This window comes from Canis aureus, chromosome 34 (genome assembly GCF_053574225.1).
Source record: "Canis aureus isolate CA01 chromosome 34, VMU_Caureus_v.1.0, whole genome shotgun sequence".
In the NCBI taxonomy this organism is placed as follows: Eukaryota; Metazoa; Chordata; class Mammalia; order Carnivora; family Canidae; genus Canis; species Canis aureus.
Window position 1 is genome coordinate 22,599,615 of NC_135644.1, and position 891,365 is coordinate 23,490,979.

Here is an 891,365-nt window from a genome sequence, read left to right on the forward strand (position 1 = left end):
ATGTATGCACTAATGTTTCTCTGAGTCCTTTCTCAGGGCAACATATATAAATCTATTCAGGTTACCAATCACTGGCAAAAGAAGCATGCCCAAATGCTTTGAGTACTTTTGGACACAGGTTTGAAGTTGACACTGATACAAAGCGTCCTGAAATGTCATCATGGCCTACTGATCAAGATAGAGACTTATATGGGGGCAGGTAATAAATAGTGTCCTGACCTAGTCCCCGCTCATCATGGGTCAACTGAGTCCACAGACTGAACTGGTGATCATTTCTATATTCCTGAATATATAATTGTAAGACACATCAAATAATCATTGGCAGAACCATAACACTGGTTCCTTACCCTATAGTGTAAGAGCTATTGTAAGTGGAGAATTCAAAGTGGCAGCTGATGAAACTACAAATATTTTCCTCTGCCAAAATAATAAATAAAAACAATTCTTCTCCCGTAGATAATGACAGAGATCATTATCATTTTTTTAAAAAAAAGTTTTACTTATTTATTCATGAGAGACACAGAGAGACAGACAGAGACACAAGCAGAGGGAAAAGCAGGGTCTCTGAGGAGAACCTGATGCAGGATTCGATCCCAGGACCCCGGGATCACGACCTGAGCCAAAGGCAGATGCTCACCCAGGTGCCCCTGTTATCACTTTAATAACCTAAAGGATACAAGGTAATATCCTTATCATACACCCATTTAATTTTCCAGTCTGACTCCTACACGGCCCAGACATATCCTGGATGATTTAGTAGATTACCTCAGACTTGAGCAATTAATAGCCTATGGTGCCTCATGTAGTATCTTAGCTAGATAATAGATTAGCTAGACTACATTAACATAGTCTCAAGTATACAGCCAATGATCTAACAAATGCATTCTTTTTCATGTCTGTGGGATGGGGAACCAGAAATAGTTCACATTCGCATGAGATGGATAAAGTAAATATTTATTATCTTGCACAAAGGGTATGTTAATTTCTTCAATCTCCACCATAATGGAATCCAAAAGGACCTGAACCACTTGCACATTTCACATGAAGTCCACATTTCACCATATTAATGACCTCAATTAATTAGATCAAATGAATAAAAAGAGACAAATACATTGGAGGCTATAATACAACACATGAAATTGCTACTTGGGACTCATGACCCAGCAGACTGTCTAATGTAAGAGGCACCCGTGATGAGAAAAGATACTGTGTAGAGTTCATAGCAATGTCCAATAGAATTCCAACACATATTCCTGGGGTTCTGGGGAAGACACAGTACTGTATACCAATTGTAGAACACCCACCTGTCCTGATAAAGATGGACTGGGAGCCTGGCTGGGGGCTGTTAAGCAACCATGTAGCTCATCTTGAGCTACAGACCCACCAAGTGGTAACATCAGGTGGAACCTGCACCAATCCACCACAAGATGAAAGTCGTTCATTTTGAATCAGAAGGAAGGCAAAGAATCTGAACCACAAGGCCAGGAAAACTAGGCCTGGTGCCATATTCCACTGTTGCCCCTAAACCTCTCCTTTGGTTCATTGTATGGTTACTAACAGGAGAGAGATGGTGAGCATGTAAGGCTGAATAATGAACCTCTAAAAATATCCACATCCCAATCTTCAGAAACTGTGAATATGCTGAGTTATGTGGTATAGTGGATTGCATATTGTCCTCTAAAAAAATCATGTCCACCAGGAACCTCAAAATATGACCTTATATGGAAAAAAATCCTTGCATATATAATTAAGGTAAGGATCAAGATGAAATAATAATGGTTTAGGATGGACTCTAAATCCATTTAAAGTATCCTTATAAGAAACAGAAAAGCACACACAGAGATACAGAGAAGAAAATGATGTAAAGGTAAAGGCAGAAGTTATAGTAATGTATCTATAAACCAAATACCAATGATTTTCCCCTCAGAGGTTCTAGAAGGACTCAACCCTATGGATCCCTTGATTTTGGACTTTTGGATTCCTAAACTGTAAGAAAATAAACTTCTGTGGTTTTAAACCACCCTGTTTGTGGTAATTTGTTAGAGCAGTCCTAGAAAATTAATACACATAACAAACAGGAATTAAGTTTATAAATAGAAATGACGTTGCTACTACTCAGCTAACCTTGAAATGGAGAGATTATCCTGGATAATCCAGGTGGGCCCAGTGTCATCACCCAGATCCTTAAATGTGAAAGAGGTGGCATAAGAGAGAGAAATAGGGAGATGGCAGCATAAAAAGGAGTCTGCCCGCCTGTGATGGTTTTGAAGATAGAGGAATGAGACCATGCACTAAGGAAAGCAGGTAGCTTCTGGAAGCTGGAAAAGCAAGAAAATAGACACTTCTCTAAAGTTTCAAGAAGGAAATCAGTCCTGCCAATGCTTTGCTTTTAGCCCAATGAATTTCCTCTTGTCCCATGAAAAATAATTGTATATTTAATCCCTTCTTGTGCCTTTCTCTTGTTGGTCCTTTTGCCTGGAGCTTGGACAGTTTCCCCTGTCCAAATTTTATCCATTCTTCAAACATAATTCAAGTCTATTTTCCTCCAAAAAGGCTTTTTCTGGTCATTTTAGTCCTAACCAAATGTCCCCTTCTCAAATTTTTTATAATATTAATGATCAGTATCACATAACCTAATGCATTCATATATTTTTGTCTTATATTCTCTTAACATATGCTAATCTTGTCTTCCAAAATAAGTCTCAAGCAGTATCAGTCAAAGTCTCAAGCAGAAACAGACGGCAATGACACACACAAAGTAGGATAGTTTGAGGAGGGTTTATTTACAAAGGGACTATTTATAAAGATGTGGGTGAAGTAAGATGCAAGGGATTGGGGATAACACAGGATAGTATCAGCAAGTTAATACTATCCCTAGGCAAGAAGGCATACAAAGGAAGGACTAGATACCAGAACCCAGAGGGGGAGACAGTAAATTATAATCAGCTGCCTTGAGAGGACCAGTTACCATTGGTCCAGAGAGCAGAGTCTTGCTTGGGACCTATGAAAGGAATAAATACCTTGGTTTTACTCTGGCTGGTGCTTTCATTGACAAACCCAATTAAAATCCTAAGGCAAAGGAGTCATGTTAGCGTAGTTCATATGGTTCTGCCTCCTGGGGAAAAGAACAGGGTGGAAAATATTGGAAAATGGATTAGTAGAGGCAACAGAATAAGGGCTTTAGTATCATTCAGAGCTTTCAGAGGTCTTGGCAGGACTATGGGAATATTGTATAAATATACACTGTATAAATACTCATTAATTATATCTAATGTAATACAAAAAAAGTAGCTATGTGATTTTGTTAAATAAATGTTAATTACTTACCATGTAATATGCTTCTTCTTTAAGTCCTGAGGATATAGTGGTAAAAACAACAGGAAGAAAAAAAAAAAGAAAAAAAAAACCTTGCTTCATGGAGATTACATGAGTCAGGTAGCAAGAATATACGATAGAACTATAAAATACTTTGTTATATGCCAGAGATGTGCTCAAATAGACTCCAAATCTCATAATCAAAACCTGCCTCTAAATAGTGTAGTGATTTATAAAAGGTCAGTTATGAGACAAAATACGTGAGTCTCTAAAAGTTATATGTGGACATTTAAAAAAAATAATGCTAAAAACTGCAGTAAATTATGTTTTAAAACATCATTAATTGTATAAATTCCCCTTTGTGTTTGTTTAATGCTAGATGAACATATACAGATTTGATATATAGATTAGAGCCCTCAACGCTAAAGCTCAAGTGAATGTACTTTGATACAAATAAATTCCACAGATGCACAGTACTCCAGCTTTCAGTTAAACTCCAGCCAAGCTTCAGCTATGTTTGGCCCCATGCATTACGTCTTTGATGAAGATCTTTTTGCTATGAAAATTAGGCATGGAATTCCTTAATTTTAATGCTGCACATAGTCCCTTTAGGTTGTTCCATGACAGGCCAATGGTTCTCCAATAGGACATATGAAGTTTTTCAAATGTTAAGTAAGAGAATTGCATTAATTCAGTTACCATTAGAAAACATTAATTTTTGGTGTTCTTATACGTTAGCTCCTTTTGTTTTAAGCCTGGTAAACTCTCCATTTTCCTGTGTTTCCCAAAACCCTTTTAATTAAGATATTCAAGGTCACTAGATATTTATTAATCAAAATATCCAACAATTAAAACAAAAAAACACTCAAGGACCTAGAATGAATCTTCATGGGCAGGATCTTAGTCATAGGTATTCATAATCAATTATTTTCAGGTAGTCAGCATATTTATTATTATACATCAACTATATAGTAAGCACAGTACTATGTTAGGTACTGTGGAGAGAAAAATATATATAGGCTATAGAAAATGTCCTTAAGTTTCTAATCTAGTTTTAAAGTAAAACATTGGTGGGGAGAAGCTAACTGTAATTCAAGACCAAATGTAATTCTGAAATTTAAGAAGATACTAACTATACATAAACAAGAAATGCTTCAGGGAAAATAAATATTTGAGCAGATAAAACAATGAGGTTTTATTTATTTTTGTCTAATATGAAAGAAGGCAACATTTCAGGGAGAGAAAATGACATCACAGAAAAGGAGATATTAGAAAGTATGGGGCTCTTTGTCACCCAAGTTTGTTGCTTGGACAAATAAATCTGTTTGGTTTTCTCCATTAGGAAGACATTATGAAGAAAATTTCCAAGACTACTTTCTTTCCATTGCATCTGAAAATATTTATATTATTCACAGCCAGAGTAATTATATTCTTTCTTCTTCCTAAAAGCAGATCTTTGTTTACAAGATCAATAGTTTGAAAGAATTAAGTGTAATAGATTAAAAAAAGATCTTATGAAATATGAAATATTAGCTACCTTTCCCCTTCTTTAGTCATCAAAAATGTTATTAATCCTTTAAGGATTTATTTCTTCATCTTCAGACCTCTCCTTAAGGAATTTACCTCTCCTTATTTTGTGTTTCTATAGTTATTTGTTTTTCCTGACAAATAACCACATGATATATTGCTCTTTAGAATTCGTACCCAATTAATATTGGTTTACCTTTGAATACTGAATTATCTATCAGTAAACATTATGTGACAGGTCACATTTATCTTTTCCCTTTAAGTGCTCAAAAGCATAAAGCTGACTTTGATGCTCAATCATAGGATTTACACTAAGCCAAATAATCAGTGTATTTGTTTCTCCCTTCATTTAAGTGCATATTTGTAAACTGTAAAGCTGTTAAGATATGTAGTCACATGTAGAGTATATTTTAGAACCAATACTCTATTTTTAACATAGTCTTTCTCAAATACTTGTGAAAACATAAATAATACATTGCTTAAATGTTTTCTTATTTTGAAAAGTACTGATTCATGTCAAACGTCCCTTGTACAAGAGTGTCTCTATGAATAAATTCTGCACATTTATTAACTACTCTTCTTCAAGCAATACAGTTAAGAGATTTTTGAGAGTTATGACTCTACTAAATAAAATACAAAACAAAGGGATAGAAATAGAAAACTATTTGTTAAAACACATAGCTCTCTGGGGCAGCCCAGGTGGGGCTCAGCGGTTTAGCACCGCCTTCAGCCCAGGGTGTGATCATGGAGACCTGGGATCGAGTCCCTGCCTGGAGCCTGCTTCTCCTTCTGCCTGTGTCTCTCTCTGCCTCTTTCTTTCAATCTCTCTCTCTCTCTCATGAATAAATAAATAAAATCTTTAAAAAAAAGCAGAAAACAAAAAAACACATAGCTCTCTAAAAATTCTAACTTAACTAAAATGACAGTGACATGCTGCCCAGTTAATCTTGCCCAACTACCCACTGTAGGAATTGGCAAATATGTTTCATAACTTTAATTGAATTTTTACTCACTGTTAAAAACAATGCTGCAAAAACAATGTTAAGCTACACAGCCTAACAACCAAAGAGTTATGTACAGTTACAGTTGGTGAAAATATTTGTACCTGCAGATCTACTGTATTCCCCATTTCCAAAGTTATAGTTTTCTGATTAGCACATTATAGACTATGTACAATCATGTTCAGTTCATGACACAATTGACAAGGCAGCAAAAATGCTGATTGAACACCAAATGATGTACCCTTGGCTGTTTAAATTTTGGTGAAAATAGTGGGAAATCACTACGCTGGTATAACAGAAAGAAAGAAAGTGAAACTGTAAGGAAATCATTATCTAGGTAAGAGGTTGTTCTCTGTGTGTATTTGTGGGTCTGTTAATGTGATTTGTTGTTGTGTTGCCTTAAGATAACAGGATTTGTGGACATTTGAAAGAATTTCCTCCAAATAATGTCCTATTATATCCCTTACATTTTGCTATTAGCAATTGTGTTTTTGATTTACATATTGGAAATCTAAGTGTTTCTGAAATGTATTGGGTCACTAAACATCTTCTAAAAATGTGTTTGTCAGAATGTTTTCTTTTATTTTTTAAGATTTTATTTTTATTTTCTTGAGAGATACACAGAGAGAGGCAGAGACATAGGCAGAAGGAGAAACAGGCTCCCTGCGGGCAGCCTGATGGGGGACTAGATCTCAGGACCCTGAGATCATGACCTGAGCCAAAGGCAGATGCTCAATCACTGAGCCACCCAGGTGCCCCTGTCAGAATGTTTTCTTTGGGGAATTATGTGAGGATATAGAATAAGAGAGTTGTATAACTTGAGCATGTATATAGTTTCTTGAGGCCTGTGCATTTGACAGAGAGGGATAAAATTCTGTGGTAGAAATCTCAGATATCAAACACAACTTGTCAAACAATCTTTCTAGTCACTTGAGGGTCGCCATGGTGCATGGTTTAGCTCAAAGAGTCATAGGCCATCATTTGCTAGGTGGGATTTCTGAGACTATGAAGGCCTTTTTCATTAAAAAAAAGAAAAAGGACGGCAGATTCAGCTGGTATATGCTTTCATGCTCTTTTTTGGTCTATTTTCTTCTTCTTCTTCTTCCCCTAACTCATCTTGCCTGGAATGCTGATTAGAGGCTATGTTACAGTCATGAAGAAACAAACATGAGAAAAATATTAAAGCATAAGATGGGACAACTTCTGTGCCTCTAATGGCATATGCTTGAGCTGTCCTGCCCAGGACTTCCTAACAAGGACTTTTTATGGTTTGAGACTAATAGACTTCCAATAGAGAGTCTTCTGTTGTGTGTAGCCAAGTGAAATTCTGACAGACACACTGTCAATCTCATCATGCAGGTATCTGCCTCCTCCATCACTTATTAATCTTGTTGCAATGCCAAAGCCAATTGGATAATCTAGGAGAATGCCACTGTCACGTTGGTTAATACTGACACCAATGTTAGAAAGTTTTTGTAAAGGTGAAGGATTTTAAAACTATCCTGAATGATTATTATGGAAACATATTTAACATAAAAAATGCCACACGTGAACAACATAACGCCCAAGGTGGTTTTTTTCATGGACTATTTAAACAATCATTTAGAGCAAAGAATTCCCATCTGTATGTCTTTTTTCTCCTAGGTTTATTTTTAGCAGGTTTCATAATGTAGTGTCTGCCAGAATAAGGTAGAAAAAACCCTATTTTGTCTCATAATGATGCATGACAAAATATCATGAAACAAAACTAAAAAGAATTGAAAGAGGAATTTCTTGACCCGAATTTATTTGTTAGATTATGGTTGACAGCATAATGAGCGATGACAGTAAAAAACGATCTGTCAGGGAATATGATGCAGGATTTTCTGCAGTGTAGCATTATGCCATGAAACCATAATTTAGATTTTTAAAAGGTAAGAAATTAAATCTTTAAAAATATAGTAGGAAAAATGTAGTTAACAGGTGAGAGTTATTTCCAATACTTAATTCTATCCCGGATTAACAATGTTAATGGCTAATTTAATGGAACTACAGTTTTGTTATTTAGATTAACTTTCTATGTAAAATGCATTAATAGTATTCGGCAAAAGAATTTAATGCAGAAGACTTGAAATAAAATATTAGCATGAAGAGTTTCATAATTATATTTTGTCCAACAAGAGACAGAATATTCAGTCAAGACAAATTAGAGCAAGAGAAATGGAAATTTGTCTTTGAAAAGATTAAATATGTCCACATTGGGTAAAAGCATCTCAAAGAATTTCAAAATCCAAAGTGCTGTAAAACATTACCGAAATGTGCTTGAATATGCAGTATGGCTTACATATGCAGTGTTGGTTAAAAAGAAACATTCAAATTAGTTATCAAATTTAGAAATTTAACAGATTTGGAAGAGGGTGTCTGTTTTAGCAGTTAGTAAGGGCATGGAATTCATGTATTAGTTACAAAGCTGGGAAATAAACTGAACTGAACTCATTTTGTGACCTAAAGCATATCTATTCTCCATCTTGATTTCCTTAGCTGTAAAACTGGGCTGATAGAGATCAGTGGTCCTTGTTTCCTTAACCTGCCTCACTCCATGGGTGGGAAGTTCCCTTGAAAGTCAGAAAAGAGGAAGTTGAAGAGAAAAGGGCACCAAAAACAAACATTAATGCACATGCAGTGGTAGATTTTACCAGGCCGTAGATTTTACCGTGATAGTAATGACAATTTGCCAACTATGATTATCTTTGATTTATAGTCAAGCATGGCTATTTAATTGCAAATATGTATTTTAATTTAGATGTTTCAAGGTAGAATTGATTTTGTATTGTCAATAAGTATTTTACTTATGCACGTGCTTATTTTTATAATGTCATTAAAATAGATGGCAATTTGTAGTAAATTATTTCTAGATACTTTTATAGTACCAAGCATATGATAGAACTGTATATCAATATGAATAAGACATATCTATGTTTATTTAGAAATAGACTCATCGGGGATCCCTGGGTGGCGCAGCGGTTTGGCGCCTGCCTTTGGCCCAGGGCGCGATCCTGGAGACCCGGGATTGAATCCCACATCGGGCTTCCAGTGCATGGAGCCTGCTTCTCCCTCTGTCTATGTCTCTGCCTCTCTCTCTTTCTCTGTGACTATCATAAAAAAAAAAAAAAAATTTAAAGAAATAGACTCATCGATACTTGGAAATAAGATATTTCTTTTAAGCTATGTGAGGTGGTGTGAATTTTGTTGGTGCTACTTTCAATGATTATTGGATTCTGTAGTAGTAGGATGGGCATGTTCCAGAAAGGTAATGCTGAACTCATGATTACCTTCCTTCCTCTTTCTTACCCTTTTTCCTTCTTTCCGCTATTCCTTCTTTTTTTCCACCCCACCTTCTTTCACCATTCCTTCACTTTTCCTTTCTCATTCTCTTGTTTCTTGTTTCTGTCCCCACTTGTCTCCTTCCATCCCTTCCAGCTCTTTCCTTTCTCCTGCCACCTTTTCATCTTCTCTCCTTCCTATCCCCAAATCCTTCCAACCCTTCTCTTTCTTTTTTACTGTCCTGATTCAATTCCAGCCAGCTATCTCGCTTGCTTCTCTGTCTTCCTTTCATGGGTCCTGCCTCCTTTCCATCCGTATATTCATGTATTTAGCCTCATGCTTTCCTTTCTTCTTTCCTATAACAAACATTTAGTGGATACTTCTATGTTCCAGATGGCATGCCCAATATTAAGCATCCTGAAATAAATGATACATGATCTCCAAGGAACAAAATGTCTACAAGGAGGAAAGAAAAATGTAAAATTTATTAGTAAAACCATATAGAGGAAAGCAGTATGGGCTGGTAAAATGAGGATTGTGCACAATGTTCCATTTCTATCCTCCCTTTCTACTTGCAGAGACCACTTACAGATATCTAGTGCAGCCAATAAGCAACCCCCTACTGTGATACACTGTGTTAGATCTTATAATAAATGTTAAGAATTTCTTTCTGCAGATCTCGATTCTTTCTTTCCATAGCCCATCATGCTGTCCTAAAAAAGTTTGTTCAGAAGAGACCTTGAATTAGTCAAGCACCAGAGATCTACTTGGCTTTCTCAAACCCTGCACATTCTTTAGAAAGACCTATCTTCATGTCTGGCCCTTGGAATATCCTGACCTGAATTCTTGGGATATCCTGCTTGATAAGGATGTTTTTGTTTGCCTGACGTCTCGGGCCATGGTGTATCGATCTGACATCTTAGGGACCTGGAGCCTGAGTAACAGAGGTCAGTTATATGAGCATTACATGCCTATGTGACTGATCTACAGTAAAAGCCTTGACACAAGTCTCAGGTGAACTTGCCTGGTTGGCAACACTTCACATGTGGTCACATGTTGTTTTGGGGAAAATTAAGCCTGTCTCCAGGTCACTATACTGGGACGGGACATGTGGAAGCTTGTACGTGGTTCTCCTGGACTTCACCTATGTGTCTTTTTCCTTTGCTGATTTTAATGTATATCCTTTCACTGTAATAAGCTATAACAATGAGTATGATAATAACTTCATGAGTCTTGTGAGTCTTTCTAGTAAATCATGAAGCCTGAGGGTGGTCTTGAGGACCCTTAAGACACCAAGAGATAACTACTCTATTTACTGCCCATTCTACAGACCACACATAATAGTATAGTTATGTAGTATGATACCATTGAGAGAAATTAGGTGAAAATGTATGGAAATACTATGTTTTGTTTGTTATAACCACATGTGGATCCACATGTACAATAAAATACATTGCAAGATCTCAAAATAAACTTTTTTATACAACTCTGAGATGTATCCTTAAAGTTGGCATATTTTATTTTATGTCAATTATATCTCCCCCAAAAGTTGATATTAAAATTTCTAGATTCTGACACAAATATTCTAAGTATTTAGAGAATATGTCACCACTATCAGTAATAAAAATTGAAAAAAGTTCTAAATTACTTTATTACAAGATCATGGTCCTTGCTCTTCCTATAGTAGCCAGAAACATTTATGCATTCTCTTGATGTTGGTTTTCATTAGTAAACCAACTTTTCATGCTTTTCTACTTAGGTTTAATGTCTTCTCCAGAGGTTCCTTAATCCCTCCCACAAATAGGCTTTTGTAGGGCAACCTCATCTTTCTGTCAGAAGTACTCAAACACACTGTAAAACCAGTTAGATGCAAACTGGGATCCCACCTTCAAAATACTAAATCAACTCAAAATATGTTAACAAAGTGCTTATTTAATGAAAATGTTTTACCAGGAATTGCAAAAGTTATTAAATCATATAAAACATAATCCATACCTTCAGAAACATTACTGTAGCTTTGCTGCTTGCTAGCTGTGTGATCTCAGTTAAGTTTCTTAATTTCTTCATACCTTAGTTCTCTCCAATATAGAATAGTGAAAATGAGTATTTGCCTTACAAGTTATGAGAATTAAATAAATTTCAAAGTATTATATAACAATACAAAGAAAGTGGCGTAGTGGGTGGAAAAGAATGCAAACACCAGGAGCTTCAGAAGAGCAAAGAAAAACAATGATTAGAGAATTTTAAAGACTGTGTGACATGAGTAACCTGTGGAGAAATTAGGTGGTGGTAGAGGAATATACAACACCAATAACAGGGGAGGATACTTGGCACTGGGCTAGAAATGAGAGTGAATTTACTGTGTTATGGTGGGACGTGAGGATATGTAGATGGAGAGTACAATTATAGAGAGCTTTGCATAATAAATAAAGTTTAGATTTTTTATCCAAAAAATAATAAGAAGTTACTAAAATTTCTAATATGGGAACAGTAAAAAGTTGATGTTTCAAAGAACATAAATGTGGTATTAATCAGTAAGATAGTTGATATTTACATAGTCCAAAAACAGGGGAAAAAATGTGAGAGACTACTTTGATGATCCAGATATGAAGTGATTCATCATTGGAGGCAAGGAAAACAAACCATAAGAGACTCTAACCTATAGAGAGCAATCAGGGTTGATGGAGGGAGATGGGTAGGGGATGGCTAGATGAGTGACCGGTATTAAAGAGGGCACTTGTGATGAGCACTGGGTGTTGTATGCAAGTGATGAATCACTGAATTCTACTCCTGAAACCGATATTGCACTGTATGTTCATTAACTAAAATTCAAATTAGAGTCGCCTGGGTGGCTCAGCGGTTGAGCATCTGCCTTTAGCTCACGTCATGATCCCAGGGTCCCGGGATCAAGTCCCACGTTGGGCTCCATGTGGGGTGCCTACTTCTGTCTCTGCCTGTGTCTCTGCCTCTCTTTCTGTGTCTCTCATGAATAAATAAATAAAATCTGTAAATAAATAAATGAAATTTAAGTAAAAAAAGATATGAAGTGATAAAAGTCTGGAATCTTAAAGTTTGGACCCAAGAAATAGAATTAAAAAATTAAACTAAATTATTATAATAAATTAATAATTCAACCTATGGGTGCATGGGTAGTTCAGTTAATTAAGCATCCAACTCTTAATTTCTGCTTGGGTCATGATCACAAGGTTGTGACATCAAGCTCTGTGTCAGGCTCCGCACTAGACATGGAGCCTACTTAAGGTTCTCTCTCTCTCTCTCTCTCTTTCTGTCCTTCCCTCTTCTTCCTTCCACCCTCCCAAAAATAATTTAACCTAATGTGTTATTTTTATTGAAGTATAATTAATATACAGTGTTATGTTTAGTTTTAGGTGTAGAATGTAATGATTCAACAATTTCATACATTACTCAGTGTTCATCTTAATCCCTTTTATCTAATTCACCCATTTATCCCACATGTACTTCTCCTATGGCAACCACCAGTTTGTTCTCTAGTTTAAGGGTCTGGGTTTTTTGTTTGTTTGTCTCTCATTTTCTTTGTTTATTTGTCTTGTTTCTTAAATTCCACATGTGAGTAAAATAATATGGTATTTGTCTCTGTTCAACTTATTTCACTTAGCATTATACCCTCTAGGTTCATTCATGTTGTTACAAGTGTTAAGATCTCATTCTTTTTATGGCTGAGTAATATCCTATTGTATATATCTACCACATTTTCTTTATCCATTCATTTATCAATGAACATTTGGGTTGTTTCCGTATCTTGGCTATAATAAACATAAGCATGCATATAGCTTTCTAAATTAGTGTTTTTGTTTTCTTTAGGTAAATACCCAGTAATGGAATTATGATCATATGGTAATTTTATTTTTAATTTTTTGAGGACCTTCCATACTGTTTTCCACAGTTGCTGCACCAATTTGCATTTCTACCAACAGTGCACAAGGGTGCCTTGTTCTCCTCATCCTCACCAATACTTGGTATTTCTTTTTGGTTTTAGCCATTCTGATGGGTGTGAGGTGATATCTCATTGTGGTTTTGATTTGTGTTTCCCTGTTGATTAACGATGCTGAGCATCTTTTCTGGTGTCAGCCATCTGTATATTTTCATTGGAAAAATGTTTGTTTGTGTCCTCTGACCATTTTTAATTAGATTATTTGTTTTGGAGGTGTTGAGTTTTATGTTCTTTATATATTTTAGATATGAACCTTTTATCAGATACATCATTTGTAAGTGGCTTCTCCCATTCAGTAGGTTGCCTTGTTGTTTTATTGATGATTTCCTTCACTTTGCAAAAGCACTTTATTTTGATGTAGTCCCAATAGTTTACTTTTGTTTTTGTTTCTCTTGCCTGAGGAGACATATCTAGAAAAAATATTTCCTATGGCCAATGTCAAAGAAATTATTGCCTATGTTTTCTTTTTAGGATTTTCATGACTTCAGGTCTCACATTTAGGTCTTTAATCCATTTTGAGTTTATTTTTGTGCTTGGTGTTAGAAAGTGATACACTTTCATTCATTTGTATGTAGGTGCCCAGTTTTCCCAGCACCATTTGTTGAATAAACTATCTTTTCTCTGTTGTATATCCTTGCCTTCTTTGTCATAGATTAATTGACCATAAGTGTGAGTTTATTTTTGTTCTTTCTATTCTGTTCTATTGATTGATGTGTCTCTTTGACCTAATACATTATTAATGGTAATTATTAATGGTAATAATAAGATCTACATGCTTTCTTTCTTTATCAAAGAGAATATATGTTGATTTAATGGTTTATTAATGGTCTATAACTATTATACACATCATTATTTCTCTTCAATGGGAATTTATAGTTTTCCTCTCAGCAGATGAATGAATGACTCATTATTCATGATATTAGTAACAATATATCAAATATACATTGTGAATTATTTGCTAAATTTGTTACACAATGATCTTTAATTTATTCAGCAAATAATTAGGTCTATATACTACATACTATATCATATTAATGTATGATACTTTATTTCATGTATTATTTCATTTTAATTTCTACAACTAGATAAATATAAACAGTTCAATCCTAACATAAAACACTTCCATCATTTCCATAATTTCCCTCTGGGCCCTCTATATTCAATCCTCTTCTTCACTTTCTACCCTCTGAGTTATCTATTTCTATTAGTATAGTTTTACCTTTTTAAAGAGAAATTTTATTTAAATGGAATCACATAGTTGGCATGCTTTTATAACTGATGTCTTGCATTTAATTTAATGCTTTAGAATTTCGTGCGTATTGTTGAGTGTAGATTCTTTTTTTTTTTTCTTTTTTTAGATTGTTCCATTTTATTTCTAAGTAGTATTCGGTTGTGTGAATAAACCACAATTCTTACATCTATTCACTAGTTTTCAACTTTTGGGGCTGCTATGAATAAAACCCTATGAACATTTACCTATGAGACTCTGTTTTGGGCAGCCCCGGGGGGCTCAGCGGTTTAGCGCCGCCTTCAGCCCAGGGCCTGATCCTGGAGACCCCGATCGAAGTCTCCCGTCGGGCTCCCTGCATGGAGCCTGCTTCTCCCTCTGCCTGTGTGTCTCTGCCTCTTTCTCTCTCCTCTCCTCTCTGTGTTTCTCATGAATAAATAAATAAAATCTTTGAAAAAAAAAAAAAAAGACTGTTTGGATTTCCATTGGGTCAAACGGTAAAATGTATGCTTAACTTTATATGAAAATCTTTATAAGAAACTTCATAACTTTTGTGGGAAACTTACTTCAATGGTGGCTGTACCGTGCTTATTGCTATGTATGAGAGTTTCACTTGTTCCACACCTTCATCAAAACTTGGCATTCTCAAACATTTCTTTTAAAATTTTAGCCATTCTATTGGGTGGAAATAGAACGGCTAAAACATAGTGGAAGCTATTATTTTTTTCATTATTTATTTGCTCATGAGACACACAGAGAGGTAGAGACATAGGCAGAGGGAGAAGCAGGCCCCTGCCGGGATCCTGATGTGGGACTCCATCCCAGACTCCTGGGACCACACCTTGAGCCAAGGCAGACCCTCAACCACTGAGCCACCCAGGCATCCCAACTAATTTTGGTTTTGATCTTTGTTTTGCTAATGATTAATAATGTTGGGCATATTCTCAAGTGCTTGTTAACATCATTATATCTTCTTTAGCATGGTATTTGCTCAAATATATACTACACATTTTTATTGATTTTTGTCTTCTTATTATTGACTTTGAGAACACTTTATACATTCCAGATTTAAGTATTTTATTGGATGTATGCATTATAGTTTCCCCCAATCTTTGTCTCGCTTTTTATTTTCTCAAAGTTTTTAATTTTGTTGAAGTCCAAGTTACATTTTTTTTTCCTTTTTAATGTGGTTTATTTTCTGTGGATTCTATTTAAGAAATCTTTGCCTAAGTCAAAATCATTAAGATTTTGTACTGTTTTCTTCTGGAAATTTTATAGATTTAGCTTTCAGATTTAGATATAGGATCTATTTTGAATTAATTTGTGTATGTAGTGTGACATGAGAGTTGATTTTTTTCCATATGGCTTTTAATTGTTCTAGCACCAATTATTTAAAAGACTACTTTTTCTTCATTGAATTATTTAGGTTCATTTGTTGAAAATCTAATTGTCATATACACTTGGGTCTATTTTTGAACTCTTCCTTTGGTTCCATTGATCTATGTATCTATGTATCCAGTTTTACACAACATCACATTGCCTTTATTAATGTAACATTGTAGTGAGCATTGAAAACAGATAATATAGGTCCTTCCACTTTGTTCTTCACTTTTAAATTTGTTTTGGCTATTTTAAGTATTAAGGGCATCATATAGGTTTTAGAATTGACTTGTTAATGTCTATAAAACTCTGTTGGAATTTTTATTATGACTGTTGAATCTATAGATCAATTTAAGGAGAATTGACATTTAAACAACATTAAGTATTTTGATCTATGAACATTGTGCCTCTTTCCATTTATTTCCTTTAATTTTCTCAATAATATTTAGTAATCTTTGGTGTATCAGATTTATTTATAATTTTAAAATATATCCCTATATGTATTCTATAATCTCTGGGCTATTTTAGGATGTCTCATATTTTAACTTGAATTTCTAAATATTTATTGCTAATATGTAAAATATGCAACTGATTTTTACATTTCTGCTTGTATATTATGAGCTTGATAAAATCGAATCATTGTTTCTAAGGCTTATTGTGAGTTAATTAAGATTTTCTGCCAAAACATTATTTAGTCTGTGAATAAAGATCATTTTACTTCTTCCTTTCAGTCTGTGCAATTTTTATTTATTTTTTTTCTGCCTTTTCCCAGTGGCCACAATCTTCAGTGGAATGTTGAATAAAAGCTGTGACTGAACATCTTTTCTTTTTCCCCTCTTAGGAGGGAAATAATATAGTTGGTCATCATTAAGTATCATATTTGAGAGAAACTTATAGAGATTCCTTTATCATGTTGAGGAAATTCTCTGGTATTCCTAACCTAGGTGTTTATTTTTTCTAATGATAAATTTATTATTGTTAGGGTTCTTTTTTCTACATCTGTTAACAAGATCACTTTTTTCTTTTTATGTCGATATGGTGAATTACACTGACTTTTAAATATCAAACGAACTTTAAATTCTTGAGAGAAACTGCATTCAGTTTTCTATGATTTAGGTGAGGAAGATTCACATCTATGTTCATGATGGAGAGTGCTCTAAGGTCTCTTGTGGTTGCCAATATACAATTTCTTTCATGATCTGAAAAATTTCCTTCTTTTGCTTTCTATAAAAATTTCTTTAGAATGGTATTATTCTTCCCGTAAATATTTTGTAGAACTCACCAATGAAGGCACTGAAACTGGAATTTTCTTCTTTAGGAAAGTTTTCACTGCAAATTTAATTTTTAAAAAATAATTATTGAACTATTTGGGTTATCAATATCTTTTTGAGTGGGTTTTCTTAATTTATATCTTTCAAGTTTGTGTTTTTCTCATGTGATTTGACAAATGTATAGGTGTAAAATTTTTCATAATTTAAAAAAATTTTTATATGTATGTAGGATTTGAAGCATTCATTTCTTTTTTATTTCTGATACTGGTAGTTTGTATTTTCTCTTTCTTTCTTTTCTTTCTTTCTTTCTTTCCTTTCTTTCTTTCCCCTGATTCATCTAGTTGGAAGTTTGTCAGTTTTACTGAACCTTTCAAATGAACCAGTTTTTACTTTTTATTGATTTTATCTACATTTTTTTGCTTTCTATCTTATTACTTCTGCTCTTATCTTTATTCTTTTCCTCCTTATGCACAATTTGTAGGTTTTTGCTTTGGTGTGTTTTTGTTTGTGTCTCATTTTCTAAGTAGAGAGCTTAGGTTATTGATTTGATACATTTCTTATTTTAAAAAATGAGCAATTAATTCTATAAATTTCCCTCACAATCCTGCCATAGTTGCATCTGACAACCATGTTTTATTTTGGAGAATTTGTATTACTGTGCCCTCAATTTCTTTTTTATAAAACTTTGGTAGAGCTCTTAGTGTCGTCCATTAAAAAAAAAATTTAGGTATTATACATTCATGTATAGAGTTTGATTTGGATCTTTTTTATATTTTACATTTATTTTTTTCATCAGATTAATGTTTTCTTCTAGATTTTGGATATAGGTAGTATATTTATAATAACTGTGTAATGTCCTTATCTGCTTATGCAATCATCCATATCCTTTGTGGTTGTTTCCATTGATTTTTCTCCTTTATCTTTTTCTTTTTCTTTTTCCTTTTTCTTTTCTTTTCTTTTCTTTTTTTTCTTTTCTTTTCTTTTTTCTTTTCTTTTCTTTTCTTTTCTTTTTTCTTTCTTTCTTCTTTCTTTCTTTCTTTCTTTCTTTCTTTCTTCTTTCTTTCTTTCTTTCTTTCTTTCTTTCTTTCTTCTTTCTTTCTTTCTTTCTTTCTTTCTTTCTTTTCTTTCTTTTTCTTTCTTTATTTTTTTGCATGCCAGATTGTGTTTGGTTAAATGCTGCTCATTATTAATTTTGTGTCTTATGTGCTGGATTTTGTTATATTCCCTTAAATATAGCTGGTCTTTGTTCTGAGATTTCATTACCATGTCACTCTAATCATTTTGAGACTTTCTTCTGAGTTTGGTAGATCAGTCTCTACTTATAGGGTTACATTTCACCTCTTACTGCAGTAACTTTCTGAAGTCTCACCAGTGTTCCCAAGCATTAGTAAGTTTTTCACTTTAGATGGTGGCATAAGCATCTATTTACAGTCCTGTATAAGCTTTGGTAATTGTTATGCCAAATGCTTTCCTTAGCTTTTCCCTCTAGTTTTGGGTAGTTTTCTTACACACTTTTGCAAATCAGACAAGACTTGAGTTGACATCTATGAAGATATCTGTACCTCTTTTTCTGTGCAACATCCTTCTCTCCACAATTCTGCTCTGTAAATTCAAGCTGCTTTCGTTTCCCTTAACTCCAGACTTTGTCTCCTCAATTCAGTCCATTGAGCTCTGTTTGGTTTCCCACTCTAAGTACTCTGGTCTGAAAATTCTATTTAGCTGGTAAGCTAAGGCAACCATAGGGCTCACCTTGTTTTTGCTCTACTTTCAGGAAGCAGTCTTTTATTATTCTTATTGTCCAATATCTGAACACTGTTGTTCTCTAGATTTTGTCCAATTATATAGCTGTTACAAGTAAGAAGTTAAATTCTGACCCCGTTACTTCATTATGAACAGATCTGGCAGCTCAAATGATAGCTTTCAATGTATTTGTTTAGGGTAAAGCTGATTCCTGGTGTACATGTTTGCTTAAAATTATAGAGATTTTATAGTTCAATAAATCTGTCCAAAGATATAAGGACATTAAAAAAAAAAAACTTGAGTATTTCTTCCAGAAAAGAAGCAATGCAGTTTAGTGTTTTTCTAGGGAAAACTATGTATTTTTATAATGTGTAAAGACCAGTCAAGTTAGATTTAATGAATATAACAGATAATCTGAATAATGAAAAGAGTGTATTTGTTTACTAAGAAACAATTTTAAGATCTACCTATATAAAATAAATTTCACACACTACCTCAGTCTTCAAAAAAGCTATAATTTGAAAAAACTGACTCATTTTTGGTCCCAAGTGATAAATTACTTCTAAATTGAGTGAAGAAATCATCTTCTAAAACAACCTTACAAAGCATTTAGTTAAAGTGCTTAGTCACCTAAAATGTCTCTATAATTTTTTAACAAACTTAGATTTCATAAATTATAAGAGCTTTAGGTCATTATATTCATATCTCAATTATTGATGAATGTATTAACAATCCACATATGAGTGGATTAACTTCTGCAAGAATAGGTAGCATGTTTTAAGGAAGTGTCTATTGACACGTTATTCCTGGGGTTTCTGGATCGCTCAGTTGGTTAAGCATCTAAGTCTTCATTTCATCTCAGGTCATGATCTCTGGTTAGTAAGATTAAGTCCCATGTGGGGCTATGCACTGGGTGTGGAGCTTGGTTGGGATTCTCTCTCTGACTCTCCCTCTGCCCTTTCCCCTTCCTCTTTCTCTCTAAACAAATTTTAAAAATACCTTATTCTTCACAAAGAAAGCCTTAGTTTACAGTAAGATTTACATATACTCAGTGAGATGAGGCAAATACTAACAATTTATACAAAAACTATAATGTGAAGTATATTATTGCAAGAGTATTCCAGGTAAAGTAATAACCATTTGGATTAAAACTAACATGTAAATAATGTTATCAGGAAAGAATCTAAATTTTCTGAAGGAATGCTCAATTTTCTAACTATGTATGCTTACGTTAATATAGTAGAAAGAGTTAGTGGTATTAGTCCAGATGACTCAGACTATGAATACAAGTATGCTTTACCCACTCCATACATTCCCTTAATTTTCATAGCCCAAACAACATACCACTGGCAGTACTTTAATCTACAGTAGTTAAATCCTATATGTTAATATTAATATTATTAATTTAGCAATTAAAAAATCATACTGCTTAGATTATAGGACAGTGGTTATTTAAAAGTTCACTATCTGCTAGAGTTTGCACTAATCACTTTATATCCACTTTCCTAGTTATTCTGTACCCCAAAAAATGAAAATTAAGGATTGTTATACTGATTTTAGAAAGGAGCTGTGCATAAGAGACCTTATCTATTTTTATTGGTTTCTGCTATAATGGCAATTTTGAGTTACAACCCAGTTTTTTTTCTGCCCTTTAGACTACCCCATGCTGCACAGAAATATTGTTTTAATGGATGACCTCAAAATTTCTGCCTCTTATGATATTTTAGAGCTATGTATAATAATACAAGCCAAAATTTGCCTAAGTTGTAACTGTAGAGTCAGAAGTTTCTTAGGTTAAATGTGACCCAGTTACTAGATAATACCCAGGACCCCCATAGAAGGCCACATTGAAATAACCTCTTATGCTTCATCATGCTCATGAGATTTTTAAACTTATTTTGCCAAATTAAGAAGACTTTAATTTCATCGATTTATATTCTACATTATTCAAAAATATGAAACAAATTACATTGCTTACTTGATCTTTTTTTATTTTTATTTTATTTATTATTTATGATAGGAACACAGTGAGAGAGAGAGAGAGAGGCAGAGACATAGGCAGAGGGAAAAGCAGGCTCCATGCACCGGGAGCCCGACGTGGGATTCGATCCTGGGTCTCCAGGATCGCGCCCTGGGCCAAAGGCAGGCGCCAAACCACTGCGCCACCCAGGGATCCCGCTTACTTGATCTTAAACATGTTTATTCTTTCTCAATATAAGAGTATCAATTTAAATCACCCCTAATGGTTGCTACTATTTCCTCAAAGTTTCAAGCATTAATGTATGATACTCAAATAATTTCAAGTGCAGGGTTTTCAAGCAGGGCTCCATTAATTCTGTAGACCTGTATACAGAATTTTATGTTACTATGTGGTAAACATTGTTAAAAAGTTTCCAACACCATAAATATTAACCTACTGAATTTTACAGTAAAAAGGCCAGTTAAGTAGTTTTAAGAATATATCAAAATCTAGTTTGTGTCCTCACCCATAAGTAGATTGTGGTGAGTGTTAAGCTGTATACATGATAGGATTTTGATGCTGAATTAATGTGCTTTGTTCAATATTTGGACTTCCGAAAAAAAGTCCAATACTGAAAACTTATCAAATCTGGCTTCAACACAATATACACAGTGTGCTTTTGTAGATGGTGGGATGAGGGGAGGGGTAATTTTCCAGCCAGCAAGCAGCAATGATTACCATCCTTTGGTTTGATTCTATTATTGGCTGAATATAGATTGATGTACTTGTCTCCACTGTACCAATGTATAATGCATGAACACGATTACTGGGGTAATTTAGAAACAGGATGCCTTTAATCTTCTGCTCAGATCAATCAATTACAATACATAGGTTATAGAATGTCCTATGATCTTACACTGAATCCTTAATAGAACTAATCTTAGAACTAAATGAGGTCGGGAAAAATGTGAAGTCCACAGAGATTGCTAATATGAACACAGACAATGGAACTTCAACTATCATGTGTTTAATTACTCAGAACAAACAAAGAGAGACCACTCTGAAGGTTGTGGAGAAATAAATGGTATATCAGGGAGCAAAAAACAAAACAAAAAAACATTTTTTTCTCTTGAAGCAGCCACTTTTCCACCCTTAAGGAGGAATTCAAGGGTTTTGAGACTCAATAAACTGTGAAAGTATCAAACTCCTACTAGAAACAGTTTGCACTGTTACCTTTTGTATGTCAATACGTCTTGTCATATGGCAGATAAATCTGTTTCAAACTGCATTTGGAAATGCTTATTTCCCTTTAAAGCAATATTCACTCACTGAACTTACTTGTGATTTAAAAAAGAAATAATTTGCCGTATGACCTTGCCATAACCTACTGGTATTTGATTATGCTTTTATAGTGTACCTGAGACCTTAATTACAATCTGCACAATATGAAGTTTGTTCAGTATTCTCTGGAGGTTTTTCTTTCTTTCTTTCTTCTTTTTTTTTTTTTAATAAGCTCCAGCATGGAGCTTGAACTGACAACCGTGAGATCATCTGAGCAGACATCAAGAGTTAGACACTGAACTCACTGAGCCACCCAGGCACTCTGTTTCCTCTGGAGTTCTTGATGTATTTTGGGAAGAAGGCATTTGAGCTTGGATTTTGCTAACCAGCTAAGTCGGAAAAAGTGTTTTAGAAATGGGGTGCAGATAGCACTATTTCTGTGGGTATCCAGGAAAGGCAGTAGTGTCTGTGGATATATCAGAGCCACTTGCCTGGGTATGCTATTCTATTGTCTGTGGCTGAACGTAGGCAGAAAGCGGTTCGTAACGACAGTCGGAGTCAGCACCACGGATAGCTCCCCACATTTAACACCTGGGAGAGGAACTCCAGCGTTTCCCAAGCCCCCTGCAGCTAGGAAGCAGAATGATAGAGTGATCTACTTACTTATGCTGCAAAAGGGAAGAAAATAAAAGTGTACATTGGAGGAACCTGCTTTTTTATGTTCCGTGAGAGGGAACTGTACAGATTCAAGAAAGCTCAAGCTACGATAAGAGCCTAGGGGTTGCCATAGATTGCTGCTGCTGCTTCTTCTTCTTCTTCTTTTTTTTTTTTTAAGTAAAGCTAATTAACCTGAAAATTCAACATTCCCAGGCAATGTCTCACATTTCTAATTCATTTTCATTACTCTGACATGAAAGGGTAAGAATTGCTTAGGTTGTTACGGTTTTCTTTTTTTTTTTTTTTTTCTTTTTTTTTTAAGTTTGGTGGTGGTGGGGGATTCTTTTTCTTGGCTGTGTTTTCCGCAACGTAAAGTTATAAAGTCATTATGTTCATTTCCTCGTATTTATTGCAATCCACATGATTCACCTTCCTTAATCTAAACCTGTCTCTCAGCCCTTTTTTGGTTCCATCCTCATTTTTTTTTTTAACTTTAGATTTGAGTTTATAACTGAGAAAATATGAACCTGAGTGATTCAAGGCACAGGCAAAGCAGTCTAATGAGTTGCAAGAACCCCCGACACTATGATGCAGCTACAGGTTTTTATAGAGGACGTAGGACTTTTATCAACAGCTGGAGACAAGAGGTTTGTCCGTGTTCTAGTCGTTCTGCAGGTTGTAGCCACGGCAAACTCCATTTAGAGAAAGGGGCTTGGAGAGAGACTATTAGGTTATAGGAAATAACATAAACGAGGGGAAAGAAGCAAGAAAATCTAGAAAGACAACTTAGATAACATCCTCTCCTGGGATGTCTTGTCACATTTGATTTCCTAAGTCTCCGGGAGGACTATTTGGACACAAGTGTGTATATATCCATGAGATTCCTTGGCAGGCTCTGAGAAGCAAGAACCAGAGGACTCTATTCTGCTCCTTGAACACTTTCCTAGCCTAAGCAGAGAATTTCTTTAGAAATAGTGGAAGAGAGTAAGTGGAGTGGTGTGCCTAGGTGTTCAAGAGGCAAGTGGCATTGGAGGTCACACCGAGGCTGGTAACTCTTAGCCCCACCCACCTTTTGTTCCTTCCCCCTGGCGCCCAGCCTCGCCCATTTCAAACACTTTCCTTGTTTTGTACCAGTTGCTCGCACAGCCTTTGGCCTCCCCATCTTTCTCACAGCTTCCAGCACCTAGAGACCCAATCAGCCCCCAACGTTGCAACTCCTCAGGGGCTCACGCAGTGCAGCCGGGCATGCTCAGCGGGGCGCCAGCTGCCTTTAGGCTCGGGGAGACTCCGCTCAGCTCCGGGCAGGGACAGGAGTGCCAATCAGCTGGGGCTGCGGCGCCCACCCCCGCGGCTCCCGGGGGATCCCGGAGGATCCCGGAGGATCCCGGAGGATCCGAGCTGCACCCTCGGGCTAAGCCTTGCACCCTTAAGTGGCTCATCCTCGGTCTTCAAAGTCCCGAACGCCACCGGCGCTTCCAAGTCCTCCCTGGAGGACTGTTTTCCCACCTGTCTTTTCTTTGCAGCTAAGGCTGTTTTAGCGACTGCGGCGTGAGGAGCTCAGGGATGGAACCCTGTGGCCGGGGGCCGCGGAGATCACCTTCCCAGAGTAGCTGTTTGTCACTGAGTTTTGGAGATTTCTTGGCTGGCTTCCGCTAAAGCACGCTTGAGTAATACGAGCTGTGGCGGCGCCCAAGCTCTCGGGATAAAGGGTGTGTGTGTGTGTGTGTGTGTGTGAGTGTGAGTGAGTGTGTGCGCGCGCGCGCCCGTGTTGCGAGAGAGAGAGAGAGAGAGAGAGAGAGAGAGAGAGAGAGAGAGTAGGGGAGAGGGCGGGGATAGAAACGTCAACTCCCCCCAACCCCCCAGCCTCCTTTTCTTTCTCGCCTTCCTGCAAAAGCCGCACGAGTCTTCCATCCCCCCCGCCCCCCCAGGCCGTCCTCCCAGCTCTGGGCAACCGCCAGGTTAAGCCCATTTGCACTGGGAGATTGGCGCTGTTTGGGAGCAGAGAAGCGGATCGATTGCCCTTGTGACTCCCCGCCCCCTCCCACCCCACCCCACCCCCGCCGCTCCCTCCCTCCCTCCCTCCCTCCTCCCTCCCCCGCCGCCCCCTCCCCCCGCCTCCTCCCCTCTCCCCACCCCCAGGCCCTCTCAGCCCCCGCGGCGGTCCGGCGCCCCCCCCCCCCCCGCGCGGCGGAGGGGACGGATCGGGCTCGGCTGGGGACGGCGGGCGTCTAGGAGTGGGGCTAATGGGCAGAGCCTCGGGGCTTCCAGGGAGGATGCTCAGCCACAAAGAGCGGCTCGCGCGCCGGCCTGCGCTCTAGGCGAGGAGACGGGGAAGTCCGCCTCGGGCGCGCCCCTCGGAGGACCGGGCCAACATGCCTGTGCGCAGGGGGCATGTGGCACCGCAAAACACATTTCTGGGGACCATCATACGGAAATTTGAAGGGCAAAGTAAGTTCGTTCGCCGTCTCCCCCTCCGCGGCTCTCCGCTCGGACGGCGCGCTGGGCGGTCGCCGCGTCCGGCCGCGGAGCCGCAGGTCCGGGCCCCCCGGGGACGCGCTGCGAGCCGGGCCGGGGCCTCGCGCGCGCACCTGCCCCCCGGCCGCCGACTCCGGTCGCCTCGCGGAGGGGGGTCTCGGTCGGAGGCGGTGGGGGCCGCTCCCCGCCGCTCCGTCATCTGCCTTGCCACTCCAGGTCCTGCTCTCCCACTGCCTTAAAGGGAACGTACCGGGAGAACGGGGGTTTGCGTTTTTGAGGCTGTTTGATCGGAGACTTTTGGAAAGTCGGGAGCAGGGCAGAGCGAGCCCCCGGAGCGGGGCGGCGGGGCCGGTCGCGGCGATGTAAACGGCCGTGCAAACTCTGCTCTACCTGGGCGGAATTGCAAGGCTGCGCGATGCCAGGGAGGCTTGCTTGCTGTCAGTCTCTAGAAGCTAAACTTTGCCTTGAACCAATGCAAATACATCCCAAGAAGGATAATTTGGAAAACAAAAAACAAAAAACAAAAAACAACCGTACCCGATCCGTACTACTTCCCAATGCAAACGGTTCATTATTCAAAACAATGTTTCCGTCTCTTCATTATTTCCTTAAATTTCCATCAAGACATTTGAAAATTGAAAGGCAGTAGGGTGAATCCCAAAACTGAGTGCAGACAAATTTTACATTCTCATGTGTCATATGGACTAACTATAAGAGATAAGTGATTGTTGTATCCAATGTATTCATTTTAAATCCTTGTTAATTTACGTTCAACATTTCCTGAACACCACATTGACACACGGTTGGTGATGTTGTGCATTTTGCAGTTATTTTGGCACTGCATTGAGTGACATGAGGATATAGTACCTTGTGTACAAAATAAACTAGTGCATCCTGTTCACAGTCTATCTGGAAATAGTAAATATAACTTATGATCAAAATTAATGAGCCTTTTGCATTAAAATCCCTAATACTACACAGGAACTCGAGGTTCTCCCAAAGTAAAAGTGAAGAGGTGTTAACATGATATTTACTGTGTATGTGTAAACATTTCCATCTTGTGGAAAATATATATTACAAAAGGTGAATCTTTGAATTATTGAACTGCCAATTAACGTAAGATAGTTTTATGGCTAATAGTTTCACGTTTTGTTTTGTTTTGTTATTTAACATGATGAGTGTGTACTATGCCTTGGAGGGATAGAGAAAAACCAAATCCAAAAATAATAGCTACTTTGAGAAAGTTGTACTTTTAAGGGACAAGGTTGAGGTGAGAAATCTGTCGGCTACAGGATGTTTCATTGTTTGCCTCTGAAAATATTTATCTTACAATTAAATGGCATTCTAGAAATATCAGTGGGCCAGCTGCTTGTTTGAGTATGCCTTAGGACCCCTGGGAGTCACAAGGTTTGAGAAGTAGACTATTTGGGAAATTACATTTTCAAAATTTGAAGACTAGTTCCTAAATACTTTTTGTTAAAAATACTAGGACTGTTAATTTCACATTTAGGGTTTTTTTTTTTTTTGTTTTTGTTTTTGTTTTTTTTTGTTTGTTTGTTTTTGTTTTCTTTTAAAATCCTGGGCAGTTAGTTAGCAGTTTGGGAAGCACCTGCGTTTCAGATCTCCTATTATGCAACAATTTGCTCCAGTGTTTATGAAAATCTTGTGGAAGCTTTTAAAAAGATGCCTTACTATCTTCTTATTACAGATAAAAAATTTATCATCGCAAATGCCAGAGTGCAAAACTGTGCCATCATCTACTGCAACGATGGTTTCTGCGAGATGACTGGTTTCTCCAGGCCAGATGTCATGCAAAAGCCGTGCACCTGCGACTTTCTCCATGGGCCTGAGACCAAGAGGCATGATATTGCCCAAATTGCCCAAGCATTGCTGGGGTCAGAGGAGAGGAAAGTGGAGGTCACCTACTATCACAAAAATGGTAAAGTTCATCTATTTAGAATTATTTTTATTTGTTTCCATTGAAATGAAATCTTGACAACTGATTACTGAAAGTCCATACACAGAGAAGCTCCAAAAATTCAGTGTAGATATTTTGTGCTTATATATTTATATATATCTTATATATTTTAGGATTCAAGAAATATAGATATTGTCATTAGTGCACTAGTAGGAACAATTTCTTCTTTGAATAAGGGTACTCTGTACTCTTCAATAGTGTAGTAACTTACTATCACTGAAGACAAAGTGCCACAAATCACTCTTACACTGTCCCCTTTCTAGGGAATAACATAAAGGCCAATAATTTACTGATTGCGTTGATATGTATTTGGTAGGAGAGAAATACAGAGATTAGTTGCTTGAACTGTATAAATATTTCACAAAGCAATAGTTTGTTGAAAACTGTATATCTGCAACTAAAACTATTGCAGTTATAAATATTTCTTGGTTCTTCAGCTTTATTTGATAGGCAACACCTCTTGTTTCTTTTGCTCCTTTTTATACATGAAGGGTGAGATACAAGAACTTCAAAAATCGGTCTAGTAAACCTGTATAAATTAAATAATAAAAGCTGCTCATGTATTCAAGATCAGTCCTAAAATAAGAAATGGATTAAAGGAGCTATGATACTGTGGAATTATTTGTACTCGTTTCTCAGCTGCAACAAAACTGACATCTCAAACTTAAGGTCATACCTCAACTTCAAGGGCACTCCTCCTTCTTTCAAGTTTGCTATGGGAACATAATATGTTACACCTATAATAATTCTCAAAAAAATGCTCATTTACTAGACATGCATTCATTAAATATACCATATATAGTATATGAACTCACATGTATGAATATTCACATACCCCCATTTAAAAGAACACATATTCTCAAATATGGACACTTAATGGTATTTAACAATTTAGTGCTTAAAGATAAATCAGTTAAAAATGCATATTGTAGGTAGTTTTGTTGATATTGCATTATCATTTTTTTCCATTGACAGAAATCCATGGGGCAGAGGGATATCTAGTCAGTTTTTTTAGGAAACTCTTAAGTCTTGCAAATGAGAAAATGAGTGATTTGTTATAGCTTATATCATATAATGATTCATCATTTGATAAAATCACAGCAGAAATTCTAGCATGGAGAAGGTTTAACATTTCCTCTTATTTTCTTACAATTAAATATTTTATGATAGAAAATGTAATTTTTAATTACTGGATTTTCCTTAACATTGACTTGAGTGAATATATGTGACAAATTATGATTAGATAAACAGGTTTGTATAATTTTGGATTAGTCTGGGGTGAAAACAATTATATGATTATCAGCCAACCATAGAGATTGTTTTTAAAGTTCTCCTTCTCCCCACCACCACCACTTTTCAATCAGTAGTGTTGGCTTGCTAGAAATAGCCTAATTGCTCTGTTGTCTTGAAAGCATTTCTTGGACTAAGGCTCTCACTACCCAAATGCAACTCATCCTTTTTGCGTGTGTCTCTGATGCCAATAATTTGGACTTTTGGAATAATTTGAATGTCTGACATTTTTTCCCCCTTCTGAATATTTATCATGATGTTGACACAGTTTGCATTGTGGTTCTACAGGGCATGTTGGTCCACATTTGGTGTTATGTTTTTTGGGACATTTCAGAGGTTTTTTTCAACTTATAGAATTTAAGTATAAAAAATGAATCTGGACTGTTAGGTTTTTTTCAACTTCTAGAATTTAAGTATAAAAATGAATCTGGACTGTTAGGATCACTTAGATACTCACCATATTTTTCAGACAATATTTTGAAATGAAAGTCATTATTTATTATACTGCAAGTGGAATGGTGATATTTCAAAGCCTGTGTGGCTTGTATAATGTCAGTGTGAAGTTATCTCAAAACACCTAAGGAAAAGGCAAGTTAATGTGGAATCACAAACATGAATGTAAAGGTTTGTACAGTGAAGATGCTGGTACATTGACTAATGCAAATCTTTCTACCTGAAGGATGCAATCGATCGTATGAATTAAAACCTTCTTGTTTTAGACAGGAATTTATTTGAAAGCTTATTCAGGTATATAAATATCAATCTTTGGTGATGATGTTGCTTGTGTTGGCTTTATTTTCAGATTTGAGTCAGTCTACAAGGACTTAGTAATCTTTAGAGCTAATGACAAATGCTGCCTATTTCACTTTTATTAATATGGGAATACATAAGATGATGGGCCAAGCTTCTTTTTTTTTCTTTCTCCAAAGAAAAAGTTTAATTTTATGACCTTTTTAGATTGTGAAGACACAGTCAGACTTATTTGCTCTGAGTGTAATCAACTTGTGTTTTTGAGACTAGTTCAGATACCTTGAATAGAATCTTCGAAGTGCATTGGTTTTATTCACATGGCAACTGCAAATTCAGTCAGAGCTTGTGAAGTTCAAATGCTTTGAAAGCCTTGCCTCATAGAGACCTGCCAGCCACTCTATATTTATAAAAGCAGGAAGGGATAAAATCACCAACATTTGTATTGGTCTGTTCCTCAAAGTTTCCTTAATTCTTTATTATTGAGGTCTTTTACTTTTGGGAGGTTCTTGGTTTCTTAACTATGTATAGTAAATGCTTCCTTTACTTATTCTCTATTTAGCCCTTTATGGGAATACAGATAGGAATGTAATAAGCACAATGAGCAAATTAACAAGAAGTTGAGATATTGTTTCCACTTTTTCCATTCACTCATACTGGAGTAGCAAAAATATGAGCATGGTATTATTTCTGAAAACTTGATTTTCAGATTCACCAGAAGCTTCATAAGCACTTTAAACCCATGATCTACATTATGAGTTCACATCGATGCAGTGCACGATGAGCTGCATGATCATTCTTATGAAGCAATACTTCCTATCATGCTACTTTATGTGATTTTACCAGGTATAGTTGAGCTTGCTATTTACCAGAATATCAATTTTTTAAAACCTAGTTATTTGCAGTAGGAATATTTGACAGCCCTTCCTTTGAGGATTCTATTTTACAGTTTAAGTCATTATTGCATAAATCATTCTTGGCAGCTGTGAAATATTGCTTGAGGTGATAAAGCTGTAAATCTTTTGACATAAAGCTCTAATTATACAAAACTATAATTACACTGAGGCTTATACAAAGATGGGCATGTATTTTAATAATATAATGCATTCATTTTAAGAACAACTTTTTAGGGGTGCCTGATTGGCTCAATCAGTAGAACATGTGCCTCTTGGTCTCGGGGTTGTGAGTTCAAGCCCCATGTTGAGTATAGAACTTACTTAGAAAATAAAAATCATTTTTATCATTAGATTAGATTGAGGAATAACTAACACTTCGGTTATTAACTAGATCATAGTTCGGAGGTGATGTTAATAGTGAGGAAACAGAAAAGTTGGTCATCTTTCAAATTATTGCTTGTCAGGTTTGGAACATGTCATGGAATAGAGCTAGCAGTTGAAGTGCTTATCCACTTCAGGCATACATAGATGTGTGATTTTTACCTTAAATTATCAAGCAACTCTAAACATTTGGAAAATCAAAGTAAGCTTCTCCAAAAGAAAGAAAGGTCTTAACTCGGTAGGAAAACAGGACATTTACAATGCTTTATTTTTAGAGGTTCGAGCATTCCTATATTTTTGCCATTATGCTCTCAGACATGGTACAATGGAAATTTTGTTAACAAATCAGAAATGTCCCTATCTTTGCCTTGCCTTCAAAGAACTAAAGGATGAGAAGAGGCTGAGGGAAGTCCTCTTGATCCAGAGAGGGATCAGATCCATACAGGGCACCAGTCATGTTGGGACAAAGTTTCAGAGGCAATGTTTGATCAGCTAAACTCAAAAGAGGTTTTGATTTGATAACAAATCTACCATCTCTAGGAGCTATTAGAAAAGACCTTCTAGAAAGCATTGTGTTGTTGGAAGTAAAGGTGAAGATGTGTACCATGTGCCACCACCTCTCTTTAAGGTAATGTTTTAGTCACTAGAGGAATATCCTATTGGAAGAGATGCAGAAGAGGACACAGACTCATTTCTGCTTTCAGAATATTTGTGTTATGGAGTGACTAATGTTCATCTATCGTCTAAACTCCAAGCTGTTTTCATGAAATAGTTTTTAAAGGAAAAAGAACAGACTATGAAATGAAGATGCTTTTATATAAATGGAGAACAGAATTTAGGGTTAATTACCACTCTTCTTCAATCCCTCCCACTGTAAAAAAAAAAAAAACCAACGAAACAACAACTTGTTTTTGTGTATTTCCTGTCTCCTTTTGTCATTTATAACTAATCCTAACTTAATAAAGAAGCAAGGTAGTCTACTTAAACTTTAATAGCTCAAAAATAAATCTTAGAATAGTTCTATGTGTTATATGACACGTGAAGTATTCAACCGTCATAATTTTTGAATTGTGTAATAGAGATACAGATGGTAGTTTTTGGAGAAGAATGGAAATATATTCTATGTATGTGTAACTCAAGTAATGGAAAAATTTTCAGGGAGCATATCGCACAGAATTTATTTGGGTGTTCATTTTAACTTTTTGTTTATATAGTCTCATGTTTCATCCAACATAGTATTATAACAGTAATCTTAAAATATATTTTCTTTCATACCTAAACTTTGTAACATTTCATGAACTATGGATATTATATAGAGCTTAAATTTGATCAGTGTATTTATTGAGAAACTAAGAATTCTCTAGAAATATTCTTCCTCACAACTTGAAAACTTTATTTTACTAATTGTCCTAAGTGAAAACAAAATGTCTCCAAACTACAGTTGGGCTATGCTCATCAGTCCCCTTTTTACCACCCATCAGCACCGCACCTCTGTGCAGCTCTGGTGCTAAAAAGAAGCCGTGTTGTCTGCAGGCTTCAGAGATAACGGCTCAGTTATTTTCACACCCAAGGGACTTGAGAACAGGGTCAGTTTAGGGCGATAGGGATAGGCTAGCCTTAGTGGGAGGAACTGGCTTCTCTGGATTCTGAGGGCTTTCAACATGGTTTTTATTTTTATTTTTTCCCTATAAATAGTCACTAAACCAATTACTGGCAGTCAGCAGCCAGGAGAGTCCTAGGATAATTAATTCACAGGAAAGTGGCAGTTGAAGCATGAAATGTTACGACATCAACATTCATCTGGCCATATAAACTAGAAACCTTGGGGTCGTTTTGTTTTATATTTTCTTCCCTCTCCTCCCTAAACCCAACTGGTCACCAGTTCCTTTCGATATTCACATCTGAAACATCTCCCCATGTCTTTGCTTTTCCATCACTGCCAGGAGCCCTAGTTGAAGCCCTCTTCATTCTTCTCTGGGAATATTAAGGATTGAAGTTTTCCTCACTCTACAATCCATTCTCCACAATGCTATCAGAGAGCTATTTCTGAAACAGGAATCACATACAGTGATGACTTATTGGAGCCAAGCATCATTGTAAAGAATTTTATGTATTAAATAACGAGTACAACAATCTCATAAAACATATACTCTCATTATCCCAATTTTATGAGAAAAAGCATTGAGACCCTGAGAGATTAAGTCACTGAATCACACAGCTTCTAAGTGGGGATGCCTGAGCCCTTAACAACTTTGCCATATTTGCTACTCAATGCACTTATGATATACCTTGACTTAAAAAAACCTGTCTTAACTAATTAAGACTCTCAGGATAAAGTTCAAGCCTCCTTAATAGGATGCTTCATCCCCTTCAGAGTTGAACTCACTTGCTTTTTTAAGTAGGGTGTGTTTAGAGGAACCAACTGAATTCACAGGTCTGACTAAGTTTACCTTCCTTGTGCCTCAGTTACTTTCCTGATACACCCTTGGAGGATAACACCCACTTTGTTAGGCTGATTGGATGTGTTGTATACAATAAAATATGTAGCATTATTTCCGGCTTGGTCTCTTGCCCACGATATATATTCACAAAATATCAATTAGTTGAATATCTTGCCAACCCCATTTCTCTTACAAATCTTATGTTTCAATAATATTTGACTGCTCACAGTTTCTCAAATCAGCCCTCTCTTTTATGTCACCAGGCTTTGCTCACCCTTCAGAAGTTTTCTTTCATCTGTAATAAACAGTGGAAAGCCTCATTGAATGGATTGCCTTTCCCTCAGCTTCTCATGCTAAAGAAACCATTACCATCCTTCCAAAGACAGATCAAAAGACTTCTCTGTGAAGTCTTTCCTGATGCTCTCCCACTGCTTGCTCCAGAATATTAACATTTCTCTGTGTCTTCACAACACTTGGTTCTAACCCCCAATGTAGCACCTGAAATGTGCTACATACTATTACATATTATTGTAGTTAATATTATCTGTTTTTAAAAATTCATTCAAAGAAAATATTGAGTCTTATGAATTTCTATGTCAAGAAGACATAGAAGAGTACCTGGTATGAAAAACGTGGTAGCATTCACACAAAGAATGAAGTAGCATTCACACAAAGAATGAAGAGAAGATGAAAAATGGTAGCATAGCTCTGGGGAAGCAAACAGATTGAGATCAGAGGAGCTTGACAAAAGTGAGCTATAGGGAATATGTGATGTTTTGATTTTTCTTACTTTCTAAAATGTTCTTTAGAACAATTTTCACCTGAATTTTATCAGTGACTATATTTCTTTGCTAATAAGCTAAAATATAAATCATCTTCATAGACTAAAACTATGCAAATAGCTAGAAAAAATTTAATAAAGCATTAGAGAGAAGCTATTAACAAAAAATTATTAACCAGTTACCCAAATGTCACTCACTCTCCTCCACATCAAAATGGCTCTCACTAATGTCTCCAGCAATCTTTCTGTAATAACCAAAGTCAAAGTTCTCTCCTGTTCTTTTCTGGCTTGCATTTATTGCTGCATTGGACATACTCTACTAACTACATAAGTTACACAATGTTGGTATTTTTTATTTCTCAGTGTTTTCTTGAAAATTCTTAATTGACAGTGAAGCTTGCTCTCAGAGCCACTCAATAATGAGAGTGTTAAATCTAAAATAATAAAGCTAGTTTATTAATAATAGTAAAAGCTATTATTATTGATTATGATTGTCAGAAGAATATCTTCTCTCTCTTTACTGCACTATCTGCGTTTAGCAAAAGTGCTAAACTACTGAAAAACAATAGAGTCAGGCAGCAGTAAAACATTAATCACCATCGTGAGGAAATTTGTTGTATTACTGAATAGGTAAAGTAAAATGGCCATTTGTCACAGGTGGGTTAAGAGAAATCCAAGGACTGGGCTCCTATTGCTGTGACCAAACATTCCATATCTTTCTCTTAGTCCTTTAATTTATAGAAAACATCTAATTAAGAAAACTGAAGTAGTCTTTCTGTGGGCAGTTCAAATGGCCCCCTGTACCCTTTCTTCCATTAAAGTAGGCCTGCACGTACACAAACTCTTCATGGTTTCCATTGTTTTCTAGAATATATCAGCCTACTTTTTATTTTGAAAATGGATAAGCCAGCCTGGGCTGGAGCTTGGTGGGTGAGGACTGGAGAGGAGTGAGAGAAGACTATGTGTGCATTGCGCCCTTAGTCAGCTCTGTTTGTGAACTCACCTAAACTAGACTGTGCCAGGCGAAGTCTGGCGAGGCTGCTCCAGCCACGCTGCTCTTGTTTACCTGCTTTTATCTCTGGGTGGCCAGTCAGATGACATTGTTACGGGAGGGGGACTCTCACCATTGCTGATTTTATTTGGGTTTTTGCTTTCTGTTTTTTTCTTCTTTCCTGAGAATCACTGGGAGTGTTTCTATTTGTTAAGTTTTTTGTTTGTTTGCTTTGATGGGACATTGATTCTTTCATGTTGTTTGAAATATTGGTTTTTAGAAACATGTAATAACTGCATGGATTCAAGACAACTTAGAATTGCCGTGGCTTTGCATAAAGATTTTTGACATCTTGTGTGCAAAGGACCTTTCTTAATTCTAATCAGTGAAATCTGTACTAATGACCCAAGATGATTGGTATGATTATAAAAATTAAAGTATAAAATTAGTGGTGGTTTCATAACCAATATCCCAAAGATCAAGTAAAGAATAAAATCTAGGACAGGGCACCTGGGTTGCTCAGTGGATTGAGCGTCTGCCTTTAGCTCAGGTCATGATCCCAGGGTCCTGGGATGGAACCCCTTGTTGGGCTCCTTGCTCAGTGGGGAGTCTGCTTCTCCATCTACCTCTGTCTATCTCCCCTGCTCATGTGCTCTCTCTCTCTCTCAAATAAATAACATCTTAAAAAAAAATCTAGGGCAAACTGAATAAGGTATTTATACTAAAAAATGAAAACCCATTTGTGCTAGAAAAGATTACATATTGAAATTATAATCCTCAGGATTTTTAATTTACTAAGATTACATCAATTCAATGAAATCAATGTTAGAGCTATGCAACATTGTATGTTGTATGAATAATTTTTCCTCAGGTTCCCATGCACTTCCCTCAGCTAAATTAGTTAAAAAATTTTTTCTGATTATATCCATCATCTGTTTTCTTTAATAGTGTTAATCAGCTAATCTTGAGCTATACATTTAATTAAGTCTTTTATACTCACAGATGTGCTCTTTAAGTTTTAAGTTCCGTGGTTGTAGTTCATAGACCATAGCCCTTCACCCTATTACTCTTTTCCCAAAGGACTAATGTTAATTGAGTTCCAATCTTGTGACTGGCTCTTTATATACATTATTTGATTTTCATGACAGCTTTGGGAATAAGTATTATCCCATTTTACAGGTTAAATTGACATTCAGAGAAGTTAAGTGAAGTACTGATGATCACAGACCTGAGTGGGGATGAGTTTGAAATCTAAATTAGTCTATGCTGGGCAGCCCTGGTGGCTCAGCGGTTTAGTGCCACCTTCATCCTGGGGTGTGATCCTAGAGACCCGGGATTGAGTCCCACATCAGGCTGCCTGCATGGGGCCTGCTTCTCCCTCTGCATGTGTCTCTGCCTCTCTCTCTCTCTCTCTCTCTCTGTCTGTTTCTTGTGAATAAATAAATAAATATTTTTTTAAAAAGATGAGAAACTACTAGTTAGAACCATCTATATTCAGTATTTCTCTCTCTCTCTTAAAAAAATAGTCTATGCTTACAAAGTTTATTGCCTCTAAATGGTACACTTTTTAAAACTAAACCTATTCCATATTATATGTCCTAATTGTAGTTCTTAATTATGATTTCTTATTGATTATCTGAGGTGTGAATCTGATTGATTTGATTCTCATCAAAAGATGAATGAAGCAACCTTTATCCTTGATATTTTGTATTTTAAACAGGACTATATCATTCAAAATGTATCTCTATCTGGTAGGATGCTCAATATCAGTAGATTAAGGATAGCTAGTATATGCCTGTAATCTCTGCATAATTATTAATGGCACTGTTTTTTCCTTTTAAAAGTGTCCCTGTTTGGGACTGTAAATTACCTGGTCAATTTAGATTTGGGGGACATTTTTAGTTAAGGGCTGCTCAACTACTCTTTATCTAGTAGTTTGGAAGAAAATTCATATGGCAGTGTGATTCAATTGCAGAAGTTCTGTTGTGTTCTTACTCTCTTCTTCCCCCAACAAAGTTTTATTTCCTGGCAAAATCATGTGATTCAGCCAAATGCACCACTAGTATTTGAAAGGGAAATCATAAATTTACTGGTGTGGTGAGTCTCTGGTTTATTTAAAACATCTTTAATTTTCTTGATCCAAATGTCAGTCTCAGTTTCTGCTACACACCCTACTATCTTGTGCTTCTGAGATCCATCCAGAGGCTACCATCGTCTCCTCTGCGTGGTCTTCTCTGAATCCCTCAGGCAACCGTGTCCATATTTTCTAGCTTTTTTTTCTTATCTCTGTTAGAACACTTAAAGAAATAATCTTGTAATAATTTGTTTCTAGTCTGTCTCTTCCCCTCAATGTTGAACTCTTTGAAGGGCTTTGTTAAGGCACTTATTTAAAAGAGAAGAAATGGAGAGAGAGCAAAAAATAAATTTAAAAGAACCCAGGCGTACACCTGTTTACCAATGAAAAGGTCAGGTGGCTTGTTTTAGAGAAGTCTCATTCATTCAACATTCCGTGCCAGTCATTTTGCTAGATGTGAGTTGTAAAAGTTGACCAACCTACATTGTTTAACTTAACAACTTGCTGCCATGTGGTTATATATTGTGAAGCAATTTAACCTGTAGCTCTTCATAGAAAAAAGACATAACAACCACTCATCCTTCAGTTAGCCTAGAAGGAGAGAGATGAAGGGTCTGGACAGTCCAGATGGATCTTTAATGCCTAGTCAGCTAATTCTGATGGTTAATCTTCAGGTCAATAAAAGAAAGAATATGTCTACACGTTCTTATAATAATATATGCACATTTGAAGCAATCCCAGCCTTCCCTAGATGTCCTTAGTCAAATATACCGAGTAATAAACTTACAAATACTTGCCATTGTTTTGATGTCTTTTTCTGCAGTCTTTCTCTAAACACTGAAAACAGCCTCATACTTAGGTTGGTTTCCCAACACATTTCATTCTTTTACCCAAACTAGAGTCATAAGTTGAGATGGTGAGGCCTGTTAGGTATCAGCAGACACTTCATCAGTCACGTCCCTGAAACAGGATTGCACCCCTCAACAAGGACTTTATGATCTCTGCTCTCTCTTACAGTGATTTAACTCCACTGTCAAAAAATGAGAAAATACAGAGAACAAATAGAAAAAAAAGGCCCATGATCTTGAACCTAAAAAATAAGCGTATTTTCTATACACACACATGCATTCACACACACATACTTGTTATTTTCTTTGACAAGACCAGGATAGGAGTATCTGTACCAAACTGTAGCCTATTTTCCTCACTGAGAAGTTAATCATTATATAATATTTAACACATGGACAGGCCACAATTTGAATATTCACAAATTATTTGAATATTCACAAAGCATTACTTTAAAGGAAGTATTACCAACCAAATACTTTATTATTATCAACTTTTCACAATTGTAAACACATACGAAGAGACTATCTCTCTTGCACACTTGTGCTATTGTTTTCCTTAGTGTATACTCCTAGAGATATAAGTGCTGGGTAAAACAGTATGTGTACATTAAAAACTTTTGGTACCTATTATCAATTTACACTTCAGAGATAATGAACCTAATTGCACATTTACTGTGTATAGTAAAGATGGGCATTCTTTAAAATTTTTGTTGACCCAATAAAAAGTGTATCTTACTGTTTCATCACTGAATTTGACCAGCACTCTTTATTGAAAAACCATGTAGAAAATATTTGAGGCAATTTATATTCTTTTTTTTTTTTATATTCTTATTTTAAAGAAAATAGTGCTCAGTATTGCCAAACCTAGAAAGTAATGAAAATCTCTTGAGTAGCTGATTGTGTAGACTAGACCCATCATCCCACGCCAGGGTCACTCTTCCAAAAATGGCTCTTCACTTTCACATTTTCATTTCAGTAATTTGCCGACTGTTTTCCCAGCCTCAGATTCAGAAACTAGTACTAATTACTGACTACTTAGCAGCATTCTGTGAACAGTTTCTCCTTTCTATTTGGAGTAAGTTCTATTTGAAGTTACTTTCAGGATTTCACATTTTGTATTATCAAACAATAATGAAAATCTTGATTAGTGAAAAGAGTTTTTATTTGTCTGCATCTGAATATATATACATATAGCTACGCATATTTAAATATTGATAGTTTTGTTTAGACTCAGAGTGATAAACATGAAAGGTAGTGAATGCATAATAATAAACATTCAGCTGAGATACCATGTAACAGAAGCAAAATGTACTCATAAAGAATAAATGACATTAAATGCTTAAAATATGCAATAATTCGTGAGAAATATACAAGCGACAGAAACTCAACATAGTAGTCGATAAACCTGTAACTTTATCCAATCTAACACGACCAAAATGACTGCAGACAAAGATCATTCCCTTCCTAGGCTGCCTTACTTAACCAAGACATGCAGAGCTCAGGTAATCTGATCTTTCTAGCTGTGACTCAATTCTCGGGTCTTCCCTCTAGGTGTTCTTTATAATGAATGTCACTTAACCAAAGCTCAGTAGGATTTATGGATTCCCAGATTGCTCTCCTCTGAATTTGCTCCCTGAATGAAGGACTGCACAAAAATGCCACTAATGATGCACAGCCTCGACTGTCCTGTTAGCTGGCTTCTACTCAGTTCTCCCTCTACAATTGTAGGACTTGTTTCTTTGCAGTTCATGTTTCCAGAGTGAGCAGAAGGTGCCCTGCTGAAATTTCATACCCACCAACATTCATTATTTTAAATAATGTGAGTACAGTTTGAATTGCACAACATTTTGTTTTAATTATTTGCTCCTTTGAGGATGCCAATAACTTCACTGATCAATTTCCCTCCAGAGAATACTTCACGTAAAAGAATTCTGTTAGTACTTGTTGTTACTAATCTAATTTTTTAAAGTGTAATGGATACTGATTAAGTTCTCTAAATCTTTACCAGGTAAGTTTTATATTATCATTCTTGATTTGTCTTCAATAAATGAAAATAAAGATAAATATTTGGTTGAGCTACGGCTCAGCTAATGAAAATTAATCTTGAGTGTAAAAGAATAGGCAAGAGTATTTTTGTAAATACGTTTCATATGCCATCTTAAAAATTACTAGTGACATTTAAAAACATTTTATCCAGAAAAGAAGGCTTAGAGATTTTAGTTAGAATATCTGAGGTTATAGCATTTAAAAATTAAAATATAAAGAATGAAGATGAAGCCTTACCTTTTAACTATGTTCGATACATGTTGATTTACCTGGAGAACACAAACAAAAGAAATTTCAGGGAATTTCATTTTCATTCCAGCAGAAGTGATATGTGCGAGCTTATGTTAAAGATTCCAAGAAACGTACACTAAAGAAATGAAGAAAAAAAATGTCTTAAGTAATGACATAATATTTTAACCAGGTATCCTTGCTACTAATCCCATTGCTCCAGAATTGAAATAATCACCCCTTGCCGATCTCCATAACCAGTTTAAGCATTACTTAAGTGAAAAATCAGACCTGGATTGGTGTTCTTTTTGTTGATCTTAGTTTATTTACATTCATACACACTGGTATCTTGCTAGTGAGTTAAGACTGGGCTTGTTAAATTATCTGTCTGTGGCAACTTATGTTTTATTCTATAACTGAGCTGGATTAAATAATGCAGTATGGTTGGAGCATTTTAAAGAATATGAGCTACCATTTATTGAGCATTTACAATGTGCCAGTACTCTTCTAAAATCTTTTTTCTTTAATCCTTACAACTTCTTATGAAGTAGATGTTTGTTCCCATTTTACAGATTGAAAAGATGAAGTCAGTAAACTTCCCAAGGCTGCACAGGTAATATATAATACAGCTGCAATTTAAGTGCATTTTGTCTTCTTTCAGGACCTATGTCCTCTGAACTCCAGAACACCACTGGGCATTCCTTCTGTCCATGTGTGGGCCCTGATGCCCACTGTATACACATCTATAGAGTCAAGTCCCATTTGACAGAAAAATATGAATTGTTTCTTGATTTTTGTTTTAAATTTGGAAGTTTCTGATCTTTTCTTAAATGCAATTAGACAAACACTTGCTTCTGGTGTTTTAGAAATAAATTCACCTTCTTTCCCTTCTGCCTAATTCAGTGCCTTGCAAAAGTAGCTTCTCGACAAATGATCTCTTTAAATAAATGAGTTCATTAAAACATGAGGCAAACTCTCCCAACCATTTGATCTGCCAATTATTTTTTCGATAAAATGGAAGTCATCTCTTGTTTTTTTTTTAAAGGATGATAAGGAGGGAACATAGCATAGTGGCTAATAAGATCATAGACTCTGGAGTCAGGTTGTCTGGGTCTAAATAGTGAACATACACATTGTGGGATCTTCTGCAGGTTACTTAACTACCTTGTCTTCAGACATCATCAGTGAATGGAGACTCTGATAGTAATAGAACCTCTCTTACAGGTTTTGCAAGGATTAAATGTATCTGTGTTTGTAAAAGCACTTACAATTTCCCCTGGAACCTAGTAAATGTAATACGATTGTTAACAAATAAAATAATATGAATAGGAAAAAATGTGTGAAAAGGAATTGGATTAAAAATACATATTAAGTTAGTATGCTCAGTGAGTGTTGTGCTCAAAAAGAAACTGAGCTCCATGTGTCACTGAATGAAAAATGTGAACCAAATTTTGATGTCAGTAGGTAAAAGAAGGTATCAACAGGATTCCTTAAACATTTAAAATGTGAAATCCCAGGGATTTTATCCTGGAGATTATGGCCTAAAATTCTGCATAATTTATTCTTAGACCTATTTTGAAATGCTGAAACCCTTTTTAGGTATGGTTGCCCTGAAAAATGTCAGCAGTCTGGGCAACTTGGACTCTGTGCACAGATGTCTTTCAGCTACATTGCAACCAGTAATGGTATTCCAGAAACCTGTGTGTTTTTGAAAAGAGAACGTTCAAGTCACAATGAGATGTAAGCTCAGTCCACCACTCCAGGACTTAGTGGGAAGCAAGAAGTATTTTATTTAGAGTAAAGATGTAGAATTATTTGAAACCTATTGATTTGAAGAAAATATATGGATATAAATGCCCAAGTATAGCTAAGGTGATCATATAATTTATTATCCGAAGCAGGACTCTTTTTTTTTTTTTTTAGGACTCTTTTTAAAATAAAAAAGGGAAGTAATTAATAATTATACCAGGAAAACATGAAAAATCCAGAACTGTCCAGACAAACTGGAAGAATGAACACTCTAAATACAACCTATATCTGGCACTGTGTATCAGGTTTTCAAAATGTATACCATTCTATAGTGCAGACTTTTCATGAACACTTTGTAGGTTTCTGGAAGTAGTGAGTTTTAAAATGTAGCGACTCATTCTTGTGATGCCTGAAATGCTTTACTGTGTAGACAAAGACAGTATCTTGCAATCTGGAGAAATGAGTCAGAATTCCTCCAAAGAATATATTGCACCTGCTGACCTCTTTGAAAAAAGACTACAAATGAATCTTTCTATAAATACCATGTTGAAGGTTCTTAGTAAAGGACTTAACATCAACCACTTTGTGAACCACAGTGAGTCATGAGAGCAGAAGGACTAAAAGTAAAGCGACGGAGTTCATTGTTGAATGCCAGCAGTTCTTTATGAGGTACCTCGGACTCTTAGAGGTCCTATAAAGGATCTTTATCTTGGAATCTGTTAAAGCATGGGTGTGTACAGGGTGTGTGACCAGCCATCTTTTTTCCAGCTTCTCTGTAAGGCCTTAGTCATGTGTGTTAGTCTGTTTGTAATCCTGTGATAAAATTAGCCTTCTTTTGTGTGTACAGTTTGTTGCCTAAAGGATATGTGTTAAGTAGGAGGAACAACCCCAGAGAAGTTGGGACAGATAATATTAAAGCAAAAAGTTAATAATAACATTCTAATAAAAGCAATTTAAAAAATAATTAATTCATTCATATTTGCAGTACACCCTAAACTTATTAGTTCTCATGGGTTTAAATGGAAGTTGGTATTTCCAAATTTAAAGAGAGAGATGTAATTATCAAAAAATCAAACTTAAGGAGTAAGGGTTTGTTTTTCAGAGGAAAGTAAGCAAAAATAATACAGCTGGTATTCTCATAATTGTGTGTATTTTTTCCAGATCCAATACAAACATAAAGGAAGTCATTTTTGAATGGGAAAATTGAGTTTGAAAACAATTTAGCTTTTGCAGTGCCACAATCCATAAAGGAAAATAATAACAATGATAACAACAACAAAAACAATTATGGATAACAGTAATTCTAAAAGTCCTTCTTTCCTTGCAGATCCAACTAGCTGTCTTTCTAAAAATACTGCTGGTTGTTGAGGTCACTGCCCATGACGAAACATTATGAGAAGAATGTGAGCAAAATAAATGGAGGTATGGGGAATTACCCCCTCCAAACTGCTCTGTTTTCCTGTCCACCTGTGGAATCTCAGTCACTATATATTTGCTAAATAAAAGTCCATGGGATAAAGAAACACCTGGATAAATACACTGAATAATTTATATGTGGAAATAGAAGTTACATTTTTATGGGTGATCTTATTTTTGGGATAAAATGTCTCCCCTTCTTGACGAACTAGGATGGAACAAGCACACACAGGCTTTCAAATCAGCATTATTTTCAATTTAGCCTTTCTGTAGTCACAGAGAAGAGCAGCAAATATTCTTGGATTAGGAGCCATTTCTTTTTATCCCTTACCCCGCATTCTTGCTCAGCTCCTTATTTGAAGGAAACAGTGTCCCCTCCAAACAAAGCATAATGAGCTAGACATGCCAGAAAGCTTTGGTAGCTGTAAAGCAAAATGTCTTTCAAATGACACTCAGATTAAAGCTATTATTCTTTTAAACTTTCAGGAAAGATCCATATGGGTGATCACTTTATTTTTTATTTTATTTTATTTTTTTGGGTGATCACTTTAATTAAAATTCTTATTTTGGAAAATACTCAGACCTATGGAGAAGTTGGAAAAATATTACAGTGAACTCTAATATTACCATAATATAGATTCAGCTATTGTTTACAAGTTGTCACATTGGCTTTATCTCTCTCTCCATTTTCTGTGTAACATATACACATTGCTTTTTTATGCCTACTTATTTTGCTGAGACCCTTGAAGATTATTTGCACAGATCATGCCCCTACATCCATAGATACATCCTTAAATACTTCAAATATTATCTAATATACCCTTCAAATTTTGACAATTGTCCCTATATTGCTCTTTATATTGCTCTTTAGCTCATTCGTTTTTAACAATTCAGGATTTAAGCCAGTATCATACATTGCAGTTTGTTGTCATGTTTTTTTAGTCTTCTTTAAATGGATGACTGTGTGACTTCCTCAGCCTTTCTTGTCTTTCCTGACATTGGCACTCTTTAAGAATATTGGCTCATTATTTTGTAGAATGTTCAGTTTGAATTTGTTTGGTAAGTCATCATAAGTTAATTCAAGTTATGGATTTGTGTTATATATAAAATATGAAGTTGTATCCTTTTCAGAGCATTACCAGAAGCACCTAATGTTAGTTTGCCTCAATATTAATGTGAACTTTCATCACTTATCTTGCCATTTTTTACATAGTTTAATAAAAAAATTTAAAATACTCAAAATCAGCATCAATATCATAAACTCAACAAAAACATGGAAAACATCTACATTAAAATAATTACAAATATTATTAAAAGAAGTTAAGTAGCAAATAAGTAAATGTAGAGATACTACATGTTCATGAATTGGAGGTTTCAATATTGTAAAGATGTCTACTCTTCCCAAGTCAATCTGCAATCTTAACCAAAATTATGGCAGATTTTTTGAAATAAAAATGTACATCCATTTTCATGTATATTGACTAAAAAATGTATATGAAAATGCCAAGGGTATGTAATTGCCAAAACAATTACAGAAAAGAAGAACAAAGTTAGAGAACTCTAACCACTTGATTTTAAGAATTACTATAAGGCTATAGTAATCGTGGTGGTAAAGTCTTGGCATATAGTGTAATTAAATCGATCAATGTATCAGAATTGCCCATGAATAGATCCTCATTTATATTGTTAATTAATTTTTTATAAAGACACCAAAGTAATTCAATGGGGAAAAATACCAATCTTTTCAACAAATGAACTAGATTAACTGGATAAATGTATGGGAAAAGTAGATCTTGAGCCTTACATTATCCTATGCACAAAAACTAATTTGATATGGTTGGTAGACCTAAACATAAAGGCTAAATTTACAAACTATCTAGAAATAAACAACAAGAAAAAGTTTATAGCTTTGGTGGACAAAGATTTCTAAGAAAGTATGCAAAAGACATTATCCATAAGAATGAAAAATGATTAACTTGACATCATCAAAATTAAAAACTTATGCACTTCAAAAACTTTCATTAAGCACATGAAAATTAACATAGACTGAGAGGGAAATGTCACCAATAAATTTATTTGACTAAGGAATTATATTTTAAATACATGTGTATATACACTATATACCATATAATCAGTAAAAAACAACCCAAATGAAAATTATGGGCATAAGATTCATGTAGATACTTTACAAAAGAAAATACTCAATGGCCATATAAGCACAAGAAAAAGGAAATACAATTTAAAACCAAAGTAAGATGCTATTTAATAGCCACCAGAGGGACACCTGGGTGGCTCAGTGGTTGGGCATCTGCCTTCCGCTCAGGGCATGAACTCGTACCCGGACTCAAATCTCACATTGGCTCCCGCAAGGAGCCTGCTTCTCTCTCTGCCAGTGTCTCTGCCTCTCATGAATAATAAATAAAATCTTAAAAAAATTAATACCCAACAAAATATATAAAATGAGAAGACTGACAATATCAAATGTTGGTGAGGATATGGAGCACCTGAGACTTTCATACACTGCCAGTGAGATTACAAAATGGTATAAATACTTTGGAAAACTGTTTAGTGTTTTATTGTAAAATGAAACATGCACCTACCTTAAGATCTAGTAATTCCTTTTCTGGATTTTTATCCAAGACAAATGAAAATATATATCTGCAAAACGGTTTGTATAAAATGTTTGCAGTAGCTTCTTTTATAATAGCTCAAATCTGCAAACAACCCAAGTGTTCATTAACAGGTGAACAGTTATATAAATTGTGGTATAACTATCAGTATACTAACCAACAATAAATAATAACAAACTATTAATATGAAAGAGCAATATTATAAAAGATTCTCAATAAAGAGCCATAAATAAAAGAAAAAATAGTGCATAATTTTATTTATATAAACCTCAAGATTAGGAACAACAAGCTAATCTATTGTTTTTTTTTTTTTAAGATTTTATTTATTTATTCATGACAGAGAGAGAGAGAGAGAGAGAGATGCAGAGACACAGGCAGGGGGAGAAGCAGGCTCCATGCAGGGAACCTGACATGGGACTTGATCCGGGTCTCCAGGATCTCACCCCAGGCTGCTGAGCCACCTGGGCTGCCCCAAGCTAATCTATTGTGATAAAAATCAAAACTGTAGCTGCCTATGAGGTGCAGGGAGTAGATATTGCTTGGAAGGGAGCACATGGAAATGATTGGGAATGATGGGCACATTCTAGATCTTGATTAGTATGTTGATTACATGAGTCTCTATATTGGTCCATACTTAACAAACTATATACTTAGATTTGCATTTCACTGTGTATACATTTTCCTTGAATGTAAAGTCACTATTTACATTCAGAGTCAGATAGTTTTTTTCTGTAACCATACAATCATTACACAGACTTTAGTATGACTTAAATAAATGCATCAAAGGAAAAACATCCATTAAATTCTGGGCATTTGGGATCCCTGGGGGGCGCAGCGGTTTGGCGCCTGCCTTTGGCCCAGGGCGTGATCCTGGAGACCCGGGATCGAATCCCACGTCAGGCTCCTGCATGGAGCCTGCTTCTCCCTCTGCCTGTGTCTCTGCCTCTCTCTCTCTCTCTCTCAGTCTGTGACTATGATGAATAAATAAATAAAATTTAAAAAAATAAATTCTGGGCGTTTACTTTCATGTATAGGGGAATCAGCATTATATGTAATATTCTACTATCAGATTTTCATCGTAGCAGTAAAATCAAAACTAATAACATTTTTTCTGTCTTTTTTTCCCCAAAGTTGAAAGACATTAGTAATATCCTGAAATACCAACCAGGATTTATTTTCATGATTAGGAAATAAGAGTTACACATTTGATTAGCAACTAGTTTTGTTTATTTTCCCCAGTGACCTCTCAGATTTTAGCAATGCCTCAAAGGCACTAAATCCATTGTTTTATTACATGTTGGCCTATTTTCTATTGACTTTCACCCCTGGTAGCAGTGGTAACTCATAATCTTAAATACAATATTTCATCCTCTTAAAACTATATCTAAACCAATTGCATTTAATTCTTTCCTGCATTAGTAAATGGTACCTCACTTCTGTTTAAGGGCATTATTTTTATTGTTAAGTGGCAAATGGATCTTCAGTAATCTTTGAGCCCTTCAGGGTAGGGTACTCTCTATTGATTTCTGCTTGTAATTTTCAAGATTCTATTATGGGTAAGGCAGAAAAGACAATTTTAATGAGCACCATTTTTTTTGTTGTTGTTAGATGTAGATCCAAAGAGTTCTACTAAAATAAAATAAGTGAGAGGAAAGAGGAAAATGGAATGGTAGAAAAGGTTTCATTGGTAGGGAAGATTTCTAACTAGACTTTTTAAATCTAGAGAATAAGAGTTATGAGGAAATCAATTGTGTAATCCAGAAAAAACATACGTGTTGCTCATATGGTCACATATATCTCTTCTTCACCAAAATACTGAAATCTAGAATGACCCAGCTTTCTTTGAAGATTGAAAGAGAGCATGTTAAAATGTATAGTTATATTGAGATCAATATACCAGTCCCTAAGAGGTGGTGTTGATTAAATTGATAAATATATTTAGGACAAGTTTATTTGTGGTGCTAGAGCTGAGACAGACATGTTTGCAATGCACACTTAACGTTTTATTGACTCATTCGAGACTTACACAGAGGACAACCAGTTTTCCTAAGTGGCCATCCCTTGGTGCCCCGTTTACTTTCAAGTATGCATAGTCCATCAGGGCATTCTGACCCAATTTTTGTGTTCCTTACTTTCTTTTATTCCTCTTTATGTTTAATAGATTAAGATCAGTTCAAAACCACACCTAAAACGTTACTTTGAGATTACTTTATAGGATTTTTCTAATGTTTGCTCACATTAATCATAATGAGAATTAAACTACATCCTAATTATTTTCTCATGTGATAAACCACTAAAGATTATTGAACACATATTTATCTTTATTGAGAAAAAGTTTCATGTTCTCATTTATTAATATTATCATTCTGATTACTTTTATTGGTTGGAAGCTTTAAAACTTTCCTACTTTAAACAGAGGCTTTGTTTTGTAATTCTGTTCCTCTAATTATAAACTGAACCAACATGTTTAGAATAAGTTAGAGGATGAGATATGTCCTATATCTCTCTATATATTATTTTAGTAAACATTAGATTAGGATCTCTGGTCTTTAAATTTGAAGTATTTGAGGAGATTACTTCCTGTGAAAAAATATAATTTTCAGAATATAAAAGATAAAGTTCATTTTTGCTGATCACTTATTGGAAAAGTCATAAAATAGAAACAGAAATGGAGAGTGGGGAAAAATATGTAGGAAAACAAAACTGTGAAGTACAAAGAAAACAGGTACATGGACCTTCAGTGGAAAGTGAGTTGGGTAGGAAAACTACTTCAAGGCGATGAGGGAATAATAGAAAGAGGAATATATTTTAAAAAAGAGAAAGACTTCTGCTTCCTGCCCTCAAAAGAAAACATGCCCATGAAATCTCAACAAGCACAAGTTCAAGAGGGTTACCTGAGACTAGACACCATGATCCTAGAAGGATGAATTCTTCAGTGTGAAGAATATTTATTCCTTAGATCTGTTTGCTGTTCTATTTGGAGCTAAGGCAAGAGTGATAAATAATGGATAACAGGACACCCTAATTGTCTCTGTAACAAAGGCGGCAGCACTGGAATTCATTATACCTTATTGTGTGAGACCATATATTGACAGTTACACAGATGAAAGAACTTACCCTCTATAGATAACAGTTCTTTGTTCCAAACAACAGATTTACTTTTTCAAAAGTAGAAGCTAATAATTAGGGCCTATTTTGCCTTCCACACCTCATCCCTTTGGTGAAGTAACCACATTAAGCCTCGTGGAAAACAAGATCATGATGATCATGGCATTTCCACCCTCAAGTCAATTTAAAACAATATTATCTAAACATGAAATGCTGCAGAATCACAAAATTTTAGGATGGTAAGGAACTGGGATCCTGTATTATACTTGATAGAAAGTGTGTGAGGGTTCCTGGCCCAGAGTAGCAGCCCCCACAAATGCTAACTGACTAACTAGCTTCTTCCTGCCTGCTGCTTTTCCTTCTTCTCTTTTTTCCTCACCCTCCTCGTCTTTCTTTCTTTCAATGACCTTATTTTACAAAGGTAGAAACCAAGGCCAAGCAACTTGTCCAAGCTCTCTTGGCATCAAGATCAAAGGTCAAAACTTCCAATTTCTAAAATAGGGCTGATTTCCTATTTTACAGTGAAAGCAGGGTCTTCTTGCTCATGCTTTCAAATAAGCAATACTCTTATAAATATCAATAAAGATTTAATTTTTTCTTAAAGATGAACATTTTGCCTGAATTTCATATCAGCATTTCTCACTAAGTTTAAACAATCATATAGCTTTGTGTTTCCCTATTGAGCGTTTCATTTGCTCTTTTGGTGCTTTTTAAACAACCTTTCATGACACTTTCTTTTTCCAATATAATACATGAAGTGTATAAATCTATAAATTGATTTAAGCCCCTTGAGAAGGGATGGTGCTACTTGTACTCTATATTAAAATAGTAAGGCATCACTATTTGCCATAAAATGATACTGCAATATTCTAAGAAAGGAACTCACATCTCACAGAGCATCTACAGGGACATTAGAAATGAAACAGAATGTAAATCTGTTTAAGTTGGTGAGTCTGACTTATTTGGCTTTATGAGCCCTTGCAGGTAGTTTTGGGTAATGAGCTGTTGCAGATAGTTTTGGAGAATGTTTGTATTTGTGTCTATACGAAATGTTAACATCATTCAGGCTTAGCTATGCCTTGAAGACAATTCATGTTCACTGTGGAGAAAAAAAAAATTAAATGAGGACAGTACATTCTAGTTACAGCTAGACTTCTGAGTTTGTATATTTTCTGAGTACAGTTTCAGAAATTGAATACAATCCTTAGAGACTACTCTCTATCTGAAGCACAACTATGATGCAAACTGATCATCCTGTGCCCTTTTGGCTTCCAGTTGTGCCTAAGAGGACACTGGTGGTGGGGCAATTAAAGAAACCCCAGTTAATGATATTTTCTTCCTTCATGATCTACCCTGCTGTTTGCACTCTTAATTTGCCCAATTGTGGAAAATAATGAAACATTCATTTTTTTAAAACTCCATCTCTTGGGAGGATAAGTGTTTGGTCAGAGTTTTGAAAATATACAATTCTGTTTGCTGCTACCTTCATTTGGTAGATAATGTCTTTGTTCCTTTAACTTTTTAATTGTGTATATTCTGTTGAGGTATTTCAGCTTCCCAAAAATAACAGAACTGAGAGTCATTTTATCTATTTTATTCAAAGATTTAGGTGCCTGCAGCTTGCTCTTTTCCAAATCATTTTTTTCCTTTAATTCCCAAATGATAATTATGGGAGGAAATTTTTATAATATAATATTTCAATAATCTAGTTTTTCTCATCAACTAGTATGTTATAGTACAAGGTGTTTGAGAACTCTAAACATAGGAGGGGATCATTATTGAAGTAGCTTCCAGTATGGATCTTATTAATCGTTTTGATTAGAAACTAATTAAAACTCTGTATAACTGCTACTAAAATGCATTTAAGAAGTATATATATTTAAGAAAATAAAGGGTTCTAAGGTAGGGAATCATTACAATGATCTGGCTAAGTTGTTGTTTTTGTTTGTTTGTTTACTTATATGAGAAGTGAAATATTAATTGATATGTAAGACATGGACTTAGACCCAACAGACCACCAACCAGAAAAGACTACTTCCCAGAAAAGTAGGGAACCAGCCAAGCATATGTGGGAGCACAATCCTGGAAGCCCCCATGTACCAGGAATAATCCTGTGGTAGTTGGATTATGTTGTAGTCCGTGGGGTCCGGTGTAGCCAAGGTAGTGTGGGCAGCATAAAAAGAGCCATGATTAGTGGTTGTTTACCAAAGTATGCAGAAATATTTTGGAATTTTATTAACAGGAATGGCTATACTGGGTGTAATTACCAAATTATTATATAAATGTATATCATATATAAATATCACATTATGCCTCATTATTTTATCCTATTTATTACACATATGGGTTTTTTCCTCAGTATAAGCAGTATATAACTAGGATGCCTAATTGGTTTAAGTCTAGAATGCGAGGAAACTATTACTTATTAGCTAGGTTCAACATGATTTCCTAATAATCGTTAACAATTCTAGTGTTATAACCAGTGTCCTCAAAATTTCTTGAAATGGAGACTACTAGTAGCTACATAGTGTTTAGTGATTGTCATTCTTGAATGCAAGCCTCCATTAGCAAAGCTTGGTGTGGTAATTTTTTTGTCTACTTCCACGGAAAATTTATTAGAATAGTTAGGCGGTGGGGGGAGTTACCTATTGGGAGGAAATGCAAAAAATACCATCCACAAACTGAAATAATAGCTTTTTTGCATTTTGAATTTTTTTATCAAGAATATATTGGTGGCATGATTCATAGTTTCTTTTGCTATAGCCGAGTTATTGCAGCATATAAGAGTTTGACCCCATATGAGGTCTTTGATTAAAAAAAAAAAAGGTTAGGAATTTTTGTGAACCACACTAGCATATCTGTTTAGAGGTTTCTTAGTAAATGGAGTTTAGAAGTTATTAGAACCATCTTAAAAGAGATAGACAGTATCACCGATAAGACAATTCACTACAACTCTGATTTCTTTTAACGCTCCAAATAATGCTAGAGTATGATTTATTGAGTACTTCTGTCATATTTGCTGTATAAAATGTAAAAGAGAATACAGATTTGAAAATCAAATTTTTCTAATGACAGACTTAAGAGAAATTTGGATGAATTGTTAAATTTGTAAACCTATGTGAGTAGTGGGTTCATGGTAAATGGGAAATAATTAAGCCTCTTAGTTTTTTTATGGCTTTTCTCAGCAACAAGTGGGAAATTATGGACAAGTGAATTATGGACATAAAGTGCTGATCTAAAGGTCTTTGAAGTTTCCCCAAGTTTTAATGAGCCTCACCAATTACCCCGATGGTTGGTAACCTGATATTTTACAGCCGGTCCAATAAAGTTTTCTTCCCTACTGTTCAGAGATACTCTCCTATATACAGAAGTAGAGGGATGCACCTGATGAGGGAGACTTCTGGCAAAGCAGAAGAGTGCAAATTGCCTTTAATTTTTATTCCTGGTTATCTTACCTTTTTTTGAATTGAAGGTTGATGTCTGTCAATTATCGCTGTCCCTCCTTGGATTCTGGGAGAAAAGCAATCTAACATTAACTACACAGGTCACCATATTTTCCAACTTCACCTTCAACATTTCCGATCCCCTATCTCCATAGTCCTTGTCCTCTCTGACTTTGAACATGCAAAGATATTGCCTAAGTTTCAGAGGGAGGTAAAGAAAATATCTATTATTTTCTCATTAACTATTCTCCATTTTCTGTCCCTTTTTTCCACATAAGAATTCTTAGGTTTTTTTTGTTTTTTTTTTTCCTGCTTACTCTCTCTTCATTTCCTCATCACTCTCTCCATCTTTGAGTTCCAGAAATCTTTGAATCCCAGCCGTTCTAGCAAAACTGCAGTCTCAAAGGTCATTAAGGATATTTTCACTGCAAGGTCAGCCTGTTCCTCTTCAGAATATCCTCCAGGCCAGTCTCCTCTGTCATCTTTCTTGATACTGCAATGTTCTTCCCTTCTGATTGTTTGATTCTCACCTCCTACTGTCTTTGGATCTCAATTATTTATTATCATTGTTGACCTTTCATCTGTACTTTGACTTCTCCATTCTTACCTGTGAGACTGTAATTTTACCATAGTCAAGTACCACTTCCTAATGCCTAATGCTTATTTCAGCTTCACTCCAGTTATCCTGTATTCGACTGCCGATCTGGTTTCAACATGTGTTATTTTTAAAGAAAATGTTGGAGGACCTCCCATTGCTTTCTGCTTCCCATAATGTCTCTGTTGGTATGTTAACTTTCATGGTCTCTCATAAACTCACTCCATTCTGCAGGCTGAGGCTTTTTCAACTTTTTAAAATATGATCAGAAAAAAAAAATTTTATATTGTAACCTGGCATGTGCAGAGGGGTGTGGGCATGAAAACACACACACACACACACACACACACACACACTGTCCTACAGACTCACATATTTGAAAGAAGTTTCCTGAAATGATATTTACACATACTATATACATTTACTTTCATTTTCTGTTGTGTTTATCTTAAAATATGAAGTTTATGAGTCCCTCACTTGACTTCCTGTCCTGGTCACGCAGTTTAAAATGGTCTAGCTTCTCCGATCTTTCACCTCTTCACACACTACCCTCTCCACTCTCTCCAGAAGAGTATATCCCTGTCCTACTAGCACAAGAACTCAGGTTTCTGAGTTTTCATTCATGTATTTCCAGTTCAAGTATCTTCTAATTATCAAGAGATCTCTGTCAGCTAGAGCTCCTGAAAATCCCCAGTTCCTCTGAAGGATGATATTTCTAAACTATCCCAAACAAGATGACCCACAATTCTTTGCCGGTTTTATAAATGGTTTTATAATAAGCTTTATCTTTCCTATCTAGCTTGCAAACTCATTAAGAATAACACTATATCCCCAATAGCCACTTAAGTGGCCAAAACAAAGCTACTAAGGCCTTTTAAATTTATAGAACAAAAAGATTGTGATTAATTTATTTTTCAGACTGCTGGACTTATATGATGACATGAAAAGTACTTGGTTTTTGAGGGCTAGATACAGATCTTAACTCTACTATGTGATCTAGCTATGTGATCTTGGGTAAAATCCTTAATATCATCTTGTCAGTTATAAGACAGGAAAACAAAACCTGCCTGAGAAAATTGCCAAAAGGATGAAATGAAAAAAACATGCAAAAACTCCTGGCATATACTATTCTTCCACTGAATGTTTGTTGTTAAAAACGCTATCCTGGCTCATAACCATTATATCACTTTTCTTGCTTGTTTATTTCTCTATTGTTTATCATATTTTCAAATACAATCTTTTCTCCAGTCTTCCTTGCTGCACTTTTCTCACTCTACCGATTACCTATTAGACACATTTTTCTAAATTTTATACTTCTTGAGACAAAATCTAACAAACAATAAATGGAGATTATGCATATCTTCAAAATCTTGTCACCCCTTGTAGTAATAAGTACATGACTCTCTAATGTTCCAGAGAACAAAGAGATAAAACTAGCTTCTATATTACATTTTCTTTGTATGAGTCTTTCATCATAAGATTTGTTTCTACTAACTCTGAAGGTTCATTATACCAAATTAAATTGATTTTAAATGTTTTATATAACAATTTTAAAAGCTTCTGAAATGAAAAAAGGAAATATTTTGAGCTAATTCTTCATTTTGGAAGGTGGGTGTTGGTTTGGCCTTTAGCATAACTAGTTATTTGACAAATTATGAGATGCTTTTTTTTTTTTAATTTGTGACAGGAAGGTTTTGTATTTTAAGATAAACTAGGACACTAAGTTTTAGAGGCACATATTGCATCAGATTTTAGAACTAAATTTAAATACATTTTCAACTTTCTGTGCTATGATATATGCAGATTAAAAGAAAAGTGACACACATAAAATCATGTCTGTTAAGTGTTTTAAATAAAAAAAAAATAGTTCCTTTACTCACCAATTTCTCAACAGTGGAACTTACTGGCATAAATTACCTAGCCACCAGTTAGATGGCATTAGGTAACAAAGACTAGTAGCAGATATTAAGGCTAAAGATGGGTGAAATAAGAAAACATGAACAAAGAGATGACTTTCCCATCAATATTAATTTACCTCCACCTCAAACTAAATTCAGTATGAAACATTTCTTTTTCCTAGTTCATTTGGTTTTTATTATATGTGGTAAACATGTAGCCTCTGATATGATGACAAATTTCTGACAGACTTTCTGTGAACACCCACTTCATATCTTGATTTCCTTACCCACATTTCTCCCATTTCAGGGATGTGTTCCTAGCATAATAAACTTATTCTGTACCATCAATCTGTTAAAAGTATAACCTCTGTTGCATTCAATTTATTCAACTATAATATGAATATCACAGTATATAGATGTATTATATTATAATAGATGTGTCATAGATGTTTAAAAATTACAAATGTATATTGTATTAAGAATCAGTGAAAGTGCATGATTTACAAAATAATTTTGGAATCTGTGAATCTATGTCAGTTAAAAGATTATGAAAACTTTTATAGAATCAAATAAATTAATTTGTTATCTCTGCTCTCTCAATTAAATTGGAAAACTTGAAAATTATCTGTTGCTTATATATATTTCCTACCTTAAGAATATCTAAAACTGTTAACATGAAATGAAAGACTTAGACCCGGATCATCTCGGGTATCCTAAAAAAAAAAAAAAAAAAAAAAAAAAAGGAAAAGATACTTTCATAAAGCTTTAGTTCTTATAAGGTCCACTAATCTTATGTTCCCCCAAAATATTTCCAGAAAAATACACTTCTGATATACAAGTGCAATATTTATTTCTTAGGAAAATGAGCCTGAACTATCTTCTTGATAGTTATAAGTACTGAATAATGCTTTACCTTTAGTGAGGTTAAGTTGCATTTCAATAAAGCTTTGACCTTATTCTGGGAAGAGGCAGAACAAAATATTTCTAAAATGTCATTCCAATATCTTTCAGTGTTGCAAGTTAAAGGGATAGTGTCTTCTGAAAGATCTAGTTCTTAATAAATTCATATCACAAGAAACAAGAAGCTAAAGAATGTCAAATGACCTATGACTTAAGCTGATATAAATTTTTTAACTTCTTATTCAGATTGCCTCAAGATAAGTGGGGACAGGTGCCAGGCAAATGTTTTTTCTTTGAACTTTTTCTCTTTTATAACATAGGGCTTAATAATGATTTGGTTTCATATCGTTACATAGTGACTGATAATCATCATCTTTAAGTGAAACTAATTCTCAGTTGATGGATCTCAGAAATGATTCTGTCTAAATCCTGACTCAGATTTATCTGTAAAATTCAGCTGTTAGAAAAATCTATCAGGAAATTCTGGTTAATCACTGATATGTACAAAACAACTCACCCTCCAAGTACTGAGATTTGCAGAACAAACACTGGACTACCCAAGCTAGTACTAGCATGTCTTATTTCATGCGAAATTCAACCACCAGTTACTTTTAATTCACCACCTGGAACATTTCTCCCTGTTATTTTTTATTGTACAGATGTTTGTTCTTAGGGTTGGGAAAATAATTCTAAAATTACCTTATGAAAAATATAATTTGGATTCTTTATTTTATATGTATGCATGCATGTATACATCTATTTGCCTATATACATACACACAAATATGCACATGCATAACTGTACATATGTGTGTAAGCATATGTATGTATGGCATATTTCAAGATTTAAGTAAACTGAAGAAAGAGATTATAAGATAGTGGGCCTCATTTTTAAAATCTTTTATAATTTGTACTCTATTGTTATAATTCTTCTTGATCTGGTCTTCATATGGGTATTGGCAGTTTCTAAGTTAAAAAAATTAATATTTTTTAAATAATAAAAATGTAGTTTAAGAAAGGTTCAAACTGACTATATAATGTCGATAAAAAATTACAGTTTTTCTAATGTCCCGTTAAAACCCAGCCCTACTTCTCAGTGATTAACTCATTTAATCAACTCCTCCTGAATTCCTTCCATACTAAAGGCTTTATGGGGTAAAGACTACCATGGATCCAAAGCCTTACACAATGTTTGGCCTTCACTGAATATTTATTAGAAAAAAAAATGGATATCAAAAAAGAACTAAATAAACAGATATTCCATGTTCATGGATAGAAAGATCTAATCAATATTGTCAAAGTATCAATTCTCCCAATCTTGATCTATATACTTAATGTAATCCCAGAGTCCCAGAAAATTATTTTGTGTATATCAACAAACTGATCTAAAGTTTATATAGATGACTTTAGGGTTGGCATTGACTTTTCATACGTAACACCAAAATCCTAATCCAATAAAGATATATTGATAAGCTAGACTTCATTAAATTTCTGATCTGCAAAAGAAACCATCAAGAGAATGAAAATGCAGGCCACAGACTAGCAGAAAATATTTGGAGAACATATCTGATGCATACAAAGAGCTCTTAAAACAATAAAGACTTAAATAACTCAATTAAAAAATGGCCCAAGGCACTTTTGCCAAAGACATTTTGCCAAAGAAGATATACAGATGGCAAATAAGGGAAATAAAAATTAAAATAACAATGAGAGGGATGCCTGAGTGGCTCAGTGATTGAGCATCTACCTTCAGCTCATGCTCAGGCTCAGGGCATGATTCCAGGATCCTGGGATCAAGTCCTACATCGGGCTCTCCTCAAGAAGCCTGCTTCTCCCTCTGCTTATGTCTCTGCCTCTCTCCGTGTGTCTCTCATGAATAAATAAAATGTTTTAAAAAATAAAATAATAAAATAAAATAAAAATGAGATACCACTGTATGCCCATAAGAATGGCCAAATTCTGGAAGACTGACAACACTAAATGCTGGAGAGGATGTGGAACAACAAGAACTTTCATTCATTGTTGATAGGAAAGCAAATGGTACAACTACTTTGGAAGACAGTTTGGCAGTCCTTACAAAATTAAGGACTCTTATACATGATCCAGGAATGGTATTCCTTGATATTTGCCCAAAGGGGCTAAAAACTTATAATCACAAAAAAACCGCATGTGGATATTTATAGCAGCTTTATTCATAGTTACCAATAATTGGTAGCAAACAAGATGTCTTTCAATGGGTAAATGGATAAATAAATTGTATTCATACATACAATGGAATATTAGTGTTAAAAAGAAATGAGCTATCAGGGATCCCTGGGTGGCGCAGCGGTTTAGCGCCTGCCTTTGGCCCAGGGCGCGATCCTGGAAACCTGGGATCGAATCCCACGTCGGGCTCCCGGTGCATGGAGCCTGCTTCTCCCTCTGCCTATGTCTCTGCCTCTCTCTCTCTCTCTCTCTCTCTCTCTCATCCTCTCTCTCTGTGTGACTATCATAAATAAATAAAAATTAAAAAAAAAAAAGAAATGAGCTATCAAGCCATGAAAAGACATGAAGGGACCATAAATGTATATTACTAACTGAAAGAAACTAATCTGAGTAGGTTACATACTATATGATTCCAATTATATGACATTCTGGAAAAGGCAAAACTATACATGGAGACAATAAAAATATTAGTGGTTGCTTGTGGTTAAGGGGGAAGGAAGGATGAATAAGCAGGGCACAGAGGACTTTTAGGGCAGGAAAATGCCCCATATGATACTATAATAGTGGGCATTCATTATTATACATCCACCTGAACCTAGAAAGCATGCAAAACTAAAGTGAAACTTAATACAAACTGTGGACTTTGGGCGATAATGACGCATTAATGTTGGTTTATCCATTATTACAAATGTACCACTTTGGTGGGAGAAGTTGATAATTGGAGGGGAACTATGGCATAAGGGCAGGGGATAGAAGGGAAATTGCTGTATCTGCCACTGAATCTTGCTGTGAGTCTAAAATTGCTTTTTTTTTTTTAAAGACTTTATTTACTTATTCATGAGAGACAGAGAGAGAGAGAGAGAGAGAGAGGCAGAGACATAGGCAGAGGGAGAAGCAGGGTCCTGCAGGAGCTCAATGTGGGACTCGATCTCAGGACCCCAGGATCACGACCTGAGCCAAAGGCAGATGCACAACCACTGAGCCACCCAGGTGTCCCAAACTTAAATTGCTTTAAAAATAAAATCTATAGAGGAGAAGAAACAAAGAAAGAGAGAGACAGAAAGAAGGAAGGAAGGAAAAAGGGAAAGAAGGAAATAAGAGAAAGAGAGGGAGGGAAGAATAATGGGTAAATGAATGCAAAGAATATAAATGGTAAATAGTTTCAAGGTCCATGTTATATAAATTATTTAGAAATCAATTTTCTACTTCATGTCTTCTTTATTTTCAACTTGCAAAGGAATGTCAACTTTGGGCTTTACAAATGCAAGTAAACCATAAGCCTTGTTTTCAGAAACTTGACTTCCTATAAATTGATCATTGTATAATCTAGATGTTTAAAAATATCATATAGTGATCTATATTATGGTCAACACCAGCTAGTTTAGGTAATACTTTTATTTTGTATTAAGGGTTCATCTAGTTACTAATTATCATTTTATGGCCTCATTGAAAAATAATATTCTTTATTCCCACAACTGTAGTTTTACCGAAACCACACATTCCATTCAAACATCTAGTATTGCCAGTGGTGTGAAGGCCTAAAGGATTACAAAGCAGCATTGCTTTGTTGGGACAACTTATATTGCCTCAGACTACTAATATTTCTTCCATTGATGACTTGAAGAAAATGCCTTTAAGCACAATGCAAATTGTGACACTGACTAGAATTTGAGGACTAGATAGCCAGATAACTTTCTTTTTAAAAAAATAATGATTATTGGTAATTGCCTGCTTGCTATCCATGGATAACTGAGATAAAGAAATCTATAATCTTCAGTAACAATTTGTGTCAGCTATAATTCAAAGGCATCTACTATTTTCTGGTATTACTGAACAGAGAACATAGTAAGAATCTAAAAAATTGTGGGTTATAAATAACATTTTATTATCTTCCTCCAAAAGAAGCCCCTGCATTGAAGACTGTGTATGGACAGACATGCTGCTGTCCTAAAACCGAGTTTATCCAAAAAAAAAAAAAAAAAAAAAAAAGAAAAAAAGATTCCTAAAGCAGAGTTACCTAAACTTAGAGTTAGTTTAGAATGATTTTATAAATCTGTATAATTCTTTGAGGCAGTGAGATTAGAAAATTTCATGTCTGGGAATTAAGATATTCCCATTCTCATATTCACAGAAGGAGTAGAACTGGGGGTGAGAGAGTGAAAATAAAATGAAATTGCTTTGATTGGAGACATCTTGGCATGTGACCAAATGTGTCATTGCCCACAGGTTCTGTAACTCAGTAGGAAAGAGAGCGCCACTGATTTGAAATGCAGCTTCAGTTTAAGTCTAAGTTCCAGTAAATTTCTTTGTTCTTTTATTGTTCTAAGTGTTGCTCTGTGAATTATGTACCAAGGTAAAAATTGTTCTCTTCAATAATGGAGATTCCAGAGATGGATGTGATTAGAATGAAACATATATAAATATTGTTGGTTCTCAGATAATTGACCTCTGAAGAATGGTCTTAACAAAGTGAAATTCTGTATTATTTCATGGTACCAGAATTTTATGGTAGAAAGAACATAGGCTTCTCCACAGTCAGAAAAGGTCATTTACTAGCTGTGTGACCTTGAGAAAAATACACACTCCGTATTATTTTCCCCATCAGTAAAACAGGGCTGATAACCATTTATGAGTGAAGAGTTAAATCCACTGTTACAATGAAAGTATCTCAAAGAGATAAGTCAATAAAAATGCCTTAAATTTATGGTAAACATATTAGTTTATCAACGAAAGCTATTCTAGAATTATTTTTAAATTCTTGCTCTTCCCTTTTTTACATTTCTAAAATTAGTTTAATTGAAGTAAATTTTATGGAAAATGATCTAAAATTGAAATACATTTTAAGTAATTCAGTTCTTTCCTTCAGAAGGCATCTGTAAAAAAGTTTAGAATAACTTTATTTGTAAATAAATTGACTATTTCACAAGAGATTGAAGTGTCAAAATTATTCATGTTAGGGTTAGAATATCATTTACTTCTCAAAATAGAAATCTGGGATCCCTGGGTGGCGCAGCGGTTTGGCGCCTGCCTTTGGCCCAGGGCCGATCCTGGAGACCCGGGATCGAATCCCACATCAGGCTCCCGGTGCATGGAGCCTGCTTCTCCCTCTGCCTGTGTCTCTGCCTCTCTCTCTCTCTCTGTGACTATCATAAATAAATAAAAAAAATAAATAAATAAAAATAAAATAAATCAAAATAGAAATCTTTGGGAAATTGAGAATAATAAATAGAATAGTAATTGTTATGGATCATTGAATGCTCCACCTTCAGCTATGCTACATTATTTGACCAAAAGGCAATTTCAAAGATGATGGAGTTCTTCTTCTTCTGGCTTGGTGACATCACGTCTTTGAGTTTTGCTCCTCTTCAAGCTCTGCAGCTCTTCCTCTGCCACATTCAGTAAAACGAAAGGGCTACTTTGGGGGCTCAGGAATTTCCCTAATTTAATCACCTGTTGCTAGGCCTTCCCAGGTCTCCTGCTAAAATAAATAGATCCATGCTGTTGTTAAATATATTGAATTGTACTGTCTTTTAGGGTAGTCACTTATTCCTATGTAGCTATCAGGAACTTGAAATGACTATCAGACTATTAAGACTAAGAAGCTGAATTTTTCTTTTGTGTTTTTTAAACTAAATTAAATTAAAATACAAAAACTGGAACTTTCTAAATAACTTTTCTGTTTAACAAAACTATTGTTTTTTTTTAAAGTACATTTTCAGTTAAGCCACTGAAAATTTAGCATGAGTTGAGATGCCCAGTAAGTTTAAAGTGGACACCGTTTCAAAGATTTGACATAAAAATTTAAAATATCCCATTAATAAGTTTTGTATATTGCTACATGCTGTAATGCTATTATTTGTTATATATCAAGTTAAGTTAAATATATTGTCAAAATTTATTCATCTTTTTCTTTTTAGTTTTCATATTCTGTTCGCTAATAGAAAATTTAAAATGTCACTTGTGACATTGATTCTATTTCTTTTGGACAATGCTGATGTAGAGAGATTGCTAAAGTCAAAATATCCCCATTGAGAATTAAATGTTGGCCTAAGATAAGTCAAATCAGGTGACTCGGGAGAGGAATGCTATCTTATGGCAGAAAGAACGAAATTTGCCCTTAAATAGTCTCACTGAGAATCTGCTGGAGTGTTTAGTCTCAGCAACTAGCACATATATCTGTCCTTTAGCTAGAGTGCTACTGACAGCTTTACCTAATCTGTAATTGCCTAGATTTTCCCACTGCACTTGAGTATTGTAAACTTTCAATCATACTGTATCTCTTGTTCTTTGGAAAAGAAACTAGAAAGTCATTAAACTGAAGAATGTCCTAGAAGCATCAGCATCAGCATCACCTAGCAATCTTATTTAAAATGTAGCTTCTTGGGCAACCTGGGTGGCTCAGTGGTTTAGCACCACCTTCGGCCCAGGGCGTGATCCTGGAGACCCAGGATCAAGTCCCACGTCGGGCTCCCTGCATGGAGCCTGCTTCTTCCTCTGCCTGTGTCTCTGCCTTTCTCTCACTTTCTGTGTCTCTCATGAATAAATAAATAAAATCTTAAAAAATAAATAAATAAAATGTAGCTTCTAAGGGTGCCTGGGTGCTCAGTGGGTTCAGCATCTACCTTTGGCTCAGGTCTTGATCTCTGGGTCCTGGAATCAGCTCCACCTCAGACTCCCCACTCAGCGGGGAGCCTGCTTTTCCCTCTTCCTCTGCCTCTTCCCCAGGTTTGTGGCTGGCTTGTGTGCGCTTTCTCTCTCTTCTCTCTCTCTCTATCTCACTCTCCCTCAAGTAAATAAATAAAATCTTAAAAAAAAAAAAAAAAAAAAAGCAGCTTCTCTACTCTCTCCCTAGATCCACTGAATCAAAATGTCTGGGGATGAGGTCCAGAAATCTCTAACTTAAGTCCCCTGGATTATTCTGGTGCACACTGAGGTTTGCAAACCTCTGAAATACAATATTCTTGTATTGGAATAGAATTGGGTTGATGAATAAAATCCACTAATATGCTGAGACAACAGTCAACAGGTATTAATGGATAGTTAACTATAAGGCTGTGATTAAGTCCTAAGGGTGTCAGGAACTCCTTAAAGCACAATCATGGCTTCCTCTTCCAACAACTACTTGTTATTAAAACATTAAGTTTCAGAAAGACCTCTAGATATGGGTTTTCCCGGCTTACTGTTTGATTTTTATTATCAGTTGTCTTAATGGAGTTCACTGCTTAGCATTCTCAAACAACTTCTGGTTTATTGTGATGCAAGGACATCTAATCTACCATGGTGGTTTTACTTTTCATAATGTGCACAGAATTGCTGAATGGGATAATATGTGAGTTTTAAGGCGTCTCACTATGCTTCATCCATTTTGATGAAAAATGATTGTGTTGCCTTTTAAGAATGTCAGAATGATTATGTAACTTTTATGGTGCTAAATTATTTTGAATATGACATTCTTGGTAAGGAAAAAATGGGTGCTTTAAGAAATTACTTCAGAATCATATATTTTTTTTTTATTCCAGAGTTTGGTTGTGTAAATGAGAAAGAAAAAGAAAAAGAAAATTACTTTGTTCAGGATTATTATCTCTGCTATTAATTTTAGCACCCTCAATATTTAAGTTAACTTTAAATATTAGAGTCATAAGGGAAAGCTTTTGTTTGTATTTTAAATTTCTAATAATAAATTTCTACTTTATTATTTATTTACTTTGGGGATGATTTTATTTAAGTCTACAAAATATTATTCGTTTTGTAAACATATTTACCCCTTTCAAGTTAGTTCCAAATATATCAAAATGAATTTTTCCTTCTTTTAAAGATGAAAAACCCTTGTCTGTATCCCTGCTAAACCTAAATATAGACTTAAATAAAACATGAATTTTACATTAAAATGTGAAATAAAAAGTCAATATATGCATGTACTATTTGAGTACATTTTCCCTTTCTTACCAGGAGAGACAAGCCAGCAAGAAAAATCTGTTAACTACTGTCACCTTAAAAATGCTTTTCCAAACACTAAGCCTCCCGACACACAAGAAACAATTTTTAAATAAACAGGAAAGCATACCAGAACACAGGATAAAAATAATAATAAGAAGAAAATAATAAAAAAAAAAAACCCCAAGAACACAGGGTACCACATACTAGTCTAAAGCTAGGAGTTCTTCAAAGAGTTTTAAACATCAGGAAGGTATCAAAGGCCTAGCACTTCAATATGCAACATTCATGTCAACATTGATGATTATTATATTTTATAATCTAAAGCACAAGAGTAATAAAAGCCATTGCAGCTTTTTGTTGTTGTTGTTAGTATTAACAAGTGCTATTCTTGTTCATGTGCATGACTAATGCTTTCTTAAAACGTAGTAATTTGACCCAATAATACTCTATTCCATTTTGAGCGCATAATAAATAATATTCTTTACTGTGACTGGTGGCTAAATACTTCAAAGGACACTTACTTTGTGGGATATTTGGAATTAGGGCTTGAGGCATCCTGGAATTAAACTGCTTTAATCAAAGTTTTTAAGTTGTCCAAGGTAGGTGAAAATACGAACTAATTAACTTAGGTAATAGCGTATACAATACAAATTGAAAATACTAATGTTGACTATAACTTGCCTTAAAATGATCTGGCAAAAGCACTTGGCAAGCTATTTACTTTCCATTTCTGCAGTGCTGCACCTGGACAGCTCACCTTTCTAAGCCTTTCACCAGGCATCCTTTTTTCCTCTTTGTAGAGGGTTCTGTGTATGCCCCAGGCTCCTAATTTTTCTGAAATTAAATAAATATGTATATTTATATTCTTTACATTTGAGAGCTTTGATTCTCCCCATTCTGAAGTATTCACAGTGTATGTAGACACCGAGTTATGCAGATATTTGTATGTGTGTGTGTCTGTGTGTGTGTATATATATATATATAATGAAGTATTTTATATTTATAATACAAAACCACTCTCTTACACTTAGATAAGCACTGGTAGGTACAGAAATACAGAAAAGACAAATGTATAATTGATGATCCCTGGATTTTCTAAAGCTTTGAAATGAAAACCAGGCATGCAAATTGTTTTACCAAAAATGAAAATGTTCTTTTGTGTGACAGCAGTTTGTTTCAGTTGCACCTGTGTTTTGCTATGAAACACAAATTGGCTGAAATTTGGCATTTGGCATCCTTTTAGCCTCAAAATGTTTAAGTATTCTAGGGATGAAAAAAGAAGGAGGACTTGAGCATCTGTATACTCATATCTGATTTTAGAGAAATTTTAGTTTTATAAATACCAGATAATGTTTTGAATAGAGCTATCTGATAAACTAGGAAAGACTATTTATGATGACACACAAAACAATCTTCTAAAAATTTGAGATCTAAGTTATAATGACTGGTGATATCAATGTTTACCTGATTTCCAAAAAATATTAATTCATAAATTATTTCTTATGCTTCATGTCATTTCACAGGAAATATATATCTGCTATAGCAAAGATATATGCAACTCAATAATAATTTTTTTCTGAAATTAAAACAGAATTTAACTTTCTTCCAAAAGTTAAAAGGAATATTTATGGAGAAAAAAACCACAATATATACACCATTCAGACCCCACAATTGCTAAATTTGAGCATTGAATTTGGCACTGAATTTCTTGACAGCTTAAGGAAAATGTAGAAAGGGCCAGTTAAAAAGGAGAAAACATCTGTTTCTCTGGGGAAGCAAAGCTCTCCCCGGTACTGAAAAAAGACATTTCTTCAATGATTCTTCACCCACAGGGTCTTTGGTGATAGATATTTAACTAACTCTGTTCAAATACAACCCAACAGCAAACCTGGTGAGAGAGCTCATTTTTTATTAGGGTTCATCAGTGGAAATCATCAATAAGCATTAAAAGTCAACTCACTGTTCTATTTCAAAGACAAAAGTGAGAATTTCTAGCAAGAATATCTTTCATAAATTGTCTGTTATTCCCATTTCTTTCAGTTGTATTAGAGATAGCTGAAAATTCTTTTATCTGTGCAAAATTTGAGATACAGGAATCCTCTATCATTAATTGGGAACCAGATTTTTTTTTTTAAATAAGAAAAGCAAACCAAGAATATTGGCCATTATCTAAAACTCAAAAGATAACAGTTGCTGATAAGGATGCAAAGAAATTGGAATTATTGTGCACTGTTGTTAGGAATATAAATTGGCCTGTTGAAAACAGTATGGAAGTTCCTCAAAAAACTAAAGACAGGACTACATATGATTCAGCAATTCCACTTCTAGATATTTATCCAAAATAATTAAAATTGAGATCTCAAATATTTGCATTCCCATGTTCATTGCAGCATTACTCAGTTGCCAAGATGTGGAAAAATCTAAATCTTCATCAGCATGTGAATGGGTAAAGAAAATGTGGTATATACATACAGTGGAATATTATTTAGCCTTTAGAAAGAAGGAAATCCTACAAGATGAACTAACTTTGAGCAAATTAGGCTAAGTGAAATAAGCCAGTCACAGAAGGACAAATACTACATGATCCCACTATGTGAGATACCTACATTAGTCCAACTCCTAGGAACAAAGAGTAGAATTGTAGTTGCCAGGGGCTAGGTTTGTGAAAAGCAGAGAGGGAAATAAGGAGTGCAAAAGGTGCAAAGTTTCAGATATACAAGATGAATAAGTTCTAGAGATCTGCTGCACATCCTGCTTATAGGTAATATACTGTACTGTATTCTTAATTTTTCTGAGGATAGATCTCATATTAAATGTTCTTACAATGAGATATAGATGTTTATATATATATATATATATATATATATATATATATATATATACATGATAGGTAGATGATAGATGATAGATAGATAGATAGATAGATAGATAGATAGATAGAGTGAACAGGGTGTCTGGTCTCCTACAGGAACTTTATAGTTATTGTTTATTCTTTATATTTCTATCTCCATTATTGAATTGTGAGGTCCCCTTAAGGGTCCTACACTTTTCACTTACAGTGTAGTGCCTGGTACATATTATGCACTCGGTAAGGAAAAATAAGAACGTATAAAGATTGTTCTAGCTCTTCCATGAATGTATTCTGTAGGACACTTTTCTACTTTTTAATCTTAAAAATGATTTTTTAAGACAATATTAGAAAATTGAATAAAAGATCTATTCAGACTGTCTATTTTTTTAGGAAGTCACAAAATTAAAGAGAGACATAAAGGGTTCACTATATATTGTTGATTATTTTGGTTTGAGCCAAAATTTTGACTATTGTGTATTCAGATTAGATCTGTCATTATATTCCTATACTAGGGAAACAAAGCATTCATAGAAAATGAATCATAGAAGGTTGTTTAAGATTATATCACATGACATGTGGAATGTGCAATGAAGACTTCAGAATAACTGTGTATAATCTTCTAAAATTCATGTGTGTCTCTTTAAGAATCTGACTATATTTATATCAATTATAATGCAAATGAAAGCTTTGGCAAAATTTATCTTGTTTGAAATTCTTTCCAAAAGTATTAGCTCCACAGCACTTCCTTCAGAAATTCTCCGGGAGGAGAAAAAAATAAAAGAATAAAAAAGAAAAGAAATTCTCTGGGAGAGTAAATTCACAGGAAAAAAAATAATGTAAAATTTTAGAAGCCTTAAGACCGATGATTTTTATCTTCTTGTTAAATTACCTTGTTTCTAGAAAGGAAGTTTCTATTATAGAAAATAGGAAAGTGCTATAAACTATATCTATATCTATATATAGTATAGATAGGGCACAAGGGGACAGAGCTTCTTAACCTTTGTTTTTTCATTTACTGAAAGCAGATAAATTTGTATTTCTTTAAAGAGTGCTTGATTTCATATTATTTATGATATGAAATTATTTATCACACTTTTCTTTAATCTATCAAGTAGGAAAAAAAGATCAGATTCAGTCTGCCTTTTAAATCAGAAATGGGCCACTAGAGATAGCAAATGCAACAATTCAAATTTCCAGATCCAAAATGTTCTACACTTGATTAATTTGCATAAGTCCATAATATCTCTCTAACCTTAGCTGAATTTCCAGAGATATAACTTGGCCTGCACGTCTAGTTGACAGCCTTAGCGCAGTCAGACCCTGCCTTAAGCACAATGGTGATCTTGCTTCTGCTGCTCATGGTTGCCTGTGGGTCAGTGCTGTCAACGGTGCTATCACATTAAAAGATCTGCATTGACAACCTCATTCCCATACCATTAACATTTATGTTACAGATCAGGGGTTTACAACAGGGGCCCACAGGCTAGAAATAGTCCAAAGATTCCTTCAATGTGCTTTCATTTGGTTCTTGACAGTGTTTCATTTGAATGCCCCTGTGTGTCTGTTCTGCTATAGCCCCAGTCCAACCAGTCTTGTTTTCACTTCCGGCCCATTACACTCATTTATAATAATCACTTGGCCCCTGAAGATCTATGTTAGTTCTTCATTCCTATGACAGCTCTTGTTTTCTGCTGATTAATGTTAGATTTCTCAGTTCAAATAAAATATGTTGATATCCTAATAACTACTAATGAAGGGATCAGTTCTCTTAGGTGGCTTATGTGTTTTCCAGAGAGAATCACCAACATCATACTGTAAGGATGCTGCATAGATCATTGATTCTGAGGAAGCTTTGTTGGAATTTTTTGAGAACAAATCCAAGTTCATAGCAAAAGACTATAGTTATTGACGGCCGTAGGCTGTGAAAGATTAGAATTTATCAACCTTCTGTGGTTCTAATAGATGAGAATTTACCATATTATACCTTATAATTATATACTTGCCATATTGCCCTGCCATCCTTCAACTAGATTGTAACCCAACTAGGTAAGTGAACATCCTAAATATCTATGTGTTGTTGTGGTGCCTGTCTGAGAGCTTTACAAAGGGAAAGCTACCTATATAATTGAAATGAGATTAATCCAGGTCAGAGGAAGAGATACTTTCTGATCTCTTATCTCTGGCTTCATTTCACATGTAAAAGATGAAAATTTCAAAAATAAATGTAATAAAATAAAAAGATTTTTTTAAAAAAATCCTGAGTTATGACTATCAAGTGAACATAAACATAGCTTATTTTATTGAAGGTACAGGTCTCTTCTAGATACCCTGCAGCTGCTAGTACACAGGAACTATGGTTTGTTAAATCTTCACATATGCGCCATGCTACGCATAATATAGAGTATATTATACTTAGCTGCTCCTGCTGAGGAACCACAGGTGGTGCCTGTCCTCAGAAATATTTTTCTAGTAAGAAGACATGAGAAATATTATCATGTATTTTATGTCTGTATGTATGTATGTATTTTTACTATCATGTATTTTACATGATCTAAGACAAGCTGGATAATGTATAACTGAGGTCAGTTATATTACCTGGATTACATGAGGAGAAAACCTCTAAATTTACTATCATTAAGGAGGTGCCTGAGCCCACTTAGGCTCACCCGAGACAGATAGTTAAGTATCTCACTGGACAAAATATTGCAATCCCAAAGGACTCTGGTTCACTCACTATCAACAGGAAGGTCTCCTTGTCAAACGGTGTTGGCTTGCTGTCTGTTATGTGCTATGCTTTGACTTGGCCCCTTGTGTACATGAACACATCCAATCCTCTCAAGAACACTTTCAGGTTGTTATGTCCACTTTACAGATTGGAAGACTAAGATTTAGAAAAATGAAATCACTTACCCAATGTTGTGACACTGATCAGTGCTGGTATGAGATTCACATCTGGCCTCTCTAATTCCAGTACCTGTGCTCTTTTTTAATTATTATTCATGGTATATATAAACAACTTTTTTTTTTTTAAAAAAAGCTAACATTATAGAATTTCAAATATCCTGTTTGTTTGTTCCTTGGATCTGATTATGCTTGTTTTAGGATTTCTTTTTTTATTCTTTGAGGCAGCATTTTTACTCTATGCTTCTTTGTTTCCTTTTTTTACTTCTCTCTCTTGTGCTTCACAGAAGTAAAATAGCTAGCATCTGTCTGTGATTCTGTGCATAGAGCACGTTGCATGATCCTGTGCTCTTAGATTTGTTCATAAGTAGGACCTAGGATGCTTTCTCCTCTGATTGTCAGAGCAAGGTGTTCACAATTATTAACTTAAACTGTTTATGAATTCCATAGATGTAACCTCCTATTCTGGGCATATCTCAAGATTATAGGACAAGGAATGGTCTCTGTTCTACAGAGATTTCATAACATATCTCAGTATGACCAGAGGAAACTCAAGTGTCACAATCTGTATGTACAGCTTCTCTGACATTCTTCTCATTTGCTAGATTTAGAATCGTAGATTTTCAGAGTTCATACTCAGTGAATACGAAGCATTAGTCCTGAAGGTAGAACTCAAGAACTCTTAGTAGCCAGTTGTGGGACATTGCCCTCAGGACAGACTTCACCCTACTTTAACCATCTGAGTGGGATATCCTTTGTGGAAAAAAAAAAAAAAGTGTCTTTGAAACCAAAACAAGAAATATGAAATGTACCGATGGTCTAGATTTCTTGTAATTGTTGCTGCTCCTTCTTTCTCTACTGTTCTCTCTCTTCCTTCACCAGCAAACTGTCTTAAAAGTGTGAAGTTTAAAACATTTTCATTCCAATTTATCCACTAAATTTTGTAACGATTAAAAATATTTTAATAGAAACTAATTGTATTATCTAATTACTGATCATATAATATTAAATTATTGATAATATGCAAGGCAAACCTTAATCTGAAGCTAGCTAATAGTCCTTTTTTATCTATGAAATTAGTTCACTGTCCAAGAATATAGATTTTGTAATTACTTATTCATTTTAATGATATTAAAACTAAAGCATGTTCTTAATTATTGACTGGGCAAAATAGCTAAAAGTGCAATGAATAACTTAAAAAGAAAAAATACATAGTATAATTTCACTAACTCTGATATGTATTTTACTCAAGGTCATGAATCAGAACTTTTAAAACTATTGAAACCACAGGATATCAAGAAATAAAATTAATGTGTTTCTATACATATTAATAAGGTCATTTTTCCATGTCAAATTCCTCTAAGACTTAAATCATATGATAGTTGGAAGTTAGGGTTTTTGAAAGACATTATCATGTGTTAATAGGAACACATAAATGATACAATGAAAATTGGTTTGGTAGGTCTAAGTACTAGAACAACTTTAGGCAATTTAGTCAAGTAAAAAGCTCTCTGAGACTCTTTTCTCATTTGGGCAATAGAAATAGACTTAAGAATATAAATGCACGGAAGAGCATTTGTGTTAGAGAAAAAGAGAAACTATTGTAAGGACAGTGATTATTACATACTTGTGGAGATTACTCTGGCAATTAATGTATGAGTGCCAAGGTGCATATATAGAAGCCACAGCTGTAATGTTTCTCTGGTTTTTCTCACAGTCTTTTCCTAGACTAGCAATGAATGGAATTGTATTTGGGGAGAGTCATACTATCTGCAGTGTACTTGTTGCTTTATAGGCAAAGGACAGGGGGTGATTTTTGTAAGCACATATATCAAACATCAGATGTATGATACATCTGAGTCAGTCTCTGCCACATAAATTATCAAATCCTTCTTCTCCTTTCCTTCCTTCCTTTTTTAGTTTTAGGCCTTTTTTTTTTTTTTTTTTTTTTTTTTTTTGGGGTCAATTAAATGAGTATAACAGTGCCTATCTGCTGAGGTTGTAGTAAGGAGGATTCGATAGCTATCATGCACATCGAATAGCGCCCAGCACACAGAAAGTACTCTATGAATATTGGCTAATCTTGATAGTTTTAGTAGAGGTTTTCAGAACCATTAAAAAGGGGAGCTCATTAAATTATTGGAAAATTAATAACCCAAATTAAAGTGGTGCAGTCACAAATCAATGTCCATATTCAAGGGGTTCTAAATTCTACGCAGCACTGGTCTCAGACCCTTTTCTGATAAAGTTGTCCTAAAGAACCAAACAACTCAACAACCAATAAACAAAAGCAACAACTAAAACAAAACTCCCACCCATTTATGCTCCCTTCGCAAAACAATAAAAAACTCCACGTGTACCCTAAATGGGAAACAGTAATGGAAACCAGAGAAATAGAAAATCCAGTGCAGAAGGGCTTCCTTTGTGTAGCTCACTTGAGTGTCTAGAAAGTCAGATTTTAAGTGACTCCAAAAAATTCCAGTGAAGAAAGTCAGGATAACTAACCAACAGCAAATTATGATCATAAATCAGTAAGACACTGAAATGTTGAAAAACTTTTGACATAAAATAAGAAGTGATGATAGACTAAAAATTATCATATGAAATGAGCTACAATGATAGGGTAAGAAGTTAACAGAAAAGTACAGGTTTTATTAAACAGTTATATTTAAGGCCATTGATCTTAAGAACAAATATTGCAAGCAGCCTGGGTGGCTCAGTGGCTTAGCGCCGCCGTTGGCTCGGGGCATGATCCTGGAGACCTGGGATCAAGTCCCATGTCAGGCTCCCTGCATGGAGCCTGCTTCTCCCTCTGCCTGTGTCTCTGCCTCTCTCTCTCTCTCTCTCTGTGTCTCTCATGAATAAATGAAAAAGGTCTTAAAAAAAACCCCACAAATATTCCTAACTGTTGTATATTTGTATCAGGCTAAATGTGATTCATAGCACTTAAATACACTGATATTTCTTGGTTTATGCTGTTTCATGACAAGCTAATATTTTCTTTCAAAAGTGAAATATCTGTATAGATTAAAATATTTTAAATGGATTTTAAAAAATAAAAAATTAGGAAATAGTGCAGACTCTTTGATTAGTGGGCCTGTTCTTATTGGGCCCATGTCAGCTGTTACTGATGGATTGAGAGCACCAGTTGGAAGAGGTCTCGGAGAATATGACTCTCTCCCAGACAACCTTATCACCTCTGCTCATCCCCCTTTCCCTCTTTTGTGGGCTGGCTGCAATACTGTGGAGATTAACCAGCAGTTAAAAAACATTATATTCCACTGGTTCAGACTTAACTCTATTCTAAATTAGAAGCTTCTGAAATATCACTGTTAGTAATAGAGGACAATTTTGTCACAGATTTCTTTTTCCCTTAAGTATATGCTGAAGTTACCCAGAACAACAATGTATTCCGAGTAGTGTTGCCTATGGAATCTTTAGGAAAGGAAGCGAATCTAACGTTTATTGAATCCCTGACTGCATTTCACTTGTCACTGCAATCTTGGGGGTAAGGTGATCCGCCTGCTATTTTTGTGGATGAGAACAGTGAAGCTCAGAGTCATTTGCCTGATATTGCCAAGTTTGCAAAGGAGTGGCTCTGGCATCCTCAGGCTTTAAGCTCTTTCCACTACTTGATGGAAATATATAAATAAAATTGAGAACAAAACCACTCAACTGAAAGTTAATTCTTCAGTGCTCAGGTCAGTAGCTATATAATTGACAGTAGGAGAATTAATACATCCCTGGTAAGGGTACAATGAGAAATAAATAAAATATTGGGGTCAGTATTATTATTTCCAAACTTAACATTACAGAGATTGGAGGAAGGAGCATGAATCTGTAGTTAATATGCCAGGGTCTGCACAGTAGCTTTGCCACTCATTGGTGCTAAGAATATGGGCAAACTATTTTATCTCTCAGAACCTCCATGGTCTGTAAAACTAGACCACAGAATAGTAAGGAGGATTAAATAAAACAATGAAATAGAGAATCTATAATTTTTTCTGCGTATTTCAGTTTGAAATGTAAATGAATGTCTGACTTATTCATCAGTAATGAATAAAGTGAATAGAGAATGTATAATATATATTAGGGAATTTGAAATAGTGAATCTATAATAATGTTAGTTCAATCAATTCTTGTTGACTTCATATCAGTAGTATTGAGTAACATCTAAGTCTTTTTTTTACCTTAATTTGCTAAAGACTTCCACTGCTCTTCTACAGGTGGTCTGCATTTCACCAAATCCAAATGTTAGAAACACTGTAAATCCAGATTAAATGGGAGTTTTGCTTGAATAAAAATCAAGGGATTTCCTCAAACTCAGTTTTTTCTTTCAAAGGATATTAACATATGTTTTACTCAGACATAGTAGTTATTAGCACTTTGAGCTGCAACTAGAATGCACTCAATACATTTAGAAAGGAGAAAATCTGAAGTCTGGCATTACTGATGAATAAAGTCAGACATTCATTTACATTTCAAACAGAAACATGCAGAAAAATTCTCTTTAATGTGTGTATCTTATGTTCAATTCTGTGGTTTTATAGACTTTTTGCTGAGTTTTAATGGCAACACCTTCTTGTATTCATCATCTTAGGGATGTCATCTTTGGGGGATATGGCTAAAAGGATTGCTAAAATAAATTTAAAAGAGAATATTTATTCAATCTAGTCTCACGTTGTTTTTCCTTAAGAGAGTTTGCTGAGGCATCAGACTGGCAAATACATCTCTGTCAACATCTGCTCTCATTTTCCAAATTGACAGTATTCAGAAGCAGAAGTTGAGATTAGATTTTATTCTTAAACCTTGGATCAGGCTATAAAATCAATATTGTCTGTTACAATAAAACCTTCCTGAAACTATCTCAAAACATCATTGGCCTAAGCCAAAGCATCCTGCAAAGGACTTAGGTTTATTTTAGAATTTTCCAAAACTTGCCAATAATTGCTAAGTTTGTCAAATGTTGAAGCAAATGAACAGTTTTCTGTAAATGGGCTGGATCAGGAAAGTCCACTAATGAGTGGTCACTAATGAATGTTAAGGGATAAGGAATTCATGAAAGAAATTTGACCTTATATAATTGTAGGAGGAACCATGGAAGTGAAGATCAGAAACAATAGTTCTATCATCAGAAAAGCACTCAATCCGTGAAGCCTCACACCTCCTGCTGCCAGGTTGGACTGCCAAGAAGCTTGCATGTATGTCTTTGGGCAAAAGTTACCTCTGATAAGTGGCCACCTTATCCACCGTTAAGTGTCTGGTTGCAGCCGTCACCATTGTTGGATAACAGGGTCAACAGCTAGGAAGACGCTAGATGTAGACTGGAGGAGAGTTAGGACAGGCTGTAACCGTCCGGGTGCCTCTACAGCATCTGATGATGGTGACCCTCACAGAGTAATGACTACTGGACTACTCTACTTTCCACTTTTAAGTCTCACAAGCTCCCCTTCTGGTCAACCACATTAGGCAATCATACAGGGAAGGGGAGTCTGGAAACATAGTTTCAAGCTTAACCAGATACACAGTTTAAACCATCACATCCTCCATAGTACATGCTATGGATGCCCATTCCTTTGCTGGCCATGGTGAGGGCTGTTTAGTCTCTTTCTGAAGTTATTCGATTTTATTCTTCTCTCAGAAAACTGTAACCGAAACACTCAGAATCATTGCTGTTCTTACTACCTGGATGCTTTCTTCATGAAATCTCTCCAGTGGCTTTGTTTTTTCCTTAATGGGAAAGCTAAAATCCTTACAATGACCTAAAAGGTTTTGAAGATGAACTACTGGTGTCCTCTCTGATCTTACCTCCAGCCTTCTCTCTTCCCCTCTTTCACTCCAGCTACCCTGGCTGGCTCCCTCAGATTTCCTTGAAAATATTTGATATGCTCCTGCCTTAATGTCTGTGCATTTGCAGTTCTCAAAATACTTTTTTCCAAAATACCCACGTGACTCATCCCATCAACTCTTTGTGCTCTTTCTTCAAATGTCAACTTTTCAGAAAAGTTTTTCATGACTATTTTATTTAAAACTCTACCCCTAACTCCCTATTTACCTTTTCTGATTCATTTTTTCCTCAAATTTCCCATTTATTTTTATCTAAATATATATATGTATAGTATGTATATCGTATATATATATATATAGTATGTAAATATGTGTGTGTATGTTTATTCCATATTAATTTTGTGTGCTTTTTTCCCACACTAGAATGTAAGCTCCATGAGGGCAGAAAGTGTTTGTTTCATTTACTGCTGTGCCTGGCACATGATGAACATGTAAGCCAGTAGTAACCCCATGAGTATTTGTTGAATCTGTTTAATGAAATAAGTAGAGTCATAAAATTGTTTGGCCTATTCACAAGGATTATGCAGGGGTTTTTGTTTGTAAGAGTAAATTTAGATGCCATATTTCAAAATTACTAATGCTAGAGAAATCTAAACTCCAGCTAGTTTTTCATTCTGACTTTTGTCTCACTGAGATGATAAGACTTGCAACTATAAAGGAATATTTGTTGAATTTCCCAGCCTATCTAAATTTACCACTCTGCATGGCTTTGAAACAGCCATTCATAAATGAAAAATTTCTCTGTCATAGTAAGAAATTTGTTCTCCTCTCAAAGCCTGAGTTAGTCACTTTTCCAGCTGATCCCCCTGAAATTTGAAAAACTTGAGCTTTGAGACTTAGGGTACGAACAGTTAAAATACAGCTGTCTAGATTTGCCTGTTGATTTCTTGCCTTTGTCTGTGTGGCCACTAATCTTTAAAGACCTCATGCTCAAAAAGTACTTTTGACTAAATCCTAAAAAAAATCTTTAGCTATTACTCCACTGTTCTCCTCCCTTCCACTATTTTAATTTTCCCCACTTTCAATCTGATTATTATATTCCTCATTCACTCCTGCCATGTTTGTTTCCATTCTCCTAGGTCAGGAGAGTATGCATAAATAATGTTGAGTGTTTATAAACATGTGGATTTAGTTAATAAACATAGGGACTTCATAAATATGAAAATTAGGATTAATAAGCAACCCCAAATTCTGTCTCTTGCCTTACCACTTACTGCAGCCTCACTTTGTGAATTTTTTTTTTATTTCCCTAAGCCTCCACCTATTTAAGTAATAATAGATAATAATGGATTCTATCTTTGTGGAGACTAGATAAGTAAATACACATCAAACATTTAGCACAATGCCAAAGACATAGCACACAGTGGATTCATGTAATTATTAATATTATTATTTATAAAGGTGGATATATGCTTTGTATATAATAATTTATCTCTTGTCCATTTCCTCAGGTATAAAATGAGAATATCTTTAACCTCCTTTTTAGCTATAAAATTCTGGGTCGACAACATACAGATTAAGAGTGTAAATATGTTTGGATGTTTAAACATATGATATAATCTCTATTGAATTATCTCTTAAATTGATTAAACAATGAAGGTAACAGATTATATAACATCATCATACCAGTTTATTACAGTCCTTATACATGACCAATACCTATTCTAATAGCTACTTTTTCTGAAAAGGAAACAAACCATATTAACGTGAAGCAGTACACTTTTGAAATTGTGAGTTTATAAGATTTTTAGTTTAATAAATTAGCAGAAATAATGTCCTCTGCAGGAAATCTTATGCTTACAAATACATTCTCTCTCAAAAATTGTAAGTCAATTATTTGGAACTCCAAAACCTTTTACAGAGATATAAGGTTAGAAATGGAGGCCACATTTCTTTATGTTTGAGAAAAGTCAGTTCAATTTGGATAAGGCTATAGATCAGAACAGTTTTGCAGGGTCTAAAATTTGTGTCTGGACATTCACAAAACTTATGGGGTATGCCACAAAACTGGCAAGGGTACAGGGTTTTTATCTTTATTTCATCTCAAAATTTTAATATTTTCTGCCCCTACCCTTTGGACTCAATGACTGTTTCTAAGTGTCCGTTGAACTACCCTAGCACTGGCACAATGCATGAATTTTTGTAGTTGCAAAAGATTAGGGAAAAAGAAAAACTAAAAATCCTTTGTTGGAAAACTTGTCACATACAAGAAGTACAACCACAAGAGGAATACTATGCAGCACTTAAAAAGAAGTGACCCGTCGTATACGTTTGTGAAAACATCACTAAAATATTTATTGTGGAAATGAAACAAGGCATAAAAAGATCTGAATAATAAGCTATGATTTTTATGGAGGAAAATCATATTTCTATGTATATGTTTGTGGAGTTCTACTAACTGTTAACCCTCTAGGGAAGAGAATTACTTTTCTGGGAAGAGGGAATGAAGAGAGAGGCATTTTTTTTTTTTTTTTTGCTGTTTATTATCAAAATGGATTTATAAGCACATAGTTTGCCCTCATATTTTCCATCTCCTTAGATACATTTATACCACCAACACTCTTGATATCAATCAGTCATTCGTCAGAAGGATTTTGTTTAAATGTGCAACTGCAACAGAGGGAAGGAGAAAGCAGACATATACTTTGAGCATATGGAGGCAGTTGAGAAGGGAAGAGGAAGAGGGTTTAAAAGGATGTATGAGTACATTGAGAAAGAAATGATTTGTGGTGCAATTAAGAAGAAAAGAGGGTGACAGTGATACTGGATTATGCAGAATTTCTCTGAGAATGAAGAGACCTTGGAGAACATGGTTGGTTCAGACAGTTTTCTGCCACCAGGTGGCATCATTAACCCAAAACAGTTTGGATGCTATGGGTTAGTATGAGTTGGGATGGGTTAATGATTACTGGAGGGAAGGTAGAAACCAAATAACTTGAATTAAGAAGTGAAAAGCAGTATGAGCAACTATTCAGGAGTAATTATAGCAAGAAACATACATGTAACAACTAAATTCTTACACTGATAGTGCTTTTTAGAAAAAAAAGTGTATATGTATAAAACTCTTGTTTAAGCCTTGCTTGAAAACTATTGTTTTTTTTAATGTTAACATTCATATTATGGCTTTGAAAAAAAATATTTTCCCATAAATTTTGCTAGGAAAATAAAACACAGCGAGTTGTAAATTAAAACAGACTTGACATAAGTCATGAAGACAGCAGCAATTTCTGAGTTGCACTAATATTTGAGTTGAATTCCTGAGAAAGCTGAATCCTCCAGAAACAAAAAAATAGTGGGCATCTCTCTTATAAGGTGTCAGGATAATGGAGTCAATAATTGGCAGAACAGTAAATGCACATAACCCCCGGATAGATCTTCTATAACAGACATAAGGGTCATATCCTACCTCAGAATATCATGTTGGGCACTGATGTCTGATAGCATAATATATTAATTTAAATGTGAATATCTAAATATCAGTTTTACATGCTATAAATAAAGCTATCCATTTATTGTATCCATTTATTCTCTATTGATCCATTTACACAATTTAACAATTTTGAAAGAAGTATTTTAGATCATCTTATAAAATAATTTTTGATATCTATTCTATCTAGAGAAGAATCTTGTGAGTTTATTTATTCAAGAATATTTTCTGGTTACTTGTCCTGTGCCAAGTTCTATGCATACACTGACAGCAAGATGACGAAAATGTATAGTCCCAACACTCATGGTGCCCGATTATGAGAAAGTAAAGGGACTGAAGTAAACCTGACTGTTATCCAAACATCTTGCTTATTGATCACATAGTACTGACAAATTAATTAGTTTCTCTAATTCTCCATTTATTAAAAAAAATACTTATGGGGAAACTTCATGTGCCTACTATAGTTTAAGGTGGTGGGCAAATAGAAGTAAATAAAACAGATAAAAATCCATGACCTTAAAGAACTTACATATCAGTTTCTTCATCAGATAAATAACATAATAATCTCCTTTCAGTAAAAATTGGATGAAAAATTACACATATGGAGTATTGAGATCAATTCTAGGAAACAAATAGGCTCCCAATAAAGGGAAACTCCCTTCTTCTTTAATTTATTGGGATTATATATTTTATTTTTCTACAAAGCCTCCTTTTTGTGGGAAGGAAGGGTCTCTGTCTTTTCCCCATCTTTGTATTCACAATAGGAACTCAAAGTTTACCAAAGTTAATATTTTTATTTGGAGAAGTGGTAAGAAATAAGACAGGAAAGGTAGACGAGGGAAAGTTCTTACCTGATAAATTTAGGAATATAAATTCTGTTCTGCAAGCAGTGAGGAACCACTGAAGGGTTTTATTAATTAATTAATTAATTTATTTATTTATTTATTTTTCACTGAAGGGTTTTAATTCAAGTTTTTCGGAGTTCAGATTCATAACGTAGAAAAATAACTATGTAAGCAGTTAAAGTCAAGGGAGAAAATAAGGGAGCCAGGGAAGTTAGGCTTCTGGGGGAGGGAAGAAGTAGTTCATTATTGGAATAGTTTTTGTACTCAGAGTTCAAGTAGTAGATCATTTCGCTCAGGGAGATCTTGTGTAGTAAGAGATGTGGGCTAAGGGCAGACCCCTTGGGAATACAGATGTCAATACAATTCAATTATATAAATGCTTATTGAGCACCTGCTGTGTGCCAGGTACTGTTCTGAGTGCTTGAGAAATAATGATGAATGGGTGCCTGAAGTTTTCATTTTGGTGGAGGGAGATAATAAATAAAACCTAGAAGGCAGTATTAGTTAGTGACAAGGGTTATGCAGACAGTAGAAAAAGGTTGATGTGAGAGAGAGTAATGTAGGGCTAATGTGGATCAGGTGATCACAGAAGACTCTCTGGAAGGAGATGGCTAAGGTCCATATGGCAGGAGGGAACCAGGCCAACGAAAATCAAGAGAAAGCCTACTTTGAGCAGAAGGATATATAGATAGTTAAAGCAGAGAAAAGAGAGCTGGCTAGAAGGACTGAGAAAGAGCAGTCCGGCATTTGGAGGTGAAGGAGTTTGGTATTGCTGTCCAAGATGAGGGAGGAGAGCCTTCCAAGGAAGAGTGATCAACATTATTGAATCAGAAAAATCAAGTTTAAAAAAGCCCACAAGCTATTGATTAGATTTGTTAATAGTGACTTTAGCGAGAGTTAAGAAAAGTTATCATCTGCAATGTAGCTATGTTATTTTACATTTTATGTGACTGTTTATTTCAGTCTTCACATGAGCAGTAATATTACTACAGTCATTTTACAAATGAAAAGACCTAAAGATGTTAAATACATACCAAACAGCTAATAAGCTGGTATATGAACTCAGTTCTAACTACAGAACTCTTAGTGTTGCCAACATCAGTGGGGGTGAAAGAAGCAAGATTACAGAATTTGTTTTTTTTGTTTTGTTTTGTTTTTTTGCTTTTTGTTTGGTGGGGGTGGAGGGGTGGATAGGACAGGGAGAAAGTGAATATTTTGTATATACATAATTCCTTCATGGCATTTGACCCTGAAAGAAAAGCTGTGGAGTAGGGGCAACGAACTGTTTGACTTGCTGAATTACATGTTTCATTAACAATATTTATTTTATGTTGTTTAGTAATTTATAAAGGCCCTGAAGAACAAATGAAAGTTTTTTTTTTAATTTTATCTATACCAGGGGTTTATAAACTATATAGTCTGTGGGTCAAATCTGACCCACTGCCTGTTTTCCTAAGTAAAATTTTACTGGAATAGGACCGCACTCACTAATGTGAGTCTGTGGCTCACATTTACATATTGTCTTTGATTGCGTTTGCACTATTTGACTGAGTCGAATGGTGGCAAGAGACTATGTGATTCATATAGCCTAAAATATTTCCTAGCTGGCCCTTTATAGGAAAAGTCTGCCTATCCCGTATATTTTGCATTTGCTTATAGGGAAAAAAAGAGTGGTTGAAAGTTGTTAGTAAAATGAAATGGATTCTGTGGAACATAATAGTGGTATATGTATAAACGAAATTAATGTGGCTGTTTGTGGAGAATGGATTTATAAGCAGTTCTGCTACTGTTGCCTGAAAGAAGTGATGGGAGCCTCCAAGGTAGGACAGGTGGGAGAGGATAGAGGTGGACTTGGGGATGATGGAATGCAGTTGTAGGACAACGTCAGGGCTGATCCAAAGGAGCCAGGTGAATGAGTGCAGAAATGAGGAAGTCGAACGGAAAACAGTAGAGAGGAAAATGGAGAAATTTATTTTAGAAGTGTGCAATGCATTAAGGTGCCTGGGTGGTGCAGTCAGTTGAGCATCCAACTCTTGGTTTCAGCTCAGGTCATGATCTCAGCATTGTAAGATCGAACCCCATCCCAAGCCCTTCATGGGCTCCACGCTCAGTGCAGAGTTTGCGTAAGACTCTCTCCCCTTCTTCCCCTCCTCACCACTCTCTCTCTCTCAAAGAAACACATATTAAAAGAAAAAAAAAGTGTGCAATGCATTGAATGTAGCATAGTGCAAAGAACATAGACCTGAGGTCTGAGGGACCTGGGTTTGAGTCCCAACTATCCCAGCTGTCCATGTGTGACATTGAGAAAATGACCTTTCTCAGCTTGTTTCTTTATCTGCAAAATAAGAAAAATGATGGTTTTGGGTGAGATCAAAATGAGATGTCTTGCACTTAGCATTGTGCTTGGGACATATTAGCTAATTGAAGCAATATTAAGCTATTGTTAGTATTGTCTATAAAGCTATTATATCTCAAAATACTATGGAAATTAGGCCATCCTAACAAGTATTGCATTATGTTAAAGTAGATTGCATTTTCCTTTGTGTCAAAAGTGAACCCTTCGCTTGACTTTGGCCTATTTCTTTTTATTATCCAATCATCTTTTTTTATACTTCCTTAATAGACAGACAATTCGTCATGTACATGCCCAAGGAGGAAACTTTCTAGCATAACATCAATTTCCTTGGCATTGAAGAATAAATTTAAATGATTCATTAGCATTACAGAATTATTTGTTTAAATTGGTATGATTTTAATGAAATTTTAGGATATGATGAGATTATTCTCTTTTGAAAACTTAGTACTTTGCCTTCACATTTATTTTTATTTTTAATAAATGTTTCAACCTCACCATTTGTCTTTCTACAGCTATTCCAGGGCATAATGAGATTGGCATGGCCACCGACCGAGTCATCCAAGAATTCCTCTAGATGATTTTTTCCCTCTCTTTCCTCCTTTCCAATCCTTATTGATCATTCCATATGCTTTTTTTTATACTATCCATGAATCAAATTCCAAAATCAAAATTGAATAAAGCAAAAGAACTTTTTTAATAGTAATTGTCAATGAATAGGTCTTACGCATACATGCATGGTCATGATGTACAGTTTAAAGATTTGTAAAATATTATACCCACAACATACACATACACACCCATGTAATCTGTCTTAGCTATTGAACTTTTAGGAAGTAAAAAAGAATACTTTTTCCTTTCTACCTGACTAGAAAGTAATTGAGACTTAGTTGCACAGGTAAAATAGCTAGGTCAATTTTATTATTAGTGAGAACTAGGTTTGGCAAGTTTGGCTTGGCTGGCAAGTAGATAAACTTTATAATACTTTTTGTTAAATTGAACCGTAAGCACTGCTTCTTAAGAAAAGGGAGAAAGGCCAAGAGTGTCGAGCTAGCAAAAGTTCTCTGCATGGAAACATTGAGAGTAGGGTGTAAATGTTTACTCATAGCATTAGTTTGTTCTTAAAACACTTCTTACAATTAAACGTATGTGAGTAGAAGAGTAGAATGCTGAATGCCTGAGATTATATTGAAGCAAAACGATGCAGTGTTTATCACCATCCATTTTGATAACAAATTTCCCTCAAAATCTCTTTTGTTATTTTCTTTTTTTTTTTTTTTTTTTTTTTTTTATTGGTGTTCAATTTTCTAACATACAGAATAACACCCAGTGCCCGTCACCCGTTCACTCCCACCCCCCGCCCTCCTCCCCTTCTTTTCTTTTATCGTGTCTCTTTTGACATGTATCCTCTTCTGCTTCATGTTTTTTCAGTTCTGCGCTCTGATATTTTCCCACACTACTGACACTGGTATTTATTTGATTGCTAATCTTTTATCTCTCACGCAAACATGATTTAAATTTCAGCATGATATCACCTGGATGGGTACTCTGGTGGCTCACTGAGCATTCACTCTTGCTGTACATGTACATTGCTGTCTTTCACGCTTTTTGGGTTATCCTTTTAAGCAATTTGCAGTAGATTAAGCTTGCTGCCCAACTCTTTGTTGCCAATCTTCCTTAATGCACACATTGGGTTTGTATTTAATGATTCATTTGGCTAATACGTACCAAAAAGGATCATTACAAAGGCCAAAAGTTAATCCTTTTAAAAATTTTAGCAAATAACAATAACCAGTCTTAGAAAAATCAAGTTTTAAAATCTGCTTCAACTCAGTATTACATTCAGGAGCAGGATAATGCAATTAATGTTAATTCAATTTATGTCACTAGTCTACCTAGTTTCACATGAGGGACCAAAATAAAGGACCTGGTACCATTTTCTCTATGACATCCTATTGTGAATTTTCTCAAAGCCGTGTGTCTTAGTGGCTCTGCTACTAGCCTTAAGGTCATTGGGAAATTGCTCCACTTTCTTAAGTGTCAGTTTGTTTCTTTTTTCTTTTTTTAAGTTTGTTTTTATTTATTTATTTATTTATTTATTTATTTATTTATTTATTTATGAGAGACACAGAGAGAGAGAGAGGGAGAGAGGCAGAGACACAGGCAGAGGGAGAAGCAGACTCCATGCAAGGAGCCTGACGTGGGACTCGATCCCGGATCCCCAGGATCACGCTCTGGGATGAAGGTGGCGCTAAACTGCTGAGCCACCCGGGCTGCCCTGTCAGTTTGCTTCTTTACAAAATGATGATACAAACCTCACAAGATTACTGGAGAATAAAATGACACAATGTAGTTAGTATATATAAAGTACTTAGCATAATGTTTAACTTATGTAAAACATACTCAACGTAGTTTACTCTCAACTTCAACTTTACTCTCTCACTTTTCATGCCCCTGGAAGAGAGTACTCTCTTGGTGATACTGGTTTAGTAAACAGCAAAATAGTGTTTAAAGATTCCAAGACCCTCTTAGACAATAACTCGCTCTGCCTGTATGTATGGAGCCCAGCTGGGATAGTGAGAAGACACTGGATTCCAAATACTAACTCCAACTCCCCACAACAGAACATTGAGAAATGAGACAGAGAGAAAGAAAATAAAAATTGTTGGAGGGGGTGGTTTCATAGAGAAAACTTCGTGTAGAATAGCTGATCCTGTGTCCATACTTTCCCCAAATCAGGAAGTTACTTCATGCTCCTCTACTATGCATTGATTTCTTTTCAAAGCTTTTATTTGTAAGGGAGTGGGGGGTGAGAGAAAGAGAGAGAAGGAACAGGAGGAGGGGCAGAGGGAGAAGCAGACTCCCCACTGAGCAGAAAACCCAACTTGGGTCTCAGTCCCAGGACCCTGAGATCATGACCTGAGCCAAAGGCAGATGCTCAGCTGACTAAGCCACCCAGGCACCACTGTGCATTGCTTTAGTTAAAGCTTGAGGAATGAAAAACAGAACCCTACCTTGATATCTCAAGTAGAAATGAGAGTGGAACAGTAGCAGATTTGATAAGGATATGAGAGCTATCTCATTGTTATCCAAGATCACAAAGTGAAGTCCAACCATATCCCATGGAAAAGAAGTGAGGAACTGTTAAGTTCAGGACTCAGTTACTGTCTCTCTTTCCAAGGCCGCACGTTCTCCTGTCCTCTCATCTTTTTCTTCTTTCTCCCAATCCACCCTCTGCAACCCTACTGTCTTATTTCTTTCCTCACTTCCTCTCTCCCCTTTGTCTCTCCCTCTTGTCTCTCTTTCTCCCTCTCTCTCTCTCCCCCCACCCTTTCTACCAGCATTTTTCACTTGTACTTGGTCCTAAATGGAGTCTTTAAATCAGTATGTCCTTTCAACTCATCACTCAAAGATAATTGGCTCAGTCTTTGCTATTTTATTTTTTTATTTATTTTTTAAATTTTTTTATTTATTTATGATAGTAACAGAGAGACAGAGAGAGAGGCAGAGACACAGGCAGAGGGAGAAGCAGGCTCCATGCACCGGGAGCCCGACGTGGGATTCGATCCCGGGGCTCCAGGATCGCGCCCTGGGCCAAAGGCAGGCGCCAAACAGCTGCGCCACCCAGGGTTCCCAGTCTTTGCTATTTTAATTACACTTTCCAGAGAGGAGCTGATTTGGCTCAGATCATGTGTGTTAATCAATGGATTGGCCTCCCTAGATATGAGGGTGAGCATTTGGGTTGCACTTGTGTGATACCTATAGTAAGACCCTCCTCCGGAAGCCGTATTAGCAGGTTCATTAGGAAAGTATCACTTATTTTCCTAGCACTTCTCACAGAATCTGTAGTGTGTGCTCAATAAATATCTGCTGAATAAATAAATCATAACACTGAGTTCATTGCTTATTTTGCTAAGATTCTCAGCTTTACTAATAATTGACAGCTAGTATGTGTCAAGTATTTATCATTAGCCAAGCACTATTTGGTGTACATTCCATGTGGTCAATCTGTAATCTTCATGATAATCCTATGGGAAAATCAGACATGGAAAGGTGAAATAACTTGTCTAAGGATACAGAACTGATAAAGAGAGGAACGCCTGGGTGGCTCAGTGGTTGGGCACCTGCCTTCGGCTCAAGTTGTGATTCTGAGATCTAGGGATCGAGTCCCGCAAATCGGGCTCCCTGCGAGGAGTCTGCTTCTCCTTCTGCCTATGTCTCTGCCTCTCTCTCAAGTCTGTGTCTCTCATGAATAAATAAATAAATCTTAAAAAAAAGAAAAAAGAACCGATAAAGGGCAAAGTTAAGCCTATGCTTAGGCACCTTGGCTCTAGCGTCCATATTCTTGAACTCTACCCTAAGTCAGCTCCAGCTCTGCACTTCCCTACAACATAAGGCAAATGTATATTAACTTACAGCACTAGTGATATTTTAGCATTTTTTAGTAATAGTTAAAAACAAATAATAAGAAGATGGAGTTGTATAGCATTAAATTAATAAATACCAAAAAGGTCAGAGTTGACTAAAGTATATATGCAAATGGATGGCTAAAAAAGTTTACCATTTAAAATTTTCCTAAAAATGTTTTATTTCCTTCTTTACCTCTCCCTGGTTCTACAACTCTATATTCTCTTCTATTTTTTCGTTTTCCTTATCAATCTTTTTCCTTTTAATAGCCATTTTATTTGTATCCATTTTACTATTCAGTGTGACACCTGCTCTTGTTGAAACCATTTTTACTCAATTTCTGTTCGGTACCCTAGAACCACAAATTTTCAGTGCCTTCTCAAAGGGTAATATGTGAATAGAAAGGAAAGCATAGTAGACAATAAGAGGAAAGCCTTTTGTTCAACAAAGAGCAAGTCCTAATGACAATTTAATTTCAAAAACTCAAAACATTATGTAAAATACAAAGACAATGAAATGGAAAGTACAAGATAGTTCAAATTGACATTAGACTTAACCATTGATCAAAGAAAAACTAACACAGTTTTCTTTTTTAGCTAAACTAGTACATTTTGAAAAATGGTAATACTCCCTGATGTAGAGGGCACATAAAGTAGGAGAGCAGTGTGCTTCTAGGAAAGAATATGATATGTCTTTAAAGTCTTTAAAATTTTCAGAGAGCCTGGGTGGTTCAGTCAGTTAAACACCTGCTTTTGCCTTAGGTCATGATCCCAGGGTCCTGGGATTGAGCCTCCTGGAATCCAGTCCTGTATCTTAGGGTTCCCTGCTCAGTGGGAAGTCTGCTCTCCCTCTTCCTGTCCCTCCCAGCTTGTACACGCAGGATGCTCTCTCTTAAAAACAAACAAACAAACAAAAAAACAACTTAAAAAAATTCATCAATTTCTCCTTCAAAAATTATATGCTAAGAAAATTATTTCAAGGGTGGCATAAATTTGTGTACAATGCTGTTCATCATTGTTATATTCATACAAATCAAGCCTGGTGATAATGTAAATGTTCAAAAATAAAAAAAAAACATTGTTAGGGATTATACATATAAAATATTATGCTACTGTTAACATGATGTTTACAAAAAAATCAATACCATTGTTAAATCCCATTGAAGTAATGTTTACAGAAATGATTCTAAAGCTACATTTAAATGGAGACATATACACACAAACAAAGAAACTTGAAGAGACACCAAAATATTTGTAGCATTCATCTCAGGCTGGTAGAATTATACATATTTTTTAAAAAATATGAGGCACTTGGGGTGCTTCCATTGGTTAAGCCTCTGCCTTCGGCTCAGGTCATGGTCCAGGATCCTGGGATGTGGAGCCCCACTTCGGGCTCTCTGCTCAGTTGGGGGTGTGCTTATCCCTCTCCCTCTACCTGCCACTCTGCATACTTACGTGTGCTCTCTCTCTCTTTCTCTCTCTCTCTGTCAAATAAATAAAATCTTTAAAAAATACATATTTGGTACTCCGAGTTTTCTCCAATAAGCAGGTTGGCATGGAGGCAATATTCTCCTATTAGTTTTGTGTTTAAAGGATTTCCTTACTACCTGACTTCTTACTACAGACAAGCCTAGAGCATCCACTTGCCAATCCACCTTGGAAACAGGCGTGGTCATGGTATGTGAGGACCTAAATTGTATTGCTTTAAGTTAAAAGAAACCTGAGGCTGCCCACCTTACATGTAGGGTAAGTGTTGCAAAACAGCGGCAATTATCACCATTCAGATAAGCCCTTTCCCAAGATGAAATTCTTTGAGTAGCCAGCCGTTTGGGGTAAACCTTGGCTTTTCCTTAAGTAGGGAAAAAAACAAAAACAAAACACACACACACACACACACACAAAAAAAAACAAAAAACAACCTTTTTCCTACTATGTGTTTGAAGAAAGGCATTGCACTGCTAATCAAATACTTCTATCATTATTAAAAACGGAAAGGATAATAAGTTTTAAACATTTACAAAATACTGATAATCAGAATTGACATATCTTAAGAATTGTTTTGTGATGACACTAATCCTAATAAAGTTTAATTTTAGCTACAAAATGATGGATTAATTTGTAGGTATAAAAAGATTCATTTCTACCCTTTGGGTTTTTGGTTTTGCTTTAGGAGGCTTTTATTTATGTTTGTTTCTCAGTGTGCTTTCTGTTTCGTTTTATTTCTGAGTCGTAAATTAACATAATTCACACTCCCCCTTTTTCCCTTGTTATTTGCCAACGCCTTTAGTTCATGTTGGTAGGACACAGCTCCTAAAAATGTTGCTGCTCCTTATAAAGACATACTGGATTTAGAATGATACTTTTTTGTGACCGCAATATTCAAAGGGCTTTTAGTTTCATATTGACTGAACTCTATAATCTGTAATCTTTGTTATAAATAGTTCCTTGAACACTGAAAGCTGTCAGATTAAACTTGCTCTTGTCAGATGCTAGATAATGGGACCCAGAAAAAACAGTAACTTGTGTCCACCAAGAATTTATTTAGAAATCTCCTCTTGGTATGAGAGGAATTATTTATTCTTCGTGTTATTTGTTCTGGAAGCCTACTACTCATTTCTTATTTGTTTTTATATCTCAAATACCTATGTAATAAATGTGTATTGAGTAAATTAATGGATTTTTGTCAAATTTTGTAAGTGTTATAGATTCAGAAATTCCCAGTTTAGGATATGGGAAATATTGATTTGACATGAGTTTTCATTTTATTGTTAGCAAGACCTATTATTTATCTCCTTCCAGGGACTCTTTGATACTCCCTTTGATACTGGAGGATAGACAGCTGCTAGCCTTTGACTGCTACAAGTTATTATTTAATTTAAGAAAATATAGCCATTTTTCTTTGCTCTAAGAAGAATTCTAATATGGTAGGAAAAATTGGCTAAGTAGAGTTGTATATAAATATATGTAAAAGGTCACAATAATATTTGAGGTGAACTGATCCATTTGAGGTAAAACTTGATGACGGTTGGTTACCAGGAAAAAGATAGATGCAAAGCTTCAGAGAGGTGATTAAGCTAGCCATGTGTAGTGATCCATTTGTCCTGTGTTATGGAAAGAGTGGAAACTGATGCCCTGCTTTTCTTCTCTCTCTTTCACTGTATAAGCTGCTCAAAGACAAGGACAGTATCTTTCACGTTGACACACACACAATGAATATTTAATGCATTGAATTTATCAAATTAGGAGAAAGAAATGGGAGGCAAAATGCTGGAGATGTAAATGTTAAGGTCATATTTAGTTTAATTATACTCCTAATTGGCCTCCTCTATTGATTCTATGTGATTAAAATAGAGCTTTGAGGATCTTGAGGTTGAAATAGACTGATGTGTTTCCAGTTGTATCTGACTTGGCTGCTCTGGTACTCACTTGACTTTAACAGAATTCATGGCCAATGGAAAGTGGAGAAAAAGGAAGACAGATGTAATAAATACTTGGAGAGGAGAAACTATACTATATTGACTGAATTTGGATCAAAAAAAGGATAAAGATTTAAAAAAGATTTCAGGGATCCCTGGGTGGCGCAGCGGTTTAGCGCCTTCCTTTGGCCCAGGGCGCGATCCTGGAGACCCGGGATCGAATCCCACGTCGGGCTCCTGGTGTATGGAGCCTACTTCTCCCTCTGCCTGTGTCTCTGCCTCTCTCTCTCTCTCTGTGTGACTATCATAAATAAATAAAAATTAAAAAAATAAAAAAAAATAAAAAAGATTTCATCTTTTGAAGCCAAAGAGGTGATATATTGATGTCCCTGGAGAAATTGTAAATAAAAGATGATAAAGGGGTAATAAAATGAATGCAATGGGAAGAATATAGTATGGAGAAAAGAACAGCATGGGTTCAAGTTCAGTCTCTCTTCTGATTACTAGCTGTGAACTTTGCTATTCTCAGCTTCTTCACCTCTAAAATGGAGGAAATACTAATATTTTACCTTCAGAGTTATTTGTCATATGATTGAACGTAATAATATATGGAGTTTTTTTAGGGATTGTTTGGATTCAAGGACATGAAATCTATTTGATAATATCAAAATAGGGATATATTTTAAAGATTAGAGGGAAATTAGTGACCAATCAAAAGAAGGATAGCCTAGCTCATAAGAAGTTGTGTCATTGTGACTCTCTTCCCTTTATCCTCCCCTCTCTTTCCTTGGGATCTCATGGTCTATTACCAACTCATTGTCCTGAATTCCTGTGCCATTCTTTATGATGTCTTTGGCCAAGAGTAACAGAAAATTTAATTACAAGGGGCTTATACAACAAGGGATTCATTATCTTGTGTAAATACAAAGTTTGAAGGTAGAACAGACCCAGAGTTCAACAATTCAACAATTCAACTATTTCATTGTGGCCTCAGTTGTTCTCTTTATGTTACTCTCTTCACCTACAGGCTTGCCCTCAACTGGCCAATTACAGGGTACTCAGATAGTTTAGCCTCAAGCATCAGCAGGCCTCAAGAAGAAAAAGGGCTGCTTTTTCTTGCATATTTGTTTTAAAGAATCAAAACTACTCATGGAGTATATTCTAGCAATAGTTTTTTTTTTTTTGTGAACTACAAAGCATTATACAAATAATTTTAAAGCTATTCATGAAATACTCAATAGAAACATTCTGAAGATACAAAGGTATAAATGAGATAGAAGGTAAGAAAGAATCTAAATTTCACTTCTAGATTTACTTTATTGATAGACCAGAAATTATACATAGTCATGTATAATAAACTGTTTAAATTTGTACAAATTGTAATCATTTAAAATACTTTCCATATTAAACATTATTATAATAGTTGCTAGAGTGAACACTAAATTGAGTAAATAAATATAAGATCCAGTAGCACTATTCAGGTATTCTGTATTTAATTACATAATCTAAAGATCTTTAGGGTTTTCTAGATTTCTTCTCACTTCGAATCAAAGTCTGTTCTCTTCAATTTTATGCTGTATAGAGATAAAATGAGTGGGTTGTAATGAGAATTCTCAGACAAATATGTAATCATATTGCATGAACTGAGGCTTAAGGTGTAGCACCTCTGAATACTTGCAATTGGCAAATGAAACCAGCCAGATATTTCATGGATTTTACTAAAAACTCAAAGTTTGAAAAATCCCTTGATAGGCAAATGATGAATAAATTTTAATTAAAAAACAGGAGCATCACTTTGCTTTCATATTGCACTTTTCCCAAATCCCAAAGGGTTAGAAACACTATAGTACACCTATGTACAATATTAATTTGTTTATAAGGACATCTGTTCCTTCTGTTTTGCTTATTTGCATATGAAATTTGTGTATTTACAGAATTTGACTACTCAACTAGCAGATGCCATTTTTAATGTTTTGCTTCAATATTTTTAACACGTTGAATTCCTACTTTATGCCATGTTCTTACAGGTACATATATAGGGATATAGATGGATACACAAATATATGTACATATAGGTGTGCATATTATATATATATATATATATATATATACACATGTACATACACATGTATACATATTTTGGTAGGGGATCTGTTCCTTAAAATAAAACCATATTTGTCCATATCATTTATATTACTTCCTAAGATCTATAGAAGACCTTAAAATAGACTGATTGTAATAGCAGTTTATGGACAACAGGACTGTTAATTCAGTGAATATTGTTAGTGTATGAATATTCATTAAATTTGTTTTTAAGCAGCGTTTCACCTTTGTAAATGGTTGCACCCAGAAAAGGCTCTAATTAGAGGAATTAATTAGGACTTGGAAAGGTGAACAGAGATTTGTGGGTATTCGGAAGGGATATTTTTCTCCTGTGGAGAATGTGGAGAAATACCTCCCGGAGATTTTGCAATACAGTTTGCATGTACATCAGGTAAAATGAGAATGGAGGGCTTTGAATCTTAAGGGCATAGATGGTAGATGTCTTGTTCAAATTAGCATAAGACATTTTGCAGATTTTAGCACATCTGTGTCTTTCCTTGGTAAAATTCATCTTTTAAAAGATCTGGTTACAGACATTCAAAACCTCCATTAACCCTAGCATAAAGTTAAATCCAGTTAAACAAGAATAATCTCACTATGGAAACTATTCCATGGTCAGAGTGGTGCTTCTTCCCCTCTCAGTTACCTCTATAAAATCCCTGCCACCAGAAACCCAAAGGAAGCAGCTGTTCTGAATATGTACAAACAAAAGAAGCTGTTACTATAGCAACCATAGAACTGTGGAAAAACTCTCTCTTTAATATTAGCCAATCCCTCCTCTCCACCCCTCCCTGTTTTCCTTTTGTGCACCAGTGCAAACTGCCCTTGGGCAGAAATGGTGATTGGTGATTTGACTACACGTGGGCTGGGGGTGAGTGCCCCAGCAGAGGAAATGCTTCAGCTTGCATTTACAGTTTGCAAGAGTTGAAGGCTAACTCCCCCTGGCCAATGAAACTTATGAAAGGACTGCAGAAATGGACATTTATGAAGTACTTGGTAGCTTTTTATTCTCCTTTAAAAAATACTACTGGCCTCTCTCATTCTCTACTTGATAAAGGAATACTGTCTCTTTCATCTCTTCAGTTTTCCTCCCCATCACACACATCCATACCCATGAGCCAAACCTGGCATTGCTGAATGGAATCTAAATGGAATCTGATTCCACAGTTGCTATTAATATAGAAGAAAGATAGGAGTTTTGATTTCAGAAGTAGATGGGTGGCGCTAGTTGCTCAAGATTGTTGTGTTTCTCCATATGGTAGAAAATACAGGCATGGTTTATAAAAATTAAATGCAGCTCCAGAAAAACCTATCCCAAATAATTATTAAATACAATCATTTTATCTCAATTTTAATGTCCTGCAAAATTATGTTTTGATTAATCTATCAACAATATCTTCCATTTACTTTTTTTTTTTTAAGAATTTTATTTATTCATCTATTTATGAGAGACACAGAGACAGAGGCAGAGACACAGGCAGAGGGAGAAGCAGGTTCCATACCGGGAGCCCGATGTGGGGACTCAGTCCCAGGATCCCGGGATCACACCCTAAGCCAAAGTCAGACAGACGCTCAACCACTGAGCCACTCAGAGATACCCCATTTACTTTTATATCTCATTTGGTAGTCTACCCTCAATTTACTAATTAATTGTCTGTTCTTCCAAATTAGTTCCTATTAATATTGCTTTTCCTTTACCTTGAATTTAGTCCCACTCAGGTTTCTTTCTCTTCCATCTTGCCCTCCGAAGAGTAAGTTTATTGTTGAATGTTGGCATTAGTAGCAGACTGGTCTTCTATTTTCTGCTCCCCTATATTATTTTTCCTCCTTTCATATCCTTTTCCTAGTCACATCATCCAAAATAAAGTCCATGTAAATATTCATGTTAGCATCATGACATTTTAATATTTTTTGAATTTCCTTTTATGGCTCTATTTGATGTTTATATGGTTATATATGTCTAACAATTTAAAAATATAACAGCTTTAAAAAACTATGTTAGCTAACCAAAATATATTGGCTAGGTCCTCTTTGCCTATTTAACATAAATTTATTTTGGCTGGAGTAAACTTATACATGATGCTTCATAACATACTAAAATATCATGAATTTGAGAAAATTAAAATTGAAACTGCATCTGCTTAGAGATTTTTATGTTTGCATTGGGTACATGCCTTTAGTTTTTGAAGAATAATTTATAAGTAGATTTTTTAGGTATCTAATATCCAAGTTCACCTCACATTGTTTGTCTCCTGTCAATTCTATTCTAGCCATTGTTCTTGTGGTAATTTGTAGAGGGGTGATTATTTATGCCTGGGCATAATTGAAGTGGATCAATCAGTCCATTTTATCCATATTTAAAGCATTTATGTATCAGTTTCTAATGATAGCTTAGAATTATCTTGCTGGATTATGTTAGCTTTTATCAACTTTATCAATACTTAGATAATTAGGGAAGAAAATACAATATATTGTTTAGTTATAAAGGAGATTAGATGGAGAAAAATATTCCCTTGTAAAGGATTTCCTTCTTAATGCTTATATAAAATATTGCTGTCTTGTGCCTTGAATTTTTATAGTCATACCAGCCATAAAATCAAAGCATCACTGGTTATTGTAGATGTTGATTTGTTTCTTTTATAATATGCAACTTTCCAAGATAGCATACTGACTGTAGATTTTCCAGTTCCTGACTTACACTTCTCTGACTTGAGATTTAAGTGAAACCTTAGGGAAATTTATAAGCATAGTAATATATTATTGAAAAATATTTACCCACTTCTGATATGGAAAATATAAGCAATGGAAAAGGCAAGTATTTGGAAAGATACATACTAGAAGGAAGAAGTTTACAAACACTGACTATTGGTATAAAATCTTTCCTTCAGGGGGAGAGCTGTCCCCTCTTCTTCCATAGGCGCTTAATCCTTAAAGCACCTTTATTATGCAACCCTTAACCCATTATAATACTTGTTGCGTTGTTTACACATCTGTTCAATGAAAGACAAAGATACTAAATTTTATCCACAGAGGCCACTGTAGTTGTCACACAGTAGGTACTGAATAAATGTGTAATGAATGAAGGAGCCAATACACACAAGCAGTGTAAAACTCTCCTGCTGCAAATTTACTCCTTCAGGTTAATTTTCCACCAGATAGTCAGCTCAAGACAGGCAAAATTTCTAGAACTCTGATGACCCCCGACCATTCATCTCTATTAATCAATTTCTCGTCTCCTCCTTTCTCCCACCTGTCCAATTCAGTTAAACATTTACTATTTGCTGAGGCATCAAGCTCTGACCACCTATTCTTTACCAATTTGGGGTTTTATTCTGATCCTTTGAAGTATCAGCATGGTGATAGAAACTCGAAAGAAATATACTGTGTAACTTGCAGTGAATAATTTGTGGTTTTAGGTAATAAAAATAAATAATGTTGAAGGGATGCTGAGCAGATGCAATTTGCATTGAACAAATTATATCTACTTGGCTTATCATAAATGGGACGCAAAATGGCACAGTGGTAATTGAGGTAAGAGGGAATGTAGATGCAAGACTTTTTCCTAAAGATGCTGACTGGTGCAGTGATTGGAAATGACTCAGAAATAATATTTTAAGTTTTTATTGAGTACTCAGAATAGTGTTCAGTGAACTATGGTTGCCATTTTAAAAGAGTGTGCATTCTTTTATGAAACTCAATTTGTATAATTCAGACAAAATTATAGAAGTCAAAAGAAACGCATCAGTTGGAGGGCATCATGTGACACCGTTCCTGAACTATACTTTTGAAGTGTGGATAAAAAATTGGATGGAAGAAAGAATTATGTAGCAGTGATGGATCTTATATCTCTCTTCTATCCATCATATAATAAAATGCTTTCAAGATGTCATAATCAATCTGTTACTTTAGTGACTGAATGTTCTTCTTTTAGTCACATTGAAATCACTGCTGAAATAATAGTTCCTTAAATATATAGAGTATATTGACTGCTTAGTCTGAATAAAACACAGGTTAAGAATCATATATTTATGGTTTTCTACACATATTCATATTAATTATATAATTTTATGTCCCACAAATTTTATAAAGTGGACATGCCAGGAGTTAATATGCTTACTGTATTAACAATGAGTTTGAGGCACAGACCTAGTGTAACTAAAATCCAATTCTCATGGCTCCAGCAAACTTTCTTCAGACTCCCTTAAAGGAGCCCAAACTTTAATAAGGTTTCAAAACACGCTTGGCACATTAGAATGAGTTATAAATGAGTGATGTGCACAATGCTGCTAAGATTGAGAGGGGGCCTCCCGATCTCTAGCATGGGATGCCTTTGTGATTCCTCCTCTGCTGAGTAGACTAGTGTGAATCTAAAAACCAACCCTTTTTTTCCCCATTCCCCCAGAAGGCATAAACTTTTCCCCCACATCTCTTACTCTTACCCTTGTCCTGGGCTTTCTTCCCCTTCAACAAGAGCTTCATTAGCTTAAATTATTTGCTGCCCAGGTCTTATAACAAGGACTTATTCATGTATATGTTATTTCATGATCCATTTAAAAGGAATTATATAGTGTATAGGGAAAAAAGAAAATTAAACTGGGGAAAAAAATAAAAGTCTTGAACATTGAAAATAAAATGTATAAATGAGGGAAACCAGTATGAGAGACAAAATAAAGAATTCAGAGGGTTGCAGAAAGAAAGGAGACCTTATTGCCCTTAGGGGAGAGAAAGAACACTGGGTCTTGGTTTCCCAAATCCTCTATTCATCTCTGAGGGACTCAGCTTTACTATATTTCCTTTCCTTGGAGTATCAGCAACTAATTCACACTAGGTTAAATGAAAAACAAACAAACAAAAAAAACACAAAAGACAAAAAATAAAAAACAAAAACAAAAAACACCTGAAACTTACTGAAAGAATGAGAGTTTCTGTCAGAATTAAAGGAATAGTTGAACAGTAGAAAGGGCAGAGGCTGGACCACTGACATGGCCATAACTCAGAAGCAACTGGAGCCATAAATTCAAAACCACCAGACACTCTTGTCTAATTCCTGTGTGATATACCTCACATCCTCACACAGTTGCCCTCCCACTGGCAGGAGGGGGAATGTGTTGTTAAAACTTACCAGATTAAGATCAGACTGCCTGACTTCAAATGCCATACCGTCACTCATTTGCTCTAAGACTTGGGTAACAAGTCTAAATTAGAGTTTCCTCACCTGTGTAATATGGTGACTAAAGATAGGGTTGTAAAACATTAAAGTACTTGGTACTTACAGTGTCAGAACTCGACAAATCCCAACTGTTGTTGTTGCAACAAATATTTTGGCTTTGGGGACTCACTTCTCATGGTACCATTGCCTGAGAGAAACAGTCTATAAGAATACAGGACCTTTGGAACTGCAAGTTTGAAGTCAGTAGGGGAGGGACATTTCCAGGGGAAGAGATGGAAGGGATACTGAGCAGATAAAGTAATAGATGCTTACCACTGATAGATGTCTGCGATCTTATGCCTACAGTAAATCCTCCTTTAAGCTTGCTGAATCCCTGATACAGATATTAATGTAAATATAGGTACAAAAGTAAGAAAATGTAGACATAATTTAGATAAATACTATGCGGCCAAAAGATAATTGTTTTGTCAGTTTTATAGAATAAGAAAAGTAGCTTAGTTTTGCTGTAGTTTATCAATCTGATTCTTACATATGAAACTTTGAAAAAACATTCATAAACTTAGAAATCACTGCCGAGCAACTAGAATGATACCTAAAGTATAATTAGCCACTATTCTACATGTAAATAATGTTTTGTTTGTAATTGAAAAATAATACTCTGTGGATCTTCCTAAGGATATTTTATTAGCATGTGCATCTAGAGACATTTTAAGTGTGCTGTTCAAAAAGACTATTTATGCATTCAATAGAGTATATACCTAAAAGGGAAATCCTTGCTCAGCAGATGCTACAATGAAATAAGTGCAGTGAAATAAAATATTGAATCTGAGCTTATTTGTGTGCATACCAGACACTTAGCACTTCTGGTATAATTAGATTTTAAAGACAAGTGATTCACTACTTTTGACCATATTAAAGATACTAGTATTTGACTCAGAGGATAGGATTTAGAAGACTAATGAAGGGATCTTAATAACAGCCCCAAATCAAAATTTATAATATTTTTCACTTTTAAAGGTAACTAAGTGATTATACCTTTCCAACCTATGGATCACAAACCTTAAGAAGGTGAGGAATTATTATTACAAATCCATAGAAGAAATAAGCATTATCTGAAGATTCCATTAAAAACTAAGTTTTGCTCATGCGTAATTCTTTTTAATATAAGGACAAGTTGTTGAGATTGATACAAATGTAAGTTAATTACTGAATAAGAGTTCGGGGCACTAATTTTCTCTATAATCGATATATGTCAGAACAAAGTATTATGTGCAAAGTTGAGACATGTTTAAAATTATGTAAAGTTCTCAAACTAAAAAAAATTTGAAGGCCCTGCTTTAGATTCTCACTGAAATATATCATATCTCTAAATTATGTCAATGAATTGTTGAAAATAAATAAAGGTTCTATCTATGATCATAAGCTATGTTAATTTATGGCATTAACAAACTACCTTAACAAGTAACAAACAATTACTAACGTTGTGAAAATGTTAAGACACTTTCCACATCAGCTACAGGCATAGCTCATTTTCTTGTACTTTACTTTATTGCACTTTGCGGATGTTGTGTTTTTTTTACAAACTGAAGATTTGTGGCAACCCCACATAGAACAAGTCTGTCAGTACCATTTCTCCAATAGCATTTGCTCATTTTGTGTGTCTCTGTCACATTTCGGTTAATTCTCACAATATTTCAAAACTTCTTTTTATTATTACTGTATGTGTTATAGTGATCTGTGATCAGTGATCATTGTTGTTACTATTACAACTGTTTTTAGGCACCATGAAACATATAAGATGACAACCTAATAGATAAATGTCGTGCACGTTCTGACTATTCCAATGATGGACCATTCCCCCTGTCTCTCCCTTTCCTCCCGCCCCCCTATTCCCCCAGACAAAAGAATACCGTAATTAGGACAATTAATAACCCTGCAATGGCCTGTAAGTGTTCAAGGGAAAGGACAATCACACATTTCTCACTTTATTTATTTATTTATTTATTTTTTTCATTTCTCATTTTAAATCAAATTCTGGCAATGATTAAGCTTAAGTGATAAGAAAGGAAAATATTCTTATTGCTGATGTGGAGAAAATTTTAGTGGTCTGGAGGGATCAAACGAGCCATCACATTCTCTCAGGCCAAAGCCTAATTCAGAGCAAGACTCCAACCTGCTTTGATTCTCTGAAGTCTGGGGTAGGTGAGAAGCTGCAGAAAGAAGTTTGATGCTAGCAGAGGCTATTTCATGAGGCTTAAGGAAGGAAGTCGTCTCCATAACATAAAAGTACAACATGAAGCAGCAAGTGCTGATGCAGAAACTGCAGCAAGTTCTCCAGAAGATCTAGCTAAGGTAATCAAAGAAGGTGACTACACCAAACAACAGATCTTCAGTGTAGACAAATCAGCCTTCTATGGGAAAAAGATGCCATCTGGGACTTTCATAGCTAGACAGGAGAAGTCAATGCCTGACTTCCAAGGTTGAAAAAGGACAGGCTGGTTCTCTTGTTAGGGGATAATGCAGCTGGTGACTTAGAGTTGAAGCCAATGCTCATTGACCGTTGTGAAAATCCTAGGACCCTTAAGAGTTGTACTAAATGGAATGCCTGGGTGGCTCAGCGGTTGAGCATCTGTCTTTGGCTCAGGGTGTAAACCCGGGGTCCTGGGATCGAGTCCCACATCGGGCTCCCTGCATAGAGCCTGCTTCTCCCTCTGCCTGTGTCTCTGCCTCTCTCTGTGTCTCTCATGAATAAATAAATAAAATCTTAAAAAAAGAGAGTTGTACTAAATGTATTCTGCGTGTGCTCTGTAAATGGAACAACAAAGCATGGATGACAGCACATCTGTTTACAACGTGGCTTACTAACTATTTTAAGCCCACTGTTGAAAACTACTGCTCAGAAAAAAAGATTCCTTTCAAATTATTACTGCTCATTGATAGAGAACCTGGTCACTCAAGAACTCTGATGGAAATGTATGAAATTAATGTTGTTTTCATGCCTACTACACAATATTCATTCTACAGCCCAAGGATGAAGGAGTAATATTTGCTTTCAAGTCTTATTATTTAAAAAATAATTTCATAAGGCTGGGACGCAAGGATGGCTCAGAGGTTGAGCGTCCACCTTCTGCTCAGGGTGTGACCCCAGAGTCCCGGGATCGAGTCCTTCATCAGGCTCCCTGCATGGAGCCTGCTTCTCCCCCTGCCTGTGTCTCTGCCTCTTTCTCTCTCTCTCTCTCTCTCTCTCTGTGTGTCTCTCATGAATAAATAAATACAATATTTAAAAAAAATTCATAAGGCTATTGCTGCCATCAATAGTGATTCCTCTGATGGATCTGGGCAAAGTAAATTGAAAATGTCTTCAAAAGGATTCACCATTCTAGATGCCATTAAGAATATTCATGATTCATTGCAAGATGCCACATATCAACATTAAGAGGAGTTTGGAAGAAGTTGATTCCAAACCTCATGGATGACTTTGAGGGATTCAAGGCTATAGGAGGGAGTAACTGTAGGTGTGATGGAAATAGAAGTAGAAGTAGAAGTAGAAGTAGAAATTGAATTAGAAATAGAGCCTGGGGACGTCTGGGTGGCTCAGTGGTTGAGCATCTGCCTTTGGCACAGGGCGTGATCCTGGAGTCAGACTCCCTGTGTGGAGCCTGTTTCTCCCTCTGGCTGCCTCTGCCTCTCTGTGTCTCTCATGAATGAATAAATAAAATCTTAAAAAAAAAAAAAAAAAAGTAGAGCCTGAAGATGGGACGAGGAGTTGTTCCTTATGGAGGAGCTGAGAACATGGTTTCTTGATATGGAATCTATTCCTGGTAAAGATGCTGTGAAGATTTTTGAAACTGCAACAAATAATTTAAAATATTACAAAACTTAGTTGATAAAACAGTGACAGTGTTTGAGAAAATTGACTCCAATTTGAAAGTTCTACTGTGGGTAAAATGCTATCAAATACCATCACATGCTTCCAGAGAAATCATTCGTGAGAGGAAGCATCAATGTAGCAGACTTCACTATTTTATTTTAAGAAATTGCCATGATCACCCAACCTTCAGCAACTACCACGCTGATCAGTCAGCAGCCCTTAACATTGACCCTTCGCCAGCAAAAAGATTAGGACTTGCTGAAAGCTAAGATGATTGTTGACATTTTTGAGCAATAAAGTGTTTTTTTAATTAAGGTATGTGCTTTACTTTTTTTTACACATAATGCTATTATTTTTTGTGTTTTTTTGTTGTTTCGGTTTTTTTACTCTTCTTTTTTTTAAAGATCTTATTTATTTATTCATGAGAGATACAGAGAGAGGCAGAGACACAGGCAGAGGGAGAAGCAGGCTCCATGCAAGGAGCCCGACGTGGGACTCGCTCCTGGATCCTGGGATCACACTCTGAGCGGAAGGCATACTCAAGTGCTGAGCCACACAGGCGTCTCATGTTTTTTTTTTTTTTTTTTTTTTTTTTAATTTTTTTATTTATTTATGATAGTCACAGAGAGAGAGAGAGAGGCAGAGACATAGGCAGAGGGAGAAGCAGGCTCCATGCACCGGGAGCCCGATGTGGGATTCGATCCCGGGTCTCCAGGATTGCGCCCCGGGCCAAAGGCAGGCGCCAAACCGCTGCGCCACCCAGGGATCCCTTTTTTTTTTTTTTTTTTAATTCAGTTTTCCAATGTATGGTAGAATACCCAGTGCTCATCTCTTCATGTGCCCTCCTTAATGCCCATTACCCAGTTATCCTCCCCCCTCCCTCCACTTCCCCATCTGCAACCCTCTGTTTATTTCCCAGAGTTTGGAGTCTTTCAGAGTTTGTCTTCCTCTCTAAATTTTCACTATTCAGTTTCCCCCTTCCCCTATGATTCCTTTCACAATTTCTTGTAGTCCATATAGGAATGAAACCATACAACATAATGTTATTATTGCACACTTAATAGACTATAGGACAGTGTAAAGATAGCTCTCATATGCACTGGGAAACCAAGAAAAAATTATGTGACTTGCTTTATTGCAGAATTTGCTCTCTTAAAATGATTTAGAACCAAAACATACATTATCTCCAAGATATGCCTCTACTGTATTATCACCCAGTTTTAGTAAACACATTGCACACACAGTTACCATATTTTGATTCTTCAGGGCTTTGCATTGTTTGAATGTTTTAATAGGTGGGGTCGCTGAAGCCTAATTTGACAATTGTAGTAGCAATGTTGAAAATGATTAATGGAAACAAATAACCATTATCATCTAGAAAGTAAGATTACTGTTATATTTGTAACAGGTTCAAATTCTTTGAGTCTCTGGTTTTAAGAATTCTTAAAGTTTTCCTTTCTCTATTACCTATTTTTTTTAAAGATTTTATTTATTTATTCACGAGAGACACAGAGAGAGAGAGAGAGAAAGAAAGAGAGACAGAGAGAGGCAGAGACACAGGCAGAGGGAGAAGCAGGCTCCATGCAGGGAGCCTGACATGGGACTCGATCCCAGGACCCCGGGTTTACACCCTGAGCCAAAGGCAGATGCTCAACCGCTGAGCCACCCAGGCGTCCTTGTTTCCTTTCCTTTTCTTTTTTCTTTTCTTTTCTTTCTTTTCTCTTCTTTTTCTTTTCTTTTCTTTTCTTTTTTCTTTTCTTTTTTTCTTTTCTTTTCTTTTCTTTTCTTTTCTTTTCTTTTCTTTTCTTTTCTTTCTTTTCTTTTCTTTTCTTTTCTTTCTTTTCTTTTCTTTTTTCTCTTTCTTTCTTTCTTTCTTTCTTTCTTTCTTTCTTTCTTTCTTTCCTTTCCTTCCTTTCCTTTCCTTTCCTTTCCTTTCCTTTCCTTTCCTTTCCTTTCCTTTCCTTTTCTTTTTTTCTTTTCTTTCTTTTTTTTCTTCCCTTGTTCTCTCTCCTTCCTCCTTTCCCTTTCTCTTCTCTCCCTCCCTCTCTCCTTCTCTTCCTTATTTTTGGTCCTTAATCCAATCAAACTTGGTTGCAATTTCTTTCCAACGCATGTCCCTGCTAAGTCTAAAAGCAATCATTTTAATGCACCCTTATTTTTCTGGTTTGTGGAGAGTCTAGAGTTTATTTAGAAAGAGTCTAGAGTTGAGAAAACTTGATTGATTAATTCACTATAGCTACTACTGTAGATGTACCTTGACTTATCTTGGAGAGCTACTTCAAAGATGGCACTTCTGGGGCGTTGGGGTGGTTCAGTGGTTGAGTGGATGCCTTCAGTTCAGGTCATGATCCCGGGGTCCTGGGATCCAGTCCCGCATTGGGCTCCCTGCAGGGAGCCTGCCTCTCCCTCTGCCTATGTCTCTACCTGTGTGTCTGTCTCTCATGAATAAAAAAAATCTTTAAAAAAAAAAAAAAAAGATGGCATTTCTGTTGACATCAGTCCCTTAATGCTATGCTGGGCAATTCTCCCCAGATTCAACAACATTCGGACACCTCCTCCTCCTCAGAGGCTGTACCACTTTCTGGGAACTGTGTGTGAGGCTAGGTTGTAGATCATCACCATTGGCAGAGAAAGCAATCCAATTCCCTTATCTGGCTAGGCAACTTCCTTTTTATCCTGGATTCCCAAGATCTGTATGCGGTTTGTTACGTAGGTAAATGCAATTTAATTATCCCTTCAGAGATCTAAATTTTCCAAAACAAAGGACTGTTGCTTCTGGAGTTAAAAGAAGCAGAGACCCAATCCTTATATACTTGTCTGGGAAAGGGTGGGAAAGTCTGTCTCCTCCTTTCTTGAAGAGGCAAAAACTTCTCAAGTCATTTAACAAGGAATTTTTATTGGATCATTCTAGTACAGTAGATTTACATATTCTTTGTGTCATATTTTTTTTTCCTTAAATAATTCACTATTTTCTCTTTATATTTTGGTCTCAAAATGAGTTCATAATGATACCCTTAAATTTCCTGCTGTGCATAGCATATCATGAGAGTTCAAAGTTTGGTTAAAGAGCAATAGAGTTTTTATTGCTTGTTTGCTTTCAGTTTTACCGAAACTTTGATAAATTGACTCACATTTTAAGTATTGAGGATGTATCTATAAGAGGACTCAATAATAAAGCCTTTATTGTAGTGAACAGTTCCTTCTAAATTTAATGCTTTATCAGAGCTGCTTGCATATATTTTGATGTCTATAGCATTAACACAACTACAGAAATCAAGTTACTACCCAAAGCTATACAGTTTCTTTAACATTTTTGACCTGATGTTTGCATAAAAAAATTCTTTTTCTGTTTGATTAAACATAACATATTCTCTAATACTAATATAACCTTGCTGCTTACACCGGATTCTAACCAATCTTTAATGTGTGCCCAGGAGCTCCGAAGATTGTCCTCTCGGGGATAAAAGTACAGTCTTGAAGATTACTGATGAAATGATAGAGCTTTATTGCTAGGATTTAAACTTGCCAATAATATACCTGATTTTCCTGACTTTCCCTGATCTCAAGTTTTCCTGTCTCATATCTCCTAAAACAAACTCATTAAATATCCATTTGCTTATTCAACAAATAACTCATTATATATCCATTTGCTTATTCAACTCAGCTCTTACTCTATTCCAGGCACAATTTGGTGTCATGAAAACAAAAAAGTATAGATTGTTGTCCCTTTTCCCCCTGGTGTTAACAGACCAGATTTGCATATATAATCTCTAGTTCTACCCTTTGTACTGACTTTAGCTTTGGTTCTGCCCAGATACAGTGAGCTCATGGAGATTAAAGTCATTTCAGAAGTGCATAGTACAAACACATGTGGATTGAATAGGAATGCATGAAAACGTAGCACTCAATGGCAGTGTGTCTGATTGGTGCTAAATTTTGGAGAAACTGTAACTTGACAATTGTCCCAACAAATAGGGTCTTTGGCTACTTTTAGCTGAAATGTGTGCTAGAGTTACAACCTTGTGAAAAATGTAGGGTCTCATATCATGTGCTCCCGGAACATGGTGGGGGTTGAATATTTTCATACAATTCTTTAGCATGTTTGCAAGCTCTAAAGTAATAATCATCTCTGCACTCCATTTCCTTTATTTAGAAATTTTGGTAACTTAGATACTTTTGTGATCAAAAGCTTCCTGGAATCTACATTTTGAGGAGGATGGGCCAACTAAGTCTAGAGTTATTTCAGGGAGATTTTTTTTTTTTATTTCTTGACATTTAAATTCTAGCAATAAAACTATATCATCTCATCAGTAGTCCAATCAAGACTGCACTTTTAGAGGGAAAAATGCATTAAATAGACTAATTGTGGAACCTGAAGGCTAGTCATTAAAATAAGCTGCTCCTTCAATACTTGTTGAGAGGTTTGTCTGGAAGCCTTTCTTCCTTCCTTCCTTTTTTTTTTTTTTTTTGGAAGCCTTTCTTTTCAATCGTCCCTAACTTTTCAATCTCTAAACACAGATATTCCCATTTTATTTACTTTTTTAAGGACTTTATTTATTCATGAAACACAGAGAGAGAGAGAGAGAGAGGCAGAGACACAGGCAGAGGGAGAAGCAGGCTCCACGCAAGGAGCCCGATGTGGGATTTGATCCCGGACTGGGATCACGCCCTGAGCCAAAGGCAGACGCTCAATCACTGAGCCACCCAGGCATCCCAGATATTCCCATTTTAATTTTAGCTGGCACCAGAAGGAAATGGTAAAACAGCAGATGATTACCTCAGTAATTCATTCCATATTTTCTAACAGCTTTACAGATTCAAATAAAAAATAATAATCTAAAAATAAAAAGCCACCACTAAAATTAAACATAGAAATATATTCTTAAACGAATAGATTTTTATCTCCTTCATACTCTCCCAAATGGTGGGAAGAAAATGCCACAGTAAAATGGACTTAATTTTACCACTGCCTGTTTTGAGGACTACCTTGGACTTTTAAAGAAAATGATAGATTCAGGCCCTATTACTTTAAATTTAGTGATTATTTAGCTACAGAATTAGTTGGTGTTTTTGAATTTTCATTATATAAGAACAAATATCACTTTAGATGCATTCAGTATATAAATTAAATTAAATTGCTCTTTAAAACAAGTCCTCTAAGTGTTTTGATTTAGTTTCATCGATAGTTTCAAATGAAAGCAACTGAGATGAGATTTTCCTTGGCTGTAAAAGGAGACTGATGCCAGAGAAGTGTCATTTCCAAAGATAGGTATTTATTAAGATTTTAATATATTCCAGAATTTGTCCTAGACTCTGAGTACTGCAGTAAACAAATGGGCAAGGACATTGCGCTCACGTAGTTTACATTCAACCTATGACTTAGTAAAATTGAGATCTCGGTAAGTCACTTTACCTCTTTTGTTCGTTTTTCTAAATAAGATTAGCCTCCTCTTTAGTTTATCCTGTTGAAGTTTTGATATATCTCGAGAGGAAGATACATAAAATTTTATCATCTCTTGAATAAAATAGTTTAATATGTATGTATATATATATATATATATTTTTTTTTTTTTAGAGAGAGAGTGTGTGCACAAGGGGGAGAAATGGGGAGGGTCAGGGGGGAGAGAGAGAGAGAAAGAGAGAGAGAGAGAGAGAGAGAGAGAATCTTAAGCAGGCTCCATGCCCAATGTGGATCCTGAGACAGGGCTTGCTCTTATGACCCTGAGATCATGACCTGAGCCAAAATTAAGGGTCCGCCAGACACTTAACCAATCGAGCCACCCCACTAATATATCTTTTTATGTTTATTTGATAGCAACTCATTTATGATTATTAACTTATGAAAACTCAAAATAGAATTTTTTTATTTTAGTCATCATAATGAGAACATAGCTCTTAAAGTCTGAAACATTGAATTTACAAATGTCACTTGCCTTTCTTAACTTAGTATTTTGTTAATAGTAAGATCTCAGTTTACCTAATCCAATAACAATAAAGCAGATGTAAATAAGATATAACTACTCTAGTTATAGTACACATCACTTCTAAATTTCTTTAAGATTGTCTTTGAGATTTACTAAGAATAGGCTGATGATTTTCATTCCCAAAATCCAAGTCATTTACAGCTCAGGATTAGTATTTCATGTGATAATAGAAGCAACATGGTGAAGGTTTTCATAAGTCAAATAATGAAACAACAGTGTTTGTTGGATGTGTCTCTAAGTGGTTGAAAGTTCTGTAATTACATCTTAAGGTAGATACATTGTAGTTCTTCCAAATGTATTTGCTAGGAACTATTCACCTTGACCATCTTTACATTTAAATTTGCATTCATACAGTATCACATGAGGATTCCATCAAACACTTTTGAGAAAAATTGCACTAAATTACATTGATTAAAGCAGACTGATAAAATTTCTGGGTTTTTAATTATATGATAGGTATGTATTTATACAAATGGAATAGGCTATTTTTTCTGTTCAAAAGAAAATAGATATTTTGGGAAACAGTTTATTTTTTGTTGATGCTTTTCTAGAGAAAAAATAATGAGAGAGAATGTTAAACAGGAGGACTACTATAGTGTAAGAAAAACTTCGTGTTTCTGTTTGGACACCTATTGTAACAGTCATTAGATGTAGAGTAGATTTCTATCCTAGTGTAGACTTTAGTAGTCAGGCATTTCGTACGTTTATTTGGGGCCAAAATAAATTTCTTATAAAGTGACTTCTATTCTTAATACTCTACCCAAGCCGCTTTCCCAAAGTTTGCTAAGTACTGAGCCCAATGGCTTTTTCGTAGCTTCATTTTTCTTTTTCCTTGCATTGTATTCTTTTGGAATTGATAAAATTACATTCTCTTGTTTTGACTTTTCTGAATATCTCTTCTCAGTCTTTTTACTCCAGCTGCCCTTCCTCTATCCATCTCTTAAATCTCTTAATGTCTTAAAAGTAAATATAATTTCCCCAAGATTTTGTCCCTGGACTCACTCTTCTGGCATCATTATTTCAACAATTACATTTGTTATATAATTTATAAATTTGTAGACCCAGTCTTGATCTCTCACCCATTGCTTGGATATCTCCATATGGAAAGGTTACCAATAGTTCAGTCTCTCTTCATGTTGAAATCTGCACTGATCATTTTAATTATTTTCTCCCAAACCTTTTTTTCTGGTCTATCCATTAATTTTATTTTCCCAAAATATTTTTTTTACACTTTCTATATCCTCCCATCCCCTTCTTTGCAGTCAGTTGCCAAACTTGTTGATTCACTCTGCAAGTGTCTTTTTCCTCTTTGTTTTTTCTCATTCCTACTACTTGCGTACAACTTAAGAATTGTCACTTGGTCTATCTATCCTTTCTCCTCTTCTGGTTTTCAGTCTCTACCTTCTCAAATGTATCCTATATTACTGTGTTAGTTTGGGCTATGCACTCTGGGAAATGAAATATCCTATTTCTAAGGATATTATAGTATAAATAATAAATATTATTATTTAATAAATAATAAAATTCCCTTGTATTAGTGTCTTATCCTGTTGAAAATGCATTTACATATGCATCTATATATATTATACTCAAGATTAAAACAAGTAATGTTGTTTAATATAATGTTCAATTTTAGTTAAGGTTAATGGGGAAAATATAAATGGTTAACTCATAAAACATATAAGCTATTATTTGGTAGGGGAGGAAAATATTTCTCCCTCTAGCCTTCTATGTTCTAGAGTGAGACCCTTCTGTAATAAAAGACAGATTAACAAAAGAAAAACAAACAGAAATGTAATTACATGTCTACCTACTCTTAGGTAGAAATTTAAATCATTTTTAAAATCTAGAGTTTCATGACATGTCTTTCTTCAATGACATATTAAATAAAAAGAACAAAAGTGATAAATATAAATGATTGAGATATTTCCAACAATGTACTTGATACGAAACTATCCCTATTTCATATCAGTAACAAGTCAAAAAGAAATTTTTAATGCCATTGTAGTAGAATTTTTTTCCCCTCCAACTTAATGGACACCCTGAATCACGGGTAAAAATTTCTGGCCTAGGATAATTTCAAAGCACGATCTTGACTGAGCACAGATAAATTGTTTATGTGGGAGAGATATCCAGGGAAGCTGAGTAACTCCCAAAATGGTCTTACCCATCACCTTCAATACTCTATCTAGCAAAAGACAAATACAGAGGTTGGAGATTAAGAGAGCAAGTTATGGGAGTTCTCAGGCAAAACAGAGAAAACTAGGGCCTGGTTGTTTTGCACATTTAAGTCCCTCTTCTCCATTGGTGTTTAGTCATCTTCCTCTTCCTGGTAAACAGTTGGAGATGCCTTTATAAATGGAGGTTTCCCTTATAAATATACATTTCTTTTACAAAAGGGCAACATCTTTTATTTTCAAAGGTTTTCCTGTATCTGCAGTTTCTTAAAAATAACCAGCTCAAGATGATCCTTATGCCAAAAGGCAATTTTGGGGTGGTAAATTCTGTCCCCCCCTTCAATCTGCAAATAGGACTTTTATAACTTCAATATGTATGAATGTGTATGAGTTTGTTAAGCTTTTAGAGGGGAAAAGAAAGTAAACAGAGAAACGAACAGGGAGGAGAAATAATTCTTAAACCCAAATTCATTCATCTAGGAAATCTTATTAACAACAAAGGGTAAGCAGCTTGTTCCAAACTAATTTAAAAATTATAAAATGAAATCATCCCATCTGCAGCAATTCTTCTAGGATGCCAACGAGAGATTATAGTATTAGTTTTTGTTTTAACAGAACCAACTCCAACTAACATTAAGTGATAAGAAATTTACTGAAAGAATATTAGGGTTTTGCCAACTCAGCCACGAGTTGAAGTCACTAAATTTACCATCACTGTTTGATAGCATGGAACAATCCATGTTTCCAGTTTCATTGCCCCTCTGCCCATGAGTCAGAGTCTAGGGAAGGAGCATCTAATGGCAGGGTTTGAGTCATCATTTCTAATCTTTTCATAAGCATCAGTGAAATATAACGTACATCTCAAATATAGAAAATATCTATGGCAGAAGACTGTGTTGAAGGAAATTGAAATTGTATGTGCACATTTCCCACATCTAAGCTGGTCAAATTAAGCAAACAGACAAAAAATAATGAGTAACATTGGGAATATTTGAAATAACAAAAAGAATAATGCTAGAACTCCACCTCCCTCCCCCCCTCCACCCCCCCCCCCACATGTTATCTTCATAATGAGCAAAGAAGGCAGAGGGAGACAAAAAGGGCAAAATTATAAGCATTTGTAAAATTCCGAGTAATTCTTTAATGGTTAAATTTATTCTTGACTGAGTTTAAAGAAATTCTTTAGAAATCAAATTAGAATTAATCAAGATTCCTTAATCTTCCATTGTGCCTTGTGCCCTTTTGACATTCTTTTTTTTTTTTTTTTTCCTTTTGACATTCTTGCTAAGTCCATGCAGCCCCACTTAGAATAATGTTCCAAATCTAAAATATATCTCCATCTATCTATCTATCTATCTATCTATCTATCATCTATCTATCTATCATCTATCATCTATCTATCCATCATCTATCAGAAACTATGGAAATTTAAATCATTTTTAAAATCTGGAATTTCATGACATGTCTTTCTTCAATAACATATTAAATAAAAAGAAAGGATAAATATGATAGTTTGAGATATTTCCAACAATGTAGTTGATATGAAACTATCCCTACTTCATATCAGTAACAAAGTCAAAAAGAAATTTTTAATGCCATTGTGGTAGAATTTTTTCCCCTCCAACTTAATAGACACCCTGAATCACAGGTAAAAATTTCTGGCCTAAGATAATTTCAAAGTACGATCCTGACTGAGCACAGATAAATTATTTATGTGACTTCTGCTTAGTTATTTTAACCCTATGTTTTCAGCTGAAAAGTGACTTATTTGAAAGAGGCTGTAAGAGAAAATCATTAGACAAAATAGAACATTAGCTGTCTTGTGTTTTAGAAGATGCCAGGTATATATTGGAAAGCAAGAAAATACTTGAAAAAAAAAAAAAACAAAGTTGTATTTTCTTCTTGAAAATACTTCTTTTGTGTTTTTTATGACCCTGGGTAGTTAAACATAGGTTAGTTAGTCTCTAGAGGTTTTTGGTTTAACTTTAGCATCAAAATAAAACAAAAATGTTCTATCTGCCAAAATTATTTTGGTATAGAAGTACTTTCCTTTTAATAATTTTGAGGAAATATTTTATATAATGGATTATTTGTACAATCAGCCTCCATCTGAGGTAAATATAACCATCAGTTAAATAGAGCAATAAGTCTTACTGACATGTAGAAAATATAAATCATGGCAATAAAGAGACAGCACAAGAAAAGCTAATGTGGGATTTAATCTCTGAAAAAAAATCAACTGAACACATTTGCAGATCTAAACAGCTTTATTAAGTTATTCATGAATTAGGAAGCATCCCAACTAGTAAGTAGAGGGGAGCTCCTAAGAATTGTACGAAATATAAGATTTTTATAGAAAGGAGGGTTGGGCAAGGAAGTTATTAGCAAAAGAAAAGAAAGGAGTGTTCCAGGCAAGTCACCTTCCCTTAGGGGGAAGAGCAATGGTCTTATTTGGTGTATTACCTCACCTTCCTTTGGGAGATGGATAGGACCCATGTGTCCGTGTGACAGATTACCTCATTGGTGCTGACCAGAAGATATCTGACTGACTAGTTAATAAGACTGCATTTTAGAGGGAGGTTGAAACTATAACTAGATTAGGTATTAAGCCCTGGTTTGGTGATTCGACCTGAGTGACACGATTTGGGGTCTATGGCTTTCTTTTTAAGCAATATAAACAAGAAAAAGTATATAACTGCTCTAATTTATTTTGCTTATCTTTTATACATTATTCTTTTTGTAGAACATTAAATAATGGTGCAATACTTTGGTGGAAAGCAGCTTGGCTATTACAAATATTGTTTATTGTGTGTATTATGGGTATTGTGAATTTCTATTTCCACTTAAATTCATTCTTTGGAAAGTATGAATGCCTTCCTCTTAAGACAAACGTTAAATACAATATTACATAGGTTAAGAAATCCAAGACATCCATAAATCAAGAGGACCAGAGTATCATGGCAGTGGACTCTTGTTCTGTGACCATATTATACATAGAGTGAAAGAGTCCTGGGAGATAAAACATGTGTTCATGAAAATTATTGTTGATGATGTTGTTATCTTGTTTTTTTTGGTTGTTTTCACCAGGCCTAGAAGTTGTACAGAGAGTAACTAAGCCTTGGAGATTACAAAGAAAGAAAAAGCCAGTTAATTTTTTTTTAAGATTTAAAAATATGTACTTATTATCATTTGAAAGAAAGGTATAGATTTTCAACGAGACTTCTTCAGACTTCTTCTTAGGCACATTTTCTATTATCATATTGGGAAGCATTCCTTTTTTTCCTTTTGTTTCTATACATAAGAAAGTGAACAAAAATAATTTCAAGGTGACACCTTCTTTTATACAACCCCAAAACCTAATTCAAGCAAAATTTAAATGCTGATGAAAATTACATAAATCAAGTGCCCGACAATGTTAAACATATCTATCAACCTACCTTTTCACTTTTATAAATGGCTTAATGTACTTGTTTTACCTCTAAATTATCTCTAATATGTGTATGGTATACAAGTTCATCCATTTAATAGAAACTTAACTTGGAAAATATTTTATTAATTATATTAATTCCTTTGTATACGCTTTATGGATTGTATTCATTTTCTGAATTCTATAACCATTTTATTTATTTTAGCATGAAGTTTATCCAATGTAAATGACATTTTATTCTTTTTTAACCTTATCTGGAATTGCTAAGTCTTATGTTTATTTTACTGCATAAGCTAAAGCTTATCTAGTATTTTTTGTGTTGGGAAGAATTTTCTCTGCCCTTCAATTTTCTCAGTCCTTCTAGCTGGACTAAGAATCAAATTGACATGAGACAGATTAATAGGAGGAAATAAAATTTAATAACATAAGTAGAGGAATTTGTACAGACATGGAAATCTCAAAGACTGTGGGCAATAGGATACTTATCTGAGCTAGGAAGAAGGGTAAGAGTCTGAGGATACCAAGAGGAGAAAGACCATTATCAGGAAGGTGAAAGATTTTTGGAAAACAAAGATTGCTCTATTATGAATAAGTTTCTTAGTTAAAGAGGAATCCCTGTTAATAACTCTCTTCTTGATATAAGCAGGTAGTTGAGGGGGAGGTAGGGAGCTTCTCCTAAATCTACTGGATTTTGATTGCTTTTAACTCAAAATAATGTTCTTGATGAAGTAGAAGAACTAGGTTCTTGTCTCATGGAGTCAAAAAATTAATCTCACTGATGAAGAAGAATGAGTAAAAGAGTAGAGTTTTATTAAGTGAGGAGACAGAGAAGGCTCTCAGAAGTGAGAAGGATCTGGACAGGGTTGCCAACATGGGCCTTCATTGACAGTCTTTTGTTTAGAACTGACCAGGGAGCCTGTTTCCTTATTCTTGTGATGTCTTGGTTTGAGTAAGGACTGGTGATAACATCTTTAATGGCTTCCTTCCTTCCTTTTAGGATCTGGTTATTCTTTGCTAGTCACAGATGACTGTCATAAAAAAGACACCCTCCCCACCCACACTTAGGGCAGGGTGGTCTGGTTTGTTCCCTTATCTCTGGTTTCCTTACACCTCAGCATTTTTGGGATTTCTGTGAGCCTGATCCCAAAGCCCCCTACCTATCTTTCCCTACCCACTAAATGCCAAAGTGGCCCGTCCTGGCATGGTCTGCTGTTGGCTTCAACTTTTGTTTGCTCATATGATTTTTTTTTCCTTTTCCTTTGTGAGATTAAAAACAAAGTTCTAAGACATTTTCTGCACTCCCTATGTATTTTCACCCAGAATTCAGCAAGGCTTGTGGTTCTTTCTCTGTAACCTATCCTATTGCCACCTTTTTTATGTGACACTACCATGAAGTTAATGCCCCAGTGTGTCCTGTTGACTCCCTGGATTTGCAAAGGCTGATTTGATGTCATTAATGATTTTAAAGTTTTCATCCTTATCTCCTCTGTGTTAATGGGTTGAATTCAGATTTGTCATTTCTTTTAATTAATCTGATTAAACTTCCTAGGCTCACATAAATCCCCAGTGTAAGTTTCATGTTTGAAAACAGAGAAACGCCACTTTGAAGGTCTTTCCAAGTCGTCAATAGGAAGAAATTAAGTTTACTCATTAAAAAGATGTACTTATTCTTATCACAGCATTTATTTTGTTCTACCTTTAAACTTTACCAACTCTCAGCAAGAATGTTTTTTTTTCCTCATTTTTTCGTTCATTCGATCCTTATTATCATCGTTAAATTCTAATACTCCTGTGCTTTGCATTCCTCCAGCACTCATAGAGACCCACTATATTCTACCAATTTGTTCTTTTTGGTATTTTCTGTCATGTTTAGTCAGTTAAAAAGAAAACTACAAGTCAAGCTGGAGCCACTTGCCCCCAGGATAATAAACCAGTACTTAATTACAGCATCAGCTTTTCCAGGAGTGGAATTTTAAGCCAGTTAATTTGAAATTTTCTGCACCAGTGAGGTTATCTGTCACATTGGACCTTTCCATCTTCCCTTTTCCCCCCTCCCCAGACAAGATAATCTTCAAGACAAGACATCCTGCACTTACCCCTAAGGGAAGGTGACCTTGCCTGGAACAATTGTCTTACTAAGCACTTCCTTGACCCACCCTCCTTCCTATAAAAACCTTCCATTTTATACAGCTGCTGGGAGCTCTCCTCCACTTGGGATGAGAGATAGATGGAATTCTTCTTGATTCATGAATAGCTTAACAAAGCCATTTAGATCTTCACGTTTCATTGGTTGGATCTTGGCTTTTAACAAGTCTGTGTACTTTCTGCACAACTATATAGTTCAAGGGTTTTAGAGATCATCTAACTTGAGGACTATCTAGTTCCTTCAAATCTTTGTTCAAATGGCAGTTTCTTAAAAAGACTTACTGTGTAAAATTGCTATTTACTACTCACTCCTCTCCTCATATGGTCATCTGTATGCACAGTCCTGAACCCCCTTGTCTGCTAAATGTTGTGCACATTACTTGTCACATTTCACCACACATATAAAATTTACTTATATACTATTTTTATTGTGTTGCTTACAATCTGCCTTTGTTACTAGCAGGTAAGTTCCACAAGGACAGAGATTTTTCTTTCTTTCTTTCTTTCTTTTTCTTTTTCTTTTTTTTTTTTTTTTTGTGTGTGTGTGTGTGTTCATTAATATATCCTATGAACCTAGAAGAGTATCTGATATATGTGTTCTGGAAGTAATTATTGAATGAATGGATAATATCAATCTCCTGCATTGTGTCGTATTCCCATGTTTCTTAGTACTCAGTGCAGCATATTTCAAAAAGGGTGATCGAAATCCACATTGGGGGATGCCTGGGTGGCTCAACGTTGAGCATCTGCCTTCAGCGCAGGGTGTGATCTTGGGTCTGAGGATTGAAGCCCACATCGGGCTCTCTGTGAGGAGACTGATTCTCCCTCTATGTCTCTGCCTCTCTCTGTGTGTCTCATGAATAAATAAATAAAATCATAAACACGCACACACACACAGAAATGCCTCTCTCTGTGTGTCTCTCATGAATAAATAAATAAATAAAATCATAAATACACACACACACACACAGAAAATCCACATTGGGTAGATCTCCAATTAAAAAAAGGGGAGGATAATTTTTAGGAGTCTTCTGAAAGTTATTGGAAAAAGAGTACCACTACCTGTATACTCATATCATAGGGATTCTACTCTGGCAAGTTCAAATCTGGAGAGAAAAACACAGAATTATGAGGAAGAGGGAGGATGCCTACTTACCTAGCCAGATCAGCAAAATCATTGAGACTATTACATTTATATAACCCTCATGCATGAAGAGCCTTCTATTTTCTTTCATCATCAATGCCTTGGTTTAGGTATTCAATATTTCATATACCTACACTATGATTGTTCATTAAATAGCTTCACTAGGCTGAAAAATAAGGAGTTTAATGACTCTTGGGAAAGACATAAAAATCTAGTGTATCACATCTCAGCAAAGGTACTATTGTTCTAGCTGAAAAAAATATGTGAAGCATTAAGAATCTAATTGGATATCAATGATAACATGAAATTTTAAAAGTACAGTGATGATAGTTAAGACAAATTTCATAGAAGGCTTAACAAAACTTTATGGTAAAAAGAATTCTATAATGTATTCTAAGCCATGATGTCCCATAGGATTTCCCTAAGGGCTATGAAATAATGAGGCCACAAGTAATTTGCATTTCCTTTGTGCAAGACTACACAGACCAGTTTAGTGTCTTTTGAAGACTTTTCAGAGTAAATTTTTTTTAATTGATATTCAAAGATTATTATTTCAAGGTTCATTATTTGCTTTGACTCCCAGGCAACCACTTCAACCAACTACAAATCTCTAAACTACAGAACAGCTCTCAAGAAAAGTAAGAATGAAAGGTCAGAATGAGTGTTTGTTCATAGGGAAGGTAGATACATGATATAAATTAGTACATCTTTTTTCGAGGCCACTGTAGAAAGCACTAAAAGTAGTTCTTAAGAGTCAGTAGGTCATTGATTTAAACATCAACTTTTTCAAAAACTGAATTATTTGAATAGTGAGGGCATTTGAATATCAAGAATCCAATTCTACCATAGAAGTTATAAACATTAGACTATCTGGCTAGCGCTGATGGCTTTTCATCATCCCAGCATGCTCCATTTTCTGATAAGTCCTTAAATTCAGTTCAACTAGTAAGGCAACTTTCATCATCTTGAACTAGCCTATTGGGTGAGATATTGAGTTCAGTTCTGCCCATGCATTTACTATCCTTCCACAAAATCCTAGCTGGTCAACCCACACCCAACTAGAATGTACAAACATTCTATGTACATTGAATGTACAAACTTCTAAATATATCAACAAAAAGCAGTAAAAACCTAAGCATTTTATTCTCATCTACAAAAAATAGAGAAAATATACTTGTTTTTGAATACCCTTGGGAACAATTCCCTAGAACTAAAATATTGGTTCTGTCCTTTTTCAGTGCTAACAGATCAAAATTCTTGATGGTTTCTTTTATTATTTTTAATTTATTGATGTTAAATTCTCAGAAACTAATTCCTGTTTAGATAAAGCTTCTTTTTAAGCTTCACAGTTTTCTTATAAATTCAACTGCTGTTCACACCAGATGGCTTTTTCCTACTTTTTTAAAAAACTTTTTTCTTATACTGTGTCCAGCTCTTCCTCCACCTAATGGAATACTCAGGTACACTTGGAAGTTGTTTAAAACTGAAAATATATGCTTGGAAATATTTTTATAGGCAGTGTTTTAGATCTTTATCTAACCAAATGAGTATAATTTTTCATACTTTTTTTTCCTTCTTTGCTACTTTGGTTCCATTATTATTTCCATATGGGGGAGAAAATTTTGAATTGTTAATTATTAGTGGCTAATCATTTGGAAGTTTGTGGTAATTCAGTAAAGATAAAGATAGTCTTTACTTTTTTTCTGGTTCTTTTATTCTGACATGACTATTTTTGGTAAGTTTTATAAATGAACTTCAAGTTTTTAATGTTAAAAATGCTGTCTTTTAAATTTCTTCTGCTAATTATCTATGCTGTTCTCCTATGTCATCTGTAGAGATCATGATGAGCAAAGATGATTTACTAATAGATTCATCCGTTTTTTTAGAGTGTGGACTTACTGGCATTTTATCTGATTTCTGATTTACATACTTGTTTTAGATTTATAGAAAGTTTTATTAAAGTTTCAGGGCCTTGATGATTTCATGAAATTGGAGTTTTGAACAAATCTGGGCTGAATTTCAAGTTTGATTTATTATTTTAGGCAGAAACCATGTAAAGTTTGGCAGTGTGAGATCAGTTTTTAGTTTAAGTTTTCTGGTTCATTTAAACCTGGATCTCAAAGCAATCCTCAAGGGATAAGAACTCAGGAACTGAAACCGAATTCACTATAAATATTTTCAAGATAAAAATACTTTCTGACCTCTAACTCAAATTCCTTTTTATATATTAACACCTAGAGCAGTACTGTCCAAATCAGTCATCTTTTTACAGGCTAAGGTGACAAATTACTATTTGAAGGCCATATATTTTATTGTAGCATTATTAAGAATGATTCAGCTGAAATGCAAAGCCAATGAGTTTGAAATTATTAAAATCATTTTCCAGCAATATTACTTACTATATTTATACTATAATTTTAACTTGAAAATCTGAAAACCAAAATATTGGAGAAGGGAGGTTGAAAAGAAATAACTGTTATGTACCTGTTTTAAAAAATATAGAAGTACAGTAATTAAAACAGCAACCCTTTACCTTTGAAAACAGCAAGTTTATGAATTTCATTTTGCAAATTCTACATGTGTAAAACCAACAATCTTTATAAAGTTACTTACATCTCCAAGGATTAAAGTGTTAACTGAGCTGGGAAGCCTCAGACTTTGGCTTATAAGAAAAAGCTACAACACACTTAAGTGCTCTTTAAAACCTTTTTTATATGTTAAAAAAAAATCTGAGATAAAAACAGAAAGCCTTTTTTCCTTTAAAGAGAAAAACACCGAGAGAAAGATAATTATAAAAATGTTTTTATTTAATGCATGCTTAGAATAAAAAAACAAACTCATTACTTACTTTATTTTTTATTTTTGATTTGGTCTTCATGAACTGTGATTAAACACTTCAGAAATATAGTATGCCATTATATGTCATTTTCTGTTTAGTACCTAGTTCTTCCCTTTGGAAAATACCTTCTGTGTGGAATATTACTTTTTCAAGGAATATTCTGCTAAGGCAATAGAAATCATACTATTTTTTTATTTAAAGAGAATTTTTATTGAAATTGCCTGGTAATATTCTTATTTTCAAACAAAAGGAAAATCTCAATTAGGGGGCTTAACTCACTTCATTTCCTAGATATCCCATCTAATATTCTTGGTCAATAATTCATTCTAAAATATTGGGCTCTTTAGTTTAAAAAAATAAGCTTTTAGGCACTGACACATTTTTTCAAGTTGCAGTTGTAAAAAGTAGGTCGAATTCAGTGGTTGAGTACAGGTAAGTGAGCCTCTTTACGGTAAATGAAGCTTAGAACAGAATTGAGATTGAACTGACAAATGACTGTGTCAAGTTGCTTGTTTTATGATTGTTGACTGTTGACAAGACCCCTATGAATCATCTCTGTCTATAAAAGCTTAGAAGCTCTACCAGTTAAGTTCACATAAAGTCAAGTAGTCATACAAGAATATTCTCAATTTCAACGTTTTAATGTCTCCCAGGAACAAAGCATCTCTGATTCAACTACTTGAATGTCAAAAAGTAAATACGTAAAAATCAATGAGCAGTAGCTTCAACTATTTTTGCAAAATGTTTTGTTACTTGTGGAACCAGTCAAGGTTAAGTGGGGTCTGAATATCAACAGGCTTGCCACACCAGTCTTGTTTCCAGAATAATCATAGGTTTTTGTGGTAATTAAAAGTTCTACAAATTAGGATGAAACTATATGTGTAGAATTGAAATTTTCAGGACAAAACTAGTGAGAATGCTATGATTAGAGCCAGGAGGATTTGGGAATACCTGCCTGGTAGGGAAGCTTGTTTGCCTGGGGAGAACTTAATTACAGTGAATACAAGGAAAAATACCAGAATCACTTGAGGGAGGAAAAGGCTCATGCTTAATTTTAAAAGGTTGTATTGACAGTAGTTATATATCTTAGAGGAACTATTAAAAATGAGCATTTGTTTCATACAGTGAAAATAATGTCACATTTTCTTTGGCAATTAGAATTTTGGAGCTATATATAATGCATTTACTAAGGTAGATCTTTATGGTATTTTAAATTCTCTGTGATTTGGGATATGAGTAGTCGGATGTATTTGTAAGATGTTTTATAACCTGACAAATGGATATATTTGTAAGGATGATTTCTTTTCTATTTCTTTATTAATTGCCCTACCTCCCTAATGACTTCTAGATCATCAACATTTGGAGGATATGGTGAGCCCAAGTATTATATGGAATTTGAAATGGAAAAAGACTTCCTGTGTCCGTAAAATATCTTGAAATAAATCAATTTCACCAGAACTTAGATGAATGTGATGTTTATTATATATAGCTTGTGGCAGAGGATCATCCTTGTCACACACTAGTACAATATTTGAAGAAATGTTATAAACTATATTATTCCCCTTTAGATCTACTTTGTGATTATATATCTTAATTCTTGTTCTGTGATTACGGTTTGTATGAATGACCCAAGCACTAGCATTCTAGAGTGCCCTAACGTAAATTCTCAGAACCTCAGTCTCTCTTATTTTTATTTTTGTTGTCATTGTTGTCAACTTGCTCCAAACTACTGAAATTTTGGTCCCTACCAATGTCCGTTGGTATAAAGTGTTAGTGCATTAACATATTTTTCATACTTTTAATCTTTAATACCAGAAATATGGTGAGTCTGTTATTCTAGTCATGGAGCTTGACTTCTGATTCCAGTTCTGAACCAAGTTTCACTTATATCAGTAAGTTAGGGTTCTATCATTTTCCATTTTTCTTTTGCTAACATTTTATGTTATGTGGTGTTATTCTGATTTTGAAAATAGTCTCATTTGTTTTCCTTCTTAAATCTTTGGTATACTCATCTTTTTTCTTCTTTCGTCCCTCCGTTTTCCTTCTCATAATGCTTTGACTTTGAAATTGCTCTCTGCAGAGCTTCTTTTAAATTATTGATTTATTAATTTCATTAATTTTTAAAATAATTACACAAGACATAAAATTCAAAATGCAAAAACCAGATTACAAAAAGGCTCTCATCCCTGGCCCCTAACAATCCAGTTACACTTGCCAGAAGTTACCACCTGTAAACAGTTACAAAGAGAGATGCAGAAGATAGACTCTATTTTATATAGTGATGTAGTAACTAACAGAGAAACATAAGTCATGTTGACAAAAATAATCAACGAAATAGGAAGAAGTAGCAACTGGTGAGAGAATCACAGAAGGAAAATTTGGACTCCAAAGATGGCAGGAAAATAGTTTCTGCGGGGCCATCAGAGACTGTGGCAGAAGTGAAGAATAACATTGCAGTTCACCAAAACCTGAATGCATTACTTCTGAGACATTCCTTACTCCTGTATATTGTAATCTGACAATAAAGTTTCACTCTCTGAAGTAATTGGGGCATCTCCCTATTCTTATTGCAAGAGCCATTAACTTATGTCACAGACAAAAAAGTGTCTTTGCCAAATTTCAAGTATAACACCAACCATAAAGAGGTCTCTCAATCTCTGTTATTCTACTCTATGATAGCAAGTTAATACCAGAGTGCAGGGGGATGAAAGGAATGGAGCCTAAGAGGAAAACATCTGTATTGTTTAAATCATTCACTTAGTGGAATTGGAGATAATTTGTCTACAATGTTATTCTGTTCTCTCTGAAAAAATTGTTTTAAAAATCTTTAGTTCTCACGAGGAAAAAGGAAAAAAAATAAAAGATTCCATTCTTACCAAGGAATGAAATATGAAAAATATAGTGTGCAAAATAGTAGCTAGATAGTACAAATGGATTAAATATGCAAAAAACATTGACATAATCAATAGATCATATTAGAAAAATATTTTAGTATTTCATAGTCAATAAAGAAACAAGAGGAAAAACATGTAATCTATGAAAATTATAGAAATGAAGGGAGAGTATGCCCATTTTGTGGCCATTCCACTAACAAATACAGGATCAAAGTTAAAACATAGATTAAACCAATTCCGTCTGACACCCTGGACCAACTTCAAGCCACCTTGATCTTGATTATTCATACCACCCGTAGCTCGTGTTCTTTTATTCTTTGAAACTATGTCTCTGTCAAACAAATATCAGGAGATGTGGCATATCAGGCTTAGAACTCCTGTCATAGTTTGGACTTGAAGTCATCTTCTGATCTTAAAGACAACATTTGGACTTCTCCATTAAATCATTTTGAAAATTGGTTTTCATATCACAAGTGATAAAATAAATGTATTTTCAAAACAAAACATGAAGATAAGTCCAACCATTCTCTGTATCCACAAATTTATTCAAAAGCAATACTATTGCTTCAAAGGAAATGATCTTAACTTCAAGAAGACAAGACTTTTTCACCTTTAAACTGAGTTTTACTATCTTATACATATTTCACGTTCCTTCATGAAAATGGCAGTACGTATTTTGGAGGAAGCTAATGTATGAAAATTCCATGCAAAATGTAACATGTTTTATGAACTGAAATGTAAGCCACATTGTTTTTATATTATGAACTGCTGGTTATCCAACTTACAAGGAGCACCACAGAGATTATAAAATTTGAGATTTTCATGCTTACAACTTGAAATTTGAGAGCTGAAATCAATTAAGACCATTGAGTAACGTGGAATTACAACTATTTATAAATATATTGGCAAAACAGTGGTGACAGATGCATAAAATACATAATATATAACATCTAATATCTAACATAGTATATGTTATATAACATATAAGAATTACAACATATAATAATATAAAATATATATAACAACCCTAATTAATATATAGCAACATAAAATATATAACAACTTTATTACAAAAGTGTATCTATTTCTACATTTTTAAAAAAAATTAACATAAAAATGACTTATGCTAATGTGTAGAGAGCTAGAGCTAGCATAACACTATGCCGTTGTGTGATGCCAACTACCTCCCCTAAAACACTGATTGAATTTTACCTTGAGAAGATGAAGTTAACTTGTGTCTGAATATGCACAACTGATCAGCAAATCATCAAATATTTCTGAAGTCTATATCATGTGCAGAATTTTGAACTAAGATTCACAGAGAATTCCAAAAGAATAATAACAGAAAAGTCATACCCTTGAGATTGTTACAACCTACTGTATATAGCAAATTAACAATTTCGAAAAGCCCAGAAAAGTGCTTTACAGATACACACTGACCAGATACACACTAACAGAAAGAGGAAAGGAAATTGTAGATGACAGTCTAGAGTAGAGTGATGGAGGCAGAGCAGCAGAAATTTTGAGGGGTTGTACTAGATGTCATGATGCAGAACTGGAAGGTCACTACTGAAGATCTGGCCAGGAATTAAAAAGGCTGGAACCCTGAGATCTGCCATGCGCTTGACAGGCTGGCAATACCAGTTTAAAGATTCAAATATGCTCCCTAGTTAGGCATCATTGAGCAAGTCATTGAGCAAGGATGTGACTGTAATAATATTTCCTGTATCCTGTGCCTTTCGCTTTAATTGGATGTACTCTTGAATTTCACCTGCAGACCCAGATTCACTTTCCTCTCTTCTGGGAGGAAGGTCAGCATCTCCATTTTTCCCATCTGGTGTTTGTTGAAGTCTAACTATGTTACCAACCTTGTCAAGTGCCTGATATGCTTGGGAGTAACCCTGGGATCTTTTGGCCTTTCGTTTACAATGCTTCCAAAATCCTGTTTGTCTGCCTTGTTAGCTGTCTAAGGTCTCAGGTTTACCAGAGACTGGGATATTGCTCCAAACCCATATTCTAGTAAGCTTTTGCCTCTTCTGACTATTTGGCTCCAATTTTCTCCTTTTTCTCTCCTTCAGCTTATATAGGCCTGTTGTCCAGCTCCTGGCTGGGGTCCTGGCACAAAGGGATAGATCTCTCTAAGCGATGGTGACTTGACATTACCCTTTGTCATTGAATTATCGCTGCTTTTGTGTATCATCCACTGAACTGAATCACCCACCATTCACCTCAGGTACTGACATGCTAAAACTTGTTGAGCCACTCCTGACCTAGTGGCCCCTTGGGATACTGGCCATCGACTGCTTGGCTCCCCTTGTCTAAATTAGTCTTTGCTGTCAAGTTAATCCTCCTCATGTGTGGTGAGGTATGAATAGGTACTTCTGGGACTTAACTCAATCCCAACCTTCCTCACCCATGAACATGCCATACTTCATAGCTGCGTCTATTCTTTTTTTTTTTTTTTTTTTTTTAAAAAAAAGGGAGGAACACAGAGAGAGAGATGCAGAGACACAGGCAGAGAAAGAACCAGGCTCCATGCAGGGAGCCCCATGTGGGACTCGATCCAGGGACTCCAGGATCACACCCTGGGCTGAAGGTAGACGCTTAACCACTGAGCCACCCACGCATCCCTGTGTCTGTTCTCATTATGTCTGAGTGATCATATCTTTAGATGTGGCTATGGGCTGTAGATAACTGGTAGTAAAATGAGGCAGGAAGGAATAAGCTGGGATCTGGCTTTCTAACCACTCTTTGAAGTCAAAGCAAGCTACGTGAAAAAATATTGGGGAAGTATTCCCAAAGATCTGGCCTCACACAAGACCATGCCAGGTCTGAAGTGGCCTCATTGGCACTCCCAGCCTCCACCGGGAAACTTAGAAAAATTTGAGGGATGTTCACCTGATGACAGGGGCTGGGACACAATGTCTCAGTCTCTTAAAATAGTCCAGGATGGTCTCTACTGGTATAGTGGCATAAGCAGTGAAGAGTAATTTAAATTGTCAACTAGAAAAAAATATGGTATCCCAGGTAGTAAGGCAAACATAGAGAATCCGGGTACATGTGGCTGGCAATCAGAAGGTTCAGGATGAAGTAAAATTGTGTCAGAACATGGTAGTTAGGCATCTAAGGATCTATGGTGACAATACTCAGAAGTCGTGGTAGACCGCTGGCATGAGGATAGGATGATCAGCTGGGAAGTGGACCTTAGCCATTTAGCAGACTTAAAAGCATGATTCATAACTTTGTAGACAGGAAATTGGGGTGAGTGTAGGTGAAAAGGAAAAAGAGCCAAGAGTAGGGCAGGTGTGCAGGGGGTTATGGGAAGAGGAATTGAAAAACAGGCATGGGAGTAGAAGTGTGTTTATAAGAGCTGGAGCCACTGGGGCTGAGGGTGTCTGAGGCTCCCAAAGAAGCCAGGCATCTGTATTTCAGAAGGGCCTGAATGTCAGCAAGCCTGGGGAGCTTGGGGGAAAGTTGAAGTCGGGTGCAGGTGTGGGTTAGTACCCAGAAGCAGACACAGAGCTATATCTCCTACAGTGGCATCTAGTGGGGAGGGATTATGGACTAGGAACTAGGCTGGGCCTAACATAGGCCCAGTGAAAGTGGTGTTCTGCTTTTACCAAATGTATGTTGTGATGCAGTTCAGCATCATCAGGATGAAGGCAGGTAGACAGCTTGGTTGTCTAGGTCTCAACAAGAGGGGAATGACAATTAAGATACATTAAATGCTACTTTATATTTAACATTTATTTTATCCTCCTAGGAGCCTGCATGAGGCTGTAACCCTCTTTTTTTTTTTTTTTTTTTTTTTTTTTTGCATTAGTCTCAGTGAAGTTAAAAAATTGCTTAACAGGCAGGCAAATATCACAAAACAGGGCATACAGGATTCTGAGCTTTGTTTTTGATTATTTGTGCAATGTGCTCTGTTGGCATTGACTCGGTTCCAGCGTTTCCTTTAGGATTCTTGTTCATGGGGGAAGAACTGGGTCAGGGTAAGCAGAATTCAGCAGGAAGCTACGGGGTTCAGAGACCTCCTGACTCAGAAAGCCTTCGTCAGCAAGTTCCACAGAACCCTGATTAAATGAAACCAGCAAGGCAAACACGTCCTTTGAAAAACGTCAAATTAGGGCACCGATCATTTTAATATATAAGGGCTGTACTTCTCCATGCTGGAGAATACTTAGGGGGCAGATCACTTGGTCACCAACAGGGTAAGGTCCTCACTTAGCCTCTCTTGACTAGTGGTTATACCAGAAGGAGAAAGGTCTTTGCAAATAAGGACTGATAGCAAAGAGCAAACGTATGTGTATGTGTGTATAGAGATAGACACGCGTACGCACAGACGCCCTACCACCAGAACTGACCAATGGCTTGGCTTCTGGCATTTAAGGTTAGAACTGTTATTTTTATTTTTATTTTTTTTTTAGAGATTTCATTTATTTATTTGACACAGAGAGAGAGAGAGAGAGAGAGAGAGCACAAGCATGGGGGAGGCAGGCTCCCCTCTAAGCAAGGAGCACAATGCAGGGCTCAATCCCCGGACCCTGGGATCATGACTTGAGCCAGGAGCAGACACTTAACTGACTGAGTCACCCAGGCTCCCCTAGGATTAGAATTTATAAAAGGAACTTATCATAGAAATATTCTATCTCATTGTAGCAAGAACAAAGTAATGCTGTTTTTGTTTGGCAACTATTTTCAAAAGCCAAGGAATATCATCCAGTGTTTGACCCTCTTGAACTTATAGCAGGAGAATGCAGTGAATGGTAAAGAGAGCAAAATATTTTAGATCCAGTCAGTAAAGTTCCAGAGTGTGTTTGTGATTAATTTTGAGTATTAGTCTTGTCTTTTGTGTTATAGTTTCTGTCAGTCATTAATATTACTTTCTTTCAATACAGCATGTGGTTATTTTCAAATATAACTTTTTTTAGTCTTCATGCATGTTTTTCCCAGGAGGGATCTTATATAATTTAATATATGTAACCCAAATGTTTTTATTATATCTCTTACCTGAATGATGGCAGAACCTTGACACCTTCCTTAAATATTTTCTGAGAATCCTTGGAATACTCACATTTTCATGATGTCCTTGGGGCTGTGTCTCATTTCCTCCTTCCTGCTCAGTGATCTCACCTTGCCTTGTGCTAGTCACAAGGCTGCACTCCCACTGTTCTGATCCATGAGTGTAAACAGGGTCCTTTCCAAATCTATTAGCAGCTGCTCCTCTTGGGAGCACCTACTGCTCTGGGTCCTCACATCACTTAGACAGAGGACCAAACTCCTACAGACTAAGCTGCCAGTCTCCAACCTAGCAAAACTTAGGATGGATTGCTTTTTCTTTCCCAGATGCCTTTGATGAATTCACAAATAGGGTCCAGTCTGAAGTATTTGCCCTTGGCTCACTTCACCAAACACTACAGGCTCACAAATAATGCAGGAATATTAGTTGTTCGATATTTGGTAGTCCCAAGTAAAAATCTTATTCTCCAAATGGCTACATCTTGCTTGCTAGAAATGTGAAGGTAGTTCTTTTTTTTTTTTTTTTTTTTTTCAGAAGACTTCAGTTTCATCTCCCTGGGCACTCCCAAATCTAAGAAGGTAGAAATGTGTTTCATCCTTCACTGGGAAGTTGTGTACATTGTCATGTTACTGTTATGTAGAAGATCAAATTCTAGGACCAAGCTTGTTTTCTGTGAGACTTTCTGCTAAGCTACAGAGTTTGCCACAGTTTCTTTCCAGAACTATAGTATTGGGTTTTTTGGGGTTTTTTAGATGTCTGGATCTGTGGAAGTAATTGGATTGTGAAAAAGCTATACCTCCCTAGCAAAGCTGCTTTAGTTGCTGAAATCATGGAAGCATGAATCTTTTTTAAAAAGTGTGTAATTGCCAATCACTAAGAGGAAATACAATAAAGATAATTAAGACATGGGGAAGTAATAGAACTCCTGCAGAGTCTTGTAACAATGGCCCTTATTCTATTCCCCTTTCTTGAGGAAGGTCCAAAGCCTCTTGCTGTCATTCTTTAAATTCTGAGAGTACTTCTTGATGCTTCCTACCTTTCTTTGAGTAATGACCACTGTCCAACACACCCATTTCTTCTTCTATGTGTCTTTGGCTACCTTAGAAATGACAGCAGTTTATGTTTATTGGAGAACAGCACATCATCTCTGATGAGTAAGCTGTGTACATATATCCATTCCTTCTGAGGTCAAGTCATTGGCCCACACAAGTTACTTAGCATCCTCCTTATGTTGACCATAGGCCCTTCAGATCTACTGTCTTTCTCTCACTAATTCCATGCCCTTCACAAAGAAAGTTTTGTAGGAATGAAATGATTGGTGGGGCACTCTATCAGGTCGGCTTAGCTAGACATGACATAGTCATTTCTTGCTGCTTCATACCGTATGAGATAGACTGTAAAGCTTGCCATCTCCCAGAAAGAGAAATGCAGGTTCTGTTAATTTTAAGATCCCCAAAATAATTTGTTGGTGTTTAGATCCCCAAATATAAGGCTTAGAGACAAGGCAGTAAATATGAGGAACAGGGTTTAAAGCTCCTTTTCAGAGACTTACATCAGCATTTAAATCTGTTGCTTCCATTGGGACTCTTCTCCTTCAATACTACTTTCTCTTGTCCCTATTTTTATTTGATTTAAGAAGGATTAGTATGAATAATTGATTCCAATCAATCATAGATTTTTCTATGACTATGGCTTAGGATTTATGATATAAGCTTTTTGTCTTGAGTTCTACTGAGCTCAAAATTAAGCTGTGGTTTTGAAAATTGCTCTTAAACTATCTCTACCATGATTTTTAAAAGTCCAGTTAGAAACTCAAAACATTCCATTTCTGTTTAAGCAACTTGTCCTGAGGCAAGAAATGTCTGATGTCTGGTTTTCACAGGGAGGAGGGTTTCCATGTGATAAAGGATCACAAAGGAGAAAACACATTTTCTTTTCATGTTTCAAAATACATCCCACACACATATATAGGACAAAAAATGAAGACTTATACCATGCTGTCTTAATGCTTTCAGATAAAGACATTGTAAAAATCAGCATCTATGGTCATTATTTCTCAAAGGAAAACACGTTTTGTCATGAAAATGACCTTTATAAGGTCATAATCTAAAAATAAAGAATAGTTCTTTTTTATGGATGATATGGAGAATTATGAAAGAAAAAAAACCCCACTGTGTTTTCCTACTTACACTCTGGCAGGGGGGTGTGGGAGATGAAAAAATGTTATCATGGGTTGTCACAGATCTGTGAAGGAATCGTTGTCTCTACTCAAAAGTGAGGTAAAATTTGAATGCTGCCATATTTCTGAGTAGAACTTTCTGAATAAGACTTCCTAGAAGCTACACTTTGAAGAGTGGAATAGGCTTAGAAAAGGAGACATAAGTTTAAGACTAAAAAATATACATATTTAGGGGATCCCGGGGAGGCTCAGTGGTTGAGCATCTGCCTTCAACTCAGAGCGTGATCCTGGAGTCCCGGGATTGAGTCCCACATCGGGCTCCCTGCATGGAGCCTGCTTCTCCCTCTGCCTGTGTCTTTGCCTCTTTCTCTCTCTCTCTCTCTCTCTCTCTCTCTCTTTCTCTCTCTATGTCTATCATGAATAAAAAATAAAATCTTTTTTAAAAAAATAAAAAAATACATATTTAGATGCAGACGCTTAATCTAAATTTCTGGGCTGCAATTTACTTAAGAGCAATTTACTTTTTTAAGAGTTGGGAAGAACAGTAACAATATATTCAAGTAATGTTGATCATTTAAAATGTGGTAAAGTGTGAAAAACACCTAGTCCACAATGGGGCTTCTGTTAATACTAATTTATATTCATCACATTCTAAACTATGAAACTAAGAAGGAAACTTTGATGCCATTTTATACAAAACCAGATGCTTCTGTCATGCTGTATATATTCCCCTTTCTCAGAAAATTAGATTTATATCACTGGATCAGATGATCTTTTTAGGCAGGCAAGAGATTGCTGCTGATGTTTGACAGAATAAAATGGCTGGCAGGGCTAGAAAGATGTGTTGGGCTAGTTTAGGCTAAGATCTGCTGAAGTAGAAAATGACACCAAAGTCTCAGAGGCTCACAAAAACAATCACTTATTTTTCCTCATGTTATATGTGCATTTTGAGCCTGCTTTAGCTCTGTTCCTTATCATCTTCATTTTGGGATTAGCCCCGAGGAGCGGCCCTCATCTGGGGAAATCCTGATCTCTTGGCTGAAGGAATAGTACAGAAGGCAGAACCACATGAGGTCTCTTAGAGCTTCTGCTAGGAACTGGCATATGTCCCAATTCACAGGCCAAAGTAAGTTATATGGCCAAGTCTGATGTTAATGGGTTAAGGAAAGAATGAACCAGTATAATATGGAAAAATAACAAATATTTTGGACAATAATACAATCTAACAAAGTGAGTAACAGAAAAAATATAAATAAGGCAAGGTATAAACAAAAGAGGGTAGCTGGTACTATTGGCAGCTAACTAGTCAGCTCCAGGTTATTTGCTCTCATACAGGATTGTGGACACAGAGTTGCCAGATCTATATTTTCAGAAGAAGATAAGGATTGGTGACTTTGTCGATTCATAGTTCGTAGCTGGCTCTGAGCCAGGTCCAGCTCCTGGACAGATCCCGACTCCCTAGAGCCCTACTACCTGGTATAATATAAGATTATACCATGGCTGAAAGGAATGGACATCCACTATTGCTATACATGCTAGATTCTCAAGAAAAGCTGGGAATCTGGAATTTTATGTAAGATCTTTATATTTCTTAATATCATCAATAAATTCAAGTATTTTAATAACACAGTGCCAGACTAATGAAACATGATCTGAGCAAACCTGGCTCACTGACCAGTTTGTGAATAATGAGGGTGAAGTGGCTAGGCATCCCTTCACTTTCCTGAATTGGCAGTTTCTAAGAGGGAGTGATCAAGCAAGTTGTCAGATTGCTACATAGTAAATAAATAAATCATTTTCTTTTTCCATTGTTGGGAAATGGCCAGCTTCTAGGGACTTCACTTTTTTTTTTTTTTTAAGATTTTATTTATTTATTCATGAGAGACACACAGAGAAAGAGGCAGAGACACAGGCAGAGGGAGAAGCAGGCCCCCTGCAAGGACCCCAATGTGGGACTCAGTCCTGGATCCCAGCATCATACCCTGAGCCAAAGGCAGACGCTCAACCACTGAGCTACCCAGGTGTCCCAAGAGACTTCAGTTTTGTGTGACGAATATGTCTATAACATTTAGGTGGAAAGTAAGGGATTTGTTCTATCACACGAAACATTTACAACGATAGAATTAGTCTATAATAAAAGTGAATAACAACCAAATGATATTTTAAGTCCTTTCTAAATTTGCATTTGTAAATGTTCACAAAGCTATAATGCAATGGAAATCTTTAAAATTTTGAAATTAAAAAGATGGCTGGCCTCATTAATGAAGTTTTATATTTAATGCACCATAAACATCCTAGCAGAAAGGTATAATAACTGAATGAAAAACTCAGGCTATATAGAACAATTAAACAGGCTCATAGTTATATTAGGAAGTCACTCACAGTAAATTAAGATAATTGAAATTTACTCGTCTTTTTATATCTAATAAGACCTTACACTCTTTTCAGAACATGAAAGTAAAGACATACCCTTACCCTCCACCTATTTGTTTAACATCCTCACCCTTGTTGTGGTCTAGAATTAGGACCACAAAGGCCACAGTTGAAGTGTATGAAGGAAGATACATTTTATCTATCTCTGGATCTTCATCTCCGAGCAGAGTGTATGATACCAAAATAGATAATTCAGTTAAATGAATTATTATTCAAGATAATATAGATGTTTCTATCAAAATAATTGAACCCCCTATTTAGTATCCTACTTAAACAACATAAGTACTTGAGAGCAAGAATAGAAGTTTATTTTACTTTATTATGATTACATTTGAGTCACTTGGCCTGAATGAATTACTGGATTACCTAGAGAGAAGGAAATTTTTTAAAAACCTTTAGTTTTTTTAAGGTTTTATTTATTTATTCATGAGAGACACAGAGAGAGAGACAGAGAGAGACGGAGAGAGAGAGAGAGGCAGAGACACAGGCAGAGGGAGAAGCAGGCTCCATACAGGTTGTCCGACGTGGGATTCGATCCTGGGTCTCCAGGATCACACCCTGGGCTGAAGGCAGCACTAAACCCCTGAGCCACCCAGGCGGCCCAGAGAGAAGGATTTTAATCACAATTCCAGAATTCTGGATCCAGATGCCTTTCTCGCCCCCACCCTTCCTACTTCTCTTCCTTTCTTCTTTCCTTCCTCCCTCCCTCCCTTCCTTCCTTCTTTCCTTCCTTCCTTTCTTCCTTCCTTCCTTCCTTCCTTCCTTCCTTCCTTCCTTCCTTCCTTTCTTCCTTTTTCTTTCTTTCTTTCTTTCTTTCTTTCTTTCTTTCTTTCTTTCTTTCTTTCTTTTTCTTTCTTCTTTCTTTATTTCTTTTTTTTCTTCTTTCTTCTTCTCCCCTGTTTACCTATCTGTATCTATATTTGTAATACACATACAAAGTACCAAATACCTATACAATTTTACCCCTATATCATCATCTTTTTCAAGCCTCACAGTAATCTTTTGAGGTTGATATAACAATTATAATTTTACTCTTACAAATGAAGTATTAAGATTCAAAGAAGCAAAATCATTTACTGAGGTGAGCATACCTTATAATTGGAAATAAAATTATTGGATCTCCAATTCTGTTTCTTTCCATTATACTTTGCATTAAATTTAGTACTACTTATAAAATCCCTAATGCATTATTTTAAACATCAATTCTTTAATCAGTGACTGGATGAATGTGAATCGCTACTTATCTGCATGAACATATAAACTCTAAGGTAATATGTCATTGAAGAAAGATATGAGAAGAAAACATCTATCTATCTATCATCTATCTATCTATCTATCATCTATCTATCTAATCAGATATCTGCTTAACTTAATTGTGGTTTTCTTTTTTCTATATAGAACCAATGCTCCAATGTTTTGGATCATTGATGGCATTCCCTGCTACAGCTTGCACCAGAGACTGTCAGAAAACCAATCAAATGTCATTTTAACTTCCAATATCAACTCAGGAGAACAGCTTACTACAGAAACAGGAAAATAAAATTTCCATCCTCCTCACACACAGTCCCTTTCAATGGCCATAGAATCTGCCCTGTCCCAAGACATTGTGTCTGCAACATCACCGTGGCGGTAGTGATGTTCCTACAGTTGCACAGGAGAGTAGGGGTATTGTGACACCCTGCTGCCCCCGCCCGACATCAGCATCTACCAGTATCTAGCTTTCTCTGTCATTTAACAGGAAATTCAACCACCCTATTTCTGCCAACTTTGTCTGCCAGCTGTCAGCAGTTCAGATTTCTAAGCCAACAGGCTTATTTTTATATTCCTATTTTTGTAATTATGAAATATTTCGAATATAAACAAAATAAAAATGATATACCTGACATCCTTACACCCACCACCCAGCTTTACAAATTTAACTTTTGCCACAATTATTTCAGTTAAAAATAAGAAAACTCTCAAATTTTATATTCCTCCTCTCCAGAATTTTCCCAGGAGTAATCTACTATCCTGAGTTTGGTATAGATCATTTCCATAAATATTTATGTATTTTTATTCATAACATATATTCATAAAAATAATAAGGCATTGCTTTGAATGTTTTATAAAATATTATAAAATTCTTCCACCTCCTACACCCTGCACTTTTTGTTCAATATTATGTTTATCCATATTGACCCATGTAGCACAAGTTCATTTATTTTAATCACTGTATAAGATTCAATAGAATAATTTACAAGAATCTTTTGGTCAATATTTTGTTTATGAGCATTTAGGTTTTTGTTTTTTCTTCCTTTCTTTTCCTTTTTGTTTTCTTTCTTTTTGATTAATTTTTCAAAACAAGTTATAGGAGCAGTTTTTTATGCAAATGTACACGAATTTTAAAATGTGTATGAATTAGCCATAGAATTGTGTTAAAAATATACGCAGTTTCAACTTTACTGAATATTGCTAAACACTTCTCCAAATGGGAGCAACAGATTTACCTTTCTTTCAACAGTGTATGAAATAACACATTACTTCACAGCCTCAGCAATATATGATATTATCAGACTTTACTTTGTTCAATATGAGATGCACAATTGTATCTCATTTGTGATTTTGAACATCTTTTATGTTTGTCATCTAGGTTTTCTGTTTTGTGAATTGTTTATTCATATCTTTGCCCAATTTGGGGGGGGGATTATCTATATTATTGATTTCTAAGATGTCTTTATATATATGTAGGACATCAAGTCTTTAAGAGTTAATATGCATTATATCTATAGTCTTCTCAGGCTCTTTTTTTTACTCACATTGTTTATGGTGGATTTTATTTTCTTTTACTGAGAGAGATTTCTTTTTTTTTTAAGATTTGATTTATTTATTTGAGAGAGATAGTGAGGGAGAGAGAGGGAGAATATAAGTGGAGAGGTAGAGGGAAAGGGAAAAGTAGACTCCTCATTGAGCAGGGAGGTTGATGCAGGACTCAATCCCAGGATTCTGGGACCGTGACCTGAGCCAAAGGCAGCTGCTCAGTCCACTGAGCCACCCAGGTGTCTTTGGAGAGATTTCTAATTATAAGCCTGCTAATTTTTTACCAATATTTATTTTATATTTTGCATCGTATTTTAGAATTCCTTTTTGCTCTGAGGTAATAAATATTTGTCTCTTATTTATTATTATACATTTTAAATTTTTCATTAAGTCAATAATTCACTGTAATTCAATTATAGGTGTAGGAGAAAGATCCAATTTTTGTTTAGTCTGCCTGCCTGCTTGCTTTCCTTCCATCCTCCCTTCCCTCTTTCTTTCCTTCCTACCTTCCTTTGATAACCCATTGTTCCAACACTTTTAATTTTGTTTAGAATTTTTGTATCTGTTCTCATAAGTGACATTGGAATATATTTTCCTTTCTGTCTTTGTCAAGTTTTAGTATCAGTTTTATACTAAATAAGTGAATACTGAATTTCTCACTTTTTCCCTAGCTTTTGTCATACTTTATGTAAGATGGCAGAAATTACCTATAAAAACATATCACATTTTTGGCATATTTGGAGGGAGAGATATTTGGGGACAAATGGACAGATTTTAACCTATTAATTCAGTTAACAGTCACCACTAATTTAGGTTTTTAATTTATTCTTATTTAGTCATTAAATGTAAATGTAGAAATTTATTAAAAATATTCTCATGACATAATAAATCATGATGTCTGTAGTTTTGAGCCTTTTATTTCTAATATTGTTTATTTTTGCCTTTTCTAGTTTCCTTGATCAGATAACCAAAGTTCTATTTTATTACTTTTTTCAAAGCACCAGCAATGGATTTTATTTTTCCTTTATATTCTAGTTCATTATTCTCTTCTCTCCACTTTAATTTCTTTACTCATTTTTAGAAATTTCATTAGGTTTCTTCTAATTCTTGTCCTAAAATTTTGTTATAAGCATAATTAATTTATAGTTTATTATTTTCCAATGCAAGAACTTATAGCTATAATTATTTTCTCTTAGTAACATTAAATTCCAAATTTAATTTTACAAATTTAATATATAGTTTTTAATTTTTCTTCAAAGATTTTATTTTTTTAAGTAAACTCTATACCTAATGTGGAGCTCAAATTCACAACCCCATGATCAAGAGTTACATGCTTGATCAACTGAGCCAGCCAGGTGCCCCTGTATTATTTAATTTTTTAAAGATTTAAGTATATTTGAATTTATTTCTAATTTTCTTATTTTTCGGTATGACTTCTGTTTCACTTATGAGTTGTTTAGAATCAGTTTCATTTGTAAAATTTCCAATGTATTTTTTCCTATTACTTTTTCATTATTATTTTCCATTTAATTATATGTGGTTAATGAATGCAACTTGTATAATATCAGCTCTCTAGCTATGAGGTTTTACTTGTAGTCAGTTTTTTCCAGAAATAAGTTGTTAATAATGGAAAGTTTTTTGCAAATAATAATTTCTTGATACATTAATAACTTTTTAGAAACTATGATGGTCTATTAGTCAATTTCTATTTTTTTCCTGTAGTTTTTGCTTTATACATTTTTGAGGCTTTAATATGAGTTGCATTGAAGAGTTGACTTACAATTTTGGCAGTTTTCTTCTTAGCATTATGTTTTGACCCTTTTTTATCTTATTCTTTTGTTGCCTTAAAACAAATTTTGTCTGAGGTTATTATTCCTATAACTACGTTACTTTTTATTAGGATATGTCTGATACTTTATCATTTATTTTCTTTTCGTTTTGTATATTCTTAAGTTTTTATGTGTCTTTTGTAAATAACATAGATCAGTTATATAGTTGTGTGAATATACAATAAGCTTCATTGTGGTGTTTTTTTAAATAAGTAAGGTTTTTCATATACATTTATTAAAATTTCCAACATGTTTGGATTGATTTCAACTATCTTATTCTGAGTTTTCTTTCTTGTTTCTTTTTATCCATTTCCCACTTTCTATTTGAATGGATCATTTCTTAATTCCCACTGAAGAAATAAAACCTCATAACAAAGTATCTAGGTATGTATTTTTATTAATATGGCTTCAAACTTACTATACTTATAAACTAGAGACTTGTGTTTTTCACAAAATCTGGAAAACTCTCAATTATGGTCATTTTCAATATTGACTCATTCTCCATTCTTTCTTTTTAGAAATATTCGAATCATTTGGATCCATGATTCTTAATTTCTCTTTCATATTTTTCATCTCTTTTTATTCAAAATCTTCCCATTTCCTAATTACGGCTGTGTTCATTAGTAATATGTTTTAACCTTACCTTTGCTTTTTATTTTAGAAACTGTAATACAATTTTAAGTTATTCTTTATATATTTTTTGGTCATATATATTCTTTAAATCAACCTTTTCATGTACAAACTGTCTTGTTCTTTTCTTCTATTTTCAATTCCTTATTCTATACCTAACACATTTAAATCTACTTATTTTATAGACTTGATTTTATTGCTAAAAGTAAAACCATATGATCATCTCAACAAATGCAGAAAACACTGAACAAAATAATTCAGCATCTACATATGATAAAAACCAATAGAAAACTACCAATAGAATAGTGTCTTCTCAAACTTCAGGGCATCTAAAAAAAACCCACAACATCTTATGAATAACATCATATTTAATGATAAAGGACTGAATTCTTTCCCTGAAATTAAGAGGCAAGATGCCCACTCTAATTACTTATATTCAACATCGTACTGAAGGAGTTATCTAGTTTAAAAAGCATAAGAAGGAAATTAAAGGTATGCAGATTGGAAAAGAAGTCAAACTATTTATAAATACAGATGATAAAAGATGTTACTACAACTAATTAAGATTACCAATTGTTGACTACTAGATTCATTTCCAGAAATCATTTCTATTTTTTAAAATTTTATTTTATTTATTTATTTACCAGCTAGGTGTGTGTGTGTGTGTGGAGGGTGGGGGGTTGGAAAGGAAGAGAGAAGACGACTCTCTGCTGAGCAGGGAGCCTGATGTGTGGCTCAATCCCAGGGCCCTGAGATCATGACCTGAACTGAAGGTAGACGCTTAACCAACTGAACAACCCAGGCGCCCCTCAATAATAATAATAATTCTTCTTCTTCTTCTTCTTCTTCTTCTTCTTCTTCTTCTTCTTCTTCTTCTTCTTCAAGATTTTATTTATTTATTCATGAGAGACACAGAGAGAGGTGAGGGGGCAGACACAGGCAGAGGGAGAAGCAGGCTCCATGCAGGGAGCCTGACATGGGACTCAATCCCGGGTCTCCAGGATCACACCCTGTGCTGAAGGCGGCGCTAAACTGCTGAGCCACCCGGGCTGCCCTCAACTGTACTTCTTAATAGTGGGAATAAAAAATTTTTTTAAATTGAAATTATAGCTTCAAAAGCATGAAATTTTTTAGGATAAATTTAGCAAACTATTTTTAAGAACTGGTTACTCAAAACTACAAGAGATTGAAAAATGCAATATTGTTGGGATGTTTATTTACAAATTAAGGTGTGGAGTCTATACAATCCTATCGAAATCCCAGTAGGTGGGGCACTTAAGTGTCTCAGTCAGTTGAGTGTCTGCCTTCAGTTCAGGTCATGATCCCAGGGTCCTGGAATCTAGCTGCATCTGGCTCTCTGTTCAGCAGGGAGTCTGCTTCTCCCTCTCCATCTGCCCCTCCCTTCCACTTGTGCTGTCTCTCTCTCTCTCAAATAAATAAATAAAATCTTAAAAAAAAATCCCAATTGGTAATTTCAAAGTAATTGACAAACTGATTGTCAGATAAATTTGGAAAGGCAGAGCACTTAGCATAGCCAAAAATCTTTGGAAAAAAAAAAGTCAGAGGACTTCAAAACATACTATAAAAACTGCATTAATCGTGATAGGAAATATTGAAGTAGGGAATATATGATAGTCATATAGATCAATAGAAAGTATAAAGTTGACAAGAAGGTATATACATGCCATCTATGTATATATGGTCAAGATATATAGGTAATTCAAAGGAGGATAGTCTTTTAAACAAATGGTGCTATAATGATTAGATCTCCACGTGAAAGCAAAATAAAGCAAAGTAAACTTTGAACCTTACTCCACAACATGTAAAAGTAAACTTGGAATAGATCATTGATCTAAATATAAAAGGTAAAAATCACAAAATTTTGGAAGAAATCTTAGGAGAAAAATCATCATAACATTGGATTAAACAAAGATTTCTAGGCATAAAAACCATGAACTATAAAATAAAAGTGTAATCAATGAGTTTTGCCAAAATGCTAAACTTTTAGTCTTTGAAAGACACTGTTAAGAAAATTTTAAAAGGCGAGGCACCTAGGTGGCTCAGTGGTAGAGCATCTGCCTTTGGCTCAGGTCCTGATCCCAGGATACCAGGGTCGAGTCCCGCAATTGGGCTCCCTATGGGGAGCTTACTTCTCCCTCTGCTTGTATCTCTACCTCTCTCTGTGTATCTCATGAATAAATAATAAAATCTTTAAAAAAAAGAAAAATTTGAAAGGCAAGCCACCCATTGAGATAAAATATTTAGGGAATATATTTCTGAAAAAATATTTTAACCCCGAGCATATAAAGAACACTTGCAATTCAACAAATTCACTTGAAAATAGGCAAAAGCTTTGTATAGGCATTTCACCAAAAATGATATGCATATCAAAAAACAGCACGTGAAAAAATTTATCAAGATCATTAGTTATTAAAGAAATGCAACTGAAAATCACAATGACATACTATGTACCTGGTAAAATATATATTTTTAAAGATTTTTATTTATTTAATCATGAGAGACACAAAGAGAGAGGCAGCGACAGAGACATAGGCAGAGGGAGAGAAGTGGGATTCAGTCCTAGACCCTGGGATCAGGATCACGACCTGAGCTGAAGGCAGACGCTCAACCACCAAGCCACCCAGGCATCCCTAAAATATCTTTAAAAAACAAAAAACCTATTAAATCCAAGTGTTAGAAAGTATATCAACTAGACCTCTCAAATATTGCCTTTGTAAATATAAAACAACTTTAACAATTTTAAAAATAAAATCAAGCATTACTTAATCATATGATCCAGAAACAACTTTCTTGTTTATTTTTCCAGGAGAAAGGGAATCATGTGTACTCATAAAAATTTGTACATAAATGTTAATAGTAGCTTTATTAATAATAGCCAAAAACTTGAAAATGCCCAGGTGTCCATCACCAAGAGAGTAGATAAACAAAAGGGGCTGATTTCCATGCAACTGAATAATACCCAGCTACTAAAAGAAGATACTAACAATGTGGATGAATTTTAAAAATGTGATACTGAGAGCTAGAATCCAGACAAAAAAAATACATGAAATATTATTCTATGGCTATCAAATTCTTTAAAAAGTAAAATTAGAGCAACAGAAACTATATTAATGGATTCTGGGGTCATAAATAGGCAAGATGGAGATTGACTATAAAGGGATATAAGAGAAATTTTAGGGTGATGGAACTCATCTTTATCTTAATGATAGTAGAGTCTATACCAAAACTATACACTTAAACTGATCACTATTATTGCAAGACAATTCTACTTCAATAAAAATGATTTTTTAAAAAGATTTTATTTATTTATTCATGTGAGACACAGAGAGAGAGAGAGAGAGGCATCACCTGGGATCACACCCTGGGCCGAAGGCTCAACCACTGAGCCACCCAGGCGTCCCAAAAAAGATTTAAAAAACTCAGATAATTTGCTCTTCATCCCTAATAGACTATGGTCTAAGACAAAAAAAAAAAAAAATCTTAAACTTTTTAAAGTAATTATATTTTTGTTGGTAGTGTTAGTGCTGTTATTCAAAGAATTTTAAAGATGCCCTGTAAAGTATATAAGTAATTATGCTGTTATCTTTGGGAACCAGGATCCTTGTGCTGATAAAGGGAGAAACAAACAAGACATAGAAGTTTAACTAAATTTGAATTGAAGGTATCACCGTTAATTCATAGTGTTTTTAATCTTAAAACAAAAACTAGCCCTGCCACTAAAAAGCAAATCTTAAAAATACAGACTGAATCAATAGCAATGATTAACTTCTTCCTGAGTATTTCATTTACAATTCCTAACTACCATTTCTCACATAAGTGAAAGGAACAAGCATTTCTTGGGGAAATGGCTTATTTCACTAGGTGTAGGATGGGAAATATGTATATGAACCCTGAATGTCATACCAGAAACTAAGGAAACTATTAAAACCATTAGTCAATTAAAGACAATTTGAACTTGGGGCAATTTGAACTTGAAAAATAATAACCTCCATAGGTTGAAACATGTTTAAATATGAGTTTATAATAATGTCTTAAAAAAACTCATTGGACACCGTTCAATATAATCAACTTATTATTTTGAAGACCGGAAAATAAAGGAAATACTCAAGTACTTATCTTGTTTGGCTATATCCATTATACCTTTGGCAATGAGTAATTGAGGAGGGAATTTTTAAAAAAATACTCCAGATAATAATACTTAAAGAATGAATGATAGAAATAAAATCACACCTTTGCAACTTCCATTGAAACGAGGAATCCAGTCAATAATTATCAACTGTTAATTACATCATCACAAAAAGAGAAACAACTAGATATTATGTATCTCCTGAAAAAAATGCAAAATGCTACCTATAAGGTAGCAGTACAAAAAACTGAACCTGAAACTGGTCTAGCTTTGAACCTCATAATCTGATCATCATGTGACAAAAGAGCATTAAAAAAAACATCATGAGGATACAATCAACAAACTCCAAACTGTGGAAAACCACAGAATAAATGGCCCACTTTGTTTTTTAATTATAAAACAAGATAAAAGTACAGTGAGGCTATGTGTATATAGATTACAATATTTATAGGTTGAAACCTATAGACCCAAAGAGATGAAATACATATCTATTAAATGCAATGAATAGTCTGTATTGTATTTTAATTCAAACACATTTTTAAAAATCAGGAAAAATTGTGTATTGATTGGATATGTAATCATATACAAGAAATACTACTAATTTTTAAAAACGTAATAGCATTTGTGGGTTTTTTTATTATAAAGAAAATATTTTTTTAGAAATAGTGTTGAAACATAGGCAGATGATATGATGTCTGATGCATGGGGGATATGAAATAGTCAATATATGTGAACCAACTGATAATTACGTATGCTGAGAATTGAGGATATCAAATATTTGCACTCTATTATCTCTAATCGTGAATGGATTAGAAATTTCCCATAATAATAATAAGAAAAGTTTTGAAATGTCCACCTGAACAGAAGTCACTCATGCGGTATATACTCAGTGTGAAAGAAACCAGGCAAGGCCTAACCGAGAGAGAGAGAGAGGGATCCCTGGGTGGTGCAGTGGTTTAGCGCCTGCTTTTGGCCCAGGGCGCGATCCTGGAGACCCGGGATCGAATCCCACGTCGGGCTCCCGGTGCATGGAGCCTGCTTCTCCCTCTGCCTATGTCTCTGCCTCTCTCTCTCTCTCTCTGTGTGACTATCATAAATAAATAAAAATAAAAAAAAATAAAATCTTTGAAAAAAAAAAAAGAGAGAAAAGCTTGTCTTCTTACTTTTTTTTTTTTTTTTGCTTGTCTTCTTCCTTTTGGTGGTCTTCTTCCTATATAACTTCTGAGCCCTCTTGTTATTTTAGAATCCTAACATGAGATAAAGGAGGACAGGGTAATTAAGCTTCATGTAACATTGGGTGCCTTTTATAAAAAGGCTGCATGAAAGTTGCATGAAATATATTCTGAATATGTCTTCCAGAGTTCTTGTGGTTACCGTAAGATTAAACATTTTTATTTACAATTATTTTTCTAAAAAGAAATCCTACCCTAGCGAATATTCATTATAAAAATGCAAGAATGATAACATTTCTTCTCTAAATTTAGAACGTAATTTGGAAAAAATGTTAAGGAAGACTTTTGTTTCAATATGACTTCACTATATATTAAACTATTACAGGAGGAAGCAATAATCAATGTGAACATAACATATATAAGTGAGTATCACCAATAAGAAAATTGTATTTGCATTATTAACTTTGAACTAGATCTTATCATGTTATTAAAAACATTTGAAAGAATCTCATTTAAATACAATTGAATTGAGAAACCACAATAAAATTAGGTTTATGGGCTTTCTTTTTCATATTATACAAATGTTCATCAGCAAGCTGTTGGTTGATGTGACCTTAACTTTGCAGAAGACATTCCAAAAATAAAACACACTCAGTGAGTCATGGAAAAAAAAAAAAAAAAAAAAAGGATTTTCCAGGGCTGTTGTATGGAATTTAAGAGAAGTAACCCTTTCCTTTGATGCAATCAATTGCTATTATATCTATTTGACTATATTCATTTTTAATGCTACGTAGCACACACATACATGTGCACACATGCACACAGAGTAGATTTAAGCATGTTAACAAGTCTAGCAAACAACTATTTTTCTGTTAGAAAGATATTAGAATTTACTATGCTTCACTGTTACCTATTACGCCAAAGTTGTTGATTTGCTTTATCTCATTTTCCAGGTCCGTAACTTAAACTGGAGTTATTAGAAAACTTTTCATTATTTTGCAACTGAATCTTTATCAGACATATCTTTTCAGTAAAACTTGATAAGAATCTGTATTTGAAACTGTGTGAATTGGTCCTTAGTTATCATTGTAACCTTCATGATTCTAGCCCCAGAACTGAGATATCAAAGTGCTTGTATGAACTCTGTTCTTTTTTAAAGGAGTCCTTCTCCATCCTTGGATCACAAGTTTTTCTCCTGTGTTATCTTCCCATAAGTATACTTTTAAGTTTTACATTTGGGGTTTTAAATCTACATGGAGTTTCCTTCTGCATAGGTAGTAAGCAGGAATTTTGTTTGTTTTCTCCATACAGTGGGTTGGTTTTAATAAGACCTTTTACCAAGCATCTGATTTTCCCTCATTGATTGGTGGAGACACTACAAATTAAGTTCTCCTGTGTACATGGGTCTGTCTCTATAATCTCTGTTATATTCACTGGTCTATTTCTTTAGTTACGTGTCATTGTCACACTGTGTTTATTATATGTTTTTGAGTATTTTTTACAATCTAGTAAATCAAGTCCCCTCTTGAATTCTTTTGCAGAGTTCATCAACTTCTTTTCTATAAATTTTAAACTATGTTTATCACATCCTTTAAGAAATCCACTTGGAATTTTAGATCGGGATTTGGGGTTGTATTGAATGTATAGATTCATTTGGGTAGGATTTATATCATTCTTTTATTAGAGATGTCCCAATCAAAAGCATGGAATGTTTCTCCACCTACATCTTTCAGAATTAATTTTATGTCCTTTAATAGAGCTTTAACATTCTCTCTAAATAGGTCTTGAGTATTCTTTGTTAAACTAGTTCTTACATATGTTCTAAATTTTTTTTTAAAAACCGGTTTTGAATGCCATCTTTTTAAACTCATACTTCTGGTAAAAATGTATTATTTTTGTTCATTTTAACTTAATTTAGCAGCTCTGCTAACGTTTCTTACAAACTGGAATTGTTAATAATGTTCTTTCTCATGATCATACTATCTAAAAATTCTAATTTTTAATCTTGGTACCTCCATTTTCTTTTTCTTTCTTATAACATCGTCTGATGTTCCCTGTACATTAAACAGGATTTTGAGTTTTTTTTTTAAACCAAACTCAGGAGGTTCACTTCTAGTTCTAGAACATATACACAATGAATGGAATGATTCCATTTTAGATTCCATTTCATTCCATTTTAGATTTTAATTTTACACACATTTGTAGTAGCTATTTATTCTGCTTTATTGTTCCCTTTGTTCATTTCTTTTTGCCCTTTATTATGTCATTTTGCTTTAGATTCTGCTTTAAATTTGATTTAAATTTGTCTGATATTCAGATTACTATTTCAACTGTATTTTGATTCATTTTTGCCTAGTTTATCTTTTTCTATCATTTTAACCTTTCTATATCCCAATATTTTAAGTGTGTCTCTTTTACTTGATATATTATTAAATATTTCTTACCAGTCTGAAAATGTCTTTTAGTTGGTGCATTAAATCCATTTACATTTATTTTAATTATGCTTATTTCTGCCACTTCTTTTTCATATATTTCATTTACTTTATTTCATTTTGGTTACCTCTCTTTTCTGTTTTCAGCTCGTTAGTCAAGTTTTCTTTAGCTCATATAAAAGTAAATTGTTCTGTTTTTGTTTATATAGTGGATATCCTTATGACCCATACTGGTATTTAGCCCTGTAGATTTTTTTTTTTAATTCATCACTATCCATATTTTCCTTTCCCCATCTGACAATAAGGCAATGTTTATATTGCCTAAAATTAAAGTTTTGGAATTTTATTAATGTATTTTTTATATATCACCTCTTTGCTATTTTAGAAAATAGTAAATTTAGCTATTTACTATCTCTATTTTTAGTGCCCTCTTTATTTATTTTTGTTCTCATTAGATTCTTAATCCAAGAGAGTTTTAGAATTAATCTTCATGGGATAAACTTTCTGAAATTCTTTAACATGAGAATATCTGTTATGCCCTCTCATTTAAATGGTAATTTGACTGGATATAAAACCAGGTGTTGTATTTTCTACGTTGAAGCCCTAAAATTATTACTTGATTTTTTTCTTGTATATTATAATGTTGCTGTTAAAAAAATAAAAGTCTGATTAGTCTGATTCCTGGCTTTATAGTTAATCTGTTCTTCTTTTTCTAAATATTTTTAGAATTTTTCATTTTATTTTTCCATTATCATGTATGAAAGTATGATTACTTCAGTTAGAAAGATATTCTATAAATGTTTTCAATCAGAAACAGTTCATTTGTTTTTAATTCTTGGAAATTTAATGTTATTATTTTCTAATCTCCTTGGGTATTTATATTATCTGATACATTTCCCATCCTATCCTCCATTTCTTTCAGCTTTTCTTGTAAATCTATTTTCTTATTATCTACTGTCTTCCGTTAAGGCATCTCAAGTCGACGTTTCAGCTCACTAATTTATTCTTTGGCTTTATCTGTCCTATACTTTTCTGGTTCACTTCATTCATTCATTCATTCATTCACTCGATCCTGGTCCACTTTAGCATGCTTTTCAACTGTTATGTATTTTTTTATTCCTAAAATTATTCTTGACTTCTTAAATGATTTTTTGTCCTTGTTTAATTGTTTTATCTTCTTTAAACTATTTGAGTGTATTTACTATGATTATTTTAAAGTCTTAGTTTCTCCTTTTCAATAATTCTCCTTCAGTTAGTAAATAGAATTTTTGTGATTATTTTGGCTTATGTGCTAATGTTCCCCTGGACATCAGTTATTATAACAGTAATATGTACCAGTAAGAGGTTGAATGCTGGGCTCCAGAGTCATCATAAAGAAGAAATGTCATGGTTAGGAATAGATATATGGCAAAAATAAATGAAAGTGTTAAATATTGCCATTAATTTTTTTCTATAAAGCTTTTAATACAATCAGTGTCACTTTCTCTTAGATTTTAATTATGTAGTATTACTTGCTAGGATATAAAATTATTCAGCCATCAATTTTCTTTCATTGAAACATCAAACATCAGTATGATTTTGTTTTTCAAGTAAATATAATCAAATACTTGAAAACCCTTAATTAGTCCTCTTTATAATACTTTAATTTTAAAATTTTTCATACGAGGTACTGTAGACCTTCTGGTATCTTCAGATTCAGTGTGAAAATTTTTACTTCTTAGAGCATTTGAAATACAAAGTAATTAAAGCATATTAATTACCTATTATGAAATTTAGCCCGTAAGAAAGAACTTCTACTGCAACCAAAGGCTAATTCAACCATAACTGGGCATGATTTCATTCTGTTTTTCTCACCTTCCCTACTGAGTTGTGAGATCAAGTAGTATAGATCAGCTAATGAAAGAGAGTGACCTGAGAGGGGGGAAATACTGCGGTGTGACTAGGGAAAAAATCTTAGTGTCTGTATCTTTTCATGTCTCGAGTTTATGTAGATATTAAGATAACTCCTTGTTGTTTGGATTTCAGATGTCTTTTCCCACATGTCGTGGTGTGCTGGTACCAGCTTGATCAACTCACCAGAAGTGATTTTTTAAATTTTTAGGAATTTTGTGAGCCCATTGTTAAAAATCATTTCAAAAACTTATTAAAAGTAAACTATTTTAAAATTCCAGCCATTATTAAAAATTAACTCACGTAAACTTACAATTTAAAAAATGTATCAAAACCAAAGGTAATAAATCCTCAGAACTCATCCTTTCTTTTTATTTCATCTTACAATTACCTATGCCCTTGAGATTGTTTACATCTGTTGTCTGAATGGTGGAAGTACTCTATACACTGCTGTGCTGCTGTGCATCTCTTCCCCATTTCATGTTTCCTGGCATCATGCTGGTAGCTTGGAACAGGTCTTTACATATTGGAATTCAGCAAACACCACAAGTCTCTACTTGATTTATTGTTTTATTGGTTTAAATTTTAAAACATGATAAACAAAATGCTAATAATGCAGATATAGGGAAGACTATGTAGTGCCTGTAGTCATTATATTGTGATGAGCACATAAAAAAAAAAATCGAGGGAATGTTCTTCCAGCATTCACAGACTTTTAGCCAATTAGATGGTGTTACAGCAGGACAAACAAGTACAGTTCCTACACTTGTCATAGTTGCTTCACTTCCATCTTACTCATTAACTTCTATGAAAATGTTCACCAACATTCAAGTTGGAACTATACTCATTCATCAACTGCAATCATATTTTGACCATGGATACCAGGATTTAGCAAAATTCAACTGAAGTATTATGTGAGAATCGATTGGCTATATGGAATTTACAATAGAATGTTGTTTATTTTGTTATTATCTTAAAATTGTGTGCTATATAACCTTTATATTAGTAAAAACTATAGGCAATTCATTTATGTATAGCGATGCACACTTTTTTTTTTTTGGTGGGAGGGGAGAGGAATGCTATTTGTGAATTGCCTATGGCACACCACTGCCTACATAGATTTAGTCTCAAATAACTTTGTAAGGCTTGATTTCTCCACCCCAAGGTTCAGTCTTTCTTGTTTTTCTTTTTTTTTTCTTTTCTTTTTTTATTTAAGATTTTTAAAATTTATTTATTCATGAGAGACAAGAGACACAGGCAGAGACACAGGCAGAGGGAGAAGCAGGCTCCCTGCAGGAAGCCTGATGTGGGACTCAATCCCAGGACTCCAAGATCATGCCCTGGGCTGAAGGCAGACCCTAACCATGTTGGGGTTTTTTGTGTTTTTTTTTTTTTTGTTTTGTTTTTTGTTTGTTTGTTTGTTTTTTTTAAGGAGAGGGAAGAAAGAAAGGCCTGTAGAGAATTTGTGATTTAGTTGATCTTTCTGTACTTGTCTGAAAAAAAATTCTGCCCCACAAATCTTTCCTGGGGCTTTATGAAGACGAGCATTTCAGCAAACAGTTTTTGTAGATGTGCAAACCTATCTCCACAAGTGTGCAAGGAAAATACTTGATTCCTGGACTTCTTGATAAAACAGTCTCAAGGTATCAGTGAAAGCCATACATTTGTGACCCATTATCTTTATACTTGCAAGTCAATGGAAATTTGGACTGACAAGATTTGTGTTTTATTTCATTTTTCCTGGTCATGGTTAACAACTCCTAGTATTTTAAACATATCCATGGATACAGAAACTCTTATAAATAAACCTTCAGGGAACCATTCAAACAAAGATTGTTAACTCAAAGGGAGGAGTGTGGTAAAGTCCAAATGGCAAATTCAGGTAAACTTTATCTGTCTTGGGAGTTTTTTGTTTGTTTGTTTTTTCTTGAACCTGAGGATGTTGATTGAAAATAGCAAGCAATTTGGAAGAGTGAGTGGGTTGAAGTCATGGTTTTGTATTTAGTATCTAGCCCACATATTCCTATTTAAAAACGAGGTTGCAAAAATTAGGGTTTTCACTCCATCTGTTTAAATCTGTTATTTGCATAGTCAGTGTGTTCTTTTTTAATATAATAAAATGTTTCTTGCTAAAACATGAGGACACCTTTTATCCTAACAAAATAGAGATATTTTGTGGATATTAGAAAAGAATGTAAGTCAGTTCCCTTAGAACAAATCCTCTCACATGAGTACACTTTGTTACTTAGCAGTTTGACATTTCAACCTTTTAGAATACAAGTTTGGATTTACAATACATCTCAATTCATTAAGAGCAAACAAAGAAAAAAAAAACTCTGAAGCTTACGTATTTAACTGTCAGTACTAAAAATAAACTGTTACTTTACCATGTTTCATGCACTTCTTACATTTCCTAAAAAGGATTAAGTAAGGATAAATATTAGTTTTACAAGATATTTTATAATAAGGTCCTTTGAAATAGAAAGCTCCTACTAATGCACTGAATAAAAGAATAGCTAGGACTGGAAAGGATTGTAGTGATTAGTTCCAAATTTACATCCACACAGTAGAAACTGAGGCCCAGAATAGTTAGGTATCTTGTCTGAGATCTACAGCTAAGAAACTACCCAATATAGGATAATAACTCATGTCTCCTCATCTCTTCTTTCAGAGAGAGTGATATTATCACTGAATTGGAAGACAAGTGGAAGATTATAGACCAAATTCTATTTTCTTTTTCTTTTTTTTAAAGATTTTTAAAATTTATTTATTCATGAGAGACAAGAGACAGAGGCAGAGACACAGGCAGAGGGAGAAGCAGGCTTCATGCAGGGAGCCCGATGTGGGACTCAATCCCAGGTCTCCAGGATCAGGCCCTGGGCTAAAGGTGGCTCTAAACCGCTGAGCCACCTGGGATGCCCCTATTTTCTTTTTAAAAAACTTTTGAATTAATATTTATTATAAATGTGTGGGGAAAATAGTGTTCAGGTTAATTGAGTGTTACCAACTATTTTATACATATATATAAAATATATTTACATAAATGTATATAAAATATATATTATATATTTTATAAATATATAAAAGACAATATTGAACTAACTTAATCTTTAATAATTTAGAAAGCACTTAAATAACTAGCATCATTATAAACATAACTTAAAATTTTTTAAATTTGTCGTACGCAATACTTGCAGGAAATTAAACTGAACCTTGCCAAGTGTATGACATGCCCTAGAAACCTTGTATAAGAAAAAAAAATCAACACACCATTTGAACAGTAAGGAACAGAATAAAGAAAAATAATCAACATACCCTTCCAGATGACACGTTTGTTACAATTATAGAACCTATGTTGACACTTCACAATACTCTAAGTTCATATTTTACATTAGGACTCACTCTTGAGTTTGAGATTTTCTGTTTGGACAAATGCATAATGCCATGTATCCAACATTACAGTATGATAAAGAGCAGTTTCACTGCCCTAAAAATCTGTGCTCCACCTGTTCATCCCACTGCCACCCCCCAACCCTGGCAAATACAAATCTCCCATGACTCACAATGAGGTTACATCCTGATAAGACCATCATTATGTTGAAAGTATTTTAAGTCAAAAATGCATTTAATACATCTAACCTGCCAAATGAACTTCATAGCGTAGCTCTAAACACGTCCAGAACATGTATATTAGCCTACAGTTGGGCAAAATCATCTAACTCAAAGCATTTTTTATAACAAAGTGTTGAATATTTCATGTAATTTGTTGTCTGCTGTACTGAAAATGAAAAACAGAATGATTGGATGGGTACCTAGTGGTTGTAAGCATATTGGTCGTTTACCCTTGGGATGGAATGGCTGACTGGGAGCTATGCTTGCCTCTGCCCAGCATCATAAGAGAGTATCATACCACATATCACAACCCGTGGAAAAGATTCAAATTCAAAAAAAAATTTTTAAAGATTTTATTTATTTATTCATGAGACACACACACACACAGAGGCAAAGACACAGGCAGAGGGAGAAGCAGGTTTCATTCAGGGAGCCCCATGTGGGACTCGATCCGGGGACCCCGGGATCACCCCGGGATCACATCTTGAGCCAAAGGCAGACGCTCAACCGCTGAGCCACTCAGGCATCCCACAAATTCAGAATTTGAAGTATAGTTTCTACTGAATGCATATCGCTTTCACACTATCATAAAGTCAAAAAAGTTTAAGTCGAACCATTGTAAATCAGGGACCATCTGTACCGATCTGTCTACTATCTCCATAGATTTGCCTTTTCCAGAATGAATTTCTTTTCTGCATTTAAAATTTTATACCTCTCTGACTCTTAAAATTGGGTTGTTATACAGCAAGTCAGAAATATATGCACTGGGTAAAATGAAGTTATCCACCTAGCTAGTTTATACGATTTTATAGAGAGCAACCAAAAAGGTGTCCATATGCAGGTTCAGAGATATTTGAATTAAAGTTCACATGGAAACTGGACAGAATATGTTGTATTCTGAGCTCTGTATATATTAACTATAAAATGGATTGGTATTTTTAAACATAAATCAAATGTATCATAATTTGAACATCAAAATGAGTGTCCTTCCATCCAAAGTAGTGGTTTGGGGGTGTCAATACCAAGGTTCCTGCTATACAGGAATGAGTTCCACAACCCAATTTTGAAAGTTCTTCCAGAGCCACTTTATGAGCAATCAGTGAAAAGGAAAGTTTCATTATGTTCTAGTCCCATCACTTTTTTGATGAAAAATTCATGAAGTCTGCTTTGTTGATACCATGTTCCCCACAGTGGGCTTTAAATGACTTCTGGCTTTTTCCAAGACCAAGTCCACTCTTAACAGATATAAATATCCATTATTGAATATATTACAGATAAATTTTCACAAGCACTGAAGGGGCCGACAAATAGTCATTTGAAGTAATACATGTGAACAATGTTAGAGTCACTGGAGTCAGTGCACTGCCTTCCAAGGGCTTGATTTTGAGGTGAGAGCTCTACTTAGAATTTTACACTCTGGTATGTTTCATGTAACAAGTCACATTGCTTCTTAGACACATGGTTGATTTCCTTAAATGTGGCCTGGGGTTTTACAATCAAATATTGGTGTCCAGAGTTTCTAGAGGTTTTGTTTTGTTTTGTATTTTTCCTGTAGATGTTATCTAAGGAATTTCACTCTTTAGGGAAAATTTTTATACTCCTGAATTTATTTTCCAGAAGCAGCTCGTATGTCAACCATCTATTCATTCAAGTGTTGGGAATAGATGTTGTGAACAAAACAGGCACTTACCTTCTAGTGGAGGAAACTGACAATAAACACCTGAATGAATAAGATAAATAAGATCAGGTAGTGAGAAGAACTACGAGAAAAGGTTAGGCTGTGAAGAAGTGAGTTGGAGGACACTTTTTTTTTAGTCAACATGATCAAAAAGGCCTCTTCGAGGGGTTCACAGATGATCACATATGAATGCATTTGGTCGGACTGTTTTCCTACTAGAAGACACAGTGCAGACATCCTGAGAGCTTTGAGGAGCAATGAGGTGCCGCTGAGGCAGAAGAGGCGTAGGCAGGGGCTGGTGGTAAGAGAGGTAGAGACGTAGACACTTCCTCTCAAAAGTATATAGGAAAGTGATTAATGTCCGGAGCCTGATATTCATCAATTATTATCTGTTTTCTTAACCTCTCCCTGCTTTGGATCTCCAACAGCCAAATGGGAATAACAGAGGCAACCATCTCATACATGTGGCAATTAAACAAGATGACACATGGGCCGCACTTGACAGAGTGCTATCAGTGGTCAAGAATTAGTCAAAGGAAGAGGGAGTGGAGACATGAAGTTGTGTCTTTCAAAAAAAAAAAAAAAAAAAAAAAAGGAAAGAAAGAAAGAAAAAGTTACATATCTGTTCACATATTAAAAGGAGAAACTTTAAAATTTTTTTCTAATCCAGTGAAAAATTTGGAGTTTCCATGCAGTCTTTTCTTTCAACACCTCCTTGTAACAGCTGCCATTTATTTACTTTTAGGGTTAGCTCCTTCAAAGCAGCACCCACTCTGCTCAAGATCTTCATAAGAGCACAACTGAAATAATGTTTCATGCCTTTTTTCATAATCACAAAAGTATTACCTAGTTGTTAAGGGGAAAAATATAAAGCACAGAAATATAAATATAGGAAAATTATATACATCATGGCTGTAATCAGAGATTATCCTTTTATGCGATTACATATTAGTATTTTGACCTGGTTCCAGTAACTCCAAATTGTAGCAAAGATTTGATCATATTTTATTTTATTTTATTTTTTAAAAGATTTTATCCACCTATTCATGAGAGACACAGAGAGAGAGGCAGAGACACAGGCAGAGGGAGAAGCAGATTCCAATGCAGGGAGCCCAACTCGGGACTTGATCCCAGGTCTCCAAGATCAAGCCCTGAGCCAAAGGCGGCGCTTAACCGCTGAGCCACCTGGGCTGCCCTGATCATATTTTATAACTTGATTTTTACGTTGGATTTTCTAGTGTGTTGCTGTTTTGCTGTGTGATCCAATGGAGAACTAACTTCAATATTTCTTCTAAAAGCAAAACTTATCTCATTACTAATTTGAAATATAGTCTCTTTCAAACACTAATGCATAAAAATATCTTGGGTCTAATTCTGGATTTTCATTCTGGAATTTGATTCATTACTTGAAGTATCTTTTTCTGATACATTATAACATTATTTTAATAATTTTACATTTAAAGTATTACATCAGATATATGATAATATTATAAACTATCTTGTAGCAAATTTATGATGCGTCACTACTTTTTAACAATTTTATTATCTAGTCTTAGCCTATTACACTTTCAGATAAAGCTTACATTATTTTATCAAGCTAAAAATATTGTTTTCTTTTACTGCAATTGTTTTAAATTTATAGATGTATTTGGAAGATCTGATTTTTTATAATTCTTCTCATCTGAGAATATGTGTTGTCACTCTGTCTTTTAGTGTGTGTGTCTGTGTGTGTGTGTTCTTTTACCAAAACTCAGATTTAAAGGGAATTCTTTATTCTTCAACTTTTTTCCTCTGCTCCAGCATCAATAGCTGTTAGGGAAATGCAAATGAAAACCACGATGAGTTGTTACTCTATCCATACCAGAAAGGCTAATTAAAAAAAAAAAAAAAAGTAACACTGTGTAATGTTGGCAAGGATGTAGGGAAACTGGATCACTCATATATTGTTGGTGTGAATGTAAAATGGTACAGCCACTCTGGAAAACAGTTTACTAGTTTCTTTAAAAAACTAAACATGAAACCACCATATGACCTAGTAGCTGCATTCCTGGGCATTTATCCCAGAGGAATGAAAACTCATGTTCACACAAAAACCTGTACAGGAATTTTATAGTAGCTTTATTCATAATAGCTAAAATCTGGAAATAGCTCAGTTTTTTGTCAGCAGGTGAATGGTTAAATACATTGGGTTTCATCTAGACCATGGAATACTATTCAGCAATATAAAGGAAAGAAGTATCTATTGATATATATAACACCTTGAAATAAAGCTTCAGGGAATTACGTTGAATGAAAAAAGTCACTCCCAAAAGGTTACACACCACATAATTTCATTTATATAACATTCTTGAAATGACAAAATATAGAAATAGAGGCCAGATTAATGTTTTCCAGAGATTAAGGATGAGGTGTGGGTGAGAACAAGTAGATGTGAATAAAAAGGACAACATGATATGGTGATGAAAATGTTCTATGCCTTGACTGTATCACTTTTTTTTTTTTTTTTGGACTGTATCACTTTCATCATCCAGGTTGTGATATAGTGTACTATAGCTTTGCAAGTTGTGACCTTTGAAGGAAATTAGTTAACTAAGCTACATAGGATCTCTCTATATTTTTTTACAACTACACTTGAAACTATTATCTCAAAAATTTAATTAAAGGTAAAAATAAATGCATGAGTAGAAATTTTAAAAAAGTATTCTTACAATTAACTTTGATTAGAACTGTTAAATTTGTAAATAAAGTTGGAGTTATCTAACATTTTTGCAGTATAAATCTTTTCATCCAGAGACATCTCTCAAAAAAAAAAAAACAAAAAAAACCCAGAGGGATCTCGGATCTCTCTTTCTCTCTCTTTGTCTCTGTCTCTCAGTGTATGTATTCCTTTAATAAATCTTAAACATATTTAAAACAAATAGAAAGCAATTTATTAATCTAACTTTTTTCTCTATTTCTATCTTTCATATCTTAAAAGTTTCAAAGTAGAATATTGACCTAGATAAAATAAGTCTAAAAAAAGCTGAAATTTCACATGCTCAGTCTTTTTTTTTTTTTCCACAGTGTTATCTCATTTAGTGTCAAAAATGAATCTTCTCCTTAAAGTTCTGACTGGCCATAGCCTTATTGAAACAAGTTTTGGTAATCCACAACTGCTGGTCAGCACACAAAATAAATTTCAGCCAAAAATTAATTGCTGATGTAAAGTTCAATCAAGTGATTAATATCTATTTTATTAAACAGTATATTTTTCCTCAAAAAGAGGGCACTGGATTGGGTTTCAACTTTTAAAATTTGTGTTCTGTGACTTTTTAAAAGATGACATCTTCTCTGAGTTCAGTTTTCTTGTCTGTAAAATGGAAGATAATTTCTATGTGTTCTTTCATCTTTGGGTTTCTTAGATTGTTGGATGTTTTACATTTTTATAGTCTTATAATGAAACTCTAACCATCTAATGTAGTACCATAACTATGTGTTATGGTAAAATACCTTTTATTATGAGGTTCTCAATAAGTGAAAAAATCATTGTCTATTAAAACCTTTTCAAAAGCTCTTCGACATTTTAATATCCAGGCCATTTTGTGCTGTAACCTCATGTAGAAAAGGGGCACAAGTTTGGGAAGAGATCAGTATGATTGAAACTATGGCTCCCCCATTTATTAGTAGAATAACTCTTCAACAGTTATTGAGAGTGTTTTAAGCCTCAGGTTCCTCCTCTGAAAAAGAGTAGTTGAAGGTTACAGTTATATTTATCTGTCTCACAAATGACAGGCCTTCATGAAATTTAAGTTTCTGGTTGATAATGATAACATGTTTTCTTCACTGTAAATTAGTTATTGTCCTAAAAGAAAGACAAGTTTTATGTAGTTTCCTTATAATCCTCTATTAACGTCTATGCCCTTGTTGCTTGATACCTATGTGATCTCACAGGGAGTAATAACACTGTTTCGAATTTCTTATTAAAAATCAGTCCACAAGGGCACCTGGGTGGCTCAGTCAGTTAAGCGTCCAACTCTTGGCTTTGGCCCAGGTCATGATCTCAGAGTCCTGGGATCAAGCCTCATGCCAGGCTCTGCTCTGTGCTGAGCGTGGAGCCTACTTAGTTAGGATTCTCTCTCCCTCTCTCTCTATCCCACTCCACCAGCTGGCAATCAATCAATCAATCAATCAATAAAATCTTTAAAAACAAATAAAAAAACCTAAATCAGTCCACATTAGCACTGGGTATATATAAAAGTAATCCAAGTTGTTTCAGATAACTTTTTATACCCCAGACCACTGTAAAAGCAATTATCAATCCTTTGGTGAGAGACAATGTTCAGTATAAAAAGGTAGATGTGCAGACCTGGTTTAATATTTGTAGACTTTGATTGTTTACATGATGCAGTTTGCAAAAAGCATCTACCTAAAAAAAAATTGAGGTAACTTTTTATAATATATCACTTTTGGACTTAGGAGATAAAATAGAACTGATTACAAAATTGAAATTTCTGCAATCTGTGCATAATTTATTTGAAAAGCCAAAAGGCTTGAATAAGATCTGATTTCACAGTATTTAAAATTAAGACTAATTTCTGAGTGTCTTGAACACATTTCTTTTTACTTCTTTTTTTTTTTTTTAATTTATTTATGATAGTCACAGAAAGAGAGAGAGAGAAAGAGGCAGAGACATAGGCAGAGGGAGAAGCAGGCTCCATGGACCGGGAGCCTGACGTGGGACTCGATCCTGGGTTTCCAGGATCGCGCCCTGGGCCAAAGGCAGGCACCAAACCACTGCGCCACCCAGGGATCCCCTTCTTTTTATTTCTTAGGAGAATAATTGAATGAGATTTTTGTCTTTTATACTAGAGTATGTATAGGAAGATAAGACTACACAGGTTCTTTGAAAATAAGTTCATAAATCCATTAAATATAAACATAGGTCTTTATTTATGAAATTATTTTAAATTTCCTAAGTTGCCTCATTGCATTTTAAATGGCATGCTTATCTCTTGCATCATAGTAGTTTTTATATTTCTTTGAATTTAGATTTTAATAAAAGAATCTAAGTTCTGATTCTAGCTGTGCCAATTACTAAATACATGCCTCTCGGAAAATCAGAATTTTAGTCTCTGACAGAATTCTCAGAGATTATTCTTAATTTCAGAATTTTAGAACTTTTCACAAATCCTATTTAGAACGTGGCTAAATTTTATCCTTTGTAAAACAGACAAAAGTACCATCCCATTACTTCAGTTATGTATGCCACAGTAATGTCACTTTTTAAATTACATACAATTATAAACATTTAAGGGATCCCTGGATGGCTCAATGGTTTAGTGCCTGCCTTTGGCCCAGGGCATGATCCTGGAGTCCTGGGATCGAGTCCCACGTCGGGCTCCTTGCCTGGAGCCTGCTTCTCCCTCCTCCTGTCTCTCTCTCTCTCTCTCTCTCTCTCTCACTATGTCTATCATAAATAAATAAATAAATTTTTTTTTAAAAAAAAGGAAAGTACAGAGATTTCCCATATATCCCTCCCCCCCCCCCCAACATCTACAGCCTCCCCATTATGAACGCCACTTACCAGAATAGTACATTTTTTACCAACAATGGACCTACACTGACACATCATAATCATTTTGTAGACCATAGTTTACCTAAGAAGTCACTCTTGGTGTCATACATTCTATGAGTTTGGGCAAATGTATAACGACATATATCCATTGTTATAACATCATGCAGAGTGTTGCCACTGCCCTAAAAGTCCTCTGTGCTCTTCCTATTCATCTGTACCCCCACCCTCACCCCTGGCAATCACTGATCTTTGTGTTGTCTCCATAGCTTTACCTTTTCTAGCACATCATATAGTTGGGACCATACAGTATGTAACCTCTTGGATTGACTTTTTTCACTCAGTGATATGCATTTAAGTTTCCTCCGTGTCTTTTTATGGCTTGAGAGACTATTTCTTTTTAGTGCTGAGTAATATTCCTTTGTCTAGATGTACTAACATTTATTTGTTCATTCACCTACTGAGAGACAACTTGATTGCTTTCAAGTTTTGGCAGTTAAGAATAAAGCTGCTGTAAACATCTGTGTTGAGATTATTTTTATTATTTTTTTATTTTTTTATTTTTTTTGTGGAGATAAGTTTTCAACTCTTTTGGGTAAGTACCAGGAAGCCAATTGCTAGATCACTTGTAAGAGTATGTTTAGTGGGGTGCCTGGGTGGCTCAGTTGGTTAAGCATCTGACTCTTGGTTTTGGCTCAGGTCATGACCTCAGGGTCATGGGATCCAGCCTTGCATCAGGCTCCATGCTCAGCAGGAAGTCTGCTAGAAGATTCTCTCCCTCTGCCCCTACCCTGCTCACTCTCTCTTTCTCTCTAAAATAAATAAATAAATCTTAATAAATCCACTGAATTCTTGTCCAAAGTAGCTGTACCATTTTGCATTCCCACCAACAATGAATCCATCCGCACCAGCATTTGGTGTTATCAGTCCCAGATTGTGGCCATTCTAATAGGTATATAGTGGGTATCTCATTGTTGTTTTAATCTTCATTTCCCTAATGACATATGATGTAGAGCATGTTTTCATATACTTATTTGCCATCTGTACACCTTCTTTGGTGAAGTGTCTGTTAAGGTCTCTGACCCATTTTTCTAATTTGTTTTCTTGTTGTTGACTTTTAGGAGTTCTAATTTTTGATCTTGGGGTCATGAGTTCAAGCCCTACACTGCGTTTAGAGATTACTAAATAAATAAATACATAAATAAATTTTAAAATATTTTTGTATGTATTGGATAACAATCCTGTGTCTTCTGCAAATATTTCCTCCCAGTCTGTGGCTTCTCTTTTCATTCTCTTAACATTGCCTTTCACAGAGCAGAATTTTTTTTAAAAGATTTTATTTATTTATTCATGAGAGACAGAGAGAGAGAGAGAGAGAGAGAGAGAGAGGCAGAGACACAGACAGAGGGAGAAGCAGGCTCCATGCAAGGAGCCCGATGTGGGACTCGATCCCGGGACTCCAGGATCACGCCCTGGGCTGAAGGCAGGCGCCAAACCGCTGAGCCACCCAGGGATCCCCCAGAGCAGAATTTTTTGTTTAAATAAAGTCTAGTTGATCAACTACTTCACAGATAGATTTCTCCTGTGTTATCTTCTAGGAGTGTTATACTTTTGTATTTTACGTTTAGATCTGTGATCAATTTTGAGTTAACATTTTGTTTGAATTAATAATTCTGATGCTAACATACCATCGGCCGAAGTAAATCACTTGGCTGAACTCAGAATAAAGGTCAGTGTAATGTAATTCAAATTCTTGCTGTAAGGAGCTTCAAAGTCATGACAATGGGCATGGATACAGGGAGAACTGAAGAACTCTCATGTAACCCTTCTGGGGCCATATGTGATCTATCTACCACACCCACTTATTTCATAAGACCTTTGTAAAGATGAAATGATGTACTTGAAAGCTCTCAGTAAATTACAATACATTTTGTACATCCTGTTGTTATAGACATTCTCTTTATTTTCATGACATTTATAATAAAGCTATCTTGACTGACATAACTTTAAAACAGGGGTCAGCAAACTTTGGCTCATGGGCCACAATTGTCCTATGGCTTCTTTATATAACCCACAGCCTAAGAATAAGTTTATATTTTTAAATGGTTGAAAAAATAAAGTTTTAAGAATAATATTTTATATAATGTAAAATTATATAACATTCAAATTTAAGTGTGTCTAAAGAAAGTTTTATTGGAATACAACCAGGCTCATTTATTTTATATGACGTCTGTTGCTGTATTTGCACTACAATGGCAGAGTTCAGCAGCTGAAACAGAAACCATGTGGACCCCAGCCCGTAAAATATTAACTCTCTGGCTCTTTATAGGAAAAAAGTTTTCTGACCCCCCCATTGTACAATTATGGATCTTAAGTTTTTAAACAGACATTTCTAAAGAAGTCTAGCATAGTGATGTGGGTCACTCCTCCAAGATCCTTCAGTGAAAATTTGGAAGGGTTAGGAGTGATATTACATGATTTTGACAGGCAGTCCTAATATACTTTCTTTGTCAGCTTAACGCCTACCTTTTTTTTCTTCCCTCACTGCTCTTTTGCTTTATTTAGTCTTTCAACTTCACACTAGCTGACTATCCCTCTGCAGTGTCCTTGAAGCTCAGGTTTGGACATTTAACTGATGTGAGTCTCGGTGACCAGTTGTTCCCTGCAAAAGTTCATCTCAAGGAGAAGTCCAGTTCTGGAAGCACCCTGCCAATACTCCCATCTGTCAGAGGCAGCAAGAACTAGAAAACCCCCCTCCCTCCCCAGCTGGAGCCTGCTGACTCTGCCCTCACATTTTAGGCTCCCACAAGGCACAACCCCTGAGACATAAGTGAATACTTAGTGAAAGGAATAGGCTGATACAGAATTCAGATATTCTGACTCTAAACATTAGAAGAGTGCTATATCATGCTCTAGTCATGGTTCATTAGATGTTTAGCTCACATTTACATTTTCTACTTCATCTTTATTCAAGAAATTAAATATATAATGTTAAATAATTCCACCTCAGAATCAAAACTGCACATTCAAGCATGACATTATGCTTGTATATACTCTTTTCATTCTTAGCTCTGTTTACTTACCTGTGCATTTGACTATATGAATGAATTTTTAGTATGAATAATTTTATAGAAGTCTGCCCTTATCTAGTATGAATGATTTTATAGAAGTCTGCTCTTCTAGTATGAATAATTTTATAGAAGTCTGCTCTTTCCTCATGCTGGATTATAGCGCTCCTTTCTAACTCACCTCCATTTCTACTGTGGAATTAGCTCACTTTCAATGCTAACATAAGGTTCTAAGTGTTCAGTGCATTTGGGGATCAAAATGTCATCAATTTTGCCCAGAGCTACCAGCCACAAGGCACGTCCTCTGCCTTCAGAGATTTGCTGGCTTAGGTGGCAGTTGTCTTAGCGCTTTTTTGTCTCCAAATTTGCCTTTCCAGTCATTCTCTCTCAACTGGCAAAATAAGAAATTTCCATCTCATTTCTTCTCTTGACAGTGAATGCCTTATCCATGACTACTTTCTCCAGCCATAAGAAATTGTCATTCCAACATCCTGAATCAATTACTTGGACTCTGTACACATCTTTCCTTCCAAATGCTTGAAAAAAAGAGGGCGATTATAGCCAGGTGGCTACATCTTGCAACAGCATTCAACTGGCACTTCAAATCAAATCTAAGTGTATATTTTCCCCTTTACTTGAAATAAAGTAGGAAATATCTTCCTTCTGCCTGGTACAGTTCAGTGAATTGTTCTGATAAGTGAAGCTTGAAATGTAAAAACCTAAGTCAGCTTCTAATACTTTTTAAATGGCCCTTTAAATCATATGTGTTGAAGACTGATAGCAAGCAAATTAGTAGAAGAACAATATTAAGGCATTTGTGCACTATAAAATACAGATGTTCTAGGAAGTATAAATTAATCTATTTCAAAAAAAAACCTTTCAAGACTGATTTGTTCATTTAATCAATCTCTTTTAGAATCATTCTGATAGTTGTCTATTTCAAGTTTTTATGATTTTAAACCATTCTGAGTGCAGTTGAATGATTTTGTCATGACCACTGTTCCCTTACACAGCAAAAGAAGACACTTCCCAACTCATCAGAAACAAGAGTTCGTAGAGGGCCCTGCAGAGAGGGACGCTCACAGAGCCCTTTGCCAGTGCCAGAGAGTGGGGCGGAGGTGGCATTGGGAGACTGCTAATGAAGAGAAATAGGAGGCATTCTCCGGAGAACACCCACTTGTACATTTAGGGCTGAGGGGCAAAGAGTGTGCAGCACAGGAGCATTTTTCTGTGATTCTCCAAAGCTACTTTTGTTCAGCTAGCATTAAAATTGCTCACTTTGCTTTTTTTTTTTTTTTTTTTAATTCTGAAGATGCCAAATAATCAAAAGGCTAAAAAACAAATGATGGGGAAATCCTTAATAGAGTAAAAAAGTTTAGCCAATTAAAATGTTGAGTGATAAGTCTTGCACATGAGGACAAAATGCCCTTTGATCAAAGTAATTGGGTCCTGTTGTAAAACTTAGAAGAGAAAATGCAACGTCCTAAATGCACAACAATGAACATAGACAAAAACGATGGGAAAAGTGGATGGGGGAACTGCTCTCCTTTTGTCATCTCTTGGCTCCTTAGCCTTTCATATTTATTGCCTTTAGCTGGGGGTTGTGTATTTGTTTTGGTCCCTTTCCTTTCTTTTCCCTCTCCTTTAGAAGGTAATAGCTATTGTAAACCTGCGTCGCTGCAGGAACTGAGGCTTCTGCTGCGTGCTCCTTCTTTATGGGAACAACACCAACAAAAAAAACATTTACTGTGTGAAGTGTTCAGAACTCACCCTGGCCATTGGAATTCTAAGCTAAGAGCGAGCATATTTTACCCAATTTTGAGTTATGTGAGCTGCTGAAGAGAAACAGGACTTTTGGTCATTAGGAAAAGTTCCTTCGAGGTTGCACAGGCACACGATAGCTCCAAAGTCATTCTTTTAATGAAAATAATGTGAACTGAATTCCCTTTGAAATCTGTTTGAAAATGCAGGATGTAGGAGGAAGTTGGGCAATATTTTGTGACATTTTTTCAACAGTGCATGTTGCAGAAGCCTTTGCCATGTATAACCTGCTTCCCTGATTCTCCCATTTATACTCTATCAAGGTATTGCCCTTTGGAGACTATTTTCGTAGTACCTTCCTAGCAAAGGCAGAGACTAATAAATGAATGGTAGCAATAGCAGCCCTAGTGAAAGAGTTCTAAAAATATAGTACCTTTCAAAATCTCTGCTGATACAGAAGACCCAGAGATGACATCTGGATTATTGCTGTAGGAAAATATTCAGCCCAGAGGGCATACACTGAATGAAATAGGGGCAAGAATATCACACAATCTACATTCCCCCTTAAAAACTCCTGCTCCTTACCTCTTGGTTTTCAAGCTTTTCCTGTTATTTTTAGATAAGGTTTTTTTTTTCAGCCATGTGGAAATGTATTATTAAAAGTATAATGGTGGGATGCCTGGGTGGCTCAGTGATTGAGCTTCTGCCTTCAGCTCAGGGCATGATCCCGGGGTCCTTGATCGAGTCTCCCATTGGAGCCTTTTGCTCCCCCTGCCTCTCTCTGTGTGTCTCTCATGAATAAATAAATAAAATCTTAAAAAAAATAAATTTAATGGTTGTTTTTAACATCTTATAGGTAAGTTTTTTATATAGTTGTTGAATTGAAGTGACACTGAAAAATATCATCATGGGAATTAAAAGCAAAAATTGCAAAATGGTGGTGTACAGGCCATAGCAGGACCACAGATGTGTTTTGTTTGATCCATAATATTTTAGATGAATTGGTGTCAACTTTTAAAATCTTTAAATGTCAGATTCAAAAGTCAAGGTCCCAACTTCTCCCAGTAACTTGGAAGGTATTGCTATAGAGGCCTACATTCTCAAATGGCAAAATTGGCTGGAGCTAAGTAATAGCAACTCTAAAAGGATAGCTCTGGCCACAGTTTGTCAGAATCCCTGACACCAATCCACATTCTTACACAATGTGTGTGTTCTGTACCTACACTCCTCATTCTATACTCATGTGTGTTATCTGCCCTGAAGGCTTCTAAGTATGTGATCTTCGTTCTTAAAAAAAAAAAAAAAATCCAAATCAAAGTGTGTCTTTTCCCAAATATTAATGGATAACAGTGCTAACATACTGGCACTTTCAGAGTTATTTATATGGAAATACTGGTTTATGATAACACTTTGTGCAATTCTACTGCAAACTTCTTCATAGTCTCAGTATCAAAGGATTGACAGTAGGCATGGGTCATCAACAAATAAGAAGGAAGAAAAATAGAAAGTTCTGAACTTAACAGAATTTTGGTCAAAAAAAGGGTCTACAAAAAAGAAACTAGTCTAATTTTATCATATGTATGTGTGTTGTACTTTATGGGTTAACATTGTTTTTGTTTCAAATTACTATGGTGGTCCACATAGTCATTTTAGTGCTGTAGAGTCTTTAAAGGATTTATTGAGTTAATTCTGAGCAACTGGCTTTCAAAACTCCTTTTGAATACTGGAGGTAATTTTGGATGTCATATGGCGAAGGAGTGAAGCTAATTTTAACATTTAACCATTTCTGCTCACCTGTTTGGCAAGTCTTTAGTTTCACTTTTGGAAAAAAGTGTATACCGAATCATTCTTTTGATCTCATCTTTTTTGCTTGATGATCATGCATGTGCAGAAGGGTGAATTCTCTCTAAGATTCATTCTCAAAGGACCTAGTTTCATCCCTTCAGTATCTACTGCTGAATGATCAAACTATAAACCTTCATCGTTTTAGTAGCAATTTGCACTTTTGGGCATCTGTTAAGCATTGGGCAGTCAGAAAGGATACAGACTACATTCAACAAACATTCAGAGAGAAGTTATCTCAAGGGTTGGGGCAGATAGAGAAGGAAGGGAGGGCTTAAATAGAGTATTAGCAATAAGTAAGTAAGTAAACTAGGCAAAATGTGTTCTAAACAGAGGCAATGAGAAAAACAAAGCCTCAGAGACACAGTGTGCCTTGAGATGTTGGGAAAAGTATAAATAGGTCTGTTGACTGGAATAAAGTCTGCAAGAGAAATTAGAGGCAGAATGTGGTGGGCTTTGAATTCTAAGGTTAGGGGCTCAAAGTTTATTCTGTAAAGATAAGAAATAGCCACAGAAAACTCAGACCAAGGGATGATGCTATAACTTTTAGGCAGCTAATTGGGAAACAGTTTATTCATGTAATACTTATTAGGTATATGTTATATGCTTAAATATGCACGCATGTATATACACACAGTAATAAAAATATAGTAGGTTAGGTGCTAAAAATACAAGAATGAATAGAGATCACAATAGAGAATCAATCTTAGAAGAAACAAGAAAAACACAAGAAGACTCAAGATATTATTATAATATGCAAAGCTGCTACTTAAAATACAGACAGTTCCCAACTTCAAATGGTTTGACTTTACGATAGTGCAAAAGCAGTACACATTCGGAGATACTGTACTTTGAATTTTGAATTGTGATTTTTTCCCCTGACTAGTGATATGTTTGCCATACTCTCGTGATGCTGGGGATGCCAGTCAGCCATGTGATCACAGGGTAGACAACTGATACACTTACACCACTCTACCCATATAATTCTTCTGGTTTTCACTTTCAGTACAATATTCAATGAATTACATGAGCTCTTCAATACTTTCCTATAAAATAGACTTTGCATTAGATGATTTTTGCCCAGCTGTAGGCTAATATAAGTGTTCTGAGCACTTTTAAGTTTCACTAGGCTAAGCTATGCTGTTTGGTACGTTAGGTGTATTAGATGCATTTTCAGCTTAACATTTTCAACTTATGATGGGTTTATTGGGACATAACTCCATTGTGAATGGAGGAAAATATCTCCATTTCAGATACTCATAAACGCGAGCACACACACACACACACACACACACACAGACACACGTACTCTTGTCTTTAGTCAAACTAATGTTCTGACCACCACTTCACCTTCTACACAACCAGTTAAGAACTTCTGCTTTAGTGAACCACTGTTACAGATGGTTACTATCTTATCTATCAGTTATTTTAGGAGATGGAGAACATGCTAATAACTACTGGATCAGGAGATCACACTTAAACACTGCGCTTATTCTAAACCAGATGTTATTTTAGATACCCTATTTAAGTTATATATTTTTAATCCCTCTTCCAATAATTGTTTTGTCTCTAGGATCAAAATAAATTTTATTTTATCATCATGATAAATATGAGTTAGGTACTAATATCATCTTTATTTTATAGATGATGAAATTAAGGCATATTTGGAACCTTACCGATTATTAGAGCTACACACAACCTTAATGTCAAGTTTTGGCATATTACCACCCCACTACTTTCTATCACTGAACCTAGCCTTGATTCTTCTTCTGTTTTAAAGATTTTGTTTATTTATTCATGAGAGATACACAGAGAAAGAGGCAGAGATGAAGGCGGATGGAGGGGAAGCAGGTACCATGCAGGGAGCCCAGTGTGGGACTCAGTCCTGGAACTCCGGGATCATGACCGGAGCTGAAGGAAGACGCTCAACCACTGAGCCACCCAGGCATCTCTAGCGTTGATTCTTTCATCTGCATGATTAGTTAAATTATAGCAACAACAAAAGAACAATCATTTATTGGGTGCCTACTCTGCATTTCCACACTATGTGTCAAATATTAGGTAATTCTGAACATATACTCACTTTTTTTTTTTTACTTCATGACTGTCCCGCCTAGTATTGTGCCACTCTGATCTTCCTGTCCCTTGGCCTGGATGACACCCAAGGTATTCTTTGTCTGGGCTTTCTCAAAGATGTTAGGGAGGGTACATATAAGGTACATATAAGGTGGCTGACTGATTGCATATAATATACTTGCAGTTAAATTCCACTACTCATAAAAGACATTCTACTCATCTCCAGTAATTCTCTTTTACACTCTATTGAACAGCTATTCTAACCTTTTATGGTCCCAGAAGCCCACAGTTTCTGCCCCTGCAGGCTTCATTCTCAGCCAACAGCCCTGGAAAAAAGTAAGTTTCCTCAGGTTCATTCTTCTCACATTTATAAGTTCCTTTTTTATTCTCACCTAGCTCTCTGCTTTCCTTTGATCTTGTCTTAAAGGATGAGGTGTTCCCCTAGAGGAACCTAATTGCTCTACTTACACCTCTAAGCCTGTGTCCTGCAATTCTTTTAAGACTTTGATCCTCAATTTTTTTTCTTAATTCTTCTTTTTCCCCCTCTGGTCCCTGCTTCATATTTCTTGGCCTTCAAATATATTTAAAACCTACCTTAGTTTTAGTAAGGCAGGACTTTCCCTGGACCCTGATAATATTCTAGCTACTATCCTAAATTTCTAAAATTATTTTGTCATAAAGACCTTCACCCCAAACTAATCAATGCTTGCTTATTATTTATTTATTTATTTATTTATTTATTTATTTATTTATTTATTTCACAAATAACTGTTGAGTGCCTACTATATGCTAAATGCTCTATTAAATTAATTGTGAAGAGATTTAAAAGTTCCTGTGGCTCATAGATGGTAAGAGACAGATAATATGTAAATTAGAAAATATTATACTACGTTTGAAAATAAGAGCTAAGAAGAAAAATAAGGTAGACAAGGATAATGAGAAATAGGGAGATTTAAATGGGGCAATGAGGGAAGATGTCACTGAGAAACATTTGAGGAAAGTTTCGATGAAAATGAGACAGCAAGACTTATGGATTGATCTGGTCAGGGAAGAAAGCAAGTGCAAAGACTCCAAGACTGGAGAGTATCTGGTGTTTCAAGAAACTACAAGGAGGTTAGTCTGGCCAGAGTGGAGCGAGTGAGGGTAAGAGTAGGGCAAGAGATGCTGTCAGATGTCCCGGATAATGTCACTTATCTGATCTACTGTATCCTATCTTATCTTTTACCTCTTTTGAATACTCATTACATGTTTCTTTCATGTCAAGGCACATCTACTTTATTTGAACATCACCTTCTTTACACAGAGTTTAAACTTGTTCATCCTCACTGACCCAACTTTTGTTCTCTAGATACAATAGATGTGCTCGATCAATGCTTCTTTAATGGAATGAAATGAAATAAGCAATGACGTTAAAAATGAAGCATTTCTTTATAAACATATTTTAAATTCTTTAAGTCATTCTGTTTTAGATGATGGTTGAGTGCAAGCTACATAGTTTATTGGTAAAGACTAATTCATGTCCTTCTGTTTTAAGCAGAATGATATCTAAGTTTGGCTGTTACCAACTGATGTCAAAGCCTTCTCCCTTAAAGGTTAATAATCTTAGTTCTTTTTCTGGTTTTTGAATTTATGCATTCTGGCCTTGCTCTTTTAAATCTAAAGGAGTACCAAATGTAACCTCAAATTCATAGCCAAGATTAAAAATTCTTGAACAAAAATAAAATCAATTAGATGTTTTATAGTCACATAGATTTGGATTCTCTTCCTTTGATTTCCAAATGCAGGGAGAAAACATTCTGTAAATGCAAAACCTCTTAGGGGAAAAATATGGACTGTCAAGAGATGTGTTAATAAGTTGTGTCCTTGGGCTTAAGTGAATGCACATTCTCATGTACTGTGAGGGAACGCCATGAAACTGGAGATGTTCCTTGGCTTTCAGAAATAGAAAGCTTCCCCGCTCCAACTGTGCTCATTAAAGGTCTCAGTAACACACATTGTAAAAAATAAAATGCTGGTTTAAATGACCAGAACAACCTCTAACTGTGGTTATTAACTTCGTAAGTATGAGAGGAGATTTTAAGCAGTTTTTATTTCCTATGTGGACAAGCATTAGTCCCAGCCTCTTCCCTCCTACGGGCAGCTGCATCTCGATGGTGGCTGACATGACTTCTCTGTGGGTGAAAGCAATTAGAGGCAAATAGTTTATCAAGAACTCTGACGGTTGTAGAAATAAACATATTTTACAGAGATACCAGACAGTATATTTTTGGAGGAGTTTGAACATCCTCAATTCTATAAAATGGTAGGATGATTAAGGATAAAAACTCTAGTAAGGCATACCTGAGCTCCTAACTGGGCTCAGCCATATGCCTGTTGTGACCTTGCAGTTTATCTAACACCTCTGAACTTCAGTGTTCTCTTCTATAAGGCACCCAAGGTAACAAGGGTGTCTACCGTAGAGTTTTTATGAGGATTGAGTAATGCATGTGAAGTACACAGCAGATGTTCACTGAGTAGATAAGAACTGCCCCTATCACCACCACCAATAAATCCTCATCATTCATGCCAGCATCATGATTGTCTATAAAATTACTAAAGCCGTTTTTAGATTACAGGATTTTCTCCCAGTACATCATTTTTGAAAAAAGCTTTTGGTTTCTTGACATTTCTGTAGATTAAAAGGTGAACTTTAAATAATTTCCAAGGTTTGCTATGTTCACTAAGTCATCCTGAGTACATCAGAGCACGTGGTTTCCAGCAAAGCTCCCTAAGTTCTTCTGTCTTTGTGAAAAGGAACACAAAAGATTTTACATTTAGTAGAACACTCTTCTGTGACTCGAAAGTGTACCTCTGTGGGCATACACAGCAGAAGCTCAACTGAAATATCAAAAACTTTGAAATGTAAAGTCTGACTTGCAAATCCTGTGCCTTTGTGTAGAGTGTGTTTTCTTTCCAACGTTCTAATTTTATTGCATCATGAATGCTCCAGCTGGAAGCACTCACTGACAGTTGGTTTAGAGTGTGTTAACTTAATTTTTAATGCATTTTTAGGACTTTTCTAATTCGGTACCCAAAATTCATTGATAAGAAAAAGATTCACTGACTTCAATACTAATACCAACTTTTTGCTGGATGCCGTTAGCAAAAAGGTTTTAGATGCGTGAAGGCTAATTTAAAATCTAAAATTACCTGATGTGGGACTTGCTAGTCACTCATAATACAACACAGTCCATTTTATTAACGCAAGGATAATAATGGGTATCATTAATTGGACAAATCCCTGAACACCACTTTAGTACATTTTCACAATTTGTACTATAACAAATTTACACCAGATGAGACACAAAAGAGTTATGTCCAGACATAATTTCCCCTTGAGGCACGAAGCAAACAACTTGAATCCACTTCATTGTTTCAGTGATCTGAAAAGGCAAATGTTATGTAATTTTATAGTTTTCCTACAAGTGAGAAGGATAGCTCAAGATTTATAAATCTTATCTGTTTAAGCCAGACCCTAGTGATAATAAAATTGCCATTAAACACTTTAGTTACTCAAATTTGCTGTTTTTAAAATATTTTAAAAATGTGCCATCTCATACCTGCTTTCACTTAAACAGATAATGACTTTAGTTTCTAGATAAAGAAGCAAGCATACAGACTGTGCCCATGGTTCCAGCACAAGTCTTAACTGAATAAGCCATGTGATGTACATGTAAATTCCATAGTACAGCAATTTTTAGTTACTAGATTGCTTTGGGATAAATTCCCTAAGTGTTATAAAACGTTTACATCAGTTTTTTTCTTTAGATTCTAGTATTATTTATTTCCATATAGCTTCAATTTGTAAGTACAATGTATAATAGAAATGAATTATATTTACAAATGATTTACAAAAAAAATCCATCATGAAAAACTATTTAAAGGTGCTAAGAAATCTGACTCATTTATTTTAGGTTTTATCCATTTTAATGTTGTCAAAGCACAGGTTGTGAAAAATATGAGAACTTTTCTTGTTACAAGCTTTTTTCTCCCTGAATTTCTTTCCTTTTCTCCAACCCTACTTCAGATCAACTTAACTACAACCCTTGAGCAAGAGGGCAAAGAACAACAACAACAACAAAAATTGCATAGATTGTTTTCGGTATCTTTGTATACTCTTCCTGGCCAGAAAGCCATTTTGCCTTCAGTCACCTACAGAACACAAATGGGGGTCATGATTTTAGAAACAGCTGGCTAATACTCAGGCTCAGAATGGCAGGGAACTTGGGAAGGGGAACTCTCTCTCTCTATGCCATTGCCTAGGTTCTTCTTCTGTCTTACGGAGCCAGAAAGATACACTAACTGGATGAGGTTGGGGATTTTCTTTTAAAAACAAAAAACAAACAAAACAAAACAAAACAAAAACCCCAAGTATTTAAAAGTAATAATTCTTCCAAAAGACACAGCATCTGAAATGTTGACCCTATTTTGACTTTCACTTTGAATCAAGGCATACAACTCATAAAGAACAGTCTCTAATTTCAGTACAACCAAATGTTGCATTTAAATTCAGTTTAAACTCATGGAAGAAAAAATAATGTTCATAATCCTTTTCCCTGAGATTTCAATAACTTGATTATTTTTCTAATTGACTTTTTTTTTTTTTGGTTAAACATATTAAAGTAAAAATATTGCTTTGCCATTATTTTTTTACCTTTTAATTCTCAAATCTATAAACACCTACTTATCCTAGGAACAGGTACATTTCTCTAAGGGAACTAAATGACAGAAAATAACATGATTTAGTCCAGGTCAAACATAATTTCAGTGGTAGGGAGGTATAACGGAATATCCAAAACTATATTTTTACTCTGGAAAATATTATCCTGATTTTTTTTCAGAAAACTCATATATATCATTATTTGCTAATATTATAGTTTTCACTGTAACCCTTTAAAATATACTTGAATAGCAGAAGTCATAGTGCAATCATAAATAGCTATTTTCACACCTTTGCACTTTTCCATATTAATAAAAAACTTTTTATTTATTCTTTTCTCTGCCCTGTTCCAAGAAACTCACATATAATTTTGAACATTTGGCAGGTTGATTACATGATTAAACCACCTTCAACCGTTTTCGTCATTTTCTTAAGATTCTATATGGTGCCTCAGAAGTGCTAGAAATTCTAGGCACAGGATAATTGACTCACCATTTCAAATGACTTGTTATCCTTCAAGTACCATGGTGACTATGATGATAGGTAATACCTGCCTAGTAAAAGCCAGTGTTAGTCCTAGGCCAAATTGTGAAGTAGTTAAATTTAAATTTTATGCTTCTTTGTTTCTTATATCTGTTTTAAAATACCTGCTCTTGAAAAAGAGATTCCTGTCATGTACACATTATATATAAGGTTTAACATCATCTGTGTTTATAGATAGATTTGTCCTTTGAAATTGGTTATTTGAATGCAAAAACTTACTGTAAAATAATGAAATAGATAAGATAGTCTTGAAGTTTGCTTATGCTCTGTGATTTGGGTGTTTCATAAATAGAGTAGAGATAATAATGGTAGGCACTGTGTGGGTTTTTGGGATCAAAATAGATATAACATATTGCCTAGTATACAGTAATAACTACTACCAGCTATGATTACCTGTTGTTATTATTTACCTACAACTACTGTACATAATTTGCTATAAAAACTGCTCTTCCTTTTGAATATCTATCATATTCAGCATTTTTTTTTTCATCCTTCTCCCCTCCCCGACCCCCCACCCATCATGGTGGCTCAGGTGCTTGCTGGTTTCCTGAGTTCGCACTACATAACACTCTTTGCACAGCATTTATTAGGTTCCTACAAAGTTCTAGTGTATTTTGGGAACCCTGGATTTCCAAAGATGAATTAAACACTATTACTCAAGAAACATTGGGTTAAAGATGAAGAAAGAAAATAGGCAAAGATATACAATTAATAGGACTAAAGGAGATCAAAAGAAAAAAAAAAGAGAAAAAAAACCCTCTAACCTGTAAAAGTAACAGGAGAGAGCACTCTAGACTCAGAGAGCAGCTTGTTTTGGGGGCCAGTGTTAAGACAGAAAGAAGAATTAGAGAGTGCAATGCTTTAAATTCATGAATAATAATTTAACTGGGAATTTGACTTTTTTTCCTTAAATATTGGAACACATGTCTTGAGTTCTTTCTTATCACATCTACAGTGCACTAACTATTTGACAGATTATGATGGGATAATTGTTGCAATTATTTTTAGAATATTTTTAAGCAATCTAAGCAAATGATGAGTAGTATCATTTGAGGCACAGTATTTCAATTGATTGCACTAAAGTGGTAACACATTATATTCGAGGTGGAAACCAGATGTCTGTACCTGATGGTGTGTCATCTATTTGACAAAACAAATTGATATCATACAACTTATTTTACTACCATGGCTAATCTATGCACAATATAGTATAATAGCCTCAGAATTTTAATACTCAGGCAGGAAGAAGGAGGATACTGAATAGAGATCCAGCTTTTTCTGATATCCAAAGAGAATATTGTGCTTATCACAATCAGTAATAACAGTGACAATGTTAATAGTGTATTGAATTTGTTTATGATTCATGTGGGCTGATAGTTTTCTGTTCTTTCTTTAAAAGGATTTAGCATTTGAAAAAACAACTGTTTTATCACTTTGTAATGCCCTTTAGAAATTGAAATTGGTTGAACTATAAAATGCTGATGAGCAGCTGGAAAGAATCCTTAGTTTGATCTTAAATGTTTATGAGAGCAAACTCTAACCCTTATGCCTAATTTCAAATTGCGCAGTTACTGGCTTTTAGAAGCATTTTTCAGGGGGGTTTATGGGATTATATCTTGAAGACACATTTTATATGTGCAAAATAGCTGTTTCTAGCAGAATCTAGCCTATCTGGACCCTTTTGTCAATATGGCTTTTTTTTAGGCATTTGGTGCTGAAAACAGTAATAGGTAAAATAATTTTTAAAAGATGAAAATGTTATGTAAATAGATTTCAACCAGAGTAATTTCTGAAATGGTCTGTAAGCACATTTTGACCATTTCCAAGTAGACTCTTATATATATATATAATATATATATAAATAAAATATATAAAAATTTATTAAAATATATAAAATATAAAAAATATATATTTTAATTGATTGCACTAAATATATATATAATAACTTACTGTGTCTGTTTATATATATTTACTAAATATAATAATGTTTCAGGTAACTCACCAATGATATACAACTAGCAAAATGTTTATTATGCATATCCTACAGAAAAAAAATTAGATATTTACACTAGGTAAACTATAAATAAAATTCATATCACAGGAATGAGAATGTCCTACTTATTTATATATGACAATATTCAAAATAGCTTTCTTTTCTTGTTCCTCCCAAAATTATGTTTTGACAGTGTCCTTAGTAACAATTCACTGACTGTATTATAATGCTTCTGAAGGTGCCAGGAGTGCAATATGCTTGTCATTCCTTATTAACCGAGCATCTGATTATGTGAAACTATTGGTCTAGTTGGTTATGAAACCAATGTTCTGGCACATAGGGTAAACACAAGAATAATTCTATTTTGAAAGAACAACCCCAAAGCCTTAAAGAGAGCAACCAATATTTAACTATTTTAATAAGCCAAAATTCGGATTTTAAAGACACCAAAACAGATTTGTTGTATCGTGTTCATCCAGAAAAAAAAAAAAATCTAACTGAATGAGCAACAATCTTCCAATTTGTTAAAAGCCTTTGACAGACTCAAAAAAGGAACAGATTCTTAAATGTTAAGGAAAAAACTGAGAGCAACAGCTTTTAAACCTCTGACACAATCACTAAGAAACAGATTCTGTTAACTTCAAAGAAATTGGAAAGGATCTTTATTTTTCAAATATGCTGACAGTCATAAAGTAATGGATTTTTTAAAAGAAGAGATTCCTTGCAAACATTTACATTTTTACATGTAGAATTCTGGAATAGTTGTCTACTACAGCAAGGATGGCAGTTTTGTCATATTTAATTCAGCCCTCTTTCCTTTCTCATGTACACCAAAAATAAGTATTTCAAATCATGATCGTTATAGAGTAAAAACTTTCTCACTGAAAGGAAAGCAGAGAAGCTGGCCAACAGGGATCTTTCTGTCATCTTCACAAGGTCATCAGCTTGTGGAATGAACAGGGATTCAGAATAGCACCTCATAACTCCACAGCAAAATTGTAAATGGATGAAAAGTGTTTGCTTTTGGTCTTTACCTTACAGTAATATTTGAAATGTCTTCCTCTTCCTCTTGGCTGGGAACTTGGAGATGGTGTACCCTACATGCCTCTGCCCCTCAAACTCACCCATCCCACTTCCAATATCACAACACTTACTCCAGCCAGGGGGAGTCAGTTTCAGCTTTGGATATAGTCGCATATTCATTGGAAACTCTCAAAAATTTGTTTTTGAAAAGAAAAGGAAATATGTGGTGAACTTTGAACTTAAGGTTCTTTCTACCACCCCTGGAATCATTCTACAGAGACAATGTCAAGTTGAAAACGTGGTCATAGCTAAAAGGTATCACAGTTGCTTTTACTGGAAAAAAAAAAATCTATTTATCCTTAGTTTCCTAAGCCACGTTATTTGTCTTCTTTTCTTTCCCCTGCCACTTATGTATTTCAGAAAAATAGGCAGTGGAGGGAGTGGAGGGCAGTGGTCGGCAGTGGGTAGGGTGCGGTCCACACTTAGAGAAACAGAATAAAATGGCTCTTTCTGTGCTGTTCAGAGTGAATACTCTCACTTTATTTTCAACATTATGAGAGGAAGAATTTGTGATCATCAGGAACAGGAAAGACCATCTTTAGAGGTGATTATTGGCTATCCACTTGTCATTTTATTTCTTTTCGCTTACTAAGTTAACTGCTATCATATCTCAAGCAGATCACAAATATAGCAGATTTAAACACGTAAATGTCTGAAAAGCAAATGAATCTGCAATAAGGACAAGAATCCATCACTTAGGAATGTAGGGTGTAGATTACTGAATGCATATTTGATACAGTCCCACCATGGTTTTTTTGATCAAAATAAATTTGGGAGGAAGTAAAGATCAGAAGAAGTTTAAAGTCATTTAAAACTCCAAATATGTGGTTCTATGTATTTATAGCCAGAGGGCAGCGAGGTGGGGGGATGGGCAACATGGGTGAAGGGGAATGGGGGATACAGGCTTCCAGTTTGGAATGAATGTTACCTGAATAGAAGACACAGCATGTGGAATATAGTCAATGATACTGTAACAGCATTGTATGGTGACGGACTGTAGCCACACTTGGGGTGAGCATGGCATGACTTAGAGAGATGTTGGATTACTAAATTGTACACCTGGAGCTAATGTAACAGTGTATGTCAACTGTACTCAAAAAACAAAAACACCACCAAAAACTGCAAGTATACCTGGCCTAGAAAATATTTTCCTACCCAGTAACTATTTCAGAATTAAATCCACTATAGCATAAAACATAAACTTGAGAATATAATATTTAACAGCTGAGGAAGAGTAACTATCATTAAAAGGGTATCTGAAGTCCATCAAATATTTTAGATGCATTTTTTTTCCTTTAACCTTTACAACAACCCTCTGCTACTGGTCTTATGGCCTCCGTTTTATAGATGAAGAAATTGAAGCTCGTGGAGATAAAGTGATTTCCTTCTGAGTAAATACAGCATCTGGAAATGACATACAGGTCTGTCTGACTTGAGGCTAGTGCTCTTTCTAATATCCAGTTCTTTGAGTTTTGCTCAAAGGCAATTGATTCTTAAGGGTCTCTAATTTGGAGCTATTACAAAAAGAAATGGGAGTCCAGTGAAGCACAAAGCTTTTTGGAGAAAATACAGTATATTAATAAGCCTTGGAAAGCTTAAATTGTGCAATGATAGTTAAAAAAGAGGTAGATTACAGTTATCCTATGAAAACATACTTACTTACCCAGAGAAAAGGCAGAACAAATAATTAGAAGAGAGATTCAGTGCTTTCAAGTTGTTATGGCTTTCTATCCATAATCTTAAGCGCTACAGTACATATCGTTTTCAGACAGAGGCATTAATTTAACAGGATAAACCTCTCTGATGTCTGTAGCATTCCATTCATATGTGTAAAATGTCATCTTGTCAGAGTTAAATGTTTTATGGGTCTTAAGTAAAAGCAGAAAACAGGCTCAAGAATTGAGAAGAAGAAATTAGGGAAAAATTGAGTGAAAGGCTGAGATTTTCAGTTCGCTCGTCCCAACTTTGTGAACTTTGTATCACATTTGTAAATGCTGTGAACACTATGTGAGTAATGAGGTGGCATTAATTTTAGGAAACCTAAAAATCTTACACTTAAACTGTTCACAGTCTACCTTGGGAAAATTAATATTCTAATTTTTCATGTCCAGAGATTGAGACACAAGTAATATGAAATTATTTTTCGTAGATAGAAAGTCAGAGATAAGAGATTAAAAGTGGAAACAAGAATACAAAATGAGGCACCTGAGGTAAACCAAAGCTGGTTGTCCACTCATTAAATCTTTCTGGCAATAGACTGACAACTGGTTGTTGTTATTTTTATTTTTTAATTTTATTACAAAATATCTTCCTCACAAATGTACAGCATTATGAGATATTATAAGAGATATTTTCTCTCCTACCTAGGACAAGAAATGTAACTGCATTTCCTACCCCAGAAGTCCTTTCCATATCCTGAACCAATACCAACCCCCTCCCTTCCCTCTCCATTAAGTAACCATTACTCTGACCTTAATTCTTAGAATTCCTTTTTATATTTATCATCCAGGTGTGTATCCATAGAACACACATGTAAAGTCTGGTTGCCTCTTTATTTGGGATGTTAATTGCCATTGATCCTCAATGCACATATCCATTAATGCATCGGCAATTACAAGCTTCTTCTGGCATTTCTTTTTCATTTATTAATTGAAATAGTTTTATAAAGAGACACTTTCTCCATGTTTTTAGTAGTGAGTGGTAGTGAGTAGTGTTTAGTTAGTGAGTGGTAGAGTTCATGTAGAAAAGACAAGTGAATGGAAAGAACCAAGGCTAAAACTTGATTCTGTTGATTTGTTTACTACCAGTTTTCAACATAAAATACATTGGTTTCCTATCATCTTCCAAAAGCCGATTAGATTTTTAAGATATAGTTATAAGCTTATGAATGTGAACATATTTGAAGAGTTGCAATACTTACTTTTTTTGAATCTCAAATCTTTCTATTTTGGAGAAATAAAGTATTTCTGTTCCTGAGTCTTTCTGACATGAACCTAGTAGTTGTCGCTTGCTTCTTCAATATCTGATGTGACAAAATTTCTTAGGCACACTTGTACTCTTTCTGCCATAGACATAGATCAGCCTTTTCTTGAAGAAGTCCTGTTTTTTTTTTTTTTTTTTGTGGGTAAGGGTATTTTAAAGCCACGTCTTGGTCAAAGGATGCTTGTTGCTAATGTATTGTCAACTGTTTTCCAGACCTTCTCAGTAGACAAAACCAGAAAAAAATAGTCTTAAAAATAAAATACCTTATGAATCTCTATGGACATTTCCCATTCATATCAAGACTCTAAGATTTATTATTATTTATTATTTAACCTCTTCTGTATATTCCACATCAAAAATTTTAGTAATAGAGACTCAGGGGGATAATAAAATTAAAGTAGCCTATACTTATTTATTTAGTTTATGCCATTTTATACATGTAATAGACTCAGAATAACAATATTACATGTATATAATTTCTAAATACATACATCACTATAATTTAAAAATTATAAACATTTATAAAATGTTTTTAACATATTGTTTCTCATGTCCTTTTTTCAATATATCATATTTATACTACCTAAATACATAGCCCTTACTCTCCTTTTTAACTCTCATTTAGCTTTCCATCTACAAGTAGCCATATGCTTAATTATCTCCTTAGTCCCCATTGCTTTGCCTCCTTTAGTCATTCAACTGTTTGAAGAGCATTCTCTGGTAGATTCCTCAAGAAGAGCTATGTGAACAATATTTCTTTCTATGAAGTGTGTCTTTGTGAACTTTTAGGAAGATGTGGGGTTGAAGTATCTTTTCTAAATTCACAGAACTCTTTTGTGTTGCTTTCTTGTGAGTGATCGAAAAAGTGTGGTGGCTTGTTTTCCAGTATCTCCTGGAGCTGGTCTCCTCGCCTGCTTTTATATAGACCTTCTTTCTTCATTTCCTTTTGTCAGTGGCTAGTCTAGTTTTGATTGTTCTCCAGTACTTCCCCTCCTAGAGGGGGGCTCTAGGATTCAGTCTTAAGAGATACAGATCCTAGACTGCTGTGGCCCTTGTGCTCTGAAGACCTACCCAGCCTACATCTTACACACTTACTGGCTGTTGGGCAACGTGAAACCACTTTCAGTTGTAACCACTGGTTTCAAGGTGGTGCACTGTGCTTTCCAGTTAAAACTTCCTATTTCTAGGTCCTCAGGATCAACTGATGTCCCATTACTTCTCTCTGCTTATTCCATAAAGATTCAAGTGGCCCACAGGCAGTGTCTGGCAGTGGTTTAATCGCAGAAGCTTGTACTTGGTGGTTCCTAGGAATATCTTATCAGCTAATTTTGTTATAAATGTTGTCCCTCTTCTTAATTACTCTGTCATTAGCTGCCTTCCATTCCTGGAAGGAAATAGCAAGAACTCACGACATAGCGTCTCATTCCCAGACTATAACATCAGATTCCCAAGTGAGGGACTTAAGAATCATAAGAGCTCTGACTCCTTATGTATATATCAACTGTACACACACACACACACACACACACACACACACTATATAGTTCTCCAAGTGGTCACAACTCCAAAGATCTGTGAATGTCCACTGCCTCTCTGCCAGAGTGAAATGATCCTATAGAAAACTGAACTGTCAGGTTAAAGAAATTTGATGTATCAATGACTTATAGATATCTTTCTCAGTGACATCAGATATCTTTTCTGTATCATTTTAATAAAAAGCCCAGCCTCCAGTTCACTATTTCCCCAGTTCTGACGTGTTAATGAGTTCTATAATGCACTATATAAATTACTGAAAGATAAGAGAATTAAAATGAAAGTGATTAATTATAGTTCCTCAAATATTTTCAGAGTGAGAGTATATATCATTAAAATATGTAGATAGTTGTTAATGGCCAGACTTTGTACTTGTATAACACCTTTCTCTAAGGGACCTTGAAAATACTAGCTTATTAATTCTCATGGGCTTTTTTGTTTTAATTAAATTATGAAATTGCTGCACCATTCAAAATTAGCACTAATGGAATAGTGTTTCTTCTACCCATAACATCTTAATTGACTCCTTATTATCTGTAATATCTTCTGAGATAACATCCAGCCTTTCTTTTTCTATATTTATTAACATGAAAAATGTTTAATATTTGTATTCAGTTTATATTGCCACATATATTTCAGAGATTTGGAAATGGTCTTTTTTTTCTTTTGACTCATTACATCAGAAATGTCATCTTCCTTTATAAGGAAGATCAGATTTCAAGATTTGTGTATATTTTCTCACCCACATGCTCAAAGGTTTCCTGCCCCTCAGCCAACTCTTCTCCTAAGAGATGCACTGCCGGTACCCCCAAGCACCATGCAGCCTTCTACCTCCTGCCCTCGGTAGTGATTCTTGTCCTTAACTCTTCTGATTTGCAGTTGGGTGTATGTGTTCATGGGATAGCACGTTATACACTGAAAATAACCTTCCACTGACCTGATGCTATTTAAACATAGAATAATTCTTCAATGTTACTATTTTACTACTTCCCAAGATATGACATTCTTCTGATGTGTGATTAGAACTGCTTTGAAAGGAACACAAATCCCATGCTATAGTTGAAAGTTACTGACTTCATCTTACTCACATAGCTCCCTTCAAAATTTAGCCGCTTCCTTTCTTTTCTATTTTTTTTTTTTAATTTCTAAGTTCTCTTTAGGTGTTATACATGCATATATGCTGAATGTGGTCATTTTTAGTGGTCAGTTTACTCAAGAGCTCCTTTAAAATGAAGAATCAGAGTTAAGCTAAAGGGTTCCGGAATGTGCTTTTCAATGAGTAGTTATAACAAGTAAATGATCAAATGGTCCATGTAAACTATTTAAAGTCCCTTTCTCCAAAACATTTCTTTTCTCACTTGTTCAACATATGTGTCTGTGGACTATTTGGCATTTATACTTATATAGCTATAATCTAAATCTGATCATTTACAAATTAAGTGTAAGAAATGATCATGCAAATTCTCTTTCATTTACTTATTTCATCTTTTTTCCTCTGGATTATTTAGAAGTCTTCATTGAGGGTAGCTCTCTGGGTGGCTCAGTCAGTTGAGCTTCCAAATCTTGGTTTTGGCTCAGGTCTGATCTCAGGGTTGTGAGATCAAGTCCTGTGTTGGGGGTTCCTCACTCAGCGGGGATTCTCTCTTGAGCTTCTCAGCTTGAGATTCGCTCTCTCCTGGTCCCTCTGCCCCTCCCTTCACTTCTCCCTCTCTCTCTAAAACAAATAAATCAATCTTCAAAAAAACCCAAAAGTTTTCTTTGAATTCTAGCACATCTTTTCTTAATAAATATCCATCTTTCTCTTTTATACTTTCTTTTGCTAGATTATTTGCGGTGTGTGGCTACTTTACACTGTTTACATTTATTGGATTACCTTTCTTTCTTCTTTCTCTCTCTCACTCTTTTTTTTTTTTTTTCCCCATGTAACTCTCATTTAGCACATGGAAATAGAATGACCTCTATGGAAACCATAGGGACCAATACAGACTGTGGGTTTAAATTGGATTACATTTATTTTCGTAGTGGCTTCCAGATTCTTCCATATGGCCCCTAATTCTTGAACAGCAACACCTGTTTTCCTTCCCAATGGCTAAAAATAAGGCACACATATAAACTTTTTTCTACCCTTACCACTTGACTTCAAGTACTGCTTTTGTCCTTGATGTTGTTAAAGGGCATATACTCTAAAATATCAACACAGAGAAAAGTCAAATTATCTAGACATTCCCTTGTACCTATTGGATTTGTCAATAGAAAAATGAAGCATCAAACAATCTGTTCCTTGCTGTCACACAGTCTTTTCAAAATTTGGTATACTGTATTTTATTAAAGTGCTTAAACCCATTAACCGATATTTCAGATGCAAAATTCTGTGTATGTGTGTGTGGTGGGAGAATGGGAATGAGTATGTGTACATTAGGGGATTTTGTTTAAAGAAGTTTGACATAGATTCTAAAACTCACAACTCAATGAGCTATGATAGAACTTTGATTATGAAATCTAATGTTATTCACACAGCATTAATTTCCCTTAGATAATGCCAATGTCATGGTTTTACTGATAAGTAGATGTGAACTATCATATTTGCAGAACTAAATACAATTAGTCATGTCATAATTCCAATAGATCAGCAGTAATAGAAATCATAGGGGTGAAATGGTGAGTTTTTCTTTGAAGCTATGAGAGAATATTATGCAATGTTAACAACATCAGGGACATTGGTGTTTGACATCTTCCTCAAAGGCCAGAATTGTTTCATATACTTTCAAGTTGCTGATATTGTGTTTTATTTAATTAATAAAAAAATCACAGAATATCAGTATTTGACTTGAAAAAAAATGAGATTATCTGTTAAGAGATATTTTTTGAGGCAGTTGTCAAATTGTACAAGTAGTCTCCATTTGCTATTCAATTAAAGAAAGGGTGAAGAAGATGTAGGAGAAAGGAACAGTTTTTAGCCTTTTTGCAAAAGAATTTTAAAATGGACCTCACACATATGTGGAAAATACAATCTGTCCTTTCATCATGTAGCTATGACCTACCAATCATATTACTCCTGAACTTGGTAGAGTGGACTGACTCTACCTATAAAGAGTTACATATAAAATATTTATTATTTTCAGCATAATTCATCATTTTTAGGAGTTTGCTACTATAAAAAATTTTATAGGAAAATGAGTTAGTGAGAATCATGCATTCAGACCTTGCAGAAACAGGGCCAGGACTTTTAGCCTACCTGCTACCAGCGCTTCTTGATCTGCTTCAGATTGAACTTAGAGGTAAAAATTCACTCAAAGTAAGGTCTCCACAGGGTAGAAAAAAAAAATTACTGGCCTAGAGCATCAACAAACAGCATACACAACTTAAATATAAAGAGTAATGGCCCAGGAAGTAAATTGCTAACAATGGTCCTAGAAAAATAAAATAATTTAAAATAATCCAGAGGAAACCTCTACTTCATCTTCTCTATGGCTTCGGGCATATCAACATACAACATACTTTTTATGATGGTTAAAAGATATCTTAATTTAATCTCAAATTTTATATTTAAAGAGATTTTAAATTTGTTCTTGTTTTGTTGTCCTTTGATTTAGTAATCCATCTTTATCATTCATGGGTGGAAATAATACCACTAAGTGAAGTTAGTGGCCAGGAAGCAGGCAAATTTCTCTATATCTCCATTAACAATCAGAAGCAAGAGCAACAATAATTGAAAGTGACCTGATATCTACCTGAGGAGTATAGAAAACCAACCAGGAAATTCCAGCAAATGGGTAGTGTTGAAGATGGAATAGGCAATAGGCTTCCTCAGTAGAACTAGGAAGTGAACTTGCCTGCACGTTTCCTCTCCTTAAAGGAAAGTGTGGATTAAATGCCCATTATTTGAGAAGATAATATTGACAGAATTCTACTATTTAAAGCCAGACATTGTTTCCCTCTTCTTTCTTTTTGTTGGACTGTGTAAAAATAAGTCCTGGAAGGCAGATTATTTACAGAGTAGCTCCGTATAAATAAGGTAGTAATGCTTATCCTCCTCATACTTCTTATTTTCCTTATCTTCCTCAGATATTTGTATCTGAAAGGTATGTTGAAATATTTATACATTTACTCTATAAAACAGGAACTCCAGAAATCATTTAATTTTAGATTAAATAGTGCATGCCACAATCCTGATGCGTGAACATCAGTGTTTCCTTTATTTGAGTCAATAAGGCCCTAAAAAATGCTAAATACATTTTAATAAGAAACATTACAAGCAGAATTAACTGAACTTTGCATATCATAGGTTCTTGAATTTACTTATAAACATGTTTGTCTTTTTAGGAAAAAAATTGGAGATTTCTGTGTTACTAAATAAGAGAGAGGCCTAATAACCAAAATAATTTAATGCCATAATTATTAGTATCTTATTTAGTATCACAAGAGTATAATAATAGATACTGTTTATATAAGATGAACTATGTGCCAGACTCTGACTGAGGAAGTTGGAGAGTTTATTGGGTACTGCAATACTCAGATTTACAACAAATTTAGAAAGATAGTAGATGATATACCCATTTTATAGATAAAAAAGTGGAGACTCAAAACCTATACTTGGGGATCCCTGGGTGTCTCAGCGGATTAGCGCCTGCCTTTGGCCCAGGGCATGATCCTGGGGTCCTGGGATTCTGGAGTCCTGGGATCTTGGAGTCCTGAGATCGAGTCCCACATCGGGCTCCCTGCATGGACCCTGCTTCTTTCTCCCTCTGCCTGTGTCTCTGCCTCTGTGTGTGTGTGTCTCTCATGAATAAATAAATAAAAATCTAAAAAAAAAAAAAGAACTATACAGCTAATAAGGGGCAGAGAAAGTATTCATTCCAGACCTTTCTGACTCCATCTGGGCTCTTTGCATTATAGTAGCGTATAAAACTCTAGGACATAAGACACCTGTGAATGACAATGAACATAGTGTGCCATTAGATAGCAGTGCAGATAGCAGACACAATAAAAGAAAAACAGGAAAAATAACTTTGCTGTGTTTTAAATTCATAATAGCAAAAGGATGAGTTGCACTGGATTGGATTGCTTGACACACTATAATTCCATCATTGGAAAACTGAATTCGCTTTAAGTGGAGTGTCCTAAATAGAGTTAGCCCTATATTCTTATCTTTTAAAATGTAGTAGCTCGGTGGGAACTATCAGTCTCATAATTGCATTATGAGTTTTTGTTTCAACATATTGTAAATTATCACTGGTAATTTTTTAAAAATGTCCCTGTAAGCAGTGAAATATGCTTTAATTAAAAATTTCTTGATGAAATGCTTGATAAAAGTAACTTGGATTGTGCACACAAATGGTTTACTTGCTAGAAAGGTTCTTGGGCCATTTTCCTTAGAAATCCATCTTTTGAATGTACTCTTCTAATAGAAAATCAGTCTGGTGATTGTCATGCACAAAAAATTCTTGAATTTTATTTATTTATTTAAAGGTTTTATTTATTCGAGAGACAGAGAGAGAGAGATAACAAGAGAGAGAGAGCACGAGCAGTGGGCAGTGGGGAGAGAAGGGAAGAGAAGCAGGCTTCCCGCTGAGCTGGGAGCCTGATGTGGGGCTTGATCCCAGGACCTTGGGATCATGACCTTGGCTGAAGGCAGATGCTTAACCAACTGAGCCACCCAGGAGCCCCCCAAAATTTGAATTTTAAATTAACACATCTTTCTTCTGCCCCATGACTTCAGCCTTCAAAATGATGGGCTCTTCCAAGGTGTGCTAGTAAATTTTTAGCAAAGGAAGGGAGCTCTGATTTGTACTCTTTATCAATTTTTGTGGTAAATACTTTAGTGTGGATGATTTCAAGCGACCAATGTGACATCACTGAATGCAGAGTTGAAAAGAAATGCGCATTACTATACCTCGTGAAGTAAAGTATCTGTACTTTACCATACAGATAGATACAACAGCATAAATCGCTTCAAGAGCACATAATAATAAAATGTTATAAAAAATCACAACTAAGAGTTTTATATATTTGTTACCTTTGTTTTTAATATAATTTAATTGTTAATTTATGTAATTTAATTTTTAATAGTAGCTGTATTTAACTTCTGTGTCACTAAAGTTCTGAAAATGTAGCAGTTACTCCTTGGGAGTCATTATGAACTGTGAGGCAGTATTGGCCAGCCCCAGCAGACCACGGATACTGGACACATGATTTCCTCCATAACTACGTTGCAATACAAAGCATCAAGGTTTGGAAAATGAGGAAATGGAAAATGAAGATAATACTGTCTGGAAAAGAGTCCACAGTTAATCAGGGTCAATTTCAAGGCTGAGGTTGTCACCAGCAATATTCTTCCTAATGGACATTTTCATTGTTGGGGAAAGGTAGCTGGACACTACTTTTCTGGTTTGCCCCTGCTCGTGGTGACCCTGATAAATCTAGACAAGGAATGCTGGGGACAGCTAGTGGTGACCCTGATAAATCTAGACAAGGAATGCTGGGGACAGCTAATTGCCACAATTACTCAGATAGAAACACTTTCTTCCTTGAAATACAAACAAAAACACCTTTCCCACCTGAGCATGGGCGTTCTAGGGGATCTAGAGGATTCCAATGAATGGAAAATTGTTTATCTCTAATAAGGCAGTTGTTGAGACTTCATCTGAGGCTGCCTGCATGCCAGGCAGGGTAGTGGCCTTCAAGAATTTGTACTGGCCTCGGCATCTTGATCTGTAAACCTGTTTTGGATCTACATGGCATAGGCACCTTTTAGAAAGGGAAGAATGTGGAAGAAAATATGGGATTAACAGAAGGGATTTCAGGAAACATTTCAAAGGAGAAAAGTAGACATTATAGCATGCAACTTTGTTCTGATTTGTAGATGAACTTCTTATAGACCTTTCCTAAGGCTTGAACTGATTTCCATCTCTTGTAGAGTATGATTAGCAAAATGTGACCCCCATTGTCTCCCTGGGTAACTTTTAAGACGAAACCATGACAAACATTTACAGCATTACTAGCCTAGATTGGTAAAATTATTTCTAGCAATGAAATAGTTTGCACTCACTGGTCAGAGCTAATACAAATTACTATTTTTTTGTTTGGGAGATGACACTAACAAAAACTCAGGATTAAAAACTAACTGCTATATTCAGTCCACTGGTTGACAGAGAAGTTAACCACCTTGGATAATTTGTTGTTGTTGTTGTTTTTAATCCTTGGCTGAAGAAAGAAGCAAACATGTTTTTAAATTTGGGTTTTGAAATTGGGAGATTGCTTTTAATGTTTCAGGGCTTACCTCCTCTACTATAGAAGAAGAATATATAGTGACAGCAAAATCCTATGAGATCATTTTTATGCCCATCAGAATGTAAAGCCTTTGCCCCCACCATACATTAAACTTTTTTCAATATCCTGATAAGTGCACTTTCCCACTTTATGCCTCAGTCTTCTTGACTTGGTTGGCTTCTTCCATGAAAACTAGCTTCTAATGTCAGAGAACTACCGTCATGTTCCACTGAAGTCAGATTATCAATCACCTCATTAGGAAAAGAAAAGGCTAAAATTCAGTACGCTGGCTTCTCATTTTAGGATGGGATATCTGTTTTTATTGTTTTGTTCTGCTTTGCTTTATCTTCCTTGACTGGATGAGTTACAGTGAGTCGTTATTAAAGTTTGAGTTAATCGATTTGTTTTCACGTCCTATCTCATATCCCCTGCTTGGTTTTTCATTTGTCCTTTTCTTTCTGTTCTGTGGGCCAGGCCCTGCCACAAACCCCCCTGAATGACTTCATTAGCCTCTTATGGGCACCTCTGACTTTCCATCTGGCCTCACCTTACTTGTCCTTATACAACTGAAACAGCTCCTCCCACCACACCCTGCAACATTTGCTTCTATTTGCTTGCGAATATAATGTTTCAGCCTTGAAACTCTACCAGTCTCCCGGTACCAGCTCAGTTCCAGAGGCATCACAGAGCTATTCTCAATAATTCCAGCGTTTCCTTCTGGCCACTCATACCCAGCCATCTTACTATACATTCTCCCATCAGAATATATTCAATTGGCCTTCTGTCATATGTTAGCATATGCCAATTTTCAAATTGTGCACTTTATCTCCTAAATGAAGTGCTAGTGTTCCTGAAGGTACAGTCCCCAAATATTTTTTTTTTATGTTGACTATAGTGCCTAACAATTTTCTAGGAATTCAGCAAGTGCTAAAAACTAGCTTGTTGATACCAGAAAGTATGAGGATTTGAATTAGAGAAATATTATGTCTAAATGAATTTAGACATGTAGGAAAGGTCCTTTTATACTAGAGAATTAGATCTCTGTTTCCTAATCTGACTTGGTGTCTCTTATTAGAAATGTCTTCACTGTTGTCTCACATTTATCAATTCTGACATACTGAAGCAGTGTGTACTTAAAAGCTTGAGGTGCTTTCAATGAGCCGCAGGAGGTGGGATTAAGGATTAATTTAGATGTTTAAATAAAAAATAAAATCTAATGGACAAAATACTTGCAAAGAGTAAGTTGTCAAAATGGTATATTAGAAGAGGTCAGTTGAATGTTTAAAAATCATTTCGACAAGATTAGCAGAAAGATACCAGGCTAGAAATGCTTTTTACCATTTAGTTGACTTTGAAGGAGCCACCTGATTTCTCTATCCTGAATGCCTTCGTTTCAAAAATGAGGAAATTATAGTTGATGAATCCAAAGACTATTTTCAGCTCTGCAGTACTGTAATTTCTAAGTGAGAAATTTTCCTAAATGAGGAATTTTTTTACTTGGGGATTGAAAAATATTAAAATAATTCTCAAATGTCTACACTATCTGAATGGAATATTGTATGTTTTGTTTGACTATCAAATGATATGCACACACTTAAGAAACTCGATGTTCCAGTTTGCTTTACAGAGATGATATAAATCTCTACATGCTAAATTCAGTGTGTCTTCCAGTAAATAAATAGACATCATCACCTTGTCATGCCCTGCAATAAAGAGTTCTGGTTCACTCGGCAGGAAAGCCATTTCTGTATTACATTTTCTCTTACCACAGTGCTTAAAGTTTTAACCATGTGCTTTGACTCTTTGTATTTCAGTATCATCTTTCTTCTATGCCTATTTTTTGATCCATGCCCTTGAGATGAGGAAGGCGAGAAAAAAAATCCATACTTTCGTATATTAAGCAAGCCAAATTCTGTACAAGACACTATGTAAGAAAGTCTTGTTTAAGCTGAAATGTATTGATTGACAAATCATTTAGTGTCTGGGGTTTCCTGAATGAACATTCAGGAAGTAATGGTTCTCTGTGGTTCTATCTAAACTTTGTGGTAATAGCCATATTGGTCATTGCAGATATAAGTAGGTCTACTGTTATATTTTTAAACTTAGTTTCAAGGTCTGTAAGTTAGAATTCAATATTTCTTTGATTGCAGAAGCAATTAGTAGCTCTGTATTTAAAATTGTAAATTATAGAGAGCACAAAGAAGAGAGTGAAGTCATATATAACCCTACCACACAAAAGTAACCAGGGATAACATTTTGTTGAACATTCCTCCAGTAATTTTTGTTATACTATCTATGTCATTTGAAAAACAAATAAATGTCACTTGATCCAACCCATAGCTGTTGTCACAAGCCCTGAAGTATGAACTGACTAAACCATGACTGTTGTAGATTAGACTTAAGTATTTTGTTACAAAATTTCTCAAATTCTGATATCTCTTCTTTCCCTCTCAGGACTACAAGATGTATTAATAAACCAGTTCTTAAAATTGGCAAGAAATGGGTAGTAGCAACAGCAAGGCTGTATGCTTCTAAAAATGGCCTCTAGGGATGCCTGGGTGGTTCAGGTGGTTGAGCGGCTGCCTTTGGGTCAGGGCGTGATCCCAAGATGCTGGGATCGAGCCCTGCAGGGAGCCTCTGCCTCTGTCTCTGCCACTCTCTCTCTTGTGTCTCTCATGAATAAATAAAATCTTTAAAAATAAATAAAGAAATAAAAATGGCCTCTAAGAAATGGATTTCCATTGGCACGTACACCACGTGTATGAATTACCATTTCTAACTCTCCATTGCTTAAACTATCACCTGGAACCTTGGCACTTATATAAATATTTCTTCAATAAATGGATGCGTACTATATTGCAAGAAAAGAAGGTCTGGCTATTCCATTCTGGCTGCAGGTACATTGTCGTTCACATTATATTTTAAGATCTGACCCATCACTTAACAGGGCCAAAAATACAGTTTTATGACTTTACCTTTTTAAATAAATTATGACAATAAATTCATTTCAGCCAATAAATTCATTTCAACCTTCTTATAAGAAGAAAATTAATTTTGAATACAGATTTAAAATGCATTTTCAGTAATAGAAAGAAATGGCAAATGCTAAAAAGTTAAGATTTTTCAGAACTGTCTTTATCTCTTGTACCTTTTATTTTCTTTTAAAAATTTTATTTATTTATTTATTTATTTATTTATTTATTTATTTATTTATTTATTTATGAAAGCATGCACAAAAGAGAACACAAATGATGGGGAGGGGCAGAGGGAGAGGAAGAAGCAGACTCCACACTCAATGGGGAGCCAGATGGAGGCTTGATCCCAGGACCCTGAGATCATGACCTGAATCAAAGGTTTAGTTTTAAACCCATTTTATCACAAATGCATCAAAGTGAATTAAGTAAATAAGGTCTCTTTTGTTTTATTTTTAAGGCCTCTTTTAAAGGAAAAAATCAGTTCTGAGTTGAACTATCTTTGTGTTATTTATGTAGACACTTAAAACTAACTGCAAACTCTGGCTTTTGGCTCACATGTAATTATGAATTCTAAATTTACATTGGCTCCAAACAAAACTATAAAACTAGTAACATTTCAGTCAGCAACACCAATGGGGTGATTGTTTTTGTCAACAAATTAACCACTTTCATAGTACAAAAAGATTAATACGGTGCTGACTGCTAAGTCATGAACTTTTTTTTTTTTAATATTTCTTTATTTATGATAGTCACAGAAAGAGAGAGAGGCAGAGACACAGGCAGAGGGAGAAGCAGGCTCCATGCACCAGGAGCCCGATGTGGGATTCGATCCCGGGTCTCCGGGATCGCGCCCTGGGCCAAAGGCAGGCGCCAAACCGCTGAGCCACCCAGGGATCCCAGTCATGAACTTTTTGGAAAGACCTGAGGAAGAAGTCTGCATCTTCCTTATTTTCACTTAAATTCTTTATTAAAATACACATAGAGAAAAGTGCACAAGTCAGAATTGTACATCTTTCTGAACTATCACAAAATGAACATATCCACATAATCATCACCCAGATCAAGAAACAGTATCACCATCAACTCAGATACTTACATTGTGCCGCATCCCCATCTCTATGCTCATCATTTTTCTGAAAGACCACCTGGCACCAGTTTCTGTGTGTGACATGTTTATACTACTGCATTCTCTGTGACTCCTCATTTTCTATCATTTTGAGGCACAAATATCCCCCAGTATCTGAAAGTAGAGCATTCCTATGAAGCCTTTCATAAACTGCAATGACCTTAAGTGAAGAAGCAATTACCATTAATTTATATGGAAAATTTTTGAGTGTTCCCAGACCCAAAAATAACCTCTCTTAGGCTTTTCTGATACCTTAGAACACATCTTGCCAACGGATGCAGAATATAAATCGAACTAAAGCACAGATGTTCACAGACACAGTTCAAAGCTATGGTGGCTTGATGCTGAGATGCTGCTGAGGGTATTTCTCAGGGAAGGAGCTTGGAAGGACCAGTCTCACTGCTCTGGACGTAGGCTGCCTCTTGTAACGGCTCACTGCAAAACAAATGCTGAATGCTATTATTGCCTTTTGCCTTTATTTCATAAAAGTGAAAATTCTTTTCAGATTTCTTTTAGTTGGGGAAAAGAGGTTGCTAATGTAGGTCTTTTGAAACAAATATTCAAATAGCAGGAGATATCTATATTGTGAAGCCTTTGTTTGTATAGCACTTTGTGACACCATTTGGCTTTTTGTTTTGACACAAATTTATTATTTATGTGTTAAGTCCACATTTTTCCTGTTGATGATAGCTAACATTTATTATGTGCTTACTATGTGCTGGACACTCTTCTAATTGTTTAACTTGAAATGAACTTATTTAATCTTCAAATCAGACTATGAAACTATGAAACAGGTTTATTATTATTTTTTAGTTTTATTTCTTATTATTAATTATTCTTTTACATTTTTATAAATGAGGAAACTGAAGCACACAGAGAATAAATGATTTGCCTAAGTTCATATGGCATGTAAATTATGGTTCTTGGATTCAAACCCAAATGGTTGGGCACCGGTGTTCCTGCCTTTAATTACCCAATCTGCTATGCCATTAAATTTTTTTTTAATTTAAAGATTTTCAAAAGTACCATGTGGTACCATCTTCTTGAAAACTCCAATATAAACAGAAACATGCACATCCACTAGGTACCAGATAGAAGGAGATAGTTCACATGATCAAGCATAGATCTAATTTTTTAGATTATCATTACAATTCAGAGTTATTTATTTATTTATTAAAGATTTTATTTATTTATTCATGAGAGACACAGAGAGAGAGAGAGAGAGAGGCAGAGGGAGAAACAGGATCCATGCAGCGAGCCTGATGTGGGACTTGATCCCGGGTCTCTGGGATCACACCCTGGGCTGCAGGCGGTGCTAAACCGCTGTGCCACCGGGGCTGCCCCAGAGTTAATTTTAGATAACATTTTCAAATAGGAATTTTGGAAGCTTTCTCTCCCCCATATACAAATATGTCTGTGATACCTGTTTCAGGAAAACAGAGTATAAGAAATTCGAAATTTAAGTTACCTTTTCCTTATAAAGGCAATTGACTGGAGCATAATAGCGTAGAATAATCATCCCTACAGTTTGCCTACTACAAAATGAGTCACAATATCAATAAAACAAATGATTAACTAAAGACAGGTACAGCCTGTTATCATTCAATAGCATTTTATAGTTGTTGGATGATATTAGATGTGCTGTACCTACTGGACACGAAAATGGATTGTTACTGGAATATGTTACTGGAATATGTTACTGGAATATGTTCTATCTGAACAAAGCTTCAAAACTATTTTTTTGTGGACTCTAATACTGTGTTTGAGATCCTGATAAATACTATCATGGCATTTAGAAATTTACTTTCATGGAAGGATCATGACTATAATTACATAATTATTTGCATACCTATTGGCATGATGGTATACAAATAAACCCCCACTATTTTGTAAGCTCCCTGAGGGTAGGATACAGATGTGTCTTTTTCATCATCCTGTTACTGCAGCTCACTAGGTGTCTAGCGAATGGGTAGATAGATGGACTGGGGGCTGGTTATGTATATGGTTACAAATTTCATAGCTGTCTAGCAGGTGCTCTGGAAAAATGAAAAAGACTTGAGTGTCTCTTATATGGCATATATACGCTGTGGAAATCCAACTTCTTTTATTCCTCTAGCCCTACTCATTCCACCAATGAGTACCCAGTGAGCAACTGGGTCTTCTATTTCTGTTGTCTCCTATTTCTCAGATTGTAGGTTGCTCTTTTTTTGCCATGTCCTTGCTTCCTTCTCTTCCCCCTCAACACTTCCAGACTTCTGTTACATGAATGAAATATCACTAGAGAGAGGGTGGCCTACTGTGTGACCCCCACTTTGTCATCTGTTCTCCTCTGGAGATGATTGCAATATAGTTCTAAATTCTAAGGAATATTTCTTCCTTTTCAGTTTTGATCCTTAAAAGTGAATCAGCACAAAATACTGAGACTGTAATGTCAAATACCATAAGGCATTCATGTTCTCAATTAGCTACATATTGCCATTCTTTAACTAGAAGGATGCTATGTTCTTTATTAATTTTCTTTCCATAGCAGGCTTAAATATGGCATGTTTTCTAATTCTGTAAATAAAACTTTAATTTCTATATCTTAAATTATGTAGATTTGAAAGATACTTTAAATGTTCTCAGGGAAGTTTTTGAAATAAGTTTCAAAAGCAAATTAAGTCAAATTTAGAAATATTTCAGAAGGTCATTAAAATTGAGAAATATGGGGTGCAGACATAAATAAGGCATCATACATTAATTAACACAAAACTAAATCCTGCCTTGGTTTTCACCCTGGAAAGATAATTAAAAACACTGTGAAGTATTTTTCATATGACTCCTGGGTTACTGAATGGATTAGAAATAAAGATAATGATATTAAAAAAAAGTTGGAAGTGAAACTCATAACATAAAAGCAAGAAAATGCATAGTTTGATGTTGTTGTTCTGTATTTAACTCTCTAAATTGCTCCTATATTTTAAACAACTGCTCAGAATGTTTCAGTAATTAGCACATCAGGGATGCATTAATATAGAGTAATGGTCTTAACTCTGGGAGTTTTTTAAGCTTTAGTAATCCCCCTCCCGCAAAGTATAACGTGCAAATAATTTAAATTAAAACAGCATATCTCAATCATATATAGCTATGCATTCTAATATATCAAACACACACAAGCACATTAGCTTACATATGCAAACTTGAAAATATTGCAATATTCCTTGTTGAACGTTTCTCTGAGATGACTAAAGATATAGCTACATGATAACAATTCTTTCCACTCTGAGAATCATACAAGCAAAATTACCCTTGTGGGAAACCTTTGTTGCCAATCCTATTGTGTGGGGCTCTTCCCTTCCTTTTACATCTCAACAGTTTCTTTTCAACTCAGAAGAACCACTCTGTTCCTGAAAACTTACACTGTAGTATAGTCTATATACTGCTGTTGTTTCCAATTTCACACCTGTGATCTGTTTTTTCAAATGTTGACTCGGCATATATTTATAGTTCTTAAAGTCTGTGTTGAAATATATAACCCTTGGACTCAAATATCCTGCAAAGACATCCAGTGGCTATTGTATTCGTTTCAAACTCTAGCCAACTGTCAAGTGAGTGTGTAATCATCGTCTTCTTTCAATGTCAAAGCTCCAGAAGTTTTTCACTGTACATTTGGATAAATATTCTACACACGCCTAATATTACCCCCATCCTTAATATGCCCACCACCTGCTAGGAAAATAGGCCCAGTTCCAAGAGCTTCGAAAGAGTTTCTTGGCTGTGCTCAATAGGTAATTAAGTCCTTCAATCCGAGCATATGTGTCCAAAGCCTGTTAATATTGAGGTTAAAGAAGTTTCTTACTCTCTGAGGCTCTAAAGTAAAATTCACACAGAGTTCCCAAAATATACTCATTTGAGTTTGATATGCTGTGTAATGATGTCAACGAAGCCATGATCCTTAGGCTGTCAGTCTTCCTAAAGTATTCAAAGGTTTTTGTAGACTTTAGACTCTGTCACTCCCCCCCATTATATGCAGAGTTACCATGAAGCGATTTTTATTGGAAACAGCTCTTCATTGTTGATGAAAATCTTTAATCAGTTTTGTTTTTTCTAGCATTGGTTGGCTATTGAGTTCCATCTTATTCGGGGGTATTATCATTCCTTAGCAATGTTCCCAACAGTTCACATTCAAGTTAAATAATGTAATTATAATAGAAGCTATTACTTATTTAACTCAATTACTTATTGAGCACAAAGTGTCATGCCCTCTTGTATGTCCCTTATGTATGTCCCTTATGTAGTATAATATATATACTTATATATTTATAGTCTCTTATCTTCATAAAAAGAATATTGTTAGGAAAGCAACACATTAGGAAAACTGACAGCCTTCATTTGATCTAGAAAACCCCAGTCTCCAGGCATTAATAATAAATTTAATAATAAAAATGCTTTACATTTGTTCAGCACTTGCAAATGTATAAATATCTTTCATGTGTAGTATCTTATTTTACCCTCAAAATAACTTGATGATAACCCAATAAGTCAATGAACAAGAAAACTTAAGCAAGCACTTTAAAAAGAAGATCTCTGAATGGTCAATAAATGAAGACCTACTCACCAGAGCAAGAAAATTAGAACCAAAAAGTGATACTACTACTCACCCACCAGAATGGCTAAAATTAAGACCGAAAATACCAAGTATTGGTGAGAATGTGGAGCCAGTAGAACTCCCACAAACAAGTAGTGTGACTATTACTTGGTGAAAGCAGCTTGGAAAAACTGACAGTGACTACTAAGCTAACCACATGTGTACCCTATGACTCAGTAGTTCCACTGAAACGCAGAATATGTTTGGCAAAAGAAATGTGCAAGAATGTCCACACCAGTATTATTCATAATGATTCTGAATTGAAAGCTGCACATGTGCTCCTCAAGAACAGAATGGATAAACATATTGTGGTACACTGGAATATTACATGGCAATTAAGAAAGAACAAATTATAAATCCCTGCAACAATTTGGATGGCTCTCACAAATGTAATATGGAGGAAAGGAGGCCATGCAAAAGGGAGTCTGGGGGTAGGTATCTTGAAGGGTATGCTTCTGCAGTACTGGTAACATTCTTTCTTAATCTGGGTGTTGGTTAAATGAGTATGTTCAGTTTGTGAAAATTCAGTAGGTGGTGTACTTAAAATCTTACTCTTCCATGTTATACACCTCCAATGTTTAAAAACAGCATGATGACATTACCAAAATGAATATTAATTAATTAATGACCAATTAGACATTTTCAGAGTGCATATTCCCAGGCGTCTATCCTTTCTGCTATATAATCTGTCAAAATTTATTTATTTTTACTTATTTTTAAGATTTTATTTATTTATTCATGAGAGACACAGAAAGAGAGGCAGAGACACAGGCAGAGGGAGAAGCAGGCTCCATGCAGGGAGCCCCATGCGGTACTCGATCCCGGCGCTCCAGGGTCACGCCCTGGGCCGAAGGCAGGTGCTCAACCTCTGAGCCACCCAGGTGTCCCATAATCTGTCAAAATTTAAAAGAACAGTGGATTGCAATGGTTTTAGTCATTTTTACTAATATTTTTTACATTCAGTTAACCAAGTTGTTTGGTAGAATTAAACAAGTTAAAGACATTAAAATGATAATTTTGTGTTTTAAAGTAACATTTTAGAAAAGATTCTACATTTATATAATTTTTTTCTTATCTTTAAGCAGTAGTGCCAAAGGATTTTTTGTTTTTGTTTTTGTTTTCATAAATGATATCTTTGCAAATTTTCTGAGCATAAGTGATTTTTCTCAGGGAAACATCAGATACATAAAATAAGAAAATTAGTAATCTGTCACAAATGAAGCCGCACGTAATAGTACAGGGTAAGAAAAGTTTTCTGTGAAGTTACCTTGAAAGACTTCATTTTTATTTCAATTTTAAAAGCCTTAAAATAGTGACTACTGGAGCTTTTGAAGGTACTTCTGTTTGCACCACTTAGTTCTGGATTTCTTATAAAAATTACTTCAGAAGCTCTAGGGGATGTCAGCTTTGGCAGTTACATATTTCCTGTACATAGAAGTAAAAATTGGAAGTGCTTTGCTTGCCAGTGAAAATTCTGTCTCTTTTTTGGTTACACACTGTCTTATGCAATTATGTCAATGAAAGCAGAGGGACTGAAGAGTTTCGCATTTGGTTAGTTTCCTAAGTCTTATCTAAAATGCTCAGAAATGGATAATTATTTCATAAATGGATAAGAACATGAAATATACCCATTTTTTACTGTTAAGATTGATTTCTATTTAAGTCTAACAGAGATTTGGAAGTGCCTTCAGTGAGCTCTTACTGGATTACCTTAATAGGTTCCATTGTTGTCTCCAAATCCTTAAGAACTTTTTCTAGATATTAAGATGCCTTTCTGTAAGTGGAAAAGAAAAAAGAACCTCAGTGACAAATCTTCCTGCCCGAATGGAAGATAGATTTTAACAGCATCATTCCTATAAGATACTCAAGCTGATGTGATGTCTCCTTTTAAGCATTCAAGTTAATTTAAAATGGGGGGTTGGTATTTAGAAAAGGACACTGGAATTAAATACAAGAAGACTAAATACTGATTTCTTTTTTTTTTTAATACTGATTTCTTATCTATGCATCTTGATGCAGTCCTTTGTATTTCCCTTTGTGAGAGCTATTGGACATATACTTAATATATTAGTGGAATCCTGGTAGTGAATAAGTATGATAATTTCAAAGAATTGATTGATATCAATTCCATTGATTCTAAAACTTTGCCTACTATATTCATAATGTATATCATGTAAATTTTGCTTAACTGTTTATTTTATTATTTAATTAAGTGATTAACAAGTATAAAATAATATTTAAAAGTATATATTATCAATAATAATAATAATAATAACAACCAAATATCCACTATTGAGCTTAAGAAACAGAACATTTGAAATCCACTTAAATATTTCCTCTCTTCCTTAACATAATGTTATTATGTTTATTATTCTTTTTATTTCCTGTAAAGTTCAAAAGAAACCAGTAAACCGTACATGGTTATATTTTGAATATTTTTTTAATTTCTTACTAGTGGAAGTATACTGAATGTTACTTTTTTACCTACATGTTTTTCACTCAAATTTTGATTTTGAGATTTATCTTTCTTTGATGCATATATCATTGTTTATTCATTTTCATTATTAAAGGGTATACTTCGTATAAATATTCTATGATTTATGCATCCAACACTGATTTGACATACATTTATTTTTTCTAATTTTTTTTTGCTGTTGGAAATAATATTACATATTTTAATTGTATTACATAACTCAAAATTATTTTTCTGAGTTGTATCAATTTATACTCCCTTCAAGACTAAGGACTTTCTATAAGTCCACATTCTATCTAAATAGATAATATTTAGCACTATTAGATTTCTTAATTTTTGTCAATTTAATGAATATAAAATGCTAATTATGGATTTGGTTTGATCTCATTTTTTATCAGTTGTATTAATCATCTCTTAATATCTTAATATATCCTATACATAATATTTATTAATATATCCAGTATACTGTTCTATAAAATATCTGCTCCATTTGCCTATTTTCTGAAATTAAGCTACTTATTGTAGTCTTACTGATTTGTAGGGTTCAGTACATAATCTGCCATCTAACCTTTTGGTAGTTATTTGTTGTAATATCTTTTCTCAATTTATAGTTTGCCTTTTGAATGTCTTTGTATTGTCTTTTTGTGAATACAAGGTCTATAATGTAATCATATTAATATTTTCTTTATGATTAATGCCTTGGGATCTTGGTAAATAAATCTTGTCCTATTGCAAATTCATAGTTTTTTCACAATTTGCTTTTTTTAAAGCATATTTTATTTTTTTAAAGATTTTATTTATTTGTTCATGAGAGACACACAGAGAGAGAGAGAGAGAGGCAGAGACACAGGCAGAGGGAGAAGCAGGCTCCATGCAGGAAGCCTGATGTGGGACTTGATCCTGGGACTCCAGGATCATGCCCTGGACCAAAGGCAAATGCTCAACCGCTGAACCACCAGGGTCCCTCTAGAATTGATTTTTGAGTATACTTTGGAGTAGATATCTGTATTTTTTCCTAATAAAATAATCTGTCTTTTTATGCACTGTCTGCCATGCTTGTTCTGTTCAATAAGAATTTCCCTTGGGACACCTGGGTGGCTCAGTGGTTGAGCGCCTGCCTTTGGCTCAGGGCTTGATCCTAGAGTCTCAGATCAAGTTCCACATCAGGCTCCCTGTATGGAGCCTGGTTCTTCCTCTGCCTGTGTCTCTGCCTCTCTCTGTGTGTCTCTCTGCGTCTCTCATGAATAAATAAATAAAATCTTAAAAAAAAAGAATTTTCCTGATATATGAAAAAGTTTCTGTAATTTCTATGTTATCCTATTTGTCTGCCCCTCTTCTGATACCACATCTTTTTTATCAGTATAACCCTGTAATGAATATTGATATCTGATGGATAAATCCTCTAAATTTATTATTCTTTATCAAGTGCCTAGGCCATTCTTAGACCTTTGCACATCTATAAATTAGAATCAGCATTTTAAATTCCACAAAGAATATATGTTAATATATTTATTGCACTTACATGGATTCTGTGGTTAAATTTAAGGAGAATAAGTATCCCAAGGATATTGATTCTTTCTGCCCTAAAATATGGCATACTACTCCTTTTATTCAGTTCTTCTTAAATGTCTTTCATTAAAGTTTTAACATTTTCTCCATAAATATCCCACAAATATATCATTAGATTTATACCTAAATACTTGATATTTTTGTTGATATTAGTTTGGTCATATTTCCCAACACTCTTTTTTTCTTATTACACATAAATTCTCTTGATGTTTATTAATTTATATCCAACAAACCTGCTAAACTCTTATTAATTCTAAAAATTTATCAGTACATTCTTGGATATTTTTTTATATACAAGTATATCATCTGAAAATTCTTCCTTCCCAATCCTTTTATGTTCAATGCATTTCCCTTGCCTTACTTTGAGATAACCCTTCCTAATATTTCTAGAAATGGTAATAGCATTATTTTCTTGTGCTCAATAGTAAAGTATGCCATATTTCAACATTAGAAACTATGTATTATATTATGCATACTTATATTATATATTAGTATTATATATAATTTTTTGCAGATAAAGGAATTTCTTCAATTTTTAAAAGTATAAGATCTTATCTTAAATTATTTTGTTTTATTGGAAATTAATACAGGGCTTTGCTTCTTTAGTTAAAAGAAGCAATGTGTAACATACAACAAAAATATTCATTTCTTTATTATGTTACATGACTGTTGTCATCAAATGTATATCAAATGAGTTCCAAATTTCATCACATTCCCAGGACCATATTGAAAGAGCAACTTCTCTCTGGGATACACTATTTTCATGGCATTCAGCAAAACTGAAAGGGAGGAGAAAGCCAAATTACGCAAGTGTATTTAAATCTTCTTCTTGGATGTGGTATGTCACATATTTTCACATTCTATCATCCACAATAGATCATATGGCCAAATCCTAGGCCATTGGATGAATAAGTATGGCAGGGTAGGGAAAGAATAAATAATTGTGAATAGATAACATGATCTAATACAATCTGTTAATGTGGTGGGTTATATTGATTTTTTAATGTTAAGCTAACTTTGCATTTTTAGGATAAACCTGATTGATAACATTGTCTCATCTTTTTCATAGCCTGTTCATATCTATCCATAAAGATATCTATCATAAAGGATATCTATCCATAAAGGATATTGGTCTGTAATATTTCTTTCTGCTATGTTCTTGTCTCATTTTAGTATCAACATTATTGTAGCCTAGAAAACAAGTATTTCTATCTCTGATAGAATTTTTGAAATATTACAATTATTAGGACATTGGAAAGCTAATTAAACCCTAATTTATATGATATTCTTTTCTAGTAATTTAGTTTTACTAGTTTACACTGTGAATTTTGTGTGTTTATATAGTTAATGTTTATGACTGAATACCTTTCCTCTTAATTTTTTCTTGCATTGTAGACATTCTTTCTGGGGTCTTTTCCTCCTTTCTTAGGTACATATTTAGATATTACTTTAGTGCAAGGTTTCTCAACCTCAATACTATTGACTTTTAGGACCAAGTAATTCTTTGGTGTGTGGGTTGTCCTGTACAGTGCAGGTGTTTAGCAGCATCCTTGCTAATAACACACTTTAGCTATGATACCAAATATCCCTGAGGAGGAGAAGGTACAAGAAGGGGGCCAAAAATTACTCCAGTTTGAGAACCAGTGTGTTGAAAGTGTCTTTGATATTAAAGAAAAGATTTTGTTTTTCTGAAAGATTTTTCATTTTGTCCTTACTCTTGAAAGAGCAAACTGTATATTTGTTGGATATATACAATTCTGGACTGGGTATTATTTTTTTTCAACAATTTGAAGACATAAGTCCATGGACTTCTGGCTTGTATCATTGCTTTTGAAACTAAGGTCATGCTTTTGAAGATAATACATTTTGGCTGCTTTGGCTTTGTGTCTTGTGCTTTGTCTTTATGTCCAGGTGTAGATTTCTTTTTATCCACCTTACATTAGATTAACTTAGATTTCTTAGTCTAAACAGTCACATCTTTTACTGTTTTTAGAACATTCCTAAGTATGATCTCTTTAACTATTTTCTATTTATTTCTTTCTCTCTACTGGATATCCAACTGGACATATATTACAGCTTTTTACTCTATCATCTGTAATTCTTTATATTTTTTTCAGACTTTAAATCTCTGATTCTCTGGGCTATTTTTTAGTTCCCTTTTTATACCTATATTCTAATTTTTTTAAAAAATAAATTTCTACTTAGCTATTCTAACCTACTATTTCAATGTCACAATTTTAATTCCCCTAAAATTTTTTAAAAATGTATTAGCCATTTTTAAGGTTTCTGGATCTTCATATGTATTTTTGATGCTTTCTTTCCTTTTTATGTATAGAAACTTAGTTATTTTATAGTTTTGTCTGATAATTCCAATACTTAATATATGTGAAAATGTAAATCTTTTCATTTTCCCTACTACTTCATTCATGATACCTTATTCTTTGTGTGTCTTATGATTCCACTGCATGCTCATTGTCAATAGAACTTTATCTGTGAGAATATTATGAGGTTATGGCAGGAGATTTATATTCTTTTCCAAAGAGAAATAACTCCTCTTATGTCAAGCATTAGAGAAAACTATAAACCTTGGATCACTTTAATGCTATAGTTTGAGTTTTGAAGATGATTCATAACTTAATTTAGACTCAAAACCTATATCAGGCTTGAGGTTTTGAATTCTCAATGAAATTCTCCACCTTCCCCCCACCAAGTGTAGTAAGTTTAAGGCAGAAGTCTTTTCTGTTGAATGGAACTGCCTCTATTTCTGTTGAGTATGTTTCATTGGGAGTACAATCCTTTGAGTCTTTGCATTCCATCTTGTCAGATCTTTAAAGTTTGGTAAGCCCTTTATCTCTCATTTCCCACACATTTAGAAAATGTTTAAACGTAATGTCACCATCAATAAGGATTGATAGATGCTCTCAAGGTGGCTGTCAAGTTTTGATAATAGTTACCTTCCTAGATTCTTCTTTCCCTTACGTTAGCCTTTCCATATTTTTCTTACTTTCTTGACAGCTCAGCAAAAAATGAAACATACTTTTTAATAACTTAGTGAAGATTTTTAGTCATTTTGAAGAGCAAACATTAATCAAAGGGTTTTTCTAATGTATGCTGTAAATGGAATTTAATTTTTATCTTATTTTAAAATACTAGTTTATAAATGAGCTGCAGTTATATAAATAAACTCAAGTCTAAGGATGCCACCTACTTGATTCATCCCATAAACACTTATTGAACATCTACAGTGTTCTAATCATTGTTTTAAGCATTAAAGGTATAATTTTAATAGGACAGATTCCATGCCTTCAAATAAATTATTGTCTTCTAATAAGAGGAAAAATATAATAAGCACAAAACACATAAAAAGAATAGCTTTGGCACCAATGACTGTGGTAGGTAAAATTAAGTAGGAAAATATAATAGAATTATATGGGATACGGGGCCTGATTTATCTGGAAATTGGACCAGTTGCTTAGAGGAAGTAAAATGTAGTTGAAGCCTGAATGATGAGAACTAGATACTCAAAGGTGAATGGCATTCCAATCAGAAGGAATAACAATTGCAAAGTCTGGAGATGCAAATTAGCTTGACGTAAGGAATATGATCTGGGATCCCTGGGTGGCGCAGCGGTTTGGCGCCTGCCTTTGGCCCAGGGCGCGATCCTGGAGACCCGGGATCGAATCCCACATCGGGCTTCCAGTGCATGGAGCCTGCTTCTCCCTCTGCCTATGTCTCTGCCTCTCTCTCTTTCTCTCTGTGACTATCATAAATAAATAAAAATTAAAAAAAAAAAGGAATATGGTCTGTACAAAAGGTGAGGAGATGAGTAGAGAGATGTAAGTTTAAAGATAAAGGTATGTGACAAATGATATAATATGTGGGCCCTGGTGAGGTATTAAAATATTTTAATAAGTGGAATACAGAACCATTGGAAAGCTTCCTGCATGGGAATGATTGATCTGATTAACACTACTGAAAGATCCTCCTGACTACTGTATAAGGAATGGACTGGACTGTGCAAGAACAATAGTAAACTAGTAAGAATGATTCTGTCATCCACATGAGGTTATAGAAAAGGTTTAGGGTTGGAAAAGAAGTGGTAATTAGGAGGACTGGCTTGAGATACATGTGGAAATGTAATAGATTGAATGTATGAGAAAGAAAGAATGAAAAAAGAGAAAGAGAAAGGAAAGAAAGAAGAAAGAAAGAGAGAGAGAGAGAAAGGCAGGCTAATTCTAAGGATAGTATTTACTGAAATAGGAAAAGTTTATAGGCAAGCATTTTCTTTGAAACACGGTAGTTATTTTGTTAATGTTTTAAGTTTGAAATGCCTATCAGATATCTAATTAGATATATTAAGAAGACAATTTTATATTTTGGAACTAAGACGGAGATAAAATTTGAGAGTCATCAAAGTTTTGTAGTGTTTTAAGCCATTGAATTGAATGAGATTTCTTACGAAAACATTGAGTACAAGGGAGGGAAGAAAACTAAAGAAAAAGAGCAGGAGTAATTAAGCAATTATTGGTCTGGTAAAGAAGATATAAGTAAAAAGAAATGAATAAAACCAGCTAAGAAGTATACTTTGCAGCTAATTGTACATAAAGTTAAAGTGAATCTTGTCAATTCAGTTATGTAATATCTCTAGCAACTTTCAACTGTAGTGGTACAACTATAGGTCTTTTGCAAGCAGGTGACTGAGTTAGGCAGAGTTAAGATTTCATTAGACAGTTCTGACAGTGGAAGAAAGAGGTTAGTTATGATTTTAAAAAGGAGTGATTATAGTATTGGATTATGGAAACTAGTCTAGATAAGGAAGCATTTGCCTAAAGTAATATGGTCACAGAATGGAAGATTTACTATGCTCAGAGAATTGTTGGATTGGATGTGCTAGAGAAGAATGGCTGGAAGGAGAGGAGAGGAGAGGAATTTTGGTTAGAGGGATGTCAAAATCTATATATTGAAGGAGTTGCAGACATTGGAGTGATAGCAAGATCTAAGGTATGGTTCTAATAAAAGAATAGATCACCAATAAAAAATTAAAAAAAAAAAAAAAAGGAATAGAGTATCTGAGTTACTGGAGGTGAATACCTAAATGAGAAGTGATGAACCTGAAAGGCAGAGGACATGGCACTGACTAAAGACCAAAGTAGAGAAAAGAACATTGTTTTCAAGAACTAGAGGAACCAACAGGCCTGGTTTGGGGTAGATCTTAATGACACTAGAAATCTCCAAGAACGCTGGAGAAGAAATCAGGAACTTGTTGCTAACACCAAGAGAAAATGATATAAAATGACTAGGAAGTTGGTAGATGATAGTAAAGAGAAGACATAATTGATGGTAAGGTTAAAATATGTGCTTTAAAAAAGTTGAGGTCTTCTAACAGGAGCAAAGAAGATGCTCACTGTAACTCCAGGTCCTAAGGTATGTGAAATGTGGTATGAAAGGGATGAAGGAAGAACTATAGTCTGTTTGAACATCACAGGGAAACAATAACCCAGGGAAGAGTGAGGTTTTACTAAGGGAAGGATGCAAAGGAAAATGTTAAAGAGCTTGAAGAAGGAAGAAAGCACCCTTTGGTTGCAGCGAGAATTCTTAAAGGCGTTGTAGAGTGGTTAAATAAATTAGTAGCGGGGAGAGGTGAAGGACAAGAATTACTAGGGATTGTACAGAACATTCAGAAGATTTGGAAGATGATTATCAGTAAGATGTGGAGAAAATCTAAGAAAGTTGGTCTTGTGATGCTGTTGGAGATGAACAGAAGTAGGAGGCATGACATCAGCACTGAAGTTGCAGCACACAACAGTGATTGAAAACCAATGCATGGCTTGCCTCCCTATTTGGCTCAAGTCTAGTGCCCTGGAGCAATGGAGGATCTTGGGGATGGCTGGTCATCCTAAACTTATTGTAAACAATAATTTCTGTGGAAAAAAATGTTTGATGTGATAGTTCTTATTTTATGTGGTTTGTTAAATGGACTCTGAAATAAAGATAAAATTGCAAAATAAAAAAAAGTTCTTTCCCTCACTTCTTTTTATATACCATTAGTGTTATACATATACCATATTTGAGAAATACTGACTTCTATATACCCTGTCATACTCATAAAGTTTTGGGAAAGCACACTCCATGAGGTCAAGGGAGAGTAAAGAGGCCAGTTAATATCAGAGAGAAAAGTATGTAAAGAAGTGAAGGGATCCCTGGGTGGCTCAGTGGTTTAGCGCCTACCTTTGGCCCAGGGTGTAATCCTGGAGTCCTAGGATCGAGTCCCATATCAGGCTCCCTGGATGGAGCCTGCTTCTCCTTTTGCCTCTGTCTCTGCCTCTCTCTCTATGTCTCTCATCAATTAAAAAAAGAATCTTAAAAAAAAAGAGTGTCTCTCATGAATAAATAAACAAAATCTTTAAAAATATATAAACATATAAATAAATAAAAATAACTAATTCTGTTTCTCCCAAAATTTCTCTTTATTTAGAGCCAAACATAACTTTTTATCAAAAGACATGGATAATACATTTATAATTTGTTTTAAAATTTCGTGTCCTTATTTAAAATTTAAATGAATTTAAAAATTCTCAGTTGTAGTTGAACTCTAATTTGTATATAAGCCAAAATTTTTATTGTAATTTTGGATTTACCCAATTCACTTATACAAAAAAGTGGGATTTTGTTTGTTGGTTTTTACATTCAATAGTGATAAGAAGATGAAAGAACACAATCATAATTTGAGATAACTTTGAAAATATTTTCCCAAGACTATTTCAATTCAATTATGTTCTTACATAATTAAGGAAAGAAAGAAAGAATTTAGGAATTTAGAATAGATATCAAAATTGTGAGCAAAATCCACAGACCTTTTCTCCTTTTTCTTATTGCATTTCTGGAAACAGAATATACTTCCAAAGGTAATTAGACGTGATAAAAAATATGAGTTGAGTCAAACCTGAAAGAAAAAAAGAAGTGAAAGATTAGGAGGAGGAATTCGGCAATTTATTTTATGTTCTGTCCATAACCGAGAGATATTCAAAATATTTAACTTCTGCAGATGTGAACCAGTCATTGCTGTGGCCATGCTATGACAAACTTTAACCCCTAATTGCTGGGTGTCCTTTGAGAAGGGCTGGGAAGCTAGATAATCCAGAAGAACATTTAGGGAACTTACAGCTGAATATTTTTCTGACTGTTAAGTATTCTTTTCTATATTTAACAACGAGTTCATATATTCTACTGCATACTAGCTACAAAACGATATTGTCCTATTATCACTGAACATCTTTTATAAAAAAATGCTATGCTCTGTGTATGGAATAACTACCCATATTCTATAGTTATATGAAATATTATATGGATATGGAATATACAATCCCCTATACAAATTCCCTTTACTACCTGTTAGTCTGTAGAATTTCAATGGTTTTTCTTCTCTGTGTCTCATTCTTCTCACCAAATGTCACAAGGCAGTGGGTTGCAGGGGGAAAAGCATGTAATTAGAATTAGACTTGGATTCACATCCCAATTCCACTACAAACTAAGTATAATTTTGGTCAAATTATTTAACCTCTTTCTCATTCCACCGCATCTTCTGTGAAATGGGGTTCATGAAGTTTAGAGACAAAAAACAGAAGACACCCAGGGCAGCATCTGCTGTATTGGCAGTTACTCAATAAATGGTAACTATTGCTACTGCTTTGAGAATTGGAAGAAGATGGCTAACACAGGTGTTCTTTACCTGGAGTTTATCCATAGCTGACCTTATGATGTTCAAGAATTCCCTAAAATTGCAAGTAAAACAGATGATATGTGATATATACTCCTCTGGGGAAAGAGTCCATAGTGTTTGTAAATTTCTTAAAAGCTGTTTTAAATTTAAAACAGTTAAGAAGAAAAAAATGATTGAAGAAAAACTGATAGAAAAAGAAAAAAGGAATAACATGGAAAGAGAAAAAGATGAATAACAGGGGAGTAAGGACAGCAGCTGAGCAGGGACTCATAACTTGAAACAGGGAAACTAACATGAGGAATTTGCAGAGAAAGGAACATTGATATGGTTGTGGAATGAAAGTAGAGTTGTCAGAAGGGAGTTGATAAGGTCAGATAGAATTAATAAAGCCAGGTAGGAAACATGGAAGCTTTGTTAATGGGATCTGCGGTAAGGGCATCGATTCTTAGCAGATTCCTGGGAGCTATTATTTTCCAAATTGCTTCCGTTTTATCTTCCCTTGATGTTAAAATCCATTTACATAGTTCAGTTTACTGTATTATATATTTTACATTGATATTCCCACACAATTGTGCGACATTTAAGCCATCTCATCACTGTTACATTGTCGTATTGTCTGGTGTTACTTATTTTCAATAACTGATATGCTCAATAACTGGTTTGATGAAGCCCATTCAGAGCTCTTTCCTATGCAGGTTAAACGTTTCAATTTGCATTTCAATTTCTGTTCTCTCTGACAGTTGATTATTTGATTCTCTGGAACATCTTCAGAGTAGGCAAAAAAAGTTAAATGATGGTTTTCTGGAAGAGCAATCTAGTCAGTTCTCTATTAAGGAGAATTTAGTGATAATCAAAATTATGTGTTACTGAGAGGAAAGTAAATTAGAAAAATTCTATTTGAATTTATTGTCACTAGTAAATCATCAAAAATTGTCATCAAAATAGGATAAGACTAGATATGGAAGAAAAAAACACAACACAGAAATGTCCATGAAACAATAGCAAGCAGCACTTCTGTAAGCATAATACTTTCTCCCAAAAATATAAAATGAAGTTATATGAGGAGTCCTGGCATCAGTATTAGACAATATACTTTCTGAAAATATATGTTCAACAAATATCCACTGCATGTCCTACTCTCTGCCAAGGACAGAGCTTATAGGAATCATATTTTAACTTCACAACAACTCATTTACTGATTTTACAGATGAGTAAATGACAGGTTTAAGGTTATGACATATCTAAGGCTATTCAATCACAATCACTATTTACCAAGTACCTGACATGTGCCTGTACTTCCATTTGCTATCTTAAATTCTCAAAAATAAATGTAACAGAGCCTTATTGTTATTATTTATATTGAGAAAAGAAATTTAAGGCCTAAATATCCTACAAGTTATTTAGTTAAATAAGAAGTTAAATAACCTACATAGATTGATGTTATACAAGAATTTGTTTCTCTTGACCTCCAATTCAAAACTCTTTCTGCTATGTTATACTAATTCATTTATTTGTTCTCAGAACAAATATTAATTGTGTACATAATATTTGCCAAGCATTTTGTTACATGCTATACCTACCATCATGGTGGGCAAAATAGTTGTGGTCCTTGATCTAATGGAATTTATAGAGTACTATGCAAAACAGATTTTGAACAACCAAGCAAACAAGGACTATAAAGAAAAGAGAACAGCTTATTGAGAGTAAATTAAGGAGATGATCAGAGAAGATCTCTGTAAGAGTCAACTAGAAGAGAGAAAGACTATTCCAGCCAGATGGCAGAGCATGTGTAAAAGCTCTGAAATAGGAAAGAGACTGGATTTATTAACTCCAAATAAACACAAAGATCAAAGACTTCTTTATTTTTTGCACATAGGATGAAATGTACTTATTAAATAAAGGGATTGCATAAATTGACTCGTATATCAAGTATCTACCATCAATTTAATTTACCTGAAAACAAATAGGCTTACTTGAAAAAAGTAATATGCAATATATGTATTAGGAATATAGAAATATGGATTATATATATTCCATAGTGAATGAGTGTGAGAGTGTACAGTGAATACATATTAACTCGGTTATCAGGTTTTACATGAAAAATCAGAATTTCAGTACAACTAATTTCTTTAAAATTCTTTTAAAAATTTATTTAAATTCAATTTGCCAGGCACTTGGGTGGCTCATTGGTTGAGCGTCTGTCTTTGGCTCAGGTTGTGATCCTGGAGTCCTGGGATCGAGTCCTGCATCAGGTTCCCTGCATGGAGCCTGCTTCTCCCTCTGCCTATGTCTCTGCCTCTCTCTCTGTCTCACATGAATAAATACTTTTTAAAAAATAAATAAATAAATTCAATTTGCCAACATATAGTGTAACATCCAGTGCTCGTCTCATCATGTGCCCTCCTTATGCATGTCACCCAGTTACCCTATTTGTTCCACCTATCTCCCTTTCTGCAACACTGTTTGTTTCCTATAGTTAGGAATGTTTCATGGTTTATCTTCCTCTCTAATTTTTCCCTACTCTTTTTTCCCCTAATTTTTTTTCTAAGAAACATACAGCTATAATATAATTTTTTAAAAATTTTTACTTACCTAAAACCAAAACCACTTAGCATCAGGACCTATTATAACAGAATTTGCAGAGAACAAAGGAGATATGCTACACTAGCTTTTTGGAAACATCTTTTAGTAAGTACTAGATCGCTCTTGCTTTTTATTTCCTTTCTAAATCTGGAGTATCTCCTTCTTAGTAATACACAACCTTTATCCCATAAATTTATGAGATTTGCATTACCTGAAATAGCTTCTTATAAGATCATTTTTTATTACAATCTACAGATTGAGCCATCATGATATCAATAATCAATATTCATGGCCTACTCAGAATTCCATGATTTGGATGAGATGTTAAGATTCTCAAATAAATCAATCTTCATTATATACAATGACCTTTTATGTTCTTAAATGCAAATAATAATATCTGAAAAAAGTTAAAGATTCCCAAGTGTATTTTAATTTCCTCATTGAATTTTGTTAAAGATACCATACCCCAGTTTCTGTTTAACATCTAGTTCATCTTTTACAACCTTTTTTTTTTCTTTATTATCTTTCCTTCAACTTTGAGTTCTCTACATTTCCAAGTTCTTGTCTCAAACAGCAACTTTTAGTCATTCTGGTAACCTTCTACAAGTGTAAGGGATTATAATTTATTTTGCTTTTACTAACAGGTAAAGATCCATAGGGTTCCCATTGATGAAGCACTTCTTTCTGTGACCTGGTGCCAGCAGGAAGTAGAGACTGGACTGTAACAGTGTATATTTGGGGTATCAGGATCATAGTATTGTCACATTCAGTCTTGCCTGTGGGAAATGTCTTTCTTTTGGAGTATGTTGAGAATAATTTTAGGTTGACATAGTTTCTTCAAAGTATTAATAAACCAAATTATTTTTTAAAAATTTTCTAAGATAGATCCCTTTGCCAAAGAAAAGTATTATATTATCATACAGAACTTTTTGTTAAGAATCTTCAGGAAGCCAGTCATAAAGGTGACAAGACTACTGGTGTTTAAAGAATTAAGTCCTTGTCTCACTGTTAAATAACTATAGGACATATAGGTTTTTATCTTCTCTTAGTCTTAATTTCTACGTACACAATCTGGAAGATTGTGTTAAATTTAAATCCACACTGCAATATCTCACAGCATTTTTTGGCTTGCCATCGTATAAGAAATAATTTTTAAAGTGAAAGAATTTTAAGTAGATTTAGCAGATAGAAAATTAGGGAGAATGTTGAACTCAACAGCACTATCAATCAATTGAACATAATTGACATCTAAAGAATGTTATATCCAACAGTAGCGGAATACACATTCTTCTTAAGCTTGCATAAAACATCCTCAAAGATAGACCATATTCTCAACCGTAAAATACATCTTAAATGTTTTACAAGAATAAGAACTATACAGTTGTCTTCTCTTAGACCACCATGGAATTAAGCTAGAAATCAATAGCAGAAAGGTAGCTGAATAATCTCACGATACTTGGAGATTAAATAAATACCATGGGTCAAGGATGAACTCTCTAGAGAAATAAAAAATAGTTTGAATTAAATGAAAATTTAATTAAAAGTTTGTAGGATTCAGAAAGTGTTGAGAGGGAAATTTCTATTATTGAATGCATACATTAAAAAAGAAGAAAGATATAATCAATAATCTAAACTTCTATCTTAGTTTCTTAGGAAACTAGAGAAAGAAGAGAAGAAAAGACAAGGGAAACCAAATCCAAAGTAAGCAGAAGAAAAGAATAAAAATTAGAGCAGAGGAATGGGTGACTGAGTGATTGAGCATCTGTCTTCAGCTTAGGCGTGATCCTGAGGTCCTGGGATTGAGTCCTGCATCTGGCTCCCTGGAGGGAGCCTGCCTCTCCCTCTGCCTACGTTTCTGCCTCCCTCTCTGTGTCTCTCATGAATAAATAAATAAAATCTTTTAAAAAATAAAATAAAAATTAGAGCAGACGTCAGGGGAGTTGAAAAAAAAAAGGAAATCCGTAGAGAAAATCAAAAAAACCTAAAGCTGGTTCTTCAAAAAGATCAATAAAACTAATAAGCCTTTAGTCAGGTTAACCAAGGGAAAAAAAAAAAGAGAAGACACAAATTACCAATAACAGAAATGAAGAGATAATATCACTAAAGGTCCTATAGACATGAAAAGGATAATAAAGGAACGTTATAAGCAACAGTACACCCACAAATGTGATAATCTAGATGAAATGGACCTATTCCTTTGAAGACACAATCTACCAAAACTCACACAAGAAAAAATGGATAATAAGTCTATATTTATTTAAAAAATTGGACCAATAATTAATAAACTTCTAAGACAGAAAGCACTATGTGCAGGTGAAGAAATTCAATGAAGAAAATGTATCTATTCTTTACAGTCTCTCTCAAAAGAAGCAGAGGGAATACCTCTAACTCAATCTGTGAGGGCAGCATTACCCTAATACTAAACCAAAGACATCACAAGAAAACCAGAGACCAATATATTTCATGAGCATAAAATATGTTCAAGAAAATACTAGCATTCTGCTTTGGACAATATATAAAAAGAATTACACACCAATCAATTGGGATTTATTCCAAATATGCAAGGCTAGCTCAAAAACTGAAAACTGATTAATGGAATCCATCACATTAACAAGTTAAAGAAGAAAAATCACATGACCATATCAATAGTTATGGAGAAAGCCTTTGACAAAATCCAATATGTATTCATGATAGAATGTTCTTATTTAAGTAGGAATTAGAGGATAACTTCCTCAATTTGATAAAATATTTACAAAAAGAACTACAGATAACATCATTCTCAGTGGTGAAAAACTCAAAGCTATCTTACTAGGATCAGAACAGGCAAATATGTCCCCTCTCAATACTTCTTTTCAGTATCGTATGGGAAGTCCTAACTAATGAAGTAAGAGAAAAATGGGAAGCAAGGGGTACCTGGGTGGCTCAGTGGGTTAAGCAACTGCCTTCAGCTCAGGTCATGATCTCAGGATCACAGGATCAAGTTCCTCCTTAGGCTCCCTGCTTAGCAGGGAGTCTGCTTCTCCCCCTTCCTCTGTTCTCTCTTTCTCTCTTTCCCTGAAATAAATAAGTCTTTCAAGAAAAGAAAGATAGGGAAAGAAAGGTATACAGGTAGGGAAGGAAGAAATAAAACTGTTTTTGTTTGTAGATGACATTGTCTATGTAGAAAGTACAAGAGTTGACAAAAAACCTCTTATAACTAATAAGATATTACAGCATGATATACAGTAAGATATGAAACTGACATACATTAGTCAGTCATTTTGGGGGCAGCCCAGGTGGCTCAGTGGTTTAGCATGGCCTTCAGCCCAGGGTGTGATCTTGGAGACCGGGGATCGAGTCCCATGTCAGGCTCCCAGAATGGAGCCTGCTTGTGTCTCTGCCAATCTCTCTCTCTCTCTCTCTCTCTCTCTATCTCTCTGTCTCTCATGAATAAATAGATAAAATCTTTAAAAAAAAAAAAGTCAGTCATTTTTCTATGTACCAGCAAGAAACGACAGGGATTTGAACCTTCCAATGCCATTTATGTTGGCACCCTCAGGAACAAACTATTTGGGTATAAATTTAAAACCCTCACAAAACAAACTAAACAGAGAGTTCTTTCAATGTTATAGATAGATTTTCCAATTCAATCTATAGATTCAGCATGATCTCAAAAAATCTACAAAGTTATTTTGTAGATATTATTAAAAAGGCTCTAAAGTTTATGAGGAGAGGCAAAAGACCCAGAATAGCCAACATATTATTGATGAAGAACAAAGTCCGAGGACTGACACTACCCAATTTTAGGACTTGCTTATAGTAGATGAGAAAAGGTAGTCTTGATTAAAGAATGGACAAACGGATCAATAAGAGAGCCAAGAATTAGACCTATACAAATAGAATCAAGTGATCTTTGGCAAAGGAGTAGAGGCAATTCGATGGAGAAAATACTCTTTTCAACAAATGGAGCTAGAACAGCTGTACATCTACACACAGACACACACAAAATCTAGTCACAGAGCTTACCTTCTTTGTAAAAATTAACCAAAAGAGATCACAGACCAAAATGTAAAAAAAAAAAAAAAAAAAAAAAAAAATTGGGGAATTCTTATAAGATAACATTAGAGAACATCTAGATAACCTTGGGTTTGTTCATGACTTTTAAAATACAAAACCAAAAGCATGATGCATGAAGGAAATAATTGCTTAGTTGGACTTCACTAAAATCTGCTCTGTGAAAGATATTGTTAAGAGAATGATTAGAGAAGCTACAGATTAGAGAAAACATTTGCAGAACAGGAGCACCTGGATGGCTCAGTGGTTGAGTGCCTATCTTTGGTCCAGGTCATGATCCCGGGGTCCTGGGATCAAGTCCCACATCAGGATCTCCACAGGGAGTCTGCTTCTTCCTCTGCCTAAGTCTCTGCCTGTCTCTGTGTGTCTCTCATGAATAAATAAATAAAATCTTTTAAAAATTGCAGAAGAGGCCAGCCCTGGTGGTTCAGCGGTTTAGCGCCGCCTTCAGCCCAGGATGTGATCCTGGAGACCCGGGATCGAGTCCCACGTCGGGCTCCCTGCATGGAGCCTGCTTCTCCCTCTCTCTGTGTTTCTGCCTCTCTCTCTCTCTCTCTGTGTCTCTCATGGATGAATAAATAAAATCTTTAAAAAAATTGCAGAAGAAATATAGTAAAAGGCTATTATCCAAAATATGTAGGAATTCGTAAAACTCAACAATAAAACATAATCCCATAAAAAAGTGGGCAAAGATCTGAAAGGACGCCTCACCTAGAAAATATAGAGATGGCAAATGAAAGACTCTCCACATCATATGACATTAAATAATTGCAAATTTAAACAACAAAGAAGTGTAGATATATACCTATTAAGTTGGTGAAAATCCAAAATAGTGATAACAGTAAATGCTGATGAGGATATGGAGCAATAAGAACTTTTATTTATTGCTGGAGGGAATGCAAAATGGCACACTCACTTTAGAAGACAGTTTGGAATTTTCTTACAAAACTAAACATATTATTACCATATGATGCAACAATCACACTCCTTGGTATTTATCTACATGAGTTCAAATTTATGTCCACACAGAAACCAGCACATGGATGTTTATAACAACTTTATTTATATTTACCAAGACTTGGAAGCAGCCAAGATGTTCTTCAGTAGGTGAATGGATAAATAAACTCGAGTACATCTATGCAGTGGAATATTATTCAACGCTAAAAAGAAATGAGCTATCAAACCATGAAAAGGCATAGAAGAATCCTAAAAGCATATTACTAAGTGAGAAAAAAAACTGGACTAAAAAGTTTATGTACTGCGTGATTCCAGCTATGTGTCATTTTTGAAAAGACAATCCTATAGAAAAAGTAGAAAGATCATGGTTGCAAGAGGTTCAGGGGAAAGGAGGGATGAAAAGGCAGCACAGAGGGCTTTTAGGGCAATAAAACTTTTCTGTATATTGTGATAGTAGGTATATGTCATTATACATTTGTCACAACCCAGAAAATACAAAGCTAAGAATGAATCCACACGGAAACTATGGATTTTGGATGGTAATAAGATATCAATCAATCAGTGTAAGTTTATAGATTGTAACAAATGTACTGGTCTGGTATGAGGGGTTAGTAATGGGAGAGGCTGTGTCTATGTGGGGGTAAGGGAAATATGTCAACTCTAGTTTTTACTCAATTTCATTGTGAACCTAAAGCTGCTCCAAAAAGTGTATATTTTAAAGAAATGGAAGTTGTATACAAGCATCCCTTTGTGTATTAGCAATCTGCTAGAGCTGCTCAACATCTTTTGAGAGGACACATGTCCTCCGAATTGCCAGTCTTCCCAGCTTATTTCTCATTTTTCTTACCTGTAGTCACTTGAATTTGTAACCCTTGAGCTTGATGATTAATCATCTCTAACATTCAGTGTTTCTTTTTAAACTGGATCTAGCAGAATAAATCACTGAGCTTTTCCTGTGTATTTTTCTACCCTCTCTCGATGCTCCATAATGAACATCCACATGCTTTGCCATTGATGCAATCTGTTCATTTATTGTTTTTTTGCCATGTCACCAAACATGGCAACAAAGATGCTGTGTCCTACTAACAGGCCTGGCTATAGTCTCAGAGCAATGAAAAGGAAAAGAGATGATTTGTAGCCCTTATTGCTCATCTTTCCTTCCTCATCATTATCACTAAAGTAGAGTAATACCTTTTCACCCTTCTACAATGCCCTGTATGCTTTTAGTTTGTGATTTATTTTCTCATAAAAATCATGGATATGAAGGTAAGGGGAAGCTTTTGGCTTTTGGTTCGGCGGAGGCAAAGGTGCAACTGTCTTTGGTTGTCTGGAATCTGGGTTCGTCGGACACCAGCTGCCTCCACATTGCCACCTAAGTTCAACCCCAATGAGATCAACGTCATGTACCTGAGGTGCACTGGTAGCGAAGCCAGTGCCACATCTGTCCTGGCCCCAAAGGTCGGACTGCTGGGTCTGTCTCCACAAAAGTTTGGTGACGACATTGCCAAAGGTGACCAGTAGTTGGAAGGGTCTAAGGATCATAGTGAAACTGATCATTCAGAACAGACAGGCCCAGATTGAGTGGTACCTTCTGCATCTTTCCTGATTATTGAAACCCTCAAAGACCCACCAAGAGACAGAAAGAAGCAGAAAACATTAAGTGCAGTGGAAATACCACTTTTGATGAGACTGTCAACATTGCCCAACAGATGTGGCCCCAATCTTTAGCCAGAGAACTCTTCGGAATCATTAAAGAGATCTTGGGGACTGCCCAGTCTGTGGATTACAATGTTGATGGCCACCACCCTCATGACATCATAGATGACATCAATGGTGGTGCAGTGGAATGCCCAGCTAGTTAACTACAAAGGAAAATATTTCAGTAAAGGATCATTTGACAACCAAGAAAAAAAAAAGGAAAAGGAAAAGGAAAAAAAAAGAAGGCAAGGGGAAGTCAAGCAGGAAGTGCAGCAAAAGAACTGAATGCAAAAGACACCTCTAAATGCTTATTCCTTGTAAGCTGGATATTTCAAATATGTACATATAAACTATGTTATAGTCTGTATATTCTGTGTAGACTATTTTGTGGTCTAGTCAGTATAGACTTTGTATTGAACTTATATAAAAAGATTGACACTAAGGTTGCATAGAAACTTGAGTCAATGAATTTAATGTTTGTTTCTGTTTCCCCAGAGAAATTTGCCAAGAGCAAAACAGACATCATTTTAGATTTCCTAGAGTGTTTACAAAACTAAAATCCAAGAAAGAATATTTAAAATACAATTAAAATCTCTTATTTTAAGAAATACATATTATATATATAATGTATATATAATATATATATTAGAATAGAATCTTTTTTGAAAGGCTCGCCCCATGAAGTTATCTTAAGTGGTTATAGATTTGTGCAGTTGTTTCTTTTCTTTGTGTTATATTGTTATTTATGTCAAATACTTGATCAGAAACTATCTATGAGTTAGTCACCATGTGAAGAATTTACATATAATATCTCAATAATAACCACAATGACCCAGTGAACTGCACATTATTATCCTCATTTTACAGATGCAGCTTTAGATTGATTATCCAAGGATTCCTAACAAATAGCAGAGTTGGGCTTATAACCTACCATATTGGGCCTTTAGGACTTCAAACCTTGGTGCATTAAAAATATTAAAATTGCCCCAATAACTTCTGTTGACTTCAACAGATCATCTGCGTAACTATATACGCAGCACACACATAATTTTACTAGGGCCAACACCTTACCTTCTAAACCCAGAGCTTTGAGCATTGCAGATGCCTGAAATCTACTAAAACAAGGTTAAAATCTGTGATGTTGGAGTCAGGTTTGCCCTGTAAGCCTCAGTTTCTTTCAAGTGAAATGCAATTATAACTCTGGGTTTTTATGAGGATTAAATGAATTAAAGCTCTTGGCACACAGGAATCACTCAGTGGTATCTGCAGCTATGTTAATCCCAAAGATGTAGTGAAAGGTGCTATCCAAATCCCTTGACATTTTTCTTCAAAAGGTCTACATATGTTTTGAGACTTAAAACAATGTGTTTGCTATAGAGAGAAAAACAACTTTTAGTAAATATTTCCTGTTATGAAAGTACTGAAATTGGGACTAGTATTTATAAAGCAGCTGCAGTACAAAGCATTTTATTTGAAATATCTCTTTTAAGCATCATACACTCCTGCTAACTGGTATTACTATTATTATCTTCATTTGGAGAATAAGTTAAAGTCTCAGAAATGTAGGCGCTTTCTCCAAGCTAGTGTGATAGATTGTAAGTCTCAGCTCTTTCAGCCACATCATAAGATTAAAGTGCACTGCTTTTGAGTTTTCCTAATTAAAACTAAGACAACTGTGATGTGCTTAGGAGACAAAACATTTTCTTTTGCTTAAGATTTTGTATAAAAAATAACACACTAAGCTATTTCTGTCCCACATTTTGTAGGTATTCATATTTCAAAATTGGTCTTGAGCATACAGAAAAAAATACCATAGTTTACTTTTTAATAAATAAAAAATCATCAACATGTATTTGAATAATGTTATCCCTTCAAACAACGGTTTCTAACTTAGCAGTCCTTCAGCATAAAAGCAATGCATTTTTTCAAGATAATAAGGAATCATTTATTTTTTTTTAATATGCTTTTTTTTTTTAAAGATTTTGTTTATTCATGAGAGACACCGTGAGAAAGAGGCAGAGACATAGGCAGAGGAAGGAGAAGCAGGATCCATACAAGGAGCCTGATGCGGGACTTGACCCCAGGATGCTGGGATCATGCCCTGACCCAAAGGCAGGTGCTTAACCACTGAGTCACACAGGCGTCCCAATATGCTGTCTCTTGAATGCTATTCATGGTGCAGTTCTTTTTGGAATGTGTGTGTTGGGGAGGGAAGATGATATAGGCTTTGTTATATTTACCTATCTGATAAGTGAGTCTTATTTGGGTCTTCACAGGCTTCTCTGTTTGTTCACTCATTCATTGAGTATTGATGGAGGACCTCCTCCATGCCAGGTCTTATGCTAAGAGAGTGAGTACAAAAGCATACATGACCCCTATTTTGGTGCACCCAAGAGCCTAGTAGGAAATACAGGCATCACATAAGTAAACATACTAAAAGATAAAAATTGTCATTCAGTAGAGCAGAGATCCATAGTGCTGTGAGAGTACATTTGAGAATTGAACCCTGTCAGGAAGTTTGGAGAAGGCTTTGCTGAAGAAGGGACATTTGCAACTAGATATGAGGAAAGAATAGGAGTTGACCAAGTGAAAAGGAAAGAAACGTTTCCTTCATGGTAGTAACATATACCCAGGCTTCTTGTTAGCTTCTTTCATACAGAATAGATATTATATATTGAAACAGCCTTCAGGGCACATGGTTGGCTTAGTCAGTGGAGCATGTGACTCTTGATCTTAGGGTTGTGAGTTTGAGCCCTGCAGTGGGTGTAGAGTTTACTTAAAAAACAAAATCTTGAAACATAGCCCTCAAGAACGTAACAGGACACCTGAGTTCTGAATTGTGAAAAAGACCTACTAAAGAATTAAAAATCAAGTGCATAAGTCATAAAAAGTCCTCATTTCATACATATCTTTATACACAAAAAAAGGATTTTTTAAAACAGCCTATCATAGAAACATTTATGAAGTATTTCCATTGATACGTGAGCTAACTATGCTATATGCTTTATGGATATGGTGAAATGTGCAGAAGCTTTAGCCTTGTGAAACTCATTAAAAACCTCACAAATTATCATAATGGGCCAGAAATCTAGGACTTTAGAGACTCAAAGAAATATAAGATAATGCCCCCATGCTCTAGGGGCCCCAAATCAAACCAAAGATCCATGAGAGCAATGAGCGAAATAACATCTAGTTATGCTGAAGGTCAAACTCTTTAGCTTATTAAAGTGCTATAAGAACATAAAATTGGGGGATCCCTGGGTGGCGCAGCGGTTTAGCACCTGCCTTTGGCCCAGGGCGCGATCCTGGAGACCCGGGATCGAATCCCACATCGGGCTCCCGGTGCATGGAGCCTGCTTCTGCCTCTGCCTGTGTCTCTGCCAATCTCTCTCTCTCTCTCTGTGACTATCATAAATAAATTAAAAAAAAAAATTAAAAAAAAAAAGAACATAAAATTGGGAGGGAGCAGTTACCTTTTTTTTTTCTTTTACTCCCTACTGCACTATTTGACTTTACCTAACAGCCCAATATATTAGGAATATATTAATTACTTTATATGAGTAAACATGAAATCAAATAATCCTGTCATTACATAGAATATATTATTATTGCTGTATAATTTTATTGGTGAATGCAAATACAGCTATGTTTAACTATGCTCTGTTGCTGACGCAACAAAAGGAGAGTAGAATCCATTTTAATTTGAATATTCTGAGTTCAAACATCTGAAAATTCTACCTTTTAATTATTATTATTTTATTTTTATTTTATTTATTTACTTTTTTTTGGTACTAGATTCAATGACAACTCATCATCAAAGAAGACTTTCAATTCAATGCAGAACTGGAAAATTAAGGGCCAGGATTTGTTCTCCGGTTCTACCATTGTCTTATTGAGTTCACATAAGGAATTTCCTAGTTTACCAGTGCCCAAAACAAGAAAATGCATGCTGTACTACTATGCACAGGGAATGTAACTTTTCAGGAGAGAATTAATATTTAAATGACTTCAAAATAATAAGTAGATATTTTAAAAATCCATTGAATGCAAAATAGTCCTAGATGATTGCTATTACAAACCTCAAAGTAAAAACCATTTTCATGTTTTTCTGGCATACTTTTGTTCTCTGAAAATTTACTATATGTGTAGACTTGCACTTTTCTGGAAACAAAAAGCTTTGTGGCATAATTATTCAGATACAATCTCTAAGAAATCTTCAACATACAAAAAAGGGCTTCGGGTGCTTTATTTCAAAATCCATTCATGCATAACAAAGATGTTCTTCCTCTGAGAAGGTTTTGTCTTGAATAGGTTAGAAGAAGAAAACAGTTGGTGAATTTACTTAATAATTGATAATGGAAACAGAGTCTTAATGAAATTTCCATCTTCCTGAAACATGAACTCTGCATTTATAACTTTTTATTATTACCTAATACTGTTGTGCAGTTACCTGACAGCCTAACTACAACTCCTATTAACAATATAAAGTATCTGTGTTGGAAAATTTTTCAAGCACTGATCTCTCTTCATTAATCTCAAATAAAACCATATAGGCAGTGTTGAAGAGAAAATTGTCATGATAGAAATATGTTCTTACTCAAATATTTTAATTTAAATGAAATTTATTTTTCAGCTTCAAAGACTGGACACCAATAATGGTAATATTATTTCATTGAAACAGATTTTTTTTTGTATATTCATTGAAATTTAAGACCACCACCTTGAAAGTGGTTAAATTTACCTTTTATTTAATAAAATTCAGAAAATAATCATCCTTAGAATCATAACATTTGGAAAGAATCCTCAGATATTAGGGCACTCCCACTCTAACACTTTTTATTTTACAAATCTGAAGACACTCAAGTGCAGAAATACATGAACTTCAATTGCCTCATGCTCTGGAACCATCAAATCAGAGGCTAAAAAAATGAGCAGTGTTCTTAGCAGCCCATCATTCCAATGAAGTAGCAACTGAACATGACAGAAAAATCATTATCTAGCTTCTAATGGAATTCTACAAGGAAGGAAGCCCCAAACTATTCCTAAACTGTTTATCTAATTTATGAACAATGGTACTTGTAATGCTTATTTATTGGTCCCTGTTCTGCCTTCTGGAATCACAGTAATTCTTTATGCTCTTCCATAACTGTCTATCAACCTTGATTGCAGCTCTCCTGGCTTTTGAGAAATCTTTTAACCTAGTCTTGATACTTTACTCATTCCTCATATGAACTTTCCTTCAAACTTCTATCTTCTGTTTGCTCTTCCTCAGAGGATATTATTTTGTCAATTTCCCTTCTAAAATGTGATATCAAGAATAGAAGACTACAAAATCCGATTACGACCTCATTGACACTCTAGAATTTATAGGCCACTAAAGATTTGTATTATCGAATTATATTATATTATATAATTAACATAAAATTATATTACTTTATTTTAGTCTTGTCTTATTTGTAACTTTAAAAAACCTGATCTTAGATACTCTAACGTATGATTGTTAATGATAATATCCACATTATAAGCACATTTATTATTTATTTCCTGGGCATTTGAGATAATGATCTAGAAAGGATAAATTTAGGAAAAGTAACCAATTAACTACTTTAAGGATTGTAGTACTTTCATATAATTGAAATTATTCTATAGCAATATATAAAGTAGCAATTATACAATTTTCTCAGTCCAGGAAAAACAGAGCCTTTATAAGGGCCCAGATTATTGGCGCTTCCTTCCTAATAAGTAGGTCAGACATTAGCTGGAGGCATCGCAAAGGCTGTTAAGCATTCATTAACTTTATGTGAAAACACTGCTGCTGTAAGGAAACCATACATTTCTAAAGAAGCGACCAGAATTTATTAGCAGATTATTTAGAAATGACTACTCTCTCCTCATCAGGGATTTTTTTAATGCTAATAAGTAAAATTAATGGAATGCTTACTTTAGCCAGGTACAGCGCTAAGTCCTCTACACATGTTCTTTCTTCTATTTCTTACATTCTTTTAATATATATGTATGATTATTAAGCCATTGTACCCATGAAGAAAAAATAAGGTTTATTGAAAATAATTTGCCAAAAATCATAATTCTTGTTAGCTGACAAAGACAGGACTTGAACTAGATATATCTGACGCCCAAACTCTTAACTACTTTGCCATTATCCATCCATTATTTGGTTACTTAGTTATTAAAATGAAGTTGACCCAAATGTTGCCAAGGCTCAAAGATAGCTGTTAATAAAAAGTGCTGAGTCTTAATCAACAATTCAAGGACTCTGACCTTCTGACCTCAGGACTAACTTGTGTCTCTCTAGGTACTGTTATGGCAAAGCTGACATACCACAGTCCTAAACTACGTATCACATTTAGCTCTATTTGGACTTCATATTTTGAAACTCATTAAACCAACATATAGTTTGATCTCTATGTCTTTTTCTTCTCCCTCATAACAAAACATCCATTTTCAATGTCCCTAATGGCAGAGGATAGTTGAAATGTATCTCTGTAAGTAATTAATTACCAAAAAAAAAGGGCCTCATACTATATATATATATATATATATATATATATATATATATATATGAAGTTTTGTTACTCAACTTAAAAGTTAATGAAATTTTTATACTTTACTTCATAATACATAATTGTTTTATTTCTATGTGTTTTTTTAACCAGAATTTTTTTTTTAATTAAAGCTTTGGAAAGAAGCACCATATAACTTTTTAAGCCTTGCTACCTTCACGTATCTGTAGGATTTCCATACATCAATTTTAGTAAAAGGGTGGTAAGACATTCGTACAAAATTCAATTCGGAACACCTGGGTGGCTCAGTAGTTGAGCGTCTGCTTTTGGCTCAGGGCCTGATCCTGGAGTCCGGGATTGAGTCCCTGCATCAGGCTCCTTGCAGGGAGCCTGCTTCTCCCTCTGCCTATGTCTCTGCCTCTCTCTCTCTGTCTCTGTGTGTGTCTCTCATGAATAAATAAAGAAAAGCTTTAAAAAAATTCATCAATTCATTTTTTATACTTAAACTTATTAAAAAAAACTTACTGAATATTTACTTTATGCAAAAATGATGCAGACAGGATGTAGAAATAAATAATACATACTATCTGCCCATGAAAAACCTCAAAATCATAGCGGGGGAAAAAGCCTAGCAAATAATTCTAGTACTTATTCATCCTCTAGTAATAAAAGTTGCTGCAGTAAGTCTTAATAGTTATTAATAAAATATTAACACATTATCTTTTTTCTAGTTTTGTATTTGAAACTCATATGGGCCATTTCCAAGCAGTGATTGGATATTGATGCCACTAATACAAATGCCATTTCTCAGTTGCTCTCTTATTTAGATTCTCTAGGCTTTTGCTCTTGAGTGTATCTCCTATGAGCACCTTTATATGGGAGAGTAGATGTGTGACATGAGGCCAAAGAAAACTTTTCTGTAACTACAAGATTTCATATATTTATTTGATGTGTTCAACATCTCTTAGTTGTAACATTATTTTCCATATTAAGGCCTTCTGTGATGATCGCAACTTGTTGTATTGACTTCCAGTTCTTCTATTTGATCAATATTAAGGAATTTCCCTGTTCTTCTCATATTCTACTAGCTTACTTATTTTGTGGTCTGCTTGTTCATTTTTCCCACCCTCTTATGGGATTTTAGGGTCATTCTCTATTTGGATTCCTTTAATATTGTTATTGTTAAATATTGTTACACTCTGTATGTGGTTTCTCAGAGTTCTTTTAAATGGTTCAGCTGTTTTTACACCTTTAGAGCTTTTAAGATTTATATATTCTTAAAAGCACACAAAGTCATTAAAAAACACTCATAAAGGGATCCCTGGGTGGCGCAGCGGTTTGGCGCCTGCCTTTGGCCCAGGGCGCGATCCTGGAGACCCGGGATCGAATCCCACGTCGGGCTCCCGTGCATGGAGCCTGCTTCTCCCTCTGCCTGTGTCTCTGCCTCTCTCTCTCTCTCTCTATCATAAATAAATAAAAATTAAAAAATAAATAAATAAATAATCCCCTGAGCCACTTGGGCTGCCCAATCTAAAAAAAAAAAAAAAAAAAAACACTCATAAATACTAATATTTCTTACAATGTTGCACTATTACATTAAAAATATGTAAAACATATTAATAATGTTCTGAATTCTAGGCCTAGTTTTAACAATACTATATAAATGCCAGATATGCAAGAGAGTTTATAAACACTCACTTCCTCCTGTCACCTACCAATAACATCTATGAATTAATAGTTATGATATTCAAATGGTTCCTCTCGGTTTATTTTCATTGACAAGAATGACAAACGGAAATCATATTTGTCTAAAACCTGCAGAAACACTTACAAGCATTTTATGTGTAAAGAAAAGCAAAGCAATGTTTTTTGGCTGCTTAAAAATCTATTGAAGATACTTAAAAGAAGACATTTTCTCCCCTACCTGAAAGACTTTAGTTTTCATGAGAAAGGTAGCATTTAATCTGGAATTAAAGCATAGATGAGCACATTTTTCTTATAATGGGTCAGAAAGTAGATATTTAAGGTTTTGCAGTCCAACGGGCAACATTGAAGATACTATATGGGCACTTATATGACCACTTAAAATGCAACTATTTAAAAATGTAATATCCAAGTTGTGGCCTGGACAGAAAATGAGTGAAGGGCCAGATTTGGCTACAGGCCAGTTTGTTGACCTGATATACAGTATGATAGATTTTAAGACATGAATTATGGGGAAAGAATGTTCTGGACTGAGAAAACCATAAGCAAAAGCACTAGAATTCTATATTTTTTTAATGTGAACAGACATAAAAGAAACTAGTGAGAGATACAGCTGGAAATATATGGGAGACTAGATTGTGGGGGTGCTTAGCACAATGGGTTAAAGTTTAGTTACTTTAGTGGCAAACACTGTGTATCTATAGTTAGTAACTTATTAGTTGCATTTATTGAACACGATATGGGCCAATAGTTCGCTGTCTGGAGTTTGACTCCAGATCCTATATTGTGACCTCGGTAATTTACAGTTCCTTATGAACATTATTGATTCATTACTTGTTTGGTTAATGCCCATGGCAGGCTAACTAAGGATATGATAATACATATAACTTAGTTCTTGTCCATTAGGAGCTCATAGTCTTATGTACTATAAACTGTGAGAAAGAATATTAATATGAAGAGTTTATAAGTTGTGGCAACACAAATTTAGTAATGACCCCTCATAGGTTTAAAAAGAAAATAATCAAACATATTATGGAAGCCTTGTATATTATAAGAGCCACTATGCTTTACTATATGTGTTACATGTACTATCCCTCCAGGACACATTCAAATAGACACACACACAGGCCAGAGTGCAGGAGACTGGAACAAAGAGAATGGTAGTTCTCTTAACAGGTTGTGCCAGGAGCTACTTAACTACTTCACATGACCCCATGTGCCCTCAGGTGGACACAAAAACTGAGGTTTTCTGCCTTTTTTACTTGGGACCAACAACCTCTTGCTTGACTCTGGGAAGCCACATTTGAAGGCCCTCTGTATTTATTGATGCATGTTTTGCTCTACACATTGCCTTGACAAAACTAGTCTTTGTCCATTTTGATCACACCGACTGTATATCTTTTTCTTAAACCCCTGGAGTAAAAAAAAAAAAAAAAAAAAAAACCTGAAGTATTCATGGTGTTTAGAAACCACTCATTTATGTCTTTCTAGGATGAGATGGACAAATAACTGCCATTGGCTTATCAACCTAAGAAAAAGAGATAATTTATGGAAGTTGAGAGATGTGTCATACACAGAGTTTAAATAGTCTCAAGGAGCATCAATATGGAAGATTTCCCAGGAAAGTATACTTTCTGGATGTTACCAGAAGCTCTGAGTGATCTCCTGTGGGAGCGAGAACAGAGAGCTTGAAGTAACAGAATACTGTTGCACATTCTTCCAATCCCCAAAGCATAATGAAAACTTACAAATTGACTTAGCGTCTTTAACAAGACTCCAGGATAGTAGGTGAGGAATTTGCATGGCTATCGCCTCAGAAAATCTAGATGCATTTTTTTCTAATATTCTACATACCTAAAAAGAGCAATGTCCTTTTTTAATAGTCATAGAGATGGTAATATACAGTATATGCTCATTAAAATTACAAATGAGCTTAGCCACAGAGTTGCTTCCCAGTTGAATGGTAGCATTTTAAAAAGTAATAAAAAATTACAGATTATAAAAATGCTTCAGTAAATACCTCAATTGAATAGAAACAATGCACAAGAATACCATAAGGATTCTTAAAACAGAAAACAAAAAAATGAATCTTCTCAAACATAGGATATAGTTTTGCTAAAACGGAGTAGAATAGTTTTACTAATTGTGAAGTGCTACAAATTAAATATGAATCAAACTGGTAATGATTTTTAAAAATTAAATATATATGTGTGTATATAGAGAGAGAAAGAAAGAAAGAGGGAAAGACCCAAGTTATATTTATAAGATTGTTATTTTCTAAGATCAAGAAACCTCCATCAAATAGTCTCTACATTTAGCTGTGTTTGATCTTTAATAAAGCAATCTATTGAGTGTAGTCTGAGTTTGTTGTAAGGATGTTCAAAGTTTTTCAGAGAAGAAAAATTAAAATAATTAAAGAATAGGAAAGCAATTTTGTCAGTTTATTTAGAAAAACAAAAGCAAAGTGATTCCTTCCTCCTAGATATACAACATAAAAGTAAAAAAAAATACTTATTTTGATTTATAACTTTGCTTAAATGTAACTAATTATGAAAATAAGTATTATTTTTAATTGTAGAGATATTAATGACTAAAACCTTACATTTGCTCTTTGGATAAACTCTAATATTGGTCAAATTTCAATCACTGGTATACTCTGGACAGGATGGCTTAACTCACCATTTCTTGAGAAAAAAAATCATAGATAATAGTGTCATAGAAGCCAAGGGAAGTTTCTGGCTGATATAAAAAAAGTTATATCCAACATATAAAATTATGGGATATTGTTTTGGAATCATTAGTTGCTACTGTTTTATTTATGTGAACAACTTTATTTAAAAAAATACCTTGACATAATAAAAGGATGCACCAACAGCAATTTCCTCTCATACAAATGACTTTTTGCTTGCTAAGATTTCCTTCCAGAGTTAAAGACTGGTGATGCTTAAGGAGCCATTGTTAATAGCACAGATTCATGCATTTTTCTCAAGCCTATTTTTCCTGTAGTTACCCAGAAAGACTTCCTTAAACCGTAGGCAGATGATGGGGGCGTTGGGAAGATGCAGAGCAAGAGGTAGCAAGTAGAAAAAGAGTAGTATGTTGGTGACTCCAAGCTCATAAACAGGAACCACACAACGGGTCTGCTGAAGAACAAGTTTGAACTTTCTGTTGTAAAATCCCACTAATCCTCTGAGTCAGAACCATTATTTTTACAGGTGCAGACAAATCTCATTGAATAGTATATCAATCTGCTTTGTTAAGCATTTTCTTTAAATAATTAAACGCATTCTTTGTTTTCTGTAATGTAAATGCAATTTCATTTCAGCTATAAAATTTTACATATAGTTTCTCTGAAATTTATGCCTCTATTTACTATGTAATTAGAGTGAAGCAGCATACTCTGGGAGACTTTTTGCAAATAGGTTCTGATAAATTGCTGAGAGTGGTGTCTAAAGCAAAATCAATAGTTTGAACAATCATCAATTAGGGATGCTCTGAGACAGCTGGCTTCCCTGATTGATAAAATAAGGTTAGAAACTAAGCTGGTTTAGCATTATTTGACAAAATTCACCATAAAAACACTGGGAAGGCAGTTCTTAGAGTCATTAAAATATTTCAAAGGAAGAAATCCCATTAACTCAGGGGTTCCTCTCAGTAATAGCTTGAGCTGTATATGGTTTCAAGTTTTAATTGCATAAATATTTCTATTTTCTCTCCATAAAGTATTTTTAAAATTCTCAAACCATAAGCATTCTTTCTTCTTATACTTCCCCAAATGCTCATAATTTGACCGCTAAGCTTTTCCTCTTTTAATTGTTTCAACGTAACAATAAACATATTCTGAAATCTCTGGTACATTATTACTTAGTGCTTTTCTGGCTACCTACTGCTAAGTAAACTTCTGGTTATCAGCTCCCTTTCTCTACCCTCCATTCTAGAACAGCAAGAAAACAGCCACATGCTGATGTGGATTTTAAGTTAAGCAAGTGTTACTGCAGCCCCAAGGCTAATCTGTGGCTTCCAGCAGATGCATGCAGGTATTTCTGCTGTCCAGTACTCTCTTGTTTCCAGGAGGCAGCAAAATGTGATACAAGTGAAAGAAGCATTTTGGCAGCAGATATGATCTTTCCTGAATTAGTCAAATATTAGTGACAACACACCTTCAAGAACCCACAATATATTCTGTACCTTTCCTGAGAAAGCATTGTAAATAGCTAAGTTGAGAATCTCATAATTAATCACATATTTTGAAAAACATGCTGTATTTCTCCTGCGCATAAGACATTATAATAGAGTCATAATGATACACATACAAGATTCAGAGACAAGAACTCACCTTAAGGGCCTTGCTATCCATTTGTTTAATTTTTTAAAAAGTATGTGCAAATGAAAATTAAACAGTGTAAAAATTAAAAGACAAGATGGTAATATAAAAGGTACTGTGTTCTAGCACGTTGCCTTACATATAGAGGCTAGTCGATATGTATTTGCTGCTATGATTACTATATGCACTGAGTTCTGCATACAAATGAGTGTTTTTAAGAATCTATACAGGCACCATCACTGTGGAGCATTCAGAAAAACTGAACAGATTTGTTGTAGTAAGAGTGAGCAGGGGCTTAAGACAGAATTTAATCAAGGCCAAATCTCCCATAATTTATACCTACCTAGTAAAATTTACTGAGTTTAGGAGTCTTTAGTTCCATTTGAAAGATAGACTCTTCATGGCCACATTATTGTCCTTTATCTTAATGGCAAATGAAAGAAAATGACTGCATGGGCTTCATTGAAACTGAAGTGGTTAAAAAATATGGTTAAGACTTGTCAATTATTAAACTTATCCAAATGTCCCAGACTTTTTGATATTTTTCTCTATGTGGTATTTTTTAATCATAGTTTTCTTTTATTGTTTTTGGTTTTTTACTCTAATTGTAAGAAATACAGTTATGAGAAATATTATAGAGAAAGTCTATATACCTTTCTACAGTGGTAACATCTTGAAAAACTATACTACAGATAGCAACCAGGATATTGTCGTTGATATAGTCAAGATAGAAAACATTTCTATCACAACCAAAATCCCTTAGTGATCACTGTTACTCTTCCTCCTTCTACCAACACCTTCCCTAATCCCTAGCAACCACTGATCTGCTCTCCATTTCTACAATTTTGTCATTTCCACAACGTTATATAAATGGAATAATACAGTATATAACCTTTTGGTATAAGCTTTTTTTTTCATCAGCATAATTCCCTGGGTATTCATGCAGGTTTTTGTGTGTATCATTAGTTCATTTTATTGCTGAGTATTATTCCATGGTATAGATGTACCACAGTTTTGTTTAACCATTCATCTGTTGAAAGGTTCTGTGTTATTTCTGGGATTTGGTTGTTATGAATAAAGCTGCTGTAAACATTCATATACAAGCTTTATATAAACACAAGTTTTATATAAAGAGAAGTCTTCACTTTTTTTGGGATAAATTCCCAGGAATGCAACTGCTTTATCACATGGTAATTACAAGTTTATTTTTTTAAGAAACTGTCAAATTGCTTTGCAGAGTGGCTCTCCCATTTACATTCTCAACAAGCAATGTACGAGTGAACCAGTTTCTCTAAATCCTCACTAGCATTTGATTTTGTCAATATTTTTTATTTTGCCTAATTGTTAAATGTACAGTAGTATTTCAGTGTGGTTTTAACTTGCATTTTCTTAATGGTCAACAAAACTGAACATCTTTTCAGGTGATTATTTGATATCTGTACATCATCTTTAGTGAAACAAATTTTCATGCCTTTTGTCTATTTTCTAATTGAGTTGTTTCTTTTATTGTTGAGTTTTGAATGTTCTTTATAGATAGTAGGTACTAGTCCTTTTTTGGATATGTGATTTGCAGATATTCTCTCCATTCTGTGACTTGTCATTTTATAAAAGTTGTTAATTCTGATGAAGCCCAAATTATCATTTTTTTCTTTTATGGACTGTGATTTTTGTGTTAGGTCTAAGAATTCTTTCCTTAGTCTAGATCTTTTTTTTTTAATATTTTATTTATTTATTCATGAGAGACACAGAGAGAGGGAGAGGCAGAGACATAGGCAGAGGGAGAAACAGGCTCCCTGCGGGAAGCCCAATGCAGGACTCAATCTCAGGACCCCCGGAGTCATGACCTGAGCCATAAGCAGATATTCAACCATGGAGTGTTTCAGGTGCCCCCCCTAGTCTAGATCTTAAAGATTTTCTTCTGTGTTTTTTCTTTTTTTTTTCTTCTGTGTTTTTTTCTAAAATTTTTGTTGATTTACACTTTACATTTAACCCTATGATACATCTTAATTAATTTTTTATATAAGTTTTGAGATTTAGGTTGAGATTCCTTTTTGTTGTTCTTGCTACTGTTTAAAATGTCATCTTTTCTTCAGCTGAATTGCTTCTGCACCTTTGTATTTTTGTATGGGTCTATTTCTGGGTTCCATGTTCTATTCCATTGATTTATACATCTATGCTCTACTAATACCACACAGTCTTCAGAACTATATTGAAATCATCAGTCTATACTGATGTTTCTCACTTAATTTTTTTCAAAATTGTTCTATTCTATTTCCTTTGCTTGTCCATATAAAGTTTTTAATAACCTGCTCTATATCTTCTCTTAAAAAGCTTGCTGGTATTTTGATAAGATGTATTTTAAACCTGCATACCAATTTGGAGAGAATTGAAATCTTTATTGTTGACTCTTTCAACTCACGAACAAATAGGTCTTTATTTATTTATAAATTTTTATAAATTTGTATAAATATTTATAAAAATACATATTGTAGTTATAGTTATAAATCTTCTTTTGTTTATTTTATTAGCATTGTGTGGCTTTCCCATACACGTTCTGTACATAGTTGTTAGAATTACTTTTAAGTGTTTATTTATTTATAATGAAATACTAAATAAAAAACATACTTGTTGATTAGAAATGACATTGTTTTAATTTTGGCTCATTGTTAATTTGTAAAAATAGAATTGAGTTTTGTATGTTTATCTTGTATCCTGTTGACCTTATTGAACACACTTATTAGTTTAGGAGGTTTTTTTTGGTAGATTTTTTTGGGCTTTTCTATGTAGGCAATCATGTGATCTACTAATCAGGACAGTTTTATTTATTTATTTTTCTTTCCAATCTGGATGCTTTTTATTTACTTATGTTGCCTTATTGCACTGGCTAGAATTTTAGCAGTATATTAAATAACAGCTCTGTGAGTGGACATTTTTGCCTTTTGCCTGATCTTAGAGAGAAAATATTCAGCCTTTCAGACTCTCTGATATTTTAATCTCAGCATATGGTTAACTTTCATGTCAGTTATTTTTGTTTGTTTGTTTTTATTACAGATAAAGTAAAAGCTGTATTGGAAAATCTTGTAATATAGTGCTTGCATGCATGGACTTTGAGGTAGTCAAAATTAGGTGTGTTTCCATGCTCTATCCCTTCCTACTAGTGTTACCTTGGGCAAGTTTCATAATTCTTCTAAGCCTCGGTTTATTTATCTGCAAAATGGTACACAATGCATTCATTCATTCCATAAATTTAAATTCAATATTTTAAAAACTTGATACTATATGTACCCTACTATCTCACAAACTTGTGAGAACTGACTGAAAGGATACTGGTGAAATACTTAGCACATGGTAAGAATTTGAATTTTGGCTATTATCACTGTTACTATAAGACCATGAGTATCAAATGAAAGACTTTCCTATAAAATGTCATTAGATCCATGGTACTCAATGGGGTCGCGGGGAATGATCTTATCCCCACCACAAGGGACATTTAACAATGTCTGGGGACATTTTGCTTCACTGGAATAGGAGGTTCTATTGGTATCTAGCAGGTTGAGGCCAAGAATGTTGCTGAATTTCTACAATTCATAGGACAGCCCCCCATAACAGATAGTTATCTGGCCCAAAATGTTATTGTGCCAACATCGAGAAAACCTGATTTAGATGGATACTGGATGTATATGTATGAGTATGCTAAAAATAGCTTATGGGTTACCAGTAAATTCCTATCCCCTCTTTAACCTTTGCCTAAACTCACTCTCTCCAGGACCCTTTCTTTGATTGGCTGCTTTAAATTTAGAACGGCACTTGGTCTGACACCCTTTCAATAATATAGTAATTTATATGTCTAAATACCAATTGGGTGACCAGCCAGAGAGTTAATGTTTACATGCAAAGACTGCACATTCTTTGGGAATAACTCCACTTTTCTAGAACACATTGCTGATAGTCACCAAATATGTTTAATAACTCTTCCTTGGCTTTATTCTTTCATCTTAAATTCTGCTTACTTTTAAAATCATGCCTTTATTTATAACTATTTCAGCAACTCCTCAGAGTTAATGATATGGTACCTTGTCTACCAATAAGGTTCCGTGAATGTGCTAGAAAAATTGTTCTTCTGATTCAAAATGGAAAAACTGATTTTGCTCTATGCTCCAGTCACTACTATATTGTTTGAAGTACCCCAAAAAGCAAGGTATATAAGATGACCTCATTTGACATTCAAATGAGCATTTGAAAAACGGACTAAAAATTAGTTGAAAAAATTCAACTGATGATTGAACATAAATCCTTTCTAGGGGTACCAGAATCTAAATTTATATGCACCAGTCACTGTTTAGGCCCCTGTGAGGTTTTTCCATTGACCAGCAGCACTGCTAAGCCTAACCCCTCGTCTTTCAAGGTGGACCTAGAAATGTTCAGTCTGCCTCCAGATAGAACTACTACCTCAAAAACAAAAATAAAGTAGCCAAGAACCTTATCCTCAAGTATCATACCTAAAACTGGTGTATGGTTCCCTTTGAATGATAAAATTTGAAGATTCATTCTGTTACAAAATGCTGTCCCACAGGCCCACCATTGAGTACTCCATCACCGTACCCATTTGGAATTAAAACGTTGTTTCTCACTTGGAACTATCAAAACATAAGGCAAATGTGAGCACTAAGAGAGATGACAGACTAGAACTTTTCATTAACTTACATGCAAACTAATCATATTAATATTCGGGTCTACAGGGGTCAATCAACTACAGCCATTCTTCTGCTCCAGAATCAGATGGAGACACATCAGCTTTATAACTACTCAAATGGATTAAAGAATAAAGTTTAAATGTTTGGTCACTTAGAACTATCTGATATGTTTCTTCTGGAACCTAAAGGATAGTTCACAAAGCTGATGCTTACCTAGCAAGCTGTAAGCTCCATAGGCCCTGCCCAAGGAGACAACAGGACCAGATCACATAAAGGAAGGATTAAGTGGTGAAGAGAAAGGCCATAAATGTGGGAAGCCTCCAGATAAAAATTTAAGAATGACCTGACCATTCACATGGAGAATGACACTGTCAAGTGTCAAGACACCAAACCAGAAGGCACAGAGGAAGTGCATTTTGATATAGGCAAAGTGATAGAGGATTGTCGAAAATAAAAAATGTTCCAATGCTGACTCTTTCTGATTGAGGCCCTAATGAATCCCCTAAAGAAAGACCCCTTCTACAAGATTCTATAATTAAGAAGAATGGATGAAGAAGAGGTGGAGGACAGCTAGGTGGCCCTAGATTAGGTAGAGGAATAGCTTGGGGAAAGGTAGTGGCTGAGAGTTAAATTGCAAATGACAAAGACATGCTCTGTTACTCAGCAGCATGTATCTGGTAGGCTTTGCTAGGTACAGTACAAGACTAGAGCCTTTGGAGGAAAATAGAACGAGCAGCTTTGTTTCTTGTCCTCAAGGAATTTGTAGACTAATCTAATGGGATTATTTGATCCCCTTCATGTCAATGGAATATATTGCTTTCATTTACATAAAAAATACCTAAAAAGCATCTGACTATAGTCAGTGTATTAAAAAATTCACTCTGTGATGTGACATATGTAATATGTGATGACTATATCATGTCACAGAATTTTCATGTTAATTTGTTTCTTTGTCATTAAAGTACTGGACCCCTATGTCATCCAGTCCTGGAAACAAAACAGAAAAATTTATTGAGACAGTGAGAAAAAGAGAATGTGCAAAACCAGCCAAGGCTGATTTTACATGGACTAGGAAACACAATGAGGGTCCAACAACCAGCAGGAAACAGCAATCAACATGACATTGGCTCTTTGGTTGACAGCACTTGGCAGCATCTGCAATGAATGTCCTACAAACAGACATAATGATTCAGGTAAAAGCTGGACAACATTCAGTGACAAATCTTTCCTCAAAGGAAGATCAATGTTTTAGAGACATTTAATCTTCTGTGTTTCCATCTTTGGCTAAGATTTTGATTTATCCCTCATTTGATAGTGTTAATTTTAGGCTATATCCATGAAATAATGCCACCTGATAAAATGTTCTTGCTGCCAAATAGGAAAATGTGCTAAATAAATACAACTAAACATCACTTTGGAAAGGACACATTTTAAGCATGAATTCTAAAATAGCCGAAATCAAAGCAGATACAAAAGGGAAGCTCTAATGAAATAGACATGGCTCTTCCAGAAAAAGTAAAGTGAGTTTTGTTGTATATTTTTAAAGTGAAGAAGAAAATTACTCTTACTAACTTGTGGGTAAAGAGAGAGCCACATAAAGTGCATATTTGATAGTTTTTTTCTGGCAGCAAGATGTTCCCCCAAAATCCTCTGGCATGTGAATGAAAACTGAAAGGGAAGTCAAACTTTGTCTTATATGGTGAAAAAAAAACAGAGTTCTCCAGCAGTTTCTCATAAGTGATAAAACTTCAAATACCTGGGCTGCCTGAGTGGTTCAGTGATTAAGCATCTGCCTTCAGTTCAGGGCATGATCTTGGGGTCCTGGGATGTTTTCCTTCAATTTAGGGTGTGATCCCAGGGTACTGGGATCAAGTCCCACATCAGGCTCCCCATAGGGAGCCTGCTTCTCCCTTTGCCTATGTCTCTGCCTCTTTTCTCTGTGTCTCTCATGACTAAATAAATAAAATCTTAAAAAAAAAAAAACCCTTCAAATACCTAATAGTAAAGAATCAGACTACTTTGCTGATTATTTTATCAGTGGTTATTTCATACAAAATGAACAAGGGAGAATTCCGGGTTGAGGTTTTCTATTTTTAATTAGGTAACAAAGACAAAGAAGATGTAAATAGATCAGTCTCTACAAAGTTATTGTCTAAGAAGAACGAGGAGAAATTATGATTCAGATGTATGCTGCCCAGGTAGCGTTTCGGGACCTGTGTAGGTGGGTATAAAATCAGCACTAAGATTTACAAAACTTTAAGGTCAAAAGTCAGGACTAACCTTGTGAAATCCTAGGGCAATGGATAATTCAGAGCATCTCAGATCAATCTGATATAGGGAACAATTATACATCTGTGCAGGGAAAGAGATCACAAAAAGTAGTCTCTTACAGACCTATTATTATTATTATTATTATTGTTATTGTTATTTTTCACCATTATTCCCAAAAATGGCAATTTTATTACTTTTGTTTCCCACTGGATTTTGAGAAACTTAAGGAAAGAGACCATGTCTTACTGGTTTTTGTAAACCAGTGCCTAGCTGATGTCGTGTACATACTGCATGTTAAATATTCACTGAGGAAATGAAATTATAGAACAACTTCAGAATACGATTTCTGAATTGGATGTGCTTAGTCAACACTGTTCAACAAAGATTTCTATGGTGGAAATATTTGGCACTGCCCAATTTGGTAACTGTTACTAAGCACTTGAAATGTCGCTAGTGGAACTGAGGAACTGCATAACTAATTTTACTTAATTTTAAATCATTTAAATGTAAAATTAAGTTAGCCACATGTTGGGCAGTGTGGTGCTACATTTTGCAAAAAGTAAAGAGAATAGAAGGTGTTGGTTTTGTAATTTGCTATTTTAATACTCTTTGACTACCATCTGTCTCCTCTCTCAATGTCTCATATTTCAGATTAATTAAAAATGACCAGTCTTCCTTGTTGACTTACAATGACCAAACATCACTTATCCATCTCATAATTATTGACTCTGTGTCTATAATAGAGCATAATAGAACAAACACTAAGCACGTAGACCTGTTGTTTCCTCATCAGTGAGACGGGAATTGTTATACCCATCTGGTAGGTTGTTGAGAGGATTAATGTCAAAATTCTTAGTCTTTATTGCAATGACTGACACATAAGAGAGAGTAAATAGTAGTTACAAAATAATGTGTTAAGTATTGTGAGGGTTTTGAAGGATTAGTGTAGCTGCTAGCCTTTTAGAGTGATTTCCAAAAAATTTCCATTTATTCCATATAAGTACAGATAATTTTTCTGTCCCATATCAATATGTCATTAATCCTAGTCCCTTCATAGAAGGATTACAGGCCCTTCTACCAGGCTCTGCACATTTCTGAGGAAGAGACTCCTTCTTACTTATGTCTTCATGCTCTTAGAACCTGATATTTAGTGCTTAGAATGATTACTGAATTTGAAGGACATAAAAATAGTCTTCACTTCTACTGCTAACAGAAAACAAGGTAGTTATACAGCAACCAGCAAGAGCAACAAATACAAGATAAGATAAAAGAAAACATCCCATTAACTATAGTAATATTTATCTCACACACAACTGCATCACACAAACACAGGTAAACAAATAATCTAGGGATCTATGGGAAGAGAAGTATCAAATTCATACAAATTGTCATGTATAAAGAAAAATTGAATTAATTAATGTAAAGGCATATCTTATTCCTGGATGAGAAGAATCAACATTGTAGAAAAGCATAATCCTTTTTAAAATCAAAGGTTTGTGCAAGTTTTTTTGGATTCTTTGAAAAATAAAAAGATCCCAGGACTCTGAGATCATGACCTGAGCCACCCAGGTACCGTAATTTTATTTCATTTTAAATGATTAGATGATTATCTCAACACTCTTTATTAAATAATTAATCCTTTCTAAAAAGTTTTAAATGTCATTTATTAAAGCTATGTTCATATTTATTCATAGGTCTTTTTCTGAACTCTGTTCTCTTCCACTGACCTATTTACTCCTCAGACAACCTCCCTGTTTCAATTACTATAGATTTTTTTCCCTATTTTTGACCTCTTTTAGGATAATATTCCTTATTGAAAATTACTATTCTGAGTTCTTTTTTATGAATTTTAGAATAACTAATCAAGTTCTCTAAATGTAATGTTGACATTTTTATTGGAGTTGTTTTAAATTTATGAGTAATTTGAGGAAAAGTGACATCCTGAGAAACTGAGTCTTTAAAGCCTGGGATTGAATATATTTCTCTAATTCGTAAACTTTTTTTTAGCACCACATACTCAATAAATTTGTAGTTTTCTTCATATTTTCATCACACATTCCTTTTTCAGTTTATTCTCAAATATTTTATTTTGTTGTTGCTGCTATTACAGATTATATTCCTTTCCCATTAAATTTTCTAATTGGATATTCCTGCTTTATATAAAAGCTATTGAGTTTGGTGAACTTACTATCTTGCTGAATAATTGTGTTACTACCACTTATTTCACCTAAGTCATATGTGTTTTCCTCTCAGTTAATCTTATCATCTGCAAATATTAAAAGCTTTTTCCTCTCCTCTCCAATATTTATACCTTCATTTACTTATCTTTCCTTTTCTTTGAATGAATGAAATCTTCCAGGTATGATATTAATAGTTTTGTCCCAAGTGTTTATTAAAAGGAAGGTTTATAATATTTAACCATTAAGTATTATTTTGTTTGTTATGTTTCATTTTTAAAGATTTATTTATTTATTTGAGGGGAGAGGGGCAGAGGGAGAATAAGAAAGAATCTTTAAGCAGAGTCCATGCTGAGCTGAGCGTGGAGCCCAAAGGGGGCATTGATCTCAGGACCCTGAGATCACTACCTGAGCTGAAACCAAGAATTAGAGGCTTAATCCAACTGTACCACCAATGTTTGTTTGTTTCTAATAGATGATCTTTACCGGGGTTAGGGATATCCCCAGCTCCTTTCAAAACCACTCCCCATGCTGGGGCCGTTCAGTCAGAGAAAGGGACATTATAATTTTTGCCTGGAAAATAAATGCCTGAAAAATGGGTGGAGCAGGTGGTGGAAAATAGAGATGAAAATCATGCTTGATATTTTTATTAAAAAAAGAGCATTTAAAGGAGCATCCTGTTGTTTTATTTTAATTAACATTTTGAAACACAATTCCTTCCATTTTACATTTCATAAAATGAATTATGATACATTTACATTCTTTTTAAAACCTGTTAGTTTTCTTATTTTCTGTGATGTCATTTTCTTTTCCTGCCGGTGGACTATTAATTTTATTCTTTCTGTGATTCATTGTGATTTAGGGTTTTTTTTTGGTGATTTAGTTCCTTCCTTTTTTCTAATGCTTCAGATACCTTTATGGATTTTATAGCTATATTTACAAATGTGTATGACATTGGAATGAACACATGTTATTCTGTGATTTTAAAAATAAGCTACTTTTGAGGTGCCTGAGTGGCTCAGTCTGTTGAGTGTCCAACCTGGGTTTTGGCTCACATCATGACTTCAGAGTTGTAGGGATCAAGCCCCTTGTCAGGCTCTGTGCTCAGCGTGGAATCTCCCTTACCCTCTGACCTTTCACCCTCTCCCAGTATCCACACTCAAAAATAATAAAGAAAATCTTTAAATAAACAAATAAATAAAAATAAAGGGTTGATGCAGTCACCCCAGTCCAAAATCAATATATAATAAATAGATAAATATAAGCTCTTTTTTCCTTTGCACATTTTATTGTAGAGAATTCAACATCCAAAAAAAAAATCTTGTTAAGTTAAAATTAAAAAATAATATTTTATAAATTTATTCCAGCTTCACTCTTAGGAGTTAGATATTAAATTTATCCAATGATAAGTAACAGTTCAAATCAAATTTTCCCCAATTTGTTATGAGAAGTCATTTATTTATTTATTTATTTATTTATTTATTTATTTATTTATTTATTCGACTTTTGTTAGTCTAGCTTCTAAAAGGAGTACATCATTTTTTGACTTCCATCACATACAATTATCACAGGGAGATGTGGTTTGATGGAAAGATACACAGAGACACAGAAAAAAAATGCAAGTTCCTTCAACATGCAGAGAAAAAAAAAATGTAGCGCACAGAGCTAGTAACGTAGCATCACCTGAGGTGGGGAAATGGGCAAGCTTCCCACCTACTATTGATCTGCACCAGAGGAAAATGGAATAAAACCCCGTCAGAACACATTTAAGTGGCAGCCCACAAAATTCAATTGGCTAAAATGCACTTGTCGGAGATAAGTGAAATATCAGGACAGGCCTACTCAGCTGCCAATCCAGTGCTCTTGAGGCCCAGCCATGACACCTCAGTCGGCGTGGTCCAACAGCCATTGGCATCAGTTGGCAGCGGTCTTTCACTCTGGGTGTGATATGGATGGGGATAACTCTAGGTCCTGTGGAGACAGGGGTCTTCAGAATCACAGAAGCCGTGCCAGGAGTATCCCAGTTAGCAGGAATCCCATCTGCGAAATTAGGTTGGCAGAAATGCTTGCAGGTTTCTCACCTAACTCTGTACCTTCTCCCTTCAAGAAATTTGAGACTCTCACCCAGCTCCTCCCCTGATGGGAGACTTCAGTCTTCAGTTTTTAAAGATCATTTTCCCATGGGGGCTGTTATCCCTGGCTCACCCAACCTTTAAACCTGCCTAGAATCTATTACTACACCAATATTTCCAATCTGTGTTTAATCATTTCATTTATTTTGACAATACCCATTATATATATATATATATATTTTTAAAGTATCTGCATTCAGTGTTTTTATTATCTAATCTTCTCATTCCATTGCCTGAAACAGCTGTATATTCTGGGGAAAACAACAACAACGTCTAATTGCTAAAGCCAAAGTCTTCACCTTTGGCTATGACATTGTATTTTTTAAATTATTTTGTGGCATCTTTGTTTTTTCATGTCTCTTTTTAATGTTCTATCTTGATTTCTCATACTCTTTCCATCTCGTAGTTATAGATGTTCCTGCAGGTGCTGTCTTGAGCACACTTCTTTCCTTCTCTTAATTACATATCTTTTCTGAGTAATCTTGTCTAGGTTTATGCCATCACCCATCGTAGCAATGAATGTAAATCCCAGAATTTTCTTTCTTTTTTTTTTTTTTTAAGATTTTATCCATTTATTCATGAGGGACTCACAGAGAGAGGCAGAGACAAAGGCAGAGGGAGAAGCAGGCCTCTATGGGGAGCCTCATTCCCAGGACTCCAGGGATCACAACCTGAGGGATCAGACACTCAACCACAGAGCACTCAACTACAGAGCCACCCAGGCATCCCTAAATCCCAGAAAACTTTATCTTGAATCTTTATGTCTCTCAAATTCTAGATCCACACATCCTCTGGTTACTACTTGTCCATTTACAGATGGTTCCCTATAGGGACTTCAGATTTTCTGTCTGGAAAACTTAACTCAGTTTTACACATATCTGAATTCTTACCATTGTTTTGAATGACTTTTCCAGGTGCTGAACCTTATAGTTCCTTGATTGCCTCAATTATGTTGACCTTCAGATCCATTCCACTTTGGTAATTCACCCCATGACCAACCTTGGATGTTGTCATCAACTGGGTGCTTTCTGCCTTTGGAATCCAAAATAACACCTTATGTTATCTCAGTCAGTACAAATGGTCCAATCCAAAATTCTTCCAGGTTATAATTTAATCTTTCTTGGGTAAACTCAGATTCTAGTATTCTTATCTCTATTATTATTTATAATTCAATGCCCTGTCATTTAAGAATTCACTCTAAACAGTAGTGTGCTGGTAAATGTTTAATAACTAGCTCTGTGAAAAATAAAACCTTTTACATATAACATTTTCTGGTTTCTGTAGCTTTCTGATTTCTGAAAATATTTCCACTATGGCCACTTTCAAGCTACCAACACAATGTCACTGAATGCTGTGTTGGGAAAAGCTGTGCATAATCAGGGGTTGACAGCTTGAAAGAATCATGGTAGCTCCAGCACACCACGCACTGGCTCTAAGCTTGCATTGCTCTTCCTCCTGGCTCATGCCACTTTCTAAACCCCACCAGGCCCTATGTTAATCTTCTCACAGCAGAGAGAGTGGGGCGGAAGTGTAATCCACTGACAAATGAGCCCACAGAAATTGCAAGTTGGTTATTTCTCTGCTGGTGTCTTACCCGGTCCAGTCTCTGCTGCTGGCTCTGTTACATAACTCTCTTTGCTCTACTGAAGCATCTCAAACATACTTTCTTGTGTCAGTGATCTCTTGAAAGAATAACCACTCAGGAACAGTCACCGGAACTCTTGCATGAGGGTATTTTCCATATTCAGCGGTCCATGGGTGAGATGGGGAAGTTAGTCATGGCCCAACTATCCTCTGTAGGCCCATGGGGGATATTTATATTCCCACCACCTCACCGTACACCATTCAGTCCCTGGCTTTATAGGAAACTCATGCGTGGTGGGGGTATAGGCAGGGAGGGGCTTGCATTTATTGGCTTTTACTTTATTTCAGCTTCTCATGTTGTAATGCCATTTGGCTCCTGACCTTCTCCCACACCCCAAGAGAGACGATGACCTTATGTGTTCTGCTGTTCATTGAACCTGAGGTCCAAAATGCATACTGGTTCCGCGTTCAGAAATACCTACAGACTGTTGTGAGCAAGTCTCTCTGAGAATAAAGATTTCTTGTAAGGAAAGAGGAATGAGTGTTCCTCATCTCACACAGTGGAAGGAAGGCATGTGGAAAGGATGAAATAAGGCACCAGAAACTAGAGAATCACAAAAACTCTGGCTTGAAGACCCTCTCTCTACTGATGGCTAATATTACATCTCTGCCTAGAATAGGGAAGGATGAACGATCTACTTTCCATAGCATCAGTGACCTATTTTTTCTTTTCCATGTGATTCCTGTTGGGAATGTTTCAAAAACAGAGGAACCAGCACACCTGGGTGGCTCAGTTGGTTAAGCGTCAGCCTCCTAATTTTGGCTCAGGTCGTGATCTCAGTCAGGCCTGTGAGATCGAACCCCAAGTCCGGCTCATACACTGGGTATGGAGCCTGCTTAAGATTCTCTCCCTCTCCCTCTCCCTGCAACCTACCCCCTCCTCTCTCTCTCTCTAAAAAGGAAAAAAAGAAAAAGAAAAGGAGGAAAATGTCCTTTTCTTTCTCCAGTACCACATTTCTTGGAAAACCTTTATGTTATAATGCAAGCACCAATTAAAAGAAAATAAATGTATTTTCTCCTTAATGCCAATGTTCTCATGAAGAGATTCTCTTTTTCTCTCTTTCTCATCTATCATCTAAATGTTGGAAGCATAGAGGAATGTGTGTGTACACATTTGCATCTTGAATTTATAAAAACTAATTCATCATTCTTTGTTTTTATGCAATTTGATGCTTTCAATAGAAACTGCAAAGATGACATACATATAATATGTGACTGTCCTAAATTTTATAGTCAGTAAATCAGTTATTCTTTTGCCTCTGAATATCTATTTCTGAATATTAGGTGCAAGTCACTATTATGCAAAAGTAAGACAAAAGAAAGAGAAAAGTATATAGTTCCTGCTCTCAATAATTTTTCTCACTAGAAAAATTTAAGTATTGTTCATGTCAATCACTCAGTTAATCACACGTATCCTAGCAATCAATGCAGTGACATCATGGCCAGATTTCCCCAAAGTTTGGGCCAGCGCTGAGCCACCACGAAGTCCTTTATAATTCCAAGTCAAAGGCATTATAATTTAATAAACAATGAAATCTAAAAATCCCTGGTAGTCTCATATCTTTCAGTTTTGACTTCATTAAAAAATATATAGCCATGAATTTAAATTAATTTATATACACTATGTATTATCTAAGTATTTATTACTCATAAACAAAATAACATTTTTGTTATCTCATTTTTTTGTTGGGATGAATATTTAGGAATGCAGTTTTTTAAATACTGTATACATGTTAATTTAGTTTCACTATGCCTGAATCTTATATTTTTCATTATTAAACTATGACATTGATAAGTAATGTTTACCTGGGTTACACATGCTATTTCATTCACCATCTCACCCTATGACACAAGTTACCATATAGAGACAGAAGGACAAATCAGTCACCAATCATGGACTGCCTCCAGTAACTGCAGTTACCTGAACCCAAAGCCCTGAGCAAATCTAGATTGCAGTGCACTCTCAATATTCTCAGATGCCAGAAAGATCAAGTTCCCCAGGCTGACTGTCTCTGGCAAAATGTGAGAGAATAGACTTTAATTTCCCCATAGATGTCAAACAATACATATGACTGAGAAGCCTCTTTCAGGACTACGAGGGAATTCACTCACTAACTCAACAAATATTTTTATTTGAGTGCATTCTATGACCATGGTCTTTCAAGTTGCCACAATGTAGGTACTCAATGGCAATATATTTTAAAAATTATTTTCTTTCATCGGTACCACATAGAGTAAAACAAGCAGGTCACTGCTCAGGTTTTGAAAAAATAATGTAGCATAAAAACTGAATTTCTGCTCGCTATTTCTCCTGTATTTTCTGTATTGATAATTGACTTTTCAATTAACTTATCTTCATGTCTACAACTGGCATTGCTATAAGGCATTGCTAAAGGCTAAATTAGTAATTCTCATTTTTAAAAAATTCTGTAATTACATGAATCTTTAATAATGACCCATAATGGGTATGGAATGAACTTGTCCATGCAGTGATAGATAGCACCTATTCCTAATGACGATGCTGCCAACCTACAATTCAGAAAAATCAGTAAATTAATTTCAGCTCAGATATTATGACTGAATTTGTTACATCACAGCATCCATTACTCATCAAACTGTATTTAGATTACCATATATCATACATGTCGATCATTTATTTCTTTAGGTAAGAGAAATTTTGGCTCTTTAATCACAACAAACGTATTAGTCTACTTCTTGATGTTCAGAATTCCAGTTTTCTCTCTTTATGTTAACTACTCTTCTTTTCTACCAAATAACAAAATCTTTCATCTTTAACATCTGTTTTATAATTAATATTAATAATTATTTTATGAGACATTGGACATGCATTACAAAGGCTATAAAACTAAGTGTTCATATAGGGCCTTCATTCAAATATGTCAATGCTTTCTGTAGGTGCTCTTTGTCTCTAAATATTTATTACATTAATTAATAAGGTAAGGCTTGTGTTTGCTGACATTTTAGTTTAGTCATTCCCACAATTGACATTTTGCATATGAGAGTGTAAGTGAAGTGCACGCTATATGGATAATATATTTTTACCGGAAATTGTGTTAAACAACCACGTATTGATATAAATAAAATTCCCTCATATCCATTGTACTCCATTCCACAGCTACACACAAAATTTAACTAGGATATAACTAGACTGCCCCATAGTCCGGCTCTATGGCAGGATCACATTCAAATGAACTCCACTTGATCAAAAAGAACTTTGTTTTTTCAAGTTTCAGATATGTGCTAAGATTCCACAGCAAGAATTTCAGAAACCTCTTTCCTCCAAGTGAGCAAAGACTCTCTTCTCACTTCACACACCATCAGTTTATGCCTTTTTATTTCAGCTCCTACTCCTACCTTTCCTAATAAATTCTTGCCTTTTGTTAGATCTTTTCCTCGTTCCAATGTAAACTACCCAATGTAATCTCAGATCTTTCAGCGCTTTCCACTTATTATCTTAATCCATACCAGAATACTAGAAAGCTAAACAAAAAACCCTGTGTGTTGCGGGGGTGGGGGGACAGTGGTTGGTGAATACTCATATTACCTTTTTTCTGGTTACCCAGTTCTATTGTTTTTAATCATGTAATATCTAGAAAGCATCTTTTTCTTTAAAAGGGGCTCTTTCTGCCTGTGCTTTGTTTCTGCCTAAAACAGCTGTACATCTAAGGCTCAATTTCCATGAGTTGTCTCACTCCTTGTTGACTCCTACTTGCGGAAGGTGAGAAAATAATAGTGGGCAACCTTTGTTGAATACTTACCAGGCGCCAGGTAAAGTTCAAAAGTGCTTTGCCTGCATTTACCCATTTAATCTTCACAACAACTCTAAGAGGCAGGAACTCTTTCTTTACTTCTGTCATAGAGGAGAAAATAGATATCACAAGGGGTGAAGTAAATTTCCCAAGGTCATAGATTAGCAAGTAACAGAGTCAGGGTTTGAACCCAGGGAGTTACATTGAAGAGTTACATTTTTAATCACCATACTGCTTAAAACTCTCTGAAACTCACTTTGGTACAATGGAGTGAAGGAATCATTATACAACTCACAGTGGGATTACAGAGGTTAGGAAAGAAGCTTTAGAAACTGATAATGGAGTTGGCAAGGTTGTCGTATAAGGTTTTATTGAAAATGATTACAGTTCCTCATTCTGGGAAGATGTATGTGATAACAATCCATAAAATCACAGATAATATGGCTAAAATAAATAAGGACTTCTCTAATTAATTTTGGAATATCAGAATTCAAACACGCTCCTGGAAATTCAGAGGTAAGAGTGTGTAAGTAAAAGGGAATTGCACAGTAGCAAATAATAAGCCAAGTTTTATACTATGCATTTATAGGCATTTTTCAAATAGGGAAAACTTAATATGGGTTAAGGATTCAAATCCTGATTTCTGTGATCCTACAGTCATCACTTCTAATCTATGTGTTATCCTGCCTCTCAAAGACTCTCCAAATTGTTGGGTCAAAAGTAAATGATATTAACGAACAGAGTTTAATCTAGGTGCATTCACTGTTCAAGTAATTTTATAAATGTTAGATCATTTAACATTTATTACAACCTCACAGGTAGTATTATCTCTATTTTATAGGAAACTGAGATACAGAGATTGTGTAATTTGCTCAAGGTCCTATGACTGATTCATAAATCTAGGTTTTGAAACTAAGTAGTCTTGCTCTGGAGTCCATGTTCTTAACCTCCACACTAAACCAGGGTAAGAAGAATTTTAATCAGCGTTTTTCAGTGTTTGCCCACAGTTAATTAATAGGCCACATATAAAAAAAACAGCTCTGGAGTCAGATTAGTTTATTTTTGTCCAATATAGCAGATCCTTTAACAAGAAAATGTACAATGTAAATCTTTCTCCGGTATAAATTTTATCATTATTTTAAACTACATGAAATTGCTAACATTTAAAAAAATAAACTAACGAAAATGGCAACAAAAGAGGTTGTAATATGCAATCTCTCTAAGAAAATGATGATTTAGTGGGCAACCTGGGTGGCTCAGCAGTCTAGCGCCTGCCTTCAGCCCAGGGATTGATCCTGGAGACCCTGGATCGAGTCCCACGTCAGGCTCCCTGCATGGAGCCTGCTCCTCCTTCTGCCTGTGTCTCTGATGATAAATAATTAAATAATTAAATAATTTTTTAAAAAAGAAATGATTTAGTGAAATACAAACATTTGAGAAAATTCAATGTAGTGAGCTCTAAAAGGGCTCATATTTGCTCATCTAAAAGATTCTAATATTTGCTTAAAAAATCTAGATATAAGAAGACCTCTTCAACGTATATTAGTTTATTGTTATGGAGAAATCACCATGTCTAGTACAATCACTTCTTATCAAAAACAGAATACAAAGCAAGATATTCCAGGAAGTTTTCACAACCTTCCGATTTACAACATGAAGGAAGTTTCCAAGCACAAAAACTCTAACCCTATTATGTATTCTACTTATATCAGTCATAAATAATGGAGGAATTTCTCTGAAGAAGAAGTTTGCTTGCTCTTTTCCGTCTTTGGACTATTATTTTTCAGCAATGATTAGAATCAGGATAAAAACGTGAAATGCTTTTCTAATGTTTCCCTTTGCTGAACAGAAACCCATGGAACAAAAAATATTCAAGAGATACAATGTATGAGAGGCAAAGCCTAGGTTCAATGCACAAATTCTGTATCAGCTCTCTGTTTCCTAATCACATCCCTGATAACTTTTGATTCTCTGGGCATCTGTGATCAATATTTTATTCTTAAGAGATCTATGACCAGGTTTTGTGACCCATTACAACTGGGCTTTCAGTGGCACATACATAAATATAAACTGAAGAATTTACTGTCGCATTCCAGAAGTCTAGACATTAAAAGACAAATTTCAGACCTACCAGAAAACTGAGAGGTCAATCCTGTCTTTCACCCCATTCCCAATAAAGAATGAAACTGAAACCAAAGGAGGCACCGAAGTCTCTTTTGGCACTAAATACATAGGTATTTAATAATGAATATTCTGTGTTAAGAGTAAAGTAATTTAACATCATTTGACATCCTCCAGCTTTTGAAGGACCTGCTTGATGAGACTTATTATTTACTTGCAATAAAAGAATCACCAATATAGCTATGTTAGAGCCAAACAAACCAAAATCTGTGCTGTACACTCCATTGTGATCAGGAAACTGAGTGTCACCACGTGAAGGGATGGTACTGACCCACTTTTGATTGTTTTACATGAATGCGGAGCTGATCGCTCTCATCAGCATGACACAACTCCTGTGAGCAGCCGACACAGGAGTGTTGTATATTTGATAACTGTGCGTGAGAATGGCAGTTAATTTCTTTAGGAGTTTAATTTAAGCCTTTCTGCAGTTTCTAAAAGTAAGTGGGAGAATGAATAGAACAGAATGTTCTCATTTTGCAGAAATAGAATAGCAAACTATATATCAAGAGAGAAATTAGACTGAATATTCTTTAAAAAGACATGAGAAGTGGCAAGAGGAAAATACCCTTTAATAGCAACTTTATCTTTTGATATTTTGGTGACTTTTCTCATAAAAGAAATATTTGTGCTATGCATGTAACTGATGAGGATTCAGAGGATAATGCAAACTGATTCTTCAACATATGTAACTAAATAACCAAATTCTATTTTGCTAAAACAAAAGTTAATGGCTACTTTGTATACTCAACAACCTCTTATGTGAAAAGGGGTTTTAGGGGCGCCTGAGTGGCTCAGATAGTTAAGTACCTGTCTTTGGCTCAGGTTATGATTCAGGGGTCCTGGGACCAAGTCCCCCTGGCGAGTCCCTGCTCAGCAGAGTCTGCTTCTCCCTCCCTTGCTCATACTTTCTCTTTTTCTCTCCCCTACTCATACTTCTCTCACCCTTTCTCAAATAAATAAACAAAATCTCTAAAAAAACAAAAAATAAATAAATAAAAGGGTGTTTTACATAAGACTTTAGCCCCTGGAGAAATTTACCCAGATAATAAATTTTAAAATTTAAATTTAAATTTGTAGATGTTAATTCTGTGTGGTTTTACAGAGCCACACAGTTAAAAGCATGTAATCAATTGTCAAGACAAATCTAGCACAAATTATTTTCATAGTCTGAGAAAAGCATATATAGGAGGACAGTAACTACAAAAGGTTCCAGCCTTCTTCCCCACTTTGGAAAACAAATAGAGATAAATTCATAAGTTTCTGAATGTGTTGGATCAAAAGGAGCAGCTTCAGTTGAGAGGAGTGTGTGGGCTCTGGGTCTTCATGAACTGGAAGATTATTATTATTTTTTAAATTTGTTTTGAACTGGAAGATTATTGCCAGCAGGGGCATGCATTTAGGTTCCCGGATGCTATGGATCATCCTTGCATATTATCTGACTTTAGTGACGATTTTTACCCAGGATTTGAAGCACAGGAAAAACAAGAAATCACAAAATAAAATTATAGAATTGCCTTTGCAGAAGCTACAGGTTTCAAAATTAATAATTTCTCATAGGAGTAAGTCAAAAAATTGCCTAACCAGAACAATACACACGTAGAAATATGTGTGAAATGGAAGATAGGATGGGACAAGTTAATCGGTGGAGGCATTTGGAAATCAGGGAAGGATGTTTGGGTCATTTCTGTAACCTTAAACCGGAATGCCCGGTTTATGCATTTTGTTCCAGCATGATATCCAGTTTGAATAATACATTACGTACTATTAGCAATTTATTGTATATGATCGAGCAAAGGAATTACGTGACTGAGGCTCTATGACAGGAAGATTATTTTATGATTTCCTGGCATCTGGAGTGAAGGCAGGCAGGAAAAACTGTGAGAGGCTTTTCTATTTATATAAACATGAAGTGACTATTATTTAATGAGTAGGATATGAATAACGAGGGGGAGCCATAAGACCTCAAAGAGGGATAATTGATAGAATTTTTAAATGATTTAAAATAAGATATGATGGATAAAGGGTCTCAAAAGTAGACATCAGGTGTAAATCTAGGGAACTTGGGAAATGGCATTGTCAATAACAGGGAAGAAATATTGGAAGAAAAATATTTTAAAGTTAAAATAGGAGCCCACTGTCTAAAAGTATCATACTCAAGGGTCAAAAAGGCAAGGCAAGAAAGTTGTGTCATCTCATAATAATTGTAGAAACAGGAAATGAACATGTGAAAGCATCAACATTTAGGTGATTTTGCATGGATCTTAATGTTTCTGGACCAAGTTGATCTTTAAGTTACAGAAGGGACCTTAGAGATCTTGGAATACACATCTTCATTGAAAGTTTCTAGCATGGAGTCCAATATCTACACCTCTCTCTCATATATATATATCCATATATCCTATCCATATATATATGGATATATATCCCTATCCATATATATATCCCTCTCTCATGTATATATATACATATATATACATATATACACATAGATATATATACACACATATACACAGATATATATCTCATGTATATGCATATATATGTATATATATACACACACAGATCTCTCTCTATAGATATAGATATAGATATAGATATAGATATACAGATCAACAACCTGTAAAGCAGTAGATCTGGAGAATGACTCTAGGTCTCCCAGTACTTTGTACTCAGCTCTTCATTGAACAAATTGTGGTAAAATCTTACAAAGCTTAAAGGTTAATCAGTATCATACTCGATTTAGATATTTTATGTAAATTCTTTATGCTCTCTTAAAAGTAGGATATAAAGATAAATTAAAGTTGAATAGTAGATAATGACAAGTTAGATTGCCAAGTTATATGTTCTGCAACAGATTTCTGGGACAAGGTAAGTATAATTACTGAGAATGAAGCATCTTCTGAGATCTGGAGATTAATTTGCAATTGTCAACAGTCTTTGGTTGTCAGCAAATACTTAAGAGAAAAAGAGAATTATTTCATCAATGATAGGGATGTATATTGGCTTATCTATAAAAAAGGATCCCTTTGGGGGAAGGACATAATTGTCTTCTAGTTTGTTTTCAGGTTGTGCCATCTCAGGCAAAACATTAATAGATCAGCTGTCATCCAGCATTGATTTTGGAGGGTTTTTTAGAGGAAGACTAGGAGATTGTTTGCTTGTTTGTAGGAATCGAGTGCCCTAGAGCAAAGGTCTAATTCTGTTGTTGTTCCATCTTAGGGAGAATTATAAAAAATAATTAATGATTATTTATAATTAATTTCCTTTAAATATTTTTTCAGTATTACTTTTGTTCTTTTGTTCTGACTGCCCGTAAGATATACCTAGTTAACAAGGTTCTGATTTTTTCTCTTCATTTTGTTCTTTATCTCTCAGCAATATTATTTCAGGCCTTCTTATTTTTGGGGGACATACTTTAATAAAGCAGACTATATCATATTTATTAAGGAAGATACTTTTTTTCTTAAATAATAGCTTTGTACTTTCCAAGGCTAGTGACTAACTAGTCTACCACAACAGCTCTGAACACACAATAAATAATTGGTGAAGAATAATTGAATGAATGAATAAATGAATAGGTAGACAGATGAGGTATAAATTGCAAAAACTGGCCAAGACTATAATATCCTGAAGGACAGAAACTTTTCTTTTTCATCTCTGTATCCCAACGGTGCCTAGAAGAGAGATTCACCCATGCCAGAATTTTAATAAATGTTTACTGAAGGAATGAATCAAATCCTGTGAGAGTGAACATGCCAAAGAAGGATAGTTAACTGTCTGGTCTAATGCCTCCTCAGCTGACGACTCTACTCTTTTGCATCTCCATTTATTTATTATCTATCTATCTATCTATCTATCTATCTATCTATCTATCTATCTATTTATCTATCATCTATCTATCTATCTATCTATCTATCATCTATCATCTATCTATTTGATTTATTTATAAGATTGATTCATTTAAAAGACTTATTTATTTATTTATTCATGAGAGACACACAGAGAGAGAGGCAGAGACACAGGCAGAGGGAGAAGCAGATTCCATGCAGGGAGCTCCATGTGGGACTGGATCCCGGGTCTCCAGGGTCACGCCCTGGGCCGAGGGCAGGCGCTAACCGCTGAGCTACCCAGGGATCCCTGCATCTCCATTTAATCACCGTATATGATAATGTGACAAAATCGGCTTGTTGTCTTGGACAGCTTTCCACACCTCTTCTGGTGCCCATAGAGGAGATTCTGAGACATTTATTAAGCTACTTCAGTTAAAGAGAATATTCAGTTGATACATCGACCCAGTAACATCTGCCACCATGAACTCATAGATTCTTACAGATCACAAGTCATGAAAATTAAATCACAAAAGAATTTCTAAACCAAATGTGGCAGTTTATAAAAGACTACAATTTGAAACGTTAGATTATTTCATCTTTTCAAAGTAAAATTGGATATATGTAGTTTTATTTCCAAATCTATTCTTGAGAGTTTTTTTAAACTAATGATATCTTTGTACACATTTAAACTAAAATATTGTGTAAACTTGTACCTGTGTGTATCTATATGTGTGAGCTGGTGCACACACCTGTCCTCTAAAATGACCTGTAAAATGTAGCTTTCATAATTAACTTATTTAATAACGTTGTGGGATCTATGTCATAAAACTCAATATTAGGGACTTAGGGGAGGATAAAGTTTTCCTTGACCCTTTTAGGGCTCTGATAAAAGACTGACAAAGAAAGATTAACAGCATACAAATTTATTCAGTATAGGTTTTACCCGATATTCCTCATAAGGAAATGAAGACCAGAAGAAATAGCTAAATCTGAGTGTTTTTATGCTAAGTTTAATGAATAGGGTAAAGATGTGATAGGAAAAGGGTGTAAGTTAATCTAGTAAACTGGGGGAGACTTCACAAGTCCTGTTTGTTTAGATTCCTTTCTGTGTTCCTTTTGTTTTCAAAGATAAGGATGCTCCTTTCTCCCAGGTATAGAGAGGGCACCTCTCATATGACGGTTTTATGACTTGCTTCAGGGAAAGTTCAGGAAGTTCTTACTACACATTTCTCAAATTATTTTGGCTTGAAATATTCAATATGCCAAGATCCCATGTTTTGGGGTAGGTTGCCCTGAATCTCATCAGGGATTAGGGGAAATTCTTTGGTTTTATCTTTGCTAGTCATAGTTTCCAAAGCAACTGAACAACTCTCATTTACAAAATGCAGCAGCCTGAGACTAAATAATTGGGGAAAGAGGTAGATAAATCTCTTGTAGCTGCAATAATTTATGAATATGTGGCTTTATAATCGCTTTACTATTATTATGCAGCATTTACTTATAAAAATATAATCAATTTTTTCTCTTCATTATCCTGCTTGATAGGATAAATTAATAATGTCCATTCTCTTTACTAAAGCTTGGTTTAACTGGAAATATTATCATTGTTTTTTCTTTCTTTTTTTATTAGTTGCAAAAATAAACATAAATGTTAAAAAACCTCCCTAGATTTTGTGCTTGTGATATCAGAATTAAGATTTATATAAGGACTTTAAGAGAAAAAAATTAGGAAAAATATACGAAATGGATATCATTTTAATAAAAGCAGATTTTTCTCCTTATATGTAAATTGGATTTTATAGTCATTTTATAGGTTTTATTTAGAACTAATTCACATTAAATATCATAAAATTTTAACTTTTTTGGGCATGAATAACTCATTTAAAGAAAAAAAAAATTTTAAGACTTTAAAATAGTCACTACACCCAACATGGGACTCCACCTTACAAGTCTGAGATTAAGAGTCACATGCTCTCCCCTCCTGATTGAGCACCCCTGTCTTCAGCATCCCCATGAATAACCCCTTTAACCCATCAGAAATGTTAGGCTAATTTTGTTTGCCACAAGTGTTCTCCAGACAATTTCTGTACGTCAGATTTGAAACCACCATTAATACTCTTGAGAATCCTAACTCCAGCTCAGCTTCATGTGTTTGATTTGGGTTTTGTATGTTCCTCTGTCTTGCATTTCCTTCCTCTATCATCAGACCCAGTTGAACTGCTGTTGGAGGCTGAATGCTTTGGTTTTTCTAAATTCTTAAGGATAAGACATCAGCCTCTACCATGCTTCCTCCCCATCCTGGCTTCTCCACTCACACTCTGCACTGACTTGTTGGCTCACATATCCACTGCTCCCCACCTTAAACCTCACCCTCCAGGACCATGACTTCTGTGCAGAGCCTGTGAAGCACATTTACAAAAATAAAAAGACCAGAATCGTGTATATGTAAACTGAAGCCACACTGCAGGCACAGACGATTACTGAATCTTCCTCTTTAGAATGAATCTCTACACTATGAGGCAGGAAAATAAGTGGTATTTTGGGAGGAAAAAAAATGCCCATTTTTAAAATTTGAAATATTTTTTTCAAGTAATATAAATGATACAAATGTTGTTTTCTATCACTATACATTTTCCTCATGTCAAAGAAAAACCCCAGGACAGGCGTCCTCTCTAAAGACCTTTCCCAAATTTGCATTTCTGTATGGCTTCCTTTTCATCCTGCCACCTACCCGCCCCCCCCCCCTTTTTTTTTTTTTGGTGGAGGGAAGGTGAGGCTGAGGTCATGGACAAATCCTATATAAGGACAAAAAGGCCAGGAAAATTGATGATATAATTGAAGGCTGGGAGGGAATTTAAACATCATACCATCTGATTTGCTCATTCTACTGATGAGGAAGCTGAGACCTGGGAGGTTAAAAGTTATACTTGACCAAAATCATACAACTTGTAGGTGACACATGAGGACAATAGTACAAGGAGTTTTTTAAAGATTTATTTATTTATTTATTTATTTATTTATTTATAGCACATGAGCAGGGGTGAGGTGGAGGGAAAAGGAGGGAGAGAATCCCAAGCAGATTCCACATTGTTCTGCCTGGGATTCCTTTCTTTTCTTTTCTTTTCTTTTCTTTTCTTTTCTTTTCTTTTCTTTTCTTTTCTTTTCTTTTCTTTTCTTTTTTCTTTTCTTTTCTTTCTTTTCTTTTCTTTTCTTTTCTTTTTTCTTTTCTTTTCTTCTTTTTTTCTTTTCTTTTCTTTTTTTCTTTTCTTTTCTTTTTTCCTTTCTTTTTTTTTTTCTTAAGATTTATTGATTTGTTAGAGAAAGTAAGGGGAAAGGGCAGAGGGAGAGAAGAACAAACAGACTCCCCACTGAGCGCAGAGGCACCCCAGTAATGCAACTTTTCTAAAGTCCAGGTTACTTCTGTTCCCCACCAGATATGACATATCATTTTGTGATTATTTTTTCCCTTAAAAGATTCAGCATTCCCCTGTGGCACCTGGGTAGCTCAGTGTAGAGAGCCTGCCTTTGGCTCAGGGGATGATCCCAGAATTCTGGGATCGAGTCCCACGTCGGGGTCCCTGCATGGAGCCTGCTTCTCCCTCTGCCTGTGTCTCTGCCTCTCTCTCTCCTTCTCTGCATCTCTCATGAATAAATAAATAAAATCTTAAAAAAAAAATCAACATTCTCAAATCTTGTCCCCACTGAATGTCTCCAAGAGTCTTGATAAGGAAAGGCTGTCACCTGCCCCATTTTCAGCCTCCACATATGTTAGCATATAAAGAACATAAGGTTTATTTAATACATATGAGTTAGAATTGAATTGAAGGGAATTAAATTTCACTCTTTTACCCCATTAGTCATAGATTGAACTTCAGAAGTAGGGATTGGACTAATGTGGACAAATTTGGAGTGACATGCTACGCCTATCAGAATCGGTACACAATCAGGATCTTTGGCATTTTTGAAGAACTGTGCCCGACTCCATTCCAGCAACACTTCCGTTTTGAAGTTTAGAAACCATAGTATTAGAAACTTATCTCAGCAACTTTCCATCTCAAATTTAGTGGCTTCTTAGTGTGAATTGGAAATCATTTTGTTAATTACTTGAAAACTAACTTGTAAGCAATCCCGGAAATAAGTTGTACTTTTTTTTTTTTTTTTGCCAGTGTATTTAGTATGGGTCATTTGTACATTTTTGCATGTGCATTCACAACTGTAATTGCATTCATAAACATTGTCCCAGAGCTAAAACATTTTGCTGATCACAATCTTTTAAAAAGAAAAAAAATACAATAAAGCAAATGGGATAGTTTCATAACCTCATTGTTTCACTACCTTAACAATAAATAAAACAGCTCTAAATTACTCTGCATTGAGGGGGTGCTGCATAAATGATAAGCAATTATAATTAAAAGTAACAATTGATAGATAATACTTTCTGTGTGTGCAGAGAGTAATATGATTCTTAATGTAGGAATATGACTTTGCCTTGCTACCTAACATTTGAGAACCTTAATAAATTTTTTAAGCCTCAGGAGAAGCAAAGAAAGAATGCACAAGCCACCTTGACCACTAGGCAAATCTTCGCTACTTTTAAGTTGTTAATTGAGTCCCTTGTGCGATATATTTTTAATGCTTTCTCTTTTATGTAAACAGTCAGCTGAGTAAGGCAATTGTCTATCTATTTACAACTAACATGTTTGTAGACAGTGTTTGAAGTGCTGAATAAAAAAATGAAAAGTGAAAAAAAAAAGAAAATGAAAAGTGTATAGCAGTTAAGTTTGGATTCTAATGTGGCAGGCACAGTGTTTTCCTGTGCTTATTAGATAACCTTCCTGTAAAATCTCTGATGGGCTCCAGGCACACCGATGCCTAGAAAACACTTGCTTTATGTGGGAGTAGGATTCAGGACAAGGAGAAGCCATAGGAGATATCCTTAAGCTAGCTTGAAATATGAACAGCACATAACTTGGAGTTCTGTAAACTGTGAAAACCAAAATTCTTTAAGTATGTTAGAGAACGGCAGTACTGAATGGTTACTGATAATAAAGCAGATCACTGTAATTTTGAACTCTCAATTCAAGAAAATTCTGTTCATTATATCTTTTTCTCTTTTTAAATTAGCAAATGTACAAAAGATATAGAGAAAAAAGGTAAAATGAGTATCATGAACACACTTGAAACTGCTACACAGCTGAAGTATAGCAGTATAAGCAAAGTTTAAGAACTTTACATTTTCTTCCCTTTCCACCACCCAGTCCTGGGAACTATCCTGAATTTGGTGCTTATCACTCCTGTGCATGTTTTTATAATTCACTACAAATATGTGTATTCCTCACAAAACAGATCATTTTGTATTATAAGGTTACTATCGCATGTGATGTGTTCTTCTGCAAATTGCTTTTCCACTCAGTATTATGTTTTTCTAAAATATTTATCCATTTTGTTTCATTTACTTCCAGCTCATTAATTCACATCATTAAGTATCGTTACATGTACGAATATCCCACAATATATTTACTGTTCTTCGGGGGAACTTTGAGATCCTTGATTTTGTTCTGTTTGGTTTTGCTCTTTACTACAAGCAGTGCCACTGGGATTACTCTGATGTATTTCTCCTTACGTATGTGTTTAAGACGTTCTCTATGGCAATGTACTCAAAGTGTGGTGTGGATCAGTGTCAGTCAATGAATTACTGTTGTCTATGCTGAGTTAAGTACAACCGCCAAGAGTAAGCAGTTGAAAACCTTTCTAGCAGTTTGACATGGCTACAACATTCTCCTGCAAGATTTTGTATTTTGCAACATTATTGTTCTGCAGTGGATTATTACACATTTTAAAAGTTATGTTAACCATAGATTAAGAAGTATTGCTTGGAATGCCTGGGATGCCTGGGGGGTGCAGTTGGGTAAGCATCCGACTCTTGGTTTCGGCTCAGATTTGATCACAGGGCGGAGAAATCAAGCCCCACATGGGGCTCAATACAGAGTCTGTCTGAGATTCTTTCCCTCTCCCTTTTCCTCTGCCCCTCCCCCCTCTTTTTCCCACTGAAATAAATAAATAAATCTTTAAAAAAAAAGAAGAAGAAGAAGAAGAATTGCACAGGTCTATATACCTTGGGATAGAATTGTTTTGTCCTTGGGTATTCATGACTTAATCTTTAATATATTGCCAATTATTCTTCCCAATGATTGTGTTAATGCAGAGTCTCACTATAAGTGAGGAAGCCTCTGTTCCTTTGTGTTCTATTTACTCTTCTTTTCCTGTGCTTACTTTTCAGAACTTCTTTTGGTAGAGGGATTGCTCCATTTCTATTTCATTTCCACTCCACTACAGAATTTGTAATGCTTTTATCTCTACTCTTGTAGTGATGACCCTTCAAGAACTAACCATGTATACTCATCTTGCAGTCATTCTATCCTCTCTTCCGTATTGGTTATATCTAGTATATTATTCCATTTTATTTTTTGCCATTCGAATTAGTAGTTATTATAGTTTTATATCATCAGTGATTAAGTCATCTAAATTTTAACCAATTTTTCACTTTTGTGCTCTTTGAGCTTGTTGTCTGTTTCTGGAATAATTTTACTCTTAGAAACTAAGACGTTTTAGGGCTTTAGAAGTTTTTTCATTCGCTGAAGGTCTGTTGATGACAATTTTTTTTAGTGCTTTTTTGATTAAAATACATATTCTTCCCTTGAATAAAATTCTATGTGACAGTATTTTCTCCCAGTACATAGGGGAATTGTTCCGCTGTCTTCCAGCTTCTCATGATGCCATTGAGATGTTTACAGTCACTTTAATTATAACCCTTTGGAGAAAATCTGCTTTTATCTTAGGCTGCTTTTGAAATATTTTTATTGTATTTAGCGTTCTGCAGTTTCACTATGACATGGTGTCTAGCAATGGATTCTTTTTTTATTATCATTATTTGCTTGAGATTTATTAGCCTCCTTTGATCTGAAGATCCATGCTTTTCAGTTCTGTGATTTTTCCTCTCCTACCTTTCTCATTATATAGAATCCTTTTATCAGAAGCACAATTGGACATATATAAAACTCATTCCATCCTCCAAGCCCTTGTCATAATTTTCATCTTGTATCTGTGTGTTAAATTCTCATAATTCTTTTAATACATGTTACTTATTTATTAGGTATTCCTTTAGCTGGTGACTGGAGTAGCCAATTATTTAAGCTTTCCCTTGGATTTTAATTTTTACTTTTTTTATTTCTATAAGTGCTTTTTAAAATCATGAACTATCTTTCAAATATATATTGTTCTTTCACGTTTCAACTATTTTCCTCTAAGCATTTTAAAGCATATTCATTTACATTTTATATTCAGTAAGTAAACTATTTGGCGTTCTTGTGGATCTACTTTTAATTGAGCACTTTGCTGATCCTTCCCCATGTGTTTCTTAATTGTAATTATGCACTTTGAGTTCGTGTTTGGTAAGGCTTTATCTCTGGGAATGCTGAGAAGTTTTATTTCCTTTCGACAGATGTCCTGGCATAATATCATCATACCAATTACTTAATGGTAATTTTCTATTTGGGGTCTCTGAGAGTACCTGCAAAGTGCAGATTTGACCTTTAAATCCATGTGAATGGGGGATCCCTGTGTGGCTCAGTGGTTTAGCGCCTGCCTTCAGCCCAGGGTGTGATCCTGGAGTCCTGGGATCGAGTCCCACGTCAGGCTCCCTGCATGGAGCCTGCTTCTCCCTCTGCCTGTGTCTCTGCCTCTCTCTCTCTGTGTCTCTCATGAATAAATAAATAAAATCTTTTTTAAAAAATCCATGTGAATGTATGCAAAGAGGAGACTATTTTTCTCATTCAAGTTCAAGTCGAAATAGAGGAGTTTACCTGTTTTTCTCAAGTCCATTTTTCACGATGGATCCTGGCTTTGTGTGACGCTTTCTGCTGTGTACTTGCAGAACCACTCAGGCTCAGTTCTCTTAGTTACCAGGATTGGGAAGCCCTTCCAAGGCAGCCGTGATTCTACCTCAGGTTCTACTTTGGATTTTAGACTATTTTTTTCACTTTTGATTCTTGCTTATTTCTCTTCCTCTCTTAAAAGTTCAATTCTGAGTCTGAAACGAATGCTATATTCTATACCAACATTTTATCCCAAATGAATGTTTGCTATATTTTATCCCAACATTTATTTTTTATTCACAGGATTTTTCAAGTTTTCCAATATGCCATAATGCTGAAAATGGAAATGAAATTCTATGTTTTCCATTAGCTACTATATGAGCTCCTGACTCTACAGCTCTATTACCGACGTCCACTCTTCCTGCAATGATTTTCTCCATTTTCTTAAGTTCTATGCATAAATTTAGTTTCAACTCAATTTCTACCTCCTTTGTGAAGCATTCCTTCAGAGTCTCACCCTCAAGTGAATTTCCCAACATGAGCTGAGAGTCAGACATAAGTGAAGAAATAGTGATATCTAGAATTCTAGTCAATTTTAAGTGTTTCGAGACAGGAAATGGGTACTACTCTTTCTTGGTATGTATCCAGTATGTTATTGTGAAGTAAAATTATGGGCTTGACTCATACTATGTTCAAATGTACAAAGAAAATACAACTCTTTTTTCTCCCATTACTAATGCAGTCTTTCACCCTAACCTCAAATACATCTTAGTCTTAGAACATTAACTTAATGGCTAATCCATTCAATTCTTTTTTGAATCTGCTGCTCTAATTAGTGCCTTTAAATAATGTTCACTGTCTAGGAAAACAGCATCTCTTAATATCTCATATTTCTTAGTTCATTATTCCTTTCTCAGTTCCTCCCTAGAATAGCATCAGAGTATCGGAGAGCAGTGCATCTTACACAACCTTGTATCCGAGAGCAAAAGTCAAGGTCTCGAAGTGTGATGCTATCTGGCTACTCATGTGACCGGACAAGATCTCTTGTTCACTTGATTACAGCTTGCCCTGCTGGAACTCTTAGATAATGAGCAAGACCTGTGTAACCCAAGATCTCATGTCTTTGGCCTCTGGCTGAGGACCTCTGCATCATTGCCACAACCTCCATTTGTCCCTCTGCGGGCTATCCATGTTTGTGCCACCACAGTAAGCCCCATGGCATATTTCCTGCCTCTCAAAATTGTACCCCTGCCAAGTGTGACTAAAAATGTTTGAGATAGTTAAATCGCAGGACTATCAAGTTTACTTTCTTATGTTGTACCCTTAACTGATGAAGGAAGGTGTGATTTCTTTTCAGGGTCCCTACAGGATTTGGCGTCCTCCCAGGGAGTAGGATCTGGATCCTCTTTTGCCCTCATTTTTTAAAAGATTTTATTTATTTGTTCATGAGAGACACACACAGAGAGAGGCAGAGACATAGAGGGAGAAGCAGTCTCCTCACAGGGAGCCCGATGTGGGACTCAATCCTAGTCCCCAGGATCACGACCTGAGCCGAAGGCAGATACTCAACCACTGAGCCACCCAGGTGTCCCTCATTTTTATCTAATATACCTTTCATTTTGACAGATACTATGTTTTCACTGAGTTCAGCCTTTAAATCTATTGTCTCACATAACCACCCTTTTTCTTTTATATGTCATTCAATACCTTACAAATCCTAATTCTTATCACATTGCTCACTCTCTGCCTTGAGGTAAAGTGAAAGTCTAGTACTCAGAAAGGCCAAAGAGAAAACACATTGCTAATTTTCAGGATATCAACCCAGTTATTATTTCAATAACTTCTTATAGAATAGATGAATGAAAATGAAAATAGCTAAATCACCAGTCCTATACTTTATTTGCTTAATATTGGCAGAAAACCGAGACTAGAAGAGTGGAAGATATTTTAATAAATTGTGGGTCACATATAAGTCAATAAAAATAGGGAATCTTTGTTGTCTCCAGAAACACACGTATAAAAACAGTTCTCTAAGTACTTTTATTTTCTGGTTGAATCTCCCTGTGCCCTAGGCTTTGGGAGAATAGCACTCTATAGAGTGATGTTTCTTGAAAATGATGTGGGTAGCCAGACCTAGGTGGGAAAAAGAACTCATTAGCTATTCCCTAAAGGAACTGTGGTACCTAAAATAAAAACATAAATGCTTTCCCTGCTTGCCTAGGCTCCCTAACCTCCCAAGTTATATTGCTGCAATGTACTTTCCAGAAAGTTAAGAACAATGCTCCCATATGACATTGAAAGGATATGCCACGCTCTCTTGACCTTATTTCCAAATTTTGGGTTCTATGTTCCTGTTTCCCTTAACCAAGCTCATCCTGTTGTTCAGTTTAGCATATCTTTGTTATATAAAAGTGCTGGTGAGAGAAAGAGATACACAGTGAGGGTAATCATGCCTGAGCTCTCTATTCTCCTAAGGATAGCTTGGCATCAGAAAGCGCCTAGAGATGACCTGCTTTGAGCCTGAATCAGATGAAATTAGGTTTGGATACAGATTCTTCCAGGCCATAACCTCTTGGTTGCTTTATCTGAAGCTCAGGTCAGTGCCCAGGTCTTATAGCAATGTGACACTCTCCCACTGACCCTTTACTCATTTGATTCCTTGACTCTTCCAGAGTCACATTTAGTGTCTGGATCTCTCTTGGGAGCTGCGACTCCATTCCCCAATTCTCCCTCCCCCTTCTACTTTCTGCCAAATATCCCTTCAAAAGGAGAAAAAGCAGCAAGAAGTTTGCCCTAACTTCATTTATGCACACTTAGCACTTTCTCTCTTAACTAACTCATCTTGCCTCTGGGCCAAAATACCTAAAATACCTTCACAGTAAAATCCAAAGAAAATATCAATGAAAAAGTTGGACTAAGTTATCTCTAAGGGCCCATCTATGACTTCATATGAGGACAATAATGCAAAGGAAAAAATCCAATCCAGTCCTTAAAAAAATCCTATAAGTATTGAAAATCCATTAACTATGAAATGTAAAGTGGTGGCAGACTAAAAAAAAAAAAGACTTATTTCTATCCTTACCAACCTATAGCCTCATTATTAAATATAGAAGACCTACATGCAAGAAAAGTTAAATAATATTCAAAGAATCCATTCATTCATGAGTGAATGAATGAGTGGTAAACTCACAGTCTTGTAGAGCTTTACTTACAGATGATGGAGGAAACAGTCATAAGGGGCCAGAATAGGAAAAATAGAGGATTCTTTGGGTTCATGTAGAAAGAGTACCCAGCCACCTCCTAGATGGGAAGATAGCAATATCTTCTTGGGAGCAATAACATCTTGGCTGAGATTTGAAGAATGTGCATGTGGGCACACGCGCGTGTGTGTGTGTGTGTGTGTGTGTGCGTGTGTTGTAACCATGACTAAAAAGAATCCGTGAGAGAAAATGACCTAATCAAAGACAATAATACTTATAAAAGATTCATAAGTTGGAATAAGGGCTCCTCCTTTTCAGGAAGCCGTGTAAGTAATTTACTGGCTATAGAATATTTAAATATCAATTTAGAATCATACAGTTATGCACAGTTCAGAAGATGCCATAGAAAAACACAAGTTTTCTATGAGGTGAACAGAATGCTATAACTTCAGAGGTTGATTAACAGAAATTACCTAAAATTAGCTACACCAACACATGTGCAGAGGGTATGATGATGAGTGATTCCTAGTAGAATTAACAGTGTGATCAAAGGCAGAGTGAAAAGAATGTATGAAATTTTCAGTGGTCTGCAGGTGGGCCCATTTGACCAAAGTTAGGGTATGCATAGGAATTCACTGGGCAAAATTTGCCACTACTGAATATATTTTCTTCCTCTTGCTGAATAAAGAGAACGATTTTGATCACCCCACAGAGTCCCTCACTTATGCACTGGGAGGAGTGGGAAATTACACTAACATAGAAAGTCATAGGGAAATGCCTTCTGGGTACAGAATCATGGCCATGTTATATATTAGAGGTGCCTGGTTGAGCTCAGAGCGTGGCATCATCTTGTGCCTGTAGCATGAATTTTAATATGATTGAAAACAAATCTTTTTGTTTGGAGTTCAAAATACCAATTATGCCACCTGCATGTTTTTTGTTAGCTAATCATGCCATCAGCCACTTACACAGAATCCTTATCCTCCTGTGCCCAAGCAGTGGCCCACTGGCTGAGCTACTTGTGTTTGCTTATGTAGATGTGGTCAACACATGGAAGTCAAATTCCATCTTCAAAATACAGTTCCTTTGTAAATACCTCAGCCCAAGTACAACCCCAGATACTAACTAGATTTGGAACCTAACATAATAGAACAAACTTGCCTAAGAAATACAGAAATGAAATGTTTATTAGGTTTAAAAACAGCTAAAAGAGTAGGTCAGATTTTGTAAATTAAAAAACTTTGTAAGTCAACAAAGTCATATTTTCAGAACATTGTAATTATATTCATATTTCAAGCTGACTGAATTTATTAGGTTTGAAAGAGATCAAAGGTGTTTTGTGGATTTTTTTGGATAAAATCTAGTATTTAAAAGTTTTATATTTTCATTTAAAGGTAAGTGAAATGTAAAATATTAATTATTACATGTTCAGAAAAAATGTATAAACTATAATGTGTTTAGAATTTTTATTCTACTTACATAAGTATTTAATTAAAGATGTTGAAATATTTTTAGTAAAGACAATTTCACACAGCTTACATTATTATGCATTAATGTCCACTTGATAAAAATTAAAAATGAGGTGATAAATCAAGACATTTTTATGTATTCCAAATGAGTTTTTATTCTCTGAAAATTTAGCAACTGTGCAGTCAGCTTGCTTTCTGAAGTTAATATACAAGCCATGTTTCTACTAATTTTCAAAAACATTTATTTTCCTAATTGGAAAATGAATGTATGTTCATAGGCAAATAAAGATGTGAAGAAAACATAATTTGTAATCTTACCACTTATTATAATCATGATTCATAGCTTGACATTTATTTCTAGTCTTTTTAAAAATGTGTATGTGTTTTTAAAATTGGGTTCATAGATATACATGTCGTATCCTCTTTTCTTGTATCAGTGTTTTTGAACATTATTCCAAGCCAATATGTACTCTGGGAAACCATCAATCTTGGCAGTATTATGATATTCCAAACTATGAATGTACTATTATTTAGTCTTCTCTGATTGCCATCTTTTTAGGCTGTTTTCATCTTTTTCCTGTTAAAAATATCATTTTAATGGATGTCTTTGTTTATACCTTTTATTTATGATTCTGATTACTTTAATAAGATAGTAATTCTATCTAATTCTAAAAGAATTACTGGATCACAGTGTATGAACTATAAAAATCAACTTGCCACATTTTTCCTTAGGAATTTACTTTTTTTTTCAGTTTATTTATACTGAGGTATGTAAACCTGAACCCTCAAGAGCACTGTGTATTTATCTTGGTTATCATGATAGGCAGAAAATGGTCATCTGTTCAAATATACATTGATATGATTAATAGTGAGATGGAACATTTTTCACATTTACAAGCCATTTATACTGTTTCTATTAACTGTTCATATCCTCTATTACATTTCCATTTCTTTCCTATGAACTGAATAGAATTTAGGATTTAAGGCACTGAGTAGAAAAAAATAATTTAAAAAATGATAACAGTAAAATGTCACCTTGTAATTAAGTGAATACTTAAAAATTAATCAACTTTTAATTTACTGTCGGTTAGTTCAATGAGAATTTTAATTAACACAATAATTTTTAACTCCATTCAGTTTTTTTAAGCTTGGCTTTAAAATATTAACTTTTGAATTCCTAAATCAGGTGTCTCACTGAAGGCTTATACATTGTCACAGTTCCCTTGCATTTCTCCCAGGCCACATATCTCATGCCACATGTTCAATCTGATTACCTAGTAACAGCTGAAAAGGATGTGAAAAAAAATTATGGTCCAGAGAAATAAATCTTTAACAATAGAATTTAAAGGTAGTGAGGGAGATTTATATTTATTTACATACGAAGGGAACTTCTAATATGTAGTCATTGCTTATGAAGTCTGTCCTGAACAGAATATTAATCTTTCTAATACAACTAAAATAAACTGGAAAAAAATAGTATGCGTGGAATTCACTAAAAGGCTTGCAGTATGGGCTAATGGAGAAGTACAAAAGGTCTTGGTAAATTGGAGTAAACTTTAAATAATTACCCTGCAGGCGCCTGGGTGGCTCACTCAGTTAAGTGTCTGCCTTCAGCTCAGGTCATGATCCCAGGGTTCTGTGATGGAACCCCCTGTTGGCTCCCTGCTTAGTGGAGAGTCTGCTTCTCCTCCCTCTTCCCCTCCCCCTGCTCATACTCCCTCTCTCACTCTCTCTCAACTAAATAAAAATAAAATCTTTTTAAAAAAATAATTATCCTGAATCTTAATTGTGTCTAAGCTAAAATAGAACCCCAGATTTTTTGATTTGTATAAGTCATGGAGTTTTTCTCATTGCACCTGTCAAGGGTCTATTTTAATACCAAGAAAATCAAATGATCAAGCTAAGTAAAGGGATGGTACAAACTTTCAAGGGGACAGGATTAAAGCTGAAAATTGAAACTTTAAACAACTATGTCTTCTTACTTGTAGAGTATCTTCTGTCAGAGAAACCATACTTGCAGAATTCAAATTAAAGCAGAATTTTAGTCCTTGCATCTATCACCTTCTAGGCATCTAGAAATCAGAACAAGGGAAATCTTTCAAAAAATTGGAAGTTTTATTTTTTCCTAGAGATTTGAAAAAAAAAAAAAACAAAAATGCATTCTACATTCCTTTTCCAGAAATTTCTAGTTATAACTCCTTAGATGTCTGTTTATTGCTTGCCACTGGACCGTTATAAGTTTGAGAGTTGCTAAAACAAGAACCCTAATAGGCTTTCACAATTCTTCTCTGAAATGATATACATTGTTATAGCTCCAGAGCAGGCTAAGTTGAAAAGCAAACTTAATCTACCTCTATAAAGGTGAATTCTAGTCTATCATGTAGTCTGTGACGGTGACTAATGCTGCTTTACTTTCTCCCTCTGCTCATCCCAAGAACCCTAATAATAATTTAGGTGTGTAGAAAACCTATATTGAGCTTCATTCATTTCAGCCACAAAACATGAGGGAGATTGGCATGTTTGCACACTCTCAATCTCTCCCAAAAAAAAGAAGCTTTTGGTACGCATTTCCTCTTAGCAATTCTCATGTAATATTAGAATCTTTTCTATTTTCTAGTGAGGAAAAGAGAAATGATCAAGAACTTCTATGGTAGTTTGTAAAAATATGAATAATAAGTTGATGGGATTTTTCAGACTAATTTATGAAATAATTCGTATTTTAGGTTATTTTCCCCTATGTACTAAACAGATACATAAAAACAATATTCTTAGCTATTCAGTGGTAGTCAATTCTTACATACCCCTCTGTTTTTAATACAAAAAATTAGGGCTAGAGACTCCTTTCTTTTTTTGAACATAGTTTTGCTTGCTTCTCAGGTCAAGGTGACTTATTTTCCTTTTTTCAAAAGCAAGAAAATCTCAACTAATACCTTAGCTTGGAAAACAGGGAATAGGGGATAGATATGAAAGATATAGAGAAAATAAAATCAAAAGGTCAAAAAGATTTGAGAAGAGGCCAAGGTGAGCAAGAGGGATACTTCCAGAATAACTCTCTTATTTCTGGCTTTAGTCACTGGGTAGCTAGCTAGTGGCACCTTTCACAAAGATAAGAGCTATACAAAGAGGAAGATATTTGTAGGTGAGAACAAACAGTTCAGCTTTAGATATATTCTTTGTGAAATATGTGTGGAATAAACAGTCTGGTATGAAGGTGGGAGCTTGAGAAAAAAAATAAATCTAGGAATCCTTAACACCTCAAGCATCATTAACTCTGTGGAGTTGAATGGCATCGGCCTAAGTAGAATGGCAATAGTTTATAAATTAATCCCCATTCTTCCATTGGAAATTTATTATTAGTTTTAATTTTAGGACCAATGAACAATCCAATATTGAATCAAAGAATAGATTTTCTAGAATGCTTGCATTTGTTTTTTACTCTCTTTTTTGTCCATAAGTTATGACCGTGCATAACCAACAGAAATTTATTAAATTCTTAAAAAAGATAATGAGGCCGATAGCCATAATTAGGGAAAATGTGTTTTCTTCCTAAAGTAATCAAATTTGTAATAGAATCTCTAGTATAAAATAAAACTTTCTCTAACTAAGTAAATAAATTTGCCCTTATATGTTTGCCACTCACATTTTTTCATGTCAGTGAAAAGAAGAGTCAACAGGCCAAGTTTTCTTAATAATTTAAATTACCCTACTTTAACAATTGAGATTTTATTTTTAAACCATATATTTTAACATTTAATATTTTATTACTATCTATGATAAATGTAAGCAATTCTGAAAAATTATTTTATATTATTTAGACACAGTTTGGAATAGATTATTAAGGGGTAATAAATTAGTTTATGAATTTTGGAAATGCATCTTTCCATTCTAGAACAATTCACTGAGGGAAGGGTTCAAACATGCTACATAGAGAATATGGGAAAAAGTGATTTGGAACACATAGGATATTTTCCAAAGGGTGGTAGTTTACTCGTTTCTTGAATGGAAGTATGTGGAAAATATCTCCAAATGTCAAAACTCTGTGATTTTATTATCTTTCTTAAAGATAGTGAGAAGAAGGTTTTCAAAACTACTTTTGCATCTTTCATTAAATCTTTACAACTGTATAGTAGAAAGAAATATTTGGCCATATGAATAATAAAAGCATTTATATAGAAACAAAACCTAGTCTTCCAGATAGAGAACAAATCTCAAAGCAAATGAGAATTTGGGAGCATCATCAATGCCTCCACAGAATATAGATTTTATTTATTTATTTATTTGTTTGTTTGTTTGTTTGTTTATTTATTTATAAGATTTTATTCATGAGAGACACAGAGAGAGAGGCAGAGATATAGATAGAGGGAGAAGCAGGTTCCCTGCAGTAATCCTGATGTGGGACTTGATCCCAGAACCCCAGGAACATGACCTGAGCGAACTACCATGTTTTACTTCACTGGGTCGTAATTTATCTTCTTTCAGTCCATACATCCCCAAAACACAGTAAAGTCAAATGATAATTTGGCTTACGTTTCATACTGACAATGTCAATAGTCCATTTTATTTGTTTTCTTGAGACCCAGAGCTCAGCGGAAATGAAAAATAACAAGATTTTGATACCTCAAAAATCACAGAATTGATGGCAAAATTCAGTCTCCAACTCCTAAACTCTGCCTACCTGATTTGCAGAATAACTCCTGGGTGTGTGGTGCAGCCTTCCAACTCCAGGGGTTCTTGCTGGCTGTGAGTTGAAGCCTATGAGGGTCTAAAGGAATGTAACAGAAAGGGAACTCCAGCTTCTCCTCCCACTTCATTGCCTTTCTTTTGAAAGACTCACTTTACCCCTTCACTTTATGGCTTTTTGAGCTTTTGACACTCTCAGCTTTCCCCTCATTGCTTATTTCTTCTTTTCTGGCCTCTTTGTTCATTCAGTCATACAAAACAGTAATAACATACTATAACACCAAGTGGTGGTAAGAGTTATAAAGAAAAATAATTCTTTTTATAAAGAAAGACAATTCTTTTTTTTCTTTTAAATATTTATTTACTAATGAGAGACACGGAGAGAGAGAGAGAGAGACAGAGACACAGGCAGAGGGAGAAGCAGGCTCTGTGCAGGGAGCCTGATGTGGGACTCGATCCCGGGTCTCCAGGATCAAGCCCTGGGCTGAAGGCGGTGCTAGACCATTGAAGCTACCCGGGCTGACCAAAGAAAAACAATTCTTGATGATATAATCAGAATTGGAATATTTTAGGTAAAGTGGTCAGGGAAGATCCTTCTGAAAATGGAATTTGAGCAGAAGCCTGAATAAAGTGAGAAGATGGTACAAGTAAATACCGAGGTAGAGGAATACAGAAGTGCAAAAGTTCTGTGATGGCAGCAGTGTGTTTGCATGTGAGGCATAGAGAGAAGGCAGGATTTCAGTAAATGAGGAGGAGGAAAGCAGAAAATAAGGTTCAGAAGATAGCCAGAGGCCAGGTCATGTAGGGTTTTGTGGGCCTTGAAGAGAATCTGATATCTAGCCTCTTCTTCAAATGTGTTAGCTTGGTGCAGTTTCACACTTGTTTGGGTTTGGCCACTACTAACTACTTTGTCTTGGGTTTCCTTGGAAAAGCTGTGAAACAGGCTTCCAGTTCAGCTGGGTTCTGGAGCTCAACCCTTTCTGACTGCTGAACCATCAGGGTTTGGCTCTCAAGCAGGGGACTTCCTCTGCAAAAATCTTTCTAGGCCTCCTACTCATTACCTCTCATTAAAACTACCAGACCATGTTCCTCACCCATTTGGAGGTAGAGAGCAAAATAAAATGAAGAAATTACGTTTTATTCCAAACTATTGTAATAGATTTTCCCACATGTGTCTCCCCCCCAACTGCCACCCCAGTCTTCTCTGCAACAGCCCTCACATCTTTGTGGCCACTTTTAGTTCCTTTTCCAGTTGGATTCAATTTTTCATGTCTACGTTATAATATTTTGGAATACAATATTGCGTTTTAAACTCACAACCGAACTACTCTAACTTTTCTGCTTAAATTCGACATTAATCTATTTGTCAGAGAACATGAATTCAGAGAATGCTGACTTCATTCCTTGTAAAAGAGGTGCATGTCATGGAAAGGAAAAATAAGGTGTAGTCCATGTTGAATACGTGAAAGGAAACAACCACATACCCACATACTTACAATACTTAATATAGCTTGATAAGATAAAGTCTTTCAAAATCCTTAAAGTGATCAGTTATTCCTAAGCACATCCTTCACTACACAGATAATTGTATGACTTATTAACCTTCCAAGAATACGAGTTAGAATAAACTTTACCATTGATGGTCCAAAAAGAAAGTCGATGACATTAATCGTGTAGTTTGTTAGAGAATGTGACTTTTCAGTACAAATTGAGTAGTGGCATGATCATTAAAAATCACTTGTACTTTGATTTAGAAGTTTAGCCTAAGAAGTGTTAAAACACACAAGCACACACACAGATGCACACACGAAACAAGTTGTTTTTAAATTGATAAGTCAGGACAAATGCAAGATATTCAAATAATTATTGGTAAAGATGTTAGAGCAGAATGACCAGAATCTGGACTGGTGGAATTACAGACTCACCTTGAAAGAAGGGACTCCTGGTCAAATGATATAATTTACCCTATCACCTGCAAACCACTGGCTACCAGTAAGTCACATACTTTTACTGGATTATGTTGAATGTAAGTACTCTTCTACGACTACCTAGGGGAGTAGAAGTCAACTAGGTATTATTCTCCCAGGAATATTGATGTGAACAATGATTTACCCTTTAGTTTCTTTCTGGTTGGCTAAGTTCTCATTGAATCTTAGAGCCAAAGGGGACTTAAAATCATCTAGCTCAGGGATAATAAACAGCATACATGATACTCCTCTTCTCTTTTTCTCTCCCCATGAGAGATATTATTACTCCATGGAATGTTCTTTCCTAGAAACATAGAACCACCTCACAGTTCCTAGGAGAACACTTAAGACAGCCAGTTCCAGTCAATTGGTACTTTTGGTAAAAATCACCTGCCACATCTGATCTAGTCTAGATTTCTGTTTCACAGGTAAGGAAACAGACCCACAACTCATTCACAGCTAAGTTAGAGATTCAGCCTACAGTTCTTGATTGACATGGAGCTTTTTCCTATTGAAAATAAATTGATACATGAAGTATGACTAATCTCCTTTGCCCTATGTTCTAAGTTCCTAAACCAAAACATATACATAAAACTACTCATTACTGAGCTGACAATGGGAAAGGTTCACTTCTTTACCATTTCTACTCTATACAAAAGTATTAGAGCATTTTTAGGGAGTTGTCACTGAAACCAGTTCTTTTCATATGAGCCAAGTAAAATTTTCCTAAATACTGAGCAACATGCTGCTTGTCTTGCAATAAAAAACAAAACAAAACAAAAAAACCAAAACTAGTATATCTATCAGAGACAAAATCTTCCACCCTCAAGTTATCTGGCTTGTCCATGAAATAATGTCAAAGCAGGGTGCCTTAATTTGTTAAGTGCCCCGGGGGGAAGATGCCACCTAAGGGTGATCACCTTCCTGTATTTGCTTGGTCTTATTTAACTCGGTGAGACTTCTTTTTTGTCTTTCTCTGGGGCTCAGTGTGGAGAATAAGGCAATCACCAGAATTTAAAAATAACACAATGTAGAACCGTTGTCCCTAAGCCCATAGCAGGTGATACTCTGCAGAGAGCAGTCCTGGGCGCATTTAACATCTCTATGTGTGATTGATTACAAGCTGGAGAGTAGTCATTAAACTTGCCAAGTACATCATATCGTCGGGATGGGTGAGCACCTTGGAAGACAGGACTAGAATTAAAAATGACCTTGACAGTTAGAAAAATGATTACAAGCAAATGAAATGGAGTTCCCTAGAATCAACTGTGTAGCAGCATATGTACCAAAGAGACCACAGACTGCACCAATTCAAGTTTGAAATGGATGATGAGCAGATAGTAGTTGCTGCTTAGGGAGCTGCAAGCTGTACTTTGATCAGCATTGTTTTGAAGATTAGAAATGTAGCTTAATTCCAGATTGCTTTAAAAAGCAGAGTAATATGTATCTCATATAATGTATAATATTTTTTAAACCTAATTTTTTAAAGATTTTATTTATTTATTCATGAGAGACACACAGAGAGAGGCAGAGATACAGGCAGAAGGAAAAGCAGGCTCCATGCAGGGAGCCCGACCTGGGACTCGATCCCGGGTCTTCAGGATCGCACCCTGGGCCAAAGGCAGGCGCTGAACCGCTGAGCCACCAGGGCTGCCCTATAATGTTTAATCTAATATTTGATTAAATCTAGCACATAATTTTGCTAATGAACTAATGAAAAATGTAGATTAATCATTAAGTATCACTTTAAAATTAGTTTATGAGGTATATAAATGAAGAAACTCTTGGAAACCCTGGAAGAGAATCAGAAGCTTAGGATGGACATAATCACAAGGGAAGTAGAAAAAGTTAGGAAATGTTAACGAAAGGATTTAGAAATGTTAACAGTACAAGGCTGATCAGTGTTTAAAGAGAAATGAAGAGAAAATATGTTAAATAACAATCATAAAGAATTTAGGCCATAAATATAGACAAAAGACCTTGAATGTTATAAACTCTGATTTTATTTGGGAACATTATTTCATAGAGATAGTGTGGATCTAGGCTGTTAACAGCTTTGCCCTGGATCAAACAATGCAAAAAAATTAGGATTCTGTGATCTTGCAAGGGTAGAATTTTTAAGTGGAATATTGATTGCTTTCCTTGAAGAAATGCTAATTTATGATAACTATTTGAGTCATATAACCTTTCAATATAAGTGATTACAAAGTTATTGTTTCCACTATTGAAAAATTGTAAAATTTCCCCAAAACCTTTTTATAAAATTATAAATATTATTTCATATAGAACATCACAAAGAATATGTGACATTTCTTAGGATTGCTGATATAATATCTCTATTGTGTAAAGCAGGAGAAAAACTGGTGTGAGATCTTCTGACATCTATGAAACTCTAAGACTAGAAAGGACTTTTGACCTAATCCCATTAATCATTTCATTTCACAAATTTAATATGACACCTTTAATAACTATAAATACTTGAAGTTATAGCCACACTGTACTTCAGTGTGCAACGACATTTTTAAAAAAATTAACCAAATAACTCACTAAAGGAACTTTTAAATTGGTTTAAATACACATGAAATACGTAGTCTATATGGTGATTTATAGCTGCTAATGTGGCTTTAAAATATTGTACTTCTAAATGACTAGGGGAACTTTTTGTTTGTTTGTTTTTCTTTTTTGTAATCACATGGAACACCAAAGGAATTTTTGCAGTTTTAAAAGGCTATTTATGCAATTGGATATCTATAGCTTATAATGGCATTTAACATCCTTTCAGATGAGTCTTTGCATAATTGAAGTGATTTTTCTCACTGTGTTCTTAATTTGTGGCAAAATACCACTTTTTTTTTTTTTTTGCAACATTCCACCTCTGTTGTTATATCCTTAATTTATAAACAAAGAAAACTCTAGGGCAACTTCCACTTGAACCTCACAGGTGTTCTAAAGGAATTCTCCAAAGTATCTTTAGCACACAGCTAGATTCTACACAGTTTAACTGCTGTGCACAGGGCTGTTTCCAGCAGCTGCTTCTTTGCCATGAGAGAAATGCTGGTATCTGTAATGCCAGTTGTGTAAAAGCCATGGGAAGAAAAGAGAAAGAGTAAACGAATGAGCACTGGTACAGAGTAAACAAATAGGCTAAAGATTGGCTAGAAATACTGAGACTTAGCAGTAGGATGCTCTCTGGGAAATAGTGCACAAGCAGAGTTCTAACTTAGATCTCACAATTTACATATCTGGGTCAATGAATATCCAAATGTGTCCTCACTTCTGATAGCAGGAAAAAGTTAGATTTTCCAAAATGTTTATTTGGTATGGCTACCTTCTCTTGCCCTTGCTCTCATCTCAATACCCACTCCCAGTAAGAAACAGATTGATGAGGAGTGGCATGTAAGAAAGAGACAAAGATGGAGAAAGGTTGACAAGGCTGAAAGTGGCTGAGGCAATTTCATGAAGCCTGTGGTTCCAAGAGGAATATTCACTGGTTATAAATTAGCATGTCTATTAGATAAGCTAGACATGTCTTAAAGTTAGTGATAGGGATGTGCTTCCTCCCATCCCAAATTCTCAAGCACTTTGCTAAATTACAAGTCTAGTTTGGAATATGATGAACTAGAGCATAAATGAACTATGCTCTGCAACCAGAGAAAACTGTCATCAGATGAAGAAGACCTGGTCCCAAAGGTCATGGAAGACAAGACTCCATGCTCGAAATGATGCTACTAAGGCCGTAGTCCTCCCTTCATTCTTTATACCTAAGATTTGCCAATCAAGTGCAAGTGTAAGACAGGAAAAATAGCACTACAGAGTGATCATATGCAACCTTTGTATGAAAGTGGGCAGTATCTGAGTGTTCATTCATGGATATATTCACTCCATAAATACATAAATTGGTCTGTTTTGAAGGGAATTTGATTCAACTATCTGTCCTTGGCTATGAGATTGAACCTTTGACAAGTATTATTCGAAACAAAATTATAGAGAAATCATCTTCATTCCCATATAGAAATGAAAACTCTGCAAACTGAGAGATGTCAAATAGACACACAACCCTATTGCTGTTGTTATTAGTTATCAAGACTGAAGATTTGGCCTGAAAGTGGAAAAAAAGAGATGGAAAATCATATTTTCAGAGATGAGAAGTGGCAATTCTTATCCCTGCCCAACCTCCTCCAACTTAAATAACCAAAGAACAATATTGAGGATGGCATTTCAGAATTACATAGGGTGCCTTTTCTGGAAACAACAAAAAAAATTGCTACCAATGTTATATTGGGTCAATTTTTTGAAATTGGACCAGACTAGACTAAGATTGACTACACTACAGTGGGCATTTAGAAATGTTTAATATCGCTACTCTCAAAGTGAGCCATGTCTCCCACAATAGAGAATACCTGTCATTTCTGTCTGCTTACATTATTATCCCCATTATACCAAAAAGGGAAAATGAAGCTATTTGGTTGAAGCAAAGCAAACTCTTAAATATAGTTTCCATATGCCAAGAATCAGCAAATTAAGTTCCATGGGCCAAATTCAGTCCACTGCTTTTTTTTTTTTTTCTTCTCACATGGCCCTGGAACTAAGAATGATTTTTACATTTTTAAAGGATTATTTTTTAAAAATATACAAAAAAAATGCAGTGACAGAGAATTTATGTGACCCACAAAACCTAAAATATTTTCTATTTGGCCCTTTACAAGCCCATTAATAATATACAGGCACACCTCATTTTGTTGTGCTTTGCGGATATCATGGTTTTTTACGCATCGAACCCTGCATCGAGCAAGTCGGTCAGTGCCATTTTTTTCCAATAGCGTTTCCCCTTTTCTGTCTCTGAGTCACATTTTGATAATATTTCAAACTTTTTCATTATTATTATTACAGTTATTATAATTATAATTATTATTATTATTATTATTACAGTGATCTGTGTGTGATCTGTGATCTTCGATGTTACTATTGTAACTCTTTGATGGCATCACGAGCCATGCCCACATAAGATGCCAAATTTAATCAATAAATGTGTACATTCTCACTGCTCTTCTGACCAGAAATTCCCTCTTCTCAACCTTCTCTATTCCTTGAGATGCAATAATATTGTAATAAAGCCAATTAATGACCCTACATTGATTTCTAAGTGTTCCAATGAAAGGAAGAGTCACTTGTCTCTCACTTTAAATCAAAAGCTAGAAATTTTAAGTTTGGTGAGGAAGGCATGTTGAAAGCCATGAAAGGCTGATGGCTAGACCTCTTGCACCAAAGAGCCAAGATGCAAAGGAAAAACTTTTGAAGTGAACGCACAAATGATGAGAAAGTGAAAGAGTATTATTGTTGCTATGGAGAAACTTTTAGCAGTGTGGATAGAAGAGCAAACCAACTACAACATTCTCCTTGGCCAAAGCCTAATGCAGAGCAAGGCCCTAACTCCAGTCACTCCTCTGAAGGCTGAGAGAGGAAGGGAAGCTGCAGAAACAAGTCTGATGCTAACAGTGGCTGGTTCTTGAGGTGTTTAAGTAAAGAAGCCTTCTCTGTAATATAAAAGTACAAGGTGAAGCAGCAAGTGCTGATGGAGAAGCTGCAGCAAGTTTTCTGGAAGATCTAGCTGAGATAATTAATGAAAGTGGCTACACTAAACAATACATTTTGCAAAGTAGACAAAACAGCCTTCTATGGAAAGAAGACACCATCTAGGACTTTCATAGCTAGAGAGGAGAAGTCAATGCCTGGCTTCAAAGCTTCAAAGGACAGACTGACTCCATAGTTAGGGGCTAATGCAGCTGGTAACTTGATGTTGAAGCCAACACTCATGTACCATTCTGCAAATCCTAGTACCTTTAAGAATGGAGAAACAAAGCCTAATAACAGCATATCTGTTTAACATGGTTTATGGATTATTTTAAGCCCATTGTTGAGACCTACTATTTAGGAAAAAAGATTCCTTTCAAAACATCATTGGTCATTGACAATACATTTGGTCACCCAAGAACTCTGATGATCAACAATGAGATTAATGTTGTTTTCATGCTTGCTAATAGAACATTCATCCTGCAGCCCAATGAGCAAGGAGTTATTTCAACTTTCAAGTATTATTATTTAAAAAATACATTTCATAAGGCTATCACTGCCACAGAGAGTGATTCCTCTGATGGACCCGGGCAATGTAAATTAAATACCTTCTGGAAAGGATTCATCGTTCTAGATCCTATTAAGAACATTCATGATTCATAGGAAGAGGCCAACATATCAACATTAACAGGAGCTTGGAAAAAGTTGATTCCAACCCTCATGGATGACTTTGAGGAGTTCAAGACATCAGTGGAGGAATTAACCGCACATGTGATGGAAATAGCAAGGAACTAGAAATTTGAAATAGAGCCTGAGGATGGTACTGAATTGCCACAATGTCATGATCAAACTTTAATGGATGAGAAGTTGTTCCTTATCACTGAGCAGAGAAAATGATTTCTACTCCTGGTGAAGATACTGAGAAGATTGTTGAAATGATTGCAAATGATTTAGAATATGACATAAACTTAATTGATAAAACAGCAGCAGAGTTTGAGAGGATTGACTCTAATTTTGCGAGAAGTTCTACTATGGATAAAATGCTATCAAATAGCATCAAATACTACTAGAGCATCATTTGTGAAAGGAAGAGTCAATCAGTGCAACAAACTCCTTGTTGTCTTAGTTTAAGAAATTGCCACAGCCATCTGCACCCTCAGCAACCACTACTCTGATCAGTCTGTAGGCATCAACATCAAGGCAAGAGAGTCCACTTACAAAAAGGTTATGATTCACCAAAAGTCAGAGGATAGTATATTTTAGCAATATAGTAATTTTTAAAAGATCTTATTTATTTATTCATAAGAGTCACGGACAGAGGCAGAGATGTAGGAAGAGGGAGAAGCAGGCTCCCTAGGGTAATTCTGATGTGGGACTTGATCCCAGAACCCCAGGATCATAATCCAAGCCAAAGGCAGATGTTCAACCTCTGAGCCACTCAGGCATCTCACAATAGTATTTTTAAATTAAGGTATGCACATTGTTTTTTATAGTATCATGTAAATATAACTTTTATATACACCAGAAAACCAAAAAGCTCACTTGACTCCCTTTATTGTGATATTCTCCATATTGCGGTGGTCTGGAACTGAACCTGCTATATCTCTGCAGAATGCCGGTTGCTCCTTTAAATGTAACTTAAGTAGTTGATTTTTAGTAAATTAAATGATTTGGATAAAAACGAATGTTTCTTTTTAAACCTAGAAAATAGAAATAGGACATAGACACTCATTTCATTGGCAAAATGCTATAATATGCTTCTGATGTAGAAATAGTTGATGAGATGTCAAAAATACATCAATATTTTGATATCAAGAGGAAAGAAGCTTTTCTATTTGTAAACTTGGCCAGTTCTACAGAAGATAAATAAATTGATAAGGCAAATCTTTGCCAGTACAGTCAATAAATAGGAGTCATAAAATAAAAGTAATATATATAGTTTATTAACATCATTATAACAACACAGACCTACAAATAGAGTATTGTTAAATTCTCCAGTAAGTAGGCTCTGAGGGTCACTGCAGGGAGAGATTGTCGGCATTAGCTGCAGCCAATTTTTGCAGCTTTCATCTAGCCACATTTAGCTGGATCACCTAAGTCTTGACACTTTTCCTGCTGCTAAATTTCTAAGCTGCCGGGGCACCTGGGTGGCCCAGTCAGTGAACCATCTGCCTTCAGCTCAGGTCATGACCCCAGGGTCCTGGGATCGAGCCCCACATCATCCTGAGCAGGGAGCCTGCTTTTCCCTCTCCCTGTGCTCCTCTCCTGCTTGTTCTCTCTCTCTCTCAAATAAATAAATTAAATTAAAAATATATCTAAGCCTGCCCATAGGCCTCAACTAAAAGCCCATTTTCCCAAAGCACTCTAGGTTTTGTGGGAAGAAGGGTCATGAAGAAGACCTAATAAAACTAGCATGCTCACAGTTTTTCCACTTCCCTCCACAGCCACCCCCCCACACACACCCCCCGCCCTGCTCCATGCCTAGGGACAGTAATTTACTAGGCTGGACTCTCTAATACTTAGCAATATCCTCCCTGCCTGTGACAGCTTCCAGCTCTTTCCTTGCTGATGTACTTAGAAATGCATCAGCCTCCTTGCCTTAATATAACTCTAGTGCTGATTGCAGATGGTGGGTGAAACCTTTGTCTATCAGAATACTAGGAATAGATCAGGAAACTCAGCACAACTCTGAATTAAGTAACCTTTCAGCTGCGGGAAACTTGAATCACCCTACCAACCTGGCACACTATTCTTAACTGTTTCTTTGTCAGTGTTTTTGTTAAATGGAAAAGGATAAGACTGCTCTCTCTCGCTCTCTCTCTCTCTCCTCTCTCTCTCTCTCTCTCTCTCTCTCGCTCTCTCCCTCTTTCTCTCTCTCAGGCTCTCTCCCTCAATTCCTCTTCCTGTTCATCTAGTAGAAGAAAGAAAAAACAAAATTTTACTGAAATCCATTGATTTTGCACAGGACTTTCACCATTGCCTTAACATGTACAGATTTTTTTTTAATTTTTATTTATTTATGGTAGTCACACACACAGAGAGAGAGAGAGAGAGAGAGAGAGGCAGAGACACAGGCAGAGGGAGAAGCAGCTCCATGCACCGGGAGCCCGACGTGGGATTCGATCCCGGGTCTCCAGGATCGCGCCCTGGGCCAAAGGCAGGCACTAAACCACTGCACCACCCAGGGATCCCAACATGTACAGATTTTTAAACAAGTTTCTCAGAAAGTTGACTGGTTATATGTAGCTGGCTGTCTTAGGACCTGGAGCTACGTGGATAATCTGTGAGAGGAAGAGAAAGGATGTTAATGGGAATGGCAGATGTGCTGATTCTTAATTAAATGGAAAAGAAACTACTAACAATGAGAGTTTAAATTTCAAAAATTAAAATTCTTCGCTACTTCTAGAATATGAAAAAATGGTTAAGCCACAATTCAGGGTAAAAACATTTTTATAGATTTTCTGTGACAAATACATAGAGACATGACAAAACTATGAGACCTAAGTCACTTGATGAGTCACTGAAAGTTAGTTGTTCAGCCACTTACCAGCAGCTGCATGTGGATTAGTTGGTGGCAGCACTATGTAGACTGGCTAATTTTTTTCATACCATGCATGGTTTTTCTTTTGCTTTTTATGTTTTCCACCAAATTTTTGTAGATGTTTAGTTCCTGGAGAAAAAAATCACTTTTGTAAAAATGGAATTCTGAAATAAGAAGCTAGAAATAAGTAGAGGGCAGCCCGGGTGGCTCAGCCTTTTAGCACCGCCTTCAGCCCAGGGCCTGATCCTGGAAATCCGGGGTCAAGTCCCACATCAGGCTCCCTGCATGGAGCCTGCTTCTCCCTCTGCCTGTGTCTCTGCCTCTCTCCCTGTCTCTCTCTCTCCCTCTGTGTGTCTCTCGTGAATAAATAAATTAAAAAAAAAAAAGAAGTAAGTAGAGGTGATTCCTTCGTTTTAATAAATAATTGTAACATGCTGGATGAAGTTATAAGGTCTGTAGAGACACAATGTGATGGAAGATCCTTGCCCTGTTGAAATCATATCTTGATGTGAGAAGACAAACCAAAAAAATAACAATAGAAATAGAAGATATGTATAACTTCAGATACTGTGTAGCTAATAAATTGGGCGGTGTATAAAGTAATCGTTTTGGGGTGGTAGATTGGTTGTTCGAGGAAGATCTTCCTGAGAAGATGATAGATAGTCTGAGCCCTGAAGGTGGAAATAGAGCTAGCCATTGGTTGAAGAACTGGGGGTAGTGTATACAAAGGAGAGGAACCAGCATTTGCCCATGGGTGAGAGTTGAGATTGGGCATGTTCTAGCAACAGAAAATTTATTGAGACTGAAATAATGAATGGGGATGGGGATGGGAGTGGCTGAGACGAGGTCGATGGTAGGTGAGGACCAGATGGTGGCCCTGTAGGCTGGGATCAGGAGTTTGAATTTGATTATTGGTTTATTAGGAGGCCTTTGAAGAGCTTTAACAGCGTGCTGTGGAATATATTTTAAAAATTACTCTGGTAAATGTGTAAGGAAAGTAGGTTTTAGGGAGGCAAGAGTAGAAGTTGGACTCTTATGGTCATCCAGTCTACAGAGTTAATAGTAATGGAAATGGGGATCAATGGATGGATTTAATATATATTTATTTTAAAATATAACCTAGAAGATGGGTTGTTGATAGGTTAGACAGATAGCTTTGTGCTGATAATTTGGGTGCTAGGCAAAGAATAAAAATGGACTTTTTAGTGTTTGTCTTGAGCACGAGGAAGACTAGAGAGTACAGCTTTCCCTTTGTCTTTCTTTGCTATTTTTCTGCATATGAGTCCTGTGATCTGCTTCTCTGTCACCTTCCTGTCTGAGTGAGGTTAGGCATTGATCCATCAAGATCCCTGTAACCCTAGTCTATTTCCTATGTTAGAGCCCAAATATGAATCTCAAAGGCATTTTCTGTGTTTGTCAATCCAATTGCAGTTTTAAAAATATTTACCCGAGCTCTTTACCATGTTCAGCTATTGCACTTGCTAGAGCTTCAGGAGATGCCTCTCTCAGCTACTCCAATGCGTTAGAATAAATGCCTGGTACAAGATATCTTTTTTCCTGCCATGCTGTGGTTGGGGATTTTTGAAATCTCTGATTTAGGTGGGACAAAATTATCTTCAAGTGTATTTCTACATGAAAGAGTTTAAGTAAGTAAAGAAAACAAACAAAAGAAAAGAGAGTTTAAGTCAGTTTTTCTCCAGTTGCCTTTATGTTCCATGGTTGAAGATCTCCTTTTCCTCTTCTACTCCCAGCTCCCATTCAGAGCTACTTCTTTAGTGTCCTTCCAGGATTTTGTCACTTAACTAATGCCTTCTGCTTTGAACAAGCTAATCTAGCTTTCCACATCGCATGCATGTTTTTCCTATTTTGCTTTTCATTTCCCAATGTTCATTCCTCGATGTATTGGATCTTGCTTTACTGTACAAATACTTTAACAACAACATAACACATGTGTAAGGGATTATTGTGCATGTCCATGGACATGCCACAGCTCAATACTAGAGATAATAGCAAGTGATGATACTTTATACATTAACCTTACTCCTTATCTTTGGTTTCAAAAAGCCACCCTTAATATGAAATCTGAAAAGTTAGTCTCTTCTTACGTTAAATTCATGGTTTGAAAACTTATTTTACCAGTGGCATTGTTCCTCAGGGAGAATCGTATGTGGAGCCCCAACTCCCAATATGTAAAACAGACAAGAGGAGAGCTGCTCTGCTAGAAGAGGTAGATGAACCACCCTTCCTGCCTCTTCCATATACCCTGTGATTATGCTTGAGACATTTATCCATATGAAATTTGGTGCTCTACAGAATGCAATCTGAAACCTCAGTGCTAAAAAATATTATTCTGGATCTGTTTCTTTAAAATGTTGTATTTGGGACCTTTCCTGCTTGTTTTACTTGTTATGACCATAATTCACTAGTACGAGTATTGATGATAAATGCCACACACACACACACACACGCACACACACACCCTCTTGATCCTAGGATCATGGTAATATATCCAAGCTACCAAGAAAAATATTCTGTTCTCTGCTTTGTGATACACATTGAAGAGATCACCGTCTTCAGAAGTAGAGTCTTATTTAATAAATAAAGAGGCCAGATTTCTGGGCCCTTTCCACCACTTTCTGGATTCATGCAGCTTAAAACCTCTCCTGTGAATCATTTGATCCAGAAAGTTGTTGGGTGAAAGGCCACATTATCATTCTCTACCCAGAATTCTTTTTTAAAAAACATTTTATTTATTTGTTTGACAGAGAGAACGCACACACACAAGTAGGGGGAGCAGCATGCAGAGGAAGAGGGAGAAGCAGGCTCCCTGACAGGTTTGGAGGTGGGGGCTCTATCTCAGGATGCTGGGATCATGACCTGAGCTGAGGGCAGATGCTTAACCAGCTAAGTCACCCAGGCAGCCATCTACCCAGAATTCTTGTTTTATTTACTTCTTTATCAGCCTTGTGAGGTTAAGCAGAGATGAAATCTTTAGTATAAGTTGAAACATGAAGAACTTAGACCATATTTAGTGAGCCAGATTAGCTTTCCAGATGACCTACTCATGAAATTGTGACCGGGGTCGTATAAGGTGTCAGAAAAAATCATACACCCTGTCCATAGTAATACAGATTTAGGCTTACACTTGCCATTGACCACATGGAGTGAGAAATAATAAATAAAGATGCTAACTGACAATGCAATATAATTATTAGAGAAATGGAACTAGACTATAACAAATAGTGGAGTAAGCCAACTTTGACAAGAGGTTCATAAACTTATATATATCTCAATCTGATAATCACTCAATTTCTATTTTGGAAGGTATGTGGAAAAGACCATAGTAATACTAATATAGTAATTAGTTAATTAATAAGTTAATAGTAACAAATTCATAAACATTAGATTTGCTTCAGATTCAATATGATAATGGAGCTACCAGGATCTATATTAAATAGGCCACTTATTGGGTGAATAACCCATAAAAAATTTTTTTTCAGAAAAAAGTAACTAAATTTAGATTTGTGCTTTCTTCCTTTTTCCCTTAAGTTTCTTTCAAAAGGCATTTATCATAACTTGGGCAACATTCAGGTGTAAGTTAGGAATGCCTCTTTTCATATGCTGCAGTCTGTCTACCTTTGTGGGCTTTTAATAGCTCGTACAGTGCAGGAACAGTGGGAAGAAGAAGAGACAGTTTACCAATGGCACCATTGTTGCTATTCAGTAGTATGGCTGGTTTTCTTATCTTGGCAGCAGTTACAGATGTAGTGTTGCTTCCTGGGAAATGGTCTTTTTAGTATTTGCAGCAGAACTTCTATGTACCTCGGTTGTGCTGTCTTGTATTGTTATATATACTGGCTCATCTTCTGATCTCAGAGTGTGAAAAAACATAAAGACATTTAAATGAATTTGCATCTTAGAGATACAAAGGCAAGGCAAATAAAAGGTAACATATATTGTGGTAAGAAGCAAGTGTTTGAATACTCCATAGATACAACCATTCACTACAGCACAAAAAGGGATATTCTTTTTTATTTGCTATTTATCATCATACATGCTATTTCCTCTGGACAAATCTGGGAAAAGGGAACTATATAAACCTATGAGTCTATTTTTAGACTCACAAGAACACAGAGAGGTTATTAATGACATAGCATACGTGTGTATAACTAAAAGTAAAAGTGTTTTTGCTGTTGCTTCTGTTATCTTTAAAAGAATCCTAAACACCATAAGGAGAAAGGTTTCACAATAAAGTTGGCATTCAAAACAATCTCAGCAATTTTTTACATGGACTCTGTATTACTTCTTTCATGTCAAACTTTCGATACTTCAGGAGGCTGTGAGTGCATGTCATATAGATTGGAGGAGGTAAATATATACAAGTAAAAGAAAGTTTATTACTCAGTATTCTAAAAGTTTTGTTCAGGTTTCACATCTCACTGATAGTTGCCAGAAAAATTGTATCTTGACCTTGAATACCTCTTAACTAAAAACTGATGTAGTCCAAGTATTTGATGAAACCCACACAAATTTCCCTAATGATACTGACAGATTACTCATATAAATGAAGTAAATAGCATAATAAACAAGGAGGAGATTAAATACATGAATTACAGACAAAAAATTACAGCTACATCACGATAGTATTCATGTATATGAATTCACTTCTTGCCAACTGTAAGCTTTCCTCACAAGTAACATTTAAGCAGTAATTTGAGAAGTGCATGAAGCTATTCCTTCTATGGGGGAAAATGTGTATATACTTTATGAATCAAGGTTTAAATTAGACATGCAATCTTGACTAAATGTGGTTGTGATGATGATGGGTATGCAGGAATAGGTATAGTAGACATGACCTAAGAAATGAAATTGATATAAATGTTTCTTACTTTTATTTTATTTTAAAGATTTCACTTATTTATTTACGAGACACACACAGAGAGAGGTAGAGACACAGGTAGAGGGAGAAATAGGCTCCCCGCAGAGAGCCCGATGCAGGATTCCATCCCAGGACCCTGGAATCATGACTTGAGCCAATGGCAGATACTCAACCACTGAGCACCCAGGCATCCCTCTTATTTTTATTTTAAAATTTTTATGGGTTTTAATTTTAATGGTAACAATTATTTGTACTAAGAAATATATATATATCTTATTGTATTTTTAATTTCAAATTAACTTTCAGCTTTCATATTGATTTCAAAGCCCACTTCTATTTCTTGGGGAAAATGAAAACAGAAGCCATTATCATTACATCTGTTATTTACTTCACCAGATATTTAGGCATTTCAAATTATCTAAAATTTAGTGATTTAAAGGAAACACCATTTATTCACTCAGAATTCTGTAATTTGAGCTCAACTCAGTAGGACAATTTTTTTTGGCCGGACTCACCCAGCATCCCACACAGAGTTACAGTCATCAGATCAATTGACAGGACAGGACATCTAGGATGGCTCCAAGTCTGAGACCTCAGCTGAGAGGGCTTGGCCTTTCTCTTCCTGTGGTCCCCCACGCCACACTCCTTCATGGCCTGGTGCTCTCAAAGTTCCCAAAGGGAAAAAACAGAAGCAAGAAGGCCTTTTGAAGTCAAGTTGCAAGACCAGACCAGCTTTGATGAGTAAGGAAAGAAAGTCACTTTACCCTTTGATGGGCAGAGCAGGAAAGGTACCTTGTAAATGGACACACAGATAAGAAAACAGGAGGAATTTATGGCCGTGTTTGGCAATCTACCACAACCATCAAACTAGAAGAGGAATGATACTTTGATAGAGTGATAGCAATCCAATCGTGAATACAAAGGAAGAAAATCCTGAAAACTTAAAATTTTATTTGAAAACAAAGCTTTTATTGTATAAAAATGTATTTTCTTTTCTGATCAACTTTTTTTTTTAACTATTCCAAGACTCTGGAGTAGTGTTCTTGGGCTTTATGAATTCACACATTTGTTGCATTTTACCATAATACACTTAGTTCCTTTCTTTTAAAGAAGTATAGATAAGACTTGTCGACATAATCAAAACAAACATAATTCTCACTTGCTTTATGCTAACCTTGTTCTAAGTTTGGATCAGTGACACATGCACAGAAAATTGTTCGTTATTTAATCTTTCATCCAGTTTTGTCTTTTTATTTAATCATTTATCCAGTTACGTCCATTTATGTTAGATAGAGGCTATTATTCAGTTGTGTGTTAGAGGATATTTTAGAAATGCTTTATTAATCATTACCAAAAGATTAATTTAATTTTAATTTTCTTCAAAAATCTAAGAATTATTAGAATAAAAATCTATACATGATTAGATGAATCCAACTTCACAAAAAGTGGGCCTTGGATATATTACATTTTTAAAGGCTGCATATGTTTCATTTTGCTATATTTTATTAATCGAGACAATTACTCAACTGATGCTTTATTCAAAGTAATTCGCTAACCATGGGGCAGGAGTGAGACTGTGATATATAATGATGAAGCTTACAGCACATCTCTTTCTGAAAAGCACTTTCACAGATATCCATGTTCTCAGTAAATCCCACAGTGCTCAGCGGGGCATTTAGAGCCCTTGCTTAACAGATCAGGCAAAGGTGATGAATTGGGGAGAGTGAGTTGCCCAAAGCAAAACAAAAAGTTAAAATGGGACAGAAATAGGGCAAAACCCCAACCCTGTGTTCATCTCATTTGGAGCAAATTTTCTTTCTCTTTATGTGGAGCAAATTGGAAATGTAATTGGTGAGCAAAAGCTTAATGTTGTAATAACATCTATTAATAAACACTGCAAAATGCAGAGGCTCTGATATAACACGATGTGAACTTGAGATCTAGATTCGTCATCTATATAGGTTTCTCATGAGGCAGTGTATGTAAAGGCCAAAGGACAAGTTCTAACACGTAGTAGCTTCTCAGATACCTCCACCCCCACCTTCGATAGCTCTAGGATTTAGAAGACCACCTCTCACTGCTTCAAAACAAGCTTCTTTTGGCTAAACCACTTTAGGTAGCAACTGGCTTTCAAATGTATTGGATCTTGGTTCATTTCTCAAGCTAGGGTCTGAGGCTTTTGGAAGTTCAAGGGCATATTCTTGGGGATTAGCAAATGATCAAGAACTCTTTTAACCATACTGAAATTGATGATTAATAATAATAATAATAATAATAAAACAATGGAGGGACATCTGGGTGGCTCAGTGGTTAAGCATCTACCTTTGGCTCAGGTCATGATCCTGGGGTCCTGGCTTTGAGTCCCACGTCGGGCTCCCTGCTGGGAACCTGCTTCTCCCTCTGCTTATATCTCTGCCTCTCTCTCTCTGTCTCTTATGAATAAATAAATAAAATCTTAAAAAAAAACAACAACGGAGATGGACTTAATATATAATATTTCTCATGAAAACTAAAATATTTCACACTGTGTTGTGTGAAAGATTTTGCACAATGTAAAATAAATCATCGCACAGTGCATTGTAGTAGAGGCCATTTGACTTTTATCCACAATTCTAAATGCAGCAAATTCTGAAATTAAAAAAAAAAAAAAGTAATGCAAATGTTTTTGGTTTATTTGGTTGCAAACTTGACCTGTATGGACATGAGGCTGCTTACATTTTTCTATCTTTTACTGTGAATATGTATGCATTTATGTATTATGATGAAAAGATATTAATATGCTTCTTTATTGGGTACTGCCCCTTTCTAAAATCTGAAAGATTTTGAATTGTGAAATGGATCTTGCCCTGATTGTGTCAAAGGACAGATTGCAGACCTATACAGGTATCATGCTGCAAAGGAATCTGTATCAGATGGCCAGTGTGCTATTCTTTATTTTTATTGGCAGCTTTATGGAGACATTAGTGTCCTATTCTTATTGGTGTTTGTTCCAGCAAAGCAACACCAACCATCATATTAAATTACTGGTATTTGTTTCAATTGGGTTGTTAATGTTGCTGTTGTTTTGTATTAATGTCTAAATACATTTTAGTTGTAAATGTATTAGGAGCTGTGGACAATTGAAATTAATTTTGAATGTTATGTCTTTATATGTTTTCCATACTGTTATAATACAATTATTTTAGGTCTGCTGGAAGGTTCGCAAGATTTTTTCCCTTTGCTTATTTAAAAACAAGTATATCAATCATAGTTGAGAAACTTTGTTTAACATCATACTTAGTGACTAGAACAAGTATAACAAATGTTAGTTTAGAGTGACTTTTAACCTTTTTAAGCTTTGTATACTAACAAAATTACTTGGGGAAAATGTAGCTATGTCCTAAAATATGAAAGTGTTATTTTGTTATGTTCAGGGAAAACAGTTTTTTCTTCTTGTAACATGCTATGAAAGTATATCTAAATCTCTTTCCTCACAGAAGGCCTGATGAAAATCTCAGCCTCTTTACTATAAGAAATCCATATTCTTTTTGCATCAAGTAGATATCCAGCCCATCTTTGCTACTAACCATCCAGTTACTTACCTGAAGCATCTTATAGATTCTGGGAAATGAAAATCTCTCTAAATATACAGCAACTAATCATAAACAATTTATAGCTATTCGTCAATCAGACTATTTAAATAGTTAGGTTGCTTTAAAACTTCAAAACTACAATCAGGGATGCAATTTTGAGATTTAGCATTTACCACAGATGTTGTCTCCATTGTCCATGCCAAAAATAGATAATAAATATCTCACTCTTAAGCAACTAAAATGTAACATTTAAAATGCTCCTCAGTGTGGGAAGATTTTTGAGCAAGTAATTATAGCAAACTCTTATTGAGTTGTTGGTTTTACTTTCTCAGTGCAGGTGTCACCTAATATCATCTAAGGCAATGATCATAGAACAATGCCATCAGTCTCTTTGATCTGAGGAAGAAAATGAGGTTTCAAGAGGCCACAGGTAGTGCATGATCACCTGGCCAAGTAGTGTCTGAACCAGGTGCCCTCATTTTGAGTCCAGGATAAAAGTTTGATTATCATTTGGAATGCAGTACTCGAAACTGAAGGAGGAAGTGATAGTCTGTGCCCCTGGAGCATGCACATCGAGGGTCTCAGGAGTGCCAAGGGAGTTGTGGGGCCTGGGGACAAAGAACAGGTCTCAGCCAGGCTCCCTTTGGCAGATCAGGCTTCAAAGCTGAGTCGCCGAAAATTAGATCGCAGGGTGCTGTATGTCCCTGGCTTTGCCCCACCAGGAAAGGGGCAGAAAGCCTCAACCAAATTGAAATAGGGAAGTTTCTCTAAGGAGGCTTCCTGCCAGTCTTAAAGTGATTATTTTGTGTCTTATCCCTGCTAATCCTTACTAAAGAGTTAAATGGTAAAATGTCATACTATGTAGAAGGGTTTGAGGTAATGCTTCTCGGGTTCATTATTTTCATAGGGGGCTCCAGAAGACCTTCCTCAATCTTAAAAAAGAATGACAGGTTGTTTAGGGCAGCAAATGTCAGCCTCACAGCCTCCGGAACCAAACCACGTGGGCAGCTAACTACTTGCAAGGCCAAATGGAGTCTTACATCCTATCCAGGCAGAGATTATCTTGACCTTTCAGAATCACCTTTCTCATAAATCTCTAACTGCAAAGGGCATGATGCAGCCATGCTTATCCAGCCCTGTTTAAACAGCCCATCAGGTTATCTTGCCCATTTTGCTTTGCAAGCTGGCTCGTATGTGGAGACCTCCCCGGGCCTCCCATCAGATGCTGCGCTTATCATCTTCAAATGAGAAGCAGGAAGGGGAGCAAGAGATTCCAACGCAGCAGATTATTCTTTCACAATGAGTGTCTCATCACTGATTTTCATTTCTCAGGTCAGATCGGTCCCTTTGTAGTACAGATGTTTGAGGCATCTCTCTGGATTGCTGAAGTTTTCTTAATTCTAAATCAAACCAAATTCTAGTCAGTTAAGATACATGACATTACTCTTGGAATTTGGTATTATATTTTCCCCAGTAATTGTAAATATTACTCAAAAGTATTAACTTTCAATCAGTCTAGTGATTTAACAAGATACCAATATGGAAAATTAAGTTGCTTCTTGAGAAAAAAAAATCTATATTCGAATGTACTTAAAAAAAAAAAAAACCTAAAAGAGTTGCAATAAAACAAAAGGTAATTTTCCATGGTAGGAAAGGACAAGCAAGGGATATGACCTGCAATGCCTCTTCTTATAATAAGGCAGAGAATAAGCACTCACCTCTGCAAGAATGTGCCCCAAATACTTTGGTAATGGATATAATAAAACAATGATTCTATTTTTGCTAAGCTGTTATAGTAGTGATTGTTGTATTGTTCAGTCATTCAAATATTTCAGGCCTTTCTGAAAATAGCTAACTATTGTTGTTTGATTTATTAAAGTCTTTCCCATACTTATGGGTACAAAAAAAGCAATTAGCAAAGTAAGTTGTCCAGTATTCTATGCTTGGATGGGAATTTTTTAAAAATCACAAAAACAAAATAGGTTTTAAAATTTAGGTTTATTTTGTCTGTTGACTTGAATCTGTCATGAATAAAAACCCTGTTATTTGAAATCAGAAGCTCTTCTGCTTGCAAATGAGGAATATATCCGGAAACTTACCGAATTTCAATTGTGTGATGCCCACCACCATTACCCATCATGGTTACTCCAAATTCTTGACGATTTTATTTTTTTCCCCCTGGCTTTAATTGTAGTGAAGCAATATCAGAAACATTCCATGACCCTCTTTGTGCACAGACAATAAAAATAATTCCACCATTTTTCAAAAATCTCTGTTATTCTCATCCTCTCCTTTCTCTATAAGAATATCACTCAGGCCTCTTGACATCCTGAGATCGCTTTTGTATAGGGGTCTTAGAGATTTCTCCATCTGTTTCTCAGTGCCCACAGGGGCACCCTGCTCTAAGCTGTGCTCTCCCCTTTCTACCCCAAATCGATCATTCTTCTCACTCTCTGGTGCCATTCTTTTAAAGAGGTTCTCCAGTGTAATCTCTGATGGTGACCTGGTTGTTTGTTCTCCTAGAAGGAACTCTTTCTCTCATCCAAGTCATTCATTGCTCTTCCAGGATACATGATATTTAACAAGGGACTTCCTTTCTTGAGGTCCAACACATAAAGTTCTTGTAATTAAAAAGTTTTTAAATGAATTGCAGAAATAAAGTTTGAATGAGTTAAACTGACTTGAATGCAATGGATTGGGCTATGACGGCAGGACTGGAATAGGATACATACCTTGGTACTAGACCTCTCCTCTTTGAAGCATTTCCTGCTTAGATTCTTACAGTGAACCCAAGTTTGTCTTTTTGAGGTGATAGTTTCTTCTTTGTTTTGGGTTTACTTATACCCATTTTTATTAAAAAAAATTACTCTTATGAAATATATCTTCCTGAAGAATGGGAACTGAGTCTTAATTATTCCTTGTAGGTGCTTGGTAAATGTGTGTGCGTGTGTGTGTGTGTGTGTGTGCATGCACGTGCTTGTGTGTGTGTCTGAAAACCAACTTATACCATTTCTAAGTGATAGACACTGACAGTGAACCATAAATAATGTTAACAAGTTAGCACTGTCAGAGGACAAGAGTTCAGTTATAACTTAGAAAGACCTTCCTGGCCATGAGCTACAATGTCTATAACACAAGCCTGGAAAGGTCACGGAGTTGCATTATCTGAATACTTTCAAGAGAATAGCCTGGAGTACATGTGACCTGAACTAGAACCAAGCCAGCTTTGAATGGAGGTAAGGAACTACTACATGAAATGACAGCAGCTCTCCATGAGGCTCTTTTTTTTTTTCATCTACAGAAAGCATCTTTAACTTTCTCATAAAGAATTGTTTAAAAATTAGTATCTGAATATGTCATAAATAAGAAATAACTGTCTGTATGTAAATCTTTCCTTTTTCACAGTTCTGTTTGCTGACTTTCAGGAGAAAAGATGTTTTCTATCTATGATTAAATCCTCTATCCACTCTGTATTTTTCTTGGCTAGGGTTTCTCATGAAGCAACAACCTCTGTTGCCATTATAAAACATATGGACTTTGAGGAAGGCTTACGTATGTTTCGTATGTGTCCACCATGGGGGGCCATTTATCTGCCCATATCCCTGAACTTGCTCCCCAACTGTTTCACTGCACCAAGGACAAGAAGCCCTCCAGGTTTCTGTGCTGCAACCCATACTGTCAGAAGCTAGGGAGATTATAGCATCTCCAAGCTTCTCACAAAAACAGAGGAAAGCAGGACTTCCATGTTGACGCAGCACAGGAACAGGAAGGACGTTACTGCCTTGGAAATGTGACTGCACTAGTTCTTTCCACACATTTCCATCACCCAAGAAATACTGCATCTCCCCCTACAGGAAATAAAGCTGAATGAACCCACACTTCCACTAATGTTCTCCATTTCCCAGGGAGGATAAAGAGTGGCACAAGCCCACCAAGGAGCCAAGTGACCATTTGAGTGTGAGCCTCGTTCATGGAAGTGGTGAGCTTCATCCTAGGAAGCAGTGAAGTGCCCCTTCTGGCCTCATTCCCTCTCAGTCAGCACAAATAAGAAATCCCTTGGCTCTCTGCTTGAATAATTTATATGATTCTTAAGGATTCACATAGCCCTCATAAGCTTCATAAATGACCCCAGGAAAAATCTGACATATATTTTTCTTTATGCTATCGCTAGATTTCACTAATAAATAGAATTATTCTATTATCCAGCCAGTCCAAGTGTAGGTGCTCCAATAGATGAACAAACGGAACATAAAATTCACTGCTTTGCCACACATAAAATTCTCATAAATCTGAATGAAAACTTAATTTTTGATTTTAGTAGAACTGAAAATAGTAATTAGGCAAGACCATACTCATAGAAAGTCTGTTTGTTTCCCCAGTGATAGCAAAGATTGCTTATCGAGGGGAGTAGGTGCCACTTTCACACGGTGAAATCACTCCTCTTTTTCATTTGTAAATGAATATATTTCAACCCCCGATTCCTATGCCATAAATGAAACAGCATGATGCCTCCAGCTGCTGCCTTTGAAGTCAGCCCACCAAAAAATGCCTCAAGTAGGCAAAGTTCTACTGTTTCTTCTTTCACTGTCAATTAACCAAGCTTCAGCCCTGGCTTCCTGAGGTACTTGGTGCAGTGCCCTAGGTTGTTTGTCATACTTGCGTTACTGAATTGACTTTGAGACACTGATGGGAATCCAAACCTTGGGGTCAGAAGACTTGGTTGTGTCACTGACCATTTTTTCATCTATTAGACAAGTCCTTTACCTTTGTGAATTGGGATAATAAGACTACAGGGGCATGGCAAAGACTTATAATCTATATGTGGATATATATGTGGAAACACACTCGAAAGCTTAAAGTACAAAATAAATATAAATATTAAAATACTTTGAAATAGCTTATGTTAAGTGGCTGGCTCAATAGATACTCCTTTACTAAAAAAGTTACTGTTCAGTGCACGTTACTTTCATCTCTCTCCCTTTGCTAGCGCCCAGCTATTGTTGAAGGGCCCACTGTTTTCCAAAAATCACGCACAAGTACACACATATCACTTGAAAGGTCTCTCCCACTTCTTTGATTGTGAAATTCTTCTATCCAGAGACAAATTATTGCAGTCCAAATTATAGGTAATGAATATTCCCAGGGCAGGTTTGCTTAACAACTGAATTTCTTCCTTCTAAGATATAAATAAATTAAAAACAGATGCCTTTTGAGGATCAGTTCTCAAAAGAAAGAAAGACCTTAAGGGAGAAGGGGTGCATACTAGGCCCCAGGCAAGAGAGTAAAAACCATGTTCCCCTTCTGGATAATTTTGTGAAAATCTAGCCCACCCTTCTAAAAATGCTTCTACCTTTAGTGCCGGTCTTCTCTCAATCGTGATTCCACTTAGTGCTGGTGGATAATCTGAGTCAGCACCAAATAAATCAGTGAAAAGCTGGAGAAGAGACTATCCAATGAGTGTCATGCTTTAGAGATGCTATCAGAACACTCTTTGTGGAAAATGGCCGAAATCACTGCAGGTACATTTACCGTGGGTACGTATTATAGCATAGATACTTGTCTCAATATTCCTTGGAACCAAAGGGCACGGCATCCTAGTGGAAAAATCATAGATTAGGCAGACTTGGAATCATAGCTCAGCCACTTAGGAGCTCTATGACCTTGGGCAGGTGATTTAATGTGGTTAGGCTCTGTCTCTTCAATTGCAAAATGGAAATAGCAAGGCCAATGTGGAAAGAACCTGACACTGGTAATATAAATACATGAAGGTAGTTTTTTTTTTTTTTTCATTTATTTAATAGGGAACTTGCAGAAAATTGTTTTTAAAAAAAGTCTTTTAGGTAACATTGCGCTACCTTAATGAGGATTAGGCGATTCCACTCTGTGGGAAAAATAATGAAATATTTTATGTTGATATAAGCTTTTGCAGTTTATTAAATACTCTTCCTAGAACTCTTTCTCATCTGAGTTAGTATAACTCAATGAGAAAAGGAACAAATTATATTCTCTCAGTTTTACAGAAGTAACTGAAATTGGGTTAAGTGCCTTGGCTAAAATTTCAGGAAAACTTGTATGAATAGGGAAGCTAGGTCCAAACCCAAAGCTCAAAGCCTTTGACCCAAGATCCACTACTCTTTTTGCCATTCAAGACAGGCTTCCAGAGGAGTTGACAGAGCAGTGAACTTTGCAACTTCTTCAATTTCCTTAAAATGTGAAGTCCCCCCTGCCCCCACTCTCTTCCCAATGTATGGAATTAAAGATATTAATATAATTTCATGTGGTCTCAAGTGAGGGAGTATAAAAACAGAAATTGCAGGAATACTAGGTAAAGATAAAATGGAAGAGTGATTGTTTGCTGCTCTAAGAAACAGATTCCATTAAAGAATAGGTTCCATTCCAAGTACTTCCCTGACTCCCTAAATCTTGGTAAGTTAGAATTGGAAGACATTTCATCTCCTTCCTCCCTCCTATCCCCAAGCCCACAATTTCACAGAATGAGAAAATGAAAGCCAGAACACTTCCAGAACTCAAGTTGCAAAGAAGTTAACAGAACACCAATTTTTCTTGCCTTTCCCCTCAAGAACTCTTTCCTAATCCTTAGCCTCAAATATTGTTAGAATAAAAAGTTTAACAGATTAACTGTTCATAAAGTCACAGGGAAAATTCCATGAGAGACTTTAAATTCTTCACATCAAATGAGAGGGGAAAAGGAAAAAAAAAAAAAAAAAAACAGTTATTTGATCTCTTTAGGCAGAAAAAAAAAAAGACGTTGCTATTAGAAAAATGCACTTTTGCCAAATGCAGACCTCCCTCAAAACTGATGAGTTCAGTTTTAAAATCAAACCCAAATTATGTGGTTCTCAAAGTTGTTAATGCATGGCGAAACCCCATTTCCTGCAAATGAGTCAGCTTCTGCACGATTGTTCATAATGCTTCCAGCACTGCAAACATAGTTGTTTGCTTTAAATTAATTTTACAGTTCTTTGGCTAACTGGGAAGGCCCATTGTAAAATATCTCTGTGCGCTAGATTTGGGATTTTTTTAAACCAAAGTACTGATTTGGCTGGTTTAAAGTTTGTGTGTATGTGTGTGTGTGTGTGTGTGTGTGTGTGTGTGTTTATTTTTGTATAATCATTTCTCATGGTTCAGCTCCCACAAGCATAATCTCCTTAGTTCCAAGGTAAAATATTATGCTCCTTATTGTTTCACAAATAAATGCTATTGTTTAAAAAAGACAAAAGAAAGCATTTGGAAAAGCTACTGGGATGTAGTCAGTGTCATTACATGCAGAAAAAAAAAGGGAGATACTAGTGTCCAGAACCTGAAATTTTATCTATTCCCTGGGAAAGTCAGTCCCTTGGGTGCCAGCTGTAGCTGCTGGTGCTAGGAGAAAGTCTGGCCCAAAATGACTATAATGTGCAGGAAGCATGGCCCTAGGCAAGAGCTGGCTGTACGGAATGTCACCAAGCAAGAGAGATCCAACAGAGGTTAAGAGGGTCAGGAATTCCAGGCAGGCAGGTGGGCAGTCAGTCACGGGAAAATCTGTCTACAGACAGCAGAGATCCAGATAACAGATGGAAGTAGAATTTCCCCATGGGGGACTATCTAGCAGAGAAGAGACCAAAGCAAGTTACGAAGGCTGGGATTCAGACAAGAAAGCAAGAGTAGAGTAATGGAAGGGAGCCAGAGTTGAGGAATAAGGCACAAAGCCAGTCATCCTACTGATCTTCAAGGTCAGGAGCAAACTAGCAGCAGGTGTGATTTGATCCTCTGTCCCCAAATAGAAGGCTTTACATGCTCAAAAGCCTCCCACGCACGGTCAGATTCCCAGCTCTGGATCCTGGACTAAGCCTGCCTGCCAAGTGACTTAGCTGGAGAGGAGGAGGCTGGGCGGGACTGTGCAGAGGCAGTGACGGTATGAGCACTACATTTTGCCAGTAACTGAAAAATCCAGGAAGTGAAAGCTTCAAATGCCCAACACTTCCACTGAGGTTTGATATTGCGTGCCAAGGACGGCTCATACATGATTTACCATTCTCAGATACCTGAGCATTTAGCATCCTACCTGGAAAAGTATTTGATCATGAGAAGAAACAAGAGTTGATGTTTTACTTACATAAACCAAACCTAAGGATACCCTCCAGAGGAAAGAACTTGGAAGTTAGTCTCCAGAGGGCAGGCTTCAGGTCATGGACGTTCCGGCCCTGGTTGCAGTATCTCAGCCACCACCCAGATTGGTTTTCGTCACGTGCACACTGGCAAGATGAGTCTACAGGTTCATTCTGGCTCTATCTTTCTACATGTCTCTTCCCAAACTCTAAGGGATAAGTACCACTTAAGTATCCAGGGGTTTTTCTTCTAGACAGTTCACATGGCGTTCATACACTGAACATAAAGGCTTAAATGAAAAACAAAAAAAATAAAAAGTACTTTGCCTTCAGTAGCTTCTGAAAGTCATTACAATCTAATAAGTAAATAGCTTGTATTTGAAGCACATTCATACCACTGTATTAAGAAACCATAATAAAGGAACATTACAGTTCTATTAAGCCAATTCTCTAACATGTATATGATTGAATTTTTGTTTCTCTATTTCTGCTTTACAAAGAGAAGAAATTAAGACTTAAAGAAAAAAGACTATGCTAAAGTTAAAAAAAAAAAAGACCATGAAAGCCCTGAAATAATGACTGGAGACAGGCTCTTCTGTCAATTTGAAGAATGACTAATGAAAAGTCGGAGCTTCAGCTCATGCTTTCTCAAGAAGCCACATTTGTATTGTGTTAAACATTCGCTTTTATTAATCTTTAGCATATGTAGTTTGTAATATCCAATAAAAATATAAATATGTCACAGAGATAAAAAAAATACAACTGTCTCTTGAGACTTGTTCAATGGATAGTCAGTGAATTATGTGATTGAAGATAATTAAATACCAATATTTGAAAATAATTTCAAATTCTTAAAAGCATTTAGCTGCTTAAGAGTGAGAAGTTTGATGATAATTTGAATAAATGAAAAATTATGATTCACAAATATGCTTATTCTGCTCTTTTTATAACATATTCATAATTTATATAACAACCCATCTTCACAGGCATTTGTTCCCAGTGAATATATAGAGCGATGTACTTGCATATGTATTAAACTAGGATACAAATATCTCTCTGCATTTTCCTTAAAAAGTTGAAACATAGAAGCAGCCTGCCAATTAAATAGATAGCAATATTTCTACAAAACAGTCAAGTAATCCTATTGAGCATGATCACATGTTGAAAAATTCTTCCAAAGTGGAACGCAGAATAATTTTGCTAATCTTCATGTAGATTTATACAAGGCAGACAAAAATAAATAAATAAAAAGTAACAGAAATATTTTATCTAGTTAGTGGGCTGAAGGAAACAATCTCATTTACAGATATATTAAAATAATAAACATTTTCCAACAATTCTGGGGCCATAGTCATTAAATGAAATTTTGGTAAATTCCCAAGCAACGCAATTGTGTAGCTTTGCTACTTTCTAAGGTATTTCAGCCGAAATCTCTGTACCCGAGTTGTCCCTGTATTTACTTTATTAGCAGGGCCTTCATGAAATGGAAACTTTCATTCATTCTGGTATGCATTTCTTCAGGGAATGTTTATTTAGCTCTTCTTTTTCAAACACCGGGGGACTACATATTGATCCAATAAAGAGGAAGGAGCTATTATTCCTACCCATGAGGATCTCTCACCGGGTCATGGCTGGATGTCAGAATTCCTCTATCCTCCATTAAAATAACCCTTTGACCTTTCTGTACGATACCACTTAAGATACTTAATTTATGTAATTTCCCCCTTACCATTTCACAGCATTTCTTGAAGGGATTAGTTTCAGTGTATAATGAGATCTAATTTGAAAATTTTTAGGCTGTTATTTGTATTTTCTTGAAATTATTTGAGAACGTTAAGTAATGACTTATTTTTAAATTATAGCTGTATTTATTCCATATACCATATCTGAGGAAAACTATAAAGATATATTAAGAAGCCAAAAAAGATATTTTATTTTTAAAAAGATAAGCATCTTTAATGCTATTTGAGCTCCATTTACATTTGATTCTCTTTACAATAATCTTTTTAAATCCCTTTAAAATTATATTTCTTTCACTACCTTCTCACTAGAATCCTTTCTTTTACATATTTCTCATATAGCTTTAGATTTTCTTTGTATTTCTACTCTACCTAAGCTCTAACTTCATTCTTTGATCCACAGAATACCTAAAACATTGAATCTGTTCATCATGCAACCCAATAACCTTTGCTTTGTTGTACTATTTCTGTTACTTACCTAACTAGAAATGGCAATTATATAAAATGTTTAATTTAACAACTTAAAAGTTTTAGAATAATGACTCATTGTTTCATATATGTATATTTCTTATCCAAATCAAATAAAACATGACATCAAAAACATAAAATGAGGTGAGAATGAAAATGTTGAGCTTTAGGATGGGACCAAACTTAAATTGTTATCAACTTAAAATAGACTTATAGAAATAAGTTGTTACATGTAAACCTTATGGTTACCACAGAACAAAAACCTATAGCAAATACACAAAAGATAAAGAGAAAAGAATAAACTATACCATTAAAGGAAATCATCAAACCACAATGCTAGAGAGCAAGAGAACAATAAATGAATAGACCAGAGAGCAAGAGAAAAATAAATGGATTCACAGGAACTTCAAAAATAGCAAGTAAGCATTTAACAAAATAGCAATAAGTACACATCTATCAATATTTACTTAAAAAATAAATGGCTAAATTCTCCAATCAAAAGACAAAGTAGCTGTGAATAGATTAAAAAACAACAACAACAACAACAAGACCTATCTATATGCTGCCTACAAAAGACACACTTTAGATGCAAAGACACAGCCCAAAAGTGAAGGATGGAAATAGATATTCCTTGCAAATGGAAACCAGAGAAAGCTGGATTACATCAATGGATAATCATCAAGACAGAAAATCAATGAGGAAACATTGGCCTTAAATGACAAATTAGGCCAGCTGAGGATTTAACACATAGGTACAGAACATTCCGTCCAAAACCAACAGAATACACATTCTCTCAAGTTCACCCGAATGTTTTCCAGGATAGATCATATGTTAAGTCATAAAATCAGTCTTAATAAATTTAAGAGGATTGAAATATCAAGCATTTTTTCTCACCACAAAGCTAGAAAATAGTTACCTGAAGAAAACTAGAAAATTCACAAATATACAGAGGATAAACAACATGCTACTAAAAAACAAAAACAAAACAAAACGAAAACAAAAACAACAACAACAAAAACCAGTGGTTCAAAGAAGAAACCAAAAGAAAAATTCAAAAAACTACCTTGAAAAAACAAAAATGGAAATAGGACTTGGCAAAATTTGTGGGATGCAGCAAAAGCAGTTCTAAGAAGGAAGTTCATAGCAATAGATACCAACCTCAAGAAACAAGAAAAATTTCAAAGAAACAACCTAACTTTACACCTTAAGGAATTAGAAAAAGAACAATTAGAGCCCAAAGTTAGTAGAAGGAAGGAAATAACAAAGATTAGAGTAGAAGTAAATGAAATAGAAACTAAAAAGACAATAGAGAAGGTCAATGAAAATAAGAGCTGGTTGGTTGAAAAAATAAACGAAAGTAACTTTCAGCTAGAGCCATGAAGAAAAAAGAGAAGGTTCAAATAAATGAAATCAGAAATGAAAGACCAGATGTTACAACTGATACCACAGAAATACAAAGATTCAAAGAGACTACTATAAACAATTATACACCAACAAATTGGGCAACTTAAAAGAAATGGGCAAATTCCTAGAAACATAATATTCCACAACTGAATCAAGAAGAAATAGAAAATCTGAACATTATAATTACTATTAAGGAAATTGAATCAGTAATCAAAAAACTCCCAAAAACAACAAAAAAATCTAGAATCAGGTGGTTTCACTGGTGAATTCTTCCAAACATTCAAAGGAGATCTAATACCAATCCTCAAACTCTTCCAAAAAAAATTGAAGTGGGAACTCTTCCAAACTCATTTTATGAGGCCAGTACTCTCTTCACACCAAACCAATGAGGATACCACAGGAAAAGAGAATTGTAGGCCAATATCTCTAATGAACATAGGTATACAAAAATCCTTAGCAAAATATTAACAAACAGAATTCAAGAATATATTAAAAATATCATATACCATGATTTTAGGAATGAGAGGATGGCTCAACATCCATAAATCAATCAATGTGATACACCATATTTACAAAATGAAGAGTAAAAATCATCTCAATAGATGCAGAAAAAGCAGTTGACAAAATCCAACACCCATCTATGATAAAAAGCTTTCAACAAAGTGGCTATAGATGGTACGTACCTCAACAAAATAAAAGCCATATATGACAAGCCCAAAGCTAACATCATACTTAATGGTGAAAAGCCAAAAGCCTTTACTCTAAGAACCGAAAAGAGACAAGGATGTTCACTCTCAGGACTCCTATTCAGCATAGTAATGGAAGTCCCAGCCAGAGCAATTAGTCAAGAAAAAGAAATAAAGGCATCCTACTTAGAAATGAAGAAGTAAAACTGTTACTATTTGCAGATAACATGATATATATAGAAAATCGTAAAAACTCTATCAAAAAACTACTGACACAAATAAATTCAATCAAGTTGCCTATACAAAATCAGTACACAAAGATATTTTGCATATACACTAATAAACCATCAGAAATAGAAATAAAGATAACAATTCCATTTATAATTGCACCAAAAGAATAAATATCAGGAATAAATTTAACTAAGGAGATGAAAGAGGTATATATTGCAAACTAGAAGACATTAATGAAGGAAACTGAAGACACAGCAAATGGAAAGATATTCCATGCTCATGGATTGAAAGATTCAGTATTGTTAAAATGTCATTAATCTGCAAATCAATCTACAAATTCAGTGGAACCCCTATCAGAATTTCCACAACATTTTTCAAAGATATAGAGCAAATAATCCTAAAATCTGTATAGCACCACAAAATACCCTGACTAGCCAAAGCCATCTTGAGAAAGAACGAAGTTGGAGGCATCTTGGTCTCTGATGTCAAACTACATTACAAAGCTCTAGTAATTAAAACAGAACGATAATGGAGTAAGAACAGACATATAGATCAATGGAGCAGAAGCTCAGGAATAAACCCACTCATCTCTGGTCAATTAATTTACAACAAAGGTGCCAAGAACGTACAATGGGGAAAGGGCAGTCTCTTCACTAAATGGTGCTGGGAAAACTAGGGAGCCACATGCCAAAGAATGAAATTCAACCACTATCTTACACCATATACAAAAATTAAATCAAAATGAATTAACTGAAATGCATTAAAAACTTAAATGTAAGACCTGAAATCATAAAACTTCTAGAAGAAAACAGGCAGTGGATTCCTTGGCATAGTTCTTGGTGATAATTTTTAAATATGATATCAAAAGCAAAAGCAACAAAAGTAAAAATACATAAGTGGGATTACATTATACTAAAAAGCTTCTGAACAGCAAAGGAAATCATCAACAAAATGAAAAGTCATTCTGCAAATGGGAGAAAATATTTGCAAATCATATATCTGACAGTATAAAAAAACTCCTACAACTCAACAATGAAGAAACAAATAATCCAATTAAAATAAGAAGAAGATCAGAATAGAATTTTTTTTATATATGACTAACAAGTACATAAAAAGATGCTTCCCATCATTGATCATCAGAGAGATGCAAATCAGAGCCACATTGAGATATCACCTACACATGCCAGAATGGCTATTATCAAAAAGACAGGAAATCACAAATGTTGATGGGATGTGGAGAAAAGTGAACTCTTATGCATGCACTGTTGGCTAGAATGTTAATTGGTGCAGCCACTATGGAGAATGGCAGGGAAATTCCTCAAAAAATTAAAAATAGAGTTACCATATAATCTAGTAATTCCACTTCTGTGTATTTACTCAAAGAAAATGAAGTCACTAACATCAAAAGATATATGCATGTCATGTTCAGCAGCATTATTTACAATATGGAACAGGCAAATAAGCTAAGTGTCCATTAATAGATGAATGAATAAAGAAATTGTGGAATATATAGGTAACGGAATATTATTCAGCCATAAAAAAGAATGAAGTCTTTCTATTTATGACAACATGGGCATTATGCTAAGTAAAATAAGTCAGGCAAAGAAAGTCAAATACTGTCTGATCTCTCTTATATGTGGAATCGGGGAAAAAAAGGCTCACAAATATTAAAAATAAAAATATGAAAAAAATTTGCATTACAGATGCTTGACCTAACTTCATTGAAGGGAATGGGACTAAAAATTACCTAAATAACTTAAGAAAGTAGTAGAAACTATAAGGAGTAGAGTAAAGGAATGATACATACGCACTGTACTACAGTTTAAAAAGTTGTTTCCCGTGGAAGTACAGGTTAACAATTTTATACCACTATACATGTATACTGGGATTGAACAAATAAGCAAATAGATAACAGATAATGATTAAAAAAAAGAATAGATAAAATTTTAAATGAAATAGGTATAAGTAGGGGCAGTTAAATGCCTGCCTTCAGCTCAGCTCATGGTTCCAGGGTTCTGGGATGGAACCCGTGTCTGGCTTCCTGCTCAGCAAGGAGTCTGCATCTCCCTTTTCCTCTGCTCTTCCCCACCCTACTCATGTCTGTATTCTCTCTCAGATAAATAAATAAAATCTTAAAAAATAGAAATAAGTATACTTTGAACCCTTTTAGGAAGATAGATGATGGATGATGGATAGATGATAGATACATAGATGATAGATGATAGAAGATAGACAGATGATAGATATATGATAGATGATAGATAGATGATAGATGATAGATAGATAGATAGATAGATAGATGATAGATAGATAAAACTTACAGTATATATTTATATATGTATTTTCTATCATGATCATATGGATGCTCCACTTAAGCCTTTTTTTGCTATGGGTAGAAAGTTGGGGAGAAAGCCTGAAGAAAAGACTTGCCTTCTTGGAGGGTTCAGACAGATAGCATGTGTGACAGCAGTAACGCCTACCATTCTCACTTTTATTCAGCTCCAACCTCCAGTTTCACATGGATGCCTACTTTGCTTAGCCCCACCTAATGGTTTAGGGACTGAATTATTCAGAAAGGATGGAAAGAAGAAAGCAGAGCTGAGGGGCACCTGAGTGGCTCAGGCAGTTAAACATCTGCCTTCAGCTCAGGTCATGACCCCAGGGCCCTGGGATTGAGCCCCACATAGGGCTCTCTATTCAGGGGAGAGCCTGCTTCTCCCTCTGCCTCTCCCTCCTGCTTGAGCTCTCTCTCTCTGTCTCTTTCTCTCAAATAAATACATAAAACATTTTTTTAAAAAAAGAAAGGAAGGCTGAAAGGAGATTTGATTTCTCAGTTGTCACTAAAGCTTTGTAAATTCTGATTTTATTAGAAAAAGATTATTTTGACTGCAGAGTATTAAAGAGTTATTGTGGAATTATCATATCTAGCTAAAGTGATATTTTATAATTATCATTTTCCTCCAAAGGGATGGCCAGTTACTTTATTTTCTTGTATATATTGAGTTCATGCCGTATACAGGTATAATAATGATTCTGCCTTTGTTCAGTTAAAAATTATACCATTGATAAGCTATACCTTTCATCAATAAGTTATATGTTTCAAATGCCTGAATCCTTGCATCCTCATTCAACTGTTCAATCCTGCTCATCTTTTGGAACTAGGTTCCCCAAAGGTTACGTGGAAAATAATGGAACTTCTGATACTTGCCTACCCAGTAGAATTGTTTCACTTTCCCTTTGGGTATCCTTGTGTTCAGTACATAATTCTCTTAGAGCTGCTGAAACAAAAATACTGCACTTTGGTGTGTATAGAGTTGATCTCTCCCCTACCCTCACCTTTGCTCACCAGAATGAAAGCCTCACAAAGGCAATTACTCTGCCTTATTGGTCTTTGCAGTTTCAAGCCAAGTAACTGGTCTTTATTTGACACTTAATAAGTGTCTGCTTAAATGAATAATGAATTAATGTTGTTTACATAAGGTGGTAAATTATCTTTTCTTCCTTGTGCTTAATGATCATCTTTTTAAGCCAACCACTTCAATTTAGGCAGGTAGTTTGTGTCAATAGGGTAGCCATATGTAACTGAGTTTGCAAGGAAGCCTCATTCTAATCTTGTTATAAATAAATGGACTGCAAATGATGATGAAGCCTTTATTGAGCACTTGCAAGTCTCCAAATATTATAATCCGCCTAAATAAAATTGGTCTAGAACAAAGTAAGCATGCTTTATACAAAAATTGATTTAGAAAAGACATTAAACCCAGGTAAGTGTCCTAACTATGAGATTGGTGAACTCCATGAAATATGATGGAAAGGAAGAACACAGAATGACAAACAAAAGGTGCTTGTTTCAGAGGAAAGGGTTGGTGCTAGTGGACTCCCCAGAAGGCAGTGACCTCTTGGGTTGAGTTCTTTCAAAGACTTTCAGGTCTCCACTCTGAGCATTAACATGGCAGGGCATGGTTCCCAGAAAAATGAAAATGACTTGTAAATGTCTTAAAGAAATAAATGATAAGCTAATATTTATTGTTTAATACTTAACACTTTTATAACCATTATTCTATTTATCCCCATAAAAACCTTTATTACCCCATGCTTTATAAATGAGAAAACAAAGTTACAAAAGGCTCAGTAATTTGGCCAAGGTCACGTACCTCAGAATAAAGAAGCTAATACTTTAATCTGATGTCAGTACATTCCAAACCACTCTCCTGTTCCCAAACTTAAAAGATAACACAAAAACTCTTCAGATGATGAAATTTTACAAATCCAGTTTCACATCCCTTATAATGATCTTGGGAGACCAACCACTGTCTTCCAATTTTGCAATGTCCTAGTATGTGTTTTAAAGTCATGGAAGTCTCCACTGTATACTATTAGGATAACTAAACGATCATTCCACAAGGGTACTTAATGGGATATGTTGAGATCTCATACAGCAACATAACACTGACTTTTCCCTTTCCATCTTATTTTTGCCATTCAGTAGAAATTGTCATCCTTTAGTACTTCTTATCAAGATGGCTTTGTATGCTACTAATTTTTCCCAACATTTATATGTAAAACGTATTTTATCCTAGTGGGGAGATATACTAAATAATGAAAATCGATTTAAATAGCCTATGTATGTTGTCTAACTTATGTCAATGGAAATATTTCCTACAGCTTGTGAGTTTTTTGGTCTTTTTCAAACAAAGTAATTTATTTGCACATGTTACTTAAACAAGTGATGATCAAGAAAGAAATATGTTACTCTAGTCTAAGCATTGTGTAGGGAAAAAAATACCATGGCAACTGAAGGAGGCTGAAAATCATTACTCATTCCTAGGGGCAATATTTAGATATGGATAGCAGGCATTATGCCAGCCTGGCAGATGGGCATATTGAAGCCCTTACTTATTGGTATGAAATATTAATAGTGAGGGCATGATTCCAGGCTGAGAACATAAAAACAAATTACTTTGGAGGTTAAGGGGATATGCCATCACTAATCCATCGCTGAGCTGAATTAGCCTTCAGAAATAAAAAATGGCTCCAAATCACATGTCTAACTTAATACTAAACTTATTTTAACCAGGTGGGGTTTGAAGAAACTATAGGAAGCTATGATGAGTTTTCTAAGTTTATGAAATATGGGACAAAAAGTTTGGTGCAGTAGAAGATATATTGATCTAAGGGAGCTAAAAATGAACAGAATGGGGATCTACCTCAGAAGTACAATCATGTTGTAATTTTACAGATGCAAAAATATTGTGTTGTACTTCCGTAATCCTAAACCAATAATCCTTCTCATCCTTAATGTTATAAAGAATTAGTGGTCAAGGTCACTCATAAAAATAATAAGGGAAATAAGCTGTATAAATGTCTCTTTAAATTTACCACAAGAGTTCTTCCCAAGATTTTCTAAGAAAGAAAAGCAGAACAGATGAAATGTAGAGCAATTTTAGGGTTTAGTGAATTCTCTTTCACCTCTCTGGACCTCAATTTCCTCGGGGTACATGGCTTGCTTTATGTTGGCAGAGCTAAGAAAATTCATTGAGAAGAATTCTGCAAATATAACACTTTCAAGGTCCATGCTAATACTTTTAACTGGGACTTAGTACCTGTGAAATTTCTGCCATATTCCTCATCCTTGGTCATGTCATTTAAACTCTGGTTCACGGCTGTAAATTAGGTTGAAAAAAATGTCACACCACGTCACATGGAGATTATGGAATGAGAGATTTAAAAAAAAAGAAGTAAAGGTAGAAATGTAGATGCTAAAACAGGATCAAGGAAGCAGCATATATGTGGTAATAAAGGTTTAAAAATGAATTATATGTGGGGAGGATACAGAAAAGAAAAATATATATGTTTTAAGTTTGGGAAGAATAATTTTGAATTTCACTAGCTTATTACTATTAGAGAATGAATGCCCAATGAAAACTTAAATTTTAGATAAATTTTATGCCTCTGATAAAGAATTAGCTATGAGTTTTATTGAAAAAATATGTCTTAAATAATCCCATAATAAATCATTGTAAATGCCACACATAAGAGAATGATAAAGGGAAAAGAGATCTAGGAATGGGTTTTTTGTTTTTGTTTTGTTTTGTTTTTGTTTGTTTTGTTTGTTTGTTTTTTGGAAATTGACAGAATATCAGTTTCAGACAACTGTCTATAACCATGAAGAGACAATGCCATGAACTCACTTTGTACTATTGAAAACGATCTTATTTGCAAAACTCTAATTATATGCTTTCATCCAACAGTCAACATGCTGGGTTCATTTTTTCAGCCTGGCTATATAAACTTTGAACTCAATAACTCACTTCATTTTTTTTAAAGAATAGTAAGTAATCAGTTAAATCTGGAAATTCAAGGATAACACAAAAAGTCATGAATTGTTGCAAGGCCGTTCTTCGATAGATTTCTTCCTAGATATACTACTAGCTAGAAAAAGCATAATGGTGTTGTAGGCCATGCAAATAAAACCAGCTCTGAAGTAGGGTGTGTGTGTGTGTGTGTGTGTGTGCACATGCACACACAAATTTCCATATTGTGTTAATCAGGAAATAGGGTACAAAATGGAGTAATTCACATGTAAAAGCCCACATACCTTAGAACTCTTATCAATTGCTGCTTATCAAATAGTACAGTTTATATATTCAGCACCTTCAGAAAGTTAGTCATTATATGATTCTACGCTGAGCACCACCCACAAGGGACTTAGTATTAGCCAAGTTCTCAGATGAAGAAAGCAAGTTTCCTCAGATACTATGCTGCAGAGATCTAACTCAAACCCTTGGCAGTTGTCCCTGCCTGGGAAATGCTTATTACTGCACATTTAAACTCACTGAATATGCCATCTTTGATTTAGTGGCGGTCACTTAAATTACAAGTGTCGAAAATAGTTACCCTATGGAAAGTGACCTTGTGTTTCTGAATCAGACAAGTGACAGTTTGAAGAATGACCAAACGCTACCCTTATCCTTAAATGTTAGCAGTAGCTGTAGGATCTCCATAAGGACAAGCATTATTCCCTACTGCCGTGGTCATACCAGGCTATATGGTATGAGTGTGGATACTCAACTTGAAGATGGATTGTAGAAAAGCTGAATTCATGTTAGAACATTTAAATCAGACTTTGTGAAGGGACCACACACGAACTTGCAACATGGGCAAGACAAATAAAGGAACATAAACGTTGACAAGCCAGTTTGCAAGATCCCATTACATTTGAGATTCCTAAGCAAGCTGCTTCTCTTTGGCAAAGGCTACCCTTCTCTGACCACCTGACAACACTCTGAGCTTCCTTAAAGCCCAAGCTAAGTGGGAAAGGCTCAGAGAGAGAAGGGGTTGCTTCCCAAGTTCCAACAGCTGAGCTAAGGACCAACTTTTTCCTTGGGTAGCTAAACCTCCACTCACTCATCCTTTGCCTAAACTGCAGAAAACTGAACTCATCCCAAAGCCTCTGCTCAGCCAATGCAGAACACTACACAGGACACCCAATCTCCATGTAAGAGATATGCAGTGTTCATAAAGCAGGAAAAGTATACGTAGAAGGACCTATGTGTTACGCTGCCAAACCCATAACCTTACAACTAAAGCCTGTCTCAATTACTCAGCTTTTTAATTATATACAAGCAATATTTCAATAAAATGTTCCACATTGTAAACCAATAATAAATTTTAATTAAGGTCTTGATTAAAATTTTTATATCGCATGACAAAAGCAAAGTTTTCATTTTTACAGACGAATAAAAAGTTGCTTTAAAGAAAACAAGATAAAAAAAAAATAAAGAAAACAAGATGTTGATTCTTTTCAACAAAAATAACTATTACCATTACTTCATAGTAAAAGCAAGAGCCACAGCAAAAATATAAATAAATGAAAATAAAGTGCCTACAGGAAAAAGAAAAGGGAAAGATGTACATGTTCTATGTCATGAATTTTCAATATAAATTAGATTTCTAGTTGTGGTCTTTCTAGACTATAAATAAAAATTACAGATCTGAGAAAAATCCACTACTGAGCAAAAATTATGTTAAAATCCAACAGTCAAAAAATTTAAAAAAAAATAAAAAAATAAAAAAATCCAACAGTCACTGGGAAGGACTTTTCCAGATTATAAAACAGTCAAATGGGAAGGATTTCTCCAGATTATAAAAACAACTATTTCAATTCTATATTTTAAGTATGAAACTAGCTGACTTCCCTGGTTTGGTATGAGAATCATTCCATTTCAACAGCTAACACCCTTGCAGAGACTAACATCCTGGAAAAAATGCCCTCATACTTAGTTATTTCAAGAAGGGTGAATCATGGGATGAGCCATTGTCTGGAGTCACCTTTTAAAGAGTCTGGTTACTACCCCTTTAATCTCCTGTAACTCTGCAATATTTTTAAATCCCAAGTATTTAGAAATAAAATTATTTTTTTTAAATTTTGAACAGATAGCTCATGAGAGCATATTGGTTTTATCTGGTTTTTCTTCAGTTTCGGTGTTGGAAGTATGATCTTAGGCATGGACACCGTATATTCCAAAAACGATCCAATTCTTTTACATGCTCAACCAGTTTCACTAGTTCAAAGGCATAACACTTTTAACCTTGAGTGCAGCAGGTCTCCTTTTTATACATAAAGGTTAAACAGTCAGAGCTAGGACGTGACATGTTCTTTTCTGTCCCTCTGTCCTCTGTTTAATTCTGGTTGCCGGGCTCCCAGGTACATGCAGACTCCCAGCTGTCCCCACCAAGGATAAGTGGGCTCTTACCTTTCAGCCTCTGGTCTCTCCTCTCCCTGAATCTTCTCAAAGCCAGAATGCTGTGCTACTCTTGCTCCTGTTCTGATGCGGTGGTTATAGGTTAGCTACTTCCTGAAAGGTAAAAAGAGCTTGTCAGCACAGGTCTCTCTAAGACCAGAGTCTTATAGTCACAGGAAACTTTGAAATAGCCCAGAAATGCTTCAGAAATGTAAACTTCCAGTCGCAGAGAAAAAAGTTGGTTCCTGCTTCATAAATTTTGTAGCAATGCAATTTGCCATTTACTTTTTTTGCATTTTGAGAACACTATGTTCCTGGCTAGTTGCCCCACAAGAATTACTCTTATAGTTGGCATCCTCACTATTTTTTGGAGTTTACCCCCCAAAGAGACTCAGTCTCATCACAGACAAACATATAAGTCAAGCTGATATGTCAGAAAACAAATATTTTAGAAAGCTAGAACTGATACCTACAGTGGGTGTCCGTTTCTAAAGATGAGAACAGCTCCTGTCCTGTTTTATTAATGAATACATTTCTACGGCACAACTGTACATTGTACATTATGTTCCTATGATTCAAATCTCCATCCGTTAAATGTCGCTAGTGACAAACATACCTCAGGCACACAGTCTACTGCCCAACATCTACGTAGACACAACCGTAGGTCAGCTACAGAGTCCATTTAGACACAATTATGGAGCTACCTTTCCTCATTAGTATATGTATATATATATCACCATCATTTTTTTTTTTTTTTGGTCTCACATGTTTTCTTGTTGCATTCTATGTTCATACCTAAAGCTTTCATTTTAAAGTGGTTGCAACAAAGACTAATAGTGACCATGACTAAAAAGAACTAATTGGTAACTTGGAAATAATATTATAAAATGGCTATGTGTGTCTGGCTGCATAGTGTGAAGTCATAGAAATGGTAAACTAGAAGAGACATTAGCTTTTGGTTTTTATATCCTTGCTTTTAAACATTCTAAAATAAGGCAAATGGGAACATTGGTACTAGGATTAACAGCAAATATAGAAAGCATTTTATGCAGTTTCTGACATAAGTCAGCACCTTTATTACTAATTCTCCTGTTATAGATCACAACTGACTCTCACATTGACTTTTCTCCAAATAATTTATTGGGATTCTTTGACACAGATGGATAGTTAATGATAGCTCTTTAAACATGGTCTTGTAACTGAGTTCTTTAGAAATTATCTGTTACTTTGGAGTCTGGTTCCTTAAATTCTCTGGCTTAGTCTCCTCATCTGTTAATTGAGGAGCCTAAAATTGATGAGTTCTTAAATTCTATAGTTCTATGATTTCTAAACCATTTGATATCAGAAAACTTTCACACATTTGCCACCTGTAAAGCATCTATTTATTCTTTTTTTAGATGAGTACAGCGTTTTTAAGATAAGACTCTATTTTGTATCAGAACTTCATACACTTTACTCAGATACCCTTCCACCTTCCTTCCTTCTTTATTTATTTATTTAGGTTTAGTTTTTGATTTTTGGTTTCTGTGGGAGTTTTTTTTTTTTGTTTTTTGTTTTTTATTTTTGTTTTTTTTAGTTTCAGAAATAGAGTTTAGTGATTCGTCTATTGCATATAATACCAGTGCTCATTACATCACATTTACTCCTTAATCCCATCACCCAGTTACCCTATGCCCTCATTCCCCTCCCCTCCGGCAACTCCCAGTTTGTTTCCTGTAGTTAAGAATCTCTTATGGTATGTCTCCCTCTCTAATTTCATCTTGTTTTACTTCTCCTTCCCTTCTTATATCTTTGTTTTGTTTCTTAAATTCCACATATGAGTGAAATCATATGATAGTTGTCTTTCCCTGACTTATTGACTTATTTTGCTTAGTATAATACCCTTTAGTTCCATCCATTTGTTGCAAATGTTGATGGCTAAATAATATCCCCTTGTATATATGTACCACATCTTCTTTTATCCATTCATCTATCGATGAACATCTGGGCTCCTTCCATATTTTGGCTACAGTGGACATTGCTGCTATAAACACTGAGGTGCACATGACCCTTCAAATCACTGTTTGGTATCCTTTGGGTAAATACTCAGTAGTGCAATTTCTGGGTCACAGGGTAGCTCTATTTTCAACTTTTTGAGGAACCTCCATACTGTTTTCCTGAGTGGCTGCACCAGCTTGCATTCTCACCAACAGTGTAAGAGGGTTTCCCTTTCTGTGCATCCTCGCCAACATCTGTCATTTCCTGACTTGTTAACTTTAGTCATTCTGACTGGGGTAAGGTGTTATCTCATTGTGGTTTTGATGTGTATTTCCCTGATGATTTGTATTTCCCTGATGTCAAGTGATGTTGAGCATTTTTTTCATGTGTCTGTTGGCCATTCCATATTCCTTTAGTGGATTAAAGCAAAAAGTAAGTTCAGAACTATGTGTGAATTCACCAAAAATGCATGTTTATATGACTATTTTATCATCATATGTAAATTTTCTGCCATAACACTACTCGCTTCTTTTAATTATTTATTTTAGATTGTCTAAATTAATTCACCAGACCTCATATCATCTATGAAATGGTTCCTTTAATAGAGCTTTAAAGTTACAAAAATTTTAAAGCAAACTTTATTTTGAAAAAATACCAATTTGAGTAGGACACAGTAAGAGTGGGGAACATAAAATTTTATTCAAATTTGAGTAGGATGTTTTTAAGGACCTATTTTATTTGTTTATTTACTTATTTATTTAAGACTTTATGTATTTATTCATGAGAAACACTGAGAGAGGCAGAGACACAGGCAGAGGGAGAAACAGGCTCCATGCAGGGAGCCCAACGTGGGACTCGATCCCGGGTCTCAGAATCACACCCTGGGAGGAAGGCAGGCGCTAAACCGCCGAGCCACCCAGGGATCCCCAAGGACATATTTTATTTTTAATCATACCTTGTGCATTGCAATTTGTGACCCATTTACTCTCTAATTCATGTAGCTGATATGATTCTTTTTAAGAATTTTGATTTTGGACTCAAAACATACATTCATAGCATAGCCCACAATATGTGTAATGCCCAGTGCTTTATGATTCATTGCAACTTGAGGGAGATAGTAGGATTCTTGATTGTCACCTAAATTGGGCTTCACTACAGGTCTGGAGGAGGTGGACAGAGATAGAAGGAAGGAAACAGTTAAAGTCCTTCCAAAAATGCCACTGAAGAGTCAAGTAACTCAGATTCAGAACAGTGCCCTGTTAATAGAAAGATAGAAGAACCAACTGGAAAGAGTAAAACCCTGTTTGATCTCCCAAGACTAAAAACAGTCCCCAACTGAGCTGCTATGGAAAGGACAGCCCCTGGGTGGCAGGCACATTAAGTGTGTCCCTGTGGTTACTGCCCCCGGTGCAGGCCTCGCTTGGTCTTGGCATGCAACAGGATGAATACTGAATTTTGAATCTTCTTTATATTTATTTCCAAAATCATTCTGTAGTATCTGAAGGGAGAAAGCATTTATTTTAAAGGCACTTATGAGGGATTCCTGGGTGGCTCAGCGGTTAAGCACATTTGCCTTCAGCTCAGGGTGTGATCCTAGAGTACCTGGATCGAGTCCCACATTGGGCTCCCTGCATGGAGCCTGCTTCTCCCTCTGCCTAGGTCTGTGCCTCTCATGAATAAATAAATATAGTTTTTTAAAAGGCACTTATGATAAACTTCCCAAAATGACATCTACATCAATTTAAGTAAATAACCTCAAATTATAATTTTATAAAAACATTGTGTGTTTTATTTCCTGTTGGTAAAAATCAAATGTGTCAGTTTACCACAGAAACAGTTCTTATGGTTAAAGCAACAAGCCACTTTTAAGAATGCTTTTATATGTTTTGCCAGCGACCTCATACTGTCTTTTGTGATTTTAAATAACTCATTAAAACTTGTGAATATAAAAAACCCCACCAGTTTTATGAAACAGGTTGTTAATTAGGAAGAGATTTTGGAAACTCTAATTTTATTTATTAACTTATATTCAATATTTGCTTAATGCTTAAGTTTGGAGATGTTCCTGTTGTTTCCACTAGAACTCACTCTACATCCTCATTAGTCTCTAGATATCTTTGGGGTATATAGCTGACTTATTTCTGGTTATATTAAGAAAAAGAAAGGAAATGGAAAGTTCTTGAATATGATCTCTTTGCAGAAGAAAGTGCTAATTAAAGCACTACATGTTACTTTTTCTGTACATACATATGTCTTATCAAAGCAATTTAGCATTTAAAATTCTCTTCACAAGATGATGTGAAGTTTAAAGGTTGAACTCTAACTCTTGTATACAAATACACTTTTAAATAGTTGCTTCCTGTTATATATAAAGATAATTTTGCTCATGATTTAGGAGGCCTCTTCAAAATATCTCTGTGTGCAATGTTCTCTCCTATTTTTAAGATTAGAAAAAAATTACTATTGTCTTTACTTTCAAAGAAAGTAGTTTTACTAAAATAATTATATACCCTCACAGAGACATACTTCTCCACTCTAGTGTGGAACATTAAAATTAAAACAATAGGGAGGCCCAGGTGGCTTAGATGGTTAAATATCTGCCTTCACCTCAGGTCATGCATGATCTCAGGGGCCTGGGATAGAGCCCCTTGTCCTGTGGCTCCCTGCTCAGTGGGGAGTCTGCTTCTCCCTTTCTCTCTGCCACTTCCCCCTATATTCTCCCACCCCAGCTCATTTTCTTGCTTTCTCAAATAAATAGATAAAATCTTTAAAAAAATTAAAATAGTAGATTACCTTACAAAACTTTTCACTATAAAATTAACTATGGACCTGATTAAGTGTTCCTATATCTCACTAAGAGCAAGGACTATACCTGATTCTTATTCATCTTTAAATACTTTGTTCATTGCCTGGCACATAGAAACCTCTAATAGCTTATTTGTTGAATGAACTAATTAACTACTTTAACTTGGTCTAATTGCCTGTAATAGCTTGTTCTCCTTCATTATGATTGCAATCATATAAAGAGCACTTTATTCATTTTCTGAGTATGTTTGGATACACATCTAGGTTAACAACTGAAATTTATTTATTTATTTATTTTTTATTTTTTTTTTTAACAACTGAAATTTAAATACTAGTCATTGCTTCTTCAATTTGGAGCAAGGGGAGATAAAAGGTGATAGTGCAAAGGTCTGCTGCAAGTTAATCTTTGCCTATATCATGAATTCACCAATTAATATTTAATGAGCACCTATAGCACACCTATGAATTTGTGTGCTAAGTAGTGAGAAACAAGTATTTTAAGATATTTCAGATATTTTTTGCCTCCAGAAACTTTCAATCATGTTTCCCATCTTGGACTGCAGTAGAGGATTTTATTGTTTCTAATTATTTAATCATCTCCCTGTAAGAGAATTGACATCCTTGCCACATTGATGTTGAACTTAACCATACAATATGTCTTGGGCTAATGAGATGTGAGTGTACTTACATCACTCATATATCACATTTAAAAAAAAAAAAAAAAGAGCTGTTATATGGCTCAGTCCTTGCATTTTCCCTCTGCCATAAGAACAAGGTGCCCCAAATAGTGACAGGCCTGTTAGCCTAGATCCTGGAATAAAGAAGGATCTAACAGCAGAGCAATGGACAACCCACAGCTAAGTCTGTGTTTAATAGGAGCAGAAGATAAGTCATTTTTGGAGTAAATTACTGAGATTTGGGAAGTTGCTTTTTCCATAGCATAGTTTTCCACATGTGACTAGTATATGGACAAGTTCAACAAAAATTTCCCAGGCTATTTTAATGTCTAAAAGGTGTTCTCACCAAGTGGGGTTTCTTTTTGTTTTTTGCCTTGAAAAATGGTAGTGATTTTTACTGATAAAAACTAGATTCACCCGACTCCATAGTGACTCTCCTGGAGCATATTGTCTTTTCAATGTAATCTTAATAATAACTGCCACAATAAAAGTATGAGATAACGTCCAGAAAACATTCTCTTTGACTTTATTGTACTTCCCCACTTAATTCTCCCAACAGTTATACAACGTAGGCACTCTTACTATCGTCCCCATTTTATTTGTTTTCCAGATAAAAAGGTCATGTAGCTTTTTAAAAATTACATGGCTAACCTTGATCGTTCTTGTCTCCTCATGTGCTTTTCAGAAAGAAAAGCCTATAAGGGTCGAACGATTCAAAGTATAGGATCCTAGAGACAGAAGATACTGTGCTTCAATCTCCATTTTTAGCTACATGATTTGAAGGATATCATTTAACTTACTTATCTCTCAGGTTCCTGGTCCATAAAAAATTTTATGCAGACTCAAAGCAAGAAATATGTATGAAAAGTTTATGTAAATTACAGGGAACAAAGATATATATTATTACAATTATATAGAAAGAATGATCTTCCTTCTTTTAAAAAGTAACTGCAGATTAACAGCATTTATCCTCAAACTTATTTTGTGATTTTATGGTTTCTGTATGTGGATTTAGTCTTCATTGACAGTCTTTATTACCATCCTACACATCTCCATTTACCAATCACCAATGACCCCCCAAAAAAACAAAACAAAACAAACAAAAAAAAGCGACTGATACAGAAAAATAGGCATATACAGCACCATTTATAATAATTACTATCAGTGGGAACGATAACACCTGTGATAGCCAAGCTCATGTATTCAGAAATTTAAATTATTCAGTCCTTGTCAAGGACATCATAATTTTCTTACATCAAACATATTTTGCAAAGACTAGGTGAAGTTTACTTTTTAGTCAACTGCAGCCCGTTGCCTTTCCAAAGACAGCTGCACCCATATTTCTTGTCTCCCATTTTTTACCACTCTTCCATCAAAATGGAGAGTCTCTTTCTCTACTCTCTTGAGGATAGGTGGTCCCTGTGGCATTTTGACCAGAAGAATATGAAAGATGTGATGTTGTACTGGTTCTGGGTTTGACCATTAATTAGTTGGCCTAGCAACTTCCACTTTCCGCTTCTTGTAAAGCTCACAACAGCACTCATTCTTGGGATGTTTCTTCTGGAACTTAAAGCACCTTTTTCTGAGAAACCCAAGCCACTTAGAGAAGGCATATGTAAGCATTCTAGTGTATAGCTGTACTTAAACTCCCAACCACCAGCCACCTTCCACTGCCAGCCAGGTAAAGTGCACCACCTTAAATATCCAGTCCAGTTCAGTCCAGGCCAGCCTTCAGATGACTGCAGCCACAACCCAAATCCAGCTGTAACAACATGAAGGAAACTGAGCTAGAACCACCCAGCTCAGAACTTAACCTAGAGAACCATGCAATATAATACCTAAATTGTCATTTTAAAATACCAATTACTGGGGTGGTTTGCAATAAATAACTAGAGAGAACACCAACTGATCTGTGCAACTTGTTTTCTTTCTTTCTGTGAATCTATTAACACAATTTGACTAAGACCAAATGGTTTTTAAACAAAATTATTTAGTGGTTGCACCATATTGATATTATGTTACTTTAAAAATTGTATAGACTAATTTTATTTTACTTTATTTATTTAAGTAAGCTCTATGCCCAATGTGGGGCTTGAATTCATGACCCTGAAATCAAAAGTCACATGCTCTACTAATTGAGTCAGACAGGCACCCTTAGATTAAGACTAAAATGAAGATAATATTTTACATGTTTTGCAACTTAGTATGATAATTAATTTTTAGGGAAGTTGGAATTCACTTGCAAACACTAAAAAAAAAAAAAAAATCATTGAATATTCAATTATTTGTGTGGGAATTTTGAAGTTGAATTTATTTTCCAAAGTAATGGATTTTGAAAACAGGTTTTCAAGTATCAGCATTTTTTGTTTGTTTTTAAAAGATTTTATTTATTCATGAAAGACTTACAGAGAAGCAGAGATATAGACAGAGAGAGAATCAGGCTTCATGCAGGGAGCCCGATGTGGGACTGGATCTCCAGACCTGATATCACACCCTGAGCTGAAAGCAGAAGCTCAACCACTGAGTCACTCAGGTGTCCCTCAAGTATCAGTTTTCTTACATTTCAAATACTATCATGTGAAATAAATTGCAGCCAGATGTTCACAACTGATTTTCTCCTTTACAGGGATTTTTTTTCCCATATAAAAAGACCTTCTTTTTCATAATTCTGTAAGTAATACATACACACTCATGAGAATTCCAGTATAGACTATGAACAAAGTAGAGGTAAGAGCCCTCTGAAAATTCACATCCCAAAGATAGTGTTAGATAACCAAGTATCTTTGCCAAGTTTTTTCATCTGTCTGTGATTTGGTTTCATCTATAAAATCAAGATAAAAGGATTTCATAGGTGTCCTGTGGAATTATATAAAATGATACATACAAAACGTTTAGAACAGAGCCTGACATAGAATAAGTATTCAATGTTATTTTTAATTAGTAACAGTTCCATGTACAAGTGTATTTCCTTCCAGATTCTATTCTAAGCATGCATAACTATATGGATACATTTTAGCAAAATTTATGGAATATAAATATTCACTCCTCAAGCTGATTTTTTAAATTCTTTATTATATCATGTGAACATAGTTTTACACCAATACACAGCAATGTGCCTAGTTCCTTTTTACAATCGCATTGTATTCTAATTTTTTGACAACATATGTGAAAATTTCCCAGGGTTCCATTTGAATGTTTTGTTTTGTTTTTTAACAATTTGAGCCAGCATATAAAACACTGTAATGAACATCTTTATTAACATCTGTCTAACACATAGGATCTTATAAACAAAGAAACTGGAAAAATAATTACCCTAAAATGTATGGGAATTTTTGCTCAAATAGGTTAGGCTATTTTATGATCACATGGCAAGTGCTTTAATAACTAATTTTTTTTTTCTATGATAGTCACACACACAGAGAAAGAGGCAGAGACATAGGCAGAAGGAGAAGCAGGCTCCATGCACCGGGAGCCCGACATGGGATTCGATCCCGGGTCTCCAGGATCACGCCCTGGGCCAAAGGCAGGCGCCAAACCGCTGCGCCACCCAGGGATCCTGTAACTCTAAATTTTTATAGACACCATGAGGTTGCTTATCTCCGTGTAGAAGATAAATACTGATGAAACCAATATATGCAAACTACAAGAAACCTAAAATTCCCATAAAAATATCAGAATTAGTCTCCTAAATAACCAAATTTGGTTCAAAGTTCTGGGTTCCTACATTAAAATTAAGTTTAGTGTGTCACAAAGAGAACTCTTACTTTATTGTGCCATGTAAAATTCTAATCAAAGACTAAGTAAGTTCCGAATATACTTGAATATCTGAAGACAGAATTTGGGTAAAGGGTATCAAACATATATTGAGAAATTGAGTGAAACTGAGGTACTTTGGCGTACTAACATTGAATTTACCTAATGGATGAAGTAAAATGCCAAAGAAAGCAGGACTTGTTTAATCAGTGAGCGTCAACGCCAAGTAAATTCCATCCAGTGGGACCAACCTGCTTCCCTTTTCTTGTCTTTCCCTTTCCTTTAAGCAGAACTAACACTAACAATGGTAGAGCCAAGGGCTTTGACTTGAGGGGGGAGAAGAGGAGAAGAATTTGACTCTAAAAGTTTTTCTTAAATTTTTTATTTAAATTCAGTTTCATAAACATATAGTATATTATTAGTTTCATGGGTAGAGTTCAGTGATTCATCAGTTGCATATAACACCCAGTGCTCATGACATCACATGCCCTCCTTAATGCCCATCACACAATTACCCCATCCCCCATCCATCTCCCCTCCAAAGACCTTCAGTTTGTTTCCTATAATTAAGAGTCTCTTACACTTTGTCTTCCTCTTGGTTTTCATCTTATGTTTCCTTCCCTTTCCCCGTGTTCATCAGTTTTGTTTCTCAAATTCTACATATGAGTGAAATGAAATGTGTTTGTCTTTCTCTGACTGATTTCACTTAGCATAATACCTTCTAGTTCCATCCATGTCATTGAAATGGTAAGGTTTCATTCTTTTTGATGACCAAGTAATATTCCACATATATATCTTTATCTGTATGTCAGTGGATATCTGGGCTCTTTCCATATTTTGGTTATTTTGGATATTGCCGCTATATACATTGAGGTGCATGTGCCCTTTCAAATCACTAGATTTGTATCCTTTGGATAAATACCTAGTAGTTTAATTGCTGGGCCAGAGGGTAGTTCTATTCTTAACTTTTTGAGGACCCTCCATCCTGTTTTCCAGAGTGGCTGCACCAGTTTGCATTCCTACCAACAGTGTGTGATGGTTCCCCTTTCTCTGCATGCTCTCCAACATCTGTTGTTTCCTGAGTTGTTAGGTCCTGTCTTCAGTCTGCCACCATATAAACATAACATCCATGTAAAAATGTCAAGCTTGCTATGACAAGCCAATGCCAAAGTAAGTTTCCTAGACTTTACCTTCCAACCAGGTTGTCATCCCTTGCCAGTTCATTTTGGATTTCTGACCTCCAAAACTGTAAAATAATAAATTTATGTTGTCTTAACCTACTAAATATGTGGTGATTTTCTTTAGTAGCAACAGGAAACTAATATACATTCAATGAAGTACATTCTTTTTTTTTTTTTTTTTTAATGAAGTACATTCTTATAAAGAATTCCATAGCTCCTTTCTTGGTAGTAAAGTAGCTTTCACAATGGGTTAAGTTCTGATTAGCACGAATGTGACTGTATTTTCTACCCGTCTTTGCAATCCTCAGCCTCACTTGTTTCCCTCCGTTTCCTTGCATATACATTTATTCTAGTTATATCCTTTTAAAACTATGCCAATGGGACACCTGGGTGTCTCAGTGATTGAGCATCTGCCTTCAGGTCAGGCCGTGATCCCAGGGTCCTGGGATCGAGTCCCACATCAGACTCCCTGCATGGAGCCTGCTTCTACCTCTGCCACCTCTCTGCCTCTCTCTCTCTCTCTGTCTTTCATGAATAAATAAATAAGATCTTAAAAAAAATAAAACTATGCCAAGGGTACAGAGTAAACTACACCTTCCTTTTGTTGCTTTTTGTAATAATGTAATAATGATTTCGTTATCGCTATAGCTATGCCAGAGATAGAGTGACTTGTTTCTTGAAGCTAAGATCCCTAAGTCACTGATAACACAGTAGTCCCTAAACATTATAAAGAAGTATCCCAGGGGTGTGTAGGCAAATGCAACCCCATAGATACTTCAGGTCTGACCCAGTTTGAATCAAAACCATGTCGTTTCTGGTGGGACCTACTCGGGGAAGTTTACTTACTCATTAAACTTGAACAAAACATTTGTGCACAAAGGAGTTGTGTTTTAATAAAGATAAACAAATAAAAGAAATAGTATATATTCATCTTATACTCAAATTGGGAAGTTAATATACAAATAATATTATAGAATCCCACGAAATAGACCATCAGTATAAATGGTGTAATAAATTGCGGAATCCTTCCAAATATGCTGAAGACTTCCAGATAAAAGGATAATAGAGTCCTTTGGAATTGTCCAATACATTGTCTTTTCTCCTTAAATTCCTGCAAAGAGAAAAGTGACAGTTTTTCAGTTGTATTTTCTAGATGAAAGCAACATGATTCCTTCTCATTCCTGGGTTCAGGGAACTATGACAATGAGATGTCTAATGCATCAGATTAATCTAGGTCTTCATTTTAGATCTTTTGTCACTGTCTTGTTAGAGAGATTTCCACTTAAAAGTTTAATTACTGTTTGTCATGCATTTCCCCTGGTTAGAGTACTCATAACAACTCCTAGAAGAATCATTAAAAGTAAAATTCACATACTGTATCAAGAATTTAGTAATTAAAAACTGGATGTTGTAAAGTTAGTAAAGAATAAAGCTAGTAGTGAATAAAGAAAAATACACAAGAGGATTAGGATTACTAATCTTCCTTGTTGAGGCTCATGGGTGATTTTTATGCTTCATATATGGATATTAGAAACATTTCCAATGCTGAAAATTTCTTCAGATGTTAAAAATGCCACACAGGTTTAGACTATTGCATAAATAATGAGAAAATGAATTAAAATATAGCAGGGATACCATGCAGAATGTTATAATAACCCTGTTTTATGACCTCAGAAATGTGGGCATGTATTCATAACTTTAATTCTTTTTAAATTTATAGTACTTAGATTTATTAAACACTCCTTGAAGTCCGTTGTAATTTCATCATGTACGCTTCTTAAATATATTAGCAATTATGAAAAAAAAAAACTATGCTTTAGGTTTCAAATTTTAAAATTCCTCTTTGTAATATTTGGAGGAGCTACCTTGTGCCCATTGTCAGGCTCTTTGAGGACACCTAATAAATGGTACTCTTTCCCTGCCACATAGTCAACTAAACTAGTGGAAAAATAAGACAGAGGAGGGGCAAGACGGCGGAAGAGCAGGGTCCCCAAATCACCTGTCTCCACCAAACTACCTAGAAAACCTTCAAATTATCCTGAAAATCTATGAATTCGGCCTGAGATTTAAAGAGAGACCAGCTGGAATGCTACAGTGAGAAGAGTTCGCGCATCTATCAAGGTAGGAAGACGGGGAAAAAGAAATAAAGGAACAAAGGCCTCCAAGGGGGAGGGGCCCGCGAGGAGCCGGGCTGAGGCCGGGGCGAGTGTCCCCAGGACAGGAGAGCCCCGTCCCGGAGGAGCAGGAGCTGCACCGACCTTCCCGGGGGAAAGGGGCTCGCGGGGAGGTGGAGCAGGACCCAGGAGGGCGGGGATGCCCTCGGGCTCCCGGGGACACTGACAGACACCTGCGCCCCGGGAGAGTGCGCCGAGCTCCCTAAGGGCTGCAGCGCGCACGGCGGGACCCGGCGGGACCCGGAGCAGCTGAAGGGGCTCGGGGGCGGCTCCGCGGAGGGGGCTGCGGGGCCCCGGGAGCAGCTCGGAGGGGCTCGGGCAGAGGAAGAGGCTCCGTGCGGAGGGGGCTGCGCGGTTCCAGGAGCAGCTCGGAGGGGCTCGGGGGCGGCTCCGCGGAGCGGGCTGCGAGGCGGGAGCGCGAATCCACCAGCGCAGGCCCCGGAGCACAGGGCGCCGGGACACAGCCCAGGATCCCGCCTCCCCCGGGACAGGCAGAGGCCGGGAGGGCCCAGGACAGCGAGGACGCTCCTGCCCCAGCTGAGCAGATCAGCGGCCCCGCCCCGGAGCCTCCAGGCCCTGCAGACGGAGTTCCTGCCGGAGCTGAATCCAGGTTTCCAGAGCTGCCCCGCCACTGGGGCTGTTCCTCCTGCGGCCTCACGGGGTAAACAACCCCCACCGAGCCCTGCACCAGGCAGGGGCACAGCAGCTCCCCCAACTGCTAACACCTGAAAATCAACACAACAGGCCCCTCCCCCAGAAGATCAGCTAGACTGACAACTTCCAGGAGAAGCCAAGGGACTTAAAGTACACAGAATCAGAAGATACTCCCCGGTGGTTCTTTTTTTTTTTTTTTTTTTTTTTTTGGTTTTTTTTTGTTTTGTTTTGTTTTGTTCTGTTTTGTTTTGCTTTTTGATTTGTTTCCTTCCCCCACCCCCTTTTTTTCTCCTTTCTTTTTCTTTCTCTTTTTCTTCTTTTTTTTTTTTTTTTTCTTTTTTTTTTCTTTTTCTTCCCTTTTTTTTTCTCTTTCTCTTTTCTTTCCTTCTTTCTCTCCTCTCTTTTTCTCTTTTTCCCAATACAACTTGCTTTTGGCCACTCTGCACTGAGCAAAATGACTAGAAGGAAAACCTCACCTCAAAAGAAAGAATCAGAAACAGTCCTCTCCCCCACAGAGTTACAAAATCTGGATTACAATTCAATGTCAGAAAGCCAATTCAGAAGCACTATTATACAGCTACTGGTGGCTCTAGAAAAAAGTATAAAGGACTCAAGAGACTTCATGACTGCAGAATTTAGAGCTAATCAGGCAGAAATTAAAAACCAATTGAATGAGATGCAATCCAAACTAGAAGTCCTAACGACGAGAGTTAACGAGGTGGAAGAACGAGTGAGTGACCTAGAAGACAAGTTGACAGCAAAGAGGGAAACTGAGGAAAAAAGAGACAAACAATTAAAAGACCATGAAGATAGATTAAGGGAAATAAACGACAGCCTGAGGAAGAAAAACCTACGTTTAATTGGGGTTCCCGAGGGCGCCGAAAGGGACAGAGGGCCAGAATATGTATTTGAACAAATTCTAGCTGAAAACTTTCCTAATCTGGGAAGGGAAACAGGCATTCAGATCCAGGAAATAGAGAGATCCCCCCCTAAAATCAATAAAAACCGTTCAACACCTCGACATTTAATTGTGAAGCTTGCAAATTCCAAAGATAAGGAGAAGATCCTTAAAGCAGCAAGAGACAAGAAATCCCTGACTTTTATGGGGAGGAGTATTAGGGTAACAGCAGACCTCTCCACAGAGACCTGGCAGGCCAGAAAGGGCTGGCAAGATATATTCAGGGTCCTAAATGAAAAGAACATGCAACCAAGAATACTTTATCCAGCAAGGCTCTCATTCAAAATGGAAGGAGAGATAAAGAGCTTCCAAGACAGGCAGCAACTAAAAGAATATGTGACCTCCAAACCAGCTCTGCAAGAAATTTTAAGGGGGCCTCTTAAAATTCCCCTTTAAGAAGAAGTTCAGTGGAACAGTCCACAAAAACAAAGACTGAATAGATATCATGATGACACTAAACTCATATCTCTCAATAGTAACTCTGAATGTGAACGGGCTTAATGACCCCATCAAAAGGCGCAGGGTTTCAGACTGGATAAAAAAGCAGGACCCATCTATTTGCTGTCTACAAGAGACTCATTTTAGACAGAAGGACACCTACAGCCTGAAAATAAAAGGTTGGAGAAACATTTACCATTCGAATGGTCCTCAAAAGAAAGCAGGGGTAGCCATCCTTATATCAGATAAACTAAAATTTACCCCAAAGACTGTAGTGAGAGATGAAGAGGGACACTATATCATACTTAAAGGATCTATTCAACAAGAGGACTTAACAATCCTCAATATATATGCTCCAAATGTGGGAGCTGCCAAATATATAAATCAATTATTAACCAAAGTGAAGAAATACTTAGATAATAATACACTTATACTTGGTGACTTCAATCTAGCTCTTTCTATACTCGATAGGTCTTCTAAGCAAAACATCTCCAAAGAAACGAGAGCTTTAAATGATACACTGGACCAGATGGATTTCACAGATATCTACAGAACTTTACATCCAAACTCAACTGAATACACATTCTTCTCAAGCGCACATGGAACTTTCTCCAGAATAGACCACATATTGGGTCACAAATCGGGTCTGAACCGATACCAAAAGATTGGGATTGTCCCCTGCATATTCTCGGACCATAATGCCTTGAAATTAGAACTAAATCACAACAAGAAGTTTGGAAGGACCTCAAACACATGGAGGTTAAGGACCATCCTGCTAAAAGATAAAAGGGTCAACCAGGAAATTAAGGAAGAATTAAAAAGATTCATGGAAACTAATGAGAATGAAGATACAACCGTTCAAAATCTTTGGGATGCAGCAAAAGCAGTCCTAAGGGGGAAATACATCGCAATACAAGCATCCATTCAAAAACTGGAAAGAACTCAAATACAAAAGCTAACCTTACACATAAAGGAGCTAGAGAAAAAACAGCAAATAGATCCTACACCCAAGAGAAGAAGGGAGCTAATAAAGATTCGAGCAGAACTCAACGAAATCGAGACCAGAAGAACTGTGGAACAGATCAACAGAACCAGGAGTTGGTTCTTTGAAAGAATTAATAAGATAGATAAACCATTAGCCAGCCTTATTAAAAAGAAGAGAGAGAAGACTCAAATTAATAAAATCATGAATGAGAAAGGAGAGATCACTACCAACACCAAGGAAATACAAACGATTTTAAAAACCTATTATGAACAGCTATATGCCAATAAATTAGGCAATCTAGAAGAAATGGACGCATTCCTGGAAAGCCACAAACTACCAAAACTGGAACAGGAAGAAATAGAAAACCTGAACAGGCCAATAACCAGGGAGGAAATTGAAGCAGTCATCAAAAACCTCCCAAGACACAAGAGTCCAGGGCCAGATGGCTTCCCAGGAGAATTTTATCAAACGTTTAAAGAAGAAATCATACCTATTCTCCTAAAGCTGTTTGGAAAGATAGAAAGAGATGGAGTACTTCCAAATTCGTTCTATGAAGCCAGCATCACCTTAATTCCAAAGCCAGACAAAGACCCCGCCAAAAAGGAGAATTACAGACCAATATCCCTGATGAACATGGATGCAAAAATTCTCAACAAGATACTGGCCAATAGGATCCAACAGTACATTAAGAAAATTATTCACCATGACCAAGTAGGATTTATCCCTGGGACACAAGGCTGGTTCAACACCCGTAAAACAATCAATGTGATTCATCATATCAGCAAGAGAAAAACCAAGAACCATATGATCCTCTCATTGGATGCAGAGAAAGCATTTGACAAAATACAGCATCCATTCCTGATCAAAACTCTTCAGAGTGTAGGGATAGAGGGAACATTCCTCGACATCTTAAAAGCCATCTATGAAAAGCCCACAGCAAATATCATTCTCAATGGGGAAGCACTGGGAGCCTTTCCCCTAAGATCAGGAACAAGACAGGGATGTCCACTCTCACCACTGCTATTCAACATAGTACTGGAAGTCCTAGCCTCAGCAATCAGACAACAAAAAGACATTAAAGGCATTCAAATTGGCAAAGAAGAAGTCAAACTCTCCCTCTTCGCCGATGACATGATACTCTACATAGAAAACCCAAAAGTCTCCACCCCAAGATTGCTAGAACTCATACAGCAATTCGGTAGCGTGGCAGGATACAAAATCAATGCCCAGAAGTCAGTGGCATTTCTATACACTAACAATGAGACTGAAGAAAGAGAAATTAAGGAGTCAATCCCATTTACAATTGCACCCAAAAGCATAAGATACCTAGGAATAAACCTCACCAAAGATGTAAAGGATCTATACCCTCAAAACTATAGAACACTTCTGAAAGAAATTGAGGAAGACACAAAGAGATGGAAAAATATTCCATGCTCATGGATTGGCAGAATTAATATTGTGAAAATGTCAATGTTACCCAGGGCAATATACACGTTTAATGCAATCCCTATCAAAATACCATGGACTTTCTTCAGAGAGTTAGAACAAATCATTTTAAGATTTGTGTGGAATCAGAAAAGACCCCGAATAGCCAGGGGAATTTTAAAAAAGAAAACCATATCTGGGGGCATCACAATGCCAGATTTCAGGTTGTACTACAAAGCTGTGGTCATCAAGACAGTGTGGTACTGGCACAAAAACAGACACATAGATCAGTGGAACAGAATAGAGAATCCAGAAGTGGACCCTGAACTTTATGGGCAACTAATATTCGATAAAGGAGGAAAGACTATCCATTGGAAGAAAGACAGTCTCTTCAATAAATGGTGCTGGGAAAATTGGACATCCACATGCAGAAGAATGAAACTAGACCACTCTCTTTCACCATACACAAAGATAAACTCAAAATGGATGAAAGATCTAAATGTGAGACAAGATTCCATCAAAATCCTAGAGAAGAACACAGGCAACACCCTTTTTGAACTCGGCCATAGTAACTTCTTGCAAGATACATCCACGAAGGCAAAAGAAACAAAAGCAAAAATGAACTATTGGGACTTCATCAAGATAAGAAGCTTTTGCACAGCAAAGGATACAGTCAACAAAACTCAAAGACAACCTACAGAATGGGAGAAGATATTTGCAAATGACATATCAGATAAAGGGCTAGTTTCCAAGATCTATAAAGAACTTATTAAACTCAACACCAAAGAAACAAACAATCCAATCATGAAATGGGCAAAAGACATGAACAGAAATCTCACAGAAGAAGACATAGACATGGCCAACATGCACATGAGAAAATGCTCCGCATCACTTGCCATCAGGGAAATACAAATCAAAACCACAATGAGATACCACCTCACACCAGTGAGAATGGGAAAAATTAACAAGGCAGGAAACAACAAATGTTGGAGAGGATGTGGAGAAAAGGGAACCCTCTTACACTGTTGGTGGGAATGTGAACTGGTGCAGCCACTGTGGAAAACTGTGTGGAGGTTCCTCAAACAGTTAAAAATATACCTGCCCTACGACCCAGCAATTGCACTGTTGGGGATTTACCCCAAAGATACAAATGCAATGAAACGCTGGGACACCTGCACCCCGATGTTTCTAGCAGCAATGGCCACGATAGCCAAACTGTGGAAGGAGCCTCGGTGTCCAACGAAAGATGAATGGATAAAGAAGATGTGGTATATGTATACAATGGAATATTACTCAGCTATTAGAAATGACAAATACCCACCATTTGCTTCAACGTGGATGGAACTGGAGGGTATTATGCTGAGTGAAGTAAGTCAGTCGGAGAAGGACAAACATTATATGTTCTCATTCATTTGGGGAATATAAATAATAGTGAAAGGGAAAATAAGGGAAGGGAGAAGAAATGTGTGGGAAATATCAGAAAGGGAGACAGAACATAAAGACTGCAAACTCTGGGAAACGAACTAGGGGTGGTAGAAGGGGAGGAGGGCGGGGGGTGGGAGTGAATGGGTGACGGGCACTGGGTGTTATTCTGTATGTTAGTAAATTGAACACCAATAAAAAAATTTAAAAAAAAAAAAAAAAAAAGGAAAAATAAGACAAACAATACAATTTCTGGAGCCAAACTTCACCTTTATGACTCCAAAAAAGGCTAGGGTGGAGTTTATGGCTTATATTTTTAGGAGGTTTAGACCTCCTCATAGTTGGCCTCAGAATAAAACAGCTTTATCTACTCAGAGACATCCAGAGGAGAAAATGTGTTCTCTTTGGTCAGGCTTATTCTTAAGAGATTAAAAGAGCAGCTGATTCAAGCATGCCCAATATATCATATCAATTTACCAACTGGATAAATTTCTCTACTTTCCCAAAAGTAACCAAAGGGAAGGAGAGTGGTCAAGAGTGTTACAGTAATCTAACTTCTGGGACATGGAAGAAATACACCAAAGGGAAAGAAGCAACCACTCCTACTAACTGGCTTCAGATTGTTACAAACACACCTTCTCTGAAGTCCCTTTTTTTTTTTGGATTAACATTGAGAATATTTCCTCAATCTTTAATTCTCCAGATCAAGGGCATAGTTGTAAAGTGTACTTCTGAAAAAAGTTTGGATTGTTGTTCATTTTAGTTTCTCATCTGGGACCCAGTCTATCACTTGAGCATTTCTTGATGTGTAAGAAGGATAACTCTTCACATTATCAGGGAAAAGGATTAGCCATATAGTTTTTCCAGACCTTTTGATTCGAGTTTCCAAAGCCCTTCCTGAGGATACTCAAACATGTTGTTGGGCTTTTCAACAGAAACCCGTTGAGCCCATGTCTACAGGGAACAATGAAAATGTTCCCTGTAGCTCTTTAATAAATCATAATTGCTGGTTGAAACCCATCCATTATCTTGCAAATATCATCTAGATTAATAGTTGCTGAAATGCCTTGCCTAAGCCCCAACTAAAACTTCTCCCATTTCACATAGTCCACATAACTCAATCTCCATTCAGTGTATTCCCCACAGATCAAACTTTTGCTATGTGCAAAATCTTCCTGTAATTTTACTGTTCAGTCACCTGAAGTTTTTAAAAATGTCAGATAAGTTTTTGTTGTGCATTAGCTTAATAAAGCTGCATGATAAAGTACCACGTTGTTCAGCAGCTTTGACAATGTATTAGCTCCTGGCCCTGTGGGTCAGAAGTCCTGGCACAGTGTTACTGGGTTTTTACTCAGGATCTTACAAGGCAGAAATCAAGCTGTGGTTCTCCTATGGGTTGAGATTCTCCTCAAGTGCAAGGTTGAGGGCAGAACCCATTTCCTGGGCAGCCCGGGTGGCTCAGTGGTTTAGCGTCGGCCTTTAGCCCAGGGTGTGATCCTGGAGACCCCGGATCAAGTCTTATGTCGGGCTCCCTGCATGGAGCCTGCTTCTCCCTCTGCCTGTGTCTCTGCCTCTCTCTCTCTCTCTCTCTCTCTCTCTCTCATGAATAAATAAATACAATTAAAAAAAAAAAAAGAACCCATTTCCTGCCAGCTGTCATTCAGCTTCTTGGGGCTTCCCCTCTCAGCATGAATGTTCTGTTTTCTTCCAGGCCAGAAGTCAAAGGTTTTCCCTCTTGTGACCAGAGCCAGAAAGCTCTGCTTCTAAAGGTTCTAAGTGATTGTTAGGATTTTCCTTTCTTAAAGTCAACTGTACCATATGACATAAAGTACTTGTAAGGGTCAGACTAATCATATTCATTGTCACTAGAATTATTCAGGGCATGCGCATGAGAGGCAGGATATCCTAGGAATCATCTTCGAATTGGGTCTAGCAAGCGCTGTTGAAGATTCCTAGGCTTAGAGATGCCTGATTGTTCCTATCCTTTTTTCTTTCTTATTTTTGAATCAGCTCCTTATCTTTGCCAAACACTTTCCAAATAAGACTGCCATTCACTTTTTTAAAGCTGAAAATCTCTGATAAATATCTGTTAAACATTTTTAAGCAGTCTAAATGAATTTACTGAAATAAAGTCAATGCTTAGAATCAGACAGACCAAGGCAGGAGTCCGGAGTCTACTTCTCCATGATGATTCAAACTTAGCCAGTTAGTGATGTGGTCCTGGAGCCCTGCTTCCTTCTGTAAAAAGGAGACAAGGACTCTCACCCCCAGAACACTGTTAGCATGTAATGGATGTGTTAAAACCCCTACCACAATGTTAGGTCCTGAGTGGCCAGCTAGCAATTTCTATTCCATTGTTTTACTTCTCTTTTCATCTTGATTCTGCTTGGTATTTATTCAAGCTAAAAAATATCCAACAGATGAAACAGACCAGATTTTGCCTTACAGAAAAATGTTACCTTTCCACCAACGTGTTATTCTCAATAGGGCATTAGTATCCTACAATTTATAACCATTGCCAACTGCTTGCCTGGCATAGAAACACTGCTCTAATCTGTTGATCCCTCTTAAATGCTTAGCGTGGGGGTCACGTTGACTAGCACATTGGTCAGTAAAGTAATAAGTTACATACCTTGGCCACCCTACCTTGAGTACATTAAATACTGATCTTCGAAGGTGACTTATATTCTTTTTTGTACATTTAATGCACTCAACTTACATGTGGTTCTAGAACTCTTCTGTGTCTTGTAGAATGATCTTTAACTGAGTTTTCTTTTCTACACTGAATGTACCTTCAGTGATCACATTTGTTCCCCAGTTTATCTCCTTTGTTTTCTTTTAACCTTATAATAACCCATTTAATTAATTGCTTAAAATTTATTTGCAAGTGCCTCTCAAATTATTTGTGCTTACTTTTTTTATACTTCACCCTTGAATTTTACTAGGTTTCATAATTTTCTTTCGCAATTTCTTCATTTTGGAAAAAAATGTCTTAATTTTTTGTTTGTTTTCTTTATTCAAGTGTATAGTTTCGCCACTTAGTCATGCTGGGCTTGTAGTCAGGTTATTTTCTTGGAAATACATAGTGGTGCTTTTAAGTGACCTAAAGGTTTCCCCTGGTATATTAATGAGGATTTTATAAAAAAAAAAAAAAACATTTTAAATCTTCCATCACAGGTTTTTGTGTTTGCTTGTTTTCCATCATTAAGCACTCTTCTGATTGTTATTTTTAGTTTCTCACTTTAACTAAAATGTTGAATTTGATTACGCTGGTGCTGCTTACTACTTTGCCATCCTCTGACCACTGCCCAGAACTAAATCTATTATATTTCATCTCCGGTGAAGTTTTAAAAGAATTTAATCTTGGAAAGTCATTTATCTTATCCAGACACCTGACACTCATGTTTTATCCTGATTAAGATTTCTGCCAATCGATATAGGGACAAATGTAGTGCCATATTATTATTATTATCATCTGGCCTAATTTTTTAGGGTCTTTTTGTCTAACACATCCAACTGCTTCACATTATCTCCATATTTTGCTACATCTTTATTGCTTAAGTATGGAATGTCTGCTTTCACTTACTTCCCTTGTCTAGTAATATTTTTATCCTATATGAATCAGTATCCAAATATTTTTGGAACACTCAAGTCGGGTAATTTGAGGAGAGTTCATAAAAGAGCCACAAAAATGAGGGTAGGGCTTATGAGATGCAAGAAGAAACAGTGCAGTGTCCCAGGCTTAGTTTCCATGGAGGGTCATTAGAAGGGGCAAGCAGAGGGAATGATAATTATAGACAGATCCTGAGACAGATCTATATGCTGAGGGATGACAGGGACTATGAATTTAGTGAGGGATGCATCCCAAACTGCAACCTAGTAGAGCTGGAGTCTGGGGGAAAATATTCCATCTCTCTCTTCCTTCCCTCCAATCGCTTGCTGGAAATCCCCACTGGCTAAAACCCACCTGGAAGCCAGAGGATGAGGCCATCCTGGTGCCATCTTCTCACCATTCTGAACAGGAGAAGGATAGAGAATCAGCCTGGAAGAGCAAACTGAATAAATTCAACAGAAATATCAACACTGACACTCCCATCTCAATGCCTTCCTGAAGAGGACATGGCTTAGGAGTAGCATATGCCATCGTTCAATTATTTTCCCTCTAGCTCGGCTCTGAACTACCATTCACTGTCTATATATATATATATATATTTTTTTTTGTCTATATATTTTGACAAACATTCTACACCTTGGCTTCTGAGATGGATTTAGAAATATTTATGCATTCTCCACTAAAATGCAACTTGATATCGCCTCTCTGGGAGATTTTCCATAAAATCCACAGTAGACACTTTGAAATACTGATTGCTTCTTAGGTGCAGTTCTTAGAAGGAGCAGGATTTTAAAAACTACCGATGAAATCATCAATTTCTTCTTGTGAATCGAAATTTGGGTACAGAGTCTTCCTACTATGTTTTTTTCTAGTTATGTTAGTAGATGACCAAATGTTGGCTTCTCCCTTCTTTTTGTTAGCATTAATGGTATATAATATTGCCTGCTCTCCTCGTTCCTAGCAATTTACTATGACAGTACAAGAAAAGAATCTAGTAAATTCTTTTCATTTTAAAATTTAACATTTTTCTTCTCAAATATAATACATGATAAATCAGCCTTGCCAGTGGTTTTATAATGTCTATTGAAATCTCACCAGTGTGTTCAATTTATTTTTTTTTCAGTTCTTTATCATTTAAGGGTGATAGGTTTCCACTGTCATCAAAATGTCTATCCCATTGGTTCACCATAGTAACTGAAATCTCCTTCTTTAGAGAATCTTCTCTAATATAGGACTTTATCTCCAGAGAGTACCTATCAAACGGACATACATTAAGAGAAGTAACGTGTTGATAGAGAGTTACTAATCAGCTTCAAAGTCATCAGGCAAAAAGTCACTGGCAGTTAGATGGAGTTTTCTGTTTAGAGAAGCTAAAGGCTTAACCTTCAGCTGATGGAATTAACCCTGGCTTTTAAGTCCAACATATTTCTAGTCATGGATAAGACCAAATGAGCATGGGCCTTATCTCCCAAAAGTTTTCAGGCACCAGAGCGGAGATCTATTCTCTTATGTGAAAATTAAACCCCCTGTATTTCTATCAAACAAATATTTAGGCAAGACCCTTAGATAAATATATGGACTGGTAAATTCTCCTAAGAGATAAACCTCGGAGAAGTTTAGAACCAGAGGCAAAGTCTGAGAAGGGGAATGAACAGTTAGAAGCCAAGAGAACCAGAAATATGGGGTATTGCAGGTAGATGCTCACAGGAAAAAGCACATTTTGTCCTTTCCTCTCAACCTGAAGAAAATTTTTGGCTCTGTCTTTCAGCTAATGAGTTGTTAGTTATTGAATTCAAAATTATTCTTTGGGGGCAGCCCGGGTGGCTCAGCGGTTTATCGCCGCCTTCAGCCAGGGTGTGATCCTGGAGACCCAGGATCGAGTCCCACATTGGGCTCCCTGCGTGTGGACTGCTTCTCCTTCTGCCTGTGTCTCTGTGTCTCTCATGAATAAATACATAAAATCTTTAAAAAAATATGTTAATTCTTTTTTTTTATATTTTTTATAGATTTTATTTATTCATAAGAGACACACACACACAGAGTGAGAGAGAGAGGCAGAGACACAGGCAGAGGGAGAAGCAGGCTCCATGCAGGGAGCCCAACATGGGACTCGATCCCGGGGTCCCCAGGATCATGCCCTGAGCTGAAGGTGGCGCTAAACCACTGAGCCACTGGGGCTGCCCTCTTTGTTAATTCTTTTGTGGTAATAATAGTTAACAATTTTTTTTTCAGTGTATAAGGCAATATCTTAAGCTTTTTGCAGATATTGGATCACTTAATCCTCGCAATAACTCCATGAAGTGGGTAACATTATCCCCATTTTTCAGATGAGGAAACCGACTCTCAGAGCTGTTGAGTAACTTATTCTAAGATCAAAAGCTGAGAAGTGGCACATCTAGGAATTAACTTGTGAAGACCTGATGCAGAGGCTTTATGCTTATCTGCTCTCAAGGATACAGGCTCTCATGGACACAGAAAGTACATCCTCCCCCTCAGATAAATCTAAGTTGCTATGTGCACAAGTCAGATCATCCCCAGCCACATTTGTCTCTTAGACTCAGTGTACAGATGGACCATAGTGATTGCTACTTTGCTACCTTGAAAACACAGACTAGGTCATGAAGCCTGATATGGGTAAAACATAAAAGCAATACTAAAAGTAGTCATTGTGAATTTGAAGTAAAACCTCTCTCATGCTGTGCAACTGCATTTGGAAATATATATCCAGGGCAATATGAGCCATTGCAAAGCAATCCGTGCCATCAGGCGTCTGCTGCAGGCCCACGCTTCTGGCACCCGTAGGGAGCAGGGAACATCTGTAGTAGTCACTTGCCCCCAAGCTGGTGTCAAAGCCTGGGAGAGGGTGTTCCCTCCTAACACTGCCAATGGGAACAAAAACCCGTGTTGTCACTAGTTTCCAGGACATCCTTTCTACTCCGTCTGCTATTCTGTAAAAATAGTCTAGGCATTTAAAAAAAAATAAAAATGAAAATCCCAAGTTACAATGGTCAAACAAGATAGAAAATTTTATGAGAAGAGGAGAGGACTAAGTTACTCGGAGAAATAACTAAAATTTCACCTTTTTCTGCTTCTACCGCTTTGGTCCCAGGCAGGCCTATGGAGCCTACTTTTAACCCCATTAAGGCCTGTACTCACTGTAAAGGATTCTCAGAAGAGGCCTGAACCACTTTGCATGACTTGTTTGGTGTTTTTTTGTTTTGTTTATTGTTTGTTTTGTTTCTTTTTTTTTAATGATTTATTTATTTATTTATTCATGAGAGACATAGAGAAAGGCAGAGACATAGGCAGAGGGAGAAGCAGGCTCCCTATGGGAAGTCCAGTGCTGGACTCAATTCCAGGGCCCCAAGGTCACAACCTAAGCCAAAGGCAGACGCTCAGCCACTGAGCCACCCAGGTGTCCCTGTTTGGGGTTTTATTTTATTTTATTTTATTTTTTATTTTTTTTTCTGTTTGGTGTTTTAAAATGTTTCTTTTTTTCTGTGGAATGAAGTAGAGGGTATTTATGAGCACCCTGAAGCTGCATGCTCAAGTCAAACCCTGAAAGAATATAAAGCTCCCTGACTGAGTTCTGCATAGCACCTATAAATAAGTAGGGAAAAAAGCCTCATCATGTTGTATGAAGATGGTGCCATGTGCTTGCACCATCTAGATCGTTATCCTGACTCTCCAACACACTGGCTGGGTGACTTGGAGGAAGTTACTTCTTTCCATGACTCAAAGGCTTCTATGGAACAGGGATAGTTACTCTAGTACTTCATCAGAGTTCTCATGAGGATTAAATAAATCACAGCATGTACAGGACTCAACATAATAATTGGTCAATAGCAATTGTTGCTTGTTGCTGTTCTTCAAGTTAGAATTACTAGGCATGAGGTAATTGAATTGGTTGCCCTAGAGGGGGCCACGCACCACTCACTTTGCCCCGGATTCATCATGTTTCTTCATTTCTCACACTTTTCCCTCCAATCCAGATTTCTACCCATCACAATCATTTAAGACTCAGTTGAACTGATGCCTTTCTTTCTTTCTTTCTTTCTTCTTTCTTTCTTTTTTTTTTTTTTTTTTGAATGACTTGTCCTCTTCTCAGGTATAGCTCATGAGTGGATTATGTTTTGGATGAAAAAATATTTTTTTACTTGTGTTTGTCACTTCTACAATTTCTGATGCAGTACCTTGCACATGGTGGGTACCTAACACATTCTTTTGAAATTTTATTAATCAAAGTATATTTTTATTCATTCTAAGATATGAAATGAACTCACATTATTTATAACTTGTGTACATTCTCCAAATTTGCAAACTTAGTGTAAGCAAAAAATGTACAATTCTTTTTAACAATCACAAGTACACTATGAAGAGAGCATACCATATATGTGATATGTACCGCCTTTGTTAGCAATGGCATCCACACAGTGGTGTTGGCCTCAGGATTCTAATTATGTTTGACCTTGACACTAGCGTGTACATATTCTGGTGATGTGCAAATTTGCTCATATTCTGAGTCCATCCAGTCTCTTAAGTCTTAACTTAAAGAATAGCAGTTTAGTAGAATGGGCTTGCTATGGGTACATTTGCAGCTTCGTAACATAAAAATGTCTTATGAAAAAATTTGAACCAAATAACCAAATATTTACTTGAGTGTAAAAACCACAAAGTATTAAAATTGCCACAAATGTGCCCCAGAATTCCTCATTACAAATATAAGGTTGTCTTGCCTGGACATTGAATACAGCGCTGTAAATCAGCTTCAGCTTGTTCTAACACTTATTAGTTCCAATTCACTAATTCAATCTAAACAGCTCCAAAATTAAACAAGAACCAACACTGGGAAGTGGATCATCATAATAATATATCTTCAGAGACAATCTGATTTGCTAGCCAGACAAGGTGCAGGAGTTTTTCTTTCTAAGTTCAACCCTCAAAATAATTTATTAGTGATTTATCAAGAAAGTAGAAAAATGGCTGAACCTGTTCTTTTTCAATAATCAAGTTTAATAAGTATGAAAAGAACCTAACTCCTGAGCATAAATGTTAACAGAAAATGTATCAATAGGAAGGAGTGACAGTAAACAAATAATTATAAGTTAGATATCCCCATATTTTGAAAATGAAGAGGAATGACTCATTTTTTTTTAAAAAGATTTTATTTATTCATGAGATACACAGAGAGAGAGAGAGACAGAGACACAGGCAGAGGGCGAAGCAGGCTCCATTCAGGGAGCCCGATGTGGGACTTGATCCCACATCCTGGGATCGCGACCTGTGCCGAAGGCAGACCCTCAACCGCTGAGCCACCCAAGTGTCCCAAGAGGAATGACTCCTTAGGAAACACAGTGAAAATATTTCCTTGCAGATACCAGTTATCTCATGCAATTTCTGGTGCAGAATACTAGTGAAATATTGAACTAGGGCTTTTATGTTCTACAACTTGATCTCTATTAAATAGTAGGACCTAGAGGGGTGACTGGGTGGCTCAGCTGGTTTGAGATCAGCATCAGGCTCCCTGCCCAGTGGAGAGTCTGCTTCTCCCTCTCCCTCCGCCCCTCCCTCCAAATTGTGCACCTGTGCTCGCTCTGTCTCTCTCTGTCTCTGTCTCTTTCTCTCTCAAATAAATGAATAAGATCTTTATTTTTTTTAAGATTTTATTTATTTATTCATGAGAGACACAGAGAGAGAGAGAGAGAGAGAGAGAGAGACAGGCAGAGGGAGAAGCAGGCTCCATGCAGGGAGCCTGACGCGGGACTCGATCCCGGGACCCCAGGATCACACCCTGGGCTGCAGGCGGTGCTAAACCGCTGCACCACCAGGGCTGCCCTGAATAACATCTTTAAAAAAAAAATAATAGGACTTAGGATGTGAAGCACTCTCTCATATTTTGTTTAGTCATAACCTCTCAACTTATAATTGGCTTATGGAGAAACCATCACCGCAAGATATGTGATCAAATATGAAAATGCTATTTTACCTGGGCTTCTGAAAGCTCAGATTTGGACCAATACCAAGCAAAATATATTAAGTAAGTGACACTGGCCTTTGCAATTCTCTTTCCCTTCCTGCCTCAGTCCTGTGTTTTCTGTATTTTCTTCCTCTCCTATATATATCTAGGCAACCTATCCTATGGTGTATACTTTCTTCCTTCTCAGAAGGGTGTCTTTGAAACAGAGAGGAAGTGTGACACAATTCAGTGTTGATTTTTATTTTTAAGATTTTATTTATTTGACAGAGAAAGAGAGCACAAGTAAGCAGAGCAGCAGGCAGAGGAAGAGGGAGAAGCAAGATCTCCACTGAGTAGGGAGTCCTACCTGGGGATCCATCCCAGGACCCTGGGATCATGACCCGAGCTGAAGGCAGATGCTTAACCGACTGAGCTACCCAGGCGCCCCAATTCAGTATTTTTCAATGGCCTTGCAAGGAGCTACATATTATTGCAAATTTCCCTAAAACTTTCCAATAGCACCTATTAACATCTCACTGTTGGGGAAATACTGACATAGGAGAAAGAGTAAAAGCTGGAAAGTTCAGAGGTCCAACCTAATTCTACTACCTACTTCAGAAACTTCTCTAAGATAAAGCTTTCTCATTAGAAACATGTGGCACATAGAAAACATTCAGAAAATAGTAGCCATGATTTAATTATGTAGTTGTTAATGGCAGTAGAAAAGATAATATAGAGAGACTGAGGGAGCAGAGTTGAACATCTTTATTCGTAAAAAACCCAGAGTTGATAAACAGGAGAGGGGGTGGAAGGGCACAAGGCAGTATAGGACTGAATGGAGTAAATGAAATGTAGGGCTGAGGCAGTCCCAGCAAGCCCATGGTCACTTCCTGCCTGTCAGGTAGCAAGAGAAAGGAAGGCTGCAGAAATGTGCAAGACTTGGGGCCATTACTTATAAAAAATAAACATCTCTTAGAACATACCCGATTTAAAAATCATGGAATTCAGGGTCTAATGAAGGAATTGGAACCCAAGTATTCCTCCCCCACCTTGGTGAGGGGGAAGGAGTGCCTCAAGATCAAGGAAAAAAGAGAACAGTGCATGGCTTACTTTTCATCTACATAATAGGGATGATAATGGTGCCATCATCATTTGTGAAAATGCAAGTGATATTAATGCATATAAAGCCATTAGAACAGTGGCAGGCATCCAATAAATGTTAGCTGTTATTATTACCCTTCTTCCTAACATGTGCTTTCAAATACTAATTATGGTACCCCTAGAGCAAACCCAGAATTAAAGACTGTTTCACATGTTTCTGCGATATACCAAATTCCACTGACTGTGAGACCTGCCCAAAGAGGCTGAGCTCTGCTTTTGTCAATTAAAGTTACCTGGTCTATAGTTTTCTTTTTCAGGCAATAAGACAGTGTATAGGGACAGGAGAAATATAGGAAATAAACCAAGGGCCTAGTCACTCCAAAGTTAGGAAGACATATTTTAAGATCTTAGAGAATTAAAGAGTCTTTCTCTACTAAGCCCCTGCCTCATCCCAATGGCCATTTGATGCATTTTCTCATCTGAAGACAAGGGGGATCAAGCTAATGAATTCATCACAAAAGCTCCATAACGAGTTTTTTTTATTATTATTATTATTATTATTATTATTATTTTTTATTGGTGTTCAATTTACTAACATACAGAATAACACCCAGTGCCCGTCACCCATTCACTCCCACCCCCCGCCCTTCTCCCCTTCCACCACCCCTAGTTCGTTTCCCAGAGTTAGCAGTCTTTACGTTCTGTCTCCCTTTCTGATATTTCCCACACATTTCTTCTCCCTTCCCTTATTTTCCCTTTCACTATTATTTATATTCCCCAAATGAATGAGAACATATAATGTTTGTCCTTCTCCGACTGACTTACTTCACTCAGCATAATACCCTCCAGTTCCATCCACGTTGAAGCAAATGGTGGGTATTTGTCATTTCTAATAGCTGAGTAATATTCCATTGTATACATAAACCACATCTTCTTTATCCATTCATCTTTCGTTGGACACCGAGGCTCCTTCCACAGTTTGGCTATCGTGGCCATTGCTGCTAGAAACATCGGGGTGCAGGTGTCCCGGCGTTTCATTGCATTTGTATCTTTGGGGTAAATCCCCAACAGTGCAATTGCTGGGTCGTAGGGCAGGTCTATTTTTAACTGTTTGAGGAACCTCCACACAGTTTTCCAGAGTGGCTGCACCAGGTCACATTCCCACCAACAGTGTAAGAGGGTTCCCTTTTCTCCGCATCCTCTCCAACATTTGTTGTTTCCTGCCTTGTTAATTTTCCCCATTCTCACTGGTGTGAGGTGGTATCTCATTGTAGTTTTCATTTGTATTTCCCTGATGGCAAGTGATGCAGAGCATTTTCTCATATGCATGTTGGCCATGTCTATGTCTTCCTCTGTGAGATTTCTGTTCATGTCTTTTGCCCATTTCATGATTGGATTGTTTGTTTCTTTGGTGTTGAGTTTAATAAGTTCTTTATAGATCTTGGAAACTAGCCCTTTATCTGATATGTCATTTGCAAATATCTTCTCCCATTCTGTAGGTTGTCTTTGAGTTTTGTTGACTGTATCCTTTGCTGTGCAAAAGCTTCTTATCTTGATGAAGTCCCAATAGTTCATTTTCCATAACGAGTTGAATGACTTGGGGCATCTAGGTGGCTCAGTGGTTGAGCATCTGCCTTTGGCTCGGGTTGTGATCCCGGGGTCCTGGGATTGAGTCCCGCATCAGGGTCCCTGCTGAGAAGCCTGCTTCTCCGTCTCCCTCTGTCTAGGCCTGGGCCTCTCTCTCTGTGTCTCTCATAAATAAATTTTAAAAATCTTAAAAAAAAAGAGTCAAATGACTTAATTTTACCATCAAAACTTTGAGGGAAGTTTAACTATTTCAAGTTGAGAAATTTATTTTTCCTACCCCAGTTAATAATAATAACTTTCATTTATTGCTCAACTTTTATACACCAGGTTCCATGCTACCTATTTTACAAATACTCTCTAATTCCACTTTCCCAACAACACTGTGAGGTGAGGCACTTTCCCTTCTTTTCCTCATTTTATGGATGAGGAAGCTGAGTCTTGGGGAGATTAAGTAACTTGCCCAAGGCCACTCAGTGAATAACAAACAGCAGAGCTAGGTCAGTCCAATTCCAGAGGCTACTCAGTGCTACCAATGGCACTGCTTCAGCATTTTCTGAAAGTTTAAAATTGTTTTAAGTGAAAAATAATTAAAAATAAATTATTCCTGCTGTTGACATCTCAGACGGTGCTAATACTACCACCCAGAATGTGAATGTGACAAGCAGCTTTGCATAAATTAGGTTAGTTCTTCAATTTTCAGATGAAAGGTGTCTATATAATCTCTCCTGAAAATTCTGAAAAGATATTTCTCGTCCCCTGTCACTCTATCAACTGCATCAACTATCTAAATATGTTCATAATTATTATGATTTAATCACATCTGTGATTGTAATGCTAAATCTATCTATGTTGGTGATTATTGAGTTAAAATTCTTTTTTTAGATCTAATGTATTGTTAGGTGCACTGCCTAATTTTTGCCAGCTCAGTCGTTTTGTTAATGATGCTTCTGTATAAAATGTTTTTCTTAGCTCACATGACCTTTTCCAATTTGCTTTGACTAGCTTCCCTTAGATTTGACCATGTGACTGGTACAATAAGAGAAATGGGCAAGTATTGGAGTATTTGCCTCCCAATAAGCACTCCAATGTAAGCTAGTCCACAGGCCAAATAAACCATGGGCTATTCCATTATTCTTGTTAATAAGTAGTTTATCTAACCGTGTCTGCTGTCTCTTCAAATAAATAGCACCTCCTTCTTTATCTCTCTTCCTAAAGGCATCACTAATACCTGAAACAGCCCATGTCCTCATTGTGTCCTACAATACTGCCTTCAAAGATACTCTCATGGTTAAAACAATTCACTAGAGCCCCTCCCCAACGTCAAAAGACTGAATTCGGGGAACATAGAAGATATTCACACATGACCTCCTACCCCTCAAGGCCTCCTCCATTGCTTCCCATTTCACACAGTATGTCCTAGTATACTACTCGTCTGCAAAGACCAAGTTGCTTAACGAAGTGAGTCCAGTTCTTTACAGCAGTCAGAGACGATCACTTCCCTTGTCAGTCCATTCAGTGCTGTCCCCTTGTCAGTGGAAGGCATTAGGATGGCCACCAGGGGCTTGTTCTTCTTCCACTCTGCTGGCTCCCTTGTTCTGTTACCTCTCGGCCCTGGATCTCTTACCACTTTCTACTCAGCTTCATTTGTTTTAGCCACACTGACCTTAGCTCTTTAGCCTCGGGGCCTATCCTAGGCAGCTCAGGCTGCCGTAACAAAGTACTACAGACTGGGTGGCTTGAATTACAGAAATATATTTTCTCACAGTTCTGGAGGTTCAAAGGCCAAGGCCAAGGTCCCGGGTGAAAACCCTCTACGTGCCTATCTTCTCACTGGGTCCTCACATGGCTTTCCCTCTCTGTACACATGCTCTTGGTGTGTCTTCCTTTTCTTATAAGGACACTATAAGATTCTGTTGGATTAGGGTCTAAAGTTCTGTTGGGGGATCCCTGGGTGGCGCAGCGGTTTGGCGCCTGCCTTTGGCCCAGGGCGCAATCCTGGAGAACCGGGATCGAATCCCACGTCGGGCTCCCGGTGCATGGAGCCTGCTTCTCCCTCTGCCTACATCTCTGCCTTCTCTCTCTCTCTCTGTGACTATCATAAATAAATAAAAAAAAAAATTAAAAAAAAAATAAAAAAATAAAGTTCTGTTGGATTAGGGTCCCAGCGTTATGACCTCACTTAACCTTAATTACCTCCTTGTAGGTCGTACCTCCAAATATGGTCACATTGTGGTTAGGGCTTCAGTATATGAATTTCAGAGGATATAATGCAGCCCCGTACCAGGCAGGACCTTCACATGTGTTGTTACCACTTTTTCTAGATATCCTCATGATTCACTCCTCAGTTTCTTCAGTTCCTTATTCAGACGTGACCTTCTCAGGGAGGCCTTTTCCACTCTACTAAAAGTTACAGACTTTCCCCTACTCCCAGCACTATCTCCTTTCATTATTCTGTCTGTGGTGTTCTACAATACTATCACCACTTAATCTATTATGTATTTTACTTATTTATTTCTGCCTCACCCCCAACTCCACTTGGTTATAAACTACATGTTGGCAGGGCTAAGCTTAGTTTTGTTCCCTGCTGACCCCTTAGCACCTAGAACAGTGCCTGGCACACAGTGGTTTCTGAAAAATTTGTTGTAAAAGTAAAATTGGTTTGATTGTGCATATGTTTCTTCTCACTGAAACTTCCTTCTTCTCCAAGTTTACTCCTACTCAGCCCAAAAAACTCAGGCCCAACATTCCCTGGCCTCTTACAAGAGTAGCACTTTGGGTATATTCGGTTTCTACACCTACCATATTATATTAAAAGATTACATTCTCATAAGCTACCATTTGTGAGTATATTGTATGCTAGGCACCGTACTCTAAAGGTATCCTTTCATTTAGTGCTCCAACTTGAAATCCTAAGTACAAGTGCTCTGAAGCTACAGAGAAAAAAGCCAAGGCAGTGAGAAACTAAATTACTCATCCAGCTTAGAACCCAGGTCTCTCTCTACAACTGAAATCCATCTTCTTAAGACTATAGACTTCTATGCACCACAGTTACCATTGGTGCTCTGGTCTGGCTCTAGGGTCATCACCTGTAGGCAGCTTTTCACGAATATCTTACTGTTAGGAAGAAATAAAAGTAGTCAGCAAATATATACTGAGTTCCGATTATGTGTTGATGAGGCTTGTGTGCATAGACTGATAATATCCTGTCTTTGGGGAGCTTACAATCTGGTTATAAATATGCTATAGATGGAATATTTTCACTGCTCAGTGATTCTGCAAACCTTGGGATAAATTCTGGAAGTGGATTATGAGTATAAATGAAGTCTCTGTGCATTTTCTTTTCTTACCAAGAGTGGGAAAACATCTGTTAAAAAATAACCAAATGACTAAACAATAGAACATAAGCTAAACTCTCCAATCATAGAAATTTCTTCTAGTTCAGTTGCAGGACTCCATTATGGTCTTCTGTCCTTTAAATCACAGCTTGTTCAACAGTGATATTGATATCTGCAAGCAATTACTTCGATAGTATGAGTTGAGGGATATCTGGAAGGTCTTCTCTCTACAACCAAAACATTTTTTACATAGAGGCTACACTGGAGTTCATCCTAAGTTAAGTTGTTTTTCACTACCTCCATTAAAAAAATTTCCTGAGAATAGTAATCCATTATGTCATTAACAGTACTATGAGAAATTAATATATTTCATGATGCTTCTCCTTGGTAAGAGGAAGTTCATATTATTTCACCTTGGAGGCCTGCAGGGAGCAGAGGAAGATGTAAGAAGTAATGAAAGAAGGAAATAAGAGGAAACACTAGATTCAGAAAATACAAATACAAATTTCACTTGTTTCCTCTTTTTGCTTCCCTGATTCTACCTTAAGTCATTTGTGACTCGGTAGCTCTCTCCTAGGAGGAGCAACAGTCCCCTTTGCTTTCTAAAAGGCTTTCCAACGCAAGATGAATAATGCTGCCTTTTTGATGAAGCCTTTGTGTCCTGAGGCTGCTGTTTTTTTGTTTTTTTTCTTCTAAGGCAGGTCTCTAATGGCATTTTTTTATGTTCAAAGAGTCCCCTAGTCTACGAGAAAGCAGGAAATTACAAATGTTCAGGTATTCCCTAAACCAATCAGCTCAGAGAAGAATAATCTCTACTTGATGTTCCAAAGTACAAATAGTATAGCTTTCTGTTTCAAGAATGGCAATAGGTTGGAGGAAATTACAGAGCCTTGAAAGTTAACTGGCCCCTCTGGAGACCCTCTAACAAGAGGCAAAAATAATTGTTCGCTTTACTGAGTTTTGCTCCATGCCAGGTATAATTCTGTTTATTGGGATTTTTTTAAAGATTTTATTTATTTTTGCATAAGAGACACAGAGAGAGACAGAGACATAGACAGAGAGAAAAGCAAGCTCCCTGTGGGGAGCCCAATGCAGGACTCGATCCCAAGACCCCAGGATCACAACCTGAGCCAAAGGTAGGTGCTCAACCCCTGAGCCACCCAAGTGTCCTGCCAAGTACTATTCTAAGAGCTTTACATGTTTGGGAGTTCTACTGATCAGTATGAAGCTTGGGCTGTGAGGTCAGAATGCAAAAGAAAGCCAGCTTCAACCTCTCACCATTTCCCTCTTCCCACACTCTGGTTGCTCTTTGCTTCCCTCCAAGTAGAAGATGAAAAGGCAGAAAGATTACAGACCTGGACGGTTCCTACTTCGCTGGTGTCTTTGCCTTCTCTGGACCTGCCTACTTAAGAAAGAGCTGACGCTGTCTTTCTTGAGTAGGCTCTTCAGACCTCTTGCCAGTACCCTACCTCCCTTCACATTCCTTCCCCTGCTGGTGCTATCCCTCCCCTGGAGTTTCTTGCCTATTTTCTCTTCAGCCTCCAGTATCTGATAGTTTTCTATCTGTCTCTTCATCTGCAGTCCCCTTACTCCCATCTCTGGAGGACCCTGTACCCACTCCTGGTCCAAAAGACTTGACCACGAGTCTTTTGCTGATACTTGGGTGCACCTGCCTGTCCCAGTAATGATGCCCTCTGTCTCTGCCACAGAAACTGAGAGCTTGTTCCTTCTTGGCCCTCCACACCCCCAAGGTTGAAGCCCCATTGTGACCTACCATTCATCCACATAGCTTTCAAATACCCATTCTCTCTGTCTTGCAGTTGCAGAGAACACATTTCAGAGATCTTGGAGTAGACCCTTAAAATCACTTCATTAGTCCTGGCTTTGGAAGGTGGTAGCTCATGAGGGTGGAAGGAAGGAAGCTCACAGCAATGGGCCAGTCTTCTCCAAAGAGATCTCTTCCTCAGTCCTCTCATCACTCTCCTCTCCTCTCCCAGTCTCCTCTTCTAAATCCTGGATATAAAGGTTCTGTAGCTATTTCCTTCATAAATCTGCATGTGTGAAGTGGAAGGAGATCATTATCCCTTTAGTTCCCTGATAGCTATTATATTAGCATATACCATGAGTGAAAATTGAAAAAGAGAGAATTCTATTCTAATATCATAGTACACAGGTATTAATTCATTTGGTCCCCAGAACAATTCTATGAAGTAAGGATTATTCTTAATGTATAGAAGAGTGAACTGAATTGCTGTGACATTCACTAAATTACCCAAGGTTTTTTCAACAGATAAAGGATGGAGCCAGGATTCAGATTCAGACAGTCTGATTAGAGAAGTGATGCTCTCAAGGAATAGATTATAAACTATTATCTACAGATTCTATATACATGGAAATTAATTAACACTGAAGTGAGTTGCCCCTAACTAAGGAAACAAAAATTAGAACATTACTGTCTTGTAAATTACTATGTTAGACTTTTACTGACCTTACCAATAGTGGGACTTTATGTAACAAAAATTTGAAATGAATAAATGAATTAATTCCATTTCTATATAAATATGCTGTAGTACCTCTCAACCTAAAAAAATCCAAGGTCTGATCATTTCAAAATCTTCTCCAGTTATCAGCCCAGGCTTCCGATCACCTCTTTATTTAGTAAGGCACCTTAAAAGACTTTCCTATAATTGTGTACACTTCTGTTCCTTTTGTTTTAAGATTTTATTTTTTAAGTAATCTCTATACCCAGTGTGGGGCTTGAACTCACAACCCTGAGATCAAGAGTGACTTGCTCTACCAACCGAGCCAGCCAGGCACTCCATGTATGTTTCTATTCTGAATTGTTCTTATGGGCATTCCAAAGTTTTGTAGCCACTAATCAACCAAAATGTCTCTAAAACAAGTTACCCATGCCTTGATGTTTTCTTCACCCTCATTGAGCCTATCAGCAAGTTTTGTGTAGTTGATCATGCCCTCCTCTTGCAATAGTTCTTTCCGCACTATACTATGGATTTTCTTCCCACTTCACGATCTACTACTCCAGTGTTCTCTGGTTTTTCACCTTCCCTTCTTTGATGCTGTAGTCCCTTAATGTTTGGCTAGAAAACACAATTTCTCTATTTGTTCCCTAGATGACCTCATATTGTCTTTAAATATAATCTATTCCCTAATGACTTTCAAGGTCACATATCTGGCTTGAATCAATCCCTGAACTGAACTACGGTGTCCTATATCCAACTGCCTTCTAGACATCTGCACTTAGATACCTAATAAAAAACCACAGAGTTAACATATCAAAAGCCTATGGATTTACCCAACCTCCAGAACACCTCCTCCCACCATCTTCCCCTTTTTAATAAATGAGCATGTCCATTCTTCCAGTTTCTCAACCTCCAAAATTGGACTTGTCTATGACCCTTTTCATTCTCTCACATGCTATCTACTATACCAGCAAATCCTATAATCTCTACCATTAAAATGTCTCAAATGGTCCCCTTCTGACCAGCTTCAGCAACACCACTCTAGTTCAAACCACTCTAACTGCTCACCAGTAATGTTGTGATATTATCCTGCTGGCCTCCCTGCTTCTGTCTGGCTTTCCAAGCTATTCTTCGAATATAAGTCAGAGGGTAGTTTTAAGTCAAGTCATGTGAGTATCTGCACAAAACCTTCCAATACTATCTTGCCTGAGAGGAAAGTTCTAAAACCATATGTTGGCCTTCTACATGGTGGTTCCCTGCTTCTTCAACCTTACCTACTTTCCAACTCCACCCAACACCAACTACCCCTTACAACCAACATACTACACTAGCCACATGGGCTTCCACATTGTTCTTGAGCTTACAACCCTGCTTTTACCTGAAGACTTTTGTACTTGTAGTTTTCTCTGCCAGCTGCGCTTTTTATTCATGGAGCCACATAGCTAACTACATTACTTCTTTATGTCTTTGCTTACATGTCACTTCCAAGGAAACGCATTCCAAGAAAATACTCTATCATCTTATTCTGCTCTCTCTTCCTCCATTGTACCTAGTTTTACTTGAGATATTAGATATCTATGTACTTATTTATGTCTATATAAATTCCATAAGAGCAGAACATTGATTTGTCTTTTCACTGCTGTCTGTCTCATCACCATCTGAGAACTCAGAACACTATTTGACCCAATATTAGGTGCTCAATAAACAGTTATTGATTTTAGGGGACATAAGGATGGCTTGTGAATATGAACAGTAGAATAAAATATCTTTAAAGTAGCTCAAAGGGAGGAGTCCTGGTCTTTTATTTTAAAATGCAAAAGCTAGGAGTATGCCACCAATTTATTAATAAAATAAAATTATTCAGATTTCCATAGTTTGCTTGTTCTGTGGCTACAGTTAAAAATGAACATTTTAGACATTTTATTATAATGAGCATTATTCTTCCTAAGCAGCTTTTCCTGGTTTTGAGAATGTTTTTACTCAGGAGACAAAACATGGAAATGAACCTGGGTTTCACTAATATTTGTATAATTGCATGTATAATTATAAAATTATTGGATAATCTTATTGTAAATAAGCTTCTTAACAAGCATTATTAATTCCATTTGAATACTGATTCATTTTAACAAGGTCTGAATTTTTTATTTCTAGTTGGTTTAGTTCCCTTATTTACATATTATTGAGTGCGTCTGGTTTTTTCTTCTTTGCTTAGATTAGTGTTTCCTGGATCACATTTCCATTTCTCTTTCTCCCAATGTCGCATTCAAGAAAAGTATTTAGGAGCACACAGTAATGTCTTCTTAAAATGATGTTACTTTCCTAAAGTAATACCTTGACAGAACTTGGAGTTGGTAGAATGATGCAAGCTAAAATGCTTTTGCTCTATAAAATGTATTTGATTCTCCTCTTCTAAATTCCATGTATCTCCTTTCAATATCTGCTTTCCAGGATGCTATGCAAGATTGATGGAGACATTAAATCCAAAAACTAAAAGAGAAAAAAAAATGTAAATGTGAATTTTCAGTTGACTTTAGGAGAGATATATTGCTTAATAGAAACATGCAGGAAACAATGCTAGTGGGCAGTAAATCCCAGATTAATTACACATATTCAATATGCTATGGAGCCAATGCGTATAACTGAACTTTTTTATAAAGCACTATGATTTTATGATTTTTAGCGCTAGCCAGTAAATTTACAAGCATTAGTATTGCAATACGTGATTTTGCCCCTGTTACCAGAAGCGAAATTACTATGCTCTATTACAAGCCTATTAGATCTCTATTCCCACGTCTTTTATTTATTGATTTCTTAAAAATCTGTACTTTATGTTTTGTGGTACAATCAGCATACATTTCAATTGTTGGAAGGTTTGAAACTGCTAAGTAACAAATCTGTGAATTCACAATGATATTCTAATGATCTAGGAAATGTCATTTCAAGTGGTAATATCAATATGTATTTTGGTTCATTAGCAGAATACACAATGGCTATTTCTAGCATCTTCTCAGTCATTCTGTTTAGCCAGTTTGTATTGTGATGCCTGGCCTGAAGCAATTCTATTTTTAGTTCTAATGGAACAGTCTTAAATTGCTTATTTTCTGTTTACTAAAGTCATCCCGTTTGTTACCATGGAAACTATGACAAGTGCTCTAGCTAACTGTTTTATTAAATGAATTGAAGATATAGCTGAAGACTATGAAGGTGCGGCATGTCATTCTTAAGACATATTTTTCAACATCTGTACAATCATGGCCATATCTATAGAAAATATGATATTAATTATAAATAAAGCCTTCTACATTTCAAACCCGGGAGACTATTGACATTTAAAAATCTGAATCATAACAAACACATCGGCATCCCCAACTTTGTAAAGTCTGTGTTCTAAAAGTGTTTTTGTAAATCAGTTCCTTGGAAATTAGAACATGTTCACCCATAGAAACAGTATCATAAATAATAAGTAGATCTTGATGCCCACCCTCAAAAGCTCTACCACCTGTGATCTCAATCTATAGCAATATTAGCAGTAGCCTTTGTCCCCAGCTTTGGCAGTAGGAGCCGTGTTGCAGGGATGAGAAAAAAAGGAAAGGATTTTCTCATATTTATTTTGTTTTTAATAGTTACACAAACATAGGACACCATTTTGAAATACTAGTATCCGCTGGTCTTCAGGGATGTTGGACCTCCAACTACTTTCTCCTGTTATTTGCCAATGCCTCTGTCCTCAGACTCTTGTTCTCTCACTTTCTGAAATCTCCCTCTGAACCCAGGTCCAACTTGCTCCAAACCTGCTCCTGCCTCTGCACTGAACCATCAAGATTCAAGATGGTTCCAACTAGTTGTTTAAAAAAAAGTCAAAAGTCTGAATAACTGAGAACTCTTCCTGCAGTTTTGCATTTTAAAAATACTTTTCAACCCAAACAAATCCTTAACCCGAGGTTTCCATCACCATGACTAAAAAAAGAAATTTCCAGAAGGTAAAGATGTGAGTAAGCTGCTTACAGGAAATACTTAGTTCTGCAAGTACCTGAGAGTTCTCAGCAAGTTCTGTAGTACCTGAGTTCAAGAAGTCGGTCAGAAGTCAATTGATTTAAAAGAAATCAACATCTTGACAGTATTCTCTAAATCTTGGATCTTAGATTTTCTGTTGGAGGATGGATGGCAGGAGTTAATTGTAAACCGAGTCTTCCCTGTGTTCATCTCATTTCCAGAAGATTCTAATAAAATGTATCTTATTAGCCCGATAATTGTGCTTTAAAAAGAATATAATATTTTTAGTTGAAGGAATCAAATTAACACAATAATATAGACAAAATTTTGTTCTTGTTTTCTAACAGATTATAAACCAAATAAAATCATTATTATTTGGACATTGTGAATTTCGCAGAAAAAAAGAAAAGAATTATTGGAACATATATAAGACAGAGTCAATAACTTACTATTTTATATGCAGGAAATTAAAAGAGAAAAAGGAAATAATTTGCTTAACACTCAAATCAAGATGACACAGATGAATTATCTTCACTGTTTATACAGCTATACTTTATAGAATAGATTCTGAATTAATCAAAATATATACGAAAAGGCAGCATTTTTCTACAAAGTTAAAGAATATGCTTTTTTCCCTGTATACTATTATAGTGGTGGGTGTGAAAACAAATGAGATTTGATATTCTGTTTTCCTATAATGTAGTACCTGAATTTGCCTGTAAGGTCTTTATGACAAAATCTGTATATTTTTCTATAAATATATGTGCAATGAAATATGAAGCAAGTCAAATTATTTTTGTTAAATTTCAATAATCATTTAGAATCATTCAATAATCATTTAGAATAGAAAATTCTAAGGGTTTATTAGAATTTTAATATTACTAACACTTCAAAATGAAGGCATATTTTTGACCTAACATTCATTTTTCATCTCCTTAGGGTCCACTTTCATTTGTAACACTCACATAATTCCAGTGAAAAACCAAGAGGGCGTGGCTATGATGTTCATCATTAATTTTGAATATGTGACAGATGAGGAAAACGCTGCCTCCCCAGAGAGGGTAAACCCAATATTACCAGTCAAAACTGTAAACCGTAAGTAAAAGGCAACATGTACATAATGCTGTTGATATTCTCCTACTGATATTACTGTTACTAGTAATTTTAATACATTCTTCATTTGAGTCAGTTTTCAAAATATGTTTGCATTAAAAGTAAAATAATCTTATGGTTTAGAATTATTAACCATTGAATTGATCAGTTGCTTTTAAAACCATTTGACTTGATTATACCATTGTTAATTCAACCAGTCCCCTACTGATGGACATTTAGGTTGTTTCCAAATTTTGGCTACTACAAATAATGACAGAATTAATTGTGTACATGTATGTATATTTTTGGAAAATTATCTTCAAGGTAAGGGTCTATAAGTGGGATTCCTGGCTCAAAGGGTAAATGCATATGCAACTTTTTTAGATACTACTAAGCTCCCCTCCTTATGGTTTGAGCCATTTTACGCCACCACCAGCAGTGTATTAGATCTTTTCTCCAAAGCCATGCTAACAGAATGAGTCAGTCTTCTTGATATTTATGATTATGATAGGCGAGAAGTAGTACCTCAATTAGTTTTAGTTTGCATTTCTTTTATTATGAATGAGTTTCAGGTATTTAAGCATTAGGTTATTTCTTTTTTTGTCAACTGTCCATTTCTTATATACAATTTTTTGTCTTTTCTTTTTCAAATTTTAAGATAAGTGGCACATCTCTTCCCAGCAATGTTTTGTTTGTTTGTTTGTTTGTTTTTGTTTTTGTTTTTTGTTTTTTGTTTTTTGTTTTGCTTTTTCCTGATTTTGTCATGCCAGGTTTTGTTGTTGTTTGTTTGTTTGTTTATAAAGCACTAAATTTGTCAAGCTTTTACTTTATTGATTCTGAATTTTTGAATCACTATTAGGAAATCTTTCAGCATTCTAAGGTTATAAAAGAATTCTTTTTTTAGAACTTGAATAGCTTTAGAATCTCTGTCACATTTTAAGTTTAGCTTGGTTTACAGTGCAAGATATACACTTAATTTATCATTTTATCAATGGCTTTCCAGTTGTTCTAACATCATTTATTAGAAAGTCTATCTTTTCATCAATAATTTGAGATACCACTTTTATCACATACTAAAGTTCTTTATGTGCTTGAGTACATTTCTGGACTTTCTATTCTGTTTTGTTACTTATCATTCAGAATCACATTGTTTTAAATATACAACAAACCTCTAATATGAATGCTCCTTTGACATTAATTTTCAGGAGCTTGAGGTTATTTCTTGTTAAACATTCTTTAAGAACTTTAGAAACAACCTGTCCAGATAAGGAAAAGATTCTGTTGTTTTTTTACTGGACTCACATTAATTTTATAAATATTAACATCTTTATGGTGTTGAGTCATTTTATACAAGAATTTTATATGCATTTTCAAGTCTAGCTTTTGTGTCTTTCAGGAGTCTTTACAATTTTTTTCTACTCTTTAGTTTCCTAACTTGGCATTTGGCTTTTCGTTATTGCTGAAATTTTAATTAGGACCTTCTCTTTCCTTATATCTTCTGATTATTTTTAAGGCTAGTGACTTTTTTTCTGAGTATGTTAACTTTATATCCTACTATCTTACTGAGTTTTCTTAAATTGCAGTGGCTTATACATTGACTCTCATGAATTTTTCAAGTGTTCTATCTGATAGAGATTGTTTTACATGTTCCTTTCCAATTCTCATACATCTAATAGTTTTCTCTTGTTTTATTGTGCTAGCTATTACTGCCAACATATTATTAAAAAAGAAATTGATGATAAACAACATGCCTTGTTCCTGATGTTTGTGTGAATGGCAAGTGTTTTTCATTAATTCAAATGATAGCATCTGGGTTGAGTTGTATGTGTTCTATACTTTTAAGGCTTTCCATTACTTTGTATTTATAAAGAATGGTGTTGAAATTCATAAATTGTCTTCAGTATCTGTGGAAATGAGTGTAGCTTTCTGTTTCCTTATTTTTATGATTCATTTTATTAATGGGGTTACTAACATGGAACTATTCTTGCATCTCTGGAAGTAGTCATATATGATCACGATGTATTTGATTTTGTAATATGCTGCTGAATTCTTTTTATCTAAAATTAATTTAGGATTTTTACATCAGTATTCATTAGGAAGACCAATCAGTAGTGTTTTTTTTTAAGATTTTATTTATTTATTCATGAGAGACAGAGACAGAGAGAGAGAGAGAGAGGCAGAGACACAGGCAGAGGGAGAAGCAGGCTCCATGCAGGGAGCCCGATGTGGGACTTGATCCTGGAACTCCAGGATCAGGCCCTAGGCCAAAGGCAGGCGCTAAAGCACTGAGCCACCCGGGAATCCCAAGACTGATCAGTAGTTTGTATGTGTGTGTATATGTGCAATTTCATCAGTATTGGTATCAATGTTATAATTCCTTCAGAAAATAATTTGGAGATTTTTTTTTTCTATTTTCTATGCTACAGAACTATCAAATAGTTTGGGGATTATCTAAACTTTAAAAGTTAAGTATGACTCCGCTAGGAAATCATCCAGGTCTGATACTTATTTGTAAAGTAGCTTTTTTTTTTTTTTTAAGATTTTATTTATTTATTCATGAGAGACACAGAGAGAGAGAGGCAGAGACACAGGCAGAGGGAGAAGCAGGATCCATGCAGGGAGCACGATGTGGGACTCGATCCCAGGACTCTGGGATCACCCCTGAGCCAAAGGCAGCTGCTCAACCACTGAGCCACCCAGGCATCCCTGTAGAGTAGCTTTTTGACAAATTTCTTTCTTTTTTTCTCCAGAGGTTGGACTACTCACATTGTCCCTCTCAACTAGTACAGTTTTGCTAAATGTTATCTCTCAATAATTTTATGTAGGTTTTAAAATTTTATTTAAGTAGTATTATGCAAAGTAGTCTTTTATGATTTTTTAAAAATCTTTCTCAGTTCTATTTTCCTGTTATATATTTAAAGCACTTTTTAGTTTTTGTTTTAGTTGTGCTTTTTAAATATACATTCTGGAGTCAGGTTTTCTTTTTTTTTTAAGAAGAAAAATAATGCTTCTAAAAAAAGAAAAAAATACTTTTTATTTGTAATTATAATAGATACTTGTATTTACTGATAGAACTACTATGCTTTTTCTTAGTGCTAACATATTCTATGTTAAATATACTCTCTTAAAGCATGTCTTTATGTTATGTTCTTTGCTTTTCTAAAAACTTAAACTGTGTGGTTTGAGTTTATTTTATCCTGTTTTTGCTTTTATTTTGGTACTTGAGAATATTTGTATTTTTTTCTAGTAGTTATCTTTATAAAATAAATTTGATATAATGCCCTTAATCTCTCCTCCTTTTCCTCAGACACTGTATTTTGATTTCTTACTATGAGCGAGAATAAAATTAGCCTGTAACTCTTCTCCTCCCCTTTCCACCATATAATTTTAGTTAATGATATTATCTGTTCTAATTCTTATCTTTGCACTCCTAAGAATGGTCTTCTACCACTCAGTTTGTCAATTTAAATGATATTACTTGATTCCTAATTTTTACCAACAAGGTACTCAGCTTATTCTAGATCTCCTTCTCCTCTCATTTTGTTTTGTTGCAGTATTTCTAGCTTGTTTTGTCCTTAAATTTCTAGTGAAATATCAATCATCACTCCTAGTCTCCACCCCACCACCACCTCTAAGAAGTGATGGTTTTCCAAACTGAGGTCTTGTGCACTTTCGTAGTCTCTCTAGTCTCTACTAACTAGTGCTCTGACCATTCAGGCTATAGACCTACTCTCAGAATTTCTAACACAGGGTGAAAAACCTGTGGGTAAGCCATATTTGATATGTGTTCCATCACTCCAAGAAGACCTTTATAGACCCTTTTCTTCATTAAGTTTCTGCCTAACTCCATTGCAGTGTGCTTTCCTGAACCAATTCGCTGCTCTTAGGAATTTATTTCCCTGCCTATATGTAAATTAAAGTGTGTAATGTCTCTGTCTCTAATTACTCTTTAGGCATGGTTCAAGGCTACTTTTACTTGTTTCTTTTATTGATCTTAATGGTTTTTAGGAAGATCCATGAGGAAATTGGAATTTAAGTATCTGTTATTGTCTGTGGGGAGCTGGAAGCCTTGTCATGAAACTTTAATATTTGAAAAAAGAAATTGTTACCCAAATATAAATTTAGATAGCAAACTACATCATTAAACCTAAGTATAATACTAAATCAGATGCGTACCAGCTGAGAATTTTTCATAGTATCAGTTACTTCCTTAGGTATGTGCAAATGACAGTACAATATTTTGTTAAAGCAATATTGGAAGAAATAGATTAATGTAATGATTCCAATATACTGAATATCTTACTCTGAATAATATCACACTCAGGGGAAAACTCTTTATCAATATCACCAATGTGTCGGCCTCCCAGGTGACATATTTAAAAACAAAAATGAAGTACTTTAAAAAAATTATTGCAATACCAAAGTTTTGTTCCTTTAAGTTGATGACTATTTTTATTTCTTTATATTTCCCACTAACCAATTCAGTCTTTATTGAATGATTCCTGGGAGTATACTTTAGGTAATGTCAGCCTGTGTTTGGTCATGAACGTCAATAAGATCTTTTGTTTCGGGGGATGCTTGATTTTATTTCTCCATTGTCTTCACAAATTCTTCATTTTCCTATAGAACTGTTATCTTGCCTGGTCCATCAAATTGGATGGAAGTGAAAAAGAGAGGGGTGTTTCAGCAGCATAGCAAATCAGGGGGGGATGTTTTAAAAATATTCATTTCAAACTGAAATACAATTGGAAAATTGAAACTTTGATTCTTTGAATGAAGATAATCTATACAGTAGCTTCCCAGGATGTAACACATAATCTATGCAATTTTACACTGTGATTAAAATAGCATCTCATGTGTAAGCCATAGCAATTTCAGTAGGATTGCTTTTTATTTTGTGAATATAAGTGGTTTCCCTACACTGCAGCTGTCACTCCTATAGAGAGTATTGTAGAAAGTATAAATATGCAAATAATATTGTTTCCAGAGCATTACAGAGGTCCATTGTTTACAACCAGTATATTGGATTTGATTATACCCTTCTGTCATTTTATGCTCTGGAATTTCCTTGACTTGATGTCAATTTTTGAAGAGTTGATTGTTAAATTAAGTGGAAAAGTTAAAAAGAGATAAATTGCACGTGGTAGCTTCTGATCCAATTGCTATTTAGTTTTGTTTTTTTTTTTTTTTTTTTTTTTTTTTTTTTTAGTATTATTTCTGACTTTGGGAAAAATCCTGCTGATTTTTTTCCTTAAAGTACAGTTTTACCACCTGTGTAAAATAGTGCTATTAGCTATTTCGAATGTTGTTCCAGTGGTGACCACCAAAACAAACAAAAAAAAAGAAAGAAAAGCAAATCTGATACACCTCTTTTTTGCAGAACACCTTAACCTTCAGAATGCCTATTTTCATATCTAAGTAAGTAATATGTAAGTGTGTGGGGGTTGGGGGATGGGTGTACAAGCCCTCGAGTGTTATGATTTAAGTGAAAGTAATGGAGAAAAGGCTACCATTTGTTTAAGAAGATGTGGTTTTCTGTAAATGTAACTGCCTCTTCTGAAATGAAGACAAAATAAAGGTTTATTTATAGAAAAATATGAAGTGAAAACACAAAAAATACGGATGAGAAGAAAGTGAAATATTAAATTGAGATGATTAAGTAATAGAAAAGAAGCTAAGTGTATAATACAAAAGATATATCATAAAAAGGGACTATGACAAATTGGGTTGAGAAAATTCTGGACACTTGTTGTGTATCGAATGAAGTGGTGAATCATTTCTTAGTACAAATATCTAATTTCTGGGTCAGGAGCCCTACACAACTAAAGTGAGCAGTTTCCTCTAGGAAAAACTATTTTTTCACAAACTTATTCTCTGTTGAAAATATAGAACCAGCCACGAATAGATGACTTATGTCTCCTCAAATGAAGCAAGTACAGGAGAGAATATTATATTGATAAGTCTATCAAACTGATAAATACTGTGTAATTGAGGCAACTAATTGCTACACAAAAATATAAATGCCAAATAAAATATATAATTAAGCCCTTTTTTCATTGATGGTTTCTTTAAAAACCCTAAAATCTGAAGAATGGAAATAATATCAAATAGAAGACAAAATTGTATTTTTCCTACCCATTAAAGGGGGCCACATCTAAAAATTAATAGAATGAGGAAAATGCATTCTCTTTTTTTTCTGCTCTAATATCTGTTGCTATGAAATATTTGCACAATGTGGAAGATAACTAAATATGTGTTCTTGCTAATCAAGTTTAAGAGACTTTCACTTTATTATTTTAAGTAAAATATATTTAAGCTTCATTTTAAATTATTTACAAGTATATTTGGGTTTTATATGTCTTCTATTTTATAGCAGGGGTCTAGGATCACCAGTCTGACTCACACACACACACACACACACACACGCATGCACATTTTGCTTGATAAAAAGTTTTTCATGGGATTTAGGAGGACCTCAATTAAACAAAAAATTTATTGATTTAGCAATATACAACCAAACAGCAAAGGCATTGTATGTTTTAATCTTATTTTAAAATCTGAGTCAGTTTGACTCACTATAAAAGTTGATCTTAAGCTCATATCCCCAAGAAAACCTTAACTAATACATTTTCACTTCTCTTATCAGTTAAAGATAATTTTTGTTTAAATGTAAATCTACTTAATTCATTCTTGCCATCACTGTCAAAAATCTGTGAAATATTCACACTTTACTAAACTTACATATTTCCCAACAAGAAAACAGGCCTACATCATTTCTTTTATTTACAGAAAAATTATGAACTTTATCTTTTATTAATTTATAAATGATTACACTGAAAGTCAAAACTATACGTGAGATCTTAATTTTTTTCCAGATCTTTCAACTTTATCCCTTAGCAAGTATTTTAAACTTTTGTCAGGCTTCTCATGACTTTTAACTTCCAATCAACTCATTTTTCCCCACAGATAACCTCACCTCCCACGCCTCAGAGCAAGGGGGAAGGTGCCAGTGGGAACTCCTTTAACAAGCCGACCCTCAACCAAAAAGTTTCCCAACAACATCAAACCGAGGCTTAGATTCCACTTGCAACCCACTTTCTCTTCCATCCCTTCAAAGACTGTCCTCACCAATCCCAGCCTCTCCACCCTATTGGCTTTTTCCCTTTTGCTCACACTCATATGGCTAAGAATAGCCTGTAGTTCAACAGATATATTGTTTAGATCACATAATACTTCCTAAAAGTTTCAATTAGTTAAGTTTGTTGCCAACATCTAAAAATTGGAAAACTACATGTAAAAATGAAAACTCTGGCTGATTTTGGAAAAACATGAGTATCTGACTACATGTTTGCAATAAACCGAAACAGAATACTGGCCACACCTTTGATGGGGTGTGCACTCTCCAATTTGCCACAATCCTCACCTGACCTTCTTGTCTGTTTCTATCTGGCTTCCATCATTTTTGTTACTTGTCTCTTCCTGTCGGCATTTGGATTTTTCATATCTACACACTCATTTTCCTTATTTCCTTCGTTCCTCTGCTCACTACTATACGTGAACTCTCTGTTGTGCTCTCTCCATTGCCTTCTAGATTGAATGTACCTTATTAAATCTGATCCTCTTTGTTCTTTTGTGTTCCATGACACCGTACTCCTTTGTTTCTTTTGAGCTCTGTGACAGCTAATTTAGTACCATTTTCCTATTCCCCTTACTCTGTTCATGAACGTTGTTTGTTTATCCCCCAGAGGCCCCTCTTATTATCCTTCTCTTTAGCCATTTTATCTATATACCCTGGTTGGGCAAACTCATCTGTGATCTACAGGGTAAAGACGCCTCCGCAAATCAGCATCTCCAGTCCATACCTTCCTCTAGACTTTCCTTATTACTTAGAACTTCATATATTCACCTGCCCACTGGGCATCTCTTTTGGAAGATTTTTAAATACCTAAAAAAATTTAGCATTTCAGGCTGAGATTTGTCTTTCCGTTTCCAAATGCCATCTGCCCATTCCATCAAAAACTCTTGCTCTTTCTTTATACATCTCAAATGGTGTCATCCAAGCTACCACAGCTGGAAACATGGGGATTATGCTATGCTAAACCTCTCCTTCTCTCTAATCCTCTCATCTCCCAACCAAAGAGTGATCAAATTTTGTCAAGCACCCTCTGTGGAAATCTCTCTCACACAGCCCGCAGTAATTGCCTACTAGGGCCCCAACACATTTTTCATGGGCTGATGCACTGGTCTCATAACTGATATCCCTGCTTTCAGCCTCTTTGGCTCAGGATCAAACGTCACACTACTGTACATCAAATTATAATACCCAGCTTTGCATCTCCTTTAAATGATTCTTTGTTACTAACAAGAGGCAATTCCAAAACCCTGCACATTATACAAAATACCTGTGGCAAGACCTCTGCTACTTCTTTAGCTTTATATCCCATCACTTTCCCCCATCACATCCCATGTTTTATACCGCCTTGTTTGTATAACATGGTATCCCCTCTGTTAGAATGCTTTCATCCCTCCAGCATACTTTCTCTAAAGAACTCTTCATCTGTGAAGCATTCCTAATTTGTCCAGATAAATTTACCTTTTCCTGCCTCTGTGACATCATGGTACCTCACACCTGTCTTTACATATCTGTTTGCCTAGTGGACAAGTAACATAAATGATCGGAGAAGGCCATGAATAAAAATAGAGAGAAGGGTGAGATCTGTGGAGAACTGGAAAACACCTACCTTATTTAAAGTGGCCAAGAACCCTTCAGTTCTAGATCACAGCAGGGATGTTGTATTTTCTTCCATGCAGTCCCAATCTTTTGCAAATAATAAGCATCCAATACATTTTTGTAGAATATGAAAACAAATGAATGTTATTTTTTATTGAGTAGTTTTCTTTTTAAATTTTCCTACTGAGTGAACATTAGCCAATGATTCTCCAAGTGTGAGACCATCAGCATTACCTTGCAAGATGTTTGAAACACAACTTCTTGGGCCTTACACCAGAAATGCTGAGTCAGGAACACAGAAATTCAGCAATCTGTGTTTTAACAAACACTTCACATCACTCTGATAGCCACTAAAGTTGGAGAACTACTGGTCTAAGTTAATTAATGTTTACATAAAACTACAAAGATAAATTTTAAATGAAACTAAAAGTAAAAATATAATAAAGTTAAATTTTATAGTCTCTTATTCTTACAGTTCTTTTCAAAAGTGCATTTTTTAATCTAATTTAATCTTATTAAGGTATGACAAAGGAGATCCCATTATCTTTGAAATGATTGAAATTATAGTCTCCAAATCAAAAGAGAATGTCTACTTTTATGCTTATTAAAATAAAAGTTTGAATTACTCTAAGAGCTTCAACTGAAGCTAAGTCTATGCACACAAAATGCAGCTGATAATTTAGGCAATTATCTAACTAATTTAAACCAGTAAAAATGTATTCATCTGCTTTGGACCCAATATTCTGAATAATTGACACATAAAATATATATTTGCCTGAATAGCTACATTACTCCCTCAAATTTGCATCTCAGTTTTAAGACCTCAAGCTAGGGAACAAAGAAATTTTCTATATGCTGGTTTATAAAGGGGCATTCACAGTGTTTTTACTATTCTCCATTGGAGCTGAAAGTTATTCTTTAATTCAAAGATGAAGAGCTGCAGTAGTAATATAGAGTTTCTCCCTCAGTGAGCATTACTGTAGAAACAATCTATTATTCAGATGAATTTAATTAAACGTTTCACAACGTAACTAATATTTACTATTATCATAGGTTTGGAGGTTTCCTTTTTTTAAAGGTTAAATTTGATCTAGAAAAGGAACTATGACATGGTTGCTAAAAGAATCTGGGAAAAGTTCAGTCACAGGTTGCAATCAATTTTACTTTTCCTCCCTAGGATTTGGGCAAAATACATATTTCTAAGATCAGGAAAATTGCTGGTAGTCGAAAAAATTTTGTTTTATCTCTTTATTAACAAAGAATGTTAATGACCGTCTAAATCAGCATATTCATGCCAGAGACTCCTCCTGTGCATATCATTTGGAAACATTTGTTACCTAGCAACACCCAAATCAGGGACAGTGCCTGTTTATACTGCATTTGGGCAACTGGTGTCTTTAACATTTGTGTTTGGAATGCTCTATCAAAAGAGTCCTCGTCAATGTGATGACTCTACAGTCATGCCAGGTCCAGTTTAAGTTAAGATGTTTTTACAGTTTGACAATTTAAGGTGTTTCCCAATTTGAATGGCTTCTTTAAGTTGGCATTTGGAAAAGGAAGAAATCTATTGAAGAGAAACACAGTAACAGCACCAATAAGTGAAATATTGATATATTAAGTGGTTATCACATAGGAACTTTTTTAGGTACAAATACTGCTGATGTATTTGCTTTCATTTCCAGTCCCTCTCCACTGAGAGAGTTTAACCTTGAGTGGCTAAAAGCAGCCCACCACCCTGTCCTGTTTTTTGCCTTATCTCCCTTATCCCAAACCTGTCTTTTATTCTTTGCTTTCCTGATGACTTGGCCAAGTGCTTCTCAGACATCATCAGCATTTGTGAACCTGTTCCAAGTTCTCTGCTGCTGCTGCAGCTCCCGTAATTGCTGTCACCACTACTATAGCACTAACTTCCCCAACTTCCACTTCCATGCATGTGTGCCATGGGCTACTGGGTTAGAACTCACTTTTTTTCAAGACTCTAATTTGGTCTTACAGTTACTGCCTTAGTGTAAGTTGCTGCCTTTTCTTTGGTATCTCTCACTCTAGGAATCTCCCAGGAGTGTTTCTTTCAAGGAATACTGACCACATTTGCTCCTTTAAAGTGTCCCAAATTTAGCTTCAGGTTTACTAAATGGATGGACTCCCCAGTGATCTTTTTCCCAGTAAAACTACCAACCACTGCCTTCTTTGACAATATTATGAGTTGTTCTAGCAGCCTGTGGGCAGCATCATATACTCATTACTACACTTAGGAGTAGGAAATGCTCATCTCCTTGCAGGGTGCCTCTGTGGAAATTTTTCCCTAAAAAGACAAGGCACATATGTCAGTTACCTTCCCTGTTTCTCCCATCAAATTTGTTCGGTTGCTCTTTCCCTGACTCAGAGATTAAAGTCATGTTTCTCTGCACATTCAGAGCTATTTGGCTGGAGAAAATCCTCACAGTGATGTTAAGGCTTCCAATTTAAGTGTCAGATGTGCGAACACCATGATTTTAGAAAGGTACATAGACAGTAATTCACAAATCCTTATGTTGTATGATAATAGCTGATAGTAGACCTAATTCAGACAATAGATTTTTTTCAGACCAAAATCTGGGTATCGTTCCTACTCTGCATTGTGGATACTGTGCTGCTCAGCCAGACACCTTCCCCAGGACTGGGACAACCCTGATGCTGGGAATATTGACTGCTGAGTGTCCACTGCTCTGCTTCTCACTGAGAATTGTAGGTCAAAGCAGAGAACTTCTTTATGTAGATTATGGGTCTTCTTGTGGGGTGGCTATAGCAGGTGACTGGCTGCTGCAGGGAGAAGAAAGCCAGATATCTTTTTTTTTTTTTTTTTGGTTTATGCAACTTTATTGAAGAAAAATAAATCAATTACTAGCAGAGCTATTAGTTGATCACTCATCCATTGACAATTTTGCATCATTTATTCAGTGCTATATTAAACAGTGTATTGGAAGATAGATTAACTAATAGCTCCAAGCCTCCTAACAATTTAAATGAGAATTACAGATATCTTGACTTGAATTTGCTATCACTCCAAAGGGCTGTTCTAGCTCCGGGGCTCCCAGGAGGGCTGGCTGAAGCTCCCATTGTATTTGCATAAGAGTTTAACTGCCTCAGCCCAATCCAGTCTTCCTCCTTTTCTTCAGGCATAGCTCCTGAGAATACTGGGTCCAACCTCTCACCACTTCTACTCCTTTGTGAGGGGAAATATCTCTGCCCATGGTTACACAACATCCCTCATTTCCCGCTCCTTGTGCATGTCTCCCCCCTTACCCTGCGGTATCGTCTAGTTTGCATGACTTCTTGAACTAAAGTTTCTCTCTACTCTTTAGTCCATAATTCAACTAAGCAAAACCAGGCAAGAGTAAATTGTTTCTGATTTATATTTAACCGGAGTTTCATAGTAAAATTATTAATCAAAGTTCTAAGGATTTGCAGAAATGAAGAAAAGTTGAATGAAAGGACTAATTGGGAATTTGTAATTATGAGGAAATTCAATGATTAGGAATATATGGAGGACCTTTTGGAAATATTTGTTTTTCTTCAAGAAATATTATTTATAATATTCCTAGATTGATTCTTAAATTAGAAAAATTGTTTTCTTCCAAATTCAAATAGAAAGAACCAGCTCCCAGAGGAAAGGATAAAAGAGAAAGAGAGAAATAGCAGTTCAGATTGATGAGGTCTTTTCTATTCGGAAAAGTTTAGTAAAAAGTCCCATTACCACAGGAGTTACGGTAGAAATGTAGCTGTGATCATTATAATTTTGTGGAAACTATGATTAGCATAAATATATAAGCAAAGAAACTCAGAACTAGAAGGAATGTTAAGAGTTAACTAATCTTCGGGGAACTCCAGGGGAGGTTAGCAGTAGAAGGTTAGTAGTAGAAGGGTTTTTGTTGAGGTGGGGGATTTTGTTATTCATCCTCTAAGATCAAAAATAAAATTGTGTATATGCATTTATCTACATTTAATTAGAAGTGAGTAATGAGTCTCATTAAATCCTCAATTTGAATGTTTATGGCCCAAGAAAACACCAAGTCTTGGGTAAAACTGAAATTAAATAAAAGGAACTGCTGTTTTATTCTGACTTTATCCTGATTTCCTGTTTGGCCTTGGGCCATGTATTCAACATGTTTGTGTATATAGATTGGAGTCATAATTCCAGGCTTTTAAGACAATGATAATGGATTATCTATGTGCTTACTTGAGTGAGAAGTAAAAAGCTCTCAGTTAGATATGACGCAGGATACACGAAGATGAAGCTTCCAAACTTGTATTAGGCAGCTCCCTACAAGGGATATATTCTGAGAAAGACACTGTAGCAGTAGTTCATTCGTGTGTGTTAGAAACTTAGGTACGTCTTAAATGAAAATCCTGTTCGTGTAAGCAGTTTATCAGTACTTAAAATTATTTGGGAGAGTGTAAAAAAACTAGTAAAAACTCTTACTCTGTTGTTCTTATGTCAGATTTATGAAACACTTTAGTAGATAAAAGGCTAAATGGTGTCTGTTTTAGTAGTTTAAATTAGAAAGCAAATATAGTACAATTTAGAGACAACTTATAGGGGCATTTTTCAGTGTTAAGAACTATGACAGGATTATACTCATCTATGTTTTATATTTCATGCCTGAAAGTGGTAGCATTGAGCAAAATTCTCAATGTGTATTCTTTCCGGATGAGCTGCAGTTAGACAACTAAATCTGTAATGCAATATAACATGGTCATATGAAGCTAGTGATGCAGAAAAGACCATCTGCACCACCTTGGTTACAAGCAAACTACAGGAGCAAACTAAATGCCTTGTGAGGTCATTAATTTAAGAAAGGCAGTGAATTGTTTTTAAAGGAGGAGGGTAATGTAACTGATGAAAAATGAATAAAAGTAGGCATTGACCTTCAGTGCATTGTAATAAGCTTGCAGAATTGATTTGCAAACTGCTTTATAAGTCAATTCCATGTGCATTAAAAACTAATCAAGTGACTTTGATGCAGTTCAGTGATTTTTAACTTGGCAATTTACTTGAGCATATAAGAGTTGTTGGTAGAATTATGTAAGAATGCTTGCAAAACAGTTACTGTGATACACTGTTGTTTAATCTTATTTGCGCAGATGGGTTACTCTCATTTACAATCTATTAATCTAGAACTTTAAGGTGAACATATTTGGAGTTTGTCTGCGGATTGTGTCATGTCTTTTATCAGAAAGATAAATTCTGTTAACTACAGTATTCAATACTGTATCGTTAAATAGGAGTTATTGTATTTAACAGTGTTAACTACTGGTAGCCCACAAATGACAGCTTACGATAATAAATTAGCCTGCTTAATTCTAAAATTTTCTGTAATGGGTGTTTTGTGTAAAACGAGGAGTTTGGAAGCACTTCTGTTCTAAGACCAGAATGGTACCAATTACTAACCTCTGAAAAAGGCAAACTTAACAGTAAGAGTTGCATCAGGTACAAAGGGCAAAGGAGAGAGTTCACCATTTCCGTGAGCTACTGACTTCTACCCAAGCAACCATTTTTGGTAAAAATGGGTCAATACAATTCCAGAAGGCTATTATCTAATTAAGTTGGTCAGAGCAATTAAATATCCTGGTTTTCCACAGTCAGAATCGAAGCACCTTATCAGATTAGCCTCTGCTTATAGAAATTCATTTGTCATTCTCAGACATTCTATCAGAGGTGGGATTTGGTAAGCAAAATAGTCAAGGGCCCTTCCCTCATGAGGCCCGTAGTCCACTGGGGGACAGAAATGTTCATCAGGAAAAGGGCTAGAATTGGAGAGATAGATCATGAGATTGGATTTGCTATGGGATTTTGAGGCGTCTCTGACTTTTAAGTGACGATGTCAACGAGGCCAAAAGATATGCAGGTTTGGAACTAAGAGAGGAGGTCTGGGCTAGAGATGTAGATTTATGAGTCATTAGATTAAATACGGAATTGAAAGTATGTGTGTAGGTAAGACCATTTACTGGAAGAGTGTATTTAAATAAAATGTAGAAAAGTCCATGAGTTTTGAGAATGTTCTTCCATGTTTTAAAACCATCCTCAGGGTATTGAGGAAAAGTTCATAGTAAATGTATTAAAGGTAATGGTGCCCGTGACACTTAAATAGAAGGAGGTAGATAATATTGTGGCCCAAAGACTCCAACTGACTGACCAGAAGGGCAATGTGTACTTGTCAAGCCATGGGGCAGTGTGGACGTAGACTATCGCACTGACAATAGGATTTACAGACTCTGCATTTTCTTGGAGACAATACTTAGAAAAGCTTTGAATCACACAATATGGTTTAGATGTTTCATCTCTTCATTTCTTTTAGAAGTTTCTCATTATATCTTTTAGAATTTTATAAGGAATTAAATGCTTGATGTAACAAACAATAAAGATATATAAAGAAGAATGCAATACATTACCCTCCCCTACTTCTAAACCCACTTAGCCAGTCAACATTACGAGTTTGGTGTGTGTCCTTCCACATCTTTCTCTACTGCTATACAATTTCTGTGGACAAATGCAGCCTTTTATTATTATTATTTTTTAAGATTTTATTCATTTACTCATGAGAGACAGAGAGAAAGAGAGAGAGAGAGAGAGAGGCAGAGACACAGGCAGAGGGAGAAGCAGGCTCCATGCAGGAGTCCAACACGGGACCCGACCCCGGGACCCCAGGATCACGCCCTGAGCCAAAGGCAGGTGCCAAACCACTGAGCCACCCAGGGATCCCTAGCCTTTTATTATTATTATTTTTTTTTTTTTGATAGTCACATAGAGAGAGAGAGAGAGAGAAAGAGAGGCAGAGACACAGGCAGAGGGAGAAGCAGGCTCCATGCACCGGGAGCCCGACGTGGGATTCGATCCCGGGTCTCCAGGATCGCGCCCTGGGCCAAAGGCAGGCGCCCAAACCGCTGAGCCACCCAGGGATCCCGCCTTTTATTATTTTTAATGAAATCTCATAAACATATTAAACTGAAACTTGCTTTTTCACCTAACACTATATTTGAATAAACCCCTAATTCTAATCAAAACATTATGTATGTATATATGTATATATATAAAGTATATATAAAAAGTATATATAATAAGTATATATATATACTTTTTAAAAAGATTCCAAAGTATAAAAATGCCATAATTTATTCAACCATTCTCCCTTCTAATGTATATTCAGACTGTGTCTTGATTTTGTGCCTTTGTACTAGCCTATAAATGAGAGAATGCTGAGTAAAAGGAAAAAAGTATGTATTTTCATTTTAATAGATATTGTACAATGACTTTCCAAAAAATTTGTGGCTATTTGCACTCCCACTAGCAAAGCGCCACAATGCTCACCAGCATTTTTGCCATCACTACATGTTATGTGCTTGATTTTTTCTTTTTTTAATTTACTGCTAAAGTGAGGAGTGGAAAATGATAGGCTCTTGTTTTTATTTGCATTTTTATTGCCACTGAGTTCATGCATTTATTAACTAGTATTGTAATGTTAATACCCGCCTTTTAATGTTAGATTTAGTTGTCCTTCTAAGCATCAACCACTGAGATATGTGTAACATTCAAGCCATAGTCTCAGATTTTGGAAGAAAAAAATATCAGGAAAGAGAAATTCTTATATTTACACCTCTATCTGTAGCCAAAAGCCTTTCAAAACTTTCAAATGGAGTGAGGAATGTTTTCATACACAATCGACCCCACTTTTCCAATCTACATCTGACTCACAGTGTTATCTAATAGAAACCTTCTAGATATGACAGGCCAACTTATCCCCACCTCATTCTCTTCCTTCTTATTTCCAGTACTATAACCTCCTCCCCCATGTATGTACATATGCATTATAACTTTTCCTCTGTTTGTCTCTTTTACATACGGTGCCCCATCCCTTTTCTTTTCCAAACTGTATTCTACGCTTCAAATTTCCTTAAAAATAGTTGTATGGTGTTTTTAACAATATGGGATATCTAATAATGTGTAGTATGTCTTTATCAAAATAAGAGACTTGTGTCATCCAAGTAATGCTTTTATGTCACTGGAGTATATTTAACCATCAGAGACATTATTTTACTATTATTTTACTATTTTCTTACTGCTTGTATGGCGATTCATATTAGTCTCAGAAGTCTTCTATAATATCCCTCATTCCAACTATAAATGACTTAATTAAGTATTGTTATTAACTCTTTTTACATGTTGTTTAAATTTAAGTCAATGATACTTGTTCATTTGTCATAAAGGGATATGTTTACACAATGTGTAATATGTGTAAGTGTGTGTATATATTTGTCTTGTAATAATGTTTTTTTCTGTCTCTATAGGGAAACTTTTTGGGTTCAAATTCCCTGCTCTGAGAGTTCTCACTTACAGAAAGCAGTCTTTGCCACAAGAAGACCCTGATGTGGTAGTAATCGACTCATCTAAACAGAGTGATGATTCAGTAGCCATGAAGCACTTCAAGTCTCCTACAAAAGAGAGCTGCAGCCCCTCAGAAGCAGATGATACAAAAGCCTTGATACAGCCCAGCAAATGTTCCCCTTTGGTGAATATATCTGGACCTCTTGACCATTCCTCTCCCAAAAGGCAATGGGACCGACTCTATCCCGACATGCTGCAGTCAAGTACCCAGCTGACTCACTCCAGATCAAAAGAAAGCATTTGTAGTATACGGAGGGCTTCTTCAGTTCATGACATAGAAGGATTCAGTGTTCACCCCAAGAACATATTTAGAGACCGACATGCCAGTGAAGGTATGTTTATTTTTTTAAGAAATGGAAATATATATTAATGGATAATGAAAGGTAATTTCCATATTGTTTTTATTTTTGACATTAATCCCTATGCCTTGGGGGAAGAAATGTGAGTAAACAATGGCAATTTAAAATGAGAGCCATACATTCAGAGTTGTTACCGGTATCCTCTTTGAACCATAGTGAATAATTTGGTTTCTTCTGGCTTCTTTTCTGTGTTTCTGAAATGGTATGATAACCATTATCTGCCTACTTTATGGAGTGTTAATTAATGCTTTATATAAAATATGCTCGGGTGATGACCCTATCATCTCAAGCATAATTAATTTTGCTGCATTTAGCCAGTAGGCAAGCTCTGGGCAGAATGAGTGGTGTGCCTTCACAGGCCTCTTTTATTAATCAAGTCTTTCCAAAGGAAGAGGTGTATAAAATGTGATGTACTGAGTGATCAGAAAGGTATACATGATGACTGGGTGGGGCGGAATTAGGAAGGAGGAAGGGGAAATGTGTAGGGGGAAAAAAAACAAACCCAAACCCTGAGAGTATTGAAAAACCAAACTTGAAAACTAAAGCTAGAGCAAGTCAGAATTCACTTATTTTTCCCTGGCCTCTTGGTGTTCACCCTCTTGCTTTAGCCAGTAGAGAAAACAGCAATGCTCAAAAGACAGTGACCAAAAAAATTCACCATTAATGTGATGATTGTCAACATTTACTGATTATTTACTGTGTGTGAGGCAATGTAAAAGCTTGACACACATTAACTCTCATTTAATTCTTCCAACAACTCTATGAGTTAGGCATTATTATTAAGCCCCGTTTGATAAATGAGGAAAGTGAGGCTTAGATTTGCTAAAATAAATCATTGGTCCAATACAGAGGACCAGAGTCGGCTTTCACACCCAGGACCACCCATCTCCAGAGTCCACAATCCTCCATGAAGTGCTTTCTTGTCGTAGAAGGAGTCTGTAGATCACTGAACTTTCCCCCAGGGTTGAAGATGCAGAGTACCTATTGGATGGATGTATCCATCCCACTTTTCTGAATTCCAGGAGTTTGGGTTCTGGAGAGGCCCACTGTCCTTTCCTGTGATATCCCTTTCTGTGTGTGCCCATCATCATGGCTACAGCTGTGAGTTTTCTTCTCAAAACAGAAATCTGATCACTGGGCTCATAGTGTAGGCTACTAGGCCAGCTGGCCACACTTAATTTTCAAGGTTTTCTAGCTCCTTCAAGATTCCTTCCCCTACTATAGATTCTGTTTTAAACTTGCACAGAGATAATTGCTTTTTCCCAAATCACACATTTTCTTGCTTCATTAGTTTGTTCTGACAGAAATAACTCTTCCCCACTTTGTCCCTCCTCATTCTGCCTCTCATAAGTGTAAGGACCCATTTCCCCTTCCCAAACCAAAAGAATTAAACGATTTCACACCTGATGTGTACAAAGCAGTATTTGCACATATTATAGCATTTATTGCATTCTACCTTTATTCCACAGTATAAGCTTGTCATTTCTGTTGGATATGCAAAGCAATAATTATGCTTCTGTGAGCTCTCCCAGTGCAGGAATCTGGGCATAGTTAGCTCTGCAGCCTCCGTATCACAATTGCCTTCTTCATGGCAGGAACTCAATAAATGTTGGTGTGAAATTGAAAGGATGATGCTCATGAAGTATGTTTCAAAAATCATACACAACAGGAAATGGTTATATTCCATAATACTTGAATTATGTGGGGGAGCTTTATTTAAAAGGCACAGTGAAGATGAGAAGGCAGAAATGATGAAGGAAAATGAAGTGGCAGGAAGAATTCGAAAAGAGATAAATCAATATCACAAAAATAGAAGGAAGAGTTTTCCATAGATAAGTTTGAGAAACTGTATATGGTACAAAAGCGATTAGTACATCCATTTTAATCTATAGTCTAAAGAAGAGCAAAAAGGAAAGAAAAATCAAGGACAATTCCCAGACTGAATAATCATCTAAGGCCCCCATACCATATAGCAATGGCATGCTCAACATCTCCTGACTGAATGGAACTTCTGAAATTTGATCTTTGAGCAATGAATCCCAAGGGGTGATTCAGATAAATCCAGCAGGCTGATTCAAAGGACTGACATACATTTTAGTTAGTCCAGTTAGCGTAAGCATCTTTAGGAATCATACTGACTTCTGAAATTGGCCTTATTGCCTGAGTTACAGTATAATAACATTCTTATATAATAAATGATATACGATCAGAGCATAGTACAGACTTCGCCTGTCGCTTGACAGTGGTGCTGAGTAGGTTAGATCAGATCTCATGATTTCACTGTATTTTCAATTCTCTGTTGTCTCTGTTTAGTACATAGTTGCTGGAACGATTATGGGAAAGGATAATCTAACATTTCTGGACTTCTCAATTCAGGACCGTCAGTAGTGAGGTCATCCTTGATTTTCTTCCCGTACCCAAGCTATGTTATTTTCCAAAAAGGTATCACTTCCTGGCAGATGCTCCAGTCATCTGGCTATTGATTAGTAAATTCAGAGAGTAGTTGGTAGTTCAGCTTTAGAGCAATTTTAGCTACAAAATCACTGATTGGCATAGAAGAAACTATACCTCCTAAGGCTGCATAATTTGATATATTTTAGAAACTGAGCTGCTGACAAAGAAAGATGGAAAGCTTTTTTTTAAATGCATTATTATTTTTTTACCAAGTGTAGTTGACACACAATGCCACATGTGGATGAGAAATTTTTTAAACTGATTCTAGTTTCATGAATTCGTGTGCCTGGTGAGCACCTGAAATTCCACATGCAGGAGATTTTGAATTCAGATTATTGCCTCCTCATTCAAGAAGAGGAATTTCCTTCTACATAGGCTATCTTTATAGAACTTTAAGTAATTTACAGATACAATAGTGCATAATATTTTACATTATCCATCTATTCTGTATTATCAAGTACCTTAGAACTCTACTTCTCAAACCATTCATGGTGAAGGACCAGAATTTTTTCTAATCCGTCCCAAATGAATACATTTGTAAGTATTAAAAAAAATGCACTCTTAGAAAAATGAAATAAAACAATAGACATAGAAGATATAAACCCCTATTGTTTTATTATTAGATTGACCAGACATAAAATTGCTTTGTCAAATTGCTACAAGGCTCTTCACTCTGATTTCTGCACTTACATTGTCATGGACAGATAACAAGGTCTCAACCGGCCCCATACAGACTGCATGCTCTTAGGATGTCAAAGCAGCAGTAACTATGTAATGCAACTTCCAGTCAGGGATTTGGGGAGTTTGCAAATCTTTATATATAAATTTGAGGTTTGATAAGTAATGTTATAATTTTTAACTACGTGCAAGCAGTCGTTATTTTACTAATGACTTTGGGGCCCTGCTTCTGATGGAGATAATTAATTCTATGTAATCAAGATCTCTCCATTTATTTCTATTTGCCTTTTTATGGTCCCTCAAAGAGGGCAGAGTTGTCATGTAAGGTCACAACTTTGTGTATCTCTGTCAAAGGCAATGTCTACACTAGCAATTCAATATACCAACTATTGAAATTGCTTTGATCGTAAGCTTTGAAACAATGAAGATATATCCCAAGATTTTAAATAAGCACCGCATTAGCATAGATGTCAACAAATGTTGAACAGATTTTTCAAATCTTGGATATATTTGAATGGTTTTGACATGACTCCATTTATTTTAAGCTTGTTTGTTTCAAAACTAGTAATGCATATTTTGTTAGTAGCAAATATGCATCAAAGAGTCAGATTGCTAATCTCAAAATAATCTGAAAACACTCCAATTTGAGACTTGAAAACAGCTCATGTTAATATAAATGAATTTCTTAAATATTTTAGGTACTGAGTGCCTTGTGATAACATAAACTTAAAAATCTCACGTTACTTTTAACAGTCAAATCTTTCAGTGACTTCTTACAATCATTTTTGCCTACGAATGACTCTTTGAGTGCTATGTGGTATTTTCAAAATATACATTGAAGAACATTTGTAGGAAGGGCAGTTAAGAGAATTCTGATTAATAACTCAAGTTGGATTATTAAGGTAAGCTGTTGTCTTAGAAATATTTTTCCTTATTACTTTACTAGGTTAAATCATATGAAAAAAATTACTTTACAATACCAAATGTTGCACAGTCTTTCTTTGTAAATGATGGTTGAAGTGACACTAACATTGGCTTCTGACAAGATTGAAAATTTTTATCACAACTGTAGGCAGCTGGGAATGCCTTTCTCTAAACCGTCATAATTTTAAAATCTATATCTTGGAATCCAGTTAAGTGAGATAAATGTTTCGCGTATTTAAACATGCATGCTTATGATGGCAGATATCATTTTTGGTTTATGCATTTTACTGGATTGAATAGTGAAAAATGCTAATTTCAAAGATGCATTTTCAGTCATTATATCCTGTTTACTCCTGATTGTTTTTACAGAAGTAATTCAGTGTATATAACATAATTTTAGTCTTCTTTTTATATTTCTTTCTTTTTTTATCCTTATGTGCTCAAAACAGACAATGGTCGCAATGTCAAAGGTAATGTACGAACTCAAATTTCATCATCTGATGCTCAAAGTGCCCCTTTACTTGGCATGTTAACTCGCCTGCTGTATGCCCTGTTCAATGCAACATCATGCTGCCCTTAGCTAGTCCAGGTGCCTGGTGGAGACATCATGGCTTGATTTTGTTGGAGACATTGTTACTTTCTCAGCTGTTCGCCAAAAAGTTTATGAACTCCTTTTTTCCTGCAAGAAGTATAAAGCTAGGTTGACAATGAACACTTCCTGAATATTTAAACCATTTGGAAAGAAACAAATATCAAGCTAAATATATTCCACTGTGAAAGAGGCACATAAGCCTATTTCAGCCAAAAAAAAAAAAAAAAAAAAAAAAAACCCAAAAAACAAAACAAAACAAAACAAAAAAAAATCGAGTGCAAGATTAAATAAAGTAATCAAAGTGCTACATGACAGTATCACTTCACTTGTTCCTCTTTTGTTTCCTTAAAACTAGTTTCACGTTCCTGGATGGCAGGGGGTATGGTTTTAAGCTTACTGTAGTAGTAAACTGTACATGCATGAGAGTCATTTCTATTTTTCTATATTACATTTCAGTCATTTTTAATTGTGTCCTATATTAGTCTGAAATCACTGGCATGACCTATAGCTACTGTAGGGCAATGTTTAAGTGGGCAATACCTCTGGATAAATCTGGATTTGACTAAAATTTGAAATTCACCTCTGTTTTTTCTACTATATCATAGTAGATACAGGAATTCACAAAATATAGTAATCATATTATTCTCATTTACTTGAAAACTTTTGGACTTAGTCTTTTAACATAGGCCATGCATGCTGCCGTGAGTGTGCATATAGTGACAATGACTCATTTTGTGCATGTGTGTTGCATGGACACGTCTCCACCAGTAACCGTCATTACTTAAAATTCACTGTTTTGGCCTCTTCTGTATGTCACTGCTACTCTGATCACTATGAAGTTTTGTATATTGATTTCTCAATTGCTTCCCTAATTAAGTCAGAGCTGCTCACAGTTATGAATTAATAACAGTAGACACTAAAGCTGTTTTCTGGTCAGCCATCCAGGGTGATTTGAAAAGAAAGGAAATTGTGGCAGCTTCTCCCCATACCAATTTTATTTTGCAAGCACTTCAAAAAGGGTCTGTGCAGGTGACCTCCAATAGCAGGATGGTACTTCATCTACATGATTATTCTATCCTTGGCCTGTCTACTGTAATTTGTAAAAGGGAGCAAATTAGCGTCAGCTGTGATGGTGATTTGCATCGATATAATTCAGGATATAATGTCAAGAAACAGAATACAGATACCTCTTGCCAACTCATCTGTATGAAATATGACTGGCTTTAGCATTTAACAATTAGCAATTAATTATTATTAGACATTGATTTTCCAGTGATCGTTTAAATGCAATGAGAAATGAATCTAATTTTTCTCAATATATAGAAAACTGAGCTTGCTTATCTTCCAAGCTAGTAGTTCACACAATTGCCATTCAAACTACATTAATTTTATTTTTCCCTCATAAATGAATCCATTTAATCTCCAACTCTTTTCCCTCAACCTTCCATTTTTTAACAGCTATAGTCTTTGAACAAAAATAAATTATCAAAATCAGAATTTGGGATTAGGAAACTCTAAACCATTGTCAGAAGTTTTCACATGTTAATACTTATGAAGTTAAATTCCCAAATTAGATTTTTTAAAACGTGCGAATTTAATTTTAAAATGAACATAAATGTATCCTCCAAAGTTTCCCTTATTTGTTCAGACTCTGGTTTTGAAACTATCAAAAAATACTTAAGTGTCTGGCTCTTTAAGGTTTTCGCAGAACAGGGGCACCTAGGTGGCTCAGGATTTGAGCATCTGCCTTTGGCTCACGTCGTGGTCCCAGAGTCCTGGAATCGAGTCCCCCACCAGGCTCCCTGTTTTGTTTCTAAATCACATTTCAATAAAAACTTTAAAAAATAAAAGACAAATTTCTATACTTCATTGTATACAAATCATAGTTTTCAATATCCAAATCACCCCAAAATAATTTTTTACCAAAATAAAATAAATAATTCCAGCAGGACTTCAAGGCTTACGAGGGTGTTGGCTAAATCCCTGACACAAGTGGTAGAGAAATTTTTACCTCCTGAAGATACCATTCTCTTACTTCCTTGGGAAATCTATTTTACTGCCTGTTACACGAAGAGCTAATCTAAATCCTTCTTGCTGAAATGCAATTTTCTTCCCCCTTTATCTATCCTGAGTGGACAGAGATACCAGCTGGTCACTTTTAATCTTGATGGAATATCACAGTATAAAAACTGCAAATTGGTACTCGGTCTTTTCTTCTAAAATGGAATCATTTCCATTTAACCTTCTTTCCTAGGATTAATTTTGTTTCCACTTAATAAATTTCCTTGGCACTCTGACTTTTTGAAATAAGACTTCAGAGATCTAACTGTAACCCATTATCAAGAATTGAAAAAGTTATTCAAATATATTGTGTATGCTGTTTATATGTATGTACATAATTTTTTAAAACAATTTCTTTGATATTATGAGAGGTGAACCTAATCCTGCCTCACTCACATATTAACTGATTTTTACCTCCAATTTAATGGTTTCTCTGCTATTCTGCTTTTCAAATCATCCATAAAAATTAACCCCACTTACCCTACTTAGTAAATAGGTCACTAATATAAGTTTGCCCCTCTATGCTTCCACTTCCTTATTATTTCAGGTAACTCCGTATCCCACTGACAATGGTATGTTCAGTTCCCATCTTGTCTATGAATCTGACATATGAATCAGAAACAAAACTATTTGGAAGATTTATTACAACTTTCACCTCCTTAAGCCACAAAACCTATCAGACTTAACAAAGAAAATCAACTCATCTGATACAGCTTGTTTCTCTTAAGCTACACTAGCCATTACCAACTTTTTGTGACCTTATAAGAATTTGCAAATTGATTTTCAATGGTGATAGTTATCTTCTGAAAATTGTGTGTCATGCACTGAAAGAGACAATATGAATGTTGACCACAAATAATATGATCACTTCTTGTCTATCTTTCTAAGTGTTAAACTGGTTGCCAGTGTTTTTTTGCAAAGTCCAATTACTAGACGCTTCATTTGCATTTTTTTAGTGTTAAGTCACTTCAGCAATTTACATTTTTATTTACATAAAGTTTTATTAAATTTTAGCCCAATAAACTCAGTAACCTAAGAAATATTATATACAGACCTGATGATTTAATAACAATCTTAATTTTTTTTTGCTTTCCTTCTTTTGTGTCCCATTTGATCCTCGAGAGCAACAATCTTAAAAAAAGAAAATAGCATTATTATTTTTTTAATTATGAGATGTCCTTAATTATATATCAGCACCATCTAAAGGAAAATATATTCTCTTTCAGCTTCTTGTAACTTATGATAAATTCAAATAACCTCATCATAAAAATTTTAAATATCTTTAATGTAAAATTCTTCCCAGTTGTTGCTTTAGCCTCTGGCTTGATACCTAAATTCAGGATATTTCTTTGGAGCTGGAACCTGGCCTATTTAATATTTAATCGGACATTTGTAATATATTAGAGCTTTATCCAGCTGTTGGTTTAGTCTACTTGGTCACCTGTTTTTCATCTCCTTCTAGTATACTGGAACGTTTAACCTGGTCATCCATTACGCAAATGTTTCTCTAAAGAACATCAAGTTCCCCTTTGCACTTTTGAGTTTTACCTTCCTTTCTATTGAATCTATTATTTCCCTTTATTTCTGCCCATTTATTTTATTTAAATTCATTTACTTTGTTTTTCAGGTTATTCTCCTTTCTTTCATTAGAATCCTAAATCCCATCTGTTCATGATCACTCTCAGGGAGGCTGCCTTTCACCTTTAAATCCTCAACCAAGGCCTCTCTGAATATAGACCTAGGAGGTAGGAAACCCTGTATTCTGATTTCTAGCCCTTGATGCTTATTCCCCTTTGGCCTCATAGTCTGTTTGCTTAGGTTTAAAATTATTAAAATAAGAATATTGTGAATAATTAAAGTGTTGGAAAAAATTTCACTAGAATTTGGATAGGTTTTAGAGGAACCTAAGCTAATGCTGATCATCTTGCAGACTCAGACTTCTGCATATAAACATTTGCTTTAAAATCAGTGGAAAAAGCATAATGATCTTTGTTATGCAGGACGAAATAGATTGTAAATATCTTATCTAAGTAGCGTGTGTGAATTATTTTAAGGAACATTTTAGGTTTTGCTGAATTCTTTAAATGGATAGATTTAAAAGAAAGCCTAGATTAAATCTTTAACATTAAGAACTTAAAAAAAGAGAAACAGAATAAAGTAACAGTTCAGAAAGGTTATCTGCCAGTAAATATGAGAAGCTAAAATATGGACTCAATGAAGTTATAATATTCTGAGGGCAAATCTGAGTATGACATGTATTGACCAGTGGTTTCTCAGCCCTATCAGATCCAACGTCCCTTTGTTTCTACAATATTTTATTTTTTTCATTTTACTATCCTGTAACAATATTTAGAGATAAGTTAACCTATTCCTAAAAGATCAACACTGTTCTTTAACCATAATGTAAAGGAGGAATACAAGAAAAGCAGTTGATAATAAAATGATATTTTTCTCAATGTGTTGATGTTCAAACATAAGTACACTAGAAGATATAATGCAATGATCAGACATTTAAAAAATGGCTTTTAAGAGCATTAAGTTGTCCAGATAAGTACTGGATAAGATGATGGAGCAGGAGTATTGGTAGATAACAAAATAAAAACCACTATTGGAATAAATAATAACAGATCATAATTATTTATATATGAATTTTAAAAACAGGAAATAACCAAATTGAATTATGAAAAATACACCAAGATAAACTGAGGGAAAATGAGGAAGTATGATATTCTCACAAATGAACTGGCCCTTACCAGCTCAGTGTAATGTTAACATGATTCCCTATGTGATACTAATGAATCTCACTGAAGAAAGAAATCCCACCAAATGTCAGAACATATAGTCTTCTTCCAATATTCAAGAAAGGTCTTGCCGACCATACACATTCCTAAACAACGGGTTGGAACAAGAAATGGCAATCGAGACATTTAGGTGAAGTTGTGGCAGATCTCTAGAGAGTTACCAAAGTGAGACTGGAAACCAGCAATTGCAAGAAAAATAATTTCAAATGTTTAGCTCTTACTACATAGTTTCCTTTAATTGAATCATGTATAATTTTACATATATAGAGAACAATAATATGAAATCTTTTTGAAAGATATGTTATTAATGATTTTCACTGTGATTCTTATAATTCTCTGCAAATTTAATATTTGGTTCCAGCAGTTGACCAAAAAAAAAAAAGGACACACATCTCTCTGCTTACATATTTGCTCATAACATGCAAACACAGACTATAACCTTATCCCTGAAGTCTGAAATTTCATATTGATAATTCAAATGCCACAAGTAGCATAGTTCCAAGTGATACAATTTTGCAAAATGGTGAACAACCTATGGTAAAGTTCTGAACAAAACGATCTAAAGCTCTTTCCCCTACATGGTAGTTGTAACTCTGGAAAGCTCAATGCATATTAAAATCCTGTTAAAGGTAGATTGTGCTATTTATATGTGAAACGGGTTCAAGAATCAGATCATTATAAACAGACTTTCACCTCCAGGAATGCCCACTGGGACTTCTGGGACAGTTTTTCAAGGTGAAAGAATAGCCACCTCCCATCATTATGACAAATAAAAATGTCCCCACAAATGCCTATAAGATGAAGTACCGTCATACTTGAGACCTCTTGCTTATTGGTATGGACAATTCAGTGGAGTTTATTAGAACTGGCCACAGGGACAAAGTGTATTTAACGCTGTTTGCCTTAGTATCATAGATCATCCATGTTTTTGCTTGATTTTTTTAAACAACTCTGTAGACAATCAGCTACAGAAATCCACCACATAGAAGGATGATAGAGAAAGAGAATTAAAGGAAAGGTGTAAGGCTTTTAAACACAACTACATATCTGAGCTCAACTTTCTCTAATCTCCTCTCAGTGTCCCTGCGTGCAGTAAAAGCACTTAATGAGTAAAATATGACATTAAAGAAAAGACATTATCTAAGAAGTCTAAAGTCCTAGAATGTTTTATAAATTTTGAGATATAGGACTGGAATGTAGCCATAGAATGATACGAAAAAGGAAACACCACCTAGGATATGTTAGAATAATAAATCAATGGTGTGTGGTGGAGACTTGTACAGAGACCTAGAGAATGGGGTTTCTGTCAGACTTGTCTGGGCGCTAGATTAATATGGTGCCACTTTGGGCTCATATTTCTCTCCTTGTCATATAAATAGAGAAGAGAGTATGAATCTATATGCAAATGAGAGCATACTGGACAATAAATGCCCAAAGAGCTCAATGGCATTAGTCACTTAGATGGACTTGATCATGATCATGGATAAAACTCAGGGAATTAATAGAAATGCACCTCAAGGAACACTATATCTACCACATAAGTGAAAATTCTCTTAAAATCATCTGAAACTTATATAATAACCTAACATAAACTTTTATAAATGAATATAGTGAGAATTTTTTCCAAATGAACTATGGACTAAGTGATGGATATTTTTTGTTAGCATTATATTTGAACCAAGTTGATTTATTATTGTGGTTCAAAATACACAACCTATAAATCTAATTTTCAGGTGTTTAGACCCTGTTTGGTGCATAGTGTTTTTTATCCCTAAGATATATTCTTTTCATTCTGGACAGAAAAAAAAAATAGCATAAGGCAAACTTTGCTGACTAGCACGTTTAGTCACACAGTTTGTATGTTTTAAGCACTCTCCAAGGCAGCGAGATAATGGCTGGGTAACACTCATGGGCCCAGGATTTCTATAAAATTATCCCTGATGCTAGGCTTTAAGAGCTATATAACTATAAAAGTTGCAATACCCATTGTACAAGAAACTCTTTGGAGCATTTCCTGACTTCCATAAACAACACACAATAAGTTCAACTCAAGATGTAGCTGGTCGGTGTATTCATACTCAACAAGGGGGCCAGGAGTCCTAGAAACCTGATAAATTGTCTTCATAGGAAGGAAATGAAATGTGAGAAGTACTAAGTTTGGACAAACAGTACTACTAACTTCCAGATATAAAATGAATAAGTTCTGAGGATCCAAAGTATAGCATGATAATAAAATAAACAAACAAACAAACAAACAAAAAGAGTAACCAGGCACTACCAACCCCAGCCCATTACCTGGCTATGTCACTTCAATTTTAAGTTATGTTTCTCAAGGCATTCTTCTGGTAGGTTTTTATAGAGGTTCCCCCACCCCCTTCAAAAGAAAGTCTTAAATTTAAATGAAAGTGGGGCGAAGGAAAGATTGAAAGATTTTTAAAATTTCACATAGGACTCTAGAGTTTTTGATAGAATACACATACATACAAAGACATTGGCCTTTCTCAGTCTTATCTGAAATTCCCCCATCCCGGCTTACCTCTTCTAGAAGCTCTGTAAAACATCTCATACTAGTAATAGAAGCAGATAAAAAACTCAGCTGCTTGTCAGTTGTCATGGCCCAGAGAGGGCAGTAATGCATATTGGAACTAGGTAGACAGCCTGTTCAGAAATTTCATGGCCAACATGATTTTAACCCTTCCCCAAATAATCCCTGGATTATAAAAAAAAAGACATTCTTGAGAAACCAATTTGGCCAATAATAGGCCAATAATAAGGAGTAGAGTTTTTTTTCTTTTATTCCAGCCTTTAATGAAAGAAGTTAAGTAACAGCTAAAGATGCCATCTGCTCTCTGAGTACACACCTTGGACCCCATCTTATCCTCGGATACTCACATGTTGCTCCACGTGGCAGACAGTGACCCTAAACCTTGTGTTCAGGTATCAGCTGGCTGCATTTAGTCCAACCCGAAGCAGGGTCACACTGGCTGTGGATCATTAGCTGGTCATTCAGGACCATCTCTTTCTGCTATTTCTCCTGATACTGCTTTTACAAATACTTTCCAATCTTTTTAGGGCCTTTTAATCATATCAAGTCAAGCCTCCTGGGATCCACATCAGATTCAAATCTCAACAAATACAGCACCATTAACAAGATTCCACAGCTTACGTTGAATTTCTCAGATGTCAAAACTGAAAAAAAGAATGCATCCCCTCCTTCTTCAGATAAAACCATTATTGCACCCAAGGTTAAAGATCGAACACACAATGTGACAGAGAAAGTCACCCAGGTAAGATATGATTTTACTCTCAATTTTGACTATTTCTGAGGTTCTTCTCTGCACCATATCATTTTTCCTATACATGACTATCAAAAGAGGTAAGCTATTTATTTGTACTCCAATTTATCTTGAGATGTTGGGTAACTAATGCAACAGATAAATAAAACTATAGACTATGATTTTATCTATAACAAGACTTAGCAGAAATGGGCTAACTTGGTATTGTTGTTCTTTGTTGCAAAGGTAGTTAACCTGCTATTCATCATGTTTGGACATTTATTGTTTTGCTGCCAACGTCTGCATTATTAAAGCATGGTTTCTTAATATAATGGATGTGACTATTGAAACTTTAAGTGACTAATTGGGATTTACTCTAAACTGTGGCCTCCTTTTTTGCACTTACTCTACTAAGTAGACTCAGATATAAGTCAGTCGACTTAAGGAAAAGAGCTGAAATGATTAAAAGTCAGTAAATAATACATTTCACAGGAACAATATTGTTTTTGAATAAATACTGCATTTTGAACTAGGATAAAAATGTACTGTCTAGCAGGAACCCTACTTTAAAGAATAGATAAAAATAATTTGTACCTATTATATCAAAATACCAACCTAAGCAATATCTAGCTTTTGCTTACAATGCACTTACATTGTTGGGAATTCATGACTCTAAAATTTGTGTCAAGTAAACAGTTCTTTTACAAACACTTTACTTGGTATATTTGCTTAGCAAATCTTTTCAAAAACTGTCACAATATAAAGGTAAACTTGGCCCCAATCTCTATCCCAAGCCTTGAAGATTTTGAATTGATAAAGTTTTTTTTTTCTGTAATTATAATCACTACCAGCACTATAGTTGGTCTATAAATAACCCATTGTGTGTGAGCTGAAATAACTGTGTAAAGACTGCGAGTCGGTTATAAATAAACCCAAGCCGTCTGTGTTTGAGATGAGAGATTATACATGCCATACTCTACTACATATTTTTATGTATATGTAGTAATGAGGCTTCCTACCATGCAATACTGAGAACATCTCTAGTACATATTTTAATATTTATGTAGTAATGAGGCTTTCTACCCTTAACATTTCACTTTTTTTAGCATAGTAAACTGGAAATTAAGAATAAGTTATAATAGTTACATTATATTAATATTATAATTTATAATGATTATTTATAATAGTCCCATAACAAAGAAATTAAGAGATTTCAGAAATTGCACAGAAGGCTGATTGCAAATATTAAGGTCAGGACCTTGCCAGTAGCCAGGACAGCATAACAGTAATGGAGAATATAATGAATTGTAGAGTGCAGAGCTACTCTAAAGCAGATGGTTACCATTCAGCTCTAGCCAATTGTGGTCACAAGAATCTTTGACGATGTTTCCAAATCTTTCCATTTAAAAAAGAAGCTGGAAATCCAGGATTTAAGATAAGCTTTTACTTTCCAAAAGTTGGTAAACTAATTCAAAATGCTTTTTTAAGCCAAACAAAATACACCTTAAAGTCTATGGGCAGCCCAGTGTGATCTCTGCAAAGCTTCATGCACTTGGTTTACTGCAGGGTCCACCCTATCCTGCTATGTTTAGCAGGTCTACTGAGCCAGGAGAGGGTGATACACATATGGACCAGAGGTGGTACCTGCCTTGGTGACTTTCTAAGCCTGGTGAGAGAGGAAACATTACAAATAGCATAAAGAAATTATGTTAATAATGAATACAGGAACAGGAGGAAACTAATTATGCTTTAAAAAGAGTAATTTCAGAGAAGAAAGAGATGTGATGGGGCATTTCATCTGGATCTAGACAGTTACTTGTTACATTGACTAGTAAGTGATGTTTAAGAGCATAAGTTAGAGTCGCATGCACTTGTATTTCAAATTTGGCTAAGTCATTTATTGTGTACCATGAAGATGGGTGCCATTTATTGTGTGATATCAAGGCAAGCTTTAGTGACAAAACTTATTTCTCAGTGTTTATAAAAAATAAGCAAAATGATGTGTGGAAAGTGTTCATCATAGTGTAGGTATATAACATGCAATGTTAGTCATTATTCTGTTCAGTAATGTGTTTGTATGACTTCTCTCTGCTCTCCTCACCATCTTTGCCTACATCCCTACATATTTGCAGACCAACTAGTAGAACACCTGGCAGAGTGGAGTTCATGAAATGTTTACTGAAAGAAGGGAGGAAGGACAGAAAGAAGGGAGGGTGGAAGGGAGTAAGGGGAAGTTGGTGAAAGGGAAGGGGTGAGAATCTCAGGTAGAGAAAACAGCGAGAAGAAAGTTGTGGAGGCCCAAAAGTCCATATGTCTTCTGAAAACAGATATTTTCCTAGCTCAGGGAGAGACTAAGCGGACAGAAGCTTATGAGAGGTGCAACTTCCCCTTCTAGGTGGTTCTTCATTATCTTTGCACAAAAGTGCCTTGGGAGTCTAAGTAAAATGCAACAGCTGCCCTCAGACATTTGGCATTCTGTTAAATTCTCATGCTTTCTTTTTAAATTCCTCTTCTATATTTACCTTCATAATATGACAGTATTTGTTTTAACATTTTTAAAAAGTGTTTGTTTTAAATTATTTACCACTAAGGTAATCCTAAGTCCTCAAAACCACCCCATTGCTTTCCTACAGCTTTTCATACTTCACCCAAATAGTACAGTGCCCCTCTCAGAGACCCCCTAGAACCTCAACTGAAAAAAAAATGCATCTTAAAGATGTTGGAATATTTCAATTGGATCCTGTTTTATAAAAGATCACTCCTTTTTTTCTTTTCTAACAGTTTGAAAAATACAGTGATAAGAAGGAGATTATGGAGACAGAACACTTAAGAAGTGGCTATGGTTATGGTCAAAAATGATGAGGGACTGAAAAAAAGGCTGGGACCAAAAACTAGAAAGAAGAAGTGGTAGGAATGCTCCATCTGCTTTTAGTGCCGTCTATAGTTATTAGTAACAAACCTGCCAACTGTGTACATGTAAAACCAAACAAGGTAGAAATTGAATATTGAGAAATTCCTCCTACCGACATGGCCTCTGGAAATTTTGTCTAAACACTTGAAAGCAGGACTAGCCTCACTTAATGTTTGTGAAATTTCTTCCTCATAGCTATCTCTGGAATTTTCATTCACAGTATATAACATCAATTGTCCTCTAATCACTAAAAAAACTTGGTAATAACCCAAAGATCTTACTATTCCCTTTGTCAGGCCTATATGGAAATTCTCCTTGTTGGCATATTCTCACTGTATTTCTGTAGGCAGCCAGCAGTATTTTCTTTATTTAATGTTCTTATTTTATTCCCTTAATAGATTTGTATGTAACCCTTTCTTCAAAAGAAATCGGGGTTTTGTTCATAGATCATTCAATAGTGAGTTTTAAACATTCCTCTAGGCACAAAGAATAGAGCAGACATCCAGAAAAAAGGCATAAAATGAAAGGAACAATTAATTTCTGTTCATGTTATGCTCAATCAATATTTGGATCTCATCTCTATTATATATCGATTAATTGCCAATTAGCCAAATTGTTATTTTTTCCCCAGCTAGAGTGAGTTTCTTCAGAGTAGAGGCCACATTGCTATTCATTCACTCTTTCATGCATTCATGTATTTGTTTATTCACTCAATAAGCATTTGTTAAGTCAAGAATATACAGTGGTAAGTTCTAGGAATTTATGTGAAAAGGCAAATACTGTGTCTTCAAGAAGTGAGAGAGACAGTGAGAGAGACAGACAAGTACAGGACATAGGAATTAGGATGCAGTGTGAAGGATTATACTGTAGGTAAACAGAATGCAGAGGGTACTGGAAGAGGAAACCTTACCTATATTGGGAGTTTGGTATAGTGGTTGGGGAATACAAACTCTAAGAAGAGTTTTGAAGCTTGAGAAGTTTCAAGGTTAGGAATTAGAATCTAGGGCAGCCTGGGTGGCTTAACGGTTTAGCATGGGCTTCAGCCCAGGGCGTGATCCTGGAGACCAGGGATCGAGTCCTACATCAGGCTCCCTGCACCTCTGCTTGTGTCTCTGCCCCTATCACTCTCTGTGTCTCTCATAAATAAATAAGTAAAATCTTAAAAAAAAAAAAAAAAAAAAAGGTATTAGAATCTGGAATGGGACACACTTAGAGGAACTGTGAGTACCAGAGAATGAATGAAACATGAGATGTTTGTATCACTAGTGCCTGCCATAATACGCAACATACAAGAAGAATCTTAAAAGGTTTGGAAATGCACCAATGAAGACATTGACGAGAATTAAGCAAGAGTAAGTCTGTTGGTCAAAAATACCCAAAGCAAATGCTTGCCTTCCAAATTCTCTCCATAGGCAAGATTCTGATTCTGGCTATTGTTTCAGGTCCAGAGATTCTTCATTGGCTGGTCTTACAGGCCAGGCTTCTAGAAGGCATCAGCTCTTTATGTCATATTCCATCTGTCCTTCTCTATTAATTAGAGAAAATAGAAAATAACTCTCTCAAGGTGTGGATGTTTTAAAAATACAATCTAGCTGGTACAGGCTGATGTCTTACTTTGAAGACAGGACCTTAATTGCCTAATTCCTACCAAATTCCAGGAATTTTGTGAAGAAAGAACAATGAATTGGAAGAAAAGTTGGATGAGTGGAGAATAAAGATCTGCTTTTGCCATGCAGTTGTGGTTTTCAGTTGAGGACCAAACTCTTGGCTATCTATGCCTTCTTTTAAATAATAGTAATAGTAAACTGAACTTTTGTACTCTTCTATGGTTTCATTTTTCCTGAGGCTAATTCTACTACCTTAATCTTTAGTGTAAGATGTATTATTTGTTGCAATGTTCAGCTTTTACAAATTGTGTATTAGATCACTCTCCCTGCAGATGCATAAGAGTATCAGGAAGATTTAAGAAGGCACTGTGGGTTCCAAATCTTTATTGGCCAGTCACATGATACTGTATCCGCCAATCAATGCCATAACAGAATATCACAGAAGCCCAATTGGAACTACCCTAAGCAAATATGAAAGGGGGAGGGGGAACTTATTGGGTTGCCTAACCAAAAAACTGCAAGGACAGATCTGCTTTAGGCCATGGCTACTGCATTCATGTTCGAACAGGTGATGACATTCTTGCCATCTCAGCAGCACTTTCTTCCATATTAATTTTAGTCAAAAAAAAAAAAAAAAAGAAAAGAAAAAAAAACTTTATTCCACGTCTTAAAAATGCAAGGACTTCAGACTGTCTCAACTCACATAATGCTCATAGTTGATACTCTGATGAGGAGGGCCTTCTCTCCTCTGGTGTCCATTACCTTCCTGAGAAAGTAGAATCCTGTTGGCCAACTTGGGTTTTGTGCTCATCCTTGTGCACTAAGAAGCATAGCCCCTTGACCAATGACCACATCAGAAAAATGCGGTGGGGGAGGGGAGACTCTAAAGAAGGAAAACCAAATAAGTGGCCCAATGCAAAGATGAAGATAGTAATTCAGGCTAAACATCAGTTTCTCTCTCTCTCTTTCTCTCTTTCTCTCTCTCTCTTCCTCTTTTTCTCTCTCTCTTTCACATGCACACACACACACACACCCTTACTAAATATGCATTATGCGCTATGTGCTAGATTGGCACTGGAAACGCCAAAGTATAAAAACCAGTACCAATACTCAAGAGGTTATAAACTACTTGGAGAAACACTATATAACAATAAATAATAATAGCACTTATAAGTACTAATATAGTAAATGCTACAAGATTATATTGTGAAACCAAAAGCAACTTACATTTCTTTTAGACTCATTACCGGTCAAATTATGACCAAATAATTCTAGGTTTAATAGAAATAATTTAATAGAAATCTATACTGTGATCATCAGAAAATAAGACAAATGAAAGGCCCTAAATGAACCTGGAGACCTTAATTTGGGGAAAATAATTACTACTAGTCCACGAGTATAATTTTTCCATAGTGTCATTATGGAAAGTACTAAAGAAAATTAGTTTTAGGAGTAATTGGAGCCTTGGGTCACAAGAAAGTAAACTCTGAGTGTTTAAAAGGCCATATAATCCTGAAATCCACATAGAACTCTAGAGCCAGAATAGATTCCCATTATTTAGGATTCATTTAAGTGTATTATTGGCATGAAAATAGACTTCTGATAGATTTAATAATAGCTGACATTGATTGAGCATTCACTATGTGCCAGGCTCTATGCTAAGTGGTTTAATTCATTATCAATTTGAATCCACATAACAGTCCTTCCTCTGAGTTGGTACTATTATTAACATCTCCATCTCAGAAGTGGAATCATGCTTAGAGAGAGGAAACAACTGGCCCAGGTCACATAAGGAAATGGTGGAAGTAGCCTTCAAACTGAGATCATATGACCCCAAACTTAAGTTATTTATCTCTAAAGTACACCCTCTCTGTAAGTCTGAACTAGCTCCCTATTTGCCCACTAGATCTACTCAGCAGTTAGGATGGCATTTGGACAGACCTGCAACATTGGGCTGTTTAGTCAAATCTTAATATGAAAGTTTAGTAGCAATTTACCAGAAAAGTGAGTCCACAGAAATAGGAGAGAATATGGTAGATTTTCTCCAGAATTCCTCAAATTCCTCAACAGGGGAGCTTCATTTCAGTATTATCTTTTGTGTGGGTTTATATGCTATTTTTCTTCTGCTAATTTTAGATTCAGATAAAGGATTTTGGATTTTGTTAGTGGCATACCCCAGTTGCAGGAAAAGCAAAATTACACGATAATATTGACATATAGAAGAACTCAAAGACTAAGGCTTTTTATTTTCCACTGAATTTTGTCCATTGTGAATATGCTCATTATCTCTTCATGTTTTTCAATGGCTCTAAACTTATATTTACTTCTGACAGAATCCCAAAGCAATACTAATAATTCAGGACTTGTTTAGAAATGGAGATTAACTTATAATGGAGAGATAGTATTGATTTTATTAGCTAATGTTTAAAATTATAAATGTGTACAATTTTTGTATATCAATTAGCCTCAATAAAGCCAAAAAATAATTTATCATCTCAGGCTTAATAATATAAAATTTCTTAACACTTTCTGTGGTTTCCCTCATATTGGATAAATTTAATCCTAAATTTTCTTCAATGCCAATATTTAAAAATATCTTTCTGATGCAACTACAAATTAAAAGTGGTTAATTTGGTTTCATTAATAATGCTGTTGTAATTCTAACTCCAGCTCAGATTCAAACACTAGCAGGATATCCTACAACTCAACTCAATTATGACACTATCCACCTGGGAAGATAGCACCAGATTCCACAGGTTAAGGGTTCTGTCCCACAAAACTCCCCCCTCACTTCAGACACCAACCACAAGTCTAGGTTACTACCTGTACCTCTGACTGACTGGCTGGCTGCAGATTGGAGGTTCCCATGATCCATTCCTTGACTTGACTAATTTGTTAGAGCAGTTATAGAACTTAGAGAAATATTTACTTATGTTTACCAGTTTATTTTAGGAAGATAGAGCTCAGGAACAGCCAGATGGAAAAGATGTATAGGGCAAGGTATGGAGATAGGGTTGGAGAGCTTCCAGGCCTTCCCCTGGTCCACTACTCTCCTAGCACCTCCATGCATTTATCAACCTGGAAGCTCTCCAAACCTCATCCTTTTGAGTATTTTTGGAGGCTTCATTACATAGGTATTATTGATTAACTCATTGGCTATTGGCTGTAGATTCAAACTCCAACCACTCTTCCCACCAGAGATAAGGGCTGGGAATGAAGGTTCTGACAATTACTAGGTTGGTTCCTCTAGTGACCAGCCCCCATCCACAGGTGACTTGAAGTGATTTAGGGGCTTTCCAAAGTTATCTCATCAACATAACAAAGACGTTTGTCACCCTACTCACTTTGGACAATCAAGGGCTTAAGAGCCCAGGAACATGGAGAAAGACCAAATACATGTTTCTTATTTAAACCATAATATCACAGTCATGAATTAAAAATTACATTTAATTTAAAAGTCTATATTTAACAGTTATTTTTATAAAGCCTCATTGACGCTTTGCTCATGAAATTACAAAAAACAAAATTCACAATACTTCTACAGAATGTTTTAAATGTTTTCCTAAACTTCATTTCTTGCTTAAACTATTAAATCATGCAAACCTCAATAAAACTGTACAGATCCTCTTGAACTGCCAGAAATAGTAATAATCACAAATTCCAAATTAAATTTGAAATGCAATGCAGGAGTCCGAAATTGCCTCTGAACACTTCCAATTTAATATGACATTAGTTTTGCATTCATTGTCTTATTATTCTTTATAGAATACTATCAAACTTGGCACAGCAAAACAGAAATCCCCATCTAGTGCTTTCCCCATATTCTGGATTTAATCTATGTCTGTACATGCAAATCGAAATGAAAAATATATGTGGATGCTACAAGTAGAAATAAAGCACATTCATCAGGATAATTATGGATTCAACATTTGTGAGTGCTTACCAACTGTAAGCCAAAGCTTTATGTATACTAGTGATGCAAAAATGTGTAAGTCAAAGTCCTTGCCTTCAAGGGCCTTTTACTAAATACAAGGCTTCTCCAGATGCCTGGGTGGCTCAGCAGTTGAGCCTCTGTCTTTGGCTCAGGGCGTGATCCTGGAGTCCCAGGATTGAGTCCTGCATCAGGCTCTCCGCGGTGAGCCTGCCTCTCCCTCTGCCTATGTCTCTGCCTCTCTCTCTCTCTGTGTCTCTCATGAATAAATAAATAAAATCTTTTTAAAAAGAAAAAGCTTCTATATTTGAGATCCTGGGTTATGTTATCTAGTTTTCTCTGGGCAAATGAATATATTCTATCTAAGATTGTAAGTTATGGTGAGGAAAAGATAAAAATTAACATATACATTTAAGTAGCAATTGACTACTATAAACATGTTGTTGGCTATTAAGTCTAAAAGAAAGATATTCATTATTTTGAAAAGGGAAATGTGTGATTTTTAAAGCAACAAATTAATTTTTATCTATTTTCACTAAATACTATATGCATATTAAAACTGCTCAATATTTGCTCATATATTCTAAATTAAAATAGTTTTATTTCAGTTTAAAACACCATAATTAGCTCAAAAGTTATACTTCTCTGTAGTGTAGATGATGAAAGAATGGCATCCTTATGAAACCCTAGTAGCAACTAAGAGCCATACCTTGTAGGGCAAGCATTTATGTGTAATCACTTAAAAAAAAAAAAAAAAAACCACCTGTTCGGTTTTGTACAGTCATTGCATATTTTTAAATGAAGGAAGGAGAAAATATTGCCTCCTTAATAAGTTTTGTCATCCAAAGAAACCAGGTTGAAAATAGATGCTTGAAGAAAAGAAGTAAAATACCAGTGGTCAGAAGAGACAGGTTAAAATAATTTGGCTCAGCATACATAGTGATAGCCCGGTTGCTATGGCAACAGAGACACAGGAAGATTGTGGATATCTGTTGCCAGGATGTTTCATTTTTTATCCCCTCAGTTAGTATGAGCCTTGGGTTAAACTCAGACCCAGGGATAGAAAAGAAGTTTTAGAGGGAGAGTTTCTTCGCTCATTTGCCCTCATGGCTTACAGGTTGGGACAAACACAGTTCAAATTGCGTTGCCTAGAGGCAGTAGGCAGAAGGAGTATATTTTTCATGTTTCACGGGATGAGAATCAGGCAAAGGATTTTTATCAGCTATGGAAATTCCAGAGCAGACATGGCATTTTCACATACCCAGGCAACCCAAGGTCTTATAATGTTAAGTAGCTGTGAGCTGTTCCTAGATTCATGAAATGAATTCAACCATGGAATTTTATTTAAAAAGAAATCCCAAGTAAGACAATAAGACAATAAAATAAATAATAAAATAAAAATAAAATAAAATAAAATAAAATAGCAATAAAATAAAATAATAATAAATAAAATAAAATAAAATAAAATAAAATAAAATAAAATAAAATAAAATAAAATAAAATAAAATAAAATAAATAAAAACGTCTCATTGGTTTTCTGAGTGGTGAAATTGTGGGTAATATATTTTCCCCTCTAGCTCTATTTCTCTGTATTGTGGAAATCACATTTATAATGAAAACTATGTAGATAGATAATAAACCCTCTAAAACTCGATTGCTTTAAAAGAGTTCATTAAAAAGCAGTTAATCTTCATAGAATTTTAATATTCAAAGGAACTTCTTCCCTAGGTTTTTTTTCAAAACCTACTGATCAATGGAGTCATCTGAGACACCCTCCCCCCTCTGTCTCCCATCCCCCAACACACACACACTCTGGAAATTTAGTAAATTGCAGTGAAATCTGAGGATTCTGAATTTTTAACAATCTCCATTCGATTTGCAACCTCGATTCTAACATTTTTAAGATCAAGCAAATTTGGAAAATATGGACGTAGCCTGATCCTTTCATTATGTTGCTAAAGAAACTAAGAAAGGAACCCAAGTACGGAGTTAGGCTTTATATTTCTTCATTGCTATTGTACATCTATCTCTTTCTGTAGATTTCTGAATGAGATAAAAAAAAAAAAAAAACATGTTGGTTCATGTTGGAGAAACAGGCGTCCTTTCATAGGGGAACATCCTGATTCCAGGAGAATCTACTGCTATTTTCACTTTCTGGACAAACCCTCTAAGACACAATCTCCATGTAAATGTGTGTGCCTAGGCTGGAGTCCCCCCAAAGTGTCTTCAGAACACTGGTCTCACAAGTATTTCCTAGAAGAAAAGTTGTCTTATTCAAATACCAGGCACCCTGTCAGAACCTATTTTTAATTATCTGTTTATATAGAATACCTATTGATATTCTGAGGAATTCATATTTGAGGGGAGATGCTGTAGAAATACCAGCCTAGGCAGAAAGCTTTTTCGTGGATAATTATGAGCACTGTAGTTCAACTCAAACATGGATGTGTTAGAAATCTTAAAAGAAACAAGGTTGGGAGAGGCATGAGACAATAGTAGTGGGAAGGTGATGATACATAGTAAGTACATTTTTCTCCCTTGTTTTAATGAAGTCCATTTAGGTTTCTTTTCTAACCATGTCCCAAATATAGAACTTAGCTTGGGGGAGCTGGTGGAAATAGCATCTATATTCTTTTTTCTATTTTAAATACATCTGTTGCAAATACACCTATACTTTGAAGCCTACTTCTTTAGAATCACTTGGGTAGAAATGGAAAAATGTGAAATGCAAGATCATGAAGGAGAGACTTAAAAAGTGTATCAGCTTTTCTTCTGAGATTACCATAGTTAAGGCTGACCTACTGTATTTTAGTGAACATATTGCTAAGAATGGAGAACCTGCCTTTTCAGCCCATTGTCCCAGGGGTCAGCCCAGTATCCAGAGGCTAGTGGTCCTAAGGATATCACTTTAATGTGAGGACAGAGATGAGGCAGCCTCCGATAGGATGTGAACCAGATCACATACACATGCTGTTTTCCATACTTCCTTGGCTCCTGTAAGTCATTTTGGTCTCTCAGTTCTCCTTTCCAGATGTAACAAAAAATATTTTAAAATGGTCTGCAGCTAGTTCCTGGTGCCTATTGATCCTTCTTACATTTGAACTGAAGAATGAAGTTGACAAATCTCCATACTATTCCTAGGAACACAGTCTTCATTTTCAGGTCATGGCAACTGTGCTAGGTGAAATTGAGTGAAGAAGTAAAAAAAAAAAGAATGTAATGGAGAAAAATATTAAATACTATTTATTGGTTGACTGGCAGCTGTCCGTTGAGCTATACAATCCTATTTCGGGTGATAAGCTGTCATTTGTAAATTGTGCCCATAGCTATATCCATTATTCATGGGTTGGTATTGGAAAACAGTGATTTCAGGCCCCTAAATTTTCCTACCTGCAGGCACCTGAATTACTTCCAAAACAACTGTTATATTACCTTTCATGCCCTCACCTCTTTTTTCTGCCATTATCAGATCCTACCAGCCCACTTTGTGTCTCAGGTGAAGATTCCCTCCCTCCCTTTCCTATATTTCCTTCCATAGAAATGAATGCATAAATCCTTTTTTAAGAAGATTCTATTTATTTATTCATGAGAGACACAGAGAGGGAGAGAGGCAGAGACATAGGCAGAGGGAGAAGCAGGATCCCGGAGGGGAGCCTGATGAAGGACTCCATCCCAGGACCCCGGGATAATGCTCTGAGCCAAAGGCAGACACTCAACCACTAAGCCACCCAGGTACCCCCTGAAGGCATAAATCCTGATGGACAAAGTACTTTAATTCCAGTAAATGTACAACTGCAGGCATGAGATTTCAGTATAAAGTTAACTAAAAAAAAAAAAAAAAAAAAAGGTATTTTCCACAGAACAAGTATTACTGTCGAGTCTATACAACCTATTACTTGAAAGTAAGTAAAAAACTAAGGCACTAACTTTCTAGATAATAAAAAGATAAATAATTTACCATATTTTTACATTTTAGAATTATTTTATATAATTCATATGATAAAATAACCCATTGGCTTAGACTTCTGTTTAGTCACTTTAAGATTTTGAATATATTTCTTACACAGATTCTCTCAAATTTGTCTGCATTTTGAAACCAAATTAGTCCTTTAGAATCAGAGGGGAAAACAACTGTTGGACAGGGAACTTGGGGGAATCTTGCTTTCAACAAGACTGTTTTGTTCCATCTGGAATCTTCAGTTCTCCCCCTTTTTTTTTTTTTTTATGATAGTCATACAGAGAGAGAGAGAAAGAGAGAGAGAGGCAGAGACACAGGCAGAGGGAGAAGCAGGCTCCATGCACCGGGAGCCCGATGTGGGATTCGATCCCGGGTCCCCAGGATCGCGCCCTGGGCCAAAGGCAGGCGCTAAACCGCTGCGCCACCCAGGCATCCCTCCCCCTTTTTTTTTAAGTTTGGAGAAAACATCAGAGACATAGGTGTTTTAGTTCCTATTTCTGTGCAGTGATCTTCTCTGGCATATCAAACTGCCAATAGTGCATTATCACATTTTGAATAGCTAGATTGGGGTACATCCTGACAGTGGTGGTCTTTTCAGATTTCTTCACCATGTTGTTGCTATAACAATAAAGAAAAAAAAGAATGCAATACAGAGAAATACTCTAGTGCTGTTTTGGAGGAAAACTCCTTTACAAAAACTGTAAAAAAACAATTGTTCCAGTAGTTTCAAAGCTTGTGCTCCTTAGAGCATTAGGTGCCAATAAGCAGGATGGACCCAAGGGGGTAGAGGTCCGGGACCTCCACAGTATGGCCAGGTTGGTCAGATCAACTTCATCTAAACGGCTTTATATATTGACTTTCTCTTAAGGTTTCATATGTGTGTGTATGTTTTGAGGAACTTGAAAGGGTCAGACACTAAACTTTGCTCTAGTTCTACTATTTATTTTGTGCTTTCCTTTATCAAAATCACTTCGATGTTTTCATTGATTCGAGTCAAGACTATTTTTATAGAGAATTTTGGGTTAAGTGAATTATCCAGAGTCCCACAAATTGTTAACTGCATACCCAAGACTAGTAGCTTCGTTTCTGGACTTGGGAGTCCAGGATTTTTCCACTTGGCATGCCTAATGGAGAGCAGGACCATTTTAATCCCTGTATTTTCTCCTTTCCGTCTAAACCTTGTAGAGTCCTAGAATCCCGTCAACTGATCCAACTCCTTCTAAGCTGTCCAACTCCTTCTAACTCAGATCCTCTTCTTTGCAAAATAAATGGTTTAAGAAGTACAAATAGTCACTACCAGATGTGAGTCTTCATAACTGGTTAAAACTGAGTAAGCAAACAGGCTACTTTTTTGGAGATGAATATTCTACTACCTGCCTCAAGAATAAGACAAAAAATTAACTTTGTGGAAAAACAAACAACTTTTTTAAAAAACATAGTCACTAAAATTTAGACTGTTATTACTCATTTGTTCTGAGAATATTCTCTGAAAAAAATCTAATGCTACTTTTGTGCCAACAGGTTCAAATGTAGAATTGATACTGTTAGGAATAGATAATATACAAGAACATAAAAAAAGCAACAGAGAAAACAGTGAACTTCTGTTCCTTAAGAAAATATTTTTAGCATTGAAAAATAAGATTCCCACATGTGGTCAAGAACAGTAATTCCACATTGCAGAACCCCTCTTTCACTGTATGTTATTTGTTTGGCATCCTATTTTCATTTCCATAGCTTATGAAGAGTTAATTCCTTATTAATAGGATAGAAGTACTTCCCCATCCTCAATCCTGGAAGAGAAACCCAGAACACAACTACTGATGTGTAACAGTTCCGAGAATTTTCAGTTACAACATTTGAAAATTAACCTGCTAATAGTTGGGATATAATTATATTTAGTTGGCACTTGACATTCACTTCGTGTTCCAGAAAACATTAAGAATAGATTTTGAAGGCTGCAGGGAAACATTCATTTTGGTGTGGTTATCCAGTAAAGGAAGGAGATATTCCTGATTAATCTATAAAGGTTAAGAGAACTTGCTTCTGGAACATTTTCAATTCCCTAAGCTTCTGTAGCTGCAGAAAGCAGCAGACATCAATAACATCATTCTCTTCTCCTGCTTCGGCTTAATGCTTCACCTGAGTGACCTACCGCACACCTTGGTTCTGGTTCAACCAATGAGTTCAATGTTGCTATTTAAAAGTACTGGCATTGCTTTAAACAGTTGTTCCCAACACTGTCTTAGAGCAAAAACTTTGGAATTTTAATGAGTTAATGTCTTTTTTGCACTATCACCCACATGAACTCACTTCAGTATATTCTTTGAAATTGACTCCTCTCATCTGTCTGGAAAGTGCATGCGTGCACACACACACACACACACACACTGCAGAAAACGTTTGAATATTTCTTCTCCCCAAAGCACTCACACTGTTCATGCTTCCTCCTTCCTTACCGCTTGTATTCTTATTCCTCACCATCACATACTGTCTGTTCTGGGCAAACGGTCTTCTTACGTCTCCACTTTTCCCACTTATGACAAGACCTGGATGTTTGCTGGCAGTGATCCCTAGACTTGCGATTGTCATCCTCTTCTCTATGCGTCAAGTCCTACCCATTTCTGAAATCCATAGCATCACCAGATAAATTTATCAGCCTTCACAGCTTGTGTTGACCTCTCCTGTCCTTAAACTCTAAGGTACTTTGTCTATTTTCAGGATACTAAACCATTTATTTTCATGCTCTTTTGTATATCTTGGTAGATAGATGATAGATAATAGATCGATAGATAGATGATAGTTATTTGTGTGTATATGTGCCTTCATAATGACTTTTTTCATCTTCCTAACTATGCCTCAAGGAAAAAGATTATAACATCTTTAAAATATGCCCCCAAAGACCTAGCCACAGGGCTCACTCACCAATTGATAGACTCAATAAAATGCCGTCTTATATAGAATATTCTTAGCACATACAAGAGATGATTCTAACTTCTGATAGTACTTCGACAGTAAGTAATGAGGACCTCATGTATCCATTCATTTAACCTTTTTAAGGTCTGCCCCCTCTGACTCCTCCACATTGGGTTAGATGCCCCTTCTCTGCTCATAGATCACTCCTTACAGTATAATTTTTATCACATTTTTAATGTGATAAAATTTTCCATTTTTAATCTATAATATATATATAATCTTAACATATATAATTAACATATATTAGCATAATATTTTATATATAATATAGGAGAGAAAAAATATATATATTCTATCCTTTTCAAAAATGAGAAAAGAGGCAGGAAATAATGAGGAAACATTGTGCTGAATAGAGCAATTTGGAAAGGACTAGCTTGGGCTGATCTGTAAGAGATGGTGACTCTGATACCACAGCTTCCAAACAGAGGATAAAAATGTCACCTGTATTGAAATTCCAGCCCTCATCACTTAATACTGCCAATGTTCTTGGCGACATTATTTGATTCTTCTGTCTTGAATCTGTAATTAGGATCTAACTAAGTAGGGATAATCTCTTCCTTGTTGTAGGTACACATCAGGTCCACGGCAAAAGAGCAAAGGGTTCTCTAGTTCTTCAGATATGTACCGAGTTCCTACTCTGAACAGGACACGGTGTTGCAATCGGGTTACAGTGGTAACACAGCTCCACCATCTAGTCATGTGGACAAAGATAGATTAACAGAACCCATTAAAAAATGTCATAAAACTTATGCTGTGGAGTAAGGAGAGCCCTGTGAGCAGAGAAGGGGCATATAACTCAATCTGGAGGAGGCAGAGGAGGCAGTGCTGCACTGAAATATGAAGGGGGAACGTGGAGGATGGGAGGTAGCCAGAGACATGAGTAGTAAGGATGCACAGTACCCACAAACATTCACACAGAGGCTTCCAAGCCAAGTGAATAAGGGAGCAAAGTCCTAGAGGCCACTGAAGGAAGGGTACGGTGAGACAGCTTCCCTTTCTTAACTGCCTTATTTCCTGCTTCCTCTTCCTTGACCCCCTTGCACCTAGTAACTTCTTGTTCTGTAAGGTAGACCATTTTTCCTGGTCTGTATTCCACTCCAAAATGCTCCCTGCGTATCAGGAATGGCTATCCGATAGACTATCCAAGTGTTTACAGTAATATACAAAATTATAAATAGAGTTTGTTTAAAAGTAAATTCCCCCAGTTTTTCTCTTTGTAATAAAAATCCACGTTTTCTGAATTTTTGCTAATTTTGCTAATTCAATTGGAGTATTTCATATAAAAAGCAACATACTTAAATATCAGAGTTTTGTTCTCACTGGGATGTATTTGCATCTTGAAGGAAAAGCTCATTAACTCAAATGAATCTTTTATTGATGGAAATGTTAAGGAGGGAGATGAAGGGATGACAGGCAAAAGAAAAGGTATTTTTTAAGAAGCAATCCTCTGTTTCTGTCTGTATCTTCCCCAAATCCCTGCCAAGCCACTTTCATCAGGCACCCCTCAACCTCACTGGCCTCATTGCCATTTCCCTATCAGAGGGAGTTGGGGGCTCAGTAAAACAGTGTTCTCCTAAACAAGGAGCATTAATTGTTATTCAAAATAAATTTATGAATATGGTGAGCTTCCTGTGTTTAGTGTAGACTGACCCATTTACAATGTAGTAATTGGTCAGGAACACTAAGAAAAAGTGCTTACTTATACCACAGGTGTCTATTTAAAACAGTAACATTTAAATAAATCTAGGTGAAAAAAAAAAACAGAATTCTTATATGAACTAACCGGAAATCCATTTTTTATATCTTAATCTAATGCCTGCCTTCAACTAGAGATTTTCTTGCCTTTCATAAGATCTTGAAATAGCTTCATTAAACCCTTGAGAAATTATGGTCTCCTTGGCAAAATCATTCTTCACAAAATATCAGGTTACATTTGCAATACCTTCAAATAAAATCTAAGATGACATTGTCATGAAGTAGAAATTAAAATAAATTCTATCCCTCTATCTTGAGGATCAGCCTGTACTTATTTCCATTCTAAGAAAGATGAAAAGTCAGAAATTGATAGAACTTAAAAAGGGGTATTAGTAGGAATCCTATTTAGGCCCCTCCAAAGACATTCCCAGGTAGGTAAAAATACTTTTCTTCAGCTCTTCAAATCTGATTCTAGATATACTTCAGTTATCATGCAAGTAAGAACAATCTTACACACACACACACACACACATACACACTATATACAATTCTTTAATGTTGTATCTTAGATTTAATTCCACTACCTCTATCCTTTGGAGGCATCATTTATTGTGTACCTGTGGTATATAAGACATACACTACCTGCTCTGCAGAAGCAGTGTATATAGTGACTTCCTCTGATCAGTCTGGGTCGGAAGTCTATTTATAATATGTGACATAATAAGAGAATATACTACAGACCTGCATATAATTCAAGGGTAACATGTATCAGCCAGACTATATTTGCTGTTAGCATTCAGGTGAAGATTATATCTGCATGGTCAGAAGAAATTTTATGGAAAACTGGAATGGGCCTTGAACAATGAGCAGCATTTGGAAGAGTGGAGAGGGAATATAGACATGAGCATGAGCTGAGGCGAGACCCATTATGAAATGAGAAGTGCACAAGAACACACTCCTGGTCTCGAGTTATAGTGGCCTCACACTTTTTATTCTCCGTGTCTAATTATTTTAGGTCTTTTTAAGTTTCCTTAGATGAATGTTCCTTGAGTGTCTATTTATCAAATTCTAATTTATAAAAATTGAAACCAGGAGTAAAGTAAACCTGTATTGTTACTGGATTTATGCTTAAATTGTGAAAGCTAATTTCTCATTCAGTTGAATTTGGAGTTGTGCTTTCGGTACCAGTCATTTGTTCTCATAAATAAGTGTGCTTGCTTAGAATCCACAAGAATATATAAAGTTCATGAGCCTTCTATTTCACCAAAAATCCAAGCCCTGGTCGTCCTAAACATAAAATAAAACCTTTGATCAATGTGTAAAGGTACCTTTAGCTAATAAGAAAATCAGCAATAGTGGGCACTTGATTTCAGCATGGGTCATGATCTCATGGGTCCTGGGATTGAGTCCCGCATTGGGCTCTGTGCTCAGCAAGGAGTCTGCTTGAAGATTCTAGCCCTCTGTCCTTCCCCCCACTCATGTGTGTGAGCTCTCTCTCTCAAATATGTAAATAATTCTTTTCAAAAAATTACCATTAGTTTAAAAGATAAATAATTTATATTCAATTTATCAATAAATATTAGATATAACTTCAAGATATTGAATGGCCTTTTATCTAATTTAAAAGAAGACTTTTAGATCCTCATATCCCCCTTTCCCGTTAGAGGAAGTTAACATTTTCCAGTAATTGAGTCATCCCTTACCTAAATTTAGAGTGCAGTACCTCTCCCCTCCCTCGTGGTTTTTGTGAACAGATCTGAAGCTTTCAAAATAAAAATTTCCCACATGTTTTATTTGTATCAGTTCTGCTTCCTTCTCAAAAGCACTAGGAAAGCCCAGGGAGCTACAATGATTAATGACCTGTTCTAGAGTCTAACCTGCTCTATAAAATGTGCTGCATTCCAGAGCATAAAAGAAACTCTGAAGTAGGTCAGGAGCTTAAACTGCCCAAGGGCCTACCTTAGACTAAAGGCAAGCAAGTTTGAAATTAAATTAACACCAGAATTGCAATGACTCATGATTCCATGGCTTCTCATCGGATGGGGAAGATGGGAGCTACAATGTGTAATAAAGCCTTAAAAACCTAATTCATTCAGACTTATACAATTTTGAATTTGAATTAATTCAGATGATGGTCTGATTCAAAATAGTTTAAACATTCTCTGAAGTTGAGTCTGGGTGGAAGGGAGAATCTGTGAAATGAATTAAGGAAATATTTAGTCTGTATGACTAGAGACCAACAAAATGATCAAGGATAACTTTAGAAGAGTCACAGAATGGATGTGCTCATTACAAATAATTCTTATTAAACTTAAGATTTTTACAGCAAACAAGTAGATTAAGTCTACAAGATGTTCACCACTGAGGTAACACATGATACTCTGTGACCTTAAACAGGTCACAGCTGCTTGCTGGACAATCTGTTGGCTCACTTCCATTTTTTTATTTTTATTTTTATTTTTTATTTATTTATTTTTTTCACTTCCATTTTTAATTGTCTATAAAACTGTGGTCCACACAGAAAGACTACCAAAGCTCCCAAAGCTGTAAAGAACTACTATGTGGAAAGAGATGGAGGATTGCTGGATGGTGAATGTTTCTTAGAGCAAAGGCCTAGATTTCTAGATCCAGGGAGTGACTGGAAGCCTCAAGGCTGTTATTCCAGGCATGTAAGACCTGCCTCTCTCTAGTCTCACCTCTGTGTACCACCACCATACCAAGCCCACTTCAGCTCAAATACCATTTCCTCAAGAACACTTTCCCCACCCTCATCAGACTAAGTTAAAGACACTCAGTTTTATATTCTCACAGAGCCTTCCTTTTATCATTTATGACACATATCACAATTATAACCAGATCTTTATTTGTATAGTTTTCTGTTTCATGCCTGCCTTCTCCCGCTAGTACATAAGCACAATGAAGACAGGGGGTTATGTCTTCTTTCTTTTTAATGATTTTCCCCATATTTCATACATTGTAGATGCTCAATAAATGTCAGGTGGAATGGATGGATGGATGGATGGATGGATGGATGGATGGATGGATAGCTATATATGAAGAATAGGCATATGATTTAAGAGGCAAAGTGCAGCCAGATTTCTACCAAGTTACCTCCTAAATCTATAATAGTATTTGGTTTTTAAGAGCTGAACAATATTTCATTCAGTAATATCTTTATATTGAAAGTCTTTAGACAAAATAAGGAAGCTTTAGAGCAAAATATTTTCTTGTAGAATTCATAGTATTTTGCTCAAGTGTGCATCAGTATTATTTTCTGCAAAGACAGAAATGACAAGCTGCTTTTTCTAGGGCCTGTCCAGCACACACACACACACACACACACGCACGCACACGCACCAACCACCACCACCACAACAACAAAAAACAAGGGAAAACTTCCTTCATTTAAAATCTTCCTTTCTCTATCCTATCTCTGAAACTTACAGGGAAGACTGTTGATTTTTTTCTCAAGTCTGCTTGTCAGAGAAGATAGAACCAAAGTTGGAAAAAGAGCAAAAGGAGTAGGACTGTGCCAGACTCCTTTGTACTCCATAAACCCTGAGTCTTGGCTTTGCCTCGTACATGCCTTGCTCCTTTACTCTCCAAGGGCTTGTTAAACTCTGAACTCTCATGATACCTGCAGGACCTTAGTCTCCAGCTGGGTAAATCCAAGCTAGGAGGCGAGGGCTTCCACCCAGGAAGAAATATCATGGCAGGGAATTCTATAGAATGTCACGACTGATCATAAGCTCCAAAACTTTCAAAGTACTGCCTTTAATTGTTACCATGTCCCAGGCAAAAATTCCATGCTTCTCTTTCATTCTTTTTCTTCTTCTTGTTGTTGCTTGTGAATAACAAGGTTTCTGTGGCAGCCTAAGCCTTAGATGTCCTATTTCCTAACTCCTGAGGTAATTGAAACATGAAAGATGTTGAGGGATGCATCTTCTGTTCCTGACCAAAACTTGTATTATAAATGCAGAACTTAATTATATGCATAACCACCTTTAACATCTAACTTCTTATGTTTCTGCTGGAGGTAACAATAGGATCTTATTTTTTGAAGCTTCACATTTGCAAATACTCTGGAAAGGTATTCTTTCTTCTAAATGACATACAATTGTTTTCTGCCATTATCATGCACTACAGATAGTATAGGGGTTAACCTCTGTTTGATCAATGACCTCAAGATTTAGTTGCATTTAAATATGTTTTAAAATATATTAATAAATGTACTGATGAATCTATAATCTTAAAGATATAAATTATATATAAGCTAGCAAAATGGAAGTAATTGAAATGAACCGGTAAGAACACCCTTCATTAGTTTAAGATTTACAACCTTTATTTTAAATATATATTACATTAAATATATAAACTCTACTATAAAAATCACCTCATTTCACCTTCTGTCTTCATAACAAGGTAAATGATAGTTTCAAGATAATGAGTTTTTCTGAATCACTGAATGTATTAAGGTGCTCTGAGGTATTCTTATCTGACAGTAACCCAGGCAAATATTAATATTTTGGTACAGCCTTTGGTATAATGAATATGTCTTAGAGGATTAGCATTAGAAGTTTGCTCCGTGTATAAAATTCCACTGTAATTTTTATCAGAAAGTTTAAGGACATTATTTCAGCAAGTTACACTGAGAAAACTGAGGATTGATAGATTGAATTTCATTAATGGGTACCAGGCGCCTTTAATGAAATGCCAAGCTTCAGGGGCTTCATCCAGGTTCTAAATGGTCAGGACAAGGCTTGCCAGTTTGCTCTGCTGAAAGAACAGAGGTTCCCCTCAAAAGGGTCCTCTCCAGTTGCATTTTTCTAGGTTAATGTATTCTCAGCTGAATTATCTCACCCATTGATTGCTGCCCTGGGAATTTCAGTGTTCATACAAACTAACAAACGTCCACCAGACAAGCACCAGCAATGCCCAGCTGGCTCTTTGTCCCCCATGGGAAATTTTCTGAGTCAGAGTCTGGTAATTGTTTCGTGCAGCTGCTGCAGTTTCAAGGGTGCCAGCTCATCTGAGCCAACTGTATGCACACAGCTCATGACTCAGAAGGCTGAGAAAGTACACATCATGGGTGGGTGGGGGGGGCCTTTAAGGACTCCATTTTAAAGTTGCCCTCTTTTTTGTCAACTATTTGAGAGAGAATACATAATGAAAGGCAGTTATTTAAGGGTTATAAATATCCTATACAGTCGTGAAATTCAGCTATAAGAGCACATAATAATCTCATCTTTATCAAAATGAATTTGCTGTATATCTCAACCGTCACTTACTTGGCTGTGGTCTATGTGTTACAACAACAACCATATTGTAACACTGTGGTTTCTTCCATTCACCCAGATATAGAATAAAGAACTGGCTTAAGTGAGAGGCTATCTAAGTGAGGGGCAATCTGGGTGGAGGCTGGAAATTGGAGCCCCATTATTTGGCCTCATGCCATGTTCACTAGCTTGAGAGCTCACTCTCAGATCTTCCAAAATTATGCTAGAAATACCAAAAATATATTTTGTTAGAAAAGTAGACAAAAACGGATTATTACAAGCAACTTTAATTCCTCAGGGCTTTACTGTCAATTAGAGGTAGTAATATTCTCCCAGAAAAACCCTCCTACCTAGTATGCTGTACACAAAAGGCATCATTAAACAGTGTCAACTTGCCACAGTTATAGCAAGTGTCTCCAGGGGCTTGCAGTCTATATGATGACTCCTGATGTTTTAGTTCTGTGCTACTGAGAAACAAATTACAAAATCTTCATGACTGAAAACAAGCAGCATTTATTGTCTCAGGTTCTGTGGGTCACGCATCAAGGAGAGGCTTGGGTAGGTGATTTTGCTCAGGGTCTTCACAAGGCTGCAAGAAGGTGACAGCACGCATGCCGTCATCTCAAGGCTAGAAAGAGGGCTCTGCTTCCAAGCTCACTACTGAGGTTAATGACTGACCTCAGAAGATCCTCTCCTGAAGTAACTCATGGGGGCCTCCCAGTGGGCCTCACACCTATGGCTGTAGGCGTCTTCCAGAGCAGTGGTCCAAGAGACTGAGAGAGCACATGTGGGACTGGAGCAGCAGTTTTTTTACAACCTAATATTGAGAGTGACATCCCACAACATCCACCATTTTCTCTGCATTACAAGCAAGTCAGTAAATCCGGTCTACATTCCCCATGAAAGGATTACCCACGGACATTGAATACCAGAAGGCAGAAATCATCAAGGACCATCAGAGAGGCTATCTACCACACTACGGACTGTCTTACTCCAAGACCTCAGCATTTCTCTCTGGAATTAGAGCAACCACCTCTAATTAGACTCACAGCCTAATCTTGATCCCCGCCAATCAAACTATCCTTGTTTTGGGAGTGGTCTTTAAAAACTACAAATCTGAATATGTCACCTAACAACTCCTAATTGTCCTCAGGAGAATATCAGACCTTCTAATGTGACATGCAATATTCTTCATATTTGGTGCATGAAGGCAATATCAGATAGTCTCTAAGGTCATGGGCTGTAAATCCAGCCTCCACAATTTATCAACCTTATGCCTTTAGGCAAGTTTATTGGCCTCATTGGGCTTCGATTTCCTCATAAAAACCTGAGACAATAATGATACCTACTTTATAGGATTATTGTGAGGATTAAATAAGAAAATTCTTATGCAGCTCTTGGCAGTGTCTAGCACATAATAAGACCTCAATAAAGATAAGTTGTTATTATAACTTCCCCATTTTATCTGAGGCCATTTCAGAACATATCACACAAGGAACCAAGCCAACCTACAGTGAGGAGGCCATTTTGACCCCTTATGACCTTTGACCCCTTTGACCTCTTGTCTTTGCTTTAGAAGGCCTTTCCCTATTCTCCTTTACTTGAGGAACTATCATTTATGCTTAAATACTCAATTTAGGAGTTCTGTTTTTCTCCAGGAAACACCCTCTCTCTCTCTCTCTCTCTCTCTCTCCCTCTCTCTCTCACACACACACCCCTTCTGGACTCGGTGGCATCTTCTGTTCCCCCAGGTCACATGCCTAACTCATTGTGGTACTTATCACACTGTATTGTCATTGTGTATTTCTCTATGGCCCTATGAAAATGCGAACTCCTCAAGAGAAAGAATGACTCTTATGTTTCTACATCCACAGAGCCTTGCTCAGTGACTGGCACAAAATAGGTCCCCAATACCTGTGGTGGAGTGATTTAATAAACAAGTGATTTGAGAGATTTTTGATGCACTTTCTCTCCTTCTTCTCTGTTTCTTAATACTACTTCTCACCCTCGCTTATTCATCCCTTTGCCCTAGGTCTTGGTTCCATAAGAATATTTCAACTATGACTTTGAAGAGACTCCTGCATGAACTACTATTCTTTGTTTAGATCAAAGAACATATTTCTCTTCACTTGCAGCTCTTAACACACAATCGGATGAAAGCCAATATCTCTTTCATTGCCTTCCTGTTATCTGAGATTTTGAAGTCTACTACTTTGTAATAACTGCATTGCTTCACAAGCCAAACTCTTCAGCTAGGCATTTGAGGATCCACACAAACTGCTTGCCATAGCCCTCTCCAACCATGCCATTTCTATGTCACCTTCTTCCTTTGCCTACTCTCAAACATATGTACACACAAGCATGCTGACACATACTAAATACACACAAACATACACCCACACACAAATACACAAATCTGCAAACATAGAAATATATACACAGGAACTGCTTTGGATTCCCTCTAGATTGTTAAAATTCGGACTCCTGAGTCTCACCTAGACTCAGAGAGCAAAGGTGAGAAAATCAGCCTTTTGACAAGCTTCACAGGTAGTATTTATACACAGAAAGGTTTGAAGACCACAGCCCATTGTCCCGCTGAGTGGTCTTTTTTTTTTTTTTAAATAAATTTTTATTTATTTATGATAGTCACACACAGAGAGAGAGAGAGGCAGAGACACAGGCAGAGGTAGAAGCAGGCTCCATGCACCGGGAGCCCGACATGGGATTCGATCCCGGGTCTCCAGGATCGCGCCCTGGGCCAAAGGCAGGCGCCAAACCGCTGCGCCACCCAGGGATTCCCCCGCTGAGTGGTCTTGATGAGCATGTCTCCAAGGTTTACTAGTGTGATGGCCTCTTCCTGAAAAGCATCTCATTTCCGACTGAAAAAAAAAAATCCCTGTTACCCTTTAAGATTTACTCAAACTGCACCCTTGTCAAGCTTTCCTAGATGTCTCCACACCAGTTGACGGATTCTGCTTACCTGGCTCTTAGCAGATATTATGAATATTATTAATTTGCATGTTCATTCTCCAGGTCAGATCATGAAATTGAGTGCAAGGATTACCTCTGGCAGAACTTTCAGTACAAGATCAAAAATAGTCATTGCTCAATGTTTCCTGAAATTTTAGCTATGACATTAAAATACTATTTTGCTCTCAACTGCATTTTCTTATATGAATCTGTAAGAGTTTACTTTTTTAACATGAAATAAAATATCATAAGCAGTATTTAGCCATAACATGTCACCTTAACTTTTAAAAGACATTGTAATAAAGAATATATAGCTTCCCCAAAATATATAAATAGGACATTAAATTCATCTGCAAAGACATTTTGTTGATAATCTTGCATAATTTGGAATAGCTAACTACAGACTAGATAATGTACAGCTTCTAGTTGTATTGCCATAATAGGTTTGTATTCCTTAGCACAAAGGCATAAGGTCAGATCATATTGGCATTTTTACTTATATTTTGATGTCCCAATTATTTTAATGCTTTGAGATTGCTGCTGAATTTTTCTTCTCTAATTGAAACTTGGACTCTATCAGGTAGCCAGGAAACAGACTTCTCCAACTTAAGATAAACAATTGCCAAGACTCATAACCAAGCACATTTAAATATAGCCACTTCTGAGCCTACCACTAACAGGGTGGCTGTTCCAAGATGGGGAGGAACAAAAGGTGTGGACATCAATATACGTGGGCAGCTGGCAGAGTTGGTTCCTGGCACACAAATGTACAAGTTCACCAGTTGATCAAACATGGTAGATTACATTTAGAGTTCAATTGGCATATTGATTTCACAACATTTGGTGAAAGAATCACTTCCAGCTTTTCTGTGACATGATGACTTCCTCTGCTGACTAGTCATCCCTAAAGACAGGGAATTTATATAGCTTTCCAGTCCTCAGTCAGCACAAAATCCTTTAGTCTATATAGTTTTTCTTTTAATAGTTTGTGAATTTCCAGAACAAAGCCTCCATTGTCATAAGAAGGAATTAAAATCCATCCTGGAATCATACAGAATTATTTGGAAATGATACACTAGTTATGGCAATCTACTTCTTTTCCTCAAGAACAGATATGAACAAAAATCGATAGAACACATCTCTTCATTTATAAGTGATTCTCCCTTTAAATTTTTTTTTTAATTTATTTATGATAGTCACAGAGAGAGAGAGAGAGAGGCAGAGGCATAGGCAGAGGGAGAAGCAGGCTCCATGCACCGGGAGCCTGACATGGGATTCGATCCTGGATCTCCAGGATCGCGCCCTGGGCCAAAGGCAGGCGCCAAACCGCTGCGCCACCCAGGGATCCCTGATTCTCCCTTTAAAACCATTTGCTATTACTCTATTAAATATTTAATATATTAGAATCACCTCTCCTCATTCCACAACTTCTTTATATTGTTAATGCCCAGTTTAATTGTCCCAAATTTTCTGACAATTAGATAATTTTGAGTATTTTAGCTGAGCAACAATTACTTAATGCCCATTACCAGTCCTCAAATTGAATGAAGAACCCAAACTAGACACCATGAAATAATACTATTCCAAGTGGCTGTATACAGCATGTGTAGTAAATCACAGAAATGTGATTTTGATGTCTTCTAAGTTTTCTGTCATGATGCAATATTGCCAGGCAAAAGCTTCCTGCCACAGGTGTCCCTGCCTATGGTGTCCCTCTCTTGCTATTTTCTAGCCAACGTGCCAACACACACGTATGCGTGCATGCACACACACACACGCTATATTTATATACTCATTTGCAGCACAGTTATAAGCTTAACCCCTAACCACTGAACTTACAGTGCCAAGAAAATAGATGCATTCAATTAAACAAAGAGAGAGAAGATAGCACACTAATGAGATGTTAAGTTTGATTTCTTGCAGTGCTGGGTAAAGTCTGATTACCTTTAGAGGTTGACTTTAGTTCAAAGGAACATTCTATAAAAACAAATATTGAAGATAGATTTGAAAAATAATTGAATGGTGTCCAATCTTTCATCTAGGAAAATAGATGACTCTTCTGGATCTATAGCTACTTAAAAATGCATAGGAAAAAAGGTGTAAAAGAAAGAGATGCACGACTGAATAGCAGGATGCGCATTTGCCTGGTACTTAGCGGTTTTGGGGTCAATGTATAATATTAATATACATAGATAGTCAGCTCCTGCCTATATGTTCATTGAGAATACAGTGTACACCATTCCTTAGCAGGACTAACTGAATTGTCCCTGCATAGAATAATATGCTTGTGACCAAAATGAGTAATTGAGGCAGCTTTCATTTTAGGACATTTGAATTAACACAAAATACACTTGGACAAAAATCTTAGCACTCAGCAGTCTGTCTCTATGAAGTCCTGCCCTACATAGCAATTGCCTAACTAATAAGTGTATAGGATACGTCTTATGCTTAAAAATTGCATCCATATATTGAAAACCTTCCTTTTCATGATAGAATTTGAATTTAACATCACCAACACAGTAACCACTCTTGACTAGCAGAGTAATTTACAGTACAAAAAATCAGAAACTTAGAATATGTTAGGGCTGGAAAGGATTTTAGAAATCATTTAATTCAACCAACATATTTTCTAATTGAGATAATTTGCATCATAATTTTTCTAAACTCTGGTCTGCAGAGCAGTGCTTGCTGATTCAAAGTTGGTACTGTCCACAACAAAATGAGAAAGATGAAACAGTATTACAAAGTTTTCATGAAGCTAAATTCACTCACTTAAAATAATTACCCTTTATTTAAGAGTTTGCCCTTATATTAACCTACTTTTATGAAATGTTGATGATAAAGTTGACTTTCCTAACATTTGTAATTGATTAAATAAAAAGTTGGCAACCTTGTTATGTGCTCCAATTCTTTTAATTTTATCAGATTATAAAATCCAAGAGTTGGGAAGCCACTGATTTAGATAGTATAGAATGGAGTCCATTGCTTATTCTACATAGTAGAGGTTTAAATTTATCAATAAGGCAAAATACTAAGAAGGGTTATTTATGAAATGTGTTATGATAAAGAACATTGATTCTGTTTATCATGTAAAATTTTACAAAATGTCTCATAGGATGTAATATGCATCTTTTGCTATTCATGCATGACTCAGACAAGAGAATGAATGTGATGGTTTTTAGCTGTATTTGGAAAAAAAATGGCTTTTATTTCTATCTATCAATGAGATGTAAAAACTGCAAGAATAAAGAAATCAAGGAGATTGAAGCACGGACATAATCATATTATTACACATTTGTTAGCATAGAGGTGATAAAGAAACCGATGCTTATCATCAGGAGGCATAAACTGGCTTGATTTTCATTTGTTCTGTGTCACATGCATAATACTTTTTGTTTCAGACAAGCATTATCAGATTTATGCCTCTCCCAGGGGACATGAGCAGAAGTCAAAAATCTTAGAAGCTTTTTTTTTTAGTGTAAAAGAATTTCTAATGAGATATAAAGTATAATACCAGGTAAAATGGAATTCAGGACCACTTAGAATCAAGATAAATTATTTCCTAAGAAGTTATCTCTACAAGAGATGCACAAAAAATAGGAAGATAATGAATCCCTGATACAAAATTACACTTCTATGTTGTCTTTCATTTTTTTTTAAATTTTTAAAATTTATTTATGATAGTCACAGAGACAGAGAGAGAGAGAGAGAGGCAGAGACACAGGTAGAGGGAGAAGCAGGCTCCATGCACCGGGAGCCCGATGTGGGATTCGATCCGGGGTCTCCAGGATCGCGCCCTGGGCCAAAGGCAGGCGCCAAACCGCTGCGCCACCCAGGGATCCCCTATGTTGTCTTTTAAATATGCAAAAATGCCTTATTTCTATCTTTAAAACATTAATCAGAATTTAAGAATGCTCTATTAAACAACAATCCAACTTAGATAAATTTTCTCTTTTAACACCAAATCATTCTAAATTTAGATGGACTACCATATGTGAGTCCTTTTTTGTCATACCTTTACCAGAAAAAATACCTTTAAAACAACAGTGTATAACCTTACAACTTAACATTAATAGCAGTTATATTTCTAAAAATTGATTTTATTCTTGTTATAAAAGGTAAAGTTCAATTTGTCTAAAATTTTTTATTCTTGAAGATATTAAAACAAAGTGTGTTGTTCTATAATTTTAGATCCAAAGCTTTGTAAACTCATAGTAAATTTGTGCATTTACTAGTTGTAATTATTGTAAAATATACCTGGTTAGTATACCAAGCAATACTCTTAACAATAAAAGATATTCCTTCAATATTATTTAATATCTGTACACAGAGACTTACATGACCTGCTTAGGGGTCTTGTTTTTTAAATATTTAGTTTATTTATTTGAGAAAGAGAGTGCATGGGCAGGGAAAGGGGCATGGGGAAGGGGGGAAGACAGAGAAGGAGAGAATCTGAAGCAGACTCTGTGCTGAGCACAGAGCTCCACATGAGGCTGGATCCATGACCCTGGGATCATGACCTGAGCCAAAACCAAGAGTCGGATGCTTAACCTACTGAGCCACGGGGGCCTTATTTCTAAAATGTTGCTGTGAAAACTACAAGTACCCATTTTTACTATGTCCATATTCCAGGCTAATATTTTAGTATGTTTGAAACTTCCTTGGGAGGGAAGCTCCATGAGGACAAGGTGTTTTTCTTTTTTCAATTGAATTATACTTGATATATAAACCCTATTAATTTTTGATGTACAACATAGTGATTGGACATTTGTATACATTGTGAAATGATCACCACAGTAAGTCTAGTCACCATCAATCACTTCACAAAGTTAATGCAATATTATTGAATATATTCTCCATGTTGTGTACAGCATCCCCATGACTTACTTTATAACTACAAGTTCGTACTTCTTGACCTTTCCCAATCTCGCCACCTCACCCCCTTTGCCTCAGGCAATCACCAATCTGTTCTCTGTATCTATGGTCTTTTGCTGTGCAAAAGCTTTTTAGTTTGATATAATCCCATTTTTTTTATTTTTACTTTTGTTTTCCTATCTTTGCCTCAGGCAACCACCAATCTGTTCTCTGTATCTATGGTCTTTTGCTGTGCAAAAGCTTTTTAGTTTGATATAATCCCATTTTTTTTATTTTTACTTTTGTTTTCCTATCTTTGGAATCAGATCCAAAAAAACCATCACAAATACCAATATCAAGGAGCTTATCACCTATGTTATCTTTTTTTTTTTAAGATTTTATCCATTTATTCATGAGAGACACACACAAAGAGGCAGAGATATATACAGAGGTAGAAGCAGACTCCCTTCAGGGATCCTGATGCAGGACTTGATCCAAGGACATGGGATCATGATCCAAGCCAAAGGCAGATGTTCAACCACCCAGGCACCCCCAACCCATGTTTTCTTCAAAGAGTTCTACAGTTTCAGGTCTTACATTCATGTCTTAATCCATTTTGAGTTAATTTTTGTATGTGGTGTAAGATAGTGGTCCAGTTTCATTCTTTTATGTGTAGCAAACTAGTTTTCCCAGCACCATTTATTGAGGAGGCTGTCTTTTCCTCCATTGTATATTCTTGCCTCTTTTGTCATAGATTAATTGACCATATACCTATGGGTTAGTTTCTATTCTGTTCCACTGGCTTATGCACCTATTTTTATGCCAATACCACATGGTTTTGATCACATAATTTTGTAGTAGACTTGAAATCAAGGAGCATGGAACCTCCAGCTTTTTTTAGTAGTGATGAACTTCCTTAGCTTTTATCGGTCTGAAAACCTATCTCTTCTTCAATTATGAATGATAACGTTGCCAAGAAGAGTATTCTTGACCTAAAGGTTATTTTCCCCCTTTTCTTTTCAGTATTTTGAATATGTCATTTCATTCCCTTCTAGCCTACAAAGTTTCTTCTAAGAAATCTGCTGATAACCTTATAGGGTTTCCTTTGTATGTAATAATTTTTTTCTCTTGCTGCTTTTAAGATTCTATAACTTGTGACATTTTAATTATAATGTGTCTCAGTGTGGGTATCTTTGAATTAATCTTATTTAGAACTCTGTGTTTCCTAGACCTGGATGTCTGTTTCCTTCCATAGGTCAGGGGACTTCTCAGCCATTATTTCTTCAAATAAGTTTTATGTCTTATCTCTCTCTCCTACTTATAATTAACGTTATTTTGCTTGACGTTGTCCTAAGGGTCCCTTATTATCTTCATTTTTAATTTATTTTTCCTTTTTCCTGCTTAGTCTGGATAAGTTTCATTTCTTCTTTTTCCAGCTCACTTATCCTGTGTATCTGTTTCATCTATTATACTATTGACCACCTTTACTGTATTTTTTAGTTCAGTACCACCTTTACTGCAATTTTTTAGTTCAATTGCATTCTTTATCTAGTGACTTCTGTTTGGTACTTTCTTATATCTTTTACCTCTTTGTTGAAGTTCTCACTGTTTTCATCCATTCTTTTCCTGAGTTTGTTGAGCATCTTTATAACCACTGCTTTAAATTCTTTATCAGGTAGATTACTTATCTTCATATCATTAAGGTCTCTTCCTGAGGTTTCATCTGATTCTATTGTTTGGAACCTATTTATCCATTTCCTCATTTTGCTGCACTCTCTGTGTTTGTTTCTATGTATTTAGCAAGACAGCTACCTCTCTCAGTATTGAAGGAGTGGCCTTGCATAGGTAATGAAACTTCTCATTCAAAATTTCCCTATCTTTGTGTCTCAAACCTTTGTGATCACCTAAACTGGCTCAATTTTTTCTTGATATGTCCCCATTGTTGAGGGTATTCCAACAGCAAGGGGAAGAATCTTATTTAGCACCTAGTTTCAGGCTGATTAGAAGCTTGACCCTCAGAGAGCAGCTTTTGAAGTATGTGAATACATGGAGTCCTGTGGGGCTACAATCATAATCCCTGCTGGCCTCCAGACCAAGACATCTGGAGGTGTCTCTTCGGTGATAATTGCAAAAAGTGGGGCTCCAGACAAGTATATTAACTCCTTTCTGGGAGGTCATGTTAAGTGGTAGTGAGGCCAAGGGATATATAAGAATAGTGTCTCCATGTTTGTATTCCTTAGGAGCACCTCCTTAGCTTTTAGATGTGTAGGAAACCTTAAGCCTGTCCCATAGGCTGAAGCTCCAGGCTAAGTAGATAGGCCTTTTTCATAGGAAGACTGGGGTTGTTTTTCAGTCTGCTGTCTATGCAGTGACCTGGGGATGGTGTCCTGCTAAGAACTATTTTTCCAATTGTTACATTCCTGCAGAGCTCAAGAACACTATCCCCTATGGCCACCAAGGCCAGGTGAGATCAAGATGCATCGCCTGTGTGAAGTGCACAAACCTGCTGGCTTTAACAGCTGTAGAGTGGAGGGGCAAGGCATGCTTACAGGCTTCAGAAAGGCAGTGGAGAACTTGACTACATAGGCCCATAGGCTTCAGGAAGGCAGCAGGTGAATGCTATGTCTGAGTGTGCCTGCCAGCTTTAGGCTGCGAATGGGAGAACGCTCCAGCCAGAGAGAAAGGAAGGACTGTGGCTGCCTTCACTTTAGGCTTCAGCAAGGCAGCAGGACAGTGCTCCATCCCTGGCCCCTGCCTGTCACTTCATCTTCAGATATAGCCCATCAAAGTAAGTCTCTCAACTACAGATTTGGTAGGAATGTCACACTTGCTAAGGCTGCTGAGTAACTGAACGTACTCAGTCCTCGACAGGAAGACATTACTCATTTGAAAATTTAGCAGGAATGAGAAACTGTCCTTGAAGCCAAGTTATTTAAAAGCAAAGCACAGGCCTGAGACTTAACAGACCATTCACCCTGTAAACATTCAGAAAATCTCTATCAATCATGGAGAAAGAGCTCACCCGTGCTTCAGTTAGGATGCCATCCTTGTCTTCACTGTAACTTTGAGCACATTTCCTATTAGTGCCACCACCATTACTTTATGCTTCATTTTCTCTCTAAACATTTCCTGTTCTTACTCTTTTGCCTCTCTGTCTCCTTCTTTCACTTGATGATTATAAATATGGTTTGTGGTCCTAAGAGACTCAGACACCCATATAAGTTCATGCCTTAAATTAGGGTTTTTACTACTTACAGGTCATAGGTGCCTGAAAATCTGACAAAAGACATGAACACATATTTCATGAGAAATAAATAGCACCACACATCTTTGTTTCTTAAATCATTTCAAGAAGTTCACAAAAGCCCACCCATACATCTTAGGATAATACACAGTGCTAGATACTTATACGCTTACTCACACACATACACACACATTTATGTTTCCCCATCATCCTGAACTTTTTGTGGAGAGTGTTTCCAGTTTCCCTCCTTAAAATACATTAATCATTGACCTGCAGATAAATCACACTAATTTACTGTAATGGAGTAAAATCACACTAATTTACTGTAAAGGGCTAAACAACCTGTTCAGTAAAAATAAATAACAGAATTGCAGAATTTCAGAGGTAATCTTACTGATTTGTTGTGTATATCATTTCTTCAGGATCCTTGGGAAGTGTACTCAAATCTAAAAACTGACAGGGATTCCATAAATACTTGCTGAATTCATATTGATGAAATAACACTCCATTAATTGCAGTAAAATAGAGAAATCCAAGCATTCTTCAAAGATGCTCCAAGTAATTTTTTCCAATCACCTATTGGATGCTCAATTCTTTATGATAAGCATTCCAACCAAACCAACTAAATGTTCCCTATGTCTAGGACATGTGCTTTTCTGAGAAAATATCTTATCATTTGCTTAACTGGGTCCTTTCAAAGTGTTTGAGGGCTTTTAAAACATAGTTGACTCCTTAAATCACCACTTTATCACCATGGCCCACAGGTCAATATAGCTTGACCGAGATGTTCATAAATAAAGAAAAACTGTTATCTTACTGGCAAACACACATAATCAAGAGCCCATCCATCTGTCTTCTGCTGTCTCTACCTCTGGGTAATTGACTTCTCTGGGGGTCACATCAGAGAACTGGTTCAGTCAATGACTATAATAGGCATCGAATATTATCTATAATTAAATTTTGAGTTATTAAAGATAAATAAGCTGACAATTATAATGAAAATACCTATTTAGTGTTTATGGTGAGACAGCGATTATTTGTGGAGCTTTATACATTTGTGATCTTACTTATTGTACAGTTGAGGAAGGTATTGCTGCCCTATTTTGCTGCTAAGTAATCTGATACTCAGGGAGATTTTTTTAAATGGCCATGGCAGAGCTGGGATATTTCAGTCTGGAGTCTGGTCTGTTCAGCAATATTTGACAGATCATGGACTTCTAATTAATGGGAATTGTCTTTGTTTTTATTTTTGGTGCCCATCATAGCCATTTCTCATTTCTGTTTGTTTTTTCTGTGTTCTACAGGTGAGTGTTCATCCAAACAAGTGCATTTAGGCTCTTGTCAGGAAGTGGTTCTACATGAGTCTCTTTATTTACTATTTTGCCATAGGAGATTAGGATTGTATTAAAAGCATTTGAAAACAATGAAGACATTCACACAGACCCATATAAAATAATGTCTTCTGGAAATAGTATGAATAGCAAGAAAACACAGACTTTATTCCCATGAAAAAATAAATTGAATACTGGTGTGCTGCTTAGATAAGAAGACAAGTGCTATGGAACCAGAGAGCCTTGGGAAGTTAGCTAACCTCAGAATTTACATCTATAGAGTGAAATAAACAGTAGCACTATCTTCATTTTCTGGCCTGTCATACAAATTGCCACTAACTAGAGAGCTTAAAACAACAGATATTTATTCACCTACTGTTATGAAGGCTCAAAGTGAAATCAAAGTGTCAGCAGGGGAATGTCCTCTCTTTGAGAAGACTCTAGGGAAAAATCTGTTCCATGCCTTTCTCTTAGCTTCTGTGTGGTTGGCAGTCTTGGTGTTCCTTGGTTTATAGATCCATCACTCTAATCTCTGCCTCCATCGTCCCGTGATGTTCTTCCTGCAGATCTGTTTCTGTGTCTATTCCCTCCACTTATAAAGATACAAGTCACATTGGATTAGGGCTGCCTTAGTCCTGTGTAACCTCACCTTAACTTGATTATATCTATGAAGATCCTATTTCCAAATATGGTCACATTCATATACTAGGGGTTAAGACTTGAGCATGTCTTTTTTTTGAGTATTGGGGGGAGAGTACAATTCAGCCCATAATCAGTACTTGTAATTGTGACATTTAAATGGGAAAAAGCCGATATAATTATCAGTAAATAATAGGCATTCAGTAAAGTTAGGGAATATTATGGTTGATAATACTTCAGTTGGCTAGCCTACAAAAATGGAGATAATTATGCTTATCTAAAAGAGCTATTGAGAGAATTGAATGGTGTAATTCAGTACTGAGCCTGGTAACTAACGTAACAGATATTCAGTATTAAATGTCCTCTTTCTCAAAGACAAAGCATTGATAAAATGAATATTCTCTCTCAGGAGTCAGGGTTATCTTATGCAGCATATTCCAAGGAAAAGATTCATATATTAGGGTAATGCTAACTGCTGGAACTAATAAACCCCCATATTACTGTGGCTAATCCAATATTTTATTTCATGCTTAAGCAATAGCAAAAGCTGGTATTCCTGTGCAATGAGGGATGTTCCTTCTCTTGGTAATTTGGTGACAAAGTTTCTTATATTTGTTTTTTTAAAAAATATTTTATTTATTTATTCATGAGAGACACAGAGACACAGGCAGAGGGAGAAGCAGGCTTCCTGCAAAGAGCCCGATGTGGGACTTGATCTCGCATCCCAGGATCACGCCCTGAGCCAAAGGCAGATGCTCAATCGCTGAGCCATCCAGGCATCCCAAGTTTCCTTTATCTGAAGGCTCTACCATCCCACTGGATTTAAGGACTGGAGGCTTGGAAACATCTGTGCTTACCAAGTAGAAGGAGAAAGAGAGCAGGAAAAGACACACTTGCTTCTTGAAAGCTTCAGCCAAGAAGTACTACTCATCAGGCATGTGGCCATACCTAGATTCAAATAGGCCTGGGTAATGTAGTTTTGGGCTAAGCAGACACATTCTAGCAGCAACAATTCTACTCCATGGAAGGGAGGAAAACAAATTGTGGTGCACAGCAGCTGTCTCTATGATAATCCTTTCTCTCATGCATTTTCAATATTGCCATCTCCATTGTCTCATTTTCCATCTGTTTTAAGTTGCAGACACAACCCCTCAACTACTCTTTGGACTACTTACGATGTATATATTCCAGGTACCATGTTAAGCTCCAGGAATACTGGCTATGCCTTTTTTGTCTATCCCACACTTTAGTTATTTCCAGTATATTCGGTTTCTTTGTGTCTCTCTTGGCAAATGAATCCACTTTCCAGAATTTCAGCCACTACCTGTACAGATTGAAATTCTGAGCTCCACACCCTTCTGGAGCTCTGTTCCAGACTTCCTATCTGCCAGACATCTCCTAATGGCGCCTGGTAAGTCTACCTCCAAGTATGCTGCCTACACCCTTTATTTCCCTCTCCCATCTCTAAGCCTGTTTCTTAGTTATCTGCACTTTGGAAGAACACTTGTGAAAGGCTTACTTACAAACTAGTGTGCTACATGCTCTTTCTCCTTAAATTAGAGCCATTTAAAAATAAAGATAAGTATGATAGGAGAGTGCCTGTGCGCAGTCTCATGAGAAAAGGAGAGAGGAAAGAGGAGGCAAGGACGTAAACCTAGACTGAAGGGCAGCTAGTATTGGGAAGGAGGTGCTATCACAAGCTCCCTGGATCAGCCTGGCACAGGGGTAGGAGCCAAAACTGAGGGCCATGCCCAGCTGGCCATTGGCGTGAAAGTTCAAAGTTTATGGCTTTGGAAGAAACTGTAAGTTTTAATATACATATGTTTGTAGTAGTTTATGAATATTATAAATGTATAGATATTATCTAACCTATTTCTCTCACATTCTGAGTCACACATATTTTGAGAAGCAGACTTTTTTGTATTATTATTATCATATTTACGACATACAAAACAAAACATTGAACCTAACATTTAGCTGACCCTACCTGACTCTGAGTTTTAATATAGTCTGACTCAGTCCAACACATGCACAAACAGACGTGTGCACACATGCACAAATGATACAATGTTTACCTTAAGCCTTAGAAAAGTATTTTAATATGGGTAGCTGCAATGATTCTCCTACCTAATTTTAAATATTTTATTTATTTAAAAAAAAACTTCCTATGTGACAGACTTTATTTATTGTGCGGGTCTTTTTCATCTTGTAGTTTGACTATTCAGGTAATTATCAGTGAGGCTGTCTGTTTTCATGAAAATTACTCAGATTTTGGTGGACTTCTTAAATCATCTGCTTAAAAGCCAGGGAAATTTAAATCTTTTCTGATGCTCTACAATCTATCTGATTCCTTTTGTTACTGACTCCTTTTCCTGATAGATAAAAATACAGCTAGCCTATTAGTTAACTGCAAGTCCCGAGTAAAGAATAAATAACAGATGAGCAGTCTCTACCAACACCTCAGCATGGTGTTTAACAGCTGCCAAAAGTACTGTATAATCTTTTGGAAAGCTTAATCGTTCCCTATTGCACTTTTCAAAAGAGAAGAGTAGTTATTAATCCTGGTGTTCACACAAAATTTTCGCAGTAGATCTTCATTGAATAAATAGTGCTGTTTCGTATAAAGATTTTGGTTTTATATAACACTTAACTGTTATAGATTAAACAAATAGCAATGTGTTAGCAAGAGGAAAAACTGAATTTGGTAAAGAAAACCATATTTTAGTCTGTGCTAAACTGTATATTTAATTGGTGGTTTGAAGAAAAAGAAAAATAGAAGTGTCTTTCCAGAGACTATGGAGTTCCCTTCTTTTTATATAGAGAGGGGTTTTTTTTCCTTCTTTTTTTCTTTTACTTTTAAAAGAAAATCCTTATAATCGTTCAATTAATCATGTTTTATCTTTCTAAAGTATGTTATTTCTCAAATGTGTGGGAGAAGTTGGCTCTCCTAAGGAAACGTAATAGATTGTATAGCAGCCTTTCTCTTTTTAATCATTGGCACATTAGAATACTCTTCATGTTTTTAAAACAAATATTTGCCTGTCTAATATTTCATTTCCAACATAATTGCTCTAAAGCACTTTCATGATTAATATTAACTTACTTATGACTTTTAATTTATACATTTGTCCTATTTCCAAAGAAGTATATAGTGACATTGTAAAAGATACATGCTATTAGACCACTGAAATGGAAATAGAACAATTAAAACAATGTGAAGGGAAGTAGAAATAGTTGTATTGAAATTTTAAACTCACATTTTTCTGCAAGAAGGCAAAAGGAGAATACAATTAATGAAATAATTCTTATTGTTATTTTTTAAAAAAGAAATGAAACCTTTTGATTCCTCAAGAGAGATCAATTATTTCCTAGAAATGGATTATAAAATGAGCACATAATGCAAATATTTACCAAAATGACATTAACCAACATAAACATTGCATTTAGTGGTAGTTGTATGGAGGAAAAATGAAAATACATACATAATGTCAATCTAGAATGAAAACTTGGAGTTGAATGTGAAATGTTAATAAAGCAAAAGCATTTCAATAAGAGGTCTAACCTAATGAGGCTCGGAGAAGTTGGCTGTATTTTAATCCAACTTAATGAGTAATGCAGCCAAGTATACTCAGAGGAATGAGCATTTGCAGACTGAGCTTCTTGTAACATGATTTGTCTGAGTCACCAGTATGATGGGACTTTAAAGGCAAACACGTCAAGGCCAGCAAAGTTGGCATTGTGTTTAGTCTGTGTGGCTGAATGAAGGTCAACAGAATATGAATGAGATGTGTAGAGAGCAAATCAAACAGTCTGTTGTAGAAACAGTAATCCAAGCTTATCCAGCCAGGAACTCTGATAGGAGTGAGCCCTTGTGATGTGTGTAGACCTAGTTCTTTTTTTCCATCAGGAAATTACACCCTCAATTGATCTTACTTAGTCCTTTCTGGCTGAAATTCTAAAATTACTGTTTTTTTACTGTAAAAAATGTAAACGTGTTATAAAAATAGAAAGAATACTATATGCCCATCTCCCTGTTTTAATAAAAGTCAACATGCAGCTGATGTTGCACACATAAGCAGACTGTGTCTCTGCCTTCCATTCTGTCACTCTGGATTACAGTAACTCCCCTCTCCCCACTTAGGTGCAATTTTGATTTCTGTGGTTTAGTTACTCGTGGTCAACCATGGAACTGGATAATCTGTCTGTCATCAAAAGATAGCCTAAAGGTAGCCTAAAGTTATGTCACAATACCTATGTCATTCACCTCGCTTCATCTCAACATGTAGACATTCTATTATCTCATATATTATAAAAAGAAGGGTCAGTACCTTATAATAAGATATTTTGAGAGAAAGAGAGAGAGAGAGAGAGACACCACATTCACATAACTTTTATTACAGCATATGGTTATAAAGGTTCTATTTTATTGTTACTGTTGTTAATCTCTTACTGTGCCTAATTTATAATTTAAATTTTATCATAGGTGTGTATGTATAGGAAAAAATGTAATATATATTGGATTCAGTGCTGTCTATAGTTTCAGGCAACCACTAGGGGCCTTGGAATGCATGCTCCATGGTTATACCATATATTTAAGCAAACCCCCAAAGCTATAGCATTTTATATAAATATTTCACTATATATCCCTAAAAAGTAAATACTATTTAAAAAAAAAAACACTATAACATTACACCTAAAAACAATTGTCAATAATTCCTGTGACAGCTTGTTTCTAAGATGGCTATGATTTATTCTTGTTCTTCCACATATATGCTATTCTTCTTCTTTTTTTTAATAATAAATTTATTTTTTATTGGTGTTCAATTTGCCAACATACAGAATAACACCCAGTGCTCATCCCATCAAGTGCCCCCCTCAGTGCCCGTCACCCATTCACTTCCACCCCCTGCCCTCCTCCCCTTCCACCACCCCTAGTTCGTTTCCCAGAGTTAGGAGTCTTTATGTTCTGTCTCCCTTTCTGATATTTCCTACCCATTTCTTCTCCCTTTCTTCTATTCCCTTTCACTATTATTTATATTCCCCAAATGAATGAGACCATATAATGTTTGTCCTTCTCCGATTGACTTATTTCACTCAGCATAATACCCTCCAGTTCCATCCACATTGAAGCAAATGGTGGGTATTTATATATGCTAGTCTTCTATCAAAAAGTAAAGACTACACCTCCATTGTCTTGAATCTAGGCTGGCTTGTGACTGCTTTGGCCAATAACATATGGAAAAAAATGATCCCATACTATTCCTAGGCCTTAACTTTAAGAGGACTGGACACTTCTACTTCTCCCTTGGGAGTACTGAGCCTCCACATGGACATTTTACTCCCTGCTGAAGAGACCATATGGAAAAGTGCCATGAAAAGGGACTATTTGGAGAAACTATATATAGTTTTTATAGAAACTGTTTAACTGTCTCTACATATACAAACATTTCTCTCTCTGTATATACATATATATACACATATTTATACAGTCTTTATATGTCTATATATATATAAACACAGTTTCTATAAAAACTACATATAAATAGTCTCTCTATACATAGATAAATAGATATATATGTGTCTTTAGGTTATATTTATCTATATTTACCTAGAGTCAGAGAAGGGGATAGACCCAGCTATTTCACTGTATTGCAAGAGGTCAGCCTTATAATTATCCCTACCAAGATACCAGACATATCAGTAAAGACTTTCTGGATTCTCAACTCAAGCTCAGCCACCAACCAAATATCACTCACTGACTGCAGTAGACATTGTGTGGAGTAGAGGAATGGCCTAACTGAGCCCAGGCTAAATTTCTCATCCATAGAATCATGAATAATAAAATGACTACTATTTTAAACCACTATGTTTTGGTTTAGTTTGTTCCAGCAAATAGATAACTGAACATTTCCTTAATATTATCAAAGTCCAGTCAGTGTTCAACTTTCTCCAAATGTGTTGGTTAGAGTTGACTTATTTGAAGCAGGATTTAAATAAGTAACCCTAGAATTCTAAACAGTAATGAAATTACTTTATCTAAATATTTCCTGTTTTATCAGATACTATTATAGAAATTGCCTAAAGTGATTTGGTAGCTTTGTATGGATAGGTGCTTTGAGCAAAGACTCTATGTACATCACACAGATGAAAAAACGAAACAAAACAAACGAAAAACAACACACCAATCCAGAGAGATTAAATTAGTTACCAGAAAAATAGTACCTGAAATTTAAACCCAGGTCTTCAGATTTAAAGTTAATAAGGGAAAGTCTATTTTAATAGACTTTCCCTTATTCTATAAATGGGGGAGCTTTCATAGATTTCTATTACCATGCTTGGCTCTAATAAAACTCATTACTGAAACCACAAAGAAACAAATGTTTCCTTATTCCTCATTCTCATTTTAAGATGAATTTATTTCCCAAATGTGTCTCTCTTTTCAGTCTCTGCCACCTTCCTTTCATACAGGCTTTCTTGATCTCTCTTCATGTATCTATCTTTCTTAGTACCAAAGTCCTAATTTATCTCTAAGCCTCTGATCCTGCCCCCCTCTCATTTATCCTTGCTTTCCATTACCAGATGCATTTATCTAGAACTAACTTGGTCACCTTGCCTTCTCTGCCTGGTAAACTTAGCAATTCTTAAACCAATATTCACGGAAAAGAATATTCTCAAAGGGCCATAAGTTCTCATGGACAATCTTAAAAATTTGTGTATGATGCTGAAAACTCAAAACAAAATAATATTCTGACTCTGTAAGATTATCACTTAATAACAGAGTGCTAACTGACTTCAGTGCCTGTGACCTCATTTGGATTTATAATGAGACCTCACAGGGCTAAGTATGCTGTATGAATACAAGTTTTGAAATCATTGACTGGTAAAATTCATGAGAGAATTGAATGATATAACACAGGCACACCTATGTAGAAGTCAAAAGAACTTGACCATATAATTTGATACTATACCAATGACTGTAAATGCATTGTCAAAGGATACTCCATTGCTATATAATAAATTTCAGTGATTTGCTATCAACGGGTATGTTGAAATATAACAAATGGACTAACTTTCTGAACCCAGTTCCAGAAATCATTTGATTAGATACTCACTTCATTTAAAATCCAGTAATGCCCCAAAGCAAAACTGAACTTCAAGTGAACAAAAACTTTTATATGGTATCAAGTAACACCATTTAAATGTGTTTTGAAGCCCAGTAGGAGCAAAATTTAAACTAAGAATTAGATCAGAGGATGCCTGGGTGGCTCAGCGGTTGAGTGTCTGCTTTTGGCTCAGGGCGTGATCCCAGGATCTGGAATCGAGTCCCACATTGGGCTCCTTGCGAGGAGCCTGCTTCTCCCTCTGCCTGTGTCTCTGCCTCTCTCTCTCTCTCTCTCTCTGTCTTTCTGTCTCTCTCGCTCTCTCTGTCTCTCATGAATAAATAAATCTTAAAAAAAAAGAATTAGATCAGATTACCCTAAAATAGTAAAATCTTTCAATTTTTAAAACTATTTTGACAACATTCTTTTACATAAAGGTATTGAAGTTAAAGATAGAAAAATATTTTACCTATTGGATTAGACCATGCACACTAGCCAAATGTCAATAATTTTTGATTTACAGATATGCCAAATACTGAACTAATGATGATAGTTTGAATTCACTGGTTAGCAAATATTTTGTGATTCATTTATTTTTATTTTTGTCATTGTATTAATATTCTAGGCTTGTTATAACAAAATACATAAAATGGGTATCTTAAAACAATGGAAGTTATTCTCTCATGATCCTGGGGGTTGGGAGTTCAAGATATTGACAAGGCTGGTTCCTCCTGGAGGATCTGAGAGAGCGTATGTTCCATGCTTCTCTTCTAGGTCCTTGTGGCTGCCACCATTCCTTGGTGTCCCTTGGCTCACAGCTGTGTCTTCCCCCATTGTCCAATGGCATTCTCCCTATATGTCTTTGTGTCTCTGTACTCAAATTTCCTTCTTTTTATAAGGACAACAGTTATTTTTTTAATAATAAATTTATTTTTATTGGTGTTCAATTTGCCAACATACAGAATCACACCCAGTGCTCATCCCATCAAGTGCCCCCCTCAGTGCCCGTCACCCATTCACTCCCACCCCCCACCCTCTTCCCTTTCCACCACCCCTAGTTCATTTCCCAGAGTTAGGAGTCTTTATGTTCTGTCTCCTTTTCTGATATTTCCTACCCATTTCTTCTCCCTTCCCTTCTAATCCCTTTCACTATTATTTATATGCCCCAAATGAATGAGAACATATAATGTTAAGGACAGCAGTTATTGCATCGAGGCCCACTCCAATCCACTAGGACTTCATCTTCCCTTGATTACATCAGTGAAGACCCTATTTTCAGTTAAGGTCACATTCATAGGTGCTGGAGATTAGGACTTCAACATACCTCTCTGGGGTCCACAATTCAACTCACAATAGTCATATTAAGTGCTGAAAGCATAAGAAGTTCTAACAGTGTGATTTTCATGTGTATTTACTTAACATTATAAATAAACTAATATCAGTTATCATTGTGATTCTGCAATAAGTATCTGTCCCTTAAAAGGAGTCTGTATTTTATTCAAGTGTGAGAAACCCCGATCTAAAGGAGAAAGCCAGAGATTTCTACCATATTCGATTTTCCACAGCCTATCACTGTTTCTCTCCACTGCCGTCTCCACCACAACTTCCCCTGCATTTTGTCTATCTACAGCATAAGGCAGCTTATAATTCCTCAACACACATCATTTCATGCCTCCCTACCTTTGTTCATTCTGTTCCCTCTGCCTATAATATTCTTCCCTTTCCAATTTCCTCATCCCAGCAACTGCATTCTTTTCTTTCCCCTACTCAAAATATCAATTCAAGTGACATCTTTCCCTGAAAAGCCTCTGTGGAGACCACCCCCTTCATCAGCACCACCACCAACCCAGGAATGGATGGACCTCACCCAGCAGGGCTTCAAATCCTTGGCCTGCATGTCTTTTTCTCCCAGTAGACCATAAACTGCAATGTCAATGACAGTATCTTCCTAATTTTTCAGTCTCCAGACCTAAGCAAAGTGGTCACCTGTTAAAGGAATGCTCGCATATGTGGAGTGGAAAGGGCTCCATCCAGTTTTCACTTCTCGGAGGATGTTCCATGGGGCTGAATGCATTCTAACTTCTACTTCTGCTAAAACAAGTATTCAAAGTGCCCTACGTGTGAGATTGTTATTAGGGGCATGTCACTGTCACTTAAGCTGGAATCAAACTCAGACAAATATCCCTCTTTTTAAGAATAACTTTATTTTTGGTTCTCTTTGAATAATTACATACTCTTTTTTTAATGAAAGAAATTTGTGAATTTAGGGTTTGGAAATTTCTCAACAGTTCAAAAATTTTAGCCAAGTTTTGTCAGAGTGCATAAAAGAATCTACTGTGAGAAGGAACTATAAAGGTAGAATGGGTCCAATATTTTAGATGATTTTTGAGAAGCAAAATGAGGATTTGGATTTTACTTTCTATACTCTGAATCATCCTTGTTTGTTTGTTGTTTGTTTGTTTGTTTTAAGGAAAGGATACTACATAATGTCACCTTAAGAGATGATCCATTCTTTCCAGACCAAAATATTATGGGCTGATTTTCGGTACTGAGCATAACATGATTGGAGTTCTAACAGTCTGCACTAATCAACTTACAGACTTTCCAAACATTCTTCCTCTTTAGAGTTAGAGATTGAGATCTTAGATTCTGAATATATTCAATATTTCAGAAACAATGAACGACTTTATTTTCCAGATTTCTTTTTTACTGATAATTCAGTCTTTTCTTATAATAGCTTATAATAGCTTAAAATAAAGACCTGTTGAAATTTGCTCTGGACTGAAAAAAAAAAAAAAAAAAGGTTAGTTTCTATATTATTATTTTTTTTCAAAGCAAGTTAAATCAGGTTAGCTGTTATTTTAAAACACTTTCGTCTATTTTAACTGAACTCTTCTATTACATTTAAAAATCATGTACCTCATTTGTGGTTATTAAACTTCTCAAGTTCTTTTTAAGATAAGAATGGTAACTCATTATATACGAAAAAAAGTATGAGATATGACAATGAAAATAAGATCTAAAATTGAAATTTGCCTATATATCATTATAATCAAGTTAAAACCTACAGGGATAGAATTACCAAGAACACAGAAATAACACTCTTTGACTAATCAGTAGGGAATTGTCTGAAGTTCTTCCTGCAGAGCTGATAATACATTAGCTGTATTTAGGAGAATCTAGCCTAAGAAAATTTATTTAGTGAAATTAACTCTGACATAGAGCCATTGCATATATGTGGGATATTCATAATGCAAGAGTAGAACCCACCGCTCCCTTAAAACATGTCTCTATGTGCCATTTGTGGAGCCATCTAAAAATTTCAGTTTTTGTAAACCCCTATATTAAGACTAATTACATTTTTTGGGTAGCAAGATAACCTTTTTGCTTTGACCTTTGTTCTTGAAACTTAGTCTAGAGTTACCAACTCATGAGCTTTTTTACTGCATTGTGATTCAAGTTTATTTTTTTTTATTTTATTTATTCATGACAGACACACAGAGAGAGGCAGAGACACAGGTAGAGGAAGAAGCACACTCCCCATGGGGAGCCGAATGTGGGACTGGATCCCAGGACTCCCGGATCCAGGCACCTCATAATTCAAGTTTAGTTCTCATTTTTTCAGATAAACTATTTTGATGATCTATCAAAAGATGAACTACCTTGGTCTACCCAATGTCTCATCATGTAGAATAAATCTCGGGGCTTAAGTGCCCATTGGTGCTAATAATCTTGCAACATTTCCAGATCAATATTCTGAACATCTCCTTGCACCATTCTATCTTTATGATTCTGTAAATGTGATGGAGGAGTTTGGGTGAAAGTACATTTGTCCCAGAATATAAAATATTCTCTCAACCTCAAAAAGAGTCCTTTGTGTTTATTTTAATCTCATGTGCCTTTTTTTCTACGTTAAAAACAGATTGCAGGTGGGAAAATTCAAATTAAAGATTTGAATGAGTTGGATTTAAGTTATCAAGGTTTAATTATGAATTAAATATATGTAAATTAAATATGAACATGGATCCAAGTAGGCTGCTTCTATTCATTACATACAATCTTTTCTAAGGTTTTAAAACTGAATTACTCATGTATCAGACTGATTTTACGATTTTCTAAAAACAGCTATGTATTTTTATTTCTGAGCAGTAGTATGTTCAAAAAAAATAAGTAACCACTCCTTGCTATATCAGTGACAGTATTCATTACTTTTCACTGAAAATCGTATTTATCAAGAAATACCAATGAAAAAAAAAAAAAAGAAATACCAATGGAGTTTTCTGGAGTCAAATATACTGCAAAGTGGGGGTTTATATTGGGGCCTTAAATGTATGTTTTTCACACATACTTCACAATCATGCATCTTGCCTAATAGATTTTGATGTATAATTACCTTAATATATTTATAGGTTAGGAGATTAAATAATGACATTTTTACGTAGTGTGCCTATTTTCTTTTTTTGTTCAGGTTCTCTCTTTAGGAGCAGATGTCCTGCCAGAGTATAAACTGCAGACCCCACGCATCAACAAGTTTACAATATTGCACTACAGCCCCTTCAAGGCTGTCTGGGATTGGCTTATTCTGCTATTGGTCATATACACTGCTATATTCACGCCCTACTCCGCAGCCTTTCTCCTCAATGACAGAGAAGAACAGAAAAGACGAGAATGTGGCTATTCTTGTAGCCCTTTGAATGTGGTGGACTTGATTGTGGATATTATGTTCATCATAGATATTCTAATAAACTTCAGAACAACATATGTAAATCAGAATGAAGAAGTGGTAAGTGATCCAGCCAAAATAGCAATACACTACTTCAAAGGCTGGTTCCTGATCGATATGGTTGCAGCAATTCCTTTTGACTTGCTGATTTTTGGATCTGGTTCTGATGAGGTAAGAGCTGCTTAAAATTCTTATTTTCTGAAAGATTGTGATTATAAAAGTGAATCTATTTTAACTGCAAAAAAAAAAAAAAACCACAAGTGGTTGCTTTATAAACTTCTCGTATCTCAGAGATGAAATTCATTTCATTGGAAATGCTATAAAATGAAATGGGACAATTTTGGCACTGCAAATACTTCACAATTCTCTCTATTTTTGTTAAGAAGCACTAAAGATTATCTTTTAACCAAGAAAGCAAACTTTTGGGAAAGTGTTTCATAGCACATAACTAACATTTTCAGGCTGTAAAATCTCTACATGTTAATTTCATGGTTATAAAGCTGTCAAAGATGAAGATGTCTCTTTCTTTCTTGACTCATAATTGTGGTTTGAGACAGCAGGAGCTTATTTTATGTTCAAATTATGTGGAACATGCATCTTCTAAAATGTCTTGTTCAAAACTCTTTCTCTTAAATAATATCCAGCTTGGAAAGTACTTCTTGTGTTCCCATTTTCTTATAAAGTTGGAAACTTCAAGGAAGTTGACAAGTACGCATACAATGCATTTTCTGAATAGAATCCATACTTTAATCAGATTCTTAAAGGGTTCTTTGATCCAAAAGAAGTTAAATTCTCCTAAAGTCCCTCCATTTAATTACCACTATTTTTTATTGTATATAATCTTTCTGGATTCTATAATGGAAAGATTTACAGAAGATGTGAAAGTAGTTCTAAGGGCATAGCTTGAGAAAGATAACCTCAATGTGTTGAATTTTAAAAATTAAGGGTACTTTTCTGAGAACCCCATTTTTTTAAGAGGAGATCAAAGATCCAAATGCCTCCTGCAGATGTTTGCTCCCTGACCAATTAAGGATTCAGGATAAGAGAATCCTCCTCTGCCAAGAAGAACAATTGGTTTAGAATTAATTCTTTCCTATAGATAATGTCTGTTGAACTCTGGGCAGTTAGGAATAAGGCAATGGAGGGGCATCTAGGTGGCTCAGTCAGTTAAGCATCAGATTCTTGGTTTCAGCTTTGGTTGTATCTCAGGGTCCTGGGATTGAATCCTGCATCAGGCTCTGAGGAGTCTGCTTGAAAGATTCCCTCCCTCTCCTTCTCCCCCTGCTCCTCCCTCAGCTCATGCTTTTTCTTTCTCTATCTCTCAAATAAGCAAATAAAATATTTTTTAAAAAGAGCAAGGCAATTGAGTAATATATTCTTCCTAGATTCTACAAACCTTACACAAAGCCTCAAACCTAACTCTCCTTATCTGTAAGGATAATACTATGACCTCCCTCTTACATTGTTTTATTTATTTTTAATTTGAGGCTCTAATGAGATAAAATGTGTGAAGCTCTTACAAAAATAATTTTTTAAAAAGTTAGCTACTGTTAAACTACTTAAATGTTTCATGTTAAATGCTCATAACTTTGGTTGTTACTTAAGAGGCAGGAAAGCAGAATATTTCTTGATATTTACCTTTATGAGTTTCTGACAATGGGTGATCCATCTCACTCTTTTAAATTTAAAAAATGTACACCAATAGAAAATTAAATTTCAACTTGGTGAAATAAAAAAAAAATGGGTGGACAAATAAATAGGTAAATAATATTGTTAGAGAATGTTGATTTACTGCTGAGATTCAATCAATAACAATCAAACCAGTATTTGGAAATACTGATTAAAACCATTAGGGTAGAGTTTCTAGGATGCAACATTTGAGTAGTTTAATTCCAGTTACGATATCACTTGAAAATAATAAAATTAAAATATATAATTTAGATAATCAATGTTTCAGGCAGGACTTCAAGAGAGCTGAAACAAAAGTTAATTGTGATTCATTCACATTAGTATAGGATGAAATAGTCTCTGGGGAAAATGGTGTCTGGACTATCTTTTCCATGTAGCATCAAAGAAAAAATGAAGTTTGCCTCAAAGAAAACAATGCCAGTTCTCCAGTCCTATGTGCTTTCATGGACTCCCCCACGTTCCCAAACTTCTCCTCATTCTTTTTGGATGTGACATGATAATGGGAAGAGTTCTGGCTTTGGACTTAGACAGACCTGGGTCTGACTCTCCCCTTTGCTACTTATGTGCTATATTTTGGCAAGATACTTAACTCATTAAGATTTCATTTGCTTTTCTGTAAAATGGTGAAAGGTATCTTCTTGTGATTTTTTAAAAATAAAGCAGTATATGTAAAGAGACTAACTCAGTACCAGGTACATAGTAAGTGTTTGTCAAAGGTTACTCTTCTTCTTCCCATTCCTTTGGATTAAAGTCTCTGTTTCTTTTTCTTTCTTTTTTTTTTTTAAGATTTAATTTCTTTATTCATGAGAGGCACAGAGAGAGAGACAGAGACACAGGCAGAGGGAGAAGCAGGCTCCATGCAAGGAGCCTGACATGGGACTCGATCCCAGGTCTCCAGGATCATGCCCTGGGCTGAAGGCAGCACTAAACTGTTGAGCCAGCCAGGCTGCCCAGTCTCTCTGCTTCTTAATAAAGTCTTCCCTTAAACTTACATGTTACCACAGTAATCTGTAGATAACTTAATCATCTGCTCAACAAATACTTATTGCATGTCTATGATCCTATGACAGTAGATTAGCTACTTTTCTAGGAATCTTGAAGAAATGGGAGACAAAAAGGAAATATTTTGAGGCCAGTTATTGTATTACAAAGGATAAGAGCATGGGGCATACTGTAGGGAGAAGTATGTATCATGGATAGCAAGTAGAGGGGATAAGGGTGTCAGCTGTTGGGCTGAGTTGGCTATAAAAGGTAACAACAAAACTAATGATGAATTGGCCTACTTTATACATTTTTCAAGAGTAATAATGAAGACACTTCTTTTATTTACAAACTATATTAAATAACTAAAATCAGGTTTTAAATAAATAAATAGATTTAAATAAATAAAAAGATTTATTTATTTGAGAAAGAGAAAGAAAGAGAGCCGGGGGGTCAGGCAGAAGGAGAGAACCCTCAAGCAGACTCCCTGATGAACACAGAGCCCAACCAGGGCCTCAATCCCAGAACCCTGAGATCACAACTTGAGCTGAAACCAAGAGCCAGATGCTTAACTGACTGAGCCATCCAGACACCCTTATAATGAGACTTTTAATTAGGCTTTTCAATACCTAGTGGTATTTCAGAATACTTTTCCAAAAGTGTATTGTGTAATGTAGTATGAGTATTAAAAATATTCAGCATCCATTTTTGTTTCTGGCAAAAAAAAGAAGAAAAATGCTTCCAGAGAAAAGAGATCTTATATTCAAAGAAACTAATTTTGGAAGTTTCATCACATGAATATGAAAAAGAGAAAACTTTTTGGGATTTTTGACCCAAAATTAAATGGCAAATCCTAAAATCATTAAGCTAGAGGTCACTTTAATGAAAGATTATCCAGTGCAATGCTTTTCAAACTAGGGTACCCTAGAGGTGACTGGGAGAGTTAGCCTAAGTTCAGAGACCCTCAAAAGTGGGCATCAAGACAGATTGATAGGACTCAGATCCATCTACTCTACTATAAAGAAGCATTAGCTCAATTGTATCACCTTACTAGTTGGGGTTTCATGTAATTGTTTTACAAATTTTAATGAGAATTGACTTAATTCATTTTTACATTTTCAGAAAGTGCTATGGTAACCTCTACTTGAGTAGGTTCATTCATTCTATAAACATTTATTGAGAACCATCTATTGCCAACATGCTAGACCCTGCACTTACAAAAAAAGAGTAGGACAAGGACCCCACTGTCTGGATCTTACAGTCTACAATGAACAGCATCAGATGAGCAGATAGAGTACTGTCCAGTAAATTCTTTCATAGTGCCATTCACAGGGGGACATGGAGCATGGGAGGGTTCCTGAGCTATAAAGTGTTGGGTCCCAGTCCTATCAGACCCAATATAGCAAATATTTTATAAAGCCCCTTTTTATTATTGTTAAATACAAGTCATAAATAGTATAGTATTTTATACACATAATTTAATAAATACAATATATAATACCCACTCTTAATATAAAGAAGAAATAAATGTGTTCATAACAAAATACCCAGCTGAATATATAAATACTTCAGGCATGTTTTATTTTATTTTAATTTATTTATTTTAAATGACATAATGAAATTATCAGATGATTGTAACTACTTGCAATGAGGAAGTCCATATTTGAACAAAAATTCAATATTAAACTGAATATTAGTTTATTTTATATTTTCATTTTAATACAAGCATTGACTTTATATATGTTCTTATATAGGTATATATGTTTATGCATACATATATGCAGATAGATATGTATATATATATACATGTATTAACATTCATTACCTAGAAATCTCATGATTGTGATAATATAACAAATGTTGACTGACATAGCCATGCTATATACACACAGTATGTCGTTGAAGATATAATTTTCCTAAACAGTAAACAATTCTTAGTGAAGGTCCAAACTAAACAAGTTAATTATCTCTCAGTTTACAAGGTAGCTAAATTTCTGCATATTTTAATGAATATTAAAATGTACAGAAGTGAACATCTGTTTATATGTAAAATCCAGCATTGAGGCTCAGTAAACAGATTTGGGTTTTGCCTATACAAATGACTGTGGAACATTGAAAGATTATATAGGACACCAATAATTTTTTTGTTATTGGAGACTGTGCTAGGTATTATAGGACTTCTACTTACCTCATTCCACTGGGAAATAAGGGAAAATTCAAGAAAATGGTGTCAAATACTGTAAAGACATAAAGTAGCATGAAGACTGGAAATAAGTCACTGGGTGTGTCAGTTCAGTATGTGTTGGTGTCAGTTAGATCAGATATTGGCCACAGCCAAACTGAAGTGGCTGCAGAAATTAACAGGAAGCAAATAAAGCCCCTTCTTGCTAGAATCTTGGTAATAAAAGGAGGGGGTAACAGCAGCACTGGAAGGCTGCACATGGTGAAGTAAAGGGTTATTGTTTTTGGTTTCGATTTTTCCCTTAAGAAGCTTGTGAGCTGTCAAGAAAAAGGCGCGTGGTGCTGAATGACTTCTTCAGTTGGCTGATTTGGATGAGGAGATTAGGAAAGATCTTTGGGGAGGTCCCATTTGAGTTGAGACTTGACCCAAAGAAACTAGCCCCATGAAAACACATGCACAGCATTTCAAGCAAAAGAAAACACTAGTGAAAATGGCCCAACTGGGGAAGAAGCTTGGTGTGTTAGAACAAAAGAAAGGCCAGTGGCAGCTAAGCTGAACCACAGTGAGTTGAGAGTTGAGTGCTAAGATATGAGGATTCAGAAACAGGAACCAAATCACATGCAACAGTGACATTTGGGGATTCATTCTGGCTGCACCAGAGCCTTCGGAGTGAGAACAACATGAGCTAATGGATGGTTTTAAAGACCTCATGGAAAAAAACAAAACAAAACAAAACACCTCATGGATGATGTCTGCAGATGGTTTAGTGGGGGTAGAAGCAGGGGAAAGACTTAGAACTTTGGCTGTAATGTAGCAGGGAAAAACAGCAATGGCTTGGACCACATGGTGGCAATAGAGGTGAGGAGAGAAAGATACATTTCAAATATAATAGAGGGCTTGTTGATGGATTAAATATTGTTGGAAGAGTAAAAAACAAAGCAGAATTAATGATGGTTCAAAGATTTTGTTGTTTCTTTCTTCATGTTTGAAATATTTTAGAGGATGGAGGTAGTGAAGTGACTTTTATAGGTGGCCACTCACTTATCCAGAGAGGAAAATCCTTCTCCTGGGGAGAAGAAGGTGCGTTAGGAAGGAGAATTCCCTGTTTGGGTCAAATGAAGTTTGAGATGCCTGTCATCCTAGTACAAATGGCATGTAGGCAAGTCAGGGACTAAGTGAGCAGCTAGAAAGATACATATGTGAGGATAAGAAGAAGAGAAGGGCACCTGGTGGCTCAATCAGTTAAGTGTCTGCCTTTGGCTCAGGTCATGATCCCAGGGTCCTGGGATAGAACCCCACATTGGGCTCTCTGCTCAGCAAAGAGCCTGCTTCTCCCTCTCCTTCTGCTCCTCCCCTGCTTGTGCTCACTCTCTCTCACTCTCTCTTTCTGTCAAAAAAATTAATAAAATCTTTTTTAAAAAATGAGATCCATTAAATTATAAATTTGTTATAATCATGGCAAGGATTGGTTTAGATCAGTGCTTCTACATGAGGACCATGCACCGATTTCAGTGTGGATCTTATGAAAGAATTTGGAGATTCATATTTGGTAGGTCTAAAGTAAAGCCTTCGAAACTGCATTTTTAAAAGTGGCAGGAATTTTTGCTGTTTAGACATTTAAGAACCGGTGGCCTTATCTGGGACAAAGAGGATATCCAGGAGAGGGCTTTCATATGTTCATAGATGAACATTTCTACAAAATAAAGACATAAATAGTCAAGTGAAGCAGCGATTTTACTAAATATAAGGACAGTCATGATTTCATCATTGCTTAATTCTAACTAAAGTATTAAAAAAATTTTCTATGCGTCATAGCATCTTGGGTGACCTTAGAGAAAACAATTTTGTCAATGTCAATTAACTAACTTTCTTGCCAATTTCTCTAAATGGTAAGCTACTGTAATATTTCAGTTTTATTTACATTCAAAGCTAAGGAAGGAAACCTATTCGAATTTTGGATCTATATTATTTTAGCTATAAAACATATATCCTAGCATTGCTGAGAATAGTTTGGCATATACATTTTTACTAAAGTATATATATGAGCAGAATTGCTCACTTTTTTCAAAACAATCATTTACACTTTTAGCTTAATGAATACAAATCTCCTAGTAATAACTAGAGGATCTTCTAAAAAATGTTAAAAAAAATATGTTGAAGAAAGGAATAATGATAGGGGTGCCTGGGTGGCTCAGTCAGTTAAGCATCTGTCTTTGGCTCAGGTCATGATCCCGGAGTCTGTGATTGGAGTCCTGCAACATTGGGCTCTCAGCTCAGTGGGAAGTCTGCTTCTCCCTCTCTCTCTGCCCCTGCCCACCCCCCCCCCCCACCCATGCCCTCTCACTCTCAATCTCTCTCTCAAATAAATAAATAAAATATTTTTTAAAAAAAGAAAGAAATACTGATAATAATTGGGCTTGTCTATTAGTATCATTAGTATCTTCCTGATATTAATGCCATCCAGACAGACCAAGGAAGGGAAAGATTCTTTACTTATTAATTTGTGCATCTTCAAATATCATGCCATCCATAGAGAATTATCTCAATATCATTGGTGCAAGAGAACAACATTATTGACCCAGTCTCCAAAAAGTCAACTTTTCATTATCTGCCTCAAGTTTTTCTCTATTTTGCTTATCTGTGGAAAATCTTACTTTTAAATATATCAACTGTTAGAATCTAGAGCATTCTTTTTAGCTATACACTTCATTAACCTCTTCCTCTCCTGAAAATTAGTGGGTTTTTTGGATTCATTACTTCCTTTATGAACCTCTCTCCATTCCCACTTTACTGTTATTTTCCATGAATCCTGAATACAGGCAAAGTCTTTGAAACCTAAGTATATAAAGTCTCTTTGAGGGAAAGTTTTAATAGAAGAGTTTCTGTTCACATTGATCTGTTTGTTTCATTTATCTGTTAGATGCATCAGAGAATGGATACAAGGGAAAACTTAGCAAGTATCTGTATAGAAATTCCAATCACCTTGTCAGAATTCTTTCTGAACCTGATCTCTACAGCAGTTGCTATTAGTTTGTTAGAAGTGAATTGCTAAAACATTAGACATAGTCATGTTCAAATTTAAATAACAAAATACATTTTGAAGAACTGCATGCATAATATATTTCTATCCATAAAGTCACTGTGTCTCTCTTTAGATAGTTCTTGGGAGTTAAGGCAGATGTCTCTATTGGCTTGTATTTGAGGCTGTTGTTCATGCCTCCAAAAATCTGTGGTATGACAAGTTAGAGACACAGGATCTCTGATGAAATCATTTTTGAACCAAGAAAATATAAGAACATTCCATCAAAAGAATATGTTAAAAAAAGAATATGTTTTGCATTAAGTTAATCATTTATTCATCATGTATATATGATCTATCGTCTACAATTCACTGGAGATGACATAAGGTTCAATTTTTTTTTTGTTAAATATTTCTCAAAAGTCAAATTCCTATTTTAAAAATACAATATCCATAATTTTTTATTCATTGTAACATTTGCTTGCTACTATGTAAAATCATTTGATGACCAGTTTTCCATATTATTGTAACTAAAGAAAGGGGAAGTGAGTTGAAATTGCACCAAAATAGAATGTTAATTATAAACAAAATAAAAATAGAAGCATCTTGACAGTAAAGGTTGTTAAATATTGGATTTAGTTTCACAAGGAGGTTGTAAAATCTTGTGTTTAAAAGCCTCAGTTTGTGGAGGAATTTGTGAGGTTTGGTTTGAATAAAGAAAGGATAAGTTATGTGATTTCTTTAAAGTTTCTTGCATACTCAACATATTTTTTTTATTGTATCAGTGAATGTGTCCTTAGAAATATTGAAAAAAGTGTGACTCAAGCTGAACAAAAAACTCAAAACTAGTTTCAATATTATTAAGTTGTACTGGACAAGTTATACAAGCACTAGAGCTTAGAGGGAATTGAAATAAAATCTAAAGCAAACCATGGATGTAGAACTATGAAATGTATTACTCACTAAGTGTTCCCATTTCTCCACTTGTACCCAAATATTTCTTGACAAACAGAACAGAATGATGGATTAGGCAGAAATTTCCAGTAATGATTCATTCTTTCAACCCTGTAAACAAAACCGAAGATCACATACTTGTATCTCCCCATTTATAAAAGAATAATTCTACCCACTTACTATAGGCAAAAGTGTTGGAGAGTAAACCTCTGAAATCAAGTATTTTAAATGTATGATTCTTGAAAATGCTTACTTAAAAATTATTTTGAAAAATTATTGAGAGCAAGATTTTTTTTTAAGATTTTGTTTACTCATTCATGATAGACATAGACATAGACAGAGAGAGAGAGAGGCAGAGACACAGGCAGAGGGAGAAGCAGGCTCCATGCAGGGAGCCCAACACGGGACTCGATCCCGGGACTCCAGAATCACACCCTGGGCCAAAGGCAGGTGCTGAACCGCTGAGCCACCCAGGGATCCCCAGATTTTTCTTATTGATGAAGCTTTCTCAGTTTAACTGTAGCCAAATTTACTCTTGAGAAGAGAATTGTTTGATACAAGTAAGAAATCCCCTATTCTAATTTCAGGCCTTCTGAAAGAAATCCACTTACACTGAGAGAGGATATTATCTCATCTATTGTAAAATATCTAAAAAAAAAAAAATCACATAGTCTTCTTGAGTCCAGGTCTGGTTTCTTTTTTTTTTTTTTTTCAGGTCTGGTTTCTAACATGTTATAAAATTGCAGTTGTTTAGAGTATATATTTTTAAAATAAAGTTCAGTTGAGAAAGTCATAATAAAGGAAAGTAACTTCTACTTCAGTATAAGAAACTATCCAGGGCTTTATTTTTTTTTAAGATTTTATTTATTTATTTATTTATTTATTTATTTATTTATTTATTTATTTATGAGAGAGTGAGAAGCCAGGGGAGAGGAGGTGGGAGGGGGAGAAGCAGACTCTCAGATGAACAGGGAGCCTGACATGGGGCTCAATCCTAGGACTCCAAGATCACTACCTGAGCCGAAGGCAGACACCTAACCAACTGAGACATCCAGGCATCCCAAAAGTATCTAGGACTTTAACAAACTATAGATATGTGTATATTTTTTAAAAAATTGAAATTGGATTATATGGTTCAGCCCCCCAGAAATTTCAATAATTTGAATTGCCAGGGAAGAGTCATTTTACACTTAAAAAGTTCTGACAAAATACATTAAAAATAAAAGTCCTAAATAAATATATTTTCTTTACTGTGGCATTCAGACAAAAAGAGTTTACACTATCATTCAATCACAGGTAAAGGAGCTCAGGTCTGAAATGGCATAAGTACTGATGAGGTGAAACCATGGCTTATTCATTTTGTCTTTTTTGCTACAGTTAATGAGCAAAAACAAAAAACAAAGTACCTTGTTTCAATCTACTGTAAAGTAGCTCACCTCTTTCTCCATCTTATTTATTATCATGGTGTGTTTGTAGTTCATAATCACACATATTTCTTGTGAGCTCTTATGTTTTCTCAGTCTACCAAAAGTAACAATAGACATTACAATATTTTTCTAATGCGAATAAAAAGTTAAATAACATCTAAGGGAAAGTTTTATACCTCTACTATTTTTTAAATTGTTGCAATAAGCTTAAAGATAGTTTTATTTCTATTTTCAAAAATTGGGGGAAAAACCCCCACAAAAATAGATTTACATACTATATGTGAGTACTACATGAAATTAGATAAATGGTGAGAGAAACATACATGCTGAAAATATTCTACTTAGCCAAGTTCTGATGTTAACACAACTCTAAGGTAGTTGTTGGTCCCATTTTTCATTCACACACAATACAAAAAGGGTACATTGAACTAAACAATGAGGACTAACCATCTCCACCAAATCAAGAGGAGATTGATCATTCCTTAGGCTACTCTCTCTGAGATTTTAGTGCAATCGTATTTTTCCTTGTGTAATATGGGCAAAACACTTTAAATCTTTAAAGAGATATTTAAGGAAGAAGAAAAGAGTTACTGCGATCTTAAGTGTCATCTACAAGATATGCTGTATGCAACAGTAGCTAAGGAAGAATGCCCAGGTGTGTTCGCAGCATCTTGATAACAACAAAAATAAGATCCAGTCATTTGTTACATTGTCAAACAAGATATGTAATTATGCTTGGGTACATGTTTAGGAATCACAAGAGAATGGCTTTGACTGTTGAAGCCAATTTTCACACATCTTATGAAGCTACTGAAAGGTAAAACAACCGTTTAATAATTCTTGTCCCTTTTCTCTTTCTCTCCTTCCCTCCCTCTGTCGTTCTCTCCCTCTCCTCTTCCTCTCTCCCTCTCTCTCTACATCTGAAATTATTTTATATGAGTAATGTCAATTGGGTTGAGACTTCATCATGTGCCATATTTCTTAAGCTTTTTTTGTCCAGGAAAGATGTTATTTATGTGTCACTAATAAATTATATTCATTTATCTGCTTAGAGAACTGTCACCTAGGTTTTACCTCATTTTGATATAATCCTAGAAGAAACATCAGATGTTTTTTTTGAAAGGAGGGAAGAAGAAGGGAGGTGGCCTACACAGCAGATTGATTCCTTTTTTTTTTATAACATCATTTTTGCTTTACTGTCTTGGCAGCCAGAAGAGTCGTTAGTGCTTATTATCACAATATGTTATTAAAACATCTCATTTGTTTTGAAGCACTTCACTTCATTAACCAGATATCCTAGGGAATTTTCATTATATTTCATTTATTTTGAGGTTCAGAGAGAAATTTTCTTTCAAAGATAAGTTTTGAGCAATACTCTTCAAATAGTTCTGATTTTTCAGTACAAGTAAATAGGTAACAGAGCTGGGGGGGAAATAAACACACAGACTGAAGCTGTGAAGTGTAGAGACACATTGAACCCAGGTGATTCCTGTACTGAACTCCAAGCAGTCAATGCCTCTAGACGATGCTCTTGTCTTTAAAATTCCTGCCATTCCCTGAGGAGGCCAAAAGGCCGGTGTTGGAATGCCTCCAATTAGAATTCTAGATATCAGAGTAATGCATTTGGAAAACGTGTAAGTTCTATGGATCTATTTCACCATATAATGTTTCTGCTTACTGACGGAAACTAAAGCATATGGGATATTTAATGCAAAAAGCTACTATTTATGGGGCATTATCTACAACCCTGTGAGGAGGCATTATTATGCCCATTTCCAGATGAAATTTTTGAAGTTTAGAGATTAAATAAGCAATTTGTCCAAGATGACAGACTAATATGGATACAGAATCCATACATTCATTTGTTTGTCCAAAGCCCTAACATAGACTGATTAGCTAAAACAGACGTATGAAAAGATGCTCCGCATCACCACTCATCATCAGGGAAATACAAATCAAAATTACGATGAGATACCATCTCACACCTGTCAGAATGGCTAAAATTAACAACACAGGAAACAACAGATGTTGTCAAGGATTCACAGAAAGGGGAATCCCTTACATGGTTGGTGGGAATGCAAACTGGTATAGCCACTCTGGAAGACAATATGGAGATTCTTCAAAAAGTTAAAAATAGAGCTACCCTACACCCCAACAATTGCATTACTAGGTACCAACCCAAAGGATACAAAAATATTGATTTGAAAGGGCACATGCACTCTGATGGCTATAACATTATCAACAATAGCCAACTTATGGAAAGAGCCCAAATGCCTATCAACTGATGAATGGATAAAGATGAAGTGTTACATATGTATAATATATCTATTACTCAGCCATCATTAAGAGTGAAATCTTGCCCTTTGCAACAGTGTGGGTGAGCCTAGAGTGTATTATGCTAAGAAGAAGTCAGTCAAAGAAAGATAAATACCATATGATTTCAATCATATGTGCAATTTAAGAAGCAAAACAGGTGAACATAGAGAGAGGAAGTAAAAAAAAATAGAGAGGAAACCATAGGAGACTATTAACTATGAAAAACAAACTGAGGGGTGCTGGAGGGGTGGTGGATGAGGGGATGCACTAAATGGTTTGTGAGGATTAAGGAGGGTACTTGTGATGAGCACTGGGTGTTATATGTAAGTAATGAATCACTAAATTCTGCTCCTGAAACCTACACTCTATGTTAACTAACTAAAATGTAAATAAAACCTTTTGAAACAAACAAACAAAAAAAACTAACTTTGAAAAAAAAAGCTAATTAGTTAAAATGTTGATAATTCAAATAGTGGAAGGTTGACCTTCTTCCAGAGAACTACCTAACATAAACTCTCCATTTATTCATTGTGAAAAGATACACTCTTTATATTTGTGAAGAAAAAAAATACTGCTTTCCTTATTCCACCTTCAAAATTAATAACAACATTGGAAACAAGGAAGACTCTCCCCTCCTCACATTTTATAATGAGTAAAGACCAGATCTCAAATGTGATAAGCACATCCCAACTACATAATCTCCTCTAACCTCTAGAAGATTCCAATACAAACTGAAAAGAATTCAGAGACCGAAGGATCTCCCCTTCTCTTAGTGACCACTCTAGCACACACACAAAAAAGGAACTGCAAGACTTATTATAGAATACTAATGAAACTATATTTCTTAATATTTAGTGGTTTTTTTTACCACCAAGTCAATATGAACAGATAGAGGGAGATAGCTCTGACAGGTGCTATTTCTTTAATTAAAATATAAGTGTTCTCAATACAGTTGGATATACTCTGCAAAATAAACACCAACAATGAACACATAAAATGACTCAATAATTGATTGGTAAACACCATGTAACTATGGAATAATTATATGCCCTGTGAATTATATAGTATAGCTATAATTAATGTTATAGCTGACATTATTTAGGAAACCTAAGAAATGAACTTGTAATTTGTACTTACCAGATTTCAAATTCAAACAACCAGTTAAATATCCTGTTATTATATAGAAGTGTCCTATCATTAGATACCTGGTCAGTAATAATCATACAATTAGTTACACATCACACCCCAATGAAAAGTACATAATATCATTGGGACATCAAGAAACAATTCATCAGTTTAGCACATTGAGAAAGGAAAAATGAATTTAAATATAGCATGTAAAGCATGCATACAATCATCCAGTACATCTCCCAATTATCTGCTTGCCCGGCTCTTCTCATTATGTGGGTACGTCTCAACTCTAATGTCAGCTCCTCAGCAAGATCATCTTTGGCCTTTTTATCTAGAGTCACTGCCATCCTGACTATGCCCTAAACATCCTCTATCACACCACTCTGTTTTATTATCATTACCACATTTTTCAATCTCTGAAATGAGTTTATTGTCTGTTTCTTTAAAAAACCAAATCTATCAATCCCTTAAAGACAGTGGATCTTGTTTCTCTTCATTAAAGAAGGCATTTTGTCTATTAAGAAAATGTTTCTTTCTGTTATAAAAGTGATCATGTCTGCTTGCTCAACACTATAATCCCAGTGGTGGCATTTGGTAGGCACACCAGTAACACACAAGGATGTTTATTGGTGAATGAATGATTTACTGAGTATTCATTATCTTCAAGGCACTTGGTTAGAACATAAAGCTAGACAGATGGAGTCTGTCCCATGGGTCTTCAATGTCAAGATAGTGAATTAATGTACCACACACTTTCAAAGTATTTTCCAAGGCAGATGTAAAAAAAAAAAAAAAAAAAAAAAAAACTAACCTTAATACTTAATCCAAATCTGCATTTATCCTTAATGCTACCATATTGTTTTAACCTGTTTCCTCCTACTTTGCAGGAGGAACACACACTGAATTGTTTGCCAACTGTTTCTGACCATACACATTTATTTCCACAGACAACAACATTAATCGGTCTTCTGAAAACAGCTCGACTCCTTCGTCTTGTGCGAGTGGCCCGGAAACTTGATCGATATTCAGAATATGGAGCTGCTGTTCTAATGCTCTTAATGTGCATATTTGCCCTGATAGCTCACTGGCTGGCTTGCATTTGGTATGCAATTGGAAATGTAGAAAGGCCCTACCTGACTGACAAAATTGGATGGTTGGATTCGTTGGGACAACAAATTGGGAAACGTTACAATGACAGTGACTCAAGTTCTGGACCATCCATTAAAGACAAATACGTCACTGCACTTTATTTTACCTTCAGCAGTTTAACCAGTGTAGGATTTGGGAACGTGTCTCCTAACACCAATTCGGAGAAAATCTTTTCAATCTGTGTCATGTTGATCGGCTGTAAGTAGATTTCTCTTTTGTTTTCTATTAGGGTAAAATATCTTAAAATTGGTATCTGTAGAACATTCAGAATCAGACAAAGAAAAAAATATAGAAAACTGGAGAGATCATGGAATTACATATATGGGTATTATATTCTATCAAACCTAATTCTCTCTGTGAGGGGAGATACCAAAAGGATTTTTAGCACCTCAGAAAAACTACAAATATAAAACTGGAGTTACATGGATTTTAGAATTCCAGAATTGAGACTTGCAGTTCACTATTGCTGCTGTAAAAGTGTCTGCAATTTGTTACCAATGGTTATTTTCTGTTTTAAGTTGAGACCGAATTAGAATGGGAAAGATTAGTTTACATTACTAGATAAATAGAAATATATATATTTCTTAATAGAAAAATATACTTCTATATAAAAATATAGAAGTAATAAATACATATATTTCTTATATATATCTGTATTTACAGACAGATATATACACAGATAAATATATATATGTATTTTTCACCACTTACTTATTGCTTAAAAATTCCTTTCCCTATGACATTATGCCAAAGCTTAAGTGATTGCTCTTTACCTTGTAATGTGGTGATGACATGAGCATCATTAAGAGGTATATTTTTTGGAATAAGAAACAAAAAATTCTGCATTAACCTAAAGATGTTTTAATGTTTTTAAAAATCATACTATAGAGTCACTAAAGATAACTTCTGTGATACCGAGCAGCAATTGACAAAAGCATAATGAAATTTTAAAGCTTAGAAAAGGGCATTATCCTTAGATGGTGTACAAATCTGAAAATAGATCCAGAGTTGATTTTAAATGTTAACATATTGATTAATGAAGTGTACTTAGATAAGTTTTATTTGTGAAATTTAAATCAAATCACCCTGTTTATTGTTCATTGTATTTAAAATTTACTTTTCTTATATATATCTTAGTATTTTTATTTAGGTAAGATTTATATAGGTAAATAGCATTATATTCAAATAACCCTTAAGATATTCTACAGATTCAGGCTAAGTCTGAGCTATAAACACAGAAGTAGCCTTGCACCCAGAAGGAAATGGAAGAGGGACCTACTGGGAAACAGAAAAACTCATTCTAGGAAGACCGACTATCTCAAACAGTGCCAACCACTCTATGACTATAGCTGCTAGTAAATACCTTACAGTGATTATCAATTTTAGTGAAGTAACAAAAAAAGAAATTTTTAAAAGTTTGTTCCTAATTATTTAAACATATGTATAGAAAAAATATATATATATGCTATTAATGAATAAAACAGAACCTGCATATTGAAACAGAATTTTCAAGAGTTTTCTAACCTGCTCACCACTTAGAAATCCTCATCACTTGTGAGGATTACATTAAAAACAGTACTGTTCATCATGTGAATTATTTTAAATCAAAGAAAACTCAGTTCTTTATTTGGTCTATATCCAGTCTCTAATCCCTAAGTCATGATAATTGGCAGTGTTTTCTCCTTCCTTCTTTCTTCCTTCCATTTCTCCTCCTTCCCTTCTTTCTTAAATATAGCACTAGGCTATTTCTTTTGATTCTTTAAGGAAAATACTTGTTTTCTACAGATATTTTTCATCTTTTAGAAAAAGAGAAGACACTCTAGTTAATTGAGTAGAGTAAGATACAACCACATCCCACATAATATACTTTATTTGAATAATAGACTTGGTTCTATAACTTTCAAAAGGGAATTATGTAGAGCTCCATGTCACATAAGAAAAAATTAAAGGTATTCCTAGAGAGTTCTATCATGATCTATTATGCTAAAATTAAGAAGAAAAGTCAAATTACAACTCAAAACTTAATAATAAAAATGCCCCAAAATGCACAAAGCCATTTGATGTATATGGATGCATCTAACGTGGTATTTCCATTGAGATCCAACTGTGTTAGAAAATGATTTGGTTATTTTTGTTTAGTTATATTTCTACACTAAGTACATACTCCTTAGATCTGAGTGATCTGTTTTAAGCCAAAAATAAAATACAATATCTAAAAATATAATGTAAAATAGTGTCTATATACTAATACTAGGTATAGTTTATATCATCTAGTTATCATGTTGAACTTTCTCATCATCCCTAAACTTCTTTAAAACCAATCTTCATTCTAAAAGAAAACTTTGAAGCCAAATAGAAAAAAAGATCAATCTATCATCTCTCTTACAATATAACTCAAGAAAACTAAAAATCAAACATTAAAAGATACCATCTAACTAAATGGAAACAACTCAAATGTCTGTAGATGCGTTTTATTTTTTTAAATAAATTATTATTTAATTAATAAATAGTGATGTAATATAATGTATGGTAACTACAGTTAATAATACTGTATTATATATTTGAAAGTTGCTAAAAGAGTAAATCTTAAAAGTTCTCATCACAAGAAAAAAAATATCCTGTGCCTCTGTGGTAATGGAAATTAACTATACTTATGATTACTACATTTCTGACTGTATACAAATATCAAATCACCATGTTGTACTTCCAAAGTTAATATAATTTTGTATGTCAATTATATCTTAATAAAACAAATAAAAGCCCAGAACCAGAATTGACAGAAATGATGAAACTGACAAATAATATCTAGCACTTTAACAAATGTGTATATGGACTCCCAGAAAATGGGGAAGGGAACTAGAAAAAGAAATCTTAATGGCCGAAATCTATCCAAAATTGATAAAAAGCTGTAAACCACAGATCCAAGAAGCTTAGTGAATCCCAAACATGTTAAAAACACACACACAAACACACACACACACAAGCACACCATACTTAAATTACTGAAAACTAGTGATAAGGAGAAAAAGTCTTAAAAGTAACTGGAAGGGAAAAAAATAGGATACATCATGTACAGAGGGAAAGCATCAGATTGAGAACATATTTCTTATTAGAATCAATGCAAACCATGAAGACAATGTAATAAAATCTTTAAAGTGCTAAAGAAAAAACAAAATCTGCCAACACAGAATTATTGGTTCAATTAATCTATCCTTCAAAAGTGACAAACAAAACCTGACATAATTCATCATGAGCAAAGTACAAGAAATTAGAAAGCTCTCCAGGTAAATAGAAAATATTATTAAGATGAAAATTTGGATCCAGAAAAACAAATGAAGAACACTAGAAAATGTTAATATGTAGGTAAATTTAAAAGATATTTTCTCATTTTTAAATGTCTTCAAAAATAATTTTTAAAGCAAAAATTAGGAGAATATATCTTAAATTTTATAACATATGTAGAATTTAAAATGTGACAATAATAGTACAAAACAGGAAGGGAGAATGAAAGTATATTTAAGTAAGAATTATAAAATCTTATATAAGATTCCTACATTATACATGAAGAGGTATTATATTATTTAAGGTACAGAGTGATAAATTAAAAATGCATACTGTAACTACTACAGCACAGTTAACAAGCCAATAGAGAAGATGAAATAGAATAATAAAAATGATAAAACCAATAAATAGAAAATAAGAGAAATGGAACACATAGAAAACAAACAGCAAGATGGTAGATTTAACACAAGCCACATTAACAATTCCATTAAATGTAAGTGAGCTAAACTCTCATTAAACTTCCAGAATTGTCAGACTATTTTTTTTTAAAAGGCTCAATCATATGCTATCTAAAGAAACACACTTAAAATATAAAGACATAGGTAATAGAAAAAGATGGAAAAAGATGTATATACAATCACTAATTATGAGAAAATGTGAGGAGCAGTATTGATTTCAAAGAAGACTTAAAAACAAAGACTTACCAGAGACAAAGTAGACACCACAGTCCTAAGCGTGTAGATACCCAATTACAAAGCAATTACATTAAACAAAAACTGATAGAACCAAATGGAGAAATAGAAAAATTCACAAGACAAATCTACAGTTACAATTAGCAATTAACACTCTTCCCTCTGTGTTTTGTAGAATAAGTAGACAGAAAATCAGAAAAGATATAAAAGATTTGAACAATACTATCAATTAACATGACATTGGCAATTATAGAATACCAGCAGAATACACATTCTTTTCTAGTGTATGTGGGACATTCAGCACGATAGACCATCTGCTGGACTACAAATCAAATCCTCAAGACAGGTCATATGCTGAACCAAAAGAAATTTTAGCAAATTTAAAAGTACTGAATCATACAGAGTATGTCTCTAACCACAAGAGAAACTGGAAATTATCCTGAGAGGGAGCGAAAAGGATAAAGAGAGAGAAAAAAAGAAAAGGAAAGGAAAGGAAAAAAGGAAAAGAAAGGAAAGAAAATAAAGAAGAGAAGAAGAGAAAATGAAACAAAAGAGTGATATGTATTTGGAACGAAAGTAGGTGGCACACTTCCAAATAACCTATGGTTCAAAGAAGAAAATCACATGGAAAATTAGAAAATAGTTTAACTGAACAAAAATGAAAGAAAAATGTGCCAAAATGTGCAAGAGACAGCTAAAGAGAGAAATGTAGTTTTAAGTATTTTTTTTTAAAGATTTTATTTATTTATTCATGAGAGACACGAGAGAGGCAGAGACAGAAGCAGGCTCCCTGCAGGGAGCCCGATGTGGGACTCTATCCCAGGACCCCGGGATCATGCCCTGAGCCGAAGGCAGATGCTCAACCAATGAGCCACCCAGGCGTCCCATTTTAGGGATAAGTATTTTTATTTAGCATTTTTTCAAAGATTTTATTTATTTATTAATGAGAGACAGAGAACGAGAGAGACAGAGACAGAGACAGAGAGAGAGAGAGGCAGAGACACAGACAGAGGGAGAAGCAGGCTCCATGCAGGGAGCCTGATGTGGGACTGGATCAGGGGTCTCCAGGATCACGCCCTGGGCCAAAGGTGGCGCTAAACCGCTGAGCCACTAGGGCTGCCCAGTATTTTTATTTAAAAAAGAAAAGTCTAAAATCAAAGATTTAAATTTCTATTTTAAGACAACTAAGCTAAACATATAAGTAGAAGAAATAGCAGAGATAAGAGCAAAAGTTAATAAAATAGAAATCAAAAAACATTAGAGAAAATTAATGGGAGTATATTCTGGCTTTTTAAAAGACCAATAAAAAAAAGACCAATAAAATTGATAAACTTCCAATTAGACTGATGAGACAGAAGACATGTTACCAATATCTGATTGAAAGGAGAGCTATTACTACCCGTTACAAAGATATTAATAATAAAATAACATTATGAATTACTTTATCATAATAAGTATGGCAATTTAAATGTGATATGAAAGTTCTTTGAATGATATAAATTACCAAAACTGAAACAAAAAAATCCGGAGCCATAAAATAAAAATTAATAAGTTGGATTTCATCAAAATTAGTAACTTTAGTTTTTCAAAAGACACTGTTAAGAAAAGAAATAGGCAAATGATAGACTAGAAGAAAATATTCTCAATACTTAGACCTTAAAAAAAATTGTATCCAGAATTTATCAAGAATTTCTTGCAATTCTACAATAAAAGACAACTCAATTTAAAAATGACCAAAAGATTTAAACAGACATTTCAAAAAGGAGCTATATGAGTGGCCAATAAGTGCAGGAAAAGATGTCATTAGTCATCAGGAGATGTAAGTTAAAACTCTAATGAGATATTACATGCCCGCTACAAGTGGCATGTAAAATTAAAGACTGGCAATAGCAGTTGGGAACAATTGATATTGTCATTTATTGCTGAAGGGAGTATAAATTGACACAAGTTTGAGGAACAGTCTAGCAGCTTCTTATAAAGTTATATGTACCACACACTTCCACTCCTAAGTGTTTAAAGGGAAATGGAAATATGTGCCCACATGAAGACTCGTCACAAATGCTCATGGCGGTTTTATTCATAATAGCCAAAAACTAGAAACAGTGAGATTTCTGTCAACAGAAGAGATAAACTAGTAGAGCCATGTGATACGAAGTAGAGTGATAAAAAAAGAACAAATTACTAATACATACAACAGAATTAATTTCAAAGACATGTACAACAAAATAAATCAGACGCAAATGAATGTATACATTATGATTCCATGTATATGAAAACCTAGGAAATGCAAACTACTGTAATGACATGCATTGGAGCTTGGTTGTTGTCTAGGTTCTGAAGTAAGTGTAGGCAGCCAATGAACACAAGGGAATCTTTTAGGGTGATGGAAATGTTCTGTACTTTGTGCTTATAGCAAGCATATACATTTGTCAGAATTAATTGATGCATACAATTAAAATGGATTTATTTTATTATACGTAAATTATACCCTTATAACATCTAACTTCTTAAGTTAAAACTTTGTAAAACTCTGTGTAATAACTAGAAAACAAGTGTATTTGTTCTATCAGCACATTCCAGCTAATGTCTAATGACCAACTAAAGTCATTAGTTTGGTTAGCATATCAGATTTGGGGTGGGGTGTGCTGAAGGAAGTTTTAAGATATACCTGCTTTATTTCTATAATATCTAAATCTAAAACAAACCATTGATGAAATTAGAACTCCCTGTTTGAGGAAAGCTAAGTAAAATATTGAGTTAAGGAGAGAAATGTCCTTATGTACAGTCTGCCATCTTGCTTTTGACTCATATTTTATGCCATTTGATAGGCATTTGGTAAATGATGTATAAAGAATATGATTATGTTGTGCTTCTCTCTTGCGTACAGTCTTTAGCTCCTGTTGCTCCTAAAAAATTAGAAAAAAAATAATTCATGCTTTCATTATAGTTTATAAAACCATCACATAGAATTTACTAAGAGAAATACATATTATTCATGTATTCAACAATATGCTTATAATCTAGATTTTGCCATCTTCTCAACAAGTGGAAATATATTTTTATGACCCAAACTAATGTTTTGGTTCATTTTTATGGCAGTGTGGAGATAAAACCACACCATGAAATGAAAATGAAACCATAGTATTCATTACAAACAAAATAAGGTTTTCCCTGACTCTCCTCCAAGTAATTATGTGGTTTAGGTAAAATAACTAGCATTGATTATATGCCCTCTGATTAAATCAAGTGAACTTACTCTGTACTAACCAAACTATTTCCTGAAAAAAAAAAAAAAAAGATAGATACTTTGGAGACCTAGCAACCTGTATAAATATTTCCAACATTATAGAATAGTGAAGAGTAAAATACATTTTTCACATGAATCTCTTGGAGTCACAGGAATTGGTTTTAGGCAACTATTGCTAACTGTCTTCTTAATCATCTGCTCATTTACTCAAATTAGGCTCAAGTGTTTTTCCTGTGGAAGAACCAACCTAGATAGCTTGTCTACCTTACTGAGAATTTTTCTTTCACACATCCCAATTCAGGCTCACTACAGATCTCTCCAACTTCCACCTCTTTAAATACATAAAAACAAAAGGCCACTCCTTTCTTTGTGACATTCTCTTACTTGGGATATCTATGGTAAACAAGGAACCATGCTAGCCCAGAGACAAAGATAAGGTGGAAAATAAAGCAAATGACCAAGAAGATAAGTTGTTTTAAAATACTTAGCCTGAATCTGGCTAAAATCTACTTCAAAAATGATTAAGTGGTTTATAGAAGTAATGGTTTGTAAAGTGTGTTGGGGTGGGGGTGGGAGGAACGTGTTAGTTGAACACAGTTGAATCAAACACTGTAAGCTGTTCATTTTTTACCACCTGCGTGGCATAGTGCTGTTCCAGTGTCTTAAACATACGCTACCTTCTCTCTAAGATGCTGGCACACGCTCAAAGATCAAAATACAGATCGTGCATCATGATTTGACTTTATGTTCAGAATATAGCACTTTTTTTTAGAATTACTAGAAACCAAATACAAACATAAAAGGAAAGAGAAGATACTCAAAAAACTTATGTTAAATCATACAGATTTAGCCCAGAAATCACTTACAAGGGTACTCAACCTAAATACTGAAATGTATAGCTAGGATTGTCTTGGCAGTTTCTTTCTTCTCACAGATGAAAGAAAAAGATGTATTCTGGTTTTTTTCTACAAAAATAAAATTATATCTTTATATTCTAAGCCAGGGATATCTGTTTCTTGTGTAGAAATACTGTAAAAATGAATTTTAATAGATTAAAAAAAATTGTATACAACTAAATACTCTAAGGAAATTATGAGTTCCTTAAAACAATTCATCATTCCTTAGCAAAACCAAAGTATTCAAAATAATCTTAAGATTTATAATAGATTTTTAATATTAAAAGGTTAGGTTTGAGACCAAGAGGCATAGATGTCCCAATTTAAAAATTAACTTTTTAACTCCCATTCCAGAAAACATATCTGTGATAACCCTGTGACATATATCCTTATTACATTACAAAGCAAAGGGTTTATTCTAAAGGCATTTTTATCTCTGGTCAATACTCCAGATTATAGGCTGATACTGTAAACAATCTGAGTTTATATTTTAATTTAGAATCCATGGTGAATTTGGACACTTTTCCCCTCCAGATTTGTCATCAAAATTATAAAATTTACAACAGGATTGGCTTAACTTATTTTTCTCTCCATGGGCCTTACAACTGGATTGAGATAATAAAAAGTCTACATAGTTGAGATTCTGACAAGATATAATAATGCCCAAGTGCAGTCTTCCCCCATAACTTTGTTTTTTATCCAATCCAGCACTAATGTATGCAAGCATTTTTGGGAATGTATCTGCAATTATCCAAAGGCTATACTCGGGAACTGCCAGGTACCACATGCAGATGCTTCGAGTAAAAGAGTTCATTCGCTTTCACCAAATCCCCAACCCCCTGAGGCAACGGCTTGAAGAATATTTCCAGCACGCATGGACGTACACCAATGGCATTGACATGAACATGGTATGTATTTCTGTTTTCCAAAATGGAAGTACCTCAGGCATTATAGCTACAGTCCAAATGGGAAAGCTAGTCTCACCAGCTTTGAACCCCTTGCTTTTGTTTTCCTCTCGGATGTTTATTTTCTCCCCTGGAGATAGTCTCTCATTCTCAATTCATGGCATTGCATGGTGCTATATCTAGTTATATTGTGTGGCAAAGGCATTATAACATGATGCAAACTGATATAACTGTGTGTGGTAGAGTTCCCACTTCCAGTTAGAGAGAACATTGCTAACATAGGATTTGGGCTTTCACCACATGTCCTAGCTGCCAGCACCCCAAAAGACAGTTGGACCCATGTGTGTTAAGATTTGACAAGTAAACAGCAACAACAACCATGATACCCCCAAACAGAAATCCAAAGTTAACATTCCTTTAAAAACAAGAAAACAAAAACAGGACACTTTGAGGATTTGTGGGTGAGGTTAGGGAACTTAAGCATGCCATAAACATTTAATGATAGGAAGTTTCATGCGTCTTCTAAGGAAAAATTTTTCTATATTTACAATAATTAACTATGTCCCCTTTCACTGTACTTGATTTAATGCATCTTTCCTTTCAAGGGGGAAATATGGATTTCTTCATAACTTTTAAGCAAATTCAACATCAACGATAACTTTTCATAATTCTTCCCACCTCTATCAATGCTTAAAAATCAATACAGTTAATAACATGCCCATGGTCTAAAGAGCTCTTTTTATTGTTAGGTGAATTACACACATTATTTTGATCTGTTTAGCTATAGAGACTGATTCCTAAAGATAATTATGTGACACATCCAAATTCTATGGCATATCACAGACCTATTAAGAAAGATTAAAAATATGATGACTTCCCATCTAGCAACTACTCCACTGGACAAAGACGCAGTTTATAAGTTTATTCTTCAGAAAATAAAACTACTCACATTTAATGACAGGAACAGCCTAATATACTTTTTGCACAAGTGAGCCTATCCAATTTAGATCGACATTTTTTATTTGAACAGTAATATCCTAATAAAAAAGCAAAGGTTCAAAATTAGAAGTCAAAGGACAGAAGACATTACAAACATTGCCACTTTGAAAGCCATATAGGATAAGTTTATCAAAGCCGCATGTGATCTATTGACTGAGAAGTAAGGACATGCCATTATAAATATTTTAATTTGAAAAGCTAATCAATTAGCACATTTTATATAAAAGCCTAACTGAATTCCATGAGTTATTTCTAATTATTCCAAAGTTACTTGAGAAAATTAATTTGATAAATTGATATCACTAAGACAACACCTTAATCTCATAAGAAAGCACGTACAAATTGATCACTTTATGTATTTCCATCTGTATTATTGTTGAACAAAGATATCAGCATTCAGAAACTATCGGGGATTCTCTAATGCTGGGTTGGCTGAAGCAGTGTCAAGAATTTTTAATCAAAACACGTGTCACTCAATTTTGTTGTTCCATACCGCCAGATTATTTCCATAACAGTAATAAACATTTATTGTACATCCCCTCTCCATATAACTAGTTTTGTGACATTTTTGTGATAAAGCCTATTTTTTGACAACTATTTACCTTTCATTGTTTGACTCTATTACCTATGAATATGGTTTATATACCACTTGCCTATTTACAATGTACTTATGAAAGATTTATCTCTTTCCTGTCTGCTTCACACCTTAATACATGGAATCACAACACCCACCGGTAAGAACAGGAGGTATTTATATCCAATTTAATTCTCGTGTAAATTGTGGAGAATACCCTTGTTATCTGTCAGGTTTAGAGCTTGTTAAATGATTTCCAATGTTAGTTCTGATCTTTATTGCATGATATAGCAGAGGAAATACAAAGCAAGGAACTGGGGAAGATAACCTGAAGAGGCCAAGTTCAGATTAGAAGTCCTTAACTTTAACAACAACTTGACCTCTAGTAATATTTATATACAGTTTCCCCCTCCCCACAAAAAGGCACTTATCTGCTCCTTCCTCCACTCTGGTAAAGGTTATGGGTATACGGTTTGCATTAGATAATTGTCATAAAGAAAATGTCATTCTCTTTCATCATCCTCTATTTTCATGATGTAGGTGCTTTTCTTTCCTCTCATCTGCATGCCTGTATTACATGATCCTGGAGTGTGTGAGCTCTAAACCATGTGCCACTGAGTCTTGCATGTGGTTTTGAGAGCTTGACTTTGCACGAACTTCTTGTTTGTACACAGTGTCTACATTTCTCATCTTGTGACTACAAAGTGAGTAAATAATCAAAGTGCAAGATTACTGAAAACTCAGCAAATGGAAGATGCTTGTTTATTAAGCACGATGTACAAAACAAAGTTAGAGAAAAGCAACTGTACTCTTAGACTATTGAGAGATTTTTTTTTAAAAAAGAAGAAATCAAAGTGGATTTTTTACCTCCAAAACCACATTGTTATGATCCCTGTGTCTTATTACTTTACTATCAACTAAATAGTAATTAGTAATAATTTAAATTTATGTATTGTGATACATAAAAGTACACTAAACTGTTGTATTTTGCATCAGCATTTCACATTATTTCATTTAAGTATAAACTTAAGTATAATTTCTCATGAAACTTCAGGTAATTTTTTTACTGTTCAGCCATGTCAAAATGGGGTACAGATTTTCCAATCACACTGTATTAATTGACTCAAAATTATTTTTCATAATCCAAAACTTTTAATTGCTTGATAGATCCCCCAAACATAGGAAATAATCGACCTAAAATATACAGCCATATTTCTTATTCCTGGATATTTTGCTTTCTGTGAAATAGCTATTGCCAGAATGTTCCAGAACCAAAAGAATTTTGGAGACATTTATGGGCTTCCTTTCAATCAAATAAAATGGTAGAGAGTACAAAAGGAAAAGGGTTAGGATAATTAAGTTAGAGGAAAGAAAGTGTTCTTTTGTACCAGATGTTAGGCTTAGGAATAGTGAAAATTATCTCAAAAATATCTACAGGTAAATTCTGGAAACCCGTTCCCATCTTCTCCCCCAAATTTGACTAGTTAGGAAAAGAAGATACTTTCTCAGATTAAGACTGAAAGTATCTCAAGAAATTTGCCCCAATCAAAGCTGTCCTCTGACCCAGTCTGAAACTCTCTGACATTATTCAACATTGATTTTAGCTACAACATTGGCAAGAACTGAAAATCATCTTCCATGTCAGTGCAGAGGCGAGTTTCTTCATACTACATATAAGAGCCTGGCTTGAATGAAGAAGACCACCAATAGCCATGCTCTATACATCATTCTGGATTGAGAGAAATAAATCATTTATACAAAAACTGATTCAGAATCTAAAATCATATTGACATGGGAAAAAAACTTTATGAACATTTAATGAAGAGTTTTATTTCTTAGCCTAAAAATGCCCCCCTTGTAATGCCTAATAATATAAAACAAATCAGAAATAGGAATTCAGAAGACCAAAACATTAGCTCTACAATTTGCCACGAATCTTGGACAAGTCACTTAACCTCTCTGCAATGTCATTCACTTGTCATTGTCAAATGTTTTAAAGTACCAGAACTCAAACATGCCAAATGTATAGAACAGTAATTATGGAAGTTTTTCCACTTGAAGGATGGAGATTCTAAGCTATCTGCTGCCTACTCTTTTGCTTTCTATAGTGGGCTTCTAGTTTTCTTTGATGATGAATTGTTGATGGCAGAGAACAGAAGGGGATCATTTCAGGTAAAAACTGGTTCAGAAATAAAGACTCATGGAGGGGGGGAAGCTCAAGGAAGAATTAGGCAAGTGGTGCAGAAACAACTTTTTAAAATTTATTTTAGGAAGGAAAGGAGCAACTGACCTCTTTTTGGAGAGGGGTATTAATGGAGAAAATTTTGAGAAACAGCCATAGAAAGGAGTTGGACTAAAAACATAGGAAGAGGAATAATGTTTCATCAGGGTAGATAGACACATTTTCCCTAAAGACAGGCAGGAATGAAAAAAGAAAGGGTAGAGGCACTGGCTTTGAGGAATAAAGAAGAAAACTCAATGGCACTAGCACTATATGGTCCAGTCTCTTTGGTTAAGCAGATAGTACATCAGGTCCTCAGAAGGGAGGAGGTATAAGACAGGAGAAGATTAAAGAGGGGGAGAATTTTTCAAGATTTCAATTAAGAGTCAATATCATAGGCTAAAAATGTTTAGAATCACAGTGGAACTCTCTGACAAAGAATTCACTTATAATGGCCCCAACAAATAATGCCAATCAAAATGGAAACAAAACTAATAAATAATGGCATATTGTCTAAAGAAATTCTTACTCCCTGGAGTTGATGTGTTGTCTAAGAGCCATGTTAGTGAAAATCTGATTTCCTTTCCTTCCAAGGCTCTTTTCCAAAGCTCCTTTGCTACCCATGAGTACCCTTTGCTAACTAACTACTGACCTTAGCTACTAGCTACTACCCACCTACTACTACTTACTACTAACTACTATCTAACTAGCATTGATTGTATCTGCATCCACAGTCTAACTCTATGCCAACAAAAACTTTGTTGTACCCGTTCTGTATACTTACTGAAATGACTTCATCTATGCCAGACCTTTACATTCAAATCTCCTCCACTCATGGACCATTTTGATACACCATAGTGAAAGGCAGCGATGGGTCTTTCGGTCAGCAACTCATGTAAAAACAATCCTTGTGACATTAAACTTCATTAAAAATGTATAGCTTATCTTCACCATATTGTTTTTATTCCCCCTTAACTGTTCCTAATGATCCTTTACACAGTCAAATTGATAAATATGGTTAATGAAAAACCTTTGATTCATTAGTCATAAAGCTTAATAAAATGATTAAAAAACATGGTGCCCTCATATTTGTTCCTCTAGTAAGCAAGGATTCTATTTCTAAGAATTCTTCGGAAAATAAGATCACTTACATTGAAAGATATCAATAGCACAACACAATTTTTACATAGGCAAACCTGTGTAATTTGCATAGATATTTTTTGTTTGGCTAATAGTATTTTAACAAAAAAGCATAGGTCTAAAATCAGCAGTGTGCAAAAAGCATTGAAAATATCGCCAAATTTTGAAAAACATGCAGCTTCTCTACACAGCCTTGCAAATAAAACCACACATTTAAAAATAGGGCAAAACCTGAATTTAAATGATAGTGATCCTTAGGACTGGTGACATCTTTTAGTTTTTTATAAAGAAATACCTAGTTACCTTAAGAGTTGAATTAAAATACTTGTCTACAATGTACTTTAAAAGATATTTTCAGAGGCATGCTGATTAGTTAACAGGAACTGCCTGGCTCTACAAAAATTATGTATGTAGGTGGTAAAATTTTGAACTGTCAAGAAATTTCCTACTAGCACACATACTTGCCTACTATAGCCAGTACCTGAACAACAGGTGCTTACGAAAGAACAAGGCCCACGTCCTTCCTATTTTCACCAAGCTATCCACTCTAAAGTCTCAAAAATACCAGAGAGAACAATAAATACCATCTGGAACCCCCTGACATGAACAATATCAGGCTTAAGACAGACATCTGGTATTTTCGGGTCACAAATGGTATGTGCTCAATCATGTTTCACAAATGATTATGGTCACTTCATCCTGGGCTCCAACCATTATCAAGAAGGACTTATTTACAGCTGGCATCATGCCGCTTCTGTGCAAAGGGAGTTCTTAACAGTAAAATCTTGTCTTTAGTGGTTTCTGAGCCGAGAGAAATGACAGCATGGCCTCAGGCTTTACACATGAAAAACAGTCATTGCAGAAACACCACACTGAGCAATGAACATACTACAGTTTCTCCATTCATTAATAATGTTCCTCTTCCAGTAGGAGGATAGCAGAAATGATGCCTCAAATTATTATTTTTTTTAACTCCTTAAAATAATGGTACTTTCAAACAGGACTCTAGAGGGCAATTTCTCATGCTGGAGAATGTGACATGTTTTCAAATATTTTCTTTGGAGTCTTAGAAACACAGGAGAAATTTAAACTCAATTTAAGATCACTTAATATTCAACACGGGTTTAATCAATAATTAAAATATGGAAAAACATCAAGACACCAAAATTCTGTTTTAAACTGTTCTTTGTAAACATGACTTTAAGGTCCTTTTAATTCAACTATTAGAGCAACTCAGCATTATCAAACTTAATGAAATCAAACCATTTGCAATTTCTCTCAAAATAAAAATCCAGTATTACTTAGTGGAAGAATTATTTGAGACATTACAGGGGTCTGGGAATTCATATTGAAATGGATATGTAAATATTCCACCCAATATGTCAGAGTTTTTTAAATCACTTTTTAAGGGTGAAAATAAACAAAAGTAAGCTCATCTAGTCCAATTGCTCTTAATAGCCTAAAGGCCACAGTATTCAGGGAATTTACATATATTTTGTTTTTCTTGGTTTAGACATATTGCTATCCATGAGGATGAGCATGAATGGAAAATAAATAATCATTGCCTCTTTCATAGCAGATATTCCTAAAAAAAAAAAAAAAAAAAAGTCTCTTTTTTGTTTGCGTCTTGGGCTCCTATTAATCAAGTGGGTCACCCCCCTAGTAGAATTCTATACTCAACTTAGGAATGATAAGGATCTTTCTTATTCAGGAGTCTGGCACCTCAGATGGTACATTTTAATACTCTGGAGCTATGTTAATTCATCTTTTCCCACTCCACTGATAATCTTCTCAGATCAAAATGCTAACTAAAAGAGATCAGTAGCTAGAAACACCTACCAGAGTAGGAAGATAAATCAAAGACTCACTCCACATAGGTGTAATTATTGTCAGAATCATATTGTTCCATTTCTATCCCTCACCTGTTCTAATTGTGAATCACTATGTATGAATATGAGGAAATATGAGGAGCATTAGTTGTGTTTTCTAAGACAGGGGCTTTAGCCCAGAATCTAACTCTAATTTTCTCTGCTTTACCTATGATCGGTGCTTAGTGTTGAACAGCAGACACCAAGCAGTGAGGTCAGAGCATTATAACAAAGCAGGTATGGTTAATCGGGTTGTTTCCCCTATGAATTACCTATATATCTCTATATAGCATTTTTGTATAGTTTTTCATCTTTTTCTTATCATTTTATAAGAAAAAATTGTGAATTACAGATCCTAATGCTTCGTCATCTATATTGCAGTTTGTTTCCAATCTCTTTTCAATGTGTTGGTTTTGATTTAAAAAAAATCTTTTGGATTTAAAAGTGTTTTTTTTTTTTTAAGATATAGTCCAATTAGTCAACTTTTCTTATATAGTTCAGAGGTCTTGTCCTGATTTTCAAAGGTCCTACTAAACCTATGGATTATACAAGTAGTTTCCCAGATTTTCTTACAAATTCTGTTACATGATTAGAATGAAAATTCTGTATTCTGTTTGAAATGTAGTCTTGTGAATTATTTTCTTTATGTGAATAGAAAATAATACTTCTAGAATATAAATAAGTCATTCTTTTTCTATTGATTTAAAATACCACCTTGTTTATACATTAAATTGTCAAATACAGTTGGTGTACCTATCTTTGCTGTCAAAGTATCTCTATTAGTTCATTCTTACGACAATATAATAATGATTTGTACTTAGTGGCTTTCTATCATGCTTTAATATCTGACAAAGTAGGTCAACCCTAACTAATCTTGTTTTTCTGATTTCCCTAGCTACTTGAGAGTACTTATTCTTCCAGATAAGATATATGACTATTTTTATTCAATTACAACAAACTCCATGTTGGCTTTTGAGATAATCCGATGATCAGATTGTCAACTCTGGCTAACAAGAGTCAGAAATTATAACCAATATCAAACTTTACCAACAATTTCAAGAATGTATGTAATCATAAGGCATAAGCAAAACGTGGAGGTTCTTCCTTGCCATATTAGTATGTGTTCTGGCTCAGATGTAACATAGCGGGTCCTTAAATAGTGTATGTAATGGCTTAACACTCAAGCACAATGAAACTCTTTTGGTCACTAAACTTCTACATTTTATAGTCTGAAAGTTGCAGAGCCTACATAACATTTTCCAGGAAGCCAAGTCCTATAAATATTTTAATGAAAGATTTGTTTACCATAGTAATTTAGATAACATACATCCTGCTAGAAATACTCTACAGATAGGAAGTACCCCATCTCCTTAGTGTGTTTGCCAGGAGCAAATCACTAATGTTTTGTCATTAGCTGGTCACTTTTCTTTACAGATGTTCCTCAGGAAATATAGAGAATAGATTGTAAGCCTGCTGCTAACCCTTTCCTATGAATTTTACGTTAATTTTTGCATAACTTTGGAATTCATATATTAAGTTCTTATCCTTGCTGCACAATAAAATCATCTAAAAATGCATTAACCAAACTTCAGTGCTTTCAGATCCACTTTACAACAATTAAATCAGAATTGCTTATAGTGAAATCCAAGCATCAGTATTTTTGTATGTTTGTTCTAATAAGTAGCCAGGATTGAGAACTCTGGTTTAGATCTTTAAAAATAAAATCTCCTTCGATGAAATGTTATCATTTTCCTCTGAGAAATTCTTATCTTCGTTGTTAAATTTACTTTTAAATTTTATACAGTATAGTCAAACAAATGAAATATATGGCATATTTCCATTTTTACCTACTTATAGGTAATAGGGAGTAAAACTGTCTTCGTTACAGCCACCTTAACAAATTCCATGCTTTGTTTTGATAGGACTTTTTCTTAGTTTAATATAATTTTGTTTAGTTTGGGGTATTGGAGGGATTTCCTTGAGGATTTCCTCTTGGATGTTCTAGATACACAGTCATATCAGCATCAAAAATAAATAGATTCATTCTCTTTTTAAATACTGTGTATTATGATTTTTAGTTCATTAGATCCTCCAAAAAAATTTTGAATAGTAGCAGCTAATTTCAATACAAATAACTTCACCATTAAGACTCATACTTTTAAAATATCTTTGCATTCCTGAAATCAATCCTAATTGGTCATACAGTTTTTGGTTCTTTGTTGATTTTGTTGATTAGTAAATTTTTTCAAGTTTTGCATCTATTTTATAATGATATCAGTGCATACTCATATGCTCTTTAACTGTTAAAGAAATCATCTGTAAAACCATGTGGTCCTGGAGGTTTTCATAGTAGGTCACCATTCCGACTCTACCATGGTAATTATCTATTCTGTTTCTTCCTTGGTCAATTTGGTAATGTATGTTTTGTGAAGAATTCATCCATTTCATGTAGGCTGTCAAAGTTGTTGTAAAATTGCATGTAGAATTCTCTTCTAATTCACTTAATCTTTTCTGTATCAAAAGGTACACCTGCTTTCTCATTCCTAAACTTGTATATTTTTGTTCTCCTTCCCTTTAACAGGCTTTTGAAAAATTTATAAATTCCACTGGATTTTGTTCAAGGAACTAGCCTTTGCATGAATTTATACTTGCTACTGTTCCAGGAAGTAGCAGAGTTTGCCTTCATTAATTCCCCCTTTTTTTATTTCCAGAGTTTGCCTTCATTAATTCCCCCTTTTATTTTATTCCTTTGGATTGTCCTATTATTTTTAACATTGTATTAAGGTCATTTATTATTTGAATCTTTCTTCTATAATAATGAAGGCATTGAGAATTTTCCTCTCAATGCAATCTTTTCTGTGGTTTCATGGGTTTTAATATGACATGTTCTCCTTTTATTGCTTTTTTACATTATTTCTTCTTTGATTCAAAGGTTATCATAGAGTGTGGTTCTTAATTTCCATATATTTCTGATTTTCTGGTCATTTTTAAATATTTTTAATTTTTTGGATTATAATCAGAGTTAATGGACTATGTAACATTTCTACTTTTATAAGTGTTAAAGCACCTACACTTAAAGTAGAAGCAATCTGTAGTTGCAATTTTTAAAATAACTCATCTTTTATAAAGATTTTCCAAAGCATTTAGCTTTATTGTCATGGAGATGAGGGAAACCTGCTTTCCTTTTTTTTACACATATTTTATTTTTTTATGTAAAATATGATTAAATTATATAATTCCACTGACAAGTTACAGCCAGCATAAATAGGTTTCAGAGCAAACACAGCGGGTTTAGAATTCAGTTAGTGGAAATAAAAATGTACAGGGACAATACTGGAACATTCAGAGTGCTGGGGCAGCAAGAATCAATACATTTTACAGAAAAGGAATCTGATAGGAGGAAGAAAAATTCTATTTTGAGAGCTTCTCCTATTTTGTGAAAAAAATATATAATTGCTGATACAGTCATTGCTTTCTCTAGAAAACAATTGGAATTGTTGTCTGGCTCTAATCTTTCTGAGGAACAAATACCTTAACTGGTACAAATACCCTAACTGGTACAAATACCCTATCTGGTACTAGAAAATTACATTTATGCTACATTCCTATTCTGTGTTAGCTGTTGATAAAACCAATAAATTAAATGAATGGGGAACCTATTGGGAACAACTTTAAACATCCAATCTAACGGACAGCTAGCTGTGGCAAGTCACAATAGGTGATGGAATCCTAGACAAAATTTGAAGTCTTAGTTCTTCCACAATTAAAATCCCAAATGCAATTATGCATCAGCTTTACATTTAAAAAATGGGGTAATAAATAAATAAATAAATAGGTAATTAACCACTCTCTATTCCTTATATAAAGTTGATAAGTCAATCAAATTATGGTTCTAAAATATTATCACATGAGAAACGTTTCAGAAACATACAACTAGATTTAAGTTCAAGATGGCATATCAAGTACAAAGTGGTACTTAAATCATTCTTTTCATTACCTGGAAGATTGCACCCCCTCTCTCTTTCTTTGTAAGCAAGCTCAGGTCATTTACAATCAATCCATTTGAGAAGTATTTGCAAAGCATCCAATAGACCCCACTACAGTTATATTTTGTTAATACTTTCTCTCACTCTTTGTCTCAAATAGTTGGGTTGAGGGGAAGGTCCCAAAATTGTTTCTCCTTATCCAGATTCCTCCTATTACATTTAAAAACCCTGGTAGGTTCTACGGTTGGCTAATCTTTGGGACCTCATACCATAAATCCTAATGCACTTTTTAAACTCAGGCTCTTGCTGAATTAGCAGAACTCCAGAGTCTGGGTAACAAGGACATGTATGTAAAAGCAATAAATCCTCCCCGCCTTACTCATCATTACCCACACTCCAACTCATCCCTGGCCCTGACTTAATTGGGGTCAATTTAAAGTTTGAGTGTCTTTCTGAAAGCAAAGAATCATCTCACATATTACGCTGTTAACTGGTGGTGAGATTTGCCAGAGAGGCAAGGAGAAGCAGGCGGGAAAACTTTAATTTTTCAGGGAACCTTTACTTGTACCAAAACCAGGTCAGGATTTATGACATTGTTTCCCATGTCTGTGTGTGGCAAGTTTTTGTTCTGTTCATTATTTTGCTTCTAAATTATATCTGCATGTGACAAATGTTGAAAAGTTACACGTAGAAAATTAATTTTCTTAAGGGTTATGATGGCCCATGCTAAGGATTACTTAATACTTTGCTTTGCCAACGATCTGGCCAGGTATGATGCCCTTCCTGTACAATGAAATAATCCCTTATTCCCATTAGCCACATGAAGGTAAAATGAGAAAGCAGATAGCAAAGCAGTTTGAGTTTCAGACTAGGGAATGTGTACTTAAATGTTTAAAACTGCTAAGAGAACCTACTTATCATGATCAGTGGCTAAACATGAAGTATTAAACCAAGGGTACATGAAAAACGCGTGCTTCCTATTTCTTAACGATAAATCATAACCATAGCAATGATATGACCTGGGATGACCTCAAAATTAGGGAATACATTAGCTTTCAGAAACAACAAAAATCGAGGTTTGGTATCTTATAAGTGGTAATATAAGTGGTAAAGATTTACCAAATGCTGAATGCCTACATGGCAATGATTCTATTAGAATCAGAAAATGCTATAAAATATTAAGGCTATACTCTAGGGCAGAGACTTAAGATTTAACATATTATTTGCATCATCTATTTGATAATCACACTTGAGGTTTAGTGTTTCATAGGGAGTGTTAATTTGTGTTTTGAATAATCCTAATTTGTCAAGATCTAAGTGTATTTAATGAACCAGAGAATTTCCTCAGAAAATTTCCTAGTATCAGTTATCATAGTTACCAAATTTGTTTATAAGATTAATTTGCTGTTTAGGGTAAACATTTAACATACTCAGACTGTCTTTCTCATGGTGTCCTTTTCAGCCTACCTTTGGGAATGTACCCCTCTGCAGCTATACTAGGTGAAACAAATCAGAAACTAGCCATTACAACATAAATCAATTTTCCAATATTGTCTGGATAGGAGGTTATCTATAAGAAAATATATTTTGGTCCTTTCTAAAGCAAATAGAGGGTTTCCAAAACTATAGATAGTATCTGGAGAGAGTCATGGTAAAAATCCCATTGTTGATACTCTTCTAACAGAACCTAGAAAGTGTACCCACCATACAAGAGCATTTTGCAATCCAAGGTAAGAGACAGTAAGCACTGAATCATGTGTCTTAAATTTGAGGAAGGAATAATGAGTTTATTATCAATATATTGTGAATTTTTAACTTTATTTGAAAATCCTTATCTATCAGCATCCAGGTATGAGGAAATAAAGTTCTCTCCTGCAACTGGTGGGGCCAGGAGCATGAAGACTCCTAGAATAAAAGGAAGCCTTAAACTGAGTGGGAAAGAGAATCACGGTTTTAAGACCATAAATCACCTGCCTGACCCATAGGACGCATAGTTACTGTTAAAAGACAAAATTGTGTTGAAATTTGATTATAAAAGAACTATTTCCAGAGCAAAATCCAATAGAAAGTAGGCCCCACCATGAAGGGTGATATAATGGTTTCTTAAAAAATAATAATAATCTTAATTAATATTGATTAATTTTCTTCTTCTCAGACTCCACTGACTGAATCTCAAGACACATTTCTCTAATTGTAATCTGTCATAGACATGAACCAAAATTATTTTTCATTGAAACCTCAATACATAAAATAGGTACCATAATTGTTTTATTGGCATAAGTATATAAGTTTAATTTAAGGATCTACTTATTAAAAAGTAAATGAGACTAATGTCATTTTGATGAACATACTCATATCAAATCATAAATTGCAGGGCTACATTAACCTCAACTCCACTGTTTTCTAAATTTTGTATTCATTGCTCAGTATGGAGAAAATTTGAATTCACTCAATGCATAATTGCAAATATTAATAATATTGTAGTATTTATTCCACTACATGTGAGCCAGTAGACACACATTTGAGGGAAGGTTAGTATAAAGTTAAATACTTCTGAATTAATATCTGATCATGTCTGATAGGTGTTATCTATGGGATAATTATTTCAGTTTTCTCTCTCTCTCTTTCTATGATTTCTTCAAAGAGTTTTAGTTTGATTTAATAATACTATATTCTTGTGTAGTTGTTGGGCCATTCTTATTTGAATGTCCTTAAGCCAATGTCCTTTGGTTCTATGCTATGGGGTTGATTCCTTTTAGTAGTCACAGAAGGCATTTCAAGCTCACTTACAATAATGAATGTCTCATTTGTCTTATGTAAGTTGAGGATTGCAGAGAGTTTTATTCACATAAAGTTGAGTGAAAGAAAGTTAACCTTAGATTTATAAAATATTCAAATAACATTATACCATAATAAAGACATGGGATTTTTTATCAGCCTTGAAAACATTTTCTGGAATGTCAGGAAGTTTTTAAAATGCCCCATAACTGCAAATATTAGAAAAGTTAAATTGGAGCTTTTCACTCACCTTAAATTAACTGTATATTGAAGGTTCGTTTGAACAACCATTAGTATTATAAATGTCCAAACGTATACTATAAACGTCCATGCAAAGTGAAGTGTGGGAAATTCTGACTATATATATATATATTTACATATATAAATCTGGGCATTTAGAGAAAGGCTTAAGAGCCAGGTATATGTTCGGAACACGTTTTGGTTTTTTTCCCCATCGTAATGCTTCCATGCCTAGTCAAGTGCTCAGTATAGAGTAGATACTTATTACATATTTTCTAAAAGAAGAGAACGATTTTTTCAAGCTGCAGACCATGAGCCTGATTCTGGATCATGCTACTTGGTCTATGAAATCAAATCAACTCAATAAATAATGACTCGAGATACAGTGTCAAGTGCTGTGTACCCTCAGAGCTTCAGAACTTGACAGACAAGAAGGTTATGTATAGTGTAGTGGAAGTAATTATAACAATCACTAAACCAGCTTGCATCGTGATACCTGTGTGCTTGGCATACCTTCTCTGTACAACCAGATCTGCTAGACCTGATAAAAATGCTAATATTTGAGTGTTAAGTGAGGAAGTTTCATATTAAGTGGTTTAGCAGAGGAATCAAACCTGATAAAAAAAAAAGTATAATGAATAGGAAGTAAGGAAGGCAACACAGCTGAGACCAATAGTAATGGGAGTCTAGGATGAATACTACTTAAATCTACCCCATTATCCTCAGTCTTTTCAATGTTCTCCTACTCTATTTCTCTATAAGCTCTCTCTTTTAACTCTGCTTTTAAAGTCCCATTTCTTAGGCATACCCCAGATTCCAAAGCTGCTAACTTATGTGAGACATTTAAACCTCTGGGCTAGTAAGAGATTCAATTACTAAATGTTAACTTCTATTGACTTTTACTTAAGTGATCTATGTAACTAACTTAAGAAAATTAAGAAAGATAGTGAAACGCTAACACCACCGGAGAATTCCTTAATCCAGATAAATCCTTCATGCCAACATGTGCATGTCTTTTCCCTGAGCAAGCAAAAACTTCTCTGTGAAACTCTGTGCTACCTCCAACTTGAGGCCATTCTTTCCAATGGGAATCACATCTGACAGTATAAATGCAAGGAAATGACACTTAACAAGGACGGGCACTGAGGGGGGAACTTGATGGGATGAGCACAGGGTGTTATTCTGTATGTTGGCAAATTGAACACCAATAAAAAATAAATTTATTATTAAAACAAAACAAAACAAAGCAACAACAAAAAACCAACAAGGACATTTGAGAATAGTGTTGAAAAACTTTCCCAAATACTTTGTATGACTTCGTGAGTGATTCTAAGAAAATTGGCATTCCAAGAACACATTTGTATTGATTTAGTAACTGCCTACTTACAAAAAGCATTTAAGACAAGTCACAGTGAAAACCTAAGTGCAAGGAAGCCAAAACATTTAACACAAGTCAGAAACAGGAAACAAAAGTTAGAGAGAGGAGAAGAATAAAAAACCTTAAACTGTTGAAGCAATGGAACACAAAACTTAGTGGTGAATTTCTTATTCACCAAAGAAACCAGGAAGAATTCATTGGTTGTTATATTTCTCAATTTTTAGCTAAAGAGAATTTACCAGTTCTTTAGGAGCAATGTGTGTGACAAGAAAGAAAAAAAAGAAAGAAGAAAAAAAGAAAGAAAGAAAGAAAGAAGGAAAGAAAGAAAGAAAGAAAGAAAGAAAGAAAGAAAGAAAGAAAGAAAGGAGTCAAGAGTAAACTGTTCCGCAGAATGGATGGGATAATTTACATACATGATCACATTTAATTGTGGGCACAATCCTATGAAGTAGGTATTATTAATTATTTTTACAGTTGAAAAAACTGAATCTCAAGAAAAGTTAACTGAATTAACCAATTCACAACTAGTGTCAGAACTAGAACTTCAACTCATGCCTGATTCCATAGCTCATCTAACATACTCAGAGAAATGAGTAACCCCTACCTCTAGCTCATCTGCACCTTCTAATTCAAAGCACGCACACGCACACACATGCACAATTTTTCCTTTTATAAGCAGGCTATACTCAGGAAGTATAACACAGGAAAATGCCAGTAATAGCAGTTACAAGCTCAATAATCTCATCCAAACTATTATAGGAAAAGTGCTACTTCCCCATTTATGTGAAATATAAATGTCTTTTTGTATATTTTTATACCCAAATCTTAGGAGAAAAATAGACATGTTACCTTGTTACTTGGCATGATACTCTTTATGTTTTTATCTGTATGGGAACATCTGAGAAGCCCACAACAGTGGGCTTCAGGAGGAAAAGGAAATCATATGCAGGAAGACAGTGAACTGGGATTTTCCTACTATAGCATCCTTAAATAAAGTAGCTCCATTTCAGAAAACACTGTGTAAACTATGCTTAACTCTAGTCTAGCATCACTTGCCAAAATTCCATGTGATCTTTTAGACAAGTAGAAGGAATCAGTGATCTACCAGAGGCCTGGTTTTATGAGAGGAGCTGAGTTGTTAGGATATGACAAAGAGTGGAGAAAGAGCCTCTAGCCCCCAAAAAGCAGAAATGGGCAAAGACTAGGCAAGTTATCATTTTGGCGAGGGTTTCAGTCCAAGCAGGAAATCTGGTAGGAGTCCAGTCATGTAGACAACGTCTGAACGATGGAATTAAGGACAGAGGTTTCAGAAGAGTGCCCAGGAATTCAGATAAGAGGAAGGCTCATTTCTTTGGGGTCTGAGCCAGGTAATATAGAAACTTCAGGGTAAATGTCTGAGTTCCTACAGCCATGTGGAGCTGGGTAAGCAGTGTCTAGAAATTGGCCCACTATTTACTGGTAACTTATAACAAATTTCAAAATCAAAAAAGCTCTTATTCTCTGGCAAAGAAACACAGATAGATGAAGTGACTTGCACAAGTGTCAACCTGTGGCAAATTCAAGACCAGAACTCATATTCTGTGAGTTTTCTTCTAAAACACCCTTGACCCATTTCTGTAAGTGACTATACAAAGGAAACAAGATTTGAGTTAGTGGCTGTAATGTTTTAGATCTCTCATTGATCTGTTTGTATGATACCATGGCCAGTCCGACCAACTACATCACACAGTGGTCCTACAGAAACAGTACACTTGTGACTGCTTTAACATTTAAGGTAAAAATAAATTTAAGTTAACTCAAATATGGTCTAATTTGTAGTTCTTCTGTGGACCATATACATTTCAATTTTCTGTATGAATAATTCCTGATTACTTTTAGCTCTATGGAACAACAATAGCAAGATTGACCCCAAAGTTAGGAAATCCTAAAATAACATTATTAAGCCTCTCCCCCATACTCCAAAGCACATTTAAGTGGATTTATTTTTACTGACAGAGGAAAGTCAACATGAGAATTCAAACTATCTATGACACCCAAAATAAGCTAAGACACAGAGAAGCGAGAGTTGAGTGTCTTTGGTCCATTGTATACTGGGAATTTTATAAAATAGTATAAAATTGTATACAGTTTAAATTGAATGGCACTTGTCACAAGCTATTATTTAATCTCTTCTACAAGATTTAATTTAGTCACTGAATAGGTTGTCAAAACAGTAGTGTTGTTAGAAGCTTTACATCTGCACTGTAAACTTTGGCACAATTTCCTGTTCTGAAAACATAACTATACTTCAAGTATGGTTGCCATTCTCCTTCCCTTTCTCTATTTTCAGTGCTTACCAAAATATTTAGTATTAATTGTATGCATATGAAACAAATATTCCACGTACTGCTACCTAAGAGCACTCTCTGGTTTATGACACTAAAAATACCATAGCTCTTTCAGGATCACTATTTTTACTAGTTACAATTAAGAAGTGTACCAGAGACAGCGATCCAAACTGACTTGAGATTCCTTTAAAAGATTGTCTTTTGAGCTGCATCGCCTTTCATTAGTTATGTCTTACTAATTGTCACATTGCATTATCTATGTGCACAGTATGATACTACCTCACATAATGCAGGGAATGAGAAGCAGTGTGAAACATAGGCATTACATTTTAATGAGACGGCACTTGTGTTGAGTCTGAATGCCTGCAGTTAATTCAGAGAACAAGTATTCGAGTTAAAATTCTGACATGCTTAGCACACCAAGCATTCAGTAAGGCAGGCGAGGTAGAAGCGTTGTAAGAACTCGTGTGACAATGACTACACCTGCAGCTCTGTGAGCAAGAAATAGACTTTACTTCTCAGGTGGATGTACCCTGTGCACTGGTAGTATGAAACTCTTTATGTTTTTTTCTTCAGGTCTTAAAGGGCTTCCCAGAATGTTTACAAGCTGACATTTGTCTACATCTCAACCAGACTTTGCTGCAAAACTGCAAAGCCTTTCGGGGGGCGAGTAAAGGTTGCCTTAGAGCTTTGGCAATGAAGTTCAAGACAACCCATGCACCTCCAGGAGACACCCTGGTTCACTGTGGGGATGTCCTCACTGCACTTTATTTCCTATCCAGAGGCTCCATTGAAATCCTCAAAGATGACATTGTGGTAGCTATTCTGGGTGAGTGTTTCAGAACTGGATGGTGACAAATTGAGTTAGTAGCTGCTGCAATGTGTAGTTTAAAATGATAGAAAACAGGACTGATCTATTCATCTATGAGTACTATTTAAGACTGATCGGTAATCTTAAAGCTTTATTTAAAATTCAATCCAAATCAAATTGACCTTGCAGAAAGTATGTTTTCTTGACTGTCTCACTTTTTCTCTGATGTGTAAACATTTCCATGACTCTCTTTAATTCTTGGCAGCTACTTAAGCATTTGAGGCCAAATATATGAAAATAGTCAACATTTTGCTTTTCATGTTGGAGAACCTTGGATTCATGCTAGCGCCCTTAACACCTTAAATAAAATGTGTACATTGTAAGATACTCGCTAGCGTGCACGAATGCCCTGTCATGAACTGCATTTATGTGTTGATAAATTTCATCTATTTGCTGTGCACTTTTACCTGCTATGTCCCATCAGATGGAATTATATAAAACCTTACCTAAGTAATATAGAGAGCTATGAACTTAGCACCCAGGGATAAAGGTGGTGAAGAGATTGAAATTACTAGTAAATTAAACTGGTTTGGGTGCAAATAAAGTCCATCTGTCCAATCTGTCTCTTCAAGACCAAATTTAGTCAGTGTGAACTTATAGGACTTCTTCTGAATATTAGAACAGTGAGAAAGAAGAAAGGAGCAGAGAGAAAGAATATCAGATTTCCTCCTCTACCACCTAGCCAGGAAGGTTAAGCCCCAGGTTCCCCATGGGAACGCCTACCCCCAGTATTTGTGAACATATGCACCCCCTTGTTGTCCCGTAGCTTAAATCTAGGTCCATTTAAATAATGAGCATGTGATTCAATTATTTTCTTTCACTAGATTCTTGATTTTAACATCCAAAGGACCAGGATGTTGTCTGTTTTCTTTGCTGCTGTGCAAAACCAGAGTATGGCCTAGCATAGGATGAAGTTTGAGTAATTCCTATATTTTTTGATAATTTTATTATAGTGACAGTTTTCTTTAAATCCCAGATTGACAAGATGCACAATTTGGTTTACGATTCAATAAGCAGGCAAAGAATAAAAACATAAATCAGGTAGCAGCTACATAATAAAGTTGGACTTTCACCCTGTTTGGCCTTGACAGTTTGCTCTGTGGGCCGCCAGAAAAGAAGCATGCTTCATTGCATTCCTGATCTTAGAATCTGCCTGCCCCAGCTTCTACAGGGAGGTAACAAGCCTTCTCGCTTTATAAAACAGTAATTTTAGAGTAGTTAAGCAGTACACACTGACTGGTATAGTTTTTGCTCATTTACAGTCATGTAAACTAATTAAAACGCAAAGCTCATGCTGAATTTAGTTGAGAGCTTTTCTTTGACAACATCCATAACCAAAGTATTAAAAGTATAATTTCAAGAGATTCTCTTTTTCTGTCCCATTGCCATGTAAAATCTTCACAAATTATGATTGTTCATTACAGGTTTGAAGTAAAGTATTTATTAAAAACAAAGTTAATATAGTCTTGCCCATATCAAATTCTGTCATGGAGATATGCTCTCTGATTTCTCTCTGATTCACATTTAAAGTAAGATATTTTTGACCAATTAGAGTTTTATAGTTTAAAAGTCTTTGATAATTTCCATAATCGAGTATATATAAACTATCAAAAACTAACTTAACAGATCCAGAAAGTTTTTTTCTAAATCTGAAAAGAAGCTTCATGATACATGTAAGAAAGTACCATTTTACACTGCCATTGACAACCTTTAAAAGTTATATGATCAATAACTTAGCAGTAATTATTAAGCATGTATTCCACAGGTATAATTTTTAAGTGTCTTAACATTTAGAGACAGAAAAAACAAAGTGGCCATGACATTCTAGTAAAATATTGGGAGAAGATCAAACATACCAAGTGTGAAATGATTTTGACTGGAGTCAGAATGCATGGGATTTAATCATGGCTACTCTCTCCCACCCTTCACCCAACAAAGTAGGTGACCTTGACCTAATCAGTTTACCTCTTTAATCTTCTTTCATTGGTCATAATATTTAGGCAATAAGTAGTAATTTCTTTATGAGATTATTTTGGGGATTAAATGAGATAATTCACCTAAGCATTTGACACAGTGCCTGGCACCTACTTAATTCTCAATAAGCATTTGTTGTTGCTGACATCATCCTCATTATTGAACAAAGCCTGAAAGAGCAGGCAGCATGTGGCTAGGCAGAGGGGATGAGGAGGACCCATCAGAAAGCCAGATACTGAAATAATCCCAGGTTTGGCAAGAAAGCAAGAAGGACACACTTTTAGAATAAAGGCCATTTGGTAAAAAGGCAAGACTATAAATAAAACTAGACTTATTAAACAATTGGACAAATTCATCAAGGCCAAATCCAAACGTGGTTACCAAAGGAAACAAGATGTGTTCAAATTACAACACTAGTCCTCTTAGTATTGAAAGGGTTCCACTAGACCCCAGTGCTTGGCATCACCCCCCCCCCCAAGACCATCCTGAGATAGAAAGTTTGTGAATCTGATCACTGCCAGATTCATATTCCTGGATTGACAAAATTAAAATTAGACCACACCGACTATGTGGCAAGACCCTTTCCTAGCCTTATAGGGCTGAGCAGACTAAAGTCATATTTGCGGCATCCCTAGATATTTAACCAAAGAATCAAAACAAGGAAAGAATAGGAATTATACTAGGACCAGTATGTTAAGAGGTAAAACTCCACTCAGCAAACAAACATGACTGAGGCAGTCAGGAGGAGGTAGTATCATTTTGCTGCCCGAGTGTCTGTTGGCCATGGGATCTTCCATTTGAAGTCTTTGGTCCAGGGCTTGGTCAGTGGTCTTCTTGTACTCTTAGGAAGAAAACATGAAGTCTGAACTTCCTTTTACCTCCTTTTTAATTTTTTAATTTTTTATTTTTTTAGGAAAAAACGATATCTTTGGAGAAATGGTTCATCTTTATGCTAAACCGGGGAAGTCTAATGCGGATGTGAGAGCTCTTACATACTGTGACTTGCATAAGATCCAGAGAGAAGACTTGCTAGAAGTTCTGGATATGTATCCTGAGTTTTCCGATCACTTTCTCACAAATCTAGAGTTGACTTTTAACCTAAGACATGAGAGTGCAAAGGTAGATGTTAATGGTCTGCTTATTTTTGTACTTGTGACACTTTATTCTTGGGTTGCCAAAATACTTCTGAAAGATCAAGCAAAATATAGCCAAACTTTACCATTTCTAAACACTTGGAAGGAAAAGCCAACTTCATGTTGGAATTTCTAAATTATACGGAAGGAATTCAGTCTAATTACTTTCAAATAAACTGGATAACTTTAAGTAAGTCAACTAAATTTGACCTTTCAGGAACTCTTAGGTGACACACTGGATTTAAAATAGCCATGGTTTATACTGAGTGTATCAATTCTTTGTAAGACATGGGTGATCCTAGGCTATTGAAAGTCCACTTGAAAAGCTTATCTTACACCAGGGTTAAAAATATTTTCCCGGATATTATTTATACCACACACTTGTTAGCAAGGTCTTTTCAATAATAATGAAAAAAAATTAAACTCATTCAAATTTAGGCCCATGTTTCACACAATTTCCAAATCACAGAATATAAATTAATCAGGCTTAAACCTGAGTCAAAATTAGTGTAGCCCTTGTATCCCTCACTCTCTTCTACTATGAAAATGTGTTTTTATGGCTTGTCACTATTCTAAGAATATAGAATTGCAGCCTGCAATTTGTTTATTACTAGTTTATTTCTCCTTCTTTCCCCCCAAACCTCATTACCCCAGCTCTGATTCTAAATAGCTTTTTGTCAGAAACCAAATGTTGAGCTTTTGACACTTCCAAGTGTCCAAATATATTCTCTAGAAAAAAAATCCTCAAGTCAATAGTGAGGTAAAAGGTAGTAGATTTAATTCTCCCAGAGTTACAATCATTCTCAGCTACTATGAGAGACTTAAAGAGGATAAACTTGTAAGATCACCAGGGTACCGTTTAATACCCGAAGCACCAGCTCAGATAATTGCTTCTTTTCAAAATACTGAGAAGTTGAGAAATATCTAGGTGATAAGAGGGTCAAGTTATCAAGAGCATTTTTTTTTATGAATTCAGTACTTTCTTAAGATTTCAGTTTAATGTCACCAACCTCATTCTGATTTTGCCTTGAAAAACAAGAACTTTACAGAAAAAGTTTAGGCAGCAACCAAATACAAAAAATAGGAGCTTCCATTTGTTTTATTTATTTGGGAGCTTCCATTTTTATTACAAGAATGATAATATTATCCAGAGGAGGAGGAAGGAGGGACTGGGAATATAATAATAGCTCAAAATAATAAAATGCTTAAAGCACAGTGTTCATTGAATTTAACCTTATATTTATTGTTGTAAAATTTAACTTTGCAATCATTTCCATGTATTTAAACATCATAGCTAGTTATAATTGACTTTAACTTTTTTCTCCACAGTAAAACAATATTTTAAATTATTATTTTTACTTTAACCTTACCAAGTTACATTCCACATGAAAGATTATGTTGTCTCTAAATGTTGACATTATCCTCAAACATTTCTGATAAATAGCTTCTGTAACTATGATTTCCTCATCAGATGGTGAAACTACTAGAATTAGTCTATCAGCCCATTTTATAATTTAGAGACAACCAGGAAGCAAAGTATTGTAGCCATTTGCCTGCGATCTAATAAATAAGCCTCAAAGTGCTTGAAATGATATGAAACAGTAAGCAATTTACTGACATAACATTATGTTCAAATTGAGTAATCTTCCATTTTATCTTCATGTCCGTTAACAAAGGCTGATCTCTTACTACGATCACAGTCCGTGAATGATTCTGAAGGAGACAACTGTAAACTACGAAGAAGGAAATTCTCATTCGATAGTGAAGGAGATAAAGGTAAGTCATTTTATTTCTAAAGTTTAAATAAATGTACAGCATGTGGTTATTAGCTCTTCTAGCTAAATACTCAGTTACTGCTGCTTTCCAGGGGGAGTTTCATTCAGATTTAGGCAGATCCTTTGCTTTTTTCAGTAGCTAATGGTAGGGTGACTGATTGCTAGCTCTCAATGATGTCATTCAGCAAAGCCATCTGATCGAGACATCACAGAAAGAGATACAGAGTAGGCTGGGTAAAAAAAGAAAAAGAGAGAGAGAGAGAGAAAAGGAGGCCAATTAATAGTTGAATAACTGCACTCAAAGACCTGACCAGAGTGTTCTGGAGGGAGGACCCTTGTTACAGCCTGAGTGCTCAATCCTCTTACATGTATGACGTGGTTGAAGGTGGTATTGGTTAGACCTCGTCATCCTTACACTCCGAGGGACCTGCCACTCCTTGTCCTCTCTGACTTTTTCTGCCCCTCTAACTATTCTTTATGTTTTACTCATGTATTCAACCAATATTTCACATTTCACATTTCTAGAGAACCACTCAATTTCCGAGAAACTAATTGTGTAAAACAGCCCCTACCTTCCCTAAGAAGGGAGAAGCCACATCTTTTGTAATTTTGAATAAAAATAGCAGAGAGGTGAAGGAAGAACCTCATACCTCAGTGGAAACCCAGATGAAGGTGTATTTAATTGTGCTTGGGTTGGTAAGAGAGGGTTTTCCTGAAGAAGTCTCCACTCTTGCCCCATGCTGATCTGACAAGCGTTCTAGTCTAAACCTTATTTGGTTCTCAGCAGAACAAGCCCCCTCTTTTTCTTGAGCAGCCTTCTCTGGTCATCTGTGATGATACCTTCTTCCAATTTTCCTTCTAACGCTCAGTAATTCCCTGAAGAGAATTACAGCATCGTTATCTTCTAAACCAGTTATTAGTTACTAGAATTTCTCAAGGTGTGGCTCTAGGCCCTCTTTTCTTCTCATTCTATAAGAACTTTTCCCTGTGTGATCTCATTTATATTGTTTAATTATATTCTCACATAAAAGATGTGAATATTTATATCTTAATCCCAGACCATGTGAGCTTTAACTTCATGTATCCAACTGCCTATTAAACCATCAACTTGAAATCTCAAGGGTGGCTCAAACCCAGCATTTCCTAAATTGAACTCATGATGTCCCTCCCAAAACCTGTCTATCAATTGCCATGTCTCTAAAAATGGAACCACCACCCAATCAATTGCACAAACCATGTATCTATCCAGGAGGTGACCCTCTCTCAACCTCTCCATCAACTCTGGCAACAAGTCTTGTTATTGCTGCTCCAGTACATTCATTTAGTCTTCACACAGGGTCCCTTTTGGTTCACTTTTCTATACCTTCTTAGCTACAACTCTAGGCCAAGCTACTCTAATCTGTCACCCAGAATACTGAAACAGCATCACAACTCACCTCCCCACACCCAGATTGCCCTTTCTCATCTATTCCCTACACTGGGCCACTGGTGATTTTTTTTTTTCTAAATGCAATTATGTTTATGTCATGCACATATTTAAAGAACGTCCCTTCTAAGGATTTTCCTTTCCCTCAACAACCCCAAGCTATCTTTCTCCCAGCAACTCCTCTATTTTGCAGCATTAATTCCAGTTGTACTTCTGTGTCTATTTGCACCATTATTTAATCAATGTTTTTTTAAATATTTATTTATTTATTTATTTATTTATTTATTTATTTATTTATTTGACAGAGAGAGAAAGAGAGAGCAAGCACAAGCAAGGGGAGCTGCAGAGGGAGAGGGAGAAGCAGGCTCCCCACTGAGCAGGGAGCCTGACGCCAGGGTTCTGGAATCATGACCTGAGCCAAAGGCAGACGCTTAACCAACTGAACCACCCAGGCATCCCTATTTAATCAATCTTGTTTCCTCCTAGACCCTAAGCTCCATGGAGGTGGGAGCTATTTAGTCACCTATAACTTCAGTGCTTGTCTCATAGCAGGTATTCAGCAAATATTTGTTGAAAGGGTGAATTAATTAACGAAATAGAATTTGAACATCTTCCTTTTGATTCTCTTCCTCTTTTTACCTTCTTCATCCAAGTTCTCTCCTTGGCCCCTTTCTCTCTGAATTTTCTCCCTGGGGCAGCTCATCTTCCAGCTTCAACTTACTTTACACTTCAAGGAAACTAAACTGCCCTCTTTTCCATGTAAATAATTTCTGTCTTTTTGCTAATATCATTCCTTTAGTCAGAATTTACCTCCCTGTTCTCTAACACAGGCACATGCAATCATACCACACCACTTTTTCATCTACTAAAATTACCTTTTTCTTGTTATGGTTAATTTCCAATGATGTATTCAGTATAAACTTTTTTCTGGGAGATATAATTGACTTTATAAGCAATTCATGAATTGGACAGCATCTTATCTAGCAAGTAGAGAGATGGTTCTCAATATGAACTCTTTTCTTGATTTCCCCAAATATATAAATTCTCCTTCTTTTATGAATTCCCATGTCACTTTCCTTTGGTGATATTGTCAAAATCTGCCCTGCACAGTGGCTAATGCTTATTGTCCTTTTTCTCTATCAAACTGCAGATTCCTTTAACAAAGAATGGTTGATACATATTTGTTGAATTGGGCTAATTGTTGAGTCCTCTGGCTGATTGCAGAACAATAAACCACTCAAATAGGTGATAATTTATTTCTGCAGTGTCTTTCATTATTCTCTTGGTAACTTTTTCTAAAACCAGAACCATTAATGTCAAGCTGTTCTTCTGTAGGCTTAATCAAAATCCCTTATCCTGAAGTTAATCTCTTGTTTTACCTTGCTGGATATGAAGAACAACTTGAAAGTGTTGTCTATACAATAATGTTTCCCGTACAGTTAAAGATTTATTAAATCTTTCAATCTTGTTTAGTTTTCTCATTCTCAAGCTAAATAATCTAAAGTTTTTATCTCATGATAAGACCCCAAGAGCATGTCACAATGCATATTGTGCTCATGCAACTAGACATTTCTATTGATTCTGAAAACTTCTCCTTTAATCACAGACTTAGTCTAAGAGACTTATTTTATATAAAGTATAGATAGGGGATTTGCCTGCCTGCAGCTCTTTGAAGTTTCCTGGTGTGTCAGTGAGTAAGCATGATTTGGGCAACGTGAAAACACAATTAACTCCAGTCATCCAGAGCTTGAGAACCTATTCTAGTCTTCAGGACTCCATGGTGCTACAGCAAGTATAAAATTTGCTGAAAGTAACCTAGTTTCCATCCCCCCAGTTTCATGTTCCAAAGGTGGCCACTCATTCTATGCATATTTTGATGTAGAATCAATGTATAGGAGAAAAACACATACAAAAGTATAAAGAACAGAGAACCTTCAGAAAACTATTGATGCTAAATGCTGTGGGGGTACATGACCTTAAAGCTGCCCATGCAATGCATTGATTATTTTAGTTAGTTAATGGCTCATGTGAAACACTTCCTTGAAGGCAGACATCTAGGAGTGCTGATAACTATGAATCACTCAGCAGAAGCATTAAGAACCAGAGAGAACACATGACCGGGCATTGGAGACAGACAAAGGCTGAGTCCTACACTGCCACTCACTATCTACTCAAGGCATCAGAACTCTTTGATCCTTACCATCCTCCACCCCTTCCAATCATGCGAGCTACACATTGTTAAGGAGCTTACATTCAAAAAGATATATTTAAAAAGAAAATGTATATGGACTCTCTCACAAGCTGATGTGAACAAAATAGAAGCTTAACATTTTGGATCACTTATCTTAAAATTAATTTGTTGATGAATGTGGCTTGTCCTCATGAACTTGTTTCTTCTGCTGAAATAAACCTACTTCTCAACAAGAGAAAGTTGTTAGTTTAGGTTTGAGTTTGAGAAGATCTTGTTGTTTGTTTCCTTTTTTTTAATCCTCAAATAGTTCTCTTTCCTTCTTAAAATTTTGGACTGGAGATGCCCCTAGAACTCCCCGACTTAACTAAGGTCATTGTAGAAAGAGGACCTACAGTTGCTGAGATGGAAGTAAAGTCATTGTTACAGAAAGTGAAGAACAAAAATGATGCTTCAGTGACCTATTTAGTGGCCTTTGTTAAGGACTTGTTAAAATGGTTGGACAGAACAGAAGAAAATGAGGTATTTTCATTTGGAACATGCTAAAAACATTGTCTCTAAGTAGTCTTCAAAGTTGGATTGTGCTTACTTCAAAGTATGCCAGTAATCATACCATCATTGAGTAATAGGAATAATAATTAAGATTTTATGTTATGTTTGATTTATAATATACATAATATATCAGCATAATAGCACATATAATAGCACATGAGATATGCACACATGCACACACATGTATTTTTTAATCAATAGGGGTTTTGTGACCAAATATTTGGAATGATCTGCACAACACTTTCTATGGACAGAAAATACTATATCAAAGTAGTAAGTAGTATGGAAGTCATTGAAGTAAGGAGTAAATATTCACATTGTGAAACTTATTTTTATAGAGTAAAGGTGGTTTAATTCTATTATATTAAGCCTTAAATGTGTTGGTGTTATACTTTGGCATCTCCGAGGAATATCTTCTCCAGAAACAGATGATACTTAGCAGTTGATATCCACTTTAGTGATATATAAATGTTATTTCTTTATTTTAATTTTTAAGATAGTTTAAATGTTTTGATCTTGCATCTGTGTAGAAAAATGACACTAATCATCTTTTAACATTCATTGAAGCCAGAAAGGGACTAAGGTATTTGAAATCAATTGAAGAAATTTATTTTAGACCTCAATTTTTACTGAAATAACTTTTTAAAAATGCATCTGGCCAGAAAATGCTCAGCTTATTTAAACTGTTACCAGTGGAAAATCCAAAATCCAACTGCTGAAAGGGCAGGGCATGTTAAGTGCCTCTCTTTGACCAAAAGTTGGGTCTATCTCTTGGGTCTGCTGAATAGAAATGGTAATCAATATGAGATAAAGGCTCCTAAGGTGGATGGGTCAACTACTCCATCAGGATACTCTTGCTCTGTGCTCTTGAATTCATTCTGAACCCAGAAAAGCACCCACAAGGTATGTTTTAGTATTGTGTCTTGTGAGAAAAGGGGAGGAGGTGAACTGTCAGCCTCCAGAAATAAGGGATTTAAAAAAAAAGGTTTTTAATCATCTAAATCAGAAAGAAAATTTGAGGTTTAATTAAATAGGTGAAATTTTTTCTGTGTGAAATGATGGCAGCAGGAGTGATTATACAATCTCACTTCCAGCAAAGGGGAAAATGTAAGACTCCCTAGCCTTACTGCCCTCAGAACACTATTTCTACATGGAATAAGATTAGTGTTAAGAAAAAAATAGTATCAAGAAAAAACTGTACCTAATACTATTTAATATCTATCAAATAATTCAGTTTAATTAGAAGAAGGCAGAAATGAAACAGGCCATCAAAATCTAGGGGTACCTGGAGGCTAATTATAATGCATTTTATCCTAATTTCGTGTATTCCCTCAGCCACCTTCCAGCCTAACCCTGAGCATTTCCATTTCTAATCCACAAAGAGATTGTCATTTCAACTTTCATTTTCTGTGATAGAATATGAACTTTTGATTTATCTAATAAGGAATAGAAAAATGTGGCTGCAGTGAAGCTGTATTAAAGAAACTGTCCATGTGGCCTGTGTTCCAGGAAGCAGCTGGCTCATCATCCAGTGGCAATGAACACAGAAATAAATGTGGAGTAATTCTCCTTACATACTAGGAAAGTCCAAGGATGTTACACTCTTTCTTTTTCTCTTGTGATTCTGCTTTTACCTGGAATTTTTATTATAGGATTTAAGAGACCATGTATATAAAGTAATTTGTTACAATAGAACAAAATAATAATCCCTCATTCACCACATTTCATGAACACTTGTTCTGAGTTGAAATCAGCAAGTTATAATTCAACCTAAAAATATCTCTTAACTGATGAATTTGTCCCTCTGCATCCAAAATCAAGTCATGTTTAGTAAATAAAGACCAAGGCCCAGGTAGTTCATAGGACAGAACATTTTACTATATGTGAGGATTGAAAAAACTACAGAGAACTCCTAAAACCTTTCAAGCCAAAAAGACAAAATGGTTGCATAATTTGTGATGGATCCTTTCCTTACAAAGATCCATGTTAGCATTCTTCATACTTAGATTGGAGGCATAAGAAGTAACGGTTAATTCAGTTTACATCTGAAACTGAATTATGGAAAAGACTCCATGCAAGTGATTAAAAAGAAAGGTATTCTCAGGAAGAGTCGATGCCTGGGGTGACTCAAATCCCACTGGTGCCCAAACTGCACACAGGTGTACTCAGGAGCAGCAAACCTGCAATTCAGTTAGCAGGTGTGAGGATAATTTAGAAAAGGGAAGCTTTTTTTTTTTTTTTAACATTTACTAGCATAAAGTTGGAAACGATTATTTTTTGAGGAATGAAGTGTGATCATAAAATGGGGAATGTGGATCAAATTTGGAGAGGAGTTAAAACCAAAGAAAACAGACAGAGCATGAGATGATAATAAAGAGCTCCAGAAGTTTAAGGAGGGCTGTGTCAGGAACACAGGAGAGAAAAAGAAATGCTGATCTGTTTACAGCCAATTAGATTAGCGATTGAGTGGGGAAACGGAAGTGACGCTGAGCAACCAATGGGGTCCACAGTGCTTGAAACTGGAAATGGTGCCTGGGTGGCTCAGTCAGTTAAGCATCCAGCTGCCTCTTGGTTTCCGCTCAGGTCATGATCCCACAGGGTTGTGAGATCCAGCCCTACATCAGACACTCTCTCTGTTGAAAGGAACTCTCTCTGTTGAAAGGAAAGGAAAGGAAAGGAAAGGAAAGGAAAGGAAAGGAAAGGAAAGGAAAGGAAAGGAAAGGAAAGGAAAGGAAAAAGGGAAAGGAAAGGAAAGGAAAAAGGAAAGGAAAGGAAAAAGGAAAGGAAAGGAAGGAAAGGAAGGAAAGAAAGGAAAGGAAAGGAAAGGAAAGGAAAGGAAAGGAAAGGAAAGGAAAGGAAAGGAAAGGAAAGGAAAGGAAAGGAAAAGAGGATGAGGAGGGAGGGAGGAAGGAAGGAAGGAAGGAAGGAAGGAAGGAAGGAAGGAAGGAAAGAAAGAGAAAGAAAGAAAGAAGAAAGAAAGAAAGAAAGAAAGAAAGAAAGAAAGAAAGAAAGAAAGAAAGAAAGAAAGAAAAAAGAAAAAAAGAAACAGGAAAGGTCTGTAATCTCAGCAATGATAGAATCACTATCACTGAGTAAGTGTGAAATCCTAAAGAAAATAAATTAAAGAATGGGTTTTTGCTACATTTAATTTTAATTGACAGGACATAAGCTAACTCCTTAATAACAATTTCACATAAACTTGATTTTTTAAAAAAAGATTTATTTGGGGTAGCGCGCATGCAGAGGTACACAGGCACAAGCAGGAGGAGGGGCAGAGGGAGAGGGAGAGAATCTGAAGCAGACTCTCCACTGAGCTCAGAGCCCCATGCAGGCTTAACCCAGCCCTGGGACCATGACTTAAACCCAAATCAAGAGTCGTACATCTAACTCACTGAGCCCCCTAGGTTCCCCCATAAAGATGATTTTTAAAGTCTATTCATTTTTACTTTGGGCTGCTTTCTGGCTTCTCATATCGTAAACTCTGATATATATATTTTTTACATAAGTATTTTGAGAAATAGTTGGAAGTTTCTCTAGAGTGGACTTAAATCAGTTCATTTGGCCTTCTATAAATAACAGACTAGGTACAACCGGGAATAGAGTAGATGGGGACACAATCTTAACCATTTCTCTAGAAACTACTACACCTTCTGGAGTTGTGTTGGTTAGTTATTAGCAGTAACCAGATGGAGAATTATACTGTCTCCCCAGGATACTAATGAAAATAAGTTCTGGGATTTGTCTTTTTGAGTTCTTCCTGCTGAAATATGTTCTAACACAACCTTCAGGGCTAAAATTATCCTGACATTTCAGTATAAAAAAGCCAGTATGCACTACTGGCTTTAATGTAATTAGATAAACCCACCTTAATTACTGTATTTAAGCTTTATATTCTTTGCAATATGCTACTCTACCAAACTGCCTGGAATGTCAGGGCCATTACATATATTGAACTAAGGTTGAAATTCATCCCGTCAGCCTTTACTACAAGGAGGTTTCTCGTTTTGACCTTTGCCATGCATGAACGCCTGCCACACGAGAGAACATGAAGGCTAAAAACAAACAAGCTGCATAGTCGTGATATTTTAGAATTGGGACACATTTTCCCTCTCTTTTTCATTTCCTTAAAGAGATAGTGGACCAGATTTTAAGAATACAAATGACTGTTGAGCATGTATAAATACAGTTATAAGTTACAGGGGTTTTTCTGAGATGTAAACATTATTACTATTGCAGATAGTCTTTTAGTTCTGAAACAAATAATGTATTTCATTAAGACAATCTAATGTCCTTTGAATTAAGAAAAAAAATTCTCATTAAGTAGCTACATTCTCAATGGGAAAAAGAATGAACAACTTTCTTGGTGGTTTTAAAGAGATTTTTTTTTTAATATTTTATTTATTTGTTTGAGACAGAGAGAGAGAGACTGAGTGAGTGAGCCGGGAGAGGGGCAGAGAGAGAGGGGGAGAAACCCTGACATGAGGCTCGATTCCATGACTCTGAGATCATGACCTGAGCCAAACAGAGTTGGGCTCTCAACCAGCTGAGCCACCCAGGTTCCGCTAAAGAAAACTCTATGTTACAGTTATTTAAAGAACATAACTATTAAAAATGTAATTTATATATAGTTAGGTAGTGTAATATGCATAGAGTCTCACATTTTCTTATCTTCTATAAAATAATTTTTTGACAGATTTTGGCAAAGGGAACAGTACGAATGGTCCTGAAGACTCTATAGATACCATAAGACATTATCAGAGTTCCAAGAAACACTTTGAAGAGAAAAAAAGCAGATCTTCATCTTTCATCTCCTCCATTGATGATGAACAAAAGCCTCTCTTCTCAGGAATAGTAGATTCTCCTCCAGGAATGGGGAAAGCAGCTGGACTCAATTTTGTGGAAGGAGGGCCCACCTCAGGAAGAATTCACATAGATAAAAGAAGTCAGTCTTGCAAAGGTAATCAAGTTTCTCAGGAATCAGATTGTCTCCCTTTGGTGCTAATTGTAAAATGGTGATTTTTCACAAATGAAGAACTGTACTGACACATGTTAATTTAATCTTTTTACAACTTCATGAAATATTTGCAGAGCTCCCGTCTCAAATCATCTACAAAGCATTTGTGCAAATCTGGAACAGTGTTAATTATTCCTAAACATTGATAGCATGAGACGTTTTTGTGGCAGTGAGATTTAACATAATGCCACATAGAACACTGTGGGAAGATCTCTTGTAGTGATTCCAACAGGGAGCAGGAATTAATGAGTATTTTATAAGAACTAACCAGTTGATTCTTCTTTGTACCCTCTGTACCCATTCCTAACCCCCAACCCAGTCATTTTATAGCATGAAAAGCCAATGAGGTAACACTACAATAAACACCAAGGAGAATGTCACTTTACTAAAAAATATGAACAAATGGGGAGAAAGGTCCCTAAATAAATTATGCTCTTTATCCAACTTATTTAAACACAGTTGTTTAACATCTCTATGAAGGAATACCCAAACATATGGGTTTTATTGTAGAAAAGAGGCATGAGATGGATAATAATGTTTGATTAATGTATGCAAATTTGGTGCTAAAGAATGGGAAACTTAAGAAAAGTTAAGAACTATCACATGGAAGAACGATTAACTTAGCATAATGGGAATTAGAGCTTTAGATCTAGTGCTCACTTTGGCAGCACAAATACTAGAGCTACAGATCTAGCTGAATCTACCTGGTAAGTGGGGTGTAAGAACAGGTGTGGGTCAGACTGCTTGGGTTCCAAACTCAGCTCTCTTTATTTATTTGCTTTGCTCATTTATTCCCTTTATGTCTTTGAATAAGACACTTGACAGACCCCACTAAGATTCTGTTTGCTCATCTTTCAAATAAAGTAATATTTTCTAACTACCTAGTTGATTGCAATTATTGAATGAGATAACATGCATAAATTACTTTCTCTGAAATAAAATCCCTAACTCTGTTTCATATTTTTCTAGGATTTTATTTTCTAAACTTTTAATCATTGACTATATGTATAAAATGGATATATAAAAATGTAGAGATAAAGAGTGCATAGCCAAAAAAAAAAAAATCAAAAGAATATAACAGAAATAAAGGAAAAATGGTCTTGGCCTGGCAAGATAGCAAAATTATGGCACAGAGTAAATAAATATTACCTGTCATCATCACCATTATTAGAAGCGACTGTATCTGACAACAGTAGTTTTATTGACTCTAGGATGGTTAGCCTTTACATTTTTCCAGTTACTTTTCCTATCATATCAAATCAGCTTTTGCTATGACCCCATGTTGAAGTAAGCTAAGAATATATGCAAATGTTCTCCGGACAATTTAAAATCTTGATGAAGTGAATGAAAATAGTACCTCATTTATCACAATGGAAGAATGGAATATTAGATGTGATTACCAAATGTCCCATTTTAGTTATTTATGAAATCAGATTCTGGGAAGTACTAAAAATAGGAAAAGGTTGTATCATGGAAGTCAGAAGTTCTGAAGAGCTCCCTGGACCATCTCTACTTCTCCAAATTCAGCCTAACGTAGACCTGATTTTTTAAAAAGTACTTTTTGTTGTCTTCTTGAGTTTTAGAGTCTTAAGTAACAAGTCATTAAAGACATATTTTTGGGACTTCATTTGACTTTATAATGACTCTTGCTGATAGTGAGTTCTCATGCCCTTCATCTTGTATTTTTGTTGGCCGTTTCTTCCAATTACATTTAATTAGCTATTCTATGTACATGATTTTAAAAAGTATTCTAACAAATAATTTTAATATCTACAGGTTTTTAATTTTCAAAAAAGTGCAATTCGGTCCCTATTCAAATAATAAATCTATGCCTTAAATGAAAATACAGAGCTGAACACTCATGTCAATTGAATAAAATAATTGATGTCATAGAGCATTGACCAGTATGATACATGGTTAATTAATCTGACCAACTAATGGACAATTCTAAAACTTTTTTCACTGCAAAATTTATGCCTTAATGATTTTTTAAGGTGAAGTATTATGGAATGTTCAAGAATTTGAATGCTGTGAAGGGTATAGCTCTAAATGCTGCAGTGTAAACTACTAATTCCCCACAAATTTTAGTTTTATCAGTAAGAAATTTCATTTACTCACGTTCCTGCACTTGTCATGTTGAATCCAACAGAAGAGCACTTTTTTTGTCAAAGCTAAAGAGAAAAAAAGCAAATTAAGTGGATTCTGAGCCTACTTAGATTGAGGTCAAAAGTTAACTCTAGAAAAATTGTGTACCCAGAGCAAAGTGAAAGTTTACTTTCTGTTCATCCATTTCTAGAAATGTGTCTTGCAACTATAGCAACCTTTTCCAAGGCAACCAAGTGCAGATTCTTTCTGAGCTATATTTAGAAAGTATCTACAAGGATGTTCATTTTGATTAAGACCACTAACCAGGATTTCCCCTTTGAACTTTTTTTTTCTATATTGCTATTTACGCAAGCCAGTTATGCATCTCCAGATTTTAATAAAAAAGTAAATTATAATCAAGGAAGCCTCTGTCTAATAGTTTACATTTTATTCATTTCTGTTGAGAAGATAATCAGTTTTTTTTTCTTAGGGAGTGAAGAAAAAATATAATACTACATAATTTATTGCATGTGGTTCAGCATTGTTATTTTAAAATCAATTTTTTATATATGATTTTCAAATGAGAGAGCTGTTAAGCATGGGCAGAAATTCTGTAAGCTTTCTTGGCACAAAACTTCTGAGCATAATATGTAACTTCTATCTTACCAATTCTTAAGAATTGTCTTCTCTAAAAATTCCTACAGTAACCGGCTATAGGAATTTTTAGAGAAGACAATTAGGTATCTTCTCTATAGGTGGCTATTCAGGGGCAAGCATGGGCATCACCAAACCGATATATGTGTGTTCTAAATGTTTGCCATTGCTGCTCCAAAATTGAAAACCTAGAGTACCAAGACATTATATTAATGTTTTTCAGTTTTAAATAGAGTTACAAGTCTGTGAATAGTAAATCATACGTTTCAGTGAAAATCTGGTGAAACCTTCAACGATAGTACTTTTCTATTCATTTTTGTTTGGTTTGGTAAGATATCAAAAGAAATTATACTTGGTTCCTTAAAAGACCAAACAAAACACCAGGATCTCGTAGGCTAAGGAAGCCTTAATCACAAAGAACCATTCCGGAGTTCATAACAAGTCCTCTGAGATCTGTTAGCCCTTTCAACAGAACCAGGACCTGACCTCCTATTTTTCTAATGCTCTTTGGAGATGCTAATTCCTTTGGTACAGCTTCACTAAATTGACGCAGCAATTGTAGGCACCTCATTAGAGAAATTTCTGTGTATTCAATGATAAAGAGATAATGGTAGAAGAAAAAATACAGAGACTTTCTCTGCTCCTTGAAGAAAGAGGATGTTTTTGAGCTGACTGTACTTTTGAACAAGCTGCAGGAAAGGAAGGGACTGCAAGAAGCCCTGCAAATCTTGTTCCCTATTTCTAGAATCATACCTAATCTTCCCAAATCAGTTACTTGCTACCCAATTTTTTAAATAGCTGAGGATATAAATTCCTTAACTTTACATAACTTTTGTCAGTGTTTAATCATAGCTAGTGTACAAAAAAAAAAAAAAGAAAAGAAAAAAAAGGTTTTCTATCAAACCAAAATCACTTTCTGTAATTCAAATCTACTTCCATGTGAAAATGAAGACCAGTTTTAGATACTCTTTTCCTCCTACCAGCCCTCCCAGTGAGAAGATGTCACTTCTTTATCTCTGAAATAAACTCTCAACTCTACTAGTATTTTTTCTAGGGTTCTATTTTCCAAACCTTTAATCATTGTAAGCTCTTATGTGGATATGTAGAATATAGAGGTTAAGAAAGAAGAGCAAAAGCCGTCAAAGTACATGATAAAAAATGAGAGGAAAAGTAAGATATTATATTTTCCCTCAAATATTTGTAACTTGCAAATACAGATTGTAAGAGAAGCCGTAAATTAAAAGAAGATTCATCAGCAGGTAAATCTCTGTATGAAAAATGATCAGGAGATGCCTGGGTGGCGCAGCGGTTGAGCATCTGCCTTCAGCCCAGGGCGTGATCCTGGAGACCTGGGATCGAGTCCCACATTGGGCTCCCTGCATGGAGCCTGCTTCTCCCTCTGCCTGTGTCTCTGCCTCGCTCTCTGTGTCTCCCATGAATAAATAAATAAAATCTTTAAAAAAATAAAAATATTCTAAATAAAAGAGCCACAAGAAAACATATTGGAAATTAATATGAATATATTAAAGGACGTTGCAGAAGGAACTACAAGGAAATATAAAAACATAAAATATGTCATGGGACTTCAGGACCTTTAACACCCTTGCCATCTTTGATGGCTCTGCTCTGAATTGGGTTGGGTTGGCCTAAGGGAATCTCTTGAAGATTAGAACTTTTCCATGGCTCTCTCCTTCAGCCCACTCTGAATCACTAAGTATGCTAATTATCCTGGGAGAATAGCCCAAAAATCTTAAATCCAAGGCAAAGCAGTACAGCCATGCCTCAGAGATATTGCAGGTTCAGTTCTAGACAACAGCAAAAAAGTTATCACAATAAAATGAGTCATATAAATGTTTTGTTTCTTTGTTCACATCTTATGGTAGGTAGTCTATTTAATGTGCAATAGCATTATGTCTTTCAAAACAATGTACAATACCTTAATTTAAAAGTACTGTATTGCTAAAAAATACTGACCATTATCTGAGCTCTCAGGGAGTTGTAATCACTAATGATAGATCACCATAACAAATATAATAATAATGAAGAAGTTTGAAATATTGCAAGAATTACCAAAATGTAACACAGAGACATGAAGTGAGCAAATGCTGATGGAAAAAAATGATGCCCCATAGATCCTTGCTCATCACAGGATTGCCACAAACCTTTGATTTGTAAAAACTGTTATCAGGAAAAGCCTCCATAGCTCAGAGGGTAGAGCACTGGTCGAGTAAAACCTGGTATCCTTGGGGTGCAACAAAGCAAAGAGCAATAAAAGGAGGTATGCCTATAGGAGCAAAACATGCTGTTTCTTCCCGAATACAAAAACACAAAACCATTGCTCTCTAATGAGAGACAAAATCGTATTCAAAACTTATGATCCCTGGGTGTCCTAGCAGTTGAGCGCATGCCTTCAGCCAGGGTGTGATCCTGGAGTCTCAGGATCAAGTCCCACATGGGGCCCCCTGCATGGAGCCTGCTTCTCCCTCTGCCTGTGTCTCTGCCTCTCTCTGTGTCTCTCTGTCTCCCATGAATAAATAAAATCTTTAAAAAATAAAAAAAAAAAAACTATGACCATCTCTATGTTTTTATTCATGCAGAAATGGACCGAGGAGGTGGCAGGCAGGGTGAGGAAGAGTAGGGGTCAGCTACCAATTAGGTGTGGTCCCAGGACAGGTCCTTGAATCACTCGGGTTCTCTGTCTCTGGGGTTTTACTCTGAGATCCTTCCCTGCTTATCTTGCAGATGTCTCTGTTTATTGATGCAAAGGGGCACCCAAAGAAGTTGACGCCCATCTTGCTATTTCCCACAGATATTGCTGACACAGGAAGCTGGGAACGAGAAAATGCACAGACTGGGGCTGAGGAGTCTAGTCCCTCAGGACTTCAGCGAGCTGCCTGGGGGATCTCTGAAACCGAAAGTGACCTCACTTATGGGGAAGTGGAGCAAAGATTAGATTTGCTTCAAGAACAACTTAACAGGTATAAGCAATGGCAAGGCCAAGGGAGAGCGTCAGCCAAGGCAGTAGTTGGGTCTAGGGTTTCTCCTTGCAACTAGCAGCTTGCTACTACCATAATCTCATATTTTTCATATATGCTTACTTATTTAAAATAAGACTGGAAGTTGACAGAATTATTAATCTGTGTTGCAAGGAGCATCTATTTAGAACACTTCATGCTTCTGGCAACATAAATCCTCTTTTTTCTTTACTTGTCATAAAATTAGTATATCACCCACAGCAGCTGCTGAAGAAAACTCCTTTTTCCTCAAAATAATTCATATTTAACTTGTTTACTAACACTCTCTTTTAATCTTGCTTTTACACGTTTTGGTTGTTTCTGGTAACTTAGTTATGTGTCATGGCATTTTTTTTTTAAGTATAGACAAAATTATTTAAACATTTAGTTATTCGGTCAACTTCTCATAAATGTGATTGCATTAAAAATACCACAGAGTTGAAGCCCAGATCTTCTCCATTTTCCTTCTGTGTTTGATCTATACCCTTTGGAGATGAGGAATAAATTTTTGTTTTGGGAAGGATGGAATTCCTTAACCCAAATCTGTGTAGATTTCTTAAAATTTCCTAAACTGGTCGATAAGACTCAGGGGGAAAAATACACGAATGAGTGTGACACAGCTGTGTTAGTTGTGCTTCATATGGGAATTGACCTTGATTCAAAGAAAGCCTCCGAGTACACCACCAGGCAAGGCAGTGGTCACAGACAGAAAACTTCACAGATTCACCTAAAATGCTCAAATCACACAATTTGCTAAATCAATGTAAAACATGAATGCTGATTTACACAATGTTCACATATGCTGCATCATCCTGCCGTGATGTGTGGTTACTAGGACCAGAGTTGAGGTTTGCACGGAAGGTCCATAGGAAAAAAAAAAAATCTGTCTATCCCGGTGGCACACACTTGCTCTTTCACAGACACATAAGGTGGGGTACCCCTGGCCACGGTTGTGGCTGTCATTGTCTCTGCTGAACAGCAATATGTTTTATTTGTAGGTTTTTGTAGGTAGAGTACATGTGGGGTCAGAATGAGCCTCTGCTGTGTGTCAGCACTGGATGGCCACATTTGGGGGTGACAGTTTTCTGTCCAGAGTTGTCATAAGAATAACTTGTTTTTTCCATCTCTATCTGTATAAGCCACACTGTGGCTTGTTAGGTCACATCTCTGTTCTGTCCTTGGCATGTCTTACAGGTTACTAGGATGTTGTCTGTATTTAATACATCTTATGAATTCTGTCCTTGTCTAGCAAGTTACTTGCTCGCTCATTATCTATACGTAACACATCCCAGGAGTTTTGCCTATACCACATAAGTGATTTACCATTTGCTTCTTGTTTCTTATGTGTTTCATCCACGCTGTTTATTGTTTTTAGTGTTTTTTTAAACGTTTCTGCCAGAAACGAACAATGTCACACGATATAGTAAGCACATCAGAGTGTGTGTGCACACACATATATATTGCCACGAAAAAAGAATGAGGGATTAAAACAGATCAATGGAATTCGAAGATCTACAAATTTGTGAACTAAAATCAATTTGTTAATTTCAAAGCATGGAAATATCGCACAAACTAAAGATTTATTTTGTATTTTATCTTTTCATGGATTTTAATAGAATTTAAAATCTTCTGGTGCTAAGATCCATATTCCATTCCCAAGTGCTCAATGCAAGTCTTGTCAAATTGAAACATATCTGAGAACATTAAAACTTCAAGTATAAGAACTTGCCATTGTAATACTTATTATTGGTCTGAAACCTATTTAGTTGTTTAATTAATGCATTTGCTTTTTTACTCTCCCTGCTATTTCTGCCAAGTGGCATTGATCCTTTAGCCACAACATGTATAAAACTATATACTGTACACACATAAGAATTGATATGTATGATCTCTGAACTTGAATTCTTTTTTTTTATAAATTTATTTTTATTGGTGTTCAATTTGCCAACATATAGAATAACACCCAGTGCTCATCCCGTCAAGTGCCCACCTCAGTGCCCATCACCCAGTCACCCCTACCCCCTGCCCACCTCCCCTTCCACCACCCCTAGTTCGTTTCCCAGAGTTAGGAGTCTTTCATGTTCTGTTTCCCTTTCTGATATTTCCCACTCATTTTTTCTCCTTTCCCCTTTATTCCCTTTCACTATTTTTTATATTCCCCAAATGAATGAGACCATATAATGTTTGTCCTTTTCCGATTGATTTATTTCACTCAGCATAATACCCTCCAGTTCCATCTATGTCGAAGCAAATGGTGGGTATTTGTCGTTTCTAATGGCTGAGTGAACTTGAATTCTTTGATTCCTCTCATTTAGAAAAAATAATTGCCCATTTCTTTACTATTAGGACATAGAATATGTGTTCAGTTTGTTGAGGAGATAAAAACGTGAGTGAGTGAATGGGTGAACGACAGGGACAGCAGTGATTTCTTCAGCAAAAACTTGCAGTTAGCCTAGATTAAAGTCATAACTCTGCTACTTAACTATGTACAGGATGACTGGGTCAAGTCACTCAAGCTTCTCTAGCCTCAGTTTCTATCTTGGATGCTTACACACCTGCAGTGGTGTTTAAGGACTAAGATATGATATATGGAAACTATATATGCTCAAAATGGAAAGTGTTGTACTAGCAGCTACATGAAATCTGATGAACAATGAACTTTACTTCTATTATTGGTGTTCTCCCTACTGTATGTACACTACCTTTAGTCCATTCCTTAGGACTAAAATTAAAATTTTAGGATCCCTTTGTTGCCTTGTCAGGGATACCAATCATTGTTGCTAGAATAAGTCAGATTACTGAAAACATATGTTTTCAATATGTCCTCGGATTATAAGTGTAAACCCTTAAGGGCACACGCATGTAGGACTGGATGATTTGGAATTGCCCACTAATAATAATTATTATTGTTATTTGATTAATTAGTTATTATCATAGGAAACTTTACATCTCAAGTACAATTAAATCTCTTCTTGACATCTCTTTTGACATAATCCCAGATCTGTATGTCCCTTGACATACTTCTCACTTTGATTTACTTCTGTTAATCTCCAATTACACTAACATTATAATGTTATCACTAACATTATATTTCCTAACTCAGCTTAGCCTCTTTTGGATTTAAAATCCAAAATATTATGTGTCTACTGGACTAACATCTCCAACAACATCTTTCCTCCACTTTACTCTAAACGGCAAAAGTATAGAGAACAGGTTTGAAAAGAACAACTCAATTCGGACTTGGACTTTGCAGAATGAGAATCGCGGGACATTTTCCAGAGTCAGGCTTGCCCTATTTAGTTTCAGCATTTTGTTCAAATGTAGAACTGTGAATCACAGCCCCATTTGTCTCATTCAAATATTCATATTAAGTACACGGTGCAATAAAAACAGATATTAAATAATCTATCCTGAGTCAGTTTCACTGCTGCTCCTTTTCTGCTTTCATGATCAATTAAACTATATGTAGGGCTAAAGCGTTACATAAGAAGGGTTCTTATATATTTATATATTATGCCTACAGATATACATATTTAGGGAAATCATTAACAGTTGATCCTAAAACAGAGCTTCTCAAACCTTACTGTGCATCGGAATCATCCAGGGATCTTGTTAAAATTCAGATTCTAAGTTCTATGATTTTAACATTTTTGGTAAGATTTCCCTTCTCTTTATATCTTTCATTCAGAAACAAAATAACACAAATAAGTGAAGAGCTAAAGTTTTCTAAGGAAGCAAATGGCCCAAATTTTCTGTTCTTATTCCCACAAAATTCCCTTTTTAAAAATGCTGTTAACATATGCAAAAAAGGAGAATTAGTCCTATTGTATTTTGCTATTTTCCTTTGAATTTTAATTTAAAACGAGAATGAAATTAACAAACCAGTTGGCTCCTTGTGAGCTTTAGGGGGGAGAAAAAAATCATCAGACGCATTTTGCAAGTCAGATGGGTCAGAGAAGCAAGTGAACTTGTACATTTGATCTGTTTCTTAAATACCAAAGGCCTGGACTTACACATATGAAAGAAATGGAAAAGGAATTTAGCAACTAACAGCACCTCATGATAAAGAATAGTGAATAACATGCAATACTGTGACTTGGAGAGAATCAGGTAAAATAAAGGTAATGTAAATTTGAAACACTTAAGAAATGACTGGACTATTGCAGCCCTGAAAGAAATGTGCCACTGAATCCATTTTAAAGAATAAATAAAATGCTCACAAGAAAGTGAGCAAAGCCTGATTAAGAAGCAAATTACTGATTAAAAATAGAGTCTCGACGTGTTTTACATTTGAAATCAATAAAGATTAGTAAAAAAATGTAGTCTCCTTTGATGCAGCTGCATTTCTGTTAAGATCTTATTAAAGGAGCCCAAAACCAATGAGGTTTATCAGAACCACTAGTGGGACTTAGGAACTAAGCAGCAGCCGGGAGAGAATCTCCGTGCTCCCTCTCCTGTCCTTCTTGTTTAAAGCAGGGCCATACATCTGTTAGTGGTGCTTGAAATTTTCTCAAATGCTTTGCAATCTTGGACTGTTTTAGGATTGTCTTCCCCCATTTGTGTCTGTCCTGCAGACTTGAATCCCAAATGACTGCTGACATCCAGACCATCTTACAGTTGCTACAGAAACAAACCACCGTGGTCCCCCCAGCCTACAGCATGGTAACTGCTGGAGCCGAGTATCAGAGACCGGTCATCCGCCTGATGAGAACCAGCCCCCCCGCAGCATCCATCAAGACGGACCGAAGTTTCAGTCCTTCCTCACAAGTGAGTGTCCGTAGTGTAGAGCCGAGAGTAAATATCTCTCCAGATGTGTTTCTGGGGACCACCTGAATCAGAATCATCTGGGGTGCTATAGGAAATGAAGTTTCTCATCCCCATCTGTTTCTGCTCGGTTTACATTTCTGGGAATAACCCCCTATAATCTGCATTTAAACCAGCTCCCCACTAATTCTTATGCTCATTTCAAGTTTGAGAACAGTAAATCTAGAAGAATGATTTTAAAACACTAGCGATTTTTTTTTCTAAAAAAAAAATTCTTTTCAAGAGTCAATCTGCTTAATTTTATGTATGGTAGAGCTGATAGCCCTGGATCCAAAAAGTGCTTCAAAGAAAGGTCTGTAATTGGCTGTGGTGAAAAGGGGCACTCATGGGCAGGCTCTCCGGAAGAAAGGGGAGGAGAAATAGCAGCTGTTCAAAGATCTGAGGCTCCAGGGCCAGCAGACTAGTAATCTCATTTGTGCCCCACCCCTCACCAGAGATCTGGAAACTTTTCTCATCTCCATCATGGTAAGAGGAGGATGATTAAAGTGTCCTTTATCTTGCCTCTGAAGACCCCTAAGTGCTTTTGAATTATGTTAATATGAAAAGTCTAACTCCCTTGGAATTCCAGTTAGGAAATTATTCTTAATTGCTCAAACCCAATAGCCAAATTGGACCTAAGAAAGGTGGACCCAAGGGCAAGGACTTACTGAACAGTCTTGTAAACTTTTTTAGGAGTTTGGGAATTTAGTGCAAAATGTTCTAGGAAATGAGACCACATCAATAATGGGGAAATGTACAGAAGGAAAATACTGAAATCTTTCTGATATATGATAGTAGAAATGTATTTATTCCTAACTAGTTCTGAATGTCTCCGATATGGCAAAACCATGTACTTCGTTCTTTGTTTTCAGTGGATTTAGGTAATTGTTTCTGGCCAAGGATGAGTGATATTTCTTTGTTTTTGTTTTTGTTTTTTCTCTCTCTCTCCTCCTTACACTGTCTACTCACCATATGACTCCTGTTTCTGATCCCAGTTTTGTCTTGAATTTTCAATTAAGACTCATCTGGAAAATTCAATATTAAATTTATTATTTTTTTTAAGAATTTGATCTGGCCGCAGAGTAAAATTAAAGTATTTGGAATTGTTGTTTAGGATAAACTGATGCCCAACCTCTAACGCCTAGACTCATCTTTGGGAAGGAAAGTTTAGTTAATACCACTAATCAAATATAGATTTGTGGGGAAATAAAATGTATTTAGATTTCATGAGTAAAATTTTAGGAGTCTGTCCAAATGAATTATTTAAAAAAGTGTTTTCTTATCTTTCTCTCAGTGTCCTGAATTTCTAGACCTTGAAAAATCTAAACTTAAATCCAAAGAATCCCTCTCAAGTGGGGTGCATCTGAACACAGCTTCAGAAGACAACTTGACTTCACTTTTAAAACAAGACAATGATCTCTCTTTAGAGCTTCACCCTCGGCAAAGAAAAACTTACCTTCATCCAATTAGGCATCCTTCTTTGACAGATTCATCCCTAAGCACTGTAGGAATCTTGGGTCTTCATAGGCATGTTTCTGATCCTGGTCTTCCAGGGAAATAATCATTTTGTACTATTTACTCACATACAATGTAAGTGCTTTTAATGGCTGTTTTCCTTTTTTTGTATTTAAATCCTCTCTACTTGACTCAGGGGCTCACAAGTTACCATTATATGCAAAAGTACTGTATATTTTCCTAAATTGAAGCTTGTAAGGTAAAATTGAGCAATTAGGATGTAAATATACATATGAACTCTTTTGTTCCAAATGTTAAAACTGCCAGCATCTCAAGGCATCTTATTATTATTTTTTTTAAATCATGTGCATGTTAGGAAACTCCAATTTCTCTTGCATGGAGACTCCTACTTACTACTTTTACTACCCCAGTATTTTGTTATGAAAATGCCTTCCAAGCAAGTAAGAAACCAAGGAATAACATTGCTCATGGATGCAAATCAGATGATCCTCAACTCATGGAAGTTCCAGGGGGAGAAAAGGAGCTTAGTCACTTTGAGAACAGATAGATACCCTTCTGTATCAACATGTTTCTAGTTACATTCATGTCACCACACTGAAAAAAAAAAAAGTTTTAGAGTTCTAAATCTCTGATCACGTAGGGAGTCATCTCCTAATACACGAATATAGGCCAGCTTTAATGAGGACAAAAAGGCCTTTCTATTTAAAATTCTGTCTCTAACTTAATTTACAAACTACCTAAAATATTTCGCACTGGCACATTTCCTTGAACATTTAGAAACAAGTTTTTCGTCATTTTTCTTTTTTTTTTTTTTTGTGAGGTGGGGAGGGAGTCTTCTCAACAACTGCTAAAGCATGAGTGACGTACACAGCTTTGCTCTGATTCATATTTTAGTGCAATCCTGAACTGGATCAAAAGAGTGGACGCACATAGATCTTTTTAAAAAATGTGCAACCTAGTGGATGTGCATGGTAAAACTAGCTTCCATGTTGTTCCATGGTTTTCTTATCCCAGCTGTGGAAAACCCATGTGCTTTTACCTGCCGGTAAAGAAAAAAACACACCAGCAGTAAAATTTCAGTTTTGTTCAGTTATTCAAACACGTATGAAAATGTATTATTTATCATTGGGATCAATATATTTGAGCCCCAGAATATCAGAACATATGATGGAATGTATGTCAGTGTCTTTAACTGTTCGATTTTTTTGGAGGGAGGATATGCCTCTCAGAAAATTGAGATATGGAAAAAAATTGCAAGAATCCGATTTGTCAATTTTTAGTCAAGTTTTATTTCTCAATTCATCTGAGTACAATTTTAAACTTCTTATGGGCTTGCTCATTATATCCTGCCCTAACAAAATTTTGAAATTCTTGCAAGTTTCTTCATTCTTTAATAATTCTTATACTCGCATATATTTTTAAAGATATTATATCTGTGCACATTATTAAATGGATTAATTTCTATCCCAAGGGATAGAAATCTAATCTGTTGACTTACTTTCACCTCTGACACTAATAGTTTCAAATATAAGCAACCCATTTACATTTACAAAGCGGTTGCACTATTTAAAATATGATTAAAGTGACCTTAAGTTGCTCCCTATACAATTTTAAATGGTCACATGTGTGGGAGGCAGTCTGTAGGCATGAGCAAATTCGTATCCCTGCTAAACATTTGAAAAAGCAAAACAAGTATGTATGGCAAAATGATCAGTCCATTCGATAAAAAACAGAACAACTTAAGCTAGCTTCCCAAACCATGTGGTGTTGATGTAGTTACACATGTAGGGACTAACTGATGCTTTCCTTCTTTGATTCAACAAACACTTGTGTGTGCCTAGCAGGGGGAAAGAAATGGCTAACTTGGATTCAGAGGACTATTTAGGGATTTTATATCCATTTTTAGGCACATTTTTGCAGCTGCAACAAATTCCATAAGGATTGCCAGCCTAAGCTCCAGGGAAATTCAGAATGAATTTATCAGAGACTGTTCATCTGTAGGGAGCGAGGATTTGGAGCTGAGGAATTTAATCCTGATTGTTGGATTAGTGAATGCTTCAGCGGCAACATTAGTATGACGTGTAAAATTCAGCATTCCATGTAAAGCCTTCATACTTCTCTATAAAAACTAAGCATGAAGGCATGGGAAGATGAGGAATAGTGTACAAGTATTCAGCTTGTTTAAATTCTAGCATAACACAAACTTTTTTCCTCTAAATTCCTTGACATAAAAGAATTGCTTGATATTACACTCTAAGTCTCAGAGAATTAGACAGGATTAAGAAGGTCCCCTCTTATAGGATCCTAGCATACAAAGAACCTAAACAATTTAAAGATGTAGTTAGTGAGACAGAAATGTCAGAGGCTCAATGGTTAAAATGACTTATGGATGACCAAAGCAATTCTCTGTAGTTACAAAATCCATCTCCTTGTCCAAGCCAGAGGTCTAATGCCTAAAGTCATTGTCACTTTTCCCTTGGGCTGTAGCAAACAATCTGATCCCTTCATGTGGGAATCCTCCCGAAAGGCAGGATTAAGGCTACAGCCCATTATAGCAGTATAGCAGTGCTCTCCTTCTAGGTAATTAGAAACACTAACAAAACTCCTTTTGTTTCCAACTAAAATCTTTACCTGGTTCCCAAGCCTAAATAAAATGCCATCTAAAATCTGAAGTTACCTGAGTGACAAATTTTCCCACTGTTATTAATTGCTGGGCAGAGAGCTGGAAGTATCATTTAACCCCATAGGGGAGTCCCATGTTCTAATTAGTTGATAAGGAAACTACAGATGAAAAATGCTGAAGCAATGTCCTTGCAGGATTTTTAAATTAATAATCACTCATTCAACCAACATGAGAAGGCAGAGGCAAATTTGGGATAGCCTAGTTTTTTAGGTCCATGATAACGGATTGGTCATCAGAGATGAATCCTCCCACTGTCCCAGTCAGAAGATATGGAAACTACTTGGTGTGAGGTTGAGTACGTATGTATGAGAGTTGCTTACAGATCTTTTTTGAAGTTTTATCTTTAGCAATGGTTCCAAAATGCCTAAAAGAACAATGTCCTTAACTAAACGTTTTAAAATTCCCATCATATATTATCAAAGGTTAAAATTTAGCACCTCATCAGCATATCTAAAATAATCATTCTTACAGCATCTTTCCTTTGAAGGCTTTTCATGGTTAAAAAAAGAGAGAAAATGTAGTAGATCTAGTTATTAAAAGTGAATCACAGCACCGACTAATTTATAATACAGTAGTCTTTAAACTGCTTATTTGTGGTTAAAACGAAAAGTAGATCAATATATTTGAGTAGATTTCTTATTGCAAATCAAAATTTTTATAAATTACAAAAAACTTCAAATGTTATTAGATTTCTAATCATATTTTTGCAGTACAACAAATGTGTCTGTCATGTGAGTTAGAGGCACTTGGAAGACAAGCTGGTCTTCACATGTAGTCCTAGAATAGCAGTACTAACACCTTCGGGGAACACGCTACAAATGGATATTGTTGGGCCCTACCCAGACCTACTGAGTCAGAAACTCCAGGGGTGGGACCTGGCAATAATCTTTTAACAAGTTCTCCCCTATATTATCCTAGTAAACATAAGAACTTTGAGAATCATCAATGTAGAGCATGGGCTCTGCAGTCAGACCAACATGGGTCTCAGGATGAGTTCTTTCATTAATAGCTGTGTGACCCTGACCAATTTAATAAGGTCCCTGAGTCCTTTTCCTGAATTTGTAAAAATGAGATACCTGTCTCAAGAAACTTAAGAAAGAAATGAGAGAACATGTAGTAAAGTGCCTGGCACAAAGTAGGTGCCCCCAAAACTCTAGACTCTTTGATTCTCATCTAGGAACATGACATTAAAAACAATCAGGAAAACAAATTAGCTTTTATGTAATGTGCTATATGTCTCCAGCTAAATAGCCATTACCAAGACTGAGGTTTTTGATTCAGAACACACAAGTGTAGTTATTTTCTCCAATTGTATTTTGCACTATTAGGTTTATAGCTTTAAAGTAATACTTACTATTTATAATAACAACAGCGAGAGTATGAATGTCATTGTTACAAACCTATCTACCCTGAATCAGTGTGAAATGCCAGGTATGCAAGGTGATCTGTGAATTCAGTACTAGTAGAATGTGGTCTGTAAAGACTAGCTCACCGGGAAAGCCTCTCTTTAGATCCACGATATAGTTCCCACATGGATATTGGAAAATGCATTTTCAAAACACACTCTTAAAGGAAAGTACACTTTTTTTTTCTTCAGAAAAACAGAATTGATAGTTGTAGTGGTTCTTTGCAGGCATCTAGGCCCACACTGCCATGCACAGATACGTCAGGCAGCCAGCCTAAGTCCAGTGTGCAGTGGTAGAAATGGCAAGACTCAATGTGGTACACCTGAATTAAAATCCTACCTTCTCCACTTACTTTCAAGACAAACTCTCAGTGAGCCAGGAGCCAAAACTATAGAGGGACAGTCTTAAATATCTTGAGAGGTGTTGAGGAGCCTCTGAAGCATATATGTGGAAGTGCCCTGTACACCATTAAGCACCATGTAACGGTAAGGTCATTATGTGACACGTGTATCATTACAATACGGTGCTATTATGGTGGAAATGCCATAGCATGACCTAGGTCTTCTGAAATCCTCCCATGGCGCTTTCCTCTACCCAACAGACAGCATTTTCACTCTGTGACAAAAATCTCTAGTGATTCTCACAGCACTCTCAAAGACCCAGTTAGTCAGAGAAGGAGAACACCAGTGCTAGGGATGCTACCACAGCATCCCAGGATTTGTCAAATCTTGCCCTTGTCCAATACCGATAGCATTATATGTTTGCGTTGCAATTGTCTTCTAGGTATGCAATAGCTTCCCCCTCCCTCCCTCCTAACTTCTCAAGGGTTCTCATTCAACGCTACTTTCTCTGGCTACTTTCCATTTAACTTACAATGAAGTGATGTTAACATTTTAAAAACTAAAAGGATGTTTTAAAATGCTCTATAAAGTATTAGTTGTTATGACTGATCAGTGCCTGAGCTTAGATTCATTACAGGTTGTGGTACAAATACACCTTACTCTAAGAATATGCAATACAGAAGAGAAAATTCACAGGAAGACATGAATTATTAATGATTGACGGCATGAAAAGAAAGCATTGCAAGGCTTATTTATATAAACTATTAAGCAGAGGTGGAGAAAGATGACTAATAAGTTATTTAAAACTAATACATTATTACTATGAATAGACAGATAACATATTTATAGGAATGCAATGTTAAGAACACAGAACTATACAATTGACCAATTTCATTCTTCTAGCAATCATAATCAAACTTTTAAATGAGAGTAGCAAGTATTAAAGAAACACTCCCAATAAAATATTTTTATTATGAGAAGTGGCAAAATTAGCATGGTTATTCTTGAAGAGCTAATGTCAAAACAGCTGAATTCCTAAATTGTAGTCATGACGTTTGTTACTTCCATTAGTTAATTTAAGAGATACAAAATAATTTGGTACACATACGGTTTTATAGCACTGTATGTTTAACCTGTATTTTTTATACTTCCCTTGTGCATACTGCTTTTAGATTGAACATAATCATACCTGTTAGCATTTAAACCATATCTTTTTCTTTGTACTCATGTTATATTAAGTATTTTGATTACATGTTAGAAAATTCCACACCATTTCATCATCCTTATTTATTTAGGAGTAAAATTCAAGGATCAGTACTATCTTATAATTACCTCCTCTGTAGTTTCTTCAAAATGCCTCTACAATTACAACACTGAAATTATATGACACACTTTTCCCCAAATATTAAAAAAATAAACATACTGAGGAATCCCTAGTTTTCATCTCCTAGGCACCCGATTTTAATGAAAGACACATTTACCTGCTTTTAGCTGAAATTTGCATTCTATGATTTTAGATAGGAAAATGTACATCAGAATGTTTGCCAGTTGAGTACATTTCAAAAAATGTGTGTTATCACATGAAAATTTCCGTCATCTGATACAAAGAAGCTCACTCACATTGGTTAAGTAGTAAGTACCTTGGAATGCTTTAAACGTAATGAAACATTCTACCAAAACATCCTTTTTCCTTGTCTTTATGCACATAATGTAGCATGAAATCATGATGCTTTTGAAATAATCTGTGCAGAAATATTTATTTTTTAGCAAATATTTTCTTCAAAGATTGGTATGTGGTATTGACAGTGTAATCTACTTGCACAACTAGTTTTGCAATAACCTACAAGTAACTGTAAATAAGAAAAATGTAAATTTCATGTAAAAATGGTTGCAAATTTTTGGTAGCTAAAAGTGTACAAGTTGTATTGAAAATATAGTATATATACATAATTTAAGAATGAAGCATATAATTTCTGATCTATTTATATGAAAATTCAAGAATTTGTAAAAGAAATTATTTTGGGGAAAAGAAAGTAAATCTCATTAGCTAGTTAGAATACTTTTATTAGAGAAGCCAACTATTTCCAACATTTTACTAGGCATAGTGCTAGATATAGGCATGGTGGTGCTGATGTATTTCATGAAATCTCATAATTGTAACAGTGCTACTACAGTTTTACTGAGTTCCACTGGGGCATCAGTAAACTGGATTGAATGGTAAAAAGCAGTAAATCTAAAATTAAAGAAACATAAAAACACTTCTTATTGGCTATCAAGAACATAATGGTAATTTACTGAAACATTTATGTTTCACGACTTAAGATTTCCGATAACTAAGCAAGCTTCAAATTACATGGGACATAAATTTTGTATAATGTGTACATGATTCATTTTTTTCACCGAGAATGGAAAATCCAGATAATATTATTTTCATTTGCCTAAGTTTCATATACACTTAATTTCTAACCCCCTCAGAATCGTTTATCTGTTATTTTATTTTTTTTTTGAAAATCCAACTATCTTCAGAGAAATCTTTTCAATAAAATGTGTTGGTCATAATGTGGCATTTTCTAAACTAAAGGCTATTTGGTCCTTTTAATGGCTAAGATTCCCCACCATTCATTTTTTTCAGGTTTAAAAACCCAAGAGAACATTTCCCTATTTAATAAATGAAAAACCAAATCAAATATAGATTAGCAGAAAGCAATATACTGGTATCTTTAAGTGAGGTTGATTAGAAAATGAGAATCAAAGATCAAAGTATGAATAAGCTAATAATTTAACAACTTAAAATCTCTTGCCGTAAGATAAATTTGGGGGTGACGCATTTAGATAGCTTTGGGAAATTAAATATCCATCTAAAAGTTCAGCTAATCCTAATTTTTTTAAATGGCCTATCATTTTCAAAAGAATATGGATCTTTATTTAGTATGTTTCTGGAACATTCATACCTGTTCAGGTTACCCTCTGAAATTCCAGTGATCACAGCAAGATAAGTGATTAAATACAGCCAGCTAAAATGCCAATGACTGCATGTATCTATAAAGTACATATTTATATTTTCATGCTTAAGGGAAAAGGTTGGGACACCCCCCCACACACACACACATGCATACAATGTATCTGAAGATACTAATTCCTGGCATACTTGTGTCTGAATATAGCTATTAAATGACATAGCCCAATTCTCATTTTCTGTAAGCTTTCCAAATGGCCAGCATCTCTGACACTGTGGAAGGGGCACACCTGGAAATAAAAGTAGCACATCGGCAATGACCCTCTTCATCCCCTAACTGTATGGCACATCATAGTAATGTAGGAGTGCTGCCAATGTCTACTTGCTATATATTCAGATACACAAAAGCACATTTGAGTTTTGAATGCTCGCAAAATAATACACAAAGCTGCAAATTACCAAGCTACCTGGGTAAAAGGAATATTAAGTAATATAAGGTTCTTTTCTTCATATGCCAGTAAAATATGTTTTTTAAAACAAGTAGAAAAAGACATGGCAAGAAACACTTAAAAGCACAGATTTCCCAGCATCCAAATAATGAGTTGATAGTGAGTCAGAAATTTTTCATTAAGTATCCTAGTGTTTTGCTGGAAAGTAGTTTTGTGCTCAGTTTTCTAAATTACAGGAAAAAATTAACTTAATATATGGACATATGTGATGTTATAACCTTATTCTAGTCTACAAATTGCCTAAACAGTATTCGTTCAAAATCCTCTCTGCATTCATCACTATACCAGAAGCTCTAAATATTTGTTTTTTTCTTTGTATCATCTAATTTTATTATAAAGTCTAGACATATTCTTAGGTGATAGCTTAGCATAGTACATTTATTTCAAAGTACTTACAAGACCAAAAAAAATGTGATTTTTAAATACAAGTTTCAAAGTACTAAAATACCTGTGGTTGTATTTTAAAATTTAAGAGAAAAAAAATCCTAACCTGAAAGCAGTCTTGGATTTTTACTCACTAAATATAATTATCAGACTTTCACAAATGTATTCCTACTAAGTTCCCAGAAAAGTGTTACAAATAGGAGAAAACATATCATCTATGAATCTGTCAATCATAAAACGACAAAAGAAAAGCACATTTCTGACAAACAGTATGTATTTAGTTTGTCCAGTTTAGTAATGCCAGAAGAGTACAGTGAACTTGATTTGTATATTTTACTTAAATTGATTTTTTTGTCACTTTTTAAATTGCACAGACTTTCAACTACATTAATAAATTCTACTTTCTTCCAGGGTGAATACCTTTTCTGGAAATAAACATATCGTTTGACATTTTTAAATTACTTTTTGTTTCTGAATGCATGCCTAAATAGATCAAATGAGCACCGTCCTTGAAATTACACTTAAAGTGGACCAAATTAAGATTCCAATAGTATTGATTTCCCCTTGATGTAATTTAACATGTGTAAACTGCCACTCAAAATAGAAGTGCAATACCTGACATTTAATCATTTGGCAGTGTTTTAGGCATAGGCGAATTACTGCACTGTTATTTGAACTGAAGCATCTCATATATGTAACAGATTTTGTATGATACAAAACTTTACAGCAAGCTATTTGAATGTTTATTAAAAAATTCTCAAAATGACATGGAAACATGTTTACTGTATAAATAAAAGCACTTAGATGTTAAGAGTGGACATTATTCAATAATTTACATCATTACAAGAAAAGTGGGTGTGAGTTAAACAGTACAAACCATCACACTATATTCATATTCCAGTCATTGTTCATCATCAGACTATGTAATTTTTACTTTAGTGATGGATGTCTGTTTACATCAATTTAGAGCATTAAAAAGTGAACTGCATTTCATTTGTATAAAAATCCAAGTAAAATAATGCCTAATGTTTGGTAAGATTATCTATTTAATGGAAAGCACAAAAGAACTGGCAATTAAGTTGGACTGGCATAGAGAATCAGTTTTGCTAGAGAAAGGAGTTCTGTGGTCAAAAAAAGTTTGGAAAAACTGGGTCAAGTAAAAGTAGACAGGATTTTATGTACCTCGGGCTTTATCAAGCTCCCTGAAAAGGATGAAAATTTCCCAAATATGTCTGATCAAAACTATTTCACAGACTTCCTGTGACCAAAATTCGTAGGAACACCTTTAGAAAAGGATGTTAGAGAATCATATAGAAAGTTCTAACACAAAGTGTTTGGCAAAAACTTATATGAATAATACCATATGTCATTTTTAAAGTTTCGTCTCAACTGTTAGCCTCCAAATAAGAGAAAGTATAGCAGACCTCAGAGCAGTACAGTGAGTAGATTACCTATAAGTTGGATGTTAAGATCCCAGGCTATTGAGTCATATTATCACCCTTATTCAACATGAATGATATGAGCACATTTATATTAGTTTTTTCCAACAAGACTTCTAATTCGAATCCTGTTATTTTGTTTATGGCTCAGTTAACATCCTCTCCAATTATCAAATATATGTTCGTGGAAAAAAACTAACAGCCAGGGGATAAAAGTAGATGGTTTATTTAGCCACACATTTTTATACTGCTGACCAAATGAATATAGCAGCTAATTATTTAAAATTATAATGTCAAAATGACTATCCAATTCTTCCTTTCCAGGACCTTTAAAAGTTGATGTAAAATTCTGTAAGTTTATAAAGTTTTCTTTTAAGATACTGCCATTCATCCTCCACCCTTTAAGAAACAGAATTTTATAAAAAGCATAATTATTTTGGTCACTGGTCATACTAAAATCATGTCAATTTGTACTCACGTTTGAAGCCAGAAGAAATTCAGTTAAAGTGGAAGAAAAATACACGGTTTCTTAAATCTTAACTAAGACTAAGAATGTTTGCCAGGAAAGCAGCTCATTAATTACAACAGCTCACAAGGGGATCTTAAATGCTATGGATCTGATGACCACTTTGCAACTTCCACAGTAATGCCACAGAAATAGGCTGCGGCTGCGGTGGTCAGTACCCCCACATTACACACCTGCACTCAACGACTTACCAGTTTACCAACGCTAATGGTGAGCTCGCAACTAATGTTGAAAAAGTAAAACTTCCAATTTCTGAAAATTTAAACAAAGTGGTAGATTACTTGACTTTTTTTTAACTTTGTTAACAGTTGGCATTATGTGTAAAATAATTTAGCTTAAGAGAATACATTGAAATGTTGACACTTCATTAGAAATATGTATCACTTCCAGAAAGTCTAGCTTTAAAAGGAAGATGCCATTTTAGGCCATCTACGTTGTCACTGATGGAAAAAGGGCAGCCATAAAAGGTATCTGTATCAAGAACTTCTTTTCCACAGAAGACAAAAAAAATATATTGAAGAAAAATATGCACTGACAAAAGCCAAGGGGAAAAAATGCCTCCTGTAGCCTTATGGTGCACCTAAGGTGCTATAGCATAAAATTTCAGCAACTTTCTCTCTTCATAGACAAAGACTAGCGAGTTTCTGTTCTTGAAAATGTGATCAAGGAATAAATTCTTCCACAAATATGGCACAAAATCTAGTCTTCTCCTTCTAGTTCACCTTGAACACCAAGGACTACAAACAAAAAAGTATAATTTGTAACCTTCAGGTAAGTATACACTAGCTTTATCCAGCTTTCGTTATTTGACTTCTTATATACTCTATCTGGTAAGTACAGTCTTCTGGGCTAACAATGTTAAAAATTAAGGTTAAAAGTTATTTACATCAATTCATCATATACCAATATTTTATGATACTATACAGATAGCTGTTAAGCGATAAATTTCCTAAAAGCAATTATTGTTCCAAATACAAAAATGCTTCTTTTATTGCTCTGAATTATGCACCAAAGGATAAATACGTAGAAAGGGAACAGATGTAAAAGGGAGAAACACAGAAAAGCCCCAAGAGCTTCAAATTCAAAGTAGTCCAGTTAGTTTCTTCCAAGTAAAAAAAGTTCACAGTGTTTCTTCAGCTTTCAAATTCTAGACGTTCAAATTGCCATAGTACCCTGCAAAAACTAATATAGGAAAAATCATCAGCTGGTGGCAATAAAATGGTTTTTGTTTTTGATTAATTACATTCCATAAAAGCATTTTAACAAGAGGGGAAGTTTTAAGTGTTTCCAAGGCTTGCAGTTTAAACCAGGATATACCAGCAGGGAAATGAGGGAAATGCTGACCCTCTAACTCCCCTATAACAAAAACAAAACAAAACCCCCGAAATATTGATGTACATGTGAAACATAATTTTCCTATAGTTTTAATTAAACTCAGGCTAATTACAACCATATGAAATGAGAAATGAAGGGAGAAATGAACAGCATCATAACCATAGATGAAAATTTCCTCTCTCTTAAAGATCACCAAAAGTAAACAACTCTTTATAAAAATAATGGTCGGTTTGCCCTCAAAAATAATTTGAAAGATAAACTGCCAAAAACACATCATAAAATTTAAAATTGTCAAGTTGGAAAATAAATGAATGAATGAATAAATAAACAAACAAACAAACAAACAAATAAATTGTCAAGTTGGTATTTGTATAAATACTGGATCATATATGCAGTTGGCTGAAATATACAGAAAAAGAATATGGTCTATAAAATATATTATTCCCAGTACTGATACTAGGGATCACTTAAATTTTTTGACACAGTGTAAATATCAGAATACTTACATCGTCATATACAAAATTCACAACACCTTGTTGCAAGTGGTCTCTTCTTCTAAAGAAATCTTCAAACAAACAAAAAATATTAAAATCTTAAGTATATAGTTTCAAATACTTGGTATCCCTAAGCACTAAAAAAATGACTAATATCATACTCAAAAGGTTATTTAAATTCCACATAGCGTAATATTAGTTCTGGGTATACAATATCATGAGTCAGCAATTCCATACTTCACCAAGTGCGCACATCACGACAAGTGCATTCCTTAATCCCCATCCCCCTCACCCATCTCCCCTCTGGTAACTATCAGTTTATTCTCTATAGTTAAAAGTCTGTTTCTTAAATTTCCCAAGCATGAAATCATATGGCATTTATCCTTTTCTTGACTTATTTCACTTAGCTTAATATTCTAGCTCCATCCAGGTCATTGCAAATGGCAAGAGTTCATTCCTTTTTATGGCTGAGTAATATTCCACTGTTTATATACACCACATCTTCTTTATCCATTCATCAATTGATGGATACTTGGGCTGTTTCCATGATTTGGCTACTGTAGATAATGCTTTTACAAACATCAGGGTGAATGTATCCCTTCGAATTAGTATTTTTGCATTCAGTGGCTAACTACCTGGTAGTGCAATCGCTGGATGGCACAGCAGTTCTATTTTTAACCTTTTGAGGAACTTCATACTGTGTTCCATACTGGCTGTACCAGTTTGCATTCCCACCAACAGGGCAAGAAGGTTCCCTCTTCTCCACATCTTCACCAACATCTGTTGTTTCTTGTGTTGCTGATTTTAGCCATTCTGACAGGTGTGAGGTGATTAATGCATTATAGTTTTGATTTGTCTTTCCCAGTGATGTTGAGCATTTTCTCATGTGTCTGTTAGCCATCTGGATGTCTCTGCAGAAATTTCTATTCATGTCTCTTGCCCACTTTTTAATTGGATTATTTATTTGTTTTTTTGGGTGTTGAGTTTTAGAAGTTCTTTATATATTTTGGATACTAACCCTTTATCAAATATGTCATTTGCAAATATCTTCTCCCATCCTGTAGACTGCATTTTAGTTTTGTTGATTGTTTACTTCACTGTGTAGAAGCATTCTATTTTGATGAAATCCCAATAGTTTATTTTTGCTTTTGTTTTCCTTGCCTCAGGAGACCTATCTGGAAAGAAATTGCTACAGCTGATGTCAAAGAGGTTACTGCCTATGTTCTCCTCTAGGACTGTTATAGTTTCAAGTCTCACATTTAGGTCTTTAATTCATCTTAAATTTATTTTTGTGTATGGTGTAAGAAAGTGGTCCAGTTTCTTTATTTTGCTTGTTGCTGTCCAGTTTTCCCAACAACATCTGTTGAAGAGACTTTTTCCCATTAGATATTCCTTCTTGCTTTGTCAAAGATTAACTTACCACAAGTTGTGGGTTCATTTTTGGGTTTTCTATTCCATTGATCGGGGTGTCTATTTTTGTGCTAGCACCATTCTGTTTTTTTGTTTTAAAGATTTATTTGTTTATTCATGAGAGACACAGAAAAAGAGGCAGAGACATAGGCAGAGGGAGAAGCAGGCTCCCTGCAGGAGCCAGATGCGGGACTCGATCCTGAAACTCTGGGATCATGCCAAGCCAAAGGCAGATGCTCAACTGCTAAGCCACCCAGGCATCCCAGCACCATACTGTTTTGATTACTACAGCTTTGTAATATAACATGAGTCCAGAACTGTGATGCCTCCAGCTTTGTTTTCTTTTTTAAGGTTGCTTTGGCTATTCGAGTCTTTTGTGTTCCATAAAATTTTTAGGATTGTTTGTTCTAGCTCTGTGAAAAATGCTGTTGGTATTTTGATACTGATTGCATTAAAAGTGTAGACTGCTTTGGTAGTCTAGACAATTTAACAACATCTGTTCTTCCAATACATAAGCATGGAATGTCCTTCCATTTCTTACCAATTTCTTTCATAGTGTTTTATAGTTTCCAGAGTACAGGTGTTTCACCTCCTTGGATAGTTTATTCCTAGGTATCTTATTGTATTTGGTGCAACTGTAAATGGAACTGATTCCTTATTTCTCTTTCTGCTGCTTCATTATTGGTACATTGGAATGCAACAGATTTCTGTACATTGATTTTGTATCATCAAATTTGTGTATCAGTTCTAGCAATTTTTTGGTGGAATCTTATAGGTTTTCCATATAGAGTACCATGTCATCTGCAAATAGTGAAAGTGTGCCTTCCTCCTTGCTGATCTGGTTGCCTTTTACTTCTTTTTGTTGTCTGACTGCTTGCTAGAACTTCCAGTACTATATTTAATAACAATGGTAAGGGTGGACATCCCTGTCTTGTTCCTGATCTGAGAACTGAAAACTTCCTCAGTTGAGGATGGTATTAGCTGTGGGTTTTCATATATGGCCTTTATTATACTGAGGTATGTTTCCTCTAAGCCTACTTTGTTGAGAGTTTTTTTTATCATTAATTGATGTTGTACTTTGTTAAATGCTTTTTCTGCATCTACTGAAATGATCATATGGTTCTTATCCTTTCTTTTCTTAATGTGTATCATGGTATATCATGATGATTGATTTGTAAATAATGAACCACCCTTGCAAACCAGGAATAAATCCCACTTGATCATAGTGAATTATTCTTTTAATGTACTATTAGATTTAGTTTGCTAATATTTTATTGAGAATTCTTGTGTCTGTGTTCTTCAGAGACATTACCTGCAGTTCTCTCTCTCTCTCTCTTTTTTTTTTTTTTTTTTTTTTTAGGGTTTTAGGCGAGTCTTTATCTCTTTTGGTAGTAGGGTACTGCTGAAGTACTGGAAGTTTTCTTTCCTTTTCTATTTTTTGAAATAGTTTGAGTAAAATAGGTATTAACTCTTCTTTAAATGTTTGGTGGCATTTACCTATGAAGAAGCCATCTGATCCTAGACTTTTGTTTGTTTTTTATTACAGATTCGATATCTTTGCTGGTTATCAGTCTATTCAAGTTTTCTATTTCTTTCTGGTTCAGTTTTGGTAGTTTATATATGTCTAGGAATTTGTCCATTTCTTCCAGGTTGTCCAATTTGTTGACATATAGGTTTTCATAATATTCCCTTATAATGAGTTTGTGTTTTTGTGTTGTTGGTTGTTATTTTTCCTTTTTTGTAGTTTTATTTATTTAGGTCCTTTCTCTTTTCTTTTTGATAAATTTGGCTAGAGGTTTATCAATTTTATTAATTTTTTTGAAGAACGAGTTCCTGATTTCATTGATCTGTTCTACTGATTTTTTAGATTCTATATCATTTATTTCCACTCTAATCTTTATTATTTCCTTCCATCTGCTGGCTTTGGATTTCTTTTGTTGTTCTTTTTCTAGCTCCTTTAGGTCTAAGATTAGGTTGTTTAAGATTTCTCTTGCTGCTTGAGGTAGGCTTGTATTCCATATACTTCCCTTTTAGGACCACTTTTGCTGCATCCCAAAAGTTTTGAGCCATTGTATTTGCATTTTCATTTGTGTCCCTGTATTTTATTTCTTCTTTGATATCCTGGCTGATGCATTCATTGTTTAGTACCATGTTAACTTCCATGTATTTATGGTCTTTCCAAATTTTGTCTTATGGTTGACTTCTAGTTTCTTAGTATTGTGATCAGAAAAGATGCATGGTAAGATTTCAATCTTTTTATATTTGTTGAGGCCTGATTTGTGACCTAACAGGTGATCCATTCTAGAGAATGTTCCACATGTACTTGAAAAGAATGTATATTATGCTGTTTTAGGATGAAATGTTCTGAATATATCTGTTAACTCATCTGGTTCAAGGTGTCATTCAGACATTGTTTCCTTTCTGTTTAGATAATCTGTCCATTGATCAAGTCGGCTGTTGATGTCCCCTGCTATTATTGTATTATTATCAATTAGTTCCTTTATGTTTGTTATTGTTTGATATATTTGGGTACTCTCATGTTGGGCGCATAAATATTTACAGTTGGTAGATCTCCTTACTGGATTGTCCCCTTTAATTATGATATAGTGCTCTCTATCTCTTGTTAGTCTTTTCTTTAAAGTCTGGTTTGTCTGATAGAAGTATTGCTACTCTGTCTTTCTTTTGACACCCATTTATGTGATAAATATTTCTCCATCTCGTCACTTTCAATCTTCAAGTGTCTTTAGATCTAAAATGAGTCTCCTATAGGCAGCATGTAAATGGTTATTATTTTTTTTACCATTCTGATCCCTATGTCTTTTGATAGGAGTACTTAGTCCATTTACATTCAAAATATTTATTGATAGATAGTAGTTAGTGCCATTTTATTACTTACTTTGTCATTGTTTCTGCAGATTTTCTCTGATCCTTTCTTGTCTTTGTCACTTTTGGTCTCTCTGCTGCACTCAGAGTCCTCTTTAATAATATTGTAGGGATGGTTTAGTGGTCACAAACTCCTTTAGTTTTTGTTTGAGAAACTCTCCTTCTATTCTGAATGATAGCCTTGCTGGATACACTATTCTTAGCTATGGATTTTTCCCATTCATCATCTTGAATAAATCATGCCATTCTCTTCTGGCCTGCCAAGGTTCATCTGAGAAATCTCCAGTTAACCTTTGGGTCTTCCCTTATCAAGTTAAGGACTTCTTTTGTTTTGCTGCTTTTAAGATTTTTTCTTTATCACTTATGTTTTGCAAATTTAATTACAATAGGTTTGGTGTGGTCTGCTTTTCTTGATTTTGAAAGCATCTTCTGTGCCTCTTGCATCTGGATGTTTGTTTCCTTCCCCAGATTAAAGAAGTTTTCTGCTTTTTTTTTTTTTCAAATAAATTTTCTGCCCCCTTTTCTTTCCTTTCTTCTTCTGGAACTCCAGTAATATGAATGTTATTATATTTGATGGAGTCACTGAATTCCCTAAGTCTATTTTCATATTCCATAATTTTTCTCTCTCTTGTTCAGCTTCATTATTTTCCATTATTTTGTCTTCTAGGTCCCTAATTTATTCCTCTGCTTCTTCCAGCCTGCTTTTCATTACATTAAGCCTGTTTCCAATCTCATTTATTGCATTCTTTATCTCTAGTTGATTCTTTTTTAACTCTTTTATCTCCGTGGTAAAGGTCTCACTGATTTTTTTTTTTCTTTTTTCTATTCTTTTCTCAAGCCCAGTGAGTATCCTTAAGTTTCTTTAAATTCACCATTAGGAATATTATTTACATCTGTTTTGCTTGGATCTCTGGCCATAGCCTTATCTTGTTCTTTCATTTAGGATAAATTCCTCCATCCTGGCATTTTGTCTAAGTCTCTTACCTTTTTCTATGTGTTAGAAAAGACAGTTATGGCACCTGCTCCTGGCAGTAGTAACTTTATGAAGAATAGGTCATGTACTGTCCAGAGCCTGGCACTTTAGGGAATGTCTCTGGTATGTGCAGTGTATGCTCTGCTCTTATGTTTTGGCTGGTATGTCCTTTAGGCCAGTCACACAGAGGCTCTACTCATCTGCTGTGGGCAGTGTTCCGTCCTTGGCCAGAATGTGGCAAGTTTTACCTAGGTGTCCACTGGTCTCCTTATTAAATAAGACCTAACACCAGCTGCACCAGAACTGAGGCTCTACAGAACTCTTGTTGAGACATGGTGTGGGCAGGGGATTGTGCTGGTCTTCTGGGGGAAAAGCCCACCATGCTGGGACTGAGTTAAGTTTGACTGAGAAAGCAGTCCTGCCAGAGTGCAGAGGTTTGCTATAAACAAGTTAGGCAGCCAGTATCAGTGCTGAACTGCTTCTTGCAGGTGGCTCTGTATTTATGCTAAGGGGGTGGGAGAGGGAAATGACACCAGCCAGTTCCTCTGTTCAGGAGAGGTATCTCCATGAAACTGCCTCTCAGGGACACGCTCTTAGAAGAGTGAATACTCTCCCTTGTGTGCTACAAGCATTCTTCAGATCATTGTTTCCAAGCTGTCTGCCCTCTGGGCTCTATTCTAACCTAGCACAAGGACCTTTAAAGTCTGAGCTTTAAGCCCCACTGATTGCAAGAACTCACAAAACTGAGCCCCTCTCATTTTCCAAGCCAATGGCTTTGGGGAAATATTCTTGTGCATTCCTGGGTGTTCCTCTCTTACCCTTTTCCCTGAGCACAGCTTCCACCTCTCTGTAGCACCCATGATCCGTTTCTCCCCTAAAATACATCTCTGCCCTTTCTACCTTCTTTGATGGGGCCTCTTCTCCCCCTTTAGTTGTGTCTCCTCCTTTATCAATCTTCTGCTAATTTCTGGACTATATAGGATGATCTGTTAGTTATCTAGGTGTGTTTGTGGGAAGAGACAAACCTACGGTTCTCCTACTCCCCTGCCATCTTCCCTCTCTCTCTTCATTCTCAATTAAATCAAGTGATTTCATATCCTGGGGACTGACACATGAAGAAACTTTCCAAAATTGAGCTATAACAAATTTTCACTATTCATATTACTTAATTTTTAAAGCCTTAAAAGTGATTAGATTTAATAGTGAATAAAAGTAAAAAATACATTATTATAAAAAAAGTTGAATAAAATGAAAGATATTCAGAAAAACAGCTATATAACACTGCATCTATTTTTAAAATGATCAATACCTGTCAATGCTCGAAGCTTCACACAGCAAGCAACATAATCATCAAAGAAGATTCGGCCATTTTTGCTGTACCGTTTAACAATAGCAGTTAATGTTTGAGGACTCAATCTGTAACCTAGAAAAAGGAATTTATACATTAAAATTTCTAAAACCAAACACCATAAGAACACAACATTGCATTTTCTTTAAAAACAATTGTAAAATAAATTTCCAAAATTCATTCCATAAAAATATATACTAGAAACCAAATACATTCACATTAAAATCTATCAAAGACTTATTACTAATAAAGTAATAAAATGGGCAAATCCATTTTGAGTTCATTTCTGTGTATAGTATAAGAAACTAGTCGAGGGATCCCTGGGTGGCGCAGCGGTTTGGCGCCTGCCTTTGGCCCAGGGCGCGATCCTGGAGACCCGGGATCGAGTCCCACGTCGGGCTCCCGGTGCATGGAGCCTGCTTCTCCCTCTGCCTGTGTCTCTGCCTCTCTCTCTCTCTCTCTGTGAGACTCTCATAATAAATAAATAAAAAAAAAAAAAAAAAAAAAAAAAGAAACTAGTCGAATTTCATTCCTTTGCATGCAGCTGTTCAGTTTTCCCAACATCATTTGTTGAAGAGACTCTTCCCCATTATACATTCTTGCCTCCTTTGTCTTGCTAGTATCACCAGTCTAACTTTGTAATGAAGTCAAAACTAAGAAAGCAATTACATTTTTAAAATATATTTTGATTTTTATATAATGTCAAGTATCTTATAGGTTTTAATGCTTCAATATTTCAATTCTGTAATTTGAGACTTCTTTAAAGAATATTAGAGAAAATATTATTACAGATCTTTTCTATCATTTAAATTTTGTATTTCCTTTTTTTCTTTTTAATTTTTCATTGAGGTATAATTGGCATATAAAATTATATTAGTTTCAGATGTACAACATAATGATTCCATAGTTGTATGTATTGCAAAATGATTATTATAATAAGTGTAGTTACATCTTTACCCTATATAGTTACAGAATTTTCTCCTCTTATTATGAAAACTTTTAAGATCTACTTTTAGCAGCTTTCAAATATAGGTATAGTTTACTGTGAAGGGTGCTGGCCTAGAATTATTATCTTTATATATTACTGGATTAGATTTGGACAGAAGACACTAATCTTTTTCTTTTCTTTTTTTTTTTTTTTTTTGGAGAGACACAGAGCAATAGCACATAAACTGAGGGAGAGGGGCATAGAGAGAGGAAAAGAGAGATTCTTAAGCAGGCTCCACACCCAGCTTGGAGCCCTGATGCAACACGGGGCTCAATCTCATGACCTTGAAATCATGACCTAAGCCAAAGTCAAGTCGGATGCTTAACTGACTGAGCTACTCAGGCGCCCCCAAAAGACAAAAATCTATTCAAAGGGGAAAACAATAATAAATGTAGAGAAATTCCTTATGTGGCTACAATAAAATATAACCCAGAAACTTGTTAAAAATAAAGAAAAGGAAAGGTATAATTTAATAGAAGTAAAATATGCAAATGAATGTAATTATTTGCAAATGTTTTTTAAGCTTCCTCGTAGGAAGTTATGATCCTGATGTGGTAATAAAAATCTTAAGATTTCCTATAGCATCCTTAGCAAAATAATTTGAATATTTTAAAATATATCTGAAGATCTTAAATTTGAATAATCTGCAATTCTTCCTTGTGGCACGCAACTCTCTATGTGAACTCTAGCGGTTTTCTTTTTTGTAAAAGGTCATATTAATTTTCAACACTATGTTGAGTTAAGGGTCAAGTTTAATCCATTAGGTATTAATACTCTGACTGAACTACATATGATGTGGCTAGGATTGTCCCCAAAACTACCACCTATTAAATTAAAATGTCTATTTACAAAACAAGTCACTAGTTTTAACTTCTTTAAATTGGAATTGAAGATAATGTACACTGTGTTCAGATTTTAACTCTCAAAAGGTTAATTTTCTTTAAATGTATTTTGTTTAGAAATGAGTGTAAGTAAAATCATAGAGGTAAACAAAATTAAGAAAACTACTTAAAATTGCATGAACTGTAAAAGCAGGTTAAACATCATTTTATGTTAAAATGTTTGAAAGAAAATAGACAGTGAATCTTAGTTTACCAAAGGTAGAATAAAATTAAAGTTACATTCTTTTAAAATACTCTAAAATGCAGACTTCCCATTTTGAGGTATTTGTTATATACTGTGTATACTAATTACATAAGAAAGAAAATTTAGAAAACATGTTTTTTACTGTTGAAAAGCTAGACTATAATATGGAGCATAACATACTGAAATAAGCCTTTACTATCAAATTAGAGCTCTTATCACAAATGAAAGATATTCCATGCTCCTGGCTTGGAAGAACCAGTATTGTTAAAATGTCCATATTACCCTAAACAATCTAGACATTCAATACAATCCCTGTAAAAGATCAATGGCATTTATCACAGAACTAGGACAAGTGATACTAAAATTTGTATGGGACTACAGAAGACCCCAAATTGCCAAAGTAATTCTGAGAAAGAAGGACAAAACAGGAGGTATCACAATTTCAGATTTCAAGACATACTAGAGCTGCAGTAATCAAAACAATGTGGTACTGGCACAAAAACAAACACAAATATCAATAGAACAGAACAGAGAGCCCAGAAATAAACTGAGACTTATGTGGTCAATTAATTTATGACAAAGGAGGCAAGAATATATAATGGGGAAGAGTCTCTTCAACAAATGATGTTGGGAAAACTGAACAGCTGCATGCAAAAGAATGAAATTCGACTAGTTTCTTATACTATACACAGAAATGAACTCAAAATGGATTTAAAGAAGTGGGGCATCTGGGTGGCTCAGTCGATTGAGCGTCCAACTCTTGATTTTGGCTCAGGTTATGATCTCAGGGTTTGGCATCGAGCACCATCAGGCTCTGAGTTCAGGGAGGAAAGCCCTCAGAGGGCTTATCTACCGCTTCCTCTCCTTAGGCCCCTCCCTTTCTCTAAAATAAATAAATAAAATCTTTAAAAAAAATAGATTAAAAAACTAAAGTGAGACCTGAAACCATAAAACTCCTAGGAGAAAACAGGCAGTAATTTAACATTAGCTGAAGCAACCTTTTTCTAGATAGGTCTCCTGAGGCAAGGGAAACATAAGCAAAAACAAATCACTGGGACTACACCAAAATAAAAAGCTTTTACACAGAGAAGAAAACCATTAACAAAATGAAAAGGCAACCTACTGAATGAATGGGAGAAGATATTTGCAAATCACATATCCCACAAGGGATTAATATCTAAATATAATGAGCTTATACAACTCAATACCAAAAACTCCAAATAATCCAATTAAATATGGGCAGAGGACCCAAAGAGACATATTTCCAAAGAAGACAAACAGATAGGGGCACCTGGGTGGCTCAGATGATTAAGTGTCTGCCTTCAGCTCAGGTCATTATCCCAAGGTCCTGGGATAGAGCCCCACATCAGGCCTCCTGCTCAGTGGGGAGTCTACTTCTCCCTCTGCCCCTGCTCATGCTTTCTCTTTCTCTCTCAATAAATAAAATCTTAAAAAAAAAAAAAAAAAAAACGATGACAGATGACCAACAGACACACAAAAAGATACTCAACATCGCTCATCATCAGGGAAATTCAAATCCACAATGAGAGACAACCCCACTTGCAACTGTCATAATGGCTAAAATCAAAAAGACAAGGACTAAAAAGTATTGGTGAGGATGTGGAGAAAAAGAAACCTTCCTGCTGTATTGGCAGGAATGTAAACTGGTGCAACCACTGTAGAAACAGTATGTTTCTACACTTCAGTGAAACAGTATGTTTGAAACACTTCAAAAAATTAAAAACAGAACTATCCTATGATCCAGTAATTCCATTGCTGCATACTTACCCAAAGAAAAGCAAGACAGTAATTTAAAAAGATATATGCAGTCCTATGTTTATTGAGGCACTATTTACAATAACCAAATTATGGAAGCAACCAGAGTGTCCATCCACAAATAAGTGGATAAAAAAAAGATGTGGTATATACACAATGAAATATCACTCAGCCATAAAAAAGAATGAGATCTTGCTATTTACAACAACATGGATGCACCTATATAGAGTATTATACTAAGTGAAATAAGTCAGAGAAAGACATGATTTCACTTAAATATGCTATTTAAGAAACAAAACAAAGAAAAAAGGGACAAACAAAAAGGGACTCTTAAATTCACAGAGCAAACTGATGGTTGCCAGAGGAGAAATTAAGAGGTACAAACTTCCAATTAAAAAAATGAAGTCGAGGGATCCCTGGATGGCTCAGCGGTTTAGTGCCTGCCTTTGGCCCAGGCCATGATCCTGGAGTCTCTGGATCGAGTCCCACATTGGGCTCCCTGCATGGAGCCTGCTTCTCTCTCTGCCTGTGTCTCTGCCTCTCTCTCTCTCTCTCTCTCTCTCTGTCTCTCATGAATAAATAAATAAAATCTTTTAAAAAATAAAAAAATAAATAAAGTCACAGAGATGAAAAATACAGCATAGGGAATACAGTCAACAAGATCATAATATACACTGTATGACAGATGGTATATATACTTGTGGTGAGCACCGAGTAATGTCTAGAATGGTTGAACACCTGATATGGATTTGTATAGAAGTGTTGTACACCTAAAACTAATATAATACTGCATATTAATTATATTTCAAAAAAATGGTAAAAATATCTAAATAAATAAACACTAGAGATCTTACTAAGTTACAGAAAATACAATATAAATGGTGAGTACCAATGATTAGGGGACTACATTTTAATAAAGTGAACAGATGAAATTTAGAAATTATTTTATCAACCACAATGTATAAAATATCATCTTTTGGAAAAATCATAGATAAAATGGTTTTGTTAAATGTCATCAGTCAGAATATATCTACAATCTTGAAATCAAATTGGCTAACAATTGATATAATATATTCCTTAAACTCTAATAATTACGATTCATCTCATCAAAGAACAAAGATGATCTGGATAGATTCTAAAGAATTTTAATATACTTACCCATTGCAGCAATGGCTTGATTCAATTCATGATGTTCTACTGTGCCACTTTGGTCTTGATCAATAGCTATGAAGTGTTGCTTCCAAGCATTAAGAGCTGCCCAAAGTTCTTTGAATTCATTAAATCCCATTTTTCCTGTGTAATCTCTCTGATAGTTTTATTAATAAAAATAAGTTTTGATACCAAAGAGAATTTACTTGACCCAAAACTGTAAATCATGACTAAAAAATTGTTAGTATGCTTCTGCAAGTTAGCCAAGTTTAGCATATGAATAGACTTCTGTGTAAAAATGGAAAAGTACAGAATTCAAACAGGATCTTACAAAGTATTTTTAAAATCTCCAATTTACTATGGTCATTTATAGCCAACAATTGCTTGGTTATATTCAGAAAGCAATTATTTCATATTCTAGTATATTCTATTTTTATTCAAGGATACATCCAACATGGCGATCATAATTCTGCAGGTTTCCAAACTGAAGGCTATAAAACATATTTATTATTTCAATTGGAGTCTGCCCAATTTTATCTATGTAAAATTATAACAATTTCTATTTTATACAAGAAAATGTTTAAAAATTGCCAAAAATACACAATCACCCTTTATCAACAGACTTTAAATGTTAGGGATCCTTGAGGGGGAAGAGAAAAGGATGAAAATAAAGATCACAACTACTTCAAACTACTAACACTAGTCAGGGGATTTGGGTAGTTAGATATACAATGATAAAATAACTGAAAATTACTTTTATAGGTGAAAGGAGGGCTTCAGTGTTCCGAACATAAATGGTAAGTAGGTTTTAAGTAGAAGTCTAACCTATACCCAAAAATCACAAGAACTGAAGGAGTTAGAGATTTAATTAAAGCTTAGGTGAAGGACTGGCTTATGATAACATCTGAAAGGCAGATAAGGGCCAGATCATGAAAATCTTGAATGCCACCCTAAAGATTTAGACTAATGGAAGTCACTGAAGAATTTAAGGAACAGACTTAAAGCAGTGGGGCAATTCTTAAATTTTCATTCCAGAAACATCCTTTCACATTGACCAGACTACAGAGTAAGGTAAGATATAGGTAAATCATTTGCAAGTTTACTGCAATCAATCAAATAAGAAAAATATGAGCTTCTGATCTGAAGCAGCTATTTTCCCTTAGGAGAGGGAAAAGGCAGGAAGAAAAAAGTAAATATAAACATCTTAAAATCATGGGTTATTAGGAACATTAACACCTCATATCTAAAGAACTGTAACTGAAGACTCAGTAGAATTTAATTTTTCTAACCCTTATCATAATTGCATTGAACTGGTAAGCTGATTTGTCTCAAGACCAATTATAGGTCAGTCCTGATAAGAGATATTATGTCAGTACAGTTTAGTTAAGCTTACAAAGTTCTTACTAGTAGCTCCTTAAAAATGAATGCATAAATAAATAAAAATGCTTAAAATTAAGTTATCTTATTTTTTGATAAAATATTTTGAAATTTTTATAAATGAAAAACATTTCAGCTAAATTTTAGGGCTATTAAGAAAAAATCATAAAACATTTTATAAGTGAGAATAGCCAACTTTAAATTAATACAGCGTCAATATTAGAATAGGTGGTTACAGTATTTTCAGATGGACAATTCAACAGACATTCGATGAGCATTCACTAAGAGCCAGGTAGTATGATTTTGTGAATTCACATGCTATTGCAAGAATTGCAAGTATTATAAGTCCCAGTTTTACAAATGAAGAAACAGAGGCCCAGAATAAAGTTTTCAAGTTCCCAGAGCTAATAAGTGGAAAAGTCAGGACTGGAGCCCAGAGCTCCTTCATAAGGATACTACTCAAGTGGGAAGAGGGTGGCAAAGTTTCCATAAGAAATCTCTGGCTGACATTCAATCATTTTGTAAAGCAAATGATATGTTTTGCTTTCAAGTTAACATGGCACACATCCATTACATGGGAGAATCTGAACATATGATAACAAATGGCAAGTGCTGAGTCTTCAAATAAGCACATCTTCCATCACAAAATAGGATTGAATATATGTGTATATCAGATTAAATATTTTTGACAAAGAATAGAGAAGAATTTTTAGGAAAGTTAATAGATTTTCATTTCCCCCAATACCCCATTACAATGGACAAAAAATTAAATCTTCTAAAGTCAAACCATTAGAAAAAAAGAGAATGAGAGATAAAGGAAAAGAATTACATAAAAAGTAAAGGAAAAGTAGTAGGATGGATGGAAGTTAACTAACATAGACCTGAGAAAGTGGCTTGATGAAAACCCAATAAGAAGAGTTGAAAAGGAGCCTACTTATCCAGAAGACACCAAACATCTAAGAATTGGTATTATATATGAAAATGGGTGTAAAGGTAGAGATAAAAACAGAAGGGCCAGTTGAACATCTATTTAAAGAGGATGTAGAGCCTCAAATTCCCTCCTTGCCTCAGCTCCATAGATGGATGCCATGTCTATTCTAACAGAAATCTAGGGATTTACTGTCTGGAGAATTCCTTAAATTTCAGGATACTAGACACATATCCAAAGCCCTCACCACTAAAAATAACCAGTACCCCTAATCTCTAACCCTGATATTAACATTCACCCTAACCTTAATCCCAACACTAGCCCTCTGGACAGGTCTCTGAACTGCAGGACGCCAGACACCTACACTAACCCTATCCTTAATCTTAACTACTAACCAGTAATCTACAACCCCTAACACTAACACTAACACCAGTCCTTACTCCTACCCTAACCCTAACCCTAGATCTGAGAAAGTGGCTTTTGAATATGCAGTAAGAAAACCCAGAAGCAGCCTACTTATCCATGAGAAGACCCCAAACATTTAAAAGTTGGTAGTATTTCTGAAAATGTGTGAAGGTAGAGATAAAAACAGAAGGACCAATTGAATATCTATTTAAAGAGTTAACATTTACAGTCTGATACCCCCTCCTTGCCTAAATTTGGTAGATGGCTCTCCCTGTCTATTCTCATAACAGGATAAGTCTGGGGATTTATTTTCTGGAGATGTCTCTGAACGGTGGGATACCAGACACATGCCCAGACCCTTCAGCTCTAACCCCTAACTTCTAACCTCTACCATAATGCTATCCCTCACTCTACTGCTAACCCAAACACCAAACCTCTGGAGAGGTCTCAACTAAAGGATGCCAAACACATACCTTAACACTGACCCTGACTCTGATCCTAACCTTAACCTGACCAATAACCTTAGATCAGAGAAAGTGGCTTCTGAACACGTTCTATAAGAAGAGCTGAGAAGCAGCCTATTTGTCCTGGAGAAGTCTCCAAACATTTAAGAATTGGTAGTATTTCTGACGGTGGGTGTGAAGGTAGAGAGAAAAACAGAAGGAACTGACTGTATAATTAAAGAGTATTTAAAGCACCAAATCCCCTCTCTGCCTCAGCAGTATGGCTATCATGTCAATTCACAACCCAGCAGAAGTCTGAGGATTTACTGTCTACAGGTCTCTGAACTACAAGCTACCAGGCATATACCCAAACCTTTTGCTCCAAACCACTAACCTAACCTCAAATGGTAACTCTACTACTCACCCTAACTAACCTTAACCCTAACCTAACTCTAACCTACTGGAGAGGTCTTTGAACTGCAAAATATTTGGAACGTACCCTAACACTGATCCTGACCCTAACCCTAACACTACCCCTAACCCTAGATCTGAAAAAGTGGCTTCTGAACACACAAAAAGAAAAGCTAAGAAGGAGCCTACTTATCCTTGAGAAGACCCCAAACATTTAAGAATTGCTAGTATTTCTGAAAATGGGTGTGAAAGTAGAAATAAAAACAGAAAGACCAACTGAATATCTATTTAGAGAGTATTTAGAGTAGCAAATCCCCTCCTTGCCTCAGATCCATAGATATCTGCAATGTCTATTCTAACCTCAGCAAAACTGGGGATTTATACTGTGGGGAAGGTCTCAACTGCAGGATATTAGGTACATACCCAAACCCCTAAACCCAATCTCCTAACATGTAACCTCGAACCCTAACCCTCACCAGATGAAGAAGTCTCTGAACTGTAGGATACCAGGCACATACCCTAACCCTAACCGTGACTCTAGGCCTCACCTTAATTTTAACCCTAGATCTGAGAAAGTGGCTTCCTAAATACATGATAAGAAAAGCTGAGAACCAGCCCACTTATCCTAGAGAAGACCCCAAGCATTTAAAAATTGGCAGTATTTTCTGAAAACGAGTGTGAAGATAGAGATAAAAACAGAAAGACCAATTGAATATCTATTTAAAGAGAATTTAGAGCCCCAAAATCCTCTGTGTTTCAGATTGGTATATGGTTGCTATGCCAATTCTCACCACACCAGAAGTCTGAGGCTTTATTCTCTGGAGAGGTGTGGGAACTGCAGGATACCAGGCACATATCTTAACTCCTAATCTCTAATGTCTAACCCTAACGCTCGATCTGTGAAAGTGCTGAACACAGCACAAATCTGTGGTTTGCTGAACACAGGATAAGAATAGCTAAGAAGCAGCTTACCAATCCTAGAGAAGGCCCCAAACATTTAAGAATTGGTCGTATTGGGGATCCCTGGGTGGCGCAGCGGTTTGGCGCCTGCCTTTGGCCCAGGGCGCGATCCTGGAGACCCGGGATCGAATCCCACGTCGGGCTCCCGGTGCATGGAGCCTACTTCTCCCTCTGCCTGTGTCTCTGCCCCTCTCTCTCTCTGTGACTATCATGAATAAATAAATAAAAAATATTAAAAAAAAAAAAAAAAGAATTGGTCGTATTTCTGAAAATTGGTGTGAATGTAAAGATAAAAACAGAAGGACCAAAGGAATATCTATTTAAAGAGTATTTAGAGACTCACATTCACTCTTTGCCTTGAGTCAGTATTTGGCTGCCATGTCTAGTCTCACCCCAGCAGAAGTCTGGAGTTTTATTCTCTGGAGAGGTCTCTGAACTGCAGGATATCAGGCACATAACCTAGCCCTAACCCTAGCCTATCTAGTAAAAATAAGGCATTTAAGGGACAGTTTACTGACAGTTATCAACGACTGAGAACCCTGAGTCTGCCCTCTTCCTACTGGACAACTAGCCCAACTAGCCCGAAAGGAAATCCCTAAACATACTGTTGTTTCCTAACAAACTGCCCTGCTAAGCCATCAGACATGGAAGTCTACAATCAATACTAAACCATGACCTCAAAGCTTCTCACCTGCATTTTAGCTAAACACGTGCAACCAAGGATCTCAAATGCCTGAGAAAAGCATCAATCACAAAAGACAACCAAACAAATAAACTGGGGAAGAAATTTTGAAGGAAACATAGTTGATAAAAGAAAAAAAAAAACTTTGAAAACTATATTAATAGCAACAAAAATACATTAACAACAAATATAAAACACAGCTTCATAGACACAAGAGAAGACTATATACATGAAGAGAAGCTCCTGTATTTTAAGAACATCATAGCAGATAAAAAAAAAAAAAAAAAACTCAATAGAAGGTTTAGAAAATAAGATTGAGAAAATCTCCCCAGAGAGGACAGCCAGAGATAGGAGGGAAAAAAAATAAGAAAAGTGACCTGGTCTAAATGACAAGCATTCCAAAAGGAGAAAATTGAGAAAACATCATTAAACAAAATGTCTCAGAACTAAAGCAAATGAATTCCCAGTCTGAGAAGGCCCACTGAGTTCCCACACAACACGACCAGGCACATCATTGTGAAATTCCAAACCAGGGACAAAAAGAAGATCTCACAGGCCTCCACAGTGAAAAAATTGACATACTGGCAGGACAGAAAGATAAAGTAACAGTGGATTCTAGAAACAATGGAGCAATATTGATAAAATTCTAGATGAAAATGATCTGTAATGCAGAGTTCCATATCTGGTCACTTAATTCTGTGGACAAAATGAAAGCACTTTCAGATTAAGTCTAAAAAGATTTTCCTCCTGTGCACTCTCTAAGAATGTTTGTTTGTTTGTTTGTTTTAAAGATTTTATTTATTTATTCATGAGAGATACAGAGAGAGAGAGAGAAAGAGACAGGCAGATGGAGAAGCAGGCTCCATGCAGGGAGTCCAATGTGGGACTCGATCCCAGGACTCCAGAATTACACCCTAGGCCAAAGGCAGGCGCTAATCCGCTGAGCCACCCAGGGATCCCCTCTTCCTGAGAAGCTGGTTAATGTTATATTTTATTGAATTTTTTTAAATGACTAGAGATGAAATAAAAGGGAGATCCAACTCAAAAGAGCATGGAAAGTCAGTTCTGGAATGATGGTGAAGGAATGATAGCTTTGCAGCTATGCACAGAAAGTAGACCACAATAAAAAGCTCTAGAATGATGATTAATTTCAGAAAAAGTAAAACAGTATATAAAAAGGAAAATTAATCATACATTATCACAAGACAGAGGAAGAACATTCACATAATGACAATAAGGCAAATAGTGATTACTGACCTACTGAAAATTACTATACAGCTATATTGGATGGAGGAGAACTGGGGAGCATTCCCATGTGGCATACGGGGACAAGAGTGAGTTTAAAGTTCTAAGAGAGTTAATTCTCATCTTCCATAGCAGGATATCAATTGTTAATCACTGAAACTGAAAATCTATAATGATGAAAGCATGCTATTTTGAGATCTGGAGGCAAATTTCAAAGGCATCAGATGTAAAAGATGAATGAGATTTCCTCTATAAGTGGTCAACATCTGGGAGATAATTATGCACAAGGAACAGCTATTTTCTCAATAAGCTTTGCAGAACTATTTGACTCTTTAAATTATGTGCATGTATAACTGTGATAAAATATTTTTTAAATATTTTAAATATGGGGGAAGAAGATCTCACGAGAATAAATTCCATTAATTCCAGACTGTGTCAAACATCTCTGAAGTTCCTCAGCATCCACTTCACCATCCTGTGAAAAGACAATTACAATCTGATTTAGTGCACAGCTATATCAAACTATATCAAATTATATTAATATGTTAATTGGCTGTTTTAGGCCAATCAATAAATATGCATTCTTTAAAACTTACTCTATTATCAACCATAAAATTATAGAGGTAATTACTGATAGCAAAGGTAAATACAGAACAGCATACAAAATATATTTTTTTCACAACCAACTTATATTCTATTAATATTTAAGCACTTCAAATAGAATTTATTTTTCTACTTCTGAGAAACAGAATAAACATTTTGACCTATCATAGGTCAAAATAATATCTTGTGAGAATCATTGTACCTCTACTTAAAATGGAAAAATGACCAAAATATGTTCAGAAAAATCTCAAAAATGTTCCCCTAATGCCCGTCTCGTGGGGGTATTGTTTCTAAGAGACATTAAGTTGTAACTGGAAAGAGAGAATAACTTCCTCCCACCACCACTACCCTCAGCAAAATTTTAGAGTCATCCTGCATCTTGTTGCAATTCTTCTGATTATTTCCCAAACATTTGTGTTTGAACTTACTATGGGAAATAACACATTTCTTTTACACAAACAAGAAATCACAAGGGAAGTGAAATAGGCTGAGTACTCCCATTGTGTTTCAGTACCTCATCCTATTTTCTACAGAAATATACAAAGTAATTTACTTGGAAGCCTCATAAACATTGTCACAAATGCAAAACAAATAGCTCTGAGAAAGGATCAGGGAAGCAAAGTTAAAACATGAACTTCCTTAAGAGTTCATTTTTGTAAGAGACCCAAGAAATAAAAAAAAAAAATTACAACCTACTCCTAAGAAGTGTTAAAACACTCATTCTAATGGATCTTTAGCAAGGAATCCCTTATAACAACAATGCCAGTGATTTTAACAGGAATTTAAAAATATAAGCATTCTTTCCAATGGATCATCTATGTGCCTACACAGAATAAGTGTCCCTTTCTCTGCCCTGCATAGTTCTGGGATTTTGCTTACAAAACTTTAGTCAATTCTAAACTAAGAAAATTATTCTATAAAAAAAATTAGCCATATATTTAGAATCAAAACTAGGTTAGCAATTTTTCCTTCAATGATAAAGATTTTCAAAGGAATTTTTACTTAAACAATTACCTACCTTTCTGTTATATAAAATCACTATTATATTTTAAGACTTTGAAAAACCATGCACACACTTCTAACATGATTTGAGAAGATATCATCAGTAAACAAAACAAAACAATCAATGAAGTCTACAGCTGCCACTGTCAACAGTATCTCAATGAAATGATGGCAGGTCATCGTCAATTATTGATGGGTAAATTTTGACCTGACAGATGCCAGGTCATCGTCAATTATTGAAGGGTAAATTTTGAAAGACATTTTTTTTACAAATTATTAAAACAGAAGCAAAAGAAGGAAATGACTTTTCTCTCATTTTTAATTAATTAATTAATTTTTAAAAAGATTTTATTTATTTATTCATAGAGACACCGAGAGAGAGAGAGGCAGAGACAGGCAGAGGGAGAAGCAGGCTCCACGGAGAGAGCCTGATGCGGGACTCGATCCAGGGTCTCCAGGATCACGCCCTGGGCTGCAGGCGGCACTAAACTGCTGCACCACCGGGGCTGCCCTCATTTTTAATTTAAAAATGTCTTCTATCTTCTAGTACACTAAAGATAACATGGTTATAAATTACTCCTTTCTTTAACTTTTCTTAAGTGGGAAAATGATACTATACCTGAAAATAAAATTAGTGAGAATTCTAAGCTTCATCAAATTTTTCATTTTTAAAAATAATGCATTGTGCAAACAACAGGCTCAAACTTAAAACTTTCTAGAAAAAGGCAATTGGAATTTACCAAAAACTTTGATCAATCCAATTAAAAGTAAGGAAATCAATCCTTTGTAGTCTGATGATAATTTCTGTTCAAATATGAGCTTCTTCTATAGGATTTCACAGAAGTCCACTAGGTGTACAGAGGACCTTTCTCTGGATTCTGCAAATCCAAAGACACAAAAGAGACCCTGAAGAGTATGGAAATTTTTTTTGTACAGAAAGAACAAAGATTATAGAGGAAGCAAAGTTGAAAACTAGCAGGTTCAAAAGACACACACAAAAAGCCATTATAAATTTGAGTTAAGGAATATAAAGAATATTTTAGTCTTCATTAAACTTTTTTGAATAGAGTGAAACTAAGAAACACATCTATTTTCTCTCCCACAAAATAAAAAAAGAGCTTTAAATTCCATGCATCAAATTTCTACATGCTTATTTATCTGCAAGGCCTATGCTTCCTTCCCCACGCTGTTTTGCACTGCTACAAGATGGAGTGCAGTCTGTCCATATGTCTTGTACTTCAGACTGAATGTGTAATCTTCCTATGAAAAACCAAGTTTATTATTTTATCAGAGTTCAGAATTAAATGCAGTAAAATTCAAAACAATTTGCATTAAATTCATCAAAAGGTCCTAGTGCAAGGGCACCTGTGTGACTCAGTCAGTTGAGCGTAGGACTCTTGTTTTCAGCTCTGGTCATGATCACAGGATCCTAGCATCCAGCCCATGATCTTGGGATCCTGCAATCCAGCCTCATGTAGGGCTCTGCACTCAACTCAGAATCTGCTTGTTCCTTTCCCTCCCCCCTACTCTTCTCCCCATGCCTGTGTTCACTCACTCTCTCAAATAAATGAATAAAATCCTCAAAAAAAAAAAAAAAAAAAAAAAAAAGGTCCCAGTGTAATATAAGTTCTGATCTTTTGTAAACTCTTGGTATCACAAAACTTTTATGGCAGATGTAAGTAAAGTCACTAAAATATAAAATCATTTGACTTTAGTTGTCCCACTAAATACTTGGGTTAACCTTCCAGAAACAAGAGACTAAAACATGATTAGTAAACTGGTATACACTTTAATATCTTTTTTTTTTAAGATTTTATTTATTTATTCATGAGAGAGAGAGAGAGAGAGAGAGGCAGAGACACAGGCAAAGGGAGAAGCAGGCTCCATGCAGGGAGCCTGACATGGGACTCAATCCGGGGACTCCAGGATCACGCCCTGGGCCGAAGGCGGCGCTAAACCGCTGAGCCACCCGGGCTGCCCACACTTTAATATCTTACAAATGTAAAATTGTCACCTAAGTCAAATGGGCTTTACAGACTTAAACAGGGTCAATATCAAGAGGAAGTAAATGGGGTGAATGGTGCAACCACAGGGTCAGATCCTGGATTCAAAAACTGGATGTTTATTGGGGTGCCTGGGTGGCTCAGTGGGTTAAGCATCTGACTCTTGATATCAGCTCTGGTCATGATCCTAGGGATTGAGCCCTAAGTGGGGGTCCACACTCAGCAAAGAGTCTACTTGTGTGTCTCTCTCTCTCCTTCTGCCCCTCCCCACCCCAACTCTCTCTCTCAAAAATAAATATTTTTTTAAAAAATTGGATATTGGCTCAGTGGTTGAGTGTCTGCCTTCAGCTCAGGACATGATCCCAGGGTCCTGGGATCAAGTCACAAATAGGGCTCCCCACGGGAGTCTGCTTCTCCCTCTATGTCTCTGCCTCTCTCTCTGTGTCTCTCATGAATAAATAAATAAAATCTCAAAAAGAATTAGATATTTATTCATCATAGATTTTTGTGTTAATTTTGTTTTTGGGGTTTTTTTTAGTATTGGATTAAACCATTATATATCATGATTACTAAATTTTTTAAAACCCATTCAATTTAAAGGTAAGTCTCTCACCTGCCTTACCCTAGCTGGACATTCATCTGCTTAGCAATACGACAGCAAGTTAGGGGATCTTCTATGGAAACTCAGAAAGAAAATAACTGGGAGGGGAAAAAAGATTTATTTCTCTAAATGTGAGGCTCATTGCTTTATTTGAATAGTTTCTATTTTTAAAACTGTATGAAGCTAATTTATATATATGAAATTCCAAACCTAAATTGGGTTTGGGTACATCACACAGAAGCAAAAACTAGGAAGTAGAGTGAGAACAGATATGCAGCAGGGGCAGGAGGTTTGCTTCTGAGGACTTCACAAGGCCTGGGGAATGTGAGTGCCTCATTGTTTGAATGCAAGGAGTGAGATGGGATCCTAGGATGCTCTACTCATGTTAAGAGGCAAAACAAATCAAAATATACTACAGACTATTGCCTGTTGACACCACTTCTGAGAAGCTGAAGGCTTAGGTAAGTAGGACTAAAATGCTCAGCTAAGCTATCCCCAGTTTGTTGATGAGATCCGCAATGCCACTGCCAGGAAGGAGCCTTGAACTGTCATAAAATCTGCTTCTGGATACAATCTAGGTGGAGACAATCACAAAACCACTAGATAATGAAGACTGGCATGAGGATAGAGGGATCACATAAAAAAAGGACAAAAAGAGGGAGGGAAGAAATAAACAAAAACTCCATGTGAGATAGATTTAGAAACCAAAATCCCAAAATATCTGAACAAATCTAATATTCAGAAAGACAACAAAAAGCAACAATTGCAGAAAAAATTCATACAAGATGAAATTAATTTTACAAAATAATCATAGAAACAAGTATGTTAAGAAAATGCAGAGATATAAATGAACAAATATCTTCCATTTAAAAAGAATCATTCACTTAACAAATATTTATTGAGTACCCCACTATATTCAAGCACTGCTAATTCCTTGCTTTCACAGAGCTTACCGTTTAGTGGTGAAAGAGAGACAATAAATCAAAAATTACATTTGGCGGTAATAAGTACTAAGGGGAAAAAAGATAACAGAGTGAAAGTGATACAGAGTGTGTGCACGGGAGCAATGGAGTAGACCAATGCTACTTTACAGTTAGAGAAAGCCTCACTGAGGCTGAAAAAGTAAATTCTCCTATAACTGAATCACTGAGAAATGAATTTACTTATAGGGTGAATTGACTTATTCATTAATACAGTGAGTTTCAAGGAAGATCTAAAGAAAGTAAAGGAGCAAGCTATGCAGATATCTGAGGGAGGAGGAGTGTTCTTGGCCTGGGTTGTCCAATACAGTGGACATCAGTCATATATTCCACTGCACACTTTCACATGGCTAGTCTGATCTGAGATGTTCTGTAAGTGTAATACAAGCTGGATTTCAAAGACTCAGTAACAACAAAAAAATGAAATACCTTATTAATAACTTTTATATTGATTACATATTGGTATTTTAGTATTTCTGATATACACTAGGTCAAAAATATACTATGAAAATTAATTTCACCTTTTTTTAACTTTTTTAAATGTTCATATGTGGCTTATGTTTGTAATTCTTATGATGTTCATTTTAGACAGTGCTGTTCTAGACAGAGAGAACAAGCATAAAAATCAGAGAATGCTGGGGCACCTGGGTGGCTCAGTAGATTAAGTGTCTGCCTTAGGCTTAGGTCATGATCCCAGGGTCCTGGGTTGAGCCTGGGGGCCCATCAGAGGCCCTGTGTTGGGCTCTGTGCTCCTAGGTGAGTCTGCTTCTCCTTTTTCCTTTCCCTCTGCTTGCTGCTCCCCCTGCTGTGTTTGTGTGTGTGTGCTCTTGCATGCTCGTTCTCTCTCTCTGTCATATAAATAAGTAAATTTTTAAAAAAGGATCAGAGAATGTTGAGTGCAATAATTTTTGCCTGTTTACCTTTAGCATTTCTTTCCCTGTACCATCATCATTCCCTGAATGTCTACCTCCCTGACTAGGTGGAGAGCTTCTGAGGCAGGATCTGAGTATCACTCATCTTTGCATCCCCAAGTCCAGCACAGTATGTAGTACAAAGCAGGCTGGTTGTCTGGTGGAATGAAGACAATTACCATTGGTTCTTGATTCAACTATAGTCATTTCTGACTACTGTTGTGGCCATGTCCATTTATTATTTCAAAAGGTTGAAAATATTACAACTTCCCATTCAAGTGTCAATTAAATTTAAAAGTATAAAATCTAATTAATAAATGAAATTCTATATTACATGTGCTTTTCCAGAATTTTGGGCGTCCATAAACAACTTGAACAGCTTTTCTACAAGTTATTACCATCAGAAAGCATTCACCTAGTATACTACTTCATACTCATATTCCATACATTTTATGAAAACATCTTACCTTAATTGACTAACAAGTAAAGTCTTCCTAAATTATATGGAGAAAATCCAAGGGATCTTTTTGTATCATCTTACTGCAACTTAAGCTAATGATAATGACCAACTCTATAAACCCTAACAATCACATTAGTGGTGAAAACTGCATTTTCTAATTGAATAAGAGCTTTAGTTAGATAATTAATAAAAAATTAGTTGCCATTGGACAGGTTAATAGCAAGATTTTGAAATGATACCCAAGTTCAAGTCCTATTTGTTCAGTTACTAAATATTAATTTCCATTTATTCATTTATAATAAAAGGGTACCTGCATCCTGCCGACCTCACAGAGCTACTATGTAAAAAGTAGAAGCAGCATGCACACCAAAGTTAAAGCTGTTGGTGTTATTGACATGTGTACGTGTGTGTGCGTGTGTGTATGTGTATTTGTGAAGGGACAAACCAGAATTTCCCCTACTCAACTGATAACCGAATCATTACTGTTCAAAAACTGTCATCCAATAAAAAGGATGTAGAACCTTTAATTGGACATTTCTCATAGAACATCATTAATTATGAGACCTGTCAAAAAAAAATACAGATCCAGAAGTGAGTTCAGTAAACTCATCTGATTCTTTAAACTGAGGCAAAATTCAACATATAAAAGAACTGCTTAATATTTAGACTAAACATTGAAGATGAGACAGTTCATGCATCCATCCAATATATTTATTGAATGATTAATATATTCCTAGGGCTTACTTGGTATAGGAGAAAACGACAAGGGCCATATCCTCATGGAGTTTTACTATTAAAAAACACAAAACTAGAGGCACCTGGGTGGGGCAGTCAGTTAAGCATAACACTTCTGGTTTCTGCTCAGGTCATGATCCCCGGGTCATGAGATCAAGCCCTACCTTGAGCTCTGTGTTTAGTGTGGACTCTGCTTGAGATTCTCGCTCTCCCTCTGCCCCTTCCCCCTAAAATAAATAAATGTTCAAAAGCACAAAACTATGAAAAATTTAAGACAAGTATCAAGCAGTACAAACATAGCAAATCATTATTCATAACTATAACACTGAAAGAGTTCAGAAGTCAAATAAAGGTCCCTAAATATATATGCCCAGTTTCTATATTTTAAGTTGTAATTTTATAAAATAGATTTATAATATAGTCATTTATAGATAACAGACTTATTCCCAGCATTACACTACTTAAGAGTTCTTTGCCGATAAGAATGGTATCATGTAATAGTCAGCATTGCATTTAGCTGCAAACAACAGAAAATATTATGAAAGAGGTTTAAACCATAAAGGTGTAGGGTACAAGAAGTCTGAAGGTAGACAGAACAGGACTGTATGGCAACCTTATAATGCCATCAATCTCTTTACATTTTTCCATATATCCTGTTGCCGCTGCACTTCCCTACCTCAAGTTCCCTTCCTAGGCAGGAAGAATTAAGGAGCAAAAAGGGCCAATACTGGCTCCCAGGAAAGCTTTTCTCATTTAGAAAAGGAAAGTATCCTAAAGAGATTGTACCTACATCTCAATGGCCTATTAGTAAATAGTCCTATGGCACATGGCTACCTTTACTAGATTCAGAGGCATCCAGGATGGCATTAGGGCCTTTCCAACTTCCACCACAGAAGGGGAAAAGAGGTTATGAATGGAATTGAGGTCACCTCAACACAGTGTCCACCATATACAATAATTCCGTGTATATTCTCAATTTCTAGCCAGGCATATGAGACCTAGTAAACACTCAAGTGTTATTAGAGTTCTGTGAAATTCTAACCACTCCATTGGTTTTCCTTTGTGAGTCTAAAAAAAGAGATACAGACTGTGACTAAGGCTCACATGTGAATCTGTCTCTTCTCACTAATCTGATGTTTGAACCTCCATTCTGTTTTCTTTACCTTTTCCTGATTGGTTTTACCACTTAAGTCTCTCCCAAAACCATTCACAATTTTAAAAGTCTGCTTTTTGCTACTCTGTCTCAGCTTCCTCAAGGAGAGTTACATGTAGATCTCTTTTCCTCAATCCTCTTGGCTCAGTGGCCATGCACTACACTGTTTGCCCTCTAAGTGAAATGAACAATGCATCAGGTATCATAGGAACAGACTTCTAAAAATGAAATAATTATGACTACCTTCGTCTCTGATCTCAATTGAAAAAATAGTCTAGATAAGTTTAAAATACAAATTTCTTATACATATAAAATAAAACACTAAGTAATAGAGTTGACATTTCTTTTAAATAGCAATCACTGGGACGCCTGGGTAGTTCAGCGGTTGAGCGTCTGCCTTTAGCTCAGGGCATGGTTCCAAGGTCCTGGGATCAAGCCCCACATCAGGCTCCCCATGGGGAGCCGACCTCTCCCTCTGTCTGTGTCTGCCTCTCTGTGTCTTTAATGAATAAATAAATAAAATCTTTAAAAAAATAGCAGTCACTTTCAGAAACTGATATTTGTGCAATATATTTAATATCTCACCTGTCCAGCAACAGCAGTGAAGTATGTCCACATGGGGTCTCCTGCTGAGGAATAACTGTCAGAATACACTGGGTATCCACCAGGGAGAAGGTTTGGCCCTGTTCCTGGCAACGGCTGTCCCATTTGCATCTGCATTCCTGGCATCTGACCACTAAAATTTCCAAACTATAAGAGTGAAAAAGGATAAAGTTATTAGTACACATATTACTTGTTAACTACTAAAGTTGGTTTAAAAGAAAATATTTAGGAGGAGTCTACTGAAAAGCAAGAATAGAAAGAATTATTAAAAGAAACCAAATTCACTATCCCAAATGCTATTAGCTACAAAATCCTACATGTCCTGCATTAGGACATAATTCAGTTCATTAATGTGTCATTCAACATCAAAAGAAGTAAAACAGAATAAAAGAACTCTCTAGGCTCCAACAACTTAATCTAACAGAGGAACACGAAGCACATTTTTTAACTGTTTACCATCATCATCACTGAAATAAACAAAAAACAAAAAAATGCAAAAAAAAATTTCACCTGCAGTCAAACTAAGAAGTAGTATACTACTCCAGGCACATACTTAGAATAATACATGGTAAACACAACGAAATTGTGAACTAGTCATGGGAAACCCCAGAGAGTGCAAACATCTTCTCCACCAGAAAAAAAAATTAATTTTAAAAAAGCAAGACACCAATAAACAGATCAATAAAGTGATTAATTCTAACAACAGTCTTCAAAATTAGTAAGAATACCAACAAAAATAATACACAGCTAATACTTACTGCGCGCGTTTTATGGCCCAGGTACAAGTACTTCCCATTATGTGCTGAGATTTCCCCAAAACTGTATGAGGTATGAAACTACTATGTCCTTTTTGTCACTGAGGACCTGAAACTTCAAGAGGTTTCCTAAATCGGTTAAGGTCAAACACCTACTAAAAAGGAGACCACGGTTCAACTGTAGATAGTCTGATGTTTGTTTCCTGCTGTGGTTTATGCTTCTCTCTACGTTTTTCACTTTGGGACTGGGTATACGTTTTTAATACCTTAGAAAGGCATTTTACTGAGCATTTTTATGAGTCTGGAGGAGAAAAAAGTATCAAGAGTGTTTGTTATTCCGTATTGAACAAAATTCTTGATCTGCATCCTTGAAGGATGAACAGAGATTGCCAGAAGGCAAAAAGAAAAAAAAAAGAATTCTAAACTGGGGGTCGATGGGGAGAGAGAGTCAAAAGGTCGGATACTACCAAGAGTTTGAAGAGCTGCGTGGCTGGATGTGCAAGGGCGAGGTTAGGCAGGAGGTGCTGCAGCTCCAGAAAATGGACTTCAAACTCCAGGAAACGCACAACTAGATTATGAAGCAACGAAGTACCGGAAAGTAGACAGTAAACGTTAAAACAATATAATGGACTATAAAAGCAAACAGAAATAGGTGAGATTCCTTAAAAGTTTCTTCTTTAAAAAGAAGGAAAAAAAGACCACCCCAAGGGACCCGAAAAGGCCAACTGCAGGAATTTTTAAAAAGAGCATAAAACCAAAAAAATAAATTAATTAAAAAAATAAAAAATAAATAAAAAATAAAAAAAATAAAAATAAAAATAAAAAGAGCATAAAACCACACAAGTTCCAACTCTCCAAGGTGATTCAGGATCAACAGGTCTGTAATAAAGAGTGGCCCTAACCCCGCCGACCTACGATAAGGTCTACGACAGGTTGCCCTTGGTGCGCACGAGAGCAAAAATTAGGAGACTAAATGTCTACATGCGCATCCTAATTTATTCTGCAGCAAATTAGAGGACAGAAAACGAGAAGCGGCCAAAAATTCAGAAAGAGGACGTCCAGAGAAGCTGAGGAAGTGAGGGTCGACCACAAAGTATCACTGGAACTAGCAGAGGGCACCTTTGTTCCTCCAGTCCAGGAAGGAAACTGCCGAAGTCGCGGCCACCGCGGGCTCCGCAAGGCCTCGCCCAGCGGCCCAGCGGCCCCGGGCCCCGACCCCGCGCTGCGCGCCGTCCGAGGAGGCCCCGCGCCCGCCCCGCGAGGCGGCGCACACGGCGGGCCGCGCAGCCGGCAGCCGGCACTCACCGCGCCTCCGTACCCCGGGTAGGCCATGACGAGCCGAGCCGGCGACCCCCGCCGCCCTCTCGCGAGAAGGGCGGAGCTGCAGGTGCAGGGCAGGTGCAGGCGCAGGTGCAGGGCAGGTGCAGGCGCAGGTGCAGGCGCAGGTGCAGGCGCAGGTGAGGCTCAACACGCGCCGGCCCCGCGCGGGACCCCCCGGCGACCGCCCCTTCCCGGACTCCAGCCCCGCCCCGCTCGGTCCCGATTGGCTGGGCCCCGCCCCTCGGAGCCCAAGCGGCCAAATCGCGCTCCTTCCCGCCGTCTAGTCCCACCCATCTCATCTCTGATTGGCTGCGCGCGCCCAGCCCCCTTCTGCTCGGCTCCTATTGGCCGGCTCGGTGGGTGGGGCGAAGCCTGGGCTCCCGGAGCTCAGGCGCTCCCCGGGAAGGCCGCCCCGGCCGAGCTGCTCCTTTCTCCGCGGATGCCCGGGGTCGCCGGGGGTCCCCGAAACCCGAGGCCCGCCAGGCCGGGACGTCTTTTCATCTCCTCCTGCGCTCTTTGGAGCTAGGCTTGCAAATCAGCCTCTGTGAATTACAAAACTTTCCGTTACTCACAATTATTTTTTTTGCGTAGCGTCGGTGTCACATCATCAAAACTTTGAGACCTTTATCGGCCCCAAGGGGAGCCCTTCTGACCTAAACCCCACCGGATGCGGAATTTTACCAAAATACAGAAGGCTATTTGTAGTTTGTTTGGTAGATAAATGGCGAAGAGAGTTGCCAGATTTAGCAAATAAAAGTACAGGATGTCCAGTTAAATTTCATTTTCAAATAAACAATGACTTTTTTTTAATGTCCCGAATATCACACGAGACATACACTTAATAGAAAAAAAAAAACTCATTGTTGATATGTGAAAATACAGGGTGGCCTGTATATTTTCTGACACCTGGACCAATGACCCTCTGGATGGACCTCCTGATTCCATCCACCGAGGGGGCACAGCTCGGTTTTTATCACTTGGTGGAAAGTTTTAACAGTCACTTTAATTTATTAAGTAATAGTAATTGACAGTTCCGCTGTTCTCTGAATTTTGTGGCTCTGGCCTTAAAAGGAGAGAAACGCACACACAGACACATGAAACAACAGGGCAGCTGCAGCATCAGCTTCGGAACAACGCCAGGTGGTATCTCCCAGGAGTATGACGACTGCTAAAATGTTTCTTAAGGATAAAGATGTGGGGGAGAAAAGCATTAGCTGTCTATCAGCAGAGAAACTCAACCCTGCAAAGCTGAGTACTAATGGCACAGTTACACTACAGAGAAAGAACCTTGTGAAACTTGATTTTATCAGGAAGAGGCAGAGAGAAAGGAAGATTGCTAATGCACAAGCCACTCTTGAGAAAGTCTGTGTTAGTTCCTCTAACATGATAAGAAATAATTTAAGCAATGAGGTTAGGTTATTGGAATAAATAGAGGGAGAGGATAAAACCTACTTGATAAGAGGAAAAACATGACTGTTAGAGCATCAAGTGATAACACACCACAAAGCAAAACAAATTGTTCCAAGGTTTTATTCTCATTGATTAACTACATATTCAGAGAAATGCTCAGAAAGGATTGAGTGTTTTACATTTACAATGTGAGTTTAAATCTCTGGTCAGAACTTTTGCACATTTTTTTTCATCATAATAGACTTATGCTTGTATTGCATTTGTGTGTGTTGGGGGTCAAGTCTTCATGGGGCTCTTGCATTTCTACACATATAGTTTCAAAGATAGGGATCGTATTTTTCTCAAGGACAGAGAAAGTTGTTGCAGGATAAGAAACATAATCTGTCCCTCCAGGGCAAAGTTTGGGTTGGTTTGCTAGCATGACATTCCTAAACTTGGACTTCCTCCATTCTGATACGAACGAACCATGGCTGCTTGTGTAGCTCCAGGTCACACTGGGGGACTTGGGAGCAAAAATCTGAGAGCTGGAAGCTCATGCTGCCTGTGGCGCGATGAGTAATAAGGTCCTTTGTCTCTGACAGAGGAATCTCATGCATCTGTCAACTTCTATGAGACTGTGGCAAGCTACTTGTTAGCCTACAAGTGGAATAAAATATCAAATCCTTCACATTTCTTGGCAGTGTGTCTCTTTCTTAGAGAAAGAGCTGCCTAGGGAAATTCCCACTGAAGGGCAGTAGAAGATGCCATTCCATAATATGCCACTTTGACATAAGGATTATTTTTAATTAAGGGCAATTGAGAAGAAGCAGATCAAAGAAAAGCTTTCTGTTCTCCCTGTATTTGCCTAAAAGCACAGCATAAATTTACAAAAGTCCTTCTCCTCCTTCTATACCAGGAAGAACAAAGATTATTCCTCTGAGACAACGTTGGCCCCTAATCAATGGAGAAGATGCAGATTTAAAACCACGTAACAAATCTTGCACTTGATTTTTTGTTTTGTTTTGTTTTATAAGAATAACACAACTTTTATTGGGAGTTGGGGTCTTGGGTGCCCTGTCAGATGATCAGAACATTAAAAATGGACTCAACACAAAATAATCCTGCAGATCCCCCAGGACCCCATGGCCTGGCCCTGCCCTCCCCACAGGCGCAGACCCCGTCCCACCTGGCACTGCTGAAGCCCGTCTCTGTGCCTTGAAATCTTGCACTTGTTTACACTGCTTTTCCTAGTATGTCTCCACAGCTAGTCTCTCCTCACCTTTCTTCCTCTTCTTTTTAGCCGAAGATGGTATCTAAGCTTGAGTCACCTCCGAAAGTTATTCATTTTTCCATGGGTATCTCCCATGTATTTATGGGGATACATGTAAATAAATGTCTGGGTTTATTCTTTTGTTCATCTACTTTTTATTACAAGGGTCTCAGCCAAGAAGTTAGAAAGGTAAACGTAGAATTGCTTTGTACTTTATGCATTGTCTTTTCAGAAAACACTCCATTATTATATAAAACATGCTACTTATGGAGTGATCACTGTGTCACAGGCACTGTGTGCTGCAAGGGGCCTTTCCTCAAAACAACTTCATCAGGTATATACTCTTAGTATCACCATTTCACGCATGTAAAAAGTAAGGTGGAGAATTGTGTATCACATACCCACAGATGCCCAGTTAGTCGCAAAGCTGAGATTAGAACCCAGGCTTGGCTGTGGTCTCTTTAACAATGTGTTTCCCCTTCCCTGCCCACTCCCAACCATAGCATTTTAAAACATAGTAAAAATGATTTACACTATAGAAGGAAATGGCTTAAAGGGCAGAAAAGAACTAGACAAATAGAAAATACACTGTTTTGAGTAGGACTAGCCAATCACATCACTTCTCTTACACAAGATGCATGTTTTCTCGCCATGTTAAGCTTTTATGATTATGTCTACTTATGATATTTCTTCCAAATCTTGGTGACCTTTGGTCTTACGGTAAATTTAGATATTCATTTAACCTGTGCATTTTGTAGTACAGTATAAACACTGATTTATTTATGTTTTCCTTCCCTATCTGTTGCTACTTCATTTGCTTTACCTCTATACAGAATGGGGGAGGGGGAAGGGAGGTGGGAGACACAGGACAGTAAAATTTTACTGCTCCTCAGCAAACTTCAGTTCCAGAGCCAGAGGGTACTACTCTCATAGAAATTATTTATATGCTAAATACTATAACAAGACTACCAGTTAATGAAAAACAACATTAATGAAGCTTATTTTATATCATTAAGAAATCTCACTTAGATTGATTCATTTATTTAAACAAATTTATTGAACATTTATAATGTAGCACTAGTTTAGATGGGAAAAAAATACATCAAGTTTGGGGGAATGTCTTGGCTCTTCTGGACCTCACATTCTAACAGGGAGAACAAACAACAATAAGTAAAGACAATAAGTAAAGCATATGGTATGTTAGGAGATGAAAAATGCTACAGAACCAAAGGAAAACAAAAGCAGGGGTGGGAGAGTAAGGTGATGATGTGGGAAACAGAGGCAGAAGAAAAATTATTACATTTTCTTACTACTTACAGCCCATTGACAACTCCTTATAACAGATGGAGTGACATTCCTCTAGGACTCAACTGCCTGGATGTTGACACTTTGCTAAAGGCAAAAGGCAATTGTAGCCCAACCCCAGGATCACATAAGTCTACTTTGACATATAAAAAATTCTTTTGGAAATTTCCTGTATCTCTACCCCCCATGATACATGTTGGCAATCATCCCCAAGCATATGACCTACCTATATACATTGGAAGGGTCTCATGACTCAGGTTTTATTAGATAGTAATGAATGACCTTTTCCTAACAATAGTGAGCCCCCTCAAAGTCCTGGAAATCTTGCTTCCAAAATTCCTTAGAGACTTACAATACCCCCAACCTCAACTTGAAAGTATATAATGGGCGCCTCCTCATGACCCCAGTGCAGCTCTTTCTGCCCACAGGTCTTGTCCCCATGCTTTAGTAAAATCACCTTTTTGCACCAAAGACATCTCTAGAATTCTTTCTTGGCCGTCAGCTTTGGACCTCACCAACATTCCAAAACTGCATCACTTGGACTCCTGCTCCTTTCATAGCCCAGCTCCTGTCTCCCCTCGTCTCCCCAGGTGACACTGGGCCCCCTGTGCCAGGGAGGATGCTGCACAGAAGTCAGAGGATGTGGGTTTCCACTCTCCAGAAAGTTGTTCTGGCATCTACTTCCTACCTGCTTCTCCCTCTGCCTGTGTCTCTGCCTCTCCCTCTTTCTCTCTCATGAATAAATAAATAAAATATTTTTTTTTAAAAAAAGAGGATTTTGTAGACAGAACAAAAGATGTTGTGTAATTTTCCCAAGCTTTCTTTCTGTTAAGAACCCTGCAACAGTGACAGAGCAAGTTGTGGTACTAAATGAGATACTCCAGGTAGCCTCATTAAGAAGGTGAGGGTTATGCTGTTCAAGAAAAAAGGGTGAGGTTGAGCAAAGACTGGACATTAGTAAGTTAGACATGTAGTTACCTGTAGAAATAATGTTCCAGGTGGAACTAGAGCTAGAGACCTAAGGCAGAAGCCTCCTGACCTGTTTAAAAAACAGCAAGGATGCCAGGAAGTCTGGTGTGCATTGAGCCAGAGGGAAGTCTAAGAATGGTTACAGAGCAGGGGCATTGGGGCAGATCACCATGGGCCTTTATTGGCCATTGTTAAGACTTTATACTCTGAGTGAGGTAAGAAACCACTGATGGTTTGGAGCTTTAGTCGTACAAAATAGGTCTTTATTTGTAAAAGATCACTCTTTTGTCTGTGTTGACTATAGACTGAAGGGGGTTAGCATAGAAGGAGGATGATCTGAAAGCAAATCTGCTGGTAATTTAGAGATGGTGGTGTTCACCTGGATTTAACAGTTGAGATGGTGAGAAGTGGCGAAATTATTTTGTTTTTAAGGGATAGGCCTCAGGATTTACTGATGTTTTAGATTTGCCCTTTAATGACATGGTAACAAATATTCTCTCCTTGACCAAACTCTAGCCACATTCTTCTGAGCTCTCTTCTTGAGTAGGCCTTAATCCTGTCCTATAAAGAATGGAACAAACACCAATGTATTTTGACAGCTCAAGGCTGCAGCCCTATGATGACTCTAGCCCCTTTTAAAGCACTTACCTGAGAGAACTCAAGGCTGACAAAAGAATGTAGGGTTTGTTCCTACCAATATCTGAAGATAGGGCCTATTCTCCTAGTCTCTGTGAGAGGGTAGAAGCCTAACTTGGATTAAGTGCCAGGAAGCAAACACAGATGGATTTCACATAGTCTAAACCTTTCTTCCTGCTTTTTATAATTTTTCATTTCCCTGACACTACAGAGTTCCCCTCCTCCCCACTAACTCCTTCCCTATTCTCTGATTCTCCCTTTCAAATGCCCAGTCCTTTCTGTCTGAATCAAAGTTGAATTCATTTCACACTGGACCCTTTCCCTATTATTATTATTATTAATATTATTATTATTATTATTTCCCTATTATTAATAGTATAAGTAATATATTATGGTTTGAAATCATCCTTACCACTTTAACTAGAGTCCTGCTTTGTTTATCTTTGCCAGTGGTGGGGACTGGAGGAAGAGTTGTTTGGGGTGGCCAAATCAAAAATAAATATTGCGGGATCCCTGGGTGGCGCAGCGGTTTGGCGCCTGCCTTTGGCCCAGGGCGCGATCCTGGAGACCCGGGATCGAGTCCCACGTCGGGCTCCCGGTGCATGGAGCCTGCTTCTCCCTCTGCTTCTCCCTCTGCCTGTGTCTCTGCCTCTCTCTCTCTCTCTCTCTCTCTGTGACTATCATAAATAAAAAAAAAATATTGCACGTGTTAGACTTGAGATGTCTATGAAACTAAGTGGTAGTGTCAGGTAGGTTGTTGATCTGAAAGGCGGGATGGAGTGAACAGCTTAGCCAGTGATGGTGCCTACCAACCACCCAGCATCTTCATCTCAATGAACCTTGCTATTTTCCACTTGTTACATATGCTGCAACTGTTTGGAGTGTAGGAAAAACTTACTGGGAGGTGGGAAGTATTCCTCCAAAAAGGCCCTAACGTGGCAATTAATTGCTGAATGCTGGTAATGAAATAAAAGCAGCCCAAGAAATGCCTCATATCATTTTCTATAAAAATTAATAATAGAAATAATTTTGTACCTAGTAGATAAAAGGCATAGCTTATTATATATGCAAAATGATTCTGGTAAACATTAAATCCATGGGGCTTGAGAAACTACATACGTATAACATCTTAGCTCATGCTGCCATAACAAAGCACCATAGAATGGCTGGCTTAAACAATAGGAATTTATTTCTCACAGTTCTGGAGACTGACAGTCCAAATCAAGGTGGCAGCAGGGGCAGTATCTGGTGAGAACTCTCTCCTTGGGTTGCAGATGGCTGCCTTCTTGCTGTGTCCACACATGAGTTCTCCTCATGCTTGCTGTGTCCTCTGAGTATGTGGATGCAGAGAGACAGGGAAGCAAGTTCTCTGTTGTCTCTTCTTATAAGGACATTAATCCCATCTTGAAGGTCAGACCTTCCTAACCTCACCCAAACCTAGTTACCATCCAATGACTCCCATCTACAAATACCATCACACTGGGCGTTAGGGTTTCTACCAATAAATTTTAGGGGGACAGAGTTCAATCTATAGAACACAAAATCTGAAAGGTGAGGAAGAAGAGACACATCGTCATCACATCCACCGTTGTGTTGTCACCTTGGAGCTGCTTTAGAATTTATTCTATTTTATGCTAAAATGTGTTCATATGGATTTCATGCCACGGTTTTAATTGATATACTTGCAATAATTATCATACTTTTTCCAGAAATTATTGTGTCTTTATAATGTGTTTTATGGAATAATGAAGGCTCTATAGGTATTATTCGTATAAGGCATAAAACATGACAGTATAAAATGAAGCTATTCACCAACACTTTTATTATAAGCCTAAAACTGTTCCAACTGCCTAAGGGTTAATGCCCACTATTGAGGACAGAGTAAAATAATAAGCTTCACAAATAAGACAGAAGTAAATATTATTTGCCATTTATTACTGAGACCAGCCACTTGACAAACTGACCTTATTCAGCTAAGCTTTCAACAACAGTTTTTTGTTTCTAATTCTGGTAATATTAAGTACTCTTTTGGCAGAAACACAAATTCAAAAGCAATTTAAAAAACAATAATGCATATGTGAAAAGTGTCAACAGGGCTCTTCAGAGAGGTGAAGAATGGTAATTTCTAAATATATGCTCCTCACTTGGATCATTGCCCTATTAAGCAATTTGGATTCCATGCAAACTTCTTCAGAAATCGTAAAAAAATATATATATAATGGTAAATATATTTATATATATAAAATATATAATATATATAAAATCTTGACCACAATATGTGTCCACAACAAATGATCAATAAAAGCTGCAACACTGATTAATATCCTCCATAAAATAATCTGTTACTTAGGCAATGTTTAATCATACACTCACAAAACTGACTTTCTAGAAAGATAAAAATGAAGTAATGTTGATTGAATACTTATTTTAGCTGGTGCTTATCCCTTTACTTAGTAACTTGGTCACATATAATGTGAATTAAGTTAGAGTAGTCCTGTTATAACCAAAAGTACCTTATTTTTCTGAAAGATTTTATTTATTTACTCATAATAGACACAGAAAGAGAGGCAAAGACATTGGCAGAGGGAGAAGCAGGCTGATGTGGGAGCCTGATGGGGGACTCGATCCCAGGACCCTGGGATCACGACCTGAGCCAAAGGCAGATGCTCCATCACTGAGCCACCCAGGCGTCCAAACGAAAGTACATTAATCAAAAAAATAAAAGAGCCTGGGTGGCTCAGTCGGTTAAGCCACCAACTTGATTTCAGCTTAGGTCATGATTTCAGAGTTGTAAAATTGATCCCCGGGTTGGGCTCCACGCTGGGCATGCAGCCTGTTTAAGATTCTCTCTCTCTCTCTCTCTCTCTCTCTCTCTCTCCCCCCACCTCCCTCTCTAAAACATAATAGATAAATAAATTGCAGAATATAACACATGGACTGTGCTTAAAAACCTACCTTATAAAAAATAAAAGTAGCCCAGCACTTAAACAGATTATGGACTGGCTAAAAGAAGAAATCATCCCATTTCTACACTAATCCTTAGGTATTTTGCTTATGTGTGAAGATAAGATTGCTCTTATCCCTCATCAATGTAAAACTATTAGAAGGAATAAGACCTAGTAATAGAAATTTTAAAAATTAAAAGCTATTTATTTGCATAGCATGTGATACTTTTCATAGCTATTTAGCACATTATCATATTTGAGTTTCCCCCAAATCTTGTGACATTAGTAGCGCCAATTATATTTTAAGAGGAAACTAAGATAGTAATAGGTTGTAATTTGGAAGTAGACACACATCAAAACAGTTGCAAAATATTTTTAAAACAAAACATGACCTGATTAATTCATCATGTTTGGAAAATGACAGCCCACAGTGCTCCTGTAGTTTGGATGAGTGAGTGAATATATGAATGAAGTTCCATGCTTAGCGCTTTTGAAGTTGCTTAAACCAAGAATTAAGCTGTATAGAACATTATGGCTTAAGCTATCCTAAATTAAAAATGGAACTGAATTAAAAGAAACAAGTTCAGTACTCTCCCCGTACAGTCCGTGAGGACTGGAACCATAATACATACTAATATAAATGAGGACCCATGATCCGTGATGATGCCAGGCACAAACTGGGTGGGCATAAGGAGCCCAGTTAATGCCCCATGCAAGATCTGCTCTATTTAACCTACTTAGGACACTTGCTTTGCTCTCCAGCCTTTATCCAAAAAACTTGACTGCTGCCGTATCCATCAGATAACAGCAGATGGCACACTCAAACAAAGTAATTGAGGAGCTGTAATAAAGTCACCGTTTACAAAGGTGTCACCTACAAAGGATGATAGAGCATCTCAGTACAAGCTGCAACGAGGATCCATTACTCCCCTTAGGATTAGAGGGCAAGGCAAAGAAGCAGTGTTGAAAGCCAAAGAGCGTAACTGTATGGGGAAGGCCATCTGACACATAACCTCTAGAAGAGAGATACGTGATGAACTGCACAGAAGAGAGGTGAGGGGAACAAATACTACAACCTCCCTCTTTCCTCCACCTCTGATCTCCTGTCAGAGCTTCCACTGGCTGATCTCTATCAGAAGCCATAGGGACAGAAAGTTCATGGATTGCAGTCCATAAAGGTCAGCTTCCCAGCCACAGTGCAAAGTAGAGGGTAGAGCATGGATCTTCAGGAGCAAGTGGAAAATAACATGTACATTGAAGAAAAAGAAATTCCACAATTCACACTTAACAGTCCTGCCAAAATTTAACAACTTTTCAGGAAAAGCCTCAACTTGTTTAATTTTTCTGTAAGGTAAGGCAAAAATGCAGGTAAATTGCATACAGTAAATACTTATAGAATAATTATATTGAATGGTGAATTAAATCCAAAGGGTTGAATGAACAAATAGGCTATATAGAAATGGGGCGGGGGGAGGGAGAGAGAGGAGCAGAGAGAGAAAAGAAACTTAGGTTTTTATTCAGACACCATGAGTCCAGTTAAGGAGAATGTAACCTAGCGACAGAATCTTTACATGATGGTTTGCTCATAAATTGTTGAAAATGGTAGTTAGTGATATCAGAAAGCATAATTAAATAAGGAGAAGTTACCAGAATGACTTGGGGGGGGGGACACAGAGAGCAAATACCTAGGTATATAGATATCTTATATAGATAAGATCAAATGGTTCTTCAAATTCTGCTATAAAATATCTTTCTGCACATTATATTAAACAAATATGCACACAAAATAAAAACTATTTAGAAGGGAACAAAACTAATTTCTGCTGGAAAAGCATGTGCCTAAAATAGATCTTTTTCAGTATAAATTTGAAAAAGTTAAAAATTATGATCTCGACCTTTCTGGAAAACATTTAAGCTTTTGATCAAGCTTTTGATCCTGTTACAGTTTTCAATAATGAAAAAAAACAACTCATATTTAGATCAATTTTAATATTTCCTCCTGATTGATATTTGGTAACATTTATGTATAAAACTATCAGCTAATCACATCACACAGATAATAAACTAATACCAATATCAGAGTTAGGATGATTTCTCTTTATTACTACTGATTTCATTTATTCACACACACATTCTAAGTTCAAGAGAATATGTTAATTGGTGTATTTACTCTAATTTTTTAAAAGATTTTATTTATTTATTCATGAGAGAGAGAGAGGCAGAGACACAGGCAGAGGGAGAAGCAGGCTCCATGTGGGGATCCCAACATGTGACTCCATCCTGGGTCTCCAGGATCACATCCTGGGCTGAAGGAGGCGTTAAACCGCTGGGCCACCGGGGCTGCCCTACTGTATTTTTGATGCTCTGGCCTCTGGGGCCTCTCTGAGTGGGGAGAGACTGGCCCTCCCAGGACTTGCCAATTCTTAGAGATAACAAATGACTCACCTTTCATGTGTAAACCAGGCAATCCACAGCCCCTGCCTTACCTGAATCACCTCCTCTCTTTGGCTGAGAGACCAGCCCAGAAGACAGTATTCCTCCCACTAACCTCCCAGACCCAGATACTGGGCAGTTAGGGATAACCTCCATGCCCCTGAGCCCTCTAAAATTATTCAAACTAGTCACTTCTAGCTCTGCTTACCATACCTTGCCTTGCCTTTCTCATGGAAACCATAATAAAGATTTCACCTATCTGATCCCCTTGTTCCTGCTGCCTTCTGGCATTTCCTGTGGGGTCCCTCCTGGGACAGTGTGTCCCCTCCTCTTAGAAATTGTAACAAACTATTTTTTCAATGGCAATCATTTCTCATTTGTTGGAAAAATAAGAAAATGTACATGTTAGAACAGTTGGTTCTAGTCATTACTGTCTATGCTAACTCTTGGGGAAACCGTGCAATAAATATTTTAGAGATTGATAACTGACTCCAAGTTCATCTGCTGGCTGTGTGACATTGGGCAATGTAATAACAATGAATCTTGGTTTCTCCTTTGTTAAATGGGGATATTCCCTACCAGAAGGTCAGTTAGTCTTCTTTAGGTTGTTCTCTGCTTTAAAAAAAAAAAAAAAAAAAAAAAAGATACTTTCAGTTTTTACTGAATTCTAGCCACGGTTTTATCTTCCCACTGGGAAATACAGATTACCTGCCTTTTCTGCTATCTGTCAAGAAGTCTGTATTTTTCATAGTTATGATTTTACTTACTTGACATCGGCCAAATCAGATCTGACACAGTTACTAGTTGATAGTAAAACCCCCACAAGAGGGCGGCAGAGGCAACACAATTGTAGGCAGGTGGCACCGAGAGCCTGAGGAGGAAGGGAGGGATGGTCCGGTCCTGAGGATGGCTAGATACAGGTGAACGTCCAGGGCTCAGCCTGGGCGGCTTCGTGTGTGCTGGCTCCTCAGAGCTGCCACCTTGTCATCAACGTCCCAGGAAACATAATGACCCGCAGGCAGTTCTTGGCTCCACCTGAGAACCTGGGTCAGCTTTTGGAATTCATTTTGTGAAGAAGCTCAGGTTTTCTCTACAATTCATTGCTGTGTTCCACAGATATGAAATCTTAATATCATTCTTACTTCCTGATCCACAGACAGCACATTTATGTGCAATTACCAGTCTATTCCTGAAAGACAAAACATTTCTAAAAAGTATTAAATCAAAGATCACTCAAAATCCATGCTTGCATGGATTTACCTTTATCCATCTACTAAAATAATAAGTATTTCATCTTGAAATATTTTTAAGTAGATCATTGGTATTATATTATATTAATATATTATTAATATTATTATATTAGGTAGATCATTAGTAGTAAAAATTTAGACCACTCTATATTTGAAAAAAAAAACTCACATAGTATAATATGTCCCTTTTGAGCTTTTACTGCATTTGAGGGAGAAAGAATCAACGAATTGAAAGCATCTGCACTAAATAAGTTCTAAAATTTTGTGCCAGTTTTGATGGTCGGGAAGGGCTATGTAAGGTCCCCTGTCTATATACCCTCAACACAAGTAGGCGTCATAGGAAAATGCACATTCTAATTAGAAATTTAGAGGAGAAGAGATTAAATTATTTTAGCAGTAATCAGGAAATATTTTACAGAAATATTTTTATGATATTTAAAAATCAATTTAATTATAAATTATATAAATATAAGTTTTAGTATCATTTTACTTTATAAAATGTGGTCTAATTTGCAGCCTGAGTAAATCAGTGTGTCATTCTTTCATTCATTTGCTGATTTTACACATGCACTCTTTCATTTATAACCAGCACAGAAGTCCCTTTCCTGCCCTCAACAAAAAGGTATATTGTTTCCAGAACCTGCCCGACTTTTCTAATATTTGGTTTTATGAAAAACTGATGGAGTAAAGGCAGCTGCCCACCCTGAATTGGGAATTTTTTACTTGTATTTTTTACTTGTTGGGAAACAGTTTAAGACAGCTCTGGTACAATATTTCTGCTGTTTAAAGAATTCTTTACATATCATGTCCTGATATTTCAGAACAGAGATTTTCAAATGCTTTTCCAAATATATGGAAAAATATGGACTTTTTTTGTCATGACACGTTTACTTTTTAAAAAGTAAGTCTCTTGATTCAGTCAGGGCCCTGGGATCTTAAGGGATTAGCCACTGTCATATCCAAAATCATGCATTTATTAAGGGTAAAAGTTAATTTTCCTGGTCTTCCTCAGAAGAAATTGCCTCAGGGATGCCAGAGAGATTTGAGGTAATGTCAATTTAAAATACTTTTACTAGGGAGCCTGGGTGGCTTAGTCAGTTAAATATCCAACTCTTGGTTTTTGGCTCAGGTCATAATCTCAGGGTCTCGAGATCGAGCTGTGCATGGGGTTCTGGGCTCAGTATGGAGCCTGCTTGTCCCTCTCCCTCTGCTCCTTCCTCCATAAATAAATAAATAAATAAATAAATAAATAAATAAATAAAATAAAATAAAATAAAATCTGAAAACACTTTTACTGAAACTCAATTCCTTGGGCCAGAGGAAAGTCCTTACTAAAGCTGATGGTACAAGTAAAGCTTCATTTACTGTTTCCAGGCATCACCACCAGACTCTCTGTCACCACCAGTATGCTTTTCTCCTCCAAAACACCTCCCATTTCAGTTCCAAGGTATGAAACTCAGAAAAGTCGATCAGCTCTTTTTGAGGTAAGGGCGGGGCCCAAAGCCTCACTCACTGAGCCTCTCTTCATCCGCCTCTAAGGTATCACTATGTTGTATTAAATTTCCTCAAACTACAGTTTGAATATTAGTCACCAAGTATATGATAGACTTGCAATAGAAGTGGCTATCCAATAGAGCTTCATTGTGTGTGAAACCTGGATCTCCTGATAATCTTCCTAATTTCTTTCTTGATGGTTGGAAAAGTGATACCCGATTGCTCTCTTCTTATAGCAGATGCACCAAAGACTTGGAGACCCAAGACCAGAATGGGGAGATAGAGTTTATTGAGTAGATAAGTATAGTACACTTTCAAGAGTGAAAGTGTGCCACTGCCAGAGTAGAGTGGAAGCTCTGGCCCCAGAAGCTCTAGCTGCATCCTTTTAAGCCTGCTTTGCCTACATGTAAATTTGGCTTTGATTGACATTTTCGATTGACAGCTGGTGGTTATATAACATTTTGGCCTCTGTGCATGTGCCTACCCATGATGCATTTGGTTATAATTGTATTTATTTTTTGTATTGCATATTTATGGACTTTTTTATAAGATTTTATTTATTTGTTCATGAGAAACACACAGAGAGAGAAGCAGAGACATAGGCAGAGGGAGAAGCAGGCTCCCTGCAGGAGCCTGATGTATGACTAGATCCCTGGACCCCTGGATCACAACCTGAGCCGAAGGCAGATGCTCAACAACTGAGCCACCCAGGTGCCCTTATATTTATGACTTGTAATGAGTTTTGTTGTGACTTTGAAGGTATGTAAGGGCAAGTTGCGCCCCTTGGGTGCATGCTCAGCTCTTAGACGTCCCCATGTGGCTTTTGAGCCAGCTCTGTGGCTAGGCCTTTCTGTTCTGTTAATCCTTACAGGTGACTCTGAAGGTGTCACTAAGCCTTGGAGGTGGAGGCCAGAGGTGACCAACACCTGCTTTATCCCTCCTTGCTCATGTCTAACTAACTGCCCAACAAAAGAATAAGAAATTCCAGTTGCTTAACATAAGGAAGACAGGTTATTTTTTTGGAATGCTACAGGGGTTCCTACCTCTGTCCCTCACTCTCTTTGCTGAACCGATAGGCTGGAAAACTACCAAAAGCCTTGGCGACAAATATAAAATAAGCAAAAATTCTTCAAAGGTCACTCAGACTCAGATTTTCTGCCCTTGTTACTTTCTTTCAAGTTTACAGACATTAGATGACCTTTTTGGTTGAATTTATATATATGATCTATTTTTTTTCCAAATATCTCTCAGAGATTGACATTCTGGTGTGTTCACAGTGCTACTGCCATGAAGGTATGTATTTTCTGTGATGCATAATCGGTTTCGTTTGTTCTAAGCAAATACCTGACAATGTCCAGGTTAATGGATTTGGTAGATTAATGTTACAAAAAACAATATCTCTCATAATAAATTACTGAAAATATGTGTTCATTTATATCATGGCTTTAGCTAAATTGATTATGAATGATTTAGGAATATGTATACAAAACACAATTGAATTTTTCATATTTTCCTGGTTAGACCAGGAATCTACCTACCACTAAAATTTATTTGTAACCCCCAAATAATTACTTTTGATGTTTTCATGGTCACTGGTGGATCGGTGCAGAGGAGTGAAAAATTTGAGTTGCCCAATGAGCATGTTTCCTGCTGAGGTTGAACAAGACAGAGCTCTGCCTTCTTGTCTCAGCTCTCATACTGTAAACAAGTGTCCTTTTTGTGGTATATTTAGTGCCAATTTTTTTTTTTTTTGCATTTTTATGCTTTTTGTCGGTGATTTCACCGTTTAAAATAGTCCTGAAGTGTTATCTTGTATTTCTAAGCACAGGAAAACTGTGATGTGTCTCACAGAGAAAATATGGGTTAGATAAGCTTCACTCAGGTATGAGTTATAGTGCTGTGAGTTCATTGTTAATGCTTCAACAATACATATTAATTTAGGCGTCTTTAAACAGAAACACAAAACAAGTTATATATTGATTGGTTTTAGAAATGTTGTGACCAGAGTGTGACCTTATTTTGTATGTCCCCAAGAGCAGTAGGTCAGTATGCACTAATTCAGTACAGCTTTATAGTACATAACTACCATGAATAATGAGACTCGCCTGTATTCTCAGCTGGCCCTAGGCAAGAAGAGGCCCTAACCCCTAGTTCTCACCTTTGACCAGACTGGAACCACATGTGGAATTGAAAGGGAAAATAACTGACACTAAAGTTCCAATTGTGGAGATTTGGCTGCAATGGATAACTGTATTCATCTTTCCATGAGTCTAATAGGCAGCTAGCTGGGCTTGAGAACAACTTTGCTGCCTCACTCTGTGGCCACAAGAACTGAATGGCAGCTCAGGAACTTCCCATTGGGGGCACTCTCCAAGGGCAATATGTCTGTTCTCTTAGGGAAAGCAGCCTGAAAAGAGGTTTTTCTAGCCCTCCTTGGGTCATCTTTGTATGTTCATATTCAAATAAAATGATTTAAGCTCCTATGACAAACAATGCCTTACTATTACATATCACAATTGTTTAAGTTTTGAGCAGATATCACTTTATTTTAGGAGAAGAGGGCACAGCCCGGTCCCAGACAATGAGATATATGAGAAAGTTTGCTGGGAATTTTTTCTTCCTTCACTGTTGGGTGGAAGCAAATGGGAGAAACGCTATGCTCTTTAACTGAAGTTATAGGAAAAAATAATGTTTGTAGCTATTGTAGCTATTTTGCAACCATGAGAGAAAGACCAAGAAACTTACAGGACACATCCTAGAGTTCTGACATCAATGAATGCACCAACTGTTCTTGTTATGTGGGAAAAATCAATCCCTCTGGCTGGGCCACATTTACTCAGGCATTCTTTATCTTGCAGCTGAAAGCAAGCCTACTGATGGCCTTTCCATCCTGCAGAGCATTGTAAGTCCGGCACTATTCCTAAGGATTCCTAGAGGGTTCATGCTCTCACTGTCACCCTTGGATAGAATTCTCAATCCATGTTTCCTGTCTCACTTTCAACAGATAAGCTTTCTTTCTACGCAGCTCTGCTCCCCTACATGGAGCCACCAGCTCTCCTTTATTAACCAAAGCACCACAACACAAAGCTGTTACATGTGGTGGACTTTTATGAAAGATCTGGACCAAGAAGGGTCAGTAAGCAAGTGTAACACAGGAACAAACTGATTATTCAATATTAGGCATTGCTGCCCAAATATCCTAGCCTTCCCTGCTGTAGGGAATCTCCCTATAGGCTCTTCGTCCCCTTGGCATGTCAACATGTTCTCCCTACAGAGGAGATCTCTTCCTTGAAATCTCTTCCTCGGGGTTGAGACCATCTCAGTTCACTCTCTGTTGAAGGGATGTTGAATGTGTATATGCATGTGTGCAATAAAATACTGGTAGGAAATACATGTAAAATATTAAAAATGTCAATCTCTGGGTGATAGGATTGCAAGTAATTCTATATAATCTTCTTTGGTGTTGTGTTATGCCCCGCCCCCAATATCTATAATGAACATAAACTGTTTCTTAAATAGAACATTACTTTTAGTAAAACATTCAATTCAAGAATTTATTTTATATCCTATTACATGTCTGGCAATAAGATATGAAATATATTCAGTTTCCATGTGTTAACGTAATATACTGACATTTGTTACAAAGCAATACTAGTAAAAAAAAAAAATTCTGCTTCCAAGATCTAAATGCTTAATTGCCCTTTTTCCCCCAGAGTTAACTCTCTCTTCATTTATACATCTTCCTCTTCTATTCTTATTAATCCTGCTCTTCAAATTCATCACAAGCTCTAGCCCTTGGGTGGTTCTCTAGAGCTGTGGTCTCCAAGTACTTTGTTCCTGATTTTTTATCAGTAAAAATATTTGAACATGGACCCTAATGAAAGTATATGTACTTAGAAAATCTTTACATGTACAACTCTAATAATACATCATAAAACACAAAAATTAAATAGGAAGGCATCAGATAAAGGTGAAATAAGATTGTTCAATGTAATGACATAATCCATTGCATTGATAATAAAAGGTATTTTGTAATTGATAATGCTTTATTGTTTTTTAAAATCTGAGTTTAACCCTATGTGATTTAGCAAATCAAAAAGATTGATTCATCTTAATATTTGATTTCAGTAATTCATTCTACTTCAAAACTTTGTCAGTTATAATATGAGCAGGTGAAATAAAAATATTTAACTAATTGTTAAAGGATGAGTATTAAGTAATAAGAACAGCAACCACGCAATCAGAATGAACACAGGCTGAGATATCTAATCCCAAGTGTTCACCAGCTATCAACCATAATTTCAAGGAAAAAAACAACAACAACAATGGCACTCTAATACATTTGACTGTAGTTTGCTCTTAAACATTAATTTAATTTTATTTTATATTTTTTCCACCCCTTAAACATTAATTTTAAAATAAAGTAACAGAAGCATGGCTAATCTATGCCTTTGAAGTATAGGTGTTGTTTTAACGAACAACAAAAAGTCCTAGTGACTGTTCTTGAAAGGACTTAAGCTATAGAGGAAGCATTTGGAAAATAGATGTTTTGGAAATTTTTCACTTATTCCTGACGTTTTCCCCCCAACATTGTTTGTTATGTAGAAACACTTTTGCACATGCATGCTTAAAACCAGAATTTTATAACTGAATTGGTGGAAATAATTAAGAAATGAGTATTAGGATCTAATAAACTTTTAGCTAGAATTTCTTGTTCTGTTTTGGACTTAGGGTTTTGAAATATAGAGCTATGATAATACCCTTTCAATAAACTTTTCTTCTAAATCAGTCTATCCCCTTCTGTTTCCTGAAAAAACTGAACCTGTTTAAAAACTCAGCTACATGGCTAGTTCTTATGTAGGTTTATATACATAACTAATTTATTTCCACTATAAATTGTGCATTCTTTGAGAGGTAGCACCATCTCACACTCATAGCTTGTATAAGAATGCTGGCAGTCACTTCTTGGACACATAAAATGCCAGGGCTGGTGCAAAATGCTCTACATTCAATCCTTTGAACAAACTTATGGCCTGGAACTGGTATCATTCTCGTTTCACAAATGAGAAATTTTAGGTGATTTTCCTAAGACCACACAGAAAGAGGCAGTGCTGAGATGTGAGTCCTGACACCCTGGCTCAGAGTCACCATGCATAATCAGAGCACTATACTGCTAGGCTAAGGGCATCTAGCTTTCAATGAAATAGAGTAGGGTCTTTATTGATACAAGTTGGTAATAAATGAAAGGACAGAAACATAATTTTAGAAGGATTTCCTCATTGAACTAGAATTATTGTAATTTAATTGAGAAAAAAGCATACTGCTGTTACACTGTAGTTCTAGTTTGTCAAAGAAGTGGCAGCTATGATTTTTCACTATTTCTCAACTACAGAAAATGCAGATGAAAAGTTGGGTAACAGCAGGAATTTGTTATGTCCTATCTTCTTGAATTACTGTTTAGGGAACAAAATGCCACAGGTAACTTTTAAAATTGATAGGGACTGAAATGTTTCTTTTGGGTTTAAAAAGAAAAGGCAGGTCTAGAGAAAAGGAAAAGACATATTGACAAGGTTTCCTATCCCAAAGGAGAAAGGAAACAGAAACTTACATTTAGAAAACCAAGAGGAGAATGAAAATGAAAGTTATCAGAGGAAACTTGACAGAGGAAAACATCTATTCAAACAAAAAGCAGAAAATAAACTAAGTCATAATTATAGATAAAGAAAATAGACACATTTTGAGAGACTGTGGCTTGGCTATTTCCACCCCTCAAATGCCTTTCTCCAGAAGGGGCCCTATCAAGATGATGGAAGATTCCTAAAAAAAGAGGTTCCTTTCTACTTTCCCTCTGGTGTTCTCACTCATTTTCAGTCTTCATCATTCAATCCTCATCTAGTGAAGTGACTCTTCCTTGAGAGTAAATATGAACTGTTATTGATAGATATTGTGGAATGTTAATGGTGAGAATTAGAGGAGGGTTTCTATATGGAAAATCAACTGGTGAAACTATAATGTGCATTATTATCTAGATCTTACCGAGATCAGGAACAAGCGAAGGGTGCCCACTTTCACCACTCGTACTCAACATATACTGGAGGTACTGGCCAGAACAATCAGGCAAGAAAAAAAAAAAAGTATCAGAATCGGGCAAAAAGAGGTAAAATGGTCTCTATTTGCAGATGACATGATTTTATACAGAGAAAATCCTAAGGACTCCACCAAAAACCTGTCAGATCTAGTCAACTAATTCAGTGAAGTTGTAGGATATGAAATGAATATGCAAAAATCAGTAGCATTTGTATACACTAACAACAAATTATCAGAAAAAGAAATAAAACTATCCTATTTACGACAGCACCAAAAGCAACAAAATACTTAGGAATGGATCTTATCATAGTCCTCATAGCATTTGTTCTCAACTGGCACATTGCCTAGTATTTGGTATCTGTCTTCCCACTCCCATTAGACTGTAAGCTCATAAAGCTTTGTTCAGTTTTATTAACTACACAAGAGCAGCACTGATCATATTACAGGTACTCAATAAATAGTTTTAAATGATTGCATGAATAAATCTGAACACTAAACATGAGAGCTTCTACTTTTGACCCTGGATCTCACAACCCATGAGATCATGACCCGAACTGAAGTCAAGAGGAAGACACTTAACCGACTGAGCACCCCGGGGACCCCTGATCTCTTTTTTTAGGTACAAGGTTATCTCCCCAAATTAAATAAATACACAGTAGTGTTTTATGAAGGAACAGAAAAGAATGACCTAAAGCATATCCATCTGCAAGGCCAAAGTTTTATTTCACTTGAGTAACTTTCATTATATGCTTGCATTAGATCAGCCGGTAAGGTCAAGGCATACAAAACTCCCATTGGTGGTGATCCACAAGGACCTACTGGGAGGACCTACTGTTTGTATTGTACCGGTCACTGTGTACATATGCCCTTTCTTCAAGGAGCTTACCATCCTATAGGGAAGTTTAAAAGGCTTAGCTACGGAGTGTAATTAGAGCATAAAATAAGACAACATGCTCTCAAGAGCTCAGCTGAATACTTCTTGTGTATGATAGAAACAAGGGCACTGTATTTCTCTTATCCAAAGCACCACCAGGCTTCCCTGTCCTATCTAAACTTCATTGAACGTACTTTGCCAACAGATTACTTTTCCTACGTGTCTTTTTAACGGCTTAAGTGACCCCTCCATCCTCCACAGAGTTCTAGACCATGAGGTTCCCATCGTGAAGCATACACACTACCACCCACGGTCCCCCAGGGCTGCAAAACATGAGTAGCAACCTGAAGAACTCACTTTTATGTGGCTTCTGTTCTGAACCAAAACTGCCATTTTTCAGTGTGGGTGTCTTTTTTTCTTTTCCCTCATGACATAGACAAATGTTGATGTTTACTACAAGTTGGTACATTAGTTGCTAATTAAGTTCCTCACTGCTTCAGCCAAAACTTTCTGTATTGAATCCAAGAAAAGAATGGCAGCTATATCAAAAATAAGTTGTTGGGGATTTTGTTTTGTTTTATTAAAGGAAAGTTGCATATTAAAGAATATGGGGAACTTACAGGCTGGGAGATGGAAAACCTTCCTTCTTGGCTTCCCGTTAAGCTGAGTCGGTGGTTCAAGTCCCTCTGCGTCTGTCACCAGGCCCTGGGCGAAGCCACACGAACACTGCGCTTTGGGCCTCAGGCAATCAAACAAACCGCGACAGGTCATTGTTCCACTCGTGTTCTCAGGCCCAGATTCCCACGGGGAAGAGCAGGTTCCTTGTAGCGCAAAGGGGCTCTGGGTTCACGCACGTCTGGACCGACGCCTTAGCCTTATTCGCTCCCCCTGCACCCGACTTACCTGGGCGGAGGGGGGGGGAGGGGGGGAGGGGGGACTCACCTGTCTGCCCCCGCTAAGGGAAGCCCCGGACCCCGCGCGGTCAAGCCCGCCCCGAGCCCCCCGGAGCCGGCAGCGGGGCGCGGGGACAGCGGGGCAGGGGTCGGGGCTCGGGCGGGCCTGCGGGGAGGGCCAGGTCCCCGCCCCCCGGACTGCCCTGCCCCGGACCCGCCGAAGGCGGCTCCCGCGCCCCGAGACCTGCGGACGCTCCCGCCCGCGGGCCCGTCTGGGGAAGGCCGAGGGCGCCGCGGAGAATCGAAACAGAAACCGGAGTCCGCCAAGTCCCGGGGCTGCCCTGCGGGGCGCGGCCTCCCCGCCCCCCGCCGCCCGCCGCCGCCGCCAGCAGCCGCGCAGTCGGAGCCCGGAGCCCGGAGCCCGGAGCACGGAGCACGGAGCCCCCCGCCCGCAGCGCCCCCCGCAGCGCCCCCCGCGCAGGTGCGGCCGAGCCGGGCCCCCCGTCCCCCCCGCCCCGCGCAGGTGCGGCCCAGCCGGGCCCCCCTCCCCACCCCCCCCCGGCCCCGGGGAGCAGCCGGGAGCCCGCCGTCGGGCAGCCCGCGAGAACCGTCCCCGCGGGGCCGAGCGAGGATGTGGAGCGGCCGCCCCTCCGCGGACCAGAGCTTCCGCCATCTCCTGTCGTGCTTCAGGGCGCGGGTGAAAACGTACATCCAGGTGGAGCCGGTCCTGGACTACCTGAACTTCCTGCCCGAGGAGGTGAAGGAGCAGATTCAGAGGAAGGCGGCCAACGCCGGGAACCTGCAGGCGGCCGAGCTGCTGCTGAGCACCCTGGAGAAGGGAGCCTGGCCCCCCGGCTGGACCCGCCAGGTCCTGGTGGCCCTTCAGAGCGCGGGCAGCGTCCTGGCCTCGCGCTACCTGAACCCCGAGCTCGCCGACCTGCCCTCGCCGTCCGCCGAGAACGCCCACGACCAGTGCCTGCAGCTGCTGAACCTCCTGCAGCCCACGCTGGTGGACAGGCTTCTGGTCAAAGACGTCTTGGACAAGTGCGTGGAGAAGAAGCTGCTGACCGATGAGGACAGAGACCGGGTAGGTGGCAGTTCGGGCGGAGGCAGGGGCTGCACCTGGGGGGCCCCTTCCCTGGCTCGCCCCACCCCGAGCGGCCCCTGACATCCCTGGGTGAGTCAGGTTCCCTCCCTTCTGGAGGGGACAGCGGTTAGGCACTTAAAAATATACTTTTGAGGGTGCAAGTACGAAAGAAAAGCTCTTTCTCTGATCCTTCCACTAAGATAAGCCGAAGAGGCGTCCGCTGCGACATAGTGCGGCCTGCTGACAGGTAGCATTTGTTGAGCACCTACTATAGACGCTTCGTATCGTTGGCAAAACCTGCTCCCGGGGTTCATGCTCCCAACGATCCATAAAGATTTTTAAGGTCGTTAACTTTGTTTTACAGATGAGGAAACTGAGGTGGGTCACATAACTTGCCCAGGTGTCCCAGGAAAGCAGTGGCGGACCTAGGGATTCGGATCCTGGTGGGGTGACATTTGACGTCTTACTTTGTATAGTTCCATACAACTGGTGTCCGCAAACCCTGACCCGCGGGCTGAGTAGGTCCAGAGTGTTACTGGGTTTTACAGGCCCATAAGCTAAGAGTGGGTTTCGATTTTTCAATTGTCAGTGCTCATAAAGAAAGTTTTATGGGAACAGAGCCGCGCTCATTCATTTACATACTCTAACTGCTTCAGCGCTTTCGGAGCAGTTAAGGAGACACCAGACAGCCACAAAGCTTACAGTATTTATTATCTGGACTTCACAGAAAACAACCTGCCAATCTCTGGCCTACATTATACATTATGCCATTTGATCTTGGTCCAAGTGGAGAAATTACATAACACATGCACACACACACACACACACACACGCACACTTTCTTTTTCTTTAACCAAACTTACAAGATTCTCTGAGAATTAAAACTTGCAGATAATTCATTGAAAAAACATGCTCCCAATTGCAGTTTTCCATATTAGCAAAGGAGTAGTGGATTTTTTAGATGGTATTTTGACAGGGTAGATTTTACAGGGCACTTTACACTTAATGTAATGTTTCTTTTTTTTAAAAAAAAGATTTATTTATTTATTCATGAGAGACATAGATGAGAGAGAGAGAGGCAGAGACATAGGCAGAGAGAGAAGCAGGCTCCTCACAGGGAGCCCGATGTGAGACTCGATCCTGGATCCCAGGATCATGACCTGAGCCAAAGGCAGACGCTCAACCACTGAGCCACCCAGGCATCCCTAATGTAAAGTTTCATTGTTCATTGTTTCTTAATGAACAAGGATGTACTATGAAGTATAGAAATGCTGACCTATTTGAACATGACTTGCTCCAAATTGTAAGTAAATAAAAATCTTATTTTGAAAGGCATGTAGGCATATAAACCCATGACTAAGTCAAAGGCTTTGTCTAACATGCTATGATTCTGACATTTTCTTTCTTCTTTCTTTCTTTCTTTCTTTCTTTCTTTCTTTCTTTCTTTCTTTTTCTTTCTTTCCATCCGTTGTTTGTTTCTTCATAACAAAGTTCTGGACATTGGTTGGCCTCACATTAGCCTGTGATGTAACTTGGTCTTTAATGACTAAAGTTAATACTCCTTTGTAGACTTGACAGCCATGGGCCTGTCCAAAGACCCAAGCATGCATCTAATTTTGATGGCTGGTTTTCCCAACAAGTAAATTACTTTGCACTGTTGTCTGTAACGTTTATGTAGTTTTGTGTATTGAGAACCAGCTAGAACGCATTATAGTAGTCCAGCTGGATATGACAAATGTGTACATCACTGTGGCAGAAACTTAATTTGGAAGACAGTATGCAGCCTTCAAGCCAGCTGGAGATGGAAGATGGCATTTCCAGCCACAGTAGCTGTTAGGAAGTCCAGAAGCAACAGAGTCCAGTAACACCACAAAGCTGTTTATGTTTGGTGGGTATGATGTCCCGATTGCCAGCGAAACAGCACTTCTCCTTATTTACTCTAAATACTTCTGCCTATCAGCATCACTTTTGTCTTGCCTGGATTGAATCTCTGCCAGCTAGATTTTATCCAAGTTCTTGATTCTGGCAAGCTTGGAGGCAGCTAGCAGTAATGCAAGGGATTTGACACAAAGAAGATGTAGAGTAAAGGGACATTTATGTACTGGGTATCAGTTAAAGCCAAAGCAACCCAAACTCTCCCTCAGATTTATATTTCAAAAGAGGCTCTGAAAGATGGAGGAGCTATGCATTTGAAGCTTTCTGAGGAGGAATAGTGTCTCCGTGAGACTCTAGAATCCTGTCTACACATCGTTTTGCATGTGTCAACAAAGCTCTCAAAGACAATGGCAAAATAAGCTATTGGAGACAGTGGGAAGGAAGTACTAGGTTTAGAAGAATCTATATTGATACAAGAGTCATTGATAAATATTTATCTCAAAATAGCAAAGAGTACTCTGGGGAAAAACATGAGAATTTGGAATGGGAAAACCTGGGTTTGAGAACCATGTTTCTTACTCTATGTGTTACTTTGGGTCAATTTATGTAAGTTCCTTGATCCTAAATTTACCCATGAAAATGGACATAATGTCTCCTCTCATTCATGGTACGTTAATGAATACAAATGAGAAATCATGTCTATGAAAAAGCTTCACAATAAATAATAATAATAGTTGTTTTGATGTGATGACGATGATGAATTTTATCATTATTCATTTGGTTACATTTTCTTGTGAATTTAAAGTTTCAGAGATTTAGGTAAATCAACCACATTGAGTATGCTTAATGCCCCTGGATTAAACTGTGATTTCAAGGAAAAACTATGTCTCCCATCTTTAGAAACCCAGCCAGGACTAGGTATAGAACTGGTTATTAATGAGTAATAACTGATCGATTGAATTTATTTACAAAAAGTTGTCTGGGATAAGGGATGAGAACAAATCATGTCATGAATTACCTTCCCAGGCATTTGAAAATGAATGGATGATGGACATAAGATCTTCAGACTTGCTTTTCTGACAGCCTAAAGTAATATTTGACTAAGAAGTCAAGACTTCTAAAAAGTATTTTAATTATTTTCCTGTTTTCTGGTAGACACTTTCTACTTGTTCTGTCATTTTAGTTTATGGGTCTCATGTCCATCTCTGGAACCCTCATACATCAGAGACTCCAGAAATGACCCTAGATTTAGTTTTGTGTCCAGTAAGTACCCAAAATTTATTTAAGGGATTGGTTATTTATTCATTTGGTTTAAATTTATGGAGTGACATCTTGTGGCAGACGCCATGCCAGTGGTGAAAAGACTGGATAATAAATGCCAATACTGTCTGTGGTTTCATGGAGCTTAGTTGTAGCATTGATCAGTATTCTTTATTCCAATAAATAAAGTCTAGCGTATGCAAGGTACTGTTGTAAATACTGGAGAGTCAACAATAAATATAAGAATCGATTTATAGGGGATTCCTGGGTGGCTCAGTGGTTTGGCATCTGCGTTTGGCCCAGGGTGTGATTGTGGAGTCCCGGGATCGAGTCCCACGTTGGGCTTCTGCATGGAGCCTGTTTCTCCCTCTGCCTGTGTCTCTGCCTCTCTCTCTCTCTCTCTCTCTCTTTGTGTGTGTGTCTCATGAATAAGTAAATAAAATTAAAAAAAAAGAATCACTTTATAGATCACTATAATGTAATGTTCCCTAATAGAAAGGGGCTGCCCCTGTACTGACCTGCTTTAATTTTAGGATGCTTAGTGACCTCTCGGCACCTCCATTGACTTAGATAGCCATGAACTCTGGAAAAGAGGAGACCATATAAACATTTCCATAGTGTCTTATTATCAGTGTGAACAGCTGAAGAAAGGTGCGTATTTCTGTCCTGGCCAGTTCAAAGCATTAAACATGCAGAGTCCAGGAAGACTCCATATACCTTTCATTTATGTAGGAGAACCAGAAGTACTATGCTCAGTCCAGCTAGAAACCAAGTCCATTTGTCCTTACATGAAGTTGAGAACCTGAGTCAGTCTCCCCCAGCTCATTGTATTGCCAGGTAAATTGGTATATGTGAGAATTTTATTAGCAAGAAAAAATACTAGCAAGAAATTAGCTATGTCAATGTAATGATGATATATATTCATTTATTTATTTTTTTATAAATTTATTTTTATTGGTGTTCAATTTGCCAACATATAGAATAACACCCAGTGCTCATCCCATCAAGTGCCCACCTCAGTGCCCGTCACCCAGTCACCCCTACCTCCCGCCCACCTCCCCTTCCACCACCCCTGGTTCGTTTCCCAGAATTAGGAGTCTTTCATGTTCTGTCTCCCTTTCTGATATTTCCCACTCATTTTTTCTCCTTTCCCCTTTATTCCCTTTCACTATTTTTTATATTCCCCAAATGAATGAGACCATATAATGTTTGTCCTTCTCTGATTGACTTATTTCACTCAGCATAGTACCCTCCAGTTCATCCATGCCGAAGCAAATGGTGGGTATTTGTCGTTTCGAATAGCTGAGTAATATTCCATTGTATACATAGACCACATCTTCTTTATCCATTCATCATAGTACTAGAAGTCCTAGCCTCAGCAATCAGACAACAAAAAGAAATAAAAGGCATTCAAATTGGCAAAGAAGAAATCAAACTCTCCCTCTTCGCCAATGACATGATACTCTACATAGAAAACCCAAAAGACTCCACCCCAAGATTGCTAGAACTCATACAGCAATTTGGCAGTGGGGCAGGATACACAATCAATGCCCGGAGGTCAGTAGCATTTCTATACACTAACAAGGAGACTGAAGAAAGAGAAATTAAGGAGTCAGTCCCATTTACAATTGCACCCAAAAGCATAAGATACCTAGGAATAAACTTAACCAAAGAGGTAAAAGATCTATACCCTAAAAACTATAGAACACTTCTGAAAGAAATTGAGGAAGACACAAAGAGATGGAAAAATATTCCATGCTCATGGATTGAAAGAATTAATATTGTGAAAATGTCAATGTTACCCAGGACAATTTACACGTTTAATGCAGTCCCTATCAAAATACCATGGACTTTCTTCAGAGAGTTGGAACAAATTATTTTAAGATTTGTGTGGAATCAGAAAAGACCCCGAATAGCCAGGGGAATTTTAAAAAAGAAAACCATAGCTGGGGGCATCACAATGCCAGATTTCAGGCTGTACTACAAAGCTGTGGTCATCAAGACCGTGTGGTACTGGCACAAAAACAGACACATAGATCAATGGAACAGAATAGAGAACCCAGAAGTGGACCCTCAACTTTATGGTCAACTAATATTCGACAAAGGAGGAAAGACTATCCACTGGAAAAAAAGACAGTCTCTTCAATAAATGGTGCTGGGAAAATTGGACATCCACATGCAGAAGAATGAAACTAGACCACTCTCTTGCACCATACACAAAGATAAACTCAAAATGGATGAAAGATCTTAATGTGAGACAAGATTCCGTCAAAATCCTAGAGGAGAACATAGGCAACACCCTTTTTGAACTTGGCCACAGTTACTTCTTGCAAGATTCATCCATGGAGGCAAGAGAAACAAAAGCAAAAATGAACTATTGGGACTTCATCAAGATAAGAAGCTTTTGTACAGCAAAAGATACCGTCAACAAAACTCAAAGACAACCTACAGAATGGGAGAAGATATTTGCAAGTGACGTATCAGATAAAGGGCTAGTTTCCAAGATGTATAAAGAACTTATTAAACTCAACAGCAAAGAAACAAACAATCCAATCATGAAATGGGCAAAAGACATGAACAGAAATCTCACAGAGGAAGACATAGACATGGCCAACAAGCACATGAGGAAATGCTCCGCATCACTTGCCATCAGGGAAATACAAATCAAAACCACAATGAGATACCACCTCACACCAGTGAGCAAGGGGAAAATTAGCAAAGTAGGAACCACAAATGTTGGAGAGGATGTGGAGAAAGGGGAACCCTCCTGCACTGTTGGTGGGAATGTGTGTTGGTGGGAATGTGAACTGGTGCAGCCACTCTGGAAAATTGTGTGGAGTTAAAAATAGATCTGCCCTATGACCCAGCAATTGCACTGCTGGGGATTTTCCCCAAAGATACAGATGCAGTGAAACGCCAGGACACCTGCACCGCGATGTTTATAGCAGCAATGTCCACAATAGCCAAACTGTGGAAGGGGCCTCGGTGTCCATCGAAAGATGATACATATTCATTTAGAAGCACATTAACTTTTCATGGGGAACTAGGTTTTAGAAATTCTTTGTTTTTAACATGAGTTTTGCTTCCTGGTTTACTGGTATGAAAGCTGAGCTCTGCTGTGTTAAAAAAAAAAATCACCATTATATTTAAATAATTATATAAGGCTTTTATGAAGGAGAGAAAACATTTTTATCAAACAATTTTGGTGGCAACCAAAATTTAATGGAAATTTCAGTGTTTTCCCTACTGATTTCTATTGGAAAGAAAACTTATAAATCAAAGTATTTAGAATGTGAAAGCATCTAATTATATTACCCACAAATTCGTATTTATTTTGTATTACATAAATTAACAGTGTATCTTAGATACTTTAAACTGCACATTCAGAGAAATAGTTCAGTAGAAGAGGAACATGAATGAGAATATCATTAGGTGTTCTGTTGGAAGTCTCAAGCCTGAATAGTCTCAAGAATTTCCATGAGTTTGACATTGGAATCTAATGTCTTCAGTAGGTTTTAGGACAACAGATTAAGTAAAAAACAAAAACAAACAAACAAACTCAGAAGACTTCTTTAAAAGTCAGAATCTTGATGAAGCTGCTAAAATTGCACAAGTGTTATATATAGTTCCACTGTTCAAATAATAAAAATACTCATAGGAAATAATCATACAATGATCCTCAAATGCCTGAACTCAATAAGGACATAGCAAACTTGGCTAATGTAATTCTGCAGTGAAAATCAACCTAACTGACTGATAGTAGAAGAAAATGTTGTGCCCATAATATAATTAGGTTTTTAGTGAGAATATTCATTACAGTGCTTACTCTTTTTAGAGAAATGCTTTTTGATTACTTCTGTCAGGTGGATTTAAAGGTGATTAAAGAGTGAGGTGATTAAAACTAGAAATGGTTGAATTTGAAAAAGGTACTCAAACCAGTCTTACTTAACATCTGTAGCAACTATGATTTAAGTTAGCAGATAATAATAAAGTTACAAACACCAGAGAGGACAAAAAGTTTCCATTAGGAGATTAGTAAAGTTGGACAAAAGGTAGGAATGAGCAAGAATCTGCTTAGAAAATGCTTTCAGGGAGATGGACTGAAGTCACCTAAATTTTATTAAGTCTGATTGTCATCCTACCTACTTCTTGCTAGAAAATGTGCTTAAAATTGGAGACAATTAGTAGTTCTAATTATAGCTCAAGAAGGCAGTGTTTGGCCTCTGAAGTCAATTGACTGGGATGAAATTTTGCGTCTGCCATTTACTAGCTTTGTGGCATCAGGGAAGTAACTGGAATGCTCTGGGCCTTGGATTTCTGATCTGCAAAGTGGGTTGATACTGGTTCCTTCTTCAGGGTTTCTGGGTTAATATATGAAAAGCCTTTCTAATAACATTATTAAGTATTATCTAAGACAAACATACCTACTGGGTAGAAATCATGCTGCGTACTTCTATACTAAGTGATGCTCACTGGTGAAGTGTTTACACAGGTAGATCCTATCTTTGGTTATCCATAATAATAACTAACACTAAATTTGTGTCGGACGCTGTTCCAAAAAGGCAAACACGTACCTGACACTAAAAAGTTATAGGATATTATAGGACTAGAAAATACACAAATTTAATAAGAAACAATTAATCTAGCTAGTCAACCCAGATTATAGTGTAGAAGGTGGACAGATGTTCAGAAGGACCTTCGAGAGTAGGTAAGTCATTATTTTTCGTCTTAGCTGCTGATTAGAATCATGAAATCCTTAAACAATATTCTGGCTTCCCAACACAGACAAAATAAGTCAGAATCTTTGGGGGTAGATCCCAGACATGAGTGTTTTTAAAGCTCCCCAGGTTTAAAAAAAAAAGGGTAGGGGGACACCTGGGTGGCTCAGAGGTTGAGTGTCTGCCTTCGGCTCAGGTCATGGTCCCGGGGGCCTGGGATCGAGTCCTATATCAGGCTCCTACAAGGAGCCTGCTTCTCCCTCTGTGTATGTCTCTGCCTCTCTCTCTGGGTCTCTCATGAATAAATAAATAAAATCTTTAAAAAAAATAAAGCTCCCTGATGTGTCTAATATGCAAGTAAGATTGAAAAGCCCCAATTTTTCTTTTCAGTTGCCTCATTTTGCACATGCAGAAGCTGAGGCCCAGAGAGATACAGTGCTTTCCCAAAGGCACAGCAGGCTGATGATGCCCTGTCTAATTTCTTTCTGGTCTAAATGTGGCTTGTATTAATCTTTTCTCCAACTGTTTGGTGCTGTATTAAGAACTGGGCAGTGCACCGTGATAATGATCACACAAATGATCCACACTTAAAAAGATTTGCTAGTTTAAGCTAAAAGATAACTAAAAGGAAGACTAAAAGTTGTAATGAATGCACATAGAAATAATTTTGCCCCATACTTTAAGAAATATATGTAGAAATAAATTTGTCTTATAATATTAAATAAACACAAATTTAAGAAAATATTATAGTCATTAATACCTATTACAAATACCAAGTAAGCAAGAATATAAATCTTCCTTCTTTTTTTTTTTTGTATTTTTTTTATTGGAGTTCGATTTGCCAACATATGAGAGGTGGGCAAGAATATAATCTTATAAATCTTATAATAGTAATTACTTCATAGTGATAGTCAAGAAAGAGAAGTCAGGTAAGAAATATTTGGCTTCCTATTTATAGATTCCATTGGTTAAAAAGAAATAGCAAGTGCTAGATACACAAAGAGATTGATGCAAATAGACATAACAGAACTAGAAATTAAAGACACTTTCTCTTGCACCCTTATTCAGAATGACCAAAGTAGAGCATTTATTTCCTAAGTGTCACTTTTTAATATCTTGGTGGCTTTAAAAAACTGTGCATTTTTAAAAGGGGGCTTGGCCCACAGGGTTGCTTTCCCCTACAATCCAGAATTGCTACAAGTGACATTGTTCTTTTCTTTAGTGGTTGAATATAAGCCTTGACTAATCTTACCCTTGATTGCTGATTTTTTTTTAAAGGCTAGTTCCTGCTTAAAACTGTTCAGAAGATGTGTGATCTTTTTTAATTCTGCCTTTCTCTTAAAACAGATCTCTGCTGCTGAAAACAATGGAAATCAATCAGGTGTAAGAGAGCTTCTGAAAAGGATCGTGCAGAAAGAAAACTGGTTTTCTTTATTTCTGACTGTTCTGAATCAAACGGAGAACTATGCCCTTGTCCAAGAGCTAACAGGCACAACTTCCTTTGAAAGCAAAGAAGGTATATCTAATTCTACTAAAAAAGAGTTTGTTCATTTTGCCTAGTGATTGAAATGAAGTGAATTGTGTGTAGACACAATGCCAAACACTAAGATATTTTGTATAGACACAATGCCAAACACTAAGATATTTAGAACCAAAATTTCAAAATTGGAAGCGATTAGGGATATCATGTGTGTTTTTTACCCTTTCCCAAATGAGGAAACTATCGCTTAGGAAAAGATGAACTTACCAAAAAATCACAAAACCCAGAAAACTGGGCTAGAATATTGGCGGCTGACCCCTTTAGTTTAACATTCTTTCCGCTGCCCATCTTATATTGAAAACAAGATGATTACCTAAAATTTTTATCAAAATAATTTATACATTGGCTATATAGCCAATAAGTTAGAAGAAAATATTTTAGTGGTTATTACAGCTGTGCTGCTAGTCATCTATATCAATTTTTAAGGAATTTTTTAAATGTTTGAAAGAGGATCTGTAATTATCAACATATCTCAATATTACTTCCTGTGAAGTTTTTTTTTTTTGATCCTTCAATTATAATAATAAAAGCAACATTTTAGAGCCCTTGTACATATATTACTTGTAAATCTAATATAAACTGCCCTCTAATTTTCTTTTCAGGGTCTGTATCTATGGTTTCAAAAATATCATATGTAAGACAAATTAAAAGTTAATTGGTGATGAATAATTTAAAGAAATTACAATCACTTCAAATTTACTCCACTTTTTCTATTCACCCAGTCATTTGTTCAAGGAACATGTATCGAGTACCACACACATTGTTGCAAGCGCTGCAGACTTGAATGAGACATACAAAGTCCACATTGTGACATACCACTTTCTAATGGAATAAGATACACAGTAAACACTTTTCTAAGATGCTTGTGCAAAATAAAAACAGTTACTAAATTATTAAATAGCACATTATGTTTTTATTCTAAATTATTTATGAAATGCTTAATTTTGCCCAGTAGTTAGAAATACACACACACATATATCTGCATATATATATATATATATATATATATATATATACACACACACACAGAGACAGACAGACACACACACACACACACACACAGCCAACTATGGTGAGTTCCCTTTCAGGACCTCAGGAGACCATTTCCATCCATGACAAATATTCAAGGACTTAAATTTCAGAGAGAAAAATGGCTGCAGTCTAGATTTTTTTATTGTTGTTGTTCCCTGGGAAATTTTGGCCTCAGTGTATCAAGGGACATTAGAAAGGTAGTCTTTCAGGTCACAAGACTTTGTCATTTCTGTCCCTCAAATTCAAGAGTACCTACCCATTTTACAGTTGTGTATGGTGGCACTACTTGTTTAGGATGGAGTCTAGAAGATCTGCTCCAAAGTGTGTTCAAGATTCTCTTGATATAGACAACATGTTTGGTCATATTTTCTTCTACAACATATACTTTTTAAAAGATTTTTATTTATTTGAGAGAGACAGTGTGTGTGCGTGAGTGGGGGAGGGTGGGGGGTGTAGGGCAGGGGCCTGAGGAAGGTAGAGGGACAAGCCAACTCCATGTTGTGCACAGAGCTCTTCACAACTGAATCCCAGGACTGATCATGACCTGAGCAAAAACCAAGAGTCACTCAACCCACTGAGCCACACAGGCACCCCTCTTTCTGAAATATTTTTAAGTTCCTCTTCACAAGGTGCTTTGTTAGAAGTTTTATTTGTTTTAGTAGGCTCCATGCTGGGCATGATGCCCAATGCAGAGCTCCAGCTCACCATCAGTGAGATTAAGACCTGAGCCAAGATCAATAGTCTGACCCTCAGCCAACTGAGCCATGCAGGCACCCCTAGAAGTTTTTTTTTTTTTTAAGATTTTATTTATTTATTCATGAGAGAGAGAGAGACAGAGACAGAGACACAGGGAGAGGGAGAAGCAGGCTCTATGCAGGGAGCCTGATGGGGGACTCGAGCCTGGGACTCTGGGATCACGCCCTGAGCCGAAGCAAACTCTCAACCACTGAGCCACCCAGGCATCCCTAGAAGTTTAATGTAATTTTAAAAATTATAATTCTTTGAACAAGAGCAATGAAGGTCAAGTAAATATAGTAAATCCCAGGTAATACCTACACTGTAACACACCTCATCACGTACATCTGATACTCTCATTCTTTCCTCTTCACTTTCTTTACTGTATGCCATAAATATGTGTTATTATTAGGTCTTCATGTGTCCGTTTCCGAATGGCTAGGGACTAGTTTATCCATATTGTCCCACCCCACGCACACATCCTGCCTTGCCAAGGCCAAACACTTTATAAAAGCGGAGAAGGCCTTGTGAAAAGAAAAAAAGTGGCACCAAGTATCCATCCTCCTCTCTGGTCCTCTCATGGTTGAGGCTTCTCCTTCCTTCTTCCAAAGTGAGTGATGATGGGTGTTGACCCAGATATGAGGGCTTCTACGAGGGCAGGGAGCAGAGTGGAAAGGCATCTCTGAGCTTCCTTTGAGGATTGGAGGGAAAACTGCAATCCTTGGCTGGGGCAGCATCCGTGTACTCTCCTATCACCCCTACCTGCAACAGGCAGGTTGCTCCTGACCAACTCATTCCAAAAAATAGGGCTTACTTTTTCATTTGCTCGGGAAACCCAATCAGAGGAGTTAGGATTTAAATTTTGTCTGCTGAACTGTACATCTTTTCATGGGAATTGAAGCATTTTTCTGGTAGGTCTTAATGACCAGAATAAAGTTAGCTGTGATTATTCTTGTGGTTCGGAACAAGTCCATACATAGTATGGACTAACTTGTGTTTCCCCAAAATTCATATGTTGAAGCCCTAATCTCAAATGTGACTGCTTATGGGAATAGGGGTCCAAGGAGGTCATTTAGGAGAAATGAGGTTGGAAGGGTGAGGCCTAATCTGATAGGACTATGGCTTTAGAAGAAGAGGAAGAGATCTCTGTCTCTCTCTTCATTGTGTGAGGACACAGTGAGAAGATGGCCTTCTGCCACCTAGGACAGAGCTCTTACCAGACACCAGCCTTGCAGGCACACTGATCTTGGACTTCCAATCTCCAGCACCAGGAGAAAATAAAATTCTCTTGTGAACTCATTCCATCTTTAGTCTTTTGCTACTGCGGCCTGAACTAGCTGATACAGGAGCCAAGGCTCCAGATCCTGATACTTACTGAATGCTGGCTCTCTTACTTCCCCAGAGGCCTAACTTTGAGCAGGTACTTGCACTCTCTGTGCCTCAGTTTACTCCTCCATGAAGTAGGGAAAATACTGTCACCTATTACCTAAGGCTGTTTTTGAGGATTATATAATTCAACATTTGCATAGCCCTTATATGATAAGCTACAAAATAAATGAATTATCATGATTACAAACCCCAAATACATTGAATGTGTACCTGCAAACACGGTCAAATCATCTTAACCAACAACAGAGTCTAAACTCCCAACAATTGTCTTTGGGGCATTCTCCATACACAGGACATACTTGCCCTTTATTCTTTAAGATGGGTCAATCTCAAATGATACTTTCAGAAATTTTCTTTATAGACTCAGTCTTCTCTGATAGATTGTAGTTTCAGGAGGACAGAACTCTTGTTTTTCTTTGTAACCTACATAGTCCCTTAAGAAAACAGTCGATACATATTGGCTGAAGGAAGAAATGCTGATAGGAGACATGGAGGGAAGGAGTAGGAAGGATACAGAATATTTTATTGAATTCCTAAAAAATCTCCAGATATTCAAAATACATGAATTTAGGCTGACATTAAAGCATATGTACATCTCATGTAGAACGCACAGCGAGGGAACAAAATGGCAAGAGCGCAAGCTAAAGAAAAACCAACACCAAATTTGCATTTTCATAATTCAGCCTTAAATAGAACTTTGTGCCATTAAATAAGTGTCTTACTTCCTACCAGTAATGGTCAGATAGGAAATCATCAGACATTTTTTGAGATTACCATGATACTTCTTAGAATGTCTTTTTAGATTAAATTTAATCATTACAAAAGAATTGCTCAGTGTCCATATTAAAAATAGAAGTACCATATCATAACAAAAAATATGTTCCTAGCATCTCAAAATGTTAAAGTATAAATCCTATTCAGGCAAATTTCTACTAGGAACCTCCACTTGGTTTTCAAAATAACAACAGCTATTTATATTGTATAAAAACTTGCATTAACCATACAATTTACATTCTGTTTAGGATTCTGAAGCATTTGTAATATATTCAATATATTCAGTAAATGTCTATTAGGACCCCCTGTTTCATTTTCAAAATAGCAATTGCAGGTATGCAGACTCTATAAGACTTATATTGCACTGTTATTTACATTCTAATGCATTATTCACAGAGACTGAGAATTTATCACAAGAAGATGGCCCTGAAGTTAAAGCGGCAGCTCTTTTAGCTATGAGTCAGCCAAGTCCAGAGAAAGAGGGCTGGGACATGGAAAATAATTCACTGGAATCATCTTTGCTGGATTCTTCTGTAGTTTCAGGTATTTGGAACCTGCACATATTTTACATATTTTCCTAATTACTACTTCCAGGAAAATCAATTGGTGCATTGATGACATCAGGATCTGTTAAACACGGGGAGGAAATTTGGGCCTTGGGGTTTTGTGTGCTTTTTATTAAAATCATATAGCCATAATTCTTTGTGGCTAAAATGTTTTCAAAACTAATGCAATATTAATATGTTATGAATATGAGCATGAACACCTTTGGTTCTAATTTTACTTGATAAGATATTCATGGTCTTTGTGATGTGGTAAGTATTATAGCATATATATTTCATAGTTTTCAAGGTACTTTCAAATCTATGAGTTTGATTCATCCAAAGCTCTGAGAATTAAAAAGGCCATTCATTATCTTTTCCTTTATTTTATAGACTGGGATGTCTCAGAGAGGTTCAGCTGGGTTGTAGAGACCAAACGCAAAGCTGTAGGAAGGACGATGACAAGTGTTAAACTGGGGTTGGCTTGATTTGCAGTAACTAATTGGTGAGAGAACTATTTACCACGAGGGCCACCTTTTTTGATACGAAATGTTCCTGGAAGGATCAAGCTAATTCAATTACATTCTCCTCCCTAATCTGCTCTTGATAGGGAACTCCTCTCATCCCTTCTCCCCACCAAAGGGCCAAATTCTATTTTCACCAGAAATTGTCATTTAAAAGAAATAATTTTTAAACATGTGTGGTGTGCTAGTAAATGTTTAAGAAGTAACTCTCTGGGGAGAAGAAGGGAAGTCCTGATTTGTAGCATTTGCCGGCCTTCACCATGCAAATATCCCCCCTAAAGCCAATGACAAGCCTCCAACCTAATGTCCCTGGGTTGGGAGGAGACAGGCACTAGCTCACCATTGTGTTAGCATTTCCACCATACAGATACATGGGCATAAATAGCCTCAACGTCATAGATAATAGTGAAATCCAGAAACACGATTAGGAAGGGATGAGTTTAAGTATTCATTACCTTTGCTTTCATATACTTTAATTGTAAATTTATATAACTTTATTTTTTAAATGTCTGTGCTTAACAACCTGCTCACAAATTCCTGAAATTTTAACAGTTGGCTTTTGGGAACCTAGATAAGCTGACTCTATCATACCACTGCAAAATTTATTCTTTTATTTTCTCCTTTTTTTCTTTTTTTAAGTAATCTCTACCTCCAAGGTGGGGCTTGAACTCACAACCCTAAGATCAAGAGTCACATGGTCCACTGACTGAGTCAGTCAGGCACTCCCAAAGTCTACTGTTTTCTACTCAGAAAAGTAATGTAGCTGCATTGCAGGAAATTTGGAAAATGTGAAAACCTATAAAGAAAAAGTCACCCATCCTCCCACAATGTATATATATTACTCTTAGCAGTTGTGTATCTGTCCTTGTGATCTTTTTGCCTAAGTGGATGTTTATACAAAGTGGCATTTCTCCTGTGTTCGTTAGATATTCTTCTATAGTATGGTTTTTATTTATTTTTTCTTAAGATCTTATTATTTATTTATTTATTTGAGAGAAAGAGAGAGAGGGAGAGAGAATATGAGTGGGGTGACAGACAGAGGGAGAAGCAGACTCCCCTCAGAGCAGGGATCCTGACATGGGGCTTGATCCCAGGACTTCAGGATCACAACTGACAGAGCCACCCAGGCGCCTCTATAGTACGGTTTTAATGACTTAATAATAGTTCCATTCAGTGGATGCTTTATAATTAATAAATCAGTTGTTAAATATTTAGGATGTTTAAAAATTTCTACATCATGATAACTCCTTTCATATCTATGTTTCAATTTAATTCTTAAAAACATATTATGGGATGCCTGGGTGGCCCAGCAGTGAAGCATCTGCCTTCGGCTCAGGGCGTGATCCCAGAGTCCCAGGATCGAGTCCCACATTGGGCTCCTTGCATGGAGCCGGCTTCTCCCTCTGCCTGTGTCTCTGACTCTCTTTCTGTGTCTCTCATGAATAAATAAATAAAATCTTTAAAAAAAACACATTACATAATTGGAACTTCTGGATCAAATGATGTTTACAATCTTAAGACATTTCATACTTAATGTCGAATTAACAGTATAAGAGAGAACAGGTATTTCTACAAAATATCTTTTTTTTTTCAAAACTTTGCCAATTTGGTATTTTGCTACTTAAATTTGAGTTTTTTTATTCCTAATGGAAAACCTTTTAATAAGCTTATTCTTTTTGTTGTTTCTAATTGTCTATCTGTTTTTCTATTAGGGTATTTATATTATTCTTGCTGTTTTATGTGAACTATCTAAATATATAGTATAGCAATCCTTTGTCATAAATAGCACCAATATGGTTTATAGTTTGCCTGCTATTCAGGCTTGAGCTTCATTTATTTATTTTTTTAATGCAATGCTTCTGCTGCTTTGCTGTGTTTATGAATCATTGGGAGGAGTGGGTCTTACTGAAATGCATTCTGATTCAGTAGGTCCTGTGTGGGGGCTGAAATCTATGCCTTTCTCACATGCTCCCAGATGATGCTGTACTGCTGGTCCTGGACCACACTTTAACTAATGAGGTTTAATATATAGAATAGCAAAAACCTGAATTCCAGAGGACTTTTTTCTTTTTTTTTTTTTTCGTTTGAGCAGCTGTGCTTTCTTTCAGAAACCATAATCTTACAAGAATGTCAAAATCTATTTTCTGAATGTGGATATCTCACATTTTAATAAACTTCCTTAGTAGGGTACCTGACGTCTCTGTGGGATACTGACTATTTTCTAAATCCACCCTAGAAAGAATCGAAAACAGGACTGAGATTGGCAGATGATCCTGTATCTCAAATGAGAGTTTTTTTTTTGTTTGTTTGTTTGTTTGTTTTTTTATCAAGGGTTGCCAGCAACGCATCTTGTCAGCCTGTAGTTTATCTCCGGAGGATTTTGAGTCTCAAAGTGAACAAAATTAAAGGCAAAACTTTTAAAATTTTCTATTTTCTTACTGGTTAGTGTAAAACAAAGTTTCCTGTTGTGAAAAAAAAATCTGGATCTTAATAATGAACTTGAAGAGTAGAAAAGTTTCTTTTTTTCTCTTGTGTTCCCTCCCTTCCTCCCTCTCATTTGCCCTCTGTCCCTTGCAATTCTTTCATTGAGCAAATATTTCTTTAAATACTACATGCCAGACATGCACTGTTCAGTACCGCAGGTACAGTGAACAAACGTAACAGAGATGGCTTCTTGCTCCCACAGAGTTTTTTTTTTCTTCTTCTTTTTTTAAAAAGATTTTATTTTATTTATTCATGAGAGACACACAGAGAGAGGCAGAGACACAGGCAGAGGGAGAAGCAGGCTCCTTGCAGGGAGCTTGCTGTGGGACTTGATCCCAGGATCCCAGGATCCCAGGACCCCAGGATCATGACCTGAGCCAAAGGCAGATGATCAACCATTGAGCCACCCAGTGCCCCTCCGATGGAGTTTTCAACTGATGGGTATGTCAGTCAAACAGCAGTCTGTGTATAGCTGCACAGTAAGTGCTAGTAACCGTCATACAGTAAATGCAAGTACAGCCTATTAAAATACGTACTAGTCTGAGAACATGCGAAAGTATGTACACTGTACAGTGATATGAGGACCCCACTCAATTCACAGACTTTAATGACCTCTCCATGTCTGGACTTCTCTGTAGACTTGGGATCCAGTCAGAAGCCAATCCCTTCTGGCTCTTTTTCAGAACAGTAACACAGGGTAACTTATTTATTAAAATGTAGTTCCTTTGCTTTAGGTCTTAGACACCACTGCCGAGATATCCTATGGTTCACTCCAAGTGTTTGTCTTTTCTTATTGTTCTCCAGAACTAAGAATCACGGATATAAATAACTTGTAAAGTACCATTAGCCCAAGAAAGTTACTGGTGTTCTTTTGATTGAAGTTCTTGTTGCAAAAATTTACAGTAGAAGGATTTTGCCTCTGCTGGCATCCTTTCATAGAATTAACAATCAAAATAAAGAGGAAAACATCCCATAGTCTGCAATATGCATTTGCATAATTTTGTTTTGTGTGTCTTGCCAGTATTGACAATGTATAATCTTTATTTTGAATTCTAATATATAGAGTGAAGATTTCATATACAGCTCAAATATAGTCAATGCTACCAAAGTAGCATTGAAAGAAACTTCTTGCTTAAGCTGCACACGTTCTATAAATATGAATTTTCATATGCAGAAAGAAAAAAATGTGACTCGAATTATTTCTAATTTTAAATTGACTCCTCTAATTTTTATTTCTGAACCAGTTTCTAAAATATTTTTTTCAGTGCATAATAGTCGTGGTGCATACAAATGGTAATTATTTATAGTTTCAATGGAAAGATTCCTTATATGTTGTTTTTTTAGCCCTTTTTACTCCTCAACACACCTGATGGGCAAGATACACTGCCACAATAACAGTAGCCCACTCTGAAACCAATTTTAATCACATTTCTCCTTCCCCCTCGGGGTGATAGATCAGGATTCCCTAGTAGGTGGCTCTGGAGAGTCATTTTGTCATGCCTCCCATTGGGGACTGGCATTTTTCTTCCTTCCTCCTTCAACTACTTCCCATTAAAAGGTGGTTAATAATGAAGATTCACCAGTTTTTAAAATTTGCCTTGTTCCAAATTAACACAATAATTTCTATAGGCTATTTGAATAATTCTCAGACTATTAGTAGAATTTTAATGCTACATGTTGTAATTCTGCTTTCTAAAGTCACTGGCCATCTCTTTAACAAGAAAACATTGGTCTGTGCTGTTTCTCCATACCACACCACCCCAGAAGACATCAGGGGGACACATTCATTTTCTTATGTTGAAAACCTTTTAATCACAAAGTTATCTGGATTATTTTAATTCTATAGGCTTACAGTAAAATTGATTGTACAATCATTTTTAATTTAGTAATCTGCTATTACTGCTTTCTCAGAACAAGTAGTTCTTTGACAGTAGGCTATTTTAGGAATTAATGTCTTGTAATAAAAGTAAATCAGATGAGATCCAAACAAAGTAAAATTTGTATTTATAATGAACTTACTTTTATGCAGAGTTTCGCATAAAATCTCCCAGACTTCTTTTATCGTTCTCTGCTGTATCTTCCTGTTATGAAACTAGAAAATGCAAGTACCTCAGGTTGGCCAGCAGAGGGCGCTTTTACATTATAAAGAGAATGGAATTCACTGTTCAGGGTGGAAGGTTCTAATGTAACTGTAGAGTGTGCCATGTGTGAATATACAGTGCGCATGACTGTGAATGCATGTGTATATTTTGATTTATATATTCGTTCACGTGAAGATTTTAAAATTCCACCCCAGCTAATGAGCTTACCAACCTGCTTGTTTTCAGACTTTAATACCTTCTTTTTCATATTCCCCCATATGTTCCACTCCTTAGGTTTATCCGGTGACATTATGCTTTGGAATATATTGTGGATATATTTTGCATAGATCATGTTCTGTAGGAGGGGTTTAAAAATTGACCTTTATAAAACAGCCTCCTTCTCCCTGGCCCAATCTGTTATAGCACTTTTTTTGTTGTTGTTTTGTTTTGCCTTTTTATAGACCAAAGTCCAATCTTAGATTTGGTCTATACTAATTTCTGTAAAAATGCCACAAAATTTATCCTTGCACTTGAGGACCAGAATAATGTTTTATGGCACCAGCCTCTAGAAATTTAGAGATTTTTAGAATCTCTAGAAAAAAAAAATACCATATAGCACTTGAGACCTTCGTGGGAAAGATAATTGATATAGCAGCATACGATAAGGTTATGTCAGAATTACCCAGACTATTACAGGATTAGTTAGATTTTCAGGTCCTTTACTCCCTTTACTTCTATATTTTGCTAATTTTAGTTACATTAATTATTGGGAACTAGAAATGCTACTGAGGCAATCCAAAAGGCAAATATTAATTTGATCTGAGAAAGAAAAAGAGAGAGAGAAAGATGACAAGAGAAAGAAAGATATGCTGAAGTCAGCGTCGGCTGATGTTTTATGTAGGTTTGTATTTTATTCGAAGAAACCTACCATCTAGGTTAGTTATATGACTTCCACTTGCTTAATAGTTCTGTGAGGGTTATTGTTCATCTCTCAGGATTAAGGGCATAGGTATTTTGACAGAAAGAATCTCCTGGGTATACAGCTAACACATGCTGCCTTTATTTTCATGACATCCTTTTATGGCTACAAGCCTAAAGCCTTTTTTTTTTTTTTTTTTAAGCACCTTTTTTAACAAAGGCAACAATTTTAATTTTGATTTGATGCCTAGGCCTTACCTTCTCTATTTTGGCATGTGAATGAGCACTAGAAGCCAGAGAGTGAGTTGGGCAGGTCTTATTATAGAGAGAACCAAGTACCAGGGTATTGCCCTTACCCTCAAGGAGTTTCTAACCCAATCATCTACCCAGAATGAAAGAGAAAGTGTTAACAGATAAGGAGGGAAGACTTGGTAAGGAAGGAAGACATAGAGACAGCCTCCCCTCAGGAGGAATCCGAGACATCCGTTCATCCGGTTCTGTGTTGGATCTGTGCACGGTGGTGTCAAGGCAGCATTTTCGACCACATGGGCAGTATAGGCAAGTGAGTAGGTGTAGGAAAATTCAAAATATGTTTAGGGCGGGAGTGTTAATGAGGGGGGGCTCTGCATATGTGGGAGCAGGCCTTTTATGGAAAGTCTCCGTACTTATACTCAGTTTTGCTATGAACTTGAAACTGCTCTGAAAAATAAAGTCTCTACAAAATGAATCCAACTATAATAAATACATCAAAATCCAGCTGTAGCAAACACAGCAAAATGATACAAAAAAAAATGTGTGTAGATGAATAGTTTGATTTGGGGGAGGGAGGTGGTAGGAGATAAGACTTCTCAGATCGATGAGAGTTAATTGGTTTTTCTGTGGTTTTTATAAATGATTTCCCTATGGAAAAAATACTCTTCCAAGTTTATCATTCATTGTTTGGACAATTATGAAATACGAGCACAATGCGTATCCGATCATGTCAGATAATGACTGTAGGAGAGTCCTTCATAGGAGGAATGCATACTGTGGGGAGCTGGAACTGGCTTCCACTGGCTTGCCAGAGCCAAATGCACACATCTCTTCTCAGCTCCACTCTGTGACATCACGCTGGTAGCTTGAAATCCACCCTGGCGGGAATATTTACACCATGGAAATTAGCAGACACTTTTAAATCATGTCTTGTTTTATTATTTTTTTTCCTCAAAGAGCCCACCATTGAGCATTTACCAGGACACTCTTAGATGCATCTCTCCCCATACTTTTCTCACATTTGCTTTAAGCCTGCTTAACTTGAATAGCTCTTCCTGCGGGGTGCTTACCAGGCAAAGAAGTTTCCAATTCATCTTCTATCTTGCCGTCACTAACCCTTGTTACTGCCAAGACTTACTTCCCATGTGGTCATCTGGCTTTTCACTCATAACTGATTTACTCTGGGCCTTTTTTGCCTCTGTTACTGACTGGCAGTGAATGAATGGGACACTCTAGTAGGCATGGTTATCCCCACAACCCTGTATTTTAATAACTATTTTTAAATATGGAGACCCAAGTCCAAAGGCTAAAGGGTATACATGATACAATGTAAGCCAACACTATTACTTACACACAATTCAAATTTAATTCTGACTGAAACATTTCAGCAGTATAAATTCTATAAACAGGAGCAAGGAGCTCCATGGATAGCCATGTGGGCCTGTGGCTCTAGGAGAGTTTTTTCTCTTTGGGGAACTCATTTCCTAGAAGCTTGGATCCAGGAGAGAATATGCAAGGTGGGTGGAGGTGGCTTCTCTCCATTCTGCGGGAACACATGTTCCCTGGCACAGAGAGCAGAATCTGACAGACCAAAATGTGAGCGTGTGTGTGTGTGTGCGCGCGCGCACACGCACAAATCCATATACATAGAGCTGAAAATAAAAGTCATCTATTTCCTCTCAAAAAAGATTAAGGATAAGTTATTTCAAAAGAAAAGGAGTGTTTGAGTGTTAGGATACTTTGCATTTCAGAAAAAAAAAAAAAGACAAGAGGTCTTAGCAATGTGTCTGATCCAATTATAGGAGCCCACAGAAAAGCACAGAAAGATTCAAAGGAACCCACAGTAGGAGAAGATTCCAGAATAACTTTATTGGTGGTCTTGAAGAGCTTGGCTAGTATATCTCAATGAGACAGGAGAGGAGGAAGGGAAAAGAAAGAGGGTGATCAAGATGCATCTTAGTCCCAAATGTACTCCTCACAAGAAGCCTGCTTTTTCCATACGGACAATACTCAAGTGTTGTTCATTTTCAAGTATCAATAAGAGCTGTTGAAAAAGATAGGACCTAAAGAAAGAAAGACAGGAAGAAACAGTATTAGTAGTAGGGAAGTAAGCACACTTAGGAAGCCTCTGAAGTCTTTGTGGGTGTGCCCATACGTGCACACATGTTTGACTCTTCAGGGATAGTTGTCTACATTCCAGACTGTGGGGATTATGAAACCAGGCAAAGGGAATCGCTAAATATGCGAAGCTAAAATGCATTACAAGGTCAGAACTAGAAAAAACATGCAAGTACCGTGACAAGTGAAATTAGACCATTGGCAGACCTTGGAAGCACTATGTCTCTGGTGAATGGGATCTGCTGGTGTCCTTCTTTCTCAACGTCCTCAGGGGCCCTGGCCACTTGCGCTGCTTCCTGCTCTAATGCAAAACCACTTTTCCGCAAAGAGAATGTATGACAGCCTGAGGCAAAGGGTGAAAAAGAAGAAATATTCTGTGGAGTGAGAAATATATCTAGGCTGAAAATAGGAGGGACATTACCTGGCAGGAATAGAAGGAAGAACCAATTTGTAATCTGACCTAATGAGGCTTAACCCTTAGGTTGAATAAACAATGTATTTACCAACTAATTGTTATAATAGCATTTTCCAGCAGAGGGCATACTTTACATTGAAATAGATCTAAAAAGGCCTTCCACCAAGAGGTTGGTTTTTTTTTTTTTTTCATTTGAATTTTTTTAACTTCAATATTTTTGGTTTCTAAATGGTTTAAAAATATTTTAAAGTATTTAAAGTCTAGAAGATGTTAAATGTGAAATTTCTCAGATTCTGTTAATATTTCTGTCTTATTAGTGAAAGATTCAAGTTGTGATTGAAAAATGAGGCATTTTTCCCATGGCTAATGGACTGGTCTTAGACACTATCATTGTACGCAGAACTGTTCTTTTTTTGTGCTGTTTACAAAATTATTACAGAAAATCCTATCTTTTAATTGGATGAGTATCGTTTTCCTTCATTCCAAAAGAGTTTGATATAAATAACTGCTTTTTTTTTTTTTTTTTTTTTAAACAGAAATTACCAGCATTTTCTAATCTATTTTGTAGCCAGCTTTGGTATTTTCCCAAGAGGAAATGACACCTATATAAAAGTTAACTAAACTTATTATATAATATAACTCCAATATTCAAAGCCCATTTAAGTAGCAACTTCATGAGAATTTAAGATTTGTTTCTCTTCAAGATTCATTTCCTCTATCTAACGGAATCATTCTCAAAATAAATGAGAAAGTAGAAACTACTGTCTATATTTTAAAAATTTTAGGAAAACAAAGGCTAAGTCATTTGTTAGCAGTGGCTGAGCTCAGGTCTGGAGACCGATCTGTTTGACTCCATGGCACAATGTTCTTTTCATGGCAACACGCTGCGTTCAATTGACTATTTTATCTGATCTATTTTAAAATCATAGACATGACTTTGTTCATCAGGATGTAAGTCCAGATTGACATACTGTGAAAAAGTACAAGGAATGAAACAAAATAATACTATATAAATCAGTTGCAGGAATTCTTGGCTTATAAACTTATAGCTTGGATTAATTTTGGCATCATAGAACCACTTGATCTGACTTCATGTGTATGTGTGTTTGTGTGATTTTTTTAAACATAGTTTCTTTAAGTGAATGTAGGAAGAAAATCTCTGGGAAAGACATTCTTAATGTTATGGGAGATTCAATATATTTTCTTTTATTATTAAAGTTATTTCCTTTAGTACTTCTCTTTCTATGAAATAAAAGAAATTATATGAAATGCATAAGAATTCGCTGCCTAGGAAACAAAATTATTTTTGTGTTGAGAAAGTGGAGATTTTATATATCCTCAAAATGACAAAGAAATAGACCTCTATATATTCACTTTCATTTTCATAATTATCTCCAGCAGAATTATTCCAATTAATTTTGTTTAACAAGGATGGAAGAGCTCCTCTTTTATTTGCATGCAAAAAAGTAAATTTCAAAATAAATGTGGATGTTTAAATGTAAAGTAAACAAAAGTCTATCGACGAAATCAGAAATGTTAGCAAAATAATAAAATCTCTCTACTTTTTTTTTTCCCCCTTGGGAGATAAACTGTTTCAAGATTGATAGAGAATTTGACATTACCATGAAAATGACTATATGCTTTTAAACAACGACAACAATAATCAACTTTCATTTCACTTAACACTTGGATATAGGATTGTTTGCTTGTTTATAAAGCTTCACACAAATCATCAGCCGTGATTTTTATCAAATAAAAAGCACCAGAATACCAGGCTTGGATTCAGAAGATGAGGACTCCTAGCTGGGCCCCATTCTAGCTGTGTGATCAGGATAAATCATTTAACTTCTCTGGGCCTTGTTTTTTCAACTGTAAAACTGAGGTGATAATGAGTATCTACCACATAGGATGTTGAGGTTTAAAGTGTAATATACATCTGTGAAGGCACTGAGCCCAGTGTCTTCCTGACACATTGCAGATTTGTTTGTAAGATCAAAATAATCCATATAATAAACTTAATTAATAATACCCTATTTTTGGTAGCAACTTTCTTTATTATTTATAAATTAATCATGCACATTGCACTAAATTAGCTCCCCTAAACTTATCTATGTTAAAACAAAGCATGGAGAAAACCTCGATTTTACATATATACAAAGTAGTTTTAAGATTGTTGGTTAACTGCTAGTGGTTAGAAAATGCAACGAAAATCAAGTATAATTTCCACTTGTGTTATGGATAGTAGGAAACTTAAAGATACAGGGTTGGATTTTAGATAATACTTATCAGTATTTTTTAGTATTTTTAGTATTATCTTCAGTTCTAATACCATATTTAAAACAACAAATGAAACGCATGTCAAAATTTACTTTTTTTTTGCTTCAGGAGTCTTAGTCTATATTTCTAGATCTAGAATTATCCTTGCAATGACATTTTCTCCATCTCATTTTACACCTTGCCTTTTCCTTATAAATCATATTCTCTTTTCATCAGTACATCTGCCCAAAACGCTCTTCTACTTGACAGTTCTATCCCACACTCGCCTCTAAGCTTCTAACAAGGCATACCTCTGGGAATTGCAAAGTGCCATATTTAAAATCTCTCAGTGAGATATACAGGTTTTCCCGTGTGATCATAAGGGATTCCTCAAATCTAAGTTTGAAAGCTAATCTATGACAACTGGTAGGCACAGTATTTTCACATTAGTATATTTATGTTGTGCTAATATACTTAAACAGTATGTATGTCCATTGAGAATTTTTCTACAAATTTCTTATCAGCTTTCTCTTAACTTTTAAGAAAGATGCCATCCATACATGTTTGATCAGCATTGGCTATGATTACGTTATATTTCCCGCTGACTAGGCTTATCCAAGTTGGAAGGGAGATGTCACAGATGTTGCAGATGCTCCCGGAGTACTAGTCAGCAATAAAAAGGAATGTTCCTGATATAAACAACGTGGATGCATCTCGAACATCTTATGCTATGTTAAAGAAGTCTAACAGAGGCTACAACTGTGTGGATCCATTTATGAGACATTCTGGAGAAGGCCAAACCATAGGGACAGAAACCAAATCAGGGACCCCTGGGGGACAGCAGAAGAGAAATGACACCAAAGGAGCTTGAGCAGACTTCCGAGGTGACAAGAAAATCTTGTTTGTGATGGTGGTTGCAAAACTGCATATATTTGTCAGACTCACCAAACCAAACCTACCTAAGAGAACAACCTAAAAAGAGTGATTTTTGCAGTATGTAAATTACACCTCAAGGAACCCACTTAAAAAAAACAAGTGGTTAAGGAAAAAGAAGATACTTGTAGTTTTGAGGAGTTGTACACTGTCTTTTTCCAGAGAAGTTTTATTGATAATATACTATGTGCATTTTTCAACCATTTCTATTTCTAGCCCTAAATGTGTGACACTCAGATTAGTTTTAAGTAGCTCAAGGCTACCTTCATGTAATTTATTCAGTGAGTTTGGGAGCTTGAGCATGAAATGAGAATTCTGAAACAAGTATAAACATTATGAAATGTCATTAATTGTAGGAAGAACATTATTTAATGGAACTCCTACCCTCATAATATGCCAACGACCTAATTTTTATTTCATTTTCCAGTCATCAGCAGTTAAGCAACAGTGCTAAGAGCTTATTGTACCTAATATCATTTAATGGCTATCAAATTCTAGGAGGTGAATTGTACTATCCCCATTTTAAATAAGGGCCAGCCAGGCTCAGAGCAACCTCAACAGCAAATTTCACAAGTCCTGATTCCAGAGCCGACATTTGTTGCCATCTTTCATTTACGTTTACCAGTTTCACGATAGTTCTGATCCTTGTGGATAAGATTGCATAAGTCCTTGGCAATAAATTGTAAAGAGGGAAGTCTTCCCTAGAGGGAAAAAGGACTTTCAAAAGGCATTGATACTGAGTACTGAAAACCAAACGTCGGGATTCACAAGTTAAGGGAACGCTCTTGCCATTCATCTTAACCGTAACTTTTTGATGGAAGCTTAATTTAATTGTAGTAAAGGAAGACGTTTATTTCCAACCTCATATAAGCTTCCAGTACAACTGCAATGCCAGGCTTTAATGAGATTCTTTTTGAGCACATTCTTTGAGATTTTATTTTTTTTATTTTTTTATTTTTTTTTTTCTTTGAGATTTTAAAGTTATGTTTATCACTGAACTGTTATTTTCATAACCAATCAATAGAACTGTGTACTTTAATAATTTTTTAAACCTTATTAATTCCCTACCATATTCTGTTAAAATAACTCAGTGGTTACTATATAATACTTTCTGTTTCAGTGCCATTATCAAGCCTAGATTTTCTTTTCTTGGACAAAATCTCCACGTGGGGGGACAACCAAAGTCATCAATGTTTACAAGTTTGTGTTTGCTCTCATATCAGATGTACGATACTTCAAGTAGGTGTATATGTTTGATTCACTACCCGCCAGCTGCTCTTCCATAGTAGAGTTTTTAATTGTGGCTTGCCAGAAACTCTTACCTTTTATTCACAATTGTCTGGGTGTGCCTTTTCCACTTGCATTGAACTGTATGTACTGTGTGCTGTAGAGGTGTGCAGTTAAAATACGTTTATTCTCAGAAATATTTTAAAAATATTTTAAAATGTTTTCCTTTGCAGAATCAGACACAAGTTTGGCAGAAGGAAGTGTCAGCTGCTTAGATGAAAGTCTTGGACATAACAGCAACATGGGCAGTGATTCAGGCACCATGGGAAGTGATTCAGGTACTGCCTAACTGTTGTGTAAACCTTAAAAAGTGTGAAATAAGACGCCATATAGTGGAAAGCATGGGGGCTGTTCATACCCTCCCTAATGTATTTATGCAATTAAAGCAATTCTTTTCTACAGTTGAAGTGGTTTTGGAACTTTGCCATTCACTTTCTTTAAAAGTACAACTTATAAAAGTCTTAGAATCAAGCTCTCTAATTTTTGATCTAGTACTTATCTTTTTGGTGTAGATAAGAATATGCATATTCCACATTCCATAGAATCAGGTCATCTATTTTATTTATGCTATCTGTTTCTTAATTTGACTGCATTTAAATTATGTATTCAGTTTGGAACATGTGTTCCCAAACCCTACTTTTTAATTTTTTTTAAACTAAAATACATTTTAAATAAAAAGTTAATACTATCAATAAGATAATTGTGACTCTAGATTAACTGCAGGTAACAAGAGTCCTTTTATTATTTATTTATTTTTTAAAATATCCTTTTATTTAAATTCAATTAATTGACATATAGCATAGGTACAGTTCAGTGATTCATTGAGTTGCCTATAACACCCGGTGCTCATTCCATCACATGCCCTCCTTACTGCCCGTCACCCGGTTAACAAGAGTCCTTTTAAAATGAAAAACTAAAAATTACACATGTAGTTAAAAGAGATTCAATTGTCTAAATATCTCTGGCATAAAAGTAGAGCTTCCAAAATTATTTCTGTCACTAAATGAGAACTTTATTAGGTGTTTCCCTAATGCTCTATTAGTTGGATAGCACACCAGCAGTAAATGAGAGGGCCTCCTCCCAACCCCACACTTCAGCAATATTTCCTGTTACCGGATTGCCTAAATTCTGTCAGTATGGTCGATTTCATATGGCCTCTTTCTGTTGTTTGAGTGTGTAATTCCAGTGATTGCTACTGAACTAGAATGTTAACATTTTCTAAGAGCTGATAGATCCTCGCATATCGGTTATACACCTTCTTATATTTGTTCTGTGTGTTTGAAATATTTCACGATTAAAATTAATGATTATAAACGAACAAAAAATGCTGTGCAACGTGGCCAGCTAAGAATCAGTAGGAAACCGGCAAATTAGGAAACACAAAATACCTTGTTACTCATTTGTTCTGTGATTGAGTTGTAGAAAACACTTGGAAAATATTGTGAACTTCAGATTCCCCCGCATTGTCAGGAGACTTCTAGAAATTTAGTCAGGAGAATCCTAAAGGGACAACATCGTTTACATAAAAATGGTCATCTGCCCTAAAAGCTTTCCAAGATTTTAAAAGGTTAATTCATTTTCTGTTCACTGCACTCAGTGTTTATTAACTTATTGCCCTGTGCTTTTTTCTGTGGCTTATATTTGATTTTTCCAAACTTGTTATACAGTTGTTAGATTTAATAATTAACATTTCTATTAAATGTTATTGATGTTAGAACTCAGACTATGCTCTAGCTAATATTTAACATCTTTATGGTTGTTTTAAGCTTCTGGACCTCATCCTAATTTTTGTTTGTCTAGTAAGGGCTTTTCAACAATATTCATTCCTTCAATAAATATTTAATGGGCATGCTCTATGTACTGGGCATTTTGTCTATTTAGAGCTGCTAGCAAATGTAACTATTTGCTGATTTTCAGTCCTCAATGTGGCATGAAAGACGTGATAAATCTGAACGCAACCTACTTTTAAAAAGCAAATACATTTTCAAAGGCAAATATATTTGAAGGCAAACACATTTTCAGAGGGCACCCATTGATGGTCTAGATGAGGTCAGTGCTTAGAAACAGAGAATTACTTTGCACAGTGTGTAGTAAAATTCTGAATTTATAAAATTATGAAATTCCTTTCCCTCAGGTGCATGATATAGACCGAAGTAGAAATCAATGCAAAAAAAAAAGGATTAGATAAATTGCAAATTGGTGAACATATATTGAATTTCTGAAAAACATTACAGTGTTTGGGATAATATCTTAAACTTTGAGGTTGACAAAAAGGGATTCTATCCCATATGTCCTTTCCACCTTCACCAATTATATAATGGGACATAAGGATCATGAATGTGACCCAATACTATAACATTATGTCCCTTCGTGGAAGTATTACATCATAGTAAAACATGATTAATGATGCTTTTAAAGTTTAAATATTCTAATTATGCTGTGGAAGGCTTTTTTGTTTTTCTGTCTCTCATTTTTATAGAGATATACCGCATCTCACAAAGTGGCAATATTTTTGGCAATACACATTGGCCTGATATGTAGAAAGTGTTTCCTTACTATTTTGAGGTAATACCTATTAATATTTGTCCAGCTGGAATGGCGTGTTTTTCTGTAGTTACATACTATAGGTAAAGGAATACTTTGTCGATTTCAAACACATGCAGTGACAGACCTTTTCTCTCCAAGAATAACTCAGCTGTCAAAATCAATGTGAGAATGAAATGTGCCACATGGTGTAGTTCCAATAAAATGTTATTATTTAAGTCCTATTTGATTTTATTTTTTGACCATTTATATGGTATCGTATAATTTCAAGGTCTTCAACCAATATTTGTTATAGGGGAAGGGCACAACGTTATTCGAAGCTTGTGCATATTTTAAATACCACATTCATTATTGCATGTAATTGATTTTGCTTTTCAAAGCAAGCCAAAGAGAAACAAAAAACAAACAAACAAAAACCCAAACATTTCTTTTATAAAGGAAATTGGCTCCTAGCTCATTGACACCAGCCCAGTTCTCTCCTTCTGGTGACAGAGAAGAGAAAATTCTCTTTTCATTGCTTATGTGGATAAATTCTTCCATCCCTGTGTCAGAGGATGTGATAAGGCAAGAATCAGGCTGAATATTTAGCACTCACCCAGCTCTTCTTTGGATGCTGTTCTCACAATGAATCCAACTCTAATTTTTTTTCCCATTTTCACTCTGTGCTTGTCTTTCAAACTTGGGGCTACCTATCAAGTTTCCCGGACTTGACTCAAAAGTATGGATGCTAATTGAGCTACCTGTCTAATAGCCAGATATTTTTTAGTGGCAGCAGTATAGTATTTTAGGCTCTGAAGTCCCTGAAGACAAGGGCTATATGCCTGGGACTACATGGCATATAAGAAGTACTCTGTAGAAAGGAGAGAAAATGAGTGGGAAATATCAGAGAGGAGTCAAACCATGAGAGACTCCTAACTCTGGGAAACGAACAAGGGGTGGTGGAAGGGAAGGTGGGCGGGGGGACAGGGTGTCTGGGTGATGGGCACTAAGGGGATGAGCATTGGGTGTTATACTATATGCCGACAAATTGAACTCTAATAAAAAAATACACACACAAAAAAAGAAGTACCCCATAAATATTTGGGGCAGAATGAACTAGAAGTACATGATGAGTTAGGTGGCAGTGAAACAAATAAGTTTGGTTCTAGAATCAAATTTTGAACATGATAGCCCTTTTAACATCTTAACTCATATCTATTAGTGCAATATGTAGAATGCATGAGTGTTTTACTCATTTGACTTAGTTTTAGATTACTTGGGAAAGAGACAGAAAATTGCTCTAAGTTTCTCTTTTTAATTTGTGTTACCCAAGGATACAGTAGTAAACATGAAAAACAAAAGGGAAACTGATTATTTAAAGGGGTACTTGTAACTATTTCAAGGGAAGCCAAATTTTGTTATTTTTTAAAATCCGTGCAAAAATATACCTAGAGTGAAATTAAAGGGAATAATTTGCTAATCTCTTTTAAGGACTTTCCTAAATTAAATATCAACTTAGCAAAAGTAAATTTCTGAATCTTGATGCTAAACACAACTTAAAGTATATCTTTATTGCAAATATTCTTGCTCTTTTGGAAAAGTTGGGTAATCAATTCTCATAATATAGGTAGAATATTAGGATTTTTTAAATTATAAGAGCCACATAGCAGAGAAGTAAAGATATTCTTAAATAAATTTGAACCTTGCATAAATATAATAGAAGATGAATTATTACAATTGCTGTAGAGTTCAAATCAAGCATGGAAAGCAAACTTATAAATGTGTATCTTTAAATGTTGGTGATCTTAAATGGGTTTTTCCTGAAAATCATATTAAATGAATCAGCAGATGATCCAATGATAACTTAAATGTATTGCTTTGTTTACTCATCCATACAGAAGGCAAATTTCCTGCCAGGTTAGTAGATGACTGACTCTTACTAAGTGATATTTGGTGTGAATTTTCCTACCTGTGCAGATAGTACTATCGCAATAAGCTAAAACCCATTTAAATAGAATCACCCAGTTGCTGAAATGGAATCATCAGCAACTTTTGTGAAGTTAATGGGATTATATTAGTTTAGTTTTATTGCAATCATTGATAAGAGAAGGAATACTTCATGTGTAATGAAGTACTAAGTGCTGTCATTTCATTTTTTCTTACGATTGCATAAAGCAAAAGATGGGTTTTAAATTGATATAATATTTATTTTACTGCATTCCACATGATAGAGTATACATTTTTAGACCTTTTTTCCCCTTGGAAAATATGATCTCTTTCCCTATACATAAATATGATCACTTTTAAACAAAATACATTTAAACCGAGATATGTTTTAACAATTTTATTCTATAGTTTAAAAAATTAGGGTATGTTAGTACTTTATGAGAATTTTAACTTCAAGAATCTATGTTAATTGGAAAGATTTTTAATATATCACATTTTGAGTTTCAGGAAAATATGGATGCATGGAGAATACATATAAGAAAATGGTAAAGATCACAATTCAAAACTAAATGCCAGAATTAGTCACAATTCAATTTAAGCCAACAAAATTGCTTTTCATCTTTTAATGAAAACCTATCAGTTAAAAGTTTGCATGGAAGATTTTCTCCTTCTCCCTAAATATGGCTTCTGTTTAAAGCAGCTACCTCACATGGCAAAAATAGGATTGTTTTTGCCATTTTAGATATTTGAGATAGATAGATAGATGATAGATAGATAGATAGATAGATAGATAGATAGATAGATAGATAGACAGGCTGGCTTTTGGATACTTTATTGTCAAAGTTTTTCTAATGAGGGAAAGCTCCATCAGCTATAATATCTTCTCTGCAATAAAAAGAAGGGAGGAGGTGGTACGGAACTATGGCTCCTGCTTTCCCAGTTCCCCTTGAATTGTAGGTGATAAGACACAAGTAGGGCATAAGGGCTCAACAAAGAACTAGAAAGTCTGATGCATTAGGAATCATTACTGTCAATTCTGTACCACAGCCCTTTTTGCAATTTCCCCTGGCTTTGCCCACACTGTGAAAGGACTCTCCCATGTTGCCTCCCCTTCCTGTCCTCCATCCTGTTAATTCACTCCCTCTGCACCTCCATCCCCAGGCCACCTTCATGATGGAGTGCCTGGGTCGTATCCTGCAAATGCCAGCCTAGAGCTGATGCCCATTTGGTACAGAAACTAGAAAAATGGATTGGTTTGAACCACACATGAAAAGGAATTTAAACTGTGAGAAGCCTATATTCAGTTTTGGATTTCCTAGCCTTAGTTATTTTATTGCCCATTCCCTTATTTTTCTACCTTTTAATTTCCTTCAGATGAAGAGAATGTGGCAGAAAGAGCATCCCCTGAGCCAGAACTTCATCTCAGGCCTTACCAAATGGAAGTCGCCCAACCAGCCTTGGAGGGGAAAAATATCATTATATGCCTCCCTACAGGGAGTGGGAAAACCAGAGTGGCTGTTTACATTGCCAAGGATCACTTGGACAAGAAGAAAAAAGCATCTGAACCTGGAAAAGTCATAGTCCTTGTCAATAAGGTATTCAAATAGCACATAATACAACAGTGTTTATTTTTACTTTATTTTTCTGAAGCATTTGTAAAATTACATACATAACAATACAGATTTAATGTAATTAAGAGTAATATCAAAATAAGTAACTTATTTTATTTTAAATCTTTGCTGTTTTTGCAGGTTTATGTAATATCTAAGTTATTACCTTTTAAAATATTTTTTCATAATACCAGAGCATAAATCAAATAGCTGTTATTTATGTGTAAATACATTTACCCAGATATTCTTTAAGGTTAACTGGCACTAATTTAAATTATCATGTACATGGACATGAATGACTTCAAAATAGTACTGCAATCTAGGATCAGATACTGTCTTTTGGAATCTCTTTAGCTGTTGACCCTTAGTCAAAGGTCATAAGTCCTTCTTACCAGAATATATATCATTTGCTTGAAGACAAAGAGAAAATTAAGTGAATATTTGGCTGGTCTAAATCAAGTTAAAAAGGAAAATAGATAACTTTTAAGAGTTATTATATAGATGTTACCCGAAATGCAACTGAAGTTTTCCTCTAATAATTTATATTTTGGGACATCTAAAGACCGATCCTCATAAATAGGTATAAGTCATCTCCACAGTAAAATAAAATCTAGTTATTTGAGCTTTATTCAGATAAATGAGTTTATTAACTTGTAAATCTGTATGTTGGGCAGGTTAATCTTTACTTTTGTGGAGTAAAATTGAGTATACATTGGCATGGTCAGACATAGTCTTTTTTCTATTACTTAGAGTAACTAGACTTTCCTCATTTCCTTTACCAAAAATATAGTAATGGGCTATACAGCTTTTCTGTATTCTTGGATTTCTATTATGCCAAAGGGTTTAGTTGCAACCTGCCGTTCAGTACCAAAGAAACATGCTCAGAATATATGATCTGAATAATTTCTATCATGTAGTTCCAAATGCATTTTGAATGTATCTGCTAAGTCGAAAGACCTCTTCTTTATACTTGAATGCCTACTATTAGAACCGTTTTATTTCTCTTGTGACAATAGTGATACATTAGAATTTATTTGGAAATATCCTTTCACATATTCTCTTTCTTAAGGATATTATCTTTTGGAATAAAAGGAATCTAGCTCTGAATACAAATTCTACCCACCAGTAGTTTGACCTTGGACAAATTCCTAACTTCTCCTTACTTTAGTTTCCTCATCTGTAAAATGAACAAGATAATACTACCCAGTATAGTTGCTCTGAAATTTAGTCTATCTTAAGCCTGCGAATGACTCAGTAAGTTTTAGTTCTTTCCCCCACTCCTCCTTCCTCACCTCCATGACTGATTAAATGGAACTCCTTAACCAGTAAACAGGGTCTTAAGTGCCAGGTTTAGAGAAAAGAACAAAGTTAACTGGATTTGAAGGTACTTCAACTGGAGTTCCTGAAACCATTTGAATATTCTGCAGTTTCTTCAAACTGTATTTGCCTCCCTGAGGGTCTCCTTCCCTCCTCAACTATCTCTTTGTTACTTATACCACCTCCTCCAAAGCATGAAGCCTCAACACCTAGGAGATATTTTTGATTCATCTGCTTCCTTGCCTTCTCTTATCAGACCCCAGGGTCATAAACTCTTAGAGCTGAAAGAGGACTTCAGGATCCAGCTCTCATCCATCGCAGTGTGGTTCTCTCACCCCTGCTGAGTAAGCTGGAATACCCAGGAAGTCCCGCTTTTAATAAGATAGCTTGATCCATTCTTTGAATAGCTGGCACTGATGGAAAAGCCCTAACAAAATCTGTTTCTCTGGGATCCACACTCATTGGTTAGAGTTCTTTCCAGTGTGATTATAAAAAGTAAGTATGAATTCTCCTGCCTCGTGACTGCCCTTCACATTGAGAAGACAGCAATATGGCTACTAAGTCATTTTTCTCTTTTGTTCCCTGGGATAAGTATTCCAGTTCCTTTAACTAATTTTCATATAGCATGGTTTCCAGATTTTTTATCATCCTGAGTGCCCATAATTTTTGATTCATTTATTTAGGACCTTCTTCAAGTACAGCGTCCAGAGTTGGGCAAAATACTATAGATATGGTGTTATTAGTGCAGACTGTAAGAGAGATGAGATGTGACTCTAAGCCCACAACCTGGTTTGCATTTATCACTGGTGCTGGCACCCAGAGATTCATCTGGAGTTTGCTGTAAACTAAAAGCCTCAGTTTCTTTTTTGTCTGAAAATCTGTTAAACTAGAATTCTTTTAACTTATTTTTGTGCAGTTAATTTTTGAGCCTAAATGCGAATACTTATATTCATTTCTTCATCTTATGCATGTTGATTGATCCTCGCAGGCCTCAGGTTTTTGTATGCATCTAACGCACCTTGTTCTTATAATGATTCCTCCTCTCGATGTTGTATGCTCATCATGAATTTTTCATCTCGTTGGATTGAGGTGATTCTTGCAAATCCACATTTGCAGCCATGTTTAAATGTTAAATTATCCTCATTAATTATTCATTTTCACTGCACTGTTATGGAGACAGTTAAAGACGTAAGTCTAATTCATCATCTGCTTCTCTGGTATTTTTCCCTAAGAATCACTAGAAATCCCTCCACTAGTTCTTCCATATATGTCACAATTGTTTACTTTATCATCCCATTTTTTTCCATTTTAAAGTAACTTGAGCTTCAGTTCTCTTCGACTGAGTCAGGAAATCTCTGGTCCTCTATGTCACATAACCTTAGGTTTATATTTGGCCTAATAGATGGCATCGTAACCCTTGATCTCAAAAAGAGAAATCCTGTCCCCTCTAACATCATTTACTTTCATCTCCCTGCCTCCATGCTTTCCAAAGTTATCGCCTTCAAATGCAGGGAGAAATGAAAACACCACCTGTGTTCCCAGACTTTCTATTTCCTATCTAGGGCTTCAACATCACGAGAGATAAATCCCAGGTTCCTTCAGATGCTATAATGCAGCCCCATATGATTCAGCAGAAGTGGGTAGCAGTTGGGTTTGATTAGTCTTGGCAGGCACTCTGTCACATCTCAGGAAAAGGCTCCAAGAGGACCACACACCTCCCAATTAGCCATGTCAGACTTGCATCTGGCTTTCTCTGTGTCCTTCAGTAGGAAGTCAACGCCACCCAGAGTGAGTATCAGGATTTCCAACACCTGCTACCTCCTGTGAAAACTTATTTTTGTTCTGTAGGCCAGAAGATGCTGCTTCTTTGGAAGGTCTTGACTTATCCTTTATGGGCTGAACCCCAGGTTGCTATGTCACCCCATGGTATAGAGATTCTTAAATCATTCAACAGCATGAGGGTATTTAAAGACAAATCAAAGACAGATCCTATTATCAGGAATCTACAATCTAAGAAATGAGAGATGTATATTAATCATATAATTATTAATATTGCATTATAGTTCATGATACAGTATTAATTATTTTTATTGTATCTCACTAAATCTACACAGCTACTCGATGAGGTAACCATAATTATTGTCATTTTACTCATCAGAAAATTGGGGCTCTGAGGCTTTATTTGATCTGTCAGGGCTCATCCTTCCAATAAGCAGCTGAGCTGAAACTTGAACCCTTATCTTCTGAAGCCAACTGGCCTTTTTTTTCCCCCTGTACTGGAATAAAAGAATCAGAAAAATATCAGGAAAGTTTCTGAGGACCAGAAAAATGACAGCTTATATTTATTTAATTTTCACAACAGTGTTATCAGTAGTTTAACATTGATTGTTAACATTCTCATTTTTTGATGTGGAAATTGAAATGATTGAGATGATTCAGTAACTTGTCCAAGGACACATAATAACCAAGTGGCTGGAGTAGTTTTTAGGGCTAACTTTCTCTCCTCTGGATCTTGCTCTTTCCACTAAGCTTAATTTTCATTCTCTTCTTCAGAGTCTTTCTTACTCCCTTCTCAGATTTTTTCCTCTGTCTCATGTAAGTAGAAGAAAAAGAATAGTTCTAGAAAGATGTGTCAGCAATGACTTTGTGTAAGAGAAAGAAGAGCTGCGGTTCTCACATTTTAAAGATTTATTGTCACGTGAGAGCTTTCATATAAGTGCAAGTTGTGTCCCTACACAACTACAAAGTTGTGTCCCTAGAGATATCACTAGATTCAGTGGCCTTTTGATGAGGCCCAGGAGTTTGTATTTTCCAAATATCTCAAATGATTTTGTGCAGATGGACCAAAGACTTGACTTTGACAAAAAACAAACAAAAACAAAAAACAAAAACCCCAAAACACTAACAGAAAGTCTCTCTTCTTATTTTTCTCACCTTGTGTTATTTTCTCCCACTTACCAAAGTTGGTTATTAGTTTTAGGTCCTCACTATTTTCTTGAAATGACTAGATTCTATTTTACTCCTTCTCTTTCCACACTCACCCTTCGATAACTTCATTATTTATATTAAACAGTGATACAAAGTTCACTGTACACTGTTCTCAGCCAGAGGTATCAGCCAGCCCTCATTTTACACATAATGGAGCTCGCCTCAAGGAAAAAGACGAATAACACATGTTCTGCAGACCAGTGGAAAGATAACCACTGATCATATTATCTGGTAATTATATTATGAGTATAATGCTTACTCTTTGATGCTTTTTCCTTGAAACTCTTTCTGCCAACTCTCTTCTTGCCACACTGTATATCCCTAGGCTTCCATGGTAAAAACTCTCCTAGGATATAACCTTCAAGATATCCTGGTTATTCCTTTCCCTGATCTGGGTGGTATTCTATATGACTAGTAATGTGTAGCATTGAGGTGTCAACTCAACCACCTTCTGCAGATACTATGACATACAGAGATCCAGCTAAAAGGATTTTATTTTACTTCCATGCAACAAGACCTTTGTTAAAATTTCAACAGGTTGAGCTTTTACTGAAACTGGTAATTTTTAAACTTAATTTGGGGTAAATGCCCATTATGCAGAGTAATGCCATCACTGGGGAGTGTGAATGCAAGACTGAAGAATTAATAGCCATCCCTCAGACAGAGGACCAAGTATAGGGCTGGCACTTTCTGGATGTTGTAACCAGAAAGAATGTGGCCATCTTCCAACTGCTTGCCTGCAAAGATGCACCTCTGCTGGCCAGGGGGCATGCCTTCTTTATCTTGGGTCTTGGCCTTCACATTCTCGCTGGGTTCCATCTTCAGGGTGATGGTCTTGCAGGTCAGGATCTTTATGAAGACCTATATTTTGACTGGCCAGTGAATGCAAAGATATTGTGAATCGCCGTCACGTTGAGTAACTTCAATGCCAACATACTCCGACAACATAATGCCAGTCATCCCTGAAAGATTTCCACTTATTTTGCCAACCTGCCCTTTTGTTCTTTGTTAGCTATCAAAGCTATTTTAATGGTCTATCCCTTCATCTCACATCTGCTCTCTTCAGCAGTATCTTACCTCCTCACTTTTAGTTCTCTGTTACCTTCAGTTTTTTAGGCATGTTGCCTCTGGCCCCTTTTCAAAACAAACTACAGGAAAAAATCAACACTAAACACAACTCACAAGGGTCCTATGAACTATAATACTAAATTTAAAATATTCTGCATGGTATTCACAGCCCTTTATAGCCTGGCCCTGACCTATTAATTCAGAATTTATCTCTTACCCAGGTTTGGTTTTAATTTATCTTGTCACTGACCCATGGCTTACTAGATTAAAATTCTATCTAAACTCATCTTTGGAGTACTCAGTTACTTCTGCCTCCTTGCGGTCACTTTGTATTTCTGTGGGAGAATTATCACATGCGTTTTAATAATTTGTGGGTTTTTGTTGGTTACTCTTACCCTATGTGCTCACCTAGACCTAGTTCCTCAAAGTTGTCAGCTATGTCTTAAAACATCTTTATGTTTCAGATATGATGTTTACACCTAACAGGCATTCAATAAATGCTTATTGATAAATTAATGAATGTAATGATTGATAGTTTGTTATGCTTAGTTAACTGATAATGTAAACACTTCTGATAATGCTTGGCACATACTAGGCCTTTAATTGGTACTCTTTTTTTCTCTGACCATGCCCTCTCTCCCTTTAATTTTGGCATTTTTAAAGGTACCACTAGTTGAACAGCTTTTCCGTGAAGAGTTTGAACCATTTTTGAAGAAATGGTATCATACTATTGGATTAAGTGGTGATACCCAATTGAAAATATCATTTCCAGAAATTGTCAAAACCTATGATGTTATCATCAGTACAGCTCAAATCCTTGAAAACTCCCTTTTAAACTCAGAAAAAGGAGAAGATGATGGTGTCCAATTTTCAGGTTGGTTGAAGTTGGAAAAAGAAGAATTAGTAATATTGATGATAGTAACAGAGGCTGTAGTAGATAAATATTTTCAAAATGTTGATTTAAAAATATTATCTCTGATTTACAGGTGCCTGGGTGGTTTAGTTGGTTAAGTGTCCGACTCTTGATCTAGGCTCAGCCCTTTGTCTCAAGGTCATGAGTTCAAGCCCATGTTGGGCTTTATGCAGTGTGGAGCCTAATTTAAAAAATAAATAAACAAAAATAAAAAGATGATTTCTCATAGGAACATCTTTTTTTTTTAAGATTGTATTTATTTATTCATGAGAGACAGAGACACAGGCAGAGGGAGAAGCAGGCTCCATGCGGGAGGAAGCCTGATGTGGGACTCAATCCTGGACGCCGGGATCATGCCCTGAGCCGAAAGCAGGTGCCCAACTGCTGAGCCACCCATAGATCATCTTTCATTGTTTAAGTTTTCCTTAAAACTGTTTACTTTCCTGGAGATACACAAAAATGAGATACATTTTTAATTAGATCACTTTATTTACATAAGAATACATTATTAAATCAAGCACCCACTGGACTTTTTATTACTCTTTATTTCTAGATACCAACAAGTTATTTTCTTTTTTTTAAAACATTTTTTTTTAATTTATTTATGATAGTCATACAGAGAGAGAGAGAGAGGCAGAGACATAGGCAGAGGGAGAAGCAGGCTTCATGCACCGGGAGCCTGACGTGGGATTCGATCCCGGGCCTCCAGGATCGCGCCCTGGGCCAAAGGCAGGCACCAAACCGCTGCGCCACCCGGGGATCCCAAGTTATTTTCATATGCTAACGGATACTGTTAGATATGCCATCATTTCCTTAGAATGAAATATAATCTTTTCTATTTTGTGGGGGGAGGGAAGAAAAAGTGAGAGAAAGGGAAAGGAATATAGTCATTATAATACTTCTAATAATTAAATGCAATGTTAAAACAAAGCAAAGTGATCTCTGTTTAAATGGAATGGTTTTTATCTGACATAAAAAAAAACCCTCATCAACTTAAAATTGAATGTTTTATTAAAGAACAAAAGTGTAATCCTGATTAATTTGGGGGGAACAAAGCAGGGATTGAATTCTATCTCATAAAACTTATTACCTTTTTAAATTTTCCAAAACTAATCTCTTCAAGAGTGATAATATCTAACAAGAATAGTTCCATAATTAATATGCATGGGCCTCTGGATTTACAGATGACTAGCATAGACATTGTCCACTTAAGAAGTAAGAGGTCTGTGCCATATTCTGCTCAAGAAAGGATGAGCAGCTCAGTTTACTAGCTACTAAAGGATGTCCCATAGCAGCCCAGTTTACTAGCTTTAAGGTACTTCTTTTCACTCTACCTTGCTGATATGGATAAATGAACTACTTGGATTTTCTTTTAAGACTTTACCCTCATCATCATTGACGAATGTCATCACACCAACAAAGAAGCAGTCTATAATAACATCATGAGACGTTACTTGAAACAGAAGTTGAAAAATAATAAACTCAAGAAAGAATACAAGCCAGTGATTCCTCTACCTCAGATACTAGGACTAACAGCTTCACCAGGTGTTCGAGGAGCCAAAAGGCAAGCTGAAGCCCAGCAACACATTTTAAAAGTAAGCCATTGACTTTATATGTAGCGATGATAGCAACAACAACAATAACGAACCCTAAAGCAAATACCACGGCTTTTTGGGCTTTTTGAGTAGGATTAAGTCCAAGTGCCATTGAGAAAGAAGGTATTCTGTGATCATTAGTTAAGGGAAATCAATATGTTTTAGTTAAAGTAAATATATTCAATCTTCTACAAAACAGTAATATGGCACAGAAAAATATCACAAAAATTATTGGAGTGTAGATATAATCAATGAAAAATTGGGACAAATGAAATACCTTATTTTAAATATCTACTCATGTTGTTAAACTTGATGATCCATCTGATACAGAAAAGTGCACAAACTATGAAAATTTCTAATATTCAAAATACTGCATTAGTTTCAAAATTGCATATTTTCTTCTGTGCCTTTTTTGTTCTGTGTGATTCTCAGATTCTGGGTAATTCAAATTAAATGACAAAACGGAGATATGAGAATCTTTAGTCGAGGTTGTCAGCTGACCCCAAATGATAACACCACATGAAGTACTATTGTTGATTTCGAGTGTTATGTCAATTCAGAGTAACCCAAGAAGTGTGTTAGCACAAAGGCAATTGCGTTTATATTATGAGTCCCTTACTTTAAGTTGAATTCAGTGAAATTCATGTAGAACAGACATAGGCACAATTATTTGTTCCAAGATATTTGGGAACTTATTATGGGATTAAGGACTAACATCAGTTTAGATCCAGGCACATCCTGGCTTTGGCTGCTCCTAGCTTTACATTGTCCTCGTTATGTGTAGAAGAGGGTGGTAATCTGATCCAAGGATGTCAAGCTGACCTTTAAAATGTCTTATGTAATATGGTTATCTCATAACCATTCTCTACTGGTCTCTGTAATTTGCTACACTGTTTCCATGTCAGTTTTTCCACCTGGCAAATGGAATTTAAGAAATGAAAATAAATACACTTCTTTTTCTGGAATTATACACCGACAAAACTTAGAAGCTTCTTTTGAGTCCATCGAGATAGATGTGTTGGTTTAGCAGATCCACAGTAAAGCGATATTAAAATGCTGTATTTAGTTAGTCAAGGTCCCTATTTATTACATGAAAATGTTTCTCCATTGAATCAATTGAAAAGGAAAAGTAAATATTTGAATATTAAAAAAAATCTCTTTTTCAGATATGTGCCAATCTCGATGCATGTACCATTATAACTGTGAAAGAAAATATCAATCAACTCAAAGGCCAAATGAAAGAGCCATGTAAAAAGTTTGCAATCGCAGATGACACCAGAGAAGTATGTGCTTAAAATTTTATGTTTATTAGATTGAGAATACCATACTCAACTGAAAAATGCAAAGATTACTTTATACCATCTGAAGAATATTATCTTAAATTTTTAGCAAAATAAGTTACAGTTTTATTCTTTATTATTACTATTAAGCAACAAAACACTGCTGTGAATTCTCCCTTTCAAGCTTCTTTTAGTTTTCCGGTTTATATGAAAAGTGGCTTGACTACATGTGGGCCATGGGGGTAAGGGTGGAGAGAGTTATATTGCTAAACTAAAGGGATTACTGTAGTTTATTTTATTCTTTTTACTTTCTTGGTGAATTTCAGGCATTTTTTATTTTTTTTTTGACATTTCACAGAACCATTTTGTTGCTACCAGATTACAGTTGGTAATGATAATGGAAATCCTAATAATTTGCATATTTACTTTCTTAAAAGAACACTGACACAGTAAAGAAATAAAATATTTACTTTAATGGTGCTTTTGCAAGGAGTATTTTCACTGATTATAAAAACCAACTGAGTTAGTTTGGACATTATGACCAGTGTGTTATGGCAGTACTTTCTTTTGTAAAATATAAAAAAGCATGATAAATTTTAGTTCTATGTACTTGATAACAAAGGTAATCATTAAAAATCTATCTCAAAGGATGTTAGGATTAAGTGACATGAAATATGTATAATAGACAATATTGTATTTGAAATGTAGTAGGCATTAAACCAGTGTTAGTGACCAACTCCATAGATTAATTTTTTTGAAGTTCTGAAGATGACTCCTATCTATTCCAGCTGAACTAGAACATTTGAATATACTTTATTATCCTTCATTTTTTGTTATTTAGTTTTACTTAATAAATTTAAAGGTATGTTTCTACTCATAATCATTTTTAAAACTTCCACAGAATCCTCGGGATATATTTTTAAAAGAAGTTGCCATCTTACCTTTTAACTTAATTTTGATATACTTTTTATTGAAGTATAATAGACATACAGAAAGGTACAACTTCATAAATGTACAGATTGCTGAATTGTTATAAAATGAATACACCTGTTTAATAAAAATCCAAATCAAGAGATAAAACATTTTCAGCACCCCAAAACCCCTCATTCCTCCTTCTAGTCACTCAGCCCCCAAAGATAACTACTATTTTGTCTTCTAACACCAAAGATGGATTTTAACTGATTTTGAACTTAAAAGTGAAATCATATAGTATGCACTAAAGAAGAGTGCATTTAAAACTCTATCTCTTAACTTTAAAAAAAAAATTCCAGTTAACATACAGCATTATATTAGTTTCAGGTGTACAATATAGTGATTCAACGTTTACACACATTACCTGGTGCTCAATACAAGCCTACCTTTTAACTTTTTACTTTAGTAAAAATAATACTGAAACCAGTTCTTCAAAAGGTAATTTTTATGAAATTACATTGTAGGCTTTCAAAATAACTAGGGCATTGCTTTAATATATAAATATTTATTGGGGCAGCCTGGGTGGCTCAGCGGTTTAACGCCGCCATCAGCCCAGGGCCTGATCCTGAGACCCGGGATCGAGTCCCACCTTGGGATCCCTGCATGGAGCCTGTTTCTCCCTCTGTCTGTGTCTCTGCCTCTCTCTCCCTGTTTCTCATTAATAAATAAATAAAATCTTTAAAAATATTTATTTATTTATTTAATACTTATATAATTAATGATATAATTTAAATAATTAATATTTACTAATATATAAAATAAATACATTTAAAATTATTGTTAGCACTCAACGTGCATATTATTCTTTAATTTTATTTTTTTAAAACTTTTAAAAGGGAAATTCTAGCAGCAGTACATGATGTTGGTATATGTATGGCTTAAGGATGGATTACTGAAAAATAAATGTACAAAGAGATGGTCAGGGATTAACTTGTTACTTTGTCTAGACCAAAGATTCTGAATTAAATTTATTATAACATGGGAGTTATTTTAACAAAGATAATGCTATTTCTTTAATAATATGAGCATGTAAGAATAAGTGTATAATTTATTTTTAGGATCCATTTAAAGATAAACTTTTAGAAATAATGAACAAGATTCAAAGTTTTTGCCAAATGAGTCCAATGTCAGATTTTGGAACTCAACCCTATGAACAATGGACCATTCAAATGGAAAAAAAAGGTAATTTGGGTTTTGACCTAACACTTGTTTATTCCAAGTTCATGCCAAGATTTCAGATGGATGAGTCATATATTCTCAACCAAACTGAAAGCAAATGGAATATCAAATGGAATTTCTATGTTCGAAGTAGTACAAGGATGAACATGTTCTAATCCCTTATCTAAGGAAAGAAGCAGCAATCCATTAATTTTCTCTTTATTTCCAGAGTCTTTCACTTATTGTATGTTTAACATATTAAGATAGATATTAGTCTCTGCCTCCAAATGCAAACTCAACCGCAATGTTTTTCATGCCATTCTTTGAGTCAGTATGGATCAGGACTCTATTCTCGCTGATACAGAGCTCAGATCGCCAGTTTAGGGGTTGGAAAACTTTTAGAGCTGGAGGCACGTTGGGAGGCCCATCTCAAAAACAACATGAAGCTTATTTTTAGAGTCGTCATAGACGTCCACAGCACAATTTTCAGGGATGTGTTCTACCATTATTTCACTCTATGTAATGTATTCTTTCATAGCTGCACGAGAAGGAAATCGAAAAGACCGTGTTTGTGCAGAGCATTTGAGGAAGTACAATGAGGCCCTACAAATTAATGATACAATTCGAACGATTGATGCATATAATCACCTTGAAGCTTTCTATAATGATGAGACAGAGAAGAAGCTTGCAGTCCAAGAAGGTGATAGTGATGAGAGTGGTGAGGATGGTGACGGTGACGGTGATGGTGATGAAGCTGAGGATGATGAAAAGAGACCTTTGAGACTGGATAGGACAGATAGATTTCTCATGGAGTTATTTTGGGGTAAGAATCAATGTTATGTTGATTTTATACTCTCGTGCATTTGCCTCAGGGTGTGAGCCTGTTGCTTCTCAAGAGCTCTCCAAAAGGCCCTCTTAAAATCATCTTTTATTTTGAAAGAAGAAATCCCAATCATTTTGGGGTTCTTTCTAATTGATGAGCTCAGATAAGCCATGAATTATATACTCAGAATCAGTCAGTTGGTCATCTGGTTTTATTGTCAACAAGACTGCAATACCTTTATTTATTAAGCTAGCCTGATCATTAGATACAGCATAAGATTAACTATAGTTCAACTACATATTCGTATCTCATTACATAAAGTCTCCCAGTGTAATTTATTCACATATTTTATAATTCAAACTAATTCTTTTTTAAAGAAAACAAGAGAATGTTGAAAAAGCTGGCTCAAAACCCAAAACATGAAAATGAAAAGCTGATCAAATTAAGAAACACCATAATGGAACAATTTACAAGGACTGAGGAACCGGCCCGAGGAATAATTTTCACAAAAACACGACAGAGTGCATTTGCCCTTTCCCAGTGGATTACTGAAAATAAAAAATTTGCAGAGGTAGGAGTCAAAGCCCATCATCTAATTGGAGCTGGACACAGCAGCGAGTTCAAGCCCATGACACAGGTGAAAACACCCTTCTTTACTTCTTCCCTTATTCTGTTATTACTCTTCCCAACTTAGCTGTAGTCTTTTTTCCATCAATTGTCTTGCCCTGCAATTCTCTTATCCACGAATAATTCTATGGAATGGAACACTTGTTCTTAAAATATGAGTTTATTAGCAATCTAATCTGTGATGTCTGATAAGCTAAGAATTGTGTTAGGAGTCACTTCTTTCATATACTTGGAGGAACCTTCAAAATTGAGTTTCCTTTGCAAAAATGATTGACATTTAAACTTAGTAACAAAATGGAAAAATGGTTACGATATAATATCAAGTGGAAAAATCAAATCCCAACAAAAATATGTGCATTATAATTAGAAAAATGTAGAATATGTTTGCATAGGATGAGATCTATAAGGCAACTTGGAAAAATGAAGACATTTCATGTGTTAGAGATTTGGGACTATACGCGATTTTCTTTCCCTTTTTAAGATTTGTTTTGTGTTGTTTTCGTTTCATTATACTACTTATCATGTGCACAATAAAACCCATGGGAGAGAAAAAAAGACACTTGTAGACATTATAAGCGTGGCTTGTTAGAATAAAATGTTCTTCTGAAGTCATATTGACCTTGAGTCTTGCTAGACAAGAGGACACTCCAATTCTATCATACTCATCAAAATTCAGTCCAATGGACGAAATTAAATCTGTTTTAGGATTTACTGAAGAAAAAAGTCATTCTTGAAATTTTATGCAATATACTTACTGCACATACTCAGTTAAAGTCTCTAAAATTTATACCAGAGAAAGAAAGCATTGTTTTCCTTGGGTAAGGAGCTTACTTTCTCTTTTGTGATGAGAGCCAGTTTATTTAATCTGGCTATTTAATCAGTTATTTAATTTTTTGCCATACCTTTCAGGAAGCTCACAGACAAAACTGAAGTTCAGTCTCTCTGCCTCTATGCTAATTCTTACAAGTAGTACATCTATATTCTTCTACTCCCGTTTTTGAGTTTCTATTATATTAGCTTTAGTGTTATAACTTTGGTTATATGTGGCCTCAGATCCGCTTTGAAAAGAGGTGAGGTACAAAAGGAAAGTATGTTGTCAAACTACTTTTTGCTCCTTAGCTCTTTCAGATTTGGGGGCTACATGCCAAAATATAGAACACACCTTTTTCTTATGCCCCACATCCTCTTCTTGTGAACACAGTTGGTCTTACTCATTGGAAGAGGGAGTCAGCATTTACTTGATGTGATTTGAGGGTCTAACTCTGTGTCTGAAATTCTCATTTTTAAATTTACTCTTTTTTAAAGATTTTATTTATTTATTTGAGAGAGAGAGAGAGCGCATGACCTGGGGGAGGAGCAGAGGGAGAGGAAGAAGCAGACTCCTGGCTGAGCAGGAAGCCCAGCACAGGCCCAGCTTAATCCACCGAGCCACCCAGGCATTCCTAAAGTTACTTTTGAATAGCAGACACTTCTGCTGAAATCCAAAGGCATGGAAGATTTTATCAGTGGACATGAGTGGGAGAGGGAGAAATTATCAGAGAAGACTGGAGAGAGGCTTTTCTGCACAATTCTCCAGCCTTTAGGACTCAAAAAAAAAAAAAAAAAAAAAAAGACACACCACCTCTAAGAAGAAAGGGAAGAGGGTGGGAGGACACACTGTTGGTCTGACATGTTTATTTTTATTTTTGTCTAATGTTTAATGTTTTTGTTTAATGTTTGGGGATAAAACATAACAGAAATCTGTACAGGCCGACTGGAACAACAGTTTTGATGAGAGTGGTTCTAAGAACAAAACCACACTGGCCATATCAGGCTAGGTTTATGCTCACCCATTCATCCTATGTAAGGACCAGAGTGCTTGTTTTATTTCTTTACTTATATTAAGTTTGAAAATTCAGAGTTTTTTTATTGAATTATAGTTTTTAAAAGTCTGTTTTGAATAACTTGTTATTTCATTTTTATTTACTCTTCTCTCTGAACACATAATATATTTACCTCCTTCAGAATTAATGAGCTTTAGGACACACCAGCGCTCTCCAGCCTTCTTGCTCCCTCCCGGGAGAAAGCCAATGTTTTTGGTTTCTCACATGTCCTTCCAGACATATTCCATAGGTTTCGCGCTTGAGTGACTCTTATAGTGACCAAATGTGGCATAGAGTGTGTTATTTTTTCTGTGACTCAAAATTCAATGATCTCAAAAAGTGTCCCCGAATCTCATTTTCTGGAGATTAACAATTCTGAAGTTAACATAGTGAAAATCACAGCCCATTCTAGTTTCTCATCGCCTTGACCCTCTTCTCCACTGAAAGCATCTCTTTTTCCTCCCTCCCAAGTCATCCATCAGTTTATTTCCTTGGCATAAATGATGGTCTTCCCACTTCCAGACTGGATGATGGAAATATTTTTGTTATTGTGTGGTAATCCCAGATTGGAAATCAAATGTTGTCTCACCATCATGTCTTTGTTCAATGCCAAAAACAGATGGCAGTGAATCCGTGTATGATCTAATCCTTTGATTTGCACTGACCAGTTGCAATTTATTATTTCTTCTGCTAATTAGAAGATTTTAATGTGTTTAGCATCACAAAATTTAATTTGTTAAACTGTTTCTACAGAATGAACAAAAAGAAGTCATTAGTAAATTCCGCACAGGAAAAATAAATCTGCTTATCGCTACCACAGTGGCAGAAGAAGGTCTGGATATTAAAGAATGTAATATCGTCATCCGTTATGGTCTCGTCACTAATGAAATAGCCATGGTCCAGGTATGTTTAATACCTCTAATAACTTGATTTTTTGATTTTGTGTTATTAGTTTGTTCTCTTTTAGCAAAGCAGCACAGACCATTTTTAAAATGTATCTATTCTCCTTCTAAAGGAGAAATCGTTTTGCACTGTATACAAAAATCAAATCATTACATTGCACACCTGAAACTAAGAGTGTTACATGTCAATTATACTTCAATTAAAAGAAGAAGAAATCTTGAAGAGCTGCACACTACTGCATTTTATGGTGTTGTTTAATTCAGATGATGATGACAGATAACTGTCGTATTTCCAAACAACTCTTCTTGGATTGTTATTTCTGTATCCCAAGACTCTTCAGAAACATGACACTGGCCCATCTATAAGAGTTGAAGAGGCCTCCTAATTCCTAGAATGTCTATGAACTCCCAGCTGGACCAGAAATCTGAAGAGCAGTGTCCCTAAAATGTCTGACAAAGTAATATGCTCAAAAGTTTGGGAACCCTGCTATTTCTGCATTTTCCTCCCTATTCTTGCAATTTTACTCTGTGTTTGAAAATTTTCATCAAAAGAAGTTGGGGGAGGCATAGTTATACATATAAAACAAAAGTGAAGTATACTAATTTCTATTTAATTTCGCTTTACCTCTTACCTACACTGTCTTAACAATATAATTGTTACCTTTCATTGAGCATGTATGGGAGTTGTGCCGGTTAATGCCAATAATATTCCTCCGATATCATTAACTAAAATCTCTTTTTAAAATATATAAAATTGGGGAACCCTGGGTGGCGCAGCGGTTTGGCGCCTGCCTTTGGCCCAGGGCGCGATCCTGGAGACCCGGGATCGAATCCCACATCGGGCTCCCGGTGCATGGAGCCTGCTTCTTCCTCTGCCTATGTCTCTGCCTCTCTCTCTTTCTCTCTCTATCATAAATAAATAAAAAAAAAATAAAAAAAAATAAATAAAATAAAATATATAAAATTGCTTTCTTGACTGGAAAACAAGTCATGGAATATTAAGATAACCAGATAGCCACCAAATTAGGAAGTAATTGTATTTCAAGAGTTACTTTGTTAGCAGTTTATTACACCAAATACATTTTTATACAGATGGTGTTATAGTTGGTCGTTAGGTTCCTGGCTAAGACCATATTTTCTGTTACTCAAAATGTACCTAAATATCAATTTTTAAAGGGGACTATAGAAATTTATCACCATGTTAAGCATGTTTTCATGGGAAATGTGCTCAAAATCCAATATAGATACCAGGAGCAGACCTGCATTCTCAACAACTCTAGTGTCAAGGTCAGAGATGCCCCTTCTTTCTATCCATCCCTCCTACTAGGCTGGAGGAGTGCCTCCCTAGTCCAAATCAATGATGATGCTGGCTTTTAGGATTGAGAGAAGTTTCCAGGGACAGGATGGTCTTGTGTAACTGGGGGTCTTGAAGGATGGTGTGGTAACCTAACCGTCATTGCTCATTGTTCATTATAGTGCAGTTTGAATTTCAAATAACTGACTTATAAAAAATGGATAATAACTAACATTACTGACAATAGAGAAATTACTTAAAGACTGGGACACTGAGCATTGAATACCATTCCAGGCCAAAAATGAGAGCATTCACAGAAAGACATGACCCTTCATTAACTTGATTTCTTTATTTTTCTCAGGCCCGTGGTCGAGCCAGAGCTGATGAGAGCACCTACGTCCTGGTTGCCCACAGTAACTCAGGGGTTATTGAACGTGAGATAGTTAATGATTTCCGAGAGAAAATGATGTATAAAGCTATAGACCATGTTCAAAATATGAATCCAGAGGAGTATGCTCATAAGGTATGGTTTTTGGACCTCTCTGAATTTTTCACTTTAAAAAGTCTGCATGTGGTTGCCGCTGATAGCTTTGTGGCTAAGTCTCAAGACAGAAATTGTGCTAAATTTTAAGTTCCAGTTGGATGAGCCATGCCTAATCCAGATTCACATACAAAGAATTAGGACCGATGAGGGCAGAAATTGTCAGGCCGCTGTTCCGGTGAAACCAACCATAAACTTTGAAGATATAAATTTAGTCTGTCCTTGATCAGAAAGACTAGTATAGCTCACCCATTCAAGCCAACCTGGTAATTTTGGTTTGGTGCAATCTGTTTGTATGGGCACAAGTTTTTCATTCCAGAAATATTTATGAAGTGCCTACTGTGTGCCAGGTAACATTCTAGAAAGAGAGAACATGGCAGCAAATAACACAGATAGAACCCTCCTATATGAAGCTTATATTCTAGAGTATACATAATGAGATTTGAGGAGGAGAAACAATAAGCAAAACTGAAGCAAGAAATGTATCACTTAAGGATAAATGCTACAGAATTAGAATAAGACAATATGAAACAAGTCATTAGATGAGTACTCTATAGATTGGGTGTTTGGGGAAAGTCTTGTAGGAGGAGTAACATTGAGGCTAGATCTGAATGATAAGAAAATACATAATATGTCATCTAGCTGCATCTCAATTTACTAATGCTCATTTGAGCTGCAAGAGGAATGCAGTGAGGGAAGAATGCACTTCTACAATATTTCAGGAAATCCCCCATACCACTGAATTAAAGACTGTAACTACTATAATAGCAAACAATCCATTTAGAAGAAAATTCACACCCTTGCATATGGGTGTGAATGTTAGTTTCTTAACATTGGAATTGGCTCTACCCTAAATAGAGTTTCACGAAAGGGATGCTTTTAAATTGGTGTGCATTGCTATAACCAACTCCAAGGTTTCCTGGCCAGGTTTCTACACAAACTTGTATTTTAAAACCCCGTTAAATATAAGGCAAACCAAACATTTGGTAATGTCAAATCAAACATCTGTGGCCAAATAATGTCACTGGAAAGTTATTCAAGTGGATATTTTCAAAGACCGATGTTTCGAGACCAAGTGTTTTGGGTAAGCTCTAGGCCGTCTCTGGAGTTTATGAGTCAAAAATTTCCAGCTTATATCTATAATAAGATACAGTCTCTTTTGGGGCCCCAGAATCGACAATCTTTTTAGGTTTCCTTTGGCTAAGAGACCTGCCCTTCTAAAGCTAACTCCAGGCTGACAAACTCAGAGCAGGGATGGCAATGATGTGGGGGCAGATTCCACTACTATTTAGTTCGGCTCCCTCAGGAGACATCACTACAGTAGACATCGCTACTAGGTCCCAGCTCTCCCTTTTCCTGAGTTAAGAATCCTTCTCAACACAGTTTGCAGGCAGCCACTAATAAATGGTGAGCATTGACGCAGAAGGTGAAGTGTGTTTTCCATGTCATATACAGAATTTGTACCTAACTGAAAACCTCTAAATCAAACTTCTAGAAACAATGTGGAGATTTTAAACATTTTCCCTAACAATGACTCAACAACTTTTGCCACATCATTACATTTTATTTAGACTTTGACTGCCTGTACTGTGCCTCCTATATATTTACTATGCTTTGTTTTATTTTTTTCCTTTCTTTTTGATTCATATTCTTTATTATTCCAGAACCAATCCTTTAGTTCCTGGTGTCCTGTTTACATATCTGTACACTAACCTTAGATGTATTTTTATCTTTTCTGTCACACATATAGGTGTTTCTTGATTGCCCACCATGTATATGGTCCTATGCCAAATCATCTTTTATCAGCTCACTGAATTATAAATATCTTGCAAGTGCAACCTAATTAAAGTTTAGGAAACATAATACTTCAATTTTTTATATTGTTACCATTTACAGAGGACATTGATTTTTGTACTTGTCTGATTAAGGCATTCTATGGCCCATAGATTGCTCACAAGGTTTGGTTTTCTTTTCTGTACTAAATATGGCTGTCTTGAATCAAAGCCCAAAACAAAGGTGAGCGCGAAAGGTGGGCCATTCAACTTTGTTCATCAGCACTGAGAGTTTACATTTACTAAAACTTCCCCTCAGTCTTCAGGAAAACAATGGCTTCCTCCACAAGTTAGTATAAATTTTCCATCTGTGAGAGGTTCAGTTTGGAAGTAAATATGAAGTTGTATAGGTGTGAGAACTGGCCAGTGCCTACCTCAAGGTTTGTGTCTTTCCATTGTTTCTATTATTAAATAAATTTTGCCACTAACTGCAGAGCCTGCAATACAGGGGCTTAAGGACTTATTCTCACTTAAAAAATGTGGACAATCTGGACCCATATGATAGCTCCATGATGTTGTGAAGAAGCCAAGACTCTTCTCTTGCCCTTTTAGTATTAGGTTTCCATTATCCAAGTCAAAGAGTTTTTTGAATTTAAACTAGCACTTGCTCATTTGAGGCAGGAAGAAGGAAGAAGATGGAAAAGGCAAAAAGTGGAAATGGCAGCTGATACTTAAGGAGACTTTCTGGAAATTCTATGTAACATCTTATGTCTCATTGGCCATTGGCTTGGAAATGTAGTCATTTAGTTGAAATTATAGTTCTGTTTCCAGGAAGAATGGACACTGAGTGGGAAACCAGTAGTTTCTGCCACAAATGTGTAAAAAGGAGATTGACTAAGATAGCAAGGGGGTCTAGAAATTATAATGTGTGAGAAAAGCTTAAAGAAACTGGGGGGCTTATCACAGGTAAGAGAAGATTATTGGTAATATAATAACAATGTTTGTTCTTCAAAGAGATTCCATGTAAAAGCAGATTTAGACATATTTTATGAGACAGAATTAAAACTAATGGTGAGAGAGGTTAGGGGGTGAGGTTTTTTCTCTGGGATATTGCCAAGGACTTTCTCACTACAGAACTTGTCTAAAATGGAATGGGTTATTTTCGGAACATCTGAAGGTTCTACATTTCCATGCCCAGAGGGAGGCATTATATGCTAAATTCTTTGGGGCCAATCACCTCATTATTTTCATTTCTAGGCTATGGCCAGGTGTACATCTCCATAACTATCTAAGAACTCTGAATTCCAGGAGACTTACTTCAGTCAAACTGTGAAGAAAAAAAATAATAAACGTTTTCTTTTTCTCAATGCAGATTTTGGAACTACAGATGCAAAGTATCATGGAAAAGAAAATGAAAATCAAGAGAAGTGCTGCAAAGTGTTACAAGGAAAACCCGTCATTAATAAATTTCCTTTGCAAAAACTGCAGTGTGCTAGCCTGCTCTGGGGAAGATATCCACGTTATTGAGAAGATGCACCATGTCAACATGACACCGGTATTCAAGTAAGTCCCGGAAAACTCGATTTTAAGTTCCCTTATACGAGGTGAGGCAGATTGTATTGTGAATGTTCTTCCAAAATAACACAAATGAGACTCATTATTTTTTGGAATTTCCCCTCCTTTAGCCCCCAGATTATAACCCCATTTCAAACATCATTTTTTTTCAACTATATTGCACTGAGGCAGGGAGGAGAAGTGTAAGACCCAAAGCCATTTTGTCCAAGGTACATCAGTTTGGTGTATGCTGATACTTGTTCTCAAAATTTTGGACAACTTAAGTCTAGTTAAAATAATCAATAGACTTGGAAGAAACCACCAAAGGCAACATGACCCCTGAGATATATGTGTGGAAAGGGGGTATCTGTCTGATGATCTGCAGGAGGAAAAGGAGAGAAGTAATAAGGTGTGGGCTAGGCACGCCTGCGGATTAGCTTCAGGTCCAACAGCATGTACCCACAGGCTGCATATTTGTCCACTGCAAATTCTCAGAGATATTTTGTTATTTCTTGATAATTTTAGGGAACTCTACATTGTGAGAGAAAACAAAGCACTACGAAAGAAGTTTATAGACTATCAAACAAATGGCGAGATCATCTGCAAAATGTGTGGCCAAGTGAGTACATTGCTGTGGGCTTTATTTTTACTTTGGCCAAAGGAATTCTTAATTGAACGTGCATTTAACTTTTCCTCTCACTCTCTTGTTTTACAGGCCTGGGGAACGATGATGGTGCACAAGGGCTTAGATTTGCCTTGTCTCAAAATAAAGAATTTTGTAGTGATTTTCAAAAATAATACATCAAAGAAACAATACAAAAAGTGGGTAGAATTACCTATCGCTTTTCCCGATCTTGACTACTCAGAATACTGTTTGTTTAGTGATGAGGATTGACATTTGATTTGAGAACCTTTAAAGATATCATCAACTTAACATTTGCTATGATCCTGATTAATGTTTTTACTATACTCCAGGACTGATGTAATAAAATCATTGCTTTACTCTGTGTTGAGCAGCATAGAGGAAGATCATATAATACGCTTTCAAGTATCTATCTTGTAGGTGGACAGGGGTAAAGGACACCCACTGGTAATACTCATTAGTGTGGAGGGTTATGGTGCACAGGGAATGCTGGGCTGTGAATGAGCACCCAGGGGTATCACTATCAGTCCTGTCACCAATCTGCAAAATAAAATTAACCAAATCAGTTCATCTTTCTGAACCAGTGTCCTTCTTGGTGAAATGGCTATGGTGTTATTTACCTTTGCTTGCTTTTATTAGTTTCCTATTGATACGTAACAAATTACCACAAACTTAGTGGCTTAAAACAACAGCCCTTTATTATTGCACACGTTCTGGAGGTCCACTAGTTGTCCACTGGGGATCACTCTGAGCACTAGGCCTGCGCTCACCACGTGGCCTGCTCACAGGGCTTTTTTTTTTTTAAGATTTTATTTATTTATTCATGAGAGACACAGACACAGAGAGGCCGAGGCGCAGACAGAGGGAGAGGCAGGCTCCATGCAGGGACTCGATCCCAGGTCTCCAGGATCACACCCTGGGCTGAAGGCGGTGCTACACTGCTGAGCCACCCGGGCTGCTCACAGGGCCTTTTATAGCAAAGCTATTTGCTTCTTCAAAGCCAGCAGGATGATCTCTCTCTTGTGCGCTAAGATAAAATCTTAACTGCAACCACAGGAGTGATCATCTCATTATATTTATAGGTCCTGCCCACAGTCAAAGTGAGGGGACTTTGAGGGCATAGACACCAGCAGGCAGAAATTGTGGAGGTCATCTTAGAATTCTACTTCTCACATCGCTTCTCCAGCTTTTGTAAGTGATATATGTGTACATACATAGAAAAGCTCTTTGAAAAATATGAAGCACCCTAAAAGGGAAGGTATTATGAAGAAGCAGCAACAGGTAGGTTAAGGCTTATTTTTTAGCTTTCCCTCCATGAACATAACACTATGCTCAAGGAAGATTACCTGGGGCGATGGAGATGTCTAGGGCTCACACAGGATTTAGCAGGTAACACATGCTGGATGTTATTAGAGAACAACAACAACAAAATATATCCATCTCCACCTGTCCCTAATCCCAGGTAGAAGGGAAACCTCTCTGTGACTAAGACATTTTCAGTGTTTCTGAACCCAGTATGACCATTTGGAGATGGACACAGGGCTCAACCTGGGAACATTCTCCTAGGAGACAGGTAGCCTCTTTTTAGCTTGAAGAGCCACATGATTGACACAGAGCCACAATTGACCATTTTAACCCACACTTATTCAGATGATCTGCTACACGGAAGGGATTACCTCTTACACAAGGAGAAACAGTATGTTGGAGGGAGTTAAAATTCTTTCGTGGTTTTGATGGGTTCATTAAATTCAGTCTAACATTAGCTTTTGTTGATAAGAACCAAGCAAAGGTGAATATTAACCAATCAGAGCTCTTGGAATGCAAGAGGACAAAAGAAGACTGCGATTTTCTTAAAATACTTTTAAAAGCTCCAGCTGATTCCATTTAAAGTATTGCTGTCTTCTAGAACACTTTGGAAAGTATGCAGAAAACCAAATGCATAAAATAGCTAAATGTACTACTGTAACATATGTAGACTGTTTTTGAGGTGTCAACAAATATCAGGTTTTTTCATCTGTGTTTTCCAGAATTTTTTTCAATAAAGAAGTGTTATTTCTACCTCAAAGTTTTCAAATACATGTTTCAAATTGTATAAAACTTACTCTGTTATCATACCTGAAAACTCAAACTTGGTGCATGTAATAATTGCAGCATTTTGATTGATCGTTACTGAACAGTCTAATATTTCTAATATTTGGGGATGATTTACAGAATATGCTCATGACATCTAGGCATCAATCTGGAGTTGGAAGGTCCAATTTTAGTCCCCACAAAACCTTCAGTTGGTTGGGCCACTTTGGGCCACCTCATCTCATGCAGGTCCTGTTTCCTCTCCTGGAAAATGAACAACTGAATTAAGTGGTGTCAAAGGTCCCTTACGATTCCGGCATTGCCCTAGTCTGTGCTTCTGGCTCCATGGCTGCTTTCATTTGAAGACCTTGTCTAATGACTTGTGGTAATATCAGCTGTGGGCTAAATACCTGGCGAGCACATTACATATTCGAAGGTGGCTCCAATCTGCTAAGGGGCACTGCAGGGGTGTCACAGGACAAGTACATCGGCTGGACTCATGTGTCTCATGGTGGTTTTGAAAGGCCTGGAAGTGTCAGGAAATTTTAGCACAGCAAGCATTTCCAAGATCATTGGCCAACCTTGTGGATAGTTTTATACCAAAAGTTTGAGATCCTTTCAGGCCACGTGAAATTAAAATACAAGAATTTACAGTTATGTATGTAAAGCATTGAGGCAGCACATAAATGAGTAAGAAATGATTTTCCAAAGGACCATGAGTGCATGTCACAAGCAGTCATTGGAAGCATAAAATACTGTAAGAGAGATGAATATTTTTCTGTCTGCAATTTAATCTATCAGAGTGTTAGGCCTTAGGAAAAAGGCCTCTGGTGGTGTTTTCAATTCAATAAAGCCAAAGAGGATTTGACGTTTCCCATCATTGTTGCTTTTCATTCATTCTTTTTTTTAAATATTTTATTTATTTGTTCATGAGAGACACAGAGAGAGGCAGAGGGGGAAGCAGGCTCCTTGAAGCAGCCCAATGTGGGACTCGATCAGGAGATTCCAGGACCATATCGTGAGCTGAAGGCAAACACTCAACCGCTGAGCCACGCAGGCCTCCCTCACTGTTGCTTTTCAGATGTGAGAAACTCAAACATACTTATGTGCTGATGGGAAAGAACAACAAAGAGTGAGAAAATAGTAGCAATGTTCAACCCCAGAGTAAAGTGCTGGTAGTTATTTATTCTGTATGTTATATGGCATTTATATATTATTGACATTTCCTGCCAAATAATGTTGCCACAGTCTTTTCTGGGACCCTGATCCTTTCTCAACAGTGTGTCTTTGCACATGGTTGGAAGCCCTTCTTTGCGATCTCTCCAGCAGACATCCATTATAGTCCTCAAAGATGAAACCCATGTGGCATTTCCCAGCATCTAGCACGGTTCACATTTTCAGAACCAGAATAGAGAGCACATGCAGGGTAAGTAACATTCACTCACCCTGAGCATAATGAAGTGCTTGTTTCCAAAACCTGATAACAATTGCATTAGGTATTGCAATAAAGAAAAAGGCAAGAAAATTAGTTTACTTCCTTCTAAGAGTTAGAAAATTAACTTGAAATAACTATAACCTGGGGCACCTAGGTGTCTCAGTGGGCGAGCTTCTGCCTTTGGCTCAGGGTGTGATCCTGGGGTCCTGGGATCGAGTCCTGTATTGAGCTCCTTGCAAGGGAGCCTGCTTCTCCCTCTGCCTATGTCTCTGCCTCTCTCTGTGTCTCTCATGAATAAAAAATCTTAAAAAAAAAAATAACTATAAACTCCTTCAGTCACCTTCAGTTTGTGAGTTTCTCCTTCATTAGTCATACTAGATATAAAATTTCACATCTTTGTTTTTATGGTGGGGAGCATGGACTGAGCCATTAATTGGGTTTGTATCCTTAGTAGCATTGTGACTTGGGCAAGTCACTTAATCCCTCTGAGACCGTGGGGAATTAATACTAGCCTTGAGGGACTGCCATGAGAATTTGTATATTGCATGGAACATATCTAGTATTTGGTACTTAGTAGGAATTAATATATAAACCATAGTAGTGAGAGTGGCCAGAAAAACAGCAGCAGTTGAAATAGAACAGTTTAAGTATAGTATAAAAATAGTAAATTTTAGACCTATCTTTATAATAAGTAGGATACATACAGGATTGTAATCCCCACATCCAACATACAGCCTAGAGGGCTTATCCCAAGAAGTAAGTGGTAGCTGTAATGATCATGATTGTTATGAGTATGCTATTCGGTGTCACTAGAAGGAAGATTTAATATCCAGCTCTATAAGCACAGCAGAAAAATAGGTATCAATGTAAATAAAAAGATCAACACTTATTTGTTAAGTGTTATAGGACTTAACTAGATCTGCTGTTTAGATATAATTTTAATTACATTTTGTCTTTACCTTCAAGAATAATGGGGAATGGTGTTGTACTGACCTGATCAGCAATTGCTTGAAAATGAGTGAGAGAGAGAGATAGAGAGAGAGAGGTTGAGTTGTAGCATGTCAACAGTAATTTTTGTCCAACACAAATGATAATGTTTTTTTATTTTTTTCTAAATCCTGAAACTTGCTTCTCAGGTCATAGATTATAAAATAGGAAATACAGATGGAAAGCATAGCAGATTTTTTGGGGGGTAATTTTTAGATTTTTTCCACACAGAGTATTACCAAGTTCCTCTTTACATGAAATTAATCATCCTATGAGCATCTCATTTGAGGATGAAACTGGCTGTGAGCCTTCTTAGTTCATAATTTTTAAATCCAAATTAAAGGTGAGATCTTAGGTGGGGCCATGGGAAGAGAAACAGACTTTATAGGAAGCAATATTTAACCATGCAGTTGTTAGAATATGTTTGGGCCACTATTTAAGTTGAATATATTTGATGAAGTATATTATTTTTTACATAATAATTTTATAAATGGACATGATATTGACACTTATAAAAGAAATTAAAGTGTTTAATTCAGTTGTGTATATAAAATAATACTGAACCAAAGATGAGCTTTTTCTTCCAACTTAAATATTTCCTTCAAATTCTGTCTTTTGCTGTCTCTAATGACTATGCTTGTATTTTATTGTAAACACATAGGATGGGTGGAATGTTGGATGGTTAGTTCTTTCATTTTGAATCCCTTAATAAGCCATAAAAATGATCATAGTTTATCAAGCTGTAAGGATTTGTATAATACTAAAATGCCCAAAACAACTGATTTAGTGTTCTGTTATCTTGGGTGGGGTTGCCCATCTGAGATTAATATCAATTCAGTACCACACCAATATCTTCATTGCTAAATCTACTTTTTTCTTACCATTTTACCCAGGTTTATAATTTCATGACTATACTTTGTACAATTTATGCTAATAATGGTGATAACCTGTTGAATTCAAAATTGCAACTTTCAAGGAATTTATCTCATTTGACAAGCAGATCCCAAACTTTTCTCTAAGAACAATGTTTCTTGTGTTTAATTAGGTTAAATGATTTTTTTTCTATTGAAATATACTAACCTTATGAAGAAAGATCAGGTAAGGGCCTAATTTTTCTAATGAACAATTAAGTTCAGTGTTTTATTTTTATCATTCATTTCTTTGGGGATAAAATGCAAAACTCAAATAACCTCAAGAAACAAATCAAATGTGTCATTCCATGTGTTCCATGCAGGAGAGGAAAAAGAAGAAAAAATGAAGGCAAAAAGGGAATAAATAGAAGCCAAATGACATAGAAGCAAAGAGATTAAAAAGATAACCACAGTATAACACATAGACAAAAACAGAAGAAGGAAACATAAATTTAACTAAGGGATAGTCATACATCTAATAAATGGCCAATTATTTCTTTTCTTTCCTAAATATTTAGAAATATTAAAACATTAAAATAGATATTTTAAAGTCCTATTGTTTATAAAGTATTATATTTTAGGAACTAATAAATAAAAAGGATCTTGCCCACAAGACTTTTTACCCAATAGTGAGGATCTTTTACTCAATAATGAGCAAAATAAGGATCTTGCTTTTAGGATTCACTCACAGAGATTAGCCAAGTTCATAAATATCAGTATGGGAGACAATGACCAATGTCATAAGAGAAGGGAAGGAGAGATTACTTCCAACAGGGATGGAGGATGAAAGATTGCATTGGATTGTGGAGTGTCCAGGAGATTTTTCAAAGTCTTTTTTAGAGCTTTCCCTGTTGAGGAAGTTGAGGATGGATAGTACATAGAGATAAGAAAAAGGGAAACACCTGAAGATCCACAAAAGAAAATTTTACTTTCAAATATGGTTAGAATAGTCATTTTAACTATGCTCAGAATAAAATACTTCAGATTTAAAATCTATAATAATTTTGAAATACCTTGCAGATAAACATGACACTTGATTTAAAATATTACTAAACTTTACTTACCCAAGTAATTATAAAATAGTTACAACTAGTCGTAATAAGGGTCAGCTCCACTGGGGTTTGAGATGGAAATAAACTAATGCAAAAGGATGTAACAGTCATGAGGAGAGGTCAAGACTTTTCTAGATTGAGCCAGAGGTGGAAGAAAGAATGTGAGATACCTGTGCTCTGGTCACGTCCATCCTATTCAGAAGGTGCCTTAAGACTCAATCTTATTTTTCCAACACTCTCCTAGACAAAGGCCTCAGTAACTGGCTCAACAATCATCCTTTGGCCCAAGTAAGGTCACTACCTCCTAACCATCTGAGGAAAAGAATGCCCAGACAATCATTGTTTGGTCTGGGACAGGTAAATTTGGAGTTGGTACCATGTCCATTTTGTTCATAATATCCAATAATTAGGATAATTTAAAAGAAGTTTTAAAATATGCTTTAAAATGAGTGCTCAATTTGACTGTACTGTGTTATTATGCTAAGGAAAGCATTTACCAAGCAGGTCTGGCAGATAGTTTTCAACAAAGAGTGAGTGTGGGGAAGTGATGTAATAAGCATAGATGATCTTTATGTGGATATTGTGAAAAAGAAAAAAAGACGAGGAGGAAATTTTGAAAGGGAGTCCAAAGTTTTAGGCCTGTTTTCAGGCTGAGGAACAAGAGCCAAGAAACAGGGAGAGATTCAAGACTCAAAGGGAGAGAGGAAGGCATAACTGTTGCCACAAAATGTTTAGGAAGAAAGAAGGGGATGAAATCAAGAGCAAAGGAAAAGGTGAAGATTGAATAGAAGGATAGATGCTTCTGCTGCTGCTGAAGCAGCAAGGAAAAAAAGTAAATATGAATAAAAGATATGGTTTAGTAGAAACACACAATATTTTGTAGGAGGCTGATGAGGTTTTTCTATTGGCATCAACCACTAGACTACCTGCGGAGTTGGGTTTGGATTTGAGGACATGAGGACGTAAGGAAAGCAGTGAGGATTTTTAACATGCTTTAATGAATGCAGAATGACTAATAGAAACTAAGCAAGAGGACTATCCTGTAATATCAGGACTGGCTGATTTAGAAACATTAAATGCTGTATGCAGGGTATTAGAGTAAGTTTTGTTGTATTTATTCTTCAATATTTAAAGAAAAATCAGAATGTTTAAAAATTTGGTGGACTTAAAAAGCTTTAAAATGTTATGGTCACCCAAATAAAGCTGGTACTGTTTGTGACTTCTCTCGGCACAGGGTTGTATTTATAAGAAACCAAATATATCAACATCTCTTCAAAACTCCTCAAACTTATCTTCCTAAAATCATGCTGTATTCATTTTTTTTAATCTCCCCTACTCTTCCCCTCAGACTTTTTCTTTTATAATGCAAATCAACATGATTTTACTTGTTCATTTCTTTTCCTCTTTCTGTTCATTCATCCTACGGATGCTTGAACCACAAATGGTGTTTTCCACTTTAGATGTATACATTGGAAAGTGGGGAGGATTTTTTTGGGAATATTCATATTAACACATTTTTAGTCTCTGGAATATTAGAAAATAGCAGTGCCAGTTATCAATTTATTATCTCTCATCTCCAAATTCAGCTTTTTTCATCTGGTCCCTAAACATGCATCTGGGCCCTTCAGGTATTTTTGTTTTGCCAGCTGGCTTTGACATTAAACTTTGCCCATAGAGGGTGCTGGAGAAACAATGCAGAAAGAAAAGGTTTTGCTCCCTGGTTCTGGTGCACTTGCTTGGCAGGCTTCTGCAAGTGTGCATGGCTTCTCCGGCATCCAGTTCCTGTAGCACACATGGCTTTCTCTAGCACCAGGGTCTTGCATGGCAGCCAGCAGTACTCAGTGGCCAACAGCTGCATCTTCTCAGACAATTATGTGTGCAGTATCTCCACGACACTCCCCACGAACCCCTCCCCATGAACAGCTTTCCCTGAAACCCAGAGGACACATTTCCAGCAAGCTGCAGAAGACAGATTTCCAGCAAGTTCCAGTGGCTCCTTGACAAATTTTTTGGTTTCCATAACCTATAGCCGCTCTCTCCAATAATGTCTGAATCTCAGCTTTGGGTTGCCTATCTCAGGCACAGTGGTAGTGGCTGCTTCATATCTCTGCTATTTCTGTATTTTTTAGAGTTCTTTTTTCTTCTTATTAGTTAATCTTCTGTTGCTCCAATCGCATTATAGTTAATAATTATTTATACTAAATTTTACCTGTTCAGATGACTGTGGTTTCTCCCACCAGACTGGACTCACTCATACAATTATATCTAAAGAAATAGGAGAGTTCGCAAGAAGTTATAATTTTCAAATATCAAGCTACTCGCATGTATAAACACTGTATTTCACACAGGAAATGACTCAAATGCATCTGACTGATTCTCTAACCAAATAACTTAGAAACAAAACAGAATATATTTTACAAGTAGATACAGTCAGCTTTATAATGCCAGTAGCTGAACCAAAGATTCCTATCCTACATAAAAGACCGTGTAATGGATTGCTGAGAGGATTTAATGAGAAAATATATGTATAATAGATTTTTTAAATGACTTAATCTCAGAACACATCTCAGAGAAAGAGAACTATCTATGTTTTAGAAGCCCCATAATGTGTGTGCTTATTTTTGAAAACGAGGCCTTCTTATAGCTCCAATGGTAAATAAATCCAAGAAATAGCTAGGGTGTTTTTGTTTTGCTTTGGTTTGTGTGGTTTTTTTGTTTGCTTGTTTGTTTTGTTTTTTGTTTTTTTTTTTTTCATAAAACAGGATCAGTTAGAAGGAGCTAGAGAGGAAGAGAGAAAATGTTAAAGAGATAGGGAATCCCAGGAACAAGGCAGGAGGCTACAGTCCAAACAGAAATTACTAGTGGAAACTCCACCATCATGGTCCCAAAGCACCAGTAAATCTGCTACTTCCATACTTCAGTTGGAATCTTTGGCACCAAGGCAGTCTGGCAGGACAATATGGAAACAATGAAGGGAAACTACACACACAAAGTGACTGATACAAAGAAATCATTCAATAAATATTAATTTCTTTTTCCGATTTGAAGTGTAAGATGTAATCTCAACCAATTGGTTGAGAGTTCAATAATTATTGCCACAAAATAATCAAAAAATATGAGCATACAATAATCATAGGGTATACAAATTATAGGTTTTACGGAATTCAGGAAAGTCAGGGCTCAACGGAGAAAAGCTTCTGAATCACAGTGAGCAAGGAATTGGCATAATGCTTTGTGTATGTTAGACGCTCATATTTCATAATAATTTCAAAGGGAAAAAGAGTAGGAAGTGTGTTTTAAGCGAGGGTTAAAAGGAATAAGGAAGAAGAAACTAAATACCAAACTGAATCTGGGCTTGACTCGGTAACCAATATGAAGTCATTCTAGCTTTTTGAGCAGTAGAGTGACATGTTATAGAAAAGACAATCCACAAAGGGTTAGCAAGCTAAACCATATTGAAGAGAGAAAAACTGGGGAAAAAAAGATCAAGGAAGTTGGAGCCATTGAGTCCAAGGTGATGAACATCTGGACTTGGTCACTGGCAGTAAGAATGGAAGCAATGAGTGGTTCTGGATGATGTTGAAATAAAATCACGAGCTGGGGAAATCATGGCTGGTATGGAATTGATGGCAGTAAATGATAAATACAAAAGTACAGCACAGTTGGTGAAAGAAACAAGTTACAAGTAATTTCTTTACCTTACCTTCTTTTTGCTCTCATTATGACTCATGCTTCTGCTTGGTTGTCATCTAGTGCTACATGAGGATCATATTCCCGGCATACAGAGGAACTGTTTTAATGCACCCAAGAACTTGCTCATGGGGCTCCAGCTGTTTTCTAATCCACCCACACTGATCACTGAGCTGTGGTGTATACAATTCCCTTGTCCTGAGGAAAAGGTCAGAATCTCTTGATTTGTGAATAAAGCAAGTATTTCTATTTCCCAGAAGCTCTGGTTCTCAAGAAGGATGGTTGCTCCTATATCCATCCTCATTCTGTCTGGGGTTATATGACCCAGATGCTATCTTGGCGTCTCAAGAGCTGAATAATGTGCTTTGGGGTTGCCATTCTAGAAAGGCCAGGGAAGTGAATTCCTGAGAATGTGGAGGTTTCTACACTCATTCTGTGGCCCTTTCCAATAGTGCTCTGTCTTAGACTGTGGCCTGAGACAATGACCCCCTTTCTCAGACTTTGAGATTAGTCTAGACCAGTTCTGTGCAATGAAAGTATAGGCAAAACACATAACTAATTTAAACTTTGCTAATAGTTACATTTTAAAAATTTTAAAAATAGGTCAGATTAATTTTAATAACATCTTAACTCAATATAGCTAAAATATTACATTGACATGTTACCAATATAAAAATTATTAATAAGATAATTCGTATCTTTTTTCTATCCAGCCTCCAAAATTTGGTGTATATTTTATACTATAAGTACAACTCAATTTGGACTTGTCACATTTTCAAGTGCTCAATAGACACATGTGGTGAGTAGCCACTGTAGTGAGGAGAACAATTCTAGACTAAATTATTTTTTAAGACAGAGTGAAAGTGCAGTTTAAACATGAAATTTCAATTTTATCTTGCAAGTTATTACTTAACTTTGAATTCTCTTATTTTCTCTAAATTCTCTGACCTCTTCTTATCTCTGAAGTCATGTGTATCTTTATATCTGATTATGAAACACATAATAAACGCCATGGTTTTCTGATTAGATCCCCTCTTTAGGGCCAGGGCATTCATCCCCCTGGGCCTAAGAACATGGCTGCTGGGAGTATAGTTGCCTCCTCTCCCTGGGTATTATCCTAAACTATAAGGAACTGCCTTCCCTAGGATTATATTCTCTTGGCAGTGGCCTGAAGCCAAATCGCAGACTGATAAGGACACACAAGCCTATCCCCCTTTACTCCATTTGGGACAACTCTGAAGGGCCACCCCAGTTCCTGAGGTCCCTGTAGGGTAGGCTGGGGCTTCCTTTGCTATAGTTCCACAGGACAGTGTCTCCTTCTGCCCCAACCTGCCTTCTTCCCCTCCCTACAGGTGTTTTTCTCCTGAGAGCAATCCCTCTCTATCCCACCCCCATCTAAAAACTAAACCCTCCTTGCACCACTGTGCCTCAAAACCTGTTTCCATTAAGAGAATATATAAAGTAGCCTCTCTTCTACAAAAGCAAAATTATAGACAGTGTTTGAAATGATAAGGGAGAAAAGTAAGAGTCAGTCTTTGGTTCATTTCTGTATATTATATGTCTACTTCCCTACAAGTGAACAAGGCCAGAGCTCTCTCTGACCCTCCCTCTTTTTTTATGTCTGTTCACTCTCATTATCTTTCTTTTCCTATATCACATATCATCCAGAGGCCAAATTGACAACTGAGTAAAAGGTATGGTCAAAAATGGGATTAATCCTCACTGGGTTGAAGCATAAGGAGGGGAAAATCAATCCTGTTGAAGAGAGAACTCCAGCTTCCTCCTCATTTTAAAATTTAGGCTTGTCTGCCATATTAAGGTCTTTGACTCTCAAATATCTAAGATTATTTTCCTGGGGGATGTTGGCTTTTACCATTTCTGCTTTAGCCTTCTTCGATGACTTCATACCTGTCTTTCACACACACACACACACTCGCAAATTCATTCAGATTAATGACAATTCGTTCTACACAGCATGGCGGATGGTTCTGTTCCAGACCTTACAAAGTCATAATGAATTAATTATTGTTATAGGTAAGACCATTATAACCCAGAAAAGTGGAAGAAGGAAGCCACCATTCCCATGATTTCCCCTACATCTTAAGTCCCATAATGAAGATGAGGTAGTCAGTTCTTATATGAAAATTGCAGATTAGGAAGCAATGATTCTCCATCTAATTTGGTCTCTTACTGAAGTTTTTGTGACTGGTTTAATATCTGAAATATTCTCCTATTTAATTATGATATAGACTGTAGCAATATAGTGATTAAAAATGCTTCGTGTTCCAGAATAACTTTTCTAGCCTGTACACTCAAGTTAGAAGATTGGACAAAATCTTACACAAGGTAGGCAGTGTTTATTTTCTTCAAAAAGCTTGCTGCCTCTTTGGTTTTGGTGAAATTCAGAGGGGTGGTACAAAAGAATTATAGAGCAGATGGGTATTTTCCTAAAGTATCCTAGAAAATATGTTTTTTCCTGAGTATTTTTATTATGCCTATAACTAAGATGTAAGTGTGTTAGAAATACTGAAGCCATGGAAGTTTCTGTGCGTCTGTGAAATATTAGTTTTGACACCATGGTGATACTCAATACACAGCACTGAGAGGACAATGACTAGGTGCTTATCAAAGGAGGGACCCCCCCATTTAGTGAAGGACAAATTGTGGGCATCACAGTGATAAGGAGATTCTGGTACAAATATTTCAGGCCCTAAAAATATATTTGAGAATATGTAATAATACACATCAGCTATTTCTATTAGTTGAGCAAAAACAAAAACTAGAGCAAGCCCTGTTTCAGTCAAGCATGACTCCTCTTGCATTCAACTAAAGGGCTTTTCTCTTGCCTTCCATCAGAAGATGGAGGTTTATATGGGTGAAGGAAATGTTCCTTTTTCCCTTGATAGTAGGAACGAGGCTACTAAAGAATAAAAGAGCATACCTCAGTATCACAGGAAAAGTTCAGCCTTCAGTATTCATCAAGAGAGAAATTGTGGGTTTGTGCTCATGTCTCACTGTGACCAGTTTTTGTGGCATCATGTTGTAGGACAATAAATTAATGCCTCAGGAGCTTCTGTGGCTCCACAGAATCACCCTCTTCTGCTCCTTTCTCTTGCCAACTGCTTGCTTCATCCTTCTTTACAACTCGCTCCTCCACGATGGTTCGTCAGTGTGAACGTGGATGAGGCGACATCTAATGGTCCAGGCTTTTCAGAGCCCCCAGGCACCCATGCAACTCCTTGACTACATCAGCTTGGCTTTGCCATTCAAATTTTGCTATGCCAAGCCAGCCACCGTGAGCATGGCAAATCACTTGTCAAAAAAATAGGTCCACAATTCTGGCATGTATGTGTGTTTTAAACTACAAGTTACTGGAAAAATTATCAGAGTTGAACAGAACATTGGTTAGATTACAAGTTCTTTGGGATTTTACTAATTAGAATGTCAAAAAGAAGTAGACATGGAATTGTACTAATCTCCACTTTACTAATCCATAAAACAGATACTTCTCATAAAGAGCCAGTAATCTTTCCTCAGTTCTCAGGAAAAAATGACTGAATAGCTGCTGGAAAGTCTCCTATTACTAATCCTCCATGTAATAATGAACAAAACTGAAAGGCACACTTAAGCAGTAGCACAGGATTAAATGTCCATTGTTAGATAACAAAGGTTAATATCTGATTGTTTAACAATAATGAGCTTGACCCTTTACTGGTCACACCTGGAGGTGTTCTCCTTGAGCATTATCTAGCTTGGACCCACTGTGAGCAGCACGTGAGCTCCGTATCATCTGTATCATTCATTCATTCGCTCATTCAGACAGCGATATTTATGAAGTACCTACTTTATCCAAAGCATTGCTCCTATAACCCTTGAGATAAATTAGTAAACAAACCCAAATGGAGCTTATATGTGAGCGAAAGAGGAATCAACAGTAGAAATAATACATGCATACATTCAGATTATAGGATGTTGGAAAGTAGTAAAATCTATGGGGAAAAAAGACAGGTAAACTGAAAAAGAAAAACAAAACCCTGGAAATTGGAGGGGGTCAATTTTAAATGAGTGAATCAGCCTGTTTAAGAAGATAACAGTTGAATGAGAATTTCAATCCATGTTGATAATGTCTCTTCTATTTTCTCACCCATAAATCATTGCTATCATGATACCATCTTCCAGACACATAAAAAAATTTATGTGTAAGTTTAAGACTATATAGACCTCAGGTCAAGTCCAGTGATTTTTTTTGTGTGTGTGTGTGATGACCTAGGATTTCTCTCTTGTAGACCTAAGAGACCTGGTCTTACTCATGTTAGCGGTAGGTAGTTCCTAAATGATGTGACATGAGATGTGCTACCGAAAGTCTGTCTTTCCTCTCCCAGTTCCTTTACTGTTTTAAGATCTGTTTCTTGGGCGGCCTGGATGCTCAGTGGGTAAAGCCTCTGACTCTTCAACTCAGCTCAGATCACGGTCTCAGGATGGTGAGACTGAGCCCCACGTCAGGCTCCACACTCAATGGGGAGTCTGCCTGAGATCCTCTCCTTCTCACTGTGCCCCTCCCCACCTCAAATAAATAAATAAATCTTCAAAAAATAAAATCTAATCTGCTTCTTAAAGAAGTTGCATAACTTTCCCATCAGTCAGCCAAGCTACCTGAATTCACCACCATTAAGGTATTCATTGTTTAAAGTACAGCATTATTAGTGATTTTCTTTTAAAATTCAAACGTGCCATGAGAGTAAGACTCAAGAAGACATACGCACATACACGAAGGGAAAAGCTGCATGTGTGGCGTGGGCTGGCAAGGCTGTAGACAGAGTCCCGGGATTACACTGGTAGATCGGGCACCGAAATGGGGACACAGGAGTAGAGAGGGTATAGATGGAGACCAGACAAGGATTGTTCAGGTCTTACATTTGATCTCCTATACTTCACATAATAAACAGTAATATTTTTTACTCCCCAAAACAAATATAATCTCATACAATTTTATTGGTCCTTTGATCTAATTTTATTTTCTCACTAGGATAACATTTTTTGACTTCTGATGGAATGGTATTTGAAAGGTAGGGTATACTGGGAGTGCAGTGGTGCGCTTCAGGAGGAGGGAGTATTTTATCACTAAAATTGTTTAGAATTACTGGACGCAGTGGTAATAAAAAAGCAGACTGATTTTAGTAGCTTTTACATCTACGTCATTCATTTGGATATATTCCATACGGCTTTGTCTAATTTCCTCTGGACAGGCTTTTAGATAGTTTTCAGTTCCTTGACATTGTAAAGTGAGTTTCAATAATAATCTTGTATTTGCAACTCTGTACACTTATCTAACGTCCTCCTTAAAGGTATGTTATCAGAGGTAGAATCACTATCCGCCATGGGATGCATATTTTTGATATTTACTCCTCAGCTGCATTCCAGAAAGTTTATAATACTCTTCCTTACCATAAGCTGATAGGAAGAGGGCCTGCTGCCATTTTTTAAGTCTCTGCTGATCCAATAAATGAAAAATATCCCATTTTTGTATTTTATTTTGCATTTCTTTGATGTCTAGCAACATTTAACATCACTTCATAAATTTCTTTTTAAAAAATATTTAATTAATTAATTTATTTGAGAAAGAGAGAGAGAGAGTAGGGAGGAGCAGAAGGAGTGGGATGAGCAGGACTTCCACACTGAGCATGGAGCCTGTTGGGGGCTTGATCCCAGGACTTCGACATCATGACCTGAACCAAAATCAAGAGTCAGTCTTAACTGACTGAGCCATTCAGCTGCCCTGACTTTATTAATTTCTAATAATATATTTTTAATTTTTATAATTTGTAGATATGCCTGGATAAACTCTATTTTTGCACCTACTCAATTTTTCTATCGTGCCATGGAACAAATGTCCTAAAAGAGGGGGAAAGATATTAAGCACAGATGTCACCTATTATATCAAACTACTTAGTGGCGAAGACCTGCTAATATCCATCCTATGAATTTGCAAACAGGTTTTTTAAACTTCTGAAATTAGATGAAAAATCACATGGCTCTATTTTTCTACTATTGTAAAATTCCTCTCCTACAATATGTCCTCAATACTATTTGGAGGTGACATAGCAAAGCCTGTTATGTGTACTCTGATTCTTACTCTGGTCATCCCAGATGAGATCTCTCACCTGCTTGCTTTGTGAGATGAGGGCAGAAGTTTCCCTTCTGTCTCTGTTTCCTCACCACCTCTACTTTCCACTTTCTATCTAAATTCAATTTTATTCATATGCAAATAATTAATAATTTTGATTGATAATTTCTGACTACAAAAAGGCTTCTGTGATCTGTCCATAGTGAAGTATAAAAATTTAAAAGCAGTAAACACTCAAATTATGAATATGTAGGCATTGCTTCTGAGCTAAATAGTTTGGTAGGATTACATTTCATCCTCTGTGGGCCCAATAGTACTTTTTATGTCGATCGGTAGAGAATGTTCTTAAGATTCTACTTTTACATTCCATCAACCACCTCCATCTGTTATGTGACTATTGGGACTCTTGTTTATAAGTGGCATGAAAAACAACTCCAACTTAGAAAAAAACTAGTTACTCAAAAGAATAGATCTGACTTAAGAAATGGCAAGAGACAGGCGCTCACACACTGTTAGCGTCTGTTTTCCAAAGACCAGATTCTCCATTTCTTGGTTCAGTTTTGTTCTCCGAATGGTGACTGCAGTACCTCCCTCCTTCATTTTGCTGAAATACAGCCTCAAATCTCTTCCTGAAAAAGGACACTTGGGAGACACCTGGGTGGCTGAGCGGCTGAGCATCTGCCTTTTGCTCGGGGTGTGATCCTAAGGTCCAGAGATGAGTCCCACGTCGGGCCCCCTGCATGGAGCCTGCTTCTCCCTTTGTCTATGTCTCTGCCTCTCTCTCTATGTGTCTCTCATGAGTAAATAAATAAAATCTTTAAAAAAAAAGCTAACTCTGGGAAACGAACTAGGGGTGGTAGAAGGGGAGGAGGGCGGGGGGTGGGAGTGAATGGGTGAGGGCACTGGGGGTTATTCTGTATGTTAGTAAATTGAACACCAATAAAAAATAAATTAAAAATAAATAAATAAATAAAAATAAATAAATAAAAAGATATTTGGTATGTAAACTTCCTAAGTTCCCACTCGTCTGAAAATATATTTATTTTATCCTCATGTTTGACGGTTTCCTGCCGAAGTAGATTCTCGCTTGACAAACATTTTCTCTCAGAACTCTGAAAACAATGCTCTGTCGTTTTGCAGCATCTACTTGGCAGATGTTAAGTTTGTTGTCAGCCTAATTCTTGCTTCGTTGTAGAAGACTTGCTTTTCTCTCTGGAAGAATTCAGAATTTTCTCTTTGAAATTAATATTCTGGAATTTCACAATTATGTGTCTGGGTGTGAGCCTTTTCTCATGTTCTGTGCAGGATATTTTTTTTTTAAATTTTATTTATTTATGATAGTCACATAGAGAGAGAGAGAGAGAGAGAGAGAGAGAGAGGCAGAGACACAGGCAGAGGGAGAAGCAGGCTCCATGCATCGGGAGCCCGACGTGGGATTCGATCCCGGGTCTCCAGGATCGCGCCCTGGGCCAAAGGCAGGCGCCAAACCGCTGTGCCACCCAGGGATCCCTGTGCAGGATATTTTATGGGCACTTAAGACTGTTTTCTTCTTCAGCATTGGGAAATTCTCTTGTTTTCATTCTGTGTAACCCCTATTCCTCAACTCTCTTTAAGCTTTCTTCATCAAACTCCTGCTAATTTGATATTGAACTGTCTGAGTTCATAGTCTATGTCTCTTATCGGCTCCATCATCATCATTCATTGGCTCCAAGATGAATATGTATATTCTTGTATTTCTGTTCTGGGAGATTTCCTCAACTTTATTCCCCAAAACCTATAATGATTTTTTTTTAACTTGGCAATTGCATTTTCCATCATGTAAGAGCTTGTTTGAACGGTACTTTTTTATAAAATTGTATCTAAATATCCAGTTGAATCTTTCTGAGGATGTTAACTCAAGCTTTTAAATTTTTTTGGTTTTCATTTCAGCTTTATTGAGGTATAATTGCCAAGTAAAATCGTGAGATATTTCAAGTGTAGATCATGGTAATTTGATATGCGTATTCATTGTAGAAGGATTCCTCCCATCCAGTTAATAAATCCATCACTACACACATTTATCTTTGTGTGTGTGTGAGAACATTTAAGTTCTACTCTTAGCAGACTTTAATTATACAACGCAGTGTGATCACCTATAGTCACTGCGATTTACATTGATCCTCAGACTTTATTTAGCTTATAGCTGAAAGTTCCTACTCTTTACCAACCTCTCCTATTTCCCCCAGCAACCACTTTTCTACTGTTTCTAGGCATTTGACTTTTTTTATCCTCTTTTTTTTCTTTTAGCTTCTACATATAAGTGGTACCATGCAGTATTTGTTTTCCTCTGTCTAGCTTATCTCACTTAGCATAATGCCCTCCACATCCCCCAATGTTTTTGCAAATGAAAGAATTCCTTCTTTCTTATTGTTGAATAATATCCCACTGCACACTGTATGTTGTATGTATATACCATGATTCCTTAACCATTAGTTCACTGATGGACACTTAGCTTGTTTCCATTCCTTGGCTACTGTGAATAGTGCTGCAATAAAGATGCAGGTGCACAGACCTCCAGGAGACCCTGGGTTCATTTCCTCTGGATATGTAGCCAGAAGTCCAATTGCAGAATTCATATTTTTTAAAGATTTTTTAAAAATTTATTCATGAGAGACACAAAGAGAGGCAGAGACACAGGCAGAGGGAGAAGCAGGCTCCATGCAGAAAGCCCGATGTGGGATTGGATCTCGGGACTCCAGGATCACGCCTTGGGCTGAAGGCAGGTGCTAAACTGCTGAGCCACCCAGGCATCCCAAATTCACACATTTTAAAGTGTTGTTTTCTGTTCTCGGAATCATCTCCGTGGTCATTTTTTCTATTTCCCTTGACTTTTTTCCCCCTGTGTCTTTTCTTTTTCTTCACATTTTAGGGTTTTGATTCTTCTTTTGAAAAAAGAAGATATTGGGCAGCTCTGGTGGCTCAGCGGTTTAGCGCCTCCTTCATCCCAGGGCCTGATCCTGGAGACCCGGGATCGAGTCCCACGTCGGGCTCCCTGCATGGAACCTGCTTCTTCCTCTGCCTGTGTCTCTGCCTCTCTCTCTCTGTGTCTCTCCTGAATAAATAAATAAAATCTTTTAAAAAAAGAAGATATTATTCTTGTCTACTGCTTCTTGGGTTTTGTAAGAATGCCAATGTAAGAATGAGGAAGATCGGAGAGACCCTACTATGTGGTGCAGCTTGTTAGCTGATGGGTTTTAAGGAAGAGGTTGGGAAGCCAATAAGCTGGAGGACTGGATTTACTCTGTTGCACGGACTCCCAGCTAGCTCCTCTAGTACCCTCCAGTAATAGTTTAATATGTCAAAATGAAATAGCCTTTTTTTTTTTTTTGGCCTGGAATAAATGTTCTGCATCTAGAGGCGAAGAGTCTACATTTGGATGTTCAACTAGTAACTTTCATTGCAGCCCCATTTCTCTCTCCTACCCTCAGTTCTGGGACTGTTTTACGGAAGTTCTTTCTAGGTATGTCCTTGGCAGTTGCTATTTCTTTTCTGCTTCATCTGCAGATGGCACTCTCCATTCCCTCCGTGGCCTGTCTTATCCTTTTCTGCCTTTATAATCAGTCTAATGGAGTCTCAGAAGGCAAAGAAATTGATATAGTATGTTTAGTCTACCGTCTTGAACAGGAAGCTCTTCAACTCTTTCATAAAGTGTTTAGAATGTGACTCGGGGTATTTCTCCCCACTCGCCAAGGATTACCATAATTTGAGGTGAATTACGTGCCCAGGTAGACCTGCCAAGTGACACCAGCAAGCACCTCGCACTCTTTTGCCAGCTGCACCTCTAGTTATTCACTTTCAGCCTTCTCCCACCGTACCTGCAGAAGGATACAGGGCCTTGTCAGCTCCTTGAACTGAAATCTTCAACGGAAATGTGCTGCTTTCTGGTAACTTTTTTTTCACTTGCCGCTCCATCACTCAGTTACTACCACAACAAGCTTTTGGCCTTGTCAAGATATGTACCTTGTTAGCCCCTTTCATTTCTTCCCTCTCTTTCACCTCCTCCTGGATCCAGTTACATCTCTCATCCCTGTAGCTGTATACACTTTTCTTTCAGAATCTGAAGCATGAAGCAATCAAGCTGTGTTATAGAATAAGATTGTCGGGGTTCATGTCCCATCTGTACCATCCCCATAGCTTAGGAGCACAGTCATAAGCTGTGTGACTTTGGAGAAGTTACTTAAATTTTTCTGTGCATCCATGTCTTCATCTTTAAAATGAGGATAATGACAGTATTACTGTTCTGAGGATGAGATGAGACAATTATGTATAAAGTGCTTAGAAGAGAGGCTCAATAACAGTGTTCAATAAACATTCATCAGTGGTAATAATATTCTCTCATCTAAAAATGTTAATGAAATACCAGTGTGCTTTAATAAGTTATATTAACATACAGAAAATTCTTACACATTCAGTTTATATCATTTAATCAGTCTTTGTTGATTAAGCACTTCTAAGAAGATGTAATATTTGCATTTTTAAATTACACCAAGGCATCCAAAGAAATGGGTTATTTCTCTAATGTTTTTTTTTCTAATCCAACTTTGATAGTTAACTCTGAGCATCCAAGGGGAACTTGGATGCCCTAATTATTATATTTAGAATCACCGACATCTAATTATAACATCTATTAAGGTAGTAGGTACCAATTACAAACTCAGAGGCATGTTGCCTTATTTTCTCCCTTACATAACAATTAGAAATTAGAAAATAGACCAGATTCAAAGAGTGATTTAAATTCTGTCAATTCTCATTGATGCTCTTATGCCGCTTCTTTCAGATCTATAGTTATGTGATAGTTACTAGGAACTTTGAAGATCTCAGGTGTCTCCTAACTTGGATCTCAAAATCTCTTTGATGATGGAATTCTGATGAATCCCTTAATTTAAACAAGTCCCTGGAGGAAGACCTTTTCGTCCCAGCCGATATATAATGATTGCTCTGACTACCAGACCCCGATTGTAACAGAACTTTAACGAAATTAAGATTTTGGACATTATCCCTGTAGAGTGAGACTGTGCTCTTTTAAGACATGTGTAACAGCATCCCCTGAAGATGTGAACATTGTGCATATTTTAATGATAATGATTCTACCATCATACCCTTAAAATATCTCTGAATAAAAATTCTGTGAGATGTCAAATTAAAAAATATTTATTACTATTGAATCAGCTTCAGGAGGTATTATAAAGAAACAATGTAATATGCCAACATTGGGTACTGTTGGAATCTTGGGCGAGTTATCTACTTTTTCTGGGCTCCATTTCCTAATCAGTAAAATGAGTTTTGGTTATGAGTTAAATGAAATAATATATTAAAGCTCTTTGCATATACTACTGAACTGCAAGTATTTATTGAATGTAAGTAATCAGGTGGGCAGGCATGGCCTTCTGAAGAGCAAATTCTTATTTTATTAAAATCAAGGCTTATGTTGGCTCCACTCCTGTTCTCCTACCCCTTACTTATCATTTGTCCTTAAATGATCTTAGTCGTAGATTTTGGTTCATAAGTGTATGTCTCTTTCTTTATCTCCCTACCCTCAAATAAAAAGACAGCACTCCTATTTATGCCTTCAGCATGGTCTTACCGCCATTCACTCTACGAGTATATCACTGGATGTGTTTTCCAGGAAAACATCTAACTCAAACTCACTTTTGGCCGACACACAATGGCTACTGCTAAATAGTTCTAGAAATCTGTCTTAGTATGCTAAAGACTTATGTTACAGTTAACTTTCCCAGTGGACTTACTAGAATGTAGTCCTATTCCAAATTAAGCCTTAGAAGACTCATCTTGGGGAAAAGCTCAGTTGAACTTCTATTATCCTAATTCTTGCTCTTCATTTTTTACAGGTCAAAGTCATAGTTTCCATTTCTGTAGCATTTTAATAGATCCAGAGTCACTTTCTGTAAAAAAGCTTCAGTCCTGACACTCAACCTACTTTATGGCTTCTAAACATGGTAGGTGGACTTTCTGACTCCCCTCCTGAGTCTATGCTGTAGTCAACAGACAATCAGAGGTCTCTTTCATTCTAAGCATGAACCAGCCTTAGACTCCTTCGCAACCAGAGCTCCAGAAGGGGAAAAGAAACCAGTATGTAAGAGCTTGCCTGCCCCGCTTATACTAGAGAGTAAGCTCCTTGAGGACACAGACTGTTTTCCTGAGAAATATGCTGATTAGATGCTGACTCAGTATATAAAATAAGAATGATAGTCAGTTTCCTTAATGTTTTAAAAAAATGTTAGCATAAGCATTTTCATATTCACTCTGAAAGAAGAAAAAGTCAGTAAAGATGTTATAGTATTAAAAGGATCCAAATTTTTGTGGGAGTTTCTGTTTGGGTGAAAGCTAGAACACTTCCACAGTATCTCAGAAGGCCAGACATGTGACACTCTATTAAAGCAACATGTCCCTAGCCCATGGAATCACATGGAAAAACTCTGGACATCTTTACTTCTGTAGTTGGTCTCATTTTTCTAAAAACAGTTTAAACCAGTAAGAATTTTCCAGAAGTTGAATTTGAATCACCAACCTTCCAAGGAAAAAATAAACAAAACTAAATAAACACATTTCAGCTTCAAAATTTCCCCCACTCACTAACAGTTTCAACTTAAATTTGTTCCACTTAAAGCACCCCAATTTCTCTATAGAACCTGTCAAATGAGTCTCCTGTAGACGCCTACACTTGGCTGCAATCCTAAATGATACTCAGACCAGACCACGTCAGTACACTTTTAATTGCTAAAGCTAATAGTAGCCATTTTAATTACACCCTAATCATTTATTACAGTCACTCTTCAGAAAGTTAAATCTTGGAAATAACACACTAAAAAGTACTTGTGGACTCTGGGGCTTTGGCAGGCTGGGATAGAACTTCTGAGAACATGCTGTGTGAATTTTCCAAAGGAGGCAATCAATCTGAGAGGACCCACATGAGAGCTGTTCATTTGGAACCTGGCTGGTGGCTTTTATCTTGGATTTGAGCATCTCACAATCAGTGGACACACCTGCAAGTATAGAGCATAACCTGGATATTACTCTTAATCATTGCTTCAGTTTGTAAAGAGCTGGTCCCATCAGCTGCCAAAGAGGGAGGCTCATCCAGAATCCGGGTGGCTACATCTCTCTGCCAGTAAGTGCTTAATGACTCATTTTCCTCAACAGAATTTTCATAAGACTGGAATTCAGGGAGGGATGTCTGGAGAATGTCTGAAAGGAAGTTCGCAAGCCACTGTCCTGCTGTTTGCTGGAGAAAGCCTCCCATGGAAGCCAAACCAATTGATTAAAGCAAATAGTAACAGATTTCAGTATTGTTTCCTCATTACCTTTCATGAACAACCCATGAAATGTCATCATGAAGTTTGTTTTAGTCAGGTGGAGAGCATCATAAACTTCCAGAAAAAAAATCATTAGTGGAAAAACTAAAGACACAGGAGGTTAACAACTGTGTTTATGTGGAACCACAGAATCTACCTGAGTGACTTGCACTGAGCCAGCCAGAGTACTCCAAGACACTGTTGCTTGTATGTATTTTTTAAAAATCCAGTCAACCATTTTCCTGATCTGTCAAGTTGACCGATTGCTTTGAAATTATATGGATTTAGCCCAAACTAAATTGTTCTTAAGACTCACTTCTGTTTTCAAATCTTTCTTATTTGTTTTAGAGGCTTTATGATTACTAAAAGGTCTTCTCCCTCAGAATATATTCTGAGATGGAAGCAAAAATATCACTTTTGCAAAGCCATTTCCATTCTTCCAAAGGTCTGCTGGTAAATTATTCTCACTGATCTTTCCATCTTTCTGGCCTGTGCATACACACCTAACCCATACTAAATTTCACCAGATGGCATTTTATTTCTTTAAAGTAAAGCAGTCGTGGGTTTAGACAGTTGAATTTTTAAACTTCTGTATTTACTGAAAGTGCATATGGTGCTATATGGACAAAGAAATTGTGCTGAAAGAAAAACATTTCTGTCCGCAAGTACCTCATAATCTCCCAGAGGAAGAAAAATGTGCAGTTATGTGGTGTATGTCTCACGAAATCTTCTATAGCTTTAATTTTCCTTCTCTGCTAAAAAATAGCTATGTGTATGTTGTGCATACCTTGAAGTCATACTATTTTAAATTCTTCTTTTGGTTGCAAATAAAAAGGTTACAACAAAATGCAATCGCTTGCCAAAGTGATCTGTGAGTGATTTCTAGAAGAAAATGAAACACAAACCAGAACTTGTTTAAAAAAAAGAAAAAAGAAAAAAAAAAAAAGACAGAAAGAAAGAAAAAAAAATCCTGAAACCTCTGTATGTCAACGTAAGCAGATGTTGGTGTAGAATTTACAAGGATGAGAAGGCTATAAAACCTCCCTTGAGCCACTCACAGTTCATTTCAAGGCCAAGAACGCCCCCAAAATCTGTTTCTAATTTTACAGAAATCTTTTGAAATTTGGCACGGTATTCAAAAGTCCGTGGAAAGAAAAAAACCTTGTCCTAGCTTCAGCTTCCAACTCTGAAGACAGACTTGCTTCTTTTCAACGGTTTTCACAGATCCGGTGACCCACGCTCTGAAGTCAGAATTAGCTAACTTTCAAAAACATCTGGAAAAATGAAGGTTAGTATATGCAGCCTCAGGTATTGCTAAAGAATGAGGACTGGCTGAGTTGAGTTCGATCAGAGTTTTCTATTGTTTAGAAGGTGAGGTTTTGTACCTAAGTATGTACTTCCTGGAGTGGGTTGGGATTGGGAGATTGTTCTAAATATACTGTAGAAACATTTGTCCTTGCAGAGCTGGGAGGATTCCAGCAATTATAGCCAGATCAGTGGAAAACAATCAAAGACTTTGTGGGGAGGAAGAAATAGGATTTAGGTGTAAACAAAGTCTTGCCATTTCTACTACTTAGCAGAAACTGTGTATATGTCAATTTTCTTTATTTTATGTAGACGTGGTTAAAAATTGTATTTGGAGTTGCCACCTCTGCTGTGCTTGCTTTATTGGTGATGTGCATTGTCTTACGTCCTTCAAGAGGTAAGAATTTTCTCTAATTTGCTCTTATCTGCCTAGGATAGCTCAGAAAATGCACTAATGCATGGTCACAAGTGATTGAACATTTCCTGAGTGCTTATTTCCCAAAGTAAGTCTGTTATTTCTAAGAAGACATATAAGCTCACAGATATGTTGTTGAGCAACCAGAAATACTGAGGAATTTAAGGCACGAGTAGGAAGAGATTCCCAGTATTACTTCAGCAATAGAAAAACCTAAGCACTATTCCGTATCACCCCCACACCCTCCACATTATCTGCTAAATTACAAGTTTGGACAGGCCTTTAGAGAAAATATTTTTAACTAACGTTGCTTTTCATTATTGGATTGCCTTATGGAAAATAAAGATAAGTAAGAATGGAAAAGCCCAAACAGAACCTATGGAGTTTTGTATTATGAGACTTTCCAAAAATTTAGGGAGGCGGTAGAAAATAGAGATTCCAGGAATAGCTGTACAGAAAAGGTGAAATTGTTACTCTAGATACAGTAGCAATGAAAAATCAGATTAGAAGACTATTATCAAGCAAGCATTATGTTTGGTGATATATCGATCCCTTTAAAAGATTACCATTGATCTCAATTTGCTGTAAGTTGCAAGATACTATGAACTAATATTTGGGCTAGTTGAAATTTCAATTAAGGCTGTCTGCAAATAATCCAGTGATATTAGGGGAATAAGTTTTTATGAAACAATTGATGAAGAGAAGCTCAAATTCAAAAACAGGAAAAAAATGACAACAATAACAGATATTGTGCCTTGGGGTCTTGGAAAAGGGGAAAGGTTTGTACTAATAAGTGTTAAAGTTTTATGATAGCTGAGGGGGAAAATGTTTTTAGTTACAGGTTATCTGACAGTAAAGTAAGACCAATGGTAAGCCTTTAGCTAAAAAAGGATTCTTTGCTTTAAAAAAATGAAATATAGAAAAATATTTTGAAAAATTCAAAATACTAATGGGGTTTTCACAGGATTACAAAATGGAGATGTTAATCGATATGATGAAAGCAGTGTTCTTTAGTCCTTATTTCTGCTATCTGCTGGCACTCGAGTACTCTTAGGCTGCTGAGATGTATGTATGCATCCGTATTTTTCATATTTTTTTAAGTTAAAATTGTTTTTAGACCAGTGTCTTAACTCCATGGGTTTGGGCCATATTTCCCTCAGAGGAGTAACTGTCAGATGAGGGATTAAGTCCAATTGACCTACTGAATGCTAATCCATTCAAAATTAACTCCTTGTTTGGAAAGACTCACTAGTACTTGGAATTAACACTTTGCTCCCTCAAAAATTAATGTTCTGAGAACAAAACTGTGTGGAAATTATCGTGAGCTTGCCCCATGTTGACAGGCAAGATTGGGTTGCATGGGCACTTGGGAATTTAAGCCATAATTTTGAATGATAGGTATACTATAGTTATACATTTATAAAAACTATAAGTATATAATATATACGTATTTGTATAATTATATACAATCTCAATCCTTGCTTTCTTCCCAATTTTAGACTTGTATATATTATACACATCAATATATATTATAAACTATGTATAGTATAAAAGTCCTGTCATTGGGATCCCTGGGTGGCGCAGCGGTTTGGCGCCTGCCTTTGGCCCAGGGCGCGATCCTGGAGACCCGGGATCGAATCCCACATCGGGCTCCCGGTGCATGGAGCCTGCTTCTCCCTCTGCCTGTGTCTCTGCCTCTCTCTCTCTCTCTCTCTCTCTCTGTGTGACTATCATAAAAAAATAATAAAATAAAAAAAATAAAAATAAAAAAAAATAAAAGTCCTGTCATTCATAGCATAGTCTTCTTTTTCAACTAACAGGATTATTATCAGAGCAAAGTAATTTCTCGAAAGAGTAATCAAATTAAACTCTAGATGAAACTTTATTACTGATTCAGCAACAGAAAAATCACCAAAAAAAAAAAAAAAAAGCTGAGAACTGTATCTTTTCTATCTATAATGTCATTCTTTAAGTTGGTTGAAGAACTTCTCAGAATGCCACTTGCACATGGGACAATTCATTGCCTTCCTTTCCTGAGCACTATGGAGGTTGAAGCCCACAAACCAGTGTACAGGCAGCCCAGGTGCTAAACGCATCCTTCTAATCTCCCTCCTGTCTTCTCACCCCAATCCTTAGTCTTTCCAGGTCAGGAGCTTTGCTCTCACCTCTTCCCAATGTGAGAATAGCATCTGAGGTACTAAGGGAGGAGAAGGGGAGGAGGAACAGAGAATTCAAGGCCAAATGAGTCTCCAGTTAGCCTTCTCACACTTCCTCAGAATTCCCATTACCTCACATTGGCCTTACGTGGCCTCATATTCTTAGCTCAGGATTTTGGCTCCAGTGTAAGAACAGTCTTCCTTTGAGAAACTTAAAGAGCTGCTTAAGAAACCTTGGTTCACTTATTTATTTATTATTGAAGAAAATCCCACCAATGATCTGCCCAACATTGTGCCAGTTGCTTGGGAAACAGAGGTGCTGCAAGCGGTCTAGAGTTCCTTGTGAAAGGCAAGGTATAAAAACCCACTATGGAGGGATGGTCATCACTACCGGATGGGATTTCCGCCATTCCCTGCCAGGTCCCAGTGGAAGAAGGAGAGAAATGGACTTTTCCACACAGGGAGAAGGTCTTGGGAACACCAGCCACAGTTCTAAGAGAGCTGTGGAGGAATTAGGCAGGATTTTAGGAACAAATAGGAAAATGTAGTGGTGAAATGGAAACGATCCATTTAGATCATCCACCTAATAATAAAAATAAGGGATAACTTTTTTGGAAAACTTTCAAAATTTCTTATTTTAATTTTCACCGAATGGGAAGCACATATGAGTTTCTATCCCTTAGTCCCAGGCCACCCCCCATTGGCCTCAGCCTACCCCCAACCCCATTCATTTCTAGCCCTTTCTTAGTCTCCTGCATTCTGCCTGAACAGAGGTTCACTTTGTCTCTTCTTCCAAAGCACTGCTCCACTTCCCCTGTGAAGATGCAACCAGGCCAAGAATGGAAACTCACCTCCACACCTTCCCCCTCTTTTTGCCAACCCCAAAGACAAATGCAGAGATCTCATTTCAAGAGATTTCATGAGATAAACACAAACACACAAAAAAACTGGAATTGGACAGTGATAGAGGTTCTGGAATTTCAAAAGTAAAGTCTATATGGCTTTGCCTTATGATTTACAGTCTCTGAATTGCTAGACCTGAATTTGTGAAATTCATGTGTGAAGGGAAAGGTTAGTGTGACCTGCCCTCCTCTTGATTTCTACTGAGTATAGAGCTCCCCACATGATGACAAGCAAATGCTCCATAAATATTAGCTCTTATTTTTCTATTTTAACATAGAGTAGCTACTGAAATAGTGATAGCTAGAATTTCATTGCCTTCATTCTAATAGATAAATAACACAAGGATGGCAAGTAGGCCCTACTGCATGATGTATTTCAATTTCAAAGATGTTCTCAATGCTGAGAGTAGGGAGTCTTTACCCCTGGGTATCATCCCCATTCCTATCCCCCACCTCTTTGGATCAAAAATAAATCTTTTTCAGAAACTTTTGTGTGCAGGGCACTCATACAGGACAATAGCAGCTCTGGCACAAAAGCAAGAAAGGAAAAAGGGAGAAAGTAAAGGAAGTTGGAGGCGGGGATAGAGGATAAAGTGGAAGGAAAGAAAGAACAGGGGGAATGCAGTGGGGAGAAAATCTCAGTTCCTCTGAGCGGGGCCTCTAAGTCCTCTGGTGAAAGGAGAACCATTCTAAGTCCAGCCTCTGATCTCCCTGTAATCCTTTGTCTACCTTTAAACAGTTTGTCCTTTGCTGTTGTTTTGGGTCTGCTGTGTTTTATACAAATTTGTATAGTTGCAAATTTTTAAAAATCAGGTTTCAACTAGGAATCTTAGATTTTTGACTCCTCTTTAAGTATTAGATCTCACAACATTGGGCCCATGGTAATAGTCGAGAAGTAGGTGCTATCTTTAGATGGGCAATGCATTCTCCAGTCTGCCACAGACCTTACAACTTCTTATTTTATGGTGCACAAGACACCACATTCATTTACAGTATCTGCCAGATTTCTAGAAACAGTTGGTTTTTTAACCCTTGGACTGGAAGAGGTGTATGATTCCTCCAGGGATTAAAAATAACAATCTACTGAATATGAAAAACCTGAGAATAGCAGCCTACAGTTTTCCAGTATCATACTGTCCAGTCCACTGTGGGTCCTAGACGTGTCGATTATTTGACCAACAATGATTTGTTAAGCACCCTTCCAAATAACTGCCACCAGTCTGGGGCATGAAAGCCAACTTCTCCATCCTTGGGAAAAAGCAGTCTGATAATAAGCCAGTAAATGAATACAAAGAACAACTAGAGTGAGGGTTGTGTTAGACATCTAGGGCTGCCACAGACGTGGCTTAAACAGCTGAAATTTATTTTCTCACAGTTCTGGAGGCTGGAAGTCCAGGATCAGGATGCAGGCAGGTTTGGTTTCTTTGGAGGTTTCCCTCCTTTGCTTGTAGATGGCCGCCTTCTTGCTGTGTCCTCACATGGCCTTTTCTCTATGCACACATTCTTCTGGTGCCTCTTCCTCTTATACGGACACTAGTTTTATTAGATTAGGGCTCCACCATTATGATTTTATGTAATCTTAATCATGTGCCTCCTTCAGGGCACTGTCTCCAAATATAGTCACATTGTGACTTAGACCTTCAGTCTGAATTTGGGAGACAAAATTCAGTCTGTAATGAAGATCATAAGTTAGCTTCTCTGAGATGATATTTGAGCTAAGATCTTAAGGACAGGGAGGATGCCATCCTCAATGCAGAGGGAAATGCAGGCGCAAAGTCCCAAATGCAACAGGAAAGTGAGTTCAAGGAGCCAAAAAGAGAATGATAGCTGTGAGATAAAATCATGTAAACAAGTTAACACAGTAAAATATGTATCTACATATATATATGATTATATACACACATATAAAAATGCATAGTGATTACTTACTTAGCTAGGTAATGCCCTATATAATTCATTTCAGGAGATATCTGAATCCATGGACAATTTAGATAGAACAAAAATCAATATTTTGCAAGGAGAAATATAATTTAGAATGTTTGCATGTTAGGAAGAAACCCACTGTTGTTCTTGCTGTTATTATTATTACTACTACTATAACTTCAGTCATCACTTTTTGTAAAATAAGATACATGTGAGACAAAATCATCTTCAAAGGAGATGTGAATATGTTTTTAAGGCTTGAAATTTTCCCAGTATCAACATTCAGAACTGTGAAACAGACTCCCTCAAAAACATCTTAAGAGTTTTAAGCTTGTATTTTCACTGTTCTTTTGGAGGAAGTCTGAGGAAGTCTGAAGAAAAGGTTCAGAAAGTTCATGAACATAAAAGAGCTTTTGAGTTAAGTGTAAATAAATCAACTTTGCAGATTATATTTCCGTAATTTGCACTTGGATTTTAAAATCACAGAAGATGAATCTTGCCAAACTTTCTCCAAGTTTTGCCAAATTCTAAATAATATAGAAAATAATGCCAGGCTTTGGATGAATCCCATAATGCAGAAGAGGTTTACCTGTCTCTGATTTCCAAGAGAATTGTGTTACAACTTACACAAGAACATCTAGTCATAGACATACCTTGAAAAAAAAAGTTCTAAAGTTCAGTTGGGGATGTGTAATCCAGGATAAACATTTTTAAAAACCAGAGACTGTCAAACTGAGTTTTAAAATATATTGTAATAACAGTTAATACAGTAGGTACAAATTGAAATGATCTTTCCGTAAGATAACCAAATACTAATCAGTCTTTTGTTTAAAATTTATTCCGTATTTATATGTAAAGAATTTTTCATTTCAGTATCTTTGTGAAATAAAAAAATAGTAAAAACAGAATAACTTACAGCTGTTATTAACCTTTACTTATATTAATCTAAATTAAATTTTTTATACAGATTATGATTTTATACCTGGTGAAAAAACTGAGGTGATGCAGCTCTTTAAAGGGACCAGATAGGTATACAATGAAATATTAGCCAGCCATCAAAAAGAACAAAATCTTTCCATTTGTAACAACATGAATGGAACTAGAGGGTATTATGCTAAGCAAAATACCTCAGTCAAGAACAAATACCATATGATTTCACTCGTGTGGAATTTAACAAACAAAACAGATGAGCATAAGGAAAGGAAAAATAAAATAAGATAAAAACAAGAAGGAGACAAATCACAAGAGATTCTTAACTCTAGGAAACAAACTGAGGGTTGCTGGAGGGGAGGTGGGTGGGTGGGTGGGGTAACAGGGTGATGAACATTAAAGAGGGCACTTGAAGTAATGAGCACTGGGGTTATATGCAAGTGCTAAATCACTAAATTCTACCCCTGAAACTAATAATAATCTACATGTTAACTAAACTTAATTTAAATAAATTTTTTTTAAAATAATAAAGAAACAGGATAGAAAGACTTTATGTCAAAAAATCAGATAACATAGGTGAAATGGAAACATTTCTAGAAAGATACAAACTACCAAATTTATTCAAGAATAAATAGAAAATAAGAATAGAACTGTAAGAACTAGAGATTGATTCAGTGATTTAGAAACTTCCCACAAAGAAAACCCCAGGCCCAGATGGCTTCACTGGTAAACTCTATCAAACATTTAAAAAAGAATTATTACTAATCCTTCACAAACTCTTCCAAAAATATAAAAGAACACCTCCCAACTCATTCCTTGAGGCCAGCGTTACCATGAAACCAAAATCATACAAAGATGTGACAAGAAAAAAAATGACGGAGAAATATATCTTATGAATACAGATGAAAAAATCCTCAACAAAGTACTAAATTCAAGCAAAACAAATTCAGCGATCTTCAAAGAATAATATGCCATTACCAATGTGGAATTTATCCTAAGAATACAAGATTGGTTTAACATTCAAAAATCAATTACTATAATAAACTGTATTAATAGAAGAAAGGGCAAAAATCATATGATTATCTCAATAGGCACAGTAAAAAGATTGAACACCCTTTCATTATAAAAACACCCAGCAGACTAAAATTAGGAAGAAGTTCCTCTATCTTTTTTTTTAAGATTTTATTTATTTATTTATTTATTTATTTATTTATTTATTTATTTATTAATGAGAGAGAAAGAGGCAGAGACACAGGCAGAGGGAGAAGCAGGCTCCCTGCAGGGAGCCTGATGTGGGACTCAATCCCGGGTCTCTAGGATCAGGCCCTGTGCTAAAGGGGCCTAAACTACTGAGCCATCCGGCTGCCCAAAATCCCTCTATCTGATAAAGAACATCTACAAAAAATTCACAGCTAACATCACAGTGGTAAAAGATTCAGTCGTTTCCCCCTAATATCGAGAACACACCACTTCTGTTCAGTATTTTTTGGTGGTTGTACAAGGGCAATTAGGTAAGGAGAAGAAATAAATAAAAAGTATCCAGAGTGTGGGATCCCTGGGTGGCGCAGCGGTTCGGCGCCTGCCTTTGGCCCAGGGCGCGAGACTCGGGATCGAATCCCACGTCGGGCTCCCGGTGCATGGAGCCTGCTTCACCCTCTGCCTGTGTCTCTGCCTCTCTCTCTCTCTCTCTCTGTGTGACTATCATAAATAAATAAAAATTTTAAGAAAATTTAAAAAAAAAAGTATCCAGACTGGAAAGGAAGAAGTAAAACTGTCTCTATTTGCAGATGGTATAATCTGGTTTATAGAAAATCTCAAGGAATTCACCAAAAAACTATTCAAACTATAAAAACTTTAGGTAAGTTGTAAGATACAAAATCAATATATAAAAATCAATTGCATTTCTATACCTTAACAATTAACAGTCAAAATGATCTAAATAAATGGAAAGACATCCTACATAAACTTAATATTTATATAGATCATAAAACTAAATATTTTTAAGATGGCAATACTCCCTAATTTTATCTACAACTTAAATATAATTCTTATCCAAATCCAAGATAACTCACAGAAATCGACAAGCTGAACCTAAAATTCATATGGAAATGAAAAGGGCCCAGAATAGCTATCTTGAAAAAGAACAAAGTTGGAGGAATCATACTTTCTTATTTCAAAACTTACTACAAAACTTACATAATCAAAACAGTGTGGTGCTTGCATAAGGATATACATATAGATCAATGGAATACAATTTAGAGTCTAAAACTAAAGCCTATATATATATATATATATATATATATATATATATTTCATTGTTTTTTTTTTGTAAGGGTGCCATAACAATTTAATGGGAAAAGTTTTTTCAATAAAAGGTATTGGGATAACTGAATATCCACATGCAAAAACAATAGCAACAACAACAACAAAAGCATGCTGGACTTCCTTCCTCACACAATACAAAAGAATTAGGTCTAAATAGGTCTGAGACTTAGATGTAGGAGTTAAGTCTATAAAAGTCTTAAAACAAAACATAGAAATAAATCTTCATGTTCTTGAATTAGTCAATGCTTTCTCAGATAAAAGCACAAGCAACAAAATAAAAAGTACATACATTGAACTTCACTGAAATTTAATGCTTTGGGATTACAAAAGATACCAAGGAAGTGAAAAGACTACCCACAAAATGGGAAAAAATGTTTGCAAATCATATATCTGATAACGGACTTGCATTCAGAATACATAAAGAACTCTTAAAAGTCAATAATAAAAAGGCAAATAATCCAATTTAAAAACAAAGGATAGACAGCTCCCCCTTCCCCCAAAAAAGGTATACAAATGACCAATAAGCACATGAAAAGATGCTTAACATCATTAGTCATTAGGAAAATGTAGATTAAAACTTGAATGAAATACCAGGCATGAAGTTGCAGGTGGAGCAATTAGGCATCTATGATAGTCTACCTAGTGAGAAATGGCTTGGCCTTGGGGGTGCAGTAGAAATGGAAAAAAAAAAAACAAAACAGCCAATAGAGAGATCTTAGAGACTGAGTTGTCAGGCTTGGATGTTGGACAAAGGCAGTAAGGAAGGAGGAGGTCAAGGATGACTCCAGGTATTTGAATCGAGGAACTACGTGGGTGACAGTGCCATTGACTTAGAGACTTAGAGAAGTCTGGAGGGACAGCATGGGACTCTTTTTTATTTTTAGCTTTCAACATAGTGAGTTTGAAATGCCTGAGAGATGTGCAAACAGAGATGTTAAGGAGGAAGTTTTAATAGACAGGCCTGGAATCCAGAGAAGAAATCCAACTGGGGATTTCAGGTGTGACAGCAATGGTGGAGGTGAGTCGGCCCACGGATATGTAATAGATACCGTGGGAGAGAATGAAATGGCTGAGGAAAGTCGTTCTTCCTTAGACCCCAAGGAACAGCAATATGAGCCACACCAAAATCTAAAGTAGAGGTTAGAGGATGAGCTGACAAAGGAGACTGAGTGAGCTTCAAAAAGGGACAAAGGATCCCTGGGTGGCGCAGCGGTTTGGCGCCTTTGGCCCAGGGCGCGATCCTGGAGACCCGGGATCGAATCCCACGTCGGGCTCCCGGTGCATGGAGCCTGCTTCTCCCTCTGCCTGTGTCTCTGCCTCTCTCTCTCTCTCTGTGACTATCATAAATAAATAAAAGTAAAAAAAAAAAGAGAGAGAGAGAGAGAGAGAGAGAGAGACAAAGGAGGGGCAGCCCCTGTGGCTCAGCGGTTTAGTGCCGCCTTCAGTCTGGGGCCTGATCCTGGAGACCCTGGATTGAGTCTCACGTTGGGCTCCCTGCATGGAGCCTGCTTCTCCCTCTGCCTCTCTCTCTCTCTCTCTCTCACTCTCTCTCTCTCTCTCTCTCTCTGTGTGTGTGTGTTTGTGTGTGTTTCTCGTGAATAAATAAATACAATCTTAAAAAAAAATACACAAGGTTGGCTTTCACTTTGAGGATCACCCAAATGGCATTGACTGTTCCTGTTCTTTTTCTTTTTTTTAATTCAACTTGCCAACATAGAACACTCAGTGTTCGTCTCATCATGTGCCCTCCTTAATTCCTGTCACCCAGTTATCCCATCCCGCCACCCACCTCCTCTTCTGCAACCCTTTGTTCCAAGAGTTAGGAGTCTCTCATGGCTTGTCTTCCTCTCTAATTGTTCCCCACTCAGTTTCCCTCCTTTCCTTTAGGGTATTGTTCCTGTTCTTATGCATTGTGTTGACCATATCTTCTGATCTTCAAAGCTTTAGAGATCATGAAAAAAATTCCCTCATTAAAATAACATAGCACAACAATCACACAATACACAAATGGACTTTTAAAAACCTGACAATTCCTCTGACTTACGTTGTTCAGTGTTATTTATAGAGAGAACCACAGAAAATTGCTTTCAGAAACTAGGAACTACTAGATTCTTCAGTGACCTCTTCGCTCTGACAAAGCTCAAATTGCCTCATTTTCTCTTAACCTACATTTTGAGGTGTAATTATTCTACCCTTTTGTGTGTTGCTTGGTTCTTGACCTTATTTTTGTGTTTATTTTGTTCTGCTGTTGTTGTTTTGACATGTGCTTTCACTTTTAATCACAGCGTAGTAATAAAATGCCAGCCTCTAAGATCAGATGGAGTAGATTTAAACTCCATCTCTGTTATGTATTAGACAAGTTACTTTACTTCTTTAATATCCATTTCCTAATCTGTAAAATGGTGCTAATAATAGTACTTATGTCTGAGAATTGCTGTGAGTATTTAATGGGACCAATGCATGTAGTATGCTTGGTACTTATAAGAACTTAGTAAATTATTACTGATCTAAAGTTGCCTCAGATCTATCTTTTGTTCAGAGTTGTCAGCCTTTGCCGAAATATCATATGAGTTTGTAAGTAGTATATTTCACATCCTAGTATTTCCTACACTTGTCCTTGTGGTGCTCCTTCCATGTGATATGATGGCTGGAGGTGAGGCCTCTTCCCAGAGAGCATCTCTATAGACCCCACAGACACACAGGTGTGGTGTGCCTGGGAGCTCCCGTCACTTTCCTTAAGGTGGCTCATAAGCATCGCTTCCAAATCAAGGTCAAAAGTGAGAACGAAATGACCTTCCAGCAATTTGAGTGCCCATTTGAACCATATTTTCTCATTTAGTTGACAATGAATATCAGAGCTAACATCAGATATCTCTGCTCTGATGCTCTCGATTTTTCAGGCCTGGAAAATTAAATGGCAGAAATAGAAACAAAGTCCTAATAATGGATACACAAAGCTTTAAGAGAGAAGTAGGAAAACAGTGAATCACTACTGTGAATCATTTCTGTGAATTGTAATTTCTTGGATTTGTAATTGAAACAATTTTCAGCTTGGCTTTAATAAGTTGAAAATGCAAATAACTAAAGTACAGTTAATTAGGGTATTTAAGCAGTGTATGAGTAACTTGTGCTAACAATGGACCAAATTGAATTTAAGGGCACTATCAGGAGTTAAGTGTTAACCAAGTGAGTGTCAGCTACATATAGAAGAGAAATATGCTTTCAGAATTGGTCTGTGCTTCTGTTCAATTATTTAATTTAAAAATTATAGATGTCAAAACTGAACTTCCAAAATAATCAGAAGATTCTATTTCCAAATTAAAACATTATTTAGAAAAGGGAATGAAAATCTACTTATTCATTCAGTAACTATTTGTAGAATCTTTTCCAAGTGATTGGAACTTGTTGAATGTGATTGATGCCATGGAGTGGCACTTTATACTGATTTACACACTATCATGCACTCAAACCACTAGAAAACAATGACCTCCATGCTTTCCCTGCAATCTCCCTTTAATCTAATCTGGGGCAGAATCAGTCCACTTACTTCATTCTTCAAGGATCAGCAGAGGGAATATACCCAAAGAAGAGTCCATTTGGACATAGCCTCAAAGCAATAAGCAAGAGGACTGAATGGGAGTATAAATGTTAAAGGATACCATTAACATTCCTTAAAAGCCATGATCAACACTTAGTTGTAGGGTGTCTATGTCTATGAGGTATGGATTGCTATGCAGGCTAGCCCCACCCATGTACCAGGAGTTTATAGGCAAGGAGCAAGTCCACTGATAGCCACAGGAGTTCAATGAATCAAGCAGGTTCAATGAAATTACTAAATTGCAGAATCATCAACTGAAGGGCTTGGTAAAAATAAAAGCTACCAGGGCCTCAGGGCCTAGAGATTCTGAATCAGTAGGTTTAAGATAAAGACTAGGAATCTGTTTTTCAAAAAACAGTCCCAGTGACTCCAAGAATAAATTTTGACACAGTCTGCAAATGAAGACATGTCCAGGTAGAAGAGTGTACATGTGAAATTCACAACATCCACAGGAAGGTAAAGAGTAAGGGCAGGCATATCTTTGTGGGAGAATTAATGAAAGTAAGTTAATATAAAATCTGTTCAGTTGATTTATTTCTTCATTCAACAACTATTTATCATGTTCTCACTCTATGCTAAGTACTGTCCTGGCTACTGGGCATATAATAGTTAAAAAAAAATCAAATACAGACTACTGTCAAGGGGAAGCACCTACACCTTATACAACTCGCATAAATACAGAGATGAAAATGGTTCATGTACAATAAATTTAGGTAAGCATTGAGATAGCAGTAAGCCAATAACATTTTCATAGAACCCAATGGAAGTTCATTTCTCCTGGTAGCTGACGTAGAGGTCAACACTGATGGTATAGTGAAACATAATTATGTTTATGGTCTTTCTAGATGTACAAAGAACCAAAGCTTGGTTAGGAAATTCTGAGTAAACTTCATGTCTCATAACTCATAAAAGTGACCTAATGCAACTTCTCAGAACAGATACATTACTCCATTGCATTTATGAACATGTAGCCATTTTCAGGAGAAAGAATTCCTAATTTAACTTATTCCCATGATTTGGTATTACTCTAATCCCATCCTGGCTCTGGCATAATCACAACTTCTGAGCCCTGGCTACACCATATGTGAGGTTAAGAGCAATTGCCTACCCTAAATCTGTGCCATGAACCTTCCTCGTTTCCACATCAGTATGGCCTGGCTCCTCTGGATATGTGTTTTGTACATCTACTCATCACTTCTTGGGTGTTGGTGGGGCTTATTATCATTATAGTAATTAGTAGTATAGTTAATACATGTTTAAAATTGCTTTTCAGATATTTTGAGTCATAATATGACATATGCTAAGTTCTATATATATGTTATTGGCATTTATAGCTCCTATGCACCCATTTAAAATAAATGACTAACTAGGAAATGATATGCAATACACTTTCTTGGATACTCTGAATTAGACATTCTAATAGAGTAAATAACAAATCCCTAAAAGCTTTCTGAGAAATCTGACATGGATCAGAATGATTGTTAACGATATGAAAAGGAAAAAGAGTAAGTATTCTAAAAATAATTTGAAACTCTTGTTTTTTGTTAATTTTATTTATCCATATATGCGATAATAGTACTAACTCTATTTTGATCATAATTGTGATATTTCTGTTATGGAGGTATAAGATGACCAAAATGTTCCAAGCACAACTGATGAATTTCATCATAGTAAAATGAAACTGAACATTAATTATATATACTAATAGTCTAATCTGAAACTGCATTTCCTTTACTGTGATTTTAGTAGATATTTAAAAACGAAACAGTTCCCATGGTCGAATTAGTTTGGGAAACACTGTTCAAGAATATTTATTTTGGGATGGGATGCCTGGGTTGCTCACTGGTTGAGCGTCTGCCTTTGCCTCAGGTCGTGATCCGGGGTCTGGAATTGAGTCCCACACCAGGATCCCCGCAGGGAGCCTGCTTCTCTCTCTGCCTGTGTCTCTGCCTCTCTCTGTGTCTCTCATGAATAAATAAATACAATCTTTTTTTTTTTTAAAAAGAATATTTATTTGGTAGGAGGTTGGGCAAAATGGATGAAAGGGAGTGGGAGATACAGGCTTCCAGTTATAGAATGAATAAGTCACAGGAATAAAAGGCACAGCATAAGGAACATAGTGATATTGTAATAGCGATGTATGGGGACAGATGGTAGCTGCGCTTGTGGTGAACATAACATAATGAATGTATAAACTTGTTGAATCACTATGTTGTACACCTGAAACTAGTGTAGCATTGTATGTCAACTATACTCAAATTTTAAAAAAGGAAAAAATATGGAAAGAATACTGATAAGTTACAATAATAGCAAAAGCTAACATTTATTCACTGATTACCATGTGCCAAGCATAGAGCTAAATGTTTCATTTCAATTACTTCACTTAATTTAGCCTTCTATAGAAATGAAGATTAACTGCTGTGAATTTCTCAATTAAGCATAATTGCAAGCAAGGAAAATTATATGCAAGGATATTTAAATAGGAAAATCTATTATGTAAGTCATTAGCCATAATCAAAGCATAACTTCTGCTAGATGAAAAAGTAAATAAACAACAGTAAATAAATAAATCACCAAGGTTATATTTACTTATTGAATTAATATCACAAAAAGTCTTTTTAAAACCAATTATCTAGGGGTTTATTTTTAGTATTCATAATAAAGGATTCACTGAATTGAAATTTTTTTCATCTATATGTTCAGGATTGTGTAGACACAAATTAAATGTATCTCAAAAAGGAAAGTAATTTCCACTGCAAATAGTGTTAGAATTTCCCCTTAACTCTATTAGAAACAGATTGCAATTTCCTTTTAGGAGAGTTAAGTAAAATTTAATTAAATCCTTCACAAGTATTCTAATGTTATTGTAGTTAAATGGTCTTTAATTCATTGAATAGGAATTATAAAATCAGTGGTATAAATATTATACAAGACCATTTAAGTAAATAGAAGAATTTTTATTATGAATAGCTGTATGGCATGTACAACCTTACTTAGAATTCAAAGAGAATGTAAGAAGATAAATATCTCAAAAACAGAATAACTTAGTGTTATTAGTGTCTGATTGCAAAGGGGTTCATCAGCCTCTTGTGTTCTTATAGCCATCAGAATAATTTTTAGTAAATTAAGAAAATGATTCAGGGTCCTAATTAAGCATATGGAGCATACATACATCAGTGTGTATCAGTTAAAATAGCAGAAGATGCTGTTATCCAGTTGGTCAACTAACTCTTATCACATGGCTATACATTTATGTAATTACAAGGTTATAGAGCATGCTGAGTCAAATTTCTTTTTTTTTAATATTTTTTTCTTTTTTTTATTTATGATAGTCACACACACACACAGAGAGAGAGAGGCAGAGACACAGGCAGAGGGAGAAGCAGGCTCCATGCACCGGGAGCCCGACGTGGGATTCGATCCCGGGTCTCCAGGATCGCGCCCTGGGCCAAAGGCAGGCGCCAAACCGCTGCGCCACCCAGGGATCCCCTGAGTCTCAAATTTCAAAAGCTAGTCTGGTAGGACTGGAAGTATTATCATCATTTTCTAGTTCAATCTTTTATAATATTACAGGTGAGCAAGCTGTGATGCCAGAGGTTGACTTACCAAAGCCATATAGAAAATTAGTAGTAGAATGATTCTTTAAAAAAAGAGGGCATAAATCTCATCAATCCATCCATTCATCCATCCAGCCATTCTTCATTTCATGTGTTCATTCATTAAACAGACATTTGTTAAATGCCTATTATGTTCTAGATACTAGGGATGTGATGGTGAGCAAAACTAGATATGGTCCCTGGTCTTATGGTGACTATTTTGAGAATACAGTGGAAAGTGGAGAAATAGTAATAAAATAATCACTCAAATACATGTAAGATTACAAATCAAGACAAATACTTTTTTAGAAAATGAACATGGTCTATGGAAATATATAACAAGGGGACCAGATCTAAATCAGAAGGGCTTTCCCAGAGAAGTGACCTTTACATTAAGCATTTATAGCCTGAATAGAAGCAACAGGAGAGGAGAAGGTGCAAAGAGGCACAGAAGCCCTGGAGAAAGAAATGAGTATCTGAAGAACAGAAAGCCCAGCATGTTTGGAGTCTAAGAAGTAATGAGAGAGAGGCAAGAAGGAACAGGAAGGCCATCCCAGACCAGTTAGGGCCAATAGTTCAGACAAACATTTGGTCTTTATCCTAAGAGTTATGGAAAGCTGTGAGAGAGTTTAGCAGGAGGATAAAGTTATAGCTCTCATCTTCGACAGTTTTATTTTTACATGGGCAAATACCAGATTCACAACTGCTATTCAAGGTATAGGACATTTTTCTAAGTTTTGGTTCTGTAAGTGATGGCCTGGAGAAGGGGTAGGGTGGGAGGGATAGAGAATGGCAATATGGATATGAAGGAGGATTGGAAGTTGGTTGCCATACTATCCATCTGGCGTATCTGACTGTTTGGGAGCTCTATAATGAATGTGTTCTGAGAATAGAGTCATGTTTGAAAAACACAATTGTTTTGGAAGATTCAAATATAGGTGAAATTTGCTTGTGGTTTGTGAGCTACCTTCGGAGAGGTTTTACATGGCAAAACCCTACTTCTGGAATTGTTAAGATGATGTGGCTTTTCTGGGTTGTTGTGGCTCATTTTCTCTATAAAAATCCCAGTCAGGAAGAGAAATTATCTAGGTTCATTAATGCCTCCTCTCTTGAGGTGTCTGAAGGTAAAGATTTGGGCTGACCTCTTCTGACCAAAGAGGATGCGAAACTATGTTGTTGATAAACCAGTAGTAATCCAAGCCAAGCATCTATGACAAAATACAACGAACAGCTTAAATGACTAGGTTTTTAGGCTAGTCTGCAATCCCAGCTTTGCACGGTTTAGAGTTGTTGGAACATCATCTCATCTTTTTTTAAAATACTCTGACAACTCTGCACAGCCTGAATAGCGTCCCTGCTGCTCAGCATGGCCCTCCTGGACACCCTCTGGTCCTTCTAGGCAAGCAAACGGCCTCTAGGCCTTCATTAGCCTGTCCGTCAGGGAGATAACAATGCTCACAGATCTTGAGACAGGAGTTAAACAAATGTTTAGCAATGGCAGATCTTCTCTTCTCTTCTCTTCTTCTCTTCTCTTCTCTTCTCTTCTCTTCTCTTCTCTTCTCTTCTCTTCTCTTTTTTGAGAAAGAGAGAAAATGTGTGTGCATGCAAATGGGATGGGGGAGGGGCAGAGAGAGAGGGACAGAGAAAATCTTATGCAGGCTTCATGCTTACTCAGCGTGGAACCCACTTGGGGTTCAATCTGAGATCATGACCTGAGCAGAAACCAAGAGTCAGTAGCTCAACCCACTGAACCACCCAGGTGCCCAGCAGGTCTTTTCATTACATTAGATAGAACAGATGAGAGGATTTATTTAAATTTAATCATCTTTTTAGTAATAATGTTTCCATTTCTCCCAAAGTTCATGACTCCGAAGGAGGTACAACAAGAGCACTCACACTGGAGGATATTTTAAATGGGACATTTACCTATAAAACATTTTTTCCAAACTGGATTTCAGGTAAATGAATTATTTGTTTATCTTTTGAGTTCTTAAAAAATATGTGTTTTTTGTTTTTATTTTTAGTACCAATGCATCTCTATGGTAACCAAAGCAATATCATCTGAAATGGAAAGAAAGAGCAATTATTTAGACAAGTCAAGTGGCCACCAAAACACCTTTGGCAGAATCATTGGTCTGCGTTTACCCAATAGTAATGATGTCACTTAGAGTTTCAGCAAGAAAGTAAAAATTGAGAGTGCATTGCTAGAATAATTTGAGCATATTGTATGGTTCTTCAGAATGGGAGATATGCACCTATTTAGGAGATGTCATAAGAATTTTACCAAAAGAGAAATTCCATTGTCAACCTGGATAACCTGAGAAATGGACAAATCTTACTCTGACAAAAAGTCTTTCATGGGCCAAAAAATTGATATTTTTATATAAGTTTCCAAAATAGGATGTTGTCAGATAAGTCTAACCAAACAAGTAGTAAGGTCAACTACATTGTTTATGACATTATAGTTTATATCTAAAGTACAACTGAACAAATTTGAATATTTTGATTCTTCTCTTTAGGAAATAAAATGCACATCAAATGGGTTTTAAATTAAATCAAACACAACCCAAAAGTAATGTATTTTTTCATTGCAAAACAAACATACCATTTTAAACTAGTTTATCATCCTTGTAACATAGAGAAAAATTTATTCCCAAGCACCCTGAACTGGTCGTTATAGGACAGCTACTAGTAAACATAGCATTTTTTTGTGGAGAGTAGAGTAGAGCATCCTTTCATCACTTCCACTGTCAACTTATTATTTTAAATCTGACAAAGCAATGTCCTGGACAGGGAAGAAAAACAAAGTAAATCTGTGAAATAAGAGAGGTTTCTCTTTCTTATAAATGTATTTCCTATTAAGGGAGATCATTTCAAGTTTATTTTCCTTCTTGTTTAAAGGACAAGAATATCTTCATCAGTCTACAGATAATGATATAGTATATTACAATATTGAAACAGGAGAATCATATACCATTTTGAGTAATGCCACCATGGTATGTATCCAGCATCATCTTCCTCCTCAAAACTTTGCCATTTCTTCACTAATCAAGGACCAAACTCTCAGCACTTGATCTGGACTCAACATGCCTTCTTGGCTCCATCTCTCACGAAATTGTCAAATTCTCTCTTCTGGTCACACTAGACTACTGCCCTGGTCTTCTCTCAATCGCCTAGCATCTTTCTTTCTCTGTGGAAAAAGTGTAGCAAGAAACAAGAGTCAAGAACTCAGTCTTTATCACAGGGAAACCGAGGCTCCAATACAAGTCTGTCAATTCCCTAGTTACGGAAAGTTATATAGGGTTCTTCACTACACTAGCCACGATGTACCTCATTTTCTCTCTCTAAAGGGTAGGAAGAATAATATCTCTCTGGGTTACTACAAGAGGTAAGTGATGTAACATTGGAATGTAGTAGAACGGTGCCTAACACGGAATACACGCTCAATAAACAAGAGCTAGGAGATGTAGGTGCGTGCTGCTCTAACTCCCAGGCTCTCAGTCCCCTTGCTTTCTCCACCCTCAAAACCCTACTAATATTTTAAAGTCAAGCTCAGATGATACTCTCCTCCTCTGCGCAATCAATGATCTTCTCATTTGGATTTGATCTCTTCTTTTTTTAATGCTTTGACAATGTTATATTTATATATCTTTAATAGAACTTTCTAATTTGCAATGCATTACTGATTTTCAAGCTTAACATTTTAAGCTTCTAGAAATCACAAGGTATATCCTATTTATCACATCTTCTTCCCATAATGTTTAATAAATTTCTTTGTATACAGTAAGTGCTATGTAAACATTTTTAAAAATTGCATCGAAGGCATATGTATGTAGGAGTATATCAGTTATATGATATCCTTTTAGAACTACACATTTACATGGCTCTGGGTGGTTTTTTTTTCTGTATTCTAATCAACTTCTTTATAATTTCAGAAAAGTGTGAATGCTTCAAATTATGGCTTATCACCTGATCGTCAATTTGCATATCTAGAAAGTGATTATTCAAAGGTATGGACTATTTAATTTGGGTATATCTGTTTATATCTCTTACTAATCCACAGTTTGACTTGTAAAAGTAAGAGGAAGCAAGAGTATATTTTTATATCTAAATATTCAAGAAGTTAACGTGGGTTCTCAATGAGCCCCCAAAGTATAACTGAAACATACACAAATAATTCAGAATTTGGTGTACTTGTCTGGTTATCATCCAGGTAGTAGAAACTACTTTCCTCTGGGGGGGATACATTTCGGGGCACTGATGTTTATCAGAAATGGGAGAGTTATACTTGTATTTCTAAAGCTATTTGACTTCACAAATCATTATTTCGCACATATTTTAACCTCTTGAAAGTTTATTATTATTGAAAATGGGAATATCAACGTGTAACCTATTTAATTCACTTGCTCAGGTAAAATAATACATAGCCAGTGGTAGACCAGGGTTTAAATCTGTGTGTTCAAAAGCCTGGAAAAGGAGAATCCTACCAAACCATAATCATTTACCCTTACTTAATTTCCCCTTCCCGAATGAAGTTGCAGGGGGAAGTTAATTATCTTGTTTTATCTACTTATACAACTCCAAGATAATTATTTTTTGTAATAAGGCACAAATATTTATTATCAAATTAAACTTCTAGTAATTACTTTTAGACAGACAATCTTTTAATTGCCATTTCTCATATCCCATGTGAGACGTAAAACTCTTAATACACAGAATGAATAGTTAATCTTTCCGCTCCGCAGCTGTTCTTGTCTGCTGATTATTTTCCAGTGGACCAGGTCCTGGTCACTGGCAATCTTTAGGAAGACGCATTTCAACCAGTTAGAGTTTCTTTGCCAAGAGTTTGAAAGCTCTTTTAAGAAACAAAATCCAAAGTAATACTTATATTATTCACTAACCACAGAACAAATATACTTAATGAGAAAAAGAGCAGTTTTTTAAAAAGGAATTATAAACTACATATCTTCTATTTATTTTTCAATTTCTATTATTTTTAAAAGTGTTAAATTTAAAGAAAGATAAACATTTTGTAACAAAACCTGTGTTGAATGAAATTCTTTACCTAATTTTAGAGGGTATCATTGAAATCAACACAGGTGTAGGGTAATCCTTATGGCCATGGAGATCATAGTGGTTTCACTTCAATCAAGGTAAAGCATAAAGGGAAAATTCTTAGGAGAGAGTGTGTCAAAGAAAGCTTTTTATATTAAGAAATGTCTTCGGATATGCTTTTTATGGAGTGAGGGTTGAATCACTGCTGAGATTAGTTCTGGAACTTAGACAAACAGCACAAAAGTCCACAGTAAAACTCTTTAAATGAAGACTCTTTTGGAATTGAAACATATCTTTCCTAGTGCCTTGTGAAAATTGTCCTTTTATAATTTTGGATTTTGAGTTGAATGATTTGTGATGATACATTATTAATATAAGCTTTTTAAGAATCATAATGTGTCTTTGTCTCTCCTCTTTCTGACAGCTTTGGAGATACTCTTACACAGCAACATATCACATCTATAACCTCAATAATGGGTAAAATTTCATGTCTATTTATTCATAATACTTACATCTATTATAGTTTTTCATTCCAAATTCTGTTTTGAGGTTAAGACTACATTCTCTTGTTACTGATTTTAGTTTCTTACTCCTTTACAGTGGATGTGTACCCATTACACTTAAGAAATTTAAAGAAATACTTTTATGGAATATTCACCTTTTTTATTTGACTAATACCTTGCATTTTTACACATAATGCAGTTTTATTTTCCCTACTTCGGGACACCACAGTATAAATAAACCATTTATGGAAGTAAACATACGTACTGAAAGTACAAACACATGCATGGGAATGATACAATACTTTCAGGAGAATTGCTACTTCATTGGAAGGAAGCAGAAGGGGAAGGAGATGCAATATTAGTTGTACTTGAACACATACTCCATTAATTGTTTTTTAAATCAGTTTTATTTAACATTGCAAAATATAAATATCCCTTAAATTTAAGTTGTGGATAAATTGTTACCTATTATATCATTTTCTTTATTTGTGATGCCTAACTACTTGAAATATTTACAATTTAAAAGAAAAAAAGGAGTGAGTAGGTAGGCAAAGACCTAGTGAAAGAATTCCTGGCAGAAGCAATAACATGTAAAGGCCCAAAGGGAAGGGAGAGCATGGAATGTTCCAGAAACTCAAAGTAGGTCAGTTGAGTTGAAACTGGAGAAGGGCATGCCGACTAGTGAGAGGTAATGTAAGGTTGGGAAGGAGTTGGGGCCAGGAAGCAGGGGCCAAATAATAATGAGGAAACAAGAAGAGTTTTAGATGTCGTTGTGATGACAATAGGGAATCACTGAAGAGTTTTAAATGGGAAATGACATGATCAGATTTGCACTTTAGAAAAATCACTCTGACTAAGTATGGACAATGAATTGGTTTAGTTACTCATCTTAATGTGATATCCTATTTGCTGTTATATAAAAGGAAAAAAATAATTATATGGCTTTAAGAGGTATTGAAAAATTTTATGGTCTATTTCCTCTTTTGTCCAGCAAGAGCACAAATATTCAAAAAAAATCTACTTATTTTAAAAGTTCAGGAAAGAATAACTCTGATCTTAAACTGTCAAATTAAGAACTAGGAACAGCTACATAAAGTAGAACCTGAAGTCATCTAATGTACTCTGGGTCTTTCTCTTCTCTATATCCACATCATCATCAAATTCAAAAAGTATTTATTGAACACCTACTATGTGAAAAGCATGTGTGGGAAAGATACAGATGAATTTGAGGCACTAGCCCCGCTCTCAAGAAAACTTGAAACTAGTGAAATAAAAACCTTTACTCTTTCAGCACAACTTCTTGAAGCTTTAAACATTTTCTTATTTTTCTTATAATCATTTTGCAATTCTCCATGTCCTACCCATGTCGAGGTTCAACAAATTAAATAGCATTCCAAAAGAAGATGACAATACTAATATTTTAATTATGGCTTGTATAAGCTTTATGGCCTAGAATCATTTTAAGTATTTAGCTTTTGTGCAGTGAATTTAGTCAAACTTGCTTGCTTTCTTGCTTTCTTCCTTTCTTTCTTCCTTTCTTTCCTGTACAACTAATTTGCCAGACTGATTCTTTTTTGTCAGGCAAATATAGCATAATTTAGGAAGTGAGGGATGACAAATTTGTTGAGATTCAAGGCAAGACCAAATATCACTAATTCCAAGTTTTCTATGTGCCTCTGAAGAGTCTATAAAAATCTACCACAGAGCAAATGAAGATACTTCTGGTTTCAAGCATGGGAAGGAGTACTGAGGAGATGACAGCCTTTGTAAGCAGCCTCCTCCACTTTCTCTCATAGTGTTAGTTATTTAGAAAACAGAAAATGGCAGCTGTGGTGACTTGCCAGTCATGAAGAGCCTGTGTGCTGAGATTTTCAGCTTGGCGCTGTCTGAATGCGTGCCTAGATGATTCCACGGCATATGGAAACCTGAGACAGTGTTACAATGTCAAAGGTAGCATGAACCCTGGCTTGACACAGAACTGTAGCCAGGTGAAGAATGTCTTCTTTTTCGGATCATTCCTCATGTCTTTCAATATATTCTGGCCCTTCCTGGTGCCTGCTGCTCATAAACTGTCCTCTGGCAGGCAGGATTCTCACTGCAGCACCAATGGTTTCTCTCTTTTCCGGGGGCATCACTCTTTTCCCAAGCAAAACTGACCTGCCCCTGCTATGCTGGGCCTCAGGCTGCACGACCTAAGGAGTTACATCAAAGTAGTGTGGGTTACAAGCCTTTGCAGGTGTCTCTACTTTAAAAGAATGAGAAAAGTAGAAATACCAGGCAGATGTTCAAGCCAGGCTAAAGTTAGTTTTTGGAGAGGAGGCCAAAGAGTCTTTCTTCAGGCTCCTCAATTTATACATTGGAGGCAAGTCTTGTTTTGTGTCTCCACAAAAGCATTCCTAATAAAACCATTAATAGGATCTTCAAGAAGATAATAGTCAAAACTTGGGCATAGCATCCTATGACTCTTTAGCACTTGTAAAAATCTGAACACATTCTTGCTGAAGAACGACAAAAGCTCCACAGTGCAAGTTAGTCAATTGAGTATTTGCAGGGCGACTTTAGGCATCAAAGTGAGATTTTTGGCCAATAAGATATTTGAAATTTCCCCATGGGTGGAGAACTTTGCAAGCTTAAGGCATACTGCCCAGTGTATGATCTGTTTTTCAGTTTAGCTTGAGATCAGATGTTCCTTTCCTTTTCTGATTTCAAGTCAGATCCCTGGGGAGATTGTCAAATGGCATCTTATTTTCAAAAATTTGAAATGCATATGCATTCACAGAGATGGGGGTTGTAAATGAGAATGTGGAAGAGTACATATTAAACTTCAGCACAATTATAGCATTGGAGAGCTGGAAGGCACTTCATCGACCATCTCAGCCTGATGTGTACAAATTTTACAGTCCTGAGGGGTAAGAGGCTTGAGTTTACTTCGGGGTCTGCCAAGAACCAGCTATGTAATTTTAGAAAGTCGTATCCCTCGAACCTCATGTTTATTTTTTATAAAAGGAGGGGGTTCTTTTAGATAATTTCTAGAGATAGTCCCACTTTTGCAGCCTATAAATCTTTTTTGAAATCTCTAATTCACTTCACTAGAGAGGTCAGAAAACTGAGACCCAGAGAAGTCCAATGACTTTTAAGTAACTAGTAAAGAACCCCAGTGTCTCTAGTGCCATTGCTGCCACATTCTTTCTGTTAGGTTTAAAGAAGCAGAGGATGATCCTTCATTGTTCTTGTTTACTTTTTTCTGTTTATAAAGACGTGTTTTTCCCATTGAACAGCAAGGTTTATTATTATTTTTTTCTTTCTTTTTTTCCTTCTAGAGAGTTTATAAGAAGAAATGAGCTTCCTCGTCCAATTCAGTATTTATGCTGGTCGCCTGTTGGGAGTAAATTAGTAAGTGTTTAAATTATAGAAGTGTTTAATCATTTAAATAAAAGAGGAGCCATTTGATTTTGGCCTTTGTTAAATTTCCCTGCCTGAAAGGAAAAAAAAAAATTCATGACTATTTTAGTGGTTAAAAACGGGAAGAGTTTTGATAAATTGAAACTCATCTGAGAATTCCGCAAAATCTCAAGCTCATGGATAGACTTCTTTAAATATCGCAGTCAAAAACTTTATCCTCATACTCAGCCAGAATGCGTTGTGCCAGAAAGCTGAGGAAAAATATGGTTTTCACAAGTTTCCCAGACTAGCTTCAGACAACATGAAATTTTGTCCAAGCTCTTATTTAAGGACTCTAAATAAAGATTAGATCTGGCTAGCTATTAATATTCAAAGATTTATTTGACTTTCTGTTAATATACACAATTATTTATTTGGGTAATAAAACAACATATACAATAGTAGACTTTATGCTTTATTTGGTATAGACTTTAAAAATCATAATTGATGTTAATTAATGTGAATTGGTTGGTTTTTTGACCTATTAAAATGATACTTCAGTTGCGAATCTTTTTCACATTTCAAAATGGATTACCACTCATTTTGTAAGTGTTAGATAAATAGTTAATACAAATGTCCAGACTTCATTGTGTTTCTTATGGAATTCTCCTTATTAACTCACTTACCATTACTTCTAGGCATATGTCTATCAAAACAATATCTATTTGAAACAAAGACCAGAAGACCCACCTTTTCAAATAACATATAATGGAAGAGAAAATAAAATATTCAATGGAATCCCAGACTGGGTATATGAAGGTAAAACTGTACTGTTTTTCTGCTGTTACTGTTTTAGGGCTTTAATTGAAAATAATTGCATATATTTAGTAAGATAGAGATGAGTGGTACGTTACTGAGATGAAGGGTGGCATTTCTGAAAGCTTTTATCAGGTTCGGAACAGAATGTGCCTGTTCTGAAAGAGCAAAATCTAATAATTGGCCTGAGAGAGTTTATTTTCATAAGCATTATAAAGTGGTAATAATAATTTATATTTCGAGAAGTATGTGGTCCTTAGATGCTGTTAGTACATTACCTCAGGTTTCTCTTTTCTTGAGAAATAAGTCTTTCTTCCAAAACGAAACAGCAGTCTACATAATTTTGCAGGGAAATATCCCTAGTTTTTGATGTTTTCGTGACTTGTGTCCTCTTTCTATGACATGTAGGGTCCAGGACTTGACGTTAAAAGGTCTTATAGTCTTTGCCAATACTAAAAAATAAATAACTGAAATGTTATTGTTGTTTTTAAAAATATTCCCAGAAGAAAAAGTTAACTTCCAACATTTATGTCACTCTGTAGTATTTAATTATAGTTCTTGTTTGGGTACTTTAGGTGACCATAGAAACCAGAAGCTGCCCCAAAGGAAAAAATCATTTATTGTTGAAATGTTTAATTAATTTACTCAAATAATTACACTTCTGATTCATATCAATTCTTAAGAAGACTGGTTGATGTTTGATATGGGGTATAAGGTTAAAGTATTTCTTTAAATTCAGATTATCCTTTTTCATAACCAAATTTTGGCACATGTCACATCCACATTAAATAAATTATTTCAGTCAATAAATGCCTAATACAATGTATTTTGAGGCATTTACATTGATCTTAAGAGTAAGTTATAATTGTAATTAATATGCTTGTATTTATCTTTCAGAGGAAATGCTTGCTACAAAACATGCTCTCTGGTGGTCTCCTAATGGAAAATTTTTGGCATATGCAGAATTTAATGATACAGAGATACCAGTTATTGCCTATTCCTATTATGGTGATGAACAATATCCTAGAACAATAAATATTCCATACCCAAAGGTATGTTGAGTACTTTTAGCAGATGCTTCTATTCCTCCGGTGTCAAAATGAGCAACCAATACCATGAATAGAGGTGGGATCAACAAGTTTGGAGAGCTTCTTATCCTTGTGCATTGTAAGGCAAACATTGTACTGTGCTCTATTATTTATGTGGACATCTGTTGCTTTGGACATCTGGTTGTGCTGGATGAAGTAGTCTTTGCAAAATCCATCGCAGAATCTTTGAAAAACATATGGTCTAGATTATGGAGGAAAAACAAGCTTAACTTAATTTTAATTTTTCATATTTCATGCTCCAAATTCAGGGTAAAGTTCTGTTTTGCAATTCCCTCTTGAATTCTCATGTAAATGCCGACTAGAATGGAAAATACAAATGTTGAACTTGATGTTCCTGTCAGGTAGAAGCAGGTATGAGTTGTGATCTTTTCTGGACACACAAGGTAGGTTAAGTTTATAAGCCTAGTTTCTTCCTTGAGGAAATTAGACATGGAGTGAGCCCAGAGTTTCTTGTATAACCATTGTAGAATTCTTAGTGTACATACTTTTCATTCAGTCCCCTGTCCGAAGAGAGGGGTCCTGTGTCTGTAGTGGGAGAACAGCAAGGTCACTTGGAAGGCCATATGGTGGAGAAGCGTCATATCCTAATTTGATATAGACAAAAAACCTGAAAGGGGATCAAATCCTCCTCTTTCAAAAGGCATGGAAGTGATTTTAGAAAATAGTTCTTTGTTCTTTAGTTCCTATTGTGTTTACTTGCCAAAGAGAGCACTGTTATGGATGGACCCAGTGGGTCCCCATACATGACACGGATGGGACGGATGTGCATACACACAAGTGCTTTTCGATGCGAGCCAAAGTGGCTGTGGTCAGAGAAGTAGAAATAGCAGATAGTCTAAAATTTATGTTAAAGGTCATTTGAGAAAAGGCAGTGGACAGGAGGTGTACGTTTAGGTAGGAGATCTCTCAATGGCTGTGTACAAAGTCTGAAAGCTGGAGATATTTGGAAGCAAGAGGTATGGTACTTGGGGCCTGGGATGTAAAAGAGCTTGGATCTTTAGGAGGGTGGAAGGGAGCAGGAAGAGATGGAGGAACCCAGAATTGAAGACTGACACTGGCAGAGAAGTTGGGACCCAAACTTTCATGCTTCCTTGAAGACTGAAGTTGTTGAAACATCTGAAATCAGACTGAGAAGTGAGACAGCTTGCAAAAAACCAGAAGTCCCAGCTGAACCTCAGAGTGAAACGGGTCAGAGGAGAGCCTGGACAGTTCTTTAGATGAATCCAAACAGCCCAGAGTCATTTAAGGCTGTGAACCTAAACTTCCTGGACTTAAGTTGTTTAACAATTATAAGACTCTCTTTTTCTGTGTTAAAATAACAGGAACTCTAAGAAGCTGTCTGGGTGTGAACTACACTGTCATGTAAATTTAGGGTGTATAATAGCACAGAAAGTACAAAACAAGGAAAGTGCAAATTCCACGGGCACTTTATTTGGAGGTGACATTTCCCTAATTTGGGGGGGATGAAAGAAGTAGTAATATAACCAGCAAGGAGAGTGAGTGATGACTGTCCTAGACCAAACCATAGGGTACAAGGCAAAAGGTATCTTTCATTATTCATTCTTTACGCTCTCCCCACCCCACACTCCCTTTAGCACATGGAGAAATGATTGTTATACGTATCATAATAATAATTATAGGAAATATCTGTCTTGAAAGTCAGAAAAGAGAATATCAATTATGGAACTGCATTTTCATATCCAAAATATTTTTTCCCTATGAATCAAAGCCCCCTCATTAATCACTTAAAATGTGTGTTTTCACTCTGGTTGACACAATATTTGTAGTTGCCCTGCAAGTAAAATTGAAATGAGATTCCTGGTCATGTTATAATTAGAATGGTTTCACAGTAATATACTTAATATTATTAGCTTATAAAAATATGCCTAAATTCCTAAAGTGTCTTTAATATGTTGGCAATAATTAGAATTTTATGAGCTTATATATCTCCAATGTTTTGGCAGGCTGGAGCTAAGAACCCTGTTGTTCGGATCTTTATTATCGATACCACTTATCCTCAGCAGACAGGTCCCAGAGAAGTGCCAGTTCCAGCAATGATAGCATCAAGGTATAGTAAGCTCAGATGCTTCCCACCTTAAACTGAATTTTAACACTGAAATTTCTTTATCGGGATTTACACTTCTTTTCTAGTGAGTTTATGGTGTTTATATTCCAAGCAAAAATAAATAAATAAAGTTGGCATGCAAACCCGAATACATAATCAAATTAAAAATCACAAATACGTTTCTTAAATTGATTTTAAAATACTAGCCTCTTTCATACATATAAAGGTGATCTTAATGATAATATAAGGGATACTTCCCTCAGATGTGTGAATGTAAACTTGGGATCAGTAGGCAGATAGTATAATTCATACAAGTTCTCAGCATGGCTTCTCTCAACTCTGATCTACTTTCCAACCCAGGATTTAGAGATCATGCTTGCTCACATATGCATGACAAACAAGAGGAAAAAAGCCAACCCTCTCCAAATATTAGCATTTTATTTTTTACTAGAATGCAGTCTATCCACAATTATCTGTTGGCACAATTATCTGTTTGGGGTTAACTACAGTTAGACACGGACATGAAGCAGTCTCACTTCCCCAGCATGGCACCCTAGGTAGATATTGTCTGATTAACCCTGATTATAGCAACCCTGCAGCATCTCCATCAGTCCTCTGTGGTCATTCTGGGTGAAGCTGATAAAGGTAAGAGGTGCCCTATGCCCTGCCTGGTAGGCCTCTTTACCACTTCCCAAACCCTTGCAGGCCAGGGCTTGGCTTTTCCTCCTGCTGGCCCATGCAGGAGAGTCAGCCAAGGCCGAATGATTGATCACTAACAAGGTAAAGAACCTCAGCAGAGGCCTCTGCTGGGCCCTTCCAGGGTGAATCCACTCATGGGTAATTTAAAATAGCTTTATTATTATTGTTATTTTTTGGATGATCCATTACTCCCTCAACCCCAATCTAGTTGACAAAAGCTCGACTAAATACATCTTTTTTTTTTTTTTCTTTTTAAGTAACATTCTCCTTAGGAGCCAAATGAAATGATAGAAGGGTGCTGTAGAAGGAGTCAAGAGGCTTGTTGGAGCATCTATAAAATCCTGACAATGTAACAGTAATAGTTAACATTTTCGTATCCCTCACCATGAAGCAGGCAGAAATCTCAAGAACTTCAAGCACTCTCAACAAATTTTGTAGCAAGCTTTAAATTTGGTAATATTATTATTCCCATTTTATATAGAAACAGAGGCACAGACATGTTAAGTAAGTAGCCTTAAATAGTATAACTAGTAGGAGGTAAAACCAGAATCTGAGCCAGAGACCCTTCCAGTTCTGTGATTTCTTTTACATCAATGTCCAAAATTCTGTGGTTTATTTACACTGATGTTCTCTATCTACAGCTTCGTCCTCAGAGTGGAGTAATGATTGCTGCCATTCATTGACACCAACTGTGTGCCAAGCATTATTTGAGTTACTTAATATACATCATCCATGATTATTGCAGTAAATCTGAATTTCAACCCCTGACCATGGTCACAGTTAAAACTCGGCTCCAACACAAACATGCCTGGAGAGAAAGACGGGCATTTATCACGCTTGGCTCTCTGCTAGTTAAAAAGTGAAAAAAATGAGTTTACCTGTGCAAAATCACCAGTTTCATGCTTTTTCCCCTGTAGATGGACCAATAACTTTGTCTCATGTCTTAAGATTTTTCCTAAGATGTAAAAATCCAAAGTGAGGAGAAAATTCAAGCATAAAATAAGTCCACTAGGTGAATGAGGTCTCTTAGAGATATTCTTAAAAGTCAGCAAGTATGGGGAGCCTGGGTGGTTCAGTCAGTTAAACATCCGACTCCTGATTTTGGCTCAGGTCATGATCTCAGGGTGGTGACGTGGAGCCCCACATTGAGCTCTGCACTGGGCAGGGAACCTGCTTGAGATTCTCTCTCCCTCTCTCTCTGCGCCACCCCCCCCCCCCGCCCCACCCCGGTCCTGGGCTCATGTGCACTCTCTTTAAAAAAATTTTTTTAATAAAATAAATAAAATAAAAATCAGCAAGTATATTTAAGCTTCCTCTGTGGAAAAGGGAATGTTTTACTTTCCTTACCTATGGGATAAATATTTCATAATTCTAAAATACATCCTTTAGAAAACAAACCTTAAGAAATTATTTCATGTGATGCTACTTTATGGCTGTGACTATCTGTTTTGCTTTATTTGCAGTGATTATTATTTCAGTTGGCTCACATGGGTTACTGATGAACGAGTATGTTTGCAGTGGCTAAAAAGAATCCAGAACGTTTCAGTTCTGTCCATATGTGATTTCAGGGAAGGCTGGCAGACATGGGATTGTCCAAAGGTAGGTTATATTAGAACCCCAGAGGTATATTTCTGAAGATGAAAGCCCATGAGGGGGCTAATATTTTGTTTTATAAGGCCAGAATTAACACATTCAATTCTTGATTGCTTTGCAGACAAATCCCTCCTTATTCAGCCCATTATTTTTATTAAAAATGACTTTAGCACTGATACTGCATAGAGAAAAAGGCTAAATAAAACAATTGGAGAAATAAGGTGTCTGGTTCTGAGTTAGGATGGAAATCCATCCTTTTGAGATGATACCACTGGCAGTCAAAACCCCCAAAATAATGAGGATGAAAAGATAAGATGGCTCTATTAGGAAAATAGATATGTTCTATTAAAAACAAAAAAACAAAAAAATTCTAATGGTGCTATGTTCTATTCAGTGTCAAAATTGAAAAATAAAAATTTCAGAGGAAATGGATATTATAAAAAAAAGCCAAATATTCCCATTTTAAAATTAACAGTAGATAATTGAGAGTATGACATGAAATAGCAGATCAAATTATCCTGCTCTCCTGTTATCTTGAGAATACTCTACTATGCTAATTTTAGGAAGAAAAAACTCGCAAATTAGGCACAGATTTATTGTTGAGTTTTAATTGTTTCTATTGTTCAAATCCAAACATAATCTGTTAAATTAATGAGCTAGACAAGTACTTCAGCTATCTAAAAGCTTTAAAATGAGCCTGCTCATAAGGACTCATATTAGAGACTAAGAAATACAAAATGTTATCTTCAAGTAGGAAATTTGATGGATACATTTCATAAGACTTCTAATTATGGAGACATTTCATTAAACCGAATATGGAATAAACCTATTTTATAAAGTTAGGAAAAAAGCACAGAGCAATCAAAGTAAATCACTAAATTCCATCTCAAAATTAGGACACTATGTTTTGCAAGAAAAGAGTCATATGAATCTATTTGGAAATATATCAGGACTATAATAGTCAACATTACTCGGGCTAAAAATATTTTTTTAAATCACTACTCTGTAAGAAGCTTGACTAATTTTGATGGAATCTGCTAGAAGCTTATTTTTATCTTATTTATATTTTGAAATACAAAACAGAAAGATGTTGGCTTTAATGCAGTAGCATAGGGGGGAAAAGAATAAACTTGATTGTGGTAGTTAATTAGAAACCATTTATCTGATAAATCAGGTTTGGAGGAATATATCTTCAATGTTTTCATTGAATCTAGGTATGAGGAATGATTGCTTTACTTTCATTAGTTTAAAACTACAAGATCAGTCATTTAGATACAATTTTTAGTTCTCAAAACTAGGCATTTAAAAACGGCAATTGCTTTGGAATCTGAAATTCTAATTTATCAAAATCAGGGACAACTTTAATCCAAACTGACAGTATATATAGGATACTTATTCAAGGAGCTGTGGAATTCCTTGGAATATAAACTTTAGCTTTATAGCCCAAAACAGTGATTAAATTTAGAATTCCAGGTTTAATTAACCTTAGGATTTCAAAACAACCTCTGCTTCAAAATAATTTGATAAATACATGGAACACATTTTCAGATTTTAGAACAACCAAGTGTTGAGTTAGACAACAAAGCTGTGCCTTCAGATTTATTATTTCCTTGCTTCTTGTAACAGTACTCTCTCGCGATTCTCTTTCTTCTTCACTGACTGTTCTTTTTGTTTCCAGCTCTTCTTTTTCTATTCTCTAAAAATCGTATTATTCTCCAAATTAATGTATTTGCAAGGTAGGCTAACTGCTATACCAGCCATAGAACCCTTCCAGTCACTCAGTGGGCTGATACAATAGAAATATTTTGCACATTCATGTTACTACCTACTAGTAAGTCCAGGTAAGTGGGGGATGATGAGGGGTGGGGGATGGGGTGCTCAGGCTGATGGCATTCTGCTGCCTTATCTAGTGAGTTTCAGGGCTAGTTCAAAGTTATTCAAACCTCATTTGAATATGACCACTAATGATCAGCTGGAGAATGGAAAAGGGAGTGGAGGATCATGTACAAGAGGCTTCTATAGGTTAGGCTTAGAAGTGGCTCACACACCATCGGTTAGAGCTTCTCAAATGACCACGTCCTACAGGAAGGAGGCCTGCGAAATGTAGCCCACCTATATTCCTAGCAAAAAAGAGAAAATGATTGCTGATAATCTTACAGCCTTTACCACAATTCTCAACCTACAATTCAGGTGGTTTTTATCCATACCAGAGGTTTTGTTACCATTTGTCCCTCAAATGGCTACATCTTCTCTGAGGATGCTCACTATTGATCCAGGGTTTTAGGCCTTTATCATCCTTTTTCCAAACATTAAAATAGCCTTCCAATTGGTCTCTCTGCCTCCTTCTAGCTAGAATTACTCATTTCTAATCCATTCTCTGTATCACTTTCTCAATTATATTTTCCAAATTGTGATTTTGAAATCCTTCAAAGGATGTGCCCAGAGTGAAAGTCCAAAATTCCTAGGGTGGCATAAAAATTTCTCCAAGATTGTTTTGATACCCCTGCATCTTCCCTCATCTTTAACTCTTTTTGATAGTCACCCTCCACTCAGCCATACTGAACCACCCTTGTGGTCTACTAAGCTGGCTTGGCCTCTGTGTTGTTCATTTCACCGAGAATGTTCTTTCTAATTACTTGACTAGGAAAACCTATTCATCCTTTTAAGCTTACTAAATTCTGTTCAATAAATGATTGACTGTATTATGCCAAAATATATACCAAAATAAGATCCAGCACACATTTTAAGATTCCTACCTATTTAATAAGACTAAGAAAAGAAAAATCAATCTAAACTCCACTGTGAAATGCCTTTTGTAACTGCATGACACCAAGTGCTTGGGTTGTGCTAGGTTTCCATAGATGTAATAATTCCAGGCACTGCCTCATGGAAAATTAAACCAGAATTATAAAAGGTTTGGAGTAAGATACAGCCCTTAGATCACTCATGTGTATGCAATAGCACTGATGTATAAGATTTTGAATATGGCCATCTTAAACTCAAGTGTGAAGTTACTCAATTAACAATAGTACACTCTGAGTAGGCAGCTTAACTGGTTCAAATGCCCAGATTATATTTAGGAAAAACTGTTCTCCTAATAGTATGTTTGTTGTGATCTTTCTTTTAGGCCCAGGAACATATAGAAGAAAGCAGAACTGGATGGGCTGGTGGAGTATGATTTTGCTATCTTTTCCTTATATTTTACTGTCACTTGCCAGATTCTCAGCTATCAAAGGACTATTTCATTTTATTTATTTTTTAAAAATTTTATTTGTTTATTCATGAGAGACACAGAGAGAGAGGCAGAGACACAGGCAGAGGGAGAAGCAGGCTCCACGCAGGGAGCCCGATGTGGGACTCGATCCCAGGATCATGCCCTGGGCCAAAGGCAGGCGCCAAACTGCTGAGCCACCCAGGGATCCCCAAAGGACTATTTTAAATGTATTCAAACTGACACTACTTGCTTCATAGAAAAAAATAACAAGGTAAAAAAAAACAAAGGTAGTGATCCTTTCAGCAATTGTGTGCCAGATAAATTTAATGTCTAGATGTTTAAAATTCTGTTGAGAACAAATCATATTCCTCATGTCCCATACTTGACTTTTTCAGTTGAATCTCCGGTATCATAATTAATATTTTATTAAATGAATAAAATAAAGATTATTTTTCAAAAGATTACATTCCTGATCAGCTTAAAATAATAATTACTAACCAGAGGAATCAAATACACTGGTATTCTTAGGAATTTAAAGACAATCTACCTCATTAGATTTTATATAAGCTGAAATGAATAAATGAATTATATATTTTTTCCAGTTTTTAAGTGGTATCAAATAGGAAAATGTGTGCTTTGTGATGGTTTGTGATCACTTATATTTAGGTTTGGGGAGATAGGTTTATTCAGTGATTTGTGTAAATTTTTAGTGTAAAAAAATCACGTTTTACAAAATTCTCAATTGTGTCTAATATACTCTAATATACCATATGAAGAATACACAATTGGACAGAGAATAAGTGGATGTGTGTGGATGCTTCCACTTATTACAAACATATGATTGAATTCAACTAGCATTTGGATTAAAAAACACATACACAAGTTTCTCTGAGTAGCACGTGTAAAGAAAAAAGGAAACTCTTAGGACCTGGTTTAATACATTAACCCATGGTACAAGAACAATAAAAAATTCAGAGTCAATTGTAAGATGGTAACTCATAAAAATTCAAAGTTAAGGTGAGTATAAAGAAGGTAAATTGCAAAGTAAAATATCTTCAGATATTAAAAACTGTTTTGCACTTTTCTGGATTTAGCGATTTTTAGCTTACACATGTTTGCTTTGTCTTTAGTTAAAGACAGTTCTGTTTTAGTCATTAACTAAAGGATAGTTATTACTTTATTAAATATATACAGTAAATGTAAGTTATATTCTAAAATAGCGAGATAACAAGGATAAATGTGTAATCCAGAAAAGAAAATGGGGAAGTCCTATTTGAGTTCACCCTTTGCCACTGTACTAAGCAACACAAGAAAAATCAGAAATATTTAGTGAAAGGACAGAACTTTCTAAATTTTTGGAACGTTGGTCAGTTCAAATCTTCTCCTCCAAAAAGGTAATTCCTAGGTCATTGTTTGAAAACTTGAGGAAAGGGAATGTTAACCTTTAACTTCCAGTAAAGAATGAGGCAAAGAAGATTACCTGAAGACTTCCTTTGGTTGTATTCTCCTTGATGATAACGTAGCTGAAGTTATTACAGAATAACATGAATGATACGATTTTACAAATAGATAAATAGATAATAGATTATCTATTTGTATTTATCTACACATAGATACTAGATATTTTACAAATAGATGATATCAATAGTCTTCTTAAAGACATGATTTTAGAAATTCATACACATTTATTCTGAAAATGCTACCAGCATTCAAAACACTCTGAAGTATTTTAGAATGCATCTTTTGAAATCTCTTATTTAGAAGCATCTTAGAATCATCAATCTTTATATCTTATCAACTTTTGCAATCTGTATAGCACCAGCCTTGCAACCTCAGCAAATATGAGCTGGATGAATGGATCAATTAATTAATTAGTTAATTGCCTTCTAAAGCTGAAGAACATTGTTTTAAATATCCTCAGTGGAGGCACATGCATATCTTTTGAGGGAAGATGAGATCCCTACATTAAATAAAAAATCAGTTTTAAAAAATCATGCCAAAATAAATCTAGTGAATAATGCATTATTTATCTGCAATATATGTTTTGTGCTAGATCATTTTAATATCTGTAGCTTTGGAATTCTACTGGGAAAAATTATTTTTTTCATGTATTCATCTCAAATTCCTAAAATTTACCCAATGGGCAGTAAATTTTCTAAATACCAGAAAAGGTATTGTTGAAAAACCTTTGCAGTGATAGCTTTCAAGAGAAAGTTCACATTCTCCCAAGGCAGCTGCTTTGAAGAGGTCAGTCATTAGATTTTACAAGTTTTGACATGTCTTTTAAAAGTCAGGGCATAACTTCATATGCTCATAACTCGTATGTCATAAATGCTGGATAGCTTCCTTTGACCTATAATCAAACCAATGGCTTAATAAAACTACCCAGAAATAACCTAGAAATACGTATGTCTTTCAGACGTTTGTTCAAGTAATATTTATGAAGTTTTTAGAGAAAGTGTACTGGTTAATCATATTAGTCTAAAACCAAAGAGTGACTTTAGAGAAGTTGTTCCTTTAGAATTTATTAAGGGGATTTAAACTGAAAAACACCTTTGGAAAACACCTGTGAATCAGAGGCGTGAGAGTGAGTGACTTGCAAAAAGCAATGCACCTGTTAGCTGCAGGCACGGACCTGGCGAATAGAGCTTTACCTATCACTTTCTGTCCTCCAGCATCAGATGTTCAGTGTCTTAAGTTTGGGGGAAAGAGCCTAAATTCTCCTTTGGTATTTGATCTGAAAAATAACAACCACAAGTTCACTTTAAACAAACTATTCCTTGCCCTGTAGAGAACAGACAAAAAGAAACCTTTAATCAAAGAATCTAGTATGGAATTGGTAAAATTTGGAGAGCAAGCACTAAAAGCATAAAGCTTAGAGTGAGTGCAAAACCACACTTAAATTACTTTAAAGTCATTAAGCCATACACTTCCCTTAGCTGTTGGCAAAATCCCTTTGTTCACAAAAAACGAGAGTTGTTTTGGGGTTTTGTTTGTGTTTTACTTTTAAGTAAGAAACAAGGAAATAAACCTTAAATAAAGCTGGCTCAATTCAGTTGCCAGAAAAATGAGCTTTCTACCCGATGCTGAGTCTGGGCTTTTCACCGAATGTGGACTCCATTTAGGCATCAGCCTTTGATAAGTAGGACCTCAGGTTGTTCACCAGCCATGGGAAGAAATTATCTGGTGGTAAATAATCTTACCTTCCAAGTAAAATGTTTGAAATGGCTTTGCACATAGAGGTGAGTAATTTATCAGAAAACCTAAGCATGATAAAGGGGCTGTGAAAAAGCCTTGTTAAAACTGAGGACCACCTCGTTATGAGTGCTTATCTAGGGTCCAGGTGTGAGTGGCCGCGAGAAGCACTTAACTCAGGATGCATGATGGCTCTAGCTCTGCTAAAGTGAAGGCGGAAATATTTCACACTCTCTTTAGCTCACCCAAGTTACCCGTCCATCTAAAGCAGCTCTCTTCAATGAATGCAATAAAAAGGGAGAAGATAACAGTCTTTGTTTAGCAGAGATAGTCTTCCTGTTTGCCTGATTCTAATATCTTAAAATATAACCCTCTGCCCTCTTATTTTTTTTCAATGAAAATGAAATTTTAAGTTTGAATCTAGAACAAAACCTTTTTCTTTACAGTTCCTTACTAACCGGAGGTGTGAGGAGAATATGTTTTTACTCTGGCATCTCAAAATATTTTGTGACCCTGGTTCCATTTTAGTGTTAAAGACAGTGTAGAGCTGGGTTTTGTCTTTCACCCTGAGGAGTGAGAGGGAGGCATTGTGAAGTGGTTACTAGTTAGTATATCATCATTTGCCTAAGAAGGCAAAGCTGCATTCTAAAATGGAAGAATGGCTTGTCATGATGATCTATACTAATGAAATTCCATCCACAAAATTGTGAGCCAGAGTTTCTTTTTCCTGGGCCTTTTTTTTCACTCAGTTCACCCTCGATTTCATTTAGAGGCATGAGTCTCAAAACCCATTTTTCATTTGTGAAAGACATCCATTCTATGCCAAGTGATAAGACTTAGTACATGAGGTTTCCTGGGACCACTGCAACAAAGTACCACAAACTTGATGGCTTAAAACAACAGAAATTTCCTCTGTCACCAGCCTGGAGGCTGTACGTCCAAAGTCAAGATGCCAGCAGGGTGCTGCTCCCTCTGAAGCTTCTAGGGAAGAATTCTTTCTCGTTCCAGCGACTGGTGACTCTTGACAGTACTTGAACTTCCTTGGCTGGCTGTTCATTGTGTCCCTCTGTGTCTAGTGGTATCATCTCTTCTTATGAGGACACCAGCTGGATTGGATTTAGGGCCCATCCTAATCCAATATGATCACATCTCCATTCTTAGCTTGATTATATCTGCAAATAGGGTAGGGTCATTATCTTCCTCCATTTGGGCTGCTGAAACAAAGCACCATAGACTGAGTGGTTTATAGACAATGGAAGTTGATTTCTCACACTTCTGGAGGCTGGAAGTCTTAGATTAGGGTGCCAGCATGATTGGGTTCTGGTGAGAGCTCTCTTCTAGGTTGCACATCTTGTATCCTTACATGGGAGAGAATAGAACAAGGGAAGCAAGCTCACTAGTGATTCTTATAAGGGCATTAATCTCGTTCATGGGGGCTCTACCCCTGTGACCTCATCTAATCCTAATCACCTGTCAAAGGTCCCACCTCCTAATGCCATTCCTAATGGGGGTTAGGGTTTCAAAATATGAATTTTGGGGAGACACAAACATTCAGTCCATGGTAGTCATCTTCAGAGGTTCTGGGTTCAAATGAATTTTGGACAACACTATTCAGACCACTATAGACACCACATCAAATAAGTTACATTTTAGCATCATGCAATCATAACCATCAGTTTTATCAAAGAGCATCAATGATCAGGTCACACAGGGAACCATCACTCAAAAGGTCTATAACAACTAAAAGATACTGGTGGTTTTGTTGTTGTCACTTAGTTCTGAAGGAGTCGAACATCTTGTTTCACTGTCATGTGGAAGCACTTCTGGCTAGAGAGAGTTGGTTCGGGATTATTTGTGAGAATATCTACTGGGTGCAATGCAGAGTAGCTCTTTCCTCATGTTGTCATTTTACCACCTGACCTTTCTTTTACAACCCAATGACCAGGAGAAAAAGAACCCAACAGATGTAAGATAAGGCTTATATATATATATATATATATATATATAAGCCTTATCATATATATATATATACATATATATATATATATATTTTTAATGTGAGAAGCTACTAGCTAAAATTCTGTGTGAGGACATTTGTAGGTTTTAGTTTTAGTTATCTAAGCCATTCAGGATATAGAGGTATGGCTTCCTCTGTTCCAGGCATAAGAAAGCTGAATATCGGGGACTCCTTCGGTCATTTAGCAGTTCCCAGCAAGTGGCCAGTGGGGCCCTGAGGAGAGGTCAGAGACAGGCAACAAGGCCTGCTTCCCTCCATGAGCTCAGGGAGTAAACCTCCTACTTTCTTGTCCTGGTAACATTTTATTTCTCAAGTCTAGAAGTTTCTTCCTACCACCATTAAAAACTGTGGCTAGCAAGCCATGATATTTTCATCTTTAAAATGTCTTCATTGAATCATTGGCATTAGGTGCTTGGCATCAGACAAACCAAAAATCAAAAGAATTATCAGCCCTCATGAGTCACACTTTGGTCAAATAGCACATTTTGAAGTTTGACTTGGCTAAATATCAACACTTACTTGTGATCCTTTTAACTGTATTTCAAACCACATACTCTCTAAGCGTAGACATTCAATCAAATTAAACATTATAAACACAGGGGTATGTAGTAGCAATTAAGCAGCAGTTGGAATGTGAAAATGCCTGTTAGAATCACTAAAAAAGCTGTCTATCTGTAAGAATGGAATTTCAGATGTGAGTGATGGAAGGCAGGGGAGGCAAGGCATTCTAGTTCCTATAATCAGAACTATCCACTGCTTTTGAAAAAATCTATAGTTTTAGTTTGGTTTGTCTTTTGAACATAACCTCTGTTCATTTCTTTCAGTTCTTTGTTTCAACACCAGTTTTCAGCTATGATGCCATTTCATACTACAAAATATTTAGCGACAAGGATGGCTACAAACATATTCACTATATCAAAGACACTGTGGTATGTTCCTTCCAAGATTTATCTCCTCAAAGATCATTCACTTGAGGTTGCTCAAATAACGCTCAGCTTCACACAACATAATGTTTGTCTTTTTATAGGAAAATGCTATTCAAATTACAAGTGGCAAGTGGGAGGCCATAAATATATTCAGAGTAACACAGGATTCACTGTAAGTATTGCATGAAGCATGATGCACCATTCAGGTTTTAATTGGCACTGATGGACACACAAGTGATACTGTACCCACTTCTTCGTTAAGAGCATTTTTTTTTCTTTACTCTGTAGGTTAGCTCAGATAGCTGTGGTTTCATTAAGATTGCACATTCTTTAATAGCCAGTTAACATTATAGCTTTCAGGAAAGAATATTTGGTAAGTGGACATTTCTCTTCTGATACTTGGTAGATAATTAATTAAAAGTATAAATTTTTAAAAATAACTACTTCTAAATGGAAATTTTACTCTTCAGCACTTGAAGAAATGAGCAAGCTTCAAAAGTCCATGAAGGGCAGCCCATAGATACAGAAATATTTTGGTAGTGATTCACTGTTATATAAATTTAAGATCATTAGCTGCAACAGCCATCATTTTTTGAGCAATTACTTCCTACCACATACTGTCAAGTAGAAACAGAGGTAGGGGAAAACCCAAGGCAGGAAGACCCAGCTATGGTCATAATCTAGGCCTGCGATGATGGAGGCCTGAACTGGAACAGTGGCAATGAGATACGGACTCTGGAGGGAAAAGCTATGCCTCCTTTTTCTTGCCTTAGCACTTGGCACAGTTCCTGACACAGAGCTGGAATTCAGTAAAGATTTGCTAAATGAATGAGAGGAAGGGGACATGACCACAAGGACAGATGGAGGACGAGCAAGACTGCTGACTTCATGGTTGTGAAGGAAAGGGGAAAAGAAAGGCAAAGTGGACTCATTGCAAGGCTGAGATGAAGGCAATCTCGAAGCCTCTGACAGAACAGGAAAGCTATGGGGGGAGGGGGCTGTTTGGAAGAGATAGTGAGTAGTGTACTCACTGATAGTCTGAGATGCTGTGGGGAAGGCAAGTGCAAGTGACTGTCCCTCAATCGGAGTCACGTGAAGTGAGTAAAGAAGACACTTTTAATCCTAGGAGTTGTTTGCATTCTCTGACCTTTTTTTTTTTCTACTTGGGGATAATGAGGTGTTTTTGACAGTGAAGATACAGAAGTACCTATAGGCCGCTGAATAGTCCTAAGAATTAAAAATTAGTAACCGAACCTGACTTTTTACATCCTATTACGCTCTTCCAAAAAAAAAAAAAAAGACAGTTAACTTCGTGATATTCAGATGAACTCACAGAGGAGTGAAAATCATGCCACTAAATTGGATTTCCCACTTCATGGCTATATTAAGACAGGTTAGAACTGGGACCCAGATACTTAAGTAACAAGTATATTCTCTTGTGACTTCTTTTGCATCTGGGTGAAGTAACGTGCCCCTTTGTGCGGTGTCATAGCGTAGATGAGTTTCCGGATTTATAACAAATTCATCCTTTGTCAGAGCTTCTGCAAAACAAATCCAAAATGTCTTCAGGAAAATTAATATAGCATAGAGAAGCCAGTAAACTGTCATGGATAACGAAGGGGGTGATATCAATCAATATCCTACCTTATTTTGTGTAACTCATAACGAATAAATCAGAATATAGTATACCTATAAAAAAAGAATATTCAGCATAATTTAATCTTTCTCTTATGATTTGAAATTCAGAGGAAGTACATTAAATTTTGTTATAAACAGCAATGATTTATCTACATAAGTGCCAATTAATATAGTTTCATTAGATGAACATTGGACTATATTGTTTATTAGTGTTAATACTAAAAATTCTATCACCATTTAGTTATCAATACTTATTTGATAACTTCTGCATATATTTTCAGGTTTTATTCTAGCAATGAATTTGAAGACTACCCAGGAAGAAGAAATATCTATAGGTAATTTATGTCAATTCATTCTAATTTTTACACATTAATATTTGAATGAATATCTGTCAGAGTCCTTTAGATCTATAGAATACTTTTTAAAGATTTTATTTACTTATTCATGAGAGACAGAGAGAGAGAGAGAGAGAGAGAGGCAGAGGGAGAAGCAGGCTCCATGAAGAGAGCCTGACGTGGGACTCGATCTTGGGTCTCCAGGATCACGCCCTGGGCCGAAGGTGGCGCTAAACCGCTGAGCCACCTGGGCTGCCCTAGAATATTTTTTAAAGCCTGAAATATAATAAAAGTAACATGAATTAAGATAAAACATTCAGAGAATATTTTACACTATATCAGTATAAACACACACACACACACACACACACACACACACACCCCTGGAGTGCCTGGGTGGCTCAGTTGGTTAAGCATCTGGCTCTTGGTTTCAGCTCAGGTCATGATCTCAGGGTGGTGAGATCAAGCACTGTGTCAGGCTCAGAGCTCAGGAGGGAGATTGCTTGAGATTCTCTCTCTCGCTCTCTCTCTCTGTCCCTCCCTCTACTCAAGCATGCTTACATGCATGCTCTCTCTCTAAAATAAATAAATATTAGCTAACTCAAAATGTCTTCAGAAAAAAAAAATCAAGAAATTCTAATGCTGATATGAACATGATACTAAATATTTCAACTAAATTCAGAGGTAATTGAGGACATCCATTCACTTAGCAGATCCTTATACCAGGCATTGTGTTTAGTCCCATATTATGTGATTTCTTTTAATATGGTTTACTTTGGCATAAACCTGTTACAATTGGAGGGAATTCATCTCTGTTCCTAAATCGTGTTTAATTTGGTTCAGTTGTCCCCTTGGTTATTGGAATGGTGCCCTCTACAGCCCTCTCTGGATATGGAAGTAAAGGTCATAGTTACCGTGGGCTGGTGGTCTGCTATATCCAGGAAACTTTTTATCTACTTTACATATGTAATTTCATTTCATCCCACAATTTCAGAGGCAGGTGACACTGTTACAGCCAGAATTTGTACCTGGGTATGCTGACTTAGCTCCCTTACTGCTAACTGCCTAACATTTCCGAGGTAACACCAAAATGCGAACGAGAATGTGAACTGTAACCAAGGAAATAATAAATTGTCCCTCTTCTACATTCCTTTACTCCCTCCAAAATCATGACTTCTTACCTATTGGGGGAGAATCCCTCTATGGCCCTAGCAATGTCTCCGGCTCCCCTCTACCATGCCCCAGGCAAGGTCAGGGGCAGCAGCAGAAGGAATACACTGCAGCAGCCAGAGTATTTTACCAGCAACAACAGACTCTGACCATGACCCCATTCTGGCATCATACCATCTAATCTGCTCTGAATGAGAATCTGATTCTGAGGGTTTGGGGTAAGGTCTGGGAGTCTGTATATTAAAGTCAATCACCCTACTCAGGAGCCATGCGGAAGGCTCTGCTGGGCCCAACGTTGGCTTGTGTAGGAATGTGGTGGAGGGAAGCATTCCCAGGAAGAGCTTGTCTGATCCCAAATGTCCTTCAGAAAAGAATGAAAGCCACAGGAGGCACTTAAAAACTATGTTTTTTCAATTTCCACTTTGCTTATTACTGATTTCCCCTTCCAGATATATGATTAGAACAGCGACCCCTTTCTTGGTGAGACTGCCAGACTTTCCTTGCATGTTTGCATGGGAGTACAAAAAGGGAGATGGGAAGATGAAGAACTATGCATTGGCAAGCACTCTGTAAGATGTAAGAGATGAATGGCTATGGGAAGTGGTTACCTCACTCCCATTCAAGGTGTTAGATATTTCTCCCACCGCAGAGAAGCCAAAGGGCTCCTCTCTCCAGGCTTATGCCTATTCAGGCAAAGACGATTGAAAATCAGGCTACATCAAAATACTGTAATTCCCCTTCACTTTAAATGATATTGGCAAGAGAAAAATAGAGTGGGTTTGATGTCAATATGTAAATTAGTCATTTTACATGGAGTAGTACATTTTGATAAATACAATCTCAAAATTTCAGCTTAGTTTTATTTTCATTTTCCTCTAGAATTAGCATTGGAAGCTCTCCTCCAAGCAAAAAGTGCATTACTTGCCATCTAAGGAAAGAAAGGTGCCAATATTACACAGCAAGTTTCAGTGACTACGCCAAGTACTATGCACTTATCTGCTATGGTAGGTAATGGGCCTAACATGAGCTCCACCATCCCACTGCCAATGTTGTCAGCCTCATCACCACCATCCTAGGATCAATCCCAAACTACAAGTTATTGAGCACTTGTCTTATATGGGGATCTCACCTATGTTATCTTATCTAATGTTTGCGGGAGGGAAAAAATGAAAGAAAGATAGGAGAGCATTTTTATACCAATATTTTGCAGTTGAGGAAACAGGATAACTTTCAGAAGACCTACACTGCTGGTAAGCAGCAGAGCCAGGATGGGAGCGAGGATCTGTTGACTGTAAATTCCAAGCTCTTACCAGCTACCTGCCATGGCACCATGACGTTAACGTTATATGCAAACACCATCTACCAGCTATCACAGCGAGACCCCAGCAATAGTATAGAATGAAGCATTCTCTGTTAAAATGATTGCTGGACTTTGGCCCCATTTGCCTGGAGAAATGTTAAACTTTACAGCCAGGGGAAGAAAGAATGTCCTAGATACCTGAGCTCCTTCCCTTGGAGGCCAATATTTCTTTGCAGTATAGTTTCAGTGAGGATGGAAAATAAACTTTTTTCCACCCAGTATGTCCTTTCTAAATTTGGGAAACATAATAAGTAATTCATTCAAATATCAAAAAGTCATAGGGAATAAAATATTCTAAATACTTCCTGGTTTTTAAGGCTGTGTGCACATTTAGTTAATAGTTTCTATCCAAATAATTTTATTTTATGAATAACATCTGTATCTTGAACATATGATAAGCAATGAGACAAGTTAGGTTGGGGTCTTGGTGGGCATCATCATGGAGATTTGGAAAGTGGACTTGAGAAATATCTACTTTTCCATTCTCTATCGCATTCCCATAATTAATCCCTGACTTTCCCTGGTGGACAAACAGCAAACAGAGAATGGTATTACAAAATACATGCCACTCTGCTGTTTCTGGTATCAACTCCCAGTGGAAGGCAGCTCAGAGAACAAATGGAACCTTTGACTGATGGAGGTCCCTGACCAGTTGCAGAAGAGCCCAGGGTCTTTACTTCCCAGAAGGAAGCCTGCCCTGTCATGCCACTTTCCTCATCCCAATAATCTGGCCCTAGAACCGGAGCTCTAGCTCAACTGACTGAGGGAATGAATACACATTTTAAGCCAAATGCTCCCTTTAAGATGGCACAAGATGTCGGTTTGGTACAATTACTTTCACAAAATGTTGAGTCAATGACATCTTCAAAAAGCCAAGAGATTGTTGTTCATAACTATATGTGCTAGTTGTGGTGATGGCACTTAAAAGATATATATTAAATGTCCTTCTCAGATTATATGAACATTTTTCAACCCAGGCTATGTATTTATGCAACATATATTGAAAGCTTACATGCCAGGCATATAGTATCATTGAACTAACTATACTGAGTCATCTGTGTTTCTCTCCTGAAGGCAGAGGCTGCTTTCTTTTCATCTTTACATTCATAAGGCCAAGAAAAATGGGTAATGCACAATAATTATGCATCATGCATAATTGTTGAATGAACATCAGTGCTAAAGATCAAAGCACTATTGCCTTTTGCAGAGCCTGACAGAATACTTGTTCTTGTGCTGATATACTGAGACATCAGTGACACTATACTTGCATGCATTCATTTCTATTTATACGCATTCTGCATTTGTACAATGCTTCAACCCTTTTTGAAAGCACTATACCACTTTTATATCACTTTGTCTTCCTAATATTTCCTTGAGTCTGAGTGCCCACTGAAAAGACAAGGAAGCGAAGACTAAGCTCTCCTCAAAAGTTGGTGGAAGAGTCCTTTCTAGAACTTGAATCGCCTGACTTTTCCACACTCACTCTTGCTCGGCAGTATGGTAATTTCCCATTTAGCAAAAAATATACTGTGTGGGAAGCATCACATCGTCTGGTGTTTTTGAAGCTCCAGTAAAATGAGTCACTGAGCCATCATAAGAAAAACCTTGAAATCTTTCCCTTTAGGACTAAGAGTAAAGCCTCATTATGTAACTTCAAACTCTCCAAGAGATGGTGAGTAAATCCCAGATAATAGGATTAAATAGGTAAAAATCCTCTTCATGCTGCTGATGGAACAAAAGTAATGCAAGGGATGGATTCCGGACAATTGATCCTTTTGTGCCACTGCAACCACATGCACAGGCCATTTGTATCCAGGGCAGTCAGTCATTAGCCTGTCTCAGAGTTTGGCCAAAAAAGATATGCTAGTTGTCACTACTGGAACTTCATACCCATAAAAATTCCATAGGATGGATACTGGTTGACTAAAGTCAAGAAATTCAGAATCATGTTCCATTTCTTTACATTCTGCCCAAAAATATATGTATTCATCCCTTCTAATAACTTTAAAGAAAAGCTGGTCAAAATGAAAATCTCTGAAATTAAATTCTATAAAATTTTGAAACTCCACACAATAAAGAACTATTTTTTTGAGAGAACCTAATAAATAATAGCTCTCCTCCTGACTCTCAAGTTAGACTCAGGGATCAGGAAGGAAGTTAAAATATTAGCTTTATTACCTGTGAAAGTTATATTACAGTTTCACAAATGTGGGTACGACTAGACAGCCACTGGGGCTCCTAGAGACCCCAGTACTGTCCCACTAAGGGCATTGAGGATCCACTCAAGAGCAGGCAGGGAGATGCCAGGAACAAAGCCGAAGGAGTTACTTCTATCCAGATCTTCTGAGAACTCGTCAAAAAGGCTACCTCCTCTTCTGCTTGCTTGGGACCATGGTGCTACTCCGATAATGTTCCACAAAGAAGGAAGAAGCATCAAGAGTGCAAATGAACCCCTGCCCCCAACTTGCATGGTGTATCTTTTAACCCATTGACTGGTGGAGCAAATTTATCTTTTAAAAGTATATTTCCAAGGGCACCTGGGTGACTCCATCCATTAAGCATCCTACTCTTGATCTCAGTTCAGGTCTTGATCATGCTCAGCTTAGGTCATGAGTTCAAGCCCCACACTGAGCTCCCTGCTGGGCGTGGAGCCAACTTCAAAAAAAGTTAAACATTTTTTCCAGGTATATTTCCAGGCATTATTTTATGCTGTATATTTAAAAGGTATATTTCCAGGTATTATTTTATGCTGTAGTTTCAGTAAGTTAGAGATAATTAGTGTTTAATTATTTGTAGATCTTGTTAAAAATGGCCTGTTTCTGCACAGAGAACCTGAGCTCCATGCTGCAATATGTAGTGGACACTGGAGTTGCACCCAGAACCCCCCATTCAGAACAGAATCCCTCACTTCACCATCTGCTGAGAGTGCTGGTGGCCGAGAGCTCACAGCCAAGCCCCCTCCCTGCTCTCATCTCGTGCCCACCCCATGACGGCTCCATTCTGGAGTACAAAAGCCAGCCCTGTTGGGACATGGAGGCCATTCTGCAGACCATCCAGCTCTAGAGCTCCCTGCGGGGTCAGCTGAGGTTTGCATTTTTACTGCACTGAAGCCCACCTTCCCTCACCAGCCAATCCTTCCTCTCCCAGAAGTCAACATCCTAATACCACCCCCAGAAAAACCTCTGGCCCACAAAACCTCTGGGTCTGTTTCCAGAGAATGTGACCACCACAGCATATCTGAACAGGTAATGGGTTCTATATAAATTTATTTCTACATTTATTACTCACTTGGGGGCGGGGGGGAAGATGCTGAGTTCCACCCACCAAAATAAACTGAACATTGAACCAAGAATCCAGACTGAAAGTATTATCTGGGTGCTGGTGAAGGTTATCAGATAATAAAGACACAGCTAACCTAGCCCTATGACATGACTTCTCAGAAGGCTATCATAGCAGATCCTGGGGGCCGCTTGTGTAATTAGATCTGGACTATTCAGGATCCCTCCTTGAAAGGTGCCTAGGCAAGTCTTCTCTCACATATCTTCTTTGGGCTCTGATCTCATGTGTTGTTTCAATGTAACTTAGAAGGTGTTGTTGACTTCTCCATGGGGGAAAAAATAGCTGTAGAATTAAGATACACTTGAGCTGGAAGCGAATCACAAATATGACCAGCGGTTCTTCTTGGAAACTCAGTGTTCCTTTAACATTAAACTATGTTTTTGTTTGCATCCTGTGCACAGGCCCAGGCCTCCCCATTTCCACCCTTCATGACGGCCACACTGATCAAGGTACCGCTCTCTTGCATGCTGCTGTCTAAAGAAATCTTGAACTCTGGGTGACATTACACGAGAGGAAGCAAGACAGTCTCCCCACACGGGCAAGGAGAACTGTGATGGAATCTTTTGGTCATAGAGCTTATTTTCACATAGACTTGGATATTGTTGGAGTCAAACCTGATCCTAAGAAATTTAATAGTTACTTGCAGTAAGAACCTGGCATAACACAGATGAGTTATATCACAGGGATTCATGCTGTCTTCCCCAGTCAGCCTTATAAAAAACACAGAAGCTTAGCATTGGAAGGAAACTCAGGATATTTAGTACAACCTCCCTCCCAAATAAGAATTCCTGCTTTTTTGCAACATCCCAAACCAGAGACAAATTCCAGATCTAAGTCCAGTTCAAAGCAGAGGATGACTATCACGCGGGCTTTTTTTGTTTTAACAGCTACATCACACTGTTGCTACGAATGAAATCCCTGAAATTTTAGAGGCTTTTCCCATTTTCAACTATTATCAAGATAGTCCTCCTCCATCCCGTATTTATGATATTGTTCAAAATAGCTCACAGATCAAAGATGACTGTCTTTGCTCTGGGCAGAGTGGTCCAAGTGTGCGATTGCCCAGATGCTCTCCCTGCAGTTTCCTCGTTGTCTTTTGATTTTCCATTAAACAACATTATAGGGTTGAAGTTGATGGAGATGAGGGACAATGAGGGACTTCAGGACTTGTGCCTATGATCCTCCCTGGACAGCTTTGGTGACAAGTCAGGAGACTGCTTTGAGATTAGTTTGGCTGCCAGCTCAATGGCTCAAGTAAAACAGGTGAATATAAGATAATGAGGAAAACCAGAGTCAGTGCCAAAGCTCTAGACAGGACAGGTATTGTAAAACAGGGGCTGTGAACCCAGTGTCATTTTAGAGTTGTGGGATTTTTTGACCTCGTGTCTAATAATGAAATACTTGTAAGAATAAAACATTGTCTTTCTCAGTATGGCTCATCTCAACCCTGAGTAAGAGAGATTTTAAAGCAATACTACATTCAAATCTGTAAGATTTTGTTTTAATGGAAATTCCCATAAATGCATGATTCCCATTTTATCATGACTGCTAAAGGTCAGCCTCCCTTTTTTCAGAGCATGAATTTCCACTTTTTAATTATCCTTCTATTCCTGCCAGATACCAATTTCGGTACTACATACAAAAGTGTTATTATTTCACCCAATACTTACAAAATAGGTGCAGAGCTCATGTCACTCTCATTTCTCATATGTATTTATATGTTTTCTAACTCTCAAACAGAATGCGATTTTTCTAGAACACAGTTCTGCAAATTCGCCTAGTGATGAGATTCTCCAGAGGTATTTATTGTAAATACAGATTCCCAGGCCCTCCCCAGTTCAGGCGGATCTTAAATTGGGCTAGAGAATCTGAATATTTAATAAATACCCAGATAAGCTGAGTTTTAGAGCTGATGCTAGGTCTTCTATTTATTTGTAGTTTTTTTTTTCACCTGTTTTCCAGTGCATTTGGTACCAGAAATCTTTATCCAATAGATATTTGTTAAGCACCTATCACATTAAACCAGACATTGTGCTGGATACTAGATCCTTAAAATGAACAGACACTGGGTTAGATATGGTCCAGGTCCATGAGGAGATTATAGATCAATTGGGAATGCAAACGTGAGTGGAGAATAGAGCAGGATAAAGGATTAGGATGGGGGGAGTAGAGCAGGACTGCACACAAGCATGGTACTGTATATGGGGCTTGGTGGTTAGGAAATGTCTCCTAATGATAGATACATCAAACTGGAAACTCACAAATATAAAGGAGATTAATGCTGCTTGGACATATGGCTTGGTCAAGTGGATTGATATTGATGCTCTTTACCGGAAGCGGAATTCGCAGCCGAGAGAACGTTTTTGGGGAGATGATGAATTTTGTTTTTAATGCTGAGCTTGGGGTGCCGATGGGATATCCAAGTGGAGCTGTCCCAGAGTGACTAAATTTTGGATCTGGACATTCGACTGAAGATGAGAAACAAGAAGTCATTTGTTGGTGAATTACATGGTAACTGAGACCATGGAAGAGGATAAGACCACAGAGTAGGAATAAAACCATGCAGAACACCAACACGAGAAATGAGAAGAGGAAAATGAACCTATAAAGGAGACAGAGAAGGGAACAGAAGGAGGATAACCTTGAGAGTATGGTATCATAGAACCCAGAGAAGAGTGGATCTCAGGAAAGAGGAGGGCTCATCTGTGTCAAGTGCTACAGAGAGTGAAATGAGACCTGCTCTAAATCAATGAACTTAGCAAGAGAGAGATTACCATTGGGTTGGTCAGAGCAGTTTCAAAGGAACAGTGAAGGTGGAAGCCAGACTGCAGCAAGTTTAGGCCTGCACAGGAGGTAAGTAAAGAGCAATATTTTCAATAGGCCTGCCTGAGGAGAGGAGGAAAGAGGTGAGATGATGGCTAGAAGCAGTTGATAGCGGTTTAATTTTGGTTTTGAAACAGAATGAACATTTGAGCATGGTTAAACACTGATAGAAGAAATTAGGAGACCAGAAGTGGTGGAAGACATAAAGGAGGGAGGTCTCTGAGAAGTTGGGAAAAAATGGACTCCATGTAGGAGTAAACATGTAGAGATTCATTTCTGGCCTTGTGCTGAGTGAAAATGAAGAAATTACTAATGTCATTGTATGAAAGTTTGTAGACATTGTAGAAAACAGTGTAATGGCCTCGTTTTATCGGCAAAGTGGGATAAGGTCATTTGGAAATAACACAGGACCTGAACCAAGTGCTTTAGAAACCCAGAAGGGTTGCCACTTTATGACATAGACATCCCAAAAGAGGCTTAGTTGCTTCAGGCACAGCAGGTGCTCATTACAATTACCCAACTGATCTAATGACCTCATTTATCAACTTTTCCACAGATTCTTCACATAAATTAATTAATAAGCAACATATAGTAGTTAATATAATTAAAACAAAAATTCTTACATGATCCATCATTCTTTTTATTTCATCATAATGAAGAACCCACAAATAAATGGAGAGCATATACCACATATATACCACATATATATCGCTGTACTCGGTACTAAATATGGTAGGTACTGAGTGTATAATGATGAGCGAAATAAGGTAAAGGTACTCTGGACTGTAGCACAACTTCCAGGTTATAGGCTTTTAATGCAAAGCCACACAGAGAAGCCCAATCAGCACCCCCACCATCAACAGTCCTTTGAGATCCCATTTTGCTCCAAGGGGTGGGAAAATTGCCAAGTTACCGTATGAACAAATGCTTCTCTGGACTATAAAGCATTAAAAAGGCTATGAATTAAATCTGACATTTCAGTAAGCCATGAATCAGGAAAGTTCAATAGCTGGAAGGAAAATGGAGAAATCAGTCTAGCCAATCTGTCAACCCTTGTAATACAGTTTCTGACTTCTGGTATTTTGGTAAAAAGATAAAAAATAAATAAGCAAATAACAAATAGAATAAAAAGCAAAATATAAAAATAAATAAAGAAGCAATTACAATGTAGTCACTCTGTGTGACTACGTTATAGGATTCCCTTTATTCATAATAGCTCCACACATAGAACCCACACAAGGAGAATGAAGAGCTGGCTCCATTGTACTTAGAACTGTATATTTGGTGGGGCTTTTTTTGTTGTTGTTTTTTGAGGGCTTTTTTTTTTTTTTTTTTTTGGTTTTAACTTTTAAGATGCCACAAGTATTTCTTTCCTGATGGATTATCCAAAGTTAAAATGAAATTTATTATGTATCTTATACAACTCATACCAAAACATCTATACTTGTTCTAAGATTAAATATAACATGTTGGAACAAAATGCCATGAGTATATGAAAACTGAGAGTTACAAGGGAAGTGGTTTGGCAAACTTACTGTAGTTACAAGTACTCCTCCAGTTCCCCATCTTCAAGGACCACTTTTTAAAAAGGCACAAAAACAAGAAGTTCACAGGATGTCTTTTGTAAAAACTGCCATATCTCAGAAGTCATCCAGACCTTCTTTTAAGAAAAATAAATCGTCAAACTCCGCGTGCTATATGAAAGCCTAACTTTTCTCTAGAAGATAACCAGTATCAATTCTAGTTCAAAATAAAACTTGCAAAAAGCCCTCTATTGCTAGAAACCCATTTGCATATACCACTAAACTATGGCATCAGGAGATCAATGGATTGTTCAGTTTCAAAGATTAAAGTGTGAATCATAATTAAGCTTAAATATAAGCAGCAGTTTTTTAGAAGATCCTTTAAGGTGAAAAAGAGAAAGAGATCATAGTGTGTATATTGTTATTTTACTAAGATGTATAACCACCTTGAGAGAAATGATATGAAGGTATATGATGTGCAATAATTCAATTACAAAAAAAGGGAGGAATATCTTATATTAATTAAGTACAGCAGGAAAAGAAATGTATATGTTGGGGTGCCTGGTGGCTCAGTTGGCAAAGTGTCTGACTTGATTTCGGCTCAGGGCTCAGGCCATGATCTCAGGGTTGTGAGATGGAGCCCCGTGCCCAGCTCCACACTGGCCATGGAGCCTGCTTAAGATTTTCTTTCTCCCTCTTCCTTTGCCCCTCCCCCATTTCTCTCTCTCTCAAAAAAAAAAATATATATATATATAAATCACAGGAATAATATTTCACTTTACACATTGGAAACTTAAAAACAAACTTTGTGACTACATAATTAATTATTGAAAGATTTATTTACTTATTTGAGAGAGAGGGTGTGTATGTGATGGGGGGAGGGGCAGAGGGAGAGAGTATATAAGCAGACTCTCTGCTGAGTACGCCTGAGGTCATGACCTGAGCCAAAATCAAGAGTTGGATGCTAAACGGACTGAGCCACTCAGGCACCTCTATTTTTAATTTGAAGTTTCAGCAATAAAGATTTTACTTCTACTACTTTTATTTTTTCTTAGTAGATGATAAAAAAAAAAGTCACCTACTCAGATCATAGCTTCATGTTAGAAAAGTTGGAGATGGGAAAATATGGTGACTAACCATTGTTGCCTCTGTGATTCTGCTCAAAATGTGTTTTGATGCCATAAAGATCAGTTTCAGGAGGCAATGATTAATGTCATCATAAACTCATACCTATTTTAAAGGCTGGGCTAAAAATGTGCTTGTCAAGATAAATTTTTTATACAGTTCCTTATATTGTTTCAGTTTCATCCATATTAAAACCAAAAGAATTTTAAGAAAGGACTTTTTTATGGAATACTATTAATCAAAAATGAACATTTTATTTTTTTTAAGAAATTAAAATCCTGGAAGAAAACAAAGAATTGGAAAATGCTTTGAAAAATATCCAGCTGCCTAAAGAGGAAATTAAGAAACTTGAAGTGGATGATATTAGTAAGACTTTAAAAACTTCTCATTTACAAATATGAAGCTGAACGCTTATCTTACTTTATCTTATCTTACTTATATTAAACAAAATATAAGATAAATATTGTAGTCCAAACCCTATAATATCAAAGGTCTTAAGTAAACCAATCTTACTGTAACAATAAAGCTTCACGAAAGATCTTTAACATGTTTGTAAATAGAGTTGATCTTATACTTTCCTATAGTTCCATTTCAACATTGATATGTTTTACAGTTTAATTTTAATTTTAGAATGTGTGCTTCTGGAAAATACAACTCAAGATTTCTAGTAATTTATAAATTTGACAAAAAATATCTAATAAAAATCAACTTAAACTACATTCTTGATTTTTTACAGTTTGCCAGTTTTGAATTGATTTTATGTCATATTGTTATTAAAGAAAATAAATAATGTTATGAACATAGTGGAATGAAGATTTTTCTTTTTTTCCCCTCCAAGCTTTATGGTACAAGATGATGCTTCCTCCCCGGTTTGACAGATCAAAGAAGTATCCCTTGCTAATTCAAGTGTATGTAATATTTTCTTTGGTGTAAAAACTATTTACTGAAAATATGTTGAATTAAATACACATTTATGAGATAGAATGAACCATTCTCCTTGGTAACAGTTCCTATTGATGCTGTTTTTATATATTCCTCAACTAATCAGAGTAAATAAAATATGGCTATTTAAAATAGATTGAGGAAGTTTGGGGATTTTAGATGGACTGGCTTGCATTTGCTGTCTTGAATTTCCTTTGTATGGCAAATTGCCGAATGTGTCAGAATACCTTTGAGATAGAGAAATTGCAGCCAAAAAATATTGTAAATCATCTTAATGTCTTATGTAAGTGAGTTAGAAATGAAATAAGGGAATGGAATACATTTAGTGGAATCACACCCAAAATCAGTGCTGACCTACACACAATTTGCTTAAAACACCATGCATTTTTTTTAGTATATCTTATGCCTGCTTTTAGCAAGTGGCAGGTGGCAGAAATGACGAAAAACCCACACATATTCCTTGAAATGCCAACCCTAGATGTATCCGTTTTGGGGAATAGGAGAGGCTGTGTCCCAAAACAACTTCCTTGTAGCAAACCTCTGGGAAAAGCCTGGTCCTCTCTTGATTTTGAGCCAGTTCTAATGCCACTGTTATTGAAATTTTATCATACAAATGTACTGGGAAATACTAAAGGCAATTCTTAGCCATCATGACAAGTTGAGTTTTACAAAGGAATCCAAGATTCTTTTTTTTTTTTTTTCCTTTAGGTATGGTGGTCCCTGCAGTCAGAGCGTAAAGTCTGTATTCAGTATTAATTGGATTTCTTATCTTGCAAGTAAGGAAGGGATAGTCATTGCCTTGGTGGATGGCCGAGGAACAGCTTACCAAGGTGACAAACTCCTGTATGCAGTATATCGAAAGCTGGGTGTTTATGAAGTTGAGGACCAGATCACAGCTGTCAGGTGAGCACCTTCTCATTCAAACAGAAATTGATGTGCAACAAAAGTCATGCAATCACTGTTGAGTTTCTCCATCTTTAATGATTTAATTCTTTTTTGTCTATTTTCCTAACTTCATCTAAAGTTATCATTAAAGAGATATTTTTGCCCAATGTGAGAAAAAAATTGTTGATGGAAAAGAGCTAATAAATGTACAAAACATGATTTATGGTGATAAATGACAAATACTCTCTTTTGTTGTTTCATCATTCTGATATCCTTTCATTTATTCACATGGTTCACAAAAAAATATGCATAACTCTAGGGATGGTCCATAGGAAACAAAACATCTGAATTTACTCAAGCATTGTGGATCCTACCTCATGAATTTAGGAATGCCTCAAGATTTCATCAACACTGTATCCTTATAGATACTAGGCATTCTTTTGTAATTAAGCTAGCTGTGAATTTCAGCTGTGCTAGGATGAGAATATTTCCCTGTTTTCATTTGACAAAAAGAAATTCATTTTATGTAATACAAATTTTATTATGAAAACATTCATAGGGAAGACAGACTCATAATCTGAATTCTTCCCAACTACATTCTCAACCACAATTTATGTCTCCATCTCCATCATGTTTTCTGAAACAGAAAGAATCGAGTCACTGAAATTGTTTATTTGGAAAACCTGTGCAGGATTCTTCTGGATATTTCTCTATAGTTGTTGGGTTTCCGTTATTATGTTGTGGCTATATGAAGTTAGAGAACAGTAGTTTATAAATGTTAAAGCCAACACAGGCCACTTGCACTCTCAGTCGTGGATGTATATGTGTGTGTGATGGCCTGTTTGATGGCCTAAGGTCAAATACTGTTTCACAGCAAAGAGCAATTTAGAAAATTCATTAATAAATTCCTTTTATCATCTCGATGTCATTAATAGTTACTGATTTCATTATAGCATACACAATGAAGATTGTATTTAACAGCTAGGAGCCAGGCCCAGACAATACTTTTCTGTATTTTTGTCTCTAATCACAGCAGAAGAGTTTAGACTCACAAGTAATTATTTTTAAAAATAGAAAAGTAATCATAACCCATATGTTTTCAAATTTTCCTTCCATTCTGTGAACAGTAATATACACACAGTTATATACAATGTTCAATTAAAAACAGTCTATTTGGGTAAAATCTGACAAATGAATAAGTAGATTATTAAATAACACTATACAATCTGTAAGCATTATTCACGGCTAATTTCTAGGAGGCTCCATCTTTCTCGCTAATCCAGATTTTTGGCCTGTCTGCCACTAACCTGTTTAGGAGAATCTTCTGCCTAATGGAGAGCCATAGAAGAGATAGCTCAAAGAAAGATCTACCAAGAGATCTACCAATTTCTCACATAAAGACTGTGTGTGCCTTGATGGGAATATGAACACCATTGTCAGTGTTACAGACCTAATTCTTTAAGATTTTTTTTTTTTTTTTGGCACTGTGATTCACATCTCTTTGTATTTAAAGCATGTAATAAACACCAAGGGCATGTGACCCTAGGACCACATCAAAAGCCGGATGTAGATTATACCTCATTTGTAATTCAACTGGATCTTCTCCAAAATTGGTAGAGCTAAAAAGTGGTTTGTTTTGGCACTGATTAAAAAACAAACTTATCTTCATCATCATCATCACAATCTACTGATAACAACACAATACATCATCACTTATTTACCACCAAAATTGCAGCATTTGAATTCAAGAATACCTCAAGAAATAGACCTGATCGCGTTTCTTGGATGGAATGAAAATTTAAACCTGAAACCCCTGTAGAGGCCTTAAGGAAAATTGTTATTTCTGATGTTCAATATGTGGGACATGAAGCCACAAATTGTACCAATTTTCACAATAATATAAATGTCTTTGGCATTTAGAATTGAAGATAGACCAGAGGCAGTAATTGGCTACCTGTACCTTCTCTGAGCCATTTTTAGGATGGAATCTGAAGAAAGTCTTCCTGCTTTGGAGCAGGCATATGTTCCCTCATTTGCTCAGCCATTCAACAACAGATCAAATATTAATATATGCCATTGCCATCCACTCTGTATAAAATTTTGCAATTTATGATCTCTACTTTCAGTGCTCTTATAATCTGTAGAATGGATAAACTCTCAGCACTCTGAAGGGATAGCATTGCTGCTAGACGGAACGTTTAGTAAACAGCCTAGGGAACAAGAGGAGGTTCTGTGACCCAGGCAAAGCATATACACAACAGTGGAGATGCACTTGGAGCAGGCCTGGCTTTGCTTGAAGGCATCATTCTGCAAAAGTGAAAGGGAAGCCTTGGAACCCGATGCTTTGAGAAAACAAAAGCTGAAAAGGATAGATTTATAATGATAATCCTGGGAATAATTCAACCACATGTCTGCCAAGAAGCATTTTAGGAATCAGACACTGAATGTTTGACATGGGAATTGGGATTGCAATCCCTTTACAGTAGCCCTCAAGTTACCTTCCCACAAAAGAATGAAATTTGTCCCCTTCAGTCTCATATAAAAGGCAATCTGGCTAAATTTTTCAGATACCAAAGGAAAATCATGTGTACATATTTGGAAGGGACAGTAAATACTAGTCAGGGTTAATAAATAGATTTAAACAAAGCAAAACAGGATTTTTAAAAAATGAAGAAGAAGAAGCCATACAACCTCACAACTTTGACTACACAAAAGAGAATGCTTGTGAGGTCAAAGCATAAGTGAAACCAGGAAGTGCTTTCATCAGGCTTCTCTGCAAATGGTACATATGTAGGACCCATAAAACGTCGTTAGTTAGAGGGTCAGTTCTATTCATTTGGGGTATATTTCACATTTTTTATATTCCCACAATTTGAAATTTTTATACAGCTTGAAGGCTGGTGGTGAGAAAATATATCATGCTGTTATACATGGTATCGATAAGAACAATTCCAAAATAGAATAATAACTGATCCCTAGGATTCCAAATTGACCTTTGGCCTAGGGCCATTTTTGTGCGAGAAAAGTTGTAAAGTTCAGTCCAGCCTCCAAAATGCTTTCTCATTTGTTACTAACATTTTCTTTATTTCACCACATTATCAACAGTGTTTCTGATAACTCTTCTGCGAGCGCTTCAGAATTTGGAAATAAATTTTATAGAGCCTTGTTGGCTTCGAAGTGCTCAGATTATCTAGCTAACCTTTAACCTAGTCCCTCCACATTAAGTGTTAATGTTTCATTTCCATGTTAACGATTGCACTATCATTTCCTGTAAATGTCATCCTTTCAGAATAAACCAAGGAAGGGAGCTGTTAAGAATTTCCTGCTCCCAATGTATCACCTGCTATTTGCTTTTACCCCAGATGCAAGGCAATATGATTGCTAGCTTCTGGGAGATCATAAAATCGAAATTGATTTTATGGCTCAGAACTATCTTCGAGCACTAGAGGAAAGATTTTTTTTAACAAAGAAAGTGAACCTTCTCCTCTTTCATTTGGCTTTTGAAGTTTATGGAAGAATTGCTGAAATTCCACAGTTTGCTGCACATTTTCTCTGTTTTACCATGAACACCATGCACACAGGTAGCAACTTTCCGTTTGCTGCTGCTGCATTTCTTCCCCGTAGACTCCTCAGTGTCCCTCAGAGTTGGTGTGGGGTAAGCTGTGACTGACGGGGCTTCTTCCCATCTGTTTGTCCCGGGCATTTGCCCAACTCCTCTGTGCATTGGAAACGTGCATGTTGAATCAATGCAACGAGCAAAATGGTTGCTGTGAAATCCCTATAAGAAACTCCATTATTCAACTAATGAAACCATTCCATCTTACTTCTGGAGAAGAATGAGAAAGGGTGTTAACATAACCAAATGGAACAAAAAAAATAGTATTTTTCTGGCTCCCTGTGTGTCACTTTGTTCTCCTCCCCTCCTTCCTGTCACTGTTGCATCCAGGTCTCTGCAATGTCTCACCCCGTGTGCTTTTTTCTTCCACTGCTTCTCTTTTTCTAAGAGTTTTCTGAGTTTTTATCAAACCATCCCCCAAATAAGTCACAACTGCTCCGTTAGAACGCTAAACCTCAAGGAGGCCTGGGATAAATTAGCCTAAAACATTCCTATTTTGTACCCACATTGCAAAGTTACATTTCTGAGGGTTTCCCATGACTTTTGTGAAGGTTGCCCTTTGGCATGGTCACTTGCTCCTAAAAGGATATTTATTTTCAATATAGTTTTCAAAGGAAGGCTCTTCTGTGATGGAACTCAAGTGAATCATGTCCATATCCTAAAGATACGTATAATTATCTGTATTGTGATAAATTGAAGGTACCTGAGTATGAAATGGGAGAGGGATGGTTATTTTTCCAAGGATGAAAGTGACCAAAAGTGACATGGTGATTATCACTAACATCTAAGCATTTAAGATTGATACAATTTAAAGCAGCAGCAACAAAAATCTTTTTTCCAAAATCTGGGGATTTAGGAATTTGGTCCTAGTCGTGGTGCTATTACTTCTTGTGTTGCTGTCAGCCTGGGTCTTGAACTCTGAGTCTCAAGTAACTCACTCACACAATTAGGATACGAGACCTGTAGCCCTGCAAATACTACCCAATAGATGTACAGTAGAGTCTGAAGGATCCGTTTTATCCTTTGCAGAAAGCATGATAATATTCTTTTAGTTATTTGTAAGTGCAGTGTTATTATGCATGTGTTTAAACAAAGAAAATGGAGCGTTTCTATTAAATCTTTGGATTAAATATGCTTGTGTAATGAAGTAAATGTCATGTGTACACACTTAAAATTCTAAAAATTTGTTTCTTTTACTTTAGAAAATTCATAGAAATGGGTTTCATTGATGAAAAAAGAATAGCCATATGGGGCTGGGTGAGTTGTTTTATATGTTTTATGCCTGTTATTCAGCTCAGCAATCATAATTTTCTAAAGTGTGCGCTTATAAGGTTTCTCATGAAATGTTAATGTTGCAACATCATTTAATCTGTCAATGGAAACAGTCAATTTGGATGATCTAGGCTTCAAAGTGGTGGCTTTAAGTGTTCCTTTTTCTCAATCATTTAGTTTCTTCCATATAGCAAATTAACTCATAATTGACATATTTTTACTTAATTTTTTGTATTAGACTATAGAATACTGAACTGAACTATATTTCAGAGGTTCAATTTCCTTTGTTATTTTAGATTTCATATATATCTTTTTATATTTCGTCATTTCATTTTTATGAAAAGCTAAGCGAATCTTTGAAATCATAGGAACTTTTAATATATAAATTCCCTAGTACCTAGCCTATCCCAATCATCTCTTGGCTGTTTTGATTCTTTTTTTTGGGGGGGGGAGATAATCAAGTTCTCTTACCAGATCTAATATTAATTTGTGTCAGTGGGAGAGAAGTATAATTTAGTTTTCAAGTCATAGGTCATGAAGATAATTGCCCATGTTTGAGGAGCTGTGAAGGTTCTCAACGTACACATGAAAAGGAAGTGGCAAAACTTCCCAAATCCTGGGCAATGAAGTCACTGGAAAGTTTAGAGAAATATTGGAAAGAGTTTAGATTTGCCCATTATAAATTATGATAATTACCCTTCAAAGAAGATTTCCTGTTTCACTTTTTGGTCTGAATTTGTACATTTGCAAGTCAATTTGCAGCCGTTTGGGCTTGGGTTGTTTTTCTTGGCTGTTTTCTCTGAGAGCGGCCTGCTTTCAGATGGAGGGAATGAAACCCAATATTGAAGGGAATCTGCAGGCTCCGGCTCAGCTCTCAGCTCAGTGACCAGATGAAGAGCTGTTATGAATTTGTGGAAAGTTGTTACTTCAAGCCATTTGGTCCTTCTTAAAACTATCAAATGTTAAATATCTAAACAGAACAGAATTCAAATGGGTGGAAATCAATGAAATATTTTTGTAGTGAAATATTTCAGATAAGATCTCTCCCACCATCCATTTTTATGAAATTTCCTAAAGTAAATTTTTGAAAGATTCAAATTTCATGCCGAACACTTACATATCATCGTTAACATTTCTCTTATAGTTTTAATTTTCTTTTACTGCAGCCTTTGAAATAACCAGGAAGTGGAACTTTTGATTTCATTTCTAGAACATCCTGGTATTAGTTTGGTAGAGAACCACCTATGTGGAATGATTTAAAGAACCCACTCCGCACCCCCAAAATACATGCATATCAGCCTGAGATTCTTCAATAAGAGATTGTCAAGAGGTCTGTGCAAATGCTACTAGAAGAGGTGGTCTAATAAGCCCCTTTATTGCTTACTTTCCAACATGGCAATAATTGTGAGGTAAACCCCGAGAGCATGTGCAAAAGAAGGAAAATGTGAACTGCCAGTGGATACAACATTTGAGCAGCCCCTTAATCAGCAGGACCCAGAAGATCCTGAAGGAAAAAGACCTTAATACTACACTGTTTTTTTCCCATAAAATCTTTACGATTTATATAATCCACCCATCTGATCACTAACTAATGCATTTTTTCCTCGATGTAGTAAATTTTTATTGGATCTCAACTGGATCTTTTTTTTTTAAGATTTTATTTATTTATTCATGAGAGACAGAGAGAGATAAGGCACAGGCAGAGAGAGAAGCAGGCTCCATGCAGGGAGCCTGATGTGGGACTCGATCTCAGGACTCCAGGATCACACCCTGGGCTGAAGACAGGTGCCCAACCGTGAGCCACCCAGGCATCCCTCAACTAGGTCTTATTTTAGGTTCTTTAGAAGATGAAAAGATGAGTAAGTTATAGCCCTGGCCCTCTATTAGATAAAACAGAGCAAAAAAGGAACTGCTCAGCAATGTTCCAAGTGTTAAGACAGATACAACTTGAGGCGAGAACACCAGGGACAGGAGTGGTTCATTCTGGCTGTGAGAGCAAAGGGAAGATTCAGAAATGAGGCAGTGAAGAAGATAGGTCAGTAACGGTGCATTCCAGAAAATGAAGACAAACTTGCCCAGTCTTGAGGTAAAAATGAGTAGGACATGGTTGGTCTGGATGCCAGAAACTTCAGAAGTGTAAAGCATGTAGTGAGGAAGGTGAAGGAAATGAGTTTGGATAGGTAGGTAGATAGCCAATACCAGGAGCCTTTTAGACTGCATAAAGGAGGATGGGCCCTATCTATGGCTCTGCGACACACTCCTCTTATTTTCCTACGTCTCCATGATCATTACACTCCATTCATTCTTCAGATGCCCGTGTTTTCCGGGGTCTGGCTATGGCCCTCATTGTTTTTCACTTCCCTGGGGAAACCCATGTCATTTCAAAGATGGCGATGACTGCCGCTAGCCCCACCTCTCTTCTGAGCTCCATGTTTCAAATGCTCACTGACCATCTGTCCCAAATGTCTTACTGGAGCCTCAAGCCTAACCCACACAAGCTAAACTTGCTATAGTCTACTTAAAACAAGTCCTTGTCTTTATTTAAGGACCTCATCACACACCTAGTCACCCCAATTAGTAAATTCAGAGCGCTTTCAATTTCTCTTGATCCCCAACTCCCACATCCCATTGGTAAGTAAGTTCTGTCAATGCTATCTTCAAACATCTAAATCTGTTCTCCTCGTCCCCAGAGCCAGCACTTTAGTTCAGTTCTCTTCATATGTGACTTAGATCAGACCTTCTCATACTGTGGCTTTCATATGCATCACCTGGAGAACTCCTTGAAACAGTTCCCAGGGCCCTACCAGCAGAGATTCTGATTCAGTATTGAGGGTGAGGCCTGAGGATTTGCATTTCTAATAAGATCCCAGGTAATGCTGATTCTTTTGGTCCATGGACCATTGTGCGGTACCAGTTTAACTATCCCAATTGCCTCTTAACTAGCCTTCCTGCTTTGATCTCACAAACTGCAATGTTGCTACTGAAGTTCTTTTTCCAAAACATAACTTATATGCTTCTATACTTTCTAAGGCCACACACTGACCTTGACCTGGTGCCCAAACTTATTTCCATGCATGGAAATCTCTTGACAATCTGGCTGTAACCTGCTCTTCCATGTTCATCTCTTTCCACTTTTCCTCACGCCTTTATGAATAATTTGACTATGTCTGCACTTCCTTACTTCCATGCTTTTGTGAATCCTCTTCCCTACACCTGCAATGCACCCATCTTCTTCTATTCTGCTCCTCTTCCTCCAAAATGGAAAACTTCTATTTATTCTTTAAAACCTGACTCAGATATGACTTTCTTTGTGCTCCAACAGTTCTTTATACTGCTGTTTTAGGAATTATGATGTTTTATCTTGTCGGTCTATTGGTTTCTCCCGTGAGAATGAAGGCTCATCGAGGGAATGGACTTGTCTTTTTTTAAAAGTTGTTTTCTCAAATGTTTAGCATACTACTTGGCCATCCCACATACCAATGATGTCATTTAAACTGAATTTAATCCTATAAGTCAATGTTCTCCCAAATGTATCTTATTAGTACCAAGGACTTTCTCATGAAAAGATCCTCTGGTCTAATTATTGGATAAATCGTGAACTCTACATAATAGTGTGTATCAACTCTGTGAAGGAGCAGTAAAGAATCCTGTTATATTTTGATTACTATAGCATTACTAAAAGGTATTTGATTCCTTAGATACTTTTTTGAAATGTTTTCTTGAAATCAATAGAGAATAGAATTGGTGTTTTAGAAAGATACCCTTGGCTGAAGAGTGAAGGATGGTCTGAGGTGGGGGAGGGAGTGGGCCAAGGAGCTGGGTGAGAGGTAAGATTGGCAACAAATACCAAGGTCCTGAATTTAGACAGTGAAGTAGGAGGTGGAAAGAGGTCACAGCTCTAAGCACTGTTTCCTAGTATAATAAACAGGGACCTGTGGGAAACTGGAGATGCGAAAGAAGATGTTGAGAATGACCATGAGTCTTAGTTAGCAATTATTGTGTTTCATGTCAAGAAGGATATGTCATATCTGTCTCCATGAAGTGTTAGGCACTTGAGCGGTCTGAGAACTATACTGTAGCTCACCACATAAAATTTTGGTAGTCAATTGGTGAATAAGCTGCAAATCCTACATTTCCCTCCATTATCCTAATTAAGAAGGGGAGAGGAGGCATTTTTATCTTACCCTTTTTATTGTTCTGGCTCATACAAACCAAAATCCAATAGCTCTGTTTTTAGCTGTTTATTAGCTATCCCCCAGGCACCCAGCACTATGCCAGGGAAGTGTCTGCCATAACCGGTTCATAACCAGGCAGTTTTGCCCCTCAGGGGACATTTGGCCATGTCTGGAGTCATTTTTTTGGTTGTCACAACTGGGGGAGTGCTACGTGGCAGCTAGTGAGTAGAGGCCAGAGATGCTGTTAAATACCCCACAATGCACAGGACAGGTCCCCAGAAGAAAGAATTATCCAGCCCAAGATGTCAACAGTGCTGAGGTTGCAAAACCCTGGTTGATGTGAAGAAAAAACGGTAGTAATTATTCTGACAATTGAAGAGCAGCAGGGGTTTTGCCTAAATTATTAGAATAACAACCTCATTTATGGGCCTTGCTTTGTTAATATAGGCCTAGCCAGGTGGTGTTGAATAAGCATTAGTTCATGATTTAATCTTAGTTCCTTTCTCTTCCAGTGACTAATTATAAGCAATTTGAATTGCTATGTGTGATCAACGATGTAAAAGTAGGACAAATGCACCTCTAATGAGACTACATTAGACTCCAAAACTTCAAGTTCCCCGACGAGGTTTGCCCCAGTGCAAGGACAGAGAGGAAAGTCCTGGGTTGTAGAGGCAGGTGTCCTGGCCTTGAGTCTCAGCTCTGCTGCTCCCTGCCTCCCAGAGCCCTCTACGTTCCCTCCGAGCCACGGCTTCCTCATCAGGAAAGGCAGCAGTGATTTCCTCACCAGGTCACTTGTGAGGCTTAGCCAAGTCCCTAGGGAAGTTATATATCCGACAAGCATCCCTTTTATTCCCCCCTCTGTGTTCCAGGCCATATTGTCAGTGCTGGGGATACATTCATTACAAGACAGATGAAAATGTCTACCTTTATGGAGTCGGGAACAGTTGGGAAGAAAGACAATAAGTGTGATAAATGAGGATAATGAACAGGACGTTAAATGATGACAAGTTCTCTAGCGAAAAACAAAAGCAGGAAAGGAGCATGATGCAGGGTTGGTATATTGAAGATGAGAAGGACAGGTGCAGTTCGACTCTTTTTGAGTTAAGACTTGAAATGGGAAAAAAAAAAAAAAAATACTTGAAATGGGGAGGAAGTGAGCCATGCCCATATCCGGGGGAAGAGTGTTCTAGGCAGAGGACAGCAGCATCTGTGAAATTCCCGGGGCCGGATCAGGCCTGGAGAGTCCAGAGAACACGGGGAGAGCCGACAAGCAGGGGAACATCTGAGGTGGGAGAAGGGAAGCAGAGTGTGTGGGTTCTCAAAGAGGGCTGCAAGCGCCTTGGCCACACAAACGTTAGCTATTTATTACTATTGCCTGTAGGTAAAATGTTCCAATGCGCATTACGGCTCACATAAGAGTGTTCTATAAACCCCTCAAAATTCTGTGCCCTTCTAAGAATGTTTTTAAAGATATCCTTCGTTTAAACAAAATGGCAAGGCATCTAAGTGCAAAGGACAAAATTCTAGAATTCTCATGGCCAATCTGCTCCGTGGGTTCCTTTCTTGCGACAGCCACCCACTCTGCCTTGGAGCCCCACCCATGGGAGAGCAGAAAAAAGTCAACTCGGGTTTATTTTATTTCCTCTTCATTTCTACAATAGGAATAGCTTTTCTAAGCTGCCTGAGAATTTAAAGAACACCTACTTTTGTTGTGCTGCTGCTACACTAGTTTTGCTCTTACAAATTCCTAGAGACAATTTGTATTCATCCTGGAAACATGGAGATTTTATTTAGATACAGCACTACTATCTAATCACTGAGCAGATATGGGCTAATAATCTGTGAGATTTCAAGCAGGGATGTTCAAAACCCTTTTTATTAGATGTAAATGATCTTTATTTCAAATCTCACTTCATGCTATTTCAGCGGGACCCACCATTGTTACTTGTAGTGAACACACTTTTCCAATAAAACCACAAACAATAATATTTCTAACTCAGGCTTATTTTACTCGCATTTGAACCTAAAATTAAGAAAGAGAGAACTTCCATTTCAGTCATAGTCGTTGCTACCCTACGAATCAAAATCAATCATTTTTATAAGCGAAAATTGTCATGTACCAAAATGATTTTTAAACCCACTGTTCCTTCTGTTTTTAAAATTTATTTTCCCCTATGAGAACATGCTTTAGTTCACCTCTAAGTGTAATAAAAGGAGGCCATGAAATAATTGGAGCATTTATTTATCCTCTATGCTGCATTTTGTAGCCAAGGGTCCTCAATAAAAGTCCCCAGAACTGAAAACATACAAGTGTTAACTAGTTAAAGAATTATTCCCTTAACTCATAAATTCAGCAAGACTGTTTAGCTTATTGCCCCATTCCATGTATTTCGTGGGTTAAGAATGACTGCTGCCACTGATCTGCCCTCAGTACCATGTCTGTCCGTCTGTCTGCCTGTCTGTCCCTCACTCTGTAAAACTTTCCCTCTCACCCTTTCACTCTCTCTAAAGACTGACTTTCCCACAGCAAAGGGTGATGAGATCTCTGCTGACCTAAGGGAAAATGGCTCCCAGAGGCTTGTGGTAAAAAGATCCTAAATATAAGGCACATTCTTAGTTGGAAAGTCCCACTGTCGTCTTATGACTTGTGGGGATGTTCCCGTGTCGGGGCAAGAATATGCACTGAGAATCACTTCCTGATCTAACACACACATTTTGGGGTTCGGAACCCAGAGCACTGTTTAATCCACATCCCCAGAAGAAGCATCTCTCTCAAGCATGTTTCTACAGCCCAAATCAGACTTCCAGGGGGAGATGCCACCTTATGTGCTCATTTCTTCACTTTCAGGAAAAGGTTCAAATTTCCAAGTGACATGGGCAGACATCTCCTGTTATCCGGGTCACATTTCTGAATCATCTACCTCATTCCTTGGGGAAGAAAGTTGATGAGAGCTGACCCTACTCCCGACTCATTTTGCATTTCTTTGTTTTTCCATTTAATTTCTCGAGGACTATGTAAGACTTTTAAAGACACCAATGGCTTTTCCTCCTTTGAGCTGCTATGCCGGAAATCCTCAGAACAGAATAGGCAACACTACATTATACACAAACTCTGGCCATGTCTTCAACTATCCAAAAGGTTCTTATGTCCTTCCCTTGTTGTTCTATTATGAAAACAAATAAGTAAATACACAGATGTGAGTATCGCCTCACGGGTCATCTGCAGGCTGTGGGAAGTATCTGGCTTTTACATTTGGGGAATAATCTCCTTTCTCTGTGCATTTCTTTCAACTAAAACCCTGATTTTTGCTCTGGCAAGGTCCTCATTGGAAAAATATAGAGGAAAAAAACTGGGGGCAGAAAAATTGCAAAGATAAATATCTCTTAAACTGCCCCTACCATGCTCTGATTAGCACACCAAGTATTTTTAGTTTACTAGGGATGAAATTATGCTGTGTCAGATGGAGCTGCTGCCACGGGTGCACGGTAGACATTTAATCTACCCCATGCATATCCCCGGCTGCCATCAGTACTTATTGTGAGCAGAGTTGCTGTAAAACGATGTTGGAGAGTTTGTGAAAGCAAATCTGGGACTGACTTGTAATGATGTCTCCACAGTCCTATGGAGGCTATGTTTCATCACTGGCCCTTGCTTCAGGAACTGGTCTTTTCAAATGTGGGATAGCAGTGGCTCCTGTCTCCAGCTGGGAATATTACGGTATGGAAACATTTCATAAATGTTGCTGTGAAAACATTTAACACGTAATTACTCTATATTTGAGGTTGCTAGGAAAACAAATTATGCAGTAAAATTCACCCCAGCTTCACTGGGGGAAAATATAATCTATAAATGAGGTTGTTTATATGATTCATTGTGATCATGTTGCAACAATCAAGGAAATCTCAAGAACGAGGAAGAAAGGACTCTTCCAAAACCCAGTGTATGTTATCCTCTCCCCGAAACCTTGTGTCTCCTGCTAAACCAAACCTTGAAAACCAGAGCCAACTCTGTGTTTTTGCCGGCACACGGGTGCAGCATGACTGGTCCTTAAGGACATCTTATGCGAAGTTGGGTGGAGCCAAGCTGTTCACCTCCATGCCACAGCCTGTCATTTCATTGCTCCAGAAATCAGAGTGATAAAAAAAAAAAAAATTGGTTAAGAAGTCCACCCCCATGTGTGCCTGTTTTTATGATTAACATCAATGCAGGATGATTATTTGGAATTGACTCTAGTAATGGGACAAAAATTAGCTTTCATCAAACCCTTGTCCCTGTGTTGGAGTAAAAATGAGACAACTATAACTTGCAGGGAATCCTTATTCAGAAAAAGAAAGTGTGTGTGTGTGTGTGTGTGTGTGTGTGTGTGTGTGTGTTTGTTGGGAGAGGAGGATTCGAGGCACCTAGACCCATCCTAGATTAATGAGGACACCAGTAAAAGTCCTAGAGGTGGCTACGTTTGTGATTTCTTTTAAAATCCAAGGAGGCCATTCCATTAGGTCCTCTCTAGCTCAACATTCCCTGCACTGAAGGGTGGAAGAGAAAAAGCTTCAGATCAGTCCTTCCTAATGGCAGCTGCTCCTGTTTCCTCCTTGGCTTCTCAAGCCCGGTTGAGGCAAATCGCAGAGCAAATGACGTGGGTGGAGCATTACAGTAAAGGAAAGCAAGAACCTTCCTCAGCAGCAACGTGGGGGAAAGTGAGGAGCAGTTCTCTAACCTTGAGGTCTTATTGGTCAGTGACATGACCTGTATCACGTGTAAACAACATATTCTTATATATTTTATAGCATCTATCTACACAGAACGATTCATGGGCCTCCCAACAAAGAACGATAATCTCGAGCACTACAAAGTAAGCGCTTTCTCTTTAATCTAGGTCATTGAGTTCTTGCAAATGTGCTAAATACTTTTGAGGCAGTCTTCAGAGTTTACACTTTTGCCGGGTCCCCAAGCAAATACGCTGATCTTTTGTTAGCTGCAAAACACCTCACTCGGAAGGAATTTACTCTCCTTGGATTCTCTTCTTTCTTTCCCCATCCTCCCTTCCCTCACCTCCTTTTCCCCATCCTCCTGCCCACCCCCAACCCCTACACAGCTTGAGCGGGCATCATTTATGCCTAAGGTCTCACTCATATGTAACATATGACACATAAACTTCCCGTTTTTCAAACTAAGAATCAGATGGAAGTAATGCAAATGATGATGAAAATGTGTTGCTCTGACTCTTAAATATTTATCAACCAAAGCAATACATAATTTCAGTATTGGTGCTAAGTCCATCGCACAATGATTTAGCTAGTTTTCTATTAGAACTTGCAGCAACTAAAATGTTAATTTTTCCTCTTTTCCAGAATTCAACTGTGATGGCAAGAGCAGAATATTTCAGAAATGTAGACTATCTTCTCATCCACGGAACAGCAGATGGTGAGGTTTAAGCAAGACTCTTACACATAAAAATACTGAGCCAACATCACTTTGTTTAAGAAACATTAAGCATCCTCCTATGCCTGTGCTCGGGGTCAGTACCTAAGAGTCAGAGACATTTCCACAAATGAGTGCGATTACTCACTGCTGACAATGTCAACCGCACGACTAGATAATTGTCGGTGTTCATTTGCAGGCAGTACATTGTCACTCGATGCTTTCTGGTATTTAGCAGCACTTTAACTCTCTCTCTTTGTTGCAGATAATGTGCACTTTCAAAACTCAGCACAGATTGCTAAAGCTCTGGTTAATGCACAAGTGGATTTCCAGGCAATGGTACATAATTTCGTTTTACTCCTGTTCACGGCCTTAGACCCGTAAGCTCAAAGGAGGAAGAATCTGATTTTTTCATTATCATTATCAATATCATTGTTATTTTTACTGAAGCCTGGCAAACGGGCTGTGAGGTAGCATAGGCGAAGGATTAGCGAGTGGGTCTTGGATCTTCCGCGAACTCCCTGAAGGACACTAGGCAAGCCGTATATGAAATGGAGACATCTGTGAGATTCGCTGATCTTCTAGCTCGAACATCCAATAGTTCTGTGATCCTGCTTGCATAAGTGTGGCTGCATGCTCGGCGTCCCCACAAAAAAAGCTGGGAGTCCCGAAGCAGCCAAAAGGTCTGTTTGTTCAGTAAGAAGCAGTTGGGGGATGTTGTCAGCGGCCTCAGAGGCTCCTGAAGTCGGGGGTCTCTGCTCAGAGTTAGAGAACCCTGTCATCCGTGTGTCCCCAGGGCCCGACATGAGCCTGGTCCCGCACGGAGGCTCGACTTGTCCCCGAGCGAATGAATGAATGGGCTAGCTGGAGGACCCAGGCCGCACAAGGACTAGGAAGGGACACCAGAGAGGACAGTAAGGGGAGAACCATGGCAGGAGAGACAACCCCTCCTCGGGAGCATGAGTTCTCCCTCACTTGCTTTTCCTGAACAAGAACCTCAGAAAGGAAACCCTCTTTTTTAGAAATTGGGCATTTGAAAACAATTTACAAAAGGGGATTTGAGATTCTTCTGATTTTTTTAATTGTGATCCTCCCCCCCGCCCCGTGTAAATTCACCTTGTAAGTATAGAGCATTCCATCAGGACCACTGTCCCTCTTTATTCAGTGAAAACAATAATCTCACCAGCATCTCTCCAACAATGAAGTTTAAATTTATAATGTCATCTCCCTGGGTGTTTTTAATGATACTATGTTTAACTCCTATGAAAGGTGTTTACGTTCTATGTGTTGTGGATTTTCGGCAGCAGAGAGGAATTGGATTCAGAGGCTAAAAGCCTCGCAGAATTTTTGAGCTAGAGGAAGCCTCAGAGAAAACCAAATCCAACCTCCTCATTTTTCAAATGAGGAAACCGAGCTCCAGAGAAGCAAAGTAATAGACCCAACACACCAGCTCTGGAACACTTGCTTGTGTCCCGATCCCCCAGAAGGCTGGCCGTTGTAAGAGCCCAGCCACCAAGATCTAAGATAGAAGCTTAAAGATTGCAAAAGAATAGCCAAGGTTAATAAAAGGCCTCTCTTGTCTTCCTGTTCTAAATGGTCATGTGTAAACTCTCTTATTAAGTGTTCCTAAGTAGCATTTCAATTACAATATCAGAAAAATGATCAGGACCTGCAAGCATTAAAAAGTCAAAGCTGGATGCATCGCGTGGCCGCAGGGGTGACACAGGCTTCTCTCTTTGTGTTTCAGTGGTACTCTGACCAGAACCATGGCATACCCGGCCTGTCCTCGAAGCACTTATATACCCGCATGACCCACTTCCTAAAGCAGTGTTTTTCTTTGTCCGACTGAAGATGACGCAGATGCAAGCCTGTATCACAGTCTGAACACTTCGTATAAATGCCTCAGACCATTTGCTTGTTTTACTCTTTATGCTGTTCAATCTTGGTACAAACAAACAAATGAATGATGTTCTAAAGGCTGGCAGTAAGACTCAGAAGTTCAACCCAAATATTGTTTACATTTTCTGGCACTCTCTAAAAGAAAAGGGAACCATGCCTTTTGCTTTGGACACAGACAGTGTTGTATCACCTGTTCGTTTGAGGAAAATAATAAAGTGAGAAATTAAAGTGCTATTATTTTGTCTCTGTGCATTCATTTCAGCTTATGGTTTTATCAGAAAGAAAGAAAAAAGAGAAAAGAAATAAAGAGAGAAAGACAGAAAAGAAAGAAAGAATGAAAGAAAGAAAGGAAGAAAGAAAGAAAGAAAGAAAAAAGAAAGAAAGAAAGAAAACGCTTGTGCTAAGCAAGCACCTGAGTGATATTAGGTGGTTTTGGAGAAGAATCTAAGAGAGTTTGGATTTTTATCATTAGAATTCCAAGGGCTGGAATGAATAACTCAGAGTACGCAAAACATTGTTCAGAAATCAAGTTTGAGATGCATCTTGTAGAGGCATCCTGATGTTTGCACTCTATGCCGTCCCTCCAAGAAATGTTTATTACATTTCTCCCAGGTTTCTTCAAACTAACCAAAAGCATTTGATAAGGACAAAGTGAGAATTTTTTAATTCAGGCTCCTTTTCATTAACGCTTCGAATTTGGAAGCATTCCTGTTTTGTATCTCTTTCAAGAATTAGTACTGGTAACTGCCTTCGGATTGCTAACCCATCACCAAACCAAGCAAGCAAAACAATTCAATAAAAAGGACATCTGCAGCTAGGAAGAAAAAATGTTGTATCTATGAGATTCTTCAGGGGTTTGAGTTTGACATTATCGAGCTCATTCTGAAAAAGAAAAAAAAAAAAAGCCATAATGCCTGCGATCCCGAAGGTGAAGCTTTGCCAGTACGGGTCCCCATCAATTAGAAACTTACAGGCAGCTTCCATCTCTGTGACGGCCACAGAATTAAAAGATCCAGGTCACCAGAAGAGATTTCTTAAATGAATGTTGGAAGTGTCAATGGAGCCACTCCCTAGGGGACTTTTCATTGATGTGTTTCCTGGCACTAGATTGCTCTGGATGATTTCTCCCGTCTCTAGCTTGATTCTAGCTGGAGGCAGAAGACCCTCGTGCCTTCTCTCAGGCTCTCTAGCCAAAGAACCAACCCTGGCTTGCAGCATTACTGCAGGAAGGGTCCTCGAAGGTCACAGACCACACACACCTCTGGAATTGTCAGACATTTCCCTGTCCAACTCTGTCTCTACTCCTGCTTTCTGAAATCAGGCCTCCCACTCAGGCCACGTAATCCCACCTCACCCATCAGGAAGGGGTGCCCTGTCCAGGAGCTTGGGTAGCACCCACACCGATTCAGGGCTGGCCATAGTCCTTCCTCCCCATACCTTTACAACTACTGATGCCCTGAGGGACACAGAGACAAGCTTTTACCTTCCTGTTTTGTTCTGCCTGGTGCAGCCTCCCAAGCAAGCCCAGAAGATGTCCTCCTAATATTCTCCTCATCCACTCTCTCCAGCAACAGCTCTTTCCTAATACTCTACCAAGGGGGACAACAGGGCAAGTGCAAAAAATAAGAAAATCTTGTCCCTTCAACGTCTTTCTTCTGCCTTTGCGGATTTCTGCCCAGCTGTTGTATCCTATCAACATGCAATAAGGGGTCTCCAGCCTCACGCCTTCGTTCCCACGGCCGCAGGGGCAACTTCTAAAACACGAATTGAAATGTGCCATTATTCCAAGGGGAAGCCTCCAGTCTTCTCCACAGTCTACACGTACTGTTGTGGACATCAGATGGAGAACATTGCCATCATCACAGACAGTGCTATTGGATGGTGCTATCCTAGGAATCTTCACAGACCATATCTTAGAACGTAGCATATGGTAGAAACTCAGCGATTGATAGATGAGTGGATGCATCTGTGTTTGTAGAAGATTCATTTTTTCTACATTACATTTGCTAGAGCCTTCCCTGACCTCCTCAGGTAGAGTCATGCAGGTGCTCCTCAGACATTCAGCATGTGTTTATGTATTGATTCATTCATTCAACGAGAATTCATGGAGTCTGTCTGTATACCCGACACGGTCCAAGACTTTAAGGATCCAGTGAAGAGCAAGGCAGCAACTTGAGAGGCAGGTTTTTTGTTTTTTTGGTTCTTTTTAATGTTCGCATTTTGTACAGCTTTACTAGATTCTTCTTTTGGCGTGGAGGATAAAAGATACACAAATTACAAAGGGCAAAGACTTAATAGAAAAATACCAGCCCAAAAGGGATGATTAAAAACATCTGACTTTTTCTATTTGTAGGAAGCAAATTGCAATAATAACTATCCCTTAACTACATTTTATTCTTGCATGTGAGATTTGAGGAGGAGGGTGTCCTGACACCCAAATTAATGCTGAAAGTATAATCGTGCTTCATGTATCACAGACTTGGATTTTTCATTCATCCATTTGACAAATGTAATTGCAAGCCACTGTTTTAGGTACCTCCACCTCCCCAAAATGCATGTATATTTAACAAGATGCATGTCTATAGACAAAACTTAGAGTTTTGTATAGGCGAAAAATGAATGTAACTACAATGCAAGTTCAAATGACACCAGAGCCCTAGGGGTGGGACTCTAATACGTGTAAGAGGGAAACCATAAAAAATTGTATCATCTCAGAATAATCTCAAGTGTTAGTCCTGCAGTGCTAACCATAGAGCTGTTTCAAATGGTTTCAAAATCCTAAATGACAATCTCATATATCCTAGAGTGAATGAGAAGGAAGTGGTAAGAAAATGGGTATTTTGTTAAATTTAACATAAATGAAGGAACTTGTATTGAGGTTTAAAAAAAAAATTGAGTCTGTCCCAAAGCAGAAAATATATGAGTTACTTCCTTCGAGAAATATATTTTGAATACCTATGCTGTGCATGGCAGTACTCTGGGTACTGCAGGGGTTACAGAGATGAATATATGTACAATTTCTCCATTTCTAGACTGTTTCAGTAAAGGCGACTTAACGAATCTGATTTTCCCAACATTTGAGCACTTTTCAGAAACTGACAGATCTTTATGCAAATGTTGTTGCCAAGCTGTTTGTAATGGTGAAATTATACTTTGACAGTAACTCTTTAAAATATATTAAACCCAGCTAAGGTTTTTTTGGAAATGTTGCCAATTAAGTGACTTTAATGAGCTTCTTGATGGTAATGTAATTAAAATTCAGATGTTCTAATTGTAAAAAAAAAAAAATTACAGTTCTGGGAAAGTTAACAGTAAAATAAGCAAATGTAAAATGAATTACGACTAATTTAAATAGTGATTATGTGGTCTTCTGAGAAGATTTTACCAAAACAATGCTTTCAATTATGCTGTTTGTAAAGAAGAAAGAAGACACCTAACAGATATTTTAAATTTATCCAATAAAGCAGATATTTTGAGTTTATCCAATAAAACAGATTTAAAAATTCTGAACATGGTGAATCATTCTCAGCTTCTGAAAGAACTGCTAAAACACTCCCTTGGCATTATGGACAGGTACCTTGGCAGTTTGAAGTGGAATGATTTCTAATTCAAGGAGAAATAAGTGCTTGGACCTTACCAAGCTATTCATGGGGAAAACGATCTGGCTCCTAGCAAAATCTCTAATGACCACCTGCTCAGATTATTGGCATGTAATACTAACATGCCGGTTACAAAACTCTTCTTTTTGACACACAGGTAGTATCTTTGGCAGGCTAGAGCAATACAATCTCACTCTATTGGTCTCTAATTAATACTCTATTACTTATTCTACTTATTTAAAAAAATTGCTTTGACAGTATGTATTTTGACAAATATTAGTTGGCACAGCATCACATCCCTCACATTGTGGTTATATAGAATCTATATCCTGTGAATAAGAGCAAAACTGAAGCAAAGGGCACAACACCATGGTTTGACAACCCATCTTCCTTCTCTCACAAGTATTATCCATTGACAAGCAAAGACAGGAGTATCTTTGCTAGCTATTAATTATTGGGGGCAGGAATTTTGTATTTTTGAAATACATGTCTTAATGTAACATTTAGGATGATGGAAAAATTAGTATGATAAAAACCACTATCCATTCACACATATTCAATTTGTTATTGAGGCATCCTTTCCAACATTCATGGACATAATAGAAATTTTAAACATGGCATAAAATTTGTTTACATCACACCAGCGCTAAGCTAAATTTCCAGCTTTGAGAAATGATTAAAAAATAATGATGCTTTAATACATACAAGCACTTTATATAACAAAAGAAATAATGCTACTGTCTGAAGGTTAAAATAATACTTTGCAATATTACAAATTTCTTCCTGTCAAATAAAATAGAAGAGAGTGCATGTCAATTCTTTTAAATAAAATGTGTTCATTATAATTCATTTTAGAGATAGTGGGCTTTGATAAGTAAGGGCACAGATACAAAAGTAGACTAACCGGGTTTGATCCCAACTCAGTACATATTAGCTGTGTAACATTGATCAGTTATTGTAGTAAATTCAACCTGTTTCAGTTTCCTTATATATGCAGTTGAGGATAATAATAGTACCTACCCCATAGAGTTCTTTGGAGGTTTAAATTAGTTGTTATTTGTAGACCTAACAGTGTCTGCCATAGAGTGAGCATTTCATAAGAGTTTACTAGATACATAAGGTAAACCACTTTTTAGTTGGCATTTTCAATAAATTAATTTTCAAGGAATTAATAGTCTGATGTTCATTGCAGCATTGTTTACAGCAGCCAAATTATAGAACTGGCCCACTGTTCATTGATAGATCAATGCATAAAGATGTAGTATTTGTAACAGAATATTACTCAGCCATAAAAAAGAATGAAATCTGGTCATTTGCAACAACATAGATGAATCTAGAGAGTATAATCCTAAGTGAAGTAAGTCAGTAGGAGAAAGACAAATACCAAATGATTTTACTCATATATGGAATTTAAGAAACAAAACAAAGGAACAGAAAAAAAAAGAGACAAACAAACAAACAAACAAAAACCTGACTCTTAATTGTAGAGAACGAACTGATGTTTACCAGAGGGGAGTTGGTAGAGAAATGGGTGAAATAGGTGAAGGGGGGTAAGAGTCCCCTTATCTTGATGAGTAATGTACAGAATTGTTAAATCAGTATCTTGTACACCTGAAACTAATATGACACTGTGTGGTAACTATGCTGGAACTAAAATTTTGAAAAAAGAAATTAATAATCTTGAAAATCAGCAACCAATAGTTTCTTTTCCATATCAGTGAATTTATAAGTGTGAAGAATAAGTGTGAGAATCATTAGTCACTTATAAAGGAATCCTAAGTTTCTGAAGCAACGTGGCCTCTTAGGAATAACTAATGTAGAAATCTTGAACGTCCAAGAAAGCTCATCGACCCTGGTACTTTCTCGTGAATGAGTCATTCAACCCCATCTCTCAATACCCGAGGAGCCTAATATTTGCCAACAATGGAAGCACTGTTGGAGAAGACATACCCCCTGAGAAGCGTGCAGCTTCCATGAATAAAGGACATGAACGATTTGCTCACCCAGCCTCATGCACTGCCTCCAAAGCAGCTCAGACGCCTTCCCCCAGATCCTCTCTCCACCACGTTCTCATTGTCCTCCAAACTCCAGCCCCACGAGTCCCCTTTTGTTTTCTTTTGTTGTAAAGGTCAATCTCATTTCGGTTTTAGGGCCCGGAATGTGGTTTTCCCATATTTTCACTTGACTGTGCCCTTGTCATCCTGGTCTCAGCTCAAGTGTCACCACCTTAGAGACAACTTTTCCCATCGCTGGATCTAATGTTGCTTCTACCATAACCAGAGACTTCCAACTACAATATCTAAATTCGCTTTCTTGATAGCACTTATAAGCATCACAAATTGTTTCATCGACAGATGTGCTCATCTGGTATGTATTTCTTTCATTTGAACTATAAGCTCCCTTTGAGCAGTGACTGTCTTTTTACCTCTCTGTACCCAGGGTCTAGACAGTCCTGGAATAGCTAGGAGTGTGGTAAATATTTGCTGAACATGTTCCCATGTTCTCTGGATAGAAGGGCCCATGAAACTAGCATCCTTAAGTGTGATCTCACAGTGGAAACAGATCACGTCCTTTCTGGGATTTAACATGTGATAGGAACTGCTGTTTCCCCCTCAAAGTAAAGAGAAAGAAAAATCCCTGAGCAGCAAGTGGCCCAAAGTCAGGAGAATGGGTTTAAGAAAGACCTGAGCCTTAGCCAGAGACCTAAAAGAGGCTGGTCTGTGAAACAAAAATAATTTGCATCAGGAAATGGAACACAGCCCACTGCACTGCCCTATCCCTGATATCACTGCTTCGAGATCAATCACCATGACACTGCAGACCAAAAAAAAAAAAAAAAAAAAGTACACAAAATATTAGGCTGAAGAAACCCAAAGGACTCCTTGGAATGCTATTGATTACTCTAGCAGCTTTTTTTTGCCTTTTTTTTTTTCTTTTTTTACTTTTTTTTTTTTTTTTTTGCTTTGTTTGCTTTAAGCAGTAGTTTTTAAAATATATCTTACCTTCAATATGTTTCAAGTACTAATAATTTCTTTGACATAAAACAAGGATACACATGCTTTATACTATTTCTATCTCCTAATCAGAGAGGTCATAAGTTCAAACCCTGAAAGTTTGATTCATTGATTCTTTTAAATTCAGAATATAAACTTGGAGTCATCAAAAAATAATCCAGTGAAATACATCTTCCCAAAGCTGAACACTTTAGATCGTATTTTTCTAGCTGACCACTCAACATGGATGAACTGAACTTTTTAGGGTCACACTGATATGGCTGAGTGTAGCCTAATGTATCTGCAAGATTGCCAAACAGAATCAAGAAAATCGAATTCTAATTCTTGTTATTTTAGCAAGCTCTTTATCTTCCTGAGATGCCATCACTCCTTCCATATGCTGCACTTATTGGGCTAGAATCACGGCTTTGCAAGCCCTAAGAATTCCTCTGTGTCCCGGTAGCTGATAAAGCAAGGTAATTCCAAAGCCCTAAATCATCTTCCAAAAACTGAGATCTGTAGGTCAGAGAATAGGAGTTAATCCCGTGTTTTAATTCACTCTTTTCTCCTCTGGGTCTTATCATCTTCAGGGATTATAGTTGTCACACTGAGGATTTGTTTCCTCTTAATATAGAGCTCTCCTTCATGGGTCTCTTGGGCACTAGGTAAGGGATTGGGGTGGAATAACGATCTTCGATCCTCTGGAAACTCTGTGGCTGAAGCAGTCTCCCAGACCCAGATGGTAAAAGTGAGGCCAGGGATCCACCATGGTACCATGCTTGATGCTGGGATGAGAGCATTCTCAAAGGAATTGTCATCACCATCACTATCCATCATCTTTTTTGATGAGATTGATTTTATATGAACTAAATTGATAGTTGAGAATCTTGTACTTGACAGAGATAATGGATGCCTTGCAGTAGAGCCCCCAGTCGCCAGCAACTGCTGAGGCCAGCCAGGCCATCAGAATGAATGAAGCAAGCCAAGGAGGTGGTTAGCAAGGTCTCCGGGAATGTAAGGGTGGGACTCTGGGGCTGGTGACTACATTTGAAGGCATAACAACCACTGGCTCATACTGTTGCCATGTGGAAATAGAGGCCTATTATTTCCCTGCTTGATTCTTGTCCAGAGAAACTAGAAAAAAAGGATACTTAAATGGAAACTCCCTCTCAATTTTGAACCCTTAACAACTAATTTATGAGTATGGAAACTTATCTGTGTGCCAGATTTGGCCTATGGATATCAATTTCTATTTTAAGTAATAATTTAATTGCCTTTTTTTTGGGATTTCAATTATATACCAAGTACTCCATACACATTATTCCGTTTAAATCTCCAAACTCTGTGTAAATTAGAAATTATGTGCATTTCTGGTTCAAAAAATGAGGTAAAATTACGGAACTTACCTAAGGTTCTGTGGCTTCAACCATAGTCTTCCTACCACTACCACACCTCCTTGTAATATAGGCGGTGCCATTCCAGAAGAAGTGTGTGGAATGCCTTTTCTTTTGTTATATTACCATCATTAATCAAATGTTCAATACAGGCTATGAATAAACACAACCCTGGTGGCAGGCTTTTATCGGTCATTAATAGAATTTAAGTGCAGTTAATGAAGAAGTCATTAAGGGACTGCTTAAGTAAATATTTGCAGGGTGGCTTTGAAAATGGAGCTTTGTGCCTCCCTCTATAACTGAGTAACTTCTACAGGGTTTGCATCTTGTTTCTGGCCCTAGTAAAATTTTGTGTATGTACCGGCAAGCCATCCAATATGTAAATCTAATTCGTGTCTGGACTCAGAATGATGTTAGCTTTCCAATCTTCCCATCACCTCGTCTCCACTCATCAGTATTTCTTCTAGATGACTTTTCTCTGATGTTACCCCTGCTCTGTGTCTTCCCACACCTGTTCTCCTACCAACTCCCACACCATGGCCATGGAGCTACAGAAGGGGGCAGGATGGTGGGGAAGCTTCTAAAATATCACACAAGAATGGTCTCCAAGTTGGCATCAGTCGTGTCTTGCCAACAGTACTGAGGCTGCCAAAGCAGAGGCTCCAGAAATAAAGAACAATGAAAGTGTAAACCTAAGGCTTTATTCCTCCAGATTAGGTTTTTAGAAAAGCAAAAAGTAAAGTTTAAAAGAGTCCATGTCAAATAAGTATTTTCTATCTCTCCCCTGCTTTTAGTTAATAGCTATCAATGTATGCTTTTAAAAAAAATCATGTGTGCCTCCGGGTTGCCAACGCACTGTCAGCATATCTGGAGTACTTTTATTATTTACTTTTTCAAGATACAGTATCGGGAGCCATAAAATATTGTTTACATAATCTTTGGAGAAAAAGCCATGCCCAGTGAAACCCGCTACAGGAAACCCTACTATCAGTTCTTTGATGTAGGCTTAGACTCTTTTGCATGCTATTTCTTCTTAATGAGTATTAGGAATTCATCATTATCAAACTGTTAAAAATTTGTGGAAAAACTTACAAATAGCTACTCGATATTCACATTATTCACATGCTATATTTCTCAGAAAGTAAGTTATGGAAACCATGGATACAATTGTTGAGCTGTGTAATTTATTAAAATGTTTAATATTTTCATTAAAATGTTATTCTTTTTTGAAAAAGAATTTTATATATATTATATACATATTATTTGTTTTATATGTATACTATACATATGTACATATGCATATGTATGCATATATTATATATACATATATAAATGTAATATATACATATATAACAATTTGTAGGCTCCTGTATCTAGAATATATAAAGAACCCTTAAAATTCAATAACAATTTAAAAATGGGCAAAGGACGTGAATAGACATTTCTCCAAAAAATACATCCAAATGGCCAACAAGCATGTGAAAAGATGTTCAATATCCTTAGTCATTAGAGAAGTGCAAGTCAAAACCACAATGAAGTGCCATGTCACACCAACAAAGATGAGTATTAAAAAAGAAAAGAAAAGAAGCATTAGCAAGGATGCATCTTGTTGGTGGTTCAGTTGCCATGGAAAACAGCTTAGCAGGTCTTCAAAGTGTTAAACAAAGAACTACCAATCAGCTCAGCAACTCCACTCTTAGGTATATACCCAGAAGAACAAAAAACAAATTCTCAAACAAATATATGTACAAGCACATTCCCAGCAGCACTATTCACAACAGTCAAAGAGGGAAACAGCTCAAATATCCATCAATGGGTGAATCCATGAACAAACTGTGGTAGATACATACAATGGGATACTATTGTATCAAAAGAAGTGGGGTACTGATACATGCTACAATATGAATTGACTCCAAAAAACATGCTAAGTGGCAGAAGCCAGACACCATGGCTATTGTATGATTCTATTTATCTGAAATATTGAGAATAGGTAACTCCACAGAGATAGAATGCAGATTGGTGGTTGCCAGAGGATGGAGGAAGGGGGAAATGAGGACAAACTGTTTAAGAATAGTTTTATTTTGGAGTGATGGAGGAGTTTTGGTACTCGATGGAGGTGGTTGGTTGCACAACATTGTGAATGTACTAAATGCCACTAAATTATTCACTATAAAAGATCTGACTTTATTATGTGAATTTCTTCCCAATATTTTTAAAAATCTGTTTGGAAAAATTACATTTGTAATGAGTTTCATTATAAGTAGTCTATAATAATTATGATATCATTTCTAGAGTCAGTAGACTCAAGCTTTCAATAGAAGAGTATATTCCAGGAAATTATACTCTAGGGTATTTTATAAATATCCACTTTGATTCATCCTCATTGCTAATGAAAGAAATATTCTCATTCTCAGTTAAAGAAAAATTAAAATTTGTTAAATCTATTTTAACCAGTTGCCATTCACACCAGCATACCTCTGGACGCAGAAAAGAGAAAACCCAGAGGATTCATCACTCCCCTCAGTCATTACAGATCCATACCTTACACCTCATGAGCAACCAAAACATTTCAACCTCTCAAATACCAGAAATTCTCTCTTCTGACTTTTAAATTCTGTTCTTCCAACTTCTTGCTCAACTGCTCTAGGCAGCTCTTCCAAAGCAACATCTTCAAGTCCCTAACCTCAGGTTGCCACCTTCTTGGTCCCTCCCTCCCTTCCTGCCTCCTCATCATTTTTCAGGAAAACAGTAAGAATGAGCTCTTCTCCTTCCCAAGACCTGCCCCACTCCTATGCCCTGCTCTGAATCCTGTGCTCTTTTCACACCCCCAGCTTCTACATCAGAAAGTGAAATCTATAGCACTTTGAAAGGGTGAAATTCTATTGTGTGACATATCCTACACTATGAATCAGATTCTTTAAAAAATGGAATGTCCATACTTTTTTTGGAAAGAAGTTTGGTAGACCCTCAAAATATGAGACCTAGAGTTATCATATAATCCAGGAATTTTACTTCCAGAATTCTTCTTTAGCATTCTTCTAGAATTCTACTTCACCTAAGTAAGAAGTAAGAACATAGCTCAGACAAAAATGTGTACTTGAATGTTTATAGCAGCATTATTCATAATAGCCCAAAGCAGAAACAACACAATTGTCCATCAGTTGACAAATAGTTAAACAAAATGTAGAATAGATATATAGTGGAATATTATTCAGTCATATAAAGGAGTGAAATACTGACACATGCTACAACATTGATGAACCTTGCAAATACTGTTCTAAGTGAAAGAAGTCAGGAGCAAATGGCCACATAGTGAGTGATTCCATTTATAGGAAATGTATGGAATATGCAAATATCTAAATGGAAAATAGATTAGTGAGCAGTAAGATTTGGGAAAGGGATAATAGGGAGCAATTGCTAATGGGCACAGGGTCTCTTTTGGGAGTGATGAAAAAGCTCTGAAAGTAGACTGTGTTGGTAGTTATGCAACACTGTGAATTCACTGCAAACCACTGAATCATACACTTTGAAAGTTAAACTATAAAATACCTGGAATTGCCAATTATTTAATCTTTAGATCTCTTGGTCTCTTAGCCATCTGGTAGCCATGGATGGTTTCAGACAGCAGTCAAGGTAGATTCTGTGGTAGAAGAATTCTAGGTAGAAGATTTTGCCCAGACTCCCACTTCTTTTCACTCTTGCTATATAGTCAGGCAGCGTGGACCATCTTTCTGCAGCATTGGAAAGGGCCCGCTATGAATACTCTGGTGGGCTCTATTAAGAAAAAAAGATGTTTATTAAGGCAAAAGTAAAAAATCAGGCTTTATTTCCTCTGATAATGTGCCAACAAAGAAATGATTTACTTTTCAGCAGAAAAGAGTCAGGATTAGAACACAGTACTGAGAACTTCTGGGCCAGAGAACTGTTTCGGGGTGCAGAAACAAATTATTTTTGGTAATTTCTTACAAAACCAAGTTGTAGATATTAATTCTCTGTGTTTGAAGAACAAAATAGCTAAACAATGAATTGTAGTAAAGTAAATAAAAAACTTCATTTTAAAATAGGATAGTAGCCTCCAGGGCTTTATAAATTATCCTCCACTCTGTGTTTTTATTATTTTAATATCGCCAAAAAACAGGGTATATCTTTACAATACATCAGATGAAATGTGAATTGGCAGCACTGAGCAAGTTTCAGGCAGGGGGCAAGTCTGCTTATAAGGCATAATGAATAGAAAAAAAGTGCATATAACTCCATTTTGCATTCTCTGCATTTTTTTAGTATACAGATTTCAAATTTTAATTTTCTAATGGCTGAAGTTACTTCCTTTTACAGAAGCCTTTGAAAAATTGCAATGTTTTAATTGGTTCACATTAAAGACTCTTAGAAGCTTAAAGAAAAAAGTCTTTCCAGATGAGCAAGAGGTTGGATAAATGTAATGACATATGGTTTGTTTTTTATAGCTACAATATGCGAAAAATAGAAGCATAACACATGTATTCAATGATATATATGTATTTATACATATAAATATATATTCTGCTTATAAATTATGAGATAAGATTATTTTGTACAAATGTGATTTTGTTTTCTTTCTCTTTCTTGTTCCCTTTATGAATAAAAATAACAACTGAAACTTAGAACAATTTTAAACATCTCATTATACCAGGGATCTAGCAAAAGATAAAATCAATGTATGCAAAGCCATGATGCCACACAGTCCCCTGCTCAGACTTGTGAGTGGGGCTGTCTACAGGGTCTCAGAGCCTCAGGGCAGGAAGACTGTCCAATGATCTTATTACTGAATATTCCCTGACCCAGCAGGCTTCCTCTAAATCATTCCAGATGGTGGGTCACGAATTATTTCTTAAATGTTCCTCAGTGAGGATACTTCTCACATCCTCTGGCAAACTCGGAATATCCCCTGGAATGTCTTCCTTTCTGGCCCCTGGATGCCTGAGCCCATCAAGTCACTCATAAACAGGTAAAGGCATCTGACTATGACATGCCATGTACTCCATTTTTAAATTTTCAAGGGCTATTGTCAAATAACTATTGTTTTCAAAGCTGAAAGAAAACCTCAAATAATGTAAACTTTTCACTCATGTACATTTATTTATTTGTTTATTTACTTATTTGTTATTTTTGAGGCCTCACACCTTTTTTCAAAAGACTGTTGTGGAAAAGAGTGTTCTAACCCAGAAAGAACATGGTGCATTGAGGGGATTACCTCTGAGAAACAAAAATGAACCTCAAACTCACAAGGCAGTTTTACCCATCACTCCTGGGTCTCATATAACAGAGCAGAGGCATATCCTCAGGACAGGCCTAGGAGAAGACAGAGAAGGGGGTATAATCATCATTCCCTTACCTCTGAACGGTGGCTCCCTTGCCCTGCCTTCCCTGATGTTTCTCTATTATCCAGGTCCTGTCCTATGATACCATATCGCCTCCAGGTTTTGTTGCTACCATGTGTCTCCAAACCACATTTATTTTACCTAGCTTATATTTAGGAAGTAAAGTGCCAAACTCTTTTTTTTCCTTAGGGTAAAATTGGTATATAACATTATATAAGTTTCAAGCATGCAACTGTGTAATTCAATATTTGTGTACACTACACAGTGATCACAGGTCTAGTTACCATCCATTACCATACAACTGAGCCCCTTCACTCCCCCACCTGCCCCTAACCCCCTCTCTCTCTGAAAATCACCAATATCGTCTTGATGTCTGTGAGTTTGTGTTTATTTTCTTTATTCATTTGTTTTATTTTCCAGATTTCACATACAAATGAAATCATATGGTATTTGCTTTCTCCACTTGACTTGTTTCATTAGCATACCCTGAAAGCTCATCCATGTTGTCACAAATGGCAAGCTTTTCTTCTTTTTTCATAGCTGAGTAGTATTCCATTGTGTGTGTGTGTGTGTGTGTGTATTCCACTGCATGTGTGGAATCTATTCATTTATCAATGGACACTTATGTTGTTTCCGTATCTTGGCGATTGTAAATAATAATCAGCATAGGGGTACATACATGTTTTCAATTAGTGTTTTCATACTCTTTGGATAAATATTCAGAAGTGGAATAGCTGTATCATATGGTGGTTCTATTTTTAATTTCTTGAAGAATCCCCATACTCTTTTCCATAGTGGTTGCACTAATTTACATTCCCACCAATAGTGTGCAAGGGTTTCCTTTTCTCCACATCCTCTCCATCTCTTGTTGTTCCTTGACTTTTTGATAATAGCCAGCCTGATAGGTGAGAGGTGATATCTCATTGTACTTTTGATTTGCATTTCCCTGATAATTAGTGATGTTGAACATGTTTTCATGTACCTATTGGCAATCAGTATGTCTTCTTTGGAAAAGTGTCTATTCAAATCATCTGCCTATTTTTTAAATCGAGTTGATCTTTTGTTGTTAAGTTGTGTGAGTTGTTTGTATATTTTAAATATTAACCCCCTATCACATATATGATTTGCAAAAATCTTCTCTCATTTAGTAGTTGGCTTTTTGTTTGGTTGCTGGTTTCCTTCAGCGTGCAGAAGCTTTTTAGTTTGTTGCAGTCCTATTTATTATTGCTTTTGTTGCCCTTGACTTTGGAGTCAGATCCAAAAACACATCACCAAGATCAATATGACTTGTATTTTCTTCTAGGATTTTCATGGTTTCAGGTCTTACATTCAAGTTTTTAATTCATTCTGAATTAATTTTTGTGTATGGTGTAAGATAGTGATCCAGATTTATTCTTTGCACATGGCTGTTCAGCTTTCCAACGCCATTTCTTAAAGAGACATTATTTGTATATTCTTGTATATTCTCACCTCCTTTGTCATAGATTAATTGACCATATATGCATGGTTTTATTTCTGGACTCTATTCTGTTTTATTGATCTATGTGCCTGTTTTTATGCCAGTACCATATCCTTTGATTACTATTATCTTATAATATAGTATGAAATTAGGGAGCATGATATCACCAGCTTTGTTCTTTCTCAAGATTTTTTTGGCTATTCAGAATAATTTATGGTTCCATACAACTTTTAAAATTATTTGTTCTAGGTTGGCAAAAAATGCCATTAGAATTTTGATAGGAATTTCATTGAATCTGTAGGTTGCTTTGGATAGATTTTATTTTTTGAGCCCTCTTTTTTTTTTTTTTTTTTTTTTTTGGTGAATCTAGTTAAAGGTTTGTCAATTCTGTTTATCTTTTCAAAGACCAGCTCTTAGTTTTATTGATCTTTTCTATTGTCTTTTTAGTCTCTATTTCATTTATTCTCTGATCTTTATTATTCCCTTCTTTCTACTAACTTTATGTTTTGTTTATTCTTTTTTTCTAGTTCCTTGAGGTGTAGAGCTAGATTGATATTTTTCTTGTTTGTTAAAGTAGAATTATATTTAAGCTTCCCTCTTAAAACTGTTTCTGCTGTATTCCACACATTTTGGAGTGTTGTATTTCCATTTTTATTTGTCTCCAGGCATTTTTTAAATTTCTCCTTTGATTTCTTTGTTGAACCTTTGGTTTTCAGCACCATGTTGTTTTATCTGCACGTATTTGTGATTTTTCCAGTTTTCTTCCCGTAATTGATTTTTAGTTTTTTACCATTGTGCTCTGAAAAGATGTTTAATATAATTTCAATATTATTGAGTTTATTGAGACTTGTTTTCTGACCTTACATATCATCTATCCTGCAAAAAAAATAAGTTTATCATCACTAACATGACCTTACAAGGAATGCTAAATGGATTTCTTTAAGCTGAAAAGAAAAAGTAAAAGCTAATAATGATATATAAAGGTAAAGATCACTGACAAATGCAAATATCTAATAAAGTTAGTGGATTAACTAATTATAAAGCTAATATGAAGATTAAAAGAAGAAAATAATAAAATTATAAGTATTATAATTAGTTAAGAAACAAAATAAAATCTATACATACATACAAAGCAAAAATCTATAGCAGATACACAAATGACAAGGAGAAAGGAACCCAAGTATAACACTAAAGAAAATTACCAAACCACAAGGAAAGAAAACAAAAAAGAAGAAAGGAACAGAAAAACACCCAGAGAACAATCAACAAAATGATAAGTACACTCTTGTCAATAAAGACTTTAAATGTAAATGGACTAAATTTTCCAATTAAAAGGTATAGAGGGGCTGAGTAGACAACAAACAAATAAGATTCATCTATGTGTTACCTACAAAAGACTCTCCTCATAGCTAACAATACTTGCAGACTGAAAGTGAAGGGATGAGAAAAAAAAGATGTTCCATGAAAAAGGAAGCAAAATGAAAGCTGGTGTAGCTATATTTATATTTGAAAAAATAGATTTTAAAATAACAACTATAATAAAAGACAAGAGCATTGCATAATGATAAAGGAGTCAATCCAACAAAGAGGATACAACATTTATAAATATGTATGTACCTCGCATAGGAACACCTAAACCTATAAAGCAAATATTAACAGACCTAAAAGGAGAAATGGACAGCAATGCAATAATAGTTGAGGACTTTAATACCCATTTACATCAACAGATAGATCATCCAGATAGAAAAGCAGTAAGGAAAGATTGGCCTTAAAAGACTTATTAGACCAGATGGACTTTTTAAAAAAGCAGCAGAATGTACATTCTTCTCTGGTGCACATGGAACAATTGCTTTTGAGCACTTTGAATACATCATGCCACTCCCTCTTGCCTATAAAGTTTTTGCTAAAAAAATCAGCTCATCATCTTATGGAGATTCCCTTGTATATAGTAAGTTTTTTCTTTCTTACTGCTTTGAGTATTCTCTTTTTCTCTTTAACTTTTGACAGTTTGATTATAATGTGTCTTGGTGTGGACTCTTCAGGTTCATCTTGTTTAGAACTCTCGATGCTTTCTGGAGCTGGATGTCTATTTCCTTCCCCAGTTTAGGGAACTTTCCAGACATTGTTTCTTCAAATAAGTTTTCTATCCCTTTCTCTCTTCTTCTTCTTGCACCACTATAATGTGGGTATTATTTTATGTGATATACAACAAGGTAAAGGGTCAAACTCTAGCTTTCAAAGTAACTGATTAATTGGCACTAATGCCACACTCTACACTTGTTTTATTATAGTTTCATTTAACTTATTTTCTGGAAAATTTCAAACTTATGTAGTATAGACAGAATCACATAATAAACCCTGTTTACTCATCAGCCAACCCAAAAATTATCAACCAATACTCAGCCATGCTTATATGATTTATATGTCCATCAATAGCTTTTTTATTTTTATTTTTTTAATGATTTTATTTATTTATTTTAGAGAGACAGCACAAACAGGAAGGGCAGAGGGAGAAAGAGAAGGTCAAACAGACTCCACACTGAGTGCAGAGCCTGATGCACGGCTTGATCCCAGGACCCTGAGATCATGACCTGAGCTGAAACCAAGGGTCGGATGCTGAGCCAACTTCACCACACAGGCAGGCCCTCTTTTTAAATTACATCAATTTTTTCTTTTAGGTAAAATTTATATAAGTCTGATTTTTAACCTTAGTTTTGCCATTCTTAAACTTCTAAAAATGGATTCAGACAGTATGCAGTGTTTTTGTGTGTCCAGCTTCTTTCACTCAGCATAAAATCTGTGAACTTCATCCATATTGCTGCCAATATCAGTTTTTCATTCTTTTTTTGATATTGTTGTCTAGTAGCATTTCATTATATAAACTCCATATCACAATGTGTCTATTATTTTACTTTCTGACAGTTTAATTGTTTCCAGTTTTAGCTATAGCCACAAAACTTCTGTGAATATTGTTGAATGAGTCTTTTTGTAGATAAATGTTTTCATTTCTCTTGGTCATCTGAAATTACTAGGTCAAAGGGTAGTTGTTCACTTAGCTTTACAGTTTAACCTTTTCCCAAAGTGGCTGTGCTGTCACTTTTTTTTTCCATTACATTTTATTGTCATTTTGGTTAGATAATTAAATCAAGTGGACAAAAAAAAAAACCCCGCAAAAACAAACATATATTGAGAAGTATTCCGGGCACCTTGTTTCTGTCTACCTCACTATTTCATACTGCCTCCTGCAGATAGGTGCTTCCAGTAGTTTCTTGTGCGTTCTTCCAATTATTTTAAAAACAGTGATGAGTAAGTAAACATATATTTGTCCCATGCCCTCTCCTAACACAAAGGTGGCCTTAGTAGGCCACACATCCATAATGCACCTCTCTATTTTCACCTAACAACATATCTTAGAGTCTTTCTCTATTGATGAATAAAGAGCTTCCTCATTGCTTTTTTCTAAACTCTGCTCTACTGACGGCTCCTTGGATTGGCTCCAACTTGTTACTATTATACACAATGCTGCAATGAAGAGAGCCTTGTACCTACATCATGACATAAATATGTAGGGATAAAATTGGGACAAATTTTCCAAATGGTGCTTTAGCTTTACTAGGCCAAGGGTTAATTGTCATTTTACAATATTGTCATGTAACATGTTGTGCTCCCATCAGCAATGCAAGAGGTTTCGTCTTGTCCATAGTCTTGCTACCAGAGTTTACTGTGAACCTATATCTTTGCCATTCTCAAACATTTCAATCCAACTATTCTGAACAGATGAGGAAAATAAACATGCAAAAGTCCCATATACCAAGATTTTGTCAGGTGAGGTCCTAAGAAGAACCCATAAAATAATGTGTGGGGCCAAGTACAAAACAAAAGTTATTAAGTTATTAAGACTTTCAAGATTATCAGAGTAAAGTATTAAGCCAAGTACAGGGTCCTTCTAATCACGTGGTCTCATGCAACAGTGTAGGTTCTCAAGCCCCTGAAAGTTATCCCTGGTCCTAAGCATCTAAAGAAAATAAGAAATCTTTGAATAAATACCTTATTTTACCTTAAAACTTAATTCATATTTTTGTACTGTACTCCATATAATAATTATATTTTATATTACTTATATAAAGTCAGACTGATTTTTCAGGAAGGTATGTCATAGTTATTGTGTGCCAAAGTCCCCTGGCAGCCACCCCTAGAGTCTTATGGGAGAACTCTAGATGGGATAACCCAGAATTTCCCTACTTCCGGAGAAACTATTTGACATTAGTCATATAAATACAAGGACACCACTTTCCCTGCCTCACAACTGAATAACCACATAACTACAATGATGGAAATTGAAGGCAAGTAGAGAATAGTGCTAGAACAGTCATTGAAAAAAGATCCACAAGTCCACATTGCCCTGATGTTTGCTTTAATTTCTGATAATACAATGTCTTTTAAGGAGCCTGCTCTGCCCCTGCTAAGCAGGAGCGTGGTGCTCTGTACAACGAGGCTCATGATGCTTCTGCATTTTCCAAATGCTTATAGCTATGGTGCTGGGGACTGCCAAGAATCAGTGTTGGTGGGCTGGAGATGAAGCTAGAGGAAATTTCCAGCAAGAACTTGGGATAGTCACTTCTGAAATAATAGAAAGCCAGTGCGCTGGAGGGAAACAAGTTTTGTAATAGGATTTTGGGGGAGAGCAAAGCCAGGCGCTATGTTAAGGGCTTTATTTACATCAGCCACAGAGCCCCTTTCTTAGCACTGCTCCACAAACAGATAACATCTAAAAAGAAGACCGGCACAGAAGAGTGAAGACATCTCTTCAAATACAAGAGGGAAAACAGAACTGAATGTCAAAGTTAATACAGATATAGCCAGTATACTCGTGAATATTGAGGTAAGAAGAAAGAACAATTTGATAGTAAACTAATCCACACTTTCAAGCCATTACTGTATTTATAAATGTTAATCCATACTGTCCTGGGGAACGCCACCTTTCTCTGCTCTTTCGCCCCCTCTGCTGGTAGTGCTAAGAAGGGGTCCTCAGGTGGAAATACCAGCAAACACCGGAGAGAAGGTGAAGAAAATGCAGACCTCTCAGACTTTAATATGCAGGTGAATTGCCTGGAAATCTTAGTAAAATGCAGATTCCTATTGGATAAGTCTGGGCTTGGGCCTGAGAGTCTTCCTTTCTAGCAAGCTCCCAGATGATGCTGGTTTTTTAAACCACACTTTGAAGAGCATTGCTTTACACCAACAGTAACCAGCAGCACAAACTGTCTTCCTGAGGTCCCCCAGTTTCTCTTTGGCCTTTAACTGGCTCTACATCCAACACTGGGTTTAATCCACAATTGAACAGTTTAAAAACTGTTCCCTGGGAATGTTTCTTCAGTTGCTTCCATGATTTACTTCTGAACAAGTCATTAGCTTTGTCATGCAGTTGATGGTTTTTGAATACTAGAATCTAGCTAGGAAATGTTGCAATGATTTTGTCATATGGAATCACAGTTTTATCTTAGAAGAATCATTTAACCAACACTCTCATTTTACAGATGGTGAAGCTGAGGTACAAGGAGAGTGGGTGACTTGACCATGGTCATACAGTTTGTTAATAGGAGCCAGACTAAAATCTAATTACACGGACACACTCTCATGCTGCCCGTCCAGGTCATTTCGCATTTTTCTCTTTCTCTAAAGTAACCATCTCACACATGCTAAGTCCTCTAGGTCATTTAAGTCCTGAATGGTGGATCACAGAATTCAGGAAGTGTGACAGTATGCATCTCATGTCAAGAGTTCTCTTCACATTCATTCTTTTGTGAATTGGTGTTCAGGTCTCTTATCAACAGTTAGTCTTTATAAATCCATTCGAAGAAAAAAGAAATACTAGCTTCTTATTATCATTACCTATCTTGGTTGTTTAATCCTCATTTTGCTTTATCCTTTGTGCCTGAATCCAATTTACTACAACAGGATACATTAGGTTTTAATTGATATTTTTAAAAATTCCCCTCCAAAATAATACAAATTAATTCCGTAGAGTGGGGTTGAGAAGATTCTTATTAAGTATGTGTTGAGTGAATGATTTATTATTTGGGTAGGTGATAGAATGAACTGATTATTGCATTCAGATAAATTTATTAAAACTAAACAGCAAAAGGCAGGACTTGTAAGACCCTCAAATGAAGCCCTGCTCAACATGGGGTTAGCCATAAACTATGTAATTTCAAGGTTGTTTTTTTTTTTTTTAATCTTCGGCATCAGAATCCACTTTAGATGACTTAAGTGATTTTTATGCCTGACTGAGAGTGGAGGGTGAATTGCCAAACTGCCCTTTCCATTCCCAACAACAACAACAAAAAAAGCAGGAAAGTAAATAAGAAGCTTCCTGGTCTCAGAGGTCCCACCCAATATAAGCACAGAATGCAGATGAGCAAAGTGAGTGGGCGAGTGAAATCGTTTGTAACAAAAACTCATTATTTACAGATGAGAAATTTATATTGTCAGCGTAATATCTGTGAGTCTGAACAACGCTGAGAGTATATAAATGCAGTAGGCTCTGCTGCAGAAGTACAGAGCTCAGGACACAGCACAGCCAAAGTTCCGAAAAGAGGGCTCGCTCTCTCCCCACCTGCTCTGTTCCAATCGCGGTGTCAGAAGGTAAGATGAATAATGAGTGATTGTAAGACTGTAAGTCCTGTTGGGGGTACAGTTGACTACTCTTAAGGGGGCAGAGCATTATGAGTTAGGTGTTGTTCTATCATCTGATACCTTTTTGCTAATAATACACGGGGCAGAATGGAGGTAAAAAAGTGACATAAAAGTGCATGTACTATATTTACTTCAACATAGTGAAGCTGAAAAGTGAATTGGATAAATAATTCAATGCAAAGATACAAAATAGAAAGAAAAACCAAGATTCAAATCAATGCCCTTGTTATAAGATTTAACTGTTAGGAGAACTGCATTTTTAAGATAAGTGATAACATTTTGAAAAATAAATATTTTCCTTGGGTTTGATAAATGTGTATACTACGTTGAACAGAAGGCGCCTTTTAAATTCAGCAGAAATGTGTCCATTAGGGAAGCTATAACAGCAATTGCTCCTCATCAATGAAAACTTATGGTTTTCTAAAAGAGCAGAATCAACATCATCTTTCAAATATTCAAATTTGTATGAGCCTATCAAAAAGAAATCAAAGTCCATGAAATCAACTCTCTGTAAATGAGACATAGCATATCCGGTGCAGAAAAAAAAGTCTGGTCATTTATTGGGGAACCTTTGGATGGAACTGAGTAAAAACAGATTAATAATTCGTTACTATGTATTAAAGACCAATAATAATAAATAATATATCTAAAACATCCACATTCTGAATGAAATTTTAGTAAATCTCTTTAGAAAAAAAAACAGATGTTCTAAAGTACCTGTTTAAGTTCTTAAGGGCAAAGAACAATTTTACAAAGACCTACAATGGAGAAAATGATTAAGTGGTGTGTTTTTGCCCCACATACGAGGGACCCATAAGAGGAAATGAGCCAACCGGTTTGAAAAGTCTTTATCTGGCCTACAACACCAATATATTTGGGGATGTAATATAATGTCACCTTGCCAAGGTCTAAGGTTTATCTTCCTAAAAGACTTTCCACACAGAGAATAGTATTGTTACCACACTTTCCTTTAAATTTGAGTAGAGATGTGTGGTTCTTTAAAAACTTCTGATTCTCTCCCTAGACTCCCCAAAGGGGGCGGTGAGGGGGTGGGGTTGGGGGGGGAGGCTGTGATTAAAATTCTTCTCTTATTAAGTAGGAGCTTGATCTAAAATAACATAAATATTTGCTTTCTCAGGAGTAGTATTCAAACAATTAATCTTATTCTTAAAATGTTCACAATTCTGTAGGCTTCCACTCAGTGAATAAATGAAATTTTAAATATTAGTTCCTTTTTCAGAAGAAGTATATGCCTGTAAAGGACTTCAAATGTTCCCTTCTATATAGTTGCTTCTCTTTCAGTGAGTCCCCACAGCACAGAATCCCACCTGTTCTAAATCTGCCCCTGTAGAACACTAGAAAATATTGTAAAATCTTTGGCAACTTTGCATAGAATGAATTATTTAGGACTCATGTGACTTGATAACAGCAAGATAACCCTAAAAAGAAATGCTTGCTTTTATTTTTTAAAATTCCGCAAAACATGAATTTACAACTGAGAATTATGATCAGAAGACCCTACCTGTGTACGTAACAAAGTTTCCAAAGTTTGCTGAGAGATAAGCTGAAGCAGAGTAAAATGCCAAGTTAGTAACTTAATACTGATGAACGAACAGGGTGAATATGTAATTTCTACTGTGTTGCTTTGTCTAACTGGCCACTTAATCTACAAAGACAATATTTCAAAGGAAAAATACCCCTGCAGGTACTAAGGTCTCCAGGTTTTAGTGCCAAAGACAGATAGTAAATATGGCAAGGATATTAAAGAAAAGATTGATAGTTTAAAATAATATTTATAAAATCCTTATTTCAAACCAAATGCCATTTGCTAAAAATACTCATTCCAATTATTTATGGATAAGCATAATCAAGCTTGGATTGAAATCCCCACTTCTCAAAGTGAACATGGTCAGTCCTGAAAGTAGCAGAGAGAAGTCCATGACAAATACTGGACTCGAAGCTTCCATTCAGTGAATAGTGGGGCTTGCCCTGTGGGGACATGCAGCCCCACATTCATATCGATCCCCACCCCATCCACACTGCATCATCATGTCCTTGGCATCCAATGGCTTCCCAGGGCATCTGCTTGAGATACGAAGACAAGCAACCAGGTGTATCCTACAACCAGGCCTACGGTGTCAGTAGCAATGAATGACATGTCCTGGACTAAGTCCAATTATAAAACAACCTGGGGACTTCCAAGACTTCAGAAGCAAGCATTAATTTTCTTTATGACAGTGATCTCTTAGTTTCTTGGTTGTGATTGTTCAAGTTGCCAGAAGCATTAGTTCTTGTTGCAAATTGCTTGTCTTTAAAATGATTTTTTCCCTTTAATTTAGAACAGGTCAAAGCACCCTAAAATACCTCAAATCTGTTGGCCGCTTTATAATTACAAAGTCTAGACCAAGTTACACTATTTAAAATATAAATGAATAATACATCTGAACCGACAGCTGGTATGCCAAGTTGTAGCCTGAGGCTGCTTTAAGATGGTTGAAATGCAGTATAATGTAAATGCTTGGAAGTGGAGGACTATTAATTGAAAGCCAGACTCATAGTGAAGGGGGTGGCATTATGGATAAGGTGCCATTCAGGCTAACCATATGTAGCATATCATCTACAGGAGATATTTTAAATGTTTATCATGGACATTTTTAATTTCAAGTCTGGAAATGAGCCTTCTCATCATTAACCCAAGTGTCCCTACACTAATGAAAAAGCTTAGTTGGTGGTACATATCTGTTTTGTGGTTTTTTTTTAATTGGGTGGAACATATCTTTTGTATCCTTTTTTGTCACCAAGCAAAATCTGGGGAAAAATATAATTTACTATTTGAAATTACTCTGGAAATATTATCAGAGTAAAATTGATGACTAGCTTATTCTTTCTATTTGTAATATATTTACCTCGTCAAAATCAAACTAATTTAATCTGACAGGTTTAAATATGGTTGCTGGTCTTCCCCCCACCCCCACCCCGCAATGCTGGCCCCTGACTCTGTGTTCCCACAGGCAGCAAAAATGAAAAGCATTTACTTTGTGGCTGGATTGTTTGTAATGCTGGTACAAGGCAGCTGGCAACGTTCTCTTCAAGACACAGAGGAGAAATCCAGGTATTAAATCCCTAGACGTGAACTAACAAAACATTATGGTTAGCATATAGCCTGTAAAAACTATGACTGGTGAAGAGGTCTCGGTAAAATACTCTGTGAGTGTTCCAAATGTTCAAGGTATTATTGTGATAAAGACATTTCTGCAGGCGAGATCAGAGTATGTGCTATTTCATAAGTGAAGGGGTGAGCAATGTTGCAAATTCATTACACAGGAAATTATAGCTCTTTGATATCTTCAGCTGATCTTATCTATCCATTCATTACACACTGTAGCGTAGATTATTTTAATTATTCATACCAACTTTGTCTCTCTTTTACTCCTTTGAAAAAATAGTGGTTAGTTGCTTTTTGTGAAAGTCATGTGTTCGTGATAGAAAATATTTTTTAAACATGCAAAAATTTTTTCAAGTACTTAAGCTTCCCTATTCAGAGAAAACCATTCATAATTCTAAAATTTGGTGTATTACCTTCCTGTATTTAATATGCGCTGGGATATAAGTATATCCCAGATACTATGTTTTATCTCTTTCATTATGTTTTTGGTTTTTTTCTTATATCGTTAAAAATATCTATTAAACATCTTTGACCTTTAATAGCTACACACTATTTCATCTCATAAATGTACAATATTTTTTTAGCTATTCTTCCTTTATTGAACACTTAGGTATTCTTCAGATTTTCCCAAAAGAATGCTGCAGATAACATTTTTTCCCCTACATTTCTTCATTATTTTCTGAGGATAGATTTCTAGTAGTAGAATAACTATGTCAAAGGGTTTGAATGAGTCTAAATTTTTATATTATCTTGCCAACTTGCTTTCCAGAGAAGTCACACACATACACAGTCCCATCAGCAGTATAGAAATACTTCTCCCACACTATCCTCCCCAGTATTTAATCTTTGTGAATTTGACAGGTAAAAATAGTATCTCATTTCTATTTCTGAGTATTAATTACATGGACTATTTCCCCATATTTGCCATGCCAACCAACTGTTGATTCCTGGCATGCTCATTATCTACTATAGTTACAAATTACCAAGTGCACTTTTTCTTGTCTTTTTTTTTGAGTGTTTAATTGTCTTTCTTCCACCATTAGCTACCATTTAACCATGTAACTGAGCGGCTGTTTTACATTAATATATGCAAAAATACAGTAGGAACATAAATCTGCTGCCTAACAAATGAGATGGAATTTTGTACTCTTTTAAAATGTTGACGTCATTGATCTCTTCTGTCACTATTAGCATAATCATGAGTAGATGCGTTAAATGAAAAAAAAGATTTATTTAATCTCATTTCCGCAAAAAAGAAGCCAGTTGAAAAATCTACTACTAGAATCCAGAATCAGAGTGTATTCTGTTCCAGTAGAACTATGGAAGTCCCGTGGCCAGCTAAGGTGTCTCTGAACCACACACTGAAATACACCAAGCACCTGCCTTCCAGCTTCATATAGAGCAGTATTTTGTAGAGAAGATGTCGTTCAAAGTGGTTCTGCTCTTGAGGAGAGATTTACTTGTACCAATTACCGCTCTTCACAGATCATTCTCAGCTCCTCAGACAGAGCCGCTCAATGATCTGGATCAGATGAATGAAGACAAGCGTCATTCTCAGGGTACATTCACCAGTGACTACAGCAAGTATCTGGACTCCAGGCGTGCCCAGGATTTCGTGCAGTGGTTGATGAACACCAAGAGGAACAAGTAAGGGTCCGACCTGGTCCAAAAGTTGCACACAGATGTATTACCTAAATAAGTCTAAAATTCCTCCTGACTTTTTGTTTTTATCATGCTCATCAAATAGTGCCCATAAACTCTTCAAATTTTGAGGATTTTCAAGGTTGGTGATGCAATCCTTTGTATTATTCCTCTGAATGTCCCACCCCCTCACTCTAATCCCCTTACCTATCCTCCAATGGGACATGGACTTTAAATTATATTCCCAACTGCAGTTTTAGCAATATTTACTGCCTTGGCCCATTTCCCTTTAAAATCGGAAGTTGACTTTGGTGAACCTGCAAGGTGAAGAATCGAATTTCTGACCAAAAGAGAGAGCAAATTCAACATTCCCTTGTAGGGTTCAAAGTCATGACTGTGATCACGTTCAAAGTCTCCTCTAGCCAAGTTACTCATGGTAAGGAATGGAAACAGATGCAGTCTTTTTCTTGTAGAATACAATCCAAGATACACATTTAAAATTACAGCCTAGCTGCACAGCATAAAGAGAGAAGAAGGCAAATAAGAACACAAGCCTATCGTAAGGCATACATTTTAATGTTGGATTTTCTTTGACAGTGTTGGGTTTTTTGCTACATCTAGGCTACTGGAGGAAATCATCCGCAAGGGTTTCACAGGGATGGTGGAATTTCACAATTTCTTTGGAGGGTGGCCCACAAGGGGAAGGGAGTTATGCATACAAAGTAGCTGAAGGAATCTAAAAATCAGGAAAAGGGCATAGATTTGTCTGGATAGAAGAGAGAAGGGAGAGAGGAAGGGAGAGCAAGAGAGTGAACAGGAGCCAGCAGGAGAAACAGGAGCCCCAGAGCACTTGACCTGAAGTTCCTAAAGTGGAAGTTTAGAGCTGCAGGAAAGCTAGTGGGCGCGGCCAGAGAAGACAGTGGGAGAAGTCCCTGCCAGGGACTACAGATGAGGCCATCACAAATTTGGGAAAAAAAAAAAAAAGGAAAACAACTGTCCTCCTTTCTAGAAAGGGGATGCCGCAACGTGATAAACTAACGATTTTTCTTCTCTGGTGGTTTCTGTTGTGTGTTTAAGATCAACCTTGTGGGGTAATATGTGATCAACCTCCTGGGGAAACTGAGGGCGGCTAGTCACCCCCCCTCCACAGAGCACTCTGCATACACTTGAGGGTGAAATGAAGAGCTCTTCCTAGCTTTCCTCCTTGCCTTCCCATCGCACATTCCCTTTGATCCATTACCACGTGGTCCTTCTGAAGCTATTTTGAGATGGTCCTTGGCTTTCCCTGGGATCATTAATCGACTCCGACCCCGTGCCGACTAATCACACACAGCTACCTTGTTTGCAAGTAGCAGAGCACAGTGCAGAGCCCACATATACTGGGACTGGAGTAAATGCAGCTTTGATAATCGATGGCACAGACAAGCAGGGCAGGCGAAAACGGATGTGCTGGGTCAAGGGGGGGTGTAGGCCGCTGCACCTGTTGTTAGCCTGAGCCCATCAACCTTCGCTCCAGGTAATTAATGTAGAGTCAGAATGATCCCCTGAGCACCCTCATCTCCCAAATCTCCCTAAGCCCCTTCTACATAGGATCCCGAACCCAAAGCTGCACTGCTTAAAGGTGAGAACCATATTGCTAAAGAGACAGATCTTCAACTTAACTTTCACATTTCTTTCAGGAATAACATTGCCAAACGTCATGATGAATTTGAGAGACATGCTGAAGGGACCTTTACCAGTGATGTAAGTTCTTATTTGGAAGGCCAAGCTGCCAAGGAATTCATTGCTTGGCTGGTGAAAGGCCGGGGAAGGCGAGAGTAAGTCTGTACATTCTTATTTAACATTTTTTTTTGCATGATGCTGAAAACTTAGACTACAGTTATCTATATATGGATCTGGATTACAGAAGCAATTAGTATAGTCTCACATAGTGAGGAAATAACTCGAGTTGGTGGGAGACCGTCTACAAAAAGTCTAGTCTGTTTTATTTCTGATAGAATGTATTAATAACATTTATCATTAATAATCATCCCCTATTATAGTTGTGTTATAATTAGGGTATTCATTTGTCAATCCAGGACACTCTGAATAACAAAAAGAATGCTTTCGATAACTGTACCAGGACAACAAGTTTAAGTGAGAACTGTCTCTGGAAAACTAGGGATAAGGATTAAGAAGACATAGAGATAAGGAGAAGAGACATAGGGAAAGACGGATGATAAATATTTACATGTGGGATCACATACATGTGTGTGTCAGGCCTCAGGTTAAAAAGTGATGAAGACAGAAAGGAACAAAACTCAATATGTGTAATGAAATGCCACTCAAAGTAGAGATAGGTGGAAACACCCAGAGATTTAACGATATGCCCATTTCTTAATAGGGCTGTCACAGAGACAACCACTAAATTGCCAAAGTTGAAAATGAAGCTAAAGGCTTTTGGGACTTTCTTGGAACTTACCACAACCAAACAGATTCCTGAACCATCTCATTTTCTCCTGATCATTTTGATTGACATTTGAAATATGAAAGGCAGGAAATTCATGTTCAACTCTGGGGCTTTTTTTAGTGAGATGTAAAACAAGCTCACTGAGAACTTCAAGAGATCTTAAGACAAAAGGAAACGAGGGTTGTCGCTGACTTTTAAAACGTGAACGATCAAACTGATGAAACTAATGGTAAAAAAAAAAAGTCACTTCCACTTGAGGATATTTTATAGTGTTTTAACGTAATGCCAAACATTCTGCTATGCTAAACCATTCAAAAAGAAAATGTTACATAGACCGAGTTTTAATCCCTTCATGTTGCACTTTGCAAGGCTGTTCTAAATGATCACGAGTTCTACGAGACATAATACACTTTTCTAAGTTATAGACAAATTAAGTCTCAGTAATAACATCTGTGCTGCCAATACACTAGAATCTTCGAAGTAGCCTGGAATATTGAAAAGGGCACAGAGCTACAATGGTTTGGTTTCAGATCCCAGCTCTGCTCTTTCCTACCTGCCTCATTCCTTGGCCCACATGCAGGTTTCTCTGGGCTTTTCCTACTAGACCTCAGGACATAGCAACTCTTCTCTCAGTGAGCCTCACACAGGGATAGGCAATCAGTAAGGACTTACTTAAAACATTTAACCAAGTATTCATTTGACCCTTTTTAATCAGTTTCCCAGAAGAAGTTGCCATTGTTGAAGAATTGCGTCGCAGACACGCCGACGGTTCTTTCTCTGATGAGATGAACACAGTTCTTGATACTCTTGCCACCCGGGACTTTATAAACTGGCTGCTTCAGACCAAAATTACTGACAGGTGACTGTATTTTAGTTCATTCTGAAAATCAGCAAAACCTCCATAGATATAATCATACAGGCTACCAGTTGTTCCCTCTGTGGGGGAGAGGGTCTTTATTGAGTCTCTTGGTACCTAATTGAACCATTTAAGAAAACATTCTTGTATTCATTTTTGATCATTAGAGTTTTCTCCATTCACCCACTTATTCCAAATACACTTCCTGAGTGTCAACAAGGAATAGGGCATTAGGAACACAGATATAAATGAAACAAGGACATGTTAAGTCATCCGCATATTAATATCATGTTAAAAATTGCAAGATATATTGACATTTTAGCACAAAGTAAAATGCCAGTATACATGGTATTAGATATTGAATGTAATAAGCATAAAGTAAAAACACCAAAACCTAACCACTTATCTTGATAGGTTATAACTGCTTTTTACAATTACCCATAAATATATTTCTTGATAGAGGAGCTTTAGGATAAGTCCTCTCTGAATGCAAATGTTTGAAGACTTCAAAAGACTAAGGGGTTTATAAGATAAAAATATTGATGAACAGCTTTTTTCAAAGTAAATCCCTGAAATATTTCCCAGATAAATTAGTTACATCATCTCGGTATTATAGCTATATTAAATCACTGTCCTTTTTTTTTAATCTCTAGGAAGTAAGTATGTCACTCTTCAAGATCACCTTCACATCACCTGCGAGCCATGGGGGATATTTGAAATTTTAAGTTCTGTAAATTTAAGAGGTGTATTCCGAAACTATATTGCTTTGCATGCTAATAAATAAATTTTCTTTTGATGTTGTGTAGCCAAAGATTGTAAATGGAATAAACTACTGTCAAAATATTGCTAAAATACCAGCTTTAAAACATGAAATTACAGAATTCTCTCATTTTCTTATTTTGGATGAAGTACCCTAACCTGCTTACATTTAGCAATGAAATTATTTTTCTGTGATATAATTTGTACATAGAAATTATTTCAATCACAACATATTTGCATTGTAATGGTAGGATAAGGGAGGACAAGTAGCCACAGCGGTAAAACTGGAAAGAGACATTCCTTCTTGAAACGTTTGTCGTAAAAGTGCTCCGCTTTCAATATATTAAAGGTAGCTAAATAAAATTTTCAAGCTTCTCTACCATTGTCTGTTTTTTCTCTTCTTCGCGACCCCACTCCTTCCAAATACCCCTTCTTCAGCCCATGAGGCAAATCTGGTGCCCAGACGTGGCTTCAATGATTTGAATGGCTGCGCAGCACTTTCACATTTTGAGCCAACATTGAAAAATCAATGTATTTTATATAAACATATTGATTTATGGCTTATCTTCTTAAAAATATAGTATCAGGCAATATTAGATCTACAAGACAAATCTCTTCTAGAGCTAAGTACCAGCTGCCTCCTTGTGAAGAGTCACATGCTCTTAGTCAATTAAAAAAAAAAAAAAACAGCTCTTAGTTTTGCTGATCTTTTCTGTTGTTTTTCTGGCCTCTATTTAATTTATTTCCACTCTGATCTTTGTTATTTCCGTCCTTCTGCCAGCTTTGGGTTTAATTTGTACTTGTTTTTCTAAATCTTGAGATATAAAGTTAGGTCATTTATTTGAGATCTTTTGATTTTTTTCATTATATACATTTATCACTTTATCCTTCCCTCTAAGCACTGCTTTTGCAGCATCCCATGCATTTTGGTGTACTGTGTTTCCATTTTCATTTGTTTCATGATTTTTTTTATTTCCTTTTTGATTTTTTTTTTTTTGACATATTGTTGTTCAGGAATGTGTGGCTTAGTTTCCACCTGCTTGTAAATTTTTTCAGCTCTCCTCTTTTTATCGATTTCTAGTTTCATGCCAGAAAGGATAGGTGATAGTTGATTTGAAATCATATCAAGATTTGCTTTGTGGCCTATCATATGACCCATTCTGGAAAATGTTCCACATGTACTTGAGAAGAATGTGTATTCCGCTGCTGTTGGATGGGATGATCTAGAAGTGTCTTAGGTCAATTTAGTCTGATGTATGGTTCAAGTTCAACATTTGCTAGTTGATTATCTGTTTGGATAATCTCTCCATTATTGAAACTTGAATATTATGTCCTCTACTATGATTATATTGTTGTCTATTTCTGCCTTTAGATATGTTAGTATTTGCTTAATATATTTAGGTGCTGCTAAATATGGTGTGGGTAGGTTTATGACTGCTATATCTTTTTAATGAATTGACCCCTTCCCATTATATAATGACCTTTTTTCTCTCTTGTTACCCCCTTGGCTTAAGGTCTATTTTTTTCTGATGCAAATATAACTACCCTACTTTCTTTTGGATGCCACTTGCATGGAATAATTTTTTCCATCCTTTCAGTTTGAGCCTCTGTGTGTCCTTAAAGCTGAACTGAGTCTCTTATAGGCAGTATGTAGTTAGGTCTTGGAGGTTTTTATCCATTTAACTACTCCATGTCTTTTGATTGGTGAATTCAATCCACTTACATTTAGAGTAATTATCAATATGTAGAAAATTACTAATGCCATAGTATTCATTGTTTTCTGGCTATTTTGTAGTTCAATTATTTTTTTCCCTCTGTTTCTGCTTCTCTTTGTTAATTGGTGATTTTTCATGTTTTTTTTTCTGTTAAACAAAGAATGGCTTTCTTAGTATAAAAACATACATACACAAACTATAAAGTGCTAAGAAACTTAAATATTTAAGTCATAGCAAGGAGGTGGCAATTCAACATCTGGGGGCTACCGAAGGCTTAAAGGAGGCTGCAACAGATTGCACTTCCACAGTGAAGAGAGCAATTTTGAAGGGGAAGAGAGGCCAGATATAACAGTTTTTCAAGTTCTTCTTCTCATCAAAACTCATGGGAAGCACTCTATTCACAGGGAAGTGTGCAATATCATGTTCTTCAGGCAGGTCAAGACTCAAAAAATCTAGAGTATTTGAGGGAATGAAATTTTCAATTTCTGGATTGGTGTCATCCAAGGCAAGAACAGAGCTTTTTGCTTTGTTCTCTGTTTCATCAAGAAGGCTGTCTTTTCTGTTGGAGAGGTCCGTTAATCTCTACTGATTTTTCTGTTATGTTAATAGTTCTTGAAGCCTTTCTGGCAGCTTAGATAAGACTTGTGGAGCACCAAACGTTTTGCTAACATTTGGCATTGAAACCTGAATCTCCCCTCTAAAGCTTTGGCTGAAGCCCAGACTCCAGCCCATTCTTGGTAGCTGCAAGGGACCTGGATCACCATTTTCCTTAACAACAACAACAAAAAAATCAGTCACCATTCTGGATTAGGTAAGGTTCTGTCTCTTTTTCTACTCTGATTCCCCTTTCTTTATCTTTTGTGAATTTAAGTTTTTGCTTTATGGTTGCCATAAGGCTTACATAAAAACATCTCATAGATAAAAACAGTCCATTTTAACTTGATAGTGATCTAACTACAATTGCATACAAAAGCTCTACCCTTTTACTCCTCCTTTTTTGTATCTTTGATATCACAAAGATATCTCTTTTACCTCTTTTTATGTTTTGTATTTGTTAACAAATTGTAGTAGCTACTTTTCTGTAGATGCTTTCTATTACACTTTTCATTTTATTCACTGAATTCTTCAGCTCTAGAATTTCTGTTTTGTCCTTTTTATAATTACTATCTCTTTGTTAAACTCATTTTGTTCATATATTGTTTTCCTGATTTTGTTGAATTGTCTTTTCATGTTTTCTTGTAACTCATTGAGTTACCTCAAAACGGCAGCTTAGAATTATTTGTCAGCTAGATTGCAAAATTCAGTGTCTCTGAGGTCAGCAATTTGAGGTTTATTATCTTTTGGTGATGATATGTGTACTTGATTCTTCATGCATTTAGAGTCTTGCATTACTACTTTCATATTCGAGGTAGTAGACACACTCAAATTTTTACTAGCTGTCTTCAGGTGGGATATTAGTCCTATTATATGAGGGGCTTCTCTGACCTTCTGTGGGTACACCCACTCCACAGCTCTCACTTCTTGTGGAAGAATTCTTAAGCTTTTGTATCTTCTCTGATTCTTATGATTCACCAGGCTGGCTACTGGAAACCTAGTTTTTGTTTTCCAAACATAGTGCTACGGCTCAAGTTTGTGAGCTGGCTCTCTGACACACAGAGAGCTTACCAGAGCTGGCTCTCTGACACACTGCACTAGGGTGCACATACCAGAGACCAGGCATAGAGTTGAAGGAGGTGTGGGCTTAGCACTTGGGGCACTGAGAGTGCCTGCAGGCCTGATGGGATGTGTACCATGTTTTCTTGTCTGCAAATTGTTGCCTTTACCACTCCAGAACCAATGTACCCAGGGATGACTTAAAAGGCTCCATTTATAACTGAAATTTGGCTTAGAAACTGTATTCTCATTATATCAGTCAAAAGCTTGAGCACATCTCTGTATGTTCCAGTTAAGTGGCAGCCTTCAGAGCCATGGGATGTTCTCATACAAAGCAGGAGAGATAGCTAAGAAAATTGGCATGCACTCTGGAAAACTGTGTGAAGGTTCCTCAAAGAGTTAAAAATAGAGCTACCCTACGAGCCAGCAATTGCACTGCTGGGGATTTACCCCAAAGATACAGATGCAGTGAAACGCCGGGACACCTGCACCCCAATGTTTATAGCAGCAATGTCCATGGTGGCCAAACTGTGGAAGGAGCCTTGATGTCCATCGAAAGATGAATGGATGAAGAAGATGTGGTCTATGTATGCAATGGAATATTACTCAGCCATCAGAAACGACAAATATCCACCATTTGCTTCCATATGTTTTTTTTATAATGTAAAACTATTTTTTATATAAAAAATCTTTATTTTGCTTTCAAGTGATTTCTTCAAACTTTCAGACACAAAGTGGAGAGTATTATGCTGAGTAAAGTAAATCGGTCGGAGAAGGACAATCATTATATGGTTTCACTCACATGGGGAATATAAAAAATAGTGAAAGGGATTAAAGGGGAAAGGAGAGAAAATGAGTGGGAAATATCAGAGAGGATGACAGGACATGAGAGACTCCTAACTCTGGGAAACGAACAAGGGGTAATGGAAGGGGAGGTGGGCGGGGGGACAGGGTGACTGGGTGATGGGCACTGAGGGGGGCAGTCAACAGGATGAGCACTGGGTGTTACACTATATGTTGGCAAATCGAACTCCAATAAAAAAATAGACAAAAAAAAAAACCACAAGAAAATTGGCATGTGGTTGAGGCTGAGATGAATGGAAAAGGGGAGGATAAGACAGAGAATGTAAGTCAAGCTCAAAGGAACGCCAAAAGTCAAAAGCAGAGAAAATTAATCTTTCCTTAAGTTCAAGAGGCAAACTAAGGGATACCAATGGAAAATAAAGCTAAGGAAAGAGTCATGTATGTGTAGAAATGTTTATTAGTTATGTATATGTTTAACTGTATGCAATCCAAACTCAATCACAGAGAGGTAGCTACATAGGTGTTTATATTTTGTACAAAACAAGAAGTCCAGAGGCAGGGAGTCCAAAGGTAAACATGTCAGTAACAGCACATGATCTTTATCCTCCTGCTTTGGCCACCTTAAGATTGGTCACAAGATTGAAAGATGACTGGTCCATCTTCCAGTTTCCTGTTCATTTTCCAGGGAAGATGAAGAAGAAAAAAAGAGAGGGATGGGTAGGAGGAGAAGAGGAAGAGGAGGAAGAAAACAAGAATAAGACATATAGGAAATGAGAATTAACAATCAGAAATAGAATGCACTACTTTTGAAAAAGTAAAACATCCTCAGAAATTCCCAGCTTTTCAATCTTGGCTTGCTAGCCAGATATGTGTCCCATGACCACATCCTGGCTAGAAGGGAGGCTGGGAAACATTGTCTTTCAGGATTATACAAAATCAGAATTAAATTGACTAGGAAAAGGAAAAAAGTAAATGTTATACAAGGAATTAAAATCAAAAGATACATTACCAAAGTGGTGTTTTGATGTCCACGCCTTATTTTAGTGTTACCTTTGTAGTTTGGGGTTTTGTTGGCCTAATTTAAGTCCAAGCAGGTCTACAGAAATCTAAACTCCCACTGAATTCAATGTGATAAAAAGAAAACACCCAACAAAGAAATTATTGGAGAATATTCAGATAAAATTCATATAAACATTTTATATCTTTAATTATAAAACTAAGATAAATAATGGGAAGCAAAGAGTGATTCATTCAGGTTGAATGAATCAAGCAGATATAAAAGACAGTAGAGTTGTGCTCTTACGATCAGAAGATAAAACTCAAGCATAAAAATAGTAGAGAAAAGAAGGACACTTTAGAATTCTAAGTGTTATGAATTGTAATGAAGATCCATAACAGCTATTAATATTTAGGCACCCAATGGCACATCAACCACTTCCACAGAGCAGAAACTACATGAGATTAAAGAAGCAATAGTCATAAATACACTAATAATGGGAAATCTTAACCCTCCTCTCTTAACCCAAGATAAAGCCAGTGAGGTAAAATTTAGGCTACATAAGACCTAAACAACATAATCAATAAGATAGATATTATATATCTAAACTGAATTATGAATTCTATGAAAAAGCATACGTTTTCCAAAATGGGATAGAAATTTCACAAAAATTGATCACATAGTAGGCAATTTGTACAAATGGTCTGTACATCAGTATTTGTACAAATATTGTTCTCTGACCACAATGCAACAAAACTAGAAACAAATTTTAAAATTGTTTTTAAAAGCTTTTTTTAAGACTGGATGTTAAAATACATAATGTTAAGCAATTCTTAGGTCAAAGGGAAATCGCAGTTCAAAACTGTCAGTTTATAGAAACTAAGAACAACGATAATGTTACACATCAGAATCAAAAGAACATTGCTAAACACAGCTGCAAGGGAAATTCTTACTATTAAGCATTTATAATTGTAAAAAAATGCATTGAAGATAGATTAAATATGTCATTAAAAAGCTAGAAAAAGACTCAGAGAGGAAAAAAGGTAAAGGAAAGAAATTAATAAAGAAAAAAGCAAAAATAATGAGATAGAAAACAAATAATAGAGCTAATGATAAAATAAAAATACTGGTTCTTTGAAGGAAAAATTAGGAAAATTGACAAACGACTGAAAAAACTTGTTTTTTAAAAAAGAGAAAATAGAGCGGCCCAGGTGGCTCAGCGGTTTAGTGCCGCCTTCGGCCCAGGGCGTGATCCTGGAGACCCAGGATCGAGTCACACCTCAGGCCCCTGCATGGAGCCTGCTTCTCCCTCTGCCTGTGTCTCTTCCTCTCTCTCTCTCTCTCTCTCTCCCTGTATATATATATATTTATATAAAATATAAATACCACAATAAGAAATGATAAAGGTAAATAATTATCAAAGTAAAAATGTTTTTTAATTGAGACTAATTTAAACAACTTTATGTCAATACACTTAACAATAGGTTTAGAAAATAACTTCATAGGAAAATACAATTTACCAAAATTGTTCCCCAATATAGATGGACACTCAAGAGAGATCACTTTCCACTGAAGAAATAGATAAAACTTTTAAAGATGTCCCTACAAAAAACATGATGTCTCTACAAAAAACCTGATGATTTCACAATGGATTCCTACTTAACCTCAAAGCATCAGAAAATCAATAATATTTAAGCTATTCCAGAATACTGAAAACACAAATGGCATGTAAATTCTTTTTCCGAAATGAATGAGCATAACATGATACTAAAATATGAAAACAAGGGGCGCCTGGGTGTCACAGTTGGTAAAGCATAGGACTCTTGATTTCTGCTCAGGTCATGATCTTAGGGTCATGAGATCAAGCACAGTGTAGGCTCTGCACTCAGTATAGAGTCTGCTTAAGACTCTCTCCTTTGCCCCTCCTCCTCTCTTTCTAAAACAATTTTGTTTAATTTTAAAAAATCAAATATGAAAACAAATTGCACAAAATTCTACAGATGAATTTCGCTTATAAACCTAGATTCAAATATCTAACAAAAAGAATCCAACTGTCCATTAAGAATAATATAATGCAGAGAAATCAGAGCACTTGTGCACCATCATTAGGAATGTAAAATGGTATAGCTCCTGTGGAAAATAGCATGAGAGTTCCTTTAAAAAGTTCCTTTAAAAAGTTAAAAATAGAGTTATCATAAAACCCAACAATTCCACCTCTGGGTACATACCCCAAATCATTGAAAGCATGGTCTCAAAGAGATATTTGTGCATCCATATTCATAGCAGTATTATACACAATAGCTACAACATGGAAACAACACAAGGGCTATTGACTGATGAATGGATAAGCAAAATGTATCATATACATACAAAGTGATTCAGACCTGGGGTGCCTGGATAGCTCAATCAGTTAAGTGTCCGCCTTCAGCTCAGTTCACAGTCTCAAATCCTGGGATGGAGCCAGGGTCAGGCTCCCTGCTCAGCGTGAAATCTGATCCTCCCCCCTGCTGGTGTGCTCTCTCTCTTTCTCTCTCTCAAATAAATAAATAAATAATCCTTAAAAAAAAAAAAAAAGAAAGAAAATGATCCAGCCTTAAAAATGAAGGAAATTCTGCAATTTACTACAACATGGATGAAACTTGACATTATGCTGAATGAAATAAGTTGATCACAAAAAGATAAATACTATATGATTCTACTCGATGTACTAGTAGTTAAAAATGAAAAAGACAAAAATTGTAATGGTGGTTGCCAGGAACTGGGGAAAGGGGAGAATGGGAAGTTATTGTTTAATAAGTATAGCATCTCAGTTTTTCAAAAGAGTTATGGGGATGAATGATTGTGATAGTTGTGAAACAACATGATGTATTTATTACCATTGAGTTGTATGTACACTTAGAAATGGTTAAGATGGTAAATTTAATGTTATGTGTATTTACCACAATAAATGTGTGTGTGCTTGTGTGTATGTGTGTAATCATCAATGGAGATCATGTTTTAAATGTAAAGCAATTCAATATTAGAAAGCCCCTCAACATAATTCATCATATTAATAAGCATGAGAAAACCATCATATCATCTCTATAGATACCAAAAATGCACACTGACAATATTGAATCCTCTTCCATGATAAGATACAAATTGATGGATATTTTCTAGATAAGATAAAACATATACTAGCCCAAAAGTTTGCAGTTTGTTTAATGCTGAATATTAGATTCAGAAACAAGGAAAAGATACCAATTATTTTGGTTACTATTTAACATTGTCTTGGAGGCACTAAGAAATTTTAAAAATTAAGGTAATTAGGCAGCCCGGGTGACTGAGCGGTTTAGTGCCGCTTTCAGCCCAAGGCGTGATCCTGAAGACCTGGGATCAAGTCCCACGTCAGGGTCTCTGCATGGAGCCTGCTTCTCCCTCTGCCTGTGTCTCTGCCTCTCTCTCTCTCTCTCTGTGTCTCTCATGAATGAATAAGTAAAATCTTTAAAAAACAATTAAGGTAATTGAATAAGAGAATGTATACATTAAAGTATATAATAATGGGGGGATCCCTGGGTGGCTCAGCAGTTTAGCGCTTGCCTTCGGCCCAGGACATGATCCTGGAGTCCTGGGATTGAGTCCCACATCAGGCTCTCTGCATGGAGTCTGCTTCACCCTCTGCCTGTGTCTCTGCCTCTCTCTCTCTCTCTGTGTGTCTCTCATGAATAAATAAATAAAATCTCAAAAAAATAAAGTATATAAAGTATAAAATAAAAAATAAAGTATATAAAAAAATTAAGTATATTGTAAGGTATAAAATAAACATACAAAATAACCTTCAGAAAGAAAACAAGATAAATACATCAATTTTTGTTAATTCATAGTAGTGTTGTCACATAAAATCACCATGAACACTGAATTAATGAATACTGAACTTCTAGGGAAAATACAGAGTTAAGTTTCCACAAGCCTCCACTTTTGTCAACCAAAACACCATTTGCCTTATATAGGCTTATTTGCCAATATTCTTGTAAAACAAATCACTGTCATAAGCATTAAAAAGCTCCTCTTCCATATAGTTCTTTTCCTTATAACACTTAGCAGGTATTTTAAAAATTCTTCTACAGTCTCCTGATCTATACAACCTGCCTTGTTTACTTGCAAGCTTCCTAATTTCCATACCATATCACCTTCTGAAACATGTGAGCAGCGCCACTAACTGAGAAGGATTTGCCATCTTCTTGGCCTAAATAACTTGATGATCCAGCTCATCAGCTTTCAGTCTCACAACGATGCTATCCCCAATGCTTTTTTTTTTTTTAATTACTCATTATCTCATGAATCCAGAAACTTAGCTACCTTTTGCACTTAGGAACACTAGACATACTTTAGGACTGCACTTGGGGACCATTTTAAACAGAAATAACCAAAAAAAATACCAAAAAGAAAACAAAAAAAAGAAAAACATGACACTAAATAGACCACAAAAAAGACATATATTTCCAGTATGAGCTGAAACAAGAGACAAAACATCACTCTTTTTGACCTCAGAAATGTGTGCATAGAGCTACTCAAATTTTTCACCACTCTGTGTACGTCCATGAATTTGCTGTATTGATTTTGGAGTAACAAATAAATTTTAGTCAGTAAGTGAATTTGCAAATATGGAATCAAAATATAATAAGGATCAACTGTAAAAGAGCCACAATAAGATGGCAGATATAACCCCAATTATACCAGTTTTACACTAAATGTAAATGAACTAAATAATCATATTGAAGACTAGTGTTATTTAATTGGATAAAAAGAAAACCCAGCCAACTATTATAAGAGACATATTCTACACTTAAAGACATGAGAAGTTAAATAAAAAGACTATAAAAGTTTACAACATGCTAATGCTTACACAAGAAAGCTTACGTGGATATATTAGTAACAGGAAGTAGACTCTAAAGAAACCAGCATTACTAGAGATAAAGAGGAGCATTTAAATATGATAAAGTAATCAATCTATTGGGGATTTATATATCAGTTTTAAATTTTTATACAACAGAAAGCATCTATTCAAAAATAGATAAGGTCTAAAATGACAAAATTAAAAGTAGAGCTTGTTTCAATCATAATGAAAGACATAAACTTGGCCAACAGTTGACAGAACAATAGTTGAAAAATCAATAAAATCTGATAAACTCAATCAATAAAATAATTTTAACATTTATAGAACATCATACCTCATAACAATAGAATGAATATTCTAAGTACACATAGAATATTTACTAAATTAACTTTATGCTGACCAAAGTCTTCAATAGATTTCAAAAATTCTAACCACAATAGAATTAAGATAGAAATCAACAACAAGAGATACCTTAAAAATTCATACTTGCTTTAAACTAGGCAATCACTTCTAAATATCGGATGGGTCAAAGAAGAAATCATAAAGGAAATTTAAAAAGACTTTTGAACTCTATTATAATGGATATGTAATAAATAAATTTGAAGAGACAACTAAAGCAGTGTTTACGGTTAATATATAGCCTTAAACGGATTTGTTAGGAAAGAACAAAATTTAAAAATCAGTAGTCTAAGTTTTTACCTCAAAAAGGACATCAAATCTCAAAATATAAAAGAAAGTACAATTTAAAAGATAGGAGAAAATAATTAAATATAACAAAAATTGGCAATAAAAATTAACAAAAACCAAAAAGCAGTTCTTTGACTAGATTACTAAAATTAATACATCACTAACACAACTAAGCAGGAAAAAAAGGAGGAGAAATTACTTATAAAAAAGGGAACATAGCTAAAGATGTTATGGACAGTAAAAGGGGAATAGTATATTATGTTATATTAAATGCCTGATATATCTGACAATTAGATGAAATGCATATATCTCTTCTAAAAATGTAACTAAAATAGACACAAACAATTGGAAAATCTTAATAGTTCTCTATTTTGGATATTGGGTCTATTATTTAAAATTTTTTCCAGAAAAGAAGCCCAGGCCTAAATGGCTTAACAAGTGAATTCTTCTAAACATTTAAGGAAGAAAAATATTAAATCAATATTAAATATTAAATATTTAATACATCAATATTAAATAAGCTTGTTAAAATTAGGAAAAAGTAATTAATATTTCCCGGATCATTTTATGAGACAAGGATAACTTTGGTCTTTTGTTTGTTTGTTTGTTTTGTTTTTGGTTTTTGTTTTGTTTTGTTTTGTTTTAACAAGGATAACTTTGATACAAAGATCTAACAAAGATTTTGCATTAAAGGAAAAAAACAGACTAATTTAATTCATGAAGATAGGTAAAAAAATATATATATATATTGTATAAAACATCAATGGTCAAATATACCAGTATTAAAAAAATTATAGCAATATATAAAAGGAATATTATAGTACAGAGAAACAAGGTGTATTCTAGGAATTCCAATGCGGTTTGTTATTTACAAAAATAAAATCATTGTAATTCACAACATTAACAGAAATAAATAGAAAAAAATTACATATTGGTCTCAGTAAATGTAGCAAACACATTTGACGAAATTAAAAACACATTAACAATTTTTTAAACTCTCAGAAAGAAATAATAAAGTTTAAAAAAGTAAGGAATTATGTAGAAAGCAAAATAAAAAAACAGTAGGAATATTAAATCAAATTATGATTTCATGAAAAGAAATAGCAAAATAGGAAACTACTAGCCACCCTAAACAAGAAACAAAAGGAAACAACAGTATGTAGAATAAAATGAATTGGGAAACAACCATTGAGACAGATAAAATTGAAACAAATATGAGACCATTAAAAACACTGAACAAGGGCAGCCCAGGTGGCTCAGCTGTTTGGCGTCAGGGCGTGATCCTGGAGACCCGGGATGGAGTCCCCCATCGGGCTCCCGGCATGTAGCCTGCTTCTTCCTTTGCCTGTGTCTCTGCCTCTCTCTCTCTGTGTCTCTCAAGAATAAATAAATAAAATCTTTTTTAAAAAATGCTGAACAAATATATTTGAAAATCTAGAAGACATAAATAAAATTTTAAAGAAAATATAATTCTAAAAATTGACACTAGTAGAGATTTTTTTAAAAACCTGAAATAAATCAATTTCCATAAAATAAATGAAATATCTAAAAACTACCTCATAAAAAGGCATCAAGTCAAGCTGGTTTCATATGGAGGTTATATTAAACTTTCAAAGAGTGGGTAATCATGATGCTTCATAAATTATGGGGGATTATGATGTCGGGGGTAAAAGGAGAAGAATGTCCTAATTTTATTTATACAGTGAGCATAACATTGATACCTAAACTTGCTAATAAAGATTTTAAAAAAAGCTATGGACTAATTTCACTTATGAATATTGATTTTAAAATCCTAAAATATATCAGCAAATAGAATTCCACAGTATATTAAAAATACTAATACACTGTGACCAAAAGTAATTTATCCCAAAATTGCAAAGGATGGTTCAATATTAGGAAATTGATTAACATAATACAGCATATTAAGAGATCTAAAAAGAAAAAAAAATATTTCCACACAACCTGCATAGGCTTTGGACAAAAATCAACACTCATGCCTCATATAAAAATTCAATAAAGTGGAATTAATTCATTATATGTTTATATCAAATTTGCAAAAGCCAGGAGGCTAATTTTCATACATTTTCATACATTTATTATGGTAGTATAACATGGGACAACCACTTAGGAAAACTAGTAATTTGTTATAAGTCAAACATGCACCTACTTTATATATATTAACTAAAAGGAACAGATTATTATAAACAACCCAAACATCCATATATCTATCTATAGGACACTGGTTCAGTGAATCAAATTACATTCATGAAATGGAGAATTACACAGCCATTTTAAGAAAAGTGTGTATATGAGCAAACATGATTTGAAAAAGGATGTTCTTAGTGACTTTTATAATTAAAAAATTAGAAAAAAGACAAATATTGATCAACAAAAGAATGGACAGAAAAACTGCTGTATTCATACAACGGTATATTATGTAGCACTAAAAAGGACAGGTTATTAATACATGCAGCCACACAGGTAAATCTCACAAATAACATGTTGCACAAAAGAAGTCAGATACAAAATAGAACGTACTACATGATTCTATTTATATGACCTTTAAGGACAATACAAACTGGGACACCTTGGTGGCTCAGAGGTTGAGCTTTTGCCTTTGGCTCAGGGCATGATCCCCATCCTGGGATTGAGTCCCAACCTTTTGAATTAGAAATAATATCTCAGTGTAGTTTGATTTTGTCTTATTCATATGGATTTTGCATACTTAAATTTCTTTATTAAGACATAATCATATACAGTGAAATGCACAGATCTATAAATGTATATACCCATGTAACGTTCATCTCATTCAAGAATTAGGACATTTCCATCATTCCAGAAAGCTGTCATGTGCCCATTTCTATTCAAATTCCAAACCTTCTTTTCCAGAGATAACCGCTAAGCTAATCTACCACCATTGCTTAGTTTGTATTGTTCTTTTTTTTTTTAAGATTTTATTTATTTATTCATGAGAGGCACAAAGAGAGAGGCAGAGACATAGACAGAGGGAGAAGTGGGCTACCTGCGGGGAGCCTGATGTGGGACTCAATCCCAGGATGGGGATCATGTCCTGAGCCAAAGGCAGAAGCTCAACCTCTGAGCCACCCAGGCGTCCCAGTTTGTATTGTCCTTAAAGGTCATATAAATAGAATCATGTAGTACGTTCTATTTTGTATCTGACTTCTTTTGTGCAACATGTTATTTGTGAGATTTACCTGTGTGGCTGCATGTATTAATAACCTGTCCTTTTTAGTGCTACATAATATACCGTTGTATGAATACAGCAGTTTTTCTGTCCATTCTTTTGTTGATCAATATTTGTCTTTTTTCTAATTTTTTTAATTATAAAAGTCACTAAGAACATCCTTTTTCAAATCATGTTTGCTCATATACACACTTTTCTTAAAATGGCTGTGTAATTCTCCATTTCATGAATGTAATTTGATTCACTGAACCAGTGTCCTAATAGATAGATATATGGATGTTTGGGTTGTTTATAATAATCTGTTCCTTTTAGTTAATATATATAAAGTAAGTGCATGTTTGACTTATAACAAATTACTAGTTTTCCTAGGTGGTTGTCCCATGTTATACTACCATAATAAATGTATGAAAATGTATGAAAATTAGCCTCCTGGCTTTTGCAAAAGGTTGTCAATGCATTCTGTTGACAAGGATCAGGGTACAGAGTCTTTAAAACCCTGCAGATGAGATTTCAAAATGTTATCATCGCTTATGAAGGAATATTTGACAGTATACCAAAACTACTTACTCATTTGTCCTTTGGCTCAACAGCCCAGGTTCTAGAAATTTACCCTACAGATACACAATCACAAATTTTAAAACTACATATGAATAAGGTTATTCCTTGTGGATATTGATTGTTCACTGTAAAAAAAAATCAGAAAAGAAACTAAATATCCATCCATAGGGTATTGAGTGAATGAATCAAGAAGCAGCCATGAAATAAGGAATTAACTATACAGCCATTTTAAAAGAGAAAGAATTTTAGTTCATTAAGAGAAGCTTATTTTTAGTGTTATTATTAATGTAATAATTCTGAAGCTGTTAGGAATCAGGTTCTCAATGCATGAGAAAGGAGAAACAAATATGGAATGAGAAAGGGGAAGAAGTACTAGGTGGACTTGGAGATATTAGTATGTGTATGTGTGCATGGGTATATGTGTATTTGTGCATTTACACATACATGAATCAGATTCGAGTGTACGTGTATGTATATATTTGTTGAGAGTTTGGCTAAACTACATTATACACTAGGTCCTCCCTGGGGCATGCGCCCAGATAGCAGTTGCAGTGTTACAAGTAAATGTAAATCCCTGCTATGTGTACTCCAAAAGTTCTCTTGATGAACATTCTCCCCACTGCCTAGGGCCTTCCTCCGTGCACCACCAAAATAAGACCCCCATGGGACTTACTAAAACCATTACTCAAAAAAATGATAAATATAAGGAGAAGCAGGCATTTGTTATACTTTTTTCTGCACAGGTCATTCTTCAGAAAAGACTAAATAGTTGGTGAAAGATGTTTTTTATAGAATTCTAGTGAAAAAATTAAAAAGAAATTGTAGAATTAGAAAAATCACCATTTTACAGTCTTGAATAAAATAACAGATCCAGACAACAATCATCATTAAAAGATACCAAAACCATTGACTGATAATATGATGAGGAGCCGTGTAATGCATGGGTCAGGCTGACAACATCTCAGTCCACTAATCATGATGTGATGTAGTAGAAAGAATCATCCTGAATTCGTCTTAACTGAAAACTGATCCTAAATCTATGAAACCTCTGAATATAAATACCAATCACTAAGAAATATGGGGGAAGCTGTGCATTAAATGAAAAATATGAAACATTCTATAGGACAAATTGTTTGGTATCTCTATCAGATCACTGCTTTTTTAAAAGGGGGAAGAGATCTGTTAGAGAATTTTAAAAAGACCTAATAAAGACATATGTCCCCCAAGACATAGCAGTCATTTGGATGATCCTCATTTGGATCCTGATTCAAATAACAGACATACATTTTGATAAAATTGGGAAAATTTGAGTGTTAAATAACATTAAGGAATAGTTGTTAATACAAGAGGAAGTGATAATGGCAAGATATGTATATAATTCAGAAATGCATATTGAGAATTTATGGGTGAATGATATGGATTTGGATTTGCTCAAATTAGCTTTTCTGTACTGAAAACAAACAAATGACCAAAAAACAAGGACAGGTATAGATACAACAACACTGGAAAAATATTGATAATTCTTGAAGTTGTGTGACAGTTGTATAGGAGTTTCGTATGCTAGTTCTACTTTTCTTGTGTTTGGAAAGTCCTATAATTAAAAGAAGAAAAAATACAAAAGAGATTTGGTTAGGGAGGTAGCCCTGGATCTGAGACCCACTGGCAGGTCTGAAATGCAGTCTGGAGGCAGAACTAATAGAAGTAATTGAATGTGGGAGATGAGCAATAGCATCTTGGTAAATGTTTGAGGACCCATTCTCTAGGGAACTGGCTTGGGGGAGTGGCAATAACTACAAATTAAGGGTAGTTATTGCCAATGTTCATGGCGTGAGCACTCCCGCCACGACCTAGCTCACACTAAACATGGATTTGGGAAGAAATGTACATGATAGCCTTTCCCCAGCATGCAAACACTCAGCACACCAGTGTTCTATAGATGAGGAAATGTGATGAATCAAGCATTACTGCTGAGTTTCTGTCTTCAGCAACTGGGGAGTGCAGCTGAGACATGATGTTAGGCGAGTGAGAGCTATTGCAATTTGGTCATTAAAATTAAATACACATGGGAATGAAAGAACCCTGACTTCAGAATAATGGGTTACCTCTGGCTGGGAGTCAAGAGGAGGACAGACTGGATGAGTGCTTCAACTTCTATGATGTTTGGAATTTTATGTTTTGAGATTGATGGTGAGTTAATGGGTGTTCACTTAATTGCTCTTCATATCTTTTTGAATTTCTTAAATGTCTTGAATTTATTCATAATAAATTATAAATGAAATGAAGATAAGAGAGAATGAGAAGGAAAATCTGATGTGTTCCAAATTCCCAATAAAATACCTATGGAGACAAAATGGTGATAATAATGAATAATATTTATCATCATTCATTATTTCGTAGCCATGGCTGGTGATTCTGGTTACATTTCTACCAACTCATCTCCTCTTGTCACCTCCACGGCTCTCATTGTGTTCATTTACTCCTGCTCAATTATACCAGAATGTTCTGACAGATGGAAAGTGTTTAGGAGGACGCTGGTCCACACATCTTTTAGAGCAGTCACTGTGACCCTCACATTTTAGCCCCTGTCTTCTTTTTAGTGCCAGTTTCTCTTATCATTCTCTTTAAAACTCCCGTTGGCCATCTTATGGCTCCAGATGTCTTCTGTGTTGGACACGGATATCTATGTCTCCTTCCTGTGAGCATTCTCCTCTCTTTTCTCCTTTTACCTGGGATGAACTGCTAATCTCATAAAACAACTTTAAAGATTGGAGGGAAATTGCAGTTCAGAAGAACATTTGGGTTGAAAAATGCTGAATATTTGAACTGAAAAACTGAGAGTGAACATAAAGGAAGAGTTAAGCCAGATACGATGGAAGTGGCATGGCTAGAAAGTGGCATGGAGCTTGCATCCTAGAGTTCTGGTTTGGCATCTAGATGGTATCTTTCACTGAAAAGTAAATACTGGATGAGGAGCAGGTTTTAAGGACCAGAAGGAGAAGAGTAGGTTTAGTTTAGGACATAAAGAGTTATCCAGTTGGCTTCTACACCCATTCCTACCCCAGAAGAACCCACTAAAACTTGTCCCAAAAAGGAAAAATGGAGCAGATCAAATTATAGTGCATTAAGAAGAGACAAGAAAATGAGGGATACGGATAACAAGTGTAGACACTGTGATCTCTCAAGTTCTGCCCAAATTAAAAGGAGTAGAAGCAGCTGTGAGGTTTATGTCTAAGAAGGAGATAGGAGCAGTGTGGTTGGGAGAGGAGTGGGATTGATGCCATATTTGCTTAACCTTTTATATAAAATTGAGAAAATTTACTAATTGTTCAGGCGAGGGAAAAAAGTGGGGAGAGAGAGAGCTGATTTGTAGGAGCAAGGGGTGGTTGTCAGTTGGATATTTGTTGGTCACTTGGTTGAGATGACTTAAGAACAAATTGGTATCTCCTCCCACCTTCTACAGACCACCTGGAAAGCAGAGTTGGGAGAGGCTGTCATCGAGATGACTTGCACTTTCTTCTCTTTCCATGGGAGGGAACTAGAGGAGGAAGAGACCACGAGATGGGTGGCCTGAGTCCTTACCTGGTGTGTCACATTACACAGGTAACAAAAACCGGCTGAGGAACAACATGGTTTCAGAAACTTCAGAAGGCAGATTATGAGTTTAAACCATAAGTTTGCTGGGAAGTGTTCTGAAGTTTTGTTCTGTAGAAATGATATTTCCCCCCGGGGAAATTACAGGTTCCTGCCAAGACAGAGAGAGTTCTTACTCTTTTCCACAACATTTTTGAGTGATCCCTCTCACTTCTCCAACAATTATAATTTCATTTTTGATGTTCAAAATCATTTCCATCTGACATCTGGAACAAATACACGGCATTTCTAGGAAACTAGCTTCTTTTTTCCCCAAGAAATTCACATTTATAGTAACACATCTTCCTTGAAAATTCATGGTGCTTCAGATTCTCAACAACTGTATACTCCAGCTAGAAAAAAATTGAGCATAAGCAGTGGCAGGTCAATAGGGTGAAGGAGAAAGAAGACGGGCTTTAAAATCAGGCAGAGTGGGGCTTACACATCAGCTCTATCAGTGACTAGCCATACTGTTTTACCTCTCCAAACCCTAGTAAAATAGGGATAATGATCCCTATCTCACGTTTTGTCGTGGTATGTAAGTGAGCTAGCACCTTCCAGGCTCATGGCCCAATCTCTGGCACATAGAATCCTTTCAATGAACAGAATCCTCTATTACAGGGCAGCCCAGGTGGCCCAGCGGTTTAGCACCACCTTCAGCCCAGGGCGTGATCCTGGCGACCTAGGATGGAGTCCCATGTCAGGGTCCCTGCATGGAGCCTGCTTCTCCCTCTGCCTGTGTCTCTACCTCTCTCTCTCTCTCTCTCTCTCTCTCTCTAATAAATAAATAAATAAATCTTTAAAAAAAAAGAATCCTCTATTACATAAATTATTCTAAAACAATGGATAAGGATTTGATGTTATCACTAGTGTAGTGAATACACACTAGCCTTACTGTGGCTTTGATGATGGGAACATAATACTCAATAATCGTTATAAATCCAAAATCGGTCTGTTAAATAAAGCCACGAAGTTCAAGATGAGCACAGATATTTTCACAAATAAGGCTATCTTAGATTCCTTATTGCTGCTGTGACAAATCACCACAAACTTAGTTGCTTAAAACATCACAAATTTATGACTTTGCCATTGTGCAGGTCAGAAACCCAAAATAAGTTTCAACGGGCTGAAATGAAATGTGCTGGCAGGGCCACCCTCTCTCCAGGGCACTAAGAAAGAATCTGTCCTCTTGCGTTTTCCAACTGCTTAGCAGCTGCCTGCATTCCTTGGCTTGTGGCCTCTTCCTCTGCCTTCCCAGTGGGCCTCTCCAATCCCAGCTCCCAGCCTCAAACCCTTTTGCTCTCTCACCCTAATCCTCCCGTATCCCTCCAAAGACACTGGCGATAACTCTGGGCCCACCTAGCTAGCCCAGGAGAACCTCCCCATCTCAGAATCTTTAATTTAGCCACAAAATCCACAAAGTCCCTTTTTCCTTGTAAAGTAACATCTTCACACGTTCTGGGGATGCAGATGTGGACATTTCTGAGGGGCCATTACTTAGTCTGCCATGAAACCCAAAACATATGACAAAGATATGACAGGTAGAAAGTCTCAGTTTTACAGCAAAAGGCTTGAGATATATGTGTGACATCATCTCCGCCAGTAACAAAAACGAAATGTTTTAATTTAAGAAATAAATATGCTACTGGGGTAAGATGAGAAAATGTTGCTGTTTATTGATAACTGATTAGGACTTGAGCAGAAATGCCATCACCGGTGTCGTATAGTGAGCTGTGGAATAGACTCCAAAGAGAAACATTTTAAATTACAAAAATTATAGTGGGGGGGGGGAAGTCTTCCGAAAAATAAAGGAATTGCAACTGTGTAAGTTGGGGCGGGGGAGGGGAATAGCATAAGTCTTAATAAATAATTGCAGGAGTGTGGAGTGTGGGCCAGAGATAATTAGCGGGAAAGGTTGATCTTGTCCTTTCCGTAGTCACAGAGAGCTGTAAAAAGAGGAAATGGGCCAAACTGCAGTGAGAAGCTGGGTTTTTAAAAAAGGAAGTTCTTGACCATGAAGATCAGACTACCAAGGGAAGCTGTGTAATCTCCATCCTTAAAGAGCTTTAAAAATAGTATAAACAGCCATCTGCACAAGATGATTTATGCATTGACCTTCAGGAGGCGGGCCCAGATCATCTCATGAAGTCCCTTCCAAGTGTGGGATTCTATGATTTAATCAGTATGTGATTTTTCTCAGCTCCACATTTTGTGAGATAACCAGCAGATGGAAGCCACAAATTCCCCAACATCATACCAAAATCATGGTTCCTCACACTGGTAGGGCCCGGTCAAGCTTGCCAAATTGGCATCGGTTGTAAAAATCATTGAAGGACCCACCTCAAACATTTATTTATCTCCTCGTGGGTGTCTGGACCACCCATGTCCACAAAATACAGATAATCCTTGTACTGATTCATGTGCATTTAGCTTTGATTTAGCATAAGAGAAAGTTGCATGCGTTAGAAATATTTGTCTGGTTTTGAAATCTGAGGCAGTACCTCTCAAAAATGTTATTAGAAATTTCCAGACCCGAGTCTAAGCAGAAATGAGGCCAATTGGGCACTTTGCTTTGAGAAGATTCACAGCTCACTTGGGCCTTAGAGCTTCTCGCTTAGACGACAGAAACAGTTCTCCGTGTACATTCATTTGTTCGCTGAACAAATATTTGAGTGCTGACTGCATTCTAGATTGTGTACAAAGCATTGGGACGCAACAGTGAGTCAGACTCTGCCCTTCTCTCATGGAGCTTAGAGTCAACTGGGAGAAACAAACAAACAAACAAACAGGGCATTCTGATGCAGACCGGTGAAGGCTGCAGTGGAGTTAGGGACATGGGGCTAATGTCGGGGAGCAACCAACCCAGTTGTAGGGGACCCAAGCGGATTTCCAGAGGAAGTGATGCCTAAGCTGGGGTCTCCAGGGTGAATGGACTCTGCGGGGGAGGGAGGGTGGTAGAAAGAGTATTTCATGGAGAGGGACCAGCCAGGTGTAGAGGCTGGTGGAATGTATGGTATGGGAGGTGACAGCCTGGGAGTATGGATGGAGTGTGCGTGGCAGGCAGAGAAGGATGAAAGGTGAGTGGGAAAGGGAAGAGACCAATGGAAAGTTGGCAATGAGGACAGATCACCAGAGGCCTCATAGGCTTGCTAAAGGATTTGGACTTGTCTGGGCACAAGGAGCAGCCATTGAGAGACAGACATCAGGTTTGTCCTTTGAAAAAAAAGATATAGTAGAGGATCCCTGGGTGGCTCAGCAGTTGAGCACCTGCCTTCGGCTCAGGGCATGATCCCGGAGTCGCAGGATCGAGTCCCACATCCCCTCGAGGAGCCTGCTTCTCCCTCTGCCTGTGTCTCTGACTCTCTTTCTTTGTCTCTCATGAATAAATAAATAAAATCTTTTTTTAAAAAAGAGACAGTAGTAAAACTCTGAATTCAAGGGAAAGAAAAACATTTGTGTTTGCTTCAGCAAAAAGAAGAGTTTATCAGAAGTTTATTAAAAATATAAGGAATCGGAGTAAGACCTGAATGGACAAACTGAACAAATGGGGGCGATATTTGTTGGAGGCTACAGAGCCTGGCATGGGAGCATCATGCAGCCTCATTCATCTTCCATTGCTTCTCCTTTGTGCTTCAGCCCTTCCACTGGCTCTTTCTGTTTCTCCAGTTCTATTAGTGGTCACCAAAAGTTTCTGAATTTTAGGCTCAGTCTTGACAACTCAGAAACAGACTGGTCCAGTTCTCTCATTCCTAAATCCAAAATGCCAGGGGAAGGGACTTCTCGGCCCTGCTTCAGTCTAGGAGTTCATTTCTTTACTGAAGAGCTGTGCCAGGGGGCAGAGGTATGTAACAGGGTAGCTTGGGGAGCAGCTCGGAGGGGGAAGGGGGGCCCCTTCCCAGAAATGGAGGGGCTGCTTTGCAGGTTTGCCTGTGTGTCCAGGTTGCAACTTGAATTAATGGAAAGCCTGGAGGCAGAGCCACTGCCTCTGGAGGTGGTTCCATGTGCGGAGCTTATACCTGGGCTCAACGAGAAGAGTTGAAACCTCAAATGAGCCCCAAAACTTACGCAGCCACGCTAGCCACAAGCCCAGGGCAAACCCTGGACCTCCATTAGGCTCCACAATCCAGAGACCAGGTTTCTGGGAATGTGTTATTCAAAACTGTAACTACTGGCAAGTTCTACTCTCATATATGAATTTCCAATCAGCATGCTTTTACTCAAATTGTTCTTTTGTTTCATCGCGTTACTAAAAAAAGTATGACAGGTTGGCATGCTTGTTTATGTGAGTGTCTGCAACCTAGTTCTTTACATGTTAATTTGGGATCATTATATAGGCTACCATTTATAATATTCTCTGAAAAAATAAAATCATCTTATCAATATCAATAAAACCCTCTTTAAATTTGTGAAGTGTGAGATATAAGCCTTTATATTAATGAATAATTTACCTCCCTCGAGTCTTCATTCGTTTTAAATTTTGGCCAGCAGATGCTACATTTAACAATATATGTGCAGTTACTCATTTAACCACTAGATGGCACCATGCATCTTTCCTTCTAATTTTATCTCACACTTTTCAGAAATGGGATTTGCTTTTTTGTTTTTATTGTTTTCCAAAGAATTAATGGTAATTTTGTTCCACTTATTGTATAGTCATCAGTGTCACTACTTATTTGTGGCACTATCTTTAATCATATTCTAAATTTCTATCTATGCTACACTGTGTTTCCAGGCAATTTTTATCAAATTATCTGTCAATCCTTATGACAAAACCATGCTGTTTTAACTATTTTAGTTTTACAACACATTTTAATACCTTCTATCACCATCTTTTGTCCTCAATCATGTCTTCAATCTCAAAATCTTTCTTAGCCATTTAGTTTATTCACGTGAAATTTAGGTTCATTTTATCATCTTAAAAATATCCACTGGCACTTTTATTGAAATTGTCATTACATTTAAGACTAAATTTACCAGTTAATTAAGGGGAAAGTTTTATCTTTGCAATATTCGTTTCCTTTAGTAGAATGAATGCATTTGAACCAATGATATGGATGAGAACATATGCAGATTCTTGGCATGTGCATAAGTATGTGTGTGTGTACATGTACAGAATAAATAAGTACATAGAGAAGGACAAGTCACATATTACTCATAAAGAGGAAAAATAGGGGAGAACTTCTCATATCCAATGGTAGCTGATTAGTTAAATAAAACATATAATCTCAACAGAATACTGCTCTGTGACATATAATGATTTCAAATGATCGCCAAAGAGAAAATGCTCATAATAAAAGGCCAAGTAAATATATATATATATATATATACACAATATAACAATTTTGTTTAAAAAAAAAGAGACAGAAGGAAATAGGAAATATGCTAACTCATTCTCACTGGGAATAGCATTACAACTAATTCGTATTTTCTTAACAATTTTTAGAATTTTCTATATTTTCTACAGTGAACATGCATTTCTTTCATAATCAGAAAAACACAACAAACTTCTAAACCTTTAAAACAAATGAACTTCATGGAGATCACAAAGATAAACCATTTTCTTATATACAGGTATATCTATGCATATAGTTATTGCTTAACTTTTTATAAAAAGTACTTACTAAATAAATAATTTTGAAATATTCAAAATCAAAGTCTCCTATAGCTCAAAAAATACCTTTCTGATATTTTTCTACATATTACCCTGCTATTCCCTCCAAAAGATACTGTGACCTATCCCCAAGTCGTAAGTCACAGTTGCCAGAAATCTTATTATTATAAGACTCTCCATCTTGACTTCTTTCACACATGTCTAACCTCTCAAATTTTTCCTGAGACCAAGTCTTCATCTTTTAGTAAGTAATAAAAATTGGTGAGTCTCAAACTTTTTGGTCTCAGAGGCCTTTCATCCTCTTAAAAATTATTGACTACCCCAAAGACCATCGTTTATTTAGGTTATACCAATTAATATTACTCATTAATAATTATTAATAGTTAATATTTATTAATATTTAAAAGATTGATATTGGTATTCAAAATTAAAACTGAAATTTCTAAATTTCTATTTAATTCATTTAAAATCAGAGAATAAGGAGGGGCTGACCAAAATGGATTTCTGAACTCCCTGCCTCCCATGGACACAGAGAATGTACAGTTACCTCCAGAGAAATTATCTCTGAAGGAAATCCAGAAACTAGCTGAGCAATCTTACACATCAGGTGAACAAGACAATTCCTACACTAAAACACATAGAAATGTCTAAGATATACCCTCGCTCTTAGCCCACCCTTTCGTACAGTGCATAGAATCAGGAGGGTATTTCCAACTCAGCTTCTCCCTGAAGAGTGAAGTGTTTGACACACATTGAGTGCTCCAATTTTCAAGACCCCCACTTGAGAGATGGACCTCTAAACACCCAGCTTTGAAAGCCAGTGTAGTTTGCATCCATGAGACTCTCAAGACTACAGCAAACAAAGTAACAGTTCTTAAGAGGAGTATAAGCGTTCACTGCAGGTATCTCCATAGGGCTCAGCACAGAGGAAGCAAGGAAAACTGCCCATCTCCCAGTCTTTCCCTAAATGGGTCCATCTGTAAACTTTGAAAGTTGTGGATCAGTCTTCTAATTTAACATACATCTAAGGGCTGACTGTGTTCTTCTCCAGAGGATGCCCACTTTCCCCACTTTTATTCAACATAGTACTGGAAGTCCTAGCCAGAGCAATTATGCAAGAAAAAGAAATAAAAGTCATCCAAATTGGATAGGAAGAAGTAAAATTGTCTCTATTTGCAGATGACATGATATTATATATAGAAAATCCTAAAGACTCCACCAAAAAAAAAAAAACCTGTTAGAACTCGTAAAGAAATTCAGTAAAATTTCAAGATACAGAAATCAATATATGAAAATTGGTCACATTTCTATGCACTAACAACAAACTATCAGAAAGAGAAATTAAGATAACAATCCCATTATAATAGCACCGAAGGGAATAGGATCCTTAGGAATAAATCTAACCAAGGAAATAAAAAATCTACACACTGAAGCTATAAGATACTTATGAAAAAAAACTGAAGAAAACACAGACAAATGGAAAGATATTTTGTGTTTGTAGATTGGAAGAATTGCTATTGTTAAAATATTGATACTATCCAAAGCAATCTACAGATTTAATGCAATAGCTAAAAAATGGCAATGGTACTTTTCACAGATATTTTTAAAAACCAATCCTACAATTCGTAAAGAACCACAAAAGGCCTTGAATAGCTAAAGTTATCTTGAGAAAGAACAAAACTGGAGGCACCACGCCTCCTGATCTCAAACTGTATTATAAAGCTATTGTAATCAAAACAGTACGATATTGACATAACAACAAGTACATAGGTCAATGGAACAGAATAGAGAACCCAGAAATAAACCCATGCATATAAGGCCAATTAACTTTTGAAAAAGGAGTCAAGAATATAAAATGGAGAAAGAATAGTCTCTTCAATAACAGTGTTGGGAAAACTGGATTGTCACATGCCAATAGCGAAACTAGACCTTTATCTTGGACTATACACAAAATAAACTCAAAATGAATTAAAAACTTGAATGTAAGACCTGAAACACTAAAAATCCTAGAAGAAAACTCAAAATGCTTCTTGACATCGGTCTTGGCAATGATTTTTTTTGGATTTGATACCACAAGCAAAGGCAATTTAAGCAAAAATAAAATCGGACTACATCAAACTAAAAGACTTATGCTCAGTAGGAGAAACCAACAACAAAATGAAAACACAGTCTATGAAATGGGAAAAAAAAAACATTTGCAAGCTGCATATACAATAAGGGGTTAATATCTGAAATATACTAGAAATTCATACAACTTAATAGCAAAAAACAAATAACCCAGTTAAAAATTGGGCAAAGGACCTGAATAGACATTTTTCCAAAGAAGACATACAAATAGCCAACCGGTACATGAAGAGATGCTCGATATCATTAATCATCAGGGAAATGCAAATTAAAATCACCATGAGATATCACCTCACACCTGTTAGGATGGCCATTATTATTATTAGACAAGAGATCACAAATGTTGGCAAAGATGTGGTGGAAGGGGAACCCCCTTTACACTGTTGGTGGGAATATAAACTGCCATGGAAAGCACTATGGAGGTTCCCCTAAAAATTAAAAGTAGAATTTCCATGTGATCCACAAACTCCACTTCTGGTTATATATCCAAGTAAACCAAACCATACTTCAAAGAGATATCTGTATTCCCATGCTCATGCAAGCTTTGGTCACAATAGCCAAGTTATGGGCAGAACCTAAGTGCCCATCAAGGGATGAATGGATCAAGAAAATGCACACACACACACACACACACACACTGGAGTATTATTCAGCCTTTAAAAAAAGTTTCTGTCATTTGCGACATGTTGAACCTGGAGGACATGATGCTAAGTGAAATAAACCAGACACAGAGAGACAAATACTGCACATTATCACTTTTACGTGGAATTTAAAAAAAAAAAAAAAAAAGGTCAATTCTTAGAAACAGAGTAGAGAAGTGGTTGCCGGGAGCTGAGGAGTGGGCAAAATAAGGAGAGATTGGTAAACAGTTACAGTTTCAGCTATAAGATGAATAAAGTCTGAGGATCAAATGTTTATATAATTTGGTGACTATAGCTGGTAACACTGGATTGTATAATTGAAATTTGCTGGGGGAAGATAAAGATTCTCACATGCATGCAAAAATAATATGTACGGTTGTGTGTATGTAAATTAATTCATGGGAAATCCTTTCACGATGCATGAACTTGATACACAGATATCAAGTCATCAAGTTGCAGACTTAGAGTTTTGTCAATTATGCCTCAATAAAGCTGAGAAAGAAAGGTTTTGTCTAAGACTTCAACCTCATTTGAGGTTCTACTGGGGAAGGGTATGCTTCTCATCTCACTCAGGCTGTTGGCAAAACTCAGTTCCTTGCAGAGGTAGGACTAAGGGATTTGGTTTCTTGCTGGCTGTGAGTTGGAGGCCATCCTCAGTTCCTTGAGGCCACCTGTAGCTCCTTGCCAGGTAGGCTTCCCCAACATGGCTGCTTACCCCCTTGGAACCAGGAAAAGACAGCAAGCAACTCCAGCAAAATGAGCACATCATCCTTTTGCAAGAGAATTACGAATCATATATATCCCCTCACATTTGCCATATTCGACTGGTCCGTACCTCAGATGTGTATATGGAGGGTGTGCTATAGAAAACTTCAGATAATTTGTCTGATACAGTGAGGAAAAGCCTTCCTGAGGAGGAGATATCTTAGCTGAGACCTCAGATGAGAAGGAATCAGCTGTGAAATGATGGAGAATGGAGGTGAGGAGCATTCTGGGGAAAAGGAACAGAAAGTGGGAAATGTAGCTCTACCCACAGACAGAAAGTATTATCACACCATTTTAAAGTTGTGTTTCATTTATTTGTGTGTCTGTTTTCACCATCATCCAGTGGGCTGTATAAATTATCTTAGAATCTTCAACACCTATTACATAGTAGACACTCAGTAAATTTAAATTTATTAAATTTGGTGGTTTTAAAACAAACAAACAAACCCATTACAAGTTAACATAAATAACAATCTTTATGCGGAAAAAAACGCTATTTCCAAAACAGAAAAAAGAAACAGCAAAAACTTGGTGTTGTCTTACTTTTTTTTTTTTGAAATCTCCTTAATTTCTAGCCTAATAGAAGACAGCTGGATTTTCATGTCTGCTTCTGCACTCAATCTGTTGTGCTATCATACATCTCGTAGCCTCTGGAAAAAACCACTGTACATTCACAGGACAAAAAACAAAAATGGAAAATGGCATCTTATTTTTATTATGCAAATAGTTGTGACCTGAAAAAGGTCTTGGGGAACTCCAGGGGCCCCCAAACCACACTTTGAGGTTAATTGCATAGCTGGATTGAACTATGATCATAATTAACTAATTATCATAAACTAACTGATTATCATTAGTCCACACTCTTTCTTCATTCTTTCCATTTTAATACTCATGCACTCAACTGAAACTGAAAATTAATGATAATGAGAATAAGAACGCTAGCATAAAACGATGGTCCCTTGTTATCCACTTGCTTCCATGACACAACTGGAAGAAGACTCTAAGCCACACCAGCATGCCATTCTGGAGGTTACTGGGTTTGTTGAAGTCATCTAGCCCCTCCACCTCACCACTGTCCTGCCATTTGTTTACTCGATATACAGTCTACTTTCTGACTGATAACTACCTTTCTTGCCAGCTCACTTTCTAAAGCCCAAGTCCAACCACCCTCCACCAATCCCATAAACACCTCCAATCCATTGATACTACATTTTCAAAGATTCTCCTTACATCCTCACGCACTTTCCCCATTATCCAGCTTAAATTTCATGGTCACTTATTATAATCACTCCCTTAAATTTGTCCCCAACTTCTTTGCTTTGCTCTCGCTTCATCAAACTCCCTTGGATAAAACCCAATCCTGGTTAAATTCAACATTCTTCCTACTCTGTGCCTACACCCACACAGATGAACATATCTAGAGAAAAATCCACTGATGACATCAATGTAGATTCATGATCGCCAACATTATGTGGGTGATTAACCCTGTCCAGCAGTTACATTGTATTTCCCTAGATCACTTACTCTTCTAAGTGACTGTGTCTTACTTTCCTTCTCTTCAAACTCCAACGCCTCCTCCATCCTCATTGTCAGATGATAACTTGGCCTCCTATGCAACTAAGAAAATGAATTCAATCAGAAGAGCCCCTCCACATCTACCCACCCACCTGCACGTGTGCTCATGCTCTGCTTCCCTTCTTGCACTAAGGTTGAGTCATCCATATTCCTAAAGACCAACTCCTCCAATGGTGCACTAGATCTCATCGCCTCAAACCTACTCAAGCCATTGCTCCAGAAATGTTCCTTCTCTCTCCTGTCCAATTTATTCCTCACCAGTGGGTCTAGCCTATCAGCCTACCAACATGCCCTCCTTTATGTATTACTCATTGATATAACCTCTTCATCCTAGATCTCTCTTCAACTATTACCCCTTCTTCCCTTAATAACAACAAACTCCTTGAAAGAGCTGCCTATACGTGCTGCTTCTCTTCTCTGTTGAACCTACTCTGATCAAACTTTTATTACTATTACTTCTCTAAATTGGCTTATCAAGCTCATCGGTAACTTACACATTGGTAAACTCAATGATCAATTCTCAGGCCTCATCTTCCTTGATTATTAGCATTTGATGGACTTGAACAGTCTTTCCTTTTTACCACACTTTTTCACCTGGCTTCTAGAACACTTTGCTCTCCTGATTTTCCTCTGTGGGACTGCTATGAGGGCAGAAGGGAGAAGAGTGTCATTTGAACTGAATTGCACAAACCTCTGAGTCATTAGGAGATGGGGTTAGAGAGAATAGTCCAATAGAGAAAGCTTAGGATCCTCACCTGGGCTTGAAGGAGGAAGAGTAACTGACCCTTGCATGATGCAATAGGAGGACACTGACCCTAGAAAGACAGTACAGGTGGGCAGGTAGATATTGACGTTCAGAACATCAGGTCCTGAGGATCAGAGACCCAAGCAAATGGCCAAGGAATGCAGTAATGAGAGGTAAGAGTAAACATAAGGTAATAATATTTACAAACCCCAACTCCAGCGTCGTAATCAGACTGTACTGATAATAGTACCATTCATACCTTTACTACCTAACACACACAAAGTGCTTTCATGGCTATTGTTTCTGCACGTTGTTTCTTTCATGGCTATTGTTATCTCTGAACAATACAGCTATTTTTATCCTAATTTGTATGAATGAAGAAACCAAATTTAAATTGAGGTTTCATCCAGGTTAAAACAATTGTGTAAAAATACACTGAGAGTTATTAACAGAGTTGAGACTAGAGCTCAAATCCAAGAAAACCAAGAAATAGCGCCAAGGCACCAGCAACCAATGCCCTAAACATGGAAATTCTGGGCAAGAGAGTCAGAAGCATCAGATGACGTGGTCCAGGAAGACCAGGGAATCAACATCAGATCTCAAGACTTGGTGCCAGATATGGGTGGGTGTAGGGATGGGGTGGGAATAAGTAGCAATACTGACAAGCCAACAGTAAGAGTACTTCCTGTACACCAGTATTCAAGTACAAGCAGACAAACTGAGCTGAGCACAGGTAAGAGGGACAGGTGTGTTCACCTGACTGAGGGAGTGGGGTGGAGGTGTACAAAGCTGAGTCATTTCTGACAGTCATCCCAGAGAGTAAATAAACCCACAGTTCTCTGTGGAAGGCCTGATGTCTATTTCTTGGAATCCTTTGGCATCTGGCCTAAAAAGAAGCAAATATTTGACATCTAGTGGGATGGCCATTGGGTGCTACTGAGGGCTGATCACTGCGTGGGAAGGGTGGAATTTTTCCCTATATTTAACTAGATCATCATTCGAAAAGATTTTAAACAGCTCATGGAAAATGCATAATCCTTAGACAGTAGAATAAAACAATTGACAGATTATTTTTCTAACATGTAATTTGTTACTTCTTCTTAAGCAGGAGTTTTGAAATTTCAAGTGTCACAGTATGTTGAACGAGTATGACCATGATGAAATCACAGCACCTGTTTTTATGATCCACTGCCCCTGCACAAGGGCTGGGTGGAGTTAACCCTTGCCCTTGGATGAACACTTAGGCATATCCTACGACTTTCACAGACATTGTCCGATGTCTGTGTCAGGACAAGGGCATCCTATACTCACTTTAGTAACAAAGAGAGTTAAATCTGCTAATTAGAATATCTTACATAATCTGAGACCGGAACTGATTTAGCACTAAGCCTCCTGCCCCCCTGCTTGGGCTGCTTCTCTGTGGATGGTTATTCACGATTTCTTCACCTTGCGCTTTTCCTCTTCCCTATCAATGTTCTTCTTGCAGCTTACTGGCCAGTTTCTGGGTTGGAGCTAGAGCCAGGATGAGAAAGAGAAATGGTAAGGGAGAGGTGATGTCCTTCTTGAGCTGGCTCTGTTTAAATGTTTTAGATGTTTACAGATGAGTCTTTCTTTTATGAACACTGTCATAAGTATCCTGTAGGGTCTCTCCTGGACCCCTCCCCTGGTGTTCCCTAGTCCTGGACAGATGCATCCTATCATGGGTTGTCAAGGGTGACCAAACAGCCCAGTTTGTCTGGCTGTATCCCTGCTTTAGCATTGAAAAGTCCCATGTCCTGGGAAACCCCTCCATCCTGGGTAAACCAGAGGACTGGATCACACTAGTCATGCTTCTGGCGCCCTTATTTAATCTGTTGTCGACTCCAATTTCCGGCTTCTGGTCTTCTAGGGCCCTATTAGACAAAGCCAATGATAAATTCACATTGACTCCCCCAAGCGACCCTCATACTTAGTCCATAGAGAATATTCCTTTACTCCCTTGGAAACTGGAGCTATAAGCCTTTCATCCTGACTGAATCCAAGTATTTGCAGCAAGCATCTCCAAAGCACAGGGAAGAAGCTCCCTGCATGTCCCTTCCCCTTTCTTGGAGAAAGTCAAGTGTACCCTGGTCCCATTAGGATATATTTCTTTCCATCACCTGAGTGGGTTTGATGACACCCAACAGGTCTCAAGAGGTGTCCAGTTTGGGCTTCTCCTTGGGAAGATATGTGTTCCTCATGGGTGTGGTCAAGTCTGCCTGTAACCCCTGTGATATGCATGATGAGGCCATAAATAACCCCAACCTGGAGCCACCTACCTTGTCTACTCTGAGGTGGGATAATAAAGACATTATTAATTAAGTCACCTTTAAAAAAAGAATAATTTTAATAAAATAATAAGTAAAATAAAACTGTTACTTGAAATAAAATAACAGTAATAAATAATAATTTTTTAAAAAATTAGATGAAAAAAGTCAAGATAGCACTTATGTTGCCATTGGCCTGTTTGGCTTTCTTTCTTTTTTGATGAAGTGTAGTTGACACACAATGTTACATTAGTTTCAGGTGGATGACATAGTGATTCAACAAGTCTATACACTATGCTCTGCTCACCACAAGTATAGCTGCCATCTGTTTCCATACAATACCATTGACTACATTCCCTAGGCTGTGCCTTTTTTTCCTAAGACTTAGTCATCTCATAACTAGAAATCTATTCCCCTATTTGGCTTTCTAAGGTGTCAGTTGGGCTCTAAAAATCTGAGAATCCCAACTGCAAGAAACATAGTTCAAAACACTTCAGGTGAATCCATGGAGGTCTCCTCTTACTAAAGTTGGAACAAAGGAGATTGTACCCACACCATTCCTTAGGATACAGCGACTTCTTTTTTCAAAGATATCACTACAAAATTTTCTCCATATTAACTCTGGAATTTGAAAATGGTTGAGGGGATTCAAGTCATGGGGTGCAAATGTTGCATATTGTGAACCAGCTACAAAGTATCAGATCAAGTCTATCTTGGTGTCTCAGTCTCTAATTTTAACACTCTATTACAGAAGACTATAAACACACACACACACACACACACACACACACACAACTACCTCTACCCAGTAGGTGGCACCTGCAGAAATATATGCAAAGCATTTGTAGCAGATTGTATTTTCCAAAAATTCCCATAGCGATGTTTATGTTCCCACATACTCTCCCAGAACTTTGACATCCTTCCATCAAGCAGTGGAACTTATTCTTTCCTGTCCAAATATGGGACATTCCAGTGACCTGCTTCTAACAAATACAATGTAGTGGAAGTCTGAATTCCTAGATTAGATCCAAAAGGGTAATATAGCTTCTAGCTAGTTTTCTCTTTCCCCCTCCCTTCCCCACTCCATTCTCTCTCTCAGGCAGGCCTAGCTCCATAATTTGTGGGACCCAGTGCAAAATGAAAATGAGCAATCGCTTATCCCAAAATTAAAAATTTCAAGACAAAGGTGACAGCAATAAACCAAGCCTGGGGTCCATTTGAGTATGTGACAGCAGAGACCACAAACCCAGGAAGCCAGCCCTGCAGAAGATGCTTACCCTTGCAAGCCAGCCACCATATTGAAGTAATCCCAGGCTACATGGAGAAGCCACATGTAGCTCCTCCAGTAGACAGCCCTAGGAAGACCCCCAGCCAACAGCCAAATCAATCACAGCACAATGTGAGTGAGCAAGCTTTCAGATCATTCTAGCACTCAGCTTTACAATCTTCTGGAGGAGGCCCTGACCTTGTAGAAATAAGGTGCCATCATTGTGCCCCACTTAAACAGGCCACATACATAATAAAAGGTTCCTTTATGCCATTATGTTTTGGAGTTATTTGTTACAGCCATCTTAACCACAACAGTATGGGTTGCAGACACAGCTTATGAAAGACATGCATGCAGCCCAGTCATACCTGCCCACCACTGTACCCTCAGACACCAGAGTCCTCCCCAGTGTTGCTGAACAAGTTCCAATGTTCTGGGTTGCAACCTATGCAACACTGTAGTAACAGAGGCCCAAACCTCTCCCTCTGTGCCCCAGTGCTGCCTGAAGCAGCCCCTGCCTTTGGCACCCTGACCAGCATCAAACCTTAGCCACTCTCTACAGAAGGCTCTGCAGCTCCCTCCAGGGCTTCAGCCTCAGACCTTTGAGGTCATACAGCTCTGATATACCACAGGCAGCCCTCTAGGTACACTCAGCAATGAGACAGACACCTGCCTGCCTCCCCCAACCAACTTCAGATTTAGGATTACTCTTCCAGCAACTTTGTACGTTAAATTTATCTGATGGAGTGGCCTCAGAACTTACGCGTCATCTACATCAAGATTTCTATGAAAATGAGGGTCTGAGACCCAACCTCAGAGTTTTGAAACCCAACCTTTTCAGTTAAAAACCACAATCGAGTCTGTAATCATGTACAATCCATTTGACCGAAATAGCTGCTAGAGGCTGATGGCTCTGTCTTCCCGTCTGCTGATTTGAGTGCCTTTGGGAGCCATATCTCTTGGAATTTAAAACACTCAACCCAAAGCAATTTAATATGCCATAGCATTCTAGAAAAGAAATACAAAAACAAAAACTCTAACTAGAAGGTTAGACATTTTTTAGGTTTTACAAATTATGAAACCATGACCACTGAAAGAAACTCATCCATTATACAAAATGATGTTACGAGTTATTTTGAAAAATATAAGAATGTTCTCAAAGTAAATGGGGTTTTTACTATAGTAAATTTATTCCATGCAACAACTTACTAAATTATCTATCTGCTCTACTCTTGTTAGTTCCCAAATTTAGCTGTTCCTAAGCAAAGATGCTTTTTTTTCCTGACTCTTCCTTTCAGTCATATATGAAAGCATGTGCCATTTCAAAACCATGTAAACAATTAACTTATATAATATACACTTTTTAAAAATCTAAATATTCTCTTGGGGTGCCTGGGTGGCTACGTCAGTTGAGCATCTGACTCTTGGTTTCGGCTCAGGTCATGATCTTGAAGTTGTGACCCCACATCAGGCTCCACGCTCAGCATGGAGTCTGCTTCAGATTCTCCCTCCTCTTCCTCTCCTTCTCCCCCTGCCCATGCGCTCATGTATGTGTTCTCTCTCTCTAAGAATTTTTTTTTATTTTAAAAAATTGAAATATTCTCAAATATTGAAAATACTTCTTACATTTATTTTTGGTATAAAATTACCAGTTGCCAAACAAACTTAAATTCAGATACTCATCAAACTTCTTTTCCATACCCAAACTGTATTCTGATTACTTGGAACTCACCAAGCATAATAAAAATTAAAGAAAAAAGTAAAATAAAATGGCACTGTATCCTTAAGGGATCACATTTAATTATTAAGAAACAAATCTTATTAAGAAGCAAATCTGCGAAGTTTTTTTTTTTTTTTTCTGTTCTCTTTTCTTTTTCCTGAACCCTATCCAAATTAAACCAAGCCAGATCATAAAGCAAGGTTATCAAAATATGCAGTTCGGCTTCTCTACGGGACCATTCATATCATTATAAGTACTACAAAGTTGTAATAGCAGTAAACTGTGAGGAAATGTGAATTCCTAGCTGAAAATCCAAAAACAGGATGTAGAGAACAATGGAAAGCTGCCCTGCCTAGTGGTGTATGTACAGTTGGAGAAATTGGCCAATCGAATTCTATTCTGAAATAAATGGAAACGATATCATCTTTAAGCACTTTGGAATGTTTTCACAGTATTTCACTCCAAGTAGACACTCAATTATAAGTCTGTTAAATAAGACAATACAATTTATCTCATTTTTCTCTCGTCAACAGCCACGCAAGGTGGGTAGTACTATCACCATTACTCAGAGCACATCTTGGGATTGATCATGCAGCTCCTCATTGGATGCAATGTTCTTCCAGTATTACACATCTGACTCTGCTCTCAGTCATTCATCTTCTCATTTGTTGGTGCATTTACTGTTCAAAACCAAACTTGTGATTGATACCTTTGAGGAGAACCCAGTCCAGTGGGGAGCAGAGACCCCTAACTCAGACACTGCCTTATGGAGTAAATGGGGCCACAGAGGTAAACTGTTTTGGGGTCATGCAGGACTCCTTAGGGAGGTACTACTCAGTAGAGAACTAAAATAGAGATAATCCAGTGAAACTATCTTAATGCACATCGTCTAACTCCGCACTTCTAACACTGTGCTTGAAGGACCCTAGTATTTGGTGTAACATCAAAAGATATTCTGTGGATAACAGAATATCCCAATTGGCAGGAGCTGCTCTGGGCTTTGACCTAGCATTTCATTCACTGTAAATCATTTTAGTTGGCCCACTGCTTCACCAATGAGCCTGCTGAGTTTGAATGTTCAGAATTAGCCTGACATATAAACTGGCTCATTTATGCAGTAAGACCCCAGGAGCAGGTCTCACCGCTGACTCTTCTGACCTGATAGGGTTAAGGCACAAGACCCCAGAACAGAGAAGACAACTGTCCAACATTACAACATACCACACTTCTCAGCCCTCCTGGAGCTCATGCTCTTTTCTTTCTTGCTTAAGAAGAAATTGGGCATTCTTTGGATGAATTTGGTGGGTGTGATTTAAAACACACACACACATACACACACGAATTCATTTAAAAAACAAACGAGAAGTGATAATAAGCTGGATTGTTCAATATTTAAGCAAGAAACCAAAATCAAGTAATCAAAGGAGCTTTTTGAAGTTGCACGAGGCAAAACATCTCTGCTCCAGGGTGAGGCCAAGTAGCGCGTACCATGGAGAGTCACCCAGCACCCACATTTCCCCGGGAGAACAGAAAAGAGAGCCAGTAGGTTGACTGTTTAAAGTGGATAATCTGAGCAGCACAACGTTGAAAGCCGAAATCAGAATTAGGCTCGCTAGAAAAAAATGCAAAGTGGGAAGGAGCCTCTCCATGTCTCTTCAGTTGTACGCAGCAAGTAGCCAGGCCTCAGTAACATCCTTGAGAAAAGCACACCCCCTTTGTGAATTAGAAACTTGGCAGCAACCTAAGCAGTCCCACCTTTTAAAAATGTGTTTCATGTCATTTTTATGGGAGTTTCAAACGTGTGCTGGTAATTTCTACTGAAATTTCCCCTCAGGATAAAACTTGCAGTCATGGAATACTTTGCAGGAGATCTAAGATTTGTTTATGCTCATCACGATTTTACATGTTTGGAGCAAGACAGCACAAGTACAGGGTGGGAGGGATGCCCCCTAGAGCAGGACAGGGCCCATCTCAGGGATCTCTGTTTTAGCATCTAAAGGGGTTTTGCTTTTCAGCCGCACAGAATGCTCCTTACTGCAGCTGATACCTCACACTTGCAAATAACCCCTTGGACGTTGTGCAGCTTGGTGACGTTAGCATCAAGGTCCCCGCGTGCTGCAATCACAGCAACTGGGTAATAGAAATTTGTTGAGCATTTGCTCTGTCCTGGACTCTTTGTATTAATTATTTCCTATCTTAGCAAGGGAACTGGGACTCTCCGAATCTGAAATCTCCAAACCTTGATTGCCTCCCCTATAAAGTTGTCCCCACAGCACCTGGCTCATGACGCAGCAGGACCACATGTCTATCCCCCAGCCAGTTCTTTCTACAACTCGTGGGAAGGCTAATGTCCTTTCTTATTGTGCCAAACTTCACGTGAAGTATATTTTGTACTTTGGCTACAGAGGGAGGGAGGCAAGGAGCGAGGGAGTGGCAGAAAAGAGGAACAGGGAAAACAGTGCCCTGCTCCTCATGTTATAGCTGTAATTCTCTCTTTCTGGGAGAAAGTACAAACTGCATGAGAGTGACCTGTTCCCCCTCTTTCTACTTCTATCCCCCTCCACCCTTATTTTCGTGGCTTTTCTAAGACCCATTTTTTTGCCATAAGAGAGCAAAGAATAGGGTGAAGCAAAGAAAGTTTCAAAACAATTGTATCCTTATTTTGAATCCCAGAAACCATATGCAACGTAGCCACCTAAGCACCTGCCATAGTGGCACTGGCTCCACCATCACCTTTCACCTGTCCTACCTGGATCGTGATGGGAACATGAGCAAAGATGCACTTCCACAACTTTGTGGCTTTGTGCATGCTTAATTCTTCTGTTTTTTTTTTTTTTTCCAGAGCAAAACCAAATTGTGCTTATTAAAAGGCAGGGTTCCCAAACCACATTACAAATGATCCTGAAAGGAAATTTTCTAATCAGCCATTTATGATATTTGGCTTTACTCTGTTTTACAAATACCAAATCAGTCTTCACTGATCTAGTCCATGGAGAAATGAGACTGAAAAAAGCAAAAAATAACAAAATTAGAAGTGACTCTTTTTTATAGCATTCTAATTAGAAGGAAATTTCACAATTTCACACAAACGTGTGTATGTGAGAGTAATCTTAGACGTTTATATACTCATTTAACAAAGATTTTCTGATCATCTACAATACTAATAAGTATGGCAGCTCTTGCTAGGTGCTGAAGATATGGGAGTTAATGTAACAGTGCTTCAATTATCTATTACTATATAACAAACATCCCCAAAGTTTTATGCCTTAACACTATAATTCATCATGTTCTCTCATAGTTCAGTGGGTTGACAGGGTTCAGCTGAGCTGTTCTCATGCAGGGTCGCTCATGCAGTTGCAATCAGAAAGAGTGTTGGGGCTGGAGTCAATTGAAGCTTGACTGGTCAGGACATCCAAGTTGGCTTGTTTCACAACTGGGATGGCTGGAACAACTGGGGCTGGCCCTCCTGCCCTCCCGCCTTCTCTCTCTCTCAGTCTCATTCTCCCTCTGTCTTTCTCACCATGTAGTCTATGCATAAAGCCAAATTATGCTTCCTTAGAGCCAGGCAGGCCACAGCAGTCACACTTAGGAATTCCTCCAGAGTGCAAAGAGACCAAGGCAGAATTGCAAGGCTCCTTATGACCAGGCTTCAGAAGTCATCAGCTTCACTTCCACTGAGTTCTATTGGCCACACAGGACAAGCCTAGATTCACTGTGAAGATGGGGGTGAGGGGGGTTACCCAAGGCATGAATGCAGGAAGGTGTGGTTTGGTGGGAGGCCGTCTTTAACAACTAGACAAGATAAATGAGCAAGATCCCTAACAACAAGGAGCTAACAGTAACTAAACACAAAACTGAGAGTTTTAAGGCCGGAGTGTGGTTGTCAAAGTCCTTTAATCTTTAAAAATGAAACAACAAAAAATGATCCCTACTGAAATGGATTTTTAATGGTGTATACAACTAAGTACTGTGCAGCAACTAATAAATCATGCTTTCAAAGAATATTTGTGGATATTGTTCACATGGAAAGCAGAACATGTAAACAGTGTACATTTGTAGACTATTCCTAATTTTGCCTAAAACACACACACACACATATATATATACACATACACATATAAACTCTCAGAGACAAGACTACAAAAAATCCCACGAACATGTTTTTTTTTAAGATTTTTTTTATTTATTTATTTGAAAAAGAGAGAGAGAGAGAGAGCACCAGGGGAGGGTTGGAGGGAGAGGAAGAAGCAGACTCCCCACTGGGGAGGGAGCCTCTCTGGGTGGGGCTCAATCTCAGGACCAAAGGATCATGATGCTTTAACCGACTGAGCCACCCAGAAGCCCCTCTCATGAACATGTTTAAGGCTAGGATACTTCTTTCTTCATACTTTTCTAAATTTCTACAATGACCATCTATTCATTCTAAAGCAAAAACCATATTATAATATAGCATATTTATAACTAACATCCTGAAGGGAAAGGAAAGTGAACAATTGGTTTTTGTGCTTATTTCTAGAACTTGGGCTTCCTAAGATAACCGTAAGAAGATGGCAAATTAGCGCTGAATTTTAATATGATACTTGGTAAAAGTGAAGCAAAGACTTCAGGGTGGTTGGGGTGAGGTTCACAGGACTCCAACATTAACAACTTTATAGAAGAGAAGTCAGGCAACAGCATATTTCCTAAATCTCCTGAGAGCAGAAACCACTTCTTGACATAGGGAAGAGTCTGAGATCCTGGGTTCTGTCCTCGAACACTGAGGCTCTTAAGAGAGAAGTGCTTCTGATCATGATACTTTGTGATACCATTTGACCTAGTTTCCACATTTCCAAAACAGAGAATAAGAATTAAAAGAAGGTAAAAGAGTAAATATAATTAAATATATATGTGTGTCTCCACAGTGTATGAGGCCATCCATCAAGGCCATCCATTGGGGAATTCAATAAATCGGAATGATGGTGGGAAGAAAGTCCATTCCTATCTCCCAAGGAGGCTATATGGTTATATGGAGGGGAACAGGAAGACATTTCAGTGGCAGGACTCCATGAGTGATAAGCAGAAATGAGAACTTAGTGGTGACATTGGTGGCTAGTTGAACACTAAGCCATCACTCATGTGGCTCGGCCTCAAATTTATGTCACAGGCAATGAAATATAGGGAAGAAACCAAGGTTTTATTTAAAAAAATAACTTCTTAATTTTTCAAAGATTGTTAAAAAATATTGAAGTACATGGTTTCCAATGCCACCCCAAAATTTTCTTTCCCCTCTGTGGTTTGTCTGGTAGTCGCCTGCCCCAATATCCATTTTCCTTTTCTTCCTTAAAAGTAGAACCTGTGATTTGGCTGGGCATCTAGAATAAAATAAAAACATCTCCCAGGTACCACCATGTGACTACATTCTGGGCAGTGAATTTAAGTGCAAGCGTTGAATGCAACTCCTGAGAAATCTCCGTAAAGGGTGTCAGCAGGCCTTCTCTCTTCCTTCCTCCTTTATGCTGGCAATCATACAGATGATTTGACTAGAACTGAAACTCCTATTTTGCACCAGGGGAGAGCATGCTAAAGACAATGGAATAAGAAGAGAAAAAGATCCTGAGTCCTTGATGCTCATGGAACTTCCATGATGGTGATGAATTACCTACATTTGAACTTTTTAAAATGATTGAGGAAGAGGAACAATCTTCTGTCCTAGGTAAGCTGCTATTCTTCTGAGGACTTTCTGTTGCTTGCAGCTAAATGTAATCTTAACTGATTCAAAGTCAAATCCCTTAGATTCCACATCTGTAAAGTCTCATTTTCTAAAACCCCATAGAAAAACTGCTCCCTGCTTGCAGTCTCCAGGATCCCAGTCCCAATGTGACTTGCTTGGACCAAGGAAATGAGAGTAGAGGTCCGATGTCGCTTCCAAACATAGGCTTAAAGAGTAATTCTTCTACCTTCTTCCCCTTCCCAGGAGACCTGCCTACTTGGGTAGAAGCTCGAACATTGAAAAAAAATGTGTAGAGTTGAGCCACTGCTGGTGGACACTTCATCTGACCAAGAAATACGACTGTGTTTATTTATTCCCATCATCTAAGTTAGACTGAGGTGATGATGCTCCAAACCGGTGAATGGAAAGCCTGGGCCTGAGTGCTTAGCACCCTCTGGCATTTCAGCACTGGAGTGCCAGGCAACCCCCACTCCCAGCTGCATCCTCCCTCTTCCACCCATGGTGGGAATTTCTTCAATATCCTTGGCCCCAGCAACCTATTATCCCAGACCCGAACTGGGATAGTTGCCCAAAGGGCCTGCTGTCAGGGCCATCCTAATGCAATTCAACACACAGCACTGTTCGTGACAGGCACCCAGCGTCCGGGGACCCCGCTGCTACAGGTCTCAGCTGGGCAGTGGCTTCTTCCCCCGCCGGACTCTCACTCTGACTCCACACACAGCCTAATGTGCTACAAGAGTTTCCCTGGACACTTCCCCCTTTCCCCACTTCCCTGTTGGAACCCCTCAGCTCAGTAAGAGGGGAAAAAAAAAAGCTTTGAAATTAGGGGTGTCACTGTAGTTCTAGGACAGAAGGCTTTTGACAAGCCACCAGAAACAGGCTACTTGTAGTCTCCTTAAAAAAGGAGGGGCAGCCCAGGTGGCTCAGCGGTTTAGCGCTGCCTTCACCCAGGGTGTGATCCTGGGGACCCGGAATTGAGTCCCGGGATCGAGTCCCACGTCGGACTCCCTGCATGGAGCCTGCTTCTCCCTCTGCCTGTGTCTCTGCCTCTCTCTCTGTGTGTCTCTCATGAATAAATAAATAAAATCTTAAAAAAAATAAAAGAAAAAAGAAAAAAAGAAAAAGGAGACCCGCAGTTATCTTGTCAAAGTCCAGGCAGGACAGCAACCATCACAGAGAAAGCTAATTTGTAGGCCAGAGCTGCACCAGGACGCAGTAGTGGCTGCCAAGGAAACCCCAAGTTTCCCAGATTTCACCGCAAGGTTAAGAGTCAGCTCGGGAACTACATGACAGGACCTTGGGTGTCCCAGAAATCCAGTGGGTGGAACGAAATTTGGTCAGCCTCTCCAGGGCTGGGGTGGCCTGAGAAATTTGCATAATACTCTGAATGTATTTGTCATCGCAGGTGCTTTTTTTGCCAAAAGTATTTTTCCACCACCAGCAAATACACAGATACAATGTCTTGCAATGTCTTAAGTTGTATGAGTTTTCCCATATCTTCAGATCAACAGTAGCATTGTTCGTTGCTATGAGAGAATAATAGGGAATTTTAAACATCTTCAAGGAAACAAAACTATACCAGTTACAGTCATTTTTTAAAAAGATTTTATTTATTTATTTATTTATTTATTTATTTATTTATTTATTTATTTATGAGAGACACACAGGGAGAGGCAGAGACACAGGCAGAGGGAGAAGCAGGCTCCCTGCAGGTGAGCCCCATGTGGGACTCGATCCCAGGACCTCGGAATCACCACCTAAGCCAAAGGCATCACCGGTTATAGGCTTTTATAAGCAAAATTACTTATCCTTTGGATTTTTTTTTGCTCCGTTATAGTTTTAGTAACCATCTTTAAAGTTCATTTAAGATCTCATTTCCACAAGAGAGACACCTAACTCCTGGAAATGAACCAGGGGTGGTGGAAAGGGAGGTGGGCGAGGGTTGGGGTGACTGGGTGATGGGCCTGAGGCGGGCACTTGGGATGAGCACTGGGTGTTATGCTAAATGTTGGCAAATTGAACTCCAATAAAAAAAATTTTTTAAAAAGTAAAATAAAATCTCATTTCCTCTAGGGCTTATTAGGAACTGAGTGGAAAAAACTCTCTTTACCACAGGGCAGATGATAAGAGGAAGTGTGGAAAAATGTGGAGATATATTTCTGATGTATTTGGTGGACAGGAATACCTTCTCCAGAAGGGTACCTGTAAACTCACTGAGTACCTGTAAACCGAGACAGAAGGCCCATCATGTTCTTTGCTCCAGTTCTAGGTCAGAAGGAGGGCGAAGCCTGAGCCAAAATGAAGAGGAACAGAAATCAGAACAGGGGATTACCCACAGACTCAAAGGAGAAGCTTTCATACACAGTTTGCAGGATAGGTTTGACTCGCAGTGCAGAAGTGATGCCAAGGTCAATTAGGGCTGTATTTTACTGTCCTTAGAACAAATTAAATGTGTCTTATGAATGGATCCTTTTCTATGTTTAAATACTCTGGTAAAGTCCTATGTATGTGTTTGTGTGTGTTCCCCAAAAGCTAAGAGGAAAGGGGGTTTTCCTCACTCTGGTGAAGCTAGCAGAAGAGATCTGTTTTTAGGGGCCATAAATCCCACTGATAACAGCTGTTCCAACCGGACAGAGTGGGGAGCTGGAAGGGAAGAATGGAAACAGCTGTTATAACTATGCCCCTCACCTCTCCACGCAGATTCCTTTTACTAGCTGTTCAAGCCTTCTTTTTCACTTGTTTTTGTGACATCTATATTTTTTTTAAGATTTTATTTATTTATTAATGAGAGACGCAGAGAGAGAGAGGCAGAGACACAGGCAGAGGGAGAAGCAGGCCCCATGCAGGGAGCCCAACGTGGGACTCGATCCTGAGACTCCAGGATCATGCTCTGGGTCGAGGGCAGACACTCTCCCGCTGAGCCACCCGGGGATCCCAACATTTATATTTTTAATACTCTTTCCCCAGACCTCCTCAAGGCCACTCCCTAGCCTCCCACAGGCCTTGCCCAAAAGTCACCTTCTCGTTGAGACTTCTCTGCCCCCTATTTAAGAGTACAACGCTTTCCTCTTTAAGCCAACACTCCCTATTCTCCCTTTCCACTTATTTTCTTGGCAGCACTGCTTTATTCTTTTGAAGTATAATTTATCATGAACACGAAATAATATATATATATATATTTGTAAATTATATATCACACTAATGAATAAATGCCTGTGGAGTTTATCACAACATAAGATTTTAAAACATTTCAAATACCCTGTTGTCTTCCTTGTCATATTTCCGATATGTGCACTAGGAGAATGTTCAGAGTTGTACGCATCATTTTATTTTATTATTTTTAAAAATTTTATTTATTCATGAGAGATACAGAGAGGCAGGGACACAGGCAGAGGAAGAAGCAGGCTCCCTGCGGGGAACCTGACACAGGAATGGATCCTGGGACTCCGGGATCACGCCCTGGGCCAAAGGCACATGCTCAACCACTGAGCCATCCAGGCGTCCCTGTACACATAATTTTAACACAAAACTGAAAACAATACAAATACCCATCAAACAAAGAATGAATACATGAATTCTGATATATTCACTCAATAGAACACTTACCGGTGGAAATGAATGAACATATCTGAGCATGGATCAATCTTAGAAATATAATGAGTAGAATAATTAAGTCCTAGAAGACCAAATAGAATAATACCATTTATATATACACCATTTTATATATATATATATATATATATATATATATATATATATATATCTGTGTGTAAATATACATGTATGTCAAGCAAAATAATGTTATTAGCAAGAATCTTAATAAATGTTACCACTCTGAGACATACTCATCTTTATCTTAGTTTATTTCTCAGATAAGACTCTTCCAATTTCAACATATATGTAAAAAAAGTCTTCTAAATTCATGTGAGTTTTAAACACTTAGTTTCCCAAACGCAAAATTATATTTAACCTTCCAAGTTGGAAAATAGGAGTCAATCTCGACACCTTTTGTTTCTTTCCCACCATAGAAAAATGATCACTCAGTCAGGTAACTTGGCCTCTTACATCTGGCCCCAATCCCCTCTCAGTTTCTCATCTCCCACCTCCTTAGATCAGCTCTTCAGCTTCAAATTCTAGATACGTTACAGTTTTCTAACTCACTTCCTCATTTCAGTCTATTCATAGTTTTTCTGTGAATTGTTCAGAAGATTAATTTTGGAGGATTTTTATTTCAATAAATTTCAACTTAATTTAATATGAGCATAACTGATTTATCAAACAGTCTGAAATTGATGGGAGTTCAAACTTGACATTTTTATTTTGATCTCCGATTGCCACATTTGTGCCTAGATAAACCCTCCTTTTCAGTTACTTTCAAATTACTTTCAGTCCAATCCATTTTTATCCAGTTAAAATTTCATTCTCATAGAGTTCCCCACTCCCCTTGCTCATGCCACTTGACCCATGGCCTGGAACCTATAGGACAGCAGATGTAGAGTCCTCACCTTTCTTTGCGTATCTCCACTACTTGAGAGAGAGTGGGTGGGTAGGGGAATTGGGTGATGAAAAGAAATGAATGGGCCCTACTTAAATGGTGTTCTCATGGTTTTTACTTGACTATACTAATTACCCACTCTCTCAATGTGGCAGCAGTCCAGTCACTGCCTCTTTTGGGGGCAGAGTGTATGTTCACTTCAGGGCACACTGTGTTCTTGTGGGAGGGCTCTTCTCACCATTTAGCTCTGGGTATAGGAAATCTGATCCAGCTCAATGCATTCCAATCTCTTTATTCAGTTATACTCTCGAGCCAGCTCATACTGGCCAATTGTTAAATTTTCGGAAGTTTTGTGAGCTGCCTCTTCATCCATTGGTAGTTTGAAATTAACCCTGGTGGGAGAATTCACTCTACGCAAGTTGGCAAAAACTACAAATCAGTTCTAGTTTTTTCTTACGAAAAGCCAGTTGTAGAACATTTACTAGTATTTGCTAGAATGTCCGCAGCTTTCTTCTCTCCCTAGTAACCTACTCCACTGCCTCTTGCTGCTGGAATCTCTTTATCCCCGTCCTTTCGGGCAGATGACTGACAAAATGGTTGGAGCCTGATTTTGCACAGTGTTCAAGTGACTCAGGGGAAAATCATGCACCCTTGCCACACCAAAAGATTTGAATGCTAACATTTGCAATGCTGGATATTCGTTTTTCCCCATCATTTCTCCAAATCTCTGCTTTTTCTGCCCAAACTAGGATAATAACAGTCTGAGTAATCAACTACCTAAGCAGACATACAGCTCAGGAAAGACATACGGATCTTCCCTCCTTAAACCATTCACAATGTCTGGAAGTCAAGCTTCCTGGAGTTTCCTTTCCAATGGACAGAGGAAGGACTAACACTCATATAAAGAGCACTCCCAAGGTCCTGTCTTCCTGATGATTCTCCCAGGACAACAGTCTTCAAACTTTCTATATTAGGACTCTATTACCCTCTTTAAAAATATTGAGGACCCCAAAGAGCTTTTTTGCGGGTTGTGTCTATTGAAATGTCTGTATTAGAAATTAAAGTGGAGGAATTTTTTAAACACATAAATATAGAAGCATACATTCTATTAGCCACTAGAGTGATGACATCATCTCATTTCATGTAGCCTCTAGAAATCTCCACTGTTATTCATGAAAGAATAAGAATGGAAAAGGCAAATAATGTCTTCCTATAACTATAAATGTGTTGGCTTTATTGACCACCTGCCCCCCATGACCATGTAAAGATCTCAGGAACATTTAGAGGTGCCCTTCAACTATTTTCCATGAGCCTCTTGTGTTCTGCATGCCTTGCTAGCATAGGCACCAACTACATTTGATCACTATCTTTTCAAACATGTTTGTGTTGTGAACAACCTTGGAAAAACTAACGACATTGTCTCCCTCCCAGTGTTTGCTCAGAGAAAAGGGTGGGTTTGTTACAATCAATTATAACAAGGATGATGTCTCTTTCCAGACTATATATTGCTCTAGACTTTATATTTATGAATTGTGCAACCATAACCACAGTCTAATTTTAGAACATGTTCATCACCTCATGAAGAATTAGCATTACCCTCTATTCGTCCTCATTCCTCCTCAGCCCCAAATAAGATTTTTAAAAAGAAATATCAGAAAGGGAGACAGAACATGAAGACTCCTAACTCTGGGAAACGGACTAGGGGTGGTGGAAGGGGAGGAGGGCGGGGGGTGGGGGTGAATGGGTGATGGGCGCTGAGGGGGGCACTTGACAGGATGAGCACTGGGTGTTATTCTGTATGTTGGCAAATTGAACACCAATAAACAATAAATTTATTATTAAAAAAATAAATAAAAATAAAAATAAAATGATTATCTCTTCACATTTTTGGAATTTGATATCAACAAAAACTTTCCTCACTTAAAAAGATGATAAGAAACTTGAAGTCATTTACTAGAAACTAATAAAATAGTTCCAACAGCTGAAACTATAAAAAATCTAAAGGGCATTTTTTTCCTTTAACAAATGTATTAATATTTCCTATGAAAATGTGAATGGATTATAAGTACTATTAAACTTTTTCATCCTTAATACTCAGGATTTGTGAATATATTACCTTACATGGCAAAAAAGTACCTTGCAGATGTGCTTTAGTTAAGAATCTTAAAATGGGGAGATTACACAAGATTACCCACGTTGCTCCAATATAATCACAGAGTCCATATAAGGTGGAGATAAAAATATTAGGATGAGTAGTAGAGCATGCAGCTCTTGATCTCAGGGTTGTAAATTTGCAAGTTTGAGTGTCCCATTGAGCATAGAGAGTATGTTAAAAAAAATAAATAAATAGTAGTTGTGAAGAGAGAAGCAAGATGTCGGAGTGATGCAAGAAAGGACTCATGAGCCAAGGAATGTGAGTGGTCTTGAGAAGCCAAAGGAAACAGATTTTCCCCCTTTGAACCTCTGGAAGGAGTCATCCCTATCAACACTTTGATTTTAGTCTAGAGAGACTGGTTTTGGATTTATAACCTCTATAACTTAAGATAATAAATCTGTATTGTTTCGAGCTGCTACATTTGTAGCAATTTGTTATAGTAGCAATAGGAAACCAACACAGTTGGAAAGTTGGTGCTGGCTATTGGCAGGAGGCCTCATTTTCTTGCCACAGGGACATTTCTGTAGAACTTCTTAAATGACCTCATGACGTGGTAACTGATTTTCCCCAGAACAAATGATCCAAGAATGAACAAAGTGGAAGCCATAGTGTCTTTCACTATCTAGCCTCAAATATCACACTCCATCATTTCTACAGTATCCTACTGATTACACTGGTGGGCCCTATTCAAGATGAAAGGGGACTCTTTGGGGCCTGACTCTGAGAAGGCAAGAGTCCTTAGGGTCCACCTTGGAAGCTGGCTAGCACACATAAGTATTTTAGATAGTAATGAAACTCTAATTTAGAGAATACATACATGCATTAAAAGAGCAGTCATCTTTGGTTTCTATGCCACTAAATCGTGCATCAGCCATCAATGGCAGGATGACCTATATAGGTAAAGACAGAGATTGGGGCCTTTAGCTCACAGGAGACATAGCCTGGCATCTCTAACTCCTCCCTTTCCCCTCAATACTTGGCTTTGGGTTGGGGCAATGTTCCTTGGCCACCTGAAATATGAATTCATCCAGCAGCTCCATGGACCCTGTCATTGTGTGGGTTTCTGAAAGTAGAGCCTGAAACAAAGATTGCATGCTGGTAGTTCATTTGGGGAATGAGTTCATGTTAAGACCTCGAAGAGTGGAGCAAAAAAATGAGGGAAAATCAATAAAAATACATACTTACAAATTAGCTACTATTATGAGTGACTGAAGTTCAATCCCATAGGATCTTCTGGGACCCTAATCAAATCCATTCAGAATTATGCCAGGTGATGAACATGGGAAGCATTGATCCATCAGTTCCTACTCCCTTGATCAAAAACTTCTCCACGGGCATTCATTTCCCACACTTCCAGGTTGTCAGTATGGAGATGCCAAGCCTATTCTTACAGGAACCCAAAGCCACAGCAGCTGAAAAGCCCTGGGACAGTAAGCCACAGGCACACTGAAGAGTCACAAGGAAGGTGTTGTCAGTTACACCTATGGGAAGTAGTAAGTCTGTGAGGAATTTGGTCACCGCAACAGACAGTGTAGAAGTAGATGGAGAGGATTTGGAGTGTTCCACTAGTAGTGTTCCATATTCACCTTTTTCTAGGATAGAAGGTCTGCAACTAGCTGGGGAAATAGATAAGTACATGCCCAGATGGCAAGGAGCCATTCTTAACATGCAGTATGGTGGCAGAGTAACACAAATTATATGTTTCTTCCTGGAGACCTTATGGCAGTCTGTCTTCCATGGGAAAGGAGAAAACAAAGTCTTTTTGCCATTTCCTAAGTCCCAAATCGTATACCTAATGCCTAACAGGAAACCCTCCAAAGTGGGGATCCTTACCATCCCATTTGTTCTCAGATTTGGAACCTAATTGCCAATTCTAGAGCCTAAGGGGAAAAAATTTCAATTATTATTCTTTCTTTTTTAAGATTTTATTTATTCACGAGAGACACACAGAGAGAGGCAGAGACATAGGCATAGGGAGAAGCAGGCTCCCTGTGGGGATCCCGGGACCATGACCTGAGCCAAAGACAGATGCTCAACCACTGAGCCACCCAGGTGCCCCAATTTTTCTTTTTACAAGCATATTCTAGATCATCCAGATGACCACCATATAAACAAAAAAAAGACGCTTTTTTGTGCTACTTTTTTAGTGTTCATTGTCTGCATTTGTGTTTCATAAGATCAGTTATCATAGCTTATGGCAGTTTAAAAAAGTAGCCAAAAAAAAATTCTGACACTCTTCTCATCAAGGCATCTAGACATGGGGGCCATGCCCCTCCCTCTGGATCTGAGTGGGCTTGTGGCTCACTGTAATGGATAGAATACGATGGAAATGACCTTGTGTGACTTCTGAAGCTAGGGCAGAAAATGTGAAGCAAGTTGTACTTTGTGAGCTGGGACACCCAGGAGCCCTGGGCTGCCATGTAAGAAGCTGGACTACCCTGAGGGTCCCAAGCTGTGAGAAAGCTGACACTGCCTGCAAAGGCATATGTTGAAGCTCCAGTTGACCACACAGCATTGACTACCAGAGTAAAGATGCTGAGTTACCTCCAGCCCCTGAGTCTTCTCAGCAGAGCCCCAGAAATCATGCGGATGAGACAAGCCATTCCCACTGTGCTCAGTCTGAATTCCTGACTCACAAAATCCAGAAGGCATGACAAAATGGTTGTTAGAGCAGCTAAATTTTGAGGGAGACTTCACATATTAAATGAAGGTCAAATAACTTTACAGCCTGTTTTATAGATGAAAGATGCACAACAGTTTTAGCAGCAAGAAGTAGAAGAATTGAATCATCTTAAAACACAAGGTATCATAGGCCCTTGCTTAATGAATTGATTAATGAAATTCATTTTGTGAATTTCTTTCAGCCAAACATAACCCTTCGCATTAAATTAATGTTAATTTGAATTTTAGAATTCATAAGGTTTTGTTTTTATTTATTATGTAAATTAATTTTGGTTCTTTGGTTCTTTTTTGTTTAAAAAACTGTAAGCAAAAGAAATTTATATGTAACTAGTTAAAGCTGCTATATATAGAATACATATTATAATAAGAGTAATTTAGGGGCGTCTGGGTGGCTCAGCCGGTTAAGTGCCTGCCTTATGCTCAGGTCGTGATCTCTGGTGTTCTGGGATCGAGCCCTGCACTGGGCTCCCTGCTCGGTGCGGAGCCTGCTTCTCTCTCTGCCTCTGCCTCTGCTCGTGTTCTCTCTCTCTCTCAAATAAAAAAATAAAATCTCTAAAATAAATAAATAAATAAATAAATAAATAAATAAATAAATAAATAGTTTAGGTCAACCCTGAAAAAGTCCTCAAAAATAATTTCCATTAGAAGGATGCATGTAATAATCAGAGATTGAGAAACATTGCCTAATAGTGTTGTCAACCACTTTCTACTTCAAAACTCACCAAAATACCCTATTGTCTATTGCTCTTGGATTAGGTCCAAATCTCTCTGTAAAAAACACAAGGCCCGGGATCCCTGGGTGGCTCAGCGGTTTGGCGCCTGCCTTTGGCCCGGGGCACGATCCTGGAGTCCCGGGATCGAGTCCCGAGTCGGGCTCCCTGTGTGGAGCCTGCTTCTCCCTCCTCCTGTGTCTCTGCTTCTCTCTCTCTCTCTCACTATATCTATCAGAAATAAATAAATAAATCTTAAAAAAAAAAAAACACACAAGGCCCTTCACAATCCACCTCAAATCTTCCCTCCCTTCATCCATTTGCCCTACATTCCAGCCACCCTGTACTTCTCCCCAATCTCCTTGGAAACTTCTACTCTTCCTTTAAAGACTCAGGTCAACTGTCACTTCCTCTGTGCAACCTTCATGGATTCATAGGATTCCATCCACTATGTCCAGGCCTGAAAGAAAACAGGTGACACATTCAAATGGGTAATTTGAAAACATTACCTGAAAGAGGCTATGACTTTTGGTCAACAGATGCAGGCAGCCCACTGTGGAAGGAGCAGGAGATTTAATACCTCACCTCATGTTTACCCCTTCCTATGATCTGCTGCCAGGGTCCTGTTGGCTGAACCCAACCAGAAGCCAAAGGGCAAAGAAACCCACTGATACAGTCATCTGTACAGAGCAGCCTCCCCAGGGAAAAGCCAGGTGGAAAAGGATGGACAGCGGCTATGGGGTGAGAAGGGAACAAAAGATATCCAAGCTCTTTATTTAAATGTGAAAGATAGACATTCTATGGCAATAACCTGTTGTCATGAGTGCCTTCCCACTGGATGCTGACCCTGCCATCATTATCTCCATATTCTCTGCACTTGGAAAAGGGTATGGACAGAGTAGTCTCTTAGAAAGTGTGTACTGAATTAACGAATTAATAAGGGAATGGCACAGATGAGAACAGCAAGAGAATAACTGGTGCTCTTGAAAGTTTTTCAATTTTTATTTTTAAATTTTATCTCCACAGTTGTTTTATTTCTGTCTTTTGGAATACACCCTCTCCCTTTTTTTCTGTAATAAGTTCCTGTGTTGTTGTTGTTTTTTTCCTAAGCAAAGCAGTATTTGTATTGTATTTTCGTTTATTTGAATCTTGTCACTGAGATTTTAGCTCTTCAAGCCAGTTAGGATTATATCTTATAATAAAGCTCATTTTAATCTGTTTTATTTGTGTGTATACGATGGTAGAGCAATTTAATTTATAAAATAGGACACATTTATGGCACATGGTTTAAAATTTTCCCTTCAGTTTTGTACTGATTTCCTAAATTTCTTTACACTATTTGTATGGATCTTGTCAATCAAATTTTATTCCGTATGAGAGATTAATAGAGGAATGCTACATTATAAGCCTTCCAGTTTCCTTGAATGATTTTAGTATTCTGTAACACTTTTTTGTAATTAAGATTTAAATACCCAATCCCTCAAGACTTGCCATACAGAGAGCTGTCAATCAAAGAATTGGCAGGCTCTATGAACCGCATGATGAAGTCTTTATCCCTACTCTCTGATGCCTTCAAGACCAGCTTTTGCGAGCTGATCCTTCATTTCACATGTCTTAGAACTCACTCACACTTCTTATGCTTGGAAATGTAACACACAAAGTGACAACGTAATCCACAGCTAATAAGTTAGCGGCTATAAAAATGAACATTCACATAAACTTGCCAAGCATGGAGGATGGAGGTGTTACACCGTAGTCGTGTATATATGTCTGCCAGGGCAATAGTACATATGCCTTTGGAGATGCTTCTAAGTTATGCAGAGAAGCCGACAATAATTCTTGAACTTTGTTGTCAGGATCCAGTTTCATTTAAGAGCCAAACCCACAGCATCAAAACACTTGGCCATGATCAGCCTCAATCCAGTCGGTGAAGAACACATGTAACACTAGCCCTTGGGTTGCAAATTTTGTGGAAATAGGGCTATCTTGGCTCACTTTGTTGTGTCCTACTTTAGGATATATGCTTTCACTGAAAAAATAATGGTAATGAAGGAGTCCTTGGATCGATTTTCTGTGTATCTTTTAACTCATTACAGAGTCAAGTAAAATGAATAATTATTATTTAGAGAAAAATTTTGATCTCAAATTTATATTATTATTACTAGGTATAAACATGTAATTCAAATGTTTTAAAATTTGCATTCAAAATTTAAAATTTTAGGTTTACTCAGTTATAATTAATACTTACAGTAATGTGCCATGAAACTTCATAGTGGCCTAAAATTTGAACCTCGCACCATAAACTGAGCTCTGCCCTTTGAAATATAATTTTGAATTTGCTTATCCCATACAATAGTACAATACAGGATATTTGGTATACAATGCTTTAAACATTTATGAATTCTTGATAAATGCATTTGTTTTTAATGTATTATATTTGTGAATATTGTTTTTAATAAATGAATAAACTCTCTTAATGTCTTTCCAATATGATTTCTTAAAATTGTGTGAGCTTGTGATCACATATGTGAGAGAAGAGCATCTCGAGTCCACTGGAAAGGTGAGCAGAGATTTGTGTTAAATGGAAGCAGAGTTGCGTGTCGATAGAGGAAGAAAGCCAATGTTACCACATGCCTGGTATAGCACATTTAATGGGTCTTATTTTAGAACTTACAAGAACCCCATGAGGTAGACATCTTTTATCCCTATACTGATTCATGTGTTAAATCTCAGGAGGTTTGGATAAATCACCCTAATTCACACGGTTGAGAAATTGAAAGCTGGGATATAAATCCAGATCTAATTAAAAACTGTGTTCTTTTTATTATCCCATAAAATCTTCCAATGTACAGAAAGTAAAGCAGACTATAAGCCCTTCAAAGATGGGGGCTCTGCTCAAAGAACCATCGTATATGTGTACTTCTGTCTGTCTGCTTGTCTGTCTGTATCCATTCATTCAACAAGCATATATTTAAAGGTTTACTCTGAGCCAGGCTCAGTGTTAGGCCCTGAGAATACAGTGGTGAATGAGACAAACAAAAGACCCTGCCCTCAAGGGGCTTACAAACTATAGAGCGTTTTGGAAAAGCAAAGAAACTATGGTAATATAGTGTGATCAGACCTACAGGGAGAGGAAGGTGGAGGTGCTCAATGAATTCAGATTTTTGGGATCTGGGAAGGTGACCTGGAGGAAGAAGCCTCCAAGTAGAGACATCACAAGCAAGCAGTTTGTTTGGGTAAAGGAAACCAGCATTGTTGCTAGAGAGAGAGGTCCTGAAGAGGGTACTGAGTGAGCTAAAGGCCTGGAACAAAGAACAGGGAAAAAGGGCAGGAATGGCCAGGGGAAAGGAGGTGTTACAGAGGAATTTATAGACAAAGTTCAAAGGATTGGAAACAATAGGACCACACTCGACTTTGAGGACAATCTCTCTGAGCAAAGTATAGAGACGCAATGGAGGGACAGAGCTGAGGAGGGCAAAGGGGAAAGAGGACACTGGGAGTCAGAAGGCTGCTAGAAGTGGTAGTGGCCTACACTTGGAAGCGGTTTTGGGGCCTGGGAAGTGGGAAGGCCCAGTCTGGAGACTGATGTGAGGGAGGAAGAGCACACTGTGGGCTGTCCCCAAAGGTTTGTTAAGTTCCTCAAGCATATTGAGAGAAAGTGGTAAAGCAACGAATGCAGGTCAAATCCCATCACACAGAACTCCATGGGAAACAACTAAAATTGAATACTCGCCAATAATGAAAATGGAGACCTCTACAAAATATTATGTAGTTATACAAAATAATGAGATCTTGCCATTTGCAACAACACGGATAGACTTAGAGGATATAACACTCAGTGAAATAAGTCAGTCAAAGAATAACAAATACCATGTGATTTCACCCATAAAGAAATCTAAGAAACAAAACAAATGAACAAAGGGAGAAAAAGAGGCAAAAAAAAAAAACAAAAACAAAAAAACAAAAACAAAAACCCAGACTCTTAAATATAGAGAACAAACTGGTGGTCGCCAGAGGGGAGATGGGTTGGGGAAAATAGATTAAGGGGATTAGGAGTACACTTGTCTTGATGAGCACTGAGAAATGTGCAGAATTGTTGAATCATTATATTGTATACCCGAAACCGATATTACACTGTATGCTTTTTTTTAAGATTTTTAAAAATTTATTCATGAGAGACAGACAGAGAGAGAGAGAGGCAGACTCCATGCAGGAAGCCCGATGTGGGACTCGATCCCGGATCCCAGGATCACACTCTGAGCCAAAGGCAGATGCTCAACCGCTGAGCCATCCAGGCATCCCTATTACACTGTATGTTAATTATACCTGAATAAAAAAATTTAAAAAGTAGAGATCTCTCATGAGCTCTCCAGTATAACTATTCCTTTAAGAATCTTAAACTGCAGCATCCAGAGGGAAAAAATCTCTGGTAATAAAGTACTCAAGTATTTAAAGGTATTTCTCTCTAATGGGATTAGAGATCTTAACCTAACTTCCTGGAATTGATAGGAGAGAAGGATTCTTTACCTCTAGTCAAGTGCAGTCATTCTAGGATTTTGCTTTCCACAGAAAAGGATTTGCTCCATGATTAGCAAGCCTGTTAGTTTCCTCCTCACATTTCCGCTGCACCAAGCTATCAGATACTCATTAGCTTCTTTATTAAGACTATTAGATGCATACAAACTTAAAAAGAGCATTAACTCTTTTGCATAATTTAGAATTGTGATTTATTTCTGAACTCGGTATACTGGGACAAAATTATAAAGGAAGAGGGTTACATATGGACATACATCAGAACTTTTTCAACCCCAAAATGTTTCATATATTCCTTGGAATTCTCATTATAACAGTGAATTTAAATCTTTACTGATCATTTTTTATTAGTTTGTGTTAGCACTATTTATTCCTACAGAGTAGTTAAAAAATGTAAAGCTCTTCTAGTGAAATACATAGTCTTCAGCAAGATAAAGGAAGATTTCCCACATCTCTTCAATACAACTCATCTCTGACTCAAAGAACACAACAAAGTGTCATTTCACAAAATGTTACCGACAGTAGGGTTGATAGTAAATTAATATATTTTTCTATAAATTATAAGACTGATATTTAATTACAGGGTACAAAATAAAATAATTATGTCTTCTCCCATCAAGTACTGGTCTATTATAACATGGAACATGGTATTCGGTTTCTATTTTGCAGCTGTATTTAAAACAATATTTGAACTTACCTCCTTAAGTTAATAGCATTATGCTACTATTCTAACTTCAATTTTATGTTTAACCCAGCATAGGATGTATGGTTTTATGAATAGACTTTAGACATATTAGGTTGTACTGTATTAAACTGTTATACTGTGAATCACAAATAGTCAAGGATCAGCAATACCACATGGTTCAAATGTAATCTTCACATACCTGTTTTCTTATCCCTTTGCGTTATCAGGAGGGATTAGCAATGGTCACCCAATCATTAAGTGAATGTCTAAGAAAAATAACATCTATGCATCTGTGCAGCATATATTCCATTAGCCACTAGTTAAAAGTACTTCACCCATAAATAAGCATTAACTTCCTACGGGGACGACTGGATACAAAAGAGGTCCAGAAAACTGATCCTATGTACATTTGAGTTAAGTTTATGATTTTCACTAAGATAATAAAAGAGTTGTTTGCTTTTTGGTAAATTCTGTGCTTGAATAAGACTTCAAAGGGAAATTGCTAAACATAAATGACCTACTTACTAAGCATTGCCTTTCAAAACAATAGGGAGGATAGTTACTGAAAATTATCTACCAGCAATTCTTTCAATAGAGTCTAGGGGGAAAAAAAAGAAAGAAAAAAAACAGTGGTTTTTCTTGGAAAAATAGGAAGATCCATGGACTTTAATTGGAAAACCTGGTTTGTCTGGGCGGTTTTAGTTTACTCCCCTCAAAAGTGAGAATGCCGTGGTCACTCCTCTTTCAAAGCAGCTGTCTGGCCTCGAAAGGACAGAGGGATGTTAGGGGGAGAGATGCAGGCATGGTGCATTCTTGAGCCTCTGAGATCCAGCCAGAAGCTTAAAGCTGTCAGGTGAAGGTCTCTGTAGGGCCAAGGGTTGTCATATTTTGCCACTAGAGGTAGCATATCAGGAGTTGCACAAAATCTTTGGGTAGAGAGAAGCTCTTGCCATTTATACCTTTTTATGAATTATATTTATATTTATGTATTGATATAAAATAAAATATTTAGATTTATATGAAATTCTACACCTGTTTAGCAGTCTAAGTATCTTGAATTTTTGCATTTCTTTTATCCGTATATGCATTCTTAGTTTCGGAAAACCCTGAGAAAGAAAAAGAAAGGTTATAAACAGGAATGAGAAGATCTGGTCCCCGCCCACAACGTGTGTGCATTCTCCAGTAGAAAAGACGAACCTATCAGAAAGAGTTATAGAATACATCTCTGTACACAATCGTCCTCCTGCCTCAGGGCATCAGTCTCTACTACACACTTAGTGTAGCACCTCCCTTCCCAGAGCCCAAGCACTGCCTCTGACACAAACTGCTGAATGGGATACTCTTCACAATCCCTCCTAGCCAAGGGACTTCATCTGGGAAACCAATTCAGTCCTTTCTTTCTTTCTTTCTTTCTTTCTTTCTTTCTTTCTTTCTTTCTTTCTTTCTTTTTTTAAATAAATTTATTTTTTATTGGTGTCCAATTTGTCAACATATAGAATAACACCCAGTGCTCATCCCGTCAAGTGCCCACCTCAGTGCCCGTCACCCAGTCACCCCCACCCCCCCGCCCACCTCCCCTTCTACCACCCCTAGTTCATTTCCCAGAATTAGCAGTCTTTCATGTTCTGTCTCCCTTTCTGATATTTCCCACTTATTTTTTCTCCTTTCCCCTTTATTCCCTTTCACTATTTTTTATATTCCCCAAATGAATGAGACCATATAATGTTTGTCCTTCTCCGATTGACTTATTTCACTCAGCATAATACTCTCCAGGTCCATCCACGTCGAAGCAAGCTCCTCTGTCTTTGGGATCTACCTTAACTTTTGTTATGGTGGGGCAATATCTCAGAAATCCTGGCAGGAAAATTAAAATAATACTAGTAAAAAATAATTCTAATGACAGCTCCACTGCCATTTGTGGAGACTGCCATGTGCTCTTTTAAAATGTTTTACCTATTTCCCACACCTCTTTAATCCTTAACTACTGCTCGTAAAGTGCTGCTCCAAAAAGACAATGAGGCAGAGCCTGAGTAGGCAGGCCGCCCACGCTCTCTCTACTGTACCAACGTGGGTGTCGGTCCAGTGTTAGCCACCAAATAACCCAGAGATGGGAACAAAGAATGTTTGTCTGCATGACTACAAAATTCTGACCTGCCTACCCCACCCTGCTCAAAGTTTCTAGAGAAATCCTGCAATGCATTTTAAAAACCTATTGGGACTTTAAATCTACAAAAAAAGAAAATTGCCAAATATACCCACTACCCAGAGAACACCATCATTACCTGTGTACCCACATCCCCTCTTCCTGGGTCACGTGCCACATGAGGATGTTCTTTTATAGCAGGTAGCTGAAGCCCAGGCTGTCTTTTCCCCAGAAAAGTTGTCCTTTCCCCTCCATCTCAGCTCCTCAAAAGGCAGTTTAGGATTATTGCATGTACATTCCTTTCTTCCTGTGAACATCTGTTCAACATCCTTCAAACTGGAACCCGTTCATGCACAGACCTTCGGGGCACTGGAATACTGATCCATAGCCTTTTCCTCTCACAACTATTTTTAGCCTCGTAAATTGTATTTTTTCAACATTTTAGTCATTTTCATGTCTCTATTTTTTCTCCTCATTTCTCCATGTTGTGTAATATTCCTTTAAGTTATCCATTTCCAAGGAACTCAAAGAACTTGATGATTCAGCCCTCTGCCCACATACCCGCATGAGGCAGGAGGCTCTCCTCCCTGCTTATCTGAGGCATAAAATTGTTTGGCTCCAGTGTAGTTCTGTTTTTCCAGCTGTCAAGCAGCAGCTGACCAGATTTTTTTTTATACACACTGAAAACTGACATGCAGCAAAGTGTGTTATGGAGTGGAAGGGTGGATGCAGAGTCTCAAAAAAGCACAGAAGCAAAATAGAATCTTAGAACTCAGAGTGGCAATGAACCTATGCAGAAAGACGAGCTTGGCAATTTTATTATGTGCCAGGTACCTGGCCAGCTGCTGGAAATAAACAGAATAAAACCTAGTCCTTGGCCCTTCAGAAGAGAAGGACACAAATGAATTAGCATTTATTCATTCAGTGAGTCTGTAAACACATTATGAGCAGCTATTACATGCCAGAATTTATTCTAGGCCCTGAGAGTACATCAGTGAACAACATAGACAAAAATCCTTGGAGATTACTGAATACAAAAATGCATAGTGGATAATTATATGGATTGGAGTGGGGCCTCTTGAGTTCAAATTCCGGCTGTGCAATCCTGGGAGGAAGGTTTGCCTTTCTGTGTGTCATCTGTAAAATCAGGATGGTAACAGTATCTATCGCATAGGGTTGTTAGGAAGATTATATAAGCTAATACAAGAAAAGAACTTAGAAGAATGTCTGGTACATAACATGAGGTCTATACTCTTAGCTATTATTACATTAGATACTCTGAAAATTAATAAAAGGAAGTCTTGTTTAGAATGGAGTCAGAAGGCTGGCAGAGGGAGCTTTCATGCCCTCATCAATGGCAGACCCAAGAGGAGGAGCTGTACCTTGCACTTCCCTGGATACTACTTTACTAACCCAGCAGGAAGAAAAAGGCTTCTCCAACCCCCAACACCCCAACCAACAAGGGATTGTCACAACTCAGCCAGTGAAGAGCCATTATACTTCAAACTCTCAGTTTGCTCTAATAGACTTTGGTTTATAAAGCGCCTCATGACACCTCCCCTCCTTTCCTCTAGAAAAAATAGGTTTTTTCCTTGGTTCTGAAGACTTGCCTATGGTTTTGCCATAGCCAGCATGGCTCCAATTACAATTCTCTGCTATTCCTAAATAAACCCATTTTTGCTGGTAAACTTACTGACAGGATTTTCTTTAAGATTAACAATAATTATGGGGCACCTGAGTGGCTCAGTCATTTAAGCATCTGCCTTCAACTCAGGTCATAATCCAGGGTCCTGGGATGGAGCCCTACATCAGGCTCCTTGCTCAGTGGGGAGCCTGTTCTCCCTCTCCCTCTGCCTGCTGCTCTGCTTATGCTCCCTCTCTCTGTCAAATAATTAAATAAAATCTTAAAAACAATTACATTACAGAGTAAGAGCATTTCGTTAAAAGAAGTGAGGTATGAGGCTCTCTGGGAGTACAGAGGCAAAGCACCTTACTCAGGGGGTTGGGGATTGGACAAAGTTTCTCAGAGGAACTTGCCACCCTAGTCCAGAAGGTTGAATAGTATTTTGCCCCATGAAAAACAGAGATTGGAGTACCAAGTAGAGGAAGGATTGTGTTTGAAGATTTGGAAGCCAAGGAGAGAGCAGTGATGCTTAGAAGTGCGCTTAACTTAGTGTAGGTGTGGGAGGTTGGGAGAAGGGTAAGAAGGAAGCAGAGATCAGATCATGTAAAGGAACTCTGGCTTTCTCCTTCAGCAGAAGTCATTAACTGTAAACAGGAAAGTCACAGAGGCTGCACTGGAATGAAAGTAAAAGAGGAGAAGCCAGTCAGAGGAGGCTACTGCAGTGACCTGGGGAGGGCGGGGGAGGCGGGGAGCGGAGAGGAAGGCCTAAACTAATGTGCAGGACTTGAGCTTAGGGGAGTGTGGACAAATAGAGATTCTAAAGAAGCTGATGTGTAGGGTCAGGAATGAGTAGACATCAAGGAGGACTCCTGGGTTTCTGGCTTGGGCAATGTGGTGGGTGATACCTCTCCCTGAGGTGAGAGGCTCAATGAGAAGGATCAAACTTGGTGTATGGGGGGCCATTGGGGAGTGAGTATGGGCAGTGCCAGTAATAATGAATGATTAACTTACTGTTAGCTAGCTACATTCCCTCTAATAGGCTTTTGAGTGATCCAGGCTGGGACAACAAGGAGCTCAGGATCCAGCAGAGAGATCCCAACTAAAGATATATGTGGAGAAGTCCAACATGGAAAGCTTCTGGGAGTAGCTGAAATTACTCATTTATTATGTCATTAAATCTCCACCACTCTGTGAAGTAAGTTTTAAAAAAAGACCCACGGGCATATAATAATTGGATGACAGACCCAGGCTTGTCTGACTTTAAAATCTTCACTCTTTCCTCCTCTCCACATTGCCTTCTGGGTGGTACGTCAAGTGGCTGGAAGAAGCAGTTGTTTCTGTGTTCTTGGTTTCGGTACATTGCTGAGTTCACTCCAGATCCACCCTGCTGTAGTTTCTGGAAATACAAATATTAATAAAACATGTCTGCCACAGTCAAAGCAGGGTAAAAGAGACAGAAAGACACAGGTCATTTGATATAATATAGTAAAGGTAGTGACAGAGGTATGCACAGGGTATATTTGCCACCACCTTTGAGAATCAGGAAGGGCTCTGGCCTCAAAAGTCTTGATAAAAGTGCATGTCCAATCATGTTTGTTCATCAGAATAGATGGAGGTTAAGAGCGGAGAAAGGGGTGAAAAGGTGGGGCCTTTGCCTGAGGGAATTCATTTGGAGGAGATATCACACAAAGGGCTACTTGGCATAGAAGGGACAATGAACAGAGAAGACAGTAAGGCCTGGGAGGGAAAGAGAAGGAAGGGTGCCTAGGGGACTGTCACACTCTAAACATCAGATCCATAGCTCAGTGCATTCATGTGGTCCCAGCCTCCTTGCAAAAAAAAAAAAAAAAAAAAAAAGCTTTTGGGGGGCCAGGAAAGCCCAGTCATCTCTGGAATTTGGTCTTGGATTTCCCTAGCAAGTTTGGAGGATTAGCAATTGTAAACACATTTGTAAACACTGTGATCTCCCTGATGGGCCTGACTTGTTCACTGGGCCATTCCCAGGACACTGCCTGGCAAAGTAGCATTTCAATAAGTACGAACCTTGATGGAGTTAAAGCTAAATGTAAATAAACAGTTAGTTATATTCAGAATATTAAAAAGTTTTTCTAAAATACATTGTACAGCTACGTAATAGATTTACCATGTTGATATTGTTTGGTCTTCTGAGTAAGAAGCCAGAGCCCTGAGTTGCCCATTGAGGAACCTCTGATGGTCATATTTGTGGCCATCATCTAGTTTCTATCTGAAAGATGTTGAATGGTCTTTGCAATGTTACTCATAACCACATGACCTGATTTAGAATCAATCTTCTGACTGAAAGAAAAAAAAAAAAAAGAATCAATCTTCTGTTAAAAAAGAATGCCACAGACCCAAAATGGAACCACATAAACCAAGTCACCAAACCAAGGCTTAATATCTAATCTAATTGCAGTCCCAACCTCCTCCATAAATGCAGCCTTCATGGGACACTCAGGAATTTTCTGATCAGCACCAATCAGGTCATTTGTCACATGGGCTCACCATCCCTGAAAATAAAATGGGGTGATCCACTTTAAAAGATCCTCTGCCCTTCCCCCTAAACGAAGGTTACCTTACCTAGAATAATCCTCTCTTTTTCTTTTGTTAATAATTTCCTTCTCCCACCTTACTTTCCTATAAATACCTTCTGTTATATACAACTCCTCAGAACTTCCTTCTTCCTGCTAGATGGGATGCTGCCCGATTGATGAATTGTTTAATAAAGTCAAGTAGATCTTCCACTTAGTTGAATTTTATTTTTTAACGCTTTTAATCAAATTCATAATCCATTGTTTCTTGTGAAATATTTTATAGTTTGTCTGCCAACATATTAATGCTAACACACCAGCGGATGTGACAGAAAGTCTTAACCAGAAAAAGATAAACATTTGTTTTGCTTTTGTTTTTGTTTTTAAGAGATAAACATTTGTAATGAAATCCTCAAGAAGTAGTCACTTGAGCACTGAATCTTTTCCTGGGCACCATCAAAGTCAGAGTCAACATGTAAGTATTCGACAAACTCAGTCGTCGTGTATTTTTCTGTGTAAGACTCCCCTTGAGTGACAGACCAGAGTTTTTTAGCAACGGCCTCTATTTCCAAGCATCTTTGAATATTACAACTGCTATAGTCAAATGGCCACAAAATGTGGACACATTATTTGAATTATTAAGATGCTGTGGCTGATAAAGGACTAGACAAATGATGGTTTAACAGCTTTTGGGGTGCTCAAAGAAAACAAAGACCCATGAATAAGGGATGCTTGCTACTGAAACACTGGAACATAGAAATGAGAGAATTATTATTTATGGCGTCTTTTTAAATGTGTAAGGTCTTCTATGGTTACACTTTCATTCCATGTTATGGAAATAAACAAAGACCACCCAAATCAGAACTATCAAAGGCTATTTTTTTCAGAACTTAATATAGTAAAGAAGTCAGCCATCATCACTTGGCATTTGGACTCAAAGGCAGGGAGGGGAGTGGGAGTGCTTTATAGGAAAAACAAAACAAAACAAAACAGGGGGACTTCAAGTATGCTCTGATGGGACATTATTGGCATGGGAAAACAGGAGGCAAGCTAACTAGAAGTGGAATATTTTGCAAGATTGGATTGGGGAGCATATCCATCTTTTTTTGATTAGTTCCAAGGTAGAGGCAAGGGAAGTTGGTAGTCATTGACCAGGTCCTGACCACTCTGGGCAGGTTGCTATAGAGGTTGTGAGACAGAATCCAATTGTCATATATGGTCTGGCCATTATCTGCATGCATATGCAGTTTCTGAGCATTAAAATGTCAGAGCTTAGTGAGGCACTTGGGTGGCTCAGTGGCTGGGTGTGTCTACCTTTGGCTCAGATCATCATCCCGGGGTCCTCGGATTGAGTCCTACATCAGGCTTCTTTCAGGGAGCCTGCTTCTCCCTCTGCCTATGCCTCTGCCTCACTCTCTGTGGCTCTCATGAATAAGTAAAATCTTAAAAAAAAAAAAAAAAAGGAAAGAAAGAAAGAAAGAAAGAAAGAAAGAAAGAAAGAAAGAAAGAAAGAAAAAAGATTTCAGAGGTTAGCTTTCCCAGAATGAACTCAGTATATCTACCATATGCTGGAACCAGCACTCTAAAGGAGTAATGATAGGCTGCTGATCCTGAGTAATTGCCACATTCTTGTTGGAACTGTGTCTTAACTATATAGCAAGCATTCTCAATGAGGGCAATATAACCCCAAGGGACTTTGGGGGCAGGGGGGGGGGGCGGCAAAAAATGTTACTCTTCTTATATTTAAAGCACAGATATATAGAGAATATATTGTACATAAAGAGACATACGGTATATCTGTGGTCTTTAAGTTTCATAGGGAGTTGATTAGAAAAAAATTATCTAAAATAGTAAAACAGGTCTGGAGTGGGGAAGGGTAGAGAATATAATAAAAAGAGAGAGAGAGAGAGACTATAGAGCCTTCCTAAGTACTTCTACCTATAACTATTCTCTCCAGCCACGGAACTAAATAGCATCTGACCACCCCTTTTTAGACTGTATTTGCTGTGCAGTTTCTGGCTCTTCAAACTTGTTCCTAATTGGTTTAGTTTCTGTTTGAAACACTACAACTATTTCTTCTCTCAAAGCATGGGGAATATTACCAAAATAGAGGTCTCTGCGTACACCCGTAGCAAAGACTTCCATGTGGTATCATTAAGAAGATCCAACTTCCCGTGGAGGTTGACCTCCAACCCCTCTCTAGTTGTCTCTTACCCATCCAGCATAGACTTCCGTCTGATTCTCGCAGCTGAAGTTCAAGTATGACCTTTCTCTGGCAAAAACTTCAGTGGCTCCCTAGCACCTGCTAAATATTGAATTTAAGACTGAAGAATATTCCACAATGGACCATTATTTCCCAACATTCTCAAATACCCTGCATCCTGGTGAAACTAGGCCTAATAGGTATTCCCTGAAGCTCTTCCAACTTTTTCATTCAGCCTTTGAGTGCAGTTATTTCTTTGGCCCCAAAGTTCTCCTTTCTATATACTTAAATCCATAGGAGTATCCAGCTAGCTAGCTGTCTTAAATATATCTCTTGGTAGAACTGAATTTTGTTGCAAATGGATTCCATTAAGAATACAAGCAGAATAATCTTCCAAACTATAGTTGGTAGGAAAAGCAGAAAACTGAACGGAAACAGATGGAGTCAATGTTGAAGGTAACCTGTAAAGTGAGTTTCAATCTGGATTTTAAAGAAAGTGAGATGTGAGATTGGCTTGGGCAGCAGGAGTTCATTCCAGATAAGTGGGGCAGGTTACATGGAGACTAGGTGTCCACTGAGCAAAAGAGCAAATAAAAACCTTTGTACTTACTTTACTTATCCTCCAGGGCCAAGGCCAAGGAGGAAAATCTGTTCTGTTCCCTCACTACCCCCTCTGCCCTTACCAGCCTCCCTCTCTCCCTTCCTCCTACAGGTGAGATCCCATTTCTTCCATGCATCTGGTTCCAACCCCCAAGAGCACAGAGAAAGATTTAGGATATTTTTTCTTCACTTATCATTTCATGTTGTTGTTTTTTCAACACTTACTGACTACTGTTGTGTTCTGAGCATTTCCCTCGGCCCTGGAGAATAAAGGATGGAAAGAAATGATAAAAGAATAAATGGAACATTTCCAATCTTGATGAGGAGATGATTTATCAAATAACACATACTATAATGGTGTTGGGGGTTTATTTGGTTATTTTTCATGTGGACTCTCCCATTCATTCCTCAACCTTCCCTTCCCTGCCCAGTACCCAATGCGGCTGACCCCTATAGACAACATGTCCTATTACCCAGGCTCCTTTGCCCTCTGCCCTTAGTTGGGTTCAGCCAATGGCAGGTACCAGCAAGATATTAAAGAGAAGTAGGAGAAAGGGACCAACGTACTTATTCCTTTTGCTTTTTATCTACTCTGCACTGCAATCTGACACTGGCTGCATCTTTGCAGAGCAATAGCTGACTCTAGGTGACCCTGCCCCCAACATTCAAGGTTCTTAAAAGGGGTTATTCTCATAAATAGCTACAGGGATAACATGATAACCAGAGCATTTCACCTGCAGTGATGTGGTTCACTCATCAGCAAGAACGAAGGAGATGGGCAGTATTCTAACCAGGGCTGGATTTAAGCGATCAGAAAAATTCTAGGACTGGGACAGAAATCTCCCTTAAGTTGCCATCATAGAAATTCACAGCCTCTCATCAAGTTTTCAGACTCAAATCATGCATTCTCAAGCCAGAATGCCATGTTTAAAATGAAGGCCAGATCTTTTTGAGGAAGGAGCCTGCAGTGCTGCTGCACTGCATACCTCAAGTCTTCTTGCAAGTCTTCCTTGGGGATGGTACAGTTGACTTTGAAAATGACCCATGAAAAGGGACACGCTCAGACATCTGAGGGGTTATTAAACACTGGTCCTAGGTTTCTACTCATTTCTACAGAGTTAAAACACACTACGGCCCAGTGGTGTATTCGTTTCCTATTGCTGCTATAACAAATTACCACAAAGCTGGTGGCTTAAAGCAACACAAATGTGTCATCTTATGGTTCTGGAGGTGAGAAGTCTGAAAGAGGTCCTACTGGGCTCAAGTCGAGGTGTCATCAGGAGTGCATTCCTTCTAGAGGCTAAGGGGAAAAATCTTTTCCTTGCTTTTTTCAGCTTCTAGAGTCTTCACTCCTTGGCTTGTGGAGAGACATTATAGTAATAAAGACCAAGAGGAAGCCTCTGGAACTGTCCCTCCTTCATATCTATATGGTAAAATCAAAAGTAATACCACATCCCTGCGCAAGAACAGAGATTAGGGTCACTACCTAAGAAACCAAAAAAATGCAAGAATGCTGGTTCTCTATCCTATACTCAATTAATTTCCCTGTTCAGCCAGTGCAAAAGTAAAATGAATTCTGGAAAATGATTACAAGTCAATCTAAGCTGCCACTTCTAGGGTGGTGATCTTACTGGGTCAAACATTACAGTCCCAGTATCTGGGGGCTATTTACCTGAATACTTTTTTCTTGATCTAATTAATAAGACCATCCAAAAGAGTTTGCCTTAACTTGGGAGGGTCAGCAGTGTAGTTTTACCATCTTACCTCACAGCTACATCAACTCTCTTCCTCCCTGTCAATAATATGGTCTCCTGGGACCTTGATCATCTTGATATCCCATAGAACATCACACTGGTCCATCACATGAGTAACATGATGCTAACTGGATCTCAAGTACAGTAAGTAACAATTTGATTAAATCCCATAAAAATTGTTCAAAGTTTCAAGGAATTCAGTAGTCCAGAGCATGTCAGGCTATCTTCTTTGAAACAATAGTAAGTCACTATTCCTTGCATGCCCACCACGAAAGGAACAATGTTTGCCAGAACTCTTCAGATTTTGGAGAAACAATATACCACAATTGGATGTGCTTCTCCAACCCATTTGCTCAGTACCCTCTAGAATTGTCTGTTTTGAATGAAGCCTGGAACAAGAGAGGGCTTCTAAGTCAAGGCTGCCCTGATGTTTGGATCTCAATGACCTAGCAGACACAATAACTATTAGACACACCTGTGGCAGACAGAGATACTGTACAGAGCTTCTGGAAAACCCCAATATGAGAATCACAGAATATATGCCTGGGCTTCTTAGAGAAAAGTCATGCCCTCTTTGTCGATTTATTAGTTATCTATTCATGTGTAATAAAATACCCACAAAACTTAGGGGCCCATCTTAGATTTTGGTTACAGCAGTGAACAATGATTCACTATATGAAAATCGACCCCTCTCTTCCTATAGGGCCCTGGTAGAGAAAGAATGCATGATCATGACACACCAAGCATATTAGCGTGCTACCAAAGTACCACAAACTGATTTCTTACAAATCAGAAATGGATGGTCTGTCTCACAGTCCTGGAGGCTAGAAGGCCTGGATCAAGAGAAGAGCAGGGTTGGCCCCCTCTGAGCTTGTGAAAGAAGAACCTGTCCCTAATTTCTCTCCTTGGCTTATAGATAATCATCTCCTTGCATCTTGTTACATCATCTTCTTTCTATACGTGTCATCTGTGTCCAAATTTCCCCTTTGTATAACCAGTCATGTTAGATTAGAGCCCACCCTAATTATTTCTTTTTCACCCGATTACTTCTGTAAAGACCTTATTTCCAAATAAGGTCACTTTCTGAACTACTGGGGATTAGGACTCCAGTATGTCTTTTCTGGGGGAGCAGCATCTCATTATTAAGTGAAAACAGTATTTATAAGATATGCCAGGAGAGCCTAAATGGCCCAGCAGGCACAAGAAAATCACAAGAGCAGAGAACTTGGCCTCCATGATGGCTTTTCCCACTGCTTCCATGTCTCTCCCTCAGCACACACCTATCGTTTCTGGGGAGGTCTGGATAGCCAGGCCACAGACGGAGGAAGTGCCAGCCTTCTGCATAGTGAGCTGGCCCCAATCCTAAGTGGATGGCTGCCAAGCCACAGCCCCGCTCAGGGCTGCCCTGAAACACCATAGGAAGAGAAATCTTCCTAAAGGACAGAACTTTTATTACAGCTGTTTTTCCATTTTGTATGGAAAGAGAGATGGCCTGATACAAGATCAACACTGACTCAAAGGTGGTAGCTAATGTGTTGGCCAGCTGGTTCCTTAGGGACTTGGAAAAAACAAGACTGAAAGACTGGTGATAAATCAGTTGCAGTAAGGGAGATTTGGGAAAGATTATCTGGGAGTGGGAAGAGTGTCTCATGGAATGTCCCTCCAGGGAAGAAGATTATCTGGCCCACGGATGTCAGCCAAACTTCCCCCAGCATCCCCTTGCTGGATGTATAGGCATGAAAGTCTAGCATGGGCTCAGCTGTATTGCCTTCACTCCCCAAGGCTGATGTGACTGTGGCTTCCCACTTCCATTGCTTTGTGTAGAACGGAGGTGAACCCTGAGCCCCCAGTATGGTGCCATTCTCTGTAGTCCTTGTTGGATGGCTCTTTTCACAGTTCCTGCTCCCAGGCTCCAGTAGCACTATCGACTCACCTTGTGAACAGGTGGAAAGGGGAGGAGCGATCTGAGATATACTTGGAAAAGCAGACTGGAGAGGAATTGGTGGCCACGTGAATATAATAGGAGAATGGAGAAGAAAACCTGAGATGACTGAAGTTTTCAGGTTTTGTGAATGGTGAATGGGAACACTTTTAATGAAAACAGAAAAAAAAACAGAGATGATCAGAGAAGAGTAAGGAGAGACGGAGGAAGGGGGTGAAGAGTGCAGTGTGAGCCTCTGGGGGTGGGTGTGGGGAGCACGTGTAGGTATCATGAGCAACCAGGGGGCAAGAGGGAAAAAAATCCCTGCGTTTAGAAGCCAAGTCAGTACTTGAGATGAAGGGTGAACACTGGAATCTCTTCCTAACCCTGCGCTACTGTCCCACAGGACTTCACATGCTTAATCTTTTACCTCTAACTATGGACACAGAGCATTTGCTTTTCAGCTGCAGTGAACAAGCCGAAGAGGCCTATAAGGGGTGGGAGTACTTATCCTCAGGAAAGGAAGGAAGGAAGGAAGGAAGGAAGGAAGGAAGGAAGGAAGGAAGGAAGGAAGGATAGGGAGACCCTAAAGGCAAATGTTGACCAGGTATTTTAAACTGAAAGTGCCAAATGCAGGGACCTCGTCTGTCTGGTCCCATTTCTCTCTCTACAGCGACTGAAAGAAGGAAAGAGGGTCGGGGACCTTGTAGCCACTCAAATATTTGGGGAGTGGACGGAATAAATGGGAATAAATGCCACAGAGGACAGGGAAGGAAGGGAGGAAGGGAGGAAGGGAGGAAGGAAGGAAGGAAGGAGGGAAGGAAGAAGGAAGGAAGGAAGGAAAGAGGGGAGGAAGGAAGGAAGGAGGGAAGGTAAGAAGGAAGGAAGGGAGGGAGGAATGAAGGAAGGAAGGGAGGGAGGGAGAAAGGGAGGGAGAAAGGAAGGAAGGGAGGAAGGAAAGAAGGAAAGAGGGGAGGAAGGAAGGGAGGAGGATAGGAAGGAAGGATGGGAGGAAGGAAGGAGGGGAGGGAAGGAGGGAAAGAGGAAGGAAGGAAGGGAGGGAGGGAGAGAGGGAGGGAGGGAGGAGGCACCTACAGGGCCAGTGGGGAGCTGGGGAAGGGCGAAGACTCATGGAACCTTCTTCTCTTCCCTAAACTCTTTGCAAGACTGAAAGATGGGAGTGAATCAACCATGTGAAGTGAAGGTCAAGAACTGGGGCTGAGGGCAGGCCCCAAGGAGTCCGAGCTGAGACCCTTGGACAAGTGCCTTAACCTTTCTGTGCCCAGCTTGTCTCCCTGTAAGATAAACGCGATAAATGCTTAGGGCAGAGCTGCTGGGAAGAGTAAGCTCCACGGAAGTGTGACTGTTAGTTTTGGCATCTCATGAGGAGGTAAACCTGCGGGACAGGCTGGGAATTCCCCGCTGGCGGAGGGGGCCTTCAGGAGTCTTCGCGAATGAACCACCGCCTTGTGTCACCTGGCCTTCCGGGAGCTGGGGCCCCCCACAGAGCCCGAGCCACGGTGAGCGCCCCGCACCCGCGCCCCGCCCGCACCTGCGCTCCGCACCTGCGCCCCGCACCTGCGCCCCGGGGCCGCTCCGCCCGCTCCTGCGCCCCGCACCTGCGCCCCCGCACCTGCGCCCCGGGGCCGCCCCGCCCGCACCTGCGCCCCGCACCTGCGCCCCCGCACCTGCGCCCCGGGGGCCGCCCCGCCCGCACCTGCGCCCCCGGGGCCGCCCCGCGCGCCGGGCACCGGGGGAGGCGCCTCTGGGGAGCCCGCTGCCGGGATGCCAGCGCCCCGCGCCCTCGCCCTCGCGCCCTCGCGCCCTCGCCCGCCGCCGGCCCGGGCCTTTATACGGAGCGGGCCGGGCGCTCACTAATGTTTAACTCGGGCCCAAGCGGCGGGCGCGGCGGGACTGGGCGGCCCGGGCGGCGGGGCCGGACGCGCGTCTCCGGGGCCGCCTGACTTGAGGCCGCCGCCTGCGCCCCGCGCTCAGTTCCGGGCCCGCGCCGAGGATGAAGGTGAGTGCGGGCGCCTCCCGCCCCGCGCCGTCCAGGTGCCTCCCGCCACGCGCCCCCGCACTCACCCCGAAGTCCGGCAGCGGGGCCGGGAGCTCCCGGGGAAGCGCGGGGCCGCCCTCCGGCAGGTGGCGGGACGTCCGGCCCGGGGCCCCGGGAGGCGCACGGCCGCGCGGTCGCCGGCTCCTCGCTCCTCGCTCCCGGGCTCCGCGGGCGCCAACGGGCGCGCGTGCCCGAGGTCAAGGGCGGCCGCTCGGCAGCCTCCGCGCTGCGGCCCCCTCGGCCCCCTGCACCCCCCCCCCCCCGGGACCCCGCCGGGCCGAGCCAGGGGCTCGCCCTGACCCGACGCCCTCTGCCCGCCTTGCAGACGCAGTGGAAGGTGCTCCTGGGACTGCTGGGGCTTGCTGCGCTCGTCACCGTCATCACCGTGCCCGCGGTTCTGCTCAGCAAAGGCAGTAAGTTTGAAACATTTGCAAAAGATTTAGACGGTTGGAGACCAGGGTCAGGTTCTCTGTCACCGCGCTGAGGCGACCAGGGATCCCGCCGGGGGCTTGGACCCGCGAGCCCGGCGGCCGCCGAGGCTTCCCCGCGCCCTTGCTGCTCCTGGAGAGCGCGGCTGCGTGCCCGGCCGGCTCCCGCTCAGGCTGCCAGAGCCTCCTATCATAAATGCATACTTCCTGACATCGGGACAAGTCTTCGGATTTCTTTTCTTATGAAACTTAAGTTTAAAGGTTTCACTTTAATATGATTTACATTAAAAAAAAAAAAACAAAAACCCAAACCTCTGTAGTTGTGATGTTCAAAGGAACAGATGTGGTGTCCAAAGGTCTCCAACAGTAGATGTCAGAAAAGGAGGGAAGAAGTAAGGGAGGGAAAAGCCCCAGAATACAGTTTTGAGAAAAGTCTACACGGGGAACCCAGGTTCTTTTCCTTCTGGGATGATGAAAAATGCATAAATCAGAGAGTTAAGATGCAGAGAAATAACTACTTGACCATTTGTAGAAATATATCATAATAAATCATAAAGCTGGTGTATATACAGGGTAATACTCTGGGGGGGTGGGTGGGGGTGGAAAGAATCAGTAATGTTTGGTGGATTCTTTGATTTAAAGCCAGCTTCATTTTTTTTAGGTTTCCTGACCCAGTTCAGCTCTAGCTCTTAATATAAAACGTCCCTGTAATGGGATACACATTATTGGATGCAAACAACTGAGAATATCTAGTTTGGGTTTCCTCTGGCCTTACTTTCCTCTTAAGTAAATATTTACTTTCGTTTCAGTATTACACATTCTAGTCGGCCAACTGAAGCATTCTCTCTGGATGGTCTAGTCAACCAGGAAATGTGCAGACAGTGCTCGCACACTGAGGGGTCTTCTCCAGATTTCAAGGTGACAGCTCGGAATTAGTTTGCGAAGCTGTCAAGAACTATGTTTGCCTGAGGATTTCAGGGTCAGGGCAAAGGTGCCAAAGGTTAAATACCTGAGTGGGTTGACCTATTGATGATTTTTAGTTAAGCAAGCAAATGGTTGCCACCATTTTAGACAATTCAATGGCAGACATCAGTTCCCTTACATTTGACTTAGTTGTGTTAAAATAGAACTGTTTTCCTAAAATCATACTTTATACATTTAAACGACCACACACACAAAGCCTTGTTGTAAGAAAAGAATGGGCCGTCCATACAATCAATAAATATCATGCTACTTGCTGCAAATATAAAGATTAATAAAATTAATAAATTAATTTATAAAGGTATCTGACCTCAAGAAGCTTATAACTACTGGGAAACGAATACACAAAAAATCAAAGTAACCTGGATAGCCCATTTGTCTCCAGAATGTCGCTGAGGCACCAGGGCATCACTGGAAGGATGGGCATAAAACTATAATTATCAGAGCATCCCTTAAGGCAAGTTGGAAGGAATACTTGAGTTTGATAAACCACTTGAAATAGGCAGTGCAATGGCCTGGGGGCCTGAGTCATGCAACAGCCTTCTAGAGGTAATTTGCTTTGTGGGGTAAGGCAGGCAGACTGGGAAGGGGCTGTCTTGCCATTTCCTTAGTCTCTTCCCCAAATGAAATTTGTACAAGTATTTCAGGAACATTTTTTTTTTTAAATGGGGATTTCTCCAGAGATTCACGTGTCTTCATCTAAACATTATGATTTGATTTATCAAACATCCCAGTAGATTAGAAAGATTACTTCTGGGAAAGTCAGGGAAGTCTTTTCACGAGAAGTTTCTTCTAAGGGGATGCTTGAATAGTTGATATCAGTGTCTGGAGATAAGGTTTTACAGAAAGTGTAAACACCTTGCGAGTCTTAGAGACACAAGATCACGTCCTGTAATTGGATCAGAAAAGGACTCCTAGCAAAGAGGAAGGTGAGCAGCAGCAAAAGGAGTTGATTTTAACCTGTGGGTGATGAGAACCACTGGAGAACTTTGCACATGCCTGGACTGGTGGGCATGACAGTGGGAATGTGGGTTGAGTGGGGCAAGGCTGGCGGGGAAGCAGGGAAGTGTCCCAGAAGACTGATGATGCACAGCAGAATATGGAGGCTCAGGCCCTCAAGCTACTCAGAAATGTGAACAATTAGACTTTGGTAATTGATTCAATGTAAAAGGAAGGAGAGGGTGGCTAAGGATGCCTTGTTGGGCAACTAGGTGAATATATGGTTTCATTGTGGACTTTATTTACACTTAAGAAATAACACCCAAGTTATTTCTTTTCTCATATTTCTTAATTGGCATGTAAATATATTTGAGGAGAAAGGAGAAATCCTCCGGTTTCAACTGCTGCTTTATCATAGGGGACAGAGTTGAAAGCTCAGGAATGTGGCATTTTCACTAAATCAACAATCTCGTTCCCAGGCTGTGCCACGTGAAGGACAGCTTTCTTACAAAGAATCCAGAGTTACCACCCCAGAAGTTGTTCGCTATATTGCCAATCTAGTTTTAAAATAAATTAAAAAAAAAAAAAAAGTACTGGGCAGGTAAAGAGGATAGGAGGTAGGAGAGAATAAATGGACAGGAAAGGAAGGAAAAGAAAAGAAGGAAAGGGGAAGGAGGAAGATTTAGAAAAAACAAAGTCCTACATCATGTGGAAAGCTAAGACATAAACAGCCAAAAAGAAGGAGGAAGGAATGAGCAAACTGAAGTTCATCCCCTGAAAAGTTGGTTTAAGAGAAGGTTAAGTATTTCCGTATTAAACAGTGACTTCAGCAGAACTAAACACACCCAGAAGAGAGAGAGACAGACAGAGACAGACAGAGAGGCATGAGCTTAATACTACTGTAGGATTTTTTTAAATATTTTATTTATTTATTCATGAGAGACACAGAGAGAGAGAGAGAGAGAGAGAGAGAGAGGTGGAGGGAGAAGCAGGCTCCATGCAGGGAACCCGATGCGAGACTTGATCCAGGGACTCCAGGATCACGCCCTGGGCTAAAGGCGGCACTAAACAGCTAAACCACCGGGGCTGCCCTGTAGGATTTTTAGAATAAAAACTCCCTGAGGTCAGGAATTATTCATTTTGTCGAGCAAAAATAAAAGTTCACCTCTTCCTGTATGTATGTATGTATAATAAAGGATTGTATTTTTATTTTAAACCCTTCAGATATCCAATTATAGAAGGATATTACATGTAAGCATTCCATTTCCCAGAGAATCAGCAGTAAACTAGGTAAATATACTTTACTCTTAATGAAAGCATAGAAATCCTCGTGGCTTAGCAATTCCTTTATTTCCCTCTTCACTTTATGTTATAGGCTGTGCTTTTGAAATCTTTGTCAAATAGTTTCATTATTGAGTTGTTATTTGTCAGATAGTTTTATTTTTGAGTTTTATTATGGGATAGAAATGTATCTGTTCTTCTTTGGTCCTTTCCACTATTTGAGCAGTAAATTTCCTCAATATCTTCTTTCAGTGCATAGGAAATTTGACTGCTCACCCATCCATCATCAGTCATAGAAGGAAACCCAAATGTGAAGGAGACAGGAATAATCAGAGAAAGAAAAGATAACATCTATGAAGTTTGCCCGAGGAAGTCCAGGATCTATTCCAGGTTTAAAAGCCCATAAATGTGCCTGAATGAAAGCTTTGTATATTTCAGAGGACAATTTCTAAACAGTGAGCTCTGTAAAAGCTCCAGTTGACTCCAGCTAGCTCAGTTGACTCTTGTCAACCTTTGTCAAGTGCTCATGAGGTCAGCGGGTTGGTCTTTTTCGGGCCAGCTATTGTGGTTCCCTGGCCACAGTATGTGACTTAAATTTCTCTCTTAGACATCTTGCCTCTCATCCCAGAAGGGATCAGACAGAAAAAGGGAGGACTGTGTGCCCAGTTGATGGGTAGAGAGAGACAACGTAAGATGACCGAATAGAGCTGGATCAGTGTACTTAACAAAGTGCTGATGCCCATGGGAAATGTGTATACATGCAGGACCCCCTCGCTCGAGGAAGAGAAGGTGTGAAAACATGTAATAACAGTTAACACGTGTTCACTCTGTGCCGGGTATTGGGCTGAGGGCTTTCAGTGTCCTTCTCGGTTGATCCTTATAAGGGACAACCCTTTAGAGAAGTACTGTTTTCATCTTCATTTTTACAGAAATGCAAATTTCACTTTAAGATACTGCTTTAGTTATTCAGTGATGCGTAATGAATTACCCCAACACTTAAAACAACAACATCTGTTATCTCACAATTTCTGAGAGTCAAGAATTTGGCAGTGGCTTAGCTGGGAGGTTCTAGCTCAGGGTCTCTCATGAGGTTCTAATCAAGATCTCATCTGAAAGCTTGCCTGTGGCTGGTGGATCCACACTCAAGCTCCGTCATGTGACCGTTAGCTAGACATCTCAGTTCCCTACCATGTGGGCCTTTCCACGTGGTAGAATGAAGGATCCCAGAGAGCAGCCAAATAGGAGGCCACAGAGCCTCTTGTGACCCAGCCTCAGAAGTGGTGTGCCACCACTTCTGCTATATTCTACTGTATAGAATGAACCAGACCTGCTACAACGTGAGAGGGCATTACAAACAAGGACAGAAATGCTAGCAGCAGACATCATCGTGCATCACTGTAGAAGTTGTCTACCTTTGTTCAAAGCTCCACAGAGTTGAGATACACACTCAGGCAAGGTGGCTCTAAAGCTGATGCTCTCAAACTCCAAATCATTCTGCTGGTTTTGATCAGGTGTAAATTCAAGTGGCCATATTAGCATAAAGTTACAATTTCTCATGTGTCTGCCTATATTATAATTTAATGGCTGCTAATCCCTGGATGCCAAGTGTTCTTGGGAAACATACGTGCTGCTCTTGCCTCCATTCCTATGTAAATCTGTAGACAGGCAGTGACTTCTCAGGGTTGACATCCTACCCTTTGGACTGGTCTTATTCAGTATTTTTGCTAATAGTAGGTCCAGGTTTGCTCCTCACGCTCAATTACACTTACTTTGTTTCTAATGCATGTTACATTATTTTATTTGATCTTCACAGAACAAATCCATTAAGGTATTATTAATATCTTGACTTGTTACACTGAAGAAACTGAGGAATAGAAATTTAGGGCTTTGTGAGTAAGCACTAGAACTTGGAAGTCCAAGTCTTTTGACTTTTAGACTTTCCTGAGTCTGCTGATTTCCATCCATAGCTGTTTTAAAGAAATGCTTAGGTGGGAATTTTTGTAAGTGAATGATTAATAATGGCTTTATGGTTTGATGCTGACCCTTCCACTGTAAATCAATTATCTTGTAAATATTTTTACCTTTAGTCTTCACAACTTCATTATGGCCTCCAAAAGAGGGTGTGTCTCTCCATCTGAGAGTGAACTAAAACTGCAAGCTCAGAACTTCTGAGTTGACTGTTTTATTTTTGCCAAGTACTGCATTTGCTGCTTTATACTTTACTTCAGAATTATAACTTCCTAGGATGTTTTTTTAAACTTAATAACAAAGCATTTGCTTTGGTTACCTGTATACATTAATGTGCACATTTCTTCATTATTTGGCTCACTGAGGAAGCAAGTACACTCGAGCTTGGGCCACATATTTTAGCATTGAAGGCCCAAGAAGCACAGGTAATTCCATGCAGAGCCAATGCCAGCAGGGACTTTGTTCCTGGCACCCTGAGGACAAAGGTGGTTCAGGATGCATAATGAAGGAGGAGGGAGCAGGAAGGGAATCAAGTGGGGACTTCCCTGGCTTCACTCTTCCAAGTGGGGACTTCCCTGACTTCACTCTTCCAAAACTGGGCTGCCTCTGCGGCCTTAACTTCATCTCTGTGGGGCTGAGACCTCCTCTTCTTATTTTCCTCAGTATTTTTTTTTAAGCCTCACCTGCACGAGCTCAGGTCCATGAGTTTCATTGATGGCTCTATTCCCCCTGTGAATTTCCTTTTTTCTTTTATTTTGGGCAGGAAACTTGTACTGTAAGACTTAAAACCTCTTCAGAGCTGAGGTCCTATGGTGACCAGATTCAGGATTTGTTAACTCACCAACATGTGTCGAATACCCACTGCATGTCAGGAGTTATTGTGGGGCTAGGGGAGCTGGCCCTAAATAGTGGAGGGGAGGCACCTACTCCCATGGACCTTGACCATCCATGGGGCAGGCAGGGAATAGGCAAGCACATGAGTAAGTTCAGACAGTAATAGTTATAGGACAAAAATTAAGTATGCTAGAGAAGACAGAGGGACACAGAAAGGAGTTTCTTTTTATTCCAAGCATGAATGTGGATGATCTAAATTCCACTTTTAAAATATGTCTCTGACTCCTTCGTACATAATAGAGGCAGGTGGGGGGCATTGGTGAGAGAGAATGGCAGATTGGACAGGGTGTAGTATTGGAGATGTAAAAAAAAAAAAAAAAAGAGAGTGAGAGAGAGAAAACAGGATGTAATTTGGAGGTAAACAGTGTGTGGTAAGGAGCAAAGAAGTGAAGGTGAGGAAAGGAGTGGAGATAAGGATGACTCCTTGAACAGCTGTCTGCATAGTCCAAGTGGAGAACTTTCTCGTGCTCTCCGGGGGCTCTGTCTTTCCCATGAGAGCTAATCTACAGTGGTTCCTCTGAACTATTTCCTTTGTCCTGCTGTGTCTGCTTCAGGGATCGGGAGACAGGACTCAGGGAGGCATTCTCCGCTGTGCACCTAGCCCACGCTTGTCAACAGATGGTAATTGTCCAATTCAGCAAATATTTATGGAACATTTTCTACATGCCAGGCACTTCATCATCCACTAGAGATATAAAGGTGATAGATACGGCTCTTGTCCTCAAGCAATTCCCAATATTAAAGGAAACATGCACCTTAACTAGAGTGAAAAGGGTTAAGTGTCCTTATAGTAAATGATCAAAGTGCTATGAAAGCACTAAAGGCCAATGATAAATACTGTCCAGTGAAGCCTTGTACAGAAACCAATCAGGCATAAAGGATTAATAATTAATGGGTCTGAATACAATCCTTCCAATGCTGGAGCCACCAGACAGCCTCCCAGGCATACAGTTCACCTATATGATTGATTAGTCCTCAACAATTACGGCGCCTGATTCTGTACGAGGTCTGTGTCAAACAGAATGTTTCTGGCTGCAAGTAACAGAGTAGCCGACCAGAAGTTGTTTAAACTATAAAGTGTTATAGGGCGCCTGGGTGGCTCAGTCAGTTAAGCCTCTGCCTTTGGCTCAGGTCATGATCTCAGGCTCCTGGAATCAAGCTGCATCTCTGGCTGGCTTCCTGCTCAGTGAGAAGTCGCTTCTTCCTCTCCCTCTGCCCCCCTCCTTCCTTTCCCTCCCCCCCCACACTTGTTCTGACTCTTTCTCAAATAAATAAAATCTTTTTTAAAAAAATGTAAACTAGAGAGTGTTACTATTGTACTATTATTAGCATCTTACGTAACTGGAAGCGTAGAAGTAAGGCAGTTGCAGAGTGTGTTAATGCAGTGGTCCAACAGCATCCTCAAGGGCCTGGCACCTTTCCTTCTTTTCAGTGCACCCCTCCTGTTGGCCCCTGTTCTCAAGCTTGTCCTCTCAGGGTCGAGCATGGGTGCCATCGAAGCACATCATTTGCTCGCACAGCTACTTGGCAAAGTAGAAGACAGTGCTATTCCTCATCCATATCAGGAAGGGAAAGCTTTTCCAGAAGTCCCTCGGCCCAAGGCAGACTCTCCCTCACATCTCAATGGCCAGATTTGTGTCACTCGCCCATTCTAGTCTAATCACCGACAAGGGGAATGGTATGTTGGATTCTGGATTTTCTTTTGAACTAGATTAACCAAGACTCATCTTTCTGGGATAAGGAGGAAACTCTTTCCTTAACACATGGAAGGGTTAAGGGGAGGGTAATTAATTACCTAAGTTGAGTTGGGAATTCCAAAAGAAAGAAATTGGGGGGGGGGGGTGTTTATGTCTGCGTATCATATATTTTATCATGGCTTTCTTTTCATTGTATTGAAAGATTTAATTTGCTAACAAAAGAAAATAGATGTCAAGCCAGCTCTGAGCTCTAAAGAATCTGGTCGTATAGCTCCCTTTCCTCTCTTCTCACTTGCTTTCCTAACCACCTGAGTTTATCGCATAGTGTTTCAATGCTGTGTTTTTTAATCCTAAAGGCATTTTGAGCCTAGGACCTGCTTTGGCTTGGCATCTAACGTGATTAAGAATGGGAAGGAGTTGAATTTGAAATATTTCAGATACAAAACTGAGACAGTAGAGCAGGTCAGAAACATCTGAGGGAAATTACTCTCAATTTTTTCATTGAAAGCCCATATAAATTATCATATTCTATCCAATGAATAATGCACAAACGTAGCAGAAATAGTCAAGAGAAAATAAAAAGAGCAGCATTTTAAGATACATGGTAAACATTAGACCTGCAAAAGTTGACCCGGAAAAGTAGGATTTGAAATAATTAATGGCCCTAAAAACAAAATACAGTCAGTAAATAAAAACAAAGTAACTTCACAGTGTCTGGATTTGATGACTCCAATCTTTTGTTGTTAAATCTCCAGGAGGAAAAAGTAGTCGACATGGTAATTATTTTATGGAGATGCAAGTGGTTTGACTGTACTGAAAAGAAAATCTAGAGTCCCACATCAGTGGCTTCTTTTAAGGCCTGGCAATCTGATGCTCCCCACCTGCTCTGGTCCTGGTGGACTCTACCTTGTGTCTCTCCCTTCCCCAAACCCCGAGCATCTCCTCTCCAGGCTCATTCTCAGCTGACAACCTGGATTTCTATTTTATTTTTTAAAAAGACTTTATTTATTTATTTATGCATGCATGCATGCATGCATGAGAGACACAGAAAGAGGGAGAAGCAGGCACCCTGTGGGGAGCCGAGTTGGGACTTGATCCTAGGACCCCAGGGTCACGAGCTGAGCCAAAGGCAGATGCTCAACCACTGAGCCACCCAGGTGTCCCTGGCTTCCTATTTTAATGAGAAAACAGAGGCCCTCAAAAAAGAGATTGTCCTCTATTCCCAGAAGCCTCTCCCAGGGCACTAGGTGAACTTTGCTGGCACCTGTTGGAGGCCAGATCCTCCCTTGGGAGCTGATTCCACGCCTTCTGCTTTGCATAGAAATAGGACTCCATGCCCTCTGCATCATCATTTTCTCCTCTCTATCTAATTGTGCTCAGAAAGGAGAGGAGGGGAGAGAGGAGGAGTTGAGGGGAGGAGAATCCTCTCTGGCTTCCACATCCTTGCCAATCTCCCCGTCCCTTTCCCTGCTTTCTTTACCATAGAACTCCTCAAAGAGCTATATAGTATCTCTCTACAGCTTTTCTCCCCATTCTCTCTTAACTCCCCCAGAACAAGGCCTACCTCCACCCTGCCACTGAAACACCTCAGTTCTCCTCAAGGTCCCTAACTTGTGTGTTCCTAAATCCGAAGCCCAGTTCTCCATCTGTGTCTCACTGTTCTGTCAGTTGATCTTTCTTCTTTTCCCCTTCCTCCGGGTTTCCACTCTTCTCCTGGTGTTCCTTCTACCTGCTTCATTTCATTCTCCTTAGAAGTTTCTCTTCATGTCTGGCTTCTAACCTTGAATGGACCAGGGCTCCATCCTGGAACTTCTTCCTTCCTTCCTTCCACTGGGTGATCTTACGCACTCCCGTGGCCTTAAACATGCTCTATAACTTGACAACACCTCCAGTGGCCAGACCAGACCTTTTTCTGAAACTCTATCTGCATAATTGAACAGTCATATCCATTTGGATGTTACTGGCCTTGCAAAGCAACATCTCCCCCAAAGTCCTGCCAAACCTGTTCCTCCCATAGTGCACCTTGTCTCATCACATAGTAATACCATTTCTCTAGTTTCTGAGGCCAAGATCTATCTATGCAGTTCTTCTCAACTCCACAGACTCATTTATACTCAATATCCAGTTGGTTGGCAAATCCTATCACTTCTACCTTCATGTTCTTTCAAAATCTGACCATATCTTATCACCTCCACTGCTATCCTCGGTCCAAGAGGCCATCACCTTTCACCTGAATTCTTGCAAAAAAATCTCCCAGTTTCTTTAACTTTTCCGGAGTGCACTCTCATCACAACAGGCAAGGTGACTATGGGAGGCGGAATTCTAAAATGACTCCCCAGGACTGCCTGGTTCAGTCAGTTAAGTGTCTGACTTCAGCTCAGGTCATGATCTCAGGGTCCTGTAATCAAGCCCCACATTGGTCTCCCCACTGGCTTGTCCCTCTCCCTCTGCTTCTGCCCTTCCCCCCTCTTGCACACTCACTCTCACTCTCTATCAAATAAACAATCTTTAAAATAAAATAAAATGACTCCCCAAATTTCCTCCTCTCCTCCAAGTACAATCTCTGAGATCGTGAACATGATGGATTTAATTCTGGTGATTAGGTTGTGTTCTGTGGCACAGTCCACTTCGAGAAAGGGAGATTACCTAGGTGGGCCTGAGCTGATCACATGAGTCCTTTAAAAGCAACAAAAAACAAAAAACAGTTTCTCTGGCTGCTCATAGAAGGGGTAGTCAGAGATTTGAGGCACAAAAAAGATTTTTCACACCATTGCTGATTTGGAGGGGCCACGTGATAAGGGGTGTGAGAGGCCGCTAGGAAGTGAGAACGGTCCTTGGCTGGTAGCAGCAAGGAAACACCGATATCACTCCTACAACTGCACCAAACTAAATTCTGGCAACAACCTGCAGGAGCTTGGAAGCAGCTCTCCCCCAGCCATGCCCTCCCCACCCCGCCCTCCCATCCCCACCCCCACCCCCACCCCCACCCCCACCCCCAGAGCTTCCAAATGAAGGTGAGGGCTCAGTCTGGCCGATGCCTGGGTTTCTGCCTTGTGAGACCCTGGGCAGGGAATCCAGCCATCCTGGGCTGGAATTCCCACCCACAGAACCCTGAGCTAATATGTGGGTGTTGTATTAAACTACTATGTTTGTGTCATTTGTTATGCAGCAACAGATACAGTGACCATTTTGAAATGGATCTGATCACATTCTTCTATGTTCAGAACCATTCCATGACTTTCCATCTTTCAGAGTAAAGACTAGAATCCTTACAATGGCCCACAAGGCCCATATGACCTGAGCCTCACTGCCCCTCTCTGCCTTCCTCCCCTGCTGCTTCCTCATCGTTCACCCATCCTGTCTCAGAGACCCTATACTTGCAGATCTTTTTGCCAGGATTCCTCTTTCCTGGAACTGTCTGTTGCTTATCCCTTTGCCTCCTTCAGGTCTCTGCTAAAATACCACCTTATCCTTGGGGCCTCCCATCACCAAATTACTGAACACAGCACTCTCCCCAAACCTGACACTCCTTTTCCCCTTCCCGGCTTTATTTTCTCCCTGGCACCTTTGCTACCTGACATATGGCATTATGTACTTACTCTTTGTTTCTATGTTTTCCCCTATTTGAATGTAAGCTTCCTGGGAGTAAAAGTTTTGCATGTTTTGTTCATGTTTTTCATGTTTTATATCTCTAGGGCCCATAAAAATCAAGGAACACGGTGGGTGCTTGTGTTGGTTTCCTAGAGCTGCCATAACAACCACTAATGGGTGGCTTACAACAACAGAAATATCGTCTCATGATTTTGAAGGCTAGAAGTCTGAAAGCAAGGTGTCAGCAGGGCCATGCTCCCTCTGAAGGTTCATGGGAAGAATCCTTCCTTGCCTCTCTCCTGGCTTCTGACGGTTATTGGCAGTCATTGGTATTCCCTGGCTTGTAGCTGAATTACTCTTCTTTCTGCTTGCATTTCCACATGGCCTTCTTCCCTCCATTTCCGCATGGTCCTCTCTGTATTCTAGGTCTGCAATGGCCTTCCTCTAGGGATGTCAGTGGTTGGATTTAGGGCGTACCCTACTCTGGTATGACCTTATTTCAACTAACTACATGTGTAAAGACTGTTTCCAAATAGTCACATTCTGAGGTTCCAGGTGGATATAATTTGGGGTGGGGGAGAGAGGGGGAAGGATACTTTTCGACCCAGTATCACCTGACAAATATTTGGTGAATTAAAGGAATTATCTTGGAGCTGATGTGAAAAAATTTGATTAACATTTTAATGTTGCTCTAATTCTGACTAAAATACTTATATTTGTAACTATGGAGTCAAGTTATCCATTGGCAGAGTACATCCATTTGTAGAGCAACTCCTATTTGTAGAGTACAGGGCTAGCAGCTGTCTGATGAAGATGAAAGAAGTCATCCTTCCAGCTTACTTATAACTTGTCTAGTCTGAACAAGACTGTTTAGATTAAATATCCAAATAATTATATAAAATTGCTTGATTAATCAACAAAACATGTGGTACAGAAAATAAGCACTGAAGACCAGGAGAGAGAAACGGGTGTGGTGTAAGTTGTGAGGGATAGACCCAGGGACATGAGGAGGGGCAGTGAAAAGAAGAAGACCACCCATGTGGACTGGTGATTTGAGATGTTGGCAGATAAACACAGGCAGAGAAATGAGATGGCAACATGGTCAGGTAAATATTTCTTCTGATAGCTACACCCTGTGCGTGCTTAAGGGCAGGGCAGAGTGAGGAGCGAGAAGACACTGCATGCTGAGGGAGAAGAGATGAAAACGCATCCCTTAGGATAAAGAAGTTAGGGATTGGAGGCAAAAGTGGGAAGCATAGGGGGGAGAAGGCTCTTCATGTGACTTTAGCTATAAAGGAAGAATCACTTTATCTTTTTGTTGGATAACTTCAGGCTCTTGTGACAATGAGTCCTGCAGGGCATGAGTTATTCAGGGTTGTGTTATGTTTAAATCCAGGAAGCAAGAAAAGAAAGGAAGAAAAGGAACTTGTTACAAGTTCCTACTTTTATGACTCCTTTTTATGAGTTCAGGGAAAAGATGATGAGTTTCTGGATGTACCATGGAAGAAAGAATGACGGTGGTACAACCTCCTTTCCAGGAAGTCACCTTTTTTTTTTTTTTTTTTGGAATCCTTTTTTTATTTTAGAGAGGTGGGTTTAGATAGAGGGAGAGGGACAGAGAATACTCAAGCAGACTCCCCACTGAGCATGGAGCCTGATGCAGGGCTTGATCCCAGGACCCTGAGGTCATGACCTGAGCCTAAATCAAGAATCAGATGCTTATCCAACTGAGCCACCCAAGTGCCCCACAAAGTTGCCATTTTTATAATAGGCCAAAAAGAAAATTCTGAGGTTTTCTGAAAAAAATTGGTATCCCTTTGACTTTGCAGCACTAGAACAAATTATGTTCTAATGCAACCTACCAACTCTGCAAGTCCAAATGATATTACCAACCTATCTGTCTGGATTCATTGCAAACATTGAATTTGGACAGTTCCATAAAGTCTCATGCATCTATAGCAATTCACAAAAACTGCCAGCATAGCATCGACCATGTACAACCACTCTCCCAAATACTCAGATTGTCTAGAAGAGTGTTTATAACCACAGGCTTCAGAGCCAAGCTGTCTGGTTCAGCTGTAGCTGAGTAGTCATGGGACTTGATCCACTTACTCTCTCTGTCTGCACCTTTGTTTCCTTACCTATAAAATTGAGGTGAGAATAACTCGTTAAGGGCCACAATGCCTAGCACGGCCCAGCACACTGGAATAACTCTGTATTTGTAATTCTTTATGTATTTTTAAGTTTTTTTTTTTGTGGTAGGTACCACAATAACACTTGTCTCACACTCTTTAAAGTTTTGCCTGGAGAATTCTGAGAAGGACAATTTTCATGACAGGGTTTTCCAGTGATTATCTTTCCTTGTATCCTGGAGGACAACACACTTATCACATAATAGCTTTGTAGATTATGCCTATAAATCTTTCCGGAAAATTCTTCAGTGATTCAGTATTAGAGCTTTCAGCGTCACCAAATGCTGACATCCTCTAATCAGTTTTCTTTCTATCACAAACTAATCATTCTTAGCTTGCATGGTAACACCTTCCCTTCATGCCTCACTATAACTACTTTTGAGTATTTTTCGAGGGAAAACAGCCCTTTGTTAAAATAGCTGAATGTTTCCTGGGCATGTGGGTCATTCATCCACACAGTTCTTTCAACTTTTGCTCATCACCTTGGATTACATTTGTTTAATGTCAGTCAGTGTTGTGGGGCATAAAAGCCTTATAAATATGAACATTGGCCATTATTGTACAGGTCTGACTTATTCCCAGCAGTCCTATCAAGGGGTGGGGAAGTGACTATAATGAGAAGAAAGAGAGAAAGAGGGAGAGGGAGAGAGGGAGAGAGGAAGGAAGGAAGGAAGGAAGGAAGGAAGGAAGGAAGGAAGGAAGGAAGGAAGAAGAAAAGTAAGCAAACACTTTCCATTTCAAAAAGGAATAGAGCAGCACTGATACCCTGTTCAGTGCAGGCTTCCTGGGTGGGCTACACTTCCTGACTCATTCCTGGGGTCAAGGCAGAGTGAGTAGGGCAGTGTAAACTGGGTTTAGATCAGGAAGTCCTTCTGGCCTTGCACCTTTTTTTTTTTGGCAGTGGCCATCGATATCTTCAACTTGACCTGAATTTTGAGATGTGAGTATTCCGTCCACTTTCACTTTTCTGCATATATATTGGAGTCTTATGCTAATATTCTTATTGTTTTAAGGCAATTAGAATTTCAACCCCGATACCCATCTTTCAAAACCAATCTTGGGAGCAGTTATGTTTTTGGGTTTTGTTGCTTACAGTTCTGAGGAATGTCTGCCCAGGGTCGTCAAAGAAAAGCTAAGTCTGGCCACTGTTTTTTTTTTTTTTTTTTTTTAAGATTTTATTTATTTATTCATGAGAGATGCAGAGAGAGAAAGAGAGAGAGAGAGAGGCAAAGACACAGGCAGAGGGAGAAGCAGGCTCTATGCAGGGAGCCCAACATGGGACTCGATCCCGGGTCCCCAGGATCAGGCCCTGGGCTGAAGGCAGTGCTGAGCCACCCCGGCTGCCCTGGCCACTTGTTTTTATAAATAAAGTTTTATTGGAATACAACCACACCCATCCATTTACATGTCTGTGGCTGCTTTCAAGCTACAGGCAGACTTGAATAGTTGCAACTCAGATGCAAGACCCACAAAACCTGAAATATTTACGGGCTGTCCCCTTAAGAAGAGGCTGCCAATGCCAGGTCTAGATATTGGATGCTTAGAGCCTAAAAGGACCTTATATCATAGGTAAAATGTGTACATCCTTATATTGTTAAAGTATAGTGCGTGACAAATATAGAAATCTCACTCGGTGTTTCAGCAGAGGGATTTAATATAAAAAGTGGTTGCACAAATTAAAGAGTAAAAGAAAAATTCTGAGGTAACCCAGAGACAGAAGCTGCAGGAATGTGCTACCTTCAGGGGTTGAGATCAAGGAGGGAGAAGGACATAGAAGATCCAGGTTCAAAACTCTTCAAAAAGGGTGTGAGGCACCCAAATGCTCTGCCACCAGCAGGAGCCACGATGAGGGCGGGTTGGGCTTTCGGAAGGAGGCAGAGGCTGGGCCAGGTGCTACTTCTGGGCACATGCTGACGGGATCTGCAAGAAAAACAAAGTTCTTCCTCTCCTACTGGCCAGTCCTCTGACTAGAGCCATCTGGCCAAGTGCACTGCATTTCCTACTTCCGTTGTCATTTGGAGTTCACAATGCTGGCATTTGGAACCGTGTTCCTATTTGTGTTCTTGTGTTTGTGTTGTCTGGCTTTTAGTTTTTCATTCAGCAAATACTTGGGGACTCTCTTTGTTTGCCAGGCACTGTTCTAGGCTGTGGTCATATGATAGTAAACACAACCAAACACAACAAAATCAGTGCTCCTGTGGAGTTTGCATTCAATCAAGGGAGGCAAACAGTAAGCAAGATAAATAGTAAAGTATACGATATGATATGATAAATAAGTAAAGTATGATAGATGGTATCACTGTGAAGGAAAAAATAAGTAAAGCAAAAAGGGCAATAGAGAATGCCATGGGGGAATCAGGTCTTAAATAAAGACCTGGAGTAGGTAAGGAAGCAAGGTTTGGGCATATTTGAGGTCAGGAACATTCCAGGAGGAGAGTACAGCAAATTCAAAGTCCCCAAGGTGGCAGTGGGCGGAGTGTGCCTAGTGAACAGCCAGGAGGCCACTGTGGATAGAGAGGAGCGATATGAGGGGAGGAGGAGCTGAGGCTGGAGTCATGACAGACAGCCTCCTACTGCGGTGTTCCCTTTATCCCAAACTGTTGCTATTCTGGGGGATATGCATTGTACCATTCGTTTGGCCTTTCAGAGTAGACTTTGGAAAATACAGTGATCGTATTTTTAATGAAAGTTTGGTCATCTGACACCCTGATCTTCCAAATAAATGCCTGGAGGACACAGTCTCAGGTTCTAGAGGCTCCAGCTCCTTGGTCGCACATTTATCAGCGGTCACTTGATGTACCTGGGGTGCTTATTTCATCGAGATGAATCTGGCAATTGTGATTACAGTCTAATGTGTCCTGTGTTAGTAATCCAAAAAACATTACTGTTGACAAATCCTCTCAGTCCACCCGGGTCGGTGTTTTACTTCCATTCTGTAAACCGCTGACTCCCACTATGGAAGCGGGATTGGCATGAAACACGTCCAAGGCAGGAAGTGTTGTTCATTAGCACTTAGCAAATGATTAGATCGTGCTTATCCTAGATGTTTTCTCAGTGTGTTGCTCTTCTGCTGTCTTATTAGGATCATTTAGGATATGAACATAATGAAACTTATTATTTGAACGATTACTTTATTGCAGGTAAGGTCCTAAACTCAGTCCCACTGCTCAGGACTTGAGAGGAGAGACTCTATCGTGTCTGTATCCTGATTGCCTGGTACATGCTTGGAACAAAACAATAAATAGTGTAACATAACTAGAGAGCTTCCTAAATTCTACGTCCTAAGCTAAGCATTTTATATACATTGTCCCACTTAACCATGGCAAGTCCCCATGGGCTACGTAATGCCATGTTCTTGTTTTATAGATTAAAAAGTTGAGTTTTTGAAAGATTCAGTAATTTTCCTGAGGCCTCGGCACAAGAATTAGACCTAGGCTGAAATCCAGGCTCTGTGATTTCAAAGCCACCAGGGACCCAACACTTTATTGGTATTTGTTGGATCAATTCAGATGGGTGGTAGCCTGCATATGCTCCTGGATAATCCAGGGTATGATCTGCCTTCTCGATTTTGCTCCCTCTGTCCCTATGTCAAGGCTGCTATTTTGCTGTGGCAAATTCTAAAACAACACTCGTTTCGTTTCTTTAGCATCAATACAAAATGTTAACTGATTACCATGTGGAACACAAGAACTCTATAACCAGAAATCTTTTTCCTGTGTTTAACAACTTAATGAGTTTACGAGCCGTAAAGAGCACATTTCTTTTTTAGTTGCATTTCATTAGCCACTTATTTACCAAAACAGTTTATCTTTGTGAAGTAGAAATATTACATATCATAGTCAAATACAGACAAAAAAAGTTTATTGTTAATGAATATAAAATACTCAAAAGATCCTGTCGTCATAAAGTAACAACTGGTCAAGGCAAGACTATTCCATGAAACTATATTACTTCCTTACTTGGATCTTAGCATTTGGAAATACTTTTATTCAGAAGTGATTTTGATCCTACAACAAGAACGAGTTAGGATACCATACACTTTGATAAGAATTTGTTATTAGGTTAAATCATTTCAAATACTGCTATTCGGGATCCCTGGGTGGCGCAGTGGTTTGGCGCCTGCCTTTGGCCCAGGGCACGATCCTGGAGACCCGGGATCGAATCCCACGTCAGGCTCCCGGTGCATGGAGCCTGCTTCTCCCTCTGCCTGTGTCTCTGCCTCTCTCTCTCTCTGTGACTATCATAAATAAAAAAAAAAAAAAAAAAAAAAAAAAAAACAAATACTGCTATTCTATCATTTTTGTCTGATAGAAATGACATTTTCAGGTGGTTCAACCCAATAGCTATTCTCACCAAAAAAGTAAAACCTAAAGTTGTTAATCTTTTTTTGATTTTGAAATTAAAGAAGACACGGATCTAAGAGTTTCTGTGTAAGTTGATGGGTAACATATGATTAACTGCTTTACTTGGCTAGCACAATGCTTTGAACTGATAAGTCAAGTGAACGACATGTCCCAGGCCCACCAGGAAAACACAAGCAGCCAAAGACCTTCATCTGTTGCCACAGCAGTGCCCTGTCAATGAGCTAGTAGGCAAAGGAGAAGACACATGAGCATGTCCTGTAAGTGTTTTACAGAATAGGTTGTAACTTGGCAACAAACTATGAACTTGCTAAAGGTCAAAACCTGGACTTGGCACTCACGTCTCACAGAACTCGCTTATCTAGATGTTTCAAGAGTATCTTCCAATGTGCACTGCTTATCAAATGGCAAGGCAAAAAAAAAAAAAAAAACAAGGAACATTTGTTGCTTGATTTGCTCCAATTCAACAGCACTGTTCTGGGATCGGGTAGCCAGGATCTGGAAAGCAGCTCGCAGGGTCATCGTAAAGTGGCTGAGTGAGCCTGACACAAACCAAAGGCGGCCTGGGCCTTCACAGATGTCCTGGGTCGTAGCAAGAGTGTGGCATCAGTGTTGATATCTGGGACATCAGTAGATGGATTAAAATCATCCTGGGCCCATTATGAGCAGAAGGGAGCCCAAACATGGTAGACATGATGGGCTTAGGAAAGCTGTGGCCTGATGAGAGAATGAGCTCAGCGTTGTCTGGGACAGGGGAGAGGTAAGTGCTCAGTGAGTCATGCATCATGAACATGAGGGGTAGCACCCTGGGCAGCAGATGATGCCACAGGGAATTTTGCCTCAATTATTTTAATATCCTAGGTTTAGGTGTGTTATCCTAAGAAACCAAGGCATTTGCCCTTCCATGAGATAGCATTTAATTGAGATAACACTGTACAAAGTCTGCTGTAAGTACTCAGTTAATTCTCTCCTTACACAATCAAGAGTCAGTGAAAGATGTTCTAAGTTGATATGTCTGTTTTACTTTATATATAAGGTTTAGGTTGTTCAGGCTGCATTAACAAAAGTACCATAGGCTGGGTGGCTTAAACAATAGATGTTTATTTCTCACAGTTTTGGAGGCTGGGAAGTCTCAGGTGCTGGCAGATTAAGTGTCTGGTGTCTGGTGAGAGCCTGTTTCCTGTGTCCTCACATGGAAGGGACAAGAGAGCTCTGGGTTTGTTTCTTTTTTTTTTTTTTTAAGGGTACTGATTTCATTCATGAGAGCTCTACCCCCATGACCTAATCACCCCCAAAAGCCCCATCTCCCAATACCATCACATTGGGGGTTAGGATTTCAACATAGCCATTTTGGAAGACACATTCAGTTCATTGCAATATAAGTGTGTGTGTGTGTGTGTGTGTGCGTGCGTGTGTGTGTGTGTGTGTAATATGTTCTATATAGATAGGTCTATCTAGATACCTATATCAGAAGGTAATATAGGACTGTGAACCATTTATATCTTGAGTTGTATTAATTTTAGAATGTCTTTTGCGTCAATTTTAGACTAATAGCTCTTGATTGCAGGGTATATGTCCCCCATAGTATTTTTCAAACAGTACTCACTTTATAGCCATTTGAAGTATCAAAGATGTTTGGATGAATACAAACAATTGAGGGTATTTTGTGGATAAACCTACAGATCTGTGGTTTTGTAGTCCAATATGAGTTTCAAATATTTTCTGTAGCACAGGGCTTTACTTCTTGTTTAAAGTTGGCAAGTCCAAGGGCTGGTTCTACCCATTTGCTGTATCTCTGTGAACAAATACAAACATCTTGCTAATTTTCCAGGGTGAAATGCAGGCTTGAAGTGGAAGAAAAAAATACAAAGGTTTTTTCTTTTATTTTTAATCTTTTACTTATTTAGCAAACTAGGCTTAAACAAAGTCAAAGTAATAAAGGGTAACAATTTTGTCCTTGAAAAGGAAAGTTTTGTACAAGGCTACGATAGTTTTGTACAAGCCTTGATAACAAGGCTACGTTATCAGATAAGATCCAAAGAAATAAGATCTTAAGAACATCTTTTGAAAGAGCATTTCCTGTGAGAGAATTACCTTTCCACACTCTGTAAAAAATTAACAAGAGAAGCTGCTACTGGCTTTTCAATCCCCAAAAGAGTAAGAACAGTTATAGAAAAGTTATAATGGTGGCTGATTTTGTGAGCATATGTTTGTGAGTATGTGGAAAGAGTAGAGTATATGGAAAACCTCCTTAGACTGTTTGTCATCAGTGGAGGCTCTGTGATTGGTGAATCACATTGGCTTCGTTAGGCTTGTAGGATGATATCCTATGTCATCAACAAAAACTGTGTGTACCTACTATGGCATAGAACCGTGCTAGGTACTAAGTTGAAGAAAAACAAATAGACAAACAAACAGCAACCCAAGGCCCTTTCTTCAATGAATACGTGGCCTAGCTGAGTACACCACACTGGTAGGCATGGAAAGATAGTCATTAACACAAGTTATTAATTACAAAAGCCAAATGAGTAGTGTGAGGGCAGAAGTCAAAGGAGGCAGTATTGAAGTCTCCATGAGAGAGGAGGGAATTGGCAGGTGGAGGACTGTGACAGCCCGGGAAGCAGTTGGAGATGCTGCAGGGAAGAGGCTGAGGAAGAGAGGCAAAGACAGAAAAGACAAAATTGGATGCAGGTGGTAGTAAAAGAGAGGGAGACATCAAAAATGATTTTCAGACTTTGAATTTGGATCTCCAGTAACAGAATCTAAAACCACACAAATTCCATAGGGAACATTATTTTGGAAGGAATTATTTTAGACAAGGTAAGCCTAGGGTTAGCATGGGACAAATCAACTAAAAAGGCCCAACACAGCACCAGAAATGTGAGTGTGGGGTGTGGAAGGCTGAGGTAATGAGTATAGGTTTTGTCATGTATTCAAATGGAAAATATGCCTGAAGCCCAGGAAGTCATATTCTCTAGAGTCCTCTAGAAGGAGAAATGGAGGCAGAGAAGGGCAAAGAAGCTGATGCTCTGGGCATTTCTACCTTAGAGGTTAATAGAGAAAAATAAAGTCAAAGGAGGATGGAAAATTAAGGGTCAGAGGTCAGGAGAAGTGAGGTGCCCTAGAATCCAAAGGAGAGTTTCATAAATCACCACCCTCCAAGTTCAAGGAAAGGTCATGATAGAAACAAAGATCAGTGAGTTATGTGATCAGCAGTCTGAAAGGTCCGGGCAAAGCAAGAGCACTTGGAAGTGAACCTTCAGGCCTAAAAGGACAGTCTAGCCTTGTGCCATCCACTCCATGACCACCCATAGCTACTGACCGGGAATGTGCCTAGTCGGATTGGGACATGCTGTAATCATAGATGACATACTGGATTTCAAAGAAGTAGTATAAAAACAAAGAATGTGAAAAGGCTCATTAATAAAATTTAAATATTGATTACATGTTGAAATGATAATATTTTGAGTCTGTTGGGCTAAATAAAATATGCTACTAAAATTATTTTCACCTTACAAATCTTTAAATATGGCTACTAGAAAATGTACTCCCTTATATTTCCATTGGATCTTGTGAATCTAGACCTTCATAGGGAGGCTCACTAAGCCAGGCACGAATATAGCTCAGAGAGACACAGCACTCACATATGCTTTAACACTTCAGTGCATTTCTACCCCATCCACCCAGCCTGAGATCTTTCAGAATGTGTTTTGCATTTTATGAGCGTAATTCCTGCATTTTTGACCAGTGTATACTGTAGTGATCCATTTGTTTGTTTTATCCCAAACTTAGGTTATTCCATCTTACTGAACATTTGGCTCTTTTTTTTAATCAACAGATGATGCTGCAGCTGACAGTCGCAGAACTTACACTCTAACTGATTATTTAAAAAATACTTTTAGGGTGAAATTCTACTCTTTGCGTTGGATTTCAGGTAAGGACTTTTTGGGGGAGGGGACAGATTTTTATGCTTGTGCTCCTTCTAGTTAGGTCCTGGGGTGCTTTTGTGAAGAAGAAAGATATCCTGAGAAGAAAGATATCCTTGTTTTGTTAAACCATATGGGAGAGTATTTTTTCCTACTTACAGGTACAAAGGAAAATAAACCTCAGTATTTCTTTGTTATGGACTATGAAAAGTTAAAAGTGAATTGAAACGTTGACAATAATGATGGGAAAATGGATGCACACTAGTGTAATATTCATCACGTAATGTTTTTCCAACTTAGAAATGCTTATTTAGTGCTGGTGTGAGCTTAAACCTTAAGTTTTTTTCTGTATAATCTTTAGCTTCTGAGGATTTTGAATCACAACTTGAAATACTGATCTGGCCATTTTCTTTTTTTAGATCACGAATACCTCTACAAACAAGAAAATAATATCTTGCTATTCAATGCTGAATACGGAAACAGCTCCATTTTCTTGGAGAACAGTACCTTTGTATGTTTGATCGCATAATTCATTCATACTTTAAGGAAATTCTGAGGATTTTTTTTTCATAACCTTTCAAATCATGAGTACTATCATTTCTCATCCTGTTGAACTCTCTCTGCAGCATATGGCACAGTGGATCTTTCTCTCCTTCTTGGAATGCTCCCTGCCTTGGCTACCTTCTAGTCTCCCTTGACGATTCCTCTTCCTCTGCCCCTACTCCTAAGCGTAAGTGCCCTTGTCAGGGCTCTGTCTTCACTTGCTGGCCCTTCTCCGCAGTTTGCCCGCTCTCCTTCAGCAAATTTCATGCACTTCCACAGCATCAAGGCTCTCCTTTTGGGGGGTGGGGGGGTGGGGGGCCTTGATTCTCAGATGCACACTTTCAACACTAACCTCTTGCTGAGATCGAAATCTCTATTTCTAATAATAGCTTCCTTGCTCCTGCCCACCCATGTCCTGCAGGTATTTTCAACTCAGTATCCCAAGCTCAATTAGTTATTTCCCCTTCACTCTCCTTGAAAACTGAAAGCACCCTATTCTCTTCCTGAGTTCCCGATCTGGGTAAACAATGCTCCCCTCCAAGTCGCTTAGACTAAAAAGTGAAATTCTACTCCTCAAATCCTCAGAATCTTCCTTGAGTCTCTACCATCCCCTGTATTTAGAGATACTCAACAAACCCTATCGTTTCTCTCTCTGCAGTGTCAAGTGTCCCTCGGATTTCTGTTTCCACTGTAGAGTCCTGGTTCAATGCCTTTTTAATCTGTTAGCGCTCTAGTACTTGTGTCCCTATCTCCATTCTGGAGGTGAGACTGCTGCGTTGCCCAAGTCCAGGGTTGATGCAACCCCTCTCATCTCATGTCAGCCACCATGTCACCAGGGCGTCTTTGTAAAGACAGACAAGATTGTATCACATCCATGTGCAAAAAGTGGTTTATGGTTCCACTTCTTATATTTAAGTCCCAGCTGTTTTTCTAATTTTATGCCCTCTCACCTTATACATTGCCTGGCATACCCTATACTGTACTCAGGTTACGCCTAACCTCTGGATCATCTTAATACGCATGCCCTTTCTGACACCTGCTTTGTTGCTCTTCCCCCTACCAGGAAACTTCTCTCTCTCTTCCTGATCTCTACCCTCACAGTGGTCTTTCCTGGGTTAGAAAGAATTCTTCCCTCCCTGGTTCTCAAATTCTGATCACCATATATCCTCCTTTGTGGTCATTTGTGTGGGGGAATGTGCCATTTCTGGGAGCTCCCATGGCATAAGCCACATGTCGAACCCTACCCTGTACATAGTAAGTGCTCAATAATGATCGCTAAATGAAATTGTTCAATTGTTCTTTTTTTCCACTTGCTTGACAGGAGGAATTTGAACACTCTATAAATGATTATTCAGTGTCTCCCGATGGACAGTTTATTCTCTTAGAGTACAACTATGTGAAGGTAAAAGAAATGCTATCTTACTATGACATTTAAGGAATCTTATGAGTAGGTTATTTTATAACTGATTTCAAGTCCACAAATATCTAAGATTGACACTCAAGTACAAGTGACTCTTAACAACAGGGAACAACAGAGGGTTGAAGGAGGGACATGGGTGGGGGATGGGCTAGGTGGCTGATGGGTATTGAAGAAGGCACTTGTGATGGGCAGTGGGTGTTATATGTAGGTGATGAATCATGGTTTTCTACTCTGGGAACCAATATTGCACTCTATGCTAACTAACAAAATGTAAATTAAAAAAAAAAGATTGACACCTAAATAATAGCATAGGCACTAAAAGCTCCTTAAGGAAAAATAGCTTATTCTCATTCATAAAAGATAAGTCCAACACCTGAAGTTCATTTTTAATGTTTTCAAATACTAAAAAGTATGAGTAATACCCTATAGATACTGAAAGCATAAGGTAATACAAGAGAACTTATAATTTAAAGGGAAGCTTACAAAAAAATAAAAAACAAAAGCAAACTTACATGTACAACTTGCACAGCCAGCAACACAATACCTGATTTCCTTTGTCTCAGCTTTACATAAAGTAAAACTCTCAATGAGTATTTACTTTAAAAAGAGTTATCCTTCCTATCCTCCAGAAGAGACTTTGCAAATGGACTCAGACCACCTTGCCGTCTTTGGGTCCCACCATATACAAACCATTCTAAAGGGGGAACCTCAGCCCAACATCAGATTCCCCCCACTCAGGAAAGCTTAACCACATATCCTCTTCATGTTTAGGCTGGCTGCAAACTGCCGGGAGCTAACTGTAGCTTTTTAGTTATTCCTGGATTTGACAACAGTTGTCAAGTATAGGAAGTTTTGAAACTTGTAGGAAAGATTAAAGACCTGTAGGGATATTCTGCATTGAAAACAAAATATAAAGCTGGGGATCCCCACCTCTGCCTTTTTATTCTAGAATAAATAATAAATACTGAGGAGCCTTATCTCACACCCCAGCACTTCTATACTCAGGCCAAGAAAACCATCTCCTACTTCATTTCCCATTGTGATATGGTGATTTTCAATCATAATATTTACCCTGGACTCACTGTGTCCAGCTCCATTTCCTGGACATGGAAGATTCTCTGACTCTGTTCTACTAAACCTATCAGCTAGCAGCCAATCAGAATCTGAGGCCAACTTTAACACATCTGTTCCCAATTAATGGATTGTTTAATTCAGTGGTTTTTATTGCTGTCCATAGATTAAAAAATCACTTGAGTAGCCTTTAAAAATTCCCAGTGGCCAGGTCCAATCCCCAGAGTAGTAAGTTACAGCCTCTGGAGTGAAGCTGACATCATTTTTTTTTTTTATGACATCATTTTTTTAAATGGGCAGATTATTTGAATGAGCAACCGGGGTCGAGAACCATTGAATAACAATTGCCCATGTTAAGAACAAATATATAAAGACTATGAGGTTAAGGTAGACATAGAAGCTCAATTTACTATTTGGCCAAGGTCAATAAGCGCCATGTGGTGTATACTAATGGTTGTATTTCACTGCGGACCTTAGTTGGACAACCATCACTGGTAATTCGTATTTGTTGGGTCACCGGAGTTTACATGAGCAGTTAGCTGCTTTTGCTGTTTACCTGCTATTCCCTTCATCCCAGGGCCATCATGCTTTTCAGGCAGTACCTACAGTGCTCCTTTTAAAACCTAAGTTAGATTATGTCATGCCTATGCTTAAGCTCTCATGATCAGTTGTTTCCCGTCACTTTCAGAATAAAACACAAACTCTAACCGCAGCATCTTCAGAAGCCTGTGTGATTGGACCTCAGTTCCACCCTTGCTAATCTATCATCTCTTAGTCTCTCTGGACTCAACATGCTTGGCCTGTGCTTCTCAGCCCTGCCTGAACCCTGCAATCAATCACCTATGGAGGTTTTTAAAAATAGAGATGTCTGCAGCCTACCCCACATCAACTATTTTAGCACCGTGACGGGCAGGGCCCAGGCCTGGGTAGTTTTAAGGGCTTCCGGTGATTCAGTGATCCAAAGAAGCTTTAAGGGCACCTCTCTTCAGTTTTCTCAAGCCTCATTCATTCCCATCTAAGGGCTAAGTACTTGCTATCACTTCCTCCTGGAACCTTCCTCTCTTGATTATCATACAGTGTTCCCTTTTTAGTAATTCAGGTCCAGGCTTTCTTGGATCGCATTACCTAACTTTGCCGCCTGCCACTCTGCTCTCCCATAGTCCACCATTCACTCTCTATCACATTAGCTTATTTTCTTCTCTTCGTACCTTTGATTTCAGAACACCAAATTATAAGATGAGTGAAAGTAGAACACTCTGTCTTCTATTTTACTTCTTAGACTATCCAGTAGAATTTTCTGTACAGCATAAATGTGCAACTCATAATTTCTACTTGTTGCTTAATGCTCCAGAATTAATCATAGTTGCATCATTTATCACATGCTGATAATATTCCAGTTGACTAATCAAGTCTCAATAAACCTATCCAAAATCTTTTCAAAAGAAAAGTCTAGTTCTATTCTATTTCTTTGGAAGTCTACTGTGAAATATTCTTTAGATTCTACTCTATGGCTTCTTCATGACAGAGTTACTGCTTTCAGAAAGAACAATATTACTTCTAGATTGTGGCTACAAACAAGTAAGGGAGCAAGTGAGTGAAAACATAAATAAATAAGTACTATGCAGCCTGGTATGGATGTTCCCCCAGCATCTCCATTCACTGCTGAATGCCCCAGAGATAGTAGTTGCATCAACTATGACATGTTCACAGTATTCTAGGGCTCTGCTCAGCACTTCACTTGCATTCTCATGAACTTTTCATGAGATCATTGCTGATATTAGCCCCATTTTCCTAAAGAGAAAAATTGAAGCTTAGAAAGAAACTTGCCTGCTATTACATGGTAGAGACTTGTCTTGCTCCATTTGAGCTGCTACAACAGAGTACCATAGACTGGGTGGGTTAATAACAAATTTATTTCTCATAGTTCTGGAAGCTGAGAAAGAAGCCCAAGGTCAAGGTGCTGGCAAAGTCAGCATCTGGTGACATCCCGCTTCATGGAACATAGTTGAACATCTTCCTCATGTCCTCAACTGGAGGAAGGAACATGGAATATTTTTGATGTCTCTTTTATAAAGGAATTAATCTCACTCATGAGGGCCCCACCTTCATGAGCTAGTTACCTCCCAAAGACCCCACATCCAATATCATCACATTGGGGATTAGGATTTCAACATATGAATGGTAGAGGGCCCAGCAACAAACATTCAGTGAATAGCCAGTCTTGAATCCAGGTTAGAAGACTCCAAAGCTTGTGCTCTTAAACGTAATCTTTCCTAACTTTGTGTTTCAACATCTCTCTGCTGTGATGCCTTTTTAACCCCATCTCTGGTGACAGTTCTTTGCTATTTAGACTCAGTCTAACAATCAACTTTTCCATCAGGCTTGCTAATCTCCCTAAGGCCTAACTTATGATCCCTACCTCTCCCCACTTACCTCTGTTATATATGTCTTGTGATTCTTTTCTTGTATTTATTTGTCCAAATCTCCATTCAACTATGAACTCCTCAAGGAGAGTGAGCCTGTCTCATCCAGTAATGCCTGACAGAGGATAGTTCCCAAAGTTTATAACCTAAATAGATGGATGAGTCTGTTTCAAAAGATGAAGTGAACATACCAAACATTTTGGGTTTCCTTTCTCAAATCATGATGGATCTGTCATCCCAAGTGATCTCAAACCTTCTTAAACCTCTTAATATTTTTAGCCTGTAACATACCTTTTGGCTCTTACAAGTAGAGCATTCAGAGGTTTCCCAGAAACGAGAATGGATTGCATCAAAATAATCCAGGATTTTTAAAAAAATGTATGACTTGCAAAAAGTAGAGGCTTAATACATAATTATTGACATGAGAGGATAGGAGAGTGATAAATGACAAATGAGAAATACTCTTCAAGATTAGAACCTCTGGCTTGTGTCTCAGTTCTGTCGTTACACAAATTGGTTACCCTTGGGCTACCCATTTCATCTGCTTCACTTTCATAAGTAAAATTTTATTTTTATGTTAGTTTGGTTTATTTCTTGAACATAGACTATGTGGCTTGCACTAGACAAGTCCCCAGAGTTTTAAAGATGAATAAGAAACAATTTCTTACATCTAGGAATATAGTGGGGAATGCAGACATAAAAACATAATTTCTTTTAAAGTATATTTAATGTATGAATGCATCCACATGTAAACATATTTTTTTATAAATAAAATCTGTATATATACGTATATATTATGTATTTATGTATTGAATTTATATATATTATACTTATATATAATCTTCAAGTCCTTTCTTTTTTCCTTTTTTTTTTTTAACCTTTCCCCAGGTATCACATGTTTAGAACCTAGGATATATATTCCATATTTTATATTTTTGCCCTTATTCAAATAATTGTATGATGATAGATATTCTTTTAGTCATTGCTTATTCCATAAAAAATAAAATCCTGTTTTCCATACTTTTCTGCAAATTGCATTTCTCACTCAATGATACCAAGTGGAACTTTTTCCAAGTTATCTGGCATAGCTCTAATTCATTTATTTCTGAACTAATACACTAAATTTTTTTAGAACAGCTTTAGATTTATGGAATATGAGTAGAAAATTCAGAGTTCCCATGCACTCCTTCATCACCCCCCACCTCCCAGTTTCCCCAATCATTAATATTTTGCATTAGTATGGAATGTTTGTTACAACTGATGAGCCATTATTGATACATTAATACTAATTAAGTCCATAGTTTACATTAGGGTTCATTCTTTATGTTGTACATTCTATGGGTTTTGGCAAATCCGTGATGATGTGTATCTACCATTCCAGTATCATACAGAATATTTTCACTGTCCTAAGAATTCTCTGTGCTCCCACTCTTCATCCTCCTCCCTTCCTCCAAGCCTCTAGCAACAACAGATCTTTTTGACCACCTCCGTAATTTTGCCTTTTCCAGAATGGTTGGAATTATACAATATGTAGCCTTTTCAGATCGGCTTCTCTCACGTAGCAATATGCATGTGAGGTGCCTCCATGTCTTTTTGTAATGTAATAGCTCATTTCTTTTCATTGCTAAATAATATTCCAATGTCTGAATGGACCACAGTTTGTGTACCTATCACCTGTGAAAGGACATCTTGGTTCTTCTAAGTTTTGGCAATCATGAATAAAACTAAAAATTTGTGTGGAGGGTGTTGGTATATGTGTAAGTTTCTAGTTCATTTAGTTAAATAACAAGGAGTTTGCTGGTAAAGTTATTTGGATTTGGAGCTTCCTTTGTACAAATGTTTTTATTTATTGATTCAATGTGGCTTTTAGATATAAAACTATACAGATTTTCCATTTTTTCTTGTCTCAGTTTTGATAACTTCTTTTCCAAGAAATTTATCCAATTTTTAACTTTCAAATTTATCGGCAAAACAACATTTATAATAGAGTCTTAAAACCTTTTAATCCTATTTTAATCTCATTTTTCTTTTCTGATAGTGGTATTCATACTTCCCCCCCACACCCACTCTTAATGTATTAGCAATTTTATTCATCTTTTCAAGGGATCCATTTTGGGCTTTGTTAATTTTTCTCTATTGTGCATTTTCTGTTTGATTACTGCTCTTTTACTTTTATTATTTCTTTTCTTCTCATTTATTTGGATTTGGTTTGCTTTTCATTTTTTAGATTCTTGAGATGGCTGTTTAAAATATAGATAATATATATTTTAATGTTAATATATATTGCTAGGTGGCTTTCAAAAAATCTGTAACACTTTATACTTTTATAATCAAAGTAGGAAAGTAAGTATTTCTCCACATTACCTTTTAAATATTTTGTCAGGGAGATGGTTGAAAAGTAAAAATTTGTGTTTTCGTAGATAGGTGGATTTAACATACTATGGTAAGTGCTAGGAGTAATGTCTGCCATGAAGCAGCACATCAGCCCACTGTGATCCTGAGAAGTTTCCTTGGCAGGAGTAATGTCAGACCTAGGTTACAGATGAAGTCCAGAGGATTTTATGCTAGATGGTCTCTAAGACTCTCTTCCTAATTCCAAAATTCTGAGGATTAAGATAGGAATTACAAGATATGATAAAATTCGAAAATTATACAGTGTTCTCTTACTTTACATCTCATCTTGTGCTCCTTTAGCAAGTGGCTGAACTATCAATCACAGAAGCCTGAAATATCTGTTTTCTTTTATAGCAATGGAGGCATTCTTACACAGCTTCATACGACATTTATGACTTAAAGAAAAGGTCAGTAACTTCCTTATAAAATCTATTAAGATTTTTTAGTGTAATGATATTTTTTTAAAAATCCCACTGTGATGTATTCATTTGGTAATGTTTCTTTTTATCTTTTTTTCAGGCAGCTGATAACAGCAGAAAAAATTCCAAACAACACACAGTGGATCACATGGTCACCAGAGGGTCATAAATTGGTTAGTAAGTCTCTTCCATTGTTGGAAAAAAATAATGGCCCAAAGCTCTCACATGCAGAAGCTACATAACCTGATACAGAGCAGACACTTAGGAAGCAAATGCTTGACTATCAAAGATAGTATTATTGCCTAAAATAGCATTTTACTGGTCTAACACAGTAAAATACAATTCCTGAAAGTTTCTGAATTGTTTACTTACTGGAAAAAATGCCCATTCAACTCCTAAATTCTAATTTCTGTTGTATTCAGTTTGTTGTTGTTGTTTGCTTGCTTGTTTGTTTTTGAGGCTTACCTGCTTCCTGCTAGTTCTGTGACCTTCTCTGTGTCACTGTAGGTATACCTTCATGTCCTATAGTGCTAGGAGAATGTCAGAAGTACCAAAGAATCTAAACAGGAAGATAGACTGACCATTTGCAGAAGCAATTCTCCCTTCCAACATCAACTGCACTCCCTCAACTCACCACCCCCAGAACACAATGTGAAGCACACATTATCCTGTAGAAGTGGTCAGGCTCTTGGGTCTTCTTATACACTCTAGCATCCAAATAGTGATGTTTGTGAGCTGCTTCTTTTTAATATATTGAGTGTCTTTGGAATTAATTTGGGGGTTATAGAATGTACACTTATAATTTTAAAAATGTGAAGGTGGGGGCACCTGGTTCAGTCTGTTAAGTGTCTGCCTTCAGCTCAGGTCATGATCTCAGGGTCCTGGGATAAAGCCCTGCATCAGATTCCTTCATCAGACTCCCTGCTCATTGGGGACTCTGCTTCCCCCATATCCCTCCACTGCTCCCCATCCTTGTGCTCTCTTTCTCTTTCAAATAAATAAAATCTTTAAGATAAATAACTAAGTTAATTAATTAATTAATTAATTAAATGTGGGGGTAGTAAATGATTCTTTATTGTACACAAATTGAATAACTCATGGCAATCATTACATTTGCGTATTTGTATTATTTGCATTATTTGCATTATTTGCATTATTGCATTATTTGAGGATAAAAATATCTATCTATTGTAGATAGATATTTTTTAACTCCAGGATAAGATATTTTATACCAGGTTATTACTTATCACTCTGTTTTTTAATATTTCTAGGCATACGTTTGGAACAATGATGTTTATGTTAAAAATGAACCAAATATATCAAGTCAGAGAATCACATGGAACGGGAAGGAAAATGTAATATACAATGGAATTACTGACTGGGTTTATGAAGGTAGAGACTTTAAAGCTTTTTCAAATTAGAAAATCTGTAAGTTAAAACAAAACAAAACGTTTCTTTTAAAATGGAGAAATTCAATGGCATTCAAAATAAGTTGCATTTTTAAAAATATCATCAAATTTCTTTAGCACTCATCATACCAGGTGTCTCACCAACAAAGATTTGCCAGCAGTAGCCTGTTTCGCCTGTGTCCTCATTGTCTCTCAATGCCCCTATTGTCTTCCGGCTCCTCCTACAAAGGGCCTTTCTGTGTAGGTAGCTTTTCTGCTTTACTGGGCATAAAAGCTTAGAGATTAACATCAGATGTTCCTTTAGCTGGGCCTACCTAACCCAGAGTTACTAAGGAAAGCTAAATACTCCCACAGCATTCTAAGAGCTGACAAAATGTTGTCTGGAGGTTGGGGAATAGAGGAGGAAGAAAGCATCTGTTTTACAGAGGATTTGTGTTCATTTTAACTTGGACAAATCATAATTTCCTGTTTTTAAAGAAGGAATAAATAATTAGAAAGGCTATAAGGGGAAAAATTGGTCAAAAAGAAAAAAGAACTAAAAATATTAAAGACGATTAGTCTCTATTTTAGGATAGAGTTTTAGAAAATATTAGAAAAACATTTTTCATGCCTATCGTTGCCAAGGTAAAAGGCCTTTTGAGGCTTTTCCAGACTGTTTGCAAGGTTGCCTAAAGCTTATTAAGTACTCATCCTTATTTCATCCTCTTATTTCTTCCTTGTAGTTAAAAAAGAAAAAAAAATAGTTTTTCTTCATGACTGAATTTTGGTTCTTACCCAATTCAAGTCAAGTTCAATTAAATGGCTAACATTATAACAGCAGCAACAACAACAACAAAAATCACTTTAAAAGAAGGATAAATCCCCGGGGCCCAGAAATAACTTCTAATGAAATTTACTAGCACTAGTCACTTAGCAATTGAAAGCCTTCTTTAACATTTATTGGACAGCACAGCACAACCTGCAGGGTCCCCAAAGTGAACTGGATTTATTTGAAGCCTCTTCCCAAAGCTGCAAATCCCTCCTTCCTTGAAACATCTGAATGTCTCTAAGATAAGGACACACCTAATACTATGAGCCCTTTCTAAGGTAGATAATAGCTGGAAAGATCTCAGTTTGCATGTTGATGACAAAAGGAAGAATGGCTTCCCAGTTCCAATGTGGGCCTGTCTCTAAAAAACAGGACTTTGGTTCCTATGGAGAAGTTCCTAGAATTGGTTTTATATATTTATGAATGATCCATACTTGGAAAGGGCACACTTGTTTCTCTGTATTGGAGATCAAGCCTCCCACTGGAGCATCTCCACTGCAGCCATGAAGACTTGTTCAGGATAAGACTAAAAGAGTACATTTTGAGAATCTGTAGGTTCATAAGTAAAAGAACAAACAAAGCTGCAAGGTCCACACGGGGCCATGTGTCGTATCATGGAGGGACACTCCCAGAATAGCCTGCCCTCTGGAACTTGTGCCCCTTGCCTCACTCCATGTTCGCAAATGACTTTCTCTCTCAATGTCTCTATGTTTTCCCTTTGTCTTATTTCATGATTTTCTAATTGATTTTTACTTTAGTTAGTAAGTGTCTTCTCGTGTAAAAATAATAATATTTTATCTCCTAGTATGAAGTTAATCACATGACATTCACTCTTAAGTATGAGTATAGTTTACCTAGCCCAGAGGTGAGAATGAGTATTTCGAGAGCGAGGATGAAGAGGGATAGAGAAAGAAAGAAGTTTGAAAGATGGAGCACTGCTGACCCTGAGGGTGTGGGTCATTCAGCACAATTCACACTGAGTGCCAACTACCTATGAGGTGCCGTGTCAGGTTTTAGAGACACAGAGACAAATGCTATCCAGCCGCTGCCCTCAGGGAACTCAGGCTGGAGAGAGAGACAAAGGTACCAATGGATAATTGTTATAGAGTGAATCCAGATCTATTCAGTGGAGGGCATTAAGACCAGAGAGTACATAAGGAAGGTCAGAGTGGTTGGACGGGAGGTATCAGGAGAAGAGGGAGGTTCAGAGAGTGGGGGGAGGGGGTGCCATTGACACTTGTGCTCACAGCCAGCTTTGTATCAGGAAGGACAGGAAACCTGCTCCTCCTTTGTTACGCTCCCTTCTCCCTACTATTCGTTCTCAGGACTTTTGCGTTTGACCTGAAGTAGTTTTATGATAGTGGTTTTAATACATCATGATGTCGAACAATGTGTTCAGTGCAAATACCCACCAATTCAAAACATAGATACTACCTACTGCCTGCACTTAAAAGCAATTTTAAAAACCATGACCTTGCTGTAATTGTATTCATTTTATGTAGTTGCATCTTGATCTTAGACCAGAACCAATTAGTAGGAGCCATAGGAAGGAGACATCAACTCAGTATCTAAAGAAGTTCCCAGTAGAAACCCCTTGACTCCGAGTCACAAGGCCTGTGTCCTTGCCTTGTCTTTGGCAATTCATTCACTCTCCCTAAGCCCCTCAGTTGCCTTCTCTGTAAAATGGGATGTGAATAGAATAGACTCATCTAGGGATCTTTGTGAGGACTAAATTAGATGGTGTTTTATAAATTCTAAATTGCTACATGAATGTAACCTAATGACACAGGCAGAAAACAGATAAAGCTGGACCAGCCTGCCTGACCCAGTAGGTTTTCTGTTACTAGAAGACCTGAAATAGGCATGGAGGGACATAGAGTATGGAGGTGAGAAGCATGGATTCAAACCAGACAAGTCTGGATTCATTCTTGATTCTATCGGTTATTGGCCATGTGACCGTGGGCAATGACTTACTCTCTTTACGCCTGCCTGCCTCCTTGCTCACCTGCACAGTGAGCCACTGTGAGGATTACCAGAGATAATATATGTCAGTTGTGTATGGTTTAACACTCATTAAATGATAGTTGCTCGTCATGATAATTATTACATTTTGTTATTATTGTTACTGTTGTTACCATTACTGCCAGTACTGTTACCATTATTTTTATTATTGAAAACAGGAACTTGGAAGAAGCCCCAGGAATCAGAAAAGCGATGGGGACAGATGATTTCCTAACTCTAAGACTCAAATTTCTGTGCTTTGCTTTTACCTTTACACGCGCAACAGAATATGAGATTTGTGGATTAAATCCGCATAAAGGACTAGGAGTCTCCATCCAGTCTACCTGAACTCTCCGTGAAAGAGGTTTTGGCATTTTAGGAGCCAGAGATTGGAAGTCCCATGAATAGACTCCATAATAAACATAGGAAAGAACTACATTTGCCAGAGAATGAGAATGAGTCCAACAGCGTTCTGGAGAGCAAGACCTTTCCTTTCATTTGCGTCACTCTCTGACCCTCTTCCCCTACCATCACCATCTGCACCAGAGGAGCGTGTTAATCTGCCTGAGTCCTTAGTTTCTAGGCTAAGCCGAGGAGGCGTTTCTCAATAGGGGTCTCATGGAGCTCCTTGTCATTCTAAATTCATCCTTCCCACACCCTGTTTGTGCCAAGCGTAGTAAACTGTGGGCACCATATTAGTTTGATAGTCTGGAGCCACACACCACCCACCAGTACCCTGTGGGCACAGTACAAACTGAGCCCAGTTGGGGAGAGTATGCTGGCATGTTGACTGTTTGAAAATTAGAAAGGAGAATCAGCCCCTTGTGTGAAATTTACTTTTAGTATGTTTTGCGGCATAAATTTAGAGGATTATAAGATAAAGAAAAAAAATGTAGAGCTTATATTAAATATTGTGTGCTAAAATATTCTAAAATGGTCCAACGGGTTACTTATTTTTACAATCCAGATCTATCCTTGAAGATTTTATTTTTATTCATTTGTATTACTCTGAATTTGGAAGCCCAGCAAATGCAAAATGGTTCATTAGTTGAACTCTACTGTAATTACTAAAGCTAATGAGAACAATATTTTGAATGCCAAAGCCAATTTATCAGCTACTTCGTGTAACAGAACAATTTATGTCTTTTTTTCAGAGGAAGTCTTCAGTGCCTACTCTGCTCTGTGGTGGTCTCCAAAAGGCACTTTTTTAGCATATGCCCAATTTAACGACACAGAAGTCCCACTTATTGAATACTCCTTCTACTCTGACGAGTCACTGCAGTACCCAAAGACTGTGCGCATTCCATATCCAAAGGTCTGTGCTCCTATTCGCATAGTGGTTCCGCGATTTGATGGGAAGAGAATGGTTTCATTTTAATCCTTTCCTGCTAATGAAAATATTGTCAGTCTCTCTTCAACAGCTTGCTGTGATTACTCTTGCTGAAGTCAACAGCATCTGGCAATTTTAAAGTATTTTTATTATCCCAGGAAAGAGTGTGATTTAAGGTTTTGTAATTTCTCCAAAAACTTTGAGGAATGACAAGCCGAAAAAGATGGAGAAAATGCTTTTGAAAGAGGTAGGGGAGGATGAAAATGTTTCAGTGGAGGAAAGGAGAGACTGTCATTGAATCACAAGCTCATCTTATTTGTAGAAGTTGGAGTGTGCCCTGGATGAAGTTGAAAAGCTCAGTTATGTATCAGGTTGGATTGCTAATTAACCGATACGTGACTGGTTTCAGCGGTTCTGGTATAGATTTGGCACTAATGTGAGTTTGAGTTTCACACGTCCTGCATTTGGAATAATGGTCTCACATCCTGGTTTGCAAGGCTGCTCTCCCCCTCCGGGAGGCATATTTATGAAAATCGAACAGCTTTGTTAAGCAGTGTAAGCCGAGGAAGAGGGGGATTTAGAAGGCAACCAGGACTCTTCACTAGTATCATGATATTAATGGCCACAGTATCATCTATAGGAAAATCGAATAGTAAATGTTTTCGCTGTAAGTAACTTGGGAAGAGGGATTTTTATTTTTACCAACTCACTCAATTTGCTACACGAAGAGCTGCCATTTTAGGAAGACAGAGGAAGTTAAAAGAAAAAAAAAGATCAGGGACTAAATATAGAGATGTATTTTCAGTGGAATGTTATTTTTTGAGTGAAACTGGCAAAAAAAACCCACAAAATGCTCTCACTAAAAATATATTATTTCGAACTAATTTGTCAATTGAAGATCTATAGGTATTATAAAAAAGTTCTGTAGCTTTCTGTCATCATATATTGATTATAAAGCTCGAACGTGGTAAACGTGAACTTGGAGCGCAAACGACGGCTTCTTAATTAACGTTTTTGGCTCTTGGCTCAGGTGAGCTCATCTTCCTGGTGGATTGTGTCTTTGGCTGAACCCGAGGCATTCTTCTAGTTGTCAGCCACTACACATCTTGTCTTCTGGAGTCAGAGCATATCTGCAAAATAATGAAATCGATTTTTAAAAAGTTTATCCTTGTTCGCACAAAATACATTAAGTTACGACCATTAGTGATTTAAACAGGAGTGCTTTGGGCTGTCAATACATATGTGTCTGCCTGAACATGAAAAGTTGCATCTCTTGACTCTCTCTTATGTTCATTCTTTCATCAAATTTAACTATATTAAATTTTTAACATGTCTCATTATTATAATTGTATGGTGTAATGGAGACATTTTTGTACAGTTTTAAACCCGTGCAGTGATGTGATATCTTTATTTTTTGTCCATATCAATTATATAATTGTTTGTTTTGTTTTGTTTTGTTTTGTTTTGTTTCCCTAGGCAGGAGCTATAAATCCAACCGTAAAGCTCTTCGTTGTAAAAACCGACAATCTCATCTCAGGCACCAATGCAACTTCAGTAGAGATCTCCCCTCCTCCTGATATTTTAACAGGGTAAGAGTCTTGATCAGAATGTGTGGGCTGTACACAGTTTCATGGATCTCATGGAGAACATTTTAGAAATGAATGGAAGAATCAGGCGTAGCATCCCAGGGTGTCCCCCAGGGTCGAAAGCCATTCCTTCCTTCATCAGCCATTCTTTGTTGAGCTTCGATGTCCTCATGCTGGGCAGGGTTCTAGTGATGGGGTCTCACAGTGAATAGAGTCACCACAGTCCCAGGTATCATGAAACCTACACTCGAGGTGCAGGAGGGAGACAACAACCAGGTAGACAGAGCATCAGCTGATGACAAAAGTTGTGAAGACAATCAAAACAGGGCAAGGTGAAGGTGATGGTGGGGGGAGGTCAGGGAGGCTCTCTCTAAAGAGGTGACCTGTGAGCAGTGACATGAGGCAGAGGGGCAGCTAGCCACCTGAGTAGCTGGACGTTCGGGGTCCAGGCAGAAGAAGAGCAGGTGCAAAGGCCCCGCAGAGAGAATGCCCTGGTGCATGAGAGGACCTGCGAGGGGCCAGGTGACCAGCGCGGTGCAGGTGGAGAGGTGAGTGATGGCAGTGAGGTCAGATCATGGGGGCTGTGCAGGTCCTCGTGAGAACGGGAGAAATTCAGGGAAACTGTCACATTTAGGGATCCTCATGACACCAACATGCCTCAGGATGTCACTTGCCTAAGTAATCACTGGTGGTTTGAAATTCAACCGCCGTGCACCCTCAGCCCCCCGTGTTTTCCTGTAAAGATAACCATGGTACCGCATGCAATTTATGGCCGTTAGTTGCTTTCTGTTCATTTCTGCTAATTATGTTGGTTTTCTTGTTGCTTTTAAATGACGGCTAGTATATACTGAGCGCTCGCTATGTGCCAGACACAGGGCATTCCCGCAAGCTTTATTGTATTAATCTTTAAAGTAACTCCAACAACTATAATTATATGCCTCTTTTACATACCAGGAAATGAGGCCTGGAAGTTACAAAAATGACCAAGTCGGAGTCTGTATTCAAACCTGTCTTTCTGACTTAGAAGAAAGAGCTTATAAATGCTCTGCTGGGTGTCTCCCTCTGTCTGAATTCAGCCCCTGCCCTCAGGTTCCTGAAGTTATTATCAGAGCCACATGGAAGCATCCTTCTCAGGATTGATTTACCACATCAGGCAGGCTGTAGGCTCTGCTCTGTCATTATTAATTCATTGATCTGATTAGAAATAACTATATTCACCCATTCATTTGGAGGAAAAAATCAATTATCAGTAAATTTAAATTTTTTTTTTTCCTGAGTTTGCCCAATGGTATGAAAATTTACCTGGAGATTCTAGAATCTGCTGTTTGGCCCCGTCCAGTCATCTCTTCTATGAACATTGATTGAGCACCCACTATTTACATAACAAATGTAAATGCCCTGAGCTTCTGTCTTTCTAGCACTTATGACCAAGCAGAGGATATAACATATTCCAATAAATGACTCCAAAAGCAAATACTCCAGAGGGGTAGACAGAAGGCCAGAGATATTCCAAGGAGAGGAAATAGGTTTCCCATGACCCCAGGGATCAAAGAAAGCATCCTAGGGAATGTGTGGATTGAACAGGAAGGATTCCACAGAGCACCACTGGGGTGGGGGGTGGCAGAGGGTGAAGGGGAAGGTCACCCACAGGTGGGAAAGTACAAGGCTGTCCAGGGAAAGAGCAGGAGGGCCTGGTGTGACCTCTTAGTCTACAACCGACATCTGTCCACAGGGAGGATGAGCCACAAGCCCTTGCTCTGAAAAACATTAGATCTGGAAGGGGCTTTAGACATTACTCGTGGTTTACAAACTTTTTCAAGGACCCAGAAGCCTTGGTTTCCAGTGAGGTATGGCACAGGAGTGCAGTACCAGAAGCCAAGCAGAAGATTACTGCTCAGATGGCAGGCATAGGCCTTGTCTCCCCTGCTTCCCCCAGGAGTCAGGATATTAGACAGAACCTGCAGGGGTTCCAGAACACGCTGAGAACACACTGGGACACAGACGAGCTAACTGAGGCTCTGAGAGGGAGACTCGTTTGCTCAAGGTCGCACAGCAAGTTAGCATGGAAGCTGGGAGCAGGGACAGATGCCTGGCCCTGACAGGCCAGACTCCCTCAAAAATGGAGTTTCATGTGTTGAGTGTTTCCTGTGGGCAGGGACCATGCTTGATGCTCCACTCACATCTCGTTTGACACACTGCCTACCATGTCATTGTCATGGCCATTTCCCAAGGCTTCATCTGTGGGGTCTTCCCCCCCCCGCCCCAACTTCGAAACCTCATTCCAGGAGCTGACCTCAGGAAATGTGTGCAAGTCTAAGGAATTAGTTGTTGCCCCCTAGGAATGAATCATTAAGTCATTGTTTGTAGTTCTTTATGCTGCATTCCTGGTGAGGACGGCTTCACTCACTAGGGATATTTTGTGTGAGACATATTTTACTGAGGAATCATTTCTGGAAATGCCTCAGGAATGTGTTATAGAGGGAATCATAAATCCAGTTCTGGTCTCCATTAACACCAGCAAGGCCACAGCTTATCTAAAACCAGGCTCGAGGTCCTTTCTGGGGAAAATGTTCTAGCAAGCGGTGATGCCCCATTTTCTGGCCTCATGCTAACATCCAGCAGGACCAGGTTAATCCCAGCAAGTTGCGCCTCTTAGCAAACTGCCCAGCACCCTCTGCCGTGTTTCCCAGCAAACCGCTAGTTCCTGGAGAGTAGGAGCACCTGGAGTGTAGCCCTAGGGGAGCGCGCATGTCTCTTCTCTTCTCTGCCCCTGCTCTCATCACTCATTTTCCCTTGAGGCCATATCCTTGCGTCACAGAACTTCTAGCAGGTGAAATCCTACCAGAGACAGGGAGCCTCCTTGCTGCGTTCATTGATTTAGAGGTTAAGTGGATTAGATTCCTTAGGCTGTTTGGTGGTATTCATGACTCCTAATGGGAATTTGCAAGCTCAAAATCTTTGAGAGAAAACAACATATACCTCCTACTGCTTTATTTAGAGCTCAGTTTCCCATTGCTGGATTAAAGTAAGAAAGTTCTACAGGTAGGGGCCCATCTTATAGGAGTATCTCCAGTGCCTCTCAGGGGGCCTGGGACACAGCAAATGCCCAATGAATATTTGTAGAATAAATGAATAAGCTCATGCGTAGATAAGTGACGTATGTTATGTATGTGAGTTTATGTGTGGGGAATCGTGTAGACAGCCAGCACCCCAGATGACCCTCGAAGTGACCCTGCATAGCAATCCCTCTTTTCTGCTTCCTCCCAGCCGTCTGCAAATTCTGTGGCCTGAGCTAGAGGATTGGGAAGGGCGTGTTCTACTCAGGTCACCAACCCCCCCCCCCCCCCAGAGCTGCTGAATGGTTCCGGGGGGGGGGGGGGGGCATCACACCCAGCTCATGACCTGCCCCACCCTGTGTTATCTGCTCCCGAATGATGCAATAGATAAATGTGTCCTCTGAATAGCTGATGATCCTTGATCTATAGAGATATCAGGTCCGAGGTTGTCACACAGGAGATACTGTACTGGACTGAAATGGCCCGGAAGCTTGTGACACTTCAAGACAGGAGCTCACATGCTGTGCTCACAGGCCCCCTGTGATTGGGCTCCCCCCCCCCGCCTCACCCCACCTACCCTTCTCCTCAGCGATCTGTCAGCAGCCCCGGGAGGGCTGGCATCCCCATCAGAGCAGAGTGGCATGGAGCCCGGGGCCAACGCTGGAAGAACGCCTGCTTCCCTGGGTGATTCACCGAATTAATCACTCCACCGTCTGCATTTGCTCTCAGGAGCAATTTCCCTCCAATGTTTTTTCCAGTTAGTAATGCCTACCTGATGTTGAGTATCCTTCATACACCAAAAGAAACTCTGACACAAGTTGGGGGAGTTAGTGCGACCCACCAGACATTTATTAAGTGCCCACTATTTGCAAGGCAACGATCGCCCTACAAAGGGATCCTCTGGAATATGACCTTCAAAAGCAGGTCTCTCCCAGTACATTCGAATATAATCTGTTTTATAAAATTCAGCTATTTAGTTTACACACTCTCTGTACGAATAAATAGACCTCATGGAGTGAGGAATTTTATCCGGAAGAAAAGCAAGAGGGTGAAGCTAGCCAACAATATTTACCAGAGAGATGGGTGGAGGTTCTATAGAGGGAGCAACTGGGAACAGCAAAATCTGACGCCAGCTGCTTGGTCTGAATCGTGGCTCCAACAGTTCCCAGTGTGTGACCTTAGACAAGCTACTTAGCTTCTCTACACTTGTCTTTCTTTGTCTGCAAAACATGAATTCTAGCCTTCCTACCCCATAGGCTGCTACAAACTTTATGTTGAGCACTTGGAACGGTTCCTGGCACGTAGTAAACTCCCCATGGGTGTGAACTCCTGTTATTCTGTCCAGAAATCACTCCATTGCTTTAGTATTAAAGTCTAACCATACTCTCCCTGCAGTAACCCGTCCCAGAAGGTAGAGAGTTTATTGGATCGCTATGCCCAACCTGGGATGGGCAGTCTCCGGCTCAAGGGAAGGCCAGGCTGCCTGATGGCCCCTTTCTGCCCCTTCCCACCATTCAAACCAGTCTACTCAGTAGACGCCTCTCTGTTTTTACAGATTGACATCAGCGCACAGGGGCGCCTGGGTGGCTCAGTTGGTTGAGCACTTGACTCTTGGTTTCGGCTCAGGCCCTGATCTCAGGTCATGAGATCCAGCCCCAGTGGAGCTCGAGGCCCAGCAGGGAGTCTGCTTGAGATTCCCATTCCCTCTGCCCCTTCCACTGCTCGAGCAGGCTCTCTCTCTCTCTTTCTCTCTCTCTCTCTCTCCCTTCAAATAATTTTTTTCAAAAAAAAATCAACCTGCAGAACAAAATATAGTTGATAATCCTGCTTGTTGGATTTCTCTGGTCTTAAGTGGGACTTAAACCTTTCAATAAAAAGTACACTCTGCCCATTGGTTCCTTTATATATTTTTTATGGCTCACTGACATTTCAGACTGGCATGATCTTGGCTCAGGACTATGTTATGCAGCGTCGTTCTGTCTCCCCTTAATTCCAAATCCTAAAGAGAAGCTGTGATTAAACAGAAGTATGTTTACATGAGAATTCAAAACGTCCCGTCCGCTTGCTGCGCTTGCTGGCAAAGGGCCCTTACGGAGGCGCCAGAGGGTGCAGAGTACACCTTGGGCTGCAGAGAGTGACAAAGAGAGTGGAAGATACAGGTTCGTGGACTTTTGATCTAGAAACGGGCAGGGAAGGTGCCAGGTGCATGTGAGCTTCCTGGCAGGCCTCCCAAATTCCAGTACTCCGTGTTTTCAAGTGGGGGAAAGTTACTGCTGATTTCTGAATCCGAAGTATAATCTATGGTTTTTAGCAGATAAAACACTTGTCTTGTTAAAGAGTTTTCTTCCCTCCCTGACCTGCCCCCCGCCTGCCCTTTCTCCCGACCAGGCCACTTGAGAAAAGGGAAGCCTGGTTCTGGTGCCCATGATCCTAATCGATGCCCAGGGATCCCTGGGACAATGTGTGCATGTATGTGAAGAGACATTTTTTTCCTCCCTGGAGAGAGGGACATGGTTTTCATCCGATTTACAAAGGGATTTGATCTGTGAATAGGAACCATTGGCATAGAGCAGGGATCAGCACGCCAGGACCCACTGGCAAGTCCAGCCCCATGCCATCCGTGTTTGATCTGCAAGTAAGAAAGGTTTTTAGAATTTTGATTCGTTGGGAAGGCAAATCACAAAAAGAGTAATATTTCATGACGTGCGAAGATCAGACGGACCTCAAATCTCAGGGTTTCACTGGAACGCGCCCACACTGGTTTGTTTAGGTATCGTCTCTGGCTGCTCTTGTGCTGCAAAGGCAGAGAGAAGTAGTTGTGACAGCACGTGTGGCCCACAAAGCTTAAAATATTTACTATCTGGCTTTTTGCTGAGAAAGTCCTCAGACCTCTCGTCTAGAGAGTTCATCTCAAAAAATTTGATTTTTTCCCTTGCATTTCATGATTCCATCCCCTTTGCAATCATTTACTCCCTGGCCCCAGCAAGATTTATTTGCCTTTCCATTTTCTCATCTAATGCCTGTGGATTGGGCAAAGGGCAGAAGACTTGGACTCAGTGAGGGCCCCTTGCTCCTGTTCCTGCAAAGAGGCGCTCACACTCTCATACCCTGCAGCCTGGCAGCCGGTATGACTGCTGGCATCAGGCCGGAAGGAGGGGCATTTGCAGAGAGCTCAGGGGATATTTGAGGGAGACCTGTGGAAGTCAGAGCACGGCGGTGGTTTCAGACTGGAGGGCAGGTTGAACAAAGGGGGGACGCAGCTGGGAAATCTCAGGGGGTGTTCATGGAATACCAGCCATGCAGACTAGATGGTGGGTAGGTTCTTACTGAGCAAGGGAAAGGGCTGAAATGGAGAGGAGTCCCTATTTGTGGGAAGAGGGGTTTTGCTGCTGGGTGAAGCGGTTGATCTGCCTTCAGGGCTTGCCACCTGCAGTGGGGACAGCCAGGAGGCACCCCTGGGGGCACTAACCCAAGAGGTATCCCTAGCTACAAGAGGGGGATACGATGTGCTGATCCAGCCTAAGTGCTCCATAAATATTGGTTGTCTGCTTTCGCGTCTGTGAAGGGAGTGCAGGGGGGACATGATCTGCGAGTTCTGAGGACAGCCAGTTATTTCAGCCACAAAGAACTCCATAGGATTTTCCCCTTCTTCTGTGCTGAGCGCCTGTTTTGTGCCAGGTATTCTGTTAGGGCCTGGAGACACCCTGTGAACAAGAAGTCTGTGGCCCTGCCTCCGAGAGCTTGTGAGCAAGGAGAGCAAAGAGACACAAGGAGTGGGGGTGGCCACAGCCCGTGAAGAGCAAAGGAGCATTTTAGGGCATCTTTTAGTGCATTCGGGGTGATGAGGAAGATATGGCCATGGGGCCAGTCAGGAAGAAAGGGGAAGAAAAGATTCCCTTGGAGTTTCTCTGACAAAAGGGAATAAGGCTTCAATCAACCAAAATCATGCAGTAGAAACGCATGATTTAAGAATGGTCCTTCAAAATCACACTGAGGGCTACGAGGAACAAATAAAATAAACAATCCAGAGCAAATATTTAGGGAGGCCGGCTGAAAAGTAAATTGTGAATTCCCTGCATCTCACTATAAAAAAAAAAAAAAAAGAGTCCCAAAAATGTTTAAAGGTGTGCGTTGGAGGAAGATGCCCTGCTAGAGAGAGATAGCTCCATTTGCATAAATCTTATATTAAGGTTCCTTGATTTTTTTCACATGGTTCATGTTTTGACTCTTGAGAAAAGACTTTTACAGCATAATTATTTGATTTTCAAAGTTTGTAGAGATGTGAATCAATTTTTCCCCTTTGAAAACGAAGTTGAGAAAAGGGTCAGTTATAATTTCACCCCAAAAGCAAAAATTTTCTAAAGAAGCACGTCAAATTACCAGAAAATATTTGAATCTCAGCCAGTGTCTCTGGCCTCACTGTAACGTTCTTTCAAGACAGCAGAAAAGAGATGGGAAATGTCACCCTTGCCTTCCTAGCACCACCAAAGGCCAAGTTGAGGACTTGAAAAATCCTGAGCTCTAGTGTGAGTCACGTTTGTGAAGCCACTGTATGATGTTAGCTGTTGTTTTTCCTGTCAGATGTATTTTAATTTCCATTCAAAACTAAATTACACTTTAAGCTTTCAGAAAAGGTAAAAAATTGTGATATTAAATGGTTTTGACAACCATTTAAAATCATATGCTTATTAAGATGGATTTCCTTGAGTAGAATGTCTATCTGTACCAAGGTCTGAAAATAGTTATGCTCTCTCCTTCCTTCCTTCTTTCCTTTCTTCATTCCTTCCTTCCTTCCTTCTTCCTTCCAGGGATTACTACTTGTGTGATGTGACATGGGTAAATGAAGAAAGGATTTCTATGCAGTGGCTCCGAAGGATTCAGAACTATTCAGTCATGGATATTTATGACTATAATTCGACCAGTGGATGGATTTCCTCATCGGTAAGGTTTAATGGGGGATGTTCTGCTTCTACAGCTACATGTGACCCAAGGACTGTATGAAAACAGGGAGAATGAATGATTGGGAATCAGGAAAATAAAGTTTGAGTTTCTTTTCTTTCTGACTCCATGTCAGATCCTGTGGCAGTGGGTAAGTCTTGACTAACTTTTAGAGAATCTGGTATCTGGTGGTACTTCCATTTCATCTATACTCACTAGTCATACAGTGTTAGTTATGGTTATTATCACTTGGGGCAGGGATGATGATTGGAAGCCCAGAAGACAGAATTTGGTGTCAAAATTCAAAAGGCCCAAGAAGGCTGCAAAGTCAATGAAGTTTGTTTCAACAGAGAAAATATGGGGAGCGGGGAATACGTGAAACAAGTCAAGTAGCAAAAGGCCACAGATCTCTTGCCACCCTGTGACTATCTTTCAGCAGTATCAGTTTTAGAGCATAAAAAGATAACTACTAGGCTGAGAGGGTGGCAACATGAAGACAAAGGCAAGTGTTAATTCTGTCTTGAGGTGCTGGGGACAGGGCATTCCCCACAAGAAACCACAAGGTTCAGCTAAGCTGGCAAATCATAATGAAAGCCCCTTTGGGAACCAGCAGCCTCACGAGAGGTAAAGTCCAGGGAAGGTTTTTCCAGCATATGTCAAGAGCTCTTCTCCAGGCCCTTTTCTGGTAATAGAACGCTCTGTGCCAACATACCTTCCCCTCTACACACTCTCCATGCTGGTTGGGCACAATGCAGATTCTTGCCTCAGAAAGCCTGGGCACCCTGAATCTTGATTTGCCCATTTGTTTATTTATACACTGCATACCTACTATGTCCCAGGTTCTGTGCATAACTTTGGATTTAAAAACAAACAAACAAATTAGACAACATGCTGGTCCCCAAAAGGTGTATGTTTTAATAGGGCATGCCATTAGGATAATCAATGATAACAGTTGCCGTTTCTTGACCACACACAGTAGCCAAACGCTGTGGAGACAGAGATTCTGGAGGTGAAGGAGCTTGCTTACATCACAGGACAGCCAAAATGCAAACTAGAAAATGCAAGCTCTTTGCTTCCTGCAAATTATATCATCCTACTATCAGGGTATCGTGCCCTAAAAGGGTAGAAGCAAAGTATGGAGGGAATGTAGGACCAAAGAAGATGACCCACTCAACTGGGACAGGTGATGGGAGATGACAAGGGAGGCCCAGAGCACCCTGGGCAGATAAGGGTACAAGGAGGCTGTGAGCAGAGGCTATGCTAGGCATCCAGCAAATGGCTTGGAGCACCGGGGTCTGGCTTGGAGCACCGGGGTCTGGGGCTCCAGAGGATGAGGGCCTGGGGAGAGGCACCATGGTGAGAAGTGGGGGTGGAGGTGGGCTGAGACTCGGGTGCCGTTCTGAAGAGCTTGGACCACTTGTCAGCCACGGGGAGCTGTTTCTCGTGGTCAAGAGGAGAGGATCACAAGGAGACAGAACTACGTGTTGCCAGATGAGGTCAGTGGGGGTTAGGCAGGGTGGAGGGCAGGCTGGAAGAAGAAAAGAGCAGCAGGGTCTCCAACCAGGAGGTCACGGCAAAGGCCCAAGGGAAACCTGGTGAGAACAGAAGCTAAGGCAGTAAGGGTGGAGAAGGACGAGAGGAGTCTGAGAACCAGGGGGCAGGGGCTGCGGGGGTGGCCGTGAGGGGGGAGGCGTCTAGAGTGACTCCCAAGTCTCTGGCTTGGGTGAGCGGTAGCACTAAACAGAAGAATGAAGGCGTCAGAACAAGCCAGCGGGGAGGGAGGCCAGATAAGCGACATCATCTTCTGTTCCGTACGTGTTGAATTGGAAAAAGCGGGGGGAGCTTCCAGGGCCACATATGGAAGATGGAGCTCTAGGCAAGAGAGGTAAATGTTCTAATGCAATTATATAAACAATCGTAGCATGACTGCAACTATGTAAGTGTAGATAACTTTCAATTATTTTAAATAAGATGATGCTTGTGGTACCACGAATCGTAGATAAAGCACAGAATTGAGATCTTGCTTCTCTCTGAAACACTGCCCTTGTGTTTTTCCCTCCCTAGGCACAAAAACACATTGAAATGAGTACCACCGGCTGGGTTGGACGTGTAAGTGCTTAAGAGTTATGGGTTCTTTGTAGTATGAGTCAGACACTCAGAGCCATTGAACACGTACCTTTCCCAGGGGAGGGCCCCGTGTTATTTGCTATTAACAGAGATATTACTTGACCTATTTTTCCAAATATTTAAATGCTCCCTGCAGAGCCACCTTTCAATGGGGAATATAAAACATGCTCAGTTGGAAAAAGTAACAGGACAAGTGAAAACTTGAGAGCACACAAAACAAAAGACATACTCTAGGCAAAGTGTAGTTCCTGAAAAGTCAATAAAGCAACGGTTGCTGGAAAGCAGCTAAGATGCCGAACCTGCTGGTTGACCTCACCTTTGAAGTCCTGGGCTTTGGAGGCAGAAGACGTGGCTTCCGTCCACCGCCCACACGAATGTGTGAGGAGATGCGACCATATCCAGCAGCAAGTCAGCCGCAAGCACGCCACACTTGCTGCGCATCTCCCGGTGGAGGAAATCACGCTTGTGTGGCTTCACGCTTTGCTAGGCCCCAGATGCAGAGTTTTATCCGGGAAGGCATGGTGACCCGCAGAGACTTGTCACGCTTCTCGATCCTGCCACACTACGCCTTGGGCAGAATCACCAACCGTGTCACTACCAGACCCTGGGCTGAAACAAGTTAATGAAGGATCTCCAGCCACTGTGACGCCTTCTAGAAAGATGATGAACAAATGTCATCTAATTTTTGTGACCACTTCTACGAAGCCTCCTTTAAGAGAAAAACAAAGGGACAAAAAATACACACACACACACACACACACACACACACACACACACACACACACATATATATATATATATATAAAGATTTCCTTCACATCTCTTGGGGCAGAGAGGGAAGGCCCCTGGTCCAGAAATGGGACCCCTTCCAGCTGGGCTCAGAGCTCCGATAGCATTCACACGTCCCTTTTCTTCAGGCATTGATTGGGCAGAGGGGAGAGGTTTGCCAACATGAAAAGTGGTTTCCTCCATGGCAAGAGACACGCTACACTTCCTCACGACTCTTTGAAAAAAATATGTTTTTTCCTCTCTGTATTTAACCAGACAGATGCCACTTTTCACACATTTCTACTAGGCACAACTCCATCCAGGGGAAACAGGGAAATGTATTAAAAAGATAAGGCTGTGAACACAGGTCTAGAGAGGGGAATGTGTTTCAGAGCTCTGTAATGAGAACACCAAGTGTACTGCACGCCTCAGCTTGCTCCATAAATGAATCCACTTTGAATCACTAAATAGAAGAGGGAAGCATTTTTCTTCCTTCCCAAAATGGGAGCTGATGAGAGAGGAAACATCGAGGGTAAAGTGAACCAACAATTTTAAAAGACCATCTCCTACCTGCTCTCAAATGTAGTAAGGAAACCGAAGTCGTAAAGCAACATATTCCTTTCGGGCTGGGATAGATACTCTTCTGCTTAAACTACATTATGTTCTGAGAACTCTCTTTTATTGAACTGTGAAAAATGGAAATTTTATACTATATTTCCATACAACTACTTTTTTTGTAAATTGTTGATCCTATTTAGCAAAATGAAACGACTTACAATAAAAATGGTAACTCTAAGAATGTTTCCATGTGAAATACACGACAGACATCCCTTATACTATCCGGTCCAGAAATGGTTAAAGACTCTCTGGCTCTCAAAAAGAAATATGGATTTAAAAAGGAGGGAACGGATCCCTCAAATTAAAAACCACCTCTTATCTGAAACCGTACAAATAATAGTCTGTTTCAAACAAACAAACAAACAAGCCAACAAAACAGCAACCACTCATGGATGCCAGAAGGCAGAGGTAAGGGGGATGGGCAAAACAGGTGACGGGGATTACGAGGTACAAACTCCCAGTTGTAATAGTAATAAGAATAATAATCTGTTTCGAGAAAGCAAATCTGTGGCATTGAGGAAATTTACTTCTTAAAACTGAAAGGCTAATGCTAATTTTTGCACATTGATAGCCACAAGTCACACAGTTAACCTCCATAGAGAGACGTCTAGAGATGACAATACCATGGCTATGTGTCAAGAGTCCTGCGTAAACCTCTTTATATGCTCTCTCTCATTTGCTCCGGATAAAACAATTCCCCAAGGGAGATCTCTTTGTTTGTCTCTCCGAGGAGGAGAATTTTCTCTTGAGGTGCTCTGGTTTCACTTGACTAGTAAATGAAGCATGGGCTTTGGGCAGAGGTGTCGAGAGGACTTTCAAAAATTAAAGGTGGTACTGAGATGAGACTAATGTGCTCTAATCTTGTTTTATGTTTTCTATTATTTTGTAGTTTAGGCCCTCAGAACCTCATTTCACCTCCGACGGGAAGAGCTTCTACAAGATCATCAGCAATGGAGATGGCTACAAACACATTTGCCAATTCCAAATAGATAAGCAAGTAAATATTCCCACATGATTTATTTCAGGTTGATCTCTTTTTTAATGAAACTAACTTGAAGTGGAAATCGTTTGGTAAAGTCAATCAATGTGCACTGATACCCGACTAATTCAAATTCCAAAGTGGTATTTGGAAGATGACGGGATACAGAGAGGAAACCCAAGAAGAAGGCCTAAGATTATCTAAATTGCTGCTATAAATGAGCCAATCCTTCAGTTAACTTTGATTAGAGAGTTTAATAAATGTCTTTTTAAAAAATCCCATTAGGATTGCACATTTATTACAAAAGGAGCTTGGGAAGTCATCGGGATAGAAGCTCTTACCAGTGATTACCTGTGAGTATTCTAATAACTGATAGGATGTAAAACATGCTTGTGGTAATCACACCCTCTTTGCCCAGAAATAGGGGAAAATCTCCTACAAATAAAGAATAGTCTATTTGGAATGTGTTCAGTACTTTTTTCTTTTTAACATACGGAAGCCTTAATGATTTTCACATATGCTTAGCAGATTTGATACCATGCCACCAAGCAGCTCTACCTCTTGCTCTTACCTGCTTTACATTAGAAGAGCTGTAGCCTCTTTTTCTTAAAACATCTTGGAACACTGAACCGGCATCAGGGGCATCGTGTTAAATTCGAACTGGCACCGAATTTTTGGAAGGCTTGGAGAGGCTATTTTATCTTGGCCTTACTCTGGAATATGGAAAGCTTTACAGAGGCTGTCAACTACCAGGCACTACTTGGTGGAAAGGGAGTGTTTGTTTTTCATTGGAACCTAAGGCACTTGGATAATTCATTATTGGGTCTCACCGCGGAGGATGTTTGCCGCTGCCCAAAGCAGTTTTTGAAGGTCCTCCTTAGAAGTGATTCTGCTGCTCTCAGAAAGATGGGGCTCCTGTCATCTAGTAGTTTGTGTTATAAAAAAGAAAATGTGGAAAACAATATAGGTACATGGGCTCTCGACGTCAGGCTAGTTGTCCAGTCACACTTTTCTTGCAAAAGCCTTTTTTTTTTTGAGTTTTTGCTTGCCACTTTAATGAAGGGAGCAGTCTAAAATATCTGATTTCAGGGACTGCACTCAGATATTTTAGTGTGTCTTAAAAAATAGAATCTCCTATTTAGAGATAACGAGAAATATGGCTTCTGGGGGTGAGGGAGCAGGGAAAAATGATCCAAGAAGGGCCAGCATTAATGTTTGGTGTTGAGTTAATTAGAGGGTACTCAACTTTCTTTAAAAACATAATTAATATCTATTTCATTTGTTTTCTTCCCAGATACTACATTAGTAATGAATATAAAGGAATGCCAGGAGGAAGAAATCTTTATAAGTAAGAGCTAAATCAAATTGTTGACTTGAGTCTTTGTAGCTGAAGAACAACTTCTGGGGTTCTTTTTTTTTTTTTTTTTTCTTTTTTTTTTCCCCGTGTCTTAACTAACTGGAATTGTAATTGAGCGCTTTCATTCCTTTACAAATCAAACCCCAGGTGTCAGCAACACAGAATGACTTTATTAGACGTTCTGTGTTATTTCCAAACAATGGGAGGTTTGAGGTTATCATGAATTAATTCATGTATTTCTCACACATTAAGAGAAAGTCTTGAGCACTGCTTTGGCACTCTGATACATTTGAAACCAGAATACGGCATTATTCAATTCCATCTTTTCATGTAGTCTTTCATCAAGCACTTAATCTCCACCATTGGTTTACAGAATCCAGCTGAATGACTACACAAAGGTGACATGCCTGAGTTGTGAGCTGAATCCAGAAAGGTGTCAGTACTATTCTGTTTTGTTCAGTAAAGACGCAAAGTACTATCAACTGAGATGTTCAGGTAGGTGTGAAGTGACGGGGGAGGGGGAGCAGTGCAGACACAGCGACCAGGTCTATCCGGGTGGCCCTGTCCTTTCCCTCAGCCTGCACACTTTCCCTGCCTTCCGCTCACCAGCTGACATTCCCTCCTCTCTTCAGACAACATTCTTACCAACCCTCCTGGCTCATTCTGCCCATCTGTCCCTTTCTGTGTCCAGTCCGGGAAACACTCTTTGTGCCCTGCTCAGTTTTCTCCTCTTGACTCTGAGGACCTCTCGAAGTCACCCAAGTCCCCTTCTCTCCAGACACATCTAAGTGGTGAGTTAACCACCTTTCCTCCCCTTCTAAGAGACTCGCATGGCTTGCTTATGACTGAACACACACAGACGCACACACACACACTGGAGGCTACGTATCACCGAGGCACTTCATCGTTTATATAGATACACAGGGTAGAGTTTTGATTGTGGTTTTTTAATTGTAGGTTTATTGATTAGTATTTTATGTGCTTGCCCCTTTAAATGGGAAAGCGTCTGTGGATAGTGCCTGTCACCCAACCTGCTCACTGTTCCATCTTCTGTTACTATTTTATTACTGTTTTCTTTATTATAAATGAAACTTGGCAAGGACAGGCGACGTGACTTCACAGGTCACACAGCTACTAAGAGGCACGACGGGATCCAAGCACAGGTCTCCACCTCCTGAGCCCTCCAGGAAGCACTAGGCTAGATTACTTCTCAAAATGCAAGAACCTAGATACTCAGGAAAAAACTGTCCTTCACAGGGAAGAGATCTCCAAACCAGCTATCGGAATCTTTCTTTACTAGCACATTTTCTTTATCATTACATCTTCCTTCCTTCCTTCCTTCCTTCCTTCCTTCCTTCCTTCCTTCCTTCCTTTATTTTCTGTGACTGTTTTTGGTCCCCATTTCTTGGGCAAGCGTTTCATACTAAGAACTGTGCTAAAAGTTTATATTTGTAGTCATGTTTGATTCTTAAGAAAACTCTATAAAGTAGATATTATCCTCCTTTTATGTGTAAAGAGATCGAAGCGTCCATACGGTGCCCTGAGTTACACAGCAGGTGAACCAGAATTCAAAGCCAGGTCTCTATAACGCCTTCACTGGGGCTCTGACCAAGAATGAAACGTTCGTACTATCTAAATGCATCAGAATTAAACAGCTCACCAAGTAGCTTTTCTGTACATTACCTTCTAGTCTGCAACTACCACAGTTGGGCTAAATAGTGAAGATATGTTCATGCGAGAAAAACACTTTTGCATGCCAGAAAGGAATGGCTTATCCAAGTCAGGCACTGTGCAGATGTGCCCCCTGGCTCGGGACGCGGTGGGGTAGGGGCAGCAGTGGGGAGCCCGCCCCTCCCCCGCTGGAGCTGGCCCCAGAGCTCCGCCCCGGGGGGCGGGGCCTGAGGGGCGTGGCCATGGCCCAGGTGTGGATCTGGGGCAGGGGAGGAAAGACCCCAGGGTCACGGGTGCCCTGGCTTACTGCACAGACGAGGAAATTGGAGGCAACATGTGCCCCAAGCACCCAGCAGGGCCAGAGCTTCATTCTTGCTTCATTCCACCGAGCCCTGTGCCTTCCCGGTAATATTTCTGAATCTCCAATTGCACTTACTTCACGAAAAAGGAAAACCAGCTAACACTTAGTAAGCCCCTTATCTACTGTGCTATTTGTTCTGTCCGAGCTAACTGGTTTTGAAATGGTTATCGAAGTTAAAGGGTAGCAAATAGCCATTTTTGAAAAATATGCTATCTTCTTTTCTTACAAAGCCTCACCTAAAACATTTTTCCCTGTTTGTGTTCACAGGCCCTGGTCTGCCCCTCTATACCCTGCATAGGAGCAGCGACGATAAAGGTATTTCCTTAACATTTCACCTTCCCTTTGCTCTTTAGAAAAGTGTCAGTGAACAGGATCAACGTGTTCTTAGCATAGTGGGGGGTTTTTTGCCTTTAGAGTGTTTAAACAATGACTGGAACTCCGGTGTATAATCCAATGTATAGTCCCATCAGTGAATTGCCACTTGTTCCTTAGCACTTTGCACAATCTGAATTCTTCACATTGTAACGAATTACTGCCTTCTGGAATATTTATTTAGAACTGAGAGTCCTGGAAGACAATTCAGCTTTGGATAAAATGCTGCAAGATGTCCAGATGCCCTCAAAAAAACTGGACTCCATTATTTTGCATGAAACAAGTAAGTTAAATTTCTTTAGGTACAGAACTGCTCCTGGAAACACCAATAAAAATATAACTAAATGTGATAACTTGATCTGAAAATACACATTCTATGTTATATGTACATCTGATTTAAGGTTATTTTTTCTATGAAATAGTGTCATGAGAACTGCAGGTTTTACTTTTTTGTTTTGTTTTGTTTTAAAATACAGTACCACTCTATGTAAGATTTATTCTGTTAAGAGGAAAGCATTTGGAAAAAGCACACTATTGCCACTTCCTTTTCCTTCTGTTAGTAGCTCTGTGCTACTGTAAAGTATTAATTGCATGTTTAACTTAATGATATCTTAATATCTTTTACCTTTAACCCAAAGAGATCAAAAAAATATCTGAGATGACTGTATAAAAAAATAAGATCTGGCTGCAAAATGTTAAAACTTCAATCTCAGGAGAGAAATCTTGAATTTTCCCTAATCATCATCTTGCCACAGTTAGGCTCATGCCTGTGCTGGGAGCCTGAGCATGGAGGACGTGTAGGAACCATGGAGGACAGGGAGGGTTATTTGGAACAAAATTGAAATTTTGTAGTTTGTTAATTTTTATTTGTCTTTTGGGTCCCCCCCCCCCCCCATTAAGAGCTAGTTACTCATGGAGGATGGTGGAATCATCAGGATTGATTTAAGTTTTTTTTTTTAATATAAGATAATAATAGAAAAGATCTAAAAAGATTCAGTGGAAAAGATCCATCCAATTTTAAATGGCAGGAAAAGTGCTGGAAAGTAGAGGGTGCTTCTGAAGAACAGCTCAGAGCAGGGCTGTTCAAACTGCATGTGCCTATGAATCACCTGGCACCTCGTTCATGATCCTTTTGTGATCCAGCAAGGCAGGGTGAGCCCCAGGGTTTTGATATTCGCTCCAAGGTGATGCCGGGTGCTGCTGACCCTTGAATCAGGCGTGCTGGGCAAGGATTTAGAGTTCTGGAGAGCTACCTGGGCTGCTGGGGCAGAAAGCATTGCATACTGAGATTTGACAAGCAGTGGGGGACCCCCGAATGTTTTTGGCTCAGGGAAGCCACGGGATCGGATGGACAACCTAGTAGGGAGGGGAGTGAGACAGGATCTGCTGGAGCTGGAGAGTCCATCTGGGAGGTGGTTCTACATTCGAACCCCAGAAAAGGAGGGCCAGGGGTGGGGGATAGGGGAGACCATGGAGGAGGGGCAGAAGGAGGGGGGACTGGGGATTACAATGAACCTCCCCCCTCCAAAGAAAAAAAACCGCGTCTTTGGAAAGATGTAACCAGAACACTTCTAATCAACTAGAACAGATTCAAACAAAGGAGAGATCAAATGGTGGGTTTGGCATATTTATTAAAACATCATGATCAACACATAGTTTGACATTCATTGAAAAATAATGAAGACTTAAATTTTTGTCCTTATAATCACATGTAGGCAGAAGACATAAAATAATCAGCAAGATACGAACTGAAGAGAAATCTATCTATATAAAGGCTTTACTTCTAAATCTTTCTTTTTTTCCTCAACTAAAATCATTTTAACAACCAAAAAAAGAAAGAAAGAGAGAAAAGAGAGATAAACAGAAAAAAAAGCAGCAGCCCTGGAGATAGGGATTTTTTTTTCCCTTACAGATTAAATCTACTGAAGCTGGAGGTAATCTAATTAAAATATAAAATATCTCTCTTTCTCTCTCTCTCTCTTTTTAAGATTTATTAATCCAACTCATGATCTTGAATTTGGGAGCAAAAGAAACCAATTCATTATTTGGGGACAAATTTTATTAAACTGATGCTAAATCAAGCACAGAGAATTAAACAGATCTGCAGTTCATACAGAACGTACACAACAGTCTGCTCCATATAAACCTGATTTCATTCTGTGAAACACAGAGCTGAAAATGGGAACTCAGCTTTGCGGTCTGGGATGGCAATAAGAATTACAAAAATGTTATTAAATCAGAATTTTAAAATAGAGTTAGGGCCAACTAAAAATCCTAAACATCTTCAAGGAAATTCAAGAAGGGGAAAACATTTTGGAGGAAAACTTAGAACATAAGCCATAAACAAACTAGATAAGTAGATCAGATGCCAAAGAACAGAATCATAAAAACAAAACATTAGCAATTCTAAGATGCACTTTTATTTTACAAGGCACCAATGTATTTAATAGATGTATTAGAAACAACTTTATTGGTTTAATCTTTACTAGTATTCTAACCTGAAAGAGAATGTTTTTGTATCTTAAAAACATACTGAATCCAGCAGTTCATCTTCTTTTTCTATTGTAAGTTAACAAATCGTTGAATCCCAACTATGATTTATTATGGACAAAGAAACCTAGATCGTGTACTAATAATTATTCTTAATTTACTAATTAATCTTTCTGTTTGTTTAGAATTTTGGTATCAGATGATCTTGCCTCCTCATTTTGATTCATCCAAGAAATATCCTCTACTAATAGATGTGTAAGTATTCAAGAGGAGGGAACAAATTAGAGGTTAACCATCATACACGTGTTACCTAGTGCAGCATATGGAAAATTAGAGCCGACTGTATGCTTTGTCTCTTCCTGAATCACTGTGAAGCAGTTTCACCATTTGCTTCTTCCATGATGTAATCACAAACCCAAACCCTTGTTTTCTACCATCTTTCTAGTGGAGAATGTAGACACCCTCTGTCATAATGGTATATGGTCATTTTGTTTTGATTTGTGTCTCTGAATACAAGGGAATTCCAAAAGAATTATCAGGTCACCAGTTTTATCCTCACCTCATGCATATTTTAACATGCAGGAGATGGACATCAGTAGTCTTCACAATTTCTTTACCTTCATTACCTTCATTAGTGACTTGGGCACATCAGGACATCAGGTTTCTCTTCCTGGAATACCACCCACCACCTGGTATTTCTCATTCTTCTCTGTGGTGAAGAGAAGATGTGATAAAGGAAATTATTCATTATTATTCTAGACTTCTTTAAGTCTCAGAGAAAGTTCTGACATCGCAAATCTTTGAACAGTAAATGTGAACTCCTGCAAATTCTAAATGTGGCATCTTCGTAAAATATTTTTGATAATGATTGGGAATACATTTTACTTTGATGCTTCTAAAAGTGCCCCGACCTCGCACCTAATGCCACAACGCCACTCTTCCTGTCCTGGCTTGTCTCATTTCCTCTATTAAAAACAAGACAAAAACAAACCAACGAACGTGCTGGGTGCCTGCTTCATGCCAAGTAATTTGTAAACCGGTGTGAAGAGTTCTGTTGGGCCCATTACATAGGAAAGGAAACTGAGACTCATGAGAACATCACTTTTCTGTTGTAACCACCAGTACCACCCACAACAAAAGAGGGGTGTTAGCATCCAACACAGCCTTTTGCCCCGTATTTATAGTTCCATATAACAAAACATAAAAGCTCAAAGAAAGAGAAAAAGGTATTTTAAACTTCCATGTGTGCTGTTTGATTTTCGGTAAGCCTAACTTTGACTACAGTGACGTTAATTTGCTTTTGGCTTTAGCCCCAATACTGGAAACAGATATTTTTGAAAAGAGTGAGACTTTTGTCCTCTTCAGCTCCCCAGCGAGGAATGGTTAGACACCCCCTTCATTAGGAACATTTTTAAAAACATGGTAAATTTACTACCTGTTTCTTTTTAGTTGTTTTCCTCCTCCCATCCTTTGATGTTCAAATCTTTGCTTTCTATTTTTTTAAATAATGTTGTTTAATCTTACGGAGTAGAGTAACTTGTTACATAACTAATATTAAGAGAAGCTATTACTCTACCGAATCTAAAATCATTAAAATGACCAAGGCATTTCACGTGTTGTTAAAAAATGTTTACTCACCCAAGAAATGCACGAATGCATTCTCCTTTTTTAAAGTTAGAATGATACAATATTTAGTTTAAATGAAAGGAATGCAATGTTTGCTTTAAACCAAAGTTCTTTTGACTTCCATCCCTAGGAGGAGCAAAGGCCTGCAGGTAGAGGGGTACAGCAAGCAGACCAGTAGGAGAAATGGTCTGGGAGGGAGAGATAGTGGGCAAGTCTGGGTCCAGGAGTCCTGCAGATCGTGCAAAGATGACATATTTAAGTGAGATGCAAGGAGCTATAGGGAGCTGGTCTTGATTAACAAATGGAAATGAGGGGGCTTGATGGAGATTGTACATCCAGCTGTGTGGGAGTGGGGTCCAGCCTGCAAAGATTGCAGAGAGCAGGGAGTTAAACTCGTTCATAAATAGAATGCAGAATAACAACATATGTCTTTCAATACAGTCTACCTCTTTCTCCTTTGAAGTTTTAAGGAATAGTGTCCATTCATTCCTTGGCCCATTCCACAGGGGCTCATGGTAGCTTTCGTGTGCAGCTCTGTGCTGGGACTCGATGGGGGAATGCAGGGCATATCATACAGCAGTCAAGCAGTCCTTCTAGAAGTTCCAGCCTCGGAAATACACATGGAATGTAGGAGTGCTTGTAAGCCAGGCTGGAAGGATATATTCAAAGCTGCATTTATTGGCATCCTCATTAATTTTTCATCACACAACTTCTCCATCCCAACTATTAAGTATTTATTTCTTTGATTTCCAAGAAATATACGGCTTAGAAAATGTTAGCCTATGAAGTCTGTGTTTGATACCAATCTTCAAAGGTAAAACTGATGGGTATCTTTGAAGGAAACACACAGCCATTATAGTCGCGCCGCCAAGTTTTAGAGGAACCATCGTGGACACCCTGGTGGCTGGCACAATTTCAGGCTCATCGTCGGGAAAGATGCATGCTTCTTGTCCACAGGGAGTAGAAGAAATACAAGCACTCCTCATTTGATGCAGAAAAACCACAAAGGCTAACAATTTGGGATTTTTCACAGATATGCAGGCCCATGTAGTCAAAAAGCAGACGCTGTCTTCAGACTCAACTGGGCTACTTACCTTGCAAGCACAGAAAACATTATCGTAGCTAGCTTTGATGGCAGAGGAAGTGGTTACCAAGGAGATAAGATCATGCACGCCGTCAACAGAAGACTGGGAACATTTGAAGTTCAAGATCAAATTGACGCAGCCAGGTGAGTGACTAGGAGATGAATCCGAAGGTCATCTGACTCCCCCCCCCCCCCCCCCGCTTTATATTTTTAATTTGTAAAATGTAAAGGATATAAAGTGTCCTGGGATGAATCCTTTATCCTCAGGGTACATTTTTAGTGACGATATCACACTTAGATAAAAATGTATGTCATTATAGACTTATATAAAGGTTAAAAAAGACATATTTCTGAAACTCTTCTCTGTGACTCGAGAAAGGGAGTTGGTATATGTGCTCCCCCTTTTCGGGAACAGAGACTAGAAATTCATCAAACACATGGACAAACTGAGAGAGATAAATGCACCCCTGAGTAAACATCTAACTAAACAAGGAAACCATCATCCGTTTGGTCAAGGGTACGTGAGGGAGCTCAGTGTTCCTTCATAGGGTATGGAGGCTGCATTGCATGTGATGGCTACGAAATCCTACGAGTGGCTCCTACAGTCTGGATGAGGGTTACTCTGCCATTGGGGGAAAATTGTGGAGCAGAGCCTTTTTTGCTCACAGTTACAAGGGCTGTATTAAGTATGAATCACATCTCATTCTTGTGCTTTCCAATCATGGGCCCACAGATCGATGTGATCTGGCTCGAGAGATTTTATTGATGAATAGTGGTTGCCACGTAATACACGTGTAAATGGGCAATGCTTTACCTGCATTGTCACAGGAACTGCACAGCATCTCTGTGAGGTGGGTGTCTGTACCCCATATTTCAGCTAGAAAAAAAAAATGCAGGCTCTTAGGTAATTTGCCAGGGGAAGTCAGAATTTGAATCCAGGTCTGCAACTCGATTAGAGTCTCAACTGCACTCTCCAGTCCAGCCGCATTCAACTGGTGAATGGGAAATGTAGTCTTTGAGTTTCTGTAACCAACTGCCTGGATGTCTAAGGAAGCATAACAAGTGGTTGATTTAAAAGAATGTTATGAAATCATAAACTAGGAAATGCAGAAAAATTGTGAATGATTAAGTGGGCGGAGGAAAATGCTTTTAAAAACAAGGAACAACCAACGAGAAGAGAGACAATTTATTAAGTATCTCTAAGTCTCATACACCAGAGTTAATGATTAGCTATTTTCCTTTAAAGTAAAATAGAAAGAAGGAGAGGTTTAGACTAGAGAGAGGGGGAAAAACTGGCTCAGGAGGAAGGCTGTGATATTTTAAAACTAAATTTTAATTTTTCCAGATTGGTCCTCTGTGAGAGAGGGCATAGTGTCCAGGGCTTCTCAAATCCAAAACTACAGAATTGGGTATCCACAATATACATCTCCAGTTTAAAAAGTTAATGAGATGTAGTGTATTTATACAACAGCATACTGATTCAGCAACTAAAAAGAACTATATACAGCAGCATAGATGAATCTCACAGGCTGTTGAATGAAAGAAGCAGGCACAAAAGTGTGTATCCTGCATGACCCACTTCATAGAAAGTTCAAAACCAGGCACAAATTGGAATCTTATCTTTTTTCCTTTTGCAAAGGGGAAATGACCCAGAGGCTTCTGGGGGCGGCGGGGGGGGGGGGGGGAAGCAATGCACTGTATCTTAGTTCAAGGATATACTCATTCTGTAAAGTTTATCAACTTGTACACTCATGGTTTGGTGCACATTTCTATACATATGTGAATGCCAAGTTTTAAAAGTTTACGGGGGAAAAAATAAAAGTTTATGGGGAGGAGATAATGAGTTGAAAACTACTTACTTTTAATTTTTTCTAATATTGCTTAACTCAGGGCCACCTAAGGCATATATCTATTATTGAAAAACACAAAATTTTCAAAATCACATATAGGTCACTGTAAGGGTTGCCACCCCCCATACTACAAAGTTAAAGAGCCCCATTTACTAAATTTCTTCCTAAAGCAAACAGATTACCTTTTGATGTAAGGCTAAGATTAAAAAGTGACTGCATGAAACACTTTTCTCATTTCTCTAACTGGATATAGGTATCCTGAACACAATTTAGTGGCAAAAAGACTTCTTAATCCGTCAAGGAAAAATTGCTTCCTATTTAATGGTGCTGAGCTAACTAATCAACACCCAGCAGAAGAAGGGATTTATTTAGAGAATGGTGTTTAAGTTCTCAGGTAGGGGGCCTAGAGACCTTTCTCAGCCCTACCCAGATGTTCTCCATGACCCTCTATTTCTCCATTGCGAGGGCAGCCTCTCTTAAACTGAAAAACATCTGGAGAGATTTAAATTCAATTATGTAAAGAAAAGTGCATCTGGGCTGCAAATTTTTATATGAAGCTGTGAAAAAAACTGCCAGGATTTGTTTTCTGTGAATCATACACACACACACACACACACACACACACACACACACAAACACACAGACAAAATTTTTAGGGACTCCAACAAAAGTAAACCTTGTTCGTCCAGCTCTTAGGTTAAAAAAAAAACGATAGACATCTGTCTCAGGTGTTTATTTGATTGCTGGCCATAATTAATCTTAGATTCCAACAGGAGGGAATAGAGAACAAATGGCAGGGTTTCACATTTGTGCACTTATCCTAGTTTTCTATACACAATGCAATACTAATTCACGGACTTCTTCCATATGTTTTAGACAATTTTCAAAAATGGGATTTGTGGACAACAAACGGATTGCAATTTGGGGCTGGGTGAGTAGTTGTTTGGCTAATGAATCTATGTGCATATAGTTAGTAAATAGAATTCGGAGCACAATGATTTATCCTTGGCGTGTAAATATTTAGAGATGAAAATCCTGTATTTTTAATCTAAGAAGACCCCAATAAAATGTCCTCTAGGCAGTGAGTCCCTGCCAGTCCCTGCCAGTAAGGTATACATCTTTGCTTATTATGATTAAGGGGGAGAAGGGAGGGAGGCGAGAAAGGGCGAGAGGGAGGGAGGTGGGGAAGGAGAGCAGGAGAGAAGGAAGTAGGGTGATTTTTCTTATGAGTCAAAGTCAGTAAAGATCTAGTATCTATCGCTCTTTTTTCCTTTAATTACTATCCAGTAAATTTTTGATGATTTTCCGACTTAGACCTGTCAAGCAAAGCCACCAGGGCTCTGCAAGTGTAGTCTTTAGATATTGTCCAATTAAGGCCAATTTAAGCCCTTCTCTACCATGCTTTCTATCTCTAAAGAGGCACAGTATATAAAGATGTGAGAAATATGGAAACTGCGACTCGCTTACCATATGTCCTGAATTCCTTTACCTCCATAAAAATAACCATTTCCATTCCTTAGTCATATGGAGGGTACGTAACCTCAATGGTCCTGGGAGCAGGCAGTGGCGTGTTCAAGTGCGGAATAGCCGTGGCACCTGTCTCACGGTGGGAGTACTATGGTATGTAATTACTATCAAAAAGATACGGAGTGTTGACCTTAAAATTTCAATGACAAAACCATTCCTTTCTGAGTTTCAGTGTTTCTACAGGAAATAAGCTGATTCATTGTAGATGCACTTTATGGATACCTAGAATCGAATGATCTCACTTACTCTGCTATTGAGAAAGGCTCGGTGGTATTGGCATCTATACATTTAGTTATCGACAAATTCTGTTTTCTAAATTTCAAAACATCCCTAACGCTACATTTCTGCAGATAAACCCTCCCTTAATTTATTTTATTTTGAGTTTTGGGGTTTCACATATTAGCAGAATAGAAGCATGTATTTCTTTTTCTTCCAGTAAAGGTCAAAGACAAATAGGGCTTTGGGTGGAAAGAGGAGGGTAGGGACAGGGGAATTCATGATTGTCACACACTGTCACTGTCACCCACACACACACACTGTCTCTAAATTAGTGAAAGCCGCTCTAGAATCTCTTCTTCATCATTGAGAGATAATTCTATATGGCATCATATATATGTAAGACTATAATTCCCTAGAGGGAGAGAATGAACATTAGTACGCTAGATAGGAGAAAAGAGTCAGAGATGGTGAAAAGATGAATTACTTTCCTGCACCTCTTCATACCCCATCTCAAGTCCTTTATGTGATAGACTTATTGATAATAAATACACTTGTTACATATTTTTTGCCCTAATACATGGTAGTACCAACCTTGTAGGAAACTCTTATTTAAAGGCTAAGTTAGAAGAGGCCAACAAAAAAAGTAAAATAAATAAATAAACAAATAAATAAAATATTGTGATCTTTCTGTTAAAAAACATTGGAAATCACACTTCCGACTTAGTCCACACACAATGGATTTGTTTTCATGTAATACTTTCCTGCTTGATATTAATTGTTCCATTGGAGAGCTTGTTTTTGGAGACCTCTGGTGGTCAATAAAATAATAGAAGCAATCTTTGTGAGTTTAGAATAATAAGAGGACTTCATTAAATGTATTTGGACAAACCCAACTTTCTGGACATAGGTATTTTCCAGAGTTCTTATATATGTGTTAATTTGAACAATTTTACTCAAAGATCAGATAGAAGAGGTACACAAATGGTATTTCAAAGGCGCATTTTTTACATTTTACAACACCTGTATTATACATTTATTAAATGCCGTTATTAAAACTTCAGGGGTGCCTGGGTGGTTCAGCCAGTTAAGTGACTGACTCTTGATTTCAGCTCAGGGTCATGAGCTAGTGCCCTGCGCTGGGCATGAGATTCTCTCTTTCCCTCTCTCCTGCCCTTCCTTCCCTCCCCCTGCTCCTGCACATAGGCACACTCTCTCTGTGTTTAAAAAGGAGAAAAACAAAATTCAGATCTTCTCACACATGTAAACCTGGTTAACATAATAAGAAAGGAGTATTAGGTTCTAGGACAAGAAGAATAGAAAAGTCTGCTACTATTTCAGGAAAAATTTATTTTGCCCTTAAAGGCGATTTTCCCTCCTATCACATGTACAACTTAAATTATTTATGTTTAAATGTTAAAAGATATGAACATTTTATGAAGATCTTATATTATAAAATGTCCTTTAAGATATTATATTTTGTATATTAGTGTCCTCTAGATATATAAAATTACATATCATCTGTGTCTGTCTTCCTTTTAATCAAAATAATAAAATATTGCCATTATTCATTTTGAAAGATAGTATTTTGATTTCCATAGAGCAAGCATAAAGAATACATGTGGAATAGCTAACACTCATCATCAGTGTAGCCTTTAAATGCCAGTCATTCGAAAAGGGTTAAAATGTTACTTAAGGCTATTATTTAGGTGATCTATTTATTTAAACAATTAGTAAGATCAATACTGAACTACCAAAAAAAAAAAAAATACTGAACTACCTGTAAAATTACGGTGAAATTCGAGCCATTAATCTAAACAGCACAATGACAGCATATTATACTCTATCCTTACCTATTTATTGTAATCTGGTCATTGGAGGGGGCATCTTTCAAAGCAATTACTTCAGATTTTTAAAGTTACCTTGGAACTTAGCCACACAGTAAATTGTAAATTTTCTCACATATATTTTGGGATATATCTATAAAATTTTTAAAAATAGGGCAAAAATATGTTTAATTACCCAAAATAACCAAACCAATTATGCATCCTGTTTTCAGCCATATCTGTAGATAAAAGAGCTTGCATCATTTCAGCAGATATTAATGTAATCTATTTCACAATTCACAACTGTTAGAATGCCAAAAGTGAGGGCTCGCTACAAAATGAGGAAAAACAAATGGTACACTGTGACGGAGTAACTGAGCTAGTACAGGGATATACAGCAAATAAATGATAACTGATTTCCTTGTTTTCATTATAGCAAATTTTAACCTGCCAAAACAATCTATGATTTAAGTGAGCAGCTAGTAATTGAGCATTATAAGGGGTTTCCAACAGGAAATTAAGACATATGCTTGTGTCAGGACCAAAAATTTAAGATAATTGACCCTTTCAGTGACTTCCAAATTAAGGTTCTTTGAAAAGGTCAGATGATAATGTAAAGAGCCCTTACCTTTCAGCACTTTGCATTTGATTTTTCTGCAGATGGGTTATTTTTTTTTTAAAGATTTATTTATTTATTTGAGAGAAAGAGAGAGATAGGGAGTATGAGTAAGGGGGAAGGGCAGAGGAGGAGGGGCTGAGGGGGAGCCAACTCCTCGCTGAGCAGGGAGCCTGATGTGTGGCTCAAACCCAGGACCCCAGGATCATGACCTGAGCCAAAGGCAGATGGTAAACCAACTGAGCCACCCAGGCGCCCTCTGTAGATGGAGTATTAACTGTGTTTAGATCATCTAGTCTCATCTCCCTCTATCCTCATTGGTTCCAGCTGAGTATGGAAAGGCATGAGTCTGAGCAGGCGTCTGGCTGCATTAACAAGCCAAATAAAAATGATCTGGAGGAGACACTCCTGAGGGGGATACTCTGTAGACCTACGCACAAGCTACGACATATGAAAGCACTTAAACTAACCCAATAAAAGGAAGAGAAGTTGTATTGTATGAATTAAGTGTTTTTTTCAATTTTTTTCATCACAGACTCCGTGTATACAGAACGTTACATGGGTTTGCCAACTCCAGAAGACAACCTTGACTATTACAGGGTAAGAGATGAGAAACCAGATCCATTTTATAACCTATTTATAAGTTGTTTAAGAACATCTTTAAGTGTATCTATTCTAAAAAAATATATATTTTTTATTTCCAACAAAATTCTTGTTAAAAAGAAATAACACAGGTGGTTTAGAGATACTCCACTAGCTTCCCCTACTATATTCTGCATTAATTACAGTCTTTATCGTATGCTATATAGGTCACAATATGCATTCATTTGGAAATACAAAGCAACACCAGATAATTACTTTAATTATAAAAATTTCATTTAGAAAACATGTCATATTCGACATATTCCTTTAAAGCCCAGAAGACTCTCTAAACCTTTAGCTATATATTAAAATTTCTGTGGTATTAAAATTAAGATGTATGTACAGACCTATAATTTTCTTATTCATAGCCAGCTATGTGCAGTTTGTTCAAACAAGATTTGGGTGAAGAGTACAATTGGACGGGGCCCCAAAAAGCCCTTGAGCCTCCATTTACTGAATAGCATTCAGGTGGTTGGCTGATGGGAAAACAAGTGGCAGGTTGCTCTGCAGACAGGCCATAGCATCTGAAATTTGGCCTGGAAGCCACTATCATTGGCAGCCACATGTGCTGGCTGGATGGCATGGCCGAGCCAGGGCACTCTCTCGGGTGCTACGCTGATGTAACCAGAGGTGCTGCTGATGTAACCAGAAGTGCTAGCCTAACCGCTAGGGACCTTCGTTGCACTTTGGCCCTTCCAAAACTTTCCTGAGTCTATGTGTCGTGTTCGTTGAAAAGCCCAAAACTTGCAGATGACAAGGTAAATCATCTCATGTTTACATTCTCCAAAGAAAATGCAAAATTCTTTTCATGACAATGAATTAAAAAAAGAGGAAAACAAAAACGAGAGTAAGTTAATACAATTTCTCATCTGGGCCGCAACTCTCAATACCTGGGCTTCACATTAATGCGCTGCTCTGAGCAGTGTTTGTACACTTTTATGAGATGTTACCCTTCCTATAGGTTCTGAAGCCACGTGACCAAAACGCAATAAAACCCAAATAAAATTTCCAGTTTTGCAACATAAGTATACACAGTTTAGTTTTATCTCTTTCAGCTTCATTTAGGAAGGTTTGGGGGAGGGGGGTGCAGGGAGGAGTATGTGGCTGCCTGTGCCTATGTGTGTGTTTTCCAGTCAAGATAGAAAAGTGACAACCTGTAAAGTGAGATGCACCAATCATCTTCCACTACACAGCAGTCCCATTGTCGGTTGTCCCCATTTCTGCCAGTTGTCCCCCACAATACTTTGGATTCAATTCTTCCCATTCCTTCTCCACATCCAATAAACTCCTTTAAACATCCTTTCCTTTCTTTGTCACCACATTGCCGCTGTCACATGACTATCTACTTTTCTAACAATAACCCAGTTGGTGTCCCCTTAGCTTGTCTTTCTATGCTCCCATCTTTACCACAAAGAGGCATGAGATTAGTCCCCGCATCCCCACATACAACACTGTCACAGGTCTTTCATGTGACTCAACTGAGTCCTACCCTGACTCTAATCAGGTGTTCAACATCCTTCTTACAATGGTCCAGTTCACTTGATTACACGTCACTGTTGTCTGAAAATTTCTGGGCCTTTCCCTTTTATGCCCTTCTGTTCCTTCTGCCTGGAATGTCATTTCTCCTATATCTCCATTTAGTAGGAAGTCTGCTCTTCCAGTGGACTAGCTGCCCCATTTGACTTTCATGACATTGTCTTGTAGATCTCTTAATCTTCGGTTTACCTATCTTGGACTCATGGTTATTTTGTACTTCCTAATACTGCAGTATTATTAACTGTTGAAGTATTTACTCAATACTGTATTCTTCAGATGACCCCATATGAAGTGTAAACCTTAAGACCTTTCCTGATTTAAGAACTTTTTGAAGGCAAACATTGTTATAAAAATTGCTTATCTCCATCACCTCTTTACATCTGGAATTTTCTTGTCTGTAACCTGACCAGGATGCTCACACTTGAAAACCATCCCTCCTGCAGTATGCCATATATGCTGAGCTGCCAAGGGACTTTTTCAAATATCCCAAGTACTAAAACTCCCGAAACCGAGATGTACTGTCCAGAACCCTCACCCTGACTCTAGAACCTGGTGGATGTTAAGTCAAAAGTTCATTCTTAAAATCCCATTCTGAAAAGTCTTTTTGAATCTAGAGGCACAGGGTCAAGCCCAAACCCTGACACCTGGGGAAGTCCATGGCACCTACCCTACTCCCCTCCATGAACATCAGCCAACAGCCAACAGGGTCTTTCCTCTTCAACCAGCCTTCCCCCTTTAGGACGGTTAGTTTCAACCTACCCTTTCATCCCACATCTTTTCCCAGACTTCCCTATGGGCTCCTCGGTCCCACATGGATCCCCTCCTCCCCATCTCCACTCGCCCTGAGGCGGCCATGTTCCTCTCTCCCCTTAGGTGTTCACTGCATGAGGTAGTCATGTAAATAGAAGTCACTTCCCACTGCCAATGGCAACACACGCACACTGGGTGCATAAAGTCACTCTTTCACTTCACTGCACAGATGGCACCCGAGGACTGTTTAATCCTTCCACGCCAGGAGTCGAGTTTTCTTGGCACAAAATTCAGTGCTGGCAATGGACACATTAAAACTGCCAGTACCAGGGAGCTAAAGGTTCCCAATGTGTTACTCGGAGGAATGATTTGGGCGGGCGAGAGTTAAGGTGTGTGGGGAAGGGGAGGCAACGCTGCTGAATTGTTTCCACCCTGGTAAGTGCTTCCTCAGAGTGTGGAGAGCTGAATCTAAGTGCCTATATTTGGTGCACAGCAGGCTTTAGAATAAAGCTGCCCTCCTTTGTTTTTTAAATAAGCCTGTGCTTTTGTCTCTGGCAAGAATACATTCAAAGATTCTATTTTTCCTGCGAGGCCCCAGCTGCCCCTCTGGACCCCATCTTTTACTTTTCTTTCCCAGGTTGTTTTTATTTCTCTCTCTCTCTCTCTCTCCTTCTCTTTCTCTCCCTCCCTCCCTTCCTCCCTCCTCCCACACTTTTGGAAAAGACAAAGAAGACAATTCCTTAGAGGCTCTCAGTACCCTGTGCCTGTCTGTGGGTCAGAGGGAAGAGTTTGAAAATGATTCCCATTTCGTCGGGGCCGCTGCCTCCCTGCAGTGCACCCAGGGTGGGAAGGACCAAAGCCCAAAGCTCCGCAGAAGGAAGGCCCTGATCTTTGTTTACACTTGCAGTGCAGATATCAGCAGATATCATCAATAGAGTGGCCAGGATTGTAGCCTTTCTAAGAGAAGAGACAATTTTTAATTAAAAAAAAAAGAGAGAGAGAGAGAGAGAGAGAGAGACAGAGGATTCATTATTAGGTCACCGATGACCCAGATTTGGAAGAATTTGGAGAAACCCACATCACCAAGAGAAGCACATTTTGTGAAATAAAGGTCCTACTTGCGATTTAGGAAAGGAAATCCGAGAACCCGTTCGTATGCACAAATGGAACAGGTAGGGATGCCACGTGTAGTTGTTCAGCTCCCGCAGTGCCGAGGGCCAGTCTCTGCTTCATTCACTGAGACACGAACCTCTGGGGCTGCATCCAGCCAGGACTGCCTTTTCCTACTCGTACAGAGCTGCTGTGTAGATTAGCAGGCCCTGGACTAAGGCTCAGACCCACTGCAGTGGCATGAGCAGTGCCCCCCACCCCCAGGCCCTGGAGCTAATCCCCCACCTAGTGCCAAGGGGCAAGGCCCTGTAGCCCTGGGGAAACATCTCTGCGGTGAGTCTTGGTCCCCAGCAGACCACAATGGTGACAGATTTGAGCAAAAAGCACCGGCTGGGCAGTAAGAAAACCCTCACCCCCACTGGCAAAGAGCAAAGAGCAAGCACCGCCAGGGCCCGAGGAGCGTGTCGCTCACCAGCATGACAAGTGGCCCTTCACATGCTCCATCAGAGGCCTCGCAGTCAAACCTATTTAAAAACTCAACATCTGGCCAACTTTCACTCACTCAGAAACGGTGCCTGGGGTTCTAATTGCCCAGAAGTTTCTTGCCTTGTTGGTGAGCAAAAGCAGACCCACAAAATGATCAAAGAGAAATGAAAGAGAGCAGGTAGGAAGAGTGAACCCGGGTATGACAGGTGCCCCCGAGTGCAGAAAGGACAGTGGTGCCCAAGCTGTGACAAGCCCCCGGAGGTTTGTCCTCTGGAGCATGTGGGGCCGGGAAGGGAAGTGGCCAGGAAGTTAGGGTTTCACATTCCCCCTCAACTCCTCTCAACTGATAGGGGGGTGGGGGGGGTGGGGGGGGATCCAGCTTTCTTTATTCCATTCATTTTTTTTTTCTTCACTTATTCATGAAGCGCTTGCTTCTATGGGGAGACACTATTCTGGGGTTCCTGTCTCCCTCAGTTCCCTGAGATGAGTGCTCTAGTTATCTTCATTTTATTGACGCTGAAACTGAGGCACAACCATGTTACATAACATGTAGATGCGGAGGGTAGGGAAGGGAGGGCCCTTCTGCAGGCCAACAAAGAGGGATTTAGGAGCCGAAGAGGGAGAGCGGAGACGCTCTCTGTGGGTTGCGGAGGGACAGGGGGCAGCAGCACAGCCCCACGGAGTAGCAGGTACAGCTGGTTTTCCGGGGATTTGTGAAGCAGGTTGGATGAACCGACGGATATCATGGAAGCAGGGCGTGGGAAGAGCAGGCCAAATGGTGGCCTCTACGGCAGGCCACAGCCTGCGGCGGGCGGGAAGGGATCCATGAATACGCAGAGCAGCAGAAGATCAAGGGCAGGAGAGATGGGGCCCAAGTCCTGAGCCTGGTTGCCAAGAGAAGAGGGCAGCCTGGAACACACAGAAGGGACTGATTTAACTTGTAGAGGAGATTTATTTTGCATTTTGCTCAAAATTTGATAGGCTTTTGGCAAGTGTACGAAACAGTCATAGATTTGGCAGTCTTCTGCTAGCAGATTTGAAATGTTCAATCCTTAAGAACTGCTGCATCGTTAGGTTATGCAAAACAGGGTGCAATTTTGTAAATATGCCATCTTGTACTGATTTGACATTTGTTCTATTATCCCAGAATATGCCAAAGGGAGAGAGACCTTCAGATTTAAGCCAAACCTTAACTTGTTTGTTGAGTGCTGATAAAATGTTGACTGCTGTGTGATCTTTAAAGAAGCCAGTGTTGCTTGGTGAGGACTGAGGTAGAGCCCCCTGTCGGGTTGATGGGTTCTCTTTCCTTGGCATCTCACCGATACAGTTGTTTGATAGAATGTAAACAAGTAAAACATCCGATATAGTGGGTGGAAAGTATTTTTTTCTCAGAGATTTTCTGTGGCCTCTGTTTTCTGTGGCATTAGCGGTGCTTCCCAGAATAGCATTACTTAATGCTAGCTAGTTAGCAGGATTTGGTTGCAAGCGGGAGGATGCACAGAGGAAGCCGGTGCGGCCGTCCCATCGCACTGACGTGCGGGGTGGTCCATCAGACCAGGGGCCGTTTGCTCTCCCTACGAGAGTCTGGAAATGGTGATGGGTTGTTGGCTGGGACGCGAAGGGACACTAGGCCGTAACGTTAAGGGGCGCGGGCTTCGGAGTTAGACCTCGGCTCAAATTTGGCTTCCACCACGTGCCAGCAGTGTGCGCTTGGAGAGGTTAAGTAAGCTCTCGGGACCTCAGTCTCCTCATCTGGATAATGGGAAGAATCAAGCCTCCCCCCACAGGGTTAGTGAAGGGATTAAATGGGACACCTGCGCCTGCCTTGAGGTAGGCCTCGGCAACGCGGCAACCGATCATCCTCAGGACGCCACTTGTCCTTGGGGCTCCTCGATGGCCCAAGGGTGGCCTAAAAACGGTCAGAACTTCTGTTCCTCACAGTGCCCCACCGCTCTCATCAGCTCTCTCTTTATTTCAAAAATACAAAGATTTATTTGCTGGAAGGTAACTGAGGAACCAGCGTGATCCAACAAGCAGCTACAGATGGTTCTTCCAGGGCTTGAGGGAAAAGCTCCTCACAGAGATGCTGTGGAATCGGCACTGCCACTGGACCAATCCTTCCCACTTCGTTTTGCCAGACTGTTGCTGACAGCGGGGCTCTCCGGAAGTTTCTAGCCTCGGGAGAGTGCCAACTGCACCACCATTGCATCCTTGCCCATTTATCACTCTGAGCTTCCTTTTTAGTAGCTGGTGATAGACTATTCGGCTTCTAACTTAGTCATCCATTTCCTTTTCTATTTCTGTTTCCATCGATAGGCAAATGGGGATTATCCTATTTTAGTGGGTTAAAATAGCACGATGGCGTTATTGCCGATTATTAACCGCACCTGCAGTGAGGGCGGGCTCTGTGGCTCCGGCGTGGGCCGAGGCCGTCCGCGGGGTGGAGCGGGCCGCGCGGTGGGCCGCCGAGGGTCCCTCTTCCCTGAGAAGCCCGCATTCTGGGGTCCGGTAGGGCACGATCGCGGTGCCAGGGGCAAGGTGCCACCGCCGCGTCTGGGGGGGTCGGGCGGGGAGCCCTGCTCTCTGCTGCCAGAGAGCCTGAGAGGGGCTGGGTGCTCCCGGCTGCCCGTGCACCTGCCCACCTCGCGGGGAGGCCCCTCTGGATGCTTCTCCGGGGAGCAGGGCGATGTGTGCATGGAACCGGCACACCTAGCTCACCGTCGCAGGGGAAGCTTTTGTTTTATTTTTTCTCTTGCTGCATTAAAGTATTTGTCTTTCTTTCTTTGTAGTGTAATATTGTTAATGTAAAACAATTTGCATCATGACACTTTTATCACAGTTTTCGTCTTTTTCTCAGTATGTTGCATTTCTCACCATGTCTAGTTCATCACAGCTACAGTGTGTACATCACAACATTTATCTTAGGCTCAGGGTTTTACTTGTTTATAAAAATTGTCTTCTTTCAGCCTGTATTCACTCCATTTAAGAAAAAAAAAAGGCAGCCAGAAACTGTTTTGGTCCAAACTCCAGTAGTTATCACATTCCTTGCTAACTGTCCTGCGTATTTATATGTCTCCTAACTATTACTCTATGTTTCAATGACATTTCTCAGTTTTATGGCTCGTGGAGGTTGTAGGAGCAGCTTTGGCGGTGCAGGCTGCCAAGCCAGGAGGGCCGGTGGGGCTCTCGGAGGTGAGGCGAGGGCCCGCGCCGTGTGGCCGGGTCCCCGCGGGCAGGCTGCGGGGAGCTGCGGGGAGCTGCGGGGAGCTGCGGGGAGCTGCGGGCTTGCAGAGCGCGAGGCTGGGCGCGGCCCTAGCAAGCACCGGGGCAGGTGTGCGCCGGCCCGGCCTGCACGACGGCTGGGGGGGGGCGGGGGGAGCGCCCGGGAGCGCCGGGGAGCGCTGGGGCCTGGGGGCGGGCGGGCGGCGGCGAGCCCCGGCCTCTGGCGGCGCGGCTGGGAAGCGGCTCTGCAGCCCCGGGCCCCGGCGGGGTTGGCTCCCGCCGCCGCCTCCGCGGGGAGCACGGCCGCCCCGGACGCCGCCGCTGGGGCTCCGCTGCCCGCCCCCCGCCCCCCGGCGCCTCGGCCGCCCCCAGGCCCGCCCCCCGCGCCGCTTGGGATTGCAGCGGCCTCGGTGCAGACGGCGTCCCGCGTGCGGATGCCGCCCCGCGCGAGCCCCTCCTCCTGGTGGCGGGGGCCCCGCGGGGGAGCAGGGGGAGCAGGACTGGGCAGGGTCGCACCGGGCAGCGCCCCTCCCGACGCCCGCACTGCGCAGAAGCCGAGCCTGGGGAGCAGCCTGCCCCGGGGGGGTGGCTCCCAGACCCCGTGACCCCCGCCGGCCAGGGGGGCCCCGTCGGGGCACAGGGAGCCGGCGTTCCCCACAAGGGCGCCTGCAAATGCAAGCCGTGGCTCTCAGAAAGTTGACTTTGATTCACCAAGATGCTGGAGGACTTGCAAAGGCACCGGAGAACCGCTGGCCCTTCCTCGGCCCAACACGCAGGGAGACCACAGACGTGGACCCCGGCACCCCGAGCCTCCTCCGAACTTTGCACACATCCCCGAATCCAGACCCGATGACCAGCTCCGTGCCCTCGAAGGCTTTCTCATCCTGAGCCCCCCCCCCCCCCCACCTCCCCATGCCAGGTGTGCGGCCTCAAGGAGGCGGGTCTTCAGAGAGCTTACCTCCCCATTTCTGGCCCTATTTCTCTGGCCCACTAGGCAATGGCTTGATCCAGTGGCAGGATTTTCCCTAATACAGAAGGAGGCAGACGACAACAACCCACCGATTTCCTAAGGCCACGCTTGATCTTTTTCACCCCTTTCCCCTCCCATATGTCACATTTGCCTAGGTTTGGAACATCTGTTCCCAAAGAGGTAGTACTTCCTTCTCACTCATTGCCTAGCAATGTGGACCAAAGTTCATATGACATATTGCAGAGTGTGTTTAGTTGCAAATGCTATGTACAGGCTCTTTGAAATGTAGCATGTATGGCACCATGTGACACACGGTTGCCATGGCAATACACTTTTTGGCTGAACTACAGCACAAGCCCATGAACATACATTGCTAATAGGAGACTCTGCCCCGCGCTAATGCACAGGCCACAGCCAGCCCGGGATCTGGGCCTCGGGGCCGGCGCGCAGCCCCGGTGGCAGGTGCCCCCTGCCTGCGTGTGCGAGGAAGATGTGGCGTCCCCCCTTTCCAGTCCCGTCTCCCAGGCTCGGGGCATGCTGTGCATTCTGCTGTGCATGGAGACAGCATTTGCTTAAATATCGGTTTGCTATATTTTGTATCAAAGGGGGCCCCAGCTGAAAACATTTTATTTTGTAAACTGAAGTGAAAAATCAGTTTATGGCAGATCTTTTTTTGAATAATGACATTCTTTTTCCCAATTCCAGAATTCAACAGTCATGAGCAGAGCTGAAAATTTTAAACAAGTTGAGTACCTCCTTATTCATGGAACAGCAGATGGTGAGTTTCAGTTAATTAGACTTTTTAGTATCACAGACAGGTTTGCAATTTCACTACTGACAAAACAAAAGCATGAGGGGCAAGACTGTTACATTTACTTCAATAAAACAGTGTTGCTTTCCACAACTCACTTGTCTTGGGCTAAATGGGATGCTAAGTCCTAGAACTTCAAATAGTCCCTTTCTTCCCGTGCCTTTCCCACCCTTCCTATCAGGAAAGGAGCGGCTATTAGTTACTTTACGTTTCCTTTCTCTCCTTGCAGACAACGTTCACTTTCAGCAGTCGGCCCAGATCTCCAAAGCCCTGGTGGATGCTGGAGTGGATTTCCAAGCAATGGTACAGCAAACCGTGGTGCAAAAGGAGGGAGCTTGCCGGTGGGGCCTTGGTTTCCCCTGGCGGGGCTCCTTCTCCTCCAGCAGGCCCAGGAGATAGGGACAGGATTCCAAGGGGGTTTGTTTTTGCAACGAGGAGTCAGAAGTGGTACCCTTAAGCCACAGACAGAGTCATGTTCAAAACTCTTGGAGACTCGGGGGTTGAGAAGCACAACGTATCCTGGGAGTGTCAAAACAGTGCTCTCCTATCCATGTGGCTGCTCAGGCTCTCCCTGTTTGGATTCGGAAGTAATCACTTACTCAGTAAACGTGCCGCAGAGTAATTCTAACGTGAAACCAGCATGATAGGAGCTCAGCTCCAATATGAAAATAAATCCGTTTCTGTCTAGTATGTATTACTAGCCAGTCTAACAACAGTGGGACGTTAATAAGCGGCCTGCTTCGGTTTTTGCAAGTGCAACATTATCTTTTGTTGAACGACCACAGGCAATGAACAATTAGGTTTGTTTTATATGAGAGTTGGAAATGGCTCAGAGCTGGTATTGCCTGTATAGTGGGCTGTTTGTAGGCATTAAATCAAATTCATCTTCTACACAAGACCTTTTCAGATCAAGAAGAAAATAAGAGGCTTTATGTGTAGGTATGACATATATACACGCGTATGTTTGTATACTTACATGTGTATGCATGTGCATTGCACTAAATATTTTTGTGCAAAAATACTTTCTTGCCTGTATTAGCTAGAAAACCTACTTTTCTTCATTCTCTCCATACACACACACACACACACACACACACACACAACCTTGCTCTGTGATCAGTTCACATGGTGCCCATTATATCAGGATGAGACAGTTAGTTGATACCAAAGAAACCTGGCATATGCCTTTTGGGGTCGGATCCTTATGAGAGGTTGAGGTTTCTTTTTCTACCACTCAAAGAAATGACATGATACTTTAGGCAATTTCTAAGAGTTTATTTAAGTCTCTGCAATTTATGTTTGCCAAGTAGTGACTTCTCACTTGTTTAATATGGGATGCGTTGACACATTTTTGCCTCAGGTCATCAACAGTTTCATAAATGTCAGACGTACAGATAGAAAATTCTAGTGAAAAACCAACGTGTTTGCAAAATAGCACATTTGACTTTTGACCTCATGTTAAACATATATGTGAAATGTTGAAATAGATTTTTCTAGTACTTTGGTAACATATATTAGGAAAAAGTGCTTTTAAAAAACTCATTTAATGTAGTTTCTCTTATTGCAGTGTAGGAGAAATCTGGCACTTGATAACACTTAATTAAAACTAGCGTGCTTTAATGGCATAAACATTCTCTCCTGTGCATAATGTAGTTCTAAGTGTCCTCTGATTCAAGTCTGAAAATGGATTTGGATAGTTTAATTAGAATATATATATACCCTTAAAACAATTTTTTTGACTCTATGTATGGTTCGTGAGAGCCTATTTGATTTTTTTTTTTTTTTAAGAGTAGGATAACTGACATCCTAATTCTGACCTTTCTCTTTCTCTGCAGTGGTATACAGACGAAGACCATGGGATTGCCAGCAGCACAGCACACCAACATATATATACCCACATGAGCCACTTCATAAAACAATGCTTCTCTTTACCTTAGCACCTCAAAACAGCATGTCAGACCTTATTAAAAGCCATTTTTTGTTCTCACTATCTCAAAACTGAACTGTTAAGATGATGATCTAAAAAAAAAAAAAAGTACACTCAAATCAAGAAATTCAAGGTTACGTTTGTTCCTGGATTTACATCTGTAACCCTGAGTAGGGACTTCTGTGTTCGCAACAGATTATTACCTTCCTGAAGTCTGAATTATTCCGTCTGGGTTTGTTTATTATTTAAAATCATTTCCACATCAGTTGCTGAAACAACAAATATGAATTGTCTTTATGAAAGCTTTGCATAGGTTCCCTGAGAAGCATTTTATTTTTGTCTAACTGGACTAGTCCAAGATCTCATCCTCTTCTTTAAAGGGATGGCAAGGTGTGGGCAGTGAGGTCACTGGGGCAGGGGTAAGGAGAGAAAGGTGGAGGAAAGAAGTAGTAGGCATGGCTGGGAACCCAAGTCCGAGCACGATGACCTGACCAGGCTACTGTCAGCAACTCTTGGAGAAGAGCTGTTCACAGCCAGACTGGCACGGTTTTCTGAGAAAGACTATTCAAACAGTCTCAGGAAATCATATATGCAAAGCACTGACTTCTGAGTAAAACCACAGCAGTTGAATAGACTCCAAAGAAATGAGAGGGAATCTGCCAACAATACAAGTCCCCCAGGTGCCAGTTATGGCTATAGGTGCTACAAAAACACAGCAAGGGGGAGGGGGAAGCATTGTAAATGTGCCTTAAAAAATACTGATGTTTCCTAGTGAAAGAGGCAGCTTGGAACTGAGATGTGAACACATCAGCTTGCCCTGTTAAGAGATGAAAATATTTGTATCACAAATTCTAACTTGAAGGAGTCCTTGCATCAATTTTTCTTAGTTCATTTCTTTGAGCATCTTAATTAAAAGAATATTTTAACTTCCTTGGGCTTGCTTTTAAAAATCGAAAATAAACTACAAAGTTACATATTATTATTCCCATACTACATACTGTGGAATTTCTCCTGGTCATTTAATAAATGTTCCTTCATTTTTTCAGAGGTAATGCGTTTTTTGTCTTGAATGAGACCTAAACCACATTGGCATATGGACACGCTTATCCAGAAAGGCTCTTGTTTATTTTGCTTGTTATCCCAGTCTGCCTTGTAAACATGGAGAGAGTTCAGTTTTTGTAAAAAAAAAAAAAAAAAAAGATACATAAAAATGTGTTAAATTAAGCAGTTCCTAGGGCTTTTATGTAATACATATACAATTTGCTACCACACACATATATAGCTTTTGAAAAACCCAGGTAACTTTTATTTTTTTATGTAATATAAAATTTATTATTTTATTCCAGGAAGCTATGATGGGGCGATGGGGCTCATGTTATAAGAACAAATAACATCAATAATATCATCTCAGTTAAGAAAAAAAAAGTTACTTAAGTGTTTGACTATTTTTGGCTGACATATCTATATTAATGAAAGCATAGATTTCAGATGCTGAATTTAGTCTAGCAGATAACTGAGGAAACATGATTTTTTTTTTGTTCAGTTTGCAAAATGGCCTCATTTTTTTTAATTGGTTTTATGAACTCAAACTTAGCTTCAGACCATTTGCTGGAAAAAGTTATCTAAGAGTGATAAGCTCCAGCACAAAAATCTAAAAATAGAAGAAATGGAAAAAAATCTATCAATTCAACATAAGACTAGTGAGTCACACATGGGAATGGACAGAGGGTTGTGAAATTCAGCTTCAGTTGTACTTTGGGAACGTGCCATTGAGTAGCTTCACCCGACGCCCCAAATCCGACTCATCCATTAGAGCCATACATTGACCTTCAAACCTGGAGGGCTCTTGTCATAATTCTATTTCTTAATAGAGTTCAATCATCTTGAGTAACTGGACCAATCTTTGCAGAGTTCTATATCCAGAAACAGTAGTCATAGATCATGTGGACACGTTCTGGACTGAATTAATAGTCGTAAGAGCAAATTTAATAGAAATTCTTCTTTTATTGTAATTGAAACCAGACATTGAGGCAGCCCCGATGGCCCAGCAGTTTGGCTCCACCTTCAGCCCAGGGTGTGATCCTGGGGATCCGGGATCAAGTCCC

At 36.9% G+C, this 891,365-nt stretch overlaps 6 protein-coding genes and 6 long non-coding RNA genes across 29 annotated transcripts; 6 read left to right on the forward strand and 6 right to left on the reverse strand.

The window, feature by feature from the left end:
* Positions 1-24,835: 24,835 nt before the first annotated feature.
* Positions 24,836-505,420, forward strand: KCNH7 (potassium voltage-gated channel subfamily H member 7). 2 transcript variants are annotated; one of them, XM_077883017.1, is made up of 16 exons: positions 24,836-25,084; positions 26,820-27,050; positions 350,326-350,481; positions 367,532-367,960; positions 372,493-372,513; positions 380,570-380,784; positions 427,730-428,155; positions 442,631-443,030; positions 451,658-451,857; positions 469,942-470,194; positions 473,124-473,329; positions 475,020-475,119; positions 483,978-484,241; positions 489,847-490,015; positions 494,626-494,818; positions 496,149-505,420. In XM_077883017.1, exons 1-16 carry the CDS (start codon positions 25,009-25,011, stop codon positions 496,413-496,415), a joined length of 3,606 nt encoding a protein of 1,201 aa, XP_077739143.1. In that variant the 5' UTR covers positions 24,836-25,008; the 3' UTR covers positions 496,416-505,420. The 2 variants fall into 2 exon arrangements, with proteins under 2 accessions (XP_077739143.1, XP_077739144.1); XM_077883018.1 differs by having other exon boundaries at positions 469,951-470,194.
* On the reverse strand, positions 86,907-92,556 carry LOC144304573 (uncharacterized). Its single transcript, XR_013371503.1, has 2 exons — positions 92,488-92,556; positions 86,907-87,213 (listed from the first exon to the last, which is right to left on the reverse strand). It is a non-coding gene; the product is annotated as an uncharacterized LOC144304573 (long non-coding RNA).
* LOC144304626 (uncharacterized) lies at positions 136,037-146,313 on the forward strand. Its single transcript, XR_013371552.1, has 3 exons — positions 136,037-136,133; positions 142,084-142,120; positions 146,156-146,313. It is a non-coding gene; the product is annotated as an uncharacterized LOC144304626 (long non-coding RNA).
* On the reverse strand, positions 195,187-206,069 carry LOC144304886 (uncharacterized). Its single transcript, XR_013371872.1, has 3 exons — positions 205,870-206,069; positions 196,149-196,212; positions 195,187-195,331 (listed from the first exon to the last, which is right to left on the reverse strand). It is a non-coding gene; the product is annotated as an uncharacterized LOC144304886 (long non-coding RNA).
* LOC144304757 (uncharacterized) lies at positions 234,874-309,028 on the reverse strand. Of its 2 annotated transcripts, none has more exons than XR_013371720.1 (4): positions 308,885-309,028; positions 244,738-244,829; positions 240,205-240,346; positions 234,874-235,086 (listed from the first exon to the last, which is right to left on the reverse strand). It is a non-coding gene; the product is annotated as an uncharacterized LOC144304757 (long non-coding RNA). The 2 variants fall into 2 exon arrangements; XR_013371719.1 differs by lacking the exon at positions 234,874-235,086 and adding an exon at positions 238,574-239,153.
* LOC144304486 (uncharacterized) lies at positions 483,925-486,608 on the reverse strand. Its single transcript, XR_013371387.1, has 3 exons — positions 486,552-486,608; positions 486,417-486,469; positions 483,925-484,197 (listed from the first exon to the last, which is right to left on the reverse strand). It is a non-coding gene; the product is annotated as an uncharacterized LOC144304486 (long non-coding RNA).
* Positions 505,421-506,258: 838 nt separating the features above from the next.
* Positions 506,259-559,318, reverse strand: GCA (grancalcin). Of its 8 annotated transcripts, none has more exons than XM_077883022.1 (11): positions 559,188-559,318; positions 558,866-558,984; positions 549,308-549,729; positions 535,501-535,665; positions 533,927-533,989; positions 526,873-526,942; positions 520,464-520,507; positions 520,026-520,173; positions 514,979-515,092; positions 508,416-508,474; positions 506,259-507,756 (listed from the first exon to the last, which is right to left on the reverse strand). In XM_077883022.1, the coding sequence occupies exons 4-11, from the start codon at positions 535,642-535,644 to the stop codon at positions 507,730-507,732; spliced, it is 669 nt and encodes a 222-aa protein (XP_077739148.1). In that variant the 5' UTR covers positions 535,645-535,665; positions 549,308-549,729; positions 558,866-558,984; positions 559,188-559,318; the 3' UTR covers positions 506,259-507,729. The 8 variants fall into 8 exon arrangements, with proteins under 8 accessions (XP_077739148.1, XP_077739149.1, XP_077739150.1 ...); XM_077883023.1 differs by lacking the exon at positions 559,188-559,318 and adding an exon at positions 558,603-558,755 and having other exon boundaries at positions 558,866-559,148; XM_077883024.1 differs by lacking the exon at positions 549,308-549,729.
* Positions 559,319-559,696: 378 nt separating this feature from the next.
* IFIH1 (interferon induced with helicase C domain 1) lies at positions 559,697-616,812 on the forward strand. The gene is made up of 16 exons (XM_077883019.1): positions 559,697-560,225; positions 569,426-569,594; positions 573,945-574,091; positions 587,532-587,636; positions 593,203-593,423; positions 599,475-599,685; positions 601,102-601,319; positions 602,486-602,602; positions 604,630-604,753; positions 605,268-605,552; positions 605,930-606,189; positions 608,795-608,944; positions 610,599-610,760; positions 613,923-614,113; positions 614,630-614,723; positions 614,820-616,812. Exons 1-16 carry the CDS (start codon positions 559,770-559,772, stop codon positions 614,997-614,999), a joined length of 3,090 nt encoding a protein of 1,029 aa, XP_077739145.1. The 5' UTR covers positions 559,697-559,769; the 3' UTR covers positions 615,000-616,812.
* A 22,562-nt stretch (positions 616,813-639,374) lies between these two features.
* FAP (fibroblast activation protein alpha) lies at positions 639,375-711,846 on the forward strand. 3 transcript variants are annotated; one of them, XM_077883479.1, is made up of 26 exons: positions 639,382-639,656; positions 639,986-640,070; positions 657,378-657,476; positions 658,420-658,514; positions 659,454-659,528; positions 660,998-661,050; positions 664,397-664,469; positions 665,156-665,276; positions 666,171-666,325; positions 668,347-668,450; positions 670,610-670,745; positions 673,867-673,911; positions 679,990-680,094; positions 680,193-680,263; positions 682,011-682,064; positions 684,114-684,238; positions 688,335-688,382; positions 693,672-693,770; positions 694,243-694,312; positions 695,055-695,249; positions 700,050-700,104; positions 707,913-708,012; positions 709,080-709,144; positions 709,644-709,716; positions 709,979-710,052; positions 711,461-711,846. In XM_077883479.1, the coding sequence occupies exons 1-26, from the start codon at positions 639,651-639,653 to the stop codon at positions 711,560-711,562; spliced, it is 2,283 nt and encodes a 760-aa protein (XP_077739605.1). In that variant the 5' UTR covers positions 639,382-639,650; the 3' UTR covers positions 711,563-711,846. The 3 variants fall into 3 exon arrangements, 2 of the variants coding, with proteins under 2 accessions (XP_077739606.1, XP_077739605.1); XR_013371870.1 differs by lacking the exons at positions 700,050-700,104; positions 709,979-710,052; positions 711,461-711,846 and having other exon boundaries at positions 639,377-639,656; XM_077883480.1 differs by lacking the exons at positions 700,050-700,104; positions 707,913-708,012; positions 709,080-709,144; ... (1 more) ...; positions 709,979-710,052; positions 711,461-711,846 and adding an exon at positions 696,547-697,196 and having other exon boundaries at positions 639,375-639,656.
* A 21,007-nt stretch (positions 711,847-732,853) lies between these two features.
* GCG (glucagon) lies at positions 732,854-742,360 on the forward strand. Of its 2 annotated transcripts, XM_077883173.1 has the most exons (6): positions 732,863-733,059; positions 736,122-736,222; positions 737,762-737,923; positions 739,597-739,734; positions 741,082-741,225; positions 741,876-742,360. In XM_077883173.1, the coding sequence occupies exons 2-6, from the start codon at positions 736,131-736,133 to the stop codon at positions 741,880-741,882; spliced, it is 543 nt and encodes a 180-aa protein (XP_077739299.1). In that variant the 5' UTR covers positions 732,863-733,059; positions 736,122-736,130; the 3' UTR covers positions 741,883-742,360. The 2 variants fall into 2 exon arrangements, with proteins under 2 accessions (XP_077739300.1, XP_077739299.1); XM_077883174.1 differs by lacking the exon at positions 741,876-742,360 and having other exon boundaries at positions 732,854-733,059; positions 741,082-741,229.
* A 54,393-nt stretch (positions 742,361-796,753) lies between these two features.
* Positions 796,754-812,892, reverse strand: LOC144304858 (uncharacterized). Of its 4 annotated transcripts, XR_013371854.1 has the most exons (5): positions 812,689-812,878; positions 805,440-805,567; positions 803,720-803,892; positions 800,092-802,972; positions 796,754-798,915 (listed from the first exon to the last, which is right to left on the reverse strand). It is a non-coding gene; the product is annotated as an uncharacterized LOC144304858 (long non-coding RNA). The 4 variants fall into 4 exon arrangements; XR_013371853.1 differs by lacking the exon at positions 805,440-805,567 and having other exon boundaries at positions 812,689-812,876; XR_013371851.1 differs by lacking the exons at positions 803,720-803,892; positions 805,440-805,567 and having other exon boundaries at positions 812,689-812,873.
* On the forward strand, positions 811,709-890,307 carry DPP4 (dipeptidyl peptidase 4). 3 transcript variants are annotated; one of them, XM_077883447.1, is made up of 26 exons: positions 811,709-812,123; positions 812,988-813,075; positions 834,833-834,928; positions 835,340-835,431; positions 836,785-836,865; positions 843,126-843,178; positions 843,291-843,363; positions 844,462-844,582; positions 848,563-848,723; positions 850,215-850,327; positions 858,189-858,321; positions 860,383-860,427; positions 862,721-862,828; positions 863,096-863,163; positions 864,105-864,158; positions 864,541-864,662; positions 866,467-866,514; positions 866,756-866,854; positions 869,247-869,316; positions 871,721-871,915; positions 874,498-874,552; positions 875,142-875,241; positions 878,342-878,406; positions 887,228-887,300; positions 887,563-887,636; positions 889,169-890,307. In XM_077883447.1, exons 1-26 carry the CDS (start codon positions 812,058-812,060, stop codon positions 889,268-889,270), a joined length of 2,355 nt encoding a protein of 784 aa, XP_077739573.1. In that variant the 5' UTR covers positions 811,709-812,057; the 3' UTR covers positions 889,271-890,307. The 3 variants fall into 3 exon arrangements, with proteins under 3 accessions (XP_077739573.1, XP_077739574.1, XP_077739575.1); XM_077883448.1 differs by lacking the exon at positions 811,709-812,123 and adding an exon at positions 812,469-812,623; XM_077883449.1 differs by lacking the exons at positions 811,709-812,123; positions 812,988-813,075 and adding an exon at positions 816,630-816,681.
* Positions 890,308-891,365: the final 1,058 nt, after the last annotated feature.

Bases quoted from the DNA above. Each gene is read 5' to 3' on its own strand.
- GCA (XM_077883020.1), bottom strand. From the start codon at position 537,605: ATGGCCTACCCGGGGTACGGAGGCGCG. The intron at 533,990-535,500 runs GTGAGATATTAA...TATTTATTTTAG, and splicing joins TCACTGCTGTTGCTGGACAG to GGGGAAGGGGCAGAGGGAGA. The intron at 520,508-526,872 runs GTGAGATCTTCT...TATGTTTTATAG, and splicing joins AATTAATGGAATTTATTCTC to CCTTCAGTTTGGAAACCTGC.
- GCG (XM_077883173.1), top strand. From the start codon at position 736,131: ATGAAAAGCATTTACTTTGTGGCTGGATTGTTTGTAATGCTGGTACAA. The intron at 737,924-739,596 runs GTAAGGGTCCGA...CATTTCTTTCAG, and splicing joins ATGAACACCAAGAGGAACAA to GAATAACATTGCCAAACGTC. The intron at 739,735-741,081 runs GTAAGTCTGTAC...CTTTTTAATCAG, and splicing joins AAAGGCCGGGGAAGGCGAGA to TTTCCCAGAAGAAGTTGCCA.
- FAP (XM_077883479.1), top strand. The intron at 657,477-658,419 runs GTAAATGAATTA...TCTTGTTTAAAG, and splicing joins TTTTCCAAACTGGATTTCAG to GACAAGAATATCTTCATCAG. The intron at 695,250-700,049 runs GTGAGCACCTTC...CTTTTACTTTAG, and splicing joins GACCAGATCACAGCTGTCAG to AAAATTCATAGAAATGGGTT.
- KCNH7 (XM_077883017.1), top strand. From the start codon at position 25,009: ATGCCTGTGCGCAGGGGGCATGTGGCACCGCAAAACACATTTCTGGGG. The intron at 25,085-26,819 runs GTAAGTTCGTTC...TTCTTATTACAG, and splicing joins ACGGAAATTTGAAGGGCAAA to ATAAAAAATTTATCATCGCA. The intron at 490,016-494,625 runs GTATAAGCAATG...TCTGTCCTGCAG, and splicing joins CTTCAAGAACAACTTAACAG to ACTTGAATCCCAAATGACTG.
- IFIH1 (XM_077883019.1), top strand. From the start codon at position 559,770: ATGTGGAGCGGCCGCCCCTCCGCGGACCAGAGCTTCCGCCATCTCCTG. The intron at 605,553-605,929 runs GTAAGAATCAAT...TCTTTTTTAAAG, and splicing joins TCTCATGGAGTTATTTTGGG to AAAACAAGAGAATGTTGAAA. The intron at 610,761-613,922 runs GTATGGTTTTTG...TTCTCAATGCAG, and splicing joins CAGAGGAGTATGCTCATAAG to ATTTTGGAACTACAGATGCA.
- DPP4 (XM_077883447.1), top strand. From the start codon at position 812,058: ATGAACCACCGCCTTGTGTCACCTGGCCTTCCGGGAGCTGGGGCCCCC. The intron at 860,428-862,720 runs GTAAGTGCTTAA...ATTATTTTGTAG, and splicing joins CCACCGGCTGGGTTGGACGT to TTTAGGCCCTCAGAACCTCA. The intron at 875,242-878,341 runs GTATGTAATTAC...TTTTCATCACAG, and splicing joins CTCACGGTGGGAGTACTATG to ACTCCGTGTATACAGAACGT.